Source organism: Ambystoma mexicanum, chromosome 4p, assembly GCF_040938575.1.
Source record: "Ambystoma mexicanum isolate Mex_15411 chromosome 4p, UKY_AmexF1_1, whole genome shotgun sequence".
In the NCBI taxonomy this organism is placed as follows: Eukaryota; Metazoa; Chordata; class Amphibia; order Caudata; family Ambystomatidae; genus Ambystoma; species Ambystoma mexicanum.
The window spans coordinates 575,399,392-576,500,992 of NC_090927.1; the positions used below are offsets into that span (position 1 = coordinate 575,399,392).

Here is a 1,101,601-nt window from a genome sequence, read left to right on the forward strand (position 1 = left end):
GATTTCTCCTTTTCCAAACCCAAAGCTCTGTGTGGGTGTCTGCCCTAATAAATCAGTTTGGGCCATAAACTATACTCCCCATTTGCATGTGCAAGCTTCCCTTGATCTCATCTCGAATGTGTCCCATTTCTCCCATCTCCAGCTCCCTTTGCCAAGTCTGGTCACTCAAACTGCCTCAAGCCTCTGCCAAGCTCATCGATCTCTCCCAAGCTGGTCTGCCAAGGCTGAATCAATCCCACACCAAACGCCTCTCTCTCAATGGCACCTTCCTTTCATTCGCCTCTCGATCTCATGCCAACCAGACATCTCTCTATACTTCAATTTCAGGCTTCCAGTTATAGTGTCAATTCATGTCACACTTTCTCCATGGATACATGTCTCTCTCTAAGCTAAAATGCCTCTCTGTAAATGTCAGTAATTCTATATTTGAGCAGTGCCTTAATGTCTGTGTTGCATGTACTTTACTTTTTCAATCACTGCGTGTTCTTTGTCAATGTGACATTTCGGCCTATCTATATCCTATCTCCTTCTGTCTGCGCTACCATCCTACCATCTCTCATATTTCTCCATTCACTCCATTGAAATCCCTCTCTCCTCAGAGAACAGACCATCTCTCCTCTCCATGCAAAAGCACTCCCTGCTGCCTGGCCACCACCTTCTCTTTCTCTGCTGTCTGCAAACACAAGGCCTCCAAGATGCTGATAAGCCAGGCCGTCTCATTCGTTTCTCGGGCAAAGTTACGACCTTCCTGCCAAGAAACTGTTTACATTCCTTTCTTCACAACTAACTCATAACAATCTCTCCGCACTCGCGGAACGAACAGCTTCTGTGTGTCTCCATTCAGAATGGCTTTATAATGCCATAGACCTCATTCTTTCTATTCACGAAGGTAGTGCCTAACACATTCATTCATACCAAGCACTATACTCAAAGCTCAATGCATATTCTAAGCGCACACTCAATGCGTGTCTCCCTACAATGCATACATAATACATAACATATCTCTACATGAATAACATGTTTCTACATGGCTCTACATGGCACTTCAAATATAACAGGCCTCATTCTATTTTAAATTGCAAATGCATATAACGAAACAGGATGTAATGATGGATAACTGGATCCCTAAATGGGTAATAATGGGTAATGATTCCATAACAATGAGTAATCATTCCATAATGATAACAAACGAGGCTTCTCCATACTATCAGGTTTCACAATGGGGCAACCCTGTTTTGTCCCTCTTTGAAGAGGCGTAGGAAGGGATAATTGTCCATTAATGAATAGACGTGCCACCGGAGATTTATAGTTTACTTTAATTTGCGCTGTAAACTGAGGGCCAAATCCCATCTTTACCATTGTCTGGAAGAGGAACGACCACTCGACACAGCCAAAAGCTTTTTTTGGCATCTAATGACAACAGTATCACATGGATCGTTTTTTTCCACGATTTCGAGTATATGACATGTGCCGAATGTTATTATAAAACATTCAGATTGATCCGGGTGTATAACATGGGGAGCAATTCCTCTTACCTAACCTTTTTGCAAGTATTTTAGAATAAATCTTTGTGTCATGGTTAATAAGGGCCATAGGACGATAGGATCTGCATTTACCTGGATCCTTACCTGGCTTTGGGAAAAGTATTACCTTTGCTTCCTCCATAGTGGAGGAGATACAGCCTGACCTAGTGAAATAGTTGTATAGCTGTGCCAGCCTTGGAGCTAGCCCCTGCCGGAATAATTTATAAAAGGGAGCAGAAAATCTGTCGGGTCCGGGGGGAGCAAATGTATAACTTTCATGACTTCCTCAAGGGTGATATCTTTTTCAAGGGTATCCTGATCTATTACCCAGATCCGGGGAGAAGAAGAACTGTTAATAAATATTGTTCCTGAGATTGTTCATCTGGGTCTTCGGTACTATATAAGTTCGAGTAGAATGTATGGAATAACAATATAATTTGAGGGGTTTCGGTGACGTCATCTTCATCTAGTGATTTTATTGAATGAATTCTTTGTGAAGCAATTGTTCGGCGTAGTTGCCTCGCCAATATTTCTCTGCCCTGTTAGCCTTTGCATAATAGACCTGGCGCAAATACAATAAAGATTTCTCTTCCTTTTTCGTTTGAAACCGCTTCAATTTCCCTTTTGCTATTCTGTATGCTTTTAAAATTGCTGAATCAGTTTGCGTTTACATTTTTCTCATTATCTGTTGTAATTCGGCTTTGAGTATGGTTTCCAAAGCTAATCTTTGTTTTGCCGTTTGTATGCCACTTCTGCTATTAGAGTCCCACAGATTGAAGCTTTAAAAGCGTGCCAGGTCATGTTTACAGAAATATTGTTTGTTGAATTAGTGTCAAAGAATTCCTTTATTTTACCCTAGATTTTCCCTCTTAGCACTGCATCCTGGAATATCTCAGACGGAAATCGCCGGGTCCACAACCTTTGCATCATCCCTGCAATATCAAACAAAATGGTCACAGGTGCGTGATCCAAAAGCATAATCGGGTGACATATTTTTGAGGTGACCCTGACTAATAGAGATTTGGAAACCCAGGAATAATTGACGCGGGAAAAAGAACGATGCACATGCGAACAATATGTGTATCCCTTCGTTTCCCCCATTAATGCTGGGCAAACGTCCACCAATATCAATTTAAAACATTTTTTTAGCACTTTAGAAGTTGTGAATTGCATCGAGGTGGTAACTGCACTCTGTTCTCGTAGGGAGTCCCATGCTAATTTTAGGTCTCCTAGCAATATTATTTCACCTTCACTAAACACTTCTATTTGAGTAATACCTGATTTTAAGAAGGCTTCTTGGCCCGAATTGGGAGAACATAAGGAAGCCACTGTTAATCTATTAGGGCCCATTCCCAAAATAGCAAAGACATATCGACCCTCTTTATGAATATGTGTTCTCAACACCTTACAGTGGAGGCCATTCTTCAGTGCAACTAAGACCCCTGGCACTTTAGCCAATGCATTGGCATGCACAACCACTGGATATGATATGATAGGTTATTTATAACGCACTTAATACCGAGAGGTTTCTAAGTGCGGGCCCGAGGATCGAACCTTTGTTGCTCCGTGTTGTCTTGCTTCCAAGGCGAGCACGTTGCCCCTGAGCTATCCTCCCGAGACTGATTAAAAAGCAGTTTATATTTATCTGATAAACATATATGCATCTCTTGGAGCACCACCAAATCCGGTTGGTGATTCCCCAAAAGAGCACCTAGCTTCCTGTATTTCGCCGGTGTGTTCAGGCCTCTTACATTTAGAGTTCAACATTTAAGATGTCCCATTCTGCTAATGTAGTTGTCTTCACCTTATAATCTGCATGTCCCGACACATTTGCACATCTTATCCAAATATACCATGCACTCCATCCCCACCCATTCCGCCCATCCAGCCGCACTGAACCCATAACACCCCCCTTAATCCCACCATAAACCCCCAACAGAATCGGCCGGTGTGGGCCAAAGTACTGAACATAATCCGGGCAACAGGCCCCAGCCGGGAACCCACTATAGCCCCAGGACAACGTGCAGGGTATCCTAGTACCCCCATCTGTTACCTGAACAGATAGATTCTAAAACGTTATGCAACAACTCCTCTTCCTTGATTAGTGATGATATTGCATGCTTTCAATGCCTTCCATCTTTGCAAGTTGTCTGCTTTATTCTGAGGATTTAGGAGTTGGTCCTCTAAGACAGGCCTTCCAGTCCTCCTTCTGCTGCATTTTCTGTTTCCGCCCCGGACGCGATACAATCGACCACTTGTATGGTTTAGGTTGTTGGGACGCTCAACCAGAGTCTGCTACCGTTGCACCTTCCCCATTTCCTTCTTTAATTTGTAACAATGCAAGGCCTGCTTCTCGGGAAGTAACCCTGCGCTGAGAACCTTCAAAAAGGAAGAGAATACCAAAGGGAAAGGTCCATTTATACTTGATCCCCCAATTGCGTAGTGCTCGCCTTTTCTTTAGTGTTATCTGAGATAGGTCCTGGAAAAGCTGAATTTCTGTCCCATTATAAGCGATCAAGCTTTGTTCCCAGGCTGTCCTCAAGATTTGTTCTTTTTGTCAATATGAGGAGCATGCTGCCAGGACGTCTCATGGGCAAGCTCCGGGGTCGCTCCTTTTCGGGCCAGTTCGATGCAGGCGGTCCAAAGATATTTCAGGAGTCTCTTCCCCCGGAAGTAAGTCGACAAATATATGGGTTACTGCTTCTTTTAGCTGAGAGTCCAGAAAGGTTTCCAGTAGGTTTCTCACCCGGATATTTGACTGTTGGGATCTGTTCTCTAAACCTTCACATTGCAATTCAAGGTTTCTTGTCACCCTGGTAAGTTCTTCTAATGCAATGTCAGTTTGTTTACTTTCCTGTGAAAGTTTGTGGATTACCTTTTCATTGACCTCTATTCGTTCGTCAAGAGTAGCAATGTCTTTGCTAAAATCTGAGAGTGACTGTTTTATTTCCGTCGTGAAGGAAGTAAACTGCAATTGGAAAGAGGTGGAGAATTTATCCTGGAATTGTTGAAAACATGTCGCAAAACCTTCTTTGGCAGCCGTCTTCCCCGTTTCTGGGACGTTTATATCCTCAGGTAGAAAAGGTTGCCCTGCTACAGATGCGGGAGCTGTGTCCGAAGCCGCTGCCCCCAATGTTTCTGAAGCAGAGTCCACACTGGCACAAAGCTTAAGGAATGCTAAGGTATCTGCTGCTGTGCACAGGGGAAATCCGCTTAAACTGTGTATCCACTGCTAAGTGTAGCTGGAAATGTGATCTGCCCTTGTGGGAAAGCGTAACAATACAATCCATTCCTGTTCGTCCCAGCACAACATTTGTCATTAGGGCAATATGTCTGTGCCAGAGGCTAGAAAAGCCATGTGTAGTTTTCCGCTGGCGCCGATATACAAGTCTCACATATACATCAATGCAGCTGTAGATTGGCTAATCTGCAGTAGGTTTGTAGGCCCTTAACTTCTATGTTGTTTGTTGCCTTCTTAGCAGATGAGATCAGAGTTCTTACCGGATACTTTTGCATATGGAAGCGTTAGAGGATTGTCCCGTCTGTTCCACTTGCAGTCCTTATTGCAGGCAGAATCGTGTGAATCCTGTCGGCATTGAAGCCAGGGAGAGGGGTGGGGCCCAAAGCAACAGCTGATACCAAATAAAAAGTCAACGGGCACCCCTGCCGTGATGCTGCGGTCAGACTGTCCCTGATGCGTGCAATTCCCAATTTTAAGCGAAATATTTAGCTTTGTCAACAGTATCAGTCACCATGCCCTTCTTAACAATGAACTTGCCTGGAGTGTTCGTGCGCAACGCAGTAGTGCAGCACCCTGTCCGTGCTGTGTGTTTATCCCACTCCTCTCACGCAGGTCGAGCTGTGGCGCCTCTCATCGCAACCCTTGCAGAGGGTTCCAAAAGCTGGTGCCCGCGTTGTGAAGCGGGGCCCTGGGAACATCCGAGCCCCAATCGTGTTTTGTTCTGGCGGGCCCAGTTACGCAAGAACACACAGACACCAGGGTACGTCTTAACTCTTTATTTTCTACAGTCTAACTGACTTTTTCCCGTGCCTTTCCTCCCCTCCCGTCTTCCCACTCCTCCCTCCTCTCTCCCCCCAGTCATTGCTTTCACTTTCCCTTAAAGGGGCCAGTGCTACCTGGCCTGTAACACCCCCCCTTACTTATCACAGAAGTCCATGGCCTACATTTGTTCAATGAGGCGGGGGGGCTTACGTGTGGCCCGCCGGGGTCAGCCATGCGCACCGTCCGCTTTCTCATCTGGTGCCTATGGCGGAGGGTACTCGGGGGGGGGGGGGGTTCCGCGGGTGCTTCTCGGGCTTCTGTTGCTTCTTCCACGATGTGCGTATCCTCTTCGTGTTCTTCTTGGAACATCTTGAGGAAGAACGAGGCATTCCTTGTTACCTCTCCATGGTCTCCCATGGCTGTGATCATTCGTCTTTTCACTTCCGTTACCACCAAGGGCTCGGGTCTATATCGGGAATCGGTTTTCCGTTGCTGCGTCTGCCTGACCAGTACGACCTCACTCACCGGGATCTGGGGCTCTCTGGCTTTTCGGTTTCTGGTCAGTCCATTCTTTGGCTTTTCTCCTTTTGTCGGCCTCTCGTTTCTTGATTTTGGCGTCTTCGGCTGGGGTGTAGTCTTCCAGCTGGGGTAGTCTAGTCTGTGGCTTGTATCTGATCATGAGTTCTGCTGGGGTCCGGCCAGTAGTCTGATAGGGAGTGTTGCGGTAACTCCTCAGCATTTGGGAGATGGCTTGAGACATGGAGGCCTGGTCTGCCGCGGCTTTCTGGCGTGTCCACTTTATGGTGGCCATGAAGCATTCTACCATGCCGTTGGCCTGGGGCCACAGCTGGGTAATCCTTTGATTGTGGAAGCCTAGGTGTGCTGCAAACTTCCCGAATTCTTGTCCTTGAAAGGCTGGGCTGTTGTCCATTTTTACCACATTAGAGACGCCCCATCCACTGAACAGCTCATCCACCACAGCCACGACCTGGTGGAATTCTGTGGACGTCACGTGTTTCACTAGTGGAAATCTGGAGTATTCGTCAATTGCCACTAGGAGATGTCCCCCTTCTTCCAGCGGTCCGTAGAAGTCTAGCACCACTCGTTGCCACGGTCCCTCGGGTAAAGGACCTGTTTGGAGCGGGCATGGGAGTGGGCACATCCCAGTCACCTGGCATGGCACGCAATGCCTCAATGTGTCCTTGACTATGGTGTCCATGTGCACGAACCAGACCTGATTTCGTAGGATCTTCTTTGTGTTGGCTATGCCTCATTGTCCCTCATGTGCGATTATGACTAGGGCTTTCCTGAGGCGTTTCCAGCCACTAGCTGGATTTCTCTCAGGAATGTTCCTTGCTCCGCCGTAGCCAGTTCTCCCTGTATCCTTGCCATCCTTTGCAGGTCTCTCCTGTCCGCCTCCCACCAACCCCCATCTTGAAGTGTTCCATGGTCACATGTCGCCACCTGTTGGTGTTCTTGAGTTGGACGGCAGCTCGTATGGGGGGTCAGATCTGCTCCGTTCCTCAAACTGCTCCTTCATGATTGCTGGGGGAAGTGCATTCAGGGATAGGTAGGCGATGTATGCTTCTGCCTCACCCTGCATGTCAGCGTCAGGGGGGTTATCCGGGTGCCTCGACAAGTAGTCTGCAGGATTGGCCTCACCTCCAGGCTTGTGGATGATGGTGTAGTCGTATTCCCGGAGGCGGATGCTGCAACGTTTGATGCATGGTGCATCTTGATTTTAGGGTTCCCGAATAGGGACAGAAGCATCTGGTTGTCAGTTACGAGCATGAAGGTCCTCCCAATGATGATATGGTGAAATTTCTTGCACGGCCAGACTGATGCTAGGCTCTCACGTTCTGCCTGGGAGTAGGCCTGCTCGATGGGGGTGAGCGCTCTACTGGCATATGCACTACGCGCGTCTCGGGTTGGTCTGGGCTAGGATGACGCCTAGCCCAACAGGGCTGGCATCCACAGTGATTTCCGTGTCCCACTGTGGGTTGAAGTACGCCAGCTGTCGATTGTTCGTCAGTTCCTGTTTGATCGTGGAGAAGGCGTCCTGGCACTGTTTGTCCCATGCGAAGGGTAGGTCATTCTTGAGGAGCTGTCTTAGTGGGCTAGTGAGCGTCGCGTAGTGGGGAAGGTATCGCGTGCAGTAACCAGACATGCTGAGGAACAATCGCAGCTCAGACACGTCCTTCGGGCTCGCCGGGTTGACAATGGTGCTAATTTTGTCAGGGACTGCTCTGATGCACTGGTCAGAGAAGATGTGTCGGAAGAAGCACAGACTGTGCTTGTTGATGTTGCACTTTAGGCCGTTGAGGGTGAGGCTGGCTTCTTGGAGGATGTGGCACACCTGCCATAGTGCCTCGTAGTGCTGGTCTTGGGTAACTCCAAAGACTAAGATGTCGTCACTGTAATTGAAGGCGTTTGTTACCGGGCTTATCAGCCTCCGTATTGTCTCTTGAAAGATTTCAGCCGCTGAGGAGATTCCGAAATTCAGCCATTTATAACAGAAGAGGCCTTCATGCGTCGTAAAGGTTGTTATGTGTCGTGATTCGTGGTTGATGACTAGCTGGTGATAGCCTTGGTTCAAGTACAGTTTCGAGAACTGGGTGGCCTGGTTGGGCCTTACCAGCATGTCCTCGATGTTTGGCCCTGGAAGTCTCTCCCTTTGGATCGCAGTGTTGGGGATCCTCATGCCGACGGAGAGGCGAAGGCGTCTGTCATAATCTGTGTGGATTGATTATGGCTATGAGTGTTGTGGTGAAGGGCAGTGATGTTACTAACATTCTAGATGGAATGTTGATGTGGTGATGTCACTGGGATTCTAGATGGAATGTTGGTGTAGGTTTGGTATGCAAGGTTCTACTAATGGCAGTTGGACATAAGATTCTGGACCAGATGGATGTCCCAGTGCTTTCTCTACTTATGAACTTAAAGATTAAACATACATGTAAAATAATTACCTTCTGGAGTTACATGATTGAGAAGGAGGCATAGATTATATCACTGGCGACGAGGATGGTCCTGCTGGGAAGGGGCAGTCGGTGAGGAGCGCTGCCTTCCAGGGTGACATCCATCTAACAACAAGGAGCTGCAGGCCGGGCGGTGCAGTGGGGTCCAATACAGTGGTCCAGGTCGGGGACCCGGAGGGTCCAGAGTCCAGGCGGTGCCAGGGGAGGTGGCCCAGCGCCTGGAAGGTCCGGATTCCAGCCGGCGCCCGGGCTGAGGTGGCCCAGAGTCCAGGCGGTGCCAGGAGAGGTCACTGGCGACGAGGATGGAACTGCTGGGAAGGGGCAGTAAGTGAGAGGCACTGCCTTCCAGGGTGACATCCATCCAGCATCAAGGAGCTGCAGGCTGGGCGACGAGGTTCGGGGCTGCAGCGGAGGGGGCAGCACAGCTGGAGAAGACACTGCCTCCAGTTCAAGGTCCCACCCGGCGGTGCTCTGACCAGAGAGGAGGACTGTTGCTGGTCCGGACGCTTCTTGGACTGTTCGGGTCTTGGTCCCTCTCTTTGTTTGCTGAAGTATCAGCGTTGGTTTTGGTGCTGGTTGGTAGAATCCTGTCATCCGCAGCGGGGGACGTTGTCCAGTGCCCCGGGTCCGGTGTGGGTGGTCTGGTCCTGCTGGTGAGCCCGGTGATTCGCAGCAGGGGCGCTGTGTGCCCCCGGGTCCGGAGCCGGAAGGGTGAGAGGCGAGTGCAGCCGGAGTGCAGTGCACTGGTGGATGTGGAACTTGGTGAGCTGAGGCGGGCCGAAATACTCTGGCCCCGCGCAATCTTCCGTGGCAGGATTTTGGGGCGGGTTCCCCCCCCCCGACCAGAGGAGGTGAGCTGCTGAATTTTGGAGGCCGAGGGTTACAGCTCCTGTAAACAGAGTGTTTCCGATCGCGTTTTGAGGACTTTCTTGGCGCCAGAGTGTTAACTGCCCCTGCAGCCTGTAGGTGGCGCTGTGGTGCGCGCTCGTCAGCGAATGTCATGGCCGTACAACAATGTCAGGAAGGGATGTTTCTTCCTATGCAGCACGGCCTCAGAGAAGTGTCGGAACTACAACCTCTTTCTGTGATGCACGGCCTCAGAGAGATGTCGGAACTACAACCAAAACAATCGGAATTTCCTGCGGTCACACTTGATGGGGAGTGCGCATACCCGAGGGTGTTTGGCAATAGTTCCAGGAAGAATTCCTCAGTGACAAACAGTCCGGGCAGGAATGAAATAAGCGACTTTTTGGCACAATTGGTGGGAATGGATGGCATTGAGGTGAGAACTCATTTATCACTGGAAATGGAGGGAAGCTTAATGATCGTGTCTGGATGTAGGGACGCCTACAGTGAGTGCAATGGAAGGCGGTGGTTGCCACTTGCAGGTGATTTCACAAGAAGGCTGGCAAGGTGGCGGCCGCTGGATCCGGACCAGTGGGGAATAAGTAACGTGATGAGGGATTTGACAAGGCACAAAATAGAGGTATGTGTTTGGTGAGGCCGGTTTTATTTGGTTAATGCTGTTGTATTTATGTTGTGGCCTCTGGGTTTAGTACAATTATGGTTTGGGGATCTGGGTTGATGTTAGCAGTTTATGGCCCATTTATGTACTGATGTTGTGTTTATGTAAGTGGCCTGCTATTAGGACATGTTTTTGGGTCTTCACTATGGACTCGTGGGGGTGGGGTCCAATGGACATTGTAATGCTGTGTATGCAATGTTTTCTTGCAGGTTGGCTGAAATGGACATGTGGGTGGGGGTATGGCGCTGGGACTTTAGCGCCATGTCACTTTCATACATTTTTGCATTTACAATTACTGGCCATGCATTTTGTGTTTTGCATTTCAGGGACATGTTGGGGTTTGGCGCAGGGTTTTAGCGCCATGGACTTGATCGGGTTATCGCTTACTGTGGGTTTTACATGTTGTCCTGCAGTGTTATGTTTGTCGTGTTCGTAGGGGCATTACCCCAGGTTATGTGGGGATGATACCAGTAATTTTGCGGGCAGTGAGGTGCTTTCACTGTATGCACATGCTGGGATGGTGGCGCTGGTGCAAGAACTTTGGCGCCATTACGGGGCAAGAACTTGGTGTCATGACGTCTGTTGGTTGTTGTTTGTAGGGGCATGTCCCCTGGTTATGTGTGCATGCTGCCAGTGTTTTTAGGAACAGTAAGGTGCAGTATAGTGGGCAGTTAGGTGCCACATAGCGGGTAGTTAGGTGCTACCTTGGTCATCTTTGGGGGCAGTGAGGTGCTGTCTGGGTCATTTTGGGGGCAGTGAGGTAATGTCTAGCGGGCAGTTAGGTGCTGTCTGGGTCAACATTGGGGGCAGTGAGGTGCTGTCCAGCTGGCAGTGAGGTGCTGTTTGGGTCATTTTTGGGGGCAGTTAGGTGTTGTCTAGTGGGCAGTGAGGTGCTGTCTGGTTGTTGTCACAATCTGGTAGGTGGGGTAGCGAGGTGTTGTGTTGGCTTTAGGTTATTGAGGTGCAGTTGGGTGTTTTAAGGGACTGTGAGGTGCAGTTTGGTGTGTTGGGGACAGTGAGGTGCTGTCTGGGTCATCTTTGGGGGCAGTAAGGTGCTGTTAGTGGGCAGTGAGGTGCTGTCTGGTTGTTGTCAGGGGTAGTGAGGTGCTGTCTAGTTGTTTTTTGGGGCAGTGAGGTGTTGTCTGGTCGTTTTCGGGAGCAGTGAGGAGCTGCTGGTGTTGTGTGGACAGTGAGGTGCTGTCTGGTTGTTTGTAGGGACAGTGAGGTGCTGTCTGGTGTTTTTTAGGGATAGTGAGGTGCTGACTGGTGTTTTAGGAACAGTGAGGTGATGTCTGGGTCATTTTTGGGGGCAGTGAGGTGCTGTCCATCAGGCAGTTATGTGCTGTCTGGGGTTTTTAGGGACAGTGTGGTGCTGTCTGGTTAGTTTCGGGTGTATTTTAGGACAGTTTAGTGAGGTGCTGTTGGTTGGTTTCTGGTGTGTTTTGGGGGTTTTAGGGCACTGAGGTGGTGTTTGTTGGGACTGTGAGGTGCGGTCTGGTTGTGTTTTGGTGTTTTAGGGACAGTCAGGTGCTGTTTGGTTGTTTTAGGGGCAGTGAGGTGCTGTCTGGTCGTTTGTAGGGGCAGTTGGGAGCTGTCTGGTGTTGTTAGGGACTGTGAGATGCAGTCTGGTTGTCTAAGGGGCAGTGAGGTGCTGTTTGGTGTTTGTATGGATAGGGAGGTGTTGTCTGGATGATGGCCACATGCTGGTAGGTGGGGTAGCGAGGTGTTGTGTTGGCTTTAGGTTACTGAGGTGCAGTAGGGTGTTTTAAGGGACTGTCAGGTGCAGTTTGGTGTGTTGGGGACAGTGAGGTGCTGTTTGGGTCATTTTTGGGGACAGTGAGGTGCTGTCTGGTTGTTGGTAGGGACTGTGAGGTGCAGTTAAGTGCTGTCTGTTGTTTTTGGGGCAGTGAGGTGCTGTCTGGTGTTTGTAGGGATAGTGAGGTGTTGTTTGGGTTGTTTTATGGTGTATTTAGGGACAGTGCGGTGCTGTTTGGTTGTTTTAGGGTCATATGCGAGTGTGCCCTGGTTGTTTTTAGAGTTTAGTGAGGTGCTGTCTGGTTGTGTTCGGTGTGTTTTGGGTGTTTTAGGGTAGTGAGGGGGTGTTTGTAGGGACTGTGAGATGAAGTCTGGTGTTTTTAGGGACAGTGAGGTGCAGCCTGGTGTATTTAGGGACAGGAGGTGCTGTCTGGGTCATTTCTGGGGGCAGTGAGGAGCTGTCCATCTGGGAGTTAGGTGCTATCTGGTGTTTTAGGGACAGTCAGGTGCTTTTTGGTTGTTTTAGGGGCAGTGAGGTGCTGTCTGGTCGTTTGTAGGGGCAGTTGGGAGCTGTTTGGTGTTGTTAGGGACTGTGAGGTGCAGTCTGGTTGTTTTTGGGGCAGTGAGGTGCTGTCTGGGTCATTTTGGGGGGCAGTGAGGTGCTGTTTGGTTGTTTTAGGGGCAGTAAGGTGCTGCCTAGTGTGTAGGGATAGTGAGGTGTTGTGGGTTGTTTTCGGGGCAGTTAGATGCTGCCTAGGTGTAGAGGGGGCAGTGAGATGCTGGCCACACGCTGTTAGGTGGGGTAGCAAGGTATATGCATTTTAGGACAGTCAGGTGTTGTTGGTTGTGGGTTGGGCAGCGAGGTGCTGTTGTTAATTTAAGGTTTATTTAGGTTCTGTCTAGGGCCTAGTTAGGGATTGTTAGTGTTGCTATGGCGGTACTAAGGGGTTTTTAGATGATATATATGTTTTGGGTAAGGGCAGCTAGGTGCGGTCGGGTCATTCAAGGGGTAGCCAGATCCTGTGTCTAGGTTAAAGGGAAGCCAGATGATGTTTGGTCATAAGCTTTATTTTGGGGTTATGTTCTCCTTTGTTGTTATTCAGCTGGTTCATAGCGGGTGCCTTCAGGCTTTGGGGAGGGCCTGTGGTTGAGTTCCAGCTGTGTGTGTGTGTGTGCTGTCAATTTTACAGAGTATGGGTTAGAATTATGGTGTAGTACAAGGGCTCAGTTGGGAGCTGTTCGGAGATGGTATGAGCCATTTAGTTCGGAACATTTATTGGCGGTGTTCATCCATCCTCATGGTGGGTGATGTCATGGGGGTTGTGATGTGTCAATGCAAGGGAGGGAGACATATGTAATGACATGTTATGGGCCCGATTATGGCTATCAGTATTGGGTTGGTTAAGAGAGGGACATATATGTCATAATCTGTGTGGGATTTATTATTGCTAGGTGTGTTGTATTGGATGAAGAGAAGGACATATGTCATAATCTGTGTGGATTGATTATGGCTATGAGTGTTGTGGTGAAGGGCAGTGATGTTACTAACATTCTAGATGGAATGTTGATGTGGTGATGTCACTGGGATTCTAGATGGAATGTTGGTGTAGGTTTGGTATGCAAGGTTCTACTAATGGCAGTTGGACATAAGATTCTGGACCAGATGGATGTCCCAGTGCTTTCTCTACTTATGAACTTAAAGATTAAACATACATGTAAAATAATTACCTTCTGGAGTTACATGATTGAGAAGGAGGCATAGATTATATCAGCGTCCATCAGATTTCAGGACGACCACCAATGGGGACACCCAGGGAGTGGGCCCTTCCACTCTCTCGATCATGTCATTGTCGAGTAATAACTGTAAGTCATGCGTCACTTTGGCCTGTAGGTGGAATCCGATCCTCCTGGGGTGCTGCGGTACATGTCATACAGAGGGGTCGATATGAAGCTTGATGACAGTGTCCTTCAACATGCCGACACCCTTGAACAGGTTGGGAAACATGGCTCTTACGGCCTCGAAGTCTAATGCCTTCTGGGACAGGGTGCGTATGGAATGGGCGTGTGGTGGAAACCCCTGGTTCGTCTCCAACTGATCGTACTGGATATTAATTAGTTGGAGAGCAGTGGCTGTTTTGTAGTTCAGGAGGCACCTCCCGGTCACTGGGCTGTGAATGACATGGATTGTAACTGGGACTCGTTGCCCTCTGTGCACCAGGTCGCACAGGAATTGGCCTTTGGATGTTAGGGGTAGAGTCACGCCCCATTGGAAAATATGCGCCTGAGCTGGTCGTAGGGGATCTGTCTCAGTCAATGCTTCTTATGTTTTCTCATTCATTACGTTGACCGTGGCTCCTGTATCGATGAGGAACAGTGTGTTGAGCCCTCAGAGGTGTGCCGTCACTCTGGATGCTGTGCTGTCGTCAGATGGGTCGTATATGAGCAAGACATATTCTTCACTGTACCGGTCATATTTATGTTTATGTTTATTTTGTTTATATAGCGCTTTACGCCAAAGCGCTGTACATTATAACAACAAGAATACAATAACAGTAGAAGCAATTACAAGATATGAGTCAAACTATCAATACAGCAACTAGAACAATTTACCAGCACAGATAAATGAGGGAGAAAAAAAAACGAAAGGGTGGAGAGGGGAATGGAGTGGGGAACAGGAAGTGACATAAGGTGAAGGCGAGAGGGGGGGGAGAGGGGACAAAGAAGAGACAAGGTAGGGGTAGAGAGGTAAGATGAGGAGGATAAAAGACGGGTGGGGGAGGATAGAGTATCAGGGAGTGGAGTGGAGAAGAAGAGATTTTAAGGAGACACGAAAGGAGGAATAGGTGGGGATGGAATGGATAGAGAGGGGAAGGGAGTTCCAGAGGAAGGGAGCAAGGAGCTGAAAGGAGCGAAAACGAGAGGAGGCACATGGGGACGAGGGAACAAGGAGAAGGAAGTGATCTGCAGATCTGAGGGAACGGGAGGGAGTGTCGAATGAGATGAGAGAGGAGAGATAAGGGGGAGCAAGTTAATGGAGAGATTTAAAGACGCGACAGAGGAAGTTGAATTTGAGTTGGGAATAGAAGGAAAGCCAGCCAAGCTGTGAGAGTGAGGAGGAGATGGAGTCATGAGGTGAGAGCAGACAGAGGGTGCGAATGGCAGAGTTGTAGAGGGATTTTAGGGGGGCATATTCCTGGTATTGTCCCGTTCCTGGTGGTTCTTCTTTGATGGGAGGGTTCTCTTATGTGTCCCTGGTGGTGAATTCCCATCTCGGGTCTTTGTCGTGGATGGGTTGTGTGTGGTAGAGGTGTTCCGGACTGTTGTATGTGCCACTCAACGCCTCCATTTGCAGGTTCTCCACTGCTTGGATAAATCCAGGGTGCGCTACGTTACTGGGGAGGTTGTTACTCTCTGGGTATAGCCTTGGATTGGGTGGCCTTGGCGGTGCGTATCTCCTGGCTGGAGGCAGTTGTGTCCTTTCTCGACACATGCTCTGAAAATGATTTTTCTGGCCGCACCTCATACACATATGGCCGATCGCGGTACACTGTCCTTTGTTGGGAAATTCAAACCCTCAGCAATAGCATTGTGAAAAAACAATGCATTACTTGTCAGCATTCCGACCTAAACAGTCGGAATGGTGAAAAGTAATGCATTGTTTTTTTTCACTTCCACCCATTGTTTTTTCACTTCATTGCATAGTTTACTTGTCAGATTATTTTAAACATAATTTGGAATTGGGGACTGTATTAGAATCTCATAAGGGACACTATTGTGTGCTTATATCCCCGCTGTGTTTTGTCCCCTCACGATTCCCCCCCCCTTTTTTTGCATATTGTTATTTTGAACTTGCTGTCATTTCTATTGACACTGGAGAGTGCTTTGGTGCACTATATTTCTAAATTGCATCTGCACTATGCACTTTACGTCTACCCTGTATTGCAGGAGACTCATTAGATAACTATGCACCTTAATTGTAGATATTTGACCTTGATTGTTTTTATGCTGTTTTTCCATGGATTCAGCACTATGTTTAATGCAATTTGATATGAGAACAATAACGATTGATTGATTTTATATTATCCTTGATCTGGCCTATCCCCTCATTGAGCTCCTATACTGAGAGCAATTTGTCCAGCTTGATTTGTTTAGCAGTGTGGTTCACGTGACCCCTCCTTTTCCTTGTGTTGCTTATCTTGTTACTCCCCTGGGTCCACGTAGGTGGGGACGCCTATCCTTGATAATATATTCCCTTCAACTCTAAGCAAGCACCAAACCAGGAGCTTCATCTACCTGCACTCTCAACGCAGCCTGATGGTTTCTAGGCTATGTGACCCGTATGTCATGTGCGACATACTGTTGTACTGTCTACTTAGCCTTGGAATGCATTGACTGGCATTACCTTGGGTGGCCTAACTGTCCCCTTCCAGTGTCTTCGTTTATCTCTTTATGAGATGTGTAATGCACAGACCAATGGAGAGCCGAATAACATAGTCGCAAGGAGAGTTAGCTCCAACTTACAATATCCATACTTTTACATAAAATCTACAATTTAAAAAAAAACACAAAAATACAAAACCATTGTTTATTAAAAATACATTAATCTATACAAAGTATTAATATATATCTGTTTCATTAACTACAAACAATGTATACTAATTTTAAAAAAGCATAAGTGCGCAAATGTTAAAAAAAATAATTTTATAGACTTGAGAGAATGTTGGACCAAGATGCAAGCACACAGGGGCACAACGGGTGTTTGATCTGGGGACTGCAGGAGAGATAAGTATTTTTGGGAATTATTGTATGTTATTGATTTGAGGACTGCAGGAAGGATATGTATTTTTTTTAATTATTATATGTTATTGAAAGAGTGTGTTAAAGGATGTTAAAAGACCCCCTTTGATTATTTTTTTTTTTTATCTCTTTCTCTCCTTGCCTATACCCCCCTTTCTTTCTTCACTTTTTAGTTTGGTTACACTTAATATTTAGTCGTGTTATTTGGAAGAGTAGAAGGTGGGATGAGGGGTGGGTTTGGGGATATTGTTGTGTTTTGTTTATATGTTGCGAGGTGATTCATTTGTGGGACCCATTGTTTTGGATACATTGGGCCTCATTACGACCCGGGCGCTAAGTACCGGTCATTAACGGCATGGAGCAACTACCGTGTCCGTGCTGGCAATAGACAGCTAAAAGCGGCCTATTACGAGTACGCGGGCACAGGCTTTGCGCCATGCTGGTAATGACCCCACCGCCTTGCCGGAAAAGGGTGAAAAATCTCCCTTTCCGGCATCGTACGAAGTGCAAATAGCTCCACCGGCATCCAAGCCATAGGCATTAGCGGTGACCTAATAAGCGGAACTGGAAGTAGCATCATCGCACAGGAACGGGAAAGAGCACTGCGGCCATCTTTAAAAACACAACCCATTGCCATCCACCACAACCAGGAGCCATCTGACCCCCAGAACTCTAACACACCTCCACCACTACCTGCTGCATCTCACCATGCCGAAAGCTGTTAAAAAAAGCACTGATCGCCTGCGTAAGGAGCGCTTCTCCCGAGGAGTTGACCATGCTGGCGGAGATGCTGCAGGAACATGCAGATGTTGTCTTCTCCTCCGACATGTCCCGCCCTGCAGTGCAGCGCAAGAAACATATATGGGCGGAGGTTGCCCAGAAAGTAAGTGCCGTTGGCACCATACCCCGCACTCCCAAAGATGTCTGTAAGCGCTGGGACGATCTGCGTTTACACATGCGGATCATCCTCTCTGCCAACTGCAACCTGGGGATGGCGACAGGTGGAGGTGCGGACTCCCCCATCAAGTTGCAATCATGGGAGGAGATCTGCCCCAGCATCATAGGGACAGAGGCAATTGAGGGAGTGGGGGACATGGAGCGAGGAGCCCCGTCATCGGCCGATGCAGGTAGGTGTTCCAAATGAAACAATGCTAATACCAACACAATGATGTCCACCTGAACTGACAGTGCAATGATGTAGAGCAGGGTCCACGAGACACATATGTACAAGACTGCCTACAGGCAGTGCACAGCATCATCTTGTCCACATGCATAATGCACCCCATATGTGTTTCAACCCAGACGCTTCATGCATCACCCACCCAAAAGCCAAGCAACCCGTATGTCACTCCCACAATGTGAATCAACTGCCATTCCATATGAATGCAGCCACCCCAAAGCATGCCTGATATCTGTAGACCCATCACTAACCCTCTCCCTCTATTGGTCCCCCACAGGCACGCATTTAGACAGCGGTGACAAGGACACTAGGGAGGATGATGCCACACCACAAAAGAAGGCCAGCGGGGATGAGGGAGAACACCGCCCCTCGACTTCAAGGGGTAGAGGCCAATCTGCACCACTGCGGAAGGCCAAGAAAACCCCAGAGGCCACAGCACCAATGTGCACTACGGCCCCCACAACAGCACCCACACCAGGAACCAGCAACCAGGAGCCAGTGGCAGAAGGCACTGCATCGGCTGCCAGCAGCACAGTGGGTGAGACAGCTGCCACAGCAGCCGTGTCGGACGATTCGGCAGATGTTCAGCTGTATGGCGCAACTACCGACACAGGCCCCCTGCATTCACCCCAACTCTCCGCATGCAGCTTTCACAACAGCAGCATGCACGTGCTGTCTCCTGGAGATTTATGGCCCGCAAGTTCCAGCCCCACACCAACTGTGCATGAGGGACAAAGCATGTTGGCAACCCCTCACACATCCACCACAGTTCCAACCAGCCAAGGGGGGATCATGGCTATTCAGAAGCGCCAGGAGGAGCTGACAGGGCTGTTGACACAGCATATAATGGAATGTGCCCGGGCAAAGGATGACATTAGGGAATGTGCTGCATCCCTGAAAACAGCAATCAAGACCACCTCGAAGGACATTTGCGGCAAATTGGCTGCAGTGTGGCAGGTCCTCTCCGAGATGGTGGCAGCAATACAGGCCATGCGCCCACCACAGTTGCCCGAACAACCTGGGACATCTTCCAATGCAAGCTCAACCAGGACCAGCCCCGTGCGTAGGTCTGGCGGAATCTGCGCAGATCGGACAGGGGTGCACCTGGTGCTGGAAGAGGGGGAGGGCTGTAGGTACAGCCAGGCATACTGGTGCCATGTGGACTAATGTTGCACGCTACTGCACACCATGTGTGGGGAAGTCAAGGGGGGAGGCGGAGGGGGGAGAGGGTGTGTGGGGGAGTTGAGGGGGGAGGGGGGAGAGGGTGTGTGGGGGAATTGAGGGGGGAGGGGAAGAGGGTGTGTGGGGAGTTGAGGGGGTAGGGGGGAGAGGGTGTGTGGGGGAGTTGAGGGGGGGGAGAGAGGGTCATTGGGGTGGAGAGCTTGTGCACTTTGTTATATTTCTTTAATAACCTGTTGGGAAATCATAATTCACATGTGCGGACATTGCTTATTGTGTACGTGTGCTTTATTGGTGAACAGTCTACAGTGTCCATGTCCCTGACACACCTAGTGCCCTGAGTGCCACCTCCATGTCACACTCCCCGTCCATGTGTGCTAGAAACATTGGTTGATCAGAGTCTGACGCATGGCACGTCCCTCCTGTCCATCGCTGCCTCCCTGAAGTGCAGCCCCATCTCCACCCTCCTCATCCTCATCGTCAGGTGGTTGCAGTTCAGCGTCAGGGGGCAGTGGCACATTTCATCTGATGCACATATTGTGTAGCATGACACATGCCATGACGATCTTGGCCACCTTCTCATGGCCGTACAGGAGTGCCCCACCAGACCTGCTGAGGCAGCAAAAGCGTGCCTTCAAGAGGCCAAATGTCTGCTCAATCACCACAGCGGTACGTGTATGCGCACGATTGTAGTCCTCCTCGTGCCTGTTCTGTGGGTTCCGGACTGGGATAAGGAGCCACCTCTTCAAGGGATAGCCTGCATCACCTGCATGTGGGCAACAATGTATATGTGTAAGTCATCACATCATATGGGACCTGTATCAATGACACCATAGCATGCATTTATTTCCTGATTGCAACCACATTTCCATGCATGAATGGAGACACACGATGTGACTGCTATGTGTGTATTCCTCTTATGGACAGGTGTGCATGCCATCGTCTGGTGGGCTCAGGGGGTCCTGTTCCTTGTGAGTGCTCATGCACTGTGTTAGTCCACACCGGTTGTTTCCATGATCTGGCTGATGTGCAGTCATTTGTATGCTTTCATCCTGTCACTGTTGATGTCAGTCTCATGATGATCTCACTATGCACAACAAATGGTGACATGCAGTTTTGTTGGACCTCTGTGTCAGTGTAGTGGTGTATTGATGTATTTGGCCCTCATGTGACTCCTTTGTACGCAGTAATGGAGGACTGTCCTTTCTGTTGATGTTATTTGGTGCTGTGTATTGGCCATACTAATTGCTTGTAGCTACATTGTGTTGCCGGGGATACGGTCTGATTGAGTACAGTGCACATGTAGATGGCTATGGAATGGTTGTGACACTGCATCAGTTACATGGTAGGGCAGCTTACATCTTGCATTATGTGGTCAGGTGTCTGGTCCGGTCTGGCCTGCTTTGGGGTATGAGCATGGTCCATTCTCTCAGGCACTAGCAGCCAGGTGAAGTATGCTTTTCTCCCCCCCATCCCATCCAGGTGCAGTATGCATCTCTCCCCCGCCCCATCTCAGCCAGGTGAAGTATGCATCCCCCCCCATCTCAGCCAGGTGAAGTATGCATCTCTCCCCCCCTATCTCAGCCAGGTGAAGTATGCATCACCACCCCATCTCAGTCAGGTGAAGTATGCATCTCTCCCCCCCATCTCAGCCAGGTGAAGTATGCATCTCCCCCCCCCCCATCTCAGCCAGGTGAAGTATGCATCTCTCCCCCAATCACCTACCCACATCGCATTTCAATAAGCCTAACATGCAACTCACCGAGAAGCCAGGATCTCTGCCCTGCATGTCGCTCCATGTAGCGTGGTATCGTGGAGTTCCGCAGGACCATTGAATCATGGGTTGATCCAGGGAATCGGGCACAACAATGTGTGATGATCTTCTTTGAGTCACATACCATTTGCACGTTGATGGAGTGGTATAATTTACGGTTGCGGTACGCTACCTCCATGGCATGTGGGACCACCAATTCCACATGGGTGCAGTCGATGGCGCCAATGCAACCAGGGATGCCGGCCAGTGAATGGAAACCAACTTTGGTGTTTGAGATCTCCTGGGCAGTCCGTGGTAAATAAATGTGGTCGCCTGTGTGCTTCAGGACGGCATCAAGCACTTGGTTCAGCGTACGTGAGAATAATGTTTGTGATATGCCATGCATGTGCCCCACTGTGTGCTGGTAGGTGCCTGTGGCCAGGAAGTGGAGCACAGACACTACCTTCAGTAGGGGTGGGATGGCGGTGCGTGTTTCAATCAGGCTCACAATGTCGTCGTGTATCATGTCCACAATGGCGGTGATGGTGTCCCGGTCCAGTCGGTACAGGGTGTGTATCTGCTCAGGGGTTAGGTTGTATGGACTGGCTCTGATGCGAGGGACTGGGGGCTGCCTGCGTGGTACCACTGGCTGCACTGGTGGGGCATGCTGGGCCTGCCTAACCCTCATTCTCCTCCTGCGTCTCCTCTGTGCTGCCTGTTGTTGTTGTTGTTGTTGTTGTTGTAGCTGGAGTTCGACTGCAATCATGTCCTCCAGCCCCTGCATTGCTAGTAGTATGGGAATCATTTTGGTGTGGGAAGGGGTGGGGTGTGCTCCTTTTGTGTTGGCCCAGTCTATATTTCCTCCACCTGTGCTGATTGTGTGCACCTGTGGCAGTTGGGAACACTGCACATGGCCGTTTACGTGTGGTCCGCGATGCCGGTATTTGCTCCATGCCGGTAAGGTACTTTTCTGCCTTCAGTAGGCCGTTATTTGCATGGCCGCCTGACTTGTGATGTCCTCCTGTTTACGCCATGCCGGTATTGCCGACATGAAGGGTCGCGCCCCCGCACCCATGCCGCTATTAGAGGCACCGTTAATTACGGTGCCGCTAATAACGGATTGGTGGGTCATGATCGTCCGGAGCGGTAAGCGATGCCGGTAATCCTTTACCGGCATCGTTGTTCCCTTACCGCCCGGTTCGTAATGAGGCCCATTGTATTATGTTTTGAGAAAATAATAAATTTGTTCCAAAAATATGGGTAAAGCCTTGTTTACACTTTTTCTCCATAATCTCTCAGTTCAACTAATAGGGTCTCAGGCGTCCATGAAAATCTGTAGCTTTTCTTCCAAATAAATTGGTTTTCTACGTATTAAGGCCCTGTCGATGAGGCATCCCACTTTTTACAACAACACATGCTTCAAATCTGAGGAGATGTGGAGCTACCAGCTCGGAGCTCTAAAGCAAAGCAAACTGGGCCCCACAGTCCTTCCCCTCTACCCACAAGAAGCTAACACCAATACTCAGTTCCTACTAGAAGGAACCGTATTTACTCAGGCAACCACACAACACCAATGTGGAGAGCTGGAAGGATGGAAAAACAGGGGCACAACCCATATGCGGGTAACACCCACCTAAACCCAGAGGTGAATAAAAAGGAACACACTTTGCTCCCGCTCTCATACCAAAAGGCGGTAGGAGATGGAGTCGCAGATGCAGACCCAGAGACTCCACAGTTAAGTTAAAAGGGTCAGATTCTGTGAAACGCATAGGAATACAGCTGCACGGTGAGTACAGCTGCGCGTTGTGAGAAACCTGAAAGTATCACACCCGCTAGTCCCCAGGGATCTGTCATCGAGGTGGCCAGGACACAGCCATCACTATTGGATCCAGTTGGTATTTTGTAAGGTGTTGACCCTATTTCGCAAAACTTGCAGCATAGGACATTCATGCTAGGTTACCGCTTTCAGTACAAGGAGGCCTCTCCTCATTAATATGGTGGCTTTAAGGAATAACAATCCCAATTCAACTCTCACATATTGGATTGAGCAAGTAGAATGGAGTTGTAGTATAGTGCGGCAGAAGATCCCCAAGGATCATGTGTCTCACTGACTGTCTATAATATATTCACAAAGCCTCTCTTTGACCTCCTGGATTCCCTTGGCATAGCCTATACTAATTACGCTGATGACATGCAAATTCTCCTTCCCCTCTCCGGCACCTACTCTGATGACGCCACTAAGTTGAACTCCACCTACAACACTATCCAAGCATGTATGGAGACCCATGGCCTCTGCCTCAACAATGAGAACTTCTCATCATTGGGCCCTCTGCTGTGCTAGGAAAACTGGACCCAGAATATACTCAGCCTGCACATCTCTTCCACTCTCTCTGGCTGTAAAAAACCCCAGAGTATACCTTGACGCCACATTCTCCCTTACCCGTCAAGTAAATGCCATATCCTCCTCTGCAGCCTATTCAACTAAACTCCTTAATGCCGCCAGACCCTTACTCTCCAGTCACAGTTGCATACTGATCGCCCGTGCATTGGTGGGCACCAGGCTGGACTACTGTAATGTCCTTTTCGATGGTACAACGGCCCATAACATACAAAAACTTCAGACCATTCAAAATAACGCCCTACGAGCCGTCCTGAACATTCCTAGATCTGAACACATATGAGCAGCCCGCAGAGCAGTACACTGGCTTCCCATCCGAGAAAGAATCTCTTTTAAGACACTCACAATCACCCACAAATGCCTCTCCTTCTCTGCCCAGCCTTACTTTGTTCAAAGAATTGTCAAGTCTCACTCGGCCAGGCTCACTAGAATCCCTTACACACATAGACTGTCTCAACCCAAGTACAAACAAGCCAAAGCAGGCGGAACTAGCGTCCCGGTCATCGCTGCCAGCAATGGAACTCCCACCCACATGCGCTAAGGGCAGAGGAATCCTACTGGGCCTTCCGCAGACCCCTTAAAACATGGCTGTTTGACTAAACAACTGAAACCCTTGAACCTCTCCAGTACTAATCTCCCTGTCAATTATGTACATAATGTGATGTCTAGTACATGCTATGTAACCTCTATGTACTTTATGCTTGTTCCCTGCTTCCAGCTACATGTAACTGGTTCTCCCCAGCTCCCTGATGCCTTAGGGTTTTTGTTGCGCTATACAAATGAAATAAATAAGTAGAGATCCTGGTTTAATGCTTGCGGCCTGGTTTGCAACGAGGCCCTGGGCTGCACCTCGCTTTCCCCTACTTCACTACAGCTGCCAATATGTGTTTAGCGGGTCGCGTGCAGCTAAACTCCTGGGTGTGCCACCTCTATACCAAGAAATACAGGCACCTTCTGGGAAAGGATATCAGTGGGAGGGGGATCGCCCCCACCTGCGCTGGTGGCTCCCGTGCTGCTGCCTGTATACCTCACTGGTTTGCAGAGCTCCTCTGACCACTGCAACGCGGCTCCCTGCCCCTTCAAGCCAAAGCACCTCTACCAGCTCCTCACCCGGCACGGGCTCCGCAGCAGCGGCAATCCTGTGTTAGGACACAGCAGGCCCCAAAGTACACAGGAAGAGTTTGCAGCCCCATGTAGCCAGAGCAGTGGCGACATCAGGAATCAAATTTAGGGGGGGCAAAGACATAAGTAGGGGGCCAGAGACAAAAGTCGGGGGGCCACCTATGAAAGGGAATGTGTGACGTCACAAGCACTCCTGCAGAGAAGCTTTTGTGCACATCAACTACCAAACCCCACTGCACCTCCCCTCCCATCAGAATGTAGGCACAAAACCATTAAGTGACTAATGACCAATCATTCACAGTTTCGTGTGCTACATTCTGATTGGAGGGGCTGGTCTTGACAGCAGAGGGAACTTAACAGCTCTTCATTGTTGATTGGCCCTGTGTGTGTGTGCCGTGCGAGATAGCACATCACTGCAGACAGCGCAGAGCGAGTGAGTCGCCCAGCCCAAGGGGGGGCCCTAGCAACGCCACTGAGCCAGAGGCAGGTCCGATCCCCCGGTCTGTGTACCACCCCAGCTTAACCTCTCCCTCCAATTGGGGCATTTGAAGCTGCACTTGGCATATTATTGCAGAACCTGCAAGGATATACATTACATATGGTGACTGAACAGGCATATGTTGCCATTATTGGTGGATTTGGGGCTGCACTTACATCAGAACGTGGTATACAGGGACAGGCTTTGGCAAGGCTGACATGGCACTGTTGGAACTGGCATTATGCTGACTGTGATTAAGTAGAGTTATTTGAAACTGGCAAAGGGGGGCCACTGTGGAGCCAGAACAATCTGACTGCCCCTCTATGAAGCTCCTGACTCCGACATCGCAAAAGATTTAATACATATGTTAAATGAGGGGCTTTTATATGCTGCTGTAATCACCAGAGAGAGTGCTTTGTAAGGAACGACTGGATCAGGCCGCACACCGTGGGGAGAAGTCGAAGCTGAGAACTGGAGAGGAGCAACAGGTGAGCCCTGCAGGGGCTACAGGCCCATGGCGGACCGCGGATCGCAGGGTGAGGGTAGAGTGGGAGCCCGGAGCCAGAGAACTGGAGGAGCACTGAAAGCCAACCACTGAGGCGAGTGTGTTCTTGGCTGGGTCCTGCTGGCTTGTTTTCACTGATGAGCGGAGTGGGGAGGTGTTTGGGCTCCCTGGTGCTGGCAATGCGGCGGCTCACTGACAAGAGATGATGGGTGCTTTGAGGTTTGTACATTCTGTGGGTCCTTTTGTCACCCAAGAAGTTGTTACTGCTGTCCCTTTGGCACACATATGGAGCATACCATTTTTAAGGAGGGCACTGTGATTACATGGAGCTCTAATCAGGGAGGCCCAGGGGGAAGCGGATACCTATGATGCAGGCAGATTCAGTTAATCACTAGGTGGCCAAACCCTACGAAGTACAACTGTTAAGAGTGTGATGAGGCACCAACAGCTACTAGCTTGAACATGTAAGCTATATTCTTGGATTGTTGGAGCGGAAGCACATTTGGACAGAAGTCCTGCCCACAAGACAATACAAAACAAGAAGTGCAAGTCTGAACCTTGATTCACTACGACCGACATGGCGACAGGGAAAGGCAAGAAGAAAGATAAACCCACTGACTCCACGTGGCTCCATAAGCAAACAACCCTACCTGGAGAGGTCTAGGCCATCCTCCCCATCGAGGGACCCGTGATGGCTGTGCTGGGGAGCATTGAAAAATCAGTGACATGTCGGGAGAACAAATTTAACAAAAGGGCATAGAAGGTGACACCTGCGTTTTGGAGCAAAAAACAACAGAGTTGGAACAGCAATGAGCCCATTTATCCCCAGTAGTGAAACAGATGGAAAAAGAGCCAAGGGGCAAAGTTGTATGTGTTCCAATGGATTGGCCCTGAAGACAGGTAAGACAGAACTTATGCTTGTGGGTACTGACCCTAAAATTCGCAAACTGGAAGACCAGTACTTCTAATTTGTAATTGACGACTGTGCTATAAACACCAAGACAAAGGTCAATACACTTGGAATATAACTTGACTGCAATCTTAATATGAAGGCGCAGGTCAGCAGCCTCGTGGCCTCGTCTACCTATTATATTAAATTGCCATCTCATGCCCATCCCTTTCTCTCACAATTAGTTGGGAAACCCTAGTGAGAGCACTGATTAGTTCAAGGATAGACTACTGAAGTAGTCTCCTGATCGGCCTTCCCACCTGCGAACTGAATGGACTGCAAGTAGTGCAGAACAACGCTATTAGGGTTGTTCAGGACAAGAAGAGATCAGATCACATTTCTAAGGCCAGAAAGGAGCTTCATTGGCTGCGTATTAAGGAGCAAATTCTGTTTCGGCTCCTGTCCATTTAATTCAACTGTATGAAAAACTCTGATCCGATCTACTTTAACCACGAATTAAGGCCTAAGACGAGTAAATACAGTCTTAGATCAAATAGTCACTCCCAGCTAATTGTCCCAGCCTCTAGGCGGTTGCAGGCTAAAATGGGAGCTTTCCATTCTGCGGCACCTACGGCCTGGAATAATCTTCCCATTAAGCTGAGAGTTGAAAAATCTAACAGTTTTAAATAAATAAATAAACAAATAAATAAATAAATAAATAAAGTCCACTGGGAAACAGACTTGAACACCTTGAGAATGTTATTAGATCGAAGCAAATCGGGGTTATTGGCCTCCCAGCGGGTGCAGAATGGGACAACCCAATTGCCTTTGCAACCACCTGGATTCTGGAGATGCTTGGGTGGAAATCGAGGAGGATCCTATATATCTAGAGAAGTGCTATCGGATCAAGTCACACCCCTCTGATAGGACACGAGACTCTCCAGTAGGAGCAAGACTAATTGTGAAGCTCTCTGATGCCCGAATAGAGAGAGAGTGTTAAAAGCAGCAAAGGATGAGGACACTCTGTAATATAAGCAACATAGGATCCTACTCTTTCACAGACTTGGCTCCAGGGACCGAGAGGAGAAGGATGAAACTGAATACGCTCAAGAAAACATTTGTCAAACGAAAGGTGAGGGCACGGTTACTCGGCCTGCTAAATTGAGGATCACCCATGAAAGGGGAATATATCTTTTGGTATGCTGAAAGGGCAGAATTACTTTTACGCTCTATCCCGGAGAAGAAGGTTGACACAGACAATGGTTGAATGGTGGGGGTCTCAGACGATGGATGGGACATACGTGGGCTGACACGGAATGTTTAATCACTTTGTATTTGGTTTAGTTTTGTCTAGTGGAATCCTACCTCATGGTACTGTGGTGGAATTGTGTAGCTTTATGGGCGAGCAAGTAGGGATTTGGGGGTGTTTAGCCACACAAGGGATTAGAGTTGGTAGGGGTTACTCTGGCAAGTAGATTACCTGGGCAGGATTGTTGTTCATGACGTTCATTACCTTCATGGGTGTACAAACGTATTAAGGGCTTTCTTAATGAGGTTAATATTATCTGTATGCTCCCCCCGCATGATTGCATGCACTCTCAGAGTTGTCTTAAGATTTTCTGAATATAGTAATATCTATTTGCATAACTGAATGCGACTTCTCACATTTTGTATTTGTATTGTTTTACATTTCAAACTGAAATAAAAAGAAATGTAATGGAAACTGGCAAGGCTACGCTTAACTGGCAGCTGGCGCATTGAGTGGAACATTGCCATGTTTAAAGAACCATTATGTATTTAAGCAATTGTGTATTTAAACATCACCCCTGGCAGTTTGGCACTTTAATTAGCAACTCCCTGTAATTGAGCAACACGGGTCCCGCTGAATTGATAGCACCCTGCAGCATCTGGGCAACACTACGGTGTACTTTGAAGTAACCTGGCATTTTGCAGTAACACCATGCAACTAATTCTCTTATTTGCTGCCACTTTTTACATAATATCCTGGGAAAATATTAAAACTAGTGTCATTCATACTGACCTTCATACTGACCTATGATGCATAGTTGAGACTGTACTTACAGTTGATGCCCTGCATCAGAAGAATTAGAATATTAATTTTTTCCTACAAAATTGCGTTTAAATACTTTTCTCTTTATCCAAATTTACTCAGTCATCGTGCTGTAGAATGACAACATTTTTACCTCTCCTAGGTCACTTTGAGCTACTTCGCCGCATCAATTTGGGAAAAGCATATACATCGCTCCATTTATAGGTGGCTGACATACTTTTACTGGTGGGCCCTTATGTGCCCCCCCACATTCAATTCCTGGAGACGCCACTGGTCATGTGTTAAAAGTCTGGGAGTGCACTGAGCACTGGTTTGGTTTTGCAAAACATGTGTTTGTGATCTGAAACTGCTGGTACTTAGTGCAGCATAGTGCAGAGGTATAATGTAGCAGCATAAAATTACTCTGAGGTTGGGGTGAGGGGCTGGAGTCATTGAAGGCAAGTAGTAGGTTTTTAAAAAGTGTAAAAAAAAACAACTAGATGTTTTGTCGAGATGACTTGAAACGTGCATACATTACATATTTAGGAGTATAGGGAAGAGTAGTGAATAAACTGCCTACTAAGCCCTCACACTTCTCCAAACCAATAGTGATCTGTGACTAATCACAGAATTCATCCCTTCTCCCCAAGGGGCAGCCACCCCCTTTGAGACTAAGGAGGTGAGCCTGCTACGCAAGACCCAACCTAGGGGACAGGGCACGCGGGATCATATACGGGGTGACCCCACCTGAGAACAAGGAAGCATTTCATTCCTCCTTCGTTCACTGCAAAGTCCCACCAGTTTGTTGGTTGTATGGGAACTGAACAAAGCAATCATGTACAGGGCCCCTTTAAGGCAGATGGTTTGGTTTCTGACTTGTATTTGTTGCCGTCTCTTTGTGCAAACCAGAACCAATGGAATCTCCCCTTCCAGGGGGGAAGGGGCCTAAATACACCTGGAAGACAGCAAAGCGAGAGCGAATCAACCAGAGCGTGAGAAATAACGCCTTCCCCAACAGTGCAGAGGAAGCAGTCTCTTGCTCGCAGGAGGAGCAAAACCGGAGAGCCACAGAGTCAGTGTGGTGGGTAAAGACCCAAGGCTTCCCGTGGAATGCTACCACTTCGATGAAGGTGGAGATCCCAATGCACCGGTAAAGAAGAACCGTTCGTGAGAAAGCTGACCGCACAGACCAGAGCTAGGTCGAGAACACAGGTCCGCGCTGGCCAGAGAGACTGCCAGTGAAATGACTTTTAGTTGAAAATATTGTTGGAGCATGACATCTAAAGGAAAGGGGACCCTCCAAATGAGGGGGACAAAATGGTGTGCCACGAAAGCTGGGGGGACAAACACCCTTCTCTCCCCCTAAAATTACACCCATGGAGACAGCCTCCACTACCGAGGCCTGCCCCTGTTGAAAAGGTATGCAGCAGCAAACGATAAGGGAGTACAGGGCGGAGAGGCCACGGCAAAGCCCACGCAGGGATAATAATCTGAATACTCCACGAAGGAGCGACAGAACTGACAAGCAAAACCGGGTTAGGGAATCCCATAGCCCACACAGGGCTGAAAATCTCAAATGACAAGTAAACCAAGGTTAGAAAAACCTATAGCCCATGCAGGGCTGAAAAAGCTGAATACAGCACAAGGGGGTGCCAGAACTGACAGGCAAAACAGGGTTAGAGAAACCCGTATCCCACACAGGGCTGAAAATCTGAAAACCCCACAAAGGGGTGCCAGAATTGACCAGAAAAACAGGATTAGAGTAACCCTCAGCCCAGGCCCGGCTGATAATCCAAAATCTGCATAAGGGGATGAGAGAAGCAAGAACCAAAACAGGGCTGAGGAGGCCCTTAGCTCACTCCAGACTGATAATCTGAAGACCCCACAAGGGGGTGAGAGAAACGAGGACCAAAACAGGGCTGAGCAGGCCCATAGCTCATGTCGGGCTGAGAATCCGAAGACCCCACGAGGGGGTGAGAGAAACAAAAAACAAAGTGGGCAAAGCAGGCCCATAGCCTACACAAGGCTGAAAATAGAAATATCCAACAAGGGATAAAGAGAGTGTTTTGTGTTTGTACATATCGACCTATCCAGATCAGAAGAGCCAGTTATTCTTTTACTTTTTTTTTCTCCGGCACGGCCGATGAATGCACATTCGCACCAGGGAAAGGCAGATTGTGATGAGTTAATCTGTCTTTCCCAGTGCTAATGAAATTTCTTCTCATTGTTCACACATCTATCCACAGTAAGGCACCACTGTATCTATCTTTCAAATGGATTGTGTCCTCCAACGTATTCCTCATCTTTGATAATCATGACCAGCTTCGGCTGCTTCGGAAAACCTTTTCTTTGGCAGAGGTCACCCTGCTTCGATGGCGTAGAGTCAATGTCCCTCAGAGGCCTCTGTTGAGGGTGACGTCATCTGGTGGTAGAAGTAGCACGCACAGCGCCCGTTGGCCTCAGTTCTGTTTTTTCGCAAACGTGTTTGCTTCAGAGACTCGGCGTGCCTCGCTAGTTATTTTGACAACGCAGTTTTGAGAAAATGCTCATTAAGATGTCTTCGTCCTCCACTCCGACGACTCCTCGCACCGGTTTTAAGAAGTGTAAGGAGTGTGACTTGAAAATGATCGTTCCTCGACCGCCGAGTCGAGAGATCGTTCCCCTCGATGCAAGAGAGATAAATAAACAATCAATGTCCCGAAGTGGCTCACGCCATTCTTCGTCCTCAGCGAATCGATCGAGAAGGAGGCACCATCGGTCGCCCTCCTCCTCATCCTCGTCAGGTGGAACCTCTGAGAGAGTAAAGTGCCCCACCAAACAGTCGACACCCACGGAGTGGGAAGCATTCCGTTTAGAAATGCTGAAAATATTTGAAAAGCAGGGTAAGCCTCCGTCCGTGCCTTCTATTGAAGCCGGCACATAGCGGTCTCGACTCAACACACGCGCGCCCTCGAGCATGGGTGTCCGAAAGTATACTCATCGAGAGCCCTCGAGTACTCCAAAGAGTAAAAATCACTGAAGACGTGACGAGTATTCTAGATCGTCGACGCCGTCGAATCCTGCAGAACCCACGAAGCCAAAATCTTCTAAGGGGTCCGTCGATTCGTCAACATTATCCAAGTCATCGCCACCATGTACATTGACGCCATCAATGTCACTGTCGATGCCAAAACCATTGACGCCAAATGTACCGGTCGTTTAAGCTCAGCCTCCAGGTCATGAGGAAACTCATAAAAAGGCTAAATCAAAACCTTCTACAAAGCCTACAACACCTGTGAGTGCTCCTGAGAAATCTTTCACTCCTTTGCCAAGGAAGTAGTATTTCAAATCCCTTTCTTCCATCTTTGAAGAGGAAGAAAGATCAAATGGGGAGGATGCCCCTTTTGGGCTTCAATTTGGAACCCAAAAACGTGTGAGAGTACCTCATATTGGAAGAGAGCAAAATGGAGGATCTTTGTGATACTCTACATAATGCAAGTGGCATTGATACCTCTCTTGAATTGGAGTTTGGTAGGCCAGAACCTGGAGAGCACGCCGACTCTTCATACCGTCACCTAATGTCTAAGGTGATGGAATACCTAGGTTGGGCTAGGCCTCCTATACAATTTGTTCAAGATGACCTAACGGATATTCTGGACCAAGGACCACCTAAAGACCCGAATCTACCTTTACATTTGGCTCTACAAAATGGGGTGGCCAGAAATTGTGAGACCCCGGACACCAATCCTGCGGTGGACAAATCTCTCACAAGAAAAGACCACCCTTCCAGTAGCGACCCCAGATACCTGTCCAAGCACCCCATTCCAGAGAGTCTGGTGGTCCAGGCAGCCATGGTTACATCGAACAAGGCAGCGTACCCTGCCATCCCTCCTGATAAGGACGACAAGCGCGTGGATGGATGGGCACAGAAGGTATTTTCAACTGGAAGTATGGCCCTGAAGTCAGCCAACTCCACATGGGCCTTAGCAAAATTTACGTACACTCTATGGGAGTGCATATCCATTACGGTGGAGCACATTCCAGAAGGGGAGGAAAGTGCGGTTTCCTGGCTATCGTTAAAGATGGCAAGGAAGCCATGAGTGGCCCCTTCCGCCTGGATTGGATACTGCGGACAGCATCAGCAGGTCAATGGCTACAAGCACCGCAATGCGCAGATTTGCTTGGTTGCGGAAGACAGGTTTTGCACCGGATGTGCAAGCTCATCTTCTCAATATGCCATTTAACGGGTCTCACCTTTTTGGCAGCAAGGCCTTGAGAGGTTGCAGACCTCAAAGGCGGCTGCCAAATCTTTAGGGGCTGCTGTTAGACAACCTGAGCCTTTTTGTCCGACGGGACAGCCATGGAGGGTGTGATCCTATCGCTAATACTCCTCATTTGGAAAGGCGAGAGGAATGGCTGGTCAAAGAGGCCAACGAAAATTCCCTCTTGGTGGATGAGATAAAGGTGCAAAGCCAGCTCTAGCTACCTTGTTATCAGCAGCTGCAGCAACCTCGCCAGAACCACTTTGAGAGCTTGCGCCACGAGTCACAGCTGGGGGGCAGACTGTCTCAGCATCTCGAAGAATGGCGAGCCATTACTTCAGATCCTTGGGCTCTGGAGACAATCGCCCAAGGTTACTGCCTCCCATTCATAATGCAGCCTCACATCAATCCACCAGGGAAACCCTCTTTGAGGATTCCAGATCCGCTCCTTGTGCAGGAAATATTAACCCTGCTAGAGAAAGGTGCTATAGAACCAGTACCTGTAGCGGAGAGGAACAAGGGTTGGTATTTCTCTTACTTTTTGATCCCCAAGAAAGACGGAGGAATGAGACCCATCTTGAATTTGAGATACTTGAAAAAAGTTCCTCAGGAGGGACAAATTGAAGATGGTCACACTTTCTCAGATCCTTCAGGCTCTCCAGTTACAGGATTGGTTGGTGTCATTGGACCTTCAGGATGCTTATTTTCATGTGCCAATCCATCTCAAGTACAGATAATACCTGAGGTTTGCCTTTGGTGGCTCGCACTATCATTTTCGAGTACTGCTATTCGGGTTGACCTCCACCCCAAGGGTCTTCACCAAATTGATGGCGGTAGTGGCAGCGAATCTCAGGAGAGGGGGATTCATGTCTACCCCTATCTGGATGATTGGCTGATCAGGGACGCATTATTCCGAACAAGCCCTGGATCATCTCAATGTCACCTGCCACTCCCTTCACAGACTGGCCTTCTCCCTCAATTTCAAGAAGTCACAGATGACACCTTCCCAGCAGCTCCAGTACATCAGAGCTGTACTAGACACATCATTGGGAAAGAGCTTGCCACCTGTCATATATATCTGTATATATCTGTTATATCCTCTTCCACTTGTGAAGAGTCCGATTCCCTGCCCTCCCCTTCCTCCTCACCTCTGATTTTCCGGTGTAATGCAAGCTTCGGGTTATCCTGAGTTCGAGTCTTCACCTTTTTTTTAGTAGATAAGGACGACCGTGAAAGGACGCCACAGTGACACCCAATGGGTGAACTGTGGCTGCCCTCCTCAGCCGTTGAACAGTGGGGAAAAAGCCAGTAGCATAAAAAACCCTAGTAAGGTATTCCTCTGCTGAAGAGATGAGTTGATCAGGAAACTCCAGGGGTAGTAAACAATGACGTATGAACTGCAGTTGAGTGCCAGAGAAACACAGGTAGAAAGTTCCGGTAGCAACGAATCAATTGAGGAAGATGCAAGCAATCTGTTGGACAGGCAGAGGTCGGTACACAAAAAGAACAGGACATTGCCAATCAGGAAGAGGCAAAGCAGTCTGTAGTACAGGCGGATGTCGATACACAGAATGGCAAAGACTGAAGGAAGGAGGAGGCGGAGTAGAAAGGAGTGAAAGAAGGCAAGCCTGAGGGAAAACAACACAAGATGGGAGGAAGGGACAGGCAGAAGACGGGAGCGTAAAAGTAGAAGGAGGAAGGTCGAGGATACAGAGGCGAGAGGATAAGCTGGAAATAAGAAAGGGAGGAAAATAGAACGGGGAGACTAGAAACGGTAAGGAGACAAAACTCTAAGGAGCAAAGTACAAGGAGTACGGCAGCGCAGGCGATCAGAGAAACTGTTCGTTGCAACGCATCCGACACCGGAAGTGGGAGGCTAAAGAACCGGCGTCGGAATGCATAGAGCAAAAGACTAGACCCGTACTCTGCGCTTCGCCGTGCGTGAAGGAACCGGCAATGGAGGACGCAGCTTCCATTTAGACCAAAGCCGCCAGGTTCCCTGAGGTGTGACAGTGTGCCCCCTCCTAAGGTCCACCCCTCCTGGCTTGCCCGGATGACTACGGTGGAATTTATGTAACAGCAGGGGGGTATTCAAATGAGATCTAGGTTCCCAGGTGTTTTCCGAAGTAGGGTATCCCTTCCAGTGGATTAGATACTCCAAGCGTCCTCTATGATACCGGGAGCCACATATCTGGGCCACCTCATAGACATCTTTAGAAGGATCCTTAGGTACTGAAGTGTTGCTCGTTTTACGGGTCCATCTATCTTCTACAAAGGTCTTTAGTTGTGAAACACCGGATGAAGTCGACGTAAGCTTGTAGGTAGCTGTAGGCGAAAGGCTTCAGGGTTTATGATTCGAGTAATCTTGTATGGTCCAAATATCTAGGGGACAGTTTAGAGGGACGTACCCAACGTGGTAGGAATTTGGTCGACAAGAGTACCTTAGAACCAACACCCCATTCAGGAACTGGTCTACAGTGTTTATCTGCTTGGGATTTGTTTCTTTATCGGGCCTCCTTCAATCCCAGCCTAGCCTTGTTATGTGCCTCTCGGATTATTGTCAATGAGGCTTCCGCAGAAGGTACTGAGCTCTCTATGTGAGCTAATGAAAGTAGGGTGCGGGGATGGTAACCATAAGTACAGTAAAAAGGGCTAATCCCGAGGGCAGAGTGTCTAGCGTGATTGTAAGAAAATTCTGCCGTCGGGAGTAACTGGACCCAATTGTCTTGTTTTTGGTTAACAAAACACTGGAGATACTGCTCTAACGTACCGTTGAGGCGCTCCGTTTGTCCGTTAGATTGTGGATGGAATCCCGAGGTAAGAGCTCTCTCTATGCCCAACCCTTTACAGAGAGCGGACCAGAAATGGGATGTGTACTGGCTGCCTCGGTCCAAAATTATCTTAGTAGGTAGACCGTGTAACTTGAATATGTCTCTCAAGAAGATCTCTGCCATACAGGAGGCAGAAGGAACTCTGGGTAATGGTTAGAAATGTGCCAACTTGGTGAAGGAATCAAGCACCACCATTATACAGGTACAACCTTGCGACTCTGGCAAATTCACGATGAAATCGGTGGACACAGTGGTCCAAGGTCCAGTAGGAATGGCACAGGGTTCCAATAATCCCAGAGGTCGTTGCGTGGAGGATTTGTTCTGAAGGCAGGTGGTACAAGACTGGACATATTATTTGGTATCTTCCCTCATGTTGGGCCAAAAGAAATGTCGTACCAGATAATCTTGAGTGCAACGAATGCCACGATGTACAGCAAACTTGGAGTCATGACACCAGGATAGTGCGATCTTTCTTAAAGCTGGAGTGGGTAGGTACAATTTGTCGTTTACCAGATAAAGTCTGTCTTCAAAGACGTACTTAGGCAGGTTGCCATGCATTTCATCTTCGAATCTTCCTCCTGAATCGTCCTTGACTTGTTGCAAAAAAGTAGATATAACTCCAATTCTTTGAGACCTTGAAAACATCAACTCAGTCGTGGATTCCGGTTCAGACAGATAGTCACTGCGTCGGGACAGGGCATCAGCTACCAGGTTTGTTCGCCCGGGATATAGGTAATATCGAAGTCAAACTGGGCGAAGAAATGCGCCCACCTTGCCTGCCTGGTATTATAGCATTCAAATTGGCGTAATACCTGCAGATTTTTGTGATCCGTTCGAAGGGTAAAAGGATGTTCCCCACCTTGGAGAAGGTGGCGCCATTCACCACAGGCTAATTTCATGGCAAGTAATTCTCGTTCTATAACAGAGTAGTTACGTTGGCTGTTGTTTAGGGTTTTGGAGAAATAGGACACCGGGTGTTCCTTACCATGGTGTTCTTGTAGTAAGACCACTCCTACTGCGGCGGAAGAGGTGTCAGTTTCCACAATGAACGGAAAGTGCTGGTCGGGTTGTCTTAAAACAGGAGCCGAACAAAAGGTCTGTTTGAGTTGTTGAAAACTCTTCTCCGCCTGGGGAGACCATTGGAACGGAGAGGAGGACTTCTTGAGAAGAGTGGTCATTGGGAGTACCTGTTGAGAGAAATTTGGGATGAATTTTCGGTAGAAATTAGGAAGGCCAAGGAATCTCTGCATGTCCTTAACGGTCTTGGGAGACGGCCAGTCTAGGATGGAATTGACCTTTTGTGGGTCCATGGCTATGCCCTCAGAGGAAAGGATGTAACCGAAGTAGGAAATGGACTTAGCCGAAAAGACACACTTTTCAAGTTTGACAGAGAGATGATTGTCTTTTAATCTGTGAAACACCTCCTGGATATGGATATTATGTTCTTCTTGGGTGAGAGAGAAGATAAGGATATCATCTAGGTAGATGATGATTGAGTGTCCCAAGAGAACAGAAAAGAGTCTGTCCATGAAGCGTTGGAAAATGGATGGAGCATTGACAAGGCCAAAAGGCATTACTTGATACTCATAGAGTCCGAAGGGGGTCCTGAACGCAGTTTTCCACTCATCCCCAGGTTGGATACGAAGCAGATGATAAGCGTTACGTAGATCCAGTTTAGTAAATATTGTGGCCGACTAAACGGCGTGAATGATTTCAGATATAAGTGGCATGGGATATCTGTCCTTTGTGGTTACCTTGTTTAGCCCCCTGTAATCGATACACAGGCGTAGTTCCTGTGTGTCTTTCTTGGGGATGAAGAATAAAGAGGCCCCTGCAGGAGATCTAGAAGGCCTAATCAAGTCATTGGCCAGATTCTTGTCTAGGTATTCTCGCAGATACTTTCTTGAAGTGTCAAAGGAAACATCCGGCAAAAGGGGACCAAGGCCCCAGGATGTAGATCGATCCTGCAATCTTCGGGTCTGTGAGGAGGAAGCTCTAGAGGAATTTTCTCCGTCACTACATCGGTGTATTCTTTGAGAAAGGAGGGTAAACAATGTATAGTCTTGGATTCCACTCCACAGGATGTTCGCACCGCTGCGAAGGTTGGCTTAGGCAGACAGTTCGTTTTACAGAAGGATGAGTGAAAGCTTAGAAGGTTTCTGGTCCAGTCTATGGAGGGGTTGTGTCGACGAGGCCAACCTATGCCCAGAATCAGAGGGAAGTGAGCTGCTCTGATGATGTCAAAGGATAGACGTTCTGAATGTTGCACACGGTGAGGACCTCTGTAGAATGAGTGATCAGGCCTGAGCTTAATGGTTCGCCGTCGACACCCTCTACCTTCTGATCCTCGGTCTTGGCTACTCGAATAAGTCCGTGGCTTTCCGCCCACTGAGTGTCAATGAAATTGCCTGTGGCCCCACAATCCAGGAGGGCCTGGGTCTGAATCGAGGTCTTGCCGATCAGTAGGGTAACTGCCATCACCATGAGACGGTCATCGTTACTACCTTCCAAGGTAGTGATTGAAAGGATAACAAAGGGACTGGGATTAGTCCCTCGGTAGTGAGTCCCCAAACTTACCGAGGGTGCTCGTTTACCGAGCGTCTCGGGGGTACATCTGGGCAGTCTCGAAGTAAATGAGTCGAAGATCCACAGTACATACAGAGGCTTCCTTCTCGCCTTCTCCTGCGTTCTTCAACCGTGAGAGGGGTGCGGGTAGTACCAATCTGCATAGGCTCTTCTCGAGTGGAGCGTGTCGAGGAAGGTGATGTCAGAGGGAGGGAAACTGGAGGTATAGGGATCCCAATCTTTGTTTTTCGACGCTCTGCTCGCCGTTCGGTTAACCGAAAATCAATCCGCAATGTGGCTGTGATAAGATCCGTGAAGGTGAGAGGTCTTTCTATACGTGCTAGTTCGTCCTTCAATTCTTCTCGCAGACCTCTCCGGAATATGGCATATTGTGCCTGTTCTTGCCAACGCGCCCCAGCAGCAATTTGTTTGAACAACGTGATGTAGGACATTAAGTCTGAGTTCCCTTGTCTGATGTCCAACAGGTCCTCGGAGGCCAAATACGTGCTCTCGGTACGTAGGATGGTCTGTTTCATCAATGTCTTGAATGTTTCATAATCTTGTAACACGGGATCTGCTCTGTTGACCAGCGGGGTAGCCCAGGCCAGGGCATTGCCTGACATGTGAGTAATCATACACCCGACCTTAGCATGCCCCGAAGAGAATGTTTGGGAACGAAAGGAAAAATGCAGGTTACAGGCATCCAAGAACTCCTTTAGACTCTTGGGCGTCCCATCAAACTTCCCTGAGACTAGGGGTAATGGAGGTAGATCCGTAGTAGGTGGGTCCCGCGCTGCTATTCTCTGCTGTAAAGTGGCATTTGCGCCTTTGAGATTTTGAACTTCTAAATTCAAGTTCTGGACTGCTGCCACTAACTCCTGCACCTGTTGCGGAGTGGCCATAATGATTTGTGGGCGTTGCAAACTGTCAGATATATCTGTTATATCCTCTTCCACTTGTGAAGAGTCCGATTCCCTGTCCTCCCCTTCCTCCTCACCTCTGATTTTCCGGTGTAATGCAAGCTTCGGGTTATCCTGAGTTCGAGTCTTCACTCTTCACCTTTTTTTTTAGTAGATAAGGACGACCGTGAAAGGATGCCACAGTGACACCCAATGGGTGAACTGTGGCTGCCCTCCTCAGCCGTTGAACAGTGGGGAAAAAGCCAGTGGCATAAAAAACTCCAGTAAGGTATTCCTCTGCTGAAGAGATGAGTTGATCAGGAAACTCCAGGGGTAGTAAACAATGACGTATGAACTGCAGTTGAGTGCCAGAGAAACACAGGTAGAAAGTTCCGGTAGCAATCAATTGAGGAAGAGGCAAGCAATCCGTTGGACAGGCAGAGGTCGGTACACAAAAAGAACAGGATATTGCCAATCAGGAAGAGGCAAGGCAGTCCGTAGTACAGGCGGAGGTCGATACACAGAATGGCAAAGACTGAAGGAAGGTGGGGGCGGGGTAGAAAGGAGTGAAAGAAGGCAAGCCTGAGGGAAAACAACACAAGACGGGAGGAAGGGACTGGCAAAAGACGGGAGCGGAAAAGTAGAAGGAGGAAGGGCGAGGATACGGAGGCGAGAGGATAAACTGGAAATAAGAAAGGGAGGAAAATAGAACGGGGAGACTAGAAACAGTAAGGAGACAAAACTCTGAGGAGCGAAGTACAAGGAGTACGGCAGCGCAGGCGATCAGAGAAACTGTTTGTTGCAACGCATCCGACACCGGAAGTGGGAGGCTAAAGAACCGGCGTCGGAATGCGTAGAGAAAAAGACTAGACCCGTACTCTGCGCTTCGCCGTGCATGAAGGAACCAGCAATGGAGAACGCAGCTTCTATTTAGACCAAAGCCGCCAGGTTCCCTGAGGTGTGACACCACCCAAGGCGAGTGCTCAAGACATTCTTCAGATGGTTACCAAATTTCAAACTGCTCAGAATCTTCTGGCCTTTGATTTCTTGCCTGAGGTCGGGTAGCACCAGAGAAAATCAGCAGTGCTATCAGGGACCTAGGGTATGCCTGGGTGTACAGGTATAGTAAGTAGCTGTAATCTGGTTCTTCTCATTCCGGAGGAGCACAGAGCAGTTTCGGCAAATGTACGTTGAATATCTCAGGCCGCGAAACCAAGGAGACGAGGGGCCCACCAATCAAGCCAATCCGGGCCGGCCCGAGAGGTTGGTGATTGCATCGGTGTCGTGGAAGACGCTGAAGGCAAAGGTTGTCTTTAGTGCCCGGAGGGGCTGATACTCGATCCACCAAGCGCAAGCCGGGAGGAGTAGAGGGGTTGTGTGTCCCAATGAGGGGATTCCAGGCGCAGAGCCCGTCGGTCCCAGTTCAGCAGACCAGGGACATCTCCAGCGAGACTCTTCCCCTCACCAGAGTGGTGTACAGAACACGGTAGTTCAGGATGGCGGCTACAATCCCAACAAGCACATCGCCAATATTATTTTTGGGTGCACACCACGTGTGGGGTAGGGAATGTAGGTAGTAGTAGTAGAAACACCAGCCAGGAGGCTGACAGACTTTCACCTCAGCAGAGAACAGTAAATCCTATATATTCTCCTTCAATCTTGACCCAGCCACATCGAGGGGTGCAGCAGAGGTGTGCATTTGAGGGGCGGCACCGTGGCAGTGATAATTAGTCTTCTACCCACTGTTATGCCCGGGCTGTAGATCTGCTGGTCCCAATTTGCCTTGTGGTCATGCACCCCCAGCGGTTCAGCTTACCTCAGGCGGGTCAGGGACCGTGTGTGGCAGCCGTGCCGTGTCACGGGATGGTGGAGTGTGTTATAATAAGTGGCCGCCACCCTCCACGGTCCAGAGGGTAGGGAGGATCAGCCGGTGCAGTTGGTGTGGCGAAGTCGGCCCCCACAGAGATTTGCCTTCCCTGCGGCAGTCCTCCCATTAGCACCTCCCCCCATCAGTGCTGCCCACAACTGAGGGAGCAATGAGAGGGTGCACGGGGTCCGCTGAGTTGGCGGTGTAGGCAGCAGAAAGGGTCTGTATCAGAAATGTTATGTAATGCTTTGAGCTAAAGATCCCACCCAACCTCTGAAGCCGCCGGCAGGGGTTCCTTCCTCCCTCCACGCCCGTGGGCCCAAGGGCTGTGTCGACAGTGTATGCTGCGGACCGCCCCCCTGTGATCGGTGTTCGGGTGTCTCCACAGCACACGGGGTCGCAGCGGACCATCACAGGGCACAGTCCAACACCGTGCAGCCCCAATGGAAGCGGGCATAGAGGTCTCTGCAACTCGTCAGGTCCGGACAGCCCCGTTAGTTAAGGCAGCCGGGCTGAGGCGGCCATCTTGTAGGCACCTCGCTGCATCATATGCGGGGAGACTGTCTCTGTCTGTAACTCCAGAGGATCAGGATTCCAGAGCTGAAATTCGGTATGGAGCTGCCACAGGGGATTACTGTGCTGTTGTTGCAGTTTCAGACTTTTTCGTCCCGAGGAACAGGATAGTAATGCAGGATGTTGTCGGCGGCTGGAGGAGCTCTCGGGACTCACGTCCTCCGAGCTCGCATGCAGGCCACACCCCCTAGCCTTTGATTTCTTGAGGTTGCTCGGCCTCATGGCATCCTGCATTTTTCTGGTGCCAAAGGCCCGCCAGAGAATGAGATCCCTTCAATGGGCTCTAAGAACACAATGATCTCAATTCTCAGGAAAGATGTCGAACCGACTTTAGGTTCCAACCAGAGTCTCACAGGATCTTCTGTGGTGGGCCTGCGAGGACAATGTTCTGAAGGGAGAACACTTTTGGCAACCATGGTCAGAGATTACAGTAGTGACGGACGCCTCACTCACGGGGTGGGGAGCCCATGCCAACGGTCTGACAGTCAGAGGTCGTTGGTCTCCATTGGAATCCAAACTACACATCAACCTTTTGGAGCCTTCCTGCCCTCTTTATGGGGAAAGAATGTCCTGATAATGATGACAACACAGTGGCCATGTATTACCTCAACAAAAGAGGAGGCCTAGGGTCACTACCACTGTGCAGAGAGGCAATGTAGCTCTGGTACTGAGCAATTCGAGAAGGAATATCAGCAGTTCACCTAGCTCGGGAGGAGAACATGACGGCGGACACTCTGAGCAGGCAGAGCACAGTCTCCCACGAGTCAAACTAGCACAGAAAGTCCTTCAAGAGATCTACACCCTTTGGAGAACCCCTCAAGTAGACCTGTTTGCGACCGGAATCAACCGGAAGTGCGAAAGGTACTGCTCAAGGGAATTTCCTCTGAGAGGAGCTCTAGGAGATGCGTTCGCGGTGGATTGGGAGGTCCCACTGCTATACACATTTCCACCGATCCCACTCATTCCTCAAGTAATCAGGCGGTTGAGACGGTTCGGAATCCGCATGATCTTAATTGCCCCAGATTGGGCCAGGAGAACATGGTACCCGGACCTTTTGGATATGTCCATCTGTCCTCCGATACGTCTTCCACAAAGAGAGAGGATCTTCTCTCGCAAAGGGAGGAACAGCTTTTCCATCCAGAGGTCAACACTCTCAATCTTCACGCATGGTTTCTGAAAGCTTGAGATACAAGAATTGGGACCTTGTATTCGCGCCTTGAAACACTTGTGAATAGGCGCGTTATAAATGCCATATCATATCATACCTCCTGGATGACATGATGGAGGTGTTGCTTTTGGCAAGAAGGCCAGCCTCAAAATCTCTGTACCGTTGCCGCTGGAATACATTTTGCGACTGGTTCAGGGAAAAGAATGTTGATCCTTTTCTATGTTCAACCACGGATGTGTTATCCTTTCTCCTGTCATTAGCACACAAAGGTCTTAAGATTAAGACCATTAAAGGTTACCTGGCAGCGCTTTCTAAAAGGGCTCACGAACGTGTTCCAGCCTTCTACTTTTCTGGTTCTCAAATTTCTAATGTGTGCCCCATTTGTACCTTTGCACACATGTCCATTGAGGTTATTAACCTTTTAAACTATGTTATTGGTTGCACTAACATCTGCACGTAGAGTGAGCGATTTGCAGGCACTCTCTTCCAGGCCACCCTATACTGTATTCCACAAGGACAGGGTTGTATTGAGGGTAAAACCCTCCTTCCTGCCTAAAGTTGTATCGGATTTCCATTTAAATCAAACAAAAAATTCTGCCAGCGTTTTATCTCCCGCCGCATCCCAGTAAAGAGGAGGAGAGGCTCTATAGATTGGACCCTAGAAGAGCGCTAAACTTTTATATTTCTAGGTTCTCCAAATTGAGAGTAGACGACCAACTCTTTATTGGATACACTGGACGAAAATGAGGGCAAGCTGTTTCTAAACAGACTCTGTCAAGGTGGATCTTCCTTGATATTTCAGAATGTTACAGATTGGTGGGCAAGGACCCACCAGAGGGTTTGCGGGCTCATTCTACCAGGGGCATAGCAGCCCTGCAAAGGGGAGTACCTATTAGATCCATTTGTGATGCTGAAACATGGTCATCGGTGCATACGTTCATGAAGCATTATTGCTTGGATGCTTCCCACACTCAGGACGTCGCTTTTGGTAAAGCAGTGCTTTATTCTGCCTTATAAAAGAAATTGTCAATTCTAAATTCTCCACCCTCCTCCAATCCTACGTACTGCTTTGGGAGTCTATCAAAGATGAGGAATACGTTGGAGGACACAATCTATTCGAAGAACAAGTTACTCACCAACTGGTAACGTTCTTTCGACTGGATGTTCCTCCAACGTATTCCTCATCGCCCTCCCATCCTACCCCTCTGTAGAATTTCCTATGCTGTTACAACTTTCGTTCTCGCATGGCTGACTACTGCCTGCCAGTGATAACAGCCAACACGAAGAGGAGGGAGGGGAAAAGAACTGAGGCCAATGGGCACCATGCGTGCTAGTTGTACCACCCAATGACGTCACCCTCGACGGATTCCTCCGAGGGACATCGACTCGACGCCATCGACGCAGGGCACCCTCGGCCGAAAAAAAAGTTTGCCGAAGCAGCTGCAGCAGGACATGATTATCAAAGATGAGGAATACGTTGGAGGAACATCCAGTCGAAAGAACGTTACCAGTTGGTAAGTAACTTGTTCTTCCCTATCCAACTCTACTAACCTTCCCATATTCTCCGGCTTGCCTCATCGACTACCCTTGTGGCTCCCCGCCCTCCCTGTGCTTCCTCTCGCTTCCGCTCTTTCTCTCTTCTTGCTCCACTTTCATGGAGTTATCTTCCCCAGACATCTGAGAAACAGTCTACACAAATTTGTTCAAAACCAAACTAAAAGCCTACCTCCTCGCCTCTGCTGAGTTACCCTCCTAACCTACCTCTCATCTGCCTGCTAGCTAACATTTTTCCCTCACCTCTAACCTGCCTCTGTCCCTTTCTTCCTCTGCCTCCAGTCTAGCACTTCACACATCATGGCCAAATTCCGAGCACAGCTGACCATACCACTAACCTGCACTTAACAAATGGCCAATGTTGGTTGTCCTTAATCTATGTATTCCCACTTATGTATTATCGCTGGTGACTGTTCCATTTACTGCTGGTTAGAATGTCCCTCAAACTAACCCCATTGTAAGACGCTCACTGCTTCTTGTCAAATCGGATTTCTTGCACGTTAATTTGTGATCAAAAGAGCAGTATTCCTCATGTATATAAATACATAAATAAATAAAAATAGGTTTTGAAAGAGGCTAGAGTTTATTTGTAAGACGTCCTGTCGAGCACTGGGTTGTTGCGGTTTATAGCATGTAACCCATTGTAGAGGTAAGATTTATAGGAGGTTTTCTTTATTTTCTTAAATAAAAGATCTTTTTCAAGCATGTCCTCTTATATGTCTCCTGTGTCTGACTTACCACAGACCCCACTCATTAAGGTAAAACAGACACAGTCAAGAGATATACCTCCTTTGCCTTTTGTGGTAACATGAGCCGATGGAAGGCAATACCCTTAAGAGGGGGGTGAATGTGATTCAGTAGTGACCCAAACAGCAAAGTAACACAGCTCAAAATAAATTAAGGTTCCATACAAACAAATATACTTTAATTCTGTAAGAAAACTAAACTGAAAAGCTACAAAAACCCACCTTTGTAGACAGAACATAGAAGAAGCAGAAAAGAGAGAATGCAGCAACCTTGGGAAGAATGCTGGGGTGAAAAGGCAATTTAAATGATCACAATGCTCTTTATAAAAGGATATATTTTGGGAAAACGTGCACAGGTGACTTAATCAGTCTCTAGGGCACAAAATAGACAATGGTCAATGGTTATGAGCCAATAACACCTTGCTGTCAGTTCGGCTCTGGCGAACCAGGCTGTTTACTGCTGTTTGTGCGGTTCAAGACTGCAAGTGCAGCAGGTGAGGTATCCTAGCAAGGAGCGGTGACGAGGAGGTGCCAACCGGAGTTCATTGTGGTTCGAATGCGATGCTTGAGGGCGAGCAGATTGTGGAGGCCACCAGAGTCAGCTTGATGGTCAGTTCCAGAAGGCTAGTGACTGGCTACGCTGGTCGGCGGGATCAGTTCGATGAAGCGCTCGAGGAGCTGCGCATCGTGAGGACCACCAGGGTTGGTTCGACAGTCAAGTAGACAGTGAAGAGGTGAAGATACTGGTGACTGGATGCACAGGTTCGGTTCGAGCGGTTCGATGTGGCGCCGATGTTCGAAGGTCGATGATCCACCGGGGTCAATTCAACTGGCGAGCAGAGTTTCAAAGGCGGCAGTTACAACAAAGTTTGTAGTTCGAGCCGAGGCAATGACATGATCTGTAAACGCAGTGTGGCGGTGAACAAGTTTGAAGATGCAGTTCAAGGTCGAAGAGCTTGGTGAGTGTAAAAGCCAGTTCTAGAGGATCATGCTGGTTTGGGATTGTTTTGATGACAGCTCGACCAGTTCAGTGTGAGGAAAAACAGGGCTCTTGGCTGGCTCAGTGACACATTCAGCCCTTGTTTTGGGGCTCTAAGCAAGGAATGCTGGTGAACACTGTAGCGAGTCAGAAGAAGGAAGCAGACACTGAGGACACTGAGGACATGTTGCAGCTGGCTTTATTACAGGAAGACTATAAGGCCTAACTCTCCCTATCACTATGGGTATGTCCCTACATATGTTACTAACTAAGGTACTTGTCAGTCATTTGTGCACGTCCAAAGGAATAATTCTGATGTCCAAACTAACCTAACTGACACTCCCACTATGATAACTAACTTAGGTCAGCAGAATGGCTCCCTCCGCTTGAAGGTACTTCTGGTGTCAATTTTATGATTTCTTACTAATATATAATCTTCAAATAGTCTCTTGTTATTTCTTGTATCAGTCTCTGTAACTTTTCAAGTGGGCCATTCACGTTTCTCTCCTCCTTGTATATAGGCTTAGTGGATCTTAAGATCTGCACTCCTAGTTACTAGATTCAAAGAATTATTGAAAAATATTATTTCTCTGGTATGCCTTCTCTCCTGAACAGTTATGGTTCACCTTGTTCTGGTCCATTTGATTTTTCATAATGTTCAACGGGACAGTTCCTCTAAGTTCTGGCTCATAACATTCTCTTTCTCTTATGCTATTCTCTTCTTGTATAGAATACCGGGGTACTTTCCCCTTTTCCCAGGGTATTGTATGCACTGTTCTTTTTATTTCCCTCTCAATATTTTCAATACTTCTTTCTCTTATATCACATCACTTCAAGTTCAGCAGTTTCACGTTCAACGTTTCCTTGTGAATTGTACTGGGATGGGATTCTTGCACAGTACAATGATTCCCTTTGGGCCTCCCGTTATTCCTGCTCTCCCCGTTACCTTCAACTGTGAAGGAGAACATCTCGGGGATTCTTGCTTCTCTGGGCGGTTCTCTCTTGCTCTATATTGCCATCAGCTTGCTTTCACCAGCGTTTCCTTCCTCTGGTTTTCGCTTCTGCTCACTGCGTTCTGGCATTCTGCTGAGTGACTGGACAATTTGTTGCTTTTTGCTTGTGGTGGTATAGGCAGTAGTTTGTGGGCCAACTAACCACCACAGTGCCTTCATGGTCATGCTTCTCTCAGTGGGGATTTGCCATAATTCTGGCGTCTCCCTGTACAGTATAGTCCAAGCTTGAATCTTGCAGGCTTCAAGCCTACTCCGCCTTCTCCACTTTCTCCATGTGCTGTGCAGCTCGGGTTGTCCCTTGCCTGCGTATATGTGTTCCTCTCTCCCTCTGTTGCTCATCGGGTACTCGCTATTTAATGTACTCGTCCTAGTGGATTGGATACTTCCATTTAAAGGGACATGCACTCTTTCTGGGTGATAATGACATCTATTAGGTTTTTCTTGTCTTATTGTTTAAAAGTCTCTGGTATTTTAGAGCATTCCATGGAGGCCACGGTGCGGACAGCATTAGGGATTTCCTCACAGGAACGGTAGTCCTTATCTCCTAAGGGGGAGTCTTTTCTGGTGAGGTCCCACTTACCTCGACCCCTAGGGAGGGTGTTGTGGAGCAGGCTCACCTTCCTAGCCTCATGGGGGGTGGGCTCCCCCTTGAAGAAAAGTGATGAATGTCCTTGATTCGTCACACCTTCAGTGCTCCTTCGCCACAAGGAGGTCCTGGCAGCAGTGTGAAAGGCAGAAATACAAGCCTTGTTCCAGCAGCAGGTTCACTCCCGATGTGCCCTGGACATGGGTAGGGAACAGAGATTGCCTCTGCCTTGGATTCTCAGTCTTTACCTGACTGGTGGAGGGCTCTGGAAGTCAAATGTCCCAATAGAGATCCAGTGAAATTCTTCTTAGGTATTTGTTCCAAAGTGAATCTGAGAAGTTGTGGCAGACCCCCTTCTTTTAAAAGCAAAACCCCCTAGGTGATTGGGCTAAAACTAGCCTGCTTTTGTGGTCCAATCCCTGCTCTGGGAACCAGTAGACCTTGCCTGCTGATATCATATCCAAAGCCCTTTGTGCTACTGGAAGTGGGGCGGAAGGTGACAGGAAGGAAAGATAGAGGCAGAGAGAAACAAGATGGTGTAACATTGCTCCAAATGTACAGAGCTCCTGCTGGCTACACTAACCCTTCCCTTCCCTTCTCAATAGAATCAAAGACACTTAAGGCAGTTAGTACTCCTCCTACAGATACTTTACCTTCGGTCAAGCCTGCACCACCCATCTTTGATTTTAGGGAGTTAAGGCCTCATAGGTAGAGAGTGTGGTTGAGTCCCTAGAAAGCTCCAGATTGTTCGGGAGATCCATGCCCAGCCAGGATTATTAAAGAATAAATGGCTGTACTTACTCCTCTTATCACAGACTTTGTGAATGCAACTGTTTTTGTCAGCTGGTGTACCCACGTGTATTAAACAAGCATGGATTATGCCTCTTCTTAAAAAACATCATTGGATCCCAATATCCTTACAAATTACGGACCAATCACAAGGTTTCATTTTTTGTTGAAAATACTCGATCGTCTAGCCTACTTACAGTTAGAAACGCATCTGGAAGAATATGACCTTCTTGAATAACGACAATCGGGTTTCAAAGACTAGCATGGCACATAGTCTGCCCTTTTAGATCCAGAGGCAACTATGAATCAAATCATGGATAATGGCATAACGGCTCTCCTCATCCTGCTAGATCTGTCAGCAGCATTTCATCTGGTTGATTTCAACATTGTATTTAATCAGAGTCCAATCAACTGTCTATCTCGCTGGGCAAGCTTCTTTCACAAATCATGTATGGCCTCCCCTGTCAACCTCCTTTGGGGAGTCCCAGAGGGCTCTTGTCTCTCTCCCACTCTTTCGAACTTTTATGAAGCCATTATTTGACATTTTAGATGAGCAAGACATTTTATATATGTAATAATACAATGACCACTTGCACCCCGACCCACTCAAATACAAGATATTAACTTCAAAGCTATATTGATCCAATGAAAGCACCAGTCAGTTTTTGGAGGGATCAATACATGTTATCCTTTACTGGACAGCTAACACGTGTTTCGACCTTATTCACCAACGTCTTCCTCAGGGCAATTGTTAAATGTAATTGGGTCAATACGGTTTTGAAGTTAATATCTTGAATTTGAGTGGGGTGTGGTACAAGTGGTCATTGTATTATTGCATGTTAATGTAGGAGACTTTGGGCTTCTGGTCACTTCACTTTGACTTATACTAGCCAACCCGCAAGGTTAGAATAAGGCAGGTTGAAAATTAAACTATATTTATCTATTATCATGGTTGATGGCTCGACAGGGTTTTAGCACATTTTTTGATGACATTTTATTTACAAACTACGCTGATGACACATACATTTTGATCCAGTTTATCAGGGATTATTCCTCTGATTCCATGAGGGTTAATTATGTTTTTCATATCATCCAATGTTGGATGGCTCATAACTCTCTGGCTCCGAATAATGCAAAAACCGAGTTGCTGCTAGTTGGCACCCAGTAAAGAGTTTCTAAACTCTCAGAGTTTTGCTAACATTTTCGTATTACTGATTGTACGATTCCAGTTTCTGCCAGGGTCAAAACGCTTGGCGTCTTTCTTTATTCCACAGTATCAATGCAGGACCAAGCCCATTCAATTTTTGGCACAGGCTATCATATGTGCTAAAACCGATTACTGTGGCCGCCTCCTTGTTGGCATTGCTCAGAAATATGTGAATAAACTGCACGTTTGCAAAATAGTGCACTTAGAATTGTCTCTGACATTAGTATTACAGCACATATTACTTCAGCCCAAAGAGCTCTTCACTGGCTATGGGTTAGAGAACATTTGAATTTTAGATTGCTTACTATTGCACAGAAATGCATATATGGCAGAAGTCCTGCATACCCGAAAAGAAGGATTAAAAAAAGACAATACTCCCGGTCATTGAGATTGTGTCATGGCAATTTATTACATGTGCCTATTGCTAAGTTGGAAAGAGCAGGGAGATGCTGAGATCTGGAGCAAGCTGCCTAGCTTATTGAGGCTGGATGCCTCACTTCCGTCTTTTTCGAAAACATTGAAGACATTCTTTTTTACTTGATTTTACTAATTTATTGACTGGTCCTCTCCTGCGGACCCGCTTTCTGTCACCATCGTTTGGTTTTTATTGGTTTTAATTTTATGTTTTTATTATGTTTTTATGGTATTTTTTTTTATCCTGTAGTGGCCTTTACTTAACTTAGTATTTTTCATCTCTCTGTCTCCTGTTTGTTATTGTGTTTGTATTATTTGTGCACCCATTTGCCCGTGGGCATAAGGCACTATACAAATGATTAAACATAAACAAAGGCCTTTAGATATGCAGCACCTTGGTTTGAGGTTACTCCTGTGTGAATCAGTGTGCTCTTTTGATTACTGTTCCCAGGCCAGCTTCCTGTGGAGGGGCTGGCTCTTGGGAAAGGCGTTACATGCCTTCACAAAAAGAGCAAAGAGAGGTAATCCCCAAGACTATGGTCTTGCTAGCAGTAGCAGTTGCAGAGACAGGCTTGTCTGGGGAGAAAGTAGTCAACAAATTGGTGTCTCATGGGGACAAAATACATCACACATTTTAACAAAATTCAAAAACACATCTCTCAAATGACATGCATGCTCTAGCACCTTGAAGCGTCTCATGTGCTAAATGGAATTACCAATAATGATCTCGGACCAAAAATAACCGGACAGACTTAAAGAATATGGCAAAGTAGTACTTTATTATTAGCATACAAATAAAGTAGGGCAATCTGGCGAATAACAGGCAGTATTTAATGCACTCACACCCAGGTGTGATTATACAAAGGTTTTATACCTCGCTGTGCATCATCTATGACATCATCCTATGTGGAAAACTAAAACCTATTGAAGGGAGGGATTGGTTAAGGGAACATATGTACCTATAGTATGTATAATTGTTAATAACTTCATTGGCTGCCCCTTATCTGGTGGGCGTGCCTTGACCCACCTCTAAATATGTTTAATATTGATAATACTGGAAAAATGGCAGCGGCTTGGTCTTAGACCATCTGATTGGTTGTCATGCTTTCCCAACTAAGGGCTTCCGTCTCGTTAGCAGCACGTAAGCAAAACAAAACTCAGGTGCCACAAGCAATGTCAGACTACTCCACACTTTCCTAATTAGTCCATTGTCTCTCATTGGTCAGGCCCCAAGCCAAGGCTTCTCCTTTGTAGTTGACCTCAAAATCTGTTCTCTGTTCTTAGACAGTCATGGGAGCGTAGGCACACCAGTATCTTCATTGGGGCTTAATGAATAGCCCTTGTTTTTGACTTCTGAATCACGTGTGAGGAGACCACACATTTGTCCATCTCAACCTTCTATTTACTGCTATTGATTCAATTGAGCGGGGTGTAATTACCCTTCTTGGCCTCTGGAGACTTGCTCACTCCATCTTACATCGGTTTCCTGCATCTTTAATTGTCTAATACTTGGCTCTTGCAGATGTTTTCTCCTTTGCCTAATCTAAGAGAAAGACATATGTTTTATGTAGATGGCTTATGCTTTTGACTCCCGCTGTACTTTGCAATTATTCCTTGAAATAGCATCTTTGATCTCAGGCCAATAGACTCCTCTTTATTCATCAAGCAAAGCTGTTCTTTTCAGTGTCTCCTGACTCTGCAGCCCTGATCTGTCTCCAAGGTAGCTGGACTGGTTTTAATATGAGTCTGATGTCCATCTTTCCATCATGGCCGCTCTAGCCATTTTATGTTTTCCTCTGCAGCAAACTTCTATATGTCTCAGCTACCTTGCATTTCTGCGTATATAAACCTATTAATCAGCAGGTTACTTTATCTTCTTTGCATATACAATTTCTTCATATTTGATTAGATGTTTCTCTTGTTACTTCATTTACATTTTTATTCTTTGAGTATTTGCATATCGTTTCCATTATCACAGTATCTTTCCTCTATGACGTCACTCTGCTCTTGTCAGATTTCACTTATAGTTCTGTGATGTCCAATGGTGTGTGCAGACATCCTTCCACTCTCTCAGTGTGAGTGAGGGTACCTTTGATACTGTTGTCTGAGTGCACATCGTCTCTCATACACTCAATGCGGTACTGGGATGATACCTGGTGTCCCACATAGGGCTCTTCTCCTACTGTTCCAGTATGATGGAGGCGAGAGGATGGGAGCTAGGGATGCCTTGTCCACCTGCTCCTCTACATTGCCCCCTCTGATCGAGTCCTTGACCACCTCCTCTTCTTCATCCTCTCTTCACATCTAGGTTTCTTTGGAATCCATATTGTTATCACCCCCTTGAGATCACCTGCATTCGTTTTTTTTTTTTAAAGAATTTTATTAGTTTTTTCAGTACAACCAACAATACAAACCAAACACGCAGTGCAATCCACAATCGTTACATTAACATCAATTAGTCTTTATTCACTGCCCCCCTGTTCCCTCCCCCTTCACGAGCCTGTTTGTCCTTCACACTCAGTATCTGCTACGCACGGCAGGGCGTCATTTTCATCAGATTCCTCTGGATCTATCAATGTTCCAAATAGTCCCGATATCAATGCTTTCCATGCTGTCAGGGTACCCACGTCTTCTTCCCAAGACATGCTACTTGCCTCCTGCCATACCACCGTTTCAGCCTCCAACCATTTCTGTAATTCTTTCCACCACACCTCCACCCGTGGCTTATGACACTTTTTCCAACCCATAGTTATCCTTCGCTTTGCAAGCACATACGCCAAGTTTTTCAGTTTCCCAACATTCTTCAGTTTTCGCGGCCTAGGGAACCCTCCCAACAGGCAGGCCCAGGCCGTGTCTACAACAAGCGTGACCCCTTTCTCTGCTAGCTTTTGTGCGACTTCTCTCCAGAAACACTCGATCACTGGGCATGACTAAAACATGTGTGTCATGTCAGCGTTCTCCTCATCGCACTTAGGGCACGCCTGTCTCTCAGCATTCCTGAATTTAGATATCCTCAGCGGGGTCATATACGCTGTATGTGTTATGTACAGCTGTATTTGCTGCAATCTGGCATTCCTAGATACTTTCTTATGGTATCCCAGGGCCCGCTCCCACATCCCGTCTTCCATTTGGGCTTCCACCTCTGTTTCCCAATCCAATCTCAAATGTGTCAATTCCTTTCCAACCTTAGCCATTACCATCTCATACAATCTAGAGATCTCATGCCCCCCTTCAGCTGTGTCATATATCATCTCCATAATGGCGTCCGGTTCCTCCGCCAACACTGTCTCAGGCCACGTTATCCGAATCTTCCGCACCAACCTGTGATACGTAACATACTGGCCCCTATGTAGTCCCGCCTCCTCTCCAAGTCCTCCAAATTCCCTGATGGCCCCCTCCTGCCATATATCTCCCAACGTTACTAGCCCAACCGACTCCCAATAGGTTCTGATGATCACCCTCAGTTGCTCATCTCCTCCCACCAAAGTGACCAGCGGTATCTGCGGGGAGCACGGGAGCAGGTCCCCCATCATTATACATGCTCGTCGCCACATTTTCCACCCAAGCCTCATAATCCCCGGGCACTCCTTTATTTCTGACTCAGGCAACCAGATAATTTCTTTCAGATAAAACGGGGCACAGTCCTGCCCAAACAATCTAAATTCAGGGGTCGCTTCATCAGCGAGCCATTTGGCCACAAACTGTAATTGACTCGCTATATAATAGGCCTCAAAATTAGGTAGCTTGACACCCCCTTTTTCGTGAAAGTTCTGCAACTTCCAGAGCGCTACTCTATTCCGGGTACCATGCCACAGAAAGTCTCTACACATACCATTTAGTTGGACAAAAAACCTCTTGGGAATCATATGTGGGATATTGCTAAAATAATGTAGGAGCCTAGGTAGAACCACCATTTTAAGCATCGCTCCTCGCTCCATCATCGCTAAGGGCAATTTCTCCCAAAACCTCATACATTTGCGGATTTTCCCAACGGCCATCTCGGTATTATGCCTGTATTCCTCCTCCGCCGTATGGTACACATCTATTCCAAGATAGCAGAAGGAGTCCACAGTCCACGGCACCTGCAACACTGGCAACCTTGCTACAGGGATTCCCTTGTAACTGCCCAGCGGGAAAATGCTAGATTTTTGGGGATTCACCGTTATACCGGACAACCTCGCATACCTTTCCATCACCTCCAGAATATACTGAAGGTTTTCTTCCGGGTATCTCAAGTATAATAACAGATCATCCGCATATAGGGATATCAGGTGTCGTTCCCCCCCGACCTCAATACCTATCTCATTGTATTGCTGCGGCAGATATAGTGCCAGGGGCTCCAGAGCCAGAATGTACAACATCGGGGACCAGGGGCACCCTTGTCTAGTGCCTCTGCTAAGTTGCCATCTCTCAGATATCACTGTGCCTGTTCGCACCCTGGCTAGTGGCGCACTATACAGCATCTCCGCCCACCTGATGTACCCCGGCCCCATTCCATACTCTCCCAAAGCCACCAGCAGCCACGACCATCGAACCGAGTCGAACGCTTTTACTGCGTCCAACGACACGATTGCCATTTCTCCTTCATTGTCACAGCCCCATTCGATCACCCGATGGAGTCGCCTGTGGTTGTGAGTAATATTCCTGTCCGGGACATAGCCCGTTTGGTCAGGGTGCACCAGATTGCTAATTACTTTCCGCAGCCTATTCGCCAGGACAGCCGTTAATATCTTGCTGTCCTGGTTCAGCATCGACAACGGCCTATACGATCCGCAGCTATGCCCTGGTTTATTAGGTTTAAGGAGCGGTATTATGATCGCTTCTCTGAGTGACTCCGGCAGCCGTCCCACTTCAAACGCCTCATTGAGCATTTCCAACATTGAGGGGAGCACTTCCGCCCCATATGCTTTGTAAAATTCACTAGGCAAGCCGTCTGCTCCTGGGGTCTTACTAGTAGGTAGCTGCCTAACAACCTCCTCCAAAGTTATTGGTGCATCTAATTCTTCTCTTTCTTCTGCGCTTATCTTTGGCAATCCCATATCTTGCAGAGTTTCCAGCATCTCACCCCGGCTGCCTCCTCCTCTGTCCTCATATAGTTCTCTATAATAATCCGCAAATTCCCTGTTGACTCCCTCTTGGGTGTCTGCCACCTCCCCATCTGCTCTGGTTATTGTCCTAATCGGGGGCCTGGGGGTTTCACTCTTGTATAGCCCCGCCAAGAGACGGCCCGTTTTATCTCCACCCGCATGTTGCCTCTCAACATACTTTTTGTAATTAAGGTTGCAGAGCCTTTCCCAGTATTCCGTGCACTGCTGCTGTAGTTTAAGCACTAGCTCGGTGTCTATGCTTCCACTTTTTAATTCTCTTTCTAATTCCTCTTCCACCCTCTGTAAATCAGCCAGAACCCCATCCTGCAGGCCTTTCGATTTAGCAATGGCCACACCCCGCATCACCACCTTGAAGGCCTCCCACAGTGTCCCTGCCGAGTCAACACTGCCTGTTTTCACCTCAAAATAGTTAATGATCTCATCTCTCATATCCTCCCGAAAGATCGGGTCTTTAAGCGCCTCTGCATGGAGGCGCCACGTCAGAATCCGTGCCCTAGGGCGGCAGTATTGCCACCCCAGAACCAGGGGCGAGTGATCCGACAGGACCCTCGCTTTATATTCTATGTGGACAACCTCTGTCAGTACATCTGGTGTGGCACAAACATAGTCAAGTCTTGTGTGCAGCTGTTGTGGGGCTGAGTAATGTGAATATTGCCTCTCATCAGGATGCTTTATTCTCCACACATCTACCAATCCGAAGCCGTCTAGCAACGACTGTAATGCTCTAGCTGCTGGGGCAGGCCTGACCACCTTGTCATCCGACCTGTCTACTTCAGGGTTTAACACACAATTGAAATCCCCTCCCCAGACACCGCACCACCCACGCACAAGCTCAGGTTGGTGCACATAGTCCGGAAGTACTCCGCCGTGTTTTGATTAGGGGCGTACGTGTTTACAATGCACACCTCTTTATTCTCTACCAACCCTCTCACAATGACCAAACGCCCCTCAGTTTCCACCGTTTCCTGTATTAGTTGGAACGGGACGTGCGGCGCCACCCAGACCAGCACACCCCTGGCATAGGCCGAGTACGGAGACCCCACCACAGTACCTTTCCATTTTTTCCCCACCAGCTCCAATTTTTCCCAGGTCAAATGTGTCTCTTGTAACAATGCAATATCTATCTTTTGTCTCTTCAAATACAGCATGACCTTATTCCTTTTTAGATAACTATTGAGTCCCCTGACATTCCACGTCACTATTCCAAGATCCCCCATGGCTCGTCAGTACCCACCTCCCTTCCTCTCAGCCAACCCCATCCGCCTGCGCCATACAGATACAATTCCAAGGCTATTCCCTGTGGGCTCATGTTTAAACTCAAACTCCCCAAAACAATATACACAACAAGCTCCCCACCTCCCTCCCCTCCCCCACCCATCCCTTCCCCAACAACCCCCTCCCCAACTGTTGCCCAGCTCCATCCCTGGATCTCAGGCACCCCCACATCTATCCCTGTCTGGTACGCTCAGAGCTCAGTAGGGTGAAGTCGCCCTAATGGCCACTTAACTATTAATTCTAAATGGGGGGAGTGAGGACTGACCCTGCAAGGCTCCCTAATAAGGCAACAGTCACAGTGCACACAATACAGTATCTATTCTACTCTGGTCCCATCTACGAACAGGCCACATCAATGACTATAATCAAGTCCCGTAGTCTGAAGCCGCACCATCTCCCTGTGCTCACATTACTCTTTACTTATCTCGTCCGCCTCCCTCTTCCATCTGGATGTCAGGCTCCTGGGGGCAACCCTGCGTATCCAGCCAACCCATGGCATCCTCCGGAGTGTCGAAAAATAAAGTTCTATTGTTATGAAAAACCTTCAATTTCGCCGGGTAGAGTAGCATGTATTTCCGGCCCGCCTCCCTCAGTCTCCTCTTAACAGCCCCGAAGTTCATTCGGCTCCGCTGCACCATCAAGGTATAGTCTGGGTAGGCCGTTATATTTGCTTCCCCACGCTTGATTGTTCCGCCTTTGCGAAAGTGTTCCATAATTCTTTCCCGATCCCGATAGTTAAGCCCTTGGCGATAACTGGCCTAGGCGGATTGCCTGGTGGCGGCCTCCTCGTCAGAGCCCTGTGTGCTCTTTCCACAGCAAATCCTTGAGACAGAGCACCTCCAGTTATCTCCTGTAGCAACATGTTTTCGACAAACTCCGTGGGGTTGTGGCCCTCTGTTCCCTCTGGTATACCCACAATGCGGATGTTGTTCCTTCGAGCGCGTCCTTCCGCTTCCTCCGCTCTACTCTCTAGGTTGCCCACTCTCTGCACCAGGGCATGCAGTTCTGACTTGTGTGAGGCGCAGTCCGCTGTGTTCGAACTCCCCTCTTTCTCCAAGCTCCCTGTGCGCTCCGACAGGGACCTTACATCCTGTCGGAGTAGATTCACCTCCTCCTGCACTTCACCGACCTTAAGGTCCAACACGGTTTTCAATTCAGCCACAACAGTTTCGAGCTTAGCCTCCCAGGCCGCTTTCAAGTCTGCCTTCAAGTCCGCAATTGCAGCCAGAACCTCTTGATTTGTACCCGCGGCGGCCATGCCTCCTGCAGGAGGTTTGTCTTTACTCCTGGCACTGTCCGGGCCCGGCGGTGTTCTGGCAAATTCGTCTAGCGTAGGTTGCTTCACTTTTTGTCTTGGAGGCTTGTTCGCCATGTCGCAGCAGCCGTATGTAGTGGGTCCGCCCACCTCTTATGCTCCACAAGCAGGGGGAGAGGGGGTGCACTCCCCGTTCCAGCGTCCAAGGCCTTACCCAAGCATGGGGGCCTCAGAACCTCAAAATCTCTGCCAGCCTCCTCCGTGGCATGCCCAGCATCAGCGGCAATCAGCAAGTCCATTCACCCCCTCCTGCCCTGTTGTCCGTATGTGTCTGTGGGTGGGGCTGCAGTATCAGGCTCTATCGCTAGTATGCGACCCCAAAAGGTGTGTAGGCCGTTTAGTCGTTGTTTATTGTTCTTAGTGCCTGGTCCAATGGTGTTGTCCACCCATCTGGGCTGGGCTGTCTTCTGCATACGCCGGGTGTCCGGGTTACGTGATGTTTCTTGGGGCTCCCCGCCGCCCTGTGCCACCAGAGCCACCCGTTCTGCGCTAGGGTCAAAAGCGCAGCAGCCTGCTGCCTGTGCAGTCCTCTCATGGGCCAGCAGCAGTCCTTGCCCTGCACATTTTGTCACGCCCAGACCATGGGGTGTTTGGTTCACTGCTATTTCTGCCTTTGCTGCGTGGCGCAATCCCTTTCAGCAGCCGCCCTTTGTTGTACTCTGTGGGGGGCCCCAGCCGCCCCGTGCCACCGGAGCTGCCCGCTCCTCTTTATGGATAAAATATGGCCACATGCTGCCCACACAGTCCACCTATGGGTTTGTGGCACTTCATTGTTGCTTAATTGTCACACAAGGACCGTGTTTTTGATTTTCCCCCTACACGTTCTTAATGGGTTTGCCGCCTACGCTGTTTGTGTCCATCGCGGCAGTCCACTGTCGCACTCCCTGCAGCTTCCAATTGTCCCGTGTTGTTGAAGCTGCCCGTTTCGTGTATTGAGACAGTTCCTGCAATCAGCGCTGCATATAATAACTACTAGGCGGACCCAGCTGTTCCAATTCACCGGAGCTTCCCGCTCCGCACTATGGGTCAAGTCGCGAGCTCCTGTATGGCGGCAGCCCTTTGTTGTTTTAAGTGAGAGCTCCCGGCCACCCTTCGCCACAGGTGCTGCTCCCTCCACGCTGTTAGTGCATCTGCAACTTCCACTGCATGCGTCCGTTCGCTTCAGCTGCAGTCCTCTGTCATGCTCCCCGTGTCTCTTGGTTGTTTCGTAGTACTGGGGCTGCCCACTCCGTGGTCTGGGAAAGTTTTTTTGCCCGTGCTGAGTTTGGCAGTTGGATCTGCGGCGGTCCTACGTTACGCTTCTCTGGGGCTCCCAGCCGTCTCAGGTCACCGGAGCTTCCCACCTCAGCTGTAAGTTACAGCGTGGCTTTGTGCCGCCCTTACGGCTCACTCCTAGGCTGACGGCTGCCCTTCGCTACTGTTGCCAGCCCCTGGCACACCGGCCCCATCTTCTCTGGGGCGCGCCCCTCAGATGTTCTTTGTTGCGGACCGCTGCCAGCTTGGTGTCGATTTTGCGGCCAAGTCCAGGATACAAAGTAGCCTAACTGTTGTTCACTTGCTCCAGGCGTTCCACCGGCTTGATCATTCACTGCCCAGTATATTCATACACTCTTAGTGTAGTTTTGGAGCTGAAATCATCTGTTTTGCTGCGCACACTTCGACGGATCTGTATGCCGGATCACGGAGCTTCCAGGGATCACAGCCTACTCCATGGCTGTCTAGCCACACCCCAAGATCACCTGCATTCGTTATGTGCTCATCCACACTCCAGGTCATGTGACAGCATTCTCCAGTTGGTCAACAGAATATCCAACGTCCTACATATTTCTTGTGATCCTTAGGGTAGTAGAACTTTGTTCCTGGGGGTGCCAGGGGACTTTGCTTTATGTTCTCACGGGTGGTATCTTCAGTCTGTAGTGTATGGTCTCCATTCACATAAATATTTATCTTCATCCCAATAGCTTTCTTGGCGGTTTTCTGGCATTGTCCCAAAATTATCCTTATGAGATGGAATCCCAGCAATACCAACACTAGTATTGCTCCCAAGTAATTTGAAGGCATTTGCCAGCCAGGTTGGAATCCACTAAAACAGAGAGGAAAACCAGTCATCTCCTTCTGTCTCATACACTTCATCCTCCATCTTCGTATGCAGGGTCGTCAGCATCGTTATTGCTTCTGTCAGGGCTCAATTTTCTCCATCATGGAAAGGTATGAATGTACAGCAAGAAGGCACAACCTTGGCATACATGCCTCCTTCCACTGGTGTAATTAAGCCCAGGACATACCTGTTGCGGATGGTCATAAGCCTAATGGCCCTCAGTCCTTCTCTGATTGCATTAAATCCTTTTATTGTTGCATTGATAATTTGCAGCAGCTCCCATCTGGTGATCTGCAGCCATTTGGCATTCACTGCAGTCTGGAGTCCCTGCATAACTATAGATGCCATTATCATGCCATCTTTCTGAATAATGTATGCTCACCTGGTATGTCATTATAGGCTTCTGTTAACTTTGATGAGAAAAGGTTCTCCCTCTTCAGTCGGCAGAGGTTGAGCGACCTCTTCCTTCTCTGGTGTTCATCCATTTTTGGAAATTCGTCATTATGGAGGTCACTTTGAGATGCAGGAACTTGTATAACCACAAAGGAGCATACTCTTCCCCAATTTTTAGGCAGCTGCATATAAGCTCTGGATTCACAGGCCCAATATCGATCAATCAGCACAACAGTTCCTCCATTCGTTCCTGGCACTTCGAGCACCTGCTTACATACTTTATTTTCTCCAGCCAGGACCAGGCCTTGATTCTTAAAACACGTTGTTGCATTTTTTAGTGGTGTTATAGATACTGGTCCTGCTTCATTGTCAACCCATGTTAGTAGCTATGAGTACTTGGCCCATGAAACTAAACACATGTCATTCACTGTTTGTACTATGCTTACGGGTTCCTTCTTTAATAAGTGTGCAGGGCAAGATAACATTCCTCTTCCCACCCTGTGTTGGTAGCAACTCGTCCATACACCAATAGCTGAGGTATCTCCCAGCATCCTGGTACTCCAGATCTTTCCACTATGTCTGAACATTCCATCCTCCTCATTTCGACAACCTTTATTTGTTCTCAAATTTATTTGTCCACTTATTTATCAAGTTTATTTGATACATAAGAGGTTTGCTTATCCAAGCCGTTCCTTTCTCCATCCTTTGGGTTTTCACATAAGTATCTTCATATGGAAGGTTTCCCCTCAATTGCCATTGTAGGGTTGCCCATTTTCCTTCGAATTGTCCTCTGGTTATTCATGCTGCCAAATGACTGAGGCGCTTAGCATACATCTCTTTTGCAAAACATGTTCTAGCTGCCTTCATGGTGTAGGGGATGAGAGAACGCACATAGCAGCTCCCATCTGATGTTCTCTCTCCCACAGCCTTCATGTGCTGATACCATAGGTTATTATTAAGTGAGCTGAATTATAAAGATATGTATGTATGTCTTCATGATCTTCTCCAACATCTCTTTCAAGTTGAACAATGTGTTTGGTAAAATTAGGGAAGATGGTGCTTGTGCTTTTGTTAGGGATTATAAAGGATGTTTAATTATCTCCCACAGTAGCTGCATTTTTAATCATTATGTGTCTAAATGCCATAATAACAAGGAACAAAAGACAAATCATAAGACAAAATGAAATCACAATCACCATTCCAGAAAAACGTATCAGCTTTCTTGGTGGTAGTGAGTCGATCATATTTTGGAACCTTCTCATTTTGTTTAATTCAATATGTAATTGTGCTATCTTCTGTAACTCACACTTTTATATCAAGAACTGCAAAAGAATTGCCACAATGATTCTATAAATAATGTGATTGTTTTTAGTATTGCCAAAAAATGTTATAATGTCAATATGTCATCTTATCAGAGCTGGGTAAAACAGCAATATGTAGGCGAAAACAGCATACAAGAATGTGTGTAATGTTATTATGATGGGTAGCACAGAAGACAATGCAGTGTTGTTCCTTGTACTTATCTAATAAAAGTTCCAGGATAGCTACAAATCAATTAATTCCTTATTAGATTTAAGAAATGTTGATATTTATTTCAAGGCTATTTTTATTATTCCATAAACTCTTGGTTGCAGATCTTATCTGCATAAGCAGAACTTCTCTTGCTTCGCTATAAGTAGATGCAGGAGGGTTCAAGGTTTCTCCCTTGTATGGTTTGATGTTATGCAGATGCATCCAGGCTCTCCTTCCTTGCAGCTTAGCAGCTGTGGGAGTACCTGCTTTCACCTCATGTGTTCCCTCGAAACTGGGTTTATTCCAAGTGCAGACACATTTTCTTATTGCAAGTGATTTCAATCCGGCACACACCCAAGTCAACGCCTTGCATGTAGTGCACAACTGAAATCCTTATTTATTTTTGTCAAAAAGTTCTTTATTCTGAATGATATACCACTCATATCACACCCTTCTCCTGGAACCCCCCCGCTCACATTGAACCAGGAATCAGGCTGGTTTGCAAAGTTAAATATTTATTTATGTATTTAAAATTGAATCACAATCTGTTTTAATAGGTACACAACAATCACCAATGGGGTGAGGTAAACACTGAATAATCTCTTTAATACACGAGGAGTAAGTAGTGAGCAAAATAATCCAGCACAGAAAATAATACTTTTGGTTTGGTTCAGATCAGATAACACTTGGGGTTTGAGGTTCCCTCTGCACACCCCTCAACCCCCAATAGGTAATGTAAAGAGATAGGAGGAAGGAGCAGGTATTCAGGAATGGCAGAATTCAAACAGAATATCAATCCCACTTTCCCCCAGCAAACACAAGAGAAAAACAGAATTGACCGTCAAGCTGTCAGAATGGCGTTTAAAGTTATCTTTAGAATGGACTGGGCAAAAGCACCAAATATGACCAAAATTGCAGAAATTGTTATAAATTCATATGGGAGCTGCTTTGGATAGTTGCACGCAAACACAAGCAATGATTTAATGCAAACAAAATTTGAAATCTTAAAATTCAAGTCGGAAGCATTTAAAATTTGTTTTACACGTGTGCATATTTCCCTAAAACAAAAATTTGCAGCAAACTTTTCATTACACGATGTTCGCTATAACAGGAGAATCGCATGGATTTGGAATGTGATTGATAGATATGGATGTTAGCTACAAGCAGGAGATGAAATGTCGTTTCTATCATAAAAACTGAGGAAGTTACAGACGTTTTAGTGGAGGTCGTTTTTTCGAGATAGGCGTGAGAAGAGAAAACGGGTATGCGCTTTTAAAATGACAAAAGGGGTGCTTACACTAGAGGATGACTATGAACAAAACGAATACCACACAGGAACACAGTCACTTGCTCAGGGTGACTGCCTGCTAAGGAAACTCACCTTCTCAGATGAGAAAAGATCAGCGCAAAGATAATTTTAACAATATTGGTTATGGAGGAAAGATAGGATGGGTTCGAGAGAGGATTCAGACAATGCAGAGATACTCCTAACAATACAGGTTCTGAATACAAGATAAGATGGGTCTATGATATGGATAATACTATGCAAAGTACATATGCTAGTGACACAATCCTTCCTATTTATACTCACTGCATACGTTTTTAAATGGGACTGTCAGTTTTGGTCAAGGGATTGGATCTGGTTTAGGACAGACGGCTGGGCACATCGGACTGGGCAGCGACAGCAAGGCGCTCTGGTCACAGCATGGCACAGGACTGGAATGGATCTGCAATGCACTCTGGTCACCGCATGGCACAGGACTGGACTGGATCTGCCCTTCTTGATTCTGAGGATATTTATTTTCAGCAGGCCAGCAGTAACACCACAGCCCGGCTGTATTATGATGCTTCCCCTTCTGCTGGTGGGGTTCTGTTCTGGAATTGGAGGCCTAGCTGAGAATGGTTCAGCTATGCAATAGGCCTTTTGCTTTGCCAAGTTTATGGAGTCAGGAGCAATGAAGATGTAGAGTTCAGCAGCAGGATGCTTCGCCAGCATCAGGACAGTGAGTGAATCTGTCTCTCTTTGTATGTGGTGAGCAATCTCTATTTATGCTATGAACTGACATCATAAAGGGGGGGTGTGGGCCGGTTTATCCTAAGCTTGCCCCTTTGAAAGGTGATTGGGTCAGAGTCTGCTCTCTGCTTTGATAGGAGAAGAGAAAAAGAGTCATCTTTATTGTGTGATTTTATGAGGCTGAGAATCCACCCCTAGCCCCTGGAACACAAAATCTACTTTTGGCAAAATACATATTTCCAAATGTGCAACCTCTCTAAGAATCACATATACAGATTACGTATTTTACATAGCAGCTATTCCTCAAAACCCTGTAGCTGTGGGATCTTGTCTCTGCTTTTCACAGAATTTTGCTCTTTTCACTAGGAACCCAATGTCCAATTTTTAAGCAAATTTCTACAATTGTGCATGCTTAACATGTTAAAATAAAGTTTCGCACTTCTAGCAGAAATACATTTTGCGTAAAATCACATTTCTTGCCATTTTTGTCCAGAACATGTCACGCAGTTCTGGTGCCTCTTCACCCGTGCAGCCGGAAATTACATTAACAATTCTGTTATTTTTATATTTTTCACAATTTTAAATGGTAAGTTATCAGTCTTTTTAAAATGTGCTCTTTGTCCTTCTTAAGCAACACATGGTTGTTTGGCTCCACCCCTTGGTCTCTCCCTGTAAGCCCGGGAGCCATCCCACATGTTTGTTCCTTGCAGAGGCCATTTACAACTGTCTTCACACTTCGAATTTCCTGCTCTACAGCTGGTCATTGTTCCTTTTGCCTCTGTAGACCATGTTCTTTCCTACCCTGTAATTAACGCCTCTGCGTGATTTCCTGCTGGGGGGAAAGACCTTCCTTCTGTGAGAAACCTGCTATTCCAGTTTGGCAGCTTCAGCCAGGTTTAATTTAATTGTTAACTCTGTTGACTTTTCCTTAGCACAAAACCAACTTATTGTATCAAATCACAGCTAGAATTCTCATTCAAGATTTTAAACCATGGAATCAAAACAATTACAAGTGGTCAGGGAGGTAGGGACCACCCACTGGTCATGGCCAGCTATGGATCTCCTCACCAACAAACCGTCTTGGATTCGGAACATTTTTGGACATTTCATCAACACTCTGAGGTCCTCTTTCCCAATGTAATCGGTATCCATCAGGGGAAAGTTCTCAGGGTCCTCAATGTGTTGATAAAATTTACCAATTATTGGATCCCCTTTTTAAGCCGTAATCAAATCAGCATCTGGGGTCTCCTTACTCCATTGTGCAGTTGAGAGTTCATTGTGAGCATTTGTCTGGGACCTAGTGATAGCAGTGACCTGGATTTCCCCCAACAGGGACTCGATCTTAAGCAGATCCCCTTGGATGGCTCTGGTTTTGGCCAGCTGATCAGCTAGGTCATTTCCAGTTTTGTCTGGTCCCTCTACTTTAGAATGACCCTTGATCTTTTTCCAGTAGATGGTCATTCCATTCGAGGTGACCAGACCATCAATATTTTGTATTCATTTCCCATGTTTTAAAGGTTTATTATTAGCAAATATCATGCCTCTGGTTTTCCAGTTAACCAGGTGCTCCACAAATCCGTTCCGTACATAATCTGAGTCTGTGATTATGACCAGTTTGTGGAGTTGGACAGCAGTGAGGATGGCTTGAGGCACAGCCATCAGCTCTGCCACTTGACTACTTCGGGGACTTATTTTGTACCCAGCGGAGGGTTCTGGGGCATCATTTACCCATGCATTCCCTACACCGGCCACAAGTTCCTTTTCCCTGTTGTTGTCAACATGGTAGGAACACCCATCCACATAGACAGTGGGCATTCCCTCACACTTGTCTTCTTCATAGACTTTGTGTGGGGAATTAAGGTAGGCCTCCATGTTGTCCTTGATTTTAAGACTTTCGTCCTTGAGACAGTTTTCTCTGGCACAATCATGCAAGTCAGCCAGACCTTGCACGAGGGCTCTTCTTGTTTTGGCCATATCTGACCTCCGCAGGAAGCCTTGCATTGACAGAATCCAGGAAGTAATTAGGGAATTATTCACATTTCCGGCCCAGATTCTGTCACTTTGAAGATATTGCAAAGGTTGGTGTGGAGTCTCCACTATGATGTGTTCCCCCTGGATAAACAGGCGGTAATTCTTCAATGGCCAAACGGTTGCCAGGAGTGCCTTCTCACAATTGTTGACTTTTTCCTCCACAGAGGATAAAGTCTTACTCTCATAGGAGATTACTTTATTGACCTTGTCATGCTTTTGATATAATACTGCAGTCAAGCATGTATTTGAAAACCCTGTCTCCAAGAAGAACTCCTTGTTTTTGTCACACCCTCGGCCAAAACCCCCTCTGGCAAACCCATTGGCCAGGTGGAGTCAGGACTCGCGCCTCTAGAGCCAGGCATCCTCTTCAAAATCCCTCCTGGGGCCAGTCCTGGCGCCTATGGCGCCAGGCTCATATACCATGAAAAACAATGTGCTTGGGAACTACTTTATTGTGTTGTCAGCCAACATGGAGGCATCCACATAGCTTGATTCCTAGGAACCAAGCTATGCGGTCTAGTGTTTTGGGTGTGGTAGCCTAGGGACTACTTTACCCGGACTATTTTGTTGGGCTATTTAAACCACACCCGAGCAAGACAACACGCTTTGCGTTACTTTGCAGCTTGCAACGTGACCCTCACCGTGTCCACCTATACCCTCGAACCTCGGAGAAGCAAGGAGACAAAAGGAGCATCATTAGCAGCAGCATCTTACCTGCAGTCTTCATCTTTAGCTACTCGCAGCTCCTGAGAACAGCTTCCCTGAATCTGCACGCCTCCCGGACAGAACGACCTGAAAGAGGAAGATAGAGGCAACATTAAAGAAAGCAGTAGAGACATTGCAAATTACGAACTGCTCAAAAGGCTTACCTGACTGGTGTCATGGTGCATGCTCCCAAACCCTTGAATCTGGTGACGGCACCCTTGACACTGGCATCATTAAGGGCTTATCAAGCCCCTAAGAAGTACCCTAGAATCTCCCAGACTCAGTCCTGGCGCCGCTGGCGCCAGGCTCATAGTAGGTGTTGAACTCATGGAACTATATTCTCAGTTTAGTGAGGCTGAGCCTTCCGGCACAGGGTGTGGCTGTGGGACTACTTTACCTGAAGTGGCAGGATACGGTTAAGGGACTATTTGCCTGGAACTACTTGCAAGGCTATTTAAACTGCACCCTGCAAACAGAACACACTTCGAGTTATTCTGCACTCCTGCAGCGTAACGCTCACTGTGTCTGCTCAGCTCTTCTCCAGCCACGCCCGTCCAGAGTTTTCTATCCATCGGCACCTGTGAATGGAAAAGAGAAGAACAGGAGTTATGAAGCGGTGAAGGCCTTACCTGCAATCGAACATTCCGGCCCATTCCGGCCCTGCCTTCCACTTATTCCCGGACCGCCGCATCTGCAGAGAAGAAGTAGAAAAGAAGGTACCACATGAGCATCCATCCTCACCTGGGCCGGCATCTTCCAGGAACTTCATCAAGCGGTCCTTCCATCATCTTCCTGGAATCGCACTGCACCTGCTGAATAGAAAAGACACAGTGTAACGCTCACCTGGTATCCACGGGGACGTCACTCAGCCTGTTCTGACCTCAAACCCTTCCCTGGAGTCTACTCGACTGGAGACTGGGCCTTGTTTTCTTGGAAAGTGTGCTCTCTGTCCTGCTTTCAGCGCAGGGGCGCGTTGATTGATGCGGGCTCGTTGCTGCCTAGTTACTTCACTGGCAAGAGTCCGACAGGTAAGTATAATGAGTCTTTTGAACAGTTCTCTAACTTCGTTCCTTTCCTTCCTTAGATAATGGCCGGCGTCCAGGGATGGCGACGTGCTGCTGAGATGAGTAGCGCTTAAGGTGAGTGAGAGTGTGATGCGCGATGCGACCCTTTCATATTTGTATTGAACTGAGTTATTTTTCTGTGTATTTTAGGTGCCGCAACATTTTCAGCGTGGATGCCGGTTATGAAGAAGAAATGCCTTTAGTATGCGCGGTATGCAGCGCCTCTAGATGTTTCCACGCTAACCTGGAGTGTCTTTTCCCTCTTGCAGATGGTGAGAAGTTCTGGAGACAGAGTTCCCTCAGAGCGGCTGGGATTCAGGTAAGCGTTTGAAGCTTGTACAGTCTTTAAAAATAAGCGAAGATTTGCTGAATGCTCACTAATGCCTTTTTTCTGTTCTTTTCCCTTTTTTCTTAGGAAGCGGCGTGCCGGGATAGGAATGACACCTCCGAAGATGCCCACAGAACAGAAGAAGCGATGAATGATGGGCAGAAGCGCCGCAGGGTAAGGCTGTTCCTAACGGTGTTCTTGTTCTTGCAAGAGCTGAGCACAGAAGAAAGATGCAGGCCTACTGGAGACCGATCCGAACACAGTGAGTGTCACGCTGCAGGTGTAGAAAACACAAAGCATGTTTCTCAGCCTGGGTGAGGCTTAAATAGTCTCTGGGTATCCCAGGGGTCTCTGGGCTGAACCACACCCAAAGGACTAGACTGCACATGCAGTTCTGGGAACCGAAATATGTGGGGGCATCCATCTTGTCCCCATCAATGCACTACAAGTCCAATCCCCAATGTTATCCTATGGGAGTGAGCGAGTCTGGTGCCACAAGCGCCAAGACTGACTCCAAGTGGGTCTTTGGAGGGATGGAGAGGCCCTTGAGGGTCATGTAGGTGATCGTGGCCTGGCTCCAGCCTGACATCTTGGAGGGCTGGGGACATGAGGGGCAGGAATAATGACACACAGCGGGTTAGTCATGCACAGCAAGAAAGGCTATTTGAACATTCAGCGCGCCTCACATAGCGCTATACTCACCTGCAAGAAACCTGCTTAACATTGAAAGGAGAGTCAATCCGTCATCCGGAAACCGCTCGACAATACGCCTAAAAGAAAAAAACAAACGCTAGTTAAAAAACTTTGGCGACAGAGACTTTAAGCATCTATTCCAAGAAGGCATTGGTATAGAGACTTACCTGCTTACTCAGGTTCTTCCAAATCAGCAGCAACACCCATCGGATCAGTGAAGTAACTTGTTCTTGGGGAAAGACTGTACATACCGCACCCCTGTCAGAGAGTGCAGGACGGAGAGCCCACCTTTTAAAAACCCAATGTGAGCCAGAAGAAGAGAGGGAAATCAGAAAGTGGTGAAGCCAATCCAGCTCCATTCAGTTGGCTAATATCTTGTTTCGACGTTGCAGGCAAACGCCTCCCGAGGTGAGATCGAAGGGAAGGTGCGGGCAAGCACCATCTTAAAAGCAGTGCAACACCAGTGCAGACAGCAGCCTTCAGCCACGAGCTACGCCCCCGTGGAGACCAGATGGCATGACAGATGGTCGCCTCTCGGCTGGCACCACTTCGGACATTCCACATGCGCTGAAGAACACGCGACCTACAAGGAAAGAAGGAAAACGCAGGTTAGCAAAGCCAAGACATTGCAGCGCATCATAGCGCTCTTAATGCGCCATCATTTACCAGAGGGGCTCAACCAAGCCAGTTTGCCGTGCTGAAGCTCCGCATACCTAAGGGAGAAAAAGGGACATTATTAACCAAAGAAAGGCATGCAGGATAGCAACAATACTAAAGAACAGCAATATTACATACCTGAACAATATCAAACGGGCCAGCGTCAGTGAAGTAACTGGACCGCACACGCCCACGAAAGGCAACGCACACCTGCAAAGAAGGCAGGACGGAGAGCACTCCTAACTCTACCATAAAGTGAGGAGAGGGCCCCAGAGGGGCTGAAATCATACGGGGGTGGAGGGAGGATACTTACCCCGGTCTGTCAGCCTTGAACACAGTCCTCTGGTATTTTCAGGCAGAACCTTCCCCGCAGACCACATCTGGGCAAAACTGAGAAGTATACCAGCGAGTAACCCGGCTGGGTGGCTTCCCTGTGGATACCAGGTGAGCGTAACCGTTTTGACAGGATAAGCTAGTCAAGGCGTTTGCGAGAGGCTTCTTTTGAGTTGTCTTACTGCCTCGGCTTGTTCTGGACCCCAGTCCCACTTGACCCCCCCTTCAAAAGATGGACCAGAGGTCTTGTGATCTCTGCGTAATCCTCAATGAACTTTCTGCTGTAATTAGTTAGTCCAAGGAGGCTCCATAGTTCCCGCAGAGTTGTGGGGTCTTTTATTTTCTGGAGGGCTTCTACTTCTTTTCCTGGGGATAGAGACCCTGAGGAGTTATCTCATACCCCAAGAAATTGACACAGGTTCTGCACCACCATGCCTTTTGGAAAGAGAGCTTTGCTCCGGCAGCCCTCAACTGTGTCAGAACACAACGGATCTCCGCTATGTGTTCCTCCACAGTTGAGCTTTTGACTAGAACATTGTCTACATAGGCAAGGTTACCACTTTCACCCAGGTCGGTCATGGTCTTATGTAGGAAGATGTCAAATTAATTGCCAGAGTTGATGTATCTAAAGGGAGTCCGGGTCCACGTGTACTGCTGCCCCCTGAAGGTAAAGGCCAGCTTGTATTGGTCCTCCCTACTGACAGGTACAGTCCAGCACCCATTGCTCATGTCAATGGCAGTGAATACCTTTCACCCCTGGATATGGGGCAGCCCTTGGTCAATGTAGGGAAGAGGCCATCGGGAAGTATGGACCCGTTTGTTGAGCTCCCTCAGGTCAGCACAGAGTCTCCACTGGCCGTTTGGTTTCAAAATCCCCAGCACCGGATTATTGAAGGTGTTGTGGACTGGACAAATTATCCCACGGGACTCAAGGTTCTTAATTATTTCAGTAAGGGACTCCATTGATGCGAGAGGCAAGCAATATTTCTTCACAAACACTGGAGTCATGCCAGGGTCTGTGGGAATTATTGTGTGGATGTCGGTGCAACCATAGTCATATGAGTCCACCGCAAAGAGATCTTAAAAATCTAAGAAAACGTGTTCAATGTTTGTTTTTGCTCCAGAGTCTCACAGGCATCAGCTAGGTTGAGTGTCTTTTCAACCATCTGCCTGAAGCCTGGAAAGACTTCCGGTTTGGCTATCTCAGCGGCCTCCTCCAGCTGGGTGGAGAAGTCCCTGGTCAGGGTATTGACTTGGACTAATGGCTTCAGGTGTGGAAGGCAGACCTTGTGGACTTGAAAGATCACCTCATCCCTCCTGAAGTCACAGGTTACATCTTCCTTACCATAAGGGCAGTTTGTTACCTAAATCTATGGAAAAATGTCGGTCATCAACTGCCATTCCAATAATGGTGCCTGCGCCCAGAGTGATACTCTTTAGGTCGCTGTTATCCACCTCTATGGGAATGGTGTTGTGTTCTATGTTGACTAGTGGTGATGGTTTTACCCCCAACCCTTGCTGTTGGAAATGAGCATTGAGATGGACATAGGCGTCAGGAGTTTTCAGTTTCTGTCGTCTTTTAATTTTTACTTCCAGTGAGAATTGTCGGGTCCATTCTGGGATGGTGACTTCCTCTCCAATCTGAATTTCAACTGCATATGGCAGCAGTTGAACTGACCAAAATGCTTTCTTTGGGTCATTAAAGTCCATGGAATTACCCGCTAATCGGTACCAAGTTTTGAAGTTTATTAGGTCCAAACTAATGGCAAAGCGATTGAGAATATCACTGCCTAAATAAAATGCAGCAGGGACATCTCGCACGACCCAACAATTATGGACTATGCTCTTGTTGCCTATGGAAATTTTGAGCATACACCTGCTAGGTGTTATGCTCACCTGGTATCCACAGGGACGCCACCCAGCCAGGTTACTCGCTGGTATACTTCTCAGCTTTGCCCAGATGTGGTCTGCATGGAAAGTTCTGCCTGAAAATACAGGAGGACTGTGTTCAAGACTGACCGACCGGGGTAAGTATCCTCCCTCCACCCCGTATGATTTCAGCCCCTCTGGGGCCCTCTCCTCACCTTGTGGTAGAGTTAGGCGTGCTCTCCGTCCTGTCTTCTTGCAGGGGCGCATTGGCTTTCGTGGGCGTGTGCGGTCCACTTACTTTACTGACGCCGGCCCGTTTGATATTGTTCAGGTAGGTCTTATTGCTGTTCTTTAGTATTGTTGCTATCCTGCATGCCTTAATTTGTTTAAAATGTCTCTTTTTCTCCTTTAGGTATGCAGAGCTTCAGCGTGGCGAACTGGCTTGGTTGAGCCCCGCTGGTAAATGATGCCGCATTAAGAGCGCTATGATGCGGTAAGTAGCGCTATGCGCAGCGCTGCAAAGTCCTGCCTTTGCTAACCTGTGTTTTCCTTCCTTGTAGTTCGCGGTGTTCTTCAGCACGAGTGGAATGTCCGGCGTGGTGACAGCCGAGAGGCGACCAGCCAGGTAAGCCTTTTGAGCAGTTCGTAATTTGCAAATGTCTCTACTGCTTTCTTTAATGTTGCCTCTATCTTCCTCTTTCAGGTCGTTCTGTCCGGGAGGCGTGCAGATTCGAGGAAGCTGTTCTCAGGAGCTGCGAGTGGCTAAAGATGAAGACTGCAAGTAAGATGCTGCTGCTAATGATGTTCCTTTTGTCTCCTTGCAGGTTCTGCTTCTCCGAGGTTCGGGGGAATAGCTGGACACGGTGAGCGTCACGTTGCAAGCTGCAAAGTAACGCGAAGCGTGTTATCTTGCTCGGGTGTGGTTTAAATAGCCCCAACAAAATAGTCCAGGTAAAGTAGTCCCTAGGCTACCACACACAAAACACTAGACCGCATAGCTTGGTTCCTAGGAACCAAGCTATGTGGATGCCTCCATGTTGGCTGACAATACAATAAAGCAGTTCCCAAGCACATTGTTTTTCATGGTGTATGAGCTGGCGCCATAGGTGCCAGGACTGGCCCATGAGGGCTTTTGAAGAGGATGCCAGGCTCTAGAGGCCCGTTCCTGACTCCACTTGGCCAATGGGTTTGCCAGAGGGGGTTTTGGGCGAGGGTCATGACACTAGGCAGGAGATGTTTGGAATTGAGTGTTTCCAGGTCCATTTCCCATTTGTCTAACAGTTTAAATGTGGGAATGGCTGGATCTTTTGGGAGTTTGCGGAACGTGGCCTCGCTGATGAAGCTCTTACCATTGTTCACACACACTCGGGCGAGAACAGAGTCCTTCCCCTCATTTAACTGAATAGGGATGAACAACTGTTCTCCAATGTTCTGAATATCAGCCAAACTTTGAGCTGATTTCTCATCATTTTGGAGTATAGGAATGGGATTTTCTGATTGTGAATTTGTATAGAATTGCAGAGTATTTCCTTCCAGTGTGGAATTCCACCTTAGACTGTAAGGAAGGTTGATTTTCAGAAATACAGAGGACTCCCCATCACCAGTTTGTTGTCCTACTGCAATAACTGTCATGTCTGGGGTTTGGTTATTCTGGAAGTGGAATTCAATTTGGTCAGGTTTTTGTTCAACCATGTGGCATGTGCCATTTAAACTAACAGGGTTGACACTCTGTTTTAATTTTATCGGTCGGTTAGTCTGGGTCCAGAGGACCTTGTTTACACAATCTATGAGCGGAGACAATCTACGCAGGATGTCATTCCCTAGTAAGCATGGTGTGCCCTCTGGAGTGTCCACTATGACCGGGTGCTTCACCTTGTGTCGCCCAATTTTAATGTCTAAATCTGCAGTCCCCTCGACAGGAATTTCCTTCCCATCGAAGTTCTGAAGTTGTCCAGGAAGAGGGGTGAGAGGAATTTGGTAATTCTCCCCCCTTCCCGAATCCAGCTGATCAAAGGCCCTTTTTGACAGAAGGGTGGCTTGGGATCCAGTGCCCACCAGTACCAAAATTGTACATTGCCCCTATATTTGGACCGGAGCATAAAATCTTCCCTCCTTTTCCTCAAGGGGGCAATGATAATGCACATTTTTGGCCAATTGGTGGGTTAATTTCTTTGCTTTGGATATTGACAGAGAGGTGATTTGGGCAGGATTTTGTTTGGGATCTTGGGAACCTGTAAGAAAAAGGTGACAGCTAGATATGGGGGAAGTTTTGGACTCCCCTGGTTCTGATTCCGGGCTGCCCCCCCCCACCTTTTGGAGGCAGTCACCAGAATGGGTTTGAACGAGGGGGTTTTCGTGCTGGTCATTCTGGGGTTTGATGATGGACGATTTTAACTTGGTCCCCACATCTACCCAGTCTGGATTGGGATCCTTTGGGACCCAATTTTCTTTGGGAGGAGTCCCCCATTCCTGAAGGAGAAGATCCTTTTCCCAGAATCCTCTGAGGACCCCTCACCTTCAAACTGAAAGGTTTGCACCTCCTCTGCAAAATGGGCCTTTTTAGGCTCTTTATTTCTCCTACCCGCCCTCTGTTCCTTGGGTTGCAGACTTTCGGGGGCAGGAGATTTTGGTTCCGGTTCCTGGGTTTCCAGGGGCTTTCCACAAGTGCGGAAGGAAGCTTCCTCTAAGGCTTTACACCTCCCTTCCCCTTGTGCCTCCTCCCTGGGAACCGGTGGATTGTCGGGGTTCTTCCCCCGTCATTGTTCTGGAGCACCAGACCCTGGATTTGAGGAGTTCTGAGCCGCCATGCTCATCTGAGGGTTCTATAGAGCCCTCAGCATGCGGCCCAGATCCTGTGCCATGTTCTGGACCTGGCGCTCCAGTTGGGACACCCGCTGTGGCTGGTACGGGGTCCTCTGGTCTACCCTGAGTTGATCCCAGGAAGGGTAACTATCCCTTCTCACATAATACCCCTGGTTAGGATAGTTTGGGTACACCGCCACCCTTGGCCTCCGCTCTCCCAGATTGGACTGTCTGGGCTCAGGAAAGTGGGGAAAGAAGGATGGGTTGTTTTGGGGGTTGAAGTTTGGTGGGTACGTGGGAAAGAAATTTGGTCCGGCGTTTGGGGATTACTGCCCTCCTGGGGAAAGTGAGGAGGGAAGTTTCCTGGGTTTCCAGCTGTCTGGTTGGATCCCCCCCTTGGGCTGGGGGAGTCCACACATAGCCCAGGATTGGTCAGTTGCCCTTGTAGCATGGGCTGATGTAGTCAGGGGAGTTAGGGGTCCCATTTGCGGGGTTACCTCCCTGACTCCCTGTTTGGGATTGGCTGGAGGGCCTTTTGGGCCTGGGGTCGGTCGGATTCTGCGTGTGGAGGTTTTTAGGCCCCCCATCTCCAGATCTAAAATGGGGGCAAACTTCACCTCTTCCACCTTAGCAGCAGCAGGAGTGTTGGTTGGTTTGGGGCTTTTGCTAATATTTTTACTTTCTAGTGGCTTCTGCACTTCGTAGATGCGCGTGGCTTGTTCAATGACCCAGTCTAGTGATCTTTTCTCATGAAAGTCCCTCAATAGGTGGGTCATAATGTATTTAGGGAGAGCATGAAAGGTGTTCACAAATTCCTTACTGTCAGTGCGCACCCTTCTAGTGGTCTGCGCAAAGGCGCGTTTCAATTCCTGGACGAATTCTTGTGGGGCCTGGTCTTCCCCACATTGTAGATTGTAGGCTGCCTTGCGGGCCTCTTGAGGGTTCCTATGAATAGAAAAATGTTTCCGGATGGCCGCCCTATAGGTGGACCATCTGGAATGGTTCTGATCCTCCAGCCCCGCAAAGAAGCTGGAGTACTCAGGTGAAAATGTTCACTTTACATATTGAATACAGCTTTGGCTGTCCTTCAGGTGGAAAGTCTCCATCATCTGCTCAAATAATTCAAGATGCTCTCAAACTGAATATTTGGCATTCTTGTGGTAGGGCGTAATGACGCTCCTAATAGCTTTTATTTGCTTCAGGGATCCTTGAGTAAAGCTCTCTTAACTTTGTTAGCCTTTTTAGTTCTGGTCATACTGGTCCACTCATCCTCTGACTCAGAGGCACTGCTACCAGAGGTGACTGCCTGATCTTCTAGACTCTCCTGGATTCTGCGAGCTTGGGAATGGCTGGCAGAATGTGGGGGCCTAGTTTCTTGGCACCTGTGGCACTCAGAAGAGTCTTCTGACTCTTCCTTGCTCCCAGGCTTGGTTGAGTACCCCCCACCCCCACTGTCCTAGCTGGGAAGAGGTTTTCAGTATGCTCTTAGTGGGCCTAGTCTCATGGAATTCCCCACCAAATTTTACTGCCTGATCTCTTGGTATGTGATATTTCTGAGGATCCAGTTCTCTGATTCTCCCCTCACTGGAGTCTCCCTGATCAGAGAAGATTGCCCTAGCACTTGGGAACCTGAACATAGATGTCCGCCCATCCATTTCTGGGTGGCGCTGACCTATTAGCCCCATATTTCCCATTGTGTTGAAGTCTACCATCCCGGTGGCCCTTGGTTCATATGAGCCAGTGGACATGGGGGTGGCAGAGTCCATGGAATTGAAAGGATTCAAGTCCTTGATACCAGGGTTCCTGAGGTTATGCTCAGGGGTTTCCCTCTCCCATCTGACCTCATCTCTTTCAGCCCCTACTCCCTGATGACATGCAAGAATCTGACCCTTTTGTTTCTCTATTAAGGCCTTACTGGTCTCTATGAGTTGTTCCTGCATGGCTATCTGTCTATGAAGCCTGTCATTTTTTTCACAGAGAGCCTCATTGTCTCTCTGTGCTTCCTGCCTGCATTGGGAGTATTGGGCCAATTTTTGCTGCAGGAGAATCACCTCCTGAGTTTGGTCCTTACTGGCCTGATTATTCTTTGCCAGAGCATCTTCCACCCTCCTGGTATGCTCTAACAGCTTTTCGTAGTCCATTTTGAGTTCACCCAGTCCCTGAAGGGCCAGGTGATTTTCTTCTAACTTGGTTTTTAAATGGCTGATTTCCTGGCCTAAGGCATCCCTTTCCAGAGTTTGAGTGCCCCTCTGTGCAGCCAGTTAATCCCTTTGTTTTCTAATGGCAGATCATTTCTGGCGCTCCTCATCAAAATCTGTTTGAGTGTGGAGATCCTTCACTATTAATTTATTATTTTCCTCCTTTAGTTCATCAATCTGCCTTTGTAGGACAATTATCTGCCCTGCGCAGGCTCTATTATAATTTAATTGCTGTTCCAGCTTTTGTTGGCTCTGTTGTAGAGAATCCAACCTTTCTTAACACTCTTTTTGCAGTGTCAGTAATTTGGTCTCTTGCTCTGCCTTCTCTTGTTACAGGAGATCCAGATCTTCCTTTACTTTTGTCAGGTACTGTCTGGTTTCGCTCTGTGATTCTTGGCTCTCTTGTAGCCTTTGCTCTGCAGAGTCCAGATCAGTTTGGGTTTTCTATAGGGGTTGCACTTGCCTCTTTGCCAGATCTAGGCTTTCGGCATATTTTTCCTGTATTACTCCAAAGTGGAGGTACAGGTAAGCCGCTATTTTGGCATTTTTACATTGCTCTTCTTTTACTTTTGGGGCCATATACATTTCACCAAGTGCCTGGTGTAATGGAACCTGGTCCTGCCATGTATGTAATTCTGTGGCAGTGACTTGTTGTTTGATTTCCTGCAGCCAGACTTTCTCATCCTGCTCTACCCATTCACCCCTGACAAACAATTTGTGCAGTAGTTGTTCTTTTGTAATATTGATTTCCACTAGGGTCGCCATTCCGGAAATATTAATTTCTTTCTGATTTATCTCAGGGTTACTTTACTTTTGCAAAACAGACCCAACTCCTTTGAGTATTTCTTTTGAAGGGTGTTTTTACAGTGTAGCACAGTATGGTAGCCCAACAAGGTGTATATACCCCGTCAGTTAGCATGCTGTGTTAGACTGTCACAAGCGGTATGTCTAATTCAGGATCTCGTGACATGCCCCCAAGCTGTAAGTGATTTCAATCCGGCACACACCCAAGTCAACGCCTAGCATGTAGTGCACAACGGAAATCCTTATTTATTTTTGTCTAAATGTTATTTATTCTGAATGATATACCACTCATAGCATGCCCTTCTCCTGGAACCCCACTGGCCACACTCAACCAGGAATCAGGCTGGTTTGCAAAGGTAAATATTTATTTATGTATTTAAAATTGAATCACAATCTGTTTTATTAGGTACACAACAATCACCAATGGGGTGAGGTAACACTGAATAATCTCTTTAATACATGAGGAGTAAGTAGTGAGCAAAACAATTCAGCACAGAAAATAATACTTTTGGGTTGGTTCAGATCAGATAGCACTTGGGGTTAGAGTTTCCCCTTGCACACCCCTTAACACCCAGTAGGTAATGTAAAGAGATAGGAGGAGAGAGCAGGTATTCAGGAATGGCAGAATTCAAACAGAATATCAATCCCACTTTCCCCCAGCAAACACAAGAAAAAAACGGAATTGGCTGTCAAGCAGTTATCTTTAGAATGGACTGGGCAAAAACACCAAATATGACCAAAATTGCAGAAATTGTTATAAATTGTTATGGGAGCCGATTTGAATAGTTGCACGCAAACACACGCAATGATTTAATGCAAAGAAAACATTTGAAATCTTAAAATTCAAGTCAGAAGCAATTAAAAGCTGTTTTACACGTGTACAAATTTCCCCAAAACGAAAATTTGCAGCAAACTTTTCACTACGCGATATTCGCTATAACGGGATGATCGCATGGATTTGGAATGCGGTTTTAGGTGCGATTGATAGATACGGATGTTAGCTACAAGCGGAGTTGAACATTTGTTCCTATTACAAAAACTGAGGAAGTTACAGATGTTTTACTGGAGGTCGTTGTTTCGAGATAGGCGTGAGAAGGGAAAACGGGAATGCGCTTTTAAAATGACAAAAGGGTTGCTTACACTAAAGGATGACTATGAACAAAACAAATACCGCACAGGAACACAGTCACTTCATCAGGGTGACTGCCTGCTAAGGAAACTCGCCTTCTTCAGATGAGAAAAGATCAGCGCAAAGATAATTTTAACAATACTGGTTATGGGGGAAGATAGGATGGGCTGGAGAGAGGATTCAGACAATGCAAAGATACTCCTAACAATACAGGTTCTGAATACAAGATTAGATGGGTCTATGATAGGGACAAATACTATGCAAAGTACATATGCTAGTGACACAATCCTTCCTATTTATACTCACTGGATAAGTTTTTAAATGTGACCGTCAGTTCTGGTCAGGGGATTGGATCTGGTTTAGGACAGACGGCTGGACACATCGGACTGGGCAGCATTAGCAAGGTGCTCTGGTCACAGCACGGCACAGGACTGGATCTGCAATGCACTCTGGTCACCGCACGGCACAGGACTGGACTGGATCTGCCCTTCTTGATTCTGAGGATATTTATTTTCAGCAGGCCAGCAGTAACAGCACAGCATGGCTGTATTATGATGATGCTTCCCCTTCTGCTGGTGGGGTTCTGTTCTGGAATTTGAGGCCTAGCTGAGAATGGTTCAGCTATGCAATAGGCCTTTTGCTTTGCCAAGTTTCTGGAGTCTGGAGCAAGGAAGATGTAGAGTTCAACAACAGGGTGCTCTGCCAGCATCAGGATAGTGAGTGAATCTGTCTCTCTTGATGTGTGGTGAGCTATCTCTATTTATGCTATGAACTGACATCATAAAGGGGGTGTGTGGCCCAAGCTTGCCCCTTTGAAAGGTGATCCACCCCTAATCCCTGGAACACAAAATCTACTTTTGACAAAATACATATTTCCACATGTGCAACCTCTCTAAGAATCACATATACAGATTACATATTTTACATAGCTGTGGGATCTTGTCTCCGCTTTTCACAGAATTTTGCCCTTTTCACTAGGAACCCAATGTCCAATTTTTAAGCAAATGTGTACAATTGTGCGTGTTTAACATGGGAATAAGTGTATATAAGTTTCACACTTCTAGCGGAAATACATTTTGCGTAAAATCACATTTCTTGGCATTTCTGTCCAGAACATGTCACACAGTTCTGGTGCCTCTTCACCCGTGCAGCCGGAAATTCTGTTATTTTTATATTTTTATATTTTTCACAATTTTACATAGTAAGTTATCAGTCTTTTTAAAATGTGTTCTTTGTCCTTCTTAAGCAACAAATGGTTGTTTGGCTCCACCCCTTGGTCTCTCCCTGGAAGCCCAGGAGCCACCCCCCTTGTTTATTCCTTGCAGAGGCCATTTACGACTGTTTTCACACTTTGAATTTCCTGCTCTGCAGCTGGTCATTGTTCCTTTTGCCTCTGTAGACCAGGTTCTTTCCTACCCTGTAATTAACGCTTCTGTGTGATTTCCTGCTGGGGGAAAGACCTTCCTTCTGTGAGAAACCTGCTATTCCAGTTTGGCAGCTTCAGCCAGGTTTAATTTAATTATTAACTCTGTTGACGTTTCCTTAACACAAAACCAATTTACTGTATCAAATCACAGCTAGAATTCTCATTCAAGATTTTAAACCATGGAATCAAAACAATTACAATATGGGTTACTATCAGTACCAGGCCTCTTAGATTGCAAACATTTGATTTCAGTTTATACATGTTAAAGTTTAATCAGGCAGACCCCTGACAACGGTCACCACAGCAGCCCTCTGCTGCACAGAGATTTTTGACAGATCTACAGACAGGCCGCTTTTTACTGTGGAAATCTCTTTAGGCTCTCAGCTTTTCAGGACCTTGTAAGTTCACAATGATTTCGAAAGTAAGTGAATTGTAGCACCCAGCAAAAATTTTGAACATTTAAAAGGTGTTCTGTACTGGCATTCTGAAGTTTCAGCAGCACAGAAAAGTGATTTATAGCCATATTTGGAGTTTCATGTAGCAGAGCACTGCTTTTTCCTTCTGTACTCCATTTTCAATTGTTGTGGAGTCCAGTGACACATTTCAGGAGTGAGAGCTCTGTTCCACCACTGACAACATGCGTGGCAGATTGGGCAGCCATCTTTTTGTGTGTTTGCAAAGCGCGATTTTTGGGGGTTTTGGCGCGCCCAACGGTTTTGTGGCCATTTTACTGTTTCTGATCCCATCATAACACAGTGATGCAGCATAGCAGAGCAGAAGTGGGTCAATACATCCCACAGTATCAGCATCTGGTTCCCTGGATATAAGCTGGGTGGTTTTAAGAAGCTGTCTGGATTAGTTTGCTGGGTTTCTTCTTCAATCCTCTTTGACCCCTCCCTCCGGTTCTTGATCTGTTGAGAAATAAAAGAGACACAAGCGGTCATTGTTACCTATAACTGTTGCATGCTTGTAACATATCCACATAATCTATATGTAGATGCTGAAATTGGCCATTAGGTCTAGGGATTTCTCCTCTCACATTTTGCAAAGTGTGCCCGCCAGTACATTTCTGGCACACAATGCATTTCACAATAAATGGTCCCACATGTACCAACACATTTGGAGAAAATCAATCTTCTGCAAGACTCTCTCAAGTCGTATGCGCGGGGTAGTGAAGCTGCTCCAGCGCTACCGTCAATAATGCTATAGTCATAACTGTTTTTCAGTGCTATACTGCCTCCAGATTGCTTCAGTGGGGGAAAAAGAACACCCCTGTTTTCTCCATAAATCTTGCTCCTCCTGTGCGGCTCAACCTTGTATTTCAATTAACTGAAAAATAGACAGCATGTTAAAGCCCTCCTTTACCATCATGCATCGTCCTCTCATTTGCTTAACACTTCTTACTTCAAAATCAGAAATGTTTGGGAAATATGCTGCTTTTTGCCTACTAAGTCTGTGGCTTCATTTTCCACAAGAAATTACCTCGATATATTATGCGCTGGGCATTTTACGACTGCATTAGTCAATGGGAGTCTTAATGTCTCAATAAGCTTATCTGATAGGGCTGCATGTTGCACTGGAGTGCCGTTTGCATGCAGGAAGACCCTTCTTTTCCAGCGTGACAAACCTGCGTGCACAGTTGAAATCACATAGGCAGAGTCAGAGTACACCGTCACTTCCTCATCCTCATATCTTTGAAGTGCAGCAATGAGCGCCTACTAATTCTGTAGCCTGTGCTAAGCAATGCAAAGGCAATCTTGCGCTTGTAACTATTTCAAATTCACCCTCTCGCTTCAGCTTCACTACTGCTGACCCAGTATTCCTTTCGCCAGTAGTTTGATCAATTTCTGAAGAACCATCAATAAAGAGAACTCCCCCCCTCCAAGAGCATGATGACATCCCCCTCAAACCAAGGGAATGTCATCATAAAATTCAGTATACGTTGTGCAGTCATGTACATAATCATCCTCCCCTACTGGTTCAGCTAGGAAAGTTGCTGGATGCACTATTCTGCATCTAACTATTTGGATTGCAGCGTTCAAGATAATTACCTCTTACCGTGATGCTCTTTGTGTGGTCAATTTACTTTTGGGTTTCTCTAGAATGGCAAATAATGCATGTTCAACAAATAATGTTACTGAACACCCCGTTGTGATACTTGAAGCCGTTTCAATTGCAAATGCAGCAGCAGCTAAAGCTTGTTCACAAGTGTAATGCCCTTTCATAACTGGATCTAAAATCCCACTGTAGTTAGCCAATGGTTTGTGTCATTGTCCTTATGTCATTTTCTGTGTGAGAACTGCTGTCATGACTTCTCCATTTGAATGAGAGAATAAGTAAAATTCTCCATGATAGTCTGGAATTGCTTTTTTAAATTCCTCAAATCCATCAGTCATTTCATCTGTCAATGTTATCTTAGCTTTTTCTACATGTGCTTCTTTAAGTCCTTTTAAAAGTGGTCGAATATATGTGCTGAAGTCGAAATCCCAGGCCCTACAGTAGTTACATAGGCCTAAAATCTGTTGCAGTTCCCTAACATTTTTAGGTTCTAAAGTCTTCATAATTGCTTCTGCTCTTTCAGGTCTCGCTGTTCTCCCCTCTTGAGAGATTAATTGTCCTATGTACAGGACCTCTTCCTGGCAATATTGTTACTTTTATTTGCCTATCTTGTATCCTTTCTCTGCTAATATGGTCGTGAGTCACACTGTCTTCCCTCCACCTTTCCTCTGTCTCACTGCACATCAATATGTCATCCTCATACTGAATTATTGCACTCTCGAGCTGTACATTACCCAGGACCATCTGAAGGACCCTGTTAAAGATAGATGGGGACTCACAGTACCCTTGGGGCAAACAAGTATGTTTCAGGGGGATATTTCTATATGAAAAGGAAGGGAGTCCTTATGAAGGAGCATAGAGAAGAACGCATTTTTTAGATCTATAGCTGTAAAATATTTAGCCTTAGTTGGAATATTACATAATATCGTGGCAGGATTTGGAACTAAAGGAAACTCTGCTTCAGCAATATTGTTTATGGGAAAATATCCTGAATAAATCTCTACCACCCCCCAGTTGATTTCTTCACTGGGTACACCTCTGTCTTACATGGGGACTCAGATGCCACCAATGTTCCTTGCTTCATTAAAGCGGAAATGGTCCCAAATATACCTTCTTACGCTTTGTGAGACATGGGATATTGTTTTGCTTGTGGCACAATTGCTCATGTTTTACGCTTGATCTTATCTGCTCCTACTGCTTTCAATAGGCCCACGTCATATGGACTGGTGGTCCATACTATATTTGGCACTTTCTCCAAATCTTCCCAGAAAAATTAGTTTTTTTTTTACCGTCGCCATTCTCTGCAGTATTTCTCTATTCTCCACTTTAATCCAATAAGTGAGACCTATGAAAAATAGTAATTCATCAACAAAATAATCATCCCTAAAAAGCTCTCCATCTGTCAGATCTGTCAACCTATATCCTTCACTGAGGTCTATCAATGCTCTCCACCCCCTCCTCTCATCACCTGTTCCATGGACAACCACTGTTTCCTCTCTGAACTCTGCTGCTTTGAACTTTAACGGGATAACCTGTCCTTCTTCATCAGCCATGGGTATTTATGGTCTAAACAAAAACTCTTCAGGTATTCTCAATATTTTACCTACCAACTTAGTTAAGCACGATAATAAAACAGTCACTCCATACTAAAATACTTCTGGATCTAAAGGGACTCCACGTAATGCTTCCTGGCCTGTGAAGGCTAATATGAATTTGTTCACATTCATATAATGTATCCATGTAGTGGACCACACTATTCGCTCGTCAGTAAAACATACCGGGCCTCATTACAAGTCCGGTGCTAACTATCAATGCTGGATGGTTGGCTTGCGGTGCTACTGTCTTCAAGGTTGGAATAGAATAGTTCCCCCGACCCTTCCTCCACCTCCACCTCCTCACCTGGTGACGTGGGTAGCTCCAACTTCCTTCTCTGGGGCCTTTGGGAGGGAGGCTTTTTCTTCTCGTGCAGATATGGCCTGCCTCGGAAAGAAGCCACCGTGACCCCGAGTCTGGGGCTCACTGTGACCCCCCTCCGTGACAGCCAACAGGGGAAAAAGCCGTAGCAGAAAAAACCCCTGGCAGATGTGCTGAAAGTTGCTGAAGAGCTGCCCCTGAAGTGTCCAAGGAGGAGATGCAGACTGGTACAAGGTCTGGATGAAAAGCACTGAAGGAATCCAGCAGCCCAAGGGCGAAGAAACAGGTAGATAGAATACGAAGGGAAAAATATAAACAAGGAGGAGGAGCTCCGGAAGAGGAGAGGAAAAAAAGGAGGGCAAAGTAGAGCCCTAAGTAAAAAAGTAAATACTAGTAACAAAAAATAAGGAGGATAAATAGAGGAAGAATAAGCAGGGAAGCCAAGAGGGGAAAAACGGAGGAGGGAAGAAAACCAAATGAAAGGTGGAAGAGCCAGGAAAGTACGGGAGCGCACGCAACGGAGAAAAATCCTAACGTTGCAATGCGGCGAGCCGCACCGCCGCTGAAAGTAAATAGGAAGCGGCGGGTGGCCATCTTGAAAGGAAACTAGAACGCTAACCACACGTAAAGAAAAACGTGGCGGAGCGGTCTAATGGCGGCCTGACTTCCATCCCTTCCACAACCGCCAACGGCCTACGGCCGTGACAGTATGCCCCCTCCGAAAGGCATGCCCCCCGGGTTTGCCTGGGTGCAATCGATGAAACCTATGCAGTAGGCGGGGAGCATGAACATGAGAAAAGGGTTCCAGGTATCCTCAGATGAAGGGTATCCCTTCCAATGGACCAGGTATTCAAGACGACCCCTGTAAAACTGGGAGTCGCGAATCTGGGAGACCGTACTCATCAGAGGCTGGGTCAGGTAAGGTCCATAGACTTGGATCTCCCTGTTTCCTGACATCTGGAAAATAAGGGCGAAGCAGAGAAGAATGAAATACTGGTTGGATCCTACCCAGTGCCTTGGGGAGCTTGAGTCTGTATGCCACGGGATTTATCCTAGACTGTATCTCAAAGGGACCTATGAAATGAGGGGAGAGTTTAGAAGGGCGTACCCAAGGGGGCAAAAACCTGGTGGATAACATGACTTTAGAACCCTTATACCACTCCGGGGCTGGCCTTCGGTGTTTATCCGCTTGCTCTTTATAGTGTCGACTAGCTTCGAGGAGGCTGTCTCTGGCGGATCTTTGAGCTTCTTTGAGCTGCTCCAGTGTGGATTCGAGAGCTGGGATCTTGGTGTCGTCCCAGCAGGTAGGTACAAAAGCTTGTGGATGGTACCCATAGGTGCAAAAAAAAGGACTGATACCTATAGCCGTATGAACTGAATTATTATAGGCAAACTCTGCAGTCGGGAGTAAGTCTATCCAATTGTCCTGTTGCCTGTTGATGAAACACCTTAGGTACTGTTCCAATGTCCCAAATAATCTTTTGGTTTGACCATTAGACTGGGGATGGAAACCTGAGGACAGTGCTCTCTCAATACCCAGCAAGCTACACATAGCAGCTCAAAATTTTGAAGTGTATTGACTCCCTCGATCCGACACAATCTTCTGTGGGAGGACGTGTAGCCTAAAGATATCCCTAAGAAATATTTCAGCCATCTCTGAAGCGGAAGGTAGCTTGGCTAAAGGGGAAAAGTGAGCAAGTTTCGAGAAAGAATCTACGGTGACCATTATGCAGGTACAACCCCGAGAGACTGGCAGATCTACAATAAAGTCTGTAGATATTTGTTTCCAAGGACCAGAAGGGGCTTGATCTTGCTGCAACAACCCCAGAGGTCTTTGAGTAGGACATTTACTCTGGAGACACTTTATGCAGGTCTGCACATACTTCTGAGTATCAGCTCTCATGGTGGGCCATATAAATGATCTCTGTAGCAATTCTAGAGTTCCCCGAACACCTCGATGGCCTGCTATTTTGGAATCATGACACCACTGAAAGACCCGCTCCCTAAGTGGTTTAGTGGGGATGAAAAGTCTTCCGTCTATAAAGTACAACCCATCCTTTTCCTCAAAGGGCTGGTCTTTAAGATCTTGGATAGGAAAAGCTGTGGTGGCTTCACGAACCTCTTGCAGAAAGGATGTCGCCATTGCTAGGATCTGAGTTTGGGGGAACATAAGCTCCCTCTTGAAGGAGGTGTCAACCTCATCTCGACGAGATAGGGCATCTGCGATCAGGTTTTGCGAACCGGGAATAAACTTGATAGAAAAATCGGACTGGGCAAATAAATGGGCCCATCTAGCCTGCCGAGTGTTATAGCATTCCTGCTGCTTAAGAATTTGAAGATTCTTATGATCGGTCCGTATTAAAAAAGGATGAGTGCTTCCTTGCAGTAAATGCCTCCACTCTAAGCAGGCTAGCTTCATCACAAGGAGTTCTTTCTCTATGACCGAGTAATTACGTCGGCTGGGACTCAGTGTTTTTGAAAAATAGGCAATCGGATACTCCTGGTCTGGGTTGCCTTGAAGGAGAACAGCACCCACTTCAGCTGACGAGGCGTCCATCTCCCAAATGAAGGGCTGCAATTGATCGGGTTGACGTAAGATCGGGGCTGAGCAAAATCTGTGCTTTAAATCGAGGAAACTGTCATTGGCTTCTTTGGACCAAACAAAGGGTCCTGAGGACTTCTTTAGAAGTGTGGTTATGGGAAGAACGAGTTTGGAAAATTCAGGGATGAACCTTCGATAAAAATGTGCTAACCCCAAAAAACGCTGGATGTCTTTCACAGAAGTGGGGGCCGGCCAAGAGATAATGGCATCTACCTTCTTAGGGTCCATAATGATACCCTCCTTGGACAGAATGAATCCCAGGTAGGACAGAGAAGATTGGGAGAAGGCGCATTTTTCGGGCTTGATCAACAGGTGGTTCTGTTGTAAACGGCATAAGACTTCCTTTATATGAAAATGGTGTTCCTCCTTGCAGCGTGAAAAAACCAAAATGTCGTCTAGATAGACCAAAGCCGTTTGACCCAACAAATCAGAAAATAGCCTGTCCATAAACCGTTGAAAAATCGAGGGTGCATTTACCAGGCCAAATGGCATAACCTGGTACTCGAACAGGCCGAAAGGTGTGCGAAAAGCGGTCTTCCACTCATCCCCAGTTCTTATGCGGAGCAGGTGATAGGCATTTCGTAGGTCCAATTTCGTGAAGACTACCGAGCCCTGTACAGCTTCCAGGATCTCGGTTATGATAGGCATTGGGTACCGGTCCTTTATAGTCACTCTGTTAAGACCCCTGTAGTCGATGCAAGGCCTTAGTTCTTTGTCTCTCTTTTGGGAATAAAAAATAGGGAGGCTCCGGCTGGTGACTTTGACGGACGTATAAGACCGTTGGCCAAGTTGTCGTCCAGGTATTTTCGTAGAACAGCCTTCGCGGAAACAGACAAAGGAAACATTCTCCCAAAGGGAACCAAGGCTTGGGGAACTAGGTCTATGGCACAGTCTTCTGGTCTATGCGGGGGAAGCTGATGGGGAACCTGTTCCTGGAAAACCTCAGTAAATTCCGAATAACAACCTGGAATGCAATGGATAGCACTTCCTTCTGTAATAGCCACTGTTCTAACCTTTTCAAATGAGGGTTCTGGAAGGCATACTCTTTTACAATAACTTGAGTGAAAACTCAGCAAATTGTTAGTCCAATCCACGGTGGGGTTATGTTTACGGAGTCATCCTATCCCCAGAATAACCGGAAAATGGGTAGCACGGATAATGTCAAAGGAGACCCTTTCGGTATGTTGCTGGATAGTTACGACGACTTCTTCAGTAGTGTGAGTAATGAGGCCAGAACTTAGGGGGGTACCATCAACGCCTTCCACCTTTTGATCTTCTTTTTTAGCTATCCGGAGAAGGCCCACCTTATCTGCCCATACGGTATCTAGAAAATTTACGGCTGCTCCACAATCAAGTAGTGCTTGAGTGTCCACTTCTTTTTTGCGGAAGTGAATCTTAATGGCTATAACCATAAGACGAACATCATCCGTCACATGAGAAGAGGTTACTGAGAGGTTGGCATAGGAACAAGCATAAGCTCCTCGATAGTCCATCCTACCAACTATCGAGGGCGTTTGTTTCCCGACCTCCTAGGGGACACGTCTGGACAATCTCGCAGGAGGTGGGTTGCAGATCCACAGTACAAACATAGGTTCCCATCTCGTCTCCTCTTCTTTTCTTCAGCAGTTAAAGGTGCTCTAGTGGTTCCAATCTGCATGGGTTCTTCCCCGGCGGCTCTCGTAGCGGATGAGGAGGTGGAGGGACGTGATTCGGGGTATGGTGTCATACTTCTGGTCTTCTTCTTTTCATTTTTCCGTTCAAGGAGTCTAAAATCAATTCTCTGGACAGCAATAAGGAGATCCGAAAAAGTATCGGGCCGTGTGGTTCTGGCGAGTTCATCTTTTAATTCCTCCCGAAGTCCCCTTCGGCATATGGTGTATTGTACCATTTCGGGCCTGCCGGCCTCGGCTGCCAACTTCTTGAAAGTAGATATGTATGTGAGTAAATCCGAATTACCCTGTTGTACATCCAGTAGGTCTTCACTGGCCACATGTGCGCTCTCAGTTCGGAAACAAGTCTGCCGTACCAGCTCCTTGAAAGCGGCGTAATCTTGTAGGACAGGATCGTCTCGGGACACCAATGGGGTTGCCCAAGACAGGGCATTCCCCGTCATGTGGGTGATCATAAACCCCACCTTAGTCTGGTCGGTTGAAAATGTATTCAGTCTGAACTTAAAGTGGATGTTGCAGGCGTCCAGGAATTCCTTCACCTTGCATCCCGCGCCATCGAACTTGCGTGATACCAGGGGCAAAGGGGGAAAATCCTGAGCCTGTTGTTCCCTGACAGCTACTCTTTGCTGGAGTGCAGCATTGTCAGTCTTTAGAGCTTGGACCTCAGCATTGAGGTTTTGAACCGCGGCTATCAGCTCTTGGAGCTGTTGTGGGGTGGCCATGACTACTTCTTGGCGTTGCAAACTATCAATGCTGGATGGTTGGCTTGCAGTGCTACTGTCTTCAAGGTTGGAATAGAATAGTTCCCCCAACCCTTCCTCCACCTCCACCTCCTCACCTGGTGACGTGGGTAGCTCCAACTTCCTTCTCTGGGGCCTTTGGGAGGGAGGCTTTTTCTTCTCGTGCAGATATGGCCTGCCTCGGAAAGAAGCTACCGTGACCCTGAGTCTGGGGCTCACCGTGACCCCACTCCGTGACAGCCAACAGGGGAAAAAGCCATAGCAGAAAAAAACCCTGGCAGATGTGTTGAAAGTTGCTGAAGAGCTGCCCCTGAAGTGTCCAAGGAAGAGATGCAGGTCCGGATGAAAAGCACTGAAGGAATCCAGCAGCCCAAGGGCGAAGAAACAGGTAGATAGAATACAGAGGGAAAAATATAAACAAAGAGGAGGAGCTCCGGATGAGGAGAGGAAAAAAAGGAGGGCGAAGTAGAGCCCTAAGTAAAAAAGTAAATACTAGTAACAAAAAATAAGGAGGATAAATAGAGGAAGAATAAGCAGGGAAGCCAAGAGGGGAAAAACTGAGGAGGGAAGAAAACCAAGCGAAAGGTGGAAGAGCCAGGAAAGTACGGGAGCGCACGCAACAGAGAAAAATCCTAACGTTGCAACGCGCCAAGCCGCACCGCCGCTGAAAGTAAATAGGAAGCGGCGGGCGGCCATCTTGAAAGGAAACTAGACCGCTAACCGCACGTAAAGAAAAAACGTGGCGGAGCGGTCTAATGGCGGCCCGACTTCCATCCCTTCCACAACCCCCAACGGCCTACGGCCGTGACACTAACCCTGCCGGTGTTTCCAGCAGGTTGCTGCAGGACTTGTGACATTTTACCAGCACCTAGCTTGCCGGTGCCACTGGGACATTACAAGTCCCATCATACCTGCAAGCTAGGTTCCAGTAAAGACTCCACAAGAATGGGTTCACGGAGGCACCGGCTCCATTGCTAATGGTGCTGGTGCTTCCATGAAGAGTCTGCCTACCGTAGCTGCTGTGCCCGGCAGGGTCACACCTGTCGGGCACAGCAGCCCTGGCAGACACATTTTTTTTTTATTTGCCGGTTTGGAAACAAGGGGGCCATTGAGCTTACCGGCACCCTTGTTTCCGGACCGGCAAAGTCGGAATGAGGCCCATTGTCATGTTAAGTTTTGTCATCAAGTCACATCCTAATATGTTAACTGGTGTCTGCCGAGAATATCATAAGGGCATTGACATGTTTGGTTCTCCTATAGAGATTGGTCATTTGTCTGTAAAAGGAACTAAACAACTTTCCCCAGGGAATTATTCCATTGTTTCAAAATTCTGTAACCCCAGTTGTAGGGTCACTTCAATTGAACCTGCTTCTGTGCAAGCTAATAGCTTTAATTCTCTTTTTATTGACAAAATTGAACAATTTAAGAGTGACATTATTGTCAAAACTCAAACTGTGTACATCTCATCTGGACTGCCAATTGTACAATCCTCAAGGGAATTGACTAACCAGCAGGAACAGAGCACATTGCCTGCCTTTGATTTTTGTCAAGTATCAGAAAAAGAGGTACATCGGTTATTGGAGGCTCTTAGACCCACAAATGACTCTCGTTTTCCTCTTCCTGCATATGTAGCAAAGCGTCTATCCCTGGATTTGACTCCTTTCATGTCCAAGTTTATTAATACATCTTTGATGCAAGGGATATTTCCCTATACCTTGAAACAGTCTATAGTTACTTTTCTATTGGAGAAAACTACCTTACACTCAGATTCTCCAAAACTATAGACCAATAGCAGGCCTCTCTTGGCTGGCAGAAATCCTTGAAAAAGCGGTTACCAGCCAATTGCAGGAATTTGTGGATACATTCCAGTCTGGTTTTAGACCAAGACATGGAACAGAGACCACCCTCCTATCTGTACAGAATTATTTGTTGGTGGCTGCGGACTGGGGCAAGCTTTCCCTCTTGGTGATGCTGGACCTGTCTGCGACCTTCCATACAGTGAACAACGTAATTCTTTTAGATCGATTGTAGGCTGTAGGAAGGGTCTCCAAACATGCCATTGGTTGGTTTCAATCATTTCTGCTGGATCATCACCAGCAGGTGAGATTGGGTGAATTTCTTTCAGACTTGATTATGTTGAATTGTGGGGTCCCACAGGGATCATCACTTTCACCCTTATTGTTTAACCTATATATGCATCCTCTTTTAGAGATCTTGAGATGCCATGGGATGAGTTTTCACACCTATGCTAATCAGTTTTGTTAACCTTGATGAAGAATTTGGTAAGTCACGGCAGTGCTTGGATGAAGTTGATCACTCGATGTCCAGTAATCAGCTGCAAATAAATGCAGCTAAAACTGAACTGATTCTATTCGGTACAAGACATCTTCTCATTGCTGTGAAAAAACTATTTGTCCCAACTCTTTTAGGTACGAACTTAAAGTTTGTTTCCAAGGTTAAGAATTTGGGCTTTGTGTGGCAGGACAACCTTACCAGTGAGTGCAAGGTTGGAGCAAAGGTCCAGGCAGTGCACAATATTCTGAGACTTCTAAGACCGGTACTCCCCTAAATCCCTGAGAAGGATCATGCTTCAGTGGTAGGTGCGCTGACTAATGCTCATCTGGTCTATTGTAACAGTCAGTTGATGGGCATCCTGTCCAAGCAAATTCTGAGACTCCAGAGGGCCTAAAATGCAGCAGTTAGGTTGATCTTTAAGTTGGGCAAAACTGCCCATGTGTCTCTATCTCGCCATACTCTACACTGGCTGGCGGGGGAGGATTGCATCAGATTTAAGGTGGATTGTCTTGTTTTGAAATGCTTGAATGGGCTTGCTCCAGCCTATTTGAGTGAATTGCTTCAACCGTATCAACCAACAAGAGATTTGCGATCCAGAGGCTGTAACCTCCTGTTGATTCCTCATTCAGTATTTGCAACAAGAAGAGACATACGATTAGCTGTTTTTGGACCAAAATTGTGGAACTCGCTTCCATTTGAGATAAGGACCCCAACGTCATTATATCAATTTCGTACGGTCCTTAAAACATTTTCGTTCAGGTGATTTATTCAAATTCTTTCTTCTATCTTCTCTCCCTTGGGGCTTGGTTCTGTTTTGCTTGAATGTGGTATATCATCTGCACCGCTATACGGTTTGGTCTGTCATGTGCGCGATACAAATGCAAAAATCAGATCAAATCTAAACTCATTGCGTCAGAAAATCCCTGTGCATTCATGGGTATTTGGGTATTTTCCCTCCCAGACACAGGAACAAGTTGCTTCAATGTCTACAAGGAACAAAAAAGTCTTGCCTCCTATCATTACCATAACCCTTGGTTCCTCTTGGGGGTCCGGTATCCCTTATTGTACTGACCACATCAGGTGGCTCTGTGGGCTGTCCTATTGTGGATATAAATTCATCCCTGTACCTGTGAAAGGATTTCCTCCTACCATGGTCACACTCCCTAGTTTAGGTGAAGGTGTTTGCGGTGTTCCTACATTTATGTTTCATTGTGGTACCATGGCCTGTTGTGTCTGTGCTTGCTGGGTCTGTATCTGGTGTGCTTGCAGAGGCACTTGCTGTGGTTGCCTTTGTGGTGATTGCATTTGTAATAGAGCTTGCAGTGTTTGCTGTGGTTGTGGCGCACGTGCCTGCTTCTGCATGTGATATTGTGCATAATATTCCTGTGGTTCTGTATTATATTGTGGAATATAACCATCCCCCTTCTTGGAGCTTGCCAATTTTGCTGCATGCCCCCTCTCCTTCTACATGTTCTGGCTATATGTCTCATCCTCCCACAATTCCAACATTGTTGCGGCTGCCTACCATTAAATCCTCCTCCTCGACCTCATACGCTTCCCCTGGGTCCATTCCCTCTTCCTCTTGGCCAAAAAACTGTACCCACCCTGATCCATAGGGTATACTACATTACTTTGCTGCACTGGTTGCATCTCTTGTGTCACCACACCTTCATTACACGTCAATACTGCTCCCTCTATGACTAATTGTATCTGAATTAACTTTGCTTCCTCCTTCTTTCTTCCTATTATTCTCTTCTGACAATCAGCAATGATGCACGATAGTCAACTGTATTTCTGGCCATGGCTTCGCTTCCATCCCTAACTGTTTCTTCATCTGCCTTTGCACTGGCTTGGATAGTCCCTGACATAAACAGTGGTAAAATAATGCCACCTTTTTATCCCACAGTTCTCTCATCTGAAGACATCATCTCTGTAATGTATGTAATGTAATACAATTTGTAAAGCTAAAAAAACCACGGCCCAGAGGCATCTGGCCTCTAGCAGAACCAGTAAGGAAGAGGAAAAAACCCTAACAAAAAACAGACCCTACTGAGTTCTGAACAAAAGAGTCTTAAGTGCTCTGCGGAATTGAAGATGGTCAGGAATCTCCCTTAAAGGGCCTGGCATGGAGTTCCACAGAGCAGGGGCGAGCACTGAAAGGAGCATCTTCCAGCTCAGACTTTTACAGAATGGAGGGACTTCCAGCAGATCAGAAAAGGAGACTTGCAGGAGACGCCCCGGGCAGTAGGGAGTCAATTTAGCTTGAAAGAAGTCCTACATGGTAAAAAGCATGGTGAACAATACAAAGTGTCTTGAACTTAACCTGGCTCCTCACCAGAAGCCAATGAAGCTTGACCAGCAAGTGCTAGGCCGGGTACCAAAAAGGTGCATTTTGGCACACGGCAGCATTTTGAAGGACTTGAAGACGATGGATCAAAAAATCTGGTTGACCCAGATAAATGCCAAATGCAGTAGTCTAAAGTGCCCATAATGGAGGCAGTGACTACCGGTGTCGGGGAAGGGTTCAGCGAATGATTAGTTCAGATGGGGGCTTTTTCTATACTGATGCTACCACCTTGGTTAGGTGTGGGCTCCCACGTATACACAGTAGCTTGGTGTTTGGTTGGTGGAGGATTTCGTTTTCTTCCGCACGTTTTTGCATATTACCTTTCCAGTTGCTGCATCTTTTGGGCTGCTGGGTTTTTAATACGCTTTTATGTGTTAGTAATATAATTATTTATCACATCCACAGAACTCCATTTCCCTTGGGGTCCTGACAAAGGCAGCATAATTGATGTCCTGCCGAAACGTCCTTTGCATCTCTCTGTGCCATCGAGTTATGCTACATGGCTTAGCAACGCCACTATGGACGTAGACCTGGGATGTGTGTTTTTCGGTCAGGCGTAATTTATTTCGCCATGTTTAATCAATTTTAGAACTTGAATTAGGTGACACTGCTTTATGGAGTGTTTCTGTGACTTGTTAGCCAGATAGGGCCAGAAAGACAGCATGTGTGCCCGTTCTCCACCATATTAGAGAATCTTGGCTGTGTCACCGTTAGCTTTTATGAATTAACCACAAAAATGCTATCAGATGTATATATACATCTTCCACATTGATATATGTTTGTATGTGGCTTGTTTTATTTTGTGAAACGTAGGACCTATGGCCTATGTAATAAAATTACAACCTTTTTATACTAAAGGTACTGTTCAAGGGTCTTGTTGGTCCTCTCCGTCTGACCATCGGTCTGGGGAATGTGACTGGTTGATAACCTCACGTCGATTTGCGCCAGTTGACAACATTTCTTCCAAAAATGTGAAATGAATTGACTACCTCGGTCAGAGACCAATATGGAAGGAAATCCGTGTATTCGAACAATGTTTTCGAGGAACTCCTTGGCCAGAATTGAAGCAGAAGGTAATCCCTTCAGAGGAATAAAGTGGGCCATCTTGGAGAAAAGATCCACAATAACTAGAATGGTGTTAAATCCATTACATGGAGGTAGATCTGTAATAAAGTCTAATGATAAGGTGTGCCATGGTGTAGGTGGAATATCCAAAGGTTGTAAGAGGCCAGCTGGGTTTTTCTTCTGACTTTTGTTTTGGGCCCAAATGCCACAAGATATTACAAATGTCTTTACGTCTTTTCGCCAGGTGGGCCACCAGAATTGTCTCTTAATTTTAGCTTCAGTTTTTGCGATACCTGGTGTCTTTCCATCAGGGTGTCATGATAATTGGGGATGAATAGTTCTTGTAGTTCCTTGTGTGGTAGAAATAGTCACCCTTGATAATAAGGTAGGTAATTGATGACTGAGTAGTCCAAGCCTTTCTTCACCCAGTCCTGCAGGGCTGTTGGATCGAAGAGTTGTTGGATCTTTACTTGAATATCCTCTAGTGTCTGTAGAGTGGTTATGCCAAGAATTCTTTGTTCTGAAATTATAGGCACCGGTTCCGGGTTCGCATATGCTTTTCCCATCCCTATTCGGGATAAGGCATCTGCCTTGCCATTTTTACAACCTGGTCGATAAGTGATCACAAAATCGAACTCAGCAAAGAACAATGCCCATCGAAGTTGACGCGACGATTGGGCCTTGGCTGTTTTTAAATACTGCAAGTTCCGGTGATCAGTGATTACCGTAATGGTATGGCTGGCACAGAGAAGATAATGCTGCCAAGCCTTGAAGGCGGATTTGATGGCTAATAATTCTTTATCGGTAACCGCATAGTTTAACTCGGGTGCCGAGAACTTTCTGGACCAAAATGCTACTGGGTAAAGTTGACCGGTTTCAGGATCCTTCTGGGACAGGACAGCTCCTATGGCTAAACTGGATGCATCAGTTTCAACTATGTATGGAAGTTCGGGGCGTGGATGCTTTAAAACAGGTCCAGACGTGAATTTCGCTTTCAGCTGTTGGAAGGCCTTTTCAGCTTCTTCGGTCCACAAGAAGCGTTTGTTTTTTCGCAAAAGTGCTGTGATAGGGTGTACAACATGTGAGAAATCCGGAATGAATCTGCGGTAGAAATTAGCAAATCCAAGCATGCTTTGTACCCCTTTAACTGAACTGGGGGATGGCCACTTGAGGATTGCATCCACCTTTTGAGAGTCCATTCAGACTCCTTTTGGAGTCAGGATAAATCCAAGGAATTCAACTTCCTTAGCATGAAAAACGCATTTTTCCAATTTTGCATATAGCTTGTACTGGCGTAGTTTCTCAAGGACTGCACGAACGCGCTTCACATGGTCTGTTTCTGAAGAGGTGTACACTAGAATATTGTCTATGTATACAACAACACAGACGTCAGTGAGTTCACGAAGGACATTGTTCATAAAATACTGGAAGGCTGCTGGTGCATTGCACAACCCGAAGGGCATCACCTGGTATTCGAATAACCCGTACTTAGTGCGAAAAGCAGTCTTCCATTCGTCGCCTTTCTTTACACATACCAGATGATATGCCCCTCGGAGATCTAATTTAGTGTAGATGCAAGCGTCCTTTACTTGGTCTAGTAATTCGGGGATCAGAGGCAATGTGTATCGGTTTTTAGCCTTGATCTGATTTGATGCGCGGTAGTCTATGCACGTTCTGAGGTCACCTTCCTTTTTAGGCACGAGGAACAAAGCTGAAGATGCAGGGGACTTGGATGGACGAATGAAGCCATTAGCAAGGTATTGGTCCAAGTATTGTCGTAGGTGAAGGTTTTCGGGTTCCGTAAGGGCGTAGATCCTACTACATGGAGGTTGTGCACCGGGTATGAGATTGATTTGACAATCGTATGATCTGTGAGGTGGTAGGGTGTTTGCCTGTTCCTTTTGGAAAACATCCTGGAATTCTTGATATTCCTGAGGTAACTGCACGACTGGAGTAGCGACTGTGGCCAGGCCTTGGTTCATAGGTTTTTTCGGGTAACAAGTATTTGCACAATCCGGGAAGGTTATTCTCTCGCCAATCAATACAAGGATTATGTGTTTCCAACCAAGGTATCCTCAGTATTATTTGGAACTGCAGGGCTTTGATTAAATCAAACACAATAGTCTCTCGATGCCCATCCTGACCCAATAGTGTCATCTCTGCGGTGGAATGAGTTACAGGCCCAGAGGCAATTTCAGTTCCATCGACTGTGGTGATGACATCCGAAGTGGTCTTTTTGCAGAGAGATAGATTCATCCTAGAAGCCAACTCGTGGTCCACATAGTTTCCTATGGCCCCGCTATCAATGTATGCCCTCACTGCGTGCATACGTGATGGCTGCCTTGGATCTATAAGGACCATTGGTATGATGAAGTGCGAGGTCTGAGTATCCTTCTTCAAGCTCGGCAAGCGGACCTCTACGCTTGTCGGGCGTGGTCGTTTCCAGAATCAGGCTCGGTTTGATTTTTATCAGCAACTCTGACTACTCTTTTAGATGTTTTTATAGGGCAATCCCGTAGAAAATGTCCTGAGGCCCCACAGTACAGACACAATTGCATCTGCCATCTTCTTTCTCTTTCCTTTTGAGTTAAGGGTCCCTTGACCCCCCCCATCTTCATCGGTTCTGATACATCTGTTCCTTTGAGGGTAACATTGGGTTTAACCAATACCCGATTCTCGAACTTAGCTCAATCAGCCTTTCTATTCTGATGTCGGTGGTCTAACTGGACCACTAAGTCTATATATTCTGCACAATCCTGAGGTGGGTTCACAACTTGGGCCAAAACGTCTTTGAGTTCACCCCGAAGTCCACGATGAAATAATGTAATTCGTTCTACCTCTGGCCATCCGGTTTCCACCACTAACCTATTGAAAGTGGCGATATAGGTTAGTAGATCCTGGTTACCTTGTCATAATGATAAAAGTTTGTTATCCAGGGCCTGTCCCTGTGAATGCCTGGCAAATAGTCTTTCCATGCTGTGATGCTGGAAATGCATCGGAGGGACAGGGCATCCATATCCTTGTCCTTCACTGCTTTTTATCATGTGTCCTGTCATGTTTTCCGCGCAGGAGTTCACGTGGGACTCCTGGCGGTGCAGCTCTCTCTCTCTTTTGGTTTGGTGAACGGACTCGTGGGATACTCCTATGGCACCCATGGGTGGGGATACAACCCTGTGCCCCTAGTGTATGTTTTTGGGCACCTGTGGGTGGCCCACAGAGCAGGGTGTGGGCTGGTGGCAGCTCCATGCTGAAGTTGACAGGTGCGCGGAGTATCCTCCATTTTGGGATACCACGGCCCTGCCATTGGGATCAGTTGATTCCTGATGGAAAACATGATGGCCCCTGTGGCCTCTTGCTTTCTATTACCCATTACCTTGTTTTCCCAAAGTCCTAGGAAGCCCTAACTCTGTCCCTTCCCCCTGACTGACTGTTGGGTGGAAATGCCATATATGGTGTTGTTGTGAAGGCCCGGCCAGACTAGCTGGAGCCTTCCCGGTGATGTATGTTGTGGGTCCCTCCTGTGGGTGGGACCTGGGTGAATAGAGTGTGTGACGAATATGCATTCTGTGTTGTGGGTGTCCAGTATCTGGTGGTTGACACAATGACTGAGACAACCCTGCCCGAAACCGGTATGAATGCAGCTTGGAGTGTTGAATGGCTCGGTACTTGTCCCAATACACATAACTTGTGAGTGTCTGGAGAGAAGTGAATGGCCTGAATACCTTGTGCGCCTGATTGGCTGCCTGCCTGCATGAATGAATGTCCTTAGTCGTGATTGGATGCTTGATTGTGACCCAGCAGAATGAATGGGAGATCAACAGTATATCTGGGGACCTCTCACTGCTAGGAATCGTGTTCAGAAGCTTAAGTCCTCTACGACGAGTAACTGGAGTAACTGACGCTTGACCTTGAAGCCCTGCTGGACGAGAAGAATTGCTGTTGCTCTCCTTCACAATCTGAAAGCTGCTGTGTCTCCAAGGACTGACCCAGAGAGGACCTGCTAAGGCGCCCTCTTCCCGAGCTACGAGGGACCATCGTGCACAGCTGATCTTTGCCAACGCTCCCTGGTAGACAGACCTTTGACAGGTTGCCGACCCGATACGGGGACTGCTGTGGAACTCCAAGGAGAAGCCACTGTCGACGACCGCCGTCACCGACCGGAGCCGCCGTGCTCCCGTTTGCCTAAGAACTTCCATTGATCATCGGACGCTCTCGTCTGCATCGTCACCCGCTTGTCTCCCGCTGGAGAAGGCCCGACCGTCGACGCGCCGAGGAGCATCCACCGGTGGGTTTCCTGCCACCTAAAGAACACAGAGACGCCGACGACTCGACGCCCTTGCTGGGCCACAGTTCTTCATCATCTCCTTGCGGTCCAGAACTAACGTCACCGAGGTGCCCCGCACGCCTCTTCCTTGCAGGACGCCAACGCTCTGTCGTCGACGAGGACCGCTAGGAACGAAGCTGCCACTTCACGGCCGTAGTTCAACCTGTTCACCGTCGGACGTTCGACGACCCGTGACTCCCGCCTTAAAGGGAGGGCACTCAAGAAGGGCCGTTGATCCCCCGACACTGAACACCGAGGTCCTCGACACCTCTCGACCATCCGTGGCTCCTGCCTGGAAGGGAGTCACTCAAGAAGGATCGGTCGACGCATCGTCGGAGACCTCTACTCCACCAGGTACATTGGGGGGTAAAACCTTAATAGGAGGGAGTAAGACTATCGGACAATATATGTACTGGGCTTGTGCTATATATCTTTATTTACAGGTTGCCCAGGTGGGGGGGATCTCCACACAGAACTGTGCCTAGTGGTAAGGGCCAGCATTCTGCCTATTGTTTCAACCATCTTACGTTCCTGCCTATCTCTATTGCTGGTTTCCTCATTAATAATCTGTGTGACATTTTAACCGTACCGTTGATGCACTTTAATGAGATTGGATAACATTAGTGGTACCACTTTAGAACTGTATATATTTATCATTATTGACTTCCGAGTACAAAGTGCGTTATTGTGATCGTGTACATACCATTGAATATTAATTATAGGAAGACTGTGTTTTCAGTCGGACGTTCGACGACCCGTGACTCCCGCCTTAAAGGGAGGGCACTCAAGAAGGGCCGTTGATTCCCTGACACCGAACGCCGAGGTCCTCGACGCCTCTTAACGATCAGTGGCTCCTGCCTGAAAGGGAGTCACTCAAGAAGGATCGGTCGACGCATCTTCGAAGAACTCTACTCCACCAGGTACATTGGAAGGAAGTAAGACTATTGAACATTTGGACTGGGCTTGTGCTATATATCTTTATTTACAGGTTGCCCAGGTGGGGGGATCTCCACTCAGAACTGTGCCTCGTGGTAGGGGTCAGTATTCTGCCTACGGTTTCAACCATCTTGCGTTCCTTCCTATCTCTATTGCTGGTTTCCTCATTGTTAATCTGTGTGACATTTTAACCGTACAGTTGATGCACTTTAATGAGATTTGATACATTGATGGTACCATTTTAGAATTGTATATATTTATCATTATTGACTTCCGAGTACAAAGTGCGTTATTGTGATCGTGTACATACCCTTGAATATTATATAAAGACTGTGTTTTCAGTAATACAGTGTGTGGACATTCCTTTGTGGGGGTTCGGGGACTACACTGTACTTAAGAACCAGCCTACATCACCTCCTGAGAAGCTAGGCCTTGATTGCTCGACCACGTACCAATAATGGAGAATCTTGGCTGGGGTTCTCTGTGCCTCTCCTCTACCATATAGAGAGCGGAAGTACAGACACCCCCTACCAGTCTTTACACATGCTCAATTGAAAACCTTGAAAATCCCGAAGTAGAGGGTCATCCTGGTTAACTAATGGAATTGACCAATCCGCTGCACTGCCACTAAGATATGATAGTACAAAGGCTACTTTGGTTTGGTCGTTCGGAAAAGCTCCAGGTCTGCATAAAAAGTGCAACTGGCATTGGTTCATAAACACGGCAAACTTTTTTGGGTCCCCAGCAAAACGTTCGGGTGGAGCTAAAGGAATGCTCCCTGGTAGAACCACTTGCACAGGATTGCTCGATGAAACAGGAGTTGGATTCCCCCCGAATCCAGGTAATGGTGTTTGCCCAGCTTGGTTTTGCAGTAATTGTCTAGCAAGATCAGTGCGCTCCTTTGACACAATCAGTTCTCTCCTGAGGGCATTAGTCTCTTGGCGCGCGGAGTGCACTTCTGCCCTAAGTTCCCCAAACAATAGGGTTAGTTGGTCGGTGTCTGAGGTTTCCATGACGCCCGGGTGGGGATTTGTAGATAGGCTTCGCGTTCTGTTATGCTCACCTGGCTCCCACAGGGGCGTCGGTCGGACCCGGACAGCTGCGGTCTCCACCCACGTGATGCGTAGTGCAGCGATGACTGACTGGATCTGCCCTCCGAATCTTGTCTGCTTAACCCGTAGAAATATTCTCCTGCAAGTGGAGAGATGGATTTAGCCACTTGTGGATTCAAGTGATGGCACCCCCACAGTCCTCCCCAACTAATCACCTCCGAAATGCCCTCACAGCATTCTCACCTTATATTCTTGAAAGATGAGCTCTCCATCCTGCGTGGATTTGCAGGGGCGCATCGATTCCAGTTACTTCACTGGTTTGAAGGCTCGGGAGAGTTCTGGAGAGTATTGACTCTGAGGTTCCTGGTGAGGACCAGTAAGTATTAAGCTCATAGAGTTCAATATGTCTGATATTCACTCTTGTTCCCCCCTTCCTTTCTGGTCTTGCAGCTGGCTCGTGAAACGATGCTCTTGTGGCAGCTGGTGGCGCTCAGGTAAGAGTCTGTATTACCCAGCTCTGTCCAGTAAATGTTGCACGTGGAAAACATGTTGTTTTGTCTCTCTTTACAGATGCAGCACGTGAAAATATGGAGAATCACAAAAGGATGCTTCCGGTGGTAAATCAGGTAAGTCTATGGTGGTAAGAATTATATTTGTTGGTTCCCTCGGCTCACCTTGTGGTTTTCTTTTGAAATGATGAAGGCAGCGCCGACCCGAAGGATGCTGTGAAGACTGGCGAGTATGGCACGGCGCTGCAGCTGGAGGTGCGGCGCGTGCAGAAATGATGTTCTTTACAGGTCCGGAGACGAGATGGATCCAGAATCACGTGTGGAATAGAAATAAGTTTGTTTTCTAACCTGGTCCCTTTCTTTCCTCTTTGTTGTAGGAGCTCCGGATTCGAGGCGGGCGTGGCAGAAGACTGGATGCAGGCTGCAGGCACGGTGAGCGTTACGCTGCTGGATGCAGAATAACGCGAAGCGTGTGTTGCTGGTCGAGCGTGGTTTAAATAGCCTCAAAAGTAGTCCCAGGTAAGAAGTCCCTAGAACCACACCCGAGTAAAAAATTGTCCCTGTAGAAAAATAGTCCCTTTCAAGCTTCATGTTGGATTGGCGTCATTTGCAGCATGGTCTGCCTGAGGTAAGTAATGACTATAAGCCTGGCGCCTTAGGCGCCAGGACTGATTTCTACTATGAGCCTGGCGCCTAAGGCGCCAGGATTGAACCCAGATAGCCCCTAGCCGGGGCTGCTGAGGTTTTACTAAATGTCTAGATGCCTGCTCCCGGGGCTGATGGGCTTGGTCCGGATGCCTGGGGGTAGGCATCATGACACTATGCTCATTTGTTAATGCGTAACCTGGTCTTCCTCTTGTTTCCCTCGATAAAGATCCTTCAACATCCTCTTGGGTTTTATTCCCATTTGTATCTCTCATTTGCCTATATAAATCCCCAATCATCTTCCCCATGTTTTCTGCTTCATGCTCGTCAGCCCATGTCTGTATTTTTAGTATCCCTTGCGGTTCCCTGCGGGGCTGTAGTGACCCTCTCTCTTCCTCAAATAGTTCTTGTGCTTCAATCAGCAGTATGCTTCTATAAAATATATAATCTCTCTCGTCATCCTTTAGTCCCCACTTCCATTCATCTCATCTTCCCTTCTTCTCATCCCTCTTTTCTCTCCTTCATCTTGTCTTTTTTGCAACCTGCATACTTGCCTCCTCTGTATTTCTATCTCCTCTCGCTTCTTCTCTTCTAGTCTCTCTTTTTCTTTCCTTGCCTCGTACCTTCTTTGTTCTTCCTTTCGCTTCCCCTCTTTCCTCTGCTTCTTTGTATGCCCTGTCGTGTTCTTTCTTTCTTCTCCCGCTCTTCTCTTTCTTTCTTCTCCCGCTCTTCTCTTTCTTCCTTTACTACAAAGTAGTAGGTGTATGCATGAAAGACAAAAAGGCGTGGTTAAGCACCACTAAGTAGATACATACATTATTGACCCTGCGTGACTTACAGACCACAGTCACGCCCGCACTCCAGCTGAGGGCGCTACCACCCAGACAACACAAAGACCTTAACCAACCATTAACCCTACGTGACTCACACACCGCAGTCACATCACAATCTCAACTGGGGGCGCTACCGCCCAGACAACACAGCTTTCTATATCAATCATTACCTTGTGTGACTCACCTGCCACAGTCACACTAAGACACACAAAACTTCCCTAACCAGATAACCTCTATACGCCTTACACGCACATTAACCAAACTGTTTATCTGGCATGACACATACATACCATACATGCTGACCTGGTATCTCACATACCATCAGACCTACCAAACTCATCTATCAGGCACTTTACTTTAAAACATTTATACAACGCGGCGATGGACCCTAAGTCGTGAGGGTGCTACAAGACAACAGAAGGACAGATCAAGCATAAAAGCAAGAAACATAAAATCATGAGCGAGGATCACTAAAGACTACAATTATAGAGAGAGCATTAAAATGATTTAGTTAAAAAGATGAGTCTTCAGCCTCTTCTTAAAGGGCTTCAGTGATTCAATACTTATCATGTCCAGGGGAAGGGCGTTCCAGACAGTAGGCCCGATGGAGAAGAAAGCTGAGTTGGTTACCTTAACAGTACGGCATTTAGGAATAACCAATAGGTGTTGGTAATTTGATCTTAGGGCTCTACTATTAGATTTCATAGAGAGGAGCTGTTGTAGATATTCGGGCATCCTATCTTGTTTACATTTATGAATTATAGTTAGAGTTCTGAACAAGATCCTAGACTCCACTGGAAGCCAGTGCAGTGAGCGTCTCTCAGAAGTGACGTGATCTCTACGTTTGAGTTTCATGACTACTCTGACCATTCCGTTTTGACACACTCGGGGCCTCATTACGACCCAGGCGCTAATGGGTTAATGGCGCCGTAAAAGGCTGTGGCGCCGTTAACCTATTAGCGCCTAATTACGAGGTACCATTGCGGGACCCAACCTTAACGGCTGGTGTAGACCAGCCGTTAAAGTAGGGACCCGCAAAGGGACCTTGGTGCTAATTACGGTGCCGCAATTTGCGGCACCGTACTTAACGCCTTCCCCATTCCCATTGAGCCCTATGGGGCAAAAATAGGAATGGGGACGGGCCATGGAGGAAGGGGGAATTACCACCCCGCCAACCTTGTAATGGGGTGGTAATTCCCCCTTTCTCCATGGCGGAGTCGCTAACTTACTGGCATGGACCATGGTGCTAATAGCACCATGGTCTTCCGCCAGGGTCGTAATGAGGCCATTGCAGTTTATTACGGTCAGTCTTGTCTATGGCCATTAGAAGGCTAGAGCAATAGTACATTTTTGACCCTAGTATTGGTCTTGCGATGGTCTCTGCATTTTCCTGAGATATAAGGGGTCTTAAATGAGCTAGTAATTTTATGTAATAGGCACATGAGGATACTAAGCTGCTAACATGATGCTTCATGGACAATATTTGGTCAAAGGTAACCCCAAGTGTTTTCACTTTTTTTAAAGTGGTGATAGTATCTTCACCCAGCTGAAAACTCTCAGAACTTGATCCAAGTTTATTTAGAGTATGAGAGGATCCAATCACAAGAAGCTTGGTCTTAGATTTGATAAGTGCTAGCTTGTTATAGACCATCCAGGTTTCGATTATGGAGAAGACTTTTTTAGTAGCCGATTCATCCGTGGTATGTGAGCCAGATAGCGGGATGACATATTGAGTGTCGTCTACGTAGTTCATAAATATCATATTCTCATGGTCTAGCATTGCAAATAAGGGGGCCGTAAAGATATTGTAGAAACACTGGGAGGTACAAGCTCCCTGCAGCACCCCACATGGAATCGTAACAGGTTTGGATTCTGCCGTGCCACAGAACACCCTGCTGTCCCGATTATTAAGGAAGGAAGCAACCCACTTGACTGCAAGGGGTGAGAAGTTTGCAACTTCATGCAACCTGGTGGACATAATATCATGGTCCACCAGGTCGAATGCTGCAGAGAGATCGAGCAACATAAGTAGTGAAGCCTCATTACGGTCCATCCAGGACAGTAACTTAGATTGAAGTTCCAAAAGGGCAGTCTCCATACCGAAGCCAACCCGGAACCCTGATTAGTGGTTATTAAGAATGGGATACGTCTTTAGATGGTCTAAGATTGGAATGTAAGCCACACGATCAAGAATCTTAAGTAGGAATGCTGTGTTAGTAATAGGTCAATAATTTTTTGGTAGATCAACTGAGAGGCTGGGTTTCTTTAGGATAGGCATCATCCAAGCCTTCTTAAGATCCTGGGGTACAATGCCCGAGGAGATGGATGCATTAATACATTTGCAAATTGAGGTGATTCGAGTGGGGGAGCATGTCTTAATCAACATGGTGGTGTATATGTCATTCTTACATTTAGTGGGCTTAAGTTGTTTAATGATAGTTTCCAGGTCCCCTTCCGTAATAGGAGAGAAACAAAAAATGGGAACAAGTGGGGATCATTGGAAAGACCATTCTGATGGCTTTTGCTCAATGCACTTTAAGTTATTACTTTTTATCATAATATTATCTTTGATGGTATTCAATGTTTTATGCATGGTTTGCTGCATCATATTGCACCATGTGATATTATCAGTAATAGATCTCTCTGGTGTTGAGTTATTAATACTTTCTTGTTATTTTAGGATACAGAAGAGTTCTTTAGTGTCTTGTTGGGCACTTTGAATTCTTTTGTAAAAGAAATTCTGCTTAGCTTCAATAATAGCCTTTTTATATGTAGCGGCTGTAGCTTTGTATTTGCTAAGGTGCACAGGTGTACCCATTATTTTCCATACATGATAGGTTTTGAGGGTTAGTGATTTTAGTAATTGTAGTTCTGGTGTGAATCACAGATTATGCTTACGTTCTGGCTTTATTGATTTCTTCTTAATGGGGGCCAAGATGTTGGCCGTTATTTCTAGGTTAGAGGAAATCATTTTAACTAAGTCCTCTGTAGTATCTGTTTTGGGGCGGTTGGGTAAAGTGCTAAGCATGTATTCCACTTTATTAAGGGTGATATTTTTCAAATTACGGTATGATGTTTCCGTATTATTTAGACATTTAGGTTTAATGGGGGGATCCACTGTGATAGAGAAGTTCACAAAGAAGTGTTCCGACCATGGAAATGTTGATACTGAGATTTCATTAATTTTAATAGCATGGCCAGCTACCCAGTCCAAGATATGGCCCATGGGGTGTGTTGGTTGTTGGATAAATTATGTGCACGACACACACACGCCTCACGTTCTGACCTGGTACAGCTCCCATACCATCAGACCAACCAAACTGATTATTTGGCATGACACACACATACCACAACACACTGATCTGGTATTATTCACATACCATCAGACTTACCACACTGTTTAGCTGGCGTCTCACACAACCAGTACAACACTGACCATGGCATGACACACACACCATTAAGACTAACCATAATGTTTATCTTGGCATGACTCACACCATCCATTCTGACCTGGCATGACCGACACCATCAGACTAACCATACTTTCACTCAGTACGCGGTGTAAAACATACACCACATAAATTCTGACCTGGCACAACCCACGCACCATCAGACCAACAATACCTAAATTTGCAAGGGCCTTGCGCACCTTCCCACAAATCTATTTCATCACCATACATAAATTGTTCTTCCATTTGCTAAACCTAAAAGTCCTTGTTGCATCCGAGAAATGCTAAGCTGTAAAACCTCAAAATGTTATATATAACAACCCTAGACTCTCAGGATTCCCTGTTCACCACTGTCGCCACAACCACAATGACTCTCCTTCTTAAAGTCCATATGTGCGTACACCCTCAACCTGTAAATCCTGAAAAATTGTTAAACTGGATAGCACACTTTATTCTATACACTTACCATACCTCACCCACGCACCATACCTATCGTGCACAGCATTGACACAAATCAGACCAATCTTACTTATATAAGTTAAAACTCACAATACTACATAACTCATAACGATAACCTCCATAAGCATAGTGTCATAGTTTCCATGCTTTAACACACTTTACGTAAAGGATATAACTTACATGTTGCTGAGTTTATAGCATCGAACTCCATCGTGAGTAATATATAGCAATGTTGACTGTCCATACCACTTCCTTTCTGGGGACTCTCCACGTGACAGCATCACATTGCTTTCTGCATACAGGTCCTTTACTCGACCGGTGCAACGCCTCCCTTCCTACTCCATTCCTGCCAAACGGTTACCGAACTTCAATGGGTGACTTTCACCGCCTGAAAGTTACATCATCAAACTCGCTCAGTGGAACGTTATCAGAACTTCATTCCTTTCCTTCGACAACACGCCCGTCGCCAACAGAGGTGTAGCTAATGTGCTGGGAAAAAACCTATCCCAAATATGATTATATGAAGGAAGGATATTACACTGATAATTAAGACCCTAAAAGCTTCTAGAGCACTCGGACCCGATGGGCTTTGTAATACTGTAATCAAAGCCAATCAGAAATCTGGGCTCACTTATTGGCCATCATATTTCAAAAAGTGGTTGATACAGGTATCATGCCCATATCGTGGAAGATGTCTAATATCATCCCTGTGTATAAAAATGGGCCCCGTAATTCTCCTGAATGTTACCGTTTGCTGCCTCTAACAGATGTTCTTAGTAAGATCTTTTGCACCCTAGTTCTCAGTGAAATTAACAGATGGATTAATGATAAACATATTCTGGATGTAGCCCAAACGGGATTTCGTAAAGGCTGTTCAACCATCGATACTATTTTCATTGTGAACGTGCTGATGGAGCAAGACAATAGCACTGATCAACCACCTCTGTATATGCTGTTCGTAGATTTCTCCTCCACGTTCGACACAGTGGAGCGGGGGAAGCTTTGGAATATACTTGAAGCATTTGGTATGCCCATGCATTTAGTTTGTCTTTGTATGATGATATGAAGAAAGTAAGGGTAAGGTCAGGCTTGACAATGAGGGTGCTATGTCTGACCCGATATCCATAGATAGGAGTGTCAGACAGGGAAGTACCCTAGCACCCAATTTATATAACTTGTTCATGGCCGATTTTGGAGCCATCTTGAAAGAAAAAATTAATGCCTTCTCTTAGATAGGTACCCAGAAGATAGGATGGATAAGTTATGCAGATGGCATCATTTTTGATCATAGATACATAGGTATCTGCAACAGCGCCAGAGCTGTATGTGAATATGCATCTGATAATGGCCTAAAGGTAAACCTGTCCAAAACCCAATTCATGACCGTGGGGTGTAACTGTTGCAAAATTCAGGAATCTCCTGTTCTCTGGGTGTGATAAGGAAAGTCACATCTTACAAATACCTAGGACATGAGGTTTGGGGAGTAAATAAGAAAACCAACCTCATGGTTCAACAAAGTAAAAGAGCCATAATATAACAATTTTTATTGATTTTGTTAACAGGTACAACCAAAACAAATCAAACAAACAGTCATTGGTAAAATAACAGCTTAATATTTTCAGGTACTCCTCTCCCCTGCACCCACTCCCTGGAAGTTTTTCAAAAGTGGCAACCTGCTCCCTGTGGCTACTCTCAACTCTCGTTCTGCAGTCAAACACTCCACTGACATTTGCCACCTCCTTGAACTCCTGGAACCAGATGTTCTCGCTCTTAATGAAACATGGTTCAAGGCTAGCCCTTTCATGAGTTTTGACACACTCCTCCCTGAGGGCTACAAGATACTCTCTGAGTCAAGGCCCAAAAGGCCCAGAGGCGGAATGGCCCTGATCTTTCCCGACTGGATCCCTGCTTCCATCATCCCCACTCAGACCTATTCCTCTTTTGAATGCCTGGTCTCTATTTTTCCTGGCCTCTCTCTGACCTTGACCACCATCGACAGGCCACCTGGCCAGGTCACCCTCTTCTTCTCTGAATGGGCTGACCTGGGCTGACCTCACTTCCTATCTTCTTTCCTCTACCTCTCAGTTTCTCCTCTTTGGGGATCTCAATATCCACCTGGACTCTCCAGACTCCTCTGAAATTTCCACAATATATGTGACTCTCTTTCCTTCTTTACTCAGTCTGCCGGACACACCTTGGATGTTCTCCTTTCTTCATCAGACATCCCCCTCTCTAATGTTCTCACTACACATCTCTCCTGAACTGACCACTTCCTTCTTTCTTCTCACTTGAAACTTCCTGTCCCCTTGGGAAAGGCCCATCCATCACTGCTACCTTCCTTTGCGGTCATTCGACCTATGAAGCAAATGTCAGTGGCTGCCTTTGCCTCCACTTGGTCTCCCCACCTACTCCTGCGACTGACACCGATCTTGACACAGCCCTTTCCAACCTTTCCATCTCTAACACTCTGGATATCCTTACCCCTGTCATAAGGATCCACCTGAAGCCTGCCACCAAGTGCAACTCTTGGTATGACTCTGATCTGGCCGCTCTGAAACAGAAGTGCAGAGTAGCTGAACAGAAGTGGGATGCTTCGGGTGCACCCTCTGACAAACTGGCCTGCTGCCTGCTCCACAGGCAATACAGACACTTCAGCTTCAAGCCCGCATCACTGCAGCCTCTAACACAGCCAAAAGTTTCTAAATCTGCAAGGAGTTTATGTGAACCCAGAAGGTGCCTCACCCACTAGTCCCTGCGGATCTCTCTCTCAGGTGGCCAAGGCACAGCCATCGCCTTTGGATACAGACCCTGGGGGTGGACCAATTCGGGAGGATCTACAAGGAGTGGGACACCGGATGGAGAGATGTGGTATCCCTCCCCCTGCAACATCTTTACTTCAGCCTACCAGGTAGGATATGTACGAGCCTTAACCCCCTCCCCCTTCCTTTTCCCAGCACTTTCGCACAGACCGCCCATTCTGGGAGAAAACAGACACACACCCGAGCAGTGTATTTGACATGTCCCGCTACGGGGGTCAGGCGAGGTCAGTCAATTACTGACAATCACTCACACCTGACCTCCATTAGACTTCTCCACATGGATAAAAGGCGGAGCACGAAAGCACACGCTGATCGAGGGAAAGCACACAAAGGTACAGCAGTTTCAAGTCGTCAGCTGAACGAGGGGAGAAAGATGGCAAACCAAGAAGGGCTCGTAAGAAGGGAATTACCCTGGACCTTTTTGCCAAGACGCTGTTACTTTCAAGAATCCTTCAAGGCAGAAAGCGTAAGGCCAGGAAACCAGACTAAAGAATCCTACGTTGTGTGTCGGAGATACCAAAGGCCCTCATGCGTAACTGAGCAAGGCAGGGAGGATCAGCAGCAGCCACTGTGGTATCGTCCTTGGCTCCACGAACAAAGCGCCAGAATGATCAACCCAGCCAGTGAGTTGGGGAGACCGATGCAAGACCGATCTGTGTTGAAGTCAAGGTTGCAAGCAGCAACATTGCATAACGAGCGCTGGAACGACCATTGTTAAGCACATGTGATGAAAGACACAAGTAAAGATAAACCACTGATGAATCTTTGTCAACGGTATTGTATCTTTCCTTCTCAAGTTCAGAGTGGTCCACCATGTGGATGTGCTCAATCGAAGGTCTCTGTAAGGAACCCCGTCAAGAGAAATGAAAGCAGAAGATTGATGAAAATAGTTGTGTGAAGTTAATCGAAGTGGTCCTGCTACGGTTTAAGCAAAACCCATTGCACAGTCGAAAGTCTTCGATTTTCATATCAAGAGGATTCGAGCTCGAACGAGAGGATCCAAGCTCGAACGAGGGAGATCTATATCAAGAGGATCCGAGCCCGAAAGAGGGAGATCCATGGTCCGAGGGAGACCAAGTGTGAACATTGTGATAAAAAGGGTGTCTCAGCCTGAAGAGGGAGACACATGATGAACATTGAAAATAAGAACTTGTGCATGTGAAAATCCTGATAGTAATGGAACTTCAAGACTTTGTTTATTACGACAGACCCTCTGCAGTTAGAGACTGTTATTGGAAAAGAGGCTTTGGCAGAAGGCCCTGATGTCTGTGCTTTGAACTGTATTCCTGTGGCTAAAAAGCCAGAGTGTGTGCAAAGCTCGAATGTTCCGCCTTGCCCCGTGCTGAAAACATGGGGAAGGGAAGCCAACTGCTCAACCGTCCTGACATATTATTTATTGAACACCTTTCTTTTTGCATAGACCATTGTCCCACAACCTCTTGTATTTAGAAGTAAGGATTGGCAATAGGTTTATTAGTATAGGCCCTTTTATTTGACAGAGACTTGACTAGGACTGCGCTATTTGATGGTCGTAGCTTGCTCCCATCCTTTTTTTTGTGTAAATTTGTTTTATTATTTAACAATAACAACAAACCAATTTAACATCATTGGTACATTTGTTCAACAATCTCCCATGTTCCCCAACTGCCCCCCCCATAATCTGTCGAATGAGTCTGCCGACTCAGGGCTCTGATTGCAAGCTGCCTGCTTCTTCCGTGGCAGTGTCTTCATTCCTTGAGTTGAATAAAGGCACAGTGAGCGCCACCTATTGTTGCAGATCTTCACTGTTGTCTAACTTCTGTTCTCATAGTGCGTTTTCCCAGGCCCCAGATTCTGCCGTCACCCATTTTTGGAGGACCCCCCACCACAGTTCCTCACTTGGGCCTCTGGTGTTTTTCCACCCCATGGCGATGCGTCTTTTTGCTAGTATGTACATCAAACCTTTTAGCTTGTTCAGCGGTTTGTTCTTTCAACTTCTCTCATATTTGCCCAAAATGCATGCTACCGGGGATCGTATGTCCAGTTCTATGCCTACCTTAGCCACACCTGTAGCTATCTGTGTCCAAGCTTGCTCCCATCCTTAGTTTTAGGTTTAGATAGGCGTTCAACTAACCCACTTGAAGTTCAATAAACACCCTTGAACTGTGATCACTTGTGTCTGTCTTCACTGTTTGATACCATGTCTTCCTTACAAGCTGGCCACATACTGCAGTATCTACCTCTTCTACACCTACCGAGGCCCTCTGCATGGCTCTGGCTTCTCGTTTCACCACTAAAACCCAGGACATCCTGTCCGCATTCTCCTCCTCTTCTCTTCTCTTCTCTTCTCTTCTCCTCGCAGATCCTCTTTGGCTACCCCCTCCTCTCCTTCTCACCTCCCTCTCTCTTGTAAAATCTGATGATGTTTCCAGACAAACCAAACTAAGTTGACACAATGCACACCTTTTGCTGTATCAGTAGAATGTTCAAACCTGATTTTAAATTGACTTAATGTAGTTTTTCACCAGAAAGGTAGTGTATTTATAGGTGCGGGGGAGAACAACAGGGCCTCTGCCCGATATGTGATAGATGGTATCACTTTGGCACGATAGAATTTTATTATAGGAAGCAAAGAGAAACGTCCATACTTTTTGTCGAAGATTTTGGCTGGGGCAGTAAGGTTCCATCTTTTTTGTGGAGGTGAATTTGCATTGAGTTTTCTTTTTTGTACTATCTACTATAACCCCTAGATATTTGAATTCCGAAATTTGTTCAAGTCTGTCCCCTTCCAGATACCATTTTTCTTTTCCTTCTTTTTTCTTTTGAGTCTTTTCCAAGACCAAGATCTTTGTTTTGACTTTATTTACTTCAAGATCGTTGGCCGCCATATACTTCGGCAGAGAGTCCAACTGACGTTGCAGGCCAATGGCTCTCTGGTCCAGTTGGATCAAATCGTCTGCATATAATAGACGAGGCACCTTGTCATGGCCAATTATTGGAGGAAACGATCTAGTCTGGACGTTTGCTTCTTTATAATCTCCGAAATAAGCCAGGAAGAGGGTCGGAGCCAAAGGGCAGCTCTGCTTTGCTCCTCGTGTTATGGGTATCGCCGAAAAAAGTAAACCGCATTTACTCAACCGTACACGAATGCTGGTATCAGTGTGAAGGTGTCACGCTCACCTTAGCTCTGCGGGAGTATCAGGAACCTCGGCTTGCTGCTCTCTCTTGCTAGCTTGCCAGAATGACTGCATCTGAAGGAAGACAAGAAAAGACGAGAGGAGGTGTGTGAAATAGGCCTAATGGAAGTTGTAACCCCCACCCCTTGTCCCTTGTCCCTTAGCCTCTGTGACCAGCACCCTTCTATATATGCGCATGCTCACCATATATGTTTAGAAGATTAGCTCTCCATCCTGCTTTCCTTCTTAGCAGGGGCGCTATAGTTTGCTTTCACCAGTTGCTTCAGTGATGAGTCCTGCCCAGACCCGGTGTGGCTTGGATAATGCTGCGCCGCGGAGTTAGTCTTTGTTGTACTCTTTAACTTGCTTGCTGGCTTGTCAGATGAAGTCTCTGTTGGTCAGCCTCTTTTGTTGGATTATGTCCTTTTAACAATCTGTGTGCACGTAAGATTCCTTTGTGTTGAATGTGCATCCGGGGTGCGTTTGTCTGGCCTTTGGGTTTGCACATTTCCAAGAGATCCTTAGTGTTTAATGTCTGTTAGATCTTTATTAACTTACTGTTCTTTTTCCTTTGTTTTTGCAGGGTTCCGGTTAGCAGCACCTCGGGACGTGGCTGTAAGCGACCGTAACAGCTGCCGGCTTGTGGAGGGTCGCAGAGTAGATAACTGGGCCGCCGATGCATCGCGGAGCACAGCTGATGAGGATCCAGAGGCGCGACGTGTTGTATAAGAGCCGGCGGCCGAGGATGGAAGTGCTGAATGAAGCAGCCGCGTCAACGAGGACAAGCGGGGAAAACAGTTACGTTTGACGGGGCCTCAGAAGTGCTGGGAAGAAACCAATCCTCAGGAATATGACAGAACTCTTTGCAGGTTGATAACTGGGAGCTGTAGAGCCAAAGTTGCAGGACCACAGTGAGCGTGCCACTGCCTGTTGGCAGATTAACGCGAAGCGTGGAATCAAGCCTGGGTGTGGCTTATATAGCAGCCACACACAGGAAACTAGACTGCAGCCTTCACAGAGTTTGGGCTGCTTTGTATCTGGTGCCAATTCCCCCATGCTTGGGTCCAGTTGGGCTCATCCCCTGTTTTCTTATTTGTGCAATGAAGGGTCCTTAATAAACGATGAACCCAAATGGGGTGCTGTGGGGCAAACCTGCGTGCATGGGCTATGGAATTGGTGGTGGCAAGTGTTGCAGGGCTGATGGTCGTGACAGAAGGGCTTTTAATGGTCCTACGATCTTTTTTGATACTCTACCAGGCACAACAGGTGAACTAAATTTGCCAGACTACCTGGAGATGAAAACAAGAAGTACTTTTCACCCGCAGGTTAATCATCCTTTGAGCAACATGTTTAAACTCAAAACCACAAAGGACTTAAAAAGCCTCAAATATGACGTGACACGTAAAACCAACATCAGGAAACATCAATTGAAACTAATTAAAGAATTAGCTGATGATACCACCATAACCTTAAAACAAGCTGATAAAGGTGGGGCTCTAGTCTTGATGGACACCGCTCTTTAGAATGATATGATATCATATGATTGGTTATTTATAACGCGCTTAATACCCAGAGCGTTCTAAGCGTGGACCCAGGGATCGAACCTGTATTGCTTTGTGTTGTCTTGCCTCCAAAGCGAGCATGTTGCCCTTGAGCCATCCTCCCGAGACAATGAGAGTTGCCTCACGCTCCTGTCTGATCCCAGGACATATCTGATCTTAGATAATGATCCTGTAGGAGAGATTAAAGACATCATTCAGGAAACTGTGGACAAAGCATATCATATGGATTGGATTTTCGGAACAAACCAGCAAATTCCTCATCAAACACTGGTATTCTATGCTTTTCCAAAAATCCATAAAAACATCTCAAATCCACCTTTTAGACCCATCGTAGCCGGGACAGAAAGCATTTTTCACCCGTTGGCGATTTACTTAGACACAGCACTACTTACCTGAAGGACACCTCACATTTTTTGTAATTACTAGAGGAATTGGATACCAATGATCCTAATTTGCCACTATTCACATTGGATGCAAATAGCCTTTATACATCTATACCCCACGGTGAGGGGCTTGAGGCCATGGAGTTGTTTCTCTTAAAACATGAGGGGACTATGGTACAAAAAGTCTTTGCAATAGAATTAATACATATAATTCTGTACAACAACTATTTCAGATTCAACGGGAAATACTATCTGCAAATAGCGGGCACCTCGATGGGGTCATCTGTGGCACCATCCTATGCCAACATTTTAATTTACTTTTTTGAACATACACACATCTTGGACAAAGAACCATGGAACAACTAAATCAGAGGTTGGAAACAATATATTGATGATGTCTCTGGAGTTTGGCAAGGCACGGAGGGAGAACTAATGGAATTATTCAATTACAGTTGCATTGAAAGGATAACTTTTACGATGGAGATAGGAAGACCAACAATTCATTTTTTGGATGTAAATTTGACCTTGACTAGTACTGGTATTGAAACTAACATCTATAGGAAACCAACAGATGTTAATAGTACTTTACACTTTCAAAGTTTTAATCTGAAACATCTCAAAGAAAACCTGCCGTACAACCAGTTATTAAGACTCAAGAGGATTACTTCAGATTCTGTGAACCTACAAAGGGAGTCTGAGTCTATGAAGTGGAGGTTCACTGAGAGAGGGTTTCCAGAGGACATTCTCAATAAAGCCATCACCAGAACAGAACCACTAAGACGTGATACACTCCTACATGGAAATAAAAGAAAGGAAAATTGCAAACTCATACACTCCCTTAAATACTCAAGTCAAAGCTACCAAATTAAACAGATAATTCATAAAAATTGGAACCTTATCAAGGAAGACCCCAATCTGAATCAGCTATTTCCTGAACCTCCGATGCGTGCCTACAAAAGGGGCAAAAACTTTCGAGACACTTTGATCAGAACAGAAATACCTAAGAAAACTGGACAAATTACCTTAAGTAAGCGTAAATGTGGCACTTTAGCCTGCCTGGACTGTCAGCATTGTACCATATTATAAAAGGTGATTACATCAGACACCTGAATACAGGCAAGAAAATCCCCCTCAAAGACTATGCTACCTGTGACAGCAAAAATATTGTTTATGCATTGCAGTGTCCATGCGGGAAGTATTATGTTGGCAAAACAACCAGAAGGGCCAAAGAGAGATGGACGGAGCACAAGTCCAGCATTAGAACGACCAATAACAAATCCCCTGTATTTAGGCACTTCAAAGAGAATCAACACTATCGCACAGTTAAGATGTATAATGATAGAGGTTTTACACCCTCTTCCAAGATGAGGTGACTTGTCTAAAAGACCCTCACGTGAGCTTTACCGGATCCACAAGCTGGATGCCATGACACCATTATGGATCAATGAGGAGTACTATCTTCAACCACAGTTATTGAAGAAACAACTTGATACATACATATCCCAGTGAGATAAGTCTTAGCGTATGAACTCTCATTGAGACAGCCTCACTCACCTTTACGTCATTTAGTCTGGAATCTTATCAATACACTGTAATATATCAGTTTGACTCAGCAGACATTATACCATAAGAATGGGAACTCAGTAGAGACAGGCAACTACATTACAGTATTTGACTAATAGGATTCAACAATCCTAATATTCTTATAATAGAGGGTTAATTCATAGAATGGCATTAAGATGCACCATTACGATATTATATGAAATTGTAATAATTCATGAGTAGGTTTGATGATCAATATGTTAACTCTATTATGATATATCGTTACACAATAGTGTCTACTTCACCTGTACGTCATCTAATCTGGAGTCTCATTAAAGCATACATCAGGCTGATAAAGCAGCCATTGCACCATAAGAATGGGAACTCAGTAGAGACATGCAACTGAGTGTTACGTCATAAAGTGGCATCAAGATGCAGCATTACGATATTATGTGAAATTGTAATAATTCATGAGTATGTTTTGTAATCATTATGTGAACTCTATGATGATAGATTGTTACACAATAGTGTCCACTTTAGGATCACTTATCCAGGTTGAATGTATTGACCATGTGACAACTTTATTTCACTTTGGCGCTTCACCATATCGTTTTACAGCAAGAGATGATCTAACAATGTACTGTTTATTTTTTATTTTTTTTATTTTATATGGTTTACAAAAGAAAACCTTTAAAACAGAAAACAAAATACACTTCTTCCTACTTCACCCCACTGAACATACGTTATTAGAGGCTTTAACAATCATTCCCTCTTAATGTCCGAATCGGCTCTTTTAGATGGGTTTTCAATTCCTTCAAAAATTGAACTAAACCAAACATGATTTTTCGGTCAGCACCTTCAAGTATAACTTTCCACCACTCTTCAGCCGTATAGGTGCTACGTGCCTCAAAAAGCAGTCTGAACAACTTTGTTCGCAACGAGCGAAACTCTGGACAAAACAGCGTCAAGTGTTTTAGTGTCTCTATCGAATGTTTACAAAAACGACAGCTTAAATCAGCAGGTTCTTTAAGTGACCAAGTACGTGTACGGTCTTTTGTCATGAAAAGATTAAGTCGAAAATGCAAGTATAGTAATCTTGAGTTCTGATCGGGAGATTGTAGCAGATACGGTTGTAGTTTGTCTAGCTCTCTTGCTTCTGGTGGTACATCTCTTAGGAGACGAGAACTAGATCTATCAGTGCAGGTTTGATGCCAGTCTGCACTCCATAGTTTATGTTTAGCCTTATTAGGATTTTCAAGTAAAGTAGTAATGTCGATATCGTTTGCGTCCAGAATTTCAGAACATTGCCGATTCCATTTGGCAAGCATTGTATATTCGGGATCTGAATCCGGCTTGTGTAGTATTTCAAATGGAGGGGCTGCATTAGAGAGCTGCGATTTCCTGTATAAAGTTAAGGCATTCCAACAAACTCTCGCTTGTATGGATGTCAGTCCCATTTCAAATCTTATGTTACTAGTCGGACATCCTTTAGAGATGTGGAACGCTCTGGTCCAAAAATTGTTTTCAAGTGTGCTCCATAACTCGTGTGAGCAACCAAACATATTTTCAGCGCCATAAATCAAGGTCGGTATTACTTTTTGTCTGTAAAAGTTTATCACAGGTTTAATAGAGAATTTTCCGAATTTTTTATTTATGATCGCGGCCTGGCAAGCCAGTTGCTGACATTTTCTTTTGGTGGCCTCGACCCAAGGGTTGTCATTTATGTGTGCACTTATTATGGATCCCAAATATTTTATGTGAGTAGAGATCCGAAGTGGTATTTTTTCCAAGTACCACACATATTGGGTTGATCTCTTTTTATAGGCTGACAGGTTACGCTATATCGAAACTTCACATTTTCTCTTGTTTAGACAGAGCTTGTTTTTCATTACTTATCTTTCTAAGGCATCTAATTTTCGTTGTAGGCCGACCGGTGTGACATCCAAGAGTAATAAGTCATCAACATACAACAAGTAACCCAACTGAGAGCCGTGAATTTTAGGTGGAAATGCTGTTACCTCATTTAATGCATCGCCTATGTCAGAAATGAAGAGGTTGAAAACAATTGCAGCCAAGGGGCATCCTTGTTTCACTCCTTTAGAAGTTGGAATCAAGGGTGATAAGGAGCCTCCTTGGTCGAGTCTGACTTGCACGGTGGTATTAGAGTGGCGCTCTTTTATTGCATCTATAAGATCCACTGGGCACTTCCAAGCTTTGAGTTTCTCCCACAAAATGTGGCGATCAACACTATCAAAAGCATGTGAAAGATCAATAAATGCAACATAGATGGCAATGTTAGTTCGTATTTACTCCATTTTTAAGAGATTCAGCAGAAGGGTATTAAGACCACAACCTACGCCTTTGACAAAAACCCGCTTGTCGTGGGTCATTACGGTAACTTTTAAGTGCCCAAGATTTTAGCATTTGTTATAGTTGAGTTGAATAGATTTTTCCTATTACATCTAACAGGGCAATAGGTCGATAGTCTCTCGGGTCCAGTCTGTTCCCCTTTTTGAAAATCGGAACAATTATAGCATTTTTCCAAGATCTAGGGGTAGCTCGCTTCGTTTTTATTCTTTCGAAGAGGAGTAAACAGAGCTTCGCCCATTCTTTCGGGTTTTGTTTCATTGAGTAGTATGTGAGGCCATCCGGCCCAGGGGCTCTTGATGCATTGGAGTTCTTAATTGAGTTTGTAATATCGTTTATATCGAACTCCAGTGCCCACGGGGTTCTGGCCTCGCTTGTACTTTTATCTTCCACTTCAACCATGTTAAACAAGTTCGTGTAATGTTTTACCCAAGGTTCTTGAAGAATTGGAGATGCTTGCAATGCTACTTGTGGGGCGGCAAGATTGTTAATTACACGCCAAAATTCAGCTGAGTTGTTGTTCTTAAGAATACGCATCATCTCTTCAGAGTCATTCTGCAAGATTATAGTGTAATGATTTTTTCTCCAGTTTCTATATTTTTGTGTTATACGTTTTTCAGCTGCATAGTATAACTCTTTGTTACCTCTTGGTATCATGCTTAATTCTTTGCGTAGAGTTTTTGTTGCAACACCTGTAGATCAAACTTGTGTTTATGCTGTATTTTATGTTGTTTAAGGCCTTGTTTGCGCTCCACAAATTGACTCAACAAGTGTTGATAATCAGTCTCACCTTCGGTGTCCTCCAAAGCAGATGTTACCGAGTTTATATCTTTTGTTTTGAAGTTGAGACGAATTCTTCCAGATCGGTACGTAGTGTCGTGAAGCCATAACTGTTGGGATGGCTGACTGTAGGCGTTGAACGACATTTTTAGCATGTCGTGATCACTATGTTTCATTTTAGTGATCTCAAGCCGATGCACTTTCGCTGCAAGATCTTCAGACATGAAAAGATAGTCTATAATTGTGGATTGGTTTTCCCGTCTCCATGTGGGATGTGCCGTAATATCACCCGGTGTATTCCCATTCAAAAGTGTAAGGTTTCTCAAGTTCATTTCGTTCATCCAGAGATATCCCATTTTTTCATTGGTCTTATAAGTCAAGGAATTTGTTTTTGACACGGTGTTCAGGTTCAAGAAGTCTATATTAAGATCACCACAAAGAAGAATCGATGGTCTGCTTGAGTTTTCCATTATATTGTCCAGTATAGAGGTCACCTGATCTATAAACTTAACAACGCCAGTTGTAGTGTGATTCCAATAAAGATTGATTATGTGCATGGACTCTGATTTGTCGAGGGTGGCAAAACTCACTTTGGCGATTTGTATGTAAGGTGAAACATTTTCTGTCTCAGTAATTCTGAGTCCGCAATCTTTTTTGACCGCTATCAAAAGGGCAGACATCGGCCTACCTTTGGGTGGTTTGACCGCTGGATTTACCACTATCTCAAAAGCAGGCGACAGCGGGCAGGTTGTCAGCCAAGTTTCTTGTAAACAAATCATGTCTAGATTATTAATCCAAGGGGAATTGAATAAATGAACAAAACCCTGTGTGTTCCATGATCCAAAATTAAGGAGCTGAGGCGAACTCCGATTTAAACATTAATCATGGTTTTTGTTGTTTAGGTTTGCAGCCAACCATGCCCAATTTCCATTTTCTGCATCATTCTTTTGAGTAGACCCGATATTTTTATTCAGACCTTCAACAGTTATTAGAATTTGGTCATTTATGTGGAACTGAGTTACTTCTGTGTCCTTGAGTTTAGTCTCAGTTATAGTTGCTGTCGTAGGTTCCATGTCTTTATATTCTTTGAATTTGGTACTCGAAGTTATTATTTTTACATAATTTTCTTTACATTTTTCTGGCTTTTATCATACATATTGTTTGAAGAAGACTCAGGAATTATGTCGACTAGGCTCTGTGGATATAAATCAAAACCTAGGGACAGAAGTGCCGGTACCGCGTATAACAGTATCTCTCGAATAATTTTGGATGCGAGGTGCAGAGTCACCATGTCGTTTCTTTCTTCACATTGAAACTCCACTATTTTCACGTCATCAGAATTAAGTGTTCGCAAACTCGGTATCAAATAAAATAATTTAGACAGATACTGCCGATTTAAAATCTAGTTGTCGCAGGAATCAAGTCTTCCCAGAATTAATTTTTTCGAATGAAGATTGCTTTTTTGTTATTTTTAATTTTGGCATTATGTTTTTAGGACTTGATTTAATTTCATCTTTAAGCTTTCTATGCACAGATTGACATTGATAGGACGAACGTCCTGAGCTTGTCGAACCACTTTTTCCAGTTATTGTGGGCATATCGAGACCTTCGCTTGACTGGTATCACAGTCAGAATCCTTCAAACTCTTCGACACCAGCTTAAGTCGCCTTTCGGCCAGTGTTACAAAAGGTGAGTCTGGTTTACCGTTTGCTTCGAAAATCGTGTCAGCAACCTTTTTTGTGGGCGTATGAGAGTCCTTAGGTTGGCATGTTTCAGGTTCAAGGTCCTTTTTGCTCATAGCCACCAGTTTAAGTCGTCTTTCAGCCATTGTTACAAATGGTGAATCCGGTTCATTGTTCAGTTCAGGAGTCATATCATCAACACTGACAATAGTACATGTTCGTCGTATCTTTGATGATTTTTGAGCCCCTGGTGGGACGTCAGGCCGAGACTTCTCAATATTGCGGCCCGAACTAGTGGCTTCTACTCCTGCGTGTTGTGAGGCTAGGCTCTTGTTTACAAGGTCTAAAGGCTCATCTACAGAGTTTTCTTCATCATCCTCATATATAGATAGATTTACCAAATCCAGGTCATCATCTAGAGTTAGTTCGGGAGAGCTGGTTTTGACATTAATGTTTCCAATTTCTTGCAGAGCATTTGAGTTGGCAAAGTTGGAGGATTTGCATCTCGTACTAGAGACTGTTAAATTTACTGTTTTCAGGTTCCGCAGAAATTTCCTGGAGCCATTTCCGCGTCTCATTTTATTGAGCGGTAGATTTTTAGTCTTTTTCTCACAATTAGCAGGCTTCCCAACAGTGGGTGTAGAAACTGGCATTGACAGCCGTTTGGGTTTTTTGAAAATGTCGTATATCTCCACACTAGCCGAGGCCGGCACAGTGCTCAATCTTGTCGATGTTTTACCATCGTTTAAGCCTTTTGGCCGGGGGACAGGTTTACTTCCTGAGGATGATGCCAATTGAGGGTCAGCAATTGCAGGGTTGCATGATTGACTACTAATTTCAACCATCTCATCGAATGTAGCTATCATTTGTAAAGAAGAGTCTTTGTCACATACTTTAGACACTGGGACAACGCTCTCCTTCTGTAAGTGTGGACCACCAACCCAGTCTGAGTTCTTAACAAAATGTGTCGTTGTAGAAAGGTCTGTACTTATGTTTTGTTTTTTGGTGGCAGGAATGGAACTCGCCCAATTTCGGTTTCCTTGCGGTATTGTGGAGTTTGTGGCTGCTACGTTAAGCGCACAGTCTGTATCGCTCGGCGTCTTAGCTGAGGCAGTTGCTTCCAAATTTGTGTTACACACAGACTTCACAGGGTGCTCTTTAAAAAGTTTTAAAGCTTCACAAGCTACTTCTGCCAACAGTTTTTTGTCCTCATTATTGTTTGCAGTAAAACTGCATACAGAGTTTAGAATACGGTCAATTCTATCATTTGTAGAGTTTAAGTTAGTTTGATGTTTCGTTTCTTTCCTTTCTAATTCGATTATTTTTGTGTTAAGAAGCGCAGTTAAGGTTGAAAGGTCCTTTATGTTTTCGTTCATCTGCTCATAGAGTTTCAGAAAAGGCGCAATAGAAATTCCCATAGTTGCTATAATTACAGCATGTAGATCTTTGGAAATGGATGAATTTCGAGGGTGCTCTTGCTTACTGGTCTTACGTACTTGTTTTGAAGAATTGGAGCGTCTGCAAGATCTAATTTTGGGGTAAGGGCGCTCCATGATCGAAGAATCAGACGAAGAGGTTTCTGAGACGGAAGTGTTTTGGAAGTGTTGATGTATAGCGGCTTTGGAACATTCAACATGTTCTGATGAAGAGGACTCGTGGCTTGTTTGGCCCTTGCAAAATGCTGATTTGGAGGTAACTTTTAGCTTTTTTACCTGAGAGCAACGCAGCAGTGATAAGCTGTCTGTGTTAGTCCAACAGCGTTTTGCTCCCACGGTAACTCTACATATAGCGTTTTGCGAGTCGCTTTGAGCCACTTCTTGCATCACATGTCCTGGCCGTTCGTTTGTGGATGCCTTACGGCCATGGGTCACTATTTCGACATGCCGGTTTTGTTGGATTTTAGTCATTAATGCTAGATCAGTGATTAGCTTGTTAGCAATATCTAATGAATGTCTACGGATCCCCGATCCCTGTGTGGTAAATACCTCAGTGCGAAATTCAGAGTTAGGTAATGCAGAGAGAGTTGGTACCTCTGTGGTCAGACCATCTCTTTGAAGAACTTCAACACATGAGGTGTTTGATGTTTTTGTCATTAATTTGACCGGCACATCGCTGCCAAGAGAGCCGTCGTGATTAAATAAGGCTACAGCATCTGTAGACGTACAGCAAGAAGGTAGTGGGCTCGTAGTGACACAATCCATTCCGTCACTACCGACCATGGTCTCAGGGTTAATGTATGTTTCACAAGATTTGCTGTTACAGTTGTCTAGTTCCATGAGGTTAATTACACCTAACTCAACGGTGTTAATGTCCGCAGAACACAGTATGTTCAAACGACTTCCATCATTTCCGCTGTGTTTTTCAATGTGAACATCAACCGGTGTTGAAACAAGTGCCTCTTCCATAAGATCAAACATTAAGTTTGTCATTGGACCATGGTTAACGTGATGGGCAGTTTCCGCAGAACTGAACTGACCCTACAATAGGGTTACTACTGTTAGTTAGGTTGAGTGGTGGACACTGCTCAAAAGCCTTATACGCCGACGAGTCATATGCAGATTCAACATTTATTGCAACATTGTTAGCATCGACCTCAACAGTGGGGCTGATGGCATCACCTGTCTCAGAGATAACTTGCGTGCTTAATGTACTTACAAGTGCTGAGTTGCGCTCCCCGCAGAGAGCTGCATCCATCTTCTCGGAGACGGGGTGTACGTCCATAGAAATCCATTTCTTGGTTTGTGCGCCAGTCTTAACAAGGTGCATGAATGTCGGCGTTCCTGGAGCAGTTTGTACCAAAGACTCGGCGTTCATCAGGGCAGCAGCAGCCGTAATGTTCAACTCGATCAGAAGACGGCACCTTCAACCGCCTTCGCCGCAGACCACACAGATCAGCAAAACAGCACAGTGCTCGCCCTTTCGCCGAGGGCTTACGCCGCAAGGGCGTGGAGGCGGCTCTTTTATAGTCAGCTGATCCTGTTGCTGACTTAAAGGCACACGCACCTCCAAAAGTATTTTCGCAGTTCAAACACACCCTTTTTCAGACGTCCTCGGCAGCTAGAACAAAGGCACGGGGAAGGAATTCCACAATAAGTTCCAAAGCACAGGAATCACCAGCAAAACAGCACAGCGCTCGCCCTTTCGCCGAGGGCTTACGCCGCAATGGCGTGGAGGCGGCTCTTTCATAGTCAGCTGATCCTGTTGCTGACTTAAAGGCACACGCACCTCCAAAAGTATTTTTGCAGTTCAAACACACCCTTTTTCAGACGTCCTCGGCAGCTAGAACAAAGGCACGGGGAAGGAATTCCACAATAAGTTCCAAGGCACAGGAATCACCAGCAAAACAGCACAGTGCTCGCCCTTTCGCCGAGGGCTTACGCCGCAAGCGCGTGGAGGCGGCTCTTTTATAGTCAGCTGATCCTGTTGCTGACTTAAAGGCACACGCACCTCCAAAAGTATTTTCGCAGTTCAAACACACCCTTTTTCAGACGTCCTCGGCAGCTAGAACAAAGTTCCACAGCACAGGAATCACCAGCAAAACAGCACAGTGCTCGCCCTTTCGCCGAAAGGTTTCAATCCGGAGGCTTCTACTTCTAAACTAATTCCACTTGGCAATACAAGGAAAACCATCATTTGGATTTCAGGTAAATCCGAACCCGAATACATCAGTTAAAAATTGAGTCAAATCACACTGGTGACCTACATAAACTCAGTGTCACCTTATTCCCCCATTTCTCATTTTACGAGAGGGCCTCTGAAATCTCACTGTCAGGATCAGGTTTTGTCAGGGACCCCCCTGACTTACCCTATAGTACAGACATTGCCACCCATGGTATTGAATTCTATGATATGGGCACAACACAGGTCCAATTTCACATACATCCATCATCATCATAACTACATCAGACGACAATCACTGGTCCCATTGGCGTGGTTTTAGATTTACCAGCACACTGCCCCCTGTTGTTTAGGAAACCCATTTGCAATTATTTTTCCTATTAGAGCAGAGCTCATTTACTCACTTTCATAATACTTGCCATTACAATAGTCCCCATGGAATAACTGACCAGGGTTATGGTCCTTACAGAACCTAAACATATAGGTAAACATACCTATACATGAGTTAGGTTAGCACTACTCATTCTAATAAAGATCAGAGAAAAAAACAACCATGTTTACACATGACGTCACACGTGTCCTTGTATGATGACATCACGATGAGCCACTGCTATTATGTGTCACCATTTTGAATAATTTAACAAGATACAGCTCGTATTCACCCTGCAGCTCCCTGCATTATTTTCCATCACAGACAGCATCATAAGTAAGTAGCAACGCCAACAGATTCGTGATTGAGCTTTTTTTCGCTACTGGGACATTTCAATGCCTCCAGGCAACGCTTCCACTAATTGCCGGTCGTCCTCATTCTCTCGTTGCAGATGCGTTGAGTGCACTTGCAGCAGAAAGGGAAGCCAGACTTTCTTTCTCCCGCTTTCAGCGTGACTACACATCTTGAACTACTAATTCCTGTAAGTAGTTACTTTACTTCTAATAAGCTAGTACCCATGTCCATTCCACGTGTGCTTACACTTATAATACCCGTACTGGGACCATGCCTCCAAAGAACCTTTTCACTAACTGTCAGCCACCCTCATTCTCTCGTTATAGTTGCGCATTGCACACTTGTAGGATAACGTGAAGCAATGACCTTCTTACTACCTCTAGCGTCACTTCTTGAACTACTAAATCCTGTAAGTCGTTATTTTACTTCGGTTACACGTTAGTACCCGTGTTCACTCCATGAGTGCTTACACTTAGAATACCCTACCTTGACAGAGAACATCTTGTCCTGGTGCAAGAATGTTGCTGGCTGCTCTATGAGCCATACTCGCACGAAGAGTTTTCGCACAACCAATTACCAAGATTCTGCACCACACTCAAGGAGTTTGATGGTAAGACTCTCTGGACTAATCAGGTAGTCCATTAGGTCAAGAACCTGCATATATATATATACACGCAGTGGCGTCCATGTAGTTATGGTTAAGTTGGTGTTTCCATAGGAAGAGCATTTTTTGGGTGGCTTATAACTTCGCTCCCTCTGGACGAATCCTCACCAAACTTTGCAAAAAGTATATGGCCCACTCTGATTTGTTTTGCAAAATTTGGAGAGGTTTGGTCCAGGGGGGGCAAAGTTATAGGGGGGGTCCCAAAACTTTTGTTTTTTCCCATAGACATAATGGGAAAAAACTTTGCGCACACCTACGGCCCAAAATTTGGTGTAAATCCGTCCAGTAGTTTTCTTTTAAAATGACCAAAATGTAAGGCAAAAAAATTAGTGATATCTCCGTTCGCTCCGTGGACGGACTTCCCGGTTCGCTCCGCGGACAGTGCCCTGATTGGCCGAGCGGCTTGCATGATGTCCGCAGACATGCAACGTGTTCGCTGATTGGACGGCGTGGTGCATGAAGCGCGTCAGATTTTCTGTGGCACCCACCATCTTGCATTCGCAGACGACCGCGGACAGCGCGGTGAAACTTGGATTAAAAATTGTATTTAGTGGAGTGTGTTGGTGTGTAAGAGTGTTTGGGGAGGGTGGGGGGAGTATGAGATAGGTTCATTGTTCTGTTTTTTTAATGTGCTAGACACTTTTGTTGTGTTAGATTTTTCTGCGGACAACACAGCTGTTCTGAAATGTTCGTAAATAAACAGAATGGATTCGGTGTCAAGTTGAACGTGTTCTAAGAAGACTCGTGGGGTCCTGGAATGTTCGCAGGGGGTGTCCTGAAGACGTTGTCTGTATTGTTCGTTGTCAAGCTGAAAGTGTTCTAAGAACACTCGCGGTGTCCTGAAATGTTCGTACATAAAGAAAATAGGGGTGTTCTGAGGACATTGTCCGTATTGTTCGCTGGCAAGTTGAATGTGTTCTAAGAACACTCGCGGTGTCCTGAAATGTTCGAAAATAAACAAAATGGGGGTGTTCTGAGGACGTTCTCCATATTGTGTGCCTGGTTAGCTTTATCCAGTGAGGGAATGGCACAGAGAATGAAGTGGAAATGGTAGATGGGCTGTCTAAGAGTTATGCGGTCTGCGGACAGGGCGTGCTACATCCAGGGTTTTCCAGCAAATCCAGCATGGAAAGAAGACTGTAGGGATCAGCCAATCAGATGTTGAGGTTGTGGATTTGTGTTCAAAGAGACTGTGTAGCAGAAGTGGAGAAAGTCAGGGTGTTGGTGCTTGGAGATATGTTTGTGCATGGTTTACAACAGTATGCTCAATGCAGGCATGTTGCAAATAAGTTTGATGTTAAAGGAGTGGAGGTGGTGTGGAGCACTGTGCCCGATTGCAATGTACAGGGAATTGTACAAGTTTGTGAAGATATGGGCAGGATCAACAGTCCCCATGTGGTAGTTTTGCATTATGGTGCTTTCCATTTGGGCTAGGTCAGTGCCCCTACTTTGTTGGCAGATTTGGAACACTTGGTTCAAGCAGTAATGAACATCCTTCCAAATTCCAAAGTAATTTTTTCTGGATTAGTACCTAGGACAATATGGGACAATAGTTCCGTTTTTTTTCCACAGCAAAACAATGCTAGGTGTGTAATCAACCGAGGCACGTGTGCCTTCATGCTTAGAGCTGGTATGTTCTTCGGTAATAATGAGAATATTGATTCCAGTAATGCTGTTTATTTTAAAGAAGATGGCTTTTTCTTATCCTTTATGGGAAATACCATTCTGTTTTGGAATGTAAGGGTTGCTTTGGAGAAGGTTATGTGAAGATTTTAGGAGTAAAGTAAGAAAAAAAAATACAAAATAACAGGTGTCGGTCAAGCATCTGTAAAAAACCCCCCCAAAAAAGTCTCTTTTCAGAGCCAACCTCAAAGGGAAAATGGGGCACACTATTTAAATTTACATTCACCACGCTCAGATTTTCGATATGTCCGCGGACATGGCGGTAGTCCGCGGACATCAAAATCACTAGCTAGGGGTTCAGTATGTTCTATGTTACATGTATATAAAGTCAGGGATATTATGGTTAAGTTGTGCTACTAAAACCATATGAAATTCAGTAAAAGAACTTTGTTAAAGGGACATTATGGTTAAGTTGCGCTAGTAAAAACCTATGAAATTCAGTGAAAAAACTTTGTTGAAAGGGACGTTTGTTAAGTTGCGCTACTAAAAACCTATCAAATTCAGTAAAACAACTTTGTTAAAGGTACGTTATGGTTCAAAGTAAAACCAAAAAACCCCTGAAATTCGGCAGTTATGGTAAGATAAGCAACCATAACTCGCGCCACCATGCACTGCTAACACTAACACCCAGGACATCAAAATGGAAAGTGAGCCAAAGGAAATGGAGCCACCGCTCATTCAATCCCTAACCATCTGGGAGGATCTGGCCGATCACCCCAGGAAAGCATTACTGCCACTTGCGCTGCCCTATAATATCGCGGGATCGAGGGAAGGCCCAGGCCACCCATCATCCTACCCCTTGTTAGAAGTTTGCTGGAGACCCGTGATTTTTTTTCCTCCAGATGAACCGATATATCTCTTTTTGGATATTTATAAATTCAGATTCCGGGATGGGGATTGGCAAGGAATGGAATACATACAATAATCTCACAAGAACGAGAAGTGTCATCTTAATTGCATTAATACAACCTAACCATGAAATCTCCTGGGAATCCCACCGTTGCAACCACTCCTTTGCCTCCTTGAACAGAAGGGGAATATTCGCCGCATAGACGTCTGCATATACTGGGGTCAGTTTTATTCCTAAATATGGAATCTCCGTTGAGGACCAGGGGATATGCGATATCGATTGTATTTCCTCTAATCTACCAGGGTCCAGTCAGGAACATCCCTACTGATTTAGCAGGATTCACCCTGAAGCCATAAATCAAGGCAAATCTCGCCAGGAGATCTAAAAGGTGAGGAAGTGAACGAGGGACATCATTTAAAAAAACACAACAGGTTGTCCGCATAGAGCGCTACCTTATGATATTGTCCCAATAATTCAAAGCCTAGAATATCTGGGTGTAGTCTGATATGTTGGGTCAAAGGCTCCATCGCCTGAGCGAAGACTAAGGGTGACAGAGGGCAGCCTTGCCTGGTGCCCTTGGCCAGCCTAATTAGTGGGGTCCAATTTTTGTTTAGCTTAATTTTGGTCGAAGGAATTTGAAAGTTTGAGAGTACCAATTTAGAAAACCCCGGACCGAATCCAAACCCTTCTAATACCGTTTCTAAGTATCCCCAAGACATATTGTCAAACGCTCTATGGGCATCTAGGGACAACAAAGATAATCTCCCTGGAATCTTCGGGGCAAGCTCGATTAAACTGATAACCGGCAAACATTGTCATAGGTGGATCGATTGTATATGAACCCTGTTTGATCATTAGCTATCAGGGACGGAAGAATCGTTCCTAAGCGACCTGCTATTATCTTCCCCAACAGTTTAGCGTCCGTGTTTAACAGCGCAATTGGCCTATCCGGAAGGTTTTATAAAATTTATTGGTAAAGCCATCCGGCCCTGGAGCCTTGCCCACCGGAAGGGAACAAATTGCTGCCTCAGTCTCCTCCGCCGTTATCGGGCCCTCCAAGCACTCACGAAGTTCATCCGACACCTGCGCGAGAGCTGCTGTTTTAATAAAATTCTCTGGCCAGTTGCGGATATGACAAGTAAGGGGCTGAATAACTTCTAAAAAAAACTCTTCCACAATCCAGAGTTTTCCAGATTCAGAAAAGACTTGTCTCCCATCCGCCTGTTTCAGAGAATCTATATGGTTACGTTTTGCTTGTTGTTTAAGCTTGGCTGCAAGCAGCCGATTCGCCTTATTCCCTTTGGAGTAGTAGTACTGCTCGGCTCATGTGATGGGCCTCGAGTGCTTTTTGTGCTACCCGGACCCCTCTAAATGTGCGCCGAGAAGCTTTTTCTCCATGTGCTCCTTCTGCCTCCTGAAGTCTCAATTCCAGTTGGGCTTGGACTTGCCTCTGAGCCTTCCTCCTCTCTATTGTCTGGGTAATGACTTGACCCCTAATAACAACCTTCGCTGCATCCCAAACCACCCCATATTCTAAATCCCCAGTGTCATTATCTAAGAAGTATTGAGTTATGCAATCTGAAATGCCGGAGCGAGCCTGAGGATCACCCAGAATGAACTCATTCAGACGCCAGGCCTGGGGGGGTCCTGGGGCTGTATCTGATAGAGACACAGTCATCAATACTGGGGTATGATCAGACAAGGCTTTCGGGAGAATCTCTATATCCATGGTGTGAGGAATGAGAGTATCTGAGAGAAAGAGCATATCTAACCTACAGAACCCCCTATGTGCAGCAGAGTAAAAAGTGTAATCATGTTCCCCTTGGTGGAAGAAGCACCAGGCCTCTTATCAATGAGTGTTCCCGGAGGTGGGAAGTGAGCGCTATATAGTTTTTCCTATCAGCCGGGGTCGGAGGGAGAGACTTATTCTCCAGCGGGTTAATCACTGCATTAAAATCTCCACCGATTATAAGATCTCCCTCCACCTGCTCATGTAATATTTTGGATATGGAGGCAAAAAACAAATCCTGATGGACATTTGGAGCATATAACGAAAGCAGGGTTACCATTTTACCATACAGCGTGGCCACTATTAGGATGTATCTCCTCTCTGCGTCCTAGAGGACCTTATGAACCTTTATTGATGTCCCTTTCTGGACTAGGATGGCCACACCGCACCTTTTAACCCCAGCGGAAGCACAAAATTTGATAGGATAGAGTTCATCATTCAAATGAAATTCATCAGTAGACAATAAATGAGTTTCCTGTAAAAACAATATTGTGGGGTTATATGTCGCCAACCTGTGAAATAGAGCTTTCCGCTTCAGAGGGGAATTGAGGCCCTGTACATTAAGAGTAAGAAAAATGACATTCTGGCTAGTCATTCCGTTGTCTATATAAGCTCCTCTGCACAAACTTGGCCCATTCAACCGTTCCCATAGAGAACCACGTTCCGCCTAAAAGGCACCACAGTATCTCCACATACATTAAGAGTTTGTAACTTAACCACAGTGAAGCACTTGACTGAGACCAGGGTGGCCAAACCATTAAGTAAATTGGTACTGTTTCAACCGCAATAAGAACCTCATGTGAGCTAACTACCTGATGCCAACCTTCTTCTAAATGAGACCCAACATCAGAATCTCTTACAGAAAAAAAGGTAGTAAAAACAATACAATACAAATAAGCAAAAATCAACAGCATAAAGTAATGTGTTACGAAAGCTTGCAAATTAGTAAGAATAAAACCATCAGATGCTTTCATTCGTCCCAATATCAATTTCAATAGCAACAAACTTTCAGTAACCATGGGCCCAATCTGACTTGGGCGCCCTCATTTGAAACCTTATTTAACTTCTGTAAACCATGTAAGTCTCTTACAAATGACCTGCTTCATGTCAAGATAGTGTCATGTGGCAGCTCAGCAGGCACTCTTAAATTCGTGTAGTCAGTAATGTAGGGCCCCCTCAAGGGGAGCGACTCGCCCTCATTGAAACCGGGCCCCAAACACCACCCACTCCTGAACATAATCAGGATGTCCAGTAGACCAGTAGAACCCTTTTTAGTTTTACTCATGCACTCTTCCGCGTCGTAACCGCTGGCGTGTGATTGGCGTATTCTTGGGGACTGAGCTCCCTCATGTGCCAAAATGTAGTCCCTTTATCAATTAGGTTTGACACTGTTCAGCAGGGTATCAACTGGTTCCCTATGGTCGTTTGGGTCGTTCAACAGGGGGTGGGGGGAACTGGCCCGTCATCCGTAGCCTTCACCTCTTGATGGGCAGGACCGCTCATCCGTCGCCAACCCCTGGGCTTCAGTCTCTTATCTTTTGGAGTCGGTGGAGACCGTGATCCGCCTCTAACTGGGAGTCACGGTCTGGCGTGAATTCATCGGCTCCTCTGTTCATGAGATCCTGCACCTCCGACTCCGAGGAGACCACATAGTGTTGATTACGAAAGTCAAAAATTAGTTTACAGGGGAACCCCCAACGGTAGCGAACCTTCTGGGTCTGCAGCCAATGCGGTCACTCTCCGCAGACGACGTCGACAAGCCAGAGTGTATGGGGAGAGGTCCTGAAACAATTGTATGGTCGCTCCTCGGAAGTGTACCGTGTCTGATTTCTTGACAGCTGACATAATTTCCTCCTTCTGGTGAAAAAAGTGAACTCAGGAGAGGACATCTGGAAGGAGATTCCTCTTTTGCTGGATTGATGAATACACACGGTGTGTCCTGTCCAGGATTACGGACTCGGAGGGGGCAAGGCTCAATATACTTCGAAATAGATCGCCCAAATACCCAGCGAGATCCTGGTCTGAGACTTGCCCGGGTATTCCACGGAGGCGCACGGTGTTGATCCTAGACCTATTTTCAAGGTCTGCCTGCTCAGCCCAAATATCTTCCAGATGGTCCTCGATCGTCCGTACCCGTTCCAAGAGGACTTCGGTATCATGGGCTTGCTCACATGTTACATTTTCCAGATCATTCACTCTAGCTTCGACCCCCCCCAGGTGTGTAGATAATTCAGACAATGATCTGGCCAATGAGTCCTTCGAGGTCTTTATTTCGTCTTTGATCTCGTGGGTAATTTCTTGTTTGAACGCCTTTAGCAGGACCTCAAAGTCAGACTTAGAGAATGCCATGTCGGAGATAGGCTCTATGGCAGGAGCCGGGTGAATATCAGCTGTCACAATATGGTTCTGGGGAGCGGGAGGCGCCTGGGGCGTCAGGAAAGCCTTTATATCTGGTGTCTTTTTCCTAGCGCCTACCTTGGGCATCGCCGGTGGAGCGAGGTACTGGGCTGTGTTAAACCCACGAATAACACAGGGGTTACAAGTTGTGTGGAGCAGGAAGCCACAGGGGTCATTAAGTAGTTTTATGTAGGAATCTAAAAAGTTCCATGCGCAGGGTAGTTCCGACCCTGGCCCAGTACCATTCCCCACAGATACGAATCGTGATGCACAATATGCCCAGGGCTCATAGGGAGGTCACTGAACGTTGGCCAGACCATAAGGCAGCTTGGGCTCAGGCATAACAGGGAGGATCGAGGGCTCGTCGCTCCAGCCTGTTCCCCCACACAGTCTGCAGCTCCCACCGGAGCACAGTTAGACCGGAGGCAGGCCCGCGGTAATTCCAAATCTGTATGATGGGAAGCTACAATTAGTCCCGTGCAGTTCTCCCTCAGCCTCAGGCTCCAGCGGGTCGACCCCGACCGCGGACCGGCAACCATGCAGGAGCCCCAGGCAGCTACAGCCTGAGACAGCTCGCCCCTCCTCCAGCGCAGGCAAGCGGCGTACCTTCGGGACAGCGAGAGCCGCAGCTGTTTCACCCCGGCAATGCTAGCTTCCCCCAGTCGGCCTTTCTCCTCTCTGCAAGTCGGGTGTCCTCCACCCTCAGGATCGCTTCTTCCCGCACTCTCAGGCACAGTTCAGGCTTGCAAGGGTCTCGGGAAATCCTCAATTGAAATGCCGCGCGCCGCCATTGTAAAGACTGGTAGGGGGTGTCTGTACTTCCTCTCTCTATATGGTAGAGGAGAGGCACAGAGGACCCCAGCCAAGATTCTCTATTATTGGTACGTGGTCGAGCAATCAAGGCCTAGCTTCTCAGGAGGTGATGCAGGCTGGTTTTTAAGTACAGTGTAGTCCCCGAACCCCCACAAAGGAATGTCCACACACTGTATTACTGAAAACACAGTCTTTATAAAATATTCAAGGGTATGTACAAGATCACAATAACGCACTTTGTACTCAGAAGTCAATAATGATAAATATATACAATTCTAAAGTGGTACCACCAATGTTATCAAATCTCATTAAAGTGCATCAACTGTACGGTTAAAATGTCACACAGATTAATAATGAGGAAACCAGCAATAGAGATAGGAAGGAACGCAAGATGGTTGAAACCGTAGGCAGAATACTGACCCCTACCACGAGGCACAGTTCTGAGTGGAGATCCCCCCCACCTGGGCAACCTGTAAATAAAGATATATAGCACAAACCCAGTCCAAATGTTCAATAGTCTTACTTCCTTCCAATGTACCTAGTGGAGTAGAGTTCTTCGACGATGCGTCGACCAATCCTTCTTGAGTGACTCCCTTTCAGGCAGGAGCCACGGATCGTTGAGAGGCGTCGAGGACCTTGGCGTTTGGTGTCAGGGAATCAACGGCCCTTCTTGAGTGCTCTCCCTTTAAGGCGGGAGTCACGGGTCGTCGAACGTCCGACGGTGAACAGGTTGAACTACGGCAGGGGAGCGGCAGCTTCGTTCCTAGCAGTGCTCGTCGACAGCGTTGGCGTCCTGCAAGGAAGAGGCGTGCGGGGCACCTCGGTGACGATAGTTCTGGACCGCAAAGAGATGATGAAGAACTGTGGCCCAGCAAGGGTGTCGAGTCGTCGGCGTCTCTGTGGTCCTTAGGTGGCGGGAAACCCACCGGTGGATACTCCTCGTCGCCTCAATGGTCAGGCCTTCTCCAGCGGGAGACAAGCGGGCGACGATGCAGACGAGAACGTCCGATGATCAATTGAAGTTCTTAGGCAAACGGGAGCACGGCGGCTCCGGTCGGCGACGGTGGTCGTCGACAGTGGCGGACAACAGCCCTAGTGCGTCTCGAGATTCCGCGGCAGTCCCCGTCGCGAGTCAGCAGCCTGTCGGAGGTCTGTCTACCAGGGAGCTTTGGCAAAGATCAGCTGTGCACGATGGTCCCTCGTAGCTCGGGAAGAGGACACCTTACTAGGTCCTATCTGGGTCAATCCTTGGAGGCACAGCAGCTTTCAGATTGTGAAGGAGAGCAACAGCAATTCTTCTCGTCCGGCAGGGCTTCAAGGTCAAGCATCAGTTACTCCAGTTACTCGTCGTAGTGGACTTCAGCTTCTGAACACGATTCCTAGCAGTGAGAGGTCCCCAGATATACTGTTGATCTCCCATTCATTCTGCTGGGTCACACTCAAGCATCCAATCACGACTACGGGCATTCATGCAGGCAGGCAGCCAATCAGGCACACGAAGTATTCAGGCCATTCACTTCTCTCCAGACACTTACAACAAGTTATGTGTATTGGGACAAGTACCGAGCCATTCAACACTCCAAGCTGCATTCATAGCGGTTTCGGGGAGGGTTGTCTCAGTCATTGTGTCAACCACCAGATACTAGACACCCACAACACAGAATGCATATTCGTCACACACTCTATTCACCCAGGTCCCACCCACAGGAGGTACCCACAACATACATCACCGGGAAGGCTCCAGCTAGTCTGGCCGGGCCTTCACAACAACACCATATATGGCATTTCCACCCAACAGTCAGTCAGGGGGAAGGGACAGAGTCAGGGCTTCCCAGGACTTTGGGAAAACAAGGTAATGGGTAATAGAAAGCAAGAGGCCACAGGGGCCATCTCGTTTTCCATCCGGAATCAACTGATCCCAATGGCAGGGCCGGGGTATCCCAAAATGGAGGATACTCCGCGCGCCTGTCAACTTCAGCATGGAGCTGCCACCAGCACATACCCCGCTCTGCGGGCCACCCACAGGTGCCCAAAAACATACACAAGGGGCACAGGGTTGTACACCCACCCATGGGTGCCATAAGGGTATCCCACGGGTCCGTTCACCAAACCAAAAGAAAGAGAGCTGCACCGCCAGGAGTCCCCCATGAACTCCTGGCGGTAAAACACGACAGAACACACGATAAAAAGCAGTAAAGGACAAGGATACGGTGGCCCTGTCCCTCCGATGCATTTCCAGCATCACAGCCATGTTGCAAGTAACGGTCCCGAGGAGACCGAAGATATTTCGGCGATTTCTTGCTCAAAAACGCGCCAAACCCTGCAGGAACTGCTATCCATGTGACCGGCCCGGGTTCATCCAGCTCTCCTCTCCGGTTGCATTCAAGACATGGTCGCAGAAAGGCAAAATAACGCTATTCAGGGCGCTGTTGGTTAGAGTTTACAGCAGGCACATCTTCGCCGTGCGCTGCCTAGCCACGCCCTCAATAAAACCTTTTTTTATATCTGGTACCAGCCGGCACCTGTGGATTCTCGCTTTCCCAGCGCTGTGTCCTTGGCTGAGGCCTGCACACCAGGCTCAGCAATGAATAACATTGAAAACATGTTTTTTAGCAAAGCAAGTGCAATTTTCACTGAGGCATGGAATAAATATCCATTATGGTGCCATGTTTTAGCTCAAGCATCACACATGTAGAAACACATTGGTGAATTGGACATGTATTGAGGACTCAAAACTCTCAGTATTAAAAAAAGGACTACTGATAAGTATATAAACAAGTCAGTGAATCATTGTAACAACGTTTGAAAAAAAAAAATGATTGTAGCAACATTAATTTTTTAAATATGAAGTGATTGTAAGAACCCATGAAACACAGTAATTGCTTCTCTGTACTTGCTTGTCCATGTTACAAACGTATTAATGTGACTTGTTATCTCTGTTTGAATTCTTTTGTATAGACCTTGTGATTGGAAGCCCCTGATGAAGAGTTTACTCCAAACGTGTTGGGCCATATGCACATTAAATGCATGAATTTGGCGAGTAAGTGCCTGTTTTCGCCTGTTTCCCTGCATAACTCCCCATCTGTCTTCATTGCCATCTGAGGATTGCAGCAGCAAGAAGATCTAACAAAGCTACATTGCTACATTGGAACTCTGTTGCCACGCCTGGTTAGGTGTGTATTAGGAGCCTTAATGATCTATTAGCAAGAATTTCACTCAACATGCAAGGAGAACGTCATTGTTCATTATACTGTGTTCGCCTCATTTATAGATTAATTCATGTCTAAATCACGCAAAAACTAAATGTGTTCACATGCACACTAGCTAATGATTTTGGGCTGATACGTGCAATATTGCTTTAATTTTGGGTTGATATGTGCAATAGTGCTTCGAATTTAGGGTTGGTACGTGTTACAAGGTGTGCTCAGTTGGTGAACATATGTTTTATTTTCGAGTGGGTTTTAAAGAAGAAGACAGTAAACTGCCCCTAATGGTTTGGTGTTGTGGACTAGAATACCCATATTAACTTCTACCCTTTGTCTCCAGACGCCGCTGTTGCTAGGCGCTCACCGAGCCCCGCCTTCAACACATGACCCGGCGTCCATTTTCCAAATAAAAGGCACTGGGACAGCGCCCCCGGCACGCGCCCCGGAAGTGCCAAGTAAGTGCCTGTTTTCGCCTGTTTTGCAAGAAACAGACTGATAAACAGACCCCAGCCTGGGATTGTGGTTTATCTTTGCTAATCTGGTTGCACAAAACGCAATTACATGCTCCTGCCTGGGCACCTGTAGACCTGGCTGATCTTGTACCCTGATTGAATTGTCACGCTCCACAAGGGTGGTCTCATATCCAGGGTATAGTGGAAAAGTTATTTTGAATTTAATGCCCTAGTCAGCGATGCCAATTTCTGTGTTAGTTCTCTGCTATGGAGCTCATTTGATACCAAAACAGAACCCCCCGTAGCTTTGTCCTTAGACTCGAGCGGGACAAAGTCCAAAAACGACCATGCACTCTCCATGGTCCCAAATAGCTGTGGAAAGAGTCCCAAGGACTCAAAATCGGCCTTAAAGTCCAAAACAGTACCAGCTGTTGACTTGAAATAGATCATGAGCTGCGCGCTAAGAAGTGGTAATCGGGCGGCTAATCCATCTAAAGCATCTGTGAAGAGCTCTGCTGTCAAATTGCTCAACAGAACCCTACCATTGCTACCACCTAGCAAAACAAATTGTTCCTCTCTATGTCAGTAACCACTCTCTCTGGCCATTGCCATTGGACCCCGAGGGGGCTTCCATTCCTTCCTTACCGACATGTTTGGCTTTTGAAGAGGGGGTTCGCCCTTGGTGGCTCCTGTGGACCTGAATAAACCCTCCTTCTCCGTAAAAGAAGCTAATGATAATGAAGGGCAGATAGCTTGCGAGTTCCCCACTTACATGATTGTAATTGTACATTGAAAGATGTCCAGGAGGGCTTTGCTCATATTTCTAATACATCCATGCTTACGCCCACCATTATGAGCGAGCTAGGGAAACGTGCATGTCTCTCTCTCTGCCCCTCATCTCCAGCATCGAGATCCCATGTGTTCCATGAACAAGTACATTTCCATCTCCCAGATGAATTTACCTATAAAGATCTAGGTGCGCCTAGAAGGGAAGCCCAAGATTTAGGCCAACAGGGAATCCACCATGTTAGCTATCCAGAAGCTATGGGTCCCTTTTTGCCATCTTCGTTAGGAACACAGGAGCCAATGAAAGATGGTGTTGGTTATGCTGCTTCGAAAGGAGTTAAAATGCCATCATCCATCCCAGAGGTCTCCCCCGCTGACATTTTTTCGCATGACTCATTCAACTCCCCGGTGATTTCAAGAATACTTAATCTTCTTGACAAAGGTCATGAACTAACTCATTGTTCACTAAGAGAAATGCAGGGCTCCCTTGCATTAATGAAGGAAAAAAATCAGCAAATTAGAAGAATATATCCTGGCTGATGCTCAATCGAAATCACTTTACTTTACACAGTTAGAAAAAATGATGGCATCTTACCTCCCAATTTGTATCCCTGCTGTAACTAGACGCGAAGTACAGTCACAGGGAACGCAAACGGACAACATGTTATACGACGCCTACCGACCACAAAGATCATACTCAAGCGTTGCAAGGTGCAAATGTTATTACAGCAGAGCCTGATAGCAACGTGCCCATTCATCTCTTGGAGGTGGCTAAACTCCATCATGGACGCTTGCTTCAGGTAGAACAAATGTTGTTTAATGACTTGACAAAATCTCAGGCCTCTGTGATATCTGAGTCTCTATGTGGAGCAACAGAGACTGCCAAGGAGTTATTTTCTTCTCAGGACAGTCCCTCTGCCCTAACCGATTTAATAGATTTACAGCCTACCACTGACCTTCAGGTCGTGGCGGAAACAGGTGTGAAAAATGTGGGCCAGGGTGAGATGCAGTTCATCTCTCGAAAGGCGAAGAAATCGTTTTTGAGAGCGCAAAAACGGTTCAAATCCGCCAAAGCCAAGCAGAAGCAATCATCACTTACAAAAAGCAAGGTGGGGACAAATGCCACTGCCATTAAGAAAATCGTTCCTGTCTCGAATAGTAATCCTTGTGTGATTGCAGATGACCTAGCATTAAATTTGTTGAAATTGGATGTGGAAAGTAAGAAACATCTTCAAATTAAGGCCTTGAGAAGTGGCAATGTACAGGTGGAGGTTTCAAAACCTACGGGGAAAACTACAGACAAGTCTCAATCCCTATTACATCGTTTTATCCAGAGTGTTGAAAGCAAAAAGGCAGCCGTTCCGCTTTATGAAGAGGTCTGCCGCTCGCAATTAACAAAAAAAGAAAACGGTCCGCCACTACCGTTGATAAACAGCAAAGGATTTAGAAATGGTCTTGTGCGACAGGAGGATGTTTTTCCTGCTGTAGCAAAACACGAGGGGAGTGTAGAGACTGGAATGGATTTGTGTGTACCATCCAATTTGGTCAGTAAAAACACATCTGGTGTTGAGGGCATAACCTCCATCGAGGCAAATTTAGTCCGGCCTCACACGGGGATGTTGTTGTTTTCTGAGACTCCCAAAGGGATGAATCAAATACTTGGATGGATAAGCGATCCTGACAAATGGTACGGCGCGGATCAACAGGTCATTTTTGATTAATGCCTTTTTCCAGATTCCCTCACTAAGAAACCTAGCCACTAAGGACATTGAATGGGTTAAACTAGCAAATCATAATAATTACAGAATGCTGTGTAAAGTCCAGTCCCAAATTATAACAAAACTAATTTTGGACTTTAAGGACAATTTTGAGTCTTTGGGACTCTTTCCACAGCTGTTTGGGAACATGGAGAGTGCATGGTCATTTTAGGATTTTGTTCCGCTCGAGTCTAAGGACAAAGCTACGGGGGGTTATGTTTTGGTATCAAACGAGCTCCATAGCAGAGAACTAACACAGCAATTGGCATCGCTGATTCAGGCATTAAGCGGCTTAGCTTGGCTGGAGCCCCTTATCAAAGTGGCAGCCTCAATGAAGGTAGAAACTCCAAACTCATAACCATCAAGTAACGTTCTTGCAACCTGGAACTGTTGTGGCGTAAGAAATTTTGCGGCATGGCACAAATTGGTCGGGTCTCAAAACGTCCCAGAGATTTTATTTCTGAAAGAAACGATGTCTTTGTATGATATCCTGTTAGATGGTTATGCATCTTTCAGTGTACCTGCTTGCCGCCACCAGCTAGGCCGTCCTAGTGGCGGCTTAGCTATTCTTATTAAAAACAGCTTGAAAGCCAAGATAAAGCTAGTGGACAAGTCTGATGCCTTTCTATTGGTGGAAATGTGCATTACAGGCAGTGTTTCATATTCACTCCTTTTGTTATCAATTTATTGGAACCCATATGCTGAACCTTTGAAAACTATAATAATGGAAATCAATCGAGTATTGTCTAATGCCTCGCTGACTTTTCCAATGCATGACATTTTGATTGGTGGAGATCTTAATTCAAGCTTGGAATTAGACGGAAAAAAATCAGTTGACCGCTAATACAACTATATATGCCAGGAATTCTCAAATGAGAGGGAAGCTTTGGGCTGAGTTTTTTGAAGCCTGGGGTATTTTTCCAATCTCCCTCGATTCTCATAGTCCAACCGCTTCCTGGCAGCGTGGCAACTCTCACTCATTAATTGATTATGTCCTTGCTTCTGCGGCAATGTCCGGTTTGCTCGACCCGATTTCAATTTTGAATGTGGGTTTGGGCGACCATAGCTTGTTGAGTATGAGGTAACACTTTACGGCCAAATCTTATGAGTCTGTGCCGTTTATGGCATTGGTGGAAAGTGATAGGCACACATTGTCTGTAAGATGGCACCCGGCTATTTGTCAGACTAGTGTTTCTAGTCAATAGGGATTTGTTGGCATGTACCGATGACCTGACACCCATGGCTTCTATGGAGAAGGTCAACAAACTAAATCTGTTGATGATTCATGAGCACTTGGTGACCCTATCTAAGGCCTCATTGTGTAAAGGTACTCCCAAAGCCTTGCTTATATTCTCGTCAGCAATTGCTGCCTTGAAAAATTGAAAAAATCTTGATCTTCGTATTGCGAAATGCTCCGGTGCGATGTTGCACACTATAAGTTATCCAGAAATTCAATTGTGGCGATGTACAAGAAGAAAGTGAAGGAATTCCGCTATGCCCGTCACAATCTTGAGAACCAATACATGATAGAACATCTATGCAAAAGCAATGTAAGGGAAATATGGTCCACCTTAAGAAATCCCGCCGGTAAGGCTGTCAATCATTTGGTAGCCACAATATCTGGCTCCTCTTGGCAGTCATTCTTTGAAAAGCAATATGAACTGCTGACTCGACACATTAGGCAGTAGTCTGATAAACCGTTGCTGACGTTTCCAAGCAATTGCTATTGGGAATTAAAAGATGTGATTTGGGCAATTTCACAATTGACGTTATCCAAACCCGCAGGACCCAATGGGTTGCCGCCCTGTGTTTTTCAGGACGACCCGCACTTTTGGGCAAAATATCTGCTCTTTTGCTACCAACTGGTATTTAAAACGGGTCGTATACCGCCATCCTGGTTGACGGCGATAATAATACCGATTCATAAAAAGGGCCCCCTGGATAACCCTGCAAACTTCAGGCCTATTGCCTTAATTGACACAGCAGCGAAAATGTTTGCTTGTCTTGTCTTGAGTGAATTGGAAGCATTTATTACTGCAGCTGCCTTACTATCTAAAGCCCAGGTGGGTTTTCGCAGGGCAATGGGCACCCAGCTAAATGCCTCCATTCTTGCACACTTGCTAGTGTCCTCACGCACGCGGTCTAATGGTCCAATCTATATGGCATCCTTGGACCTCTCATCTGCATTTGACAGCATGCTACGGACCCGCCTTTGGCGGAAAATGTTGTCTTACGGAATCCCTTCTAGCGATAATTGCGTCACTGCACCACAATACATTTTATAGGGTTCATATCAACTCTGAGGGCTTTCTCTCTGACAGCATTCCAACAGGAATTGGAGTGAAGCAGGGATGCAACTTGGCCACAGTACTATTCAATCTGTATCTGGGCAATATCGAGAAAATTTGGGAAGGAAACAACATCTTTCCGGTTCTCTTGGGCAAGTTGCGCTTGAATTGGTTGGCGTTTGCCGATGATGTTATACTGTTTGATAGAGTACCCTTTGGGTTACAGAACAAACTGAACCTCTTTCAACAGTATTGTCAATTGAATAACTTGACGATTAATTCGGCTAAATCGAATATTATAGTCTTTACGGCTAAGAGGAAAGCCCAAGTTTAAGTACAATGTCAACACCATACCCCATTAGCATCATGGGTGAGATTACTTATTTGGGTTATCAGATATCCAATAATATCTCTGTTAGTAAATGGCGCGCAATCTTAGATGTCAAGCTAATGCATCTTTCTGCACAGATGAGGATTATTTTTTTTTCGCCATTGCAAGTATTCCATCATGCCCTTTAATACACTTTTATCTAATTAAAGTTGAGCGTATCTTATTGTACAGTCTGGATGTCTGTCTGTTGAACATGGGTCCAACATTGAATAAACTCCAGGGAAAAATCTGGAAAAAGGTATTGTGCCTTCCTGGATACTTGCCAAATCCCATTTTGATACACGAATTAGGCCTACATGCATTAGCTGATAGGTATGAATGGCCTATGCTTAACACCTATGCGAAAATGTTGTTGCCACCCTCTAACTCTCTGTATGAGGATTTTAGGTCAATGTTAGCCGATGACCATCCGGCATATATTTCTGCTTACCAAAAGCACATGATTCAAGTCCTAAATTCTCTGAACATGACAAAGCTAAATCTAATTGATTACCCTGGGGTCACTAAGAAACTGTTCTATAGGAACGCATGGGCACACAACTCTGACTTCATTGCAGGATACACATCATTTACATCTTATGCTGAATTGAGACATGCCTACACTCCACGTCTGCATTACCTATTGTGTTTCCCCGATAAGAATGGCAGAAAGATCTATATGAGATTCCGCCTTCACCTAATTCATACGGGTTCCCGTATTAGGAATTGGTGTAGCAATCAAGATCTAGGGGTCGGTGATTCTTGTAGGTTTTGTGCCAATGTGAAAGAGCCTGAATCTCTGGTACATCTATTTATGTACTGTGCGCATTTTGAAACACAAAGACTTGTCTGCCTAGGAAGTTATCTGGGAGCCAACACAGGTTGTGATCGTAACATGGTTTGGTTGCGATGTATGTGGGGACGCAGCAACGCTATTATTCTGGTGACAGTGAGACTTGTGAGTATAATCGAGACAAGTTTGAAAGAGCTAAATGATGGATTGCTAATTGATAGTGAAGAAGTGTAATCTCTATCATGAAATGCCCTTACATTTGTGACCTCAGGACTTGAACTGGTGTTGGAATCGGTGATGGCTAAGTTTGTTTTTCCTTTTCGGTTCTCTTAAAACCTAGAATGCTGAAAAACAATCCCTTTTATTATGTGAAAAATGCAAGTTGTTGGTCTATGAATTGTTCGATCACTTGCTTTGTCACTTGTTCTGGATTTTATGTTTTTGTTTTTAAAATATGGAGCACTGTGTTTGTTTAAATGTAAAATTGCGTTCTTATTCTCTGTGAAACATTTTTTGTAAAGGTGTAAATTAATTTTTGCTACCAAAAAACAAAAAAAACAAGCATGAATTTATTCATAATTGAACGGTTATTTGAATTTTGTTTTAGCATTGGAACCTGAACTTCTTAAAATGTGCATATTAATTTAATTAACTTTATCAAACTGATAAGTAGCAAGTCTTGTTCCTCATTATGAACCACTTGCAACTTACTATAAACTATTTGGCTTTATCAGGCCTCAAGACAGTGTGCAGGGGACGGGAGTTCCCTAAAAGGGAGCATTCTTTTCTTTGATGTTTCCAGAAAAGTCTGGTCTATGAAAGTCTTATCCAAACAGGTAACCCCCTGCTGGTAACCCCCTGCTCATCCAGAACCATCAAGGACAACATTGATTCTCTTGCTCCAGCCTTGGCCGATTTCTATAATCACTCGGCCACAGGATCTTTCTCTTCTCAAGCACTCACTTGTGCACCCCCTACTTCTTCCGACCCGCCCATTACAGCAAACTATCACTCAATCGGTCACTCCTTTCCTGGGCAAACCGTCTACACTTAATCTGTTGATTGTCTCCATGACCATCAGTCTGGCTTCAGTGTAGCCAGAGGTACGGAAACTGCACTTCTGAACACTCATGCAGATCTGCTCTCTAATCTTGACTCTAGCTGCCCCCCTCTGTCCTCATTCTCTTTGACCTTTCCTCTGCATTTGACACGGTCAACCACAACATCCTGGTTCCTCATCTCCACGAGAGCCTGCGCATCACGAATCTGGCGTGGCTGATCGCCTTCCTCCTGGACCGACCTTCCCAGGTTGAGGTTGTGTCTTTTCTCACCACCACCTCTCTCTCCACATGTGGTGTTCCACATGGCTCTATCCTCTTCCCTGGCTCTTCAATGTCTATCTGGCCCCTTTATCCCTCCTGATCTCTACCTTTTCCTTTAACCTTCAGTGCTATGTGGATGACATGCAGCTCTCTTTCAGGCTACCCTCAGCCTCCTCCTCGCCCATCGTGGACTGTCCATCCGCTATTCATGCATGGTGCGCCTCTAACAATCTCTGCCTTAATGCCAGTAAGACTGAGATACTTCTCATTCGGACTCCTGCTCCCGCTTTTCCTCTCCCACTCTGGCCGCCCTCCTTGGGCCCTCTGCCCTCACCCTCTTGTGGGCCAAACAACCTTTGGGTCATTTTCGACTCCACTCTCTCCTTCTCTCCACACATGACAGACCTTGCCAAGAAGGCCCATTTCCAGCTGTACCTCCTCAGAGGTATTCTCCCTTTTCTCTCCTTCCTCATATGCTGTCTCCAGAACCCTGGTTCTCTCTAGGCTGTACTACTGCAACAGTCTCTTTTGCAAAATATGTCTAACTCTACTCTTCACCCTCTTCAACTCATCCAGAACTGGACAGAAAGACCCTTGGCCCCAAGCCCAGGGACCACATCTCTCTGGCCCTGAAACCCCTCCACTGGCTCCCGGTGGCCGCAAGGATCAAGTTGAAGACCCTCTGCATCATCCACAAGGCTTTTTGGAGTCGTGGCCCTCACTACCTTCAACTCTCCCTTCCCAAGTACCTTCCTCCTAGAGCCCTCTGCTCATCTACTTCTAATTCTCTGCGGGTGAGTTGCTTCTCCAAGCAGAGAATGGGGGTAGATCACTCTCATATGCAGGTACCTCCCTCTGGAATGGCCTCCCTGCCTCTCTCTGCCTTGAGCCGGAGCTCCTTAAGCTCCGGATGCGCCTCAAGACCTTCCTTTTCTACTCTTCTTTCTTGCTACCTCTCCCCTGCTAACCTTCCCTTGCTCTGCTGACTGGCTGCTCGGTGTCCTCTCAGTCTTGCAGGACACAGGCCCCCTCTGACCAGTCCCCCTGCACTTGCCGCCTGGCCTACCTTGCACTACCGGGCTGGGATTGCCCCCTGTAATCCCAGCCTTCCTTGCACTAACTCTGGGCCATGCTGCTCTGGGTGCACTTCACCCTATACCCTCTCCCCTGCCCTTGGGTCTTGAAACACTTGTGTATAGATGCATAATAGATAACAAATAAATCCTTGCTACTCTGTTTCAGAGGGTCTGGGACCGGTCCCATATGCTCCCTATATCTCCCTTTCTTTCTCTCTTTCTCTCTGCCTTTCCTCAGTCTTCTCCTCTCTTTCCTTCTCTCCGTCTTCATCCCATTGCTCATTGTCCCAAATCTCCCCACTGCCTGGCCCTGCTGCTCCATTGTCATCGGTTTCCTCAGGGTCCTCTTCAGACCCCGCAGGGCTCTCCTCTTCCGGAGATTCTTTATCTAATTTATACATAATTTTCCCAAACGTCCAGCCACCTGATGTTCCCTCCCCCTTTGCTCCTCCTTTTCTGGACCACCTTCTCTATCATACTTTCGGCGGCTTTGAAAATAGTTTCTAACTGCCGCTGTGCACTTTTTTCTATGTCTGCCAAGTACTTTTTATTACTGGCGGCTGTTCCCCTCAGTAGTAGAGACTCTTGCCTATGGCTTTCCCTTACCTATTTCTGCTTTGTCGCTACTTGGGGACACTCCTCGTTGGATTGTGTACGCTGCTGCAGGCTTCAGCGTAGGTTACAGCCCATAGGGAGGGGGCGGCGCGGTGGGAGGTTCCTCCTATTTCTCTTCTTAGAGCTTCCATACGCCTAAAATATTTTCCCTGCTTTTTAACTTGCCGTCTTTATAGGTCGCCAACAAATATGGTGTCACCGTCGAACGTTCCTTCTTCTCAAAAACACTGTCCAGCGGTGTCCTGCACCCTCTGGAAGTAGTATTTTAAAATGTTATCATGATACTAGGCCAATTTATTAAAGAAATGATCCAGGGGCATATCAATCATTCCATTAAACAACATCCTCTACCCAATGGTCCACTCCGACTCACCTACCACAGTCAAAAGAGTTTACCCTTATCCTCTTACAATTTAGTTTTGCTCCCAAATATATATATATATATATGAGATACATTACTCACCGTAATCGTATTTCTGATGCTTGTATCTGCTTAGATTCACATGCTGTGCGTAGGCCGACATCTAGTGGAAGCTGCAGAGTATTACAGTTTGTTTTTCAAAACTCGAAAATGGCCGTCGACACAGGGCGTGCCAGTAATACTATCCCTAGTGTGACGTCCAGGGCGTGCCAGTAATACTATCCCTAGTGTGACGTCCACTGTACCCATGATCCCTCACGCGTCTACGACCCTCAGATTGTATTTTTTCTGACATGAGGTAGCATGAGAAGTATTGTGAGTACAGATAATCCAAGCAGATAGATAAGACTACAAGCATCCACACGCCTTCTCTCAGAGGGGAGGAAGGGCGGGTCGCATGTGAATCTAAGCAGATACAAGCATCAGAAATACGATTACGGTGAGTATTGTATCTCTTCTGAGGCTTGTGGAATCTGCTTAGATCACATGCTGTGCATAGATTAGCAAGCAGTGCTAGAAGAAGGCGGTGGGATGTGAGAAGGGTCATGAGCAAATAAATGTCTTGGAACCGCTTGTCCCACTTGAGTATCTGTCTTGGAATGGGTGTCAATGCAGTAGTGCTGAGTAAAGGTGTGAATAGAGCTCCAAGTAGCTGCTTTGCAAATGGTGTCAAGGGGTACATTTGCAATGAAAGGCAGAGTGGCCCAATGCCTCTTGTAGAGTGGGCTCTTGGTGTGAAAGGCAAAGTGTTTTAAAAAGGGAGTAACACAGCTGGATACAGTTAACAATCCACTTAGAGATGGCACCTTTAGAGACGCGATCCCCCTCTTTGCCTGTAGCTACGGAGACAAACAGTTGGTCTGTTTTCCTTTGTGATCTGGTTTTGTTTACATAGTATAAGACCGCCCTACGCACATCTAGAGTGTGTAGTTTCACTTCAGCCGAGCTTTGTGGGTCTTGGAAGAAAGCCGGAACCTCGATGGACTGGTTCACGTGGAATTTAGAAATAAACTTAGGTGAGAACCTAGGATGTGTATGTAAAACCAGTTTATCTTTATGAACTGTAAAGAAAGGATCCTGCACTGACAGAGCCTGAATTTCACTGACCCTTCTTATCGATGTAATAGCTGCTAAGACGGCTGTCTTATAAGTCAGGTGTTTGAGACTGCTTTTATGCATGGGCTCGAATGGGGGGGCCCATGAGTTTAGCTAGCACCAGGTTAAGGTCCCATCCTGGTGGTGGGTTTGAAATTGGAGGGTGAAGTCTCTTTACTCCTTCCATGAAAGCTTTAACCACTGGTACTTTCCACCACAACACCTTGGAATGGGAGGTGGTGTATGCTGACAGAGCTGCCAGGTGTACCTTTAGTGAGTTAAAAACCAACCCTGCGTCCATCAGGTGGAGCATGTATGTGACAATTGTGGAAGGAGTGCAATGCTTATTCTGGCACCAGATAACGAATCTTCTCCATTTGTCAAGTATGCCTCGTGTTTGGCTTAGTAGACTCTTTTAGGATGTCCATACATCTCTGCGGCAAATTGAGATGTCCAAACTCTATGACCTCAGGAGCCATGCTGCCAGGTTCATTGAGTTGGGTTGAGGATGCACTTTGTGACCCTGGTTCTGGGACAGTAGGTTGTACCAGCCCGGGAGTTTGATGGGTTCACACACCGCTAGTCTGCGTAAGTGTCGGAACCACGGTTGTCCTGCCCACATGGGAGCAACCAGGACGAGCATCATCGATTTTCTGTTCATCTTGCTGACCAACTTCCTGATGAGAGGTGTTGGTGGAAAAGCGTACACAAACATCCCTGACCAGTTCATCCACAGGACGTTCCCCTGTGAGTCTGGTTGGGGGAACCTGGATGCGAATCCTGGGCATTGTCCGTTTTCACTTGTGGCGAATAGGTCTATAGTGGGGAAACCCCACTGAGAGAATATATCTTCTACGATTTCTCTGTGTAGACACCATTCGTGTTCCTCTGGGAGGGGATCTCTGCTCAAAGCGTCCACCAGAGAATTGAGATCCCCTGGAACATGTTGAGATGACAGGAAGATGTTCCGTCTGAGTGCCCATATCCAAGTTTTTTGGGCAAGCTTGGACAGATTTGGCGAACAAGTCCCTCCTTGCTTGTTCAGGTAAAACATGGCTGTAGTGCTGTCCGTCCGGATCTGCACTGACAGGTTCAACAGGTAGCGCTCGAACGCTTGAAGTGCTCTGAATACTGCCAGAAGCTCTAGCAGGTTGATATGATTCTTGGCCACTGAGTGAGACCAGAGACTCTGAGCTGTGTGGTGGAGATGGGGAGCTCCCCACCCCGACAGGCATGCGTCCGTTGTGATTACCGCCTGTATTTCGGAATCGTAAAAGTGTTTCCCCTTGGACAGATTTCTCTTGTCCACCAGTGAAGGCTTTGTACCAGTGTTGGCAAAATGACCACTAGATCGTCCCACTGACCACTTGCCTGAGACCACTGTTTCGCCAACCATTCTTGCATGGGATGCATGCACAGGCGCGCGTGGGGGACCAGGTAAATACATGACGCCATCATGCCCAGCAAACGCATTGCTTTGCATACCGTTATCTGGTGACCGGCCTGATATTGCAGAATTTGCAGCAGTATATTCCGAATTCTTTCCTCTGATGGAAATGCCAACCCCTCTTGTGTGTTTAGGACAGCTCCTAGGAACTGTTTGGAGGTGCTTGGCACAAGACTTGACTTTTTCTCGTTTGTAGAGAAACCTAATTCGAAGAGGAGGTCGAACGTTCTTTGATTGTTCTGCAAATTACTGGGGTCTCCCCTGTGATGAGCCAGTCATCCAGATAAGGGTACACTGGGATTGCCTCCCTGCGTAGGTGTGCCGCCGCCACCGCCAGTACCTTGGTGAATACCCTTGGAGCCAAGGCTATCCCGAAGGGCAGTACCTTGAACTGGTAGTGCTGACTGTCCACCTTGAAGCGCAAGTATCTTTTGTGTGCTGGGAACATGGAAATATGAAAATAAGCATCTTTTATGTCCAATGTTGCCATGTAAGGCACCTTTTTTAGGAGGGGGATTACCTCTTGGAGAGTAGTCATGCGAAATTCTTGGGACTTGACATACTTGTTTGCAGGCCTTAAATCGTGGCGGATAGTTTCGGGGACGCTCTAACAGTTCTATGCAGTATCCTCCGGACACTGTGTCTGATGTGATCCCTTCCCAAGCTTGGGTGAAGTTGGTAATGCGTCCCCCTACTGGGCATACATGAGAAGGAACCCTGAACGGAACGTCACTGTTTTGGTGGAGGCGTGCCGCTGCCTCTACTGGGGCTGCGTCTACCCTTACCACGTCCTCTCTTATTACCCCTGCCATAACTCTGGGTAGACTGCTGGTTGTTGTTGTTCCATGGTGTACCCTGCCCCTGGGAATAGTTTGTTCCTCTCTGGGAATTCTGTCCGCGTGGGCGACAAAAATTGCCATTCCCTCTTTGATTTGGGGGTTTGTTGGTTAATTGGCCTAGGGATTTGAGAGTCTCGTACTCATCCTTGGCATTTTTCAGGGCGTCCTCTACCGCCTTCCCAAACAGTAGATCGGTCTCCACCAGTTTGTCTATTAATGATGCTTGCGTTTCGGGTTTGAACCCAGATTGGCGTAACCAAGCATCTATTTTGAGAACAGTGCTTTCTGCTATCAATCTGCCGGTGTTATCCGCGGCATCAAAGGTTGCTTTTAGGATGCAACCGGACACGGCTCTTCCCTCCAACGCAACCCGTGCCAATTGGCCTTTTAAGGGTTCTGGGGTGGAGTCTATGAGTGCCGCGACTTCCTCCCACTGGTGGCAGTTGTAACTCGCCAGTAGGGTAGTGGAGTTGGCGATCCTAGCCTGGTAGGTGGAAGTGGAGGCTACTTTCCTTCCCTAGCCATAAATCCTCTTGCTCTCCTTGTCGGGAGGAGCTTTGGACGATGACATGGGTGTTCCAGCCCTCTTTCGTGTGTTTGTAACTACCAGGGAGTCCGATTTCAGTTGCCCCCTTATGTACAGCGGGTCTGATTGGGCTGCCCTGAAAAGTTTCTCTATCCTGGGGTTTACCGCCCTGGTGAGGTTGGGATTTACAAGGGAAGGGTCTATCCTCCTTTGTATCGATTTAAGGATAGGGATGGCCTGGGCAATAAGTCTCCTTTCTCCCACTAATTCTTTGGCAAAGTCCCTCTCTTCCTGTGCTCACGGTGTCAATGTGGAAGTGTTCTGCCACTCTGGACAGAACTTCATTCAGGAGAGGCTGGTTGTCGACCGGGGAGTCGGTAACCGGGGGATCTTTGTCTACTGGGGAATCTACCCTGTAGGTTTCTGGGTCGTCCTCTTCCTCCTCTTGGTCCTCATCATCCCCATAGTAGCTGTCCCAGATTGGTCTCCCAACATGCCCAAATCAGGATCCTCAATAAAGGGTGGATCCTCATTATAATGAGAGTAGGGCTGTATACAGAAAGGGTCCGAAGACCGTGTTGGTGCTTCAACCCGGGACTTCTTACTTGGGAGTATCGGGTCTCTAGAACCAGAGGGTGAAGCCCCGTCAGGGGTATATGAGAGGAAGTGTACAGGATTCTTGGCATAGAAGTCTGCCAAAGACGACATCCTAGACATAACTCTGTCTATGTCGTCACTACACCATTCCTTTGAGCTGGGAATGACTTTCCTGGGAGAGTTTCCCTGTCTTGTCGTGACTGGACCTATGCGTTTGTGCAGGGGTCTTTGAAATGACAGAGGACTGAGACCTGTCCGTCTGTTTTAGCCTGTCTGACTGCTTCTGAGGTGTGGAAGAAGGTACAGAATACTTCTTTAGTCGTTTTCTCCCCTCCCCATGGGTGGAAGAGTGTTTACCCTGTTTATTCGCCCCTTCGAATCCTTTCGACGTCTGGCATCGAGGTTCAGGGGTAGTGTCCCTATCTGTCATGATGCCTACCCCCGGGCATCCGGATCGAGTCCATCAGCCCCGGGAGCAGGCATCCAGATACTCATTAAAACCCCAAAAGCCCCGGCTGGGGGCTGTTTGGATTCAGTCCTGGCGCCTTAGGTTCATCATAGAAATCAGTCCTGGCGCCATAGGCGCCAGGCTCATAGACTTTACTTACCTTATGCAGACCATGCTGCAAATGAGCCCAAGCCAACATGAGGCCTGGATGGGACTATTTTATTACAGAGACTATTTTTCACTCGGGTGTGGTTCTGGGGAACTTCTTACCTGGGACTATTTTGCAGGCTATTTAAACCACGCCCGAACAGCAGCCCATGCTTTGCGTTATTCTGCATCCAGCAGCGTGACGCTCACCGTGTCTGCAAGTCAGCATCAAGTCTTCTGCCACGCCCGCCTCGAATCCGGAGCTCCTAGACAAAAGGCAAAGAAAGGAGAAAAGGTCAGATCACAGACATTATTTGATTCCTTACCCGATTCCTGACCCAGCACATCTCCGAGCCCGGAAAGGACATTATTTCAGCACGCGTCGCTTCGCCAGCAGCAGCGCCGCGTTATACTCACCAGTCCACCGCATCTTTCGACTCGGCGTTGCCTCCATCATTTTCTTCGTCGAAACCCAGCACCTGGGGGGAAAACAAAAGGAACAACAAGTTGAGCCGAGAAAACCAACAAGGACAATCTCTTTGCCACCATAGGCTTACCTGCTTTACCACCGGAGGTATTATTCTTTAATTCGCCGCATCTTCCTATGGCGCACCTATAAAGGGAGAGAAAACAGCAAGTTAAACTCATGCAACTTTTACCAGACAGTGTTTGGTAATACAGACTCTTACCTGAACGCCATCAGCTGCTTCCAGGCAATATTCTTTTGGACCCAGCTGCAACCTAACGAGGGAATGGAACAAGAGTGAACATCGGACATATTGAACTCTTTGAACTTTATAGACACTGGAGTCAATATTCCTCCGGAACTCCTCCAGTACCTTCAACCCAGTGAAGTAACGTATCTACGCGCCCCTGCATGCCATGCAGGATGGAGAGCTTATCATTTAAAAACATAAGGTGAGGTTACCAGAAGGGAATATCGGAGGTGATTAGTGGGGAGAACGAGAACTGTTGGGGGGCCATCACTAAAGTCCACGGGTGGCTAAATCCCTTTCTCCAATTGCAGGAGAATACTTCTACGAGTCCAGCAGACAAGATTAGGCATCTCTTCACTACACATCACGTTGGTGACCGCAGCTGTCCGGGTCCGATCGACGCCCCTGTTGGAACCAGGTGAGCGTAACACTATCTCTAGAGTGTGGAGGTAGGGACTCGGGGACAGCCGTTAAATGGTCTGCTGACGCCGACTCCTGGAGTGCGGCCTGGGGATAGAGGTCGGTTTCGTCTTCTGACGATCGAACCTCCGTTACCTTAGGGAGCGAGGCACTCTTGGCAACAGTGGATGGCTGCCTGGAGCCATGCAGCGATCTAGATCGAGAACGCCCAGAGGACACTGATTTGGTGGACCGTTCTCTATGTGTCTCTTTCCGAGAACTCGACGTGCGTGACGAGTCTCGGTGGGACTTCTGTTTGGTGGAAGTGGTGTGGGTAGCGCTTGTGTCGCTGGGTGTTTTCCCCATAGCCGCCCTGCCGGATGACCTTCCGAGGTCGGGGACTTGCGCTTGGTTGTCTCTCGATGCCACGTTGCCCTCACCGTCCGAAAGAACGGCATTGCTGCCATCGCTGAAGGCGCCCTCCGCTGCCATGGCCTCTTGCCGCCTGGCGTGGTGGGCCCAACACTTGATTGAACGGTCCTTTAGTGTTTTCGGTTTAAACCTACTACACGCTCTGCAGTTCGCCTCGGGGTGGTCCCTCGGCAAGCAGAGGTTGCACGTGGCGTGTCTGTCAACCCAAGGGTACTTGCGGTTGCACTTGGGGCGAAATTGGAAAGGGGTACCTTCCATACGCACCTTGTGGCAAGGGGCTAATGACTGTAGGAATATATAAAGAAGATGTGGCTATATATTAAAGAGTGTAGAGTATGTACCAGCCCCCATTCTCCCTACTTGCAGGGACGAGGCCAGAGGCCTTCCGAGGCCCAAGTGTTATGCTCACCTGGCTCCCACAGGGGCGTCGATCTGAACTGGACAGCTGCGGTCTCCACCAATGTGAGGCGTAGTGCCGAGATGACGGACTGGATTGGCCCACCTAGCTTCGTTTGCTTGGCCCGTAGGAATATTCTTCTGCAAATGGAGAAAGGGAATTAACCACCCGTGGAGTTGAGCGTTAACCCCCCCACTCCCGCTGATCTCCCCACTGATCACCTTTGATGTCCCCTCTAGAGTCTCACCTGATGGTTTGGAAAGATGAGCTCTCCATCCTGCATTGAGCGCAGGGGCGCGTAGATAACCAGTAGCTTCATTTGTTCAAAGGAATTGGTTCGTTCCAGAACAATATTGACTCTGAGAGTCCCGGCAAGACGCCATAAGTATGTAGTTCGTAAGAGTTCAAATGTCTGACTTTCAGTCTGTCCGATTCCTTGCAGGTTGCAGCTTGACCCTAGTGAAGAGTTCCTCGTGGCAACCGGTAATATTCAGGTAAGCATTTGTATTATCCAACACAGTTCGATAAAATAATGTCCATCTGTAACCTGTTGCTTTCTCCCTTATTCAGGTGCTGAGAGAAAGTATGAAGTCCTGGGGAATGATGCCTCTGGCGGTAAAATCAGTTAAGTCTATTGTGGTGAGGAGGTTTCACCTTGCTGTCCTTTTGTTTCCCCTTAGGGGCCGGGGTTCGGCGAGGATGCAGTGGAAGCTGCGCCGACCCGTGAAGAGGAATAGTTCCCCCAGTGGTAAAATCAGGTAAGTCTATGGGGGGTAACTAATATTGCCTCTGTGTATTCCCTTGGCTCACCTTGCTGTTCTCGTCTTCCCCTAAGGTGCCGGAGTGCGGCGGGAACATGCAGAAGGATGCCGTGGAATATGAAGATGCTGCGAAGGCTGGTGAGTTCAGCGCGGCGCTGCAGCAGGCGAGGCGACGCGCATAAAATAACTTCTTTCTTCCAGCTCGAAGCCGCGATGGATCGGGAATTCAGGTAAGGATCAAAAGGTATTGCTCTTGTTCTAACCTTTTCTCCTTCTTTCTCCCTTTTTCTAGGAGCTCCAGACTCGAGGCGGGCGTGGCAGAAGACTGGATGCAGACTTGCAGGCACAGTGAGCGTTACGCTGCTGGATGCAGAATAATGCAAAGCGTGTGCTGCTCTTCTGGCATGGTTTGAATAGCCTCCAAAGTAGTCCCAGGTAAGTATTCCTCGCCAGCCCCACCTGAGTAAAAAAATAGTCCCTAGGTAAAGTAGTCCCTTCCAAGCCTCTTTTGGCTTGGAGCTCTTGCAGCATGGTCTGCATCAGGTGAGTTTGCAGCATGGTCTGCATCAGGTAAGTTTTAATCTATGAGCCTGGCGCCAATGGCGCCAGGACTGACACTCCATAAGAGCATGGTGCCATAGGCGCCAGGACTGCACCCAAATAGCCCCTAGCAGGGGTTGTTGGGCTTGCTTAAAATAACTTGAGGCCTGCTTTCGGGGTTGCTGGACTTGGTCTGGGTCCCCGGGGGTAGGCATCATGACACCAAGACCATCGTGCAGCTGTCGAAGGTTGATTCCCTCTCCGGGCCGACGTCGAGTGTCGAACTTCGGTGGCTCGACGTTGGGGTGGAGAATGGGGAAATATTAAGAGATTTTAGCAAAATTGTGGCTAAGGCCAGGAACTCCGCGGGATGCTTCCGACCAGTATGGCGGAAAAAAACAATCTGAGGGTCCTAGACGCGTGAGGGATCATGGGTACAGTGGACGTCACACTAGGGATAATATTACTGGCACACCCTGTGACGACGGCCATTTTCGAGTTTTGAAAAACAAACTAACACTCCGCAGCTTCCGCTAGATGTTGGCCTATGCACAGCATGTGATCTAAGCAGATTCCACAAGCCTCAGAAATATATATATATATATATATATATATATATATATATATATATATATATATATATATATATATATATATATATTAAAAAACACGCCTATACCCCCACTAAACACTCCTTTCCCCTCATACACTCATACTGTCCATTGATATCAATCACTCCAAAACACATTCAATGCCCTTCTCCACAGGTCCGCCCACTTGTTATTTATCACACTCAACAGCCTTCTCCACAGGCCCACACAAATGTAACTACCTACTACTTAATTGTTAAAATACAATTGTCTCGCCCCTCCTCCTCCTTCTGCCACTAAGTTGCTTCCGCAATCCGCTAAGCACTACTATTCACAGCAACAATCTTGCGCCAACCCTTCCACCGCGGCCAACACAATATACCAAAATATGTCTACTGTACCTCGCGTGCTCCACACCAATAAATCAGCGCTTACCTTCTCTCAATCCCCAAAAAGAATGACAACTATACAATTGCGTGCACTACACACCACTCCCATCTAATGGGTGTCTGCCACGGTTTACACACTCCTCTGTTCTTCTACAGGTGTGCCCGCCACACACCCTCTCCTTATCGGAAGGGTGGAACTAATATCTATGACTACAGCGGCCGATTGTCATCCCCCCTGTGGGATGCGTCCTATACACCATAAAAATCCCTGGCGCGTGCGCGCACGGACAGTGCTGTGCGTTCATGCATGGGTACACTCACATGCCCTAGAGATCCTCAAGTCCTCTTGGCACCAAGTCTTCCCCTCACAGCCTGCACCTTCACCTGAGCATGGGCAGCACTCGGGACCAGGCAACATTGTGAACTCTTCATGTGCTGGGTCTCCTCCTTAGTGCACTTGGAACTGGTCGCAGCCCGCCTGGCCCACACTCCCAGGAATGCAGCAAGAATACCCTCAGCTCGCAGACGGACCCGATAATCTCGCTGGGGCCTCCACAATGTACCAGGGGGCCTCCGGCAAAAGTAATCCAAGGGAAAAAAAAAGAAATCCAAAAAAGAGCATACACTAAGCAAGAAGTAACGCACATTTATCGGAACCAAACAGCTGATAAGCTTGGTTCAGACAGCCCTGTGGAACTGAACTGAATGAAGAGAGCTGTCGACAGGCACACTGCGGCTGTACTTTTTATACAAAACTTGTAAAATTATCATACCACATTTTGGTTGGATCATCAAGGCAGGTCACAGGCACTGATTGTTGGGACTACGTCAGCCCCCTATATCCAAATGTATATATTAAATGATCCTAATTGGTTGCTACAAAGTTTGGCCACAAATACATTAACACCCTTTATGATGTCACAACTCTTGCCACACAGCCCCTCAATTATGTGGTTGGGCTGATCAGTTGAAAAATAATAATTTGCCATTTATTTTGTACCGTCAAATATTCAGAATAGCTTGAGATGTCAAAGGGCGAGACATTCACACCAGGTCGGACCAATTGTGTGTGCCGCGAGGACACTGTACAATGTTGCGCCCCAGGGACAATAAAACCTCTCTCTGCTGATTGGCTCCCTGTCCTGCGCCCCATAACCCCAACCCCAATGCTCTGCCCCCCCAGCTCCCTTCTAATGCCTTGCTGCCAAATGTGATCTGAAAAAACTATTCCACACTGTGGCTGGGGTTTAACAGCATTTGATTTCTATTTCTCTGACAATTCTCACTGTGCACCCAGGTGCCTAGTTCATGGGCCTCAAAAGTATCTCTTAGACTGACTTCACTGTGGCTGCGTTGTCCTGGGTATGTTCAGCCGTGCAACATTCTAAACACTGTTTATACTGAATGGTCAAGAAATACATGCTGGTCACAGATGGGCCGGCAGCTCTGTTCTTATGAGCGGTCTGCGAGAAATGTTTTCTAAATGTGGGCCTACAAACAAAACGGCTTCTCTAGTGTTCACATATTGCTAAGAAGCCCCCCTACGATATACCCCCCAGGGCATCTTGCACCACTACCCTATGCCTGCTGTACACAACTATCCCCAATATGCCCCGAAACACCCACCTCCCTTGAGTTCGGCAATGGGGCTTCTCGCGCTGCATCTATGTTTTATGCAAGCAGGGCTGCGTTCAATGACGTCCCCACCCCCGCTACCACCCACTACATTACTTGTGAGGTCACTTCTTTAGTTGCGCAATTGGTACTTGTGCCCCCCCCCCCTTGGCAGCATTGGATCTGGCCCTTTACAACACTAGACTGGGTGATAATATACCAGATCATCCCCAAGAATCACCATATAATTCCTGTGTATTGGTCAGACAATGCCCTAGTCCTTTTTCAATTATTCAACCTTACAGTAATCCCCCCTGCAATTGGAACAAAGTGCCCATCTCCAGAAACATACAAAATGTAAGCGTAAAAAGAATTGTCGTGTTGGCCTGAACAGGTAAGATTCTAAAATCTTAGCAGACGCCTCCCCAGAAGACATAGCCAACATTTACTTCAAAGACATCTCCTGCCTCATGGACCGAGTGGTCCCCCTTTCGAACTAAGGAAGTAAAACTCAAGTCCATAAGCAAGTGGTATAATACTGACCTGCAAATGCTTTAAAAGAATGTGGTAGATTAAAATACCTCAGTACATTTAACTGCTTACATTCAACTGCTGCCAGCTTGAACTTGTGAGACAAAACTTTAAACTCTCTATCATAGAAGCAAAAAGCCTTTTTCGCACAACAAATCAAAGGAGCCACCAATTCAGCAAAGTGCTCTTTAAACTTATTAGCAGCCTCAAAACCACCAGCAGTCTAGCACGCACTCAGTTGCTACGTGCAGCATGTTTCAATCCTCATTTTCCGACAAAATAATAAAGAACAGAAATGAGATTGCTAAAAAAAAAAAAAAAGCAGCACTACCCCACTAACTTTTCTCACAAGGTGCCACCCAAACTCCCCATGCCCCCCGCCCAAATTGCACATGCTAGGGAACCGGGACTGGAGTTAAATTTCACTTCAATTCGCCCTAATGACATTAAATCCGTCATCCTCCACCTCAATCCCACCACGTGTCGCAGAGACCCAGGTCCTTCTGTGGCCTTAAAAATGTGCGTAGACCACATTTTGCAGCTAATCGCCAAATTTGTTAACACACCCTTTTGCGATAATTCTGTCCCACAATATATTAAAGCTACCTGGATCTCACCATTCCTGAAGGGGGGGGATCACAGATACAGTTTTCGTCCCTCTCAGAGTACTGAAGCAGCTTTCAAAGACGCACTCCTCTGCATTGTAGATGAAGGATCTTCCGGTTGGTTGATGATCCTGGATCTCTCAGCGGCTGTCGATACCGTAGACCACACTATAATTCTACAACGCATCAGACAAAACAGCATGGGTTTTGTAAGGGTGCAGAAGTACGAGACTGACACACAGGTGGCATGATGGGTTCTATGGACTTGTTATCAAACGGAAAGTAACTCCTACCTGTTGCTATGCCTAATAGGGATTTTCCAGCCTCAACTAAACACCAAGGGCCTGATTCATGGAACATTTCACTATGGGATTGCGCCATTATAAAACACTTCCATTAATCAGGTCCTAAGGGTTCTATCATGATGTCCGACTAAATTAAATAGTCCACCGTCTTGTGCCAGATGCCCATTTCCGTCCCTTACACTCTTGACTAAACTAAGGACAGGGTTGATCTTCTTGGTTCAGAAGAATGACCCCCCCCCCCCTTCTTCTGGACTGGCATTCAGAATTTAGTTATAGGATTTTGGTTTGGCCTCGTTTGTATCAATGTTCCCTTTTGTCCAAACTGTTAATGTTCATAACATAATGTTTGTAATGATCCTCTTCAGTGATTCTTAGAGGTAGAACAAAACACGGGTTTCTTCGGCATTTCCTGAAGCACAAATGGTAATTCACAGCTCCTGGGGAATGCCTCCCATACCCTGGCCTCTCTCAGGCTCAATGTCACCTTTCCACACACTGGGGGTGTGGGGGGAGAAGGTTTCACCTCCCCTGGCCTTTCTCAAGATTTATATCACAATGCAGCACACCAGGGAGAAGGTCTCCCTTCCTGTGCCCTTTCTCAGGCTTTATATGACAGTTCAACACACCAGGGGAATGTCTCCTTTCTCAAATGCCTCGTTTGTTGGGAGCCTCTCCAGTGGCTCGGGTTGGCAGTCCTGGTACACTTCCCTGCCAGGTACTGCCATGAGAAAGATGCACTTGAGGAACTCCTCCTCATTCACCTGCAGGTCCCCGACCCAGTCTCTTTCACACTTTTTGACTTCCACTATACCTGGTTAACTATCCTGCCAGGTATAGCCCAAACTTTCTTATATTTTAGTTCAAGGTCCCAAAACCTCTTAAAATGGTTTGTGTTTGCCCTACAGACACAGGCAACCCCTGTACGTACAATAGAAGCTCCCAGTCCTGAGGCTTCCGATGTCCCTTTTCCTTCTTCGGCCTTCATACTGCCTCCTGCAGCACCGCAGAACTTCGCTGGAACTGGGCTGTGCGTCTCTGCCCCACTGTGTAGTTTGCCGGGCTCTCTCACCCAGGTTTTCATCTTCTGTTCTTGGTCTCTAGTAAGGCAGACCAGAGAGGGACACCGTCGTTCCTGAGTCTGGGGTATGGGTGCTTCACTCTTGGTGCCTCCAGTGAGGGTCTGACAACTGTGTCAGTCCTTCCTCTATCTTTAAACCAGTCAGTGTACAAAGGTTACAACATGCAATCCAATTCTGCTGATTTTGACGATTCATATTGACTCCATGCCTCCTCCTCTCTCAAGTACTTTGCAATGGGTAGTCAGTCCTACTCTTCCTCATCACAGTAATGGGGTCTTCATTGATCTCACAAACATACATAGGAGATAATACTTGATTAGGATAAGGTAAGGAAGGAAGGAAAGGATTTGTGTGGATGTTGGGAATCCTGCATCTGCCCATGATGTCCTCCCTGTATCCCAGCGGGGGTATCCCTCCCCATGAGATCACCCGACTGAGTACCACCCCCAGGTGGACTATCTGTTAGTGGCCTCACCTCCCTGGCCACATGGAAAGGTTCTCCCCATGGGGAGAAGGGACAACATCACAGGATTCATCACAGTAGACTCATTCCTCAAAAACAGAACATCTCGGGTTAAACTAGGATCCCAAGCATCAGACCCAGTTAAGGGTGAGTTAGGTTAGCCCCAGGGTGCGTGTATATTCACTTTGCTATTCAGCCTCTATCTTAAAATGCTTCATGATCTCTTAATAGACCTTCGGGAGTAAAATTCCAGAATGACACAGACACACATATCATCTTCAAACATGAAGGTGACCACCTTACTACCCAAAAGAAAATTCAAACAGCATATCAAAACATTTAGCTATGGATGGTCAACTGGCTAGGCCTGAACACAGTGAAAATAGAAATCATAAAATGGTCAGTGCCCCCCAGCAACAGATTAAAAACTAGAAGTTATACCCTGTATTCTCCTTATCAGGAAAATCCATTATTCCAACTAATGCTGTACACACCCTTTGACTCTGGTTCAACGTAACTATCTCCATGTCTCCCCAACTAAATTTGTGTCACGAATTTCCAGTTGATGTTACTTAGATAAATCAGACCGCTACTTTCAGAATCACACTCCGCTACTATAGTTAGGGAAATCATGGGAGCCAGGCTCGGCTACTGCAATTCCATCTGTGCAGGCACCACTGGACTCATTACTCACACCCTTCAACTATTACAAAATACTGCAGCTATCATCGTCCAGAATCTCCCTAAACATGCCAGATATCCCCAACTTTGAAGTCATTCCACTGGCTGCCTATCAAATGCAGAATTTCTTTTAAACTCCTCACCATGGCTCGCAAAGCCTCCCTTCTACTTAAAACACTTGAAATGGCACTGCCCACGGAGTATACACACCATGTCCATTGCTCATTTCCAAAGATTCAGAAGCTATGGCAGATCTGGCACACTCATCACAGCCAAACTCTGGAACAACATCCCCCTTGATACACTATACAATTGAATACCTCCTTCTCCATCGTAAATGCCTTAAAACCCATGTGTTCTAAATCTGATCTCCCAAGCTTTTGGCAACGTTAGTAGCATGCTAAGATACCCTGGGGGTGTTGCACTTTACCTCCTGTCTATTTGCTTTGAGATGACCAATAAGATGAGATACAACCCAGTCTAACTTTTACTTTACACTCAGGGTCGTGGCTAGAGAGCCATGTAGCAAGATGTGCATCACAGGAGCTCCTGCAGATCCGACATTCATCTGATTAAAAAGCATGCACTAAGAGATCCTGGGCGAATAAAAATGGAAGGCATGAGCAACTGAAGTATGGAGGCACAGCTGGATGCACTTGGGGTCGGATCGGAATGATGGCTGGTGTGCTCTGAACTGGCTAAAGAACACGTCTGAGAATAAGCAGTGAGCCCAAAATGGCGGCTGAGAGAGAACAAAAGCAGATGTGAGGACGGAATATAGCAAGCAGAATACAGTAAGCTCCAATGTAACAATAGACTAAGAGAGGGCATCCCTCTGTGAACCAGCTAATACAACTGCATGCGAAATGCTGTCCAACGGAACGAGAAAACTGAGACGCGAAAGGTTAACAGCGCAAGTTGGGTAACGTTGTAGCCACAAGGAATCAAACTGGTGAGCGTGGATATAGCGTACGCAAGTCACTGCCTAAGCGCTTACTGAGAGCAGCGCCAAATATGAGATAGCATGTAGCGAGTCAGCCAAAGCTGCAACGTGAGGGACCAGAAAGTGCAAACAACAAGGAACAGCTCCGTTTGCGACACGGAACGAATCGAAAGTACAGAGAAGGGACGTCGGTTTACTGAGACCAGCTAGGAAGAGAGCACTTGGTCCCCACGGTGCAGAAGAACACGGTTCGGTGCCACCTCAAGGATACCGTTAGGGGTGCAACAGAGAGCGAAGGCTAGCAGCGCACAGAGCGGCAAAGTGTGAGCAAAAGAGAAAGCAGCATAAACAGAGACAAAACAGTATACGGGACAATCAATAAGAAGCCGGTAATATAGCCTATATCTGGGATTGGATTGGGCACGTTTGATGTCAAACAAAACTATATGTGCAAGGAAAGTATGTGTCCAGAGCAAGATGTTCATAAAGGGCAGGACTGATCGGAACAAGGATTCTAACTTGATGATGGTTGCACAAATAAGTGAAGGAAACAAGAAGTGGCGAGTGAAGTGAACAAGGGTTGCACATTAAATACTGTGCAGGTCAGGTGCTCCGAGCCCTAGTAGACGCTGGAGACGGTACAGGCACACAAAATAGTCTGCTGCTGGTGGTAAAGAGAAGTAGTGCAAGTGGGACACAAAGGGCTGAACATAACAAAAGAAGTTGAGGAGAGATAACCCATACATAAAAGCGTGGGAGAAAAACAAATCAGCTAAGTGAAGACTGCTATTGCACGCTTAGGAAGTAGTAACTATAACAGGATTGAGGAGCCCTCTCCATTGATGCCCTGGAAGGTACCCACTAAGAGGTTGACGCAGCAGACCACCTCAAGAGGTTGGATAATAGAGCAGACCACAAATGATAACAGGTGTTGAGGCTGGAGTAAAGAAGCGACCATCCAATACATGAAGTGTGTGGAATACATCGCCTGTGGTGGGTGGGAACCCCAAATAGCAGAAGGCTTGGACACAAATGGAAGAAGGCCTACACTAGTAGACTTGGAATCCGTTTACTCAGCAGGAGCACATGACGAGCGGCTGGCTACAGCAGTAGATTACTATAATCCTCAGGGACACTCAGGGAAATACTGCTAAAGCGCTAAACGATGGCCTGGACCCCAGTGCATGCAAGCAACTGGAGAGTGCCCTGGACTATAGTTAAAGGAAGAAGTGAGCCTGGCAACGCATACACTTTCGTGACTCGGGAATGAGGCACCAAGGCCAGACAGTACTGTAATAGGAGCCCAGCGTGATAGTAGGAACAAAGTGGTGCACGAGGACCACACAGGCAGATCGTGGCCAACAGACGAAATAGTGCAACCAAACATTTACCAGGCCGCGAGGAGGCAAGCCTTGAATTCGGAGAGGGAAACCGTGATAAAGCTAAAGCAAAACACATGGCGTCCAAAACGAGTAAACTCAAGGGGAAACAGCCACTGATGGACATATTTACGAAATCGCCCCATGTAGGAGAGATGGCAAAACAAACAGAGCACAATAAGCCGGAGGAAATCACCCCTACGAGAGAGGACCATCAGATCCTGGACGCAATTACGGATTTGAAAGTGGCATGGGAAACCAAGCTGGGATCTGCCATAGCAGACTTAAAGTATTCCCTAGAAGGCAAAACAGACGCAGTCAGCATAGATGTGAACCTTTTGAGACAGGACGCGAGAGGCTTGGCCGAACGCACAGGTAAACTGGAAGCTGAAGTGCAGACGAACACCAGTAGCTGCATTACCAGTGCTAAGGAGATCGCAAAGCTCCAACAACAAGTGCACAAACTGGAAAACAGGGTGGATGAATCAGAAGGGCGGGCGCAGAGAAACAATGTCCGTATCGTCGGCCTACCGGAGGGAACAGAGTACCCAGACCCGACAAATTACATTGAGAACCTACTATTGCAAGAGGTCGGAGTGGGCGCGCTCACAAAGGGGTTCACAGTGGAGAGAGCACACAGAGTCCAGATGAGGAAACCACCACCTGCAGCTCCCCCTAGACCGATCATTGCTAAGACCCTCAACTATAAAGATAGAGAGAAAACCCTTGAATATTTCCGCAAAGGAGGCACTATTAGTCGAGCGTCAGCAACTATAACAGCATATCCGGACTACACTTTCCAAGTACAGAGGCAACGACTAAGCTACGTGGCGATCAAGAGATGGTAACATGAATCTGGCCTGAAATACATGCTGATGTACCCAGCAAGACTGAAAGTGCTGCACAAGGATAAACCGTTTTTCTTTGAGTCTCCAGAGGACGCAACAAACTGGATGGACGCGTAGAACTGCCCAGCGACAGCGGATGATCAGAAGGGAGGTGGCAACGATAAGCGACCTTACGCTTCGTCTACAGTAACTATGTTGGGGACAGTGCTCAATTTTTATATGAGTGAATGAGAGGGGGCAGTTGAAGTAAACCAGACGAGCTCCTGTAATATGGGCTTGCACTAAGCAAAGTGGGAGCTAAGATCCGAACCCTCGGTCTATAGAATATATAGAAATGTGTTTTGCCTGAGATGTGACAGTTGTGCAGTGCTTAGAACATATAAGCGGATGACATACTGTAGCTTAAATGCACGTCCTCACCCCAGTAGTTAGATTATTGAGGATATTAGTAGTATAGTATCCCCGGCTGAGTTTGAAGTATCGGCTATGCCGCAGAAAGGGACTAGACACAGGGTAGCCTGAGATCCAGGGATGGAGCTGGGCAACTGTTTAGGGTGTTGGGAGGGAGGAGGTGGGGTAGTTGTGGTTATAAACATGAAGGAGGGGAGGTGTGTTGGGAGTAATGGGAAGGGAGTCCAGTTTGAGGGACGGTGGGGGGGATGAGGGGAGGGCGCTTGGGTAGTTACAACGGGACAAGGATAAGAGCCTGCAAACACAACCCAGATTAAATAGGAGGAGAGCAGGGGCGGAAGCAGGAGGAGTGGGATATGGCTGATATGGGGGACCTAAAGATAGTGTCCTGGAATGTACGGGGGCTGAATAGTTACATTAAACGAAATAAGATTATGATGTACCTGAGAAGACGGAAAATAGACATGGCATTGTTACAAGAAACCCTCTTGACAAAAGACAAACTAGAAGTGATAAAGAGGAAATGGAAGGGGACCACGATAGGGGCAACGTATTCCATGTATGCTAGTGGAGTTATAACGTGGGTGGCACCTCATGTCCCGTTTGAACTGATACGACACGAGGCAGAGATAGATGGCAAAATATTGTTACTGAAGGGGCTTGTGGGGAGCAAAGAGGTAAATATTATAAACGCTTACGCCCCGAACAATGACACTGTGGCATACTTCAGGAACCTGTATTCCAAGATCAGTCCATATATAGATGGCACAGTCATAATGGGAGGAGATCTTAACTGTATATTGTACCCCAAGCTTGACAGATCTGATAAGAAGGTAACCAAGCCGAACCCGGCAGCTAAAGTCTTGGACACACTCGTAAGGGACTTTCGCATGATTGAGGTATGGAGGAGAATCCACCCACAACACAGAGATTACTCACACTACTCAGCCCCACATAATCTACACACCAGGCTAGATTACATATTTGCAGCTGACACATTCAGAGCAGACATGAAGAGTGCAGAGTACAAGGCAGCTGTGTTAGTTGTGGTGTGGCCGGTCTCTCCTCCCAGACCGAGGATACCGATGTGGAAGCTCAGAGCCGAAGCGCTAAAAGATGCGATATTCAGAGAAGACCGGAGAAAGAGCATAAAGCAATATTTTGAGCTCAATACAGGGAGTGTAAGGTCAGCCGGCACGCTGTGGGAAGCATTCAAGGTGGTGGTGAGAAGGGAGCCATCTCTAAGTTGAAAGGATTACAAGGTGGTATAGTGCAGGAACTGCAGGACACAGAAAGGGAGATAGAAGACAAAATGCATGTGGGGGTGGATTCCCCGGAAGGAGCTGAAGCCATACATCAATTACAAGAAAAATGTGGAGCCCACTGGGAAAGGTTAAGCAACTTAAATTATAGGAAATGCATGGAGAGACAGCATGCGGAGGGCGATAAACCGGGTAGGCTACTGGCTTGGTTGTGTAAGAGTGAAGCTCCCAAACAGGTGATGCGAGAAATACGAGGGGGGATGGGTTGATGGAAGACACTCAAGAAGGGGTAAACAAATGCTTCTATAGATATTATCAGGAGCTATACACAGACAAGACTGAGGAAGAGGAAATGGATATATTACATGCACTGGAAGAGATCAACCTGCCCAAGCTCGGAGTAACTGATAGAGAGGCGCCATTTACATTAGAAGAGCTAGAGCCAGTGATCCAGACCCTACCCACCTGTAAAGCTCTGGGGGCAGATGGTCTCCCAGGCGAGTTCTACAAAACATATAAGACAGACCTACTCCCACCGCTGTTGGCCATGCTGAATGAGGCGTTTGACAAGGGTAGGCTGCCAGAGACCCTCAGGGAAGCAATTATCATCCCGCTCCTCAAGCCAGACAAACCAATCACAGATTGCGGTTCCTACAGACTACTATCAATGCTTAACCAGGATAGCAAGATACTCACTGCAGTGATGGGGAATAGACTTAAGCTAATGATAAATAACCTTATACACCACGAACAGATGGGATACGTCCCTCGTTGATGCATTTCCGATAATCCCAGGAGGCTACACCACCGTATACATCAGACGAAAGGTAGCTCCCAAGAAGAAGTGATAGTTTCACTGAATGAAGTAAAAGTGTTCGACTCGGTCAAATGGCCGTGGTTACTGGCAGTTTTGAAAGAAAATGGGATGGGACCAGTATACCTGAAGTGGGCTAAATTATTGTATGGCACACCAGTGGCTCGAGTCCGGACGGGACCGATCATTTCAGAACGATGGACTCTGGGCAGAGGCACCAGACAAGGATGCCCTTGTTCCCTGATGCTCTTTCTCTTAGCACTGGAACCCCTAGCGCTATACCTGAGGCAACACTTTGGCGAGGTAGGCATTAGTACGAAAGGAGGACAGCACTTGATATCATTATATGCTGATGACATGCTGCTATATCGGAAATATCCTGAAGAAAACCTGCAGTATATTCTGGAGGTGCTAGAACGATATGCGATACTGTCAGGCATAACGATCAACCCACGAAAGTCCACCATATTCCCCCTAGGCAGACATGTGGGAGTGCCACAAATGAGTTACCAGTATTACAAATTGGGTGGGCAACTGATACTTTCAGGTACCTGGGAGTGAACATATATCACAAAGTTGAGGATGAACATAATACGAAAAAGGCGGTGGAGAAGATTGAACGTAATATAGTGTTCTGGGCCCGGTTGCCCCTGACCATGATGGGCAGAGCGGCACTACTGAAGATGGTAGTGCTGCCTAGGCTACTGCACAATTTTGCAAATGTCCCGTACATGATATACCTAAATGATTTTTCGCCAAAGTACAAGGCATATGCAGGGGGTTTATTTGGCACAACTCTAGGAACAGAATTGCATTGTGTAAACTGCAGAACCCGTACGATCAGGCAGGGATCAGACTGCCCAATTTTGAGGTATACTACCTAGCAAGCCAGCTTCAATATGTAGCAAGGTGGCTATCCGATGATACCACACCAGAGTCTAGATTACTGAAGGCAGAGTACACCTTATTTCCTGAATGAGTGGATATGGCTGGCAGACCCTCCGAATGGAAAGGGGTCGGTATTACTGGACCTGGGGAGGAAGATCTGGCATAGAGCCTGCCAAATGATGGGGAGCCTGTTACCGTGCTCCCCGCAGGTGCCTTTAGTGAGACTGAAGGGTATAAACAAACAATTAAGGAGGACCATCAGAGAACACTGGGAACCAGTAGGGGTAACGACCATAGGAGTTGTGTTGCAGGAGGGAGAGAGGATGGAATTTGATACACAGAGAGGACACAGGCTTACAAAGTGGACAATATATTACATACGCCAGGCTGATGACAATAGTGAAGAAAACGTGGTCAGAAATGGAACTGACCCAACAGCCAGATGTGGCTATAGAAACTTTTCAGGTGGTATTTGAAGGGGGCCATGAGATCTCCAGAATCTACGAATAAATGATGTCTAAGGTCGGGAAAGAAGTGGTTCAGATAAGGCGGGACTGGAAAGAAGGAGGAGAGGCTTAAGGCGATGGGCTATGGGCTAGGATGCAAAGATACCACAAGAAAGTGTCAAGGAACGTAAGCAGGGACGTCATTTGGGGAGTCGCCAGAAGTCGCAACTCCGACCTCTGAGGTCTCCCTTGCAACCACTGTGGTCTCCCTTGCGACCTCTAAAAAAAAAATGCAAGCCCCTGGGCTGTGGCTCTTTACTTCTGGAGTGGCTAGCTTTCTTGTTCAGGCCCCTTAAAAAAAGAAGAAAAATAAGAACAGGAGTGCCACAAGTCTAACACTTTCAGCACTGACCCTAAATAAGAAAGAACATGAACACCAAATAATGTGTCTTTCTGGAATTCTATACAATAGTTGCTGGGCTCATTAAATGCTATTCCAACCACACTTCAGGGGGTGAGTCACTGATTTAGTCTGTTCTTAAACGCCTCACTCAGCCTTTCATCCTACTGAGGTCGATAAATGGGTACCAACACAGGTTGGGTGATATTGGGTGTATATTTTTTCTATATAAAGCGCTTAAGCGTAAGTGTTATATAATAACACATCATTATCATTTGGTCATGCTTGCATACACAGCATACACAGTAATTTGGTAATATGGGCCTATACACACTGATCTTAATGATACATATGGCAATCCATTCTTGTATGAATGTACATCACATAGTGATATCGTAACTATATTTTTCGTAGTGTACAATGCTATGTGATGCCACTTCCTGTTTTGTCAACGGGTGAAATGTCGTGTTCCATCGCTACCCACGATATCACTTTGGGGCAGGGTCAAATGACATCACTTCCTGTGATGGGTCGTGTGATGTTACTTCCGCTACCCCTGGCATTTTGGTGAAATGACGTCCCTGAATGTAAGGCTACAACAAGATTTCAGCTATACATTACCCACAGAGCATACATGACCCCAAGAAAATTGATAAGTGTGCAAATGCTACTATACAGAAATGCCTGAAATGCGGGGAGGTGGATGCAGGGATGATACACATGTTTTGGGCATGTCCGGAAATAGCGAAATATTGGAAAGAAGGGGATACAATTGGATGTGGATTTTCTGTGGGGGTGCATGGTGGGGGTATTCCCAAGACCGCGCAAACTTAAGCATGTAAGCAAACTCAAAGCCCTGCCCTATATCCTAGCCAAGCGCAAGATAGCAATGGGTTGGAATGCAAGTAAAAGGCCAAATGCAGAAGCCTGATGGCGGGACCTCCTGAAATGGGTAGATGCAGAAACAGCGGCATGGAGGGAAGCAGTGGGTAGAAGTGGGGTGAAGAGGAAATGGAGACGCTGACAGCTTGGCTACATTTGGTCGCATCACTGTCGGGCTCCGGACTAGAGGGACATGAAGCGGCTAGCTCCTCAGACAGTAGAGATAGTGTGACGATTACGAGTTAAATATAGAATGTTGTAGATTTGCGAGGCTCCGTGAAGGGGGGGCTCTGGGGAGAGGGGGAAGTTCAGAATTGTTTTTGTTTTGTGCACCGTGTTCTGGTGCAATGTATGTTGACTAATATGAAAACCAATAAAGTATTTAACAAATAAAATACTTTTACTTCACACTCCCTTCTTTCCATCTCCATGCTCTCCCCCTGCCCCTCTCAGACCTGATGCTTACGCTCTCCCAGGATTTCCAACCATATCTATCCCGGTTGCCCACGGTACACCTTCTCTCAAACACCTATCACTCTTATACTGCAACAAGTCTTCCTACGTCACTGACCACTTTGGCTATTATTACACTCAACATTTACATCCTGCAATCACAGAAACTTGGTACCCCCCTCGTGACTCTGCTCCACTAGCTGCTCTCTGCACTGACTCTGCTACCTTCCGCTACTCTCCCTAACCTGCTGGGAAGAGTGGGGTTCCTTATCAATAAAGCCCTCACTACAGCTTCCCATTGCCTCTCATACATCACAACTTCCTCTTTTGAACATGCCACTATTCAAATACTCCCTCCTTCTCCTCTCACTGCTCCATCAATCCACTGGTCTTCTAACCTACTTCCGTGAGCTGAACCTTCTCCTTGAGTCATTCCCCACTGACATCCCCATTGGTATTCTGGGGAACCTTATCAAGCCTTCTGCATCCGACTGCCATGAACTGAACACCCGCCAATCTGACCACTCCCACCTACTCTCTCCATGACCAGCCTACCCGCTCAGGTGGGAACTCTCTTGACTATGTCCTTCGCTCTACTTTTGTCTCCTATTCTGACCTGTCAATTGCTCCCTCTCCCACTGATCATTCCATTGTTCACTTTAACATCTGTGACAAATCGAGGGAATTTGTCCCTTCTCCCCAACGGGGAGCCCCTTCCTGGGAAGCTACGGAGGTGAGCCCACTCCATAACACCCTCCCTATGGGTAGAGCAAGTGGGACCTCACCAGGAAAGACTCCCCCTTAAGGGACAAGGACTCATTCTAGTGAGGAACTCCCTAAAGCTGGATGCATTATGGCCTATCTGGGATGCTCCCAACTATCAGAAACATTTTCCCCATCAAGACTGGGATGAAGAAACTCTGCAGGGATGCTATCATCATAGTGAAAAAGAACATGTACCTTTCAGTGAGAATAACCTCGCCGGCCACCACAGAGCTATCAGAATGATGCTGAGGTGACATGATTCTCTTATCTTGCATATTACCCTGTGAACCAGGGGAGTGGGAGGAAATGCATATGCTGTCATGCTGGTCTACTGTATCTGGAAGGCGTCGCCCAGGGAGCCAGGGCCCTGCCCCTGCCAAGACATGACGTGAGGGCACTTCTTGTTGTACCAGGCGGCAAAAAAGATTCACATGAGGATGTCCCCATCTGCTGAAGATCCCCAGCAAGACCTGATCGTTCAATTGCCATTCATAATTGTCTGCTCCCAGTCTGCTGAGCCTGTCCGCCTACAGGTTGGACTCCCCCAGGAGGTGGATGGCACTTGAGTAGATGTTCTCCATTGCCCACTCCCACATGCTGACCACTAGGCTGCACAGAGGTGGGGAACCTGGTGCCACCCTGCTTGTTGATGTAATACATGCTGGTGGAATTGTCAGTTGGAATGAGGATCATCTTGCAGCCGATAAGTGGCAGAAAGGCTTTGAGAGCGAGCCAGATAGCTTTCAGCTCCAGCCAATTGATATGGGCCTCCTGCTCCTGGAGGGACCAGACTCCATGGACGCTGTGGTTGTCCAGCCTAGTGCCCCATCCTTCCAGGGAGGAATCCGTGGTGATGGGGACTTGCTGTGCTGCTTGCCGGAAGAGCTTGCCTGTCCGCAGGTTGCAGACCGTGGAGCACCAGACAAGGTCCTGGTGGAGAAAGGGAGGAAGGCTGACAAGCTCCGCTTGGGAGTGCCTGCTCCTGATTCCATGAGGCTGCGAAGCACAGCTGCAATCTCCTCATCTATGAGCTTTGTATGAGGTACTGCCAGTAGGAAAGCCACCATGATACCCAGTAGATGTTGGTACCACCAGGCTGAGGTCATCTCTCTGCTGAGAAAATGACCTGTGGCCCTCTTGATGGCCCTGATCTTGTCCATCGAGGGGAACACTCTTGGAGCTTGTGTCCCAGATGAGGCCCAGAAAAGTTAGGCTCTGCGTAGGCTGCAGCTGAGACTTCGAGATTGATGGAAAATCCCAGTTTGTGGAATGTGTTCATAAGGGCGGAGGAAGTGTGGAGAACTGCCTCCGGGGATCTCACCCTGGCGAGCCAGTCTTCCAGGTATGGGTAGACATGGTGATCTTGGGCCCTGAGAAGGGCTGCCACTGCATTCATATGTCTGGTAAAGACCCTGGGGGCCGAGTTGAGGCCGAAAGGTTAGAACCATTTATTGGAAGTGGACGCCCATGATCCTGAACCGTAGAAAGGACCGATGAGGCTGCTGAATTGGGACATGTAGCTATGTGTCCTTTAGATCCAGGGAGCACATCCAGTCTCCCCTGAAGAGTTGTCTCCGCAATCAGCGCTGGCATAACCATCTTGAATTTTTGAAGAGGGAGGGAGAAGTTCAGGGTGGAACGGTCCAACACAACTCTCAGGCCAGCCTGGTTCTTCTTTTGGATGGTGAAAATCCTGGAGGAGAAGCCCAAGCCCAAGCCTCACTGGGAGGCTGGGACTTCCACTGCCTGGCTCTCAACCAACAAATGAATTTCCGCCAACAGAGTTGTTGTCCCAATCTGCGGGAGGGGGTAGGAGAGGGAAGAATCAGTAGACGGTAACACGTGGACACTATGGATCCAGGGGTCCACGAACCTTTGACACCAAGACTGTGCATGAAGTCTGCCCCCCACCGGAGACACATGCATCTGAAGGGGCACGTCATGCCTTCTTTCCCTCGGAGGAGGTGCCTTCTTTCCCTAGGAGGAGGGGGACTGAAAGAAGCCCTTGATCACCCCCCTTCTTGTGTTTGCGCTCGGAGAATGGTCAGGCTGTCTCGACTTCCGTTCCTGGAACCCTCTAAAGGCCTGCCCCATGTTGGAGCGTTGATGCGACTGGGTGTAGCCCTTGGGCGTGGCTTCCTGAGGATAAAGACTTTGCAGTTTGGGAGCTGTTCTTATCTAGCCCCTCATCAGTGGTCGAATGAAAGGTCGCCACCCTCAAATGGAAGGTCCAATATGCGTTCCTGGACGTCCGGGTTAAACTTGGTAGCCCCTAGCCAGGCAGTTCTTCTCATGTCCGTGGCGATGCAGATGGCACGGCCTGAGGTGTCAATGTGCGCCACAGTGGACTCCATGATATCCTGGGGCACCATTTTAGCTTCTGCCAGCCCCACCTTCAAACGTGCCCTGCTCTGCACCGGAAGTTCTGGAAGGAAGTCAGCTATTTCCTGCCAAAGCCTCTGGTTAACAGCTGCCTGGCGTCTGCATTGGATTGACACAGGTGCAGTGAGGCATTGAAATAAACTTTCTTACAATAAGCCTCCAAGATCTTCTCCTCCTTGCCTAGAAGCGCTGAAGACGAGGTGGCTGAGGACGACTGAGGCTTGGAGTAGAGTGACGCTGCATCGATCACCGAAGAGTGCGGTTGAGGGTGCGCCGACAGCAAGAGGGGATCCCCTTCCAGTTGCCTGTACTTACCGGCGAGGCGCATATTGACAGGCTAGGCCGAAAGGGGCTTAAGCCATCCCTTTTGGCCAAGGCGACAACGTCCTCCTGCATCGGATCCCTGTTCTAACCACGGGGTGTAGAGTGAGCACCTCAGCCAGGTCACCCACCTCCGGTTGTTCCACCTCGGGCTGTGGAAGCCCCAAGTACTCGGCCAAACCTGAGAGCCATTCATGAAAGGCCTTGGCTGAGGATGGCGTGTCGGGGTCCTCCTCGTCATCGGTGTCCACCAGGGTGTGTGGCTGGTCCAGTGCGGGTGGAGGAGTGGTGGGCGCCGAAAGCTGCGGTGTGGGAACCGGTGTCTGATGTGGGGGCTGGTGTGGAACCGCCTGACCTGTGGGAGTGACGGAAGCTGGAATCGAAGGAACCGGTGTGAGCAGCAGGGGCTGCGCGGGGCCTGAGGTGTTGGAGCCATAGGAGGAATGACTATAGGCAGCGGTGGTGGGACCGGTGAGAGCATGTCCCTGATAACATCCCGAAGGATGGACCCCATCTGGGGAGACCTCATGAGCGTGAGGAACTTTTAAAAAAACCTGTTCTCACAGGCTGGTGGGGTAGTAGGTGGTAATGACGGAGTAGCGGGCGGCAGCTGGGGCCTGTGCATACTCTGCCTTGCTGGTTGCAGGGTAAATCTGCCCTGCAACCCTGAAGGATAAGCTGTAGGCCGTGTACCTGGTAGAGACCAGTCCCACCTTGAAACTTGTTCTCCCACCTGCTCTGCATCAGGATATGGTATCGGACGAGCAGCCATCTTGTCTGGCGCAGCAGCCATTTTGTCAGGCTGCATGCCACATGCCAACATCGTGGTGCTTGTCATGCTGGGCCCGGCCTCCTCCAGGACTCTTGGCTATGGAGCTAGAGCCCTACCCAGCACCACAGGACGGTGCTTGGTAGGCGTATTGCCATTGGTTGCGATGGAGAAAAGCAGCCCTACCTTGGGCCTTGACTTGTGTCTAACAGTCATTTAAGTCCTCTGGAGGCGACTTCTCGAAGAGCTCCCTCCACCGAGCTAACCCGTTCTTCAGAGAGCACGGTGTAAGCGCGTCACATGCGGTACAACCCTCTCAGCCATGATCGGGGCCAAGGCAGCCGAGGCAAAGAGCGTGGGGGTCAGACGTAGGGATGGGCCCTTCGCAGGCAGGACACCTGCTGGGTCCCGCTGACGTCGACATGCACCGGGGAGAAGCATGGCGCCAGAGAACCGTTACCTGATTAAGACCAAAAAACAGAAGACAAAAAACAGTATCCGGGGAAGAGCATGTGGAATTACAAGGCCGAAGCCAAACCCAGGAGCGCTGGTGAAAGCAGTCTGTTCCTGTTGACGCGGAAAAGGGGACTGGGGAGTAGCACCAGTGGGCGGAGTCAGGTGAGCCCCCAAATTTAAAGGGGAAGAAGGTTTTTTTCTGGTGAAAAAGGTTCTGTCTCCTGTCCCAGGCGAGGGATGCCCATACAGTATGGAGGAAAGGGGACGGGACGTAGGAGTAAGTTAGGCCTTATAATTCTTGCTTTTATAAACCATCCTGAAACATGTCATACGAGTCTGTGTCCTTCTGACCCGCCACAAATGGGGTCAGTGGTGGGATCTATAACAGTTGATAGAAGTTGGGGGACCTATAAAATGTAGGAAATTAAGTGCCCAGGACAAAAACCCCAGTCACCACAGCTGATTCCATACGGTTTGACCTACAAAGTACCAAACAGAGGCATCTGATCCCTACAGGCTTGACATTAGCTCATCCGAAAAGAATCTATAGTAGGCTAGCCTCCAAATCAAGCCTGGCCTGGAAACATGGACTAGATGTCATGGCAGAGGTTATCAAATCCTGATTTCTGAGGGGATGTTAAAATTCTCTTACATAATCACGTCCCCAATTCCCCAAGAAGTAGTCCATCAAGAAGAGACAGAACGAATTACAAAGGGTTCAGGGAAGCAGACATATCCATTGAGGAAAATAAACCCAAAGATCTTGAAGAGGTTGCTCCCTCACCCGACCTGGCCGTTGCTCAGAGGAAGACCCCATCCTCACAGAAGCCTTTTTTTAAAAAACAGTTTTTATTGAGTTTTTAAAGCATAAACAAAACAAATCAACACATACTTCACAATAGACGGCAATATCACCACGTCGCCCTCGCAATGCACACTGGACAAATTACAACCAAGGAGAATAGAAACAAGTTGGTCCCAAGCTTAAAAAGACAGATTATTGGTCAGACCCCATGTCACTGCTGATTTACAGTAAGTATGCAACATACAGACCCCAAATGTCTTTCGGCTTCGAGGCCGGGTGTACCGTAGTTCCATAGTCCGTCTCCATCTCATAACCATGTAAGATATCAGACCTCCCTGGTCATATGCAGGAGCAGCCCATTCCCCACACCATAGCCACTTTCCTCTTGGCCAAAACCAGTAACTTTCACACATGCTTAGGCAGTTCAAACATGTAACCCAGCAATGCTACAATAGGAGATGGCACCAACCTTACCCCCACCAAGTTACTCGACCATTTCAAACACTTCCAAATATCGTCCGATAGGGGGACACCCAGAGTGCCCTCCCACTTAACCCGAGAATCCTCAGCGCACCCCGCAGCCCTGTCAATTATAACACCATACAGCTTGGAGACTAGTCTAACCCTAGACCCCATGCTTATCATCCCATGCAGGACAGGTGCAACAGGGAGTTCCTGGGGGAAGTCTGCAAACTTGTCTTTCAATACGACACGCAGCCTAAAATATACAAAGATGTCTAGCGTCGACACCACCTCTTTGGCCTTGAATTGTTCCGATGTAAAGAACTGTCAGTTCCGGAAGAGATTCCGCCAACTTGTCAGGCCCAGCCTGTCCATACATTGCACACATATCCCTGGTACATGCTTAATTGGGAGAAGCAGGGAATAAAGCAGCTCATCGCACGTTGTACTCTCTATCCGTTTCCATGCATTACAGGTAAGCTCCACCATAGTACGCGGCCTTGATATATGCTCCAGCGAGGTAAGAATACCTGCCCTCGAGAGCGAAGGAGTGAACGTTTCCCTCTCTATTTGCACGTGTGCCCCATCTGGAACCAGGTTATACCAATGTGGCAGAAAGGATTCTTGTGCTGCCGTCAAATATGCCTCAAAATCGGGAAGCGCAAGCCCTCCCCACTTTAAGGGGTCTACCAGCTTATCCCATCGCACCCGGGCCTGTTTCTTTGCCAGATAAAATTTGTTAAGACTGACTTAATCGATTTAAAAATTTGGCGGGGGTCGCAATGGGTACATTGAGGAAGGTATACAGAAATCTTGGCAATATTATCATTCCTTGGACCTCTGCTATTCACCCACTATACCTCATGCTCCTCTCATCCTTTGGCTTTCAGTACCACCTCTATCCTGATGGCTCTCAAATCTTTTGTTCCTCCCCCCCCCGGCCATCTCAAAAAGATTGCAAACTGTATCACTGCAATGCGTCAATGAATGGTTCTCCACTGCCTCATGATAAACTCTTTAAAAAGGGAAGTCATCTTTCCTCCAGCTTCCAACATCATCTCTCCCCACCCCTGTCTTATCTCTTTCCCATCTAAACGTCTTGCTCCTCGCCTCAAAGCTCTCAGTCTGGGGATCCTCTCAGATAGCAGCCTCTGACTGCAACAATTCATCACTACCACCGGCCATTGCCGCTCGTACTGACCTCAGCATTTGGAGAATTCACCCATTTCTTACTCACCACTCTACACCAACTCTTATCTCCACCCTCATGCTCATTAAACTAGACTACTGCACAAACCTACTCCTTGGACTTCCCCTTTACTCCTTCCTCTAGATCAAATCCTCAGCTTTGCTACCTGCACTCTGTAGCCTACTCAGATTCTCACCTACTTCTTTCTACCTAAACCCTGCTGGTTGGCTCTCCATTCACAACAGCTTCAAGTTCCTTCTAGTATACATGGTTTGTTCCTCAGTACCTGCCCGACTGTACCTCTATCTACTAGCTTGTCCCCTCTGCACTCAAACTCACAGTCCCATGCCTCCTCTCGCCTCTGCTTCCTCTCCCTCCTCACCCAACTCCATTGGAACGCGCTGCTCATCACAATTAAAGGCAGCTCGACTGTGGATCTCTTCACAGCTTGGCTTAAACTTTCACTTACTTGCAAAAGAAAGAGCCCCCTCGGCTCTGTTCTCTATTGTCCCTACCCAACCCCACCACTCCCTGTTGTGCCATGTAATAATGAAATCATGTACATTTGTACAGTACCCCTCTTTAGTTGGATGCACTTGCACCCACCCCCAGGTTGATATTCTCTTTGTAAGAGATGAAATGCTTATATTGTGCGGTTAGGTTTGTCCTTGGCCTATGTTCCACTTACACATGCAAACTTGTTTACCACTTGTTCTTACATGTATGTTATTGTGCAGGCACCTGTCCAGGGAAAGCCTTTCCTGATCAAAATGGGCATCCCAGTTCTTCAAATACAAAAGATGGAATTTCGGCCTAGAAGTTATGGAGGCAAGGACAGACGAGTTTTGTCCCACAATGAAAACATGGGTGGTAGACAACAGGCAAGTGCTGTGCAATGGGAAAGTAAAGAAGTGTAAAAGTGTGTTAAAGATTGGCCTTCATATAAAAAAGTGGCTAGTCAACCCAATTTTTGAAAAAATGAATTTCAAATTCATTTACACCCTCGTATTATTAATCATGGCAATGGAAAGCCATTGCATTGAAAGTGGATTTAGACCACATGCTGACCTATGCCAAAAACACATTGCACTCAAAAGAATGCCTTCCAAAGTATGCCATTCTTGCCCAACGTAGTAGCCAATTTGAAAGAACATCTCAGGTGCTCACCTTTAAATTGTGAATTTTTCAGTGTCGCAACTAAAGAACTTTCACTGGCCACTACCTTCTGTGTACACTAAAAAATAAGGCTTGTGCTTTCACTGAAACAAACTTGAGCATTCATTGTGCATATCAATGGGTGGATATATTGATGATGCACTACAACAACGCAATGCATATGCATGCAATGGAAGTGCAAAGGTGTTTGAGCAGATAGATCTGTGAGGGAAGCTCTTTCTGAGGTAATCTGTGTTCATGTGCAAGCCTACGACTGTTTCCTGCTTTTCTTAACATAGTGGCCTAGCAACAGAGTTGCAACAATTGGGTAAAACAGTTATGTCTGTGTGTGGGCAAAAGGGACACATGCCCAGAGCACACACCTTGGAAGCGGCTTCCACATGACTTCCCATTTCAAAGAAGCAAGATCCCCACATTTTTTCACCAAGAAAATTACACATCATGATATTGTACAGGGCAATGCGGCTTTCAGTTGGGAGCCTATCTGGCTGCATTTTAGAAGTACATTTAGAGCCGATTCGTTTAGCCTGTATTGTGTTATGTGTTCAAGCTAGTAGATACTGTATGTCCTCTCACAATAGCACACGTGGTGTAATGTCTCCACCTCTATGTGGTGAAAATAATGATCATGTGCAGTAACCAAATTTGAAATGCATATGAACGCTGTTGTACAGATTGCCGACTGTGAAATGCACTTGTTGCATTAATCAGTGTTCATACGCAGGACCACAGTAGCAAATTCAAGATAAGCCAGGTGGGCCTTTCCCCTCTCTAAGGGGAGTTGTTTATATTAATCCTTTTGTGATAGTAATACCAATGGTGCTACAAACACCTGCAACAGATAGTGCTACTTTTAAAAACATACATATTAGCATAATACAGGTCTAGAGCTCCATTCCTCTAAATGAGGGTTGTAAAAAAACCATTAGCCAGTGCCAATAAAGAGCATCAAGTGTTAGTCTGTACAGGTGATTAGGCAGCTAAATTTGAGACTATGCAACGAAGGTGTTGAGGCCCGTAACCCAGCTTTGCCACATGATACAGTACTGTGCCGTTTTCTGTAAAGAAGAGGCTTTCCTGCTCACTTTGACTGCATTTTTAAGTACAGTGCCTGCTGCTTCATTTCACATAGGCCATCTGAGAAGGAGGAGTTTTGGATAGCAGAGAACCAATCAAATGTCACAGGCTTTGACTGGCTTAATTTCTTTTCTGCATATTTAAACCAAACAGTTGGCTTTTTGTACATTTTCAAATGTTCTTATTCAAATGTGACATCATGCATTATAGGCACATGTGTGCTGAGTATTTAAAACCGACATACAGTAGTAAAACTCAGATGATATAGGTTATGCTCAAATGAATTATTCAGGTACTTTTGTACTGCATTTATTTGATGGGAGAGACAATACAGGCACAATCATTCTCCTACGGCCCAAAACATACAAATATATTGTCAAGATCGTTTATTAGAGGATTTCTGTAGTTTCCAAGTCATGTGTACAAACCCACGAATTATTTTAGTTTATGAAGTAGCTTTCACAAATTTCACTATACAGTAATGAGAAGTGGGAGACAATACAGTCGCATGTGGAACTGGCAGACTGATCTCGAATCCCATCTTCACCCTAGAACCAAAGTGTGAGATCCTAGTGAACTCATTAATTCGTATGTTCCCCAATCTGTACAAATTGCCAGTCTATAAAATATTCATAATAGTCGTTCCCGAAGAGTGATTCGGTTATCTGGGTAAGCTCTTCCGAAAAGCATGAACCTATAATGTTGCTTCATATATGATAGTGACTGTTGATATATTGAACACCGCAAAGTGATTGGTTTCTTGGCACACCAATGACAACGTCACTTGAAAACATGTCTGCCTTCTAACCTTAGACTTCTCTGTCTTCGCTCGAGTAGGTGTTCTGTTTTTATGTCACTATTGATCTGTGGCCTGTCTCTACGAATTAAATGGGTCACCAGTGCACGTTTAGGCTTTAACCAGGAAGGTGCAGTTGCAAATATTTGTGATGTAGCAGCTAATTGAAGAACACAGGTATTGAAACGCACATAATTACTTGTCAAAATAATGGTTAGCGGGGCTGAAGCGGTATGGCAAACCAACAATAAATTGGGTAACGGTTTGATGCTGCTGGGATCCTCATTAGTTGGACAACTGAACATTAATTGGGCAGACGCTACAATTAACTCTGTTGCACCTATCAAAGGCCATTTTTGCAACCTTTGAAGGATCAATTAATTTAAATGAACCACTATTAGTTTCTTTTTTAATAGGAGAGAAATAAAAGCGTTCCATAGCTTGTTGGCCAATAGCAGGTGTTGAAATGTACAGCTTTAATAAAGAAGTTACTTTAGATTTCATGCACCTAGCAAACAAATAATCCAAGCTGCAAGGGAGGGTGCAAAGTTGAGACATTAAAAAGGTAACATGTTTTTAGCCACAAGAGTCTGAGAGCAAGAAAAATAGATCTGCTTCAAAGTGAAAGGCATTAGAACTGGCGATAGAAACAGAAAACGGAATCGACAGCTGTGCTGCAAGTATGTAAGCTTTTTCAATGCATGGAAATCATGGTGTGGTCACAGGGATTTATAACATTTTTGAGAAATATGTGATAGAAAGCAGTTTATCACGCACTAGTGTCATGTAACACTAGAACCAGCAGCTAATTCTCACCTGCGATAATAACACAAAAACGATAACTGCAAACATACATGACCACGTCAAAAAAATATATAATAACCACGGGTAAACTGACTACCGTATGATGAAACCTAACCCTTTCTCTCACTAGCCAGGAAACTCAAATCTAGGTGTGCTATTTCACGTCTAACATTTTGTGAAACCTAGGCATTTCTCCAGATAACTCAAATCTAGGTATGGTGGTATGCTATCTCACGTCTGCCATCTTGTGAAACGTAGGCCTTCTCCCTCTATAGATGGAAACTCAAATCTAGGTGTCTTATCTTGCGTATGCCATTTTGTGAAACCTAGGTCTTTCTCCCTCTATCCAGGAAACCAACATCTAGGTGTTTTTATATTGCATCTGCCATTTTCTGGAACCTAGACCTTTCCTACTATCCAGGAACACCCAGTTACCCAATGAAAGCAACTAACTACAGTTAGGCCACTGCCCCAAACTAACTAGGAATCCAGGCCAGGTCATTTCCCTTTCCCCCAACCAACTGCATTACCCTCTCTGCAACGCTTAGCATCCTGACAGTGCCCCGCTCAGACCCTCCACCCACAGGAAAGAGGAGCATCAAAACTCCAGCCACTACTTGGGCAGCCTTCCCTGAAAACCTGAGCGTAATATTTGCACCCCTAGAACCACATCAAGTCCGGAAATCCCTCCAATACCTCCAACCCGTTCATATTGCACAATCAGGACACCCAGCCAATCTACAACAGCAGCTCACACCATCACCACCACCTCTGGATTATAACCAAGGTACAAAGACACAAGGCCACAGAGTGTATTCCGTTACACCCGCAATCACAATGCAAGAGGATTCAACACCATCCAAACCACATGAGGTTCTACAGGCGGGCTACAACCCCTGTGACTCAAACATCAAACCATCTTACCAACAAGGACCTCAAGATGCCTCGACACAGAATTGGACGAGGTCAAAGAAAAACCAAACAAGAAACAAACTGAACTGATCCACACCCTCTTCCAGTAGAAACTTCCACAAATACAGAACACACCCCTACGAACACTGCAGCAAACAGAACAAACATCATGAGAAGAGAAAAATCTCTACCTAATGCCGTTCCTCACAACTGCCCCCGCACCTCAACACTTCAACACCACCAACAGGCCTAGACATGCTGAGAACTTATTGGAACCACGCAGAAAAGAAGAGAAACTCTAAGATAAATGAACTAAACCAATGCCCCAGGGATGTCATTTAGGGGTCACCATGAGGTCGCAAGAGCAACCTCTGCCAATCTCGTGCGACCTCTGAGGGGGCGTGGCCAAGGCACAGTGCCACGTGTGGGTGCCTCCATTTTGTGTTTCACCTCACACAGCAGCAGCACATGTGTGCTTCACTACTGGCTCTCTCTCGTGGCTCGTGCTGATGAGCGCCTGAATTCCCCAGGCCCCGGGCCGTACGAAGTACGGCACGATGGAGGGCCTGGGGGGTTAGGCGCAGGGTGAGGGAGAAACGGCGTGAAAGCTGAGGGGAGGGGCGGCCAGATGGTGCCCTCACCCAAACGTTGCCAGGAAATGGCACAACGACGCCAAGGAACGGTGTGAGGGGAAACAACAGGGGGGCATAAGTAGTCCCCAGAAAGAAGGAAGGAGCACAAACCAGGTAAGGAGCTCAACTCATTCGGGTAAACTCCTAGTGCCTGGAAAAGGGGGGAAGAAAAACGTTTACTCTTGCGGGTTTACAGTTTTGTCTTTCACTCTTCGGTTCAAGATTTTTTCTATTATAGCATCCAGTGTTTTACTTACCAGCGCAGGAGCCGTGCAGTGAAGACCTCCGAGTGACGTGGAGGAGTGGGCTGCAGGCGGGAATCCGATTCGGGAGCCAGAGGTCTGCGTGGGAGGACCAGCCTGCGTGCACAGAGGAAGGATCCGGCAGCACTAGGCATTGAAGTTGAAGGAGCGTGACGCGCGGTCGGCACCCGCAGAAGGAGAAACCAGCTGAGCGGTAAGTCACCAGGAGAAAGAAAAAGCAGCACGGAGACCGGGAAGGTGTCCATCGATGCGAGGAGTGTCCCAGGAAGGCAGACGGCAGCCGGAGAGCAGCGCAACGGACACAGGAAGGGGGGGGGGCTGACTCACCCACAGCAGCAGGACCAGGAAGTTAAACGGCGCATCAGCGCTAACAGCAAGGGAAAGCCCGCAGACACAAGTAGTGAGTAAACAAGAAGGCGCGGCAAAGAAAAGGGGCGAGGCCTAGTTCCAGAAGGAGCGGCAAGGCTCGAAAGCCCAGGCCAAGAGGAAAAACTTTAAAGGGACACACACTGTTTACGTATTTACGAGCGGCAACGTGGTGAAAGGCCCGGATAAAGGGAAAGCAACAATTTTAAAGGAGCAGTCACATGCAGCAAAGCAGAGGGGCAGTTAAGTGCAAGAACAGCAAAGCCGGGGGGAAAGACAAGTGAATTTAGCAAAGTGCTGAAGATTCAAAGAGAAGAGAAGAATTCAAACAAGAACAATGGCAGAAGAAAGAGCAAGAAGGGCCCAGGAGTTTAGTGAATGGGCAAAGAAGGAGTATGGGGCTCAATGGGTTCTGGAAGTAATGCAAAAGGAGAAGAGGGAAAAGGCAATGTCACCGTTGTTGTTTGTGGAGCCCAGCAGCAGCGAAGTGCCCCTAGGACAGAGGAGGAGGAGGAGAGAAGAGCCAAGGAGATCGCAGGACCAGCCAGAGGCACCCAGGAAGAAGAAAAAGAAGGGAAAAAACAAAAAGGTACTGTGAAAAATAATGTTGGGAGAAAAATTGTTAAAATGTTGAAAACTTGTGTCACGGGTACGGGTAAGTCGCCCAAAACCAGTGGCAGAAGGGGCAGAGGCCATAGGGGACCCAGGGAGGAGCAGGGGTGTTGTGGAGAGGTGTCGTAAGTAAGGAGAAGCAGAGGAGGGTGGGGGGCAGGGGCAGAACCCGTAGAAACCCCGGTCCCTGTACCGCAGGGGCCACCAATAGTACCAAACACGGGAGGGGCACCACAAGGTGCCAATCCGCAGCCGGTAGCACCGTTAGGAGCACCAGAAATAGCAGTGGCAGGGAACCCTCTACAGGGGGCGTCAACACCATGGGTAGCAGCATCAGTTGCAGAAGACAAAGTAGGGGGACCAATCATGACTAAATATGGCAGACCGACGATGGGAAAGGATGCACAGGGTAGGTCCATGACGGCAATGGCGTGGTATATAAATGACAAGACAAAGGATAAAATATGGAGAGTCTATTCACTGCTAGATTGTCAAAAAAAGGGGATGAATGTGTCAATAGAAGACATAAAAGAAGGTGAGAAAGGCCTACTGAGGAGGGGACCAGTAGCCAGTAGCAAGAAATGTTGACAACTGGATGGCAGCCTTCAATATAATGTCCACAATTATATTGCAGAAATTCCCAGAGGACGGGGTAGCATTAGTCGCGTATCAGCAGAGGGTGTTAAAAGTATACAGGCATTCGGGGGCGGGGGGTGCATGGCAGGAATATGACCCCGAGTTCAGAAAGGAAATGGACTGCTTCCAGATATGGGATGGGGCAAAGAGAATTTTAACCTCTACATATTTAATGTACTAAAACAAAAATGGGAACCCAGGGAGCGGAACTCAGGAGGGCAGCAGAGGAGGCAGTATTGGCAGAATGATTACAGAACTGAGTATAGATACAATAACAGAAGATATGAAAATAGCTATGACAGTGGAACAACTCAGGTGTAGTGGCAGCAGTCACAGCAGGCAAGGAAGGGGGGCCAGCCATGACTAATTACGGCAGGTCAACAATGGGGAAAGATGCACAGGGCCGGTTTATGAAAGCAATGGCATGGTATAAGAACGACAAGGTGAAAGAAAAATCTGGAGGAAGGAGTTCATAGACATTTTTGCCCTTTTTAGAATGTCAAAAGAGAGGAATGAATGTGTCAATAGAAGACAAAGGAGGATGCGAAAGGCTTACTAAGGAGGGTGACAGTAGTGAAGAGCTTTGATAACTGGGTAGCAGCCTTTCGAATAATGTTCACCATTATATTGCAGAAATACACAGATGATGGGGAAGCATTAGTAACATATCAACAGAGGGTGTTGAAAGTGTACAAAGGATTCGGGGGGATGCATGGAAAGAATAAGACCACAGATATGGGGTGGGGATGAGGAAAACTTTAACCTATATATATTTAACACATTGAAGGAAAAATGGGACTCCAGGGAACAGAATTCAGGTGGGCAACAGAGAAGGCACTATTGGCAGAACGAATATAGGGGCAAGGACAGGTATAATAACAGAAGATACGGAAGTAGCTATGATAGATCCAGGGAGCAGAATTTTCGGGATAGGCAATAGGGGTTACAGAGAAGGTGGCAGCTGGTGCTGGAAGTGCAAGTTCAGCCACAAGTGCGAGAAATGTAGAGGAGACCATGGCAGCACCATGTGCACCAGGGCAAAAAGCACCCAGCGACAGAAGCAATGAGAACCGGCTAGGGGCTGGGGCAATAAGGGGGCCACACCGGTCAACATTCCAAGAAACTGTGGGGTTAGGCAGGCAAAGGGGTATGGATGGCGAAGGAAGATATATAATCAGCCATCCGACTGTTACCGAGTTTCCCGCTGGCAGGGGAAAAGAAGAGGGGCCCGACGCAGAGAATCCAATTTTTGGGGATAGAAATTGACTCAAGGCAGGGGGTATGCCGGATTCCAGAGGTTAAAGTGGCAGATCTGCTGGAAATAATAAATAACCTAACAGGGTTGAAACAAGGCAATAGTAAGAGAATTGCAGGCATTAGCAGGGAAGCTAAACTTTGCTGAAAGGGTCATGCCACAAGGAAAAGTATTTCAAAGAAGCATGGAGCTAAGGACAAGAGGGTCCAAGATGGGGCACCACAGAGTCAGAGACATGCAAGTTTGGGGAGAATTCCTAAGGTCATTTAATGGGTCGCTCATCGGCGCTCGCCCACCAACGAAGAGGGAAAAAGAGTGTTCACGCATGCAGCAGGAGGTTTTGGGGCAATACTAGGGAGAGCGTGGTGCCCAGAGAAATGGCCAAGGTCATGGCAGGAGGCAGCATGGAATAGGAATATCACGTTGAGAACTGTTTCCAATCTGGGTAGCATTGTGTGCAGGGGGAAAGGAGATAAATAGCAAAGAAATGGCGGGTTGGTCGGATAACATGGCAGTGGTGCACGTGTTGAATAAAGGGAGTGCATCGTGCCCAGTGGTATTGGAATTAATGAGAGCCATCACGCTGGAATGCCAAAAAAATAATGCATGCATAAGGGCGAGGCACATCTCTGGAGAAACAAATGTGGTGGCCGACGCCTTGTCTCGGTTTCAGTGGGAAAAGGTTCAGGGAGCTGAGGCCGGACACCAAAAGGGAGAAAACGCCCACGCCAAAGAAAGCATGGGTCCCATTGAAAGCACTGGAAAGGAAAGAACGGTTGACTACAAGGTTAACAAAGAAAAACCACAGGAAACCGAACGGGTCATAGTAAAGTTGGCCAGGAACGCCCTAACGTACAAAACGGGTAAGCAGTACGGAAAGCATGTGAATAATGTATTGGTGGAAACAGGAGTGCAAGATGTGGGTAAAGTTGCAACGGAGAAAATGTGTGAATCTTTGGAAGGGGCTTGTGCCAAAGGGAAAAAAGAAAAGCTGGTCGGTAGCACACTTAGCCGCAGTTGCATACACCGCAAAGGTAGCCGTTGTACCAGATCCAACAAACAGCCCATGGATAAAGTATGCAATGAAGGGTTGGGCAAAGTTAGAAGGGAAGAAACCGGACAGCAAGAGGCCCCTGAATTTTGGGAAACTGGTGGTTCTGTTGAAAATATTACAAAACACATGTAGCAGCATATATGAAACAGCCCTGTTCAGGGCAGCATTCGCCTTGGTATGCTAGGGGGCCTTCAGGGTAGGTGAACTAGTAAGCCGTAATACGATAACAGGGGATGGCCTGGCAAAAAGTGACGTTAGCATAGGGAGCAAGGGCAGGTCCATAATGTTGAGAAAAGCCAAAACTGACCAGGCAGGAAAGGGGAGAGCTATAGACCTCAACTGCATCAGAGAGAAGGACCACTGTCCCAGATGCATCACCCAGGCATTACTAGAGATCTGACGGGAGGTCGGCGGGCAATTGCTAATACATAGGGACGGCAGCGCACTCACCAGGTATCAGTTCAGGGTGCTGGAGGAGCGGGGATGAGATAGAGGTGCTTTTGGGGGGACCTGAGCGGCCAAGGCAACACCCTCTCAGGTGTGGCGGCACGTGTCCAGGAACGGATGCCTAAGGGTAACAAAGACTTGGTGAGGAGAAGTTTTGGGCATCCACAAAGCTGGACACGAAGTGCCCAAAAGCACATTATTGTTATACATGTTTTTTGTGTATTTTCTGTAAGAAAATAAAAAGCCTACGGCCTATAATTTTTCCACAAAAGAATTGGTCTGCAATTTTATTCCATAGGTAGGGGTCAGGTAACACGAGCAAAGGGAGCCCACACTACTCAACCTATGCCCCAGGCGCCGGGCCGTACGAAGTACGGCACGATGGAGGGGCTGGGGGGTTAGGCGCAGGGTGGGGGAGAAACGGCACGAAAGCCGAGGGGAGGGGCGGCTAGTCCACTTCGCACTGAAAGCAGAACCAAGCCAGGTTACTATGGGCCAAACGCAAGAAGATTCATATTCTAACAACACGAGGAAAGAAGGCTGAATCGAAACTCGGCAGAGGCAGCTTGTGCCAGGGAAGACAAGGTCATATCAATAGAAGCTATGAACAGTAGCTACTTTTAATTGAAGCTAAGAACAGAATATCCTGCCTCTGAAGGATCGAGATAAGGAGGCGAAGGCAGGTAGCAGGTGAAACGAAAATCAAATACACAAATTGAGAGAAACGAGGCAAATTCATGGTGTGGTAGCACGTGACCATCCGAGCGAGAAGAGGCATGGGTTCACACCTACGCTTGGCATCCGCCCAGACAGAGATATCAGAACTTTGAGACAAGAAGATGCAGTTTTGAAGCCAACCACAGTGAGCTAATTGACACATAGCCCATAAAGTGATGATTGATTGAAGAAAGGCTGGGTGAATTGGGGGACACCCTGTACCTGGCTGACCATTCTGCATGCTGCTAAGTAAAGTGGAAATGTATGCATGAGGTTGATGCCAATGCAAGCACAATGGACCAAATAATCTAGGGTCCTAAAATTAATAGAACCAATAGGACATCATACTTTTAGTGACGGCATCTACAGTAGTCATTTTTGAAGGAAGGGCTTAGACGCCCACCTGATCATGTTTACCCAATCACCTCACTGTTACCATATACAGATATATCACCTATATCAAAGTTACCTTTTCCTAACCAATAGAATTGCATGTTAACTTTTGAGTGCTACACGTCAGGTTATGACGTGTTTTGAGCATAAAAGTTATGTTTTGTATGAAGTTCGTTGGAGTTGAAGCAAGGAGGACTATCGCATCACTGCTGATTGTCATGACTCCCTGTTTTTTTGTAATTGTTATTAAACGGACTCCCTTTGCCAAACCATTGAGCAGTCCTTATGGATTGGTGTTGGATTAATAAATCTGCACCCCCATCCATCTCAAGGTGAAGCTACCCCGTTTTAAAGTACTTTGGTGCAAACCCAGACTCTATGGGCCGGCCGGGGGTCTCCCCAGTAAAACAGGGTCTGAGTTCATGGATGCGGAGTGCGATGCTGCAGCATCGGGATCAAGATCACTGGATGACAGGAGAGGAGTCTGCAGATGAAGTGATGAAGCACCGGTTTCCTGGAGGCAAGTATGCAGGAGAACGCCTGGTTTCAAAAGGTAAGTAAACTGGTCCAATCGGCATTGAGCATCATGTTGCAATCGAGGGCACAGTAACGCGAAGCACCAGCCTTAAAGATGGAGCAGCTTATATAGCCGAGCTTCTGAAGCCACGCCTACCAGGTTCACCCTGCCATACCCAATGAATCAGCACATGAAGACCAGGTCTAGGGAGCCACACCCAATGAGTGAGCACATGAGGATGTTCTCTGGAATAAAGGCTTTCAGCTCCTGGAAAGTTTGTGTAAAATAAAAGCACTCCTGCACTGAAATAAAGTAAAAGCACTCCTGCAATGAAATAAAGTGTTCCTGCTCACATTTCTATATGAGCCTGGCACCAAAGGTGCCAGGACTGAGTCCAGCCAGGGCCCCAGTGTTCATTGGTCCCAAATTGAAATAAGTGAGTCAAGTGACCCATTGCCCCCATCACTAGATTGTGTGGTTTTTGTGTTCTGGGGCCTGTAGCCATGACATTAGTGAGGACTCCACGGGATTCATTACAGAGTATTAATGTCCATATAATGAATTTCCGTCTCCTACCCTGGTCTCCCGCTTTCCCAGTTACCTGCTTGTGTCAGCGATAACATCACCAGGTTTCTCCTTCATCGTACGTAGCCCTTTTCTCTTGCATTCTCTCCTGCTCTTCCTTCAACGGGTGCTCGGTATCTCCTTGCCTGCTGTGCTTCATGGTTTCATCGGCGTAGCGGTATCAGCGTGCTTGACAGGACCTCTGGTCCACCACTATCTCGCTTTGCCCATGCCGCCGCATTGCGCGCTCTGTACTTCTGAAGATGCTCTGTGTCTGCTTCCTCAACTCTGGCTTGGCAGCCTGTTCAAAACTCCCAAGCTCTCCGGAGAAGAGGTGACGTCACTGTGCTTCTTGAAGCCCTTCGTTAGTAATCATTTTCGTCTCAGGAGAATAAAGTCCTTGCCTCGAAGGAATTTTTACAGTTTCACATCAACACATATTGGTTCAGTCTTTGTACGAGTGCTTGTGAGACATGGTTGAAGAGGTACATTTAGGAGAGTCTTTTGGGAGTTCCTCACAGGAACCAGAGTCCTTTTCCCCACAGGGGGATTCTCTCCCAGTAAGGTCCCACTTGCCTCTGCCCATAGGGAGGGTATTGCAAAGCAGGCTCACCTCCCTAGCCTCAAAGTGGGGCCTGGGGGGGGGGGTCAGAGAGGATCACCCTTGGGGAGAAGGAACACATTCTTGCGATTCAAAATAAAGCCTAGAAATAGTTTAGAGAAGAGGTGGGAAGGACAGACTCAAGAAAGAGGACTAGGTGTGTGGGGATCACATCTTCTCAGTATTTAAAATCCATAAATGTTCTGTAGTATGCCAGTCCTCTTAAGTGACAGAACCTTTCTTCATCTCCGTCATACAAATGCTCCAGCATTTGCGCCAGCATGGATTTTTATGTGGGCGCAAATGCTGCATATCCTTATGGCGTATGCCTGCTTTATGCATCAGCAGACCCTATAGGGATCCATTGTAAACCTTGCCCGAGATGCTTGTATGTTGGGCAGGGTTTAATTGTAATTGCGAGTGCTCCTAGCCATGCCTGGCATGCAAGCAGCTTTTACTCACTTTGCACAGCAGAGTGGAGAAGTTCAGGGCAAAAAGCAACATACACACTTGCATGCCACCTTTTTCCCCCAGCACTTTTCAGTCCGCCGTACAAATGACATATTTGGCAGTGGGAAGCCACCTCCATGTATGTCAACACACAACTGCTCCCTCTGCCAATTTGACAAAAATTAGCTCCCTTGTGTAAAGGCTTGCCAGACCCATGTAAAGTGTAAAAAAATGTGGGGGTAAAACTAGATGCATCTCCATATCAGCAGATTCGTCATGTGGTCCAGACTGAGCTCCTTCACTGCAGATTATTGCATACAATTCTTACTTCTCACATAATGCTCAGATCACATTTGTATATACTCCAATTCCATTTAGGCTTCATTATTGCAATGCCCCATATCTTGCTTTATTTTTAATAATTGGAATGCTAGTTCACATGAATCTTGTGTTTATTTGATTAAGTTTCAATGATGGAAAATCCATCAAAATTAGATTTTGTCTAAAAACTTGAAAGCGAGTGCTTTAGAAAAAAACAGAATGCATTTTGAATGGTTAATTGGGAGATCCCCATTTAGGAGTGCACTAGGACTACCTGTTGACAACACAGGGTTCCATTGGTTAGACTGGCTTGGCCTTACCCAATACAGTGCTTGACAAGCTTCAAATAGTTAATTAGCAGTCCAACTATGGTGTAAATTAGGACCATCAGACTGTTCCAAGATGATTAAGCGTAAAGCCTAATATGGTCTCCTTGGTGTCTGTAAATCTTTGGAATGCCAAGGTTGCAGAGAAGCCCGCCCTTTTCTATGTCAGCAAGATCTTTAGTAAGCTTCTGCTCTTCCAATGGCACCTTGTCTCCAAGATGTGGAAAGCCTAATGCTTTGCCAGCAGAGCCACCTGAATCCCTGTTTCAATTCCTTCAGTCAGCAAGTCTCAGTTCCGGTGATACAGTTGATCCATTGATCACAGGTGATCTCTTGGGGGCATTGAGGAGTTAATTATAAAGTTACTCACTATAGTGACTAATGTACTCTTAGTCCTTAGTCCCCTTTCCTCTATACTGCATGGGCGTCCCTCTCTAGGGACGGGAGACAGAACCTTTTTCAACAGAAAAAACATTCTATGACAAGACTGGAGGCGAGCATTATGCTTCATCTTCATTTATTTCTACTCTTCAGCAGTTCAACAAAACACATAAAAACCATGAAAAAGTGTAAACGTCCCTTTTCTTTTTTTTTTTTTTAAGAACTACAACATCCCTGAGTCTCGGTAGTCCATGCCCTTTCCACCAGTCACAACCCACTTCCTGTGCTCGGGCTCCTCCTCTTCTTTTACTGCTCTTCAAGCAGATAAGTACAATTTCTTCCCTCTCCGCATGTCAGTGAATGTATTGACCGGGTTTGAGTGGGAGACTATTAGTAAAGATAGTTAAGACACGGTATGTGTGGGAAAGAGAGGAGGCGCCGATATAGCGCATAAAAAAAAAAAAAATTCTTTATATACGGAGTAACTGTAATAGTCCATAATGTATGCGCGTAATTTATAGAACGGGCGACGCGTAAACGTAGAAGCTTGGGGCGCTTATGACGGCGCGAGGATTACGCGGGAGTATTGCCGAAGGGTTTATCAGGCAGGAGTCTGTTCGTCAGGCGGACTGCCCCGTGTCGTAATTTCGGCACGCCAGGGGTTTAGTCAGCCTCGCGAACCACACAGCACAGGCCAAGCCGGCATCCGAGAGCAGGCCCCCACCTTCGCATAGGCGGAGCCAGCTCCCGCGAAGCACGTAGCGTGGCCAGAATGCTCCACAGGCAGCCCCCACCCGTGGGTGGGCGGAGCTACCGCAGAGAGCACAACGATTTTGAGCGTTAGCCCCCACCCGCGGGTGAGAGGAGTTAGACGCGTAGGACACGAGTTTCAAAACGTCGCATTGAAGCGCCGTTATCTGCAGACCACAACCGGCATCAGTACGCTCGTGCGAGCAGGTCTTTATTAGTGACCGCAATTGGGAGACCTTTTTCAGAATCAGCGGTCATAACGATCGCAAGCGCCGTGTTTCCTAAGGAGCACGTAGTGAGACAGCAGGCCTCGGGATAAGGAGCGGCAGAGGTCAGGAGGCTGCTGGGCTCTTACACTGCTAATTAGCAGAAGATTGGCGCGACTGAGCAAAGGGCTTCACAGGAGCCACAAAGCGATTACGTCTAGGTGCAGCCACTGGAAAAAAAAAGAACAAAAAAAAAAAGGGAGTGCAAAGAGTAAAACGACTTTACTGACTCCGAATCATCAAGAGGGACAGTGGGCATGCTAAGACACCTGGCTCAGGTATTTTAGGCACAAGCACAAGAATGTCAGAATTTGAGTGGAGTGAGGAGGAGCAGTCCCAGGACCTCGCGGCCAGCTTTAAGAAAGTGCTAGGAAGCTCCCTTGTTGATGCAGTGGCAGAGGGCGTCATACCCCTACAGGAGAGGCTGGAGACGCTGGAGGCTATGCTTTCACAGCCTAGTAGCAGCACCGGAAACTGGAAGCGCACGCCCGCGGAGCCCGTGAAAGAGGGACACAAGGGGAGTATACTAGCCCTCAAGAGGAAATCCTCTGACGACCCCCGGGGCTCTTTGGAAGGGGCAGAAGATAAGGCCCCAGAGGTGCCTGACGCGTTCGCGAAGCTGAAAGAAGCGTATCTGCAACGGCAGGCAGTGCCACACCTCATGACCCCCACTCCAGGGGATGAAAATATAGGAGATGACCCTGACTCGGAAGATGAGAAGAATGACTACCAGGCCTTGCAAGAAGACGAGGAGGTAGAGGATGAAGACTGGGCGAAACCCAGTGGGGGTAAGAGAGCTCGAAAGGAGAAGCACCTCCTGGAGCCGCAGGAGGACATGTTTGACCCAGATAGTATACGGAATCCGAGGTCCTCCGAGTGGCATCCGTCCCCCCGAGTAGCACAATACATGGCAGCAAGACTACGCAAGCCTCTAGACAAGGAGGTGAGACAACGACTGCGAGCAGAGTGCCCGCGTCCGGATCTTCCGGGAAAAGTAGCGGAAGCTCCCGAGCTCGATCCGAAGATGCTGACATTCGTGTCGAAAACAAGTAAAGACCCACGCAAGGGTATCGACAGGTCCTGGAAAAGCTGCCAGGAAAAAGTACTCGACTTAGCAGGCCCTCTCGCAAAAATCATGGACCTAGCGGAGAGAGCAAGGGATACGGGGGAGGACGTTGACCCCGAGGCTCTCGCAGGATGGGCGCAGAGAGCAGTCTGCCTTCTGGGGAATGCGAATTGCGCCATTGCTTGGGAGAGAAGGAAGGGTCTCTTACTCAAAATTGATTCTAAGCTCAGCGATCTTTCATCATATGAAGCGGGAGAAGGAGCCCAGGGCCTCCTGTTCGGGGAGACTTTCGGGAAGGAGATGGGCCGATTCGTAGGGACATATGCTTCTCTCGAGAAGGCCCAAGCATCGATCCGCCAAATATTCCCGAGTAGAGTTCTTGGAGGGACCGGCCGCTCCAGAGGCCGTGCAGCCGGTTGTACTCAAGGAAGAAGGCCTCAGAACCCCAGAGCCCAATACTGGGAGAACAGGAGCCAGGATACATTCTTCCCGTCCAGAGGGAGAGGCCGAGAGGCCGCAGGTCCAGAGGATCAGGACGAGGTCCAGGGTTTACACCAGGTGAGAGCGGTTCAGTATCCCCCTGTAGGGGGGAGGACGCGCATGTTTTTAGAGAATTGGCGCAAGCTTTCAAGCGATTCCTGGATATTGCAGACCGTCAGCGGTCTGAGACTAGATTTCATAGAGACCCCAGTGCAGCGGAGCAGGCCACAGAGTCAGAGGCTAGCGCAAGCGGAACAAGCACTCCTAGACAGCGAGATAGCGCAATTAGTTCGCAAGCAGGCGATAGAGAGATGCGAGACCACACCCAAGTTCGTGAGCAATATGTTCCTGGTGCACAGGAAAGAGAAGGTACGCCCGGTCATAAACCTCAAAGAGCTGAACGGCTGGATCTTATATCGCCACTTCAAGATGGAGGGCATACATCAGCTCAGAGACTCACTAAGAGAAGCAGACTGGCTGACGCGCCTAGATCTAAAGGACGCGTATCTCACAGTACCCGTACTCAAGGAGTACAGACCATATCTAGCTTTCCGCTGGCACGGACAGTTCTGGCAATTCAGGACAATGCCATTCGGACTTGCCTCAGCTCCCTGGGCTTTCACGAATCTGATGAAACCAGTAGCAGCAGCGATCAGAGAGAAGGGCGTCAGGCTGATCATTTATCTGGACGACCTTTTACTCCTAGCAGAGGATCGAGAAGTGCTGGTATACCAAACGAGATGGGTACAAGACCTTCTAGTCTCTCTAGGATTTCTAGTGAATACAGAGAAATCGGACACCATACCGGCTCAGAGGTTAGACTTCCTGGGGTTTGTACTAGACACAAAGAAAGCAACCCTGGAGCTGCCAGCTCGAAAAATGAAAGACATAAAGAGGGAGATCAGATTATGCCTAGAGAAACAACGGATATCTCTCAGGTCATTGGCAAGGATAGTGGGGCTATTAGCAGCATCTATTCAGGCCATATTCCCAGGGCCCCTGCACTACCGGGCGCTACAGAGGTTGAAGATAAAACATCTACAGCAGGGTCTGAAGTATCACCAACAGGTACCTCTAGATCAAGACTCCATTACAGAACTAGAATGGTGGTTGAAGAATATGGACGCCTGGAATGGGCGAGCCATTTTCGGAGACAAGCCAGATCTGATAATAGAATCAGACGCCAGCCGGAAGGGCTGGGGGGCCAGATGTGGGACCCTACAGACTGGGGGCAAATGGAGCGAAGAGGAGCTCCGGCTACACATAAACTGCCTGGAGCTACTGGCAGGATCGTTCGCGATCAAGGCCTTCACAAAAGGAAGAGTGAAATCTTGTGTGCTGCTGAAGATAGACAACATTTCTGCAGTAAGGTACATAAACCACCTAGGCGGTACGAGGTCCAAGTTGCTAGCGGAGCTAGCGAAGGACTTCTGGCATTTCTGTCTACAGTCAGAGACGTCAGTGACAGCAGAGTACCTGCCAGGCTCACTGAATGTAGTAGCAGACTGGAACTCTCGTTACCTGATAGACTCCAGCGACTGGAGACTGGACCCAGCAGTGTTTCAGAGGCTGGACAGGAGATGGGGACCAGTACGTATGGATCTTTTCGCCTCTCTGCTCAACGCACAGACGAGCCTCTATTACAGCTGGAGGCTGGATCCGGAAGCTCAAGGAACAGATGCGTTCCTGCAGGAGTGGACAGCAGGTCCACATTACGCTTTCCCCCCCTTAGCGATGTTGAACAGAGTTCTAGCGAAGTGTCGGAGGGAGAGAGCGGAACTGGTGTTGGTTGCACCATTGTGGAAGTCACAAGTGTGGTTTCCAACGCTGATGGAGCTAGTAGCGGACGTACCCAGAGTACTCCCCGAAGGAGAGCGATTGATCACGGACCCAGCTGGGTTGTGTCATCCTCTGAGAGCGAGAGGGACACTCCCGCTAGTCGCGTGCAGGATATCAGGAGACGCTGGGCCCTGCCAGGAATTTCGGCACAGGCAGCTCAGCTTATCGCAGAGTCCTGGGCTCCTTCCACTAGGAGGAGCTATGACGCAGCTTGGGCAAAATGGACAAGCTGGTGCAAGAACAGAGGTGTTCATCCCGTTTCAGCACCTGTAGTGGAAATTCTAAATTTCTTAGCGAACTTACTGCAGAACGGAAGAGCTTTCCGTACGATAGGAGTATACAGATCAGCCATATCGGCGGGACATATGCCAATAGAAGGAGTGCCAGCAGGAGAGCACCCCGCAGTAGTTAGACTCGTTAGAGGGGCGAAATTCAGAGTGCCACCTGTGTCCAGATATAACACAACATGGGACGTGGCGACAGTATTACGATTATTATCAGAGTGGCCAACAGATAAATACCTTACCCTTAAACAACTATCTGGTAAACTAGCTATGCTATTATGTCTAATCTCATGCAAACGAGTGTCAGACGTTAGAGCTCTAGAGGTTAACAGGCGAGCTTTCGGACCGGAAGGAGTCACATTCTCCATAGCCAGGAGAACTAAGACAGGCACCTCCACAGTGCATTATCCGTATTTTCCGAAAAATTCGAAATGGTGCGTCGCACGATGTATTAAAGAACACGAGAGTAGAACAGCAGAGAATAGAGCAGCGAATATTACCCAGTTGTTAATAGCGCGCAGGAAACCCTATCACGCAGTAGCATCAGCTACCATAGCCAGATGGGTAAAGGAGATCATGCATGCAGCTGGTGTGAATGTGGACACGTATGGAGCTCATTCAGTGAGAGGTGCAATGGCATCGTCAGCCGCGAGAGCAGGAGTGCCCTTGAGTGTAATAATGCTAGCAGCAGACTGGTCAAACGATCGTACATTTAAAGAGTTTTACTTTAAGCCAGCAGAGAGTCTGGCTAGTACAGTGTTGGGGAAGCTTTGAACAAGCATAATGCTCGCCTCCAGTCTTGTCATAGAATGTAGATTACCCCTGCTATCTGCGCAGGGAGTATTAATTCTATTAAAGACTAAGGAGGCGAGCATTAAATTCCCTCCCGAGTAATGTACTATACAAAATGTCCATGCATTATATGAGTGAGTACACTACAGGAGCACCACCCTAAGATTTTCTATTTATGTTTTCATAGGAGAAGATCAGAAGAATAGCTGAAGGCAGTGCCGTAGCTGAGAGTATTAGGAGACCGGGAGTGCACCGGCAGTGGAGTTTAAGAGTTCAGAAGAGCCTCCACACCGTTGGCGAGGATTAGTAAATGGACTTGAGCGATTATCAGAGCGAGTAAAAGCAGAGGAGGAGCCCGAGCACAGGAAGTGGGTTGTGACTGGTGGAAAGGGCATGCACTACCGAGACTCAGGGATGTTGTAGTTCTTAATAAAAAAGAAAAAAAAAAAAAAAAGAGAAAAGGGACGTTTACACTTTTTCATGGTTTTTATGTGTTTTGTTGAACTGCTGAAGAGTAGAAATAAATGAAGATGAAGCATAATGCTCGCCTCCTTAGTCTTTAATAGAATTAATACTCCCTGCGCAGATAGCAGGGGTAATCTACATTCTTCCCCTATAAATTTAGAGACACGTGTGGGGGTGCAGCCCTGGGAGCAAGCGCTGCCATGACTCCACCCTCCGGCGCCACACCTCAGTCCCTATAGACGCGTCAACGATAGATTAACATTGCCTAATGACACCAGTTTTATTAGGGGGGATGGTGGTATGTATGGAGGAAAGGGCACTAAGAGTACGTTAGTCACTACAGTGAGTAATTTATAATTACTCTTAGGTCCCTCCCCCTTTCCTCCATACTGCATGGGCAATTACAACTGAATGTAGCCCCAGGGTGGAGAGGAGACCCTCCTTAAGCAAACAGGTTTCTAAGAACCACCTGTCCGAAAGTCGCGTCTGATCTAGAGCCGGCGTCCAAACAGTAATGCTTGCAGAAAGGCGAAGGGGTGGCCCATGTGGCCGCCCTGCTTATGACTTGCCACGGAACCTGCCATTGGAATGTGGTGGCTTTGGCTCTGACAGCATGGGCGTGCATGTTAGCCGGAAGTGGCTTATGCTGTCTCTCATATGCTTACTTGATGGCCGAGACCATCCATCGTGCTATAGAGGCCTTGGATGCCAGATACAATGGTCTTGACCCGCCGAATGTGACAAACCATGCGTCCGACTTGCAAAGCCCTTGGTCCTGTCCAAGTAGAATTTTAGAGCACACCTGACATCGAGGCAGTGCAGAACCCTCTGAGTGTCGTCCTTTGATCCAGCAAAGAACGTAGGTAGCACTATTTCCTCGTTTGGATGGTACGTGGAAGGTAACAACGCTGGGTGTGTCTGCAGGATTACCTTATCCTTGTGAAAAAGTGGTATAGAGTTCTGAGGCGACTAGTGCCTGGATTTCGCTGACTCTGCAAGCTGAAGTGAGGCCCACTAGCAAGGCTGTCTTAATGGTGACCAGCCTGATGTCCGCAGACGCCATTGGCTCGAATGGTTTGTGCGCCAGGGCGCCCAACACTAAGTTAACGTCCCACAACGGGTGTAGCCTCTTGATGGGCGGGTAGAGTCTAGTGAGACACATCAAATGCTTCTTGACTATCGGGTTGGAGGAGGAAAAGACCTCTTGATCCGAATTTCTGTAGGCTCCTATGGCCGCCAAATAAGTGCAGCAAGTGTCCACCTGCAAGCCTGAGTGGGCGAGGTGGGCAGAGAAGGCGAGCACGTTGTCCAACATACATGCAAGGGGGGCTGTGGGGGGGCGATCTCCTTAGAGACTGCACAGTGACAGAACCTCGTCCACTTACTCTTATACTGGGTCCTGGTAGGCTTGCTCCTTGCACCCTGTATGATTTCAAGGCTACCCTGTGATATGCTGAGGTGCCCTGGCGTGACCTGCTCTGGAACCACGATGCAAGGGCTAGTTTCTGTGGCGCGGGGTGGATGACCCTGCCCCCCTGTTGCGCCAGAAGATGTGCTGAGCCTGTCGGATGGTGAATAGGGGGCCTGTCCGAGAAGCTGAGCAGCTCCGAGAACCATGGCCTGGCTGGCCACCATGGAGCTATCAGAATGACTGAGGTGGCAAGACTCCTTTATCTTGCAGATCATCCTGTGGCTCAGCGGTGTGGGCGGGAAGGAGTATGCTGTCATGCCGTTACACCGAATATGAAATGCGTCGCTGAGGGAACCAATGCCCTGTGCCTGCCAGGACACAAACTGTTGGCACTTCTTGTTGTCCCAGGAGGCAAAGAGGTCCACCTGGGGGTGCCCCCATCTGCTGAAGATCTCCTGGCCAGTCAATTGCCACTCGTAATTGTGCGCTCCCAGTCTGCTGAGTCTGTCCGCCTCCAAGTTGGATTCCCCGGGAAGGTGGACGGCCCTGAGGTAGATGTTTTCCAGGGCCCATTCCCATGTGCTGACGGCTAGTCTGCACAGCGCAGGGGACCTGGTACCTCCCCGCCTGTTGACGTAGAACATGCTGGTGGAGTTTTTTTGTCTGGATGAGGATGACCTTGCCCCCAATAACTGGGAGAAAGGCTGAGCATTTGCCAGATGGCCTTTAGTTCCAGCCAATTTATGTGGTGCTCCTGCTGGGTCCAGAGTCCATGGATGCTGTGGTTGTCCAGAGTGGCCCCTCAGCCCTCAAGAGCGGAGTCTGTAGTGATGGTGATGCCGTGGTTGGCTGCCGGAAGGGCTTGCCCATCTGCAGGTTGCAGTCCCTGGACCACCATATGAGGTCCGGTTGAAGAGAGGAACGATGATTAACTCTTCCTGAGAGCCACGCTACTGGTTCCATGAGGCAGCAAAGTGTAGCTGTATACTCTTCATCCCGAGTCTTGTGTGGGGGGCGGCCAATAGGACCGCTGCCATGAGGCCCAGTAGGTGTTGGTAACACCAGGCTGATGTTGCTTCTCTGCTGAGGAAGGGAGCAGAGGCCCTCCGGATGGCCGTGATCTTGTTCTCCGAGGGGAAAACTCTCTCGGAACCCGTGTCCCAGATGAGCCCCAGGAAAATCAGTCTCTGCGTAGGCTGCAGCTGTGAGTTCTTGAGATTGAGTGAAAAGCCCAGATCGTGGAGTGTGCTCATAAGAGCGTGAGTAGATGTGGTGGCCCTGAGGAGGACCGCCACTGTAATGAGTCTGGTAAAGACCCTGGGGGCTCAGTTGAGGCGGAAGGGAAGCAACTAAATGGAAGCCCATGATTCTGAATCGTAGAAAAGAACGATGAGGCTGTCGAATTGGGACATTTAGGTAGGCGTCCTTCAGAACCAGGAAGCACATCCAGTCTCTTTTGCACAATGTCTACGCTAGGAGCGCTGGCGTAACCATCTTGAATTTTTGTAGAGCTAGGGAGAGGTTTAGGGTGGATAGGTCCAGCACAACTCTCAGGCCTGCTGGTTCTTTTTCTGAATGGCGAAAATCCTGGAGTAGAAGCCCAAGCCTCGCTGGGACTTCCTCCACTGCCTGGCTCTCAAAGAGCGACCGGATCTCCGCCAAAAGAGTTGCTGTCCCAACCTGTGGGAGTAGAGGGAACGAGGGAGGAGAGGCAGGGATAGGTAGGCGGTACCCTGTGGAGACTATGGAGAGGATCCAGGGGTCCACGAAATTCCGACACCAGAAGTGTGCGTGGAGAGCAAGCCTGCTCCACACTGGAGACACGTGGACCCGAGGGGGTGTGTCATGCCTTCTTTTCCTCTGAGGCTGTTGCGGAGGAGGGGGGCTGGGAAAAGCCCTTGCCCCCCCCCCCCTTTTGTTGCTTGCTGGGGTGTTGGGTCGGCGAACGGTCCTTCTGCCTGGACCTCCTCTTGGAAGCCACTGTTTGTACGCCCCTTGTCCGAGCGTTGCTGTGAATAGGTGTTTTTTTTTTTGGGCATTGCCTTGGTGAGCTGGATAAAGACTTCACCGTCTGTGAGCTGTTTTTTTTTATCCAGCTCCTCGTCCGTGGAGGAGTGAAAGGTCATCCCCTTCGAACGGCAGGTCCAAAATGCGTTCCTGGACATCCGGGTGTCATTCAGAATCCTGTGCCGTGCCCTTAGGGACCACTACACACAATTAAGACTACAGGTGGTGATACAAGTTTTACCTTTCGTACAAGCATGTACTACTATGTCATAGTGGTAGCAGTGGCGGAGCAGCCAGGCTTATCTCAAGAGTATATGAGTAGTAGCAGAGATTACACAAAGGGACCAGAAAAATATAAGTACATTTATTTTTAAACCATTCGTTATAAACACAACACTTCTATTAAACTTCAATAAAAACCACACGTTAAATATACTACTACTAACCAAATCACTTTGTACAATAAGTCTCAAGGTAAGTACCATGCGTTGGAATGAACCGGTGTTGGGCACAAAAACACGTTACCGCGGATACGATTCCGATCACTTTTTGACAGTTCGGTCTACTAAACAAACGCGTATCCGTGACATGAAATCCTCCGGGGAAAAAACACACTTAGCACCTGAGATACCCAGAGGGAGTTGTAGGAAAGAAATCATAGGCAATATTTTGGTTAGGCAGGCATAATCAAGAAACACTCAGACAGGAGTTCACAAGTCAAAGGGCCGGAGCCACAGTCGAAAGACACCGGGGCCAGTTGCCGAAGATCACACGGTCTAACAGTTCACGATTCAACGGAGCCAAAAGTACTTTGATATTGTCAATGTTCAGAAGCAAAATTTTTAAGAAGGAGGGAAGACAAGGTCAAGCCTTGGGAATGAATAAAAAGGGATTCACCCAGTTTCCTCAACAGAACACAGTACCTTGTTCCAATGGTGCAGCTGGTGCCCTGGCAGTTGTTCCTGTTGGTTTCCTGCAGACCCTCGATTCCTGGAGTTTCATCGAGAAGGAGGACGTCTGAAGGGGGTCTGCACCACACAGGGATGAGGCCGGCAGCAGCGACACGGAATAAAAGGTGCGCTCCTTAAAAACAGGAGAGGCTCTTCAGGTGGCTTTCTGGACCACTACAGCAGTGTAACACGGAAGCCGACAACTCCTTGTGTCGCTTCTGTTTCAACAGACGCTCCGTGAGTTTGCTTCTAGGAATTCCAATATTTCTGCCTCTATCTGACTTCTCCGACTAACTCTGTAACCTTTTGTCTCTCAGCTCTCGTCTCCGGACTCCCCCTTCCATTCCGGTCTTCCCTTCTCTCGGGATTTCTAGCCGAGCCCTGAAACCCATCGGAGTCACAAGATACCCGATAGCCGTAAGTGCCCTTCTACCAGAATTCCTTTCCTTCTCGATTCTGACTTTATTATTATTTCTTTTAGAGCTCTCGTCTCCCATTCACTTCTCCCTCGAGGCCCTAGATCAATCATCCTACTCTTCACTCCTGCCTCTGCTGGTGAGATATCTTTACTGTGTCGTTTAATTACCACTCCCATTCCCTCCTTTACGAACTTACTCTGACCATTTTCCTTTGTGCATCCAGACGAAGCCTTCCTGCCTTCCACTGCCACTAATAGAAGACATTCATCAGCTATCCGGATCCACGACACTTCCAGATTCTACCAGGGTTTTCTTCCCTATCGAGGGTTTCCCTGGCGACCCTGTTCTTTCCCCTGGTTACTCCCACTCCGGGTCGAAGAGGACAGGGCCGTCCTAGGGGAGCTTTCACTGCTGCATTTGGTTGTTCTCTGGCGGTCTACTCGATCTGTCAAGGTGAGATTATTCACACTTTCTTAATTATTGCGGGAAGCGGTAATCGAAATAACAGTCAATTTAATAAGGATGGGGTAGTTGCAGCAGCCGTCGTTATCTCCGCTTCTCTTCGGTTCCTTGTAGTTCCAGTGGCGACTCTGACTTCTAGCCCAAGAGACCTGCCTTTTATGCGAAAACCCCCCATTCACGCAGCCTGGCTGTCAATCCCCCAGCAGGGGGGTTGTCCAGCCCGGACAACTACCCTGGCCAATCATGACAAAGTGCGACTTGGGTTTCCTAGGATACCCTGTGCAGGGGGTGACTACAACCCTCCCTCACATTCCACCCACCTAGACACCCAGGTGCCTTGAGGAGGGCTTCTGGGCAGAAGCCCGCCAAAAAATAGTGAACAAAGAAGGCAAACCTAGTTTGCCGCGCAAAGTAAAACACAAGAAGGACTTTAACAAAAAGAAATGGCGAATAAACCCAACCGGAGCCAAAAGAAAGACGATTTGGTGAAGCGGGTTTATGTTCGAGGCTAATATAATAGCCAAGAACAGAACCACGTTTTTCTAATATAATCGCGGTAGAAAAGTTAGGGTAGATACCACTGCCACCAGCCAAGTCTAAATGTTAAAAGAGCAAAACAATGCTCTAGGAGGTACAGATGAAAAAGGGATAAGAGTGAACCCTTTCCAGTACTCCATGGAAGATGGGGTGTACTAGATCTGTGGTAGATTGACTAAGTAAAGTTAATGGTAACTTTACCCTTTTCTGGGGGACAGTAGTCGCCTCAGAAATGGAGTCGAGGGAAGTCTCAAAGACAACCCTGTGCCACAGCACTGAAGGTGCTGTGTGACACACATTAAAGAAGGGGGCTACTGAAGTGGTGTACTTCAGAGTGCACAATCACAAAAACAGATGGAAACACATAGCAAAACACAGGTAAGAGTGGGGGTAAAGCTCTCACTCTTCCCAGGTGGAAAAAATAAACTCCAGAAGTCCAGCAAAGCTGCTGGAGACTCACTAGGTGAGGGGAAATTAGCCATAAATGAGAATTCTCCCCAACACTGGGTTGAACTTAGTAGCACGGAGCCAGGTCATTCTTCTCATGTCCATGGCAATGCAAATAGCCAGCGGTGTCAATGTGGGCCACAGTGGACTCCATGTCATCTTGTGCCACCATTTTGGCCTCTGCCAGTCTCGCCTTGAATCGTGAGTCACTCTGCGCCGGAAGCTCTTGGGGAAGTCTGCAATTTCCCGCCAAAGCCTCTGGTTAACGGCTGCCAGCATGGTATCCGCATTGGCTTGATGAAGATGCAGTGAAGCGTTGAAATAAAGCTTCTTCCCGTACACCGCCAAGACCTTCTCCTTGCCTAGCAGTGCCGCGGACAACTGAGGCTTGGAGTGATGCCGCAGCCATCACCGAAGAGTGTGGCTGAGGATGGCCCGACAGCAAGAGTGTCTCACCCTCCATTTGCCTGTACTTGGCGTCCAGGCATCGACTGACCGGCTGGACAGAGTGGGCCATGAACCACCCCTTTTTTGCCAAGGCGACAACGTCCTTCTGCTTCGGGATCCCCATACTAGCACCGTGCGTAGTTTGAGGACCTCAGCGAGCACCCCCTATGCTGGTTGCTCAACTTCGGGTTGAGGAAGGCCCAAGTACTTTGCCAGCCCTGCAAGACTTTTGTGGAAGGCCTTGGCTGACGGTGTGTCGGGATCGTCGTCCTCATCCATGTCCACCCGGGGAACCGGTTGTTCCGGCACTGGTGGAGGGTTGCTGGTAGTTGACGGCTGGGGTGTGCAGACCGGAGCCGGGGGCGGCGGCGGAGGCTGGTACAGAACCGCCTGCGCTATCGGCTGGGGGGCAGGAGCAGGCAGCAGGGGCTGCAGCGCTGGAGCCATTGGCAGGAGCACATCCCTAATGGCATACCGGAGGATGACCCCCATCCGAGGAGATCTCATGAGCCTGAGGAACCTTTCAAAGAACCCGTCCTCACAGGCCGGAGCAGTGGTAGGCGATATTGACGTGGTAGCGGGCGGCTGCTGGGGCCGTTGCATGCCCCAACTATATGGACACAGCAGAAACCTGCCCTGCACAAATGAAGGATAGGCTGTAGGCCACATACCTGGTTGACACCAGTCCCACCTTGACACTCCCTTCTCTACCGTCTCCCTTCCATGGTGCGGTATTGGACAGGTGCCCAATTGTCTGGCGCAGCCATCTCGTCAACCAGCCATCTGCATGCCGATGGCGTGTTCCTTGGCTGACTGGGACCAGCCTCGTTCAGGACTCTTGAGTGTGGATCATGAGGCCTACCCTGCACCTCAGGTCGGGACCTGGTAGGCGTTTCGCCCTCGGTGGAGTTGCCAGTAGTGCCACCATAGGCAACCCCTCAGACATGTTGCCAGTACAAGGGCGTGGCCCCTCGGGTGAAGACCCAGTAAAAGAACCTTTCCGGTCCCTCAGCACTCACCGGGGGTATCTACTGACCCCTCGGCCGGTAGCTGGATTAGCCTCGGTACTCGTGCTGGTATAAGAACCCGAGAGGTTTCTCCCGCTATGGAGCGTCCTTGGGAAGGAGTCTCCCTTGCCGGGTGTGCTGGAAAAGAGTGTCCCTACCTTGGGCCCGGAGTGATGTTTGACAAAGTCTTTCAGGTCCTCTGGAAGAGTTCCCTCCACCTGGCTAGTCTGTTCCTCAAAGACCTCGAAGAAAGGGTGTTGCACGCGGTACAAGCTTGCCAGCCGTGGTCGGGCCAAGGCACCAGAGGCAGAGGGCGTAGGGGTCTGAAGTAGGAAAGAGCCCTTCGCAGGCTGGACACCTGCTGAACCCTGTTTAAGTAGACATGTGCCGGGGAGGAGCGTGACGTCTGAGGACCAAGTACTCAATGAAAACACACAAAGACATGTATCCGCGCGTGGAATCACATGGCCGAAGTTAAACCCAAGAGCACTGGTGAATTCGGCCAGTTCCAGCCGATGCGGAAAAGGGGAATGAGGTGTGGTGCCAGAGGGCGGAGTAAAGGTAGCGCATACTCAAAGGGCCGCACCCCTGTGCGCCTCTAAATTTAAAGGGGAAAAAGGGTTTTTTCTGGTGAAAAAGGTTCTGACTCCCTTCCCTAGGAAGGGACGCCCATGCAGTATGGAGAAAAGGGGACGGGATGTAAGAGTACTACAAGGGGAGGATTTTTCAATGTGTTTGTCTCTTCATCCCCTATATATTCAAGAGCTTAGTCGCTACCCTTGGTATTGGTTAAAGGCTGCCAGTAGAACATTCTTATTAAGTCCCTGGGGCTTAATCATTAAATAATGAAGAATTCAGAGTGCTCCTTGATCTTCAGAGAAATAAGGATGCTTTCTGAGACGACCTTAACTATTTGCTTACTGTTCTGTTTCAGTACTACAAGTATTACCAGAACTATGACCCAGAGCTGCCGCTAACACCACATTTTGTAAGGAGTCTAAGCAGAGGCAGTATTCAGTGCCTTGGACGTCTCATGGCAAGGTAAACAGGTTTTGGTCTGTCTTAATGCTCCTGAAATCATAAGTACTGAGTAGGTAAATACAGAAGCAGGTACGTTTTTAATGTGGAATGTAAGCAAATAGACGGGAGCAGTCTTTGGGTCAGCATGGGTTAAACAGTGTGAACAGAAAACTCCATTAATGGTAGAACATCTGAGTTCAATTGCATCAGCATTCCATTAAATCCAGGGAGGTTTTGGATCAAGGGTGCTCAACTTGCTTTAATGTACAAATAAATATTTACATTACATTCGTTATTAAAATGCAGTTTTTGTTGGATGAGCTGCACTGCACTCAAAATGTTCACAAGTAGCAGCAGCCTTTGCTAATGGTTTCTTTCGAAAATGTCACTCATGAACAAGGTTCCCCTGCAGTTCGTCTGTGCCTTGGATACAAATTCAAATGTGGCAAAATCGATGTTCTGATGAATGCCCAACCCTACGATTGTCCACGTGGTCTGACACTCAGGACGCAGCCCCATATTCCCTTCAGAACCTTGCAGTTCAGATGGATTGGCTTCTGATTTTATGGCTGGTGTAGAGTTTACGAAGTCTCTGGCTGCAGGAAAGCAGAGCAACAGACTACAATAATGAAACCGGAGCTGTGCGATTTGCAGGTGTTGCTGGCTGTAGTAGTAGCTCCAGCCTCTTATGTGCTTGCCGTGGTGCTATATGGTACTCATGCTATACTTGTATAGAGAATACGCAGAAGAGGAGGTCTGCCTCGCCATCTGCCACAAGAGGGGTTTTGGGCATGGCTAGGGTGCTGCGTGCAGAGGAAGGTGACATGGTGGGTCTGAGGCCTAACTGTATGGGAGAGCCTAATGTAGCATAGCATTGCGTAATATAGCATAGAACAACTTTATAATCCTGCCACATCATTGCCTTCTCAGGGCAGGATCCACTCAAGAGTAAGCGCCAGGAATCCCAGGACAGCATTCAGGGTTTGTGACTTAAATTGTCCCTTTGGGGCAGAGGGATGAGGCATTGAGCGGGTACTTCTCTGCTTGCAGATGAAGGCTGGTGTATGACAAAATAGTGTCCTTAGAAAGAGTCATAGTTTTTTTGCAATTTGCCCCGGCTTGCACTTTGGGACTCATCCACGGGTTTGATGCTGCATGGGTATATACATAGCAACCAGAAAGAAGTCTGGAAATTGGGCAGGAATTTGCGATGGTGAGACAGTGAAGATTTTTTTGATAAGTGAGCAGTCAATTTAATTGCATAGCTTTGTGGTTTTTCCATTGCAGATGCATGCAAATATAACATTTTTGGCTAATCATTCATCTTGAATGGGGGACGTGCAGAAGGGAGGAATGGTCGTGGGTGCTTTCTTTTAAGGATCAATACCAGGAGCATTTTCTGTGATGTTGCAGAAGACGTATGCGTGCATGTCGTGAGAGGACGACATAAAATCATCACTTATGTGGTGAGTGGACAACAGTGCCTTTGACTTTATCACACAATACACCCAGAGACCGTGCATCAAAAGGTACCTTGGAGAGTTTGGAACCTCATCAATATAGGACTAACCGTACAACTCCTTTCTTCTCAAGCTTCCATCTATGGCCTCTTGTGGATTTCAGAGGCAGCCAGAGGTCGTCGGAATTGCATACATTTCCACCATTCATTCACAGCACTATTAATTTCCATTTCATAATGCAGAATACGGTAGTGAACCATTTCTTCGTTAAAGCTTTGCAAGGCTGGGCATGTCCACTTTTGGTGTCCCCCTATAATGGCAAAGGGCACAATATTGTTACCCGTCCACAAGAACAGATCAACATGAAGAGATTATGGATTGGCGAGAAGCGGTCTAAGCGGTGACCCTTCAGCACACTCCTACTGGAATTGGTCCTTAATGATCCACAAAATGTTAAAAATGTTGCTGCATCAAGAACCATGGGAAAGACGTGCCAGCTTAGAGGGTAATAGCCAACTATGTTCCTGTATAAGAGTATTTCATCTGCAGCCTGTAGTGGTTGTGTGGCGTAATCCAACCGCAAACTCCTTAAACCCCTAAAAAGTGCTACATCCATAGAGTTCTCAGATCGCATAGGCAGAACATGCTTTTTTTGTGCCCCAGGAGTTTTCACTTCAGTCCATCATCAGAAAGGTGCACCTTCCATTTAAAGTCCCAGGAAGCTTCTTTGGCATCCTTACAAAGAGCCACATGCCAGTATTCCCCTTTAGCACCCACGAATAGCCTTAATGTAGGAAAGCATGCCACTAAATGTGTAACTTCTAAAGAACTACATGCAAATAACTCCAAATGCCATGTTTTGGCCTATGCTGGGATTACCTTAGCAAGTTTTTTTTTTTTACAGATCATATGTTCCAAAGAGTCTAACTACCTATAACCTACCACCACCCAGTAACCCAGGGTCTTGCTTCTCATCAAGCTAGGGAATCCCTTTTCCTCTTCAGACTGCTTTCTATCAGGCGACATTTGCACACAAACTCTTTGCGAACTTCCTGTACGCCTGGTGCTGCATCACCTTTCAAAACGAAGGGGACCAGCTACCAAATCTGGTTAGGGCAGGCTGCTCTACAGCATGCCTCACCTTGCCATAATACTATGAGTATTGTTGCAATACGTTACCATTGCTACTGGTAATTTAGCCTTCTCGGGTGCATCAACAAGTGTTGATGTATGTAATGGTTAACTAGAGCCCACCTTTTCAAGGAACCTACTGTAAACAATATAGGTGGAGAAACCCGGAGGACTATCGGCTCTTCAAACATGCACACCTAAGGTAACTGGTACGTCAGGTCATCTTTCTCACATAGACCATGGGCCTCATTACGACCCTTGCGGAAATGGAAAAATGATGGCGGAAATGCAATACCGCCATCGAACACCGCTCGTTGCGATCATGACCCGTCACCGTAAAGTACGATGCCATTAGCGACACCGCAGTGAACGGCAACGCTAACTGCACCAAGTACGCGCACGCGCGCCTTGCAAAACCGGAATCACCGCCATGGCGCAACGGTACGCGAATTCTGACCCTAGCGGACATGTACTGAACGCCATCAAGCACGTCGTAAAGTACCATTCCGCCATGGCGAGAAATACGGCAACGCGAACCAACCGTAAATGGCCCACTGAGTGCCTGTACTCCACTCCCTGGCCTCATTGCACAACTCCTGGCAGGCGCAATGTACTCACACTATGCAACCAGTGAAATCCACAATTCACCCATGCATGCCAACGTAGAAAAGCATGCAGGGGCTCAAAGCGCCCCGTGAGTGGGCATCCATGTACGGCATGTCACCATAGCCGTACTGACGCAGCACAGGCATGTGAAGGTACAATACATCAAAATGAAAATCAAGAACACATGACACAAAACAACAGTAGTCCCCCATCGCTTGCCACCAGCGCAAGGCAACATCCAAAACAGCATCCTGAGGGGGATTGCACCAGCCCTGTACTCATGCCAGTAAACAAACCAACCATCAGCAGAAGCATGTACCACACAAGTCGGCAGAGTGACTGAGCAGCCAGGCTCATCCCAAGAGGGGCCGATGGGAGCTGCAGGGCACAGATGGCATCAATACAGAAGCTATTCCAATGGACATGACCCCAGTCCCCCTCCAACAAACGCACGCAAACACAGTCACCTGTGACCAGCCACATTCTGAACAACCCATCATTCCACCAATCGACCTGGCTGACAGGCACCAGTCGGCCAAAAGCCAATCCCCCGCCCCTGAACAGCACATCATGTAAACAGTCACAATGGCAGCCCCTATCCGTGACCATACTGTGCTACGTAGGCAAACGCGGCCAGTACTGTACCACACAACTCAACTCAGAAGGCGGAACACAATGCAGATCATCACGCAATACATACCGCCACAAAGCGAAAATCGCCACATCACCTGCAAAGAACAACGCAACACGACAAATATCGGAATACAATTTAAATGCACATCCAAATGACAAAGGCCCCACAGCAATTTGCAAAATACCACCAAAACAACCATCATCACCGAGGGCTGCATCTGCAATAATTGACCGGCTTCCACTTGTGTGACGCCCTGTACCATCATGGCACACAGGGCCTAAATCAACGTTCCAAAAGGCAACATGGAAGCGGCAAGAACCGCAGGTCCGTCCCATGAGGCAGGCACTAGTCGAGCTGAAAGGCCGAAATGTTGCACCTAGCCACCAGTACAGCGTAAGGGCATGTGGCCCATTGGCGATCGTCCCATATGATCGAAATGGTGCTCCACTGATTCACCCGAAGCTGCAGGAGTCGAGAGTAAAAACCATCTGGAGGAGTGGCGTAGAGATGGCATCTGCAATAGGGCAGGAGATACCTGTCACCCAAAAGAAACACAAATCAACCGATTGCATTACGGGACTCATGATGCATTACAATCTTCATTCAACACACCAAATCCACACCCATATGCATGCTAGCCCACTCCAAAGGAATATACACACCCCTAAATCAGTATCGAATCATAACGAAACCAATCGAGCTAAATACACCATTGTCAACGTCGGTTACTGTGCATGCGTCCGTCAAGATAGAACCCATGACATGGGATTAGTAACGTGCCTAGACACAAGTGTATGAAGGCGCGTCGAGACAGGGAGGATCCGACAAGGGCAGATAGACGTATGTCCCACTATGGCAGCCTTGCATCACATAACGCAGGGGAAGGGGAGTGAATCAAAAAACCCATGTACATGGCAGACCCTAAACGGAATCATCAGTCCATGCATCCACACATCATTCCCTCATCCCGCAATGAAAACGCATGAATATTCACTCACATAATATGTGAAACTTCCATCGCGTCTGTGCGTAATGCAGTCCGCAAAAACCACTGTGCCCCTGGCCGGATCTGTAGTGTTGTGAAGCAAGATGGATTTGGGAACGTCCTGCCTTATCGTCCACTACGCTATTGCGCATCCCATTCAATTCATATCATTCATTGCCTGCTCGTTATGGGCCATGTCCCAAGGACATTCTACAATAGAACGTTACATTTCCAGCCAGACCTGTGGGCGTATCCTCGCCGCTACTTCAAAACCCAAAATGCTGGCCTTCGAATTCCTCACTTGCAACATTACGTCGAAAAGGCTTCTGTGAACGCTTGCATTCACAATTACATCAATGTAGTGCGGCTGTGTGTCATGATGCTAACTGGCTGCAATCACAAATGGCACGCCACGCCCGTCGGTGAAGTACGTTACTGTGCTGCATGAGGGTCGGCCATCGATCGAGCCCTACATACCACTGACTCTTCACAGGTATGTAAGCGGCTGCAATCATAGCATGTGTAACAATGGGAGCATAGCATGAAGATCAGTCAAAGTACATCACACTGCCATCGGGATTAGATACATGATTCAAATCCCAAGATGCCATGCGGCCAAATGCAGCCTTACGTGCGGGACGTGCTCGACCAGAAGGGATTGCATCTGCCACAGATTCATTCAATCAGCACAGGTGGAGGCCATACAGGCCGACAGCACATATATTGCAGACCCAAACCCCTCCCACAACCACTCCCACTCCAAAATGCTACCGGCAGGACTAGCGATGTTGGGCCTGGGGTACCAGATAGCACTGCAAGTGCTACAACTACAAGAAGACGACGAACAACAACAGGTACAACAACCGGGCGCACAGGGGAGACGGAGGAGAAGGAGGAGGAGGAGGGCAAGGCAGGGTCAGCAAGGCCCACAAGCACTGCCACTACCACCACGCAGGAGGCCCGCAATCCCACGCCTCCGAGCCGATCCGTTCAACCTCACTGCTGAGCAGATCCACACCCTCTACCGTTTGGACCGGGACACCATAATCGCCATTGTGGACATGACACATGCTGACCTCGTGAGCATGATAGATAGCCCAACCGCCATCCCACCCCTACTGAAGGTGGTGTCTGCACTCCACTTCCTGGCCACAGGCACCTACCTGTGAGGGTCCTACCAGCACACAGTGGGACAGTTGCATGGCATTTCACAGCCACTGTTCTCACGGACACTCTTCCAAGTGCACGATGCCCTCCTGAAGCACGCCGACGACCACATCACACTACCACGCACGTACCAGGAGATTACCAACGCTAAAGTGGGATTCCATGCACTTGGCGGCATCCCGGGTTGCATTGGTGCCATCGACTGCACCCATGTTGAATTGGTTGTCCCACATGCCATGGAGGTCCAGTACCGCAACCGGAAACAATTTCATTCAATCAATGTGCAAATGGTGTGTGACTCCAACAAGATATTTACGCATTGTTGTGCCAGATTTCCAGGATCTACCCATGATTCTATGGTCCTGAGGAACACAAGAATACCACGCTACATGGAGCGACACGCAGGGCACAGATCCTGGCTACTCGGTGAGTCTCATTCCATGCATGACATCGTGGCCCATTTGATGCGTCAATGACCTTGCAGGGGGGGGGGGGGGGGCTACTTAGCACTATCATTCCACTGACACCCTTTATTCGTCTCATACAGGTGATGCCGGGTATCCACTGAAGAGATGGCTCCTTACACCAATCCGGAACCCACAGAACGAGCATGAGGAGGACTACAACCATGCCCACTCACGTACCCGTGTGGTCATTGAACAGGCATTCGGCCTACTGAAGGCTCGTTTCCGCAGCCTCAGCAGGTCTGGCGGGGCACTCATGTACAGCCATGAGAAGGTTTCTAAGATGGTCATGGCATGTGTCATGCTGCACAACATGTGCATACGTAGGAATGTGCCCATGCCCCCTGACGCTGTACTGCATGCACCTGAAGATGATGATGATGATGAGGGTGGGGATGTGGAGGCACCTCAAGGAGTCCATGAGGCACAGGATGTACGTGCAATCCGACAGAGCATCATAGATGCATGCTTCTAGCAACCACGCATGGTGCCTATTACACGGAAAGGGGACCTGTGGCACTGTGTGTGTGTAGTACAGGCACATTGTGGACTGTACGCCTATGAAGGCCTCGTACGCAAATATCAATGTCCACACATGTCATTGGATGATAATGAGGTGCTGTATTGTTAATGTGATTTGATTTATACACCCTATGGACCCGCCACCCAGTGAAGCCCAACACACCCCCTCCACCCTACTACCTCCCCCCCCAACACCAGTGTCCAAATATGCATGCTGTCCGTGGGTAGACGCTATTGCAAGCCCCCTCTACGGGTATCAGGGGCACCCCTGCCCGTGGAGCGCAGGTTCCTGCCAGATCTGCGTTGGGGGCTGCCCTGGACGGAACTTGCCACGGATGATGTCTCTGCCTGCTCGCGTCCATGCATGTCTCTGAGGGTTTGTGAGAGCTCCGAGAGCACACGGCGCACAGCAGCAAGTTCAGCACAAACGTCTTTGGACGTCGCATGCAGTTCCCCCCTCAGGCTCTCGGTGCTTTTCTCCATTTGTGCTCTCAGGCTCTCGGTGCTTCTCTCCATTTCTCCACTGAGGCTCTCACTACTTTTCTCTATTTGTGCCCTGAGTGTCTCGGTGGATGTTTCCATGGCTGCCCTGGAACCCCCGCATTCATTTGCATGGTCCTTGAGTAGCGTGGACGCTTCCTGCTGTTGCTCGATCAGCAGGTCGAGGGACTGTTGCCTCTGCTGGGCCATGGACATTTGCGGTGGTGTGACAGGGGGGCTGCTCAACACATGTTGCCTTGGCACAGGACTTGTGGGGGTTGGCCAGTCGTCGTCTTCAGGGTGCCCCTGCGTGGTTTCGTCATGGTGTAGGGGATGGAACATGCAGGGGGATTGGGAAAGGTCATGGATGGTACCTACGTCGCCAGCACTGTTTTCCGTGTCGGAGCATGCTGGCATGACAGCTGTGTCACCTATGGTGCTGCTACCACCAGAGGCAGTGCCATCAGATACGTTCTTTGGGGGGACCTGTGGTGCTGGGGTTGTGGACTTGCTGGCTGCTGGGGTGCCTGTTGCAGTCCCCTCCAGTGTGCTGCCACTTGATTCCTGCTGCTGCCGTGTCTTGATCCTTGCACCTGAGGTGGAGGCTCTTGGGACGTTGGTCCTGGCCCTCTTTGCAGGCGTGCTGGTAGGGGTGTCCTGCAGCTCGTCGTTGGTATCGGACCCTGTGGTGGAGTAAAGAGGGGCGAGCGTTAGTTATGGGTCTGTCGGATTTGGAATGGCAACGTATCAAATGCATTGGGGTGGTACATGAGGCTGATTTGGGACTGGGCCTTGGAGGTGGTCTCATTTTCGTGTGGATTGAGGATGCATTCATTTGGCTGCCTGCAGTTAGGGGGTGCATGCTGCACATGTAGGGGTTGTTTATGGCTTCTTGATTGATTTGTTTGTTCATTCTGACTTTTAGAGGGCGCTGTCAGGGCAAAGTATGTATTGCACTATGGGGTCACATGGTACTGCACATGTTCGTGGTTTGTGGATTTCGCATTGTTTCTCTTGGCCAACCTACCTGATTCTCCGGATGTCGGCACTCCTTTCTCCATCCCTCCGACTCCCTCTATGCTCTCCATTCCTATGGTGGAGGCGCAGATTTCCTCCCAGGGGGTCAACTTGATGGGCGACTCTGAACCCCCCCCGGTAGCTGTGGCGATGTTCCTGTTCGCAGAAAGTATGCTGCGTACGCGGATCCGCAGGTCGTCCCACCGCTTGCGACATTGCTGTGGCGTGCGGGGTGTTGTCCCCACCGCACTTACGCGCTGTGCCACCAGGGCCCATATGGCCTTCTTGTTGGCAAGGGCCGTCCTGGTCATTTGACTGGAGAAGACGACGGCGGAATTTTCCTGGAGGGTCTCGGTGAGCACGGTCAGTTCCTCTCGGGAGAAGTGTACCTGCCGCTTGCGGTCACACGCTTTCTTGGCTACCTTTCCCATATTTATTTTTTTAACTGGGGTTGCTAACGGGTTGGGATGTGTGTCAGGGTCGGATTTTTTATGGTTGTGTTGGGATTCGGATTTTATAGTTGTGCGGCGTGCTGTTTCCCGTTCCGGCCACATGCTTTTACTTCCGTTTCCGTATATTTACGGTGGCCGTAATTTGCGGTGCACGCTCGTTACGGTGACCGCTCATTACGGTGACCGCTAAGATGGGTGGCGGTATTGCACCTGGTGCAGCATACGGCGGCGGTAAGGGCCGTTTTGGGGTCATTTCCGCCATCGCAGCCTTTCGGATTCCGCCATGGCGTAATGCTCGTGCCCGATGGGTCGTGATTGGCCGCACTTTGCTCCTTCGTGCAATGGCGGAAACGCTATTTACGCTGTTGCGGTCCGGTCAGTCACTTTCCGCCAGGGTCGTAATGAGGCCCCATGTGTTTTTTGCAAGGATTTTATTTGTTTTTTTTTTCAAAGTTGTAGCAGGAAAGAGATGTGAGAAACTGGGAAGTGAGTTCAGAACCAAATGCAGTGAGAAAGGGGGTGGGACTTCTGAACATCATATGATCTTGATCCAAGTGTAGATGAATCACAATTGACTGATGATATTTGAGGTGGTTATGATTAATCAACATAATCAGTGTATTTTGGCTGGTATGAAGCCAGCAAGTTGTGGGAAACCAATTTTAGGCACGTGGCCATCTGATAGCAGCATGCACAGAATTTTTAAATCAATGCTGTTTTATGTGCAACAAATGTGGACGTTTCAAAGCCCCTGTAACGTAATCAGCTCTTTCGAATGAAAAAATGCTGTGAAAAGCATAGTTCTGACATTTTGCAAATTCTGTGCCATTTTGTTTGGAGTGTGGCATATTGTGATGTGTGCTCCCACCCGAGAAACCCGATCTCGCCTCACCGGGGACCACAAAGGAAAGCTGGGTACTGGGTGGTCCTCAAGTCAAGTGTAGCAGGGGCTAGATGGCATGGCTTTAGGTGGGCTCAGAGCAGGAATGGGATCCACAGAGGGCTGCAAAGTATCCACTTGTCCCTTTTGGGAGGCTAAATCACAATGCAGGCTTTACCTTAGCAGACCGACAGTGGGAAGTCCTGGTAATCTTCCCTGTGCTGAAGCCGATGTTGCTGGAAGATGCCACAGAGAGATGGCAGGTCTACCAATTTACAGCATATATAAAAGGGATGCACCCACAACTGCACCCCAAGGGAAAGAGTTGTAACCCCCTGAGCAGACCAGCACGCACCCATACCTACAGCCCAATTGGTGGGGTGGGAACAAGAGGGGGAGAGGCGTTAAAAAGAGACACCATGTAAGGGAAAAGCTTAAAGGAGGGTGGAATATCTAATGGGGGAGGGCTTTTTTTCTTGCCTCACACTCCATCAATGCTCTGCTGAACAAACACTCACCTCTGGAAAAAGAGGCTATCACAGGCCTTTAGTGTTAGCATTTTGGGGGTCTGAGGAGGAAGAAAACCAGGCTACCCAAACCTGGAGCAGACATTTGCCTTTTGTATCCAGTGTGATAATGCATACATTTACATCCTCAATAAACAGAGAAGAGAAATAAAGCCTTCATCCGCATTGCCCGGGGTTGACCGCTTTGTGAGAGACTAGGTGCCACATTTGGTGTCAGAAGTGAGATTCTGACACTTCCACAATGGAAAATCTCTTGAAGACCCTCACTGCATGCAGCAAAATAAAGCCCGTTCTAGAACTATATGCTTTTCCCCGACAAGGTTCGATCTCCTTTTCAGTTGGTGCGTTTGGGGATCTGAAGTGTACAACAAAAATGCAGACTTGAAATTTAACTTGTTGCTAACCATCATAAGTCTTTTCATAGAAAGCTTTATGTGTGCACTTTTCTGTGCACTTTTGGTCGAAATTTACCAATTTCATACAAGTCCATACAAATCCATTCATGGTGCTGCATATGAACTACTGTAGGGGAATGAAATTAGTCCGTGCAGAATCTCTGCATTGGGACAAGTAGCAACGGTTCTACGTGCATGGATGGGGCCCCGTCACCGATGGGCTTCAATACCTCCTCATGTTTGTCCGTTATGGGCTTTCAGTGGTATTTACTTGGCATATTGCCTCTCACCTACGACTCAAAGGTAAATATTCTGCGGAAAAAAATCATATGTTACTCACCACAGTGTAGTCGACTTTCCTCCATACTGCATGGGCCTCCCTCCCAAGGGACAGGAGACGGAACCTTCCCCACCATAAAAAAACCTCTTCCCCGTCAAATCTAGAGGCGCGCAGGGGCGCGGCCCCAGGCGCATGGACTGCCCCGACACCGCCCTCCAGTGCCACACCTCAGTCCCCATAGACACGTCGAGAATAGATTTAACAATTCCTAATGACACCAGATTTTTTAGCGGGAGGTGGTTGGGACGTATGGAGGAAAGGGGACTATGTTAGTCACTACGGTGAGTAAGGAACAAGTTACTTACCTGTAACTGTTCTCCAGCATGGGTCTGGCATGGATTCACATGCTCATGAATATTCCCCGTCGTCAGGCTGGGAATCCTCGGTAAAGAAAAAATCAGTTTCGTTTCTGAACTGTCTTTCTTAGTAGTAACCAATCACTGGTCTCTGGGTCATACTGCCCCCAGCCAATGACTGCCCTCTCCCTAAGCCCCTCCCCTGGCAGCCATCCTCAGATTTGGTAGCATGTAAAGTGGCAGTAGGACCAAGTAAAGAGCCACAGAGGGCTATGAGGGAGGTAAGTAACTTGTTCCTTCTCCAACATGGGGTCTGGCATGGATTCACATGCTCATGAATACAAGAATACATAGCAGTACACACATGCACAACCACGGGAGTTGGCAAGGCTCAACATTAAGCATATCATCAGCTCAACCTTAAGCATCTCTTACCTCCTCACCAGGCCCACCTTCAGGCGAACAGGTTGCGCAGCACTGCTTGGCCGACCCTGGACTCCTCCCTGGCATCCCGGTCGACGTAGTACCGTGAAGGTGTGCGTCGACCTCCATGTAGCAGCCCTGCAGATGTCCAGCAGGGGCACACCAGATAGGAACGCAGTGGTAGCAGCGACCGCTCTGGTCGAATGGGCTCTCGGACGGCCGGGCAACGCTCGGTTTGCCAACCGGTGACAGTGCATGATGCAGCCGGAGAGAGCAATCTGGAAATGGAAGCCTTCGAGAGGGCCTTCCCTTGGTTCACGGGTCCAAAGTTCACAAACAGCTGTGATGTCTTCCGAAAACTTTGTGCGGTCCACGTAGAACTTCAGCACTCTAGCTACATCTAGTGAGCGCAAAGTCCTGTCGGCCGGCGACGGGAAGAAAACAGGTAACACCAAGGGCTCGTTGAGATGGAAGTCCGACGGCACCTTGGGCATGAAGGAGGGGTGCGTCCTCAGCACCACCCTCGTCTTGTGGAAAGTCAGGTACGGAGGCTTGCAGGAGAGGGCCTGGATCTCTCCCACTCGTCGTGCGGAGGTGATGGCCACAAGAAACGCTGTTTTCCACGACAGGAACTTCAACGGTGCAGAATGCAGAGGCTCGAATGGCAGCCCCATGAACCTGGTCAGCACCACGTTGAGCTCCTACGCCGGGGCCGGAGCCTTAACCGGCGGGAACGATCGGAACAGTCCCTTCATGAATTCCTTCACCAGGTGATGGGATCACAGCGATTAGCGCCCCGGAGTTCTGGTGTAGCGGGATATAGCTGCCATATGGAACTTGGAGGCGTGGGCCAGCCCCGCCTTGTATGGCAGCACTTGAGGGGCCGTAATACGCAGAGGGTTAATTTTCTGTGCCCGGCACCAGACAGAAAACCTCTTCCATTTGTGTCCATAGCATTTTAGAGCTGAGGACGCCCTGGCCTTTGCAAGCACCTCCTTGCAGTCTGCCGGGATCTCGTACTCTCCAAACTCTAGTGCTGCAGGAGCCAGGCTTGCAAGTTCAGCGACCCCGGGTCATGGTGGAGGATGGCACCTCCTTCTCCGGCGAGGAGGTCCGCGTCCGTCGGCAGCTTGACTGGGGCGTGGGGGATAATGCTGACATATCCAGAAGGTCCGGGAACCAGATCTGTCTCAGCCACGCCGGTGCGACGAGGATCATCCTGCACGGGACCGTCTGAGTTGGTTGATGAGTCGCAGCAGCAACGGCGGGAACGCATACAGGAACAGGCCGTCCCAGGGGAATGAGAAGGCATCGCCCATGCTCCCCAGCTGGGGAAACCTGCTGGCGAACCTCTGGCACTTGGTGTTCGCTGCCGTCGCGAATAGATCAATCTGCTGATTGCCCCATCATTGGAAGAGTAGATCCACTTGATCCTGATGCAGTTCCCACTTGTGGCACGAGCGCAGCTCCCTGCTGAGTGAGTCTGCGATGGTGTTCTTTATTCCTGCCAGATGGAAGGGTACCAGAAACATCCCTTGGGCGACGGCCCACTGCCACAGATCCTGTGCTTCATTGGATAGGGCTGGGGATCTGGTGCCTCCCTGCTTCCGGATGTAGAACATCGTGGTGGTGTTGTCGGTGAAAAGCCTCACCACCTTGCCCTTGAGGGACGGGAGAAACTACCTGAGGGTCCAGAACACGGCTCGGAGCTCCATGACATTGATGTGTAGTGACCTCTCCTCCGGGAGCCAAAGGCCTCTTGCGTGGAGATCTCCGGTGTGTGCTCTCCACCCCTCCATGGAGGCATCAGTCGTCACAGTCTCCAGATGCACCGGGGTCTGGAAGTCCATACCCACCACCAGATGCGCGCAGTTGCCCCACCACCAGATCGCTAGGCAGAAGGTCTCGTTGAGCGAGATCTTGTCTTCGAAGTTGCCCGCTGCCTGCATCGAGGAATTCTTGCAGTGGACGCATCCGCAGCCTGCACATACGCACAAGGTAGATGCACGAGGACATCATGCCGAGCAGGGACTTGATGGACCTCACCCTGGCCATGGTCGACAGCCATTGCACCTTGCCCAGGATGGCCTTCGTCCTTTCCTCTGACAGAGGCCAATCGCGCCACTGTGTCGAGCCTGGCTCCCAGGAACAGGGTGACCTGCAACGGCACCAAGTGGGATTTTGCAAAGTTAATCGAGAATCACAGCTCTGTAAGTAGTTGGACGGTCTTTCCTGTTTGTACGACGGCGAGTTCTCGTGTCTTTGCTCGGATGAGCCAGTCATCCAGGTAGGGGTAGACATGGATCCCCTGCAGGCGTAGCCACGCCGCCACTGGTACTAGGCCTGTTCTGCTTGGCGGTGGCCTTCCCGCCTTGGCCTCCTTGGCGACAACGAGATCCTCCTGACTTGCCGCGTCCTCTGTAGGCATACTGCGACAAGGAGCGGGCCACCTGGCGGTACGTCGAGGAACCGCCGCCAAATCCTTTGGAGGCACCTTGCTTGCCTCCAGAGTTCCGAAAGGGCAGCCATCGTTGCTGTAAAACTCCCAAGGCCCGAGCCGTCTCTGTGTCGGCCTTGATGGCCTGCAGTGACTCATCCACTTTCTTGCCAAAGAGGTTGTTCCCGTCGAAGGGCATGTCCAAAACTCTGGTTTGCACATCCTGGTGGAAATAGTCGCCCTGAGCCACCCCCGCCGTCGAAGATAAATGCCGTTGCCCAACTGGCAGAAACCGGTGTCAGCAATGTCCGTGGCCACTGTTATGGCGTGGTCCGACGCCACCTCACCTTCCTGTAGGATCTCCAGGGCCTCCTCCCTCTTGTCATCCGAAGGATGTCCAGCAGAGGAGTGATCTTAAACCAAAGCTCCCTGTCGTATCGGGCCACAATCGCTCGGGCGTTGGCTGCTTTAATTGTCGTTGCCGCCGACGAGATGACCCGTCGTCCCATGGCGTCCAGTTTCTTCCCCTCGCCGTTCGGTGGGGAGGTTGAAGTTGAAGCCGTCGCCCGCGCTGCCTTCTTCTTGGCTGCCGCCGCGACGACCGAATCTGGGGTCGGCTGTGCCCTAAGGCACAAAGGGGCGGAATCCGGGACCGGGTACTTCTCATACCGGTCCCTCTTGGCAGGAGTCGTGGACGGATTCTTCAGGAGCGACAGTCCCTCGTCCCAGATGTTGTCAAGTAACGGGACCGAAAGGACCGTCTTTCTCTTGGCCTCACGCCGTTGATAGAGGAAGCCTTCCTTCTTATGTTCTTCGGGGCAGAGCTGGAAGAGCTCGGATGCCCTGCCGATCATTGACTTATGACTTCCCTGGGGACATGCCGCTGGAAAGCGATGGCTGTTGCCTTGGCTGTAACCGCGTGGGGGTGCATGTTGGCCGGCAGTGGCTTGTGTTGTCCCTCGTAGGCTTCTTTGATGGCCGAGACCATCCAACGGGCTATGGCGGCCTGATACTCTGGTTTTGATCCTCCGAAGTTGATAGAGCGACCGATTGTAGAAGCCCTTGGTTCTGTCCAGGTAGAATTTCAGGGCACACATGACATCAAGGCAGTGAAAAACTATGCCTCGTCTTTGGGCTCAGCAGAAAACATGGGCAACACGATTTTTTCATTCAGATGGAATGCGGATGGCACCTTGGGTAGGAATGCTGGGTGCCTCCGTAGGACTACCTTGTCCTTGTGAAATGTAGTGTTTGGCTCTGAGGTGACCAGTGCCTGGATTTTGCTGATTCTGCGAGCCGAGGTGAGGGCGACTAACAAGGCCGTCTTAATGGTGACCAGCCTGATGTCTGCGGATGCCATAGGTTCAAATGGTTTGTGCGCCAGGGCACCCAAGACTATGATGCGGCCTCTTGATGGGCGGGTAGAGCCTGGCGAGACTCGTCAAATGTCTCTTGACAATTGGGTTGGAAGAGCAAAAAAACTCTCCTCCTCCGAGTTTCTGTATGCCCCAATGGCTGCAAGGTAAGTGCGGCAGATGTCCACCTGCACGCCTAAGTGGGCAAGGTGTGCCGAGAAGGAGAGCATGTCATCCAGAGTACATACCAGGGGGTCGATTTCCCTGGAGGCTGCCCAGTGGCAGAACCTGGTCCATTTACTCTTATACTGGGCCCGGGTAGCCTTGCTCCTTGCGCCCTGTATGATCTCCAGATAAGCCCGGGAGCAGCTGAGGTGCCTTAGCGTCACCTGCTCTGGGACCACGCTGTGAGGGCTAGCTTCTGCACCAGAAGATGTGCTGTGCCCGTTTAAAAGGTGAATCCGTGGCATCTCCAAGAGGTTGAGCATGGAGCTATTACAATGATTTTGAGCTGGCGAGACTCCTTGATCTTGCAAATCGCTGTGTGAATCAGCGGAGTGGCGGGAAGGCGTAAGCGGTCATGCCGTTTCACTGCATCCAAAATGCGTCGCCCAGGGAGCCGGGTCCCTGTCCCTGCCATGAGGCGACCTGAGGGCACTTCTTGTTGTGCCAGGTGGCAAAGATCCACCTGGGGACGACCCCATCTGCTGAAGATCTGAGTAATGAGGTCATTTAACCACTCGTAGTTGTCCACTCCCATCCTGCTGAGCCAGTCTGCCTCCAGGTTGGATTCCCCTGGAAGGTGGGTTGCCGTGAGGTAGATTTCGTTTTCCAGGGCCCACTCCGACATGCTGAGTGCCAGTCTGCACAGTGGAGGGGATCTGGTGCCTCCCTGCTTGTTGACATAGCACATGCTGGTTGAGTTGTCTGTCTGTATGAGGACAACTTTGCCCCTGATAAGTGGGAGGAATGTTCTGATCGCTAGCCAGGTGGCGTTCAGCTCCAACCAATTGATGTGGTACTCCTGCTTGTGTCACGTCCAGGTGCCATTGACCGAGAGACCGTCCGGAGTGGCTCCCCATCCCTCGAGAGTGGAGTCCGTGGTCATGGTGACCTGCGGGGTGGGAGGCCGGAAGGGCTTGCCCATGCGTAGGTTGCAGTCCATGGACCATGTGAGGACTTGGTGGAGAGATGGAGGAACGTTGATCATCTCGGATTGAGAGCCCCGCTCCTGGTTCCATGATGCAGCGAAGTGCAGCTGTATCCTCATCCTGAGACTAGCGTGGGGGACGGCTAATAGGACCGCTGCCAAGAGACCCAGGCGGTGCTGGTACCACCAGGCCGAGGTCACCTCTCTGCTGAGGAAGTGAGTAATGGCCCTCTTGATGGCTGTGATCTTGTCCTCTGACAGAAATACACTCTCGGAGCACGTGTCCCAGATGAGGCCCAAGAAGTCTGCGTGGGTTGCAGCTGCGACTTCTTGAGATTGACCAAAAATCCCAGATCATGCAGTGTGTTCATAAGAGCCTGGGAAGTGTGGTGAACTGCTTCCGGTGATGTAGCCCTGACGAGCCAGTCATCAAGGTATGGGAAGATGTGGAGGCCCTGAGGAGATCAGCCACAGTATTCATGAGTCTGGTAAAGACCCTGGGGCCGAGTTGAGGCCAAAAGGAAGGACCTTTCATTGGAAATGGTAGCCCATGATCCTGAACCGTAGGAAAGAACGATGGGCTTCCATGTCAGGACGTGTAGATAAAAGTCCTTCAGATCTAGGGAGCACATCCAGTCTCCCTTGCACAATGTCTCCACTATAAAAGCTGGCGTAACCATTTTGAATTTGTGTAGAGTTAAGGAGAGTTTGAGGGTGGAAAGGTCCAGCACAACTCAGGCCTGTCTGGTTCTTTTTCTGAATGGCGAAAACCCTGGAGTGGAAGCCCAAGCCTCGCTGGGACTTCCTCCACACCTGGCTCTCTACGAGCAATCGGATCTCCACCAGAAGATTTGCTGTCCCAACTTCAGGGAGTGGAGGGGAGGACGGATGAGAGGCTGGGATGGGTAGGCGGTACCCAGTGGATACTACGGAGAGGATGCAGGGGTCAGCAAAATTGTGGTGCCAGAAATGCACATGGAGAGCTAGCCTGCCCCCCACTGGAGACACGTGAACCCGGAGGGGCGGGTCATGCCTTCTTTCCCGCAGAGGCTGTTGCGGAGGAGGGGGGGGACTGGAAAAAGCCTTTACTCGCCCCCCCCACTTTTTGTTGCTTGCCCCAATGTGTAGAGCGGTCCAGACCTGGACCTCAGTTCTTGGAAGCTGCGGAACCCTCCGTATGTACGCCCCTTGTCGGAGCGCTGCTGTAACGGTGTACGATTTGGGCGTGGTCTTTGTCAGGATGGATAAAGACTTGGCTGTTTGTGAGCTGTTTTTTTGTCCAGCTCCTCGTCTGTGTTGGAGTGGAAGAGGTCACTCCCCTCGAACGGCAGGTCTAATATGCGTAACTGGACATCCAGGTTAAATTTAGTTGCACAGAGCCAGGCTGTTCTTCTCATGTCCGCGGCGATGCAGATGGCCCGGCCAGAGGTGTCAATGTGGGCCACGGCGGACTCCATGATGTCCGGCGCCCCCAGCTTGGCCTCAGCCAGTCCCGCCTTGAAACGTGACTGGCTCCACGTAGGAAGCTCTGGGAGGAAATCAGCAATTTCCCGCCACAACCTCTGATTTGCAGCCACCAGCATTGCATTGACGTTGGCCTGACGAAGATGCAAGGACACGTTGGAATGGTGTTTCTTCCCGTACGCCTCCAAGATCTTCTCCTTGCCTAGCAGCGCTGCAGAGGAGGCGGCTGAGGGCGACTGAGGCTTGGAGTACAGTGATGCTGCAGCGATCACTGAGGAGTGTGGTTGAGGATGGGCCAATGGCAAGAGTGTATCCCCCTCCATCTGCCTGTACTTGGCGTCCAGGCGTCGATTGACCGGCTGGACAGAGTGGGGCTTAAGCCAACCCTTCTTGGCCAGGGAGACTACATTGGTCTCCCGTTTTAGCAGAGGGGCGTCACGTGAGGACTTCTGCGAGGACCCCCTCTGCTGGTTGCTCGACCTCGGGTTGAGGAAGGCCCAGGTACTCAGCCAGCCCCGCAAGACATTCATGGAAGGCCTTGGCTGACAATGGCATGTCGGGGGTCGTCCTCATAGTCTGTGTCCGCCTGGGGGGTCCAGAGGATCCCGCACTGGTGGAGGAGTGGCGTGAGCCAGAGGTTGGGGTACTGGGATTGGAGCCAGAGGCTGTGGAAGAGGCTGGTATGGAACCGCCTGAGGAACCGGTTGGGGGCCGGAGCTGGTGGCAAAGGCTGCGCCTGAGGTGCTGGAAGCATTGAGGGAAGCAGCTCCATGATGGCATCCCTGAGGATCACCCCCATCCAAGAGGACTTCATGAGTCTGAGGAACCTCTCAAAGAACCAGTCCTCACAGGCTGGAGGGGCAGTAAGGGATATAGACGGATTAGCGGGCAGCTGCTGGAGGCGCTGCTTACCATGCCCATATGGACGTAGCGGGAACCTGCCCTGCGCAAATGAAGGATAGGCTGTAGACCATATCTGGTTGACACCAGTCCCACCTTGACACTCGTTCTTCGCCGAATTCCCGTTCCTGGAGCGGCATCGGACAGGTGCTGATGTCTGGCACAGCGGCCATCTTGTCGAGCTGCCTTTCACATGCCTGCGTCGTGTTGCTCAGCTTGCTGGGCCCAGCCTCCAGTGTGGATCATGAGGCCTACCCTGCTCCTCAGGGCGATGCTAGGTAGGCGTAACACCCTTGGGCCAGGGCCCGGTAGCACTGCGTTTAGGCACCCTCTCTGCCATATTGCCGGTACAAGGGCGTAGCCACTCTGGTGAAGACCCGGTACAAGAACCTTCCAGTCCCTTAACACTGTCACTGGGAGGATCTAAGGTCCCTCGACTAGCAGGCCGGAAGCCGGGGAGGCCTCGGTGCACATGCTAGTAGAACCTGGGCGGTCCCTCCCACGCAGGCGAGTCCTTGGGCAGAAGTCTCCCTTGCGGGGTGCGATGGAGAACAGAGCTTCTACCTTGGGCCTGGAACGATGTTTGACAAAGTCCTTCAGGTCCTCTGGAGGCAATTTCTGTAAGAGCTCCCTCCACCTGGCTAGCCTGTTCTACAGATGCCTCGATGACAGGGCGTTGCACGCTGTACAAGCTTGCCAACCGTGGTCTGGGCCAAGGCACCATAGGCAGAGGGCGTGGGGATCTGAAGTTGGGAAGAGACCTATCGCAGGATGGACACCTGCTGAACCCTGTGGAAGTCGACATGCGCTGGGAGGAGCGTGACGCCTGAGAACTGAGTATCTGTATGATAAAAAGACAAAAAAAGAGAAGTATCTGTGTGTGGAATTACATGGCTGAAGCCAAACCCAGTAGCGCTGGTGAATTCGGCCTGTTCCAGTCAACACAGAAAAGGGGACTGAGGTGTGGCGCCGGAGGCCGGAATCGGGGCAGCGCTTGCTCCTGGGACCACGTCCCGACGCGCCTCTAGATTTGAGGGGGGGGGGGGAGAGGGATTTTTCTAGTGGGGGAAGGTTCCGTCTCCCATCCCTTGGGAGGGACGCCCATGCAGTATGGAGGAAAGGGGAACGGGACGTAATAGTATGGAGTATTCCAAGTGTCAACTGACTAGGTTAATCCAGTAACCTGAATGAGTTGCTCAGTGAACCATTTTGTGAGCTAAATGATTGTGTTGAATGCCGTCCTGCAAGTAAATGTGCACATACCTCAGGCAAAACAGTCTGTAAAAACACAGAATTGCAATGTTTCAAATGTTGCTGGACTTAAATTGATCTTTTCTAAAAATGTTTCCAAAGCACACTCAATAAATGTGAGCCAAACGTTTCAACATATAAAATAAAGCATTCAAGAGGTAATTATTGTTCAGTCCATTGCTTAAGTGGTAGTTCATAGAGGTTTTATTTTTCTTTGCTTTCAGTGAAGTCACTATAAGAGTACCATGAAGTTGTATACATAACATAAAAATGGTCAATCCCATTACTGCGTAATGCAGATAATTAGAATTGGAGGACTTCCTTCACACATTTTACATATGCGGCATCAGGGGGAGGTTTCCTCTGGCTTCCAGGTTGTAGAAATTTTTCAATCGTTGGTATTTTACTAACTCTTTCCTTGAAAGCCTGTAAATTCAAAACAAACAAAATGAAGATCACGGACAAGGAAACAGCAATTGTTTAAACAAAAATACTAAACATTTCCAAACTTGAAAGCAACCCTGACACTTGTACATGTTAGTGATGTTTACACATAATTCTTTGAACATTTGTCCGTGCATATTTGTTTGGTTTGTTTTATTTGCTTGTATAGCGCACTGAGCCGAAGGTATCTGGGCACTTTTCTTAAAGTACACGTTACAGAGTTATATACAGTACGATACAAAGTGCAGTGAAATATAGTGAGTTATACATTGGTAGGTGAGCAATTTGCAGATATGTACACAGGTATTTGAAATGTTTACAATATGTACAAGGGGAACAGGTTCATAAATAGAGCTTGCCTGCGACTGCAGCTGGCCATGGAAGACCGAGGCGTGAGACCAAACAAAACTCTAGGCATAGTCGAGTGAGTAGCTGGGGTCTAGTAGTCACGATAGAACAGGGTAGCTGTTTAATTGGATTGCGAGAGTAGCCAACTTTGTTTTGTTCCGAAATGAAAGGAACACACGGTCAGTTTTTAGTGCGAGTGGCAACTTGTTCCAGGTCTTAGCTGCTTTACAGAGGGAAGCTAGATCCACCAGCTTTGTTTAGTTTGAACGTTGGAATGTTTAGGGAGTGGGCGTTCATGGATCTAGTAGGCCGGCTATGATACGATATGGCATTTGTAACGCGCCTATACACAAGTGTTTCAAGGCGCGACGAGGCAGGGGAGGGGGAACAAGGGGAGACAGACAACGATCCTACTAGGCCAGGTGGCATTCAGATCGCGCAAGGGTAGAGGGGAAGGGAAAAGAGCAAGGGGAAAGGGAGAGGGGAAAGTGCAGGGTTAGTAGAATACAAGATAAATAAGGGCTGTCGGGATACAAAGAGTCCCGCAGTGCAGGGGTTGCCAGGGAGGCAGTGGAGGTAAAAGTGGCTGGGCCAAGGACCGAGACCGGTGAGTGGCCCAGTTGCAGATTCAGTGCAGGTTCAGTGATTTTAGCAGGGGAGAGGGGGAGAGAAAGCGTAGGTAAACAGGAAGGTTTTGAGGTACTTCCGGAACCGGAGATGGTTCTCCTCAAGTTTCAGGGAGGCAGGAAGGCTGTTCCAGAGGGAGGCCCCTGCTGTGGAGAGAGATCTACCCCCAACTCGTTGCTTGGAGAAGTGGCTGACCCTGAGGGAGTTGGAGGTGGATGAGCGAAGAGGTAGAGAAGGAAGATATATAGGAAGAGAGAGTTGAAGGCATTTTGGCCCAAGGCCCCAGAAGGCCTTGTGGACAATGCAGATGGTTTTGAACTTAATCCTCGCAGCCACCTGGAGCCAGTGTAGTGATTTCAGTCCTAGAGAGATACGGTCCCTGGGCTTGAGGCCAAGGACAAGTCTCGCAGTCCTGTTCTGGATGAGTTGCAAAGGGCGGCGAGTAGAGGCAGGCAGATTTAGATAGAGGCTGTTACAGTAGTCCAGCTTCGAGAGAACCAGGGCTCTTTCCTAGGGAACTCTTTCCTAGGGAACTTGTTCATCAGGTACTTGGGAGCTGAGTTGTTGAGGCACTTGTGGGTGATCATAAGCGTTCTGAAGGTGATCCCATCTTGGATCGGGAGCCAGTTAGCGCTTTGCTGGTTTGTGTAATGTGGTTGGACCGAGGGATGTTGAGTGCGGTCCTGAGAGCATTGTTTGCAATACTTGTAGCTTCCTTTGACTGGTACCCAGTTAAAGAGTATTACAGTAGTCCACTTTGGACATTATAAGGGCACTAGCAAGGGTGAGACAGCTGTTAGTGTTCAGGAATAGTCGACAGGCATTAATCCGTTTTGATGTGTATGCCGTAGACAACAGTGACGTTGATTTGTCTTTGGAGGTTTAAGGCAGAGTCTATGTAGAAACCTAGTGTTTGAGCTACCTTATCTACTGTGATGACGTTATTATCAATAGTGAATGAAGAGTATTTGGGGCCTAGTTTGCTAAGTCTTAGTTTAGAGCCAATAAGGAGGATCTCAGTTTTGTTGTTGAGACAAAGGCCATGATTGGCCATCCATCCCTGAATTTTGCTGTAGATTTCATTGAGAAGAGTGGTGTTGGATTGTTAATTGCCTGATAGAATGATGAGAACTTGTGTGTCATCTGCGTAGTTCGTGTATGACACCCCTAAGTCATCTATATGATCAAATAGTAGCTTTGTGTATATATTATATAAGGTGGGCGATACACAGGATCCTTGGGGAACTCCACAAGTGATGGGGGATGGGTTGGCTGAGTGTCACGACCCTCAGCCCTGATCCCCACTGGCAAGCCCATTGGCCAGGTGGAATCCGACATCGGATCGCAAATAAGGCCTAGCGTCCGCTTCACAGACCCTCTTGGGGCCAGTCTTGGCGCCTTTGGCACCAGGCTCATAAACAGGGAAAGACATCAGCTAAAGGAACTACTTTATTCAGGCTTTCCGCCAACATGGAGGCATCAACATAGCTTGATTCCTAGAACCAAGCTATGCAGTATAGTGTTTTGGGTGTGGTGGCCTAGGGACTACTTTACCTGGACTACTTTGCAGAGACTATTTAAATCACACCCGAACAAGACAACACGCTTCACGTTACTTTGCTACTAGCAATGTGGCGCTCACCGCATCCAGCGTCCAGCGTCTCACAAACCTGGCAAGATCCGGACCTGCAGAAAACAACAAGGAACATAGTTAGCAGCAGAATCTTACCTGCAATCTCCATCCTTCACTGTTCACAGCTCCTGGACAGCTCCGTGTGGATGGTTCGCCACCCGGATCGAAGGTCCTGGAAAGGAAGAAAGACATCATTAAAGAAGGTAGTAGAGACATTTCAACCACACATTGCTTAGAGACTTACCTGGCTGGTGGTGGTGGTTTCGACCGGTATAGCTCTGGAACTCCATCCACGCTGGGAGCACACCGCGACCTACAAAAAGAGAAAACACAGGTCAGTGAAGACAAGACATCGCCGCGCAAAGCGCCTACTTACCGCATCGTAGTGCTATTGTGCGCCATCATTTACCGGCGAGAACCAGCCTACCCAGTTCGCAAGTGGACCTTCCACGCACCTAAAGGAGATAAAAAAACACATTATCGAACAGAAAAAAGGCATGCAAGAATAACAACTCCATAAACCGCAATAAGACCTACCTGAAAGACATTACTTGGGCCGCTGTCAGTGAAGTAACTGGACCGCACGCGCCCACGAAAGACAACGCGCCCCTGCCCAGAAAGCAGGACGGAGAGCCCACCAACTTCGATAATAAGGTGAGGAGAGAACCCAGAGGGGCTGAAATCACAAGGGAGGTGGGAAGGCTTATCTTGGCTGTCCAGTCCTAAACATAGTCTTAATTTCCAGGCAGAATTCCTCCGGGAACCGCACCAGGGAATCATTGCAAAGGGCACCAACGACCAACTGGTTGGGTGGCGTCCCCGTGGATACCAGGTGAGCATACCACTGAGGCGAAGACCCTCATGGATCTGTCCCCCAGGAATGAATTGACCCAGGCTGCAGCTTGACTGGAGAACGAAGCGGCTGTAGTGAGGCGATTAGTTAGGATGTTATGGTTGTCCAAATCAAACGCTGCTGATAAGTCCAGTAAGAGGAGTAAAACAGACTTGCCGTTATCCCTTACCTCATCCATTTGGATTTTCAGATCCAAGAGGGCTGTTTCAGTCCCATGTCTTGGTCTGAAACCCGATTGTCTGAGGCCAAGGAGGTTGTTAGACTCTAGGTGGTTTTGTATCTGGATATATGCAGCCTTATCTCACATTTTTAGGAGGAAAGGCACAGTGGTAATTGGCCTAAGGTTAGTTGGGATATTGGGGTCAAGGTTAGGTTTTTTGATGAGCGGCATGACCCAAGCGTCTTTAAGGTTTTTCGGGACGGTGCAGGAGGCGAAAGATGCATTTATGAAGGAGGTTATGAAAGGAGCTAATTATTTAGCACCTTCTTTTATGATGGTGGCTGGGCATATATCCCCTTGACACCTGGATGGTTTAAGGCTTCTGATGATAGATTCAACTTCTATAGAAGTGACAGGTGTGAATTTAAAGGGTCTGATCGGCATAGTGGGGGAAGCCGAATGTTGGCGCCGGTTAGATTGCATCGAGTTTGGGATGTTTATTTTGGTAGAAGTCAACAGACTGGCTTTTTTCACTTCAATTTTGGTTTGGAGTAATGTCATTTTATTGAGTAAAGCCTTTTGGATGTTGGTACACCAAAGGACATCTTTCTTGCATTATTCAGGTGGTGTGATAGCAGCTTCCATTTCTTTAAGGATAGTGAAGAGCTCCTTAGTATTAGAATTGGCGTTAGAGATTCTGTTGTAGCTTTCTTTTTTGGTTTCTAGGATAGCAGTTTTGTAGGAAGTGGAGGTGCTTACAAATTTAGCCTTCTTTTGGAGGGGAGGGATTTTTTTCCAGGACGCTTCTGTGTCTTTTAGCTTTGCGTAGTGATTTCAGTTCAGACGTGAACCATTTGTTGAGGTGTGCTGCAGGTTTGGCTTTCCTTAGTTTCAGAGGGGCTACTTGGTCCAAGACATCCAAGAGGATCTGGTTATATTGTTCTACCATAGTGGCGGGATCTAGATCTGGTGGCAATTGCTGTTGTGTAATGGGCTGAATTAGAGGGAGAATGCCTTCTAGGGATATTAGACAGTTGTTCCTGGTTAGAGTGGGCGGAGCTTGGGTATCTTTCGGTCATGGAAGTTTAGTGTCTGGGATTTCGAAGGAGATGACATTATGATCGGACCAGGAACATGGTGTATTGGTTAATATTTTGGTGTTGCAATTAAGGTCTGCTACCCAATCTAGTTCTGCCTTTGCAGTGTGTTGGGTCTGAAATCCTCAATGAGAAGCCTAAGAGGGTATTCTCAATGGCTAGTGCGTTGAAGTCCAAGTTGTCATGTAAGCCTAGGTTCAAATCTCCTAATAGTAGTATTTGTGAGTTAGGTTTAGTATTTTGGGCGAGAAGGCCAGCTATGTCATCCTCAAAGGAAGATAGTTGGCCAGGTGGTCTATAGATAATGTGGATGAGGAGGGTCTGTTCTGCTGAGAGTGGGAGTTTCACAGAGAGGAGTTCTCCAGATGAGAACTGGGTGCTGGCACATTCTCTAATGGTAAGGTTGTTTTTGGCAATGAAGGCTGTGCCTCCTTTTTTGGTAGATCTATCAGCCCTGAAAACGGTATACTCATCTGGGACTGCTAACATCAGAGCTGAGCCGGCAGCTGGGTTTAGCCAAGTTTCTGTGATAGCCAAGAAATCTAGTTCATTGGCAGTGATCAAATCTGCAATGTCTAATGCATGGGCGATTAATGATCTTGCATTAATAAGGGCTCCCTTGATGGAGGCTCTTTCTCGTTGAGGTAGGAGAGCCGTAGAGTTATCTGTCTGGATTTGGGAGGGTGGTAGAGTGACTGTGGTGTTATTCTGGCTAGGCCTAGGTGATTTGTGTTGATCGTAGTGTGGTGCGAGAGCTGAGTCTCGCGTTTCTAAGGGAGGTGGGGTATGGTGCGTACAGAATGTTGTAGTTATCAGGCATGGTGAGTCTGAGTCAGAGAGGTGACTGGGTGGTTTGGAGGGCAGGTTACCCGAATTTTGTTGTGCTAGTGATATGGTGAGTATACAAAGGATAAGTAAGGATGAGACAAGTAATGAAGACAAGTAATGCACTGCTGAAGGCCTGAGAGGCACACTCCCGTAGGTGTAGCAGGAGATCTCCTGAATCGCCATGGGTATAGGAGGTGCTAGTTGTTGAGCTTGGTAAGTGCTGGTCACGATAAGGGAAGTAAAGCACTATTGTTAGGCAGAGTAGGTGCAAAACAGTGATCCATGGGTAGGTATATCGTGTAGGAATCTGAATAAGGCTTTGACAATATCTCTCGGCCGGGAAGCACTTGGAGCCTAACTGCCTTTTAGTACAAGTTAGGAGTAATTGGATTCATGCGATTATGCAATTGGCCAGATGCTTATGTGAGGTGACCGTCTCAGAGGAGTGGATATGTTCCTTAAGGCGATCCTGTGCCAGTAGGGCACTGATTAAATGCTGGGTAGGCAATACTGATTATAATGCGCAGTTGGTTACAGCAATTATGGGCGGCAATCACAAAAGAGGTGGGTACAAATAATTGTGTGGAAGGCAGGGTCGGATAGGCCCATGGCCGGGCCGAAATCATCCCTGTGGCGTGAGGGCCGATTTCTGGCCACTCCTGGGCAGGTTTTGAACACCTGCAACGTGTAATATGGCTCTATACACACAGATATTAATGATATTTATGGTGATCCATTCTTGTATGAAATGTATATCACATTAGTGAAAATGTAACCATATTTTTCATAGTGTACTTAGGAATAATGCTATTTGACGCCACTTCCTGTTTTGTCAAGGGGTGAAAGGTTGTGTTTCATCGCTTCCCAGGATGTCACTTTGGGGTGGGGTGAAATGACATCACTTCTGGTGATGTCAGAGGTCAAGGGTCATGAGGCGAGGGTTGGGCCACTTTGAGGTGAGGGGTAGGCCACTTTTTCTGGGTGTTCTGGCCTATTTCTCGTCCCAGTCCGACTCTGGTGGAAGGAGCAGAACACAGTTCAAGGGCACGTGTTAAAGGCAATGTAAGCAGTGTGGGCAAATACAATTTCTAACGTTCAGTCTAATGCAGTGTTGTGGGTGGCAATCAAAGGAGGCGGGTTTATATAGATGCATGGGAAGGGCGCAGCGCACAGTCCAAGGTACGCGTATTCAATACAGAGTAGGCCCGTACAATTTATAACATTCAGTCTAATGAATCATTAACGGAGGCAAGTGCGTATTAATGCGTGGGAAAAGGCGCGGTGCACAGTCAAAAGTATGTTTTAGATGCAAAGTAGGCAAATACAATTTGTAGCGTTCAGTCTAATGCAGCATTATGGGCGGCAATCACAAGGCAAGCAAATACAAATTGTAACATTCAGTCTAATGCAGAGTGGGACGGCAGGGAGGCAAGGAGGCAAATGCATGAAGATGCAAGGGAAGGCGGGGAACACAGTCCAATGGGCACAGGTTAAATGCTGTGTAGGCGGATACGAGACATGGCATACACACTGAAGCAGCAATGTGGGAAGTAAACATACAATAGGCAGATGGTGCGAAAGTGTGCGGAGACTACATTCGGTTAATTCTGTATACGTAATGATGAGTAAGTACTTATCGAGATTTTGTGAGGAAGGTTGCCTCGGGTCACATGCGAAGGTTCGGTGGCACGTTGCCTCGAGGGAAAGGTGACGGGGATAAGGCAGCTGGGACAGACTTATCTAGACCGAGTGTCAAGGATAAGTTGAGGTTGGAGGCTGGTTACGCTCGCCTCTCAGAGGCCAACAGGGCCTTTATCTGGCCTTCGTCGTGTCCGGCTCTTCAGCCTGCCGGCGGATGTTGATGGTAATTATGCTGATGGTTGCTAGGCAACGTGTAACAGCAGAGCCTCACTATAGTACCGCATCGGGCCCGACATCTTGGAATCAGGCGGAGCTTGATTCAAGGCAGGAGCAGCTTGCGGTGAGCAGCGAGAATATCAAAAAGCAAGTAAAAGGGGTCTGGATGGGCACACCATGAGGTTTGTAAACACAAGGCCTCACCAGGATATGGATGATACAGCTGATTAGACATCCAACGCAGGGGGGCTGCAGATAACTACATGCTATGTAGTGCATGGAGATCGGCTCCACGTGGCAGAAGGGGTCTCCAGAGGCTGGCTGGGGCTCCTGCCCTCTCGATGCAGAAATCAATGGAGAAATTTGAGGCCAGCTGGCACTCCTGAGATCTTTAGTTTAAAGTATCAGTTCTTCCATCCAAGACATTTTCTCCAAAGGCAATATGTCCACAGTGTAGCAGGTCCTTACACATTTATTCAAATTAGAATCGATTTTTCCAAACTGCACAATAAATATTGTATTGTGAGAGGATCAAAACATATAGGAACAGAACTGGCAAGAAGGAAAAGGCAGCTGGAGGAAACCAGGACAATTATATTATCGGAAATGTCAAACAGATTGGTCAAGTACAACGTGGTTTTATTTGTATGAGAATTTAAATTCTTTAAGGCGGTCTAGTATGATTCTGGTCCTTACCATAGTATGGCGTAACATGCTGTCCCAAAGATGTATTGTACACATACCCATTAGGAAGACATGAAATATTTCTTAAGAAAGGTCAGCCCTCAGCAACAGTTACCCTTGATTAATAAATGGATGAATGTCCACCTTCCTAAAGTCGAAAAACGTACTGGACTTCCCAGAAGGCATTGGGGTTGGAGAGCTTGTGCAGGTAGACAACTTACTCATTGCCCAAATTATAGAGGAGAACACACCTACCAAACAAAGTTATTAGAACAAAACAATATGGAAATAAATAGTACAAAGGTGAAAAAAACAGTTAGAAAGTTGGAACATAAATGGAGGATATATCCAACTCAGCTAAATTCTATGAGCCTGAAAAGCTTTGGGGCTAAATAGAAGGCAACGATGACAAAAAGCCCTTTCTGGCAGAGCAGATTGAGCAAGATTATCATTTTCATAAGAACAGAAGCACCTTGAACAAGAAAAAAGTTATCAGTACCGACAATTGGTGCAAATTGATTTAATGGGCCTTCAGTGAAAAAAAAAATATGTAATGTTCTGACTTGCATCTCTTCCTACATACCTAAAGTGGGCCATTCACTAGTATTCCCAAAGCTCACCCTCATTCTCCTCATGCTAAAAATAGGAACAATGGGCAGACTGGTCACATAAGGTCAGTAATTATGTACCAAAATGTTATTTCCATGGAATAAAATAACCAAAATGTTATTTCCAAGGAATAAACTAAGAACATTGTGGTTGCTGCCGTATAGGGCGAGAGGGGAATTGCCAAAACAGTATGCTTGCTTTGTGGATTGCACATTTTGCTCGCACATGATGAAATGGGTGCCCCAGTAAATGCAAAATACAACTAAAGGCGTGCATGCACCTGATAACGATCAGCTTCAAGCAAGTGTAAATCCTCCAATTTAAATGTAAAGTCTTGTTTTTCAGTGCTGAGAATAAGGCTAAGAAATTAACAAGAATTGTGCATGTGCAAAATTAGTGCATTTATTTTCCAAGGAATACACTAGGCCACAAAATGCAAGTAAATCAGCAGTTTGTTATTTTCAGGCCCAAGCCTCTTGAATAGGTTAACATAAGAACCCAGCCTGGGTCCAAAAACAAATTCACGCAACCCGGAAGTTTGTAAAGAGCTGGATTTCTTAACATGTTCTAATAGTTCAGTTACCCTGTGTAAAACATTTATTTGCAGCTTAAAATTGGATTCTTATTCAAGGACCAGCTTTACTGTGTGTTTTGGAACACAGAATGACGTAAATTGTAAAGCCTACTGCAGCCATTTGCGATATCCTGAGCTCCAAATACTGAGCACAGAAAATATAACTTACCCTTGTGTAGCCTAAAAAAAAGTATATAATTTCAATGACTTTACATAGGTTTCATTTTACAAAAAATCATGCGAGATGCATATTCATACAGGAACTAACATAACAGTTCCATTTAGTTTTACTATACATATTTAGATCCAAAGTGACCTGCATGAGTCTTGTGATTGAAGGGCAGAGTTTGAACCAGCCCAAATGGGGAACTTGAAATGTTTTGCGGATTCAACTTCCCAGGCACACAAAGGACTACGTTGTCTTTTCAAGTCTGTTGCAAAGATTGTACAAATACATCCCCTGCCAGATGTCATGCATGGATATGGGCTCTCAGCTTCAAAGAGCTATTCATAGTTTATCAAAGTGCAGGCCTCCCACAAAAACTCCATCAGCCCAGGTCAATGGAAAGGTTGTTGAATTATATACTTTGCAAAAAGACATTGCCTTAAACATTGAAAGCCTGAAAAGAAGTTTGTGGCAGTTGCACCACCAGTGCCACCTGCAGTGATAAGTCAATAACTCCCCACTAGCAAAATGAATACAATAACCAGAGATAAATCTTTAAACACATGTTTAATCATTAAAATAATAGTTGCTGCATTGCTACCGCGATTATCTTCTATAAACGTGGTAATGCTTTAGGCCATTATATTAGCCTTGAACATAAACTCGCTTGACCAAATACATTTTATTTTGGTTCCGGCTGGGTTTATTCGCCATTTATTTTTGTTAAAGTCTCTCATGTTCTACTCTGCGCGCCAAACCGGGGATGATTCCTTTGTTCGCTGTCTTTTTGCAGGCTTCTGCACAGAAGCCCTCCTTAAAGCGCCCGATAGTCTAGGTAGGCATGATGTGAGGGAGGCATCTTCGGACCCCTGCCATGGGTTCCCTTGGTAACCCAAGTTGCACTCTTGTCTGATTGGCTAAGGGGACTGGCCTTGACTGCCACCCTGCTGTGTGATTGACAGCCAGGCTGTATGAATGGGGGGAAAAACTGCATAAAAAGCAGGTCTCTGGGACTGGAAGAGCAGAGTCGCCACTGGAACGAAATAACCAACGAGAAACTGGAAGAAGAGGACCCCTACCACGACTGAACTGTCCGGTGAAGCCCTGCTGCAGGTCCGAATCTCCAAATCCGACGACAGAAGATCCTCCAGGAAACCTCTTCCCTTGAGCTGGTGGGACCAACCAGTTCGCCCAAACTACAAGCCAGGACCCCTCCTCTGGTCGAATTCGCTGTACAGAGTTACAGTGGGCCGGATAGCCAATAAGGTCAGACTCTGCTTGGGTTTTAAGGAGCGCACCTTTTATTTGTTGTTTGGCGCTGCTGGTTTCTTCCCTGGGTAGTGCAGGACCCTTCCTACTTCTGATCAGTCCGACAGTCACTACAGGAACCGTGAGCCTGCAGGAACTACCAGGAATGTCTGCCTCAGCTACAGCCCCCTCTCTGTTTTAAGGTACTGTGCAATCCGGTTGTGCATTTCGCTCAGCTGCAGTGAAAGGGTTTGAAATCTTTCTCCAATCCGACGGCTTGTCCTTCTCTTCCTTCTCTTCGAACTAACTTTTCTACCAGCCAACCTCATCCGGAATCTGTGCCACGAACTTTACCGCAAACTACTCTGAACTGTGTGATCTTGAGCAAAAGACTTTTGACCCATTGACTTTGGCCCCAAGCCTTTTTTTTTTTTACTTTACTTGCAAAGAAGCGTAGCAGGTGCATTACATATTTCATCAATAACCTGTGTCACATAATCATGAACATGGACAAACAAGCAGATCATTAGCAATAGAACAGGTACTTTCACAAGAACGCATCAAGTCAAGTAAGGGTGCTCATGGACCAGGTCGGATCAGCTGCTGGATCCGGAGAAGGGGGATCGGACAAGAGCTCCAGGTCCGCCCGGCCGTTCAAGTAGCTACAAAACTCTGTCCACACATTCTTGGGGCGAGCATTTACAGGCAGTCTGTTACTATAGTCCTCCTCACACACCTGTGCCCAGGTAAGAGCCCTCAACCACATTTCTAGTGAAGGAGGGGAGCGTTGCTTCCAGCACTGAAGGATACATCTCTTAGCCACAACAGTCGCCACATTCAAGAATTTAGCAGCCCTCCTTGCCCCAGACCCCTCCCACAACCCAAACAGCACAGCCAGTGGGTCAGGATCAACACGGAACCCCACCATCTCTGAGAGGGCCTCAAGCACGGCCTCCCAGAATGGAGCCAGCGCTCCACAAGACCAGAACATATGGGCATGATCCACCTTGTTGGATTTGCGCCTCCGGCAGACATGAGGCTGGTCACGTGCAAATTTCCCAACCACCAGAGGGGTATAATACGGTATCTTATATTGCACACATCGAAATCTGGAGTTAAGAGAAACCTTACGCATGTGTGTGCACATTTTCGCTCACATATTGTCAGTGATCTCCAACCCCAGTTCATGGCTCCAAGTGTCCCGAATTCTACAGGATGATACTGTGACTTGTGCTGTCCGCATTTTATATTGGGCGGATACCATGCCCCTGGTCCCCACAGAATTAGCAATAAAGCAGATCTCAGGAGATTCAGGGGGTTCATCCGGGTACGAATACCACATATCCCGCACTGCCGCCCTGAGTCTATAGTAGTGCAATAACTCAAGGGGGGACCCAGAGTGACCCGGCCTCCATGTCTGCAAGGTGATGAATTTCCCCTCGGGGAACAGGTCGGAGAGTGTGCAATACCCCAAATCCAGCCAGTGTCGCGTGAGGAGTTTATCCTGTGTAATGGCAAGGCCTGGGAAAGACCATATAGGCAGACATTTATAGTACGGACGGGGTTCGGAGCGAGATTGCAGAATCAGTTTCCATGCCCTGATTGTGGTAGATACCGGGTCAGCCGGGGCGTCAGAGTGATACGAGTGGAAGAGGATCAGAGACATAACATTCACCTCCTCGGTTGCCAGGATCTCGAGTTTAACATGGGGGGGTGGGATCTTGATGTTTATACCAGTGTGTTGCATGTTGGGCTTGTGCGGCAATCCAGTATTGTTAGATCCGGAGCGTTAAAACACCCCTTCTCGTAGGGGGAAGTCATATGCTGCCATTTCCTACGGACAGCCCCAGAGTGCCTTAGGAACCGGGCGAACCCCGCATGCAGATCTGTGAAGTAGTTTCTCCTGGGCCAGAGTGGGACTTTAGCAAATATATATAAAAGTTTCGGAACTATAATCATTTTGATTAGCGACAGTCTCCCAGACAAAGACAGTGGGAGATTACACCCCCTCTTTATTCTGGCTTCTGCATATTGCGCGGCTGCCATGTAGTTGTCGTCTAATAAGGAGGATCTCGACAGGGATACCTGGACCCCGAGATACTTGATGCCGTCAGGGGCCCGCTTAAGTGGTAATTCACATGTCGGTTGGGGAGTTGCAGGTGTGAGAGGGAAGATATCTGACTTGGTGTAATTTATGGTGAAGCCCAAGAATGTGCCTATTTTGATTATCTCGCGAATGATTGGGTCCAGGTGGGCCGAGGGGTCCCTAATGTACAGAAGCATGTCATCCGCGTATAGAGATATGATTTCGGGCGTGTCCCGGAGGCGAATCCCCTTGCGGGTGTGCTGGTTTCTTACACTATCCGCCATAGGCTCGATGGCCATCGCAAATAGTAAGGGGGGAGAATGGGCACCCCTGACGCGTCCCTCTGTGGAAGGCGAATGAAGTTGACAGGTGGGAATTAACCAGGACCCTGGCTTCTGGATTGGTATAAAGCAGTTTAATGTAGGAGAGCATGTGTGGGCCGATTCCCATCTTCTTCAGCACCGCCCACAAGTATTGCCATGACACCATATCAAAAGCCTTTTGGGCATCTAGTGTCACAGCAACCGCATTCGCCTTAGGGTCAATTCTAGAGATAACATGGAACAGTCGCCGGATATTTAAGGCAGTGGAGCGGGCAGGGACAAAGCCGCTTTGGTCAGGGTGAATCAGGTATGTCATTATGGGGAGAAACCTGTTCGCAATAATCGTAGCAAATATTTTGGTGTCTGTGTTCATGAGGGAGAGGTCTGTAGGAACCACACTCCTCCGGGGGTTTGCCCGGCTTAGGGAGCACAGTAATGATGGTCTCACGAAGGGATTGGGGGTGTGTGGCAATGCAGAGCGACTCAGTCCACACCTCATGTAGGCGCGGGGCCAGTAAAGCAACATGCTCATGATAAAATTCGGCAGCGAGGCCATCCGGGCCAGGAGCCTTGCCCTTGGGGAGGGCCGAGATGGCTGTGGTTATCTCATCAAGGGTAATGGGGGCGTCCAATTGCTCTTCAATGGCATTAGATATATAGGACATGGGTATACTGTCAAGTAGGAGATCCAGGTCTTGTGGGGTATGCTCGCGCTGCGGGGCATAAAGGGCCGTGTAGAATTCTGCGAAGGCCTCAAGAATGGGCCGGTCAGACCACTGCCGCACCCCATTCTTGTCTCTAATACTGTCGAGCCGGGTCCCACCCCCCTTGACACGGGCCACCCGGGCCAGGGTACGACCAGGCCTCTCCCCCTCGCCAGACCACCGAGCCGCGATAGTTCGGGCATAGTATCTCATCTCCCTGAGGGCATAGGACTCAAAGGCTTCCAATTCAGTTCGTATCTGTGCCAACTTGGGTGGGGAGGGGGCAGAGGCGTAGTCGCACTCCAGTTCCTTAAGTTTGGTCTCGGAACGTTGCAACGACCTAATATCTTTCAGGACCCCCGCTTCCCTAGAGATGCACATCCCTCTTATGAACACCTTAAACGCCTCCCATCGAACCCCATCAGTGTAACGCTCACCTGATTCCCGTAGAGGCGCCGGTCTTGACTGGGCGTATACCGTATCTTCAAAGGTGATGTGTAACACACGGCTGGCGCTTTGGGCTGGACCTCTGTGCACTGTATGTCTGGCTCGAAGGGTAAGATGTCTGCAGATAGAAAATGTGGGATTAATGAACTGGGTTATTGAATGTCTCTCTCTTCTTCCCTTTCTCTTCTCCTGTGGAACCCCAAAGGTTAACGCTCTCACCTTAGGTAAGTGAACGCCGTGCTCTCCATCTGCCTCGAGGCAGGGTGCTGTAACCAGTTTCTTCACTGGATAAGGGGAGCAGGCCTCTTGACTTCAGAGGACTGCTGTCCGTCGTTTACTGCACGAACGGTAAGTTTCGAGTAATTCTTATGTCTTTAAAGTCTTTAGTAATGATGCCTCTTGTTTTGCAGGGTTCCGGCGATGGCGGATGGCGGGCTGAAGTGAGTTGAAGATGGAGCCCTTGTGATGAATAGAAGCGCCTGGAAGCACGTAAGTAAGCGCTTGTTGCCTGCTTCACGATGCGCTCTGTCTTTTTATTTTGCAGGTACAAGTTCGGGGCGGCTGCAGGGTGCCGGAATACCCACTGGGTTAGATGTGGAAAGGAGTAATGGCACGTGAGTATTAAAGTTCCCCAATGTCTTTGAACGCACCTTGTTTTGTCTTTCAGATGCGGGATGCAGCGCCGAAGGCCTCCGGAGCGTGCGAAGAGTTGGTAAGCTTTTGTCTTTCAGATGCCGGAATGCAGTGTGAAGACCTCCGGAGCGCACGAAGAGTAGGTAAGCCTTTGTCTTTCAGATGCCGGAATGCAGCGCGAGGCGTTGGTGACAGCCGATGGACCAGGTAAGTGAAGAGCTGTCACTGAAGACCGTAATGCTAACCTGTTCTTTCTTGTCTTTATAGGTGTTGCTGAAGACTGGATTCAGAATGGTAAGCCTTTTTCCTTAGGCCCAGGATCAGATGCAGAAGACACGATGAGCGTTCTGCTGCTGAGAATGCAGAATAACGCAAAGCAAGATTCATCCATCGGGTGTGGTATAAATAGCCTCCTGTAGTGCTTAGGTGTCTCCTTCCACAGCCACGCCTAGGTAAGAAAAGAGTTCCTGCTTTCCAGAAGAGTTCCAGTGTTCTGAATCTAGGGAGTGGCTCCTGCCCCACCCAACAGGAAAAGTAGTTCCAAACAGAAGAGGATCAGAGACTCAACTGGCAGGCAAGTAAGCAGCATGGTCTGCTGCAGGTAAGTCCACCCAAGCATTATGAGCCCGGCGCTTCCAGCGCTGGGACTGGGCATATTTATGAGCCTGGTGCCACTGGCGCCAGGACTGGGTCCAAAAGGTCCCAATTGGGACTGGTTGGCACTCGGAACCTGGGTTATGGATCTGCTTCCAAGGGAGTTGGGAAAACCCTGACCTTTTGGAAGCAGAGATCATGACAATCAGATGTGTCATGGCGTTTATTATTACCAAAAAAATGAGGTGATGTCTGCAAGGATTTCGGCCTTGAACACTACGTCCTGTAATGCCTCTGGTTTGAAGCGCCAGCTGGAGTGTTGAGGGAGGGCAGGTTGCAGAGTGATGTCCAGCGTCACAGGGGAATGGTCAGAGCGTGCCCGGTAAGATCTGCATTTTAAGAATTTTCCCCACGAGTCCAGTCGACAGGAGGAAGAGGTCAATTCTAGAATGGCTTTCGTGTACAGAGGAGTAAAAAGTGTACTCCCTAGCCAGTGGATTAAGGGCTCTCTAGGCGTCAACTAGGCCAGCGGGACATGTATGCTTGCAGCTGTTGAGCAGCTCTGGATATCGCCCTATGTGCTGTGCCTGATCTATCCAGTTCCAGGTCTAATATGAGATTCATGCCCTCCTCCCCCTCCAAATGATCGGGACCCTGACATATCTCAGGAGCAGGATGTTGATGTCATAAAAAAAATTCAGGAGCAGCTATGTTCGGCGCGTATGTGTTAACTAAAAGGCACTCCTTATTTGCTAGCAGACAATGGAGGATCACATACCTACCCTCTGGGTCAATGTGACTAGTACGCAGAGAAAATTCCACAGATTTATGAATCAAGGTGAGGATATGACGTGTAATATTTATTGGCACCCCACGCCGGCGCCAGAGAGGATGAAAGGTGTGTGAGGGCATGAGTCTCTTGTAGGAGGAGTATTTTGTCCCCGTGTCTCTGGGCGTACGCCGTTATCCTGCGCGCCTTCGTATAAGGAACAAGTTACTTACCTGTAACTGTTGTTCTCCAGCATGGGTCTGGCATGGATTCACATGCTCATGAATATTCCCCGTCGTCAGGCCGGGAATCCTCGGTATAGAAAAAAATCAGTATCAGTTTCATTTCTGATCTGTCTTTCTCAGTAGTAACCAATCACTGGTCTCTGGGTCATACTGCCCCCAGCCAATGACTGCCCTCTCCCTAAGCCCCGCCCCTGGCAGCCATCCTCAGATTTGGTAGCACATGAAGTGGCAGTATGACCAAGTGAAGAGCCGCAGAGGGGTAGGCCGGAGGGTTCGCATGTGAATCCATGCCAGACCCATGCTGGAGAACAACAGTTACAGGTAAGTAACTTGTTCCTTCTCCAGCATGGGGTCTGGCATGGATTCACATGCTCATGAATATAAAAATACATAGCAGTATACACATGCACAACCATGGGAGGTGGCAAAAGGCTCAATATCAAGCAATACAACAACTCAACATTAAGCAACTCTTACCTCCTCATCAGGCTCACCTTAGGCGAACAGGTTGCGCAGCACTGCCTGGCCAACTCTGGACTCCTCCCTGGAATCCCGGTCGACGCAGTAGAATCTCGTGAAGGTGTGCATCGACCTCCACGTAACAGCCCTGCAGATGTCGAGCAGGGGCACACCAGACAGGAACGCCGTAGTAGCAGCGATCGCTCTGGTCGAATGGGCCCTCGGACGGCCTGGCAACGGTCGGTTTGCCAACCGGTGACAGTGCATGATGCAGCCGGAGAGCCATCTGGAAATGGAAGTCTTCGAGAGAGCCTTCCCTTGATTCACAGGTTCAAAGTTCACGAACAGCTGTGATGTCTTCCGAAAACTCTTTGTGCGGTCCACGTAGAACTTCAGCGCTCTAGCTACATCCAGCGAGTGCCGAGTCCTCTCAGCCGGCGACGGGAAGAAAACTGGCAACACCAAGGGCTCGTTGAGGTGGAAGTCCGACGGCACCTTGGGCATGAAGGAGGGGTGCGTCCTCAGCAACACCCTCGTGTCGTGAAAAGTCAAGTATGGAGGCTTGCAAGACAGGGCCTGAATCTCTCCCACTCGTCGTGCAGAGGTGATGGCCACGAGGAATGTTGTCTTCCACGACAGAAACTTCAACGGCACTGAATGCATAGGCTCGAATGGGGCCCCCATGAGCCTAGTCAGCACCACGTTGAGCTCCCACGCCGGGGCAGGGGCCTTCACCGGCGGGAATGATCGGAACAGTCCTTTCATAAATTCCTTCACCAGTCGATGAGACCACAAGGACGCCCGTCCTGTAGTTCTGGTGTAACGTGAGACGGCAGCCAGATGTACCTTGATGGAAGCGTGAGATAGGCCAGCCTTGGCCAAGGACAATAGGTATGGCAATGCTTGAGGGGCCGTAATCCGCAGAGGGTTAATCTTCTGTGCACGGCACCAGACAGAGAACCTCTTCCATTTGTGTCCGTAGCACTTGAGAGTTGAGGATGCCCTGGCCTTCGCGAGAACCTCTCTTCAGTCGGCCGGGATGTCGTATCCTCCAAACTCTAGTGCTGCAGGAGCCAGGCCTGCAAGTTCAGCGACTCTGGTTCGTGATGAAGAATGGCGCCGCCTTCTCTGGAGAGAAGATCCGCGTCCATCGGCAGCTTGACTGGTGTGGACGCTGACAAGTCCAGAAGGTCCGGGAACCAGATCTGCCGCGGCCACGCCGGTGCAACGAGGATCATCCTGCACCGGGACCTCCTGAGCTGGTTGACGAGCCGGAGTAGCAATGGCAACAGCGGGAATGCATAAAGGAACAGGCCGTCCCAGGGGAACGAGAAAGCATCGCCCATGCTCCTCGGTTGGGGAAACCTGCTGGCGAACCTCCGGCACTTGGAGTTCGCCGCCGTCGCGAAGAGATCGATCTGGGGTTTGCCCCATCGTCGGAAGAGTCGGTCCACTTGATCCTGGTGCAGTTCCCACTCGTGGCACGAGCGCAGCTCTCTGCTGAGTGAGTCGGCGATGGTGTTTTTTATCCCTGCCAGATGAAAGGGTACCAGAAACATCCCTTGGGCGACGGCCCAATGCCACAGATCCTGGGCTTCCTTGGATAGGGCAGGGGATCTGGTTCCGCCCTGCTTCCGAATGTAAAACATCGTGGTGGTGTTGGCGGTGAAGATCCTCACCACCTTGCCCTTGAGGGACGGAAGGAAGGACACGAGGGCCCAGAACACTGCACGGAGCTCCAAGATGTTGATGTGGAGAGTCTTCTCCTCCTGGAGCCAAAGGCCTTTCGCGTGGAGACCCCCGGTGTGCGCTCCCCAACCTTCCAGAGAGGCATCCGTCGTCACAGTCACCTGGTGGGCCGGGGCTAGGAAACCTGTTCCCGCCGTCAGATGAGAGCGGACACCCCACCATTGTATCACCTGATGGAACACTTCGTCGAGCGGGATCCTGTCCTCGAAGCAGCCCGTCGTCTGGATCCAGTGGGCGTCGAGGAATTCTTGCAAGGGCCGCATCCGAAGTCTGCAGTGGCGCACCAGGTAAATGCAGGAGGACATCATTCCGAGGAGGGACTTGATAGACCTCACTCTGGCCACGTCGTGGCCAGCAGACGTTGCAACTTTCCTAGGATGGTCCTTATCCTTTCCTCCGACGGTGAGGTCCGCCGTGCCACTGTGTCGAGCTGTGCTCCCAGGAACAGGGCGACTTGCGACGGGACCAGGTGGGAATTTGGAAAATTGATGGAGAACCCTAGGTCCGTGAGCAGCTGGACGGTCTTTGCAGTGTGTTCCACGGCGAGCTCCCTTGTCCTTGCCCGTATGAGCAGTCGCCCAGGTAGGGGTAGACGTGGATCCCCTGTAGGCGCAGCCGCGCCGCCACCGGTGCTAGGCACTTGGTGAACACCCTGGGCGCCGATTTTAATCCGAACGGGAGGGCCTTGAACTGGTAGTGCTGCCCTTTGACCACGAACCTGAGGAACTTTCGGTGTCTCTTTAGAATAGGGATGTGGAAGTATGCATCCTCCAAGTCCAACGACGACAGGAAATCGCCCTCCTCCAGCTGTCCCAGCACGTGCTGGAGGGTGACCATCCGGAACTTCTGTGCCTTGATGCATTTGTTCAGTCGTCGCAGGTCCAGGATGGGACGCCATCCTCCTGTCTTCTTTACGAGGAAGTATCTTGAGTAAACTCCGGAGCCCCGAAGCCTCTTTGGGACGAGCTCGATGGCACCTTTCCTGAGCATCGCCCTTACTTCCAACAGCAGTTGAGGGACGTGATTTTCCTTCCTGGCCACGGGAAGAATGCTGGGGCACCTCTTCTGGAACTCGAGGGCATGCCCCAGGGCCAGGGCGTCCAGCACCCAACGGTCAGTGGAGATGGACTCCCACACGCCAACGAACTTCATCAGCCGGCCTCCCACCGAGGTGCTTCGGCGGGGGCCCGACCCGACGGTCAGTTCAATCTTGCTTGGAGGCCGCTTTGCCCCTTGATCACCTTGGCGATGACGGCGGGATCCACCTGACTTGCCGCGTCCCCTGTAGGCCTCCTGCGACGAAGATCTTGACGCTTGACGGTACGTAGAGGAGCTGCTGCCGGCTCCCTTGGAGGCACCCTGTCTGCCTCCGGAGCTCCGAAAGGACGGCCGTTGCTGTTGGAGCACACCCAGTGCACGGGCCGTCTGTGTCCGTCTTGATCGCCTGAAGGGACTCATCAACCGCCTTGCCAAAAAGGTTGTTCCCATCGAAGGGCATGTCCAAAACATTGGTCTGTACGTCCTGGCGGAAATCCATCGCCTTGAGCCATCCTCGTCGTCTCAGGCAAACGCTGTTGCCCAACTGACGGAAACCGGTGTCGGCGATGTCCGTAGCCACCGTAATGGCGTGATCCGAGGCAATCTCACCTTCCTGTAAGATTTCCAGGGCCTCAGCCCTCTTGGCGTCTGGAAGGAAGTCCAACAGAGGGGCGATCTTGAACCACAACTCCCTGTCGTAGCGGGCTACGATGGCCAGGGCGTTGGCCGCCTTGATGGTCGTCGCAAATGAGATGACCCGTCGTCCCATCGCATCCAGCTTCCTACCCCCACTGTTCGGTGGGGAGGTTGAAGTCGAGGCCGATGCCCCCCTCCGCTTTCTTTTTGGCCACCGCCGAAACGACCGAATCCGGGGTAGGTTGCGCCCTAAGGCACAAGGGGGCAGCGTCGGGGACCCGGTACCTCTTCTCGTACCGGTCCCTCTTCGCAGGAGCCGTGGCAGGGTTCTTGAGGAGGGCGAGCCCCTCATCCCAGATGTCATCAAGAAGCGGTACGGCGAGGACCGTCTTCCTTTTAGCCTTGCGTCGTTGATAAAGGAACCCTTCCTTCTTTTCTTTGGGGCAGAGCTGGAAGAGCTCGGATGCCCTGGAAATCATAGCATGGAAGGATCCAATCTCGTCGGGCGGGGACCCCCGGGCAGGGGGCGACACGTTCCATCATCGCCTCCGTTGTCATCCGTACCCGTCGTAGTTGTGTCCATGCCTGTATCATCCCCGTGGGTAGTGGACCGGGGGGAAGGCAGAGAAGGCCGTAGAGGCGGGAGAGGAGGCCTAGGATGCGTCGTCCTCCTCTTAAGTGGTGGGCTCTCCGAAGGTCCTGGCTCCGGTTCCCTCGTTGGGTCTGGCTCAGGTACCTCCGTCGGGGGAAGGAGCAACCTAGTCCTCATCTCTGAGCATAAGGACTGAATCGCTGACAAAATGGCCGCCGAGGTGTCCTGCGGCGCCGGAAACGACGGGAGCGAGGGCTCTTGAGGAGCCTCGTCTGCGACACAGTCGCCCTCGTCGTCGCCCTCGTCGGGGTCCCTCCCGATGGGCTGGGCCTCCTCCACGACTTGGATGAGCTCCTCTTCAGAGGTCGTGTCCGTATCCACGAGGGCCACCAGCCCCTCCCCCATCCTTTCCAACGAGGACTTCGTGGGGGTCTTCTCGATGGGCGTGAAAGACGACTCCCTCCGCGGTGGCAGGGAGACTGGTACCTGAGGGCGCCTCCACTGGTGTAGCCTCCACAGGCTGAGCCAGGGCCGTAGCGACATCCTCAATCGAGGTCTTAGCAGGATGAATTAAGGCCAATGTCACCTTCTGTACGCCTGGGGCCTTCACCTTGGGGGGAGGGTCCGAGCCTCGCTCCTCCTCTGCCGGAATCTTCGAGATCGACCAGGGCCTCTCCAGAAGCTTTGCCGGGTTCTCGGACTTCCTCTTACCCGAGCCAGAGCGTTGGCTCGTGGTTGATGGCGCCGGGGAGGATGCGCCCTGCCTGGCAGCCAATGAGCCCGACCGTTCGTCGCTCCCGGTGCCCGCGGTGCTTAGCCTTTTGTTGGGCCCCCGTCGCCGGGGCACCCATCATAGGACTTAGAAGACCGCTCTGATTTCTTTTTCTTCTTCTCGCCTGGCGGACTCTTCCCTTCCAGCCAGTTGGCGAGACAGAGGTGGCGATCCTTCATGGTCCGCTCCGACATGTTTCCACAAAACGCGCAGTCCTTTTCCTTGTGCGTCTGGTCCTTATGGAGACAGTAGAGGCATAACGGATGCTCGTCCTCCTTGAAAACGTTCTGAAGCTGGCATCCAGGGCAGGTCCTGAACAGCTTCCCGGGCGTCGAGCTCTCTTTCTCCTGGGCCATGTCCGGGTAGGCCTTGGAACCTCTGGAATCCTCCAAAAGCGTAACTCGATGAAATCGTCACCCTTGAGGGGCGTAGAAACTCTGAAACGGATCCCCGTTGATGGGATGTAGAAACGGTGGAGCTTGAGGCTCTATTTAACCGAAAAAATTAGAAAATCTCCTGAAAAAAAGCGCAGAAACGCAGCAAAAGCTCGAGAGCTACAGCACGAGGACTCCCAACACTTGAACGTGCCGTAAAAATCTGAGGATGGCTTCCAGAGGCGGCGCTTAGGGAGAGGGCAGTCATTGGCTGGGGGCAGTATGACCCAGAGACCAGTGATTGGTTACTACTGAGAAAGACAGATCAGAAACGAAACTGATACTGATTTTTTCTATACCGAGGATTCCCGGCCTGACGACGGGGAATATTCATGAGCATGTGAATCCATGCCAGACCCCATCCTGGAGAATTGCTGAGCCCTCGAATGTACCATGACATTAGCCTAATAGTCATGACAGTCCTATGAGCATCCCAGCACCACGCAGCCCAGTCCGTTGGCCATGTCATGGTCAATAATGCAATGACACACCGTTTCGCCTTACTATCCACTACCTCCTTGCCATTTTTAATATAACAACCCACAACTTTACCCCCCCCAACCCTCACTGCCCACCCAAACCCAGCAGTGCACAAGGGCCCACCCGACAACCTGATGCAGGCGTGCCAGACCCAACACGGCAACACCCGCCTATATGCCCAACTGGGGCACAACCGGTAGTCATAACATACCAAACGCAGCATTGCAGCTGCAGTGGGGGTCGCTGCTTCCGTAACCCAGCTTAGGTGAAGAAGTGGTGCACCGAGAGGCTTACAGCGGTAACGGATATTACACATTTTGGGAACCATTACAACAGGTTAATTATAACAGCAGATATGCAATAAACAAGATCCATAAAATCAACAAGGCATATGCAGATAACAAGTGTGTTGATGGCTCACAGGGAGGCCCAACTAATAGGGGCAGGGCAAACAACATCAAACATCGTCTAATGGCTCGTCCCCCCAGGTCAGGAAGCGGAATGTGGGCTTCGATGAATTTCACTGCTTCCTCCGGCACAGTGAGAAAATAGAACTTATTTTGGTGGGTGAGTTTTAGCCGTGCTGGGAAAAGCATGGCATACTCAATCTTCCTCTCTCTGAGCATCTTTTTCACACCGTTGAACTGTCAGCGCTCCATTTGGACACTAAAGGAGAAGTCGGGAAAGATACGGGTGGTGAGAGACTACAGCTTCAGGTCCCCCTTCTCCCGAGCCAGACGTAGTATGTTATCCCCATCTCTAAAGCTTAGAACCTTAGCTTTGATCGGCCTGGGGAAGTAGCCCGGCTTGGGGCGGGGTGCCAGCACTCGGTGAGCGCGCTCAATCGTGAAGAACGGAGAGAGTTGGGGATTGCCCAAGAGGTCTCTGAGAAGATTTTTAACACCCAGTTCCATCCTGCCCTTAAGGGCGGACTCCAGGACCCCCACAATGCGGATATTATTCCTGCGGGATCTGGACTCTAAGTCGTCGCACTTCGCCTTGACTTGTTTCATGTCCCGCACCAGATCAGAGACGGTGTTTTGGAGAGTGTGTACTTCGTCCTCATTGGACCCAATTCTGGTCTCGGCCTCGGCCAGCCTGGCTCCATGTTGATCCAGTTTGGCTCGCATAGAGGCTACACTAGCATTGATGTCATCCAGCTTCTCGTGAAATGATGCAAAGTTTTTTGCCATGGCTTCCATAAGAGTCGTGAGGTCAGGCTGGGCAGAGCAGGCGGGCACATCCACATCATCCTGGGCCGAGGCAGACCCACCCCCCTGCTCCTGTCTAGGAAGGGATTTAGCGAATTTGTTCATTGCCCACGCCTTGTTGGCCCCGCACAATTTCCTCGACATGACCAGGGAGCACACCAGAGCAACACAGGCAGTGTTGCAGGGTGCCGGCCGGCGGGCACGGCCTCCTCAGTGTAGCAGTATCAGAAAGGGGAGGATGGCTTCTACATTACTTTCAACTCCAAATCAAACACAATGTAGAAATACGAGGGAGACATGTGCCAGATGACAGCGTTCCAATGCACCGGTGGTGCCGTGCCAAGATGGTTGGTGCGTCCGGCAGACCGATGCAGCAAGGTGACCTATGCAGGGAACCAGTCGGGCGAGGCACTCCACAGGCCCAGGAGGGCCCGCGCCCCCAGTGTCAGAGGGAGCAGGCAACACGATCAGAGGCCGCACATGTGGCAGGCAGGGCATGAACAGGGCAGGCCTCAACCACCACCACCCACCCCCCCAAGGAGGCCGCAGAGGCGCCTCAGGCAGTAAGACCACAGGAGAAGGCCAGCCCCCGGTGCAGCGCCTAGGATCCTGCTGGGAGGGGAGCGGCGCTGCTCCTACCCCAGGTCAAGGGGGCCACACAGTCAATTTAAATTCCAGGGCCCGTGGGCCTGCAGCAGATTTTTGTGTATAGTGTCAGTAGAGCCTGCAGGAGCCATGCTGCAGGCGGGCAGAGTGGGTAACTCACACTTCGCAGCCGCCAACAAGGGATGAGGAGCCGAGGCCCCAGCGGCACACCAGGAGCCAGGCCCGCAGTGACACCACGCGGGCCGGCAGCCCTCAGTTGTCAGGTGGAGGGCCCAGGAGGAGAGAGGCCCCTGTACCTCTTAACTGTTCCGTTTTTCACCCCAACGCGGGCCAGCACGTTGCTCCACTGCTCTCACACACGCTGCGCTCGTTTCCAACGCCAGATGATACGAAGAACCGCTGATGCAGGCGGGTGTCAAGCCGGTGGGTCACGGAGCTAAGAAGCTAGTCAGCCATCTTGCAGGCTGCTCAACAGCGCCCCTCGGCCCCAAGCCTTTTCTATCTGATCTCCTCACTGTAGTCTCTCTTGTTCAATTGCCCGGAGTACTTACCTGTTGGTTTTGCCCAATTTCTAATAACTTTGTCTTTCCCTCCCTTTTAAATTGCTGGAGTGCCATTTTGCTCCCACTTCATTTTGTGAGCTTAACTTGTCTGGAAGTGGTGTGGTGTATTTATGATTGTGATTTTGAACTTGCTTAGAAAGGTGAACTCTTATACAACTGATAAGTAAATAAATATATATTTTTACTTAAAAACCTTGAGTCAGTGTTTGCCTGAATCATAGTAATCGCTGTCCTTTGTGTAACTATCTTGTACTGCTCACTTACTCTTGAGATAAGTCTGGCTGCTCCGCTACGGCTACCATTATAACTGTGTAGTACAGGCTTGTACCAAAGATGAAATCGTACTGTCACTTGTAGTCCTAATTGTGTGTAGTGTTCCCAAAGGGTACTGCATAGAATTCTGCCTAACAGCAACAACACTCAACTGTTCAATTTTATCGCAATGCGATAATTTGAGTGTCTAATTGTGTAACTGACATTTACATAAGTGATTGTTTAGCTAGCATATTGTAACCACAACATTGGGTTCAAAAACGAAATTGGCATTTCTTCAATAGTGGTGGTTTTTACCCCTCACTTTTAGGACTGGGAAAACTTCCTCTGTCACAACGCATGGGAGGGCTCACAAAGATATAGAATTGCATGTATGTAGGACAGATGATGGAATATGGGGAGAACAACATTATGGAGCAGACTGGAGACAAAACAAGAGAGCGGATAGTATTTGAAGGGCTGACCCCAGGCACATTGGAGACCAGTCCATTGAGAGAAGGACGACCAGTCTGTTTGGAATTTGGTTTCCAGATAGCCGCCTGAAGTGAGGGTCCCCAGCTGCCGATCCAAATCGTAAATCCCCTTTCACAATATAAATGAACCCCAATCAACCCCAAACTGTCAATATACATACAGAGTAAATCTGGGAAGATAAAGCACAGGGGATGAAATTGAAGGACAGGAATACAGGTGCTGATATTTTAAATGCCCAGTGTCCTCCCAAAATACATGTTCTTTAGAGCCAATGTAATTATTGAAAAACACATTTTAAAACTGAACTCATTTTGGCGCCACCTTAATGTGCAATTGTCTTTGCAAAATTAAATACTATTTAAAATAGAATTCATGGTATAAACTGGCCTAGAGACATTTTGGAACATAGCGTCATTGAAAAATACTATTGCCTAGAGTGATCAAGCATTAATGTAGCCAGTGTAGGCCATAGTCCTAATTCAATAAGTGAAATCCCTGCAGTCCCTTATCTTTAAATTCACAAATAGACTAAAGTGTAACGTGAAAGGGCGGGGAGGTTTTGACAGTGTACATGTTACTAGAGAAGGTTACAACTCCAGCTCAAACAAACACATGCAAGTTGAAAACTACAGGCAGCCATACTAAAAGCTGTGCATTCATCCATAGATTGACAGTTGCATATGCATTGAAAACAGCGCACCCATGAATTTAAAGCAGCATACTTACCTGCATTCAAAGTCACAAACATACCCATATAGACTGCAAGTAACTTATACTTAATGAAAGTCACATGCATGTTAGAAAAAGATGTATCTATGTATTTTGAGAACAGTGTATGCAGGTTAGTTCAGAATAGGACAACCAGATCTCTGATGTATTACTTTGAATTAAAACCTGCAAGAGTCAAATTAAGATGACCATTATCTCCATTGAATGACATACACATAGCCAATACAGTCACTACCTCCCACCTACATTAGGTGGGGTTGGTTGACTGTACATTTTCTTTAAATGTGAATTGTTCAAGCAACTTTCTCCATTACCATACTTAACACACTTGCCTTATGTGAAATGCTATCATTGAAATATTTGGCATTTAAGTTGGATGCAAAAGCAACAGAAATGTTTGAATTGTCTAGTATCTTTTAGAATGCAATATATAATTGATTACTATAAATGTTTGTATGTAATAAGACTAGTAAGATTCATATAGTTTTGTTGACTATTTGGTAGATCTCACTGTAGTGATTAACAGTGCAAAGCTAGAGGCCATTTTAGTTGAAGTTACTTTATTGGGTGAAATAAATTAGAGTTTTGAAAACCACATGCTATCCCTTTCCCTGAATGTGGGCTGGGATTGTATAAATGGGGGTGTGAGAACGGCATGTTACGCTTACATGAGCCAAAAATGCACAAAAACAAAATATTCCTAAAATAGCTAACATGTTTAAGAATATGAATTACAATAGGAATATGCTCTTCAGGATATTTCAGTAGAAGAGATGAAAAGGAACAAGTACTCCAGCATGGGTCTGGCATGGATTCACATGCTCATGAATATTCCCCGTCGTCACGCTGGGAATCCTCGGTAAAGAAAAAAATCAGTTTCGTTTCTGAACTGTCTTTCTCCTAATAACCAATCACTGGTCTCTGGGTCATACTGCCGCCAGCCAATGACTGCCCTCTACCTAAGCCCCTCCTCTGGCAGCCATCTTCGGATCTGGTAGCACGTAAAGTGGCAGTATGACCAAGTGAAGAGCCGCAGAGGGGTAGGAGGGAGGGTTTGCGTGTGAATCCATGCCAGACCCCTGTTGGAGAACAGTAACAGGTAAGTAACTTATTCCTTCTCCAGCATGGGTCTTGCATGGATTCACATGCTCATGAGTACAAGAATACATAGCAGTACACACATGCACAACCACAGGAGGTGACAAGGCACAACATTAAGCATTTCATCAACTCAACATTAAGCATCTCTTACCTCCTCACCAGGCACACCTTCAGGCGAACAGGTTGCGTAGTATTGCCTGGCCGACTCTGGACTCCTCCCTGGAGCCCTGGAATCCCGGTCGACGCAGTAGAATCTCGTGAAGGTGTGCGTCGACCTCCACGTAGCTGCCCTGCAGATGTCCAGCAGGGTCACACCAGATAGGAATGCCGTGGTAGCAGCAATCGCTCTGGTCGAATGGGCTCTCGGACGGCCGGGCAACCGTCGGTTTGCCAACCGGTGACAGTGCATGATGGAGACGGAGAGCCATCTGGAAATGGAAGCCTTCGAGAGGGCCTTAACTTGGTTCACAAATCCAAAGTTCATCAACAGCTGTGATGTCTTCCGAAAACTCTTTGTGCGGTCCACGTAGAACTTCAGTGCTCTAGCTACATCCAGCGAGTGCAAAGTCCTCTCGGCCAGCGACAAAAGCGACAGGAAGAAAACAGGTAACACCAAGGGCTCGTTGAGATGGAAGTCCGACGGCACCTTGGGCATGAAGGAGGGGTGCGTCCTCAGCACCATCCTCGTCTCGTGGATAGTCAGGTATGTGGGCTTGCAGGAGAGGGCCTGGATCTCTCCCACTCGTTGCGCAGAGGTGATGGCCACAAGAAACGCTGTTTTCCACGACAGGAACTTCAACGGTGCCGAATGCAGAGGCTCAAATGGTGGGCCCATGAGCCTGGTCAGCACCACGTTGAGCTCCCGAGCCTTCACCGGCGGGAACGATTGGAACAGTCCCTTCATGAAGTCCTTCACCAGGCGATGGGACCACAGGGATGAGTGTCCCAGAGTTCTGGTGTAGGGGGAGATAGCCGCCAGATGGATCTTGATGGAGGCATGGGCCAGCCCCACCTTGGCCAGCGATAGCAAGTACGGCAGCACTTGAGGGGCGGTGATCCGCAGAGGGTTAATCTTCTGTGCCTGGCACCAGACAGAAAACCTTTTCCATTTATGTCCATAGCACTTGAGAGTTGAGGACGCCCTGGCCTTTGCAAGCACCTCCTTGCAGTCTGCCGGGATATCGTACCCTCCAAACACTAGTGCTGCAGGAGCCAGGCCTGCAAGTTCAGCGACCCCGGGTCGTGGTGGAGGATGGCGCCTCCTTCTCTGGAAAGGAGATCCACATCCGTCGGCAGTTTGACTGGGGGTGAGGGGTGGGGTCACCGATCTGGTTTCCGGACCGTCTGGACATGTCAGTCTCGGCCATGCCAGTGCAACAAGGATCCTCCTGCACCGGGACCGTCTGAGTTGGTTGATGAGTCGCAGCAGCAACGGCGGGAACGCATACAGGAACAGGCCATCCCAGGGGAATGAGAAGGCATCGCCCATGCTCCCTGGCTGGGGAAACCTGCTGGCGAACCACCGGCACTTGGTGTTCATCCCGTTCGCGAATAAGTCGATCTGGGGATTGCCCCATCATTGGAATAGCAGATCCACTTGATCCCATCGCAGTTCCCACTCGTGGCACAAGTGCAGCTCCCTGCTGAGTGCGCCGGCGATGGTGTTCTTTATTCCTGCCAGATGGAAGGGTACCAGAAACATCCCTTCGGCGACGGCCCAGTGCCACAGATCCTGGGCTTCCTTGGATAGGGCTGGGGATCTGGTGCCTCCCTGCTTCTGGATGTAGAACATCGTGGTGGTGTGGTTGGTGAAAATCCTCACCACCTTGCCCTTGAGGGATGGGAGGAACGACCCGAGGGCCCAGAACACGGCCCAGAGCTCTACGACATTGATATGTAGTGACCTCTCATCCGGGAGCCAAAGGCCTCTTGCGTGGAGATCTCCGGTGTGCGCTCCTATCCCTCCAGGGAGGCATCCGTCATCACCGTTTCCTGATGTGCCGGGGTCTGGAAATCCATACCCGCCGCGAAGTGCGCACGGGTGCCCCACCACCGGATCGCTTGGCGGAAGTTCTCGTCGAGCGAGATCCTGTCTTCGAAGCTGCCCACTGCTTGCATCCAACAGGCTTAGAGGAACTCTTGCAGTGGACGCATCCGCAGCCTGCACAGGCGCATGAGGTAGATGCACGAGGACATCATGCCGAGAAGGGACTTGATAGACCTCACCCTGGCCAAGTCCATGGTCAAGCTGTTGCACCTTGTCCAGGATGGCCTTCGTCCTTTCCTCCGACGGAGAGGCCAATCGTGCCACTGTGTCGAGCCTGGCTCCCAGGAACAGTGCGACTAGCGACGGACCCAGGTGGGATTTCGCACAGTTGATGGAAAATCCCAGATCTGTGAGCAGCTGGACGGTCTTCGATGTGTGCTCCACGGCGAGTTCTCTGGTCTTTGCTTGGATGAGCCAGTCGTCCAGGTAGGGGTAGACGTGGATCCCCTGCTGGTGCAGCCGCGCCACCACTGGTGCTAGCCACTTGGTGAATACCCTGGGTGCCGACTTCAATCCGAAGGGGAGGGTCATGAACTAGTAGTGCCGTCCTTGGACTACCAATCTGAGAAACTTTCGATGTCCTCTTAGAATGGGGATGTGGAAGTAGGCATCCTCCAAGTCCAGTGACGATACGAAGTTGCCCTCCTGCAGCTGCCCCAGCACGTGCTGGAGAGTGACCATCCGGAATTTCTGGGACTTTATGTACTTGTTTAAATGACGAAGGTCCAGGATGGGTCGCCAGCCACTGGTTTTCTTACTTCCGAGGAAGTATCGTGAGTACACTCCGGAGCCCTGGAGCCTCTTTGGGATGAGCTCAATGGCTCCTATCTTCAGCATCGCCCTTACTTCCAGCAGCAGTTGAGGGACGTGGTTTTCCTTCCTGGCCACAGGCATGCGGGGGCACTTTAGAAACTCAAGAGTGTGCCCGCGGGTCAGGGCATCCAACGGTCAGTGGAGATGGACTCCCACATGCTCACGAACTTCGCCAGCCGGTCTCCCACTGAGGTGCTCAGGTGGGGGCCCGACGCTACGGCCGGTTCAGTCCTGCTTGACGGCGGCCTTGCCGCCTTGGCGTCCTTGACGACGAGATCCTCCTGAATTGCCGCGTCCTCTGTAGGCCTCCTGCGACGAGGAGCGGGCTGCCTGGCGGCAAATCGAGGAACCGCTGCCGAATCCTTTGGAGGCACCTTGCTTGCTTCCAGAGCTCCGAAAGGGCGGCCGTCATTGCTGTAAAACTCCCAAGGCCCGAGCCGTCTCCGTCTCGGCCTCGATGGCCTGCAGTGACTCATCCACTGTCTTGCCAAAGAGGTTGTTCCCTACGAAGGGCATGTCCAAAACTCTGGTTTGCACGTCCTGGTGGAAATCGGTGGTCCTGAGCCACCCCCGCCATTGAAGACAAACGCTGTTGCCCAACTGGCGGGAACCGGTGTCAGCAATGATCGTGGCCACTGTTATGGCATGGTCCAACGCACCTCACCTTCCTGCAGGATCTCCAGGGCCTCCGCCCTCTTGTCGTCCAGAAGGAAGTCCAGCAAAGGAGCGATCTTAAACCAGAGCTCCCTGTCGTATCGGGCCACAATCGCTGGGGCGTTGACCGCTTTAATTGTCGTCGCCGCTGACGAGATGACCCGTCGTCTCATGACGTCCAGTTTCTTCCCCTCGCCGTCCGGCGGGGAGGTTGAAGCCGTCGCCCCCGCCGCTTTCTTTTTGGCTGCCGCCGAGACGATCGAATCCGGGGTCGGCTGTGCCCTAAGGCACAAAGGGGTGGAATCCGGGACCCGGTATTTCTTCTCGTACAGGTCTCTTGGCAGGAGTCGTGGACGGGTTCTTCCGGAGCGACAGTCCCTCGTCCCAGATGTCGTCAAGTAACGGGACCAAAAGGACCGTCTTCCTATTGACCTCACGCCGTTGATAGAGGAAGCCTTCCTTCTTATGTTCTTCGGGGCAGAGCTGGAAGAGCTTGGATGCCCTGGCGATCATGGCGTGGACGGAGCCAATTTTTGTCGGGCGGGGAGGCCCGATGAGGTGGTGATGGAAGGCCCATCCAGTCGTCACCACCTTAGTCATCCGTCCCTGTCGTGGCCGTCTTGGTTCCTCTGTCATCTCTCGGTTCAGGGGATGGGGATGAAGGCCGTGAAGGCTGGAAAGGCGCGGGGGGTGGGGTGGAATGAGTTTGTTTGGAGGACTTCCCGATGGTCCAGGCTCCGCTGGATCCGTTGGAGGTAAGGGCAACCTCGTCCTTATATCCATGCACAAGGCCTGGATCGCCATCAAGATTGCTCCCGAGTTGTCCTGTAGCCCAGGTGTCGGTTGCGACGGGCAGGACGGCTGGGGAGTGGAGTCCTCCTCCTCCTCCACTAGCCCCTCGTTGGCACCACTGTCGCTTTCTTCGTCCACCTCGTCGGGGTCCCTCCCGTGGGATCGGACCTCCTCAAACTTTCTGTCCAGGATCTTAGCGACTCCAGCCAGCTCCTCTTCAGAGGCTGTATCAGTGTCCGTGATGGCCACCTCCCCCCCCTCTTTTTCCACCGGGGTTTTCACAGGGATCTTATCGATGGGCTGAAGAGGATTCCCTCTGCGGTGGCAGGGAAACTCTAGGCCCCGAGGTCGCCTCCACTGGGGTAGCCCCCACAGGCTTCGCCAGGGCCGCCACGACTCCCTCAATAGAGGCCTTAGCCGGGTGAATCAGGGCCTTCACGACTTTAGGCGTGCCTGAGGCCTTCACCTTGGGGGCAGGGGCAGGAGCACCGCCTCACTCCCCCTCAGCTGTCTGTCGGGATCGACTGGGACTTCTCCAGAAGCTTACCCAGGTTCTCCGATGTTCTCTTCCCCGAGCCAGAGAGTTGGCTCGTGGTTGATGGTGTCAGTGAAAGTGCGCCCTGCCTGGCAGCCGAGGAGCCCGACCAATCGGCGCCCACAGACACCCGGTGCTTTGCCTTTTGTTGGGCCCCCCGTCGCCGGATCGCCCTCAAAGGACTTAGAAGACCGCTCGGACTCTTTCCTTCCAGCCAGTTGGTGAGGGATACGCCGTTCCTTCATAGTCCGTTCCGAAATGTTCTTGCAAAACGCACAGTCCTTCTCCACGTGCGTTTTGTCTTCGTGAATGTAGTAGAGGCATCGGGAATGCTCGTCCTCCTTGAAGGCATTCTGTAGTCCGCATCCAGGGCAGTTCCTGAACAGCTTGGATCCGGGGGTCGTGTTTCCTTTGTCTTGGGACATGTCCACGCGGGGTAGGCCTCAAAGATCTTCTGGAATCCTCCAAGAAGTGAAAACTCGACGATAATTCCACCCTTGAGGGGCGTCGAAAATTCCGAAACGGGTCCCCATTGATCAGAAGTAGAACACTTGAACGTGCAGTAAAAATCTGAGGATGGCTGCCAGGGGAGGGGCTTAGGGAGAGGGCAGTTATTGGCTGGGGGCAGTATGACCCAGAGACCAGTCATGGTTACTACTAAGAAAGAGTTCAGAAATGAAACAAACTGATTCTCTTTACCGAGGATTCCCAGCCTGACTGGGAATATTCATGAGCATGTGAATCCATGCCAGACTATGCTGGAGAATAGGATCTTCAATATATGAACGTGTATGGACGTGAAGATAAAATATTGGATGCGTGCCCCACTGTCTTGTCTAACCTCTTCCTTTCTCCAAACCCTACATGTGTGATCCAATCACAAAAAGACTTAAAAACCTTTTCCTGTCCTAGTACATGAGCAGTTATAGGCTTGGTTTGGTTTGCCTCGGTCTGTGTCTTTGTCAGTGTCTCTCTACCCTCGACTCTGGACATCTAGATCACTCTGTGCTCTAGGTAGTGTACCGGAGACATGAACATGAGGGACTGCCACAACACGAAGCAGGGTTATTAGCGTATAACATTTGGCCAACACTAAAGCGTTTGAAATGTGTTTAACTGAGGGTGGGGGGTGGGGTGTGCAACTCCACTCGAACCTTTGGATAGTAATGCTACAAAGTGGGCACCAGCCTCCAAGCTAGGTACAAATTGGCACTGACAGAGCGACATGGACCTGGCTCCTCAATAAGCCATACCTTGTCTTTATGCCGTGAGAATGGGTTCTAGTCAGCCTAAACAAGTGCAGCTTCCTCCTAAAGGACTTACAGCCCACTTCATTTACACACTATTCTCCCAAAACATGCAAGTAACTGACAAATGGCACGAATGTACCCAAAACAAACTAAATTGTTCAGTGAGGCACATTTGATTCCGACCAAATCCTTCCTTTACGAGGCACCCTCGAAGCAAACCGTGCAAAAGGGAGCCCCCCCCCCCTCTCACAGCAGTGGGGCAGTTTTATAGATTGACTGTCTCTTGGTTGCTTCGGAATGCCAGTCACCTTGAGCACTCACAGATGCTCAGGAGAAGCTACAGGAGCAAGTTAAAACCCCAAAGAAAAAGAACACCAACCTGTAGGTGCCCGAGGACAAATCTGGTTATAGCTGCCTGTATTCAGTTATCCAAGTGGTACTCCCAGCAAAGGAATCACCTGAGGATCTTCTTGGCTCATTACCCTGCGATCTGAATTCTGGACCCATATCCCCTACAGGGACAGCTGCCAGTCTCTGCCTCCACTCCTGCCCTGCACTAAAGTGAGCGTAGTCTGGTCTCAAGTGCAGATTTAACCCTGAACGAATGACTCGTATGCCATAAGGCTCCTCCAGTATGACTCACTATCCCATTCCGATCACTGTCTGGGACACCATCCAGGGTTGGGTGTCTAATCTTTTTGTGTCTCTATCAAAGGATGCCACTAGCATCTTTGAAGGGTTTCCAAACTCCACCACCATATCCCCTCCAATCTAATAATGCTGCAGCATTCCTCTTAAGGCAGCTCCCAGGGAAAGGAAACAGTGGTTACAGTACATGCCCTGTGGAGTGCAACAGTCTTTCATTGTTCAGAAATTCCAAAATCCGAGAGGACCCCATCCAGTTTCAGGAACAACTGCTGGTCATTGAATGTTAGCCACACATGTGCCGACAACCAATTATTGAGAGGTGCACTCCCTGCAGATACATTGCTGCCTAAGCAAGGCAAACGTAACTGGACAGTTGAACAACCCCCCACCCAGTGAAGGTTTAAAGGCTTTTGCAGACAGATTGGCATGGGCCAAAATCTAAATCTGCCCCAGAAAAGTGGATTGATTTTTGACAAATGCCTGTTATGGCCCAGTTGGTTTGACCATAAATCATCCCTAGGATGACATGAAACACTGCCTTGTGATGGAACGGTCTCAGCACAGATGATTATAGTGAGAAATGGTAGGGGGTTCAATGGGTAAAACATACGGTCTTACAACAGTGCTGCAGTTTTTAGAAGGCTGCTGTGCATATACGAGTTTGGCACACGCCTGTTTTTGTTAAGCATTCAAGGGGCTACCAATAAAAAGGTGAAGCTTAGGTTGGGGGATATCCCGATTGTGTGTAGCTCCCACTGAGGCTTGCCTGACTTATAGGCTCATACCAATGCAAGAAATGTGGTGAACAAGCCAATGGTAAAAATCCTGTGGGCCATCTTGAGCGGCTGAAACAATGCTTTGATCAATATTCAGGAATTAGAGATGCTTTATTTATACCGAATTGGCAGACATACCGCATCACGTGAATTAGCTGATGTAATATGGTCTCTTCTTTGAAGCCCTGCCACAATACGCACAGCAGACTTGAGCAATAATAGATCTTCGCACCAATAATGGTGCATGCTACTGTGGCACAATTTTGAGGACAGGAATGGCCGTAACTGTGCCAACAGTTTAAGATGGTAACATGTACTTGATGCAAGGAAATTCACCTGACACTTCATATTCAATTCCTGATCCAGGAGCACCCCAAGTGTCTTAACCTTGTTCTGGATATGAATCAAACAGTCTGTAATTTTAAATGATGTATAGGCAGAAGAAAGTTTATTTAGGTGCGTTGCCGTACCCAGAATCGGAAGCTCGGTCTTTGAACTATTCAGTGCAAGATTATTTTTTTTGCATCCACCCCTGAAGGATTTGATGTATAGCAGTAAGAGAGGCAGCATCACGTGCATAATCGCCAGTAAGGGGTACGAGACACAGAGTGTCTGCATATTTTGCGTACACCCCACAATCTGTCTAGTTGTTTAAACTGTGGAATCATAAAAATATTGAAAAGGGTGGGTGCCATGCATGAACCCTACATAACAGAAAACTTCTCAGCCTGTATACTCTCGGAAAAGACCCTAGCTCTGCGATCCACAAGAAAGGATTTAACCAATTCCATCGCATACTCAGAAGTGCGCAGATAACCGTAGTCTCTCTGGCAACATAGAATGATCAACAAGATCAAAACGTGGCAGAGAGATCTAGCAGCATAAGCATTGTGATGTCACCCTCTGCCATAGATTGCATTATTATATTAGTTTGAGGCTCGAGTAGGGTAGATTCAGTGCTGTGGGCTTTTCTGAAGTTTGATTATTTAACCCCCAAGATCTCATAAACTGCCAAAAAGGGGTCAATCTGTTACCAAAGACCTCAGCCAGATATTTCTCAGAGATCGGCTTAAACGTAAACTCTGGAAAAGGTATAGGGGCTGTCTGTTCTGCAATTGTTATTGGTTGTTCCCCAAACTGAAGCATTACCGTCAATTATGGGTCTGCAGCTGAAAGTGGCTGAAGGGGTCAAATCTATCTTGATTGGTTGGGAAGGAAAGAATTTGACTGAGGGTCTGTAGCTGCACAGCACTTTTACGAGAAAGAGGAGAAACGGAAAGCACTGAAGCAAAGCTCATGGCATTTGATTTAGCAGTTTCAACCCTCTCATGGGGGAGGGTGTTTGACACCTGCTTCTGGGGGCTGGGCAGGTCATGATAGCAATGTTGAAAGTGTGATGAATCGTAGGTATTCACCCCTTTTCCCCAAGGGGGGAGCCCCCTCCCCGTGAGGTGAAGGAGGTGACCCTGCTCCACAAGACCCTGCCTAGGATTCAAGGCAAGCGGGACCTCATCAGGAGAGACTCCCCTCTCCCCTTTTGGGACAAGGACTCCCGCTCCTGTGAGGAACGCCCTAGACCAACAAATGTATTTGCATACATGGGACTACCTGATAACCCTCCGAATGTGGCAGCCTCATCTTTGGCTGAAGGCAACGCAAGACAAACCTAATGTCACCAGAAAAGAAGAGACAGACAAAGTTGCAGGAGAATCGTCACATGCAGAGACGAGAAGAGCCTCACATCTACCAAGAGACAAGCAAGAAATCAATCCGGTGGTGGCATGACCACAAGCTGGGACGTGGTGGGCAGGACACCCCAGGAACAATGCTGATACCGCCCATACAGGACGCGAAGGTTGCTTGGCTTGGCACCAGCAGTAATAGTACGAAGCAGGAGTTTGACATGGACCCAAGAACGAGAAGCTAGGCAGCAGAAAAAGTAGTCCCGAGCGGGAGCAGAACCCAACCACCAGCCCCTACCAAGTAAGAGGTACCTGGGGGACCAGGAGAAGCAAGACGCCAGTGGGATATTGTTACCAGAAGAAACTCGTCACAGTCACAAGAATGAGAAAGAATGGCTAAAGTTATGTGATGAGAGTTGGAGACAAATAACGAGGGACCAAGAACAGTAACAGAGTTATATGAGTTATATGAAGCTGTCCCCTCGTCCCAGTACTCGGAACAAGCTATCAAATACAGAATAATCTTATCTAAGAAGCGAAAAGCCTAGAAGAGAGGGGCTGAATGCACATAGTTGTATGACAAATGAGTGGAGCGATACGCAAACCTGAGGTTAAAAGTCTAAAAGCGGCACTGCATTAATACAACTGGGGGATAACCAGTAAAGAAAGTCACTCAAAGTCTGAGAACAGATGATCAGTGTTAGGGAGAATTCTCCTTCTAGGGCTAAATTCCCTCACCTAGTGAGTCCCCCAGCAGCTTTGCTGGATTTCTGGAGTTTATTTTTTCCACCTGGTAAGAGTACATCCTTTTTCCACTCTTACCTGTGTTTGGGCCAATGTGTTTTTACTCATTGTGTGATCTTGGGCACTGGAGCACACCATTCCAGGTGCCCCTGTTCTTGTATGGGTTACATCGCACCCTCAGTGTAGTAACCCAGGGTTGTCTTTAAGACTTCCCTCTGACTCCATTTTGCTGGGGCTGACTACTGTCCCCCAGAGAAAGGTAAAGTTGCCATTTACTTTACATAGTCATTTTTACCACAGACCCAGTACACCCCATCTTACATGGAGTACTGGAAAGGGCTAATCTGTACCCCTTTACTGTCTGTACCTCCCTGAGCATTGTTTTGCTCTTTTAACATTTAGACTTGGCTGGTGGCAGTGAGATCTACCCTAACTTTTCTACCGCGATTATATTAGATAAACGTGGTACTGTTCTTGGCTATTATATTAGCCTCGAACATAAACCCACTTGACCAAATCGTCTTTCTTTTGGCTCCGGTTGGGTTTACTCGCCATTTCTTTTTGTTAAAGTCCTTCTTGTGATTTACTTTGCATGAAAAACTAGGTTCGCCTTCTTTGTTCACCGTCTTTTGGCGGGCTTCTGCAGAGAAGCCCTCCTCAATGCCCCTGGACGTCTAGGTGAGCTGAATGTGAGGGAGGGGTGTAGTCACCCCCTGCACAGGGTATCCTAGGAAACCCAAGTCTCACTTTGCCATGATTGGCTGAGGTGGTTGTCCCAGCTGGACAACCCCCCGCCCCTTCTGCGTGATTGACAGCCAGGCTGTGTGAATGGGGGTTTTGCGCATAAAAGGCAGGTCTCTTGGGCTAGAAGTCAGAGTCGCCTCTGGAACTACAAGGAACCGAAGAGAAGCGGAGAGAATGACGGCTACTGCAACTACTTCGTCCCGGTGAAGCCCTGCTGCAGTCCTGAGCTATCTACCCTTCGACGACTAAGAGGAGATCCAGTCCGGAGTCTTCTTCCCTTGAGCCTGGTGGGGATAACCAGCTCATCTTCAGCCAGAGATCTCAGCCGTCTTCGAAATCGCTGCACACTGCTGTAGTGGTCCGGATAGCCACCTGCCGAGTCTCTCCTGTTTTTAAGGAGCACACCTTTTATTTGTTGTCGCTGCTGCCGGCTTCATCCCTGGGTGGTGCAGACCCCCTTCAGACGTCCTCCTTTCCAATGAAGCTCCAGGAATCGTGGATCTGCGGGAAACCAACAGGAACAACTGCCAGGGCACCAGCTGCATCATTGAATTAAGGTACTGTGCTCTACTCGAGGAAACTGGGTGAATCCCTTTTCTTCATCCTCAAGGCTTGTCCTTGTCTTCCCTCCTTCTAACTTTTGCTTCTGAACATTGACAATATCAAAGTACTTTTGGACTACGTTGAATCGTGAACTGTCTAACGGTGTGATCTTTGGCAACAGGTCTCCGGTGTCACTTAATCCTAGCTCCGACACTTTGACTTTTGAACTCCTGTTTCTGAGTGTTTCTCGATCCTGTCTGCCTAACCTAAATATTACCTGTGATTTTTGCCTCCAACTCCCTCTGGGTATCTCAGGTGCCAAGTGTGTTTTTGCCCCGGTAGCATTTCATGTCACGGATAGGGGTTTATTGAGTAGACCGAACTGTTAAAAAGTGATCGCAACCGTATCCGCGGTATCGTGTTTTGTTCATAACATCGGTTCATTCAAACACAGGGTACTTACCTTGAAACATACTGTACAAAGTGAATTGGTTAGTTGTAGTATATTTAACATGTGGTTTTGTTTAAAGTTTAATAGAAGTGTTGTGTTTATAACAGTTTAAAAATAAATGTACTTATAATTTTCTACCTGAAACCTTGAGTCAGTGTTTGCTTGAGTCACAGTAATTGTAGTCCCTTTGTGTAATCTCTGCTACTGCTCATATACTCTTGAGATAAGCCTGGTGTCATGATGCCTACCCCCGGGGACCCACCCCAAGTCCAGCAACCCCAGAAGCAGGCATCAAGTTATCCCAAGCAAGTCCAACAACCCTTGCTAGGGGCTATTTGGGTCCAGTCCAAGCTCATATGGAGAGTCAGTCCTGGCGCCATAGGCGCCAGGCTCATAGATTAAAACTTACCTGATGCAGACCATGCTGCAAACTTACCTGAGGCAGACCATGCTGCAAGAGCTCCAAGCCAAAAGAGGCTTGGAAGGGACTACTTTACTTAGGGACTATTTTTTTACTCGGGCGGGGCTGGGGAGGAATACTTACCTGGGACTACTTTGGAGGCTATTTAAACCACGCCCGAAGAGCAGCACACGCTTTGCGTTATTCTGCATCCAGCAGCGTAACGCTCACCGTGCCTGCAAGTCTGCATCCAGCCTTCTGCCACGCCCGCCAGCCTTCTGCCACGCCCGCTTCGAGTTTGGAGCTCCTAGAAAAAGGGAGAAAGAAGGAGAAAAGGTTAGAACAAGAGCAATACCTTTGATCCTTACCTGAATTGATCCATCGAGCCTTCGAGCTGGAAGAAAGAAGTTATTTATGCGCGTCGCCTCGCCTGCTGCAGCGCCGCGCTGAACTCACCGCCCTTCGCAGCATCTTCACTTTGCACCGCATCCTCCTGCCGCACTCCGGCACCTAAGGAGAAGACAAGAACAGCAAGGTGAGCCAAGGGTGTTATTGCAAACATAGTCGCGCGGAGAACAGAGTCATCTCCTATCGATTCCCGTCTAGTTGAGAGCGTTGGGGCTGACATCGAGCGAACCCAGGACAGCTGTTCAGTAGCATTTCCTGTGTTCGCAAATTTCCAAAAGTGCTGCCAATGTCGTTCGTTATTCTGTAAAAGGCATCAACACACAGCGCACTCAATGCCTGCAAGAAATGGAAATAAAGGAAAAGAAAGCCACTATCCCAAAGCATCTTTGCTGCAAGAGACTTTAACGTAGCTTCAGCTACCGTAAGCCGGAGTTTTAGGAACTCACCAATTCCTTCGAGCCAGTGAAGCAACTGGTTATCAACGCGCCCCTGCGCTCAATGCAGGATGGAGAGCTCATCTTTTCAAACCATCAGGTGAGACTATAAGAGGGGATATCAAAGGTGATCTGTGGGGAGAACAGCGGAGGTGGTGGGGATTTGCGCTCAACTCCACGGGTGGTTAATTTCCTTTCTCCATTTGCAGAAGAATATTCCTACGGGCCAAGCAAACGAACTTAGGTGGGCCAGTCCAGTCTGTCATCTCGGCCTACGCGTCACACTGGTGGAGACCGCAGCTGTCCAGTTCAGATCGACGCCTCTGTGGGAGCCAGGTGAGCGTAACACCTGGCTGCTCTGCTACTGCTACCACTATAACTTAGTAGTACAGGCTTGTACCAAAGGTAAAACTTGTATTGCCACATGTGGTCTTAATTGTGTGTAGTGGTCCCTAAGGGCACTGCACAGGTTTCTGCCTAACAATCATAGAAGCGTAGAAAGGGGCAGAAGAAAACTCCAATCAAGTGCTTACTAAAAGAAGGCTTGGAATGAGGTTACACATAACTGAGTAGCAAGAAAAGTTATTATAAAAGACATTTGGAACAGGGGACCATAAAAAGCAGCAGAAAGAAAAGTGCTCTGGAGGAGTTGATCGTAGAGACTATCTGTTCCACCAAGAGGTGGCAAAATTCAAGACTATTAAACGGCCTGGCGGGGAGACCAGGCTAAGACAAATCATTCCCTTGGTTTATTTAAGTTAGTTAACATTAATGGCAGGACCAGATACGGCAGTTTGGATGGAGGACATTTTCTTTTGACTTTATGATGGACGAGAAACTTTAGTTTTTTAGATAGGTAGGGTATTCCCTTTAGTGACAGGGAAAGTTAGGCCTTCTACTTCTAAGTTCATTAATAAACCTGAATCATGTCTTCTGGGGGTCTGACTCCCCCTTCTGGCGGGCCACATTTACTGAATGTATAAAGCGCAATGTAATGATTGTAAAGAGTTTGGTCACTGGAAATTGAAAATGTCCATTAATACCACCCAACGGCGAAGGAGGTAGTCTGCTGTGAAGAATCCAGAGACTTCATCCCTTGTGTACGGGGAACCACCCCCTTTGGGGCTAGGGAGGTGAGCCTGCTTAGGGGTTTGGGAAAGCACATCATTGGGAGTGACTCCCCTTTAGAGAGCAAGGACTCCCATTCCCAAAGGGCACTCCCAATACAGAATGTACTTTCCTCCTACATGTGAGTTAAAGGTAATGCTGTTAAGACCATGCCTCTTCTGAGGAGTGGAAGACGAATAAAAGGGCCAAACACCCTTGAATGGAGAAGGAGAATCTCGGAATCAAGACGACTCCTGACATGAGAGCATGTACTAGGGGAGGAGCCGTGCAGACCTGCAGAAAAGAGTATGCCAAAGGGGGATGCAATACGTCCCTGGAAGAGAGGCACAAGGCCAAAGAAGCAAGGCTGCGTGCAGCTGAAGAGACCATGAGACAAGACCACACATTGGACGCAGTGGGTCTGCACCCTTTTAAGAGACGATGAGCCCAGAGTCGACCGGAGCATGAGACCCTACACTCTCTCAAGCAGAGAGCCAGAGGGACAGGAGCGATGTGAGGCCCAAAGGCGGCGAAGACAGCCCATTTCCAATAGCAAGGAGCAGCGAACAAAGCAGGACGCCACCACCGCTACCGTGACCTACCCTCCCTGGGGTCAAGCACCGACACCGCAGGTACGTGGGTTGCCCAGGTTAAATGGGGAGTGGGAGAAGAGAAGTAGCAAGCGACCCTAACCTCAACAGGTCAGAGAACCAGAGAGCGAGAGAGAGCCCAAGCAAACAAGGGGGGGGGGGGTGGGAGCCTGAGAAGCCTGAACAGCTCACCACCCAGAAGAGTCGCAGTGACCCAAGAGAAACAGAGCGTCAGAAGCCCAGAAGGGTCACAAGAACACTGTTGTACTCAATAAAATAGTGTGTCAGGAGACCCCAATCGACTTGCAGGGGAAGCACCCACAGAGTGAGGTGGAAATCACACAGGGACACACGGAAACAGGTCGAAGTGTGGAAAGAAGGTGAGATTGTGAACTTTTGGTTAAATATATTATTGCATCAAGATGCAGGATGGAGTCCTGGAAAGACTGAGAAGCCTCTATGGAGAACATACAGTGCAAGACATTCCATCTTTCTCTTATGTTTTGATAAGTGGTAGGGCCAGTTTAGTTGATAGGTTTGGACTGAGGACTATTTTTGTTTTGGAGTGTAGACTAGCACCTTAATTTAGTTTGGCTAGGAAGGGAAACCCTTTTGAGCAATTAGCAATAGTACGGCATTTTTCCTTTAATTAAAAAACTATTTGCACCGATGTCCTCTGGTCAGAGTCGTTCTGGCTTGCCACGTAGCCCACCTTCTCCACCATCATTCACATAGAATCACTATTAGGACAGGCAGGCGGGGGGTCCATGAAATTGTTGCACAGCTCATATTGCTTACCCTGCTGCTCTGCACAGAATGTGCTGTTGGAGGACAAAAGGTTTCATGCTTGGTTGATATTGGGGTTTCACGCTCCCCAATTAAAGCTTCTGAATTCCGTCATGTGTGTTAATGAAATTGTTAATGCTGTTGGGGGTATGCAGATAGTCCATCCTGTTTCTCACACTGACTGTTACTCTGGGCCCCCATTTATAAAACCATACTTTTCCTGCCTAGTCCCTGTACCCGGTCACTTGTTGGAGCAACTCATTTTGCATAGCAGATCCAAACCCATCTACTGTTCCCCAGATGGAATTTTCCTTGACATTCCCGTTCATTGAGAGCTAGAGGTCATGGCTGCGTTACATGAGGCTGCTAATTCGACTCAGGGAATCCAGACCACTTTTCCCTTGTTGTGTAAGTGATTTAAATCCGGCACACACCCAAGTCAATGCCTAGCGTGTAATGCTCAACTGAAATCCTTATTTATTTTTGTCTAAAAGTTCTTTTAATCTGAACGATGTACCACTCATATCACGCCCCCCTCCTGGAACTCCCCCGGTCACACTAAACCAGGAATCAGGCTGGTTTGCAAAGTTAAAATATTTATGTATTTACAATTTAATCGCACTATGTTTTAACGGGTATACAATAATCACCAATTGGGTGATGTAGCACAGAAAAATCTCTTTAATACACAAGGAGTAATAGTGAGCAAAACAATTCAGCACAGAAATACGTGTGTGTGTTCAGAACAGCTAGCACAGTGGTTAAAGGTTCCCCCTGCACACCCCTCAACCCCCCCCTCAATGGGCAATGTAAAGAGACAGGAGGAGAGAACAGGTTGGCAGGCGAAGAACGGTGGTCTGGAGGGTTGCCCAGAGCATTGCCAGTGGTTAAGATTCATTCTAAACCTTCCAGCCATCACCTCTTTGTTTTTGCGGTTTTCAGGAATGTCAGAATTCAAACAATCCCACTTCCCCCCCAGCAAACACGAGAAAACAGAAATTACTGTCAAGCTGTCTGAATGGCTTTTAACGTTATCTTGAAAATGGATTGGCCAAAAAAACACCAATATGGTCAAAATTACTGAAATTGCTATAAATTCTTATGGGAGCCGCTTTGGATGGTTGCACAGAAACACTAGCAATGGTTTAATACCAAGAAACAATTTGAAATCTTAAAATTAAGGTTGGGAGCAATCATAAGCTGTTTTACACATGTAAGAATTTCCCTAAAACGAAATTCGCGGCAAACTTTTCACTACACGATAATCGCGATAACGGGAAAATTGTAAGGATTCGGGATGTGGTTTAAAGCTGTGGATGTTCGCTACAAGCAGAAGTTGAAATTTTGTTTCTAGCACAAAAACTGAGGAAGTTATGGACGTTTTAGTGGAGGTCGCTTTTTCGAGATAGGCGCAAGAAGGAAAAACAGGAATGCGCTTTTAAAATGAAAAATGAGATTTCTAACACTAGAGGATGACTTTGAATAAACAAATACCACACAGGACACAGCCACTTGATCAGGGCTCTGCTTGCCGAGGAGTTCGCCTTCTTCAGATGAAAAATATCAGCGCAAAGATAGTTTTAACAATACTAGTACAGGAGGGATAGCATAGAGAGTTGAGATGATTCAAAAATACTCCTAACAATGCAGGTTCTGAAGACAAGATAGGATGGATTTAAGATAGGGATGGACGATGGACAGTACATATGCTAGTGACACAGTTCTATCTACAGATACTCACTAGATATGTTTTTAAACTGACCAGTCAGGATTCTGGTCAAGGATTCTGATCAGGACAGACTGCTGGGCACATCGGATTTCGGTAGCGTGAAGGCGCTCTGGTCACAGCACGGCACAGGACTGGATCTGCCATTTTTGGTTCTGATAATGATTTCAGCAGAAAAGCAGTACAGCGCAGCCCGGCTGTATTTTAATTCACCCTAGGTTTGTGGGGTTGGTTCTGGAAAGTGAGGCCTAGCTGAAAGTGGTTCATCTATGCAATGGGTTCTGCTTTGCCAAGTTTCTGGAGTCTGGAACAAGGAAGATGCAACAGGGTGCTCCGCCAGCATTCGGATAGTGGGTGAATCGGTCTGTTTTTCTGCCCTCTGGTGTCTCTATATATGCTTATGATAAAGGGTGTGTGTGTGCTGGTTTAGCCTAAGCTCGCCCCTTTGACAGGGATTGGTCAGAATCTCCTCTATGCCTTGATAGGAGAAAAACAGGGCGTCACCTTTATGGTGTGGGTTCATGAGGCTTAGAGTCCACCCCTAGCATCTTGAACAAAAAATCTACTTTTGACAATACATATTTACACATATGCAATCTCTAACAACCACATATATAGGTCACATACTTTATATAGCAGCTATCCCTCCAAGCCCGTAGCTGTGGGATCTTGCATCTGCTTGTCCCAGAATTTCGCCCTTTTCCTCAGGAACACAATGTCCCATTTATCAGCAAATTTCTACAAGTGTGCGCGTATAACATGGGCATAAATGTATTAAGTTTCATACTTCTAGCAGAAATACATTTGGAATAAAATCACATTTTCTGCCGTTTCCTTCCACAATATGTCACACGATCTTGTCGCCTCTCGAAACATGCAGGCAAAAAGTAGATTTACAATTCCATTACTTTTGTGTTTTTGACAATTGTAAGTGGCAAGTTATATGTATTTAAACATGTTCTTTGTGACTGTTTAGCCCCAGATGGTTGTTTGTCTCCCTTCAGTACAGGAGCATCTCCTCCCTGTTGGCTCTTGGCAGAGTCCATTTACGACGGTCCTCGCACTTAGCATTTCCTGCTTGGCAGTTCATGGTTTCCTTCCCCACAGCATACCAGTCCTTCCCACACCCTAGAATTATCATTTAGGTGTGATTTCCTGGTGGAGGGAGCTGGAGGGAGAGGCCGTGCCTCCATGAGGAAAGCGGTTATTCCGGTTTGGTAGCTTTAGCCAGCTAATTTTAACTGTTAATTCTGTTGAATTTTCCCTTAGCATACAGCAAACTTGTGGGATCAAGTCACAGCTAAACACTTCAAACCATGGAATCAAAACAATTACAATATGGGTTACGCTCAACAGGCCTCTTAGCTTGCTAACATTTGATTTTAGTTTATACATGTTTAAAGTTGTAATCCTGCAGACCCCTGACAGCTGTCATTCAGGTGGCCAAGGGTACTACGCCCAGATTTTGACAGATCCACAGAGCCACTTTTGCTGTGAAAATCCCTTGATGCGTTCTGCTTTTCAGGACATTTGTAAATTCACAATGGTTTCTTGCACTAAGTGAATTGAAGCACCCAGCAAGAATTTTGGATGTTTGAGGGGGTTTTGTACCGACATTCTGCATTTTCAGCAACAAAGAAAAAGGATTTAAAGCAAGATTTTGGGGTTCCAGCTAGCAAGGCATTGCCTTTTCCTTTGCATGATTTTCAGAGGTTTTGGCGCGCACAAGGGTTTTGCGGCCATTTTGAGGTTTCCGGCACCATCAGAACACAGTGATGCCGCATGGCAGAACAAAAAGTGGGTTGAATCATCCCACAGTTGCAACAGTGACTGTTGGACCGAGTCCCTTCCAAATTATGGTCCACGCATGCCAACTATATTGGATGCATACTGAATGTAGAGCCAGTAAAGATTACCCTTAACCCAGCCAAGCCCCTGCTGTGCGTACCTCAGCATCCTATCTCCAAACAAGCTGAGGGTGGTAACCGCTCTGTTACTTCAGCAAGGAATTTGTGCCCACTCGCAGTCGCTCCAAAGAAGCCAGGTAAAGCAGTCTATTGTTTCATCCAGGACCTGCGTTTGGTCAATTATGCACTGTGGCCCACTTTCCCCAGTGGTTCTGAACCCCGCCATCATTTGTTCTTGTATTCCTGCCTCCATCACTCATTTTACTGCTGATGCACGCTCTGCTTTATTCTTGATATCAATACACCCCGATAGCCAGTACATATTTCCATTTACCTAAAAAGCATTGCAGTACACCTTCACAGGGCTCACAATGGGCTTCTTCGAGAGCCCCACTCTGTTTTCCCAGACCCTGAAAAGAGAGGATGACTCGCTTGAGTTAAAAAGTGTCTATCCTGGTGCAATAGATGATATCCTAATGGCATCATCCTTTTTTAAAGCGTGTGAAGAGGATACTCTTAAGCTAGTGAACACTCTTTCTCAAAGGTCACAAAGCTTTTAATGATAGGTTACAAGTGTGTTTGCCCAGTGTGCGTTGCTTAGGCCATGATATTTCTGCAGGCCAAAAGGAACTCGTCCTAGGATTGCATTAAAGCAATCAAGCAGGTTCTGAAGCCCCAGACTGAAAGCAAATGAGGAGAATCCTCAGGATGGTGAGTTAATGCAGACTGTAGATATCAGGTTATGCTATCATAGTTAAGCTCCTCCAAGCCCTCATACATGATGCCTCGGTCACCATCAAGCAAGAGCTCTCAAAAGCACTGGCCTTACGATTGCCTGATTTGCCCATGTTGTGTTGCGTGAGGGGTCAGTAATGTGAGGCGGACAACTTTGTAAGTTCCTCAACAAATGCCAATTTTATTGATTTATAAGGTTGGATAAACGCCTCACTATCCCTACTCTAATGAGGATGTCCCTGCATAAAATAACTAAAGGATACACTAATAAAGGATATCTGTCCCTCAGCCATACAACAAAAAAATAAGGAAATGAATGGCAGTTCAAAGCAATAGTAATTGAGATCGTATTGCAACAGTCTCGTTTTTGAAACTGGGTGAACGCCATTTTAAACCTGGGAAATGGGACTTCTGCTTCACAGTTCAAGAAAAGAAAATAAGGAAATCTCGGTCTGCAACAAAGTTCTAACAGTTCTTTGCAAGTTTGATTGATCAACAGAAATGTTCCAATACTGCAATGATTCAAATGAATAGAAGACTCTTCCTTATAAAATGTATCCTCCTTCGATAAAGGACAACTTCACAGTTCATCAAGAGTAACAATAATTGTCTTAGTCAGGATGATTTTTCCTGAACTGATAAGTTTTAAACAACATTCTTGGCAGCTTTACACAGCTCTTTTCTTCCAAACCCAAGCACATAAATTGTCTCTGTCAGGACCACTTTGTAACACTTCAACTTCCACATGGTTTACTCCCATGCCAGGCCTACTACCTCCAAAAGGTTTGCCATCCGGGTATACTCCCCAGCCCAAACAGCAGTTCAGACAAGGTGCTCTTATGGTTAAGGTTTACTGACCAGAGGTTCACAACAACTTCACAGTATTCAACAATTTGCAGCTTCAACACATTTAGCAACTCTAGAAAAACAGGATTCACATCGACTCTGTAATGCTCTTCTGTAAATAATGCTCCTCTCCATCGGAATCTCTTTCCCCAAAAGGGCAGCCTTTTTGTCACTTTTTTCCCCACTATACAGGTAACCAAACACTGACAAGTATAGGGTCTCAGTCTGCCACTCTTAGCTTTGGCAATGTGAGTTTACACCAGTGTTTACCCTATGTTGCACAAAGCATGGGCAACAAGTTTCACAACGTAGGGACCTTTCATTAGCCCCCTCTGTTGGCAATATAGATTGCCTTGTGTTGTGTTTGGCTTAATTATAGTTGCTTTTGGCTTGGGAAATAGTTGTGGGTGTAATTCTCAAAAATATTGCCCCATCGGGTTGCTGGATTATCCAGGGACTTGCACATTTCAAAGTTAGTCATCTGCTTTTGGTATACAAGACGTTCGCTGCTGCTTAACACTTCGGTATTTAGATTTGCTTTTAGAACCACTTTCACGCAAGTGCTGCGTTTGCTGCTTTTCAAATGGTTTGTTATTAAAAATTACTTTTAGAGTTACTTTCACTCATATGCAAGTGCTGCTATCCTGCTGAATGCCTGCCTTGATCCCTCAAGCGGGTACGGAGTGCTCTGCGGTCCCTACCAGCATGTGAACTCACCAGATGAGATGTGCGATTCCTGTCCCCTCGCCGCACACAGGGCTTCTTCTATGGATCCTCGCGACCTGGCAAACTGCTTCTTGTAGTCTGCCTTTGCCCACAACACCTGCAACTGGAGCCCCTAGAGGCAGCCTTGAGGCCTCAGGTGCACGCCACCCACCTGAGACGGCCTGCTGGGAACTAAAGCTTTCCATTGTGCAGCCTCTGCACTTCAGGATTTGAGAGACACAGACCCTCTCAGGACCGGCAGCAGATTTCTGCTGCACAGAGGTCCTGGCATTCTCGCTCTCTTCCAGCTTCTGTCACACGGCCTGCAAAAACCATGCTGCTTCTGCTTGTAACAACTTCCTCTGCTTCTACGGCTTCTCCTACTTCTGCTGCACTATGGCCTATAACTGAGTGGGCCTTTTAAGCCTTTCCGTCAGGTGTGGGTCATTTGAATGAATCGGAGCACTCCTGCAACCTTGTACCCTTTTAGCCATCTTCCTCGTCCCGGTACCTAAGGAATTATGGAACTTGAAGTCCCTAATGGCAAAGTCAGTTTTAAGTCCAAGTCCATTTTTTATAATATTCTTAAAAGGAAATGAAACACTTGTATATCAGTGTGTTATAAATGCCATATAACATCATATCATTAGTTACCAGGCCTGATTGAAAAGAGGAAGGCAGTTTCTTTTAGGTCATTGTTATTCACAGATTTACTTTCACTATACTTTTGGGTGTTAGGGAGGTTATTTGTTTTACAAGTCTCTAGGTTTTTGGATGGTTTTCCATTTCTCCCATGGCCTAGGAGTTGATTGTTTTCACCCCTATTTATATGTGTATCTTGTGGAATGAAAAGATGATTATTACAACAAGCCATTACATACTTTAGCATTGGGGAGGCATCCTCCCTATAGGAATACAAATACCACTTCTCATCCCACGTATTCCTCTTTCTCCTGTGGGACTTTTCTCCTCTTACGTGATCCTCCCTCAGCACACCACCCCCAAGGTCAGAGTCAAGAAGCGTCTGCCTTTCCTTTGGCCACCTGAGTGGAGACTTAAGGCAGGGGTTCGGTGAGGAATCTGTAGAATTCATCACAGTTGACTCAATTGCACTGTCACAAGCAGTGGCTTGTGTCCTACCACAGTATGCCCGTGGATCTTGTGGCTACTGGTTTGCCAGTATGTATGAGAGCAGTTGCTGCCACAATCTGGTGGTAGAAAAAGCAGATTTTTGGTACAAGGGCACCCCGTCACGGTTGCAGTTTCCCATGCAGTCCTTGCCTCCTGTTGAAGTGAAGACACAGCACATCTCCAATTCCTGATCCTTATTTCTGCTGCAAATCTTACCCTAAGTCGATGTTCTGTTTTAAACCCCACCTCTTTACTTCCAACCCCCCAGGATGGTGAACCTCATGATTGTTTGCCAGCTGTAGAAACCAAGCTGTCCCCTGTGCGGATTGAAAGATGTCCCATTGCTTAACAAACTTGATTGCCTTTGTTGATGGGTCTTGTCTCGGTTAAAGAGAGGGGAGATGGATGCCTGGTTGTTCTGTATGTACCCCTCATGCTGGGCTAGAGGCCCATCAACCACCAAATGTCAAATCCACCCAGGTGGCTGAACGAACTGCCCGCACTCAATCATGCATTTGGTCTAAAAATAGTAGCTGACTTATCTTTAGACCGAGGCTACCACCTCCAACAGCCAACATCCAACTCGAAGCAGGGAAAATATTTCCTTTGACTCAAGAGGGGTCCTACCCACGGGCAATAATCCCCAAGACGTTTGTGTGTAGCACCACTGGAACCGAGACCTGGCGGGAGAAGCACTTTCCAGATGTGGTAGTACACTGGCAAAGTGTGGAAACCGTGCCCATGGACATATACTGCTCTGTTATTTGGTTCCTTTTGCTATAACCTGGCTGTCATTCTCTTTGTTGTGATGATCACAGTCTTTGTGGTTTTGGTTCTATGGTTACTTGGTCTATGATGCCACCTGGTGAGAAAACTGGGCAGGGTTTGCCCTGCATCCAAATCCAGAGCTACTGGTTGCCCCATGTTGATTCTTGCTAAAGTGACTCTCGCCAACTTGTGCCCTGACACTTTGAACTAAACTTTTGAACCTTACCACCCAGTCAAGGAACCTGCGTTAGTGCAACTTTTACAATCACTTGTTTCTACCCTTGCAAAGTTAACTATGGACTCCTCCCTTAAACTCTGTGCTATGAACCAACACTCCAGCCTGAGAACTTGCAGCCATCTTCATCGTTCAGCTCACTGTGATTGTTGCATTTAGAACATGTCACGAGTACGACAGCCCTGCTGCGCTTCCCTGAATTCACAGTGACAATACTTTCCTACACCTAATGTTGTAGTGTGCCTGTGTGTTAAACACAACTGGTTGTTGCATTTATGTCAATTAGGCCTCTGGGTTTCCTAGAGCGCCTGTTCCCTTTAACTGGGGAGAGGTCTGTCTGAAATTCCAGCTGGTCATCCGGTACCGAGGTCCCAGACCATGTGGTGGTCACCATTCCCAGGTGGGGTTTACTAGTACTTCACTCCCCAGACCAGTTCTGGAAACCTCCCAATCTTCACCTTTCCACTCAGGCTACTTGCCTTATGCGTTATACAAACCATGGTACAACATTCATGGGAAACAGTAAGTGTCAATTTTCAACTTTCAAACAATGCCAGTGCGTGTATCAATAGTCACATTTTCTTTAATCGTAGGGTTCTAATCCTCAAAATGTGCCACTTATTGAGGAGCTTAGATTATTTGTGGGAATAATCATTATCCCTGGCATTATCAATGGTTGCCCTAGTATTGGGGTAGAAGCGATTTCATGGGCTAGGTCCTGACAGCAATTCGTCACTCACTAACAACCCTGTCCCATTCCCAAACCATCTCGTTCCATATACAAAGCATAAAATCTGTTAGTTTGTTTCTTATACAATTCCACACTGTTCCACCGATCTGCACAACATTTTGCATAGTTACCTTTTAAGACCCTCTGGACATTACTGGCTACATGACATTTGGACAGTTCACCCCTTTCGCCGGATTCCAGCCCCTTCACACATGGGATGGTTGCCTGAAATCGGCTAAACATCAATGTGGTTGTCCAAGGAGCCGCCAGAGCTCATTTTAAGTCTCGACACAAGGACCATAAATGAAAGACTCGAAAACCAAATTTCAAGGCCTTAGGACGCACCGTTTAGGAGATATTTGTGCCGAAATGCACCACAACGTACTGCACTGTGCCAGGGTGAGGCGACAGGTTGGGAAATTGCACAGAAGGTCCTAGTATGCTGCAGCATGCCAACTCTCAACTCCCCTCCACGTCTGCTCCAGGATACGTCTGCCAGCCACACACCCATTCTCAGTGTAGTTTACTTCAGAGTGCAAAGCCCAACCATCAATACGATGAGTGACTCGGAACAGCGACCTACAGGATCATTGATTTTCAATAGGTTACGAGTCATCATTTCGGTCTAAAGAACCCTTGCGGAGTACTGGTACTTTTTGCTAGTATTATACAAAAGCCATGTTTAGACACAAAGTACCGTTTTCATCCTTTTATTCTGGGTTGCTGGAGGTTGTCCCTCAACACCGAAGAGCAGGCACGTCAACTTTACTTGATAGCTATAGTCTTAAGAATTTTAGGTGGTACACCTTTGCGGATACTGCAACTTCTGCTCCTGTTATGAAGAGTGCAGCACCATATTGGGTCCCTGGTTATCTTCTGGGGACCAAAAGGGGTTACATTGAATATTTTTTTTAGTGTATGCTACATTTCTGAAACTTAAAGCAAATGGGCAACTAGATTGTTTTTCCTGCCCTATCTGTAAATCAATAGAGTGAAATGGGAGGCTGTGGGTCTTATTAAAAAGGATCCAGTCTCATTTATAGTCTGCATTAACCCTTTCAGTGCCATGGTGCTTTTTCCTCAGTGAAAGCCATTTTCTTCATACATCTTCAGATGTTTTACGAATAAAGTTACAGTAGCAAATTTGTCGTAACCTGCAAAGAGCCATACATGACTCACTTTTATTCAATTAGGAATACATCTGATTGATCTGTTCATGAAATTTAGAAGAATGCTAACCATGAACGAGACAAAGAATCAAAGTTTGTATATTACAGTCACACCCAGACCAATATACACATCACTAAACAGCGGTTAGGGCACTGGATAGACCAGATGCCATAATCTAGTGTTGAATGCAGTTATTTCAACCTTCAGTGGTTTTGGCTATTAGTCTTTATAGAGGGGTGGATTGCAACAACAAATGCAGTGCGCCACGATTGGCATTTGCCATGGTGCATACTGCTGCAAGGCATGGCAAACAGTGTAATACAATCTAGCAGAAACTCATGGTGACAACAGTAAAGACAGACACGTGATCACAGTTCAAGGGTTTTTATTAAACTGTAAGTGCAGGGTACAAAATGCCTAACCTAAATCCAAGATGGGAGACATGTCGGCCATCAAATGAACAATAAGGGAGTCCTTGTGGCATCTTGTCAAAGTAAAAAGCCCATACTAAAAATCTATTGCCAATTCTTTACAGCTAATTACAGAAAGAGTGTGGGATAGGATTTCAATAAAGGAAAAAGTGTTCAGAAATAAGTCAGGATGTGATTGCCAGGGGTCTCCCTTCCCCACGTTTTCAGCACGGGACAGGATTGGTTTCCTGAGCACAGCACACTCGAGCCTTCCCAGCACGAGTCAACAGTTCTGTTCCAGCTATCGGGTTCTTCGATGGTTAAGTCGCTTTTCAATAAAAAGTCTCTTGCCTTCGAGGGCCTGATGTTCTCAACATACAAACACAACGTTCTGTTCCACAAATACTTTAGGTGATGGTTTCACCCCTGGATCCCCCCACTTCTGGGCGCCGACCCCTCACAAATCGTGTTCAACGAATCAAATAAACAGTTCCGTTCTAAATGAACTTTGGGTGATGACTTTCCACCCATGGATCTCCCCCTTTCGGGTTCGGACCCCTCTCAAACGTCAGCCTCCCTCCTTCGGGTTTACTACGGCTTTTCTTCCATTCCCAAATCACAATGTCTTTAAACAATTGTTCAGGCTTTCTCAAAGTTAGCTTTGGGGTGATGACTTTCCTCCCCTCGATCTCCCTCTTTCGGGCTTGGACCCCTTTCACACGTTAACGTCCCTCCTTCAGGTCCACTATGGCTTTTCTTACTTTCACGGGTCTTAATGTCTTTTCAAACAATTCACTGTGGACATCCCTCCGCCGGGTTCACTCATGTCAACACAATGCTCATGGGACTTCAGACTTCATCCCTTCTTGTTAGCATCCCTCCACCGGGTTCACTCTTGACAACTTTCGCAAAAACAGTTCCATTTGCTAACTTCACCATGCAGGATTCATCTCCCTTTCCTTCACAATCATCAGTCGGTCAAAGACTTTCGACTGTACAGATGATTTTACAAGACCCCCGTATGACCACTTTGACCCCTCTTCTTGCCTTTCTCCCAAGCGCTTCTGGTAACTGGGTAATCGCCTAGCATTTCTCGAGTGAACACCCACATGGTGTTTGGTTCTGCGATGCTAGCTTTCCCAATTCTTTTATCAACAGTTCTTTGTTTATTTAAAGTTCAATTGGCTGCTTGTTACTTTCGTTCTGCTTTGCTTTCTTGTCTGTAGAGTCAAGGCCAGTACCATGCAGCCACGTGCCTTTCCCTGGCTTGGCTGTCCGCGGAGGAGGCGCCGGGGCACCGTTGACATCTGCTGTAACACACGCTGGCTATTGTTCGCAGTCTTACAATTGCTTCCCTAAGGGCAAGGTCACTTTTCCCGTTGGCATCCTCTCAACCTGTACCGTCTTTCTCCTCCTCTTCTTGAACTGCTGTGCTGAGTTAGCTCTCACGTTGTGCGTTCTGTCTTGCTTGTAGGGTGCTGTCATGCTCCACCTTTTATACCTGTGGGGAAGGGAAGGGGCCATCAGGGGTGTGAGATTCAGGTCAATTGCCTGAACCTTGTATTGGGACATGTCAGGTAAACGGCTCTGGTGTTAGTCCGTTGTCTTTCATGTTGTGCGAACACATCAGAAAGGGGTGGGGCAGTGTTTTGGAATATCCTACGGGTGTTTAAAGAGGGGGGATACTGTGTCTCACCCATCCCATCGGTGTCCCACTCCCACAGGACCCCCAAACCAGGTCATACTCCCTCACTGGTCCCCTCCCCAGGAACTGGATCTAATAGCGATGGCTGTGTCTTGGCCACCTGGAGGACAGATCCCCGGGGACTAGCTAGGGAGACACGTCCGTTTTTTTACTGCTGGAAACTACAACATCCAGCTGCCCTAGAGCGCTGTGCTCAGCATCCAGTTGTACATCCATACATACGTTCTGTCACGGGATGCAGCATCACCAGGAAGCAGCTGATTGTCGCACCCTCGATATACAGCCAGCAGCAGCAATCATCCAGTGCTGTTGCCTTGGCGTTCAGGAGTATCTTCTTTCTTTTCCGATTCACTGTGTACTCTACCTTGGACTTCCTTGACCTGCTTCTGGATTCCTGTTTTACGGATTGGTTTGCCTGATACTTTTGGACTGCCCGACCTCGCTCTTAGATCTTGATTTGGACTTGTTTACCTAGATTACCTTTGTTTTTGCCCCCTTTTTCTGTTCTCTTGGTTTTTTTGACAACCGGACTGCCTTGCTGTTCTTGGAACCTGGACTCTGCCCGATTAGATTGCTTGAGCTTCCCCTCCTTTTGGATCCAAGCTCCAAGACCTCCTTGCTAGCTCCCCCCCCACCAACCCTCTGGGGACCTTGCCTGTCCCCCACTGCTGGAGTTGGGCTCCAGACCCTCAAGACCCCATCAGGTATAGCAGGATAGATTGAGTAGTGTGGTCATATACTTACCTTGTACTAATCGTACCTTTCTCTATCTTTCCAGCTCCTGTAAGAAGGTGCCTTGCATCTTCTTTGGCCTTTTGCTCAATCATCTTTAGGGCCGATATTCAAGGCCTTGACGGGGCTATTGAGTTAAAGGCACTTTATCAACCTCCCCGAGATTCCGCCCATGGTCGGTAAGTCTAACATGATGGAATAGCCACTAATCTATAAAAAGTTTAAGTCACCGCTCTTTCACTGCATGAATAATATCACCACGGGTACATGGACCAACCCTCCAAATATTCATTTATCCTGGAATATGCTCCATATCATAACAATGACCCCTATATTATGTTTTCAAGCACAAGTTTCCTCTTTTTGGGGATGTGAAGCAGTAGCTGTTCAGTGTCAAAGATTGTTGTGTGTGGCGGGGGAGCATATGTGGAAAATAAAGCCACATACATAAAACAAATAGTTGAGACTGCTGCCTGGCTACTGTCTGGACACTTCCCATGCAATCTAGCAGAAACGTTCTAAGATTTCGTACAGAGCTTCTTATTGCAGTCAGAGAAAAACATCTTAGTCCACTGTACCCTACTGATCCTTCTGTTCATTGTAAAGGTTTCCCCCAAGCACAGTTTTGCTGCTTTAACCTGCACAAAACAGAACCTTCCCTGTAAAAACAAAAAGATATACATTTTCTTAATACTTAGCATTTTTTGGAATTCTTCAATCCTCATCTGGGTTTCCCAGTGCAAATCTATGAACAGGACTACTCAACCATAACTGTACCTGATCCCATCTTATCCCCAGGTCCCTTTGGAGTTGCTCTGATCTTCAACCTCTTTCAGCATAGCCTGTAGTGGAGCCTCTAAAGCACCAATAGATTGTACCATTGTCAGCACGTCTATCTTGGTGTGGATCTGGGAAAAAGGATCCTCAGGTTGGTAGGACTGGACCCATTACTCCGGTGTTATCTGTCGTCATCAATCTGAGAAATGGAGGGCACCGTGCATTTCTGTAATTGCATCAAACAGGTTTGGTTTTTTCCCCCGTCAGTGTCCAGTTTTAGCTTATGGTTCCATCCTACGGTCTTCCTTTGTATTGGCTGTTATTTTTCCTTGCATAGTGTCCAAAAATACTCTTGCTGTGATGTTGAATGTAATGCTTTGTAACAAAATTAGAGTTCCTTGAAGGCCTACATTAGGAAAGACTAACCAAAACGACCTGCTGGCACAGTCCATCCTCTTCATTTTTTCACTAATGTTAGAGGATGTGACATGAAAAAAAAAACTACCAGCATTGATCTTTTCTTAGCAGCAGCCCTTCAGGCTTGTGTACGCCCTCTACTTATGCAAATAGGGCTGTAGCAAAGTATCTCTATTCTGCTCATTAGTTGTGGCTGTTACTCAGGTTCCAACAGCAACTCTCATATGGTTTAGATTTCACCCATTCAAGCATTTCCATCAGTGCCTTTATGCAGCACTCGGTCCTGGAAGTCCACGCCTTTAACTCTTTCTCATATCCACTAGTTCCCTGCATTTCACCTCGCTTGCTTCGATGCAAAAACACCATCTGTGTAGGCAGGAGTAAGCCTCATGACCCCTGTACACTGGTGCTCCAACTAACAACGCCACAGCCCCCTATAACGATCTGGCCCACCACCGGGAACTGGTTGAGCTGTTGAGCATAGTCAGGTATACTTCTCCAAGAGTACATGCCACACCATACTGGATTCAATCTGCAGCCAATGGGGGGGGGGGTGGTGCATAGACCTCAGATTTCAATTAAACTCACCAGTCTCTCTTCAGTGCAGATACATTGTTAGGAGCGATTTTCTGAAGCTTGTGTTCATGCTCTAAATTCACCACCAAGAGGTAGTAAAGCGTTGGATTCCCTCAGATGTGCTGAAACTCACATAGAAAAATTGGTTGAGCAGTCAAAGCAACACTACCAGGTGAGGGAGAGGGTAGAGGTGAGTGGGGCAGCCAAAATACAGCTTAATATAATGTGTATAGATTGTGCTCACAAATGTATTAGTTACAAGTCAATTACTGTCATGATGCATACCCCCGGACATCCAGACCACGTTCATCAGCCACGGGAGCAGGCATCATGTCGCCTTGAGAAAACCCAGCAACCCCTGCTAGGGGCTGTCTGGGTTCAGTCCTGGCGCCTATGGTGCCATGCTCATATGGGACATCAGTCCTGGCGCCATAGGCGCCAGGCTCATAAGTGCACACTTACCTGATGCAGACCATGCTGCAAGAAGATCCAAGCCCATGTGAGGTCTGGAAGGGACTACTTTACCTTAGGGACTATTTTGTTACTCGGGTGGGGCAGGGGAGGAATACCTACCTGGGAATACTTTAGAGGCTATTTAAACCACGGCCGAAGAGCAGCACACGCTTCGCGTAATTCTGCATCCAGCAGCGTAACGCTCACCGTGCCAGCAGCAGCATCTAGCCTTCTGCCACGCCCGCCTCGAACCTGGAGCACCTAGTAAGAAGGAAAGAAGCAAAGGTTAAAACAAGAGTATTACATGATTTCTTACCCGATTCCGGATTCATCACATCTTCAAACCAGAGGAAAGACTTTGTTTTAAACGCGTTGCATCGCCAGCAGCAGCGCTGCGCCATACTCACCGTTCCACGCAGCATCTCTTCGATCCGGCGCTGTCTCCATCTTTACATCGCCGAATCCCGGCACCTAAGGGGGACAAGAAACAACAAGGTGAGCAGAGAGAACAGACAGAGACAATCTCATTGGCCGCCATATGCTTACCTGATTTTACCGCCGGAGGTATAATTCATCAGCACACCACATCTTCTTATGCCGCACCTGTAAGATAAGGAGAAAGCAGCAAGTTTAACCCTTGGCATTGTTGGGTAACAGACTTTAACCGGAGTGCTTTCAGCTGTCAATCTTATTGGGTCAAAGCTGCAAGATAAAAAAGGAATTGGACAGGAGTGAATTCCAGACATTTTTGAACTCTTACGAACTATATACTTACGGCTCTTCGCCAGGACCTTTTGGAGTAAGGATTGGTCTACAACTCTTCCAGTATCTTCAGCCCAGTGAAGTAACTGGCCATCAACGCGCCCCTGCGTGCTTCGCAGGATGGAGGGCTCATCCTTCAAGAATATAAGGAGAGATTGCTGAGAGGGCGCTTCAGAGGTGATTAGTGGGGAGGACAGTGGGGGTGCCATCACTTGAATCCACAAGTGGCTAAATCCATCTCTCCACTTGTAGGAGAATATTTCTACGGGCCAAGCAGACAAGATTAGGAGGGCAGATCCAGTCAGTCATCGCTGCACTACGCATCACGTGGGTGGAGGCCGCAGCAGTCCGGGTCCAACCGACGCCCCTGTGGGAGCCAGGTGAGCCTAACAATTACCTGGTTATGCAAGTTACAAACTAACTGTACGGGCACATTGCAGGTAGTAAATAACTTTAAAGAATTTAGGACCGCATTAAGAGTACGGCGGAGCGGTCAAAAATTGGAGGTAACAGAAGTACTGACACTTTTACTGCATCACCATATTCAGAGTTTGACCTTGGAGTGGAGGATTTACTTCCAGCATCATGCTGGAGGTAAAGCCTCCAGATTTCCGACGGAAAATCGGCAGAATTACCACCAGGGGTAATTCTGCTGAAATCCCCATGCAGTCCAATGGACCCAAAAAATGTGGACTAACTCCGCCTACTACCACTAGTAAACCGGCTGTAATTCTGGTGAATTTATCGGCAGAATATAGCCAAACGCGTAATGAGGGCATTCATTGTCTCAGGAATTCCTAGCATCCAGGCACCTTTGGCTCAACTGTTGATAAGTGGCAGGACTTGGCAAGGATTGCTCACACGCTTTTCAAGAAAGAAACCCGGTAACCGCACTGTGCAATAATGTACAGACAACACAGACCAACCCTGGACTCAACCTACAACAATTCAAACTAGAAGCCTGTATCACTTTGGTCCTTTGCAGTACTTTGGGTGCCACAAGATTTCAAATACAGTTTCTTCTTTAAGAAATTGAAAATGTATAAATATTCAAACACTTTAAAAACATGCAAATTTAATAAATTCTGTCTATTCTCCACCTAATGAGCAACTCCTTGAATAGCCATGTTGTACTGAACCACTGAATCAATCTTCCACACCTGTGAAAAATTCATGAACAAAACACTCACTCAAACGTGAGTTTCCCACAGCCCGAGAAAACGATTTACATTCCAAGATTTCCATTAATCATGTTATTTTACAAGTTGATTAAATTCTCAGAGCACATTTCAATTAGGTCATTTCCATCATGTCTGGAGGCAAATCTAAACCTTAAAGCCTGTTCAAATACATGCAATGCTGCCTATTTATTAGGCTTAAATCATAAGCGCATGTTTAAATATGTGTAATTCAGCCCAACATGCCATGTTTCTGTTCCCAAGGCCATTAATGCGGAACATTCATCAGGGGCCAATCAGACCACAACAAAAATACTGTTCTGAGACGCACCCCAAGGATCCATCTATTGATAATCGCAGAGGCCCGATGGTCCTGTGTATGCTTTTGTCCAATGTATGGAATAGTAGCAGTTCACTGCCGAGGGCAAAGGCAGGAATAGCCGGCGATTAGAATCCCCAAGTGTTACTGGAAAACTACTTTGGAAGTAGGACTTTCGTCTACAAGAACGCGTGATATATGCCTTTGGAAGAACCTATTAGATTAATCCATCAATATTAGGTTGTCTATTCCTCATGAAAATTTCAGAGTGTTGCAATTGGAAGACTAAAATGTCTCCAGAACAGTCTTTCTGCGCTCTGATTGGCCCCTGATGGCATGTTGGGCAGAAATGTACATATTTAAACATGCTCTTATGATTTGCCTTCAGACTCGATGGAAATGCACTAATTGAAATGTGCTCAGAGAATTTGATCAACTTGTAAAATAACATGATCAATGGAAATCTTTGTAAAATTAATCTTTAATATTAGTTGAATGTAAATCGTTTTCTTCGGCTGTGGGAAACTCCCATGTGAGTGTTCATGAATTTTTGACGGGTGTTCGCGATTGATTCAGTAGTTCAGTACAACACGGCTATTCAATGAGAGTTGCTCATAAGGTGGAAAATAGACAGAATTGAGGCAGGTTTTTCAAGTGTTTGAAAATGTTTGAACACATTCTTTTTTTTAACGAAATTACTTTTTGAAACTTTGCTGCATCCCATGTACTGCAAAGGACCAAAGCAATACAGCTCCATATTTTGAATTGTTAATGATTGTTCACATCCAATGTTTGATGGTCCCTTAGAAAAGCATGGGGCCTATGTTGACCTAATTAAAAGGTTTGGTTGATCTTCAAGACGATCCAATGTTATCCTATGGAGTGACGGTGCCTTGGCGCAACCTTTGTCAAACAGTGCAGCTACCTTTGGAGTTTCATTGGTTTCCAGCCCCCTGGAAACAGATGAAAGGGTTGTACTACAGTCTAGCTGACAGAAGAGAGAACGCCTGACCTTTGGCCCTGGCTACTTTAACTTAAAGTCAATGGTGATATTGGTGCTTAAAGTGGTAAAAGGTATCTAGATCCCTGATCTCCCTTTCACCATCAGTCAGGACAGGGGATCAGTGGGGACAAGGCCTACTGTAGGCTTTGAGTCTTCCAGCAATGGTTAGGTGAGGCTCTGTCAGACAGGACAGGGTAAAGATGATTCTATTTCAGTTGCAGCAACACAGGACCCCTTAGGAACAGTAGATGGGGGTGACATTGGTGTGACCCAGGCCAGAGTCAGCAGGCACCCAGGAGTAGCACTGCCCGACACAGGCTTCCAACAGTTCTCATCTCGCGTGGAGATGGTAGTAGCAGGATGGAAAGGTCCCATGCCTGAGAAGTTTTTAGCAGTGAGGCAGGAAGGAGCCTATGCAAAGCTGCAGTCCTGTAACAGTCAGATGCAGGGCGAATGAAGACCGGTCAACATTTCCAACCTTGAAACAGTGATAAATGCAGAGCAGGGCTTCAGCCTAATTAGTCGAACCAATACATAGGAGGCAGAGGTATGAAATGGTGATTGGTTTGGCCAATGCTAGTCGCAGCAACAATCCTCTGGTGGCTCTTCAGCTTCAGACATTTGACTATTGAGGTTGACGATCTCAAATGACTTCAGGTCCTCTTATCCAGGTTTTGGGGTGGGTCTGCCCAAGTCTACTTACAGAAGAAACCAACATTCAAACAGGTGGAGGCTTGTCAAATTATGGACAGCCTGCCATTTCACTGTTTGCCGAGCAACAAGGCATACCCAGGCAGAAGTGCAGATTAGGACCAGACAGCCCCAAATACCAGTTTCAGCTAGTTCACCCACACAAAGCACGGACACCAAGTACAGGGTTGGACTGGCACAATAGTGCATGCCCTTATTTGGAATGTTCTGGCCTGAGAAAGAATAAAGATGGGCAAAAAAGATGATGGCACAAACAGGCCGTGTACCACAATGAGTAGCCATGTTCAGTATATGGTACTTAAAAAGAGAATTATCAAGATAAAACATGTAAAGATGCATGGCTGTGCACCAGGAAAAAGATGAACGGTCCACTACCACCAACCTGTTCAGTACACATTACAAAATAAATGGGAAGTCTGTTAAAGAAGGACAGTGTTCCTGCAATGGTAGCCAAAGGGACCCAACTAGTGCACCCCAAACAAAATGGAAAAGCCGGAGTGAGGCATACATTATAATAATAATTATTATTATATTTACTGAGCTCAGACCTAGCTTCGAAAAGCAACGGATCACCTTACAGAGGTAAAGGCAGCTCACTCCTAAAAAAATAAAATTAAATTTATATAAATCAGTCATACTCTAGACACGTCAGATATGCTTGGGGACTCCACTGAAGTCAATGGAGAAAGTTGCTAAAAGAAACTTTCTAACAATAGGCGAGGCTTAAACCAGGAAAGAAGATTTTGTAACAGCATCATAAATCCATGATGAGCATCACATAACACATCTGAGGCATGGATTTTCAATCATTGGCTTAAACCTTAATACATTGCTTAGAGTCAATATCCAATGCTGGTGAGGTGGAGCCTCAATGCTAAACTTATTTGAAAGGATGAAATCCCTGGAAGGACATCAGCACTGTTGTTTACGGGTGATTAAATCATGGGCCCAGAGAAGCCACACAGTTCACTCTTGGAGGATGTTGTATAGGTCCAACAAGAATGGACCACCAGATTTGCAGCAGACCTCATTTATGCACTTTGTACTGTGGAAGTGTTAGAGTTAGAGACCCCTGTTGCTCCTGCAAAAGGCAACAAAGAAAACCCAGCTGCCTTCGCCAGAGCCTCGTGGGGAAGCTACGATCTTCATGCATTCCATTAGTTGATTCGACATCTCACTGCAATCACAGGATTTCTAAATTACAAGGCAATCACAAGAGCTATTTCCTTGGGGAAGGAAGACGGACAAACCCCACACTCCTAATGTTGGATGGCACAGCTCTAGCAGCAATGATCAGCGATTGTGAACAACTCCTGAGCAGACAAGATCAAGACCTATACGTACGATTTTGGGATTCATGGTTTGAGACTTTCTGGGCCGTGTACTAACTATATGGTTAATACGACAGAACTGGAAAACTTCTAGCATGGCTAACGTATTAAAACTGAATCAAAAAAGAATGTTTTGGGTAACTAGAAATGTTAAAGGTATACTAATTTAGCAGAGTTGCACTACATGAGTCCCAATTACATTACAAAGAACCCCTATGCAATGGGGTAAGGAAAAACTTAAAGATAAGTTAAAGAACACTAAAATAGGAAAACCAATCAATCAGAAAAAGCCAAATGAAAAAAGTGGGCTTTGCAGTACCTGGGAATGCAGAGGCACTGCATTAGACAGACACACAAGACAGCACAACCTCCCCCCCCCCAGGCCCCCAAAGTGTAGGGTAACACTCCTGAAACCCTGAAACAATGAGGCATACTTCGAGGAACTCCGTATTGTTGCTCTCTGGCACATGAATCCCACCAGCGGACAGTGGCCCAGAATGCTATCAAGCTATTAAGGAGTACACTATGCACGGAAGGCTAATGGAAAATCAATAGAGATTGGATCGGGGTCCAGTCTATAACAGCAATGAAGAACCAAACCTGCATAAGGACACATGCACCTTGTGACTGCCTGTAGAATTGCTGCCATGAAAGGCATCAATCAGCCCCAATGGGAAGTGCACCCAGTCATCGGTACTTACCCACATGGCAAAGCCCCAAAGCACAGGAACACCAGTCCCCTGGCACCTGTAGGGATTTATGGGAAGCTTACAGGGGTCAAAATATGTTACATCCTGTGGTGACCCAAGTAAAACTCTGATACAGCTAGTCTTCATGCACCCTACTTTATTCATCAATTTAACAATACCGCCCCCCCCCCCCCCCGCCCCAGAACCTCAGCCTAGCCCAACATCACTTCCTTCTCTCTGGCCCAAATGTGACCCCTCCCCTAGCCAAACGACTATGCCAGGCTGTGCACCTAGTGTGCACAACATCACACATCCATGGCTCCGACAATATGTGGTGTACGCAGGTAACTACTAAAACTGCCTTGGATTTGGACGTCTTTCCGATTGGCCACCATTTCCCATCCTTTCTAATCTCCTGTTGCCCTAGAGTCTTGCCTCCCACTCCAAACAGCCCCTTTTGTCCTCTTTTCAACTACTTGAGACCTTGTTCGTTTAACTTGTGGGCATGTCAGAGATTGGAGGGGGTGGCCACATGCTTGCCGTCTCTCTGGAGAGTTGCATACAAGGCTGTGACAGTCACAGAATATAAGAGAAAAATGCTCAAACACTTCACTCATTCGATCAGTCACGTTATACGGGTGCAGTTTCACAGTTAAGCCTTCAAGCAGCTGTGCGAACAGGATATTACCTCAATCCAAAAGCATGGAGGATATGGAGGGAAACAACCCCCTGACAGTCCCCAGAAGAAAAATACCAAAGTCTAACCACTGCAGCAACCTCTGCTTTATAACTTTGGTCAAACCAGACCCTGATGTTACCCACTTGATCAATAGGGGTAGAGTGACGCCATTAACACATGGAAACTGCCTGCAGTTTCAGTGGCCTTTCCAAACCTACAACCTCCATGTTGTCAGGAATAAGTCTAAGCTAGTTTTGCTTCAACGCAGATGGCGACCTCTGCAAGGCGAAAGACAGTGTCGTAGATTGCAGAGACATCCCATGACTGGCTTGAAAAGAAACACAACTGCATGCTATAAGCACACTGATAACATTACAGACTGTGCCTCCAGATATCACAGTGCTCTGACATACACATTGAACAGGTGGGAAAGGACCGACCATTGCATAACTAAATTAAGGATTGGGCTAAAACGAAGGCCCAAAATGACCCATGTAAAGTGACTGGTCCCCCTTCCAGGAATGAGAAACAGTCAAGAGCAATGCCCTCCGGCACCCGGGTGTCACACGGGCCAAAAACTGGCTTTGATCAGTGTTGCCTATCAAATGCATCAAAAAAGTAGACATGCAACCGTTTGCATCAGAACTAGAGTTTGATCAACCCGCCTGTCAGGGATGTGGTTGAACAACCATCGCTCCTGTAATTGGAGTGCAATATCAAGCAACAGGACATCCTCGGGTGTGTCTTCAGCCACGGACACAAACATACGTGAATACTGGAAACAAAGGTAGGCCTTTTCCTGCTGTTTGTCAAGGATGATTGGAAATCCTGGGCAGTTTTACTACACTTCCTCCCAGGAAGCCATTCAGCAGAGCATCTGAGCTTATTAGAGTTAGGCTTGTGGCGTCAGTCAGCCCACCAACCAACATACTAAGGAAGGGGCATTGGCATCTACTGCGTTCCTCACATTTCAAGCAGCTCTTTCTCTGAACCAAAAGTTACAGCCTCCCATATACCTCAGCATGTAGGTTTTGGTAAAGTGTGGAGCTCCCAGATTGCCCACTTTCCCTCAACTGCCAGTTTGTAGATAATGTATTTCTTTCTCCATGGGGTACAATCTGAGTGGGAGACAGAGGGAGAAATGGAAAATGAAACCGACCAATAAGGACAGTGGCTATATGCGATTGTAAAATGGGGACCCGTCTGCAAGCAGCCAGTGGTGGGAGTGCAGGGTTGCAGTTGGCTTTGCCGTATCAGGCCTACTCCCTTCATCCCCCAACTAACAGTCTACCCTGTAAGAGCTACCACCTTTACACTACACACAAATCCCTAGCTGTTTCAAATTGTATTATATTTTATTCATATAGCGCACTGAGCCCTGAGGCAACTGGGCACATTTCTTGGGTACATATGAAGATACATTTTTTACAGTTACAGGCATATTCAATTAGTAGATTATACAATTACGCACATAGATTATACAGTTTACAGACATGGTGTTTGTACGGTTTCTATGTGATACAGGAAATTTACATAGTAGGATTAGATGTAGGAGAGAGTAATCAGTGGAGAATGGGCAAAGCCCAAGGAGCAGATAAACCTAGTTTTCATTCACGGAGAGCAAGGTTATAGCATCGTTCCTACATTTATGGAATGAAGGTGATGTTGGGTGGTAGGGCATTCCAGGTTTTAGCTGCGAGGACTGGGAAGCTTTTCCTCCTGCTTTTTGCAATTTGAACCTAAGAATGATAAGGTAGTTGGATAGCGAGGATCTAGTTTGTCTAGCTGAGCTGTAGAGGTTGAATTTAATCGCAGAGGTATTTAGGTGCTTAGTTGTGTATACATTTTTATGTGAGGGAAAGAGTCTTGAGCTTGATTTTTTGGTTGATTGAGAGCCAGCGAACACTGCGCTTCATTTCTGAGATGTGCAGTTTCCTGGTGAAGTTAGTTGCTGCTCTGAGTGCATTGTTTTGATAAGTATGAAGTTTGCGTAGATTATGCTGACTGGTGCCTAGGTATAATGCATTGCAGTAATCTAGTTTGGTTAGTACAAGTACCCTGGCCAGTATGATACAGTTGGCAGGTGTTAGGAAGGGTCTACAAGCGTTAATGAGCTTGCATGTGTAGGCCGTAGTGGATGCTGTGGCATGGATTTGTCTTCCCAGTGTAAGAGTGGAGTCGATGTACATACCTAGCGTTTCAACGTCTTTAGAGACTTTGATGTTATTGCCGTCAATGCTGAAGGTGTTAAATTTGTCGTCAAGTTTGTTGATTCTAGCTTGGGTGCCTACTAGGAGAAGCTCAGTCTTGTCATCGTTAAGGCAGAGACCATGGTGTTGGGTCTGGCATGGATTCACATGCTCATGAATATTCCCCGTCAGGCTGGGACTCCTCGGTAAAGAAAAAAATCAGTTTCACTTCTGAACTGTCTTTCTCCTCACCAATCACTGGTCTCTGGATCATACTGCCCCCAGCCAATGATTGCCCTCTACCTAAGCCCCTCCTCTGGCAGCCATCTTCAGATTTGGTAGCACGTAAAGTGGCAGTAGGACCAAGAGAAGAGCCGCAGAAGGGTAGGCGGGAGGGTTCGCATGTGAATCCATGCCAGATCCATGCTGGAGAACAACAGTTACAGATAAGTAACTTGTTCCTTCTCCAGCATGGGGTCTGGAATGGATTCACATGCGAATAAGGAATACATAGCCCGGGAAGTGGCAAGGCTCAACATTAAGCATCCCAACATTAAGCATCTCTTACCTCCTCACGAGCCTCACCTTCAAGCAAACAGGTTACACAGCACTGCTTGGCCGACCCTGGACTCCTCCCTGGAATCCCTTTCGATGAAGTAGAAGTTTGTGATGGTGTGCGTCGACTTCCACGTAGCAGCCCTGCAGATGTCAAACAGGAACTCACCAGACAGGACGCCGTAGTTGCAGCGATCGCTCTGGTTGAATGGGCACCGAAGGCCAGGCAACGGTCGGTTTGCCAACCGGTGACAATGGTTGATGCAGCCAGAGAGCCACCTGGAAATGGAAGCCTTGGAGAGGGCCTTCCCATGATTCACAAGGCCAAAGTTCTCAAAAAGTTGCAACGTTTTCCGGAACCTCTTTGTGCGGTCCACATAGAACTTCAGCACTCTAGACACATCTAGCAAGTGAAAAAGTCCTCTCAGCCGGCGACAAAGGCGTTGGAAAGAATACAGGCAACGCCAAGGGCTTGTTTAGAGGAAAGTCCGACGGCACCTTGGGCATGAAGGAGGGGTGCGCCTGTAGCACCACCCTTGTCTCGTGGAATGTCAAATAAGGTGGTTTACAAGAGAGGGCCTGGATCTCTCCCACTCGCCTTGCGGAGGTGATGGCCACAAGAAGAACAAGTTACTTTCTTACCTGGTAACGTTCTTTCGATGGGATGGTCCGACGACGTATTCCATATCTATGACAGGTAATCACCACAGCTGTGCTGCTTCAGAAACTTTTTTCGGCGTCTGCGTCCTGCGTCGATGACGTCGATGCGCTGTTGTCGAGGACCTCCTCCGACGTCCGACGTCATCCGATGTGATAAGTAGGACGCACGACGCCCATAGCCTCAGTTGTAGTTTTTTCCCCCAGAACATGTGACATTAGTCAACTGCCAGTCAGGCACAAAGCCTTGCGGAATGTAAGCTGCAATCGCAAAAGAAATTCTGCAGCGGGGAAGGCAGGGAGGGAGCGATATGGAATACGTCGTCGGACCATCCCATCGAAAGAAAGTTACCAGGTAAGAAAGTAACTTGTTCTTCGAGGGGATTGGGTCCTCCGACGTATTCCATATCTATGACAGACTCCCAAAGCAGTACCAGAGCAAGGAGGAGGGAAAGAATTTAGAATCAAAATTTAGAATTGCCAATCAAATAGCAGAGCAAAGGACCGCCTTGCCAAAGGCCAGATCCTGTCCTCGGATGGAATCGAGGGAATAGTGACGTACAAATGTATGTACAGAAGCCCAGGCGGCTGCATCACAGATGTTGCGAATAGGAACACCCCTCTGCAGGGCAGTAGATGCAGCCATACCCCTGGTAGAATGGGCCCGCAAGCCAGCCGGCGGGTCCTTACCCGCGAAGCGGTAACACTCCGAGATGGCCAAAATAATCCAGCGAGACAAAGGCCCTCATTACAACCCAGGCGGTAAGTAATCGAAATTACCGCCATGGCGTAATGAGCGTTAACGCCATGGTCCGATGGCGATAAGAGCGCCATATTACGACCCATCGCGCACGAGCATTATGCCATGGCGGTAATGGAAACTGCGCCATGGCGTTAATGCCCCCAAAACGGCACCTACCGGCATCGTATGCCGCGCAAGGTGCACCACCGCCACCCCGACCACCGTTCATAGCGGTGACCGTAGTTAGCGGTCACCGCAATTAGCGGTGACCGTAGATAAGCGGAACCGGAAGTAGCGTCACCGCGGCGGAACGGGAAAGAGCACGGCGGCCATCTTTAAAAACACAATCCATTGCCATCCTCCGCAACCACTGGACATCCGAGCCTGGGACCCGGCAAATACCATCATCAACCTTCTTCCTGCAAGAAAATGCCTAAAGTGGTTAAGAAAGTCTGTGACCGCCAGCGGCAAGACCGCTTCACCAGAGAGGAGCTCACCATGCTTGCAGAGACCCTCCAGGAGAACGCTGCAGTGGTATTCTCCAACCAAATGACCAGACCGCCATAGCCAAGAAGAAGGCCATATGGGCACTGGTAGCTCAGCGGGTTAGTGCCGTGGGAACAACACCCCGCAATGTGAGACAGTGCCGCAAGCGGTGGGACGATCTCCGGCTCAGAGTCAGGAGCATACTATCGACAAACAGAAACCTGGCCACGGCAACCGGGGGAGGATCGGAGTCCCCTATCAAATTGCAGCCATGGGAGGAAATCTGTGCCTCCACCATCGGAATGGAGAGCATAGAAGGAGTAGGAGGAATGGAGAGAGGAGCCCCGACATCAGGCGATGCAGGTAGGTGGCTCAAATCAAGCCATGCAAAATTCACCAAAGTCCATTCATGTGAAGTACAATGTTGCCCCATAGTGTAAATGCAACACATCAGCAGGAGACTGCCCACAGATACATCCGATCTCCACCCTGTACACATGCATTATGCACACCCTAACTGCAGGCACCCACATACCTCCATGCTACTTCCACACAAAAGGGAGACAACCTGTTTTCCCCTGCCTCAAATGTGCCGCATGTACTAACTGATAAGATGTCAGTCGTCACAATGCCCGCCCAATGTCCACAGACCCATCATTAACACTTTCCCTCCTTTGCTCCACCACAGGCTCAAATTCCGACCTTGAGGATGAGGACACCACTGCCTCCACACCCACCAAGAGGGCCAGGACAACTGTGCCAACACCACAACCCTCCACCTCTGCCGTCCCGAGGAAAACCCCACAGCAGCCAAAATCCATGCCAGGAAAACAGGACATGGCACTGACAGCCACCCCAGCAGGCAGCACAGAAGCAGCAGCAGCAGCAGCAGACATTACCCAAATCATGCCCACAGAAGGGACAGGCTCTGCTGCAAGCAGCACTATTGGGGAAACTGCTGCCATCGCAGCCTCCTCCGATAGCGAAGCAGGGATCATTGAGGAGTTTGATGTCGGAAGCCCCACTGCCCACCCTCATTCCCCCTACCTGTCCCTAAGCAGCCCGCATGCGGGTGCTACACAGGGGCAGTCAGAGGATGACGATTGGCCAGGCTCTCCATCCCCGCTGCAGGAGGTGAGCAGCCCAATGGGAATACCACTGCCATTAGGTATGGGCGAGAAAGAACAACTAAGCCTGGAGGAGATCGTCACCCGGCAGCAGCAACTATCCTCGCTCCTCAATGAGCATGTTGCAGAATGTGGGGGGTCAACGGCAGCAATGGATAAATGTGCGGAGACAGTGAAGGCTGCTATAGAGTCCTCCACAAAGGACATCTGCGCAGAACTCGCCGCTGTGCGGCACGTCATCACTGAACTTGTGCAGACAATTCGGGACATGCGTTCAAATGAGCAGGCAGGAACCTCCTCGGCTGCCAGCTCGACACCAAGCAGCCCCATCCGCTGATCGGGGAGGAACCTGCGCAGCACAGGCAGGGGTGCCCCGGGGGCCAGGGGAGGGGGCTGCCAATAGTGGCCGGACAGTGGAGAAATCCTGCATCAGACACTGCTGCACAGACTTACTCACACCTTTGTAGGGATTCCAGGGGGGAGGGTGGAGGGGGGAGTGGGTGTGTTGGGGAGTTCAGGGGGGAGGGGGGAGTGGGTGTGTTGGGGAGTTCAGGGGGGAGGGGGGAGTGGGTGTGTTGGGGAGTTCAGGGGGGAGGGGGAGTGGGTGTGTTCAACAAAATCACTTTCACAATACACTTTTCATATTTGCACAAATCAGATGTGTGGACATTGCTCATTGCGTATGTGTGATTTATTGGTAAACAGTCCCCAGTGTCCATATAACAGACGCACACAGTGCCACAATCGTCATCTCCAGGTGACACCCCCCATTCGCGTGTGCTAGAATAATTGGTTGATCAGAGTACTACGCATTTCACGCCCCTCCTGTGCATCGCCGCCTCCATGAGGTGCTGCCGAATCCCCACCTTCATCATCCTCATCGACAGGTGGTTGCAGTTCAGCATCAGGGGGCAGGGGCACATTGCGTCTGACGCACATATTGTGTAGCATGACACATGCCATGACGATCTTTGCCATCTTCTCATGGTGGTACAGGAGTGCCCCACCAGACCTGCTGAGGCAACGAAACCGTGCCTTCAATAGGCCAAAAGCCTGCTCAATCACCACACGGGTACGTGTATGTGCACGGTTGGAGTCCTCCTCGTGCTGGTTCTGTGGGTTCCGGACTGGTGTAAGGAGCCACCTCTTCAGGGGATAGCCTGCATCACCTGTATGTGGGCGAGAATGTATGTGTCAGTCATGACGTCTATTTCAAAACATGACGTGCCACCATGGCTTGCATCCAACTGTTACTTCGGACCTCTTTTGAATGCACTAATTGATTCACACTATGCGACCAGTATATGCTCATGGCTCCTATGGAATGTGGTGCATGCCATCAACCAATGTATGCAGGGGGGTCAAGTGCCTTGTGAGTGTCCATCCACTGTGTTCGTTCATGCCGTTTGTTTTGGTGGCCTGGCACGTGTCCTGTGAGGTCAACGCTCACATCATTGCAACATTGCTGTCAGCATCATCATGACCCCAGTGAGCAATACTGATGTTGATAGGGACATTTTGTGGGCCTTGCTGTCTGTGTGATGGTGTGTTGATGTTTCTGTCCGTCATGTGCCTCATTCGTGCGCAGTTATGGGGACAGGCCTTTCAGTGGATGGTGTCTGGTGACGTGCATGTAGGTGCATTTCGTTGAGGTCAATGTGGTGTGAATTGGTACAATGCACTTGCAGATGGTTGTGTCAATGTTGGGGCACACCTTCATTCACGTGGTGGGGCTGCATACATCGGGCATTAGGTTTAATGGTGTCAGCTGAGGTTTGTGCTGCTTTAGGGTATGATCTGGCTCCGTTGTCTCTGCTACTCACAGCCAGGTGGGGTATTCAGTAGGGGTGGGATGGCGGTTGGTGTTTCTATCATGCTGTTTGTGTATCATGTATACGATGGTGTTGATGGTGTCCCGGTCCAAACGGTACAGGGTGTAGATCTGCTCAGCGGTGAGGTTGAATGGACTGGCTCTGATGCGTGGGATTGTGGGCTGCCTGCGTGGTGCCACTGGCTGTGCTGGTGGGGCTTGCTGGCCCTGCCTTGCCCTCCTTCTCCTCCTGCGTCTCCTCTGCGCAGCCTATTGTTGTTGTTGTTGTAGTTGAAGTTGTAGCACTTGCATTGCTATCAGGTCCTCCAGCCCCAACATTGCTAGTCCTATTGGAATCATTGTGGAGTGTGACTGGGTCTGGGAAGGGGTTGGGTGTGCTCTTTTTGTACTTCCTGACTCTGTATTGCCTCCACCTGTGCTGATTCTGTGCGCCTGTGGCAGCTGGATTCACTGAACAAGGCCCTTTACGGTTGGTTCGCGATGGCGTAATTAGCACCATGGCGGTAAGGTACTTTACGGGCTGGGTGATGGCGTTAGGTGCATGTCCGCTTGGGTCGGCATTCGCGTACCTTTACGCCATGGCGCTAAGTACGGTGTGGGAGGTCGCGTGTGCGCGCCATTGGCGCAGTTAGCGGCAGCGTTAACTACGATGCCGCTAATGGCATCGTAGTTAACGGTCACGGGTCATGATCGGACCTAGCGGAAAACGATGGCGGTAACCATTTACCGCCATCGTTTTTCACTTAGCGCCACGGTCGTAATGAGGGCCAAAGTCTGTTTCGTCACAGCCTGTCCCAAACGCTTTCCAGCGTAACCAATTAAGAGTTGATCATCCACTCTGACCCGGGACATGCGTGAAACATAAAAGCTTAAAGCTCTCCTAGGACCAAGCCTATGGAGCCTCTCCTCTTCCTTACCAGGATGCAGTGGAGGATAGAATGCCGGAAGAACAACCTTCTGGGCCAAATGAAATTCCGAAACCACCTTCGGAAGAAAAGAAGGACGAACTCTAAGGACAACCCTGTCCTTATGAAATACAGTGAAGGGTGGCTTAACTGAAAGTGCCTGTAACTCACTTACTCTGCGAGCGGAAGTAACTGCAACCAAAAACACAGTTTTCAGAGTTAACAGCCTCAAAGGGCAAGAATGCAAAGGCTCAAACGGAGCACCCATAAGAATCTTAAGAACAAGGTTTAAATCCCAACCGGGCACCAGGAAAGGTGACAGAGGGAACACATTAGTGAGCCCTTTCAGAAACTGTGAAATTAAAGGGATTTTAAAGTATGAACACTCTTCAGACGAGCGCTTAAAGATGGACAGCGCCGCCAGGTAACCTTTAATGGTACCCACTTGCAAGCCCCTGTGGGCCAAAGATAGTAAAAAGGACAGAACCATGGGGATGTCACATGCAAAAGGATCCACATTCTGAACTCTGCACCAGTCGCAGAACTTACGCCAACGGCAACGGTACAGAGACTTTGTTGCTGGCCTTCGGGCCGAGAGCAACACCTCCATCACGTCTTCAGGGAGGTCCCAATCCTTATACCTCAACCTTTCAGAAGCCAAGCGTGAAGTTTGAGGGATCTGACCTCTGGATGGAGAACCTGACCCCCCTCCCGTGAGAGCAGATCGTCTCGGTAGGGAAGACGACGTGGAGGGCAGATGGACAAGTCGAGAAGGTCCGGGTACCACGTCCTCCGAGCCCACGCCGGAGCAATGAGGATCATCCGGGAACCGAACTTCCGTAACCTCCGCAGCACTTGCGGGATGACGGGGACTGGAGGAAACTCCTACAGCAGCGGGAATGGCCACTCCACCACCAACGCGTCTCCTAAGGCTTCCTTTGGAGGAAATTCCCGCGAGCAGAACCTCTCGCACTTCCGGTTGACACGGGAGGCGAAGAGATCCACTTGAGGAGTCCCCCAAAGGGCGAAGATCTCCAGGAGAATCTCCTGAGCCAACTCCCACTCGTGAGAGATCGTGCTCTGCCTGCTAAGAGCGTCTGCGTCATGTTTTCGTCTCCGGCCAGATGAACTGCCGAGATGCAAACTTCCTGCTGGATGGCCCAGAACTCGAGCTGCATCGCCTCCCTGCACAGAGGAAGTGACCCTGTCCCCCCCCTTTTTGTTGAGGTAGTGCATGGCCATTGGGTTGTCCGTCAGGATGAGGACATTCTTTCCTCGCACTGTCGGCAAAAAAAGTCTTCAGGGCTAGCCTGACGGTCCTCAGCTCCAACAGATTGATATGGAGTCTGGACTCCGACGGAGACCAATGACCGCTGACTGTCAGCCCGTTGGCATGAGCTCCCCATCCCGTGAGGGATGCATCCGTCACGATCGTCACCTCAGGCCAGGGAAGCCAAAATGGAGCCCCCTTCATCAAGTTGCCTTCGACGGCCCACCACAGAAGGTCCCGGGCGACCGAGGGTGGCACCTGAACCGGGTCCGACATCCTGCCGGAGGACTGCGACCATTGCATCTTGAGTGCCCACTGCAAAGATCTCATCCGCAGGCGAGCCTCTGGCACCAGAAGAATGCAGGATGCCATGAGGCCGAGCAACCTCAAGAACTCGAACGCTGGGAGCGTCTGGGCATGCTGAAACTTGTGCACCATCTGCTGAATGTGAAGAGCCCTCAACTGGGGAGGAAAACACTGCCCCAGGGAAGTGTCGAGCACTGCTCCGATGTACTGGAGCCGCTGTGTTGGCGTCAAATGGGACTTCTTTAAATTGAGGGAGAAGCCCAGCCTGTGAAGGGAGTGGCAGGTGACGGACAGATGATCCAGGACTTGCTCGGGAGAGCTCCCCCTGATCAACCACGTAAATCCCCCCTTGCCTGAGATGCGCTGCCACCACCACCATGAGCTTGGTGAAAACCCTCGGGGCGGAGGTCAATCCGAACGGCAGGACCCGAAACTGAAAGTGCGAGTCGCCAACCGCGAACCTCAGGTACTTCTTGTGCTTGGGATGGATCGGCATATGGAAGTAAGCATCCTTGAGGTCGAGAGACACCAACCAGTCCTGAAGCTGAAGAGCCTGGAGGACTTGAGAGAGAGTAACCATCTTGAACTTGTCCTTCCTGAGGAGTTTGTTCAAACCGCGCAAGTCCATGATGGGTCTCAATCCCCCGTCTTTCTTCGAATTAAAAAAATAAGGGGAATACCATCCCTTGTTCTTCTCCGCTACAGGCACCAGTTCTATGGCGCCTTTCTCCAGCAGGGCTTGAATTTCCTGCGCAAGGAGCGGATCCGGACTCTGCAAAGAGAGGTTCCCCGGTGGATTGTCGCAAGGCCTGTGCCGAAAGGGAAGACAGTAGCCGTGGTTTATGATCTCCAGAACCCACACATCTGAAGTAATGGCACGCCACTCTACAAGATGCTGCGCCAGCCTTCCCCCAACCGGCGAACCATGGGACATGGCCTCATGACTGAGTGGTAGCGGCGTTACCTGAAGGCAAAGAGGCAACTGCCCGAGCGGCCTTGGCACCACGGGTACCCTGTCGTCCACCTCTGGTACCCCTGCGTTGGCCTCTTTGACTGCCAGCCCCTCTCGCTTTACTGAAGGACGAGTAATAGCGAAAGGAACCACCCCTCCATTGCTGTCCCCTAGGACGAAAAGGCGGAGGTTGGCGAACTGCAGCGCCCAACGAATTTGCTGCAGCTTTTGAGGTCTGCAACCTCAAGGCTCTCGTCAGCCTTGCTGCCAAAAAGGTGTTCACCGTCAAAGGGCATATTGAGGAGCCGGGACTGCACATCAGGAGCAAACCCCGACTTCCGCAACCACGCAAACCTGCGTATCACAGTGCTCGCCGCCATGGACCTGCTGACGCATTCAGCCATGTCCAACCCGACTGAACGGACTCGCACATGGCATCCTTACCATCCTGGACCATAGCCAGGAAACCATCCCATTCGTCCCCTTCGGGAATATGTTCAGCCGCTAAGCAACACAGTTCCACAGAGTGTGTGTGAAACGAGACAAGGCACAAATGGAGTTAGCCGCCTGAAGCGCCATACCACCAGAAGAAAACACTTTCTTCGCCCAGCCATCAAAACGTTTGTCGTCCCTATCAGGAGGGATGGTAGGGTATGACGCCTACTTTGCTGGGGCCGTGGCCACCTGCACCACCAAACTCTCCGGAGTGGGGTGCCTGGTCAAGTAGCAGGGGTCGCTACTGGCTGGATGGTATTTTCGCAACAAGGACCTGCCCACCACCGGGAGACTCTCCGGAGCAGTCCAAGCCGCCGCCACCCTTCTCTGTAGAGCCATATGGAACGGCAGTACCGGGTCAGTTGGGGGACCAACATCAAGGATGTCCGTGAGATCATCCTGCACAAACTCCCCTGGGGGAGCAGACCGTCCCAAGTACTCGGAAACCCTAGCCATAAGGTGCCGGTACGAGGAATCGCCATGAGAGCAAGGCTCAGGCCTACAAAACTCCACCTCCGGAGAGGTGTCCAGTCCACTGGCATCATGCAGTGACTGCCTCAGATCGTCAAACTGACTATGGCCCGAGACAATTTCATCTGGAACCTGACTAGGAACCAGGCCATCAGAATCCTCATCCACCGCCGAAATATATTCCCGGTGGCGAAAAGAAGGCACCCGAGAGTGCTTGCTCTTAACCAGAGCCTTCCTAGGGGGTTCCCCGTGCCACGGGGTACCTCCGACACCCCGGCCTCGAAAGGCGTCGAGTGAATCGGCGCCGGCGTCAAGAGAACAGGCATCGGCGCCGAGAGGATTGGCCTCGAGTAAATCGGCGTCGACGTCAGATGCAGCGCCACCAGCATCGACGGCGTCGACACAGTCCTCGAAGCTGGAGCTCCGAGCGTGTCCTTTGACGACCTGAGCGTCGATGGCTTCGACGACTTCCTCGGAGCCAGAGCCTCGAGAAAGCCTGTCGACACCCTCGACGCCTCAGACGTCGATGTCTTCCTCGAAGACATCACAGGTGTACACGGTCTCGAACGCGTCGAGGACCGGGACCTGAACGTGTACGTTAAGAACGAGTCCCCTTGTCCGAACGGGACCTCTCCCGTGACTCGTGCCGACCACTCTTGCGAGCAGTGTCTCTCGACCTCTCACGACCGACCCCACTCGGGGGCGCGGACGGCTTAGTACCCTGTGATTCGAGAATCGCCAGCATTTTCTTTCCGAAGGAAGCCCATTCCTCCGGCGTCGCACGGCTGCTGGGGTAAGCGACGTGCCGGGCAGAGTCCTCAGAAGAGGACCTGGAAGACGACCGCTGTCAGCGTTTTCGAGAATGCCTCGAAGAAGCCGAGGAGTGGCGAGACCGACTCCTAGAAGGAGACCCACGAGACTTCCGACGATGACGCGGAGAGTCTCCTCTCGAATCATCCGTCGAAAGCCCCGCAGACTTCGACTTCCGGGGCTTGGACACCCGACCTACCGACAACTTCTTCTTACGTTCACGTAAGGCTTTGGACGTGAGCGACTGGCAGTCGATACAGTCATCCGTGTCGTGGGCCTCCCCGAGGCACCAGAGGCAGGCGTTGTGCGAGTCCGTCACCGACATCTTGGACCCACACTCCCTACACTTCTTGAAGCCCGGACGCGGGGTTGAAGACGAAGTAGAAGACCTCTTCACACGACGGAGATTGTCACAAAAACGAACGGGTTCGAAGAACCGAGAAGAACAGAACTCCAAAGAGTCGAGGCGTTAACCGAGATTCACGAAGCAACACGTTTGCGGAAAAAACGGAACTGAGGCTACGGGCGTCGTGCGTCCTACTTATCACATTGGATGACGTCAGAGGAGGTCCTCGACGACGGCGCATCAACGTCATCGACGCAGAAAAAAGTTTCCGAAGCAGCACAGCTGTGGTGACTACCTGTCATAGATATGGAATACGCCGGAGGACCCAATCCCCTCGAAACGCTGTTTTCCGCGACAAACATTTAAATGGCGTTGAATGCATAGGCTCGAACGGGGGACCCATGACCTAGTAAGCACCACATTGAGCTCCCAGGGCCAGAGCCTTCACTGGCAGGAACGAGCAAAATAGTCCTTTAACAAACTCCTTGACCAAACAATGCAACCATAAGGATGATCGTCCAGGAGATCTGGTGTAGCAGGAAATAGCCGCCAGATGAACTTTGATGGAAGCATGGGCCAGTCCTGCCTTGGCCAATGACAACAAATATGGGAGCACCTGCGGAGCAGTGACTCGTAGAAGGTCTATCTTCTGAGCACGGCAACAAACGGCGAACGTAGCATTTGAGAGTAGATGAAGCTCTGGCCTTGGCGAGCACATGCTTACAATCCGCCAGGAGATTGTAGCCCCCAAACTAGTGCTGCAGGTGCCAGGCCTTCAGATTCAGCAATCCTGTGTCGCGGTGCACAATGTCGCTTCCTTTCCTGGCGAGATGATCTGCGTCCGTCGGAAGCTTGACTGGAGGGGACGCTGACCTCCAGAAGGTCTGGGTACCATATCTGTCTCGGCCACACCAGTGCGACATCCTGCACCGGAACCATCCGAGTTGATTGACTAGTCGAAGAAGCAACGGCAAAGCATACAGAAACAGGCCGTCCCAGGGGAAAGAATGTGTCCCCGATGCTCCCCAGCTGGGGAAACCTGCTGGCGAACCTCCAGCACTTGGTGTTTGTTGCCGTCGCAAACAGATGGAGATGTGGATTGCCCCATCTGCGGAACAGGTGATCCATTCGCTCCTACCGAAGTTCCCCCTCGTGGCAAGAGCGTAGCTCCCTGCTGTCGGTGACTGTTTTTCACTCCTGCCAGATGAAACAGGATGAGGAACATCCCCTGGGCTATGGCCCAGTGCCAAAGGTCCTGCTCCGCTTTGGAGAGCGCCGGGGATCTGTTTACCCCCCCCGCTTCCGTATGTAGAACATCATGGTGGTGTTGTTCGTGAAGGCCCATACCACCTTGCCCTTGAGGGACAGAAGGAAAGACTTGAGGGCCCAAAATACAGCCCGCATCTCCAACACGCTGATGTGCAACGTCTTCTCCTCCGGTAGCCACAGGCCTCTTGCATGAAGACTACCAGTGTGCGCTCCCCAACCTTCCAGGGAGGCGCCCGTCATGACCGTCTCCTAATGAGGTGTGGGTCTGGAAGTCCGTGCCTGCGGACAGATGTGCGCGCACACCCCGCCACCATATCGCTCAACGGAAACCCTTGTCGAGTGGGATTTTGTCCTCGAAGCTACCAGACACTTGTATCCACTGGGCATAGAGAAGCTCCTGTAGTGGACGCATCTGTAGTCTGCACAGTCAAATGAGGTATATGCATGACATCACGCAGAGTAGGGACTTGGACTTCACCCTTGCGATCTTCAGGGCCAACGGCAGTTGTGCCTTGCCCAGGATGGCTGCTATCCTCTCCACCGACAGAGGACAGGCACAACAATGTTGAGTTGGGCTCCCAGAAACAGAGCGTCCTGCGATGGAGTCAAGCGGGACTTTGCATAGTTGATCGAGAACATTAGATCCGTCAGGAGTTGGACGGTCCTTGCCGACAATGTCCTATGAGCTCGCCCGGATGAGCTAGTCGTCCAGGTAAGGCTACATGTGGATCCCTCGTAGCCGCAGCTGTGCCGCCACCGGTCCCAGGCACTTGAACACTCGTGGCGCCGACTTTAATCCGAAGGGAAGGGCCTTGAACTGGTGATGTTGCCCTTGAACCACATAGCGTAGGTACTTGCGGTGTCCCTTGTGTATTGGGGTGTGAGAATAGGCATCTTCCAAGTCCAGCAACAATATAAAATCCCCCTCTTCCAGCTGTTCTAGCACTTGCTGAAGAGTCACCATCCAGAACTTTTGAGACTTAAAACATCCGCCCTATACAAAAAGGAGATAATTTGCACCAAAAAAGACGCTTACAACGTCAGGATAGATCAGGCAGGCTCTTCCACTAAAGAACTCTTCAAAATTCTAAAGGAACTAGAGAACCCAAATCCACCCGCAGACACCTGCATAAAAGACAAGCCTTGGTGCACCAGCATCCAGAACGCCCTTAACTCCATAATCATAGGACTCCAAACTAAAATTGAGGACAAACGCCAACAACTCTTTAGCAGTAAGTCTACCAGCCCAAGCTCATCCTCACCCACCGATCTTAATGCAGGATTCACCTTTAAAAAAGTCACTACTACAGAAGTCCAAAAAATCACCTCCTCCTTAAAACCATCTAATTGCAAAGGGGACAGCTGTCCCGCCCAGATAATAAAAGATGCAGCCAGAGACCTCTCCCCTTTCATCACTAAACTTATCAACCTCTCCTTCGCTAATAACTCAGTCCCTAGCAACCTAAAACAATCCTGGGTTCTCCCCCTGCTAAAAAAACAATCACTCGACCCAGCCATACCCACAAACTATAGACCCATCACAACTGTCCCATTCCTGCTAAAAATATTGGACAAAGTCGCTTACCTCCAAATCCAGGAGCATCTAGAATCCAACCAACTCCTAGGTATACGTCAATCTGGCTTCAGACCTGTACATGGTACAGAAACTGCCCTTGTGGATCTCAAAAGCCAGATTGATGAAATTAAAGACAAAGACAAGGCCGCTATCCTACTCCTACTCGACCTCTCGGCAGCCTTCGATTCAGTCGATCATGAAATCCTTTGCAGCCACCTATCTAGCGCAGCACATTTCTCCCCCTCCGCCACCTCCTGGATACAATCCTTCCTAGCGAACAGAATCACGAGAGTCTTCTCCACCACATCAGCAGCAGACCCCATCCCCATCATATCCGGAGTCCCACAAGGCTCTTGTGTCTCCGACTTTGTACAACATATTTACAAAGCCACTATTCGACAAACTGGACCGTCTGGGTGTCACCTACACTAACTATGCAGACGACACCCAGATACTCCTCACTCTCTCAGGCAACTACAACACAGACACCACCCGAATCAATGAAATCTTCTCCATCATTCAGGCATGGATGGCCACTCACGGCTTCTGTCTAAATCATGAGAAGACGGCTCTCCCAGCAACCTGTCCAAACTCAGTCGTCACTACAAAAACATTATCGACGGTAACACCATCCCCATTGTTAATAGTGTGAAAAACCTAGGCTTTTACTTTGATGCCAACACCAACCTCACCAAACAAACTAATATGACTGCATCAGCCACCGCCTACACTGGCAAACTGATAAGAGCCTGCAGACCTTTCCTCTCGCCCCATAGCTGCCTCACACTTGCCAGAGCACTCATACAGTCCAAACTGGACTATTTTAACAGCCTATAGCTAGGTTCCAACCAATCAATTAAACTGCAAGTTCTCCAGAATAACGCATTGCCAAGACGAGAGCAAATTTCCACAACTAGGAAAGTATGCAAATGGCTCTCAATACAACAAAAAATTGACCTCAAAACCATCTGCCTCACCTACAAAGCCTTAAACAACCTAGCCCCACCATATCTCACCAACAAATTCACTATGAAATCCGCTCCCAGAATCACCAGGTCATCCAACTCCTTATGCTTGGTAGTGCCTAGATTCACATTAAATAGAGCAGGCGGCTCCAGTTTCACAGTGCTCGCCTCACTTCTCTGGAACTCCCTACCCCTCAATATCAAAACCATTGAGTCCTCCCCAATCTTTAGGAAACAGGTTATTCGCTGGCTACTGAACAAAGAGCAGCGATCACCTCTGAATCTCCTATGAACCTGCTGAAGTTTTGTAAATAATGTAAATTGCTGTAATTTGTAATTGTTGCACCATGTATAATGCATACCTCATTCCTGTAACTAAACTCTTTATGCGCACATCTACCCACAAATCTGGAGCGCTATACAAATAAAATAAACGAACAAACAAAACTTGTTCAGACGGCAGAGGTCCAGAATGGGCCTCCAACCGCCGGTCTTCTTTCGGACGAGGAAGTAACAAGAGTACACTCGGGAGCCCCGGAGCCTCTTTGGGACGAGCTCGATCAACCCCCTTTTTTTTAGCATGGCACATACCTCCAGCAGCAGCTGGGGGACGCGATTTCTTTGACGGACCACTGGTGGTATCCAGGGACACTTCCATTGGAACTCTAGGGTGTGTCCGTGGACAAGAGCATCCATCACCCAACGGTCGGTGGAGATGGTCTTCCACATGCTAACGAAGTTCACCAGCCAGCCTCCCACCGGTGTGTACGGGGGGGGTTGCCCAACACCACAGCCGGTTAAATCTTGTTTTGACATCGAAGCTCCGCCTTGGGGGCCCTGGCGACGACAACCTCCAGACTTGGCTCGGCCCCTGTAGGTCCTTCTGAGCTGACGAGCAGGAGGGCTGACGGTAGGATGAAGTACCTCCTTTGACTCCTTTATAAGAAGTTTAGGATTTTCCTCTAGAAGTGTCACGACCCACATCCAGAAACCCCCCCTGGCAAGCCCATGGGCCAGGAGGGGTCTTGGCTCGGGTCTCCAACAAACTTAGGCATCCTTTGCCTAGGCCCTCTTGGGGCCGGTCCTGGCGCCTTTGGCGCCAGGCTCATACTTAATAAAGAATTGTGTTTAGGGAACAACTTTATTTCAAGTGTCAGCCAACATGGAGGCATCCACATAGCTTGGCTCCTTGGAACCAAGCTATGCGGTATAGTGTTTTGGTGTGGTAGCCTAGGAACTACTTTACATGGACTACTTTCTTGAAGCTATTTACACCACACCCAACTTGGATAACACCGTTTGCGTTACTTTGCAATCCTGCAACTTGACGCTCATCGTGTTCAGCTGTACCCGCGAACCTCGGAAGAACAGCATCTCTAAGGAGAAAAAAGGACATCATTAGCAGCAGCAGCTTACCTGTAAATTTCATCGTTAGCTGCCCACAGCTCCTGTGAACAGCATCCTAGGATCAGCACGTCTCCCAGACTGACGGATCAGCAAAAAAGGAAAATACAAGATATTAGAAACTTTTACAACATAACCAATTGGGCTGAAAAGCTTACCTCGCAAGTCGCCCCTCAATCAGCATCGCCTCAGGATTTCACACACCGGGTGAGCAGCGCGATCTATGGGAAAGAAAAGACAACAGGTTAGCAAAGGCAAGGCATCATAGCGCTGCGCATAGCGCCTACTTACCGCATCATAGCGCTCTTTATATGCCATCATTTACCGGCGAGACCCAATTCAGCCAATGCATCACACTGGACTCCCGTGCACCTAAGGAAGAGAAGGAACAAGTTACTTACCTGTAACTGTTGTTCTCCAGCATGGGTCTGGCATGGATTCACATACTCATGAATATTCCCCATCGTCAGGCCGGGAATCCTCGGTATAGAAAAAAAATCAGTATCAGTTTCGTTTCTGATCTGTCTTTCTTAGTAGTAACCAATCACTGGTCTCTGGGTCATACTGCCCCCAGCCAATGACTGCCCTCTCCCTAAGCCCCGCCTCTGGCAGCCATCCTCAGATTTGGTAGCACGTAAAGTGGCAGTATGACCAAGTGAAGAGCCGCAGAAGGGTAGGCGGGAGGGTTCGCATGTGAATCCATGCCAGACCCATGCTGGAGAACAACAGTTACAGGTAAGTAACTTGTTCCTTCTCCAGCATGGGGTCTGGCATGGATTCACATGCTCATGAATAAGAGAATACATAGCAGTACACACATGCACAACCACGGGAGGTGGCAACAGGCTCAACATTAAGCAATACAACAACTCAACATTAAGCATCTCTTACCTCCTTATCAGGCTCACCTTAGGCGAACAGGTTGCACAGCACTGCTTGGCCGACACTGGACTCCTCCCTGGAGTCGCGATCAATGCAGTAGAATCTTGTGAAGGTGTGCGTCGACCTCCACGTCGCAGCCCTGCAGATGTCCAGCAGGGGCACACCAGACAGGAACGCCGTGGTAGCAGCGATCGCTCTGGTCGAAGGAGCTCTCGGACGGCCGGGCAGCGGTCGGTTTGCCAACCGGTGACAGTGCATGATGCAGCCAGAGAGCCATCTCGAAATGGAAGTCTTCGAGAGAGCCTTCCCTTGATTCACAGTCCCAAAGTTCACAAACAGCTGTGACATCTTCCGAAAACTCTTTGTGCGGTCCACGTAGAACTTCAGCGCTCTAGCTACATCCAGCGAGTGCCGAATCCTTTCAGCCGGCAACGAAGGCGACGGGAAGAAAATTGGCAACACCAAGGGCTCGTTGAGGTGGAAGTCCGACGGCACCTTGGGCATAAAGGAGGGGTGCGTCCTCAGCACCACCCTTGTGTCATGAAAAGTCAAGTATGGAGGCTTGCAAGATAGGGCCTGGATCTCTCCCACTCATCGTGCGGAGGTGATGGCCACGAGGACGAGGAAAGCTGTCTTCCATGACAGGAACTTGAAAGGCGCCGAACGCATAGGCTCGAATGGGGCCCCCATGAGTCTGGTCAGCACCACATTAAGCTCCCACGCCGGGGCAGGAGCCTTCACCGGTGGGAATGATCGGAATAGTCCCTTCATGAATTCTTTCACCAGGCGATGAGACCACAAGGACGCCCGTCCCGTAGTCCTGGTATATCGGGAGATTGCAGCCAGATGTATTTTGATGGAGGCGTGAGCCAGTCCAGCTTTGGCCAGCGACAGTAGGTACGGCAGTACTTGAGGGGCCGTAATCCGCAGAGGGTTAATCTTCTGTGCACGGCACCAGACAGAGAACCTCTTCCATTTATGTCCGTAGCACTTGAGAGTTGAGGACGCCCTGGCCTTTGCAAGAACCTCTCTGCAGTCGGCCGGGATGTCGTACCCTCCAAACTCTAGTGCTGCAGGAGCCACGCCTGCAAATTCAGCGACTCCAGGTTGTGGTGAAGAATGGCGCCTCCTTCTCTGGAGAGAAGGTCTGCGTCTGTCGGCAGGTTGACTGGTGTGGACGTTGACAAGTCCAGAAGGTCCGGGAACCAGATCTGTCTCGGCCACACCGGTGCTGAGCTGGTTGATGAGCCGGAGCAGCAACGGCAGCGGAGGGAATGCATAAAGAAATAGGCCGTCCCAGGGGAACGAGAAAGCATCGCCCATGCTCCTCGGCTGGGGGAACCTGCTGGCGAACCTCCGGCACTTGGAATTCATCGCCGTTGCGAAGAGATCGATTTGGGGTTCGCCCCATCATCGGAAGAGTCGATCCACTTGATCCTGGCATAGTTCCCACTCGTGGCACGAGCGCAGCTCCCTGCTGAGTGAGTCGGCGATCGTTTTTATTCCTGCCAGATGAAGAGGCACTAGAAACATCCCTTGGGCGACTGCCCAACGCCACAGATCCTGGGCTTCCTTGGATGGGGCCGGGGATCTGGTTCCGCCCTGCTTCTGGATGTAGAACATCATGGTGGTGTTGTCTGCGAAGATCCTCACCACCTTGCCCTTGAGGGACGGAAGAAAAGACCTGAGGGCCCAGGACACTGCGCGGAACTCCAAGATGTTGATGTGGAGTGACTTCTCCTACGGGAGCCAAAGGCCTCTCGCGTGAAGATCTCCGGAGTGCGCTCCCTAACCTTCCAGGGAGGCGTCCGCCGTCACAGTCACCTGGTGAGCTGGGGTCTGAAAGTCCGTGCCCGCCGACAGATGAGACCGGGTACCCCACCACCGGATCGCCTGACGGAACGTCTCGTTGAGAGGGATCCTGTCCTCGAAGCTGCCCGTCGACTGGACCCAGCGGGCGTCGAGGAACTCTTGTAAGGGGCGCATCCGAAGCCTGCAAAGGCGCACCAGATAAATGCAGGAGGACATCATCCTGAGGAGGGACTTGATAGATCTTACCCTGGCCATGTCAGTGGCCAGCAGATGCTGCACCTTGCCCAGAATGGTCCTGGTCCTTTCCTCCGACAGCGAGGCCCGCCGCGCCACTGGGTCGAGCTTGGCTCCCAGAAACAGGGTGACTTGCGACGGAACCAGGTGGGATTTTGGAAAATTGACGGAGAATCCCAGGTCCGTGAGCAGCTGGACGGTCTTCGCAGTGTGCTCCACGGAAAGCTCCCTTGTCCTTGCCCGGATGAGCCAGTCGTCCAGGTAGGGGTAGACATGGATCCCCTGTAGGCGCAGCCACGCCGCCACTGGTGCGAGGCACTTGGTGAACACCCTGGGTGCCGACTTCAATCCGAGCGGGAGGGCCTTGAGCTGGTAGTGCGAACCTGAGGAACTTTCGGTGTCTTTTTAGAATGGGGATGTGGAAGTACGCATCCTCTAAGTCCAACGACGACAGGAAATCGCCCTCCTCCAAATGTCCCAGCACGTGCTGGAGGGTGACCATCCGGAACTTCTGTGCCTTGATGTACTTGTTCAGTCGTCGCAGGTCCATGATGGGGCGCCATCCTCCTGTCTTCTTTTTTACGAGGAAGTACCTTGAGTAAACTGCGGAGCCCCGAAGCCTCTTTGGAACAAGCTCGATGGCACCCTTCTTGAGCATCGCCCTTACTTCCAACAGTAGTTGAGGGACGTGATTTTCCTTCCTGGCCACGGGTGGAACGCGAGGGCACTTCTTCTGAAACTCGAGGGCGTGCCCTTGGGCCAGGGCGTCCAGCACCCAACGGTCGGTGGAGATGGACTCCCACACGCTGACGAACCTCGCCAGCCGGCGTCCCACCGGGGTGCTCCGTCGGGGTCCCGACCCCACGGTCGGTTTAATCTTGTTTGGAGGCCGCCTTGCCTCCTTGACCTCCCTGTCGACGACGACAGGCACCACCTGACTTGCAGCGTCCCCTGTAGGCTTCCTGGGACGAAGATCTTGCCGCTTGCCGGTACGTGTAGGAGCCACTGCCGGATCCCTTGGAGGCACCTTGTCTGCCTCCGGAGCTCCGAAAGGACGGCCGTCGTTGTTGGAGCCCTCCCAGTGCCCGGGCAGTCTGTGTCTGTCTTGATGGCCTGAAGGGACTCATCAACCGCCTTCCCAAACAGGTTGTTCCCGTCGAAAGGCATGTCTAAAACCATGGTTTGTACGTCCTGGCGGAAATCTGTGGCCTTGAGCCATCCTCGTCGTCTCAAGCCAACGCCGTTGCCCAACTGACGGAAACCGGTGTCGGCGATGTCCGTTGCCACCGTGATGGCGTGGTCTGAAGCAATCTCACCTTCCTGTAGGATTTCAAGGGCCTCAGCCCTTTTGGCGTCCGGGAGGAAGTCCAACAGAGGGGCAATTTTGAAGCACAACTCCCTGTCGTAGCGGGCTACGATAGCCAGGGCGTTGGCCGCCTTGATAGTCGTCGCTGCGGATGAGATGATCCGTCGTCCCATCGTGTCCAGCTTCCTGCCCTCGCCGTTCGGCGGGGAAGTTGATGCCAAGGCCGATGCCCCCCCAGCTTTCTTCTTTGCTGCTGCCGAGACGACCGAATCCGGGGTAGGTTGCGCCCGAAGGCAGAAGGGGGCAGCATCGGGGACCCAGTGTTTCTTCTCGTACCGGTCCCTCTTTGCCGGCGCCGTGGCAGGGTTCTTGAGGAGGGCGAGCCCCTCATCCCAGATGTCATCAAGAAGCAGTACGGCGAGGACCGTCTTCCTTTTAGCCTTGCGCTGTTGGTAAAGGAACCCTTTCTTCTTCTCTTCTGGGCAGAGCTGGAAGAGCTTGGATGCCCTGGAAATCATGGCATGAAAGGATCCAATCTCGTCGGGCGGGGACGCCCGAGCAGGGGGTGACGGGTGACACGTCCCAGCGTCGCCTCCGTCGTCATCTGTACCTGTCGTAGCCGTGTCCGTGCCTGTATCATCCCCATGGGTAGTAGACCGTGGGGAAGGCAGAGCAGGCCGCAGAGGTGAGAGAGGTGGCGTAGGATGCGTCCTCCTCCTCTTATGCAGTGGACTTTCCGAAGGTCCTGGCTCCGGTTCCCCCGTTGGGTCTGGCTCAGGTACCTCCGTCGGGGGGAGGGACAACCTTGTCCTTATCTCCGAGCAGAAGGACTGAATCGCTGACAAAATGGCCGCCGAAGTGTCCTGCGGCGCCGGAAACGACGGGTGCGAGGGCTCTTGAGGAGCCTCGTCGGCGACACCGTCACTCTCATCGTCGCCCTCGTCGGGATCCCTCCCGATGGGCTGGGCCTCTTCCACGACTTCGATGAGCTCTTCTTCAGAGGTCGTGTCCGTATCCACGATGGCCACCTGCCCCTCCCCCACCTTTTCCAACGAGGACTTCGTGGGGGTCTTCTCAATGGGCCTGAAAGACGACTCCCTCCGTAGTGGCAGGGAGACTCTGGGTCCTGAGGTCGCCTCCACAGGCTGAGCCAGGGCCGCGGCGACATCCTCAATCGAGGTCTTAGCATGGTGAATTAAGGCCATCGTCACCTTCTGTACGCCTGGGGCCTTCACCTTGGGGGCAGGGTCCGAGCCTTGCTCCCCCTCTGCCGGAATCTCCGAGATCGACCGGGGCCTCTCCAGAAGCTTCGCCGGGTTCTCAGACTTCCTCTTACAAGAGCCAGAGCGTTGGCTCGTGGTTGATGGCGCCGGGGAGGATGCGCCCTGCATGGCAGCCAAGGAGCCCGACCGTTCGGCGCTCCCGGTGCCCGCGGACTCGCAGTGCTTGGCCTTTTGTTGGGCCCCCGTCGCCGGGGCGCCCTCACAGGACTTAGAAGACCGCTCAGACTTCTTTTTCTTCTTCTCGCCTGACGGGCTCTTCCCTTCAAGCCAGTTGGCGAGAACGAGGTGGCGATCCTTCATGGTCCATTCCGACATGTTCCAACAAAACGCACAGTCCTTCTCCGTGTGCATCTTGTCCTCATGGGGACAGAGGCATAACGAATGCTCGTCCTCCTTGAAAACATTCTGAAGCTGGCATCCAGGGCAGGTCCTGAACAGCTTCCCAGGTGTCGAGCTTCCTTTCTCCTGGGCCATGTCCGGGGTAGGCCTCGTAACTTCTGGAATCCTCCAAAAGCGTAACTCGACGAAATCTTCACCCTTGAGGGGCGTAGAAAACTCCTAAACGGATCCCCGTTGATCGGATGTAGAAACAGTGGAGCTTGTAGCTCTATTTAACTGAAAAATGAGAATAATCTCCTGAAAAAAGCGCGAAAATGCAGCAAAAGCTCGAGAGCTACAGCACGAGGACTCCCAACACTTGAACGTGCGGTAAAAATCTGAGGATGGCTGCCAGAGGCGGGGCTTAGGGAGAGGGCAGTCATTGGCTGGGGGCAGTATGACCCAGAGACCAGTGATTGGTTACTACTAAGAGACAGATCAGAAACAAAACTGATACTGATTTTTTCTATACCGAGGATTCCCAGCCTGACGACGGGGAATATTCATGAGCATGTGAATCCATGCCAGACCCCATGCTGGAGAAAGAGACATTTATTAAACCAAGAAAGGCATGCAAGAATAACAATATACAACAGCAATAAGACCTACCTGAAAGACTCAAAGCGGGCCGGCATCAGTGAAGTAACTAGATGCTTTCGCCCAGAAAGGACAACGTGCCCCTGCCAAGAAGGCAGGACGGAGAGCACACCTGAATTAACAACAAGGTGAGGAGAGGCCCAGAGGGGCTGTGGGCATACGGGGTGGTGGGGGGCTGCTTACCCCAGTTGCCCAGTCTTGAACATTGCCCACCTGTATTCCAGGCAGAACTTCCCTGCTGGTCACTCCGGGGAACCACAGAGAAGGATACCAGAGGCCCTACGGCTGGGTGGCGTCCCCGTGGATACCAGGTGAGCGTGACAAGAAGTCCGAAAGGACGGCCGTTGTTGAAGCGTGCCCAAGGCACGAGCCATGTCAGTGTCCGCTTTGATGGCCTGGAGAGACTCATCCACAGTCTTTCCAAACAAATTGTCCCTGTTGCAGGGCATGTCCAACACCCTCAACTGATCATCCTGGTGGAAATTGGTTGCCCTCAGCCAGCCTCACCGACGGAGGCAAACGCTGTTGCCCATCTGGCGGAATCCTGTGATGGCAATGTAGGTGGCTACTGTAATGGCATGGTCCAAAGCCACCTCACCTTCCCGTAGAATCTCCAACGCCTCAGCCCTCTTGTTGTCGGGAAGGAAGTCCAGGAAGGGGGCCATCTTGAACCAAAGTTCCCTGTCGTAACGCGCCACGATGGCGAGGGCATTAGCAGCCTTGATGGTCATCGCTGAAAACGTGGTCACTCTTCGCCCCATGGCATCCAGCTTCTTCCCCTCACCGTCCGTGGGGGGTGGGGAGGGAGGCCGCCGATGAGGAGGCGATGAAGACTTCCTTCTTGGTCGCCGCCGAAAGCACAAAGTCTGGAGACTGCTGGGACCGTAAGCACTTGGGCGTAGAGTCCGGCACTCTGCATTTCTTCTCGTAGTAAGCCGATGAAGGGTTCTTCATGACGGACAACCCCTGGTCCCAAATGTCATTCAATAGCGGGATCGAAAGTACGGTCTTCCTCTTTGCCTCCCAGCACTGGTAAAGGAAACCCGGTTTCTTCTTCTCCTCCGGGATGAGCTGGAACTGCTCCGAGGCCCTGGCGATCATGGCGTGGAAGGAGCCTATCTCATCGGGCGGTGAAGATCTGCCAGGCGGTGACCCGAGATCCCCCAGGCTGCTGTTGTCGACCATGCCAATGCCCGTCGTTGCCGTGTCTGGTTCCATGTCATCCCTCAGGGGTCGGGGGGGAGGGAAGAGGGAGGCGAGGGGTGGAAGGGTCGAGTTGGGTGAATTCTCCTCTTAGATGGTGGTTCCTCCAATGGTTCTGGCGCCGCGGGTGGGGCTGCCTAAAACAGAGGCATCCTTGTCCGAATTTCCGAGCACAGGATATGCAGAGCCGTAAGAATGTCCATCAAGATATCCTCAGGTGGCTGCTGGGGTGGTGGCGAAGGGGACAAGGACGTCGTCGCCGTTGTCGGGATCCCTCCCGTAGGGCCTGCTCTCAACGCATCTTCCCTCCTGGAGGACCGGAAGGTTAGTGAGCTCCTCCTCTGAGGAGATGTGCGTGCCCTGGAGGGCTACTGTGCCCCCCCCCTTCTCTGCGACCAAGGGAGACTTTCGGTGAAATGATGGGCATCATCTTCTTCGGAGTCTTTTCGATAGGCTGGAAAGAGGATTCCCTCCTGGCAAGCAGGGATATTCTTGCTTTCGGGGCTGTGCCCTGCGGATCCGCCATGGCGGCCTTCGCAAGGGATGCCGCCACTACTTCAAGGGAAGTATACCTTCACGGTCTGCACCTGGGCCTTCACGGTCTTGGCCGAGTCTGTAGCCTTCACATTATAGGGGGTGGGGGGTATCGGGGCCCACTCCCCCTTGGCCTTCTCTGCAGGGCCCGTCTAGGTCTTCTCCAAGGGCTTGCCCGGATGGTCCGACTTCCTCTTTGAAGAACCTGAGCGTTGGATCGTGGTCGAAGGTACTGGAGATGCTGAACTCGCCCTGGCCGGCCAAGGAGCCTGTCGCAACGGCGCTCCCAGAGGCAGTGGACTCGCAGTGCTTGGCCTGATGTTGGGCCCCCCCGTGAGGGGCACCCTCAAAGGTCTTAGAAGACCACCCAGCTTTCTTCTTCTGGGACAGAAGAGGCATGCTGCCTGGACTCATGCAGAGAGATTTGGTACCTCGAACACCACGGGGGACAAACAAGGGCACAGCATACACAACTTAATAGTTGTAAGGTTATTAATTACATCAGAATACAAACATAAGATATCTGTTCCTTCTAATAATTTAATAAACAATAAAGAAACATCACTTTCCTCATTTCCATAAGAGGTGTTACACAATCCATTACATATTTATAAAAATTTCAAAAATTACATTGAGTTCTCAAAAATGAAAATTTCTAGATATCTTGATAGGAGAGGTCTGTTTACGTGTTTCGGGCATGAAGCCCTTCTTCAGGTATAAGTATCTGGAACAGTAGTTCTGAAATAATAAGAGTGAATGCTATTACGTTTAAAGAACTAATTCTAATGTTGATTCACAAAAATTTTAAACCAAATTTGTAGAGTTGGGTGTCACTGCACTAACCTGTGGAAGGACTCTTACACAAGTAAAATCCTTCATTCATTCTGCTTCAAAAAGAATACGACCTCTAGATAAAAAGGCAAATGTCTGAGATTACTAAATGTCTCAAAACATGAAATTAAAATGTTGGTCTCCAGCGGGACAAAAGCGCTGTGTCCCACTGAGAGACCAACCTATTATGATATAGAGTCTTAGCTACCTGATTAACTTGAAATAAACTCACGCGCTATACAGATGATGTATCGTGTCCTGGAAAAGGATTGGATAATTTCATAGCGTCTTCAGTTCTTCTACATCTGTTAAGGGGCATAAGATAGTGCTGAAATGGCATATTGACTGAAATATCAATTAAACCGCTAGTTAACTTCACAAGGAACGAATACATTAAAAGACGTACCTCTATTGTTAATATGGCTTGGACCTTGCTCTTTGGGATACGGATGTCAAATATGGGATTCACTTCAACTATATCATATCATCGGTTCTTCTTGTGGTACCATAGCGTTTTTTAGTTCAAATGCTAACATCATACGCTGATAAATCTACGATACATGTAAGGGATGTGTCATGGCAAAATAGTTTAATTAAATGTAAGCGGCTTGGATCTAGTCCGTCTCAAAGGTAAGTTAAAAATGACTTACCCGGAGTTTACTTTGTTTACCAAAAGGCTACTCCTTTCACGAATATTGGCAGATAAGTTGTCCTCTATTCCCATATGTTCTTGTTCCAGACTTTTTCATATAAACCGTAACCGTTTGAAAACGGCGTGCTAGAAAGGACGAAAAACACTGGTCTCAATTTAAAAGATTCTACCTCAGTTTGAGGTTTCAAAGCCGTGATAATGTAATCGCGCCAAGTATAAATTACAAGAAACTTACAGAAAGACCTGCTCAGACGCTACTCCTGCCAAGGGGGCTCGTCTGACCAGACGCGAGTTGTGTTAGCTGTTGTACGTCAAAAGCTAGCAACTCGCATGGCGTTTGCAGACCGCCATCTTGGAAGTAAATACTGACCGGGACTCACCCAGAGCAGGGGTCTTGGCCTTCAGCCACTCGTTGAGGCGCTTGCATTGATGCGTGCGCAACACCATCTCCCGACAAGCCACAGAGTCGTCCTCCACATGCGTCGGGTCCGAATGGGGGCAGTAGAGGCACAGGGAATGTCCATCGTCCGAAAAGACATTCTGTAGGTTGCAACCGGGGCAAGCCTTGAAGGGAGGCGCTGAGTCCTTCTCCACCATGTCCACGCAGTGTAGGCCTTGAAGAATCTTATGGAATCCTCCAACAAGAAATTCGATGAAAATGTGCCCTTGAGGGGCGCTGAAGAATCTGAAAAAACGAGTCCCCGTTATTCGGACGGTTGATCGATGGAGCTTGAGGCTCGATTGACCGAAAAAATATAGCAAAACTCCTGAAATAAATAAATAACATTTAAAAAAAAATACGCAAAACACAGTAAAAGCTCGAGAACTATAGCACGAGGACTCCCAACACTTGAACGTGCAGTAAAAAATCTGAAGATTGCTGCCAGAGGAGGAGCTTAGGTAGAGTGCAGTCATTGACTGGGGGCACTATGACCCAGAGACCAGTGATTGGTTGTTAGGAGAAAGAGTTCAGAAGTGAAACTGATTTTTTCTTTACCAAGGATTTCCAGCGTGATGACGGAGAATAGTCACAAGCATGTGAATCCATGGCAGACCCCATGCTGGAGAAATGCATCATCCTCGTGATCGTTTTCTTTCACCTTTGTAAGTGACAAGTCTTACATTTGTATTATGTATTCACAGAAAATAGTAAACCACTTAGTTCTATAGTACAGCAGACAAAAGCACTCAACTGATGAATGTGCCTGTCAAACACTGCAGCAAAAAACATCTCATAGGTTCGGTGCACAGTACAGGCCCTACATTCATCCTGACTTGGACTGTGTAGTAGTGCTGCAAGCTGGGGATAGTCATATTGCTGCCTCCAGCAGTGGGAGCTCCGCTGTCACAGGCAAATTTAAGGCACTGACCGTTACATGCCTGCATATGTTAAGACTCAGGGAGTCAGTAGCCAGGCACACACCTGCATACAAACCACCCATGCAGGCTGGTTACCAGTAGAGAAAGGGATGATGCCCAGCTTAACACATGTGCACACTTATGCCCCACCCCCAGTATGCACTGACTTCGGCATATGCATGTGTGCCCACCGAACTAGGTTGCTATTCCTTGGTAGAATGGCTGCATGGATTCTACCCGCACGCACACCTGAGTTACAGACCCTGCTGGAGTAACCAAGCAGGGTCAATGCTTTGCAGATTAACTGGAGAAATGTGCAGGCATGGCTTGCATGAACACCCAGCGCAGTCACCTTACAGTTTGTTGTTATTCATTTTATTCATGAAAACATAACTAGCACACCAGTGCTGGCATGACTCAAGGTTCATAAATAACAATGAGCAGGCCTGGTACACAGAGCCAAGTGGGCCACACACGTGTTTCTTGTTGAGCTATGATTGAAAGCTCAAATAAGTTGTCAAAACACCACATCATCCAACGGAGCCAGAAACAATAAGCGCTGTGATTTATTTCTGAGATACAGTGCCTAGCCCTTGCAAACACCATCAGAAAAAAAGAGCTACATCTGATCTAAGGGAGGCGGCCTTTGACAGGAGAATTTACAACAGGGTGCAGACTTCAACTCAATCTTTGCTGGGTTATTTCTGATGACTAGTGTGATGGGTATGCAGTGATAAAATCACAGCAAAAATGTCGCCTGTACAAAAAGAAATCGCTGCAAAAATGCTGTGGTTTTACTTGTTAAAGGTGTACCCCATTACACCATTTAATGAGAGCGGGGGATGCAGGGGTGTCCCCCGCATCCTTTACATGGATTGTGGTGGCAAAACCAATATGGCAATATTTTGCGTCCGCAGCCATTTTTGCCGCAATTTTAACCATGTGATGAATTCAGTAGAGTCATCACTGATTTCCCTGCGGTGACCTCCTCCTCCCATGTGGCTAGGAGATGGCAGCTGCTACCTGGACCTAACCCTGGGGGCGGCTATATGAGCGAGGATCACATAGGAGGAGGTGGGGGCACCAATGGATGAGATGAGGTATTCCCTCCATTCCCCAGAGGAAGACCCTATAATCCCCATGTCCTTAATGGCTTGTTGTCACCTAACAGTTCCACCCTATAGTTAAACTCGGAAAAAACGTTCCTCTAAACTCTAGTCAAGCCCCCATCTATGACTCACAACTCATACATAACATCTTTTTTGATGTGTCTTCATGTGGGACTTTTGAACAACCCCATCCAAGAAATCCAGTAACATCTATGGACTTCAACTCTCATAAACCCTCAGGTACTGAGACGAGGAAGAGGAGGATGGAGTTTATGCAACCCAAGAGAAGCCTGAAGCCTAACGTGCACGCTAGTTTTACTAGACCTAAAGTGAGTGGGACATTTAAAAATAGCTGAGGGAGTGCAGGAGTGGGCTGTTAGGGCGAGGACGAGGAACCCTGCTGCAGGGGCTTCTGACCGCGAGGTGTCCGGATCGGTGTGGCGAGACAGAAAGGGAGGCGCGGATGAAGAAAAGACGTGGAGAGGCTGGAGACCACACAAACTCCAGGGAATCCGACCGCCCAGGCAAACAGCGCTCTCCGGTTCAGGAAAGCCAGCGGATGATTGCAGAGCCTCGTAGGACGCTGATAGAGCATCTGCACATTCTCATGGTGAAGGGTCAACACTGTGGAAGCGCAAGCAAGTTCGGAGATACAAATGTAAGGTGTTTCTGCCCTTATCTCCTCATGGCGGAGTGCACAGCAACCTGCAGGGAACCTGAGTCGGGGCACTTACACCTTATCGCACATGTGCGATTGACCCTGTCCCATGGTCAGTCAGCCCTGATGACTGACTGTTGCCTCTAAGAACCTGGATAAATCAACAGACATAGCCTTAATCATTTGGAAATGCTTGAACAGTCTTTTTATATGAAGGAATGTGTATAATGAACTCTTTCATGCAGGAGTAATTGTCAACAAATCCGTGCCCCTGAGGGTTGGTGTTTGCATTTCATACATAGAATAAATAATTAAATGGCATCTACTCCTTACATCTGATAAGAGTTAAATAGCATCAATTCAGCAACCTTGGTGGAGGGGTGGTAGGATGCGTATATTTCATACATGAAGTAAATAAGTGCTTTGTATACATTAGATTGATGACTGACCTTAAGGGTGTCATGGGTAACATTAGCTGTCACAATATCATGCATAATATCAATCTGGCAGCTTTAGGAGTACTGGCCTCCCTTCACCTTGAAATAACCAGAGTCAGCACCAAATTCCCTCAACTCAGGGTAGCTGCAGACTACCACAGACACAACACCTTGGACACACACCAACCAAGCACATACGATAAAAAAGGTTAAGTTAACCGACGACTACTCCTTGACCGGCGAGATACACATGTCCAAAAGAGAACATACAATGCCCTAACAGGACCCCCCACCCCCATTTCCTTAAGTCAGAAATGGGTAGATTAATAAAATCCGGCCTGACGTAGCCGGATATAAAAAAACAGGGTTCTGTTTAATACTAAAACCAGTACTGCATCTGGCAAACCGTCCTTCTCCCACATCAGTTGGCCCTCTCCTACCACTTCACTATACACACACACAGGATTGGCACTGCATCACAGAGCTAAAGCGGTGTTGCACAAATGAGCCCAGCTGGCCGCCTATATGCGCTGCTCTCCTATCCCTCTGGGCTCGCCCACCGCCATACCTCCCTTTGACAGGGGAAAAAGGGAAAAGAGGCAACCAAACAACAAAAACAAAAATAATAAAACCCAGAGCCAACCTGGGTCTATGGCAAAAGGCGGGTAACTCCAAACAGGGTCAATGACAACCCTCGCCCTCTTTCTTCTCTGAAACCTCAGGACCTTCTAACACTAGTCTCCCTGAAGGGCACCCTAAGCTTGACCGAGGTGAAATCACCCAAGCAATACATCCAAGAGGCTCCAAGGAAGGTTATGCTGCGCTGTGTTCCCTCTGACATGACTTGACCATAACCAGCCAAGCCCATCTGTAACACAATGGGTTTTGAAAATGTACAGCAGATGCAATAAAGTGTCCTTTCCCCACACTTTCCCAATCCTACCTCTCCGCTGACATCCGACCAGGGAAGGAAGTGGCCATATACTGCCACTCACAGAGCTGTGCCGTCACTTGCACGCAAGCACCAGCCAACTTGCTTTTACTTCGGCTCCTGGCATGGCTTGCTTCCTCAACCCTGGAAAGGAGTGTGGTGCCGGCCAGAAACAAAAAACTGCTACTGGGGACGTCCCTACACGGACGAAGGCGTGACTGCCCTGTGTGTTCCTCAGAGCTCCCCTCTCCTTTCCGGCGAGGATTCTTTTGTTTTATCCCCTCAAGGCTTTCCACCTGCTTTCCTCTGCAGGGGAGCTCCCGTCATTCATGAGGTGAAATCGCCACAGACACCCCCTGCCCCTGCGGGTGGGTCATACCAACATCCACCATTGTGCTGGAAACACGATAGAGAGGGAAGAATGCCCGCCTAAACAAACATGTATAACAAATACAGAGAGAGCACCCAGACGCAGGACGGAAGAATAAAAAATTAAAAAAAAAACACAAAAAGGACACTCACAAAAGTGAATGATGAACAATCCCAGCTGATCTGGCCCATATCATAACCCAGCAATGAGATATATTTCAAAAAACCATTCCTTGACAAACCTTGAATTAATTACGGGTTTACACAAAGACCCAGTGGGTCAGCCTAGAGCAGCGGGAGACCCCTGGGGCATTCCAACACGCACACCAGCGAATGTTTGAACAGTATGAAGTTGCAAATGACAGGAAGGCACAAAGCTTGTTTGAATGCAGTCAAGGCAAAGTACAGGTTCAAACCCCAATAAGAACATTTGAAAGCATACAAGACAAAGTGCTGCAACAAACCCCAAGCAAGTACAGATGCATAAAATGCCAATGTGGGGGAAGGCTGAAGCTAGTGTTACCATAGGCAAATATACAGAGCACCTCAGGGTATATGCTGCTGTGGCAGAGTGAAAAGAACAGTGAAACAAATAAGAAGTCCTGGCTGGGAAGTACACAGAGTAGCTGAAATTGGGGGGGGCGGTGTGGGGGGGAGGTACTTGGCAGGGGAGTATACCAAGGGATCTGAAACCCCCATAGGATTCCTGGCAGGGGAGTACACCAGGTAATCCACAAAGGTTACAAGTATAAAGATTGACATGTTTGGAAAGATACCTGGCAGGAGTATACCAGGGGATATGAAAAAAACCCATAGATGGATTCCTGGCAGGGGAGTATACCAGGAAATCTGCAAAAGTTGCAAGAAGAGCTAAAGAAAGGCTCTTGGGGAATGTATTGCTTGAAGCTAAAGAAAGACCTACATAATTTATTGTTTGAACAAGAACTTTGAGAGTCCAGTAGAAAGGCTAAAAGGAACTGCTGGATAAAGGAGGAACTGTTGGATATTTGTTTTAACACAAAAGAACTGTTCAATAAAGAGACTGTTCCCATCCTACCAAAAAATCCAGAGGAAGGAAATTTTGGTTGTGAACACTTTTTGCTAATATCAAGTCTACGACATTTCCTTGCACCCGTTTTCCTTGGACCCTCTTGTGTGAGGGTCAGTTTAGAATGTTTTGGACACAAGGAAGTTACTGACTACTTGACAGACAGATCTTTTAGTTTTAGTTTTCTAGGTTGGGAAATTCCTCTTTAAGAATAGAGCTAGAGAGGTTTTCCAAACCATTTCTTTTAAATAAAATGTCTGAATCAGAACAACATCACTTTGTATCTGCCTCATTTCTGATCCCTCACAGTAGGCGGTGAAGACATTGCGCAGATATGTTGATAAATGGATATTACTGGGTGTGAATGTGGACATACGGATAAAAACAAAATGCTAGGACTCCAGGAGTAGGTTTAGTATTGAAGAGTGGGATAATTATTTAAACCAAGTATTCTTCAGAGAGCAACCGCGCAGATGACTGGCACTGGAAAGCGGCAAGATATGGAAGTCCTATGTAATTGAACAATGTCCAAGCTTTGACTGGGCCACTCTATGTCAATCAATTCTACAGCTGGTGTAACACTAGAGGGGTAGGAAGGCATGCTTCAGTGTTTCACAGTGGGTTTGCTGCACATCTTGTCTTCATTTTCACACTGATTTGGGCACTGTGCCTCTAATCTGGTCTGCCAGAACTAAACTATTTGTTTGCAAGCAACCGTCCTTCCTTTCCTCCTGGAAACTGCAGTTGGGGTCTGTGGTGACTGCTCCAACCGTTCTCCAGTATCCATTTTCTCTTGCTCTAGGCAAATTAATATTTTGGCCCTGGCACTGTACTACAATACCACGCTTCCATTGAAAGGAGAACTCTTATTTTGAGTTGCAGCATGCCCAAGACACTTTGGCCTTCACTGGGTATTTGGCTTCCTCCGACAAGCACGGGTCCTCTTCATGAGAGTCTTCTTAAACCACTGAATAAGCCTCTTCTGCGAGTATTGCTCTTACTACTGCCAGTATCGAACTTTTCCAAGTATATTTACTTAGCGGTTTTTATTGTTAAGACGGCCTGGAAAACCCAAATTACACAGAGGTTCTGTAGCCAGTTCAAACAGGACTCGATAACGGAAATAGACAAAGTGCAAGGCAAAACCCAGCTTTATCATCATCATCAAAATAACACAGGCACAGCATACACGCATAGAATTCTTGGCGCTCTTAACAGTTACATAAAAACAATGGTTTATATATTTAATATTTGTCATAACTAACGACATACCCTAATGTTGGTTACCAAAACTTACGGGGACACGGGATTGGCCAAAGAGATTGACTCCAAATACATTTTTTAGGGGTTACCTTTCTAATTTGGTAACACTTGTCTGATGGCTCCTACCGAGACCACCTCTAAATTGATAAAGGTAAAAAGGCATCTCTACAAAGAGCTGTTGGTTGGCAGGATACGTAATGGGTGGCCTAATATCAGTGGTTTTGATTGGTTGGCTTTCTGCTGATCAACCTTGAACAAGTGACAAATCGTCAAGACATGAGCCAGACACAGGTCCATGGTTGCTTTACTTTCAACTAAAGGAGATACCACCCCTCATTTCTAGGCCATGAGCCAGGGTGATCTCTTTGTATGTGGCATTATGTGGCATCTCATGTCTGGGTGTACGTGTAGGGAGTAAGGCAGGTGTCCTATCTGTGTTTGTTGCTTATGAATAGACAGTGTTTAATTATGGGTCCCATGTGATGGGACCATGTTTGGAATTATTTCACCCTGCATTTTTTTGGATTTTTACTAATATTAATGTGAGTGCTTTGATTTCTTTTACCACTGGGAACACCCTTGAGGTATTCCTTATGGAGTTTTCTGGCTTATAGTTGTCCTGTACCTGGTAAACAAAGACTGGTGGTATTCCTAATCTGAGAATATATGGCTTGAGTGTTGTGAATAGTTCTCGTGTTCTCTCTGCCATAACTATCCTCCCTTATTCATGGTAACCTTGGCTTGGGTTCATTGCTACTGTCTGAGCTCTGCACAAATCTGTATTTCTGTGGTTTCAGAATTTTGTGTTCTCTCGAAGACTTGAGGCTTTTGTCTATCTGGAAGCGTGTTGCAGCTTCCATTTTGGAAAAGATGGCTGCTCATTTGTGCGTCATTCATGTTGCATTCATCTTATGCAATGCCTATGTTCATATTCTACATGTATAAATGCATATATTCCTAGTGGGTGTGTCTTCATGTTGAGTGCACATTTGAATCGTGTCTAAAGCATGCACACGTATTGTTGCAACGTTAGTTTTATTTCTCTTGCTATTTCAAGCTGAGATTGTCTATATCTGGTTGTACCTGCCTGAGGTATGGGTGGGACAGTTACCTTAGGGAGTAACGTTTCTCACCTGTGCGGTATTGGGCTGGGGAGGGGCAGTAGCTATGAATGACAGTCATCGGTCTCCAAACATTATGCTCTATTCTGTAGGCAATAGTTTTGATCATAAGACATTCAATTAGGTCTACTTGGGCAACTAAAGACCAAGGATCCACTTTTGGAAAAACATTGCTAGAGTTGACAGAGGTATGAAATGGGACAGCATAGTGGGATCGATCAAGTATGACCAAATGAGAAGTCACTGTCTAGATATTCCAGGGATATACCTTAAGGGCAATGAGTTAACAGGCAGATGATTGGACAGTACTGCATAAAATGAGAAACCTGTGTATCTCCCTGTTGGTTTGCCCATAAATCACCACCAGGACCAAATGAAACGCTGTTTTGTGATGGAACAGTCCAGCACAGATGACTATAGTTAGAAATGTCATGGGGCTCACTGGGTAAAAGATACAATCTTAGAGCAGTGCTGCAGTTTTGAGAAGGCTGCTGTGCATATATCCGAGGTTGGCACAGGTCTGTTTTTCTCAAGCATTCAAGGGGCTCTGGTGATGGCAGGTTGCCAATAAAAGGAAGTTCAGGATGGGGGATATCCAGAATGTGTAAAGCTCCCACTGAGGCTTGCCTGACATATAGGTTTATCCCAATGCAATAAATGTGGTTAACACAGGCAGGCATGTATCCAAACCATTTACCAGAGGGCATCAATGGAGCCATCACAGTGCTGGGAGAAATGTGGCAGAGCTCACGCAAAAAGTTGATGGGTGCCAAACAACCCAGTCGCTTGCTACTTGGAATGAGCCCCAAAAGTCAAGGTTTGGAAATGGTGCAGGGCGCTTGAACCCAGTACCTTATTTCAGTGTCCAGAACATTCCAGAAACGGATACTGTGTGCATTTGTCCAACTAGTTGTTGACTCTATTATTGGTTACAAGGATGGCAGAATGCTGGGTGTTGCAATTATCAGAATATAAGCTTTTAAAACAGCTTCAGACGAACAAGCTCTATTATACTTGATTACTAATGGTCATGTTGCAAGTGTGGCATTTGACTGCTTCTAATGAAATGTTGGTCCAAAACAGGTGTAACAGAATGACTGCCACTCTATTTTAAGCCAATTTATTGTTGCTTAGAGACCAATATCAGTTTACATTTGTTTATCGAACATAATTACCTGCAGCATAGGGAATTCACCAAGAGAATTAGGATGTATTTCTTCTACCATCAAAATTGCTTCTAACAGGTGTAAGTCAGCCCAGCTGAATTGGTTTCCAACAAGAAAATCTTGGCCGTGGTCTTTTAAAACCTATTCAAAATATCAGAAGGAAAGACTCTTAAGAACATTTAAAACAGCTTGCAAGGCACAACTAAAGAGAACAGGTCATTGCATTTTCATCGATACGATAAATAGGCAAGCAGGTAGAACAAGATTCCCAGTGTAGTCAAGGTGATCAGATTACGCACTCATATCTTGCAAGCTGGTAATTGCACCCAGGGGATGAAGCATGCACAACGACAAACCCCAAGTGAATTTTGTTTAGATTTAATTTTTACCACAAATACAAGTGCCTTCGCGGGAATTCCAGTTTACATGTCAGAAATTGCTTCCAAGGCTTCACTCACTGGAATATGTTTTCCGGTCACTTTACATTTTGAATGGGGGAAATGACATTGGCCCTCATTACGACCCTGGCGGATTTTTTCCGCCATCGACGGACTTTCCGGCCATGGCGCAAAGTCCCTTTACGCCATGGCGGATGGCGGACTTACCGCCCCATTCCGAGGTCGGCGGGGCGGTAAGTCCCCATTGACCCATTTACCCTTCCCCATTCCCATTTCGGCCCCATAGGGCTCAATGGGAGTGGGGAAGGAGTTAATTACGCCACCGTAAAATACGGTGGCGTAATTAACACCAAGGTCCCAGAGCGCCATGGATTTTTCCGCCCGCAAAAAGCGGGCGGAAAAATGACCATGGCGCTCCAGGAACTCGTAGTTGGCGGTAAGGGGTCCGCGCAGCAAACGCTGGCGCAGACCCCTTAGCGCCAGGGTCGTAATGAGGCCCATTGTGTTTATTCTTTGCCTCAGGCATTTATATATTTTTACCAGGCGAGTTTCCCTTATTCCCACTGGAAACGTATGTAATGTCTAAAACGTATGCTGGAAATGAATCAACAGTAAGGGCGATTGTGTACAGGTCAACTAGAATTTCCATCACTGTCCCTCTTTTTGGGTAATGTTCAGTAATTTCTTTAGTTGCTGGTAACTGGCTTCAAATGTACTGTTCAACAGATCAGGTGGATAGCAGAAATGTCTATATTAAAGCTGTTTTTGTACAACCCTCTGCTTGGGATGCCCACTAATCAGTCTAAGGAACAGGCTAACACACCTGACAAGAAAGGGACTCCAATTAGCTCTTAAGGTAGTTAACGTGGACAGAGCGACAAAGCTTACCTGTCGGATAGGGGTAGAAGGCTGACACAGAAGTAAAATTAGTCCACACCCAACTCTAGGAAATACACCACACGGATATGCTGAAAAAGATCTACTTTAAAGTCACATGTAAAACTATAAAATCAAAAAATGACTCAATTATACGCACTATTAAAAGGATACCACATATGATTAAAAAAAATAATGTCTGTATCAGGACTCTCCTAACCTCAATGTCTATATGTGGGCCCTCTACTAGAGGCAAGAACCCAACATAACATTACAGTGGGTAGGGAGAGCCAGGGAACCATAAAATCTAGCAAGCGGGCAAGTACCCTCTGGACCTGCACATGAATGTGCAGTGCCCTAGAGACACCCCCAACCCTGGTATATGTCGAAGGCCCTAGACCGCATGGTCTGCACCTAACATATGGAAAAAGGGAAACTCTTTTACCAGCAGGAAACATTTAAAAAATCCCTAAGGCCTATGACAGTAATCCACATTCATAAGTACTTCTTAGGTTATTTTATTAAAATTAATGCACAAGTACATATATTAATACTTTATAGTGAGAGTCTGAAGTAATTTTAAACCATAGCCAATGGCCATCAAGAATTAAGACATTTTAGACACAATTAACTTCCCATTAGATTTGAAGGAAAAACTTACATAATTACCAGAATTGGTGCTGAAAGTACATTTGGCATAACAGGAATGCAGGGTATGACTTTGTACATGAAAATAATCAAAGTGATGTGCCATGAAAAAATAAATAGGACATGGCCCAGAGATCACTGGATCCCTTGTGGACCAGTGAAAAAAGTCCAGGTGCAGGTAAGAACCCCAGAGTCAATTTCAGGAGTGTTAGTTAAGTTACATAGGAATTATTGGGAGAAGCTAAAGGGCCATCCGCTTTAATGGAGAGAAGTCGGATCTACCCCACAGTTGTGGCTTCTGCGATGGGCAATTCCAGGGGAGGACAGAGGAGACCAGGGAAGTGGTGCAGAAGTCGGAAGATGGACACAGATCCTGTTCTGAAACTTCTTTCTCTCAGGCTATCTCCTAATAGAGCTCTATGGAATGGTAGTAACAGGAATCGCTACTTCGGACCAGAGGGACACCTGAGGTTGAGTATCTCAAATAATGGCCCACTCAGGACCCATACGCAGGTATTTGCAGTCAAAGTGTCAGTGAAAACAGCTTAATCAGCACTTTTCCACAAGTGCAGTTTTCAGGATTCGGCTGCTAAGGACTTGACTCCTGGACCAACGACGATACTATCAACACGATTAAGGAACAAGGGCTCTTCCCAGGACACTCATACCTACATCAGATGTTGGAGAGGAAGACTTAGGAACCTGCAGAAATGGGTCTAGATGCTCTAACAAAAGAAGGCAGCAGCACCCTCGGCCGTTCCAACCTAATGATGAAGTTTCAAGACCGACATCAGCAGAAACCCACAGCCAAGCAAATGATACTGGCTGTAAACATTGGGAATTGGCAGCAAACTGCCCAGAAAAGGATTACAGAGTGAAGGGCAAAACAACAACTGGGATATGTCCAAGCCACTGCACTTAGAAAGTATTGCCAAGGGAGGGCTTAAAGAAATGGCAAAAATATGGATACATTGGCAAACTTCTTGAGCAGGTCAACAGACCCAGCACTTGCAAGTTACAGAACAAAGCACGAGAAGCAGTGCAGGACAAACCCAAATGTCATTGCAAAAATAGTCTGGCCAAATGCCAGCCAATCATTGAAAGGGATGGGGGCAAAGGGTCAGAAGACTATACTGGATGGTAAGTAGGACTGGCACTTAGCCAAAGCCACCCGCAAAGGAAGAGGTGTAGTCCAGGAACCTACACTGGCCTAAATCGGTTTAAACCAATATGAAAGCTACCATTGTGGGCTCACTAGAGCATACCTCATGGTCACAGGAAAAAGCCCTAAAAACAAAATGATTTAAAAAAAACCATTGGTAGCCCAATATCTATCAAAAAGCAAGATGGATTGGGCTACCAGTGTGGTAAAATGGCTTGCACCCCTGGTGAAGCCAAAAACCAGAGTATAGCTGCCACCAACATACTCCATAAAAGCTGTCTAGGGTGATGAAATCACCAGAGAGGTAAATAGGGAGACTGGGTGACACCTCCAGGAATGAGCACCGCAGGGGGCAACCCATTATCATATACCCCAAGTAAGGTAATAACATGGGGACTTCAGGAGAAGTTCATCTAGCCAACACAAAGAAGCCAATTAGACACAAGAAAGACAGGGTGGGGCGAAGGCCAAGGGCCCCAGAATCTCCAAAATAGGAATTCTAACGTATACATGCATCCATAGAAATGTGGTGAATCTAAAATGCAAACACTGACATTGATGCGTGCATTTGCAGATGATACATGCGCAGGGCAACCACACCATCACCATGGTGTTGCTAGGAATATACTACTCTCTTAAGACGGCAACAGTGTAGAAGACACAAATACACATTATCCCAAGCTACCGAGAGTGTGCACTGGCCATGGCATGTGGCCACTGGGAATTTTACCATGCCCTGGGCACCCAAAAGCCAAATGAAGTGCCCATGGCCTGAAGGATTGCCCAATGGCCACTTCAACTGGGCATGAGCTTTGGCCATTTTCCAGGCCCTCCTAAGCAGCCCACAGTGCACACCGGGCATTGCCTGAATGCATGTCCAATTGCCACTTTGAGGGGGGCAGGCAGCATGAGCCAGCCGCCAGATGTGCTGCATACAGCTATGCTAAACAGTCACTTTGACCAGACACGGAAGAAGTACCACCATCCCTGCAGCCACACCATGTGTCCAGCGACCAATCTGCTTGGGACGTAGTCTTCGTTCATGCCTTGGTCTCTGCCAAGCCACAGAAATGAGTCACTGCTCCTAGCCTGCAACCTTGTTCAGTAGCCACTTTGAACCCATTACAGGTCTGAAGCCCATCAGATGGGTCCCTGGGCTACAACCTTTGAAGCCCTAAAGCAAAGTATGAGACCTGGCTGTAGCCTCCATTCCAGCATAGTGGACCCTTTCTTGGAGCTACCCAATGGATGCATATCACACGCATTAGGGTTCCCGTACCAGCCTCCCTGTAGTGGGGACAACTCAAGTAGGCTGTAAAATGCCCCTCTGTTCTTTGCAAAGTATGGTCTGGAGAAACTCCACTTCAAGTCTGAGGGCGACGATGGTGGCTGGTCAAATAGGTTTACCCTAGCAACCAACCAGATTGGATGCCATTTACTTGCTAATTGGGTTGCTTTTTACTGTCTCTGTGGGCCCTAACATGGTCCATGTCACAGTCCCTTCAGACACCTAGAAAGCGATAGATGGGGCTGTATATAATCTCAAGTATACCCAGATATCACTTTTTTTGAAAGAAACTGATGGATTGATTTGCACCAGACTTGTGACCAGGAACCTGCTCCTTCCAAACACTTGCCGCAAATCCATCCAGTGTTTCCGGCTGTAGGAAAGAGCAAACTTTTGCCTGTGGGAAATAAATGAGAAAACATACATTTTGAGACCCTCCCTCTACCTTTATACCTCCTTGACTGAGCCCCGAAAAGAAATTCAGATCAAGGTTTATTTTTTTAGGGTAAGCTCAGTGAAGATTTGTCGAACGGCGCAAAAGTAATGAACATCATAAAAAGTGCTCTCCTTATGGAAAATCCAACTTAACCAGAACTACAGGGTTGCAATTATCTACCCTCCAATATCTCATTTAATCATAACTGAGCCAAAGCCATCTTAAAAACAACCATAGCTTTGTCATCACCATGCACTGCCTATGCCTTTTTGTTGTGTATGGTAGTGACCCTCACATAGGTGTACCCAGTCTGGTTTTAACTCATGTAATTCATACTGGCATATGTGTGGTCATGAGCATTGCATGGTGATAGCAGGTACAATTGTTTTACGATGGCAGTCGTGTATCCATGATTGATTTGGAAAATTTGGGGGATTTGGTTTTCTTGAGCTGCAAGCAAAAGGTCCTGTTAAAGGTTTCCCTGCTTGGCGTTTTTAATCTACATCTTGCCACTTTTGATCTTGCTATCCCTTTCCTTTCCATTCTTATTTGTCTCCTATCTGTTCATTTCCTTCCCATACCTCAGGGTCCCCTTCAGACTACATTAATCTACAGTACTATGGTCTGTCGGTTATGCCTCTACAATGTATTTCTTAGACCACTTTGTAATGTGCTCACACATGGACCTCCTCACACTCTGCCGTTGGACTCACACTCATTCATGCCAAGAGAGGGCCGACGCAGAGCTGTGTCGCCTAAAGCTGGGGCCCTCGACACTCGTCTGAAGTGAGATGAGTTTCTCGTTATGGACTTGCGATCTCCCTCTGCAGTGATAAGTGACCCCTTCTTGTGGATGATGAGGAGAGGATCCTCGTTGAATGGTGCTATGTTTTTCCCATGCTGGGGCTGACGGACTACCACCATGTCTCCTGGTGCCAAATCACTTGTTTTGGCTTGTCGTGTGGTATCAGCAGCTCTTTTCATGTTCTCCTTCATGCGTTTGTCCTTTTTCCTCATTTCTGTCCTTTTTCCTCATTTCTGCATCCCTTTCGTATTGATCTTCCTCAATGGCCACGTGAGGTATTCGTGTTCATATCGTTCACCCGAACATTATTTCGGAAGGTGTTTTCCCAGTGGTGCTGTGTGGCGTATTCCTGTAGTCTCGCATGAGTTGGTATAACAGCTTCTCGACAGGTTCTCCCGTAATGCGAGCAATTTGTGTAGTGCGTTTGATGTTGCTCATGAACCGCTCGACTGTTCCATTGGCCTGTGGCCATAGGGGTGTCACTTTTCTGTGCCTGAAACCCATGTATTCGGCGAATCTTTGGAAGACCTGCCCGGTGAACGGAGGTCCATTGTTGGACTTTACTACCTTAGGTACTCCGTATGTTGCGAACATGCGATCCAGGGCTGGTATGGTAGGATGTGCTGATGTTGACAGGACTATCTGTAGATCGGGGTACCTTGAGTATTCATCAACGGCCACCAGAATGTATTCTCCTCCTTCCATGGGCCCAAAATGATCCACAGCTATTTCTTCCCAGGTCCCCTCGGGCAGCACGGTCATGTTTAGGGGTTCTGGGGAGGTGTGTGGCTTTACAAGTGCACAGGTGGGGCAGTCTTGTAATAGTTCCTCTACTGCAGTGTCTAGTTGTGGGAACCATAGTTTCTGCCTTAGCATCCTTTTGGTGGATAAGATCCCTCGGTGTCCTTCATGGGCGAGTTCTAGTACTTTCTGGTGCAGGCTGCGCGGTATCACAAGCCTTGTGCCTTTTAGCAGCATTCCTTTGTCTGATTTTGCAAGTTCTTCTTTCACCGCTAGAAAGCACTTGATGTCCTGCTTGGTGTCTTCGTTCATCGTCTCTCAAATTTGTTTGGCTTGCTTCCATCGCCCTGTTTCTAGCGGAGGATAGTTTGTATTCCTTGGTCCATGTTTGACTCACGAGTTATGTGATCCATGTCTAGTCCTTGCGGTGTGTTGCTGTGAATGACATCTTATATACTGGTCAGCTATGGATGGTTCTGGTCCACACGCGTCCTTTGGATGTCTCGAGAGGAAATCTGCAGGGTTCTGCTCCTTTCCGGGTCTGTGCGTGATGGAGAATTGATAGTCTTGTAGTTGGAGTGCCCATTGAGCTATTTGAGGATTGCCATAGATGAAGATGAGAGCTTGATGGTCCGTTACGACTACAAAAGGTTTCCCATATAGGAACAAATGAAAGTGTTTGCAGGCCCAGACTACAGCCAGGCCTTCCTTCTCCGCCTGGGAGTAGGCTTGTTCGGTCTTGGAAAGGCTTCGACTGGCATAGGCTACAATGTGTTTTCTGCCTTCTTCTCTGTCATCTAGTTGTGTTAAGATGGCGCCTAGGCCGACTGGACTAGCGTCGACAATAAGTTCTGTCTTTCTTTTGGGGTCGAAATATGCCATGTTTCGGGCGTCAGAGATGCGGTCCTTGATTGCTTGAAATGCTTCTTGGCAATGTGGTGTCCATGTGAAGCCTGTGTTGAGCTTGGTGAGCGCTCAGAGGGGTTTGCTAATGGAGGCGAAGTCTCTTATGCATCTGGTGCAGTAACTTGCAAGGCCCAGGAATGACCCGAGGTCTGATGTGGTGGCGGGCGGCTTGGCTTCTCGGAGTGCGCTGACTTTCTCTGGGTCGGGTGTCATTCCCTTCTCGGAGAAGGAACAAGTTACTTACCTGTAACTGTTGTTCTCCAGCATGGGTCTGGCATGGATTCACATGCTCATGAATATTCCCCGTCGTCAGGCTGGGAATCCTCGGTAAAGAAAAAACCAGTATCAGTTTCGTTTCTGATCTGTCTTTCGTAGTAATAACCAATCACTGATCTCTGCGTCATACTGACCACAGCCAATGACTGCCCTCTACCTAAGCCCCGCCTCTGGCAGCCATCTTCAGATTTGGAAGCACGTGAAGTGGCAGTATGACCAAGTGAAGAGCCGCAGAGGGGTAGGCGGGAGGGTTCGCGGGAGAGAACAACAGTTACAGGTAAGTAACTTGTTCCTTCTCCAGCATGGGGTCTGGCATGGATTCACATGCTCATGAATAAAGAATACATAGCAGTACACACATGCACAACCACGGGAGGTGGCAAAGGCTCAACATTAAGCATTACATCAAACTCAACATTAAGCATCTTACCTCCTCACCAGGCTCACCTCAGGCGAACAGGTTGCGCAGCACTGCTTGGCCGACCCTGGACTCCTCCCTGGAATCCCGGTCGACGCAGTAGAAATTCGTGAAGGTGTGCGTCGACCTCCACGTAGCAGCCCTGCATATGTCCAGCAGGGGCACACCAGATAGGAACGCCGTGGTAGCTGCGATCGCTCTGGTGGAATGGGCTCTCGGACGGCCAGACAGCGGTCGGTTTGCCAACCGGTGACAGTACATGATACAGCCGGAGAGCCATCTGGAAATGGAAGCCTTCGAGAGATCCTTCCCCTGATTGACAGGTCCAAAGTTCACAAAGAGTTGTGACGTCTTCCGAAAACACTTTGTGTGGTGCACGTAGAACTTCAGCGCTCTAGCCACATCCAGCGAGTGCAAAGTCCTCTCAGCCGGCGACGAAGGCGACGGGAAGAACACAGGCAACACCAAGGGTTCGTTGAGATGGAAGTCCGACGGTACCTTGGGCATGAAGGAGGGGTGCGTCCTGAGCACTACCCTCGTGTCGTGAAAAGTCAAGTACGGGGCCTTGCAGGAAAGGGCCTGGATCTCTCCCACTCGTCGTGCGGAGGTGATGGCCACAAGAAACGCTGTTTTCCACGACAGAAATTTCAACGGAGCCGAGTGCAGAGGCTCGAAAGGAGGTCCCATGAGCTTGGTCAGCACCACGTTGAGCTCCCACGCCAGGGCCGGAGCCTTCACCGGCGGGAACGATCTGAACAGTCCCTTCATGAACTCTTTCACCAGACGATGAGACCACAAGGACGTCCGCCCCGTGGTTCTGGTGTATTGGGAGATCGCAGCAAGATGAATCTTGATGGACGCGTGTGCCAGTCCAGCTTTGGCCAGCGTCAGCAGGTACGGCAGTACTTGGGGAGCCGTAATCCGTAGAGGGTTAATCTTCTGTGCGTGGCACCAGACAGAGAACCTCTTCCATTTGTGTCCGTAGCATTTAAGAGTCGAGGACGCCCTGGCCTTTGCATGAACCTCTCTGCAGTCGGCCGGTATGTCGTATCCTCCAAACTCTAGCGCTGCAGGAGCCAGGCCTGCAAATTCAGCGATTTCGGGTCGTGGTGGAGGATGGCGCCTCCTTCCCTGGAGAGTAGATCCGCGTCCACCGGCAGCTTGATTGGCGGGGACGCTGACAAGTCCAGAAGGTCCGGGAACCATATCTGCCTCGGCCACGCAGGTGCGACGAGGATCATCCTGCACCGTGACCTCTTGAGCTGGTTGACGAGCCGGATTAGCAGTGGCAAAGGAGGGAACGCGTAGAGGAACAGGCCCTCCCAGGGGAACGAGAAAGCATCGCCCATGCTCCTCGCCTGGGGAAACCTGCTGGCGAACCTCAGGCACTTGGAGTTCGTCGCCGTCGCGAACAGGTCGATCTGGGGTGTGCCCCACCGTCGGAAGAGGCGATCCACTAGATCCTGCCGTAGGTCCCACGTGGCACGAGCGCAGCTCCCTGCTGAGTGAGTCGGCGATGGTGTTTTTTATCCCTGCCAGATGAAACGGCACCAGAAACATCCTTTGGGCGACGGCCCAATGCCACAGGTCCTGCGCCTCCTTGGACAGTGCTGGGGACCTGGTTCCGCCCTGTTTCCTGATGTAAAACATGGTGGTGGTGTTGTCGGTGAAGATCCTCACCACCTTGCCCTTGAGGGACGGAAGGAAGGACCTGAGGGCCCAAAACACTGCACGGAGCTCCAGGACGTTGATATGTAGGGATTTCTCCGTCGGGAGCCAAAGGCCTCTTGCGTGCAGATTTTCAGTGTGCGCTCCCCAACCTTCAAGGGTGGCATCCGTGGTCACTGTCTCCTGGTGGGCTGGGGTCTGGAAGTCCATGCCCGCCGTCAGATGCGCGCGGGTGCCCCACCACCGGATCGCTCGTCGGAAACTCTCGTCGAGTGTGATCCTTTCCTCGAAGCTGCCCGTCGTTTGGATCCAGCGCGCGTCCAGGAACTCCTGCAACGGGCGCATCCGGAGCCTGCACATGGGAATGAGGTAGATGCAGGAAGACATCATTCCGAGGAGGGACTTGATGGACCTCACCTTGGCCGCGTCGGCCACCAACATCCGCTGCACCTTGCCCAGGATGGTCCTGGTCCTCTCCTCCGACGGGGAGGCCAGAAGGGACTGTGTTGAGCCTCGCTCCCAGAAACAGAGCATCTTGCGCGGGTACCAGGTGGGATTTGGCGTAGTTCACGGAGAATTCCAGGTCCGTGAGAAGTTGGACGGTCCTTGCCGTGTGAACCACGGCGAGCTCCCTCGTCTTGGCTCGGATGAGCCAGTCGTCCAGGTAGGGGTAGACGTGGATCCCCTCGCGGCGCAGCTGCGCCGCCACCGGTGCGAGGCACTTGGTGAACACCCTGGGTGCCGACCGTAGTCCGAAGGGGAGGGCTTTGAACTGGTAATGACGCCCTTGGACCACAAACCTGAGGAATTTTCGGTGCCCCTTTAGGATGGGAATATGGAAGTAGGCATCCTCCAAATCCAACGACGACAGGAAGTCTCCTTCCTCCAGCTGACCCAGGACGTGCTGGAGGGTGACCATCCGGAACTTCTGCCTCTTTGGGACGAGTTCGATGGCGCCCTTCCTGAGCATCGCCTTTACCTCCAGGAGAAGTTGAGGGACGTGAAGTTCTTTCCTGGCCACGGGTGGGACGCGCAGACACGCGCGGACACCTTCTTTGAAACTCGAGCGCGTGGCCCCGGGCCAAGGCATCCAGCACCCAACGGTCGGTGGAGATGGACTCCCACACGCTGACGAAGCTCGCCAGCCGGCCTCCCACCGGGGTGCCTCGGTGGGGGCCCGACCCCACGGCCGGTTCAATCCTGCTTCGACGAGGCTTTGCCGCCTTGACCTCCTTGGCGACGACGGCGGGGTCTGCCAGACTTGCCTCGTCCTCTGTAGGCCTCCTGGGACGACGAGCGGGCCGCTTGACGCTCTTCTTCTCGCCGGACGGGCTCTTCCCTTCTAGCCAGTTGGCGAGACGTTGATGGCGGTCCTTCATGGTCCGCTCCGACATGTTGCCGCAAAACGCACAGTCCTTCTCCACGTGCGTCTTGTACTCATGTAGGCAGTAAAGACAAAAAGAGTGTTCGTCCTCCTTGAAGACGTTCTGCAGCTGGCATCCAGGGCAGACCCTGAACAGCTTTCCGGGCGTCGAGCTTCCCTTCTCCTGGGCCATGACCGGGCCTGAGAAACTTCTGGAGTCCTCCAAAAGCGTAGCTCCACGAAATCTTCACCCTTGAGGGGCGCAGACGAATCCGACACGGGTCCCCGTTGATCGGATGGAGAGTCGGTGGAGCTTGAGGCTCTTTTGACCGAAAAAACTAAGTTTTTGAGAAAAAACTTGAAAAAAATAGCACTAACGCTCGAGAGCAATAGCACGAGGATCCCAACACATGAACGTGCGGTAAAAATCTGAAGATGGCTGCCAGAGGCGGGGCTTAGGTAGAGGGCAGTCATTGGCTGTGGTCAGTATGACGCAGAGATCAGTGATTGGTTATTACTACGAAAGACAGATCAGAAACGAAACTGATACTGGTTTTTTCTTTACCGAGGATTCCCAGCCTGACGACGGGGAATATTCATGAGCATGTGAATCCATGCCAGACCCCATGCTGGAGAATATGTGACCAAAGAAACTGAGTGTTTTCTTGCGAAATTCACACTTGTCCTTGTTTAGTGTGAGCCGTGCCTCTTCCAAGGCCATGCACACTCTCATCAGCGTGTCGTCGTGTTGCTCTTGACTTTGTCCGAACACCAGTATGTCGTCAATGTAGTTCAGGCAGTTTGGTACATGTTTGATGACGTTATGAATTTCTGCTTGAAAAATTTCAGCCGCTGACGACACCAAAACTTAGCAGTTTGTAACGGAAGAGTCCTAGGTGGGTGGCGAACGTGGTTATATATCGGGAGCTTTTGCTTAGTTCCAACTGGTGATACCCTTTGTTGAGGTCCAGCTTTGAGAACACAGTGGCCCCGTTCAACAGATGTACCATGTCGGTTATTCTTGGGGCTTGGTGCCGTTCCCTTAAAATGGCCTCGTTTGGCCTTCTCATGTCTACGCATATTCGGATGTCTTGGGAGTCTCTTTTGGGCACAGGTACAATTGGAGAGACCCATGGGGTAGGTCCTTCGCGGGCTCAATGATGTCTGCCTCCAGCAGCTTTGTCAGTTCATTCTCCACTTGTTTTTTGAATATTGATGGGTATTCCTCGGTAGTGTTGTGCTATGGGCGTGACCGTGGTGTCGATGTGGAGTTCTATCTGCCTGCCCTTCAACTTTCCGAGGCCTTTGAACAGTGATGGGAAGACTTGGTCTATGCTTGCGGTGGGGTCTAGATATTTGTGTACCATGAGACGGTACAATATGTGGATTAGTCCCATTTCTATAGCTGCTCGATAGCTCAGTATGCATCCGCTCTCAGTAGCTGCCTCCAGGACGTGCATGGGGATCTTCTTTTCATGTTCCTTATATTGACACAATGCCATGAAGAACCCTTTGCATGCCAGTGGGGTCTTTGATCCATATGGAAAAATGAGTGTTCGAGCTGGTTGCAGGCAGGGGGCATTTGGTATGCTTTTATAGACCTTTTCGCTGATTACGTTCACGGTTGCCCCCGTGTCAATTAGGAACTCTGCTGCCGTCTGATTCACCTGTATTCTGAGTATTGGGCTATGTTCCTTTGCTGTGCTGTTTCCTAGGGCATATAGGGATCCTTTCTTTCTTGGTATTTCCTGGTGTCTTTCCGGTTGGTGTGCTTTTTTTGTCGGATGATGCACTCAACACGCTGTCTGACTGACTGTTCGATGAGGCACAGTATGTACCATCGTGGTCTTCTTCTCGCCTTGGGAAGTGGGGTCTTGTTCTCCCTCCATTCTCTCCTGTCGTGCCTTCTTTCTGTTAGTTCATCGTGGTGTTTGTGGCGCCCTTGCTCATGGGGTTGGTGTGATCCCCGATGGTGGTGGGGTGTTGCTTGATTCTGTTCCGGTTCTGGCATGGACTTGTAGTTTCTTCCTGCTCCTCTCATTTTGCTGCGGAAAATTAGACACACGGCTTTGTAATGGTTTTCTCCACCACACAGGGAGCAGTTCTGACCCATTGCGGGGCACGTTCCTTCGTGGGGGTATTCATGTCCGCACCGGTAGCAGAAAGGGTCACTGTTTCTTGCTGTCCCCTCCAGTTTGTTGAGGCTTTCCTGTTTTCCGTGGGTGATCTTTATGTCGTGGAGACCTTCAACTTGTGCGGCAAGGGCCGCGTCAGATCGAGCCAGGCACAGGATTTCATCTAAGGTGCATGGCTGCTGCAACAGTCGTTTGCGGAAATCAGCACTTTCACACCCCACTATGATTTGTGATCTGAGGGCCTCCTCATTGGAGTAATTATTGAAATCACAGTGTTTCATTTTTGCTCGGAGTCTCATGACGAACGCATTTATGGTTTCGCCTTTGAGCTGTTTGGTGGTGTGGAAGATGTGCCGTTCATAATCCACATTTGTGTGAGGTGTGAAATATTCCGTGAGCGTTGTTTTTAGCTTCATGTACGTGTCTATGTTGCTCTCAGGTATTTCCTCAAGAATGTCTCGCACATTTGGTCCTACAGCGTGATTTAGGAGATTGAGCTTTTGTTCGTCTTCTAAAGTACCTGCTGCTTTCAAGCACACTTCGAAGTCCCTCAGCCACCTCTTCCACCTTGATCCAAGAGTGCCGGTGAGGTCGAAATTTGCTGGCAGCTGGGTTAACAGGCTGTCCGTCATTTTCCTAAGGCATGTGCCGATTGGAGTCACTGGAACAGTCAGTGAGTCCTCCTCTGAGTCACTCATGGGTAGGTGTTCAATATGTGTTATTGTGGCTGAGCTGGCTGGTGGTTCCTTTGCCTAGACACGGTGGAGTCTTGGCGCCAGCAGCGGTTCTATAGCAGTTTGCTGGATGGTCGTTCCCTTTTCCTGGCGCGATGGTGCCTTGGTGCCAGCAGGGGGCGCTGTAGTGGGTTGGGAGTCTGGTGGGCCTTTCCCGCTCAAATGTTCTGCAACGATGAGTGCCGGTTGGTGGAGAAGGGAAAGAGCACCGTGCCGCGTGTCAGCGGGTGTCTAGTGTGGCTCGTGAAACTTGTGTTGGAAGGGGAGAGGGGCTTGCTCTTACCCCTCTGACGTATGCCGTTGGAGCGGGAGGTTCGCGCCTCCACTGCTCGACTGCGCGTGATGCCGTTGGCGGGAGGCCAGTGCTCCTCTACCGCCCGGGATGTGCAAACGGGGAGTCTCCGCTCTACCCGCTGATGTTTCCAACGTGCGTGGGCTGTGCCTCCCAGGCGTTGCCGTCAGCGGGAGAAAACGTTCTCCACCCCCGGATTACCTGCTCCTGCGGGGAGCTGTCGCAGCTGCTCCACCCACGGATCAGCAGAGGCGCTCGCGCCGCGGGGGGGGGCGGATGGTGGGGAGCTTTTGCGCTCCACCCACCCGACAGGCCCCCAGGAAACCGAAGTCCTAGGCTCCCAGTGGTGTCAGGTAGCGGACCGGAGATTGCAGGCACGGTGGGACTTCGTGTCCGCCTCGTCACCAGTGTAATGTGCTCACACATGGACCTCCTCACACTCTGCCGTCGGACTCAAACTCATTCATGCCAAGAGAGGGCCGACGCAGAGCTGGGGTGCAACACGTCTTTATTCTGTGAACCCAGGCTCGAACTACCCTGCGGGCGGTAACCCCTCCCCTTAACACACATGGGTCGCAGCCCGCGAAACAAACACAAACATAAACAGAGGAGTTCCATCCAAGGAGAAAAGAGTGAGGACATCACACACTTTCTACTCTTACCCTCTCCAATTCCTCTGCTGTCTTTCTTTGTTGTAAACCTCAATCCTTTGTTCTTACTCTTACGTCTGCTCTCTGACTTCTACTCTTCCTCGTTTGGGATTCTTGTCTGGTCTCAAACCACAGATTCTGCTGTAAATACCCTCCCCTACTGAAAACACTATAAAAACCCACCCCTGTAAGAGAAAGAAAATGCAGAACAGGAATGTGTAACCAAATTGACTACAAACCGGGAGGAAAAGGCAAGAATTGCAATATTGTCGCTCTAATGATAGGTTCATGAAGTAAACCCAGTCACTAAGGGGCTCTCCATAGCACCAGATACCAGTTCTTAGATGTTCGACAGGGCAAGGGATAGGATGGGTAAGGGTCAGGGTGGCTCAATGATTGGGAGTAGTTTGAAGCCATGAGTACTTCTGCTTCGGGTTGATAAGTGACAGTGCTCCATTGGTTCCAGTTTAGGTTTGATGCAGAGTCCTGGTGCAGTGGTACTATAGCCAGACAGATGATGGGCTCTGCTGGTGTGCGGCAGCATTGAACTGGTTTGAGGGTTGCAAGCATATGTATTTCCGCTTGGCATTTGTAAGCGAGGATTCGCTTTACATATTATTCAAGATTTTTGAACTTTTATCATATCAGCTTGTTTGCAACTAGAAGGCTTCTTTACTGTAGTCAAAACTAAATAAGGCGGATCTGCTCGAATTATAGCATGCAGCTATGTGTCTTGGAGTTCCTCTCCGAAATGATTTGTTAAGCACGCTACTCAAAGAAAGGAATGATGAAGAAAGGTAGGAGAACCATGTGTCGACGAGAGGGTTACATTTTGAATTTGTCCATGGTATCCGGTCTATGTTCACTCTGCGGTCTTGTTTGCCAGTAAAGAGGTTTACCAACCCTACTGTTTGGATTATGTGAGGAAAAGAGATTTACCTCAATTGGTGAAAAGCTTTCCTCTGCCTTGAAACACCTCTGGCAGAGGGCTTTGGAAAGGAGTGCACTCACAACAGGGTTCAGACGAATTATTCCTGATGTCCTCGGAGGCCAAAAAGTGAATCCATGTTGTGGGAGAACCCCTCTTTTAAATGCTGCATGGGATCGGAGGAAAGCAGGCCATCTTGAAATGGGTCAAATCCCTGTCCCGGAGACAAGTGACCACCTCATGTCATACCCAAAGTGCTTTGTCCTGCAGGAGGTGGAGGGGACAAAAGGAAAGAAAAGTCCACAGAAAAGCAAGATGGGGGAACCCTTCCTCAAATACCCTTGTGCTCCAACTGCCCAAACTCGGTCCCTCTCAGCTTTAAAGGCTCTTGTGTGCCACCGCCTAGTGCAAGGCAGGCCTTTGATATCACATTAACACGTTGAAGCCAGATTCTCAGGAGGTCTCCTGGTGGCAGAGTTAAAAATCCTTCAGTGGATGCAGCCAATTTGGCGGATGGGAATCCACAAAACCACTCATAGCTAGTCTAAGCTAACAGGGTTGACACTTCTGATTCCAATTTGATGTTGCTTTAATAATCATGTGAACTATCAGCCACCATACCAAAACATACCAAAACTCAGGGTTGGCTTTAAATTTCAAGATTACCAACCAAAAGGCAATAGTTCATCATTATTATGGTACTTTCAGAGGGGATGAAGTTGCCTCTGTCCACACTAGCCTTGTGCTCCACATGTGACAGTTGATCCTGCTCTGTGCCACTGGAGAGAAGATGCTGCAGTTCTGTCAGGAGACTGGTGCAGTGGGGCATATATGTACATTATGCTTTTGGCACAGAATTTTATGAATGGTGGTCTGTTTAACAGAACATCCTTTCAGAGATGGATTACCCACATCATTTTATGGCTTCCATGCCCTAGCAAAATGGCAACCATTCACAGCTACCCTTGATCTGTTTTTACCTTCTCCACCATTTCCTCTTTGTCATAAGCCTCCTCAGCGTTTGACAACCTTTTCCCTCTGATTTCTATCACCTTCTTTGGGCTGAAGACGCAGTCTCCTCTGGACCCTAATTAAGTTCCCTCTCTTTGTGCTTCGTTATCCAGACTTCTAGTTGGCCTACTCCCTCAACCTTGTTCATTTCAAATTGCACTCCTATTCGGTGTCCTTCTCCCAATCGTTTCCCCTCCTTCTGCTTCCAACTTTGCTGATTTCTTTACTTCTAAGGTTGCCTTTTGCTACAGCTCCTAGTTTTGCCTGATCCTCCTGAATCTTCATTTCCTTCGCCTTCCTCGCCCATGACCTCTTAATTCTCTATCCAAAACTAGAGGTGGCTACTTATCTATCTTGGGATCACCCTTTTGCTGCATCTTCTTTATATCTTCACTCCAGATTCCTAAAATGTATTCTCTCATTCTTCCCAACTTAACTACCCTGCACAATCTTTCTTTGCTGCCTACTACTTTTCCTACGTAAACAGGTCTTTATTCTACTGGTTTTAAACTTGATCTAGTTTTACTGTCAGGTTTATCCTATTACACTTCATCCCAAACTTACTTGAGCACATACTCTAAGCTCTGTACTTAACCATTTAGATCTTCTCAATGTGGACTTTGCCATTCCATGGAAATTGCCTTACTTTAGGTTTGACTCTTCTCTATGCAGGTTACACTAAACGGTCCTCTTATGGACATTTTTGATTGATCCAGTGTCAAAAGCAAAGAAGCAATCTGTTCTTCTTCTATTTTGCCCTATCTTGGTTAACAGGTTTCTTGGTTTTACTCCAACCGACCGACTGCACCTGTTCTGCCAATTGAACTAAAGTAAGGTCTCAGACTATCTCCTTGCACTGTGGTGTTTCACATGGCAAGGTCCATGGTCCACTGCTTCCCTTTACACAATCCCCTCATCTTCTATTTCATCTTTTGGCTACAGTCTCCTTCTCATCTTTTACAGACATTCTTCAGTCCTCTGCCATCTTATTGCCTGTCCAGTCTTGGATATCAGCTAGTTTTCACCAACTAATCCTTGTAAAAACAAGGTTTTATTCCTTCCTCCTCCACCATTCCCACACCACTGCATCAATTTCCTTCCTTCCTTCCTTCTCTTCTTCCTCCTCCTCATCTGCTCGCAGCCTAGGTGGAATCTCCTGTTCCTGACATTTCTGCTGTGGCCAAGCCTTGCTGCTTCCATTGGTTTTATTCAGAAGACTCATCTGTTCCCTACCTTCCATGCTGCTCTGCCTTGGTTTTCTCAAACTAGTGCTCTGCTCTTCTCAGTTTTCTTGATAACCATTTTGGCTCCTCTCTGCTATTCATGTCTTTTTGGTCTCTCCTCGCAATTCTTTCCACCCTGTTCTGACCTTACAATGACCATGAATCCTGCATGCCATTTCATTTTCTGAGTATTGTTTTTAAAGGTATTCATCTTTCTGCGAGATTTCATTTTATTCCCCTGCCCATGCTCTTCATTCACAATCAAAGTTTCTTTTGACCGTCCTCTATCCAATCACGTTTTTGCTCTCCCTCTTTGCTCCTAAATAGTGGCATAAGCTCCCTCTTACCAAGCGCTCTCTTCTCTCTTTCCCATTCCTTCTTGAACTCATCTGTTATTTAACTTTTATTGACAAATCTTGGTCTTGTTTATTTGTTTATTCTGAAAAATGTACTGTTTGTTCAGTGCTTTGGTGAAAATGCTTAATAAATTACTGAATTTCCTAGGTTATAACGCCAACTCACTCAACCACCCTGGTACTGTATTTTAAGGATATATTGCATATCTACAGTACCCAATGGACACATCCCTTTGCCCAGGGCATGGCCCTAGTCCAGCTCCAGCAAGCTGCACAAAGCAGCCACTGGGGAAACATATGGTCCATGGCCACATTGCCAAGGGCATGCTCTTCAGCCATGACCCAGGGCCTTCCAAGCAACAATTAACCACTAGGTCTCCCTGCAGAGCCCATGGGCAGTGGCCACATTGACCTTGCATGACCAAGCCAACCTAAGCAGCCAATGAAACCAGCCTGGCACACATTACCCCCATTGGTGGTTCATGGACCCCTCACTGAGGCCCAAGTGGATGTGTGAGATACTACCAGCTCCCAGATCTCGTCTCTGGGTTCACGCCGAAGCCGGCTCAGATTGCAGGCATGGACAGTGGCCACTTTGCCAGGGTTATGGCCCAAGGCCTTGCCAATTAATTCTGATGTAGCCACTGGATGAGGCCATTGGAAGAATTACCCCCATTTCAGGTCAGTGGGGCACTGGCCATTGCCCAAGCCGTTGCTCAGGCTGGTACTAGCACCCAGATGTGATCTGTGGGCTTGGATCCAGGTCTGAGAACAGGGTCAGTGTCTGAACACAGGTGGACAAGTGAACCTAAATTGGCAGGTACATGGGCCCTCTATGGGCTACTAAAACTCCTGAAAAAAAGGTTTAACATTGAGGGGGCCTATTGTGCCCCTTGAGCCATCTCCACCAAACCTTGTTTTGGGCCAGTGGCGGCCCCCGGCTCTTTTCAAATAGATTTGCAGTGCGGGATCCGTAGAATCTCAAAAAAAGGCTACAAATCATAATGGCAGCTAGTTGATAAATGCTCCAAGCCCCCAAGAAATCAAATTGCCATTTTTCAACTAGCCAATCTGATTGACCCGTATTCAGTCTGCAAACTGATCTGCAAACCACCCAGAAGTGCATTTGCAGATCTAAAACCAAAATACCCATGCAAGTCCATGGATGTCCAGGCAAATTTGAATATCAAATTTATTTTTCCTATTTTTTTGGGCACATTTGAATGTTACAGCTGGATGCATTCTCACCTTATTTGGTAACACATGCCTTTGGGCCCGTGTCGGCTTTTCGCAAGGTCTGGTGCAAATTTATTTAGTCGAATGGACAGTGGGTTCGACCAGAAGTATATCTATGGAGAATTAATGGACAATGTATGTTTTGAAATACCACCCCTATAATTTTTCCCTCACTTGACATATCTACATGTAAGCAGAGAAAAATGGTTGGTACTATATTTTTTGAAATTTGTGACCATTCATTGAACGCCACCCAAGTTATAAGCCACCCATAAAGGGCTCTCTGAAGAGTCCAGCTTAACCATAACTACAGAGTTGGTATCACAGACCGTGGCTTGGATATGAGAATGCATTACTTACCGTAAAAGCATTTCTGATGGTTGTATCTGCTTAGATTCACATGCTGTGCATAGGTCCGACATCCAGTGGTCACTGCGGAGTATTGCATTTTGTTTTTCGTAGTCGAAAAAGGGGACGTCGACAAGGCGTGTCAGAAACACTATCCCTATAGTGACGTGCGTTGTACCCACAATCCCTCACGCGTCGAGGTCCCTCTGTTTGTATTTTTCTGCCCTGAGGGAGCCTTCTAGACGTGAGTGAGTACAGAAAAGAGAGAGATATATCAAGGAAGTCTATGTTCCTTCCATCCGAGCGGGGAGGAAGGGTGGGCGCATGTGAATCTAAGCAGATACAACCATCAGAAATGTTTTTACGGTAAGTAATGCATTCTCTTCTGATGTTTGTTAATCTGCTTAGAATCACATGCTGTGCATAGACTAGCAAGCAGTACCCGGAGTTGGCGGTGGGTTATGAGAAGGAACAGTAGAGAAAAGGTGTCGTAATACTGCCTGTCCCACCTGGGAGTCAGATCTAGAGTGTGTATCTAGACAGTAGTGTTTTGTAAAGGTGTGCACAGAACTCCAGGTAGCCGCTTTGCAGATGGACTCAAGGGGAACATTTGCAATGAATGCTATGGATGCCCCCGTGCCTCGAGTAGAGTGTGCTCTTGGCCTAAAGGGCAGTTCTCTCTTAGCAAGAGTATAGCAGAGAGTGATGCATTGGACAATCCATCTAGAAATAGTGGATTTTGAAACCGCATCTCCTTCTCTTCCTGCTGCCACCGAGACGAAGAACTGATTAGTCTTTCTCAGTGGTCTGGTTCTTTCCATGTAGAACATGACCGCTCTGCGTACATCTAGTGTGTGCAGAGTCCTTTCTCCCAAATTGGAAGGATTTTGAAAGAACGTTGGTAGTTCTATAGATTGGTTTACGTGGAATTTAGAAATAAATTTTGGAGCAAACCTAGGGTGAGTGCGTAGAACCACTTTATCTTTGTGAACTGTAACGAAGGGGTCTAGAATAGAAAGAGCCTGAAGTTCACTTACTCTCCTGATGGAGGTGATAGCTATTAAAAAAGCAGTCTTAAGCGTGAGGTGTTTAAGAGATGCTTTGTGCATGGGTTCGAAAGGAGAGCCCATGAGTCTGGTAAGTACCAAATTAAGGTCCCATCCGGGAGCTGGGTCAGCTATCGGGGGGTGTATTCTCTTTACTCCCTCCATGAAGGCCTTTATAACAGGGATCCTCCACCACGACACTTTGAGTTGGGAAGTGGTGTATGCAGAAAGTGCCGCTAGGTGTACTTTAATGGAGTTAAACACTAGACCTGAATCCAATAGGTGGGTCAGGTATAGGACTACATGTGTGGGAGAGCAGTCAATAGGGTTGATGCTTTTACTCCTGCACCAGATGACAAATCTTTTCCACTTGCTAGAATAGCAGTGGCGAGTGTTCGGTTTTCTGGCTTCCCTGAGGATGTCCATGCATCTTTGCGGGAGTTGTAGATGTCCGAACTCTATGATCTCAGGAGCCAAGCTGCTAAGTTCATGTTCTGGGGGCATGGATGTAGAGTCCTGCCCTTGTCCTGAGACAGCATGTTGTACGGGCAGGGGAGTTTTACTGGGGGGAATAGAGACATCTCCATCAAGTGAGCGAACCATGGTTGTCGTGCCCACATTGGGGCCACTAGTATCATGGTCACTTGTTCCTGGTGCATCTTGTGCACCACTCTGTTGAGAAGGGGAGTCGGGGGAAAAGCGTAAACAAATTTCCCTGACCATTGCATCGACAGACCGTTCCCCTTGGATTGGTTCTGGGGGTACCTGGAGGCGTAACTTAGGCATTGAGAGTTTTCCAGGGTTGCGAACAGGTCTATTTCTGGGAATCCCCATTGTGTGAAGACGTCGAAGACGATGTCTTCGTGCAGGCGCCATTCGTACTCTTTGGGCAGGGGGAAATCTCTGCTGAGACTGTCTGCCAGCAGATTGAGTTCCCCGGGTACATGTAGTGATAGTAGGAACATGTCCTGTTTGAGAGCCCACTTCCATATATTCTGGGCCAGCTTGGACAGGCCTGGAGAGTGGGTGCCCCCTTGCTTGTTGATGTAGTACATGGCTGTGGTGCTGTCTGTAAGGACCATTACTGTTTTGCCTTGTAGGTGTTTCTGGAAGGCTTTTAGCGCTTTGAACACAGCTAGTAGCTCCAGAAGATTTATGTGTTTGGATGCTACGTTCGGAGTCCACACTCCGTGAGCAGTCTGATGGGATAGGTGCGCCCCCCATCCTGTGAGGGATGCGTCTGTGGTTAGAGTGGCTTCCGCCGCGGGTGTGGCAAAGGGTTTCCCTTTTTCCATGTTTTCCTTTGTCCACCACCGTAGCGAGAGAACCAAGGCTTGCGAGACCACAACTAGATCCTCCCATAGTCCGCTGGCCTGACACCACTGGCTGTTGAGCCACTCTTGCATTGGGCGCATGCGCAGGCGCGCGTGAGGTACCAAATAAATACACGACGCCATCATTCCTAGCAGGCGCATTGCTTTGCGTACCGTCACCTCTCGACCGGTTACATATTGAGGGATTTGAAACAGCATGTTTTGGACCCTCTCTTTGGAGGGGAAGACGAGGCCGTCCTTTGTTTGAATTAGAGCCCCTAGGAATTGCTTGATTTGACTGGGGTCTAAACTGGACTTCTTTTCGTTGATGGAGAAGCCCAACTTGAACAAAAGGTCTACCGTCTTTTGGGTATTGGAGAAGCATGTTTCGTAAGAATCCCCTGTTATGAGCCAGTCGCCGAGGTAAGGGTAAACTGGGATGGACAACCTGTGCAGGTGGGCCGCTGCCACTGCCAGCACCTTCGTGAATACCCTTGGTGCTGATGCTATGCCGAAGGGTAGCACTTTGAACTGGTAGTGTTTGCCCTCTATCATGAACCTGAGGTATTTTCTGTGCGCTGGCAACATTAAAATATGAAAGTATGCATCTTTCCGTTCCGTTCCCTTCCGTTACCTGAGATAGAGGCACGACCTCTATGGCTCCTTTTTCCAGCAGTTGTTGTACTTCTTGGAGAAGGATGGCAAGATGTTCCGGTGTCATGCGACGTCCCCTCGGGGGTCTGTAGGATGGGGTACTGTTGAATTCGATACAGTATCCGTGGGTTACGGTGGAAAGTACCCAACGGTCTGACGTTATCTCCTCCCATGCAGGAAGAAAGGATGTTATCCGGCCCCCAACCGGTGTTGCATGGGAGGGGACGCGAATCTTCGCGTCACTTGGAGATGTTGGGGGCTTGGGAGCCTCTGGGGGTGGATCCCCGACCTCTCCCCTTACCCCGGCGTTGGCCTCTTTGGCTGTACTGCCCACTATTGGTCTGGTAATTGGTGGCAGGGTATTGTTGATGCTGACTTTGTTGTTGTTGTTGGCGTTGGCCACGAAAAAAGCGTTTGTTGCCAAAGCCGCGTCTGGTAGTGGGCTTAGAGATTTGGTCAAGAGTTGATAGTATCAAACTCTTTTTTCGCCATCTCTAGAGCTTCATCCACCGCTTTTCCGAATAGGTTAGAGTCTTCCACAGGTTTATTTATTAAAGACGCCTGTGTCTCCGGTTTAAACCCTGAGTTGCGCAGCCATACATGGCGTTTTAGGAGTATTCCCTGCATCAGGGAACGTCCCGCTGTTTCTGCCGCGTCCAGAGAGTTTTTTACAATGCTCTGGTTCACCTGGGTTCCTTCGCCAATAGTTGAAAGTAGGCGTGTACGTAAAGGCTCCGGTGCTTCCTCGGCGTCCTTGCGCAGTTTGGCCCACTGCGCGTCTGCATAGCTAGCAAGCAAAGAATTGTTGTTCGCAATTCTTGCTGAGAAGGCAGCCGAGGAAGTTACTCTTTTTGCAAGGGCATAAAGCCTTTTGCCCTCCTTGTCAGGGGGTGCCTCACTGGTGGAAAGTGGTACCCCTGCCCTCTTTCTAGTATTAGATACTACTAGGGAATCCGGAATGGAATGTCCCCTAATGTAGAGCGGGTCTGAGGGAGAAGGAGTGAAAAGTTTTTCAATTCTTGGATTGACCCCTCTGATCAATGCGGGAGTGGCCAGCGAAGGGATGATTCTTCTCTTCACTGAAGCTAGGAGGGGAATGGTCTGGCTGACCGGGGGTTTCTCTTTAATTACTTGTTCCACAAAGTCTAATTCTGGAGAGAGCTCCCCAGTGTCCAGTTCGAAATGTGCTGCTGCTCTGCGCAACAGTGCATTGAAAGTGGGCTGATCGTCAATCGGAGACGTGTTCCTAACCGGTGAATTGTCAGGAGGATTTAGGTTTAGGACATCAGTGTCGGAATACACTGATGGGGATTGCCAGGGGTGCGAAGGTCCTTCTTCAGTGTCTTCTTGGAAGCCTTCTTCTATAATGTCTGGCGTGTCTTCCAGACATTCCTCCCGGTTCTGTCCTACTTGATCGTCTATAAAATCATCCTCCTCCTCCAAGTATTCTTCCTCCCCAGTGAGGTCGTATACGTTATGGAAGTCCGAGGCTGTGTCCACCTGGGGATCGACTAGCCTCGGATTTTTGGCCCTGGGGTCCTCCTGAGGCCCTTCTCTAGTCCTCTTGGGAGTTTGAGAGGTCTGGGTATTCATGAACCTTTCCATCCTCTCCATACAGAGGTGGAGTCTTTCCATGGTTTCATGGGGTACCCCAGAGCGGTCTGGCGGGGGAAAAATAGGGTCCTCTAACTGGAAACGGCTCGACCTCTCCCAAAGCGTCGAGAAAAGTGTCCCGTCGCCCTCCGAAAAACCTTCAGGTGTGCTGGGTGACCCCCCGACAGAAGGGGGTAGTCCCTGCCTTTCTTCGGCCTTTTTCGGCGTGTCTTTCGACTTATGCGTAGCGCTCGACGTGTTCTTCGGCGTACGCTTCTGGGCGTCGGCTACAGCGATCCTCGCCAAGCTTTCGGCGACTCGTTTGTCGGCGACTCGTTTGTCGGCGGAAGCTTGCGTTTTCGACGCTATGGGTGTCGAACGCTCTACGGCGGTATGCGCCTTCTGTTGATGCGCGCCGGCCGATGGTTTGGGGGCGGCGCCCTTATTTGCCGAAAGCCCAGTCGCTGGTCGCGGCTGCGGTTGCGAGAGGGGCTTCGAACCCGAACGGTCCGAGGAGGCCGCCGGTGGAACCTGCGTCTCCTTGGGCGCCGAAGCTCTTTTCGTCTTAGACGAAGAAGAGCCGTGGGTTGTGTGCTTATGTGAGTCTTTGTGTGCGTCAATGTCGCCGGGGTGTTCATCCCCATAAGCAGGGCGTGAGCCGAGCCCGTCGGGGCCGGGGACAGACGACGAAGCGCGCGAGCGCTCCTTAGAGGGGGTTTCGACTTCCGTAGCGGAGGTCGTGTTATCGCGTTCCTCGTCACTGTCGGTGGTAGCAGCGGCGGGTGAACCTTCGGCCTTCGACATCGCGTAGGCCGCCCACCTTTTAACCCTACGGTCTTTTAGAGTTTTAGGCTTAAGAAGCCGACAAGCCGCGCAACCTTCCTCCTTGTGATCGAGGGGCAAGCAGCGGTTACACCGTGAATGCTTGTCCTTCCAAGTAAATTTGCCTTTGCAAAGCGGGCAAAACCTAAAGGGTGTCCTCTCCATAGCCGAGGCAATAAATCGCGATAAGCACCCCAAGGGAAAGGAAGGGGAAAGGGAAAGGCATTCTCAGAAAAGACCCAGAGATGTCCCACGACCCCACTCTCCCTACTGTATATGGCCTGCGAGGCCAGGCCACGTGTTCGGCTGCGCCGAAGGATTTCCTCCGCTCGACCCTCCGTCGAAGATCTTGCTCGGCGGAGAACAGCTTACACTGCGTTGAGGGAGGTATTTATTAATATTATGAGAAAAAAACGACCAAAGGTCGAGGAGTTGCAATGTCTCTCGAGGAGCTCCGCGTGAAGGCGACCAGAAGCTGGGCGGAAAAAAACAATCTGAGGGACCTCGACGCGTGAGGGATTGTGGGTACAACGCACGTCACTATAGGGATAGTGTTTCTGACACGCCTTGTCGACGTCCCCTTTTTCGACTACGAAAAACAAAATGCAATACTCCGCAGTGACCACTGGATGTCGGACCTATGCACAGCATGTGATTCTAAGCAGATTAACAAACATCAGAAATATATATATATATATATATACATACATTATGCTGCCGCTATTATGACAGAACAGTTAAGGTAACATCAAAATTGAGAAAACGTCCCGGTCTAACCTTTGTCCTCATCCATGAAAGTTCACCAGATTAAGCAAGCAACCAACCTGACCACATCTGCAATGTCAAGGAAAATGTGGGGAATGGTTAGGAGTTTTTATGTAGCCAGAAGACAGCCAAATTAGGTTTTCCACACCCCTCAACACAGGTTTTTGGGATGCTTCTCTTGAAACAGTTTTGGCACAAACTTAACCCTTACCTAGAACTGTTGCATTGTGCAAACATTTAGAAAATTGCAGTAACCACACATTCACCAAAATTGTGGAACACCCTCTACTGGAACAAACATGGGCAACTATCAAGTTATCTTTGATGGTTCAGACTCAGGATCTATAACTATGTTTCTGCTTGCTGTATCTTTCCCAGAGGAAAAATCAATTTGCATATCAGTATGGTCCCACCCATGAGGATAGTCCAGCACCAAAATGCTAAACAACTCTCCTCGGATCAAGTGTACCAACAGGGCCAACCATTTATATATTTGTACACATTTACTGAATAGATAATACATGCCAGTCACGTTTTGCATTGTAACATACGCCCATAATCACCATTCTTCATCCACTGCTACCATATCAATGGGAACGAGAAAGAAAAAACATTGCTGAAGGAGTATAATCACAATCATCTACAGATCATCCATCTCATTGACTGCTACCACATTCAAGGAAAGGAGAGAAGCAAGCATACCATTAGGAGTCAAGTCACAATCAACCACACATGCAGCTCATCCACTGCTACCAAATTAAAGGAAAGGAGAGAGACGGGAGCATAGCATTAGGACTGGAATTGCAATCACCCGGATTGACGGATGGGGAGGGGTATTGAACGATATATGGATGGACGGGCGGGGAGATGTGCAGAGTAATGGATGGACAGAGGAACTCGGGGGATGTAAAGAGGGATGTATGAGCAGATGGACTGGATGGGATTTTCAGCTGGATGCATGAATAGGGCGATGGATGGATGTGTCAATGGTTAGGGGGATGGCTGGGCAGATGAATGGATGGACGAATGGGCAGATGAAAGGAGAGAGGACCGAATAACAGATAGACAAGTGGATGGATGGCCAGAAAGAGAGGCAGTAGAAAGGAGGGGGAGCAGTTGGAAGATGGGTTGGCAGACTGATGAATAGCTAAATGGATGTTTGGGCTGGCTCTTAGCTGACGGAGAGACTGATGGGTGGGAAGGAAGATGAGCAAGCAGATGAATTGGAAAGTGGGTAGAAAGATGGATGAACGATGGGTGGATAGATAGAAGGATGATGCGCAAGTAGATGGATAGATGGAAAGATGTCTGGAGGAATAGGCAGATCGGCAGATGGAAATGCAGGAAGATGAATGGATCTACAGGCAGATAAATAGCCGGGCTGAAGACTGACAGGCACATTAGTGGATGCATGAGCAGATAGGGAAGAACGGATGGATGGACTAGCAGACAGATAGCTGGATGATGTATGGCAGATGGTTTAGCAGGTGCATGGGTGGACGCATAGATAGTTGGGCAGATGGATGTATGGCTGGATGAGCAAGACGGATATCAGGCGAACAGAAGCATGGGAAGGCAGAGGATGGGTAGGTGATGAATGAGCAGGCGGATACATGTTATGGTGAATGAAAGAAAGGATGGAGAGGCAGATGTGTTAATGGATGAATAGGCATGCTAAATAAAGGATGGATGAGCGCATACAGTGGATGAATGGGTGGGCAGATTAGCAGACGGATTTAAGCATGGGCAGGCAGATGTACAGAGAAGGGCAGGAAGAAGTATGGATAAATAGATGGATGATGTGCTGTCAGATGGGTGGCTGGTGATGGATAGGGAGGCAGAAAGCTGGGCAGGTAGTTGTATGGCAGCTAGACTGGTGGATGATGAGGATAGGCACGCAGATGTGCATATGGATGGATGATTGATAGACAGATGGATGGGTGGCTAGATAGATGCTTGGACCGAGGGTTCTTTTCTGTAATGTTCCTGTACGGTGGCAGTGTTCTGAAGCATTTGAGTGTTCTCGCTGGATTGTGCTGTTCTGTTGCTGCTGCTTTTGGTGTTATGTCCGGCATTGAACTGGTGACCTGGAGTGCTTTTCTTCCTGGCTTTCCTCCCGATTTACATGGGCCACCCCCGACCCTATGCAGCGAGTCCATTTACTCTAACGTGCTCCACCTGCGCTCTTTGCATCCAATTGCCGGCTTTTAATTGGCACAGGGGCTTGGAGACAGGGGCTTGGGAGAAGCCTGGGGGTAGCCAATGGTATACTCCTTCCCGATTAACATTGGGCTCTATATCCACAACAGTAGGTACAGCAGTGCTGGCACTCGGCACAGTTGGTCTCGCGTTTGTCGGAAGCGACTGCCTAGAGGTTCTTTCCACTGGTGGTTTCTCTGCTCAGACAGAGGTGAGAGTTGCCATTGTGGAGAGGCTACTGTTATGCGAGGGGCAGCTTTCAGTAGCAGCCGGGCCATGCTGAGGCGAATTCTGTCCCACCGCCTGATCCAACAGCGCCCCTTGCTTCCTCGTAAATCTAGCTGTCCCTGGAGTCCAGCTGGGATGCCCACTTTCTTACTATCCTGATACCGGTGAGCACGTGACTGCAGAGTATAGTTCAGCAGTGAGAACAGTGGAGCTGCAGGAAGGCAGCAGCCAGATCAGAAGAGTGGTCACCGTATACGGTAAAGGATTGGTGGCCTAATGTTTGTTGATGGATATACTCTGGTCTTTGTTGCTGTGCAATTGACTGCAACTGACTACTTTTGTCCATTGGCCTTCTCGGGTTAATAATCGTTTTCAATTAGTGTTCAGTCTATTGGGGATCTAGAGTACCGGTACACCAGAGTAGCACAGTTGTAACTGGTCCCTGGAGCCTTCAGTGATCTGGGCAATCTGTTTCTCCGATTCCTCTGTTTTGAGGCGGCAGCAGCCTATCCATGGCGATCAAAATGGTGAAAAGGAAAGTAGAAGGAGCTGCTCCCCCTGGAGCCAGCCAGTGTAAGACCTCAAGGCTGTTTAGGCCCATTAAATAAGTTAATTCACTAATATCTGAGATAAAGGGTCTGTTGTCAGATATTCGGGAGCCAACATGAAGCATCAGAGAGAGCCCAAAGGGAGCAACCAGCAACTCCGTGCGAACTGTCGATAGCCGCCAAATCAAACTGCATAGTTTTGAACGATGTTGAGAATCTGATATCTTTCAGTGATATTGGGCCTCATTCCAAGTACGGCGGTCTGGAAATAAGGGTGCCGTTAGCAACGTACCAGCACCCTTTCCGGACTGCCGTATCACGAGAATGCTGGTAGGGGCACGGATCCCCGGCAGGCGGCCGGACCTGCTGGGAAAACAGGCCCCTACCGGCATGTCCTATAGGACTCCATGGAAATGGGGACTAACCATTACAGCCGCTGCTCGTGGTACCCGGTGGCAGCAGGATATCAGGCGGTGGTAGGGTGTTCGGGGTTGGCGGGTTACCGCCAACCTCGTAATGAGGCCCATTGAATCCGTAGCAACTAAACCATGCAAAGACATTGGAATACATATTTCGAAGGAGGATAATTTGGCTCTGTTTGAAACTGCTCAAAAACCTGGACAAATAGGAGGTACAAGCTTTTCCTTTGCAGCTTCCAGCAATAGATTGGAAAGGGGGTCTTTTGGTACTAATATTATGGAATTTCATTCACATTATAAGGGTCAGAATCTTGTTGTCCCTGTGGCAGAAGAGTCAACCATTAATGGCTTCCCCTATGCAGCTTGTTTTGCTTAGTCCTCCCCTTGTTGGATCCCGTGAGGGAAAGGCAGGCTAATGTTGGTATTCCCAGCAAGCCCCTCCATTGCCACTTATCAAAAGATTTGAGCCCCTCTCTGTAGAGACAAAGTCATTGGGTTGTTTGTTAGAATCCCTGGCCAACTCTGGTTCGAAATCTGTTTCGAAGAAAAAAAGGTAAAAGGGCTGGGGCACAGCCATCGGTGAGGAGTAAACGGGGGAAGGCAAAGTCTGGAGGTGCAAAGATGCTGGTTACCAGACCAGTTTCAATGACAATGGTACAAATGCTAATACTGATTGTAGCATGTCCAACTTGAAAGTCCAGGAAATTCTTAGTGATCTGAAAGAATCAATTGTTCACAGTATTGAAAAATGGTCAAGGGAGGGGGTGGGTGACATCAAGAGGATCAAGGAAAAGGTGGACACAATCAGTGTTTAGCCTTCACAGTCCTGTGCTCCACGCCCTGGTACTGTGGAGTGTTGCTCGGGGATTGACCCCCAACACCTCAAGGTGACCCGTCAGATTGTCTAAGAGCCTAGTGCTTCCTGTGGGAGGGAGCCGTTCAAAACCGAACAATGACAAGTCTTTTGTCCCTGTCGCCCCCTGGGGAGGTCTCATATCCAGAGTGCTTGCACCACTGGTGACCAAATCATCCCCTTGGCGGGTGCGAATGCATTACCCTTGGGTGGTTCTACTCTCCCCACTGTGCCCAGAGTCACACCGAATATCAGAGAGAGTGGATATGGAACCTCAGTAGTCAGGATAGATGTGTCCAAGTTAACCTCCCATTCTTTTGATGATCCCGAACAGCTTAAAAACAAATGTATCCATTGGATCCGACATTCTAAGGAGTTTCTCTCTATTATCAGAAATATCACGCACTATTTTATTTATTTATTACATTTGTTACTCGCCCAAACCCGAGTGTATCACAGCGAAATTGCAGGTGAATTCTCACATTTTTATACAGTGTTACAGTTACAGTCAAATAAATCCACAATTATACTAAGTTACACAAAGTCATATTATCAAGTTTCATATACTAAGTTACAATGGGTCGAGGTAGCAGGTCACAGTTCGTTTAAAACACTAGTTGTGGGTCTAAAAGTGTCCCCTGGAGATATATGTGGGCCATGGGTGCTGGATTTAGTGTTTCAGTTCAAAGAAGGGAGGTAAACCTGAAGCGTTCTAGTACTGAGGTAGAGTAGGACTAGTTAAGGTTAATATTTGTTGAATAGCCACGTTTTCAGCGCTTTTTTTAATCTTAGTAGGGAGTCCTCGTTTTTGATGCTGAGGGGTAGTGCGTTCCAGTGCGATGGGGCTAGGACTTTGAAGCTACATCCTCCTGCTCTACTGTATTTGTATTGAGGAACTTCCAAGAGGGCCAGTTTACTAGATTTAAGTGTCCTAGATTTTTTTCTTGATGGTGTTGTTGCGGTAGCTAGGCGCTTTGTTGGTGATGCATTTATGGATGATGCTAAGTGTTTTGAAAATGATTCTTGCTTCAATTGGCAGCCAGTGGTTTTCTCTTCTGATGCTAGATATGTGTTCGGATTTCTTAATACCTAGTGCCGCTCCAAGGGCTTTGTTCTGTAGTAATTGAATTTTGTTTAAGTTAGTTTTAGAGGTTCCTAGAAAGAGGATGTTGCAGTAATCCAATTTCGTTAGGATCAGGGCTCTAGCCAAAGTAATGCAATTTGTAGGGGTAAGAAATTGGCGACTGAGTGCAATGAGTTTTGCTGTGTAGGCTGTGGACGAGGAGAGGGCTGCTATTTGTTTGTACATAGTGAGGTTAGCATCTATATATACACCAAGAGTTTTGACTTGTTTGGGTACAGGGATCATTGTGCCGTCAATGTTGATATGAGAGTAGTCAGAATGGAGGGTGCTTATTCGTTTTTGGGAGCCCACGATGAGGACCTCAGTTTTCTCATCGTTGAGGCAGAGGCTGTTTAGAGCCATCCAATTTTGAATGATAGAGTATACTTCATTGATGGTGTAGGCGTCTTGGGTGTAGTCGCCTGAAATGGGGATGAAGATCTGGGTGTCATCTGCAAAGTTGGTGTAGATGACACCCATATCGTCAAGCGCCGAAAATAGGAGTTTAGTGTATGCATTATAGAGGGTGGGGGAGAGGCAGGATCCCTGGGGGACTCCTATGGGTACTACTACAGGGTCTGCTGCATAATTTCCGATGGCAACTCTGGATGTGCGGTCCGTTAAAAAGGATTTGATCCACTGGGTGGCGTTGTTGGAAAAATTAAAATCTTTTTTTTTTTTAGAGTGTCACAATTTATCGTGGTCTACCAAGTCGAATGCTGCTGATAGGTCCAGTAGCAGTAGGGTGGCTAATTTGCCCGAGTCTCTGATAGAGTCCAGTTGGAGTTTCAAATCTAAAAGGGCTGTCTCCGTACTGTGGTTAGACCTAAAGCCAGATTGTCTAGCTCCTAATAGGTTAGTATGTTCGAGGTGGGTTTGTATTTCGTTGTAGGCTATTTTATCAATGATTTTAAGTAAAAAGGGGACCGTCGTTATAGGCCGGTAGTTCATAGGCACTAATGGATCTAAGGTGGGCTTTTTCGGTGGGGGGGTGACCCATGCCACTTTGATGCTGACTGGGACCCGATTGGTGTGGAAAGAGGCATTCACAAAATTGGTAATTATAGGTGTGAGGGTAGGGGCACATCATTTAATTAAGTGTGTTGGAAAGTTGTCTCCTTTGCAGTTTGAAGCTTTGAGTTTGGATATAGTACTAAGTACTACATCATGGGAGACTGGTGTGAAGTTGAAGAGAGGGGTGCCGTTCCGAATACTGATTTTGATTTTTTCCAGGTGTTTTTTGCATCATGACCTTTGGTTGAAGGTCTTCTCAATATTGATACCAGAACCTATTCCCATGGGAATGTTAAGATCACCATAAGGTCTCTGCATACATTTTCTAGGTTTTTAGCTTCACATGAGCTTGTTAGTCGTAGGAAGGAATTCTCACACTTCCCAGAGTCGCAGGGTGGGGTTGCCAAGGGAAGTCCTATTGGCAATAGTGGGGGCAACAACTCTAGCGACCTGGAAGAAGTGGACTGACTGGGCAAAGGATGGTAGAACTGTGGGAGGTACCCAGGACTATACATTATTATCCTGGAACATAGCAGGAGTTAATAGATTACTCAATATCTCCGATTGGTGTGATTATGTCCACACTTTTCAGATCATAGCATTACAAGTGACATGAGGGTATCAGACCTTTTCTATTCCAGCAATTAAAGGTCCCTAAGGTTGTCCTAGTGGTGGTCTCTTGGTATGGATTGATATCACTCGGCTGGAGGATTGAGTTAAGTCATAATAATATACCCGGACCTTCAAGCATTATCAATTTGGACTGGAGAAACTGAAGTGATGCGCTTCTATAACAGGCCAACAGCTATACGGGGAACAACACTACTTGCTTCTCTCCAGGAGCATATACATACCAAGAAGTGTCAATTTCCTCAGAAAAATCAGTTTTTTAGATTGGGGACTTCCATCTTCAGATTGAACCTCTGAAACAGTTGGTGGAACTTTGGGATGATCACAATCAGGCATGGGAAATCCCTTCCTTGGTAGCCACTTGTCCCTTAAGAACACACTATTTGGCCCTAGAATCAGCCTGCATAATTTTTTATTTAAATCGGAGGGCCTGGAATGGGCGATTCATTCAAGACCAACCTGCAATGATGACTTTTAAGGGCCACAATGGGAGCTCTCTCATTGATTATTTTTTTATTTCAGGGCCAGACTGGCCAAGGGTTGACTATTTTGAAGAGGGCGAAAGAACGGAAAGAGAGCATCTTCCACTTACCCTTAGTATGGTGGGATGTAAAATGCGTCCAGCAATTTACGGGTAAACTTTAATGTTCAGTCTGTGGAGATCCATGGTCATGCATGTAAATCAGTAAAATTGATTAATTTAACAAAGCCCGACACTAAATCTAATATTTATGCCTCTTTCGTAGGTAATCTCAAAAACATTTGTAATGAGAACTCTAGTGATTCTGCAATTTTAAATGAGATCTTAAAAAATAAAATTAAATCTTCATATCTCGGTTCCCGGAAGGATAATCAAAAAGAAAGTTCTGGATAAATCAGGCTGGTACGACTACGCATGTCACTCTGCCAAACAGGAAATCATTAAATGCACAAATTCCTCCCTGAAGGTGTACAGGCCAAAACTGTATGCTGCAAGCAAAGTACAAAAGCATGACACATTCGAAAAAGAGACAGTTTATCCAGGGGAAATGGTGTGCCCTTCAGAATGCCCATCAATCTGGGGATTGTCCCCTTTTCTGGAAGTTGCTATCAGACAAAGATCTGAATGGAGGATCAGTCCCTGCAATGTTACATTCACGAGGAAAACTCGTGGGCGTATTTCTGATTTATATTGGGACTCTGCCCCCTGCTCTCCGACTTGGATCCCTGTTTTCTGCTCTGCTCATGGTATTCTGTCGGTGACTGTATATGAGATGTTTGTATAAAAAAAGGTGGAAGAGATTTTCCGGGCAACTATCACCCCATCTCGCTGCTAGATGGCGCTGGAAAGTTATTTGGGAAAATTACCTTAAAGCATCTTCAGGAATGGGCAGATAGGGAATGTGCGATTAGTGAATTAGAAGCTGGTTTCAGGGAAAATAGGGGTATGATAGACCAGTGTTTTAGGTTTCTCGTTGATTCAAAAACACAGTCTTAAAAAATGTATTTAAAGTTTACCTTATTATCCAAGCATGGATGACCACACGTGGCCTGTGCTTGAACGATGATAAGACTGAAATTATAATCCTGGGTTCGCGGGCTAATATTAAAAAACTAGGAGGCCACCAGGGGGCGCAGGCAGGATGGTCGCCTGAGCTTCGAGCTCCGTACCCAGCCCCGGGTGAACGACGGTGCTAGCACGGAACGAGGGTCCCATGAGCTGCGAGACCCCCACCATACACTGCGGGAACCTGTGCCCCCCCCGCTGCATCCAACTCCGGTGCCGATCCGACACCCCTAGGCCGAGTTCTACGGGCCTGGAAGTTCCCGCGGCCCCACCCCCGCGGCTCGGCGCGGCGCACTGAAGGAGGCCGCAGCTCCCGCGCACACGCGGCCACTGTGGGAGTAAGGAAGCCGATGGTGAGAAGGAGGCGGCGCTGCACGGAGGAAGACCCTGAGGCCGTACACCCGCAGCGCATCGGGGCTTCCCGCCCCGGCCCTCGATACTGGGCACGGATCGGGCAGAGTGCGAATGACGCGGCCCAACGCAGAAGAGGCCTGAATGAGAGAGGGCCAACAACCCACAGAACGGCAAAGGCGCCGGGGGGCCGACGGGGGAGTGCACCCCCGACTCCCCTTTTCCCCCATCGTGACGGGCCGCGACCCGGAGTGATCCCAGAACCCCGGAGCCAGGTGAAAAGAGACGCGGGTGAGGCCGGAATCAGAGAGAGCCACCGGCCCACAGAGCAGCAACATCGCCGGGGGGCCGACGCAGGAGCGCGCCCCCCGACCTCCCCTCCTCCGATCCCACCGGGCTGTTACCGGGGGTGATCCCGGGACCACATTGAGCGGACCTACAGGCCACCAGGAGGCCATCACCGCACAGCGAGTCCCTCGACCCGGGGGGCCTGGGTGCCCGGGGGCCGATGCGGGAGCACACCCCCCCAATATGCACCCCTCCCCCACAGTCACTAGAGCGGGGCATCCAGGGGCGCCTGTGATCCAGAGCCCCCGAACCGCAAAATCCGTGAATCACCACCACAGGGGTAACTAACAGATCTAGACAAGCCGGACACGTACAGGGACGACCACGGAAAACGCGCTACCCCGCCACCCCGCCGTTAGCAGGTGGCCAAAACAAACCTCCCATGAGCTGGAAAGAAAACCTGTCGAAATACCAATTTGTGGCCAGTGAGAACATCATGGCGACCGGGGGCCCCTCCACCCCGCCCCCAGACCTGGGCGCTATCCAGAACAATATCCAAACGATTCTGGAGGAGATCCACGGGATAAGGACGGACATGGGTGCCAAATTGGCAGACCTCACGACTAAAGTCACCACCTTGGAAGATCGAATGGAGGGAGTTGAAAACAACCAGCTCTCCACAACCCTCCTTGAGACCCAAATGGAGATCAGATTCCGGGACATGGAAAGACGCGAAGAAGAACTCAGACTCAAGGTGGACGATATGGAAAACAGGGAGAGAAGAAATAACTTAATTAATAATTTTTGGTTTAGTGGAGGCCGAGGGAGAAACCATACAAGGCCTTGAGGACAAAGTACATGACATTGTAAGGATTGTCTTGGGAGCAGACGCCGAAGGTGCGATTAAGTTTGACAGGGTCCATCGGGCAGGAGGAGGTGGCAGAGGCCTGCGCTCGGTCCTGGCCCGGCTGCACTATTACAAGGACAAAGCTAAAATTCTGGAGAAAGCGAGGAACCATGGCAATATTCAATACAGTGACTCCAGGGTGTCCATCTTTCAAGACCTATCAGCTCTCAGCCTGTCTATGAGAAGGAAATGTGGAAATCTCACAAGATGGCTTCAGGGAAAGGGGGTCCGATACCGCCCCTTCTATTTGGAATTTCAGTGGCTGGGGGAGAAACATTGCTTGGTGTCCGAGGAAGACATTCAAAGGGCCACGGACGACCTGGTTGGCGACCAGGCGGGCCACTCAAATGGCCAAGAAGGAAGAGCCCGGGACCCCCCCCCCCCCGAGGGGCCCCGACAGACTCGGACAGCTTAGCGGCAAATCTAAAGTCAAGGGGGCTCGGAGATTTCGGAAAACCAGGCACCCGTCAATGACCTCCTTGGACCACCCGAAGCCATAACAGCATCGCCCTTCCGGAGGTCGAGGAAATCCTACAATGAGCATCAGTTCCAGGATCTGGCAGTAAGGGGTCCTGGGACCCGGAGGGGCCACGCCTGGGCGCCGCGTCAGCGCGGCATGCGGCCTGCTGCTCTGGAGGGTGGGCAGAACTTTGTTAAATGTTAGTTGTTTTGTTGTGGTGACCCACGCAGAAAGTTTGGTGTTTACAAGCTGAAGCGGGGGTTCACGGTTCCAGAATTCCACCTCGGTCATTTGCACCGAGGATTTGGGGGGGTTGACCTACATTGATTTTAAGATTTGAGATTCCCTAATACAAAAATCCCGGGGCTGGGGTTAGAGTCCTTGGTGGTTTGTTGACCAACCCTGACACTTGTTTCGGGACGTGGACGAACGCCTTACATTACAAGGGAAGGGGGTGTGGGGGGAGGGGGCAAAGGTGGAGGCCTGGGCTTGGGGGGGCGGGGGTGGAATGACTAGCGAAAGAGATAGAGAGGAAGGGGGGGGACCAGTTCAAATCACAGATACTTGCTTGGCTGCGGGCTCTGAAACGCAGATGCTACGAGGGGTTCAAGGTGCACAACCTAAAAGACGATAATGATTGAACGAAGGATAGGCACACTGAACGTCAAGGGTCTTAACTCCCAAAATAAGAGGTCCCTTACAAGCAATATGTTCCGAAAACAACATCTAACAGTCCTCTTCCTACAAGAAACGCATTACAAACGGGGAAAGGAATCCAGAATTAAGGGGAAGGATATTGGTTCCAACTACTGGGCCTCACATGCGAACTCCAAGAAAGAGGGGGTAGGTATTCTCCTGGGAAGAGCGTTCCACCTCACAGGGGTAGAAACCAAGAGAGGTTTTGGGGGCCGATTCTTAGGCGTCAAGGGGTTCTGCGAGGGACAACGCATCACCCTGTCCACCTTATACGCGCCCAATTCGGGTCAAGTGCAGTTCCTCACTCGGATCTTTAGTGTCATGGATGAATGGGCAGAAGGGGCCATGATATTAGGCGGGGATTTCAACCTGATAGCTGACCCCCGTCTGGACTGGTGGTCTGCCAAGGGAGGGGTGCCCAAGGGGATCTCCAAGGATAATCTGGTCCTGCAGGCCCTCCTGAGGGACCATTACTGGGTGGACGTCTGGCGCAAGGCATACCCGGGTCAGGGAGGTTACACCTTTTTCTCTCCCCCACATTGTACCTACACTAGAATTGATCTCCCGCTAATCTCCGAAGAGGGGGACGGGGTGGTTCAACGGCCGAGGGTGGAGGCCATAACGTGGTCGGACCACAAATTGCTTGTGGCTGACTTGTCACTGCCTGTCGCCCCAAGATCCACCCGTTGGTGGTGCATTCTTAGGGATCCCGCGTTTCGGGACTTTATGAAACAAGAAATGTCGACTTACTTTGAGACAAATGACAATGGCGAGACCGACATGTCCACAGTATGGGAAGCCGGAAAAGCCACTTTTAGGGGTCTCCTCATAGCAGAGGGCTCGAGGGGAAAGGGGCCTGATTGAGGGCAAGCTCTGGGCGGAGTTGGGGGTCTTGCGGGCCAGACTGGGCGCTCCCAGGATAGACAGAGACGCACTTCTGGAGGAGATGCAGGGCAACAGACAAGAGCTACACACGGTTCTTATAGGGGAGGTTATTAAGAAAATGCGGTACACCAAGCAAAGGTACTATGAACGGGGAGACAGGGTGGGAACTCTTTTGGCACAAAGGTCCCGGGGCTGCAGGGTGGAAAGGGGGGTTGCCCAGCTTAGCGATGGGGAAGGTAGGACTCACAGGGGCCGGGAGGGAATAGTGGACTGCTTTGCTGACTATTACAGCAAACTTTATTCCAGGCAAGCAGACAAATCACTGGAGGATATCTCAGCCTACATGGCGGAGCACCCCCTCCCCAAGCTATCCGACGAAGACCTAGGGGCCCTTGAGGGGGAGATTTCAGAGGAAGAGGTGGAGAGCGCCATTAAGAGACTGAAGGCAGGAAAGGCACCGGGGGGGGCGGCTACACGGCTGATTTCTATAAACAGACCCAATCGATCTTGGTGAAGCCCTTGGCCAAACTGTTCAATCAGATTAGGAGCCGAAACTCAATTCCACCGATGTTTCTGCAAGCCCTCATCACCGTCATACCCAAGTCCGGTAAAGACCAGACAGAATGTGGGTCCTATAGACCCATCTCACTGCTTAACTTAGATGCCAAGATTTTTACCACAATCTTGGCCTCCAGACTTGAGAACTGCCTTCCACGCCTGATACACCCTGACCAAGCGGGATTCGTCCTCAACAGGCAGGGCTCTGACAACATACGGAAGACACTCGATATACTTGCCACAGTGGGGGTCCGGGACGATGGGGCTCTTTTACTGGCTCTCGATGCGGAGAAAGCCTTCGACAGGGTCAGCTGGGCTTTCATGGGGGAGGTTTTTGCATCTCTGGGGATGGGTCCTAGGTGGCTGGGGTGGATGGTCGCGCTTTACTCTTCCCCCTCGGCTAGAGTGGTGGCAAACGGGACAGAATCGAGAGAGTTCCCCCTCCAACGTGGTACAAGGCAGGGATGTCCCCTGTCCCCGCTAATTTATGCACTAGTAATGGAACCATGGGCAATCTCAGTCCGCAATGACGAGGCTATTAGGGGAGTACAGATGGGAGACATGCAATGCAAAATCTGCCTCTTCACGGACGACGCCCTACTCTACGTCACCAGACCATCCCAAACAGTCCCCCGGTTATTACAGGGCCTCTCGTGCTATGGGGAACTATCGGGTTATAAAGTCAATCTGGATAAGTCAGTGGCATTTATGGGTGGGAAACTGTCAGATCCGGAGATGGCCTTTGTGAAAGGGCTCCCCTTTAGACGGACTGAAGAGGGATTCCGGTACTTGGGAGTGCAGATTACCCATGACCTTGAGGAACTGTACACAGCTAACTCCCCCCCACCACGCGCCTTAACCTCATAAAAATGGTTCTCCTCCCAAAGTTTTTATTTCTCTTCCAAATGCTCCCGGTGATAATCCCCAAGACTTTCTTTATAGAAACGAAGCGAGTCCTGCTCAACTTCCTCTGGTCAGGCAAAAAGCATAGGATTTCCTACGAAGTGTTGACTAGGGCTAAGGAAGATGGGGGAGTGGGGTATCCTGACCTGGAAACGTATCACAGAGCTTCTCAGCTGAGGGTTTTGGTTGATCATTTCTCCCCAGATACGAAAAAACAATGGATAACAGGCCCCTTGCCCCGGTCACAATAGAGGAATGGCTTTGGGTCCCAAGGAAAAGGATCCCTAGAAGCGTCCTGAATCATCCAATCTTGAAGGTGCTGTGGTCCCTGTGGGGAGAAGGAGGCAACTATCGGTGGATCACGACGTGGCCATCCCCGTTGAGCTGCATCATGGGCCCCTCCCTTCCTGGCCAAAATAGCAGAACCAGCGGCGTATCAGTCGTGGTTTGAGGCAGGCCTTAGTAGGACCGGCCATCTGTGGGTGAAGGGTTCTTTCCTGCCCTTAAGTGATCTCGAGGAGGCTCTGGGAATTGGCACCCTGTCCCCCTTTCGCTACCTCCAGCTTAAGGGTGTCCTCACCGAGCCATCCTGGGGCGACACCCTCAGGAGGGATCTCACGGAGTTCGAAAAGCTTCTCCTGTCTGCGAGGGGTTCCAAGGGGATAATATCTCGCCTTTACAAACTCTTCCTGTTCTCTGTCCCCAGGGATCCTCCACCGGCACGCACACGGTGGGGTAGGGACCTAGGAGAGGAGATTGATGATGAAAGATGGGCGGAGATGTGCAGGCGGGCCAACCGATCCACGGCCTCCCTCCAATATCGCCATTAAGCCCTCAAGATACTACACCGATGGCACTACCCCCACAGAGGATTGCTAGGATAAAACCAGGATATGACCCACACTGCTGGAAATGTAGGACTGAGAGGGGGGACTATATCCACATGTGGTGGGGATGCCCAGTGGTCCAAAACTATTGGGAAAAGGTACTCGCCTGGATCAAAGGGGTGGACGGGGTTGAGCGGTCCCCCTGCCCTTGGCTCCTCCTCTTTGGAATCGACATTGGGGAGGGTCAGGATGGCACTCAAGACCATATGCTCCAAATCATGTTGGTGACAGCCAGATGCTGCCTTGCACAAAAATGGAAACACCCGGAAATGCCAGGGGAAAAAACATGGGTGACCAAGGTGTGGGCCATATATGACATGGAGTTTCTCACACACCTACTCGATGAGTCCAAGTCCAACATTGAGGAAATCTGGCTCCCCTTTTTTGACAAATATGGCCGACCAACTTAACGCCCCGCGCCTGGGCCCGGGGTCTTCCCCCAGGGACGCTGGACCATTGCACACTGACCTGATTGTGAACTTCTCCCAGTTGGACCCATGATCTCGGCGCGCCAAGTGCACTGTGTAACGATACTACTGTCTCAGGAAAGTCCGTCAAACGAGCAACAAGCAACTAACGAGAACTTGAACTGTAGTGGGGTGAGGGGAGGGACAGGTGGGGTGTTACGATTGGTTGTTTGTTAACTCATGCTTACACATGCTATGTAATGTCGTACTACATATACAAAACTTAATAAAAATTGATTTTAAAAAAAAAAAAACTAGGCCAAGAATTCACCTTATTTAATATTGACGGGAACACCATCAAAGTCTCCAAGGAAGTAAAAACCCTTGGATTCTACTTGGACACCACACTGTCCTTTGATAAACAGGTCAAATCCCTCACCTCTGCTACGGCTTACAAGCTACTCAGAGCTGGTAAACCGTTCCTCTGACAATAGTTGCCTGATCCTGGCGAGAGCTCTAATGCTCTCCAGAATCGACTACTGCAATGCCCTATACAGCGGTGCCAATAAATCTACCATTCATAAGCTCCAAACACTTCAGAAGAATGCCCTAAGAGCGGCCCCAAGCATAAATAAGAAAACTCACATCTCCTCCTTGAGACGTCAACATAAATGGTTATCCACATCTAACAAAATACAACTAAAAACACTCTCCTTGACCTACAAAGCCCTTAATAATGTAGCCCCCTGCTACCTTATAGATAAATTCCAGAGAAGAACCTCTGTCAGTCCTACCAGAACTGGGAATGTTAACTGACCATACCTAAATACTAGCTCACCACTATCGGGGGCAATAGTTCTACTGTTAAGGCAGCTAAATTCTGGAACTCACTGCCTCAGGATCTCAGAGTAGACCAACCTTACCTTCATTTCAGGAAAAAAGTAATAAAACATATCATCACTACTGACCCTTAGTCTCCCATTACCCATGGGGGACCAGCCCACATCCAAAGAGACCTGTTCATCTATAATGTTCTACTGCGTCAATTCAGAAGACATTGTGTAATGTATCTACCCGGGAGCCTAAGTGTTACACAAGGGGCTTACTCTTGGCATAGATTTCTTTTGCACAGCGTCTGCTTATTTCTGTAACTACATTGACTATTCCCCGTCTTCGCCTCTATTCTGTACACTGTGTATATTGTGTAATTATGTAAATATTGTATATCATATGTATATTCGTAACCCCTGTAAGCTTTGAATTTCCTTATTGTTGCGCCCTTTTACTCACAAGTCTGGTGTGCCTAACAAATGAATAAACAAGCAAACAAATAATATGTGGGGTTTTTAGATTTTAGGACCGCGTTTGATTCGGTTTCTAGAGAAATCCTTTGGAAGATACTTTTATCTCGCAAGGCCCCAATCAATCTAGTTGCCATCATACATCAACTATACTCATTAAATAAAGCCAGTATACGTTACGGGCTAGGAGGAGAGCCAAAACCATTTTTTTAAAGTTAATAATTTTTTTGACATACAAGGCTGCGTCAATATTTATTTAAAAGAAATTAGACGTTTTATTGAGTGCCAAGACTGTATTAAGATGGCATTTGAGATATATCCCATCTTATTGTACGCAGACGACGCAGTCCTGATACCTACAACACCACAAGGTCCTACAAAGTCCTGCTCTCCTTTTTTGAATAAATGCAATGAGCTGCAACTCAACCTGAACATCGAAAATCCTAAATGGTGTTTTTTAAACCTCACTTTTTTAAACAAACTTCTGAGGCTAGAAGTGGAGGGTCTGTCGATTGAGCAGGTTGATCATTTTGACTACCTGAGGTTGAGATTTCGGGAGTCTGGTGGCTGGGGAGTGCAGTTAAATAAATCTTCCATTACCCCATTACCCTGGAAAAAATAAGTGGAAAGATGTGGTGCTATTTCCCTAGCCTCGGACCCATACCAGAAGCAAGCCTTGCCTACGGCATTCTATGGTTCAGAATTGTGGGGTAGCAGTGATGCTACCAAGTTGAGTACTTACGAACATACATTTTTGAAGAAATTGCTGTTGCCCACCCCCCCCAGTGCTCCAAGACTCTGGTCTGTTTGGAGCTTGATAGTACCCCGGCTGCTTCTGAGATTATCACTAAACCAGCCCTTTTTGGGGCCACATTATGGAAACAACGTGGCCTCAAGCGCCATCTTCTGGCTTTGGAGGGTGGTACGCGTTTAAAATGGGCGTTGCATGTAAAGAAAACCCTCCAAAACCTTGATGCGACTTATTTATGGGAAAACCCCATCGACTTCATTTCTGATTAAGAATTTGAAAAATAGCGTAAAAATGAGAGCCAGTGAAATACTTATAGTTGATGACACTAATTTGAAGTTGGGCCCTGAATATCTTGAATTTAGGTTGCAACCAGGATTGAAAACCTATCTGGACGTAGTTTTTCCTCCACTTTAAAAATATATTCGCGTTTCAGACTAGGTATAATACGCGACTTCCTTTACCCAAAACTGGAGGGGATCGAACACATGTTTGTATCCATTGTGTGGGGCTGGTAATAAGACCATACTGCATTTTTTTTGATCTGTAACAAGATCCACCTGAGAAGAATATACCTCAGACCTGTTTTGAGGATGGCGGAGATGTGCCATTCTGTTATGACTGAGATTTTTGAGCCAGTGTCTAAACCCGTGTGTAGTCTTTGCACCTGCCATTATTATATTTATAGGGCATGGTTGCTAAGAGTTAAGACCCTGAAACAGACATGTCCCAATTTTGAAGATCATTGAGGCCAACGGCGAGGTTGCAAGATTTTCTCTCCTTGCCATGCATTTTTTTAAAAAAGTTTATATCTTCATGGGGCCGTTGAGGATTTTGACAGATATTTTGTACAGAAGGGCCGGAGAACTTCTGTAAGGCAGCGCTTCTGAGCACTTGCACTTTAGAACAATGACTGTTTCCTTGTTTATTTTTCTTCTTAGGACATTCGATTCAGCAATATTTCGATAAATGTCTGAATAGCGAGATCAATTAGATCTTTGTTACAGCTTTCTTTTAATACATTCATATCCTCGTTTGCATGGACGTTTGTTTCCTATGTTTGGTGTATTTTATCCTTTCCCATTGAATTTGTTCTCCCTATAAGGTTTTGATATGATTGTCTGAAATGTTTAATATTAATGGGATTTAATAGAACTGTACTATAGTATTTTAGCAATGTTAGTATTCTTCTTATGAATTAGGCCTATCTATTTTATATGTGCTATTATGGCAGATCAGCCGAAATAATGCTGAAATGAATAAATAGATGCATGAGTGGTTGGATGGATGGATGGGCATACTAATGAATTGCTAGACAGATACATCAATGGACACATGCACAGCAAAACTGTTAAGTAAGGTTTGCTTTGTCCGGCTCATGCAAGCTATGCATAGATCAAGCGGTAGATGTTGGCGTTAAGTGTGCAGGTGGCACGGCAGAAAAATTGCATTTTAGTATCTGCTCTGGAGTATCTATACAATAGAGCTTTGTAAATGTATGCATCGAGTCCTTCATTGCAGCTTTGCAAATGTTGGCCATGAATATCAGAGTACCCCAATTCAGAGAAGAACAAGTTTTGCCTTCATCTCCCACCCGAGAGGCTTGTGTCCAAAGTTGTAGCATTCTTGAATGCAGTGCTGAATCCATCTAGAGAAGCAAGGATTTCCTGCAGCAAATGAAACAAAAAGAACTGGCTTTTCCTTCTTGAATTCATGGTCCAGTCCACATGGAACCGTCTGCCCTGTGAACATCAAATGTATACAAGGACCTTTGTGCCCTTGTTTTAGGCCTCAGGAAAAAAGCTGGTTAACTTGAAATTTGGAAATGTATTGGAAAGAAGCATGGGTGTATGGGGAAACCACCTCGTCTTTGTGGATGGTGACAAAACCGACAATTACTGAAGCTCTCATTGTGGAAGCATCAGCTTGTGTCAATCTGTATTCAAGTCCAAACTATGACACAATCTGGATTCTGGTGAGTGAATTTGTTTCACTCCTTCTTTGAAGGCATGAACTATTGGGATATTCCACCCTGACACCTTATGATGTGAAGTGATATATACCACCAAGTTGGACAAGGGTACTTTGTATGTTTGGGATGTATAAAGTGCGAACCGAGCTAGGAAGCAGCAGAACTATATATAGGGGGACACAGTGAATTAGAAGCCAATAGTTATAGCAGGTACTTGACCGTCTACTGCTGTACACTATTGGATTGATTGAGAGTTGTACACAGAATCAGAACCACTTTATTACAGTAGCACTTTCATGAATTTGGTTTGTACTCCTCCTTAAGGAAGTCATGCATTTAGGTGGCACCTGCAAATTACCAAACTGACCCCAGAAACCATGTCCTAGCTTGGGTGTGTTCTCTGCTGGCATTTTTGTGTGAACAGATTGTGTGCTGGGTGAAAACAGTAGGCTCCACTGCCATGCATAAATAGGGGTACCACACCTTGCGAGCCCTTGCGGCAAGTAATGAATACAGTCATGTGTTCCTGCAACCATTTCTACATGTGTTCCTGTAACAATGTCTACATCATGTATACCAAAGGTGTTGGTGGAACAGCATTACCAAACATCCTTGACCATGAATGACATCAACAAGGCACTGCAGTGCCCCATCATAAAACCACTCTACTTGCACTTTTACTCAGTGCCCGCTTGTGTTTGGTTGAGCATATCTGCCATGGGCATCTACGAGGCAGTTTTCCTCCTCATGAACATGTTGGTTCAAAAGCCAAATGCCCCTCGTTATGCACCAGTGGGAAATCTGTTGTGCCGTCTGTGACAGTGTGATGAAGTGTGTGCCGCCTAAGAAAACATGCAGTGGCGTTGCTCGTCTTTATAACAGCATTTGAAACCAGAGAAGTGTTCTAAAACACGGATGTGCATTTCGCCTCCTGAGTACTCCACTTGCCTTGGGCTTTGAGCACTTGTAGGCGTTTAATACCCCAGCATGAAGGCGTCAGTTGTGATGATCCTCTGCACTGGGGAGCTTGAGAACGTTCACCCTGTTAAAAGCTCTGGAAATGTGGAACCCAACAAACGGTTTAAAACCCATTTTGAAACAACCACCAATTTTTCCCAGCACTATTGCTTGGGACCATGGTACACCGAGACATTCTTGTAGAGGTCCCATGTGTAGTCTTGCATGTTCCATTAGGTAAATGTACAATGCCATCATGCCCAGCAGCTGCATAACATTTCTTACTGCTTTTGTTAGGACGACTGATAAAGGGCAACAATTGCCTGGAAAGTCTGCATCCTATGTCTACCCCAGAAATCTTCACTTGAGAAAGGATCAAACTTGATTTTGGGACATTATCGAGAAGCCCAATTGGTAAAGCAGTCTCAGCCTTTTAATGCTTGCAGCACTGCTTGCCTAGGATCCCGGTTCTGAGACAGGCGTCCTAGTAGGGGTGGACATGTATGCATGGTCTGTGCACATGCACGGCCACCACACCAATTACCTCTGAACACGTAGTGCAGATGCTCTCCCAAAAGGCACAACTGAATTAGTAGTGAGTGTTCCCCACCATGAACCTCAGATAGTTGCAACTGTTCAGGAACACAGAAATATGAAGGTAAACATTTCTCGTATAAAAATTGGTATGTGATTGCCCTTGATGAGCAGGAGAATTCTCTTGTAATGTAGTCACCCTGAACTTCTGGAGCTTGACAAACATCTTGATAGAAGAACTAGAACTGTAAAGTAGATTTCTGCTTTTGAGGATCAACTATTTAAGGCGTCCTCTTGTAGAAGAGTAACCACTTCTGCCTCTGGGAGCAGATGGCTTTCCTCCTATGTATGTCTTAGTGGTAAGGTGTACTGCAGTATGTGGAAAGTAACCTCTTTTCATGGGGTCAGGTACTCACTGATCTGTGGTGCCTTACTCCGACACATGGGCAAAGCTCCTCTTTCTTCACCCTACCCGACCTGATTTGCAGGGAAACTATTTGCAGGGAAACTCATATGGAAAGTCACTGCTTTGAGGCTACTTCAGCTCTTATGGTACCCCTTGTGTTCAAGGGATAGATAGGGCAAAGAGAGGGACCCCTACTTAGTCAGGAGAGGAGCTGGGCCCAGCGGTAGGTGAATGAGAGGCCTGTCCGATAGGCTGAGCAGCCCAGAGAACCACGGTCTCGCTGAAGGAGCCATCAGAATGATGCTGAGATAAGATTCCTTTATCCTGCAGATCACCCTGTTTACCAGGGGTGTGGGCGGGAAGGTGTCATGTAGTTCCATTGCATCTGTAATGCATCACCAAGGGAGTCCCGGCCCTGTCCCTGCCAGGAGGTAAACTGCTGGCATTTCCTGTTGTCCAGGGAGGCAAACAGATGAGAAAGACATCCTTCAGCACCAGGTCGTTCAATTGCCACTCGTAATTGTCCACCCCGTGTCTGCTGAGCCTGTCCGCCTCCAGTTTGGACTCCCACGTGAGGTGGACAGCGGTGAGGTAGATGTTGCTTCTTCAGAGCCCATTCCCACCTGCTGACAGATAGGTTGAACAGCAGAGGGGATCCGATACCCCCGTGCTTGTTGACATAGTACATGCTGGTGGAATTGTCCATCTGGATAAGTACTGTCTTGCCCTCTATCAGAGGGAGGAAGGCCTTGAGGGCCAGCCATATGGCCTTCGATTCTAGCCAGTTGATGTGGGACTCCTGTTCCTGCTGAGTCCAGACTCCATGGATGCTGCGATTGTCCAGCATGGCTCCCCAGCCTTCTAGGGAGGAGTCCGTAGTGACCGACCTGCGGGAGAGGCTGCCGGAATGGCTTGCCCTGCCGCAGTTTGCAATCCGCAAACCACCACGTGAGGTCCAAGTGGAGAGATGTAGGAATGTGGACAGGCTCCGCTTGGGAGCCCCTCTCCTGATTCCATGAGGCTGCAAAGTGCAGCTGTAATCTCATCTTGAGTCTTGTGTGGGGTACAGCCAAAAGAACCGCTGCCATAATACCCAGCAGGTGTTGGTACCACCAGGCCGCGGTCACTGTCCGAGAGGAAGTGAGTAGTGGCTCCCTTGATAGCCGTTATCATGTCCTCCAAGGGAAAGACTCTCGGAGGTGGCGTCCCAGATGAGGCCCAGGAAGGTCAGACTCTGTGTGGGTTGCAGCTGAGACTTCTTGAGATTGATAGTAAACCCCAGGTCACGGAATGCGCTCATAAGTGCAGAGGAGGTGTGGAGAACGCCCTCCTGAGTTAAAGCCCGGATGAGCCAGTTGTCCAGGTATGGGTACACATGGTGGCCCTGGGCCCTTAGGATGGCCACCACCGCATTCATTAACCTGGTAAATACCCTGGGGGTTGTGTTGAGGCCAAAGGGTAGCCCCTTTTATTGGAAATGGCAGCCCATGACCCTGAACGGCAGAAAGGACCGATGTGGCTGCCAAATAGGGACGTGTAGATAGGCGTCCTTCATTTCCAGGGAGCATATCCATTCTCCCCTGTTCAGTGTCTCGACAATGAGTGCTGGCGTAACCATCTTGAATTTTTGTAGAGAAAGGGAGAGGTTAAGGGTGGAAAGGTCCAACAACTCTCAGGCCAGCCTGGTTCTTCTTCTGTATGGAAAAGAATCCCAAACCTTGCTGGGAGGCTGGGACTTTTTCCACTGCCTGGCTCTCGACGAGCGACTGGATCTCTGCCAGCAGAGTTGCTGTCCCAATCTGTGGGAGAGGAGTGTAGGAGGGAGGAGAGGGAGGTACTGGTAGGCAGTACCCCGTAGAGATTACAGAGAGGATCCAGGGGTCTGCAAAATTCTGGCGCCAAAATTGCATGTGAAAGGCAAGTCTGACCCCTACCAGAGACATGTGGACCCGAAGGGGCATGTCAATTCTTTTTTCCCCTCTGAGGCTGTTGAGGAAGAGGGGGATTGGAAGAAACCCTTACCCCCCCCCTTTTGTTTTTTCCTCCGGTGCCGACTTGGAGAACACTCAGGTTGCCTGGACCTTCGTTCTTGGAAGCACCGGAACCCGCCAAACGCCTGCCCCTTGTCGGAGCATTGCTGCGACTGGGTATATGCTTTGGGCGTGGCCTTCGTAAGAATAGATAGAGACTTAGCAGTCTGCAAGCTGTTCTTAACCACCTCCTCATCCGTGGTGGGGTAGAAGAGGTCACTACCCTCGAATGGAAGGTCCAATATGCGTTCCTGGACTTCGGGATTAAACTTAGTAGCCCAGAGCCAGGCCGTTCTCTTTTTTTTTGTTCTTCTTATGTCCATGGCAATGCAGATGGCCTGGCAAGAGGAATCGATGTGGGCCAATGTGGACTCCATGATATCCTGCGCTACCAGCTTGGCTTCTCCTAGGCCCGCCTTGAAGCACGCTTGGACTGTGCCGGAAGTTCTGGAGTACAGCTTTTTCCCGTATGCCTCCAAGACATTCTCCTCATTGCCTAGCAGTGTTGAGTATGAGGTGGCCGAGGACGACCGAGGTTTGAATAGAGTGACGTTGCAACGATCACGGAAAAGTGCGGGTGAGGATGCGCAGACAGCAAGAGTGTATCCCCCTCCAACTGCCTATACTGCCGAGGTGTGGGGGGGGCATAAATGGCAGAATGGTCTGTCTCAACTGGGGTTGGCCAGGTGTCCCATCTCAATGCATATTATCGGCAACTCGTATTGTCATCAGGATTGCTTATTCAAGGGGATTTATCATCCAAGGGGTGAAACATTGTACACTCTAATGCTTTCCATGCTTCAAATGACTCACTTGCCCCATCGTTCGATCTGAAGAAAGCTTCTCCCCAGATTCTAGTCTCCGCTTCCACCAAGCGCTCCAATTCCCTGTACCAGGCAGCATATTGTGGACCCTTTACCCGTTTCCATGACATCGCTATGGTTCTCTTGGTTAGTTTGCACGCTATATCCATGAACTTCACAATATGTTTCACCTTAGCTATCCTGGGTAAGTGCCCAAGAGACATTCTTTAAGAGTCCAATTATACAGTGTTATGCCAATCCTCCTACAGGTCTGTTCCACTTTAGCCCAGAGACTCCGCACTTTGGAACACTCCCAAAACACATGTATCAATCCTGACTCCTCCGCACCGCACCACACAAACCGGGATCCAATTTGTTTGTTAAATCGAGCCACCCTACTCTGGGTCATGTACATGCAATACAATACAATTGTATTAATTGAAATCTAGCATTTCTAGACCCTTCCCTAGGGAATACTAATGCTCTCGCCCATTCTTTATCCGTGATATCTGACCCCAAATCCTCCTCCCACCTCGTTTTAAGCATAGCGCTCTGGGGGTTAGGTCTATCGATCAGCTGACTGTTATTCTGGACACAGGTGTCCAGCCGTCACCCAGGTTACAAAGTAACTTCATCAAGGGATTCAATGACGCCTCTTCCCATTTCCCTCTTGCCACCCGCCTTATTTTTTGGTACCACAGGAACTGTCCTCTGGCATCCCCTCTTTAGATTGGAGCGAGTCAAACTCTCTAAAACACCCTCTTTGTATAGGTGCCCCCAGGTGTTACATGCCCATCCTCTCCCAAAGTCTAACATGATAGGTCAGTACGGACTGTGCTCACATCTGCAATCATTGGGATCTCTGGTGAGTAGGAGCGATCTAGGTGTAGGAGCGTTCTAGTTCTGTGCCATATTTGTCTCCCTAGGGTCACTATCATTGGGAAGGTGTCTAGCCAGTTCAGGGGGGCCCATATGAGTTCTTTAAGGTGCAACGGGGTCACTAGGTGCCCCAGCAATTCGGTTTCTGATGTAGTGTCATCTGACAGCCAACGTGCCACAAAGCAGAGTTGTGCCGCAAGCTAGTATTTTTCTAGGTCCGGGAGTTGTGTACCTCCTTCCCTGTGGGGTATGGTTAATGCCAACTTATGTCTTCCTGTTCCCCATAGGAATTCCCGGATTATTGTTTCTAGTAGGTAAAAGAAGGAGGCCCGGATGTAGCAAAATATATTTTGGAAGTGCTATAGGAATCTCGGAACGATGATCATATTAACAATGGAAGCCCTTCCCATCACCGATAAAGGCAATTTTGACCAGAAATGTATAGATGTGCATAGCCCTTTAAGTGCAACTCCAGTGTTGTGTTTGTGCATTCATTCCAGTGTATGTTTTAACTCTCAAAATACCTAAACGAGTGCAGCTGCAATTGGATCCCCACATCCGGTAGGTCCTCAATGTTCCTATCCCTCAAGCTTGCCAGTGGAAACAAGCAGGACTTCTGTCTGCTGAACTGTATGCCCGTGACCCTTCCATAGTTTTCCAGCACCTCTAGCATGTCTGGCACGTTTAGGTGTGGGTCCTTCACATATAGGAGAACGTCATCCGCATACAGCGAGATTATATGGTCTGCTTTGCACACTCGTATCCCTGCAGCGAAGAATTGTTTTCTAAAGTAGCTAGCAACCGGTTCGAGGCCCAGTATATATAGCATGGGGGATATTGGGCAACCTTGCCTAGTGCCCCTACTGATGTCCCAGGCCGGGGACACCACCCTCCCCGACTTAACTCTCGCAGTTGGTTTGGTGCATAGAATCATCACCCATCTGATAAATCTATCCCCGAATCCAAACTCCTTTAGGACCGCATGGAATCAAATGCTTTGATTGCATCCAAGGATAGCAACGAAAAGGGTCCCTCCTCTAGTTCTGTTTGGGCCAAAATGTGTTGAAGTCTGCAGGGGTTTACCTTTGTGTTGCCACCTGGGACAAAGCCATTCTGATTACTGTGCACTAACCCCCCCTATCAATCTTGGGCCACCGGAGTATTGTGTGTGTATAGGTGGGTGTAAAATCACTTGAAAGTGTTGTTTATCGTTCGTTGGGTCTGATGGTGTACCACCAGCATCTGGGTGCAGTCGTTAGATGCTTGGGGTGTTGCCTCCCGCAGAGCCACGCCAATAGTCGGCTGGGTTTATCCCATTCCTTGTGAGCTCTAATGGATTGTGTTGTGTAATCAAACTTGGCAAGTTGCTCCCATGCTGCTTTGCATTTGCTTGTAGTTTTGCTCAGTTTTTCTTCCTCCTCCTTCGACCCCTGGGCAGCGGTCTCTATCGATTTAATCTCTTCCTCCCATTGTTCTAGTTCCATCTCCAAAGTTTTCCAAACTCCACCCGCTTTGGCTATAATCTCCCCTCGTACCACTACATTAGGGCTTCCCAAATCGTGCTCCAGTGTTCCACACTACCCATGTTCTCTTCTATATATTTCCCTAGGCAGTTTCGAAGATCTTCCCTAAAGGCTTGATCGGTTAGTGCTTTGGTCGGTATTCGCCATAGTGGGATGGGAGGTCTGGGACCAGCTATTTTCCTGCCCATTACTAGTGGTGAGTGGTCTGAGATTGAGCTGCCCAGGTATTGTGCGGTATCCATTTGAGGGACCTGATCTCTACCAATGAATATATAATGAATCCTAGTGTGTAGGGTGTGTGGAGAGAAGTAGTAAGAGTATCCCCCTCTCCTCCGGATGCAGCTCTCGCCAAACATCCACTAGATCCACCCAGTCCAGTGCGGAGTTCAATGCTGTCGAGGCCATTGCTTTATGGTTTAAGGGTGGGGTGGATCTGTCTAAGTCTCACACAAATGAAATTCCCCACCCAGATCAAAAAGCTAACTATGTTGGGCTATATTGGTGTATAGTGTGTCTAGGTGTGCTGGTATACTGCAATTGGGAAAGTAAGAGTTAACTATGCATGTTTCGTTTTGTTCAATATAGCCCCATAGTATCAAGTATCTGCCTCCCTTATCCGCCTCCACATTTGCCAATTTGAAAGGTAGCTGGGGGTTTATCCACGTGAACACACCCCTTGCGTATTTAGAGTACATAGCTCCATACCCTTGCCGGCCCCTGCACTCTTTCAACCTGGACAAGGATTCTGCCATCAAGTGGGTTTCTTGCAATAGGGCTATGGAGAGCCTTTTCCTATTTAAGTAGGATTTGAACCGGGTTCTGCAGAGATAGTTTCCCATTCCCCTCGCAGTCCACGTCAACACTAATTTGTGCAGCCATGATCTTTTGGTAGCGATTCACAGGGTTCCCCTCTCATGCATTTGACCTTCCACGCTGGTGGCCCTGCCCCCAAGGCTACCCCCTCCTCGGACACCCCGCCGTGCTCGACTTGCCATCATTGCCACGACCAGCTTCATCGCACCCCCACCTCATCTGGAGACATCTCAACTAACTTTACAACAACCGTGATAAACAAATTAACCAATATTAAACTAATACCTGCAACCAGCTGCTGCTGCAGTCCCGCAGCTCTTGGGTTCCCCCACGCCTTCTAGGCCCTTCCAGGTCATCTGGTGCGGGTAGTGTGCCAGCAACAGGCCTGCACTAGACATTCCATGGGGCGGGTTCTAGTGCGCAGTTCGTGCAGCCCGGCAGCTTCTCCGTCCAAATTAGGATACATAGCAACGCTACATTAGACACATAAATCAGCCCAATAATTGTACAACAGTCTTCAATGTAGTCCCTCTTTTAAAGAGCTCTCCCACTGCCCCCCGTTCTGTACTGCTCACGTAATCGGTTCCTCTCCTGCAGCCAGGTTGTTGTGCTCCAGCCACATGTTGGCCGCCGTAGGGGTTTCTAAGAATACTGCTCTCCCCTTGTAGAGCACTTTCAGGCGGGACAGATACAGTAGCATATATTTTAGATTCAGTTGCCAGTGTCTCACTTTTAAATCAGCACAAACAAGTTCCTTGCTTGCTGTACTGCAGGTGTATAATCCGGGTACATGACAATCTTGGAGTCGTCCCTCTTAATTTCCCCGCCTTCTCTTGAATATTTGAGTATTATTTCCCCGTCCTGAAAGTTCAAGATTTTTGCGATCATTAGCCGGGGGTGGCCTCTTCTGTAAGGATCTGTGGGCTCTCTCCACCGCGAAGCCCTGGGATAGTCAGCCAGCGCCAATTTCTTGTTGTACTCAAGTCTCCACATACCCCGTTGGGTTCGAGCCCTCCATACCTTCCGGTATTCCTAAAAGGCGGATGTTGTTGGGGCGGGCACGTCCTTCCGTGTCCTCCGATCTCACCTCCAGTATCGCTACCTTTTTCTCGAGTTTTTACTCTTGCCATCAGGTCAGCCGTGGTCTCTACTGATTCTTGGAGGCCGACCTCTGCCATGGTTACCCTTTCTGTCAGATTGCGTGCATCCTGTCGCATGAGCTGCATGTCCGATTTGACCCTGTGAATCTTCGTGTCAAATGTTCTGAGTGCAGCTATAGCCTGTAGCACCTGCCCATCCTTGGAATTGTCTTATGGGGCCAGTTTTCGGCTTGGGCGTCGCAAAAGAGTCCATTGTTGGCTTTGTTCTTCCCTTAGTAGGGGACATGGTTGTATAGTGATGGCTGGAGTTGGCCACCAGTGCCTTGTATGTTTTCTGGAGCTTAGTGTGAAGAGTCGCCCTGCCTTGGGCTTATGTATCAGCTTCAATCGTCCAATGGATAGTGGTGTGACCTGCAATTGGTGATAGCGTGGCAGGGGGGGACCAGTATCTTGTCAGTTTGACCGGTGGGTATTTTGTCGGGTACAAGCAGGTTCGCCAGTCTTAATGGTCAGTCTAGAGCTTAAGGATCAGGTTCAGTAGCCTCGCTGGATTCCCTGCTGTCCGCGCTGCTCCCTCCTCCAACTCACTCCCCAGTCCCTGCTCTCGCAGTACCCAGATATTACTCCATTGCTTGGTTCGTGGACCACGGCAGTCTTCAGTGGCCCGATGGCGATGTCTTGGTGACTTGTTCACACAGGCATGGACAGGTGCAAGGGCACCCCTCTGCTATGCAGTGGCGCACAGCCAGCGGGCTAAATGTGGATCAATCCTGTGGGCCGTTATCGACCCAGTTTTGAGGTCTAATTGATGCTCAGGCGCTCTCCGGCGTGCCGTTCAAGGGGGGGGTGCAGGCCGCTTGTCCGAGCAAGGTGGCTGTGCAGTCGTGGATAATTAGACCGCTATGCTGTGATTTAATGGTTGCCTCTTCCGGGTTGAGTCTTCTCGGCTTCCAGTGTCAGTTCCTCAGATGCTAGGGTGTGGTGTGGGTGGTGGGTCAGGGTGTCCCAACCCAGGGTATGCCGCTTTATAGTAGTGCACCCAAGATGGACTCGCAGTATTTGTTCCTTGGGGGTTCAGTATGCTGCAGCAGCGTTCCGTTCATCAGCCAGCGAAGTTCCCAGGAATTGCAGCATGTCCGACAATGTGCAGTGGTGTAGTGGGGTCTCACTGGGTGAGTGGTACTCGCGTTCCCGTGCGGGTGGTTAAACTACTCCAACCTGGCCTATTTCCAGGCCAGTGATGCAATGGAATGCACGCAGCCCACAGCTTCTGTTCTCCGCGTGTCTCACCTTATGATACTGCTTGCAGACTTCACGTTTGGGGTGCAATCTTCCAAGCTTCCGGGTAGGGAACAATACAGTCAGGCTATAATAGGTCTCAGCGCACCTGGTGGCATTCTGCTGTGGGTTCTGTGTTCCCTCCTATGCCATCAGACCACCATCCATTGCTGGTCCTGTGGTGCATCCCCTATGAGGCCAGGTCTTAATGGGGAGTCGCGTCGGTTGTGTAAAGGAGCTCTGTCTCCACCAAGGTCCCAACGGCGTGTTCCCGCAGTCCACAGTCGGCACTCCTCGTCCCCTCGCTGGGACACTCAAGAGTCTCTTGCACCCTGCCCCCACCTATTAGGGTGCAACGCTGCGCGGTCTGCCGGAGCTTGGAGCAGAGGTCACTGTGCTGATGACACCAACTGCAAACACTCTCAGGAAGCTCGCCATTACTGAGGACAGGGGGGGGGGTCCAGCAGGTTTGTTCCACAGCTTCAGTGGCTTGCGCCACTCCACTGGGTTGTCCTTCCCTCCGGCACTAGGTGTGGGCCGCCGGTGCCATTTTGAGGACTGTGGGGGCGCTCCTTCAACTGTTTATTTTTGTGGCATGCTGAGTCCGATTCATGTCGGATTTCAGACCGCTTTAAGGGAAAAGGTTTCTGTCATCAGCTGTAGTTTATCAAAAAAATCGCAGCGCGTAACTGCTGTAATAGGATCCATTGCAGGATCTGCGACGGGAGCACCGCAGTGCTGCTCCCTCACACCATACATGCTGGCCATGCCCCCACCAAGGCCGTCTTAATGGTGACCAGCCTGATGTCAGCCTATGCCATTGGTTCAAACAGTTTGTGTGCCAGGGCACCCAGAACTATGTTGAGGTCCCACATGGGTATGGCCCCTTAATGGGCGGGTAGAGTCTGGCGAGTCCAGTCAAATGTTTCCTGACAATCAGTTTGGAATAGAAACAAATGGCTGCCAAGTAAGTGCGACAAGTGTCCTCCTGCACGCCTGAGAGGGTGATTTGTGCCGAGAAGGAGAGCACGTCATCCAACGTACATGCAAGGGGGTTGATACCCTTAGAGTCTGCCCAGTGGCAGAACCTGGTCCACTTGCTCTTATACTGGGCCCTGGTAGACTTGCTCCTGGCGCCCTGTAGGATCTCTAGGTTAGCCTGGGAAAGGCCGAGGTGACCTATCGTGACCTGTTCAGGAACCATGCTGTGAGGGCTAGTTTCTGTGGCGCGGGGTGGATGACCCTGCCCCCCTGCTGCGCCAGAAAATGTGCTGTGCCTGTCGGGAGGCAAATGGGCGGCCTCTCTGAGAGGCTGAACAGCTCCGAGAAACATGGCCTGGCCGGCCACCACGGTACTATTAGAATGATGCTGAGGTGACGAGATTCCTTGATCTTGCATATCACCCTGTGTATCAGTTGTGTGGGCGGGAAGGCATATGCTGTCATTCTGTCCCACTGAATCTGGATGCATCGCCCAGGGAGCCAGGGCCTTGACCATGCCAGGAAACAAACAGGTTGCACTTCCTGTTGTCCCAGGAGGCAAAGAGGTCCACTTTGTAGAAGATTTCCTGCATTACTAGGTCGTTCAACTGCCACTCGTAGTTGTCCGCACCCAATCTGCTGAGCCTGTCTGCCTTCAGGTTGAATTCCCCCGGCAGGTGGACAGCCGTGAGAAGACGTTCTCCAGGTCCCATTCCCCACATGCCGGCTGCGAGCCTGCACAGTGGTGGGAGGGGGTGGGGTCTAGTACTTCCCTGCTTCTTGACAAAGAACAAGCTGGTCGAGTTATCTGTCTGAATGAGGATGACCTTGCACTCGATAATCTGAAGGAAGTCTGAGCGCCAGCCAGATCACCTTCAGTTCCAGCCAATTGATTAGGTACTCCTGCCGGGTCCAAGTACCATGGACGCAGTGGTTGTCGAGAGGAGTCCGTGGTGATGGTGACCTGCGGGGTAGGTTGCCGGAAAGGATTGCCCAGCCAAAGATTGCAGTCCCTGGACCACCATGTGAGGTCTGGGTGAAGTGGAGGAGGAACATTGATCATCTCTGTCTGAGCCTAGCTCCAGGTTCCAAGAGGCTGCAAAATGCAGCTGTATCCTGCTCATCCTGAGTGTCATGTGGGGGACAGCCAAAAGGACTGATGCCATGAGACCCAGTAGATGTTGGTACCAGCAGGCTAAAGTCACTTCTCTGCTGAGGAAGTGTGCGGTGGCCTTCTTGAGGGCCGTGATCTTTTCCTCCGAGTGAAAGATTCTCGGAGCACGTGTCCCAAATGAGACCCTAGAAGGTCAGTCTCTGTGTGGGCTGCAGATGCGACTTTTTGAGGTTGAGTGAAAATTCCAGCTTGTGCAGGGTGTTCATAAGAGCGTGGGAAGTATGGTGCACTGTTTCTGGAGATGCCGCCCTGATGAGCCAGTCGTCGAGGTACAGGTAGATGTGGTGGCCCTGCAACCCGAGGAGGGTCGCCACTGTGTTTATCAGCCTGGTAAAGACCCTGGGGGCTGAAAGGAATCACCTTGTATTGGAAATGGTAGCCCATGATCCTGAATCATAGAAAAGAATGATGAGGCTGCCAGATCGGGACGTGTAGGTACGCATCCTTCAGATCCAGGGAGCACATCCAGTCTCCCTTGCAAAATATCTCCGCTATCAAAGCTGGCGTAACCATCTTGAATTTTTGTAGAGGTAGGGAGAGGTTGAGGGTGGAAGATCCAGCACAACTCTCAAGCCCGCCTGGTGGTTCTTCTGAATGACAAAAATCCTGGGGTAAAAGCCCAAGCCTCGCTGGGAGGCTGGGACTTCCTCCACTGCCTGGCTCTCGACGAGCGACCAGATCTCTGCCAAAAGAGTTGCTGTCCCAACCTGTGGGAGGGGAGGAGAGCCTGGGATAGGGAGACAGTACCCCGTGGAGACTAGAGAGAATCCAGGGGTCCACGGAATTCTGGTGCTAGAAATGTGCATGGACAGCAAGCCTGCCCCCCACTGGAGACACGTGGACCCGGAGGGGCGTGTCATACCTTCTTTCCCTATGAGGCTGTTGCAGAGGAGGGGAACTGGAAAAAGCCCCCCTTTTTTGTTTGCGTCGATGTTGAGTCAGCGAACAGTCAGGCTGCCTGGACCTCTACTCTTGGAAGCCGCAGAACCCTCCGTATGTGCGCCCTTTGTCTGAGCGCTGCTGTGACTGGGTGTACATTTTGGGCATGTCTTTGTCAGAATGGTTAAAGACTTGGCCGTTTGTGAGCCGTTTTTCTTTTTGTCCAGCTCCTCGTCCATTGTGGCATGGAAGAGGTCACCCCATTCGAATAGAAGATCTAAGTTGCGCTCCTGGACATCCGGGTTGAATTTCGTAGCACAGAGCCAGGTCGTTCTTTTCATGTCCGTGCCAATGCAGATGGCACGGCCAGAGGTGTCAATGTTGGCCACGGTGGACTCCATGATGTCCTGCGCCAACATCTTGGCCTCTGCCAATCCCGCCTTGAGTCGTGACTGGCTCTGTGCCGGAAGCTCTGGGAGGAAATCTGCAATTTCCCACCAGAGCCTCTGGTTAACGACTGCCAGCATGGCATCCGCATTGGCTGGACGACGGTGCAAGGACATGTTGGAATACAGCTTCTTTCCGTACTCCTCCAAGATCTTCTCCTCCTTGCCTAGCAGCGCTGCAGAGGAGGCTGAAGATGGGCCGATAGCAAGAGTGTATCCCCCTCCATCTGCCTGTACTTGGCATCAAGGCATTTATTCACCGGCTGGACTGAGTGTGGCTTAAGCCAACCCTTCTTGGCCATGGCAACTGATCCCTGTTCTGGTCACGGGACGTAGCGTGAGGACTTCTGCGAGGAACCCCTCTGCTGGTTGCTCGACCTTGGGTTGACGAAGGCCCAAGTACTCTGCCAGCCCTGGAAGACGTTTGTGGAAGGCCTTGGCTGAAGATAGCATGTCGGGGTCCTCATCTGTGTCCCTCTGAGGGTCCGGAAGAGGGTGCTAGGAGCCAAGGGCTGCGGCGCCGGAGCCATTGGCGGGAGCACGTCCCTGAAGGTGTCCCTGAGGATGACCCCCATCCGAGGGAATTTCATGAACTGAACCTGTCCTCACAGGCCGGAGTGGTGGTAGGAGACATGGTATCCAGTTAAAGGGTCGAAAGCAAAAGGGTTGAATGCAAAAGAGTCGAGCGCATTCGACTGAAAACCAAAGGATCTAATTTTTTTTTAAATATATACTTTAGCTTTAAAAAGGGTGTTTAACCCCTCCCCCCCAAAAAACAAAAAAATGTAAAAAATATTCGATAATTTTTTTCGGTCGAATTGACTCGACCCTTTTGTCATTCGACCCTTTTTTTAATCCTTTGACCTACAACCAGGAGATATTGATGGGATAGCGAGCAGCTTCTGGAGCCGTTGCGTGCCGTGCCCATATGGACGCAGCAGGAACCTGCCTTGCGCGAAGGAAGGGTAAGCTGTAGGCCACATACCTGGTTGACACTAGTCCCACCTTGACACACATTCCTCCACCTGCTGCCTTCTTGGGAGCGGTGTCGGCCGGATGTCTGGATTTTCTGGCATGGTGGTCATTTGGTCGAGCTGCCTTCCACGTGCCTGCGTCGTGTTGCTCGGCTCACTGGGCCCCGCGCCACAAGGCCCGGAAGGCATTTTGCGCTCAGCGTATCTGCCGGTGGAGCGGAGTATAGGCGCCCGCTTGGACATGTGGCCAGTACTAGGGCGTAGCCCCTCGTGGAAGACCCGGTAAAAGAACCTTCGGGTCCCCCAGCACTGTCACCGGGAGGATCCACTGACCCCTCGGCCTGTCGGCCGGTAGCTAATTCAACCTCAGTACTGCAGGATGCACTGGAAAAGAGTAGCTCTACCTTGGGCCTGGATCGATGATAGAAAAAGTCCTTTAGGTCCTTTTGAGGTGATCTCTGGAAGAGCTCCCTCTACCTGGCTAGTCTGTTCTTCAAAGACCGTGAGGAAAGCGCGTTTCACACGGTACAAGCTTGCCAGCCGTGGTCTGGGCCCAGGCACCGTAGGCAGGAGGCGTGGGGGTCTTTAGTCAGAAAGAGCCCGTCGCAGGATGGACACCTGCTGAACCCTGTAGAAGTCGACATGTGCCGGGGAGGAGCGCGACGCCTGAGGACCGAGTACCTGAATGATAAAGACAGAAGAGAAGAAGTATCTGCACATGGAATTACATGGCTGAAGCCAAACCCAGGAGTGCTGGTGAATTCGGCCTTCTCCTGTCAACTCGGAAAAGGGGACTAAGGTGTGGCGCCAGAGGGCGGAGTCAGGGCAGCACATGTTCCCAGGGCCACACCCCCACGCATCTCTAAATTTAAAAGGAAGAAGGTTTTTACTGGTGAAAAAGGTTCCGTTTCTCATACCTTGGAAGGGACGCCCATGCAGTATGGAGGAAAGGGGACGGGACGCAAGAGTATGCAATAGAGTCCCTTCAACGGCCCTGCTCACTGTCGCTGCAGACCAGTAGGTCATCTACATATTAAATTATCGTGCTGGGTACTTGGATGTTTCCTTGGTCTTCATGCAGTATTCCGTTGAAGATGCTGGGGCTCTCGCAGCACCCCTGGGACAAACAAGTGTGTTCATAGCGCTTTGGCTGTGAGGTATTTGGAGTGTGGCTGGAGGGGAACTGAGACAAAGGCATTCTTCAAATCCACTACAGAGAAATTAGTTGGCTCTTTAGAGATGCTGCACAAAATGGACGCAGGGTTTGGGCAGTGGGAACTCTTTCTGTAGCACGTCATTAAGGGGTCGCAAATCCTGGATCATCACCAACTGCAGACCGTTACCTTTATAATGGGATATATAATGGTATTGCATGTTTATGTGGATGGTACTATGAACCCTTGGTGCAACAGGGCCTGTAGTGTTACTTGAATCCCTTCCTTTGCTTCCCTTGACAGTGGGTACTGCTTTACCCGTGGAAGTACTGCTCCTGGTTTAAGTGTGATTTTTACAGGGGTCACTTCTTTCAGTATCCCTACATCGTGGTTGTTTGTGGTCCATGCATGTGTGGGGACATATTGCAAGTCAGTCTAGATACATGGGGGTGGTGCCACTACAGCCATCAGGGGGCTCTGAACTTTCCTATATTGCACCAGGATCTCACAGGATATACATATCTCGAGGATGATCTCCCCATTATTACCATCCTCGAAGAGCTCTTCATCGGACAATTGCGGTAGGGGCACATTGGGGTCAATGCATAGTACAGTTCACCACTGGCACCCATGAGTATAAGTTCCCAACACTACAATTTGTGTTGCGGATACCACTAGGCCTTCCAGAATTAATAAGATCGTGCCTGCAACCAATTTAGGGAGTACTACAGGTCGAAAAATGAAGTCATTGGGTACTCTCCACTCTTTTCTGGTAATTTGGGGCACTGCTCGGGCGCGTACCTTGATGCCATAAACAAACATGTCGGGGTTGACAGGGATACCTCTCAATGCCACTTCACTTTCCACAGGATGTATTACAACCATTGCTCTTAAAGAGCACATGCCGAGGTTGACGCAGACAATCCCTCGGTCTGTAAATTAAATTGTCATGTTCAACTTGCTAAGCAGATCAATACCGAGCAAGTTCACAGGAGAACTCGGAGTAGAGGAAGGGGTCTCGTACAACCTTCCCCCCCCACTAAGACATCTAGATCTTTTGTGTAAGGAACTGTCAAAACAGCCCCAGAGAATCCCTGTGCCTCGAGAGTCTTTCCTTATAGCTGGAAGTTACCTTCACTGATGTACGACTTCTCCGCTCCCGAGTCCACCATAAAGATTAATTGTTTATTCCCCATCTCTGCCCCACCAGTGGTTCCTCTTCTGCTTTTAGGGTCATTGACAGTAATTGTGCAAGTGCTCCATGTGGGCTGCCCTAGTCAGGGTACGGGTCCGTCCCAGGGAACGAGAAATGACCCCCCCCCCCTATTACTGTAGCTCGTTGGTATGGACCGCTGGGTGCAGTGCCTAAAGTGTCTGTTCTCTGTGGGCTGCTGGTTAGGGCAGGGATGGCTGGTGTGGTTGCATTGCTTGTTGTTGGTGTGGTGGGTGATAGGGTCCGGGGATCTGAGGGGGTAACTGTGGGCTTGGTGAATCTCATAGGGTAAAAGTCATTCGGGGGGGGTGGGCCCTTGGGGGCTACCTGGGTGAGGGTACGCATACGGTTGCTGATTGTAATTATAACTCCCTCCCTGCCTGCTACAGCATTCTTTTCGAAAATTGGCCCCACCCCCCACATGTCCAGCACTGTCCAGGCCCACCACCCCTTACTCCTGGACCTCCAAATCCCCCTCCCCTAGGCCCTCGGAACCCACCTCGCCCTAGTTGCTGTCCTCCTTGCAACTGGGGGTCCTGAAAAATGCTGGTTTCCTCCCCACCGTCATTGCCCTCCTTCAGCCCAACTGCTGCTATCCTGGCCTGGGTGGCAATGGAGGCGCACCCCTCCTCTCCAGTCTGCTCTAAGGGCAGCCCTGTTGATACTGCAGCTAATTTTACTAGTTTATTTTTTTACTAGTTTTGCTTCTTCTGCCTGCCGTCTCTGAACAGTTTCCTTCTCTCGCTCTTTGATCCTCCTACAATGGTGAACGAGAATACTATGAATCTCGGTCCATCCCTTTGCCTCCATCCCAGCTATCTTATCAAGCGCCTTCTGCACTTCTTTGGGGAATCCTCTTTTTACAATGAAATAAAAATAATGATGTTGATTGATCCCAGGCGCTGCCCATTTCTGCTCTCCACATTTCTTGTATCTAAGAAGGTATTGTGCAGCATCTTCCTCACCCCCCATTGTGCACTGCATTATTGATAGTAAATCTGGTGTGTCTGGGCAGGTGCGTCGCAGCGCATCCCATACTCACACTTTAATCTTGTTAAACGATTCTCCATTAAGGGAATTGTTACTTAGCGCATTACTCATGGATACCCAGCTTTAACGCACACCATCTCTGCTTGATCACCCACTGCTGCGACCAACACACTCTTAATGTCCCCTATAGCTAAGGGTAACCCTTCTGTGTTTTTCTCGAATGCATAAATCCATTTCCCTGCCCCCGCTGTGAGTGGCGGGAGTGCCTTAAGGAGGTTATTTTTATCCATTTGTGCCCAGGGCACATAATGGGGCTGAACCGCACACTTGTATATCAGGGGCATTTGCAGCTTTGCCTTTCCTTTCCCGTGCTTAGGCTTCCTTCCCCTTTTCCGTGCTAATGCTATTCTTCCAAACCTTTCCTGTAATCTTCCGTCCCATAGACTCTAATCTTGATATGGTGTGGGGGGGCCTGCTCGGCCCCTGCCCCTGTCCTCTTCAGTATCAAAGACACTCCAGTATTCCTTTTACCCTCTTCGGGACCCTACATTTTTGTATCCCAAAATGTCTGTTTCCCCGTTCCGCTCTACGTGGACTGTTCTTATGGGTGCACTGTCTATTCTGAAGAGGAAGTCGGCTGACTACCATTCCTCCCTATTGGCGGTTGTGGTGCCTCCGTAGGCATCATGGGAATCTCTGCTGCCCTTGTTGCCTCGCATACTGCCCCTAATCTTGATAGTTCAATGCGCGTTGAGGCTAGTGCTACCTCTAGGTCTCTCGCACTCACCCCAGTGTGGGCCGATACCTCTGGGGTTGAGATGCATGGTGGGGCTGTACCAGGTGTGGCCACCATAGTGCCTGCCGACACGTCAGGGTTGTATACCCTTTTGCTGGGCTCATTGCTAATGGGTATATTCCTTTTTCTTGTCCCACTTTTCCCACTCCATACTCGTCTTCTTATTACTGTCAGGTGTCGCCCTGTCCCCTTTTGGGTCCTCTGTTTCTTTGAACATTCTCCAGAAGTCCAATACTTCCCTTCTATTCTGCAATGGTCTCCACTTCTTCTTTGGGGTCAAATACGTGGATATATGTTCCAGAGCGCACCTGTAAAAAGACTCATGTTTGGGCCAGGAGTGGGGCATTCACTCTACTTTATTCTGTCACCCACTGGCTGTGGTATTTTTCTTGCCATACAGGGGCAATATCTTACATATATGGTCTAGGGGTGTGTCTGTCCCCATGGTCATGTTTGACAGGTGTCTGGGTTGGGGCTGAGCCTATACTACTGCACACAGTCAGAACAGAATTAGCTTAAACCAGTTAAAACATACACAACTTCGTCTTATCCTTATTACATGTCAATGCTGTAAATCAATTCACAGAAAAATCAGTTAACTTTCCCTCTCCCATGTTCCACACTAGAGCTTCTTCGTACACTCCCTACACGCTCTCCTGATTCACTCACACATGCCCCTCCTGGCCCTCCTCCCTACATGTTAAAATACACCAACAAAACAAACTAAAATAACATGCTAAAATAACTAGTATTTCTACTGAGCCCTCTAATTATACAGAGCCCTCCAATTATACAGAGCTTGTATATTTCTCCTTACATTTCCCCCTCCGCACTGGTCGAGACAGTGCATATGGCGCCACCCTCCCCCTTTACTAGGGAATGCTGGGGGGGGGGCAGCTCCTGTATTCCTTTTTCCTTATCCTTCAAATAAAAAAATGGACAGAAACAATCAACACAACCCTCAAACCAAGCACACTCACTTTCCTTCACTGCGTGTTCACCCTATTCACACTGCTCCATGCACCCTACCCTACTTTGTTATCCATTGCAGGCTATACTACCGTGTTCACGTTCTCCGGAAAGCCTCAGTTCACGGAGATCCACAACAGGTCTGCGCCTCTCCTTGGGTCCGCCCCCGCTCCCACGAGCAGGTGGGAATTCTGTAAGAGTCACCTGTCATGACCCGTGTCCCTGGCCCTCACTGGCAAGTCAGCCTTCCAGTTAGGTCCAGGTCAAAGGCCTTAAAACCTCATCCAGGACTCTCTAGGAGTCAGTCCTGGCGCCTTTGGTGCCAGGCTCATAACCATCATGAAGACCAACATTAGAATGGGACTATTTACTTGGGACTATTTAACTAGGGGGGGGGGTTCAACCAACATGGAGGCACACACATAGCTCAGTTACAAGTAACTGAGCTATTCGGTCTAGTCTTTTGGGTGTGGCAGGCCTGGGATTATTTTACCTGGACTACTTTGGGTGTGGCAGGCCTGGGACTATTTTACCTGGACTACTTTACCTGAGACTATTTAAACCACACCCAAACAGCAGAACATGCTTTGCGTTATTCTGCTGTGGGCAGGATAACGCTCACCGTGTCCAGTGCTTTGATGCCAGCTTACCTGAGACCAAGGACCTGCAGAGAGAGAAAGAACACTACAAAACTTACCTGGAACAGTATCCTGTCTTCAATCCATCGCTGACTGGTACGAACTCCATCATCCAGCACTGCATGCATCCTGGAATACCATAACCTGGAAAGAGGAGAAAGAAAGACAGCATTACTAAGCGTTTACTCGCATTTCCTCCCGAATGAAGAAAGCCACACAATTCTTACCTGGGTAGTCCTCTCCTGGTCAGTATCATTGCTGGAACATTACGGCGCTCGGCGAGGAACATCGCAACCTGCAAGGAGAGAAAAGACACAGGTTAGCAATATAAAAAGGCGAAACAGTGCCGGGCTTCGCGCATTACTCACCGGACAGCATCGCGCACACTGCGCTTTCGCCTACCGGCCCATGCTAATCTTCAAACTGCATGACAACACCAAAATACCTTTCCATACCTAAAAGGAAAGCAGCAAGACATTATTCGAACTAAGGGGAACATAAGAACTGCATATAAAGACTGTAAAGCAGCAAACCTACGGAGTCGCTTCAGGCCTGGATTCCCACAGGGGGGCTTTCACCAGTGAAGTAACTTGGTCGCTGCTCGCCCCCCACATCTACGCGCCCCTGCCACGAGGAGCAGGACAGCGAATCCACCTTTTACAATATTAAGGTGAGAAGGTCCAAGGGGGAGGAAGGAGTTGAGGCCAAGGGAGGTGGGAAAACAAAGACAATCTGGTATTGAATGCAGCTCTCCTATATTGAAGACCCATCTTTAACCAGAGGCCTTACCAAGGGACCGAGAGAGGATTCGAGAGTGCAAATCATCCAACCAGGCCTGGGTGGCATACCCGTGGATACCAGTTGAGCGTAACATCACCGTAGGAGGGCACGGCCCTACCAGAGAGGCCGCCTGGATACCGCCACAGGTATGGGGGCGATGGAATCACATTGGGGTCACCAAATGAAGTAGAGTCCCCTTTTAATGCACACAGCAGAGTGAATACAACCCTCTAGGGAAATAGGCCAAGAGATAACTTGCAAGAATAACGAGGCTTTAATTGCACAGAATACAAAATATCAGCAAAGGACTGTGCTGCTTGAGAGCGCTTTGGTTCTCCTAATACAAGCAGAAGCTTATAAAGGAACAAGTTACTTACCTGTAATTATTGTTCTCAAGCATGAGTCTGGCATGGATTCACATGCTCACAATGGGGAATATCCACATGCTCATGAATATTCCCAGTCAGGCCGGGAATCCTCAGTAAAAGAAAAAACTGTTTCACTTTCACTTACAAACTGTCTTTCTCGTTTAAACCAATCACTGAGCTCTGGGTCATACTGCCCCAGCCAAGGACTGCCCTCTCCCTAAGCCCCTGCTCTGGCAGCCATCTTCAGATATCGTAAGCACGTAAAATGGCAGTATGACCAAGAAAAGCCACAGTGGGGCAGGAGGGAGGGAATTGCATGTGAATCCATGCCAGACCCATGCTGAAGAATAGTAACAGGTAAGTAACTTGTTCCTTCGTCATGGGGTCTGGCATAGATTCACATGCTCACGATTAAAGAATACATAGCAGTACAACATTACACAAGCACAGGAGGTGGCAAGGCTCAACAGAAGCAATTACTTTTACCTCCGAACATGCTCACCTTCAAGCGCACAGGTTGCATAGCACTGCTTTGCCGACCCTGGACTCCACCCTGGAATCCCTGTCAACAGTAGAATCTTGAGGTGTGCGTGGACCTCCACGTAGCAGCCCTGCAGATGTCCAGCAGGGGCACACCACACAGGAACACCGTTGTTGCCGCGATCGCTCCGGTGGAATGGGCTCTCGGACGGCCGGGCAGAGGTCGGTCTGCAAATTGTTGACAGTGTGTGATACAGCCGGAGAACGACCGGGAGATGGAAACCTTGGACTCCGGACCAAAGTTCACGAACAGTTGACGTCTTCCTGAAACTCTTCGTGTGTGCCACAGAACTTCAGAGCACAAGCCACATTCAGCGAGTGCAAAGTCCTTTCAGCCGGCAACAAAGGTTTAGGAAAGAACACAGGCAACACCAAAGGCCCATTGAGGTGGATTCCGACGGAACCTTTGGCATGAAGGAGGGGTGCGTCCGCAGCACCACCCTCGGGTCGTGAAAAGTCAGATCAGGCTGTTTGCAGGATAGAATCTGGATGTCACCTACCCTCCTGGCAGAGGTGATGGCCACGAGGAAAGCGGTCTTCCATGAGAGGAACGATAAGGGCCTGATGCATAGGCTCGAAGGGGGCCGCCACAAGCTTAGACAGCACCACGTTGAGTTCCCACGCCAACAGTCCTTTGAGGAACTCCTAGACGAGATGGTGGGACCAAAGAGAAGACCGCCCTGAAGACCTGGTTTAGCAGGAGATAGCCACCAGATGCACTTTGATAGAGGCATGGGCAAGCCCCGCCTGGGCCAAGGGCAAGAAGTATGGAAGAATCTGCGGGGGCGTGAACCTCAGAAGGTTGGCCTTCTGCGTCCAGCACCATGCTGCAAAATTTTTCCCCATGTGCCCGTAGCATAAGAGTCAACGACGCTCTGGCCCTGGCAAGGACCTCCATGCAGTCTGGCGGCAGCTCCTTCCCTCTGAACTCCAAGGATGCATGAGCCAAGCCTTCAGGTTCAGCAATTCTGGGTTGTGATGCAGGATTGCGCCTCCTTCTCTGGTGAGCAGATCTGCTACCACTGGCAGCTTGACCAGAGGGGACGTTGACAGACTGAAAAGGTCCGGGTACCAAATCCGCCTCGGCCATGCTGGGGCGACGAGGATCAATTTGAGTTGATGGATGACTCGCAGCAGGAGAGGAAACAGAAGGAATGCATACAGGCAGAAGCCTTCTCACAGGAAGGAAAATGTGTCTCCCATGCTCCTCGGCTAGTGGAACCTGCTGGAAAATTTCTGGCATTTGGAATTTGTCACAAACAGATCGATCTGGGGTCGGGCCCATTTGAGGAAAAGGCTGTCCACTTCATCCTGTCAAAGCTCCCACTTGTGGCAAGAGCACAGTTCCCTGCTGAGGGAGCCGGCGATTGTGTTCTTGGGTCCTGCCAGGGAATCAAGAACATTTCCTGTGCAACGGCCTAGTGCCACAAGTCCTGCGCCTCTCTGGATAGCCGTGGGGATCTGGTTACCCCCTGCTTCCTGATATAGAACATTGTGGTGGTATTGTCCGTGAAGACCCTCACCACCACGCCCTTGAGGGATGGAAGGAATGACTTGAGGGCCCAGAACACTGCCCTCATCCTAAGGACATTGATGTGAAGATCCCTCACCTCTGGCCACAACAGGCATTTGGCGTGTAGACATCTGGTGTGGGCTCCCCAACCCTCCAGAAGTGTCTGTGGTGACCGTCTCCTGGTACGGGGGCCTCTGGAAGTCTGTGCCCCCGGCGATGTTGGAGTGCATGCCCCAACACCCTATCACTCGACGAAACTCCTCGTCAAGAACAATCTTGTCTGCAAAGCTTCCAGACACCTGGATCCAATGAGCATCCAGGAATTCCTGAAGGGGTCACATCCGCAACCTGCAGAGTTTTATCAGGTAAATGCACAATGACATCATGCTGAGTGTTATGCTCAACTGGTATCTGCGGAGGCATTGGGGCACGGCTGCAGCCCTCCCGGGGGGGGAGGTCGATCGGGTCCAACTTCGCCCTCTGCGCTTATGTGGTAACTGGTGGTAATAGGTTATGCTGCTCGGGAATGCTCCTGTTGATTAGTTTTGGCGAGCACTCCGTCCTGCTGCTTCTGGCAGGGGCGCTTGTATGATCTGGACTGAGTTCCTTCACTGGTCCCTTGGACGTGGTAGCCCAGTCCTGCTGCGACTAAGCCACTATACTTCAGGTAAGGGTTCCTGTTTGCCTTCGTCTTTCCTCGTTTGTTTTTGTTGTATTGTAAAGTTTGCTGTCTTGTATTGTTGTCCGTTTCACTTTTGATGTTTGCTCTTTTGCTTTCTTCCCTTGCAGGTGATGTTGCTGGCCCGGCAGAAGCTGCAGAGCTCGAGGCGACAGCCAGAGGAAATGAAGAACGAAGCTGCAGCGGTACACTAGCTGGTAAGTTGTTAACTAGGGGGCGCACAGGGTTTCCATTTTGGCATATAGCCAGTGTTGCTGCAGTTTCTCCAAAACTGCCCGACATGGTTGATGTGGTCCTCCTTGGTGGTTGAATAGATAAGAATGTCATCAATATAGACAAGAGCGCAGACGTCCAAATGTTCGAGGAGCATGTCCTTCATGAAAAATTGGAACACTGCCGGGGCATTACATAGCCTTTCGCACAAAATATGGCCTTTATGAATATCAGGTTATGCCCTTTGGACTGTCTTCCACTCGTCTCCTTTTTTGACTCATACTACATGGTAGGCCCCTCATAAGTCTAGTTTTGTATATGTCAGAGTGTTTTTGACTTGATCCAAGAGCTCGGGGATAAGCGGTAACGGGTAACAGTTTTTTACTGTGATCTGGTTAAGTGCTCTGTAGTCAATGCAAGTTCAGGTCTCCCTCCTTTTTAGGCACAAAAAAAGAGGGGCGAGGATGCAGGGGACTTGGACGGACGAATTAAGCCATTTGCCAGATACTGATTGAGGTAGGTTTTTAGATGCTGGTTTTCCTGTTCTATTAGGGCATAAATCCAGCTGCAGGGAACTTGAGATCCAGGTACCAGATCAATTTGGCAGTCATACGTTCTGTGTGGAGAATAGGGTGTTAGCTTGCTCTTTTTGAAAGACATCTTGGTAATCCAGGTATTCAGGTGGTAGTGAACTGGTGAGGCCCAGTGTGGTTTCTTTCTTCGACGAACCTGGGTTGGTAAAACCTTTTAATGAGAATCCCTTGCTAGAACAGGTGTCGGCACAGTCTTGGGAAAAGGTCAGAACTTGTTTACGCCAGTCAATCCTGGGATTGTGCGTCTCCAGCCAGGGAATTCCCAATATCATCTGGAACTGAGGAGCACCGATGAGATCGAAGGTGCATGACCTTCTCGGTGTAATGCGTCACTGGGCCGGATGATGGCCGAGACCCATCAACTGCTGTGATGTTTTCCGAAACCTGCTGCTGTCGGAGAGGAAGGCCTATCCGGGTAGCCAGATCTTGGTCCATGTAATTTCCCAGAACCCCACTGTCAATGTATGCCTCCAAGGCATGTATTTTCAACGGTTGCTTGTGGTTTAGCAGGAGCCCAGGGATGACTAGATGCAAGGTATGTATAGGTTCTTTACACTGCTCGACAAGTAGACCCCTACGCTTGCCGGGCGTTGGAGTTTCCAGAGTCCTGTTGTTCTTCACCCTCGTCAGTTGCTCCAACTGCTTTCCTGGATGGTTTCACCGGCATTCTCGGAGATAGTGACCTGCTTTACCAAAGTACAAACAAAGCTGCTGCGGTCTCCCTTTCTGCCTTCGTGAGTGGGCTCCGCAAGCCTCCGATTTGCATTGGCTCAGACTGATCTTGTGATTTGGTTTGATTCTCACAGGGTCGCACGTAGATCGACCGCCCCTCGGCCCGATACTGCAATCTGTGATCGAGCTGCACTGTCAGGTCAATGTATTCAGCACATCTTTGCGGGGGATTTACTACTTGGGCTAATATGTCCGTAAGTTCCCCTTGCAAGCCTCGGTAAAACAGCGTAGTTCTTTTCTCCTCTGACCAGTTAGTTTGTGCTATCAGATGATTGAAGGAAGCGATATATGTTAGTAGGTATTGATTACTCTGCCATAGTGATAACAGTTCATTGTCCAGAGCCCGCCCTCGAATATGCCGTGCAAATAGCTTCTCCATTTCATGCTGGAAACCTCTGAAGTTTCGAAGCAAAGGATCATCCTGGTTTACCAAGGGTATTGACCAGTCCGCTGCACTACCTCCCAAATATGAGAGTACAAATGCCACTCTCGCTTGATAGTTGGGGAATGCCCCAGGTCTGATCAAGAAATGGAGGCTACATCGATTGAAAAAAAATGGCGTACTTATTCGGATCGCCTGTGAAGCGTTCTGGTGGGGTTGGGGGAACCCCCCCTGGAAGAACCACCTGTACTGGCGTGGGCTGTGGGGGCGCGGCAGGAGGGGCATACCCTGGCAGTGGGACCTGGCCTGTCTCTGCCTGGAGCATTTTCCTTGCTAGTTCATCTGTCTGCTCCCGGTTCACAATTAGATCCCTCCTTAGGGCATTGTTTCTGGTCTTGCGGCATGACCTTCAGCCCATATCTCTCCCAGTAATCGGGCCAACTGGTACGTTTCAGAAGTTTCCATAATGCACAGGCAGAGATTCGAAGAGGCTCTGCGTTCTGTTACGCTCACCTGGTCTCTGCGGAGGCGTTGCGGCACGGTTGCAGCCCTCCTGGGTGTGAGGTCACTCGGGTCTGACTTTGCACTCTGTGCTTATGTGGTGACTGGGGGTAATAGGTGATGCTGCTTGGGACTGCTCCGGTTGATTAGTTTTGGCGAGCACTCCGTCCTGCTGCTTCTGGCAGGGGCGCTTGTATGATCTGGACAGAGTTCCTTCACTGGTCCCTTGCACGTGGTAGTACAGGCCTGCTGCTACTAAGCCACTATACTTCAGGTAATTGTTCCTGTTTGCCTTCGTCTTTCCTAGTCTGTTTTTGTTGTATTGTAAACTTTGTAGTCTTGTATTGCTGACCATTCCACTTTTGATGTTTGATCTTTTGCTTTCTTCCCTTGCAGGTGATGTTGCCAGCCCGGCAGAAGATGCAGAGCTCGAGGCGACAGCCGAAGGGGAATGAGGAACGAAGCTGCAGTGCTACAGTAGCTAGTAAGTTATTAACTAGGGGGCGCACAGGGTTCAAATGCGGCACGGCCCCAGGACGGATGTTCTAACCTTGTCTTTCTTCCTCTTCACAGGTTCAGAGTTCGTGGATGCGGAGTGCGGTGCTGTGGCATCGGGATCAAGATCACTGGAAGTCAGGAGATGAGTCTGCAGATGAAGCGACGAAGCACTGGTTTCCTGGAGGGGAGTATGCAGGAGAATGACTGGTTTCAAAAGGTAAGTAAACTGGTCCAAGCAGCGGTGAGCGTCACATTGCACGTGAGTGCACAGTAACGCGAAGCACCAGACTTAAGGATGGAGCAGATTATATAGCTGAGCTTCTGAATCCATGCCCATCAGGTTTAACCTGCCTGTCACACCCGATGAATCAGCACACAAGGATGTTCTCTAGAATAAAGGCTTTCAGCTCCTGGAAAGTTCTTGTAAAATAAAAACACTCCTGCACTGAAATAAAGTGTTCCTGCTCACATCTCTATATGAGCCTGGCACCAAAGGCGCCAGGACTGAGTCCAGCTAGGGCCCCTGTGTTTATAGGTCCCAAAGGGACATAAGTGAGTCAAGTGACCCATTGCACACATCACTAGATGGTGTGGTTTTTGTGTTCTCGGGCCTGTGGCCATGACATCAAGCAGCAACTTGATGGTCCGCACCGTAGCGGTCTTCAGTGTCAACAGCCACTGCACCTTACCCAGAACGGCTATCATTTCCTCCGAGTGGGACGCTAGGCAGGAGACCATGTTGAGCCTTGACTCCAGAAACAGTGTCTTCTGCCATGGAATCAAGCAGGACTTTGGATAGTTCACAGAGAATCCCAGATCCGTCAGCAGCCGAACGGTCCTCCCAGTTTGGTCAACGGCTGCGTCCCTTCACTTGGCCCAGATGAGCCAGTCGTCCAGGTACGGGTACACATGTATCCCTTGTAGGCACGGATGGGCCGCCACTAGTGCCAGGCACTTCGTGAACACCCTGAGCGCCGACTTCAGTCCGAAGGGAAGGGCCTTGACTTGGTAAGAGTATAATTTCAGGGCACGCTTCACATCCAGGCAGTGCAGAACTCTCAGTGCCTCATCCTTGGGATCAGCAAAAAATGTAGGCAGCATTATTTCCTTGTTCAGATGGAATGCGGAAGGCACCTTAGGTAGGAATGCTGGGTGTATCCACAGGACTACATTATCCCTGTGAAACCTAGTATAGGGCTCTGAGGCGACCAGCGCCTGGTTTTCGCATATCCTGAGAGCCGAGGTGAGGCAGACTAGCAAGGCCGTCTTAATGGTGACCATCCTGATGTCCGCGGACGCCATTGGCTCAAATGGTTTGTGCGCCAGGGCACCCAACACTGTATTGAGGTCCCACACTGGGATGGTTGGGTGGAGTCTGGCGAGACCAGTTATACGCTTCTTGACAATTGGGTTGGAAAAGGAGAAGACCTCATCCTCTTGAGTTTCTGTAGGCCCCGATGGCTGCCAAATAAGTACGGCAAGTGTCTACCTGCCCGCCAGAGTGGGCGAGGTGCGCGGAGAAGGAGAGGATGTCGTCCAATGTACATGCACAAGGGTTGATGTCCTTAGAGTCTGCCCAGTGGCAGAACCTGGTCCACTTGCTCTTATATTGGACCCTGGTAGCTTTGCTCCCTGTATGATCTCTATTAGCCTGAGGTGTCCTAGCGTGACCTGCTCAGGAACCATGCTGTGAGGGCTAGAGTCTGTGGCGCAGGGTTAATTACCCTGCCCCCCTGTTGCACCAGAAGATGTGCTGGGCCTGTCAGAAGGCCTGTCAGAAGGCAACCATGGAGCTATTAGGATGATATTGCAGATCACCCTGTGTATCAGCGGAGTGGGCGTGAAGGCATATGCGGTCATGCTTTTCCACTGAAACGCATCGCCAGGGAGCTGGGGCCCTGCCAGGAGGCAAATTGTTGGCACTTCCTGTTGTCCCAGGAGGCAAAGAAGTCCACCCTGGGGGGGCGGTGCCCATCTGTTGAAGATCTCCTGCAGTACAAGGTCGTTTAGCTGCCACTCGTAATTGTCTGCTCCCAGTCTGCTGAGCCTGTCCGCCTCCAGGTTGGATTCCCCCGGAAGGTGGACGGCCCGAGGTAGATGTTTTCCAGGGCCCACTCCCACATGCTGACTACCAGTCTGCACAGTGGGGGGTGGTGGCGCGGGGCCTGGTACCTCCCTGCACGTTGACATAGAACATGCTGGTTGAGTTGTCGGTCTGAATGAGGACGACCTTTGATAAATCAGAAGGAAGGCTCTGAGCGCTAGCCAGATGGCCTTCAGTTCCAGCCAATTGATGTGGAACTCCTGTTCCTGCCCGGTCCAGGTGCCATGGACACAGTGGTTGTCCAGGGTGGCACCCCAGCCCTCGAGAGAGGAGTCTTTGGTGATGGTGACCTGTGGGATCAGTTGCCGGAAAGGCTTGCCCGTCCGCAGGTTGCTTTCCCTGGACCATCATGTGAGGTCCGGGTGAAGCGACAGAGGCACATTGATCATCTCTGACTGGGAGCCTCGCTCCTGGTTCCAAGATGCCACAGTGCAGCTGTATCTTCCTCATCCCGAGTCTCGTGTGGGGGATGGCCAAAAGGACTGCTGCCATGAGACCCAGTAGGTGTTGGTACCACCAGGCCAAGGTCACTTTTCTGCTGAGGAAGTGCGCTTTGGTCCTCTTGATGGCCATGATCCTGTCCTCTGAAGGAAAAACTCGGAGCACGTCTCATATGAGCCCCAAGAAGGTCAGTCTCAGCGTAGGCTGCAGCTGCGACTTCTTGAGATTGAATGAAAAATCCAGCTTGTGCAGTGGGTTCATAAGAGCGTGGGAAGCGTGGTGCCCGCTTCCCGAGATGTCGCCCTGACAATCCAGTCGTCGAGGTACGGGTCGATGTGGTGGCCCTGCAACCTGAGGAGGGTTGCCACGGTATTCAGCCTGGTAAAGACCATGGGGGGCAAGTTGAGGCCAAAAGAAAGTACCTTGTATTGGAAATGGTAGCCCATGATCCTGAATCGTAGAAAAGAACGATGAGGCTGCCAGATCGGGACGTGTATGACTTTTTGTAGTGGTAGGAAGAGATGGAGGGTGTAAAGGTCCAGCACAACTCTCAGGCCCGCCTGGTTCTTTTTCTGAATGGTGAACATCCTGGAGTAAAAGCCCAACCTCGCTGGGAGGCGAGGACTTCCTCCACTGCCTGGCTCGACGAGCGACCGGATCTTCACCAAAAGAGTTGCTGTCCCAACCTCTGGGAGTGGAGGGGAACAGGGAGGAGACAGTACCCCGTGGATACTACAGAAAGGATCCAGGGGTCCGTGAAATTCTGGCGCCAAAATGTGCATGGAGAGCAAGCCTGCCCCCCACTGGAGACACGTGGACCTGAAGGGGTGTGTCATGCCTTCTTTCCCTCTGAGGCTGCTCCAGAGCAGGGGGTCTGGAAAAAGCCCTTACTCCGCCCGCCCCTTTTTGTTGCTTGTGCCGATGTTGTCGGTGAACGGTCAGGCTGCCTAGACCTCCGCTCTTGGAAGTCGCAGAAACCTCCATATGTACGTCCCTTGTCCGAGCGCTGCGGTGACTGGGTGTACGTTTTGGTCGTGGTCTTTGTAAGGATGGATAAGACATGGCCGTTTGTGAGCGGTTTCTTTTTGTCCAGCTCCTTGTCCGTGGTGGAGTGAAAGAGGTCACTCCCCTCGAACGGAAGGTCTAATATGCGTTCCTGGACAGTAGGGTTGAATTTAGTAGCATGGAGCCAGGCTGTTCTTCTCAGGTCTGTGGCAATGCAGATGGCCCGGCCAGAGGTGTCGATGTGGGCCACGGTGGACTCCATGATGTCTTAAGCCACCATCTTGGCCTCTGCCAGTCCCGACTTTAAACGTGATTGGCTCTGCGCCGGAAGCTCTGGGAGGAAATCAGCAATTTCCCACCAAAGCCTCTGGTTAACTGCTGCCAGAATGGCATCCGTGTTGGATTGACGAAGATGCAGGGACGCGTTGGAATACAGTTTCCTCCCGTACGCTTCCAAGATCTTCTCCTCCTTGCCTAACAGTGCAGTGGAGGAAGAGGACGACTGCGGCTTGCAGTATAGTGATGCTGCAGCGATCACAGAAGAGTGCGGCTGAGGGTGGGCTGATAGCAAGAGTGTAGCCCCCTCCATCTGCCTGTACTTGGCATCCAGGCGTCGATTGACCCGTTGGGCCGAGAGGGTCTTGAGCCAGCCCTTTTTGGTGAAGGCTACCACGTCCTCCTGCATCGAGATGCCCGTTCTTGCTGTGGGACGCAGCATGAGGACTTCTGCGAAGACCCCCTCTGCTGGTTGCTCAACCTCGGGTTGAGGAATACCCAAGTACTCTGCCAGCCTCGCCAGACGTTTGTGCAAGGCCTTGGCCAACAACGGAGTGTCTGGGACCTCCTCATCCATGCCCACCTGAGGGTCCGGTTGGTCCGGCACCAGTGGAGGGGTGCTGGGAGCCTAAGGCTGGGGAGTGGAAACCAGAGCCGGAGGCTGGTACAGAACCAGCCTGCACAATCAGTTGGGGGGCTGCCTGAGGCTGCACAGGGGCCAGAAGTGCCTGTACTAGGGCCAGCGGCGCCAGCCCCATTGGCAGGAGCACATCCCTGATGGCATCCCTGGGAATGTCTCCCATCCGAGGAGATTTCATGAGCCTGAGGAACCTTTCAAAAATATCTGTCCTCGCAGGCCGGAGTAGTAGGCGATATTGACGGGGTAAGGGGTGGCTGCTGGAGCCGTTGCATGTCCCGCCCATATGGACCCTGCCCTGCGCAAATGAAGGATAGGCTGTAGGCCACATACTCAGTTGACACCAGTCCCACTTACACACATTCCTCCACCTGCTCCCTGCCTTAGTGCAGTATTGGGCATATGTCAGGAATGTCTGGAAGGGCAGCCATTTTGTCAAGCTGCCTTCCACGTGCCTGTGTCGTGTTGCTCAGCTCATTGGGCCCCGCCCTGCCCAGGACTCCGAGTGTGGATCATGGGGCCTACCCTGTTCCTCAGGCCGAGGCCTGGTAGGTGCTTCGCCCTTGGCAGTTGCTGGTAGAACTGCGTATGGGCGCCCCCTCGGACATGTTGCCGGTACTAGGGCGTGGCCCCTCGGGTGACGACCCGGTAAAAACCTTTTGGTCCCTCAGCACTGTCACCGGGAGGATCTACTGACCCCCCTCGGCCTGTCGGCCGATCGTTACTCGAGCTGATATGAGGACCTGGGCGGTCCATCCCACGCGGGTTAGTCCTTGGGAAGGAGTCTCCCTTGCGGGGTGTGCTGGAAAAGAGCAGCCCTACCTTGTGCTTGGATTGATGATAGACAAAGTCCTTTAGGTCCTTTGTAGGTGATCTCTGGAAAAGCTCTCTTCAACTGCCGAGCCTGTTCTTCAGAGACCTCGAGGAGAGCGCGTTGCACACGGTACAAACTTGCCATCTGTGGTCTGGCCCAAGGCAACGTAGGCAGGGGGGTCTTTAGTGGGAGCCTGTGGCAGGATGAACACCTGCTGAACCCTGCAGAAGCCGACATGCGCTGGAGAGGAGCATGACGTGACGCCTGGGGACCGAGTACCTGAAAGACAAAGGAAAAAAAAAAACAAAAAAAAAAACACACAGAAGAGAAGTATCCATGTGTGAAATTACATGGTCGAAGCCAAACCCAGGAGCACTGGTGAATTTCGGCCCGTTCCTGTCGACGCGGAAAAGGGGACTGAGATGTTGCGCTGGAGGGCGGAGTCAGGGCAGTAAATGCTCCGTGGGCCGCAACCCCGCACACCTCAAAATTTAAAGGGCAACAAGGTTTTTTCTGGTGAAAAAGGTTGTCTCCTGTCCCTTGGAAGGGATGCCCGTGCAGTATCGAGGAAAGGGGACGGGACGTAAGAGTATGTCGAGGATGACTGCCTGGACCACCTGGGCCTTCAGAGGCAGGTCAGGCACTTTTCCCTGCGCCTTGGTCTTCTACTGCAGCTTCCCTGGGTTAGCCGGGTTTCCTCTTCGAGGAGGAGGTGGAGCGATGACTGGAGATGGAGGCAGACTAAAGATGAGCGCGCTCTGCCTGTTGCGGTGCTTGGTCTCGTCTTGGGCCCCCATGGATATAGCGCCTTCAAAGGACTAAAAAGCCTGCTTCTCAGACCGGCCGGTCTTCAGTGAGGCATGCCCCTGCTTGCCACACGGAGTAGAGGCCTTGGCGTTAAGCCACAGTGCCAACCTACTGTGACGATCCTGGACAGTGCGCATTGAGAAACCAAGGCAGATTTCACAATACGCTTCCCTGTGGTCCGGATGGAGACAGTCACTGGGAGGGTTTGTCCTCCACAAACACGTTCCTCAATCTGCAACTGGAGCAGAGCTTGAAGAGGGATCCTCTGGAATCTTCAATGAAACTCTCGACAATTCTTGCCCATGAGGAGCATTGAAAGACGTCGACAAGTTGATCCCGGCTTGCCGGGCACTGGAAGAAAGATCTCACGGGCTCTATTTGATAAAATTAGGAACTTTTTATCAAGAAATCGCGAAAATGTAGCAAAGCTCTGAGCAAAGCACAAGGACTCCCAACACTTGAACGTGCAGTAACAATCTGAAGATGGCTGCCAGAGGGGTTTAGGGAGAGGGCAGTAATTGGCTAGGGGCAGTATAACCCAGAGCTCAGTGATTGGTTTAAAGGAGAAAGGCAATAAGTGAAAATGTTTATTCTTTTACCAAGGATTCCCAGCCTGACGACACAGGAATATTCAGGAGCATGTGAATATTCCCCGTTGTGAGCATGTGAATCCATGCTGGAGAAGCCATATAGCGTCATCACATACAGTACAACCTGGTGCCACTGAATGGTGGGACCCTACACATGGGCCTGCTCCATAGGGCATGCCAAGCTACAATTGGTTGTTTCTTCCCCGTCAATCAGGATCCACGAGTGTCAACTGGGCACATCTTTGCGGTGAAGGTCAATGTTGCTTTCTAAACTAAACATAATAATCCTACTTACTATATCACTGTGGCATGCACCTGGGCAGCTTGGGGAGTTTCTGTTATGGGGAAGGGAGGGTAAAATACAATCATGCTGATGCACAAATTCAGGGCTTTGTCGATGCTGCACCTCCCACACTCGGTATCCAGCCAGTGTTTTATCTTTAATTTATCCCTCCCTGTACCTAGTGTTACAAAGGGGGAGCAAAACAGTTGCGCATGCTTAGATCATTTATGGACATTTGATTTGTGTTGGGCCAGGAGGGTCACTTGCTTATTGAATGCAGAAGTGTGGGGGGTGGGGTCGGGTCACGTGGTGTGGAGCAGACTCTGGACTGGCGGGTGAGGGTAGGAGGCCTGTTGACAGCTTAGTGGTGATGAATGGATGCTGTGCGGAGCCTGGTGTTGTCTCACGCTTTTGTAGGGCCATTCCTCTGAACGCTGCTAAATGATTACAACAGTGAAGGGACACAGAGGAAGTGGACTTCCTTGGGAACTGGCGGCGTGCATTCGCTCTACTGTGAGGGTGTTGGGCCTAGTGAAATCTTTCCATGGAGCTCAGCTGGTACAGCGCAGTCACACAAGCCTATGTTTTCGCCAGAACTACAAAATGGCATTTCTTTTTATGGGCCTCCTAATGCTATGCTGCTGCTGTTAGTGCAAAAGCAATATTGCGTGGAGTTTCATAGTGTAGTGTACAAAGGAGGTGGGGGTGGGAGGGGGGGGGAGCCACACTATCTCGTAGGGGATTGGCCTCACCTGAAAGCGCTTAGGTGGGTGGGATATACTCCTTTCCATCCCAACACACACCCGACTGACCTTTCCTTTCCCCGCAGGGATTAAAAGGTGGAGTAAGAAAGCACAATACGAGCAAGGAGAGCACAGCAGTCATCACAATGAGACGGCCATTTAAGCGCAGCAGTTCAAGAGAGGTCAACAGTACACGGGTCAGGCTTATGCCAATAAGCAGGAGCGAGGCAAGCACCCGCGTCCGTGGTACCAGCCATAACTCCAGAGAAGCCTAAAGTCAAGCGGTTCATCACAGCCAGTGAGCCGAGGGGAGAACCGATAAGAACCAGGCTGTGTTGAGTGAGAATTGCAAAGTGGCCGGTTTTTTAACCAGATTTGATGAACTGTGAAACTAAAAGTGTTAAGGGAAGACCAGCTACAAAGGCAAACCAGCACCACTTGGGTGCTAAACTCAAGAGACTCTGGTCGATCCCCAGCTGAACGATATAATTACAAGAAGGCTGTCGGAGGGCCAGCAAAATAGGTCAAAGGGGTCATACAGAGAGTCAAGCAAAATCCCTATACAATCGAAAAACTGATCTACAAGTGGTGTGACATAAAGGTGAATGCCACAAACATGGAGATGTGTAAAAAGGAGAACATTGAAAGTAAAGAGGGGTCAGCACCAAGAAGAGGGGGATCTAGGGGTTGAGCCACCATCACCCTGACCAAGAGCCATAGTAAACCCGGTGAAGGGAGGGTAAGAATCGAGAGGGGTTGGAGCCTGGCAGAGAGAAATCCAAGGGTGAAAAGGCATCACCCCAAGATTGAGAAAAGTGAAAGCAAAAATTAAGAGACACCAAGATGAAGCTATCACCCAAATACTAACAGTCAAGAGGGCTCTGAGCCCGACCAAGCGAGATCCAGGGGTGAAGCTATCATCCAAACCTCAAGTAAGAAAAGAACGGACAAATAAATTAAGGAATAAGATACGTGAAGTGTCAGCGCCCAGAAGAGGAGGACCCAAGGGTGAACCATTATCACCCGAGAGGAACTTTAATTTGGTTAAAAGAACTTTCATTTGGTTAAAGCAATTTTTTTTTGTTTTGTTATTTGAACACCTCAGGCCCGAAGGCAAGAGGAACGAGACTTGTCTATCGACAGTCCTGATAACTGCCATTCTCGTGCTGGAGAAGGCCAAGACTGTACTGAGCTCCAAGCTACCATCTTACCCCATACTCAACACGTGGGGAAGGAAGGCCCAGGCTACCGCATCCTGACACATTATTTAAGAACACTTTCTTTTGAGAACTATCCCACATCCCTTTTTGTATTAGTTGTGAGGTTTGGCAACAGGCTTCTTAGTATAGGCCCTTTTATTTTCACACGACGCAACTTGGACTGCCTTATTTTTCAATTTGATGGTTGACGCTTGCTCCCATCTTAGATTTTGTTTTAGATTAGGCGTTTTCCCAACCTGCATACAGCATTCATTGTTCAATAAACACCCTTGAACTGTGATCACTTGTGTCTGTCTTACTTGTTGCCGCCAAGAGTTCCTCACAGTTGACAGCTGCCACAGGTCCGAGAATCAGGGCTGTGCCGGCCAGCATGGTGCTATGAGGATTATCTTCCATTCCTGATCTTGGACGCCACCTTGTGAACCAGCGGTCTGGGTGGGAATGCATATGCCCACATCCCGTCCCAGGGTATCTGGAGTGCGTCCCCAAGAGAGTTGCATCCCTTTCCTCCCCAGGATGCAAGTTGCTGACACGTCCGGTTGTTCACTATCGTAAATGGGTCTGTGGTGGGGTGGCCCCATCTGATGAACATTTTCTGGAGTACTCTTCCATTCTGCTGACACTCGTAATTTGTTGGCAGCAAGGGGACTGAATCCGTCTGTTCCAGCTTGGATTTTCCCAGATAGGTAAACTGCTGAGATCAGCACCTTGTGACTGATAGCCCATACCCAGATTTCCAGGATCAACAAGCGCAGCTGCGGGATCCGGTGCCTCCCCGTTTATGGATATAGTACATGCAGGTCGTGTTGTATGTCTGAATGCAGACAGACCTGCCCGTGATGGTCAGGAGAAAAGACTTGAGGGCCAACCAGATAGCCATTAGTTCCAGCCAGTTGATGTGATTCTGCCGGTCGATCTGGGTCCAGAGCTCATGCACTGAGTGCCTTCCCAGAGTGTCTCCCCACCCATGGAGGGAGGAGTCTGTGGTAATGGTGTATTCTACGGGAGGGGGGGGCGGAGCAGCCTGCCCACCAGGATGTTCTCCTGCTGCCACCATATAAAGTTGTGGGCCATAAGTTGCAGGATGGAGACTTGGGCCCCCCCACCCCTCGATGGCCCGACTCCTCGTCCCAGGAATCCGCGAAATGCAACTGAAACCTCCTCATGCAGAGTCTGGTGTATAGGACTGTCAGGAGGCATGCTGCAACATGCCCAGAAAGTGTTGATACCACCAGGCCGTGGCCAATTGTCCTGCTGCGGAAATGGGAGACGGCAGTCCAAATCGCTGCAACCCTGTCCCTGGTGGGCAATACCCTCTGCTGCTGTGTGTCCCACCACAGACCCAGAAATACTAGCGTCAGTGTAGGGGTGAGTGGTAGTTGATTGAAAATCCCAGGTCGAATAGGGTGGAGATGAGTCTGTTGGCTGAGGCTCGAACCTGCTCTGGATTGGGGGCCCAGACTGACCAGTCGTCCATGTAGAGATAGACATGCAGCCCCTCTGACCTGAGCCTTGTGAAGACTCTCAGGCTGAATTTAACCAAAAGGGCAGAACCTTGTACTCAAAATGCAGGTCCATGATGCGGAGCCTGAGGAAGGCCCGGTGAGGCTGCATGATGGGAACATGACGATACGCATCCTTCAGGTCCAGCGAGCATGTCCAGTCTCCCCATTCCCAGTGTCTCGGCTATGAGTGCTGGGGTCACCATCTTGAACTTCTGCAGGGGTAGGCAAAGATTCAAGGAAGACAAGTCCAACACCACTGAAGACCACCTTGTTATTCTTTTGAATAGCAAATATGCGAGAGTAAAAGCCCTTCCCCTGCTGTGGGGGTGGGGGGAGTCTTCCTTTACCACCTCGCTCTCTAAAAAGGAACAAATCTCTGCTAGGAGTGATGGTGTACCGATCTGTGTAAGAGGGGGAGAGCTCAGGGGAGGAGAAGGAAAAGGTAACCGGAAGCCCCAGGACACAATTGAGATGATCCATGTGTCTGCAAACTTCGCCCGCCAAGCCTGACTGTGCAGGGCCAGCCTGCCCCCAACTGAAGCGCCGTGGACCTGAAAAGAATGGTTCTGGTCAGAGGCTGATGAGTTGGAGGAGGGCTGGAAGAACCCCTTATTTGAGGCTCTGTGGTGTTTTCGCCTGTGCTGACTGGGAGACCTGTCAGTCTGCCTTGCTTTGCAGTCCTGGAACTCGCAGAAACCTCTGAAAGAATGCCTAGTGTCTGAGCGAGACTGTGCCTGTGAAAAAGGCTTTGCTGCTGGCTTGTTAAGAATGGCCAGTGACTTGGCCATCCGAGAGCTGCTCTTCTTGTCCAGCTCTTCATCAGTTTTGGAGTGGAAAAGATCACCGCCTTCGAAGAGAAGGTCCAGGATTCTATCCTGGACATCTGGGTGGAACCTGGTAGCCTTTAGCCAGGCCGTGCGCCTCATGTCCATAGCGAGACAGATCGCTCTGTTAGCCGCGTCGATGTGGCCTACCGTGGCTTCCATAATGTCCTGTGTCACGATTTACGCCTCAACTAGGGCCACATGAGGGCGGCTTGTCCTTAGTGATGTCACGCAGGAAGTCTGCGATTTCCCTCCACAGGCGTTGATTAGGCACATCCAAGATGGCATCTGCGTTTGCCTGCTTGAGGTGTAGACCGGGATTGGAGTAGACCTTCTTGGTGTATGATTCAAGAGCATTTTCTTCCTTGTTCAAGAGGGAAGGCATCTTCAAGTACTGCTGTGGCAGTACTTGAAGATGCCTGGGGCTTAGCATACAGGGATGCTGCAGCAATAACTGAGGAGGTTGTGGGTGTGTCGAGAGCAGCATGCTGTCCCCCTCGGCCTATCTGAACTTAGCATCCAGATTGTTAATTGGTTGCGTGGAGTGTGGCTTGAGCCACCCCTTCATGGCCAAGGCCTGCACATCCTTCTGTAGGGGTATGCCTGATCTAGCCTCTGCCCTGATGCTGAGGACATCCACCAGAACTGCCTCAGGAAGCTCCTTCTGGGGCTGGTGAATGCCCAGGTATTCCGACAGGACAGCAATCCTGTCATGGAAGGCTTTTGCTGAAGGTATGTCCTGCTCCTCCTCAACTGTGTCCTGCTGGTCCTCTGCCCCTGGAGGTGCCTCTGGTTTGGGGGTATGCACCTGCACCAGGGCTACTGGAACTGGCTGCTGTGGAGGCAGAGATGGAGGCAGGAGCATATTAGACTGTGTTGCGGTGGGCTGCGCAGGCGAAGCCGGGGGCAACATGTCCTTGATAATGCTCCTAAAAATGGAGCCCATTTGAGGAGATAGCATGAGAGAAATTAATCTGTCAAAAAACCTGTCACAGGCTAGCTAAGCGCAATCCTGCACCAGAGGCGAATACGCCTGCTGCCTCCACTGTCCTTGGCCGTATACATGGGGTCACCGTACCTGGAATCAGAGATGTTGGTTATGACGTGGACCAGGTGACGGACATCATTGGTACCCAGTCTTCTCTTGTGTTGATCACCTGGCTGGCGGATCTCCGCACCTGTGTGGGTTCCCGCCTTTGAGAATCGGCACTGGTGGCCCTCTTGTCTCGTGCCACCGCCATTTGTCCGTGCCTTGAGCAAGTGGACCTGTAGATGGTGTGTTCTCGGGCTCGGCCTGGATGCCTGTATGCACAGGCTCTGCCCCGCTCTGCACCTCGGGTGTACACCCGGTAGGCTGTGGGCCCTCAGCCTCCTGACCACTGGTGCTGGCCCCGCTTTATAGGCGCACCCTCAAGTATGGACCCGCTATAAGGGCAAGACCCTCAGGAAGAGTCCCGGTAGTGGTAGAGCTCACAGGCCCTTCAGCTGTGGAACCGGTAGGGCCCTTAGACCCCTCGGCTGTGAAGCCTGTAGCTGCATGAGCCTCAGTGCTCCCTGAACCGGGGCAAGGGCCAGATAGACCCCTCCCACCAGAGGGTTTCCACGGGAAGGAGTCACCTCTGGGGTACTTTGGAAAATAAGGCACCTACATTCTTTGTCTTCCTCCGGATGTAGTCCTTGATGTTCTGTGGGAGACTCTTGTTGAACAGCTCTCTCCAACGTGCGATTTGGTATTTAAGCGACGTGGGCGTGAGAGCTTCCCACACAGAGCACCCGTCCCATTCGTGGTCTTCACCAAGGCACCAGATACAAAGTGCGTGCAGGTCTGCTGTAGGGTAGTAACTGTTGCACGACGGGTACATGCTAAGGCCTGTCGAGACCGATATGCGCCAGGGACAAACTAGGGCACCAGTGGACGGTGTTCCCAAATCTGCAAAAGAAGATTTCGGGGAAAGCGCGTAGAATTAAAAGGCTTGATGCCTCACGCAGGAGCACTGGTGGTAGCAGTTTGTTCACGTCGATGCAAAAAAGGTGACGTGTCTGGCACCTGTGGGAATGGTTAAGGGAGCCCGCAGGCCCGTATATCTAAAGAGGAAATGTCTTTCTGGTGGAAAAGAGGTTCCGTTCCCGCCCTCACGAGGGATGCCCGTTTAGGATGGAGGAAAGGGGACGGGCCGTAGCAGTAATGTGGTTATACATGCACGGTTGGCTGAGTGAAGTGCAAATTTTAATGGTCGCAAGGCTTCTTTGGAGACGCTGAAAAGAGGGCATTCCCACCACTTATTTATGCCGTGCAAGAGCTTGTACTCGAAGTTCAAGGGGTAAACTATTTGATTTATTGTAGGTGTTGCAGGAACTGAGCTAGCAGAGCTTTCTTGGACAAGAGAATTGAGTCTAGTAGGAAGCCAAGCTACTGAGTGGTCCTGTACGAAAAGGAGCAATGTTGCTTTGGCCAAGACAACTAAGTGAGCATTCACCAGGCCTGAAGAATAGATAGGTGGTGTTGACAGCGGTCAACATACTGATGTATGGCGACCACTTCAGAAAGCTATCAGCACTTTCAGCAGCTCCATGTACACACTGAATAATACTAGGGGGTGCGGGGGGAGGGGCCATGGAATCCTGAGGCACGTTGCAGGAAAAAGTGGCACGGATAGAAATCTGCCAGATAAGAACCCCCCTCCTCCCTCCCCTGCCCATGCATGAGGACAGAAAGGAAAGAAGTTCCCCATAGTGCAACAAATGAAATGCTGCCTAGTTCAAAAAGCAACAGTAGTCATGCACTCCAGCCAACATGTATGTAGAAATGTATGAGATAAATTTAAAGTACATTCTTAAATACAGGACGATCATTGCCACAACTGCCTCCTCGAAGAGGAAGTTTATAAAGATCCAAGAAAAATCAAATGCGGTACCTTTTCGTAAACCGGGAAGTATCGGTTAGTGGCCTTATCTAGCAATGTCTCGACACCTTTTTTCTTTTCTTCGAGTGGAAGAAAGCCGAGGGAAGCGATGAGATACATAAGATCCATTGTTCCTTCTGTGTACATATCGATGCTGCAATGAAAGTAAAGCATTAAAAATTGTTAATAGAATCAGCACCATGTTCAACTTCCAGCCCCCTTGTGAAATTGACAGGAATATGCAGGACGAATTAGCATGAGTATGTGCCATGACGATACTACAAGGTGTCCCAATAATCTGTTACTTTTCTGTATTTGCACTCATTAGCGACATGACTTGTAAGCTTTTGTCACCAAAAATAATAATTGCTAAAATAGATATTTATGCAGCTTTCCCATATACAACAATGTGACTGCTCACATGCCCGTTAATGTGACTCGTGCTCCTGCCCGATTTGGCATTCCTGACCTATTTTTAGCGAGTGGGGTCTTTGTCAAACTCATTCACTAACTTAATTCATTTTGTATTAGGGGGCATTTGTGAGTCATTATACTATGTCCCCCCCACTTTTTTTTTAGAGATGTCCTGGCTACCAGTGTTGACTACCCATGGTTGCACAGCCACTAAGGGTTTGAATGTTGCAGATCCGGTGACCAGCAGAATGGAGACACCCCGGCTCGGATTTTCGGACATCGTAGTGGGGGATCTAGAGTCATTCAAGGGCTCAACTACCTGAACTTGGAAACCAAAGCAAGAGAGGCCAAGGGAACACCTGAGCCAAGGGAACACCTGGAAGCTTCTGCTGCAATACATGCTGCCAAAGCCAACTCCTGCCTGGCAAGGCTCTCCTCGCTACTGACTATGGCATCTCCCTTTTGGAGCCAGGGTGATCAAATGGTTGACAGTCAGGGCGATTTAGGAAATCCCCTCCCAAGGTTGTGGATGCATTGGGTCTCTATAATCCAGAGTTTGGACTAAGTGGGTGAAATAGCCGTAATCTGCTCTGTCAATCTCAAATTTCACCTGTGGAACAAAACTGGCCATTTGGGATTTTCTCCACGTAACATTTTTCACAATATATATTTTTTCCAGGGTGAGGGGGCACCAAACATTTTGGGCTTTAAAAAAATTGTGAAAAAAGGGAGGTTTTCCTGCCTGCAATTCCGTTTTTTTTTTTAAACCTAATTTCATTTTGTGCGTGACAAAAGAAACTGAAATTTTGGGAGTAACCACCCCCGCCCCCACCTCCTCACCCCACCACCCCCCAACGAAATCCAGGCAAACTTATTCCATTTATTTTTTTTAATGTGCAAAGCTGATAAAAAATAAATAAATAAATAAACGGGCCAGTCGGGGAAACTGAATTGGAAGCAATTAGCCAATATACTTTATCCGGTGGCAATTTCATCCATCCATAGCTGGGATGTCTGAGCCTCCAATGGATTTTGAATAAGTTGCAATGTGTTTTAATGCAGACATTCCCTGAAGAAACATCTGTAATGAAACACTTAACACTGCAGAAGTAGCAGCAATAGAAATTGCTTTTCTGATCAAAGCGTTGGTGTTTCCGTCAAACCTATTAGGTGGCTGGTGCACTATGCAAGGTTCAGTTATTGATACACTATTTATACACGTGGACAATGCACTTAACATGATATTTTTTGCATGCATTCTTATCGTAATAAATCAGCCATTTCATTGAACGTTTTTGATCATCTCTATGCACTGGTTCACGTATGAGAACACGGCCATTCTATGATAGCTTATGTTCATACAAAACCCGAGGTCCAGCCTAGTGGCATTCAGAACTACCAGCCTTCCATCCCCTACATGTTTGTAGCACTGAGTCACATTCAGCTTGCAGAAGAGAAAGTTAAATAGGAATGCAAGTGGAGTGGAATCAGGACATTGTTGAAGAATGGCAATTGGCAAAAGCTGTGCTCCTTCCAAATGTGGCAGTAGGTGTGACGAAGCATGGTTGTTACTTTTAGAGTAACTTTGTTAGAGCCCAAATTGATGTGATGGAGGCTAGGAGGGTTGGGCATGTCATGGGTGTTTGCAATGTTGCAGATCAACTGTTTGCAAGATGGATGGTGGAGTTGGATTATGGCAGATACTGCTGAAAATCATGCTGTGTCCACCACTGCAGGCATGGCCACCCTCTAAGGAGGAGGAAGTCAATCCTTAAAGGGTGCCGGTCTGATAGCAGAGGGAGTAGAGCACTCACTTTGACATCCGTGCAGAGCCTGCTGACGCAGGTTCAAATTCGGGCAGGGCCAAACTCAGCTTTTCATCCTTCCGAGGTCGATAAATGAGCACCACACCGTGGGTAGTAATAAGCAGCACTCAGATACCTGAGGGTTCGTAGTGCTATATAAATGCTAAATTATTATTATTAATAAACACCAGCATCTTCCCAAATAACAAAATACTACTCTCTGAAAGACTGAGGAAGGAGAATTGTTTGAGCCCCTTCAGCGTTCAGTGGCTGCATCACCGATTTAGTGGGCAAAACTATGAGAGACCCTCTTCCACTAAACCTTCTAAGGGCAAAGGCGTATTAGACACAAGGGAATGACCAACTGGTGGTAAATTCTCTTGCCTGTAATTAGACTATATGCAAAGTAGTGAAGAGCACATTCTGTGTTTGGTTTTATAGGAGGTTATCAATTGGAAGAATTTAAAAATAAAAACAGCCCAACGTAGTGTCTTCAGTAACGCATGTAGGGCCGTAGTTCGAGACAGTGGATAAATAAGTAGACACTGATCGGCCGTTCACCATGATTAATCTCTAATGAATAGTACTGATCAAGCCTGTGCAGTACAATTCTTGTTTTATGACTATTTGCAATTTGTTTGCGGCAGGTTAGGATCGATCACACCTGCAGAACTGCTGGCATTTAATTGGGCATGATTTTCTATTGGACACAACATTTGATGACTTTCAGTCAATGACATTGTCTGATGTTTCTTTGCGCCTCCCTTTTGGAATCCCTGGCTCATGTTTCCAGGAAACTAATACAGTTCAAAGAAAGGTTTTAGATTGACTTTCCAGTGGGAGACGTTCTTCAGTCAGCATTTTGAAGGGCTGAGTAAAAAATGATTTGGGGGACTGGAAGATTATATTTACCCTTTAAGAGCAACAGCAAATAATCCCTGCCAATCTACTCATGCAGTGGCTTCTCAGTATGGGAGGAAAAAGATTCAAGGTAGAGGATGTGGTGGGGTTCCTTTCCTTCCAGATCAAGGCCAAATGAATTTTATCTCCTACTCCAAAATGCATAGCTGATGACACAAACACTACCACAGTATCCAGTCGAGAGACATGGGGATTCCACCAAAAGGTTTGCTAATTTTTCATTGGGTGCTGAAGTAGTTGTGGACCTCAAGTGCTTTCTTCGAATGTTGGTGTACAATCATTTTCTTGCCAAGAGGCCCTCTCGAGCACTGCGATTTGGTCAACCGCATACAGGCATTGCTGCTAATGGGGGCAATGGCTCAGGTATGAGGACTATTTTGCTGAATATTGTTTTTTGTCAGGATGCCACCTGGAGATTTCCAGCCAATTGAACTCCAGGCTTTTAATGAACGGGTAAAACTGGGTGTTTTGGGGAATACTGGACCTACAAGAGGGCTATTGGCATTTATCAAAAACATCCATGTAATCACCAATTCCTCAGATTAATAGTAGCTGAGGCAAATATTCAGTTTCTGCCCCTGGCTATGCCATCTTTACCTTTCCAGCAGAATTTAGGAGTGGAAGTATAGATCCCCAAGTGGGTATGCTTCTCGCCAGGCCATACAGGTCTGTCTGATTGGCTAGCAAAAACTAATTTCCTTCACCATGGCCAATGTAACATTCAATTTGTGCCGACAACATCTGCTTAACACTTGTTAATGATCATTCTACAAAAGGCTCAAATGGTTCCATTTTAATAGCAATTAAATTGGGTGGCTTTCTGTTCATCAATTGGTCAGGTGTTTCTAATCTCCCCCTGCCTACAACGCCCTCATGGTGTGATTCAGTCAAACGTTCATCAGATCAATCTCCCACAGAAATATTGGAGGGAGCGGGGCAATTACAAACAGGCACAGAGGGACTGCAATTGTGTGGAAGGAGGCTATTCAGCTTCAAAGAGTATCTCATGTACTTTACCTCAAAGTGCGTTTGCAGTGACTGGATCATTATCCTTGCAGCAAAACTATTGCTTTGCACTATTAGAGGGTAGTGTAAACTGTGTAATGGAGCATGTGCCTCCAGCAAAAGGCAAAACCAAACATTCCCACAGCAGTCCTATGCTTGGAAAGGCAGCATCAACCAGATTATTGTGAATTTTTAGAATATACTAAGAGGGTAATTCATAGAATTCAGCGCACAAGTGGCGCACGCGGCTGGCGCACAGTGTGCGCGTGCGAATCCCTGCGCCAGCCGCGTGCGCTAAAATCCATTTCCACGCACAGCGTATTCATGGATTCCAGCCACCAAAACCAGCCGTGGAGCACAGTGGCGCAGCGACCCTGCAGCAGCGCCAGTTACGCCCCCAAGAACGCCTCTCGCGCAGGGAAAAGCCATCAATATACCCAATCCAGCGCAAAGGGCTGCGCTAACCCTGTACCAGCACGGCAAGCGGGCTACGTGTATCACTGGGGTGTGCGGGAAGTACCTCACGCGATTGGCCCAGTGCGAGCAGGGTACGCGTATTTCAGGGGTGCGTGGGAAGTTCCACACGCGATTTCCGCAGGGTACGCGTATCTTAGGGGTGCGCGGGAAGTGCCACACGCGATTTCAGCAGGGTACGTGTATTTCAGGGGTGCGCGGGAATTCCCACACGCGATTGGGCCCGTGCGAGCAGGGTACGCGTATTTCAGGGGTGCGCGGGAAGTGCCACACGCGATTTCAGCAGGGTACATGTATTTCAGGGGTGCGCGGGAATTACCACACGCGATTGGGGGTACGCGTATCTCAGGGGTGCGGGGGAAGTTTCACACGCGACATCAGCAGGGCACGTGTATTTCAGGGGTGCGCGGGAAGTTCCACACGCGATCTCATCAGGGTACGTGTATTCTGTGGTGCGGGGGAAGTTTCACACGCGACATCAGCAGGGTACGTGTATTCCAGGGGTGCGCGGGAAGTTCCACACGCGATTGGGCCCGTGCGAGCAGGGTACGTGCATTTCAGGGGTGCGCGGGAAGTTCCACACGCGATTCCATCAGGGTACGTGTATTACAGGGGTGCGCGGGGAGCACCACATGTGTATTGCACGTGTGGGCCCTCCCAGGTGTTCCCTCTACACCCTCCATGGCCCCTGCAGGTGGCTCACACCACAGGGGCCTACCCTGCACATGTCCTGCAGGCACACCATCCACCATGGCCATGACCCCCAGCCAACCCACATGTCAACTTGCACTACTGCCCAACAACGCATGTCCCCCTGCACCCCCAGTCACCAGGGGCACCCTCCACCAGGCCCCCACCCATGTCTCCCAGCACCCCCACCCCCCAGCAGTGCAGGGGCACCCACCACCAAGCCCCCACCCATGTCTCCCAGCACCCCCACCCCCCAGCAGTGCAGGGGCAGCCTCCACCAGGCCCCCACCCATGTCCAACTCATGTCTCCCACCACCTTCACCCCCCAGCACTGTGGGGCACCTGCCAGCAGGCCCCCACCCATGTCCAACTCATGTTCCCCACCATCCCCACCCCCCAGCACTGTGGGATACCTGCCAGCAGGCCCCCACCCATGTCCAACTCATGTTCCCCACCACCCGCACCCCCCAGCACTGCAGGGCACCCTCCACAGGCCCCCACCCATGTCTCCCACCACCCCCACACCCCAGCCACCAGGGGCAGCCTCCACCAGGCCCCCACCCATGTCTCCCACCACCCCCACCCCCCCAGTCACCAGGGGCAGCCTCCACCAGGCCCCCACCCATGTCTTCCAGCACCCCCACCCCCCAGGGGCAGCCTCCATCAGGCCCCCACCATTGTCTCCCACCACCCCCACCCCCCCAGCACTGTGGGGCACCCACCACCAGGCCCCCACCCATGTCTCCCACCACCCCCACCCCCCAGCACTGTGGGGCACCTGCCAGCAGGCCCCCACCCATGTCCAACTCATGTTCCCCACCACCCCCACCCCCCAGCACGGTGGGGCACCTGCCAACAGGCCCCCACCCATGTCCAACTCATGTCTCCCACCACCCCCACCCCCCAGCACTGTGGGGCACCTGCCAGCAGGCCCCCACCCATGTCTCCCAGCACCCCCGCCCCCCAGCCACCAGGGGCACCCTCCACCAGGCCCCCACCCATCTCTCCCAACACCACCCCCACCCCCCCAGCAGTGCATGGGCAGCCTCCACCAGGCCCCCACCCATGTCTCCCAGCACCCCCACCCCCAGCCACCAGGGGCACCCACCACCAGGCCCCCACCCATGTCTCCCACCACCCCCACCCCCCCAGTCACCAGGGGCAGCCTCCACCAGGCCCCCACCCATGTCTCCCAGCACCCCCACCCCCCAGCCACCAGGGGCAGCCTCCACCAGGCCCCCACCCATGTCTCCCAGCACCCACACCCCCCAGCCACCAGGGGCAGCCTCCACCAGGCCCCCACCCATGTCACCCAGCACCCCCACACCCCAGCACTGTGGGGCACCCTCCACCAGGCCCCCACCCATGTCTCCCACCACCCCCAAGCAGTGCAGGGGCACCCACCACCAGGCCCCCACCCATGTCTCCCACCACCCCCACCCCCCAGCAGTGCAGGGGCAGCCTCTACCAGGCCCCCACCCATGTCTCCCACCACCCCCACCCCCCAGCCACCAGGGGCAGCCTCCACCAGGCCCCCACCCATGTCTCCCACCACCCCCACCCCCCTAGTCACCAGGGGCAGCCTACACCAGGTCCCCACCCATGTCTCCCCCCACCCCCCAGCCACCAGGGGCAGCCTCCACAGGCCCCCACCCATGTCTCCGACCACCCCCACCCCCCAGTCACCAGGGGCAGCCTCCACCAGGCCCCCACCCATGTCTCCCAGCACCCCCAACCCCCAGCCACCAGGGGCAGCCTCCACCAGGCCCCCACCCATGTCTCCCACCGCCCCCACCCCTCCAGTCACCAGGGGCAGCCTCCACCAGGCCCCCACCCATGTCTCCCACCGCCCCCACCCCCCAGCAGTGCAGGGGCACCCACCACCAGGCCCCCACCCATGTCTCCCACCACCCCCACCCCCCCAGCAGTGCAGGGGCAGCCTCCACCAGGCCCCCACCCATGTCTCCCACCACCCCCACCCCCCAGCCACCAGGGGCAGCCTCCACCAGGCCCCCACCCATGTCTCCTACCACCCCCACCCCCCAGCACTGTGGGGCACCTGCCAGCAGGCCCCCACCCATGTCCAACTCATGTCTCCCACCACCCCCACCCCCCAACACTGTGGGGCACCTGCCAGCAGGCCCCCACCCATGTCCAACTCATGTTCCCCACCCCCCCCACCCCCCAGCACTGTGGGGCACCTGCCAGCAGACCCCCACCCATGTCCAACTCATGTTCCCCACCACCCCCCAGCACTGTGGGGCACCTGCCAGCAGGCCCCCACCCATGTCCAACTCATGTTCCCCACCACCCCCACCCCCCAGCACTGTGGGGCACCCTCCACCAGGCCCCCACCCATGTCTCCCACCACCCCCAGCAGTGCAGGGGCACCCACCACCAGGCCCCCACCCATGTCTCCCACCACCCCCACCCCCCAGCAGTGCAGGGGCAGCCTCCACCAGGCCCCCACCCATGTCTCCCACCACCCCCACCCCCCAGCAGTGCAGGGGCACCCACCACCAGGCCCCCACCCATGTCTCCCAGCACCCCCACCCCCCAGCAGTGCAGGGGCACCCACCACCACGCCCCCACCCATGTCTCCCACCACCCCCAGCACTGTGGGGCACCCACCACTAGGCCCCCACCCATGTCTCCCAGCACCCCCACCCCCCAGCAGTGCAGGGGCAGCCTCCACCAGGCCCCCAGCCATGTCCAACTCATGTCTCCCACCACCCCCACCCCCCAGCACTGTGGGGCACCTGCCAGCAGGCCCCCACCCATGTCCAACTCATGTTCCCCACCACCCCCACCCCCCAGCACTGTGGGGCACCTGCCAGCAGGCCCCCACCCATGTCCAACTCATGTTCCGCACCACCCCCACCCCCCAGCACTGTGGGGCACCTGCCAGCAGGCCCCCACCCATGTCCAACTCATGTTCCCCACCACCCCCACCCCCCAGCAGTGCAGGGGCACCCACCACCAGGCCCCCACCCATGTCTCCCAGAACCCCCACCCCCCAGGGGCACCCACCACCAGGCCCGCACCCATGTCTCCCACCACCCCCACAGCAGTGCAGGGGCAGCCTCCACCGGGCCCACACCCATGTCTCCCAGCACCCCCACCCCCCAGCCACCAGGGGCACCCACCACCAGGCCCCCACCCATGTCTCCCACCACCCCCCCAGTCACCAGGGGCAGCCTCCACCAGGCCCCCACCCATGTCTCCCAGCACCCCCACCCCCCAGCCACCAGGGGCAGCCTCCACCAGGCCCACACCCATGACTCCCAGCACCCACACCCCCCCAGCCACCAGGGGCAGCCTCCACCAGGCCCCCACCCATGTCTCCCAGCACCCCCACCCCCAGCACTGTGGGGCACCCTCCACCAGGCCCCCACCCATGTCTCCCACCACCCCCAAGCAGTGCAGGGGCACCCACCACCCCCCAGCAGTGCAGGAGCAGCCTCTACCAGGCCCCCACCCATGTCTTCCACCACCCCCACCCCCCAGCCACCAGGGGCAGCCTCCACCAGGCCCCCACCCATGTCTCCCACCACCCCCACCCCCCTAGTCACCAGGGGCAGCCTCCACCAGGCCCCCACCCATGTCCCCACCCACCCCCCAGCCACCAGGAGCAGCCTCCACCAGGCCCCCACCCATGTCTCCGACCACCCCCACCCCCCCAGTCACCAGGGGCAGCCTCCACCAGGCCCCCACCCATGTCTCCCAGCACCCCCTCCCCCCTACCACCAAGGTCAGCCTCCACCAGGCCCCCACCCATGTCTCCCACCACCCCCCCCAGTCACCAGGGGCAGCCTCCACCAGGCCCCCACGCATGTCTCCCATCACCCCCACTCCCCCAGCACTGTGGGACACCCTCCACCAGGCCCCCACCCATGTCTCCCACCACCCCCACCCCCCAGCAGTGCAGGGGCAGCCTCAACCAGGTCCCCATCCATGTCTCCCACCAACCCCACCCCCCAGCCACCAGGGGCAGCCTCCACCAGGCCCCCACCCATGTTCCCCACCACCCCACCCCCCAGCACTGTGGGGCACCTGCCAGCAGGCCCCCACCCATGTCCAACTCATGTTCCCCACCACCCCCACCCCCCAGCACTGTGGGGCACCTGCCAGCAGGCCCCCACCCATGTCCAACTCATGTTCCCCACCACCCCCACCCCGCAGCACTGTGGGGCACCTGCCGGCAGGCCCCCACCCATGTCCAACTCATGTCTCCCACCACCCCCACCCCCCAGCACTGTGGGGCACCTGCCAGCAGGCCCCCACCCATGTCCAACTCATGTTCCCCAACACCCCCACCCCCCAGCACTGTGGGGCACCTGCCAGCAGGCCCCCACCCATGTCCAACTCATGTTCCCCACCACCCCCACCCCCAGCACTGTGGGGCACCCTCCACCAGGCCCCCACCCATGTCTCCCACCACCCCCACCCCCAGCAGTGCAGGGGCACCCACCAACAGGCCCCCACCCATGTCTCCCACCACCCCCACCCCCCAGCAGTGCAGGGGCAGCCTCCACCAGGCCCCCACCCATGTCTCCCACCACCCCCCCAGCACTGTGGGGCACCCACCACCAGGCCCCCACCCATGTCTCCCAGCACCCCCACCCCCCAGCAGTGCAGGGGCACCCACCACCAGGCCCCCACCCATGTCTCCCACCACCCCCAGCACTGTGGGGCACCCACCACCAGGCCCCCACCCATGTCTCCCACCACCCCCACCCCCCAGCAGTGCAGGGGCAGCCTCCACCAGGCCCCCAGCCATGTCCAACTCATGTCTCCCACCACCCCCACCCCCCAGCACTGTGGGGCTCCTGCCAGCAGGCCCCCACCCATGTCTCCCAACACCCCCACCCCCCAGCAGTGCAGGGGCAGCCTCCACCAGGCCCCCAGCCATGTCCAACTCATGTTCCCAACCACACCCACCCCCCAGCAGTGCAGGGGCACCCACCACCAGGCCCCCACCCATGTCTCCCAACACCCCCACCCCCCAGGGGCACCCACCACCAGGCCCCCACCCATGTCTCCCACCACCCCCACAGTAGTGTAGGGGCAGCCTCCACCAGGCCCCCACCCATGTCTCCCAGCACCCCCACCCCCCAGCCACCAGGGGCACCCACCACCAGGCCCCCACCCATGTCACCCACCACCCCCACCCCCCCAGTCACCAGGGGCAGCCTCCACCAGGCCCCCACCCATGTCTCCCAGCACCCGCACCCCCCAGCCACCAGGGCAGCCTCCACCAGTCCCCCATCCATGTCTCCCAGCACCCACACCCCCCAGCCACCAGGGGCAGCCTCTACCAGGCCCCCACCCATGTCTCCCACCACCCCCACCCCCCAGCACTGTGGCGCACCTGCCAGCAGGCCCCCACCCATGTCCAACTCATGTTCCGCACCACCCCCACCCCCCAGCACTGTGGGGCACCTGCCAGCAGGCCCCCACCCATGTCCAACTCATGTTCCCCACCACCCCCACCCCCAGCAGTGCAGGGGCACCCACCACCAGGCCCCCACCCATGTCTCCCACCACCCCCACAGCAGTGCAGGGGCAGCCTCCACCAGGCCCCCACCCATGTTTCCCAGCACCCCCACCCCCCAGCCACCAGGGGCACCCACCACCAGGCCCCCATCCATGTCTCCCAGCACCCACACCCCCCAGCCACCAGGGGCAGCCTCCACCAGGCCCCCACCCATGTTTCCCAGCACCCCCACCCCCCAGCCACCAGGGGCACCCACCACCAGGCCCCCATCCATGTCTCCCACCACCCCCACCCCCACCCCCCCCAGTCACCAGGGGCAGCCTCCAACAGGCCCCCACCCATGTCTCCCAGCACCCCCACCCCCCAGCCACCAGGGGCAGCCTCCACCAGGCCCCCATCCATGTCTCCCAGCACCCACACCCCCCAGCCACCAGGGGCAGCCTCCACCAGGCCCCCACCCATGTCTCCCAGCACCCCCACACCCCAGCACTATGGGGCACCCTCCAGCAGGCCCCCACCCATGTCTCCCACCACCCCACCCACCAGCAGTGCAGGGGCACCCACCACCAGGCCCCACCCATGTCTCCCACCACCCCACCCCCAGCAGTGCAGGGGCAGCCTCCACCCATGTCTCCCACCACCCCCACCCCCCAGCCACCAGGGGCAGCCTCCAACAGGCCCCCACCCATGTTTCCCACCACCCCACTCCCCCAGTCACCAGGGGCAGCCTCCACCAGGCCCCCACCCATGTCTCCCACCACCCCCCAGCCACCAGGGGCAGCCTCCACCAGGCCCCCACCCATGTCTCCCACCACCCCCACCCCCCAAGTCACCAGGGGCAGCTTCCACCAGGCCCACACCCATGTCTCCCAGCACCCCCACCCCCCAGCAGTGCAGGGGCACCCACCACCGGGCCCCCACTCATGTCTCCCACCACCCCCACCCCCCAGCAGTGCAAGGGCAACCTCCACCAGGCCCCCACCCATGTCTCCCACCACCCCCACCCCCCCAGTCACCAGGGGCAGCCTCCACCAGGCCCCCACCCATGTCTCCCACCACCCCCACCCCCCCAGTCACCAGGGGCAGCCTTCACCCAGGCCCCCACCCATGTCTCCCAGCACCCCACCCCCCAGCACTGTGGGGCACCCTCCACCAGGCCCCCACGCATGTCTCCCACCACCCCCACCCCCCAGCAGTGCAGGGGCACCCACCACCAGGCCCCCACCCATGTCTCCCACCACCCCCAGCCCCCAGCCACCAGGGGCAGCCTCCACCAGGCCCCACCCATGTCTCCCACCACCCCCACCCCCCCAGTCACCAGGGGCAGCCTCCACCAGGCCCCCACCCATGTCTCCCACCACCCCCACCCCCCAGCACTGTGGGGCACCTGCCAGCAGGCCCCCACCCATGTCCAACTCATGTTCCCCACCACCCCCACCCCCCAGCACTGCGGGGCACCTGCCAGCAGGCCCCCACCCATGTCCAACTCATGTTCCCCAACACCCCCACCCCGCAGCACTGTCAGGCACCTGCCAGCAGGCCCCCACCCATGTCTCCCACCAACCCCACCCCCCAACACTGTGGGGCACCCTCCACCAGGCCCCCACCCATGTCTCCCAGCACCCCCACCCCCCAGCAGTGCAGGGGCACCCACCACCAGGCCCCCACCCATGTCTCCCACCACCCCCACCCCCCCAGCACGGTGGGGCACCGACCACCAGGCCCCCACCCATGTCTCCCAGCACCCCCATCCCACAGCAGTGCAGGGGCAGCCTCCACCAGGCCCCCACCCATGTCCAACTCATTTCTCCCACCACCCCCACCCCCCAGCACTGTGGGGCACCTGCCAGCAGGCCCCCACCCATGTCCAACTCATGTTCCCCACCACCCCCCAGCACTGTGGGGCACCTGCCAGCAGGCCCCCACCCATGTCCCACTCATGTTCCCCACCACCCCCACCCCCCAGCACTGTCGGGCACCTGCCAGCAGGCCCCCACCCATGTCCAACTCATGTTCCCCACCACCCCCACCCCCCAGCAGTGCAGGGGCACCCACCACCAGGCCCCCACCCATGTCTCCCAGCACCCCCACCCCCCAGGGGCACCCTCCACCAGGCCCCCACCCATGTCTCCCACCACCCCCACCCCCCCAGTCACCAGAGGCAGCCTCCACCAGGCCCCCACCCATGTCTCCCACCACCCCCACCCCCCAGCAGTGCAGGGGCTGCCTCCACCAGGCCCCCACCCATGTCTCCCAGCACCCCCAACCCCCAGCACTGTGGGGCACCCTCCACCAGGCCCCCACCCATGTCTCCCACCGCCCCCACCCCCCAGCAGTGCAGGGGCACCCACCACCAGGCCCCCACCCATGTCTCCCACCACCCCCAGCCCCAGCCACCAGGGGCAGCCTCCACCAAGCCCCCACCCATGTCTCCCACCACCCCCACCCCCCCAGCAGTGCAGGGGAAGCCTCCACCAGGCCCCCACCCATGTCTCCCAGCACCCCCACCCCCCAGCCATCAGGGGCACCCACCACCAGGCCCCCACCCATGTCTCCCACCACCCCCACCCCCCAGTCACCAGGGGCAGCCTCCACCAGGCCCCCACCCATGTCTCCCAGCACCCCCACCCCCCAGCCACCAGGGGCAGCCTCCACCAGGCCCCGACCCATGTCTCCCACCACCCACACAGCACTGTGGGGCACCCACCACCAGGCCCCCACCCATGTCTCCCAGCACCCCCACCCCCCAGCAGTGCAGGGGCAGCCTCCACCAGGCCCCCACCCATGTCTCCCACCACCCCCCCCAGCACTGTGGGGCACCCACCACCAGGCCCCCACCCATGTCTCCCAGCACCCCCACCCCCCAGCAGTGCAGGGGCACCCACCACCAGGCCCCCCCATGTCTCCCAGCACCCCCACCCCCCAGCAGTGCAGGGGCACCCACCACCAGGCCCCCACCCATGTCTCCCACCACACCCAGCACTGTGGGGCACCCACCACCAGGCCCCCACCCATGTCTCCCAGCACCCCCACCCCCCAGCAGTGCAGGGGCAGCCTCCACCAGGCCCCCAGCCATGTCCAACTCATGTCTCCCACCACCCCCACCCCCCAGCACTGTGGGGCTCCTGCCAGCAGGCCCCCACCCATGTCCAACTCATGTTCCCCACCACCCCCACCCCCCAGCACTGTGGGGCACCTGCCAGCAGGCCCCCACCCATGTCCAACTCATGTTCCGCACCACCCCCACCCCCCAGCACTGTGGAGCACCTGCCAGCAGGCCCCCACCCATGTCCAACCCATGTTCCCCACCACCCCCACCCCCCAGCAGTGCAGGGGCACCCACCACCAGGCCCCCACCCATGTCTCCCAGCACCCCCAGCCACCAGGGGCACCCACCACCAGGCCTCCACCCATGTCTCCCACCACCCCCACCCCCCCAGTCACCAGGGGCAGCCTCCACCAGGCCCCCACCCATGTCTCCCCGCACCCCCACCCCCCAGCCACCAGGGGCAGCCTCCACCAGGCCCCCACCCATGTCTCCCACCACCCCCACCCCCCAGCACTGTGGGGCACCTGCCAGCAGGCCCCCACCCATGTCCAACTCATGTTCCGCACCACCCCCACCCCCCAGCACTGTGGGTCACCTGACAGCAGGCCCCCACCCATGTCCAACTCATGTTCCCCACCACCCCCACCCCCCAGCAGTGCAGGGGCACCCACCACCAGGCCCCCACCCATGTCTCCCAGCACCCCCACCCCCCAGGGGCACCCACCACCAGGCCCCCACCCATGTCTCCCACCACCCCCACAGCAGTGCAGGGGCAGCCTCCACCAGGCCCCCACCCATGTTTCCCAGCACCCCCACCCCCCAGCCACCAGGGGCTCCCACCACGAGGCCCCCACCCATGTCTCCCACCACCCCCACCCCCCCAGTCACCAGGGGCAGCCTCCACCAGGCCCCCACCCATGTCTCCCAGCACCCCCACCCCCAGGCCACCAGGGGCAGCCTCCACCAGGCCCCCATCTATGTCTCCCAGCACCCACACCCCCCAGCCACCAGGGGCAGCCTCCACCAGGCCCCCACCCATGTCTCCCAGCACCCCCACCCCCCAGCACTGTGGGGCACCCTCCACCAGGCCCCCACCCATGTCTCCCACCACCCCCACCCCCCAGAAGTGCAGGGGCACCCACCACCAGGCCTCACCCATGTCTCCCACCACCCCACCCCCCAGCCACCAGGGGCAGCCTCCAACAGGCCCCCACCGATGTTTCCCACCACCCCCACCCCACCCAGCCACCAGGGGCAGCCTCCACCAGGCCCCAACCCATGTCTCCCACCACCCCAACCCCCCCCCCAGTCACCAGGGGCAGCCTCCACCAGGCCCCCACCCATGTCTCCCAGCACCCCCACCCCCCAGCCACCAGGGGCAGCCTCCACCAGGCCCCCACCCATGTCTCCCACCACCCCCACCCCCCCAGTCACCAGGGGCAGCCTCCACCAGGCCCCCACCCATGTCTCCCAACACCCCCACCCCCCAGCACTGTGGGGCACCCTCCACCAGGCCCCCACCCATGTCTCCCACCACCCCCACCCCCCAGCAGTGCAGGGGCACCCACCACCAGGCCCCCACCCATGTCTCCCACCACCCCCACCCCCCAGCAGTGCAGGGGCAACCTCCACCAGGCCCCCACCCATGTCTCCCACCACCCCGAGCCCCCAGCCACCAGGGGCAGCCTCCACCAGGCCCCCACCCATGTCTCCCACCACCCCCACCCCCCCAGTCACCAGGGGCAGCCTCCACCAGGCCCCCACCCATGTCTCCCACCACCCCCACCCCCCAGCACTGTGGGGCACCTGCCAGCAGGCCCCCACCCAGGTCCAACTAATGTTCCCCACCACCCCCACCCCCCAGCACTGCGGGGCACCTGCCAGCAGGCCCCCACCCATGTCCAACTCATGTTCCCCACCACCCCCACCCCTCAGCACTGTGGGGCACCTGCCAGCAGGCCCCCACCCATGTCCAACTCATGTTCCCCACCACCCCCACCCCCCAGCACTGTCGGGCACCTGCCAGAAGGCCCCCACCCATGTCCAACTCATGTTCCCCACCACCCCCACCCCACAGCACTGTGGGGCATCCTCCACCAGGCCCCCACCCATGTCTCCCACCCCCCAGCAGTGCAGGGGCACCCACCACCAGGCCCCCACCCATGTCTCCCACCACCCCCACCCCCCAGCAGTGCAGGGGCACCCACCACCAGGCCCTCACCCATGTCTCCCAGCACCCCCACCCCCCAGCAGTGCAGGGGCACCCACCACCCCCACCCCCCAGCACTGTGGGGCACCGACCACCAGGCCCCCACCCATGTCTCCAAGCACCCCCATCCCCCAGCAGTGCAGGGGCAGCCTCCACCAGGCCCCCACCCATGTCCAACTCATTTCTCCCACCACCCCCACCCCCCAGCACTGTGGGGCACCTGCCAGCAGGCCCCCACCCATGTCCAACTCCTGTTCCCCACCACCCCCACCCCCCAGCACTGTGGGGCACCTGCCAGCAGGCCCCCACCCATGTCCAACTCATGTTCCCCACCACCCCACCCCCCAGCAGTGCAGGGGCACCCACCACCAGGCCCCCACCCATGTCTCCCAGCACCCCCACCCCCCAGCCACCAGGGGCACCCACCACCAGGCCCCCACCCATGTCTCCCACCACCCCCACCCTCCCAGTCACCAGGGGCAGCCTCCACAGGCCCCCACCCATGTCTCCCAGCACCCCCACCCACCAGGGGCAGCCTCCACCAGGCCCCCACCCATGTCTCCCAGCACCCACACCCCCCAGCCACCAGGGGCAGCCTCCACCAGGCCCCCACCCATGTCTCCCAGCACCCCCACCCCCCAGCACTGTGGGGCACCCTCCACCAGGCCCCCACCCATGTCTCCCACCACCCCCACCCCCCAGCAGTGCAGGGGCACCCACCACCAGGCCCCCACCCATGTCTCCCACCACCCCCACCCCCCAGCAGTGCAGGGGCAGCCTCCACCAGGCCCCCACCCATGTCTCCCACCACCCCCACCCCCCAGTCACCAGTGGCAGCCTCCACTAGGCCCCCACCCATGTCTCCCACCACCCCCACCCCCCAGCCACCAGGGGAAGCCTCCACCAGGCCCCCACCCATGTCTCCCACCACCCCCACCCCCAGTCACCAGGGGCAGCCTCCACCAGGCCCCCACCCATGTCTCCCAGCACACCCACCGCCCAGCCACCAGGGGCAGCCTCCACCAGGCCCCCACCCATGTCCAACTCATGTCTCCCACCACCCCCACCCCCCCAGCACTGTGGGGCACCTGCCAGCAGGCCCCCACCCATGTGCAACTCATGTTCCCCAGCCAACATGTCATCACAATCTAGATCCCTGGTCCCTATGGTCAGCCTCCAAATGCAAAACACCCACCCGAGTATTGCATCCACCCACTCATAATTTGCAATTACATCACAGAACACCAATTGCAAGTTCTGAAACAAACACATCTCCCTCACATACACCCAATGGGTGTCAGTGAATCTCAAAACACATATCATGAAATGCATGAAACCAATGAGATACCACACATTGAAGTTCACCAAAAAAAAAATTATTAAAGGAAACATAAATAGAATAAAAAATGAATAAACAGAAATGTGAATGTACAAAAATTAAAAGAAGCATGTCCGTGAAAAAAAGCAAAACCAAAAATAAAATTCCAAAGTAATGTTCTCCAAAGTCAATGTCCACAAAACAAAATCCAATGGGAAATAAAAAATAAAGCCATTGCTCCATGGTTAAAAAGTGAAAAAAAAATACAATCCAACAGTGAACTATGTACATGGGAACAAGCCAGGGTCCATTATCCCAACAAAAGAAAGGAAACCTATCTAACTACACTAACTAATAAAATAAACTATATACAAAAATGTGGCCAATGTCCGAAAGGTCCAAATAAAATCAAAACAAAAATGAAACCTAACACTACCTACATAACTATGTACAAGGGCAGCGGGCTAGTTTCACGGCTCACTTGTGGATGTCCCGGGCCAGGGCATCATCGAACTCCTCCTCCATGTCCCCGAGGGTCCGCAGGGCCGTCAACGTCTCCACCTCCAAACCCCTGCGGATTGCCTCGAGGCACTCGGCCCGCCTCAGGGCCCTCCGCATGGAGTTCTCCGCCCTGACCATTGTGAGCCGTGCCTCTTCCGCCCGCTGCCGCTTCGCATCTATGGCGTGGCCCAACCGCTGCCACACGGAAGACACTCTCGGTCCTGGGTCCTCCTGCCCTCTGGCCGATGCCTGCCCCTCCGATGTTGAAGGCCCCGAGCCTTCATGGCTCCCACCACGTTGCTGCTGCTGCTGCTGTGCCTCTGCCCGTGCACTGCCTCCTGCTGCCTTCACATCCTCCGCCAGCTGTGGTGCAGTCGTAGATGTGGCCACCCCTGCTGGACGTCCGACTCCCGACTGTGGCAGGGATGCCTCCTTCACCAGCCTGGCCGCACCGTCAGAGGCAGCTCCACAGGGCACCCAGGTGACTGATGGGTGGGAAGATGGCACGGCGGACGACTGGCGCGTAGGGGGTCCAGTTGAGGAGGGGGGTCGTAGCAAGCCCCATCAGACGGAGGAATCCGGCCTGGGTGACCTGTCCCAGCAGGCTGACGTGGTCAACGAGCCATTCGAGATGACGTGCAGTCTCTTCATGAAAAGACTGCAGGTCACCTCGCATGGCCCGTTGACCCAACGCCACACCAGCCAGGACAGGCTCAACCCGGATCTGGATAGCCACGTCCACAGGCAGAGGAAGGCCAGTTGACGTGAGCTCATCCCCTGCCTGAAAACGGGTCTGGACGTAGGCATCCCTGCTGGTGCAAGATGATGCAGGGACAGGATCAGGGACAGGATTGCACACAGGCACCTCCGCGGCGGCCTGTGCTGCCTCCTGTCCCTGGTCCTGCACTGCACCACTAGCACCAGTGGGATCCCCACCTCCCCACCCCGTCTCTGGTGCTTGCACGGCCTCCTCCTCCACCAAACCCCCCCACCAACCTGGATGACTCCGTGCCATCTTCCCCTGTTGGGCCCTGTGGGGTCCCAGCTGCCCCTTCTGCTGCCGAGGAGTCCAACTCCAACGTCCGCCTCTTGGAACCTCCCCCCCGGCAGCTGCGGCCTGGGACGCGGCACCGGACTCCTCACTCCCCGACGAGATCACAACATGGGAGGGGAGCCGGGCCTTGCGTCTCCGGCTGGCGGTGGGATCCCCGCCGCTGTGCTCCACAGCACCTTCTCCGCCCTCTTCATCAGTTGATGCTGCAGACAGGGAGAAACAAAACACAGGCATCAGGGCACTGTACAATGGACACATACACACATGACAGTTGTACATGAGTGGCATTGGCAAACCTCGGACATGTCATCACAATCCCCAACACACATGTCATTACAACTCGCACACATGAGCCATACCACAGCCATATCGCAACTGCCACCACCATCCATACACATACAACAGCATGAGCAGCCAAAGGTGAGCCAGACATCACATGCAACACAGGAAGTGCACCACACATGTACACACACCACCACACTTGCATGCATGTGTACACCTCTGCCAAGTGTAGCAGTGTTCAGACGGGCATCCATGTCACATCTGCCAATCAGGCTTCCACATACCGCTGTCACATGCATCCATGTTGCATCACTGTTGCACCCTTGTCAAATACACACACATGTACACAGTGCTGATACATGCAGCCAAAAACAACATACATGTGTGACATCACGGACATGTCTACTTACATACACATTCATCCAAACATGTGTGCCCACACAACTGCATTTGGCATGCAAGCCTACACACACACACAAGCACCATCCATGTCTCACACATTCCAGCCCTCGCATGTGTCAGCCCCACGGCCCTGTACACCCACACCCATACTCGACCCCATACAAACAGATGTGCAACCTGCACACTACTGAATAATCACCACACGCACTGCTCACAATCAGGATGCATGTACACTCACCGCTCGACTCCAGACGGGTCTGCCTCTCAAGGACCTGGACGTGGAGCGCTGGGGATATGCGTTCCAGGACCCTCATCTGTTCTTCCGACAAGTGGCCCCGGCACCCCTTGGCATCCGCTGCCTTCAAGAGGCGCCGGGCCTTGTTCAGGGTCCTGGACCTGAAGTCCTCCCAGCGCTTCTTGACATGTTGTAAGTCGCGGACTGCCACCCCCTCCGCGTTGATGGCAGTCACGATGTCAGTCCAGATCCGAGTCCGTCCTTCCTTCCTTGTCGGCGCAGGAACTTCCGAAGAGGGCATCATACTGCCCCAGGACTTGCTCCACCAGGACACCAACTTCGGTGGCACTGAAGCTGGTGCCCCTCTGCCTCTCTGGCCGGGGGTTGTCAGTGGTCTCAGATGGTGTTTGCCCCGACATGACAACCCCAGAGGCAGGAGTGGGTGGGCAACTGGGTCCTGGGGCTGGGCTGTGGAGCGATGGAATCCCAGTCGGGAGTCTTTGGTTCCAGCAGGGGTGGTCACAGCAACAGCACCCCTGGCTGATGTGCAGGCAGCAAATGGCAGGGCACGTGGGCAGCAGGCAGTCAGGCAGCAGCAGATGGCAGGTGGGAGCGTGCTCGGGGCTCTGGGGGGGCAGTAGTTTGGCCTTCTGGGCAGGAGCGTGGCCTTCCGTGTGCTTACGCGTGGCCAGCTTGATACGGAGTGATTTGGCACGTGAAAAATCTGCACGTCAGCGTGTAATTCGAGGAAAGGCCCTTAGCGCGTAAGCGCGTCTGCACGCATAGGCATTTTCATTGGACAGAAGGCCCCTCAAGCGCCCCTGTGACGTGACGCGTACAGACGTGCATGGGCATTTCACCGTGCGTGGAAAACTGCACGTCCGCGTGCAATGCGAGGAAAGGGCCCATGCGCATAAGCGCGCGTGAAAAACTGCACGTCCGCGTGCAATATGAGGAAAGGGCCCATGCGCGTAAGCGCGCGTGAAAAACTGCACGTCCGCGTGCAATACGAGGAAAGGGCCCATGCGCGTAAGCGTGCGTGAAAAACTGCACGTCCACGTGCAATACGAGGAAAGGGCCCATGCGCGTAAGTGACGTGACGGTGAGTCGCACACTTTTTCCCACTGCGGGTGCCCCTGTGTATCGCACCCATTTTCAATGTCATAGTAGCCTGCGTGTCCCACGCGTACGCGTTATTCGTGTTACTGGGTGCCACCACGTACTGCGGGAGGTTGAATCCACGCACGTAGGCTGCAGGGTTGCGTGCACGGTTTTACTGCAGTTTTGGGGTGCCTGAGCGTTGCGTGACCCGTCACCACATCACCGGGGTCACATACAGCCTTGCAGGTGCAGGGGGGCTGTTAACATCTTGCTTCCCACCCCCTTCACCCCAATTGCCCAGGTCAATTGTGGTGTACACCTCCCATTGGCACCACTCCATCTGTGCCAGCACTACTACATCTGTGCCATGGTTGGGAGGCCACCAAAGGTGAGGGGCGCCTCAGCTGGGCGTACTCCTCGTGGCGGGCGTGGTCGGGGACGTGGCCGTGGTGACCAGGGAGTAGGGGGACTCCAGGGTGTCCAGGGCAGCCACAGAGGGGGAAGAGGCAGGGGTGCGCCACTTGAGCACAATGTTGTGCCATGTGTCGGTGCAGCCATGCCACCACCCCCTGTGGTTCCGGGGGATGCAGCTCCTGCATCTGGCACTGGCACCCGTATGATCCGGCAGTCCGTTCCATCGACTGCCACGGGCCCAAGGGTAGTGGTAGCTGCAGGTGCAGCTGTGGACACCGCCACCCAGGCTCAGGGTCTGCCAGCGCAGGCTGCGTTGGCACTTGAAGAGCCCTTGGTAGATCTCCAACAGGCCAGGGGGGAAACCATAGGGGCACGCCCGGCTGCTCAGACCAAGACACGTGTCCCTGGGGCAGACACGTCATCTGCTGCCCCGAACAGCCGGGTGTTGGCAAGTTCAGGGGCAGATGCACCCAACAGCACCCCGGTTGTGAATCTGCCAACCAGGACCGTTGCGGTCAATGACCCTGCCACAGCTGATGTTGCTGCGCAGGGTCCATTAGTGGGCACCCAGCTGCCACTGACACAAGTCAGGCCTTTGGTCATCCCTCCACCTGCCACTCCCTTGGCTCAATCCACCGAACCCACTGGCCATACTGGTCAGGGCGGCATTAGCCAGCCAGGGTCTGCGCCACAGTCCAAGAGGAGGAAAGTTGCACCTGCAGCACAGGCTGGGACCCCACACACAGCCACGACCTCCGGCACGTCGAGGAAGAAGCCTTTCTGTAAGCAGGAACTGGACTTCCTACGTGCGGGGCCACAGCCGTGACATGCTAGTGGGTGCCAATAGTCAGACTACGGCTGCCCAACGTGACACCCACTGGAAGCATGTTGCGGAACATGTCAGTTCATTCGGACATGTGGTGCGCAGGAGTGCAAAGATTGTTGGAATGACATCAAGCGCAGCACTAAGGCCAAGCGTGCCTCAAATTACAACTTGACTCTGGTGACTGGCGGTAGGCCTGCACCAGAGGAGGAAGAACTCACTCCGCATGAGGCTCTCGTTGCGGAGTTCATACCACCTGAATTGGTCGAAGGAGTGGGAGAGATGCTGGACTTTGATGCCCAGTCCAGTGAGTGTTGATGCGTGTTTGTTGAGGACATGTGTGTTTCACTTGTGGGATGTGTTGTGCATGATTGCTGCTACATGTGACGTGTACATGGTTCTGATGTGTAAGTAATGCAATGCTACCGTCATGCATGTCTCCTCTGCCTGCATGCGGGACTCCATGTGGGCATGCTCCCTTGCCCCTCCTCCGCCACTCTGCACTCCAGTTCCACCTTTGCACTGGTCTGCTTCAATCTGGCCAATGAGTAGTTTCTTGATCATGTGTCCTGTGTAGATGCTAACTTCCAGCGTAGAAACTGCCAGACATATGCCGTGTGGTACAGCCTTAGTACCTGATGCAGGGCATCTCACTTGTACTGTGCATGGGTCAGATGTCCCGCAGGGACATGAGTGCTCATTCATGCTCCATGTGCATTGCACGCATGCCCCTATGTGTCCTTGACTGGATGATCACTGTAATAAGAGTCCTTGGTCACATACATTGCCTGCCATCTCATCGGCCTCCCCATGTCAACTGTGGCTCAGTCCTGCGTTGCACACATGTTTAGGCCCTGACAATCTGTGTGGCTCACAGGCCTCAGCCTGTTCATTGGCCAATGACTCTGTCCAACTCTTGTGTCTTCTTCACACGTGGGCGTCCTCCGGAGTTTATCATGTGTCCTGCCCACTGTCCCAGCATCATTTGCAGTGTTGTAATTTGTATCACATTAAGCTGTTGATGCCAGTCAACACTGCCTGTCAATACACAGGTGTATGGTCAGCCTTTTGATAGCATGCTAGGCATCCCTGCTTTGGTACTGGGGTGGAGGGGTGCTTGGCTTCTAGACATGGTACACATTGAATGCACAATGCACGTGATGTCTGAATTTGACATTGCACTGCCTTCACATTTCCTGGCACACACCATGGAGTGCTTGTACATGTAGGTAGTGAGTGGCGTACACATTTTCTGCACTGCATAGACCCACTTCCATGGAAACTGCCACCTTTCACCAGGTCTGATCACAGAAGCTATTCAAAGTAGACCCAGCATGCATGCTAGGTCATATGTTGTGTGTCACATGTCTGCCGGATACCTTTGCTGTCGGTGTGTGTGTGTGTCGTGTGCTTCTGACATGTGTAGTGACCTTTTTCTATTTTTCAGGTGATGACGCAATGGAGGCGGAGGATGGTGTTGTCATGCCAGACACAGGGTTGGTAACACCACATCAACCCGGCACTAGTGGGGGGTCGTGGGGTGGTAGGCCACGAAAAACCCCCAAGTGCTGCAGTCCATCTTGTCTCTGGCTGCCTATGAGTCCAGCCTTGATGACGACTCTGACGTCCATGTTGAGTTGGATGAGCATCAAGTCCATGTGTCAGGGGTGAGTGATTCTGATGTGGACACTCCTCTGTCTGCGACACCTGCACTGAGGGATCAGACAGTCTTGGTTCCTCCGCCCGTGGTGGATCGGGACGCAGGGTCACCCTCCACACCAGTCACTGATGTGCCTGGGACATCAAGTCGACGAGGGCATGTAGTCGTGCAGCCGCAGGCGGTGCCAACACAGCGAGGACCCCCGGTCCTTGGGTCCCGCAGGGGTCAAGCCCGGCAACGCGGTCGCCGCGCGCAACCGCTGTATACTGAGTGGGAGCAAGACATGACTGCCAATTGCGAACGGCAGGGGGCAGCAATGGAGAACATCGCTGAGAGCATGGAGCGTGTGGCCCGATCTGTGCTCCCCCCGGCTAGGCAGGTGCTTCTCCAGCAGCAGGCGGCACGGTCCACGGCCCGCTCGCTCAGGCTGGGCATGGCGGCCTCAGACAGGGCACGCCAGGCTGAAATGTCGTCTCTGCGTCAAGCAATTGCTGCTCACGCAGAGGCGCACATGGATGCCCTGAGGGAGGAGTATGCTTCCCTTAGATCCACTCTGGGTGTTATGATGTCCCAGAGGCAGCAGGCAGAGGAGAGGTTTGCACAGCTTGAGCGTACCATCTCGGCTGAGCTACAGGCTTGCCGGGAGGTGCAGCGGTTGTCCAGCCAGGCCTTGCAGGAGGAACTCCGTGTTACACGTGCTACCTTGCAAGAGGAAGCACGTGTATCACGTGAGGTTCTGCATGCAGACCTATGTAACATCGCCACACAGAACCAGGCTCACCCGTCCGGCAGACTTGCTGCCGACGAGGGGCAAGCTGCGGTTAGGCGTGGCCAGGCTACTGTGCCACGTCCTTTACAGGATGAGCCAGACTCGGACGACCATCTATCTCCCACATAGGTCGTGCTGTGCAGGCGTTGAGCCCATGGAGGATTTTTTTTTTTGGCTCAGCATCATCGCATGTGGATGTTGAGCAGCACCCTGTACCTCCCCCCTCCTGGGTGCCTCTCCTCCCCCCGGGTTGTATGTGGCCATTTTTGATTTTTCTTTTAGTTTAGTTAGTTAAGTTTCTGTTTGATAGTTAGTTTAAATAGGTAATGTAGGTTTTCCATAGTTAGTGTAATTAGTTAATAGTTGAGTTAGTTTAAAATTGCTAGTTTATTGTGCTTTCATGTGACGGTGCGGTGCTTTGTGGCTTTTGAAGGCATCCACTGTCTGTACCAGCTGGGCCCTTCATGGTTGTCTTGTTTATGTGTTTGCTGCTTGGGGTCCTTGACTCACATATGCCACTCCTGCCTCCCTTATCCATGGGCTCGCAAGGATGGTTCGGTGTTACAGAATATTACACAAGGGCTTTGGACTGTCATATCTGTGGCATGTCTGGTGCTGTGTGACTTGTGTTGACACCCCTAGTGGGGATGATTTAGGTGTCATTGTCCACTGTTCAGCTTTTGCTAGATGGGGTGTGTCATGATTAATGTGGACATTGATTGCTATGCATTGTGTAGTATGTTTCATATCTTTCCTGTACACGTGCTTGTTGCAGTTCATGCTGTAGATAGTGTTCCACACTTTGGAGGTGAAAGACGGACTGATGGTGTGATTTGTGATGTGACTCTCTGACATGGTCAAGTAATGAGATGCCCGATGAGACGCACACAGATGACTTTGAAGCATTAATCATGTGTTTCATGCCCTTTCTACAGGGGGATGAGCCTCCAGAGCACCTTTGCCAGCAGACATGGCCCATTGGACGACGGAATTCTGGACCCTTTTGTTGTTGCCCACATGCACATGTGTGCACAAGCAGAGGCACAGTGATTGCAGAACCACATCCTAGAACTGCTGACATGTTCCAAGGAACTCCAGGCAAGGTGAGCATCACAGGGGGGCCACGACACAGCAAAGCTTGCACCAGGCGAGTTGCACATGCAGGCTTAGTCACAGCACTGAGGGTGAGCCTAGACGAATATTGGTGTTGAAGCACACAATGCAGCTCAGATGTGTTTGTGGACTGATGGCTGTTGATAGTAGGGTTGTCTGGGACACATGCAGGGGCAGTGGCACATACCCTCCGGTACACCAAGGTCCATTGAGGCACTTGTATCAACCATGTAGCCTTCCGAGACTTGGAAAGGGGCAGCTCACAGGGACATACAGCAAGGGACATACTCGGGTGCAGTGCATGTCTTTTCCACGTACTTCATGATAAATGCACTGCCAACTTTGTTTCGGTCATGGTGGTAAGCAACTTGCTCTGTAGTCATGGCTTGCTATATGGGTCTGTCTGCTTACCCAGGGAACATTGCTGGTTGTGTGAATTGTGTCACATTGGTGATCCATTTGCCATGCACCCACCAGCGGCTGACTTACTGCATTGACTGTGTATGACCCGTCACAGGGGTGATGTTATATATGGGTACGAAGCATCGAGCACAGATTGTCTGTTTGTAGAGTAGTTTGTTGCTATGGGGCATGTTTGGTGTTGTTTTTTTGTGTAATTGGCACGTACAGGTTGTTGACTGTGGCTCTCTTTGCAGCATTGCAGTGCTCCTGTAACCGGACCTGAGAGTGCGCAGGCAGGAGGCCAGCACTCAAAACCAGAGCTAAGTGTCTTATTGTTTTTCTTTCGAACTGCTCTGCATAGGCTTGCTGGGGAGTGTACTGATGCATGGATGTATGTGTGGTTCAATTTGGTATGTTTTTTCTCCCTAATCACCCGTGATCCTATGCAATTTTGAAACCTGTACCCTCTACCCGGTGTTCCTGCTTCCCGTGCCTATCCAAGCAACGTTCCCTGACCCTCTTTCCCCACTGGGGTTGTGGATGCCTGTGTAAGCCCCGAACTTGCAGGCGCCAAAACCCTAGAGGGGGTGGTTGGTTCGTACCACTCCTGAGCCTGGACTACAGAAGGCCATGACAATGATGTCCAAGTTTGTTTGGATTGTGTAGGTGTTCATGCAGGTTGTACATTTTCGTGCATTCCCTAGTTTCATGTGTCATTCCTCCTCCCCTCTCCTGCCACTCATTCCAGTCATCCAGTGTGTCAACACCTGTCCCGACTGCATATCCCTGAACCTCATTCCCCACCCGGGTCTCGGGGGCCTGTGTGAGTTTGACCTTGCAGGCACCCGGGACATGGTGGGGGTGGTTGTTTCGTGACACTCCCGCGCCTGTACAGGGGACCTGTGACAGTACACATCCATTCATGGTGCATCATCCTATGTCATGTACCACACATGTCTCACATCCTGTCGTGACATTGTTTTGCTGTGCTACCTTGGTTGTTGCATCATTGTGGTAGTACTTGGCCTTTGTGAGGTACTGCTACGTCAAGTCATCTACTGGAGGGTGTTCGGGTTCGTTTTTATGCCTTGGATTTTGTGATTTTGGAAATGAGTGTGGATTCTGAGGGTTCAGGCATCTTTTTACACACAAGGTGGGAGATGGTGACGAAGGGTAAAGGTCATCCTGTGGCCAGGTGGAATTGAGTTTTGGAGGTTCCATGACCCAGGTGCAGTTGTTCAGTGGGTCATGGTCATTTGTGAGGGAGGCGGGGTTGTTGTTGATAGTTGCCTTGCCCTGCAGTGTGATGGGAACTCTGACATAGTAATGGTGGTATCCTATGTACATGTTGTGTTCTGCTGATCAATGCCTGTTCATGTGTTGTGTTTTCCTTTCAGGTGCGAGGGGATAGTTGTGGTTTGACATGCTGGGGTGTACACATGGTGGATGTTCACATGTGATGTGTAGGGAACACTGATGGTCACTTGAGTGCACATGCATATGTGGAGTGCATGTCCTTGCAGAACCACACACTTGCACTCGGAGGCACTACATGTACTCCCACCCTTGCATATCCACGTGTACACTGTTTGCCTTCTGGTGCCCACTGTGTCCCGGCAGCACATGTTCTGTGACCGATTATGGATCCAGTACATGCCTAATTTGATGTTTGATGTGGTCTGTCACTTAGATGTGATGCTCAGGGTGTGCATCAAACACAATGGCTGTTCACTGTGCTGTGCGCTGAGCAGTGTGATGCAGGAGTAGGACACTGCACACATGAGCTGCAGTGTTGATTTTGCAATGCATTATGTGCATGTAGACAGGCATTCATTGTGATGTCACGTCTACGACTGTTGTAATGCATTTGGAAATGACTTATTTTGGGTGGGAGATTTTGTTGGTCTGTCATTTCATCTGATTCCGGGTCAGGCATCATTGTCCGATGCCACTGTACATTTAGGACATGGCAATGTGTACCTTATCGTTACTGTGTTGGTGTATGGGTATTGCTTGCCATGTCATGTTGATGTTTGGGAGGGTTTGAGTGACATGACAGTGATGGCCATGGCCTGTTTTGCAGGTGTGTGTGATGCACACCTTGCATGTCCGGGTCATCCACTTCTCAGAGCAACTAGCTGGGGGTAGATTTCTCTCCACAGCAGGGCCCTCCCCCTGGAACAGACTTCCGGCCTGACTTGAACTTGAGGGGAACCATCTCCAGTTCTGGAAGCACCTCAAGACCTTCCTCTTTGCTTCTGCTTACTCTCTGCCTCTCCCTTGCAGAATTCTTCACTGGAACTGCACAGGAGCTGCAACTGGGCCACTCTCACCGACCTCGGTCCCTGGCCCAGCCACTCTCCATTTGCATTGCCTCCCTGGCAACCCCTGCACTGCAGTACTGTCTCTCTATCCCTACAGCCCTCCCTTCCCAGCACTTGTCTGCACTTACCTTTGTAGTTGCCACCAGGCGACCTAAGTATTATTTTTTTGGGCTACTTCCCCTGTACTAGACTCCCCCCCCACCCTTCCCCTTGCACTTTTCCCATTCCCCCTACCCCTGCACTCTCAATGACACCTGGCCTAGTAGTACCGTTCTCTGTGTTCCCTTGTTCCTGCCTCATTGCGCCTTGGAATACTTGTGTATGGCCCATATCATGTCATATGACATATGTGTGCCTTTTGGTCACACAGGATAGCTTGTGTTTAAGTAGCTAGGGATGCAGACGATGTGGCACTTCCATGGCAACTATCTCAGGGTGGTAGGGTTGTGACAGTTGACTGTCTCTTTGTCATCATCGATTGTCACCTGGTATGTGCCAGGCCTGTGTGCACTCCGCAGGGGTGGGAGTTTAGGTGAAAAATGTGGCCACAAGCTGGGTCCGGGCTTCCTCGCCACGTGCCCTGTCCCCTCCCATGGGCAGCGCCTGTGCTTGGGGATGTGGGGGCACCACCATGTCCACCGGGACACCCTGCCGTGTTGCAACATTGTGCAGGACACATGCTGCCACAATGATCCTGCACACTACTGGTGGTGCATAGAGTAGTTGCCCACCAGAGCGGTCAAGGGAGCGGAAACGTGACTTGAGCACTCCGAATGTGCGCTCCACTATGCCCCTGGTTGCAATATGGGCGGCGTTGTAGCTTACCTGGGGTGGTGTGGTGGGGTTCCGGATTGGCGTCATCATGTGGTTGCTCAGAGGGTAGGCACTGTCCCCTGGGGAGGTGATAATAGTTGAGATTATTAGGGTTTGGATATTTGTCTGTGTGTGACTTGCATGCATGTGCAAGGGCATTTGTACTGACCTAGGAGCCATGTGTCGCCATGCTGCCCAGCTTCCAGGGCCCGGCTCAGGGCGGACATTCTGTATATGAAACTGTCATGGGTGGAGCAAGGGTAGTTTGCAAAGACAGACGTGATGATTCCCTTTGCATCACATACCACCTGTACATTGATGGAATGCCAGTGCTTGCGGTTTCGGTAGATGTGCTCAATGGCCCTAGATGGACGTAGGGCCACATGGGTGCAATCTATGGCACCGAGCACTTTGGGGAAGTGTGCCACCCTGAAAAAATCCAGGACAACGGCCTGCCTTTCTGCAGGTGTTCTGGGCATGTATATGTGCCTGCGGACTGAGGGGCGCGCTGTCATGATTGCCAGTACCTGGTGTAGACAGCGTGACTGCGTGGCCTGTGAGACCCCCCCCACTATGGCAGTGGTCCGCTGAAATGACCCAGTGGCCAAAAAATGCAGGACATTGAGCAGCTTCTCCAAGGGGCTCAATGCTTGGGAGCAAAGGGTGGGGGATGTGAGGTCATCTTCCCACTCCCTGACCAGGTCTAGGATGATATGGGGTGGAAACCTATACCTGCCGTAGACCTGGTCGTCAGGCATCCCAAAAAAGGCTTGTCTGTGGTGCGAAAATGCGTGCCCTGGCTATTCTCCTCCTCCTGCAGTGCAGCGACAAATGGGGCATTCATCGTAGCTGTATATACGCGTTTGTTTGCGCGCACTTTTATGCTGTGCGCGGGGACGCCTCCGCCTGCCTTCGTGTGGGCGGACGCGTTGACGCCTGTGCACGTCTTGCCGTGCACGGGTTTCCCGTATTCGGATACGTGGTAAGACTGTAGGTCTGAGTGTCATCGCGTGTGATCTGAGGGGAGTGAGCGTACACGCGATTGGCCTGGGTACGTGTGTTCCGGGGTGCCGGGAACATTCACACGCGATTGGTGAAAATCCACGTGTGTTCTGTCATCACGTGCAATGAGGGAAACACCTGCGCGCTCACAGACGCGCTCACGCGCTAAGGGCCTTTGGTCCAATGAAATCGCATATGCGTGCTGCCGTGCATACGCGCTAAGGGCCTTTCCTCGTATTACATGCGGACGTGCAGTTTTCCACGCGCGCTTACGCGCATGGGCCCTTTCCTCGTATTACACACGGACGTGCAGTTTTCCACGCGCGGTGAAATGCCCATGCACGTCTGTACGCGTCACGTCACAGGGGAGCTTGAGGGGCCTTCTGTCCAATGAAAATGCGTATGCGTGCAGACGCGCTTACGCGCTAAGGGCCTTTCCTCGAATTACACGTATGCAGATTTTTCACGTGCCAAATCACTCCGTATCAAGCTGGCCACGCGTAAGCACACGGAAGACCACGCTCCTGCCCAGAAGGCCGAACTACTGCCCCCCAGAGCCCCGAGCACGCTCCCACCTGCCATCTGCTGCTGCCTGACTGCCTGCTGCCCACGTGCCCTGCCATTTGATGCCTGCACATCAGCCAGGGGTGCTGTTGCTGTGACCACCCCTGCTGGAACCAAAGACTCCTGACTGGGATTCCATCGCTCCACAGCCCAGCCCCAGGACCCAGGACCCAGTTGCCCACCCACTCCTGCCTCTGGGGTTGTCATGTCGGGGCAAACACCATCTGAGACCACTGACAACCCCCGGCCAGAGAGGCAGAGGGGCACCAGCTTCAGTGCCACCGAAGTTGGTGTCCTGGTGGAGCAAGTCCTGGGGCAGTATGATGCCCTCTTCGGAAGTTCCCGCGCCGACAAGGAAGGACGGACTCGGATCTGGACTGACATCGTGACTGCCATCAACGCGGAGGGGGTGGCAGTCCGCGACTTACAACATGTCAAGAAGCGCTGGGAGGACTTCAGGTCCAGGACCCTGAACAAGGCCCGGCGCCTCTTGAAGGCAGTGGATGCCAAGGGGCGCCGGGGCCACTTGTCGGAAGAACAGATGAGGGTCCTGGAACGCATATCCCCAGCGCTCCACGTCCAGGTCCTTGAGAGGCAGACCCGTCTGGAGTCGAGCGGTGAGTTTACATGCATCCTGATTATGAGCAGTGCGTGTGGTGATTATTCAGTAGTGTGCAGGTTGCACATCTGTTTGTATGGGGTCGAGTATGGGTGGGGGTGTACAGGGCCCTGGGGCTGACACATGCGAGGGCTGGAATGTGTGAGACATGGATGGTGCTTGTGTGTGTAGGCTTGCATGCCAAATGCAGTTGTGTGGGCACACATGTTTGGATGAATGTGTATGTAAGTAGACATGTCCGTGATGTCACGCATGTATGTTGTTTTCGGCTGCATGTATCAGCACTGTGTGCATGTGCATGTCTGTGTATTTGACAAGGGTGCAACAGTGATGCAACATGGATGCATGTGACAGCGGTATGTGGAAGCCTGATTGGCAGATGTGACATGGATGCCCGTCTGAACACTGCGACACTTGGCAGAGGTGTACACATGCATGCAAGTGTGGTGGTGTGTGTACATGTGTGGTGCACTTCCTGTGTTGCATGTGATGTCTGGCTCACCTTTGGCTGCTCATGCTGTTGTATGTGTATGGATGGTGGTGGCAGTTGCGATATGGCTGTGGTATGGCTCATGTGTGCGAGTTGTAATGACATGTGTGTTGGGGATTGTGATGACATGTCTGAGGTTTGCCAATGCCACTCACGTACAACTGTCATGTGTATATGTGTCCATTGTACAGTGCCCTGATGCCTGTGTTTTGTTTCTCCCTGTCTGCAGCGTCAACTGAAGAAGAGGGCAGAGAAGGTGCTGTGGAGCACAGCGGCGGGGATCCCACCGCCAGCCGGAGACGCAAGGCCCGGCTCCCCTCCCATGTTGTGATCTCGTCGGGGAGTGAGGAGTCCGGTGCCGCGTCCCAGGCCGCAGCTGCCGGGGGGAGGTCCAAGAGGCGGAGGTTGGAGTTGGACTCCTCGGCAGCAGAAGGGGCAGCTGGGACCCCACAGGGCCCAACAGGGGAAGATGGCACGGAGTCATCCAAGTTGGTGGGGGGTTTGGTGGAGGAGGAGGCCGTGCAAGCACCAGAGACGGGGTCTGGAGGTGGGGATCCCACTGGTGCTAGTGGTGCAGTGCAGGACCAGGGACAGGAGGCAGCACAGGCCACCGCGGAGGTGCCCGTGTGCAATCCTGTCCCTGATCCTGTCCCTGCATCATCTTGCACCAGCAGGGATGCCTACGTCCAGACCCGTTTTCAGGCAGGGGATGAGCTCACGTCAACTGGCCTTCCTCTGCCTGCGGACGTGGCTCTTCTGGTCCGGGTTGAGCCTGTCCTGGTTGGTGTGGCGTTGCGTCAACGGGCCATGCGAGGTGACCTGCCGTCTTTTCATGAAGAGACTGCACGTCATCTCGAATGGCTCGTTGACCACGTCAGCCTGCTGGGACAGGTCACCCAGGCCGGATTCCTCCGTCTGATGGGGCTTGCTACGACCCCCTCCTCAACTGGACCCCCTACGCGCCAGTCGTCCTCCGTGCCATCTTCCCACCCATCAGTCACCTGGGTGCCCTGTGGAGCTGCCTCTGACGGTGCGGCCAGCTGGTGAAGGAGGCATCCCTGCCACAGTCGGGAGTCAGACGTCCAGCAGGGGTGGCCACATCTACGACTGCACCCCAGCCGGCGGAGGATGTGCAGGCTGCAGGAGGCAGTGCACGGGCAGAGGCACAGCAGCAGCAGCAACGTGGTGGGAGCCATGAAGGCTCGGGGCCTTCAACATCGGAGGGGCAGGCATTGGCCGGAGGGCAGGAGGACCCAGGACAGAGAGTGTCTTCCGTGTGGCAGCGGTTGGGCCACGCCATAGATGCGGAGCAGCAGCGGGCGGAAGAGGCACGGCTCACAATGGTCAGGGCGGAGAACTCCATGCGGAGGGCCCTGAGGCGGGCCGAGTGCCTCGAGGCAATCCGCAGGGGTTTGGAGGTGGAGACGTCGACGTGGGGTGGGCCCTCGGGGACATGGAGGAGGACTGCCTCCGGGACATTGAGGAGGAGTTCGATGATGCCCTGGCCCGGGACATCCACAAGTGAGCCGTGAAACTAGCCCGCTGCCCTTGTACATAGTTATGTAGGTAGTGTTAGGTTTCATTTTTGTTTTGATTTTATTTGGACCTTTCGGACATTGGCCGCATTTTTGTATATAGTTTATTTTATTAGTTAGTGTAGTTAGATAGGTTTCCTTTCTTTAGTTGGGATAATGGACCCTGGCTTGTTCCCATGTACATAGTTCACTGTTGGATTGTATTTTTTTTTCACTTTTTAACCATGGAGCAATGGCTTTATTTTTTATTTCCCATTGGATTTTGTTTTGTGGACATTGACTTTGGAGAACATTACTTTGGAATTTTATTTTTGGTTTTGCTTTTTTTTCACGGACATGCTTCTTTTAATTTTTGTACATTCACATTTCTGTTTATTCATTTTTTATTCTATTTATGTTTCCTTTAATACATATTTTTTTTGGTGAACTTCAATGTGTGGTATCTCATTGGTTTCATGCATTTCATGATATGTGTTTTGAGATTCACTGACACCCATTGGGTGTATGTGAGGGAGATGTGTTTGTTTCGGAACTTGCAATTGGTGTTCTGTGATGTAATTGCAAATTATGAGTGGGTGGATGCAATACTCGGGTGGGTGTTTTGCATTTGGAGGCTGACCATAGGGACCAGGGATCTAGATTGTGATGACATGTTGGCTGGGGAACATGAGATGCACATGGGTGGGGGCCTGCTGGCAGGTGCCCCACAGTGCTGGGGGGTGGGGGTGGTGGGGAACATGAGTTGGACATGGGTGGGGGCCTGCTGGCAGGTGCCCCACAGTGCTGGGGGTGGGGGTGGTGGTAGACATGGGTGGGGGCCTGGTGGAGGCTGCCCCTGCACTGCTGGGGGGCTGGGGGTGGTGGGAGACATGGGTGGGGGCCTGGTGGAGGCTGCCCCTGGTGGCTGGGGGGTGGTGGGAGACATGGGTGGGGGCCTGGTGGTGGGTGCCCCTGCACTGCTGGGGGGTGGGGGTGGTGGGAGACATGGGTGGGGGCCTGGTGGAGGGGGCCCCACAGTGCTGGGGGGTGGGGGTGCTGGGAGACATGGGTGGAGGCCTGGTGGAGGCTGCCCCTGCACTGCTGGGGGGGTGGGGGTGGTGGGAGACATGGGTGGGGGCCTGGTGGAGGCTGCCCCTGGTGGCTGGGGGGTGGGGGTTGTGGGGTTACATGAGTTGGACATGGGTGGGGGCCTGCTGGCAGGTGCCCCCACAGTGCTGGGGGGTGGGGGTGGTGGGGAACATGAGTTGGACATGGGTGGGGGCCTGCTGGCAGGTGCCCCACAGTGCTGGGGGTGGGAGACATGGGTGGGGGCCTGGTGGAGGCTGCCCCTGCACTTCTGGGGGGGTGGGGGTGGTGGGAGACATGGGTGGGGGCCTGGTGGAGGCTGCCCCTGGTGGCTGGGGGGTGGGGGTGGTGGGAGACATGGGTGGGGCCTGGTCGAGGCTGCCCCTGGTGACTGGGGGGGGGTGGTGGGAGACATGGGTGGGGGCCTGGTGGAGGCTGCCCCTGCACTGCTGGGGGGTGGGGGTGCTGGGAGACATGGGTGGGGGCCTGGTGGAGGATGCCCCTGGTGGCTGGGGGGTGGGGGCGCTGGGAGACATGGGTGGGGGCCTGGTGAAGGCTGCCCCTGCACTGCTGGGGGGTGGGGGTGGTGGGAGACATGGGTGGGGGCCTGGTGGTGGGTGCCCCTGCACTGCTGGGGGGTGGGGGTGGTGGGAGACATGGGTGGGGGCCTGGTGGAGGGTGCCCCACAGTGCTGGGGGGTGGGGGGGGTGGGGAACATGAGTTGGACATGGGTGGGGGCCTGCTGGCAGGTGCCCCACAGTGCTGGGGGTGAGGGTGGTGGGGAACATGAGTTGGACATGGGTGGGGGCCTGCTGGCAGGTGCCCCACAGTGCTGGGGGGTGGGGGGGGGTGGGAGACATGGGTGGGGGCCTGGTGGAGGCTGCCCCTGCACTCTTGGGAGGGTGGGGGTGGTGGGAGACATGGGTGGGGGCCTGCTGACAGGTGCCCCACAGTGTTGGGGGGTGGGGGTGGTGGGAGACATGGGTGGGGGCCTGGTGGAGGCTGCCCCTGGTGGCTGGGGAGTGGGGGTGGTGGGAGACATGGGTGGGGGCCTGGTGGAGGCTGCCCCTGGTGCTGGGGTGCAGGGGGACACGCGTTGGTGGGCAGTAGTGCAAGTTGACATTTGGGTTGGTTGGTGGGCATGGCCATGGTGGATGGGGTGCCTGCAGGACATGTGCTGGGTAGGCCCCTGTGGTGTGAGCCACCTGCCGGGGCCGTGGAGGGTGTAGAGAGAACACCTGGGAGGACCCACACGTGCAATTCACGTGTGCTGCTCCCCGCGCACCCCTGTAATACATGTACCCTGATGAGATCGCGTGTGGAACTTCCCGCGCACCCCTGGAATACACGTACCCTGCTGATGTTGCGTGGGATACTTCCCCCGCACCCTGAAATACACATACCCTGATGAGATCGCGTGTGTGACTTCCCGCGCACCCCCGAAATACACGTACCCCGCTCAATCGCGTGTGTAACTTCCCACGCACCCCCGAAATACACGTACCTTGCTCAATCGCGTGTGTAACTTCCCGCGTACCCCCGAAATACACGTACCCCGCTCAAACGCGTATCTAACTTCCCGCGCACCCCCGAAATACACGTACCCCGCTCAATCGCGTGTGTAACTTCCCGCGTGCCCCCGAAATACATGTACCCCGCTCGATCGCGTGTGTTGCTTCCCGCACACCCCCGCAATACACGTGCCCCGCTCGCACAGGCCCAATTGCTGTATGTTGCCACTTTTGTGATGCGCTGGGGCTCTACCGCCTGCCTTCGTGTGGCGGACGTGTTTCAGCTTGTGCGTGTCTTTGGCTGTGCGTGGCTTTGCCCTATTCGATTCCATGAATACGTGTGGATCAAGTGCGTGTGGGTGTTCCGTCTGCTTCCCTGCAGTATATCCCCAGTTACGCCCTTATTTTCGCGCGTTGTTCCCCATTCCGCGCGTTACGCCCCGTGTCCCGCCCACTTTCTGGTGTATGCGCCGAGGTTGTGCGCTTTCACTGTGCGCGTTGCGCACGCCTTTCGGGATGTTGCAGTGACTTGTGCGCCATGCACGGGTTTGGCGCACATCCCGAGGTGAACACGTGCAGGGACTTCCATGAATCGCACGCGTGCGCGTGTTTTTTCCGCTTGCTCGAAGATTTTCGGCGCACGTTTGTTCCATGAATCGGCCCCTTAATGATCATTATCGCACACGTGCAATTCTTTCTAAGAGATCATAGCAAATGTAGTCTCACGTTTCCCATGAAAATGTAGTAGCCAGAGATATTTTCAACATTCCTTTACATTCGGCACAACAAACGACATAGTAGCGAAATGTTACCCGAAATAATGATTACATTTGACATTTACAGCGGCAGAATCCTTGTACGGAACTACATATAAATGTGCTGCAATGCCAGCACCTGTCAAGCAAAGGGCTGCAGATCACAGTCACGTAAACATTCTGCAGCTATCACAATTACTAAAACAATTCACACTGTAGAGCCGAGACCATTGCAAAGCCTGAAAAGGAAGCGACTAGCAAACCCGGTGATGCGAGAGGCAACAGACAGCAGCCAGGCCATAGAGAGCTCACAGAAGAGTCAGGATAGTAAGAAGGACCTCCATTGCCAACACAACGAGCGTGTCATATGTGATTCACTGGCATCTAACCCAATGCTGCAAGTTAAACTCTGGTACTGAAGACAAAAGATGCATTGGCTATCACACGCGCAGATGGACGATGGCTGGCTTGTTCTTAAGCATTGTGAATGGTGGCTGGGGTGCCTCCGCCTCCAGTATACAACCCAGTCAGCTATATAAGGTGCTGTTGGGTGTAGGCGACTATGCACTGGTCGAAGTGAGCGGGAACTGCTGGGAGAGGTGTTCCACTTCTTATTTTTTACGGTTAACAGTTACAGTACTTTTGTCACACTTCTCCACTTTTAACACCCACTAGCATTTCTAGATAAAATTAGATCTGTTTCAACTCAATTGGCTGTCAACCAGCATGACTGCAACCTTTGAAAAATGTGTTGCACGATGCTCCCTTCCTGTGTACTCTGTCCCCTGCCGGGGTTCACAGCTCCACTTTTTTTGTATACACTTCTACGACTGACTGTAGGGCTGTGTGAGATTTGATCCCCTCACCTGGGGAGCGTCATGATTTTGATGGTCCTTTCAAAGCTTTCCGGTCTGCCCAGCAGCCATCAATAAATTACAAATGACTGCATTCAGTGAGCCTTTCCATCATGAAACCATCTGTATTTTAAAGCCAGGTTCCTACCATAGCCTGCAAGTAATTGATTTAGCAAAAAGTAACGTAATAATTGTAAAACAAAGTTATTTGTGTGTTTGCTAGTTTTTTCCGAATTGCACATTTTATTCACAGCGCATCACAGGCTGAATGCACTTTTCAAACCATGATAAAAACTGGTGCCGTTTTCTTGAGATTACAAGACGCGACTGTACAGATAACCCCCTGAATAGCACATCCAACCCAGCTTCCATTCCTCGTATGGAGCCACCGAGTCCGGCAGTTCTCATGGAAATGAGGAACAGTATTGGGTGAAGTAAACAGTATGGGCTGCGCCACTCCATTTGCATGGTTACTGCAATTGTTCCACAATAATATATATATATATTTTTTTTTTGTTTTTTGTGTTTAATCACTTCGGATTTTTTACAAAACAAAAAATGACTGAAGATCCATTTGGATATTTTCAAATTCAGTGTCTGGTTCAAGTAAGTGCAGGTTCTCGAAGAGGAAAGCGACTGCTGTTGGAGCGTGTGGCGGCCCGGCAAGCTGCTCTGAGCCGGCAAAAGAACCGGGTATAAAGAGGCCTAATTTATATCAGCCCTTTGTTTGGAAAGATCGACAGGAGAACAGCGGTCGGCTATGCCTCTGAGGGACGCTTTAAGTTCATGATGTGTTGCATAATGTTTACCGTGGCTAGGGCCCAGCCAGGCTTGTCACCTGCGATCAACTTATTCCAACAGTTTTCCTCGTCTAACGCTGAGAAGTCGGAGATGTGGTTCTTTAAGTAGATACGACGGATTTCTCGAGTCTTGGGGCAGTTCAGCAGAAGATGACGAATCGTTTCTTTTTCAGTAGGGGATTTGCAGTAACGGCATTGACTTGTGTTCGATAGACCTCTAATTGCCAGGATTTCGTTTGTCTCTAGGAGATTTAGGCGAATTCTCAAGAAGTAGAGACGGGCTGCTCTACTTGGGAAAAGTTTGAGGTATGTTTGCAATGTATCCTGTTTCTTAAAGAAAGGCGGAAGGTGGCCGATGAGTTTGTATTTGTTTGCTGTTTCTGTGGTTTGAATCCAATCCCACTCTTTAATTTTTTTGGAAGTTTTTACTGGGTTGATTATCAGCTCTTCCTTGCAGCTTTCGGCTGAGTGTAGGAGGGCAAGCATGTTTGATTCCCATTTCAAGAGTGAGTTGCATGATTTCATTTTGAGTTCCTGGTTTATCAGGCGGTAGGCGTATGGGGTCCCTGGCATAATGCATTTCCTGTAAAGTAGGACACTGTTCAGCGCGACCAAGGTTCCCAGAGATAAGAGACCGAGTTCTCTCCTAAGCGGTGCTATCGGTGTCGATTTCGGGAGACCAAGGATTTTCCTCCAGAATAGCGCTTCCAATTTAGTCCATAGCTCTGCCGGAAGGTTGGGCATGGCGTCTGCTCCGTAGGTTACCGTGGGGATCACCTTCTTTGTAAAAGTCCCTTACTGGGATTAAAGAGTAACGGCCAAATTTAAGGTCAATTGCCTTTCCCTGGATCGATAGGTTCTTAACTTTGTCGATGAGGGTTTCTTGCATTGATTTGTCTTTCGCAGAGCTGTCTAACGTAACTCCCAAGTACTTAAAACTGTTGACCGTTTCAATTTGAGTGGCGCCGAGACGAAGATTGATCTTTCCCGCTTTCTTTGAAGCCTCATCATTTTGGTTTTGGACTCGTTGATTTCTAAGTTGTTTTCGTCCATGTACCTTTGGAGGTTGTTTAGTTGTCGTTGGAGTCCTATGGGAGTCTGGTCCAATAGGATCAAGTCATCGGCGTACAATAAGCGGCTGATCTGGGCTCCTCCCAGTTTTGGTGGGAAGGAGCGGATTAATTTTTCGGAGTCTTGAAAGTCTCCAAGATAAGTCCAGAACAGCGCGGGGGCGAGTGGACAGCCTTGCTTGACACCTCTGGATGTTTTTATCTCTCCCGAAAGGGCCCCTTGTTGATTTAACCTTACTCTCATTGACGTGCCTGAGTATAAGGCTTTGATCGGGTTCAAGATCTCGGCTGGACATTTCCAGTTTGTTAGTTTCTGCCATAATCTAGTACGGTTCACTTTATCGAAGGCCCGTGTGAGGTCAATGAACGTGATGTATAGGTTAGGTTTGCCTTCGAGGATCTTGTTTTTCAGTGTGTTCAATATCAGGATGTTAGCGTTCGTACCCAGGTTCTTCTTGAATCCTGTTTGGAAGTTATCTTGGCAGGGGGCGTTAGATGCCCACCTAAGGAAATGTTGCAGGAGGAGGGATCCAAATAGTTTACCTATTGAGTCCAAAAGGGCTATAGGGCGGAAGTTTGTTGGGTCGGCTCTTTTACCCTTTTTGAAAATTGGAACTATGTTCGCACGGGTCCATGATGGCGGTATTGATCTGGAAGCTGCGCAGCGAGCAAAGATAATACTCAAAAGATGGGACCACGCTTCAGGGTGGGTTTTGAGATCGACGTTTGTTATCCCATCCGGGCCTGGTGCGCGAGACGGTTTTAGTTTTCTTATCTGTGTTAGGATGTCATCCTGGTCGGTGATGTTAATCCATGCGGAGGTGGTTTCGAGCGTATTACTCTCCGTAAACTTTGGTTCTTTGAATAGGTTTTCGAAGTGGGCCTCCCATACTGCGGCCGCGATTCCATTTAGTTGGTCAGGAAGAGCTCCTGGAGTAGCCGAATGAATGAGAGTCCAGAAGTCTGTGGCCTGGTTGCCGTTTATTGCCCTGAGGATGTTTTCGGCGTCTTGCTGGAGAAGGTTATGACGATGGCCTCTCAGCCAGTTTTTATAGGTTTTTACGGCTGTTGAGACGGCAGATGCTGCTGAAGGTTGGTTCAGTGTCAGAGCGAGTCTTTTAGTTCTCCTTAACTCTCTTTTTCTCTTGGATTAGTTTATCGAATGTGTGCCTCCGCTGTGGACGGTTTTCCCTGTTCCTTCCACGTGGGATTCTGAAGGCTGTCAACAGAGGAGTGTAATCAGCCGGTGACGGCTGGTTTCGTGAGGTGAGGTCTTTGTAAGCTGTTGTTAATGAGTTTACAGCTTTTTCCGTCATTTTCAATCTTGTGCCTTGCGATGTTAGATCGATGTTATTTGGCATCGTGATCTTGTTTGGCACCACCGAGATCCATGTGGTTTCTAGGAGGTTATGGTCACTCTCCTCTGCAACGTGAGGTGAAAATACTTCGGACAGCTTAAAGGTGCCTAGTGTCCCAGGAGACCAGCCTTTCCAGTCCAGATCTCTTCCAATTTTGGTACCTATAGGGCTGCATTTATAGTGGCAGAAGCATCAATTAAGAGTACGAGAATAGGAGAAATGCAAGGCAGGATAGGATGCACCATTCACACCTTCATGGTTTTAGGGAATATGACTTTGCTTTGGAACCACCATACAAAGTAGGGGCAAGCAAGAAGCTGACACGTGCCCAGTCTGATTTTCAACCAATAGCAATTGGCGATTTGGGAGCCTAAACTGTTGAAAAGCAAAACATTCTAGAATGCAAATTGCTACCGACTAAAAAATACCAGGGTTGGATTAAAATGTCAAGGGACCATTTAGCCATACTAAAGGCCTTCTTGGAATTTTGTCCCCTCAGTAGATCTGTAAACATCCATGCTCATTCTGCAAAGCCACTAGTTGGAGTCCTGCCTTTATATTGGGAAACCTTTTTGGGGGTCCCATAAACGTTTGCATTGTCCTTTATTTTGGATCTCTGACCTATGTTTGAGGTCAGATGGACTGTTACTGAAGTTCCCCCTGGCACTTCTACCCTTTTTCTAGATTATGGTCTGGAATTGCCCACAAGGCTCCGGGCCCAAGGGTGCTTTTTTAGCACCCCATTTCTGCACATACATTGTTTTAGGGAGTAGGCTGGTGGAGCTGTATGTTAAGGCAAGGTGGTCCGCTATCCGGTGGATGCTATGGGGAACTGTATTCCAGATTGAGGGGACTTTGAGAAGGATCCCCCCTGCCCCCTTATTCTTGTCGTTTTGACAGGAGGGATCACAAGGAGGATGCAGTGCCTGATTGCAGGTTTCTAGTAGGTTGTGTGGTAGGTCAGAAGAAGGAGACAGACCAGTATTTGGCATGTTTATCAAGTCATTTCCTTGAATTATAAGATTTACACCTTCTATCCCTATTCTATGGGTTTCCCTAACAAATGAGGGTGCTCGTCGTCAGTAGTGAAGTCCAACAAGTAAATAGTCTTTCCTCTGTCTCAAAGCTAATCGACACTTGCTCTACCACTAAGAGAAAACAAAGTCTAGGGGAATGGCCCCCTTCCCCAGGATAGGCCTTTGCAGCCCTAGTAGATTTTTAAATAGTTCCAAGAAATAGCCAGGATTAACTTGTTCAGTTCCTCTTGGGGACTTTTCCACCTTTCTGGTGCTCCTTTTCCTTTTGTAGGAAAAGGAAATCTTCATGCTTTGCTTGGGTTTTATTCCCTTTGTACTTTGATTTCTTGAAGTGTATCTTTAAAGTTCCCTTTCTCCAATACTTAAGGTGAACTGAAATTCATCTTTACTTGATCTTGGTTCTCTGCATTCCTCTCGTTCCTTACTTCCTCTTGAAAAACATGTTTCATATCAAAATTCCCTTGGTCTGATAAACAGACTCTTTGGGATGATTATAGCAGCCCAACATCTGTTTTTCCTTTGTTCAGTTCCTGTCTTCTTGTAACGAATGAGATAGTTTCCACTGGTATTTGATCTTATGGGCATTTGACCCTTCACTGGGATGAGTGAACTGAGTCCCCAGGGTTATTTCCACGCTGATGGATACTTGTCCATTCACTAGGACGACTAGGCTGAGTGCGCTCTTAATCCCCTTCATGCCCCTCCCACCTCTCCAGTTACCTTCTTTCTCACGGGGTAGCATAACTGGGTCTTTCTCTAGGCCCGGGTAACACCGAGAACAGCTTCTGCGTTTACTGATTCTTCATGGTTCTTCCTCGCAGCTCTGCAGAGCCAACGCTGCAGTGGTCTCAGTGTTTCTGGACGGGACAGTCCACCTCCCATGGGTCATATCACTGCTCACTCTGTACTGTCGGGGTTTCTTCCCCTGCACGGCTCGGCAGGCTGTTCTCTCCATGCCTCCTAGTTATACCCACTTGCCGGATTCTCCTGACAGATCTCCCGGTTCCACCTCCTTGCTAATTCAAACTTCCCGGGCCTCGACTCTTCCGTAGTCCTTCCATTTTTATATTAGGCTTCTGGGTCCTCCCCATTGGAGTATTAAAGTCCTTTCTCTCTTTTTGTTGACCATTCGCCCTTCCTCGTTCGTTCTTCATCAGTTTGGTTGGCTTCCAACCACTGAGCGATCAGCATCACTCGCTCACCTCTCTCTCCAAAGTATTTTTATCATTGGGTTCTTCAAGTTGAATGTTGGTCCAATATTTGACGATAACAGTGGCTTGTTGTGATGGATTTGGTGGAATGGGAGTCCGTGTCCCCAAAAGGGGAGTCTCTACCTCCGAGGTCCTGCATACTGCCACTCCTAGGAGGAATGTTGTATAGCAGGTTCAACTCCCTAACCTTACAAGGAAAGGCCCCCTCTGCGGAGAAGTGACGAAACCCAGCGATTTGTCACAGTTGGTAACGGATGAGTTTCTATTGAAGGTATTCTGGGCTTGCCTGGTAGAGGGCACTGTGGGTGAAAAACATGGCTTTGAAACTGGGCAGTCACCTGCCCGGCTGCAGAGTTTTGGACTTGTTGGGAGATTGCTAGTGCATATGCGGGGGCGCCCAGGTAGAGGGAATTAGCATAGTCGAGGCAGGGGGAAGAAGATTGCCATGACGAAGGGGAGGGGAGGTAAGGGAACATGCGTCTGAGTATGCAGAGGTGTAGATAGCAAGATTTAGACACGGTTGATGTGGAGTGAAAGTGTCAGATCAGAGTCCATAGCGCATTCCATGTTCTTTACTGAATTGGATTTGTTAGGAAGTGGGTTGGAGAGGGGGAGTGCAGTCTTCCGACAGATCATGATTTCGGTTTTACTGGGGTTGAGGAGGTGGTTGCCATCCAGTGGTCAATTCCTGTGAGGCATGAGTCGAGGTCAGATGAAAAAGGTCTTCGGGTCTTGAAGATGATCTGGCTATAATCTGCGTAGTTGTATCAGGTTAGGTCATGTGAGTGAATAAGTAGGGAGGGGGCTCAAGCAGAGGTTGAAGAGGAGGGGAGATAGGAAGGAGCCCTTTGGAACCCAGTTGTTGACTGGGCTGGCGGCAGAGGTGACGAGAGCAAGGAGGGCGATTTGTGATTGGTCAACGAGGAATGAGGAAATCCACCTTAGTGCTGCGTCTCTTGCCGAATGAGTGGAGTGTCCAAGAGGATGCTGCAGTCGATGTCAAAGGCAGCAGAGAGTTTGAGGAGGATAAGTGTGGCACAGCCTTCTGAGCTTGCCGTGCTTTTGAGATCTTCCCAGATGGACACTAGCGACAATTCAGTTTCTTGCAGGAGTCTGAAGCAGGCCCGGTTGGGGTCGAGGTCGGATTCGGTGTACAGGCAAAGCGAAGAGTAGGCCATTCAGTAAATGAGTTTAGCGTAGAAGGGGTTGTTAGAAATAGGTCTATAGTTGGCTGGATTAAGGGGGGTTCAGGGATGTTGATGGATCTCATGATGCAGCCTGCACAGGTTGAAGAAACGATATCTTTTAGGAGGGCGGGAGGCATGGATCTCCCAGCCATCCAGATGGGTGGCTGTTAGCAAGTAGCTTCAGGAATTTGGGTTGAGAGATGGGAGAGTTTGTCAGATCAGACAGGTGATTGTGGTGGGAGCGCCGATAGTTTGGCACCAATTGTGTGGTTTCTTTGTACAGAGATGTTGTGGAAGTGGTCAGAGAGGGCTTGGGATGAGAGTGAGGGGACTTGAATTCTGAGATTATCTTGAGGCGTTCCTTGCTGCTGTTTTCGGCATTAGAGATTCTGTTCCATTAGGAGGAGTTTAGACTTCTGGATTTCTGCCATGTAGGCTTTGATCTGACAGCCTTAGGCAGCTCTATTTTGGGGACACATGTTAGCCTGCCATTGTTACGCTCACCTGGTATACACGGGGACGCCACCCAGCCCTGGTTGGATGATTTGCACTCTCAAACCTTCTCCCGGTCCCTTGGTAAGGCCTCTGGTTAAAGATGGGCCTGCAATATAGGTGAGCTGGATTCAATACCAGAGTGTCTATGTTTTCCCATCTCCCTTGGCCTCAACTCCTTCCTCCCCCTTGGGCCCTCTCCTCACCTAAAGATTGTAAGAGGTGGATTCTCAGTCCTGCTCCTCGTGGCAGGGGCGCGTAGATGTGGGGGGTGAGCAGCGACCAAGTTACTTCACTGGTGCAAGCCCCCCTGGGGGAATCCAGGCCTGCTGCGACTCCGTAGGTTTGCTGCTTTACAGTCTTTATATGCAGTTCTTATGTTCCTCTTAGTTCGAATAATGTCTTGCTTCTTTACTTTTAGGTATGGAAAGGTATTTTGGTGTCGTCATGCAGTTTGAAAAGGAGCATGGGCCGGTAGGCGAAAGCGCAGTGTGCGCAATGCTGTCCAGTGTGTAATGCGCGATGCGCGTCGCTGTTTCGCCTTTTATATTGCTAACCTGTGTCTTTTCTCTCCTTCCAGGTTTCGATGTTCCTCGCCGAGCGCCGTAATGTTCCAGTAATGATACTGACAAGGAGAGGACTACCCAGGTAAGAATTGTGTGGCTTTCTTCATACGGGAGGAAACGTGAGTAAACGCTTACTAATGCCGTCTTTCTTTCTCCTCTTTCCAGGTTATGGTATTCCAGGATGCATGCGGTGCCGGATGATGGATTTCGTACCTTCAGGTGAGTGACACTGAAGTCGGCGATGGATTGAAGACAGGATACTGTTCCAGGTAGGTTTCGTAGTGTTCTCTCTCTCTCTCTGCAGGTCCTTGGTTTCAGGTAAACTGGCATCAAAGAACTGGACACGGTGAGCGTTACGCTGCCCACAGCAGAATAATGCAAAGCATGTTCTGCTGTTTGGGTGCGGTTTAAATAGTCTCAGGTAAAGTAGTCCAGGTAAAATAGTCCCAGGCCTGACACACTCAAAAGACTAGACCGCATAGCTCAGTTTCTTGTAACTGAGCTATGTGTGTGCCTCCATGTTGGCTGAACCCCCCCACCCCCCACCAAGTTAAATAGTCCCAAGTAAATAGTCCCATTCTAATGTTGGTCTTCATGATGGTTATGAGCCTGGCGCCAAAAGCGCCAGGACTGACTCCAAGAGTGTCTTGGATGAGGTTTTAAGGCCTTTGACCTGGCCCTGACTGGAAGGCTGACTTGTCAGTGAGGGCCAGGGGCAAGGGTCATGACAGCACTCCCCCCCCCCCAAGGCCCCTCTCACGGTGGCACTTCTGCCTGGTCCTGGTTTGGCTGGGTAATTCTGATGGATCTCTTTAAGCGAGGTGCATGGATGTATTCACTAGGTTCCCATGATCTGTCTTGAGGGCCGTATCCCTTCCAATCAACTAAGTATTATAGTTTGGATCTGGCGTATTTTGAGTCTAGGATATCCTTTACTTCAAACTCTGGTTCTCCGTCAACTAATACTGGTTTTGGTGGTGTTGTAACCAGAGTACCGGGTTGTACCGGTTTCAGGAGCGATATGTGAAACACGGGATGAATCTGCATAGTGGGTGGTAGGGCTAATTTAACTGCCACTGGATTTATAATGGATTAAATAGAATAAGGTCCCAGATATTGGGGACGAAAGGTCCGAGTCCCTTTTATGGGCACATATTTTGATGCTGACCAGACCTTGTCTCCCATTTGATAGTCGGAGGCTTTACCACGATGTTGGTCAGCGAATTTCTTTTGTCTGTTCTTGGCTTGGAGTTAATGCTCTGCTGCTTCTTTGAAGGCCTGGGAAATAGTTGTATGTAGGGTTTTAACCGCTGGCATTTCCAAAGGGGTTGGGAGATCCAATTCTGAAGTACGTGGATGTCTACCATATATAGTGTAGAAAGGGGTTTATCCATTGCTGGTGTGTAATGAATTATCATTATAGGCATATTCAGCTATCCATAACAAGTCCTTCCAATCTCTTCTCACTTGATGGAACATGCAACGTAAGTATTGCTCGAGGATTTGGTTTGTTCCGTCTGTTTGGCCATCTGTTTGAGGATGGTGACTTGTGGATAGTCGACTGTCAATTTGGGCCATTGAACAGCATTTCCTCCAGAAGTTGGATACAAACTGACTACCTCGATCTGAGATCAAGACCGATGGAAAGCCATGTAGCTGTACGATTTCCTCCAGGAATACTTTTGCTAAATTGGATGCATTTGGAAGACCCTTAAATAAATGGAATAAAGTGTGCCATTTTAGAGAACAAGTCTACAACTACTAAGATGGTGTTGAATCCTTGACTGGGAGGTAGATCTGTAATGAAATCATGGGACAGTGTGTGCCATGGTGCGGGAGGAATTTCCAATGGTTGGAGGAGACCAGCTGGTTTCTGCTTTTTGGACTTTGTGCACACACACACACCGCAAGATTGGATAAATTGTATGATGCCTTTACGCCACGTGTGGCCACCAATAGTTTCATTTTACTTTAGCTAGAGTTTTGGCAATTCCAGGATGACCTTCAATCAGGGAGTCGCGATAACCCGAAATAACCTGCTCTTGTAAATCTTTACTTGGCAAGTATAGACGGTTCCTAAAATATGGTAACTGGTCTTTAATGGTGTAATGTTCTCATTCAGTACACCACTCATGTGAGAAAGTGGGATCCATTATGAGTTGGATCTTGTTTTGGATTTCACCCTGTGTCAATGTTGTCTTAAGACCCAGGAGTTTGTCTTCTGGAATGATGGCTACTGGAGCTGGAGTTATGTATACCTTTTCATCAACACCCAATGCGGGACAAGGAGTCAGCCTTTCCGTTTCAGATCCCTGGCCGGTAGGTGATCACAGTCATATTCAGCGAAGAAAAGAGCCCACCGCAGTTGACAGGATGATTGAGCCTTTGCAGTTTTAGGTATTGCAGGTTTCAATGATCAGTTATGACCGTGACAATATGTCTAGCACCAAGGAGATAGTGTTGCCATGCCTTGAAAGCTGATTTTATAGCCAAGAGTTCTTTGTCTGATAGCATAGTGGAGTTCGGGAGGTGAGAATTTGTGACCATAAGGCCACAGGGTGTAACTGGCCAGTTCCTGGGTCCCTTTGTGAGAGAACAGCTCCCATAACCATGCTAGAGGCATCTGTTTCAACTATATAAGGGATGCCTGGGCGAGGATGCCATAGAACTGGAGCAGAAGTGATTTTTTTCTTAAGTTCTTGAAAGGCCTTCTCTGCTTCTTGGGTCCAATGGAACTTTTTGTTTTTTCTCAATATATTTGTGAAAAATCTGGGATGAATCAGCGGTAAAAGTTTGCAAAGCCGAACATACTCTGGATTCCTTTAAATGAAGTTGGTGACAACCAGTTAAGAATGGCATCTACCTTGTAGCCATCCATTCTGATACCTTTTGGCATGAGGATAAAACCGAGGAACTCCACTTCAGTGACATGAAAAGAGCATTTTTCAAGTTTAGCATACAGTTTATGTAGGCGGAGTTTAGTAAGGACGGAGCGGACATGCCTCACATGATCTTTTGTAGCATAATACACCAAGATGTCATCAAACCAGGACGCAAACGTCAATTAACTCCCGCAAAACATCATCCATAAAGTACTGGAATGCAGCAGGAGAGTTGCAACGTCCAAAAGGCATTACCTGGTATTCATACACGCCGTATTTGGTACGAAAGGCGGTTTTCCATTCGTCTCCTTTCTTCACTCGAACAAGATGTTACACCCCCTAAGGTCCAGTTTGGTATAGATATGGGCATCTTTGACTTGATCCAATAATTCAGGAATAAGGGCCAGCGGATAACTTTTTTTTTTACTGTGATCTGGTTTAATGCGCGATAGTCGATGCAAGTCCTCAAATCTCCTTCCTTCTTTGGTACGAAGAATAAGGGACTGGCTGCCGGTGATTAGATGGGCGGATGAATCCATTTGCCAGGTATAGATCAAGATAAGATTTCAAATGGAGGTTTTCAGGTTCAGTAAGTGCATAGATTCAACCACAAGGAATTTGCGCACCAGGTATGAGGTCGATCTGACAATCGCAGGGCCTGTGCGGTGGTAGATTATTGGCTTGTTCTTTCTGGAACACGTCTTGAAAATCTTGGTGTTCATTTGGTAGAGTACTAGTCACACCTAGTACAATCACCGCCGTACTGGGAGTAGCAGATGTACATAAGTTTGTTTTCCCCTTTTCTTGGTAATAACAGGTGTGAGCACAATCATCGGAAAAGGCCAACTTCTTGGCATACCAATATATTAGGGGGTTGTGAGCTACCAACTATGGCATCCCTAAGATTAGTCAAAACTGAGGAGCTTTGATGAGATCGAATGCAATAGATTCTCAGTGTCCATCCTGGCACAGTAGGGTTAGTGCTGCTGTGCATTAGGTCACTGGTCCAGAAGCTATTTCTGTCCCATCAACAGTAGTAACTTTCACTAGTCGACTTCGAGCATAGGGAAGCCCTCACTGCTGCCAGATCATGGCCTACATAATTCCGACAGCATGCATCCGAGTTTTGTGGAACTATCGATTTGGTTGTGATAGAATTGAATGGATCCACATGTTTCTTGGTTAACATCGATGCATTAGTCATCTTGTAAGCATGCATCAGGTACAATTATTAGCCTTGAGCCCGACCAGTGGTTGAAACACATGTAGGCTGAGCGCAGTGAATAAATAATGGTTAAACCCAATTTCAGAATGTTGAAATGAACTGTGTTTCATATTGAAAATCTAAGATAAGCGCAACACTCTAGGAAGCTATTATTTTTACAATCATAGTATGTAGAGAGAACAATAAAACAATCGAAATAAAGGAACATCTTTGTATTGTCGGAATCACAACAAATAATTTGATCTAAGGCCATTATGAGGGCACTACAATTGAACTAAACCAATCGGAAAGGAACAGTGTGGCGAGTTGAAAAATCCCAGATTACATGGATACCCCTTACAAGGGCAATCCTTAGGACCAACATAGTATTAACGTTATGGTTTAAGTACACACTCAAATCAGTAGCACCTTTATACCAACTAGCTGAATGTATGAAAGATCGTGCAGACCATTGACAAGCACCTTGGTGCAACTTAAGACCTTTGTATATAGACTTTTTATATAGACTTGGCGGCCTCTGTTGATTTTATATTAAGTCTATACAGCTAAAATAGTCCCCATCTTCACGTATGGGGCTGAAATCTGGGCATCTATTCCAAATTCAATACTTGTAGGTTGAATGCCACCCTAATCATTCGGCACCTTAACTATTACTACAAATGTATGAATGCTCCTGGCTTCACTTTATTTATTATCTTGGGTTTGTCAATGGATTCTTGGCACAAAATACACATGAGGAAGCGGAGCAGATATTTAGCACTGCTAACATCTGGAAACCCTGTTTGCCTTCAATCCTTCCATCGCAAAATGCACAAAGAGCTACATCCAAGAAAAACACTGAGCAAGTTAGAGTTCACTTGGGCACTAAAGTAAATAGTGTGGCCTATATACACACACAATCTACTGAAATGCACACTTACTCCTTTGTACAGGCTTTTCTTTCCCAATAAAACATTTCTACTGATGAATATCAAAATTAATTCAATCAAGCCAACTCACTGGAAATGAGCGGTGCAAGACTCAGCATACATAGACTAGCTTGCACCTGCAGATTGTGGAACTGACACCTTAGAAAGCGTTAATCACCCAATAACGTAGTGTGAACGTTTTATCCACTTACGCAGAAGGGCTTTGCTGGCACATGGTCTTTAGCTGCAATAAAATTGGGACTATGTCCTGAACTTAATTTATCATGTCATGAACCTCTGGGTCTTCACTGAAGATCTAATTGATTAAGTGTAAATGCCTACTTGTCTATTGTGTACCCTTTTGTCATTTGTATGACATGGGTGGTAGGATATATGTTTCTTTACTCTCTTACCACCGTTTGAAATGCAGAGCTTATGATCAATGTCATTGACAAGACAGTGAAATACATGCTTATATATTCTTGTATGCTTATATATTCTAGTTCTTATCCTATTGTATAATAAGTATTTGACTACAATGTATGAATACCTTTTCAAAAAAGGCGGCTACAGATAGTGTCTTTTTTTTTAATGAATGATTGTAGCCAATTGTCGGCCATGGATAAACGCTCTGGTGGGTTGTGACACCTTTCAATTTGCCTCAAATATCAGTCACAAAATGTTTAGGCTCCCGTTTCTATCTTTTCCTGACAATTGTGCTGTCTTAGTCTAAACGACATTGAAGGCTGGATGTGGCAGCAACATCTCACTGCGCTTATTATCTTTATTGTATCACAGGAGAAATATTGACGTTTAATACTATGTACTTCAATGGTTGTTGAAGAGCCTGGGTCGCTACCCGTGCACCGGCCTCCCCATGCAATGTTGCAATGGTTATTGGGTTGAATATTATAGGGATGCATCTTCCTGATTGTGGGGCAGGTGGGGCGGAGGGGTTATGTTGGAGGTTCAAAATTCACTTGGCTTTGCTGCAGAAGTTCTATTGATTCACAGACAACGGTTGAGGAGAAACCTGGAGGTGTTATTCGATGGTGCTTTTCCGATAGATGAAAATGTATGCTCGGCATGGCGAAGAAGGGTGAGCTCACGTGCTTGAGCTGAAATGTGCAGGGTCTGGGGAATCCTGTTAAAATGCGAAATCTCATGCTCCACGTTAAACGCCACATGGCCTGGCTCTTGTTCTTGACCTGGCTGCCTTCAGGAAAACGGGACTTGTGCTGCCTTTCTGCCGTGGCTGGACGCACACGGTGGTTCGCCTGATTCCACAGGCTTTGTGATCTGGCGGCTCCTTTGACAATGGGACTCGTGCTGCTTTCCAGATGCACACAGTGACTTGCCTGATTTTACATCGGCAAGCTGATCTCTGGGACTTTGTGTTCACTTGCCTTTTTCTTTAAGAACACAAGCTGAATGAACACATAGGAAGTCCCATGTAGATGAATGAGTTTCACCTTATTGCAAGAGTGAAGTTCTTGAGCACAGTGGTTCCCTCTTCCATCGCTGAAATAAGGAGGAGCTGGTTTCTTCTAATTATGAAGTGATGAACTGGACAAAGATGGAATAGAAGGATCACTAAACATATACAGAAGGAGATTTATGACATGAAAAGACACAGAAGAAAATTAAGATGTCCATCCATTTATTTAGTATAATTCTGTTGTTGATTGAATATTTTATAACCGTTTCTCTCTCAGTCCTGAGAAAGACGACTGTCATTCGCCCCTCTCCCCCTGAGAGTGTCGACAGACAATTTTTGGGGTCGTCAAAACTACTTATTATCTCAGTGATATCAGTGTAATACATAAAAATAATGGAGATTACACTAGATACCGGTGGTTGGCTATCAAGTTTGAAATGGTAAAGAGCGTTGCATGCAATAACTTCATTATCATTGCATTGCAAGCTTGACAGACAGTTAACTTACTTTCACTTGAATTGAGTTACTCCCTTCCTGGTCCGGTTAACTGATGTCTAACAATTTTGCTTGAATTGATTTAGCAAGGTGTACCGTGTGACCCACTCGTTCCTTCAAGTTTTTTGCTTTGCTGCTCCCCGCTGTAGGGGGTGCCTATCCTTGGTTATATATTTGCAGGAGACTCACGCCATAGCTGCAGGATGTGAGAGATTGCTAAAAACTGGGGTAAAGATTGGTTCTTCACAACGTATTACACAAAGTCTAGGGGAGTGATGACCCTGCTTTACAGCTCTCTACCATTCACTCATAGACTATCACCCCAGAGGGTATGTGTAGACTTTCCTAAGGGGTGCTGGCTGGGAGGGAGATGATCCTGTTGAATATGCACAGTCCTACTGTGGATGACCCTGAGTTCTACGCTGAAAACACAGACCTATTAGCTCCCCTACCCCTTTATATCCATGCTGTGGGATGATGATTTCAATACTATTTTGGATGTAGACTTGGACAGGTCTGGTCAGAGCCACAGGACACTTACGAAGGCCGCTCAAATTGTATGAGATAGAATATTGGAGCTTTACATGGTAGATGTGTGGAGGGCCCTTAACCCAGGTGACCAAGCATACTCCTACTCCCCGTGCACAATTCTTTTTCCCTTAAAAGCTTGTAGCTGGTCTCAGATGTCCAGCTTAATGGCGTCACATGGGTGAACATATTGCCAAGAACCTACTCTGACCATTTCCTTGTTTTAGTCACTCTTCAGCATGATGGGAGCCCCTAAAACTCGGACAAATTGGCGTTTTAAATCGCAAGCGTTGTTGGACGTTGCTTTCTAAACTAATCTCAGGGACCATGTAAAATTATACATTGAGACGAATGAGGGGGTCAGTGTCCTAGTGTGGCATGCTGTGGGAGGTCTTCAAGGACTATATCCGAGGCATCATGATGTCCACTGAGTTTGGGATTTTTAAAATAATAATAATAGTGAGGACAACCTCTGCCGTTTGGAACAGCGGCAGTTGGCTCACCCCCCCACTCCCTCGCAACGCTCCTGGAGGTTAAGGAAGCGTTAAACAAATTCAGGGGGGGAACGTGGCGAGAAAGCCAAGGTTCTTCCCGTTGGTGGCAAGGCGCTATGGAGAGGGTGGGTGGCCGGGTAGATTGCTGGCTCGTGTGGTCCATCAGGAGAGTGGTAGTGGCTGTATCCCGCTCATTCGAGACGAATCTGGCACCCTGGTGCACACACTGCCGGGATCATTAGAGTATTTGAAGACAGATTTATATTCAAATGAAGATACTTGCTCACACAATGACAGGTTCTTGGAGGATCTCCCAATTGCAGTGTTATCTGCTGAGGCTAGAGCTCAGCTAGATCTTCCCATCTCTTGAAGACATTGCTGAAGCTATTGATGCCTTACCTACTGGGAAAGCTCCTGGCACCGACGGCATTACAGCTGCATTTCAAGTCTTCCCCAGTTCCCCATCTACATATGGTGTAGTTGAGACCATAGAGGTGCAAATACTACCTACCACTAGGAGTTAAGCGATCATCACATTACTGCAAAAGCCCAAGAAAACTAAACACTGTGCATTTTACCACCCCTTCATTGATAAACGTTTACGTCAAGAAATTTGCTAAGATTCTGGCCACTCGCTTGACACCGTTTATGCCTCACAATTCACCCTGACCAATCAGGCTTTTTCCTCTGGCGGTCCACAGCGCTCAATTTACGGTGCCTTTTTAACTTTCTTGCTCAGATAGATCAGCAGCCCAAGTCGTGGCGGGCACGCTTGACATACAAAAGACCTTTGATTCGGTCTTGTGGAAATTCATGTATGCTGTTTTGCACAAATGTTACTTTGGACCCAGTTTTGTGTCATGGGTGCGACTACTTTAAGCTTCGCCAACTGCTAGTGTAAGTTCAAATAGAATGCTCTCAACCCCATTTCACATAGCTAGGGGCACACTTCAAGGCTGCCCCTTATCGCCCCAACTATTCGCGATAACTATAGAGCCACTGGCAGAATTTATTACACATAGACACAGACAACGAAGAATTTGACTGGCGAACCCAAAATCATTCTTTATGCAGATGATACAATACTTGAGGGATGCTCAGATCCACTTGGCCCAGATTATGCGGGACGTTCACCTTTGGGGAACTCTGGTCTCCGTGTCAACTGTACCAAGTCAGAAATCTTCCCTCTGACGGACTCGGTGTCAGAGCAGCACGACTTGCTTGGCTTCTCCTGGTCCCCACTGTGGGTGGAATACTTGGGGAATCGCAGTAACCAGACATCACACTACCTTGTAATATCAGAGCTATGCTGCACACATGTTGCACCTTATGCTTAAACTTGGGCCCGATTGCCACTGACCATTACTGTCAAGATAGCCTTGCTCTGGTTGTCCTCCCGTAACGTCTATATTTTTCCAAAATATACTGCTATGGCCTGGAACAAAGTTTTTCAAAGTGCTGGAAGTTCATATCAATACTTTCATGTGGCACTCTGGAGCTGTACGACTCAAATGGGACACATTGTCTATGCCCTATGCGCAAGGCGGGGTTCACTGCCTCCGATTTCAAGATATAATGGCTGACAGCACAAGCGCAGAACGTGGCTTTCTGGTTCGTGCACGATCCACCTAATCTGCATGTTAAGTTAGAAAGATACTCTGCAGGTGAATGTGATATAAGGTCTCTGGTACTGCCCCCACTGTTTTCAGACTCCTGCCCCTCCAACCCTGCGAGCTTGACTGCCTTGACCTGGTCTAAAATGTGGAAACTCTCGGGTGAAGTCCACTCCTTCCACTGCAGCTTCCCCTTATGGATCTGTATTCCATCCCTTCCCAGAGTATACGCCGCTACAGAGCGGCAGTGGGCACAAAATGGTTTCAGCTTTTTTGGGCAAATATATAAGTGATAACTTTATTTCTGCTGAAGATGTACATGTGCTCACACACCATAAATATTTGCAATGGCTTCGCTACATTGGTTTGCGCACGGCCTTCAAGGGGTTGTGGGCAGAGTTTCCAGTTGTACCTGCTAACGGCTATGCTCAAGTTTATTATGAGCGTGCATGGTACCCGGGGTAATGTCTTTAATCTATATGGCCTGGTTCAAGGCAGAGCTCAGGCATCCCTCACCAAATCCTGTCCCAAAGGGGCGCGAGACATGAATTTATCACTGATAAGCTCTGGGGCGATATGTGCGTTCATAACCATGAGGTCTCTTGCAATTCTCGGTTCCGCCTAATACAGCTCAAAGTGCTTCACAGGTATCGCTACATCCCAGCTCGGTTGAAGCTCTTCTCTCAAACGAGTGCGGGTTCCTGCCCCAGGTGTAGGGAACATGATGCTGGTTACTTTCACTTGGCGTGGAGTTGTTCGAAGATTGATGGGCACTGCAGCGGTGCATGTGCTACTGTTGCTGATGTTTGCAGGCTGGATGCCACTCCCATGCAATGCCTTTTCCATGTATTTGAAGACCTAGCAGGCGTATGATAGGTCATAAGTAATTTATAACTCACCTGTACACGTGTTCTGGGCGCGACAAGACAATCCTACTAGGCCTTGCGCCATTCAGATGGTGCAAGTGCGCGAACGCAAAGTTCAGGGGACAGGGGAAAGGGAGAGTGCAATCAGGGCAGCAATGCGCCGAGTAAGTGCAGCCAGGATAGCGTGGCTCTGGGTAAGTGCAAAGAGGCAGGGGACTGTAGAGGTTACAAACTATAGTGAGCGACAGGACCAGAGGCATTGCGGGGGGAGACTGGTCAATAGGCGCCAGGAACACAGTGAGACTAAGGGTAACCAAGCAACCAGTCGGTGCTGCAGACAGGTGGGTCAGCAGGTGAGGGAGGAAGAGAACGCAGAGGAGAAAAGGAAGGTTTTGAGCTGCTTCCGGAACTTCAAGTGGTCCGGCTCAAGTCTGAGAGGGGCAAGGAGGCCATTCCAGAGGGTGGCACTTGTAGAGGAAAGTGATCTGCCCCCTACTCGCTGCCAGGAGAAGCATTTGACCCTCAAAAGTTGAAGGCAGCAGAGCGTAGGGTTCCGGAAGGAAGGTATTTAGGAAGAGAGTGTTGTAGTGCTGGCCCTGTCTCCAGAAAGCCTTGTGGGCGATGCAGAGGGTCTTGAACTTGATCCTTGCAGCCACCAGGAGAGATTTCAGGGCTGGAGAGATATGGTCCCTGGGACTGAGGCCAAGGATAAGTGTTGCAGTCCTGTTCTCTATTAGTTGCAGAGGGCGGAGAGTATCAGAAGGCCGATTGAAAAAGAGGCTGTTACAATAGTCCAACCTAGAGAGAACCAGGGCTCGAGACAATGAGCTTTTGGGGGAAGTGAGAAAAGGAAGAGTACCTCTGAGTAGGTGCAGCTGGTAGAGTGACTTCTTGGAAAGGCCTGTGATGTGAGGAGACAAGGGGAGAGTGGAGTCGAAGATGACACCAAGGTTTTTTGCCTCACAAAAAGGCGAAGGAAGAGGGCCCATGGAGGGCGGACAGAGAGGGAAAGCAGGAGCAGGGGATCTGATGAGAAGGATCTCTGCCTTAATGCCAGTAAGGCAGAGATCACTGAAGGCATGCAGGAGGGTGCCCGCCTTGATTAGTATGAGGCTATATTTTCTCCCACATTGTATTGTCCTTATTCCTTGTCTGGCTTTGCCTGATCATACCACCATTTCTTTTGCATTCTGTTGTCTCCTTAAGTTCTGTGTCTGTTGCCAATTGTCCTCCTGATTTGTTTGACGGCTTCTCTGACATTTGTATTTTGTTTGTATACAATGTGATACCAAGTACTTTAAAAAAGAATGTTAAAAAAAAGAAGCTCACAAAAGTTGCTTTCATAAACCAATATTTGTAAAGCCATAATCGAAAAAAAATTCAAAAAATCCCCAAATCATTGCAAAATTGTATGACCTCATCCCAAATATTATGTACAGAGGATCCTTTTTCCACGTTATACAGTGACTGACGTGGCTTGCCCCAATTCCTGACTCGGATACCTATAATGTTATTCAAGAAAATGCACCCATCCCAATGAAATCTCAAAATTATCTCCATTGAAGGACTTCTAAACTAAAAAAACGAGGATAAGATGTATAATAGATGACACAAGGAGACTAGTGGATCTGAAAGGTGTTGGTAAGCGGATACTCCTGGAGAGCTCATCAGCATTCAACACGGCTGCAAACAAAATTCTCCTTAGCCACATTTTGTTTTTACAAATTAGACTCTGAAATTGCTAAAATCTCTTCTTTACAATAGAAGAGATTATGTGCTCACCTTTTGAAGCTAAAAGAACAAACGGAGGTGCAGGGTCCCTAAAAGATCTGATCTTTCGCCATCTTTATGTTCACCCACTTTCCAAATTTCTGCACTTGCTTGGAGCTTCATTTTATACCTATGATGCTACACAGATGAATGGCGCGAGAATAAGTAAAAGCAGAATTTACCTTCAGGTGCTGACAATGTTGCTAAAGTAGACCGTATCCCAAATTCACAACAAGCATGGCATTTTATTTGTAGGTTACATAGGGCAACAGCCCCAGTATGCTGGCCAGCTGACTGGAACACCAACTGATGCCAGCCCCTACTAGAGCTCAGTGGTGACAACTCAGGGTTTTGCATTCAAGCTCCTGATCGTCAGGCATTACCCAGTAGGCACGAGATACCTCTGGGGAACCAGGAGCGTGTACATGGCTTGCTGTAAATCTAACTTGCACACAAGATGAAAACGAACTTTATATCCATTATGTATAAACCATTATGCTTTTAATATCTTCTAGATGCGTTATGCTTCTTTACACATTCCCAAACACACAAAGTTCATGTCACATGGCTATGTTTGTATGGCACCAGTTGGCCTAGGGAGCCAAAAGTAGCTCCTGGTAGCAAGCTAACCATGCTCTCCTGGGCTAGAAGCAGGGGCTAAAACGCTCCCAGCAATTTTGAACTCTGCAATGGGGAAACAGAAAAACTGGACACAGGTGGGAGAGGGGTTTTGTAGTAGAATAAAAGTGAAAGGGGCAGTAGGGGAGGACGGGGAAGGAATGGGTGGTAGGGAGAGGAGCTGAACCAAACACTTCCCCAATCCTTTACAACTTAAGCTACATAATAACTAGGAAGGCCATTTCCTTAAGGGGTAAGTACTTACTCAACACCATTTCCCTCACCTTGTTCCAGTCATCTACCACGCACACCACACTAGTCTTCTTCCCCCATCCTTCCAGAATACTTTGATTCTCCCTTTAGGGCATGCCATGGAAAGAATGTGCATGGCACACCCCGGTTCCATTACTCTTTCTCTCATACAGTTCTAGGTATCATAACTACTCGTGGATTTAGTACCCTCTCCCAAATTAGTCTCCCAATTTCATCCACCTCCTTCAGAGAACGTTCCCTCATTCATCCAAGACAGTTTGGGGATGGGCTCACACCTACTGGGCACTTAGGGGCTGTAACCGTTACCTCTACATTGCCCTGCCTCTTTGCACTTACCGAGAGACACGCTGCCTTGGATGTACTTACTCAGAGCAATGCTGCCCTCATTGCACTCTTCCCCCCACCCCCCATTCCCTCTTCCTGGCACTTCCGACACTGTGCGCTGACGCTCTTGAAAGATCTGAACGAAACAAGGCCTAGTAAGATAGTTTGTCGTGTCCTCCCTCCGTTTCCCTCCCTGGTCTTGTCACGCCTTAAAACACTTGTGTATAGGCACGTTATAAATTACATGCCACACCATCCAAGAGACGTCTAGTTCCTTGCATGGTTGCATGCAGTGCAATCCTAAGCTGCAATGCATGCTATCACTGCCCTGACCTAATCAATCCAAGGCCGACTGCTGCGTGTTTCACACTCAAAGGCATGGTGATGAAACCTTTCCATGTATCCATTCCCTTTGGGGTGATAGAGGTGTGACAATGTGAAGTAGGCTACTTTCCACCAAGAAGGTGTGTCATCTCAGACTTAAATTGAGTTCCATTGTCAGTAAGCAACTTCCCGGGTAAGCCCTCACTTAAGAACTTAATACTTAACGCTAGTCTCACATAATATGCACACTTCAGGCCACTTTGAACACATGTCCACCAACACCATCAAATAAGCATTGTGTTCCCCTCTAATACTGAGTGGGCCCAGAAGTTCCATGGTCACCATATCCCAGGATGTGGTGGCAGCATTACCATCCATACACTGCCCGCACTCTACAATGGCCTTTCCGCATCATTCTATCCATACCTAGCCACAATACATTGTTCCAGATGAGGGCTATGGATACTGCAAGATGTCCCAATGCCACTATACTTCATGAATGCCTTCCGGGACAACCAGCCAATGTCCCTTAGGCAAACTATCCTCTTCACTGACTAGCTCGTCTTTTACTCTCCCTATGCAGTTTGATCTTAATATCAAACTCAATCACCAGGCCACCCATTCTCCCCACAACAGCTCACCATTATGTTACTTATCTTGTTTACAACATTTATCCCAGATGTCTTTCTGAACACATTTGGATATCTGAAAAATCTCAATCTCTTCTGTAATGTTATCACAATCCACATTGTTGCACCATCTTCTCTTCCTCCCCAGGGACTAAACAGGAAAGCGCATCTGCTACCACACTTTCCCTGCCCATGAATGCGTTCCATGTAAATGTTCAAGCCCTTTAAACTCTTACACACATCACAATTCTGAAAGATGCCATTAATTCTCTGCATAATAAACTGATTTACGGCCAATAGAAATGCCAAGGCCTTTCAATAGCATCCTTCTCCTTTCAGTTTTTAGAGGCCAAAAGCAATGGATCACCAAATGCATGAGAATTGCCCAAACCCTGTTTCACTTGCTTCTGTTTGTCTGCCTTCCTCAAAACATGTGAGAACCGATTCATTTGACGTTGCCGCTTTGATTTTGAGAACCTCTTTGCAACTTTCCGACCAATCATGCTGCACATTTTTCCTAGTTAGACATCTTATCAACTTTGTTGTCTGCAAAGTTGCTTACAAAGTCAAAACAACTAATCCATGAATTTAAGCAAGCTCCACTGTCTGGTACAGCTTTGATAGCGCCAACTGTTATGCTGCGATTTGACTCATAATGACAGTTGATGTCCAAATGAATCTTTTCTTTGTGAAATTTATATTTTTCTTGTGTTATCAGGAGACCCAGCTTCCAATCAATTTCCAGCTCCATATTTATCCCAGTCATGTTCTGGTAGGTCATTCCCTCACACCTGTACATGAACTTGGTAACACCTTATCCCTGGCAAATACCCCAAATATCCTTGCTTTAATTGTTTACCAGACGCTAGATGCAGAGATCAATAGGAACAGTATTGTTTTATAGTGGACAAGACCAATGAGTATTATAATAGTGGACTCTTACCTCATCTGGTGATAGGCAGATTGAAATCAGTCGAGGAGCACGGCCTTGCCCCATCAGTCAACTCTTTATTTGAGGGAGTTGAAATCTTTCAGTTAATACATTCCTTAGTGCCCAGAGGTCTGTGCAGATTGTATTTAACCATTGCTTTTGCATACCACAAAAATGGTGCTCCCCCATTCAGATGCATCCGTGGCTTTAATAAGGTCTTCTTTAAAACTACCTCTCCAGTACCATTTTCACCTCGTTATTCAGTGGCAGCTAATGTCTAGAATGTACCACTGCCACTCAAAGGTAGCGGTCGATTCCACTGAAATGAGTTTGATCAGGTTCAGGAAATCCTTCAGACGACATCCAGTTTCATTCCTGAACAGCTCGGGAACCAAGTGCCAATGCCCTCGGACATCCTTGTGAGAACTGATCCTTGTCCCACCTTCACGGTTAGTATTTTTGTATTTTTATTCGTGATGATTGGGATCCAATCTAATCCAAAGTTTTGGTTGATTGTTTCAGGTTCCTGCCTACCTGCAAACAAACACCTTCAGCTCTGCACCCCTTAAATTCCAACAGGACTTGGAACTCTCCAAGTATACCAATGGGTACTTCTCAATATGCATTCGCTCGTATATCAGTATCTCAGTAAGCAGCTTTGAAACTGGTTTCTCCGCACTCGACGGTTTATGAATGTGTAGTTACCTACTAAGAGCACGGATTAGATTTCGTTAATGAAATGGGCAAACCGTTTCCTGTTTTAACGGTTACTGCCCACAGCACTGATTGATAGTAGTTCATCACCTTTTCCATTCGCTCAGTCAGTGTTTTAGGTGCCCCATTTACAGATTGCGCTGACTTGCAAGATTTGGCAAACATGCCGCACTTTGCAATATGCCCCGTCCACAAGGAAGGAATAGGCTATTGAGAGCACAGCAGTTTCTGGTTCGCTAGGTACCCCATGCACCCACGCCTGAAACGTCTCTAAAAAGCATAGCCACCTGAGTCCTCTTGGTGCACACATTTTGGCCAATTCCTACTTGCACCAACTTGAAATCTTTATGGCATTTGCCTCGTTTTTTCACTACATTGAGCTTGGCTTATTTGCTTGAATCAGACTCGTGCACAGCCTCCTTGGCGTCTCAATTGACTCCTTGAACGTGGGGTTGTCAATGAGTAAGCAACATTTTACTGGCACTGTTCCTAGTGCTGTAAACTCTTTTCTGGTTTGCAACCGGCTAATATGTTGCTTTCTTTCACAGGTTAAGGTGTTTCCAACTGCAGTGGACTTTTCCAAATACTATCTGTCCTTCATGGCCCACACAATGATATAAAGCAGCTTTTTGGTGAATTGAATACATGCGGCCATACACTGCACAGGTATTAAAACAAAATTTAAAAATCCTTGTTCCTCCTTAGCTTTGATCACTTTCTCTCACACTCATTGCTCTCTCCCAATGGGATAGAAAGTGCAACAGGCCTGTGGTGTTTGACGTGGCCTCATTATCAAGGCCGGGCTGTGCACGTTCAAAAAGGACACCTGAATGAATGGGGCCCCTTTTTTTGATAGTTCCAGGCTGGGACACTTGACATTTGGTTTGTGAGTGGCCTAATGGAGCAGACGTGGCTGCCTTCAGGTATCACAGGCTGGACTGGTGATGGTGGACCTTGGCTTGCCCCTTGTATTGCCATCTACACGCCAGCGCACAATAGCTTGGAATTTGTATCTACATTGGCCTCTTGAATGGCCTTTTTGGCATTGTGGGGCCCTATCATGCCTTTCCTGTTCTTGCTCACTGCACCTCAACGATCGCTCCACGACTTGTTTATTGGCGTGACAGAAGGGCTGCCGCCACCTTGGTTTTTGTACCCCTTCTCGTCTCAGCATGCTCTGGCAGGTTTCTACCACCTACAAAGGTATTATACCCGGTCCCTCTGCTACCCTCCCACTGGGGGCTTTCCTCACTGCCCTGCGTCCTGTTGAAAGCGGATTTCTGGAATTGTGTGGGACTGTCTACTCATACCTTTGCACCTCCTAGGGACTAAGTGGCTGAAGGTCATCAGTGGCTTCTGTCTCAGATTTGTCCCAGCGCGTTTTTTTTCCACTCTTTACATCTTGGTTGTTACATTACTTCAGAGCAATTTCACCCTTTGAGGTCGTCGCTATAAATATATGTATTGATAATTATTGCAGGTTTAGTGCAAGGAAGCTTCATTTTGCGGGAATTCTTTGGGCAGTGTGCGCTATACAAAATAGGCGGAATGTTATAGTAATGGCCCTGTACTTCTGAAGAAAACACACTGCTAGGTCACTGTAGCCATGAGGGGCACTGCAAGAAAATGCGCATACTAACTGAGCTCTGCAATCACTGACGGGTGTCGTCCAGGCTCCTGCAGCATGGACCATGTTTTTCTTGATTACATCCACACTGTTAGAGTCCTGTAGCAGAGTCAGGGCAACGATTGACACGTTCAGACTGGTGGGGCTCTATAGCCAGTCTACATAACATTACTACTGGATGAACAGAAACGAGCTAGGGCCCTGCATCCATGAGCAGGCCTGCTGGAGAAGCCGCCACAGCACCGCCATGGCGCAGTTGTAGCTCTGTCACACCGACAGTACATTCCTTGCGGAAAGTTCATGGAGAGAGCTGAAGCTGCTCCTGGAGCCTTATAGTTTACTATAGCACAGAGGGGTGAAAAGCGCATGCTGTTCAAGCCCACGGAATTTACTGGGCAAAGCGGAAGCTACTGTGCATGGATGAAAAAAATTAGCCATAAAAATAATGCAAAAAACACTATCAAAATACACGCTCTTTGTCATTTGTCTTGAGCTATTATGGCCAATCACCAAATGCTCGATACCATAAACCTCAATTCGCAAAAAGTGATATTTTGTGTGTCAAATACACTAATATGTAGAAGAAAAAGGGGTTTCCCTTATGCATAATTTTAACATTATGTGTCTTTGAAAAGGGCACAGATTGGGAAGCAAAACTCGAGGCTGTGAGGGATTTTGGCTTTGAGCTGCAGAATGGCAAACATTAACACAATTCCAACCGTTGGTGCGGATCCTTCAAGGTGTACTTCGAGAAGCCATGGCAAACCACACAATCTTCCTCCTTATGTGTCGGGTGCAGGCAATACAGACACTGGGAATGCTTGTCGTCCATGTATACATTCCGCAAACTGCAGTCAGGACAAAGCTTGAAGAGAGAAGCACCGTCCTTCTCGTCCGACATGCAGGTCTGAAGAATCTTCTGGAAGCCTCCAAGAAGAACACTCAACCAAAACAGCCCTTGAGGGGCACTGAAAAATCTGAAAAACGGGTCCCCGTTAATTCGAAGGATTATCGATGGAGCACACAGGCCCGTTTGATCGAAAAGTGAAACACGCAGCAAAAAGCTCAAAGAGCGAAGCATGAGGACTACCAACACTTGAACATGCAGTAAAAAGCTGAAGATGGCTTCCAGAGGAGGGGCTTAGGTAGAGGACAGTCATTGGCTGTGGGCAGTATGACCCAGAACTCAGTGATTGGTTTATAGGAGAAAGACAGTTTAGAAACGAAACTTGAAACTTCTTTTACCAAGGATTCCCAGCCTGACAACGGGGAATTTTCATGAGCATGTGAATCAATGCCAAACCCCATGTTGGAGAAGAACTTTAAGGCTACTCAGACTGCGCTTTTACACAGCCATAGACAGTCCCTACCTTACATGCCCCTATGGCATACTCTGCACTTTTACACAACTACAGACACTCTCCTACAAAGCGCAATACCAATACAATCACACACAAAAAAACCAACAGATTCTCGCAAGTCACCCCTGAAAGACAAGAACCAAAGGGTCACTTAGACTAAGATGGAACATCAGACACCCTTGCATTGCACTCTTCCAAATAGGATTTGAAAGCAGGAACAGAGTATCACAAAAACACAAGCAAATCATATGTCTTTAAGCATCCTCTACACATTAAATTCACTTCATAAAATTCCTTTTTTCCTTTTCCTGCCTTTCACAGGATCACTAAAAGTTACTATACGGTTTAACATTTCCTGCCCGACACAGGATAACTACAATTAACGATGCTATAAGTATACATGTAACAACATGCATACTAAATGTTCTGCCGTACACAGGAGAATTATGCTATACTGTAACTATGCTTCCAACAACCACTTGTTCTGCATATATCTCTAGCCTCAAAATATTATGCAACTACTGCAGCAGAACTAATAACTAACAAGTACAGCATTACATTGTTTTTTTATTTTTTTTATTTTATTAGTTCATTACAAACTTTTAAAATACAGATTTTGAATTACAGGAATTCCACAGTAAAAAAAATTCCACAGTAAAAAATTCCTCAGTAAAAAAGACAAAGAAAGAGGAATAAAAAACAAAAGAAAGTAAAAGAAGACAAGCGAACTTAGAGAAAGAATGAATACGGGTGGTTGTTCCGCTTAATCTAAAATAGAAAGATGAAAAGTCGTACTATTTCAAATGGTCCAAGAAGCTAATTTTAGGATGAACAAAGACGGTAGATGAAATGGCACCCTTCGTCCAGATTCACATGTTATTTCCCTTCGTTGTTTAGGCACTTTTCCAAATTCTCTAAAAAGAATGTTAGTGCAAAAGTTACTTGTTTGATGTCTCCTTGATGGAGCAGACTCCACACTATTTCTGCGCTTCGGCATGTTGCCAAGACATTTACCTTTTTAAGAATGGCTTGCCGTAGTCCGTCAAACTTTGGACATATCAGGACGAGATGTTTCAGGGTTTCTTTGTCTTTTTTACAAAACAACATTCATCATCGGTTATTACTGATTTGTTCCAGATGTTTGTTTTTTCCTTAGTGTGGTACAAATTTAGGCGAAACAGCATAAAAGTTCTTCTATGATTAGAAGGGAAGAGTTCCAAATAGTTAGGAAGTTTCAAGGGTTGTCAAGCTTCTATGGGCGTGTTCTTCATGCAACTATGTGCTCATCTCAGTTCCGACGTTTCAGTCCAATCTTGATCCCATAGTTTTTTTTTTATATTGTTTGGGTTGTTAATGAGTGCATGTAGATCTGTTGCCAGATCACTTAGAATTTTTGCGCATGATTCTTTCCACATCGTCAGTATAGACGTTGGTTGGGCCGCCCCATCAGAATTTAAAATTTGGAACTGCGGGTAGCAGTCGCCTCCCATAATTTTCCGATATAAGGTTAAAGTGCTCCATTGTATTTGGGCATTTATCGAGATCAACCCAAGTTCGTAGCGGAGATATGCAATCGGAGCTCCTTTTGGTAACCGTAAGATCTTGGACCAAAAATTGTTTTCACACCAAGGCCAGATGGTGTGTGAGCATCCAAGCATCGTTTCCACTCCAAATATTAGCGATGGAATGACTTTCACTCGATAAAAGTCCATGACCGGTTTCAGACTGAACTTCCCATATTTGTTGTTGATCACAGCTCCTTGAGCTGTTAGCATTCTGCATTTTCGTCTGATCCTTTGCATCATTGGCTCATCGTTTATGTTTGAGCTGATTGTTACTCCCAAGTACTGCACTTGGGTCGCTTGAGCTATTAGCTTGTTTCCGATGTACCATTTCGGTTCCTTTTTCCTCTTCTTTGTCCTTTAGATTCTGAAAAGTTAGGATCTCCGTTTTAGATGGATTAATTGTTAGCCCTAGAGCTGTATATGGAAAAAATGGGCTATCAGCTTTCTCTGCAGACCAATTGGAGTCTGATCTAAAATGACCATGTCATCTGCATAGGCCATGTGGTGCAGCGCTCTCTCATTTATCTTCGGAGGGAAGGAGCGGACTTCCGACAGGTCTTTATCCACATCTGAGATTAGGAAATTAAACAGAGTTGCCCCCAATGGGCAGCCCTGCTTGACCCCTCTTGATGTTAATATTGGAGAGGAGAGCAAACCCGCCTGGTTCAGCCTTATGCGAATTGATGCATCTGAATGTAGATCGTGTATTGGTGTTAACAAATTTCCTGGGCAGCCGTAGTGCTCAAGTTTTCTCCGTAGGATTTGACGGTCTACACTGTCAAAAGCACAGGCCAAATCAACAAATGCCACATAAACCTTCTTGTTGTTTTTAATCGCCTCCATTTTCAGGATATTAAGCATCAACAGATTCAGGGCACAGCCAACTCCTTTCACGAATCCCGTTTGCCGGGTGTCGAAGTTGTTGGAATCGTGTATCCATTTGGTCAGATGGTATAATATTTGACTTGCAAAGATTTTCCCGAGGACATCCAGGAGAGCGATTGGCCTAAAGTTTCCCGGCTGGCTTCTATCTCCTTTTTTGAATATTGGTACTATAATGCCTGTCTTCCATGACATTGGGACTCTGTTTTTTTGATATGTTTCGAAAGAGGTTGATGCAAAACTTTGACCAGGCCTCAGGATGTTATTTTAAGAGCTGATTTGTGAGCCCATCGGGCCCTGGGGCTCTTGAAGTACTCAATTTATATATATTCTTGAGTATATCTTGTTCGGAGATTTGGAGCACCCAATCTTTCTTATCATTTGTTAGTTCATATCCAATAGCCGTTTGTTTTGCAAACAGGTCTGAGAAATGTTTAATCCAACGAGCCTCTGGGACTAGACTTGAAAGGAGCGCTTTCTGTGGTGCTTCTGTTTTGTTTATGACTTCCCAGTATTTTGCTAGATTTCTGTTGTTCATAAGTTTTAGCATTGCCTCGGCATCTTCTTGTAGCATGTTCTGTTTGTGAAGTTTTAGCCATCTTTTATAAGTTTTTTTGATGTTGTCAAATTCCAGCCACCATTCTTGGGTTCCTTTTTTTTGCAATTGTCTTCGTGTTTTCCTCAATTCTCGCTTCTTTGCCACTATCTTTGGATCATACATATGCTTATGGGTCAGTTTGTTCTTTAACGGGCCACGCACCGTCTGAGTATTGCTCGAACATTGTCAGATATTCTTCGTTTGTGTCCAAGTCTTCTTTGTATATATTTTCCAGGATAGAGGACATTTTGTTAATTTTTCTTTCGTTCCATCGGATCCTGTTTTGCCCTGGTTCGACCGTAATCGGGGTTTGCCAATGATCCCTCGTTATTCTTTTGATTGCATCTATAGTCGCTATCACCAGATTGTGGTCACTTTGTGGCATTTCTACTATGTTTAGACTATAGACTTGTACAAGGATTGAATTTGCAACATAAAAATAGTCCAAGATTGAGTGGTACTTTCCATTGCTCCATGTAAATTGTGGAGGTATATCCCCGTTTGTGTTTCCGTTCAATAGGGCCATTCTTCTTACGTCCATTTCTTCGACCCATGCCGTTTGTATCTTAAAGGCATCTTTGGACACAACTGGGTTAGAGGCAATTTGATTAGAACCCACTAGATGAAGAGAGGGCATGTTCAAGTCACCACATAAGATTATATGAGGTTTCCCTTCATCACTCTGCAACAAGTTGATTAGATCGCTTATCTGGTCAAGAAAGTCTGATTCGTCATTGACATCATGCTGCCAATAGATATTGATGATGGCAAATTGTTCTTTTTTGCCATTTTTGGCAGATCCAACCTCAATCCAAGTTACTTGAACATATGGCGAAATAATTTTAGAGGTTCTCATAGTTATCGAAGTTCCGCTTTTGGTTAGTGTAATTAAGCCTGCTTTTGGCCGTCCTTTCTTTAATTTCACTGCTGGATTAAAGGCAATTTCGTAATTTGTCACAACAGGGCATTCTACAACCCATGTTTCCGGAAGACAGATTACGTCCAACTGCCTGAGTTCCTTTGGGAATGTATTAAAAAGATACGCAAATCCTCGGGTGTTCCATGACCCTATCCTTAGGGTCTGGTCCGGCGGCTCCTTCCGGCATTATTTGTCTGAGTTGGCATTTAGAACACTCGGTAACCACGCCCAGGAGTCTTTCTCCCTTGTGACACCCACTTGCTTTGCATTTGTAGGTTCCACATCAGGGATCGCTTCAGCTGCGAACGTGATTTGAATTATGTCACGGTCTTCTGATCTCTGGCTTTTTCCCTGACATATTTGTCTTTCGTTTGCAACGAACGATTACACGATCAGAGGTTTCCAATTTTTTCTGTTGATGGTGATTATCGAGATGTCGGGAGGTCCGAGCTTGTTCAATGGATTTTTTTGTCCAATTATTTCTGGAATTCGCATTCGGACTGTAGGATGGCTCTCCTTCTCTCTCTTGAAATTCAGACAGATCGAAGCCTAAACAGTTCAAGTCCGAGCTGTTCAACAGCAACAAATCTCTCACAATTCATGAGTGTATGTGGAGTTTTACTACATCCATTAGATTTTCGTTGACAAATTCCACTGTCCCAATATCTTCAGAGGCAATTGATCTCAATTGTGGTATATGATTAAACAGTTGGAAAACAGTTCTACGATTTAAGATTAGCTCATCTTTCCCTTTTAGGATCTGCTCTAAAATCAAACAGTAATTTGCTGCCCTTATCGTTTTTATTACTGGTTGTTTTATTTTTTGTGTTTTTGAGATCCATCTTTGCTTTGGGTGAGAGTTTATCTATTTCGCGTTCAATTTTGCTCAGCTTAATACCACTTATTTGCTGGTCTTCATTTACACGACCTAAATCATTAGTGTTTAGCACATATAGAGCTGCTTTTTTTTTGCCTTCTATTATATTTAGACGCTCACTTAGGGTCAGATAAATAGGTTCTGAAGGCAGTTTGTTACTGTGATTTGGTATTGAAGTATTGGATTCTGGGAGCTGCTTAATAATTTGACACCTTCTTCCTGTTTTCCCACAATCCCTTCCAGTTGGACAAGCACTTTCCTGAGGTTCCGCCGCCAGTTTAAGAAGTTTAACGCCCGTAGATTCGGGCTGGTTCGAGGCTGGCTGTTCTTCACTAGCTTCTCCTTGATCCTCTTTGTATGTGGAAAGGTTTATTAGATTCGCGATATCGACAACTTCTGCGAGATCTTCTTCTGGGATCGCTGAAGGATCGGTGTCGTGGGCAGCTGCTTCCCCAGACGTGCTCGGTTGGGTGGCTGATTTCAAATCAGCATTTAAATTGATTGGAAGTACAGCCTCAGATTCTAATCTCGTCTGTAACAAGGCATTTAAAGTCTTCACGTTCCTTAGGAATTTACTTGAGCCCCGTGCTTGGAGATTTTTTCGTTTGATTATGTTTTTGGATTTCCGTTGTTTTTGACAGACTTTTTTTGTATTTCCTGTCTCCATCCCTTCGTTTTCAACTTGGACAGGTTTTTGGAAAATTGGAAAAGCAGGTTGACTTTTCTCCATCACTTTATCGAGACAAGGTTTCAGGGGGATCTCAGTAGCAGTTGTTTTTGGGGGGGACGCGAATGGTTGAGCAGCGATAGAGGGCAAGCTTTCGCAAGACGAATCCGTCGACTCTCCATAGTCCAATTGCAGATTTATCCGGCTGGTATCATTAGGCACGATTGTATTATTAAGAGATTTGTCCACAGTTGATACCGGCATATCCATTTGGACTTCTCGGGTAATCGCATTGCAGCTTCTCTGCAGGATGTCTTCAACGTCGGTGCTGTTAGAAAATATCACATCGCCTGTTGCCTCTTGTCTTAGATTTTTGTCAGATTTCGACTCAAAGCGTGCTTGTGAGCCAACTTTTTGACTTTGCTCGTCACTATTATGCCAAAAAGGCAAATTTTGTGTTTGGTAACTTATCATTGATACTGTTTCTCTAGCTACCTCTGCGAAAAGGCGTTTATCTTCCGCGTTTGTTTTTAGCTGCTCTCGGATTATCTCCATAAATGTGCCACAGGTCTTTGTATCATTTTTCGAATTGGTTTTTAACCCTTTAATTTCGTCTTCACAGCTTTTCATCTTCGCGTTTAGTAAAGCTAGCAACGCATTTTGATCTCGACATGCCTCATTCAACTGTTCATAAAGTTTAATTAAAAGGTACAACTGTTATTGTCAGGGCCGATGTTAAATTAGGTCGAAGTTCATTTATTACTTGTTCAATGAAACTAAAACATTGTTGCCTATTTTTGTCGCCTTTATCTTTGGTACTAAGTTTGTCATTATCAAGTTGGGACATCCGTCCGTTTATTTTTTGATTCGTATGATTTGACGAATCGGAATCTGACAAACTTGTCTCCGAGCTAGATGGAGAACTTGGAAGGGGACCTCTCTTTGTAGTTGTTTGCAGGCATTTACCCGCTTCCTGTTCCCGGTCTGAGCATAGCCGTTTCTGGGATAACGGAATTGATCCGTGAAAACTATGCTCCATCCTTCTCCGCTTCAGTTGCTGAAATGAGTTTTATCATGGGTCTCTGACCAAGACTCGGTATAACAGGTTGTGCAGCCACTAGATTTTCAGACAAGGTTTCACGTGATAGTGGCTCTAAGTTTTCCAACACAGATGAAATGTTTTGTTTTTGTCTGGTTTGAGCGGCTGCCATTGATTGGTTCATTACTCTTAGGTCTTCAATCAGTTTGTCAGCAACACTCAGAGAATCACGACGGTTTTTTGTAGAGTCGGCCAGATTCTGAGCTTGTGCATCAGACGGATGTGGGCTAGTAATTAAGAGCTTCGTAGGCAACGAAGGACCTTCAGAGCGTTGCTGTGTTTGTACGTGTGCCACAAAAACCTCCTCCTGAGCGAAGATCAGCGCCCCCTCAGACAGATGATTGCTTAGTTTTTCCAATATTTCCGGGTCTCTAGAATTATGATAGATTACTTTGTGATCCATGTCGCGACCTAAGCTCTCAGTTTTGTTTCTTGTCTCGTTTATAAGTGTTTTTTGCGCTAAATTGGACAATGAGCTTATTTTGCCAACAGGACTATCATTGGCACTACTAACATAGATTTCTTTAAAATCCGTGTTATTTTTTGCCACAGATTGTTAGCCGAGTCTCCAGGTTCACATGCACTAAGACACACGTCAGCATTTAATAATTTAGGAATAGATGCAAAAGTCATAGGAAGTTCATTTTCGGTTGCAATACAACCCTTACTACTTTGCTCCGCCAGCATATCTTGACCGGCTGAGTTTAAATGTTTTTCCAAAATACACTGACATTGTTTACATTTAGTGGGCGTTGCCGTTCCCACACTCCCAAATTGACTTACGTGTGTTGGGCACAAGGTCTCATGAGGATGCTCAGCAGCGGCACACATGTTGGAAGAGGAAGAAGTCTGCCACATTTCAGATAGAGTGCTGCTTTACACTTCCCCAGCGAACACAGCAAACACACTCAGCTCACTCCGCCTCGGCTCTGCCGAGGGGTGGGTGTTTTATAGCTCCGCCTGGCAAGTTCAAAGAAAATGAAGACAGACTCCGGTCTGGGTCTTCAAAGGCACGGCAGCAATTCCACTGGAGAATGGAGGTTACAGAGCAGCAAACACATTCAGCTCAATCCTCAAGAGCACGTTTAAACTGGATTGTTTTAATTAAGTCAACCAATTCGGGATCCAATTCTTGAACCTCTAGCAAATAGCTAGTCTTTCCCTAAAGCACCTCCCCACAGATCAAACAAAAACCCTGGGTAGCTGCCGCCTTCCATAACTGTTTGGAAGAAGAAGGAATGTTGAAGCAGCTGTCACATAGCTCCTCTGTGCACCCACCAACACCCCTGAAGGGCTGCTCAATCAGGACACTCATCAGCCATCTCCTTCAGATTACTCCATATGCCTGCCTGTCACTGACACCGTCACTGTCACGGACAGCACTCCATGCTGGTCAGCAAACTTCAACTTTTTTATTGGTGTGTATGGTTAAAAAAATAAAATTAAAAAAAAGTCAGCCTTTTACAATAATCAAAAGCACATGGTTGAAATCTCCATCATCAATATACCTTTTCAAAAGCTTAAAAAAAAAAAACAATTCCGCCTGTCTATCCAAACGATAGCAAGGAAAAAACAGAAACACCACATGTAAAACATCCGAGATCGGCATATGAAACCGCTTATCTATCAAAATCCTATTCATATATTTGATTAATTAAGCCAGTTGTCTCCAGCAAGTAAAATCCTTCAAACTATTCCTAAAACCCCACAACGCTATAGCCATAGAATTAGAATTTACTCCCAGCTACCGCTCCCACAGTTTATCATGGTCAATAGAATTCACTACAAAAGTGTGTCTAAAATATAAAATACGATTATAAATGAGTGCAGGGCAGAAGAGCATATGTTTCCAAGTTGCCAACTCCTTGTCATCACAATACTATGCACTTGTGTTGGAAATAAGGCCACGTCCATCGTAGTCTAAAATGTCCAATAAGGCTAAAATGTCCATCGTAGGAAGGAGATTAAATCGGAACCTCAAAGTGCTGCATGCAAATTTATCCGGAAAAGATTCCACATACAGTACCAACACACCCACTTTCTTATGCTGCATTTTTAGATGGTCTAATAATGTATTATTAAGTAAGGTCTCAATGGATCCAATCGGAACGATACAGGCAATTTAATTATTCCTAATCTTGTAAAAAAAAAAAAAAAAGCTTTCTCAAGCCCTAAATCCTGCAGAATACGATAATCTGCAAATAGTTTCTCACACGTTTTGCTCATAAAACCACCAAATCTCCAGGGGCCGGGGGTCCATCATTTTTTGAAGGAGCACTAGGCATTTCCATCTAGCACTTGCGAGCAGAGGTTTCAGGACAAGTTCATAGCTTATTGCCACCACATAGGTGCAACAGAACCCTCAATACCCATCTCTAAATTAAGACCTCCAGATCATTGAATTCATCAAGCACCCAAGGCTGGGTAAGGTCTACTCCATAGAACTTCAGTACCACTTTTCCCTCAAAATATAATTAAAGGGCAAAAGTGAGAATTTCCCATATTTACAGTTTGTTTTAATCATCTGCCCGGCAAGGGCAATTGCTTTAATCTTCAAGAATTCCTTAATATGATGCTTACACAGTTTACTAATTATCGGGAAGCCCACATAAATTAAGTTATCCACTGTATCCAACCATAAATGATTTACTTTCCATTTGAAGTTAACCACTCGCCTAGAAGCTGTAAATTGCATAATTGTCTTATCGACATTGATTTTCAAACCATTGACATTTGCACAAGTAGCAAATGCTCCAATCAGTCTTAGAAGACCGATCCAACTTCTTCATTTACCAAGCAAAGTCGCGTTACATCAGCAGCGTACTCTGCCATTGGCTCTCACCCAGTCAACATCATCATAAGTGTCCTGAGGGCAGGAAGAACAGAAGCTCCCCCTTGAAAGCAACGACTAGAACAACTGCCATTGCAGCCTACTGCATCAGACGATGTCAGGTGCCCGAACACAATTGAAGGCTTATATCCTTGCCACAAGCATAGTGCCTTCCTATGTACTTCACTCTGAAGGGGAGTCACCATGGCCCAAGATCTGCACCATTCACCGTGATTTCCACGGCCAATACCGTGCCCTGGTTGGTGGGTCCGTAATTGGGGCGCTGATCAGGGTTCTCAGCTGCTCCCCCACAGTATGCACAACAGGTTCTCCAACCGCTCGTCGCAAATGTTGCAGGTGACTATGGTGTTATGAAACCTCACAGGTAGTAAGCGCAGTAGTAAGTAGTAAGGGACTCTAATAGGATAGTTACTTCTTACTTTATTGGTTACAGGCTAAGTGTAGGCTTGGTCCCTGCCCCGATATCCTCCACCCATGTTGGTGCCTCCAACTGTCACTAGTGGAACCTTAACTCAGCAGTGTTCCACTAGTGACCTAAACTGTGAAATCACACCCATGTTGCCTAGACACAACACATTCCTATATGTAGGTCCGAAAATCTAATTTCATTTACCTATTTAAAGATATTTTATAAATCCTATTTGAAATATGTGCTGCAAATTTGATTGTAAACCCCTACAACATATTCCCTTTTGAAAAGTATCAAGTGTGTGTGTGTGTTAAAATTTTGGCCATGTGTCACTCTTGCAAATGTCACAATGAAGATACGACAATTTCTTTTTAAAACAAACACAAAGTAAGAAATCCAGTTTTTCTTCGAAAATATACCTACAAGTAAGAACTATTAAGTGTACTTACAACATTCTCTCCTTAATGTCCTTCCCATAAAGATTGTATTTAGCTGCAATGTATCTGAGAATAGCCCTCGTTTGCACGATTTTCAGTCCATCAATCTCCACCAACGGGAGTTGCTCAAACAGCAAATCTCCACCTTGTAAAAAAAAAATAAAAAAAACTGCGTGTAAGAAACCATTATAACTGAAATGTACAACACAAGAGAAACTGGGATTGGAAAACCAAAGTATTTTGGTTTTCCTACTGAGCGGAGGTGGTTTGCTCTCACATTTAGAGTGATCAAGTGTTTCCAGGTCTTCTTTACGTTCTGAGACTTGCAGGTTTGCTTTTTACATTTTAAATCCCAGAATGCACATACAAAACAGGAATAGATTACTTGCTCATCCCTGGGGTGGGAGGAAGTGAGGGTAGCAGAACATCTCCCACAAGTAGCTTGCTGTGACCCGTACAGTATAAAACAAAATCTTACTATTTGAGGTTGCATTATAACAGCAAAAGTCTATTACACAAGTACTACACAACAAATCAATCCATCTTAAAGTCAGCACTGATGTAGCTTCCTTGTCACAATACTTATGAAGTTACCTACCTTCTGACAGCAGCACATTTCTGTAGGGGCGGGTCCCTCATCACCTTAACCCAACGCGGGCCCACCTCCTGAAGAACCAGTGCATGCTTTGTACGTAAAGCAAGTTTATTGTACAATCGTCCAGGGAGCAGCTAGGTGACTATTGAGCCAAACTAACCCAAGTCTAACTGAACCACATAAGTTGACACATTATATACAATTTTGCAACAGTTAAAACATTACCATATATTATTACAATCCACCCCCACATGGACAAAACCTCTTCGAAGAAATCCCATCTTTCTCCAATTCCTACATTCTCATTGGTAGCAGTTATCTTAACTACCATATTCAGATTGTATTCATAGCACACACCTTTCTCAGGATTCGTCCGTGGTAAACCATGACATCAAACAGTTAAACATTTGTGTGCAAACATAATTCATTACTAGTAACAACTGGTCTTAGCCCTTTAACCTTAATTGTGATTGCACATTGTTTGCATAGATACTTTAGGCAATATGAGGAAAGCTGAATAAACAAGTTCTCTTTCAACCAACCCTAGCCATCTCACCTGCCCCGGCTCACTGGCTCCATTGGAACATTCTAATCTAAGAAACTGCCATTTCATCACACACGGCACATCTTGAGAATACAAATGAAACTCCTGGGTTTCGATTACTTTTCCCTTGAGCATTGCTTCACCCCACATTTGTTGCTAATCTAAAACAAATAGCAGAAACCCTCTGTCAAGTTCCCATCCATTGATGAGATTACACATGCTTTCTGCGATACTATCAGGCCATAAAAACCATGGCTGGCTCCTGCTAAGGTTGTAGTTACTTATTTACCCATCCTCATGCCTCTGCAGAACCAGTTCCTCAAGTCAAACCCTGACTGCCGTGTTTTAATCTGTTAATAAAAAAGCCCACTTCATGTAGATTCATAAATCCCCTTTATATGTTTTCTCAGGTGCATGCATATTTAATAAATACTATTTCCTTTACAGTGGGTTCTTCAGGACACGTCCCCTTTCTCGCATGCACATTATGAAAACTCCTCATTGCCTGCTTCTGGGCACACCATAGCACACTATGTTTGAATCATATTTATATTTCATTTCGTGATTTCAGCATATTATCTTTCTACGCGCGTGCAATCTAATATGTATCAACTTTAACCTAAAGTAACATAGCCCATTCATAATGAACTACACTGGATACATATGAAATTGCAACATCATGCTCAGTTCGACACACCCCCGGTCACAAATATGCTGAAAGCAACATAAACCCCTCTTGATTGTGGGGACCTTTCCGGACCACCCCAACCTTTCCAAATAGTCCATATATTTATTTTTCTCCTCTCTTATGACTGCTGCTTTATGTAGGCCCCTGCAGCATATTTAGCAGGCCCCACAGTCCAGTAAATCATAAGTGGCACTGAGCCCACCTTAATTAAGCCTGCCCACATACTATAATTTAACGTAAGGATGTATAAAGCATCATTGCATGTCCCAATGACATTGGCTTTTGCAACGTATGGGCCAGATGAGACCAGACTCCACAAAATATCACATTTGTTTGACCCAACCTTATTTTTGTCATTCCGTTTTGTGTATAACCCATGCTGCACCAATAGGTTTTAGTCCTGAAACCTCTGGGGAAGCCCCTTTCACCTGGGATACCAAGTTTCTTATTGAACATTTGGCAGAGTGTGGCTTCACACTGGTGGACCATCAGCTCCAGGTCTTCTGCAACATTCATCCTTTCCTTGCTTCACGTTTTGGTACTGTCAGAAACCTGGGGGTATCCTCAAACCTACTCCCCTTCTCCAGTGGCCAGGGAAAGGCCATTGCTTTGGATCCTGAACCTGGGGGTGGAGAAGCGAGGGAGGATCACCTGGGCAGAGGGGGATTGGGGAGAAGATATCCACAAGCGAGACTAGTACCAACCCTCCCCCGGCATTTATAGGCTATAGTAAAGCATTCCCCTCCCCCATGTATAACCCACTTTAGTACTGGGAAGAGACAACTAGGAGCAGTACACACCAACATCTCATTTCACCGCTCTAGTACTGAGACGTGGAAGAGGTCTGTGAAACATCAGTATACAAGTCAAGCAAGTCCCACTAATTTAGGTCAGGCAAAGGATTTGCACCTAGAGCCAATTGCCAGGCCAGAGGTGTATATAAGGAGAAAGAAATCAGAAGGACAGAATCCAGATGGGAAAGAATCCACCAAGGCACTCCAGGGGCTTAGGTTCGGGCATGCGAGGATGCCGACTGGAGAAAGGCAAATGTTTGTTGGGTCAAGAGACCAAAGGAGACTTATGAAACCCGAACAAGCTGCTAAATATTATTACCGTCAACTTTTGAATACGCAACTGAAGTAAAGTTTTGTGAAACACATGAACTTAATCGTATCTGCAATTCTGAATACCGAAATGAAGTAAAGTATGTGAAATCAATAGTGTGATTGAAAGGAATTGAAATACATTTGTGACAATAATGTAAGTTGAATCAAGAAGTCAATGAACATTTTGAGAATAAGAATTAAAGGAGAGCCAGTAACCAGGGCTTTTTGAAACCAAGTGAGAAGTACCAGGAAAACACCACTATTTCAATGTGTGAAAGTATGTTGCGGAGGCAAAGAAAGTCTCCTCAAGGTGAACATTGTTAAAGTCACATGGAGGCAGACCCTAGCAGGCTGCCAAAGAGGAAAGTGCTGCAAACAGCTAAATGGTGCAGGTATCAACAGCGACTGAACTTTAAAGATAACCAGTGACTATAATGAAGTGCCAAGGGTTTTCGGTTTTGTGACCTGTGACAGGTGCACCGTGTGGTCCGACAACTGCGCCTAGACTGGAAAGACCTATATTGAACTGTAAAGTTGGTGCGGAAGTGCTTTGGAAAGTGCTGTTTGGCCGTCTCTAGCTGCCGTGCTGTCCACTGGGGTGAAAGTGGCACTTCTAAAGCAGCGTTTGCTATTATTGTGAGAGAAACCAACTTGGCCCTTCCCCCTGAACCCGCAAGTGCCAGTATCTAAGGAGGTCGAGCACATTAGCACGTGCGCATTTGCTGAAGAGCTTTGGAAATTGCTGTTTGGCTGTCTCTAGCTGCCGTGCTGTCCACTGGGGTGAAAGTGGCACTCCTAAAGCAGTGTTTGCTATTATTGTGAGAGAAACTAACTTGGCCCTGCCCCCTGAACTCTGAAGTGCCTATATCTAAGGAGGTTGAGCACATTAGCACGTGCGCATTTGCTGAAGAGCTTTGGAAAGTGCCGTTTGGCTGTCCCTGGCTACTGTGCTGTCCACTGGAGTGAAAGCGGTACGAGAAGGACTATAAGAACCCTTTACTCTATGAACTCTATGGACCTTACTAGTCAATCTCCATACATTGTAGTCTACCTGTATGCTATTTCTATTACTCTTTAGGCACTCCTAAACCAGCGTTTGCTATTACTGTGTGAGAAACCAACTTGGCCCCGGCCCCTGAACACAGAAGTGCCTATATCCGAGGAGGGCACGCGTGCATTTGCGGAAGTGCTTTGGGGAGTGCTGTTGGGCTGGGGAGCTTTGAAACGGCATAGTCATATTAGCAATTGCTGACTCTCCTACTACCTAACCCGGACAGCCATTAGCGCCCTTTCACTGTAAACACACCCCCCCCTACTTATTCCTATATCCCTCTATTTGAATATGGCCGATGTCAATGAGTTGCCCGAAAAAGAAATGCCAATAACGGCTGAATTAGAAGCAAACTAAACTAGCGTTCTCCTTACATCAGCTCAGATGACGAGTGAAAAGTCTGCTCTCAAGCGCCATTCGAGCTGAGCATTCCCCCCAAAAACCATTTCCAGATCCAGTGCATTCACGAACCAGCTAGGAAAAGTACGATCCTAAAAAAAGAAAAAGAAAAAAAAAACCTGAATGCCCCATGGTCCTTAATGCAACAGAAGAACAACAAGCCACTCATGAACTTACGTACACTTGACCAAACTGACTCCTTACCCTGCATGTGCTCCAAACTAATTGAAAATGTATTATCCTTGCAGAGTAAGAGTTTGTAAGCAGTTGAGCTAATTGAACAGCACGCTGCCCCTGACCCTGATCCCAAATTGATAAGATTGGCAACTGAAAATATGACGACACCTGCCATGATTACTGTGTGGCCGGAGAACACTTTAGCTTATGAGACTACTTTGGTAAATGAGGGGGGATAGGCAAGCCACACACGCTTCATACGCGTCTAACGTACTCTGACTCAAATACGGATATAACCAACAAAATTGATGCAAAGGATTAACAAGCAAGTGCAGAGGTAATCTCTTGTAGTGTGAATGAGATTAACGAACAAGACATCAACTCCCCTGTCCCTGTACCTGATGAATACATGGGTGCAAATGTGGCATCTTTAGCTAAACCCCAGATCAACAGACATGCTGCTTTAGTTGAAAATAATCCCATTTTATTACTGCAAATATAACCCCAAATACCAAATGTTTTGTCCCACAGACAGCCAAACACCAAAAGAGCTTCTTGTTTTTGAAAACTCTTTACTCTGTGAATTACAAAAACAGGAAGCATAAAATCAGGCACAATTTGTCAAATTTAGAACGCAAAGCTCTCAAAGCATTCAATTCTAACAGGGAGCTATTTAACAAACCAGCTGATAAGGGGTGGGGGGGGCAGTATTGTTGTCTTTGATCAGGCACAGTACTGTGACATGGACTGCACTGATGGAATTTCAGACCTTTTCCATGGAGGAAACCACTAAAAGGTCCATCATCTTAATGGTGGGGCAAGCAACTTGCATACAAACTTTTCTCATTGTTTTTGATGTGGTCTAAATTATAATACTAATTTCCATTTTCTATTGAACAATGGTATGAATATATACACATCGATTAATGGACCTTGATGCTACATCGATCACTATTTCGGAGTCAACAGCAAACTCGCTCACCTTTCAAGTATTTTTTTTAATATTCATTCAGATTCGACTACACAAAATATGTATTTGTTCTCAAGTTCAATTTAAAACATTTATTATTTTTATGTATAATATTAGAGTTTGATACAAACTGGCTTGTAGGCTTCTTTGTCAATATCGACTATCTTTTACATGTAATTTTTTGTTTGATGTTATATCTTTATTATTACAATTACTCTTATATAGGCAGAGACTTCAGTTTAAACAAGGTACTATTCTTCTGCAACCGATCTGGAGTATGAGGTATGAGAAGTGTTAATTTATTGATTTATACTAATAGTGATTGATAAAAAATATCTTTGACATCTACGATAGCTTATTTTTGTGATAATTTGCAATACTGTTTAGGAAAGCTCCCCGAATGCTCACACCAGAAAAAAAATACAACCCACTAGGGAAAAAGGCCCAATACACCTCTTGCAAAGATAAGTTTTATTTCCATATAAAAGTAAAAAGCATCAAAGAACTCTGATGCGCGGAACGGTCTGGCGAAAGTGTCAGTGACATAAATTACATAATTTGCAAACCCGCTGTTGGTTGGCGAGACCCTATACATAGGTCACCTGCTCCATTGTGGATGTCAGGCCATTGTTCTCAGCCCCGTCTGTCCATCTTCCTCCATGTGGGCGAAGTTGCATTCATCAGTCAGCGGACAGCCAGATTAGAATTATATCGCCAACTAAGAAAAAAACACATTTCTATGTAAGAGTGCGCCTAGTACGACAAACAGGGGACCAGGGGGAAAGCCGAGGTCACACCAACAGTTCACTCGCTCCAAGACAGGCTGCCATTCCACCAAGGTCTCCAACCCTCGTTCTGGGCTGTAATTGTATCCCTCCCTGCACCTCGCAGCACAAATCATGTGACCTAGGAGTGAAGGCAGGAATGCCCTGCCTTCTGATCGCTCGGGGGGCCAACAGGTTTATGGTCAGTGGTTATCTGGTTCATTGGAATTTAGGGGTCCTGAAGCCAGGGCATTGGGGTGCTATAACGTAGGATATGAGCTGGTGTGGCGGTTGGAGGCCTGTGCCCGCCTTCTCATGGGATCACACTGTTCACAGGCACTGAGCCCTCCTCCCATGGCCTGCACGGCACATTCTTCCCAGAGCGCGAAGGTTGGCAACATTCAGTGCTTAAAGTGGGCCGGGGCCGGGCCCCGGCAGTCTCCAAAAAGTGGGGCTGAGCCGGGGCCCTGCAGGGGCCCCGTCCCACCGCCCGCAACATTGGCAGGATGCATTATCCCGTCGCGGCCGCAGCCCTACTGAAGCGGTCGAAATAGACACACGGACAAGACTTATAGATATTCTAAAATATCAATTATCATCCCTTTTAAGGGTGATGTAATATTTAATATGTTCTTACGGTTTCCATAGTGACAATTTGTTATATATATATATATATATATATATGATTCTTTAAGTGGAAGAGCACATTTCAAGGTTTATACAATTTCAAAATATTGTTTTTTTAGCTTGGTCCAATGGTCAGCAAATCCAATTTGACTGTTTCAAGGAAAAATTCAGAAAAAAAGGTTACTAACAGAATTTATTTTTAAAATGTACTCAAAAAGTAAGTAATCAGTTATTTAATTGATTACATTTTCATGTTGTAATTTATATATTCTGTATGTGTTATGAGAAACCAAAAGGTGTCTCACCCGCTAGTCCTCAGACACTAGTGCCATGACACGGCCATCGCTGTTGGATCCAGTTCCTGGGGGTGGACCAGTGGGGGAGGATCACCTGGGTGAGGGGTATTCGGGGAGTGAGGGGTGAGGCAACCGATGGCGGGACGTGGTATTCCTTTTCCCATACCCTTTACCAATCCTATTTCATAGGATCCTCCAACTCCCCCCCACCCCCTTTCTACACAAATACTGGTCCGAGGAAGAGGACAACTGAGAGTCAAGAGACTACCCCTTACATATCTCATTGGACATGTTCCGCTAATAGGGTCAGGCAAAGTCAGGCACATGACTTCAATTACATACATCTGATACCAGTTAGCTCTCCCCACATGGATAAATGCAGGACAGACACAGGAGCAGAACCTCTGGGGCGAAGGTGAACCTACTGGAGCAGAGCGACCAATAGAGGGACAAGAGTAGGAGGACGTTGCCTCTGAAGAGCCGTGAAAGATACGTGGAGAAAGCCAAATCCCAGAAAAGAAGACTATATTGTGTTTCAAGGGTGCCAGCGACCCTCCCGGGTGGACGACAATCTGGGGAGGCGAGGCCAAGCCTGTGGTTTTAACCTTGACTCGTGAATTAAACCACAAAGACAAGAAAGGAATGAACACAGCCAGTGAGTTGGCGAGCGACATGAAAGGCCTGTGTGCGTTAAGGAAAGAATGAAGTTGCAACATTATTTCACAATTGAAGGCTGCACGCGCGGGGATGAGGCGCAAAGGAAGGCAGACCTATGGTGAAGTTTAAAGTACCAATAACTGAAGCTAGTGATACTGAGTAGCAGAGTGGTCTGGTGAATGGAAGTAGCCCTTCCGAAAGGCGAATGTTCTTATAACACAGCTAAAGTGACTGAACTCTAAAATGCGTAATGGTCAAGATTAACCCGGTGAAAGGGGGTTGTATAAGAGATAGGGCAGGCATTAGGTTTTGTTAGTTTAGTATAGGCTTTGATTTGACAGATACTGACCAAGACTGACTAAAACGGTTTTCTTTATGATCTGATGGTAGAGACTACTCCCATCGTAGCTATAAAGCAAAGCAGGATTTTTTCCAAACCACTAAAAATGTAATAAAGGCTTTACAAACTGTGTCCATTGTGTCAGTGTCATACTTGTGATACCATGATTCGACCACTACACAAACCAATGATGTCGCTTTCCAAACCGTTTTCAGTTGGGAGCAGCTACATTTGGAGGCTCAGCATGGTCCTTGCAAGATTTTGACAAGATGCAGATGTCCAGTGGTCGGAAATTGAATGTCAGCAGTGACAAATGGAAAGTAACCCTGGATCATTGTTACTGCACACAACGTCACCACGAAGAATCAGACAACACAGAAGATGTTTCAGAATGGTTTGCAAAACCGCTCACACAATCCACACCCTCTAAACAAATATCTGAGAAACAGACACTGTTCCCCGTTTTCCCACCATTCCCCGTTTTCCAAATCCATGTGGACAAATCGGAAATATCACACAGAAATAACCGAAGCATCTTTACTATTGACTGACAACTGTACTTGTATTGTGGACATAACGCATCTAGGTGTTGAGGACTTATCTACCACCATGGAATCGCAAACCAGTATACTTCAGGACGATTGGCTATTAAAGGAACCAAAATACATTGTATTCGACTGCTGCCTGTTCGAGATTATGAAAATGATTAAATATGATCATATATTGCGTAGAAGGATTTGTGGTGAGCCATTGGTGAAGTTTACTCGTCTAGTCAAAGGCACCAACCTGAAGATCAAGGGTAGCTGTGTACACCACCAGAATTCAATTGTAATGGTCTGCTCAACCTACCCTTGGAAAAGTGCCTGCTGGAGATTTACTTTGTTCATCTGCTTTGTGGTTTAGCGGATCAACGTACAGTACAATGTCTTTTCTTATCTTTGTGGGACTCAAGTTCCTTTCAAAATCCCAGTACTACAAGTATCAGAAGGATTTACAACAGATTTCAATGGACAATGCCCTTGCTGGCAAAAAGCTCTGGCTTGCCAATGGACAGTGTGACAGTCCAGGTTGTTCTGCTAAATACTGCACTTAACACTTCCAAGACATGGAAACCAAAACAAATATGAAATTGAGTCGGGGAGCAAGTATCTGAATGCACATCTTTTGCCATGGAAAAATATGGTTTCATTAAATCCATTCAACCTCTGCAATCCAGAGGGATGCAAATAGACCCGATAGCCACTGGCAGGCAAGTTTCAATAGCCAAAGCCATGCAAGAGCAGTTCACAGACAAAGCATCAGTATCATGTATGGCACATCACAAAATCAAATTTCGAAAGAAATTACAGCTGCTGGGAGAAGGAAAAAAAAAAAAAGGCTACAGAAAATATTTTACATTTGTCAGTGTCTATCAGCAACTATCTTTGGTGGAGTTCAAAAACATGTGATGGATCTGTAGATATTCTGCTTGAAATATAGCGTTAATTGACGCACCATTGTTCTAACATACACTCTGGAAAGAAAACTAACATTTGCATGAATTTGCACATATACCATTGAGCAAGGAGAAGGAGAGCAAGAAAAGGTGGTTGGTTCCAGGCTCCCCTCTTCACACAGCACTTAAGATTGTGTACGACAAAATGCTGTCAAGAGACAGGAGGGGACTCTCGGATTGCTGCCACACTGGAGATTTGGAGGTGTTCCATAATATGTGCCTGAAGTACAGCCCTAAAAGATTGCATTTCGGTATAGACTGTATGGAAGCCAGAACAAGACTGGCTGTGCTTGCACACAATGAGAATGTCGGAAGGGAATAAGCAAAAACTGCAGGGCATTTTCGGGATGCCTCGTTACAACAAGGAGTTTACCAAAAAAAAGCAAATAGTGTCAGCAGATGGATTTTTAAGTTGTGAAGGATCGGACATTGAATGTGCTGGCCATGCAAACGCATGGAATTGATCCAGATTGTTTCCAGGTCACAGTCTATGCCACAGAACATTGTAAAAGAGGTTTTCCCTCCCAAACTTGAACTTGTTTAAAGGTTGACTTCAAGATTGAAATGTGTAGCTCTCTTCACAATGTTTAAGAAAACCAGTTTCAAGATTTTGCATTGTTTGGAAACGGTTTTCATTGTACAATAAATGGAATAGTAGGTCACTTGAGATGCCATTTTTAATTAATTACTGTTTGTGAAGTAATGTCACTAGATTGGCCTTAAAATGTGTATTTCTTTGATTTGGTAATGTATTACCATCAATATAACCGATTTATTTTAGAACAATAAATGTCAATCTGGTTATTTCAAGTATGTGACTCAAAGTCAAATGTAGAAGAGACTGGGGAGCTTAAAACCAACAGTTACCAGAAGCTAGTTTTGGCTTCCCCAGGCAAACTAATGTAACACTATAAACTAGCTCCTTGTTCCACAGTGGCTGCTCCTGCTGAATGGTTACTGCTTGTAATTCATGCTTATCCAATACTAATTTCAAACCATGTTTGTAATGAACTCAATAGGTGGAGAATCTAAGCAGAAGGTTGGAGCAGCAGGCATACAGAAACTCAATGTCTCCAGAGCTCTGGTCCTGTCCAGGCTGGACTACTACAACAGCCTCTTCCTCAATCTGCCTAAATCCTCTTTTTGCCCACATCAACTAATCCAGAATAGGACTACAAGACTTCTCCTTGGCCTCAAGCCCAGGGACCGCATCTCTCAAGCCCAACAATATCTCCACTGGCTCCTGGTGGCTGCGAGGATCAAGTTCAAGACCCTCCACATCGTCCACAAGGCGTTCTGGGGCCACATCTGACTCTTTTCCCTAAATACCTCCATTTTAGATATCTTCAGTCATCTAGCTGCAATTCTGTGGATCAGATGCTATTCCAAGCAGAGAATGTGAGGTAGATCTATTTTTTCCTCGGCAGGAGCATTCCTCTAGAATGGCCTCCCCGTCATGATGCCTACCCCCGGGGACCCAGACCAAGTCCAGCAACCCCGAAAGCAGGCATCAAGTTACCCCAAGCAAGCCCAACAACCCCCACTAGGGGCTATCTGGGTGCAATCCTGGCGCCTATGGCGCCAGGCTCATATGGAGAGTCAGTCCTGGCGCCATAGGCGCCAGGCTCATAGATTAAAACTTACCTGATGCAGACCATGCTGCAAACTTACCTGATGCAGACCATGCTGCAAGAGCTCCAAGCCAAACGAGGCTTGGAAGGGACTATTTTACCTAGGGACTATTTTTTTACTCGGGTGGGGCTGGGGAGGAATACTTACCTGGGACTACTTTGGAGGCTATTTAAACCACACCCGAAGAGCAGCGCACGCTTCGCGTTATTCTGCATCCAGCAGCGTAGCGCTCACTGTGCCTGCAAGTCTGCATCCAGTCTTCTGCCACGCCCGCCTCGAGTTTGGAGCTCCTAGAAAAAGGGAGAACGAAGGAGAAAAGGTTAGAACAAGAGCAATACCTTTGATCCTTACCTGAATTCCCGATCCATCGCACCTTCGAGCTGGAAGAAAGAAGTTATTTTATGCGCGTCGACTTGCCTACTGCAGCGCCGCGCTGAACTCACGGCCTTCGCAGCTTCTTCACATTTCACCGCATCCTCCTGCATGTTACTGCTGCACTCCGGCACCTAAGGAGAAGACAACAGCAAGGTGAGCCAAGGGAATACACAGAGGAATACCCCCCCATAGACTTACCTGATTTTACCACCGGGGGTATTATTCTTCACGGGTCGGCGCAGCTTCCACTGCATCCTAGCCGAACCCCGGCCCCTAAGGGGAAACAAAAGGACAGCAAGGTGAAACAAGGGACTAACAAGGGGAACCCTCCTCACCACAAAAGACTTACCTGATTTTACCGCCGGAGGCATTATTCCCCGAGACTTCATACTTTCTCTCAGCGCCTGAATAAGGGAGAAAGCAACAGGTTACATATCGACATTATTTTATCGAACTGTGTTGGATAATACAAATCCTTACCAGCACATTACCGGTTTCCACGAGGAACTCTTCAATAGGGTCAAGCTGCAACCTGCAAGGAATCGGACAAGAGTGAAAGTCAGGCATTTGAACGTTTTGCCGGGAATATCAGAGTTAATATTGTCCTGGAACTCACCAATTCCTTCGAGCCAGTGAAGCAACTGGTCATCTACGCGCCCCTGCGCTCAATGCAGGATGGAGAGCTCATCTTTTCAAATCATCAGGTGAGACTATAAGAGGGAACATCCAAGGTGATCAGTGGGGAGAACAGGGGGGGTGGGGGGGGGGGATTTACGCTCAACTCCACGGGTGGTTAATTCCCTTTCTCCACTTGCAGAAGAATATTCCTACGGGCCAAGCAAACTAAGCTAGGTGGGCCAGTCCAGTCCGTCATCTCAGCCCTACGCGTCACATTGGGGGAGACTGCAGCAGTCCAGATCGACGCTTCTGTGGGAGCCAGGTGAGCACAACACTCCCTGCCACTCTCAGGTTTCTGCCTGATCTCCTTAAGTTCCGGAAGATTCTGAAGACCTGACTTTTCTTCATTCCCTTCCTCCCCCTGCTAATGCCCCACTCTGCCGCATTGACTGGCTGCCTGGTCCCGTCTGAGCTCCACAGAGCACCAGGCCCTCCTCGCCTAGTATACCCCAGCAACCAGTCTTCCTGAGCAGTCCCCCCACAACCTGCACTTGCCTTCCGGACCCCTTTACCCAGACAAGGCTGGCGTGATGTGCATCACTACCAACCCTGGTTCACCCCATCTTCATGCTTCGCATGTGGTCCTCACTCCGTGCTGCTCCTGGCACTTGCCCACCTGGTCTCCCCTTCGCTCTTGCCTAGCCCCACTGGCTATCTTCTTCCCCTTCTCCGCCTCCTCCTCCTCCTCCTCCTCCCTCCCCCCTGCACTTGTATACCACCTCTTGCCCCGCACCTTCCTCCCACCCTAGTATTTCCTCCTTCTGCTCGCCCTACACCCCCAATCCGCACTCCCTCTCCCTTGCACTTGTCACTGCTCTTGCATTATCAGAATGACACAAGGCCGAATAGGACCGTTATTGTTTTTTTCTTCCCTGCCCCCCACCCACTCTTGTCTTGCAGCACTTTGAAACACCATTTTTTGTATAGGTGCTTTACAAATAACCAATAAATAAAATAAATGAAGTCTAACTTCGCTGGAAAGTAGGAATCATGTTAAGTGGTTGCAGATAACACTGTGGCACAAACATTTGGTCTATTGCTAACCAACATTGAAATAACGAGAAAAGGAATATGTCCTACCAATGTGCACTATGAACATGTGTCTGCAGCCTTTGCACATTTACATTTCACTGTGGAGGCCCACATGTGGAGGACAACCAGGCGCGCATGCATCAATGCAGAAATCAATGCGATTGCTGGAATAGAGACACACAGAAGCCAGTAAGCCTTTCAAAACTGCACTCATTGGAGGCAAGCTTGAATGTTAGTGATGTAAACATGTTTTTCTTTTTATTGTTGCTCGTTGCACGTGTTGCCCTGGCTGCAACAGTCCCCCACCCCCCTGGTCCGTTTGTGCCATTTCTTTACATTAACCCACTGCTTTTCTATTCAAATTCTGTTTATTTCAGAAAAGAAGTGGGCCACTTTGGCCCAAAAAAACTGTCCCACACGATTATTTTTTCAGGCCTTGCCATAATGAAGTATAGGGAAATCCTAACTGCACCTCGCCTAGGGTCCTCTTTGAAAGAATACATACATGTTTTGGGACCAGGTGCATTTATGCCATTTAAATGGAAGTAAATTTCATAAGTGGGATACTTGAAATATTTTGTTGCTTTTCACTGCACAGCTTGCCATTAATATTGTTCAATTTTGTGGCATGTGTTCACAAAACGAAACTCCCTCTGACACGCTGGATGAAGGGTCGCATTGATATTTGTCCTTGAATCCACCACACTAACAATTTGAAGACCAACATTTTTTCGAATATCCGCAAAGTAGTGACAAGATTCACTATATTGAAAGCTTACGTAGGAATGCTAATTTTCTATTACTGAGATCTGTCCTTCGAAGCGGCTGGTCATCCGTCACATATGGAGAATGTAAACAAGACAATGTAAGCAAAATTAAAAATAATAATTATGCAAGTGAGGGTGGCAAGCGTGCTGTATGCTACACGTTTAACGGATTAATGTTCAATTTGATGCAAATAATAGACATTGTAGGTGCTAATTGTATCTTAAAATGATAGTCAACATAAATATGTACATGCAATTATTAATTGGGTACTGAAATATATTTTTGCATTCTTGATTTTCCATAGTTAGATTATACCAATGTGTGCCTGTCATGGGTACAGTTTCCCAGTCGATGGCTTCTTTAACCTCAATTTGACAATCATCAACAACGCATCTGAGATAACCATTATCTGGGATGATCGCCAGACACCAATCTGTCCTTTTGCAGTTGCAGTAATAAGGAGCAACATGGCAGCCTATAGGTTCTAAAAACGTGCGGATGTGAACGTATTGCAATTGAAATTTAAACCACTCATTTGTTCTCTACAATGCCATGCCATGACCCTCAATCACAAATCAGTGATGGAAGATAATAACTTTGTGAATAATGGAAAGACTTGGATTAATCTATCGATTAACGGAATTAACATTATAAGATCACTATTCACAGTTAAACAAAAAATGAGATCCAATGCGATGTTCGCTAGCTATAACCACCATTGGAAAATGTTACCCATGTTTTTGTGGAATTCAATTTCTTCAAAGTAAAATTGTTTAATCGTTTTGCATCTGCTGTGGATGTGTGGGTTTATGGTCCTGGTTCTGCGTTAGATTACGTTAGGACGTTGGTGATTACAGGATATGTTTGGCTACGCTGCCCACTAACGTCAAACTAAGTGGAGCTCATCGTGAGCATCTAGTGATATCAGCGTTGGGGGACGGGTGATCTGAATTAGTGTCGCAAGGGCACTTGAATTTAGGGTGATGGATCAACGCATAAGATTAGCACAAGATGGCAGTACTCGACCCGTCGTTTTCTCATATGAAGTGAGTTGCGTTGGAAATATATTTTAAGAATGAATGATGCTCTAAAATACGTGCCCGATCGATTGGGCTAACATTTCTGACCAAACTACCCCTTTAAGGTAGATTCTATTTTGCAAAGAGACGAGGTTTCACAATGAGAGCGCGTTGAAGTTATCCTGCATTTCTTTGAATTTATGACACATTCTGGCAACATAGTTTGACGATTTTTGATTGCATCTTTTTGAAATTAAGTAGTCTGCCTAAATTAGGAGCCAGTCGAGTCTGTAAACATTTCAGACGAACAATGAATTCACAAGGAATGTCATGTAATTGTAGCATTGGAGTAAAAATATCTCAAGTAACATTGGTAATTTGTTGCTTTAAGTCACATTGGTAAGTGGGGGTTTCTATCCTTTTGTTTTTTTCATTTTCACTTATCACCAATACATTTAGTTTCAAAGAAAATGATTGCAACTCGTTTTTGCATCGCAATTGCTTGTTAAATGCTTATATGACAGAATAAAATAACACTTTGAAAAAGTCCATACATATGGAGTTTGTGATTGCTTGATCGAAGAAACATATTGCTATATTGTTTTGAGTTGATGCAAGAAGGAGCTTAGAATCTAACTGCGGCTGCTGGCACCTTTTGTATATTATGATGAATGTTCCCGACTTTTCCAATTCCTCAAAGGTAATAGTGATCAGCCACAACCTCTTAATGGTTGAAATGTCGATTACATAACCACGAAAATAGTGGTGATCAGGCACTGCTTGCAAGAACTATCACATCTCGAAAACCCCTCCTAAACAATGCACATGTTAAATGTGAAGCTGGTCTAAATTGTAGCTTTTCCCACATACTCCCAGTCAGGTACATGTCAGTGTCACACACAAACTAATTAACTCTATACTTGTGACTGTATTGCATATGACTTATGTATTGTAATTACATTGCTACTCTTCACAGTAAGCAAGCCAAAAAAAAAAATTACTTTAAAATTCAAACGTCTACAGTATTCTAATATCCATACACACTATATATCAGCATGTATATACTTTAATGACAGCTTTGCAACTCTAATGACAACCAGGCAGCATTTAGCAATGTATCCCCCATCTCATTATACTTTTGCAGTATTTATAAACCGTAGCACGCATATGTAACAATTCTATCTCTCTCCAACTCCCTCAATTAATGCCAGCCTGACCTGACAAGGAGAATCATGAAACTGGAGAGACTAAGTGGAGTACCAATCTCCTCCCATGCCGGAATGAAATAGTTGGCAAACAAGCTGTGGAAACAGCAGTGAACATTTAAGCAATACGCCCCGAGCAGAGGGGCAGAGGGGGCATTACCACTTCAGGTAATGCCCCGGGGCCCATAGTTACTTAATGGCCTGAAGTGGTAATGTCCCCCGTGCAAGGGGATTATTGCTATTAGTACCCTGGCCAGTAAGACAGGCATTTTGTAAAAGAGTAAAAACATTTTGTAAAAAAAAAAACAATTGCTGCATGCATTTTCCCCTTTCCATGATGGCCATTGTAACAAAAAATGTCTGCCATGGAAACGGGAGAAGGGTCTACGTTTAGTCCCTTCTCCCGTTTACATGGCGGCCTGTCACAGATCGGGAGCAGACACGCTGGGGACAGAAGTGGTGACAGCACGTCCTCTCCCGAAATGGACTGAAAAGAAGGTAAGTGGGGGTGGGGAGGGAATTCTGTGGATCGTGGAGGAGGGGGATGGGGGGGAACCACACTTCCCTCTTTCTTGAGCCGGGGAAGAAGTCGGCCTCCAGCCGTGAGGCAGCTCAGAGCGGGGGGTGGGATTACCGCTGGCAATGCCCCTGTTCCGAGCCTCCTCATAGGCTGAGAGGCTGCCACACACGTCCGCTGTGTACCAATAATCCATCAACATCCACCAAGGGGTCATCCGATGAACGGCAACCTTCAGCGACAGCAAATACAGTACCTCACAATGGGTGCAAAGCCCTGTGTTGTGTGGATCCATTTCAATGTATCCACACATTAGCCGAAAAAAGCGAAAGGATCAGATGATTCAACACACCAATATTGAAAACTGTCTCCTAGGACTCAATGTTCACATACGTGTGCAAACACACTCTTCAGTACGCCCTTTCCTCTAACTTCATCTGGCTCCTACACCATGTCATCAAAATACCTCATGAAGTCTCCATTAAAGATGGCGCTGTGCGTGTCAGCAACGGCCACCAAGGAACATGGTAGAAATGAAATGCTGGGTCCAAATGAGCATTTGCAAGTCAATTCTTCCATTTACCCCCATATTTCCAAGTCGCTGCATTACCCCCTGCAGAAGGGAAGCTGCTTGGGGTTCACACAATATCCGTACTCGTGCATGTCCCTAGGGAGAGGAACTATGTCTCCCAATGTGCTCTGCGTCTGCAGGCAAAACGAAATTCCAGCTGTGCAAAGGGCCGTGTGCCCTTGGGACTCTGTCTTGCACTTTTCGTGCACACAGCGCAGCATAACCTGCAATCACACTGCCCCAAAACAGCAGGGACATCAATTAGGGAGAAATTTAATTTCTCGTGCCAATTCACTTGAACCTGAGAGACCCCCAGCACTTTTGAAGGACTTCGTTTTTTTGTTGCTTTATTCCCCTGAGTGAGTGGGACTTTTTACCACATATTCATTAATTTTGCTCAGAGATCGGAACCTCATTTTTCTGCTACTATGATTCTTTCAACTTTTAATGGAGTGATGTTTTCCTTCATGTATTTCACAACAGGCATCTGTAACGGATTGTTGCAGCACACAGCACCCCATGTGCAGTGTTGCTGGGGAGCCCGTTGGGCTTCCGTCTTTACTATTTTCGCCATGAGAACTACTGTTCTCAAGGCTAGTAGGATACTCTTTTTTATCTTACCTTTCTTTTATCTAGGACCAGCACACACCACCTTATATGGAGTGCTGGGATCTACACCAACTCCTTTACCACTACTTCTGTAACTTTTATAGTTAGAGACAAACCTAAATGACTGGTGGCAGTGGATATTTTTCTAACATGTTTGCGCTAGTTACACACAGGCTGTTTTCCATAGCTGTAGTGCAGCACCCATGGGTGACCACTTTCCTAAAATGGCACTGCGTCTTTTATCGCCATTTTTCATTTGTGTCCCTTCTTTGCCCTTCTTCTACCATTCCAGGTTGGTGTCGGTCCTCCGAGTTTTCCCTTTGGCGGAATCCCTCTGTGAAGCCTGCCAAGGCTCCAGTGTGTCTGCTGAGGCAGGAAGTGAGGGAGGAACTCGAACCTTCTGTGGCCTTTGTCTTGGGGTATGCCTGGCTAGAACCAGTTTGAACTGGGCGGCTGGCTCTCCTGAAAGGACAGCCACTCCCAGGTGATTGAATATTAGACTGAATGAATGACTTGGTTCCTGCATACAAGGCAAGGCTTTTGGGGCAGAAGGCTAAGTCGTCCACTGTAACTGAAGCTCCGAAGGAGGACGACCAGAGACGCCTGCAGCGCCTCCAGTAACCGCAGAAGCACAGCTGAAGTACCGCTGCTTTCCTGACCCAGTTTTGAATCGACTGGGAAGCTCTGCCAAGAGCGACTTCCTCTGGGCATAAGCAGCCTTAAGACATTCTTCAATTTGAGCCGTCCTGTGACCTTCCTGAGCTGCAGAACCCCAACACCTGGGTACCTCGACCACCTTGTAGTGCATTGACTTGCCATTGAACATCACTGGAACTTCAGTGGCATCTATGTGGACCTTCAGAAGCACAAATCCTCTCCTCAGAGTCTCCTCACCAGAGTGCAGGACCAGGAAATGCAGAAGATTTTAACCGGCAGTGATCGACTCCAAGGGCTGAGAAAAAGGCGACAAAAACCACAAACTGACGCATGAGAATGAATAATTCTTTGCTGGGGAGTCTCGACTACTACTGCAGGAGCCCATCCAGGGTCTCCCCTTTCGTCAACCCGAACAAGGACTAGGTGACCAGGTTTGCAGCTGTGCAACCAGAAGGTGTTCAGCTGCATAATCTTCAGTCTCAAGGTACTGCACGGCTATTGGTAACCTTATCTGGAGACGTTTGCATCACTCCTTTGCTTTGCAACACTGCTTCTACTGTTTGGGTGTTCATCCTCGCTGAGTGCTACAGAACGTGGGAGTAGAGAGAAGGACTTGGCTGGAGGGGCGAGACGGCAAGCGAAGGCTGATGGAACAGTGAATTCAACCCGGCGGTGAGAGCAGCCAAGCTCCCAAGATGGCGACTAAGTAAATTGAAAGGGGGAGAGCCTAGAATGGAACGTAGGCAGCGTTGGCCCTGCGGCCAAGCGAGGACAACGAGAGGTTCCAGAGTCAGAGCCGCAGCATATCCCGGAGGCTGCCCGCGACCAGGCAAACTTAATCTGACGAGACACTGGGCGGGGGTTGCGGGCCAGCGCAAACCTAAGGACTTTGCCCCACTCCACCCCCGGTCCCTTCCACAAGCTGAGTGGTGTTCAAAGGAAACAGCGGCAGCCCGGAGCAGTGCTGCAGCGTGGAGTGGCTCCATTGCTGCAGGCATCGGCAGCACAGACAAAGGCCGAGACCGACGGGTGTCTCCTGCCTGCGGCGAGTGGCGCCTGGAGACTTTTTGCGACATGACCCTGGTGTGGGGGACAACTGCTGGAGCAGGCGGGGAACACCCTGCAGAGAGACTGCTGTGCGCCTGCAGGGAACTCCTATGAGAGAGGAGCCATCGCAGAGATGGGTCTGGGGAGCGGAGCCCTGAAATCGCTGCCTGGGAGACGGCGGCTCAGGGGAGAATACATAAGAGGGCTGTGGGGTGTGCTTGAACCTGCACCCCCTGACCTAGTGATCTGCCCAAGGATTGGTTTGTGTGAGGAGAGCGAGCGGTCCTGGTGAGGGAGAAGATTGAGTAGCGGTATCTGGCACATCCATGTCTAAGGAAGCAGGATAGGCAGGGCCTGGCAGGGAACAGAAGAAACCCACGCTGGGGCAGAAGCAGGGCTGCACTTGCTGGCTGGCTGCAGTTGGCCCCTGGAATACATTGGCACGGTGGCATGTGGTGCGGACTCATCCGCTGCGCCATTGGCAGCGGCAGTGAACTGGTGCACAGAGAGGATAGACAGCTGAGAGACGGGTGGCGCAACTACGGGGGTCATGCTGGAATAGCCCAGAGGACCCTGCAGTCTGGGTGCAGCCCACCTGCCCATTGGTACCAGCGTGGAAGAGTGCACCAGACTGGTAGTATTTGTATTTTATTTATTTCTAGAACGCGCCAAGCCCCGAGGCATCTGAGCACTTTTCTTGCAGGAATATACAAGATGTTACAGTATATGGTTACAATAAATTACATATGTACATGAGGGTGTAATACAAGACGTGGTTATACACAGTTCAGAAGACATAACAGTGAATTTACATCAATCATTAAAGGGGCGCCTAACTAATTCTCTTGAGTGGAAAGCCATGCTTAGGCCTTTTTTCTGAAGATGGGGAAGGATGGTTCATTTCATAGTTCCATTTCTTGGCTGCTAGAATGGGGAAGCTGCTGCCTCCGGCCTTCTGGAGTTTGAACCTTGGTATCTTAAGGCAGTGTGATTGAGCAAATCTGGTGAGGCAATCTAATGAGTTACGGGTGAAGTTATTATTCTGGTAGCTAGGGGCTTGGTTCGAAAAGGCACTTGTGGGTGAGGGATATGGTTTTGAAATAAATTCTTTGATTGACCGATAGCCAGTTCAGGTTGCGCCTATGTTGGGATATGTGTTATGTTCTGGGTATGTTTAATGGTGATTTAATGCCGTTGTTTTGTATTACTTGCATTCTTTTTAAGTTATGTTGGTTGGTTCCTAAGTATAGAGCATTTCAATAATCGAGTTTAGATAACACTAGAGCTCTGGCCAAGGTTATACAGTTGGGTGTTGTGAGCAACGGCCTACAAGCTGCGATTAATTTGCAGGTGTAGGCTGGGGATGAGGCTAATGCATTGGTTTGTCTAGCTAGGTTCAATTATGAGTCATATAAACACCTAAAGATTTTACTTCTTTTGAGGCCTTGATGTTGTTACCATCAATCTTAAGAGTTAAATTGTTCATCAAGATTATTAAGTTTGGATTGGGAGCCTACAATGAGTAGTACCGTCTTATTGTCATTCAAGCAAAGGCTGTGCTTAGCCATCCAGCCAGGATAATAGTGTATATGTCATTCAACGCATTAGTGTCAGTAATGTAGTCTGTTAGTGGGATGACTATTTGGGTGTCAGCAGCATAATTAGTATAGGTGACACCCAAATAGTCAAGGTTGTCGAACAATGGTTTTGTGAACACATTGTATAAGGTAGAGGAGAAGCAGGATCCTTGCAGGACGCCACATGAGATTGGCGCTGGTTCAGCACTGGCAGAAGGTGCAAATACTCATTGATCTGTTAAGGAAGGATTGGATCCATTTGTTAGCCCTGTCTGAGAAGTAAGCTGCTGAAGTGAGATGGTTGTACAAGACTATGATTTACTAAGTCAAATGCAGCTGACAAGTCTAAAAGCAGGAGGAGGGCAAGTTTGCCTTTGTCCTTTAGATTTTCCAATTGTTTCTTGAGGTCAATCAGGGCAGGCTCAGTACCATGTTTGGGTCTGAACCCAGATTGTCTGGGTCCCAAGAGGCTGTTTGCTTCTAAGGGTCTTTGGATCTGCAGGTAGGCTGCTCTAGCCAAGATTTTCAAAAGAAAGGTTACTGTAGTAATGGGTCTTTAGTTCGTAGGGATATTTGGGTCAAGGGTCGGTTTTTTTTTACGAGTGGGAGGACCCAGGCTTCTTTTAAGTTGTTCAGGACTGAACTAGTTTCAAAAGATGCGTTAAAAGGACGTGATGAATGGGGCCAATTCTATGGCTGCTTCTTTAATAAATCGGCGCAGGGAAGCTGTTGCCCTGGCATCTTGAAGGTTTTACTTTAAGGATTATATCCTCGACCTCTAACGGAAAGAGTAGAAGTTGAAATGTTTGATGTTTATGCACGACACTGGTGGGGTCGGATGGGAGTTATCCGGGAATGGCTGAGTTTTTCAGCTACTATTTTCTCTTGGAGCATTGGGATTTTCCCTAGTAAGGTATTCCGGATACTAGCATACCAGGTAGCATCTTTAGTACATGAGCCGGGTAGTGGGGCAGGGGATTTTAACTCTGAGTATATTAAAGAGTTCTTTTGTGCTAGATTGGGCATTTGCAATACAGATGCTGTAGGTTTCTTTTTTTTGCCTGCAAGAGACTTTGTAGTTGAGTGATTCTAGAAGTTGGTTGTCTTTGTTGCTGGCTGACGGAAGACTCTTCCAGAGAGCTTGTGCATTTCTTTAAAATCTTGCATAGTGATCTGAGGTGTGGAGTGAACCACAAGTTCAGATTTACTGTCAGTTTGGTTTCACGCAATTTGAGTGGAGCTATGCTGTTGATTGCTTTGAGTAGGGTGTGATTGTGGATATATACTAAGACTGTGGGGCCAGAGTAAGTGGTGTGGGTGTTGGGGATGGGCTGTAACAGAGGGAGCAGTTTCTCCACTGTTATATTACCATTATTTCTTGTGTGTAGGGCTGGGGCTGGGTTCTGAGGGATGGGTTGGTTACTTTCATTTATGGTAATGTGATGAGGTGGTAGTCCGACCATGCACAGGGTGTGTAGTCGAGAATATTTATGTCGCAGTTCAACTAGCCAGTCTAATTTTCTGCCTTTGATGTGTGTTGGTTCGATTATGCAGTGATTGAAGCCCAATTCTGTGATTGAGTTAGCAAGATGTAATGCATTGCGATCTTTAAGATCTTGGAAGCCCAGATTTAGGTCCCGCAGCAGGATCATTTGAGATCCCGGCTTTGTGTTAGAAGTAAGGAGCAGCGCGACATCCTCTTCGAATGTAGGGATGGGTCCTGGGGTCTATATACACACAAGGTGAAGAGTAATCATGCGAGATACTGAAATAGGTAGTTTGATGGACAATAGTTCTGCTGACTTGATATTTTCCTAATGCCTAGAGTGGTTTTGGCGATAAATGCAATGCATCCACCTTTGGTTTGATTGTGGTCTCTGTCCATACGGATGATGGAGTAACCATCTGGGATTGCAAGGGCGAGAGAAGGTCCAGATGCTGCATAGAGCCAGGTCTCAGTAATTGCCAAGAAATCAAGGTCTTTTGTGGTTATACAGTCGCCAACATCTAGGGCATGGGCTGGCAGGGATCTTGCATTGATTAGTGTGCCCTTAATACTGGAGGTAGTGTTGGGACTACATTTTCTGTGAGTGGAATGTACTCTGGGTAAAGGAGTTATTTGCAGAATGCATGATGGGCTCAGCCGCTTGTGTGGTGTTTTTGGTGGAAGGCTGAGAAGGCCTAAATCTAGATCCTAGTCTTAGATTCCTTTGTATAAGTAGGCAAGGTTGATTAGGTTTGGGCCTGTAAGCAAATTGTTGAATCCATTGGGCAGGTGTGAGGTCACAGGGATTACTGAACCGTAGAACAAAATTGAGGTGTGCCGGTGTGGTGAGGCGCTGGGTTAGAACTAAATTTGAAAAGACAAACTAAAGTCAATGCGACCCTTACAAACCAAATAAGATTGGGTTGCTGCACGAAAGAGGGATCAGCAGTCACCTCAAAAACTGCTAATAGATACAAACACTTGAAAAATGTCACCTCTAAATGATTGCGCAGCCCTAAGCGAATGGTAAATATCCTATTGAAATTGAATGTGTAACTGGACAACAAATACAGTGAAACAGAGTCCAAGGCAATAGATTCTTCATATATCTGCCCCTAAGGAGGGCTTGGGTTTTCCAACTCAGTTTGAATAACATACGGTAAAAGATTTATTTATTTTAACATTTATATGACACACGGGTGACAATGTAATAATACATTTTACCAGCATGAGGCACATGAGGGATGAGTATTTTGATCCTTGGCACAATAGTCTGTTACCTTTGCACTATGCGTGTACATGGGATTAATAAATTGTTAAAATATATCAGTTGTTTATTCATTTAGGATTCAGGCTTATGGTGTTCTCTCTTTTTTACATATTATTTTGTTTTCATTATATGGACATTCACATATGGACACATCGACCGCGATTTTTGGCTCGACAACATATGGTAACAAATGAAATGTTTTTTATTTTCTCCTTATTTACTTGGAATATGTTTCACATTGAAATGGTTGCTTTGCTCTTTGACAAGATGTAATGTCCATATGGGCTTTTTTCTTTCTTGGTTGCATTTCTCTTCTTTAACTCTGGCCCCCTCTTCTTCCTCTGCTGGTTAATTTTGTTGATATTTCTAATGTTCTTATCCTTATGGCATGATTATATAATATTTTGCTGTATTGAAATGTATATGAATCATTCCAACACCACAGTCTTGCCTTGAAAAGGACTCGTTTTGGGTCGAAACACGTGTTGGCAGTCTTGTTTTTGCATCAACTCATAAAATCTGTTTCAACCGCGTTTTTTTGACTGAAGAATCTATTGCCTTGGACTCTGTGTTTCACTGTATTTGTTGTCCAGTTACACATTCAATTTGAATAGGATATTTACCATTCGCTTAGGGCTGCGCAATCATTTAGAGGTGACATTTTTCAAGTGTTTACTGAACGTAGGTGTAAGTGTTGATGGGAGGCAGGGCGGTAGGAATTCGGTTAGCGCGATGCAGTTAGGTGAAGGTTGTCTCTTGGACATGGCTAGGCAGATACTGGGAGTTCTATGTAGGGTATTGGTAGGTTTGAGGTTATTCTTGGCCGTGATGAACATGATAGGCAGGCATGTGCAGGGGAGCACTATTGAGAGGAGCAGTAAGATTAGGCTCAAGGACAGGTCTTAGTACTGTGGGTAGCAAGCATGTGATAGTTGCATGACTAGTTACCGCTAGATACATATTAGGCAATCACAAGTTACAAGTTTTTTTGAGGCAGGGTAGTAGGCAAATTAGCGTGACTAGCTGAGTTACTGATTAGCAGAGGTTGGTGCTTACTAGTATTAGTGGGTAAGCAGAGTACAGTAGACATGTAATACCGTGAATCAAATAAAAAGTACTCCACAATGCTAGTTATAAGTGGCAATATCACTGGCACAACAAATTGCAGGATATAGAGGTTCTGAACGTCGTTTGGGTGAAGTGCAACAGTCTGCGCGGTTCGCAGGGATCACATGCAGTACCATAAATCAGGTAAATTAGTCCACATTATATGTTATAAATATCAATAGAAGTGGTGCAAAGACAAATTGCAGGATATGGCGGTCTGCAGAAAAGCAGGTTACAGATTATGCGTTTCGGAGTAAACAATGGCACAATGGGGGCGGTAGTATGTTGTGGGGGTCAGAAGTATTGTGATCAGTTTGGATCACATGTGGTGATCCACAGGGCAGTGAGGCGTTACATACCAGGTGGGGTAGGTAAGGGCAGTAGAAAGGTGCTGAAGGCTATAGGTGACGAGTTTAGGCCATGTAAAGGTGTTTTGTCAGCAATGCGAGTATTCAAGATGCAATTAGTCGTTATATAGAAAGTCAATATGCTGGTACAGCGGGTAGGTGCGGTGAGCTGCATGTGATCGAGGGGCAAGCAGGTACCGGACTTCACTTGTCAGGTAAAGGAGCAGTTCTGGGTCTTGTACGTTCCGAGGAGAGACTGTATAGCTGTGAGAAGGAAAGGTTGTAGTGTTGGCGAAGTGCATCGCAATAGCGATCGGGGCAGTTGTGTGTGAACACTGATAGAGTTGCCAGGTTTGGCTACAAGTAGGGTGGCTAGGCCACAAGGGAATTTCAATGACTTAATTTTACGGTCGAGCGGAAGCAGGCCATGATTCCCACGTCCATCATGGACAGGCACAGACAGGATCTGGCCTTACGTGGAGGGCTGGCTTGCACCTTCCAGTGGTCCAGGTCAGGAGAAATGGCGGTCGGGAGCCAATCAGGGTGAGCGGCGGCTCAGCTGGTTCGGTTGCTTAGCAAACCATAAACAAAAATAAGGCGACAGGCATTTTAGGATGCAGGCCTCATGTAGATGCACTTCGCTTAGGGGAATTCAGCCGTCGAGAGCTCAGAATAGCAGAGATTTCTCCTCACAGGCTGCGAGTGGGGATGACTGTAGAAAAGTGTACACGGACATGGCTGATTAAGGTACAATGGCATTGGGCGCATCAGATGGACACGCTTCTCCAGAAATTGGCGTTGGGCTGTGAGGGATGGCCTCCTGCCCTGCCGATGTTGCTGCTGATGGTAGAATACAAAGGCACAGACAGGCTCTGTGCATTAGTGCTGACAGACACCGGTGGGGGTGGTGGTGGTGTTAAGACAGTTGGCCACCTGGCGGAAAGACTGCGGACCATTCTTGGCCTGGGGTAAGACAATGTCTATTGCTAGGGGTCCCGCCCCGTGGCCAACCAGAGTCCAGCGAGCACTGCCATGACAGTGCACTGTTGGAACATCAGCTGAGGTAGAGTAGGCCAGCACAAATGCTGGATAAACATCAGCATGGCAAGGCAAAGTAAACTAACATTGTTAAGAGTGATGCGGAGAAGGGTGCAGGGTTGGCCTGCGACTGCGATGAAGATGCAACGTCCTCCCGGAGCAAAGCACAAGGAGAGAGCCACAACTTAGCATAGTCCAAGTGGCGTCGAAACTCCCCATTTACTCGGACTACAGGATGTTAGCGCAAAAGAGGGATGTGCAGCCCCACAAAGGAACGGCTGCGAAGAGAAAAAGGTACGATACATGCTGATCCCGGCAAAACTTTAAAGCAATCCACGATGGTAAGTCACACTTTGAGAATACGGAAGCCACGCACTCCTGGATTGGCTCTCAGGGAATAGCGCAGCTGCCGGAGAGAAGGAACAGGGATCCATGAGGTTGGGAGCCGACGCTATGATCGCTTAAGAAACAATTATGATGCTAAAATCGAGCGTAGCCATGTGGTAAGAAGCAGAAGATATGACAGTTTACTTGAACATTACATTGTTTCGTGGAATGTTAGAGGGTTGAATAGCTTTGTCTAAAGACAAAGTACATACTTACCTTAAAAGGAAGAAAGTGCAGGTAGCCTTGCTGCAAGAGACGCACTTAACCTCAGACAGTCAGACAATACTTAGTAGGAAACAGGGTTGGGGGGGACATTGCATGGTTCCAGAGGTATGCTAGGGGTGTGCCAATATGGACTCCACCGGGGGTCCCCTTCAGACTGGTTAAACCTAAGCAGGACGATGAGGGTAGAATGGTTCTGGCACATGGATTAATAGAAAACAGGGAAACATGCATCATCAATACCCAATAGTGACGCCACAACTTTCTTTAGGTCTCGATTGTGTACCATGTGGGTGTGGAGAGTGGATTTCAACCTGCACACTTAACCATTTACTGGACAAGTTGGATGACAAATCTAGCAGACCTCTCCCCCCCTCACCCCTCCCCCCCAACCCTGCGAGAGCACTGGCTGGGAGCCATACTAAAAGACCTGGGACTGGTAGATATAGGGAGGGACATCCATGAACAGGACAGAGGTTATTTGCACTATGCTGCACCCTCTGGGGTCTACACCCGACTGGATTATCTGTTCACCCGGCAAGATACTGCTGGGGAATTTGAAAGGACGGATAACATGGCTAGAGTCCTCTCGGACCACGCTCCACTGCTGGTCTCCTGGTGGCGACACTTGCCCAGGCCCCCAGTCATACAGGGAGGGGCTATCCAGAAGGCGGGGGACTAGGAAGAGGATCCTAGGGTCACTGGAGAGAGCGGAGGCGGATATAGAAATGCTTGAAGCAAAGGGGAATGGGGAAGAGAACGCTGAGGGACGCCTGTTGGGGATGAGGCAGGATTGTATTAAAGAGTGGGATAGACTTGGTAGGTTTGTGTCAGGATTCCCCGAAGGTCTTTATGGCTAAAATGGAAGAGACACCATCCCAGATGCCTGCAACAAAAACCAAGATGGCAGCTTTTTGGTTCAGTCTTTGCTAAGCGGAAGCACCGGTCTAGTGTTTTCCAAAATGGCGACCAACACCTACCTGGTATTAGGATCTTTCAACAACCGGTAGGTGCGTCGCTACTCGGCTCACTCGTGTGCTATTCGTTTCGCTCAGCATTGCTAACTATTCTTTCATCATTGTTACGCTGACCTGATCTCTGCGGAGGCGTTAGCTCCTACTGGTCCCGTGCTTCTGTGTGATGGACACCCTCCCTCTGGTTCCTGGGCTAGGATGGTCTTGAACAACCTCCCAGAATCTGCTCCTATGTGGACAGAAAGGTAAGGAGTTTTGACAGTTCTAGCGTGGTCTAAACCCCCCCCCCAATCCTTTCAGTTTGTACCCCAGTTCCTTCACTGGTTCCTAGTGAGGACCGACCCAGGCCGACCCAGGCCAGCTGTGGCATAGTCCTTAAGTGTGACTTTTCCCCCTTTGTGGCAGTCCGGAAAAGTATTGTGATCTGGTGAGCGTTTTGTGTCTTTATGTCCTTCGCATCTGTTGTAATGTTGCTCATGCTCACCTTGTCTCTTCCCTTTTTAGGTGCTGCTGCGGCTCCGGGGCGTAGCGCGATATGCTGAGGCGACTGCGATGAGTGACAATGGGTCCCCGTATGCAGCAACACGAGTAACAGGTAAGTGAAGATTGTGAAGATTTTGATGCGAGCTCCAGCGAACTTGGTGTTGCGCGTGCTTTCAAAAGGTGTTGTGCTAACCTTTCCCTTCCCTGTCCAGCATTGCGGTCGTGACGTGGGGATGGATTCGCGGGTGAGTAATTGCAGACTTGCAGGTTTCTCTGCTCGGGTTGACGATGGCAACTGTGCGGCTCAAGGTAAGCAATTGTAGGCTTCCTGGTTTCTCAGGTTGACGGGGTGATATCTGCAGACAGAATCGCGGTGAGTGTCACGTTGCAAGGCAAAGTAACGCGAAGCACGGACTGGAGCAGAGGCAGGGCTTAAATATCCTAGGCTGTAGCCACACCCACAGCGGCTTGACTGGGCATGCCCTGCCCCTCCCGACACAAGATGCTGATGGGCACACCCTGCCACACCCAGTGCACAATGCAGGTGTACAGTGTGAACGGGAGGTTGAAAAACCCAGTGCTCCATATAGGTTGGCCTTCCTCATGAGCCTGACGCCCCAGTACAAGGCCCACTTGGCTCCATAACACCTCCCATTAGGAATTTTGGATCTTCCCAAGGGGCTCCCTTCCTGGGGTTGGATGGGCATGTGTGCCCTAGACTGGGTGGCCATGACAATCATTCCTTTTCTCCTGACTCGTTCCGCTCTATTCTCATCTCTGCTATATCCTTTTCTCTCCTCTTGCGGCTATTCAACCCGACAACCTTTTCTTAGCTGCCTTTCAGTATCAGCTATTCCGCGCTATTCCAATTCTCCAGCGGAAACCTTCCTGCATTCAAACAGCTTCCGCGCTCCTTCCAAGCATGGAGCCTTTCCATGGAGGTTACAACTACATCACCATCCACCTCAAGGAACGCCATGCAAGGAGGAATACTTCATAGCACCAACTCTTGCCGGAAGTGTGGACAACGGGTTTTCTACCCCAGAGGGTTTCCCGTGGGTGTCGTCCCCGGGTTACTGAGAGCCCAATTATTTGGTCTCTTAGTGGTCTAAGGGAGGCCTATCAATTTCCTCAATTGCAGCAACTTCAGGACAAACCACCTCAAGGCAACGCGAGTACCAACTACGAAGATAGTTATCTATAACAGTTTGATTACGTCGGGTACACCCAGAGAATACACGCAGCGGGTGAGAAGGCAGGCTGTTGCCATGGTTGTGCAGAAGGGAGGAACCCAGGGTCATAAGCACCATACAGGACGAGGCTGACATCTTGTGACCACTCAGCAGAAAATTAATGAGTTTTTCTCTGGGTACTATGAGATTTTATACTCTACAGCACAGGAAGAAGACTCCGAAATCATGGAAGCCCTGGAGGAGATAGGGCTGCCCCAATTGGACAAGGCAGGTCCGGACAGTTTAGAAGCCCCACTTACAGTGAAAGAGGTCTTGAGGTCACTGCCAATGGGTAAGACTCAAGAGCCTGCCGGCCTGCTGGGACACTTTTATAAAACGTATGTGGTGGAGCTGGCAACGAAGCTCCTAGAATTATATGAGGAGGCATAGGAAAAGGGCATACTCCCTCAGAGCATGCGAGAATCTATGATTGTGCCAGTATTAAAGCCAGTTAAGCTTCACGTTGTCTATGGTTAACCAGGACTACAACAGGTTAAAGGAAGTGATTAGCTGTTTAATACACGCAGACCAGACAGGATACATGGCAAATAGGAGCACTGCTTGGAACCTATGCCGGTTACATCATGTAATGGATGGCACCAGCTGTCTGGTGATTGAATGCACTGTGGCTTTATTGGATGCAATTAAGGCATTGGACTGCCAGGTGGGACTGGATGCATGCAACGTTACAGAGGGTTGTGATGGGGGGAAGGGGCCGGATTTCGCAGGTGGGTGAAACTGATGCATACAAGGCCCTGAGCCCAAGTGCCTACTGTACGACAGATATCCCACGAATGGGGGTTGCAGAAGGGTACTGAACAGGGTTGCCCCTTATCCCCGATGCTGTTAATTTTGGCCGTAGAGCCGTTGGCGGTCTTTTGCGTAAGCAATATGAGGAATCAGGGATAATGGTGGGTGGGGTTTGACATCATATATCCATGCACTCAGACGACATGCTGGTCTATGTACACTCCCAGCAGACAATCTAGAGCACATATTAGATGTGATATACGAATTTGGTAGGATCTCTGGTGTCTGAGTGTGCAAGGAGAAGTCGTGCCCATTTCCACTTGTGGGGTTGGGTCCGAACGGCTTGCCTGAGTTGGGGCTGAAGTGGCAGACAATTTCCTTTAGATACTTGGGGGTCACCGTCAAACATGACAGAGTTGCACAGAGCATAAGCAGAACACACAGACGGCGGTTTACAGATCAATGGCCTTTTGGCAGCGCCTACCTCTGTTGGTGATGGGCAGCGGGGTCCTGTTGAAGATGGTGATGTTGGCCCGCCGGCTGTATCACTTCATTAACATTCCATATAATATCCCAAAAAGGTTCTCTGAAGACCTAGGCTAGAAAGTGTGCAGTTTTGTATGGGGTAAGGCAGATACAGAGAAACCTTGCAAGTGCTGCAGGGGGAATATGAGCAGGGTGGAATGAGGTTGCCAAATTTTGAGCTGTACTATCTTGCAGGGCAATTACAGTTCGTGTCTGGCTGGGGGATGAGAACACACTGGACATGGGGTTACTGCAACATTCAACAGGCATATATTTACTGAAAGAAATCCAGTGCGTGCCTGACTTGGATAATAATGAAACTCTGTGGCTCCTACAACTGGGTATGACAATATAACGACAAATGTGGAAACTAGTCAGGACTAGGGAACCGTACTCCTGTACATTACGCTAACCGGTTTCGCAGGGGTGGGACGGGATACTGTTCGGCAGATTAGGAAAAGATGGGATCCATAGGCTCAAGAGAAACATTGAAAGGTAAATCAAGGGCCGCTATAACAGACGACCATAGAACTATGTCCTTAAGTAGGTTAGATCTTGATATAGAAGATAACAGCCACAGTTGGGGCATGTCAGACGAAGGAGCAGAAGGAGAGGGCACAGGAAGAGGACACAAGCCGATTTTGAAGGGAAATGAGTGCACATAAAGGGGTAAAATGGTCAGATTTAGAAGACCCCATGGAAAAAACACCAGAATCAACATCATATGTTGAACGACCACAAGCACGGTTGCGTAGTACAGGGGATAGATCCCTGCCTTCTATAAGCAGAAGGGCATTGTCAGGACGAAGACAAACCAGCGAGGACAAGGTGGATAGGAAAACAAGGAGCATGGGTGGGTATGATTACGAACTAAGATTGTCACAATTCCCACTAGTAGAGAAAGGGGGTGGGGGGGAGTGGGTCGACTACAATATATACCACGGCCCCAGATGGATAAAGAGAATTTAAAGTGTACACTCCCATGTTTAACTTCGGGGACAGGATATCAGGTCCCAGCGCTTAAATCCTGCAGGAGCAGATGAATAGGCCACCAGATCCCCAAACCAGTTCTCCCAGTAGTCAATTGAACAGCTCCTGAGTTAACCAGACCGGGGCAAAAGGGGGAAGTCAAGAAAATAACAAACGAACAGGATTTGTTCAATCCTTGAAACACAGGAAATCCTGCAAATACATTACTGATTAGCATTCAGTTTAACACCTGTTACTGAGAAGTTATAATTTACAAACATACCTCCAGTACCTGACTGTCTCTGCTTTTTGCCTAGCGACAATTGAGAGTTTTTCTATAGTTGCTACCAAGCAATGGGTCCAGTGCTACTAACTCTGGCTTCTTTATCTTTCTCTTATGTAAATCATTCTTTTAAAACAGGTTTCATTGTATTTATTGAATTCCTTCACTCGTTTTTACTTGCACTGCTCATCTCTGAGTTCATCCGCTGACTGAAGCTTAATCCTCTTCTTGAAAAAACCTTTATTTTGAAACTGTTTTAATACCAATCAGTTTCTTCAGACTTTAATTTACAATTTAGACTTCAGAAAACACTTAACTTGTAACTCTGCCATATGACTGCCTCTTACTTTCCTGCCCTCTCCTTATCTGCTTCACATAACAGTTAACATGCTCTTCTGTAGCACGTTACATTAATTATGAGGACTGACTGTTCCACTTTGTCTTTAATTTCACGCGCATAACTGCTGCAACCACTCTGCTCCAAAACTCACTTTTAGATGTTATTCTGAAGCTCTGACCGCCCATCGCCACCTCAGCTGATCACACTCCTAATCTGCGCCGCAACGAAGACTTGAAAAACAACCGGTGCACCTCCTTTCATTTTCTAAGCATGTAAGGCACGCCGCTGGGTCCTTTACTCGAACACGAGGATTCATGACAGAAATTTATGAAGAAGTCTAAACATTGCAATTTTTAACACGCGGGTGCTTTTTTCAAACATTAGCTTCCTGTGCTGTGCTGGCGCACGCTCGCAAATCATTACTGAAAATTCAATTATTTGCAGTTTTTAACTTGAAGAATGAATAACATATTTTACAGATAGCTAAAAGAACTCTGAAGTTTTGTCAGCTAACAATTTGCCAACACAGTTCATGCAGCTAAACACAGTTCCTTAGGTTTAAACATTGTTTCCTTAAGTACACTTCAGTTTCTTTTCTGTTCAATCACTTGAATTTAGTCTTTGGCTCTGTCTGATGAACTTCCACAAATGTAAGTCTTTTCTCTCTGGTTCTTTAGTTTTCTAGGGAGCTCTTAAGCGCTGGGACCCTTCCTGTGTAGATCTTGAATGAAAGGCCGTTTAGAACCTCTCCTGAGGTTCCAAATTGCATCACAATAGTCCCTTTCCTGTCATTGCTGACCAGGAAGTTCACCATCTTGAACTGGGAATATGACAGCTGGCTAATAAGACAGTTAAGAAAATCTTGTGAACTTAACCTAAAAGACCACGAATGTCTCCTGTTACCCAGGGACCTGACACAGGAAAATAGATTTTGGAACTAGAGAAAAGAACGTCAGGAGCAACTTAGCTATAGGAAATATTTAAGGCCTATAATTAGCCATCCTAGGGAAGAGAGCTGACAACGTGTGGAAGAGAACAGGGTACCCTAAAGTCACTGCATAAAACACAGTGCACAATGGAGCGCCATTTAATAATTGTAGAGAAGAGGTATGGCGATCACTGACAGTACAATAGCCTGATACATCGACTATTTGCGCAATAAAGATTTGGAATTGAGGGAGACTGAAGACCCCATTGCATTTATTAAGGAGTTTCAAGACAGATGGAATTTGAAAACACATGAATCATGGGACAACACAGTAGCATTATTTTACCATATTTTGTGTCACGGGCTTCCAGAGCCAGTGCAACGTCAACTAAAGAAACAAGTATGAATGGAAGCGAAGCCATGGCCAAAGATACAATTTGCAATTGTGCACTATTGAATAATCTTAAGGGAGAAAGACAAAAAGAAAGAGGGAAGAAAACGGGAACAGGCGAAGTTGGTGCAGAAAAAAATAGATGCATAATTTTTTTTTTTTTTTTTTTAAAGAGGAGTATTGACAAATGAGGCAACGACGGCACAGAGTGCAGTTGCCACAACAGACTAATGCAGCATATGTGATGGATCAGAACGGGTATAATTTTATGCCGAGAGGCAGGGAATGGCCTCGGGGAGGAGGATGAGGTGGATATCAAAACCTGTTATGCTCACCTGGTCTCTGCGGAGGCGTTGGGAGCACAGTTGCAGCCCTCCCGGGGGTGAGGTCGCTTGGGTCCGACTTCGCCTTCAGCGCTTATGTGGTGACTGGTGGTAATAGGTGATGCTTCTCGGGACTGCTCCTGCGTGGAGAATGGGGGCGTGAGTATGCCAGCCTGTGAGCCTGATCCTCTCCCAGACCCCTTCTTCCAAACTGTGGTACCCCTGGGATGAGCTGCCCTCTGGAAAGCTCACCTGTTGATTAGCTTTGGCGAACACTGTCCTGCTGCTTCTGGTAGGGGCGCTTGTATGATCTGGATCAAGTTCCTTCACTGGTCCCTTGCATGTGGTAGTCCTGTCCAGCTGCGACTAAGCCACTATACTTCAGGTAAGTGTTCCTGTTTGCCTTTATCTTTCCTCATCTGTTTTTGTTGAATTGTAAAGTTTGTCTCTTATTGCTGTCCATTCCACTTTTGAGGTTTTCTCTTTTGCTTTCTTCCCTTGCAGGTGATGTTGCCGGTCCGGCAGAAGCTGCAGAGCTCGAGGTGGAAGCTGAAGGGAACGAGTAACGAAGCTGCAGTGGTACAGTAGCTGGTAAGTTGTTAAATAAGGGGCGCACGGGTTCAAATGAGGCATGGCCCTAGGACGGATGTTCTAACCTGGTCTTTCTTTTTCTTCACAGAGTCAGAGTTCGTGGATGCGGAGCGCAGTGCTGCAGCGTCGGGATCAAGATCACTGGAAGTCAGGAGAGGAGTCTGCAGATGAAGCGATGAAGCACCGGTTTCCTGGAGGGGAGTATGCTGGAAAATGCCTGGTTTCAAAGGTAAGTAAACTGGTCCAAGCGGCAGTGAGCATCACGTTGTCCTTAAGGATGCAGCAGCTTATATAGCTGAGCTTCTGAAGCCACGCCCACCAGGTTCAGCCTGCCTGCCACACCCGATGAGTCAGCACCTGAAGACCAGGCCTAGGGAACCACGCCCGATGAGTCAGCACATGGGGATGTTCTCTGGAATAAAGGCGTTCAGCACCTGGAAAGTTCTTGTAAAATAAAAGCACTCCTGCAATGAAATAAAGTGTTCCTGCTCACATCTCTATATGAGCCTTGCGCCAAAGGCCCCCTGTGTTTATGTGTCCCAAAGGGACATAAGTGAGTCAAGTGACCCATTGCCCCCATCACTAGATGGTGTGGTTTTTGTATTCTGGGGCCTGTGCCATGACAAAACCCTTAAGGAAGGGGAGGATTTAAATGGCAGACTGCCACTGCAATGTTGGAACTGAAGTAAATTAGGACATTTAGCTAGAGTATGCAGAAGTAGGGGAGGCATGCAATAACAGAATTAGCAATCTCCAAGAGGGGGGGGATGGGATATGCGCCCCAGTATAAAACAGATTCACAAGTATATGACGACACGCAAACTCAGACATATGCACCGAAAGTACAACAAGTTCTAATGCAGATGTAGCCACCACAGAGCAGCAACAGCAAGTGCCTATGCAGACACAACAGGCCCTGATGCAACAGTACAATATATTCCAATGTAACAGACGGGTACATCACAATGGCCCATAGATACAGGAGCCAAGCAAGTCACTACACCCAAATCGGGGAGTATGACTGGTGGGAGGAAATCCTTCCACAGAAGGACCTGATGTGTTCAGTGCTATCGGTAACAGCGGACCCGAGAGAGGAACCAAGGGTCAAGGTGACGATAGAAGGCAAGACATTTTCATTTCTTGTTGACACTGGGGCAACTCGTTCCTGCGTCCGTGAGAGAAAATATCCAATGTCAGGTGTTGTCATGAATGCACAGGGATTTTCTGGGGCAACAAATGTAGTTCCATTTACAGACGAATTACTGATTTCTATAAGCGACTTGATATTAACATGATATCTAGTATTCCACTCCAGGAATACATTATGTAAATGTGAGAGAGCTCATACTAGCATTTACAAGGAAGAAAGCTCTACAAGGAATACCTCTAGAAAAAGAAGTGTTTTTGTATGGAGCGACTATCATTATCATGGTTGCCTAAAAGATGTTGAGGATACCTGATAAGTTTTTGTTCAGGCCAGAGATTCCTATGGATGATGGAGGGCAAGTTATCCCTTTAGAAGTAGCAACAGTGAGAAGAAAGGGTGATACTTCATGGGACAGAATGACGGAAGGGGGTGGAGAACAGTGATAGCCCTCAATGAAGGATAGAGGTTGACAGATGAAGAACTATTTAGGGATGACTGTTCAAAAAAGGAGAAAGTATTCTTCATATATCTTACTTATGGGATTAAGGCAGAGAGCTTAGAAATACCGCAGAGAATGGTATTGGCAAAAAAAAAACGCAATTTTTTCAGGAAGACTGGGGAAAGGTGCCAAACAGCTTATGAACTACAGGTCCATATGACATGGGTCTATTGAAAGGAGAGGGAGCAGTGAAAATTAAGCTCAAACCAGGAGCAATTTTGCCATGTGCCAAGCAGTATCCCCTGACTGGAGAAGAAGATTAAGGTATATTCGAAGCCATATTCACTTTAATGAGGCAAGGCATTTTGGTACCATCCGGTTCTCTGTTACACTGCCACGTACCAGGGCCAACAAAAAAAAACAAAAAAAAGAGAAAAATAATAAATGGGGGGTGGGGGGTCATGGAGATTTATACAGGATTTGAGACCCCTAAACATAGTTGAAGCAGAATTTTAAGTTCTGAACCCTGCAACAATATTGTGCAATATCCCATCAAAAGCAAGGTATTTCACTGTTGTAGATTTAAAACGTGCATTTTTCTCAATTCCACTTCATGAAGACTCACAAGCTCCAACTTCCTTTACATATACAACAATTGGTCTAAAACATACTCATTTGCCTCAGGGGTACTGAGAGTCCCCCTCAATTATTAACAGAGCACTTCAGGTGGACTTGGGTAATGTTCAACTTGAAAGCACCATAGTTCAAAATGTTGACGACATTTTAGTGTGCAGTGAGACAGAAGAAAGGTGCAGAGAAGACTTTTAAGCTCACGACTATATTGGCAGAGAAAGGGCACAGTGGATATAGAGAAATTACAATATTAACAAGAAGAACTATACATAGGGCAGTTGATTTCACACAAAGGGAGAAAAGGGGCACCTGACAGGGCAGAGCCCATTTTGCGGACTGAACAGCCAAAGACAGTGAGACAAATTCAACAATTTCTAGGCCTATGCAACTATTGCAAAGTCTGGTTCTTTGATTACAATACACATGTTCAACCACTTCTAAAAAGGGCTTAAAGAAGCACGGATGGCTAAAAATAAACTAATATGGACAGCAGACATGACTGAAGGATTTCAGGAATTAAAAAAAGCGATCAGCACAGCCCCGGTATTAGGGATTCCAAATTCTAGTACAGAATTCTACTTATTCTCATATTCAAATGGAGAAGTCATGACGGCTGTACGCATGCAGAAAACAACATTAGGACATTTGTCATAAACCAGGGCCTTATTACATAGGGATCTTCAATCCAGTAATGAAAAAGGACATTATCCTTGTGAGCAATCTTTGGTAGCAGCTGCCTTTACAATTGAAAAAGCTTCAAGTGTGATCATGGGGTGTTCAGTAACACTGTTCAGAAAACATGGATTATTTGCAATTTTGGAAAAAACGAAAAGTACACTGACGACACAAATAGCATCAGGATATGAGGTAATTATCTCAAGCCATGTGATATAATTGGTTAGTTGTAGTGAATCCAGAAATGTTTATAGCTGAACCAGAGGGAGATGATGACATGCACGATTGTACAACGTATACAGGGTGTTATGATGATATTCCCAGAGTTAGAGAGAATGCTCTTTGGAGGGTGGGGGAGGGGGGTGGTTTTCATGGACAGGTCATAAAAAATTGATGAAGAGTGGGGTGCGAAATACTTGATCAGCAGTAGTAAAATTAAATAGCCAGGATAAATTTGAGGTAATGATCAGTAGGAGACTCTCCCCAAATTACTCAGCACAGGCTGCAGAATTAGCCGCGCTTATGGATGTGCTGCGAGGCTTCGAGGATGAGGAACTGACAGTGTATTTTGACTCCACCTATGTGATGTCAACTGTACACGCAGGCCTGTCACATTTGAAAAGAAGGGGTTTTCTCTGTGCAATCAGCACTCCAGTGCAACAGGCAGGATTATTAGAAAAGCTTATTAAAGCATCGATTTTCCCAGAGACCATAGGGATCGTGAAATGCACAGCCAACTCAGAGAATAGACTTAATCTCACGCGGAAATGAACCTGCAGCTTTAGAGGCCAAAAAAGCAGCCCATCATCCAACTATATCTGAGAAGGAGGTAAAAAAAAAAACAAACAAAAAAAAAAATAATAATAATATATAGCAGCTCCAACAGGGCGATGTATGCTGGTTAAGGAAAGATTCAATAGGATGTCCATTGTACAGTTAATCTAAATACAAGGACGAGCATTGCTAGAAGATAGAGTTATGGAAAAAACAGGGATGTGTTCTGTCCCCTACTGAGGCAATCTAGAGACAGGGTAGCACTGGAAAGCTAGTTATAGCTCCAACACTATTGAGGGTAGCGTTGGAGCAGCTTCATTACCCAGCGCATATGACTCGAGAGAGTTTAGCTACTATAGCAGAAGAATGGTTCGTACCGAACCTACGTGAAAATGTGGCACAGTTCATACACTGTGTTGTGTGTCAGAAATATACTGCAGGAGGCACTCACTGTGGAGAAATTTCCAGACCAAACAAACCATTCGAGCATCTGCACAAAGATTATGTAGATGAATGATCCATTTGAAAATATAGTTCTACTAGGCATTAGACACAAGTTTCCTTCTGCTTATCTGCAAGCAAACAGAGTTTGCGAGAAACTAAATAGCCTTTGAAAAAGGATAGTAAAATGAAAGGCAACTTTAAGGAAGGGATGGCTTTATTGCCTACCCCTTACGCTATATGCGCTGCGGAACCAGCTAGACTCAGATCTGATGCCCCATGAGTTGGTGACTGGACGCTGCATGAGAACTCCTCTCACTCCCCCACAAGGGTAAATACAGATGCCTACAGTGTAACAAGGGCTCTAGTCGATGAAATGCAGGATTATTGAAAACCATGACTGAAAGTATTTATGTCCCAACAGCTCCAAAATTGATGGGAGGGGTCAAGGGAAAACCAGAAAGACAATCAGCCCATCGATTTGGAAGAACCGCTCAAACTGCTCAACATATAACTTTGGGACCAGGTGCAAGTGCATACGTTTGTGTGTAAGTTTGTGCAACCCTTGTTTTGACAGCCCCCATGAAGTGGAAGTAGTGAGGCCTACTGTTGTGAAATTACAAGGCATGCGAGCGTGGATACACCTCCATGAGGGTAAAGCCTACAAAGGAAAAACATTGACCTCGCCTGCAGTTACCCCTACTGAAGCAAGTGAAGAACCTCAGTCATCGAAATCAATAAAGGCTTATGAAGATATTCCAGATGAACACAAGTTATTCAGCAAGACCGCCATGATAATGACATCCATCTTCATACCAGGACTTCAAGCTGCAGATCACTAGGTGGGAATTTCTGCAGACTATCCATGCAACAATAAAAGGATTTGATGCAATACAAAAAGAATTGAGAGCCATCAGGCTGATGACTCCAGAACGGGTATGTTCTGGATCTGAAATCAGCAATGGAAAGAGGTGTTTGTGCCAAGGTCGGGCATTCTTGCTGTACATTTATACCATCTCATGGAGAAAATGGGACCCTGACAGAGGCAATCATGATGTTAATGACCCTGCATACAAAAATGGAAGACTAAGCTTAGGAGACAGCAGGAGACAAAAGGTTCTCATCCCATATTTAATGGATTCCATCTTGGTTGGCGAATGCTTTCAAACTACTTGGAGCAATACAAGTGCCGGTATAGCTAGGATTCGGTGTCTTGATCATTTTGGGACAGTGCCAGAAAACAGTCAAGAAAGCTATTGGGAGGAAGATAATTATTGACACTAACAGTGGCACTGGAGAGAAGATGCAGACTGACAAAAGTACTCGAGAAAATATCAAAATGAGCTCCCTTACACTTCCAGGAACAAGGTTTTACTATCCCCAAGATCAGAATAGATATGTGGCACAATGGCTATTCTGTTCACCCGCAGGGTATTGTTGCTAGAGGACCTGGAGTGTGGATGAGCACAAAGAATGGGGGTCACCTAGAAGGGGGGTGGGCAGTGATGAAAATATGGGTCCCAAAGAAAAGAATAGGAGGAGATGGTGAAAGAAGATGAAACAGGAATTGTGGAAGAAGAGGAAAAGAAGAGCATGGTCGAAATTTCAACCAGAGCAGGGAATGTAGAGGAGCAGGTGGAGGCCTCTTCTCTAGTCCTGCCCCTTCACCACTATCCTCCTAGAGTAGCAGACGAAGGGCTACCATTGGGAATTCATGCACAAGTGTGTGACATGTCCATACCGCGTCGATTGAAAGCAGCATTTTAAATTGTCTTCCTTTGGTCTGTCTGTGATAATTACTGGTAATTCCATCTAGCACAGAGAAGACGCTTAAAGGTGCTAGAGCACATACCCAGCTGTCTCCACTTAATCACACAGTGCAGATATCTCTTGTTGGAGACGACTGATGGGATTCGATGTGAGTTTAGTGTAATGCATTAGATTGTTAAAGAGTAAAAATGCTTTTGCCCCATATGCTTTCATGTCCCCCCAGTACCACCCCTCCACCTTTGTGGACTGGCTTTATGACCATGCTGGGGGTGCCATTCTGCAAAGACGTTAGTACTGCCCTTTCTATGTACATTAAGTGGTCTCTGGCAACATTTTCAGCCCTACCTTCCTTTATCACTTTCCTGAGAAGTAAATTCTCAAAACAAAGGATCCCAGGAGAGATACGTGTCTGTGGTGGTTGAAATGAAGGAGGGAGCTATAATCCCGTCACATTCTCTTTGTGTTCATACAATTTGTCCTTAAAACCGTATTTTAGTTTAATGGACCTGAACAATCTTTGTAGCTCAACTTCTGTTTCAAATAGAACAAAACTGGGCCCTGTGTTAAGAACTTCCGTCTTGTCATGGGTTGGTATATGTTGAGATAAATTAAAAATCGATGTCCCCATTGCTGCTGTTGTTGGCCTTGCTTTTGGTTGCAATTCCACCGGTTCCTGTTCATCTTCCTCTTGCCCGAAAAAAACTGCTGGGGTTGAATGGATTGTGCTTAAGTGGACGGGGTTGTTGCTTGTGTATCCTCAGCTCTTTCACTCCTGCTGGAGCTTGCACTGGTTCTCTGAGGTGGTCACAAAGTGTTTCCTTCTTAGATTATTGTGTGGGGTGCCCCCCCAATTCTGCCTGGTTTGTTAAGATTATTTGTATTTGTGTTTAATTGTTTGTATAGCGCTTTACACCAAAACGCTGCACAATCGAACAACTTGATACATAAAACAATGTAATGGTAGAAGCAAATTACAGTTATGAATCAGTCAACAAAACAGTAAGAAGAGTAATTGAGATAATCAAGGGGAGAAGATAAAAGGAAGGAGGGGGGAGTAAGACGGGGGAGAGGTTTCAAGGCGGGGGGTGGAGAACGAGAGATTTAAGGGAGGTGCGGAATGAGGAGAAGGTAGGAATAGACCGGATTGAGAGAGGTAGGGAGTTCCAGTGTAGGGGAGCTAGGAGCTGGAAGGAGAGGAGCAGAAACGGGAGGGGGCTCAAGGGGACGGAGGTACAGTGAGAAGGAAGTGGTCAGCTGAACGAAGGGAGCGGGAGGGAGTGTAGAAAAAGGAGTGAGGAGAGGTAAGGAGGAGCAAGATCATGGAGAGATTTGAAGACAAGCCAGAGAAAGTGAAATTTAAGTTGAGAATGAAATGGAAGCCAGCCAAGGGAGGAGAGGGAAGTCGAGATAGGTAGATAGATTTGAGTGGGGTGAGATGAGAATTATCCATGAGATTATCTTAATACTCTGGATGAAGATATGGGTAGGTTCTCTCCCCTTTGCAGTTTGCCAGATCTTTTTTGAATTTCCAAATTTTTCTTTCAAGGTTAAACTCATCCAGCTTAGATTTTTAACCAATAAGAGATTTACCCAACACTACACTTACATTGTAAAGTTCCGCGACACATATTGAGCAGATGTTTTGAAAGTACACGTGTAGAGCAATGTTTTACCGGCACGCAGGACATCAAATGCCACAGGAGGAGAGGGAGCCGTTCAATGACATGCCCCTTCAGTAAGTGATCTTTTAACAATAAAAAGTGGCACAAGTACTATTCTGCAGACTAACGCAGCAGCAGTAATCAACAAATGATGCAATAAAGTATTCCATTGCAACTTTTCTTTCATGATTCCAGTGTGTGGAGTATGTCAAACACCCTGAAAGCCTTGTGGCTTATACAAATATTTTAAATCAAAGCTTTTTTAAATGGATTTTTTCCATTAGTGGAGCCAGTAACACATTCTGGTGATGCTCCTTTTTGTGGTGAAGGGAACACAGCAGTGACAATCTATTACTAGTTAGACTTTAGTCACAAATTAATTGACCCTATTTGTGCTCGATTGCAGGCATTTTGAAAAACAGAGCTGCTAAGAAACCTAAGAAAACAAAACAGAGAATACAGTGTTTTGTATAGTGCTGATGAAGACCCAATCGCAATGGAGGAGGCTCCCAACCATGTTGGGAGGGAGGCCCAAGAAATCCTGAAAATGTCTGAAACAGAGCAGTGTCATAGTTTTTGTTTCAAACATTGTACGAGATGACATTTTAGATCAGAAGTGTGTAGGTGTATGCAAGAGCAGTAGAGCATTTAAGAATGTTCCGATGTAAACAGTGTTACAACTGTAAAGTGTTTATGATCTACTAGCTGGGTTGCCCTGCGTTGCCCATGTCCTGATCGAGTGGGGTCTCATGTGCCTTGGAGGATGTTGCTCTTGTCCCCATGTCAGAAAGTCTTGCTTCAGTTTGCTCTGGTATCTCATTTGCCCTGGAGAAATTTGCTCTTGTCCTCTGGTTGGCAAAGCGCGCTGCTGTTTGATGCCGTGTTTCAGAAGCTCTGGATATTGATTTTCACTTTGCATCAGATGGAGCTTTTCCAAGTGATGTTTCTTTTTTGTGCGGCATGTTTCAGTCACTCAATTCAGCACATTTGAGAAAATGTCCAAGAAAGATTGATTGTACGCTCTTCTCGAGAATGAACTTAAGTAAATTGTAACCTCATATTTGGAGTGACTTGATAAAAAGAGACATTTTTAATTCTTTAAAAATGCTTTATTAAACACTAACTGTATACAGTAGTAATACATTTCAAAGGAAGAACCAACACATCGAACATTTAGCTTCAGACACTTTTCCAAATTGTGCCTTCTAGTACCTACTATAGTGAATTGGGGTGAGCCTCAGTAAATCAGGGTTTTGTCTATGGAATGAAACTGTTGCTTCCAAACAGACTACACTCTTGCCCCAGACAAATGAGGAATCCATGCAACATTTGGTAGCAGTGGGTTCATCTGTGTGGATCTGTATAGCCGGACAAACCTACATATATTCAGTTTTATATATAAAGATGGAGCAAAAAAGGCTGTAAAGCAGTATATGAAAATTGAGTAGAACGATCTGTGGAAGACTACATATGTTTACAATGTTATATAAAATTGGAGATACGCAGTTGTGTCTTTGTTAAACTGGGATTGAGGTAGTAGACTCATGTACAACCCCCACATATTAGATTGTGACATTTGTATGCATTTGTGTATTCTTGGTGTTCAACAAGAGTAAATAGTCCTGTAGACCAGAGTTTATATTGTTTTTAACATGTTTGGTTCTTATTAAAAGCTTTATTTTTCTAAAGAGCTGGGTCGGAGTGTTAGCTGTGGTGAAATTAGGCAGGGTTTTGTAAAGGCCTTGCTGTGTGAATAGGAGTGTCTAGTAGTGTCACGGTAGTCCCACAGTGGTACATAATATTTTTTCTGATAGATTGCCCAGGAGTGTTGGGCATCACTGGGTTCCCACAGATATTGTGATTCAGGTAGTCTGGGTCAAGGTCAGGACACAGCACGTTAACCTTACTATGCATAGGTCATTACTACAATGTGAGGCACCTACTCATGTGGACATGGAATGTCCGGGGCCTCAACCCGCCTGCAAGAAGAAAGTCTCATACGTAGGCTGGTGGACTGCTCCTCAGACAGTTTGCCAGCAGGAGAAGCACCCATTAGATAAAGATGAGCATTATTTCTGGCACAGGTGATTGCCAAAAGTCATACTTTGCCAGCTCAGTGGAGAAGGGGGGGTGGGGAGGGTAGCACTGTCATTCAAAAAGGAGGCTCCCCTGACATACTTCAGTGAAACATACATCCTAGTGAAGGGATACCTTTGCGAACAACCATTTACCTTTGTATCGATCTATTGCCCCAACTCCTCCCATGATCATTTCCTGCAATCGGTTGCGCCAACATAGTCTTCTTTGGCGAGTGCCAGTTCCTTATAGGTAGGGGATTTAATTGAATGCCAGATCAAATGGTGGATAAAACCTCCCCCCACTCCCAACGAGAGACTACTTCAAACTATTCCATGTGATAACGAATGAAATAACTAAAACATTAACTTACTATAATTAACAAAATATTTGTCTTTTAAATGTAGCCCCCCCCACCAAGCCCCATTTCCCTAGCATTATTACCCCCCAATCACCCATTTTAATCCCTTACCCATATTATATATATATATACACACACACACACACACACACACACACACTTAGCAAAACATTTAATATTTTTCCATAATTTTTTATTCGTTATAAAAGTCGTTGACACCACTGTATACCCTTCAAACAAGATGTTGGGTTGGCCAGGTTTCTCAGGGAAATCGGGGTAGTAGACAAAAGGCGGTTGTCTAATGTTGTGGTAAGAGGCGACACGTTCCATTTCCATATCCACATGGGGCTTTCAGGTATAGATCCGCTTCTCATGGCAAGCTCATTTTTGCCCTGTCTCGGGGAGACGAATATCCTCCCAGGAGTCATCTCAGATTATGCCCCGATAGCTGCCCACATCAGAACAATAAACTTCCCTAGACCATTGCGACGCCCATGGAAACTACAGGATGCGATTCTGCAGGATGCCTCGATCTGCTAAGAGATCTCCACAGCCATGGCAAATTACTTTGGGGAAAATTCCACAGACAACTGCTCCCAAACTACAGTATCAGATGCAATGAAGGCTGTAATACGTAGGGAACTTGCGGCATGAACTGCAGCTTTCCACAGAATCAACACACTACACCAAACCCAGCTAGAGGACAGGGTCATGGACCTATAGAGCACATAAGCTCACCCAATTGAATATAGCATGGAGGGACTTGAAGAAGCTACGTCCCTAATCGAATTTCACGCAGCGAATGAATCATAGGCCCCCGCCAAGACAAAACAATATTACATAAAGAGCAATAAAGCAAGCAGACTGCTGGCCTACAAACCAAAAAAAAGTGTACACAAGCAACATCCAGGTGTTAAGGGGCCCTGATGGATCTCCGCAGATGGGGACAAACTGAATGACATGCATTACTTAACGTAAAAGCATTTGATGGTTGTATCTGCTTACATTCACATGCTGTGCATATGGTCCAACATCTAGTGGTAACCACGGAGTATTGCATCTTGTCTTTCAAGAATTGAAAGGGGACGTCGACATGGGCATGCCTGCAACACTATCCCTACGTGACGTGTAGTGTACCCAAGATACCTCACGCATCGAGGTCCCTCCGATATCATGAGTGAGTACAGAAAAGAGAAAGTACTAAGATGTCTATGTTCCTTTCATCCGAGCGGGGTGGAAGGGTGGGCACATGTGAATCTAAGCAGATACAACCATCAGAAATGCTTTTACGCTAAGTAATGCATGTCTTCTGATGTTTGTCAATTTGCTTAGAATCACAAGCTATGCATAGACTAGCAAGCAGTACCCGGAGTTGGAGGTGGGTTGCGAGAAGGGACAGTAGTGAAAAGATGTCTTAGTACTGCATGTCCCACCTGAGAATCTGACCTAGAATGAGTGTCTAAGCAATAGTGTTTTGTAAAGGTGTGTACAGAACTCCAGCTTGCCGCTTTGCAAATGGGCTCGAGGGGAACATTTGCAATGAATGCTATGGAAGCCTCAGTGCCTCGAGTAGAATGTGCTCTAGGCTTGAAGGGCAGCTCTTAGCAAGACTGTAGCAGAGTGTGATGCATTTAACAATCCATCTAGAGATAGTGGATTTGGAGACTGTCTCATACTCTTCCTGCCACCACTGAAACGAAAAACGGATTTGTTTTTCTTAGTGGTCGAGTTCTTTCCATGTAGAACAGGACAGCTCTGCGTACATCCATGTCTACAGGGTTCTTTCTCCCATGCTTGAATGATTTTGAAAGAACGTTGGTAGTTCTATAGATTGGTTCACATGGAACTTGGAAATTAATTTAGGCGCGAACCTAGGGTGAGTGCGTAAAACCACCTTATCTTTGTGAACTGTTACAAAGGGATCTAGGACTGAGAGCACTTGTAGTTCACTTACTCTCCTGATGAAGGTAATAGCTATTAAAAAAGCAGTCTTATAGGTGAGATCTTTAAGACTTGCTTTGTGCATGGGCTCGAAAGGAGCACCATAAGCCTAGTTAACACCACGTTTAGGTCCCATCCGGGAGCCGGGTTAGAAATGGGAGGGTGAATTCTTTTCACTCCCTCCATGAAAGCTTTAATAACTGGCATCTTCCACCACAACACTTTCTGTTGTGATGTAGTGTAGACTGAAAGCGCAGCTAAGTGAACCTTTAGGGAGTTAAACACCAGGCCTTAGTCAAGTAGATGAGTTAGGTACAAAACAATGTGTGTGGGAGAGCAGTTAATCGGGTTAATGCTCTTTGAGTTGCACCAGATGACAAACCGTTTCCATTTACTGGAATAGCAATATTTAGTGTTCGTTTTTCTTGCCTCCCTGAAAATGTCCATACATCTGAGGGAGCTGCAGGTGCCCAAACTCTATGGCCTCAGGAGCCAGGCGTTAAGTTGAATGTCTGCGGGCATGGGTTAATCATCTCCCCTCTGTCTCGCGACAGGTTGTACGTGCAAGGCAGTTTGACTGGAGGAGATAGGGACATCTCCATCAGATGAGGGTTGTAGGTCAAAGGATCGAATGGTCAAAGGGTCGACACCAAAGGACCGAAAACAAAAGGATCGAAATATATATTTTTTTTGTTACTTTTTTTTTGGGGGGGGGGTTCCCCCCGTCCCCAACCCCTGTTTTTTGTGGTAAAAAACACTATTTCCGTAAACGAAAACCCCCCCCATAAAAATGTAATTTAAAAAAATTCGATCCTTTTGTTTTCGGTCCTTTGGTGTCAATCCTTTGACCAGTCGACCCTTTGTAGTCGACCCTTTGACCGGACACCTCAGATGAGCGAACCAGGGTTGGCGGGCCCACATGGGGCCCTAGTATCTTCGTGACTGGTTCCTGGTGCATCTTGTGCACTATCTTGTTGAGAAGGGGAATCAGGGAGGGAGGGGGTGGGGGGAGGTGTAAACAAATTTCCCTGACCATGTTATCCAGAGTCAGTTCCCCCTTGGAACGTTTCTGGGGTTACCTGGAGGCGTAATCTTGGCATTGAGCGTTCTCCACAGTTGTGAACAAATCGATCTCTGGGAAGCCCCATTCTGCGAAAAACGTTGGAGACGATGTCTCAGTAGTGTAATAACCATTCGTACTCCATGGGCAACAGGAAATCTCTGCCGAGTACGTCTGCTAGAAGATAGAGTTCCCCTGGAACATGTGATAACAGGAGCATGTTGCATTTTGAGAGCCCACTTCCAAATGTTCTGGGACAGTTTGGACAGCCCAGGAGAGCGAGTGCCCCCTTGTTTGTTCAGGAAGTACATGGCCGTGGTTCTGTCTGTGAGGATCAGGACCGTCTTCCCCTGCAGTTGTGTCTGGAAAGCTTTCAGTGCTTTGAACACTGCCAACAGTTCTAACAGGTGGTTGTATGCTATGTCTGATGACCAAACTGTGCGTTGGTTGTTGAAGCAGGTGGGCTCCCCACCCTGTGAGAGACGCGTGTGTAGTTAGAGTGGCTTCCACTGCAGGGGTGGTGAATTATTTCCCCTTCAAGAGGTTGTCCTTCGAACACCATTGCAGCGAAAGAACGAGGGCCGGCGAGACAACCACTAGATAGGCCAGCAGACAGTGGGACTGACACCACTGGCTATTAAGCCACTCCTGCACTGGGCACAAGCGCGCGTGAGGAACCAAGTAGATACAGGACGCCATCATTCCTAGCAGTCGCATAGCCTTGCGTACTGTTGCCTCTCGACTGGCTACATACTGAAGGATTTGAAACATGTTTTGAACCCTCTCGTTGGAGGGGAAGACAAGGTTGTCCTTGGTTTGAATTAGAGTCCCTAGGAACTGTTTGACCTGACTGGGGTCTAGGCTGGATTTTTTCTCGTTGATGGAGAATCCCAGACTGAATAAAAGATCCATCGTCTTTTGGGTATTTGACAGCCATGTTTCGTAAGAGTCCCCTGTTATGAGCCAGTCGTTGAGGTAAGGATAGACCTGGATGGATTGCCTGCGCAGATGTGCTGCTGCCACTGCTAGTACCTTTGTAAATACCCTTGATGCAGATACTATGCCAAAGGGTATTACCTTGAAATGATAATGCTTGCATCATAAATCTGAGGTCTTTTCTGTGCGCTGGCAACATTGAAATATGAAAGTATGTATCTTTCATGTCCAGTGTTGCCATGCAATCCCCTGTGATAGCAGGGGAATTACTTCCTGCAGAGTGACCATGCAGAACTTGTGGCTTTACAAATTTGTTTGCTGGGCACAGATCCAAAACAGGGCGCATGGTTAGATCCTTTTTGGGGTACGAGGAAGTACACTGAATAAATACCTTCTTTTATCTGTGACAGAGGTACGACTTCTATGGCTCCTTTTTCTTGTAGTGTCTCGACTTCCTGAAGAAGGATACAAAGATGGTCTGGTGTCAGTCGTCTTGCTCATGGAGGTCTGAATGTTGGTGACCGGTTGAACTCTATACAGTACCCGTGGGCCACAGTCTTTAGCACCCACTGGTCTGTAGTTATCCCCTCCCATGCCTGAAGGAACGATGTTCGCCGGCCCCCCGACCGGGGAGGCATGGGAGGGGACCCGAAGATTCGGGTCATTTTGTACCAGAGGCTAGGGAGCCTCTAGGGGTAGAGTTCCGGCCCCTTCCTTTCTCCATGCCGCTCACCCCTTAGGGGATACAGGGTGGTGTATCCGCTGGTTCCAGGTGGAGAATTCCAATTATTTCCCCAAGGAGTATTGTTGAGGGAAGTGTTGGCCACGAAAAAGCCATCTGGACCCAGATGCTCGTCTTGTAGAGGGTCTCTATGTAATTTGGTCTAGTGTTTTAGGGTGTCATGCTCCTTTTTTGCGGTCTCCAGGGCCTCGTCGGCCGCTTTCCCAAACAGGTTGGATTCTTCCACGGGTGTTTATAAGTGACGCTTGCATCTCTGGCTTGAATCCAGAGTTCCTGCAGCCACGCATGTCTCTTCAGGAGTGTGCCCCGAGCCAGGGATCGACCAGCCGTCTCGGCAGAATCCAAAGTGTTCTTAAGTATGCTTTGGTTCACTTGTCTGCCCTCAGTAACAGGTCAGGAGATCAGTACGTAGTGGTTCGGGAACCTCCTGTATGCCTTCTTGTAGTAAGGCCCACTGAGGATTGGCGTAGCTGGCCAACAAGGTCGTGTTGTTTGCAATACGTGTTGAACGCTGCTGTGATGGTGACCCTCTTCCCAAGGGCGTAAAGTCTTTTACCTTCCATCAGGGGGTGCCTCGCCAGTTGACAAAGTACCCCCTGCCCTCTTTCTTGTATCACCACCAGAGAGTCTGGGGTGGAGTGACCTCTGATATACAGAAGGTCTGAAGGAGAAGGACGTAAGAGGTTTTTCTATTCTTGGGTTAACACCTCTTGTGAGGGCAGGTGTTGATAAGGAGGGAGCCAGACGTTTCTTAATTGAATTGAGGAGCAGAATAGCCTGGCTGGCGGCTTCTCCTTGTGGATGCCCTCCACGAAGTCAGCTTCAGGGACAGCTTCATCTGTGGCAATCTTAAAGTGTTCAGCTGCTTTACGCAACATGACAAACGTCAATTGATCATCCACTGGAGAGGGTTGTGTAGTGGGGGTGGTCTGTGGGGAATCCAAAGACAGGGCATCAGGATCTTGTGGATCTGGAGACAGCCATGGTTGAGGGTCCCCCATATCCGGGTTCTCCTCCCATCCCTCTACGGGATCCTGCATGTCCTCAGGCTTGGTGAATTGATAGAGTGCCTGCAGGAATGTTTTCTTCAGTTAGGTCATAGTTGTATATGTCCTCTTCCAGAGAGGGGTCAAAGAGCCTTGGGAATTTTGCTACAGGGTCCGAAGGGCCCTCATCCCGTGGTCTTCTTGGTGTGGGTTGTTCTGAACGGGAACCAAAACTGTCCAGCCTTTCCATGCAGTTTTCAAACTTCTCGCTAGTCCAAACAGAAGACCTAGAATGGTCTAGAGGTGGAAAAGGGTACGTCTTGAAAACGCTCTTCTGTCGCAAAACGGCGAGATATTTGTCTCAATGTCACAGACGGAACAAGTTACTTACCTGTAACTGTTGTTCTCTGGCATGGATTCACACGCTCATGAATATTCCCCATCGTCAGGCTGGGAATCCTCGGTAAGGGAAAATAAAAAAATTTTAAAAATCAGTATCAGTTTCGTTTCTGATCTGTCTTTCTTAGTAACCAATCACTGGTCTCTGGGTCATACTGCCCCCAGCCAATGACTGCCCTCTCCCAAAGTCCCACCCCTGGCAGCCATCCTCAGATTTGGTAGCATGTACAGTGGCAGTAGACCAAGTGAAGAGCCGCAGAGGGGTAGGAGGGAAGGTTTGCATGTGTATCCATGCCAGACCCATGCTAGAGAACAACAGTTACAGGTAAGTAACTTGTTCCTTCTCCAGCATGGGGTCTGGCATGGATTCACATACTCATGAATATAAGAACACATAGCAGTACACACATGCACAACCACGGGAGGTGGCAAGGCCCAACATTAAGCATTAAATAAACTAAAGATTAAGCATCTCTTACCTCCTCACCAGGCTCACCTTAAGCAAACAGGTTGCGCAGCACTGCTTGGCCAACTCTGGACTCCTCCCTGGAATCCTGGTCGACGCAGTAGAATCTCGTAAAGGTGTGCGTCGACCTCCACGTAGCAGCCCTGCAGATGTCCAGCAGGGGCACACCAGACAAGAACGCCATGGTAGCAGCGATCGCTGTTAGGCAGAAACCTGTGCAGTTCCCTTAGGGACCACTGCAAAAGATTTAAGACTACAGGTGTTTGGCAGTAAACCCACTTGGTAGCAGTCTGTACCACACAGATTCACTTGGTAGCTGTGGCTGAGCAGTCAGACTAACCTCAAGAAGAGTTAGGCAGTATGCAGAGTATACAGAATAGGTACAGAGACACAGTAGCACAAACAAACACTGACCAGAGCTTTGGTGTAAAAGTATATAATTATTTAAAAACACACTTGTGATTTACACTAGCAAAAACGAGGTAAGTAAATTCAGCACAGTCACTATCATATATATACAACCCTATTCACTTATTAGACAAGTCTTAGTGGGAAAAACCACTTACTTTCAGACAGAGGTGAGCGCTTAACATAAGATGACACTCTAATTGTAAAGTTGTAAAGAAAGAGGGAAAAAGGCAGAGTTAAGGAAGTACACAAGTTTCAATACTTTTACAAAGAACCACAGTAAGGCAGGATAGGCAGAGTTCTACTGGAGAGCAAGGAAGTCAATTGCAAGGCCCACTCTTGGAGAGAGCAAGCAGAAGGGGTCCAGGTTCACACAGTGGGATTATGCTCAAAGAGTCTTGTAGATAGTTTGCACAAAAAGGATGAAATTAAAGTCAGGAAAAGTTAGCTAGGTTGTCCCAGGCTAGCCCAGGTTAGAAAGTCGAGGCTTTACTGTCACCCCGAACGATCTGTCGCAAGGGAAGCCAGGCAGAACACAGTACCTTAAGTGTGAAGGAAGCTCCAGCGGGGGCAGTTGCTCCTGGCAGCGGGTGCAAGTCGGCGTTTCGTCCTGAGGAAGAAGAGGTCTCGCCGTGGAGGAAAGATGAAGGTCGTTGCACTGCCAGGGAAGAAACCAGCCACGGAGTTCTCCGGTTAAAAGGTACTACCCTTCTCTTCGTGGTAGTGGTAAGCCGTGGTATTCCGGTTGCCGGAGTCTTGGCACGGGCAAGGCGGCCACGAGATGCTCCAGGAAGGTGAAAAGAAGGCAAAACTGGTTATCCCCACCAGTCAAAGGAAGAAGACTCTCCGGACTGGAGATCTCCTCTGTCGTCGGGAAAAGTGGTGAGACAGTTCAGCAGGGCTCCACCGGTGTCGTCGTCGCTGCAGGTCGGCTCAGCTTCTCCCTCCTCGGATTCTTAGGTCCTGTGGCGACCTCTGAAGTTCCAGTCCCCAAAGCCCTGCTTTTATGCAGCACACCACCATTCACTCAGCCTAGCTGTCAAACATGCTAAGTGGGCCAATCACACAAGAGTGCGACTTGAGTTACCAAGGTAACTCAGTCCAGGATGCCTAAACCCTCTACCACACCCCCTATGGTACACAGACAGAATGGCACCACTTGGAGGCTTCTGTGGAGAAGCCCGCCAAAAGTGGAACAAAGGGCTCGACTTGGGTTGGAGTCACAGAAGAGAACACAAACGCCATTTTAGAATCGAGTTCTGGCAAAAAATACCAACCGGTGAATGAATATTAAATAAATATACCGACAGTATGTTCGAGGCTATAAGAATTAAATAATTAAATTTGGTAGCCTCGAACAATGGGAAAATCCCATAGAGATATATTCGATATAAAAAGTAGTATCCACTGCCACCAGCCAAAACGCGATCAGGTGGGACGGAGACGTGCCCCCTCGAACAACAGACCCCGGGGCAATCGGATTGCCCCGACCAGTACGTCCACAATATGATGGTTTGTACTGGTTTCTGTTCATAATTTGGGACTAGTAAAGCCAATGGTGACTTTACATGCCCTGGGAGATGGTAGTCAGTCCCAGGGTATAGAGTCTATGTTTGGGGGTCGCTACGACACCGCTGGGTTACGGCACGGAGGGTGCTGTGTAACCCACATCAAAAACACATGAGACCCTATGGAGTAAAAGACCCCATAGCCCATAAAACACATGGAAACACAAAGGAACACCTCAAATCATGTCTAAGAGTGGGAGTAAAAGAATCTCACTCTTAGCAGGAGAGAAAAAAATAAACCCCAAAAAGCCAGCAAAGCTGCTGGGGGACTCACTAGGTTTGGGAAATTATCCTTACAGAGAATTCTCCCTAACAATCGCTCTGGTCGAATGGGCTCTTCGACGGCCGGTTTGCCAACCGGTGACAGTGCATGATGCAGCCGGATAGCCATCTGGAAACGGAAGCCTTCGAGAGAGCCTTCCCTTGATTGACAGGTCCAAAATTCACAAACAGCTGTGAAGTCTTCCGAAAACTCTTTGTGCGGTCCACGTAGAACTTCAGCGCTCTAGCTACATCCAGCGAGTGCAAAGTCCTCTCGGCCAGCGACGAAGGCGACGGGAAGAAAACTGGTAGCACCAAGGGCTCGTTGAGGTGAAAGGCCAACGGCACCTTGGGCATGAAGGAGGGGTACGTCCTCAGCACCACCCTCGTTTCGTGAAAAGTCAAGCATGGAGGCTTGCAGGATAGGGCCTGGATCTCTCCCACTCGTCATGCGGAGGTGATGGCCACAAGAAATGCTGTCTTCCACGACAGGAACTTCAACGGTGTCGAATGAAGAGGCTCGAATGGCGCCCCCATGAGCCTGGTTACCACCACGTTGAGCTCCCACGCCAGGGCCGAAGCCTTCACCGGCAGGAAAGATTGGAACAGTCCTTTCATAAATTCCTTCACCAGGCGATGAGACCACAGGGATGGCCGTCCTGTAGTTCTGGTGTATCGGGAAATCGCTGCCAGGTGTATCTTGATGGAAGCATGCGCTAGTCCCGCCTTGGCCAGCGACAGTAGATTCGGTAGCACTTCAGGGGCCGTAATCCGCAGAGGGTTAATCTTCTGTGCACGGCACCAGACAGAGAACCTCTTCTACTTATGTCCATAGCACTCGAGAGTTGAGGACGCCCTGGCCTTGCCAAGAACCTCTTTGCAGTCCGCCGGGATATCGTACCCTCCAAACTCTAGTGCTGCAAGAGCCAGGCCTGCAAGTTCAGCGACTCCGGGTTGTGATGAAGAATGGCGCCTCCTTCTCTGGAGAGAAGATCTGCGTCCGTCGACAGCTTGACTGGTGGGGGCGCTGACAAGGCCAGAAGGTCCGGGAACCAGATCTGTCTCGGCACGCCGGTGCGACGAGGATCATCCTGCACCGGGACCTTGAGTTGGTTGATGAGCCTGAGCAGCAACGGCAACAGAGGGAACGCATACAGGAACAGGCCATCCCAGGGATACGAGAAAGCATCACCCATGCTCCTCGGCTGGGGAAACCTGCTGGCAAACCTCTGGCACCGAGTTCGTCGCCGTTGCGAACAGGTCGATCTGTGGTTTGCCCCATTGCTGGAAGAGTCGATCCACTTAATCCTGGCGTAGTTCCCACTCGTGGCACAAGCGCAGCTATCTGCTGAGTGAGTCGGCAATGATGTTTATCCCTGCTAGATGAAAGGGCACCGGAAACATCCCTGGGCAACGGCCCAATGGCACAGATCCCTCCTGGGCTTCCTTGGATAGGGCTGGGGATCTGGTTCCTCCCTGCTTCCGGATTTAGAACATCGTGGTGTTGTCGGTGAAGATCCTCACCACCTTGCCCTTGAGGGACGGGAGGAATGACCTGAGGGCCCAGAACACTGCTTGGAGCTCCAGTATGTTGATGTGGAGCGGCCTCTCCTCCGGGAGCCAAAGGCCTCTCGCGTGAAGATCTCCGGTGTGCACTCCCCACACCTCCAGGGAGGCATCCGTCGTCACCCTCACCTGGCATGCCGGGGTCTGAAAGTCCGTGCCCGCCGCGAGATGCGCGCGGGTGCCCCACCACCGAATTGCTTGGCGGAAACTCCCATCGAGTGAGATCTTGTCCTCGAAACTGCTCGCCGCTTGCAACCAACGGGCATCGAGGAACACCTGTAGAGGACGCATCCGAAGCCTGCACAGGCACACCAGACAGATGCATGAGGACATCATCCCGAGCAGGAACTTGATGGACCTCACCTTGGCCACGTCCGTGGCCAGCAGATGCTGTACCTTGTCCAGAATGGCCTGCGTCCTTTCCTCCGACGGCGAGGCCAATCATGCAACTGTATCGAGTTTGGCTCCCAGAAACGACGCGATTTGCGACAGAACCAGATGGGATTTGGGGAAGTTGATGGAGAATCCAAGGTCCGTTAGCAGTTGGACGGTCCGCGCTATGTGTTCGCCGGCGAGTTCCCTAGTCTTTGCTTGGATGAGCCAGTCCTCCAGGTAGGGCTAGAAGTGGATCCCTGCAGGCGCAGCCGTGCCGCCACTGGTGCTAGGCACTTGGTGAACACCCTGGGCACCAACGTCAATCTGAATGGGAGGGCCTTGAACTGGTAGTGCCGTCTTTGGACTACGAACCTGGGAAACTTTCGGTGTCCTTTTAGAACAGGGATGTGAAAGTACGCATCCTCCAAATCCAACGATGATAGGAAGTCACCTTCCTCCAGCTGGCCCAGTATGTGTTGGAGGGTGACCATCCGGAACTTCTGTGCCTTGATGTATTTGTTTAGTCGACGCAGGTGCAGGATGGGACACCATCCTCCTGTCTTCTTTCTGATGAAGAAGTATCTCGGGTACATTCGGAGCCCCGGATCCTCTTTGGGACGAGCTCGATGGCCCCTTTGAGCATCGCGGGCACCTCTAACAGCAGTTGAGGAACGTGGTTTTCCTTCCTGGCCACAGGAGGAATGCGGGGGCACTTCTTTAGAAATTCGAGAGTGCCCGTGGGCCAGGGCATCCAGCACCCAACGGTCGGTGAAGATGGACTCCCACGCGTTGACGAACTTCGTCAGCCGGCCTCCCACCGGGGTGCTCCGGTGAGGGCCCGACGCAACGGCAGGTTCAATCCCGCTTGGCGGCGGCCTTGCCACCTTGGCGATGACGGCGAGATCTACTTGATTTGCCTCGTCCCCTGTAGGCTTCTTGCGACGTGGAGCGGGCCGCCTGACGGCACATCAAGGAGCCGCCGCTGAATCCCTTGGAGGCACCTTGCTTGCCTCCGGAGTTCCGAAAGGGTGGCCGTTGTTGCAGAACTCCCAAGGCCTGAGCCGTCTCCGTGTCGGTCTTGATGGCCTGAAGCGACTCATCCACTGTCTTCCCAAACAGATTTTTCCCGTCGAAGGGCATGTCCAAAACTTTGGCTTGTACGTCTTGGCGGAAATCCATCGCCTTGAGCCACCCCCGCCGTCAAAGGCAAACACCGTTGCCCGACTGGCGGAAGTCGGTGTCGGCAATGTTCGTGGCCACCGTTATGGCGTGGTGCGATGCCACCTCACCCTCCTGCAAGATCGCTAGGGCCTCTGCCCTCTTGTCGTCCGGGAGGAAGTCCAACAGGGGGGGCGATCTTGTACCATAACTCCCTGTCCTAGCGGGCCACAATCGCTAGGGCATTGGCCACCTTAATCGTCGTCGCCGCAGACAAGATGACTCATCCCAGGGCCTCCAGTTTCTTACCTTCGCCATCCGGCGGGGAAGTTGAAGTCGAAACTGATGACCCCCCCCCCCTGCTTTCTTCTTAGCCGCTGCCGAAACGACCGAATCCGGGGTCGGTTGTGCCCTAAGGCCCAACGGGGCAGCGTCAGGGACCTGGTACTACTTCTTGTACCGGTCCCTCTTGGCAGGTGTCGTGGACGGGTTCTTCAAGAGAGCAAGTCCCTCGTCCCAGATGTCATCCAGCAACGGCACCGCGAGGACCGTCTTCTCTTGGCCTCGCACCGTTGGTAGAGGAAGCCTTCCTTCTTCTCTTCGAGGCAGAGCTGGAAAAGCTCGGACACCCTGGCAATCATGGTGTGGAAGGAGCCAATTTTGTTGGGCGGGAAAGCCCGAAGAATCGGCGACGGGAGGTCAGTCCCGTCGTCATCCGTCCCCATCGTGGCCGTGTCTGTTCCTGTGTCATCCCTCGGGACCGGGAAAGGAGACAAAGGCCGAGAGGCCTGTGAGGGCTGGAAGGGCGGGGCTGGATGCATTCTCCTCTTGTTTGGAGGGCAATCTCGTCCTCATCTCCGTGCACAAGGCTTGGATTGCCATCAAAATGGCTGCGACGGTTGCTCCTCCTCCACGGGAGCCTCGTCGTCACCACCCTCGCTCTCGTCATCCCCCTCATCGGGATTCCTCCCGTGGGACTGGGCCTCTTCCAAATTCTTGAGTCCCTCTACGACTGACCAGTTCCTCCTCAGAGGTTGTGTCCGTGTCCGTAACGGTCACCGGCTGCCCCGCCCCCCTCTTTTTCCACCGGGGTCTTCACGGGGGTGGGGGGGGTGGTCTTCTCGATGGGCTTAAAAGAGGCTTCCCTCTGTGGAGGCAGGGAAACTCTGGGCCCCGATGTCAACTCCACTGGGGAAGCCTCCACAGGCTTCGCCAGGGCCGCAGCAACTCCCTCAATAGAGGCCTTAGCTGGGTAAATCAAAGCCTTCACCACTTTGGGCGCAGTTGAGGCCTTCACCTTAGTGGGAGGATCACCGCCTCGCTCTCCCCTCGGCCGGTTCCTTCGAGATCGACCGGGGCCTCTCCAGAAGCTTAGCCGGGTTCTCGGATTTTCTCTTCCTCTAGACAGAGCGTTGGCTCGCGGTTGATGGCGTCGGTGAAGATGCGCCCTGCCTGGCAGCCGAGGAGCCCAATCATTCAGCGCTCCCAGTGCCCGCGGACTCACGGTGCTTTGCCTTCTGTTGGGGCCCCGTCGCTGGGGCGCCCTCACAGGACTTAAGAAGTCCGAGCGGTCTTCTCTCACCTGCTGGGCTCTTGCCTTCCAGCCAGTTGGCGATACGGGTCAGACGATCTCTCATCGGTCAATCCGACATGTTCATGCAAAATGCACAGTCCTTCACGTGCATATTGTCCTTGTGGAGGCAGTAGAGGCATCTCAAATGTTCGTCCTCCTTGAACACATTCTGTAGATTGCATCCCGGGCAGATCCTGAACAGTTTGCCGGGAGTCAAGCTCTTCTCCTGGGTCATGCTCCTCTAGTCCGCCAGGTAGGCCTCAAACTTCTGGAATCCTCCGAGAAGTGCAACTCGACGAAAACTTCACCCTTGAGGGGCATAGGAAATTCTGAAACGGGTCCCCGTTGATCGGAATTAAAGACGGTGGAGCTAGAGGCTCGATTAAACTGAAAAAATGAGAAATCTCTTTGAAAAAACACAAAATGCAGTAAAAGCTCGAGAGCTATAGCACGAGGACTCCCAACACTTGAACTTGCGGTAAAAATCTCAGGATGGCTGCCAGGGGCGGGACTTAGGGAGAGAGCAGTCATTGGCTGGGGGCAGTATGACCCAGAGACCAGTGACTGGTTACTACTAAGAAAGACAGATCAGAAACTAAACTTATACTGATTTTTTCCTTACCGAGGATTCCCAGCCCGACGACAGGGAATATTCATGAGCATGTGAATCCATGCCAGACCCCATGCTGGAGAACTCCCTTCTTCACCCTCAGAGAACTCCTCCTTTTGGGACTGACAGAGGTGGGACGTCCCTGTACCTCTTTCGGCCTATGGGAGGGTTCCGGTACTCCCCTTAGGCTACCTTTGGATCACCGGATCCTTGGCCTTTTCCGTAGGCCGCAAAGAATCCCTTGACTGCCATTTGAGAGCCGGCGGAAACAATCCTTGCTAAGCTGTCGGCGATACCCTCCGCAGACAGGAGGCGCGTCGTTTCAGCCTGCTATTGTGAAGGTGGCCGTTTCGGCAGAGCCGGGGCCTTGTCTTTGGTGGCCGCCTTCTTCGGCGGAACCGGAACCCTGTCGTCGCCGGACGCCTTCTTATAATGCGTCTCGACGGAACCTGTTATATTAGGGGTAGCGCCATTTGTTTTTGATGGCCCAGTCGCTAGGCGCATATGCGGCTGCGGGGAGGGCTGCCGATCCTGACAGTCAGCGGGTGCCACTGGAGCTTCTGGTGTACCCATTGGCGCTGAAGTCTTCTTCGATTTGGCTGAAGATTGACTTGGGGTTCTGTGTTTAGTGCTGTGTAATTGTTTGTCTTTGTCGCCGGGGTGCGACTTCCCCATGGCAGTGCCTAGAGGGGCCGGGGACAGACAATGCGGCATAAGAGCGTTCTGTCAAAAGGTCAATGTCCTCCGGTTCGGAGGTCTGATCGTCACTCTCGCCGTCTTCACATTTGGTGGCAGCGGGGGAGAACTCGGCCTAAGACATCCCGTCGGCCCCCCTCCCCTTGACTTTGTGCTCCTTTAATGCCTTAGGACTGAGAAGCTTACAAGCCGCGCATCCTTCGTGGTCGAGGGGCAAGCAATGGTTACACTGTCTTTGCTTATCTTTCCAAGGAAATTTGCCATTACAAATGGGGCAAAACCTAAATGGAGTCCTCTCCATAGCCGAGGATGGGTAGAGTGATTAAGACCAAAAGGGAAAGCGGAAGGAAAGGGAAAGGCATTCTCAGATTGTACAGAAATGTCCACCCAACCCCAATCTCCCTACTGTGTAGGCTGGCGGAAGGCCTGGCCACATGGTCAGCAGCGCCGACTGGATCACTGTCCGAAGTTCTGAAGGTCTTCAGTGGAGATCTGGAACAGCCGTCGAAATAAGGGACTGATAGGGTGATCTGAATTATTCCATATAACTATTCGACCAAAGGTTGAGGGGGCAATAAGCAATGTCTTTGACGAGAACCGCTTAAGGCAACCAGTTTGCTGGGTGGAAAAAAAACTGAGGGACCTCGACACGTGAGAGATATTGGGTACACTACAAGTCACGTAGGGATAGTGTTACAGGCACGACCATGTCGACGTCCCCTTTCGATTTTCAAAAGACAAGATACAATACTCTGCGGTTACAACTGGATGTCGGACCATATGCACAGCATGCGATTCTAAGCAGATGAACAAACCTCAAACATTATTGTACCACAAAGACAGAACGTCGGTGTCTCTGATAGATGGCAAACGGCAGGCAGAATGCCTGCAGCAGCCGCTCCTACCTGCCCCCTCCCCCTGGGCCTACTATAATCCCTAGAGGACCCCATCACCCCAGACGAGATGGAGGCAGCTATTAAATCCCTGAAACATACAGACCTGGGCAACAGTTTCACTGACAGATTTTATAAAACCTACTCCCACACCCTGACCCCTTCCGCCCCCCACTTCACAGTACTTTGTATTTCCTTTGTATTTCCTTTCACGCCCTCTATGGAGGAATCACTCGCGGGTCCTTATAGGCCTGTAAGAAATACACACCTTGGGGATAACTCATGAACAACGATGCAAAGATCCTCGATGAGGATGACACTTAATTGACTTGGATCAGACTGGATTCATCGTAGGCCAAACCACTCACGACAACAGGTGTGTGCTGAATCTCACTGAATTCACCTCTAGGTCGAGCACAGAGCTAGGCATCATCTCACTTGACGCTCAAAGTGTTTAACCTGTTGGACTGCAACTACATTAGCAGGGTCCTAACACACTACGAATTTGGCCCGGTTATTTAAAAATGGGTCCTGGCTAATTACCAGCGCTCTTCCACATCACTCAGAATTAACGGGGCAATCTCACTGAAAAACGAGACCTCACATGGTACGAATCATGGTTATCCCCTTAATCTTTGGGCTTTCAATGGAGCCCTTGGACTCTAGAATCCGTGCCAAACCGGGGGTGAAGGGACTGCAGGTGGATGGACAAACCTACACAATCTCCCTATACAAGGACGACATTCTGCTCACCCTCACCCACGTAGAATCCTCCTTTGCATCTGTGCTGCAAGAAATAGAGTAGTTCAGTTTAGCGTCAGGCTTTAGAGTGAATTACAACAAATCTAGCACTATGGGGGTTCACATGTCAAAAGCGCGCATGTAGACGCTCACAAAGTCAAGCCCGATTCCAATGGGCGCTTCCAGTATTACTTACCTCGGCGTCCAAATTTGGAATTTGATCTCCTGGTTATAGCAGCACAACTCCCCACAACTCTTCAAAACATTGTGGGAGGATATGGACAAACAAGCGATCTCATGCTTTGGCAAGATCACCACCCTCAAAATGATGAACCTAGTTCCAAGGCTTCTTTATGATTGGCTCGCCCTGCTAGTGCAAAAATGTGACCCAGACATGGGAAGGTTGCAAATGGCATTTTTTGGGGAGAAAAGACACCCTGGGGCTATGAAAGTGATGCTTATGGGGTTTATAATCGAGATTCGGAGTCCCTGATGCCTACAGATATAATCTCACCTCTCAGTTATCGCAAACATGAGACGACCCCCGCCAGATGGAAACAAATCAAAGAGGGCTCGTCCCCAAGTCCCCCCGCCCCCCATCAAATTTGCCCCACCTGCTCCTGGCACCAGTCCACTAGCATCCGCCACCATTCACTACTGATGAAGGGCAGCACGCAAATAGGGGTAAAAGCGCCATCAAGTGCCTTCACCCCAGGGGCAACCCAGACTTTCTCCCCGGATGAGACTTAGTGGGGTTGAGATGGCATGAGGGGGAACTGTTACAGAGAATTCTCTCTAAGGCTAATTTCCCAAACCTAGTGAGTCCCCCAGCAGCTTTGCTGGATTTTTTGGGGGTTTATTTACTCCCACTCTTAGACATGATTTGAGGTGTTCTTTATCTTTCAATGTGTTTTATGGGCTCCTTTACTCCATAGGGTCTCATGTGTTTTTGATGTGGGTTACACAGCACCCTCCGTGCCGTAACCCAGGGGTGTCGTAGCGACCCCCAACATAGACTCCATACCCTGGGACTGACTACTGTCTCCCAGGGCATGTAAAGTCACCATTGGCTTTACTAGTCCCAAATTATGAACAGAAACCAGTACAAACCATCATATTGTGGACGTACTGGTCGGGGCAATCCGATTGCCCCGGGGTCTGTTGTTCGAGGGGGCATGTCTCCGTCCCACCTGATCGCGTTTTGGCTGGTGGCAGTCGATACTACTTTTTATATTGGACGCAAATATATCTCTATGGGATTTTCCCATTGTTCGAGGCTACCAAATTTAATCATTTAATTCTTATAGCCTCGAACATACTGTCGCTATATTTATTTAATATTAATTCACCGGTTGGTATTTTTTGCCAGAACTCTATTCTAAAATGGCGTTTGTGTTCTCTTCTGTGACTCCAACCCAAGTCGAGCCCTTTGTTCCACGTTTGGCGGGCTTCTCCACAGAAGCCTCCAAAAGTGGTGCCATTCTGTCTGGGTACCACAGGGGGTGTGGGAGAGGGTTTAAGCACACTGGACTGAGTTACCTTGGTAACTCAAGTCGCACTCTTGTGTGATTGGCCCACTTAGTATGTTTAATTGACAGCTAGACTGAGTGAATGGGGGTGTGCTGCATAAAAGCAGGTCTTTGGGGACTGGAACTTCAGAGGTCGCCACAGGACCTAAGAATCCGAGGAGGGAGAAGCTGAGCCGACCTGCAGCGACGACGACACCGGTGGAGCCCTGCTGAACCGTCTCACCACTTTTCCCGACGACAGAGGAGATCTCCAGTCCGGAGAGTCTTCTTCATTTGACTGGTGGGGATAACCAGTTTTGCCTTCTTTTCACCTTCCTGGAGCATCTCGTGGCCGCCTTGCCCATGCCAAGCACCCCGGCAACCGGAATACCACGGCTTACCACTACCGCGAAGAGAAGGGTAGTACCTTTTAACCGAAGAACTCCGCGGCTGGTTTCTTCCCTGGCAGTGCAACGACCTTCATCTTTCCTCCACGGCGGGACCTCTTCTTCCTCTGGACGAAATGCCGACTTGCACCTGCTGCCAGGAACAACTGCCCCCGCTGGAGCTTCCTTCACACTCACACTTAAGGTACTGTGTCCCGCCTGGCTTCCCTTGCGACAGATCGTTCGGGGTGACAGTAAAGCCTCGACTTTCTAAGCTGGGCTAGCCTGGGACAACCTAGCTAACTTTTCCTGACTTTAATTTCATCCTTTTTGTGCGAACTATCTACAAGAGTGGGCCTTGCAATAGACTTCCTTGCTCTCGAGTAGAACTCTGCCTATCCTGCCTTACTGTGGTTCTTTGTAAAAAGTATTGAAACTTGTGTGCTTCCTTAACTCTGCCTTTTTCCCTCCCTTTCTTTATAACTTATTAGAGTGTCATCTTATATTAAGCGCTCACCTCTGTCTGAAAATAAGTGGTGTTTCTCACTAAGACTTGTCTAATAAGTGAATAGGGTTATATATATATGATAATGACTGTGTGCTGAAATCACTTACCTCTTTTTGCTAGTGTAAATCACAAGTGTGTTTTTAAATAAATAATTATATACTTTTACGCCAAAGCTCTGGTCAGTGTTTGTTTGTGCTTCTGTGTCTCTGTACCTATTGTGTATACTCTGCATACTGCCTAACTCTTCTTGAGGGAAGTCTGACTGCTCAGCCACAGCTACCAAGTGAATCTGTGTGGTACAGACCGCTACAAAGTGGGTTTACTGCCAAATACCTGTAGTCTTAAATCTTTTGCAGTGGTCCCTAAGGGAACTGCACAGGTTTCTGCCCAACAGGGACTGACCTTTCTCCGGGACCCCTTTGTAAACGGGACCCCCCGTTCACCCACCAGTCTTTTGAAGACTGCAGGGCCAGATGCCAGGTCTCAGAAAGGGAGCATTTTAGGTAGGCCTAGCTTAGGCACTAGATGTCTCAACCTCCCACAAGAATGCACAGTGCCAGGGAACTGAACGCATTAGAACTGGTACTAACAGAAACAGCACCCAAAAGAAAGCTGGCAACCTTATATATAGGTTTGTTTGTTTATTTATATTGCGCACCAGACCCAGGGGTATTCGGGCGTGAAAGCAAAAAGAGGGAGGTGGCAAAAGGCTCAACATTAAGCAATACTTTCCTCACCAGGCTCACCTTAGGCGAACAGGTTGCGCAGCACTGCTTGGCCGACCCTGGACTCCTCCCTGGAATCCCGATCGACGCAGTAGAATTTCGTGAAGGTGTGTGTCGACCTCCACATAGCAGCCCTGCAGATGTCCAGCAGGGGCACACCAGTCAAGAACGCTGTGGTAGCAGCGATCGCTCTGGTCGAATGGGCTCTCGGACGGCCGGGCAGCGGTCGGTTTGCCAACTGGTGACAGTGCATGATACAGGCGGAGAGCCATCTGGAAATGGAAGCCTTTGAGAGAGCCTTCCCTTGATTCACAGGTCCAAAGTTCACAAAAAGCTGCGACGTCTTCCGAAAACTCTTTGTGCGGTCCACGTAGAACTTCAGCGCTCTAGCTACATCCAGCGAGTGCAAAGTCCTATCGGCCGGCGACTAAGGCGACGGGAAGAAAACTGGTAACACCAAGGGCTCGTTGAGGTGGAAGTCCGACGGCACCTTGGGCATGAAGGAGGGGTGCGTCCTGAGCACCACCCTTGTGTCGTGAAAAGTCAAGTATGGAGGCTTGCAGGATAGGGCCTGAATCTCTCCCACGGGCCGTGCGGAGGTGATGGCCACAAGAAAAGCGGTTTTCCACGATAGGAACTTCAACAGTGCCGTATGCATAGGCTCGAACGGAGTCCCCATGAGGCTAGTCAGCACCACCTTGAGCTCCCACGCCGGGGCCGGGGCCTTCACCGGCGGAATAGTCCCTTCATAAATTCCTTCACCAGGCGATGGGACCACAAGGACACCCGTCCTGGTGTATCTGGAGATGGCAGCCAGATGTATGATGGAGGTGTGAGCTAGTCCAGCCTTGGCCAACGACAGTAAGTACGGCAGTACTTCATGGGCAGTAATCCGCAGAGGGTTAATCTTTTGTGCCCGGCACCAGACAGAGAACCTCTTCCACTTGTGTCCGTAGCACGAGAGTTGAGGACGCCCTGACCTTTGCAAGAACCTCTCTGCAGTCGGCCGGTATATCGTATCCCCCAAACTCCAGTGCTGCAGGAGCCAGGCCTGCAAGTTCAGCGACTTCGGGTCGTGATGAAGAATGGCGCCTCCTTCTCTGGAGAGAAGATCCGCGTCCACGGACATTTTGACTGGTGGGGACGCCGATAAGTCCAGAAGGTCCGGGAACCAGATCTGTCTCCGCCACACCGGTGCGATGAGGATCATCCTGCACCAGGACCTCTTGAGCTGGTTGACGAGCAGGAGTAGCAGTGGCAATGGCGGAAAAGCATAGAGGAACAGGTTGTCCCATGGGAACGAGAAAGCATCGCCCATGCTTGTCAGGTGAGGAAGATGCTTCAGAAGAATTTCTGGTTAAGAGAATTCTGGACTCTAGAAGAGTAAGAGGAAAGCTACAGTATCTCATTGATTGGGAGGGTTTTGGTCCTGAAGAGCGCACTTGGGAGAAAGCAAGTGATGTGCATGCTCCTCGTTTGGTTGAAAGATTCCATAAAAAAATTTCCATTGAAAAGTGGCCCAGGGACTGGCCGTTAGGAGGGGGGTACCGTCAGGTACTGTCAGGTTGGAGTGACATATTCTTTTACATACAGTAACATATACTCATTGACATTGGGTCAGGGGAGACACATATTTAGTATAGAAAGGTTTTGGGAAGTTATTATGGGTTATATTTTTAAACAGCCAATTTTGCCCTTAACCTTCATTGCAGTCTATGGAAAATGCCCCAAGCCAAGATGAAGGTTCTCAGTCTAAATTCTAATTGGCTGGAGATAGTTTATAGGGAGGACAGTGAACATTCTAAACTGCCTTTCATCGTCTTTGCCCAGCTGAGAGGTTGTGTGCTATGCTGCTCCTGCTTAACTTGTTCAGGGGTGTCAGGTTTCAAGCAGTAGAGCGGCATCTTTGAAAATATAACAGGAGTCGTGTATGGAGTTTCGTGGAGACACAGGACAGGAGTGAGAAATTTCCAATTTTTCTGAGAAAATAAGTTTAAGACTCAATCACGAGACTTTCCATGTTTTGATGAACTTTGTAAAAAGGTTATATTAATTTAAAAGGATTGAAATCGCAAAACTTGTCTCTAAAAACTGTAGCGCGTACATTTATTTTCTTTCCTACGTATCATTTCAAACTAGCGCGTGATTTTTCCGTTACCTTGAGCCTGCGCGAGTGACTCTGCGCGTGAGTGAAGCGCCGCGTGAACTTTTGACTTGCGTTTTCTGTTTATACGCGAGGGTTTTGCTACGTGAGTTTGCGTGTGTATTTTATTACGCGTTTCGAATCTGCGCGTGCGCAAGAACAAATCTATGTGGAGCTTCCGCGCAAGCTCTCAGAAGTGTCATGTGATAAAATAAAAGCGCGTGTGCTTTTTTCCCGCAATTTGGTTTTTGCGCGTGTGCATATTTTTTCGTGGGTTGGACTTTAGCGCGAGTGTGTTTAACTCGCGTCTTGGACTTTAGCGCGTGTGTGTTTTACCCGCTATTTGGATTTTCAGCGTGTGTGTGTATTTACCGCGAGTTGGAGTAAAGTGCTTGTGTTTTTTCCCGCGGTTTGGATTTTCAGCACGTGTGCGTATTTCCCGCGACTTGGATTAAAGCACGTGTGTTTTATCCCGCGGTTTGGATTTTCAGCGCGTATGCGTTTTACCCGCGGTTTGGATTTTTAGCGCGTGTGCTGGATTTTTCCACGTGAAGATTTCATCGCAAGTTTTAAAACCGTTCAAGAGTAAAAGACACTCTAAAAAGAAAATATAAAAAGAAATACAAGAACTTAAAAGAACTTCCTTAAACTTATTTAAAGAACTTTAGACTTTGTTCAAGAATCTTGAGGTTGAGAAGACGAACTACAAAGTTAAAAATTACATTCATGGACCTGCTGAGAAGGCTGAATGATTTTTAAGATTCTGGTCAACAAGTAAGGAAGTCTTGTCTGCTTATCACTTCTCTAGGCATTCTGAAGAGAAGTACCAGGTATGGTTTTTTGACTATTTTGGTAAAGGATAGAGTTTTAAGGTTAGTATAGTAACCCATTGAGTAATGAGGCGTATTATATGTTTATGTTTTTAACTACAGGTGAAGAACCAGCTAGTCGATAGCTTCCAGCCTGGTGTTTGTTAATTTGTCCCTTCCCCCTTTCCCCTGGAAGTGAGGTAAACTGAGCGGTTATATTTATTATCAGCTCAGAGTGCCACATTTTGGGTGGATTGTCGGGGGTTCAGCAGCTTCCGCAGACACCAGGATCTCAGCCTGACAATGCTCCTCGGTTGGGGGAACCTGCTGGCGAACCTCTGGCACTTGGAGTTCGTCGCCCTCGCAAAGAGGTCGACATAGGGTCTGCCCCACAGCCTGAAGAGTCGATCCACTTTATCCTGGCGCAGCTCCCACTCGTGGCACGAGCGCAGCTCCCTGCTGAGTGAGTCGGCAATGGCGTTCTTTTTCCCTGCCAGATGAAGGTACCAGAAACATCCCCTGGTCAACGGCCCAGTGCCACAGATCCTGGGATTCCTTGGACAGGGCTGGGGATCTGGTTCCACCCTGCTTCCTGATGTAGAACATCGTGGTGGTGTTGTCGGTGAAGATACTCACCACCTTGCCATTGAGGGACGGAAGAAAGGACCTGAGGGCCCAAAACACTGCACGGAGCTCCAAAATGTTGATATGAAGTGGTTTTTCCTCCAGGAGCCAAAGGCCTCTCGCATTGAGATTTCCGGTATGCGCTCCTCATCCTTCCAGGGAGGTATTCGTCGTCACTGTTACCTGGTGAGCTGGGGTCTGAAAGTCTGTGCCCGCCATCAGATGAGTGCGGGTGCCCCACCACCGGATCGCTCGTCGGAAGGTCTCGTTGAGCGGTATCCTGTCCTCGAAGCTGCCCGTCGCCTGGATCCAGCATGCGTCGAAGAACTCTTGCAGTGGACGCATTCGAAGTCTGCACAGGCGTACCAGATAGATGCAGGAGGACATCATCCCGAGAAGGGATTTGATGGATCTTACCCTGGCTATGTCTGGCTAGCAGGCGTTGCACCTTGCCCAGGATGGCTTTCGTCGGACGGCGAGGCCAGCCGTACCACTGTCAAGCTTGGCTCCCAGAAACAGGGTGACCTGCGAAGGGACCAGGTGGGATTTGGGGAAGTTGATGGAGAACACCAGGTCTGTGAGTAGCTGGACGGTCTTCACTGTGTGTTCTACGGCGAGCTCCCTCGTCCTTGATCGGATGAGCAAGTCGTCCAGGTAGGGATAGACGTGGATCCCTTGCAGGCCACCGGTGCTAGGTACTTGGTGAATACCCTGGGTGGCGACTTTAATCCGAACGGGAGGGCCTTGAACTGGTAGTGCCGTCTTTGGACCACGAACCAGAGGAACTTCCGGTGTCCTTTTAGAATGGGGATGTGGAAGTAGGCATCCTCCAAGTCCAACGACGGCAGAAAATCGTCCTCCTCCAGCTGTCCCAGCACGTGCTGAGGGTGACCATCCGGAACTTCTGAGCCTTGATGTACTTGTTCAGACACCGCAGGTCCAGGATGGGACGCCAAACTCCTGTCTTCTTTACGAGAAAGTATCTTGAGTAGACCCCGGAGCCCCGAAGTCTCTTTGTGACGAGCTCGATGGCACCTTTCTTGAGCATCGCCCTTACCTCCAGCAGCAGCTGGGGTACGTGGTTTTCCTTCCTGGCCATGGGTGGCACGCAAGGGCACTTGTTTAGAAATTGGAGGGCATGCCCCTGGGCCAGGATATCCAACACCCAACGGTCGGTGGAGATGGACTCCCACACGTTGACCAACTTCGCCAGCTGACCTCCCACCAGGGTGCTTCGACGGTAGGTAGATGAGCCGCCGCAACTTGGAGGCCCCTTGCTTGCTTCCGGTGTTCCGAAAGGACGACCGTAGTTACTGGAGAACTCCCAGGGCCCGGGCTGTCTCCGTGTCCATTTTGATGGCTTGCAGGGACTCATCGACTGTCTTCCCAAACAGGTTGTTCCCGTCGAAGGGCATGTCCAACACTTTAGCTTGTACGTCCTGGCGGGAAATCCGTCGCCTTCAGCCATCCGTGCCGTCTGAGGCAAACACCGTTGCCCAACTAGCGGAAACCAGTGTCAGCGATGTCCGTCACCACCATTATGGCGTGGTCCGACGCCACCTTGCCTTCTTGCAGGATTTCCAGGCCTCTGCCCTCTTGTCGTCCGGCAGGAAGTCCAACAAGAGAGCGATTTTATACCAAAGTTCCCTGTCGTAATGGGCAACGATAGCCAGGGCGTTGGCCGCCTTAATCGTCTCCGCCGACGTGATGACTCGTCGTCCCATCACGTCGAGCTTCTTTCCATCGTCGTCCGGCGGTGAAGTTGATGTCGATGCCGATGCCCCCCCCCCGCCTTCTTCCTGGCCGCCGCCGAGACGACTGAATCCGGGGTCGGCTGTGCTCTAAAGGCATAGAGGGGCCGCATCGGGGACCCGGTACTTCTTTTCGTATCGGTCCCTTTTTGCCGGTGTCGTCGACGAGTTCTTGAGGGAGAGCCCCTCGTCCCAGATGTCATCCAGTAGAGGTACCGCGAGGACCATCTTCCTCTTGGTCTCTCGACGTTGATAGAGGAACCCCTAATTTTCTTCGGGGCAGAGCTGGAAGAGCTCGGATGCCCTGGAGATCATCGCATGGAAGGATCCAATCTCATCGGGCGGGGAAGCCCAGGGGGGGGGGGCGACGGGAGGTCCACCCCGCCGTCGCCACCCTCGTCGTCCGTGCCCGTCGTGGCTGTGTCCGTGCCCGTGCCATCCCCGTGGACGGGGAGGAGGGTTGAGCAGGCCTCGAGGGCTGGAAGGGTGCAGGAGGAGGTGTTCTTCTCCTCTTGGGTGGTGGACTTCCTGACGGACCTGCCCCTGGCTCCTCCGTCAGGGGTAACGGCAACCTAGTCATTATTTCAGAGCATAAGGATTGAATTGCCATCAAAATGGCCACCGAGTTGTCCTGCGGGACTGGCTGCGACGGTTGGTCTGAGGCCCCGTCGGCGCCGCCGTCACTTCCGTCGTCCCCCTCGTCGGGATGCTTCTCGACGGGCTGGTCCTCCATGCCCGCGTCCTGGTCCTCAGGGGCTTTGACAAGTTCCTCCTCGGAGGTTGTGTCTGAATCCACGACGGCCACTGCCCCCCCCCTCTTTCCCCACCGGAGGCTTCGTGGGGGTTCTTTCGATGGGCTTGAAAGATGCCTCCCTCCGAGGTGGCAGGGAGACTCTGGGCCCCTAGGCCGCTACCACAGGTGTAACCTCTGCAGGCTGCGCCAGGGTTGCTGCGAACTTCTCGATAGAGGCCTTGGCTGGGTGAATCAAGGCCTTTGTCACCGACTGCGTGCTTGTGGCCTTCACCTTGGGGGAGGGCTCCCCGCCTCGCTCCCCCTCAGCCGAAATGATCGACTGGGGCCTCTCCAGAAGCTTGGCCGAGTTTTCGGATTTCCTCTTACCCGAGCCAGAGCGTTGGCTCATGGTCGATGGCGCCAGGCAGGCTGCGCCCTGCCTGGCAGCCGAGGAGCCCAACCGTTCGGCACTCCCAGTGCCCGTTGACTCGCGGTGCTTAGCCTTCTGTTGGGCCCCCGTCGCCGGGGCGCCCTCACAGGACTTAGAAGACTGCTCGAATTTCTTCTTTTTCTTCTCACCAGACGGGCTCTTTCCCTCCAGCCAATTGGCGAGACGAAGATGGCGGTCCCTCATGGTCCGCTCCGTCATGTTCCCGCAAAATGCACAGTCCTCCTCCACGTGCGTTTGGTCCTCATGAAGACAGTAGAGGTATAAGGAATGCTCGTCTTCCTTGAACATGTTCTGCAGCTGGCATCCAGGGCAGGCCCTGAACAGCTTCCCACGCGTCGAGCTCCCTTTATCCTGAGCCATGTCCGGGGGAAGGCCACAGAAACTTCTGGAATCCTCAAAAGCGTCGTTCGACGAAAGTTTCGACGAAATCTTCACCCTGGAGGGGTGTAGAAACTTCCGAAACGGGTCCCCGTTGATCGGATGTAAAAACGGTGGAGCTTGAGACTCAATTTAACCGAAAAATTAGAAATTCTCTTTGAAAAAGCGCGAAAACGCAGCAAAAGCTCGAGAGCTACAGCACGAGGACTCCCAACACTTGAACGTGCAGTAAAAATCTGAGGATGGCTGCCAGAGGCGGGGCTTAGGGAGAGGGCAGTCATTGGCTGTGGGCAGTATGACCCAGAGATCACTGATTGGTTACTACTAGGAAAGACAGATCAGAAACGAAACTGATACTGATTTTTTTTTCTGTACCGAGGATTCCCAGCCCGACGACGGGGACTATTCATGAGCATGTGAATCAATGCCAGAACCCATGCTGCAGAATTTCTCACCTTCTCACTACGGCTAAGATCACAACTTCCCGCTGCTGGAGGGATCCTGAGGGGCCCTTGATTTCACATGTGGTGGGTGAAATGTTGGGACACAGTCGGGTGGAGGGGACAACAAAATAAGACATGCATTACTCACCGTGATAGCATTTCTGGTTATTTTATCTGCTTAGATTCACATGCTGTGCATATAGTCCGACATCTAGTGGAAATCGCAGAGTATTGCATCTTTCTTTTGAAGATCGAAAGGGGATGTAGACATGGGCGTGACTAACACTATCCCTAACGTGACGTGAAGTGTACACAAAAACCCTCACGCATCAAGGTCCCTCTGGTTGTGTTTTTTCTGCCAGGAGGGAGCCTTAGTCAGCGTGAGCGAGTACAAAAGAGAAGGTGAAAGAGGTCTATGTTCCTTCTACTCCACAGAGAGAGGAAGGGTGGGCACATGTGAATCTAAGCAGATGCATTACTAACCGTAATAGCATTTCTGATGATTGTATGTCTTCTGATGCTTATGAATCTGCTTAGAATCACATGTGCATAAACTAGCGAGATGGTGGTGGGGTGTGTGAAGGAACAGTAGCAGAGAGAGGTCTTAGCACCGCTTGTCCCACCTGAGAATCAGACCTAGAGTATGTATCTAGGCAGTAGTGTTGTATACAGAACTCCAGGTTGCTGCTTTGCAAATGGACCCAAGATGAACATTTGCAATGAATTCTATGGTAGCCCCTGTGCCAGAGTAGAGTGCGCTCTAGGCATGAAGGGTAGCACTCTCTTGGCAAGAGTGTAACAGTGTGATGCACTTTACGATCCACTTTGAGATAGCTCATTTAGAGACAGGCTCCCCTTCTCTACCAGCTGCCACTGAAATGAAGAACTGGTTTGTTTTCCTTAGTGGCTTTGTTTTTTCCAGATGGTAGATAACCGCTCACCTCACATCCAGTGTGTGGAGGCTCCTTTCCACCACGTTAGTGGGGTTCTGGAAAAAGGTGGGTAGTTATATGGATTGGTTTACATGGAACTTTGAGATAAATGTAGGCGCAAAGCGTGGATGTGTGCGCAAAAACCACCATATTTGTGAATCGTGGCGAATGGATCATGAACTGAAAGGGCATGGAGTTCCTTTACTCTCCTCAGAGGTGATCGCTACCAAGAAGGTGGTCTTGTAGACGAGTGCTTTAAGGCTAGCCTTATGCATTGGTTCAAAAGGAAGTCCCATTAGTCTGGTAAGAACAATATTCAGGTCCCACCCAGGAGCTGGGTGGGAAATAGGGGGGGGGATGAAGCCTCTTAATCCCTTCCATTCATTTTTTAATTACTGGAATTTCCCACCACAAAACTTTGCTCTTGCACCTGCATAAAGGAAATGGCAGACCGTTTTTTGGGATGTTTGCCCAAGAAGTGGTCACTAGATTTGGGGTGGAGGATCAGTTCTGGTGATGGCTGCCAGCAGCCAGTGGCTCTGCAGACAGCACCACACAGAGGCACAGATGGAGATGGGACATCTTCCTTGAACTTTAAAATAATCCTAAAACATGGCACATAAATCCATTTCCTTGATGGACTCTCTAGTCTGGATATGTGCCTTGCTTGTTCACTGCTGTGGTGTCACCCGCCATATTTAAAGTTCTAGAATAGAACAAAACTGAACGTCAATCTGTCATTGAAGACCCGAGTAACTATACACTGCTGTACAGGGCTGCACTTGTAGAGATAACAGCCATGCGACTTAGAACCATTATCTTGCAACCATTGCAATAAATGCAGAAACTTCTGCACTGTCATCAAGACAGAGGTGGTGCCCTAGAGTAAACACCATGGTAACATAATTGCCTACTCGCCACCCTGTAGTGCTAGGTAATTCTGACGGAACAAAGCTAACTTTCCTTGCTTTGTTACACTGATCCAATAATAGACAGGAACGGGCTGGTGCCTGACATTTGACGTATAGTTGAAAAGAGTGGCCACTACTTCTACAGTCCTGTTTGGCCCTGTTCAATCTATCAAATGCAGCTTGAGGCATTAGGTGAAATGCATTTCCTGAAACCGATATGTACAGTTTGTTTCCTGATCTGATTATATTGGTGTTTGCATGCGTTTAAGAGATGAAAGACCAAGACAATATTTGCAGATTTGTCCCTTACAGGAGGATCCATAAAGTTGGATTCAGGCCCCTACATTTAAGGGCACTGCCTCCTGACCACTTTTCTAGTATGCAAAAGCATGTGGTTTGGTTTGTTAAGGTTTCCATCACTTGTGGTCTAGTGACATGCCTCCCCGGGAACCTGTGCCTTTAAGTACAGCTATTGGCCCTCTGCCTATGCTCACAGTGTTCATCTTCTTTGCTCCCATGTGCCATGTCACATGTGTACCCTCCACGGCTTGACAATGTCCAATATTCATATACCCCCCCCACTCCTATTTATCTTCTTGCCGTACATGGGCGGAAACTATGCTGTGGTCCCTCAGCCCTACACCTCCTCCACAGTAGCAGGGAAGCAGTGGCAAGTGTGATGCACATAGCAGCATATCCCATTTCCTTCCTTACAAGGTCAAGTGCCTGGCCCTTTTCAGCTTCAACGACACAAGGGAAACCAAGTCAAGCAAAGGTTTATGCTGGATCCACGCCTATTTCACATTCAATTACCTTGTCCTGATTGCTGTGTTGCTCCAGCGAGAAACCGACTGATTTAGGGCATAACTGAAGTGATTTAACCTCTTGCACACTTGCCCTCTGTGTCATGTCCCCCTACAGTCGATGGTCCTGGTGTGCCAGGGTGGCATGCATTATGCAGCATCATTGCGCCCGACCTCTATCAAGAGGGCTTCCCGCCATCACCCATTCCTCCAGGACGTTTTACAACGTGCTAGCTCCCAGACATGCTCCGCCTCTGCTGCCTTCCGACATACCTTATTAGAGGAACACGACTGCAGCTCTGCGCGCCGTTACTCCAGAAACTGGCAAATCGTTATTCGGTAAAGGAACGCCATCAGACTCTTACAGCTGTTCCAGATTATTCAAACGTCTCCCACTTGTCTCTGGGCATTTTAGACATGCTGTCGACTCATAAGCTGTAGGCTTTTCGGTTATGTGACTCTTTCGGCTACGCTCTCATCGGAGACACAGTAAGAACCGCCTACTTCTATCATATTGATCACCCCTTTCCGTGTTCCATATTACTGACTCCATATCTCCCTTCAGCCCTTACGCACCAGTCACAGGACCATTCACTAGCTCAAGTTATTCTGATACCAGAATCCTCCAGCAGAGTTCCATTCCTGAGTTTTCTGTCTACCACATGTACAGGTGGGCACCCGATCCTCTTTCTACTTGCTACCTTCTCCTTCAACTGATTGCCTTCTCTAACAGTAATTCATTACCATATAGACCTGCAGGCATCACAGCGACATCCTGAATCTCGTCCCATCGTGCCCTCGAAAAGGTACCTCCATTTCCTACGGTCTCCCTCGTGATATCCCTTCCAACGTGTGTGTGTATATATATATATATATATATATACATATACATACACACACACACACACACAGACAGCAAAGTCTTGTTTATTTAGAAGCTGCACTCCCATCAAAGATCGAAATCCAAAAAATATATCCAGCAGTAATTGCTCGCCAAAAGGTTCAAGCGTGGGAAAACAGCAAACGACTGCACAGCAACAATTTTGCTTTAAAAATTGAAGTTTTATTTAAGAAATCTTGCAGTAAAAAAAATGGCTTCCCAGTGGCAAGGAGGCTAACGTGTTTCGCCACACTCCTGTGGCTTGTTTACAGTAACTCCACCCTGTTGTGGGAGCTCTTTTAACCCATGACACTCCAATAGACACAGAAAAGGTAATTTACAGAGATGTGATTTTTTGCATTCCGCCATCTTATAAAGGTGCAAAGGTGCATGTGTGTCATAATTCTACACGGATGACATTCATTCCCCCTTCTATTAGGTTTCACACAAGGATCTCTAATTTATTCAGTATAATTAATGTTATAATTTATAAAATAAAGAATAAAATCTTCAATGTTGCCCACATGGACTATTCCGGCAATGAACATGAAATCACCGTCTTACTGGGTCCTGGGATCCCCATTATGAAACTCGTTGAAATGTTTTGCCATGGATATGCATGGTCCTTGTTGACGATTGCTCTGATGTGTTGCAAAATTCGTATTTTTAATTTACACTTGGTGCTGCCCACATACCATTTTAGGCATGGGCACTTCAGGACATACCACAAATTCAGACTCACAGGTGATCCTACTTGCAATTTGTATTTGTGTCAATAGAATAGGGAGTGTATAACTAGTGCAGTTGGACGCATATTTGCATGCTTTACATTTGCAGCATTTAAGGAAGCCTTTTTGTCCGTCTGAAAGCCAATTTCTGCCTGTGGATACCTCTTCAGAAGCCATGTAACTTTGAACCACTAAGTCTTTTATGGCCAGGCTTTTGCGAAAAGTAATATCTGGTCGTGCATTTAGCATATTACTTAGGTCTTTATCCACCTTCAGAACCTTCCAATACTTAGTGAGGATATTTCTTATGATGGATGAATGGCTTCCGAATGTCAGTATTAGCCTGGTGGTATCTTTATTTGTACTGTCCCGGAGATTAGATTGGGATGTCGTCAATAAGGTTTGTCGATTCATGTCTCTGACCTTCAGATAAGATCTTTCAATCACCTGTTTGGGATACTTCTGTTTCAGGAAGTTCTGAGCCATGATTTTACTTGCTGAATCAAAGTCTTTTACATCACTGCAATTCCTTCTGATACGAATAAATTCTCCATACGGAATGCTCCATAAAAGACTTTTTGGGTATGCGCTGTTTGCGTGGAGTTTGATATTAGCATCAGTTGTCTTGCGATGCAGTTCACACCAGATTTTTTGATCAGTGATTTTGACCTTCACATCCAAAAAGACGACTGATTGTTTCCTGTGTTGCTCAGTGAATTGTAAATTCAATTAATTAACATTGAGGAATTTCACAAAGCCTTTCCAAGATTGAGCTGTGCCGTTCATACAATGAATAAGTCGTCTATGTAGCGTAGCCACAAAATAATTTTGTCAGTGAAAGTCTCATTTCCTTCCGCCCATACCACAGTTTTTTCCCCATTTCCCCATCAGAAGATTTGCATAAGCCGGGGCAAATGTGGTACCCATTGCAGTTCCGTGGATTTGACGAAACAGTTAATTGAAAAGAAAGACATTGTTCTCTAAGCAAAGTCTTACCATTTCTAGGATCATGTTAGAATGGTCGAGGTAATTGAGAGAGCGTGTTTTGAGAAATATTTTGCATGCCTTGATGCCATCCTCATGTTGTATGGATGTGTATAATGATACCACATCCATAGTGGCTAACAGGTATGTAGGTTCCCACGGTAAGTCAATTTTACAAAGGAAGTCAGTCGTATCTTTTATGTAGGAGGGCAGTGTGGAAACAAATGGGCATAACGTCTCATCCACAAATTTAGACATATTTTCGAGTAGCGAGCCGCATAATGTGACAATTGGTCTGCCGGGAGGTTTGGAAGAATTTTTATGAATTTTAGGGAGGAAGTATATGGTGGGAATAGTAGAGTGTTTGGTAAACAGAAATTTCACCATGTCCTCATCCAAGATTCCTGCATTTTCCCCATTTCACTAAAAATTCCCATATTGTTTTTTCCATCTGTTCAATGGGATTCTTTGAGTTTTTCATAACATCTGGAGTCGTTGAGCTGTCTATAGGCTTCTTTAATGTAGTCCACCTTATTCATCAGGACAAGGTTACTGTCATGATCTCTGCTTCCAAAAGGTCAGGGTTTTCCCAACTCCCTTGGAAGCAGATCCATAACCCAGGTTCCGAGTGCCAACCAGTCCCAATGGGGACCTTTTGGACCCAGTCCTGGCGCCAGTGGCACCAGGCTCATAAATATGCCCAGTCCCAGCGCTGGAAGCGCCGGGCTCATAATGCTTGGGTGGACTTACCTGCAGCAGACCATGCTGCTTACTTGCCTGCCAGTTGAGCCTCTGATCCTCTTCTGTTTGGAACTACTTTTCCTGTTGCGTGGGGCTGGAGCCACTCCCTAGATGCAGAACACTGGAACTCTTCTGGAAGGCAGGAACTCTTTTCTTACCAGGAACTCTTTTCTTACTTAGGCGTGGCTGTGGAAGGAGACACCTAAGCACTACAGGAGGCTATTTAAACCACACCCGGTGGATGAATCTTGCTTTGCGTTATTCTGCATCCTCTGCAGCAGAACGCTCATCGTGTCTTCTGCATCTGATCCTGGGCCTAAGGAAAAAGGCTTACCATCCTGAATCCAGTCTTCAGCAACACCTATAAAGACAAGAAAGAACAGGTTAGCATTCCGGCATCTGAAAGGCAAAGGCTTACCAACTCTTCGCACGCTCCGGAGGCCGTCGGCGCTGCATCCCGCATCTGAAAGACAAAACAAGGTGCGTTTAAAGACATTGGGGAACTTTAATACTCACGTGCCATTACTCCTTTCCACATCTAACCCAGTGGGTATCCCGGCACCCTGCAGCCGCTCCGAACTTGTACCTGCAAAATAAAAAGACAGTTAGAGCGCATTGTGAAGCTGGCAACAAGCGCTTACTTACGTGCTTCCAGGCGCTTCTATTCATCACACGGGCTCCATCTTCAAGGCACTTCAGCCCGTCATCCGCCATCGCCGGAACCCTGCAAAACAAGAGACATCATTATTAAAGACTTTAAAGACATTTGAGTTACTCGAAACTTACCGTTCATGCAGTAAACGACGGACAGCAGTCCTCTGAAGTCAAGAGGCCTGCGCTACCTATCCGGTGAAGAAACTGGTTACAGCACCCTGCCCCGAGGCAGATGGAGAGCTCGGCATTCACTTACCTAAGGTGAGAGCGTTAACCTGTGGGGGTCTACAGGAGAGGAGAAGAGGAAAGAGATAGGGACACCCCAATAACCCCAGTTCATTAACCCCGTATTTTCTATCTGCAGACATCTTACTCTGCACGTCAGGCATACAGGGCACAGAGGTCCAGCCCAAAGAGCCAACCGGGTGCTGCACATCATCTTTGAAGATACGGTAGTCGCCCAGTCAGGACCGGCGCCTCTGCGAGAATCAGGTGAGTGTTACAGTTACAGCCTTTGTCCGCGGGTTTAATTATACATCCATCCATTTTACATATATTTGACAAAGCATTGCGTTGTTTCCAGGACAAATTACTTTTAGTATATTTGTTGTTTTTTCTCCTTTCTTGTTGAAGATCGTCGATTAATACATTGGAGAAAGCTTCAATATGTACATTCTGGGCACTGACAGGGTTAAACTTGGATTTACATTTAAGGTTACTTTTGGAAGGCCAGTCGGTACAGATTCCCAGTTGTTCCATGACCGGCCTATCCAAGTTTTCAGAGTTCACCGCTGACAGCTGTTCGCTTTTATATTGGACAGTAGCCAATGCAGTAAGTGTATCCATGTCGGAGATAATGACATCTGTTTATCCTTCTAATGGCGGTTTAGATTTCTTTTTATACGTGTTCGAGGCAAAACACTTTTTTAGCCGCAGCTTACGAACAAAACTGTTCTAATCTCATTTGCACGTAATCAAAACCCGCCAAGGGGCAGAAATGGAGTCCCAATTTGAATAATTAAATTTCCTCGGTTGTCAAAACATGGTTGGATAGGTTGATGATCTGTTGATCTTTCCTTCTCTTATACATTGGACACAGCACACCAGTTACCTCTTTGCCTGGAGGGACACCACAGATTCACTGCTCCCAAAATCAGGGTTTTCTGGCCGAGAGGGTTTCCCTCGGGCTTCTGCACCCCTCAGTTCCCTGTCATACAGGCTGAAGGAGACAGAGTGCCCAGGGGGGGTTTCACTACACAGCTGCCTCGTCTGATTCAGGTTAGTGGTTGTTACCATATACAACAGTGCTTGGACCTACTGTTAACCCTTCATGACACTCTGGCCATGACTGAAACTCTTCCCAATTCCACATGCATTGAAGTGAGCGTGCTGCAAATCCTGCCTGATCTTATGTAACAGCAACTAGTAATCATTCCGAAGGGAAAATTAAATCTTTGAAGATAACAAAAGTTTTGCGTGCCATTACAATCTCAAAATGTTAACTGCACTTTACACACCATTGATAAACACCTATTACAAGTAATCAAAAAAAGCATTCCCTGAGTAAGAGTTATACATGAAGGGAGGGGAGATCAACACAGCTGTAGCAATACAGTCACAAATAAACTGATGTAGAAAGAAGTCTTTATCTTACCTTGAAGTAGTTTTTCATATTTCTCCCTGTCTTCTATATACTCTTCATCAAACTAGATTAAACAGAAAACAGTGTTAAGCACCAGTTAAAAAAAAAATTAAATGCCCGTTACTTCAATATGCGTAACCCACTGAGCAAATTGGTGCAGTGCCATCAATGTCCTGCAGACTTGTGTTATGCATGTAACATGCATATGTCCTCAAATGAATGGCCTGTTGCATCTTGTGGGAGGGCTCTTGCCAGGTTTGTATAAAGCAGGTTTCCATCTAATTCACCTGCAGTAGTCTTGCCCACATTGGCTTATGCAAATGCAAATGCAAACAGGCTGATTACCACTGCATTTCCTCAAAGCCAATCAGGACTGGGTGAAAATTCCATTTGGGTCAAATGTTGCTATGCTGTCATTTAAATCACCTAAAGATGTTGCCCTTGCAGAATTCTAAGCCAAAACTATTTATTTTTGTAACATGAATGCTAAAAAGAAGCAAAACACCATTTTAAATCCACCAAAATATAATCCCCAATTCTCTTTGTGGCCAATAAAAAGCAGAAATCTTTGCTCCGGGCAATACTTTGTATTCTGCATAATACAATGTGATGTGTGGCAAGGAGCTTCTCTTTTAAATGCCAGAAGCATTGCAGTCCCAATTGCCCGGTCCTAATTGGCCCAGTATCGAATGGAATGGCCACTGCAGGAACCATGCCTCCATTACACAGATTCTAGAGAAAAAGCTGTATGAATCCAAAGTTGGCTTACAGCTCAGCTACTTACTAAAGCAAAGACCAAGCAAAACGATGTGTCTAACTAGCAGACCAAATGTGTTTTGGCGGTTGTAGCACAACCCAACATGTACTTTCCCGTAAACTTGCTTCCACACTACAAGTAGAATGTGAGTGGGGAACTTGGAAGTGTACCAATACATCTTAAATAGAAAGAAGACAGCTATTCTTTCAGGAAACTCCCCCTCTTTCCAGAGGATTTTTGTCCTTTGTAAAATAATCTCTCCTTGAGCACACTCCAAAAGGAAAAGCTACTGTGCCAATGCAAGTACTAATGAACTATTAATAGGTTACCAGAACTGTACCAATTCTACATAAAGCCAACCCAAGTAACTGGAGTATATATATTAATTCATTCACTACCAAAAAACATTGTAAAAAAGGGATGTTATGGTTAAGTTGCGCTACTAAAAACCAATCCCCTTTACTCAAAAAACTATGCTAAAGGAAGGTTCTGGTTACAGTGCCCTACTAAAAACCTATCACATGCAAAGAAAAAAAAAACTTTGTTAAGTTTGTCAGGGATGTCATCAATGACATTTGTGAAGTCATCTTTCATGTCATGGGTGTTAGTCTTAACAGTGCACAGTGGTGGCGCGATGTTATGATTCCTTAGCTTACCATAACTGGCGAATTTCTGGGGGTTTTCGGTTTTACTTGTAACCATAGTGTGGATAGGGTGTTAGTGCAAAGTAACTGACATCCCTGTAGCAAAGGTGTTTGCACTGAGTTTGGTAGGCTGTTCTTAGGGTAACAAGCATAACGTCTGTTTACCAAAGTTCCGTCATGTGTTACAAAACCAAAATAAATAGAAATCAACTGGAAAAGGAGAAAAGTTAAGTAAAGAAAGCTCCTTTCAGAGTTCACCAATGGACGGATGCAGAACGCTGCGCACGGTATAAGCTCTGCGGAATGTGCACTAAATAAAAGGGAGCCTTGGCACTGTGGAAAACACTGTAGTGGAATCAGGTAAAAAGGGCTTGCTGTAAAAAGATGTGTTTTTACATGTTGCAGTGCGTTTTGAAGAGTTTAAGTGCGCAAGACCTAGTACAAAAATTCTTCCTGTACTGCCAAAAAGGGCAGCAAGGCATTTTGGATACTGCGTGCACAAACCGTAAGGGCAGAAATAGTAAGAGAAACGCTGTGAAACGTCATATTCCCAATTTGTGAAGTACAACATTGGCACAGGTCATAAAAAGGAAGATATAGACTTCTTCAGAATGTACCGCGCTTTCTGCATTGCAGGAGCAAATACATTTTTTTTTTAAAAAAAAGGCACATCTGTCTCTGCGTAATGCGATGAACAATTATGCAGGAGATCGGAAACAGACGCATGACCTGTGCCTCCATCGCAAACAGCACTGAAAGTCTTGTAACATGTTGTGTAATTTTCCATTCACAATGAAGAACAGTATGTGGACATCGCGCGTCACCAAAGTCTCACAAAGATAAAACAAAATCAGTCACTTCATTGTAGGTACTCCATAGGAGTACAAATCCAAATGACAATGCAAAATGAGCAACCACTGCACAGTGTTGTCCGTTCACTTTTAATCAATGTATTAAGAACTCCCCAAAAAGCGTACGCTGTGGCTCCTGAAACACAGCCATAATCGCACCCTCTGCATTTGTCGACAAATACACAGTCGAACATGGTCTGCATACAAACCACACCCAGAAACCTAATTGAGCAATCCCGTAGCCTCCACAGGCCCATTTCTATGGCTGCCATCTGCAAAAGGGGCGTATGAGACACGTGCAACCATGCAAGTCTCGGGATGTCCGCGGACTTGTGCTGTGCATGCGAGTGGTGTAATAAATTGCAACCAGGGTAGGGGACTTAGGTAGTAGAGGTGGCTCTGAAAAAGGCATTTTATTTTGTAAAGGTGCCTCCATAGAAACAACATTTATTTTGGTTTTTATTAAGTATTTTTGTGTTTTGTAGTTCAGCTCACATTCTTACAATAGGGTCTTCAGTGCAGCCTGTAGATTGGAAAACAAAGCATTATTGCCACTGGTTGACAAAGACATGCCATTTGCCTTGAAAAGGTGTATGTATCGAGAACCAATGTTGTCATTCTCACAGAAGAACATCCCAGCAGCACTCAAGAAGTCACACATGCTTCTGTTGATAAGACCTCTGGCTGGCGACAACATTCATTGGAATAGTGCCATACTATTCTTGTGGTATACATTAGAAAAGCACCTTGGCAGTGGGAAAAATGAGCTTCACTGCCTTCATCAACTTCTTCAGTTGACAGTACATACATGAACAATGCATGGAACCCAAAAAAAAGGCTCCGTGGTGCACGACTACAACATGTTCAAATTGCAGAAGTGGCCACGTGTTGACATTCTGCAAGCACACCGCTGAAACAGCACACATCAACGCTGCACCACAAAGCCTCCACTCCCTCCAAATCCAAATTGCCACAAATGCCTTTTTTTGAGGTCATACAAGAACAGATCTTCCGCAAAGGCATCACCCACAATGAAAACAGTCTTTCCATGTCTGCCAGCCGTACTACACAAAGTAATGGAAAAAATGATTGCCGCCCTTTACTGTGATGCACACCCTTAGCACCTGATTGGACAATGGCCACAGTCCCATCTCCATTGGCCAGCATGGTGAGAAGCGCAGAATGTGGCACGTGTGCTTCCCAAAGTAGCGCAAGGGCCGCGTGTCACGCTCATCTGATTCCCACGGAGGCGCAGGTCTGGCTTCGAGTGCTGATGCTTCTTCAATGGTGAAGCGCAGGACTCTGATGATGGACAGGAAGGGCCCCTCTACTCTGGCTTTTCTGGCTCGCAGGAATATTCCCCTGTGCGTGAAAAGGGAGTATTACCTACTGACGGAATAATGCTCAAGCCTCCCACTCCCTTCCAACCCTCCTCGATACCCTTCCACGATTCCCCTTGAAGTCTCACCTTAGGGTCTGGAAGGATGAGTTCTCCATCCTGCTTCTGATGCAGGGGCGCGTTGAAACCCAGTTATTTCACTGGATTGAGGTTTGATGGGAGTTCAAAATAAGCTTGACTATTCAGGTGAGGCGCTGTAAGAGTTCTGTTGCAAGTTCAAAAGTTCAAGCTTAATAATAATGTTCATTGTCTTATTGCAGCAAGCGCTAATGCTTATGTCTTTTTCCCCTTAGGGGCCGGGGTTCGGAATGCCGGAGATATGGCGCCGACCCGAAGTATAAGTTCTGGATGAGCGTTCAGGTAATGTCTTTGCATTCGCTCAATGTCTTTGTCTTTTTTCCCCATTGGGGCCGGGGTCCGGAATGCCAGGAAGCGGCAGGACCCGAAATGAAATGAGAATGACCCAACAGGTAAGTCTTAGAAGGAAACTGAGCTTTTCCTATTTCCCTTCCTTCTCTCACCTTGTTTTCTTGTCTTTTCTCTCTAGGCTCTGGGAAGTGGGTGCGGATCCGGATGATCGCTGCTGAAGATGGGGGCGCCCAGGAAAGGTGAGTGAAATGCAGCGCTGCAGCGATCGAAGCAAAATGCTTTTAAAATGATGTCTTCCCTTTCAGGATCGTCGGTGTGATGTCCCCGTGATGCAGCTTTAGCAGGTAAGGTCTTCTTTTTCTCCAATTCTCTCTTATCTCCCTTTGCAGGCAACCCAGGATGCTGACAGGCGTGGCTGAAGTCCAGATGCAGGAGCTGACACGGTGAGCATCCAGCTGCGAGGAGCAGAACAACGCGAAGCATGAGTTGCTGATCGGGCGTGGTTTAAATAGCTTTGGAAGAAGTTCCAGGCATGTATCCTTCCACTGATCAGGTACGTATCCTTCCCTGACCACACCCAGGTGGAAAGTAGTCCCACAGGTAAAGTAGTTCCATTTAGGCCTCAAGAGGGCCTGGATGTAGCAGCATGGTCTGCATCAGGTAAGTGCACATTAAAACACTTGAACACATGTCTAGCTTTATGAGCCTGGCGCCTAAGGTGCCAGGATAGGGGTCCAACATGAGCCTGGCGCCTAAGGCGCCAGGCCTCTGTCCAAAGGGCCCCAGCTTGGGCCCGCTGGCACTTCCCTGGGGGGAATGATGCCTGCCTCTGGGGTTGCTGGGTCGGACCTGGCTCCTTGGAGGTAGGCATCATGACACTGCGTCCCAGTGAAGCAGGCAGAGTCCTTCCTATTGCCGCCCCTTCGTGTGACGCACACCCTGAGCACCTGATCCCACAGTCCCATTTCCATGGCCGCCATCCTCAAAATCCCCGGATGTGGCTTGCGTGCGGGAATACCTTGCAACCAGGGTAGGGGGAGTTTGTTGTAAGGGGTGGCTCTGAAAAGAGCTTTTTTTTAGCAGTTTCTAGAGAAACACCTTTTTTTGGTTTTTATTTGATTGTGTTTTATTGTGCTGACATTGTTACAGTGAACTCTTTAACTTGTACACGAGCAAACAAAAACATTACCAATGGGCAACATCGAAATGCCATTTGCTTGGAAAAACTCTGCATTTCCACAACTAAGGAGCTCATTGTTGCAGAAGAACATCCCACCAGCGGACACTAAAGTATACATGCTTCTGTCGATGACACACCTTCCTACCTCTGGCTCGGAACAGCCAGGAGCATTGTCCCATACTCTTCCTGATGTTATGGATGAGAAAAGCACCTTGGCAGTGGGAAAAAGCCTCTTCACTACATTTAGCAACTTCTTCAGTTGACGGAACAAACGTAAGCCGTATGCATGCCACTGTAGTGGATGATAACTTTGGCAGTAGCAAAAGTGGCCAGGTCTTTGCAAAGTGCATGCATGTCAGCGAAACTGCGCTTGTAGACCGCGCTCCACAATGCGTCCACTCTTTCCAAACCAAAATTGCCATCAAAGTCACTTTCCAGGGCATACTTGTGCAGATCTATCACAAAGGCATCAACCAAAGTCAAGACAATGCGTTTCGCCATGTCAGCCAGCCTCACTACGCACAGTAACGTACAACAGTATGACCAACCCTTCCTGTGAACCACACCCACAGTACCTGATTAGATCATCCCCACAATCTCATGTCCATTGGCCATCATGGTGGTAAGCGCAGATTGTGGCTTGTGCGCTTCCCAAAGTAGCACGAGGCCCGCACCCTAGTAAAGCAGAAGTCTTTCTTCCCTTTCCACTATCTGTGGTCCACCACTTCCTCATTGGGTATGGGTCTATAGGCACACAATTCCACCAATGTCATCCAAGACGTTAGCATTGAACACTGTCAGTTCTGCACAACACTTCATAGGTACTGTTACAAAATCCGCCTGCACGTGTCCTGTCACTCAAAAGCATGTGCTGTAGGAAGTTCAGTAAAAGATTGCAGGGAAAGTCCTTCTCCCCCCTCCACTGTTCTTTTTCCAGCACTGTTCTTTTTCCAGCACTCCCTCATTGAGGATTGTGAAATATTCACGCATGCATGCACCAATCACAGCCAAGAAGTCTGCATTCAATAATATAATTTCTTTACAGCACTCCATATTTACCGGTTAACACTCCGAGTACACGTCCCGTGGGCTTCCAAAACACCTTCCGAACAAAGGTGTGGAAAAAATAAAACACGATGTCAGCATCGTGGCACCCATCACACCTTTGACCATGCACAGAAGAGTGTACTGTTTGCCGACACCCATCACAACATAATGGAGTCATGCATGAGAACATGTGGCCATAAACCACAAACTTAATTTAGGCAGCGGCACGTCTACCCAACCCCAGCACCATAACACAGCGATGCATGTAAACGTGTAGCAGTAAGCAGATTCCACAAACATACCACTGCCTCTGCCACCTCTACCCACTTCCATGCACAAAGTGTTAGGTCACTGTCAACCAAACCGCACAATCTTCACAACATTGGGCCTACTCCAAATAAGGTACACAAACCAGAATGTCCAAGCACATAGAAGATTCACTTCAACCCTACCCTCTTCCATACTGAGTGTTCCAACACAGCATACAGTGGGCACACTGCAAGACTTCACTGCACAATCTCTAGCCATACACCGAAAACCGTAGAATGTTCCAACAATGACCGCACCCATGGAACCAACAATGTATGCATGGCAGCGCACTTCTGGTGTTCTATGAAGAGTAAAACGTTCTCCACAACCATTCTGTGAAGGTGACCACCCTCAGAGATGCAGTCAAAACTGCATTGCTGCAGTGGGTGTGGTGAAGGCCTTGGCTTTTGGGTGCATGGCCTACAGCCTTTGGCCATGCACCCAATAGTCTAGGCCTTGGGATCACCTACTGCAACGTAATCCAGCCGTGCATGGCAACATGTCACCAAGTACCACAATCCACACATTGCACAGCCACCGTCACTCCGACCCAAGCTCTGCACCGTTATACGGCAAAGCATAGAAAGCATCACCTTCTAACAGAATCTACAAACTTAACACTGCCTCTGGCACCCCTACCCACGTTCATTCACATACGATGTTGTTACCGTCAACCCAACAGTATTTGCATGTCAGCTGACTTCTGGTGCTCTATCAAGTCTACAATGTGCTCCACAACCATTCTGTAAAGGTGAGGAGTCTGACAGATGCAGTGTAAACTGCATTGCTATGGTGGGTGTGGGCAAGGCCTAGACTATTGGGTGCATGTCCTACGGCCTTTGGCCATGCACCCAATAGTCTAGGCCTTGCCCACACCCATCGCAACATAATGCCGCCATGCATGGTATCATGTGCTCATGTACCACACTGCACACGTACCACAGCCGCAACTACCCAACCACCACACTAAGGAACAAGTTACTTACCTGTAACTGTTGTTCTCCAGCATGGGTCTGGCATGGATTCACATGCTCATGAATATTCCCCGTCGTCAGGCTGGGAATCCTCGGTAAAGAATAAAAAAGCAGTATCAGTTTCGTTTCTGATCTGTCTTTCGTAGTAATAACCAATCACTGGTCTCTGCGTCATACTGACCACAGCCAATGACTGCCCTCTACCTAAGCACCGCCTCTGGCAGCCATCTTCAGATTTGGAAGCACGTGAAGTGGCAGTATGACCAAGTGAAGAGCCGCAGAGGGGTAGGCGGGAGGGTTCGCATGTGAATCCATGCCAGACCCATGCTGGAGAACAACAGTTACAGGTAAGTAACTTGTTCCTTCTCCAGCATGGGGTCTGGCATGGATTCACATGCTCATGAATAAAGAATACATAGCAGTACACACATGCACAACCACGGGAGGTGGCAAAGGCTCAACATTAAGCATTACATCAAACTCAACATTAAGCATCTTACCTCGTCACCAGGCTCACCTCAGGCGAACAGGTTGCGCAGCACTGTTTGGCCGACCCTGGACTCCTCCCTGGAATCCCGATCGACGCAGTAGAATTTCGTGAAGGTGTGCGTCGTCCTCCACGTAGCAGCCCTACATATGTCCAGCAGGGGCACACCAGAAAGGAACGCCGTGGTAGCTGCGATCGCTCTGGTGGAATGGGCTCTCAGACGGCCAGGCAGCGGTCGGTTTGCCAACCGATGACAGTACATGATACAGCCGGAGAGCCATCTGGAAATGGAAGCCTTCGAGAGAGCCTTCCCCTGATTGACAGGTCCAAAGTTCACAAAGAGTTGTGACGTCTTCCGAAAACACTTCGTGCGGTCCACGTAGAACTTCAGCGCTCTAGCCACATCCAGCGAGTGCAAAGTCCTCTCAGCCGGCGACGAAGGCGACGGGAAGAACACAGGCAACACCAAGGGTTCGTTGAGATGGAAGTCCGACGGTACCTTGGGCATGAAGGAGGGGTGCGTCCTGAGCACTACCCTCGTGTCGTGAAAAGTCAAGTACGGGGCCTTGCAGGAAAGGGCCTGGATCTCTCCCACCCGTCGTGCGGAGGTGATGGCCACAAGAAACGCTGTTTTCCACGACAGAAACTTGGTCAGCACCACGTTGAGCTCCCACGCCGGGGCCGGAGCCTTCACCGGCGGGAACGATCTGAACAGTCCCTTCATGAACACTTTCACCAGACGATGAGACCACAAGGACGTCCGCCCCGTGGTTCTGGTGTATCGGGAGATCGCAGCAAGATGAATCTTGATGGACGCGTGTGCCAGACCAGCTTTGGCCAGCGTCAGCAGGTACGTCAGTACCTGGGGAGCCGTAATCCGTAGAGGGTTAATCTTCTGTGCGTGGCACCAGACAGAGAACCTCTTCCATTTGTGTCCGTAGCATTTAAGAGTCGAGGACGCCCTGGCCTTTGCAAGAACCTCTCTGCAGTCGGCCGGTATGTCGTATCCCCCAAACTCTAGCGCTGCAGGAGCCAGGCCTGCAAGTTCAGCGATTTCGGGTCGTGGTGGAGGATGGCGCCTCCTTCCCTGGAGAGTAGATCCGCTTCCACCGGCAGCTTGATTGGCGGGGACGCTGACAAGTCCAGAAGGTCCGGGAACCATATCTGCCTCAGCCACGCAGGTGCGACGAGGATCATCCTGCACCGTGACCTCTTGAGCTGGTTGACGAGCCGGATTAGCAGTGGCAAAGGAGGGAACGCGTAGAGGAACAGGCCCTCCCAGGGGAACGAGAAAGCATCGCCCATGCTCCTCGCCTGGGGAAACCTGCTGGCGAACCTCCGGCACTTGGAGTTCGTCGCGAACAGGTCGATCTGGGGTGTGCCCCACCGTCGGAAGAGGCGATCCACTAGATCCTGCCGTAGTTCCCACTCGTGGCACGAGCGCAGCTCCCTGCTGAGTGAGTCGGCGATGGTGTTTTTTATCCCTGCCAGATGAAACGGCACCAGAAACATCCTTTGGGCGACGGCCCAATGCCACAGGTCCTGCGCCTCCTTGGACAGTGCTGGGGACCTGGTTCCGCCCTGTTTCCTGATGTAAAACATGGTGGTGGTGTTGTCGGTGAAGATCCTCACCACCTTGCCCTTGAGGGACGGAAGGAAGGACCTGAGGGCCCAGAACACTGCACGGAGCTCCAGGATGTTGATATGGAGGGACTTCTCCGTCGGGAGCCAAAGGCCTCTCGCGTGCAGATTTTCGGTGTGCGCTCCCCACCCTTCCAGGGAGGCATCTGTGGTCACTGTCTCCTGGTGGTCTGGGGTCTGGAAGTCCATGCCCGCCGTCAGATGCGCGCGGGTGCCCCACCACCGGACCGCTCGGCGGAAACTCTCGTCGAGTGTGATCCTCTCCTCGAAGCCGCCCGTCGTTTGGATCCAGCGCGCGTCCAGGAACTCCTGCAACGGGCGCATCCGGAGCCTGCACATGGGAATGAGGTAGATGCAAGAAGACATCATTCCGAGGAGGGACTTGATGGACCTCACCTTGGCCGCGTCGGAAACCAACATCCGCTGTACCTTGCCCAGGATGGACCTGGTCCTTTCCTCCGACGGGGAGGCCAGAAGGGACACTGTGTCGAGCTTCGCTCCCAGAAACAGTGCGTTTTGCGCGGGTACCAGGTGGGACTTGGCGTAGTTCACGGAGAATCCCAGGTCCGTGAGAAGGTGGACGGTCATTGCCGTGTGCTCCAGGGCGAGCTCCCTCGTCTTGGCTCGGATGAGCCAGTCGTCCAGGTAGGGGTAGACGTGGATCCCCTCGCGGCGCAGCTGTGCCGCCACCGGTGCAAGGCACTTGGTGAATACCCTGGGTGCCGACCGTAGTCCGAAGGGGAGGGCTTTGAACTGGTAGTGACGCCCTTGGACCACAAACCTGAGGAATTTTCGGTGCCCCTTTAGGATGGGAATATGGAAGTAGGCATCCTCCAAATTCAACGACGACAGGAAGTCTCCCTCCTCCAGCTGACCCAGGACGTGCTGGAGGGTGACCATCCGGAACTTCTGCGCCTTGATGAACTTGTTCAGACGTCGCAGGTCTAGGATGGGGCGCCATCCTCCCGTCTTCTTCTTCACGAGGAAGTATCTCGAGTAAACTCCGGAGCCCCGAAGCCTCTTTGGGACGAGTTCGATGGCGCCCTTCCTGAGCATCGCCATTACCTCCAGGAGAAGCTGAGGGACCTGAAGCTCTTTCCTGGCCACGGCGGGGACGCGCGGGCACCTTCTTTGAAACTCGAGCGCGTGGCCCCGGGCTAAGGTGTCCAGCACCCAACGGTCGGTGGAGATGGACTCCCACACGCTGACGAAGCTCGCCAGCCGGCCTCCCACCGGGGTGCTTCGGTGGGGGCCCGACCCCACGGCCGGTTCAATCCTGTTTCGACGAGGCTTTGCCGCCTTGACCTCCTTGGCGACGACGGCGGGGTCCGCCAGACTTGCCTCGTCCTCTGTAGGCCTCCTGAGACGACGAGCGGGCCGCTTGACGGTAGGTGGAGAAACCGCCGCCGGAACCTTTGGAGGCGCCCTTGCCTCCGCTGCTCCGAAAGGGCGTCCGTCGTTGCTGCAGAACCCCAAGGGCCCGGGCCGTCTCAGTGTCCGCTTTAATGGCCTGAAGGGAATCGTCCACTGTTTTCCCAAACAGGTTGTTCCCATCGAACTGCATGTCCAGGACTCTAGTCTGTACGTCTTGACGGAAGTCCGTAGCCTTGAGCCATCCACGCCGCCTAAGGCACACGCCGTTGCCCAACTGGCGAAACCCAGTGTCGGCGATGTCCGTCGCAATAGTGATGGCGTGGTCCGACGCCACCTCACCTTCCTGTAGGATCTCCAGGGAATCCGCCCTCTTGTCGTCCGGTAGGAAGTCCAGCAGGGGAGCCAGTTTGTACCATAGCTCCCTGTCGTAGCGGGCCACGATAGCCAAGGCGTCGTCGCTGGAGACGAGATGACCCTGCGTCCCATAGCGTCCAATTTCTTTCCCTCGCCGTCCGGTAGGGAAGTCGATGTGGAGGCCGCACCCCCCCCCGCTTTCTTCCTGGCCGCCGCGGAGACGACGGAGTCCGGGGTAGGCTGCGCCCAGAGGCACAGGGGGGCCGCGTCCGGGACCCGGTACTTCTTCTCGTACCGGTCTCTTCTAGCTGGCGTCGTGGAAGGGTTCTTGAGGAGGGCGAGGCCCTCATCCCAAATGTCGTCCAGTAGAGGTACCGTGAGGACCGTCTTCCTCTTGGCCTCGCGCCGTTGATAAAGGAATCCTTCCTTTTTCTTCTCCTCAGGGCAGAGTTGGAAAAGCTCGGATGCCCTGGCGATCATGGAGTGGAACGATCCAATCTCGTCGGGCGGAGAAGCCCTGGTGGGAGGTGACGGTAGATCCTCGTCGTATACCTCGTCGTCCGTGCCCGTCGCTGCCGTGTCAGTCCCCGTATCATCCCCTCGGGTGGACGGGGAGGAGGGCTGGACGGGGCGCGACAGCTGAAAAGGAGGTGGAGGGTGAATCCTTCTTTTCTTGGGCGGGGGAACACCAGAAGGTCCCGGTTCAGGATCCCCCGACGGGAGAGGTTCCTCCGTCAGCAACGGTAGTCTCTTCCTTATCTCTGAGCATAAGGACTGTATAGCCAACAAAATGGCCGCCGAGTTGTCTTGCGGCGCTGGCAGAGGGGAATCCGACGGGCGATCAGTGGCCCCGTCGGCACCCTCGACAATGTCGTCGTCACCTGCGTCGGGATCCATCCCGACGGGCCGGTCTTCTTCCACGCCAAGGCCCTGGCTTAAGACCTCGATCAGCTCTTCCTCCGAGGTTGAAGCCGAATCTACGACGACGCCCTGCCCCCCCTTTTTCTTCCCCGCCGGGGATTTCACAGGGGTCCTATCGATGGGTAGGAAGGAGGACTCCCTCCGAGGTGGCAGGGAGACTCTGAGCCCCGAGGTCGCCACCACTGGTGTAGCCTCCACAGGCTGAGCCAGGGCCGCCGTGACAGCTTCGATAGAGGGCTTGGCCGGATGGATTAAGGCCTTCACCACCTTAGGTGCGCTCACCGCCTTATCCTTGGGGGGGGGGGAACACTGCCTCGCTCCCCCTCCGATGGGGCCTTCGAGCTCGACCGGGGCCTCTCCAGGAGCTTCGCCGGGTGCTCGCCCTTCCTCTTACCCGACCCAGAGCGTTGGCTCGTGGCTGAAGGTGCCGGGGAGGGTGCGCCCTGCCTGGCGCCCGTAGAGCCCGACCGTTCGGCGCTCCCGGTGCCAGCGGACTCGCGGTGCTTGGCCTTGTGTTGGACCCCCGTCGCCGGGGCGTCCTCTAAGGTCTTAGAAGACCGCTCGGATTTCTTCCTCTTCTCGCCTGACGGGCTCTTCCCTTCCAGCCAGTTGGCGAGACGTTGATGGCGGTCCTTCATGGTCCGCTCCGACATATTGCCGCAAAACGCACAGTCCTTCTCCATGTGCGTCTTGTCCTCATGTAAGCAGTAGAGACAAAAGGAGTGTTCGTCCTCCTTAAAGACGTTCTGCAGCTGGCATCCAGGGCAGACCCTGAACAGCTTTCCGGGCGTCGAGCTTCCCTTCTCCTGGGCCATGTCCGGGCCTGAGAAGCTTCTGGAGTCCTCCAAAAGCGTAGCTCGACGAATTCTTCACCCTTGAGGGGCGCAGACGAATCCGACACGGGTCCGTTGATCGGATGGAGAGTCGGTGAAGCTTGAGGCTCTTTTGACCGAAAAAAACGAAGTTTTTGAGAAAAAACGTGAAAAAAATAGCACTAACGCTCGAGAGCAATAGCACGAGGATCCCAACACATGAACGTGCGGTAAAAATCTGAAGATGGCTGCCAGAGGCGGTGCTTAGGTAGAGGGCAGTCATTGGCTGTGGTCAGTATGACGCAGAGACCAGTGATTGGTTATTACTACGAAAGACAGATCAGAAACGAAACCGATACTGTTTTTTTTTCTTTACCGAGGATTCCCAGCCCGACGACGGGGAATATTCATAAGCATGTGAATCCATGCCAGACCCCATGCTGGAGAATACAGCTATTCATGGAAATATACTACAGCCTCTGGCACCCATAGCCACTTTTTCACACAGTACGTCTCCTAGCTCTACGCACACACTATTGAAGCATTGCGCCCACTTCACACACTGCAATATCCATGCACAAAGAAGGTGCACTTCATCCCTACCCGCTTCGATACTATCAGTATTGCAACAGTGCACAACTGTTGACTGCTGTAACTGCAGCCATGGATTAAACACTGTAGGATGTGCCAAGAAGCACTGCACCCAAGCAATGAACCATCTATGCAATGCAGACAAACCACACACAGAAGGGAACAATGTGAAACCTATATGCAACCAGAGCACATAGTTGTCGTTGCAAGGCCTCCATCCATGCAGCACACCGGAGTACACACTATCTTAGAATATGCATGTCATATGCAATGCACTCCCCTTCTGCAACTGAGCTCCCACCAGTCACCACGGAAATAGGTCTCCGCACCAGCTATCGTGCTGTAACTAAGCCTGCCTGTATGCAGCACACATGGGAGGCGGCTGTGCAGACGCATGAATTGGCGCTGTATGCAAGGATAATGCAGGCACATCAACGTCTTCATCCACCTATTGACATGTCAGATGATTTACTTCTCACTCCCCCACCCTTTCCCTCCTTTCTTTCCACAACCACATGGCGTTATATATGTTTTGCAACACACTCCCCGTCTGCTATTCAGGTACCACCAGTCAGCATGGTAAGAGGTTGCAGCACAAGCTATCGTGCAGTAACAAAGGCTGCCTGCATTCACCACACATGGTAGTCGCCTGTACAGGGACCAGCGAATTGGCATAGTATGCACGGATACTGCAGGCACACCACCGTCTTCGTCCACCTAATAATCACATCTCTAAGGAACCACTTCACTCTCCCCCACCCTTTCCATCCCCTCTTACCACCACCACATGCCGTACATTTTGTTCGTCACTCCCTTTTAGCGCTGACTGTCCTCCGATACACAATGGTGGCGGCATTTCCCAAAAACTTTGACGCACAGCACGCTTCCCTCAGGCCAACAACCGGCCGGGTCCAATGTTCGCTGACATCACGGTGTACTGCAAGCCAATGACACTTCTGTGTGCGGAAGTAAATTTCAGTTCTTTGCTACAAAAGTACTGGTCGGATTTCCACCAAACACAAAAGCACGCTTTCTGACCCAAGCCCCCGCTCTTGCCGCAAATTTGGTGGAAATCTGGCCAGCTATTCGGCCTGTAGCCGTGCGCAAAGTTTTTCCCCATTCAGTCTATGGAAAAAAAAATGTGGGACGCCTATAACTTTGCCCCCCTGCACGAAACCTAATCAAACTTGCCAAAATAATTCAGAGCAGGCAAATACTTTTTTTGCAAAGTTTGTTTAGGATTCCTCAAGTGGGAGCGAAGTTATAAGGCACTGAAAAAGTGGTCTTCCTATGGGTTTAGCAACTTAACCATAACTACACGGCCGCTACCTCAGGCCGTGTAATATATATCAATATTTTACAGGGCCTGTAATAAAAAGGGTCTAGAACTGAAAGGGCCTGTAGTTCACCAACCCTTCTGACCAAAGTGATAGCCACTAGGAAGGCCGTTTTATAAGTAAGGTCTTTTAGACTTGCTTTATGGGAGGAGCTGATCGGTCAGTCCGATCTTACCAATTCTGTTGAAGTCTTCCATCCCCATGGCCCCTGGTTCATATAAGAGTGGACAAGAAGGTGGCAGAGTTCATTGCATTGAAGGGGTTAGAGTCAATGAGTACAGGGCTTGATTTAAAGATCATGGGTTGCTCTATCCCCCTCTCCTTTTCTCTTTCAGCCCCTAATCCCTGATGATTTGCAAAAATCTGAGCCTTTTGTTCTTCTATCAAGGCCTTGCTGGTCTCAATGATTTGCTCTTGCATTGCTATTCCTAGCATTATTTTCACAGAGAGCCTCATTGTCTCTGTGCTTCCTGCCTGTCCTGGGAGTACTGGGCCAATTTCTGCTGCATGAGACTCACCTCCTGAGTTTTAGCATCATTGGTCTGGGTGTTCTTTTGCAGAGCATCCTCCACCTGTCTGGTGTGCTCTATCTAGTAGCTTCTCATATTCTGTTTTTACTTCATTGAGCTCCTGGAGTGCCAGCTTTCTTCCCTCTAGTTGGGTTTTTAATTGGCTTACTTCCTGGCCTAAGGCATCCTCTGACTTAGGGTGCCCCTCTGTTCAGCCAGGTCATCCCTTTTTTTAATGCATTGGATTTCTGGCACTCCAAAAATTCCTCTCGAGTATGGAGGTCTTTAATAATTAATTTATTTTCCTCTTTCAAGGATTCTGTGGTTTTGTACAGTGGCTATCTGTTCTGTGCATGCTCTATTATAATTTAATTTGTTGTGCCAGCTTCTGCTGACTCTGTTGTTAAGAGTCAACCCTTTCATGACACTCCTCTTTCAGTGCCTGTAATTGGGTGTCTTGCTCTGCATTCTCTTGCTGTAGGGGAGCCAAATCTTCTTTTCATTTTGTAACATACTGTCTAGATTCGGTCTCTAATTCTTGGCTCTTCTGTAGCCTTTGTCCTGCAGAGTCTAAATCTAAATCTCCTGCAGAGTCTAAATCAGTCTGGATTCTTTCCAGTGTTTCTACTTGATTCTTTGCCAGAACTAGGTTCTCAGCATACTTTTCCTGCATTAATCCTATGTGGAGGTATAGGTAAGCCGCTATTCTGGCAATTTCACTCTGCTCCTCTTTCGCTTTTGGGGCCATGTACAATAAGAGCTTGGTGTAATAGGCCCTTGTCCTGCCATAGAGCCAGGTCTATGGCAGTGACATGTTCTTGATTTCCTGGAGCCAGACATGTTTATTCTGATATGAGATGGCATTTATAATGCACCTATACACAAGTGTTTCAAGGCGCGATGAGGCACAGGAGGGGGGGGGGGAACAGGGGAAAACAGACAACAATCCTACTAGGCCAGGTGCTGTTTAGATTGCGCAAGGGAGGGGATGGAGGAGAAATGCGGGGGGTGGAAGAGGAAAGTGCAATACATGAGATAAAGAACAAAACATTTATAACAATAAGTAAATAATGAAGTGCTGCCAGCAAGTGCAGACGTCAGTGTCAAGTGAAGGTAGTGGGACCGTAGGGATACAGAAACAGTCACCAAGTGCAGGGATTGTCAGGAAAAGACTAGCGGGGGAGTGGATCTGGGCCCGAGAATCGGAGGTGGCCAGGTAACCAGTGCAGTTCCCGTGACAGCCAGGGAATCAGCAGGGGAGAAGAGGAGAAAAAGCAGACGAGAAGAGAAACGTTTTGCGGTGCTTGTGGAACCAAAGACAATTCTCCTCAGGTTTCAGGGAGGCAGGGAGGCTGTTCCAGAGGGAGGCCCCAGCCAAAGAGATCTACCACCAGCTTGTTGCTTGGAGAAGCGACTGACCCTGAGGGGATTGGAGGCAGATGAGCGAAAAGCTCGAGAAGGAAGGTATTTAGAAAGAGATAGTTGAAGGTATTGAGGCCTCAGGCCTTGTGGACGATGCAGAGGGTTTTGAACTTAATCCTCGCAGCCACTGGGAGCCAGTGCAGAGATTTCAGTCATGGAGAGATACGATCGCTGGGCTTGAGGCCAAGGACAAGTCTCGCAGTTCTGTTTTGGATAAGTTGCAAAGGGCCGAGAATAGAAGCGGGCAGATTTAGAAAGGCTGTTACAATAGTCCAGCATGGACAGAACCAGAGCTCTGGAGACAGTGAGCTTCTGGGGGGAGAGGGCGGAGGGGAGGAGGAGAGGAAAGGAAGAATACCTCTGAGGAGGGGTAGCTTGTAGTGCGACTTCTTAGGGACATCAGAGATATGAGGAGAGAAGGAGAGTGTAGAGTCGAAGATAACCCCGAGATTTTTAGCCTTGCAGGTGGGAGCAGGGAGGGGACCAAGAGGCCGGCCAGAGAAATACAGGAAAGGAGGGAGTGGGTGTGCCGATGAGGAGAATCTCAGTCTTACTGGCAATAAGGCACATGTCATTGGCGGCACACCACTCCTAGATAGCAGAGAGACAGTCGGCGATTAGGGAAGTAGAGGAGGAGGCCGAAAGTAGCCTAAAAATGAGCTGAGTGTCATCCGCGTAGCACTGAAAGTTGGGGCAGAGAGCAGCTATGCAGTGGGCCAGGAGTGCCAGGTATTGGTTGAAAAGCCAGGGAGAGAGGTTAGACCCGTGGGGGACACCACAAGTAGAGAAAAAGATAGCAGAGAGGAAAGACCCAAGTTGTACCTGGGAGGGTCGGTCGGAGAGGAAAGAGGTCAGTCATGCCAGAGCCTGACCGGTGATACCCAAGTTATCACGGAGACGGTTGAGCAGGATGGCATGGTTGACAGTGTCAAAGGCAGAAGAGAGATCAAGCAAGATGAGGACACAGGGTGTTGGAGTCAAGGTTGGAGAGCAGGTCTTGATGGATGTTCAGAAGCGCCGTTTCTGTGCTTCTGGCAGCTCTGGAGCCAGACAAATGGTCATGAAGACAGCCAACAGATTCAGTGTGGAGATTTAGCTGGGAGATGGCCAGTTTCTCCAAGAGCTTGCCCAGGAAGGGAGTGATGGAGATGGAGATGGGGCGATAGTTAGCCAGGCAGGAGGGGTCAGCAGAGTATTTCTTAAGAAGGGGGTGCACAAGGGAGTGCTTCAGGGTGGATGGGAAGACTCCAGTGGCAAAGGAGTGATTGCAGAAATCAGCAAGGGCAGGAGCCAGGGAGTCAATGTGGTCCTTTATGGTTTTGGAGGAACAGGGGTGAACCTGTTTAGACGAGACTTTCATAGATCGGACTTGTCCAGAAACCTCATCAGCGGAGAACAGGGGAAAGGCAGAGAAGGAGGGAGGAGAGGAGGCTGCAGAAAGGTCGGAGGAAGAGCAGGGGAGAGGGGGAGGGAGGGGAAAGGAGGAGAGCAAGGACAGGATGACCTCAGTTTTAGAGATGAAGTGAGAAGCCAGTGCCGTGCAGAGGGCCTGGGAAGGGACAGGAGAGGTAGAGACTGCAGCAGGATTGGCCAGTTCCTTGCAGATTTTAAAGAGTTCAGCCAGGTTGTTTGATGCCGAAGAGACGTGGGCTTGGATAGGAGCTCTCTTCTTGGTTAGGACAGAGCCGGTATTGCCTCTGGAGCAGGCGGCAGGCCGTTTGTCAGAGGATGTACATTAAGCACGCCATTTCCTCTCTGCCACCCTGCACTTGCGTTTTATGGTGACGAGGTCAGAGTCATACCAGGAGTTGCACTTGGCTTTGGGCTTCAGGCAGATTCTCATGACAGGGGCAAGGATATCAAGAGTATCAGATATAGCAGAGTGGAGCGTGGAGAGGGCTGTATCAGGGTGAGAGTCAGCCAAAGGGGGATGTGGGGGTGAGAAGTTGGCGGCGAAAGCCTCAGCTGACATGCACTTCATGGGTCGGATGACCGAGAAGGTGGGTGGCAGTGATGGAGATGGCTTGGCCTGGGGGGGGGGGGGGCGTTGTTCTGGCCACTCACCCCTGACAAACAGTTTGTGCAGGAGGTGTTCCCTAGCCATATTGATTTCTACTGGGATCACCATTTTGGAAATATCAATTTCTTTATGAATTTTTTCAGGGTTAATTTAGCTTTAGAAACAGGCCCGGTTTTGAAGTATTTATTTTGAGAGGTGCGTGTACAGTGTAGCACAGTACACCAACCAAACAAAATGTCTGTACCCTGCAGGTTAGTCTGCCATGTTAGTCTGTCATGGGTGGTAACTCAAACTCAAAAATCACAACACAAGCCCCCAAATCTGTAAAGGATTTCAATCCGGCAATACGACTGGGTCTCAGCCTAGCATGTAATGCAAATGAAATATTTATTTATTGTGTCTATAGGTTCAATATTCTGAGTGATATACCACTCACCACACCCCTTCTCAAAAATACCCCCAGGTCACAATGGACCAGGAATCAGGCTGGTTGGTAAAAGGTAATATTTATTTATAATTCAAACATATGTTTTAATATATGGGGCAGCAATCACTAATGTGGGGACAATACAAATAAGAAAGTAGGTAAGGCAGTTGAATTAACTTTCAGCAATACAGAATATAAAACAGAGAAAAGAACAGTTTGGGATTATTTGAAAGATAGCATTTAAGTTCGGATTTCCCCCTGCAAAGTTCTCAACTCCCAAAGAAGCAATTCTGCACAGATTAAGTAATCAGCAGGTATTCAGGAATATAGAACAGTATACAGGGTTTGAATACAATATTCCCTCAAACAAGGGAGAAAAACGTTTGGGAAATTTGACACTTTTGAAAATGGCTGAGCAAAACAAGGAAAAATGTGCAAAAAGTCCTTAAATTGATATAAATCTCTAGGGGAGCAACACTGAAAAGATCCTAACAAACATACCCTATAATACGAGCAACAGTACATACTTTGAATCTTTATGGAAGTTTGGAAATACTTTGAATTGGAAAGCACATGTGTAAAACTTTTGCAGCAATGAGAATTCCCGCCAAATTTTCAATATGCAGTTTAAGAAAAACGGGTCAAATACACTGTTTTTGGATGCAGTTTTTGGGTGTGGATGTAGCTGAAGGTCTAGGCAGAGTTGGAAAGAAGTCTTTAGGTATTAAGGTATTAAATTGATGAAGTTATGCACGTTTGAATGAAAGGCTTTTTGGCGAATTAAGGCACGCAAAAGAAAACAGAAATCAATGATGACTATTATGCTCTACACTAGGGCATTCAGGCTGGTTACCAGTTCGAAATACAGTAAGCTCTAGAGTCGATCCGCAGAACCAACCCCAGCACCTCCGTGTCCGCCCTGGAGGACTCAGTCCGATTACTGAGGGAGGATTTAAGGGTTTGGGATTTCACAAGACAAAAGGATTTTAAAGAAATTATCACTAGTACGTGGAATCAAAAGCAAGGTTTCAAGACTGGGGTGACAATATTACAAGTTCTTAAGATAAGGACAGGATGGAATTGAGATTGGGATGGAACAAAGGCAAGATATGTTATGGTATGGTTTACTATGATTCTTATTGATACTGTGGGTGCGATTTCTCGCCGTCACCATAATCAGTACAAAAGGGACCCTATAAAAACTCAAACAGAAAAGAGTTGAGTAAACATTGCTTTATTAACACACAAGCATTCGCGAATGGGCCACAAGTTCAACCGTCTCGCAAAGCAAGTCGTCAAAGTGCCGCCCTTTCCCCTGCACATCGTGGTCCTTTTATACTCATCTGTTTTACATTGTCATACATTGCTGCACATAGATTATGTCCACCACAAGGCGGTTCCTCCCAGTCATGACTTTGCATCAACGGTCAACATCTGCTATTGTGGTTTCCTGTTATCTGTTATTCGCTCTCTCTCGTGCCCCTCTGTGTCCTTATCTCTGTGCACGAGGCTGTGCTTACTCATTCCTTCCCCACCCGTAATCTGCAGATAGTTTTAGTAGGCTCAGCATGCTTCGACATACAGTGACCAAACACAATTCTTCTGTTAAAAACAAGTTCTTGCCAGGTCAGCAGGTCTTAAATGCCGCTGTATAAAGAGAAGGCCTCTTCTTTTAACAAAGGGTACATTCTTTTAACACATATGGTGATTAGTACAAACTCCAAGTGTGAGCACAACATTACATATGTATGCGTACCTTCAATACTTACAGTCCACTTTAATTAAGATTTGGACCTTCAGGTTCTGGTCATCATTGATTGCGTCTACAAGTGGCAGGGCACATCTGGTGGGATAGGTCAGCTGGGTGGTTCTGGTCAACTGGACTGGTACCTCAGACTGGACTGGATTGGATTGGCCCTTCTGGTTGCTGGACACTGTAGATTAGTGGAATGGCGAGTTTCAGCAGGCAAGCCTTTATGGTAGCAAGCCAGACCGGATCAAAATTGCTTCCCTTAAGTTTTGGGATGGTTTCAGGATTTGGGCCTAGCTGAAAAGGAGTTCAGCAATGGTGAGGCCTTGGCTTTGTAAAGAAATCTGGAATCAGGAACAAAGATGGAGAATTCAGGAACAGGGCACCATGCAGGAACCAGGATGAGTCAGGAATCAGTGTGTGTCCGTGTGTTGTGCCAAATGACACTCTGTTAATGGTAGGGGCAGGCTTACAACCCACAAGGCTATGATTGGTCAAAGTCACTGGTCCCACCTTGCTCTTTGCTGGTTGGATGACAGAAAGGGTTATCAGGTTTTATGAGATGACTGGAAACCTCCCATAGTTATTGGGACCAAAATCTAACCTTCCCACAAATACCCGTTTATGTACTTATGCCCGCTAAGAATATTGGATACATAAATTACATATTTCGTGGGTCACATTTACATCAACCCCCAAGTTGGTGGGACCTGGTGTTGTCTTTCTATTGACTTTTGGCAATTTCAATCATAAAGGTTTGGCCTAACATTTCCTAATTCGGAACATATATGTGCAATTACCCCTAGCAAATGGGTACACAATCAATTTGCAGCTTTAATAGTTTATGCGCGATTAGTCTTTTTTCATTACTTTTGTTCCTTACGCAGTAAGAAATCCTACCAAGTTTTCAAATGGCTAGCATGAGTTCAAATTTATATTTATGTACTTTTCACTCGTTTACTTATTTTTGCTGCCAAGTTAAATGTCATGAAGTTAAGTGGCAAAGTAAGCATTTTAAACCCCCCAAAAAAAAAATACAAAAATAAATAAATAAATAAAACACAGTTACGTCAGTTTTTCTCTTTCTTCCCAAGTCTGAGCAAATGGCAAGTCCTTTGAAGTTCAAGGAGAAGGCTCTTCCTGGTGCGTGGCGTATCTTGCCCCTCCCCTGGAAGGAGGAGTGTCCAAGCCTTCTATTGTCTTTGACTGGGGCCCAGACGGAAGTCTGATGAGGTCCTTTGTCATGAGTAAGTGAGGCCTTCCAACAGCAATTAACCTTTCCTGCCAGCAGTGAAGTGTCAACCTTTCCAGGCTAAGGCTGTCAGAGCAGAATAGTTTTTTTTTCTTTAAATAGTTGATTAACTCAAGACTCGGTTTAACTAAGTTTCACCTAAATCTTTCATTTAAACATATACAATTAACACAGTTTATAGGTAGATTTTTTAACCTTAGCAATCCTTCGACATTCTTCAAGATTTAAGTCTTTAAAAAAACATGCTTTCACAATAGGTGATTTTGTACTTCATTCATGAAAAGCCCATTAAATAGTCCTTTAAATCAGATTTTCCTCTGCAGCACATACATTTTATTCAGTATTAGGTCTTCCCTGGAGTGCCGGGATTGTTACCAGTCTGGGTAGATGTATCCTGCCTTTGTTTAGAGTTTCTCTCAGCACAGCTGATTGTTACTTGTTGCAAAATTAGCTGCGTTTTCCTGTGGAAATGATAACAAATGTTCCTGGCCGCTTTTTCCTTCGACACATTTTATAGAGCTGTCAGTCAATTAGGCCCGGTTCCTCTGAGCCACTGGATGATCCTGGGCATTGCAGTACCCTTTTAATCTCAATGATTCAATGGAAATGAATGCATCTAGTGCCAAAACAGCACTTTCTAAGGTTGCTAACCTTTTAAAAGGCATTTTCAGTTTTCAGCACAATTCTGCTGCTTTGCTCCATGATGAATGTGGTAGAGCCCAGTGGCATGCTCCTGTGGTAAGAACTCTGTTTTCCCGCCCCCGCCCCACCAACTGTGTGGTAGGGTGTGCAACCTTTTCCTCGTTGTGACCCAAATGCAGTTTAAGATTTTGGCACGCACTGGAGTCAGCGCATCCGTTTTGGGCTGTTTCTTTCACCATTTGTAAAGTGATGCAGAGGGGCACATTGGAATGGGTCAAAATATCCCACAAGACAGAGGGCAAAGAGAGGAAAAGGAGAGACATAGCTGAAATGATATGGCCACCCTGACCCCACTCTCCCTACTGTGTAGGCCCGCCAGAGGGCCTGGCCACGTGGACGGCTCCACAGCTGGATCGCAGGCATTGAAAGTTCACTGCAGTCTTCGGTGTTGTACAGGAAGCGCAGTCTAAATGACTTTAGGGGATAGTTGATAAACTAGGTGATAATGTCTTATGAAAGAGCTCTGCAATAGGGTGATCAGTAATCTGGGCGGAAAAAACAATCTGAGGGACCCTCAGTGCGTGAGGGATTTTGGGTACACTACACGTCACAATAGGGATAGTGTAACAGACACGCCTATGCCGACGTCCCCCTTCAGTCCCCGAAATACAAGATACAATACTCTGCGGTTACCACTGGGTGTCGGACCATATGCACAGCATGTGATTCTAAGCAGATTAACAAGCATCAGAACTAGACGCAATAGCAAATAAATGTTGCTCACGTCTACAACCCAAACCGCTGGATGGATTTTCACCAAATTTGTGGTAGGAGCGGCAGCTTGGCCCCGAAAGCGTGCTTTTGTAAATTTGGTGTAAATCCATCCAAGGGTTTATAGAATGGCCCAAAAGAAATCTGGGCTCGGTCCACAGACTCATTTCCCTGTTGGGTCCGCGGACAGGCAGCCGATTGGCCTAGAGGGCAACGTGATGTCAGTGGACATCAGTCAGGCCCACTTATTGGATGGTGAAAAGCGTCAGATTTTTGGAAACGCCTGCCATGTTGGATTCACGGACAGCCGCTGTTGTCCACGAACATCGCAGTAAAAACATTAAAAAACAACATTGTACTTGTAAAACTTATCAAACAATCTCTGGGGAGGAGAGGGGTGATGAGGATGGGATGGGATATGGCCGTAAGAAGCCAAAGAAACAGGTGTTTTTCATCCCTGAAGTCTGCAAGCAGTCCGGATGTTCGGGTACAGTCCTGTGATCTTTGCGAACACTTCAGATGTTTCATTGAGGCCTATTTCTGCATTACAGGGTTGGTGAAAAGCAGTTTTTGGATGGCTTATAACTTTGGCGCCACTCTAGATATAAATGTGTCTGCAAAGTTTGGTGGGATTTTGTCAAGAGGGGACTGCCAATGTGGGCAAACATTTTCAGAAAGATTATAGACCCACCCTTGAATGTTTGTGGAAAATCTGAATGTGTTTTGTCAAGTAGGGGCTAAGTTACATTTATTCTATGTACATACATTGACACTTTTGAAAAAATAAATCATGGGCTGATTTCCAGCAAACTTGTGTAAGGAGCATTGGCAAGGGCCTTAAAGCATGGTTCTGCAAATGTGCCTGTATTTTATCTTTGGACAAGAGTCATAATGTAGTTACAAAAAAAATAGTGAGATACCTTTGGTGACTGAGGCAGTGGCCAGATTGTCTGGGTCATGGCATGAGGTTATGACGCGGACAATATGGCTACTGGCCATGACCAGGAGGGACGACCAACGGGGTTAAAGTGGCCATGTCACATGGGACCGGCTATGTGGTAAAGTTATTTGATAGTGGGATAGGTTTGAAAGGGAAAACAAAATGCGCTTGTGGTAATATCGTGAAAGGGTTCTCTCTTCGCATTCTGCAGGCTGCCAATGAAAGGGAAGAGGAGCTCTGTACAGAGCCCAGCCTTCCCTTTCCATGGGGGCCATATTGGAAAAGGATTTTCCTTCCTACAGCAGGACGCAGTGTAGGAAGAAAAATCTTTTTTTTAGCACCCGGTGTTACTGCTTTGGAAAACCTGGGTGCTAATGGCCTTCATCCCCCATTAAATGGTCTGGAATGTGGGCTAATGGTCCGGAGCCCTCGTTATCCGCCCTCACTTCGGCTGAGGGCGGATAACGAGGGCTCCTGGAACGGTGGATAAACACCACAATATTTCCATTAGCATAACACAAAATGCTAATGGAAATGTTGGAAAATGTAATTGAGTCTATGTACTTCACTGAGAAATGTAAAGTAGATGGACTAAGATATTCTTTTTCTATTTTTTTACTGTGAAAAGTGTTTCCTATAGGAACCTTTTTTGGTTTTTTTGCAGGAGAGGTTAGAACGTAAGGTCGAGAGGGAAATGAGGGAAGATACACCATGTACTAATATGGAGGGGCAAGTGGAAAGGGGAAGATGTTGCGCGTGTTTTACTTCTTAGGTGGGGGGGGTAATGTTTCTCATGCTCCTTGATTACAACTTCAAAAGCACTTTGAAATTGCTCCCACCCCTGCAGAGTGGTGTGTTTCAGTATATACAGAGGACTGTTTTCTTCGAAAGATATGGATCAACAGTCTTTTATTGCTTACAAGGTAGCTGGTAGGATTTTGTCCCCCACAGGAGTAGGCTGTGTGGTTACAGTATTGGTTGAGGAAGATAGCCTACTACTTGCTAAGAAAGGAATAAGCTTTGAGAGCATTGCAGTGGTTGGATTTGGTGTGGCGGCGCATGAATGTGGTCCCGGAGGAGTACTGTTCAGGTAGTCTGCCACTGAGTACAGTTGCACTCACTGTATTTCACTTTGGTAGCTTTAGCCTTTCGTACATTCCTAACAGTGGTAAAGAAGTGCCACACCCATGATTCTCTCTGGGTGCTAGAGGTAGGCACTTCCTCTACCTCATCTTCTTGGTCCTCTTCATTGTCTTTGGAAGTACAAAGCTTTTTTTGTTGTGTTGGTCCTCCAGCTGGTGGTGGCTCTTGGGGGAGGAAGGATGGTCGGTTAGTATTCAAAAACACCAATGTGCACTGTTAGAAACCTATGAAATTCACTGAAAAATTGTTAGGCTAGAGATGGGGCACCAAGTCAAATTTGGAGGGGGTGTAGGGGCTGAGTTTGGATCACAAAGCTTTTTGTAGGCTCGGCTATAGTCGCGAATAGCGGACATCTCAAAGCAAACTGCGTCAGAGAAACAGTGTGTGTTGTGGGGGAAGGGAAAGGGCAAAGGCGGTGAGGACATCTGACGAGTGGGGGTAAGCTTGCAGAGATTAGGGGGGCACTTGGCAAGGAACAGAAAGCATTTTTTCCAGCCGTTTTAACGTTCGCGGCTTTAAAGGAGTATGGATAGCCGAGGGTATGTGTAGTTCAGTGCCCACGGTTACAGGTTTTTAAAAAAAAAAAAAAAAAATATATATATATATATATATATATATTTTCTCACCTAAAGCGACATTGGGGTCAGAATTTAAAAAAAAAAAAAAAAAAAAAAAAAAAAAAAAAAACCACTGCCCATGGCCAGTGACACGATTGCCATCCAGGAACTAACCAGAACAGCCCCTGCTTAGCTTCAAAGCGAGGAACAGGCCAGCCCTCTCAGGCCATGTTGCCCAATAAATGAGCCAACATTTCATGATCACTTAGAGAAACGGACCAGCCCTTTCCTTGCTTTGAAGCTAAGCAGGGTCATTCCCGCTTTGAAGCTAAGCAAGGTCAGTCCCAGTTACTGCATGGATGGGCAACCGAAATGGGCATCCAAATAAACACATTTTAGACTGTGCTCCCCTGTCAGTCCGACAATTTTTTACCTTTTGCTGAATTGCATTCTGGTATTTGTAGTCTTCCAGTCAAGATGGGGGGAATAATGCTGCAATTGGCCACTTTTTGCACAATATAGTTTTATAAGGATTTATATATGTGGGTGACACTATGGTATGTGTAATGTTCAAGTTTTCTTTATAAAGCAGAGTATTGTTGAAAGCCAGACATGGGGGTGAGGAGGGGAAATGAGGAGAGAGCAAGTACGTCATGAGTATTTTGCCACGATGTGGCAAAAGTTGGCAATCCTGTACACTGGTGCAGTTACTGGCCCCTAATTGTGGCTGCTTTTCAAGGCACAAGTAAAAGACAGGTGGGCGGACAGCGTAACTTTTCTTCAGAGGGCACACGCAACCGCTTGTTCTTTGTTTAGGTTGGCAAGCTTGCTCAAGTATTTGGCTACCAGGATTTTACTCCTGTTGTCATGTTTAGTGCAGATGCTTACCCACAAGACCACAAGCACTCTTTGTATTGGAATTTGTTTTCCAGGTAATATTTCATAGCACCTTTTATACTTTGCCAGCATATTTATTCGAACATTTCCTCTACCAGGTTATTTTTCTGCTGTTCATTACTTTAATTACAATTCTAATTTGTATTGCGCACTTTCTTCTAAGGGGAATGTCAAATGAACTACATTTGTATATTTCACTTTAAGATATGTTCGCTTACTGTGCGTACATTCATGGGTGCTAGCTTTTGATTGTCCCTATGGGTGCACAAAGTACCTGGGAATATGTTATGCTTGCAGTCGATAATTTTTTCCCCGTTTCCATGCTGCTTTAATGTGGTTAGTTGGGGTCATGTACCAAGAGACCAGCCATAAAACAAGGGGCTTGGAGCACGCTGCTTAACCAAAGTGTGTGGTCCATAGCATATTTAATCTCACTGCGCATTGACTAAAAACATTGTGCTCAAATCTTGCAATCTTTTATAGATAGCAATACCACTGTCAAAACAGGACAAAATCAGTTTGTGATTGATGAACGTCTTTGAGCTATGGGTTGCAAGTGTTAAAGAATATAGAGTGGCCATACACCCCCCGGCCATGGCCAAAGACCACGCTAGTGGTCTGAAAGTATTCTAAAAATGTATTGAATAACAAAACCCTTGATATTCAAGAACACTTTAGTTGCAGGGAACCCCTGGCGATGCAGCGCACTCAGTGCTGCATACCCCCCCACCCCCATGTCGCATTCCTTGTCCTGCACAATCCCGCCTTCCGACCCTCACCCGCAGCCCTATTGGTCATCTCCCCATATCATGAACCGGCAGCCCCAAGGCTAAGGGCGGCTTCTGGCCAAATACTCATGACGTACTTGCCCTCTCCCCATTTCCCCTCCTCACCCCCCCAAACCCCCCCCATGTCTGGCTTTCAACAATACTCTGCTTTATAAAGATAACTTGAAAATTACACATATATAAATCCTTAGAAAACTATATCAGGCAAAAACTGGACAATTGCAGCATTATTCCCCCCCCCCCTTGACTGGGAGACTAAAAATACCAGAATGCAATTCAGCAAAAGGTAGAAAAAAATGTCGGATCCAGAGAGTGTCTGCAGGTGTCTGCAGGGGAAGCCAGCAAACAACAGACACCAAAAAAAAACAAGTGTGGCATGGGTGGGGAGTAGAGCAATTACTAATTACTCTACTCCAGAAAACCCCTGCCACTCTGTCCTACCTTCCCACAACATAGACTGCCATAGACTCACACCATGCATACTTAGAAAGATTTGTGACCAACAGACTGAACCTATTCATGACATTCATACATGTTGCCTTGCATTACATACTAACATACTTGCAAGGTCAACAAGCACTGCACTTAAATGATACTTGGATGCTAGCATGCCCACACTTAGACAGAATTTGAGCATTAGCCTGTGTCGCATCTAGATAGGATCGTGAATGTTAGCATGCCCACACTTAGAATTGTGAACACTAGCCTGTGCTGCATCTAGATAGGATTGTGAAGTTTAGCAAGGGCCACACTTAGACGGAATTATGAAGGACAGCAAGTGCTACACTTAGACAGAACCTTGAATGTTAGCATGTTAAATGTCAGGTAACCCACTAACCAATGTAAGCTCAAACTCTCTGCATACTTGTCCCACTCAAAAAACTCACACAACCATCTCTCGCACAGCAAGCCGCACGCACTTCACAACACATAAGCCGCACCAACAGCACACGCGGACTGACACCGATCCAATGCTTGCACCAAAGCTCACCACCCGGTGCATACCGAGTTGAAGCTGCCAACAGAACACCATTCCTCCCACTATCCTACTCCCTCTTCACCTTACTAACCCATCCCACCTGGTCATTTACAGATCTGCCTGGGGACCAACTCCATTGGTGACGGTGCGCAGTAACAATACCTTTAACATTTAAACATGTAAAGCCACTTTAAGCCCCGTGTTGCGCAGCCTCGAGCACAATGATCACATCACTGATGTCCTGGGAGGATAGCACAGTGGCAACTTGCGCGCCTTAGAAGCAAGACAACACGGAGCAACACAGGTTCAATCCCCGGGTCTTAGACACCTCTGGGTATTTAAGTGTGTTATAAATATGCAACTAAGACAACAACAAAAGAATTCTGTAACACCGGCTCGATGCCCCGGGCTGTGCGAGCGCTTTAAAAATTTTTTTTTTTTTTTTAAATCACTAATTACATGTATGAGAACACGGATGACATTACAAATCACATCACTGGTGACAACACCATTTACATTGTATATAACTGATTACATCAATAATGGAATTAGACATATCATTTATAAGTTTTCTCATTAAAATGTTGATTACCTTATTAACAATTTAGGCTGTGGAATTCGCCATGATGAAGGCTGGGGTCACTGGCCAGCACAAAAGGCCATAGCTAGTGGTCGGTTAGTATTCAAAAACACCAATGTGCATGGTTAAAAGCCATGCCTAGAAGCCCATCACAGTTTAATATACAGTGGGCAATTTAGTCAGTGGCCATGGCCACGAGTTCTTAGTGTCTTTTAGCTTGTGCGCTTTTAATTCATTTCAACGTTCCTGCTGATCTTGTTGCTCTGTTCCATATTGAATATTATATTTTAACACGGTTTCATTATAGTTGCATTTACTTTAAAACTGCACTCCCTTTCTTCTACACGGTGTAGTTCCTCCGACGTGGATTTGAAACAGAGCAGCTTGCCTCGCTCTGCACGCCGTCTGTTGCTTGAAGAATTACAAATCCCTGCAGGATTGCAGTTCTTTAGCATTCGTATTTGGTTCCCTGGCGCGAGGCGCGAACGGGAGTAGCCGGTCTGTTGCACTCCAGTGACTACGGGGCTACGTTTCTCTGCTCCTATACCCAGGTAAGGGACTAGGAGTTGCACATCGATTTTAGCAACGATTGCAAACTAAAAAGCAGACTCTTCACTAAGAACACTGCGCATGAATGAAAATTTAGCCCGGCTGGGCTTGCGTATGAGTAAAACAGGGAATATACGATTAATGACGCCCTAGCACAGGTAGGCAATAGGAAAGAACCAAAGCCACCCATGCTATGTAATCAGGAGGTTCTATCTAATGTAAATACACTTGGTTATTAATCCCTCAGTTTTTTTTGTCAAAATCTTTTTATTCAAACATTGAATTCATCAAGTATCACTGCAAGTTGCAACATTAATTAACACCTTTGCAACTCATCCATTTTACCGACTTCATCAACATGCTTAGGAAAAGGGCTAAAATTCATCGTTTATCACTGCAATTGTAACATTAGTCTCTTAAACAACGCATCAACATTTCATTTTAACATCTTTGTTATTCATCTAGTAAATATCATTTCACCAAAAACCTCCGGGAGGAGAATAGCTCAGCTTGAAATCCTATAGCGCTCTTAAATGAGGAGAGAAGGAGAGAAATAAAAAATAATAATAAATAAATAACTCGAAGCTAGCAACAGTTTGTGACATTGCCCTCCAAGGAGATATGTCACCCCCCCAACGGTCTGGATTTCAGTCCAAAGGGTACATGAACCATGTCGGAAGCGTATCACGGCTGAAGGAGGTACTTAACCAATCTAGGCTGAAAAAAACATGTGTTCTTTTTCTGCAACATGATCCAAGAATGGGCCCCAAATGCGTGAGAATTTGGATGTCTGACCGATCGCAGCCGTTAGTTTGTCCACTCCAAGAAGTTCCCAAACGTTTACCCACCAGTATGCTATATGGGGGCCCTCCATTTCTTTCCAAAATCGGGCTCGTGTAAATAATTGAGTAATCAGGCGAGCTCTAGGACCAGACCACGTGTAAAACCCGTCATCTGGTGCGTCACTTAGTAACATTCTCAACGGATCCATGTGGAGCAGGGTTCCACAAATCTTTGATCTGATTTCTAGCCAGTAGGATTGGTTGGCAGGACAATGCCACCACAAGTGACCCATGTCTCCCCTCCCCCCACAGCCATGCCAGCATGAGTCAAGGTAGTCTGGATTTATCGCGTGTAACTTCTGCGGGGAGAGATACCATTGGTAGCAGATCTTAAGTGCGCATTCCCCGTTGTGCACCTGGAAGACCTATGAGCTCTATCCCAGATTCTCTGCCATGATTCCTGAGGTACCTCAATCCCCCCACCCCCCCCAACTCACTCTCCCATGCCAGCATATAAGAGTTTCTTCATCTTCTGGGACGCTTTCCAGGAGGCGATAGCAAGTCGCTATTCTGAATACGTTGCCCTTCCAAAACTGTTATTTCTAAGCCTGTCAGAGTCCTAGTGGCAGCCTTTGACGGTCGGGTTAGTGATCCAATGCCGAAGCTGTATATATCTAAATCTCTCGGTCTCCGGAGGTTACATTTCTCCTTGCATTGGGCGAAGGTCAGTGGGACATTGTCTGCATAGAGCTCCTGCAGTCTCAGGGGTCCCTCCTTTGACCAGAGTTGATATGAGCTGGGCTGAAGCCCAGGAGTGAAGGCTGGATTCTGCGTGACCGGGGAAAGGGGACCTAAGCCCGAGGGGAATCCCCTTAGTGCACAATGCCTATCCCAACAATGAAGAGTGGACCCTGTAGCCGGAAGGAGGGGCCCTGAGAGACACGTGCCTCCCGCGGGAGGAAGGGGAGGCGAGGGAGAGGAACCCAAGAGAAAAGCTGCTCGATGTCTCGCCATTTGGGGGAGGGTAGGGGGGGAAGAGGGGTCAACTGGGTTAGTCCAGCTCAGGATAGGGGCAATTTGAGTTGCTCGATAGTATCTTGAGATGGAAGGGAGCTCAAGACCTCCCAGCTACCTACCCCGAGTGAGAAGCTTACGCTGAATTCTAGGTGTTTTCTGCTGCATGATAAAGCAGCTTATCTCCTTCTGCAGGTCTAGTAAGTCTCGCTCTGGAATGAGAACAGGAAGAGCTTGAACTGTATAAAGAAGCAAGGTCATTTTAACTGCACTTATGTGCCCCAGCCATGATATTTCCTGAAGGGTCCACTTTTGTAGAGATTCCTCGGAATCTTTTAGCAAGGGAGGATTTTGGCTTTCGCCAGGCCCGAGTAGGTAGGAGTCAGATGCACTCCGAGATACATAATCTTGGAGTTTTCCCAGTTAAGGGAGTAAGTGTTCCGCAAGGCATTTAACACGTCTGGGGATTCTCACGTCTGGGCATATTCTCAACCCAGGGAACTCTTCAAAATACTGAAAGTGTTAGAAACTTCTAAGCAAGATAGCAGTGAGACAGTTACTAGAGACGCTGATTGGTGTAATCTAGTACAAGATGCTATGGGTTCTAAATTAAAGGGCATCAAGGATACGACTGTCCAATCAAAAAAAGCAACTACTTTGACATCCCTCGATATCTCAAGACACCAAATGTAGAATATGGAAACCAGAAGTACAATTCACTTTCAAACCTGTAAGTGAACCTGAGCTGGCCCTGATTATTGAACTGCAAAGGGGATGTCTGTCCAGCCTTGGCCATTAAGGCATGCTCCTCTGTTAATCTCGACATTATGCAGATTCGTGAATACATCCTTTAGGGAAAAAAAAGAAACTTCTGTCGGGAGATCCTTTGAACTATCTCAAACTCGCCTTTTCTTAAACTCCTAGACCGAGAGGCGTATTCGCAAATCCTTCTCCATCTCAGATCGAACAACATTTTAAACCGATGGCAATCCGGATTCACAGAGTCATGGGACGGAGACAGCGTTGCTGGACCTCAAGTCCAGGCTACTCCTGGACCAGGGAGAAACAACCATGCTCATGCTCCTTGACCCGTCGGCCGCCTTCGACCTGGTCGACCATGCATTACTGGTCACCAGGTTGGCGGAGGTAGCTGGATTCTCTACACCAGCAGTCCAGTGGGTCAGATCCTTTCTTAGCCAAAGCCAGTTTAAAGTGAGAAGCACTTTGGCGGATGCTAGACCCACAGACCTTGTTCAAGGAGTGCCACAGGGAGCCTGCCTGTCTCCGATGTTTTAGAACGTCTTTGCAGTCCCTTTTCTCGATTTTCTGGAGGATAACAAAAAATAGTTTACCAACTACACCGATGACACACAAAGTGTCATCTCCCTGTCTGGCAACTTTGCAGAGGATGAACTTATCAACAGGGTCTACGGTCTAATACAAAGCTGGATGTGCAACACTGGCCTCACTTAATGCTAGCAAAACCGAGCTGATGCTAATCAACCCGTAAGATGGAGGTGGAATATGCTCAGCTCCAGATTGATGGCTGTATAATTAAAACCTAAAATAAAGTCAAGACCCTCTGGGTTTACCTCAATCACAACTTGAACATGAAAGCCCAAGTTAATAGCTTAGTCTCTTCACCCTCTTATTATATCAAGCTATTGACCCACGCGCGTCCATTTATTTCGAGGAAGGAGAGAAAAAAAAAAGGAAAGATTGTTGGCAAGAACGCCGATGGGATCAAAAATTGATTTGACTACTGCAGTAGTCTCCTTATTGGCCTGCCAAAAACAGAGGCTAACAGACTTCAAGTTGTGCAAAATGCAGTCAAAGTTATTATGGACCACAAGAAAAGGGCCAGAAGCCTACATTGGTTTCCGATCAAAGACTATGTTCTTCTGTCTCATGGCGATCACCTATAAATGCTTAAGAAGCACAGCGCCAGCCTACTTGTTTCACGATCCTCACCAAAAACCCCCTCTGGCAAACCAATTGGCCAGGTGGAGTCAGGACTCGGTCCTCTAGAGCCGGGCCTCTAGAGCCTGGCATCCTCTTCAAAAGCCCTCATGGGGCCAGTCCTTGCGCCTGTGGCGCAAGGCTCATACACCAAGAAAAACAATGTGCTTGGGAACTACTTTATTGTATTGTCAGCCAACATGGAGGCACCCACATAGCTTGGTTCCTAAGAACCAAGCTATGCGGTCTAGGGTTTTGGGTGTGGTAGCCTAGGGACTACTTTACCTGGACTATTTTGTTGGGGCTATTTAAACCACACCCGAGCAAGACAATACGCTTCGCATTACCTTGCAGCTTGCAACGTGACGCTCACCGTGTCCAGCTATTCCCTCGAACCTCGGAGAAGCAAAACCTGCAAGGAGACAAAAGAAACATCATTAGCAGCAGCAGCATCTTACCTGCAGTCTTCATCTTTAAACACTCGCAGCTACTGAGAACAGCTTCCTCGAATCTGCACGCCTCCCAGATAGAACGACCTGAAAGAGGAAGATAGAGGCAACATTAAAGAAGGCAGTAGAGACATTTACAAATTACGAACTGCTCAAAAGGCTTACCTGGCTGGTCGCCTCTCGGCTGGCACCACTCCGGACATTCCACTGGCGCTGAACACTGCGACCTCCTAGGAAGGAAAATACAGGTGAGCAAAGGCAAGACTTTGCAGCGCTGCACATAGCACTCACTTACCGCATCATAGCGCTCTTGATGCGCCATCATTTACCAGTGGGGCTCAACCAAGTCAGTTCGCCGCGCTGAAGCTCCGCATACCTAAGGGAGAAAAAAAAAAAGACATTTTAAACAAAGAAAGGCATGCAGGATAGCAACAAAACTAAAGAACAGCAATAAGACCTACCTGAACAATATCAAACGGGCCGGCGTCAGTGAAGTAACTGGACCGCACTCGCCCATGAAAGACAACGCGCCCTGCAAAGAAGGCAGGACGGACAGCATGCCTAATTCTACCACAAGGTGAGGAGAGGGCGCCAGAGGGACCCAAATCATACGGGGGTGGAGGAAGGATACTTACCCCAGTTGGTCAGTCTTGAACACAATCCTCCTGTATTTTCAGGCAGAACCTTCGCCGCAGACCACATCAGGGCAAAGCTGAGAAGCATACCAGTGAGTAACCCGGCTGGGTGGCGTCCCTGTGGACACCAGGTGAGCGTAACACTTGAAGGAGGAATTGGTTGTTAAATCTAATGCTCACAATTTGAGATCCAATAACTCCTCCCAATTGAAAATCCCTGCTTGCGGACTGGCGCAGGTCAAGAAAGGAGCTTTCTATACAGCAGCACCGGCTGCCTGGACTAGCTTTCCACCAAGTCTGAGAGAGAGGAACCCTCAATCACGATCTTTAGGAAAAGACTTAAGACATTTTTATTCAACTAACTTGACTCACCCCCCCTTTTTAGCACTGTTTCTTAGACAGGCCCTTGCCCATTCTTTTGTTTGTGTTTTTCTTAGTCTTTGTCTCCTAGTGCCCTTAAGCCTCCGGGTCAGTGGCAGTGCCATACAAATGCAATAAAGTAAAGGCCATAGCTAGTGCCCATTAATATGTTAGACTATAAGCTGGGGCCACTGGCTAGTATTGTGTTGCTGACCATGGCTAGTGTATATAATATACAGTGAGCACGGCCACAGCTAGTGGCTGGTTAGTGTATATAATATACAGTGGGCACGGCCGAAGGCCATTGCTTATTGCATTTTATCATTATAAAATATACAGTGGACATGGCCAAAAGCTGTACAAACTGCTCAAGGTCAAAGGCCATGGCTAGTGGCCCATTTATATGTTAGAATATATAGTGGGCACAGCCAAAGATTGTGGCCACCAGCCAATATTGTGCTAAAGTCCAGGGCTAGGGCCTGATCAGTGTATACAATATAAAGGTGACACGGTTGAAAGCTGTATCCACTGGCAAAAGCCAAAATCTATGGTTGGGAGCGGCTAGTGTTTTAAAATATTCAATGCACATGGGTGAAGATTGTCACTGTCCATAACTAGGTCCCATTCACGAGTTAAAATATATTTGGCCATGCACACCGACCATGGCTGAAGGCCATGCTTAAAGCTAGTTACTGTTGTAATGTAATTAGTGATGTCATCCGTGCAACTAAAGTTTTTGCCTTTAATTTCAAGGAAAAAAAACTTGCAGGAACGTTAAGGTGATAACATACAGAACAAAACCCCTGAAATTCAGCTAAAGCCACCTTAACTTCGAGCCCCCTGTTGCGCAGCCTATGACCACAATGATGACATCACAGATCACATCACTGGTGACATCATGGGCCTCATTCAGAACCTGCCGGTTCCGAAACAAGGGTGCCGGTAAGCTTACCAGCACACTGTTTCTGGACCAGCATATTACAGGTCTGCCTGCTGGAGCCGCCATGCCCGACAGGTCTGACCCTCACGGGCACAGCGGCCCCGGTAGGCAGACCCCTCACGGAAGCACCGTTAACGGTGCCAGTACTTCTGTGTCCCCATTCCCATAGAGTCCATGGGGAACAACATTTTACCGGCGTCGCCGGGGTTGAAATCCCCCAGTGGCACCAGTCAGGCACTGGTAGATAATTCCAGGTCCGGCGGCAACCCGTCAATAGCACAGACACGGTTACTGCCAGACCCGTAATGAGCCCCAATGCATTTTTAAAAATTGGATACTATTTAAAGATTACTTTCACTTTATACAGTATGTTTTCTTTCAATTTTAAAATGTTAATCCAAAAGACACACAGAAAGTAATATACCTATTTACATGTTTTCAAACAAATGTTGAATTTTAAAACTTAATTTACTTTCTATACATATATAAATTGACAGTAATAATCACAATACCCAGGTTTGGAAATCTCAAAATATATCCCAATACTTAAGTTATTCCTGGTTTTAAAGCACTTAATGTAATTTAGAAAATGACACGTGTACACATTTTTCTTACAATAAAATTAATTGAGTATTTACATATGTTTATTTAAAATGTAGTAAATAATTAGGGTTCAACATGTGTTGCTTTTTATTTATTTCTATTAACTATATTTTTGTAAATGTATAAACAGATACAGTGAACATGTCTTCGATATATTTGGCACAAACAGGAACATTCTAAGCAGTGTTGCATTTATAATTCCAATATCTTTTACCAAAGTACTACAAAGGAAATCATCACAAGTAGGGATATGATGCATCAATCTACTCATGGTTATGAACTATTCTTAAATGCTACTTTCAATTGTGTAGAATTGCAAGGGTGAGCCAAGTATGGGCAAATACATAGTGATCATATGTCTGATGCCATTACTTACATAATCATTGATGCCTTATGCAATGCTATTACAATGTCACCAGTTAGGTCATAGACATCATTAGTGATGTCACCAGTGTGAGAACCCTGAAGGCGTCTCCCTTGCTATTCCCTGGGGGATCTGTCATCCAGGTGGCCAGGACATGGCCATCGCTATTGGATCCAGTTCCTGGGGTGGACCAGTGCAGGAGGATTACCTGGATGAGGGATCTTCCGGGAGGGGCAGTGGGACACTGAAGGGTGAGACACGGTACCCCCTTCCTTATGACACCTTTTCCCCATCCTACCCAGTAGGATATCTAGAAACTCAACCTCCCCCCACCCCCCCCATTTCTTGACATGAACACTTTTGCACAGACAGATTACTGTGAAAGACAACGACCAAGACTAGAACAGTATACCTGACGTGTCCCAACACAAGGGTCAGGCAGAGTCAGGCAATTGCCGATAATTACACACCCGACTTCCCTTTGACTGCCCCATGGGGATAAAAGGCGGAGCTCGAGAGCAAGGCCAAATGCATGAGGTAGCAGCTATTCCAGGATGGCAGTTCAAACGGAGAAGAAAGGCGGCGAGACCCGAAAGGATGACAAGGAGGGAATTGCCCTTGCCCTTTTCAACACAGATCTGTACAGCCTCTGGAAAGAGAAACGTAAGACCGGGAATCACAGTTGGTGAATGGTGCAGAGGATGTCAGTGGTACATGGGACCCTACCGCACTGATAGCCTAGGCGGAGAGAAGTGGTTGCGATCATGGTACCAGTGGTTGCCATCATGGTACCATCCTTGACTCCAAAGGCAAGAGACGCCAACAGAGATTGCTACAGCCGGTGAGTGGAAATAACTGATAATAGACCGGACTGTATTGGGCTCAAGGCTACCAAGAGCAACACTGTATGAAGAAAGAAGATTAAAGTACAAACGTCTTTTGTGAGCAAAATTGGTATCAGAGTTAGAGTTGTCCGGTGGCACGTGGGTGCTCATTCGAAGGACTCTGACTGGTGCCCCGCTACTGAACAAGGAGTAGGTGTTGAACTGGGAAATCAAAGTGGTCTTGCAGCGGGGTATGTTGAATCGCGTGCATAGTTGAAAGTCTTCATTTGTTGTAGAAACTACAAATACCAAGAGAGCTTAGTGGAGGCCGGCATGAGGTGTCAAAGTGGTCATACGAGGATCAAGCCAAACCCTTTGTATAGTTGAACGTCTTTGACATGTTGTGGAGGCAAAGGGAAAGCTAAGCAAAGTGAACTGTGTTTCGGCAAATGTGAACCCGGTTGAGGGATGCCTGCGAATTAGGGTGAGCAGTAATACAACTGTGAAAATAGGGACAAGTGTGAACCCAACTGAGGGATGTCCACAGTGAGTGGTTGGTCTGAACCAGACTGAGGAAGGCCACTGTTGAGAGAAGGATCGGAGCACGGCTTAGGGTGATCCAATGGTGGAGAGTAATCGCCCGACGTGAAGATAAATAGAAAGAACTTTTGTTTTGTTGTTTATGGCACATCAGGCCCTATGAAGCAAGAAACTCTGCTTGAAAGAGACTTGGGCACAGAAGGCCCCGATATTGAGAAAGGGAACTGTAACCTCGAGTCGGAGAATCCCAGGAGTGTTCTGTGCTCAAGAATCCCGATTTGTCCCGTGCTAAAAACGTGGGTAAGGGAGACCCCCGGCCAGAACATTATTTTGTTACATAGCTGTAAGGATTGGCAATCGTTTTTTTAGTATAGGCCCTTTATTTGACAAGACTCCAGTAGGATTGTATTATTTGATGTTCGTAGCTTGCTCCCATCTTAGATTTAGGTGTTTAATGGACCCATTTTACAATTTAATAAACACCCTTGAACTGTGATCACTTGTGTCTGCCTTACTTTGCTACCATGCCTTCCTTACGCCAGTGATGTGATATCAGTGATGTCATTGTGGTCATAGGCTGCACAACAGGGTGCTCGAAGTTAGGGTGGCTTTAGCTGAATTTCAGGGAATTTGTTGTGTTAAGATCTCAATACTCAAGGAATACTAAGCGCTATGCACTCTACAGACCTCCATTCAGATCAATAAGGACATACAACCGTTGACTGATTTTAACTCACAATACTCTATGGGGAATTTCTTATTATTGTTCACATCTGTTTAGGTAAGTAATATGAAAGTAATGCATAAAGCACCAAGCACTTTCTAGATGGGTATCAATAACCTCTGCACAAGCACTATGCACTTTTACAGATGCTGTACAGCGGCCTATAGGGAAATGTGAAGGAGACGGTGCCTGCTGGAAACTTCCAGGGGCTTCAGGGAGCACTGTGGTAATGAGACAGCAGGTGGGGGGGGGGAAATCGAGGGGGTGGGGCAAGGTGTACATCAGTGAGGAAGCTGGTGGAAGGGGGCAGCATATTAAGAACCGCGGCAGGACAGTAGGAACAGATGGCGCACCAACCCACAGGCACAACCTTAAGGGAGAGCTCCTTACAGATGATGCAAGACTGTTCAGCCTGGTACAGGCTAGTCCTACCAGCACCATGTTACCAAATGGTACTACTGGAGAAACCAGCATTGGCAATGCCAACTGCTTTGGCTTTTGTGTAGGCATTTGCCAGAACTGCCAATATCCCATTACCAGGCCATGAGATGGCAAAAGCTGGAAAATTGTTGCATTACCTGAGAATATGATAGCAGCACCTGGCAAATGCCTAATACATATACACAAGCCAAGCTATTAGCTTTGTCAATACTTGTTTTCAACAGGACTTCAGTATAAGGAACATACGAATTTAGAAGCTGAAGGCACACTTGGTGAAGACGGAGGTCCAGGTATGGCCCTCATGGCCCCCACACGACTCTCAGCCCGAAGACTGAGACACGACAGATGCACCTCACTTAGGCCCTTCACCGCCATCATTGATGTATCGCAGATGTGAGAAACATTACTCTCAGCCAGCCATTCAGGCCATACACAATCAATGATCTGGAGGAGATGGGGATGCCATCAACCGAACAAGTTGACTGACTGCAAAGCAAGAAACCAATGTCACTGACATCACGACATCGCCACACTTAGACATGAAGTACATAGCCATCCATTCACAAAGTTACACGAACATGCAGTAGTGTGTTGCACATAGACATGAAAATAAATTGTTATGACCAACGTAGGTAGATGACAGACATTATATATATATATATATATATATATATATATATATATATATATATATATATATATATATTTAAAAAAAGGGTGGACTGACAACCAATCCTTGGTGCAGCAGCACTCAGGCGATTATTAAAGGATGATATACACACTCGATCCAAGGCATGGCTCTGTGCAAAAAGTCCTTTATTAAAGCAAATTTATGGACAGGAGAGCAGCATGAAACAAAAAACAGTGCGTTTCACCCTAAATGGTCTTCGTCGGGTTTTAGTGCAAGATAAAGAGGACTGGTGTTATGACAGGTTCTGGTCCTTCATTACTGTTAGCAGCGACCATAGCATGCTGTGGCTAAGTAGAATGTGGTGTCCATACATTCCGGCATCTTGAGATGCCCTGAATACAGGCAGATTGCATTGATAGGGCAAAGGTTCACAGCTTGCTCATATTAATTCTTATTTACCACAATGCACTATATTTTAAAACAATGGGCTGCGACACATTAAACCCTGGGCACACGCGCTTCCTGGGCCATTCCATCCAGGCCTCCAGGTAAGCGCTTTACTTTCTGGTGCCCCCTGCCCCTCCAAAAGCACCATCATGCGGCTGCTTCTCCCCCAACGCGACCGTGCTGCCTAGAACACCAGCAGCAGCTTCCCCTGCTTTGTCCCACCCCCAGAGTCCTCCCAGGCCTCCAGTGGTCAAATGCACTCTGTGCCTGCAAGGGCCTAAACCTTGGGCACACACGCTTCCTGAGCCATTCCATCCAGGCCTCCAGGTAAGTGCTTTACTTTCTGGTGCCCCCTGCCCCTCCAAAGCACCATCATGGGGCTGTTGTTTCCACCCCCAACGCGACCCTGCTGCCTGGGAACACCGGCGGCAGCTTCCCCTGCTTTGTCCCACCCCCAGAGTCCTCCGCCAGGCATACATTGGCCAACCCCTCCTTATCCTGGACCAGACCTGTGCAGCCCTCTGCCCGGCAGCCCCTGTGGCTAAGAGTGGCTCCTACATTGGAGGCTCCAAGATGTGTTTGCCGGTATCGCAGGGGAAGCAAAGTAAGCCAGAAGCCAACAGACACCAACAAAACTAAGTGTAGCATGGGTGGGGTGTAGAGCAATTACTCTACACCAGAAAGCCCTCGCCACTCTACCTTACCTCTCCATAACATAGACTGCCATAGAATTACAACATGCATACTTAGAGAAATTTATGACTATCAGCCTAAATCCGTTCTTGGTTGGACTGTGAATGTTGCAGTGCATGATGCACTAACATACTAGCCAATGTCAGCATATGCCACTCTTGGTTGGAATTCTTAACCTTAGCCTGCGTTGCATCTAGACAGGATTATGAATGTTAGCATGTGCCGCACTTAGATGAAACTGAATGACGACAAATGCAACACTTGAATGGAATCGTGATCATTAGCCTACCTCACATCTAGACAGAATATTGAAATTAGCAAGCGCCACACTCCGATGGAATAATGAATGATAGCAAGCATCACACCTAGACATAATTGCAAGGACAGCAATGCCAACTAACCAATCCACTAACAATTTCATCCCTCTGCATACACCTCTCAAACTCTAACCAAACACAACCACAAGCCTAAAACGCAGCAATCCGCATAAACTTCACTACAACAACAAACTGCACATAGACTTGCACAACAGCACATGACGACTACCGACCGTAAAACACCCCACGGCCAGCCAATGACCCACTGGGTTGTAGCTGCCAACAGCACATCACTGCTATCTTGCACTTTTCCAGCTTATTCCCACCAACTCACCCCCTCCCTCTTTCAGAGCCGCCAGAGCACCAGGGGACCACTCCGGTGGTGACAGTGCGTGGTACAAATATCCATTAACATTATCAGTTTCTATATTCTGGTACTATATCAGTTTACTGTTTTGTCTAATCATGTAATTGTCTACAGCTAGGACTGTGTGTGAATACAACATGCCCAGAAGAATTTCCACATGGTGGTCATTACTATATGTAACACAACTTTTTTTTAATCTTGTTGCGAGTTAAGACAAAGATTTAAAAAGACTTGAGGCACGGAATTCAATCAATTAGCTATAACAACCCTGGTGGGTGTATCGAATACCTGCTGTATTGTATAAATGTTTTGTCACAAATAGGATACCGATTAAAAATCATGTCCAAGCGCCATATAATTCAACTAGTGTTTTTATCTATAAAGTGCAAAAATAGAATATTTATCAATACACAATCGGTGCCCATTATTGCCAATGCATTAAATTGTAAAGTGCACTGAGCTGTATGCAAATGGATAATCCGCTTAATACCTTGCCCCCTATATATAATGCTCAGTAATTGAACCTATAGGGTAATGTGTTGATTTATAAAGTACTATATCTTATGGTGCATCCTGAGACGGTGCATTTTCAGAGCATTATGGAGTTGGCAATTGGCAACTGGCAGGTTCTCCCTAGTGGATTTTCAGGCCACCTAAGTATATAAAGTGTGGGTGCTATATATATATTGATTGTACTATTGTTGCATATGTTGGTATTTTATGTAGTCAAACCGCCATAGGCTTCAGACATATTGTCTTAAGCCATATATTCTATAAGAATTGGGGTAACGATCATTCACTCTAGATGTTCTAAACCATTAAATGGCTACCATGGCATTGTGCAAAATAGCAAATAAGTAAAGCGCAAGGCACTATCCAGGCTGCAGAAGCATTGTGCAAATAGCGATTGGCAAGTTCTACCTAGTGGTTTCACTTGCCGCCTAAGTATATAAAGTACAATCTTCTATGTATACTAATGATACGGTTGCTCTCGATGCCGGTTATTTAACCTGAATCCAACATAGGCGCTACACATACTGACTTGGGCTATGTGTTCAGTGAAAATGGGGTAGCTATCCTCCACTATAGATATTCTGAACCTTTGAGTAGCTAACATAGAATTGTGCAAATAGCAAATATACAAAGTGCAAAGTGCTGTCCAGGCTGCGAATAGTGGTCCAATACTACAAAAATATTGTATTGGACTTAGGCTCTGTATTATATAGTATAACCGCAATACCCTAGTCCTCCTAATTGATCTTCAACTGCCACAGTATCTATAAATCGCATGCTCTGTGTCAAAAACGTGCAAATATTACACCAGATACTGTTACATTAAAAAGACAGTGCAAATAATGTGAAAATACACAAAGTAAAAGAAAGTTAAAAACATCAGTGAAAGTCCAACCACAATTCAAATTACAAAATACCAATATTGATACATTCTTCAAAAACAGATAATCTTAAAGTTCTCAAAAGAAGTCCACTTATTGTTTATCAGAGTCCCCTTGCCGTTATATACTTTTATAGGTGACTAGAGACGAGATGTATAATTCTTTATCTCGATTATGACCTGCTGGAGATTTGGAGTTATAATCCACTATATAGCGAGATTACATTTGTCTGAGCCTCCTTAATTTAGCACTACCTGTGGGGTGTACAGCAATCATGCCAATTGCAAAATATTTAAAAGAGGAGATGTTGCCCTGATGTTTTATTCTCAAAATGTTTGGCAAGGGGATAGGCCATGTCCCGTTTGATTGTTCGCAGATGTTTTACAAGGTGCAACCTTACCTCCAATTTGGTACTGCCTATGTACCAAAGATTGCATTCACAAGTGATGATGTAAATTACAAATTGTGTGAAGCATTTGATTTCTTTCTTCTTTACAACCTCGTTCTTCGCTCGTGGATGGGTATATTTTCTTGTATTCAACCCAAAACAAAACGCTTTACAGTTGGCACAAGTAAAGAAACCCGCATTCGATTGGGAAGCCAACTGCCCATTGATTGGGCATTAATAGGTTGAAACATACTTGGTGAGAGTTTTGTTTGAATAGAAGCAGGTTTCCTATATGTAACTGATATGTTCACCGGAAGAAAATGGCTAATGTCTACATCACGTTTTAACAGATGCCAATGTTTGCCCAGAATTTTCCTTGTTCCTGTAGTCCTGAATTATTGATCACCTTTGTCTTCGAAATGTCTGAGTTGGGTCTGTTCTTTGGCAAGTAGGTCTTCCCTGGTTTTACTGCAACTTTGGTCATAGGCTTTGTGAATAGTACATTTGCGATATTCTCTTGCCAGGAATCTTGCGGCAGCTTTCTTGGCATTGCTTTCCCAGACCAACTTTTCACTACAACGCCTCTTAATTCGAAGGAACTAACTGTACGGAATGCTGTTCGAGACAAGTTGGATGTGCAGTTGTAGCATGTAAGCCAGCATTTGTGCTTGTGTCTTTCTGGTATAGTTCCGTAGTGACAACGTCATTCACAATTTTTACTTATATATCTAGATAGACCACTTCGGATCTGTCATGATGTTCGGTGAACTTCAAGTTCAGGTCCTCCTGGTTTAACATGAAATAATCCATCCATTCCACTTCTGTGCTGTTCCATATGATAAAGAGGTCATCAATGTACCTTTGCCAAAGTATGACCTTGTCGATATGAATTTTTCTCTTCATTGGAGAATAGACTTTCTTCCCAGAACCCCCACCCCCCATGTATAGATTGCAGTGCCCAGGGCAGCTCCACAGATTTGATAGTAAAAATCCTGGTTAAACATGAATGTATTATGGGTCAAAATAAAGAGTAGCCTTTCTAATAGCGTCTGCGAGTGGGCACGATAACTCGGACCTCGTCGACAAATGTCTTTTTACTGCTGCAAGGACTTGGGCGTGTGAAATTAACGTGTAGAGAAAGACTACGTCTAATGTCACTAAGAGAAAGTCGTGATGCCAGGGAATATGGGCATCTGATTGAGGAAAGCAGTAGTGTCTTTCGTGCAGGACGGTAAGGTTTCCACAAATGGGGAAACGAACAAATGCACACATTTTGATGCGTTTTCCAATAGTGAACCAATTGACGCAACTATTGGCCGTCCTGGGAGTTTAGACCTAGATTTGTGTTTTTGGGATAAAATATATCGGAGTGATAGGGTGATAGTCAGATATTTGTCTTTCATATTGATGAGGCCTTGTTCAAACCAAAGTGTGGTAACTGCAGAGGATTACAGTTTGTTTACACAACTCGAAAAGGGATGTCGACAGGACGTGCCAGTAATGCTATCCCTTATGTCACGTCTACTGTGCCCATAGTGATTCACGCGTTGAGGTAACTCAGATTGTTTTGTTTCCGACATGAGGTTGTATGAAGTGTAGAATGAGTACAGGTGTAGTAAAGCAGATTTATAACAGATGAAGCCCAGAAAACTTCTATGCACCTTCTACTCCACAGGGGAGTAAAAAGGGTGCATGTGAATCTAAGCAGATACAAGCATCAGAAATGTGATTACAGTGAGTAATGTATCCCTTCCGAGACTCATGGAATCTGCTTCGATCACACGCTATGCATAGATTAGTTAGCAGTGTTTGGAGAAGGTGGCGGGTTGTGAGAAGGTACTGTTGGGAAGAACTCCCAGGAATACCAGAGGGACACTTGAAGTCCTCAGGGTGAGCGTGACAGGCTGTGTGGGAAGGGAGGGGTGATCGTAACAAACCACAAACACCAGCCAAACGTGCACTGTGGTGTGATGAAATCATGCGTAGGAGTGGCTGCACACTGCAGCTAGAACACGCTGGGCAGAAAAACTAGATTACCTCCCAGTGAGATCCGGGGAGAGTGTAGAAGGGTCGCTAGACCCTAGCGACGCTACATCAAACAGCTGAGAAAGCAAAAAGCAGTTAAAGTAAATCAGCTGGGAAGGGCTATGGAGGGATCTATAGGCATTGCAATGGCATGCTCAACAAACATTTACCTTGTATGTGGAACTGCTGGCTCCATGGGCACCGGGCGAAGTGCTGCAGTATACAGCTCGATCGGCGTGCGGCAGATAGTGTGCCCGATCACCTACAAAAACGGAGCGCAGTCGCGCTAGCGTCAGTAGTGATGCGTCCCGGTGTCTAGGGAATGCCTGATCAGAGCAGTGTGCTCATCAAGGGAAAGTGTGCCCGATCGCCTCCAAAGAACAGAATGGAGCTCGATCGTGCTGCTGGCAATCAGACGCGTCCCAGTTGTCAAGGAGACACGTGTGCCACTGTATAAGCAGCCAGGGTGATGGCAAGAGAGGGGGAAAAGCAGGGGTGAAGCTGCTCAGCGTGCAAACATTCAGAAAAATAGATAGCAGATACGTTACCATAGATCAAAGAGCACGGTGTGGGTGAATAAAGTATGTGTGCTGTCTAGAGAGGGAGGAGTAGTAGAAAGGAGGTTTAACCATGGCACTTGCAGCTGGGGGAGCACCATCTGTAGGAAGACGGTGTGAACCCAACCCAGGAGGATGGCTGGAATGGGTTGGGGGGGGGGGTCTCTAGACATGGATCTGCTTGTGGTGGAAAAACCTATGCCAGCACCGCTAATTCATGCCATTGAATATTCTCGTTGAGGCCTTGGGAACATGTTTTTATAGTCTGAAGATCCACATTTGTTCACGCCTGAACAGAATGTTGTGGAAATTGCCCCTTCTTTTGGGCGGTGTGACCTTCTCTATGATGGTCCATTTGAATTGGTCTGCGGCATGTCCTTCAGCCACAAAATGTGCACTAAGGGAGCAGTCAGCTTGTTAGTTCGTATGCATGATCTATGCTCAATCATGCACGTACGTGCTTGCCTGGTGGTCATGCCTATGGACTTCAAATTGCGTGGACATTTGATCATATAGAACACACCCTTTGTGTTGCAATTGGTAAAGGTGTTCTGTCTCCAGGGGGTGTTCCAACCTATGTCTATCTCCGTGGTCCTGGAGGTCTGGGCACACATAGAACAATTGCCACATGGTGCATGTCCCTTGGCGGGGGAGGGGTTCCATAGGGTGCGTTGGCTGGGGTCGCCTTGGAAATGCTCTGAAGTTTTAACACTTTGTCTTGAACCAGATACATGCCACCAGTATAGAAGGTTAGGGAAAGATCACTCTTAAATAGGCGTTACACCATACGCCACCTAGGGTGAGGCACCCCCGACAGGGACAGGGCGTTCTTCCCCAGGGCGAGTTTCGGTAGCGAGCCTCATGTACCTCCTTCAAACAGCGAGCCTGCAGAAGTGGATGTGCACCTCTGTTCTCCCACCACAAAAGCTTTCGGAAAGCATATTCAGGCCCAGCCTCACATCAAGCGCCATTCCCTCTGTGGTCAGGCCTGGCAACAGAGCAGACACATCCATGGTCCGCAGAGGGGTCAGGTATTCAAACCCACTACACCAGCCAGCCAGCAAAGAGTCCCCGTGCCCCCCGACCCCAACGATCAAAGGCCTATCGTGTGGAGCACAAACAGGCCCATAAGGTGTGGAAAAGGGGTGGGCAAAAACCTGCAGATTTAACCTCTGCTGAATGTCAATCCCTTGCTGCTACTGCTGGGATCCGGAGACCCTCGGTCCAGAGGCTGTTCTTAGGGATGAATTTAATTTCTATGTTAAATCTTCCTCACCTGTGAAAACCCCTAGTTTTTTGCTGGGCTTGGTGATTATTTTTCCATGTTCCTGGTTGAGTGGGAATCTCCCCAACCCTCCTCACCCTTTATTACGGGTGACCTTTTTTATGTCTCTCCATAGTGTACGTTTGGTATAGTTCCCTATCACTTTTGGGCTTAATGCATTTTCCTATGGCAGCAGACAGCATTTTATGTGCAGTGTTGCTGGATTGCCCCTTAGGCTCCCCTTTGCATTTTCTCTTGATTTACCTTGTGTGAACTACTGTCCAAGGGTAGAGGGGGTTTCATGTACGTGGAGTCATGGAGAGATACAGGGTATCCCCTTTCTCACCTAGTAACATTTCTGTACTGTGGCAATATAACTCTTAAGGCTGGTGGCAGTGGATATACTTTGACAGCCTGCATGTAATATTAACTAAGTAGTTAAACCAGCCATGGTAATGCTTAGAAGGGTCACCATTCTGCTAGAAGAGTGGCTTCTTTATTTTGTCACCATTTGTAGCGTATTGGTCCTTTCTTGGATTTCTGCCATTTTAGTGGGGGATGGGTGGTGGTGGGGGGGCCGATTTGATTTCCTTGAGCAGGAATGCTTTGTGTTTCCCACCGAGGCTGCAGAGTGTCTGTAAAGGCAGGAGTCTGAAACTCTGCAGCCTTTGATTTTTTGGTATGCCTGAGCAAACCCAGTTCCCACTGGGGTACTGGCTGTCCTGATTGAACAGCCACCTGCCCTTTTCTGTAAGAGTTTGCAGAAGTTGTGTGTGGGTTCTTGAATAAAAGTCGTATTCTAGAAGCTGAAGACAAGTTGACCACTGGAGCTGAATCCTAAGAGGAAGATTAAGAAAAGACGGCTACAACCGATTCCAGTGACTAGAGAGGCCTGCTGTGTAACCAGAGCCTGTTCTTACCTTTCCTTCCAAGCGGCCTGGTGGTCCCGAAGACAACCCCCCCCTTTCAACAGCCTCTGGGTGTGACTCGCTAGTCTCGAGACTACCTGCAAAACGAGCCATCCCTCGATGTGCTGCAAGCTTCCAGGGCTACAAACCACCAATGCCAGGGGACCTTGAGCCCGAGTGCTGTGTATGGTCTTCTGAAGTCAGAATTTCACTGAAACTTGGTGGACTATGCCTCTGCAGAGTGCAGGAAGAGATTAGTGAAGAGTATCTGACCAGTGACAACCGTCCTTCATCTGGTACCTGTAAAAGGGTGCCAAAACCACAGAGCCGCGAGAAGCACTGACGATTCCTTTGTTGGGAGCCTTTTCTGTCGACTGCTGCTGCAAGTTCTCATCCAGTGTATGTTCTTTCATCACCACGACCCAGAATCCAGGGACCGGGTCCTGTGCTGCTGCATCGTGAAGGCATCACTCTGCAAGCTCTTCACCAAGTGGTTGATTCATGTGTTTGGGAGTTGGCCCATAATATTCGCCCAGGCCCAACACTGGAACACATATAGGGAGCCTTCTACGAAGTCCCTGAACACTTTCTACTAACTTTGAATCCTGTACTTGAAGGAGAAATCCTCTGGAACTCTGACTTTCCTGTATCCGAGCCTCATCCTGACCTGCCTAACGCTGGCACCTAGACCACTAGGGTCCCCCTTCCGCTTCCGAGATCACGCATGCCCTAGAATAGGGAAGGACTTTGGACTCGAAAAATATAACAAGTGTTGTGTTAGTGTGCAACGGATTCCTGAAACAGAATAAGTTACAGTCCTTGAGTTTTACTTACCTTTGAATTGCTGACTGCCATTCTGAAAATATAATAGGTTATTTACTTACCCTTGAATTGTTTCCCACTATTCTAGAAAGTAACTGAATTGGTATTCAGTTTCAGGAATAATAAAACAATAAGTGTAAAGGTCTACCAATAGGGTTTACTGACCTAGAATAGCTGTTGCCATTCTGAAAGTGTACCATTGGGGGTTGGGGTGGGGGGTGGGATTTTGGTTTGCTTATCCTGAACTGCTTAGTGCATTTCTAAAATAGTCACGAGTTCACTTACCATAGAGTTGCATGCTGCCCCTCTGAAAAGTAAGCAAAGTTCTTTCCTGACCTTCAAATTATGTTCTGCTATTTTTAAAATTATCATTGTTATAACCAACAATTTAGTTTAGTAATAGTGTAAGAGTTTGTGACCAATAGGGTTTTACCTACCTTGAATAGCAGCTGCCATTCTAAAAGTGTAACACTGGGTTGTGCTTACCTTGAATTCCCTAGAAAAGTATACAAGTTTGAACTCCCTTGAATTATCGTGTCTTTCAAAAAGTCTTTATATGGTTTTACTCCCCATGAAGAACATGTTGCCATTCTAAACGTCTCTTAGGTTTTACTCACCTTGCACTGCATACTGCTCTTCTAAACAAGGTTATACTTTCAGTTGCATACCATAGTATGGTATTGGTTTTTTTGAGGAGTTAGGATATAGTACTTAACTTTCCAAAGATTTGTCTTTGCCTATGACTATATTAAATAAAACATTATTTGTACAACACATAAGTTTATCAGTATTTATTTTGACCATATGTATACTATAATTTCTTTGTAAGCCCTCTGACCCTCCGAGGAGAAGTATGGCTGCTCTGGCATTGCTACCAAACTCTCAGGCTGTACAGCTTTATACTAAGTTGAGTTTCTGTATTGCCTCAGGTAGACTTTAGAAAGAAATTGCCCTAACAACTGTGCCCGAGGAAAATGGACAGAGTGCCAGGGTACAGGCTAATTGTTCGCATCAGATGGTTCATTCGAATAAACACAGCCATCTTCCTTGGATGCCAACACCCCCACCACTCCATTTGTTATATATTGTGCGCTTTTATTGCATCAGAAGAAAACCTCTGCCTTAAGTAATGACATTTTCCAAAGAGTAACATTCGGCCTTTTCCTAAAGGATGGAAAAAAACGAAAACGAAGTCTCTGTATAATCGCACATTTAAAGAACGTCCTTTGAATAAGATTGCAAAGGTATGATGAAAACTATTTTATTCAAAGAACCCTTCGAGCAAGGATGTAAACAAAATAAGAACAAAGAAAGTGTTCATACATTGATACAAGGCTCTTACTAAATGACCATTATCTAGAATTCCAGCTACAACAAACATCGCAAGGAGCATCTCAGAGACAACCAGCAGGAGCACATTATTCTCAATCCCATTGGCACGCGAGCATCTCAAAAATGCCCAGCACCTCTACAGATTTGCTCTGTGTTAGGCTTTGTAAATTAGGTATAAGGTAGCAGGTGAAAATCAGATGCACAGGAATCTCCCAACTTGCTCCAGTGCACATCTTTGTGAATCAGACCCATATTTTGGGAAGACTTACGGGCCGATTCATGGAATAAATAATTGTGTGCCGAAAAGGGGAGCGCAAGCGTGAAACTCGCAGTGCACCAAAGCCTCGCACATCGATTCATGTCAGTCAGTGCGCGTGTAAATCCTGGGATGTGCGCTAAAATCGTGGGTGGCGCACGCATCACTAAACGGCGTGCGGTATGCGCACATGGAAAGGGCACATAGCGCAGCGCACACAAGAATAGTGGGTGGAACACAGGGCGTAACACGCGGAATGGGGAACAACGTGTGAAAATGTGGGCGTTAACGGGAGGGGGTTCGGGGGGAGTACAGGAGATAAATGCTCGCAACACCCACACGAGCGCTAACAACACGTATTCATGGAATCGAACAGGGGAAAGGTGTGTGTCAAAAAAGACGCGCTAATCTGGAAACACGTACGCCAGCAGGCGTAAGCGGCCCCGCACAGCATAAAAGCGCACGCAAACAACAAACAAGCTCAGACACTACAATGAATATACCATCCCTCGCAGCAGTGGTCGTGGGCCACCGCAGGAGGAGAATAGCCATGCCCCGCATTTTTTTTTTTAACCCAGGACCAGCCTTTTTGGGATGCCCGATGACCAGGTGTATGGAGGTACAGGTTTCCACCACATATAATCCGAGACCTGGTGAGGGAGTGGGAGGATGACCTCACATCACCCACCCTGTGCTCACACGCACTGAGCCCCTTGGAAAAGGTGCTCAATGTACTGCACTTCTTGGCTACCGGTTCATTTCAGCGGACAAGTGCCATAGTGGGGGGGGGGTATCACAGGCCACGCAGTCATGCTCCCTACACCAGGTGTTGGACATCATAACTGCACGCCCCTCAGTCCGCAGGCACATATACATGCCCAGAACACCTGCAGAAAGGCAGGCCGTCGTCCAGGACTTTTTCACGGGGTGGCACACTTCCCCAAAGTGCTAGGTGCCATTGATTGCACCCATGTGGCTCTCTGTCCTCCCAGGGCCACTGAGCACATCTATCGAAACCGCAAGCACTGGCATTCAATCAACGTGCAGGTAGTATGTGATGCCAAGTGAATCATCACTTCAGTATATGTCAACTATCCAGGGTCAAGCCATGATAGTTTCATATTCAGAATGTCACCCCTAAACCGGGACTTGGAAGCTGGGCGGCATGGCGACGCATGGCTGATTGGTGAGTATAAATGCCTCTGCACATGCTTGCATGTCAGACACTGAGTAATGTGAAAACCCCACGAATGATAGCCATTATCACCTCCCCAGAGGACAGTGCCTACCCTCGGAGCACCTACATGACGACGCCAATTCAGAACCCCACCACACCACCCGAGGTAAGATACAACAGCCCATATTGCAACCCGGGGCATAGTGGAGCACACATTCGGAGCGCTCAAGTCATGCTTTCACTCCCTTGACCGCTCTGGTGGGCAGCTGCTATATGCGCCTCCAGTAGTGTGCAGGATGATAGTGGCAGCATTTGTCCTGCACAACGTTACAACCGGGCGGGGCGTGCCGGTGGACATGGTGGTGCCCCCACATCCCCAACCACATGCACAGCCGCTGCGCATGGGAGGTGAAAGGGCACGTGGTGAGGCAGCCCATACCCAGCTTGTGGCAAATTGCTTCACCTAAAATCCCACCCATGCGGAGTGCACACAGCCCTGGCACATACCAGCTGACAATCAATGACGATGACAAAAGGGAACTGTCACAAGCATACCAGCCTGAGAATGTTCACCTGGAAGTGTTACATTGTATGCATCCCTAGCTGCAAAAAGACACATTCATGCAGCATGAACAACTACCCCTCTAGCAAAATACCACATCAAAATGGTGCCATGTCACCCAACCCCTCCCCATCTCAGCTACCGAACACACCATGGCATGCAATGTGAAAGCAACCAAATGAATGCACAACACATGACACAACTGTCACAAAGTGCACTGTCCCTAATGGAAACAGGCCACAGACAATATGCTCTCAGTAATCAAGAAACAGCACACATTAACAAATACTTACCAGCAACACAAGACATCAGTACAGGATGAAACAGTGGCAATACATGACAGTTTATTAAAGTAGTGCAGGTGTCACAACCTGACTAAGGCAGCACATCGACCCCTTCGAACTGCAGAGTGTTGCTTTCAGGCAAATGTGTCATTGTACTGCATACAACATTAACTGCATCTGCAAAGGAGATGCGCTTGTTAAGACATTAAGAAGCTACATGTATAAGGATAAAGACATGGATGCACAAGCAAATATCAATACACCATGAGGTGGAGAATCAAAATCCCCACTAGGGATGCACACAGTTTTGACTACAGACTGGCCACACAACTCGTGGGAGCCCAATGTCACTGTGTAAGTTACTGTCACTTGGTCACACCCTTTGCAAGCCCATGGAAAGGGGAAGCAGGAGGGATGTGTGTCAGGAACCCAAGCATCTACCCCCAAAGACAGGACAAGCCTCCATGTGCCCATCTGGAATACACAGTGGATGCCTACAGGAGCCACAAAGCAACACAAAAAAATAAAAAATAAAATAAAAATGAAAACAAAAAAAATAAGAGCAAAAATGCCCATGTGTGGACCAGGAGTTGGGGGGTGGGGTGGAATTGGAAGGCCACCCAGGAGGGATGAGGTACATGTGTGGATGTTGAGAAAGAAAAAAAAAAAATACCCTCCATGGGCTCATGGCCTGCACGGCTACGCTACAGTGGAAAAACTGTTGTCACCGTCATCACCCTCTGCTGCTACATCAGGAGGTGGCCGTGATATGGGAGGCAGACCACGCAAAGCCCTGGTATGGTCCTCCATGGCAGCAAGCATGCGGGTCTGGAAGGTTTGGTTCTGGAGGATAATGGTACGGAGATCTCCCCCCCCCCAGTAGCACGCATTTCTGCCTGCATGGCCACGCGTGATACCCCCGGATCTCCTGACGGGTTGCCTGGAACTAAGCTGACAGTGTACGTGTCAGCTGCTGTTCTGCCCTTGTACTCCGGGACACCACAGAAATGGCTGTGCGCAGAGTCTCCAATGCAGCCCGTCGGTCCCTGTTGGACGCCAACATGTCGTCCCTGTGCGAGTGGCAAATGCAGTCTGTTGCCTGCTGCTGGAGATCCATCTGCCTTTCAGGGGGGAGGGGGGGAGAATGGAAGTGGCCACCCTATCCATTGCCTGAGCCATCATTTCACACGATGCCCCCTGTTGTGCTGCTATACTGTACATGGAGATCTCCCACACAGTATTGCCTGGTGGCGCACGGCCACCGCATTGGCAGGCACCACACCTGTTTGGGGCAAGGCGATGTGCACCTTGCTGTGCTGGCACTGTAAGACTGTATTCCTCCTTTGATCTGCTGGCCCAGGAACAGGAGCAAATATTGTGGAGTGTGACCCTGCATCTGTAACCGCCTCAGGCGGACTTTCCAACACTGAAATCCCCATAGAGGGGTCTACCCCCGGTGCAGGTGGGTTGGACAGAACAGCATCTCTGCCAGAAACTCACCTGCGACGGCACATATGTCTCAATGTCCGATTCAGCACCTGATTCAGAGGTCTCCAGAGGTGTACCCAGAGACACCCGTGGACAGCATGGTCTGTAGGAGAAATGGGTTTTCACCCACCACCCCATGTACTCCACTGGTGCCTGGTCGTCGCTGCGATTCCTCCTGGGTCTGCACAATATTCTCCTCAACAGCAGCAAGTGCCTCATCACCTGCAAAAACATGAACGATAACAAATGGAAACAGGCATGCGCACCATAGCGCGCACACACACACACACACACAAATGCCTGACAAGGCAAAGATCCAGTACATAAATGACACATGTCCCACATGACAATAACCCTGGCATGCATGCACTGTCAATGAGTTGGAAGGGGAGGCAAAAAGCAGACACTGAGGACTCTAAGATGGAAAAGCAACACATGTGCTGCTTGCTGGATAGCACTGGCATCACACATTAGCCTGTGAGTGGCATGTCCAATACACATACATGACACATGCCAGCACACAGATGGCACGTAGCATAACCATGGAACATTTGACAGGTACAGCCATATGGTAGGAAATAAGTACTGTCAACCATCCATGCGAGATGGACATCATGAGATAAAACATGCAAAATAGTGTGACAAAACACGCATGTGCCACACGCTGCAACAAATCCAGTGTTCACTGATGCAGTGATGGCAGGCACATGGATACATCAATGGTTGGTCACTTCAACATGACAGAAGACAACAGGCATGTTCAATATTCAAACAGGGGCCAAAAATGATTTTGTGCAGGTCATGTGTAGGTGCACATTACTCAATCAGCCTGAATGTTGAAATCATTCCCATGACAAGGTAATAAATGTGGGCCAATGTGGGGTGTAATCTAAGACTGAAGTATGTTAAATTTGTGGCAGTACGGAAAAAAAAAGTGTGGTAAAAATGGCAAGGATGAAAACAATCAGGCTGAATGAACATGAATACATTTTGAACAATGTTGTTGCAAGATGACAGTTCAAGGTCAACTGCAGTAATCAGGTGCAAATTGGCAACTGTGGTCAGAAGGGATACTGTCATACCCAAACCCAAGGCAGTGGAATGGTTTGGAGGGACCACGTGGGTGACCCATACCAGTCATGACTACACAGCCTCACCTGATCAGAATACATCACCCAAGCAACATACACATGATTTGCACACACATGCATGGGCACTCACCGGACAATGCTTCAAGATCTGGTAGGTCTCCCACACCTCGGATCTGATCCTCTGTGATGAAGCCTCCAGGGACAGACTCAAGTTCAGTGAGTTGGTCGTCCTCTGGTGGAGACCCACCGCCAGTCACCAGAGTAGAGGCATGATTGGAAGCCAGCTTGTTCTTTGCTCTGCGTTTCAGGTCATTCCACCGCTTATAGCAATCATCAGCTGTGCGCTTCATGAATCCAAGGGAACTAATGCGGTTCGCGGTGGTCTGCCAGTGGGCCCTACGTTGAGGAGTCGTAGTCTTGCACCCTGCAGTCACCACCATTTCGCGGCTATGTGCCAACACATAGGCCACAAGTGCATCTAGTTTGGCGTCATTGAAACTAGGCTTCCTTGACGTGCCGGAGTGTGTAGCCGTGTCTGGGGTCCCAGCCTGTACTGCAAGAGCACCCTTCTTGGAAGGTGGTGCGGTCCCTGAGTGGCTTACGCCGGTCTGTTGGGTAGGGGCAGAAGCGCAGGTGGACTGGGCACTGGAAGTTTCCAAAGGCACAATGACCAAAGGTCTCACTGCAGGCATTGGCTGCAGGGTGATGTTGGCAGGACCAACCTCGGTGTGCTGGACTTGGACCAACACTGTCCCGGCTGGGAGACTCAGAGCTGGGGTGGATTGAGCAGCAGCTGCCCCTGCAGCCTCCTCACCCTGGCAACTTGGGGCAGCAGATGACATTGCTGCCACAGATCCGCGTTGCCTGGTGACAGCAACTTTCACCGCCACACGTGGCTTAGACTTGGTGACACGAAAGTCAGCCTGGGAGTCATCCTGTGCCGGTTCAGTTTGTTAGGCAGAAACCTGTGCAGTTCCCATGGGGACCACTGCAAAAAATGTAACACTACAGGTGTTGGCAGTACACCCAATTGGTAGCAGTCTGCACCACCCAGATTTACCTGGTAGCTGTGGCTGAGCAGTCAGACTTCTCTCAAGAAGAGTTAGTCAGTATATAGAGTATACACATTAGGTACAAAAATACAGTAGCACAAGCAAACACTGACCAGAGCTTTGATATAAAGTATATAATTATTTAAAAACACACTTGTAAAAATACACTGGCACTAATATGTCAAGCAAGTTCAAACACAGTCACTAGAAATATATACACCTCCCTGATTAATTATTCAACAAGTTTTAGGAACAGAACACCACTTATTATCAACACAGGTGGGAGCTTGACCAAGATGGCACTCCAATAATTATTTGAAAAGGCAGAAATAGTAAAGCACACAATACCAACACTTTTAACAGAACCACAGCAAGTCAAGAAAGGCAGAGTCTACTGTAGAGCAAAAAGTTCATAGGCCAGGCCCACTCTTGGAGAGAGCAAGGCGGAATGTGCCCAAGATCACACAGTTGAAGTACACTTTAAAAGTCTTTGCAGATAGTTCAAAAAGGAGTTGGATCAGTTCAGAAAAGTTAGTTAACAGGTCCCAGGTCACACCAGGCTAGAGAGTCAAGGATTTACGGGACACCTTGAACAGTCTGTTGCAAGGGAGACCAGGCGGGACACAGTACCTGAAATAGTGAGAAAGCTCCAGCGGGGGCAGTTGTTCCTGGCAGCGGGTGCAAGTCGTTGCTTCATCCAGGGGAAGAGAAGATCTCGACGTGGAGGAAAGCTAGAGTTCATTGCACTGCCAGGGAAGAAACCAGCCGCAGAGTTTCCCGGTTAAAAGGTACTACCCTTTTATTCGCGGTAGTGGTGAAACGTGGCTATCCAGCCGCCAGGGTGCTTGGCACGGGCGATTCGACCACGAGACGATCCAGGAAGGCGAAAAGAGGGCGAACTGGTTAACCCCACCAGCTCAAAGGAAGAAGACTCTCCAGGAAGAAGATCTGTCATTGGGAAGTGGAGTCTCAGTTCAGCAGGGCTCCACCGGTGGTGTCGTCGTTGCAGGTCGGCTCAGCTTCTCCCTCTTCGGATTCTTTAGGTCCTGTGGCGACTTCTGAAGTTCCAGTCCCCAAAGCCCTGTTTTATGCAGAAAGGCCCCATTCATCAGTCCTAACTGTCACTCAAACATGCTAAGTGGTGAGCCGGGCGGCTCACCACTGGGCCAATCACACAAGAGTGCGACTTGAGTTGCTGAGGCCAGGGTGCCTATTCCCCCTCCCACACATCCTGTAGACCCAGACAGAGTGGCACCACCTTTGGAGGCTTTTGTGTAGAAGCCCGCCAAAAGTGGAACAAAGGGCTCGACTTGGGTTGGAGTTACATAGGCGAACACAAACGCCATTTTAAAACCGAGTCCTGGCAAAAAGGGCCAACCGGGGAATAAATATTAAATAAATAACCCGGTGGTATCTTTAACATTGCACCAAAAGAGTGGTGCGTTGGGAAAATCCCATAGGAAATATTCCGGTGGAATATTTCGCGTGGTAACCACTGCCACCAGCCAGAAACTTGACGAGGGGGGACTGGACAGTGCCCCCTTGAAAAACAGACCCAGGGGCAATCGAATTACCCCTACCAGTACTTCCACAATATGATGGCTTGTACTGGTGGTTCTGTTCACAATTTGAGACTAGTAAAGCCAATGGTGACTTTACATGCCCTGGGAGACAGTAGTCAGTCCCAGGGTATGGAGTCTATGTTTGGGGGTCACTATGACACCCCTGTGTTACTGCACTGAGGGTGCTGTGTAACACATACTAAAAACATATGAAGCCCTATGGAGTAAAAGACCCCATAGCCCATAAAACACATTACACAGTCAAAGGACATTCTCAAATCATGCCTAAGAGTGGGAGAAAAAGAGTCTCACACATAAACCCCAAAAATCCAGCAAAGCTGCTGGGGGACTCACTAGGTTTGGAAAATTAGCCTTAACAGAGAATTCTCCCTAACACAGTTGACAATAACGGCCGGGTTGACAAGGGCTGAGCTGGGATGGTGTCAGCTACATTTCCACCCCCCCCCACCCATTGGGGGGGGGGGGGGCATAGGTGTCCCCGATTGGTCCTCCTCACATTGGCCTCTTGGGCCACCCTGCACATCCTGGCCCCGTCCCCCACCGCTTTGAGCTCGGCCACCTTTGCCTCCCTTACTGCTTGGTCACCTCCCAACCATGGCACTGATGTTGTGCGCATGGGAGTTGTAGTCAACAATTGTCCTGGGCAATTGGGGTGAAAGGGGTAGGGTACTAGATGGAATTCTTACCCTAGTGCTCTTGCAAGCCTGTCTGTGACCCCTGGGGGAAGATATGGCATTTGTAACGCGCCTATACACAAGTGTTTCAAGGCGCGATAACGGGTCAAGCAACGCACAGGCACCCCAAAAACAATATTTAATGTGCACGCAACCCCTGGTAGACCACGTGCGTGGAAAAATGAACCCGCACTACGCTGTGGCACACAAACACAAAAATAAGCATACGCGCGATACACGCAGCCTACAATGACCTCTGAAGGGGTACGCGACACACGAGACAACCACAGTTGGAAATTACGTGCATGACTCACCGTCTGCCTGGAAAAAAGAACGTGAAAAAGACGCGCTTGTGCGCGTTGGCAACACCACCGCCAAAAGAATTGAACGCTGTCTGAGTAAACAGCGAGTACGAACTGGAACCGTTGTGAAGTAATCGCGTGTGAACTGACAAGTACAAGAATCACCCGCTTGCTCTCCACAAAAAGCACGTACGAGAAAATGGCGTCATACGTGTGCCTTTTGAGGCAACCCACACGTGCAACGTCACTTACGTGCGTTCACACTAAGGGCCTTTCCTCCAATTGCACGCTGACGTGTTTTTCACGTGCGGATTCACTATGCACCCGTGTTGAGGGGAACCGCCCTTGCGCGTTACGTCACAGACGCGCTTAGGGTCTTTCCTCGAATTACACGCTGACGCAGTTTTTTCACGTGCCAAATCACTCCGTATCAAGCTGGCCACGCAACACATGGAAGACCACGCTTCTGCCTAAAAGGCCATTTTCCTACCCCCCCCAGAGCCCCGAGCACACTCCCACCTGCTATCTGCTGCTTCCTTCCTGCTGCCCACATGCACTGTGTTTGGGGCCTGCACGTCAACCATCTGCAGGGGTCTAGCTGCTGTGTCCACCCCTGCTGGAACAGAAGACTCCCGAATGGGATACCATCGCTCCACAGCCCAGCCCCAGGACCCAGTTGCCTACCCATACCTGCCTCGGGGGTCGCCGGGAAAACACCATCCAAGATCACTGGCGACCCCCAGCCAGAGAGGCAGAGGGCTAACAGCTTCACCGATAAGTTGACGTGGAGCAAGTTCTGGGGCATTATGATGCCCTCTTCACACCATCGTGCGCCAACAAGGAAGGACTGGAGAGGATGTAGTGGTTGCCATCAACGCGGAGGGGGTGGCAACCCGCAACATCAAACTAGTCCGGAAGCACTTGGAGGACTTCAGGTCCAAGACCCTCAACAAGGCCCGGCGCCTCTTGAAGGCAGAGAATGCAGAGGGGTGCCGGGTCAGCCTGACCAACATCCAGATGAGGGTCCTGGAACGCATAAGCCCAATGCTCCACGCCCAGATCCTTCAGAAGCAGACCCGTCTGGAGTTGAGCGGTAAGTGGCCATACACTGCTGTGTGAAACAGGGCATGTGCAGTGTGCTGGTAGTCAGCCAATTGCCTGTATGTGTGACATAGGCCATGTATGGATGTGTGTGTGCAGGGACATCAAGGTGCTGCATGCAAGACCAGGCATGCCTGAACCACATGGATGGTGGATGTCTTCCAATGCAACATGGGTAGCAGAATGCGGAATGCACACATGAATGCATGCCTGTCTCTGTTCTTGGACATGGATGGGGTGTGAGAGATGGGTGCTGCTGTCATGGACATGTATGGTGTACATGTCCGTGTCCGAGTAACGTTTGTGTGACTTTGAAACGCCATGCATGCATGACACATGTCCGTGACAATGTGTTGATTCACTTATGCAGTCTAGTCATCACTGCGTCTGTGGTGTAAGCGCCCTGACGCATGACCCTCCGGTGATGTGTGTGCATAGGATCAGTATGACCCATGATGCATGTGAGTTTGAAGCCAACATTTATGTCAATAGAGGCACTTGTACATGGATGCTGATTGCATGGGACGTGCCTGTTTCTGCATGTGTGTTGCCTGCATTGACCCAGGTGTTGGAGGGAGAGGATGAAAGTGACGTTTGACAGTGCCACTCATGTTCTATTGCTTCCTGTCTAGGGGACTATTGTACAGTACCCTGATGTTTGTGTTGTATGTTTCCCTCTACACAGCGTCGAGTGAAGAAGAGGGCGGAAACGGCGCTGTGGCGCAAAGCAGCGGGGATGCCTCCACCGGGCTGCGACGCAAGGCCCAGCCACCCTCCCAGGAATTGCCATCATCCAGGAGCGAGGGAGGGACTGGTGCCGCGTCTGCCACTACGGCTGCAGCGGAAGGGCCAGGTGAGCCCCCACAGGGGCTTGCAATGGCGAAAGATGGTGCAGAGCCATCCAGGTTGGTGGTCTACACAGAGGAGGCCGCTACTGAGCCGCACGTGGGGCCTGGTGGGGGTAGTACCACTGGTGCAAGTGGTGCAGTCCAGGGCCAGGGACAGGAGGCAGCACAGGTCGCCGCGGAGATGCCTGTGCATGTCACTGTCCCCGGCCCTGTGACTGCAGCACCATGCACCAGCAGGAAGCCCCGTCCCAGGCCCGCGCATGTAGGGGAGTGGGGGCACGTCATCTGGCACTCCACTACCTGCAGACGAGGAGACCCCTGACCGTATGGCTTCCGTCCTGATTGGTGTCGCGTTGGGCACGTGTGTCATTCGTGATGACGTGCGTGCTTCCTGGGGGGACCACACACGCCATCACGAAGAGCTGCGCGGCAACGTGGCACAATTGGGAGGGGCCCTGGTTGGAGGGTTCCTACATGTGTCGAGCACTCTGGCGGCCCTCTCCCCCTCTGTGGAGACTATGCGCTAGTCGTTCTCCCTGCTGTCTTCTGGCCCAGATTCCACCAGGGCCCCCTGTGGACCTGGCCCAACCAACGCAGCCAGCTTGGTGGAGCTCCCATCCCTCCCACAGTCGGGAGTCAGAGGTCCAGCAGGGGTGGACACCCCACCAACTGGAGACCAGCAGATGGGAGGATGTGCCGGCATCATCGGGCAGGGCACATGAACAGCAGCAGCAGGCTCAAGGTGGGAGCGATGATGGCTCGGGGCCATCAACATCAGAGGGGCAGGCATCGGCCGGAGGGCAGGAGGACCCTGGAATGGGAGTGTCTTCCGTGTGGCAGCGGTTGGGCCAGCGGATAGATGCGGAGCGGCGGCAGGCAGAAGAGGCGCGGCTCACCATGGTCAGGGCAGAGTTCTCCATGCGCCGGGCGTTGAGGCGGGCTGAGTGCCTCGAGGCAACTTGCAGTGAGTTGGAACAGGCCATGACTGCATCCCTGCGAGACCTCGGGGCCAGGGCAGAGGCCCGCCTCCGGGACATGGAGTTCAATGATGCCATGGCCATCACAGAGTGAGCCGTAGGACTTGCCCGCCGCCATTGTATATAGTTAGTGTTAGGTATCCTTTCTTTTTTGATTTATTTTGGGACACTTGGCCAATGCCCCACATTTTTGTATATAGTTCTTCATTAGGTAGGGTTTTTTTTTATAGGCTTCATTTCAATGATTGGGCACATGGATCCTGGATTTGTACTTTGTAAATAGTTCGACAATGGGGGCGACATGGCCAGGGTGGATGGGCTGCCTGCGAGGCATGGCCACGGGTGCAGGATAAACCCCTGTGTTGTGGGCTGCCTGCAGGGCCTGGGGAGGGGGGGTGGGAAGAGGGTACACCTGGGAGGACACACACTGCCAATTCACATTAGGACACCCCCGAAATACATGTACCCCGCTCGCACAAGGCTTATCGCGTGCGATACTCCCCGCGCACCCCTCAGAATACACGTACCCCTCTCAGCCAAAGCCCATCACGTGCGATTCTCCACGCGCACCCCCGAAATACATGTACCCTGCTCCCCAAAGCCTATCGCGTGTGTGAATCTCCCCGCGCGCGCCCCCCCACCCCCCAAATGCACTGCCCAGCCCTGTGAACTGGTGCAGGGTTAGTGCTGCCCTTTGCGCTGCATTGGGGATTTCAATGCCTTATCCTTGCGCAAGGGGCATTCTTGGGGGCGTAACTTGCGCTGCGGGATGTTCTCTGCGCCAGCGCTCAAAATGGCTTGGATATTCCATGAATACGTGGTGCGCCAGAATGCTGTTTAGCGCACACGGCTGGCACACGCAAGCTCTCTGCACTGAAATCTATGAATTACCCTGTTAAGCTACAGTGCAGTCTGGGATAAGTAGTATGTGACTATCTGCAACATGAGAAGCAACCTACATTCAGTGAACTGTAGCTCTCTGGGGACACCTCCACTGAATGTAGGGTTGCACGGTTGTTCAACTCCAGGCCTGATAACAGGTCAGATTTTCAAGACAAACTTCATTAATATTTAGGAGATAAATGTGCATACAAGGATTCTAAATGTATGCACATTTGTTCTCATGAATATTAATGAAGGATATCCTGATACACCCTCAGAATTAAGGCCCTCGAGTTGGACAGACGCAAGGAATTCTAGCATATCCAGCCCACTGGTGGAATTCATACAGGGCGAGGCAAACGCGATATGGGACAGACGTGCAGGAACCTTTACTGATTGAGGTGCAATGAATGCCTCTGGTGATACCAATAAGGAATGTGACATAATGCATTCTAGGGGATGCAGCCCTGTCCCATTACCAATATTGGGTAATATAGGAGACAAGTCACAACTCTTAATGAGAAAAATGCTTTGTATTGAAACCCTGTGGTGTTGGTTTACTATAAAATGAGCAGAAACCTGGCATTGGGGGGCAGAATAGGTATATGTTGGCAACTGTGGCATGATTTGGGTTGATCACCTACTCCTTAAGGTTCCCATCTCCAGCTACACTGGCTGAGGAGACAGAATGTTCTCAGCTTTGACCCCTGTTGTATGCAATTACCTTTGCAACTACATATTTGAAGGCACTGCCTGGTTTGATCTGATATGGCATTTATAACACGCCTGTGCACACGTGTTTCTAGGTGCCACAAGACAAGGGAGTTAATACAAATGGAGGGCAATATAAATTATCTTACTAGGCCTTATGTCCTTCAGATCGTGCAAATGCAACACAAGAAGGGCAGGGGGTGGGAGAAGGCCAGAGAGGGGAATATTGTGCACAGGGGAGGCTAAGGGGTAAGTGTGATCATGGCAGCAGGCTAAGAGTAAGTGCAGCCAGTGCTGCACAGCTCTGGTTAAGTGCAGGGACGCTATAAGGGTTACAGTTACAGCCCCTAAGTGTGCAGGAGGCAGTGCAAGGAGGACTGGTCATGCAGGAGCCTGGTACTCAGCGAGACTGAGGGTACCAAGCACCAGTCAGTGCAGCAGACAGGTAAGTTAGCAAGGAAGTGTGAGAGCAAAGTTAGAGGAGAAAAGGAAGGTCTTGAGCTGCAATCAGAACTTCAGGTTGTCCGGCTCAAGTCTGAGAGGGGCGGGAAGGCCATTCCAGAGGGAGGCGCCTATAGAGAGGAGTGAGAAGCGTGTGACCCAGAGTAGGAGATAGCTGAGCGAAGGGCTCCAGAAGAAAGGTACTTTGCACAGAGAGTTGGATGTAGTGTGGACCCAGACCCCAGATGCCTTGTGGATGATGCAGAGGGTCTTGAACTTGATCCTTGTAACCACTGAACCAGTGGAGAGTTTTCAGGGCTGGAGACATACGGTCACAGGGCTTGAGGCCAAGGATAAGTCTTGCAATCCTGTTCTGGATTAGTTGCAAGGGGCAAAGAGTAGTTAGGCGGATTGAGAAAGAGGCTGTTGCGGTAGTCCAGCCTGGAGAGAGCCAGGGCTATGGAGACAGTGAGCTTCTGGGATAAAGTGAGAAAGGGTAGCATACCCCTGAAGAGGTGAAGCTGGAAGTGGGCCTTCTTGGCAAGGTCCGTGATGTGAGGAGAGAAGGAGAGCGTGGGGTTGAAGATGACACCGAGGTGTTTTGCCTCACAGGAAGGTGAGGCTAGAGGTTGCAAGGAGGACGACTAAAGTGAGAGCGGGAAAGCAGGACACCTAATCAGAAGGATCTCAGTCTTACTGGCATGAAGGCAGAGATTGTTGGAGGTGCACCAATCCTGAATTGCGGATATACAGTCAGGAATGAGCGAGGGAGGAGAGGAGGCTGAGGGAAGCCTGAAAGAGCAGAGTGTCATCCGCATAACGCTGAAAGTTAGAAGAGAAGGTGGAGATCAGGTGGGCTAAAGGGGCCAGATAGACATTGAAGAGCCAGGGTGAGATGATAGAGCCCTGTGGAACACCACATGTGGAGAGATGTGGTAGAGAGAAATGACCCAAGTTGGACCTGAGAGAGTTGGTCCAGGAGGAAGGAGGTAAGCCACACCAGGGCCTGATCTGTGATGCCGAGGTTCTCGCAGAGAAGAATGATCAGGGTGTCATGATTGACCATGTCAAAAGCAGAGGAAAGGTCGAGGAGGATGAGGACAGAAGAAGAGCTCGAGTCAAGATTAGGGAGCAGATCTTCACGGGTGTTCAGGAGAGCAGTTTCCATGCCTCTGGCTGCTCTGAAGACAGACTGATGATCATGGAGACAACCAACAGCTTCAGTGTGGAGAGTAAGCTGGGAGATTTCCAACTTTTCCAGGAGTTTGCCCAGGAAAGGAGCGATAGAAATCGGGTGATAGCCAAATAGGTGGGATTGACAGAAGGATTTTTTAGGAGGGGAGTGCACAAGGGAGTGTTTGAGGAGAGAGGGGAACCATCCAGTGGCAAAAGACTGATTGCCGAAATCGGCCAAGGCTGGAGCGAGGGTGGCAATGCTGTCCTGGATGGTTCTGGAAGAGCAGGGGAGCACCTGTTTGGATGAAACTATCATAGATCGGCCTTGTCTAGAAACATTGTCAGGTGTTAGAGAGAAGGAGAGGGAGAGGTGGCCTTAGAGAGGTAGAAGAGGAAAGCGAGGCCAAGATGTCCTGAGCTTTAGTGGTGAAATGAGAGGCCAGAGCCATACAGAGCGCCTGGGAGGGAACAGGAGAGGTGGAGACTGCAGTAGGATTGGCCACTCCTTGCAGATTTTAAAGAGTTTGGCTGTTTTGTTAGAGGCCGCAGAAATGCGGGCTTGAATATGGACCCTCTTCTTTGAGAGGACTGTCTGTATTACCTTTGGAGTAGGAGGCAGGCCAGTTTGTCAGAGGATGTGCCCGAAGCCCTCCACTTCCTCTCAGCGACCCTGCACTTGTGTTTCAGGGTGGCGAGGTAAGAGTCATACCAAGAGTTTCACTTTGAGGTAGGCTTCTCATGACAGGGCCAAGGATGTCCAAAGTGTTGGAGACAGAAAGATGCATGTCAGAGAGGGCTATGTCAGAATGGGAGTCAGCTGCCGGAGTAGGAGGAGCAGAGAAAGGAGAGGCAAAGGCATCCACCAACACTCGCTTCATGGGCCGAATGACCGAGAAGGAAGGTGGGCCGGACTGGCCCACCGGGACACCGGGACTTTCCCCGCTAGGCCTCGGGGCATAGGGCCTCTTTTGGGTCGTGGCGGAAGGATACATAAATCCTGAAGGAACACCCAGACCAGTCTGGATGGTTCGCATCACGCTGGCTGCTGCAATTCTTTTCCTCAGGGCCGAGGGGCTAAATGGCACCTGTGCATTTATTTAGGGGCACCGCCCACCCCGGGGAACCGCACGTGCCCTGCAGCCAGACTGTCTCCTGACTGGTGTGCTCCCATCACATGCACACATTGCGCAGGTGCTGGCTGCGCAGCAGGTGACGGTCGACCTCGGTGCTGCTGTGCTGACTGAAGACGACTGACGAGGTGAGCAGCTTGGGACGTATACTCACTGCACCGGCATTTATTCACAGATTTATGATTTCTTTTCAGGTGCAAAACTGCAGATCAATTAAACCCCGCACCTGGCATGTGCATGAGTTGAATTACACAATACACTTAAACCAGCATAACGCATAATCTTCCTCCCATCCTGAGCATCACTGGGAGGTGCACACTGGGAATAAGGCGGACATCACTTCACTGGGAGGTGTGCAGTGAGAATACGGTGGGAAGGGGTCTAACGAAGGCTGTCAGTGGCGCACCAGCACTGGGGTTGGTTAATAGAGGTTACTACTGAGGACCAGTTAAGAGTAAGCCAGGGGTGCATGGAGGTGGCTAATGGGGGCATGAGTCAGGCATGGTATGTTACGCTTGAAGGGTTCAAATGAGGAACCTGTGCTAGGGCAGATGTTTGGGCATGTAGGCTAATTGGGTCTGGTAAAACTGAGCTGCAATAGGATGCATAGATGTTGGTCAGTGACTTGTGCTTGGGAGTGCAATGAGGCTTTTAATGGAGAATTAATACCAGGGCATTATAAGAGTTAGACTGCTTTGATTAACTAGGTCAGGGAGTGTGGCACTGAAAGAAGCTGGAAATGAGTGGTGGGGGTTAAGAAGAATGGTGCCGGCGAAGCGCATGTCTATGAATTTCCAATCCTAATAGCACTTAATTGTATGTAATTATGTAGCGCTTCATGCCAGGTTCTGACAGCTTCTAAGCGGTATAGTAAATAAAGTCTGATGGCAAGGCACAAAGGCTGTTAATGGTGCAGTTGCTGGGGGAGATGAGGGTGTGCAGATGCTCGTCATCTGTTTGTGGCCGTCTCCCTGAATTCAACATGCTCTCCAGGGAGTGGGTGAGTTTGCACGTTCGCTTCCTTTGCTATCCCCATTAAATGGATAGAAGATTCCACACATTCTGACTGCATACGATTACAAACAGTCTCACGGATGTCTCCCTAATTTGAATTTTCAACTGGAAATGTCCTGAAATGAATAGATTCACACAGGGACTCAGTCTAAAAAATGATTTCAGAAAATAGTCTTCCTGAACTCAGTCTCCACAACGGAGAAATCAGCCCATTTGTGATCTATAGAGCCAAAACCCCATAGTAACAATCTGCTTGAAAGCGTGCAATGTAATTAGATTACTACCACCATTCTGCCACATTCAAACCACATAAAGCATAATACTGCACCCACCCTGGCAGGAGATGTATCACACAGAAATGTCACTGTCATGCCAAATTATCAGTGCCTACAGCAAAATAGTGTGCCCAGCCTGAGCATGAGTTGTATTGATTAATATTTCCGCTTCATGACACATTATTACCACAGAAAGCATAATACTGCTAGCCTAAGCATGAGTTGTATTTCATAGTATTTCTCAACTGTGCCACATAATACTACACACAGCCTGAGTTTAAATTAAAGCAAAATCATGCTCCCACCCTGAGCACGAGTTGCATTACACATTATGTCACCTTCACGCGAGGTTATCACAGCATTAAGAATAATAATCGTTAGGCCCCTTTAATTCCCTGAAGAAACACGGGAGCCTCGTGTCTACTCTTGGGCCAAGGGTGTTAATTCCCCTTTCCTCTCCCTCCCCAGAAGAGTTTTATTATATAATATTGCACGTTTCGTTTGTGCCACATGTCCACTGCAGAAAGCTTACCACTGCGCAAAGCTTAAGCATGATTTTGATTAGATAGTTTTGGGCAGAGGGCACGAGAGCTTTTTGAAATGTGTACCTAAGTGGGGAAATGTGTGTTAGACGCTCCTTGTGTGGACGTTTAACTTGGCAGTAGTGTTGCCTGCCTAGGCTTACTTCTGCTGTTTGCACGTTTCTTTGCCCATAAGCCATAGCCCCTGATCATCACAAGTGTAACCAGTGACCACCATTTAATGTAACCCAGAGACTCAGCTGCGGTTGACCTCCAAAAACCACCCTGATTTCCTAAGTGGATGTTCTCTTTCACAAATAACGCAATTAAATGCATGATGCATTCATACGCATGTTATGCATCACGTCCTTTAAAATCATAAGCTATTGGGGGGAGTGGCATCCAACGGTGCAAGGCCTACTTGTTAATTTTTTAACTTTTTCTCGTGCATTTACAGGCACTGCGTTTCGATACTGTATGACAAATCAAAACACTGTGTCGTGCTAATGAGATGTGCAACACAGCAGCTGGTGTGTAGAAAAACACATTGGGCCTCATTACGAGTTTGGAGGTAGCCATGGTGCTTTTAGCAGCATGGTTGCCTCCAAACCGAGCTCCATTACCGGGTCATTCCGACATAGGAGGACCCGGTAATTCCTCCTTGCAGGAACCATTCCCCATTCCCATTTGAGCCCCCATACATATTTCAGATGAAAATGTTCAGTTAAAGTAAGTGAGCACCTACCTCAACACCAGCTGCTGCCAACAGCCACCGCACTGACTCCATCCGGCCTCGTCCATTGAAATAGTAAAGCTTGGGTTTGCAAGCCATGATTTCCAAGTTTCTGGCAACCTGTCACATTAAAGAAGAATGCACATGTTAAAAGCACGAAAAAAGCTAAGGTCGTCAGTGCCGATTTCTGCTGCATTGCCAAGGGCGAGAGTCTTCTCAGACCTCTAGAAAATAAGGATGGTCTGCTGATGTTAAAGTGAGGGCGTGGGCAGAGCCTACAACAATTCCCTATGCGAATGCAGGACGAACATACTCACCCATAATACTTAAATGGTTAACCCTTCCCACCCATTCCTAAATGTTATGTATGATGCTATGCATAACAAGAATTTGCCAAAAGAAGACACAGATCTAACGTTTTAAAAGATCAAATAGTACGACTGCTGTTCCTATTAACCATGCCCATTATCTCTAGATCCCCAGATCTCGTCCAAGCCAATAAAGTGTCTCCATTTCCAAACAGAAAGCCTTGCTGCAATTACAAATACTTAAAATCAGTCCCTGCCAACACAGGAAATAAGAATGGCAGTTTATTATTTTTTTTTACAAACTTTATTTTGTTTTCAACTCAAGAGCGCAGTTACATCCACATTTATGACAACAAACATAGCAGTTTGAACCATTTCTTTACAATTTTCAATACATTCAGATGTAGGCTCTTGGGTGTAACTGTTAACCTGTCAAACTCCCCCACACCTCCCTCACCCCCTCCCCCCCGCCCCATCTTCTCTGTTGATCTTGCCATTTTTTCGGTTCGGAAAGTGCACTTGTACAGTTAGGTGCAATGAAAGGGTCAAGTTGTCTATACCGATCTTGCTTGGTCACAGGATAGAGACTTTGCAAAGAAGTCTGGGTTTAAAGTAAATTTGTTCCCTATCGTCAGTAAACTCATGTAGGGGCATCCATGTGTTCAAGTATTTGGGATACGAGCCATATGCCAACGCTGTCACCTTCTCCATGGCCATAACTCCCCACAGCTTTACCCACCACATGGCCATCACCAGCCCCTGTTTATTCTTCCACGTGTGCTAGGTTGACTCTGGCTGCACTCAGCATGTCGGTTATAAGCGTGGCTCTGTTCCCAGTACTTGCGTAACTGCCTTCCACAGTTTCCCCCAGTAGTACCAGTATTAGATCCATGGGGCGCTGCAACCCCCACCACTTCTTTGATGTGACTCAGGATTTCTTTCCAGTACGTCTGTGCTAGCGGGCAGGCCCACCACATATGGATCAAGTTTCCAGTGCCTCCACAGCCCAACCAACAGAGTGAGGAGTAGCTTAATGGAGTGTATGCGCTGTGGGGTCATATACCATCTTAGATATAGTTTATAGGCTGCTTCTTTGATTTGTTCCCAGGTCTCTAGTGATACTGGTTTTCCCACATCTTCCTCCCATTTCTTCATGTATGGTAGGGTTTCTTGTGGGTCCACCACACTAAGTAATCAATATATTCTGGATACCCCCTTCTCAAGTGTCCCTTCCTTTGAGAGTTCTAACCCTACCAGGTCCCGGGATGCTCCCTATTTCACTTTGGTGTTCGTGATCCAATACCTGATTTGGGTAGAATGATATTGTTCAGTCTCCGGAATCTGAAATTTCCCTTTGCACCCTTCAAAAGTCATGGGGTGTCCCATCTGAGTAGAAGTCTCCCAGGGTCAGTGTTCGCCCTCCCAACGGGACCAAAAGTGGGGCTGCATGCCTGGTATAAAGTCTGGGTTGTGGGCCATTGGCATTAGTGGACCTCCTCCAATCTGTATCTTCTTACCTCACAATACCTTGTCCCAGTACCACAAAGTGGCTTTAGTCGTTTCCAAGAGTGTTCCCTCTATATCTCGCTGCCAAGAACCCCAGACATTCTAGGGGGTTCCCTGTGGCTCCCTTTTCTAGAGTTAGCCATCGATTCTGATTCTCCTGAGAAACCCATTGTAGCATTGGTGTCACTTGTGCTGCTCACAAGTATTTGCAGAATTCTGGTACCCCAAGACCCCCAATAGCCTGTGGCCGAAAAAGAACCTTCCTTGGGACCCTGGGTTTCTTCCCTTTCCAAATGAAGGTCAGAATTTCTTTTTGTAGATTCTGGATCGCTGTGTTTGGGATCCGCAGCAGGAGTGCTCCCATTACATATAAGAATCTGGGGAGAAGGGACATCTTGATGGCTGTTATATATGCTGACCAAGACAGTTCTTGCATGTTCCATCTTTTGAGGTCTTCTATCAAGGCTTTCAACAAACACGGGAGGTTTGCCCCATATAACGTCTCATGAGTGGGTGTTAAATGTATTCCTAGATAAGCAATGGACTTCCGTTCCCATTTTAGCAGATATCGACTCTCCCATGGCTCTTCAGTGATATTGAGTGCCATAGATTTAGGGTAATTGATATGAAACCCTGAAACACCTGTGAATTTGTCTTGTAATTTAATGGCTTGGGGAAGTGAATGGGCTGCGTCCTTTAGAAACATTAGGATGTCATCCGCATAAAGGGCCATTTTCTGGGATCCGCACAACCCCACTTCCACCCCTTGTATACATTGTGCTGTCCGGGCCATTTGTGCCAAGGGCTCCATGGCAAGAATCAACAGGGAGAGCGGGCAGCCTTGTCTAGTCCCTTTGAGAATTGGCATGCTGTCTCAGCTGTCCGTTAATCATTAGTCTTGTGGTTGGATTCCTATAATTGGCCAAGACCATGCGGGTAAAGACAGGCCCACAGCCAAATTCCGAGGGTTAATTGTAAAAAGCCACAATCTAGGCTATCAAAAGCTCTGGAGGTGTCTAGTGCCAACCCTGACATGCGTTGCCCAGTCCTCCTTCCCCGTTCAATGGTGTTTATAGCCCTGCGGATGTGGTCATAGGTGTGACGCCCTTTTACAAAGCCTGCCTGGTCCGGGTGGATGATTTCCGGGAGGACGCTAGCCAGTCTGTGCTAGAATGGGGGAGTAAATCTTTGCATCCCCATTTAACAATGCAATAGGGCCATAGCTTGCGCATTCAGTTGGCTCCCTACCCGGTTTCAGCAGAGGCACTGTGGTAGAAGGACCCATGTCCCCGGTGACACTCCCAGTACCCCTTATGTAATTAAAGAGGTTTGTTAATGGGCCCACCAAGATACTCTGGAACGTTTTATAGTATGCATTGCAGAGGCCATCTGGCCCCAGGGATGTTTGTTTGTTTGTTTGTTTGTTTATTTATTTATATAGCGCTCTTGACCCGGGGGTATATATGCGCTTTGAACATCAGGTTACAGGTAAAAGACAATAGTACAGTATTGATAGGGCATAGATAATAGTATTCAAACAATATACATAAAATTGGACATTCGGAGTGCATACATATGTGGTAGGACAGTTATTTGTTGGTTAACCAGGAAATGACCTTGGTTCTGAAAGGTTGGAAAGTAGGTGTGGATTTAATATCCAGTGGGATGGAATTCCAGAGTTGTGATGCCAAGGTTGGGAAGCTGGATCCTCCAGCTCTTTTGAGGGAGTATTTGGGAACTGTTAGTTGTAATGAGTTGGACGATCTGGTGGTTCTAGTGTTCTGTCTTAGTGTAAATTTGTTCGAGAGGTAGGGTGGGGCAAGATGATTGAGGGCTTTGTAAGTAAGGCATATGGTTTTCAAATCAATTTTCTGTTGGATGGACAACCATTTGCAGGCAGTTCTGGTGGCGGAGATGTGTTCCCTTCTAGGAATATTGAGGGCGGCACGGAGTGCGTTATTTTGTAAAACTTGCAATTTATTGATTACTGTTTTGTTGGCACCTACATAGAGGCTATTACAGTAATCCAGTTTAGATTGAATGAGTGCTCTGGCTAGGATGAGACAGTTGCTAGGGGAGATCAGTGGTCTGCAGGCCCTGATAAGTTTACCGGTGTAGGCAGTGGCTGAGGCAGTCATGTTGATTTGTTTAGCTAGGTTGATGTTCGTGTCTAGGTAGAAACCGAGGGTTTTTACGCTCTTGGCAATGGGTATGGTGTTACCGTCAATAGTGAAGCTAGTGTAGCCGGGACAGAGTTTACTGATAGTGTTCGGTGAGCCGACAAGAAGCAATTCAGTCTTGTCATCATTCAGGCATAGGCCATGTGTGGCCATCCATGCCTGAATGATGGAAAAGACTTCATTGATCCATTTGGCGTCCTTGTTGTAGTTGCCTGATAAGGTGAGGAGTATCTGGGTGTCATCTGCGTAGTTAGTATAGGTGACACCCAGATTGTCCAGCTTGTCGAATAAGGGCTTGGTGAAAATATTGTAAAGGGTAGGTGAGACACAGGATCCTTGTGGGACACCGCAGGTTTTGATAACACCCCGTACCACCTCCATCGATATTGGGGATTCCAACATTTGACTATCCTCCTCTGATTTGCAGAACCTCCACTTGTCCCAGTAATTTTGCTTGTGCCTCCCTTTGTAGATTATCCTCTTGCAGGTTATTGGAGTAGTATGTGTGCAAGATCTCAGATATCCCTCTCCCCCCCCCCCTTTCCATACCGCCCCCCGGGTGTTTGAGTGGAGTGATACAGTTGCTGGTTTTCTGTTTCTGTAGTTTCGCCACTAAGAGGCGATTAGCCTTAGCGCCTTTTATATAATACATCTGTTTTGTCCGAAGGAGGAGCATAGCCGATTCATCTGCATAGTGGGCCTCTAGTGCAGCCCTAGTGTGCCCGGGTTCTCGCCATGCTTTGTGACCTTTTGTCCCTATAATGGGCCTCTGCATTGTTCACTTTTATTTCTAGTTCCCGCCTCTCCCTCCCTTTCCACTTCAGGAAGTTTGCAGTGTGCGCAATAAATTTGCCTCACACCACTGCCTTGCTTGCATCCCACATTGTACCCCAGTTAACCCCAGCCATGGTATTTTCTTTGAAGTAATTCCTTAACACCCCCCCCAATGTCTGATCTAAGGGCCTGGTATTTAGGAGTAGTTTGTTTAAGCACCATGGTTTGAGGGTTTTCAAGCGCGGGGTCTGCATCTCCATTGTCAAAGAAACCGGAGCGTGGTCCAATATGCATCGTACCCCTATGTCCAACCCTGTGACTTATGGGATAGCTGTATCAGAAACCAGGGTCATCTCGATCCTGGAGAAACCTTTATGCACAGCTGAGAAATGGGTATAAGCTATTTCCTGGGGAGCGAAAAAACCGCCAAGTCTCTATTAAATGCAAGTCCCCAAGGAACTGCGCCAGAGCTAGTTTATGCGCATTGTCCTTGGTGGTTGTGGGGGGAGTTTTGTCCATTGGTGCGTCCATTACACAGTTAAAATCCCTCCACCCCTATTAGGATCTGCCCCCGGCCCCATTCTGCAATTTTCTGTATCAGCCCTAGCAGGAACCCCTCCTGTTTATCATTAGGGGCATAGATGGCCACCATGGTGACTTGCTGACCCATCAGTATACCCCCCCCCAGGATTATCTACCCTCCGGGTCCCTTTTGACAAATCAAAACCTACCCCTTTAGCTATAAGAATGCCTACTCCCTTCTTGGTTCCACTTGAAGCTAGGAATTGTGTTGGGAAGGCTCTATGTTTCAGTCTACATTCATCCCCGCCGGAGTAGGCGAGTCTCTTGCACCCAGACCACTGAGGCTTGCAGTTCAGAGAGCCTTCTCATGATGGATCTCCTTTTTATCGGAGAGTTCAGCCCTTGCACATTTAACCTAACAAATGTTAAATCAGCCATGCTTCGAATTGTGCTGCATACCCTCAAACCAGCTTCCATACCTGCCAAGACCTTTGAGGTTAGTCCCTACTCTATGAGTCAAAAACCGTAGTCCCACTCCTTCAGACCCCCCCCCACCCACCCAACTTGTAACATTCCCTTTAACTTCAACCTTAACTCCCACCATGATCCGTCACAGTGGCTCACCGAGTTTAGTCTCCCTGGGAAAATTGGGATCCACCACCGCCCCCCAGCTTCCCTTTGCTTAAGTATGTTACCTATATGCTTTCACTCCTAGGTGTATGTCCCTGGAGGATTTAACCTCGGTTGTCATCCAACCCCCTTTCCATATATCCACCTGCCTACCAACGAGACCTCAGCAGTTTCAATTATTGAGGGATATAGACCTCAATTTCCTCCGTCAGGAATATCCCTTATGTAAGGCCAGTCGCTTTAGTCTCTGTTGCAGCCTTTCGGGCGATACCGTGCTGATTTCCAACATTCTCCCATCGTGTCGTCCCCATCCCCTTGGTGCCTAGAGGGATTTCTATCCACATCGTCGCCTTCACTCCCTTGCTTTCATAAGATCATCCATGTCTTCTTCCTTTGTGATCATATAACGCTGCCCTTTCCATTCGAACCCGAGTCCAGTTGGGAACAACCAGCGATACCCAACCTTTCTGGTTCTCAGCCAGTCCGTGACCACTCATGGGCGCTTCCTTTTGTGTAAAGTAGCTTGTGCTATATCTTGGTAAAGCTGGATAGATGCCGACTGGAAGCAGATAGGTTCCATTCTGCGGGCCGCCCGCATGATGTCTTCCTTTAATTGAAATAGGTGTACTCAAGTGAGCACGTCTGGAGTCAGGTTTTTGTTGATACACACCATGTGTCCGGTCCAGGAGAATGTCTCCTGCCGGAATAGCTCTACCACAGTTTGTTGCAGATCGGAGTCCAGGGTTGATTTAGGGACCCCCCCCGGATCCATATGTTTTGCTTGGGCCCGTTTTCGGCATCCTCCTGTTTGTTCTGGACCCATTCCATTTGTTGCAATAGCGTCTGGACTCTTGGTCAGTTCATCCTGTTCTTGTCCTGCCACTGTAGATTCCACCTCATCTATTCTTCTCTCCACCGCCATAACCCCTTTGTTGAGGTCTGCTATTGACCTGGCCAAATCTGAGGCGCTAGCCTTGATGTCCTTTAGTTCCTGTAACATTGCCAGCAGGTCTGAAGGTCCAATTTGCGTAATGGTGGGTCTCCCTGCGTTGACGTATCTTCGGGGTTGGGGGGTCTGAGTGGATCTGGGCAGCAGTTTGTTGCTGGCTACATTTATTGGTTTCTGTGGCCTGTATGAGTGTTTCAATATCCCCAGAGGTCGACCTCTTCTGTGGTGTGCCTCGTTTGGTCATATTTCTATTCTCTGACTGGTAGGAGAGACCACGGCTTCTGGTCAGGTGCTGGCTCGCCACTCCTGGTTCGTGCTATCAGACCACCTCGGCTCTCTGCCTCCAGTTAATGCGGGTCTTACACATATCCTTAGGTAGTGAGCATTTGTTCCTGGCCCAGGCCACTGTATCTCCGGGAGCTTTAGTATTCGTGAGGGAACATGTACATTGACCAATTGGCCCCTTCTTGGATTAGCTGCCCTTTAGTTACTCTCTAATGTAAGGGATGGGGTTCGTTGGTTGCCTATCGCTGGGTATGAAGATGGCCGTTGCCATTCATTGTCCCACTCCAGGGGTTCTAGCTGCCGGCTGCATGAGCCCCATATTCGTTCACTAGTGATTAGGCAGGGTTTTCTGCTGCATACAAACAATCATTGCTTAAGATGCTAGTTCCTCCGCTGCTTCTGTGATAGTCTTAGTGACTTGGGGCCCTTCGCTATGTCCCACGAATCATGGACTTGCTTCTTACAGAGAGCCCCAGGCCTCCCTTTATGCCGTGTTCGCACTTCCACCCATTCAGCCACCCCTAGGCTCCTTTCTTCAGGTAATGGCTCGCTGACTCCCGATCCGTGGATGCTGTCCTGGACCTCTCTGCGTTTCTCCTTGTGTTGGGGGGAGGGGGGTTTGGTGTCTCCTGCAATGGCAGTTTCACCCAGTCAGGGAGGGATAGCCCATGGGTCCAGCCTCCAGTGCCGGCACGTCGCTGTCAGAGTGATGTCCGGGCCACCCCCCCACCCCCCTTCTCTCCGTATCGGAGGCGCCTCCGCAACGGCAGTCACCAACCGCAATGAGGGAGGTGAGCCCACGAGCCCAGCCCCCCGGTGTCAGCGCTGACCCCCGTTAGCTTATATTCCACCTGAGCTTCTCCACGACTCAGTAATTGCCTCTCGATACGATCTGCCTCCGCCCAGCGCCCTCGTTTCAGCTTCTCCCCGCCGTCTCACTCACCATGTCAGCTGGGGGATGGGCCCTCCAATACAACAAGTCGGGTCTCTCGAGATTGTAAATGCAGTTCTGCAGGATGGTCTCTTCCGCGGCTGGGGCAGCAATCACAAGCCACAAGAGTGTCTTTGTGCTTAAGGGGCGTACTGAGTGCGCATTTGTCATTTGTGCAAAATACAGGTCCTCTGGGTCATGTCGAATAGAACGGTGAGGCCGAAGGCGAAACAGCCCACCTTAGACGACTTCGCTAAGACGTCCCCGGGTCAAGACAATACCAAGAGCAGGGACAAGCCGCCTGCAAGCGGCATGATGACATCGGGCGCTAACCAAGAAGTCCTAGCTGCGATTGCGGACCTAAGGGCGGCCTGGGAATCTAAACTCGAACTAGTCGTCACTGAACTGAAAACGGCACTGGACCTCAAGGTCGGAGAGGTGCAGGAGGACGTTAATCTACTCCGACAAGATGTCAGGGCCTTGGCGGAGCACACAGAGTCCCTAGAGAAGGAAGTTAGCCCGAATACTGCGGATTACGCCTCCCATAAGGCCGAATTGCATGCCCTGATACAAAGAGTGGGCAACTTGGAGAGCAGAGCGGAGGAGGCGGAAGGACGAGCCCGACGAAACAACATCTGCATCGTGGGCCTGCCGGAGGGATTGGAGGGCCACGATCCCACGGAATTCATTGAGTCCATGCTTCTGCAAGAGATACCCGGAGGAGCCCTATCTCAAGGATTTGCGGTGGAAAGGGCACATAGAGCTCTAACAAGGAGGCCGCCGCCGGGGAACCCGCCTAGGCCGGTGATAGCCAAAATTCTTAATTACCGAGATCGGGAGAGGATATTGGAACACTTTCGTAAGGGAGGAACGATTACACGAGGAGCAGCAAACATCACAGCCTACCCGGACTATACCCTGTCTGTGCAGCGTAGCCGCATGAACTTTGGGACGGTAAAGCGGAGATTGAGAGAGGCGGGCCACAAATATATGTTACTGTATCCGGCAAAATTGAAAGTCATTCATAAACACAAAACTTTGTTTTTTGAGACCCCGGAGGATGCCATGGGATGGCTCGATGCGCAGGGATGTCCCCAGGAGTCAGAAGTTCGGACGGAGAAAGAGCACGGAAGAGATAAGTAATGCACGAGGAAGGTGCCACAAGATGGCACGGCACGTGGGACTTGAATATAGTCGTTTGCGCAGCCTTCAGTAGAGAATGTCAGACTATTGCACTAAATGTTATATGCACTGTAGTTATTATTGAATTAACGGGAGCCTTACAGAGCGGATCTCTTTACCCCACAACAATTTTAGTTAAGTGGCCATTAGGGCGACTTCACCCTACTGAGCTCTGTGCATTGTTTGGTGCTTGCAGGGCTAGATGTAGGGGTGCCCGAGAACCGAGAATGGAGCTGGGCAGCAGTTGGGGTGTGTGATGTTGGGGAAGGGACGGGTGGGGGGGGGGGGGGAGTTGGGAATTTGCTGTGTACATAGTTATGGGGAGTTTGAGCTGGTACGAGAAGCTACAAGCAAAGATGGAGAGCTGTATCTGTATCACGTGGGCAAAGGGGAGTCACTACACGGAAGGCAAGAGGACACTCATGAGCCATGGGGGACCTTAAGATCGTAACATGGAATGTCAGGGGACTTAACAGTTACCTAAAGAGAAACAAAGTCATGATGTACTTAAAAAGACAGAAGATTGATATTGCGTTGTTGCAGGAAACACATTTGACCCAGCAAAAATTGGAACTGGTGGGGAAGAAGTGGAGAGGTACTGTAGTATGCTCTCCGTATTCTGTCTACACTAGGGGAGTGCTGGTCTGGGTGGCACCGCACGTTCCGCTCCAACTTACACAAGAGGTGGTGGACACGGAGGGGAGGTTGGTCATATGCTTTGGTAGAGAATAGAGAGGTGTGCATTATAAATACGTATGCCCCCAACCAAAACACTGCGACGTATTTTAGAACCCTGTGTACTCATCTGGGTGCGTGTATGGGAGGAGCGGTTATCTGGGTAGGGGACTTCAACTGTGTGCTCAACCCAAAGGCAGACAGATCTGATGGGAAGATTGATAGGCCCACCCCAACGGCCAGGGTATTGCAGACATTACTAGACGACTTTGGGCTGGCAGATGTTTGGAGGCTGAAACACCCTAATGAAACACAGTACTCGCATTACTCAGCTCCGCAGCAACTGCATACGAGGCTGGATTACTTTTTTGCCACGGCAGATGTGGTGATAGAGACCACCCAAATAGACTATAGAGCGAGGGTCCTGTCGGACCACTCGCCTCTGATGCTGAGTTGGCAGTGCTGTCGCCCCAGGGCGCGGATACCGACATGGCGCCTCCGGGCGGAGGCGCTCCGGGACCCGGTCTTCAGGGAAGATATCAGGGATGCGATCACACAGTACTATGAGGTAAACAGAGGCAGCGTAGACTCAGCGTGCACGCTCTGGGAAGCCTGTAAGGTGGTATTGCGGGGTGCTTCTATTGCTAAGTCAAAAGGCCTACAGGGTGGGGTCCTACCGGAACTAGAGGAAGCAGAAGAGAAACTGGAGCGTGAAAGCAACAGGGCGGGAGGGGATGCGGAACTTGTAATCGAGTTACAGCAGAAGTGCACAGAGCTTTGGGAAAGGCTCTGCAACCTTAACTATAAGAAGTATATCGAGAGGCAACATGCAGGAGGGGATAAAAGTGGCCGCTTGTTGGCGTGGTTATATAAGAGCAAAACCCCCAGGCCCCCGATTAGAACAATAACTAAAGAATGCGAGGAGGTGGTTGATACACAGGAGGGAGTCAACGAGGCATTCTAGGACTATTATAGGAAATTATGAGGACAGAGGAGGGGACAATCGAGAGGAGATTAGAGAAACTCTAAAAGACATGGAATTACCTAAGATTAGTGCTGAAGAAAGGGAGGAGCTGGACGCACCGAATACCTTAGAGGAATTGGAGGAGGTGGTGAAGCAGCTGCTCACCTGCAAGACCCTGGGCGCGGACGGGTTCCCTGGCGAGTTTTATAAAACAGAGTGGAAGTACTCCCCCCTATGCTAGAGATGCTCAATAAGTCTTTTGAGATGGGTCGGCTGCCATCATGAATCGCTTAGAGAAGCGTTAATTGTGCCGCTCCCTAAGCCCAACAAGCCAGGGCATAGCTGCGGCTCCTATAGGCCGTTGTCAATGTTGAACCAGGATAGCAAGATATTGACGGCGGTCCTGGCCAATAGGCTGCGTAGAGTTATTTATTTATTTATTTATTTATTTGCATTTATAGAGCGCACAGAACTGCCCTGGGGCATCGTGGCGCTGTTACAGCAGACTTAGTCATGAACACAAGCATAGGAATGTGTTTACAGATGTAAACCGAGTTACAGAGTACATTTCACATTGGTAATAAACATTGAGCTTAAAGGTTATGCTATGCTGTGGTTACAATGCAAGCATGAGAGTGCATGTGGTAGACTTTAGCGGAATAGGAGGGTTTTGAGGTTTTTACGGAAGGTATGGTATGATTTTTCGTTCCTTAGTGAGGTAGGTAAGGAGTTCCAGTTTTTAGGTGCGAGGTGTTGGAAGCTGGTTCCTCCCGCCCTGGATCTTTGAAACGTGGGGACATCAATCATGTTGGTGCGGTGAGCTCTGGTGGGTCTGATGGAGGCTTTCGGTGTGATTCTTTCTGCGAGATAGGGTGGGGCATCCAGGGATAGGCATCTATGTGTGATGGTCATGGCTTTGAAAAGTATGCGTTCCTTCACGGGTAGCCAGTGAGCATCTTTCCTTGCTTGCGAGATGTGTTCTCTTTTTGGAATGGACAGTGCTGCCCGGAGCGCATTGTTTTGCGTGATTTGGAGTTTTTTTAGGTTGTGGGCGGAGGTGCCTAGGAACAGGGCATTACAGTAGTCTAGTTTTGTACCTATAGTGGCTCTGGCGATGGACAGGCAGTTTTTAGCGGAGAGAAAAGGCTTGACAGCATTTATCATCTTGGTGGTAAGTGCCGAGGAAGAGGCTATGGCGTTGACCTGGCGAGACATAGATAGTGAGGCATCTAGGTGAACGCCTAAGGTTTTAACAGTCTTGGAGACTGTGATGGTGGAGTTGTCGATGTTGAAGGATTTGTATTGGGGGGGGAGTTTGTTGAGAATTTCATTGGTCCCTACTATGAGGATTTCGGTTTTGTCCCCGTTTAGGCAGAGGCCGTTGGCCGCCATCCAGGTTTGGATGGCTGTGTAGATTTTGGTTAATGCTGTCGCATCTTCTTCGTAGGTCCCAGTTAGAGGGAGTAGTACCTGCGTATCGTCTGCGTAGTTGGTGTACGCTATGTTACGACAGTCGAGGTCATTGAAGAGAGGAAGGGTGAATATATTGTAGAGAGTGGGGGCGGTGCAGGAGCCTTGTGGGACGCCGCAGTGGATGATGGTAGGGGTTGCCGAGGCAGTGTCTGAGAAGACTTTCATGCGTCTGCCATTTAGGAAAGAGGCCACCCATGCAATGGCTTCCGGGGAGAAGTGTGCTTCATTTTTTAGGTGCATGCCTAGGATATCGTGGTTGACAAGGTCAAAGGCGGCAGATAGATCCAGTAGGAGAAGGAGTGCCGGTTTGCCTTTGTCCATAGTGTCTGCAAGCTGTATTTTCAGATCAAGTAGGGCTGACTCTGTTCCGTGACCTGGTCGGAAGCCTGACTGTCTTTTTCCTAGGATATGGTTGGTTTCGAGATAATCCTGGATTTGTGTGTAGGCCATTTTATCCAGAATCTTGAGCAGGAAAGGCACAGTGGTGATGGGCCTGTAGTTGGTAGCTACTTCAGGGTCGAGGGTGGTTTTTTTTAGAAGTGGGCGCACCCAAGCTTCTTTTAGACTGTCAGGGACAGTATTGGCTTTGAAAGAGGCATTAATGAATGATTTAAGGAAAGGGGCGAGTGTTTCAGTGCAGTCTTTGATCAGGCTGGCGGGGCAGGGATCTCCTTTACAATTGGATGGTTTGATCTTTTTCATTATCTCAATAACTTCGTGTTCTGTGACTTCCCTGAATTTGAACGGGGTAGTGGGGGCTTTGGTGGATGTGGTTCCCGAGCTAGGGGTGGGCATGTGGCTCGTGGTGGTGGGAGATTTGAGGTGCAGTGATAGGTTTTTGTGGTGCTCGTTAATTTTTGTTTGTAGGAGTTCAATTTTATTTAACAAGGCAGATTGTATGGAGTTGCACCAGATTTGGTCTTTAACAATGTCTTGTGATTTGGAGGCCGGTGTGGTGAGTTCGTTGAAAATGGCGAAGAGTTCTTTGGATTCGGAGCTTGCATTAGCAATTCTGTCATTATAAGAGACTGATTTAGCTGTGATTATGGCTTTTTTGTATTGGGCAGTGATTTTTTTGTAGGAGGATAGGGTGGCTGGGGAAGGCGATTTCTGCCAGGAGTTTAGTGCTTTTCTTTTCTGTGAGCGGAGTTCTTTGAGTTCAGTGGAGAACCAGGTATTTGAGTGTTTGATAGTTTTGGCTTTTTTGGTCTGCAAGGGGGCAATGGCGTCAATGGCGGTGCTTATGGTGCTCTTGTAGATATCTGCTAATTCTGACGGGTCAGATGACTTGAGGTCTGTGGAGAGGATGTGAAGGTGGGGTGTAATTTTATCTTTCGTGAGATTTTTTACACATCTTGCCAGTGCTGGGGGGATGGGGTTAGGTTTGTTTGTGTTAGATACGGCGGGAATAAAGAAGTGAATGAGGTGGTGATCTGACCAAGGAGTCGGGGTGATGGAGCTAATGTCAACGTGACAATTGTGGTCAGCTATCCAGTCCAGGATACGGCCTTTGTTGTGTGTGGGTGAGGTTATTTTTTGGTCGAAGCCTAGTTCTTTTAAGGCTAGTGCAAGAGATTTAGCTGGCTTGTCCTTTTTGTCGTTATATCCCAGGTTAAGGTCACCTAGAAGGATGCTTTTGGAGGTGAGTTTTAGGTTTTCTGTTAGGCGGTGTACAAGGTTCTCATGGAACTCTGTTAGTGGGCCGGGCGGGCGGTAGACTAGGTTGAAGGTGATGGTGGAGTTAGGGGAGAGGGCAATTTTTATAGCTAGAGAGTCTATGGTGTCACCTAGATTGGAGGTGATTTGTCTGGCCTCGAGGTGATCTTTCAGGATGAATGCTACCCCACCACCTACTGAGGAGAGGCGGTCTTGCCGGATAATGGCGTACCCCTGTGGGATAGTAAGGTTGAGGGCTGGTCCTGCAGCGCTGTGCAGCCAAGTCTCGGTGATGGCTAAGATGTCGAGGTCCAAGCTAATTAGGAGTTCGTGAATTTCAATGGCATGGGCAGGGATGGATCTGGCGTTTATGAGGGCACACTGTAGGTTGTGTGTGTGTTGGGCCGAGGTAGGGGTGGTGTTGAGTGGTGTCGCCGGGATGGGGTGCGGCATGGTGGGTTTAGGTAGGGGTGTTTTGACTGTAAGGGAATGCGTGTTAGGCGTGTTGAGAGTGGTGGGAGGTGCTTGGTGGGTGAGTCTAGGGTATCTAGAACGGAGACCTAGAAGTTGGTTCCTGGTGTGGATGGGTCTGGTGTAGGAAGTTATGCTGGGTGGAGGGTGACGTGCTGTGGGGATACTTTCAGTGAAGAATGATGGTAGGAAGTAGGTAGGAGGAATGTTGGAGGGGAATGCCAGTGGGGCAGCTGGTGAGCTAGTGGATTGTTGAGGCATGGCGAGGGTATCGTTCAACATGGCACAACTAGAATCAGAATGCTATGTGGGCAGCAAAATCAGGGCACAGTATGCGACCATAAGGCACAACACAGTAGTGTGGTCACTATGCGACCGTAAGGCACAACACAGTAGTGTGGTCTAAATACGACCATAAGGCACAACACAATAGTGTGGTCTAAATACGACCATAGGGCACAACACAGTAGTGAGGTCACTATGCGACCATAGGGCACAACACAGTAGTGTGGTCTAAATACGACCATAAGGCACAACACAATAGTGTGGTCTAAGTACGACCATAAGGCACAACACAGTAGTGTGGTCTAAGTACGACCATAAGGCACAACACAGTAGTGTGGTCTAAATACGACCATAAGGCACAACACAGTAGTGTGGTCTAGATACGACCATAAGGCACAACACAATAGTGTGGTCTAAATACGACCATAGGGCACAACACAGTAGTGTGGTCTAAGTACGACCATAAGGCACAACACAGTAGTGTGGTCTAAGTACGACCATAAGGCACAACACAGTATATGACCAGAGGGTGTGTGACTGGTAGTAGTGACCTTAGACCATATGGGTAGAGGTGGCTAAAAGTACATGCGTGCAGTAATGTCCCGGTACTTGCAGGTACTTACAGTACGTTCTCCTTATGCGAGAGGGTTCTGGTGGAGGGTGGGGTGTAGGTTGAGCCGAGTTGAAGGCCACTCCGCGCTGCCATGCGCGTAACAGGCGCAGAACAGGCCTTTGTATGGCCTTAGGATTGGCCGCCGGCGATTCCGCCTGCCGGCGGTTCTTTCAGATCAAATCGAGGTTCAGCCTCGATATCGTGCCGCGATGCGCCCGGCATGGGCGAGTCAGGCACTTCTTCCGGACAGGGTCAGGCAGGCCCTGCACAGTGGCACGCTCCGTGCCTGGGTCCTGCTGTGGATCCTCTGCTGGGCTGTAGGGCTGGGGGGGCTCCTGCCCTCACCCCTCTGGGTGTATGGGAGAAATGTTATTAGCAAACTGATACACCCGGACCAGACAGGTTATGTCCCCAACAGAAATATAACCCACAACCATAGGCGACTCCACCGGGTGATTGAAGAGGGAAACAGGAGCGAGGGGGAAATGGCGGTGGTGTCCCTAGATGCAGTCAAAGCTTTTGATTCAGTGAGGTGGCCATGGTTGCTGGAGGCCCTGGAAGAATATGGGATGGGGCCGGGTTATGTTAGGTGGCCAAAATTACTATACAGTGAACCACTGGCCAGGGTACGCACAGGATCGGTGATATCTGAGAGGTGGCAACTCAGTAGAGGCACCAGACAAGGGTGCCCCTGGTCCCCGATGTTATACATTCTAGCCCTGGAGCCCCTGGGAGTGTACCTCAGACAACAATATGACATGGTCGGTATTGAGGTAGGGGGAGAGAAACACCTAATATCCTTGTATGCTGACGATTTACTACTATATTTGAAATATCCGGAAGAAAATCTTCAGTATATTCTAGAGGTTATGGAAAAGTATGCAGAACTGTCCGGCATAGCGGTGAACCCCCAAAAATCGAGCATGTTCCCATTGGGGAGCTACATAGGAGCCCCTCTGGAGCGGTTGCCAGTGTTGTCCGTACCTTGGGCGGCTGATTCCTTCCGCTACCTCGGAATAGATGTGTATCATACGGTGGAGGGGGAACACTTGCATAATACCGAGGTGGCTGTGAAAAAAATCCGAACAAATATGAAGTTTTGGGAGAAGCTGCCGCTGGCGATGATGGGACGGGGGGCGATGCTCAAAATGGTAGTCCTGCCCAGGCGGTTACATTTCTTCAGTAATATACCATACTTGATACCCAAAACGTTTTTTGTCAAACTAAACAGCATGTGCAGGGACTTTCTATGGCATGGCACTCGCAATAGAGTGGCGCTATGGAAGCTGCAGAACTTCCATGATAGAGGGGGCATTAAGCTGCCGAATTTTGAGGCCTATTATGTAGCTAGTCAGTTGCAATATGTAACCAAATGGCTCTCTGATGTGGTAACTCCTAAATTTAGGCTGTTTAGGTAAAACGGGGTCCAGTCCTGCCCAAAGGAGATTATCTGGGTGCCTAGACTTGAAATTAAAGAATGCCCGGGTATGATGTTGCTTGGGTGGAAGATGTGGCGCAGAGTATGCCAACTGATGGAGAACCCGTACCCGTGTTCCCCACAGGTGCCGCTAGTCGCCTTGGCTGTGGGAGACAACCAACTCAGAATGATAATTAGGACCTATTGGGAATCGGTCGGGCTGGTCATATTGGGAGATGTAGGGCAAGAAGGGATTATTAAAGATTTCGAAGAACTGGGAGAAGAGGCAGGTTTGCACAGAGGCCAATATGTCACGTATCTCAGGCTAATGCAGACTATCCGTAAAACCTGGCCAGAGACTGTACTGGCGGAGGAGCCAGACGGCCTAATGGGAACAATATATGACATATCAGAAGGAGGGCACGAGATCTCTAGACTGTACGAGATGGTGATGACCCGGGCGGGGAAGGATCTGACTCATTTGAGGCTGGACTGGGAAGCGGAGGTGGGGGCACAGATGACCGATGGGATGTGGGAACGTGCTATGGGATACCACAAAAAGGTGTCCAGAAACGCCAGATTGCAGCAGATACAGTTATACATAACGCATAGAGCCTATATGACCCCGAAAAGAATATCTAAGTTTGTAAACACAGGAAGACAAGCATGCCCAAAATGCGATGAAGATGCTGATATGACACACATGTTCTGGTCTTGCCCAGTGATTGAAGCTTTTTGGGGGGGTGGGGGTTCTAGATACAGCCTGGGCCTGCCTGTTGGGAGGGTTTCCCAGACCACGGAATACTAAACATGTTGGGAAACTGTGGGACCTGGCATATGTGCTTGCTAAAAGAAGGATTGCCATGGGCTGGAAGCAGTGCCACAAGCCACGGGTTGAGGTATGGTGGCGGGACTTGCAAAAATGGGCGGAAGCTGAAACGGTAGTGTGGCAGGAGGCATGTAGCAAGTGCGGGGAAGAAGAAGTGGGTAACCTGATGGCTTGGAGAATGTTAACAACAGGACTGTTTGGCACATTGGTGGATTCTGCAGCTTCGGAAGGAAGCGATACCCGGCCACACGCAGCAGATACAGAACGAGAAACGCAAATAAGCTCTTGAGGGGGGTGGGGGATTTGGGGAGCAGTAATGTGCGTTAATTGATGTTCACGAGTCTGTTGTAAATAATGCTGCAAGTTTGGTTTGTATTGTTTATTTGTTTTCAAAATAATAAAACTTTATTTAAAAAAAATAAAACTTTATTTAAAAAAAAGAAATAAAAAAGTGTGTCTTTGTGCTTTCCCCTCATTCTCCGTTACTCCACCTCATGGGCTCACTCCATCTGATCCTCAGACACCATTTTAGGGGGGGGTCCGAGCCGCGCAGTGAAACCGACCCGATTTCCGCCACGAAAGCCTATTGCTGGTCCAAATTCACTGGGCCGATACTCTCAACTCTCCTGTGGATGTGGGTTTAATTTCTAGGAGAATTAGGCTATTTGCAAGGGAATTTAGGCCTCGAGGCAGGGAAGAGGTACAGAGCTCACCGAGAATGAATCCGTCCATGTCCCCGGCTGGCCACACCCACCAGAATGCCAGTTTTTTTTAGAATTGTTCTGGTTGCGTTGTCCACCGAATATTGCAACCTACAGGCACTCTCTCAGGCTAGGTGGTCATGGCAACACATGCTCTCATTACCTTGAAAAGGTACACTAAGCGCTGTGAACAGAACAGGGTCCCAGGCCTTGGGGACCCTCTGCAGCCAATCCAGGCACTCAGATCATGGGGGGGTTAGAATGTTGCACAGGCCAATTTGTCGACCCCGGAACAAAGTAATAGATCGTTTTTGGGGGGGGGGGGGGAGTCTCAGGCGAAGCCACTTGACATTGTGAACTAACGGCATAACGAACATAGAAATCCCCTATTGGTATTACCTCACATGCCACCAATGGAGATGTAATTTAGTTTGAGGAATTAATTGGTGTTTATAACGTCACCAAGGAATAAAAACGGGTCAGACGCTGAGATTGACAGATTTTGTTGTTCCCTGTCTTTTGAAGAATAAAGACAGTTTATTTGCCCCATGTGCGAGTTCTGTTATTGCTGAGGGGAGGGAGGGGGGAGGGTGCGGATGGGCTCCAGATACTCTGCTAACTTGTGGTATTGTTGAAGCGCACACCCCCCCCCGTCCTCTGGTATACTATTACAAAGTGGTAGCAGGGGACGGTTAGCTACGTTCGATCGGCACAAAGCCATCACTTCTGTAGAGGAGGTCCCAAATACAGCCCACACTCCAACCGTCCATTTTGAAGTACCAGGAACGTTCACGCCGAAATATGTGACGTATGATGAGCAAATAAACCAGCAGAGAGCCGGAGTGGGGCTCTGCCCAGTACCCATCAGAAGAACAATGCCTATTAAGGTACCAATACCAAGGAAACCATGGACAGTAAGGTATCCATTGAGAAAACCATATCAATAAATGAAACGAAGATCGTCTAAGTACAGTCCCTGAAGAAACCAAAAAAGGTCTTAATGGAAGACAAATGGTGACGACACGAGAACCCGGACTGACTCACATATAGAAGAAATGACGACCAGAGAATGACAGACAATAAACGGCAATGGCCATGGATATCGTGAACCCAAAGTGAAAGGACGTTTAAGAAGCTTGAGCCATGTGCGCGATGAAGATATTCAGTTAGTTTAAACGTGTACATATGCTTGGAACTGCAAGAAAGCTAAGGAAAAAAAAATCAAAAAAATAAATAAATAAAAAACAAAATTAAAAAAATCAGGCGGCTTGCTATGCTTAGTAGGAAGCTAGTGCGGCAAGCGCCACCTATACATATCTACCTCAAAGGAAGCACGTTATAGAACTATATTTCTACAAGAAGCTGAATTAACCAAAGGTTACTAAAGGCCACAGGAGGAAAGCTTCAGATTTAGCCAAATCAAGAATAAGAGGCAGAAACGAAACTCAGCAGAGGCAACTCCTGCCAGAAAAAGCCAAGGTCGTATCAGTAGAAGAGACTAACAGTAGCTACAATTAATTGAAGCTAAGAACAGAATAGCCTGCTTCTGAAAGGTCAAGATAAGAAAACAAAAGGCAGGTGGTGGGTGAAACTCAAACACACAAAATACATGAAGAGGCAAATTCACATGTCTGAATCAAGTGACCAGCCGAGCAAGCAGAAGTGAGACTTTCACACCTAGGCATGGCAACAATATCAGAAGGCGAAGATATCCTATCCAAACTTTTCCAGACAGGAGATGCAGTCTCGAGGCCAACCACAGTGAAATAATTGACACATGGCCACTAAAGTGATGATTAATGGGAGAGTTCAATGTCGTGGATTAAGGGAACTGAGCAACTGCTGCTGGCATCCAAGCCGTGAGGGAAAGGTCTGACTTGAAACAAAAGGCTCCCCTGGGTTCCTGTAGACATCAAGAGTGGACATTCGACCCCACCCGGCCGTTTTTCTATCAACTTGTTTTTGCTGCATCACATTTCCAGCAACATTTAATAAGGTCTTCTCGTTTTTTTGTGGCGGGCTTTGTACGGTATGAAATAGGAGCCCGGTTATGTGTGCGCCCTGCTTCTAAGGCGGCAATAAGTACACGGAATTTTAAACTGATCTCGTGGGAGAGTTTTCCGGAGCCTGCCCTAAGACAAAGAAGAAACAAAGTCCATTCAAGCTGACGCCCTTCGAGCAGACACGGTGAAGGCGAGGTCAGAAAAAATAAAAAATAAAAAGGACTGCATTTAGAAGCCATTTTCCTCTCACCCTGAAGATTAAAGTGTGTCAAAGTCGGGAGGAAGCCGTGTCTGCAGTCTTGATGTGTCACTGTTGCAGTTAGCCAGTTTGCAAGAACACATTGCGAGGACACACCTAGCAACTAAGTATGTATGTCAACAATAAAAGCATTGCTCTCGTGGGAGTTCTGTGCACTCCGGATATTGTAGTAGTGCAGCAGCGACGTCTTAGGCGTGGCAGCCCGCATGGGAGAGAGGAGAATGGGTGAAAAGTCTGGGTTGAAACGTGCATGCGTTAACAGAAGAGCATTCGTGATACACCCCAGGTGCAGCCAGAGAGGCTCCTAACCTAAGTGGCACTTTCAGGGGTGCCTTGGGGCCGGGTATGGACGCCATTTCCCTAGTGGCCGTGCTTAGCCTTAGAAAGAGTGCCTTTCTCGTCACAATGCTGCTGAATGCATAGGCGCGAAGTTTCCCAGTTCCAGGAGATTATTTGCGCCAGTCCTGTGGTTTTGTGCACTGTGTGCCAGGACAGTGGGTGGGCCCACAAGTCCCATCATGCAATTGGAAGCAAAAAAGCAAGAAGAATGGCTCGATGTGTCATGCATGGAACTGGGAAATTTAGCAGGGAGGTGACCATCTGAATTCTGATAAACTGGAAACAAGCACCAGGTCAAACCCGATTACAGGAGCATGCAGTGGTAATAAGTCAAAATGACTACCTACCAGTGCTCCAAGTGTACAAGTTGTTCCCTGCCCTCTCCGAAAACCCCATCACCACGCCCCTCCCATGTGCAATCCAACCTCCCCCTCCCCAACAAACACACCTGCTGTTTAAGGGAACGTTCACTGCACTGAAGTGCAAGTTTCAACATCTTCCTACACTTTATTTTAAAACTAAACCATTCCGGAATGGTTTCCTTGTCAAATAAAGTATAAGAGTTACACTTTTTTTAAAGTAGAGGTGCACCCCTCCCGCCCACTTCGACCACTGCCACCCACATATATGCATTTTCCTAGGTGGGTCCAAGAAGGGCGCAGAGATGTACACCCGAGCTGTCAGATTGATGAAATTTACATATCCACAGTGTTTCTGCAAGTCCCTCCCCTCTTGCTCCCAGGGCCCCCACAATACCTCTCAAGTCACTAGACTCATGACCACAAGAGTGGTGGGAAACATTATAAAGGGGACCCCACAAGGGCTGGGTGGGGGCAGAGTTGGGAAGAGGGGGTGGAGTTGCGAGGAGACGGAGCTGGCAATTTAACGCCGCTCAAAGGAAATGTTTAAAATAAAATTTAAGAATGGTGTCATTTCTTTCATGTTGCCTCTTTCCAATACTGTACAGCAATGTCACTTTAAATCATTTCCATGGCAGTGGTGCACTCAAAACATTGTTGCTAATGCAGGGATTGTTATTACATTAAGGGATCCAGAGACACGCTCTACGGTAGAAGACTACTACAGTAGCTCAGCAGGTTGAGTGACCGTAGCTGAGATGTTATACATTTAAACTGGTTGTAATTGTATGAATTTTAGCAATTTTTCATAACCAAAACAATTGCTATAAAATGTGTTAGGCTAGGGGATGGGGTGGGCTGGTCACTTGCTTATATTCTGGGTAGGGGTGGAGGGATTTCTGCCCCTGTAGTGAAAATCAAAAGTTGGTACCCATGAACCCACGGTTTAATTTCCTAATAACTGCTGTCAGCACATCCGAAGCATTTATTTATGATTAAGCAGTAAGCATGTAACAGCTTTATAAAATTAACCTGTGATAAAACACAAAGGAAGAGGCACACAAATTACAGGTTATTTGTGTGGTAATCTGAGAAAATAAAAACGGTAGAAAACGAGGGAAGGCAAGTTTAAGCAGCATTTTTGAGTATGGAAAGGTCTTTTCTATCAAAGTGTAAGATGCACATTTGGAAAATAGTGTGCGCAGCATGTAGAAAGCCTGCTTTAAACAGTGACAGCTCCCACCCCAGTAATAGTCAGGGCCCATTGATTCCTGTGGTATCCCTTTTAGGCCAGAAGAACGAACGCAGGCTGAGTAAGAGCCTGCAAATGCGCAAGTGATGGCTGGGGAAAGGAGGACCCAGCAGATTGCCAAGCCCCCAGCTTCCCTCTGCGAAGCTGGGAGCTCGCTAGAGCCTTGTCAGGGATGAGGCAGAGAGCCATATGATGTCAGTTCTCGGACCTGGCAAGATCCGGCCCATTGACCAGTGCTACCACGAGGAGAAAAGCCCCAAGCACTGGGATGGAGCGATTATGTGATCCTCGGCAGACTCCGTGCTTCCTGAGCTCGTAGGTGCCACGTGACTGCATGACTTATAAAACCAGTTTGTCAGGTACTAGGGGAACAGACTTTGCTGCACAAAGTCGTAAAATTAGCCAAGCTTTGAACAACTGTTTGCTTTCATCCTGTTCCCATGCTCCCCTCGCCATTATAGCGTTAGTTTAAAAACTAACCATTCAATCGTGTCCCTGCCAACCCTTCTGCAGCCATCTGGCATCTCTTGTCTGCAGGTCATAGCCAGTTTGTTTGAAAGTGTACGCATAGGGGTAGTCTAAAAAATGACCACATTGGAGTTCCATTTCAGAAATGTACAGGTCCCCTTATTCTCAAAGGGTCATCAGTGCATTGGGGGGGGGGGGGTCGTGCCTGGTCAGCAGTGAAAAGATTGGCTATCCAGCACCCTTGCATACATTAGTAACCGTCTGCTGGCATGTTGCTGGGAGCACAATTTAGGAAATGTGAGGGAAAGAAAAATGCATTTCTATCCCTCTTTTATGGATAGAAATGCCAACGGGACATAGGTAACAATGCATGTCAGGGTTACGAAAGGCCTTGTCATACAATGCGCACAACTCTGGGTCCGTTCCAAACGAGCACAGATGCATCTCGTATTTTACTGCACATCCCATTTGTGGTTTCAGAACACAAATAAACGACCACTTAATTGTGCTAAGGGGTTGAAAAAGTGCATCTGAATGTGTGCATCCAAATGTCCTGTGTGGATTGGGCTGCTTTTTTGATGCAAGTGGTGAAGTTTTGAGAATCTTGCCCATAGTCTTCTACGGATCGATTTTCCCCATCAAGTCTTGGCAAACTGCTCATCACACAAGACCTCTGGGCTCTCTCCAAACACATGTACTGCTGAGCATTCATTAAAAGAGCAGGTCGGGATGGGAAGGGGACGTTTAGTGTACTAAAAATAGCATCCCCTTTGCCCATCTAGTGTGTTGATTGGACCAGGTCCATCCAGGAAACCTCCGTGTTTCATACGTAACCCCCTTTAACACCGGTAGCCCTCATACTTCACTGAATCCAACATCTATTAATCCTCGCGCTGCTCTCATTGCGCCATAATCCGTCGCACCATCAGAATGACTTACCCAGAAATAAGACCATCAGTGAGTGGGCCCTGACATGGGGATGAATGAGTATTAAATCAAGTGTCAGCGGCCAATGAATCATGGATGGCCAGAACGACAGAATGAAGGATTAACACAACAAAAGGGCTGGCGTGGTCGGCGGTCAGTAAGAAGATACCACTTTTAGTAACATACATCCTCTCAGTATATTGTAAAGAAACAACGTTTGGGAAATGTGAGCCTAGAGTAGAAAAGCACTATCTCTTTACTTAATGTAAAGAAAGCTGCTGGCTAATTTCAGGGATATTTACTTTACGTGTTATATTACCGAAGACCAGTCGAAATCTGCTCGGAGGGTCTTGCTTCCAAGACCAACATGTTGCTCCGAAGCTATATTGCCGGCCAAATTTATTGCGGGAAGATTCTGGCACAATGAGGCAGTGTTTGTGCAAGTCCGTTATTTAGAGGCACGAGTTTCCTGTTCGATATCCTCTGACGGCAATACAGTGAGGTTCTATCCTCATACCCTCCCCCATCATAGCATTCACCTCGGTCTCTCCCCCCCTTTTGCAGGAACAAGCATAGTTGGGTAGTTCACTACAGAGCTATGTGCCAGCAGATGTTCCAAGTGACATCTGATCGACCAACTCAAGCTTTCCTCTCATTGTCAATGATGTCACTCAGCACCCCAAGGGGAACAACTAGTTACAAGTCACGCAACTGCCATTTTATGTTGTGATTGAGCCCCTCTTTTCCACTGTGCACTCTCCCCACTAACCAGCAATGCAGTGGGTACAGGGGAGAGGCATGAGGGCAACCCCAAAAAAGGAGAATAAAACACCAGGCAGAGCAAATGCCGTATCCCACTTCTGTGATGTCAGAGTAGTCGATTACAAGTTCCATTATCCACTGCCATGACCTCCCAGAAGGAGGACATGCCAACTATTTCTGGATGCCAAGTCATGTACATCTTGCTAGCCCTTGCACCCTTACCCTATTTCGGGGATATCAATTCTGTCAGAGAAATTCCACCATTAAGACCTTTACCAGTTCAATCCAGATCTTAGGAGACATTACTGCAAATGCATACAATAAAAAAGTGACCTTTATTGTCAAAGCAAGTTCTACAGTGGTATGATAGGTTAATGGCTAAAAAAAAGTCAAATTAGCGAACTAATACTTTTCTGCTTTCTGATAAGTAACATGTTTTTGTACAGACATGTTTGACATTACTTTCCTTGTCCGATATGAAGCACACAGTGTAATTACATTTTTCTGAGGAGATATTTTGCCTGGTAAGAGCTGGGGCAGACCCTTCTGCTCTACATCAGTGAAATTATTTTCCATAGTGGGGAAGCAGACTAACTGGGCTGGTCTCCAAGAGTCACCAGCATGCTGCGAGTCATTTCACTGTACTGTAACATAGGAACGGCGTCATGACCTTTCTATTGAAATGGGCTTACCGCTTCTATGAGTCACTGATTAACGTAAATAAAGCAAACATAATTACCTTCTTCCCGAACTCTAAGAAGCCTTATACATTTTCTTGGAAATGAAATGGTTCCTTTCATTTAACCTATTACCCAAAGTAAATATCTAGGATTTCTTTTGGAGACTTCGCCAAACAAAAGAAACTTCCAGCACAGCAAAGGCCCCCGACAAAAGCAGCATCTATGAATTTGTAAAATGTATTGTAGATTTTCGATGACACCTTTGTTAAAGTTGTATAGAGCAAAAATGATTCATCCCTCTTGTATGGATTAGAAATAGGAGTCTAAGTTATGTGTCACGTGCCAAGGACTGCAGAAAGGGACCACAGACCCAGGGAACAGCTCATTCAGGAGGTGTCTGGGGTTCAGGAGCACCGATGAAAAATAGACTTTCAGGATAAAGCACCTGACAGGCTAGGGGCTCGAGTGAAAATGCAGTAGCAGCTGAGGTAGGGAAAAAGAAGATGCAACGGATTCTGTAAGTACCAGCAGTAAACAATAGGCCAGCACCCAGCCGCACTGCCCCCCAGCAACCCCACTCTTACCTGTGCTTTCGTGTTAGTGAGCTGGAAACCTAGTTGGTGTTAGCAGGAATGTTCACCATGGTGGCGAGAGTCCAACACCAGGAAGAACCAAGTCCCAAGAAGGTCTGATTTAAGGGAACCCTGACCCGAATGGCACAAGGTCGCAAGCTAGGGAAACACTGAGGGTCTTTAAGGATGAGCACAACCAGAAGTCCAAAGTAGCAGCCTGTGAGGTTACAGCAGAGCGCCCAGCAGGCCACCAGGGGAGATGATCTGCAGAGTGTCCGTAAAGAAACAGTGTCCCAATCAGTTATGCGCGGTGATGGTAGGCTCCATAGCTACATCCAGCAGAGCGTCCATATAGAAAGCCAAAAGTGCGTGGAAAGGAAGGCAGCAACGCATCCAACAGACAGGGGACAGACATAGCTGCCAAAGCGGTGCCCTGAGTGGGGGTAAGGAACCCCTGGAGCAGTGTGAAGAGAGATGAGGAAGCAAAGGTGGTAGCGTCAGAATAATGGGACCGTACAGGAGAGTAGCTGAGATACAATGTCAAGGGTCGGGGAACCAGGGAGGCGGTCCAAGGGAACCAAAACGACAGGAGCCAATGAGGACAAACCAAGGAGCGAAATCCGTAAGGAGATCCCGAGTCGGTAGCCGGAATCAACCAAGTAAAACCAGAGGAAAAATGAAACGCAATTTAGGAGCGCTGAGCTGCGGTTAGTGAGCCTTGTAAATAGCAACGACCCTCGAAGATGCAGCGGCATGCCAAGGACTGACCACGTGACTGGGTGGGCCCAAAACTGCTGGGAGTTGTAGTCAGTTTAAGCCCGCGGGCAAGCCAACGCTGTGAAACCATGAAGACCTTCAATATCCAGGCATATTCTACCTCAGAGGTGCCTCTCACCAGCTGTCTACCCAACTTTTACATGAGGGTCGGAACAGACCCAGGTCTGATCCGGTGTCTGGTTCCTCCCTGCGTAATTTAATGGGGACCAGGCATTGTGTAACCATGACCAATCTTGTAGATCAACAATGGAATAGACAGACCCCTCATACTCTTCACCCTCCGATTTAAATTGTTGGCAGATGCCCCACCCTCAACCATCACCTTGAAGGGGGCATATTGTAGAGGATGTCGGGATCCTTCCCGTTTCAATTTAGATGAAAGCTCAGGCATAGTCTTCTGACCTGCATCTGGCCAAAAGAGGTATTGGTTGGTAGCCGAAGTAGCATTCACCAGACCCTTCTCCATAGTATCAATGTGGTCGGTTAGCTCAAAGCCTAGGGGCAACAGGACAAGCCCAACCTCTATTGGGGTCGATTAAATTAACGCGGAGTTCAAATGCAGAATGGCCCATTCTGTTCTTGTTTGTTAACTAATTGAACCACCCTGATGTCGTCTGAATTAATGTATCTCAGTTTTGGGTTGTGGTGTGGCAGTTTCAAAACGTTTCTTTGGTTTAAGATTAAAAAAAAATTGTCATTTGCTGGTAATATACGCTCCAACATAAGCATATTTCCCTTTTTCACAAGTTCACTGTGTCTAGTCAAGTTGATAACAGTATTTCTCGTTTTACGAGGGGTGAAAGAGGCCCTCATTATTTACAGTATTCAGCCTTGAGTTTATGTCGTTGTTCCAATGTTTGAAAGGTAACAGTTGGTCTCTCCGTATTGCCAGTTCATCTCGACTGAGTCGGTGAGAAGGCTACATGACACTCCTCGACACTGGATGCGATGTTTCCATGCAGTGAGGGCCTGACGTTCTCCCTCTCCAGATCTTCCCATGGTCCATCTTCTTCATAGGTGCTGACAGCCTCTAATAGCTCTGTTATCCCTGTGTCATTCAATGTTGAGGTCGCTCCTTCGGCTAGTAGTTCAGGAGCAGGAGGCAAGATTCAAACTGCAGATCTTATGACAAGGGGAGACTGGATTTGATAAAGCTCAGTGTTCCTTGCAGAACTCTGCAGGCTTTTAGGAGTAGTCTACATTTCTAAAGAAGGTTCAATCTGTTGGATTTAGGTCTTGCCACACTTTTTTTGTAAAGATGGTGCAGGCTTGTGGTGTCTTACCTGGGAGCAATTGTTCTGGCTTCTTAAATATGGAGAAGGACTCTGTGGAAATTGTTATCGGAGTATTTGATGCTTCTAAGCGGGTCAACGTTGAAGAAGTGCCTGCCACACTGACTTGTGTGGATAGCAGCAACCCTCCATTTCTGGCCGACTGGTTGTCCTCTGGAGATTTGGTACTTTCTGAAGAAGGCCCCGTCATATTTGATTCCGGAGTCGGTCCAATTGCGTCCCCTTTTCTTCTCCCTGTTGGTCTAGATGTGTCTTGAGCGGCGGGAATCTGCTGGTTAAAGGGAGGTTTGCACAAAGTGACATCTGACTCTGGCATCCAGTTACAAGAGGTTGTACATTTGTGGTAGGACACTGCATCCAGTTGCAATTTTCCAGCAATGCCGCCATTAGGGTGTTCTTGTCCCCTTCCTCACGCCTGGCCAAGTCACAATCTGTTTTGCCATGCCAGTGATTCAGCCTCTTTATCCAGTCTGTGGACATTTGCTAGATTTTCCAAATAAATTGAATGTATCATGGCCAGCAGGGTGGCTTGGTCCTTCATGGTGTCATTCAATGACTCATAGCTTGGGAAAGGGTGCCAGGGTAATCGTTAGGGCAGCCATAACATTATTCTGCATTTGTAAGATTGAAAAAACAGAAAGAGATGCCACACATTTGTGAGTAATTGATTTCACCCGGGAATCCAGCCCACTACCTGCATTGTCTGGCATAAAGACTGACAGAGCCCTGCTGAGACATTGAGGAGTTTGCTTCGATTATCGGGAAGCCTTCTAGTTGAAACAGGTTTGACAGTCTTCTTCCCGGAACCTTCGGGGTACCCGATAATGACTGGAGTATAGAAGAGATTGTAGGGGTGGGAGGCAGGGATTAAACTGCCTGCTAGTGCAGTCTTATCGTGGCTCACAATTTGTGTATAATGGTGCTCAATGTCTAGGGATGAGCATGCTGTTGAAGGTAATTTTTCTGGTGTTCATTACTTTTTTAAAAAGTCCAATGCTATTTTGTCTTGCCCACTCTCCTCTAAGGGGAAGGTCAAATGAACTACATTTGTATATTTCACTTTGAAATATATGGTCACTTACTGTGCGTATATTCATGGGTGCCAGATTTTGATTTTTCGCTATGGGGGCAAAAGTACCTGGGCATATGTTATTCTTGCAGCTGATCATTTTTTACCCTTTTCTGTGCTGCTTAAATGCGATTAGCTGGGGTTGTGCAATGTCTCACAACAGTCACCAAGAGACCAGCCATAAAACAAGGGGCTTGTAGCATGCTGCTTAACCGAAGTGTGTGATCCTCTGCAAATTTAATCTCACTGCGCATTGACTAAAAACAATGCAAGTCTCAAAGCCTGCAATCTTTTATACATAATAAGAAATATAGATATGTTTCAGCTACAGTGGGTTTCCCATCCATGCAGTTACCGGAACCAAGCCTGCTTAGCTTCAAAGCTGGGAAGGGGCTAGCCTCCTCAGGCCATGTTGCTTAATAAACGTGCCCGCCTTACAAAACCTGAGAGCAACATGGCCTGAGGGGGCTGGATCCTTCCTCACTTTGAAGCCAAGTAGGGTTAGTCCTGGTTACTGCATGGATGGAAGACAGTTCACAGCCCCGAAATGCTGTGTGTTTTCCTAGTTTTAAAGTATCTCATAACACACGGCATCCGCATTATTACAATTTTTTTAATCGTGCTGCTGTCTGTCCTTGCAAGTTTCGTACTCAAACTGTTTTTTTTCCTTGTGCTGAATTGCATTCTGGAATTTGTAGTCTCCCAGTCAAGATGGGGGGGGAATAATACTACAATTGTACACCTTTTTCCCCAACATAGCTCTATAAGGATTTATATATTGGAGTGACACTATGGTATGTGTAATTTTCAAGTTATCTTTATAAAGCAGAGTATTGTTGGAAGCCAGACATGGGGGTGAGGAGGGGAAACTGATGAGAGGAAAAGTCATGAGTATTTGCCCACGATGTGGCCAGAGAGTTTGCAATCCTGGATACTGGTGCAGTTATTCTCCCCTGATTCTAGCTGCTTTTCAGGGAACAAGTAAAGGACACATGTGGGTGAAGATTGGAACTTTTTTTTTCCAGAGGGCGGACGCAACACAAGGGTTTTTTTTTTTAGGTTGGCAAGCTTGCTCAGTATCTGGCTAGCAGGATTTTACTCCGGTGGTCATGTTCCCAGTTCAGACACTTACCCACAAGCACTTATTTTGTATTGGGATTTTGTTTACCAGGGAATATTTCATGACAGATTGCTGGTTTAAAAAGGTGAGCACCTTTTATACTTTGCCAGCATATTTATTGGAACATTTCATCTCAGGTAGTTTTTTTGGTGTTCATTATTTTTTTTTAAAACGTCCAATGCCATGTCTTGCGCACTTTCTTCCAAGGGGAAGGTCAAATGAACTACATTTGATATATGTTAACTTACTGGGTGTATATTCATGGGTGCCAGCTTTTGATTTTCGCTATGGGTGCAGAAAGTACCTGGGCATACGTTATTCTTGCAGCCGGTCACATTTTTCCTGTTTCCGTGCTGCTTAAATTTGGTCAGTTGTGGTAGTGCAATATATCACAACAGTCACCAAGAGACCTGCCACAAAACAAGGGGCTTGGAGCATACTGCTTAACCAAAGTGTGTGGTCCATAGCAAATAATTTAATCTTACTGCACATTGCCTAAATAAATACATTGCAAGTTCTGAAAGCCTGCACTCTTTTATACATAACACCACTGTTAAAACAGGCCAAAATCAGTTTGTGATTGATGAATGTCTTTGAGCGATGGGTTGCAAGTGTTTTAAAATATAGGGTGGCCATGGCTAGTGGTTTGGTAGTGTACGACCTTGCCCACCGGCCATGGTCAGTGGTTTGGTAGTGTACGGCCTTGCCCACCAGCCATGGCTAGTGGTTTGGTAGCGTTTTAATATGGACAGTGGGCCCGGCCAAAGGCTGCACCATTCAAGCATGGATGGCAACCCATGGCCTCTGTACGATGATAAATACTCATTGCAGCATCCACAGCAGTTCTAAAAACAAAATTCACCCAAAATATGCTGCCTTTAACATTGATGGATTCATTATTCAGGTCTCTCCAGCAGTAAAAACTGAGTGTCTCAATGCAACTCTCTCACTCAGACAAGTAAACGCCATATCCTCTTCAGCAGCCCACAACTCCTACACGGAACTAGACCTTTCCTCTCCAGAGATAGTTGCCTGACAATTGCACGTGCAGTGGTGGGCGCTAGGCTGGAATATTGTAATGCGCTATTCGTAGGCATCTCTGTCCGTAACTTTAAAAAACTCCAAACCATCCAAAATAATGCCCTCCGTGCTGCCCTGAATATCCCCAAGCGAGAACACATTTCTGCTGCCTGCAAAGCTGCCCACTGGCTCCCTGTCAAAGAAAGGATTGCCTTTAAGACCCTCACTATCACACACAGATTCATTTCCAAATCTGCCCTCCTCCCCTTGTCTGGTCCAGAGAATCAACAAAAACCCACTTGTCCAGACCCACCAGAACCCCTTACACCCACAAACTGGTCTCTGCTAAGTATAAACGGGCCAAAGCAGGCGCCACCAGCTTCCAAGTCATTGCAGCAAAGCAATGGAACGAACTGCCACTCGTACTACGAGTGGAGAAATGCTATTGGACCTTCTGCAGAGTCCTCAAAACGATCCTGTTCAACTAACATAGCTAACACTAACCGCCTAAACTGACCACAATGTGATACATTAACAAATGGTATGCTACTTGATGCTGCAAACCTACGCTTCCATCCTAGCCTTCGGGCTACGCATAACTTGCTTTTCTAGCGCCCAGATGCCTCAAGGTTTGTGCGCGCAATACAAATTCAATAAATAAATGTGCATGCTTAAAAGCCATGCCTAGTAGCCCATTACGGTTTTAAAATATACAATGGGCAACGTTGAAAGCTGCAGTCACTGGCTAGTATTGTGTAGAAGACTGTGGCTAGTGAGTGTATACAATATACATTGGGCACAGCTGGAGGCCATAGCTAGTGTCTGGTTAGTGTTGTATAATAATACAGTGGGCAAAGCCGAAGACCATGGCTTATTGCATTTAATTATTTTCAAATATACAGTGGACATGGCCAAAAGATGTACAAACTGCTCAAGGTCAAAGGCCATGGCTAGTGGGTCATTTATATGTTAGAATATATAGTGGGCACAGCCAAAGATTGTGGGCACCGGCCAGTATTTTGCTAAAGTCTATGGCTGGTGCCTGATCAGTGTATATAACATACAGAGGGCACGGCTGAAAGCTGTATCCACTGGTAAAGGCCAAAATCTATGGTTGGTAACCTGTTCGCGTTTTAAAATATTCAGTGCAGGTGGGGGAAGGTTGTGACCGCTGTCCATAACTGAAGGCCATGACTAGTTACCATTCATGTGTTAAAATATACTTGGCCATGCACACTGAGCATAGCTGAAGGCCATGCTTAAGGTCAGTTACTGTTGTAATTAGTGATATCATCAGTGATGTGATCTCATCATTGTGGTCATAGGCAATGCTACAGGGGGCACGAAGTTTAGCTGAATTCCAGTGGTTTTGTTGAGTCAAGTTCTCACTTTAATGTTCCTGCAACTGAAGTTTTATCCTTGAAAATATATATTTGTTTTGTTCTGGGGCTTACAATGTGCACTTCCTTTACAAGCTGCGTTTGCTGCAGGCCTCCTGGCTGTCACTTGCCTCAGGGCATAAAGTGTTATCGCCTTGATGCCTTTTAAAACACGGCTCCTCTACATCAGCCACTTGCTGACAAAGAAGGATTTATAGCTTGTCAGTGGGCATTTAGGGTTTAAGCTCCTTGCTGGCTGGCTGTCTTGTGTTATTTGGTGGCTATTAACCACCAGCTATATTGGTCTCTTTTATAATGATTGCACCCAATGGGCGCCTCAGACTGTTTTCCGCTTTAAGCAAGGATGCGGAAGGGGGATACATACTTCCACAAATCTGGCTAGATTTGCACAAATATAGGTTTTATGCAGGGGAGGAATTGGGCCAGAACAAAACAGAGCTGCACTCTGGCAAAAACTGTTTTTCCGGAGCACTGTTTCGTATACACACGAGGTCCAAACCCCTCCCAAGTTGAGGAAACTCTGCCCCCAACTGCCATGAGTCTCAGGAAACTGCTGCTGCAGCAGAGAGCTTCCTGAACTTGGGGGTAGGGGCTTACAGTCCCAATTGCTCAGCTGCATGCAGAGGCCATGCCAGTGTCTACATGTGTGCAGCAATAGGCAACGACTTCACAGACTGCATCTAAAAGTCATCCTTTCCTCAACAGCCCGAACCCAAACCGTGAAATCGCTCACATCTGTATGTATGTTGCATGCTTTACTCACAGTAACTACTCTGGCAGAGGAAAGGAGCACCATGCCAAGTGTTCACACAGCCCGTTCAGAAGAATGAATATTTGAAATACTAGCGCAAAGGTAAGAGAGGGGTGTTCCCCCCCAGTACATTTAGGCCATCCCCAGCACTGGATTTAAGGATCATTCTAGCGCCTCGCATTGGCTCCGGGCTTCCATCCTTCCGCCAGTGAGACTGGCCAGAAGGGCATGTTTGTACCGGAAGTGCCGGTCGGCAGATACTGGCGCCTGCACAGAGCGAGACGCGCTTCAGTCAGAGGAAAGGGCGCACTCACCTGTGGCGGCGGTTCTGTGCAGGACGTGTGCGGGCTTGGCTTGCGGTTGTAGATGGCTCTGAGTCAGGAAGCAGTGCAGTGTGCGCGGGCATTTATTCCAGCGCAGGCGGGGGTAGGGGCAGAGTTTAAGGAAATTCAAAGAAAAACGAGATCCGAAACTTTGTTACTGCGGCTCCTGCTGTGGAAAACGGGGCCTCTGTCGCCACATGCTGTAACATTACTGCTCACAGCAGAAATGAAGGAGGAACACGGCATGTTAATTTATGAGGGTTTGAGCCTCCTTCAGCCACAACTCCTCACATTTTTCGTTTTATCATGCGATCTAGCTGGCTGCAACGATTTTATTTTCGACGTTTGTTTTTAATTTAACTGAAGGTTTAGTATTGATTTGATTGCAAAAACACAGAAAAATACAATGTATGTTCATTCAAACACCTCTTGCACATAAAGGGAATTACTTACAAAGTGGTGCCCTGATCTGGAACAGTGCAATCACAACATGTTTCCACTCCTCTTCGCCACGCGCCTCTTCCGGCACAGTAGTGGATGGTCCTAATTAGTAACAGTCGCTCCCCAGGGCAGCCAATCAGTTACTTTTAAATAACCCATTCGACGCCAGTACCTCCTACACACAAGAACACCGAGGCCTTGTTGACAAATGGGTTTCGCTGTTTATACCTAAATCTCAACAATATAGTCATTCCTAACACCATTATTGTTCACATTTATGAAATACAAATTTAACCAACTCATAAAGCAGCTTTTTGTCCCATTCATACTCACATACACCCATTGATTCTCTAAACGAACTCTAAGCCTCATACAATCAACAATCAATATTTTAAACACTTGTTTTGTATGTATTTTTCAATTGTTTGTAAACTTGAATATGTTAGTACTTTGTATAAGGCTTGCTTTGCTTAAACCAATTCACCCCACACATATATAATCAACAAATAACACTTCAAAGCCACTACCTAAACAAATGTTATTTTCTTTACAAAAATAATATTCCACGAAAAGAAAAAATATGTTTCAAATTATAATGGCTGCAGCTGTTGAAGGATGTGGCTTGTTGATTTACAAGTCCCCGGGGAATCAATAACCTCTCCAGTTTCCTCCTGCCCCTCAGATGATTGTGTAATTTCTTAGGTGAGCAGAAACAGACACTAGAAGCCACCGCAAGGAACCATTTGCTCCCTTAGGATTTCTTGTATTTGGGAACAATTAAGGACAGACTTCTGTTGAGAGTAGAGTTGCCTGGTGGGCACCTGGCTGCCCAGTCTGCTACGTAGTGTTGGTTTAATGCTAGGAGTGGCTCTGATGTCAACACAATAGCTAATCCCCCACACTAACGTGAGATGGGGGTTTAGATTCTATTAAAGACAAGGAGGCGATTATTATGCATTACAATCTTTACTCTGAAACCACAGCAGCAAAGAAAATACTTTTACAAACAAAAAAGTTTCCACAACAGAACTAGATAGAGTTCAATGTCAATGTATGGGGAACTCCCCAAACCATCATGGAGGACAGGTCATGCCCTGCAGGGGACCAATGAGCAGGGACCCTCTTCTATATATGTCCATTACTCTAACCCCAACCCCTCTTTCTGCAGCTGTCTTGCACCAGAAGTCCAATGAAACGGTTGAACTGCGTAGCGCGGAGAAAGAATCCATCGAAACTGGAGATCTCCACCTTCCCGCAGCCTGAATCTATGCCAAAGTTCTTCTGGATAGGACTTCTCATCCAAAATCACGCACTCCACAACTTGTAACTGCGAGCCACACTCCTGATGAGAACCTCAACTCGTGGCTGTAAGACCAACAAACAAGAAGGGTGGGTGGTTGGGAAAAACAACAAACCAAAGAATGTTCTCTCTTGAACCACCTGTGTACATGCGTGTCACAATTGTCATATCATATCCAGGGTGGGTGGGTGAGATAATAATCGCCTCCTTGTCTTTAATAGAATCTAAACCCCCATCTCACGTTAGTGTGGGGGATTAGCTATTCTATGACAAGACAGGAGGCTCATATTATGCACGTTCAAAGCCCTTGCATCTTATTAGTACAACATGATCCATACAATAGAGCCAATATAATAAAATAATAGGAAAGGAAAAAACATGTTTATGCTTTCATTAAATCAATCAGCTGACCGCAAGAGAATTGACCAAGACTAGTTTGCCCGAAAACTGTCTTATAAGGCATCGTCAAATGCAAGAAAACAGGAAATTGTGCCAATTCCAGTGTTCCTTACAGGCCGCCAAAACCAACTGGTTAAAGAGGGGAAAAACCCTTGAACAAAGTTTTCCTATACTAATAGGTTAGGACAAAAACTCCTCTGTAAAAAACGCCTCTGTTGTCCAATCAAACATTTAAAACATGTAAATTAATATCATCTTTGGGATCCTAGAAAGCAAACCAAAGAAAATAAGCACAGAGCTCTCCTGGAGATAAAGAAAAAGTACCCCAAAGGGGGAAAGTCTTTTAGGTTCCATCCCATGCATTAAAGGAAGATATTGCATTAGGATCAGGGCATGTCACATAACTACACTGGGGAACCAAGAGGGAAAGACAAATCTTCAAAAAGGTAAAATGGGAGTAAAAATCATTTTATAAATTTGTAACAGGACGACCCATCCTGAGCAGAGCTGAAAAGCCATAGACTTAACCCACAATTGTCTTCAGACATATGTGTATACTAAGGAGGGATGTCCTCTGGAGGCCGAAGCAGAATGGAATAGAGGGGCCCCACCTGAGAAGCTAAACCTGTCAAACCGCCAACCGGAGACCATCAGACCTTCCGAACACTTGAAGAAGAACTCTGCTACCATGACAAGAAGCAGATATTTACAAACCTGATCCTTAAGAGGCCAAACCTGGCAAGGAGAAAAAATGTATCTTACATCCAATCGCTACCATCATAGTGACATCTAAAACCCCCTTGTAGATATGCCCGGTGCTTGAACCTTGTTCCCTCCTCTCTGGTGATAAATCCCCTAGAGGATCAGAAAAAACTAACCGAAGGAGGACACCTAATTCCAAGTCTTAGCAAGACTCTAAACTGCAAAGAAGTGATCACTAAATAGTTAAATTGAAGCTGCACACCAGAAGAGGTCTAACCTCTATTTCAGTCAATTTGGAGAGATTAGAAGCTCACAGCACCCTGAGCTGGCACCTTATTGTAAAAACAAACTCTTGTGAAAACCCAAAGGTCCACCTGCCATGCAGGTGACTAGGAGAATCAAGTCATTAACTGAATATAAATATCCCAGCCCTCTGGGAATCGTACTGGCAGACACCTTCTGATAGTTAATGTAGAGACGCTGGAACACATTGTGATAGAGGGTCATAATAACTTGGAAGGGAGATTAGTATCACTCCCAGACCCCTCTATCTCACCAAGGGATATTGAGCCTTCACAAATGAGGAGAACCCTCCCCCACTTAACCAAGGGAAAAAAAACCTTGCAACCCAGAAGAAGGCTACCCTGAGGACCACATTACAACCCCGCTTTTAACACCCTTAAGAGAAATAAATACACTCTAACCAACCCCCTGACCGTGGACAGGACTCCCCTTAACCTGTTGAAATACCAGGAACTAGCGCAAAGGAAAGTAACTGACGGGAGGGAAATGCTTAGTGCGAGTCTGCACTGGCCCTGAGTTAGAACTCCTGTAAAAAGAAAACCAGAAAAACCATCGGGCGATACTCCACGTGGTGTATATCATGATACAATATCCCCCAAGGATGACGAGCATGGGAATGAGGGGGAAAGATCTCAGGGAAAAATGATCAATGCCTCGTAAATACAGGTTGTGAAAGAAATCTGGGACCACTGTCCCCTCAAACCCGAGATCTGAGTCTCTGCATTCGTGTGAGGCTGACTGGCCACTAAGGGAATCAGGGAAAAAGAAAAAATGAAGCACATTGTCCATAGCAAACAGTACTTATACAGTACTACGAACCCTCAGGTATATGAGTGGTGCATATCACTATTACGAACGGTGTGTGACGTGAAGTGTTCACTTATCGATCTCAGCAGGATAAAATACTTATTTAGACCTCTCCAAAATTAGGAACCTGTATCAGTAGGGTCAGCACGGATGAGAAAAAACCAGCACCCTAATCGGTGCACTGTAGAAAATGTATATGTCTATATATATATATACACAACAAAAGAGATTAAGCAACGCTCTTGAGGGTACAGAAGCCTGCCTGAACTCCTCGAGCAGAAGAGACAGTGCAACACACTGTTAGACGGTTAGTTGAACCACAGGCCAAGATTTGGGAGGAAAAACCATGGGGCAAGCGCCCTAAAGTTATTGTTTGGCAACTCGTATATCTGATATCATCAAGTGTTTCCCAAACACTTTCTCCAAGTAGAACACGGTTGCTCAATTTGCCATGCAACAAAACTGAACAGTTACCCTCGAGCTGACCCTGTCTCCACCAACAGTTCAATAGTAAAAAGAATGTCCAATGGGACGAATAGTAAGGGAAACCCCGTCCCCACTATAGAGAGCCTCCAGCCCTGCAGACCTCAACAGAGGCATAACGCATCATCTGTTTCTTCCTCATGATGGGAGAAAATACAGCAGCTTAATCAGCACAGGTGTTGGGTGGAGCAATTGATATCGGGGAAAGCAAGACCTAAGGAAGGACTGAGTTGTCCTGAAACTAACTACGGTAAAGGGCGACAGAAGTTTAACTAAAAGACGAAGGTTAACACCAGTGTCTATAGAGGAAGGTACAACCCCCCACATGGGTCTGTTTTACCACAACCTCCACACACTCTTTTCTTTAAAGTACTTAATAAATTATATAAAATAGACATATAAAATATCCAAAGAAGAGGGGTTACGCCCTCACAGGGGTCCAAACCCCCGGCCCTTCCATAAACTGCTACTTACCGAGCTATCCGGGCCACTGACAATTCTGAACACGCCAATGTGTTCCATTCATCACTTAAACATAATGTTTAGCAAAAGAGAGCACTGGGCAAGTGCACCTTAACTGCTCACCCTAGCAGGGTGTGGCAACCAGCAGTACACGAGGGGGTCCCTCGCCGCAGAATCCAGGCAAAGCTTGAAACCAAGCAGGCTACGGTGTGCTTACAGAAATAATGACATCTGCCATATGCAGCATCTAAACAGACTGCTAACCTTAAGGGAGGAATACCCTGAGCAATTGTGCCTTCAACTGTTTGCCCGAGCAGGGCGTGATAACCAGCAGTACACGAGGGGTAACCTTGCATTAGAACTGAGGTAGAAACCTGAAACCAAACAGGTTATGGCACACAAACGGTTAAGGTAATCACCAACGCCATATGCAGCACACCGACAAAGTTGCCAACTTTAAGTGAGGAATACACTGATGAAGTGTACCTCCACTGCTCACCCTAGCAGGGTGTGGAACCATCAGTATACAAGGGATCACCTCGCAGAAACACAAGCCAATCCTGCCACCGAGCAGGTGACGGTACCTTTCCAGAGCACCTCCAGAGTACCTGAAACTGGTCACCCCCGCAGGGTGTGGAAACCAGCAGTATACGAGGGGCTAACCTCCCCATAGAATTCAGGCAGAACCTGAAGATAAACAGGTTATAGCACTTACCAAGGAGGCAAAGCACCCTTCAGTAGGCGAACTGGTGTTAATATATACTGAAAATATCAATTTAAACACAAAATAAAATATCAATTTTAAATATACATATATATATATATATATATATTATATGAATAAATATAAACATTAATGTGAATACATATATATAAATACACATTCGCATCCACATGTGTATACCGCCAAAGGCGGGCAGCGAACCGAGGCCCCTCGGCCTGGTAAACCTGCAAACCTCTCCTTGAGCTATGCCTCTTGTGGGCTGAAACATCCCTCACCACCATAGATCTATATAAATTAAATGTAGAAATACAAGCGTTTCACTCTAAAAAGAGGACACAGCTGCCCTTTTCAGGAATGCTCATGGAAGTTACTCCCATCAAAGGAGGGCCTAGCAAACTGCCCCCCCCCCGCAGGTTCCTACTGCCGCTTACATAATGAACTTGTAGAAAAACAAAAACAAAACTTCCTCTCAAGTGAAAAGAATTTCAAGCGTTCCCAAACCACCTGTGGGAAACGTGCGCTGGCTCTGGGGCTGGGGCAGCTGCTAAAAATAACACTGCCTGGAGGGAAAGAATTTCACACTTAGCGCAGCCTGATTAGAACGCCTCTCAGGGCTGAAGAAATATAAACAAACACTGCAGAAGCAGAAGGCTCCCAGCGGAGCATTACAAAGCATGAATGTGACCTGCAGGTCAGCGTTCGCACACGAACACGGCACTCAGCCAGTTACCAACGGAACATGAAAAATACATGACCATTTCCACAGTACAGTGTAATAAAACCCCAAACTCATCAATATAACATTAATAACATAAATAAATAGCACTCTAAACTCCATAATTCCACACTAAGAAAAGAACTAGGAGGAGTTGACTTAGCTGTGGATTTCAGCAGCAAAGAAAGAGGGGTTGGGGTTAGAGTAATGGACATATATAGAAGAGGGTCCCTGCTCATTGGTCCCCTGCAGGGCATGACCTGTCCTCCATGATGGTTTGGGGAGTTCCCCATACATTGACATTGAACTCTATCTAGTTCTGTTGTGGAAACTTTTTTGTTTGTAAAAGTATTTTCTTTGCTGCTGTGGTTTCAGAGTAAAGATTGTAATGCATAATATGAGCCTCCTGTCTTGTCATAGAATTTGACTCAGATTCGAGAGCCAGTGCAGTAGAGTTAGTACAGGTGGGATCTGATCAAACCTGTGAATGTTCTACAAAAGTCTGGCCACCGCATTCTGGACCCCTCTGAAAAAGAGGTATCAGCTTCACGGAGAGTGCAAGGTAGAAACTATTCACAAACCCAATACACGATCAGATGAAACATTCTCTGCAATTATCCTTTGTGGGAAAGAGAGCAAGAGTCGCTGGACTCTACACAAGTGAATTAAGTTAACTTTGAAGATCATTTATACCGCGCACTATCACCACGGGAGTGGTCCCCTGGCGCTCAGGCAGATCTGAAAGCAAAAAGTGTGGGGTGGGTTAGGAGGGCATAGTGGGAAGTGCTACATCGAGAGTAGTGATGTTCTGTCGACAGCTTCAGTTCAGTTTGCACCATTCGCTGAGCTTGGGTGTGATTTACGGCTCACTAGACTCCCATGTGCTGTTGTGCGGGACAGCGTGTGGTTTGTTTTGTTGGTGCAGTGTGGTGAAGTGCATGCGGATTGTTGCACAGAGAGAAGGTTGTATTTGTTTAGTGTTTAAGAGGTGTATGCAGAGCTTGTGGTTTTAGGGTTGGGTTAGTGGGCAAAATATGACTTTACAACACCTAAGAAGCCCTGAGTTTCACTGCATCCATAACGATGCCTAGGCTACACACTGTTGGCATGCAAAGACATAGCCCGAAAGCATCTGGCCTGTATGTAGAGCTCCACAGTTAAATTACTGGGTGAATCTGCACTCTTGACATCCTTGCTCCAGTCATGATCTGCCTGAAACCTGCCTCTAAGTGTAACACCTGCTACAACTCTGAACCTGCAGACCTGAAACGTAAGTGCAGGGCAGGGCTGAAGAACGGAAGTGGCAAACCTCAGGTCCACCCTCTGACAAACTGGCCTGCCTCCTGCTCCAACGGCACTACAGACTCTCTATCCATGCCAAAAAAGGGCCCACGTTCAGGCACGAGTATCTGGCGTGTCCAACAACATAGCTGAACTCTTCAGAATTTGCAGGATACTTGCCAACCCGTCCGCAGTATCCTCTACCCCTACTCCTTTCCAAGCCCTTTGCAATGCACTCTCCACTCACGTCACCTCTAAAACCCAAGACATACTGAACAAGCTTGTCAGGCACTCTTCCAACCCATACCTCACCCTTGCCTCCCCCTACCACTCACCCTCCTCCTTCCTCTTTTTCCTCCTTCGCCTCGGTCCCACCAGAGCTGTCAACTCCATGAAGGTATCTTCCAAACAGGTTGCCCCTTGCTCATCCAGAACCATCAAGGACATTTCCTCTCTTGCCCCTGCCCTCGCTGATCTTTGTAACCACTCCTTTGTTACTGGTTCTTTTCCATCCTTCCTCAAGCACTCCTTTGTGCACCCCCCTCCTTAAAAAAACCATCAGCTCCCTAACGCTTTGCGTCGGAGTTGGCCGGATGTGCTGATGGCCACGAAAAACTCGTTAAAGGCATGGGAGTGGGCCCGCAGATACAGAGGGATCCCAAGCGACCTCAGCGCACTCTCCCCGATCTTCCACAACCCTGCCTTCTCCCCGGGAGCTCGTCCAGCGAACTTCAGAAACTGGGTTGCAGGAGGCCTTGAAACGCTGGGACAGCTCTTCGCAGGAGACTCCCCCCTTGACTTCGAACAATGTAAATCCTCCTTTCAGCTAGCAGAGTCAGACAGATTCACCTATGCCCAACTAAGACACTGGTGCTCCAACCCCCAGACCCGGATGGCAGCAACTCGGCCTCTTACTCCCCTGGAACTCACAGCGGCTGACCTGCCTGCCCGAGGGAAGATTTCCGCCCTCTACAAGCTACTGCTGGATGACCCCCTCCTCTCTAAACCCTCCTACATGTCCCTGTGGGAGACGGACCTGGGTCACGCTATAGAGGACCAATCCTGGGTGGATATCTGGACCAGGACGCGCACGGCATCCCGCTGCTTCACCAACCGGGAATGCGCCCACAAACTGCTTTTGCGATGGTACTACCCCCCCTTACGTCTTCACCACTTCCAACAAGCCCTGGACCCCCACTGCTGGCGTTTATGCGGCCACTTGGGATCCTACTTCCATATGTGGTGGACCTGCCCTAAGGTAAAGGAGTTTTGGACCCAATGCCTCGCCACTATAAAAAACATTACCCAAGTAACCATTTTGCTAACTCCCGAACAGGTCCTCCTTGGGATCCCGCACCCGGACGCTTACCCGAGAACGGGGAGGAGGGCCACGCAGACCACTCAACTCTTGCTGGCTTCCAAAATCATGGTAGCCCGCACCTGGAAAACTGCGGAAGGCCCCCTCATGCCCCTATGGTGGATCAAACTCTGGGACATCCTAATAGCTGAAAAGGTCACGGCAGCTAAGGCGGGCAGACTCTATCGTTTCTTGTACGTCTGGGGCCCGGTCCTAGACTATGACCAGAAATATCCGGCGCTTACTTTTAAGCCGCGCCTGATCGCGAACGCTCTCCATTCTATGGGGGACAGCTCGCCACCTGGCGGAACGGAATGAGGCCCGGGAACAATGCCTTCTGCAGGCGTAGGGGTTAGGGGGAGGGGGGCATTTCAAATGTCATATGTTGTCTGTAACAAATGTAAGTTTATCATGCTTGCTCCTTTGCGCTGTCAATAAATAAACAAGTAAAAAAAAAAAAACCATCAGCGGACCCTTCCTGCCCATACAAAACTATCGCCCTATCTCCATCACCCCTTTCCTGGGGAAACTGCTTGAGAAGTTGACCCTGCCCCAACTTAACTCTCACACTGAACTTGTAGGCGGTCTTCATGACCATCAATCTGGATTCCGAGCATCCAGAGGCATTGAAACTGCTCTTCTGAACACCAGTGAAGAACTGCTTGCATCCCTTGATTCCAACTCCCGTGCTATCCTCATCCTCCTTGATCTCTCTTCTGCATTTGACACAGTGAACCACTCCATCCTCATCAAAAGGCTCCTTGACACCCTTGGTATCTCGGAGCAGGCACTGGACAGGCTGACCTCCTTCCTAACTGACCGCTCTTCCAAAGTCATACTGGGCACCTTCTCCTCCCCTACTTCCTTCTCCATCTGTGGCGTCCCCCAGGGCTCAATTCTTTCGCCTTGGCTCTTTAACATCTACCTTACTCTAATGGCATGCCTCATTTCCTCCTTCTCTCACAACTTCCAGTGCTATGCTGACGACTCACACCTCTTCTTTAAACTTCCTGCAGATTCCCTTGCACCCTCAATCAACCTGACTGCCTCTCAGCCCTCAAGGCCTGGTGAACTTCTAATGATCTCTGCCTCAATGCCAGCAAAACAGAGATCCTTCCTATTGGGACCCCAGCACCCGACTTCTTCCCTTCACTCTGGCCTTTTTCCATGGGCTCTCCCCCTGCTCCCTACTCAGAAGTCAGAAACCTTTGACTCCTCACTCTCCTTCCTCCCTCATACTCAGGACATTGCCAAGAAGTCCCACTTTCAGCTTTTCCTTCTGAAAGGAATTCTACCTTTCCTCACCTTCCCCCAGAGACTCAATGTTACCCAGGCTCTGGTTCTCTCTAGGCTTGACTATTGCAATAGCCTCCTCCTTAATCTACCTTAGTCCACTCTGTGACCCCTCCAGCTAATTCAGAATAGGGCAGCAAGACTTATCCTTGGCCTCAAACCCAGGGACCGCATCTTTCCTGCCCTACAAAGTCTTCACTGGCTCCCGGCCACAGCACGGATTAAATTCAAATCCCTCTGCATCATCCGCAAGGCTGTCTGGTGCCGGGGACCACTCTATCTGCAACTCTTTCTGACTAAATATTCGCCCTCTAGACACCTGCGTTCCTCTGGCACCAACTCCCTTTGTATAAAGCAGTTTGTCACACAGAGGGCAAGTGGTCGATCGCTTTCTTCAGCGAGCTCCCTACTTTGGAACAGCCTCCCCCTCCCTTTTTGTCTTTAGCAGGACCTCCTTAAGTTGTGGAAAAGTCTCAAGACCTTCCTCTTTACCTCTTCCTTTCCTCCCTCTCCCCCCTGCTAATCGCACAGTAGCTTGATTGTTGTGCAGGGCCCTATGCATCCTCTGTGCCCTGACCTCCCACATTTTATCATCCCAGCTGCTGTCCCTCCTCTGCACTTGCCTCGGCTCACCCTCCACCACTGGAGGTTGCACTTACTTTCTTCATAGCACTTCACCTACTGCTCTCCATGAGCACCACAGCACCTGTCCCAGACCCCTCTCCCCTCTGCACTTGCACGTTCTGATCACTCACAAGGCATAGTAGGTTTATATTCCCCTCCCCATTGTCTTTTCTTATATTGTTGTATTAATTATTTAACATTGTTGTAATTACATTGTCTATCATCCCCTGTCCCTTCCCTGTTGCCCTGTGGGTACTTTGAAACAGTATTTGCTTCCTGTATAAGTGCCTAACAAGTGAACAATATATAAAACATAAAATAAAAATACCTCTGTTTTGCACAGATTGAGCTTCAAGATGTTCACAGATATCCATTTTTATTGATGAGCGTCAACCTGTCAATTTCTAGAGGCGAGGTCCCAATTCACAGATAGCTTCACAGGATAATGGACAGTGGGGGGAGTGGTTTCACTCCCCCTTGCATCCCAAAATGAGGTCAAAGGATCGCGCCACATTCTCTAGTGTCGTACCTAGTGACCCTGGTCGGCGAGGGATTGCAGGGGACGATTAATTTAGGCTGGCAAAGTTAGGATCTCACTCTTTGTTTCCTCTCAATGGTACAAGCAGTTGTATTCCACTCGACATTGCGGCAACATGAAGCCTGAACCCTTCGGTAGAATTGGCAGGGGAAGGGAGGCTAGGTTTCTCTGGTGGCGCAACGAAAGCCGATGGTGGAATGTGTCAGCATACTTTCAGGTTGATCACCTTTTTTATCACTGAGAAGGTAGTACCCATAGTCATATTCTATGGGCTTCTAATAGTCAGTTTTCGTTCTGGGGTGGTGATATCCTGCGACAGCGGCTACAAACTAGAGACTACCTGGATGGCACTGAGCAGCTGGAGGAGTTGACTTCAACGACATCGCTGGATGCATATCCTTTCTCAAATTACAATAGGATTTCATCAGTGTCCATTGGGGAACAACCACCATCTGATTTAATTATTTTATTAGTATTTGTTTTTTGTTTGTTTTGGGATACAGTTCATTAAAACATTTCACATTTAAATGAACACATTTATACAATAGTAAATAATGTATACAGCGTCATAGTTCAAGTACATAAATCAGACATTATAAATATTGTCAAAATAAAAAACATTCACATTTTATCATGATATTAATATCTAAAATTAGCATTCACTGCAGTTTTCACCTAACAGTTCATGAATCATCTCCAAGAAGTGAATTAGTGCTATTGTGAAAGAGGGGAGTACCCCCTCCTTTAACTGAGACCACAGCAACTCTGTGCTGACCACATTGGTATCACGTACACATTTCCCAAGTAAAAGAATTCTACAATCTAAAGTTACCTTGCACTCAAGTATCAAATGCTTAAGAGTCTCTAACTTCCAATGAGCTTCACATAAACAACAATAGCATTCCTCTTTAGCAATACATCTAATTGGGCCCCATGTGGGTAGTGACCCCAACAGGTTGAAGTGAAAGTGCATATAGATAGCATGTATTTTTCTATCTGGGAAGCTGAGAATATATTTATGGAAAATCCCAGGGTTTTACTAAGGTTACAATATTGCTTTAAACGTTTATGTTTAGAGATTTCGGTATGTTGAAAAGACCAAACATATTGTTTCAATTTATTTTTAATTAAAACAGGATTCTCCAATAATGTCAGTGTCAAACTCACAAAGGGAGGATAGGGGACTCGACCCCCTCTCCCGAACCACAGAAGCTGAATAGATCGACCCTCCCACAATGGTTGGCACGGGCGCCTGATAATGAATAACACAGGAAGCCACGTGGCAGCCAATGGGGGGAAGACGGAGTTAGGGAAAGGGGGTGGAATGACAAAGGATTAGGGGAAAACATAACAAGCAAGTACATGACAATAGCTACTGTGTAAGTCAATACTCCTATACCGAAATTCTTAATCCTGAACACCTCACCTGGCCTCATAAAACCTGAAAGCAACCTCCTGCATACAAGATAATAATAGTTGAGTACCTAGCAGAGCATATCCTTATTACTGGTCATATAGACAACACACTCCAGACAAAGAACATGGGGTTAATACTTAGACATGACACAATACTGAAGCAAATGGTGGAATATTCCACTTAGCACATGGAAGTTTGCAAATAAGCGTGATGGCACAAACAAACAGGGATGTACCTTGCATGAAAACACAAGACTCATGGCCCACGGGGCACAGTGAAGCGACAAACAATGAATAACAACAAATTACATGACACACGTGCCCTCTTGCTGTGGGACACTATGTTAATGTTCCCAGAATCAAAATAAACTAGAGATGAATCTCTCATTGTAACTTGCATAGCACGTCAGGCGTAATGTTTGTCAGTTCTTAGATTAGTGGCATGTTTCTTCAACGCTCTCAGCAAGTTTTGTGAAATAAAATAAGCAACCAAATGAGCACATACTTCATAAACAATGCCAAATTAAGTAATACACTTAACTGGTGGTCCGGATGCCTCACGAGGACACCCGGACCCTGAAGTCTGTTGCCCAACACAAAATGTACAGCTGATTCACCGCTGCAGCCCCGGCTCCTTCTCCTTCCCGCATATCATGCCATAAATCACCGTCGCAGCCCAGGGAGAAGCTTCAAAGTCCTTCGGCGATACAACGCGATCTCATCTGTTGGTGTCCTCAGCTGCTGCCGCCCGTGCTGATAACTGTAATAACCTGCACTGAGGCATGGGCGGCGGCGAACTTTAAGCAACTCCTCATTAAGCCCAGCTGGAGTGCTGCGCGAAAACCTCTGAACGACACACTCCCAAAGGATGCTGGGAAATGTAGTTTTTTCCTATTTATTGCCTTTTTGGGTACAGGAAACACTGTCCCTTACCCCAAACCTTAACCCTGACAGTACCTCCTCTCTCAGGGACCTTTCCAGGGTTTGCTTTCTCCGGGTGGCGCAAATGAAACTGGTGCACCAACCGAGGTGCATGAACCGCACTAGCCGGTTCCCATGAACAAATCTCTGGTCCATACCCCACCCATTGAATGAGATACCACAATTGTTTCTGTCTTCGTCTTGAGTCCAGTATTTTCTTCCCCTCATATTCCGTCTGCCCATCGTTAGTAATTGCGGGAGGTCTTTGCACTCGCGTCCCTGGAGCTGCGGGTTTAAGCAAAGACACGTGGAACACGGGATGTATCTTCAATGTTTGCGGCAACCTTAATTTAACTGCCACCCTAGATATACATTTCATCACCTCATAAGGTCCAATAAACTTAGGGGCAAATTTACGAGGTCCTTTCAATGGCAAATTGTGAGTAGACAGCCATACCTTATCTCCCACCTTGTACTGAGGAGCCTCTCTCCTTGTCTGCATATTTTTTATACTGTTCCTTAGCCTGTTCTAAATTGGCTTGTGCCTTCTGTCTAATGTTGAGAAGTAACTGTTTTCATTCCTGAAGCATAGAAATATTCTCCATATCAGGTAAATGCTCTGGTAGCATATTCTGTGCTTGACCAAACAAACATTCATTTGGCGCCATACCCACTGATGCGTGTTCCGTGTTGTTATACGTGAACTCAGCCAACCATAAGGATTGCACCCAAGATTCTCGAACATCATTTAAATAACAATGTAAATATTGTTCAAGCGTTTGATTGACTCTCTCTGTTTGTCCATCCATTTGTGAGTGATAACTGGTGGACAAAGCACAATCAATTTTTAACATCTGACAGAAAGCATGCCAAAATTTGGAAGTGAACTGGGGACCTCTATCAGATACAACACTATGAGGTAGACCATGGGGGCGTGGCCAGCGCGCATGGAGTGAGGACGTGCTCTCCTCGCGCTCCTGCCTGAGATCCTACAACAGACCGAATCGTTCGGCCTGCTTAAGCTGAACAAGCACACTTGAAGTAGCTACGGGAAGAAGAACCGTTTCCCTACCCTCGACGAAGTTTCCGCATGAAAATCGGACCGGGATAACGGTTATTCGAAGCGAACAGAGAGGAGGCCCCCGCCCAACAAAATGGCGGCACCCGCCGGTCCTATCTGAGACGCACCGTTGGAGGGCGGATAACCTCCGGAAGCGAGAGAGAAGGGCCCGCAGCGTCCAACCCAGCGATTTGGCGCCACCCCGGGGGGGACTGACCCCCGCTGCCAGCTGTGGCCAGGGTCTCTGCCTCCGAGACCGCGAGCTGAGAGGAGGAGACGAAGGGGAGGACCTTCTGTGCGAGACCGCTGGGTGCGCCGTCTTCCGGGACCGCACGCAGGAGAGGTGCCGGCTGGTGGGATGCCGCGAGAGACACGGAGAGACACGAAGAAGGGAGAAGGCGACGGGCGGTTCCCTCCAGAACATCCGCGAGCTGACGACTGCCCATCTGCGGCGACCGCCCTTGCAATCGACCCTACATACACGTTCCCACTGAACGTGAAAAGGCCGCGGAGCACACCCAAAGACAGGCGATGTCGCCCCCCAAAAGCAAACTAAAAACCGCGACCATGGACTCCTTCACCACGGTCAGGGCGAAACAACAAAAGGGAACAGAGGCAGCAGACAACCCGACAGCTAAGGAGGACGATCCAACAAATATGCAAGTGCTACAAGCTATAGCAGCGCTACGAACGTCCATCGAAACCAGGATCGATGAAATCAAGTCGGACATGCAGCTGATGAGACAGGACGCCCGTAACCTTACAGAAAGGGTGACCACAATGGAGACAACGCTCCAAGACAATGTTAATGACACCATAGAACTTAAATCTAAGGTCCAAGACCTTGAATTGCAAGTAGCGCGGCTAGAGGCGCGATCAGAAAACGCTGAAGGACGTGCCCGCCGCAGCAACATCCGAATCCTGGGGATACCGGAAGACACGGAGGGCCCAGACCCGACCAAATTTGTAGAAACTATGCTATTGCAAGAAATTGGGGCCGGCAAACTGACCCAGGGCTTCTCGATAGAACGGGCCTACAGGTCACTTCAGAAAAGGCCCCCCCCGGGCTCCCGACCGCGCCCAATTATTGCAAAAGTCTTGAACTTTCGCGACAGAGAGACTATACTGAGATTCTCAAGAGAAGGAGGGGAAATCGAGAAACATGGCGCCAAAATAGTCATTTACCCAGACTATACCCCCATGGTGCAGCGAGCACGGAACTCATTTGTACCGGTGAAAGCTAGGTTACGCATGCTAAACCTCAAGTACATGCTAATGTACCCGTCCCGCCTTAATGTACTATACAAGGGGAAAGCTATCTTTCTTGAGACTCCGGCAGCGGCAAATATGTGGCTTGAGGACAACAATCTTGCAGATGAAAAGGAAAGCACAGCACATGAAGTCACAGGCCATTGAAAGCACCAAGCAACAGGAAAAATAAAGGTTCGTACAACTACCGAATGAATACCGGACCACTTGAGATTTACAACTCCACGAACGCTACTACGGGCAGGAGCGCACCGACCCATGCGAATAACAGCGAAGCCGACGCACCCCCCTGAAACACGTGGAGGCCGACTGCCGACACACCACCCGCACCAGGAGGCCCAGAAAGGCCTGGAAGGATTGGGTGCCCCCGAGCGCTGCAAGTTTGAGGCAACTGCTGGGGGCAGTTTTGAGTTGAAAGGTTTGTTGCCCTCATTCACTAGAATGAGGATTGTTAATGTTAATAAGTCTCCAATTGACACTGAGAGGGGAGGAGGAAGGAAAGGAGGAAACGAGGTGGCTCGCGTCCCAACCCCAACACAGACCGACCCCTGGATAACAGGTCCAAGCCCGGGGGCGGCAGAGACGGGGAAAGGGGGGGACAACGGATCCGTTACTGAACCCCTATGGCTGCGACCACCATAAAAATAATGACATGGAATGTAAGGGGCATGGAGACTTATCTGGAAAGGAACTGGATTAAAACCTACCTAAAGAGAAAAGGGGTAATGATAGCATTACTACAGGAGACCCATTGCACGACTGACTCGGTGGCCAAGCACAAACACATTGGGGTGGACAGGGATTTGGTACCACTTATTCTAAATACGCAAGAGGGGTCTACACCTGGATTCACCCACAGCTCCCATTCCAGGTGGACAAAACAGAGATAGACCCAGAAGGTAGGTTTGTCGTAATTTGGGGATTCATTGAACAAGAAGCAGTATGCATCATGAACTCCTATCTCCCTAACAATAACATACCGTCCTACCTGAACACACTGTACCCCAAAGTTGCACAGTACAGGAACGATCTCTTTATTTGGGGGGGGAGATTTTAATTGTGTACATGACCCACGGCTGGACAGGTCCACACCACAGCTGGGAGGCCCATCGACCGCTACGGCAGCACTATCCGCCATGTTGGGGAGGCTGGACATGACGGATGTGTGGCGGGAAAAGCATCCTGAAGCACGCGAATACTCGTTCTACTCATCTCCACATAAGTTACACACAAGACTAGATTATATACTCATAGACAGGGAACACTTACCACGGGTGGAGGGAGCACAATACCTGGGGAGGACTATCTCTGATCACTCCCTGATCCTGATGACATGGAATCACAAAGGGCCCAGACCCCCCATTCCCATGTGGAAAATGCCCACAGACGCCCTGAAGGACCCAGCCTTCCTAGAGGAATTACGCGATTCCATTGATGCCTACCTAGAGTTTAACACCGGTAGCGTAGCTTACAATAGCACAGTGTGAGAGGCTCTAAAGGTGGTAACCAGGGGAGAAATAATTGCAAAGGCGGGAGGTATCAAGAAGCTGCTCAGGAAAGAACTAGACCTAGTGGAACGGCAGATTGAGCGACTTGAAGCTACCCCCGTGGATACCCAACAGAGAGAAGAGGAGCTTGTGAAACTTAGAGAGAGGAACATAACTGCGTGGAACAGGCTGGAAAAGTTCAACTATACTGCCAGAACAAATAGAGCACATGTTGAGGCAGACAGACCGGGCAGATTACTCGCCTGGCTCTGCCGAAAAGAACACCCCAAACACCCCACCACCTCACTGCAAGATGAAGATGGAAACACACACTGTACACAGCAGGGTATAAATGACACTTTCACTCGCTTTTACACCCACCTGTACTCACATGAGGAGCTGGTCCCCCATGAACGGTTGATAGAAACATTGGAGGAGATAGGGCTCCCCAGGCTGTCCCCTGAGCAAGCCGACTCCCTTGAAACAGAAATCACGCCCGAAGACATTACCGATGCAATTAGATCCCTGGCCACAGGCAAATCACCGGGAACAGACGGGTTGCCCACAGAGTTTTGTAAAACGTATGAGTCCTCCCTGACCCCCCTATTACACGCAGTATACCAGGAGGCATACGAAGAAGGAATACTACCCGAAAGCATGAGGGAGACGCTTGTGATTCCGATCCTAAAGCCCAATAAGCCGGCAGACCAATGTGACTCATATCGCCCGATTGTAATGTTAAATTACGATGTTAAAATCCTGACTACGATCTTAGCACAGCGGCTGTCTAGAATAATAGGAGACATAGTTCACCCAGACCAGTGCGGCTTCGTGCCGGGCCGTAATACGTCCATGAACCTACGCAGGCTGCAGCATATTATAGCGCAAACCGATAAAGACAAGGACTCATATGCACTTCTGTCTCTAGACGCAGTCAAAGCGTTTCACTCCATCTATTGGGAGTGGCTTGTAGCAGTGCTCAGGGAGTTTGGCTTTGGTCCCGAGTTTATCAGGTGGATTAACATCTTGTATGCTAAACCTAAGGCAAGGGTGAAATCTGGGAAGTATGTGTCGGAGGCCTGGGATATATGCAGAGGGACTAGACAGGGCTGTCCACTATCCCCAATGCTTTATATACTGGGACTAGAACCCATAGCTGTCTACTTTAGGTGCAGGCATAAGACTGGGAGACGTGGATCACATCATCTCACTCTACGCGGATGACGTTCTCATATACGTCAGGGACCCACACCTCAACGTACCAACCATGCTAGAAGTGCTAGACAAGGTCTCTGGGATAAGCTTTAGCAGGTCGAAGTCTTGTATGTTCCCCCTAGCGGCCCTGAAAGCAGAGAATTTAGAAGCACTCCCTGAGATGGGGATCCAGTGGCTGAATACGTCATTCCGCTACCTTGGAGTGCACATTATGCATACCCCCGAGCTAATGCACGAACGAAACACAAAGGCAGCACTCCCAGCTCTACGCAAATCAATGGCGTTCTGGGCGAAACCTCCCCTTTCGATGATGGGCAGGGCTTCGATAACTAAAATGATCGTTCTCCCACGTTTAATTTATGGGTTTCAAAATGTACACTACTATATACACAAGCCCTTCTTCTGACTGATTGAGACCATACAGCGTGAGTTCCTATGGGAGAAAGGCAGGCATAGAATAGCGTTGCAGTTGCTAACCCTACCATATAGCCAAGGAGGTATTCAACTTCCAAACCTAGAAAGATATTACATAGCAGCACAGCTTAGTTTTGTGACCAAATGGCTAGATGATGAACCCACATCTGAAACACCATTGCTACAGGCAATGCTGCCCCAATTCCATCTGAAAGAACTGGTCTAGGCGCTGTCCAAACTGCTTACCCTTTTTGGCTGATCTAGGGAGGAAAATTTGGCACAGGGCGAAAATGCTCACTAACTCACGGAAATCCTATGCCCCGGAAGTTCCCCTGATCGCAGACTTATGCACAACACTTTCGGATTTGAAACACATCAGGCTCTGGGAGAGGGAAGGGGTCTACACCGGGGGAGATCTGTATGATGAAGGCACTTTCAGGGAGTTCACCCCGCTACAGGAGATGGAAGGCATACATACCGGCCAATTTCTATGGTACCAAAGAACCCGTGCTGCGGCCTGACGCAAAGAGGACTTGTGGCCGGAAGAACCAGCTACAGACCCACTCCTCAGTCTGATGTACAACTTGGGAGAGGGTGGTAAACCCATTTCGTTTTCCCAATATACAGAAGTTGGCATGGGCATTGGATCGCATATACTACCTATTGTGAATTGCAGTTTGTGAATGATCTAAATTGCCAGATTCTTTCTTTCAATTTTACACTTTTCATATTTTTCGTGAGTGAACAAACCAATATATTGGGAAAACAAAAAGACACATTAAAATACGCATAGGGGAACATCGGACTAACATCAGGAACCAAACACCTAATAAACCCCTTGTTGCCCACTATCTCCTCCTAAAACATAAACCATGTGAAATATTTTGGTTTATTATTCAAACAGTTCAAATTTCAAACAGAGGTGGAGACCGTGATTTGGCTCTGCGCAAATGTGAACAGAAGTGGATTTTTGACTTGGATACAGTGAAAAATGGTCTTAATTCATCAGTTGAGTGGGGCATTTTTTTCTGAGGAGAACGTCTTGAGTCTGTATGGCCCCTTTTTTCAGATATTTTTTCAACTACAACAAACACACGGGCTGTACCTTATGAAAACACTTTCAATATGTGTGTTCATGTATCAATTCTTTTCACTCCAACAAATAAAACATAATCACATATCATCAAGACCTCTAAAATAAGGAGCATCCACCATCTTGCTCACACCCTCCAAGATGGCCGCATGCGCCACCAAGAAAGAAATAGGCGTTTTTTGAACACGTACGTGGCAGTCACATGACATGCCAACACGGAAGTAATATAATACCCTCTCTCGCGGCACCAAATTCAAACGAGTTGGCTTTCCCGCGCCGAAACTGAGAGGAGCTGCACTGCGATGAGAAAAGGTCGTCCCACTGAATCATTCAGAAGGTAAACAAAACTAAAACGTCGAAGATTTGAAACTTAAAAACTACAACGGAATTGCGCTAACAAATGAGCGGAGTACAGCATATTACAGCTAATGTGGAGATTATTTCTCCTAACGTAGGTTCTACTCCATCTGTCCCTACAGGTCTTTGGAATAGAAAAAGACGGTACCCCTAGGAAATTACATACAGGGGAAACATGTAATTGTGAAAACAACCAGTGTCAAACTGAATTACATGACTTCGATAAAACTATCAGGTCAGTAAATAATGAAGATGACTTTTGTGCTTGGAAACATCAATATGTACAAACTCCAACAATGATTCGTCAAACTTTCAATACATGAATTGTGTCCGTAGGTTTGAAGTGTGAATTATTTCGACGAAAGGACCAACCACTAAGCCCAAACAAGATAAAAGCAATCCACTGTACGACGACATACAGGGAATGGAAGTGAATCCACCTGTCGCTACAAATAAAACTAAATATCTTGAGTCCGACTATAAAAGCATATAAAGGTCAGTGGCTAGTGGGAATGTGGAGAAGTTTGTATCCATGTCGCACAAACTTTTACCAGAAGAGCTTTTAATGTGAGTAGAGTTCTAGACGCAACACTAACACAAATTCCATATTTCCATTCCCTACAGCACTGGAAAATAGCGTGAATACCTGGGGTTTTCTGAACTTTTGTCATTTTGAAAAACAACACCTCGTCCTGAAGAGGGCCACAATTAAAACAGCAGAACACCAGGGATGGTGTTGATGCAAACTGTGTGCCGAAACATATGTAGACATCCTGACACTAAAATAATTGTGTTTTTTTGCAGCGTTAAAATTTCTATGCTGTACATTTAATGTCTTGGTTTCCCCAAACTGAACAAGGAATTTAACAATTAAATTGACAAAGTGTCTTATCAGAATTGTCACTTTACTAACCCTAGACACCACGAGCAGAATATGTGTGTGTTTTTGCTGGACCTTTTAATTTTATGTATTTCTTTCTAATTCTGGAGGTGTCTTGTGGAAAGCACCGATTACTTATAAAAGTGTATAACTTAAACTATTAAAATGTGTTTTTTTACTTTGACTGCTCTCTGAATAATGAAATGCTCCTATGCGACTTCTAGATAGATAAGAAACATATCTATCAAAAAATCCCTCTGTCCCTGTTCCCTTGCAAGGCGGACGAAAAGAGGGGTAATTGAGTTTTTTGCTACTTTGTTTCCCTGAAGGGGAGTGGAACAGAGCTCTTACATTCCCCAAAACGGTGTCCAGAAACCATATATTCAGGCAGATTCAGTTGAACATTCTTCACAGAACTTACCTGACTCTGTGCCGCATAGCCACCTTCAATCCCAAGGCACAACCGACCTGCAACTGGTGCAAGGGGGAAAAAGCGGATCTGATCCACATGTTATGGGAATGCCCCAGGACAAGGGCTCTGTGGGAGAGGGTCCAACAAACCTGCGAAAAAGCAGGCCTGAGTAAATATAACTGGACACCCGATGAGTGCCTCCTAGGAACCTACCCCAGACCAACCAAACTTAAGCATGCGACAAGGCTCATGGACATATCATGCATACTGGCCAAAAGAACTATCGCAATGGCCTGGAAGAAACCCATGGGCCCTCAGTTCAAACTATGGCACAAAGAGACTGAACGGTGGGTGCTAGCCGAGACCGTGGCATGGGAGGACTGTGTGGCCAGATCCACGGATGACTCTAGTATGTCACTCGAGGCATGGAAGGAACTCACCAGACACATGTTCCACCCCTCGAATGATAAACCCCCCTGAATTGGAACTCAATCTAGGCCCATGTGGGACCTATCATAAAGCCAGCAGCAGCGGAAGTGCTGCAGAGGATAGAGACCTTGTGGAAGCCCTCCCCCTTTTGAAGTTGCCAGATGGTTCCCCTTCGCTCCCACCCTCCCCCCATAACAGTTAACGATATATGAAACGGACAGAATATGGAGACAGTTATGGTTGTTTTGTTTTGTATTTGTAATTTTTTGACGTTAAGTTAAACATATGTTTATTGCTATTTGAGAATGGCTCTATTGCACACAACTTGTTTGATATTATTGAAAATGGCAATAAACAAATTTGAAAATAAATGAGGTAGACCATGTAACCTGACCACATGTTGCAAAAACAACTTTGCCAATTCCCCTGCTCCCGGAATACCTTTACAAGGCACAAAATGGGCTTGTTTCAAGAGATAATCCACCACCACCCAAATTGTATCATACTGGTCATCAGGAGGCAAATCAGTAATGAAATCCATGGATATATGTGTCCAAACCTTCTCCGGAGTTGGTAGAGGCTGGAGCAACCCTGCTTTTTTGGTATGATCTGTTTTACTTTGTACACATGTTTCACACTCTTGAATGTATTTAATAGCATCCTGTCTTAATGCTGGCCACCAGAAATACTTCTCCAGCATACCGTGTGTCTTTTTACTTCCAGAGTGTCCTTCCAAAGGAGAATCATGACACCAATGCATCGCTTTTCTTTGCAAAGCAAGCGTCGGTAAATACAACTTTCCTGCATAATAGGGAAGACCATTGCGAAAAGTTTCTAAAGGATTCTCCATTCCCCATTTCACCTTTTCTGTTATTTTCATTTCTTGCTTCACCTGTCTCAGCAATTGAGTCATTACAGCTTCCACTACCTTTTCCACAGGAATGATAGTTTTAACATCTGGCATACTGCTTTCAAGATTTTGCTGCCTAGACAAAGCGTCAGCTTTTCCATTCTCTTTTCCTGGTCTAAAAGTGACCACAAAATTACATTTGTTAAAGTACTGTGACCACCGTAATTGCTTGGGACTCAACGTATGAGCTGTCTTAAAATACTGCAAGTTCTTATGATCAGTGACCACCATAACCTGATGTTTGGCCCCCAACAAATAATGTCGCCATTCCAAAAATGCTGCTCTAATGGCCAATAGCTCTTTGTCACTAATAGAATAATTTTGTTCGCAGCTAGTAAGCTTACGAGAGTAGAAAGCTACAGGATGCCACACGCCTTCCTCATCCTTTTGAGACAACACTGCCCCAACCGCCAAATTGGAAGCATCAGTTTCCACCTGGAAAGGTTTTTCCGGATTAGGGTGTTTCAGTACCAAAGCTGATGTGAATGCTTTCTTTAACTCTTGAAAAGCTTCTTCTGCCTCTGAGTTCCAACAAAAACTAGTGGTCTTCCTTAACAATTTTGTAATGGGTTCAACAATTTGTGAAAAATTAGAAATAAATTGCCTATAAAAATTAGCAAAACCCAAAAAAGACTGAATATCCTTGATGCATTGAGGCACTGGCCATTCAGTAACTGCTTGAACCTTTTTCTTGTCCATCACAATACCAGAGGGAGTCAAAATAAAACCAAGGAATTCCACTTGAGTGGTATGAAAGGCACATTTTTTTAATTTTACATACAACTGATAATCTTGTAATTTCTTCAACACAGCCCTAACATGACCTATATGTTGCTCTTCAGAAGATGAATACATCAAAATGTCATCAATATACACTATAACAAACACATCTAGGAACTCACTCAACACCTCCTGCATAAAGTACTGAAAGGCTGCAGGAGCGTTGCATAATCCAAAAGGCATGACAAGGTATTTGAATAAACCAAACTTAGCCCTGAAGGCCGTCTTCCACTTATCCCCCTCTTTTATACGAATCAGATGATAGGCCCCTCTCAAATCTAGTTTGGTATAAACTACTGCTGTCTTAACTTAGTCCAATAGTATCGAAACCAAAGGCAAGGGATACCTGTTTTTTACAGTCACCTTATTCAAAGCCCGATAATCAATACATGTCCTAAGAGTATCCTCTTTCTTTGGGACAAAGAATACTGGTGACGAAACGGGTGAAGTTGAATGTCTAATAAAACCCTTACTCAACATATCATCCAAGTATTCTAGTAAATGCTGGTTTTCTGTTTCAGTCAAAGCGTAGATTCTACTGCAAGGTAACTTAGTCCCTGGTTCCAAATCAATTACGCAATCATAGGATCTATGAGGTGGTAACCTGTCAGCTCCCCCTTTGTCAAAGACCTTAGAAAAATCTTGATACTGGTTTGGAATCCTCACAGTCATTGCTCCTACCATCTGAGGTTCTGCCCTTTGCTCTGCCAGAAATAATGCAGGACTCATCTCCTCCTCCACGTGACCCTCACATTCCAATCCTGCAAAGACCACCTCCCGCATAACCCAATCAATTCTGGGATTGTGTTGAATTAACCAAGGCATGCCCAAAAGGAGTCCAAACTGAGGTGCCGCTATCAAATCAAATACAATTTCATCTATATGTCCGGACCCACACCTCATTTGAATGGGCTGAGTCTGTTGACAAATGGGCCCTGAAACCAAGGGTGATCCATCCACCGATTGCACCCCTTCCACCTGTGCTTTCTCCCTTAACGGTAAACATAATCTTTTGGCCAATCCAATGTCAATGAAATTACCGGTGGCTCTAGAGTCCACCATGGCAGACACCATCTGTTTCGTACAAGCAAAAATTAAAGTCACCAAAATGTACAAATGTGAATTTCTCTTTCTTGTCGTATTGGCTATCCACGTGGGGAACCTAGTCTTTTCTGGGCCTGTCACCTGAGTTCCCCCTAAGGTCGGGCCAATCCTTTTCCCGCCTCCAGCTTGTTTCTATCCCAACCTGCTCCTTTCTTTGGAGTATTCGGACAGGTCCTAATATAATGCACTGGTTGCCCACAGTATAGACAGAAATTGTTCGCCTTACGTTGCTCCTTTTCTGCTGTGGACAATGGCCCCCTCACTCCACCAATCTGCATAGGTTCTCTTTCTGTATTCCTATTTCCCTTACCTTGATCCAATCTAACAAAAGGCAACATTTCTGGTCTTTTCTTATCTCCCTTGCGCGCACTTATCCGATGATCCAATCGTAATGCTAAATCAATCATAGCCGTACATGTATCAGGTTGAGGTTCCACCTGAGCGATGGCATCCTTCAATTCTTCCTTTAGCCCTTGGTAAAATAACACATTCTGTTTATTCTCAGGCCAATCTGTTTCGATCACTAACTTTGAGTAACATATGAAACCAAATCGCGAGTTCCTTGTCTTAAAGCTAACAATTCCTTGTCTTGAGCCAGGGAAACCTCCCGGCGATCAAATAGTCTTCCAAATTCCCCCAAGAACCCATCCCAATTATACAGTAAAGGATCATTCTTCTGCACCAAAGGCATTGCCCAAGTGGCCGCATCTCCAGTTAAATATGAAATAACGAATGCTGTTCTAGCCTCTATGGTCTCGAAGGCCATAGGTTTGCACAAAAAATGCAGACGGCACTGTGTCGAAAAGGTCATATATTTCCTGGGATTTCCTGCAAACCTTTCTGGTGCCGCTAAAGGCACACTACTAAGGGGCTGCACAATCACCGTAGAAGTAACTATACCAGTTTACCCCCGGTAGATGTTCCAGCCCCATCCAGAGGGGTGCTTTGTGCTACCAAACCCTGTACCTGGGCTTTCAACGTACTTGATTCTTGTCTAGCCTGTACTTATTTCAACTGAATATCTTGCAGTGCTTTTAGCACCTCTGCTAAAGTACGAGGATTTGTATCCATTTGGCCTGGGTGGTTCAATTACTCCGAAATCGGGGGCAGGTAATTCTGTCAAACTCACAAAGGGAGGATAGGGGATTCCACCCCCTCTCCCGAACCACAGAAGCCGAATAGATCGACCCTCCCACCGTGGTTGACACGGGCGCCTGATAATGAATAACACATGAAGCCACGTGGCAGCCAATGGGGGGAAGACAGAGTTAGGGAAAGGGGATGGAATGACAAAGGAAAGAAGGGGAAAACATAACAAACAAGTACATGCCAATAGCTACTGTGTAAGTCAATACTCCTATACCGATATTCTTAATCCTGAACACCTAACCTGGCCTCCTAAAACCTGAAAGCAACCTCCTGCATACAAGATAATAACAGTTGAGTACCTAGCAGAGCATATCCTTATTACTGGTCATATAGACAACACTCTCCAGACAAAGAACATGGGGTTAATACTTAGACATGACACAATACTGAAGCAAATGGTGGAATATTCCACTTAGCACATGGAAGTTTGCAAATAAGCGTGATGGCACAAACAAACAGGGATGTCCCTTGCATGAAAACACAAGACTCATGACCCACGGTGCACAGTGAAGTGACAAACAATGAATCACAACAAATTACACAGCACACGTGCCCTCTTGCTGTGGGACACTATGTTAATGTTCCCAGAATCAAAATAAACTAGAGATGAATCTTTCATTGTAACTTGCATAGCGCGTCAGGTGTAATGTTTGTCAGTTCTTATATTAGTGGCATGTTTCTCCAACGCTCTCAGCAAGTTTTGTGAAATAAAATAAGAAACCAAATGAGCACATACTTCATAAACAATGCCAAATGAAGTAATACACTTAACTGGTGGTCCGGATGCCTCACGAGGACACCCGGACCCTGAAGTCTGTTGCCCAACAGAAAATGTACAGCTGATTCACCGCTGCGGCCTCGGCTCCTTCTCCTTCCCGCATATCATGCCATAAATCACTGTCGCGGCCCGGGGAGAAGCTTCAAAGTCCTTCGGAGTTCCAACGCGATCTCATCTGCTGGCGTCCTCAGCTGCCGCCGCCCGTGCTGATAACTGTAATTATCTGCACTGAGGCACGGGCGGCGGCGAACTTTAAGCAACTCCTCATTAAGCCCAGCTGGAGTGCCGCGCGAAAACCTCTGAACTACACACTCCCAACGCATGCTGGGAAATATAGTTTTTTCCTATCTATTGCCTTTTTGGGTACAGGAAACGCCGTCCCTTACCCCAAACCTTAACCCTGACAGTCAGCCTCCCAGAATCTAGTTTAGTCAAAATTGTCTTGCATTTCAGTACGAATTTAAATAGAACAGGGAAGCGTTTTTTAATAACATTTGATTCAAATAGACATAGAGTGCGTTTGGAGGATTCAATATGTTGTGGAAGATAGCAACTTGTTCCAGTTAACTAAAGATTGCCAGGATTGTAACCCCAATTCCAAGCGAATAAGAGCCATCTCATATAGTAAAGCTGTAATTACTTTCCCCTTATAATATTTAATTAATAGAAACAAAGTAAAACCAGAGAGTTTTTTATTTTTTCATTTGACTAATAAATGGAAAAATGTTCCCCCTCAATCTATCTAGAGTTAATTATAGAGAAGGATTAGCAAATATTGGAAATCCCAAATAGATCACTTTTGGTACTATGGAGAGTGGTTCCCCATTTATCAGTCACTTAAACCTCCTAGGGCCTGATTCATGGAACATTTTCCTACGGGATTGCACCATTATAAAACACTTCCATGAATCAGGACGTTTAATTAATATAACCAATTTCAGTAGATTGTAACCATCAAGGCTATTAAGAGCACATTGCAACTCAATCTGGGTTTTATCATTGAGAATAATGTCATCTGCAAACAGCAGACATGGGATATTTAGTTGACCCTATTATGGCGGAAATGGCATATATATGCTGAGCTCTTCATCAAAATCTGCTAGATATAGTTTAAATAGACTGGGTGCCAACACACATACTTGGTGTAGGCCGAGGTTTGTTTTGATCTCGGTGCTCAAATACCTTTTGGTTCTCCATCTTACTTGTACTGTGGTGTCTTGGTGCAAGGCAATAATCATTTTTAGTAGACCCTCTGGGATACCCCAAACCCATAGTTTATTCCAGAATCTACCTTGATTGACATAGTCGAATGCTGACAACAAATCCACACAAGCAAGGTATAATGGGCAGCCCTTTGTCTTATTTGCATGTCTCTGTAGCATATTCAAAACAAAGCCATTTAGGGTCATCCCAACAAGGCATTTGAATCCATTTTGGAAAATAGAAAGACTGTTTATCACATTAGGCCAGCTATTTAAATAATCCAATAATATGAAAACATTTTTTGATACAGAATCCAGCAGAGCAATAGGGCAGTAATTCATAGGATCAGACTTGTCCCCTTTTGAAAAAATGGGGACAGTATGATTCTTATGCCATGTCTCTGGAACAGACCCATGTATTTGGATGTTAGAAAATAATGCAAATAGTATGTTTGCCCATTGATCAGGATCAGCTTTATAAACCCAGTTGGATTGTGCTGTCTGAACCAGCTGCTCTAGAGCTTTTACTTGTTTTGAATATTGCCCTTGATCGTTGCCTTCGCAAAGGTCCCGTCAAACCTTGATACTCAAGTTTAGACATCAATGGGGTTTCCCGTGTGGAGTAAAAAAAATTCCCAAAATGCTCACAGCAGCATGACTCCTGCATTAGGTTGTCAGTGGGACTAGAGACATGTTACCAAGCCCACTAACTATTTTCCAAAATGAATATGAAGACTTAGGTTTCATGGTACGTAACATATTCTCCCAATTACGTCTATGCGTTATTGCCTTATTTGCTTTGACCCAATTCCTATAGCTCTGCTTTATTTTTGTTCCAGCCAACCCAATTTGTTCTGTAGAGTGGTTCAGATTCCTATACAGTCTTCTAAGCACTTTCTTATATTCCCTTTTTATGTTAACTAACACATAATTATAAGCATGTGTATGAATCACATTTGGAACTAAAACCTTACATCAAGAAAAAACTCGGAGGCACCGCCTTCTACCACTTAGCCGCGAAAACCTGGAACAAAATCCCATAAAATAATAAGGAACACCAAAGATCACCTTAAATTCAGAAAATTACTAAAAACCTGGCTCTTCAACACCAGAGACTAAAACCGAAACAACAGTAAGACAAATGACTCAACAGGAAAGGACATTTACAAGCCCCTAGAACCGACAGAAGTACTCTGAGCACCAGTAGGGCTGACGCTGGACACAGGGGTCCAACTGCGAGACCCAGGGAGATGGGGGCAACAACCCCAGTCAAGCCTTACCATCCCCCACCGCCCGTACAGCTACAACTAGGTACCACAGGGTTGTGGAACGGACGAGATACCACCAATCACCACACAATCTGAAGTATGGACACTAGCAGGTGCGCTGGTCATGTGGGTGGGGGTGAGGAGCATGCGTAGTTATTGAGGGAGCGGACGGAGGGGACAGCTAAATGCTCAAGTGGTCTTGAATGCAAAACAGGCACGTACCTTCTGAGGCACAGGGTGCGCAAGCACCCCGTCGTGTATGATTACACAAGCCCAACTGGTCAATCCAGGGTAGAGATACCAACTAACCAATACCACTAACAATTTCCTTCTCTGCATACACCTCTCAAACTCCAAACCAAACACAACCACAAACCTCCAGCACAACAAACCGCACGAACTTCACTACACTGCAACAACAAAACAAAAACACACATAGACTCGCACATCAGCACACGATGACTACCGGCCGCATACACCCCAGGCCCAGCCGACGGAACCACCGGGCTGAGGCTGCCAACAGCACATCACTGCAATCTTGCACTTTTCCAGCCTTCACCCACTAACCCACCTCTCCCTCCCTCTTTCAGAGCCACCAGAGCGCCAGGGGACCACTCCGGTGGTGATAGTGCGCGGTACAAATGTCCTTTAACATTAACATTAACATTAACATTAACATAGAAAGCTTCTTAAAAGCAGGTGGTAGCTTATTAAAACACATTTCGGTCAGACTCAAATTTCTGAACTGTAGCTGGATCGCAAACGGCCCCAGGTTAAACATCTACCAAAACGGACCCAAGAATTTTGTTAAAGCCATAATGGTTAGAGGAGACCAGGTAATTTAGATTTCCTGTAGTATTAGCCTCAACAAAATAGCCTTGCTCAGGCAGGGAATTTGGAAGTTGGCCAAAATTGTAAGGCATGAGTAGTTACTCAGTTTGGATTTTCGTACCCTGAGTGAACATAGCCACGGCCATAAGGATGAGGATGTTTACTTTCAAAAAAATACTTTAATAAAATTCCATCAAGACAAAATCAACCCAGCGATTACCAATGGAATGAGAAGACCTGTAAGTTTGCCAATTATCAACAGCGTTTGAATTTTCATTCGGACAAAAGCCATTTAGATAGATCACCTGAATTTAAGATAAGATCAGATTCCGTGCAGTTACACCAAGCATCACATAGAGTTCCTAGTGAATGCAACAAATCTTCTGTATCCGTGATAACTGGATTCCAGTATACCGTGACAAGACACTTATTTAGCGAAAGGTACGTTCCTCTCCCCAAGTTATGCCCACTGCTAAAATACTTTTACTAGCATTTTGTTTGTAGTAATTTGGTTGAGCAGTCTGGCATTTCTACCAGAAGTGCCATACATAGAGCAAAACACAGACATTGGAGGCCCTTTTGCAGGGAGCATTACAGTAGTTTCAATAATTGTGTTGGTGGAGGGGAGCTGGGTTGTGCAGGGTAATGAGTGGGACCATAGTATAGGGACACTGGGTAATAGAGAGACACACATAGATTGTGCAGATTTAGGCAATGGGACAGTAATTGCATGAGTGCATATTTACACATATTTACATATTTACACACATACCATAAACAGCATCTCGGAAGGACGGCATAGTGATCTGGGATGGGTCATTTGGTGGTAGAAGATGTTCCTTCACTTAGTAGTCACATTTGAGCCTGGTCTTAACGAATTCCACTGATAGAATTGCTTTGATTCCAGGAGGATGCAGGGCCGGTGGGGTTAGCAATCCGGTATTGGACAGCCAGTAGACAAAAGTAGGAGAAGTGGTGTTGGGGGGTGGTCCAGATGGTCTTGAGAGATTGGAGAGACAAAGTAGAGGGAGATCAAATCAGCTAAGTAGTGGGTGCTGGGCCAATGACAGATGTAAAGACAAGGAGTATAAACTTAAAAATATCCTGGATTCAGAGCCATTTGGTGTAGTGAAGGTACACCGAGGTGGGAGAAGATCAAGGGGGTTGTAGAACATGAATGTGGCAAAGCAGAGGACTAAGTTGAGGGAGTGAAATAGTAGAGGGGGAGGCAGAGGTGTGGATAAGTAGTAAAGTCTACTGAGAACTAGGTTGGATATTAGTGTTTTGGCAGATTGCTGGGTTGGGTGTTGGTAGATCCTCCTGTTATTTAAGTTGATCTTGATCACCATGGTTCTGGCAGTGAGGAAGTAATTTAATTTAAGTTCAATGATGTGGTGAGCCTAGGGTGATGGAGTTAAAAAGTCACAAGAAAAAGTGATAGGCGATGGGAGAGTAGGGTTAACATTGGAGGTCAGGGGAGAGATGAGTTACGTCCTAGAGGAATTTAGCATCAGACAGCGTAGTGGTATCCAATGTTGGATGGCAGAGAGCCAGCATTTGATGCACTGTGAAATATCAGGGTTGTAGGAGGGAAAGGAGAAGATCTGGGTGTCATCAGAAAAGAGGTGTTTAACAAAGCCAAAGGATGAGATGAGGCTACACAGGGACGAAATATATAGAGTGAAGAGAAGTGGGCTGGCGATTGATCCTTTGGCCATGTCCAATGTATGGGGTGTAGGTAGAGAGGTGTTAAGAGTTCCAGGATATGAAGAAGGAGCTGGCAGACAAATAAGAGGTCATGTATTAGAATATGGAGTTCTTGAAGCTTAGGGTAGAGAGAGTTTGGAGGATGTAGAGATGGAGAAGAATGAGCATGGGTGGATGGCTGTTCTTGGTCAGCAGTGGTAAGAAAGTTAGAGGGATTGGGAAGTGCAGTTTCTGCAAAATTAAGATTGGAGGGGATCGCATAACCCATTTAGCTAAAGACCAATCTCAAGCATTTTAACGTGGTGGATAGAAGAGAGAGAGGTTGGTAGAAATAGGGATTGCTAGGGTCAGCAGTTGGTCTATAAGAAAGGTATGACCATGTGAAGAGAGGGTCCCTGGAATGCCCCTCCTCACCCCCAAGAACATGATGGCCCGAAGAGTCAAAAACGCACAATCACTCACTATTCGGACAGCCCCCAGGAGGACCGGTGACTGACACGTATGTAGGAAGATATTCTTTCACTTAATAAGTGAAACCTTATCCAGTGAATGCCTTTATGGATACAGGTGCTTTTACATTAGTTATGGACCCAAATGCCTTGATGGATGACGTTGGCTAATGCAGAGAAACCAAATGTGCTGACGTCACTAGTGACACCACAACATAGCCTTGTTAGTCACGAAGTACACTCGCAACCATACACAGAGTTACACAAACACACACGTGAATACTCAAAGTACATGCTTACACAGTTCTGTAGATACATATACATACTGTCAGAAGCTTTTATTATTTTTCTCATTAGCCAAATGCAGAAATGCTGAATGCAAGGCAACAAAGAGATGCAGAGCAAGCTTGCAGATGCTTAGGGCAACTAACCCTATGGAACTACAGGACCAGAAGAACTAGATTTCATGGTCCTCAACCACGTGATGCAACCGAGCTAGACAATGGTTATTCACCCGCGTTGGGAAGACAAACAGTTCTCAGAGACACAAAAATGAAGTGAAACATCAAGTCATAAACAACGTTGGGTTACAGGTCTTTATACCGAAATATTTTATAGAGAATGTACTTTCCCACAAACCCCCGTTTCCCACCCCTAAAAACCCACCACAACTGTTTCCCAAAAATATTTAACCCTTTACCCCACCCTTAAATGCATTCTCTATAAACATTTTCATTATAAAATATTCGAGATATGTTAATTCTCTATAAATATGTCGGTATAAAGACTGCATACCCAATGTTGCAACGTTGAGGGCACTTCACAGGCAAAAGTGGTACTGCTAACAGATACATTGGGAACACATAAGTCATTCTCATTACCTTGAAGAGGTGCACAGAGCGCTGAGAACAGTGCTGGGTCTCAGGCCTGGGGAGACCAGTTCCAGCCAATCAGGGGACAGAAATACAGGGGTGGATGGCAGAGGGCAAGGGCCAATGGTAATCCTGCGACCCTGCAACAATGTAATAGATAGTTTCTTGAGGAAGGGGTGTTACGCTCACCGGGTATCCATGGAGCCGCCACCCAGCCCTGGGTGGATGATTTGCACTCTCAAACCCTCTCCCGGTCCCTTGGTAAGGCCTCTGGTTAAAGATGGGTCTGCAATATAGGAGAGCTGGATTCAATACCAGATTGTCTTTATGTTTTCCCACCTCCCTTGGCCTCAACTCCTTCCTCCCCCTTGGGCCTTCTCCTCACCTTAATATTGTAAAAGGTGGATTCTCCGTCCTGCTCCTCGTGGCAGGGGCGCGTAGATGTGGCGGCAGAGCAGCGACCAAGTTACTTCACTGGTGCAAGCCCCCCTGTGGGAATCCAGGCCGGCTGCGACTCCGTAGGTTTGCTGCTTTACAGTCTTTATATGCAGTTCTTATGTTCCTCTTAGTTCGAATAATAATGTCTTGCTTCTTTCCTTTTAGGTATGGAAAGGTATTTTGGTGTTGTCATGGAGTTTGAAGATGAGCATGGGCCTGTAGGCGAAAGCGCGGTGTGCGCGATGCTGTCCGGTGAGTAATGCGCGATGCGCAGCGCTGTTTCGCCTTTTATATTGCTAACCTGTGTCTTTTCTCTCCTTGCAGGGTGCAATGTTCCTCGCCGAGCGCCGTAATGTTCCAGCAATGATATTGACCAGGAGATGACTACCCAGGTAATAATTGTGTGGCTTTCTTCATTCGGGAGGAAACGTGAGTAAACGCTTACTAATGCTGTCTTTCTTTCTCTTCTTTCCAGGTTATGGTATTCCAGGATGCATGCGGTGCCGGATGATGGAGTTCGTACCTTCAGGTGAGTGTAACTGAAGTCGGCGATGGATTGAAGACAGGATACTGTTCCAGGTAAGTTTTGTAGTGTTCTTTCTCTCTCTGCAGCTCCTTCATTTCAGGTAAGCTGGCATCAAAGAACTGGACACGGTGAGCGTTACGCTGCCCACAGCAGAATAACACAAAGCATGTTCTGCTGTTTGGGTGCAGTTTAAATAGTCTCAGGTAAAGTAGACCAGGTAAAATAGTCCCAGGCCTGCCACACCCAAAGTAGTCCAGGTAAAGTAGTCCCAGGCCTGCCACACCCAAAAGACTAGACCGCACAGCTCAGTTCCTTGTAACTGAGCTATGTGTGTGCCTCCATGTTGGCTGAACCATCCCAAGTTAAATAGTCCCATTCTAATGTTGGTCTTCATGATGGTTATGAGCCTGGCGCCAAAGGCACCAGGACTGACTCCAAGAGAGTCTAGGATGAGGTTTTAAGGCCTTTGACCTGGCCCTAACTGGAAGGCTGACTTGCCAGTGAGGGCCAGGGGCAAGGGTCATGACAGGGGCAGGCCAGCCATCTGACATGTGAGGGCCAATTAACTAAGGTCTATAGGGGTTCTCCATATGGTATACCACTCCAATCACCCAACCAGAAAGTAGGATTGTTTTTTCGGGGAAGGGCTCATGCTGTGATATTACTTTGCAACAAAAAGGCCTGACACAGGTTTGGGAGCGGTGAATCTGGAGATTTTTGAATGGCCTGTATGGTCCCTGTCGGTTTTTGTAATAAACAACACTTCTAACTTGCCCTTGGCTGAGTCCTCCATTTGTTATTGGGGGAGGGTTGTTGGGCCCTGGGGCTGAACGGGTAAGCTTGTAATAAGACCAAGGGCTCTGGCAAAACTAAACCAACAGGTTGGTAGCAGAGGGATGGTTTACTACGCCTTTCAGCATAAGCCGCAACTTCCGCCGCAGTACCTGGATGGCTCGGGGCGCCTCACGGAAATCGAGCCCGGCAGAGGGTGCACCCCCGCACTAAGGCCATCAGGAGCCAGCTTGGAAATATCCTGCCTGCGGTCTATGAGGAGTCCAGTAGACCAAAAGGGTGACGTGGCAGCTTTGGAGGAGTCAGTAGCCGAACAGTGCTAGTGAGCCACGGAGTGTAAGTATTGGATCTATGTGATTACTACGACCCCCCAGATGTCAGACGGCTGAAAATGCGGTGTAAGGGGGGTCGGAAAAAAAAAATCAGAATTTTGCGAGTCGGAATTCTGGAGGTGACATTTTGGTGTATTTCCTAAGTATTGACTCAGCCACACAGCAACTAAGGGGAGTGGGAAAGTAACGGTGGGTGTGGGGTGGTAACGAGTATTGTTGAGTATCTTTGGAGTATTGTTGAGTATTGTTTGGTAGTGTCGAGTATTGTGAAGCATAGTAGGGAAAGGAGCAGAGGTAGATGTCATTTCTGTGGTTAGGGAACATTCGGTCTTGAGGGAAAAAGGTTCTGGTGAATAACCTAGACTATTCACTGAAGGGCACGGATGACAGTATATGTGAATATTGGATTCCCTGTGATTGAGTGTTTTAGCTCGGGTCATGGATGATGGTATCCCCATGTAAAGGCTTAGCAAAGGGAGCTGGCCCAGATTGCACAAGGTGTATGTCTGGTTAAGTTTCGAGGAGGTGTTTTATCTACAAGGCGACGCTGACAATACAGATTGAGTACCAGAAATATTGATATCCCCTGTTCGGAGGCAGGAAGACAGCTGTGGATTCATGTTGGAGTTGTGTAAATGTTTGTGTAATGGGACATTAGCATTGTAAGCGTTGTAAGTGACCTGTAGCACTCCCTTGTTTAGTGAAGTGGTGACATCACCTATCAGGTCTGTGCATAGGAATCAGAGAGCACAAGGAGTTACAGAAGTTGGTGGTGAGAAACTTAAAATTGAGGAGGCTGTGTGGTGGCAGTGCGTGGAAGACACATGCATGAGATTGGTGGGTGTGCCTGAGGAGGCGGAGAGCTGCAGAAGGGCGGAGTGCGGAGCATGCCTGACAGGTTGTCCCGAGAGGAGAGAGAAGAATTGTTGAGAACTGGTACTTGTGATATTCATAAATCTGTGTTGAAAGTATTCATTGTGCTTGTTTAATAATGGAGTATTGAAAGCCTTGACTTGAGGTCAAGTAAGTATACTTAAGTAAGTATACAAGCAATGTATCAAGGGAAGTGTAGGGGACACCCCCCTACAGCACCTATGCAAGGCCCTTCTGCAATGTAAGGACAAGATTTGTAAATATAGCGCATAATGGGCGGAAAGCACAGAGGGTAAATTGACTAAGCCATGGCCACAATGCAGAGGTTTCTCTAAAAATGTGCAGCAACAATTCCAGACACACATACAAGACAACTATAAAGGAAAGAAGTTAGCCAACCGTATGATGATATTTGAGCTATGGAAAATGTTCCAGGAGGACAAGAGGGAAGTAGCGAGGTGTCAATGGATTCTGAGCCAGCAGGAGACACTGGGCGCAGCGCCCTCGGCCCCCGCTCTCCCACCTCCTCCTGAGCACTAGGGGGCTGCAGCAGAAGCACAGGGGTTATACCCTATAAGAGAGCTAAACGCAGTAGAGGGGTACACAAATCCAATATTTCAGCCTCCACCATATACCACGGAGGAGGGGCAGAAAGGGGACGGACAGACAGATGGTGGTAGAGGAGCACATGACGCGACACAGGTGGGCTAGGAGGCATAGCATCGAACGAATGGGTAGGAGGGTAGATGATGCTCCTAAAACTGGATGCAAAGACAACAAGAGAATCAGCGGGGGCAAATAATTAAATAGACGGTCATAAGGGGAGCAGCGAGGCGCAAAACTGAGCAGAGATAATGGAGGAAGTGGAAAGAAAAGAGAAGGAAGACGAGGAGGGACGCGAGAGAGCGCGAAGAGACAAGCAAAGGGAAGAAGAGAAAGAGCTGGAGCAGCCAGACATGAGGAGGAGGGAGCTCGAAGAGTTGAAGAGAACAGAAATCACAATTCTTTATTTTCTACAAATTTCACTTCAAGAAATAATTAGCGCTGGTCAGTGAACACAATTTACAAATATAGTGCTGTGCAATTTTGATTTTCCGGGATGCTTAAAAGGCTAGCAGTTTGGTTTTTCAGATTGGGAGAAATGCATATGGCAATTATGATTTCACCCACACGTTTGGTTTAAAATAAACAAAGGGTGATTTTGCAGTTTGTTTTTAGACCCCCCTACTTTGGTCTGGGTTGGGAAGTCGACAGAAAAATGAGGGTGATTGAAGAAATTTGGATTTCAGACCACCCTCCACTGAAAGGCCTGTGTTGGGAAAAGTTGGAAAAAAACATTGAACTGATTTAAGAAGAAACACACCCCTCTTGCTTAAAGAAGTCGGGGTCAAAAGGACAAAAAGTATTACCCAATTAAACTATAGGCTATAGTTTTACAGCACACACTGGGAAGTGAGCTTTGTTAATTTTCGAATTTTAACAAAAATCACCCCGTAGAGTTCTGCCAAAGAGAATTAATATTTTTCCATTAAATAGGCTAAGGACCTACACAGTCTTGTTCCCCCGCCTGCTATAAAGGGAAAAGATTTGGTCTCACAGGTTCAGTTCTGCTTACATAGAAAGCCTCTGTTTAAAGTGCAGGAAAGCCAGCTGCATGTCAGGATCCTCTGAAAGATAGGGCAGGGGTCAGCTCATTCCACTCTCAAGGATGGCCCCCAACCATAGGACCAAGTCAGCTTTTAGGCCTTCCCAGAAACTCATTTTTGTGATTTGTTTATGTTGAGAGAAGTTTATTGAGTTGTGCCATGGATACAGTGGTGTTCAACATTTCAGTGCGCGTTTCGCAACATCTAATTCAAATAAATATAAAAATATTTCCTGTACACCAGCCTGGTTCTTGGCTCATTGGTAGCTCAGGGGGAGGGATCCACCAGGGTATTAGATGAATTGGAGTTAGGGCTGAATAAAAGAATCCATTAAACAGTTTGTTGCGTGACACTTTGAGTGGGGAGAGAAGGAACTCCCTGTGTTGAGGGTGGCCTCTCAATAAACCGTTACAGTGGTCATCAAATGTTGGGATGGGGGTGTTGCTCTCTCGGGCCTGACATAATCAGGAGGCACATTTTGATAAGGATGCGCTCCTCGTCCATTTCATTTCCTATCTTCACAATCCATTCTAAGAAAACCCTCGATTTTGGCCTGACCACTTTCTCAATCACGCCTAAGTTCTCAAGATCTTGTTCCACCTTAGCATGCAAGTGGAATACCACACACTGATGCCAGATTGTCACAGTCTGGATTGTCTTATCAATGTGAAGTTTGGCAATGTTCCCCCTTACACATCTGATACCTTGGAAATACGCTTTACATTAATCCAGTAGATATTCAAGGGCTACTGTGAGGACTCCGAGTATTGACCCGACAGGCCTAGCTGCTCACCTGACTTGCAGCTCAGAAGCATGCTTCTACTTTTCTCGGCTACAAACACTGTGGTAAGTGGAATTGGTGTGTAAACCCTGACTGTGACAATCAGAAATGTAATCTTAAAGATAACATCTTGATGTTAGAATTGAAGAGGTGAGGTTTTGGTGACAGTGTACTGAGTGTGTGCTATGACAGTACATCCAGAGATGTCAGAGATGTCCCAGTGTCAGTTATGGCTGACAGCCATATTCAGTCAATGATGGCCCAACATTTGGCATGCAAGTAGAAGATTTTATTTCGATTGGACAAGTCAGGCTGGGGCAAGGTGGTTGGTTCTTCTGTACTGCAATGACTAGCCTGTGAAATCTGGTAGTGTTCTTTCTGTCTGGATCTTGCCCTGCACATTATGGCAGAGGGATTGTCCTTGCCACAGATTTTACACTTGCGTCCTCTTGCAGGGCGCGCAGTGAGCTGATGTGGCACATCCTATTTCCGCTTCAGTGGAAGGATTAGTAAAGTTATATAGGAAAACTTTGTATATTTTATTTTTTACCAAATTAAACTAAAATGATGTATCCCAGGCTTTTACCTGTAATGGATGGAGCAATTGTAAAATCATATTCTAAATTATGAGTGTCTTTTCAGAAATTGTCTGTTTAAAGGTCTTATTAACTGTGCCCATTATGCTAATTTATAAATGTTATTTATTTATTTGTATTTTTTTTAACTGAAGCTAAGTAAGATATACACTTTTAATCAAAGACTTGCACCTTCTCACCTATGGTCTGGGAACAATTCTTGGCATATGGTATTTAAAATGCGGGTTACTTCTGATACATTAAATTGAGTTGATTTGGTTGCCCTTTTCCATATTCATCTCTTTCTATAATTTAATCTTCCTTTTTGGTTTTGGTGCTTTTTGGTGGCAAAAGCCACCAAATATCACCAAAACATTGGTACAGTAAAAGAGATAAGAGGAAGGTGAATTTGGGAGCAGTATATGGCGTTGGCATTGCAACTTGTTGAGAAATGGTCAAAGCACCAGCTGGGCCTTGTTTTCTCACGTGCTTCCGCCATTCACCGTGCTTAAATGAGTTCCTCAATCGCATTTTGTCATCATTGTATAACGCCCCCTGCATTATCATGTGAATTGCCATGTCAATCCACTAGCTGTCCTTCTTCCTTTCCATGACAAACATCCTCTCTCTCACCCCGGGGAGCTACCCACCTACTCACCGCCAATCTGCTTTCCCTTTCAATCTCAGACTATGCACATCCAATTCTATAACAAGACAGGAGGCTCATATTAAGCATAACAATCTTTACTCTGAAACCACAGCAGCAAAGAACAAAACATTTTTAAACAAAAAAGTTGTAAAGAACAGAACTAAATAGAGTTCAATGTCAATGTAAGGGAGCTCCCCAATCCATCATGGAGGACAGGTCATGCCCTGCAGGAGACCAATGAGCAGGGACCCTTCCTTATATAAATCCATTACTCTAAACCCAACTCCTCTTTCTTTGCTGCTGACACCACAGCTAAGTCACTCCTTTCAGTTGTGTCTTGCATGTTAGTCAGTAGTAGGAGTTTAAATACTGTATATACTGTATATATAGTAAATATATGTTAAGTTACCTTTATTATAAAGGAAGTTTTTTGCTTGATACATTGTATCTAGGAAGCCACGTGCTGCCGTTGCTGTTTTTAATGTGTCTTTTGTTAGAATGTTAGCAGTGATATTTATTAGGTCTGTAACTCATGTTTCAATGGGTGTAAATGGTGTGTGATGTAGTGGCGTAGTGCTTAATGGAGCTAAGCCCGAAAGCACGAGGTCTTCAGTTTGAATCTTCCATGGAGCCTTTCAGTTTTAAACGCTCGCGCGGAAGCCTTCTCTCCCGTCGCACGCAAGCATAATTTGGGCCTCTTTCATTACGCCTGGGAATTTCAGGTGGATTTATGGGCGTGTCGCCATTTAGGCTCCCGTTGCGCGCCGGTCAGAAAGAAGCTGCTGCTTCAGACCCGGCGCGCACGGGTCTCTTGATTGAATTAGTGCCCCTTATGGTTTTACAGTCGCCTGGGGATTCCAGGTGCTGCAGGCTTTTGGGCTTGGCCTGCCCTCTATGGCCCTATGTTTCATAACCATGCTTGTTGCTTTTGAAGTGTAACAAAGCCTCTGCTTCAGTTCAGAGGCAGGATAGCTCAATGATAGAGCTGCATGTCTTCCATGCAGGAAGACCCGGGTTCGATTCCTGCCAAATACAGTGCATATTTATTTATTTTTATATATTTTCTAGAATATATATTTTTTAAGACTTGCTATTTAAATAATTATATTTTACAATGTATGTATTTGATTGAGTGTCACCATTTGGCTCGAAGTTTAGAGCATGGAGTTCCTAATGGGGATATTGTGGGTTCAAAACCTCTTCTAGAACAACTATAGCACAGGGGTAACCTGCTGGTCTTGAATCCAAGCCCACGCAGTACAAAGGTTCGAACCCCGGATACTCCTTAGGCGAGAACATTTTAATATTAAAATGTAGTTCTGTCTAAATGTTTGGTACTTTTGTAACCCTGGTGACACATTAACATTTTCTTTCCTTTAGTGCTAGAAAAAATGTATTCTAATAGACTGTGTGTTTGTTAGGTCAAAATTGTGACCCACCAGCGCAAGAGCCCGATGCGCTGCCAGTCTGCAGCTTTGTTGAAGTGCTGCATATGGCATAGGTCATTCCCTTCCCTGTACATGTGCCATACCCTGCTCGGTGGCAGGCTCTGCCTGTGTTCTGGTGCGAGGTTGCCCACCTTGTGTTCTGCTGGTTCCACACCCGCTCGGGTGAGCAGTTTGAGGTGCACTTGCTCAGTGTATTCCTCGCTTAAAGTTGGCAGCTTTGTTTAGTTGCTGCATATGGCATAGGCCATTACCTTCCCTGTAAGTGTGCCATAACCTGCTCGGTGGCAGGCTCTGCCTGTTTTCTGGTGCGAGGTTGCCCCCCTCATGTTCTGCTGGTTCCACACCCTGCTCGGGTGAGCAGTTTGAGGTACACTTGCTCAGTGTATTCCTCGCTTAAAGTTGGCAGCTTTGTTTAGTTGCTGCATATGGCATAGGTCATTACCTTCCCTGTAAGTATGCCATAACCTGCTCAGGGCAGGCTCTGCCTGTGTTATAGTGTGAGGTTGCCCCCCTCACGTTCTGCTGGTTCCACACCCTGCTCGGGTGAGCGGTTTGAGATGCACTTGCTCAGTGTATTCCTCTCCTAAACAACGTTTTAAGCTACGTGTAAGGCACATTAATGTTTTTGATCTTGGCAGTAACCCGGATGGCTCAGTAAGCATCAGCTTCTATAAAGGGCCAGGGGTTTGGCCCCTTTGGGGGCGTAATCCCTCTTCCTTGGGCATTTTATATTGTTTTTTTTTATTATTTTATTTATTGTTTTATTTATTTATTCATTAAGTACTTTAAAGAAAAGAGTGTGTGGAGGTGGTTGTAAACAGACCCATGTGGGGGGTTGTACCTTCCTCTCTAGCCATCACTCATGTGTTAACCTTTGTCTTTTAGTTAAATTTGTCGCCCTTTACATTATTTAGTTTTCAAGACATCTCAGTCCTTTCCTTAGGCATTTCTTTCCCCAATAACAATTGCTCCACTCAGTACCAGTGTTAAGTTGCAGAATTTTCTCTCGACATGAGGAGAAAAAATGACACTTTATGTCCCTATTGAGAGCTGCAGTGCTTGATTCTCTCTTTAGAGGGTAGCATGTTTCCCTTACTATTTGTCCCATTATGACAATCATTATCTGTTACGCTCACCTGACTCCCACGGAGGCGCTGGCCTGGTTCGCGCTGCTGTGACCTCTTCTAAGGTGATGCGCAGGGTTCGGAAGACGGACTGGACCGGGCCCCCAAATCTGGCTTGTCTGGCTCGCAGAAGTATCCTTCTGTAGGCGAAAATAGGGGATTAACTGTCTGCGGGGTAATGCAATCGGCCTCCCACTTTCCCCTCTCACCCTCCTTGAAACCCTTCTGTGATTTCTCGTAGCGTCTCACCTTAGGGTCTGGAAGGACGAGCTCTCCATCCTGCTTCTGATGCAGGGGCGCGTTGGTATCCAGTTACTTCACTGGATTTTCGGATTGGTGAGAACCAAACTTGCTTGGCTTCCAGGTAAGTTTTTTGATAAGAGGTTCCCCTTGTGTCCATGCATTAATGTACTAATGCTAGTGTCTTTTTCCCCATAGGGGCCGGGGTACAGAATGCCGGGGAACAGGCACCGACCCGAGATGAGAGGTGAAATCCTTGTAGAAATCAGGTAAGTCTTTAATGAGCGTTATTTGGTAATGTCTTTTCATTCGCTCATTAACGCTGATGTCTCTTTTTCCCCTTAGGGGCCGGGGTCTGGAAATGCCAGGATGCGGCGCGGACCCGAAATGAAGAGGGAATGAATCAACAGGTAAGTCTTAACATGGAGATTTAGCTTTCCTTATTCCCTTCTCTCTCTCACGTTTTGTTCTGGTGTTTTTCTCCGTAGGCGCTGGGGCGTGACTACGAATCCGGATGATAGCTGCTGAACATGGAGGCGCCCTGTAAAGGTGAGTGGAATGCGGCGCTGCAGCGATCGACGCGATGAGCTTTTAAATTAAAGTCTTCCTTTTCAGGATTGTTGGCGAGATGTCTCCGGGATGTGGATTTAGCAGGTAAGGACTTTTCCTTCTTCTGTTCTCTTCTTCTCTTCCTTTGCAGGTGATCCAGGATGCTGGCAGGCGTGGTAGAAGTCAGGATGCAGGAGCAGACACGGTGAGCGTCCAGCTGCTAGATGCAGAACAACGCGAAGCACGTGTGGCTGTTCGGGTGGGGTTTAAATAGCCTTGGAAGAAGTTCCAGGTATGTATCCTTCCTCCTATCAGGTATGTATCCTTCCCCGACCACGCCCTGATGGTAAATTAGTCCCACAGGTAAAGTAGTTCCTTTCAGGCCTCAAGGAGGCCGGGATCCTGCAGCATGGTCTGCATCAGGTAAGTGCACTCAAGCATTCCCATAATGAGCCTGTCCAAAGGGCCCCTATATGGGGTTGCTGGGTCCTTCCTTGGGGACTGGATGTCCGCTTTCGGGGACGCCGGGCTTGAACCGGCTCCCCGGGAGCGGGCATCATGACAGCACTCCCCCCCAAGGCCCCTCCCAAGGTTGTTCCCTCCGGGGGTTTTGGTTTGTCTGGGAAGAGTCGGTGGAATTTCCTGACTAATCGAGGTGCATGCACATGGTCGCTGGGTTCCCACGACCTCTCCTGAAGTCCGTACCCCTTCCAATGAATTAGGTAGAACAGTTTTGACCTAAACATTTTTGAGTCTAAAATGTTCTTCACTTCGAATTCGGGCTCCCCATCTATTAGAATAGGTTCTGGAGGTTTGAGTAGTCGGGTTCCGGGTACCACTGGTTTCAGAAGTGACACATGAAAAACAGGTGAATTCGCATACCAGCTGGTAAATCAAGTTTAACAGCCACTGGGTTAATTATTGCCGTAATAGAATAAGGTCCCAGATATTTTTGGTTAAAAGTTCGAGGCCCTTTGAGTGGTAAATGTCTGGTAGCTAACCACACTTGATCCCCAATCTGATACGGAGGTGCTTCACTCCGATGTAGATCAGCATTCTCCTTGTATTTTCTCTTGGCTTGTTGTAAATGCGTAGTTGCCTCTTTGAAGGCTTGGGTAATTGTAGAATGCAGATGTTCTACTGCAGGCATTCCGAGGTTCTGAGGTGAGTCAAGGTTTGAGGTTCGAGGGTGATGCCCAAACAAAGTATAAAAAGGACTGTGGCCAGTTCCAGGGTGTACCGAATTATTATATGCGTATTCGGCTATCCAAAGAATGTCTTTCCAGTTGCTTTCAGATTGCTGTAACATACACCGTAAGTACTGTTCAAGGGTCTGATTTGTCCTCTCGGTCTGACCATCGGTCTTAGGGTGGTGACTGGTCGATAATCTTACGTCGATCTGCGCCATTTGAGAACATTTGCGCCAGAAGTGGGAAATTAATTGGCTTCCCCGGTCAGAGATTAGTATAGATGGGAATCCATGTAGCCGAACAATATTTTCGAGGAATTCTTTGGCTAGGACAGAAGCTGAAGGTAAACCTTTCAAAGGAATAAAGTGGGCCATTTTGGAAAACAAATCCACAATTACCAGAATAGTATTGTACCCCGAACAAGGAGGCAGGTCCGTAATAAAATCCATTGATAGGGTGTGCCAGGGTACTGGTGGTATGTCTAGAGGTTGAAGGAGACCGGCTGGTCTTTTCTTTTGACTTTTATTTTGGGCGCAAACACCACAGGACATCACAAAAGATTTAACATCTTTTCGCCAAGAGGGCCACCAAAATTGTCGTTTCACCTTTTCTCTGTCTTGGCAATACCGGGGTGTCCCTCTATTAATGTATCATGATAACCGGAAATAACTAGTTCGTGTAATTCCTTATGTGGCAGGAATAAGCGTCCTTGGAAATAAGGTAAACCATTATCTATGGTAAAGTCTGATCCCTTTTGTATCCATTCCTGTAAGGTTGTTGGGTCCAGGAGTTGTTTCACTCTGGCTTGAATGTCTTCAAGCGTCTGTAACGAAGTCATGCCTAGAATCCTCTGTTCGGGAATTATTGGTACTGGTTCTGAGTTTGTATCAGATTCTCCCATTCCAATTCGGGATAAGGCGTCTGCTTTGCCATTCTTGCAGCCAGGACGATAGGTAATCACGAAATCAAATTCAGCGAAAAACAAAGCCCATCGGAGCTGCCGTGATGACTGAGCCTTGGCGGTTTTCAAATACTGTAAATTCCGGTGATCAGTGATTACTGTGATGGTATGTCGAGCGCCAAGCAGATAATGCCGCCAGGCTTTAAAAGCGGACTTAATGGCTAACAGTTCTTTGTCCGTGATTGCATAATTAACCTTGGGTGCCGAGAATTTTCTGGACCAAAATGCTACGGGATGCAGTTGGTTGGTTTCGGGATCTCTTTGGGACAGGACAGCTCCCATGGCTAGGCTGGATGCGTCAGTTTCGACGACATAAGGGAGATCTGGACACGGGTGTTTCAATATAGGTGCGGAGATAAACTCAGCTTTTAAATCCTGAAAGGCCTGCTCGGCTTCTTCAGACCATTCAAAACGTTTATTTTTCCTCAAGAGTGCAGTAATGGGTTGTACCACGCGTGAAAATTCCGGGATAAACCTGCGATAGAAATTGGCAAAGCCGAGCATGCTTTGAACCCCTTTTACAGAGCTAGGTGATGGCCATTTGAGGATGGCATCCACTTTTCTTGAGTCCATTCGGACTCCTTTGGGTGTCAGGATGAAACCTAGAAACTCGACTTCTGTGGTATGGAAAACACATTTCTCCAATTTAGCAAATAGTTTGCGTTGGCGCAGTTTTTCAAGTACTGCCCTGACGTGTTTTCTGTGATCAGATTCCGAAGAGGAGTACACCAGAATGTCATCGATATATACGACAACACAAATATCGATGAGTTCCCGAAGGACATCATTCATGAAGTATTGGAAGGCAGCCGGCGCGTTACACAATCCGAAAGGCATCACCTGGTACTCGAATAATCCGTATTTAGTACGGAAGGCAGTTTTCCATTCGTCGCCTTCTTTAACTCATACCAGATGATAAGCCCCCCGGAGATCTAACTTGGTGTATATGCAAGCGTCCTTCACCTGGTCAAGGAGTTCAGGGATCAGAGGCAGAGGATAACGGTTTTTAACCGTTATCTGGTTCAATGCGCGGTAATCGATACAAGTTCTAAGGTCGCCTTCTTTTTTGGGCACGAAGAACAAAGCCGAGGATGCCGGGGACTTTGACGGGCGAATAAAACCATTAGCTAGGTATTGATCCAAATATTGTCTCAAATGCAGATTCTCAGGTTCGGTAAGGGCATAAATCCTGCTACAAGGGGGTTGTGCACCGGGCACCAGATCGATTTGGCAATCGTATGATCTGTGAGGAGGTAACGTGTTGGCCTGTTCCTTTTGGAAGACGTCCTGAAAGTCTTGGTATTCCGGAGGTAATTGCATGGAGGCAGAGGTTACAGATGCTAGATTAATCTTCAGGTTTTCTGGGTAGCAGGTTTGTGTACAATCCGGGAAGGTTATTCTCTTAGCTCGCCAATCAATTTGAGGATTATGTGTCTCTAACCAAGGGATTCAAAGAATAACCTGAAACTGTGGAGCCTTGATTACATCAAACACAACACCCTCCCGATGGCCGTCGGGACCAATAAGAGTCACCTCAGTAGTGGAATGTGTTACCGGTCCAGAGGCAATTTCAGTTCCATCGACTGTGGTGATGACATCTTTGCTGGTTTTAGGACGGAGAGGGAGGTTAATCCTAGAGACCAATTCACGATCCACATAGTTTCCAATAGCCCCACTATCGATGTATGCCTTTATTGCATGCAACCGCTTAGGCTGTTCTGGATCTACGAGAACCATTGACACAATGAAATGCGAGGTCTGAGAGTTAGTTTTCAAGCTCGGCAAGCGGACCCCTACACTTGTCGGGCGGAGTCGTTTCCCGAAACAGAGTCTTCATGGTTTTTATCAGCGGCTCCTACCGCCTTTCGGGGCGGTTTTGCCGGGCAATCTCGTAGAAAGTGTCCAGAATTCCCACAATAAAGACATAATTTTAACTGCCGCCTCCTTTCAAGTTCCTTTTGAGTTAAGGGTCCTTTAACCCCTCTAATTTGCATAGGCTCAGAGACATCAACTCCCTTGGGATTAGCATGGGTCTTGACCAACACCCGGGTCTCAAACCTGGACCGATCTGCTTTTCTGTTTTGAAGTCTGTGATCCAATTGGACCACTAAGTCTATATACTCTGTGCATTCTTGGGGCGGATTTACAACTTGGGCCAAGACATCTTTAAGTTCTCCGCGAAGGCCTCGATAAAACAACGTGACTCTTTTATCCTCTGGCCATCCCGTTTCCACAATTAGTCTATTAAAGGTTGCAATATAGGATAGGAGGTCCTGATTGCCCTGTCGCAGGGATAGAAGTTCGTCATCCAGAGCCTGCCCCTGAGAGTGTCGAGCAAATAACCTTTCCATGCTTGCTTGAAACCTTTGAAAATCACAGAGAATCGGGTCATCTTGAGTAACCAGTGGAACTGACCAATCGGCAGCGCAGCCGCTGAGATATGACAATACAAAGGCTACCTTGGTCTGATCATTAGGGAAGGCCCCAGGTCTGCACAGGAAGTGCAAACGACACTGATTCATGAATATGGCGAATCGTTTGTGGTCCCCAGCAAAGCGTTCGGGTGGGGCCAGTGGCATGTTTCCAGGTAGATTAATCTGCACAGGGTTACTGGAAACCACAGGAGCGGGGTTCCCTCCGGAACCGGGTAGAGGAGTTTGCCCAGCTTGACCTTGCAAAAGCTGTCTGGCCAGGTCATCAGTTCTTTCCTTTGATATTATTAATTCCCTCCTGAGGGCATTAGTCTCTTGACGAGCGGCATGTACTTCGGCCCGTAATTCCCCCAGTAATTGGGCCAACTGATCAGTCTCAGAACTTTCCATAGCGCCTGGGTGGGAATTTGTAGGAAGGCTTTGCGTTCTGTTACGCTCACCTGACTCCCACGGAGGTGCTGGCCTGGTTCGCGCTGCTGTGACCTCTTCTAAGGTGATGCGCAGGGTTCGGAAGACGGACTGGACCGGGCCCCCAAATCTGGCTTGTCTGGCTCGCAGAAGTATCCTTCTGTAGGCGAAAATAGGGGATTAACTGTCTGCTGGGTAATGCAATCGGCCTCCCACTTTCCCCTCTCACCCTCCTTGAAACCCTTCTGTGATTTCTCGTAGCGTCTCACCTTAGGGTCTGGAAGGACGAGCTCTCCATCCTGCTTCTGATGCAGGGGCGCATTGGTATCCAGTTACTTCACTGGATTTTCGGATTGGTGAGAACCAAACTTGTTTGGCTTCCAGGTAAGTTTTTTGATAAGAGGTTCCCCTTGTGTCCATGCATTAATGTATTAATGCTAGTGTCTTTTTCCCCATAGGGGCCGGGGTACGGAATGCCGGGGAACAGGCACCGACCCGAGATGACAGGTGAAATCCTTGTAGAAATCAGGTAAGTCTTTAATGAGCGTTTTTTGGTAATGTCTTTTCATTCGCTCATTAACGCTGATGTCTCTTTTTCCCCTTAGGGGCCGGGGTCCGGAAATGCCAGGATGCGGCGCGGACCCGAAATGAAGAGGGAATGAATCAACAGGTAAGTCTTAACATGGAGATTTAGCTTTCCTTATTCCCTTCTCTCTCACACCTTTTGTTCTGGTGTTTTTCTCCCTAGGCGCTGGGGCGTGACTGCGAATCCGGATGATCGCTGCTGAACATGGAGGCGCCCTGTAAAGGTGAGTGGAATGCGGCGCTGCAGCGATCGACGCGATGAGCTTTTAAATTAAAGTCTTCCTTTTCAGGATTGTCGGCGAGATGTCTCCGGGATGTGGATTTAGCAGGTAAGGACTTTTCCTTCTTCTGTTCTCTTCTTCTCTTCCTTTGCAGGTGATCCAGGATGCTGGCAGGCGTGGCAGAAATCAGGATGCAGGAGAAGACACGGTGAGCGTCCAGCTGCTAGATGCAGAACAACGCGAAGCACGTGTGGCTGTTCGGGTGGGGTTTAAATAGTGTTGGAAGAAGTTCCAGGTATGTATCCTTCCTCCAATCAGGTACGTATCCTTCCCCGACCACGCCCGGATGGTAAATTAGTCCCACAGGTAAAGTAGTTCCTTTCAGGCCTCAAGGAGGCCGGGATCCTGCAGCATGGTCTGCATCAGGTAAGTGCACCCAAGCATTCCCATAATGAGCCTGGCGCTTATGGCGCCAGGACTGATGTCTTTTATGAGCCTGGCGCCATAGGCGCCAGGACACTGTCCAAAGGGCCCCTATATGGGGTTGCTGGGTCCTTCCTTGGGGACTGGATGTCCGCTTTCGGGGACGCTGGGCTTGAACCGGCTCCCCGGGAGAGGGCATCATGACATTATACAATTTGGCATATTGATAGGGACAAGGGCAGCTCGAGGGTAACTGAGCAGTTTTGTTGCAAGGCAAGTTGAGCAACCATGTTCTGATTTGAATAGAGTGTTTGGAAACACTTGCTGGTATCAGAGGGACGGGTTACCAAATAATATCTTTTCTGGCGCCAGCCCCATGGTTTTTCCTCCCAAGGCTTGGCCTGTTTTCCGCTAATCGCCTAGTGGTGTGTTACAATTTCTTCTCTGCTCGGGGAGTACAAGCAGGGTTCTGTACCCTCAAGAGACTTGTTTAGTTTCTTTCATTATATATTTTGCCTACAGTGCAGCAAATAGAGCGCTTGCTTTCAGATCTGTACAGAGCCTACTGATGCAGGGTCCTAATTTTGTAAGGGTCTAAGTCAGTCTTTCATCCTGTTGAGATCGATAAGTGAACACCTCACACCACACACAGTTGGTTGTAATCATGAGCAACACTCGTATACCTGAGGGTTCGTAGCACTATATAAGTGCCATTTTGCTATGGGCAATGTGCTTAATTTTTCCTTCCCCGGATCCCCAGAGAGGCCAGTCAGCCTTCCATGCATTTAGAGACTCAGGCCTCAGTGTTTGAAGGGACTGTGGTCCCAGTATTCTTTCACAACTTTCGATTACGGGGCACGATAATTATCCCAAAGTGCTTTCCCCCCCTCATTCCCCTTCCCTCCACCCTTGCAAGGGGGATTGCATCATAATGTTGCACCTCTTGGAGTATCACCGGATGGTTTCCGTTTTTCCAAGCTTGCTCTGGGCAGTTCCCTCCCATCAGTTTACTTCCCTTTGCACCAATTTCCTGGTATTTCTCTAAGTTAAAGCAGAGCCCCCCCCTTCCACGGTCATGGGGGTTGGTTAGAAGTGCAAGAGTGTATTTATTTTAAGGGGGTAAAGCGAGGCTTTAGTGTGGTCCTCAAGGTAGCCTTCTGGGTTGCAAGGTTCTCCTTAGATAAGTGGAGGAGGTGATATCTCCTCCTTTGAGAAGGCACAATATCCCTCGGTAGGATATCCCTCGGTAGGATAGAGAGGTCTGGGAGTGATATTAATCCTCCTTCCATGGTATTACGGCCCTCTATATCAGGGCGTTCCAACATCTCTACGTTAACTATCTCAGAAGGTGTCTGTCAGTGCGATTGCCAGAAGGCTGGGATATATATATATATATTTAGTTAATGACTTGGTTCTTCTAGTTACCTGCATGGCAGGTAGACCTTTTGGGTTTTCATGGGAGATTGTTCTGCAATAAGGTGCCAGCACAGGGTGCTGGGGGTTTCACGATTCTTCAGATTGGCTAAAATAGAGGTTAGTCCTCTGCTGGTGAGCAACTTAGAGTCTTTACCAAGACTATGGAATTTAGTGGGTCCTCCTTCGATTAGTTTATGATCCTCTAGGGGATTTATCAACCATGGGGGAGGGGATAAGGTCCAAGCACCGGGCTCATCTACAGAGGGGTTCAGGCATCACTATAATGGTAAGCAATTGGATTTAAGATACGTTTTTCTCCTTGCCAAGTTCGGTATCATAAGGCCAGGTTTTGTAAATATCTTCCTTTTGTCATGGTAGCAGCGTCCTTCTTCAAGAGCTCAGGAGGTCTGAGGGTCTCCATCTGGGCGGTGTGGCAGGTTTAACCTTCCAGGTGGGGCCCTCTCTTCCATTCTGCTTCTGCCTCCAGAAGACATACCTTTCTTAGTATACACATATGTCTGGGGGACAAATGTGTGTTAAGTCTATTGCATTTCAGCTCCGCTCAGGATAGGTCATCCTATTACAGATTAATAAAATTACCTTTTACTCCCATTTTACCTTTTATGAAGATTTGTCTTTCCCACTTGGGTCCCCAGTGTAGTTATGTGACATGTCCTGTTTCTAATATGATATCTTCCTTTAACGCATGGGATGGAACCTACAAAGCTTTCACCCCCTAAGGGGTATTTTTCTTTATCTCCAGGAGCGCTAAGTGTTTATCTTCTTTTGTTTGCTATCTAGGTTCCCAAAGATGGTATGAATTTAAGTGTTTTAAATGTTTGATTGGACAAGAGAGGAGTTTATTACTCCGATGGGTTTTTCCTAACTATTAGTATAGGAAAACTTGGTTCAGTGTTCCCCCCCCTCTTTTTAACCAGTTGGTTTTGGGTGCCTGTAAGGAACGCTGGAATTGGCACATCTTCCAGTTGTTTTCTGGCAGCGGATTTGGCTATGTTTTATAAAACAGTTATTTGGGCAGCCTAGCCTTGGGCAATACTCTTGCGGTCAGCTGATTGATCAAATGAAAACATTTTTAAACATTTTCTTCTCCTGTTATTTTTATTATATTGTCACTATTGTATTGATCATGTTGTACTAATGGGATGCAAGGGCTTCAAACTTGCATAATATGAGCCTAATGTCTTGTTATAGAATGGCTAATCCCCCACACTAACGTGAGAAGGGGGTTTAGAATCTATTAAAGACAAGGAGGCGAGTATTATCCCACCCATCCACACTTGATATGATATGATGTGGCAGTTATGACACGCATATACACAGGTGTTTCAAAAGAGAGCATTCTTTGGTTTGTTGTTCTTCCCGTCCACCCACCCTTCTTGCTTGTTGTTCTTACAGCTAGGAGTTGAGGTTCTGATCAGGAGTGTGGCTCACAGTTACAAGATGTGGAGTGCGTGATACGAGAGCTTCGCTGGATTTGTCCTCATCGTTTATCATCTGATCTGTGCAGTGGACGTCTGGTTCAAGACAGCTACAGAAAGAGGAGTTGGGTTTAGAGTAATGGACTTATATAAGGAAGGGTCCCTGCTCATTGGTCTCCTGCAGGGTCTCCATGTTGGATTGGGGAGCTCCCTTACATTGACATTGAACTCTATTTAGTTCTGTTCTTTACAACTTTTTTTGTTTGAAAAATGTTTGTTCTTTGCTGCTGTGGTTTCAGAGTAAAGATTGTTATGCTTAATACTCACCTCCTTGTCTTTAATAGAATCGAAACCCCCTTCTCACGTTAGTGTGGGGGATTAGCCATTATGGTGCACTTTACTGGGTAGCCTGCCCTGCCGGCCGCACCGAGCTGTGAGTGAGCATTGGACGGAGCCTGCACTGGACCAGTGTGAGGAAGGCAGGGAGTGACGCAGCACTCAGACTTCCCTTTCTGTTTCTCTATCTAGCTCTATATCTCTGTCCGCATTGTTCTAACAACACGTATGTCCCTACCAGCATGATATAGCCATACACTGGATCAAACAGATGGACAAGCAGCCAGATGCATGCATTCATTGCACAGTAGGTGGGTGGCATCTGCTTGAAGACTCATCAGTGAATATTCCCCCATAAAACCTAGGATTGCATTTAAGAACAGTCCGGATGTTCCACCAAATGCATCAACAGGCTACGTTTATGTTTCCAGTCGATGTAATTACCACTCAAAGCACAAGAAACCCACAACCCCATTAACATTAATTACATTTAAGGCTGTTATATCCGCCCTACGTCCCGCAGCGCGGTGACGTAGGGCATGTTAATAAAAGCCCCGCCCCCTGAGTGGGAGGCAGTTCCGGGCGAAGCTGAGCCAGCGTGTGTGTGTGTTTTCTTTGCGCTCCCCTGCCGAGGCCGCGCCCAGGCCATGCGGCCTTCTTGGACCGGAGCCAGCCCCTCGTGCTGGGCCTCCGGCACAACGCAGGACATAACAATGGCGACGAGGAAGTGAGCGAGCATCCACGCGCTCCGGAGACCACACGGTCGCTCCGTATAAATTTTTGGACACCCGGTGGGGGCCTCACGACCACGTGACCCCCACCCCCAAAAAAATAAAAAAAAAAAAAATAAAAAATGTTTTTTTTTTTTTTCTCTTTTCATCCCCTTTTTCCACACCTCATCCTCGCAGGGTGAAGAAAAAAAAAAGAGAGTTTTTTTTTCACGTGTCGTCCCAGGCACCACCAGCACGTCGTCTCCTGCACCAATCCATCGGAGCACATGTGCCGGTAGGACGCTGCATCACCACAGGGCACGCACGAACCTGAAAGGTAGACACTCGGCGACTGAGCGCACGCATCACCATGGCGACTGGGCTATCTACCCCTGGACCTTCCACACCGTCCATAATGGCGGCAAACCTGTCCATGGCGTCACCACCGCCTCGCACGCAGGGAAGTTCGTCGACGTTGATCCAACCATTCGACCCATTCACGGACCCATCGTCCAGTGGGCCCAGATGGCAGCTATGGCTACAGAAGTTCGAGATGGCCATGGAATGTAAGGACGTCACGTCATCCAGAAAAATGAAGGCTCATCTACTCCTTAGTGTGGGCGACGAGGTGCTGCGCATCTTTAACTCCCTGGAGGTGGACGACGGCCAAGATGCATACCAGAGCGCGAAGGACGCTCTGACAGCACATTTTCTCCCGCAATTGAATCCAGACTATGAAACCTTCATCTTCTGCACGACCATCCAGGCCACCGACGAGACCCTCGACGCCTACCACACGAGGCTGAGGAAGCTGGCCATGTCGTGTGAGTTTACGAACACTGAAAGGGAGATTAGGAGGCAAATCATAAATGGAATTCACTCGGAGAAGCTGAGGCGTCTCGTGCTCAGTGAGAAGGGTATCCCTCTACAGCGCATCCTGGAACTGGGCCGACAAAGGGAGCTTGCCCACTCCAGGGCCGCAAACATGGAAGTGACCCTACAAAAACTCCAGCCGTCACTGTCCACAGCATTGGTGGCTCAAATCTCGGACAGACAATCAACGAGGAGCGAATATGGCAGCGGTTACACCCAGAACAGGTGGCAGCCTCGAGCACCAGGACCAACTGAATGTGGATGGTGTGGTGGCCAAAGGCACGGAAGGCGAAATTGCCCGGCGCAAGGCACCACGTGTGGAGCATGTGGCCGGAAGGATCACTACGCGAAAGTGTGCAGATCCGTGAGTACGCCGTTGCAGCCCCCACAAGGATCCCAGGAGAAAGGGTCATCGAAGAAAAAGAAACAAGCCAGCGCGAGGAGGGTAGCGGTAGTCAACTCCTCGACGGAAGAAGAAGGAGATGATCTCTCAGCCCTACGACAAACAGCAGGCACGGAGAACGAAGGAAAGGGCCGAAAGGTATACTTAGTATCGACACTAAACCAAGGACCAGCCCAGTCGAAAAGAACCGCCAGGCGACGAAAATGCATGGTCAACATACAAGGCCAGGACATACAAATGACCATCGACACGGGGGCGTCGGTAAACGTCATGCCAACCACCGTTTTCCGAACCCTCGTTCCACGACCCGAGCTAAAATCCACAGACACTCGACTATTTGCCTACGGCAGTCGAAAACCTCTACCAGTCATCGGGAGGTTCCGCACCACGCTTGAGCATGGTGAACAGAAGTTGTGGTTGAAGATCTACGTCGTCAAGGCGGGAATTGAAAGCCTGTTGAGCGGAGATGCGGCTGAAGACCTGGGCGTGGTAAAATTCATATGCCAATTTGACGACACATCCGAGGTCGAGAACTTTCTCAGGCAGCACCCCATGCTACAGAGGGGGATAGGCTGTCTCAAAGGAAAGACCATCAAACTACATATTGATCAGTCAGTGCAACCACGCGCAGTAAGACACCGACGGACACCTTTCCACATGAGGGAACAAGTCGAGAAGGAGTTAAGGTCACTCGAAGCCGCTGGTATTATCGAAGAAGTCACGGGACCAACACCGTGGGTTTCCCCGATGGTGGTCACCCGGAAGCCCAAACAGCCAGGGAAAGTTCGGATCTGCATTGACATGCGCCTGCCCAATGCAGCCATAAAGAGAGAGCGACACATAACGCCGACAATCGATGAAATCATCACTGACCTCACGGGATCGTGTGTGTTCTCGAAGGTAGACCTAAAGGCGGGGTACCACCAGCTGAAGCTACACAGAGAATCGCGCTACATCACCACGTTCTCAACCCATTTGGGCCTGAGGAGGTACAAGCGCCTGAGTTTCGGCATATCGTCGGCCGCGGAGGTTTTTCAACAAACCATCCAGGAGGTCATCAGAGGCATACCAGGGGTACTGAACGTGAGCGATGACATCCTGATACATGCACCGGACATCAAGGAACACATCGTGAGACTGAAAGCACTACTGGGCAGGTTGGAAAGCGCCGGACTCACAATCCATCGAGAAAAGTGCAAATTCCTAAAACCAGAAATTACGTTTTTTGGTTACCGGTTCGACCGCACCGGCATATCGCCTGATCCCCAGAAAGTGGCGGACATACAAGCTGCCAGCCCCCCCATGACTCCCACCGAGGTGCGCAGTTTCCTGGGTATGGCCACCTACTGTGGCAGATTCATTCGGAACTTAGCAACACTATCCGAACCACTGAGGGAGCTAACAAAGGCCAGCACCAAGTGGGACTGGGGACCCGAATGCCAGGAGGCATTTGAGAACATAAAAGACTCCCTGTCAACGGACACCAGGATGGCCTACTACGACACGGACCTCCCGACAGAACTATTTGTGGATGCCAGCCCAGTCGGACTCGGAGCAATCTTGATGCAGGTCACGAAAGAGGGTACAAAAAGGTCGATTGCTTATGCATCCAGGGCACTCACTGCAACGGAACAAAGGTACTCCCACATAGAGAAGGAGGCAATTGCCGTTCTATGGGGATGTCGACATTTCCACATGTACCTATATGGGCGCAAGTTCACGGCGATCACCGACCACAAGCCCCTGCTACCAATCTTCATTGGGTCATCGGCACACCCACCAGCCAGAATCACCAAGTGGCTGCTACACCTCCAGCAATATGATTTCGAACTTGTCTACCAACCGGGCAGCGGCAACCCCGCGGACTTCCTGTCGAGACACCCACGACCAGCCACCCAGCAGGAAGTGTTAGTCGCCGAAGAAACGGAGGAGCACATCTGTCAAGTGGTCCACACCATGAGGCCCAGAGCGATAAACATCGAGGACATTACGACAGAAACCCAGAATGACCCATGTTGCGATCTGGTAAAGGATGCCATCTTGTCAGGCAACTGGAAAGACTTCATGTCGCACACCCGCAATAGAACCGAGGGGGCCAAGGCGTTCCTAGCAGGCATGTTCACGGTTCGACAAGACCTCTCGATCACTGAGGGAGGGCTCCTGCTAAGGGGAGACCGCATCATCATACCCCCAAGGCTGCAAGACAGGACAGTTGCCCTAGCGCATGAAGGACACCAAGGGCTTGCAAGGACAAAGGCACGGATCCGACACAGGGTTTGGTTCCCTCACATTGACGATCGAGTGGAGGACTTAGTGAACACATGTCTACCCTGCCAAATAACGAGTGGACCCCCTGACCCAGAACCGATCCTATCGGCCGAGCGTGGCCGGGCACGATGGGAAGCGATCAGCATTGACTTTTGCAAAATCAGAGAGGGGCTACATCTACTGGTGGCAATCGATGACCACTCACGATATCCAGAGGTCGAGATACTGGAGTCCACCGCCGCGGAAGTGGTCATCCCGGTGATAGAAAAGATGTTTGCCACCCATGGTCTGCCCACGACCATTAAGAGTGACAATGGACCCCCATTCACAGGGGAGGAATTCAGGTCATACCTACAGGAACTGGGCATCAAATACCACCATATCATGCCAAGGTGGCCGCAAGCTAATGGGGACGTCGAGCGTTTCATGAGAACTATCAACAAGGTACTCCGAGTATCTAAGGCAAACGGCAGCCCATGGAGGATCGACCTGTTCCGTTTCCTAAGGAACTATCGTGTCACCCCCCACAGCACCACGGGCATACCACCCGCTGACCTTATGTTCGGAACTGTCATCAACTCGTCGATTCCCCATCATCCAAGCAGAACCCCTGATGACATCGACCATGCACGTGTGGAAACGAGGAGAACACGTGCCAATGCTCACATGAGCGCCAAGAGAAGAGCAAGGCCCTCGAACCACAGAGTGGGCGACCAAGTCATCATGTTGCGAAACCCCACAAAATCCAAGATGGACACCAGGTATGACGAACTGCCATGGACTATCAGCAACCGGCGTGGGACCATGATAACGGTCACACGGGGAGGTCGGGAAGTAACAAGGAACGCCTCCTGGTTCAAGCCCGTGCCCCAGCACCTCTGGACGGATGGCGAAGGGCACCACGACGACAACGAGCAACAAAGCAGCGACGTGCCGGCGCAAGACCCCCAGGAAGGATCTGCGGGGGATTGCAGCTGGCAATCACCGAGACTACCCAGCAGTGAGGACACATGTACTGAAGGTGAGCAGACTGACGAGCCGAGCGGGGACAGCCCCCAAGCGAAGCGGTACAGCCTGAGAAAGGCCACGCGGCCGCCTGCGAGGCTGAATGACTATGTATGCTAATTTCCCCAGCAGTGGCAGAAGTGTTATAGTTGAGCATGCGGTTTACGTTGATGTTGTTTACGTCATGTTGAAATAAAGGAGGAATGTTATATCCGCCCTACGTCCCGCAGCGCGGTGACGTAGGGCATGTTAATAAAAGCCCCGCCCCCTGAGTGGGAGGCAGTTCCGGGCGAAGCTGAGCCAGCGTGTGTGTGTGTTTTCTTTGCGCTCCCCTGCCGAGGCCGCGCCCAGGCCATGCGGCCTTCTTGGACCGGAGCCAGCCCCTCGTGCTGGGCCTCCGGCACAACGCAGGACATAACAAAGGCCAGCAAGCTTTTTCCCGAGCACTAAAAATGAAATTGGACACGTAAACAACATTACAATGTTATTCAAATGACTGGGCATTTCCAGGAGAGTGGGTGTAGCTGTGGCATTGATCTGTAAAATGAAAAACAATTGTTTTCACTTCAGTAGCGTAGAAGCAACCTGCGACCAAATATTAACATTTGTTCGGAATGTAGGTTCGAGGTTTGAGTGGAACGTGCCAGAACCTCAAGGACCGCTGTGGAGAGTGAATTACCAAGACATCGCCCGGAAATACAAGGGATTGTAGTGTGTCACCCCCCCCCCCCCTGGGAGCATGGTAATTCCCAAGGGCTGTGCTCATGTCTTGTGGCAGTAACCACGTGACTTGATTCAATAAAAAGAATGAGCTGCCTCCGGCTCATTAGTCTTAGAACTAGCTGACTTTAGTGTGCTGTGTCGTTCTTACCAGCACCATGCTGGGGCTGCGTAGCTAGCTGAGGGCCTCCACCAGTACAGTGCCCCTGCTGGGCAACGCTGTCCCCACTGGCTGCCATCTGTGTTGGTAGAACCCCTACCGGGCAACTCTACTTGTGTGTCCTGCAGAGTCCCTGTTGGGCAACTCTGCCTGTAGACGCTGGTACCCCTGCTGAGAAATGCCAGCGCTATCCTGCATGTCAGCCTGGGTGTCCCCAGGCCATTGTCCAGGTCCGTGTGATCACGGCCCATCAGGGTGATCCCTGCGACTAAGTACGATGGGTGCCCCCACCGTCCCACAACAACAATGTCGAGGTGTGTGCTGGGTGCCCACAGCTATGAATTGACTGGCCTGCATGACCACAGGTCCAGTCATTACATTGACGACAAGGAGGGAGGACCCCCGTATCCCGCTCGGTATGGTGGCGTACTCGCCATGAGGAAGGGTGGAAGAGCCTGACTGCCGTGGCAGTCCGGCACCGGGATGCTGGGCCCTGCCTGGGGTCTGTGTGATGCTTTTACCCCCGCCAGCGAGGGGGTAAGGAGGGACGGTGTGCGATGTCGGCTGTACAATAACGGAGGCAGCTTAAGCCCCCATACACATGTGGTGTGCGCTGCTGGGTGGCTGCTCCAGTGCGGAGACGCAGCACCGCCGCGTGGAAGATGGGCCTCCTCCATGCCCCATACTGTGTGCAGACGGCGTTGGCTGCCGGTGTAATGTCACTTTTTGCTATCTGTCAGAAAATCCTATGGGTAGGAAAATCTGACAGGAATTGTAATGTCATTTTTTGCTACCCGTCAGAAAATCCTACTGACAGCAGGCATTGGGCAAGCCACCCAGGGGTAGGAAAAAGTGATGGGGTAAGAAAATCTGACAGCCTAACCTGTCATTCTTTCCTACCCGTCACAAAATCCTACCGAGAGCAGGCATTGGGCATCCCAACCAGGGGTAGGAAAATCCTACAAAGAGCAGGCATTGGGCAACCCACCCAGGAGTAGGAAAAAGTGACGGGGTAGGAAATTCTGACAGCCTGACCTGTCATTTTTTCCTACCCGTCAGAAAATCCTACAGAGAGCAGGCATTGGACAACCCACCCAGGGGTAGGAAAAAGTGACAGGGTAGGCAAGTCTGACAGCCTGACCTGTCATTTTTTCCTACCCATCAGAAAATCCTACCGAGAGCAGGCATTGGGCAACCCACCCAGGGGTAGGAAAAAGTGACGGGGTAGGAAAATCTGACAGTCTAATCTGTCATTTTGTTCCTACCCGTCAGAAAATCCTACCGAGGGCAGGCATTGGGCAACCCACCCAGGGGTAGGAAAAAGTGACGGGCTAGGAAAATATGACAGCCTGGCCTGTCATTTTTTCCTACCCATCAGAAAATCCTACCAAGGGCAGGCATTGGGCAAGCCACCCAGGGGTAGGAAAAAGTGACGGGGTAGGAAAATCTGACAGCCTGACCTGTCATTTTTTCCTACCCATCAGAAAATCCTACTGAGAGCAGGCATTGGGCAACCCAACCAGGGGTAGGAAAAAGTGACGGGATAGGAAAATCTGACAGCCTAACCTGTCATTTTTTCCTACCCGTCAGAAAATCCTACCGAAAGCAGGCATTGGGCAACCCACCCAGGGGTAGGAAAAAGTGACGGGGTAGGAAAATCTGACAGCCTGACCTGTCATTTTTTCCTACCAGTCAGAAAATCCTACAGAGAGCAGGCATTGGGCAACCCACCCAGGGGTAGGAAAAAGTGACGGGGTAGGAGAATCTGACAGCCTGACCTGTCATTTTTTCCTACCCGTCTGACCTGTCATTTTTTCCTACCCGTCAGAAAATCCTACAGAGAGCAGGCACTGGACAACCCACCCAGGGGTAGGAAAAAGTGACGGGGTAGGAAAATCTGACAGCCTGACCTGTCATTTTTTCCTACCCATCAGAAAATCCTACCGAGGGCAGGCATTGGGCAACCCACCCAGGGGTAGGAAAAAGTGACGGGCTAGGAAAATCTGACAGCCTGACCTGTCATTTTTTCCTACCCGTCAGAAAATCCTACCAAGGGCAGGCATTGGGCAAGCCACCCAGGGGTAGGAAAAAGTGACGGGGTAGGAAAATCTAACAGCCTGACCTGTCATTTTTTCCTACCCGGCCGAAAATCCTACAGAGAGCAGGCATTGGACAACCCACCCAGAGGTAGGAAAAAGTGACGGGGTAGGAAAATATGACAGCCTGACCTGTCATTTTTTCCTACCATCAGAAAATCCTACCGAGAGCAGGCATTGGGCGACCCACCCTTGGGTAGGAAAAAGTGACGGGGTAGGCAAATCTGACAGTCTAATCTGTCATTTTTTCCTACCCGTCAGAAAATCCTACCGAGGGCAGGCATTGGGCAAGCCACCCAGGGGTAGGAAAAAGTGACGGGGTAGGAAATTCTGACAGCCTGACCCGTCATTTTTTCCTACCCGTCAGAAAATCCTACAGAGAGCAGGCATTGGACAACCCACCCAGGGGTAGGAAAAAGTGACGGGGTAGGAAAATCTGACAGCCTGACCCGTCATTTTTTCGTACCCATCAGAAAATCCTACCGAGAGCAGGCATTGGGCAACCCACCCAGGGGTAGGAAAAAGTGACGGGGTAGGAAAATCTGACAGTCTAATCTGTCATTTTTTCCTACCCGTCAGAAAATCCTACCGAGGGCAGGCATTGGGCAAGCCACCCAGGGGTAGGAAAAAGTGACGGGGTAGGAAAATCTGACAGCCTGACCTGTCATTTTTTCCTACCCATCAGAAAATCCTACCGAGAGCAGGCATTGGGCAACCCACCCAGGGGTAGGAAAAAGTGACGGGGTAGGAAAATCTGACAGTCTAATCTGTCATTTTGTTCCTACCCGTCAGAAAATCCTACCGAGGGCAGGCATTGGGCAACCCACCCAGGAGTAGGAAAAAGTGACGGGCTAGGAAAATCTGACAGCCTGGCCTGTCATTTTTTCCTACCCGTCAGAAAATCCTACCAAGGGCAGGCATTGGGCAAGCCACCCAGGGGTAGGAAAAAGTGACGGGGTAGGAAAATCTGACACCCTGACCTGTCATTTTTTCCTACCCATCAGAAAATCCTACCGAGAGCAGGCATTGGGCAACCCAACCAGGGGTCGGAAAAAGTGACGGGATAGGAAAATCTGACAGCCTAACCTGTCATTTTTTCCTACCCGTCAGAAAATCCTACAGAGAGCAGGCATTGGGCAACCCACCCAGGGGTAGGAAAAAGTGACGGGGTAGGAGAATCTGACAGCCTGACCTGTCATTTTTTCCTACCCGTCAGAAAATCCTACAGAGAGCAGGCATTGGGCAACCCACCCAGGAGTAGGAAAAAGGGACTGGGTAGGAAATTCTGACAGCCTGACCTGTCATTTTTTCCTACCCATCAGAAAATCCTACAGAGAGCAGGCACTGGAAAACCCACCCAGGGGTAGGAAAAAGTGACGGGGTAGGAAAATCTGACAGCCTGACCTGTCATTTTTTCCTACCCGTCAGAAAATCCTATCGAGAGCAGGCATTGGGCGACCCACCCAGGGGTAGGAAAAAGTGACGGGGTAGGAAAATCTGACAGTCTAATCTGTCATTTTTTCCTACCCGTCAGAAAATCCTACCGAGGGCAGGCATTGGGCAAGCCACCCAGGGGTAGGAAAAAGTGACGGGGTAGGAAAATCTGACAGCCTGACCTGTCATGTTTTCCTACCAGTCAGAAAATCCTACCGAGAGCAGGCATTGGGCATCCCAACCAGGAGTAGGAAAAAGAGACGGGTAGGAAAATCTGAGAGCCTGACCTGTCATTTTTTCCTACCCGTCAGAAAATCCTACTGAGAGCAGGCATTGGGCAACCCAACCAGGGGTAGGAAAAAGTGATGGGATAGGAAAATCTGACAGCCTAACCTGTCATTTTTTCCTACCCATCAGAAAATCCTACCGGAAGCAGGCATTGGGCAACCCACCCAGGGGTAGGAAAAAGTGATGGGATAGGAAAATCTGACAGCCTAACCTGTCATTTTTTCCTACCCGTCAGAAAATCCTACCGAAAGCAGGCATTAGGCAACCCACCCAGGGGTTAGAAAAAGTGACGGGGTAGGAAAATCTGAAAGCCTGACCTGTCATTTTTTCCTACCCGTCAGAAAATCCTACAGAGAGCAGGCACTGGACAACCCACCCAGGGGTAGGAAAAAGTGACGGGGTAGGAAAATCTGACAGCCTGACCTGTCATTTTTTCCTACCCATCAGAAAATCCTACCGAGAGCAGGCATTGGGCAACCCAACCAGGGGTCGGAAAAAGTGACGGGATAGGAAAATCTGACAGCCTAACCTGTCATTTTTTCCTACCCATCAGAAAATCCTACCGAAAGCAGGCATTGAGCAACCCACCCAGGGGTAGGAAAAAGTGACGGGGTAGGAAAATCTGACAGCCTGACCTGTCATTTTTTCCTACCCGTCAGAAAATCCTACAGAGAGCAGGCATTGGGCAACCCACCCAGGGGTAGGAAAAAGTGACGGGGTAGGAGAATCTGACAGCCTGACCTGTCATTTTTTCCTACCCGTCAGAAAATCCTACAGAGAGCAGGCATTGGGCAACCCACCCAGGAGTAGGAAAAAGGGACGGGGTAGGAAATTCTGACAGCCTGACCTGTCATTTTTTCCTACCCGTCAGAAAATCCTACAGAGAGCAGGCACTGGACAACCCACCCAGGGGTAGGCAAAAGTGACGGGGTAGGAAAATCTGACAGCCTGACCTGTCATTTTTTCCTACCCATCAGAAAATCCTACCGAGAGCAGGCATTGGGCGACCCACCCAGGGGTAGGAAAAAGTGACGGGGTAGGAAAATCTGACAGTCTAATCTGTCATTTTTTCCTACCCGTCAGAAAATCCTACCGAGGGCAGGCATTGGGCAAGCCACCCAGGGGTAGGAAAAAGTGACGGGGTAGGAAAATCTGACAGCCTGACCTGTCATGTTTTCCTACCCGTCAGAAAATCCTACCGAGAGCAGGCATTGGGCATCCCAACCAGGAGTAGGAAAAAGAGACAGGGAGGAAAATCTGACAGCCTGACCTGTCATTTTTTCCTACCCGTCAGAAAATCCTACTGAGAGCAGGCATTGGGCAACCCAACCAGGGGTAGGAAAAAGTGATGGGATAGGAAAATCTGACAGCCTAACCTGTCATTTTTTCCTACCCATCAGAAAATCCTACCGGAAGCAGGCATTGGGCAACCCACCCAGGGGTAGGAAAAAGTGATGGGATAGGAAAATCTGACAGCCTGACCTGTCATTTTTTCCTACCCGTCAGAAAATCCTACAGAGAGCAGGCACTGGACAACCCACCCAGGGGTAGGAAAAAGTGACGGGGTAGGAAAATCTGACAGCCTGACCTGTCATTTTTTCCTACCCATCAGAAAATCCTATCGAGAGCAGGCATTGGGCGACCCACCCAGGGGTAGGAAAAAGTGACGGGGTAGGAAAATCTGACAGTCTAATCTGTCATTTTTTCCTACCCGTCAGAAAATCCTACCGAGGGCAGGCATTGGGCAAGCCACCCAGGGGTAGGAAAAAGTGACGGGGTAGGAAAATCTGACAGCCTGACCTGTCATGTTTTCCTACCCGTCAGAAAATCCTACCGAGAGCAGGCATTGGGCATCCCAACCAGGGGTAGGAAAAAGAGACGGGTAGGAAAATCTGACAGCCTGACCTGTCATTTTTTCCTACCCGTCAGAAAATCCTACCGAGAGCAGGCATTGGGCAACCCAACCAGGGGTAGGAAAAAGTGATGGGATAGGAAAATCTGACAGCCTAACCTGTCATTTTTTCCTACCCATCAGAAAATCCTACCGGAAGCAGGCATTGGGCAACCCACCCAGGGGTAGGAAAAAGTGATGGGATAGGAAAATCTGACAGCCTAACCTGTCATTTTTTCCTACCCATCAGAAAATCCTACCGAAAGCAGGCATTGGGCAACCCACCCAGGGGTTGGAAAAAGTGACGGGGTAGGAAAATCTGACAGCCTGACCTGTCATTTTTTCCTACCCATCAGAAAATCCCAAAGAGAGCAGGCATTGGGCAACTCACCCAGGAGTAGGAAAAAGTGGCGGGGTAGGAAAATCTGCCAGTCTAATCTGTCATTTTTTCCTACCCGTCAGAAAATCCTACCGAGGGCAGGCATTGGGCAACCCACCCAGGGATAGGAAAAAGTGACTGGGTAGGAAAATCTGGCAGCCTGACCTGTCATTTTTTACTACCCATCAGAAAATCCTACCGAGAGCCGGCATTGGGCAAGCCACCCAGGGGTAGGAAAAAGTGACGGGGTAGGAAAATCTGAAAGCCTGACCTGTCATTTTTTCCTACCCATCAGAAAATCCTACCGAAAGCAGGCATTGGGCAACCCACCCAGGGGTAGGAAAAAGTGACGGGGTAGGAAAATCTGACAGTCTAATCTGTCATTTTTTCCTACCCGTCAGAAAATCCTACCGAGGGCAGGCATTGCGCAACCCACCCAGGGATAGGAAAAAGTGACTGGGTAGGAAAATCTGGCAGCCTGACCTGTCATTTTTTCCTACCCATCAGAAAATCCTACCGAGAGCAGGCATTGGGCCACCCACCCAGGGGTAGGAAAAAGTGACGGAGTAGGAAAATCTAACATCCTGACCTGTCATTTTTTCCTACCCGTCAGAAAATCCTACAGAGAGCAGGCATTGGGCCACCCACCCAGGGGTAGGAAAAAGTGATAGGGTAGGAAAATCTGACACCCTGTCATGTCATTTTTTGCTACCCGTCAGTAAATCCTACCAAGAGCACTTTTTGACCGTGTACAAGGAAAGTGGGGGTACATTTCAACAGCTAGGTACTAGGCACTGCATAATACATTGGTGGTTTATTTACACTTAGGGCCTCATCACGAGTTGGGCTGTAGCCCTTAAATGCGGTGGTAACGGTATTACCGCTGCATTTAAGGGCTGGCCCTATCAAGAGTTCGGCGCTAAATCAGCTGTTTTACCTCCAGCTTGTTTCTGGAGGTGAAAATCCCTGTTTTCGGCGGTATTACAGCCGGCTGTATTAGCCCGCCGTATTAGCACTGAAAATTCCCCATTGGATCCAATGGACCCAATCAGGACTGGGGATTTACCGTTAAGGACCAACCTGTGATCCGGTGGTAATACCACCGGACCAGTCAGTGCTAGGGCTATTACAGTCAGCGGTATTACAGCCGGGGATACAGCCCAACTCGTGATGAGGCAAAGTCTAAAATGGCACATGAATATATGTTTCATTGGGTACAAGCCGAATGGCTCAGTCCAGAGGCCTGCTTCGTAGTGGGCGAGGTCCTCTTACATCACGACTGATAAGGTACTAGCCATGACCAGTCCCTTGGAACCCATCATTGGGAAAGTGAAAAAGGTGGGGCGCATACCTGGTCAAGATACACAATGTTATATTCTATGGTATGGTGGTATTTCTCTTACAGGTAAAACCCTGCCCCCTAAGATCCGAGGTGAGTAGCCTGTGATTACCTGCCCCATCTGGACCTTAGACACTTGGCCCGGAATACCTCTGTGCCCGGATGCTGCTCCACCCACCAAAGATGCCATAGTCATTGCTGCTGCAGTGGCTGAGGCTGTTAAAGTAACTATGGTGTGCCAATCCCCGTCCCATTTGGTTACAGAACATGGAACTTACACTAGATTACAACTTTTTTTCAGGCAAGCAACCTGTACCTAAAGGAGAGCAGGGCTATGAACTATGGGCAGATCTCACTCCGCTTATGCTACTCGACTGTAAAGTGTCTGACCAAGAGAAGAGACGATGAGTAATAGAGGCCTTGAGAGGGCCTGCACTACAGATGGTACAGTCCCTTCGAGCATTGAGTGCTGATCCAACTTCCCAGCAAGTGATGGGCGCCCTGGAGGGAGCTTTTGGCACTACTGAGTCAGGAGAGGACTTAATGATGAGGTTTTATGCCACCTCTCTGAAACTGGGAAAGAAGTTGTCTGATCATCTGGTGAGGATTGAGCACATTCTAATCCTTGGCCACCATAGAGGAGGAGTAGAGACTTCCCGATTGAACCGATGTCGATTGAAGCAACTCCTTGGAGGGGGCAAGGAAGCCGCTATACCCATACTGCAACTGAGGCTGTGGGAGAAACTGGATACGCCTCCATCCTATGAGGAACTACTAAAGTCAATTAGGGCCCTGGAAGAAAAAACAGGTGATATCAATGTACAGAGCCAGCCAGTACAAGGCAGGATCCCAACGCCCAACAATACCATTTCTGAGCAGAAGCAGATTGGAGAGCTGCAACAGCTAGTCAGGAAACTACAGACTCAGTTCACGACCTGGGAAAGCCCGATTGCAAACCAAAATCGAGACAGAGATGGTTTCCCATCATCCCGAGAACGGGTGTATCGATGAGCACAAGAGCCTCGAATATTTTCCCCAATCCTCTGCACGGTTACCACCATGTAGATTTTGCCATTCATGTGGGGATGAGCGCCACTCAACTCGACTGTGTGACCGAGACCCAGATTATGCCAGAGTAGCTGCTCGCTTTAATGCTCTTAAATCCACTCCGGCCCGGGCATTGTCAGTCAACGCACAGGAGGTTGTAGCGGAGGAGCAGCTAGAACCTAGACTACAGGAGTGAGCTCAGCAGAAACTAACTCCAGCAAATCAACAAGGACATCACATCCAAGGCTACAGACTATCCCGTATCCAAGTAAGGCTCAGGAGGGTCCCACAGCTGACCATCTCTGTCTAGTTAATGAGGTCACTAACACCACAGATGTGCTGTCAGCAAGCTGCAACAGACTACGGACTCAAGCTCTGCTCCATCGAGGCAATCCAGCAGGTCTCATCGGGCCCACCATGACCATCCCATTTGATCTTGAGGGGCAGAGGAGCACAGCATAACTGGACAGTGGCTCCCAGGTCACCATCGTGTATGAGCCCTACTATCACTAACATATGTCGCATCTGCCATTAGAACCATTGGAGGGGCTAACTCTGATGGGCATGGGAGATGCCGCCTGTCAATACCTGGGATATACATGTGTGAAAATCCATTTAAATCGAGAAGTGGGTGGGGTGAAAACTACCTTGGCATTAGTGTGCACCACAAGGAACCCAAATCCGGAGGTACCCCTAGTCATGGGCACATCCTCAGCTCTGTTCATCACGCTAGTCAAGATGTGTATGGAAATGGTAGGGCCACAGTTTGCAAAATCTTTGAAGATACACCCGGCTTGTTAACAGGCCTACCTCAAGAAAGGCATGGAGAAGCAGGATCAACATGACGGCCAATGTCAGAAAGATCATCTATAAGACCAGCTGTCCATGTGGGCAGATGTTTTTTCAACCAGTGATTGGGACTTAGGTGAAGCCAAGGGGATGAAGCATCACATCCGTTTAAGTGATGTCACCCCGTTCCAAGAGAGGTCACAGAGTCTAGCACCGGCTGATGTGTATCATCCAGCAATCCAAAAGCCCTTATGCTTCCCCTATAGTGGTGGCATGAAAGAAAAAGAATGATGTGTGACTGTGAATTGATTACCGGCACCTAAACAGCAGAACAGTTCCCGATCAATACACCACACATCAAGTGGACAAAGCTCTTCACTGTCTGGTTGGGAGCAAATGGTTCTCAGTCCTAGATCTACAGAGTAGGTATTATCAAATTCCTATGCTGCCCGAAGACAAAGAAAAGACTGCATTCATCTGCACCTTGGGGTTCTACCAGTTTACTCGAATGACACAGGGGATATCGGGAGTGCCTGCCATGTTTCAATGCCTGATAGAAAGAACTGTGAGTGACATGAATCTACTCAAGGTTCTGGTCTACCTGGATGATGTTTTTGGACGGACCTTAGAAGAACATCACCAAAGGCCACTGAAGGTTTTGGATTGAATCCAGCAGCAATTGCTGAAGGTGTCCTTGGATAAGTGCCAGTTTTGTCAAACCAGTGTAATGTATATTTGCCATGTGGTGTCAGCCGAAGGATACAGCCAAGTTGGAAGCTTTCGAAACCTGGCCCGCCCACAGAATCTGCAGGAGATGAGAAGCTTCCTGGAGTCCTGCAATTATTATCGAAGGCTTGTGTAAGGGTTCGCCAACATAGCAGTGCTTTATCATGCACTTCCCCCAAGATGTGGTGGGTCCCTGACCCTGATTGGCAGCCCTAGTATCATCCCACCAGGTACTGCGACAAAGAAGAACAGCCTGGATGCACTCCCAGGCTGTGGTAGGTCCCCGACCCTGACTGGCAGATCTGGTTTCCTCCACTACTATATGCCATCACACAAACAAAGACTTGGTTCACTCGCATGCCAAGTACTATGCGTATAGGTTTTGCTCTCCCAGTTCTCTTTATAGCCTCATGCTTTGAGGGGCTGACTTAGTTTGTTTTCTGACCAAGTACTTGCACAAGTAAGATCAGGTACACTTCCTTCTTGTAACCACAAAAGTGATGGGTGGAAGGTTTTGGATGAATCTGTACCACTGGCATTGCTCTGGACAACCTTCCACACCATCGTTTTTTGCCTGTAGCGCCATTGCAAAAGGGGTCCAGCCATATGCAAATCATTCAGGTACTGCCACCACTGGTAGCAGCCCAGCCCGTACTGCTAGGCTGTGTCCCCTCTGCACAGAAACACAAGCAATGCCAGACATGTTTTGGCCTTGTTGGGCCTCCTCAGTGAGGTGCAGACTGGTTTCCTATGGTGCAGCGAGTAAGGAACCCACGTCTGGCCATACCATCTCTCACATAGTGAGACAAACTATAACCACAAAACTGATGGGTAGAAGGTTTTGAATGAATCTGTACCACTGGCATTGCTCTGGGCAACCTTCCTCTCCACCGTTTCTTTAGCCCGTCTGCACCATTGCAAAATAGGTCCAGCCATTTGCAAATCAGTCAGGTACTGCCACCAATGGTAGCACCCCAGCCACAACTGCAAGGCCAGGTCCCCTCTGCACAGAAACTCTTCCTTCTTGATCTACGTTAGAACTGTAGGGATCCCAGACTCTGTTCTGTGTGTGATTGGCCTTCGTTATGTTCACAGGGCTCCCAGCACCTCCCACTCTTCCACGTACCTTGGTTGCTGGTGCGTGATGCTCTTGATGCTTCCTGCATGCCTGCCATCAGTGGTGGGGCTTCCCCTGCTTCCTCTCTCCTCTCTGGCATTTGTTGGCTTCATCGTACCAGGTTTGCTCTCGTCGGCGCGGGACTGTCCGTCCCCAGTTGCTGACCTTCAGGGTTGCCAGGAGCGCTTCCCATGCTGCACACCACGTGGCCTCTGCACAACAGCAGGCTCCACGGCTCCCTGGTCTGCCTTCCTTCTTCCCAGAGTGTTCGCCGACTCATGCTTCCTCCAGGGCGGGCTCCACACTTTGTCAAGTCCCTCTTCCTTTTTAACTTTTCTTGACTTGACTGGTTGTCAAGAACTTCTAGAGTGCATGTTCTGGTATCAATAGGCACTCTATATTGCTCCGTGCCTCCTCGTCGTCCCAGTACTGAGTGGGCCATGATGTTGTGACTCACTAGGGATCTGCTTCGCTTGTGTACTCTCTACTATGGTTGGTCTACCAAAACACATAGTGTAAGAAGATAAAGGTGTAGAAAGAGAAGTTAAAGAAGAGGTGGGGTCATGGTAGGCAAGAGTTATAGGGTCAGGTGACTGGCGGGGATACTGCATTCTCCCAGGGCCATCACTGGTCTCATAGTTGGTCTCCCTCCCCATGCAATCCTCTCGCTCAGTACCAACCCTTTGGGGACTATCGGGCAGTGGACTCACCCACCTGGGCACATGAGAAGGTGCTCCCCCTGTGGAAGCAGTGATGACACCCTGAGATTTGTCACAATACATAGAAGTGTGTGATGGCTCTGTGGATCACCTGTGAAAGGAACATAGCAGACTCACTGACATATGATTGTTCTTTGCATTAACTGTGATAGGCACATAGCCGACAGACTGTCATATAATGGCTTTGTGTACCACCTTTGATAAACACATTGCAGACACACTCGGTGATGTGTGGAGACTCTATGCATCACTTGTGATAGGTACATAGCAAAGAGACTTGCTAACTTGTGATATTTGTGTGCATATACTGTGATAGAAAAGACACAGACTTGCTGACCTGTCAGGGCCCCCGTGTTTAACCAGTGATAGATAAAGTGCAGATGCTTTCACTAATGTGGGAGTGTATCACCTATAATTGGTAGAGAGTAGGCAGGCTTGCTGACAAGACAACTCTTTGCATTCTCTTTGACAGGCACATAGCAGACAGAGTTGCTGACATTAGAAACCTCTGTGCATAACATGTAATAGTTATAAAAAAGGGAGCCTCACTGACTTGCGATGACTCCATGGTCAACCTGTGATAAAGTTCAGACAGATCCACTAATGTGGGAAGGATCTGTACCTGTGATGGGCAAAGAGCACACAGACTCGGCTAACACATGATATCCTTGTGCATAACATGTTAGATACTACTTAAGGGCGTGGCCTTCTTCTCCCTTACCGTGCTCTTCCCCTGGGCTCAGTGTCAGATTGCCAGTCCAGTCGCCTCCAGCCCACCAGCCAATCACAAGCCACATGCCCTTCCATACATCCAGCCTTGCCTGGGTGTCCTCATCGCTGGCATCCTTCGCTAAGGACAAAGACAAAAAAATACCTGTTTGTAATGGCTAACGAATGGACAGGAGAAACCCCTGCTTTTCCAACAGGCAGACATTACAATGTGTCTTCAACAGCCACAGTCCATTCCCAAGCTCATGAGGACACAAACTCACAAACTCTTGCCGCGTCATTGAGCCGCAAATCATCTCAATCTCAGCAACGTTCTCTTTCCCTCGTTAGGATATCATCTGCACTATCCTGGATCTCTCACCACATAATGCTGATTAATTCAAACCAGTCCATCCACCATGCTGTTGACATCACCAACCTCATCACTGCAAACAAAGTCAATGCAATATTTATCTCTGAAACTTTGCACTCCCTCTACCAATGTCTTTGATGTTCTCCTCTAACCTGGGTACAGCATTCAAAATGTTGGCCGCACAGAGAAGGTAAGGAGAGGTGTGCCAGTTATCCACAAATCAGACACAACCTATACCATGCTCAGTTAAACAGCCATGAAACCCCCATTGCTTCTCTCTTGCCAACTTCTAGCACCGCATATAGATATAATTACATTTCACACACCTCCTCTAAAACACTTCTGATGCCATCACCTCAGCATCAATCGCAAACATCTTCCTTGTTGACTTCACTAACATCACTAGGGACGCTAAGCTCCACCTCATGGATCCCCTGGATATAAAACAATGAATGCTAAACCCCACAGACATCATAGGATATATACCCCACCTTGTCATCCCAGCATCCTTCCTATACACTGGGCCTCATTACACGGTAGGCGGTGAGCCATGGCGCTATTAGCGCCATGGCTCATGCCGGTAAAATACCGGCACCGCCTTGGCGGAAAGGGGATTTACCGCCCCATTCCAAGGTTGGAGGGGCGGTAAATCCCCTTTCCGCAATTGCCCTTCCCCATTCCCATTTCTGCCCCATAGGGCTCTATGGAAATGGGGAAGGCGCTAATTACGGCACCGCAATTTTGCGGTGCCGTAATTAGCTCCGAGGTCCCTTAGCGGGTTGGATATTAACGCCTGCAAGAAGCAGGCGTTAAATCCTCCAACCCGCAAAGGGACCTCGTAGTACGGCGGTAAGGGTTAACGGTCACCGTTGCCATTAACGGTGACCGTTAACCCTTACCGCCGTCCGTGTAATGAGGCCCACTGTCTTAACCCTATCCCACATGACTGGACAGACCATGCTGCCACCCTCATCTGCCTTACTTCTAATGTCCCGTCCAACAAGGGTTGTTGACAAATGACCATGTCCTTGAGTTTCTCCATTGAGGACTTCCCCTTGGAAGCACTAGACACAAACTAGCAACTCTAACTCCACCACCCTCCAATGCTGAAAGTCCCTTATTAACTCTAAAACAACTATAATGGAATTGGTTGATGCCCATGACCCCTTTAAACTGCTTCACATCAGGGATAAACTCACCATCCCCTGGTACACAGAAGAAATAACCAACAATAACCGTACTATCCAGTCATTCAAAAAAACTGCTGTAAAGCATAGAGGAATAAAGCCTGCCTCAACTTCAAGGCTTTATGCAGTACTTGCCTGTCTCTCGTCAAAGCCCAAACTGATTATTACTCATCAACTATTATGTCCACCACCAACAAGTGTAAAGCTCTCTTCACAGCAGTCAGAAACTCCTCAACCCGGTTTCAGGACCACCGTGATGATTGTCTCTTTCATCGAATCACACAACCTCCCCTCTCTCAAGAAACGGTTATACAATGCACACAAACGCGGTGCCAACGCCTCACCAAACGATTGATAAAATTCTACTGTCAACCCATCCATCCCTGGAGACTTACCTATATTCATGTCCCCAATTACCGACAAAACCTCAGAGACAGTAATCGGCGCATCCAGAAAACATCTACCTTCTTCGGAAAGCACTGGGAGTTCAATCTTCCCAAATAATCTGTCAAAATCACTTATTTGTGGTGTAATATCCTCCTCATACAATTTAGCATAAAAGGATCGAAAACATTCCCCAATTTTTCCTTTCCTAATTTCAAAATTTCCAGACTCATCAACAATTTTTTGAACATACACCCTGTCTGAATAACTCCTCAATCTACTTGCCAACAACTTCCCTGCTTTATCCCCCTACTCCCAGTACTTTTGCTTCACAAAATACAATCCCTTCTCAACTTGCAAGTCCACCTCATTCTTTAGTAACGTCTTAACATCCAAAATTTTAAGTTTAACATTCTCCTCTCTCGACAAAGCATAACTCCGTTGTGAATCTCCAAGTTCCCGTTCAAGCTCCACCAATCTGGCTTCACCCCCCTTCCGCATCCTCGCAGTCCAGTTCATCAGTTCCCCTCTAATAGAAGCCTTAAAAGCATCCCACACCACCATGCTGTCCGCCGTACCCTCATTCATCTTAAAGAAACTAGGTATAAAATTCATTAATGCGGCAGCAGCATCTTGATTGCTCAACACAACAGGTTTCAGCCTCCATCAACTAGGTCCCTGCCTCTCAGCGAGTAACATCAATTTGGCCACTACCATTGAGTGATCCGAAATGTGTCGTTCCCCCATAGACACCTCCCTTACATTCTCTTTCAGCCTATCCGACATTAATATATAGTCAAGCCTAGAATAAGAATTATATACAGAATTATATACCGATGAATAAAAAGAGAACTCCCTACCCCTCCAATGAAAATGTCTCCAGGTATCCACCAAATCATATATATCTAAGAAGTCTCGAAACTCCTTACTCGATTTCTGTCCAGTAAATTTGCACATTGAAGACCTATCTATCTTGGGGTCAAACACACATTTAAAATCTCCACACAAAACAATCACTTCACCTCCCATATCCCCAAGCATTCCCTTCAGTGAGTCAAAAAAGGCCCCCCTCCCTCACATGGCCCATATACAGATCCCACTGTGATCAGCATGCCCTCAAATTTAAGATCTATAAGTATGATACGCCCCTCGCCATCCATACTCACTTTCTCCACACATGCAGCCAAGCCTTTCTTTAACAATATCCCAACACCCCGGGAGTTAGAGGAGTAGCAATTCAAAAAAACCTTTGTATACCTCGAATTGGTCAGGGAAACACCAGTCCCATCAATTAAATGTGTTTCCTGTAAAACCGCCACATCAATTTTCTCCCTCCAAAGTTTAGCCAGCATCTTCTTCCTCTTCCGCACACAATTCAACCCTTTCACATTCCAAGTACACAAGGAAACAGACCCCGCCATAACTCACTAAAACACTCCATATCGTCACGTAAACTCATAAACCATCAACCCAAACTATGTGGGTCTCTGCAGCCAGAGCACTATCCATAAGAGGGCCGATCATCAATCACCCACAAACCTTCCATTAAACCCTATGACAATCATCACGCCCATCCCACAGAATGGAGCAATACAAGTATCAATCCCCCACCCCACCCCACACAAACAACAAAAGACAACATGCATACATTCAAGACAGCATTGATTGGAAAAAACCCAAAAGAATTTAGGTTTCAACAAAGTATTATTATGTAGACAATCATAACCTATTCCAACCATCTCCCCAGAACCCTGTGCCCAACATTATCATTAATATAATTTCCTCATCAAACATCCCCAGTAACAAGTCCCAGAACCCACCCCAAAACAATCATTTCACCACCTATAACCCCAAGCATTCTCTCCGATCAGTCAAAAACGGCCCCCCCACCCACACATGACCCATATACAGACCCCACCGTGATCAGCATGCCCTCACATCAAGATCCATAAACATGACATGCCCCTCGCCACCCATACCCACTTCTCCACACATGTAGCTAAGCCAGCTGAATAGTGCAGTATATAACTACAACACAAACATGCAAACAGTAGATGTATTCAAAGTATTTAGTTCGCTGAAAAACCAACCCCCCACTAGCTCCCACACATAAGTTAAGGGCACCACAAAGCACATCTTGAACAGACAGAATGCAAGCAGAAGCCCTGCACGCATTTGTCTGCACCCCATCACAAATCAGGGCAATCCACTGCACAGCAGGGAAGGAAAAGAACCACGTAACTACCCACAAATTCCCAGCTGAGCACAGTAGGGCCGCACTAAAATTACATAAAGTAACCGTGAGGTGACAAAGGTAACCTGAAGTTCCATAGCGAAATCAGAGCCCAGCCACATAGCACCAGTTGCCAAGCAAACCAGACGCCGCGACTAGATTAAAACCAACAAGAAGCGCTTCCCCCATCCACCCGGGAATATCACAAATACAGAGTCACCTGCAAAAAAATAAAAAAATAAATATAATGCAAACTCAGGAAGTCTCTGTGGTTGGCATCGTCACCACCACCATGTTGCCACTTTAAACGTGTCATGCCGGAGCATCAAGGCATCAGTCCCCTCATTACTGCAGTCAACCGCACTTAATAACTCCTTTCCTATTTTCTCACATTACCAAGTCTACCACAATGGCAGTCTAAACTCACACTAGACTACAAGTATATCCGAGTTCCCCCCACCAAATTGCAGAACATGCTTCACATTTACATATTATCACTTCATATACATCACAGAGGAGGGAACAGAAACAAATCAGGAAACATCCCATAGAACAACAGTGTGCGAGAAGCCCCAAATGGAAATAAACGTAAATGTAGTTCATTGGCATGAAGACCGACTCGCGTAACAGTAGAGCCCAATGGTCCACGGTCTTCGGAACACAAATACCCAGCATGAAACACAACAGTTCATTTTTGCTGAAAAGATAAGCCCAACTCGCCCATCAGTGATAGGAGCAGGCGCACAGTGGAACTCAGACGTGTCCCGAAGCCCGAGTTTTGAATTGTCAGATCAGCGCAGCGTCCGTACACACGCACCCACATATTCCAAGTCCCGCAGCCTACCATGAGGGAGTCCTGCAGCCGCCAGCATTCCCCCACAGCCTTCCATGTAGGGGAAAGGCAGGAACCCTCGGTCACTGCTCCGGATGACCGTGCGTCCACCACATCTTACCGCCATTATCCACCAGCAAACAATTCAGGAAGCAGCGTTCAACGCATTGACGGAACGAACAGCCGCTTCCTACCCGGAAATAACTATCGACCAATCTCCTTACTTAATGTGGATCTAAAGAGTTTTACGAAAATACTGACGGTGAGACTAAAAAAATATATGGGTGATTTAGTGGAGCGTTCTCAGGCAGGTTTCATGGAGAGAAGGTATGGTTATGATAATATTCGGACACTGTTGGATATCTTGAGTTTGCCGGACTCAGAGGTAAAGGATATTTTGATGATTTTTTTAGACGCCGAGAAGGCCTTTAATAGGGTGAATTGGGGCTTTTTGAATTATACACTGTCAAAGTTGGGTTTTGCTCCTTTCTTTATTAAGGCTGTTCAAGCTCTTCAGAATGACATATCGGCAAAGGTGTGGGTGAATGGGGGGTTTTCTGCGTCGTTTTCAGTGTTTAGAGGCACTCGCCAAGGTTGCCCCATGTCGCCGCTGTTATTTAATTTGATGTTAGAGCCCTTGTTGGCGTATATACGTCAGATGAGCTGTGTCAGGGGGTTTGAGGTGGGAGATGGGGAAGTAAAGGCTCTGGTTTATGCGGATGATGTGGTGATCATTTTGAAGGACCCTGTTGTTACGGGGGTCTTTGAGGAGGTAAGTAGGTTATCCAGGTATCGGGTCAATTGGGATAAGTCAGTGGTATTTCCGGTGAGTGCTTAGCTTGATTGTGAACAGCTGTTGGGATGGGACTGTAGATGGGAATATTCTAGTGTGAAATATTTGGGGGTTTATACTACTCGGGATTTGGGAAAGTTGGTGAGTTTTAATGTTGATAAAATCATTGAGGTTCTTAGGCGGGATATTACGAGATGGGGTTGTGTTACTCTGACTCTTTGAGGCAAAGTTAATGCTATTAAAATGATTTTACCGCCAAAGGTACTGTATGTTGTTCAATCTCTGCCTTTACGTTTTACAAAGGGGATATTGGCATGTATTGATAGGTTATTTCAGGATTTTTTGTGGGGATTTGGAAAGAGAGCCAGAATTCCCCAGTAGATTATGGTCAGAAGTATTAAAGATGGAGGATTTTGGGGGGGCGTGGCTAACCGCCATGTAGGAAGGACGTGTTCGGCGCAGCTCCGCTCGATACGATTATGGATCCGCCACCAACTACCGCTTAAACTTGACTGCAGCCACTTGAAAACAGAATATAGGTCGTGTGAAGGAGTGTTCCGCCTGTTGACGAAGTTTGGGAGCCTCACGACCCTCTGAGGGCCCGCACCATCAAAAAGAAACGGAACGTCGTACGAGGACAGAAAATGGCGGCCATGACGATGCCCAGCCTGACGCTGTAGCGGAGCCCTGTGACCGACCGGGAGGAACCCGCAAGGGGCCAGCCTTTATGGAACTCGATCTGAAGTGGCAGAGATTGCCTAAGCTGAGACCTGTGCTCCTGTGTCCCGAAGAAGAGCAGCGAGGGGACGGAGGGGGGAGCGCCTGATGCGGCCTTAACTACACCCCCACCGGGCCCTGCTGAGCGGCCCACTGGTGCAGCCCGGCGGGCGGCCGACGCATAACCCCCCCCACGAAGCATCCCCAGCACGGCGCCATCGGACACAGACTGTGTAGTGCCTGCCGAGGCCTGACGGACCACGAAGATAGGACATGACCACTAAGGGCGCCCGAAGCAGACACCGCCAAACTACCATGGAGTCCTTCGCGGCCGCTGGAGCGATCGGACCCGCGGAGGCTTCTGCCCCTGTGGAGGTGCCGGGCGCCGCGAGACCCGAGCCAGCTAACTCCCAACTGCTAGAGGCCATCAAGACACTCCAGAAAACTATGGAGGACAAGATTGATGCGGTTGCGATCGACCTGAATTTACTGAGGCAGGATGTGCGCTCTATCACCGGCAGAACGGACGCTCTCGAGATCCAAGTCCGAGACAATACCGATGCCAAAACTCAACTTTTAAAGGATGTAGACATTTTGGCGCAGAAAGTGAAGAACCTAGAGGACAGGGCTGAGGAGGCCGAAGGAAGGGCCCGCAGAAACAATATCAGAATTATCGGCCTGCCCGAGGGCATCGAGGGCAACGACCCTACCAACTACGTCGAGAACCTGCTCATACAGGAAATTGGGGCCGGGAAACTGTCGCAGGGCTTCACTATTGAAAGAGCCCATCGCTCCTTAGCCAGGAGGCCCCCACCGGGGACCCCACCAAGACCCATAATAGCCAAAGTCCTCAACTATAGGGACAGGGAATCCATTTTGGCCTTCACCAGGATGGGCGGATCCATACAGAGGGACGCCGCAAAGATAGCAATCTACCCTGACTACACCCTGCAGGTTCAAAGGAGCAGGGCCCAGTTCCACCACACCAAGGCGAGACTCAAGGAAGCAGGCCTGCGCTATCTACTCCTCTACCCGGCTAGACTCAAGGTCCTGCGCAACAACAAGGCCCACTTGTTTGATAACCCAGCAGAGGCCTGCGAATGGATGGACAGAGAACAGATCCCGGACATCGAACGGAAGCAGCGCGGGCCCTAGCCGCCCGCAACATAGGAACTTCTCCACTCATTGACTGCAGTCGCCGATTGTACATTCATATGACAATAGTCGTGGCGACACTGATGGAACCGGAGCCGCGCCGGTCGTGGCGCACCTCCTGACAACACCTTCGGAGGCAGCCCCCTTCCTAACCCCAGGATACTTTGGGTGAGTTCACCCGCCCGTAGGGCACCGGAAGACCCTGGTCTGATGGGGCAGAAACGGGGATGTCAGAGCAAGGGCAACCTCGCTAGACGTGTTATGTTTGAAGTTGTGTTTTTTGTTAAGTTAGACGTTGTTGTTTGTGGGGGTTCGAACCCCAAGTTGGGATTGCAGTTTGAATTGGACACAAACCGGACCGGGACCAAGCGCAGCAGAATTGCAACCAGGACGACCAGGTTCGTCAAACCCCTCAACCTCACGCTTCCCACAGCCGCACGACCACACACAGACCATGGCTGAGAGGATCAGAGTCATGTCCTGGAACGTCAGGGGGCTAAACAGCTATATCAAACAGCGACGCATCCACGCCTACATGAAACGCCACAAGGTCGGAATCGCCCTCCTTCAGGAGACCCACTTATGTGGCCCTAAGCTTGCAGCGTTGGCCAAGGTCTGGCGGGGCACCCTAGTGGGCTCCCCCTACTCCACCTACGCCAGAGGCGTCTTGATATGGATCGCCCCCTCTGTCCCAGTCAAGCTGACCCACACCAAAACGGACAATGAAGGTAGGATGGCCCTGGTTCAGGGCACCATAGAGGGGAGGGACGTCCGCCTGATTTGCACCTATGCCCCGAATCATGATGCCACTGTTTTCTTTCGCTCGCTGTACGCTCGGCTGACCCCGAGTGATGAATGCATAACGATATGGGGAGGTGACAATAACTGTACCCTGAACCCTTGCATAGACAGGTCGGATGGTAAACACGGGGACCCCTCCCCACCCGCCAAGATATTGAACGCCCTCACGCAGCAATATGCCCTGAAAGACCTGTGGAGAGTGCAAAACCCCGAAACCAGAGGCTACTCCTTTTACTCCCCCCCACATAAGGTCCATACCAGGATAGACTGCCTGTTCATTAGCGAAGAGCATGTGGCGGGATTTGAGGACACGCAGTACCTAGCCAGGGTACTTTCAGACCATTCCCCTTTGATGACCTCGTGGGTGACCACGACGCCCAGGCCCCCCATCCCCACGTGGAAATTGAGAAGCGAAGCGCTGTTGGACAAAGCCTTCAGCGAACAAATCAGGGAGGGTTCCACACATTACTGGCAGACCAACATTGATAGCGTCAGATACTTAGGCACAGCCTGGGAAGCCTACAAGGTGGTAACTAGGGGGGAAATGATAGCCGCGGCTGGAGGGGCCCTAAAATCCGTCACGTCCCTGCTAGCGCACGCTGAGACTGAACTCCAAGATCTCGAAGCCACCCCGTCCCCTGATCCCGCCCACTTGCAAAAGATGATTGATCTTAAACAAACATGCCTAACACACTGGGAGACGCTGGGGAAGTTGAGCTATACTAAATTCACGGAGAGGAATCATGCCCTGGGCGATAAACCCGGGAAGCTTCTTGCATGGCTTTATAAACGAGAAACCCCCAGATACCCCATTTGCTCCATTTGTAATACAGACGGCCTGACCCTCCACACGCAAGTGGGTATCAATGCAGCGTTCAAACAATATTACCAAACCCTTTACTCCGATCCAGCCCCGCCCCCTGACCACGCGATCGAGGACGCCCTAGACGCCATCTGGCTCCCATGCCTGGAGGACCACTTGGCAGATCCCCTCGGAGCCCCCGTCACCCCCGACGAGGTCACAGCCACCATTAGGTCATTGCCCTCGGGTAAAACGCCGGGACCGGACGGTCTCCCGAGCGAATTTTATAAGGCCTATGAGGATATACTGGCCCCCCTGTTGTCCAAAGTATATAACGAGGCGTATGACATAGGCCACCTCCCCGACACCATGATTGAAGCCACCATCATCCCCCTACTTAAGCCCGACAAGGACAGCTCTGACTGCGGCTCATACCGCCCACTATCCATGTTGAATGTAGACAACAAAATCCTCACCGCATTACTGGCCAGAAGGCTTCGTGCAGCCGTCCCATACCTCATACACCAGGATCAGACGGGCTACATGCAGGGTCGCTCTATGTCCGAGAACCTGCGAAGGCTGCACCACGTGATACACAGCACAAACGGCATGCCCGGTAAATATGCAGTTGTGTCCCTCGACGCCTCTAAAGCCTTTGATTCGGTCCGATGGACATGGCTTTATGCCACCTTAGCAAAGATGGGGATCGGAACGGCTTTTTTGAACTGGGTAAAACTCATTTACACCAACCCCACCGCCAGAGTGCGTACCAACAACACTTTTTCTGAAAAATGGAGCCTGGCCAGGGGCACTCGACAAGGGTGCCCCCTATCCCCTCTACTTTACATCTTAGCGATTGAACCAGTGGCAGCATACCTTAGGCAGGAATACGGTGACGGGGGAATAACGATAAATGGTGTGAACCACCTTGTCTCCATGTATGCGGATGACATGCTCCTCTACCTGAGGGATCCCGAACACCTTCTCCCCTACATCCTGGAAACCCTAGACGGGTTCCACAGATGTACAGGGGTCCAGATTAACCACAGCAAGTCCTGCTTATTCCCCCTGGCTGCACTTAGTGGAACCAAGGAAGAACACCTCCCCCCTTTGGCCCTTAAATGGGAACCCACTACGTTCAAATATCTGGGCGTCGTGATCCACCGGGACCCTGAGACCGAACATGTTCTGAACACGGGCAGGGCTAAGGAGGGACTGGCTAAATCAATCGACCTATGGTGCAAACTGCCCCTTTCGATGGCTGGTAGGGCGGGACTCCTTAAAATGGTAGCACTCCCCCGTCTCCTACACTTCTTCACCAACGTCCCCTACAACATCCCCCAGCGTTTTTTCAAAGACCTGGCCATGCTATGTAGGAAACTCTTATGGCGGGAGGGGAGGCACAGAGTTGCCCTAGACATTACTCAAAGACCGTACGAGAGGGGAGGCCTGAACACACCTAACTTTGAGCTCTACTACATAGCGGCCCAGCTTAAGCACGTGATCCAGTGGATGGCTGATGATGCCATGACGGACACACGCCTATTGCAGCCCCCAGACGCACCATGGCTGCTCAGGGACCTCCTCTGGATCGGACCAATGCCCAAAACGCTGGACGCGCACCTCATCCGCCTAGGCACCCAAATTTGGAGTCGGGCCTGCAAGTTGGTCAAGCTGTCCGACCCTTACTCCCCACAGATCCCTATAGCCGCCATCATGTTCACTAGGCCGGAAGACCGGAGGGCGATCCGGAATATATGGGAGCCCTCTGGCGTCGCCACTCTGGGCGATCTGGTGGATGACCAGGGCATCCACACATTTCCCGAGCTGCACGAATTGACTGGGGTCCCACTGGGTCAGTTCCTTCTATACGGGGCGGTGCTGGACAGACTTAGGAGGCGATGGCCGGATGCAGAATCCCAATGCGCCGGACACGAGGCCATAGAGAACCTGATAGGTGTGGCAGAAGGGGGACACGAAACCTCTAGGCTTTATGAGATCCTAATTGACAACACCACACATAGCGAACTCACATGCAAGAGCAAATGGGAGGCCGAGCTGAACACACTATTTGGCGACACGGAGTGGGAAACAATAACACACTATCACAAAAAGGTCTCTAGGAATGCCCGATTTCAACTTATCCAATTTTACATCATCCATAGGGCCTACCTTACCCCAGCTGTCATCTCGAGATTCAATGGCGCTGGTGTGGTGCGGTGCCCCAAGTGCCAAGAACCTGCGGCCTCCCTGACCCACATGTTTTGGGCCTGCCCGAACATACGAACCTTCTGGTCGCAAATTCAGACCAAGGTAGCAGAGGAGGACATAACGCTAGACGTGCAATCCCCCAAGGCATGTCTATTGGGCTCGTACCCACGAGGGAAAAAAAACAAATCTCTCAACAGGCTCAAAGATTTGATGTACATCCTCGCTAAAAGGCGCATCGCAATGGCCTGGAAGTGTCCCAGAGCCCCTAAACTTGTAACATGGTGGGAGGACCTTCGCAGATGGACTGTGGCTGAAACCGGGGCCTGGGAGCTGGCGCAAAGACAGCAAAAAATAAATGACTCGGAGGACCTCCTGCAGTGGATTGCCCTCACGACGGCCCTGTTCTGTCCTAAGGAAGCCAGCACCTCAGGTGAGGACCCGGACAGCCCGGGCTCACCCTAATGCCAGCAGCAGACTGCGTAACCCCGGTCCGGGTTCACTTGGGGAGGGAGGGAATGGGAATTATTGCGGATATTTAATTGATTGTCGTGTTGATGATACTGGTTGTATGTTTCTTGAAAAAAACAATAAAAATATATTTAAAAAAAAAAAAAAAAGATGGAGGATTTGGGTATCCGCTTTTGAGAAATTATTGTAATGGCTTCTGGTTGAAGAAAGGGTCTAGTTACAATGGTGTGGATCTGAACCGGGTGCCGTGGTGGGTGCTAATTGAGAAGCAGCGGTTTTTGCCTTGTGATATTAGATGTTTATTTTCTTTTGGAAAGTTGCCTAGGAGGGTACAGTATTTGAGATCGGTGTTGGCCACTAAAGAGGCGTTGTCGTCGTGGATTGTTGGTACTGGTCAGGGACTATATCTTTATGAAGAAGCTTCACTTTGGCATAATCCTGGTCTGATGTTTGATAATAAGGTACTGTCTTGGAGGAGTTGGATTCAGAGAGGAGTTTTGACTATTGGTGATGTGTGGAATGAAGCTGGGGTAGTGCCTTTTGAGAGTTTAACCTAGAAATTTGGTTTGAGGAATAGGGAATTGGGGAGGTATCAGGTTTTGGTGGCTTTGCTCTTAGAGCGGAGAGGGATGTTGGAGGCTCCTTTTTTGAAGAAACCGGAGAATTTTGATATTTTGGAGATGGGTTTTCTAAGAGTGTCTACATGAGGAGTTGGGCAGGGAACTCACATTGAGAGAATGGGATAGGATTTGGAGAATGCCGACGACAGCCAAAGTGGATTTGCAATTACGCTACATACATCAAAGAATAGTGGGCAGAATTTATTGGACTCCAGCGCGTATGTGCAAATTGGGTTTAGCCGATGATGCTTTGTGCTGGGGTTGTGGGAAGGAGCAGGGTACAATTTTACATATGTTATGGTATTGTGAAAGGGTGGTGAACTTTTGAAAGGAGGTTCTTGACAGGGTTGACCAGATCTGGAACATTGTCTACCCACGCAATCCCTTGGCGGCTATATTTCTGTCATATGGTGGTGGGCGTAGTGTGAGTTGGGTGACATTGTGTGGAGTCCGTAAAGTTTTGTTAGTGGCAGCTAAACAGGTGTTGAAGGACTGGAAGACACGGAAAAAGCTGACAGTGGAGGAGTGGATTTTGGATGTTAGAGCTTTATCACGGTTTGAAAAAACAATGTTTCGTAAACTGGACAAGGCGGACCTTTATGATGAAATGTGGGAGGGATTTAACGACCTTTATGGTTTGGGCTAAATTGAGTTATGGGGTGGAATGCAATGGTTTGATTTCAGATACTATATGTAGGGGGTGGGGGGATTTGTGTTGTTTACGTGGTTGTTTTATGTAGTCCTGTTTGTCTGTTGTTGTTTGTTTGGTGCATTTGGTTTGGTTTTTTGATTCATTTTGTGGTTTTGTCATGGTGGGATATAGGGTTATGAGATGAAACTTTGCGGTATTGCTTCCCACTATTGTGTGTTTTGCAATTCAATGACTTTTGATGATGTTACTGTTGTTTGTTGACTAATGTTGTAAATGAGAAATAAAGAGTTTTAAAAAAAAGAAACTCCTCAACCCACTTCCCGACCCTTTAATCCCTGACTCTAAAGAAAAGTGTAACGCCATGAACAACCTTTTCATCAAGATAACATATGGCAATTGATCCATAACCCAAACTCGTAGTTCCCCACGGCTCTTAACCCCACTGCTTATAACACAATTCAGGACCACCTTCACTCCCGTTGCCCTCATGCCACTTAAACTAACCACATAGCATACAAAGATGGTCCCCACTGTCATTTCTGGTGGCAAGGAATGATGTGACAGACCAAGTGGTGCCATAGTGATTGCTATAGACTTTTATTAACCAAAGATAAAGCCTATCTATCCCTATTCTATAGGCAGTTTCCCTATGTTAAGAAACTAATCTGAGGTCTGTCAGGGTGTCCGTAGTGTCCAAATGGTAAAGTTCTGTCTTGGTCAAAACCTCTATCTTTCCCTGTCGCTACACCAAATAATAACTAAAGTTCAAGCAATTTCTGAGCCCAGGAGAATGGTTCCCTTCTCCTGGATGTGAAGTCTTTCCAAACAAAAGTTCTTGAAAGTTCAGCAAAAAGAGTTCCAGCAACCAAACGAGCTCCACAAAAAGTTCTCAGAAAGGCTACGAGAAGGACTCCCTTCTCCTAGCTAGTTCCTCAATCTTCTGCTTTTTTTTTAATCAACTCTTGTAATTCGCTTTGGGAAATTACAAGGTCATGCCCATTACAGGTCATGCCACCACTGTTGCTTCTCTCCACTTTCAGTATGCTGGCCTCACACCGACCTGCAACAAACATTTCAGGCATCCCGCTGCTCACCTCTGCTGCCTCTTTATAGTCCCCCAGGGCCCACATTCAGCTTCACAGGCTCCCCGGGGGACCTCTTGCTCGCCAGGTTCTCCTCCTCTTTGCAAACCGCGGTCGCTCGGGTCCAGCCGGATGGGCCACACTGCAACAAAGATCACTTGCTTCCACTCTCATCATCGGGTGGCGAGAATAATGTCCTTCTTTGCTGTTTAGCTTAAGGAGCGGGGACAGCCCCAGCGTAACATTGGTCCAATTGCTTACAGCTGGTGGAGTGTTCTTCCCACTTGACTGTTGCATTTTCCGACTTTTGTTCATCTATGTATTTATCTTAATAGATTTTTCAGGAATGTTACAATAACATATTGTTTCAGACTTCACCATACATCCAGTGAACTGGGGTATTGGTATCAGCCCAGGGGGTTTGGAGATAAAGGGGGCGTACCTCAGACTCGCGTCCTTATCCCCATCAAGGGAGTCCCTCCCCATGAGATCCTCCCGTATGTTACCACACTCAGGGTGACTACTGGTTAGAGGTCACACCTCCCTGGCCTCATCCCTCTGGGGAGAAGTGACGCCATCTGAAGGATCATCACACATCGTAAAAGATCAAGGGGAATGCCATTATCCTCCCTCCTTAAAACAGTAAACACCTCACTCACACAAGGCATCTTTTAAAGGACCCTAAAACAGGACTCATCGTCCCTCCCACAAAAAAGTACCTTGAACCCTGACAATCTTGTAAGCTACTGTCCGATTTTTAGCCTCCTATTAATTGGAGAAATCCTTCAGTAGCCAGTTGCCAACCAACTCCATGATTTGATTAACTAACACAGCCTCTTGTGATTAATAATCGAGTTTCAGCACTGAAACTGCCATCATTCAGGTCATACATGATGCTCCTAAAATCAGTCACTTCTCTTTGCTGGAACAGACCAGACATTTCTTGCTAAATTGCAATTCAACCATAAGTGATGTGATCACATTTATTTTGGGGTGCTCTTAGGCCATTTATTTTCCCTCGTTTTCCACTGCATTATTGCCCTGGCTGCACCATCTCTTTCATCTACACAGGCAGCTTGTTATCCAAGACCCTTTTAGTGGCTCTACATTCTGAGATCCCCTTTTGGAAGTTTGTCATGCAAGAGCCCAAGGTACAAGTGGCTTTATTCAAACATCGTCTGAAGCTCCAGAAGAGGCGTAGCTCACTGACACAATCTGGAGACGTTCGTAAGTTTGCACAAACTGAACGATACCCTTGTGAGTTGCACAGTGGGGCCTTGAGGGTCCCCGAGACCCTGTTGCATTTCCCCTCCACACCTATTCCTGTGGGGGCAGGTATTGGGTACCCATGTTGATCAACTCCTCTAATAATGGTACCACGATATGGGAATATTCTTCTGAGGTGGGTGCTTATGTGCACAAACACATAGAGCTCCTGCTCTACCCTCAATACCAGGCTGTAAGACTAAATCTGATCGAATGAGAACAATCTCAGTACCCATGCTCATTTGCCCCATATCCAGCCTGACGTCTACAATAAAAACCTTTAACACCTGACTTATTTGGCAGGTGTTCTGTTGGTCCACCACCTTGTCTGTATCCCACTTACTACAGATGACTGGCCCATGGCCCCATTATCTACTATTAACTCTTATCGTGGCACCCATGGCAGAGTATGACTGAGGTATCAAAGGTGTTGTATGTGTAAGGGGGTGAGGTCTGCATACATTATTCCATTGCTTTCTTTTGCTTTGCATGACATGATCCAATCACTGTAATGAGAGTAAAGCTTTGCTAGGAACCTATAATATCTTGAACCACAACAATAAGTATGGGTGGGGGTAATTCATGGAAGTGCTACATGATTCAGAAACATATCTTGAGATTCCAATCAATATAAAACAGGCTACCCTGTTGTCTGTCTGTGGGTCAACCCCTAAGAGGCAGGACATGCGGATTATCATGGTTGTGTATGGGGCTTCGTCGTGAAGAAAGAATTCATAGGTGCTGTGGTACAAGACCTCTGCTACAAGGTGGTGATGGGCTCAGCAATGGCCATATTGAAAGGCATGGCTTTTTCTGTAGGGGCTCCCTCATCCAAAATGTCAGTCAGATCATATCCTGACCGAGTTCTGGCTGGGGCACTGCTACCTAGTGCATCCACTCCCCTGTCCACTGTGGAACGATACTTTGCACTTGCTTGACCATAAGGGTGGGCTTGCTGAGTCTCCACATCAGAGGAAGTGTCCAAGCCACTTGCATCTCAAAGCCCCTCTGCCACGGCTATCAAATCAACCACATCTGAGAAAGATATGTGCCTCCATTGCATGAATTTGCAAGATCAATGTCAAACGGCTCGTGTACATCATTGTCACCGAAAATCAAAGCCATAGTGCCGAACAAAATCAGATCGCCACTGAGGCATGTACGATCAGTCAGACATTGACGCCGACTGATCCACACCAGATGCACCAGATGGAGTGTGCTGCTTCGAGGAGTCACCCGTACCTGCAGCTGCATTCTTAAACATGACGAGCATTTGCTCTTTAAAAACCTCCCACTCGGTCCTAGATGTAAGCCCTGAAGCCGACTTAACGCGTATGCCAGAGGAACCAGAAACGTACATTTGTCGATGACGCCATTTCTTTTTATAGGAAGAGGAGAACAAGGAATGAATGCGCAAATGTGATCACTTTTTGGTCTCTTTATGGTGCCTAATATCCTTTGCCGGAGTGGGCCCCTCCGTATTGAGCTTCGACGACCAGGCGGTCCAGCAGGCCGGAGACTTTGACAGGGGTGAACATAATGCGAGTTTCATGCAAGAACCGCAGTCCTCATTGACGTGACCAATGCCGAGGCACCACACGTAGACACTGTGTGGGTCTGTAATGGACACCTTAGAATGACAGTACTTGCACCGCTTGAAGCCTGAAACCTTGGGAGTGACATAATGTTGAAACCGCATTAAATAAGATGAAAATTCGTAGGTTGAAAATAATATTTCTCTGAGAGAAAGTGAGTTGTACCGATGAGCAGCATGCTGAGCGTGTGGAAAAAAGAAACTGAGGAACTGAGGGACAGGGTCCTTTTGACGCGGTATATCTAGGGCGACTAACATTTCATCTGGAGTCAAGAGGGATTGACGGCGAGTCGAGGTGCAGTAACGTCCCATGTCAAAAAAATGTGCGAGCAGCTGACACTGGAATGGATATCTATCTGATGAGGAATCTGCGGGAGAAAAGCAATCCGTTGAAATGTGTTTTGCATAAAAATAGAACTGGGTAGCCATACTCGCTCCCTCTCACTCTTTCACTCTGTTCCATGATCTTACTCTCTACTTTTGTCTTCGACCTCTCTCAATTCTTACCCCCCTACCCTCCTACCTTCTCTTACTACCCACACTTTCCATTCTCTCCTCCGACTCTCTCCCTTTTCCCTATCTCCTTCCACCTCTTTCCTCCTCTGTCCATTCCGTGTTCTCACACTCCTCGCTCTTTGATCTCTCACACTCCCCTTCTTCAGCTATGACAGTCTCCACCACTTCATATGCCCCTCTACAACTCCTGCATATCATTTTCCCTCTGTACCACTCACTACTCCCTCACTCTACCACTCACCTCTCATTTCCACTTCAACCCCCTCTACTCCTTCCACATCTACACTCTTCAACTACCCCTCTTATACATCCTGCACACCACAACACTGCCACTCATCTCACATACACTCACAATCACAGCTCCCTCTGGAGTCACTGGTTACCACTCCCACACAGAGTGCACGCAAGTCATCCACAGATTATTCAGCACTTGGTTCAACCTTCTGTGCACCTCACTGATCAAAAGGTTTTGGGGCATCTGGGAAGGGGCTAGAGGATGCATATACATTGTTTAAGGGGAACCAGAGTAAATCTAAAATAGGATAACCACTTGTTACTGTGAATTACCCCATGAAAAACAGGGTATGTGAATTACCATAGGTGTGCTCAGGCCATGAAATCATGTACCCCCACAATGAAAAGGTATGTGGGTGTCCAGGGAGGAGATAGATGGTGCTGATACATTGGTTGGGACCGGAGTAAATATAAAAACAGGATGACCCCTTGTGTTAGTGTGAATTACTGCAAGAGAATTAGGGGATGCAAATTACCATAGGTGCAATCAGGCCATGATATCTTGCACCCCCACATCAAAAGGTATGGGGTGTCCAGGGAAGGGTTAGATGGTGACTCTACATTGGTTGGGACCAGATTAAACATAAAATAGGATGACCACTTGTGTTAGTGTGAGTTAACCCCAGGGAGGCAGGGAATGCGAATTACCATAGTTGCGTTCAGGCCATGATATCTTGCACCCCCCACAATCAAAAGGTATGGGGTGTCCAGGGAGGGGTTAGATGGTGCCTCTACATTGGTTGGGACCAGATTAAACATAAAACAGGATGGCCACTTGAGTCATTGTGAGTTAAACCCAGGGAGACAGGGGATGCGAATTACCGTAGGTGTGTTCAGAACATGATATTATGCACCCCCACAATGAAAAGGCATGGGGGTGACCAGGGAGGAGATAAACGGTGCTGATACATTAGTTGGGATCAGAGTAAATATGAAACAGGATGGCCACTTGTGTTAGTGTGAGTTAATCCCAGTGAGGCAGGGGATGCAAATTGCCATAGGTGTAATCAGGCCATGATATCTTGCACCCCCCACAATCAAACGGTATGGGGGTGTCCCACGAGGGGCTAGATGGAGCCTCCACATTGGTTGGAACCAGATTAAGCATAAAACAGGATGACCACTTGTGTCATTGTGAGTTAACCCCCTGGAGACAGGGGATGCGAATTATCATAGGTGCGTTCAGGCCATGATATCTTGCACCTCCACTATCAAAATTGTTTGTACTGTTTTTCTAAGTGTAATCCAGAATGCTGCACCTCTGGTACATGTGCATAGTATTCAATGCTGTGACGTGCGGTATGGGCCATGCTTTGCAAGGGAAAAATTGTTTCGATGTAGTGGGGCACATAGGTCTGATAAAATGTCCTCTCGACACCTAATGGAATATTCTCGGCAGGCCTGGGTGAAGATGTGTGGGGGACTATTTCAACATGATGGTTGGGGTCTCCCCTTGCTTAGAGCAGATAGGAGTCTGAGCCTCCTGTGGGGGTAGAGGGCATACATACATACAAGGTTAATAGCCGCCAATTATCACGAGCCAGCAGGGAGCTGAAACAACACTGAATGACCGCTGAATAGTTGTGAATGATCCTTCTTCATAAGAAAGGACGTGAAGTGGAGGAAACAGTGTTGAAAGTAGGTGATAATATTTCTGTTTTCCTCAATGAGGCTCCATTCACGGTGCCGGTGCTTCCGTCATCCCCATTCCCATTGAGTCCTATGGGACTCAAATGGGAATGGGGATTTACCGTTTACCGGCGCCTGACTTCCCGGAACACTGGGGTTGTAATCCCCTGGTGTTTCCGGCAAGCCAGGTGCCACTAAATATTGCAAGTCCAGTGATTTTGGGTTAGAAGATGTATGGAGGGCGCGCCATTCTCATGAGAGGCAATACTCGCATTATTCTGCCCCGCAGCAGCTACACACAAGGCTGGACTACGTCTTCGTCACTCCAGAGATACTGACCGAGATCACGCAAGTTGAATATAAAGCAAGGGTCCTCTCGGACCACTCGTCTCTGATCCTTAGATGGCAATGTTGTCCCCCGAGAGCAAGAATTCCGACGTGGCGCCTCAGGCAGAGGCGCTCAGAGACCCCCATTTTAGGGAGGACAGGAGGGAAGAGATAGCTACTTTGAGATGAATACGGGTAGTGTGGATTCAGCGGGCACATTGTGGGAGGCCTTCAAAGTTGTGATGAGAGGAGTGGCGATAGCAAAATCAAAGGATTACAGGGAGGGATCCTGGCGGACCTGCAGGAAACCGAGGAAGAACTGGAAAGGGCACTTAGAGGAGAAAACAGTACCAACCAAGACACGGATTTGATACTAAGGTTGCAGCAAAAGTGCGCAGGCCACTGGGAAAGATTGTGTAACCTTAACTAAAAAAAGTATATAGAGAGGCAGCATGCGGGAGGGGATAAGCCAGGAAGGATTTTGGCTTGGCTATATAAGAGTGAAACCCCTAGGGGCGGGGCCTGGAGCTCATGGCGAGTACAGGCTGACTTGCCGAGCTCTGGCCGAGGCGCCGTTTCTAGATCCTTATTGCCAGCTAAAATCACACCCTCGTCGGTGTAAAACAGCTGCGAGGGCAGCTGAAGCGGACCCCAACACAATCCGATCGATACGCCGAAAAATCGGATCTCCAGGACTGGCGGGACCGCACTCGAGCTGATCCCCCATTCCCGCATTGACACGCATCCAAGATGGCGGCCTGCCAGTGACTGCGAGGTCCCCCCGGGGAAGCGACGCCGTACAGCGCAACTGCAGAGAGCCGCGATCACACTGGACCCTGATCTCCCATGCGGGTACGCCCAAATACTGGTACTGCCCACCTGAGGCGACCCCGCCGAGCTACGGGCTGCTGGGGGAGCTCGATGCCGCGCACGAACTGAGGCTGGGGGGTGCAGCTCAAAGAGGCTGGAAACATCCACCCGAGACCCCGTCCCAACACTGCCGGGATACACCCGGAGGGAGAAGTTATCACACGAACCCGGATTGAGGAGTGACACGAGGAAACGCACATCAATAAATGAAGCACGGAGCCGGCCATTCCTCCCTGCCTCCGAACTACCCAGCCGCGGTGAAGCAAAGACGAGCAACCAAAGGTGAGGAGGACGGCGGGGCCAACGCATTAGCTGTTGCACCTCCCATAGATTCGGGGGCAGTGTCAAAGACCACCAACACAGCGAGTGGCTCCCCCAGAAACTGACCAGTGGGTACCCAGCACCAGCCCCCTCTGGCCACTTAATACAGAGACTTACCAATCCGGGGACCACAAACAGCGTAACAGGGTGCAGGGCGAGGGCCCTCTGACACCCAAACAAATGTGGCAACAAACGAAGGACACTATAATATTGGTCGGGCCCACCTGCTCGACCCCAAATCCACCCAGATCCTCACTGGAGACCTATACATCCTGCCCCCAAAGTAAGCTGAGCAACACACCATTAAAGCTTCAGCATGGCCGCCAGGAATAAAGGGAAACCAGTCACCATGGACATGTAAATGAAAAAAAGCGAAAACCCCTGTGCAAACCCGCCTTTCCACCCCGGAACCTGAACGGGCAAGAGAGGGTGAACACACTGATAACTAATCCCAGGTACTGGAAGCCATTGCATCGCTGTGGGCACATATGGACTCCAAGATTGATGAATTCAGATCAGACATCTAACTCATGCGCCAGGATGCCCGAAACCTAACTGAAAGGGTGACAACCGCTGAGACAACCATAAATGAAACATCAGAGGACACAGTAGCCCTGAAGGCCAAGGTCGTGGACCTCGAGAGGAAAGTGGCTGCGCTGGAGGCAAGGTCCAATGAGGCCGAAGGTCGTGCTAGACGGGGCAACGTCAGTATACTGGGAGTACCAGAGGGGAGCGAAGGCCCAAACTCAACGGCTTACATAGAGTCCCTGTTACAACAAGAGATAGGGGCTGGGAAGCTAACGCAAGGATTCACAGTCGAAACGGCACACAGGTCCCTCCAGAAGAGGCCCCCACCCGGCTCACACCCTCGCCCCATAATCGCCAAAATACTCAACTTCCAAGACAGAGAAGTCATCTTGAGGCACTCCAGGGAAACGGAACCCATAGAACGCGGCAACTCCAAAATAACTATCTACCCCGATTACACCCAGAAAGTTCAAAGGGAAAGAAACTCATTTGTGCCAGTGAAAGCAAGACTCAGACATTTAAATCAGAAATACATGTTACTCTACCCATCGAGATTGAAGGTCATTTACAAAGGGCGAGCAATATTCCTGGAGAACCCAGCAGCCGCCAACATGTGGCTGGAAGACAACAACCTTACAGAAGGTAAAGACGCTCCCGAGAAGGTAGACTAAGACAAACCCTAAATCAGAATGTGAGAATCGAAACCACTTACGAACCTACGCTGCTAACGCAGACATAAGGCAACCAGAAACCTAGCAGGTAATCCAATCAACAGTTGGCCACACAGAAGCGGCCCTCGCTCGGCCTCCCGCCGACCACCAGGCTCGACCCCCACGAACAGCCCAGCAGAACAGGCCAGTTGCCTGACCGACCCACCTCGTGCCCGATACCCCGATAGGTCCAGATGGCGCGAGAGCGTCTGAGCACCAGATGAAAAATGTAGTCGCTAGGCACACCAGTTCTAGTTATGTCAAGTGTTTTATTAGTTACACAGTCTTCAAACCACTAACACTCACGAGACTCGTCAGAATCAAGAATTGAGAATGAGAGGACCCTGGAAGCCAACTCCAGGACCCCGCAGCCCGGGACCGAGACCACACCACGACCCCGGTGAGGGCCGAATAAATGGACCCAAAGCACTAACCTAATGGAGTCGCAACTCAAGGTAATGACGTGGAACGTGAGGGGGATGGGCTCGTACCTAAGAAGAAATCGGATCCAATCCTATCACCGCAGAAAAAGGGTCTCGATTGCGATGTTACAAGAGACCCACCTCACGGAAGAAACCATGTCCAAACTGACAGAAAAATGGGGTGGAATCGGAAGGGGAGCACCTTACTCCAAATACTCAAGGGGAGTGTTCAAGTGGGTGAATCCGAATGTGCTCTTTCAACTACAGGGCCTTGAGACTGATAAGGAAGGCAGGTACATAATAATGTGGGGTACTATCGAACAAGTGGCAGTCTGTCTGGTGAATTCCTACCTCCCACAACACGGAATACCCTCATACCTCAAAACTGTGCACCAAAATGGTGCACCACAGAGAAGGAACCTTTATCTGGGTAGGCGACTTCAACTGCGTCATAGATGGCTCCATGGATAGGTCAGAACCACCCCACCAACCAAGCAACGCCGCAACCCACGCGCTGAACACCACACTCGTGCACCTCGATCTAGTGGATATCTGGAGGGAGCATCACCCCACTGAGAGAAACTATTCCTACTACTCAGCCCCACACAAGATCCACACGAGGATAGACTACTTGTTCATAGACAGATAACAAGTCCCAATGGCTGAAACTACGGCATACCTAGGCAGGTCGATTTACGACCACTCACCACTGATTATGCAATGGAAACTCAGGGGGCCTAGACCACCGATCCCTACATGGAGAATGCCTACCACAGCTCTTACTGTCCCCGAATTCAGAGAGGACCTTGGCGAAAAACTAGAGGAATACATAGACATCAATAAAGGCTCCATTGCAAGCTGGAGGGACGCTTTGGGAAGCCATGAAAGTAGTGACACGAGGTGAAGTGTTATTAAAAGCCGGCGGTATTCGAAGGCAACTGAAGGCTGAACTAGAGGAACGGGAGGAGAAGATAACACGCCTAGAAACCAACTCCAACGCCACACCGGAAGCGGAGGCGAAGCTGAGGGAAATCCGAGAGAAGTGCCAATCAGCCTGGGACAGGCTAGCCAAATTCGACTTCTCCACATTCACGGCCAGGACACACAAGGAGGCCGATAAGCCAGGCAGACTCCTGCCGAACAGAGAGAGTCATTAGAGGCGGAGATCACCACCGAAGATGGTACAGAAGCGATTCGATCACTAGCCACCTGCAAGGCTCCTGGAAGTGACGGCCTCCCGCCTGAATTTTACAAAACATACGAAACCACTCTCACCCCTATCCTCCACGAGGTCTACCAGGAGGCCTACGAGAATGGGATCCTACCCAACACCATGAAGGAGACGATAATAATTCCCATGCTCAAGCAGAACAAACCACACAATAACTGCGACTCCTATCGCCCCCTAGCTATGCTAAACTATGATAGTAAAATCCTTACTACCATCCTGGCCAGGAGACTCGCACGGGTGGTGGGGTCCCTAATTCATGAGGATAAAAATGGCTTCGTCCCTGGGCGCAACACCACAGCCAAATTAAGAAGGCTCCAACACATTATGGCCGAGACCTACACGAGAGATGAAGACCTGGCAGTGCTCTCACTTGACGCTATCAAGGCCTTTGATTCCATATTCTGGGAGTGGCTCATAGAGGTGCTGAGGGAGTTTGGCTTTGGTGAAGGCTTTGTGAGATGGGTCACGGTACTATATAACTCTCCTGTGGCTATAGTGAAGACCGGTGGAAGGGTGTCCGAACCCTGGGAGATTTAGCGGGGCACCAGGCAGGGGTGTCCACTATCGCCTATATTATACATCTTAGGCCTAGAGCCAATAGTTATTTACTTCAGTAAACAGTTGTTTGATGCGGGCATAAAAAAAGGGAATGAACACTCCGTAATATCGCTATATGCAGATGACGTTCTCCTATATCTGAAAGACCGCCAGGTTACCGCACATGTCGCATTGGATGTCCTTGACAACTACGCGCACTACTCTGGGATTAGATTCAGCAGACTAAAATCCTGTGCATTCCCCCTGGCCAGACTGAGGGGCTTGAAGGAGACCGATCTACCGGATGTTGGGATAAAATGGCAACCCAACGCGTTTCGGTACCTTGGAGTTCACATGAGGCACACCCCGATGCTCACACATGAGCACAACACAGAAGCAGTAATAAGTGGCATCCGCAAATCCATGAATTTCTGGTCAAAGCTACCACTAGCAATGATGGGCAGAGCAGCAATTGTCAAGATGATAGTTCTCCCTCGATTCTTGTACTACTTCATAAACATCTGCCACTACATCAGACCACCCTTTTTCAAGAAGTTGGAAGCACTAATCAGGGACTTCCTATGGGGACCATCTAGGCACAAACTGTCCTTGTCCGTTCTGATGCTACCATGCAGGGAAGGCGGAATACAGCTCCCTGACCTCCAAATGTACTATCTGGCGGCACAACTCAGCCACGTGACGAGGTGGCTCTCGGATGATCCGACCGCTGAATTGGGGCTACTACAACAATCGCCTTCCGAGTTATTCCCTAAAGAGACACTCTGGAACCCACTAAAGCAGACGCGAGATGCTCCCATGATCACGGAACTTGGCAGGCAGATATGGTCCAGAACCTGCTTCGTCAAGCAACTGAAACACCCCTACTCCCCCAACACCCTTCTCCTGGCAGACGCATGCAAAACCCAGGCGGATCTCATCACAGCGAGAAGATGGGAAAGCGTTGGAATCTACACATGGGGTGACATGTTCGAAGATGGCGTGTTCAGGGAGTTTGAATCACTCCAGAATAACGAGGGGCTCTCATGTGGCCAGTTCCTGTGGTACCACCGGATCAAACAAATTGCCAACAAGAATTGGTGCAGTTGGCCGGAGGAGCCTACCCTGGACCCCCTATTGCAAGAGATGCACGACCTCACAGATGGCTGGAAACCAGTTTCTCGACTCTACAGTCAGCTGATGGACAAGCCCAACCCTAAAATTGCGACACTGAAGAAGAAGTGGGAAACAGACCTGGAAACCACACTGTCGGATAAGGAATGGGAAAGAGTGCTACTCTACCCCAAGGAGGTCTCGAGAAACGCCAGATTCAGACAGATTCAACTGAATGTCCTATATAGGACTTACATGACCCCACACAGGGTGGCCAGTTTCAATAGACACACATCGCCAAAATGTCCATGGTGTGGAAACGACAAAGCAGACCTGATCCACATGTTCTGGACTTGCACCAAGACGATGACATTATGGTCCAAGATAAAACAGACTTGACAGATGCTGGAATAACCAGTTATGAATGGACCCCAAAAGCATGCTTACTAGGCACTCACCCCAGAGCGAGCAAATACAAGCACGTGGTCAAGTTGATGGGCATTGCATGCATACTTGCTAAAAGAACCATAGCCATGGCATGGAAGACACCAGGGGGCCCGAGGTATGAACGCTGGATCAAGGAACTGGAAAGATGGACTGAAGCTGAAACCAGAGCCTGGCAAAACGGAGTCAACACAGGTGGAGATCACAAGCACCCCTGAGGAAATCACCCAAACTAATACAGCTGAACTCAAGAGCCACCCAAAGAATGGGAGTGCTCCGGCACGAGTCCCCTCCAATAACCAAGCTGTTGCCCCACTGCATCCTAAGTTCTAATTGAGTCCTGAGAACATTATCGCGCGACACGAAGACTGTTGTTGTTACACCGTTTATCACGTTTCTTTGTTTTGTTAACCTTTTATTCCTGTATGCAAGTAACTAAATGTCAATAAAATCTGTTACAAAAAAAAATAAGAGTGAAACCCCTAGACCCCCGATTAGATCGATAACAAGGGAAGACGGGACAGTGGTGGATACTCAAGAGGGAGTTAATCAGGAGTTCGCAAACTATTATGGGCGGCTATATGGGGATGATAGTGAAGATAATCGCGCGATGATAGTGGAAACACTGGAAGACATAGGAATGCCGCAGATCAGTGCTGAGGAAAGAGAGGAGATGGATGCACCGATTACTCAAGAGGAGTTAGAAGAGGTGGTGAGACAGTTGCCAACTAGTAAGACCCCGGGGGCTGATAGACTACTGAGCGAATTTTATAAAATATTTAAGGATGAGGTGCTTCCCCCGTTGTTAGATATGTTGAATGAGGCGTATGAGCTAGGCAGACTGCCAGAGTCACTCAGAGAAGCGATTATAATACCACTTCCCAAACCCAATAAGCCAGGGCATAGCTGCAGTTCTTATAGACCCTTGTCGATCTTGAATCAAGACAGTAAAATTCTGACTGCTGTTTTGGCAAACAGATCAAGGAAAGTCATAGGCAAATTGATACACCCTGACCAGACTGGCTATGTCCCAAATAGGAACCTATCCAATAATCTTAGAAGGCTCCATAGAGTCATTGAATATGGAAACGAAAGCGAGGATGAATTGGCAATTATATCGTTGGATGCAATAAAGGCCTTCGACTCGGTCAAATGGCCATGGTTGTTGGCGTCCCTGGCTGGCTATGGGATGGGTCCAGGATATCTACAGTGGGCAAAAATGTTATATAGTGAACGGTTGGCCAGAGTTAAAACAGGGTCAGTGGTATCGGAAATGTGGAAGCTCTGTAGGGGAACCAGGAAGGTCTGCCCATGGTCCCCTATGCTCTATATATTGGCCCTGGAACCCTTTGCTATCTATTTAAGGCAACAATATGGCATGATAGGCATCCCTGTGGGAGGTGAACGACACCTGATATCATTATATGCAGATGACATACTACTGTATTTGCGATATCCAGAGGAAAACCTCCAATACGTCTTGGAGGTGATGGGAAGATATGCGGGAATGTCCGGTATAGCAGTGAACCCTCAGAAGTCTAGTATGTTCCCATTGGGTGGATACAAAGGGATCCCCCTGAAACAATTACAGGTGTTGCAAGTACCATGGGCAGCTAGCACATTTTGCTATCTAGGAATAGATATATATCAAGCAGTGGAAGAAGAGCATAAGCACAATACAGAAGTGGCCATCTCGAAAATTGAAAATTGCATGCAGTTCTGGGTAAAGCTTCCCTTGGCAATGATGGGACGGAGTGCAATGTTAAAGATGGTGGTCTTGCCTAGGCTCCTGCACTACTTCGGGAATATCCCGTATTTGATACCAAGGAAGTTCTTTGGTAGACTGGCCAGCATGTGCAGGGACTTCCTGTGGCAGAGTACACTAAACAGAGTGGCTCTCTGGAAGCTACAGAATTTTTATGAGAAGGGGGTATAAAGTTGCCTAATTATGAAGTTTATTATGCTGCAAGTCAGCTGCAATATGTGGCCAAATGGCTTTCAGAAGAGGTGACCTCTGAAAGCAGGCTGTTCAGGCAGGATTTTGCCCCATTTTATCTGAAGGAGATCATGTGGTTGCCCCAAGCAGTAATGGATGGGTGCCCAAAGATGATGGTGCTGGGATGGAAGATGTGGCGAAGGGCGTGCCAACTGATGGGGAACCCATGGCCGTGCTCCCCTCAGGTACCACTGGTTGCATTGGCGGGTGGGGAAGAGCAACTGAGGATGATAATTAGAAACCACTGGGAGCCGGCTGGTATAGCGACAATGGGGGATATTTGGGGACCAGGAGGGGATCATTACGGATGTTGAGGAGTTGGGGGCGGAAACTGGGTTACACGCTGGCCAGTATATCACGTACCATAGACTGGTGCGGAAGATTAAGAGAATGTGGTCCGAACTGGTGCTTGAGGAAGAACCAGATGCTACCATAGACATAATATACGGCATAGCAGAGGGGGGACACGAGATATCCAGAATATACGAGATGATGATGTCCAAAGTGGGAAAGGAGGTGGTGCAACTGAGACTAGAATGGGAGGAGGATGTTGGAACCCCGATGGAGGATGGGATGTGGGAACGTGTCCAAGGGTATCACAAGAAGGTGTCAAGGAACGCAAGACTTAAACAGATGCAATTATATATTACACATAGGGCGAATCTGACACTCCAGAGGATAGCCAAGTTCAAGAATGCAGGACGACAGGCATGCCCTACGTGTGATGAGGAGAATGCGGGCATGGTGCATATGTTTTGGTCATGCCCGGTTATCGAGCGCTTCTGGGGCGAGGTTGCATATAAATTAGCAGAAAAAGGTATCAAGATTATGGTGGATACTGTGTGAGCCTGCCTGTTAGGGGGTTTCCCTAGGCCACGGAAACTTAGGCATGTAAGAAAACTGAAAGATCTGGCATATGTGCTTGCGAAGAGGAGAATTGCTATGGGGTGGAAGACGTGCCACAAGCCACGATTGGAAGTATGATGGAAAGACCTGAAGAAATGGGCGGAGGCAGAAACCATGGTATGGCTTGAAGCTAGCAGTGCTGGGGGGGAGGAGGAAACTGAGACCCTGATGGCCTGGAAACTACTGATAGCAGAACTATTCGGGTCAATGCACGACCCATTGGATCCCACGGAAAGAAATACCCCATCACAAAATGCAGAAACAGAACATTAGTGAAAGTAGGCTTGTAACGGGGGGTGGGTAAAGGGAGGCAGTGAACAAGATTGGAAATGTTTAATCGAAATGTACTGGTATATACTTCAAGTTTGGTGTGTATTGTTTGTTTATATATTCAATAAAAACGTTTAAAAAAAAAATATTGCAAGTCCGGCTGGAAACCGCCGGTAGCACCGGCAGGGTTACTGCCGGACTTGTAATGAGGCCCATTGTGAGATTACATTATTTGCTCAGGATCACACACTTACGCTAAAAAGCGAAGCAGGGATTTTAACCCACTCTGCAATTTGGGCACGGCCATCTTCTTCCACGCTTTACTTGGAACAAATATTTAAGTTTTGGGTGTGAAGACCTACAATAATACTGTCCTATAGAGTTTACTTACAAACTCCACAAATTGCTTAGTAAAGCATCATAACAACATCTAAATACTTATAGCAGCAGCAAGTTGGGCCACAATAATATCGGTGTACCTTTATTTTCCACATCCTGAATGGAAAACTATAAGATGCAAAAGGCAAAATATCTATGTACTCACTTTATTTTCAGCGCTTTAAGACACACAATAAAAGAGGTTAAAAAACTCACTTTGGTTTGGAGATGTGTCACAAAACTCCAGCATGGTGTTATGCATGGTTTTAAGAATATTCAACTGAGGACATGAAAGCACACTTTACGTTTTAGGATATCAAGCTATTAGACGTTGTGGGTGTGAACACATTTTAAAAGTGTGCTTTATTGTGTTGCACACTTTGGGGCAGATTCATGGATTTGTGCGCCATTCTGCCTGCAAATCCCCATTTGTTAAACAGAGATTTGCGGGCAGGGTGGCGCACAAATCCCTGTTTTTCAGCGCAAATAATTCCATGAATCAGCCTCTTTAACTGTAACAGATTTTCAAGGTGACTGGTGGTCTTTCAGTTGGAAAGTCACCATTATGAATAAGTAAGCCTCGGCTGCCAAAGGCAAAAGAAAAATAAACGTGTTGTTGGGTTTATTACGCAGACTGTGTGTCTCAGAGGGGCTGGGACACTGTGAAGAAACAAAATGCGCCCCATGTTTCTGATCCTTTGAACTGTTAGCAGCTAACATTTCGTTGCGTGCCTGCCTTTTTTTATGATATTCTGCATCCCCACAAATGACAGGAATGGGCAGGGGCGGAGCTACAAAGACATCACTGGCCAATCCCAGGAAAGGAGCTGTTGGAGGGTGGGCTATCAGGCTGCATTTTTGGTTGTATGGCTATAGCCATCTGTGGGTGGGCGGGGCATCCAAGTGAGCGTGGCTCTGAAGATTGCTGAACACTTGCCTCCCACAAGCTACCATGGGATGCAGGATAGAATACAACACTGGTGTAATATCATTTTTTTTCAGCCGGACTTTTCACGAATATGTACGTGTATGTGAACTAAGTGCATTATTATCACATTAATAATGCACTTAGTTCACATACACATAAATATATATTTGGAATGGATTATTTCATATGTTTTGCACATTTAGTGCTTATTAGAATCCTGGGAGCTTATAAATACAGTGTCTGCTGCCTTTAGCCCGCTGGGTTCGTGCTTTTTGCATCTGTTTTTGAGTCGCTCGTAATGCGGCTTCACCTTGTTCTGTTACTTCAGTGAGCCTGGCTCACATCAAGTTACAGAAATGACACCCCGGGGACCCCAGAAAGGCAGGCACACCACATTCCTGCTGTCAAAAAATCCTATCACTCAATTACTCTCAGTCAGCAAGATAGGCCCCTGTTTTGATGTGGCGGACTGGCGGGGGGAGGTGGGGGGGGTGGTGGTGGTGGTGGTGGGGGTTTGGGGGGGGTTAGAGGAAGCAGCAGAGGTGAGGGGGAGTGTGCATCCTGAAGCTTGCAGCTCACAGCTGAGACCCCTGGTGTCCCCGGCAATAACACACTCCATGTCGGAGCAAAAGAAAACAAAAATGAGTCCTCCGGCGTCAGAGCTTAAGAATGAGAAGCCCTGACGCCCGTGCAGATCCTGGACCAGCAGGAGCAGTGGGTACTTTACAGCGTACCCAGGCCAATGGCAGCGGTTTTTGAAAGGCATTGAAAAAAAGTACTCACTTGGAAATCACTTGGACATCAAAGCGCTACACGTCAGAGCAAAAGATAAGACCCCGGCCATCTATGGTGAGTGTGAACATGATAATAAAGTGGTGAAAAGGGGAAGCTATGCCACTGCCGCCTCGGCAGTGTTTAGGGAAGCAATCTGTGTGACAAATAGCGTTATGGCCTCTTGCCGTTCCCGGGCCCAGTGGTGGTGACTTGCATTGTAAAAAAAAGAGGTAAAAGGAAAGGAGAGGGTTGCAGCTCTCATGAGTGCTTGTGCGCCCTCCAAGGCCTGTGGCCCAGACACCCTGCCACCAGTGTCACCCTGCCAGCCGCCCCAGGTGGGAAGTGTAAGGAGTGGCCTGGCGTCCTGTCACCAGTACCCTGCCACTGGTGGCGCCACAATGTATATGGACTAGGCCGATGTGGCACCTGGGCCTCCCCAGGTGCAGCTTTGCCGGCCCCTTGACTGTGGTGTGACGGTCCTGAACTGATACTGGCGAAGGTATGAACTGGTTTCCCACAGCTCCACGAGTGCGTAAGATGGACACCGTAGAGATCCCCATGAAGGCTGGGAGCCTGCAAACCTGGACTTGCTTAAAATGGCATAGTCAATGGACAATGTGAAGTTGTGAACATCCATATGTGTGGACGTGCTTTATGTGGTGCCAGGAGCTCTCATTGGTGCCTTTCAGAGGCTTTAGATCTCACTCACCCAGGTTAATAAAGGGTCCTTTGATAATGTAGTGAAACCTCCAACGTGCCACCAACCCTTGAATATGGGTATATGCTAAATGTGTAACTGTCACAATATAGATTTATGTGATTCGTGTTTGCACCTGCTATCATAAGTGTTGAGATTTGCGATGCAAGTAGTTTAGATGTCTAGTGAAGTCTGTCATTTGTTTGTTCCCTATGGAAAAGGAGGAGTGTAGTGTTTCACCCCTCCTGGGAGCATGGTATCTCCCAAGGGCTTGTGCTCATGTCTCGTGGCAGAAACCACGTGACTTCATTCAATAAAAAGAATGAACGGCCTCCCGCTCATTAGTCTTAGAACTAGCTGACTCTGGTGTGCTGTGTCGTTCTTACCAGCACCATGCTGGTGCTGTGAAGCTGGCTGAGGGCCTGCCCTGCAGGGCCCTCCACCAGGACAGTGCCCCTGCTGGGCAACGCTGTCCACACTGGCTGCCATCCATGTTGGTAGAGCCCCTGCCGGGCAACTCTACTTGTGTGTCCTGCAGAGTCCCTGCTGGGCAACTCTGCCTGTAGACGCCGGTGCCCCTGCTTCCACAACCCTCACATACCTTCTCAAGCCTTGCTGATATGGGTGCATCTGGTAAGTCTGGTCCTGTTGTATGTCTTGTACTGTGGTGAAGGTGACATGCGCGCTGTGGGGAAGGGTCTGCCTTCCCGACAGACAGACTGGACGTGGCCTTCTCTGCCACAGTTTCTGCACCTCTGGGTGAGTGCGGGGCATGCCCCTGAGTGGGGAAAAGCCATCCCACACCAGTAGCACTGTTGCTGCATCCTTGGAGTCATTGGGTATCCGGGTCCCAGGCTCCTGTCTCCTGATCTTGCGTTGCTTGGTTGGATCGCCGCAATCAGCTCGTCATGCTTGGGCGTGGTGGTGCCCGACATCTGGGTGGCCTGTATATCAACTCTCTCAAAAATCCTGGCCATTTCACCGACTTCATCAATGGTGAGCGGTTTCTTGAGCAGTTGTTTCTTGAGCATCTGTGAAATGCAGCCATCAATCACCTGTAGGCGAATGGCTTTGTCCAACGAAAAGGCGTGGAACGGGCAGTGAGCTCCTTTGACTCGCAGACGAGTGATGAATTCATCTACGGTCTCATCAGCTCTCTGGGTACACTGATTGAACATGTACCTTTCATAGTCTCTGTTGGGCTCGATTACCAGTCTCTTACTGAGGGCCATGAGCAGTGTTGCAAAATCAGGATGTTCGGCTGCCGGGATAGTCTTAATCAGTGTCTTTACTTCGTTACCAGCTATATTCAGGAACATGTTGCGTAGTTTTGGGGAGTTTTCCTCACCCGCTGATGCGTTGAAGTTGTTAAAGTCTTCCAACCATTCTACCCACCGCAGGCCTTTGTCAACCTGTGGGGTCATAGAGAATGGTGGGGGCATACGCCACACACTGGCAAATGACCTCACCTGAGGGACCTGCACCGTCTGAGGCTGTACTGGTTGACCAGGGGGCAAACTCATGATAGCTATGGGCGACAGATGTTGTTTGCGCTGCAATGTAGGTAGTCATGGCCTTTCCACATGTGAGGCGCTGCTGTAAGGTCACCGGTGGACATCCCACTCACTGGTTGCAGGCGAGTGATAGTTCAATTTGGGCCTATACGCGGTGCAGCAGGGCCCACACGAGGATGCAGGGAAAGTAGGGCCCAGTAGGGGAGGCCCTGGGGTGGGGGCTGGTTTGGACCAGCTCAGGCAGTGAGTTAGCCCACGTGCGAAGCTAGCGGCTGTGGCTGGGGGACATTGGGGGAGGGGTAGCCACCCACCTGCAGGAAGACGTGAACTTCAGGAGCTGCAGCCGGACCGCTGGCGGATTGCCGCATGGTGGTGGGACTGTGCGCGCACTTGTCTGCGCTTTCCGGAAGGCCCACACTTAGCAGCAGCTGGCAGAGGAGGAAGGTGGGGCCCGGGAGCAGGTCCTTCAATGAAAGCGGGCAAGCTTGCCCACACGTAGCACTAGCAGGAGGAAGAGGAAGGCGGGCCTGGGATCGGGTAATCTGATGAAGCAGGTGGGCTTGCAGTGGCAGGAGGAGGAGGAAAGCGGGGCACGAGATCGGGTCCTTTGGAGACAGCAGACCACCTTCGTAGACACGGCCGTGGACGTGAACTGGATGCGGCTGAAATAGTAGACACGGCGTGGCGGGATCGCATGTGTGTCAAATGGAGGAGGAACTTGGCGTGCGAGCAACGGCCTCATCGCCAGTTGTTGGAAAATGAAGGACACACACCAAGGAATGAAACTAACGTCTTTTTTATTCGGTATCGAACAGCATACTGATTAACTCCCCTCAGACCTCCTCCCACATCATGGCCCATGTGACCCAACCCACGTGGCCTGTCTCTCTCTTAAAGAGACATAAACCAGCTATCAGAACTTTGCTTGAGAAAAGCAGCACCGCCTTGCCTCCAGCAGGTGGGTGGCTCTGCTGCTGGAGCCTTCTGAAAATGATGCATGCTCGCAGGATGCTTTGCCCTGCCCAGGGCGCCCGCCTAATGCGGGAATGAGTTAACGCTGCTTGTTGGGGCTCCTGATTATTCTCTGTTTGTGTTGGTAGTGTCATCCCAGCCCATGTTTGCCTGTCAGCCTAACCTGGGGGTCAGTATGTGACTGTCACCCTAAAATATGTGTGCGCCTGTCAAGCCAGGACGTGCGCGCGCCTATCAGGCCTGTGTTTTTTCCACCTGCCCTACCTACTTGTGCTGTATCCCTTAGTTCTGCCTGTCATAATTGGATCAACTGGTATGTGCCCCTGTCAATCTTGTCTGTCAAATTTGCCTGTGCTTGCCTGTCAATGCCTATGTATGGTCATAACAGTATATGTCCTTCGCTACCCCCTGCAAATGTGCAATGGCTGGAAAGAAAATGTTCAGATTGAGTATAATTATGCATCCGCCCCCTCCTAACCCCTTTAGTTTGCAAGCTCTCTTTACAAGGCTGATTAGAATGACACTCCAGGTAACCCGTCCGCAAACTGAAAGACATGCCTCTCCGGGTATTGGCATTTCGGCCCTGCCTTGTGCTTGTTTACAGAGAGGCATGTGCAGGCCGCCTGCAGTGTCTTGTGTACATCTTCCTCTGCCCACATGGCATATTAGTGTGCTAATTCCCGCAGCCAAGCATTTTTTGCGTGCAAAACAACCAATACAGATACAATGAATACAAATGCTCATCGTCTCTATCTGCTATGATTCTTAAATGAAAATGATGAATACTGTGAGCCATCTCATGCATACATGTCGGGAAGGCCTGGGGTGGCGAGCAATTGGTGCGTGTTTGTTCACTACTCCATTATGTCAAACCAGAAAGAAGGAGGTGTTTGATTCACACCTCCCCTTTATTCCTGTTTTCTGCCTGCTGTTAGGCAAGATTGTATGCAGTACCCTGTGGGAGACTGCACCAGCCTTGTCCTCTTGGCAATAGTGAACCCAACCTTTGGTATAAGCATGTACTACACAAGTTGGTAGAGTGACTGAGCAGCCAGGCTTATCTCAAGAGGGGTCAATGTGACCTGTAGTGTTGTAACAAGAGTTTCACAGTGACAAGTATCCAAATAAACTCTTACACTCAAGGTTCCTTGATTAAACAATTATTTATGTATTTAACAGTCAGTTTGAATGAGCCTTCTTAAGAAGGGAGCAATATATATAACACCAAAATATACTTAAAAAAACACACACTCTCAGTTTCAATGAATCAGTAGATGGCACACAGACACTTCCTACTGTTACGTTCACCTGGTTCCCACGGGGGCGTCGACCGGAACTGGGCCGCTGTTGTTTCCACCTGCGTGACGTGTAGCGCCGAGATGACTGACTGGACTGGCCCGCTCAGCCTAGTTTGTCTGGCTCGCAAGAATATTCTTCTGCAAAGGAGAAGAGGAATTAACCACCCGTGGAATTGAGTGTCAACCCACCTTCCCCACTCCCATTGTCTTCCCACAGATCACTCTTGATGTCCCCTCCTTAGTCTCACCTGATGGTTTGGAAGGATGAGCTCTCCATCCTGCGTCGACCGCAGGGGCGCGTTGATGACCAGTTACTTCACTGGCGTAGAGGAATTGGTGAGTTCCAGTATTGACTCTAAAGTCCAATTGTTCATAAGAGTTCTAATGTCTGATCTTCACTCTGTCCGATTCCTTGCAGGTTGCCGATTAATCCACTCGAAGATTTCCAAATGGCAATTGGTAAGATTCAGGTAAGTCTATTGTGGTTTTCCCCTTAGGGGCTGGGGTACGGCGATGAAGCAGAGTTGACTGTGCCGACCCTAGATGAGGTGAGACCCCCGTGGTAAATCAGGTAAGTTTTGTGGGGGGTAACTGGTATTGTCTTTGCTTTCTCCCCTTAGGGGCCGGGGTACGGCGATGAAGCAGAGTTGACTGCGCCGACCCGAGATGAGGTGAGTACCTCCCGTGGTAAATCAGGTAAGTCCTTGGGGGTAGCTTGTATAGCCTTAGAGAGTCCCCTTGCTCACCTTGCTGTCTTTGTCTCCTTAGGTGTCAGAGGGCGGCCGCGAGATGGAGAGAGCGTGATGGAATACTGAAGTACCGCCAAGCAGGTGAGTTCAGCGCGGCGCCGTAGGAATGCGAAGCGATGCTTCAAAGACTTCTGTCTTTCAGCTCCGTGGCGAAATGGATCAGGATTCAGGTAAGGATTAAAGTTAAAACTCCTGTTCTAACCTTTATCCTTCTTTTCTTCTTGTTTCAGGAGTCCCAGGACTGAAGCGGGTGTGGCTGAAGACTGGAGCTGCTGAAAACACGGTGAGCGTTACGCTGCAGGAAGCAGAATAACGCGAAGCACGTGTGGCTGTCCGGGCGTGGTTTAAATAGCCTTGGAAGAAGATCCAGGTAAGTATTCTTCCACAGCCCCACCCAAGTAACAAAATAGTCCCTTCAGTAAAATAGTCCCTCCTAAGCCTCATTTGGCTTGAGTCTTCATGCAGCATGGTCTGCCTCAGGTGAGTTATCAATAATGAGCCTGGCGCCCATGGCGCCAGGACTGACTTTATCTTTATGAGCCTGGCGCCATAGGCGCCAGGACTGCACCCAAACAGCCCCTAACTGGGGCTTTTGGGCATGCTCCAAGTGGCATGATGCCTGCTTCCGGGACTGCTGGGCCTGGTCTGGTCTTCCGGGGGCAGGCATCATGACACCTACACCCTGAGGTGACTTAAATAACTAGACACTGTGGATATTGATATATCACTGGCACATTTGGAGCAATACTGAGTTTGGTGTCAAAAGGAAATAATTAGGGAATAAAACAATGGTTAACAAATATTCTTAAGCAGGTAAGTATTTTTGAACCCCCCCAATGCAAAGTAAATTAACCCTTTCCCAGCTACACAAGTTATGGAATGTGTGACCTTTGTTGAGGAATAGTTAAAGCACAAGGTCAGAAGGTTAGAAGAGTCTTTTAGGGAGCCAGGAAAGCCAATGCCAATTGATCACAGCCTAGGGGAAGTGAATCACCCCTTGAAGGTGAGTAAAAAGTATTGCACCATGTTTTAGAAATCTTTGTAGAAAATGAAATCCCTGTTGGGCCACAAGCTTGGAGGCTTGTGAGGGACAGAGCTGCAAGCAACTCTGCAAAAGCGATGCTGAAGCTATATGGAGAAACGCACCTACCACTCCTAACAAGGCAGTGTTCGCTTCTGCCTCCTATAAATCGGCTATCCTCAACACCAAAAAAGAAACATACAGTAACAGAATCCTAAATGCAAAATCTGGTACCAATGAGCTCTTCAGCATTCTGAGGGACTGGAGACTCCAGCTCCACCAACAGAATCATGCGTCAAGGATGCAGAATGGTGTGCTAAAATTCAGAAGGCTTTACCTGATAAAATTACTATGTTACAAACTAAAGTAGACGCAAAAAAACAGTCTGGCCAATAGCTCTAACTCTAGCATCCCACTGGACCCTCGCCCCCCCCTACCCTCCCTTCTTCTTCTCCTCAGTAACACTGAACGAAGGCGAAAATATAATCCTAGGCCTAAAACCGTCAAGGTGCCAGGGAGAGATTTGTCCTGCCTCAGTCATTAAGGAAGGCGCCAAAGACTGACCCCTTTCATTGCCGCTGTGATTAACTCTTCGTTCAACGCCAGTTCGGTCTGCAACAACCTCAAGGAGGCTTGGGTTATGCCCCTCCTAAAAAAAACGAACTTAGACCCCAACATTCCTACCAATTAAAGGCCCTTTACTACTGTCCCATTCCTATTAAAAATAATGGATAGAGTGGCCTATCTTCAAATCCAAAAACATCTGGAAGATAAAAACCTACTAGATCTCCACCAATCTGCCTTCAGACCGAGACACAGTACTGAAACGGCCCTCTTGGACTTAAAAATACAAATAGATGGATTCCAAGATGGCCACCAAAGGGAGAGCACCTTGAAAGATGCTCTCACGATTCCCGTGTGAACAATTAAGAAGTTAGCGCGCTTCCCTCCCTGGCCACGCCGCTTAGACCGAGGGAAAACAGTCATCAGGAAGTCCAGTTCTCGAATCTAGAGGAAATCAAGTGGCGTGCCCTCTACCCCGGCCCCACAGAGCGGGAAGGGCGAGCGCCGAAGATAGGACCAGGAGGTGGCTGCCAAACACAAGGGGACCCGAGAAGAAGAGGGCAGCATTGAGCCCGGGGCCACCAGGGCCTTGAAGACGGCCGGGGGCGGGAACTAGACCCCTGCAGGAGAAAGTAAACTCATGGGAGCCGAGGAGGAGCCCTTCCAGGCGTACACACCCAGGCGGTCCCCAGAAAGAAAGCTCTGACAGTCAGGCAGAACCAGAGAGTGAAGAGCTTCCTCAATTCCAGCCCGCCAGAGTGGGGAGGCGAGCAAGGTGGTGGCCGCCAAGCATCCGGAAGCCAGAGAGGAGGAGGAAAGCAGAGGTCCCTGGCCCTCAGAACGGTAAGAAAGTGGCAAGTGGGTGTGAGGATCTCCGCAGGAGTAGGGTCCTTTGCAGGAGTGGAGGAGAAGACCCCAGGAGAGGGTGCAGAGATGGACCCCCTCCCACACAAATACTGCTCTCCCCCTTCCATTATGGGTTGGGGAGCCTTGGGACTCAACAGAACTGAATACGAGCCACAGGGGGAGACAGTCCAGAAGCAGGAGGGTGGGCCTGAAAGCCCAGGAGCATTTACCAATTCCCCTCAACCGGGCGCAGAGAAACACACTGCCAAAAGGTTCAACAGCCCCTCTCCGACACCCCGTGGACCATTCTAGTGTGCAGGCACCTCAACAGCTCGAAGAGATCTGCCCTCAGTACCGGCCTCAGGGGGGAATAAAGCACTCTGAAGCCCTACTGGATGGGGGAGGCGCACATCAAAACCCTGCTCCCGGAAGGCCACAACCCAGGGTGGAGAGGGGGATAGTCCCCCAACCATGGGAGCCAAGTGCCACAAGCAGCTAATCATTTCGGGGGAAGTCCAGGGGTAGACAAACAGGAAGGACAAACAGCGTCCGAGACTCCCCAGCAATGTTCCCTCTAATTTCTTTGGGCTGTGTGCGCAAAAGAAAAGTTGTGTGCGGGCTGTTTTTCAGTCATGTGCGCAACTGAGTGATGCGCTGCCAGACCGGGGGTGGTCGGCGCCGGCGCGGCTCCCCACCAGTGAGCAATGCTTAGTGATCAGATTCCACAGTGTGCAAGCGAGGAATGTGAATTTGCGGCACAACAAGCTCTACTTCAAGGGACATTTGGGTGCTCTATTCTCCTCCCAAGACTTTAGCTCATCTCAAATTGTGTCCTTTTACATCTCTAAACATTAGCAAGATCTTTCATTTTATGATGGGTTGGTACAAGTCAAGAACAGAGGGGTTCTTGTAGTGGAACACAGATTCTGCCTCACAAATTAATATTAGCACAGCATTAGCTTCTCCATTCACTAAATGTATGGAATATAAAGGAAATGCTTTCTATTGGTTTAATGAAATAAACAGTACATGAACATGATTAATGACAAAGACGACTTAATAGAAGGTGGGGTATGACACACAAAGCAACACAAAAATAGTTGTACAGAGGAACTGCACACAACCACAAGCAGAAGCAAAGCCGCAGAGCAGGGAACTGGCTACTAAGTGTGGATACAGACCAACAAAGGTTCACAGGTGTAAACCCTTCCGCTGCATCTTGACACTCTGACCTTACAGTATGAAAGGGGGTTACAGGCATCCAATGAGCGATAACCCTGGGAGATGAGCAGGGAGTCTTGGACGAGATCCTTGAAAACACTCAGCATTACCTGAGCAGCGCGTGCACTATTGGCCAGTGACAACTGGTATACACTGTGTCCTTGCCACTGTACACAGGATGCCGTGCTGCTCAGATGACAGTATGCACATGACACACAGTGTCCTCCCCAGGCCCAAACACATTATGCATACACGAAGAGCCCCCGCTTACAGTGTACACAGATGAAGCCCCTGGACGGTACAGAGCATGTGCCAACAATGTGCACAGCCGGTCTGACCTCTGTGCTTCTACAGTCCTTCAGTACACACGTGTGCCATGCTTCGATCGTGACGAGTATGTTGTATGTTAATGTTATAAACCCTCTGCTTCAGATGTGAATGTGCATGCCATCTTCTCTATATCTGTGCATGACCACGTTATTGTGTGCAACACCCGCCTGCCAACCTTCATGGAGTCAACGAGGCAAATTCGGACATGGATGCTATGTGTGACATGAGCATTTGAATTTGAAACACAATCTTTCACCCTCCCGCAGCCTTTCATATCCCCATGAGAGCACCGTCATACTCTACCCCATGAATAATTCATGGGAGATCAAATGCATAAATTCATACTCAATACACCTAAATGAGATCACAGTGTTGTGCATTGCATTTCGCTGCAATACAAAATTGAACACAATTCATCATGACGAATACCCATTCTTGTCATGGTCTCCCCCTCCCATGCATGACGCGAGAGTTGATTTTAGCTACAGCCGGCAATTATTCGCACCAGTACCACGAGATAATCTGCGATCCTTTTCTCATTAACCTGCATAGCGCATAATATTTGTGTTTAGCAGATTTGTGAAAGTGATTATGTGTCAGCATTTCGGGTGCTGCACAGTTCGGTGGTCGCACGCAATCTAATGTCAACTCCTCAGACAGGTATTGCAACGCATGTCTGCCCCCTGACCCCCTGTTAATCCAATGTTTGCATATACATTGTGAAGGGGAATGCATTCATATTACGCAGATGGTGTAAAAAGAATTGGGTGAGACTGAGATTGTTACAGGTAGTGCATTCTGGGAGATGTATTCTTGATTTAACATGCCGAACACATTCATAAATGAAAGCGTAGGGCGTTGTAGAATGTTCACATCCGATAGAAACATCTGCAACCTAGCCCAAGGCATTAACAACATAAATATAGTTCAAGCATGAAATAGTCCAGATAACGTTGTAGACCTATATATTTAAAGGATAATCAGGCCCCTTTGTTTGCTACAGCACTGTATTTTCCGAGTTTAACGGCTGATTTTTATAATTCTGTAATTTTACAAAGTATTGAGGCGTGCTAGAGCAGTCTTGGACCACAGTGGCAGTTCTACACAAAACATATGCGTCTCTCCCTATCAAAACTTAACAGGCAGGTCGGCAATTCTGATGTATATAATTCCAGTTCGGGTACAGGTATCTACAAACTAGGGCCCACGGCCACGTTTATTTTCTGGGCCATCTTCGAAAAGAGGAAGTATTTACGGAGGTCAGGTGAGGGCAAGAGTCTCAGCAAAGCACTGCACAATTCCCACAGCTCTAATGTGATGATAGGAGGAGAGACAACATCCCATTCCCAAGAGCTGTCAGCAAGTCCCAGACCACGCACGCACTGAATATGTCACACATACCATTCTCCGTGAACACACACTTAGCCCGGGGCCTCTGTCACTAGGATGGCAACGTGAGTCTCCTTTAGATCTGAGACTCTCCTTTGGCGGCGTAAGCAAACGTGGATTACAGGGAAATCAGACGATTATTCGGCGCTCCTGTCGCCGACCCGCCGAGACTGACTCTGGCCGAGACTGACAAGCTTTTCAGAGGCACACCACACACTTTCACTGTCACATGCCTATATTGAATGGGGGATGGGGGGTAGGTACAATCATTGCATGTATCCAATGTTGCAGAATGCTTGCACTGTGTCGTCGTAATACGACCACGGTTTCCGAGCAAAAACCGAATATCCCTGGAGCCACAAAATGCACCCTCTTGCCAAAAGAAACACGCGGGGACTACCTCCACAACCAACCAACTTGTGCACCATTTATTTCAGAATACAACCACTCCATGGCATACATGGGGATAGTGGTTCCACTGTACTAGTACCCACTCACAGGTTATAGCAACATTGGGCACTGGAACTTCAGAGGGAGCAGGTGCCAAAGCACTCACTAAGCACTGGTGCACAATACATATGGTTTCTCGTTCTGTCGGTAAGCAAGGTCTCTTCTATGCATCCATCATACCATAGTACTACCTACCTAGGCTAGGTGCACACTGCGCTGCATGGCATGGGGCCCGAGCCGGGCGGCAGCTCTTAAATTCTTCACAGGGGGCCGGGGGGCCGGGTCAGGAAGGTGGTAGCAGCTCGAGCTCGGAGCTTGTCCTCGCAGTCAGCAGCACGTGCCAGCCCCACTGTGCAGGAACGGGGCGTCTCTCACACCACTACTGCACAAGTGCGCATGCGGGATGAACTCAGGGCACGTGCATTTGGGCCCGGGGCTGGGCGGTGGCTCGGCTCCCTATGCGCAAATGCTGCAGACTTCACTGCGCAGCCACGGACATGAGCCATCAGCACAGCAGCAGCACGAGTAGATGCAGGCCTGCCAGCCCCAGGAGGCAGCAATGTTCGTGTCTTTGACTTGGATTGTCAATCTAATCAGTCACGAACGTGCTGCCTCCTGCTGGGCCTGCATCTACCCGTGCCGTCACTCGTCAGCGTAATCATTTCCTTTCCATTGGAAAGGAAATTATTCCAGGCAAATAATGTTCGGGGCTAGCCTTTGTTTGTAGCCCCGCGATCTTCATCCGGGGCTACAAGCAAAGGATCCGGGGCTATAGCCCCTCTAGCCCCCCCCCTAGCAACGACCCTGATTCAATCTGACCTTACACAAAGCCAGTCTCTAAAGTTAATACAGGGAAGCAGGAAGGACAAGGGGGGAAACCGTGCTACGGGCGCACAGTACGTTCTTTTGAGAGCACTTGGACCATTTCTAGCCAGTGGGCTATTGAGTAGGAGGTGGCCACACACTCATCTTGGCAGGGATTGCGGGAAAATGGCTCAGAGGCCGCGCATGCAGCAGGTCTTTAGGCCTATGTTGCTGGTGGAATCTCTGCTCCAATCAGGAGCGGGGGATGTCAGAGAGGCGGGGTCAGGCACACAAGGAAGCCGGAAGGACAAGGGGGGAAACCGTGCTACGGGCGCACAGTACGTTCTTTTGAGGGCACTCAGACCATTTCTAGCCGGTGGGCTATTGAGTAGGAGGTGGCCACACACTCATCTTGGCAGGGATTGTGCGAAAATGGCTCAGAGGCCGCGCATGCAGCAGGTCTTTAGGCCTATGTTGCTGGTGGAATCTCTGCTCCAATCAGGAGCGGGGGATGTCAGAGAGGCGGGGTCAGGCACACAAGGAAGCGGGAAGGACAAGGGGGGAAACCGCACTACGGGCGCACAGTACGTTCTTTTGAGGGCACTCAGACCATTTCTAGCCGGTGGGCTATGGAGTAGGAGGTGGCCACACACTCATCTTGCTAGGGATGGCCTAAAAATTATGAAGAATAATGAATAATGAAGGGAGGGAGGGCTGGGAAGCACACTGCGCGGTAAAGAAAAGGATATGCGCGGCTCCAGAATCAAAGGTGCGCGGCCGCACAGCCGCGCACCTTACAGGGAACATTGCTCCCCAGGGTCCGAGAGGAAATCGCCTTCACAAAGGAAAAAGCCGGTAAAAGGGGCGAGCAGTCAACCCCAGCGAGCTAAGGATCAAAAACCAGGGGCACCAGGAAAATGGCGAAAAACAAGGGCAAGGAACCGAAGGCCGCCCCAAAAGGGTCAAAAAGAGCACACAACGGTCCCATCCAGAGAATCTGGAGAAAGGATGAGGAAGCCCAGCTCGAGGATGAAGAGACTCCGGAGAGCCATGAATGCGCCCTAGTAAAGGAAGGGGAGAGTCCGGCCCAACCAATAACGGAAGACACCCTTAGAAAACTCTTCCAAGATTTTGGTGAAAAATTTGCAGGCAAGGTGGAGTGCCAGCTGGACAGGACAAAGAGGACTGGGCTTCCTCCCTCCACGAGGTAAAGGGCGACATTAGTAAACTCAAGAAAAGAGCAGATACTAATGAGATAGCGCTGAAGGAACTAGCCGAGGATGCAAGGAAAATGGAGGACCTACTGGAGAAGCAGGCCACGGCCACCTACAACCTGGAAATTCAAGCTGAAGACTTGGAGAACAGGTCCAGGAGATCGAATATAAGGATAAAAGGCCTAACAGAGGACGTACAAGATAAAGACCTCAAGGTGGTGGTCCGGCAAATCCTCCTGGGTCTGGTGGAGTTGGCGGGAGACTCTTGGCTTAAACTGGACAGGGTTCAAAGGGTGGGCCCCAAGAGGAGAGGGTTTGGAGCTAGACCAAGAGACACGTTGGCGGCCCTCCACGAATATGGTCGGAAAGAGGAGATCCTCTGTGCAGCGAGAAGAGCGAAACAGGTGATCTACAACGGATCGGAGATCCAGCTCTCTCAGGATAACTCTGATTAAAAGGAGGAAGATGGGCCCCATGGTCCGCTTCCTGACCAGAAAGGACACCAGATACCGTTGAACCTTCCCATTCGGCCTCATGTTTGAATGGGGTGGGAACAACACTGCATCGCAACTTGCGAGAAGGGAGCGAGCATACTGACCAGCTCAGGCAGTGAGTTAGCCCACGTGCGAAGCTAGCGGCTGTGGCGTTGGGGGACATTGGGGGAGGGGTAGCCACCCACCTGCAGGAAGACGTGAACTTCAGGAGCTGCAGCCCGGACCGCTGGCAGATTGCCGCATGGTGGTGGGACTGTGCGCGCACTTGTCTGCGCTTTCCGGAAGGCCCACACTTAGCAGCAGCTGGCAGAGGAGGAAGGTGGGGCCCGGGAGCAGGTCCTTCAATGAAAGCGGGCAAGCTTGCCCACACGTAGCAGTAGCAGGAGGAAGAGGAAGGCGGGGCCCTGGATCGGGTAATCTGATGAAGCGGGTGGGCTTGCAGTGGCAGGAGGAGGAGGAAAGCGGGGCACGAGATCGGGTCCTTTGGAGACAGCAGCCCGCCTTCGTAGACACGGCCGTGGACGTGGACTGGATGCAGCTGAAATAGTAGACACGGCGTGGCGGGATCGCATGTGTGTCAAATGGAGGAGGAACTTGGCGTGCGAGCAACGGCCTCATCGCCAGTTGTTGGAAAATGAAGGACACACACCAAGGAATGAAACTAACGTCTTCTTTATTCGGTATCGAACAGCATACTGATTAACTCCCCTCAGACCTCCTCCCACATCATGGCCCATGTGACCCAACCCACGTGGCCTGTCTCCCTCTTAAAGAGACATAAACCAGCTAACAGAACTTTGCTTGAGAAAAGCAGCACTGCCTTGCCTCCAGCAGGTGGGTGGCTCTGCTGCTGGAGCCTTCTGAAAACGATGCATGCTCGCAGGATGCTTTGCCCTGGCCAGGGTGCCCGCCTAATGCAGGAATGAGTTACCGCTGCTTGTTGGGGCTCCTGATTATTCTCTGTTTGTGTTGGTAGTGTCATCCCAGCCCATGTTTGCCTGTCAGCCTAACCTGTGGGTCAGTATGTGACTGTCACCCTAAAATATGTGTGCGCCTGTCAAGCCAGGACGTGCGCGCGCCCATCAGGCCTGTGTTTTTTCCACCTGCCCTACCTACTTGTGCTGTATCCCTTACTTCTGCCTGTCATAATTGGATCAACTGGTATGTGCCCCTGTCAATCTTGTCTGTCAAATTTGCCTGTGCTTGCCTGTCAATGCCTATGTATGGTCAAAACAGTATATGTCCTTCGCTACCCCCTGCAAATGTGCAATGGCTGGAAAGAAAATGTTCAGATTGAGTATAATTATGCATCCGCCCCCTCCTAACCCCTTTAGTTTGCAAGCTCTCTTTACAAGGCTGATTAGAATGACACTCCAGGTAACCCGTCCGCAAACTGAAAGACATGCCTCTCCGGGTATTGGCATTTCGGCCCTGCCTTGTGCTTGTTTACAGAGAGGCATGTGCAGGCCACCTGCAGTGTCTTGTGTACATCTTCCTCTGCCCACATGGCATATTAGTGTGCTAATTCCCGCAGCCAAGCATTTTTTGCGTGCAAAACAACCAATACAGATACAATGAATACAAATGCTCATCGTCTCTATCTGCTATGATTCTTAAATGAAAATGATGCATACTGTGAGTCATCTAATGCATACATGTCGGGAAGGCCTGGGGCGGCGAGCAATTGGTGCGTGTTTGTTCACTACTGCATTATGTCAAACCAGAAAGAAGGAGGTGTTTGATTCACACCTCCCCTTTATTCCTGTTTTCTGCCTGCTGTTAGGCAAGATTGTATGCGGTACCCTGTGGGAGACTGCACCAGCCTTGTCCTCTTGGCAATAGTGAACCCAACCTTTGGTATACGCATGTACTACACAAGTTGGTAGAGTGACTGAGCAGCCAGGCTTATCTCAAGAGGGGTCAATGTGAGCTGTAGTGTTGTAACAAGAGTTTCACAGTGACAAGTATCCAAATAAACTCTTACACTCAAGGTTCCTTGATTAAACAATTATTTATGTATTTAACAGTCAGTTTGAATGAGCCTTCTTAAGAAGGGAGCAATATATATAACACCAAAATATACTTAAAAAAACACACACTCTCAGTTTCAATGAATCAGTAGATGGCACACAGACACTTCCTACTGTTACGCTCACCTGGTTCCCACGGGGGCGTCGACCGGAACTGGGCCGCTGTTGTTTCCACCTGCGTGACGTGTAGCGCCGAGATGACTGACTGGACTGGCCCGCTCAGCCTAGTTTGTCTGGCTCGCAAGAATATTCTTCTGCAAAGGAGAAGAGGAATTAACCACCCGTGGAATTGAGTGTCAACCCACCTTGCCCACTCCCATTGTCTTCCCACAGATCACTCTTGATGTCCCCTCCTTAGTCTCACCTGATGGTTTGGAAGGATGAGCTCTCCATCCTGCGTCGACCGCAGGGGCGCGTTGATTACCAGTTACTTCACTGGCGTAGAGGAATTGGTGAGTTCCAGTATTGACTCTAAAGTCCAATTGTTCATAAGAGTTCTAATGTCTGATCTTCACTCTGTCCGATTCCTTGCAGGTTGCCGATTAATCCACTCGAAGATTTCCAAATGGCAATTGGTAAGATTCAGGTAAGTCTATTGTGGTTTTCCCCTTAGGGGCTGCGGTACAGCGATGAAGCAGAGTTGACTGTGCCGACCCGAGATGAGGTGAGACCCCCGTGGTAAATCAGGTAAGTTTTGTGGGCGGTAACTGGTATTGTCTTTGCTTTCTCCCCTTAGGGGCCGGGGTACGGCGATGAAGCAGAGTTGACTGCGCCGACCCGAGATGAGGTGAGTACCTCCCGTGGTAAATCAGGTAAGTCCTTGGGGGTAGCTTGTATAGCCTTAGAGAGTCCCCTTGCTCACCTTGCTGTCTTTGTCTCCTTAGGTGTCGGAGGGCGGCCGCGAGATGGAGAGAGCGTGATGGAATACTGAAGTACCGCCAAGCAGGTGAGTTCAGCGCGGCGCCGTAGGAATGCGAAGCAATGCTTCAAAGACTTCTGTCTTTCAGCTCCGTGGCGAAATGGATCAGGATTCAGGTAAGGATTAAAGTTAAAACTCCTGTTCTAACCTTTATCCTTCTTTTCTTCTTGTTTCAGGAGTCCCAGGACTGAAGCGGGCGTGGCTGAAGACTGGAGCTGCTGAAAACACGGTGAGCGTTACGCTGCAGCAAGCAGAATAACGCGAAGCACGTGTGGCTGTCCGGGCGTGGTTTAAATAGCCTTGGAAGAAGATCCAGGTAAGTATTCTTCCACAGCCCCACCCAAGTAACAAAATAGTCCCTTCAGTAAAATAGTCCCTTCTAAGCCTCATTTGGCTTGAATCTTCATGCAGCATGGTCTGCCTCAGGTGAGTTATCAATAATGAGCCTGGCGCCCATGGCGCCAGGACTGACTTTATCTTTATGAGCCTGGCGCCATAGGCGCCAGGACGGCACCCAAACAGCCCCTAACTGGGGCTTTTGGGCATGCTCCAAGTGGCATGATGCCTGCTTCCGGGGCTGCTGGGCCTGGTCTGGTCTTCCGGGGGCAGGCATCATGACACCTACACCCTGAGGTGACTTAAATAACTAGACACTGTGGATATTGATATATCACTGGCACATTTGGAGCAATACTGAGTTTGGTGTCAAAAGGAAATAATTAGGGAATAAAACAATGGTTAACAAATATTCTTAAGCAGGTAAGTATTTTTGAACCCCCCCAATGCAAAGTAAATTAACCCTTTCCCAGCTACACAAGTTATGGAATGTGTGACCTTTGTTGAGGAATAGTTAAAGCACAAGGTCAGAAGGTTAGAAGAGTCTTTTAGGGAGCCAGGAAAGCCAATGCCAATTGATCAAAGCCTAGGGTAAGTGAATCACCCCTTGAAGGTGAGTAAAAAGTATTGCACCATGTTTTACAAATCTTTGTAGAAAATAAAATCCCTGTTGGGCCACAAGCTTGGAGGCTTGTGAGGGACAAAGCTGCAAGCAACTCTGCAAAAGCGATGCTGAAGCTATATGGAGAAACGCACCTACCACTCCTAACAAGGCAGTGTTCGCTTCTGCCTCCTATAAATCGGCTATCCTCAACACCAAAAAAGAAACATACAGTAACAGAATCCTAAATGCAAAATCTGGTACCAATGAGCTCTTCAGCATTCTGAGGGACTGGAGACTCCAGCTCCACCAACAGAATCATGCGTCAAGGATGCAGAATGGTGTGCTAAAATTCAGAAGGCTTTACCTGATAAAATTACTATGTTACAAACTAAAATAGACACAAAAAAACAGTCTGGCCAATAGCTCTAACTCTAGCATCCCACTGGACCCTTGCCCCCCCCTACCCTCCCTTCTTCTTCTCCTCAGTAACACTGAACGAAGGCGAAAATATGATCCTAGGCCTAAAACCGTCAAGGTGCCAGGGAGAGATTTGTCCTGCCTCAGTCATTAAGGAAGGCGCCAAAGACTGACCCCTTTCATTGCCGCTGTGATTAACTCTTCGTTCAACGCCAGTTCGGTCTGCAACAACCTCAAGGAGGCTTGGGTTATGCCCCTCCTAAAAAAAACGAACTTAGACCCCAACATTCCTACCAATTAAAGGCCCTTTACTACTGTCCCATTCCTATTAAAAATACTGGATAGAGGGGCCTATCTTCATATCCAAAAACATCTGGAAGATAAAAACCTACTAGATCTCCACCAATCTGCCTTCAGACCGAGACACAGTACTGAAACGGCCCTCTTGGACTTAAAAATACAAATGGATGGATTCCAAGATGGCCACCAAAGGGAGAGCACCTTGAAAGATGCTCTCACGATTCCCGTGTGAACAATTAAGAAGTTAGCGTGCTTCCCTCCCCGGCCACGCCGCTTAGACCGAGGGAAAACAGTCATCAGGAAGTCCAGTTCTCGAATCTAGAGGAAATCAAGTGGAGTGCCCTCTACCCCAGCCCCACAGAGCGGGAAGGGCGAGCGCCGAAGATAGGACTAGGAGGTGGCTGCCAAACACAAGGGGACCCGAGAAGAAGAGGGCAGCATTGAGCCCGGGGTCACCAGGGCCTTGAAGACGGCCGGGGGGGGGAACTAGACCCCTGCAGGAGAAAGTAAACTCATGGGAGCCGAGGAGGAGCCCTTCCAGGCGTACACACCCAGGCGGTCCCCAGAAAGAAAGCTCTGACAGTCAGGCAGAACCAGAGAGTGAAGAGCTTCCTCAATTCCAGCCTGCCAGAGTGGGGAGGCGAGCAAGGTGGTGGCCGCCAAGCATCCGGAAGCCAGAGAGGAGGAGGAAAGCAGAGGTCCCTGGCCCTCAGAACGGTAAGAAGGTGGCAAGTGGGTGTGAGGATCTCCGCAGGAGTAGGGTCCTTTGCAGGAGTGGAGGAGAAGACCCCAGGAGAGGGTGCAGAGATGGACCCCCTCCCACACAAATACTGCTCTCCCCCTTCCATTATGGGTTGGGGAGCCTTGCGACTCAACAGAACTGAATACGAGCCACAGGGGGAGACAGTCCAGAAGCAGGAGGGTGGGCCTGAAGGCCCAGGAGCATTTACCAATTCCCCTCAACCGGGCGCAGAGAAACACACTGCCAAAAGGTTCAACAGCCCCTCTCCGACACCCCGTGGACCATTCTAGTGTGCAGGCACCTCAACACCTCGAAGAGATCTGCCCTCAGTACCGGCCTCAGGGGGGAATAAAGCACTCTGAAGCCCTACTGGATGGGGGAGGCGCACATCAAAACCCTGCTCCCGGAAGGCCACAACCCAGGGTGGAGAGGGGGATAGTCCCCCAACCATGGGAGCCAAGTGCCACAAGCAGCTAATCATTTCGGGGGAAGTCCAGGGGTAGACAAACAGGAAGGACAAACAGGGTCCGAGACTCCCAAGGGTCCGAGAGGAAATCGCCTTCACAAAGGAAAAAGCCGGTAAAAGGGGCGAGCAGTCAACCCCAGCGAGCCAAGGATCAAAAACCAGGGGCACCAGGAAAATGGCGAAAAACAAGGGCAAGGAACCGAAGGCCGCCCCAAAAGGGTCAAAAAGAGCACACAACGGTCCCATCCAGAGAATCTGGAGAAAGGATGAGGAAGCCCAGCTCGAGGATGAAGAGACTCCGGAGAGCCATGAATGCGCCCTAGTAAAGGAAGGGGAGAGTCCGGCCCAACCAATAACGGAAGACACCCTTAGAAAACTCTTCCAAGATTTTGGTGAAAAATTTGCAGGCAAGGTGGAGTGCCAGCTGGACAGGACAAAGAGGACTGGGCTTCCTCCCTCCACGAGGTAAAGGGCGACATTAGTAAACTCAAGAAAAGAGCAGATACTAATGAGATAGCGCTGAAGGAACTAGCCGAGGATGCAAGGTAAATGGAGGACCTACTGGAGAAGCAGGCCACGGCCACCTACAACCTGGAAATTCAAGCTGAAGACTTGGAGAACAGGTCCAGGAGATTGAATGTAAGGATAAAAGGCCTAACAGAGGACGTACAAGATAAAGACCTCAAGGTGGTGGTCCGGCAAATCTTCCTGGGTCTGGTGGAGTTGGCGGGAGACTCTTGGCTTAAACTGGACAGGGTTCAAAGGGTGGGCCCCAAGAGGAGAGGGTTTGGAGCTAGACCAAGAGACACGTTGGCGGCCCTCCACGAATATGGTCGGAAAGAGGAGATCCTCCATGCAGCGAGAAGAGCGAAACAGGTGATCTACAACGGATCGGAGATCCAGCTCTATCAGGATAACTCTGATTAAAAGGAGGAAGATGGGCCCCATGGTCCGCTTCCTGACCAGAAAGGACACCAGATACCGTTGAACCTTCCCATTCGGCCTCATGTTTGAATGGGGTGGGAACAACACTGCATCGCAACTTGCGAGAAGGGAGCGAGCATTCTGACCAGCTCAGGCAGTGAGTTAGCCCACGTGCAAAGCTAGCGGCTGTGGCGTTGGGGGACATTGGGGGAGGGGTAGCCACCCACCTGCAGGAAGACGTGAACTTCAGGAGCTGCAGCCCGGACCGCTGGCAGATTGCCGCATGGTGGTGGGACTGTGCGTGCACTTGTCTGCGCTTTCCGGAAGGCCCACACTTAGCAGCAGCTGGCAGAGGAGGAAGGTGGGGCCCGGGAGCAGGTCCTTCAATGAAAGCGGGCAAGCTTGCCCACACATAGCAGTAGCAGGAGGAAGAGGAAGGCGGGGCCCTGGATCGGGTAATCTGATGAAGCGGGTGGGCTTGCAGTGGCAGGAGGAGGAGGAAAGCGGGGCACGAGATCGGGTCCTTTGGAGACAGCAGCCCGCCTTCGTAGACACGGCCGTGGACGTGGACTGGATGCGGCTGAAATAGTAGACACGGCGTGGCGGGATCGCATGTGTGTCAAATGGAGGAGGAACTTGGCGTGCGAGCAATGGCCTCATCGCCAGTTGTTGGAAAATGAAGGACACACACCAAGGAATGAAACTAACGTCTTCTTTATTCGGTATCGAACAGCATACTGATTAACTCCCCACAGACCTCCTCCCACATCATGGCCCATGTGACCCAACCCACGTGGCCTGTCTCCCTCTTAAGGAGACATAAACCAGCTAACAGAACTTTGCTTGAGAAAAGCAGCACCGCCTTGCCTCCAGCAGGTGGGTGGCTCTGCTGCTGGAGCCTTCTGAAAACGATGCATGCTCGCAGGATGCTTTGCCCTGGCCAGGGTGCCCGCCTAATGCGGGAATGAGTTAACGCTGCTTGTTGGGGCTCCTGATTATTCTCTGTTTGTGTTGGTAGTGTCATCCCAGCCCATGTTTGCCTGCCAGCCTAACCTGTGGGTCAGTATGTGACTGTCACCCTAAAATATGTGTGCGCCTGTCAAGCCAGGACGTGCGCGCGCCTATCAGGCCTGTGTTTTTTCCACCTGCCCTACCTACTTGTGCTGTATCCCTTAGTTCTGCCTGTCATAATTGGATCAACTGGTATGTGCCCCTGTCAATCTTGTCTGTAAAATTTGCCTGTGCTTGCCTGTCAATGCCTATGTATGGTCATAACAGTATATGTCCTTCGCTACCCCCTGCAAATGTGCAATGGCTGGAAAGAAAATGTTCAGATTGAGTATAATTATGCATCCGCCCCCTCCTAATCCCTTTAGTTTGCAAGCTCTCTTTACAAGGCTGATTAGTATGACACTCCAGGTAACCCATCCGCAAACTGAAAGACATGCCTCTCCGGGTATTGGCATTTTGGCCCCGCCTTGTGCTTGTTTACAGAGAGGCATGTGCAGGCCATCTGCAGTGTCTTGTGTACATCTTCCTCTGCCCACATGGCATATTAGTGTGCTAATTCCCGCAGCCAAGCATTTTTTGCGTGCAAAACAACCAGTACAGATACAATGAATACAAATGCTCATCGTCTCTATCTGCTATGATTCTTAAATGAAAATGATGCATACTGTGAGCCATCTCATGCATACATGTCGGGAAGGCCTGGGGCGGCGAGCAATTGGTGCGTGTTTGTTCACTACTGCATTATGTCAAACCAGAAAGAAGGAGGTGTTTGATTCACACCTCCCCTTTCTTCCTGTTTTCTGCCTGCTGTTAGGCAAGATTGTATGCAGTACCCTGTGGGAGACTGCACCAGCCTTGTCTTCTTGGCAATAGTGAACCCAACCTTTGGTATAAGCATGTACTACACAAGTTGCTAGAGTGACTGAGCAGCCCGGCTTATCTCAAGAGGGGTCAATGTGAGCTGTAGTGTTGTAACAAGAGTTTCACATTGACAAGTATCCAAATAAACTCTTACACTCAAGGTTCCTTGATTAAACAATTATTTATGTATGTAACAGTCAGTTTGAATGAGATTTCTTAAGAAGGGAGCAATATATATAACACCAAAATATACTTAAAAAAACAAACACTCTCAGTTTCAATGAATCAGTAGATGGCACACAGACACTTCCTACACCCTGAGGTGACTTAAATAACTAGACACTGTGGATATTGATATATCAGTGGTACATTTGGAGCAATACTGAGTTTGGTGTCAAAAGGAAATAATTAGGGAATAAAACAATGGTTAACAAATATTCTTAAGCAGGTAAGTATTTTTGAACCCCCCCAATGCAAAGTAAATTAACCCTTTCCCAGCTACACAAGTTATGGAATGTGTGACCTTAGTTGAGGGATAGTTAAAGCACAAGGTCAGAAGGTTAGAAGAGTCTTTTAGGGAGCCAGGAAAGCCAATGTCAATTGATCAAAGCCTAGGGGAAGTGAATCACCCCTTGAAGGTGAGTAAAAAGTATTGCACCATGTTTTAGAAATCTTTGTAGAAAATGAAATCCCTGTTGGGCCACAAGCTTGGAGGCTTGTGAGGGACAAAGCTGTAAGCAACTCTGCAAAAGCGATGCTGAAGCTATATGGAGAAACGCACCTACCACTCCTAACAAGGCAGTGTTCGCTTCTGCCTCCTATAAATCGGCTATCCTCAACACCAAAAAAGAAACATACAGTAACAGAATCCTAAATGCAAAATCTGGTACCAATGAGCTCTTCAGCATTCTGAGGGACTGGAGACTCCAGCTCCACCAACAGAACCATGCGTCAAGGATGCAGAATGGTGTGCTAAAATTCAGAAGGCTTTACCTGATAAAATTACTATGTTACAAACTAAAATAGACACAAAAAAACAGTCTGGCCAATAGCTCTAACTCTAGCATCCCACTGGACCCTCGCCCCCCCCCCCTACCCTCCCTTCTCTTCTCCTCAGTAACACTGAACGAAGGGGAAAATATGATCCTAGGCCTAAAACCGTCAAGGTGCCAGGGAGAGATTTGTCCTGCCTCAGTCATTAAGGAAGGCGCCAAAGACTTGGCCCCTTTCATTGCCGCTGTGATTAACTCTTCGTTCAACGCCAGTTCGGTCTGCAACAACCTCAAGGAGGCTTGGGTTATGCCCCTCCTAAAAAAAACGAACTTAGACCCCAACATTCCTACCAATTAAAGGCCCTTTACTACTGTCCCATTCCTATTAAAAATACTGGATAGAGTGGCCTATCTTCAAATCCAAAAACATCTGGAAGATAAAAACCTACTAGATCTCCACCAATCTGCCTTCAGACCGAGACACGGTACTGAAACGGCCCTCTTGGACTTAAAAATACAAATGGATGGATTCCAAGATGGCCACCAAAGGGAGAGCACCTTGAAAGACGCTCTCCCGATTCCCGCGTGAACAATTAAGCAGTTAGCGCGCTTCCCTCCCCGGCCACGCCGCTTAGACCGAGGGAAAACAGTCATCAGGAAGTCCAGTTCTCGAATCTAGAGAAAATCAAGTGGAGTGCCCCCTACCCCGGCCCCACAGAGTGGGAAGGGCGAGCGCCGAAGATAGGACCAGGAGGTGGCTGCCAAACACAAGGGGACCCGAGAAGAAGAGGACAGCATTGAGCCCGGGGCCACCAGGGGCTTGAAGACCACCGGGGGCGGGAACTAGACCCCTGCAGGAGAAAGTAAACTCATGGGAGCCGAGGAGGAGCCCTTCCAGGCGTACACACCCAGGCGGTCCCCAGAAAGAAAGCTCTGACAGTCAGGCAGAACCAGAGAGTGAAGAGCTTCCTCAATTCCAGCCCGCCAGAGTGGGGAGGCGAGCAAGGTGGTGGCCGCCAAGCATCCAGAAGCCAGAGAGGAGGAGGAAAGCAGAGCTCCCTGGCCCTCAGAACGGTAAGAAGGTGGCAAGTGGGTGTGAGGATCTCCACAGGAGTAGGGTCCTTTGCAGGAGTGTAGGAGAAGACCCCAAGAGAGGGTGCAGAGATGGACCCCCTCCCACACAAATACTGCTCTCCCCCTTCCATTACGGGTTGGGGAGCCTTGGGACTTAACAGAACTGAAAACGAGCCACAGGGGGAGACAGTCCAGAAGCAGGAGGGTGGGCCTGAAGGCCCAGGAGCATTTACCAATTCCCCTCAACCGGGCGCAGAGAAACACACTACCAAAAGGTTCAACAGCCCCTCTCCGACACCCCGCGGACCATTCTAGTGTGCAGGCACCTCAACACCTCGAAGAGATCTGCCCTCAGTACCGGCCTCAGGGGGGAATAAAGCACTCTGAAGCCCTACTGGATGGGGGAGGCGCACATCAAAACCCTGCTCCTGGAAGGCCACAACCCAGGGTGGAGAGGGGGATAGTCCCCCAACCATGGGAGCCAAGTGCCACAAGCAGCTAATCATTTCGGGGGAAGTCCAGGGGTAGACAAACAAGAAGGACAAACAGGGTCCGAGACTCCCCAGGTTCCGAGAGGAAATCGCCTTCAGAAAGGAAAAAGCCGGTAAAAGGGGCGAGCAGTCAACCCCAGCGAGCCAAGGATCAAAAACCAGGGGCACCAGGAAAATGGCGAAAAACAAGGGCAAGGAACCGAAGGCCGCCCCAAAAGGGTCAAAAAGAGCACACAACGGTCCCATCCAGAGAATCTGGAGAAAGGATGAGGAAGCCCAGCTCGAGGATGAAGGGACTCCGGAGAGCCATGAATGCGCCCCAGTAAAGAAAGGGGAGAGTCCGGCCCAACCAATAACGGAAGACACCCTTAGAAAACTCTTCCAAGATTTTGGTGAAAAATTCGCAGGCAAGGTGGAGTGCCAGCTGGACAGGACAAAGAGGACTGGGCTTCCTCCCTCCACGAGGTAAAGGGCGACATTAGTAAACTCAAGAAAAGAGCAGATACTAATGAGATAGCGCTGAAGGAACTAGCCGAGGATGCAAGGTAAATGGAGGACCTACTGGAGAAGCAGGCCACGGCCACCTACAACCTGGAAATTCAAGCTGAAGACTTGGAGAACAGGTCCAGGAGATTGAATGTAAGGATAAAAGGCCTAACAGAGGACGTACAAGATAAAGACCTCAAGGTGGTGGTCCGGCAAATCTTCCTGGGTCTGGTGGAGTTGGCGGGAGACTCTTGGCTTAAACTGGACAGGGTTCAAAGGGTGGGCCCCAAGAGGAGAGGGTTTGGAGCTAGACCAAGAGACACGTTGGCGGCCCTCCACGAATATGGTCGGAAAGAGGAGATCCTCCATGCAGCGAGAAGAGCGAAACAGGTGATCTACAACGGATCGGAGATCCAGCTCTATCAGGATAACTCTGATTAAAAGGAGGAAGATGGGCCCCATGGTCCGCTTCCTGACCAGAAAGGACACCAGATACCGTTGAACCTTCCCATTCGGCCTCATGTTTGAATGGGGTGGGAACAACACTGCATCGCAACTTGCGAGAAGGGAGCGAGCATTCTGACCAGCTCAGGCAGTGAGTTAGCCCACGTGCAAAGCTAGCGGCTGTGGCGTTGGGGGACATTGGGGGAGGGGTAGCCACCCACCTGCAGGAAGACGTGAACTTCAGGAGCTGCAGCCCGGACCGCTGGCAGATTGCCGCATGGTGGTGGGACTGTGCGTGCACTTGTCTGCGCTTTCCGGAAGGCCCACACTTAGCAGCAGCTGGCAGAGGAGGAAGGTGGGGCCCGGGAGCAGGTCCTTCAATGAAAGCGGGCAAGCTTGCCCACACATAGCAGTAGCAGGAGGAAGAGGAAGGCGGGGCCCTGGATCGGGTAATCTGATGAAGCGGGTGGGCTTGCAGTGGCAGGAGGAGGAGGAAAGCGGGGCACGAGATCGGGTCCTTTGGAGACAGCAGCCCGCCTTCGTAGACACGGCCGTGGACGTGGACTGGATGCGGCTGAAATAGTAGACACGGCGTGGCGGGATCGCATGTGTGTCAAATGGAGGAGGAACTTGGCGTGCGAGCAATGGCCTCATCGCCAGTTGTTGGAAAATGAAGGACACACACCAAGGAATGAAACTAACGTCTTCTTTATTCGGTATCGAACAGCATACTGATTAACTCCCCACAGACCTCCTCCCACATCATGGCCCATGTGACCCAACCCACGTGGCCTGTCTCCCTCTTAAGGAGACATAAACCAGCTAACAGAACTTTGCTTGAGAAAAGCAGCACCGCCTTGCCTCCAGCAGGTGGGTGGCTCTGCTGCTGGAGCCTTCTGAAAACGATGCATGCTCGCAGGATGCTTTGCCCTGGCCAGGGTGCCCGCCTAATGCGGGAATGAGTTAACGCTGCTTGTTGGGGCTCCTGATTATTCTCTGTTTGTGTTGGTAGTGTCATCCCAGCCCATGTTTGCCTGCCAGCCTAACCTGTGGGTCAGTATGTGACTGTCACCCTAAAATATGTGTGCGCCTGTCAAGCCAGGACGTGCGCGCGCCTATCAGGCCTGTGTTTTTTCCACCTGCCCTACCTACTTGTGCTGTATCCCTTAGTTCTGCCTGTCATAATTGGATCAACTGGTATGTGCCCCTGTCAATCTTGTCTGTAAAATTTGCCTGTGCTTGCCTGTCAATGCCTATGTATGGTCATAACAGTATATGTCCTTCGCTACCCCCTGCAAATGTGCAATGGCTGGAAAGAAAATGTTCAGATTGAGTATAATTATGCATCCGCCCCCTCCTAATCCCTTTAGTTTGCAAGCTCTCTTTACAAGGCTGATTAGTATGACACTCCAGGTAACCCATCCGCAAACTGAAAGACATGCCTCTCCGGGTATTGGCATTTTGGCCCCGCCTTGTGCTTGTTTACAGAGAGGCATGTGCAGGCCATCTGCAGTGTCTTGTGTACATCTTCCTCTGCCCACATGGCATATTAGTGTGCTAATTCCCGCAGCCAAGCATTTTTTGCGTGCAAAACAACCAGTACAGATACAATGAATACAAATGCTCATCGTCTCTATCTGCTATGATTCTTAAATGAAAATGATGCATACTGTGAGCCATCTCATGCATACATGTCGGGAAGGCCTGGGGCGGCGAGCAATTGGTGCGTGTTTGTTCACTACTGCATTATGTCAAACCAGAAAGAAGGAGGTGTTTGATTCACACCTCCCCTTTCTTCCTGTTTTCTGCCTGCTGTTAGGCAAGATTGTATGCAGTACCCTGTGGGAGACTGCACCAGCCTTGTCTTCTTGGCAATAGTGAACCCAACCTTTGGTATAAGCATGTACTACACAAGTTGCTAGAGTGACTGAGCAGCCCGGCTTATCTCAAGAGGGGTCAATGTGAGCTGTAGTGTTGTAATAAGAGTTTCACATTGACAAGTATCCAAATAAACTCTTACACTCAAGGTTCCTTGATTAAACAATTATTTATGTATGTAACAGTCAGTTTGAATGAGATTTCTTAAGAAGGGAGCAATATATATAACACCAAAATATACTTAAAAAAACAAACACTCTCAGTTTCAATGAATCAGTAGATGGCACACAGACACTTCCTACACCCTGAGGTGACTTAAATAACTAGACACTGTGGATATTGATATATCAGTGGTACATTTGGAGCAATACTGAGTTTGGTGTCAAAAGGAAATAATTAGGGAATAAAACAATGGTTAACAAATATTCTTAAGCAGGTAAGTATTTTTGAACCCCCCCAATGCAAAGTAAATTAACCCTTTCCCAGCTACACAAGTTATGGAATGTGTGACCTTAGTTGAGGGATAGTTAAAGCACAAGGTCAGAAGGTTAGAAGAGTCTTTTAGGGAGCCAGGAAAGCCAATGTCAATTGATCAAAGCCTAGGGGAAGTGAATCACCCCTTGAAGGTGAGTAAAAAGTATTGCACCATGTTTTAGAAATCTTTGTAGAAAATGAAATCCCTGTTGGGCCACAAGCTTGGAGGCTTGTGAGGGACAAAGCTGTAAGCAACTCTGCAAAAGCGATGCTGAAGCTATATGGAGAAACGCACCTACCACTCCTAACAAGGCAGTGTTCGCTTCTGCCTCCTATAAATCGGCTATCCTCAACACCAAAAAAGAAACATACAGTAACAGAATCCTAAATGCAAAATCTGGTACCAATGAGCTCTTCAGCATTCTGAGGGACTGGAGACTCCAGCTCCACCAACAGAACCATGCGTCAAGGATGCAGAATGGTGTGCTAAAATTCAGAAGGCTTTACCTGATAAAATTACTATGTTACAAACTAAAATAGACACAAAAAAACAGTCTGGCCAATAGCTCTAACTCTAGCATCCCACTGGACCCTCGCCCCCCCCCCCTACCCTCCCTTCTCTTCTCCTCAGTAACACTGAACGAAGGGGAAAATATGATCCTAGGCCTAAAACCGTCAAGGTGCCAGGGAGAGATTTGTCCTGCCTCAGTCATTAAGGAAGGCGCCAAAGACTTGGCCCCTTTCATTGCCGCTGTGATTAACTCTTCGTTCAACGCCAGTTCGGTCTGCAACAACCTCAAGGAGGCTTGGGTTATGCCCCTCCTAAAAAAAACGAACTTAGACCCCAACATTCCTACCAATTAAAGGCCCTTTACTACTGTCCCATTCCTATTAAAAATACTGGATAGAGTGGCCTATCTTCAAATCCAAAAACATCTGGAAGATAAAAACCTACTAGATCTCCACCAATCTGCCTTCAGACCGAGACACGGTACTGAAACGGCCCTCTTGGACTTAAAAATACAAATGGATGGATTCCAAGATGGCCACCAAAGGGAGAGCACCTTGAAAGACGCTCTCCCGATTCCCGCGTGAACAATTAAGCAGTTAGCGCGCTTCCCTCCCCGGCCACGCCGCTTAGACCGAGGGAAAACAGTCATCAGGAAGTCCAGTTCTCGAATCTAGAGAAAATCAAGTGGAGTGCCCCCTACCCCGGCCCCACAGAGTGGGAAGGGCGAGCGCCGAAGATAGGACCAGGAGGTGGCTGCCAAACACAAGGGGACCCGAGAAGAAGAGGACAGCATTGAGCCCGGGGCCACCAGGGGCTTGAAGACCACCGGGGGCGGGAACTAGACCCCTGCAGGAGAAAGTAAACTCATGGGAGCCGAGGAGGAGCCCTTCCAGGCGTACACACCCAGGCGGTCCCCAGAAAGAAAGCTCTGACAGTCAGGCAGAACCAGAGAGTGAAGAGCTTCCTCAATTCCAGCCCGCCAGAGTGGGGAGGCGAGCAAGGTGGTGGCCGCCAAGCATCCAGAAGCCAGAGAGGAGGAGGAAAGCAGAGCTCCCTGGCCCTCAGAACGGTAAGAAGGTGGCAAGTGGGTGTGAGGATCTCCACAGGAGTAGGGTCCTTTGCAGGAGTGTAGGAGAAGACCCCAAGAGAGGGTGCAGAGATGGACCCCCTCCCACACAAATACTGCTCTCCCCCTTCCATTACGGGTTGGGGAGCCTTGGGACTTAACAGAACTGAAAACGAGCCACAGGGGGAGACAGTCCAGAAGCAGGAGGGTGGGCCTGAAGGCCCAGGAGCATTTACCAATTCCCCTCAACCGGGCGCAGAGAAACACACTACCAAAAGGTTCAACAGCCCCTCTCCGACACCCCGCGGACCATTCTAGTGTGCAGGCACCTCAACACCTCGAAGAGATCTGCCCTCAGTACCGGCCTCAGGGGGGAATAAAGCACTCTGAAGCCCTACTGGATGGGGGAGGCGCACATCAAAACCCTGCTCCTGGAAGGCCACAACCCAGGGTGGAGAGGGGGATAGTCCCCCAACCATGGGAGCCAAGTGCCACAAGCAGCTAATCATTTCGGGGGAAGTCCAGGGGTAGACAAACAAGAAGGACAAACAGGGTCCGAGACTCCCCAGGTTCCGAGAGGAAATCGCCTTCAGAAAGGAAAAAGCCGGTAAAAGGGGCGAGCAGTCAACCCCAGCGAGCCAAGGATCAAAAACCAGGGGCACCAGGAAAATGGCGAAAAACAAGGGCAAGGAACCGAAGGCCGCCCCAAAAGGGTCAAAAAGAGCACACAACGGTCCCATCCAGAGAATCTGGAGAAAGGATGAGGAAGCCCAGCTCGAGGATGAAGGGACTCCGGAGAGCCATGAATGCGCCCCAGTAAAGAAAGGGGAGAGTCCGGCCCAACCAATAACGGAAGACACCCTTAGAAAACTCTTCCAAGATTTTGGTGAAAAATTCGCAGGCAAGGTGGAGTGCCAGCTGGACAGGACAAAGAGGACTGGGCTTCCTCCCTCCACGAGGTAAAGGGCGACATTAGTAAACTCAAGAAAAGAGCAGATACTAATGAGATAGCGCTGAAGGAACTAGCCGAGGATGCAAGGTAAATGGAGGACCTACTGGAGAAGCAGGCCACGGCCACCTACAACCTGGAAATTCAAGCTGAAGACTTGGAGAACAGGTCCAGGAGATTGAATGTAAGGATAAAAGGCCTAACAGAGGACGTACAAGATAAAGACCTCAAGGTGGTGGTCCGGCAAATCTTCCTGGGTCTGGTGGAGTTGGCGGGAGACTCTTGGCTTAAGCTGGACAGGGTTCAAAGGGTGGGCCCCAAGAGGAGAGGGTTTGGAGCTAGACCAAGAGACACGTTGGCGGCCCTCCACGAATATGGTCAGAAAGAGGAGATCCTCCGTGCAGCAAGAAGAGCGAAACAGGTGATCTACAACGGATCGGAGATCCAGCTCTATCAGGATAACTCTGATTAAAAGGGGGAAGATGGGCCCCATGGTCCGCTTCCTGACCAGAAAGGACACCAGATACCGTTGGACCTTCCCATTCGGCCTCATGTTTGAATGGGGTGGGAACAACACTGCATCGCAACTTGCGAGGAGGGAGCGAGCATTCTGGCATTTGAGGAGGAAGCAGCGGAGACCCATGGCCCAGGATCAAGAACCCCGGGAACAAAGAAAGATTGGGAATGGACAAAAGTAAAGCTCAAGAACAACAAGAGGAGCCCGAAAGGTCCAGACCCAACATAAAAATCCAGGGCGAAGTCGGGAAACACTGACGTGAAATCCAGGGGAGGATAAGCACTAAGCTATGAAACTGAGGGGTTTTGGGAAGGTGGGATCTGGGATCTAAGTCTGGTCAGGGACATGCCCGCAGGGGACAAGCCTGGGGGAATGAATGGGCTCAATACCGGAGGGGCCGCATCACGGGGGGCTAGAGACCAATTGAGCCCACCCCGAGGGCGGGAAGGGGTGAAGCAAGGGGGGTGTTGGGAAGGGTACTCATTAGACCAACTAGGAGACAAATGGTCAATTCCAAGGTCCAATAATGAGGACGGCTAAGACCAGTAAAATAAATATAATGTCGCTGAACGTTAGGGGACTCAACTCCCAGATGAAAAGAAAGAAACTCGAGAGGTTCCTTCAGAGGGAGAAACCTGACATCTGACACTACAAGAGACTCACATACAAATGGGGGATGCACATACATTTAAAATCCAGGGGTATAACAAAATTATACAAGCAAACAAGGTCAGGAAGAAAGAGGGAGGCACTGGCGATCAGGTCCTCCCTAGAGCGGAGACCAAACGAATGGGAAAAGGACGCTAGTGGAAGGTATCTAGCTGCTGCGCTGGAAACTGGTGGGTGGGGAGATATATACAATAGCAACCATTTAAGCCCCCAACACTGGGGAGGAAACATTTATACAGCATAGGTTAGGTAAGCTGGAAAGGTTCGCTAAGGGCACAATCATCCTAACGGGGGACCTTAACTTGGCATGGGACCCAAGGATGGATTGAAGCGCAGGGTGGAGGGGTCCCAGAGCAAACCCTCAAAAGAACTGAAAGACAAACTGGACGGCCTAGCTCTGGTAGATGCATGGAGGGAAAAGATGGGCATTGCACAGGGGTTTACAATCTTCTCCCATGTTCACAGGTCCTCATCAAGGATCGACTACGTTTGGATATTGCGGGGCTTGCTGGGCAAAGTAACTGAGATGGACGTAGGGCAATAAGCATCTCAGACCACGCGCCCATTACAATGGCAGTAAGAAGGAGGGCCCAAGCTCAGGGGATCTGGAGGTGGAGATATCCGTCCCACATAGTCAAAGAGGGCCCAATTAGGGATGAGATAAGAAAAGATATAGAGGAATATTTTCTCCATATCAAACCACGGGATACCAGCCAAAACTCAAGGTGGGATGCCTTTAAGGCAACAATCAGGGGCAGGCTCATTGCAGCCAAGGCCAGGAGGGACAGGGAAAAGAGGCAACTGGAAGATGAGCTAGAAAGGAAGTTGAAACAGGTAATGTCTAGAGTGGGGGCTTGGGCCAGCGGGGAGACAAGTAGGGAATATAGGGCCAAAAGGGGCCAACTAGAAGTGCTGCAGACAAGGAACGCAGAACGGGCACCACTTCACCTTAGCACAAATACTACATAAAAGCTAACAAAGCCGACAGGATGCTAGCTATGCTCCTAAGAAAAGAGGAAAGGGATAGAACCATTACCAAAATCAAACTGAGTAAAAGGGGGAACTCTACCGAACAGTCGGAGATACAAACAGAATTTACAGATTTCTACTCAGATCTATATAAATCTGAAGATCCCCAAGAACAGTCCCAAGCAAAATATCTGGATAACATCCACCTCCCTACCCTACCCTAACAAGAGAGGAAGCACAGGATCTTGACCAACCTATAACGCCTGAGGAAGTGCGTAGAGCAATCAGCTTGATGCCCAGAAACAAAGCACCAGGCCTGGATGGCTTCACGTCTGATTTTCATAAGGCCTTTAGGGAAGTGTTCACCACCCTCACGCTTGATGGAGGAGGCCAAGGTAGCCCTCCTACCAAAACTAGGCAAAGACCTGGAACTCTTCAAGTCCTATGGGCAGATTGTCATGATGCCTACCTCCAAGGAGCCAGGTCCGACCCAGCGACCCCAGAGGCAGGCATCATTTTCCCCAGGGGAGTGCCAGCGGGCCCAAGCTGGGGCCCTTTGGACGCAGTCCTGGCGCCTTAGGCGCCAGGTTCATGTTGGACCTCTGTCCTGGCGCCTTAGGCGCCAGGCTCATAAAGCTAGACATGTGTTCAAGTGTTTTAATGTGCACTTACCTGATGCAGACCATGCTGCCACATCCAGGCCCTCTTGAGGCCTGAATGTAACTACTTTACCTGTGGGACTACTTTCCACCCGGGTGTGGTCGGGGAAGGATACATACCTGATTGGAGGAAGGATACACACTTGGGACTTCTTCCAAAGCTATTTAAACCACACCCGATCAGCAACTCACGCTTCGCGTTGTTCTGCTCCTCGCAGCTGGACGCTCACCGTGTCAGCTCCTGCATCTGGACTTCAGCCACGCCTGTCAGCATCCTGGGTCACCTGCAAAGGGAGACAAGAGGCCTTACCAGCTAAATCTGCACCACGGAGACATCACCGACGATCCTGAAAGGGAAGACATTATTTTTAAAAGCATTTCGTTACGATCGCTGCAGCGCTGCATTTCACTCACCTTTCCTGGGTTCCTCCATCTTCAGCAGCGATCATCCAGATACACAGTCACTTCCCAGCGCCTAGAGAAAAAGACAAGAATAAGAGGTGAGAGAAGGAAGGGAATAAGACTTACCTGTTGGGTCATTCCCATTTCATTTGCGCCTCCGTGGGAATCAGGTGAACGTTACAGAACGCGAAGCCTACCCACAATTTCCCACCCGGGCGCTATGGAGACTTCCGAGACTGACCAGCTGGCCCAGCTTTTGGGGGAATTACGGGCAGAGGTGCACTCAGCCCGCCAGGAGACTAACGCTCTCAAAAGAGAACTGATCTTATCCAAGGAAAGAACAGATGACCTAGCCAAAAGGTTATTACAGGCCCAGGCAGGGCACACTCCTTTACCTAATTCCGGAGACATTTCCACATCAATGGGTTTGAGTAACCCGGTACAAATTAATCTACCTGGACACATGCCTTTGGCCCCGCCTGAACGTTTTGCGGGGGATCCCAAGAAATATGCCGTCTTTATGAACCAATGTCGTTTACACTTTCTATGCAGACCCGGAGCCTTCCCTAACGACCAGACCAAGGTAGCCTTTATACTATCTTACCTCAGTGGCAGTGCTGCCGATTGGTCTATTCCATTGGTAAATCAGGATGATCCCATTCTCCAGAAATTTCAGGGCTTCCAGGCCAGCATGGAAAGATTGTTCGCTCGACACTCTCAAGGACAGGCCCTTGATAACGAACTGCTATCCTTACGACAAGGTAATCAGGATCTTCTGTCCTACATAGCCACCTTTAACAGACTAGTTGTGGAAACTGGATGGCCAGAAAGCAAAAGGATCACATTGTTTCATCGAGGCCTGCGCGGAGAGCTTAAGGATGTTCTAGCTCAGATAGTAAACCCACCCCAGGTCTGCGCAGACTACATTGACTTGGTGGTTCAACTTGATCACAGACTTCAAAATAGAAAAGCAGATTGGTTCAAGTATGAAAACCGAGCACCGATCAAAACCCACGCTAACTCCAAGAGTACCGACGTATCTGAACCTATGCAAATCGGTGGTTTTAAAGGACCATTAACGCAGAAAGAACGAGAGAGAAGGCGGCAAATGCAACTTTGTCTGTATTGCGGGACTTCCGGTCACTTTCTTCGAAATTGTCCAGTTAAACCACTTAAGAAGGTGGTTGGAGCTACTGATAACGAATTAGTGACACCTGATTCGGGAAACGACCTAGCCCGGCAAGCGTAGGGGTCCGCTTGCCGAGCTTGAAAACTAACTCTTTGACCTCGCATTTTGTCATGCCAATGGTGCTCGTGGACCCAAAACAGCCTCAGCAGTTGCATGGTATAAAAGCATACATCGACAGTGGAGCTATTGGAAATTACATAGACCGTGAATTGGCTTCCAGGATTAAGCTTCCTCTCCGCCCGAAAGTAACCCAAGATGTCATTACTACAGTAGATGGAACCGAAATAGCCTCAGGGCCTGTAACGCATTCCACTGTTGAAGTGACACTGATGGGTCAGGATGGACATCGGGAAGCAATCGTGTTTGATGTGATCAAGGCCCCACAATTTCAAGTAATTCTTGGAATTCCTTGGTTAGAAACACATAATCCCAGAATTGACTGGCGAGCAAAGATGATAAGTTTTCCTGATTGTGAACCAACTTATTATCCAAGAATTCCAGCTATGGGTCTAGCCTCAGCAACTTCCACCCCTGTACAGCTACCGTCAGAATACCAAGAATTCCAAGACGTTTTTCAGAAAGAACAGGCTAACACGTTACCTCCCCATCGGTCTTATGATTGCCAAATCGATCTGGTACCCAATGCTCAACTACCTTGTAGTAGGATTTATGCTCTTACGGAACCTGAGAATCTGCATTTGCGTCAGTATTTAGATCAGTACCTAGCCAATGGTTTTATTCGCCCGTCCAAGTCTCCTGTCTCTTCAGCTCTGTTCTTCGTGCCGAAAAAAGAAGGCGACCTTAGAACGTGTATAGACTATCGCGCCCTAAATCAAATAACGATTAAGAATCGTTATCCTCTGCCCTTGATCCCTGAGCTTATCGACCAGGTGAAAGACGCTTGTGTGTACACCAAGTTAGATCTCCGAGGAGCTTATCACCTGGTGCGCATAAAAGAAGGCGACGAATGGAAGACTGCATTCCGCACCAAGTTTGGGCTCTTCGAATATCAGGTGATGCCCTTCGGTTTGTGCAATGCACCTGCCGCCTTTCAGTACTTTATGAACGATGTTCTTCGGGAACTTATCGATGTCTGTGTCATTGTTTACATTGACGACATCCTGGTGTACTCTTCTTCAGAATCTGATCACAGAAAACATGTTAGGGCAGTTCTTGAGAAACTGCGCCAGCACAGATTATTTGCAAAGCTCGAAAAATGCGTTTTTCATACCACAGAAGTTGAGTTTCTCGGATTCATCCTGACACCTCAAGGAGTCCGAATGGACTCGCGAAAGGTGGACGCCATCCTCAAATGGCCATCTCCAAGCTCGGTGAAGGGAGTTCAGAGCATGCTCGGCTTTGCCAATTTCTATCGAAGATTCATCCCGGAATTTTCCCGAACAGTCCAACCCATCACCGCTCTCCTAAAGAAAAACAAACACTTCGAATGGACTCTTGAGGCCGAACAAGCCTTCCAGGACCTGAAAACCAAATTCACCTCTGCACCTGTACTGAAGCACCCGCACCCAGATCTCCCGTACATAGTGGAAACCGATGCATCCAGTTCGGCCATGGGAGGTGTCCTGTCGCAAAGAGACCCAAAAACTAACCAACTACACCCAGTGGCCTTTTGGTCCAGAAAATGTTCTCCTCCTGAAATCAACTACGCAATTACCGATAAAGAGTTACTGGCCATCAAATCTGCTTTCAAGGCTTGGCGTCACTACCTTCTCGGGGCAAGACACACCATCACCATAATTACGGACCACAGAAACTTACAGTATTTAAAAACGGCCAAAGCTCAATCTTCATGACAACTCCGATGGGCTCTATTCTTTGCGGAATTTGATTTTGTAATTACCTATCGCCCTGGCTGCAAGAATGGAAAAGCGGACGCCTTATCCCGGATTGGCATGGAAGAACCTAATTCGAGCTTAGAACCTGTGCCCATCATACCTGAGCAAAGAATCTTAGGCTTAACTTCATTGCAAACTATTGAGGATATCCAAAAGCATGTAAAACAACTTCTAGACTCTTCAACCTTACTGGAATGGAGTCAAAAGGGTCCTCATTACACCGTTAAGGATGACTTACCCTACTTCCAGGAGCGGTTGTTTCTGCCAAGTAAAGAATTGCAAGAACTTGTTATTGCCCATCATCATGAATCTTTAATGGAAGGACACCCTGGTATCGCTAAAACGGAGGAAAAAATCAAACGCCACTTCTGGTGGCCTTCTTGAAGAAAAGACATAAAGTCTTTTGTACTGTCTTGTGGAATTTGCGCCCAAAACAAGGCTCAAAAGAAAAGGCCAGCCGGCCTACTTCAACCCTTGGATATTCCACCGGCGCCATGGCACACCCTGTCAATGGACTTTATAACAGATCTGCCTCCTTGTGCTGGTTACAACACAATCCTTGTAATTGTGGACCTATTCTCCAAAATGGCCCACTTTATCCCTTTAAAGGGTTTGCCTTCAGCTTCCACCTTGGCCAAGGAATTCCTGGAGAATATAGTTTGCATACATGGTTTCCCTTCCATATTAGTCTCGGATCGTGGAAGTCAATTTATCTCACATTTTTGGAAGAAGTGTTGCCAACTAGCACAAATAGATGTGCGGTTATCCACCAGCCACCACCCCCAGACCGATGGACAAACCGAGAGAACCAATCAGACTCCCGAGCAATATCTTCGGTGCATGTTACACCAATCCGAGTTAAATTGGAAAGACATCCTTTGGATCGCAGAATATGCATACAACAATTCAGTGCATTCTGGAACCGGACAAACCCCCTTTTATACTTTGTATGGTCACCATCCTCGGACCTCTGACCTAGATCCACCTCTGACCCTGGAAATGCCCGCAGCAAATCATCTGCATTCCACAATAACCCGAGCCTTCAAAGAAGCTGCAACTCATTTACAGCAAGCCAAGAAAAAGTATAAAGAAAACGCTGATTTGCACCGAAGTAAAACTCCTCCTTACCAAGTAGGAGACCAGGTATGGCTAGCAACTAAACATTTACCCCTCAAGGGCCCGCGAACCTTCAATCCCAGATTCATAGGACCTTATCCCATCAAAGCTATAATCAACCCAGTGGCCTTTAAACTGGATCTACCGTCCAACATGCGTATTCATCCAGTTTTTCATGCATCACTTTTGAAGCCAGTACAACCAGGAACCCGATTGTCCAAGCCTCCAGATCCAGTTCAAATTGAAGGGGAATTAGAATTCGAAGTTAAAGACATTTTAGACTCCAAGGTGGTAAAGTCGAAACTCTTCTATCTTGTTGACTGGAAGGGATATGGACCTCAGGAGAGATCGTGGGAGCCTAGTAACCAGGTCCACGCACCTCGATTAGTATAAAGGTTTCACCGGAGATTTCCGAACAAGCCCAAACCCCCGGAGGGAAGAACCTTGGGAGGGGCCTTGAGGGGGGGTACTGTCATGATGCCTACCTCCAAGGAGCCAGGTCCGACCCAGCGACCCCAGAGGCAGGCATCATTTTCCCCAGGGGAGTGCCAGCGGGCCCAAGCTGGGGCCCTTTGGACGCAGTCCTGGCGCCTTAGGCGCCAGGTTCATGTTGGACCTCTGTCCTGGCGCCTTAGGCACCAGGCTCATAAAGCTAGACATGTGTTCAAGTGTTTTAATGTGCACTTACCTGATGCAGACCATGCTGCCACATCCAGGCCCTCTTGAGGCCTGAATGGAACTACTTTACCTGTGGGACTACTTTCCACCCGGATGTGGTCGGGGAAGGATACATACCTGATCGGAGGAAGGATACACACTTGGGACTTCTTCCAAAGCTATTTAAACCACACCCGATCAGCAACTCACGCTTCGCGTTGTTCTGCTCCTCGCAGCTGGACGCTCACCGTGTCAGCTCCTGCATCTGGACTTCAGCCACGCCTGTCAGCATCCTGGGTCACCTGCAAAGGGAGACAAGAGGCCTTACCAGCTAAATCTGCACCACGGAGACATCACCGATGATCCTGAAAGGGAAGACATTATTTTTAAAAGCATTTCGTTACGATCGCTGCAGCGCTGCATTTCACTCACCTTTCCTGGGTTCCTCCATCTTCAGCAGCGATCATCCGGATACACAGCCACTTCCCAGAGCCTAGAGAAAAAGACAAGAATAAGAGGTGGGAGAAGGAAGGGAATAAGACTTACCTGTTGGTTCATTCCCATTTCATTTCGGGTCTTGCCGCTTCCAGGCATTTTCCGGCCCCCGGCCCCTATGGGGAAAAAAGACAAAGACATTGAATGAGCGTATGCAAAGAGAGTTCCCGAGCGCTCATCCAGAACTAACCTGCCGTTTACTGGAACTGGAACTGCATGTTTCACTTCGGGTCGGTGCCATATCTCCGGCATTCCGAACCCCGGCCCCTAAGAGGAAAAAAGACATAAGCATTAGTGCTTGCTGCAAAAAGACAATGAACATTATTATTAAGCTTGGACTTTTGAACATGCAACAGAACTTTTACAGAGCCTTATCTGAATAGTCAAGCTTACCTGAACTCCCATCAATCCTCAATCCAGTGAAGTAACTGGGTTTCAACGGGCCCCTGCATCAGAAGCAGGATGGAGAGCTCATCCTTCCTGACCCTAAGGTGAGACTTCACGGGGAATCGTGGAAGGGTATCGTGGAGGGTTGGAAGAGAGTGGGAGGCTTGAGCATAAATCAGTCAGTAGGTAATACTCCCTTTTCACGCACAGGGGAATATTCCTGCGAGCCGGGGAAGCCAGAGTAGAGGGCCCTTCCTGTCCATCTTCAGAGTCCTGCGCTTCACCATTGAATAAGCATCAGCACTCGAAGCCAGACCTGCGCCTCCGTGGGAATCAGGTGAGCGTTACACAGATAGCACTGATCAACATTGACACGAAGTTATTTACCAAAATACTTGCAACTAGGATAGAGCACTATCTTCCGAAATTGATTGGAACAGATCAATCAGTCTTTTTACCCAGCCGACAGACCGGAAAGAACATTGGAAGGGTCCTACACTTAGTAGAAAAGACAAACACAAAAAGACTCTGGCGCTTCTCGTTGCGTTAGATGCCCAGAAAGTGTTCGGCAGGGTGGAGTGGCAGTTTATATTTTCCACCATGAAAAAAATGGGCTTTGGGAGAAATTGCTGGCAATGATAAAGGCAACATCAAACCATCCCTCCAGCTATTGATCAACGGCAATTATCAGGGACCATCAAGGTGTCTAGAGGCATGAAGCAGGGCTGTCCTCTCCCCCCGCTGCTCTACGCGATCCACCTGGAACCACTGCTGGCCACACTCCGGGCCTCAGACAACATTGCGGGCATCCCCTTTGGAGAGCAACCCCATAAAGTGGTGGCCTTCGCAGATGACCTCTTGATGACCATAGCTAACCCGGAGGGGTCCCTTGGTGCTTTGGGGAGGGAGCTGGGAAAGTTCAGAGAAGTAGCCGGCCTAGAAGTTAACAGCACCAAATTGGAAGCCCTCAACTTAACGCTACAGGTGGGAGGAGCGCAAGATCTTAAGAACACTCCAATATAGCTGGGCACCCGCTGCGATAAGATAATTAGGGATAAATATCACCAAAGACATGGAGTCAAGTTATTCCTTCAACTACCCGCCCTTACTAGCAAAAGTTAAGCAGCTTCTACAGGGGTGGAGCCCACTTAAGACCTCATGGCTGGGGAGGATTAATGCTGTCAAGATGGTCATCCTCCCAAAAATCATATACTATTTTACGGCATTACCAATAAAAGTCCACAAACCATTCTTCAGAGCTTTACAGAAGCTCATAGGGAACTTCATATGGAACAACAAGACTCCTAGAGTAGCGATGAGAGGTTACTACCTGGCCACCAAAGTAAGAATAATCAAGGACTGGCTGAAAAATGATAGAAACAAGGTAGCTGGAGGGCACCTTGACACTGTCCTGTGGAAACCTAGGGGAGACCGACCCAAAAATCTATACAAAAGCTTGATAGGAGCACTAGTGTGCGACACCTGGGATGAGCTGATAATCAGAACGGGCCTCACCTCCTTCCCGTCGCCCTTTACTCCACTATGGTTTAACCCACAATTCACGCCTAGGGAAAAGGGGAGGGGATTTACCAGATGGGAACGGGGGGGGGGTTGCCTCAAGATAAGAGATATGTTTGAGGGAGAGGGAATTAAATCTTTCAAGCAATGTAAAGTAGACTTCTTCCTAGGGGAGGAAGATAGATACTGATACACACAGGTGTGCCATTGGTTACTCCACCCAGATGTAAAGAGGGCAGCACTGAGGCCTCTCACGCCCTTTGATAAACTCCTAATGGGAAATGCAGGGGACAAGAATATAGTGGGCACTCTTTATGGTTTCATAAAATAAACGAAGCGGCAGCCCCCATTTGATACAAAGGTATATGGGACGAGGCGGCGGGCCACCGGATAGAAGAACCTGAGTGGCCCCAGGTCTGGGGTAACATACCAAAACTGGCAAGATCTATACAAACACAGAAATTCTGGACCAAACTACTATGCCAATGGCATCTCACCCCGTGCGTCTTGAACAAGCTTTTCCTGCCACCAAAAAAGGAATGCTGGAGGGAGTGCAGCGAACCTGGGAGATGGCGGGATATATGGTGGGACTGCCCCCGATTTAGGGCCTATTGGGACACAATGTCGGAAGCAATTGAGGAAATGATGGGGGAGAGATGTAAAGGCGGTTGGGGGCAAACACTCCTAGGCCTGGGTGGAACTCTTGAATCCCTCCCCTCGAATGCCCAGAAGAAAATGTATGTGATATAGATACTATCGGGGGCCATGGTAATCGCCCAGAAGGGGAAGTCGAAAGACCCTCCCACGGAACATAAATGGGTGAGCAAAATCTGGCAGTTCGCTTAAATGGAATGGGTAACCTACAGCCTACAAGGGAAACACCACGGTTTCCTGGCAGACTGGGACTTGGTGCTGAAATTCCTTCAAAAAGATTCCAGAGGAGCATGGTGCCCGAGGAAAATGAAACTGATGGGTTTGGTGTGATTGGGAGAGGGTGGGGGAGGGTTCCCCACAGCAATGGAGAGAAGGAGAGCAAGGGGGCCCAAGAGGGGAAAAGTGACATTTAATGGAAAAGAAGCATCGACTATGACCATTCAGGGGACTTGGAATTTATATTTAGGGATCTGATTGGGATTGGGGGGAGGGGGGACAGTTGTTTAATGTTGTTAATGTTGTTATAAATTTCAAATAAAAAATATATGTGAAAGAAAAATCCAAATGGATGAAGCCAAAGATAAAGGCAATCTGGCCATCACTCTAATGTTGGACCTCTCTGCAGCATTTGATCTGGTCGATCGCCAGATCCTTACAGAACACCTAACCACAGCCGCTGCCTTCTGCACAAACGCCTCGAATTGGATCCAATAATTTCTTTCTAATCGAACTAACAGGGTCTTCGCACCATCAGCTTCAGCTGACACATTCTCCATCTACTGCGGAGTACCACAGGGTTCATGCGTCTCTCCAATGCTTTACAACATCTTCACAAAGCTCCTCTTTGATTGTCTTGATAACATGGGTGTCACCTAGACGAATTACGCAGATGACACCCAGATTCTCATTATGCTGACTGGTTGCTATGAAAATGACTCCAAATTCATAAACAAAATCTACCTTGAAATTCAGGCATGGATGGCGGCCCACAGCCTGTGTCTCAATGATGAAAAGACGGAGCTCCTGATCACTGGATCCCAAGCTCTTCTAAACAAACCTGACCCTCGGTATACCTCCTTCAACACTGATGGGAACACCATCAAAGTTGCAAAGGAGGTCAATATGTTAGGAGTATATCTTGACTCTACTCTCTCACTTAAGAAACAGGTGAGCGCCACTGCCGCAACAACTGCTTATACCAATAAACTGTTTAATGCTGGCAAATCATACCTGTCCCCCAACAGTTGCATCATGTTAGCCAGGGCACTAGTCTTATCAAAGTTGGACTATTGTAATACTCTTTTTTTAGGCTCCTTAGAATGGAATCTTAATAGACTACAGGTCCTACAGAATAACACCCTGAGATTAGTGTTAAGCATCCCTAGGTCTAACCATATATCAAGCATTAGACGGGATGCCCACTGGGTCCCAGTGCGCGATAGAATCTCCCTCCACACGCTAGTTATCGCTCATAAATGTTTGTCTAACTCCGCTCCTAAATATCTCTCTGACAAATTCTATAGAAACCAACCAGCCAGACCTACTAGATCTTTCTATTCGCATTACCTCACTATCCCGAGGTACAAACTAAAAACGGCAGGAGGAGCCAGCTTCCTAGACCCGGCCGCCAAATGCTGGAACTCTCTCCCCCTCATGATTAGAGCTGAACCTTCCTTCTGGTCTTTCAGAGCCAAAGTGAAGATCTGGGTCTCTGATCAGAAACTCTAACAGGCCCTTGGCTCATCCACGACCCTCTTCTGCTGAAACCATGCTCCCTAACACATTTCACATTGTATTAACGTATTTATTGCACTGTTCACCAAACTGTAACCCCCAGTGACAATTCTATGCTCTTACATGTATTAATTTACAAACCGACTAACCTGTAACCTATGGTCGACAAGCACTGCTGTCCAAAGTACTCTTTATGTATGCATCTGTAACTATGTCACAAGCGCCCATTTACCACAGGGTTTGGTGCGTGATACAAATAATAAACTAAACTAAACTAAAAGCAACCAAGACAAGTCTCAACTGAGAGATAGCAAGGCTACACAACAAGAGGTAAGTACGCCTTAGTTTACAGTACCTTAGGTCTGAAGAGATTGGTTCCAGATGTCTTCTGTTCCAGTTGTAGTATGGCAGATCCTGTTGTTCTTGGGCCTCAGTCGTGGGATAAGAGGGAGGACATCTGGGGACTCCTGTACTACGAACTGAAGGTCAGCGGCAGCAATGGAATACTTCAGATCAGCTGCACTTTGCGGTTTCAGCTTCTCGCGAATAGCACCATTGCGGTTCTCAGATACCTTATGGACTTTCCTCGCATCTGGGGTCCAGCACTCTGTTGAGGTGGCTCTGGCTTGGTCAGTCCTGCTTCATGGGAGTCTGGAGAATCTTCCTGGAGCTCGGGTCCGACTTAAATACGAAACACTCGATTCTGGTGTTCCTCTCCCTGGCAATCGGTTCCTGCAGCAGCAATGGAAGTACAGCCAGCTCCGAGAGGACTTGTAGATGGCTCTATTACCCCAAGATCAAGCAATTCTTGACCTCTTCCTTTATGTGGGTTCTTACCTGGTCTGACATCCTGTCTCCCCTGCTTTTGACAGGGAGACAGTCACCAGTGAGTATATCATGCTGGCCCCAAGGGGTCAAGCCTGGAGTCAGTGAAAACAGGGAGGCAAACTTATTTAACAGAACCTTGCACCCCTCCTGTTGTTGCAGAGTCAGATCAGAAGAGACATTAACTCCTTCTATTTATTTCTCCATCTAGTGGCTGTCCCCTGAGAAGGTCAGTTAGAAGTTCACTCTCCTCCTCCTCTTGACCAGAGGCTAAGAGCAAAGCTCCAAATTCTGGTCTGGATATATATGCCTTTAGGTGGTTAATGTGAAAGACCCTAGAGGCCTCCTTGGAATTGCCCAAGTCCACTAAGTAATTGACCTCTCCAAGTTTGCCCACAACCTGGAATGGTCCAATCCACTTGTCTTGCAAGGCCCTCTGCCTTGTAGGCACCATAACTAGAACTAGCTGGTCTGGAGTAAACTCCACCATGTTGGCCTTCTGGTCATGCCAATGTTTAACCAGAGCCTGACCTGCTTTCAAGTTATCATAAGCTTTTGTCATCATTTGTGTCATTCTCATTCGGAGACCTAACATATAGTCAGTGACTCTCACTGGCTTGAGGGAAGGAGCACTCTCCAACCCTTCCTTGATTAGGCCCAATGGACCTCTAACCGGATGACCATAGAGGAGCTCAAAGGGGCTGAAACCAACCCCTGCCTGCGGGACCTCTCTATAAGCAAAGAGAAGGTATGGCAGTAGAAGGTCCCACTTTCTTCTAAGGGGTTCCTCTAAATCACCAATCATGCTCTTCATAGTTCTTTTAAACCTCTGCACCAACCCACTGGTTTGGGGATGGTAGGCTGTTGAGAACGTTTAGGTCACTCCACAGTTTTTCCACAGGGCTTGCATATAGTGGGACATAAAATTGGTCGCTCTGTCTGAGATAACCTCCTTAGGAAAACCAACACTGGTAAAAAATACCAAGGAGGGCCTTAGCCACTGCCTGGGCAGAAACAGTCCTCATAGGTATGGCTTCAGGATACCCGGTAGCATGGTCTACCACAACCCATATAAATTGGTTGCCTGAAGATGTGGTAGGGTCTAGGGGACCAACAATGTCAATGCCTACCCTCTCAAAAGGAACTCCCACCACTTGGAGGGGCACCAAGGGTGCCACATTCTTGGCTCCACTCTTGCCAGAAGTCTGACAAGTGTGACAGCATCTACAGACTGTATCTACATCAGATCCCATCTTGGGACAGTAGAAATATAGGGAAATCCTTTCCTGTTCTTCTTAAAACTTAAGTGACCAGCTAAATGAATCTCATGGGCTAACTATAGAAACTGGGGTCTCACCACCTGAGGCACTACACGTCTTCTGTAGTCCCCTGGGGTAGACTCAATAGGCTCACTGTAAAGGAGGCCATCCTCCCAGTACAGCCTGTGCTTCTGTGGCTCTTGCCCTTCCAGCTGGGAAGCTGCCTGTTGGTGAAGTCCTTCAAGAGTAGGACACTCTCTTTGACCTCTGCTGAAGTGTGCCCTAGGGGGTCCACCTTCTGCAAGCAAAGTCTGCAGCTCAGGGTGGTCTTTAGGATCCAGATCTCCAATATAGGAAAGCGCTTCTTCCATCTCTGTTTCACCAGTAGCTCATTCATCATTCTCTGGTTGTTCCTCACACTCAGCCTCAGCTGGTGGAGGGGTCACAGTTGTGATTTTGGAATGTCCTCTCGTGATGTCCTTGTCCTTAAAACAGGTGTGACACCTTTCTTCTTTCCTGCGTCCTTGGGTTTCCCCTTTGTCTCCTTCGTTGTCCTAGAAGTAGAAGGGTGTCCCTCCTGTGGACTGGATGTTATAGGTTTCTCTGTATCTTCCCATTCAGAGCGGTTTAAAGTTGCCTCTCTGGTCAATCTAGTCTGCTCCTGCTTCCTTTTACTGGGAGGCCTGGTGGTGCTTGATACAACTCCAAGAGTGTTTAAGTCATTCTCCAACGGGACTCTCCCAGGCACCTCACTTTGTACACTGGCAGGTATTCCTACAGTCATATTGTGCACTGGATCAGAGCTGGTAGTGTAGGAATCATCTGCAGTGAGCCTCCAGCAAGTTTAGTTGGAGCCTTAGGTGCCTTAGCAACATCCTCTGGCTTGAAAAAAGATTCATTCACTACTGTAATGCTGGCCCCCGTGTCTCTAATGGCAGGGTTCTCCTGCCCATTCACAAGTACACCATCCTTGTAATATTCTTTGGTATTATCTGAAATAGAGTTATACACATATACATTTAGCTGTTCCCTCAGACCCAGGGATACTAAAGAAACACTGCCTGAGACTCCAGTGGGGTCTTCAGCCAAGTCTTGAAAGTTACCACTTGCCATATGAACTTTATCCTCAGGGATGAAGGCTAATGAGGCAGTGTGGACCCAGGAAGGTTTACCCTTGCATCTAGGATCCCCTTTCACATGGTCAGTTGACCCACAAGCATAACATTTACCAAATGTTTTGTGGAATGGGTGCTTCTTCTGACCCCCCTCTGGTTTAGCACCAGATGTTTCACTAGACTCACCTGGTTTACCGTGGTTTTCACCCTTTTTCTGTTTGTGGCCCTCCTTTAGGTGGTTAGAATTTGAATTCTCTTTTCCATCTTTCTTGTGCTGCTTCCCCTCAACCTTTTTGTGAGTGGCCCCAGAATCCCTGTGAGTGGCATTGTTGGCAACCCACAAGTCAGCAGCCTTTGCTAACTTCTTGGGATCGATCTCTTTTGAGTCAGCCAAGTGCTGTCTCAGCTCAGGAGAGCAGGCATCAAAAATAGTCTCTTACAAAAATAATTTCTCATTCCTTCAAAGGAGTTCACTCTGTAACCCTTAACGTAGCCATCTATGTTTTTCAAACATTCACACACCCAGGTAGCCCAAGGGGTACCAACAGTCTTTCTGAGGGTCCTGAACCTCTTAAGGTACTGGGAAGGAGTTTTCCCAAATCTGGTGATCAAAGCCAGCTTCACATTCTCATACTCCTGTCTTTCAAGTTCACCCACCTCCATTACAGCATCAATTGCAACCTGGGGAAGCCTAGACAAAAGCCAAGGAATTAACTGATTCCCTGTGAGACCCTGAATCCCATAATTGTACTCAAGGGCACCCAAACCATCCAAAATATCAAGTTTCACACCATACATACTCACTGCTTCCTTAGACAGGCAAGTCCTCTTGGGACTAAAAAGACCTAGAGGACTCTGGGAGGGAAACATTTTCAAGAGGCAATGTCTTCATTTCAAGAGCATGTTGCATTTATAATTCCCTGATCCTGATGTCCTGGTGTTTGGCTTCAGCTTGAGCTTGCAACCTTTCACATTCCAGTACAAGTCTACTTTTTTCAAGAGACACATATTCTGGACTCAGTGGTGGACCATGTGGGGTCCCAGTGGCCATGGGTTGAGGCAGAAGGGCCTACTGAGGCAAAGAGGGGCTCCTACCCTGGGACTGCTCTACCTCCTCTGACTCTTCTAAGATATTAGAGTTACACTTTGAACTATGGCCCCCATTATCAATGTCCACATTTCCTTGGTTAGTAGGTGTGACAGACCTACTACCCAAACTTTGGTGATTCAACAACCTTGTAATTAATTAATTTTTCTTTCCTTTTACGGGTAGATTCCTGACCGTACACATTTCTTTCAGTTGATCTACTGTCAAAATGATCAGGGCTTCCTGACTGAAGTTACCCATAGGCATGTTACAATTGCTGTTCTGATGGAGCTTAGCCTTGTGAAGTTTTAGTTGAACAAAAGCAAAGCAAATACTCAATAACATCTCTACAATAGATCCTCACCGCTTGACACCAGTGCTAGGCAAGATTGTATGCAGTACCCTGTGGGAGACTGCGCAAGCCTTGTCCTCTTGGCAATAGTTAACCCAACCTTTGGTATAAGCATGTACTACACAAGGTGGTAGAGTGACTGAGCAGCCAGGCTTATCTCAAGAGGGGTCAATGTGAGCCGAATGGTTGTAACACCGAGTTTCGCAGTGACAAGTATACAAATAAACTCTTACACTCAAGGTTTCTTGATTAAACCATTATTTATTTAACAGTCAGTTTGAATAAACCTTCTTTAGAAGGAAGCAATATATATACCACCAAAATATACATTAAAAAACACACACTCTCAGTTTCAATAAATCAGTAGATACCCATTTGAGATGGCACTCGGACACTTCCTACACCCTGAGGTGACTTAAATAACTAGACACTGTGGACATTGACATATCACTGGCACGTTTGGAGCAATACTGAGTTTGGTGTCAAAATGAAATAATTATGGAATAAAACAATGGTTAACAAATATTCTTAAGCAGGTAAGTATTTTTGAACCCCCCAATGCAAAGTAAATTAACCCTTTCCCAGCTACACAAGTTACAGAATGTGTGACTTTTGTTGAGGGATAGTTAAAGCACAATGTCAGAGGTTAGAAGAGTCTTTCAGGGAGCCAGGACAGCCAATGGCAATTGGACAAAGTCTAGGGGAACTGAATCACCCCTTGAAGGTAAGTAAAAAGTATTGCACCATGTTTTAGAAATCTTTTTAGTAAATGAAATCACTGTTGAGCCACAAGCTGCGAGGCTTGTGAGGGGCAAAGCTGCAAGCAACTCTGCAAAAGTGCTGCTGAAGCTATATGGAGAAACACACCTACCACTCCTAACAAGGCAGTGTTCACTTCTGCTGCTGCCTCCTATAAATCGGCTATCCTCAACAACAAAAAAGAAACATACAGTAACAGAATCCTAAATGCAAAATCTGGTACCAAGGAGCTCTTCAGCATTCTGAGGGAACTGGAGACTCCAGCTCCACCAACAGAAGCATGCGTCAAGGATGCGGACTGGTGTGCTAAAATTCAGAAGGCTTTATCTTATAAATTTACTGTGTTACAAACTAAAATAGAGACAAAAAAAACAGTCTGGCCAATAGCTCTAACTGTAACATCCCGCTGGACCTTCGCCCCCCCCTCCTGCCCTTCCTTCTTCTTCTCCTCAGTAACACTTAAAGAAGTGGAAAATATTAACCTAGGCCTAACACCGTCAAGGTGCCAAGGAGATATTTGTCCTGCCTCAGTCATTAAGGAAGGCGGCAAAGACTTGGCCCATTGCATTGCTGCTGTGATTAACTCTTCGTTCAACGCCAGTTTGGCCCCCAACAACCTCAAGGAGGCTTGGGTTATGCCCATCGTAAAAAAGACAAACTTAGACCCCAACATTCCTACCAATTAAAGGCCCTTTACTACTGTCCCATTCCTATTAAAAATACTGGATAGAGTGGCCTATCTTCAAATCCAAAAACATCTGAAAGATAAAAACCCACTAGGTCTCCACCAATCTGCCTTCAGACCGAGACACAGTACTGAAACGGCCCTCTTGGACTTAAAAATCCAAATGGATGGAATCCAAGATGGCCACCAAAGGGAGAGCACCTTGAAAGACGCTCTCCCGATTCCCCTGTGAACAATTAAGCAGTAGCGCGATTCCCTCCCCGGCCACGGCGCTTAGACTGAGGGAAAACAGCCATCAAGAAGTCTGGTCCTCGAATCTAGAGGAAATCAGGTGGAAAAGAGTCCATAAAGAAGGAAACCGGAGAGAACGCCCAGAGAGAGTGGGCTCAGACGCGAGGGCCCGTGTTAAGGCTCAGCGGCATACAGAGGCGGACCACGGCCACCCGAGGACAGCATGCCAGAAGACTCAGGTGGAGAGTACTGAGGAGAGGGGATGCAGAGACCCCCCCACCTGTGCCAGCGACCTCCCGTAAGTCTGGGGCGGCTGGAGGGGAGACCCCCACACTTCAGGTCAAGTGAAGGCGGCACGGGCCGCTGGGACCTGCAACGCATAGGAGGCGGCGGATTAGAAGGGGGCCTGGAGGAGAGTGTTGGCACACCCAACAGTAAAGCACTGCAGGGAGGAGAGGAGGGCAGGGTGGACAGCCCACGGCCAAGGTCCACCAAGTCAGGAGGAAGGGCCGGGAAGGTGGACCCGACAGGACCGCAGTACTGTTGTGGAGAGCCCCCTACCCTGAACCAACAGAGCGGGAAGGGCGAGCGCCGAAGATAGGACCAGAAGGTGGCTGCCAAACACAAGAGGACCCGAGAAGAGGACCACATTGAGCCAGGGGCCACCGGGGCTTTGAAGACAGCCGGGGGTGGGAACTAGACCCCTGCAGGAGAAGGTAACCCCATGGGAGCGGAGGAGGAGCCCTTCCAGGCGGAGACACCCAGGCGGTCCCCAGAAAGAAGGCTTTGACAGTCAGGCAGAACCAGAGAATGAAGAGCTTCCTCAACTCCGGGCCGCCAGGGTGGGGAGAATGAGAAACAGCAGACGAGCAAGGTGGAGGCTGCCAAGCGCCCGGAAGCCAGAGAGGAGGAGGAAAGCAGAGGCCCCCGGCCCTCAGAATGGTAAGAAGTGGGCGTTAGAATCTCCACAGGAATAGGGTCCTTCGCAGGGGTGGAGGAGAAGACCCCAGGAGAGGGTGCAGAGGTGGACCCCCCCACACAAATACTGTTCTCCCCCCTTCCATTATGGGTTGGGGAGTCTTGGGACCCAACAGAACTGAATACGAGCCACAGGGGGAGACTGTCCAGAAGCAGGAGTGTGGGCCTGAAGGCCCAGGAGCATTTACGAATTCCCATCAACCGGGCGCATAGAAACACCCTGCCAAAAGGGACAACAACCCCTCTCCGACACCCCGTGGACCATTCTAATGTGCAGGCACTTCAAAACCTTGAAGAGACCTGTCCTCAGTACCGGCCTCAGGGGGGAATAAAACGCTCTAAAGCCCCACTTGACGGGCGAGGTGCACATCTAAAACCCTGCTCCCGGAAGGCCACAACCCAGGGTGGAGAGGGGGATAGTCCCTCAACCTGGGAGCCGAGTGCAGCAAGAAGCTAAGCATTTTGGGGGAAGGCTAGGGGGAGACAAAAGCAGGAAGGACAAACAGGGTCCGAGACTCCCCAGGGTCCAAGAGGAAAATGCTCTCAGAAAGGAAAAAGCCAGTAAAAGGGGCGAGCAGTCATCCCCAGCGAGCCAAAGATCATAAACCAGGGCCGCCCTAAAAAGGTCAAAAAGAGCACACGACGGTCCCATCCAGAGAATCTGGAGAAAGGATGAGGAAGCCCAGCTCGAGGATGAAGGGACCCGGGAGAGCCATGAATACGCCCCAATAAAGGAAGGGGAGATTTCGGCCCAACCAATAACGGAAGACACCCTTAGAAAACTCTTCCAAGATTTTGGTGAAAAAATCACAGGCAAGGTGGAGTGCCAGCTGGACAGGTCCGAGAGGACTGGGCTTCCTCCCTCCACGAGGTGAAGGGCGACATTAGTAAACTCAAGGAAAGAGCAGATACTAATGTTACAGCCCTGCAGGAACTAGCCGAGGATGCAAGGAAAATGGAGGACCTACTGGAGAAGCTGGCCCGGCCACCTACAACTTGTAAATTCAAGCTGAAGACTTTGAGAACAGGTCGAGGAGATCTAATGTAAAGATAAAAGGCCTGACAGAGGACGTACAAGATAAAGACCTCAAGGTGGTGGTCCGGCAAATCTTCCTGGGTCTGGTGGAGCTGGAGGGAGACTCTGGGCTTAAGCTGGACAGGGTTCAAACGGTGGGCCTAGAGAGGAGAGAGCCCGGAGCTAGACCAAAAGACATGTTGGCGGCCCTCCACGAATATGGTCAGAAAGAGGAGATCCTCTGTGCAGCGAGAAGAGCGAAACAGGTGACCTACAACGGATCGGAGAGCCAGCTTTATCAAGACCCATCCTAGATAACTCTGATTGAAAGGAGGAAGATGGGCCCTGTGGTCTGCTTCCTGACCTAAAAGGACCTTCCCATTCAGCCTCATGTTTGAATGGGGGGGGAACAACACCACATCGCAACTTGCGAGGAGGGAGCGAGTATTCTGGGATTAGAGGAGCAAGCAGTGCAGACCCATCAAGAACCCCGGGAACAAAGAAAGATTGGGAATGGACAAAAGTAAAGCTCAAGAACAACAAAAGGAGCCCGAAAGGGCCAGACCCAACATAAGAATCCAGGGGGAAGTCGGGAAACACTGATGCGAAAGCCCGGGGAGGGTAAGCACTAAGTTATGAATCTGAGGGGGTTCGGGAAGGTGGGATCTGGGATCTAAGTCTGGGCAGGGACATGCCAGCAGGGACAAGCCTGGGGGAACGAATGGGCTCAATACCAGAGGGGTCGCATTGGGGGGGCTAGGGGCCGATTGAGCCCACCCAGAGGGGAAGAAGGGGAGTAGCAGGGGCGTGTTGTGAAGGGGACCCATCCGATCAACTAGGAGACAAATGGTCAATTCCAAGGTCCAATAATAGGGACGGCTAAGACCAGTAAAATAAATATAATGTCGCCGAACGTTACGGGAGTCAACTCCCTGTTGAAAAGAAAGAAACTCGAGAGGTTCCGTCAGAGGGCGAAACCCGACATCCTGACACTCCAAGAGACTCACATACAAATGAGGGAGGCACATGCATTTAAAATCCAGGGGTATAACAAAATTCCACAAGCAAACGAGGCCAGGAAGAAAGGGGGGGTGGCGCTGGCGATCAGGCCATCCCTAGAGCTGAGACTAACTGAATGTGAAAAGGACGCTAGTGGAAGGTATCTAGCTGCTAGACTGGAAAACTGGTGGGGAGATATATACAGTAGCAAACATTTATGCCCCCAACACTGGGGAGGACACATTTATACAGCATAGGTTAGGTAAGCTGGAAAGGTTCGCTAAGGGCCCAATCATCCTAACGGGGGATCTTAACTTGGCATGGGTCCTGGGATGGATAGAAGCACAGGGTGGGGGGGATCCCAGAGCAAACCCTCAAAAGAACTGAAAGACAAACTGGACGGCCTAGCTTTGGTAGATGCATGGAGGGAAAAGAAGGGCGATGCACAGGGGTTTACATTCTTCTCCCATGTTCACAGGTCCTCATCAAGGATCGACTACGTTTGGATATCGTGGGGCTTGCTGGGAAAAGTAACTGAGATGGACGTAGGGGCAATAACCATCTCAAACCATGCGCCCATTGCAATGACAATAAAAAGGATGGCCTAAGCTCAGGGGATCTGGAGGTGGAGATATCCATCCCACATAGTCAAAGAGGGCCCAATTAGGTATGAGATAAGAAAAGATATAGAGGAATATTTTCTCCATAACAAACTATAGGATACCAGCCAAAACTCAAGGTGGGATGCCTTCAAGGCAACGATAAGGGGCAGTCTCATTGCAGCCAAGGCCAGGAGGGACAGGGAAAAGAGGCAACTGGAAGATGAGCTAGAAAGGAAGTTGAAACAGGCAATGTCTAGAGTGGGGGCTTGGACCAGCGGGGAGACAAGGAGGGAATATAGGGCCATAAGGGGCCAACTAGAAGTGCTGCAGACGAGGAATGCAGAACGAACATTACTTCACCTTAGACACAAATACTACATAAAAGCTAACAAAGCCGACAGGATGCTAGCTATGCTGCTATGAAAAGAGGAAAGGGATAGAACCATTACCAAAATCAAACTGCGTAAAAGCGGGGAATCTACCAAACAGTCAGAGATACAAACAGAATTTACTGATTTCTACACAGATCTATAGAAATCTGAAGATCCCCAAGAAGAGTCCCAAGCAAAATATCTGGATAACATCCACCTCCCTCCCCTAACAATAGAGGAAGCACAGGATCTTGACCAACCTATAATGCCTGAGGAAGTGCGTAGAGCAATCAGCTTGATGCCCAGAAACAAAGCACCAGGCCTGGATGGCTTCACGTCCGATTTTCATAAGGCCTTTAGGGAAGTGTTCACCACCCTCACCCCCGGTCCAACTATTTAATGATTTTGCGATAAAAGGGAGGATAACTCCATTGATGGAGGAGGCCAAGGTAGCCCTCCTACCAAAACTAGGCAAAGACCTGGAAATCTTCAAGTCCTATGGGCAGATAGCACTGATCAACATTGACGCAAAGTTATTTACCAAAATACTTGCAACTAGGATAGAGCACTATCTTCCGAAATTGATTGGAACAGAACAATCAGTCTTTTTACCCGGCCGACAGACCGGAAAGAACATTGGAAGGGTCCTACACTTAGTAGAAATGACAAACACAAAAAGACTCTGGCGCTTCTCGTTGCGTTAGATGCCCAGAAAGTGTTCGGCAGGGTGGTTTGGCAGTTTATATTTGCCACCATGAAGAAAATGGGCTTCAGGGAGAAATTGCTGGCAATGATAAAGGCAAACTACATCAACTCATCCCTCCGGCTATTGATCAACGGCAATTATCAGGGACCATCAAGGTGTCTAGAGGCACGAAGCAGGGCTGTCCTCTCTCCCCGCTGCTCTACGCGATCCACCTGGAACCACTGCTGGCCACACTACGGGCCTCAGACAACATTGCGGGCATCCTCTTTGGAGGGCAACCCCATAAAGTAGCGGCCTTCGCAGATGACCTCTTGATGACCATAACTAACCCAGAGGGGTCCCTTGGGGCTTTGGGGAGGGAGCTGGGAAAGTTCAGAGAAGTGGCCGGGCTAGAAATTAACACCCCCAAATCCGAAGCCCTCAACGTAATGCTACAGGGGCAGGAGCGTGAGACCTTAAGAGCACTCCAATATAGCTGGGCACCTGCTGCGATAAGATACTTAGAGGTAAATATCACCAAAGACATGGAGCCAATGTATTCCTTCAACTACCCGCCCTTACTAGCACAAGTTAAACAGTTTCTACAGGGGTGGAGCCCACTTAAATCCTCATGGCTGGGGAGGATTAATGCTGTAAAGATGGTCATCCTCCCAAAAATCGTATACTAGCCAAGAAATAGGGGGGTCTGGGGGTCCCGGACATGAGAGCTTCCTACCTGGCCGCCCAAGTAAGAATAATCAGGGACTGGCTGAAAAATGATAGAAACAAGGAGTGGAGACATATGGAAGAGGCGCTATCTGGAGGGCACCTTGACACCGTCCTGTGGAAACCTAGGGGAGACCAATCAAAAAATCTATACAAAAGCTCGATAGGAGCACTAGTGTGCAACACCTGGGATGAGCTGATAATCAGAGCGGGCCTCACCTCTTTCCCATCGCCCTTTACTCCACTATGGTTTAACCCACAATTCACGCCTGGGGAAAAGGGGAGGGAATTTACCAGATGGGAACGGAGGGGTTGCCTCAAGATAAGAGATATGCTTGAGGGAGAGGAAATTAAATCTTTCCACCTGATAAAGTAGACTTTTCCCTAGGGGAGGAAGAGAGATACCGATACACACAGGTGCGCCATTGGATACTCCAACCAGATGTAAAGAGGGCAGCACTGAGGCCTCTCACGCCCTTTGAAAAACTTCTAATGGGAAATGCGGGGGAAAAGAATATAGTGGGCACTCTTTATAGGATCATAAGACAAAATGAAACAGCAGCCCCCATTCGATACAAAGGTCTATGGGATGAGGCGGTGGGCAGCCGGATAGAATAACCTGAGTGGTCACAGGTCTGGGGTAACATACCAAAACTGGCAAGATCTATACAAATACAGGAATTCTGGACCAAACTACTATGCCAATGGCATCTCACCCCATGCACCTTGAACAAGCGTTTCCTGCCACTGAAAAAGGAATGCTGGAGGGAGTGCGGCGAACCTGGGACATGGCGGCATATATGGTGGGTCTGCCCCCAACATAGGGCCTATTGGGACACAATCTCGGAAGCAATTGAGGAAACGACGGGGAGAGATGTAAAGGGGTTTGTGGGGAAACACTCCTAGGCCTGGGGGGAACTCTTGACTCCCTCCTCTCGAATGCCCAGAAGAAAATGTATGTGATATTGATACTATCGGGGGTCCTGGTAATCGCCCAGAAGTGGAAGTCGAAAGACTCTCCCATGGAACATGAATGGGTGAGCAAAATCTGGCAGTTCGCTTCAATGGAATGGGTAACCGACATCCTACAGGGGAAACACCAGGGTTTCCTGGTGGACTGGGACTTGGTGCTGAAATTCATTCAAAGAGATTCCAGAGGAGCATGGTGCCCGAGGAAAATGAAACTGATGGATTTGGTGTGATTGGGAGAGGGTTGGGAGGGTTCCGCACAGCGATTGAGAGAAGGAGTGCAAGGGGGCCCAAGAGGGGAAAAGTGATATTTACTGTAAAAGAAGCATCGACTATGACCATTCAGGGGACTTGGGATTTATATTTAGGGATCTGATGGGGATTGGGGGTAGGGGGACAGTTGTTTAATGTTGTTAAACATTTGTAATAAAAAATATATGTGAAAAAGAAATCCAAATGGATGAAGCCAAAGATAAAGGCAATCTGACCATCCTTCTGCTGTTGGACCTCTCTGCAGCATTTGATCGGGTCGATCACCAGATCCTTACAGAACACCTAACCACAGCCGCTACCTTCTCCACAAACACCTCGAATTGGATCCAATCATTTCTTTCTAACCGAATTACCAGGGTCTTCACACCATCAGCCTCCGCTGCCCCAGTCACCATTTACTGCGGAGTACCACAGGGTCCATGCGTCTCTCCAACGCTCTACAACATCTTCACAAAGCTCCTCTTTGATCGTAGCATGGGTGTCACCTACACAAATTACGCGGATGACACCCAGATTCTCATTACGCTGACTGGTTGCTATGAAAATTACTCCAAATTGATAAACAAAATCTATCTTGAAATTCAGGCATGGATGGCGGCCCACAGCCTGTGTCTCAATGATGAAAAGACGGAGCTCCTGATCACTAGATCCCAAGCTCGTCTAAACAAACTTGACCCTCGCTATACCTCCTTCAACATTGACGGGAACACCATCAAAGTTGCAAAGGAGGTCAATATATTAGGAGTATATCTTGACTCTACTCTCTCACTTAAGAAACTGGTGAGTGTCACTGCTGCAACAACTGCTTATACCAATAGACTGATTAATGCTTGCAAATCATACCTGTCCCCCAACAGTTGCATCACGTTAGTCAGCGCACTAGTCTTATCAAAGTTGGACTATTGTAATACTCTTTTTTTAGGCTCCTTAGAATGGAATCTTAATAGACTACAGGTCCTACCGAAAAACGCCCTTAGATCAGCGTTAAACATCCCTAGGTCTAACCATATATCAAGCATTAGACGGGATGCCCACTGACTCCCGGTGCTCGATAGAATCTCCCTCTGGACGCTAGTTATCACTCATAAATGTTTGTGTAAGTCCACCCCTAAATATCTCTCGGACAAATTCTCTAGAAACCAACCAGCCAGACCTACTAGATCTTTCTACTTGCCTTGCCTCACTATCCCGAGGTACAAACAAAAAACGGCAGGAGGAGCCAGCTTCCCACTCCTGGCTGCCAAATGCTGGAACTCTCTCCCCCCACGGGGATTACAGCTGAACCTTCTTTCTAGCCTTTCAGAGCCAAAGTGAAGATCTGGCTCTCTGATCAGAAACTCTAACAGGCCCTAGGCTCATCCACAACCCTCTTCTGCTGAAACCATGCTCCCCAACACATTGCACACTGTATTAATGTATTTATTGCACTGTCGACCAAACTGTAACCCCCAGTGACAATCCTATGCTCTCACATGTATTAATTTGCAAACCGACTAACCTGTAACCTATGGACGACAAGCACTGCTATCCAAAGTACTCTATATGTATGCATCTGTAACTATGTCATAAGCTCAAGCACCCAGTTACCTCAGGGTTAAGTGCGCAATACAAATAATAAACTAAACTAAAACTAAACCAAAAGCAACCAAGAAAAGTCTCAACTGAGAGCTAGCAAGGATACACAACAAGAGGTAAGTACCCCTTAGTTTACAGTACCTTAGGTCTGAAGAAATTGGTTCCAGCTGGTTTCTGTTCCAGTTGTAGTATGGCAGATCCTGTTGATCATGGGCCTCAGTCATGGGGATAAGAGGGAGGACATCTGGGGACTCCTGTACTACGAATTGAAGGTCAGCGGCAGCAATGGGCAAACTTCAGATCAGATGCACTTTGCGGTTTCAGCTTCTTGCGAATAGCACCACTGCGGTTCTCGGATACCTTATGGACTTTCCTCGCATCTGGGGTCCAGCACTCGGTTGAGGTGGCTCAGGCTTGGTCAGTCCTGCTTCATGGGAGTCCGGAGGATCTTCCTGGAGCTCGGGTCTGACTTAAAGATAACACACTCTATTCTGGTGTTCCTCTCCCTAGCAATCAGTTCCTGCAGCAGCAATGGAAGTACAGCCAGCTCCGAGAGGATTTCCAGATGAGTTCATCTTGAGGTCGATTGGTCCCACCAACCCAAGCGGAGAAGTCCTCCTTTGCAGAGCTTCTCTAGTCGAGGCGAATTTGCAGCTTCAGCTCTGCAGCAGGGCTTCACCGGGCAAACCAACAGTCCAGGACTTGCAGCATGTGTCTCTTCCAAGTTCTTCTTTGGATTCCTTCGTCCAGTGGTTGACTCTGCCTTCCAAGCAACAGACCTCGCCTTTTATGCAGGTTTCTCCCATTCATTTGCAGCCTAGCTGTCAATCACACAGCAGGGTTGCGTCCTCCAAGAACAGCCAGCCAATCACCTTTGGGTGCATTCCTGTAACCAAGGAGATTAAGCACAGGGAGTTTCGGGCACCTCCCTCACTTCCTGCCCCTGCCAGACACGCTGGAGCCAGAGGCAGGCTTCACTGGTGAATCCCACCAAAGACAAAACAAAGAAAGGGACCAAACCTGGTTTGGCGCGCAGAGTAAATCTCAAGAAGGACCTTTTCCAACAAGAAATGGCGAATAAAGAAGATCAGGGCCATTTTGACAAAATTGGCACCCATGGGTGTTTTACTGCAGCTGCAATTGCAGCCCTCAGTAGAAACACACAATGTTAGGAAAAAGTAAACCACTGCCACCAGCCATTAATTGTAGAAAGGGTAACATAAAAATGTTACATGAGAAACTAGAGAAAGGGGATACTAAGTAACCCCTCCAGCACCCTATGGAAAGATTGTGGGTGCTGGGTCTAGAAAGTAAAAAAATGTAAGTGAAGTCAATTTCACTTCACTGCTCTTGGAAACAGTAGTTTAACCATGAGAAGGGACCTCATTACACGGTAGGCAGTAAGGGTTAACGGTCACGGTTAAGGGTACCGGTGACCGTTAACCCTTACCGCCTTATTTCGAGGTCCTTTTGCGGGTTGGTACTTTAACGCCTTCTTTTAGCAGGCATTAAAAAATGAACCTGCAAAGGGTCCTTGGTGCTAATTACGGTACCGCAATTTGCGGTACCGTAATTAGCGCCTTCCCCATTCCCATTATGCCCTATGGGGGCAAAAATGGGAATGGGGAAGGGCCTTGGTGAATGGGGAATTACCGCCCCCGCTCACCTTGGAGTAGGGCGGTAATTCCGCCATCCACCAAGGCGGACACGGTAAAATACCGGCGGCAACCATGGCGCTAATAGCCTACCATGGTAGGCATGGTTACTGCCTACCATGTAATGAGGCCCAAGGTATTTAAACCTTTGGGAAATCTGAAAGACTTCCCTGTGCCACTGCACTGAAGGTGCTGTGTGTCACAATGTAAAAAAATGATGCCTATGGAGTTTGTCAGACTCCAAAACCAAAAGAAACACAGTGTTCAAATTTATAAAAATGCATGAGAGAGTGGGAAAAAGGTCTCACTCTCTCCAGGATTAAAATGAAAAGTCTTAAAGTCTAGCAAATAGATCTGGGGGTCTCTAAGGCAGAAGGGAATTAGCACATTTCTGAGAATTCACCCTAACACCTGCAAAGTGCGTGGACGCTGGAGAACTGTCTGAAACGGTGTGTGTGCCGGTAGCAGGAGCCCCACTCTATCGAAGAGCTTAAGTGTCGTGCAGGTAAAAACAAGTTGTTTATCTATATACATGTGTGTCTGTGTGTCATGTGAATGTATTTTAATGTGTGTGCGGGATAGTGGAGGAGGAAAGCTGCTTAGTGCAGGGGGCACTGGGAGAGGGGAGTTCACAAAGCTCCAGCACCACAACTAAAACCTGAATATTTTAACTGGAATTATGGACAGAGACAAGTTGATGAGTGTTCTTACACGGGGATACTGGCCTACATGTTGCTGGTAGCAAAGGCTTCAATTGCTGCTGCATCATCTATTTTTTCAACAATTGTGCTCTCTCTGCATTTGTTGCTTCCTCTCTCTTCCTGCTGCTCTCCCCCATGCATGCTGTTGCTCTCTCCCTCCTCATGCACACTGTCGCTTTCTCGCTTTCTCTGTCTCCCCCTGTAGATGCTGTCACTCTCTCTCTCCCTGTGCACTCTCTCTGTCGCTCTATCTGGCACTGTTGAAGATATCCCCACGTTCTGTCTTCTCCAAATCTCACCTTTGCTCTCAGCCCTTACTTTTTCTCTCATCCTTCCTCTCACACTCACTTTTTCTCTTACTCTCTCACCATTTCTCGCTCATATTTCCTCTTGCCCATCATCCCAACCCTCTGAATGGCTTCCTCCGTTGCTCTATTCCCGTTCTCATTCCATTGCGCACCTGCGCCCTCTATTACATCATCCTTTAAAACTTGGCACTCTCTTCCTTGCACCCAGGAGCCTATAAATGCGAACTGCAAAGAACAACAGTAAACACCAAAACTATTGGCACTGCCAATGCTTCTTTTACAGGTCGGTGATCTCTTGAAATGTTTTAAACATGGGTTTTGTGCATTTTTTAGAATTGTACTGTTATGGGGTTCAATAAATGTAAACATACTTATATTGTATCTATTTAAAACGCAATGTGGATTATTAATTACATCTGCAGCATAAAGCTTACTAAAGTAAGATTATTGCCCCCCCGTCGCCTCCCCCCGTGTTAACACTAGAGGTCACCACCCACTATTGGAAAGGCCAGCCTCTCCTTCAGCAGAAAGGCAAGTCACTGTAATGGCATGTGCCTGTTGCGTATTGACTACGCTTGTGTACGCATGCGCGAGCAGCATCGAGGCTCGCGCATGCGCTATGGCGATTAAAGGCAGTCACCCGGCAGTTCGCGCCGGGGACCGGAGCAGACACACGTCTCCGGCGTACTCTCTGTGTGTGCCTGATTGCGTGCCTGCATGGATGCGAGCGTGTGGCCCCCGCTAGCCCCCACGCCCATAACACTGGCGACGAGGGCGGACGCGGAGCTGTTCTCTGCTCTGACGGCGTCGGAGAGACAGAACGCCGCTCCGTGTGCACACGGACCCGCACGCACGGCCGGTGGCCATTTTCTTTTCCATTTTTCATACGCAGATTGCAGTGGTTGCGGCCTGTGAGGGTGCTCGTGCGCCATCTGCAAGGCTTTGCAACAATTTTTGGAATCTCCACAGCCCAGCTGCTGCAGGGCTGTGGCACAGAAAAGGAGAACCAAGGAAGAAGGACTGTGAGGAGTCCTTTCAAGGGGACACATCCACCCTGCTCACCTCAACATCTTGCTGCACACAGCTCACTGTGAGTACCGCTCATTGCCATGGGTGAAGAAGAGGGGGAGGGTGCTGTTGCCCCAATACCACGCAGAATGCACAGTACTCTAGCCCCCATGCCCGAATTTGATACCACAGGCCCCCCATCCCAGCTGGGACCGAAGTGGCTCATGTGGGTCAAAAAACTGGAAATGTTTTTCAGGGCCTCGGGGGAAACGGATGAGGATGCGAAGATAGCCATCATGGTTTATTCTGCAGGGACAGAGGTCCAGCGTATATATGACTCTCTCAACATCCCAGCAGTCACATATGACCCAGTCAAACAAGCTCTCCGTGACCAATTCCTTCCTATGGCAAATATTGACTTTGACAGGCTTGTCATGTGCGCCGAAAAACAATTAGATGAGGAATCATTGGACCAGTTTTGCGCTCCGCTGAGACACCTAGCGAGCTCCTGTAGGTGGGTAAACGAGGAAGAAATGGTTTGCAACCAGCTGCTGCAGGGTTGCAGCTTGGGGAAACTGAGGAGACAACTCCTGAGGGAACCGGGACTGACTCTGCAGCAGATCTTGGGCACGGGGAGAGCTTACGAACTGGCAGAGGCAAGAGGGGCAAAGATGGACGCAGCCACACACTCCAGGAAGGAGGAAGAAGCATATGCAGTAGGACGCTCTGCCGCAGGGAGGACGATATGGGCACCAAGAAGAGGAGACGGCCCCACAACGTCAAGTGCTGCTCTGTCGTGCCCCTACTGTGGGTATGATTTGCCGCATGCGGGGGAATGCCCGGCAAAATCGAGAGTCTGTGGTCGGTGTGGCACATCGGGACACTATGCCAGGATGTGCAAGGCGGTGGCACCAGTAGCGGCTTCAAGAGGACCAGAGAGAAGCGGCAGGAGTGACACTAGGAGAGTGAGGGGCGTGTCTTCTGTCGAACAAGGTATGCAAGATCTCAACATCGCAGAAGAGGAAGAGGAAGATGAAGAGATTTTCTTCATTTCGAGCATCACCAAGGGCCCTGGGAAAAGTCGACAAACCACATGCACTGTCAATATTGGTGAGGTCCCCACTCCGGTCCTCATAGACACTGGGGCGTCTGTCTGCGTATTAGCAACTGAACATTACAATGCGCTCCCAGATCCGCCGGGACTGACAGAATCCACAGCGCGAATTTACGCATTTGGAGGGGATACACCTCTTCCCATCCAAGGAGTGTTTGTAGCCCCAGTTTCTCACGGTCAGAGCAGAATAAAAGCAAGATTTTTTGTCACCAACGTAAGCCCGAAATCCCTCCTGAGCTGTGCTGCATCGGAAGCGCTAGACATTGTGCACTTCACTTTTGCGGTATATCGCACTGATCTGGATCATCTGTTACAACGCTTTGAGATGATCTTCACAGGCATTGGAAAACTAAAGGCCGACCCCATATGGTTACACATCGATGGGTCAGTGAGACCAACAGCGCTTAAACATCGCTGCATCCCTTTCCATCTAAGGGCACAGGTAGAAAAAGAGCTACAGTCACTGGTGGACCGAGACATTATTGAAAGGGTGGAGGGGCCCACCCCCTGGGTCTCTCCAATTGTGGTGGCCCCAAAGCCCAAACAGCCAGGGGCAGTACGCATCTGCGTAGATATGAGGCTGCACAATGTAGCAATCAAGAGAGAACGTCACCTCACGCCCACCCTTGATGACATTGTTGGGGAACTCCAGGGGGCGAAGGTTTTCTCAAAGCTAGACTTGAGATCAGGTTACCACCAGTTGGAACTTCAACCCGAGTCTAGATACATTACGACCTTTACGACTCACGAGGGGTTATACCAATACAAAAGACTCAGTTTCGGGATCTCGTCCGCAGCGGAGGTCTTCCAGAATGCCATCAGGGGGGCCCTGTCAGGACTCAAGGGGGTCATCAACATGTCGGATGACATTCTGGTTTTCGCCAGGTCGGAAGCTGAACATCTGAAGTGCCTAGAGAACACCCTCGAGAGACTGCGCAGCATTGGTTTGACCCTACACAAAGAGAAGTGTGAGTTCTTGAAGGACAGGCTGGAGTTTTTTGGATTCATTTTCCACGCTGGGGGCAACTCCCCAGATCCGGAGAAAGTGAAAGATATCAGGGAAGCATCCCAACCAGCGTCCCCAGCGGAAATAAGAAGCTTCCTGGGGATGGTCAACTATTGTGGCCGTTTTATCCGAGACTTAGCCTCTCTATCAGAACCCCTGAGAGCGCTCACCAGGAATGACGTAGCGTGGACATGGACTGAGAAAGAGCAAAGGGCGTTCACCGCCATCAAGAATGCCCTGTCAGAGCAAGAAACCATGGCCTATTTCCAACCAGGCCGCGAGTCCGAGATCGTGGTCGACGCCAGCCCGGTGGGTCTGGGAGCGGTCCTCATGCAGGCAGACCATCAGGGGACGATGCAACCCATCGCCTACGCCAGCAAAGCCCTGACCGATACGGAGAGGCGCTACTCCCAGATTGAGCGAGAGGCCTTGGCCATTTTATGGGGGTGCAAACATTTCAGAATATACATCTTAGGGAAGCCAGTTGTTGTTGTGACTGATCACAAGCCTCTCATCCCGATTTTGTCAGGAGCCTCGTCCAAATCACCCCCTCGCTTAGAAAGATGGATGCTGGCACTCATGGAATATGGGGTCAAGTTGCTGTATCGACCAGGAACACACAACCCGGCAGACTACTTATCCCGCCATCTGGGCACTGGGCGGCCCAGGGACTCGCTGGAGGTGGCGGACTGTGTGGAAGCCATTCACCTGGTAATCGAGGCGGCACTGCCTGTCGCCCTTGCACGTCAGGAGATCGCGGACGAATCCAACATTGATGAAGCGTTCCTGAGGATAAAGAGTGCGGTAGACACCGGAGAATGGCGGGAGGTCCTCCTGAACAACTCCCGCAGGAATGTCGAGGCACAAAGAGATCTCCAAGCGCTCTGGAAGGCGCGCCATGAGCTATCAGTGGCGGATGACAGCATCCTGCTGCGAGGACACCAGATCGTAATCCCAAGGTCACTGGTTGAGAAGGTTCTACAGCTGGCCCACAAAGGGCATCAGGGGATGGCCAAGATGAAGGCTTGTCTCAGATTGAAGGTCTGGTTTCCCGATTTGGAAGGCAGAGTTGAGAAATTCGTTAGAGCCTGCATCCCCTGCCAGGCCGCAAGCCCTGTAGAAAAGGGGCCGCCCATTCAGGCCATGGAACGGAGCGACCGTCCATGGGGGCCGGTACATGCGATTTTGGGTCCACGGGCCGTGGCCAATACTTTCTGGCGGTGACCGACCAGTGGTCGCGATACCCGGAGGTGGAGCTGGTCGAATCCACATCCAGCGACCACACTACCCTGGCAATGGACAAAATATTCGCCACCCATGGTTTTCCCTTGGAGATATGCTCAGACAATTGGTCACCTTTCCAAGGTCAGCGGTTTGCTCAATATTGTGAAGAAAGGGGAATAAAACATCGAAAAGTCACCCCACTGGGGCCGAGAGCGAATGGCGAAGTCGAGCGCTTCATGCGAACGCTCAACAAAGTGTTCCGCATATCGGTGAATGGGGGAGAGGACCTCCAGCGCAACCTGGTCGACTTCCTCAGAGAGTATCGTACGACCCCACATCAGTCAACTGGGGTTGCCCCTGCAGAAGCCCTTTTCAAGCGGATACCAAGAGGACTGATACCGGAAGCTGAAGGGAGACAGCCGGGAGAGATTGACAACAGCCACGTGCGAACAGAGAGGGCCATTCAGAATGAGAGAGAGAGACGGTACGGAGTGGACTACTACAGAAAGAGATCGCCATAGGTGACACTGTGCTGGTGCGAAACAGGAGGCCAGAAGGGAAGTTGCCACTGCCATACGAGACACAACCATTAGGGGTGACACACGTCAAAGGATCGATGGTCACTGCCGCCAATGCACGAGGGACAGTCACCAGAAATGTCTCGTTCTTTAAGCGCATAGGAACTGCGAACCATGAGGATGCCGTCAGAGAAAGCCCTGATCAGAACGCCGGTGTGCCGCTGTAAAGCGATCGACCGCAAGAGACTCCTGGGACACCGGAGGCCCCCGACGTTAGGGCACGCAGGTACCCGAGCCGGGCGGGGAGCAAGCCGCCGCAGAGGTTCCAAGACTTTATTATGGACCCTGCCTCGTAACTAGTAGCACACTGAGAGTGAGAATTTGAGCAGGACCCTGTTGGTTCCAATGTTTGTTAATGTTTATGCGTTTTGGGGAAAAGGGAGGGATGTTGCGTATTGACTAAGCTTGTGTATGCATGCGCGAACAGCATCGAGGCTCGCGCATGCGCTATGACGATTAAAGGCGGTCACCCGACAGTTCGCGCCGGGGACCGGAGCAGATACACGTCTCCGGTGTACTCTCTGTGTGTGCCTGATTGTGTGCCTGCACGGATGCGAGCGTGTGGCCCCCGCTAACCCCCACGCCCATAACAGTGCCCAGGGGTGTGAGCCATATGCACAGATGGCTGCTAGAGCAGTCACCTTCATGTATTTCTTCCCCCTTGCACTTCAAGGTTTCACACAGCGAATATCATTGTGGCTTTACACAAGTGGAGAAAGGGTATTTGTCCTGAAAATATAGTCACTAATCTCATTTGAGGTGGAATATTACCTTTAATGGATTGGTGGCACTGTTGGCACAGAGCCTCCTGCAACGTACTGGCCCCAAGGAAAATGGATGTGGAGTTAATTCTGGGCAGAGAAGCTGATTTTGGCGGTTGTGCCGGGGGTGGGATGGAGAGCGGATGTGTGGGGGTTGGGGGAATGGGGATTGTGCGATAAATCCTAATGGTCATCCATGTCCAGGCTAAGCAGGCTTACAATGTGGTATTAGGAGCTAGAGAGGCATTTTGATGCAGCCAGTCTAGTAATTTCATAGCTTGACTTGACTTTTTTCTTAACTGGGCATCTCAGATAAAGCAGTCCTGCTAAGTGTAATTTCCTGGCTAGACTGGTATTTGCGTGCTGCCAGTCTAGCTGTTTCTTACTGCAGCATTGTATATTTTTCTAGGCATCTGTGATATAATAATAATGATAAGTGTTGTTGCTTCGACTGGCATTTTTGTGCAACCAGTCTTGGTATGTCTAAATGTGGCCTGGCATGCTTTAGTGTAATATGTTATTACATGTCTAGACTGGTCTACATTGTGCAGCCAGTTGGACATGTTTTCATTGTGGCATGGCATTTTTAATAGCAAAACATTATATTAATTAAAACATTAATGTTCCTGTGCATTGTTGGTGACTTACATGTATTGGATTTTTAGATTGGTGTTACCCTACAAAACAATTGCAAACGCTTTGGCCCTTTAGCCCATTTGTCTCAGAAAGTGTGTTGCATGATGCATTAATTACATAAACCGAAAGAAGGTCTCAGGTATTCTCATAGTTAGCACTCTAAATCAAGACTGGAGGCAAGCATTATGCTTCAACTTCTTTTATTACTCTTCAGCAGTTTAAACAACACAATAAAGAAAACTGAAAAGGTGTCTCCTCCCTTTTCTTTTTTTTCCAAAACTACAAATCCCACTGTCTTTATAGTCCATCTAATGTCAGTCCAGCCTATGATGCACTTCCTGTTCCTGGACTCCTCCTCTTCTTTTCCTGCTCTTCAAGCAGATAAGTACACTTTCACATCTATCCCAGAAATTAGCACGTATAGATCATTTTGCATGCATAAAGATTACATTGTAGTAAAAGAATTTAATGACAGTGATACACTGGTGATAATTGTCTGACTCTGTGAGAAAGAAATGCCTTTCAGTTAAGCGCGTAGCGAATGACAAGCACATTTATCAATACCGAGCAGCGCAACCATAACGCAGCGTGATACAAATCATAAGAACGGTAAGAAGGGTAGGAATTGCTTGTTTGAGGGAGGGAACGCGGGCGTGAGGGAGGCGAGCCCCGTGTGGCATTCTCGGCACACCCCGGGGGCTCGTCCCCCCTCACAGCCGACGAGAGCTCCACAGCCCCCACCTTCGTGGGCGGGCCCAGAGCGAGAGCGACGCAGCGTCCCCCTCCAACAGAGAGGCGGAGCCGAGAAGCCGCATTGTGCTCACAGATTCCTTGTGCAACATTCTATAGCACCGCAGTGGTCAGAAAGCCAGGCCCCGGGGTGACAACGTGTGTTCTAAATTACGACATAGCGTGACAATTTAAAACCGGAGATTACTGGCAGAGCCGCAAATCACTCCGACACATTAGGAGTATTGGCACGTGTAGGAGAAGTGCAGATACACACGCAGGAGGCTCATGACTAGAGCTGACAGCTCTGATTATACCACAGCCCGCGGAGGCTGAAGACAGTGCTACCAAGTCAATTAAAGAAGAAATACAGGTGCTGGCCACAGACAAAATCAAAAAATATATGTATATAATATATATAACAGAGCTCAGTACATCAAAGTACTAGCCATAGGAGATCAGTCTCCGTTGCCCTAAGGCATTAGTACCAACGCAGCAAGGGCGTGCACAAGACACCGTAAAGGTACCAAGTACACAGCACTCAAGCGCCGTGTCCGAATTCGAAAGGAGTAAGGAGGAACAGTCCCTAGACCTCGCTTCCAGCTTCAGAGAAGTGCTGGGAAGCTCATTGGTAGACGCTGTGGTGTAAGGGATGAAACCCTTACAATAGAGGCTGGAAACCCTCGAGTATATGATAAACCAGCCCGAGAGAGCACCATAGAAAAAGACAGCATGCCCACAGAGTCCGCAGCAAGAGGCTCGAAAGGGAGTAACCAGACCCGCAATAGGAAATCCTTTAATGACCCCCCGTGTCAACCATACAGGGTACCTGATAAGGCCCCAGAGACGGCCAACGCATTTGCAAAGCTAAGAGAGGCATTCATGCAGCGATCAGCCATGCCAAGCCTCACAACCCCCTCCCTAGGAGAAGTAAATATGGGCAAAGAAGACCTGGGCCCGGAAGAAGAGCCAGTAGATGAGGAGCAATCCTCGCAAGAGGGTGAAGAGACGGAGGAGGAGGAGGAATGGGAAAAACCCAGCAGAGGCAAGAAAGCCTGCAAAGAAAAACATCTGGACGAAGAGCCAGAAGAAATTTCAGGCATGTTTGATCCAGACACCACTGGAAACCCAAGATCCTCCGATTGGAAGCCCTAACCCAGAGTGACGAAATACATGGTGCTCAGACAGAGGAAAGCACTGGACAAGGAAGGTAGGCAACACCTCAGGGTAGAATGTCCCTGACCGGACCTGCCAGGCAAAGTGGCAGAGACACGGGAGTTGGACCCGAAAATGCTGGCGTTCATCTCAAAGACCAGCTAACACCTGCGTAAGGGGATAGATAGCTCCTGGCGGAGCTGCCAAGAGAAAGTCCTGGATATTTCAGGACCCCTGGCCAAGATAATGGACCTGGCCGAGAGGGCCAGATATACCAGAGAGGAGATTGATCCCGAAGCCCTCGCAAATTGGACGCAGAGAGCAGTATGCCTGCTAAGCAATGCGAACTGCGCCATTTCCTACGAGAGGAGGAGAGGCCTCCTACTCAAGATAGATGCCAAGTTGAGCGACCTAGCGTCCTACAAAGCCAGAGAAGCAGTTAAAGGCCCTCTCTTTGGAGAAACCTTCTGCAAGGAGATGGGCAGATTCGTGGGCACCTATACATCTCTAGAAAAAGCCCAAGCATCAATACGCAAGATACAGAGGCAGAAGGATCCAGAATTCCCAGGCCCAGTACTGGGAATCCAAGCAGCAGGACACATTCTTCCTGTCAAGAGGGAGATTCCCGAAAGGGACACAGAGGCAGAGGAGCAGGCCGAGGCCAGAGTTTCATCCCAGGTGCGAGAATCAGACTATCCTCCAGTGGGGGGGGGAACACTGCTCTTTTGGGAAAATTGGGCCAAGCTCTCCAGTGATACATGGGTCTTGCAAACAGCCAAAGGGCTGCAGATAGAGTTTGTACAGGTGCCAGTCCAAGAGTGCTGACCCCGGGAGATAAAGCTAGCTAGAGAGTTTACACTGAGAGCTTCGACAATTGGAGTTGAAAGGAGCCATAGAAAGGTGCAGTTCGACCCGAGGTTCGTGAGCTCTATGTTCCTGGTGCACAGAAAAGAGAAAGTATGACCAGTAATAAACCTGAAGGAACTGAACAGCTGGCTCAGATACCAATTGAGGGACACATTGAGAAAAAGAGACTGGCTAACAAGAATAGACCTGAAGGACGCTTACCTTACAGTGCCAGCGCAAGCGGAGTTCAGGATCTTTTTAGCAGCCCACTGGAGCGGCCAGCTATGGCGTTTCAGTACAATGCCCTTTGGGCTAGCCTCAGCCCCCTGGGCTTTCACCAAACTGGGGAAACCAGTAGCATCAGCGATCCGGGAGAAAGGGATACAAATGATCATTTACCTGGATGACCTAATGTTCCTAGCAGAGAACCGTCAAAAGCTAGTGTACCCGACCGCATGAGTACAGAATCTACTGTCCTTGCTGCGATTCCTAGTAAACAGGGAAAAGTCAGAGACCACACCAGCACAGAGGAGTGACTTCCTGGGCTTCGTGTTAGACACCAGGAAAGCGACCTTAGAGTTGCCAGCCCGAAAAATCAAGAATATCAAGAAAGAGATCAGGGGCTGCCTGAGCAAGCAGGAGATTTCGATCAGGGGACTAGCGAGGATAGTGGGGATGCTAGCAGCATCAATCCAAGCTATATTCCCAGGGGCCCTGCATTATGAAGCCCTTCAGAGATAAAAATCAGACACCCACACCAGGGTTTGAGGTATCATCAGACAATACCTCTGGATCCAGATTCTATCTGGGAACTAGAGTGCTGGTTAAAGAATATGGACGCCTGGAATGGTTGTGCCATATTCAGGGACTGACCAGACCTAGTAATAGATTCAGATGCAAGCCGTGTGGGCTGGGGAGCGAGATGCAGGTCCTTGGAGACCGAAGGGAAGTGGCGCGATGAGGAGCTCTGTTTTATAAACTGCCTAGAACTGCTGGCAGTCTCATTCGCCATCAAGACGTTTACAAAAGGGAAAGTGTTCTTCTCAAAATGGACAACATATCGGCAGTCAGGTATATAAATCACCTAGGCGGAACAAAATCTAAATTGCTGGCAGAACTGGCGAAAGACTTCTGGCATTTCTGCCTTCAGTCAGGAACGTCAGTCACGGCGGAGTACCTGCCAGGAGAGCTCAATCTAGTAGCTGACTGGAACTCTCGATATCTGGCAGACTCCAGCGACTGGAAGCTAGACTCAGAGAATTTTCGACAGTTGAATGAGTGGTAGGGACCAGTGCACACTGACTTATTTGCATCTCGCCTCAACGCACAGACGACCAGCTTCTTCAGCTGGAGACTGGACCCGTCCGCCCAGGGCACAGACGCTTTCCTCCACTCGTGAGCAGGGGAGATTCATTATGCGTTTCCCCCCTTCGTGATGTTGAGCAGGGTGCTAGCAAAGTGCCGGAGAGAGAAGGCAGAGCGGATTCTGATAGCTCCGATATGGAAATCTCAGGTATGTTTTCCGATGCTGATAGAGATGACAGCGGATGTCCCGCCAGTACTCCCGGAAGGGGAGCACTTGCTCACGGACCCAGCTGGGTCATTTCACCCTCTGAGAGTGAGGGGACTCTCCCGCTGATGGCGTGCAGGATATCAGGAGACGTTAAGTGCTGCCAGGCATTTCGGTGCAAGCTGCTGAGCTCATCGCGGAATCATGGGCTCCATCCACTAGGAGGAGCTACGACACGGCTTGTGCTAAGTGGTCGAGCTGATGCAGAGGGCAAAATGTTTATCCCGTTTCAGCGCCTATAGTGGTGATCCTAAACCTTCTAGCACATCTATTACAAAATGGGAAAGCTTACAGGACGATTGGAGTTTACAGGTCGGCCATATCAGCTGGACACCGGCCAGTAGATGATGCGCTGGCCGGAGATCTTCCGGCTGTGACCAGGCTCATAAAAGGAGCCCGATACAAAGCACCCCCAGAGCCAAGATACAGACAATTGTGGGACGTTATAGTAGTGTTACGGCTACTAGATGGTTGGCCGTCAGACAAGTACCTGTCACTGATGCAGTTATCAGGCAAGCCATTCTTCTATGTCTGGTGTCCTGAAAACGAGTAGCAGATGTTAAAGCCCTAGAGAAACACAGAAAGACCTTTGGTCCCGAAGGGGTGACCTTCTCAATAGTAAGGAGGACGAAATCAGGGTCTACCTCAGTACATTACGCCTATTTCCCTAATAACTCTAAATGGTGCGTAGCAAGATGCATTAAAGAGTACGAGAGCAGAACTGCAGAGCGCAGAGCGCCAGGTACTACACAATTAATGATAGCGCACAGAAAGCCATTCCAAGCGGTAGCGACTGCCACCATAGCCAGGAGATTAGAAGGCATCAATCTAAGGGAATACGGAGCACATTCTGCGAGAGGAGCTATGGCGTCCAAAGCATTTACAGCAGGTGTAACTCTGTATGATATTATGAAAGCAGCTGACTGGGCTAGCGATTATACGTTAAAAGAGTTTTAATTTAAGCCAATTCAGTGGGTTGCAACAGCTGTTTTAGGGAAGCTTTGAACAAGCATAATGCTTGCCTCCAGTCTTGACATAGAATGAAGATTACCCCTGCTAATTGCGCAAGGAGTCTTGATTCTATAGACTAGGAAGCAAGCATTAATTTCCCACCCGTATGGTACTGTGCAAACCTATCAATGTTATAATGACTGAGAGACAGTACACAAATGCCACCCTGATATTGTCTGTTTATATAATCCCTAGGGGAAGACCAGAAGAATAATTGAGCGCAAAAGTTCATAGGCAGTGAGCCCTGGAAGGAACGGAGTGCTGCACCCGCTAAGCAAAGGAGCGCATCAGGCACCAGTTGTTATATTTCACCCCGTTGGATGGACATAGTTGTGCAAGTTAATGGATGTAGTTCAGAGCATCAAAGAAGTGGAGGAGTCCAGGAACACAAAGTGCATCATAGGCTGGACTGACATTAGATGGACTACAAGGACAGTGTGATTTGTAGTTTTGGAAAGAAAAGAAAAGGGAGGAGAGAGACACCTTTTCAGTTTTCTTTATTGTGTTGTTGAAACTGCTGAAGAGTAATAAAAGAAGTTGAAGCATAATGCTCGCCTCCCAGTCTTTAAAAGAATCAAGAATCCCTGCTTAATTAGCAGGGGTAATCTTCATTATGATGTTTACAATACTTGGAATTCTGAATATCTCAAAACTCTACTTTATCAGGTATAAAAGAGACTATAGGAGCCAGAACGTTCCCGCTGATAGTCCAATTAAAACAAGTCTGTGGGGACTAGTGTACAATCCCGTTGAGGAAATAATATTGCGAAAAAGTAGTTCTGTCACTACTGTATGGCATTGAGACTTGTCTGTTTGATTTAGGGCCATTTTTGAACTCCATTGGTGGAGCTAGTGGAAAGGAGTCTTAGGTCTGCCCCTTTGTGTACCCAATGCTATTATAATACACAAACTGGGTCTCACCTCACTCAATTCATTAGCACTGTGGAGGAAGTTATGTCTCCTGGCAAACGGTTTGGACTCTAAACCGATGACTCTCTTTGTCGACATTAATAGTAATTTGAATTAAGGGAACAAGGTGCAATCGCTTAATGAGCATACGGCCCAATTGAAAGTTCTGTCAGAAAATATTGACAGCGATATTACGGAACTGCTCTCTAACACCAATAAATCAAAGCTCAAGTTATATAGAAATGATTGGTGCACAACTGTGGAGGTACTACATTCGTATTCCCTGTATACAGAATATGCAAAAATCACTAGGAGCAGAGGGGTTTTTATCGAAATATTTGATTCTGTTTCCATGTAGAAATTGAGATACTTATATTTCAAATTTAAATGTAATCATTTACCAACTTTAGAATGTGAGGGTCCAAGGTTGGGCTCCCCGATCTCACTTAGAACTTGTAGATGGTATGGTGATACTGCAAAAAAGGAAACTCTAAAACCTAATAATGTACTGCCCTTAATTTAATTATGGACAGATTAGGCATTTTAGTGATTGTACATATATGAATTTTGAAGATGCTGGTGAAACTTTATGATTTAGACTTTTAAGTGGAGAAATGTCTCACTGATTTTAAAACTTTGTAGGTTTTTCTATGCATTTTGAATATGACTTTCCCTTAATGATTTGTATTCTGATGTGTTGCTATGCTATATTTTATATAACGCAAATATGTAGTTTTTATGTTTGATTTATCAAATTAATTGTAAAAGGTTTTCTTGTATAAACAAAATACAATAAAAACAATATATATATTTTCAACTGAAAAATGACTTGTATCCCAGTGAGAAGAAGGCCAGAGCAGCAGAGCAGGGCTTGTCGACCATGGGTGTTTTGACGGCTCAGAAGAATAAATGAAAATGTGGTGGTGATCATGTGATTAACAATTTTGATGATTATCCTGATTCTTGAAATAGCAAGCATGTGACATTTCGTGTTTCAATTATCAGAATGTACGATATATCAAGATTTCTCCAGGATTTGGCACAGAGTTAAGTGAATATCTTACATCAATAATGTATAGTGGCACTCCATCAGGAAAGTGTGTGCAAATGCACACTTATCCGTTACGCTCTCAAAGGTGAGAGTTTATTTATTTATTCATTGTTTGCTTGTTAGGTGCTTATACAGAAAGAATATACTGTTTCAAAGCACCCACAGGGCAGGGAGGGAGGGTGGGAAGTATAATTACAACAGTACAACATAATACTTAGGAGCAGAGTGGGAAGAGGAAGTGGAGGAAGAACCTACTATGCTTTGTGAGAATTCAGAACGTGCAAGTGCAGAAAGGAAGAGGCAAGAGGGGTAAGGGCTGGGGAGTCCGAGCCTGTGGGTGAGCCATGGACAAAGTGATAGAATGTTGAGTGCTACACAGCCTGGGCCGCAAAGGGTGAAGTGTGAGGCTCCCGAGGGGAGAGTATGCAGATGCAAAGTGCTGTGGAAAGACAGGAGCTGGGAAGAATTTGTGTGGGAGGTCAAGGCCCCGAAGATACATAAGGGCTAAGGACACCGATTCAGCAACTGTGAGATTAGCAGAGGAGAGAAGGGTTGTATACATGCACAGTTTTTAGCTCCACTCTCAAAGAAGAGAGGGTAGTACATTTGCAATTTTAAACCGCACACTCACAACGGACAAATGTACACAATGTTTAGCTGTACTACTATACATGGTTAGCAAATATACCTCTGTATTCTTCTCAGAGGAAAGAGTGTGGTTCACTGAATAGACCCGTCCATTTGGGCTATTTGAAGTCATGCTATCGGGTCTCTTGAGTAAGAGATCCAAAAGTATGGGTCTACGAGTCCCTACCACTAATCCTAATATGTCAGGGGTTTTGACCCATGTTCGAGTTATTATGCTACAACATTTGGGGCTGTGGGTTCAGAAAATCCAAGATGGCCGAAAAAGCCCACATTGCGCCAGAATCCAGGAAAACCGTGCAGTTTTTGCGCACACCAAAATGGTCGCCTAACCTGCCACCCACCAGTGCGAGCGTGGTGGGCCAGAAGCGCCATGAGTGAAACGTGGTGCCAAAGGAAAAAACAGCAGTGCCTGTTAGCTCAGAAAGCGCTTTGAAATCACCTTTGTTTCTCTGAAATGCAAGCTAAAAATGCCTATTTTAAACATTGCAAGATATTCAAAAATCTCACTGAACACCAGCAGACATTTGGCAGAATGTAGTCTTGTGTGCATACAAAATCTGGGAAAAGAAAGAGCCTAAAATAATTTTCATAATGAAACTGGCTGAGCTGTGGATGTCAGCAGCTTAAGTTAAATTGGACTGAAAGCCACTAAAATCTAAATGTGTAAAATAAATGAGTGACCTACTGTTGAGTGTCACATAGTTTGCAACTGTTAAATGTCCTAGTTTTGAACTTAGAATCAGCATTCTAGCTGCATGTGTAAAAATTGTAAGTTTATTTGGATGAAGAAAAACTGGGAACAAAAGTGACATTTAGCTGAAGCCTGGCTTAAAGAGATTGAATTCTGCCTGGCAGCTACCCCCGACAGGAGTTGAAACTTGCTCAGCCACTCTTCGCAGGCCTGGCTGCATTCTGCTGCCCCGCCAAAAGGAGATGACACCTCCCTGATTGAATCAGGGGAGGAGCACCTAGGACTGGCGGGAAACAGAACAATGAGCCTTCCTTGGCTCAGGCAAATTTTAAATTAGGGGGGGTTGTAAATGGCTTCCTCTTGAGATAAACGGGGAGGGGCAGTGCCTCTGTGAGCAACTTGAGTTGGAGGAAGTGGACAAACCAGAAATTCCACCATGTGCTTTGGGAAACCACACCCCTCTGGGCCAGAGCATAATTTTAAAAAGATGGATAATTCATAGTACGGACTTGTCAAAATTATATAATTAATATCATTATTCTTGTGATTTTTCTGTGCACATTATAAGAGATAAGATTCACAGCTTTCCAACAAGCTCTAATCTGACTTGCTACTCCTTATAGCGCCTCCGTAATTGCGCTCAACGCACTCAAAAAAAAGTGCCACGATTTGACATTTTGCTTCATTTCAACCACGTGTAGAAAGATCTGTCCTTTGCTTCCGTTATTGAATTCCGTTTTCAACCTGATAACCATCCCTGAATCATTGATAGTGCTGACCTGAACTAATATTAAGTAGCTATCACCTACCCTGAATCTCCTACAGGGAATTAAAATCATTTTTAGCATAATTTCACTTCCTTGCAAACCACATTTAAAGTATTTTTCCTGTGTTTTAAAATCATCCCTGTGATCTAAGCTTGCTAGGGGGGAACTGAACTACATTTGATTGTATTCCTGAGAACTGTGTGCTCTTCTTTCCATCTTCTATTGCATAGGGGGGAGTGAATTGCCACCAGGGGAAAAGTGAACATATTATCTCTTGTGAAACCCTACCAGTTATTTCTGTACTGCATTCTTTCCATCATTGTTTTTCCTTGAAACCATAAAAGCATTCTCAGTTACCTTTTCCTCCCTATACTAACTCTTAAGTAACTAAATCAGTGTGCTAGTGTAACATCACCCAGTGTTGATCACTGTCATATTCTTAAGTGTGATATCAAATATTAATTCATTATAAAAGTGTAATATATATGTATATATATATTATTTAATTTTTCCAATAAATCTTTTAAATTGCAAAACAAACCTACTTCTTGGCTCAGTGAGGTCAGGGGGATTCAAAGTGAGGGGCGTTATATAAGGGTTTATCATCCAGAGTATAACTTGTCATAAAAATATATAAATAAGGGCTTCCCTTGGGCGTCCCAGACGAGGCACTGACTTAGTGGGATTGCTGACTTGAAGTCACTTGACAGAGTGGGGGCTCGTAGCCGGGGATTCTGGATTAGATCTACTGCTTGTGCAGCTTAATACAGTGTACTAACTGATAGGATACATAAATCCTGTTGGATCACCACGCTGTGCTACGCTGTGAAAACACCCCTCAAAAAGGAACGCTCTCAAGAAACGGTCTGTTTTGCAAAATAAAATACTAACTTCGGTAAATCAGGAAGGAAATCAATTTCCAGAATGACGACACTGGTAGACATCAAAATAGCGAGAGAGCACCTCTTGCATAAACTGTTTGTGAGAGGTGAATGGTCTGAACAGGACCAAAATGTATGGTTGCAGGCGATCACACAACAGGTCACTACAACTAGGTCAGATATCTGGAGAGATCAGGGTCCCTTACATGTGGCCCTGAGTGAACTATATATGGCTCCTAGAGCTAACGATGAACACGACAAGATTGTCAGGATAGCGGCATATTTGTATCTATATATGGGAGCCATGCAGGACAAATGTGCTGAAGGCCAAGATCTGGCAAGTAGACAACTGTTGGCATTAGAGAAGGCCCAATCTGATCTGGACTCTTCTGAGCAGAGGCTGCACAGGAGCCATGAGTCAGAAAATGATAGTAGACAGTACATCATTAAAATAAAGGATGATATGGATATCCTGCAACAGGAAAAGGCTGACCAGGATACCAGAATTCTGGCTTTGCAGAAGGAGCACCAAGACAGTTTGGACTCCTTACTGCAGTGCCAGAAAAAGCTGGAGCAACAGATCAATTTCAACAGGGCATGCACAGAGCAGGTAGCCACCCTGCAAATCCAACTAGACAGAGAGAAAGAGGAAAGCAATAAATTGATTTTGAAAGACCTGGATACCCAGGCAGAGTTTGATGAAGAGCGCCAGAAAGCTGTTGGCTTCAACGGCAGAAGGACGACCTGGCGGCACAGATGCAGGCTCTTGCTCAGGAAAGGGACACCTTAGGCCAGGAAGTCTGCCACTTAAAAAGAAAAATTCAAGAAAATCACTTGGCCCTCCAGGGACTGGGTGACCTCCAAAAAGAGCATCAGAACTTGTTAGAGCACACCAGGAGGGTGGAAGATGCTCTGACAAGAAAGGAGCAGGCCAGTAGGGACGGTGCCCAGGAGGTAACCACCCTGCAGCAAAGACTGACCCAGTGCTCCAGGACCAATAAGGAAGCACAGAGGGAAAATGAGGCTCGCTGTCAACACAATGATAGGCTCCAGCAACAGGTAGCCATGCAGGAGAGACTGATAGAGTCTAGTAAGGCCTTGGTTGAGGAACTGAAAGCCCAGGCTCTTGCATTGCAACTGGGAGCAGGGACTGATAGAGATGAAGATCGCTGGGAAAGGGAAACACCTGAGCATAACCACAGGAGCCCTAGTACCAGAGGCCTTCATCTCTCCCAGTCCCTGGACTCTGCCACCCCCATGTCCCCTGGCGCACATGAGCACAGGGCCACTGGGATGGCAGATTACTATCCAGCCAAAAGTATGGGGCTCATAGGCCAGTACCACCCAGGAATGGAGGGGCGGGCATCCGGGTATGGGCACCCAAGCACAGCGCAATTTAGTTGGGAACCCCAGGAGAGTAGGCCCACTAAGGGCATCCTGAAAACCTCTGCCCAGTTAGGTCAGTGGGGGGGGTACCCATGAAATCCTGATAGCAAGGAGGGATCTGAAGACTCCTCTGAGCGTCACAGGACACAGGAGACCAGGTCCCCACATTCTGCCAGCCATTCCCAGGCTCGCAGAATCCAGGAAAACCTGGAAGATCAGACGGGCACCTCTGGGAGCAGTGCCACTGAGTCAGAGGATGAGTGGACCAGGGTTACCCGAACCAAAAAGGCCAATAAGGCAAAAAAGGGCCTTGCTTAAGGACCCCTTAAAGCAGATCAAGGCAATAAGGAGTGTCATCACCCCTTATCACAAGAACGCCAAGTATTCTGTTTGGGAACACTTGGAGCTTTATGAGCAAATGATGGAGACTTTCCATTTGAAAGACAGCAGTAGCTGCATTTAGTATGTAAAATGGACATTCTCCCCAGAATACTCCAGTTTCTTTGCGGGGCTGGAGGACCAAAACCATTCAAGATGGTCCACATATAGGGCGGCCATCTTGAAACATTTTTCTGTTCACAGAAATCCCCAAGAGTTAAAGCGTGTTTTTGCGCAGACTACAAAAAGGGTACGCACGGACAGTAAAGAATTTGTTAATACGTTTTTCCATGCCTTACCCAAATACATAATGACCCAGCTCGTGAGAGACTTTCACGAGAAAAGATCTTTAGACTGGGTCATTGAGCAAGCCACCCGCATCTATGAGGTGCAGAAACCGGTGGAAAATAAGAATCAGCCCAAAAACCCCAAAACCAACAGCACCCCTGCTGCTGCCAAGGTGGCAGAGGTAAAGGTTGCCCCTGTTTTAGATTTGGAGATGGGGGGACCTAAAAACCTGCCGGCACCAAATAATTCTAAGCCCAGAAGGCCCTCGGGCCAGTCACAGATAGGGAGTCGAGGAGGTAGTCCCACAAATGGGGTCCCTCGCTCCCCTGACTATGTTAGTCCCAGCTATAAAGGAAACAGTCCAATCCTGGGTTATGTGTGGACTCCTCCGGCCCAAGGGGGGGATCCAACCAAGCGCCCAACCCAGGGAACTTCCCTCCGTACTTCCCCCAGGAGGGCAGAAATTCACCAAATCCTGGGCAGAACTTGTTCCCCAGGTATCCACCCAACTTCCAGCCCCAAAATCATCCATCATTCTTTCCCCAATTCCCTGAGCCCAGACAACCGAATCTGGGAGAGGGGAGGCCAAGGGTGGAGGGGTACCCAAATCTTCCCAACCCAGGGTACTACCAGAGAAGGGATAGCTACCCTTCCCGGGATCAGCCCAGGGGAGAAAACAGAACCCCGTATCAGCCTGAGCGGGTTTCCCAACTTGAGCGCCAGGTCCAAAATATGGCACAGGATCTGGGTCACATACTGAGGGCTCAACAGAACCCTCAGATGAGCATGCCACCGCAGAATGCCCCAAACTCTGGGCCTGGTGCTCCAGAACAATGACGGGGGCAGCACCCCGATAACCCACCCGTTCCCAGGGAGGAGGCACAAGTGGAAGGGGGCTGTAAAGCCTTGGAGGAAGCTTGCTTCCCCACTTGTAAACAGCCCCAGGAAACCCAGGAACCAGAAACAAAAATGTCCTACCCCTGAAAGTCTGCCACCTAAGGAGCAGAGAGGAGGTAGGAGAAACAAAGGACCCAAACAGACCCATTTCGTGGAGGAGGTACAGGTCTTCCAATTTGAGGGAGAGGGATCCTCAGAGGATCCTGGGAAAAGGATCTTCTCCTTCAGAGATGGGGGAACTCCTCCCAAGGAAAAATGGGTCCCAAGGGATTCCAACCCAGACTGGGTAGATGTGGGGATTGAGCTGTCGCCGCCCATCATTCTATCCCAGAACCAACAAGACCGAAAACCCCTGGTTCAAACCCATCCTGGTGACTGCCTCCAAAAAGGGGGGGGCGGCCCAGAACCGGAACCAGGGGAACCTAAAACCGAATCAATAGACTGGGTAGATGTGGGGATTTAGCTGTCGCCGCCCATCATTCTATCCCAGAACCAACAATACCGAAAACCCCTGGTTCAAACCCATCCTGGTGACTGCCTCCAAAAAGCGGGGGTGGCCCAGAACCGGAAACAGGGGAACCTAAAACCGAATCAATAGACTGGGTAGATGTGGGGATTGAGTGTCGCCGCTCATCATCCTATCCGAGAACCAACAGCATCAAAATCCCCGGTTCAAACCCATTCTGGTGACTGCCTCCAAAAAGGGGGGGGCAGCCCAGGACCGGAACCAGGGGAACTCGAATATCCTCTTTCAAGTTGCCAACTTTTTCTTTCAGATTCCCGAGACTCTCCACAGAATTTTGCCCAAATCTCTTCTCTCTCAATGTCCACAACCAGAAAATTAGCCCACCAGTTGTCCAAAAATGTGCATTGTCTGTGCCCCCTTACAGAAAAGGAGGGAAGATACTATGCCCCGGTTCAAGTACAGGGGCAGGGAACAATTTTGGCACTGGTGGACACTGGATCCCAAGTGACCCTTCTGTCCAAAAGGGCATTTGATGAACTAAATGCAGGAAGGGGGAGAATTACCGTATTCCTCTCACCTCTCTTCCTGTACAACTCCAGAACTTTGAGGGGAAGGAAATTGCCGTCGAAGGGGACTGCAGATTTGGACATCAAAATTGGGCGACACGAGGTGAAAAACCTGGTCATAGTAGTGACTCCAGAGGGCACCCCTTGTTTACTAGGGAATGACCTCCTGAGAAGGTTGTCACCCCTAATAGATTGTGTAAACAAGGTCCTCTGGACCCAGACTAGCCGACCAATAAAATTAAAGCAGAGTGTCAACTATGTTAGCTTAAACGGCACCTGCCACATGGTTGAACAAAAATCTGACCAAGTAGAATTTCACTTCCAGAATAACCAAATTCCAGACGTCACAGTAATAGCAGTAGGACAACAGACTGGCGATGGGGGGTCCTCTCTATTTCTGAAAATCAACCTTCCTTCCAGTTTAAGGTGGTATTCCACACTGGAAGGAAACACTCTGAAATTCTTTACTAATCCACAATCAGACATTCCCACTCCGATAGTCCAGAAAGATGTGAAATCAGCTCAGAGCCTGACTGATATTCAGCAAATTGGAGAGCAGTTGTTCATCCCTGTTCAGTTAAATGATGGGAAGTACTCTGTTCTCGCCCGAGTGTGTGTGAACAACGGTAAGAGCTTCATCAGCGAAGCCATGTTCCGCCAACTCCCAAAAGATCCAGCCATTCCCACATCCAAACTGATAGACAAATGGGAAATGGACCTGGAAGCAACCAAATCCAAACATCTCCTGCCAAGCAGGTGTATGCTTAAATCTCCATTGGCAACAAGAGCATAGTCCATAATTGTTGGGTCGTGCGAGACGTCACTGCCGCCTTTTACTTAGGCAGTGACATTCTCAATCGCTTTGCCATTAGTTTGGACCTAATAAACTTCAAAGCTTGGTCCCGATTAGCGGATAATCCCATGGGCTTTGATGATCCAGAAAAAGCATTTAGGTCAGCTCAATTGCTACCTTATGCAGTTGAAATTCAGATTAAAGAGGAAGTCACCATCCCATAAAGGACCCGACAATTCTCCCTGGAAGTGAAAGTTAAAATAGGACAAAAATTGAAAAACCCTGATGCTTATATTCATCTAAATGCTTCTCTCCAACAGCAAGGGTTGGGGATAAACCCAACACCATTAGTCAATATAGAACATGACACCATTCCAATAGAGGTGGATAACAGTGACTTAAAGAGTATTACTCTAGCCGCAGGCACCATTATTGGAATGGCGGTTGATGACTGACATTTTTCCATTGATTTAGGAAATTAACTGCTAGGACCGATCCCCAAGGACTGTTTTGACAGGGACAGTGATGACAATACTACACCAGACAGGATCTTCACCCGGCAGGAGGGGAACTTCCTGGTGTACACTTCCTGCCCTTATGATAAGGAAGATGTGACTTGTGACTTCAGGGGGGATGAGGTGATTTTCCAGGTCCATGAGGGCTGCCTTTCCCACCTCAAGCCACCAGTCCAAATCAGCACTCTGACCAGGGACTTCTCCACCCAGCTGGAGGAGGCCGCGGAGATAGCCAAACCAGAAGTCTTTACAGGCTTCAGGCAGATGGTGGAAGAGAGAGTCAACCTAGCTGATGCCTGTGTGACTCTGGAACAGAAGCAAAAGTTGAAACAAGTTTTCTTGGATTTCCAAGATCTCTTTGCGGTAGACTCAAATGACTGTGTCGCACCGACATCCACACAACAACAATTCCCACGGACCCTGGCATGACTCCAGTGTTTGTGAAGCAATATCGCTTGCCTCTCTCATACATGGAGTCCCTTGCTGAAATAATTAAGAACCTTGAGTCAGTCCCGGGGGATAATCCGTCCAGTACACAGCACCTTCAATAATCCGGTGCTGGGAATATTGAAGCCAAACGGCCAGTGGAGACTCTGCGCCGACCTTAGGGAGCTCAACAAACGGGTCCATACTTCCCGATGGCCTCTTCCCTACATTGACCAAGGGCTGGCCCAGATCCAGGGTTCCCAGGTATTCACTGCAATAGACCTGACCAATGGATACTGGACCGTGCCTGTCAGTAGGTAGGACCAATACAAACTGGCTTTTACCTTTGGGGGCCGGCAGTACACATGGACCCGGACTCCCTTCGGATACCTCAACTCCGGCAATGAGTTCAACATTTTCCTACATAAGGCCATGCCCGACCTGGGTGTGAGGGGTAACCTGGCTTATGTCGATGATGTCCTCATCAAAAGTTCATCTGTGGAAGAACACATAGCGGAGATCCGTTATGTTCTGACCCAGTTGAGGGCCGCCAGAGCAAAACTTTCCTTTTAGAAAGCACAGTGGTGTGGAGGCACTCCAGAAACTGAAAGACCCCACAAATCTGCAGGAACTAAGGAGCCTCCTTGGACTGACTAATTACAGCAGAAAGTTCATTGAGGGCTACGCAGAGATCACCAAACCCCTGATTCCTCTCTTGAAGGGGGGGGGTCAAGTGGGAATGGGGTCCAGAACAATCCGAGGCAGTAAGACAACTCAAAAGAAGCCTCTCACAAGCGTCTTGCCTAGCTTACCCTGTCAGAAACAAGGAGTTCTTCCTGGAGACAGGGTTCTCTAATACGTGCTTGACGGCAGTATTATACCAAAAGCATGACAAGGTCAATAAAGTAATATCCTATGCGAGCAAAACTTTATCCTCTGTGGAGGAAGAATTCAACGATTGTAAGAAGGCACTCCTGGCAACGGTGTGGGCATTGAAGAATTACCGCCTGTTTATCCAGGGGGAACACATCATAGTGGAGACTCCACACCAGCCTCTGCAATACCTCCAAAGTGACAGAATCCGGGCCGGAAATGTGAGTAATTCCCGAATTACTTCCTGGATTCTGTCAATGCAAGGCTTTCCTGTGGAGGTCAGATATGGCCAAAACAAGAAGAGTCCCCTCGCGCAAGGTCTGGCTGACTTGCATGATTGTGCCAGAGAAAACTGTCTCGAGGACGAAAGTCTGAAAATCAAGGACAACATGGAGGCATACCTTAATTCCCCACACAAAGTATTTGAAGAAGACAAGTGTGAGGGAATGCCCACTGTCTATGTGGATGGATGCTCTTACCATGTTGAAATCAACGGGGAAAAATAACTGGTGGCCGGCGTAGGGAATGCATGGGTGAAGGAGTCCCCAGAACCCTCCGCTGGGTACAAAATTGGTCCCCGAAGTAGTCAGGTGGCAGAATTGATGGCTGTGTATCAAGCCATCCTCACTGCTGTCCAACATCAACTCCACAAACTGGTCATAATCACAGATTCAGATTATGTACGGAACGGGTTCGTGGAGCACCTGGTTAATTGGAAAACCAGAGGAATGTTATGTGCTAATAACAAACCCTTGAAACATGGGAAGTTAATCCAAAATATTGATGATCTGGTCACCTCGAATGGGATGACCATCTACTGGAAAAAGATCAAGGGTCATTCCAAAGTAGAGGGACCCGACAAAACTGGAAATGACTTAGCTGATCAGCTGGCCAGAACCGGGGCCATCCAAGGGGATCTAATAGAAATAGAGTCCCTGTTGGGGGAAATCCAGGTCACTGCTATCACTAGGTCCCTGACAAATGCTCACAACGATCTTTCAACTGCACAATGGAGTAAGGAGACCCCTGATGCTGATTTAATTACGGCTCAGAAGGGGGATCCAATAATTGGTAAGTTTTACCAACACATTGAGGACCCTGAGAACATTCCCCTGACGGATACCGATTACATTGGGAAGGAGGACCTTAGAGTGTTGATGAAATGTCCAAAAATGTTCCGAATCCAAGACGGGTTGTTGGTGAGGAAATCCCAAGCTGGCCATGATCAGTGGGTGGTTCATACCTCATTCCGAAGCCTGATGTTAAGTCACGCCTATGATGCAGCCACAGCCGGTCATAGGGGGTTTCACACAACACTGGAAATCTTAAGGGAGGTTAAATACTGGCCACACATGGGGCAGGACCTCGACCAATACTTGAAGGGGTGTTGTGTGTGTGCACAATTTCAGCCGACATCCCTCACACACCGTGCGCCTCTTCAAAAGAGGGGGATGACACTGCCATGGTCAGATTTGCAAATCGACTACATAGTGTAACGCTCACCTGATTCCCACGGAGGCGCGGGTCTTGGCAGGAGGGTGTCTGTGACTCAAAAAGTGATGTGCAGGACTCGATTGGCTTCTGGGGTCGAACCTCTTCGCACTGTGTGTCGAACTCGAAGAGTGAGGTTTCTGCAGGTGAAAGAATATGGGGGTTAATGGCCTGAGTTGTTGAATGTCCCTCTCTCTCTCTCTCTCTCTTCCCAGCTTTTCTGTAGAGCCCCCCCAGGTCAACGTGCTCACCTTAGATAGGTGAATGCTGGGCTCTCCATCTGCGTCTGGTGCAGGGTGCCGTTGCCAGTTCCTTCACTGGTGAAACATTGGCCTCTTGAATTCAGAGGATGGTTACCGTCGTTATCTGCACGAGCGGTGAGTTTCTGGACACCTTTTGTCTTTATAGTCTTTAAATGCGTGGCACGTTAATATTGAAGACTCTGTATAATGCTTTTACCTTATGTATTGCAGGACTCTTGGGATGGAAGATGGAGTGAAGCGCCTGGAAATTCGTAAGTATGGCAAGCGCTCTAACTGTCTCTTTCCTTGCAGCTTAGTTCGTGTTAAAGAGACGCCGGAGTATTCGCAGGCGTTTTATTGCGATGAGCGCGATGGGCGTGAGTAAATACCTGCTTAATGTCTTTTTCTTTTGTCTTTCAGATGTTGGTTTGCAGCGCCGGAGTCAGCGGAATGCTAACTAAACTTTGTCTTCACAGGCGGCGATGCAGAATGAAGAAATCCGGAATTCACGGCGTGCCGGTAAGTATAACAATGCTTTTGTCTTTGCAGGCGAAGGTGCAGCGTGAAGACACGGCCGCTGCTGATGGATCAGGTGAGAAAGCACTGTGTGTAAAGTTTGTCTTGCTAACCTGTTGTTTCTTGTCTTTTGCAGGTGCTGATGTTGACTGGATACAGGAATGGTAAGTATAATTCTTGCAGGTTCAGGATCGACAGAGGAAAGGCTGGAACAGACTCGGTGAGCATTCTGCTGCAGATGCAGAATAACGCGAAGCACGTTTCATCTATCGGGTGTGGTTTAAATAGCCTTGGAGTGATGAGGCGTCTTCTTCCACGGCCCCGCCTAGGTAAGAAAAGAGTTCCAGTTTCCAGAAGAGTTCCAGTGCTGTATCCAGGGAGTGGAGCTGCCCCACCCAGGTAAGAAAGTAGTTCCTGTTCACAGAGGGCTTCTAAGTGGCTGGTAAGTAAGCAGCATGGTCTGCCGCAGGTAAGTCCACCCAAGCACTTTCACACCAATTATGAGCCCGGCGCTTCCAGTGCCGGGACCGATGGTTTTGATGAGCCTGGTGCCACCGGCGCCAGGTCGGGTCCAAAAGGTCCCAGTAGGGACCGGCTGGTGCCTAGGATTAGGGTTAGGGGTCTGCTTCCAAGGACGTTGGGCTGGTCCTGGCTCCTTGGAAACAGTGATCATGACACATAGGCCCCGTGATTCGCTCCTCTAGGGGAAACAAGTACATGTTGACGGTCACATGCTTGTTTACCAAGTGGGTGGAATGTCTCCCGGCCCCAAACTGCAAGGCAGAAAAAGCAGCTGCCCTGATGATCAACCACATCTTTTCACGTTTTGGTCTACCCCAAAGGATTGAGTCAGACAGAGGTAGCCATTTTACCAGCGAAGTAATGACTAAGATGTGGGAGATACTGGGGGTCAAAAGGAAGCTACATATTGCTTACCGGCCAGCCTCTTCTGGTGCAGTGGAGAGATACAACAGAACCATTGTGAGCATATTAAAAAGGTTTGTGGCAGATTCTGGGCCAAGTTGGGATATCCGATTACCTCTGGTCCTAATGGCCATCAGATCTACCCCTTCATCTGCAACTAAAATGTCACCATTTGAGCTGATGACTGGACGCAAGATGGTGCTTCTCCAGCAGTTGCTCTACAGGACCCAAGAGCAGACATTGATAAATGCCTCCACAACTCATGAGTATGTGGAGAATTTGAGGAAACACCTCCAACATGCTTTTGCCTATGCTCAGCAGAATCTAGAAAGATCAGCCGAGAGTATGAAAACACACTATGATTTGAAAACCACCAGGAAGGAATATAATGTGGGAGACCGGGTCTATCTATACAATTTCCAAAGAAACCAGGCCAAACAGCGAAAATGTTTGCCTACATGGAAGGGACCTTTTGAAATTATAGACAAGATCTCCCCAGTTGCCTACAAGATCTGCATCCCCAAAGGTAGTGTGGCAGAAGGGGAAGACAAGTGGGTCCATATAAATCAGTTAAAGTGTTGCCATCCCAGGCACACTCTGCAGCAACTGGAGGAGTCCTCTGCAATACCAGAGGGGGCCGCTCCAGAGTAATACAGTTCCAACCCTAAAATATCCCACATATAGTCTCTAAAATATTATGATTCTTGAACGAAAATGTCTCATAATTATATCTTGTTTTTTTTTTTTTAATAAATGTCTATTGATTTATAAAATGTATATGCCGCCCCGCTATATCAATAGTGGGGGAGAAATGTCTACGAATAGGTATTGCCGCTTTGCTTTGTCATCCTAGGAGAAAGAAAACCCAGAGACTGACCATGGAAGACGACCTGGAGACCGGGAGCAAAGATCCGAGGGGCCCGGGGTACCGCCCAATACTCCCATCAGGACCGGCGAGGAGAACCGATCGATCCACCCTGATGGAGGAAAAGATGCTGAACTTTGTCATCTGCGGAATCGGAAGAAGATGATGCAGACATCCCAGCGCGTGGATCAAAACATCCTTTGCACCCGACTCCCCCTTGACTCGAAATCAAAGTGCAGTCGGGCGGGGGGCTTGTCAGGGGTTTTGACCCATGTTTAAGTTATTATGCTGCAACATTTGGGGCTGTGGGCTCAGAAAATCCAAGATGGCCGAAAAAGCCCACATTGCGTCAGAATCCAGGAAAACCGTGCAGTTTTTGCGCACACCAAAATGGTCGCCTAACCTGCCACCCACCAGTGCGAGCGTGGTGGGCCAGAAGCGCCATGAGTAAAACGTGGTGCCAAAGGAAAAAACAGCAGTGCCTGTTAGCTCAGAAAGCGCTTTGAAATCACCTTTGTTCCTCTGAAATGCAAGCTAAAAATGCCTATTTTAAACATTGCAAGATATTCAAAAATCTCACTGAACACCAGCAGACATTTGGCAGAATGTAGTCTTGTGTGCATACAAAATCTGGGAAAAGAAAGAGCCTAAAATAATGTTCATAATGAAACTGGCTGAGCTGTGGATGTCAGCAGCTTAAGTTAAATTGGACTGAAAGCCACTAAAATCTAAATGTGTAAAATAAATGAGTGACCTACTGTTGAGTGTCACATAGTTTGCAACTGTTAAATGTCCTAGTTTTGAACTTAGAATCAGCATTCTAGCTGCATGTGTAAAAATTGTAAGTTTATTTGGATGAAGAAAAACTGGGAACAAAAGTGACATTTAGCATGAAGCCTTGCTTAAAGAGATTGAATTCTGCCTGGCAACTACCCCCGACAGGAGTTGAAACTTGCTCAGCCACTCTTCCCAGGCCTGGCTGCATTCTGCTGCACCCACCAAAAGGAGATGACACCTCCCTGATTGAATCATGGGAGGAGCACCTAGGACTGGAGGGAAACAGAACAATGAGCCTTCCTTGGCTCAGGCAAATGTTAAATTAGGGGGGGTCGTAAATGGCTTCCTCTTGAGATAAACGGGGAGGGGCAGTGCCTCTGTGAGCAACTTGAGTTGGAGGAAGTGGACAAACCAGAAATTCCACCATGTGCTTTGGGAAACCACACCCCTATGGGCCAGAGCATCATTTTAAAAAGATGGATAATTCATAGTACGTACTTGTCAAAATTATATAATTAATATCATTATTCTTGTGATTTTTCTGTGCACATTTTAAGAGGTGTTAGGACTCTGTACAATGTTCTAAGGCAAAACCCCATGAATTATGGAGATTGCAGACCCGGGGTTCACGCTAGAAAAATGAAAATTTACTGGAATATGTGTAGAAAGGCGGTGTACATCGGTGTAATTTTTGGTAAAAATCCAATATTGGTAAACCAACTAAAAACGAAAATAAGTTGCCATTTTTGAACCATGGCTCTTAGAAACATCAGAGTTGGAACAGAGACCTACCAGAAGTAATATATGATATGTACATGTAATGTCAACCACTTGTGTATTTGGGAAATATGTTTAGTTATGAAAATGATTTTCTAAGGTAAAAGCAAAGGGGAGTGTTCTTTTTTTCTAGCCATAAACATGACACCTGATGACATAGGATGACTCACTGCTCCCTTCTCAAATCAGGTCAAAGAGAAATCCTTGACCTATCAAATCATGAGTGGGTTGGGCATAGAAAGTTAGCATCCACACCCATTTTCAAAAGACATAAAAAGAGCCTCTGGAAGCCGGACAGGGACATTCATTTTCCAACCTTCAACTGAATTCCTGCGCAGCACGCTGACGGAGAACTCCAGAATCCAGAACTCCAGAGACCCAGACTAACTCCAGAACAAAAACTCCAAAGAGCTGAACTCTTCAGCAGGCCTCAAAATCTTTTGCAAACTATGCAACCGCGGGGCTGTGCGATTTGCTGCTTGCTAAGAGTCCTGTGTATCCAGAACAGAACCAGTACCCAGAAAGCAGTGCGGTATCCAGAATCCACTTGATCCAGACCAGCAGAACCAGAGACCCAGACCAGACCGCTGTGAACAGAACCAGTGCCTGATTGAACCGCCGAGCAGAGAGAACCGCAGCTAAACTTGTTGACCAGATCCGTGACAAGGCCATTCCTTTCAAATTGATAGTGTGAGTACCCAGCTAGAACTGTGCAGAACCCATCTCTTAGCTTAAAATAATCTGATTCAAAACATTTGAACCTATCTAGAACTACATCATAGAATCGTGTGTCCGTCCTGTTGATTCAAACCTTCCAAAGCGCATCTGTCATTCGGAAACTGTAATTTCATTTCTGAAAATCTACCTCCACTAAATCGTCCGTATCTCTTGAACCGTTTGTGATAGAAGCGAGATTTTTATTGTAAAGCTAAGATTACCATCTTTCCAACAAGCTCTAATCCGACTTGCTACTCCTTATAGCGCTTCCGTAATTGCGCTTGACGCACTCGAAAAAAAGTGCCGCGATTTGACATTTTGCTTCATTTCAACCACGTGTAGAAAGATCTGTCCTTTGCTTCCGTTATTGAATTCCGTTTTCAACCTGATAACCATCTCTGAATCATTGATAGTGCTGACCTGAAATAATATTAAGTAGAAAAAGAAGGTCAGGCGCGCACTCTGGTTCCAAGTCATTTAATCCTGATGCAAGTAATAACAGGGTTGAATCCCAACACAGTTCAAAAAATAATAACAGGGCTGAATCCCAGATGCAAATAGTCCCAACAATGTTCAAAAATTACCAGGGTTAAATCCAAACTGCTACAGTTCCAAAGCACACTAGTTAGTTCTACTCCTCCAAGTACTTTCAAGTCTCAAACTCTCATCAGGGAGGCTGTGATAGCTGTGTTCCTTTTCAGGTGTTGCTAATTACTTTTTTCAATTTCATTCAATTTCAGTCTCAAAGGATTCTGGTTATTGTAGTGATGGCACAAGTGTTTCATTCAGGAGACCAGGAACCAACTCCCCTCCAAACACAAATCTTACCCACAATTGGGGGAGGGGGGAAAACCATGAATATGGCTCTCCAAAGTGGGGGCATAATAGCCCCGGTGCTGCTGCCTCTGGAGCCCGGGTCTCCTGTAACATTAAGTAGAAAAAGAAGGTCAGGCGCGCACTCTGGTTCCAAGTCATTTAATCCTGATGCAAGTAATAACAGGGTTGAATCCCAACACAGTTAAAAAAATCTGGGATTCAGCCCTGTTATTATTTTTTGAACTGTGTTGGGATTCAACCCTGTTATTACTTACATCAGAATTAAATGACTTGGAACCAGAGTGCGCGCCTGACCTTCTTTTTCTACTTAATGTTACAGGAGACCCGGGCTCCAGAGGCAGCAGCACCGGGGCTATTATGCCCCCACTTTGGACAGCCATATTCATGGTTTTCCCCCCTCCCCCAATTGTGGGTAAGATTTGTGTTTGGAGGGGAGTTGGTTCCTGGTCTCCTGTTAATGAAACACTTGTGCCATCACTACAATAACCAGAATCCTTTGAGACTGAAATTGAATGAAATTTTAAAAAGTAATTAGCAACACCTGAAAAGGAACACAGCTAACACAGCCTCCCTGATGAGAGTTTGAGACTTGAAAGTACTTGGAGGAGTAGAACTAACTATTGTGCTTTGGAACTGTAGCAGTTGGGATTTAACCCTGGTAATTTTTGAACATTGTTGGGACTATTTGCATCTGGGATTCAGCCCTGTTATTATTTTTTGAACTGTGTTGGGATTCAACCCTGTTAATACTTACATCAGGATTAAATGACTTGGAACCAGAGTGCGCGCCTGACCTTCTTTTTCTACTTAATGTTACAGGAGACCCGGGCTCCAGAGGCAGCAGCACCGGGGCTATTATGCCCCCACTTTGGAGAGCCATATTCATGGTTTTCCCCCCTCCCCCAATTGTGGGTAAGATTTGTGTTTGGAGGGGAGTTGGTTCCTGGTCTCCTGTTAATGAAACACTTGTGCCATCACTACAATAACCAGAATCCTTTGAGACTGAAATTGAATAAAATTGAAAAAAGTAATTAGCAACACCTGAAAAGGAACACAGCTAACACAGCCTCCCTGATGAGAGTTTGAGACTTGAAAGTACTTGGAGGAGTAGAACTAACTATTGTGCTTTGGAACTGTAGCAGTTGGGATTTAACCCTGGTAATTTTTGAACATTGTTGGGACTATTTGCATCTGGGATTCAGCCCTGTTATTATTTTTTGAACTGTGTTGGGATTCAACCCTGTTATTACTTACATCAGGATTAAATGACTTGGAACCAGAGTGCGCACCTGACCTTCTTTTTCTACTTAATGTTACAGGAGTCCCGGGCTCCAGAGGCAGCAGCACCGGGGCTATTATGCCCCCACTTTGGAGAGCCATATTCATGGTTTTCCCCTCTCCCCCAATTGTGGGTAAGATTTGTGTTTGGAGGGGAGTTGGTTCCTGGTCTCCTGTTAATGAAACACTTGTGCCATCACTACAATAACCAGAATCCTTTCAGACTGAAATTGAATGAAATTGAAAAAAGTAATTAGCAACACCTGAAAAGGAACACAGCTAACACAGCCTCCCTGATGAGAGTTTGAGACTTGAAAGTACTTGGAGGAGTAGAACTAACTATTGTGCTTTGGAACTGTAGCAGTTGGGATTTAACCCTGGTAATTTTTGAACATTGTTGGGACTATTTGCATCTGGGATTCAGCCCTGTTATTATTTTTTGAACTGTGTTGGGATTCAACCCTGTTATTACTTACATCAGGATTAAATGACTTGGAACCAGAGTGCGCGCCTGACCTTCTTTTTCTACTTAATGTTACAGGAGACCCGGGCTCCAGAGGCAGCAGCACCGGGGCTATTATGCCCCCACTTTGGAGAGCCATATTCATGGTTTTCCCCTCTCCCCCAATTGTGGGTAAGATTTGTGTTTGGAGGGGAGTTGGTTCCGGGTCTCCTGTTAATGAAACACTTGTGCCATCACTACAATAACCAGAATCCTTTGAGACTGAAATTGAATGAAATTGAAAAAAGTAATTAGCAACACCTGAAAAGGAACACAGCTAACACAGCCTCCCTGATGAGAGTTTGAGACTTGAAAGTACTTGGAGGAGTAGAACTAACTATTGTGCTTTGGAACTGTAGAAGTTGGGATTTAACCCTGGTAATTTTTGAACATTGTTGGGACTATTTGCATCTGGGATTCAGCCCTGTTATTATTTTTTGAACTGTGTTGGGATTCAACCCTGTTATTACTTACATCAGGATTAAATGACTTGGAACTAGAGTGCGCGCCTGACCTTCTTTTTCTACTGAAATAATATTAAGTAGCTATCACCTACCCTGAATCTCCTACAGGGAATTAAAATCATTTTTAGCATAATTTCACTTCCTTGCAAACCACATTTAAAGTATTTTGCCTGTGTTTTAAAATCATCCCTGTGATCTAAGCTTGCTAGGGGGGAACTGAACTACATTTGATTGTATTCCTGAGAACTGTGTGCTCTTCTTTCCATCTTCTATTGCATAGGGGGGAGTGAATTGCCACCAGGGGAAAAGTGAACATAATGGCCCGCATTACGACCCTGGCGTTGGACCATGGTGCTAAGAGCACCATGGTCCATGCCGGTAACTTACCGACTCCGCCATGGCAGAATGGGGAATTACCGCCCCATTCCGAGGTTGGCGGGCGGTAATTCCCCATGCCGCCATGGCCCTTCCCATTCCCATTTTTGCCCCATAGTGCTCAATGGAAATGGGGAAGGCGCTAAGTACGGTGCCGCAAATTGCGGCACTGTACTTAGCACCAAGGTCCCTTTGCGGGTTGGTTTTTAACGCCTGCAAAAAGCAGGCGTTAAAGTCTCCAATCCGCAAAGGGACCTCGTAATTAGGCGTTAAGGGTTTAACGGCGCCGCCACCTTTTACGGCGCCGTTAACCCCTTAACGCCTGGGTTGTAATGAGGGCCATTATCTCTTGTGAAACCCTAACAGTTATTTCTGTACTGCATTCTTTCCATCATTGTTTTTCCTTGAAACCATAAAAGCATTCTCAGTTACCTTTTCCTCCCTATACTAACTCTTAAGTAATTAAATCAGTGTGCTAGTGTAACATCACCCAGTGTTGATCACTGTCATATTCTTAAGTGTGATATCAAATATTAATTTATTATAAAAGTGTAATATATATATTATTTAATTTTTCCAATAAATCTTTTAAATTGCAAAACAAACCTACTTCTTGGCTCAGTGAGGTCAGGGGATTCAAAGAGAGGGGCGTTATATAAGGGTTTATCATCCAGAGTATAACTTGTCATAAAAATATATATATAAATAAGGGCTTCCCTTGGGCGTCCCAGACGAGGCACTGACTTAGTGGGATTGCTGACTTGAAGTCACTTGACAAATAAGACGGGGTTTCTGAAAATAAAGAATTCACAGAATAGAAAAAAGAATACAAATACCAATTTAATAATAGTCATTACAATATCATAAAATCAACAATCCTGAGTTTTTAGCAAATGGTTATAACACTTAATCCAAAATAAGAATAATAATCAAGGACCCAGATAGACCTGGAACCTTTTTACCTAGGTGTACACTGGTGGATCAAAGAATACACATTTGATTGGTGTATGACAGAACATAAAGTGCTCAAGAAGCTTGTGTAAAAAAAGAAAAAAGATGAAAAGTTCAAATTCGTTATACATGTAGCAAATCATTTGTACATGTCTCAGAATACATGAGTCTAAATAGAGAAATGAATTGCTTGATGCTACCTTATTAGAAGACCTACAGGAGACAGCGGACAAACAAAGCTAGTGCTTATAGCAGAGACCACAATCAAATAGGTCTGATCCTTTCCTCCCCAACTGGCCATCTTCGCACCAGGCATCGCACCGATTGGTTCATTGTGATCACGTGACGGCAGACGTGATTCTAATTAATCCCATTGCCCAGCGCTGATGATACATACTGCTGCCTAGAAACAAGAACTAAGGCAGACAGCGGACAAACAAAGCTTCTGCTAAAAACAAAGACCACATTCCTCTGGGCCTGATCCTGTCTTCCCCATGCATAACCTTAACAGAAGGCACCTCAATGATTGGTCGATAGTGGTCAGTTGACTGTGGAGAAGATTCCAACTACTCCACTCGGCCAGCAAACATGTACCACTCTGTTGCCTGACTGGACAACCTGCACCAGACGGTGGCCAAACAAAGATCTTGTTCAGATGAGAGAAACCATTTTCCCCTTGCCCTCCCCAGTCGACCATCTCAGTGGCATACAACACAGTGATTGGCCAATATGTGTTATGTGACTGTGGAGGTTATTCCATGTCACACCTTCACTTGTGGGGATAAGAGAACACTAAGACACAAAAGTTTATATTAACAACAAGAACTTTATTAACTCCTATGTTTTTATTTGGTAAAGGATACATGTCACTGAAACCACTTCAGGATCAAGCAGGAATTTCTTCTTTGCTCTGGTAAGTACTGTAAGTCTCTTGAACTACTGAGTTTTTTTCTCTCTTTCTCTTTTCCCTTATTCAGTCTTTATGAAAATATGCATATTAATTTTCAGATCAGTTTGTCTCTTACTTAAGTTTTAACCTTCCCTCTGCCTTCCTTTAAATCATGGCTTTCATTTCTCTGATACAGGATGTCACGTTTTCTTAGAGTTTAGTATTGTCACCTCTTTATTATTATAAACTACAATTGCATGTTCTGTAGACTTCGTGGTAATTTCTTAAACGTTAACAATGTTTCCTTTGTCTCTTTTCTAGTTGGATTCAGTTCGTTATCAACTATATTCTGATTCACTTTGACAGAAGTATAATCAAGGCTCAGTAGAGAAAATGTTCATATTTTTATATTGCGGGTTGTAGCGGATTGCGGTACTGACTGCCTCTTAATCCGCTGGTTTATTGACTCCCAGCTCCGTACCTTCAAAGGCGCTGCGTCTACGTAGGTAACTCCTCCTCCTCAAGGCGTCGATTATGCCGTTATTCGCTTTGTCTCTACTCGTTCCCTCCCGGCTGATTCATCTTACACAGCTGAGAGAGATTCCCTTCCGTCCACACAGTGAAGCCGCGCCTCTTTAGACTTCACACTGAAATGACGCTCTGTCTGTGTCAATTACACCGCTGCTTACTGTGTATAGGAACAAAGGTGTAAACATGCTTTTGAGCACAACGGCGCAACATTCTCCTCTGCCATCACATCATTAATCCAGCATAAAACTCTCCATCTGGATCCAAATACCCATTTCATTTCTAGAAATACGATGGATCTCCTCTAATATGCCCATTCATAACGGACATTTTCTTCTTCACTCTCTTCTGTCTCCTGGCAACCAAGAACAAAAGCACATTAAAGAAAAGAACCCTATCTCTTCTCAGATCTATGCTTCATTGATACATAAAGCTGTCCATCACTTCACAGTTAATGTTATCCTTTCAGCTTCTCCCTGACGTGCAGCCTGTTATTGTCAGAGACCTCTTTAAGAAAGAAACCTTCACATACCCCCCTTCTGGGCCCTTACGTTCGGGAAGGGTATGAGCGAGTGACAAGAAGTCCGCTTGGGCCATCAATCGACCCGGGTGATGAACAGTTTTAAATGAGAAAGGCTGGAGAGAAAGAAACCATCGTAAAACTCTTGGGTTTGTGTCTTTATACCGTGCAAGCCAGACCAAGGGTGCATGATCCGTCACTAGGGTTAATTGTCTTCCTAATAAGTAATACCTAAGTGCCTCGATGGCTCACTTGACAACCAGACATTCTTTTTCAATAGTCGCATAGTGCATCTAATGAGGAAGATGTTTTCTGCTAATGAACAAGATGGGCCTTTCTGCTTCACCTTGGTTTTGATTCAAAACTGCTCCAAGGCCAGTTTCCGAGGCATCAGTATGCAAAAAAAAATGGAGCTGTATAATCCAGGCAGCGAAGAACGGTTTTATCCATAAGAGCATTTTTAAGAGAATTAAAAGCTGCTTCCGTCTTCTCATTCCACCACTCCTTTTTGGGTGAAGCTGATGTCTTCAAAAGATCGGTCAAAGGGGCTGCGATGGTTGAGAAATGAGGAATGAATCTTAGATAAGTCTGGTATTCAAAGGGAATTGCAGCCGTTGAATTGCTACCAACTTTTCTTCCTGTGGTCTGATAACGCCTTGACCTACAAAATACCCTAGATATTGTGTATGGAAATTGACTATGTAAGTCTTCTTTGGATTCACGTGAAGTCCCGCTTGTTGTAAAGCTTTGAGAATGGCTTCCAGATTAGATAGGTGTTCGTTCCAATACTGGATGATCACAATGATGTCATCCAAATAAGCACCTACATACCGCTCATGACCCCTAATGAGTCAATTCATCAACCTCTGAAAAGTTGCAGGTGCTCCATGTAATCCAAAGGGAAGAACAGTGAATTGATAAAGCCCTGCAGGAGTAGCAAAAGCTGTTTTCTCTCTACCAGGTGGATGTCATGGTATTTGCTAATACCCCTTTGTGAGATCGATAGTGGTTAAGAACTTTACTTTACCAAGCTTATCTAATAGATCTTCTATCCTAGGCATGGGATATGCATCAAATTTTGAAACTTCATTCAATTTTCGAAAAAGTCCATACAAAAGCGTGAACTCCCGTCAGGCTTAGGCAACAGAACTATTGGAGAAGACCAGTCACTGTGGGAAGGTTCAATCACCCCCAGCTCTAACATCTCCTGTACTTCTTGATTCATTGTCTGAATCTTTGCTTCCGGTATTCTATAAGGACGTAACCTAACTGTAGTGCCTGGCAGTGTGTTTATGTGATGACAAGCTAGGGTAGTCCTTCCTGGAAGAGAGGAAAATGTTTCTGCATATTTATCTATTAGTGTCGACAGTTCAAGTCTTTGAGCAGGAGATAAATCTTGATTTATATTCAAAGTTTCTTTTCCCATTTTCTTTACCAACTGTGGAAAGTGTTCGGCTTGCAGCTCATTGGTATTAATCATAGCTAAGGTTGGAGTAGGTTCTACCCATTTCTTTAGTAAGTTCACATGATAAGTTTGTAAAGGTACTCTCTTATCTGGTTGTCGAACCTTGTAAGTCACCGGTCCAAGTACTTCTCCTAATACATAAGGGCCTCTCCATGCTGCTAACATTTTGTTTTCCGAGGTTGGTAGAAGAACTAACACCTGGTCCCCTTTCTGGAAACTTCGTAACTGAGAGTTTCGGTTGTAGTATTGTTCTTGCCTTCCCTGTACTTGTAGCAGATTATCTCGAGCTATGGACTGCAATTTTTCTACTCTTTCTCTCAGTTAATATGCATATTCTGTCAGAGAGATCTCCTGTGAAGGCTGTTCTTCTCAACTTTCCTTTAATACGTCCAACAAAGTTCGCACTGGTCTACCGAAGAGTAGTTCAAATGGTGAAAACCCATTTGACAACTGTGGAGTATTTCAACGCGTCAGTAATATCCAAGGTAACAATCTATCCCAATTCCTCTCTCCTGGTGTAGTAGTTTTTCTAAAAAATTGTTTGATGGTTTGATTATATCTCTCAACAAGCCCATCTGTTTGGGGGTGATAAACTGCTGTTTTCAGATGTTCAATCTGAAGCATCTCCCAAACTTCTTTGAGAATGGTAGACATAAAATTGGTTCCTCGATCAGTTACAATTTCCTTGGGTATACCTTTTCTATGTATAAATGGAATTAATACGTCACAGATTTGCTGTGTATTGGTTGACTTCAGCGGAAAAGCCTCAGGATACCTTGTGGCATAGTCAACGATTACGAGGATGTACTTGTGTCCTCGAGTTGAGGGATCCAAAGGCCCCACAATGTCTATGCCAATATGGTTAAATGGTTCGAGTACTATTGGCATGGGTTGTAAAGGGGCTTTGGTGATATTCTCTCTATTTTTCTTCTGACACTCTTCACATGCCTGACAGAACCTGGCAACCTGAGCATATACTCCTGGCCAAAAAAAACCTCAGCAAAATCATCTGGGTCGTTTTGTCGGTTCCCAAATGTCCTTCTCCAATTTGTAGATGTGCTACCTACAACACAGCTTTATAATATTTACTGGGGACTAACAATTGTCGAATTGTTTTCTCTCCTGCATCCTTAGTGACTCGATAATATAAACCCTTCTCCTGAATGAAATAGGGTCCCTTCTCTGTTGGATTTTCTCTGGCTGACGTTCGAGCATGTTTCAAGAGTGGATCCAATTCTTGGGCCATCCGAAAACTATCACCCACTTCATCCAGCTTCCAGTCGACAGCGAAGGGTAAAACATTTCTTTCTCCCCATTCTTTCCTCAACTTTCTTCTGTCAGCCCGACTTTTCTTCTCCGTATAGAGAGGACTGGCTATTTCTTGTTCATAAAAGGGGGCACTTTCTAACAATTTCTTCTCTATGTTTCTTATTAACTGAGGAAAATTGGGTACATCAGACCCGATTAAAAGAGGCTCGGGCAATACAGGCATCACAGCTGCTCTAACTCCTAATTGTTCCCCAGCCACCTTTTTTTAATCTCTTTAATAGGATAACTTTTTACATCCCCATGTACACATCTAATTGGTATCTTTCTAGTTGAATCAGACATTTCACCTACCAGTTCTGAGCTGACTGCCGTCTGCAGACTCCCTGAATCGATCATGGCTCTGGTTGACTTCCCATCGGCCTCGGCATCACGTGTGTATACATATGGAGACTTGGCTGATGGAAAATATTCTTGGTTATCCCCTTCTTTTGGAACCTCAAATGATCCCACGTCCATCGGTTCCTTTTAGGGCACAATCTAGTTAGGTGCCCCCATTCGCTACACGCAAAACACTGGGGTCCTTTAGAAGTAGGACCGAATTGGCGAATAGTGGGAGGACTTTCACTAGTAGGTCGTGTTCTGATATTCTCCCAATCAGGTCTTCTGATCATCCAGTTTGGCCACCTTTGATTATTTGATGGTCTGACTGTTGAAGGAGAAGAACCAGTGACGGGTTTAGATGTTCCTGGATAAGTTACCAATCAACCTTTTCCTGCCTTCTGGTAGGCGGAAGCGATATTGACCGCTTCCACAGAACTGGGCCAGTGATGCTGTCTAACCCATTGTTGTATGGGAAAGGGAAGTGCTTCAATGAACTGTTCTAGTACAATTTTTTCAGCCATTTCTTGCGTAGTTGTTGTGACTGTCTGCAACCACTTGTCTCCGAGTTCCTTCACCCGATAGAACAATTGACGTGGAGTCCCTTCAGCTTGTAATTTGATTTCCCTAAACTTTATTCTTTAAGCCTCCTCATCATGTCCGAGCCTTTCAAGTACTACCCGTTTCATGTCCACATAATTTGTATCTCTGGTGGGGTTCGCTGCCTGGTATGCACTCTGCATTTCCCCTGTCATTAGTAGAGTGATTAGGGCTTGTTGGAAAGCCTGGCGAGCTGCCTGTGCTTGTTGGCTCTGTAACTGTAACGCTTGTTGTAAAAGGTGTTGTCCTTCACTCAAAGTTTTAATTAAGGCCTCCATGGTGTTCACTCTTATCCCACCGCTGCCACCAAATGTCACACCTTCACTTGAGGGGATCACCTCCCCAGTCGCCATCTCAGTGGCATACAACACAGTGATTGGCCAATGTGGGTTATGTGACTGTGGAGGCGATTCCACCACTTCCCTTCACTAGTGTTGATTCCCCACTCTGCTGCTTGGTGAGAAGACCTGCAACTAACAACAAACAAATCAAGTTTCTGCTTGGAGCATAAGTCCTTTGGGCCTGTCCCTATCTTTCCCAGTTTTCATTTTAGTGACAGGTGTCACGCTGACTAGTCAAGGGAAGTCACGTGCTAGCCTTCGTAATTCACCACATCACTGTGCTTCCTTTGGTGAGGGCATCTAGGTCTAAGGGCATATCCTCCCACTAAGATCCTGTCCTAGCTAATGCAGTTAGCACCACCTACCTGTGCACTCCTTGAGTAACTAAAAATGTGGTGGTGGTGGTCTGATGATTAGTAAAGAAACACCATGCACTCCTCTCCCCTCCTTGTGGTCACTCCATACTTGTTTTAAAATGTGCTTTTACTGAATTCAACACAGCATCGGATACCCAATGTGACATTCACTATGAAGCCCGTACTCCACCCCTTCCTACCTCGTACCTCAACCATGGATCTGCTCAGCCACTCAGCAACTGAGGACAAGTATTTGTCTCCACTTACCCCACTGTCATAAAGCTTGCTCCACCAACACTTGCGTTTGAAGTCTTTCTCTTTGTCATCAACAGTGCTCTCTACTCTAACTCATCCTACTACCACTATATTGATCTTATATCATCTGTTAGCTAACAATTTCCGCAGGCTGTCCTAGACTGTGCTTGCCCTGCAACCTTGCTCCATATCCACCTCCATCTCTACTGATGACTTTGCGTTACACTTGTCCTCAGTACGTGTACATTCTCATGTCAAATTATTCATGCACTCTTCATGCACTCATTTATATTTTATCTTTTCAAAATCTATAAAATGTATATTACACATGAAAGGGAGCAGCTTTTCCAACAGGCACAATCTGCAGGACAATGAAAGAATCCAGCCATAACAAGGAGGCAGAATAATATACAAATATTGTATTTGGAAAAGAAAATAAGAGCACAAATAATTTGACATGAGGATTTACATGTATTACGGCTCAATAAAGAAAAATCAGTTTGAAAAAATATTGAATAAGTGAGTAAACCAAGGAGTTTCTGAATCCTTGCAATATGCACACAAGTAAGAAGAACACTTGGTGTAGTCACTTAAAATTTACTAACCAGCACCAATTTGAATATTCGCTGTGAAGAAGCGTTTTATAACTTGAAACACGTGTTGGCATTTTGTTGATTATGGATATGTTTGATGTTTTGTTGCCTTCAGATATTCTGTTACAATTGAACTTTGTCTCAAATCAAATTCAATTTTAATGCAGATTTTAGTTCAGAGTTATTTTCAATCAATTGAAATAAAAACTAAAGAGGGAAAGAGCGATGTCACGAGTAACAAAACAATATCTTCATAAAGTCTCTCTCCAATCCCACAAACCCAAAATCCTTGCTAGCGTTCTCTTTAAGCAGTTACCAGTAACCAGTTTGTCCGTTACCTTAAGGAACACACACTATCAGACCCTTCTCAATTCGAATTACACAGTAAACACTCTCCCGAAAATGTTCTCTTTCATTTCCCCAGCTTACTCACCACTGTTCACCACTCACATTTCCCCTCTGCTTATTCCCTGTGCCATCGTTGACACTGTGGGTCATCCCTCCCTCGTTCAAACGCTTTCTTCCATGGGCTTCTAGGAGATTGTACTTGACTTGGTGGACTAGTTTCTCTCTGGCCACTCCTTCTCCATCTCCTGAAACTCAAATACCTAAATGTTCACTCCTCCGCCCGTGGGCATCCCTCAAGTTTCAGTCCTGGGAAACTTCTCTTCACCCTTAACACCTCCCTGGGTAAACTTATTTCTTTGTTTGGCTTCCAATGCCACCTCTTTGCAGATGACTTCCCGATCTTCTTCTCCTTTCCCATCTTTACCCCTGCCATCTCTGAATGCATCCCCTGCTTCCTGCTTGACATCTGCCAGTGAACAGCACTACACTACCTGTTGCTGAATTCTTTCACTCTCGAATCCCTAATCTTGTTTCATCATGAACTCCAGCCTTCATCACCTTAGCCTCTCAACATTGAGGTCCTTTTTAACAGCAAACGTAAACTGAATGAATAAAAAAAGAGAATGTAATAGTCAAATAATTGCCTGGGCCCACTTTTACAAGCTTCTTCAGGTCTCAGCACTTACGTATTATGTGCTGTTACACATTCTCAGTCTTATCCATTATCATTATTTACATTGATTATACATGTACCCAATTAATATGTGTAAAAATAAATTAAGTTGAACACAACACACAAGAAAAGAAAAGAGAAGAACAGTATTTGGATTAGTATTTATAGTGGTTATATCATTGTAGTATGGAATCCACATTGCATCGTGGAACCCAGCAAGGCAAGTGTAATGCTTGTGCGAAATACGAGCTAAAACATTATTGCGCCAATGTGCAGCCATATTGGACATTCATCTCCCATCACAGCAATGAAAGCCTACATTTTTGGTGGGCTCAGCAGAGTAAACGTGCATGCGGGCAGTGAAGGCGGAGCAAGGTCACATAAATATTGTTGCTAAGTGGACTTACTGTGGAGAATAATAATTGTATTGTTTGCTGAAGGACGAGCCAGGGAGGGAGTAAGAGTGTCCTGCAGGTGCAGTGATAAGGGGTCCTTGGAGGATGCGAGGAGAGGGAAGCTGGGGGTTTCCACTTCTGGCTGTTTTTTTCCGCTCTTTACCCCCTTCCACCTGTGATCTGCTCTTCGGCCGAGGGCAGTCATAACCGAGAAGAGCGGGGTCATGCTCCATTAAGAGAAGAGGGATCTCCTCAGAAAAGACAGTTAGAATCTGGACCCCCGGGTGATGCAGTTCCACTGAGAGGGATGACGCTCTGCTCCAGACCCCATTATTGCACGTGATTTCTTTGCCTACCTGCTCTGGGACTAAGCAGTGTTGTACGGCCCAAGATGAAGGTGTCTTCTGCTACGTTGCTAATGATAATGAACTCTTTTTTCTATGTTCCTATATAACTGACAATATGTGTATTTTGTGTTTGACGTATTCATATATATAAGGTGTGAATAAAGGTCCTATAATCAGCCATTTAGATGTTGTACTATGCCTAATGGTCTAAGTGTTATTTTTTGCCTGAGCCCAACCACTTATTCTGCCAGGGGCCGGGGAGGGGTAAGTCTAAGGTCCTCCCCACGTGGCCGAGCAAACGCAAAACAGCGATGTGGAATGTGGCGCCCAGAGAGGACACACGAGAGGAAGCACAGGCGTTCAGAGGACCGTTGGAGGTGTGCCAGAGAGCGAGGCTAGCATCTCCCTACCCATCCCTGTAGATATCTATATTTATATGTTTATATAATAATAAGTAATAGCAATAACGAGTGCTCAGCCTTTACTTATACACTACAAGTGGTGACGAGTGGCTTACCCGAGCAATCAGCGAGCTCTGCCTCAGCGGAAGAGGTGACACACAGAGATCCCGAGGGGTCAGCTGCTGGCTCTGAAAGGTGAGGAGAGAAAATGGTGAAGAGGCCAAGTACGGGGTGGCCATACTGAGGGTAATTTGGTGCCTGCAGACCAAGCCAGGGAGAACGGCAACATTAGAGGAAGGCCCCCATCTACTTGAGGCCTGATCACAGACTGCAGCCATTTCAGGAAGTCAGGCATCCCAACTATGACAGAATATAGCAACATTATACAGAAGGTCTCCTCCTCATCCCAGTACTTTAAAAAAGGGAAATAATTTTTTTTGTTTTTATTCATTTTTTTGTAAATATTTTTTATTGTTATTTTACAACATTCAATAACAAAACAAAATAAACAACAACCAAACCCAACAGTGCTTGTCATACTGTTATAAATCAAGTGCAGCATCAATCAATCCACTTCTTCACCCGTTCTCCTCCCCAACTCAAGCCTACTCTGCATCGCCTTCCGCATTGGTATTTTCTAGGGGTACGTCCCCTTCTGTATTTCCGGTGGACTCCTGGTCACTTGAGCAGGCTTGGTTAGATCCAGTCTGTGTGGCTATTAGGTACCTCCAGGCCACCAAGGTTTCAGCTTCCTCCTCCCCGCCCCTATTGGCTGCTTCGCTTTATACCTCCGTTTCCGCCTCTGCCCATTTCTGGAGATCCATCCACCAAAACTCTACCTTTGGTCTATTACCTGCTTTCCAGCCCATGGCAACTCTGCACTTGGCAAGTATATGTGCCAAGTCCTTAAGTTTGTTTACGTGTTTCAGTTTCCTCGGTCTAGGAAACCCCCCCACCATGCATGCCCACGCTGATTCCACGTCTAGTCTGATCCCTTTCTCAGTCAGTCGGTGGGCTATTTCCTTCCAAAATTGTGCTATTTCCAGGCATGCCCAAAACATATGTACCATTCCCGCGTTCACTTCCCCGCATTTGGGACATGTTTGTATTCCTGCGCTCTTGAATCGAGCAATCTTCTGGGGGATCATGTACGCTTTGTGGGTCACGTATAGCTGGATTTGTTGCAGCCTTGCATTCCTGGAGACTTTTTTATTGTACCTCTGGACCCTCTCCGACAACCATTCATCCATGGGTAATCTTGCTTCCTCTTCCCAGTCTCGTCTCAGCCGGTTCACTTCCTTGCCCACCCTGGACCTCAGTAGTTCATAGATTCGGGAAACCTCATGTCCCCCTTCTGCAATGTCATAAATAGTTTCTATGGCCGTATCGGGTTGGTCTTCTAGCACTATTTCAGACCATGTGTCTCTCACCCGCTGTACCAGTCTAGTGTAGGTGATATACTGTCCTAGGTGCAGGCCTGTATCTGCTACCAGTGCAGTAAACGCCGTTATCTTCCCCTCTTGCCATATATCTCCCATTGTTGCAATACCAACCGGTTTCGAATGCTTACGGATCATCTTCCTCAATTGGTCGTCCCCTCCAGTCAATGCCACTAGTGGCACTTGTGGAGAACACGGGGTCGGGTTCTCCATGGCCTGACAGGCCTTACGCCACATCTTACATCCTGGTTTCAACATCCCCAGGCTCCTTTCTAGCTCTGATTTGGGCAGCCATATCCATTCTCTCAAGAAGAACAGGGAACATTCATACCTCAGCAATCTGGACTCCGATGTAGAGTCCTCAGTTAGCCACTTAGCCACAAATTGAAGTTGACTAGCCAAATAATAGATCTCAAAGTTGGGCAGTTTTATGCCCCCTTGTCATACATGTTTTGCAGGTTCTACAGGGCTATTCTGTTCCTGGTGTTATGCCAGATGAAGCCTCTGCAAATACTCTGAAGTTTATCAAATAATCTCCTGGAAATCATGTATGGAATATTCCCAAAAAAGTGCAACAGCCGGTAGTGCGACCATCTTCAACAACGCCACCCTTCCTACCATGGCTAGGGTGAGCTTTGCCCACAATCCTATGCTGTTCTCAATATTTACCACTGCCTTCTCTGTATTATGTTTATATTCAGCCTCTACTGTGTGATAGATATCAATCCCCAGGTATCTAAAGGTTCTGGTCTCCCAGGGTATTTGTAATATTGGTAGGTGTTCCTGTGGAATCCCTTTATATCTCCCTAGGGGGAATATGCACGACTTCTTGGGGTTCACTGCAATGCCAGAGAGCAACGCAAATCGCTCCATTACTTCGAAGATGTATTGCAGGTTTTCCTCAGGGTAACTTAGATATAATAACATATCATCGGCATATAATAATATTAAGTGTGACCAACCTTTCGTGAAGATTCCCACCTCCTCGTATTGTTGTCTCAGGTATATGGCTAAGGGTTCCAGTGCAATAATGTACAGCATCGGGGACCAGGGGCAACCGTGTCTAGTGCCCCTGCTAAGTTGCCATCTCTCTGAAATGATTGCCCCCGCCTTGACCTGGCTAGTGGCCTGCTATACAATAGTTTTACCCACTTCAGGTATCCGGGCCCTATTCCATACTCTTTCAGGGCTGCCAACAGCCACGGCCATTTGACTGAATCGAAGGCTTTCACCACATCTAGAGAAATAATTGCCACTTCGTGCGACTCTCCTTCTGTTTGTTCTATGACACGGTGTAGCCTTCTGAGGTTGTCGGATATACTTCTATGCGGGACATATCCAGTATGATCAGGGTGTATAAGTCTACATATAACCTGTTTTAGTCTGTTTGCCAACACCGCCGTGAGTATTTTGCTGTCTTGGTTCGGCATGGATAGTGGATAGTGGTCTGTACGACCTGCAATCCGTGCTCGGTTTATTGGGCTTGAAAAGCGGGATGATGATCGCCTTTCTCAAGGATTCTGGCAATGTCCCAGTTTCAAATGCTTCATTTACCATTGCCAGCATCGAGGGGAGCACTTCCGCCTTGTATGTTTTGTAAAACTCACTGGGGAGTCCATCTGCTCCCAGGGCCTTACTAGTGGGCAATGTCTCCCTCTCCTCGGCACTCAATTTAGGTAGGCAAATATCTGCCAGTATTTCAACCATCTCACTCTGCACTCTCCCTTCTGCGTCTCCATATAGTTGTTTATAAAACTCTAGGAACCCTTCATTCACACCCTCTTGGGTATCAAATATTTGTCCACTCTCCCCCTGTAGTGCTCTGATCGTTGGTCTGGGTGTCTCATTTTTATACAACCATGCTAGCAACCTCCCTGGCTTGTCTCCTCCCACGTGCTGCCTCTCTATGTATTTCCTGTAATTCAAGTCACATAACATCTCCCAGTGCCCTCCACGTTCTTGTTGTAATTTACTTATGGTTTCAGCATCTGCTAGGGAGTCATCTCCCCTGCGCATGACTGCCCTCTAGTTCCACCTCCGCTCTCTGTAGCTCTTGCAGTATACCCCCTTGTAGCCCTTTACATTTTGCTATAGCCGCTCCCCTCACCACCACTTTAAATGCCTCCCATAGGGTGCCCGCCGATTCTACACTTCCGGTGTTGTTTTCAAAATATTCTATTATCTCCCTCCTCAGGTCTCCTCTGAACACTGCATCTTTCAACGCTTCGGCTCTGAGCGGCCATGTGGGGATCCTAGCTCTAGGGGGCAGGTATTGCCATTCCAAGATCATTGGCGAATTGTCCGAGAGGACGCTTGCTTTGTATTCAGATCTCACTATCTCGGCCGTCATCTCAGGAAAAGCAAACATGTAGTCTTACCGTGTGTATAAGTTATGTGGGGCCGAATAATGCGAGTACTGTCTATCTTGTGGGTGGTGCACTCTCCATATATCTTCCAGCCTAAAATCCCTGAGTAGGGTCCTCAATGTTTTGGCTGCGGGGGTAGGTTTGTCCAATTTCCTGTCTGATCTATCCATTCATGCGGTCTAGTGTGCAGCTAAAGTCCCCTCCCCATATAACCGCCCCCCCCCAGGTACGGTGTAAAGACTGGAGGGGGGTGTCTGTACGTCTGCTCTCTATATGGTAGAAGAGAGGCACAGAAGACCCCAGCCAAGATTCTCTATTACGGTCGCAATGGACGAGCAATCAAGGCCTAGCTTCTCGGGAGGTGATGCAGGCTCGTTCTTAAGTACAGTGTAGTCCCCAAGCCCCCACAAAGGAATGTCCACACACTGTATTACTGAAAACACAGTCTTTATATAATCAATATTCAAAGGTTATGCACATTATCACAATAACTCACTTTGTGCTCAGGAAAATCAACAATGGTAAATATCTACAATTCTAAGGTGGTACCACCAATATTAGATCTCATTAAAGTGCATCAACTATCATGTAAAAATGTCACACAGATCAATAAAGAGGAAACCATCCAATAGAGAGAGGAGGGAAAGCAAGATGGTTGACACAATTGGCAGAATACTGGCCCCGTTACCTAGACACAGTTCTGTGTGGAGATCCCCCCACCTGGGCAACCTGTAAAATAAGATATATAGCACAAGCCCAGTCCATATATTGTTCAATAGTCTTATTCCCTTCTACAATGTTTTTACCCCCCCAATGTACCTGGTGGAGTAGAGTTCTTCGAAGAGGCATCGACAGATCCTTCTTGAGTGACCCCCTTTAAAGCGGGAGTCACAGATCCTCGAGAGGCGTCGAGGAAGGTGAACTTGGCGTTCGGCGTCAGGGAATCGATGACCGTTCTTGAGTGCCCTCCCTTTAAAGCAGGAGTCACGGGTCGTCGAACGTCCAACGGTGAACAGGGTAGAACGGCTTCGATGAGGCGGCAGCTTCGATCCGAGTGGTGCTCGTCGACGAAGGAGTGTTGGCGTCCTGCAAGGAAGAGGCGTGCGGGGCACCTCAGTGACGATAGTTCTGGACCGCAAAGAGTGTAAAGAACTGTGGCCCAGCAAGGGCGTCGAGTTGAGTCGTCGAAGTCTTTGTGGTCGTGAGGTGGCGGGAAACCCACCGGCGGATTCTCCTCGGCGCGTTGGTCGTCCTCGACTTTCTCCGGCGGGATAAAGTGGTCGACGGCGCGGACAAGGGAGTCCTTCGATTTCGAATGTTCTTAGGCAAAGGAGCGGGCGGCTTCAGTCGTCGGCAGCACGGCGTCAAGCGGTCCCCGCATCTGGGCAACACAACTTCGACGGGCCTCCAGCGGTTACACAAACCTGCGAACCCTGGTCGACAGCAATGGACTTCGACGTCGGTGAAATCCGGGTGCTTCACTTCGATCTCCTCAGCGGTCCCCGTCTCCGGTCGGCAGCCTTTTGAGGGTCTGACGTCCAGGGAGCTTCGGCAAAGGTTTAGTGGTGCTCGATGGTTCCTCGGAGCACGGGAAGAGGGCGCCTTGCCAGGTCCTCTCTCGGATCAGTCTTCGACGGATTCGGCAGCTTTCAGATCGGTCGAAGCAAATGCAACAGCAAGTCTTCTTCTTCCAGCTGGGCGTCGAGGATCAGCAGTTCCAGTTACTCTTCAAGTGTAGACACAGCTTCTGAACGCTTCTGAACAATTTCCAGTGGTGAGAGGTCCCCAGATATACTATTCTGTCTCTCATCCACACTGCTGGGTCACACTCAGCAGCCAATCACACAGAAGGGCATTCATGCAGTCAGTCAGCCAATCAGACACACAGTGCATTCAGGCCATCCTCCTCCCTCTCAGACACTCACAACAAGGAATGTGGATTGGGACAAGTACCCAGCCATTCAACACTACACACTGCATTCAGGCCAGTTTCGGGCAGGGCTGTCTCAGTCTTTGTCTCTCATACCAGAAACCAGACAACCACAACAAGAAGTGCATATTGGTCACACACTCCATTCACCCAGGTCCCACCCACAGGAGGTACCCACAACATACAATCACTGGGAAGGCTCCAGTCAGTCTGGACTGGACTTCACAACAACACCATATATGGCACTTCCACCCAACAGCCAGTCAGGGGGAAGGGACAGAGTCAGGGCTTCCCAGGACTTTGGGAAAACAAGGTAATAGGTAATAGAAAGCAAGAGGCTAACAGGGGCCATCTTGTTTTCCATCAGGAATCAACTGATTCCAATGGCAGGGCCTGGGGATCCCAAAATGGAGGATGCTCAGCGCACCTGTCAAAGTCAGCATGGAGCTGCCAGCAGCCCATACCCTGCTCTGCAGGCCACCCACAGGTGTCCAAAAACATACACTAGGGGCACAGGGTTGTACCCCCACCCATGGGTGCCGTAAGGGTATCCCACGGGTCTGTTCACCAAACCAAAAGAGAGCTGCACCGCCAGGAGTCCCACATGAACTCCTGCGCTGAAAATACGACAGAACACACGATAAAAAGGAAGTAAAGGACAATAATACGGAGGCCCTGTCCCTCTGATGCATTTCCAGCATCACACACGGGCTGATTTTGTTATACAGAGTTTTAAAATAGGCCACTGTATCTTGGTTTGGGGTGTATATGTGTTGATGACACACACTTCTCTATTTTCCAACAACCCCTGTACCACTACCATCCTCCCGTCAGCCTCCTCTAAGGAGTGCAATAGCTAGAAGGGGTCATGTGGAGCTACCCAGGTAATTACCCCTCTAGCGTAAGCCAAATATGTCGCCCCTGCGGTAGTCCCCCTCCATTTCTTCTTTATCACCTCCTGCCTCTCTTTCGTGAGATGGGTTTCCTGTAATCGGGCAATGTCTATTTTCTGTCTCCCTAGGTACATCATGATCTTATTCCTTTTCATGAAGGTCTCCCATCTTTTATCCGTACCCGGTCCCACCTCCGTCCACCCATATTTTCTGCATCATGCGCAGCAGCGTGTGGATGTAAGCTCGCCCACCCTCTTCCCAACCCAACCTCAACTTTTGTCCCTCCCCGACCCTCCCTCTAACTTCCCAAACTTGTTGCCCCGCTCCATTCCTGGCTCTCAAGCACTCCTGCATCTAGCCCTTTTCTCGGTCTAGCCTATACTCCGTACTCTGCGGAGGGACACCGCACTATCAGTATCCCACCTAAACTACCTGGGGGTTGGTAGTAAGTCTCCTAGCATAGTACCTCCTACATGCATCCAATAACTATAATCCAGTCCCAATGTCAACGTTTGTTCCGTACCTATCTCTCGAGGGCCCACTATGCAACAGCTTGGCACGTACGTATGTCTGGTTCATGCCGCGGATCTACTCTCTTTCTGAGCATCTTCCTCCGTCGGACAGTTCCGTGAGTCTCGCCATGCTGACACATCCTCCGGTGATTAAAAAAACAAAGCTTTGTTCTTCAGGAGCACTTTCATCCTTGCAACCTGCTTCCCGCATACTTCTTTTCACCGCGCCATAGTTGATGGTTGCTTATGCTCTGCTTATTGTTCCTCCCTTGCGGAAGTGCTCTAGGACCTTCTCCCTATCTCAGTGCTCCATCTGTGATCTCCTGTAGCAACATATTTTCAACATAGTTCATCGGGTCGGCACCCTCCTCCCCCTCTGGGAGCCCTATTATGCGCACGTTGTTTCTCCGGGCTGTCCTTCTGCCTCCTCTGCTCTGTTCTCCAGATTGCGCACCTGTTGTTGCAGCACTTGTATGTCCTTCACGTTGGTTGTGCACGTGTCGGTGTTGCCCTTCATTTCCTTTTCCAAGTGTTCCTGTGTGCTCTGCAAGTGACCTTACGTCTTGTCGCAGCATTTGACGAAGGAGTGCTCGAATTGCAGCAGTAGTAGTCTGGCGGGTAACTGGATTTGATGTTGATGAGCTGCGGCGTCTCACGCTCATCAACAGCGTTCTAGTGTTAGGACAAGGGAAATTCAACTCCTTACATCTCGGATTGTTTACTTCTGAAACAATGGATTCAAAAGCATCGCTTTTTCTGCACAAGAACAGCTGAACTTTTTCGAGGGGTCGGATGAATTGAATCATGCATAATACACAGTCAAGTGAAAGAGAGAGCAAGGGAGCAACAAGACATCCCCACTACGGAAGCTGCAAGATTGAAGAGTCCTTATTTATGGACCGAAGTACCACTGGTAGAATGGATTGAATCCAGTTACACGCCAGACTACTACTACTGCAATAAGAGCACTCCTTCGCCAAATGTACATATTCAGATGTTGTGGGATAAGACGTTCCCAGGTGTATTTTTAAAGTTCGAGTGACCTACTGAAAAACCCTTGTGAAGAAAGTTCAACATTATTGTGATAGAACTGAAACATGTTGAGGCATTATGCCAGTATCCTGCTGATACTAGGTTCTGTATAGAGATCATCTAGATCGTAGCTCACCTCTAAATCCAACAAGAAAAGATAAGATTGAACTAAAACTGATATATAGATTACATCAGAGATGTTTTAGAGTTATTAAATATCTATTTTGTGTCACTAGCGTTTTTTATGATTGATAAATAAAATGTATATGTTTTGTAAGTACCTTTCGACTGATGGTAGTGCTGTTGTTTAGAAATCTCTACCTTCTTCCTTTGTATATGGTCCCTTAACTCCCTAATTGACAAGGTAGATAAACCACTCTTGACAGAGTGTGTTTACTTTGGGGTTTCCCTCTCCTTTATATTTGTGTTAGGAAAAGAGCAAGCCAGCTCAAAGTGAATGCGAGTCTAGAGACCCGCATTTTTAAGAGTGTGAAATCTAGGGGAAGGGAACCAAACCAAACCAAACCCCCTTAGTGGAAAAATTGCAAAAGAACTGTGAGGAATGTGAATTGTAAAATAACTGTAAACTGTACAGTAAGTCCAGGGGTGAGGGTGAACCCTTGAGTGTGTGATACTAGGGGAAGGTAAACATACACCCTTCATTGGAAAGTTGCCTTTTGCCAAAGAAAATAACTGTAGTAGAGAGCTGAGGAGATGCTGAAAACGCAAGGGAAGAAAAGACCTTCCCCATCGTTCTGAGAGTTGTGAACCCTTGGGGAACTTTAATCATTTGTTTGCTTTTCACAACATCTGGTTTAGGATTGAGGAAATATTGGGCATTAAGATCTGATCATTGTGACTATATTAATCCTTAGACTCTGCCCATGCCTGGGGACGTTGCGGGCTATTTGGACGTGAGAATTATAATGCTATGATGCTCTGCGCAATGTTCTAATTTATGTTTACTTTTTGTTCCTCTGTAGCTAAGGTGGCATATTTTGGATTTTTGATACGTTAGGTTTGATTGTTTATCTTTTAATTGTTATTTTGCTAAAAGTGAAAGTGATTATTTTTTGCTATTTTCTATTTGGCTTTTTTTTTCTATGTTATGCTATATTATCTGATCTTAGTACTATTTTATGTATAATTGTTATACGTTATGTGTAAAGTTTATTAACTAAACTGTATCACATTAAATAAATTATTATTAATCATTTGTTTATTTGTGCACCTTTTGGAACTTTATGGAAAAGTACAGAACACTACAGATGGCCAGTAGAAAGACTTTTTCCCTTTGAACGTTTTCTTAGGTCTAGTTTATAAGGGTCTGCATAGGACTTTGGACACAGGACAGAGAACTCTTTATATTTTTGTGCAGTCTGACAATGGCATCCTTTAGTTTCGTTGAGGCAGGGAAACCCTTCATAGTGTTATGGCGAGATAGGTCTTTCTCCATCCCTACTTTTAATTAAAAAACGTTTATAACAACCACCACAATGTCTCTGTGTGTGAGTCTTACTCCTGATTCATTACACATGGTGTCAGGAATGGGATCCAGATCAGTTGACATAAACTGGAGAATCATGAAATTTGAAAGACTCAGTGAGCGAGCATTTAATCCTTCTGTAGCCACTAAGGAGCCTATTGGTTTTGAGTTGTCCAGCAGCCGTGAAGAAATATTGCAACCCGGAGACCGGTTGTTAATTTCTACTGATCTAGTGCTAGTGCCCCCACCAGGTACCTATACAAGGTTGGCCTCTAAATGTGGATTAGCCTGGCGGTTTGGCCTAGATGTCATGGCTGGAGTAAGATATTCTGGGACTCATTCTAAGTGTGGTGATCCGAAAATAAGGGGGCCAGTCTCATCGTACTGGCACTCTTTCCGGACCGTCACACTTCAACTATGCCTCCCGGGGCCGTTGCGCCCAGCAGGTCTGAATTTTCATGGAACCACTGGCACCGTTAACTATGTGTCTCGACGCTAAGGTATTTGTGCCTTTGCTCAGGACTTCTAGTTTTTCTTGCATTCTTCCTTTTTCTGTTCCATGTTTTCCTCCTGGCGCTTCGATACCTGATGCTTATATTCCTGACTTTTTTCTCTGCTTCCTTGCCTTCCATTGTTACTTTCTGAAGTTGTTTTGTTTTCAACCTGTTAAATTGTGGGGATCTAAATAGCAATCTGCTACCAAAAAAGACCTGAACAGGTTTTTTTCCCTTGCTTGTAGGTTATTTTTTCCTTTATGTTGGCTCACTTGGGGTGTCCCCCTGCCTCGGGATTCCCGAGTCAGGCAGTGTGGCGTGTGGAGAGAGTTGCCCCTACCTGCATGACCCACAGTCCCGATGAAAGGATCCTCGATGCAGGACCCTGGTTGTCGCATCAGACTCCAAACCACAGGTGAGATCCCCAGCCCGCAGTGGATCTCCTACTCATTCTACTGACACGCAGGACAGTGGGGGCACAGACCCTGATAGTTTGAGATGCCAATGTTCCTCAGTCCCCATGGATTAAATGCAGGACCTTGTTCGCTCTATGCAAGAACTCTCGACTGAGCTGCAGGCAGCTAAGTCAGAAAATGCTGCTTTGAGACAAATGGTTCTAACCCGGGAAGTCCTATCTCAGGAGAACCCTTAATTGGGTAATATTCTGGACAAGTATGATGATCCACCGAAATGCCTACTGCAATTCCTTGACTCCTGCATGCTCCACTTCACCTTTAAGCCTTTGTTCTATACCTCAGACCGTTCTAAAGTTGGCTTTGTGATTTTGCACCTGTCAGGAAATGCCATTTCCTGGGCTACGCCTCTTGTTACCGGGGCTGATCCTTTATTAGATGACTATGCACCCTTCCTTACGGCTTTCAGAGCAATGTTTGACCGGCCTTAGTTGGTATATTCAGCCCAGTAATCTCTACTGGATTGCCGCCAAGGTTCCCAGGATATTTTGACTTACACCTCTAGATTTAAACAGCTAGCCAAAGAGGCTGCTTGGCCAGATCAGGCTTATTTTCCCTCTACAAAAACAGAAAGGTGATGGCTGGAAGGTTTTTGAATTAATCATAACCATGGGCAAAGCTCTGGGCAACCCTCCAGACCATCGATTTCAGCCTGCCAAGCCATTACAGAAGGGGAAAAACCATATGCAAATCAGGCTTGGTCCTACCCCAAAAGGGGCAGTCCAGCCCGAACTGCTAGGTCACATCCCTTCTGCACGAGACCACAAGCATCCCCAGACATGATTCAGCCTTGTTGGGCGTCATCAGTGAGGAGTATCTTGGGTCTCTAGGCCCAGCAGACTCGGGACCCACGTCTGGGCATACCCGTCCCACTCGGGGTGACTTTAGCAAAACAGAAAGGTGATGGCTGGAAGGTTTTGAATTAATCATAACCACTAGCAAGCTCTGGGCAACCCTCCAGACCATAGTTTTTCAGCCTGCCAAGCCATTACAGAAGGGGAAAAACCATATGCAAATCAGGCTTGGTCCTACCCCAAAAGGGGCAGTTCCGGGCCGTCACACTTCAACTATGCCTCCCGGGGCCGTTGCGCCCAGCAGGTCTGACTTTTCATGGAAACACTGGCACTGTTAACTATGTGTCTCAACGCTAAGGTATTTGTGCCTTTGCTCAGCGCTTCTAGTTTTTCTTGCATTCTTCCTTTTTCTGTTCCATGTTTTCCTCCTGGCGATTCGATACCTGATGCTTATATTCCTGACTTTTTTTCTCTGCTTCCTTGCCTTCCCTTGCTCCTTCCTGAAGTTGTTTTGTTTTCAACCTGCTAAATTGTGGGAATCTAAATAGCACTCTGCTACCAAAAAAGACATGAACAGGTTTTTTTCCCTTGCTTGTAGGTTATTTTTTCCTGTATGGTGGCTCACTTGGGGTGTCCCCCAGCCTCGGGATTCCCGAGTCAGGCAGTGTGGCGTCTGGAGAGAGTTGCCCCTACCTGCATGACCCACAGTCCCGATGAAAGGATCCTCGATGCAGGACCCTGGTTGTCGCATCAGACTCCAAACCACAGGTGAGTTCCCCAGCCCGCAGTGGATCTCCTACTCATTCTACTGACACGCAGGACAGTGGGGGCACAGACCCTGATAGTTTGAGATGTCAATGTTCCTCAGTCCCCATGGATTAAATGCAGGACCTTGTTCGCTCTATGCAAGAACTCTCGACTGAGCTGCAGGCAGCTAAGTCAGAAAATGCTGCTTTGAGACAAATGGTTCTAACCCGGGAAGTCCTATCTCAGGAGAACCCTTCATTGGGTAATATTCTGGACAAGTATGATGGATCACCAAAATGACTATTGCAATTCCTTGACTCCTGCATCATCCAATTCACCTTTAAGCCTTTGTTCTATACCTCAGACCGTTTTAAAGTTGGCTTTGTGATTTTACACCTGTCAGGAAATGCCATTTCCTGGGCTACGCATCTTGTTACCGGGGCTGATCCTTTATTGGATGACTATGCACCCTTCCTTACGGCTTTCAGAGCAATGTATGACCACCCTGAGATGGTATATTCAGCCCAGGAATCTACTGGATTGCCGCCAAGGTTCCCAGGATATTTTGACTTACACCTCTAGATTTAAACAGCTAGCCAAAGAGGCTGCTTGGCCAGATCAGGCTTATTTTCCCTCTACGATGAGGAAATTAAAGACGAGTGGGCTTGGATTGCTCAACCTGAAGGTTTTCAAGCCTTGATTTTACTGTGTTTACAGATAGACTTCCGCGTTCAAGAATGAATGGCGGAAAGAAGAAGAAACAGAACACCTTTCTTGAAACCTTCTCCAATGGTGACAGGAACCGTTCCAGATGTTCAACCTGACCCCGAGCTGATGCAACTTGGAGCCGCTCGTGGTCCTTTAACCCCCGAGGAGAGGGTCAGGCGTGTGGCCCAGGGACTTTGCATGTATTGTGCTTCACAAAATCATCTTGTCAAGGATTGTCCCATTGCGCCTATTGCTGCAGGGCTTTTTGTGGACATCGATTGGGCACAATCCCACAACATCCCTCGCCTACCTAAGGATGTCATGCAAGCCGTGGAAGGGAGAGATGGTCGTCCCCTATCATCCGGACCCACAAAAGAACAGAATGAGGAAGAGGATGTTTACATCTCCGAAGATCTGAACCTATTGTTTCAGCACATTAATGCTATCAGCACCAAGTGCACTGATGTGGTTACACAAACAACCTCTGAACAAATTTCTGTGATAGTAAAGGTATCGGTATCGGTTGGCACTATGACTTTACAAAAACATGACATTTTGATGGGTATGATGTTACCTAATGGGCATAATGCTTTGCAATTGCAGTGTGTGTCTGCATTGAGACGGCACCGTGCTATAAATCGTACCATTCTAATGCAAATTATAGATTCTAATGCACATTTTACAGAGTATTATACCTCTGCGGGTTGTTACCTGCAATGATCTATTGATAGTTGACCAAGTTGAAGGCTAGTTGTGTCCCACTTGCAATGTGGTGTTTCAAACAAATGTCTTATCAGATTTTGTGTTGATGCATGAAGTTGATTTGTTCAAGAGGGGATATAAATGTCTCATAAGTCTCCCCAACCTTGGCTCACTCCTGACGTTGTCTCGCTCCACTGCCAGTTAAAGAAAGCCGAATGGTGCTGGAAAAAGACTTGTTCTTCTTCTGATCTCGGCATACTTTCCTCTTTACACTCTTCATATGATCTTGTCTTACTTGCTGCAAAATAGTCCTACTTTTTGGAGCTCACTATTTCCCTTTTCCTTCACCCTTGCCATCTTGTTCAACGTATTCACACACTTTTGTCTTCCAAACCCCCTGGTCCATCTCTTCTCTCATCTCGCTCATCTTCTGACTTTGCTAACTACTTTACATCTGAAATAGCTACTGTCTGGCCTTCTTTTTCTATTCCCGCTACTGCATCTTGTCTCCTTCCTGTAATTTCTTCTTCTTCTTCTTCTTCTTCTTCTTCTTCTTCTTTCTCTCCTCTTTCTAATTCTGATACTTCTGTTCTTCTTGCTCGTGCTCATCCTATGGCTTCTCCTTCAGATCCCCTCCCTTCTACTCTCATTCCCCAAACCTATCCCTATCATCTTTCTTATCTCACTCCCCTCATTAACTCTTTCTTTTCTAACTCTTGTTTTCCTTTTCTCTTTAAGCTTGCACTTATTCTTCCGATATTTAAAAAAGCCATCTCTGGATCCTTCTACTCTTGCACATTTTTTTACCAATCTCTCTTCTCCCTTTCTTATCTAAACTTCTTGAGCGTGCTGCCTATGCTCAAGTATCTACCTATCTTAATCTTCATTCTTGTCTATCCCCTCTTCAGTTTGGATTCCGCCCTCCCACTCCACAGAGACTGCTCTCCTGCGCGTCTCCAATGCTATCCACTCAGCTCATCATTCTAAATCTTTGTCTATTCTGCCTGACCTTTCCGCTGTGTTTGCTACTGTCGATCACTCTCTTCTTATTTCTTCTCTTTCTACCTTTGGTTTATCTGGTGCTGTTCTTCAAGGGGTGTCCAGTCAATTGGTCGAAAAAAAACTGGTCGACTGCAATTTGGTCGACGCAATTTGGTCGAAAACCAAATGGTCGAATTTTTTTTTTTATTTATATATTTATTTTTCGGGTTTTCGTTTTGTAAAAAAAGGGGTTTTTAGAGAAAAAAAGGGGGTTGGGGGGGGACCCCCCCCAAAAAATTTAAAAAAAGGGTTAAAATAAAAAAAATAAAAAATTCGACCATTTGGTTTTCGACCAAATTCGTTCGACCATTTGTCTGGTCGACCAATTTTTTTCGACCAAATGTCTGGTAACCCTTCAAGGGATTTGCGCTTACCTTTCTCAACTGTCTTATTCTGTGATATGGGCTGGACACACTTCCCCTTCACTCCCCCTCTTCTATGGCGTTCCACAAGGGTGTGTTCTTGGTCCCCTTCTTTTTTCACTCTATACTGCTCCACTTTCTGCTCTAATCTCTTCCTTTAATCTCTCTTTTCATCTTTATGCGGACAACATTCAAATCTTTTTTTCTTTCTCTTCCTTTGATGTTGTTTTACATTCTATTGTTTCTAACTGCTTCTCTGCTGTGCAAAATTGGATGTCCTCTCATTTTCTTCACCTCAATCCTTCCAAGACTGAGGTTATTTTCTTTTCTGCTACCACTATCCCTCCTACTTTTCCCCGTCCCGCACTCTTTTCCCCCTTCTACTGTACTCTACCGTTCTCATCCTCTACTCGCAACTTGGGTGTAATCTTTGATCCTTCTCTTTCCTTTTCTCTTCATATTTCTGTCATGATGCCTACGCCCAGGCATCCGGACCAAGCCCATCAGCCCGGGAGCAGGCATCTAGACATTTAGTAAAACCTCAGCAGCCCCGGCTAAGGGCTATCCGGGTTCAGTCCTGGCGCCTTAGGCGCCAGGCTCATCGTAGGAATCAGTCCTGGCGCCTAAGGCGCCAGGCTCATAGTCATTACTTACCTCAGGCAGACCATGCTGCAAATGACTCCAATCCAACATGAAGCCTGAAAGGGACTATTTTTCTACAGGGACTATTTTTTACTCGGGTGTGGTTCTAGGGACTTCTTACCTGGGATTACTTTTGAGGCTATTTAAACCACACCCGACCAGCAACACATGCTTCGCGTTATTCAGCAGCAGCGTAACACTCACCCTGCCTGCAGCCTGCATCCAGTCTTTTGCTACGCCCGCCTGGAATACGGAGCTCCTGAAACAAAGAGGAAAGAAAGGGACAAGGTTAGAAAACAAACTTATTTCTATTCCACGCCTGATTCTGGATCCATCTTGTCTCCGGACCTGTAAAGAACATCATTTCTGCACGCGCCGCACCTCCAGCTGCAGCACTGCGCCATACTCACCAGTCTTCACAGCATCCTTCGGGTCAGCGCTGCCTCCATCATTTCTTCGCCGAACTTCGGCACCTAGGAGACAAAAGAAAACCACAAGGTGAGCCGAGGGAACCAACAAATATAATTCTTACCACCATAGACTTATCTGATTTACCACCGGAGGCATCCTTTTGTGACTCTCCATATTTTCACATGCCGCATCTGTAAAGAGAGACAAAACAACACATTTTCCTTGTGCAACATTTACCGGACAGCGCCGGGTAATACAGACTCTTACCTGAGCGCCACCAGCTGCCACAAGAGCATCTTTTCACGAGCCAGCTGCAAGACAAGAAAGGAAGGGGGGAACAAGAGTGAACATCGGACATATTGAACTTTATGAACTTAATACTTACTTGTCCTCACCAGGAACCTCAGAGTCAATACTCTCCGGAACTCTCCCGAGCCTTCAAACCAGTGAAGTAACTGGAATCGACGCGCCCCTGCAAATCCACGCAGGATGGAGATCTCATCTTTCAAGAATATAAGGTGAGATTGCTGTGAGGGCATTTCGGAGGTGATTAGTTGGGGAGGACTGTGGGGGTGCCATCACTTGAGTCCACAAGTGGCTAAATCCATCTCTCCACTTGCAGGAGAATATTTCTACGGGTTAAGCAGACAAGATTAGGAGGGCAGATCCAGTCAGTCATCGCTGCACTACGCATCATGTGGGTGGAGACCGCAGCTGTCCGGGTCTGACCGACGCCCCTGTGGGAGCCAGGTGAGCGTAACAATTTCTTCCACTGCCTGTTCTTGTCATTATGCTCTGTTCAATATCCATCATGCTTGTCCCTACCTCTCTTTCCATGCAACCCAGCTTCTTCTCTTCGGTATAGTCTTTTCTCAAATTGACTATTGCTCATCTATTCTTCTTGGTCTTCCTGCCTCGCATCCTCTTCCCCTTTGCTCTATCTATAATTCTTCACTTTGTCTCCTTTTTTCTCTGTCCCAACATTCCTCAAACACACCTGCTTTACTTTCTATATTGCTTCTCCCTTCAGAGTCATCTTTATCACTTTCTATTGATTGTCTTTAAATGTATTCATGGTCTTGCTCCTTCTTATCTCTCTTTGTTGGTCTTATTCTATTCCACTACTCGTTCAGTTTGTTCCCAGAATCAGTTTCCTCTTATTGTTCCTAAGCCTCCATATTGATCTTAGAGCCCTTTGGGTAACACACATGCAGTAGATAGAATGCAGAATAACTCTGACACCAAATAATCGAACCAACTCAGGAAGATGGCAAAGTTTACTGTTTTAATATCAATTGTCTAAAACAGGGAGTTACAACGGACATCAATGGACGTTCGCTCAGTTCCCTTGGCGCATCTCTCATAAAAATACATTTATATACTAAAAATGTGTCATAAGTGTTGTCATACTACATGACAAATGAGAAAACCCTACGAGGAGTTGTGATAGGTTAATGGGGAACATCTAAGTATGCCTTCTATAAGGGGTGAGGTTGTGATTGGATATCTACTGTCAGGTGGACGACTTATGCCTACATCTAAAATGTCCACACAAAAAGTTGCACTTGTCCATGGACGAATGCAAACCCTCCAGCCATTTACAATACAATTTGTGAATTAGAGCACCGCTCAATTCCTTCCAAAACAAAACCTACTTCAAAGGTGTAAATTCTAGACAAAGTGCAGTTCATCTGTTGAATTTCATGTTTATTTTGTTCGTGAACTAATTATCATCATCATGAAAATACATCTACAATATATACAATAAGACACATTGAATCACCAACTATAAAAACACAACACACAACCGGTGATCACACATCATTCATTACATCTACATTCATCCACATTCATACCAAACACCATTCGCACTTGTGCAATAACCGCAATATCTATTGGTCTGTTCTGTAACCAGAACATCTGTCTATATCATAGATTTTTCACTCCTGGATATTGTTCATTCGCTACTAAAGTGCATCGAGATCAATTTTTAGAAAATGTATATGTCATCAAATTTGCTTTAAACATATATTAGTTGCCACATTTTTCTATGTAAACCCAAGTCAGGATCGACTCCTGGTGGAGTGGGATCTAGGGTTATGTCTACTCGAGTTTTGGGCAACTAAACAGTTGTACAATTTCCATCTAGGGCTCCTCATCAGGACATGTACATTTGAAAAAACAATTTTTTAACAATAATTCAAGTTGGTGTGTATTGAATCTTGTCCAATGTTTAACATGTGGATTCTTCCAGTTCGCAAATTCCAAAGCTTCTATAAGTCAGATGTATTACTAAAGAAGCCAGACGAAAAGAGAAGAAGGGAGAGAGAACAAAAACAATATTTCAGTCATTCTCTACACAGTCCTCTATATTTTGGGCATATATCATTGCTTTAAAACATAACACTGTTCTTTGTCTTATCTGTGCCCCTAGACATCTTTGAGCAACATCTAAATTAAATCAATTTATCATAAAAGAAAGACTATGTCCCTTCTCAGTGATTAGTCGAAGGATAGTAAGGCTAACCATTATTGACATCAAAACCCCCAGGCACCCCCACCCGAAAATTGCGCCTCCTGAAAAGGAGACCGACTCTCTACCTCGCAATTATTATCTTGAGTACACAGAATCCAAACATCACCATAAGCAATAGTGCTCCAAGAAACTTGAAGATGTTTGCCATCCATTGCGGAATCCATGAGAATATGGACACAAACCAACTGTCATCTGTAATGTCCTCTGTCTCGTCTTCCATCTTATTATGCAAGGTTGTCAACAGTGTTATGGCCTCTGTCCAGGTCGCATTGTCGTCATCATGAGAAGGTATGAACGTGCAACATGATGGCCCGATTTTGGTGCAAACTCCTCCTTCCATCACTGGGATCATATCAAGGACATATCTGTTCTGCAGTGTCATTAGTCGTATGGCCCTAAGCTCTTCCATTGAATCCCTTTATGGTGGTGTTGATAGTCTGCAGAAGCTCCCATCTGGTAATTTGCAACCATTTGCCATTAGCCATCGTCTGTATCCCAGGCATGAAGATAGTTGTAAAGATTGAAGCAGTCTGGCTGAATAACCTATGTTCGTACGGAATGACATCAAATGCTTCTATTGACTTGGCCGAAAAGTAATTCTCCCTTCTGGTTCGATTGAGAAATTCAAGCACTCTTCTTTTTCTCAAATGGGCATCTACCTTCGGAAACTCGCCAATGTTCAGGTCACTCTGAGGAACCACCAATGCTGGAACACTGATGACCACCAAGGAACAGGTTCCTCCCGAATCCTTGGGCAGATTCATGTAGGCCCTAGGCCCACAAGCCCAATATCGATCCATCCGAACAGCTGTTCCTGCTCCCATTCTGATTTTGATTTGATTTTATTTTATTTATAAAGCGCAAAAAAACAGGCCCAGGGGCAACCGGGCGCATACTCTTAAACATGTTACAAAAAGCAGTAGTTACAGAAGTTACAAAAATATACAGCATATATACATGTACATACTCTTAAACATGTTACAAAAAGCAGTAGTTACAGTGAGTTACAAAAATATACAGCATATATACATGTACCAAAGGGTACCATTAACAGTGTATAATACAGGGACAGAGCAGAGAGAAAATGTATATTCAGTTCTGTACCCCACATGGAGTCTGGACTGTGTCAAGGTCTCATGAGACTTGGGAGAGCAACCATGTTTTAGCATTGTTCTTGAAGGAGTCGAATGATGGTTCAATTCTGATAGGTGTGGGCAAGGTGTTCCAGAGTTTGGAGGCTAGGACGGGGAAGCTCACCCCACCAGCTTTTTGGAGTTTGCATCTAGGCACGATGAGGCTGTGAGTTTGGGCTGCTCTGGTAGGTCGAGTGGAGGTGTGGCGTGAGAAGCGAGTGGACAGGTAAGGTGGGGCGTTGTTGTTCAGACATTTGTGAGTCAAAGCTAGGGTTTTCAGGGCAATTCTCTGTTTTACCGGGAGCCAGCGTAAGTCCAATCTGACGGAGGAGATATGAGAGCGTCTCGGGATGTTTAAGAAACATCAACTGTAGTTTTGCAGTCTATGTTATCTCCCACACGCTTCTTTCCTTCTCTTCGGAAGCACAGTGTTGCATTCGCCAATGGAATCACAACCATTGGACCTGATTCATCTTCTACCCATGTTAGTAGTTTGGCATGCTTAGCCCATGACTTCAAACACCCATCATTCACTCTCTGCACCTCTTGCACATATTTCGGACTTCAGTAAATGAGCTGCACAGGACATCAGTCTTCCTTCCCACCATCCTTTCTTGGATTTCACTTGTCCATAAACTAAGACTTGAGTTTGTTCCCAACATCCGGGCGATCCAGCTATCTCTGTTATTTCAGGGCATTCCATTCTCTTCATGTCTTTTTATAACTACTTCTTCCTGTCCGTCTACAGGATGCACAAGCATCTTGCTCTCCCATCCAGATTGCTTTTCCATCTGTGAAGTCTTGATATAATCATCCTGAAACGGAAATGACCATTTCGATCTCCATCGTAAAGTGGCCCAACTTCCCTGGAATTGTCCTCTGGTCATGCATGCTGCAAGATGAACAAGGCACCTGGCATCATGTTCTGGAATTTCTCTGAAAATGAAAGTTCGCACTGCACTCATTTGACTGCCGTGCTGTTACACATGCTACGTGCTTTGTGCTACGAATTTTAATAGTTTACACAATCAAATTTATTTTAAAGGCTTTTTGACTTGATGCTAGTTCATTTGCATTTTTTAAAAATATACTGAAATTGATTTTACGGTAATGGCCCAAAATGTCGCCCTGACAATTACGACTGCCGTAAATGCAGACTTTTTTTAAGACCCCCTTTACACCATATATACATGTGGGAGGGTATGTAATATAATGGTAATATGGGTGGGTTTTAGGGGGGTCTCCCCCTGCATATGTATGTGTTGTAAAGGGGGTTTAAATAAAAAAATCAAATTTTAAAAAAGTCACCATTTTCAGCCGTCGTAATTATGGGGGTCGCAATAATCACATAGATCCGATTTTACCATTTAGTACATTCAGTACCATTGTTATTGCAATTGAGATTCTTAGTGAAACTATTGTTTGAATTGCTTCGTAGAGTAAACAAACCTATTGCGGTATATTCTAGAACACCGTACTGCTAGGTGACTGAACGCATTCTTTCGCACTACAGTTCCCAAGCATTATGTAGTTTTGTGGGTATTTAATTCCCAGCGGGGGCAACAGCGCCAGTGCGACATAGTTTAGCCGGTCTCTGGTGGTCTGTGGCTGTACATGGATACACTCGAAACGCTGGTTCTTGATGGTCTGGTAAGTAGTTACGATCATCAGTACTACTTGCTGGGATTTCTGTTGTGGTGTTTTTCTCTGGTCTCGTGCAGTATGATTCATACTTATTCATGAGAGCTTTTGCTCTCATTTAGAAACACGGACCAGGGCTTGTTATCACTCCGTGCTCTGGACAAGATAAGAAAGGATAATTTCCTTTCAAAATCGGTAGATATGGCTACCACTCCATCGCTGGTGGTAGCAAAGGTGTCAACATATAGAGTAGCAATGATCAATGCGAGATCAGCTATAAAAAATGCAGCTTCAATTAATGATTATATTACTGCTTGCAATATTGATATCTTGATGCTTACAGAGACATGGTTCACTGACTCGTGCCAATCTCATTTTCATAGCTCGGTACCTGACAATGACCAAATAATATGGTCTAATAGAGAGAATAGATGGGGAGGTGGCATTGCTATGATTCATAGGGTAGGTACTGTGTTCCAAAACACAATGGGCCTCCTTACGCGGTGGGAGGTAAGAGATTACCGGCACTGGTAAGGGCACCAGTGCCAGTAATCCCTTACCTCCCTACTACGAGTTCCCTTTGCGGGTCCTTCCTTAACGCCTGGTTTTTGCAGGCGTTAAGGACGGGACCCGCAAAGGCACTCTAGAGCTAATAACGGTACCACAATTGGCGGTACCGTTATTAGCACCTTCCCCATTCCCATTGAGCCCTATGTGGGCTCAAATGGGAATGGGGAATGGCCCTGGTGAATGGGGAATTACCGGTCCCTCCGACCTCGGAATTGACCGGTAATTGCTCCATTCACCAGGGCGGAGTCGGAAGGGTTTTGGAGGCAGCCATGGAGCTAACAGCTCCATGGCTGCCTCCAACCTCGTAATGAGGCCCAATGACCCTGGATTGGGACAATGTGTCACAAATGCAGATTTATACATATCAATTCTTGTCGAATGAATTCTTTAGGATTATTCTGTGTTACAGACCCCGTTCGGGCAGCCTCAGCCTTTTAAAATATGCTGGATACATATCTATGGGATGAGGCCAGTGATTACACAAATACTTTAATTCTGGGAGACCTGAATATATGGTGCAAGAAGCCGGAAAATACGGACTGTGCACACTTGATGGATATTATAGATTCATATGATCTCCGGTTGCTTTCTGATCCTCCAACTCATACCAATGGACATTGTTTGGACCCAATAGTGTTCAGAGGGTTTAAACATAAGGAGGCAGACATTCAACAGGTTAGTTGGACTGACCATTATATGGTCTGGTTCAAGTGGAGTTTGACAGCCAATACAATCACTAGTAAAGGATTGGGTTATATAGAATACCAATGTAGAAAAAAAGATCTGGATCTAATATCCGATGAGGATTTGATGCTTAATATGCCTAGGGTTAAGGATATGACAGATGTAGAAGATAATTATATTAGTTTAATGCAACCATTACAGATTAACTCTGACCTCATGGTACCTATGAAGAAGAATGTAGGTATGATAAGGAGAGGGAATCAGTGATTCACTAAAGAATTGAAACAATGCAAAGTCATTATCGCAAAAAACTGAAAAGAAATGGAGCTTAACTCAAACGGCTGAAGATAGCTTGAAGGCAAAGATAGCCCTAAAACACTATAAAGCTGAGCTAATGCAGGCTAAAGCACACATTGTACAGAATGATATAAATGTGGCAGCAAACAGACCTAGAGAACTTTTTTAATGCATCCGAAATTTCACAAAACCGGATTGTATAAATACATGTTTGTATCCTAGCCAACTATTGGCAAATTAATTTAATGCGTTCTTTGCTAATAAGACAGACCAGGTTAGAGCAAATATTGATGCCCAGTCCACTATGATGCTTGGCTCAATTGATGCTGACTTGGTGCCTGAGGAAAAGGCTCAGGACTCTGAGTTTAATTTTACTCCAGTGGTTAGGGACACTATTGAGAAACTTCTTGGGGCTCTTAAACCAACACATTTTATATATGATCCCATTCCAGCTAATTTAGTCAAACAACATGAGGAGGTCTTCAGCGAACCTATTCAAAGGTTTGTAAATGCTTCCCTGAACTATAACCATGTGCCAGAAGGAAACAAGTCCTACCTTACACCACTGTTAAAAAGAAAACATCTTGGACCATACGATTTTGGCAAATTATCGTCCTATTGCTGGGTTACTATAGCCAACTAAGATACTTGAGAAGGTTGTTACTATGCTGCTTCAAAACTATCTAGAAGCTAATATTATCTTAGATACACATCAACCTGGCTTCAGGCCCGGTCATGGGACCAAGACTGAACTGACTACAGTCTGGGATGATATTCTTGAAAATGCCAACAATGGGGACATCAGCATGCTAGATCATGTAGATCATGCTCGACACAGTGGATTTTACCATTCTTAAGGCTAGATTAAGATCACTGGCACGGGTGTCATGTCATGATCACTGCTTCCAAGGAGTCAGGAACAGCCCAACGTCCTTGGAAGCAGGCCCCTAACCGTTATCTTAGGCACCAGCTGGTCCCCACTGGGACCTTTTGGACCTTGTCCTGGCGCCGGTGGCACCAGGCTCATCAAAGCCATCGGTCCCGACACTGGAAGCGCCGGGCTCATAATATGTATGAAGATGCTTGGGTGGACTTACCTGCAGCAGACCATGCTGCTTACTTACCAGCCACATAGGAATCCTCTGTGAACAGGAACTACTTTCTTACCTGGGTGGGGCAAGCTCCACTCCCTGGATACAACACGGGAACTCTTCTGGAACTGGAACTCTTTTCTTACCTAGGCGGGGCCGTGGAGGAAGACGCCTCATCACTCCAAGGCTATTTAAACCACACCCGATTGAACAAACGTGCTCCGCGTTATTCTGCATCTGCAGCAGAACGCTCACCGAGTCTGTTCCAGCCTTTCTTCCTTCCGATCCTGAACCTGCAAGAACAATACTTACCACTCCTGTATCCAGTATTCAGCAGCACCTGCAAAGACAAGAAACAACAGGTTAGCACTGCAACCTTTACACGCAGCGCTTTCCTCACCTGATCCATCGGCAGCGAACATTTCTTCACGCTGCACCTCCGCCTGTGAAGACAAAAGCATTGTTATTACTTACCGGCACTCCGCGAATTCCGGATTTCTTCAACGTTGCAACCCAGCATCTGAAAGACAAACGAAGAGACATTAGACAGGTATTTACTCACGTCCATCGCGCTCGCCACAGTAGAACGCCTACAAATACTCCGGCGTTTTCCAGCATCTCTTCAGCACGAACTCACAGCTGCAAGGGAAAAGAGACAGTTAGAGCGCTTGCATTTACTTACGCATTTCCAAGCGCTTCATTCCAAGGCTCTGGCTCCAACTTCGGCTCTCTTCACACCATCTCCTATCTCAAGAGCCCTGCAAGACAAATATGAAAAAGCATTATACAGAGTCCTGTTCTATATTAACGTGCCCGCGCACCTAAAGACCAAAAGGACTAAAAGGTGTCCAGAAACTCACCGCTCGTGCAGTTAACAACGGTAGCGATCCTCTGATGTCAAGAGGCCTATGTTTCACCAGTGAAGGAACTGGCAACAGCACCCTGCACCAGACGCAGATGGAGAGTCCAGCATTCACCTATCTAAGCTGAGCACGTTGACCTGGGGGCTCTACGGAGAAGCTAAGAAGAGAGAGAGAGAGAGAGAGAGGGACATTCAACAACCCAGATCATTAACCCCCATATTCTTTCACCTGCAGAAATCTCACTCTTCAAATTCGACACACAGTGCAAAGAGGTTCGGCCCCAGAAGCAAATCGAGTCCTGCACATCACTTTTCGGGTCACAGACACCTTCCTGCCAAGACCAGCGCCTCCGTGGGAATCAGGTGAGCGTTACAGAACGCGAAGCCCACCGCAAAACTCCTACCCAGGCGCAATGGAAACCTCAGACACTGATCAATTAGCCCAGTTGCTTGGGGAACTAAGAGCAGAAGTACATGCAGCTCGTCAGGAAACAAACTCTCTAAGAAGAGAGCTGATAATTTCCAAGGAGCGAACAGAGGACCTCGCTAGGCAATTGCTACAAACGCAGGCAGGACAGACACCTTTGCCCGCTCCAGGAGGAAGTTATCCTTCTGCATCATCCTTAAATCCTGTGCAAATCAATCTACACGGCAATGTGCCCTTGGCTCCGCCCGAACGCTTTTCTGGTGACCCAAAGAAATTTGCAGTGTTCATTAACCAGTGCCGCCTACATTTCTTATGTCGACCAGCTGCCTTCCCAACAGATCAGACCAAGGTGGCTTTCGTGCTTTCTTATCTCAGTGGTAGCGCCGCAGATTGGTCGATCCCTTTAGTCACTCAGGATGATCCGGTTCTGCATGATTTCCAGGCTTTCCAGTCCAGCATGGAGAAACTGTTCGCAAGACATGCACAAGGGCAGGCCTTGGACAATGAACTTCTTTCGTTACGACAGGGTAATCAAGACCTCTTGACTTATATAGCCTCATTCAACAGACTTATAGTGGAAACTCAATGGCCTGAGGATAAGAGAATAACGCTCTTCTACAGAGGCCTGCGTGGAGAGCTCAAGGATGTGTTAGCTCAAGTCGTGAATCCTCCACAAGAATGCTCAGACTATATTGACTTAGTTGTCCAATTGGACCACAGATTACAGAACAGGAAGGCTGATCGTTCCAAATTTGATACCTGAATGTTTTCTAAACCACAGACCTCTACTAGGGGAGCTGACACTGTGGAACCCATGCAAATAGGGGGCATGAAAGGACCTTTAACCCAAAAGGAGCGGGAAAGAAGAAGACAGCTGCAATTATGCCTCTATTGCGGAAACTCTGGGCACTTTCTTCGAAACTGTCCAGTGAAACCAGCGAAGAAGGCTGTAGGAGCCGCAGATACCTGTACCACAAATTCTGAGCAGGGAAACGACCTAGTCCGACAAGTGTAGAGGTCCTCTTGCCGAGCGTTAAAATCTGTCCCGTGACCTCGCATTTCGTGGTGCCTATGGTCCTCATTAGTCCTGAACGTCCGGATCGTTTGCATGCAATTGAAGCTTACATCGACAGCGGAGCAATCGTTAATTATGTGGACCGTGAACTGATATCAAGGATGAATCTACCCCTTGTCCCTAAGGCAGTAAAAGACGTCATTACTACAGTGGATGGCACGGAGATAGCCTCCGGACCAGTAACGCACGCCACCCAAGAAGTGACGTTAGTGAGTCAAGATGGACAGTGGGAGAAAATAGTGTTCGATGTGATCAAGGCCCCTCAGTTCCAGATCATTCTGGGAATCCCTTGGTTAGAGAAGCACAATCCTCAGATCGATTGGCGAGCAAAGACGGTTCAGTTTCCAGAATGTTTTGCCACTTGTTATCCTCGGCCTGATGTTTCACTGGCGGCAATCTCTTCTGAGGTTCCCAAATTACCTCCCGAATACCAGGAATTCCAAGACGTCTTTCGGAAGGACCAAGCTAACACCCTGCCTCCTCATAGGTCTTACGACTGTCAAATAGATCTGATACCCGGAACAACTCCTCCTTGCAGTAGGATTTATGCCCTCACCGAGCCAGAGAATCTTCACCTCAGACAATATCTGGACCAGTACCTAGCTAACAGGTTTATCCGTCCTTCAAAATCTCCAGCTTCCTCGGCTTTGTTCTTCGTTCCGAAAAAGGAAGGAGACCGTAGGACTTGTATAGATTACCGCGCCCTGAATCAAATCACTGTTAAAAACAGATACCTGTTACCTTTGATCCCTGAACTCCTGGACCAAGTCAAAGACGCATGTATATATACAAAGTTGGATCTCAGAGGAGCCTACCACTTGGTACGAATAAAAGAGGGCGATGAATGGAAGACGGCCTTCCGCACCAAGTATGGGCTGTTTGAATATCAAGTTATGCCCTTTGGACTTTGCAACGCTCCTGCCGCCTTCCAGTATTTTATGAATGATGTCCTTAGAGAACTCATTGATGTGTGTGTTGTTGTCTACATTGATGACATCCTCGTCTATTCATCATCTGAAGAAGAACATCAGAAACACGTTAGAGAGGTCCTCGAGAGATTACGTCAACATAACCTTTTTGCTAAGCTCGAAAAATGCGTTTTCAACGTAACTGAAGTTGAGTTCCTGGGATTCATATTGTCACCTAACGGAGTCCATATGGATTCAAAGAAAGTCGATGCAATCATCAAGTGGCCTTCACCAACCTCTGTAAAAGGAGTCCAAAGAATGTTAGGCTTCGCTAACTTTTACCGCAGATTCATCCCTGAATTTTCTCGAATAGTCCAGCCCATCACCGCTCTGTTAAAGAAAAACAAACGTTTTGAGTGGTCTACCGAGGCAGAACAAGCTTTTCAGGATTTAAAGACTAAATTCATTTCTGCACCTGTTCTAAAACATCCTCGCCCAGAACTCCCCTACATCGTAGAAACAGATGCTTCTAGTCTTGCTATGGGGGCAGTTTTATCACAAAGGGATCCGGTCACACACCAATTACATCCTGTAGCCTTTTGGTCCCGCAAATTCTCGGCTCCCGAGATCAACTATTCAATTACAGACAAGGAACTTTTAGCTATCAGATCGGCCTTTAAAGCCTGGCGGCATTATCTTTTGGGAGCCAGACACACAGTCACCGTAATGACTGATCACCGCAACTTACAGTATCTGAAGACAGCCAAAGCTCAGTCTTCCAGGCAGCTTCGCTGGGCTCTGTTTTTGGCTGAGTTTGACTTTATAATTACTTATCGACCAGGCAGTAAAAATGGAAAAGCAGATGCCCTCTCCCGGATGGGAATAGATGAACATTTGACCAATCCAGAACCAACACCCATAATCCCAGAACAAAGGATTTTGGGCTTGGTCAGCGCTCAATCCTTTGAAGACATTAAGACTACAGTCAAATCACTTTTAACTCCGGTCGACTTACGGGACTGGCAATTAAAAGGAAAAGAATTCTCAGTGGATCGAGACCTACCATATTTCCGAGGACGATTGTACTTGCCCAGTGAGAAAATACAAAAACAGGTAATCTCCTGTTATCACGATTCACTAATGGAGGGTCACCCTGGCATAACCAAAACCATGGAAAAGGTCAAAAGACATTTCTGGTGGCCATCATGGAAGAAGGACATTAGAGACTTTGTAATCTCCTGCGGTGTGTGTGCCCAGAATAAGAGTCAGAAGGAGAAACCAGCCGGTCTCTTACACCCACTAGACATCCCTCCCTGTCCATGGCATACCCTGTCCATGGATTTCATCACGGACTTACCTCCATGCTCAGGGTATAATACCATTTTAGTAGTCGTGGATCTATTCTCCAAGATGGCTCACTTCATTCCCCTGAAGGGCCTACCTTCAGCTTCAGTATTAGCCAGAGAATTCTTAGAAAACATCGTTCGGTTACACGGTTTCCCCTCGGTTTTGGTCTCCGATAGGGGAAGTCAATTCATCTCCCACTTTTGGCAAAGTTGCTGTCGTTTAGCCCAAATTGATGTGAGACTTTCTACCAGTCACCATCCCCAAACTGACGGACAAACCGAGAGGACAAATCAAACTCTAGAGCAATATCTAAGTTGCATGCTCCAACAAACTGAAAACCCTTGGAAGGACATTCTTTGGATCGCTGAATACGCCTATAACAATTCGACTCATTCTGGAACCGGGAAGACTCCCTTCTTCCTATTATACGGACACCATCCTAGAACCTCTAACCTGGATCCTCCCCAAGAATTCGAAACACCTGCTGTGGATCACTTGCACTCGGAGATCACTCGTGCTTTTAAGGAAGCCACTGCCCATCTGCAAAGAGCTAAAGCTCAATTTAAGAAAGGAGCAGATCAGCACCGTAAAGAGGCCTCTCAATACGCAGTGGGAGATCAGGTCTGGTTATCCACTAAGCACCTACCTCTAAAAGGACCCCGCACTTTCATCCCGAGATACCTTGGACCCTATCTTATCTCTACCATAATTAATCCGGTGGCTGTTAAATTGGAATTGCCTTTGCATATGAAAATACATCCAGTATTCCATGTCTCCTTACTAAAACCAGTGCAACCAGGAACCCGATTGACCGAACTCCCGGAACCTGTTTTAGTAGATGGAGAACTTGAGTTCGAAGTAAAGAACATCCTAGTCTCCAAAATCTCCAAATCTAAATTATATTACCTGGTCGATTGGAAAGGATACGGCCCCCAGGAAAGGTCTTGGGAACCCTCAGAGCATGTCCACGCACCTCGTCTGGTCAAGAAATTCCATTTGAATCACCCCGACAAGCCAAAACCCCCGGAGAAGACACGCTTGGGAGGGGCCTTGAGGGGGGGTGCTGTCATGATCACTGCTTCCAAGGAGTCAGGAACAGCCCAACGTCCTTGGAAGCAGGCCCCTAACCGTTATCTTAGGCACCAGCCGGTCCCCACTGGGACCTTTTGGACCTTGTCCTGGCGCCGGTGGCACCAGGCTCATCAAAGCCATCGGTCCCGGCACTGGAAGCGCCGGGCTCATAATATGTATGAAGATGCTTGGGTGGACTTACCTGCAGCAGACCATGCTGCTTACTTACCAGCCACATAGGAATCCTCTGTGAACAGGAACTACTTTCTTACCTGGGTGGGGCAAGCTCCACTCCCTGGATACAACACGGGAACTCTTCTGGAACTGGAACTCTTTTCTTACCTAGGCGGGGCCGTGGAGGAAGACGCCTCATCACTCCAAGGCTATTTAAACCACACCCGATTGAACAAACGTGCTTCGCGTTATTCTGCATCTGCAGCAGAACGCTCACCGAGTCTGTTCCAGCCTTTCTTCCTTCCGATCCTGAACCTGCAAGAACAATACTTACCACTCCTGTATCCAGTATTCAGCAGCACCTGCAAAGACAAGAAACAACAGGTAGGCACTGCAACCTTTACACGCAGCTTTTTCCTCACCTGATCCATCGGCAGCGAACATTTCTTCACGCTGCACCTCCGCCTGTGAAGACAAAAGCATTGTTATTACTTACCGGCACTCCGCGAATTCCGGATTTCTTCAACGTTGCAACCCAGCATCTGAAAGACAAACGAAGAGACATTAGACAGGTATTTACTCACGTCCATCGCGCTCGCCACAGTAGAACGCCTGCAAATCTCCGGCGTTTTCCAGCATCTCTTCAGCACGAACTCACAGCTGCAAGGGAAAAGAGACAGTTAGAGCGCTTGCATTTACTTACGCATTTCCAAGCGCTTCATTCCAAGGCTCTGGCTCCAACTTCGGCTCTCTTCACACCATCTCCTATCTCAAGAGCCCTGCAAGACAAATAGGAAAAAGCATTTTACAGAGTCCTGTTCTATATTAACGTGCCCGCGCACCTAAAGACTAAAAGGACTAAAAAGGTGTCCAGAAACTCACCGCTCGTGCAGTTAACGACGGTAGCGATCCTCTGATGTCAAGAGGCCTATGTTTCACCAGTGAAGGAACTGGCAACAGCACCCTGCACCAGACGCAGATGGAGAGTCCAGCATTCACCTATCTAAGGTGAGCACGTTGACCTGGGGGCTCTACGGAGAAGCTAAGAAGAGAGAGAGAGAGAGGGACATTCAACAACCCAGATCATTAACCCCCATATTCTTTCACCTGCAGAAATCTCACTCTTCGAGTTCGACACACAGTGCGAAGAGGTTCGGCCCCAGAAGCAAATCGAGTCCTGCACATCACTTTTCGGGTCACAGACACCTTCCTGCCAAGACCAGCGCCTCCGTGGGAATCAGGTGAGCGTTACATGTCAGAAAAGGCATCAAAATGGTTTGATTGCTTTCGGACTGATAGAAAGTAACAGGTGAAACTGGGCTCTTTTCTGTCAGAAATGCTGAAAATATTATGTGGAGTTCCACAGGGTTCATCGCTGTCCCCTATCTTATTTAATCTGTATATTCAACCCCTGTTAGAGATCTTCTCCCGATTTAATCTGCAATTCCACTCATATGCGGACGATACACAGATTTATGTCAGCTTGAGAGAACCAGTAGAGGCAGTTGAACGCATTATGAAGTGCACAGAGGAGATCAGAATTTGGATGCTTGAAAATAAGTTACAACTAAACCCTAATAAGACTGATGTTATTGTGTTTGTTTCAAAACAAAAATGTAACACTTTTTCCCAATTACCCTGTGTCCCTCTCAGGGTAATTGGGAAATTACCCTGTGTCCCTCTCTCTTTGGAATTTCATCTAAGTATTCAGACTATGTTAAAAACTTGGGTTGCATCTGGCAATCGAACATGGGTTTAAATCTCCTTGTAAACTAGATAATAAAATCAGTGTATTTTCAACCAAAAACATTAAAACCTCTTCTCCCCCTTATTTCAGAGGGGGATCGATCAACGGTGATTGGTACTCTGGTTAATGCCAGGCGGGATTATTGCAATGGGCTTCTGGTGGGTTGCCCAAAATACCAGATGCAACGCCTCGCAGAGGCTCAAAACTCTGCAGTTCGATTGATCTTCTCACTACCCTGGAAAGGATCAATTTCAGAACATCGTAGGAAGCGTCACTGGTTGCCAATCCACCAACGCATCAGGTTTAAACTACTATGCCTGGTCTTCAAGTGCGTACGGGGTTTGGCACCAGTATATCTGGCTGAAAAGATCAAAAGCTACAATCTACCAAGACCATTAAGGTCATTAAGCCAAGACCTTTTGGTAGTTCCACCTCCAAAATCCACCAGGGGTGACAGAAGGCTTTCAACGGCTGGGCCCGGGCCTGGAACGAGCTACTGCTCTACCTAAGGAAAATAGAATCACTGGCTCTGTTAAAACACACCCATTTGAATAATTTGTAACATGAACTGTAACATAAACTGTTTTCTTGTATAACACTGCGATATACATTATACAAGTTTTAATTAATTCATTCATTCATTCATGGCACAGGGTATAAGAGCGCAGACATAGCAACTCTCCTTAGATGTTCTCTCTCCCACCTTTATCATGTGCTGATACCACATGTTATTACCCAAGTGTGCTGCATTGTCTAGATAGTTATTTATCCCCTCATTATCCTCCTCTGCATTTCTCGTATGGCTCACAAATGCAAAGGTTGTGTAATACTCATGAAGCAAATCAAAAGCAGTTCTCCTAATGGGGTAACCAGTGGGGCTTTTACCTTGGTGGACGTAAGCAAATCAAAAGCCGTTCCCATGGTGGGGGGAACCATAGTGGCTTCTGCCTCAATGGAAGTTCTAATATGATAGAGACTGTGAAAAGTGAAGAACAGAAAGACAAAGAGTGTAATCGTGCAGGCATATAATGAGCACCAAAACATCAGCATCCATTTTTTTCGCCATTCTGGTATTCGTGGTACTTGTTAATTCTCTAGAACTGTGCCAATTTCCACATTTCATATTTTTAATACAATCCTCAAATTATTTTATATTTGTAACTGCAGAATGTCATCAATTATTGCAATCACTTCTTATCACAGGCCATTCTTAGGATAGTGTAAACAAGTGTGAATATCAATGTCTCTTTTGGCAAGAGAAGGATAAGCTTGAAGTATAAATATAAAAACAGCAAGCACAAGCAGATGCACATCTGTCAGTTAGGACCATATGTTTAACTGTTTAGAACAGATATGCACTACAAAATGAATCTGGATATTGATCTTGCTTCCAATTTCTGATCAAGAACTGACATTTAGGCATATTTTTGATGCTTTAATGTGTTTCTAAAGTTCATTTTCCAAAATGCCTAAGATTCTCATCAAGGGTTTGCACTCCTGCTAAAATATCTATAAGGAGTGTCCGTTAGAATCTTAGTACGAATGCAAAATCTGCATTAACAGCTAGTCATTTTATCGTCCTTCTTTTTTGTCATCGATCGAGTCTACACACGCTGAAATTCTTCTTCTTGTCTTGCTTCTGGATCGGCAATGGTGGAAGGGTGGGTCTAACCTTTATAAACGTTCACATCGCCTAAGTGAAGCCAAGTTCGTCTCCCTTGGACCTTAACATCTGAAGGAGTTATATTTTCAACACAAAAGGGGCCATGAAAACGTGGCTCATGCTACTTTCGGGTAAAGTTCTTAATTAAAATTGAATCACCAACATACAACTGGGGTGCCGATAGAAATTCATCTGTGCTGGTTGTTGAATTGTTTTTATGTGTGTTCTGAGACTGACCCCCTGATGTTTGAGTTGATCTGAAATGAGAGAGATGCTAGAGGACATGCATGTCAAATAATCATGCAGTTCATCACCTAAAGTCTTAGCTACACTCTGGGCATCACTTCTACTCCTAGACGGAGGTGTAAGAGGCATTTTCATTCACCGTCCTGTCACTGGTTCGTGAGGGGTGAGGTGATGGTCTGAGCCTGGCTGATTCAGAAGGGCATATAAAGCTAAGGGTAGGCAATATAGCCACCCCTTCTTCAAAGTCAATTTAATCTTGGCAATCATTTCTTTAAGGAAGCTGTTGAGTTTCCCAGATATCCCGTTCGCTTGCGGGTGATAAGAAAACTTGTGTTTTATATTGAATAAAAGTGCTATCTGTTCAAAATCCTCATTACCAAAATATGGCCCATTGTCGGATGTCAGCACTTCACACACACCCCATCTTGGAAAGACTTCACGTACTAAAAACGGTGCTGTGCAAGTGGCATCAGGGTGTGTACCTTTAATAATGCTACTGGCATCACCAGCTTTCCAGTGCTGACTTGTCGTCATAATGCTTCAGTAGGGGATAAAGAACACCCCCTTTGTTTCCATAATTCCGGCTTATCCTGCGGTGCACTTCCTTGAATGTCCATTAGTTGGGTTATCGACAATTAATTAAACCCTTCTTGCACTATCATGGCTATAACTACTTTCTCTTTAATATTCTTAGTATCAAAACTCGAAATATCAGGAGAATATGCAACTCTTTTGGCTTCTGCATCTGTGGCTTCGTTCCTGCAAGAGATCAAATCTGGCTGCTTGGTGTGCGCTGCGCACTCAACAACTGATATGGCTACTGAGAGTTGTAGTGCCTTAATAAGTCTGTTCAATAAGGATGCATGCTGCACTGGAGTGCTGTCCGCATGGAGGTAGCCCCTCCTTTTCCAACACGCTAGCCCTGCGTGTACGGTTGATGTCACGCAGGCACAGTCACTGTACATTGTCACTTCCTGCCCTTTGTGTTTCTCCAGTGCGACAATAAGTGCTACCAATTCTGCTGCTTGCGCTGAAAAGTGAGATGGTAGTTTTGCACTTGCTGCAACTTCAAATTCTCCATTTAATATGTGTCTTATCACCGCTGCGCCTGAATGCCTCTCCCCACTAGTCTGATCAATTTTAAAAGAACCATCAATAAAGAGAATTTCCCCCTCTGCTAAAGTATTTTTCTTCACACGTGGTATATCATCATAAAATTCAACATAACTAGCACAGTCATGCACATGATCACCGTCTGCTACTGGCTCAGCTATAAACGTTTCAAAGAAATGGGAATGCCTGATTCTAACAACTGGTCCTTCAGGCTATAAGCAGAGAGACAATATGCAATGGACCAGTGGAACAGAGGGGTGATCTCTCGTTATGCTGTATGGTCTTTTTATAAATATTAGCCAACAGTTCATATTATTTGATCAATTAATTCAATTTAATTGTGTCACACACATTTTTTTCAAATTACATAAAAAATACAAAATACAAAATACTCTACATTGTTTGCCAAAAACCTGTATTGATTCCAGGGTTGGTTATAAGACACCAAGACTGACATTTCGGATATACTACGACTCATTCACTCTCATTCTCCATTCCATTCATACTCTTTATCTCATCTACTCTCTAACCCTCCTTGGTTAGACACCACTGTTTCACTGTAATTATTCTTTCGTGGGTTCAGATCTATTGCTTAATCAACCCATCTGTGTATGTTTTAATCCCACAGAATTAGAATGTCTACACGTGTTTCGGTTGTCCTTTGACCACTATTCAGGTCTCTTCATACAGCAACCTTCTTCAGGACAAACAAACAGCAGCCCATCTATGTGCTGTCTCTTACGGTAGGGTGAGCCATGGTCCCTGCACTTTTCAATTGGCGCAGGGGGTTCAGATGTGGGAGTTAATCTGTATTTCTACATGGGTCCTTGTTTCCCAAAATGGTACGACATCAATGTCTATACTGATTCGTACTCAGTGTACAACCGCTGTTATATTGGTAGGGTGATACTCTTGTAGGGAGTTTGTTTATTCTTCCCAGGTATGTTACTTCTACCAATCTCAACTGGATCGCATATGGGGCCCATGAATCGCCTCATATCTGTTGTTCGCGCTGGTTCCTAATCCTGTTGGAGTCACTTAGGTTTTTGGCAAAAAATGTAAAATGTATTTTCTATTTTGTATTTTTTATGTAATTTAAAAAAAATGTGTATAACACAATTAAATTGAATACATTTATCAAATAATATGAACTGTTGGTTGATATTTATAAAAAAAGACCATACAGCAGAACGAGAGATCACCCCTCTCTTCCACTGGTCCATTGCATATTGTCCCTCAGCTATAAACGTGGCAGGATTCAGTATTTTACATCTGACAATTAAATTGAATTCATTTTTCAAATAATATGAACTGTTGGTTGATATTTATAAAAAAGACCATACAGAAGAACAAGAGATCACCCCTCTCTTCCACTGGTCCATTGCATATTGTCCCTCAGCTATAAACGTGGCAGGATTCAGTATTTTACATCTGACAATTTTAATTGTTGGGTTTGAAATCATTACCTCTTTGAGATGTCAATGTGCCTTTGGGTTTTTCTAAAAATGGCAAACAGAGCATGCTCCACGAAAAAGGTCACAGAGCAGCCCATGACAATACTAGTAGACTTCTCAATTGCGATCGCGGTGGCTGCCAATGACTGTTTGCAAGGAAAGTGTTCTCTCATAATTGGGTCTAAAATCCCACTTTAATATGCTAAAGGTTTGTACCCCAGTGTAGTCCCCTGTGGAAGTACTGCTGCCATGACTGTCCCATTTGTGTGTGAAAACAGATACAATTCTTTGGCATAATTGGGGATTCCCAAAACAGGAGCGGTACAAATTTTTTCAACTCTTCAAACCCTTCCTCCATTTCCTCAGTCCATTCTATTTTTACCTTATCCACTTGTGCTTTCTTTAAAGCGTGCAAAAGGGGTTTTGTGTACGAACTATAATCAAACACCAATGCTCTAACATAGTTCCATAATTCCAAAAACTGCTGTATCTGTTTCACTCTGTTTGGATTTGAGGTTTTCATAATTGCCTCAGCTCTTTCAGGTGTCACCTTCTTTCCTTCATGTGAGAACAACTGCCCTATGTACAACACCTCTTCTTGGCAATATTGTAACTTCTCCTTGTCTACCTAATACCCCTTGTCTGCTAAAATAGACATCAACTGAATATAATCTTGTCTGCACTCATCTTCTGTGGTACTACAAATTAAAATGTCATCTACGTATTGTATCAACACATTCTTAAGATCAATATTGTCTAAATCCATTTGTAGGACTCTGTTAAAGATCGATGGGGACTCACAATAGCCCTGGGGCAAACAAGTATGTTTCAGTCGAGTTTGGCAGAATGTAAAGGAAGTCAAATCTTGAGAGTCTTTGTGCCACGTGATCGAGAAAAACACATTTTTCAAATTGATCACTGTGAAATATCAAGCTTCCACTGGGATACCGCACAGTATCGTCGCCGGATTATTAAGTAAAGGAAACTCTGCCTCTACAATCTGGTTAATCGGTCTCATATCTTGTACAAATCTCCAACGACCATCCTTTAGATGTTTTGATCCGATACACTGCGGTATTACATGGCGATTCTGATGGCACCAGAATTCCTTGTTTCATCAGTGCTGAAATAGTCTGAAATATACCCTCATCTGCCTCTCGAGACATGGGGTACTGTCTTGCTTGAGGTAAAATCGCTCCTGGCTTCAGCTTTCTTTTATGTTAGGCGACCCCCAGCACATCAGGCCTCCCCACATCAGAACACTGCTCACATTCCCCCAACATCTCCACCCCAGCTTCGAGGCTCAAGGGATTCGGTGAACCCACAGAACCGAAAACACCGTACCTTCTGTGGTGTACGGACTCGATTACAACCTTTTCTACATTGGCAACTGCCTTGGAGGATATATCGCAGAAGGGGCGGCGTCACGTCATCACGTCGATCACGTGATACAGTGCGACGTTCCTCACGTGACCTTGGTGGACGTCACATGACCCAGAGACGTCACATGACCCAGGGATACACAGTATAAAGACCTGGGAGGCAGAACGATCATTGCTTCTCAGCTGGCTTCGGACCCTGTTTGGCGTTACCACTTGCTCCTTGCTACCTCGATCACGGAACTCTACCTCGGACTCTCTTGGACACCCCTTTGTACCTCTGCTTGGAACTGTTTACCTGTTGCCGGATTTTTGGACTGCACATCGACTTGTCTTTGGATCTTCCCTGTGTATCCTGCTGTACTTCTACGCCCGAGTCAAGCCCTATCTTACAGGTGGCCTACCCGTATCCACGCTCACCTGCGGTTCTACCACTCCAGGGACCGCTGTATCTTTCTGAGCCTCGAACCTCCCTACTCCGTTACCTGGGTCTCCAATACACCAGATAGGTAAGACACTTTAGATTCTTTTGTTTACCTGCCAGTATTGTGATTGCCTGGTGCTTAACCGCATTCCTTCTTGACAGCAGCATCGGTGTTCCAGAGGCTCCGTGGATCTGGGAAGACATCTCTCACCTGTGGCCTCAAGGGTCGCACAGCGGGTTTCTATTTGTTCCTCTGTGCGTCACTTGGGGACGGAGGTCTCATCGGTCTACACGACACTCAAGTCAGAACAGACTGAGAAGCCGTATAGTCGTGTTAGACGATGCAGGGATCCACGGACGAACCCATAACTGCTTTAGTTCAGGCAATTACAATATTAAGGGCAGATATGGCCGCCGCGAACACGGTGATCCATCAAAGGTTGGATACCATACAGAGCGTCCAGCATTCCCTTCCTGCAGACCCTGAGTTCGGAGATGGCAGCTCCTCCACTACACCCCCTCCTGTGGCTACAGTCCCGACTCCAATAATCCTCCCGACTCCTACCCCTCTGGCTGCTCCTGAACGCTACCAAGGCGATCCCAAGAAATTCAGAACCTTTGTTAACCAGTGCAAGTTACATTTCTTATGCAGGCCTTTGGCTTTTTCCACGTCCACTGCTAAGGCCGCCTTCGCCCTTTCCCACTTAGCTGGAACAGCTGCTGCTTGGGCTAATCCCCTGTTAGAGAACAACAGCCCAGTTCTTTATGACTTTGATTTGTTGGTCCTGGAAATGTCCCGAGTATTCGATACCCGACACAAGGCACAGTCTAGGGATTTGGAATTGCTGGAATTAACTCAGGGCAAAAGGACTCTGATAGATTACATCACCCGGTTTAACTAGCTAGTTGCGGAAACATCATGGCCAGAAAACAAGCGGGCGGTGGTCTTTTATAGGGGGTTGAGTAACACCATGAAAGACGCCTTAGCAGTGATCCCTTCTATGCCTACTCAGTATCAGGAATTGGTTGATATTGTCCTGCAGGTAGACGCACGACGATCGGAGCGTAGAGCTGAATTGGGGGCCTCTTCCTCTCCTACTCTTGTTAGTACTCCCGTTTCCAGTACCGAAGAACCTATGCAAGTGGGAGGGTTACGCAGTCCTATTACAACATCTGAGAGGGAACGTAGAAGGGTAGATAATGCATGCTTTTATTGTGGCACCATTGGACATTTCGTGAAAGAGTGTCCTCGACGTCCCAAGAAGAATCAGGTTTTTCGGATGGCTCGACCTTAGAACCGGAGAACAGGTCGAGTGTCCCATCATCTTCTCCGGGTACCCCTCTTGCCTTTGCTCGTGTTCAGCCCATCTCCGTAAAGGCTACTCTATGTCCCTCTACGGGCCTTCTTCATGCAGTCAACATCATTATTGATTCCGGTGCCACTGGTAATTACATAGATATTGATTTGGCCCATTCCCTCAATCTACCCTTAGTGGTAAAAACACGACCAGAACATGTCCAAGCCGTAGACGGCTCCGCATTGGTTTCTGGTCCTGTTAGACATCAAACTGCACCCCTCTTGTTGAACATACAAGACATACACACAGAAACCTTAAGTTTTGATTTGATCACCGCACCTCAATTCGGTATCATACTAGGGATTCCCTGGTTACGTGAACATAATCCGCTGATCAATTGGCAAACAGGCACTGTACTCTTTGAGTCCGATATTTGTCAGGATTATTGTCTCCCGGTCCGTCAAGCCCCTGACACACCCTCTCGGGTCTTGGGAGCCTTAGCACAACTCACACTGACCGTTGACGATCCAGAAGTCATACAGTCCCATACTGTTGGGGGGTTGGTGTCTGGGATTCCACCAGAATATCGGGCTTTTGAATCAGTTTTCGATCGAGGCTCATCTGAGGTACTTCCTCCACATAGAACTTATGACTGCCCAATCGAATTGCTTCCTGATTCCACTGTTCCTTCGGGCAGGATCTACTCTTTGTCTCCTTCGGAGGAACAGGTGCTAAAAGAATATGTACAGAATGCCCTGCGTCTAGGACACATCCGCCCCTCCACTTCGCCGGCGGCAAGTCCTATCTTCTTTGTACCCAAGAAGGAGGGGGATTTACGTCCTTGTGTGGATTATAGGCGTCTTAACGCGATTACCAAGAAGGATAGATATCCCATCCCGTTAATTACTCCACTCTTAGATCATTTAACACATGCTTCCATTTTTACCAAACTCGATCTACGCGGCGCATACAATTTAGTACGCGTTCGCGAGGGAGACGAGTGGAAAACGGCTTTCTGTACTCGTTACGGCTTGTACGAGTATCTTGTCATGCCCTTTGGCTTATGTAACGCCCCGGCCACGTTCCAACGATTCATGAATGACATTTTCAGGGATATTCTGGATGTGTACATGGTTGTGTATTTGGATGACATCCTAGTCTTCTCTCGTGATCTTGATGACCATGTAAAACACGTCCGAGAAGTATTAACCCGTTTAAGAAAACATTCCTTATTTGCCAAACCTGAGAAATGCCAGTTCCATAAGACCTCTGTTGAGTTTTTGGGTTTCCATATCACCCCTGGGGCATTATCCATGAACGATTCTAAGGTCAAAGCAGTCTCAGATTGGCCAGTACCTCAAACACTCAAGTCCTTCCAGGCCTTTTTAGGATTCGCCAACTTTTATAGGCGTTTCATTTCTTCCTTTTCTACGATTGTAGCCCCACTCACGGCCCTGACTAGTCCCCGGGTACCATATCAGTGGCAGAGAGAACAACAGGAGGCTTTTGAGTCATTGAAAACCGCCTTTGTTACCGCACCGGTACTCCAACATCCCAATCCTGATCTTCCGTTCATAGTCGAGGCAGATGCCTCTTCCTTTGCCCTCGGGGCTGTACTGTCACAAACATGTCCTAATACAGGTAAATTACATCCAGTGGCATACCACTCCCGTAAGTTTTCCAGTACTGAGTCTCATTATACCGTCACGGAGAAAGAACTCTTGGCTGTCATGGACGCTTTCCGTGTTTGGCGCCATCATCTTCTAGGGGCTAAACATCCCGTCACAGTATACTCCGATCATCGGAATCTACAAGATTTGGCCTCTCTGAAATGCATTAATAGCAGACATGTCCGGTGGCATCTTTTCTTTTCCTCTTTTGACTTCCGTATTATGCACCGTCCTGGTACGGCGCATGGGAAGGCGGATGCCTTGTCACGTTCTCCGGGTGGGGTCCAATTGCCTACGTTCCCCGACACTGTACTCGGAAAGAGTCATGTGATTTGTCTCTGTACTCCCTCATTATCACTGATAGACTCGGTTCGATCCTGGACTAGCAACCATTCCGATCAGTTGCGAGAATGGGACCCAGTGTATTCTGATGGACTACCCTTCGTACATGAGCGCCTGTTCCTTCCCACACCTGACACACGCAATCTGGCCCTTGAGTGGTCTCATGACGCTCCCTTTAATGCTCACCCCGGACAAGACCGCACTTTGGATCTTCTCAAACGTTGGTGTTGGTGGCCTTCTATGAAGCGCGATGTTGAATGTTATGTTAGATCATGCGCAGTTTGTGCTCAGGCTAAACATCAAAGGGGTCGACCGATTGGGTTGTTGCTTCCGCTTCCAGTACCTCCTAGGCCCTGGCATACCTTGACGATGGATTTCGTTACTGATCTCCCCAAGTCGAAGGGCTTTGACTCCATCTGGGTGGTGGTGGACACGTTCACTAAAATGGCCCGTTTTGTTCCTTGCAAAGGTATCCCTTCGGCTCCCGTGTTAGCGGATTTGTTTTTTGAACATGTGTTCATGCTATTCGGCCTTCCTTCGGTCATTATATCTGATAGAGGGTCACAGTTCACCTCTCGGTTTTGGAGATCCCTGACTAGGCTATTGGGCATTGATACCAGGTATTCTTCGGCCTATCATCCTGAGACCGATGGACAGACCGAAAGGACGAATCAATCTATGGAACAATACCTTCGTTGCCTTATATTGCAACACCAAACCTCTTGGTTGGCCGCTTTACGGCTTGCGGAGTTCGCATATAATAATGCGGCTCATTCGGCCACTGGTTATTCTCCTTTTTACGCCCTCTATGGCCAGCATCCCAAGGTCTTGCCGGTCCCTGATGCTTCTGGTTCTGCGAACCCTGCGGCCACGACATGTCTTAGGGATCTTTCTGCCTTACACGCTAGTACAGTGGTTCATCTCACTGAAGCAAAAGCTGCTATGAAGGCCCGTGTGGATGGCAAACGTCGGGCTGCTCCCCCTCTGGTGGTGGGTTCCAAGGTCTGGTTGTCTTCACGTCATCTTCGCCTAGAGGGTTGTCGGAAGTTGCTACCTCGCTTTGTCGGTCCTTATGTGATATCAAAGGTTGTGAATCCGGTGGCCTTCCGTCTAGTGCTTCCCAGCTTTTGGCGCATCCACCCTGTGTTTCATGTCTCCCTCCTCAAACCTTGTCCCGACTCTGTCCGTCTTCGTGCCCCTGTTGCCCCAGTGTCCTTGACCTCTCCTGACGTTTTCGAGGTGTCGGCCATTTTGGGCTCCAGATGGTTTAGGGGTAGGATCCAGTATCTGGTGGATTGGAAGGGTTATGGCCCGGAGGAATGTTCATGGGTTTCCGCCTCTGACCTGAACGCCCCTCGCCTGGTAGCCCGTTTCCATTTAGACCATCCGTCCTGCCCACGGGGTCGTGGGCCGTTGGGGAGGGGCTATGTTAGGCGACCCCCAGCACATCAGGCCTCCCCACATCAGAACACTGCTCACATTCCCCCAACATCTCCACCCCAGCTTCGAGGCTCAAGGGATTCGGTGAACCCACAGAACCGAAAACACCGTACCTTCTGTGGTGTACGGACTCGATTACAACCTTTTCTACATTGGCAACTGCCTTGGAGGATATATCGCAGAAGGGGCGGCGTCACGTCATCACGTCGATCACGTGTTACAGTGCGACGTTCCTCACGTGACCTTGGTGGACGTCACATGACCCAGAGACTTCACATGACCCAGGGATACACAGTATAAAGACCTGGGAGGCAGAACGATCATTGCTTCTCAGCTGGCTTCGGACCCTGTTTGGCGTTACCACTTGCTCCTTGCTACCTCGATCACGGAACTCTACCTCGGACTCTCTTGGACACCCCTTTGTACCTCTGCTTGGAACTGTTTACCTGTTGCCGGATTTTTGGACTGCACATCGACTTGTCTTTGGATCTTCCCTGTGTATCCTGCTGTACTTCTACGCCCGAGTCAAGCCCTATCTTACAGGTGGCCTACCCGTATCCACGCTCACCTGCGGTTCTACCACTCCAGGGACCGCTGTATCTTTCTGAGCCTCGAACCTCCCTACTCCGTTACCTGGGTCTCCAATACACCAGATAGGTAAGACACTTTAGATTCTTTTGTTTACCTGCCAGTATTGTGATTGCCTGGTGCTTAACCGCATTCCTTCTTGACAGCAGCATCGGTGTTCCAGAGGCTCCGTGGATCTGGGAAGACATCTCTCACCTGTGGCCTCAAGGGTCGCACAGCGGGTTTCTATTTGTTCCTCTGTGCGTCACTTGGGGACGGAGGTCTCATCGGTCTACACGACACTCAAGTCAGAACATTTTAACCCCCTTATTACATTCAATAAACCTACGTCATAAGGGCCTGTTGTACAAAGGAGTTTAGCACCTTTTTCAAGACTTCCTGAAATTATGCTGGACTCTGCCGTATTATCGCCATTCGCTGTGGGACCTCCCTCTTTTCTATGCTTATCCAGTATGTGATACTCATAAAGAACAGTACTTCATCGTCTGTTCGGTCTTCCCTAAACATATCATCACCAGTGATGTCAGTCAGTCTATACCCTTCCTCGAGAGCTATTACTGTTCTCCATGATCTACCCTCATCATCTACTCCTTCGAGCATCGCCATTTCCCTTCGTACTATGGCTGCTTCCAATTCTATAGGGATTGTCTGTCCCCCCCTCTTCCTCCATTGGTATTTGGGGTCTGAACAAAAACTCATCAGGTATCCTCCATATTTTTCCCACTAAACCAGGTAGCCATGTCAGTAGGATGCTCACTCCATAGAGAAAAACCTCTGGCTCTACTGGAATGCCTTGCAGAGCCCTGTGAACGCCAGTATACATTTGCCCACGTTTAAATAGTGTATTGCTGGAGTGGAGCACACTATTCCTTGATCAGTGAATAAAACCGTCATGTTAAGTTTTGTCATCAAATCTCTTCCCAAAATGTTAACTGGTGTCTGTCGTGAATATAACAAAGGAACAGACATGTCACACTCTCCTATAGAGACTGGTAATTCATCAGTAAAAGGAACTCGACTTGTAGCTCCAGAGAACCCTTGAGCATTCATGGCAGTTCCCGGCATTGGACATTTTCCCTCTCGTGTACATGAACAAGTAGCTCCAGTGTCTACTAAAAAAATAAACATTTGCTTCCTATTGTCACATCGACCGTTGGTTCCTCTTGCGGGTCTGGTGTCACAGATAGTACTGAACACATCAAGTCACCCTGTGAGCTGTCCTATTGTGGGTACAGGCTCACCCCTGTCCCTGTGAAAGGATTTCCTCCTACCACAGTGACATCTCCTATTCTAGGTGTCAACACTTGTCCTGTGTTTGCATACTGCTGTGTCTGCATAGGGGCTTGTTGCGACCTCCCTTGTGGTAGATTCATTTGCACCCACTCTGGCTGCTGTGCCTGCTGCACTTGCAGCGCTTGTGTCTGATACACTGTGTGATCTTGGGTGAACCCTTCCCTATTGTGTGTGCTATATGGTGGAGGATAAGCTGTCCCCCCTCTTGAGAATTGCCCATTCTGTACACTCCCTTGGCTCCCACATACGCGTGCAATGTGCCCTGTCATCCTACAAGCCCAACATACTGGCAGTGCTCGTCTAACAAATCCCCCTTGGTTAATTCCTCCCTCTGTATTCTTATTCTCGCTCGGTACATTCTGAAACCCACCTTGATTATTTTGGAATCCTCCTCTTCCACTATAGCCCATACCTCTGCCTCGTGGCATGAACCCATATCCACCTTGGTCCATCGGGCGCTGATTATTCGTCTGCGATGTACCCATTGCTTCCTGCATTCCCAATCCTTCTATACTTGTTAATACTGCCCCTTCTATGGCATATTTTGACAATTTCTTCGGAACTAACATGGCTTCCTCGATTTTCCTGGCCTCATCTTTCTTCCTATTTTTCTCTTGCAATAGCCGACAGTGATGCACTATCGTCAGCTATATCTCAGCCCACGGTTTTGCTTCCATTCCCACTTGTGTCTTCATTTGTCACTGTACTGGCTCAGGCAACCCCCGACATAAAACGTGGTAAAATAATGCCACTGTTTTTTTGCACGGCTCTCGAGTTTCAAGCTGGCATTTCTCTTGAATGTGCTAAATGTAAGCAATAGGGTTTTCATCTTCCTTCCTCTTAATCGTCATAATTGTACCCATATCTGATATATGAGGATACTGCACCCTGAGAGCTCTCCAAACATCTGATCTACAATTATTAAACGGTGCTCCGTCGTGTGCTGTGTTTTGTGCTGTCATAATTGAATACCCTGCTCTCCTACATACGTCATCACCTCTTTCCTCAACAATAGCTGTCTGGAGAACTTTTATGACCCCTATGGCCAACGTATTTCCTCCTGTCATTTTTCTGATTCATATTTCCATTTCCCAACGCCCGAAGTCAAACTTGGGTGCTTGCACCTTAAATTATCCTTTTCCATCTGCGGCCATGGAATATACTGTGGTCTTGCTCCCCCCTTTTCCAATAAGGCATACTGCATAAACCCCAACCCACAATCGGCTCCCATCGTTAGCCTATCCATGGCAGGGACGGTCATCCCTAACCGTCTCCTTGATGGTATCGACCATAGCCTGATAAGCTAGGTGTTTTTGTAACTAGCACACGTGTCGCAGCATTTTATGGGAGATCATTTTTTTTTAAATTTGAACTTACCATCGCGCATGCCGAGGATTAACTTTGGAGGAGCAGTGCTTCTCATCTTTACTGCATTTAGTGCCTTCAGTGCACATTCTGTAACCTTGCCTCATTGTGTTACTGCCTTCCAACATGGCTGCTCGTTTTTTCACCACCTGAACTGCAGCCTTGTGGGTTGGCCCTGCTCCCCCTCCCATTGGCTGCACTTGGCTTTGATAAGCCAAGGAGAGCAACCGGGAGGCGGGAGCCGGCCATCCACCTAAGGCCCACAAATGAGGCCCTGTCCACCACGGTACGCCGCAACTGCCTCTGTGTGCCTGAGAGTGCTGCCCTTGCACCCTCCTCCCCCTGTGTGTGTGTAAGTGCCCCCCTTGCCCCTCGAGTGCCTGAGAGTGCCCCCCTTGCTCCCCCTGCCCCTCGTGTGCCTGAAAGGGCCCCCCTTGCGCCCCCTGCCCCTGTGTGACTGAGAGGGCACCCTTGCACCCCCCTGCCCACTGTGTGTATGTAATTGCCCTCCTTGCACCCCCTGCCCCCATGTGTGTGTACGTGCCCCCTTGCACCCCCCTGGCCCTTGTGTACCTGAGAGTGCCCCTGTTGCACCCCCTGCCCCCGTGTGTGTGTAAGTGCCCCCCATTGTACCCCCCGCCCCTTGTGTGCCTGAAAGTGCCCCCTTGTATCCCCTGCCCCTTGTGTGCATGAATGGGCGCCCCTTGCACCCCTTGCCCCTGTGTGCCTGAGAGTGCCCCCTTGCTCCCCCTGCCCCTTGTGTGCCTGAAAGTGCCCTCCTTGTACCCCCTGCCCGTGTGCCCGAGAGTGCCCCCATTGCACCCCCCTGCCCCTTGTGTGCTTGAATGTGCCCCCTTTGCACCCCCGAGAGAGCCCCCCTTGAACCTCCCTGCCCCTCGTGCACCTGAAAGTGCCCCCTTTCACCCCCCTGCCCCTGTGTGCCTGAGAGTGCCCCCCTTGTGCCCCCTGTCCCTGTGTGGGGGACCTGCCCACCGTCTCGGTTCTTCTTGCAAGATTATTTCTATTTGGCCGCTCTCCACAGGATACCCTGCGATCTTCCGGCTAATGGCGGAAGATACTCGATCGTCTGAAAATCTGGAGCTAAACTAGCTTGGGTCTTGAACCATCTGCAGTGCTACCACGTGAGCTTAGATCCCTTTGGGTAACACGCATGCAGTGGATGGGATGCAGAATAACCCCGACACTAAATAATCGAACCAACTCAGGAAGATGGCAAAGTTTACTGTTTTAATATCAATTGTCTAAAACAGGGAGTTACAACAGACATCAACGGACGTTCACTTAGTTCTCTCGGCGCATCTCTCATAAAAACACATTTATATACAAAGAATGTGTCATAAGTGATGTCATACTAAGTGGCAAATGAGAAAAACCTATGAGGGGTTGTGATAGGTTCATGGGGAACATCTAAGTATACCTTCTATAAGGGGTGAGTTTGTGATTGGATATCTACTGTCAGGTGGACAACTTATGCCTACCTCTAAATGTGTCATCTTCTACACTAGTAAGTACACAGTATACAATTGGCTCTCAAACTATAAGGCCCTTCGTTATACGGTCCTCTACAATTGGTTGGCATGCTCGTGCCGTGTCTGGAACATTCGGTTCACTTAGCAGCATGTGAGCTCTGACCCAAGTGCCAGGAGGTGGACTTGACTTTACCTCCCCACCCAATTAGCCCAAGGTCTCTCATCACCCATGCCTTCTGCCATGAAGATTGTCTTTGCTCTTGGCCTTGCAGAGTATTCTTGTCTCTGGGAATGTAAGGGAGTGTGAGCAAGCACTACTGTAGTTCTGGAACTCAATGCTCAACTCCATTTTCATTCTTGGCTCACGTGACAGGAGACCCCGATTTGGACCAATTTGCAGCATTTAAATGTCTTAAATGAATACAACTTGCCACGCGTTGTGTTCTTTCTTTGCACCTTAACAAGGGATGATTCAGCTTCTCACGTTCTCTGCCTTCAAGAATAGATAACCAGCCTTGGCTGCCTTTAGCTTTGGTACCAGGCCAGACAGCCTTGCCATTCATGTCCACGATCTCAGCAAATGCTTGCTGCGGCACAGCTTTCGGCCTTTCCTCTCCATGGGTCTGGGCTTACTAAATTCATGACACTGATGTCCAGCTTCTGTACAATGGCGGCTCTGCCTGCAGTCTATTCAATACATTTAACAAGCTTCTAAAATCACTTAGTCTACTTGCGTTGCTGCATTTGTACAGTTATTGAACGGCTTGCATTTTCTGCAGTGCGTCACACACATGCAATCTTGATTTCGTATATGAAAGTTTTACTCGATTCTTAACTTCGTCATCAGTTTCTATAAGGTCCATACATTTTCATCAGTCAGTCTTCTTAGCGCGTCACGCTTGTCTCTTGTGACGTCACCAGCTCCTCTTTCGCTCTTTCTCATATTGGTTGTTTGTTTGTTTGTTTTATTCACTTATAATGCGCACCAGACCCGAAGGTAGCCGGGCGCAGCAGTACAGAAAATGCGAAGCTTAGGTTGCAGGGTGGGGTCATGGGATACATACACTGTACAAATACAATATACAAATATAGAATGCAAAATATCACAGTAAGGCAGCAGTTGCGGTTTACATGCAGAATAAATACAAAATATGATCAAGACAGTCTATGTACAGGTACTGTGTGGGCGAAAGCTCATCGGTCAGGTGGGCAAAGTGGGTGGGACCATAAGATCATGATGAAATGTATGTTCTAGGGTGGGGTGAAGGATAAGTGGGCGCCAATAGGCTATTCATTGGCAGTCCTTAGCAGATTGATGTAGTTATTTCTGAATTTAGGGAAGGGCTGTGCCTCGCGTAGAGGATTAGGCAATGAGTTCCATAATTGAGCTGCTTGCACCGGGAAGCTACTACCCCCCGCCTTAGATAATCTGAATCTCGGAATGATGAGGCTGTTGGCATTTGCAGTTCTGGCAGGGCGCGAGTGATGTCTTTTTGTGAGTTTATTGCGGAGATAGCTTGGTGCTGCATTGTTCAGGGCTTTATGAACCAGGGATGCTACTTTAAGGTGGATTTTGTTTTGGGAGGACAGCCAGTTGTTTTGACGCCTGATGTTTGAAATATGTGATCTTTTAGGTACACCAAGGGCGGCCCGTAGGGCATTGTTTTGAAGAATTTGAAGTCGGTGGGTAATGGATTTATTTGCTCCGATGTAGAGGGCATTACAATAATCAAGCCTCGAAAGGATTAATGCTCTCGCTAGGATAAGGCAGTTGTTATCGGAGAGAAAATGCTTGCCTGCTCTAATGAGCTTGCATGTGTAGGCGGTGGCAGATGCCAATGACTTCACCTGCTTGTCAAAAGAGAGGGTGGCATCCAGATAGAAGCCAAGTGTCTTCACATCTTTGGAAACCTTGATGATGTTCCCGTCAATTTCAAATGAGGTATAGTCCTGACTGAGTTTCTGTATGTTAGAATGTGTCCCTAGGATGAGCAACTCTGTTTTGTCATCGTTCAGGAATAGACCATGGGTTGCCATCCATGCCTGGACGATGATATACACCCTATTCACCAAGGCCAAATCCTTGTTGTAGTCCCCGGAAAGTGGGAGGAGAATCTGGGTATCATCTGCATAGTTGGTGTAGGTGATACCAAGATGGTCCAGATCATCAAAAAGGGGCTTAGTGAATATGTTGTAGAGAGTCGGGGAGACGCATGAGCCCTGAGGGACTCCACATCGGATGGGGATTGGGTCCGCCGCTGCCGAAGGGGAGAACACCCTCATGGTCCTATCACTGAGGAAGGATTCAATCCAAGATATGGCCTCCTTGGAAAAATGTGCGGCTGAGTCTAAATGGCTACAAAGTACTCCATGGTCTACAAGGTCGAATGCCGCCGAGAGGTCCAGCAGCAAGAGGAGAGCCATTTTACCTTTATCTCTTATTTCATCTATTTGTGCCTTTAGGTCGATAAGGGCAGTCTCTGTACCATGTTGTGGACGGAATCCTGATTGGCGCTCTCCTAAAAGTTTATGTTGTTCCAGGAAACTTTGGATTTGATTGTAGGCGATTTTATCCAGGATTTTGTGCAGGAAGGGGACTGTTGTAATGGGGCGGTAGTTTGTGGGTATAAGAGGGTCTAGCGTTTGCTTTTTGAGCAATGGTAGTACCCAGGATTGTTTTAAATTGGTGGGTACCGTGCCGGACGTGAATGAGGAGTTGACGAGTTTGGCAATAAACGGGGAGAGATCTCTAGCTGCGTCTTTTATAAGCTGGGCAGGGCATGAATCGCCCTGTCAGTTAGACGGCTTAAGAGAGAGGATGACTTTCTCCACCTCGAGAATCGAAGTTTTGGAAAACATGAACCGTGTGGCTGTGTCCTGGGTCTTTGGGGTAGAGTCTGTGTAGAGGTTGTTAGTCTTGGGATGATGAGTAAGGGAGGCTTTCTTTTTGGTTATTTTCGTTTGGAGTAGGGAGATTTTATTGGATAGGGCTAGCTGAATGTTGGAACACCAAGTTTTGTCTTTGGTGCAAGTATCCGGAATGGGGATGGGTGACTCTAGTTCTTTGAGGATGGTGAATAGTTCCCTCATGCTTGAATTGGCGTTGGAGATCCGCTTATTAAAGGAGTTCTGTTTGGCCAGATGGATTTCTTTTTTATATTGGGAGGAGATTTCTGTTAGTTTCATTTTATGGTCTACTGAAGGGGTGAGCCTCCAAGCTGTTTCGCAGCTCCTCTTAAGTAGTCGCAAATCCTTTAGTTCGGGGGTAAACCATTTATTTAGGTGAGATTTGGGTTTACTTTTTCTGAGTTTCAAGGGTGCGATGTTGTCGAGGGTAGTTAGCATAATTTTGTTATACTCGTTGACTAGTGTTTCTGGGTCTAGATGATCTGCTAATCCGTTAAGTGTAGGTAGAATGGCCGGGATCACTTTGTCTCTGGTGATGCTCTTTTTGTTTCTTGTTGGGCAAGGCGGGGCCAAGATGGAGGCTGGTGAAGGTGGTCTGGAGGTAGATAGTTCAAATGACAGGAAGAAGTGGTCTGTCCAAGGTTGAGGGATAATAGCTTTGATATTGGCAGTGCAATTGTAGTCTACTAGCCAATCAAGGATTCTTCCCTTATTATGTGTAGGTTCAAGAGTTTTTTGCGTCATGCCCAGATTAGAGAGGGAATTGGCAATGATGGTGGCATTTTTATCTGAAGGGTCATTGAAGCCCAGATTGAAGTCCCCTAGGACAAGTAGTTGTGAAGAGGTTTTAAGGTTGTTGGAGAGTAAATTATGTAAATCCTCCTCGAAGGTCCCTAAGGGACCAGGTGGTCTGTAGATGAGGTGGATCGTCAAAGTTTGGGAGCTAACTAGTGGAAGTTTGATAGTAAGTGATTCACATGAGTCAGCTGCTATTGTAGGTGAGATTCTCATATCTAAGCTGGTCTTTGCGATGATGGCAATGCCACCGCCGCGCGTGTTGGTTCTATCTTGCCTGAATATAGTAAAGTCTTCTGGGATGGCTAGGGAGAGTAGGGGTCCTGCTGCGTTGTGCAGCCAGGACTCGGTGATGGCGATGAAGTCCAGATTGTCGAGCACTATCAGATCACAGATATCTGTGGCATGTGCTATCAGGGATCTTGCATTTATTAGTCCTCCTTTGAGTAGGTGGTATGACAGATGAGGTGGTACAGTTTTGGTCTGGGTAGTGGGAGGAAGTCTCCTGTTTTTTGGGGGGACGTTGGTGTTGGGCTTCTGGGTATTGGATCTTTTGTTGTTAGGAGGTAGGGTTCTGGTCAGAGGCTCATAAAGTTTCGAGAGTCTAGCTCTGAGCCTAGAGTTTCGACAGAGTAGACTACATGGGTTGCTGGGAAACTCGGATAGGGGATTCAGATCCGGGTGTTCCATACTGGTGTCAGTAGAGAGGGTGGTGATGGTGGAATTTAGGGGTCTTGTGAGCATAGTAGGGAGGCTACTGTCCTCTCTATGGTGGAAGATAATTGCAGATAGGTACAATAGCAGGCTGCAAGGTGTGATACTCATGATGTGGAGCTGGATACACCGGGCACGGTGGGCATAGATTAGCATAGGCAATGACTAAGTTGCACAAGGCACAGTGGGCATAGATAAGCATAGGCAGTGACTAAGTTGCACAAGGCACAGTGGGCATAGATAAGCATAGGCAGTGACTAAGTTGCACAAGGCACAGTGGGCATAGATAAGCATAGGCAATGACTAAGTTGCACAAGGCACAGTGGGCATAGATACGCATAGGCAATGACTAAGTTGCACAAGGCACAGTGGGCATAGATAAGCATAGGCAGTGACTAAGTTGCACAAGGCACAGTGGGCATAGATAAGCATAGGCAGTGACTAAGTTGCACAAGGCACAGTGGGCATAGATAAGCATAGGCAGTGACTAAGTTGCACAAGGCACAGTGGGCAAAGATTAGCATAAGCTTGCAGGTAACCAATGTCAAAATGTCAAATTGATGGTTCCCCTGTTATGATATGTAAGGAGAATGTACGGGGAGTTCCTACCTCAGATTATCGTCTCTTTGGGAATACATTTGATAGGGCTTTCTCAGAGGGTATCTTCTTTCGAATATTCTCTGTGGTATGATCACAACTGCTGGTGTCTAGCATGGCAAAATCTCAGGTCTCCAACATACAGGAGGTAGGGGGGTGGGACTTCCTGCAGAGGCATTCAGCTGCTCCTCTACAATGTGCATCTTCGTGCTTCCGGTCTTTTGCTCTTCTTGCGCCTGAGCACTGGCATTCTCTCCCTCTCTCTGTCAGCTCCTTTGTATTTTTCAGTCTAACCTCAAAGCTCACCTCTTATCTGTTCTTTTCACTGACTGAATCCTGTTCTCCCTCTTTTCTGTTTTAACTGGCTTACATCGTTCATTTGATTGTACCGTTGTTTAATATTTTATTTGTACCAACGCATCTGGGGAAGAGCGCTATATAAATTCAATTAAATGAAATGAACATTAAATGAATGTAGTCTGGTTATGATAGGTTGCTAATGATTCCACTTTGCGACATTGTACCACCTCAGACAAACAACATAATGTAGGTTCGGGAAAAACACTGATGACCACAGCATTTTCAATCCACATAGAAATATAGTCAGATTGCGCTGCCCATTATGACTAATTGTGTCACCATTTATATTTGATGATGTGCGGATAACCTCATATGCACAATCAATAGCTGTCACACCAGTAAACAAAGCTAATAGGAACCACAGTGTACCGTGCACGCCCAATACAAATGTGCATTAAGGCTTCTCGCGACACAGAGCTCTGTTACTCATGAGATGAAACACAGGCAAATATCAAAAATAACGAACGTAGCTCACACGATGTAGGCGGTACACGGCGCAGCCACCGTTCTTGGACCTCCCCACATTTGAAGGTGCCACTTACGAAATATTCTGGGAGAATACATCCATTAACATTGTGCCTAATACAGAACGTATCGGTAAATATGAATGGCAAAGCTGGCAGTGGCAGTCTCGCTATCACGTGCACCAGGCTGCACATCGATAGGAATGACTAAGTAAGACTAAACTACCACGGGCATAGATGATATAACCACACAGACAACATCAAAGTCTGTCTGAACTATCATACTTTTACAATCCTTAGGAAAGAACATATCTTTCACCAGCCATCGAAATCCTGATTAACTGACCAAACTTGGCAGAGATCATAACTGGACTGCAGGAAAAGCAGGATTTTTAAACCCAACAGGACCCGTCCCCCTTGATTGAAATGTACTTACCTGAATGGATGGTAAGCAATGCTCTACCCAAGCACATTGTACAATCAGGAGAGTAAGCTAGTTGGTGATGTGTTATCACACACCAACCCATATTAAATTAATACTAATTCTCCTTTCCCATCTAACTCCTCAGAACCACAGAAATTCGTTCAATCAGGAACTTCATTACAAAAGAACGGAGAACACTTTGACTGTTACTATATGATTGCAATGTTTAAATTCTGCAAAATTGCACTGTTTTTATGAACAAAATATTACGTATTAAACTGCTGTATTAGTGCCTTGAAAAAGCCCAAGGAAGGGGGAAACACATGCACGTGCCTCCTACCAGAGTTATGTTGGCACCACTCTAGGCACAACCTATGACCTACGCACAAAATCGTTGTAAAACCTGTGAATAAATACACTGAAACAAATGAATTAAACCAACAAGTACTATTCACTAATAAGTATCCATTGAAAAATATTGGAGAAAGAAATGTGTGAACACTGTATACATTAAAGCGCACAGGCTAACTTAGAATTCAACCTCCTATTTATAAAACCCACAGACTGGTTGGTGAACACTGGTCTCTATTTAGGCATGCAGCCACTGACTTCCACATAGCTTGTAACATTCAGAAACCAGAATAATCAATAAAAACAAGGAAGGGGATAGAGCGCACAGACTAATATAATTCACCAACCTCAAATAAAAACTCCCATGATGTAGGTTCATCCCCTATTAAGACAAATGTATATAACAAAAAAAGACTATAATGGGCCGGGTTACTCTACCAGTGTGATGTTAGAATGCTTAACGGATTCTGTCCTAGAGATGGACATAGTGGTTTTACTGGAATGTGAGGCAGAAGTGCCTCCATCATTGATTACTTATTTGTTACTCCGCTGGCCTTACCATTGCTTGTTGAAATGGCGATAACTGTGAGGGAAGAAAGTGATCATCTCCCTTTGTGTGCCTTACTCAAACTGGACAACATTCATCTAGAGTCTGACAACGGTGGTGAGGTTTCAGTCAGTGCGGGTCTCAATAGGGTGAAATGGAATCCCCCTAAATTGATAAAGGCTAACCATATGGCTAGCATGGAGTTAGTGAAGTACATAGAGTTTGGTGAGGTTGGTATGGATATGCAGGCTGAAGATCCAATTAAGTCTTTTGAGAGTGTTTTGGTTACCATAGAGAAATACGTGCATATCTGCAAAAATATAAAGAAATAGGGAGGGTGACTACTATCACATGAAGTTGAAAGGTAAGCACCTATATGAGCAGAGAATACAGCAGGAAAAGAAATTATTAAGGAGTGATATAAAACATTGACATATACCCATGAGAATAGGGCCGAATTCTCTCATGACCTTTCTCTCACGGTGATAGCAAAACAAATGAGGTGATGGCTGGAAGGTGTAGAATGAATCTTAACCAGGGCTTTAAGTGGGCCAGGGCCTGCCGGGGCTGAGCCCCGGCAGTCTCTGAAATTTCGTTTTGAGGCGGGGCCCTGCCGGGGCCCAGTAATCTCCCCTGACAGCCCCGGCCACTACACGAAAAGGCATTTTTTTCTACAGCCTGAAGCTCTCGCTCGTGTGCGAGAGCTTCAGGCTACAGAAAAAAATGCCTTTCAGCCATAATGGTGGCGCCGCACCTGCGAATCAAGAGATTCCCGTCGGCCGGCGCCACCATTATGAAGAAACTTGAGGCCACTGGAAGCAGAGGCCTTGCTTTCTAAATACTGGAGCTCCCGCGGATTCCCGGGAGTTTCAGTATTTAGGAAAAAGGCCTCTGCTTCCAATGGCTTCACCCTTTCAGCCTTAATGGTGGTGCTGCCCCTCCCCAGCTGGCGAGCGGCAGCACCACCATTAAGGCTGAATAGGCAGGCGCCGTCCCCTGCCAGGCAAGCCTATACAAAATGAATGCAGAGATCAGCACCCTCTCCCCCATAGGGGAGAGGGTGCTAATCTCTACAAAAGGCTGCCTGGCAGGGGTGCCAGTAGCCCATTGAGCCGGGGCTCGTCAAGGGGGCGTGGCCTAACGGGCCATCAAGACCCCCGCTGTTAGGCCACGCCCCCTCGATGAGCCCCGGCTCGATTTGTAGTGCCACTTAAGGCACTGATCTTAACCTCTGACATCGCTCTGGGCAACCCTCCAGACCATCGTTCTTCACCTGCCAAGCCATTACAAAAGGGGAAAGACCATATGCAAATCAGGGTTGGTCCCATCCCCAAAGGGGTAGTCCAGCCCGAACTGCTAGGTCACATCCCTTCTGCACGAGACCACAAGCATCCCCAGACATGTTTCAGCCTTGTTGGGTGTCATCAGTGAGGAGTAGCTTGGGTCTCTAGGCCCAGCAGGCACGGGACCCACGTCTGGGCATACCCGTCCCACTCGGGGTGACAATAGCAAAACAAAAGAGGTGATGGCTGGAAGGTTTAGAATGAATCTTAACCTCTGGCATCGCTCTGGGCAACCCTCCAGACCATCGTTCTTCGCCTGCCAAGCCATTACAAAAGGGGAAAGACCATATGCAAATTAGGCTTGGTCCCATCCCCAAAGGGGTAGTCCAGCCCGAACTGCTAGGTCACATCCCTTCTGCACGAGACAACAAGCATCCCCAGACATGTTTCAGCCTTGTTGGGCGTCATCAGTGAGGAGTAGCTTGGGTCTCTAGGCCCAGCAGACACAGGACCCATGTCTGGGCATACCCGTCCCACTCGGGGTGACAATAGCAAAACAAAAGAGGTGATGGCTGGAAGGTTTAGAATGAATCTTAACCTCTGGCATCGCTCTGGGCAACCCTCCAGACCATCGTTCTTCGCCTGCCAAGCCATTACAAAAGGGGAAAGACCATATGCAAATCGGGCTTGGTCCCATCCCCAAAGGGGTAGTCCAGCCCGAACTGCTAGGTCACATCCCTTCTGCACGAGACCACAAGCATCCCCAGACATGTTTCAGCCTTGTTGGGCGTCATCAGTGAAGAGTAGCTTGGGTCTCTAGGCCCAGCAGGCACAGGACCCACATCTGGGCATACCCGTCCCACTCGGGGTGACAATAGCAAAACAAAAGAGGTGATGGCTGGAAGGTTTAGAATGAATCTTCACCTCTGGCATCGCTCTGGGCAACCCTCCAGACCATCGTTCTTCGCCAGCCAAGCCATTACAAAATGGGAAAGACCATATGCAAATCAGGCTTGGTCCCATCCCCAAAGGGGTAGTCCAGCCCGAACTGCTAGGTCACATCCCTTCTGCACGAGACCACAAGCATCCCCAGACATGTTTCAGCCTTGTTGGGCGTCATCAGTGAGGAGTAGCTTGGGTCTCTAGGCCGAGCAGGCACGGGACCCACGTCTGGGCATACCCGTCCCACTCGGGGAGACAATAGCAAAACAAAAGAGGTGATGGCTGGAAGGTTTATAATGAATCTTAACCTCTGGCATCGCTCTGGGCAACCCTCCATACCATCGTTCTTCGCCTGCCAAGCCATTATAAAAGGGGAAAGACCATATGCAAATCAGGCTTGGTCCCATCCCCAAAGGGGTAGTCCAGCCCGAACTGCTAGGTCACATCCCTTCTGCACGAGACCACAAGCATCCCCAGACATGTTTCAGCCTTGTTGGGCGTCATCAGTGAGGAGTAGCTTGGGTCTCTAGGCCCAGTAGGCACGGGACCCACGTCTGGGCATACCCTTCCCACTCGGGGTGACAATAGCAAAACAAAAGAGGTGATGGCTGGAAGGTTTAGAATGAATCTCAACCTCTGGCATCGCTCTGGGCAACCCTCCAGACCATCGTTCTTCGCCTGCCAAGCCATTACAAAAGGGGAAAGACCATATGCAAATCAGGCTTGGTCCCATCGCCAAAGGGGTAGTCCAGCCCGAACTGCTAGGTCACATCCCTTCTGCACGAGACCACAAGCATCCCCAGACATGTTTCAGCCTTGTTGGGCGTCATCAGTGAGGAGTAGCTTGGGTCTCTAGGCCCAGCAGGCACGGGACCCACGTCTGGGCATACCCGTCCCACTCGGGGTGACAATAGCAAAACAAAAGAGGTGATGGCAGGAAGGTTTAGAATTAATCTTAACCTCTGGCATCGCTCTGGGCAACCCTCCAGACCATCATTCTTCGCCTGCCAAGCCATTACAAAAGGGGAAAGACCATATGCAAAGCAGGCTTGGTCCCATCCGCAAAGGGGTAGTCCAGCCCGAACTGCTAGGTCACATCCCTTCTGCACGAGACCACAAGCATCCCCAGACATGTTTCAGCCTTGTTGGGCGTCATCAGTGAGGAGTAGCTTGGGTCTCTAGGCCCAGCAGGCACGGGACCCATGTCTGGGCATACCCGTCCCACTCGGGGTGACAATAGCAAAACAAAAGAGGTGATGGCTGGAAGGTTTAGAATGAATCTTAACCTCTGGCATCGCTCTGGGCAACCCTCCAGACCATCGTTCTTCGCCTGCCAAGCCATTACAAAAGGGGAAAGACCATATGCAAATCAGGCTTGGTCCCATCCCCAAAGGGGTAGTCCAGCCCGAACTGCTAGGTCACATCCCTTCTGCACGAGACCACAAGCATCCCCAGACATGTTTCAGCCTTGTTGGGCGTCATCAGTGAGGAGTAGCTTGGGTCTCTAGGCCCATCAGGCACGGGACCCACGTCTGGGCATACCCGTCCCACTCGGGGTGACAATAGCAAAACAAAAGAGGTGATGGCTGGAAGGTTTAGAATGAATCTTAACCTCTGGCATCGCTCTGGGCAACCCTCCAGACCATCGTTCTTCGCCTGCCAAGCCATTGCAAAAGGGGAAAGACCATATGCAAATCAGGCTTGGTCCCATCCCCAAAGGGGTAGTCCAGCCCGAACTGCTAGGTCACAGCCATCACCTCTTTGTTTTTGCTTTGTCACCCCGAGTGGGACGGGTATGCCCAGACGTGGGTCCCGTGCCTGCTGGGCCTAGAGACCCAAGCTACTCCTCACTGATGAGCCCCAACAAGGGTGAAACATGTTTGGGGATGCTTGTGGTCTCGTGCAGAAGGGATGTGACCTAGAAGTTTGGGCTGGACTTCTGTAACGCTCACCTGATTCCCGTAGAGGCGCCGGTCTTGACTGGGCGTATACCGTATCTTCAAAGGTGATGTGTAACACACGGCTGGCTCTTTGGGCTGGACCTCTGTGCACTGTATGTCTGACTCGAAGGGTAAGATGTCTTAGGTAAGTGACCGCTGTGCTCTCCATCTGCCTCGGGGCAGGGTGCTGTAACCAGTTTCTTCACTGGATAAGGGGAGCAGGCCTCTTGACTTCAGAGGACTGCTGTCCGTCGTTTACTGCACGAACGGTAAGTTTCGAGTAATTCTAATGTCTTTAAAGTCTTTAGTAATGATGTCTCTTGTTTTGCAGGGTTCCGGCGATGGCGGATGACGGGCTGAAGTGAGTTGAAGATGGAGCCCGTGTGATGAATAGAAGCGCCTGGAAGCACATAAGTAAGCGCTTGTTGCCTGCTTCACGATGCACTCTAACTGTCTTTTTATTTTGCAGGTACAAGTTCGGAGCGGCTGCAGGGTGCCGGAATACCCACTGGGTTAGATGTGGAAAGGAGTAATGGCACGTGAGTATTAAAGTTCCCCAATGTCTTTAAACGCACCTTGTTTTGTCTTTCAGATGCGGGATGCAGCGCCGAAGGCCTCCGGAGCGTGCGAAGAGTTGGTAAGCTTTTGTCTTTCAGATGCCGGAATGCAGTGTGAAGACCTCCGGAGCGCACAAAGAGTAGGTAAGCCTTTGTCTTTCAGATGCCGGAATGCAGCGCGAGGCGTTGGTGACAGCCGATGGACCAGGTAAGTGAAGAGCTGTCACTGAAGACCGTAATGCTAACCTGTTCCTTCTTGTCTTTATAGGTGTTGCTGAAGACTGGATTCAGGATGGTAAGCCTTTTTCCTTAGGCCCAGGATCAGATGCAGAAGACATGATGAGCGTTCTGCTGCAGAGGATGCAGAATAACGCAAAGCAAGATTCATCCATCGGGTGTGGTTTAAATAGCCTCCTGTAGTGCTTAGGTGTCTCCTTCCACAGCCACGCCTAGGTAAGAAAAGAGTTCCTGCTTTCCAGAAGAGTTCCAGTGTTCTGAATCTAGGGAGTGGCTCCTGCCCCACCCAACAGGAAAAGTAGTTCCAAACAGAAGAGGATCAGAGGCTCAACTGGCAGGCAAGTAAGCAGCATGGTCTGCTGCAGGTAAGTCCACCCAAGCATTATGAGCCCGGCGCTTCCAGCGCTGGGACTGGGCATATTTATGAGCCTGGTGCCACTGGCGCCAGGACTGGGTCCAAAAGGTCCCAATTGGGACTGGTTGGCACTCGGAACCTGGGTTATGGATCTGCTTCCAAGGGAGTTGGGAAAACCCTGACCTTTTGGAAGCAGAGATCATGACAGTACCCCCCCTCAAGGCCCCTCCCAAACCGGGCTTCTCCGGGGGTTTTGGCTTGTCAGGAAATGTTCGGTGAAATCTTTTGATTAGGCGAGGAGCGTGGACATATTCAGCAGGTTCCCAGGATCTCTCTTGGGGGCCGTAGCCTTTCCAGTCAATTAGGTAAAATAGTTTAGATTTGGAAATCTTGGAGTCCAGAATGCTTTTGACTTCAAACTCGAGTTCTCCATCAACTAGGATAGGTTTTGGAGATTAAGTTAGTCGGGTTTGAGGTTGCACGGGTTTTAATAGAGAGACGTGGAAGACCGGATGTATCTTCATGTGCGGGGGCAAGTCCAACTTGACCGCTACTGGGTTTACTATGGTAGTGATGGAATAGGGACCAAGGTATCTTGGGTTGAATGTGCGTGGCCCTTTTAGAGGTAGATATTTGGTGGATAACCAGACTTGATCCCCTACTTGATATTGAGGGGCTTCCTTCCGATGTTGATCTGCTCCTTTCTTGTATTGTTCTTTAGCCCTTTGAAGGTGAGAAACAGCTTCCTTAAAGGCTTGGGTGATTGTAGAATGCAGGTAGTCTACTGCTGGTGTTTCAAGATCTTGGAGGGGATCCAACCCCGAGGTTCGAGGGTGACTGCTGTACAAAAGAAAAAACGGGGTTTTCCCAGTTCCCGAATGGACAGAGTTATTGTAGGCATATTCGGCTATCCAAAGGATGTCTTTCCAAGTTTTTTCAGTTTGTTGCAGCATGCAGCGTAAATACTGTTCCAGAGTTTGATTGGTCCTCTCGGTTTGTCCGTCGGTCTGAGGGTGGTGACTGGTCGATAGTCTCACATCAATTTGAGCCGACCGACAGCAACTTCGCCAAAAATGAGAAATAAATTGACTACCTCGATCCGAAATTAGAACCGAAGGAAAACCGTGCAGTCGGACGATGTTTTCGAGAAATTCTCGGGCCAGAGTTGCTGCTGTTGGCCAGCCTTTGAACGGAATGAAATGCGCCATCTTGGAGAATAAGTCCACGATTACTAGAATCGTATTGTATCCGGAGCATGGAGGTAGATCGGTGATGAAGTCCATAGAAAGCGTATGCCAAGGGCGAGGTGGGATGTCAATAGGGCGTAAGAGGCCTGCTGGTCTTTCCTTTTGACTCTTGTTTTGGGCGCATACTCCACAGGACATTATAAAGTCTCTGATATCTTTTTTCCAAGACGGCCACCAGAAGTAGCGCTTGATCTTTTCTGAGGTCTTGGCCATACCGGGATGTCCTTCCATTAAAGAATCGTGATAACAAGAGATTACTTTTTTCTGTAAATCTGTGCTGGGTAGGTATAATCGTTCTTGGAAATACAATAAGTTGTCCTTTACTGCAAAGTCCTTTCCCTGCAGATTCCAATTCTGTATGTCTGCTGGAGTTACAAGTTGCCTGGCTTTATCCTTCCAGCTATTCCTCACTGATGAGCCCCAACAAGGGTGAAACATGTTTGTGGATGCTTGTTGTCTCGTGCAGAAGGGATGTGACCTAACAGTTCGGGTTTGGACTTCCCCTTTTGGGGTGGGGCCAAGCCTGATTTGCATATGGTCTTTCCCCTTCTGTAATGGCTTGGCAGGCGAAGAAGGATGGTCTGGAGGGTTTCTTCGAGCAATGACAGTGGTTAAGATTCAGTCTAAACCTTCCAGCCATCACCTCTTTGTTTTTGCTTTGTCACCCCGAGTGGGACGGGTATGCCCAGACGTGGGTCCCGTGCCTGCTGGGCCTGGAGACCCAAGCTACTCCTCACTGATGAGCCCCAACAAGGGTGAAACATGTTTGGGGATGCTTGTGGTCTCGTGCAGAAGGGATGTGACCTAGCAGTTCGGGCTGGACTTCCCCTTTTGGGGTGGGGCCAAGCCTGATTTGCATATGGTCTTTCCCCTTCTGTAATGGCTTGGCAGGCGAAGAACGATGGTCTGGAGGGTTGCCCCGAGCAATGCCAGTGGTTAAGATTCAGTCTAAACCTTCCAGCCATCACCTCTTTGTTTTTGCTTTGTCACCCCGAGTGGGACGGGTATGCCCAGACGTGGGTCCCGTGCCTGCTGGGCCTAGAGACCCAAGCTACTCCTCACTGATGAGCCCCAACAAGGGTGAAACATGTTTGGGGATGCTTGTGGTCTCGTGCAGAAGGGATGTGACCTAGCAGTTCGGGCTGGACTTCCCCTTTTGGGGTGGGGCCAAACCTGATTTGCATATGGTCTTTCCCCTTCTGTAATGGCTTGGCAGGCGAAGAACGATGGTCTGGAGGGTTGCCCCGAGCAATGCCAGTGGTTACGATTCAGTCTAAACCTTCCAGCCATCACCTCTTTGTTTTTGCTTTGTCACCCCGAGTGGGACGGGTATGCCCAGACGTGGGTCCCGTGCCTGCTGGGCCTAGAGACCCAAGCTACTCCTCACTGATGAGCCCCAACAAGGGTGAAACATGTTTGGGGATGCTTGTGGTCTCGTGCAGAAGGGATGTGACCTAGCAGTTCGGGCTGGACTTCCCTTTTTGGGGTGGGGCCAAGCCTGATTTGCATATGGTCTTTCCCCTTCTGTAATGGCTTGGCAGGCGAAGACCGATGGTCTGGAGGGTTGCCCCGAGCAATGCCAGTGGTTAAGATTCAGTCTAAACCTTCCAGCCATCACCTCTTTGTTTTTGCTTTGTCACCCCGAGTGGGACGGGTATGCCCAGACGTGGGTCCCGTGCCTGCTGGGCCTAGAGACCCAAGCTACTCCTCACTGATGAGCCCCAACAAGGGTGAAACATGTTTGGGGATGCTTGTGGTCTCGTGCAGAAGGGATGTGACCTAGCAGTTCGGGCTGGACTTCCCCTTTTGGGGTGGGGCCAAGCCTGATTTGCATATGGTCTTTCACCTTCTGTAATGGCTTGGCAGGCGAAGAACGATGGTCTGGAGGGTTGCCCCGAGCAATGCCAGTGGTTAAGATTCAGTCTAAACCTTCCAGCCATCACCTCTTTGTTTTTGCTTTGTCACCCCGAGTGGGACGGGTATGCCCAGACGTGGGTCCCGTGCCTGCTGGGCCTAGAGACCCAAGCTACTCCTCACTGATGAGCCCCAACAAGGGTGAAACATGTTTGGGGATGCTTGTGGTCTCGTGCAGAAGGGATGTGACCTAGCAGTTCGGGCTGGACTTCCCCTTTTGGGGTGGGGCCAAGCCTGATTTGCATATGGTCTTTCCCCTTCTGTAATGGCTTGGCAGGCGAAGACCGATGGTCTGGAGGGTTGCCCCGAGCAATGCCAGTGGTTAAGATTCAGTCTAAACCTTCCAGCCATCACCTCTTTGTTTTTGCTTTGTCACCCCGAGTGGGACGGGTATGCCCAGACGTGGGTCCCGTGCCTGCTGGGCCTAGAGACCCAAGCTACTCCTCACTGATGAGCCCCAACAAGGGCGAAACAAGTTTGGGGATGCTTGTGGTCTCGTGCAGAAGGGATGTGGCCTCGCAGTTCGGGATGGACTGCCCCTTTTGGGGTGGGGCCAAGCCTGATTTGCATATGGTCTTTCCCCTTCTGTAATGGCTTGGCAGGCGAAGAACGGTGGTCTGGAGGGTTGCCCAGAGCATTGCCAGTGGTTAAGATTCATTCTAAACCTTCCCGCCATCACCTCTTTGTTTTTGCTTTGTCACCCCGAGTGGGACGGGTATGCCCAGACGTGGGTCCCGTGCCTGCTGGGCCTAGAGACCCAAGCTACTCCTCACTGATGAGCCCCAACAAGGGCGAAACAAGTTTGGGGATGCTTGTGGTCTCGTGCAGAAGGGATGTGGCCTCGCAGTTCGGGATGGACTGCCCCTTTTGGGGTGGGGCCAAGCCTGATTTGCATATGGTCTTTCCCCTTCTGTAATGGCTTGGCAGGCGAAGAACGGTGGTCTGGAGGGTTGCCCAGAGCATTGCCAGTGGTTAAGATTCATTCTAAACCTTTCCCGCCATCACCTCTTTGTTTTTGCTTTGTCACCCCGAGTGGGACGGGTATGCCCAGACGTGGGTCCCGTGCCTGCTGGGCCTAGAGACCCAAGCTACTCCTCACTGATGAGCCCCAACAAGGGCGAAACAAGTTTGGGGATGCTTGTGGTCTCGTGCAGAAGGGATGTGGCCTCGCAGTTCGGGATGGACTGCCCCTTTTGGGGTGGGGCGAAGCCTGATTTGCATATGGTCTTTCCCCTTCTGTAATGGCTTGGCAAGCGAAGAACGGTGGTCTGGAGGGTTGCCCAGAGCATTGCCAGTGGTTAAGATTCATTCTAAACCTTCCCGCCATCACCTCTTTGTTTTTGCTTTGTCACCCCGAGTGGGACGGGTATGCCCAGACGTGGGTCCCGTGCCTGCTGGGCCTAGAGACCCAAGCTACTCCTCACTGATGAGCCCCAACAAGGGCGAAACAAGTTTGGGGATGCTTGTGGTCTCGTGCAGAAGGGATGTGGCCTCGCAGTTCGGGATGGACTGCCCCTTTTGGGGTGGGGCCAAGCCTGATTTGCATATGGTATTTCCCCTTCTGTAATGGCTTGGCAGGCGAAGAACGGTGGTCTGGAGGGTTGCCCAGAGCATTGCCAGTGGTTAAGATTCATTCTAAACCTTCCCGCCATCACCTCTTTGTTTTTGAGCTGTAAAAATTGTACTGAAACGTTTGGAAAACAGTCTGACTTGACCAAACCTTTTGGGCAAAGCTAGTGGCCACTTAAATGTTGTCACTTGATACGTTATTTTTGCCCTATCATATGCTAAAACATGCACTTACCAACCAATTCACGCCAAAAACTGAAAGTATGAGGAATTGGACTGATTTTATATTAATTTCAAAATAAATTAGCTTTTCGGAGCGCTTGCAATATGGGTGATTGTATGTTTATGCTCTAACTATTATAGGACCAGGCTCTATGCTATACACCCTGCAAATGCTGCTCTGATCTTAAGCAGGATAAGTTTCTCTCTTGTGTGGCGCAGTTAGGGTTCTGACAACCGCAAAATTGTTTACCGTAATTTGGCACAGTCCTGGAAAGAGACAGGGGGACCCATATTAGCTCAATGATGGGTAAAGATATGAGAGCTAGTAGTCATGGAAAGAATCAAGGTACTAATGCATAATGGTTTCACACGATTCTACCACATGTGGGCCGTGTTCATAGACTATGTAAGAGATAAAGAAAGCCTTTATCATAGACCACTGCTTCTCAACAGTTTGCACTAGTATAGATGAGGTCTCCTGACAGGGGAATGGATGGGCCCGAGGTGACTGATGGAGGGGGTTTTCCCCCATGGGAGGGTTTTTTCTTCTTCTGCTTTCATCAGCTCATTGATGGGCTGGGGTCTCCTCTGCTCAAAGGGAGATCGTTTTCATATTTTGGAATTTTGACAAAGAAAATGGGGAATGGAAGTTTACGAAAGTAGATGTTCTCGAGGTGACTCTTTAAAAGTTTTGTTTTAAGTGTAATGCCATCTGTACGGTGTTAGATTGTTGATCTCTGTTGCCAAAGAAAATAAAGTTTAAAAAAATATATATTTATATAGTTATATATATATATATATATATATATATATATATATATATATATATCCCTGTTCTCCGCACCGTGTACACAGTGCAGTCCTGAGCCGCCCTCCTGGAGTTGTGTGCCAAAATTCAAGTAAGTGTTCGTGTTCTCACAAAACTGGCTGCAACATCTTGCGATTAAAATTCCTTCTTTATTAATTACAAAAATTAAAATTCCATGTGGAAACCTCCAGCCCTCGCCCAGCAACAAAAGGAAAAACCCCGGCGATGACACGTTTCGCTACGGCTTGTAGCTTGATCACATGAATTCTACTCGATTAGACACAGCTTTTGAATCTTTTCCCACTAAGAAGCAGTTAAAACCAACAAAGGACTACGACCATATGTGCAATATACAATGCCTGTACAGCCCGCCCGCTATCTTGGAATTATTTTGTTATAAAAACGTTGTATTCGACTGTGCAATGACAAAATTTCATTTTACCCTGTTTGAGTGAGTATGCATACCATTAATATTAAGGTTTAAAAGATGCTGTTTGTCCCAGTATTATCAGTTATCTTTCTGGGATAATATAGACTGACTTAATTCCAATATTTCAGCACATGTGGAATGTAAATATTAGGTCCGCAATATGAAGTGCATAGTGCATTTAATGTACAATACCCCATATCATTGCATTTGATTGCATAAGAGATAATTGTAAGTTTTAAATTCGCATAGTGCAAACGTTTAGCATACATGGATATTGCATTATTTTTTCTACAATAAGATGACCTAATTCCAATATTTCAACACATATCAATAGTATATGTCTTCAGTCCACGATGTAAAGTGCATAGTGCATTTAAGTCCACAGTATAAAATGCATGATTGTTACCCATATCACTACCATCAAGTACGTTGCAGCTATGGTAGTTGTAAATTGCCATGACGTGATTAGGGCTGATTGATCCCATGAAATGTAAAAGGTCTCTCAATTCACATGACCCACAGTATTTCCTAAAATGTCTTGCCGCAGCTAGTGTTTGTAGACCACCTAAGGTAAGGAGCCCCGGGTTAAAGTGTCTTATCTCACTGATAACCCAATACTGGGACCTGTATGTTTATTTCATGGACCTTTCTTTCTCTTAATGTACAGTGCATTACAGCTTAAGGTACTACGCACAATTTTGTAAAGTCAAGATCAGAGTGGTACTATGCGCAGATTTCTATCACTCCATTAATTTCAGACGGGTTAGCCCTAAAAAGATTTTGTTGGGGACAAAAAGATTTTTTATTATGGGTTAAATAGCGTGTGTCTGAGAATTACATTAAAAACAATCTCCCAACCGGAATCCCTGGATGGGAGAACACCTCTTAGAGTAGAGAGTTCTAAGGAAAAAAGTAAACAAATTTTCAGTGAATGATCAATATTCTACTTTGGACAATGAGTTTTAGAGGCTATGAGATAACCCAATATATTAAACACCTAGGAAAGTATAAAGTTCCTCATCAATATTGTGCCCCAATGGAAACTTGCTCTCGAAGTCAATGATATATCTCGTTTCTCTTTGTCTTAACAGCTTTTCTCTGTCTCCTCCCCTGGGTCCGATCTTTACTTGTTGTAACCCTATGAACGTGAGGTCGCCAACTTTCCCTTCATGTTTCTCCCAAAAATGTTTCGCTATAGGATATGTATAGTCCTGATTTTTGATGGCTCTGATAAGTTGCTTTATGCGTGTCTTTAGTTTGCACTTGGTACTCGCTATATACCATTTGTTGCAAGTGCATTTGAGTGCATAAACAATGTACTCTGAGTCACAGTTTATTCTGTCCATGATGGAGACAGTTCTCTTGAGTACCGGATGTAAAAACGTGCTGCATTCCTCCGCATATTGGCATATCTTGCATTTTCTGCATTTGTAGAAGCCATCTTTTCTACTACTTAACCAGGTTTGCTGACGCGAGATGGCGTCTGGCAGCATAAAGCTACTCACTAGTTTATCTTTTATAGATTGACATTTGCGGAAGGAGAAGTTTGGATGTTCTCCCAGTGACTGTTTCAGATCTGTGTCCACTACCAGGGTGTTCCAGTGTTTACGTATTACGCCTTTGATGTATTTGGCAGATTGTCCATACGTCAGAACCAGATGATTAACAGCTTTTTGGTCTGTGGTCAGATTCCTATTCGTGTGATCCAGTAATAGAGGAGATCTCACACATTGACGTGCCTTAAGATAGGCTCTCTGAATAATTTGTTTCGGGTAGCATTGTTGCTTAAAATCCCATGCCGTGATTTTACTTTCTTCGTCATAGGAACTGAGTTCCGAACAATTTCTTCGAAGTCGAATAAACTCGCCATAAGGAATACTCCAGATCAAATTTTGGCAGGGGGAACTTTTGGCATGCAGTGGAACATTAGCTCCTGTGGGTTTGCGAAATAATTTCGTTTGGATTCTCCCATCTTCTATTTGAACCCTGACATCCAAGAACACTACTTCCTTATGACTATGGGTTTCTGTAAATTTCAAATTGAATTCATTGATGTTGAGATGTTCCACAAAATGTGTCCAGTCTTTAGGCGTGCCCTTCCATATGATGAACAAATCATCAATGTAGCGTTGCCACATGATCACCTTGTTGGTGAACCTCTCATTACTTTCCTTCCATGCCTCATACTTCTCCCAGTACCCCATTGTGAGGTTTGCGTATGAAGGAGCGAAGGTCATACCCATCGCAGTACCTTGTTTTTGTTTATAGTACCTCTGGTTGAATAAGAAAACATTATTGGTCAGACAAAGATGAATCATGGCCATGATCATTTCCGAATGTTTGGAATAATTCAAAGATCTGGTGTTCAGATAGTAGGTGCAGGTCTTCATTCCTTGTTCATGTGTGATGGACGTGTATAGGGAGACCACGTCCATCATGGCCAGCAAAAAATCTGATTCACAGGGTAATTCATTGATCTTAGACAAAAAATCCTTCGTGTCCCTCAAATAAGAGGGTAATGTTAAAACAAAAGGAAACAGCGACTCATCAATGTACATTGACATGTTTTCTAGAAGTCACCCTGTAAGTGTAACAATGGGTCTCCCTGGGGGCTTAGAGATGCTTTTATGTATTTTGGGAAGGAAGTATATCGTTGGTATTGTGGAGTGGGGTTTATAGAGAAATTTAATATCTTCGTGTTCCAGCATTCCTTCCTCAGACCACTTGCTAAGGAAGTTCTGTACCTTGATTTCCAAATCCTTCATGGGACTTTCACTTAGTTGTTCATAGCAAGTTTTTTCGTTAAGTTGCCTGTTGGCCTCATGCACATATTGGTCTCTGGTCATGATTTCGATATTACGACCCTTGTCTGACGCCTTAATAATGCAATTGGGTAAGAGGTTCAATTCTTTCAGGGCTTTGCTGTATTCGTACCCTATATTCGGTTTATGATTTTTGGCGTCCTTATGTCTCATTTTTTTCAGGTCTTCAATCACCAGATTTTGGAATGTCTCTATGGTGCCTCCCGTTGTAACTGGTGGTACAAACTTTGATTTGGTATTCAATTTACTGGTTTTGTACCAATCCGTATTGCTGTTCAGATCACTCAGATCTAATTCGATGGATTCAGAAGCTGGATCACCACCTTCCTGGAGAAACATGAGAGTCGATAGAGTATCCAAATCGAATTTGGATAATTCAGTCCGCCCGTCTTGGGCAATTTTTTTCTTCTCTATGATGGGATTATTCACAAAGAATTTCCGTAGTCTGATTTTTCGTATATATTGGTCAAAGTCAATCCTAGTTTGGGGATAATCATATTCAGATGCAAGGCAGAAATTGAGACCCAAACTTAAAACTGAGCGTTGTGGTTCTGTTAGAACATGTTTGGACAGGTTGACGATTGACATCTGCAGACTTGTCTCTAAGGCTGTGTCTTTTAATTCCCAGAGCGCAGTAATCTCCCTGAGATACTCTTTGGTGGTTTGTTTGCCCCTCTGCCCCTCCTCGTTTTTGTCTTCCTCCTCGTGCTGATCCCCGTGTTTTGCCTCCTCCAGTCTGCTTGTTCGTCCTTCCATCCTGACAGAGCAAGCGCATCTCTTCTAAAAAATTTAATCTAACTGGAGGTTCTTCATTTTCACTTTCGATGACGTCGGATTCCGAGGCTGTGGAATCTTCATTGGAGGTTCCGGCTCTATTATTGGCTGTGGGCGTCTTCTGTGCCTTAGTCTGTGCCCTCATTTGGTCAAATCGTCTGGCAAATGTGTATACATGGCCATTCTCATAATCCTCTTTATCTCTTAGGAATTTTAGTTGTTTTCTCTGTTGGATTTCTTCCTCAAAGGAAATGAGATTTTTTTTCAATGGTCACTTTCAATTTCACACTGTCTTCGCCCAGTTTAATTTTATCTAATTTCTTCTCTATTTCTGAAATTTTTGTTAGAATTTTCTTCCTGTCATTCCCTGCATATTTCACCAATATTCCCAATAGGTTTCTTGAACACGAATTGGTGGCAGTACCCCACTCTTCCAACATTTCAGGGTCCTGCTCCTCAAAGGATGGTGTAGTCAGTATCCTCAGACCTCTCAGTATTCTCTTCACATCTAAATAGTTCTGGAGTGAATACTCCTCCCACCATTTACTGATTTCCTTCTTCGACAGTTTCTCGTGTTCTCTGAGGAGAGTGATTTCATCCGATTCAACTGGGATTGAAGTCTTACTCTTGATTCTGCTTATGGTGGTTTTCAATGTTTCACTGAATAAGTTAGAAGCTGGTTCCCTTCTAGAGGCTTCCTTTGTTGCTATGGCGTGTGCCATGTTGGGGGGAGGTTAATGTGCCAAGTAATTCGTGAGAACGTTATCTTAAGTTGTAACTCGCACTGGCTCCACCCAGTACTTAAAACAAAATGTTTTCACTTTTAAATATGAAAGTTCAAAAGTAGGGAACTGCGTGACAAATATATGGATAGTCTCCCCGTGTTGTCAGGCAGAAATGATCTCTCTCTGAGCAGTCTAAGGGACATGTGCACTCACCCAGTCAGCATCCGCCGCACCGTATCCTCCTCCGACGACACGGTAACCGCGTACCTGCCGGTTACATGCTTCTGTCTCCGACCGTTACGGGCATCCTGACATCCGTGTAAGGGGCTCCATTACGAGCAGCAGCGGGACGTAAAAGTCTGGATATGTCGATCCGCGCGCTTCGAATGTCACTGAAGATTGTCGTGCAGTGGGTGCTTGCTCTGTGTTGAGACACTTCAACGTGTTGAAATCCCCGTTCTCCGCACCGTGAACACGGTGCAGTCCTGAGCCGCACTCCTGGAGTTGTGTGCCAAAATTCAAGTAAGTGTTCGTGTTCTCACAAAACTGGCTGCAACATCTTGCGATTAAAATGTCTTCTTTATTAGTTATAAAAATTAAAATTCCATGTGGAAACCTCCAGCCCTCGCCCAGCAACAAAAGGAAAAACCCCGGCGATGACGCGTTTCGCTACGGCTTGTAGCTTGATCACATGAATTCTACTCGATTAGACACAGCTTTTATATATATATATATATATATCAGCTCTAAGGAGCCCTGCGTCTGCTGATGATTCTGAAAAGACACGAGAGAGGGGAGAAGACGGGAGCACTCACCTAATCCCACCTGATTCATCGGCAAAGCCTGGTTCATAATGGCTAACCTTGCATCCCCAGAAAAAGGACGGCCCAGGCAAGGAACAAGAAGAGATCTCAGGCAGTACCTGCTAAACGCTGTTTGGGAGGAGTGATGGTTTAACTTGATGGGGTCGGAGATAAGGCTGGAGGACCCATCAATGAGAACATACAGGCAAGACTAAACAGTGTGCTGAGAGTCCACAGTCAGAAGATCCATCTGAGTCCATAAAGGTACCATCACCTACAGAGAAAGACACATTCAGGAGGTACAGAGGTGGAAGTAGTTGGGCCACATATACTTTCTAGATACATTTTTCTGTGAACAGGAGGCTCGTGATGGGTCTATAGTTGACTAGATCCTTTGAGTCAAGCAAGTTTTCTTTTAGAAGGGTTCGAATGAGACCTATTTTCAATGTCATTGGGAATGCAACTTCTCTAAGGGAGGCATTCAAAATACCAACGAGTGCGTTGAGCGCTGGGCCAGTGTGTTCTTTAATGAGGGTGGCCGGGAGGAAGTTGTCAATGCAGTGGTAGGTTTAAGGGAAGCAAGTGTGTCTGAGAGATCCTTGGGAGAAAGGAGGGTTAATTCAGTCCATGAAGGCAGTTCCCTATGGGGGTGGATGGATAGCGGGGCTCTGTCTGGTTTAGAGACATCTTAACCATTTTGTTAAGGCAGAAGGGGTTGATTCTTTGGTATTTATCCTGGGACAGGTGTGAGCTTAGCGCAGTGCTTGACTACTTCAAATAAGGCTTTGGGTGTCCACTTGTTCTTTGGCAAAGTGGTTAAAAGTATCCAGAAGAGCTGAGGCATTCTTTGTGGTGGGAAACGTTGCCAGCGTTTGCTCTATTGATTCTAGTGGGAATTTCTTGAGTTGAAAGAGCAGCACTTAATCAAATTGTAATTTAGCCTTGCCCCTGTGTGGCAGCTTTGTGGGCGAAATGAGAAGAGGAATTGTGGCATGGCCGGGTCAGTCGAAGCAGTAGGGGGGTTAAACATGAGAAGAGCGGGTAGGATGTGAAGACAAGGTTAAGCGTGTGGCCTTTGACACATGTGGGGACAGTACCATCTGTTTAAGGTCCATGTTATGTTGTCGATCAGAGAGGACAGGAAGTCACATAGGTGTTTTGTTGATTGGGACTCAGAAACATTGATGCCTCGGAAGAGGATGTTATTAAAATAGGAGAACGTTGCAGAGGAGAGAATGTTAAAAAGATCATTGAGTTAACTCTCCCTTGGGGTGGCCTGCAAATAAGGTGGAATATAATTGAGTTGTTGCTTGAGATGGGGAACTGGCGTGAGGGGAATTTGAAGGAGATGTGTGTGGGAGTCGGGATTACTGTGCAGGGCCAATCAATTTTATGGATGACTGCCACCCCACCTCCAGTTCTACCTGTGCAGTCAGTATGTTGGCTTCTGTAGCCATGGGGTAAGAGGACATAGAAGATGTAGGTGGAGGAATGTGTTAACCACACTTCGGTAATGAAAAGGGCAAGTTACTGTATCGTCCACTAATCCCCAATTGCAAATGGTTTATCGATCATCCAGAGGGCATCCCTTCCTCCTTGGGTCCCACCAGCTGTTCTTTTGTTTCTAAAATGGCCAGTCACCACGTTGCCTCTCTGTAGCGTTTGAACCTTTCAGTTTAATGTTAGGACAGGAACACTCAATGGCATGGAGTAATTCTCATGAGGTTGTGGTTTCCCTTCAAATGGTCAGAACACAGTCACCAGTTAAGGCTCATGACAGGCACTGGGTCTCCTTTTCCAGGTGGTCCTTTTCCACTTTCTTGCGATCCTCTAAAGAGCCTCAATGTCTGAAGGATGGTTTTTCCTTGTGTTTAGCAGTTTAGCAGTGTTTTAGCAAATCTCCTCATTGGAGCCTTATGGCTCGAGATGGCTCATGATGAAGTCCTTTTTCTGACCTATCCTCAGGCACAGCCAGTGCTGCCTCGTTGGGATATTCCCAAGGTCCTGGACATCTTGCACAAAGAGCCGTTCGAGCTCCTGGTCAATGGTCCTTTTAAGCTGTAAAAGGGTTTTTTCTTTTGGCCATTACTTTGGCTCATCACTTGTCACATTTGAAACCTTATACTGATTTTTCTGATGCAGGTTTGTTATGTTATGTTAGCGGTACTTGTATAGCGCATCGTCACCAACGGAATTGGTGCCCAGGCGCTCTGGCGGATCTGTAAACAGGAAGGGTGGGTAGGGTTAGTCGGGAAGAGGGGAGAAGGAGAGTGGGAGATGTGGTGTGCTGTTGGCAGCTTCAGCTCGGTATACACCGAGTGCTGGGCTTTGGTGCTAGTATCGGATCGGGCGAAGGCCTCGAGTGCTGTTGGTGAAGTTTATGTGTTGTTGGTGCCGTGTGGTAAAGTGCGTGCGGATTGCTGGGCGAGAGATGGTTGTGTGGTTTTTTGTGGGTTTAAGTATGCAGAAGATTGAGGATTGGGTTAGTGGGATCAGTACCCTGATTTAGGTACTTATGGTTCCGTTAGAGTTGTATACCTGTTGGTTGGGATGTTGCTGGTTCCTCGTGGGCCGACTCGCTTTGGTGGAGTTGCGCTGATCCAACTGTATCCTATTGATTGTGGTTTGGATTGGTGGGTGCGTCTGAACCTTATCTTCAGGTGTGGGACCGGGTGGGTGATATCTATTCTCAGGTGATCTAGTGTGACCTTGGTCGGTTGAGGCTTTGAATGGTTCAGGTCGGGGTTGTGTTGATATGTTGTCCTAGTGGATCCGTCTTGGTGAGCTTGTGTATTCAGATATTCATATCCTTCTGTCCTGACTGGTTCTTTGGTTTTCGTGGGGTGAACATACTCGGGACTGTTGTTTAGTTGTAGTTTGTGTGGTGGGGCATTGTTTCCTGCTTTGTATTGGTGGACCGTGTGTATTCTCTATCCTCTGCGAAATGGAATCACCCATACCTCAGACCGACAATACCCCCAAAGACAAATCATGGTGTACCAATATATAACACGCCCTTGCAGGTAAAATTAGCTCCCTCCAAACTAAAATTGGCAATAAAAAAGCTTCTCTACCCTCACCACCAGACCCACCCCTGGTGACCGGGGCTTCACAATCGCCTCTCAACCCATCTAAAAGTACCCCCAAGCCTTTCACCTTCAAACAAATAACTATACCAGAGACTGAAAAAATCATACTCTCGCTAAAACCCTCCAACTGTAAAGGAGACAACTGTCCACCCCAAATTATCAAGGATGCAGCCAGAGATCTTGCCCCCTTTATCACCAAGCTCATCAATGCCTCCTTCAGGTCAAACCTAGTACCCAACAACCTCAAACAATCCTGGGTACTCCCCTTGCTCAAAAAACAAACACTTGACCCTGCCATACCAACCAACTACAGACCTATAACCACCGTCCCCTTCCTATTAAAAATCATAGACAGAGTAGCCTACTTGCAAATACAGGACTACCTGGAAACCAACCATCTATTAGGCTCACACCAATCGGGCTTCCGCCCCCTTCATGGCACCGAAACAGCCCTGATAGACCTGAAGACCAAAATTGACGAGCTGAAGGACAATGGAAAATCAGCTATGCTACTCCTCCTTGACCTATCGGCGGCCTTTGACTTGGTAGATCATGCTGTTTTATGCAATCACCTCAGCTCAGCTGCCCATTTCTCAAGTGACGCCATATCCTGGGTGCAATACTTCCTTGCCAACCGTACAATGAGAGTCTTCTCCCCCCTAGCAGCCGCCGATCCCATACAAGTCTCCGGCGGCGTCCCCCAAGGATCCTGTGTATCTCCTACGATGTACAACATCTTTCCCAAGCCCTTATTCGACAAGTTGGACCGACTGGTGTTATCTACATAAATTATGCTGATTACACTCAGACCCTCATCCCCTTTTCGGGCAAATATGCCGAAGATTCGGCCTTGGTAAACAAGATATATCTCCTCATTCAGGCATGGATGGCATCCCATGGCCTCTGCCTGAATGACGACAAAACGGAGCTGCTAATCCTTGGCACAGAGACAGCAATTAAAAAACCTGACCCCAACTATACCTCTTTTTTGTTTGTTGAAAATTTGTTTTTTATTGAGCTTTTATAGTTATGACATGACAACAAAATGATACAAACATTGGCATATATGAAAATGAGGTCACAACTTTCCCCCCACCCCTCCCGCTCCCTCCTCCCCCTCCCCAACCATGGTCTATCGGATGATGACGACAACAAGGTCCAACATGTTAACTGAAGGCGTATTGTGAGCACTAGGCAGTCTCTAGACAGAGGGGGCGCTCAAATCACAAGGTCCAACATGTAAAAATCACACTTCTCATCATAGCAACTCTCTCCCCGCTCCGGAGGGGAGGACCAGGCAGCGATGCTCGAGTCAGGGGAGCCGTCAAAGATGGTTGCTTACATCTTAAGATGCTTTCCCATATTTGTCAAAAAATGGCAGCCATATGCCCTCGATGTTAGACTTGGATTCGTCAATCAGGTGAGTTAAGTACTCCATGTCATAGATTGCCCGTGTTTTTGATACCCATTCCTTCTCCCCCGGGGGTCGGGCCGATTTCCATTTTTGGGCCCAACAGCATCTGGCCGCAACTAACATGACCTGTAACATATGGTCGTGTTGCACCTTCGGACCCCCGTCAACCTCAATACCAAACAATACTAGCCAGGGGGACAGGGTTCTCTCCATTCCATCTACCCCTTTTATCCACGATAGAACCTCACTCCAGTAAGTTTGTACCACCTGACATTTCCACCACATATGAACATAGTCCCCTATTTCAATATGGCATTTCCAGCAGTGGGGGTCGTAGCCTTTTCTCATTCTGGATATCCTCTGTGGAGGGTAGTGCCACCTGTGTATCAACTTCAGGGCCTGATGGCGGTATTGAGGCGCGGTTGTGGAGCGATTGGCCTGCCTGCAGATCTTAGTCCATCTTTTTTCTGTGATGGGAGTGCCTAGATCTTTTTCCCATTGTACGTGGGAGGATGGGGGTCCCGTGGGGTGGGGAGTAACAAAAATCTATAGAGCCGCGATATCACCCCTTTGGTCCCCTTGTGTGTTATGAGGAATTTCTCGAAGTCTGTTAAGTCCCTCCTCAGCGTGTCTCCCCACCTACTCTCAGTAAGGGCGCCCTTGAGTTGCAGATATCGAAAAGGGGAGTTGTTGGGGAGGCCCAGGGCCTCCTTCAGGTCCCCCATGGATATGAACCCCTCCTCCACCCAGAGCTGTCCGGCTCTACAAAGACCTGCTTCATACCATTGTTGGAAGGCCAGTGGTTCGTTGATCCCTTCCCAAAGTGGAGGAGCCCAGATACAGCTTAGGGGCGAGGGCCATGTTGTGAGCAACCTGAGGTATCCCCCCTCTTTCCATATGGACCACAACACCCCCAACACCGGGTGTTTCAGAATCCTTCCCGGGATAGATGCCTTAGGGACTCATAGCCACTTGTCTAGTGTGACTGGCGCGAAGAGTGTGTTATCCAGAATTACCCATTGTTTCTTTGGGCCCGTCAACAAGTGGTCAACGAGGATTCTCAGTTGTGATGCCTTATAATAAGTCTCTAGGTCTGGGAAGTTAACTCCACCCTCGTCCTTGGGTCTTGTTAGAGTGTCGTAGGCAATCCTGTGGGACTTTCCGGCCCACAGGTAGCAGAGAAGAGTCCGCTTGACATCTAAGAGGTATGGCTTCGGTATCTGGGTCGGCAACATTTGAAACAGGTATAAGAATTAAGGGAGGATTACCATTTTAATGGAGTTAAGGTGAGCCATCCATGAAAGGCCTGATTTCGACCAGCGCTGCAAGTCATGTTTGATTGCCCTCCAAAGGGGCGGATAATTTGCCTTAAATAGATCAGCCAGGTCTGATGGTATCTGGATCCCCAGGTGACAGAGACCCTCTGTTTGTTTACAGAACGGGAGGTTGTCGACATATTGTCTCTCCCTATCATTGAGCTGGCCCATTGGAAAGGCAACTGATTTGTCTACATTCACCTTGTAACCCGCAAGGGACCCATATCGTTCTAAGCTATGCAATACCTCGGGGACTGATTGGGATGGGCTAGAGAGGTACAGGAGGACATCATCTGCGAACAGGGATATCTTGTAGTCAGTTTCCCATATTTTAATACCCTGAATCTGGTTGTTTCCCCTGATCGCTATAGCCCAAGGCTCCATCACTAGTGCGTATATGAGGGGAGACAATGGGCACCCCTGTCTCGTGCCTCACTCCAAAGGGAAGGGTTCCGACTCTCCCCCGTTCACCACCACCCTAGCGGAAGGGCGCGAGTAAAGGGCCATCATCCATCCCCGCCACTTGGATCCCATCCCCAGAGACGACAGAACCCCCTCCATGAAAGCCCAGCTCACCCTATCGAAAGCCTTCTCCGCATCCAGGGACAGAAGGAGAGCTCCCTCAGATTTCATCCCTTTTGTGCTCAGTATGTGTAGGGTTTTGCGCATGCTGTCTGCTCCCTGCCTGTTCATTACAAAGCCTACCTGGTCAGGGTGGATCAGTCGGGGGAGACACTTTTCCAAGCGTGGTGCAATGATCCTAGTAAAGATCTTAGCGCCTGTATTAAGGAGCGAGATGGGCCTATACGAGCTACACTCCACAGGATCCTTGCCGGGCTTAGGAATTACTGTGATCATGGCCTGCAGGAATGACGGTGGAATGGTGTCCAGGGTTTTAATTTGGTTAAACAATTTGGTTAATGGTTGTATCAACTCCGATTGGAATTGTTTGTAAAAATCAGCCGTATATCCATATCCCCCCGGGGTCTTGCCTACTTTAAGCCTTTTAATGGCCCCCTCCACCTCTTCCTCTGTTATTTCCTTATCAAGTGATTCTCTCTCCAGGTCCGTGAGCCTAGGTAGGGGGTGGTCCTTGAGATAGCTTTGAATCTCCCCCAGTGATTCATCCTTTTGTTTAGCATAAAGGGCCTTATAAAAGGCCGCAAATGATTTGGCTATGTGCTCTGTTTTTATCTGGGTGTTACCCGCCCCATCCCTAATCCTGCCTATCCACCTGCAGGCCCTGTTTCCCCTCAGCCTGTGTGCCAAGATAGTCCCGACCTTATCCCCTTTCTCATAATACCTCTGTTTTGTATATCTCATTTTTTTGACCACCTCCCCAATCAAAATTGTGTGTAGGGCTTGTCTCTTCTCTCTCATTTCGCTCAGGAGGTTCTCACAGTCCACATTTCCCTTGGTGAACTGTGCCCTCATGGCCCGCAGGTCTTCCCGGAGTTTAGAATCTATCAGCGCTCTCTCTCGCTTCTTGCTCGAGCCCTCCGCAATGAGGAGGCCTCTAAAGGTAGCCTTTGCCGCCTCCCAGACTGTGGCCATAGGGGTTTCCCCTGTGTCGTTGGATACAAAGAAGGCCTCTATTTCCTTCCTTAAGAATTCCCTAAACACCTGGTCCCTCACGAGGGTGTTGTTACAGCGCCACCTGTATGATTTCGGGGAGGCTTGCAATCGCCATTCCATAATGAGAAGCTTGTGGTCCGACCAGGTCACAGATTCAACCGCAGGGTTCCCGACCTCCCCCCCTCCCTCCTCTGATACCAATAGCAGATCGATTCTAGTATATGTTTGGTGGGGAGGGGAGAAGAACGTATAACCCCTAGGGGCCAGCGAGCGTCTACGCCACACATCCACCCAATAATATTCGTGTAGGAGGTCCCTAAAAGCAAGGTTATCCTTCGTAGGGGCTTTCGGTCCTATCCCCTTGGCCGACCACCAGTCCAGATGAGGGTCTGTAATAAGGTTGAAATCCCCGCCCAGGATCGTGGCCCCCTCCGCCCAATCGTCCATGACCTTGAGGACTTTATGAATAAACTTGATTTGGCCAGTGTTGGGTGCATACAGTGTGGCTAGTGTGATTCATATGCCCTGGGATAACCCCTTTATCCCCAGAAATCTACCTCCAAGGCCCCTCTTTGTCTCAACATCGGTGAGATGCAGTGATTTACCCAGAAGGATGCCAACTCCCTCCTTCTTCGAGGATTTGTGCGAGGCCCAGAAATGTCTACCTATCTCCTTTCCCTTGATTGTCGACTCCGCCCCCCTTCTATAGTGTGTTTCTTGTAGGAAGAGGGCTAACAGTTTCTGTTTGCGGAATAAGTTGCTTGTGAGAAATCGCTTATTTTGTGAGTTGAGGCCTTTGACATTGAGCGTGCCAATTCGTCCTTCAACCATGATCGTAGCTACCCTTGCTCAATAAAACTTTGGTTGCTACCCTCATTGTCGTCCATAAAGTTGAATCCCAGAATCATGGTATGGTGTCCCCTTTTGTTTTACGCCCCCTCACCCCTCCCGTCCCTAGTTCCCTGTTTCCCTTTCCCATTTTGCTAGGCGTTTGTCTCCATCGCCCGACAAATATCGGGGTTGGTCAACGAACCACTAGGGCCACTACCCTAGGCCCCAGGAGAAAAATAAAAATAAATACAATTAGAAAATAAAGAGGTGCAGACTCTACCCTCCGCGTTTGTCCCTTCAGGAACTGTTCCCGTGGTTAGTCTGGATTTAATCTCCCCACCAGACCTCGTTCCACTTTCTCCTCTCTTTGCCCCCACAGCTTGTGTTGTGTCCCGCCGGTCACTGGACCCGTCACGGGTCAACTTCCAGTGCAAGTCGAGAGGGGTCTCTTTGCTCTTGGAGGTTACACTCGGCTACACTCTGAAAACTAAAGTACCTGTCCATATCTCTGACAGTTAGGCTCCAATGCCTTCAAATATCGATTTCAACATAAACCCCGCCAACCGCGGCAACACCCAAATGCTACATATAACTCCCCCCAACTTGGTTGAACCCACAGGGATCGTGTGGGTGGTTGCATTCCAAAGAGATAACATCACATTTCTTTTCATCCTCTCCCTCCCAAATAATCACATAGGTCCACCTTGCCAACCGTGGCAACATCAAAACTGCGACATACAACACCCCCCAGCCTGGTGGGGCCCACAAGGATGACATGGGGGATCATATTGTAAAAAGGAAAAATGTAATATCTCATTTCTTTTCATTTCTTTCATTCTCCATCTTCCCCATGGTCACGTAGAGCCCCTGTGACCCCCAGGGGGATGTCTGATCTTTTGGAATTTCCGGGTGCCCTTCACTTTGTGCTTCCCCTGGCTTAAGACAGGGCCCGGTGGGGCGCGGCTCGGGTCTCTATCGGTACCGCTCTGTTCCCCCGAGGCTCCTGGGGAGTCCCCAACCAGTTTGTCGATGGCTCTTCGAATGTCCTCTTCAGTCACAAGCTGATGGTTTTCACCCTGCCATTCGAAAGCTAGATAGAATGGGTGCCCCCACCGGTACCTGACCCCTTTCTCCTGTAGCCATCTAGTAAGTGGCCCGCATTTTTTCCTCATTTGTAGCGTGCGGGCAGACAGGTCCTGATAGATTGCCACTCTGGAGTTTTCGTATTGTATGTCTCTTAGGGTCCTAGCCCTTTCAAGTATTCTTGCTTTGTCTCTGTAATAGTGGAATCTTGCAAGCACAGAGCGTGGACCCCTACCACCTCCACCGGCTCGATGGACCCTATCAATCAGGATGGTTTCTCCGGAATCCCAATCCTAATGATCTCCTGCACTTTGCCCTCCAGACCAGTCTGGGTCTCCCCCTCCACCTTCGTCAGGCCGAAAAATCGCAAGTTACTTCTCCGTTCTGGATTTTCCATGTCGTCAACTTTGAGACGGAGCTCCCCCTCCCGTCGCTGCATTTCCTTAAACATTGCCTCCATATGTGTTTCCAGGAGGTCGGTGGACGCCTGGTTATTCTCCACCCCTTCCACTCTGTCCTCCAGCGTGGCGACTTTAGCGGTTAGGTCAGCCAGCTTAGCTCCCATATCCGTTCTCATCCCCCTGATTTCATTGAGGATTGTCTGAATGTTATTCTGCATGGTATTCATGTCAGGGGCCGGCGCGGGTGAGGTGTTGGTCTCCATCTCAGGGTCTCCGGGTGTGAATTGTTATTTCGCCAAGGTTTCTTTCCAACTCATGAGGTGTTTTCGCCCCCGGGTCTTTGTGGTTTCTCAATGTTCCCAGTGATATCCCTAGGGATTCGGGGCTTATTTCCCCCGTCCCCGGCTCAGTTCCTATAGGGTGTCGCAGGGTGGGCGAGACTTGGTGGTTAGGTTCGCTCCGTGGGGGGTCCGCACGTATCACAGGGGTCAGCTTAGGGGTCACCGTATACCTTACTCCTTACTCCTTGTTCCTTGTTGGGGATTGCGTCTATGGCTGTGGGGTGATCAGGCGCCTCGAGTATTTGCCTATGTAAGGCCACAGGGGACCCTCTATTTGTGTCTCTACATACAGTGTCAGGGGTTTCTTCCTGTGTTGGCACTCCCTTGTCAATGGATCTCCAGCGTGGTGGTAGGAGGGGGAGTGGTTGATGTAGGTGGCCTGGGTTCCAACTCCCCCCGCTTGCTAGTACTCACAGTTACACCAGCGTGGGCCTGGAGGATCCGTTTTGAGGTTGCTGGAGTGGTAGCCCCTTGAGCATTTCCCTGGGTCTGGTGGGCTCCGCTGCGGATGGAATTTGAGCCCCTAGATGGGGGGCTGGGGCCAGCAGGGTAGAGGGTGGGCTTGTGGGGGTATGGTATGTTCACCCCTGCTGGGGGGGCCCTGTTCCAAGTTGCCTTGACTGATCAGTTGCCTTGCCAGCCGCGTTTCAGAGGGGCCCAGGCGCGCTCCCGCGTCAGCCCGGGACTATATGGTGTGCGCCGCAGTGGTCTGTGCCCCACAGGCAGCTGGAGGGGTTCGCTGAGGCACTTGATGGTGTGGTGCCCCCCGTGGTGGGGGGGAAGAGGAGAGGGGGCTCGGGCACGTTCTCGCGACGGCCCGAGCCGATGTGCAGGGCTGTCTTTGGGGGCTTGAGGGACACAGCTGTGTCTGCAGGGCACCCGGCAATGAGAGCCCGGGCCGACCCGCCTGTTGAATCCGCTCCTCCAGCCGTGCCGTGGCGGGAGCGGGAAGCAGGCAAGTCGCGGGTGACGGGGGCAGGGGCCCAGATCCCCGCGGGGTCCCAGCAATCTCCTAGTGCTGCAGACAGGGCCGTGGAGTGCCAGCTCCGCGGGTTGGTCGTGGCGCTGTGCTCGGCTGCAGCGAGGAGGGGCCCGGCTGCGCGGCTCCGTTTCTCACGCGGTGTGGGCCTGGAAGGGGGAGGGGGAGCGCGAGCGCTCCAAGTCGAATATCTCGGGGACCCGGGCACCTCCAAGGCTCGGGAAGGTGTCGCCGGGGTCCCCAGAAGTTCCCACAGCTAGTTTTCATCTTTGTGGGAAGGTAGCGTTCCTTTTCCTCTCTTCACTCCGCAGTTCTCACAGGGCCTTCGGGGAGCAGAACAATCAGGCAGCCATCAAGCCTGCGCCCCCTGGTGGCCTCTCTCAACTATACCTCTTTTAACATCGACAACAATGTCATTAAAGTGATGCCTGCAGTCAAAACCCTAGGGGTGTATCTTGACTCAGCACTCACTTTCAAGAAGCAAATCAATACCCTAGCATCCTCCACAGCGTATACCTGTAAATTAATCCGAGTGTGCAGACCTTTCCTATCCGAGACCAGCTGCATCACACTGGCTACTGCACTAATCATATCCAGATTGGACTATTGCAACGCTCTGTATGCAGGATCAAACAAATACATCCTCGATAAACTACACACTCTCCAAAATAACGCTTTAAGAGCAGCCTTAAACATCCCATCCAGAAATCATATATCCGCCGCCAGAAGAAACATCCACTGGTTAAAAATTAAGGACAGGATTACCCTAAAAACCTTCTCCCTCACATCCAAATGCCTCAACAACATAGCTCCTCCTTACCTGACAGAAAGAATGACCAAGAGATCGTCTAACCGGCCCACTAGAAGGCCCAGCGTAGACACCTTAATGGTGCCCAGATACAAAAAAAGTACTGCCGCCGGCTCCAGCTTTCCGGTCATAGCAGCCCAAACCTGGAACTGACTCCCTGCCAATCTCAGAACTGACCAACTCCACCCAAGCTTCAGACGCCAGGCCCTCACCTGGCTACGTACTAACGACACTTAACCTGACTGAACAACCTGCCCTCCTGACTATGCCATCTATGCTCACCCGTTTTTTTCGTGCTTATCTCATCTTGCCTTAATGTTTTCACCTTACCTACATTTGTAAATATATGTCTCAACTGTTTTTACTTATGCATCACCTTGTAACCAAGTTCTCAAGTGTTCTTGTAATATCTGCGCCCTTCTACCTTCGGGTTTGGTTTTGCGCTATATCAAATAAACAAATAAATAGTGATGAAACATTCTGTTTCTCACCCATTGCATTGGGGCCAATGGTGCAGTGCTTCCTTTCCCTCTCTATGTTTTGTCCTTAGGGCTGTTTGGGAAGGTAATAGTTAAGGCCATGGTCCTCTTGATGATTCGTTCTAGTCTTTGTCTTAGTTTGCTGTGATTGCTCTCTTTGGTCGTATTGCGACTGTCTCCCGTTTGGTCCTTTGGTATGTCGTGGTATATTTACCTCGGCTTTTCCCATTGATTGATCAGTGTGTATCGCGGTCGCTCTACCCTCATTGATGTTTTTAGTTATCTCGGTGCCCCTGTGGCCAGTCTTTCTAGTAATGACATGAAGAGCTATGTTTTGAGTAATTTCCTGAATAATAGGTGGTTTCTTGTGTTACGCATGTACTTTGGAAGGTCATTCCAGGTTTTCGGGGCTAGGTGAGAGAAGGAGGATCCTCCTCGTTTTCTTTTGTTGTAGGGCTTCGGTTTCAGGCGGATGTCCATGCTTGATCTGAGCGTTCTTGTCAGTTGATGTAGGTGCAATTTGTCTCTTAGGAACTCAGCGCCTTCATTGTGTACTGCTCTGTGTGTAATGCACATTGTTTTGAATTTTATTAGTTCTTTTATTGGTAGCCAGTGTAGTGTTTTCAGCGCTGGTGTGGTGTGTTCTCTTCGGGGTAGTTTCAGAAGTAGTCTGGCTGCTGCGTTTTGAATGCGTTCAGGCATGCCTAGGTATAGGCTATTGGCATAGTCTACTTTGGACATGACAAGGGCGATGATGGTGGTTGTTTTGTTGGTGAACGATATAAACGGTAAGATTCTCTTTGCCGCTCGCAGGAGGAAGAAGCATTTCTTGAGGAGAGCGTTTACTTGTGGCTCTAGCGTGAGATTACTGTCCATCAGAACCCCCAGGTTTTTTACAATATGTGAGGGTGCTAGGGTTGTCCCGAGTTCCCTTGGCCAAGGGATGAATTGGTTTTCTCCTCCATTTTTTGTGACGATCATTATTTCAGTTTTGCCTGGGTTGATTTTGAGGGAGTTAGAGTTCATCCAGAAGAATACATTGCAGAGGCAGTTTTCTAGCGTTGAGTTTCTTTCCGGGTTGTCTTGTATTTTGAAGATTATTTGTGTATCGTCAGCGTAGTTGTAGCAGGTGAGGCCGTGGCTTTTGATGATTCTGATCAGTAGATACAGGTATATGTTGAATAGTAGCAAGGATAAGGATGATCCTTGTGGTACTCCACAGGTGGAATCTCTCGGGCTGGATTTGAAGGGTTTCATCCATACGATTTCCGTTCTGTTTGTTAGGAAAGATTTGATCCATAGTAGGTTGGTGTCTGTTATTCTAAGTCCTTCTAATCTTGTTATGAGAGTGTCATGGTCGACTGTGTCAAATGCTGCCGATAGGTCTAGGAGTATCAAGGCAGTGCTGTTGTCTGAGTCTGCGTTGATTTTTAGATCGTCCCATATTGAGGGTCGAGCTGATTCCGTTCCTCTCAATGGTCTGAAGCCAACTTGTGCCTGGTCTAGTAGGCCGTGCTCTTCTATAAACTATTGGGTTGTTTTGTATATGTACGTTTCGAGCAGCTTGGCTGTATACAGGATATTGGAGATGGGTCTGTAGTTAGAGAGATCCTCTACGTTTCCAGCTGTATCTTTGAGTAGTGGCCTGATGTATGCAGTTTTGAAGGCTTGTGGCACTTTCCCAGTTGCGATGGAATGGTTGAGGACGTTCCTGTGATATTCCATGGGCGTTCCTTGTTTGAGGATCAATTTGTATATGTCTGGTAGGCAGGGGTCACCTTGGGACCCTCAGTTATTGCTTTCATTCACCAGTTTGACGAATGTCTCCACTGATATTTCTGGAAAGCTTTGTAGTTTGTTTGGGTGCTCCTACCGGATGTAGCTTGGGGATCAGACGGTCTGCTTTGTATGGTTTGTTGGATGTTGGTGATTTTGTTTTTGAAGTGGTCTGCAAGGTCGTTGCAGAGTTTCGTGGACAGAGTTGGTGTGTTGTTGCATCCCGGAGGGTTTTTGATTTCGTTTATGATTTTGAAGAGCTCTTTTTGGGTGTTTGGTGCTTCGAAGATTCGGTTGTCATAGTGTTTCCTCTTTGCTTTTTGTATTTCCTTTTTGTAAGCCCGGTAGTGTTGTAGGAATTTCAGTTTTTTTGCTGCGTCGTTTTGTTTTCTCCAATCAAGTTCTAGTCTTCGTTTTTTTCTTTTCATGGTGCTAAGTAGTGGGGTGAACCATTTTGCCATTGACCGTTTATAAGAAGAAGCAAAGGGTTTTTCTTTGGCGATGTTGTCTATAGTAGTTAAAATCCAGGAATGCAGCAGGGTTACCTTTTTGTCCAGGTCATCTTCTTCCATGAGTGTTGGGTGTGGTTTGTTTAGCTCCAGGAGTTTATTCAGGTTGGAGTTTTTGATGGTTCTCCAATTTCTTTTTATGGTTTTCGTTGTTTTGTCTGGTTGATTGTTTGTTAGCGTGGTAATTTTGATTACGAAGGGGATGATGAGGTGGCCGCTCCAGGGTATTTGAATTGGGGGTGCCGTGGTGAAGACTAGTTTGTTAGCGAAGATTACGTCAAGTGTATGCCCTGACGAGTAGGTTGCTCCTTTGACTAGTTGTTGTAGGTTCATTGCTGCTAGTTGGCTGGTTAACGATTTTTGTATGGTCGTGCTCTCTCCTTCAAACCAGATGTTGAAGTCTCCTAGGACTATCAGGTGATTGTGTTTGATGGCTAGGACAGCGATTGCTTCTGTGAAGGTGTCTACGAAGGTTGCATCGTACGTTGGTGGTCTATATATTAGTATGAATTTCAAGTTTGTTTTGGGTGTTACTGCTAGATGTATGATTAGGGATTCGCATTTATCGATGATTAGGGGGTCTTCAAGTTTGATATCCAGGTGTTCCTTGTGAATGATTGCCAGCCCTCCCCCTCTCTTGGTTTTTCTGTTTGATTGGACGCATTTGAAGTATTCAGGCAAGCAGTTGTTGAGGGTGATCTTGTAGTTGTCGTCTAGCCAAGTTTCTGTTACAAATAGGATGTCAATCCCTCCGTCGCAGAGCAGATCGTATATCGCGGAGGCATGTTTGGACATTGATATTGCATTGATGAGGTTGCAGTGGATATTTTTGGTGTGGTTTTGCTTGTTGGTTGTTCCTTGCTTTGGTTTGTGGTTGTTTGGTTGCGGTGCATCGTTGTTAGCGTTGATTGGGGGTGGATGAGGATCAGCAAAGGCTGTATCTTCATTGTATGAGGGCGTATGAGGATCAGCGGAAGCTGCATCTTCATTGAAGCGGTCTGCTAGATTGAAAGATTGGCTGTTCAGTGGTGTTGCTTCTCCGTTTGTGCTGGTTAGGTGAAGGTCTGTGAAGGCTTCTTCTTTGTTGAATTGGTCAGTTGGGTTCATGTTTGGGTTGTTGGTTATAAGATCTTTGTCGTCGTTATGTCCGGAGTGGCGCGGGTGTTGAGGGTGTCCTTCTGTTCTTGTGATGTATGTCCGGAGTGGCGCGGGTGTTGAGGGTGTCCTTCTGTTCTTGTGATGTATGGGGTGATGGGGTCGGACTCTAGCCACCTTCTTCTTGGGTGTTCCCGTCTTTTTCCTGGTTGTCTCGGGGTGTTCTTTGTGTGTCTTGATGTCTCTGTGTCATTGGGGTATCCAGTTCTTGGGTTGTTGTGAGGTACGGTGTGAGATATAAGGAAATCTCCCTTTGGAATTTTGTTCTGGTTGTTTTGGTTTTTGGTGTTGTGGTTTCTCCATTTGAGGTTGTTGCTTCGGTGGTAGTTTGGATTTGTGTGCCTGTGTCCAGTGCGGCCTTGTCTTATGCCCTTTCTCGGCGTCCCTTTCTGGTTCGGGGCATTTCGGTGCTCAGTGCGGAGGTGCCGGTTGAGTGGTTGGCTGCTGTGTCTTGTGATGGGAGTGCTGGTATTTCTTCTTGTGTTGATAGCCTTGGGTGCTTTTGTGCCATGTGTTCTTCCGGTGGGTCGGTTTGTGTATCCTCCGAGCAGTGTCTGATGGTGTTTTGGTGCTGGGGTACTGTCGTCAGGGGTGTAGGTCAAAGTTCAGTGCTGTCTATGTAGGTCTCTCGGAAGGGGTGAGGGCGGTCGAACTATTCTATCACGGTCTGGTCCTCACTAGGAGTATGTTAAGGTGGTTAGGCTAAGTTTGTGCTTGATACTAATTCTGACAATGTTCTAGAGTCTCGTGTGGTGGGGGGACCCTGAGGAGTATTGTAATCCTTATGATTCAAACATTTCGGAGCAGAGTCCCTGTTAAGTTTGGGAGACCTGTATAGTGGGAGAGAGGGCTACTTATCAGAAAATACCCTCACAGTGGGGATTTTATGAGAATATATATCTATCACCACGATCAAGCAAGTCCGTTTAACATATTTTAATCATTATTTCTCAACACTTAACAGTAAAAAAAGGATAAAAAACCAATAACAGCGTTCATCATTTGAAAACAACAATGGACAGAGAGAAAAAATACCATTTTGTATTTTAGCTGTTGTTAATCATTGATTAAGTCACACTATTACTAACATCACATAAACCAATGAATGTTTATAAATTGGAAATACATCGGTGTTAACAACAGCTAAAATACGAAATGGTATTTTTTCTCTCTGTCCATTGTAGTTTTCAAATGATGAACGCTGTTATTGGTTTTTTATTCTTTTTTTACTGTTAAGTGTTGAGAAATAATGATTAAAATATGTTATACTGACTACCTTGATCGTGGTGATAGATATATATTCTCATAAAATCCCCACTGTGAGGGTATTTTCTGATAAGTAGCCCCCTTTGGGTGTGTTAGAGGTGGGTAGCTAGTGGTTATTAGACTCATATTTCTGATGCATCATTCCTCACATACCACAGCCCCCTTGACAAAAAACTGAGGAAACTTCTTTGCTCACATCTCTTCTTTATCTAGTGGGAGAGAGGCGTATCAACGTAATCTGAATGGCGCAAGATGCAATTTGGGGCTAGAACCCCTGCTAAATTTGGGAGACCTGTATAGTGGGAGAGAGGCCTATCAATGCAATCTAAATATCATAAATACAGCTTGGGAACAGTGCCCCTGATAAAAATTTGGGAGACCTGCACGCTGGGAGAGAGGGCCCCCAATGCAAACCGAATGCCACACAATACAGTCTGGGAGCAGAACCCCTGCCAAATTTGGGAGACCTGTATAGTGGGAGAGAGGCCTATCAATGCAATCTGAATGTCATACAATGCAATTTTGGAATAGAACCCCTGATAATTTTGGGAGACCTGTATAGTGGGAGAGAGGCCCACCAGTGTCATCTGAATATCATACAACTATCAAAGCGATCTGAATGTCATACAATGCAATTTTGGGATAGAACCCCTAGTAATTTTGGGAGACCTGCACAGTGGGAGTGAGGCCCATCAATGCAATCTGAACACCACGCAGTACAACCTGGGGACAGAACCCATGATGAACTTGGGGGGACCTGTGTAGTGGAAGAGAGGTCCGACAATGCAGTCCGAACGTCACACAATGCAATTTTGGGTTCAGAACACCCGCCAGGTTTGGGAGACCTGTATAGTGGGAGAGAGGCCTATCAATGCAGTCTGAATCTGATACAGTACAGTTTGGGAAATAGAACCCCTGTTAAATTTGGCAGTCCTGTCTACTGGGTGAGAGGCCTATCACTGCGATCTGAATATCATACAATACAATTTGGGAGTGGAACCCCTGATACATTTTGGAGACTTGTATAGTGGGAGAGAGGCCTATTAATGCAATCTGAATATCATACAATACAACTTGGGGACAGAACCCCTGATAAGTTCCGGAGACCTGTATAGTGGGAGAGAGGCCTTTCAATGCAATCTAATTGTCACGCAATACAATTTTGGAACAGAGCCCCTAATAATTTTGGGAGAACTGTATAGTGGGAGAGAGGCCCATCAATGCAATCCGAACATCATGCAATACAACTTGGGGACAGAACCCCTGATGAACCTGGGGGACCTCTATAGTAACCCCTAATCATTTGGGAGACCTGTTTAGTGGGGGGAGGCCTATCCATGCAATCTGAATATCATGTAATACGATTTGGGAGTCAAATCCCTGCTAGATTTGGGAGACCTGTATAGTGGGAGAGAGGCCTATCAATGCAATCTGAATGTCATACTATGCAGTTTGGGGACAGAACCCCTGATCAATTTGAGGGACCTGTATACTATGCAGTTTGGGGACTGAACCCCTGGTCAATTTGGGGGACCTGTATAGTGGGGGAGAGACCTATAAGTGCAATCTGAATATCATACCATACAATTTGGGAGCACAGACCCTGCTAAATTTGGGAGACCTGTGTATTGGGAGAGAGGCCTATCAATGCAATCTGAATATCATACAATACAGTTTGTGGACACAGCCTCTGATAGATTTGGGAGACCTGTATAGTGGGAGAGAGGCCTATCAATGCAATCGGAATGTCATACAATTCAATATACGATTTAATTTCGGAAAGGAAACCCTCCTAAATTTGGGAGACATGTTTATTGGGGGGAGGCCTATCAACGCAATCTGAATATCATACAATACAATTTGGGAACAGAAATCCTACCAGATTTGGGAGACCTGTGTATTGGGAGAGAGGCCTATCTATGCGATCTGAATATCATACAATACAATTTGGGAAAAGAAACTCTAATGAATTTTGGAACTGTTTTATATCGGTTTAAGTGGCTAGGATTATAGGGTAGAGTGGTTGATCTACTCCTAACCAAGGCCACTCCTACCTTACTGGTCCTTGTAGTTGATGGTTGATGGCTGGCACATGCCTTCCCCTGTGGACTCCCGCTGACACTCCCTGGATCCTCCTCTGTTGGGGCCGCACTTGGCGTTGGGGCCTTTAGCCGCAGGGGCTCCCGAGCAGAGGGCTGCACTGGGAAGACCAGTGAAGAAGGCTTCCCAGTGAGGGAAGCAGGGGGCGGGGGAGAGGGTCAGCGGGCAGCAATGGCGCTGGGGCGCTGGAATGGGCACAGAAAGTAGATGCTATGGGCCCAGGAGGCTCTCTGGAAGCGGCCGCACTTACATGCCTCTGGGATGGGTCGCGGGGCGAGACGGAAGGGAAAACAGGAAGGGGGTGCGGCTGGGGAAGGACTACTGCTGATTAGGAAGGGGCCTCAGGCCCAACACAGATGTTGCTGAGGCACGGTTGTATGAGGGCACGGCACTCACCATGCTTCTGGACCAAATCTAGGTGTCACATGGAGCAAAGCTCCAGTCAGGGCTCGGGGGCGGGATGGGAGGCAGGGGGGCTGGGGTCCAGGAAGGGGGGGCTGAGAGGGAAGTGGCGAGCAGGGGAGGGAAGCGGGCCTCTGGGCAAAATCACAAAGCGAGGGGCTAGATGGGAGGCCTCACCTTTGCGCAGCCGGGAGCAAAAGTGGCGCGCAGAGGCAGCTCACAGCGGGACTAGGTCCCAGCTGGACTGTGGATGTCGGGTAGCCAATCAGGGGCTATGGGTGGGACGCAGGGGCGGAGAAACAAGGAAGGGACACGGGCACGAAGGAAGCGCTGGAGCGCTTTATTACAAAATTATATGAGAAGAACACACCAAAAAGCGAGGGGCTAGATGGGGGGCCTCACTTGTGCACAGCCGGGAGCATACAATGTAATCTGGACACAAAACCCTACTAGATTTGAGAGACCTGTTTAGTGGGAGAGAGACCTATCAATGCATTCTAGATATCATACAATGCAAATTGGACACAGAACCCCTGCTAAATTTGAGAGACCTGTATAGTGGGAGAGAGGCCTATCTATTGAATCTGAATATCATACAGTGCAATTTGGAAGACAGAACACCTGCTAAATTTGAGAGACCTGTATAGTGAGAGAGAGGCCTATCAATGCAATCCAAACATCATACAATGCAATCTGGACACAAAACTCAACTAGATTTGAGAGACCTGTATAGTGGGAGAGAGGCCTATCGATGCATTCTAGATATTACTTAATGCAATCTGGACATGGAAGCCCTGCTAGATTTGAGAGACAGACCTATCAATGCAATTTGAGTATCACACAATGCGATTTGGAGACAGAACCCCTGCTACGCTTGAGAGACCTGTATAGTGGGAGAGAGGCCTATCAATGCAATCTAAATATCATACAATGCAAACTGGACACAAAACCCAACTAGATTTGAGAGACCTGTATAGGTCTATACAGAGGAAGGGGGGTCTGTGCCTAGCCAGTCAGATTGGTACAGTATTAAATAATGATTAAATTTGAGGGTGAGGGAAGGACTCCTCCCTCATTCAGACCAAAGGTTGAGTCTGAGTTTCATGCAACTCATGAGTGCTTCTTTCCCATTTCATTGGCTTCTGACAGGGTATGCCTACACCCTCTCGATGGGAGGTAGACTGGCACTATCGGATAGGTCCTCTGGTTTTCGCTTTGATGATTCTTTGATGGTTTCCTTTGGTCCCTGTCACAAGGGTACCAAGCTTTTCACCTCCACCATTACTGTGTGGGTGAAGGAGGGCATTGCCATGGCCTACAAGATACAGAATGCTTCTTTACCTTCGGTCATCCAGGTGAGGTCTGCTTAAGGAATGGCTGCTTCTTGCCCTCGACTTTTGTATGGTGTTATCACACAGTGATCTAGTGTTTTGCATCAGACTGCTAATTTGGTACATCTTAGTTCAAGTTCTGCTTCTTACATCCTCACTGGTATAGACTGGGACGAGGAAGATGGAATGAGGAGGTAATGCCCTGATCACATAACAGTAATCTTCATTATTCTGAGTACATATCTTCCATGTCCCAGTCACGTTCCCTACCTGCCACGTTGGAATGGTGGCTTGACCTAAGGTTGACTTACGATGCACACAGTAAAGGGGAGGGGTCAAAGCTACGTTGGGCAGTGACATGTATGTAGGAAAGGAGAAATAAAAGGCTTTCTAAAGAAGGGTCTGCTTGGGGCTGGCACGCGGCACTGGTATAGACTGCGGCTATGAAGATGTGGACTCAGAGAAATGAAGATTATCGTTAAGTAAACAGAGCATTCCTGCCTCACAGACAAACCCTTGTGCAACTAACATAAGGTCTCAGGAGTTTCCCTACTCCCTTTACCTGCCTGAGACATAAAGACTTGCCCCTCCCTTCAATTTTTTTTGTCTCAGGAGAGACAGTTTGCGTGTGCCGACACTGTGGCTGGTTCTGGTGCACGTGGGGGTCCAAACCTTTAAGGCGCCAAACAAGTGAGCCTGATTTTGGAGTCAGTGTACTACTGTTGCTGGCCCAATCAATCTTAGAACATTCGAAATCTGCTTCCTTGATTCAATGTTTCAGTCAGTGCTGGAGGAGGGTGTTCTGTGCGCTTTGATCGTACCGTTGCAGGCCTTGGTGTAAAGAGTCTGAGATGAGCCCCTACAATTTCCACTTGGCCTGGCTGCAGCAGGTTAGTTCAGGCCAGCTTCTTTGTTGGATGTGCAGTCAGACCTGGGGGGTTTAGTTGGATCGGGCGTCTTTAGCCCACTCAGCATGAGGTTGTGTTTCTGCAGGTGCACGATGATGACAGTACTTGTGGTGCTGCCCCTTTAAGGGAATAGCACGCGACGGCGTGACGTTGCAGGCCGCCGCATGCCCTATTAATAAAGGGGGTGTTCCCGGCCGCGGTATTCGCAACAGGGGAGCCCGAGCCTGTTACTTCGCCTCCGTGTGACTTCCTGGAGTGGAGGGAGGCCCGGGGCTCATGGAGCACTACGGTGGGGCTAGGGATTCCCCCATCAATATACAACAGTGGCGACGAGGCCAGTACTATGCCCAGACCCGGCGGTGATGATCTAATTTAATTTTTTCACCGAACGAGGGACGGATCTCTCATTCTACGCGTGGGGGAGGCGCAGCCCACGTGGTGGCAGCCATTTTGTCCCCTCAACTCGAAAACTTCACAGAGCTCCGGCGGGGCCATCCAGGGACAACGTTTGAAGGAATGGATAGCGTGCCGCTATCCCCACATGGACATGCCTGAAATTTGCAATACTTAGTAATTTTTTAGGTGTATTTTACTGAGTGAAGTGGAGGCCCTGAGGGGAGACTTGCTATTCTGAAACTCCTACCCTAGGCCTCACTTGCTCAATTTCTGGACACTCCTCATATGCTGGACAATCTACCAACTGGCCACTGGACCAATACTACGGCTGGAAGCTGGTGAGTGCCCATGTGCACTGGTGAAGGACCGGTGGGGAGTTTTGAAGATCAAGGAGGCCTGTGATCCTGGTGGAAGGTGGAAGACCAAGCTGGCTGGGTGAAGGACACATATACTGGGTGAGTTGCGGCCCCTGTACAAGGAGAAGGGGTGCCTGTGCGCTCTAACCCATGAGTGGCCCAGGGAATCAGGACGGGGCACAGGCTGGCCCACAAGTGCAGGCGCCACCACCACCCCAGCCTCCAGCAATTGCCCAGATGAGGGCCTTGGCGGCGCTGCCACCCATACCCGAATTTGACGTGTCCGGCCCCCCATCAAGCCTGGGGCTGAGGTGGAGGCGATGGGTTGATTGCCTGGACATGAATTTTCGGGCAACAATGGAAACCAGCGATGACATCAAGCTGGCCACATTACTGTATGCCGCCGACCCGGCTGTACACGAGATCTTTGACTCTCTCACGACCACGGACAACTCATATGCAGCAGCAAAGACAGCCCTGCACAATTATTTCCTTCCACTGGATAATGCGGACTACGAGAGGTTTGTGATGCTCTCCACCAAACAGAAAGAGGACGAGACCCTCAACACCTTCCATGGTTGTCTCAGGAGACTCTCGGTGTCCTGCGCATGGGAAAACGCCAATGACATGATCAGAAATCAACTCATCCAGGGGTGCTCCTCGGGCAAGTTAAGGAGACAAGTACTGAGAGAACCAGGAATCACCCTTTCTCGCATCCTGGAGCTGGGCCGCTGCCAGGAGATTTCTGAGGTACGTGCTTCAAGGATGGAGGCGGGGTCCCGTGCAGCCAAGTCGGAAGAGGTTTGTGCTGTGGGTCGTGGGGGCAGAGGTGCCTGGAGGCCGCCTGCCAATTTTCGTGACAGGGGCGGGAAGCCAGGCGAGGCATGCCAGAAGTGCGGGTAGGACCTGCCCCACCCCAGGGAATGCCCAGCCGCAGGAAGGCCATGTGGACGGTGTGGCATGATGGACCATTTCGCAAGGGTGTTCAGAGCATCCCTGCCAGTGATGGTACTGAGCGGCCCAGTGCGATCTTGATTCTTCAGACAGTCTCGCCCTCCAAATGTTGCCCAAGTAGATCAAGGGGAGGAAAGCGCCCAACCTGATGAGGAGGAGGAAGTGGAGAATATCTTCTTTGTATCAAGCATTGATGCCCTCCAGTCCAAGGGCCGAAGACAGCCAAGATGCATTGTTGCAGTAAATTACTCTCCGGTATCGGTGCTGGTGGACACGGGGGCCTCAGTCAACGTTATGGCCCGGCAGCATTATGATGCCATGCCCTGCCCACCCAGACTGTCAACCCTGAAGGCTTGCATTTTCACATTTGTGGGATCATATCCTATTCCCCTGGATGGTGCATTTGTGGCCCGGGTCGGGCATGGAAGCTCTAAGACTAAAGCACGGTTTTATGTCACCCCAGTCAGTACAAACACCCTACCGAGCTGTGCGGCGGCTGAAGTCCTCGGACTGTATGGACATACCCGACGAGGGCGGGGGTGCGGAGCCCCTCCCTCGATCCTCTGTGAGGATGCCAGCTGACAGCGTGACCCCCAACCCGAGGCGAGCAGGAGGTACCCCCTGAGGACAGGGCGAGGGAAACCTGCTTGTTTCAGTGACTTTGTGTTGGACTGATGATGGAGCCCGACAAGGAAGTACCTGCTAAGTGGGGATGGGGGGTGGCTGTGAATAAAGGGGCTCACTGGGGAGTTTAGCTGTTTGGGTTACGGGTGTTAGAGTGTTGTAGATGTTTATTGTAGGTATGCAGTGTGTTATGTTATTGTTTATTGTCCTCATAAAAAAGGAGGAGTGTGGTGCTGCCCCTTTAAGGGAAAAGCACATAGTGGCATGACGCTGCACGCCTCCACGTGCCCTATTAATAAAGGGGGCGTTCTCGGCTGTGGTATTCGCGACTGGGGAGGCCGAGCCTGTTACTTCGCCTCCGTGTGAGTTCGTGGAGTGGAGGGAGGCCCGTAGCTCACTGAACACTACGGTGGGGGCCAGGGATTCCCCCATCAATATACAACAGTACTCATAAAGCCCTCCATTTACGGCACATGTTCAGTGGCCTTATAATTATAGTTGTCCTTTTATAACATGCTTTATACCAGGGACCAGTTTCTAAGCGCAAGCCCAGGATTCGAACCTGTATTGCTATGCGTTGTCTTGCTTCCAAGATAAAAATGCGTTTCCGCTGAGCTATCCTCCCTTGTTGTTCCATGTAGGAGATGGCATAATAGGAGAACGAGTTGGTTTATTCACTTTGACAATGATGATGAAGCTGAACTACTAATCTCTTGGCAAGAAAATTCAGTGGGCGTAGAGACTTTAGCCAAGATCTGCAGGTCACAGGTTGGGAACCGGACAGATTAGAGCAAATAAAATAGGCATCACTCAATTGAGGAAAAGCGGTACCACTGTTCATAGAATATCTCATGTCTGGTGCTCCCTTCTGACATGCGGATCTGCTTGCTGGTCAGAGTTTTTTTGGGTGAAGTGCGTGCCATTTTATTGGATGATAGCCACAGCTGCAAACGAAGTCCTTACAGGACACGAAACACTTTATGAAACCATGGGGTGGACAGAGGCCCTTTTTTCCAACAGATATAACTGGTTCCATCAAATTAGCTTGTTATATTATGTTAAATGTTCTCATACATCACTAAGAACCCATGGGCATTAGAGAGTTGGTGGCAAACTATGGAGCAATGCTAGGCTTCAAACATTGTCCTATTCAGTTCCAAGTACTGATGCAATAAACTGGTTTTAAATCAGTCTACTCTAAGAAAATTGATTTGGAAGAGTGAAAAAGTTGAATCGGTTTGGACATTTTTAACCCAGTGGCCAGGTGACGAGGGGCAGTCTGCATAAATGCATGTATGTGCAAGTCGCCATATATCCTGGATTAAATGGGCAGAGAGTGTAAATAGCAAAGGATGGGAGTAGCATGTGATCTGATGGAGCATTAGTAACAATCCTTCAAACGTCGTTTTGCAGGACCTTCAGTTTCTAAATAAGAATCTTCGAGAGCCCCTTGTAACTGACGCTGAAATTGCGCGTTTGGCTCCGAATATTGCCTGGCTAGAATGCCCAGGTGCGATCTGCATAAGTAGGCCGGATTTGCCAGACTAAACAGTGGTAGTAGCTAGTACTACCAACAACCAAATTAACCTACGATGTCCAAATGACCACTAACCAAATGACCGCTAACGTTTTCTAGTTAACCAATGTAAGTGGAATGCGTGAATCAACCCAAAAGGTGAGCGGTTGGGGGACGGGGGAAGGGGCCTATTCTTCTTTGAACGGCTGTGCAAACAAACTGCTGCAAGCTCTGTTTTGCTGTTCTTCGACCTAAGCCAATTTCTTTGCACCCACTCTTTGAAAGGGGAAAATATGTAAGACTGTGATTGCAAGAAGGGTTGTCAGAAAGCTTAAAAATGGTTTGGTATCCCATGCAGCTTCAAGAGTAAATCGTGGAATGGCGTAGTGTATATGGTGAACAGGGGAGAAGACAGAGCAGACCCATGTGGGACCCCATTCACCATGTGTGTAGATTCGTTTATAACACTGTCTAGGCATCTTCTTCCTTCCCTCTCCCGTGCTAATGCCCCCCTCTGCCACATTTGACTGGCACATTTCACTGGCTGCCTGGTTCTTTCTGAGTCTTATAAGGAGCCAGGCCCTCGTCTCCCAGTCTACCACAGCACTTCATTTGCCCCTGACCCCCCCAAACCTGCACTTGCCCTACCAGACCACCTCCCCCTCCCCTGCACTACCCTGGTGTGGCCTCAACCCCTACTGAGCCTGATCCAGCCCTGTCCTCGCACTTAGCATGATGATCCTCATTCCCTGCACTCCCTGCTTTCCCCTGGCACTCGTCCACCTGGCCTCCCCTTTGCACTCGCCCTGCACAAGGGCTCACTTCCCCCGCACCAACCCCCCACCAACGCCCAGCATTGCATGCTCTCCACTCTTCCCGTCCCATCTTAGCATTGACGCATTCCGCTCTGACCCACTCCCCTGTACTTCTTGTTACTGAACTTGCAGGATCCGAATGACACAAGGGCCCTCATTACGACCCTGGCGGAGTGGGTTTCCGCCAGCGTTATTCGCGGCGGACCCGTCCGCCCTACTACGAGTTCCCGTAGCGCCATGGAGCCTTTCTCCGCCTGGTTTTACCGGGCGGAGAAATCCATGGCGCTACGGGACCTCGTTGTTAATTACGCCACCGTACTTTACGGTGGCGTAATTAACGTCTTCCCCACTCCCATTATACCCTATGGGGCAAGAATGGGAATGGGGAAGGGCAAAATGGGGATTGGGGATTTACCGCTCCGCCAAGGTCGGCATGGGGTGGTAAATCCGCCAACCCCCATGGCGCTATCGGCGGCTTTCCGCCGTGCTCCGCGGTGCATTTAGCACCGCGAATTCCGCCAGGGTCGTAATGAGGGCCAAGGTCTAGAAGGCCCGTTTTTTGTTGTTTCAACCCTCCTCCCCTCAACCCCCCAACCCCTTTTGTCTTGTTGCGCCTTGAAACACAATTTTCTGTATAGGTGCATTATAAATACCCAATAAATAAATAAGTTGAGACAGTAGGATCAATTGCTGAGGAGTGACTCAAGCCAGTGTAAGGCACTGTTAGGGGGGTCTCACCTTTAATAGGAAATGATTATACATATGTCACTGTCTCAATGGGCAGGTGTCCAGCAGGCTAACATTTTTTTAATTATCTTCAAACACTGACACTGGATATAGCACAATGCTTCCCTTTTCAATGTACTCCGAACTGACTTTGTAATTCATTGGACACCCAAAACAAGTGCGGTAGATTCAAACACTAAGTCATGCTGTGAAATCTGCAGCATGGAGTTGAGCTGCAAGCTGGGCAGACCAGTTCCAATGTCCACTAGTGCTTAGGGGTTTGCACTATTCACAAAATGTGCGTTACCAATGGTCAAATGGAGTCCCATACACTCAGTAGGTAGAGGGCTAGCAACCCAACCTCAGACTTTTGGGATCAGGTTCCACAGCAGTCAAAAGAGCCACAGAGGGAACCCAACAGGGGGTCGAAAGATGAGCACATTGAAGTACTTACTAATTTATACAATTCACAAAATCTCTTTAAATTGCCAGTGTTGTCTCTATAATCAGTGAGCTCCCATTCAGGTTATGGGAAGGAAAGTATCCCTCCACAAGTGAATTGGTGAAGACATTCCTCCATATGTGCTGGCCACTTGAGCCAGTTGGATGAGGTGGTCATATGGTATGGCGTTTCATACCTGGAGCGTGTCTATACTGAGATGGTTCCTCCAGGATGAATACCTCACCCTAACATGTCTTCTAAAGGCCACATGAACGGTGGCATACTTGCCTGTCATAGACGGCGGCCTCCAATATACCATGCCATGTTCGTAGAAACATTCTAAATCATTTTGAAATAGTTGGTTCATACTTATTTCTTTAAAATCCTTACACATTTCATTAAAGCATTGGTTTCCATTAGGTTTGTTCTCTTTCAAAGGCGTGAATGATTTCCACATGAACCACTGTACCCACCGCTCTGTGTGCCACTGTAGCCACCGCTCTGTGTGGGGACCTGGTTTCTTTGACAAATTTGAATTGCTAAGGTTGGTGAAGATAATGTATTCTTTCTTTCCAGTTCTGCACAGAGGAGCCCTGTGTTAAAAGTCAAATATGTTGACGTACAAGACAGATGCATAATTGTTATGGTAGCAAAGATGAAACTGAGAACGTGCTTCAAGTCACATACTAGGCATCCGTCTGGTGGCTGCAGTCTGCGTGCATTGATGTTTTGTGTGTCACGTCTTCTACTGGGTCGCCAATGGCCGGGGTCTGAGAATTTGGTTGTCCAATCAAGTCCCAAAAGGATCTCATTAATTCAAGTGCCAGTTCTGTGAATCTCAGAATGCAGGGCTTGAGCCATTTCAACTTCTGCCATGTTCCACTCCTTCTGTTCTACTAGTTTTAAGGTCTACCGTCAATCCGGAAAATGTTTCCTTTTCCAAATGGGGTGATGGATTTTTCTGCTAAACCATAAGAAGTAACTAAGTAACTCTGCTCCAGGAGGTTTCCTAACGTTAGGAATATGAAAGGGAGGGGGAGTAATCGTTGATTACACATGGTGAGCTTGTTATTCATGGTCCTACAGACTCACCACATTACTTATGTCCTACTCTACCCAACTCTGATCCTGGACTATCTGCCTGCTCCCCTGTAAGTACAGGACGAGAGATGGGTCCTTATGCCCAAGGTTCATCAAGGAAGCATGGGAAAAAAGATCTTTAAATCAGCTGCATAAGGGTCTGAAAGATCAGGAGAAGACAATTAAAATACATAATCCACCATGCTATTTGGTTTGGGAATAGTGTCATCTACTATTTAGAAGTTGCAAGAACAACATTAAAATAAAGTTACTGTGAGGTCATCAGACTTTGTTTTCCACCTGGGTGTGGTTGCATTGATTTCAAAATGTAGCTGCAAGTCAGAGGAAATATTGTGATACAGAACTGTAGATAGATAATAGCGTTGTTGGTGTCATTATTGTGCTCTGCTGATTAAAAACCAGATCAAATTGTGTTCTTCAGGATGTTTCCTCACAAGTGTGGCAAGGAACTGCTAACAATGGGGAGGACATTAACGGGCAGTATACGCCAAGTCGGAAGGGCTATAATGCTATTAGAACATTCCACCCATTGAGAGTGGATTGTCCTGTTTTTAAAACAGAGGTAGACATGGGGAATTGGCCCCTATCCTATTAGAGGTGTGGGAGGAGGCGATGGAGCGAGGTATACTCCCGGACTCAATGCAGGAAGCTATCATGACGGTTTTACTGAAACCACATAGTCCCCCACACGACATGGTCTCCTATTGGGCTTTATTCTTGATTAACAAAGACTTGCAAATATTCACCAAAATCCAAGAGACGAGGCGTCTCCTCCACATGCCCGAAATAATGCACCCGGACCAATCCAGGTTAATCCCTAAGAGATCCACTGCCCTCAACCTCTGACGTTTATCTGGGGTAATGGCACAAGTGAGTCCGGATGCAAAGGCAGTAGTGGCGGCCCTAGATGCCGAAAAGGCATTCAACTCCTTGTCCTGCGAATACCTCTTCTTAGTGCTAAACAGTTTTGGGATAGGTCCATACTTTCGACAATGTGTTTGGCTCCTATATACCAGCCTGGGAGCAAGAGCCCTCACAAATCACACGCTATCCACTTTATTTCTCCTTGGCAGGGGAACCAGGCAGGGCTGCCCCTTCTCCCCAATAATTTTTGTATTGTCATTTGAACAAATGGCTGCCTTTATATGTAAGGTACATAGACACAGAGGGATTAGGATGACAGGCCCCCGATAAATTATATCTCTGTACGCGGACGACACACTCCTCCGGGACCCAGATCAGAACCTCAAGGCCATTATGAAATATAGCCATGATTTCTCACGATATACTGGTTACAAAATAAACCACACAACATCAGATCTATTCCCGCTCACACCAGCTACCAAATGCCCATCCAGTGTCAGTGGGTTCCAATGAGTACCGGTTTGTATCCCGATATTTGGGCATCAGTATCTCGAGGGAACGGCACACATTGTATGCTGACAACCTGGAAACATACCTGCACCTGCTGTCTGTCAAACTACAACTGTGGGCTAAACTCCCAGTCTCCCTTTACAGATGAATATCACTTTTGAAAATGGTGGTCCTTTCCAAACTCTTATATTTCTTCTGTAACGTTCCCCTATGTCCAGGCAGAGTATTCATTTCCAAACTTCAATCCCTGGTTATTACCTTTGTGTGCGGATCTGGTGCCGCGAGAATGGAATGGCATAAATTGTCGGAGCCATACACGAGTGGAAGCCTTGCCGCACCGGATTTTGAACTCTACTACTTAGCAGCCCAGGCCCAATTAGCTAATTACTGGTATCACACAGAAGACATTTCCACGCACATACCATTCGAAAGATATGCAGCTTCCCCCACTGAATTGTGCTCCGTTATATTCAGCGTGCGCCACAAAGACCCCTGTAAATTTGACCCTGTGAGTGTCATTGTCCATGCATGGGCGAAAATCTACGGGAGACTAAACATAGATACACCATATGACCCCAAAGCCACATTATGGCGTTTCCCCGGAATCGCCCCCACGTTTGAGACAATACAAAAAACTTGGGACCCAGCTAAGCAGTTGAAGATGCGGGACATGTACCCGGAAGGCAACTACGTTAGCCAACAGGACTTTGTTAACACTATTGGGTGTGAACAGCTGAAACTTCTACAGTACCATCGCATAAGGGCTGCATTTAACGGCCAATGGCCGACATTCCAGCGCGAACCAGATTCCCATGAGTGTATACGGGCTGTGATGTCCTGCATGGGTACTAAAGTAGGCATATTCACACTGTATGGTCTGATACAATCACATGCCCAATCCCAAAACACCATTAAAGCTACATGGGAAGCGAACATGGGTAAATGCTGCCAATTAACGAAAACTGTGTCCTTAAATGCTGCGGTATGCTTAGTACAGTTCATTTTCCTGAATCAGCTGCATTACACCCCTGTAAAGATGGCTAAGTTTGTTGCAAATTGTACTGGGGAGTGTTTGAAGTGTGGTAGCCCACAGGCAGACCCATTTCATATGTATTGGTCTTGCCCGTTGATAGCAGTGTTCTGGCGTAATGTTGCAGATATAATCAAAGACATCATGCAAATCCCTGCCTCCCTCGCTCCCCTTAAATATTTGCTTGGAGACATTGGTAAATCAGCTGAAACCACGAGAAGGCTTTTCAATGTGGCATGTGCCGTGGCTAAGCGATGTACACTGAAATGTTGGAAGACCAAAATGCACCCAAGATAGATGACTGTCTTCGAGATTTAACATATGTGAACGAGCGTGAAGAACAATGTATAATGTCTGTGTCTGTAACAAGTTGCCCTAAAGATATCTGGGCACCCTTCAGAAGCTATTTATGTAATCTGATATCTGACAATTACACCTCCCCAACCTCTGCGCCCTGATGCCGTTTTTCTACATGATATGATATGATATGGCATTTGTAACGTGCCTATACACAAGTGTTTCAAGGCGCGACGAGGCAGGGGGGAGGGACAGAGGGAGACAGACAACGATCCTACTAGGCCAGGTGTCATTCAGATTGCGCAAGTGCAAGGGTAGAGGGGAAAGGGAAGGGAAATGTGGAAGGGGAGAGGGGAAAGTGCAGTACATGGTTAGTAGAATACAAGATAAATAATAGGGCCAGCTGGTGGCAAGTGCAAGGTAAGTGCCGGGAGGAGGGGCTGTAGGATACAGAGACAGTCCCGTAGTGCAGGTAGGCAGTGCAGGGAAGAGTGGCTGGGCCAAGGACCGAGATCGGTGAGTGGCCCAGTTGCAGATTCAGGGCAGGTTTGCTGATTTTAGCAGGGGAGAGAGGGAGAGAAAGCGGAGGCAAAAAGGAAGGTTTTGAGGTGCTTCCGGAACCAGAGATGGTTCTCCTCAAGTTTCAGGGAGGCAGGAAGGCTGTTCCAGAGGGAGGCCCCTGCTGCGGAGAGAGATCTACCCCCAACTCGTTGCTTGGAGAAGCGGCTGACCCTGAGGAAGTTGGGGGTGGATGAGCGAAGAGCTCGAGAAGGAAGATATTTAGGAAGAGAGAGTTGAAGGTATTTTGGACCAAGGCCCCAGAAGGCCTTGTGGACAATGCAGAGGGTTTTGAACTTAATCCTCGCAGCCACTGGGAGCCAGTGTAGTGATTCCAGTCCTGGAGAGATACAGTCCCTGGGCTTGAGGCTAAGGACAAGTCTCGAGTCCTGTTCTGGATGAGTTGCAAATGGCAGAGAGTAGAGGCAGGAAGATTTAGATAGAGGCTGTTACAGTAGTTCAGCTTCGAGAGAACCAGGGCTCTAGAGACATTGAGTTTCTGGGGGAAGGAGAGGAAAGGAAGGATACCTCTGAGGAGGTGTAGCTGGTAGTGTGACTTCTTAGAGACGTCAGATATGTGAGGAGAGAAAGAGAGTGTGGAGTCGAAGATGACCCCGAGGTTTTTGCAAGGGAGGCCGGCCAGAGAGCTGCAGGGAAGGAGGGAGTGGGTGTGCCGATGAGTAGAATCGCAGTCTTACTGGCATTAAGGCAGAGGTCGTTGGCGGCACACCATTCATGGATAGCAGAAAGAAAGTCAGAGATGAGGGAAGGGGAAGAGGAGGCCGAGGGTACCCTGAAAATGGGCTGGGTATCATCCGCGTAGCACTGAAAGTTGGGACAGAGAGCGGCGATGCGGTGAGCAAGAAGTGCCAGATACTGGTTGAACAGCCAGGGGGAGAGGTTAGATCCCTGGGGGACACCACAGGTAGAGAAAAAGATGTCAGAGAGGAAGGACCCCAGTTGGACCTGGGAGGGTCGATCGGAGAGGAAGGAGGTCAGCCACGCCAGAGCCTGACCAGTGATACCCAGGTTATCACGGAGACGGTTGAGCAGGATGGTGTGGTTGACAGTGTCAAAGGCAGAAGAGAGATCGAGCAAAATGAGAACACAAGGGGTGTTAGAGTCAAGGTTTGAGAGCAGGTCCTCACGGATGTTCAGGAGAGCAGTTTCCGTGCATCTGGCAGCTCTGAAGCCGGATTGATGGTCATGAAGACTACCAACAGATTCAGCATGGAGATTAAGCTGGGAGATGGCCAGTTTCTCCAGGAGCTTGCCCAGGAAGGGAGTGATAGAGATTGGGCGATAGTTAGCTGGGCAGGAGGGGTCGGAAGAGGGTTTCTTAAGAAGAGGGTGCACAAGGGAGTGCTTGAGGGGGGATGGGAAGACTCAAGAGGCGAAGGAGTGATTGCAGAAGTCAGCCAGGGCAGGAGCCACGGAGTCGATGTGGTCCTTGATAGTTTTGGAGGAACAGGGGTGGACCTGTTTTGATGAGACTTTCATAGATCGGACTTGTCTCGAAACCTCGTAAGCAGAATAAAGGGGAAAGGCAGAGAAGGAGGGAGGAGGGGTGGCTGCAGAAGGGCCAGAGGAAGAGCAGGGAATAGAGGGGGGGAGGTGATAGGAGGAGAGTGAAGACAGGATGTCCTGAGTTTTTAAATGAAGTGAGAGGCCAGTGCCGTGCAGAGGGCCTGGGAGGGGACAGGAGAGGTAGAGACTGCAGCAGGGTTGGCCAGCTCCTTGCAGATTTTAAAGAGTTCGGCCGAATTGTTAGATGCTGCAGAGATACGGGCTTGGATAAGGGCTCTCTTCTTGGTGAGAACGGAGAGCCGGTATTGCCTTTGGAGCAGGCGGCAGGCCAGTTTGTCAGAGGATTAACATGAAGCACGCATTTTCCTCTCTGCCACCCTGCACTTGCGTTTAAGCGTGACGAGATCCGAGTCATACCAGGAGTTACATTTGGCTTTAGGCTTCAGGCGGATTCTCATGACAGGGGCAAGGATATCAAGAGTATCAGATATAGCAGAGTGGAGAGGGCTGTGTCAGGGTGGGAGTCAACCGAAGCGGGAGGGGGGGCGAGAAGGTTGTAGCGAAAGCCTCAACTGACACGCGCTTCATGGGTCGGATGACCGCAAAGGTGGGTGGCAGTGATGAGGGTGGCTTTGCCTGTGGGGTAGGGAAGGTGAGGTGGGAGGATAGGAGAAATGACTGTTTTTTTTAATAGTAATACTGTATACTGTACATGTTCTTCACTTCTATGTAATGTGATTATTAACATGACCAGTTAATAAAAAAAGTTTGAAAAAAAACAGAGATAGACAAAGAACAAACATTGGAATTTTGGGTGAGAAGACTAGTCCAGACAAATGAGGCTTAAAAATGTCAAACCCAGACATTAGAAATAACAAAGCAGCACTCATGAGGGCATTTTAAGGGTGCACCTCTGAATATCTAAAAGAAAATCCCTAAAAATCAGAGTGCCAGTTTTCCACCATTTCGAAAAAGAAATTGCCATTTTGTTTTTTGGCACGCTTTTATGAAAGTTATCATTGCACCCAAACTATTGGGCTTAAAAAGGCATGTTTAAAAAAAAATGATTCCTCTTGAAAAGGCATTTCATAGAAATACAATATATTAGCATGTTACTCATAAATAATTTGTTGCTGAGCCCTTGAACAAAAAATCCTTTATTTGTATTGGGGTGGGGGGAGACAAATTGTTAAAGCTTTGCTTTCAATATTATGAAATTATGATTTTGCTTTTTTATGTAAATCATTAATATGAATACTTTAGGGTGACACCAGATTTTACTGTCAATCTGTTATAATGAGTTAGCAGTGATAATGGAGCAATGGCATCTTCATCCAGGAGGTGAAACTTCGCGGCTCACGCCAAAAAGCCTGAACCGGACCATAGAATTTAGCTTCATGGACCAATCATGTGCAAGGACATTTTTTTAGCTCTTTCAGCTGTGCTCCCGCTGACATTTATTATGACTGATCCAGGTAATCACTTCCGATTCTCACCTCACTACTTCAAGCAGCAGAAGGTATTAAATGTGTTCGGTCAAATGTGACAGTCTCATATGGCCCCCTTTTGGTGAAAGATGTTGAAATGGTTATAAAAGCTGCTCCAGAAAGCCCACTTAAATATATGGCTTTGCACCTTGGTGTATTCCACCTCCTGCTTTCTTACTTAGGTTCAGTCTGGCAAATAGTGAGGGAACTTGGCTTGGAAAGCGTAGGCAGACAGTATGTATCAAGATTCATGTCCATATGCTAAATGGACAGGCATATTCAAGAGCTGTTTGTGCACATGAATTCACCAGACAGTCTACTCCTTGAGGACACCACTAATGATAACAGTTTGAGAGCTACAATTCACAGTGATTTACCAGTACGTCGGATCTTTAGGACACTTAACTCCCAGCCTCATTGGGATCTTACAACCCTCCTAAAGGAGACAGTAAAGCATGCTGAAACCAGTGATGGGTGCACTGCGAAATTGTGTATCCGGTACATGAGTATGGTGAACATTATTGGGCTCATGCTCAATGAGCTGTAACATAAATACAATGTGTAAAAGCCTTCTGGAAGACTTTTACGAACTAGATTTAAGTCACAATTCCTTGTCAATCATTTGTGTGGCATAGAGGAAGCACATATTGTAATTTGAATCCACCTCACCCTTCCTCTCTGCCATACAAATACTTCAGCATTTACACCACCTTGTTATTATTATGGTTTTTATTGAGCGTGGACCTAGCTTCGAGAGGTATACAACAGTACAGATGCATAACAGAGTGCTTTTCAGAGGTATCAACAGAACAGATGTACAGCAGCGGTAGGATGCAGAGCAAGGGTACAGCTATACAGGGTGGCGGGAAGGAGGGGCAGATGACATCTAACCAATCAGGTGGCACGGGTGCAACACAATAGCCTAGGTCTTGAAGAGGAGAAACTCCTTGAAGAGATGAGTCTTGAGTTCTTTTCTGAATTGTAGGAGCATGGGGGCGAGTCTGATGCTGACGGGAGGAGATTCCATAGTCTTGGGGTGTAGGGAGAGAAGGCTTAATTTCTGGTTCTTTCCTTTTTACAACGGCAGATTTCAAGTCTGCATGTGTCCTGGCTTCTGGTGGTGCGCTGTCCGCCAAAGATGTCGAATTTCTCCATGCGATAACTGGATGACTTGAGAGTGACTGCCTTATAAATGATGCAGCAAGACTTGAACATAATTTGTGCATGCAATGGGAGCCAGTGAAGTTTGATGAGGGCCAGGGTGATGTGGTTGTATCTGCGTAGGTCCTTGATGTGGCGTGCAGCCACGTGTAGGACACTTCTTAGGGGGACACGGGAGGACAACGGGAGGGCTTTGAAGAGGACACTACCCCCATCAAGGTGGGATAGGACCAGTGCTTAAACGGTGTATCTAAAGCTGCCCCGAGGGAGGAAGGGCTTGACCTTCCGCAGGTGGGAGAGCCGATACCAAGCCGTCTGAGTTTTATTATCTATGTGTGTTGTGGGGTACATTTATCAGCCCAGCAGAACTCCCCTACATCACCAAACTGCATTTTCAGCAGTTACCAGCAGAATGGCTGCGCTAGCTCTGTTGAGCACCATTGCCATGCACCAAAACTGCAGTTTGCAGTCACCAAAATAATGGCTGCACTGTTTTTACCAAGCACGTATGGGGCAAGATGGAACCTGGAACACCCTGAGAATGGCTGCCAGTGTTTTCCTTATGTGCACCAAAGAAAAGAATTCAAAGGCAGTGCTGCTATGCTGCCAGCTCAAGACTTCCCACTGAAAAAGAAAATGTTTGCATTTAAAATGACTGCACACTTATGCTCTTTTCATCTTTTCAGCATTACCCAGTTTGGTTCCAGTAAGACATTTTCATGTTCACCCATATTCAGGGTGTACACCAGCAAATGAGAATATTCCTCACAGAATGCCATGTTGTGTCAGGCAAAATCTGTGAAAACCTCACTCCAGGCCGTACGGCAAATGTTTTACTTTTTGAAACAAAATAACACAGACAAACCCTTCATAAAAAGCCCTCTCTCTCTTTGCTTGTGTCAGTTTCAATGGACCCTTACCTTGGACAGATTCCTGTGTAGTAGAAATTGACTAGGGCTATAAATAATGGTCAGAATCTAGAGAGAGAAAACCGCATTTGTGAAAGTGACGTCCAAGAAGAATTAAGCCATGTGTAAAATGGTGCTTTTGACAAACAAGAAAATGCCCTTTAAAAAGTGAAATGTTAAACTAAGGCCCTGTTTTAAACATATACATGATATTCATTTCTAAAAGACTTGCTTTTTGGATAAGGGAAAGAAAAATAAAGAAATACATACAATTACTGTGAAGCCAGCAGAACAGGTTTGACAAGCCCTGGCTTCAAAGGGCCCTGCCTTTCCTGGGAACAGGATCTTCTTCCCCCAAGTGGACCAGCCACCTGGAAACTATGAATGGGCCAAGGGGGAGAATCCTGCACCCTCGTCAGATGAAGCGGCATTGCTCCAGCATGAGACAAAGGACTGCCAGGACACATAGGTGTGAATTCCTGGTGACACCTCCCCTCAACTCCAGCTGAAGGGCTTCAAAGGTGAATCCATGACAACACTGGGCTAAACTGACCAGAGCCTGACATTTGGCTGTGGATTGGAAAGGAATGCTTGTTAGGGAGAATTCTCTTATAAGGCTAATTTCCCAAACCTAGTGAGTCCCCCAGCAGCTTTGCTGGATTTTTGGGGTTTGTTTTTTTCTCCTGCTCAGAATGAGACTCTTTTTCTCCCACTCTTAGGCATGATTTGAGGTATGTCTTTGACTTGTTATGTGCTTATGGGCTATGAGGTTTTCTTTTTACTCCATAGGGTATCATCTATTTTTTGTGTATGTGTTACACAGCACCCTCAGTGCAGTAACACAGGGGTTTCATAGTGACCCCCAAACATAGACTCCATAACCTGGGGCTGACTACTGTCTCCCAGGGCATGTAAAGTCACCATTGACTTTACTAGTCCTAAATTGTGAACAGAACCAGTACAAACCATCATATTGTGGAAGTACTGGAAGGGGTTAATTATAGTGCCCCTGGGTCTGTTTTAAAGGGGGCACTCTCCAGTCCCCCCTTGTCGAGTTTCTGGCTGGGGACAGTGGTTACCACGCAAAATATTCCACCGGAATATTTCCCATGGGATTTTCCCATTGATTTTAAACGCACCACTTTTTGATGCAATGTTAAAGATACCGCCGGTTTATTTATTTAATATTAAATCCACGTTGGGTCTTTTTGCCAGAACTCTTTTCTAAAATGGCATTTGTGTCCGTCTCTGCAACTCTGACAACGGTCGAGCCCTTTGTTCCACTTCTCCACAGAAGCCCTCCAAATGGTGCCACTCTGTCTGGGTTCCACAGGTTGTGTGGGGAGGGGAATTGGCAGCCTGGACTGCATTGCCTTAGCAACTCAAGTCACACTCTATTCTGATTGGCCCAGTGGTGAGCGCCCGGCTCACCACTTAGCATGTTTGAGTGACAGCTAGGCTGTTGAATGGGGGGTTTTCTGCATAAAAGCAGGGCTTTTGGTACTGGAACTTCAGAAGTTGCCACAGGACCTAAGAAATCCAAAGAGGGAAGAAGCTGAGCCATCTGCAACGAAGACACCACCGGTGGAGCCCTGCTGCAACAACCTCACCACTTTCCCAACGACAAGAGGAGATCTTCTGCTGGAAGAGTCTTCTCCCTCTGAGCTGGTGGGATCAACCAGTTCACCACTTCGCCTTCCAAAGACGTCTCTTGGTCGACTCGCCCGTGCCAAGCACCCCGGCGACCGGATAGCCAAGCTTCACCACTTTGACTGCGAATAAAAGGAATGCACCTTTTACCGACGAACTCCGCGGCTGGTCTCTTCCCTGGGCAGTGCAACGACTACAAGGTTTCTCCTTCATGAGATCTTCTCTTCCCCTGGTAGAATCCACGACTTGCATCCACTGCCAGGAACAACTGCCGCCGCTGGAGCTTCCTCTCTCTTTAAGGTACTGTGTTCCACCTTGCCTCCCTTTCTTCGGATTGCTATAGGTGACCCTTAAATCCTTGGCTTTGCAACTGGGTTGGCTCCAGACCTTCTAACTTTACTTCCTGAATCACCCCATCCTTTTGAACACTCTGCAAAGACTTTCAGTGTATTTTAAACTGTGTGATCCTGGGCACATTTCGCTTTGCTCCATTTAAAGTGGGCCTGGCCTATGAACTTTGGCTCTACACTGTATACTGCCTTTACTGACTTGCTTTGGACTTAGAAAAATGTTGGGAATTGTTTTATTTTTATGACCTGCCTTTTTCTCTCCCTTTAACCTAATTATTGGAGTGCCATCTAAGTTACACGCTCACCTCTGTTTTGACAAAAAGTGGTGTTTTAACTTAGACTTGTCTAGTAATTGCTAAGGGAGGTGTAAATACTTTTCTGATTGTGTTTTGAACTTGCTTTGACTTATAGTGCTAGTGTATTTCCTAAAGTGTGTGTTAAATAAATAATTATATACTTTTGATACAAAGCTCTGGTCAGTGTTTGCTTGTTCCACTGTGTTTTTGGCTCTATTGTGTATACTCTATATACTGCCTTACTCTTCTTGAGAGAAGTCTGACTGCTCAGCCACATCTACCAGGTAAATCTGGGTGGTACAGACTGCTACCAATTGGGTTTACTGCTTACTCCTGTAGTCTTAATCTTGCTGCAGTGTTCCCCTAGGGAACTGCACAGGATTCTGCCTAACAATGCTCATATTTGGAACACAAAGCCGGCCCAGTTGATTTCAGAAACTATGCATCTTATGTAATTTATTTCAGTAACCAAAAGACATATTAATGTGAAATTATGACCATTTAAATGGCATGTTTGTGCCATTAAAATAAGACGTTGTAGGTTTTTCTAGCATGTTGCAGACGCAAACCCCAGAAAAATGGGAATTCTGGGGAAAACATACATGGTACCACTTTGAAAATTAATGAGAACATGACCAGTGATAATATGTATACATATATAGAATTGTAGAATTTTAGGTGAACTATTTTCCATGGAAATGGCGAAAGATTGACAGAATGACTAAACAGCATTTTACCGCCTTGGGATTTGGATCAGCATGTGTCTTGTAAGATGTGTAGTCTGCACATATAAGTTTCCTGATGATGACATTTGTAAATATGAGTGTTTTGTTCCATAAACTGATTTTGGCAAAAGTAACTTTGATAGAACAAAGCACATTGAAAAAAACACCCACCATAAAACTGAGTCACCTTCTTCAGTCCAATCTGCTTCCAGGGAGGAGGCGACATACATAGGCTGACCTATCCGATTCTAAGAGGTTTGCCTAGCTTGAGTCAGGCCCATAGTAAAATCCTCGGATGTCATGCTCCTTATATAAAGGGGAGGCATAGGGAGCTTTGGACTCTCTTCTGACTTTTACAGCTCCAGCGCATCCAGAGACCCCGTCATTCCAGATTCACCCTGCAAGACTCCAGATTCTACTGCCAGGCCAGAGCTAGCTGACCCTATTCAGGTAGAACCACTGATCTAGAAAAACCCCACAAAAATCCCAATAATTCTGGGAGAAAGGGGGAAAGCTGTGGTACACTTTTGGGAGTATCGTGTGACCAGACCGGCTTTTTCCCCGCTGCCTGCTTGCCCAGCTGATCCACCTCGCTGTCCAGTGACCAGACTAGGTCCAGCCATCCCCTTCTAGGAGAGCCTGCTTCTGTGTGCAGTGACCAGACCTTGCCTCGCTCAGAATCCTGGTCCGCTGTCCAAGCTACCCCATTCAAGTGCTTGTTGTGAGTATTTCCTTTTCCCAGCAACCACAAACTGCATCCCTTGCTTTGTTACCGTGTATTAGGTCCAATCCAATAGAGATACTGTAACTGCCCTAGCAAACAAAATCCTTAAACTGTGAGAATCCTCTGTGTACCTTGTTTTTTGGGAAATCTGTAGTGATCTCCAAGTGTCAGCGCCATTCTTTCCAACACATTTCAGTCCTTGTGTAAGTCATTCGTACTATTTTGAATACATTAATTAATTCCCCCATAAAGAGGCAAATGGCGTGAGGGCGTTGAAACTGCAGCTTAACCCTTTTTCATGGGCGGCGTCCCTCTTTTCTAGTCACTTAAATCCAGTCTCAGTAAAACTTGTAATTTCCTTTCCAAACCGATTTTCCCTGTGCAACTGCTTTCATTTTAAAACCGAGTTTCCGTTCCGTTAAGAATGAATCTCATCCTGTCATCCATTCAGAGTTACCCTTTCACTTTCATATTATACCTCTGATGTGCATTTGTCCCTTAGCATCAAAACCGCATTCCGATTTTGCCTGTTTAACCAATTTTTCAAGCTGTTTAATATTTTAAACCCGTGAAAATAACCAAATGCAATTTCTCCACGTGGGATTTGGCTGCACTGTGTTTTTCCTTCCCAGGTCGATTTTCCAAACTGTATTCCCATTGTTAGTACATTGCCTTGTAGTTTGCTAGTGTTTTTACATCTCTGATACTGCTATACCTATTTCGACCTCATTCATTGAACCGCACATGTAAAATAAGTATTTAGCAATTCTGAGTACTATTTTGCTCAATTTTCTAAGGTTGTCAATCCGATTTTGCCTCCCATTCAGAGGCGGAAGGTCGGATTTGCATTCTGTTTGTTGCCTAGTATCCCCGACACCTTGCTAATGCTTTCTACCTGCACCAAATTTGGGTAACAGGGGTTTGAGGGAGTGTTGCAGGGGGAAATACTAACTGTGGTGCTATCAGAAAACACCTCCCAAAAATAATCTTGCCTGTATTCACTTGTGCATTATATAGCTGATATTAAAAGGTCGAACTAAGTGTGTTCTATCATTTTACAGTGTAATTATCATCCCACTGTTGATTGCTGCCCCATATTAAATGTATGTGATTTTCATTGAAATTTAAAAAATAAATAAATATTGTATTATTACACACCAGCCTGGTTCATGGTCCATTGTGACCTGGGGTGTTTGTAAAGGTGAGTTTGAGACGGGTTGGGTGCCTTCTCAAATTAAATTCTAAATAAATAAAATAAAAGTATTTTGATTGTGCGCTGCATCCTGGCCTAGTATCAAGGGTCCTCGTCTGGAGTGTACTGTGCCTTTGAAATCCTTAACAGTGTCTTGAAGGAGAGGTGTTTGTCGATGTGGAACCTGAGGGACGTTGTGCAGGAGGTGAGCCTGGGTGTGAAGCCCTCAGGGTTCATGTTTGATAGCCAGGTCTATGTATCTGGGTCTTTGGTGTTGTTGGTGAGGAATATGAATTCAGTCTTGGAGGGCTTGAGCTTCAAGTATGCACTGGACATCCAGGACTGGATCAGAGAGAGACAGGTTTTGAGCCAGTGGATGTCCTTGATGGAGTCGATCTTGAGGCATAGCTGTGTGTTGTCTGTGTATTTGTTTTCCTCCTTTGGTTCTGCTCTTTGCTCTACTGTTTCAAACTGTCTTTCAGAATTGGATGTCCTCTCATTTCCTACATCTTAATCCCTCAAAAACAGAGGTTCTGTTATTTCCTGGCTCTACTATTTCTGCCACCCCACCTCCTCTCTCCTTTTCCCCACCACACCCCACTCTCTCCTTTCCCCGACCCCACCCCCTCTCTTCTTTCCTCTATCTTTTCTTCACATTTCACCATCTGCGCACAACCTGGGTATTACCTTTGATCCTTCTCTCTCCTTTTCTCTTCATGTTTCTTCCATTGCCCACTCTTGTCGCTATGCTCTTTTTAACATTTGCCATGCTCACCCCTAACTTACTTTTCATGCTATGAAACTTCTTCTTTTCTCTATTATCTTTTCCCACATTGACTATCGTTCATCTTTATTGCTTGGTCTCCCTGCTTACCACCTTCTTCCTCTTCATTCCATTTAGAATTCCTCTATCCCTCTCCTTTTCTCTTTACCCACTCGGTCGTCCATCACACCTCCCTATTCTAAATTTCATTACTTCCTTTTGAATCTCGTCTTCTTTACCACTTTCTATAGATTGTTTTCAAATGCACTCATGGTCTATCTCCCTTCTATCTTGCCGCCTTACTTTCGTTCTATGTGCCCTTGCGCCCTTTACAATCACCGAATATATTTCTTCTAACTGTTCCTAAGCCTCCCTGTGGTTCGTCCCGTTTCCGTTCTTTTACTCTTCTGGCTCCCAAACACTGGTGCGCTCTTCCCCTTTCACTTCATTCTGCCTCACCTCTTTGTATCTTTCAAACAAACCTCTTTTATCTTCTCTTGTTTCTTAAATTCTATGACTTCTCTCCCATCCAATGTAACTTGTACCTATGCTAATATTTTATCATGAATTGTACTGTTTTTTGATCTTTTTTATTGTTCAGCGCCTTTGGCGAAAGGTGCTCTATAAATTCAATGACATGAAATGAAAATGTAATATGAATGTTGTGTGTGGCTAGGAGGGCTCCCAGCAGTTCCATGTATAGATTGAAGATCACAGGGGAGAGGATGGATCCCTTCAGGACTCCACAGATGACTGGTGTCAATACAGCTGCTGTGGATTCCTATGAAATGGGCCTGCTTTCTACACCAACAAAAAGGAGGAGGATTCCATAAGAATCTGTTGTAAATACCACAAGCCATGCAGAAATAGCAGGCAGTGTTTACTCATTTCCACAGAAAAGTGCAAAAGAGTAATGTATTATAGCTTTATAGAGACCTGCAGCGATGGCCGTACCAGGCATTATGGGCCCTGAAGACCAAGTTAACAAGGTATGAGGGACCATAACGTTCGGTACGACCCTCGCTGCAGGTCTGTAAATCTATTAAAACACCCTCAATTTATTAGCACTAGGTCTAACTTTACCCTAATGCAAACATACATCAAAAAGTTACCTTTTTTGCACCAGACACATTTTTGCCTTGGTGGTTATACTATGCCAAACTGCACTTGTGAATGGTGCAATGGTTTTATAATATGTTTCGGGCAAACTTTCCCCTAGTGTTAATACCGTGCAACTTTACACTTGCACCGGTGCAAAGTTTCTGTAATCTAAGGAGGCTCACACGTTGGCACACAATGGTCAGAGGAAGGGAAAGTCCTCAATAAGCCGGGCCTGCCACAAAGGCCGTTGTCATAACAGTTCGCGAGGTGCCTGCATTCAAAAACATAAAAACACGTCTGACACGTTCAAAGCAACTGGAAGAAAAATTTACGTGAAGCTGTGTTGGAAGAAGAAGAAACGTGGACATGCTTGCGTGAGATTCGATCCTCGAGGATGCTGGTGTGCGTGAGAGCTAATCATAGGCCAAACTATCTGCGAAGGTAAGCGCATTCAATTACTTTCCAGGCTTTATTCAATCTGCGGGCTATATCAGTTCGCATAGCCCACAGATTGACCAATCACGTCACTGAAAACATCACTAGGGTGTTCTAATACCGTGTATGCCACTTTTTTACATTCCACATTTGCACTCTGCCATGCAAAAGTGGAAAATTACACCTGGGGACCGGTTTACTCAAAAATGTAAACTTAACACGTCCCCTCTTACCTCGAAAACGTAAAAATAACCAGTCCTTTCCACGTAACATACAAGGAACTCAAAAATGCAGTCTAATGTGTTCATCTGAGCATTGTGGTCAGAGGAAGCAACATCTCGAGAGCCTACAACAACAAATGCTGACATACTTTCGTTCATCTGGATAATTTTGATCTAAAACCAGCACACGTGTGTCTTTAGGAAATGCTTAAACTGGAAGACACGATGATCCAGGTGAATTCCAGACCTTTGCTACACAAGGCTTCTTCTTTCTCAGGTCAAGCAAATTCTGATCTGGTATTTGGTCAGACCTCGTTGAAGAGAACTGGTTGACTTACCCATGGTCACAGCATGTCCTCAACCACCCTTGCAAAATGACTTCACACCCGAGGCAGGGGGAACAACATATGGTCCTCCACTTAGTCAGCAGAGCAACTCCACACAGCGGATCCCCACTGTAATGCTCCCAGAACACTTACTGCAGCCTCTGGGAGCACTACTGCATCAATTCAAGGTGCCACGGGAGGAAAATATGGGCATGGCAGCAGTGTGGTAGAGCTGCTGAAAGGACCAGCTACTAAATCGCAATCTTGGATCCTCCCTCAGTTTACCCTCATTGTAATCCTTTGTGCACCGGAAAACTAAGGGTCAAAAGAATGGGGGGGAAAACATTAAAAAATGTCTGACAAGCAAATGAAGTTTAGCAACTTGTGTACACCAGTCCATGTAAGCGGCCAAATGTGGTGAACCTCAACAGTGGTCGAATAAAAAAGGAGTAATGTCAGCTTCAAGATAGTGGCATAGTAAGTGAGGGGATGCAGGAAAGGGAAACTGAGGGAGGGAGGCAGCAGCGGCTGGGCTATTCAGAAGGCAGTCAATAACACAGGCATTCCAACTGGCACAGCTATAAGAGGCTCAGGGTGCAAATATGATAACATTGCAGGGACATGCATCCAGCACATTGAAGACTTATTGTATTTCAATCTCAATACTTCAGGTAATTTTATCAATGATATGGAATGGGTCACATTAACATCAATGTTTATGTCTCTTTTTAGGATTTTAAGGCAAGAGTCAGCAGCATCCCTACAACTGCAAATTTCCTGAAGCTGGGAAGTCAGAGGAAGCCCCCTCCCGATGACAAATATGTGGCAACTGTCAAGACAATTCTCCAGATGTAGGAATATTGCTTTTAAACATGAAATTATATGAATGACCGGTTATTGCATGTGCACTAGCTTTGTTGTGCAAATTCAGCCTCAACACATTCCCAAGACCCTTATCTTGGGCTCCTACAAATTAAACAGTGTACAGCCTCAGAGCTTGAAAATGATGAAGTACATGATGAATTAATATCACTTTGGAACTTGTGCCTTTCTCTTAGATTTTTCCTTAAGAGATAGCGATACTCCTGTATAAATCTACCAACATTTTCCATGACGGCTTAAATGAAATCTGTACTGGTGCAGCAATGATAACAACAACAGATGCCGAAAGCTGAGAGATAAACCCACCACTCAAAACCAAGATATATAACTCAAGAGTTTTCATTGTACAAACGAAATTAAGTTTTTAGGTTCGACTGAGCCACATTTTGGGACTTCACCAGGACACAAACAAATCCTGTTTATCTGCAGAACTTTGGTCCTCAGTCCTTCACTCTAGTTCTAAAGCACTGCCTCTAGGCAAGGCCAAAAACACAAAAATTCACTCACTCTTTGGGGTTTTAAGTGTTTCACATTTCTTTCGTGGCTGTAGACATTTCTTGCATGATTTACATAGATATTTTATTTCTCCTCTGGTAAAACCAGCATCAATAGCCCTCATGCCATGGGTCATCTAAACCCCAAGATCCTTAGCAATTGAATTGACCTACTACAGGGTCTGTTGGTATACACCATAGTTGAGTGATGGTATTCAATCGAGGTGGTCGAGCAGGCAATGTCGAGTGTACAAAATGGTCTCGAATATTTGTGCCTCTTTTGTGAGAAAACAATGGTGGTTGCGATGTGCAACCAGTGCTTTTAACCAAGTTCCAGTGTTTGTTTACCAATTTGTGTATAGACGTGGCGTTACAGAAAGTGATCACACATCAATATCTTCTGAAAATGTTAGGGGTAAGTAGAGACTCGCGGTCCGAATGGAATGCCCGTTTGGCTCGTCCCATTAACAGCTTACAAGGATATTCTCTGCCTGTAAGACAAGAGATCAAGTTGTTAGCTTCTGTCTCAAAATAGTCTTTAAAAGAGCAGTTTCTGCAAAGTCGAAGGAATTGGCTAAATGAGAAGTTGTCCCGGAGGTGGTATATCATTGTAGTTATTACCTATGAGAGTACTGTTTTCTTGTTTAGTTTGTGCTTGATCCCACTGTTAGGTTCTATTTGAATGCATTTTGGTGGGTTACCCTTCGTTGTTTTTGTTGTATAATTAGCTTTCAGTACACATCTGTATGGGGTTTCACTAGAGCAGATACAGTACCCAAAATATTTGGAGGAAGCTCTGCCAGCTAATCCACTTAACCATACTGGGTAAGCTAACAGCAGTGTTATTCGTTGATCCATCAGTTTGTGTGTGGTGTGCATGGGCTGACACAAAAACAAGTGTTGTTAAAATGATAGAAATGTGATAGGGTTTCAATTAAATTGCAAAGGGTGGTATCAGATAACCAAAGAACCAGGTGTGGAAGGCACATGATTTCTAAATCAACAAGCATTTGCAAGCTAACAGTTTTGGATTTAGTAGAGGACACTCCCTTTTGGTGTGCAGGCTGGCTCCCATGTCCCACCCACAGGGAGTGTAGAGGTGGCTGGCAGCACAAAAGGGTCAGTGATGGTGTCAAATCCTGGTATCACATCAGTACAAAGCTCTGGAAGCTTTCCTACATTCATACAGTGGTTTTCAAACTTTTTGGCAAACTTCCCTTTATTAGCAAAAATGAAGGTGGAACCCGCCCACCGACTGTTCCCCTAACTACTGCCATTAATATGCCCCTGCCTCTTTAACCGGTATATTTTATATTTGGGGGGTTTTCTGGAAGGCGCATCATTTGTGTCCCGGGAAATTGCAACAGAGCGCTGTGCCTGGTTAAGTTATGCAGACGACGTTCTGTTGTTGCACAAGACACCCATTGGTCTACAGCGCCTATTGAGGCGATTTTAAGAATACACTATATTAAATAGACAGAAGGTCAAATCTGCCAAAATGAATATCCTATATGAAGCGAAAACTGTTTGTGATGGATTGTTGTGGTACTTGTGATGCGATTAAGAAGTATAAGCTTTGTTCGAATTTGTGCATAGAGAACAAAAAAGGGGCAATATACTGAATTATTTATATCAGTGCCCTGATCCTCGAGTTTTACACACATACCAAAGAGCTCTTATATACTAGTTTTGCAGTCAATGATATGGCTCTTCTGCAATGGAAAACCAGAAACATTGAAGCACTTGATGGTAAAATGCCCACTCCTCCAAGTAAAAAGGGAGGAACTATTTGGTATGTTTGTACACGATACTGATACTTTGAACTTGATTTCGTTTGGAGTTTTATGCTGAGAGGTCAGCCTGTGTCTTCACTAATTAGAGTGGTTGCCTTTTTAAAGCTGATTAAATAGAGCAACGTATTTTCAATGTTTGATGTCAAAGATAGCTTTAATAATGATTTTATTAATGTATTTTAAATATTGATTCTCTTGGCTTTAGTAGATATTTTGATGTATTTGATATTTGTTTTTTTTGTATAAGGTTTTTAATAAGCCTACAAACAACCCCCCCCCAAAAGTAGAATATTGCAATCAAACTTTAGTGAGATGAAACCTGATACAGGTGTTTGGTGTGACACCCGTAAAACATTTATTTTTAAATCATGATGCTCAGTGCAGCAGAAGCAGCAGTGCAAGCTTTCATCCACACATCTTCTACCACATAGATGGGGACAGATGAAGTTTCACTCACAAAAGGAACAAAACACACATCAGAAGTGCAAACTGTCCTCGCACAATAACAGCAGGCACATCACAGATATAGCAGTGCTATCTTTTCTTCCACACAATGGGTATAGAAGCTGTAGTGCAAGTTTCCACTGGGGCATATCCAAAAGGGAGTGCACTGGCACTAGCAGGGCAAGACACACACACACACTCACATTTTGGAGTCATGTGAAAGTTCTGTCCCCTCCATTCGTCGCCACGTTCCCTCCCTAAAGGGCTGCTGCAGCTCCAGTAGTCTCAAAGATTTCAGTGCAACAGCTCGCAATAATGTCCCAGACTCTGACCGGTAGGTGGGCACATGCTTGGAAGCACTGCTCCCGGATATACATATATATATTACACAGCCGTGTAGTTATGGTTAAGTTGCTAAACCCACAGGAAGAGCACTTTTTGGGCGGCTTATAACTTTGCTCCCACTGGACGAATCCTCACCCGCTCTGAAATTTTTTGCAAAGTTTGGTGAGATTTTGTCAAGGGGGGGGGGAGTATTAGTGGGGTCCCAAATATTTCTTTTTGTCCATAGACTGAATGGAGAAAAACTTTGCTCACACCTACAGCCCAAACCGCTGGATGAATTTTCACCAAATTTGCACAGGAGTGGGGGCTTGGTCCTGAAAGTGTGCTTTTGTAAATTTGATGAAAATCTGTCCAGGAGGTTTTTTTTAAAACAACCAAAAGGTAGGTCCAAAAAAATTAGGGAAACTGTGTCCGGTCCGCGGACACACTTCCCTGTTTGCTCCACAGACAGGCCTACAATTGGCTAGTGGGTCCCTGTCATGTCTGCGGACAGTTAACGTCTTTGCTGATTGGTTGGAGTGAAGCATGAGGCGCGTCTCATTTTCTTGATGCACGCGCCCAGTTGGATCCGCAGATATCCGCGGATAGCGCGGCGTGGAACAGAGCAGCACTCTAATTTTGGCGTGTGTTGGTGTGGAAGAGTGGCTGGAGAGGGTGGGGAAGTGAGAGATGGGTCAATTGCTGTATTTGATTAGGTGGAAGAAGGCTGTGATGTGATTGGGGTGTCCGCGAACATACTAAAGACTGGCCACACTAATGGGTATTTTACTATGCTTGATGTATTGGTTTTGGGTAGTTAGTAGAGTATTGGGTGAAGAGGGTATGTATTGAAGAGATCGTGCATTGGCTGTAATTATTGTTTTAGGATGTTAATTGAAGTGGGTCGGTCTTGAGGTGGTTGTGTTATGTTTCTGGTTTGTGGTCAGTGGGCAGGTGTTTGCTTGCATGGGTGGGTTATGCTGCGGTGGTTGAGGCCAGAGCCTAGAGTCTTGGGTGCATGGCCTCTGTGGCCATGCACCACCGGTAATCTCTGTTTTAGAGTAATGGTAATTTCTTTGGAGGTATTGTTTTGATCCTGAATAATTTGAGTCTGAACTAGTTTTATTTTACAAACGTTTACTTTTTAAGGAACAGGGTAGGTTTTGAGATGTGGTGCATAGAATGCACATAGTCTATTGTATTCTACAATGCAAGGAATATCAACGTTTACTTTACTTGCATCAAAGTTGACTAGAAATAGTCCTTCAAGTGTACATAGGCCTGACAGTGCTACATACCTCATGCCTTTTTTAAACACTGTGCTGCCAATATCTATCAATGCTTGATCTAGGGTAATACATTTTTGGTTGTGGTTAGTTTTCTGGTTGTGGTCAGTGGTCAGTTGTTTGCTTGTATGGGTGTGTTATGTTGTGGTGGTTTTGACTGCAATTGTTGTATACTAACTGTTCGCTTTGTTGAGGTTGTATGCAGTTCTTTGCATGGTATGGGAAAATGGAGCAGACATTGTTTTTTCATTCTCTGTGATAAAAGAAAAGATCACATGTTAGTGTAGGAAGTTTGTAATGAGTAATTGCATTGCATAGCATTTCTGTACTGTGTCGACCCTCATAGTTAGTACTTTACAAGTACTATGCTTCAAACCAGGTGTACTATGCAATTAGCTCAGTTCCTGTGTTTGTTCGCATAATCATTGGGTCTGTGGGAAAATAAAATCCATGCAGGATTAAACAAAACCTTTCTACTTTATGGTACAATCTTTTTCGGTGGTTGATTTCAGTAGAAGGAATTGAATAGGTGTATGGTTTTTGGTTTGGAAGTATTGCTACTATTGTTGCAGTTAGATACTAGTTGGCGTATTCTAGTTGTTTATTTCTTGTTGCATTTTAGCAGTATTCATTTATCTGTTTGGTTGTTGCAGAATTTTGGGGCAGTTAGATACCTGTTGGCGTATTCTAACTGTTGATAGTTTTGAAGTTGTTGAGGGTATTTTTATACGTAATAAGTGTTGCAGGGTTTCCTTAGAAAAATGTATATTGCAGTTTTCTGGTTGTAGTTAGATACCAGTTGGCGTATTCTAACTGTTTATAGTTGTTCACTGTTAGATAGCTGTTGCCTTATTCTATTAGTTTATGGATTTAAAGGTTATTGAGGACATTTTGTAGACGTTCATAATCAGATTCGTGAATACATTTTGGTTTTAAGCATATTAAGTAAGCGTTTACAAGATTTGCTGGTAATCTCTGTCTTAAGAGTAATGGAAGTATCATTACATTCAAACCATACAAATTTCTTTTTTATGTATGCAATGTAGTGACCTGCATTGGTTGTGGCTCCTACGTGGTAGATTATGCCTACTGTTGGGAAGGTTTTCTTGCCAAGTGTTACTTGTCCATGTATGAATCCAGTCATCTTGCAGTTGTTTTTGGTACCATCTACATTGTAACGCAAAAGTGTTACTATTACTTATTCACTATGTGACTGTATTTGTAAGGTGGAACGATTATCAGAATTGCAAGTAGTACATAATATGCCATGGTTTGCATTTTGTACAAGCTGCTGAAATGGAATGGATTCCCAGTTAGGTATGGATACATACACAAAACGTTCATTAGGGACTTGCTCCTGTGCCATATGGCTGCAGAGAGTGCATGTATGTTTCCACATGTATGAAATCTAGAAGATTTGATGTATAGGTATGTTTTTGTTTTCCATTACTTGTAGTAAGTACATTAGACATTCTTGTGCATCTTCTTGTGTGTTTATAGTGAATCTGACCATTCCAGCACAGTAGTCCAATTCCTGCCTTATTCCAGAAACACTGTAAGTGTTGTCAGGATTGTTGGTTGCATTTCTGTGAAGGACTAACATTTGCAAACATAATTGGTCTGTCTCATTTAAGTAAATGTTTTCAACAATTGGTGGCAATTGGAATTGAATATTGATTGCTACATTTGCACAGTAATTTACACCAGTTGTATTGGAAAATTTGAATGGACCAGCCAGTTCTGTGTCTAAGTCATTTGATGGAAGTGCACATTGTTTCTTTGAAGAGGTGGTTGCTTTTGTTTGTGCAGTAGATCCTTCTTTGGTTGTGGTCATTGATGAAGTATTATCTTCTTTTAATTTATTTGGAGGTATTGTTGTGAGATCCTCTATAATTTGAGTCTGAACTAGTTTTCTTTTACAAACCTTTGCTTTTTGAGGAACAGGGTAGGTTTTGAGAGGTGGTGCGTAGAGTGCACGTAGTCTATTGTATTCTACAATGCAAGGAATATCAGCATTTACTTTACTTGCATCAAAGTTGACTAGAAATAGTCCTTCAAGTGTACATAGGTGTGACAGTGCTACATAGCTCATGCCTTCTTTAAACACTGTGCTGCCAATGTCTATCAATGCTTGATCTAGGGTAAGACCTTGTGATTTATGAATGGTGACTGCGTATGCTAGAGATAGAGAAAATTGTTCTCTGCGTACATACAAGTCTTTCAAAAGAAGGAATCAGGCTGTTGAGTGTCCTATCCTTTTAACTTCTGACAGTTTGTCAAAGTGAATATTGACAAACTAAATGTTGTTGTCTCGTGGGTATGTTTGAAAGCCAACAACTGTCCCAAGTGCTCCATTAACTAGTCCTTGCTCCACGTCAAGGTTACGATTGAGTCTTACTCTACAGTTTAAAGACAATTTTAATATTTTCTCTAAAGCAGCTGTGTTAGAGAAAGAGTTTTCTAAGGTATTTAGTCATGCTATGGCTTGTTCACACATGGGTAGTGTCATACCGTGCACGTCCAGTTTGTCTGTGGAGTAAATTTGAACTATTGGTTGCATTTCTTTGAATTGTGCACAGCTTGCAAGAGTTGGCATCAAGGATATACAGTTTACATTTTTGTGTGCTAATTGTTCCATCAGTAGCATATGAGTTATGCCATAGAGTGCATGGATGTGTCTGGTTTTTTTTAAATAGATTGTACTTCTTTAGATAGTACACCAACTCTAATACTTTCAAAATGTTGGATGATATGCTCACCTGGTCTATGCGGGGGCACCAAACGATACTGGGCGTGGCAGTCTGCGGGCACTACTTCTGAGGTCACCCTGGTCAATGGTCAACCTTGGAGGAGACTGCTCCTATGACAGATGAGGGAAACAATTAAGAAGTGTTCTTAATTGGTGTGACCCCCACCTCCCTTTGGCCACTAACCCCGTCCCTCAGGGTTCTCTCTCACCTTGGGTTTGTAAGTGATGAACTCTCTGTCCTGCTTCTCTATGCAGGGGCACCGTTGTGTATGCAGACGTCCTATTGGACCTAGTTGCTTCACTGGTCCACGGGCCTGTGTGTCGAGCCCAGACTGGCTGTGGCTCAGACTCCTGCTTTGCTGCTTCAAGGTGAGTGGAACTATCCTTTTCTCTGTACGTTATGAGAGTCCCCTTTCTATTCTTTCTCCATTGTTCTTCCGGCTTCTCTTCTGTCTCTGTCCTCTCTTTCCGTGTTTGCTCTTCTTTTCTATGTTTTTTCCACCTGTTCAATATATGTCCGACTAATGTATTGTCTCTTTTTGTTTTCTGATGCTGTTATTTGTGTGGGTCTTTCATTGTACCTTCCTCCTTTTCCAGTAGGAAAGAGTACAGGAAAGGCTTGTGCTACTACACTTTTTTCCCATATGCTGATTGGAGATCCTTTGGCTTGACGCATTTGGTAAGCTTCCAGTGCATCATCTATGGTGTCTTTAGAGTGCAATGGGTGAATTGTATAATGGTCGAAAATATTGGATTCTGTAGTAGAATCTAGAAGTTGAAATTGGCAAGTTCCTGATGAATCTTGAATTATTTTGGTGGTTTCCCTCAGGTTTTCTTCAATGTTTATTTCTTTGTAGTATTCATTGTTGTCTTTTGGATATTGCAGGGCTTCTCTAACATTATGTAAGTCCATTAGTTGTGCCAATTTGTTTTGTCTTTTGCAGGTACGCCAATTGCTAGGATAATCAAAGATTGATCTATTGGACATTGCACTGCCAGAGTGTGTACATTTTCTTTCAGATCTAATAAACAACTTTGCCACAAATGCCTTTCAGTATCCAGATCGGTAGGGGCATAGTCTGGGATCTCTTCAAGGGTGAGATTTCATTGAAAAACATCTTGGATTGCTCAAAAAAGTGCCTTTTCGGTGTCCGTGGGCCCGGACCCTGTCCGCGGTCATGGCGTACACTCAGCATGGGTGCGGTCACATGATGACGTTGCGGACACGTTTGCGAATGGGACAGCTGTCTGTAGGACACCTATTGCACGGGATCGGTTGTACGCATGCGTATGGGTGTTGTATGGACAGGGTATGGGTCCCCAAACTAATTAAAAGTGCGACACACGTGTAGCAGACAATTACCTACAGGCGCAATGTTCATAGGACCCCGAGGGTGGGATGCGCATGCGCACAAGTGTCCGCCAGACAGGGTTAGGGTCCCCGAACTAATTGAAGGTGCGTCACAACTTTGCAGACATGCAGACAGGTTATGTGTTCTACGGACACCTCCATTTTGGTTAATTGCAGATATTGCAGATATTCCGGACAAATGTGCTGTCCGCGGACTCCCAAATGACACATACAGGACCAGTATACATATCACTTCATTAAGATACAAAAATAAAGAAATTATGAAAGAGAGTGGGAAGCAGAAATGGAGACATATGCAGGGGAATTAGGGTTTTCTACATGTAGAGTGGTAGGGGAGGAAGGGATTGAGGTCTCATCATAAAGTCTTTGGTGATGGGGAATTTTGGGGATGGTTGACTGGGACATGGAGAAGGGGTACAGGTGTACGTGGGACAGTGATATTTAATATTTTTCTATGATATAGTTTTCTATAAAATCTTTCAGAACAAGGAACTTGGTCAATAATTGATCAATTCTTTCTTCCAAGTGCACTAGATGATTTTCCACAGGCTCCGTTTGTTGTTCCATTACTCCATGATGTACTGTTTTTGGAGTATTATTCTTATTTTCTGTATGTACTGTTAAAGAAAAAAATGTGTTAGGTACATTTGAAATAATGTGTATTACTTGGCTTACTTTGAAAACTGCCGTGTCTACCAGTAGTATCACTGTCTTCACTCATTTCATCCCAGGGATCATTTTCTTCAAGCCACTCCAGGGTGCTAGACATTTCTGTGTAAAAAAGATAAATCATTTTTTAGTGTATCCTACTAAAGCACGTTTATAACCATAGGAATTAATCTAGTGAATTTACCAGTTTGATTTTAGGTTTTGCTGTTACTGCTTTATAGGTGTGCTGTTGATAGTTGGTTTGCAGTTTCTGTATAACACATCAGTGAGGTAATTCTGCTGGAGGCCTATGTTATTTTTGTTTTAGGTGTGTTCCATTATATTTCATATGCTGTGTGATTGCACTGTTGGTGTGTTACATATACAGATTGAAGGTCTTATTTATTTTTTAATGTAATTCTTTTATATGCTGCTCTTTGAACATGTTCAGTGTGTTTGTTGTATGATACAACAATGTAAGATACCCCCTGAGCTTTTGGACAGTGTTGATGTTGCCCGAGTCCGCGGACAGTCGCATAGTCCGCGGACACTGTAGCAATTAGCATGGGCCAGGAGGTTTAGTATGTTGTATGGTATATCTATGTAAGCTAAGGGTATCCTGGTAAAAACCTATGAAATTCATATCTGTATCTATATTCAGTGAAAGAAATGGTTCAAGGGACGTTATGATTAAGTTGCGTTACTAAAAACCTATCAAATTCAGTGAAATTCTTTTGTTAAAGGGACGTTTTGGTTAAGCTGCGTTACTAAAAACCTATCAAATTCAGTGAAAAAATGTTGTTAAAGGGACGTTATGGTTAAGTCACGCTACTAAAAACCTATCAAATTCAGTGAAAAAACATTGTAAAAGGGATGTTATGGATACAAGTAAAACCGAAAAACCCATGAAAGTCGCCAGTTAGGGTATGATAAGCAACTATAACTCGCACCACCACCATGCACTACTAATACTAATAGTAGTTTTTAGTAGTGCTACTTAACCATAACGTCCTTTTAACAAAGTTTTTTCACTGAATATATATATTCATTCATTCTCTCTCTCTCTCGCTCTCTCTCTCTCTCTCTCTCTCTCTCTCTCTCTCTCTCTCTCGGATCACAACAGGCAGTCACTGGTCTCAAACATAATGGGACTCACGGGGGGAAGAAGCCTTACTTGGGCTGGTGAAGGTTATCTGTTGGCTAATGGGGTGTATGAAGAGAAATCTGTTGATAACAATCTGTTGAGAAATCTGTTTATAACAACCATATCTGCCTCCAGGTAGCTAACAGCACTCCTGCGAGGGCCCTGGTAGGCCTGCTTTCCTGGTTCTCCTCAGCTCTTGAGAACTGGTCTGGACACAAACTGTTAACCCATTATATCCAAGTAATGTCCCAAGGGGTAGTTGCCATAACTATTTAGGGATTTGGAGAGATGAAATAACTTTAAAATCTGTAGGCTGGTTGTTTAACACATTCCAGGCACTCTCAATCACATTTTTTACACGGTGAATGTGCAGCATTTTGAAAACAAACATCCATTTTATATGACACAGTTGAATGCTGACTCAACTGGCTAGTCAACTTATTTGGGGCTTGTGACTCCCAGACCTCACAAGATCTATCACAGCACAACTTAAGTTCTGATTGTGAAGATAGCCCCTCCAACAAAAATGGTGACTGGTGGAACAGCATTTCTCCTCTATTCCACCAGAGTTCATTTGAACGCTTAATTCCAGGGATGTTCTATAAAAGGGGTTGAAAGCACCACAATCACTGTTGTGATACAGGGGAAGTGTTAGGCACAAAATGAAAAGGGAAGACCAACCTGATCTCCCTTTTGCTCCATTATGTAATAATCCAGACCATGCCCTGTGGCTGGTAAAAGAGGGATTGAAGAACTGGAAAGAACGGGGTGCATAACCTATGGCACAGCTTACTTCAAAGGTATCCCAAAAACATTCACTGAGTGAACGTCTGTATTCTCATTCACAGAGAGAAAAAGATTTAGGTGCTGTGACAGTGCAACCAGTCTGATTCTGGGGGCTTCTACTGGAATAACCAAGGAGACTGGGCAACTAAGCTTCCATGTGATAATGTTCCTTCAAAAAGGCGGCATGGCAAAAAAGTTGCAGCAAAAAGACAGTGGTTTGCGGCAATATCATCACTGTGAACCTTCGGGGGACACCACCGCAACCCCCATTTTAAATGCCCCCCCCCCAACACAAATTGTCCCCATACATAATGTTGCCACTGCCTTTTCCCGTGACTATATGTATGGTGACCATTTGTTTGGGGGTAATATTACCAGATACCGCAGGTCCCAGGTGGAGTGAGCAGGATCCTCCTGGTCACTCACCTAGCCAGACTCATAGGACAGAAGACAGTCACAGAGACGTCGACAGTTCTGGCTCTTGTAAGAAACATAAAAGAGGCATCTTGAGTCAAGAAAGGGCAGCCACCTGCCTGTTTTCAATAGCCCTGGGACCCTAGTGCCAGCATTCCCTTATTTTCACAAAGCACCATGCTAGTAACATTGTTGCTTTAAGAGACTGGGATCATGACCGGTCAAACAAATGGTGTACACTGTGCAAGAAGTTGCAGCCCCATGCCAGAGTATGCTTGAACATCAGAGGCCCTTTGTAAATTCTTCCTCTGTAACCGCACTCGTAGGCCCAAGGGACTTTAAGAAGTGCTCTTAAATCTCTCACATGACTTGTAGGGCAAGTTCACATAGGGTGGCACGCCACTCAAACATTGACATCAGCACTCACTCAGTAAACTGAATACAAGCAAAGTATGTGCTTATTAGCATTTTAAAACACTGGGCTCAGTAAAACATCATACTGTTCAATACGTCACATGGCTACTGCAGATGACAGCAAAAACCTCAAATCCCTTATAGTGGACCAGCCAATAAAAGGCTTGATCTGTGCCTCCAGTCTGTTAGTGAGCCCAACTGAACCTATCCAATACACCAATTTTCCAGCACAGGTGCAAACCATAAACTGTGAATAAAGCCCAGGGGGAAAGGATTCAAGGCTAGATAAGACAAGGCTCACAGGCAGTCAGTGTGGGAATTATGATTGATTTGAGGATTTCTGTCACGCAGTCATGACAAACGTAACCATATACAGGCGCAGGTGATATAACAGTAAATATCAAGACTTTCTTCCATCCAGATGGGCAAGACAGCAGCTGTGTGTGTGCAGCAGGGCCTTTCCAGGGCTTCTGAGTGCCCCCATGCACTCCTCGATGACCAACGGTGCAAAGGTAAGCCCCCCTTGGGCTTTAACATCACTGCGCATGTTCACACATTTCTGCACAAGTTCCTCCTGTTTGTGCCACATGAATGCTTCAACTTCTACTCACCTAAGAAACAAAGAATGTGCGGGTCGTGCAGCCGTTTTCACCTGCAAACAACTTTATATTTAATTTTTCCTCATGAGGGCCGGCCATTCCAAGATGGCAGCCCATATGCCGAGTTCAGGAGTGCCAAAGGTAAGTCTGATCCAAGGCGACGGTGAGCGTTACGCTGCTTGCAAGTGCAGAATAACGCGAAGCGGCTGTCTTGAGGATGGGTGCAGCTTATATAGCTGAGATCGTGGGCACGCCCATTAGGGCCGGCTTACCAGCCACACCCTGCCACTCCTAGAGAGTGAGCATGTGTGAAGGCAATCCATTAGCAGCCACACCCAAGAATACACTTGGGGCTGCTTACGGGATGGAATGTTCAAGGTTAATGCATCCTGCTTAATGGATGGAATGTTCAAGGTTAATGCATCTGAAGTGCTATGTCCATAATAAAAGCTTTTTGTTGTTAAATGGATGTTCTTGTTTACTTTTGTTCATGAGCCTGTGTCCACCAGGTCTCCTGTGCATGCAACCCCTGCATGCCTGTGCCCCTGACTTCATGACCATGACAACCTGTTGTATGCATGTAATGTCTGTATGCCTGCCTGTTTTTCGCTCCCCCATTGTATGCATGCGATGTCTGTATGCCTGACTGTTTTTCGCTCCCCCGTTGTATGCATGTAATGTCTGTATGCCTGCCTGTTATTTTTCGCTCCCCCCTGTTGTATGAATGTAATGTCTGTATGCCTGCCTGTTGTTTTTCGCTCCGCCCCATAGTTGTATGCATGTAATGTCTGTATGCCTGCCTGTTGTTTTTCGCTAATCCCCCTGTTGTATGCATGTAATGTCTGTATGCATGCCTGTTGTTTTTCGCCCCCACCCGTTTTATGCATCTAATGTCTGTATGCCTGCCTGTTGTTTTTCACTCCTCCCTCTGTTGTATGCATGTAATGTCTGTATGCATGCCCGTTGTTTTTCGCTTCCCCCGTATAATGCATGTAATGTCTGTATGCCTGCCTGTTTTTCGCTCCCCCCTGTTGTATGCATCTAATGTCTGTATGCCCGCCTGTTGTTTTTCACCCCCACCTGTTGTATGCATGTAATGTTTGTATGCCTGCCTGTTGTTTTTCGCCCGCCCCATTGTATGCATGTAATGTCTGTATACCTGCTTGTTTTTCACTCCCCCCCTGTTGTATGCATGTAATGTCTGTATGCCTGCCTGTTATTTTTCACCCCTCCTGTTGTATGCACGTAATGTCTGCCTGCCTGAACCTGTTGTTTTTCGCTCCCACCCCGTGTTGTATGCATGTGATGTCTTTATGCCTGTCTGTTGTTTTTCGCTCCCCCCGTTGTATGCATGTAATGTCTGTATGCCTGTCTGTGGTCCCTCCCGTTGTATGCATGTAATATCTGCATGCCTGAACCTGTTGTTTTTCGCTCCCACCCCCTGTTGTATGCATGTGATGTCTTTATGCCTGTCTGTTGTCCCCCCCCGTTCTATGCATGTAATGTCTGTCTCCCTGAACCGGTTGTTTTTTGCTCCCCCGTTGTATGCATGTGATGTCTGTATGCTTGAATCTTTCTATACTATCCCCCCTACATCTTTCAAGCCCCCCGCCTATTGCAGTAGTTTGTACTGACACATTATGGTGATCCCATCACCACCTTGCTTTGAGTTGACCTTTTTGGGCTCATGTTGGTCCACCCATCTCGAAGCTCGTCGTTCTCATGCTTGATTTCCTTTTTGTATCACGTAATCATGGTGGCCTTGTATCATGCTGTGCCCATCTACGACTTGAATCCTTGCTTGCACTTGCTGTTCTTGCAACATTGTGTTCAGTACTTACCTCTCCAACTTGTTGTGCTCTCCCCACTTGCTTTCCGCTCGATAACACTGCATTTACACTCGGCCTTCTCTTCCTCTATTATTTTCCCTCTCTCCTCTCCCCCCTCCCCTTACTATTTTCTATGCACTTACTCTATCAGAATTGTCATCAGACCTAGTACGATAGCAACCTGTTTGTTCCTCCCCCTCCAGTACTACCTGAAATTTCGTCAGGCCTAGTACGATAGTCGCTTGTTTTGTTCCTCTCCATCCACCCTCCCCCACCTCATGTCAATCTCCGGCTCTACCAGAAATGTCATCAGGCCTAGTACGATAGTCGCTTGTCTGTTCTCATCTTCTATCCCCTTCCCTCCCTTCCTTATGATTGTTAAAGCTCTTGCACTATCTGAAATGTCGCCAGGTCTAGTACAATAGTTAATTTTCACATTCTTAATATTTCACAGCCTTGTAAGAATGTCACTGTATTTTCCCTTGCTCCCTCCCTTGCCTTGAAGCACTTTGAAAGACTTGTGTGTATATGCGCTATACAAATAAACTATCACTCAATCAAAGACCTGGTGATTAACGATTACAAAATCAGTCGCCTATACAAATCCCTAGGTCCCTTCCCTTCCTATTTAAAAAGGTATGTGTTAAGGGCTTTGTGAAACTGACAGAAAGATGCAATACTTTATTCTCCCAAGGGAGGCTTTTCCACAATCTTGGGCCTTGTACTGAGAATCTTCTGCCTCCCCTAGAGACACAGGAGTGAGGATTTAGCAGCAGCAACTGGTCCCACGAGCGGAGAGTCCTCATATGTTGGTATGTAATAATTGTATCCACCAGATATGGAGAGGCAAGACCATACAGGCACTTGTATATCAAACAAATGACCTTAAAAACAATTTTGTCCCCCAAAGCCAGCCAAAGAAGAGACCGGCGATAGGCAGAGAAAGGGGAGGACTTTCCCTCTTGACAGACCAATTTTACAGCTGCATTTCGTGCTCTCCACAGCCTCTGTCTTTGTTTAGCCGGAATAACAGCCAAAAAGCTATTGCAGTAATCCAATTCCGAATTCACCAATGCTCCCGCTACAACTGCATGATCGTCAGCTGGAACAAAAGGCAAAGCTTATCGCAGAGAATACAAAAAATGACAGAATGTTTGCACAGGCTTGGCCTTAGTAGCCTAGGCTGTCCTGCCAAATGCAACCAATATTTTTGATCTTGGCAGCAAAATTTAATTCAGCCCCAAAAGAACATGGCACACAGGGATGCCTCTCTCCCCTCGGCAGGTATTTTGGCCCAAACAATGCTACCTCGGTCTTACATGGATCGAGTTGAAGCCAGTTTACCAGAAAGTTTCCTCCACATTACCTTTCTTAAGGAACACCTGGGTGTCATTGGCATAAGAATGGAAATTTACCTCATGACTCCTTTGGATAACCATTAACGGACATAAATAAAGATTAAGTAACAGGTGATAATGAGGAGCCCTGCGGGATGCCACATCCCTGAGGCAATGAATTGGAAATAAACCCTCCAAGATCTCACTTGCTGCCAACTGTCTGAGAGAAAAGATTTAAACCGACTAAGTGTCTGATCCTGTCCCACTGAGTCGGTTTAGCATGATATGATGATCCACTGTGTCAAAAAGTCCAGCATTACCAGCAAGGACAGATCTCCTTCATCTGCAACCGTTAACAGTTAATCCAAGACAGCCAGCAGTGCCATCTCTGTTCTCAATTTCAGACATAATCTGGATTGAAGAGGGTCCAGTAAGGACTTCCTCTCCACATGTGCCTGAAGTTGTAGTGTGACCACCTTATCAAGAATGTTTCCAGGCCAAGTCAGACCAGCCTGCGGCCGGTAATTTTGAAGGCTTGCAGGATTTCGGTTACATTTCTTAAACAGATGTGTAACAATCCACTTCTTCAGGTCGTTAGGTAGCATGCACTGGTCAAGCAATTTACTGACGAATTCTCTCATGAATGGAGAAATCTCCAATGCCAGATGTCTTGCAGTTTATGCAAGCATAGGGAAAAGAAGGTCATTGGGAGGCTTGAGTCCTTCAAATAGGGACTTGATAAGGACCTCTGATACTGGTTCAAATATAAAGGGAACACCTTGCTGGGCATTCCCTAATTGCACCTTTGAAAGAGAATCAGTGGATTTAATAGCAGTATCTAAGGAATGCAAAGGATTTAAGAGAATGTTTTCCTGAATGCATTTTTTTTCTTCCTGAAAAAAAACACTAAACGCATTAGCTTGCTTTAAAGACGATATGGCAGGAATAAGAACAAAGCTTAGATGGCCAAATTTAGAGAGGACTGAAAACAATTATTTTGGTTGATTCTTTGCTCTATCAATTTTACCATGTAGATGCTCTGACTTGGCTTTAATGATAACTACCTTATGCTCCTTGAGAGCCAAGTTAATTTTAATGGTCCAATCTGTGGTTCTGTATTATCTCCATTTGAGTGGCAGAGGGGGCATGGTTTATAGAATGGACACTTCTGAAAAGAGATGTGGACAGAGTTTTAGAGAGGATGTTGGAAACTAGAGCGGGATATGTGGGTGGCAGTAGGAGGTAAGGAGAGTACTGGTGACAATTAAATGGAGGTGGTAGAGGAAGATAAGGAGGCTGGTGAACATCACCAGGAGGAAGCACTAGAAAGACATAAGGATGAGGTTGGGGAACACCAGGAGGAAATGGTAGAAGAGATTAGGAGGCAGTTGGTGAACATGAGGATGTAGATACAGATTAGGTCGGAGAGGAGTAAATAGACAAGACGCCACAGGTGGTTTGAGGTCAGTTGGGCCCAAGACAGGAGGTAGAACAAATAGCCCGATCTGAAGTGGTTGAATACTTGGTAGGGGAGGATCATCTTTTGGAGGGTTGAGAAGAGACAGGAACAGAACAGGAATGTAGCGGTGCCGAGAAGGGTAAAGATCAGGACCATGAGAGGGGCAGGTAACAAAGCACTTCACATTCCTTAGGACAGTGGGAAATCAACTGCCCTGTGGTTCTGCCCGAGTCTTACAGAAAAGGACAATTGTCAGGCGAACCCCAGCAGCATCTATAGGAGAAGCCCAAAGGTGATACTAACCATAGAGAAGAAGGGAGTGGGACGCCCTTGTGTCTGATACGGAGGGAGGGACTTAAGTGACAGAGACGCAAGGTGCAGGAAAACATTAAGCTCAGGACTGACTGGACATCCTAGGTTTGGTGTGAGACTGATGGAACTGTTTTGAAGAGTCTTGTTGTAAATGAAAACCCATTCTACTCATATTGTACTCATATCCTGAAATATAACGGCATTGTGTCTAATTCTTTTTATCTCAAACGCGGAACACGTTATCCTGAATATTATAGAAGATTTATGAATGAAAATACACCAACTCATGCAATTACTATACAGCCAATAATCAGTTATATAGGACCAAATAGCTGATGAGACCAAGGAACACCTTTAGGACCTCATTAATAAAAAGGAATTCGACACAATGAGCTATTTGTTTACAAGTCAAGAATAGAACCATGAAAAAGAGTGAGCAGGTCGAAACACGTGTCCACCAGAATACAGCGACTTTGCATACAAACTTAGAAGATTGTTACACACAAATGCAAAAACTTGCCTACAGAAGACTTTATGTGGGGCAAGCCTATAATAACACTTGGAGGGAGATTGCGTATGTAAAAAATGATATGATGATGTGTATATGCGCGTTATAAATGCCCTATCATACGTGTTCATAAGTGTTTTAAGGCGCAACGAGGCAAGAGAGGGAGAAACAGAGGGATGACAGAGACAACGATCTTACTAGGTGACAATGAGATTGTGCAAGTGCAGGGAATTTACTAGGGAAGTGACTGTGTACCTCTTATGGTGAGCTGCAGATAATGACGTCTGTACACATTTTCTTTTTTTTATAGAAGGAAATCTTTTTGGGGAAAACTCCAAATGAATTGAACACTGGCATTTAATTGCACAGTAATTTCATGGTGTTCCTCCCACAAAGGGAGCCACATAAAATTACTCTGGGCACCTTCAAATCTGCTGCCTGTTTATCTAATTTCAGTGAGAGTATGGCACAACTGCTGATCATACATTTCCAAAGAATCTGTGGGCCCAAGATATGTAAAGCTTGCAGCATAGGGACATCTCTCACTCGGGTAATGATTGCAAGGAAGCGATATAAAATAGCAAACCCCATTTTGTTTCTGTTGCAGAGTAGGTACTTTTCCACTTTTTTAAATTCATTTTCAACATTTGCAAAACCCAAATGCCATCCCTACCCAACCCTTCGAAACACAAGGAAATAAAAGGTGTAGAAGCAAAGTTGGGTTGGTCTGCTTATGATGTCTATCAGCTATTTAAATAGGTTCAGTATTTGCAGTCTCTGGGGTCAAGTGGGTTCCCTAAAATTGGCCAAGAGACTTTACTTTAGGTTTCCATACTCTAATGGAAGTTGCATGGTCCAAGTTAAGGGAGAAGGTCACCTGCTCCATAGCCATAATGTGCCATTGGCAGCAAATCCAGATTGGACAGTTGGGGGTGGGGGAATTCAAAATTCTACATTCTATGGAGGTTAGAGTCACTGCTTCTGTGTCTACAAGACACAGAAGCCACCATTTGGGGGAATAGTAGAACTTTGCATCTTAGAATGTCTTCCGTGGAACTCAGCACTTCTTTTCAATAGAACAAAAGATATAGCCAAGATGTAAAAAGGAAATAAAAAAGCTCAACCAGAAATGACCGATCCTATAACTAAAGATGAATCCAGTGATGCTGCGGGTCCCGAGCGGCCCATACCCCACTCCAAGGAGTATGTCATCAACCCACCCTTGGAGACGAACCTAACCATGTGGTTTGATCCTAGCCCCGTTGGCTGGGAGGGCAGTTATGGGCCAGTTGGCCGTGGGAAGGACTGCATTGTAAAATTTGGCCCCCCACTCAACTAAAAGTTTACCCTCCCGTTGGAGGAAATATAAAACCCAGCCGCAGGAAAACCACGCCAAATCTAAGCCCCTAGATGATGGCTGAGAACCTCCATCCTCCTCGCTCAGATCAGTTCCCCCCACCAGAGGACGCCCAGGAGTCTCCCCCTCCACACCAGAAACTGAAATTCTTGACAATGAGCGTCAGGGGTCTCAATGTCCCGCAGAAGAGAAAAGCGATGCTGAGGCGTTTACAGAACGACAAGTCCTCCATAGTCTTCCTCCAGGAGACACATCTGACCCCGGTCGATTTCACCCGGCTCCGTGATTGGCAATTTCCGCTACAGTTTCTGGCGTCGAATGGAACTAAGAAGGGGGTACAGCGATCCTGTTTGCCAAGGGCTTCAGACCGCAAAGCCTGGACTCCTTGCGTTGCCCAGATGGCTGCTTTGTAGCGGTAAAATGCTGAATCTTCGGCCAACTTTACATGTTGATCTCGGTGTACGCTCCTAATGAGGAGCAAGAGGAATTCTATTCAGCCCTAGAAAGTGCCCTCCCACCATTTGCTGAGGGCCAAACTGTCATCGGAGGAGATTTTAACAGAGTTCCTGACCCATTGATAGACAGGTCACATCCTCCTGCTCGTAGAGACTTCGGCTTGGCGACAGCGTTACTCAAACTATTTAGAACTCTGGACGTAGTGGATACCTGGAGAGTCCTCCATCCTGAGGTTCGGGACTACTCGTTCTACTCTTACGGACATAGAACTTATTCACGCATCAACCTCCTCCTGGCCTCCCAGCAGGTTTTAGCATTTACAGATGAAGTCCTCATCGGGCCTAGAATCCTCTCAGATCACGCTCCAATAATCTTAACCCTCAGAGCCCATGACCCTGACCCGGCCCCGCGACGCAGATGGTCCCTTTATGACCCGATCCTAGGAGATATGTCAACACGAGACGTGGTGGCTAAAGCAATAAAAAGAGTTCTTTGAAGAAAATAAGAATGAAGATACCTCCCCAGCGAACACATGGGACGCAATGAAGCCGGTGGTGAGAGGGGTGTTAATCTCCTGAGGAGCAGCCTACCACAAACAAAAACAACAGATCCGCCGCAACCTGGAGGACAAGGTGCAGGAGGCAGAGACAGTATGTAAAGCCAGAAACTGGTCCCTGAGAACCTACAGAGCCTTGCAGGCAGCCCGGAAGACGTTTGAGGCCCACTATGCAGAGGATACAGCCCAACTTCTAGCCAAAACAAAGCAAAGCTACTACGCCAGAGGTAATAAAGCAAATAAATTCCTGGTGAAAAAATTAGCGAGAGTCAAGAGGAGGAACACAATGATAGCTGCGGGACCCCCAGGGTACAGAGGCCCACCTTGCAGATACAATGTCGGCAACCCTGAGATCCAGTGAAGAACAGCATATCTACTTGCAGGAGGCCGCCTTACCTAACATCACAGCCACAAGAAAGGAAGAGCTGGAAGCCCCGATTGCCAGCGAGGAAGTCGATGCGGCCATTAAAAGCCTGAAATCAAGAGCTCCGGAACCAGATGGGTTCTCGTCTCGATTTTTCAAACTCTTTCAGCCCCAGCTACTGGCCCCCATGACGGCGCTCTTTAATTCCTTTTCCATCTCAGGATCTATTGCCCCGTCGATGCAGGAATCAATCACAGTTCTAGCTCTCAAACCAGGAAAAGAACCCAGAGATATTGCTGCATACAGACCCATCTCTGTATTAAACCTAGATGCGAACATTTATTCGAAGGTCTTGGCAAACCGACTGGCGAAAGTACTCCCGGACATTATAGATCCAGACCAGACAGGATTTATAATGAATAGAGTAACCACAGATAACACACGTAGGGTCCTCAATCTGATTGAGATAGCTAAGCGAGACTCGCGAAAGCTAGCCCTGCTGGCCTTGGATACGACCAAGGCCTTTGATAAAGTAGACTGGTCTTTCCTCCGTCGCACCCTGGAATCCTTCCATTTTGGACCCTCCTTCTTGAAGCTCGTCTTAGTGAATTACCAAGCGCCGAATACCCTCCTCCTGGTGAACGGCCTACTATCCAGCCCAATTCCCCTAACATGCGGCACCAGGCAGGGATGTCCTCTCTGCCCCCCTTCTCTTCGCCCTAGTAATGGAACCCCTAGCCCAACGAATCCGCCTCAGCGCCAGAATTAGAGGCCTCCAAGTGGGCCCTTCCCAACATAAGATCGCGGTATACGCGGACGACGTGATGCTGACCATAACAGACACCTCCCAGTCACTGAGGGCCGCCCTAGCAGAAACCCACAGGTTTGGGAGGGTCTCAGGATTTTCCATCAATTTTGTGAAACCAACAGCCTTGGGAATAGGCCTAGAACGGGGAGACAAGGAGTCCTTTAGAACCCAATGCTCGATCCCATTAAGCGTAAAGTCTATCCCCTACCTCAGGGTCCAGATCCCCGCCTGCCCCGGAGATACCTACCGGATAAACTTCCCGACTCTATTCAAGACCTTAGAAAAAGACCTGGATCGCTGGTTCTCACGTGTCATGATGCACCAGGCCAGGCCCAGCACCCCCGGAAGCAGGCATCATGCCCTCGGGTAAAAGCCCAGCGGCCCCTTATAGGGGATCTTTGGACTCAGTCCTGGCGCCTTTGGCGCCAGGCTCATGTTGGACATCAGTCCTGGCGCCATAGGTGCCAGGCTCATAATGGGAGGTGTTTTGTGCACTTACCTGATGCAGACCATGCTGCACGCTTGAGGCCTCCGTGAGACCTGAAAGGGACTATTTTTTCATAGGGACTATTTTTTCACTCGGCCGTGGCCAGGGAAGGATACATACCTAGTTGGGGAAGGATACATACCTGGGACTTCTTTGGAGGCTATTTAAGCCACACCCGGACAGCAGCTCATGCTTCGCGTTGTTCTGCTTCCTGCAGCTTAACGCTCACCGTGTCTGCTCCTGCTCCTGGACTCCAGCCACGCCCGCCTCGAACCTGGAAGACCTGCAAGGAAGGAAGAGAAGAGAAAGATGAAAACCAAGGACTATTTCAAACTTCTTACCTGCATCCGGAATCTTCTCGACAGCATCCCTGAAGAAAGTCTTCCATTTAAAAGCATAGCGTTGCTCGCTGCAGCGCCACGCTTCACTCACCTGTCCTCGAGACATCTCCCGGCTCCATCGCCGCTGTCAGCATTGGACGCCACATCTCTGCACCTAGGGGAGAGAGGAAGAAACAAAAGGTGAGCAGAAGGAACACAGAAGGAAAGCCTGATTAACAGCCATAATACTTACCGGCTTTTCTTCCACATTTCGGGTCGGCGCCGCCCCGTTGGCAGGTACCGTACCCCGGCCCCTATGGGGAAAGGACAAGAGACATTTCTGGGGAATGATAAGGACATTTAGAGGGATCGCCCTCATCACTACTCACCTCGGCAGTTTAACCCCTCGACGCATCGCCTTCATTCTGCACCTGAAATAAAGGACAGATCACAGGTTAGAAAGACAACATAAAGGGGGGCCTCACTTGAACTTTGAACTTTCATACTTACGGTGCATCGCTCAGGAAAGTCAAGTGGATTTTGCCAGCGCCATTCTGAAAACCAGTGAAGTAACTGGACGAACGCGCGCCCCTGCACCAGAAGCAGGATGGAGAGTTCATCCTTCCAAACCATAAGGTGAGCTTAAACCGGGGTTTGGAGGAAGTTAGAGAGGAACAAAGGGGGAAAGTGGGGAGCTAGCACACTATTCTGCAGACTGTTAATCCCCTTTCTCATCTGCAGAAGGATATTCCTACGGGCCAGGCAAGCACAATTTGGAGATCCTGTCCAATCGGTGTTCCGGGTCCTGCGCATCACGCTAGAAGAGGCCACAGCAATCCAGACTAGACCAGCGCCCCCGTGGGAACCAGGTGAGCGTTACAGAACGCGAAGACTTCCTACAAATTCCCACCCAGGCGCTATGGAAACTTTCGAAACTGACCAGTTGGCCCAAATACTGGGGGAATTACGGGCCGAAGTACACGCCGCTCATCAAGAGACTAGTGCCCTCAGTAGGGAAGTGATTGTAATAAAGGATAGAGCTGATGACCTGGCTAGACAGCTTTTGCAAGGTCAAGCTGGACAAACTCCTTTACCCGGTTCCGGGGGTAACCCTGCTCCTGTGGTTTCCAGTAACCCGGTGCAGATTAATCTACCTGGAAACATGCCGCTGGCCCCACCTGAACGCTTTGCTGGGGACCCCAAACGATTCGCTGTATTCATGAATCAGTGTCTTTTGCACTTCCTATGCAGACCTGGGGCCTTCCCTAATGATCAGACCAAGGTAGCCTTTGTGTTGTCATATCTCAGCGGCTGTGCTGCCGATTGGTCAGTCCCACTGGTAACTCAAGATGACCCGATTCTTCGTGATTTTCAAGGATTTCAAACAAGCATGGAAAGGTTATTTGCTCGACACTCCCAGGGACAGGCTCTGGATGACGAACTTCTATCTCTGCGACAGGGCAATCAAGACCTTCTATCCTACATTGCAACCTTCAATAGACTAATTGTGGAAACTGGTTGGCCAGAGGATAAAAGAATCACGTTATTCTATCGAGGTCTACGCGGAGAACTTAAAGATGTCCTGGCACAAGTTGTAAATCCGCCCCAAGAATGCACTGAATATATATACTTAGTGGTCTAATTGGATCACAGGCTGCAAAACAGAAAAGCAGATCGGTCCAAGTTTGAAACCCGGGTGTTGGCCAAGACCCACGCTAACCCCAAGGGTGCTGATGGCTCAGAGCCTATGCAAATCGGAGGGGTTAAAGGACCCCTAACTCAAAAAGAACGGGAAAGAAGACGACAGATGCAATTATGCCTTTATTGTGGGTCCTCTGGACACTTTCTACGAGATTGCCCGGTTAAGCCGCCCAAGAAGGTGGTAGGAGCCGCTGATAAAATCCATGGAAACTCTGTATCGGGAAACGACCACGCCCGGCAAGCGTAGGGGTCCGCTTGCCGAGCTTGAAAACTAACTCTCAGACCTCGCATTTCATTGTGCCAATGGACCTCGTAGATCCAGAACAGCCTAAACGGTTGCATGCTATAAAGGCATACATCGATAGCGGGGCTATAGGAAACTATTTGGATCGAGAATTGGTTTCTAGGATAAACCTCCCTCTGCATCCTAAAACCAACAAAGATGTCATCACCACAGTAGATGGAACCGAAATTGCCTCTGGACCGGTAACACATTCCACAGCTGAGGTGACACTTGTAGGTCCGGATGGCCATCGGGAGGCAGTTGTGTTTGATGTAATCAAGGCTCCACAGTTTCAGCTTATTCTCGGAATCCCTTGGTTAGAGACACATAATCCTCGAATTGATTGGCGAGCGAAGAGAATAACCTTCCCGGATTGTGCACAAACCTGCTACCCAGAAAATCCAAAGATTAATCTAGCATCAGTAACCTCTGTCCCCGTGCAACTACCTCCAGAGTACCAAGACTTTCAGGACGTCTTCCAAAAGGAACAGTCCAAACGTTACCTCCCCACAGATCGTACGATTGCCAAATCGATCTGGTGCCCGGTGCACAACCCCTTTGTAGCAGGATTTATGCCCTTACTGAACCAGAGAATCTGCATTAGAGACAATATTTAGATCAATACCTCGCCAATGGTTTCATTCGCCCGTCAAAGTCCCCGGCATCCTCAGCTTTGTTCTTCGTGCCTAAAAAAGAAGGCGACCTTAGAACTTGTATCGATTACCGCACATTGAACCAGATAACTGTTAAAAATCGTTACCCTCTGCCTCTGATCCCTGAACTCCTTGACCTGGTGAAGGACGCTTGCGTATATACCAAGTTAGATCTCCGGGGGGCTTATCATCTAGTACGAGTAAAAGAAGGCGACGAATGGAAAACAGCCTTCCGTACAAAATATGGACTATTCGAATACCAGGTGATGCCTTTCGGGTTGTGCAATGCGCCTGCAGCCTTCCAATTCTTCATGAACGATGTCCTTCGGGAACTCATCGATGTCTGTTGTCATGTATATTGATGACATTCTTGTGTACTTCTCTTCGGAATCTGATCACAGAAAGCATGTCAGGGCCGTCCTAGAGAAACTGCGCCAGCACAAACTGTTTGCCAAGCTGGAAAAATGTGTTTTCCATACAACCGAGGTTGAGTTTCTCGGATTCATCCTGACACCTAAAGGGGTCCGAATGGATTCACGGAAAGTTGATGCCATCCTCAAATGGCCATCACCTAGTTCGGTGAAAGGTGTCCAAAGCATGCTTGGTTTTGCCAACTTTTATCGCAGGTTTATCCTGGAGTTTTCACGTCTGATGCAACCCATCACTGCACTCTTGCGAAAAAATAAATGTTTTGAATGGACCGAGGAAGCCGAACAGGCCTTTCAGGAGTTGAAAGCTAAGTTCACGTCCGCACCTCTTTTGAAGCACCCGCGTCCCGATCTCCCATATATAGTCGAAACCGACACGTCCAGCTTAGCCATGGGAGCTGTCCTGTCTCAGAGAGACCCTGAAACCAACCAACTGCACCATGTAGCATTTTGGTCAGAAAGTTCTCGCCGCCGGAGATAAATTATGCGATCACCGATAAGGAACTATTAGCCATTAAGTCCGCCTTTAAGGCTTGGCGGCATTATCTCCTCGGCGCCCGGCATACCATCACCGTGATCACTGATCACCGAAACTTACAATATTTAAAAACTGCCAAGGCTCAATCGTCTCGACAGCTCCGATGGGATTTGTTCTTTGCTGAGTTCGATTTTGTAATCACCTACCGCCCCGGCTATAAGAATGGTAAGGCGGACGCTCTATCCCGAATTGGAATGGAAGAAATAGACACAAACTCAGAACCTGTGCCGATAATTCCCGAACAAAGAATTTTGGGGATAACCACTTTACAAACCCTTGAAGACATTCAAGCACGAGTGAAACAATTCCTGGACTCTTCAGCCTTGCAGGATTGGATCAAAAGGGGGTCTAACTTTTCAGTCAAGGATGGCTTACCTTACTTCCAAGAACGCTTATTTTTGCCAGAAAAGGAATTGCAAGAACTGGTTATTTCCCGTCACCATGATACCCTGATGGAAGGACATCCTGGCATTGTCAAAACAGAGGAAAAGGTTAAACGACAATTCTGGTGGCCTTCCTGGCGAAAGGATATTAAATCTTTCGTGATGTCCTGTGGAGTGTGTGCCCAAAACAAAGGTCAAAAGACAAGACCCACCGGTCTTCTTCAGCCCTTAGACATTCCACTAGCACCTTGGCACACCCTGTCACTAGATTTTATCACAGACCTCCCCTCTTGTAATGGTTACAATACTATTCTGGTCGTGGTGGATTTATTTTCCAAAATGGCCCACTTTATTCCGTTGAAAGGATTACCTTCAGCCTTTGTTCTTGCCAAGGAATTCCTCGAAAATATCATCCGTTTGCATGGATTCCCGTCCATACTAGTCTCCGATCGGGGAAGCCAGTTTATTTCTCATTTTTGGAAAAAGTGTTGTCAACTGGCACAAATCGACGTAAGACTCTCGACCAGCCACCACCCACAGACCGATGGTCAGACGGAGAGAACGAACCAGACCCTTGAACAATATCTACGATGTATGTTGCACCAATCGGAGGGTAATTGGAAGGACATTTTGTGGGTGGCTGAATATGCATACAATAACTCGATACACTCTGGAACTGGTCAGAGCCCCTTTTATACCCTATATGGACATCACCCTCGTACTTCAGACTTGGACTCACCTCTGAGCCTTGAAATGCCCGCAGTGGACCATTTGCATTCTACGATTACTCAAGCTTTCAAGGATGCAACTGCACATTTGCAACATGCGAAAGGGAAATACAAAAAGAATGTGGATCTGCATCGAAGAGAGGCGCCTCCATACCAAATAGGGGATCAAGTATGGTTGGCTACCAAACACCTATCACTCAAGGGGCCTCGAACTTTTAATCCAAGGTATTTAGGCCCTTACTCGATCAAAGCTATAATCAACCCAGTGGCAGTCAAGCTCGATCTACCAGCTAACATGCGGATTCACCCCGTTTTTCATGTGTCACTTTTGAAACCAGTGCACCCAGGAACTAGATTAACAAAGCCACCAGAACCGATTCAGATAGATGGGGAGCCTGAATTCGAGGTGAAGAACATTTTGGATTCTAAGATCTCAAAATCAAAACTTTTCTATCTAATTGATTGGAAAGGGTACGGGCCTCAGGAAAGGTCTTGGGAACCCAGTGATCACGTACATGCACCTCGGCTGGTAAAAAGGTTCCATCGGAATTTCCCAAACAAACCGAAACCTCCAGAAGGAACGACCTTGGGAGGGGCCTTGGGGGGGAGTGCTGTCAGGCCCAGCACCCCCGGAAGCAGGCATCATGCCCTCGGGTAAATGCCCAGCGGCCCCTTATAGGGGCTCTTTGGCGCCAGGCTCATGTTGGACATCAGTCCTGGCGCCATAGGTGCCAGGCTCATAAAGGGAGGTGTTTTGTGCACTTACCTGATGCAGACCATGCTGCACGCTTCAGGCCTCCCTGAGACCTGAAAGGGACTATTTTTTCATAGGGACTATTTTTTCAATCGGGCGTAGCCTGGGAAGGATACATACCTAGTTGGGGAAGGATACATACCTGGGACTTCTTTGGAGGCTATTTAAGCCACGCCCATACAGCAGCTCATGCATCGCGTTGTTCTGCTTCCTGCAGCTTAACGCTCACCGTGTCTGCTCCTGCTCCTGGACTCCAGCCACGCTCGCCTCGAACCTGGAAGACCTGCAAGGAAGGAAGAGAAGAGAAAGGTGAAAACCAAGGACTATTTCAAACTTCTTACCTGCATCCGGAATCTTCTCGCCAGCATCCCTGAAGAAAGACTTCCATTTAAAAGCATTGCGTTGCTCGCTGCAGCGCCACGCTTCACTCACCTGTCCTCGAGACATCTCCCGGCTCCATCGCGGCTGTCGGCATCGGACGCCACATCTCTGCACCTAGGGGAGAGAGGAAGAAACAAAAGGTGAGCAGAAGGAACACAGAAGGAAAGCCTGATTAACAGCCATAATACTTACCGGCTTTTCTTCCACATTTCGGGTCGGCGCCGCCCCGTTGGCAGGTACCGTACCCCGGCCCCTATGGGGAAAGGACAAGAGACATTTCTGGGGAATGATAAGGACATTTAGAGGGATCGCCCTCATCACTACTCACCTCAGCAGTTTAACCCCTCGACGCATCGCCTTCATTCTGCACCTGAAATAAAGGACAGATCACAGGTTAGAAAGACAACATAAAGGGGGGCCTCACTTGAACTTTGAACTTTCATACTTACGGCGCATCGCTCAGGAAAGTCAAGTGGATTTTGCCAGCGCCATTCTGAAAACCAGTGAAGTAACTGGACGAACGAGCGCCCCTGCACCAGAAGCAGGATGGAGAGTTCATCCTTCCAAACCATAAGGTGAGCTTAATCCGGGGTTTGGAGGAAGTTAGAGAGGAACGAAGGGGGAAAGTGGGGAGCTAGCATACTATTCTGCAGACTGTTAATCCCCTTTCTCATCTGCAGAAGGATATTCCTACGGGCCAGGCAAGCACGATTTGGAGGTCCTGTCCAATCAGTGTTCCGGGTCCTGCGCATCACGCTAGAAGAGGCCACAGCAATCCAGACTAGACCAGCGCCCCCGTGGGAACCAGGTGAGTGTTACATCACGGGAAATATCGCTAATAGGTCGCATTGCGGCCTGTAAAATGAACCTCTTACCACGATTCCTCTATGCCTGCTCCGCCCTCCCCACCAAAATCCCCCGCCCTTCGCTTCATTGGCTTCAGAGGAAGATTTTCAACTTCATTTGGAACGGGAAAAAGTCACGTATCCCGCAGAAAACCATGCTGTGTACCCCAAGCCAGGGAGGCCTCGGGGTCCCTGACCTCCAAAGATACCAGATGGCGGTGCAGATAGCTGTCATGAGCACTACTCCCGAGGAGCCAGGACTGGCCCAGCGCCCCCAGAAGCAGACCCTTCTTCCACATCTCCAGACCTAGCAGACCCCTACAGGGGCCCTTTGGACCGTGTCCTGGCGCCTTTGGCGCCGGGCTCATATTGATAAACTGTGTAATAATGCTTGGGTGGACTTACCTGAGGCAGACCATGCTGCATACTTACCCAGAACAATCCAGTCTGGCTGAAGTCCCCAGCAATCAGGGCTGGGAGGAACTATTTCCTCTTTTCAGGAACTCTTTTCTTACCTGGGTGGGGCCGGTGGAAGAACACACACCTGAAGCACTTCTCTGCTATTTAAACCACGCCCGATGGAATACACGTGCTTCGCGTTATTCTGCATCAGCAGCAGGACGCTCACCGAGTCGGCTCCTGCATCCTGGCTCCTGACACGCCCGCCAGCACCCCGAACACCTGCAAACAGACAAGAAAAGAGAAGGCGAGCATTAGAAATTATACTTACCGGAATCCGGCCTCAGCATTCCTACCTCCGACGATCCTGCAAAGGAAAGGTACAAGATTAGCAGCGCTCTCAAACGCTTGCAGCCGCGCCGCCTTGCCTTACCCATCCGTGGCCTCGCCGAACTCCACCGCGGCCACGACGCCGGCAGCATCTCGGCACCTGAAAGACAGAAAAAGACAGTCATTAGAGGTGCCCGCTCTAAAGCGGCCACATTTCTTCCACTTACTTACGTGCTTCATCACGCGCGACAGCGGCTGTGTCGTCGGCACCTGTAAGCAGAAAAAGACAATCATTAGAAATAAGCAGTCGCTTTTATTTCACTTACCTTCCTCCACCGCGGCCACGACGCCAGCTACATCCCAGCACCTGCATAAGAGGAATACATGGTGAGCACTAACTAAGCACAGAGAACAAATACTCACCAAGAGACTTACCTGCTTTAGGTTTCTGGGCCCCGGCTCCTGTGGAGAAAAGACACTCATACTTACGGCTACCGCAGGAGAGACGAAAGGACACAGTACCCGCAACTATTTCCCATCCAGTGACGTAACTGGATCCTACGCACCCCTGCACCTGAAGCAGGATGGAGAGCTCATCTTTACAATACCTAAGGTGAGAGCTCGCAGAAACCAAGTTGGGGGTCAAGAAGAGTGAGAAACGGGAGATTGGTGGGAACACATATCCACCCCAGCTGGTAATCAATCCCTTTTCTTCCACCTGCAGAAAACTTACTCTACAAGCCAGGCAATCCAAATTCGGAGGCCCCGACCAGAGCATCTTCCGGGCCCTGCGCCTCACGATAGAAGAAACGGTAGCAGTCCAGTTCGGGTCAGCGTCTCTGTGGGAATCAGGTGAGCGTTACAGAACGCGAAGACTACCAATAATCTCCTACCCAGGCGCTATGGAAACTTCTGATACAGATCAACTGGCCCCGCTACTGGGGGAATTAAGGGCTGAAGTTCATGCTGCTCGCCAGGAGACGAACGCCCTCAGGAGAGAGTTAATAGTGTCAAAGGAACGAACTGACGATCTTGCCAGACAGTTATTACAGAGCCAAGCGGGGCAAACCCCTCTGCCCAATCCTGGGGGAATTTTACCCCAGTTACTTCAACCAATCCCGTTCAAATCAACCTACCTGGAAATGTGCCACTGGCACCACCTGAACGTTTTGCTGGAGACCCTAAAAGATTTGCAGTGTTCATAAATCAATGCCGATTGCACTTTCTCTGCAGGCCCGCGGCCTTCCCGAATGACCAGACCAAGGTAGCATTTGTACTTTCGTATCTTAGCGGCAGTGCCGCCAATTGGTTCCACTGGTTACACAAGATGATCCAATCCTTCGGAATTTCCAAGCCTTCCAGACGAGTATGGTAAGACTTTTTGCAAGGCATTCCCAGGGGCAGGCCCTGGACAATGAACTCCTTTCCCTATGACAGGGCAACCAGGATCTCTTAGCCTACATTGCATCCTTCAATAGGTTAGTTGTGGAAACTGGATGGCCCGAGGAGAAAAGAATCACGCTATTTCACCGAGGTCTACGCGGCGAACTCAAAGACGTCCTGGCCCAGGTCGTAAATCCACCTCAGGACTGTTCGGATTATATTGATTTGGTGGTCCAATTAGATCACAGGCTTCAAAACAGGAAGGCGGATCGATCCAGGTTTGAAACCCGAATCTTCACTAAGACTACTCCAAAAGTGTCGATGGCACCGAACCTATGCAGATTGGGGTTGTAAAGGGCCCCTTAACCCAGAAAGAGCGTGACAGAAGACGGCAAATGCAACTGTGTCTCTATTGTGGGAACTCAGGACATTTCCTTCGAGACTGCCCTGTAAAACCACCTAAGAAGACCGTAGGAGCTTCCGACAAGAATTCCGAAAAGTCTGAGCCGGGAAACGACCTTGCCCGACAAGCGTAGAGGTCCGCTTGCCAAGCTTAAAAACCAGTTCTTTGACCTCGCACTTCATTATGCCACTGGTCCTCGTAAATCCGAAGCAGCCAGAAAGATTGCATGCAATTAAGGCATACGTGGACAGTGGAGCTATAGGAAATTACGTGGACCGCGAGTTGGCTTCCAGGATGAACCTACCTCTTTGCCCAAAAGCTGTTAAAGATGTCATCACCACTGTGGATGGGACTGAGATCGCCTCCGGGCTGGTAATCCATACCACTACTGAAGTGGCATTACTAGGCCAAGACGGGCATCGGGAGGTAATAGTGTTCGACGTGATCAAGGCTCCGCAATTTCAAATAATTCTGGGAATCCCTTGGTTGGAAAAACACAATCGTCAGATTGATTGGCGAGCAAAGACGATAACGTTCCCAGAGTATGCACAAACCTGCTATCTACGATCAGACATTGGCCTAGCGTCAGTAACGGCCGACAGTTTGCAATTACCGCTAGAGTATCGAGAGTTTCAAGATGTTTTCCAAAAGGAACAGGCTAACACCTTACCGCCCCACAGGTCATACGATTGCCAGATAGATCTACTACCCGGTGCAACTCCTCCTTGCAGCAGGATCTACGCCCTTACCGAGCCCGAGAACCTTCACCTGCGACAGTACCTGGACCAGTACTTGGCCAATGGTTTTATTCGTCCATCGAAGTCCCCTGCATCCTCGGCTCTGTTCTTCGTGCCAAAAAAAGAAGGTGACCTCAGAACCTGTATAGACTACCGCGCTCTGAATCAGATAACGGTAAAAAACAGATACCCTTTACCTCTGATCCCGGAACTCCTTGACCAGGTGAAGGATGCTTGCATATATATAAAACTAGACCTACGGGGGGCGTATCACTTGGTACGGATCAAGGAAGGCGATGAATGGAAGACGGCGTTTCGCACTAAATATGGGTTATTTGAGTACCAAGTGATGCCTTTCGGACTATGTAATGCACCGGCCGCCTTCCAATATTTTATGAATGATGTCCTCAGGGAGCTCATTGACGTCTGTGTTGTCGTCTACATAGATGACATTCTTGTTTACTCCTCTTCGGAAGCAGATCACCGAAATCATGTTAGAACAGTACTTGAAAAACTTTGCCAACACAAACTATTTGCCAAACTTGAAAAATGTGTTTTCCATGCCACTGAAGTCAAATTTCTGGGTTTTATCCTGACACCCAAAGGAGTCCACATGGACTCGCGAAAGGTGGACGCTATTCTCAAATGGCCATCACCTACTTCTGTAAAAGGCATTCAGAGCATGTTAGGCTTTGCCAATTTTTATCACAGATTCATTCCGGAGTTTTCACGAGTGGTACAACCCATCACGGCTCTCTTAAGAAAGAATAAACGTTTTGAGTGGTCTGAAGAAGCTGAACAAGCCTTCCAAGAGCTAAAAGCCAAGTTTACTTCTGCACCAATACTGAAGCACCCACGCCCAGATCTCCCTTATATCGTCGAAACCGACGCATCCAGCTTAGCAATGGGAGCGGTCCTCTCACAAAGAGACCCAGAGACTAACCAATTACATCCCGTGGCGTTCTGGTCTCGAAAATTCTCGGCGCCTGAGGTTAACTACGCCATCACAGACAAGGAACTGTTAGCTATTAAATCCGCCTTTAAGGCCTGGCGTCATTATCTCCTTGGGGCCAGACACACCATCACGGTGCTCACCGATCATCGGAATTTACAGTATCTGAAAACCGCCAAGGCTCAATCCTCTCGACAGCTCCGCTGGGCCCTGTTCTTTGCCGAATTTGACTTTGTGATCACTTACCGCCCCGGCAGCAAAAATGGCAAAGCAGATGCTCTTTCCCAGATTGGAATGGGAGACACCATTGTCAACCCAGAGCCTGTACCAATAATTCCTGAACAAAGGATCTTGGGCCTGATTTCTTCACAATCCATCGAGGCAAAAGTTAAACAATTTCTGAACCCAACAGACTTGCAGAACTGGCTACAAAAAGGAATGGATTTCACTTTAAACAATGACTTGCCTTATTTCCAAGGACGATTATTCCTACCACACGCCGATTTGCAAAGGCAAGTAATCTCCTGCTATCACGATTCAATGATAGAGGGCCACCCTGGCATTGCCAAACCAGAAGAGAAAGTGAGAAGACAATTCTGGTGGCCTTCGTGGAGAAAAGACATAAAAGAATTTGTGATGTCCTGTGGTGTGTGCGCTCAAAACAAGGGTCAAAAGAAAAGACCGGCTGGTCTTCTCCAACCATTAGACATTCCACCGTCTCCCTGGCACACCCTTTCTATGGATTTTATCACAGACTTACCCTCCTGCTCCGGGTACAACACTATTCTCGTTATTGTGGATTTGTTTTCCAAGATGGCCCACTTCATTCCGTTAAAAGGCTTACCCTCAGCTTCGGTACTAGCCAGAGAATGCCTTGAAAACATTGTCCGGTTACACGGATTCCCATCGGTACTAATCTCAGATAGAGGAAGCCAGTTTATTTCCCATTTTTGGCGTAGTTGCTGTCAATTGGCTCAAATCAATGTAAGACTCTCAACCAGCCATCACCCCCAGACCGATGGTCAAACTGAAAGAACTAACCAGACTCTCGAACAATATTTACGATGCATGCTACAACAGTCAGAGAGCAACTGGAAGGACATCATTTGGATAGCTGAGTATGCATACAATAATTCTGTTCACTCTGGAACCGGGCAAAGCCCCTTCTACACTTTGTATGGAATTCATCCTCGAACTTCCAACCTCGATCCACCTCAAGATCTTGGAACACCCGACGTGGATCAGTTACACACTGCTATTACCAAAGCCTTCAAAGAAGCTGCTGCACATTTACAACATGCTAAAGAAAGGTACAAGAGAGAGCAGATCAGCACCGAAGCGAGGCCCCTCAATACCAGATTGGGGACCAGGTCTGGTTGTCCACCAAACACTTATCACTCAAAGGACCTCGCACTTTTAATCCCAAATATCTGGGGCCATATCCAGTTACGGCCATAATAAACCCAGTGACCGTTAAACTAGGATTGCCAGCTCATATGCGAATACATCCTGTTTTTCACGTATCGCTTTTGAAACCCATGCAATCTGGAACCAGACTAACCAAACCTCCAGAACCAATTCAAGTGAATGGAGAACCTGAATTCGAGATTAAAAACATTTTGGACTCTAAGATCATCAGATCAAAGCTGTTCTACCTGATTGACTGGAAGGGTTACAGGCCTCAAGAGAGGTCATGGGAACCCTATGACCACGTCCATGCTCCTCGTCTAATCAAGAAATTTCACCAAACCTTTTCGGATAAACCAAAACCCCCAGGGAAGACAATTTTGGGAGGGGTCTTGAGGGGGGGTGCTGTCATGAGCACTACTCCCGAGGAGCCAGGACTGGCCCACCGCCCCCGGAAACAGACCCTTCTTCCACATCTCCGGACCCAGCAGACCCCTATAGGGGCCCTTTGGACCGTGTCCTGGCGCCTTTGGCGCCAGGCTCATAAAGGACTTCAGTCCCGGCGCCATAGGCGCCGGGCTCTTATTGATAAACTGTGTAATAATGCTTGGGTGGACTTACCTGAGGCAGACCATGCTGCATACTTACCCAGAACAATCCAGTCTGGCTGAAGTCCCCAGCCATCAGGGCTGGGAGGAACTATTTCCTCTATTCAGGAACTCTTTTCTTACCTGGGTGGGGCCGGTGGAAGAACACACACCTGAAGCACTTCTCTGCTATTTAAACCACACCCGATGGAATACATGTGCTTCGCGTTATTCTGCATCAGCAGCAGGACGATCACCGAGTTGGCTCCTGCATCCTGGCTCCTGACACGCCCGCCAGCACCCGGAACACCTGCAAACAGACAAGAAAAGAGAAGGCGAGCATTAGAAATTATACTTACCGGAATCCGGCCTCAGCAATCCTACCTCTGACGATCCTGCAAAGGAAAGGTACAAGATTAGCAGCGCTCTCAAACGCTCGCAGCCGCGCCGCCTTGCCTTACCCATCCGTGGCCTCGCCGAACTCCACCGCGGCCACGACGCCGGCAGCATCTCGGCACCTGAAAGACAGAAAAAGACAGTCATTAGAGGTGCCCGCTCTAAAGCGGCCACATTTCTTCCACTTACTTACGTGCTTCATCACGCGTGACAGCGGCTGTGTCGCCGGCAGCATCTCGGCACCTGCAAGCAGAAAAAGACAATCATTAGAAATGAGCAGTCGCTTTTCTTTCACTTACCTTCCTCCACCGCGGCCACGACGCCAGCTACATCCCAGCACCTGCATAAGAGGAATACATGGTGAGCACTAACTAAGCACGGAGAACAAATACTCACCAAGAGACTTACCTGCTTTAGGTTTCTGGGCCCCGGCTCCTGTGGAGAAAAGACACTCATACTTACGGCTACCGCAGGAGAGACGAAAGGACACAGTGTCCGCAACTATTTCCCATCCAGTGACGTAACTGGATCCTACGCACCCCTGCACCTGAAGCAGGATGGAGAGCTCATCTTTACAATACCTAAGGTGAGAGCTCGGAGAAACCAAGTTGGGGGTCAAGAAGAGTGAGAAACGGGAGATTGGTGGGAACACATATCCACCCCAGCTGGTAATCAATCCCTTTTCTTCCACTCTACAAGCCAGGCAATCCAAATTCGGAGGCCCCGTCCAGAGCATCTTCCGGGCCCTGCGCCTCACGAAAGAAGAAACGGTAGCAGTCCAGTTCGGGTAAGCGTCTCTGTGGGAATCAGGTGAGCGTTACAATAGCTCACACTCGAGCCTGGACCATCGCATCAGGGTGCCCCAAGTGGATGGACATAGAACAATCCCGATTGCCTCTCCCCCTCCGCTTTCTCTTAAACCTGCCTGCCACACTGAGGCAGACATGGCCATCCATCTTAGCGTCAACCAAACAGACACTAAAGGCATGGGACTGGGCATGCAAATCCAGAGGCATCCCGAGGGACCTAAGCCCATCCGCCCCAGTGTTCCACAACCCAGCCTTCTCACCCGGGATCCATCCCTCGAACTTTAAAAACTGGATCGCGGGGGGCCTCAACTCCCTAAATCAGCTATTCGAAGGGACTCAGCCATTGACGTTCGCCCAATGTAAAACCGCCTTAGGCCTTTCGGAGAGCGAAAGGTTCTCTTATATCCAAATCAGACATTGGTGCTCGCATCCCCAGACCCGCATGGCAGCCACACGAGAACTAGATTCCCTCGAGTTAACAGCCGCAGATCCACCAAGCCGAGGGTGAATTTCATCGCTATACAAACTACTGCAGACAAATTTACTTACGGCTAAAGCATCGTATATGTCACAGTGGGAAACAGAACTAGTACACCCGATTCAAGACCAAGCTTGGACTGACATCTGGTCACGTACTCATTCGTCCTCTTTCTGCGTTACTAACTGGGAATGTGCGCATAAACTCCTGTTAAGATGGTATTAGCCACCGCTTCGACTACACCACTTCAATCAGTCCCTGGACCCACTATGCTGGCGCCGATGTGGCATGACGGGCTCCTACCTGCACATGTGCTGGATATGCCCGATAGTGGTGAACTTCTGGTCCCAGTGTATCGCCACCATAGCAGACATCACCCAGTCCACTTTACCATTGGATCCAGAACCAATCCTACTGGGGATCCCGGCCCCAGGCATGTATCCGAGATCTGGCAAGCAGGCGGCCCTCATAACGCAACTGCTTCTGGCCGTGAAAATCACAGTAGCTCGAACTTGGAAATCCCCGGAAGGCCCCCTAATGATTCTGTGGTGGTTGAAGCTTTGGGACATCTTCATAGTGGAAAAGACCATGGCGGCAAACAGAGGCCACCTTCACCGCTTCACAAATATTTGGTCGCCCGTGATAGACTATGACCAGCGCTTCCCAGCTTTAACATTCAAGCCACGCTTGGTGGTGAATGCTCAACAGGCAGAGGACAGGGACCTGGCTCAATCAGCAGAGGACCAAGATCCAGAAGGCAGCCAGAATTAGAGGGTGGGGGCGGAAACTTAGGGGATTTTAAAAATGGCTTAAAATGTAACATATGCCGAATTGTTGTAATGCAATGTTTTCCTGTGCGCTGACCAAAAATAAACAAGTTTAAAAAAAAAAAAAATATTCATAAAAAGCTCGACCAGCACCAGTGCTAGAATTGAACAGAAAGATAGATAAAAGATACTTCTGAGGCACTTGGTGTGATGCTGGAAATGCATCTGAGGGACAGGGCCTCTGAATCCTTGTCCTTTTTCTGTTTTTACCGTGTGTTCTGTCATGTTTTCTGCCCAGGAGTCCATGAGGGACTCCTGGCAGTGCAGCTCTCTCTTTTGGTTTGGTGAACAGACCCATGGGATACCCTTATGGCACCCATGGGTAGGGGTACAACCCTGTGCCCCTAGTGTATGTTTTTGGGCACCTGTGGGTGGCCCACAGAGCAGGCTATGGGCTGGTGGCAGCTCCATGCTGAACTTGACAGGTGCTCTGGGTCCATTTTGGGATACCCAGGCCCTGCCATTGGGATCAGTTGATTCCTGATAGAAACAAGATGGCCCCTGTGGCCTCTTGCTTTCTATTGCCTGTTGTCTTGTTTTTCCCAAAGTCCTGGGAAGCCCTGACTCTGTCCCTTCCCCCTGACTGGCTGTTGGGTGGAAGTTCCATCTATGGTGTTGTTGTGAAGGCCCAGCTAGACTGACTGGAGCCTTCCCAGTGACTGTATGTTATGGGTACCTCCTGTGGGTGGGACCTGGGTGAATGGAGTGTGTGACCAATATACACTCCTTGTTGTGGTTGTCTGGTTTCTGGCATATGAGACAAAGACTGAGACAGCCCTGCCCGAAACTGGCCTGAATGCAGTGTGTAGTGTTGAATGGCTGAGTACTTGTCCCAATCCACATTCCTTGTTGTGAGTGTCTGAAAGGGAGGAGTGTGGCCTGAATGCACTGTGTGCCTGATTGGCTGACTGACTGCATGAATGCCCTTCTGTGTGATTGGCTGCTGTGTGTGTGCCAGCAGTGTGGATGAGAGACAGAATAGTATATCTGGGGACCTCTCACCACTGGAAATTGTTCAGAAGCGTTCAGAAGCTGAGTCTCCACTCAAGAGTAACTGGATTTGCTGACCCTCGACGCCCAGCTGGAAGAAGAAGACTTGCTGTTGCTTTTGCTTCGACCGATCCGAAGGCTGCCGTGTTCGTCGAGGACTGACCCGAGAGAGGACCTGGCTAGGCGCCCTCTTCCCGTGCTCCGAGGGACCATCGAGCACCGCTGAATCTTCGCCGAAGCGCCCTGGAAGTCAGACCGTCGAAAGGCTGCCGACCCGAGACGGGACCGCCGAGGAGATCGAAGTGAAGCACCCGGACCTCGACGCTGTCGAAGTCCATTGCCGTCGACCAGGGTTCGCAGGTCTGTGTAACCGCTGGAGGCCCGTCGAAGTTGTGTTGCCCAGCCGTGGGAACCACTTGACGCTGTGCCGCCGACGACCGGAGCCGTCCGCTCCTTGCCTAAGAACATTTGAATTGAAGGACTTCCTCGACCGCACCGTCGACCGCTTTATCCTGCCGGAGAAAGTCGAGGACGACCAACGCGCCGAGGAGAATCCGCCGGTGGGTTTCCCGCCACCTCACGACCCCAAAGACTCGAGCGACTCGACGCCCTTGTTGGGCTACCGTCATTCACAATCTTTGCGGTCCAGAACTAGTGTCGCCGAGGTGCCCCGCACGCCTCTTCCTCGCAGGACGCCGACGTCTCGACGCCGACGAGCACCGCTCGGATCGAAGCCTGCCGCCTCATCGACGCCGTTCTACCCTGTTTGTTGTCGGACGTTCGACGCCCCGTGTCTCCCGCTTGAAAGGGAAGGCATTCAAGAAGGGCCGTCGATTCCCCGACACCGAACACCGAGTTCCTCGACGCTTCTCGACGCCTCTCGACGATCCGTGACTCCTGCTTTAAAGGGGGTCATTCAAGAAGGATCTGTCGACGCCTCTTCGAAGAACTCGACTCCACCAGGTACATTGGGGGGGTAAAAACATTGTAGGAGAGAATAAGACTATTGAACAATATATGGACTGGGCTTGTGTTATATCTCTTTATTTTACAGGTTGCCCAGGTGGGGGGATCTCCACACAGAACTGTGTCCAGTGGTAGGGGCCAGTATTCTGTCTATTGTTTCAACCCTCTGTTATCTCTCCTCTCTCTATTGCTGGTTTCCTTCCTATTGACCTGTGTGACATTTTGACAGTATTGTGGGTGCACTTTAATGAGGTCTAATATTAGTGGTACCACTTTAGAATTGTAGATATTTACCATTATTGATTTTCCTGAGCACAAAGTGCGTTATTGTGATAAGTGTACATAACCTTTGAATATTAATTATATAAAGACTGTGTTTTCAGTAATACAGTGTGTGGACATTCCTTTGTGGGGGCTTGGGGGATACACTGTACTTAAGAACCAGCCTGCATCACCTCCTGAGAAGCTAGGCCTTGATTGCTCGTCCATTGCTACCGTAATAGAGAATCTTGGCTGGGGTCTTCTGTGCCTCTCTTCTACCATATAGGGAGCAGAGGTACAGACACCCCCTACCGGTCTTTACAAGCTGGTGGCAGCGGTGGGATGCTTATGGTTTTAAGACTCAGTGTATAACCGTGCCACTTACAAAATATCCGCACTTTATTAGATTAAGGTTTGGGTGTGTACCAAATAACTGCATTACAGGCAATGGAGCCCATTGCAAATGGTAAATTGACTCGGATGAGCTTAGAGGCTCTCCAGAGTGCTTGTGAAGCCAGGGATTTAGACTTTGTGGATAAGTCTAGGGCTGAGCTGATAGCTGCCCTGGTGGACTACCAGACTGATGGTGAAACCCTTGATGAAGGGGGGGATGCAACCAGTGAGGACTCTGCCCCTGGGGTTGTCGCTGAATCTTTTTCTGGGAATGCCACCATTCCTGCTGCCTCTGTTCCAAACCCCAGCAATTCCATGGAACTTGAGTTATTAAGGATGAAATTGGCCTTTGAATATCGCAAGTTGGAAATAGAAGCTGAGCTTAAGAAAGAGGAGCTGGCACAGCAAGTGGAACTCAAGAATAGGGATCTTGCGCTCAAAGACAAGGACACTGAATGTCAGAGAATCCAGCTAGAGAGAGCTAGAGTGAAGACTTCAGCTAGACCAATTGAGAGTGGCAGGTCCCCAGCCACCAAGTTTATGAAAGATTTGGTTGGTGTGTTTGTGGAGGGTTCAGATATCCTCCAATGGCTTGAAGCGTTTGAAATGGCTTGTGCAATTCATGATGTAGATAAAAGAGATTGGGCTAAGTGTTTGTTAAGCAGAGTGCCTCAAACTGGATATGACTGTATTCTGAAGCTGAGTGTGGAAGAAAGGGGCCAGTATGAGTGTATGAAGTCTGCTTTGATTGCCAAGTTTGGCAAGACACCTACCCAATACCTTAAAAGGTTCAGGGATTTTAAGAAAAGAGAGAATGTGTCTTGGGTTGACTGGGTGAGTATTGCGCACATGAACATGATGGGGTGGATTGATGGTTACAAGGTGAAAACTTTTGTTGAGTTGTCCCACCTCTTGTTTTTTGAGCATTTTTCTGAAGCCTCTTCACCAGAGCTGCGTCAGTATGTGGCTGACCAGAACATTTTGGACCCCTTTAAGCTGGCTAGGTTGGCTGACAAGTGGGTCTCCCACCGGGTGTCCCCTAAGGACTCCAGTGGGAAGGACAAGGACAAAGAAAAGGGGACCTCTCAGAAAGCTGAGGAGTCCCAAAAGCAATCACAGTCGGGTAAACCAAAACCTTCCTCTCCTAAGACCCAAAAATCTAGTGGGGATAAGTCCTCTGTGGGTGGGAATAAGAGTAGTGGTCCACCTGCTGCAAAGCAGGTTCCCAGTGGTTCCAGTACCGTACCCCGCACTCCTGGCACTTGTTGGGATTGTGGGGCTCTGGATCACAAAAGGGGTGACCCCAAGTGTAAAGGTAAGGCACTTGGAGTACAGGCTGTCAGCCTGACCTACCCTTACCCCGTGTCTGAGGTGGAGGCCACTGTCCTCCCCTCCTCTACAGGAATCACATTTGGTGCTCCGGTAGAGATTTCCTTAGTGTCCCTTGGGGCCTGGGACCAGTACGCAGAAGTACTGGCAACTATCCCGCAGAACACCCGTAGGTTTTTGAGAAGTGTCCTCTTGAATGGCCAGCCTTCTACTGGTTTTAGAGACACTGGGGCAAGCATGACAGTGGTGGACAGGACCCTGCTCAAGCCAGAGGACTATGTAGGTGCTCCTCTGAGAACCACCAGGTTAGCTGGTGGGCCTCCCAAATTATCGCCTGTAGCCCTAGTCACACTCATGATTGGAGACAAGACAGCAAAGCTTCCTGTCCTGGTTCAGGACAATGTCCCTGCTAACATTCTGTTAGGAAATGATCTAGTAGAGTTGGGGTTGATCTCGGATGGTCTTCCCATGACTGCTGCTGCAGTCACTAGGTCACAGGTGACACCGGGTCTGGCTGTGAGTCCGGTACCCGAGCCAAAGGCGAGGCCTAAGGCAAGAAGAAGGAAGACCAAGAAGGCCACCTCTGTGGAGGGAACACCTTCTCTTCCTGCTGTTCCGACAGCACCCATTGGGATCCATGCTCCGGACGGGCTGGGACCAGTGGAAAACCCAAACTCAACTCCTGTGGGAGAAGAGACAGAAGACTCTCCTGTGGGAGAGGTTCTCAACCCGGAGGATCATCCCGACCTTCAATGCTTGTTAGCTGAAGGGGGACCCTCCCGGGCAGACTTCTGTAAGGGACAGAGAGAGTGCCACTCTCTCGAGGGACTGAGGAAACAGGCCCTGTCCCAGGCACAAGGAGAAGTGCCTAAGACATTCCGGATTTATTGGGAGGGTGAGCTCCTTGTTAGTGAGCCCACTAAGCCTGAACCTGGTGCCCGCAAGAGGTTGGTGGTACCCCAGGTTTACAGGCCCTTCCTACTGCAGTTGGCGCATGAGGTGCCCTTGGCTGGTCATCTTGGGACTAAGAAGACTAAGCAGAGGCTCTCTGCCCATTTCTACTGGCCACGGATGAGAGTAGAGGTGGAGTCCCACTGCAGGACCTGCCCCACTTGTCAGTTGTCTGGCAAGACTGGAGGCAGGGTCATTGCCCCACTGCAGCCATTACCAGTGGTTGGCACACCATTTGAGAGGGTGGGCATCGACATCGTCGGTCCCCTTGACCCTCCCACTTCAGGTGGACATCGGTTCATCCTGGTCTTGGTAGATCATGCCACCAGGTACCCTGAGGCAATACCCCTTCGGACTGTTACTGCCAAGGTGGTTGCCAGGGCTCTCCTGGGCATTTTCACCCGTGTTGGATTCCCCAAGGAGGTTGTCTCTGACAGAGGATCCAACTTCATGTCTAGTTACACGAAAACCATGTGGAAAGAGTGCGGGGTAACCTACAAGTTCTCCACCTCTTACCACCCCCAGACCAATGGTCTGGTTGAGAGATTTAATAAAACTCTCAAGGGCATGCTAGGGGCTTTGGAAGAACCCCTAAGGAGGAAATGGGATCTCCTCCTGCCATGCCTGCTGTTTGCTTACAGAGAGGTACCTCAAGAGGGTGTTGGTTTCAGCCCCTTTGAGTTACTCTTTGGACATCCCGTGAGGGGGCCCCTCGCCTTGATCCGAGAAGGCTTGGAAGCCACCCCTCCAGGTCCCGCCAAGCAAGTGGGGGACTATGTGTTAGGCCTCAGGCGGAGGATGACACAAATGATGGGTCAGGCAACAGCAAATCTCAAGGCCAGCCAGGAATTGAATAAGTACTGGCATGACCTGAAAGCTTCGCAAGTGGATTGGACTCCGGGACAGGAAATCCTTGTGATGGAGCCTACCAAGCCTAGAGCTTTGGCAGACAAGTGGACTGGACCCTTCAGGATCATCTCCAAGATGGGCGAAGTCAATTATCTGGTTGACATGGGAGCCTCTGGGGTAGCCCCCCAGGTATTCCATGTCAACAGGCTCAAGCCTTTCCACAGGCGAGCAGAGGTCTCATGTCTCTTGCTAGCTTCAGGGCAAGAGGAGGATGAGAGTGAGCCCCTTCCTGATTTGCTGCATAGCAACCCTCAGGATGGCTCAGTGGAGGGAGTACACCTCTCTCCAGATTTGACAACAGAGCAGCAGAGGGCCTGCAGGGCTTTGCTCCAGCAGTATGCCTCTCTGTTTTCACTGACACCGGGCCTTACACCGTGGTGTAAGCACGAAATTGACACTGGTGACAGTGTGCCTGTCAAAAGCAGGAGCTATCGTATGTCAGATACCGTCAAAAACCACATCCAGGCTGAGGTCGCCAAGATGTTGGATCTGGGTGTTATTGAACCCTCAACCAGTCCCTGGTCCAGTCCAGTGGTCCTTGTCCCCAAGGCAAGTTCCCAGGCGGGTACCAAGGATTGGAGGTTCTGTGTGGACTACCGAGGAGTCAATGCCGTCACCAAAACTGACGCGCACCCATTGCCCAGGGCTGATGAGCTCGTGGACACTATAGGTGCTGCCAAATTTGTGAGCACCTTTGACCTTACCTCAGGCTATTGGCAAATAGTTCTGACGGACCATGCCAAGGAAAAGACGGCATTCTCCACACCTGAGGGACTCTACCAGTTTAGGGTCATGCCCTTTGGGTTGAAGAATGCCCCTGCCACCTTCCAGAGATTGGTCAACCATGCGCTCAGTGGGCTGGAAGCCTTTTGTGTGGCTTACTTAGACGACATTGCCGTCTACAGTTCCACCTGGGAAGAGCATTTGACACATCTGAATAAGGTGTTGCAGGCCTTGAAAAGGGCTAACCTCACTATCAAGGCCACCAAGTGCCAGATAGCTCAGGGGAAAGTTACCTATCTTGGTCATGAGGTAGGAGGGGGTCAAATCCAACCTCTCTCCAGTAAAGTACGGGATGTACAGAACTGGGAGACTCCCACTACTCAAACCCAGGTGAGAGCCTTTTTGGGCCTCACTGGGTACTATCGCAATTTCATGGCAGACTATGGAACCATAGCTGCACCCCTGGCAGCTCTAACTTCACCCAAACAGCCTAGGAAGGTTAATTGGACTGAAGACTGTCAGAGGGCCTTTGATGGCTTGAAAGAAAGTCTGTGTAGGGCACCTGTGTTGAGTGCGCCTGACTACAGCCGACCCTTTATCGTCCAGACGGATGCCTGCGACACCGGAATTGGAGCTGTCTTGTCCCAGTTAGATGACAAAGGGAGAGAACATCCTATCATATTCATCAGTAGACAACTCAAGGGTAGAGAACTTAGGTGGGCTACTGATGAAAAGGAGTGTTTTAGCATAGTTTGGAGCCTTAGGCGTTTTAGGCCCTACCTTACGGGGTCTGCCTTCAAGGTCCAAACAGATCATAAGCCCCTGAAGTGGCTTATGCAAATGAAGGGTGAAAATCCGAAATTGCTCAGGTGGTCCATTAGCCTGCAAGGGCTAGACTTCACCATAGAGCACAGACCAGGGAAGAGTCACGATAATGCAGATGGCCTTTCCAGAAGGTATGTTGACCGTCTGGATGAGGGTGTCTATCCCGTGGGAGATTAGGCACCCTCCACCTCAGTCTGGGGGGGGCGACTGTGATGCTGGAAATGCATCTGAGGGACAGGGCCTCTGAATCCTTGTCCTTTTTCTGTTTTTACTGTGTGTTCTGTCATATTTTCTGCCCAGGAGTCCATGAGGGACTCCTGGCAGTGCAGCTCTCTCTTTTGGTTTGGTGAACAGACCCATGGGATACCCTTATGGCACCCATGGGTAGGGGTACAACCCTGTGCCCCTAGTGTATGTTTTTGGGCACCTGTGGGTGGCCCACAGAGCAGGCTATGGGCTGGTGGCAGCTCCATGCTGAACTTGACAGGTGCTCTGGGTGTCCTCCATTTTGGGATACCCAGGCCCTGCCATTGGGATCAGTTGATTCCTGATAGAAACAAGATGGCCCCTGTGGCCTCTTGCTTTCTATTGCCTGTTGTCTTGTTTTTCCCAAAGTCCTGGGAAGCCCTGACTCTGTCCCTTCCCCCTGACTGGCTGTTGGGTGGAAGTTCCATCTATGGTGTTGTTGTGAAGGCCCAGCTAGACTGACTGGAGCCTTCCCAGTGACTGTATGTTATGGGTACCTCCTGTGGGTGGGACCTGGGTGAATGGAGTGTGTGACCAATATACACTCCTTGTTGTGGTTGTCTGGTTTCTGGCATATGAGACAAAGACTGAGACAGCCCTGCCCGAAACTGGCCTGAATGCAGTGTGTAGTGTTGAATGGCTGAGTACTTGTCCCAATCCACATTCCTTGTTGTGAGTGTCTGAAAGGGAGGAGTGTGGCCTGAATGCACTGTGTGCCTGATTGGCTGACTGACTGCATGAATGCCCTTCTGTGTGATTGGCTGCTGTGTGTGTGCCAGCAGTGTGGATGAGAGACAGAATAGTATATCTGGGGACCTCTCACCACTGGAAATTGTTCAGAAGCGTTCAGAAGCTGAGTCTCCACTCAAGAGTAACTGGATTTGCTGACCCTCGACGCCCAGCTGGAAGAAGAAGACTTGCTGTTGCTTTTGCTTCGACCGATCCGAAGGCTGCCGTGTTCGTCGAGGACTGACCCGAGAGAGGACCTGGCTAGGCGCCCTCTTCCCGTGCTCCGAGGGACCATCGAGCACCGCTGAATCTTCGCCGAAGCGCCCTGGAAGTCAGACCCTCGAAAGGCTGCCGACCCGAGACGGGACCGCCGAGGAGATCGAAGTGAAGCACCCGGACCTCGACGCTGTCGAAGTCCATTGCCGTCGACCAGGGTTCGCAGGTCTGTGTAACCGCTGGAGGCCCGTCGAAGTTGTGTTGCCCAGCCGTGGGAACCACTTGACGCTGTGCCGCCGACGACCGGAGCCGTCCGCTCCTTGCCTAAGAACATTTGAATTGAAGGACTTCCTCGACCGCACCGTCGACCGCTTTATCCTGCCGGAGAAAGTCGAGGACGACCAACGCGCCGAGGAGAATCCGCCGGTGGGTTTCCCGCCACCTCATGACCCCAAAGACTCGAGCGACTCGACGCCCTTGTTGGGCTACCGTCATTCACAATCTTTGCGGTCCAGAACTAGTGTCGCCGAGGTGCCCCGCACGCCTCTTCCTCGCAGGACGCCGACGTCTCGACGCCGACGAGCACCGCTCGGATCGAAGCCTGCCGCCTCATCGACGCCGTTCTACCCTGTTTGTTGTCGGACGTTCGATGCCCCGTGTCTCCCGCTTGAAAGGGAAGGCATTCAAGAAGGGCCGTCGATTCCCCGACACCGAACACCGAGTTCCTCGACGCTTCTCGACGCCTCTCGACGATCCGTGACTCCTGCTTTAAAGGGGGTCATTCAAGAAGGATCTATCGACGCCTCTTCGAAGAACTCGACTCCACCAGGTACATTGGGGGGGGTAAAAACATTGTAGGAGAGAATAAGACTATTGAACAATATATGGACTGGGCTTGTGTTATATCTCTTTATTTTACAGGTTGCCCAGGTGGGGGGATCTCCACACAGAACTGTGTCCAGTGGTAGGGGCCAGTATTCTGCCTATTGTTTCAACCCTCTGTTATCTCTCCTCTCTCTATTGCTGGTTTCCTTCCTATTGACCTGTGTGACATTTTGACAGTATTGTGGGTGCACTTTAATGAGGTCTAATATTAGTGGTACCACTTTAGAATTGTAGATATTTACCATTATTGATTTTCCTGAGCACAAAGTGCGTTATTGTGATAAGTGTACATAACCTTTGAATATTAATTATATAAAGACTGTGTTTTCAGTAATACAGTGTGTGGACATTCCTTTGTGGGGGCTTGGGGGATACACTGTACTTAAGAACCAGCCTGCATCACCTCCTGAGAAGCTAGGCCTTAATTGCTCGTCCATTGCTACCGTAATAGAGAATCTTGGCTGGGGTCTTCTGTGCCTCTCTTCTACCATATAGGGAGCAGAGGTACAGACACCCCCTACCGGTCTTTACACTTGGGACGTGGGATTTTGTGGGGCTTCAGATTTAATGGTGCATTTCCTTCCTCTATTGTAATGTATCTTTCAAGTTCACGGAATTGTGCCTGTGTAAGGCCTTGCAGGTCTGCCTGAGCAAGGTATTCAGTCTGCTTCTTTTGAGATAGGAATCAACAGCATACATGGTTTCATAATCAACACTAAGCGTCTCAAATTTATCTTGCTCAGTTTTGCAGGTTTGAACGTTCACCATTTCAATTTGCCTATATACGACTGGTCCATTTTCGTCCAAGCCTTATGGCCAGCATTTAGCTTGTTTTGTTTTAATGCTCATAGAATTTTTGCTCGAGTTTCAGGAGGTTATTTTCTGCGTCACTGGAATAAATGAGGTTCAGTTGTGCTCTTGGATTCTGCAGGCCCTTGCGTGTCAGGTTGATTTTGTGTGCATTTTCTAAAGATCTCACCTTTCCCAGAAGACTCTCCTTGGTTTTGAGGACTCTCTTTCCCCAGTAAAGCAATTACATCCACTCTGATCACGGCTTTGACCATGTCCCAGTTGTGAGACACTGAGGTGTCCTGTTCTCTTGGAGAAACCACTGAATACATTTGGCTATCTCCTCTGAGTATCTTATCACTTCGGAGTTGAAAGTTCAATTATGAGGGCAGAAAAACTGTTTAAATTCTCAAAGGGTAATCGTCACTCTCTCTCAGAATGCTCAACCTCCCTTGGGAAGGTAACACGGACACCATCTCTGCCAAACTATCCATTTCCCCCAACTGCACAAATTCGATGTACCTGGTCTACCGGCCTCCAGGCCCAGCCTCAGACCTTCAGGGGCACCTACTCCATCTACTAGGGGATAACCTCAAGACCTTTACCAAAACTATTCTACTTGGCGACTTTAACCTGGGCCTTAATGACCCAAAAGACAAAGCAGCTACAGTACTGGCAAAAGAACTTAAGGACATGGGCTTCGTGTAAAGAGTCACAAACCCCACTCACTGAAAATGTTGCACCCTTGACTGGGTGGCCGATCAGAACTGTTCCGCCACCGTCCGCTCCAACTCCTCATAACCTTGGACTGATCACCACCTCATTCAATTCTCCAGTCCCAGAGCTACTACTACTAAAACACTTACCTATGCACCTCCAGCATTGGTTAGAAGTGCGTGAAAATGAACGAAGGACAACCTCCTACCAATGTTCCCCCTAAGTATTTTCCCCCAAGTTCGGAAATGGCTAGCTTTTGTGCACACATTATTTTAAATGTGCACAACAACAGAATAACGAGGTAAGCCACTTTGTGAGCATGCACACTTTGTGAGCTACCCAAGAGTTGAAAGGGAGTTCCCCTTTCCAACTACTGCAATTCAAATCTTTCACATGTGGTTATAAGGAGAGTTCATCAGCCAGTCCAGACTTCAGGATAAGCCATAGTACCTACCAAAATCACTCCTGTGCAGCAGAAAAACATGTATGCACAAAAAAAGCTTTGTATTCTCAGGATAAACAATAGGTTTAGTTGTGACTCTTCATTTTTCAACACTCACCAGAGACAATGCAGAAAGTGTTTAATACAATTGGGGAAAAAACTCTCTTCTTTATTACAAAAAACAAATATTACTTATCACTAATGTGGCTGTCAAAAAATTCAGATACGATACAATTTTAGCAAATGGAATAATGCCAACTAACATGAATGTGTCAAAAAACATATCAGTAGGACTTCATGTGTCACTTTAATGAAGAATTTCAAGGCCCAGGAGAACATGTCTCATAATTTGTGTAAGGGCGATAATTGCATCAGAATAACTACACCACAGAATATGATCCGAATTCCTGGGCCTTTGCTTAGTATCCACATTACATTGTCCTGTGAGTCATGACAACAGTTACTCAAAACAGGCCTTACAGCTAAGAAGCATAAACCCCCTTCATTTTTACTCTTTAAAAACAGGTAAAGGGGCCCACAAAACAGGAATGCATGAACAAATAGGAGCTTACTCCCCTGCTTCTACCCATAAAGTTTCACTGATATTTTTACGAATCCGTGACCAGTAGAGCAGTGCATAGGTAGGAACTTTGATATTACTGCCCGATCTCAAGAGGAATTCTAAGGGGCAAGAACATATTTTAATAAGCATGAAATATCCCTATTGGCAAAGCTAATTACTTTAATACCCCAGGAAAAGTCATTTGATTCAAAGTAGGGAGTACAATCTTATCAGAGCCTTGCTTGTGACCCCGACATAAGTGAACTGACAGGGCACATAATATAGCGTATAGTTTTGCCACCCTTGCTCACCACAGCCTAGATAAATTCAACAAGAGCCTTACTGAGTTTTTTTCTGGAGCTCCGTTAAAGAAAATCACATAGATTTACTGTTTAAGTCAATAGCAACAATGCTCACAGATACAACAGACTGAGTGCCTCCTTTTTAAACTAGGGACCCCTCTTCTTAAATTCACTGTCAACAGTTGAACAAGATGCATGGGAATGCTAGAGGCAATAAATGCAAACACATGAATATATTGAAAATCCCTCAGCAGCTGAGCATAGAATGAAACAGAAGGTGCAGTTTCTTAAACTGTTACTAGAATTTCATATACTTTAGAAAACAAACATAGGTCCTTTACTGTACTGTACTGTCAAAATGTCCAATTTGGTTTTTGCAAGTGGCCGATTTGTTTTTTACCCCCAAGGAGTGTTCTCATGTGCCGTTTGTGATGATTGACAGGATCGCGTCACTTCTCCACAGGGGGGAGCCCTTCCCTGTGAGGCTAGGGAGAGGAGGCCACAACCCAGTAGTCCCCCTAGGGGTGATGGAAAACAGGACCTCAGAGGGAGGGACTCTGTAACCCCTTTTTCCTTGGGACAAAGTCCCTGTTAGAAATCCCTGATAACATGACCGTCTGTTATGGTAATGTCTCTTCAGTCTTTGATCTGCAAAGTAAAATAACCCAGACGAAAAAGAGCCAAAGAAACAGAGTTGGCCCCAAAGGGGCATAAAGATTGGTACAACAACAGTAAAGAAGGACTTTGACTTTAATCCAGGGAGAACCCAGCTACCGGAAATAAAGAGCAAGGAAGGGCTGCGTGACAGAGAGAGAGCAGTCAGCGTGAAGCCAGCCCAGCCTGGGAAATTCGATTCTGCGAACACGAAACTGCACAAATGCTGATGCCCGGTGGCAGGGATATTGAAGGACAGTCGGCGGAGCTCTGCGGTGGAATTCAAGCCCTCTGACCATTGGAAGGAGAGAGAAGCTATTGGTGGTGTGACTTTGCGGAAGTGGATCCTGTGGTCCTGCAACTGTGCCAGAGCTGTGTGGCCTAAGTCACTGCGGAGCCGCAAGGATGAATCAGGGAGAGTAACGGAAGCACTGGAGCAACGTGAGTAAGCCCATCTCCCCAGGAAGAACTGGTGACGAAGTCCCAACATGTTACATGTAACGGGAACCGCGGGAGACCCAGTAGGGGTTTAGGGCAGCTCAAAAGTCAAGAAAGCCTCAAAGTAATCTCCCTCGTCACATTAGTCACACCCAGAGAGACCAAACTCAAGAAAGCCTTGGGAGTAATCTTCCCTCATCACAATAGTGATACCCAGAGAACCAAGATTCAAGAAAGCCTTTGGAGTTATCTCCCTCCTCACAGTAGTGATACCCAGAGAACCAAGAAGAGTGCATCGGGAGGAATCTCCCTCATCACAGTGATAATCCAAGCAGGAAGAGGGTATTAGACAACCAGAGCAGTCTTCATAACGTCATCAGACAGGGAAGAATTGTTGGAATTGTAAAGCAAGCCTTCAGAAGCCCTTGTAAAGAAATGAAGAGGCGTTTGAGGACTATTGCCAAAGAATATCCCAAGGCAGCCTTCAAAGCTGGGCTAGGTGGGTCAGGAGAAGGGAGTCATTCTCCTGACCAGACTTTTGTTGTTGAATCAGTGTTAGAGTAAGATAGAGGACAAACACTTTTCATTTATACAAACATCCTGATGACGAGCACCCAAGTTAATATTGGTTTAGGTAGGGATAACTCTTTAGAAATAGGGAGAGATAGGTTTTTTTCTTTATTTCTAAAATAATGTGTTGTTGAAACATGCCACCACTTTGTCCGATTCCTTACTCCACCACGCCACACCTTCCTCCTGTAGTAGCCTCCAATCCTAGCTGGGGTCTGTAAAAAGTGAGGGAATTTAGCAATAAGACACTAACTGGGTTATTTGCATGCCAACAATACTTTGCAAGCAAAACACATTTAAAGCCTCACCATATTATGGGCAGTGTAAGGGAATGTAATGAATCTGCATGTGCACAATTACTATGAAGTGCATACAAAATTGTTTGCAAGGTACCCCACCTTTAAATTGTTGGGTATGATTATACAAGTGCCTGTTTTTGTAACATATCATCTGTTAAGGTCTATGCCCCACGGAACTATGCAAACCTGGAAAGGATGCAGATTGTGTAAAAAATCATCCCAGCTATCTGAATATTCTGAATAGCCATTGCCCTAATTCTGTAGATGATCAATACCAGGCATAGTCCATACCCGTTATCCCTTGCAGGCCAAGTAAATGATATTGCATTGTTGATCTCTACTTATAGGGTAATGTTTCCAATGCTAAAGTAGGAGGTGCTTAACATGACATTTGCCTACTTAAAATGCCTAGTGGGCAAATTAATATTTGAGTTTCATAACGTGTAAACTTGAAGGGGCTGCAACAAAGTGCTTGTTTGACATATGTACAAAGAATTGGAAGCATGGGATGAGCTGACACATCCAAGAGCCTACTTACGTACAGTCAGTATCTGATGTTTGAGCTGACAGTTGGGTTACATAGTCTGGGTGATGCTTTTGCTAAGGCACAACGAGTAACAGAAATTCTTGTGCTTGAACACCATCCATATTATAACACTAAACCAAGTGGATATGGGTACACGTCTGGTAGCCTTTTGCAGAGCCAAGATGGGCAGAGTCAAGGTTGTCTGGTAATATTTGAATGTCGCCTGGGATGGATGTTCGAGTCATAAGATATAAGTGTGGTAGAGTAAAGTATAGGAGTCCGGGGTGGGAAGAGATGATTTGGTTAATATGTGCAGGCATATCTTTGTTTTATCTTCTGTTCATGGAGCCACTTTTTCATATTAGTTTTTAACCTCTTGTGGGTGTATTCTATTTTTAGAGTTTATAACTTTTTAAGGTCAAGCTTGCATAGTAGGGCAATGTATATAGGCTTGACACCTGAATATCAAGACTAGTTGGTATAGTTTAGCTTCATTTTGAGAGAAAGCAAATATTGGGTACCTACTGTGGATTGTTCCTTATTAAATTTTTTTGAATAGGTGCAAATTGTCTGTTTGCGCTGCTGAAATTCTTTTGAGCAGCAACCAGAAGAAAGCTGGGCAAGCACACATGTGCACAGCTTAGAGGGAACATTGCCTTCTACCCTTCCTGGAAGTTCCTCCTCTTAAGCCCCCCTTCTCGAATGACCCAGGCCTGTTAGCAGATCTCTACAATGACACCCTTACAAAAGCAATTGACGCTATCGCCCCACTAGAACTTAAAGAAAAAAAAAGTCTATGCACGTTAATTCCTGGTTCACAGCTGAACTTCAGGCCCTACGCATCTGTAAACGTAATGCATTGACCAAATGGCAAACCAATCCTAGTGACTCCTCCAAGGAAGATTTAAAAAAGTTATCTGGTCAGTACAGACAAGCCATTATCAAAGCTAAGTCCAATTCCTTTAACACACGGATAACCAATGCCAAGTACCCAGTCCAAGGGCATGTTCGCTATATTTAGAGACTTAGTTACTCCTACCACAAGCTCGGATGATATCCCTAAAGATGAAGCCTGGTGTTCTTGTATACAAGCAGCCACGCTCAACAAAATAGAACTTCTCCCAAAAAAAATCCAAGCTCAACATGAAGCTCTGCCCAACTCTGACCCTCCACCTCCTCCTCCTCCTTCGCCTAGCCATATCACCACTCACCATGACAAAAGCCTCTTCCACTTCCGAGACGTCACTGAATCAGAAGTCCTAGACCACCTCTAACACTTAAAGCCGTCCATCTGCAAAGCGGACATCTGTCCAGCCAACATCATTAAAGAATGTGCTGACTCCCTTCATTAATGCTTCATTCGCTTCTGTTACTGTCCCACCTAGCCTCAAAGAAGGATGGGTGCGCCCGCTTTATAAAAAAAAGAAAACTCCCTAGACCCTACCTCCCCTAATAATTACTGACCTATCACTACAGTCCTGTTTCTCCTAAAAATCCTTGACAAGGTGTCTCGCAACCAAATACAACACTTCCTCGAGTCCAATTGCATCCTCGGCAAGAGGCAATCAGGTTTCCGCCAAGGTCACAGCCCTGAATCTGCCCTTTCGAATGAATTGTGTCCTCCAACGTATTCCTCATCTTTGATCATCATGTCCAGCTTCGGCTGCTTCGGAAACCTTTTTTGGCAGAGGCCGGCCTACATTGATGGTGTTGAGTCGATGTCTCTCGAAGGCCTCCATCGAGGGTGACGTCATTGGATGATATAATTAGCACGCACGGCACCCGTTGGCCTCAGTTCAATTTTTCCACAAACGTGTTTGCTTCGGAGACTCGGCACGCCTGTAGTGTTTTCCGTTGTACAATAAAGACGTATAACATTGTATATTATGTAATGTAGATTTATTCGGGGGAGCCCCCGAGCGGCCAATTTCACCAAAGCAACATCTTCGTGTATGATGCCATCAACATTCTCGAATCATACACGAAGATGTCACCATAGTAACAGTAACATAACATTCTCACATCTCCCTACCTAAACACACAAATAAAAATTATATAATATTATATTTTAAATTTAACTAGAGACACCTTATAATGTATAAAAAAAACATAACATTTTATCTTAACATTTCTATACCAATAAAGGATACAAGATCTTCCAGATTTTAGATATACAGCCAGTCTTGGATCAGGTCACCAAATGTTAACTTCTCAATAATATACATAGTCTTGTTTGTAATTCCATATTATTTTCCTACATCTTGATCCTGACTGAACACTGTCATTTCTTCCTTCACTTGAATTCTCCTGTACATCCTTCCCTTGTGACCTTCCTATGACCAATACGCTGGGTTCATCAAAACCATCCTTGAAATTCTCAACTTCAACTGAATCATCTCTTCCATATCTCATCACTTCCTTCTCCTTTGCCAAAACAACATCATCACATGACCATTTCTTGCCATCCTCTAGTATCACAGACTTTCTTGAGCAATCCATCACTCTTTGAGGAGCACGAAACCTTGACTCCCCTTTCATCAAACGTTTTGGTTCTCTCACTCTCACCAAATCACCTTCTTTTATTTTACTCTCTTGGACATTCCTATGCTTGTCATAATAACTTTTATACTTCTCTTGTTTTCTTTTCACTTTGTCAACAATGTCATCCATGTTTATTTTTCTACTTTCATTGCTCATCATCCAAGCAGGCCTCAACCTATTTGTGGAAAGTCTTCCTCTCATCAAAGTGAATGGTACTTCCTCAGTTATTGAATGCGGCGTGACTTTATATGTAGTGAGAACTTCCTTAAGTGTCTCCTTCCATGGTAAACCATTTACACTAGCTAACTGTATAATTCCTTTAATGAAACGGTTCATTCTTTCTACAAGACCGTTACCCATTGGGTGGTACAACGCTGTAGTACTGTGTTTAATAGATCTGTCCTTTAGAAATCCTTGAATTTCCGACGACATGAACTGGGCTCCATTATCTGACACAATTTCTTGCGGGTCTCCTTCTCTACTAAAAATTTCATCCAAGAACTTCACAACTTTAACAGCTGACACCGACTCCTCTACGATGCCACACTCCACCCATTTGGATGTATAGCCAACCAACACTATAAGATAGATCTTTTGAGACTCCAAAGATTCATATGGACCAGCTATATCAATAGCCAATTTTGTCCAAACAGTAACAGGAATGTTCACAGGTTGTAATGGAGTCGACCGTATGGATTTGCTCTTATCGCTTACAGCACAAGCGGTACAATTCCTAACCAGGGTTTCCATATCACCCCACATGTTGGGCCACCAGTAAGCCTCTCTTACTCTTCTTTTAGTCAACATTCTACCCACGTGGCCCTCGTGGGCAATGTCCATGGTCCTCTTCCTTAAAGCTGACGGGGGTATTATACGATCTCCTCTATAAACACATATTTCATCACTGGACAACTCATCCTTAAGTCTTTCCCAGGACCTTAACTTGTCATCAGTATCTCTCCAACCAGCTTCAATAGCTTTCCTCAGCATTTCTTGTTCAATGTCACTGTCCCTTGCTTCTATCCATTCGTTTTTTGAGAAGCTAGGATGTACTTGAGCTATAATACAATCCATGTTCTGTTCCTCCATTAACACTTGCCCATCCTCACAGTCATCTACAACACCTTCACATGGTAATCTGGAAAAACAATCCGCTACCACATTGTTCCTTCCCGGATTGTACTTTATGGTCACATTGAATTGCATAATAATCAAAGTCCATCTTCTTATGCGCGGAGACATCATGTGAGAATTTTTCGAGTTCAAAACATGAACAAGAGGCTTATGGTCTGTTCTAACATCCACAGGAATGCCCCAAATGAGACTTTTAAAATGTTCTAATATCCACTTGACTCCAAGAGCCTCCTTCTCTATTGTCGAATAACTTCTCTCAGCACCTCTTAATGTCCTTGATGCAAACGCAATGGGAACAACTTCACCATCTTGAACTTGTTCTAAAACACCACCTAAGCCTACATTGCTCGCATCAACTGCTATCCTTGTTCTGGCACCCGAGTCAAACATTTTCAAAGCCGGTGCTTTATTAATCATAGTCTTTATCTGTTCAAATTCTTTTTTGCATTCTTCAGACCATTTAAACTTCATTCCTTTACACATTAAATTCCTCATTCTTTCAGTGTTATCAGAGTAGTGATCAATAAATTTGGAATAGTATTCTGTGAGTCCCAAAAAACTCCTCAGCTGGTCTTTATTATTTAGTTCTGGAATTTTGAGAATAGTGTCTACCAATGATTCTTTAGGCATGATGCCATTGGCATTTATGCGATGTCCCAAGTATGTCACCTCGTTTTTCTTTACTTTGCACTTTTCAATTTTGAGTGTCAGTCCTTTCTGCTGTAACACTTGCAGAACAGCTAACAATTTTGCATCATGCTCCTCTTGAGACATCCCTGACACCAAGATATCGTCCTGGAAGTAATATACTCCTTGTAAACCTTCAAACAGATGATGCATTAACCTCTGGAATACTGCAGCAGCCGAAGCTAACCCAAAAGGCATTCTCTTGTACCTAAAGGCTCCCAACGGCGTTACAAAAGAAGTCAAATGTCTAGATCCTTCCTCAAGTACCACCTGATGGTAGGCCGACGACAAATCCAGAGTTGTAAAATACTTTGCAGCACTCATGGTGGACAACATCTCTCCAATATTCGGTAAAGGATGTCGATCTACCCATATGTTGGCATTTAAGTCTCTTAAATCGACACACATCCTGATAGATCCATCTGTTTTTTTAACTAATACAATAGGCGATAACCACTCCGAACTCTCAATTGGCTCAATGACATCTTGCATGCACAGTCTTTCTAGTTCAATCTTTAATGCATCTCTGGTGCCGATGGGTATACTTCTCACTTTATGTACAACAGGTGTCACACCTCTTTTGAGAATAATGCGATGTTCAAAGCCTTTGAGCAAACCAATTTTGTCATTGAAGACTTTTGGAAAAGTTCTTGCCAAACTCTCTGCAGTGTCACAAACATTCTCAGAAATACAAAGAATGGGTACACTCTCTCCTGGATGAATCTTGATATTCAATGACGCTTGCTCCCACCATCCTACTATTGAAAAACCATTCTCCGCCACATACAGTCTGCAGTAGGTTTTGCGCCCTTCAAATTTCAATTTCACCCAAACACAACCTACAATATTGATAGGTGTCTTTCCATAACCTGTTGCTCTGGTGTTTGTCATCTGTAGGTCTTCCATCTTCTTCTTTAAAACATTGACATATGTCTGTACATCGACCATAGTATATGGAGAACCTGTGTCCACCATCACTTGTAAAGTTATACCATCAATATGCATAGGAACCCAAGATCCTACACCATTATCTCTTGGTGTGACAGTAAGTATCTGAACTCTATCTTCAGCCCGATCCGTTATTGCTATCAAGTTACTTGGACCAGCAATTTCCTCCACAGCTCTCACACCCATCGTAGTTGCACCTCTGCTTCTATAAAATCGACCAGTATTTCTACCAAATCTGCCATTATATCTGCCTCTCCCTCTGTTGCTGCGACACATCTTTCCAAAATGTCCTGTATGTCCACACCTAAAACACTCTGCCGAGACTGCCGGACAATCCTTTTCCGTATTTTCATGTTTGTACCATCCACAATATGTACATCTATTACTTTGCTTAAATGCACCTCCTCCGTCTTGTCTGTATCCACTAGTTGCATCTGACCTGACCATCCTCTTAACCATGGCAATCAATTTTTCTTCTTGGGTGTTATGCTGTTCATCATCTATCTCTTGGACTGACTTAATTCCAGTATATTCCAGTTTACTTTGAACTTCTCTCATACATTTTTCACCCATTTCAATTGACCTGGCTATCTCAACAGTTTTTTCTAATGTAGGATTCTTCGCCTGCCATAGGCGTTGCTGAATGCGCGGATCGGCCACATGCAACACTATCTGATCTCTCAAATATTCATCAGTAACCCCGGTGAATTCACATGTGGCCATTAATCCTCTCAACGCAGCCAAATATGAATCAATACTCTCCTCTTTGCCCTGTTTTCATGTGAAAAACCTGTATCTTTCCAATACAATGTTGGACTTATTTCCAAAATGTTTATTCAATTTAGCAACTGCTATATCATACTTTCTAGATCCACTTGATGCTTCACCCCATGTTTCCTCATCATGCTCTAGATCGGGCAATGACCTGAATATTCTCAATGCTTCTGTACCAATGCAGTGCAACAGGGTTGCCTCCTTCTGATCATCATTAAATTTTGCACCTCCTATTGCTCTCAAATACACTTGAAAATTGTCTTGCCACTGCTCCCAAGGGCATATTGGATTCCCAGGGGCCGGTAAGAATTTTATTGGAGCAGCTGTGTTTTGCATGACTAGAGCTTGATGTCGATTCGTATGCAATGTCCTCCTCATATGTAGTATGCTCCAATAGTTCGTTTGTTCCTTCCTTTATTATTATTATTTTATTTCCTTTTCATCAACAGTTTTTCATTGTATTTCACAATTCCACTTTTAAACACCTCGAGCATCCATCAACATCAAAACTACAGAGAGAACCGACTTCAGTGCCTCCGTGCAAACGCTTACGAGCGTTTGTTTACATTTCACATACTTTGTTCACATAGGCCCAAACAGCTGCTCGTCGCATTCATAAAACGTAGGGCATCGGCCTTGTTCCTCCTAAAATGGCGGCACGCATCACACGCTTGAAGGTCCTTTACTCTAATGTCCAAGGACGGTTGATCCACACTCGCGCGCAGCCCAATGCAGCTCTTGCCAGGTGATTTTATCGTTTATAATTCTCCACGATATATTATGCCGCTCACCTGCTCCTCGTCACATGTGTATCTCAAGCAAACGCTCGTAGCCGCAGCGGCCAATTTCACCAAAGCAACATCTTCGTGTATGATGCCATCAACATTCTCGAATCATACACGAAGATGCCACCATAGTAACAGTAACATAACATTCTCACAACGCCTCGTTAGTTATTTGATTACGCAATACCCGATTAAGATGTCTTCGTCCTGCACCCCAATAACGCCGTGCACAGGTTTTAAGAAGTGCATGGAGTGTGACTCGGAAATGTCTCAAAAATATCGATCACGGATCCACATCGTTCTTGCCCATGGTGCTTGGGGGAAGGTCATGACACTGATTCCTGTTCAAAATGTCAGTTGATGACAGGAAAAGCCCTGCAAGAATGAAAGGGGAAGTTACAGGTAGGAAAGCTGTCCAAATCTCATCAGATCAAACCCGATTGTGCCTCAACCACTGAGTCGAGAGATTGTTCTCCTCGACGGAAGAGAGATGAAAAAACGATCGAGGTCCCGTAGTGGCTCACGCCATTCTTTATCCTCGACGAAATGATCGACAAGGAGGCTCCATCGATCACCCTCCTCTTCATCCACGTCAGGCGAAACCCGAGAGAGAGTAAAGTGCCCCACCAAACAGTCATCATCTTCAGAGTGGGAGGCATTCCGCATAGAAATAATGAAAATATTTGAAAGGGAGGGTAAGGCTCCGTCCGCACCTTCCATTGAAGCATGCACAGAGCGGTCTCGACTCGACACTTGCGTGCCCTCGAACCTCGGTGGTCAAAGTAATACTCATCGAGAACCCTCAAGGACTCCAGTGAGAAAAAGTCACTTGAGACGCGACGAGCGTTCAAGATCGTCAAAGCCTGCAGAACCCATGAAGCCAAAATCTTCAAAGGGGACCGTCGATTCCTCAACACCATCCAGGCTATCAGCGCCATTGACACCGACACCATTGACGCCTCTATCAACGTCAAAACCATCAGCTCCAAAAGTACCAGTCGTATCAGTTTAGCCTCCAGATCATGAGGAAACACATAAAAAGGCTAAATCAAAGTCTTCTTAGAAGCCTACAACAACTGTGAGTGTTCCTGACAAATCTTTCACCTCTTTTCCAAGGAAGGAGTATTTCAAATCCCCTTCTTCCATCTTTGAAGAAGAAGACGGGTCTGATGATGAGGATGCCCCTTTTGGGCTTAAATTTGGAACTCTAAATGTGCTGGAGGGCCTCATTTCAGAAGAGAGCAAGATGGAGGATCTGTGTGATACTCTACATAATGCCAGTGGCATTGATACCTCTCCTGAATTGGAGTTTGATAGGCCAGAACCTGGAGAGCACGCCGATTCTTCATACCGCCACCTAATCTCCAAGGTTGTGGAATACCTGGGTTCGGCTAGACCGCTGGTACAGTTTGTTCAAGATGACCCAACAGATATTCTGGACCAGGGTCCACCTACAGATCCAATTCTACCTTTCTATGTGGCTCTACAAAATAGGGTGGCCAAGAATTGGGAGACCCCGGACACCAATCCTACGGTGGACAAATATCTCACAAGGAAATATTGCCCTTCCAGTAGCGACCCCGGCTACTTGGCCAAGCACCCCACTCCGGAAAGTCTGGTGGTCCAGGTAGCCACGGCTACATCGAACAAGCCAGCATACCCTACCATCCCTCCGGATAGGGATGACAAGCGTGTGGATGGATGGGTACGAAAGGTATTTTCAGCTGGGAGTATGGCCCTGAAGTCGGCCAAGTCCACATGTGCCTTAGCAACATTTTCGTACGCTCTCTGGGAGTGCATATACATGGCGGCAGAGCACATTCCAGAAGGGGAAGAAAGGGACAGTTTCCTAGCTACCGTGAAGGATGGAAAGGAAGCCGTGCTCAGTCTGGATTGGACACTGCGGACAGCATCAGCAGGTCAAGCACAGTAATGCACAGATTTGCATGGTTGCCGAAGTCAGGTTTTGCACCGGATTTGCAAGCTTGTCTTCTCAACATGCCATTTGACGGGTCTCACCTTTTCGGCAGCAAGGCTGATGAGAGCCTTAAGAGGTGCAAACCTCAACGGCGGCTGCCAAATCTTACGGGGGGCACTGTTAGGCAACCTCAGCCTTTTTGTCCGACAGGACAGCCATGGAGGGGGCGATACTATCGCTACTACTCCTCATTTGGAAAGGCAAGAGGAATGGCCAGTGAAAGAGGCCATCAGAAAATCCCTCATGGCAGAAGAGGAAAAGGTGCAAAGACAGCTCCAGCTGAAGCTACCTTGCCATCAGCAGATACAGCAACCGCTCCAAAACCACTTTGAGAGCTTGCATTACGAATCACCGGTGGGGGGCAGACTGTCTCAGCATCTCGAAGGAGGGCGAGCCATTACTTCAGATGCTTGGGCTCTGGAGACAATAGCCCAAAGTTACTGCCTCCCATTCATAACACAGCCTCACACCAATCCACCAGGAAAACACTCTTTGAGGATTCCAGATCCGCCCCTTGTGCAGGAAATATATTAACCCTGCTAGAGAAAGGTGATATAGAACCAGTACCTCTAGCGGAGAGGAGCAATGGTTGGTATTGCCCTTACTTTTTGATCCCCAAGAAAGACTGGGGAATGAGACCCATCTTGGATATGAGATACTTGAACAAGTTCCTCAGGAAGGACAAATTCAAGATGGTTACACTTTCTCAGATCCTTCAGGCCATCCAATTACAGGATTGGTTGGTGTCATTGGACCTTCAGGATGCTTATTTTCATGTGCTAATCCATCTCAAGCACAGAAAATACCTGAGGTTTGCCATTGGCGGCTCGCACTATCAGTTTCGAGTCCCGCCACTCGGGTTCACCTCTGCCCTGAAGGGTCTTCACCAAACTGATGTTGGTGGTTGCAGCGCATCTCAGGAGAGGGGGGAATTCATGTCTACCCTTACCTGGACGATTGGCTGATCAGGGCGCGTTCTCCCGAACAAGCTCTGGATCTTCTCAAAGTCACCTGCCACTCCCTTCACAGACTGGGCTTCTCCCTCAATTTCAAGAAGTCAAAGATGACACCTTCCCAGCAACTCCAGTACATCAGAGTTGTACTAAACACATCCTTGGGAAAGAGCTCGCCACCCAAGGCGAGGGCTGAAGACATTCTTCAGATGGTTACCAAATTTCAAACTGCCCAGAATCTTCCGGCCTTCGATTTCTTGAGGTTGCTCGGCCTCATGGCATCCTGCATTTAGAATGAGATCCCTTCAATGGGCTCTAAGACCACAATGGTCCCAATTCTCAGGAAAGATGTCGGACCGACTTCAGATTCCAACCAGGGTCTCACAGGATCTTCAGTGGTGGGCCTTCGAGAAAAATATTCTGAAGGGAGAACATTTGTGGCAGCCATGGCCAGAGATTACAGTAGTGACGGGCACCTCACTCAGGGGGGTGGGGAGCCCACACCAATGGTCTGACAGTCAGCAGTCGTTGGTCTGCATCAGAGTCTAAACTGCACATCAACCTTTTGGAGCTGAGGGCAATCAGACTAGCGCTGAAGGCCTTCCTGCCCTCTGTCAGGGGAAAGAATGTCCTGGTAATGATGGACAACACAGTGGCCATGCATTACCTCAACAGGAGAGGCAGTGTAGGGTCACTACCACTGTGCAGACAGGCAATGCAGCTCTGGTACTGGGCAATTCAAGAAGGAATCTCCCTATTGGCAGTTCACCTAGCTGGGGAGGAGAACACGGTGGCAGACGCTCTGAGCAGGCAGAGCACAGTCTCCCACAAGTGGGAACTAGCTCAGGAAGTCCTTCAAGAGATCTTTGCCCTTTGGGGAACCCCTCAAGTAGACCTGTTTGCAACCGGGATCAGCCAGAAGTGCAGAAGGTACTGCTCAAGGGAATTTCCTCTGAGAAGAGCTTTAGGAGATGCAGTGGTGGTGGATTGTGAGTTCCCACTGCTATACGCGATTCCACCGATCCCCGTCATTCCTCAAGTAATCAGGAGGTTGAGACGGTTCGGAAGCCGCATAATCTTAATTGCCCCAGATTGGGCCAGGAGACCGTGGTACCCAGACCTTCTGCATATGTCCATCTGTCCTCCGATACGTCTTCCACAAAGAAAGGATCTTCTCTAGCAAAGGGAAGGACAGGTTCGCCATCCAGAGGTCAACACTCTCAACCTTCACGCATGGTTTCTAAAAGGTTGAGATACAAGGATTGGGACCTCCCAGATGACGTGATGGAGGTGTTGCTTTCGGCAAGAAGGCCAGCAACAAAATCTCTGTATCATTGCCGCTGAAATACATTTTGCAGCTGGAGCAGGGAGAACAAGATAGATCCTTTCTATGTTCAACTCCGGATGTGTTATCTTTTCTCCTATCATTAGCACACAAATGTCTTAATATTTGGATCATTAAAGGTCACCTGGCAGCACTTTCCATATTTAAGCGCTCTTCGGAAGAATGCTCCTACCTCAAAATTCCCTTGATAATTCAATTTCTAAAAGGGCTCACAAACATGTTCCCACCTTCTTCCTTTCAGGTTCCATTTTGGGACCTTAACCTGGTTCCTAAATTTCTAATGCGTGCCCCATTTGAACCTTTGCACACATGTCCATTGAGGTTATTAACCTTTAAAACCATATTGTTGGTGGCACTAACATCTGCACGTAGAGGGAGCGAGTTGTAGGCACTTTCTTCCAGGCCACCCTATACCGTATATTCCACAAGGACAGGGTTGTGTTGAGGGTAAAACCCTCTTTCTTGCCTAAAGTTGTATTGGATTTCCATTTTAATAAAAAGATTGTTCTGCCAGCGTTTTATCCCCTGCTGCATCCCAGTAAAGAGGAGGAGAGGCTCCATCGATTGAACCCTAGAAGAGTTCTAAGCTTTTATATTTCTAGGTTCTCCAAATTGAGAGTGGACAACCAACTCTTTATTGGATACACTGGACCAAAATGAAGACAATGCGTTACTAAACAGACTTTGTCAAGGTGCTGTTACTAATGGTGGATGGTGGATCATCCTTGGTATTTGAGTGTTACAGATTGGCGGGCAAGGACCCACCAGAGGGTTTGCAGGCTCATTCTACCAGGGGCATAGCCTCTTGCACAGCCCTGCAAAGGGGAGTACCCATTAGATCGATTTGATGCTGCAAAATGGTCATTGTTGCATACATTCGCCAAACATTACTTCTTGGATGCTTCCCACGCCCAGGATGTCGCTTTTGGAAAAGCAGTGCTTTATTCTGCCTTATAAAAGATTGTTGGGCTGGCCACCAGGGGGCGCACGGATGAGTATCCCTCCCATGTGAGCTCCATCCCTGCGGTCCCGATAAGCGGTATGAGCCCCCGCTGATGGAGCCCCCCCCACAAAAGTTCGAGATTCTGTGACCTGAACGGACCCCCCCGCAGCTGAGAAAAAACCTGACAAAGATCGGGCCCGTTTTGACCGAGAACTCGATAGTTCCAGAAGTGCCTATCCGCTGTGCCACGGAAAGCACGAACCCTGGCGTTGCGTGGCCCGTGTGACAGGCGTTACCCGCGGTGAACATCTGTGCCCCAGGCCTGTGGTGGTGATCCCTCGCTCGTGGGAGGCGGCGAGCCCAAAGACTCCCAACGATACCGGGCGGCTGCACGGGGTGAGTGAGGGACTTCTATGTGCCTCGCGGTGCCGCGTAATACGCGTGACCCCCATCCCTGCCGCGGAGCTCATCGTGAACTGTACCCCGGGGGCTGTGTGCTACCCGAACCGGGCGGCGAATTGGCCTCACGAGGTGTTGCATCCCGTTCCGGGGGTCCGCGACTTAACCCGCTGCAGGACTTGCTGCCTCCCGCTGCACCGGAGGGGAAGAGGCATCCTCCTACGCCGACCCGCGTTGGGCCGGCGTAAGACCCCGCAGCGTCCTAGGGACCCCCGTTCTGGCGCTGGCTGCCCCCCCCACAGCGGCACTGCACACGACCCCCCTGAATGCTGTGAGGGGAGGACGACATTCGACACCACGTGGATTGGAGGACACATCGCATAATGCGGTTTTGAGGAGATGCTGATCTCCACACTGTCACCCTGGCTTTCCGTCTCCTGCCTGCCTGGGCCATACGCTTCCTGCACAACACACTACGTCGGAGGAACAAAGGTGGTCTGCTGGCCTCACACCAATTACAGTGCAGCCCCTCTGCCCACGCACACTACTGAACCACACATAGCCTGCGTTGGGGACACCCATGATCCCCCTGCGGAGCTGAATCAAGGAGTTGACCCATATCACACGAAGTGCTGAAGATCGAGGACAATACTGACACTGCAACCCGCGTATCCTCATAGAGGGTAGGGCCCCCTACTCAGGGGCGTGTGCCTCCTCTAATCCGGATTTCGTCGCATGGACCTACGCCACAAACTAGCCAGATTTGCCTACGAACCGTCCCTCCCGCCTTGCGGATCTACAGGTGCAATGGCCACGGACCCATCAGAAGCAGGTGCCGCTGCCACCAAAGGAGACATTGCCACACTATTCAATGAAATAAAAAACATGGGAGCCAACCTCAGCAGTAAAATTGACAAAATCACTCAGAGGATGGACAGATTCGAAGAACGATTGGAAAGTGTGGAGAATAACCAGGCTTCGATTGATACCCTTGAAGCCCAGATGGACGTACGGATCCGAAACATCGAAAAAAGGGAGGTTGAGGCGAGGCTCAAGATGGATGACTTAGAAAACAGGGAGAGGAGGAATAACCTCCGCTTTTTTGGTATTCCGGAACGTGAAGGTGAAACTGAAAAAGACCTCAAAGACACCATCCACGACATCATTAGAATACTGACCGCCGATGAAGACATCGATGAGCCTGAGACGGAACGCATACATAGAGCTGGTGGGCCGCCCGGCGGCCCACGGTCTGTCCTGGCCAAATTTCATCGATATCAAGACAAAACCAGAATTCTTGAGAAGGCCAGGTCTGGAGGCCCGCTCACAATGGGAGGCGCTCAAATCACCATCTTTCAAGACTTATCCTCGCTAACATTAGCCCTGAGACGCCTTTGCAGCCCCCTGACGAAATGGCTTAAGGACCAGGGCATAAGGTACAGATGGGGATACCCTTTCTCGCTCACCTTCGAGCATGGCAGCAGGAAAATAGTCCTACGCTCTGAAGATGAAATCAAAGATTGCATCGTCGACCTCCTCGGTACGGACCCGCGGGGCAAAGAAGGTTGCAACGACGGATGACCAGGATCGCAGTGGGAGCTCCAGTGCCCCAGGTGCAAGAGGTTAAAGGGATCGAGAAATTTTAGACGCCCCAAAAACACCCCCAACCATGATTAAGCAAGAGAAGCTGCGTCAGATTCGTGCCGGCTACAGTCATACCTAAAACACGAGGCGTTGTCTCCCGCGGAGGGTGCGACATGGCGAAATCCCCCACTTTGGTGCCACTGCACTCCTGCGGGATGACCTGAGAACCACACGTAACGTTGAAACTTTCACATGTTTGTTGTTAATATTGTTGAAACTGCATAATGTTTGGGGGAGGGGAGAAAGAGATGGGGGCTCACCCTTAAGTTGCGATGGTACATCTGATGGTCCGCCGACGGACTGCATACTCCCATCCAGTCTGTCCCAGACGCCGTCAACAGCTGCCTATGCAGCACCCCCTGTTTGTAAGCTCAAGCGAGCACCATCAACTATGGTGGAACATGGGAAAAGGGGAGAGAGGTAACGGACACTTGGGAAATGTACAGATAACACTACGTTTGCTCCAAAGTATCACAGTCAAGATGGCACAGGGTATCCACTTGTCTCTCTGGCCGCTGGTGGTGAAGGATCCTAGACTGCAAACCGTTGATGGCATCACATGAGAAGCCTAAGGGCAAGGGTCTCCTCAGAATTGGGACTATCAATGTGAAGGGATTGAATTCCCCTACTAAGAGGTCGCTGGTGCACAGAGAATTCCGAAGATCTGACATTGACATTCTCCTCCTTCAAGAGACGAAATTTGCGAGAGGGGAGGAGCGGACGGTTCTGGGGAATCGCGGAGGTATGGAATTCTGGGGCTCTGGCCCGCTCAGGAAAGGAGGGGTCGGAATTCTCATCAAGAAGGGAGTTGGCTTTGAACTAGAGAAGACCTAGTCGGATGTGAGTGGACGAGCCCTCCTGATAGTGGGGAAAATCGCAAGAGTTCAGGTCACAATTGCTACAATATACTCACCTAATAGAGGACAAGCTGCATTCCTTCAGAAAACGATTCCCAAAAAAGTACTGGAAACTGCAGGCCACCTCTTCATAGGAGGCGACTTTAACCAGTGGGTGGACCCATCCGTAGACTGGAGGCCAGGCAACCCCGACACGCGGACCCAGCATAGAGGGGACCGTACTGAATTCGCTGTCATGATGGAGCTATACGATCTACGGGATGTGTGGAGAACACAACATCCTGACGAAGGGGGCTTCACCTTTTACTCAAACCCCCATCGCACATTCTCACGCATAGACTATATATTCCTCGCGCCTGACCTTGCAAGGTCCACAAGTCACACGAGTATTGTCCCGATAACATGGTCAGACCATGACATGGTGCTAGCAGACTTCCACTGGGCCGACCTTCCTGTCGCTGGGGGATCCTGGCGCTGCAATGAGTCCCTCTGGACCGACGCGGTGTTCAGAAATGAAATGGAGACCGAGATCGAAGAATACTTCAAGACGAATGACAACGGGGAGGTCTCCAAACAAGTGATTTGGGAAGCGGGGAATGCCACTTGGAGAGGCATATTAATACGCGAGGGCTCCTCTAAAAAGAGAGGAGAGCGTAAGTTTGTAGAAAACAAGCTCCGTAATGAAATACACCAGCTGGAGGCGGAACTAAGAGACAAAACAACGGTGGACTTCACCAAACTAGACATGGCCCATCGTAAAAGAGAGGAACTACGGCTGTTAGAACACGGCCAGGTGGTGCGGAAATTGCAATTCCTGAAACAGATATATTATGAGAAGGGGGACAAGGCTGATGCACTCTTAGCCGCCAGGCTCAGGGAAAGGAGGGAGGAACGCAAGGTGAATGAGATAATAGAGCCCACCAATCCTGCGATGCACCCACCCCACTCAATACCCAAGTGTTTTGCCAACTTTTACGATAACCTATATACCTCCGAGCTGCTCTCGGCTCATTCTGACATATCCTCCTACCTGTCCCCAATTACTAAGCCTACAATAACACACACAGAGACCGAACTCCTTGATAGTCCAATAACCGAACACGAGACACGAGAGGCGATCAAACGGCTTACACTGGGGAAGTCTCCGGGTGAAGACGGTTACACGGCCGGCTTCTATAAGACCTTCACCGATCAACTGTCACCCTTTCTCACGGAACTCTTTAATGAGATAATGAGCGCTGGGATCGCACCAGATTCCTTTAAGAAAGCCCTCTTAACTGTCATCCCTAAAGAGGGTAGAGACCCCAAACTATGTGGGTCATATCGCTTCATTTCCCTCCTCAATCTCGATGCGAAGATTTACGCTCGAATATTGGCGGCCAGACTGGAAACTTTAATGCCCAAGTTGGTCCACCCTGACCAGGTGGGATTTATCCTTGGAAGGCAGGGTGCCGACACCATGCGAAAAACTCTACATCTTGTCCACGTAGGGCACAGTCTACCAGATGATCCGGCCCTCCTATCGATTGATGCAGAAAAAGCCTTTGATAGGGTGGAATGGGATTTCCTGGCGGCAGTCCTCCAGAAAGTAGGGATAGGCCCCAAATTCCGTGATGGGATACGAGCAATATACGCCTCTCCCAAAGCATCAATATTTGTGAATGGGGAATATTCCAGGTGGTTTGAACTGCAACGGGGGACCAGACAGGGATGTCCACTCTCCGCGATCCTGTTTGCACTTTCCCTCGAGCCCTTAGCTCAAAAAATAAGGATCCCTGAATAGAAGGAATATGGCTGGGAGGGACAGAATATAAGGCGGGGTTGTATGCTGATGATATCCTTCTACATCTAACTAAACCTATGACCTCCATCCCCCATGCCCTAACTCTAATAGAAGAATATGGCCGGTTCTCTGGGTTTAAAGTAAACATGTCAAAATCCATACTCTTTCCACTCCAAGGTACCCCGGATGATAAGGACACCAAGTTCCTCCCCTTAGGGCTCAAAGTAGAACACACAACATTACGATACCTGGGCATACAGATCACCAGAGCCCTAGACGACCTCTACGAGGCTAACTTCCCCCTGCTCCTTCGTTGCTTCGAGAGAGACCTCGAGAAATGGAGCAAACTGACGATCTCTTGGCTGGGGCGTATCAACGCCGTCAAGATGGTGTGCCTCCCCCGTTTTCTCTACCCCTTTCAGATGTTACCCATCGAGATGCCCAAAAAATTCTTTGTGGATGCCCGAAAGATCATGTTGCGGTTCATCTGGCAGGGGAAGAGACCGAGGATTTCTTACGACACACTTACTCTCCCCAAAGACAGGGTAGGAGTAGGTCTTCCTGATCTGGGAAAATACTATAAAGCCGCCCAGTTACGTGTTCTAATTCCGCACTTCAGGGACCACAAACACCTGCAATGGGTTCAGATGGACAACCACTACATATCCCCCGCCACAGTGGCAGAGTGGCTGTGGTCACCATACCAACGGGTCCAGAGGAGAATTAATCACCATCCCATACTGACTACCATATGGGCCATATGGCGCACTGGGAAAGAGATGCGAGAAGTTACCACCTGGCCATCCCCGCTCAGTCACTTGTGGTCTCCTGGCATAAATGACTAAATTCCGAATCTAGAGCGGTTCCAGTCATGGTATGAGGCGGGCCTGGAAAGGGTGGGACAACTCCAGAGAAAGGACTCGTTCATCACATTACCTGATCTGACAACAGCACTGGGGATAGGTACTTTATCGACATTTCACTTCATCCAGCTAAAAGGGGTGTTAAGGAGACCTGAATGGAGAGAAAAACTGAGAAGAGACCTTACCGCGTTTGAGAAACTCCTAGACTCCAGAACAGAAATGAAAGGCCTTATATCTGTAATGTATCAAACGCTATTAGCAGCAGGAGGTGGAACTACAGAACCCCTTAGGGCCAGATGGGAAAAAGACCTTGGCGAAGAGATACTCCCCGATCAATGGGACTTAATGTGCAGAACTGCACCTAAATCCTCTATATCCAACCAATATAAGCTTCCTGCAATAAAGCTTCTACACAGATGGCATTACGATACGCTTCGACTCTCCAAAATGTCCCAGTCCGTGAGCCCGAAGTGCTGGAGAAATTGTGGAGAAAATGCCAACTATTGGCACATGTGGTGGAGCTGCCCGCACATCAAAGTGTTTTGGACTGAGGTTCTGGGATGGATTAAAGAGGTAGACGACATCCACAGAGAACTTGACCCATACATTGTTTTGTTTGGCCTTGAAAGAGACGAGGAGGATTTGTTTCGGGTGAAAGGCCTGGCCCCCCAGCTATTACTGGCAGCGAGGGCCCTGATAGCGACCAAATGGAAATCTCCTCTGGTCCCAGGTAAGACCGAGTGGATCAAACTGGCCACGAGTATTTATGTGATGGAAACGATCACTGCCTCCCTGCATAATAAATTGGCGAAATGTGAAACTCTATGGATGGACTTCAAGAATACATATATTGCACCTACTTACGACTCCCAACCAGAGGAACCCCCAAAAGCCTGACCGAATGATGCTATGCTCAAAGAACACTACAAAGGATGAGAATCTCATCTCCAGCGAACATGGTACTGCCAGATGTGACACTGTGTCAACCATACGATACTAATACTTTCGTCAATCAATTGCACTTGTGATGTACACCAATCCAAGTGAGGGGGGGTGGGAGTGGGTTATGGCGAACAGTCAATGAGACATACCCAGATAATCGGGACTGTCGCACTACTAAGAGATTCCAGCATATTGTTTTAGTCTGCACCGTTTGTTCGACATGTACCTCTGGAAGATGTATGATTTTGTTTGAATATTGTTTGCCTCTTTTTGTTTCTTGCAAAACCAATAAAGTTACATTTATTAAAAAAAATAAAAGATTGTTCAATTTTAAATTCTCCACCCTCCTCCAATCTTACATACTGCTTTGGGAGTCTATCAAAGATGAGGAATACGTTGGAGGACACATTCCATTAGAAGAACAAGTTACTAAATCAGATTTTGGTTACCAAAAAGTGAAATCGATTTTGTTTAAGGGTACTTTACCCTGTAACAACTGTAACTGCTGCCACAACATCATTAGAGGCAATTACATACACCATCCTCATAATGGTAATAAGATTTCTCTTCGACTTACCTCAATATGTGATACAAAGAGTGTCATATATGGCATAAGATGTCCGTGCGGACTGTATTATGTAGGCCTCACGGGTAGAAAAGCCAAACAGAGATGCGTTGAACATAAATCCAATGTAAGGACAGGTTTGGTTAAATCCCCAGTTGCACAACATTTTAAAGGTCTCAAACACTCTGTGGCCCAATTACAATTTGTTATTCTTGAACATATGGTATTACCTAGACGAGGAGGTAACCTCCAGGGACTCTTGCAACAAAGAGAGACATATTGGATCAAACATTTGGACTCTATGTATCCTAGGGGGGTGACCCTTGAATGGGACTTGTATTGCTTCTTGTGATCTATGACATTGCATTTTATGATCTTTTATATATTGTTTGTGGTCTGACATGTTGTAAAATTTAAAACCTATAAGCTTGGGAAGTTTGTGAAGCTTTAAAGACTATTCATCTGTGTATAATACTTCCCTATATGTGGTTGTAATGCATTACTATTTCAGTACAGGGATGAAGGATTGGCACGTGGTTTTGAATGACAACCACGTTGTCGTTGAACAGCTGTGATTTAAGAAACATGTTTGAAATTGATTCTGTTTTTGAAGAACACCTGTATATAATGCGGAAGCACAAATGTTATCCTTAAGAACTTAGGTAACTTTTAATCATTGGCAAATACCTTGGTCAGACTGGGTGATGTTACTGATACATGGACCATTGAGTTATAAGATACTGCTCGAATCTTTGAGCAACCTTCAGCAAGTTCAGCATAGGACAAACATATTCTGGAAATTAATATTCCACCTGTCACCAAACCCGATGACAGATGGTATTCTCATATAAAAAGTCATGAAGACCAACATTTGTATACTATAGATTTATGAAAACAGGCACCGCCATTTTCTATTCTACGATGGCCGCCAGTAATGTAGTCTGGTAATTCAATACCCTTACCGACAGACCAGCCGCCATTTCTCTTACAAAGATGGCGTCTTGTAAGAAACCTTGAGAAAGGTCTAGTTATTGAAAAACCACTCAGAGCGAGCGGATTGGCTTTGCCTCTGTGCAGTGGAACAGGAAGGAGTGCAGTTTACTGGTGTCCCGGGACAGAAGAGTTGCTGTTGATTTACGAGTATGTATTTAGAAAAAAGATAAATACGGAACGCTAGGATAAATATAATGATTACCCTAAACGCACTGTGTAATTCTTGATCCGCAGTACGTGACAACGGTTAATTTCGGATCGGACAGACAAACTAGTCCGTCGCTTTTGAAGGTAAGCTTCGACTCCGAACTGTTCCCTTTGGGATATTAGATAGCGTGTAATGATTTCAAGCAGATTTGCAATGTTTATCCTTGTTTACCAAACAGGGACCAGAAACGCTGAACGCGTAACATTAGAAGGTTCGAACTCGTAACCACCCATGCTTTTTTCTACAAAAAATCCACCAAACAGGAGGGAACCAACATAGTTACCTGCAGGCATGCCTTTCCATTGTTTCAAAATTATTGTTAAACAACTACATTACCCAGAGAGGTGATGGCTAGATGTATATTTCTTTCACAGTGGAAGTACTTCAACATATAGAGCGCTCTGTCAACAGAGCACATCCCTTTGAGGATTGTCCGATTTAAACAGAACAGACACCCAGAGGTGAGCCCTTGTTAATTAGTGATGATTAATCAACAATCACATGTATTTCTCGTACTTTTGAAGATCTGTTTATCGTGCGGGACACCGCGCTTAACAGAAAAATGTTCCGCCTCAGATCTTCTGTTTAGTACTGTTAGTATATTTGAGTGAAGTATGGTATTCCGAGGTCAAATCTCTGAAGCTTATTTCCCTCACTTTGATTTTATTTTAGGAGTGTTATTCATGCACCCGACAGCTAACATCGTATATTTCTGATTGATCATTGTAGAAGACACAGGTTAGTGTATGGAACTATATAAAGATTCCTATTTTTGATTTGTTTTGATAAAATACTTTATATATAGTATCACCAATAAATACTTACACTGTTATTTATTTTTATTAACCCAATAGGAAGACTTACAACAATATCAATACCTGAAGAAGGGCAAGTTGCCCGAAACGCGTAGTAATAGACTAGTGGAGCATATTAAGACAAGCATCTATAACAGACTCCTGGACCACCTATCGTGACATATATATGAAGTCAAATTAAGAATTGAAGTTGATTATTAATTATATTTTCAAAGTACACTGAGTCATTTAGTTATGAACCACTGTGATTGTGAACAGTTTTTCTTATGTGAATTCTTATTTTGTGATATTGCCTACACTGGCTATTATGAATTGATTTGATCTGCAAAATCATAAAATCATATATTTATTTTTTAAGAATCTGTCATTTATTCTTATATGATTCATTATTAATTAACTGAGATTACTGAGACACCTTGTTTGTTTTCCAAAGAACAAGTAACTTACCAACTGGTAACGTTCTTTCAAATGGATGTTCCTCCAACATATTCCTCATCGCCCTCCCATCCTACCCCTCTGTAGAATTTCCTATGCTGTTACAGCTTTCATTCTTGCAAGGCTGATTACTGCCTGTCTATGCTAACAGCAACACAAAGAGGAGTGGGGAAAAACAGAACTGAGGCCAACGGGCGCTACTTCTATCACCCGATGATGTCACACTCGACGGAGGCCTTCGAGGGACATCGACTCGACGCCATCGACGCAGGGCACCCTTTGCCAAAAAAGTTTTCTGAAGCAGTCAAAACTGGACATGATTATCAAAGATGAGGAATACGTTGGAGGAACATCCAGTCAAAAAACGTTACCATTTGGTAAGTTTCCTCATCTTCTTCTCGATCTTAAAAACCAAATTACAGAAATCATGGACAAAGGCAAACAAGCTCTTCTACTTCTGGACCTGTCGGCTGTGTTTGATCTTGTGGACCATAAGACTCTCACTAGACATCTTACCAATGCAGCCAAATTCTCCATAGAAGCAACCACTTGGATCACTTCCTTCTTTGAAGGGAGAGCCATGAAGGTCTTCTCCAACCAGGCGAGTGCAGCTCCAACTACAATCCATTGTGGAGTCCCCCAGGGCTCTTGCACGGCACCTACTCTTTACAATCCTTTTACCAAACCTCTGTTTGACAAACTGGACACCCTAGGCATAGCATACACAAACTATGCCGATGACACTCAGGTCCTACCACACCACTCTCTGGCTCCTATGACCAAGACGCCACAGCTCTCCATAAGATATACGCCACCATTCAAGCCTGGATGGCAGCAAATGGGCTCTGTCTCAATGGAGATAAAACCGAGATCCTCTTAGTCGGCCCTAAAGAAGCTCTAAGCAAACTTGGTAAACAATATAGCGATTTCACTATCGATAATACCAGTATCTCTGTCTCTCCTTCAGTAAAGACACGAGGGGCCTATTTAGACTCCACACTCTCTATGTCACGACAGGTAAGCTCCATTGCCCCCGCCTCCACACTCACAACCAAACTAATACATGCATTTAAACACTATTTGCCTAAACAGAATTGCCTCTCAATAGCTAGAGCCACCATTGGGGCCAAACTAGACTATTGTAATGTCCTTCTAGCAGGCACCTCGGCCATAAATATGAATAGACTTCAAGTCATTCAAAACAATGCTCTCAGAGCAGCATTAAACATCCCCAAAAGAACACATCTTGCATGCCAGGCACGCAAGTCCATTGGCTCCCTGTCAAAGAACGGATGAACTTCAAGACGCTTACCCTGACTCACAAGTGCCTTTCGCTCACAGTCCCTGCCTACCAGTCAGAGAAAATTGTCAGAGCCACCTCCTCGCGTCCCAAGAGAGCTTGTCACACCAACCAGCTGCTTATCCCCTCAAGAGGGTCAAAGCGGTTGGCATTGACCCCAAACTATGCAATGCCTTACCGAACCCACTCAGAGCCGAGTCCTCTCTTTTGTCATTTCCGAAAATGCTAAAAACTATGCTATTCAACTAAACCCTCTCCCTTCCTACAGACCCTCCCCACCTTGGTTCCTTGTAACGGTGGCACTCATAATCTGCATTGGCATGAACACTTGTTACCTTACTGTCAGCAGGTTCACCATGACCACTGACCAATCAGGCTGCTTCTATGTCTCTCCCCTGTTTCCTCACATTGTTTCTTGTCTTCTTCATGTAAATAAGTATGCATTCTTGTAACAGCGCCACAATGCCCTCAGCTATTTGTGCGCATAATAAATGTTAATAAATAAATAAAATGGTCGAAAGTGGTTATCAGAACCAGTCTTATACTAAGGGTTCACTAGCAAATATAATAATGTCAAGCCTCTAGTAGGAGTGGACAATGTTGGAGTATAAAGCGTAGTAGAGCAAGTCTTTGTTATATTCTCCATATGTCTGAGATTTTCTGTGCAGCCTTACCAACCATACCAAGTTGAAGTCTCCCAGGAGGTGCATCCCTCCCTCTGTAAAGCCCTTGAGACCAGTCAGGCACTTGTGTAGGAATTTTTCCCGGACTGTGTTGCGGGCATATATTGTGGATATTGTTTGTGCTCTTCCTTGAAATTTACCCTTTACATTACAAATCTCCCTCCTATGTCTTTTTGCGACCCTGGAATTTATGTGATAAGTCTGCCATCTTTGCGGTAGTGGATGTGTGAAATGAGTGGGTATAGTTTGAGTGCAGTCTGAATTGATCTTGCCCCTGTACACTAGTTCCATGAAAAAACGAATATATCTGGGTGCATAGACAGAACATGACCCCAAATGTTGCCCTTTTTAGTGGGGGCATTGTATTCCATGAAATTACTTTCACCTTGTATTTCTAACAGTGGGAAATCTATCGCACCTACTAGACTCGCATGATTGAGTCTGTGGGTAATGGATGTTTTTAATGGTCCTAATCCTCCCCACATTGTCACAGATCGGTATCACAGAGTGCAACCCCAGTAATGTCAGAATACGGACCCTTTTAGGTAGGTTGTAATTTCGCATCCCTAAATTATTGCTCCTCCCTGTCAGCAAGATGTCCCCTTGTCCACCCTGTTACAAAAAACTCATAACTCAAAAACCAACATTTACCATTGTGCTTTGATGCTAAAAGATGTTGTTAAGGCATACCGTCAGATTGCACAGTGATACAGAACATAAGTAACGAGTAATGAACACAAAGTGTAGTCATTTGGGAAGTCTACATAGTCCCCAGTTTCTCCACCATCTCGAATGGGCACCTGTGTCCATGTGATTGACTGAGTGCAAAGCCTTGCAGTGGGCAACGGCCTTCAGTGGCCCATCCTGACCAGGTGGAAGTTTAGAATGGCATAGTTCGGCTTTAAAGGAGTCAACCTTAGGATAGTTCCTATTTTAGTGGCTTTTGTTAGTCGCTGGATGTTCATTATTTCTTTGTCATATTTTTCTTAACCGTTGTCCATTTGCGCAAGCAGACTTGCCCTGTATGTTGTCCTTGCCCCTTTCTTTAGCTTTAGCTTGTATTATCTCCTTTTTGGAGAGCTAGATTACCTTCTTGTGTGATGTGTATTGTGCATAGTTTCCCATCGATTGTGAATTGAATACCCATGGGGAACAACCAATTTTTACGTGCTCCTCAACTCCAAAGAGTTGTCTTTGAACGCCTTCATTTTAATTAGTGCTGATTGAGCAGGGTATTAAAGGACCAGTAGGTTGGATCACCCATAGTGAATTGGTGCATGCCTGAGAACTCCATGTAGTATCTGTTCCTTGATTGAAAAAGAGTGAACTTTACATCTCTTGGTCTGGCTCCCAGTTCCTGTAATAGCTCCCGACTCTGTGGGTGCAATCTATACCTATATCCTAGTGAAAGGATTGGTCTAGTATTTGACAGAATGCATCTTGCAGGCAACGGGAACATTCATATCCTCCATTTCTTCTTTCACGTATCTTGTACGTAGGTTGCATCTTCTGGAGCAGTTTTCTAGGTCTTCAAACACGAGCTTGAGGTTGTTCACTAGAGTTAGCAGTGATACGATTCTTCCTTATTGCTTGGTTCCTGAATGGAGTTTTCGTTTTGAGAGTCTCACCCATGGAGTTTAAATCAATTTGTAAGCCTGCTAGCTTCTCTGCTTGACCGTCTGAGCTGTTTAAACTAGAGCTTTAAGGATTCTGCTATTATATCCTGAAACAACCAAAAGGCATTGTTGTAGGTCCTCTGTCGTGAACATGGCAGAGGTTTGTTGGCGTTTGCTCACCATGTTGAGACCGTGGTCATTGGTTCTGTCTCCCAGGATTGCACAGTAGTTTTGCCCAATAGCTTCACAAGTTTCCCGGTTTTCTGTTATTTAGCATGTAGCAAGGCAGCTCTGTATGTAGTGTGCAATTGGTTTTTGGTGCAACAAGATATTTAGGGTTCAGCTTAGTTACTGCATGTTCCCATGGGAGAACAGCTGTATATTGTAGGTTTGGTGAATAATGACCACCAAGGTGTCACTCCTGAATGTGTTTTCCCCTACCATCTCCTCTCACAATTATGTATGGATATCTTCCACCTCAGAGTTAATTTAGGGGGCAGGATTGGGCATTTTCCATGGCTAGTGAAGGGGTGTGTTGTGTGAGCTATGCACAGACCACTAGCACTTTCTATTGCAGTCACTGAGTGGCACGAATACCCCATTTTCTACTCCCAAGTGGTCCCAGCCCCCAGCACATAATCTATGTCCATGCAGGCTCCCAAACTCCTCCTTTCCTGTAAGACCTCTATGCATGGCTTTGCATGCTGCTGGTGCAACCTCACCACCTGGGTCATCTTCCAACCACACAGCAGACAGTTGGTTGCTTTCTAGCACATGCCGCAACTCCCTCCAACGAGTGCGCACAGATTAATTTACCTTGTTGGCATCCAATTAGGAACAAGTTACTTACCTGTAACTGTTGTTCTCCAGCATGGGTCTGGCATGGATTCACATGCTCATGAATATTCCCAGTCGTCAGGCTGGAAATCCTCGGTAAAGAAAAAAATCAGTATCAGTTTCTGATCTGTCTTTCTTAGTAGTAACCAATCACTGGTCTCTGGGTCATACTGCCCCCAGCCAATGACTGCCCTCTCCCTAAGCCCCGCCCCTGACAGCCATCCTCAGATTTGGTAGCACGTAAAGTGGCAGTATGACCAAATGAAGAGCCGCAGAGGGGTAGGAGGGAGGGTTCGCATGCGAATCCATGCCAGACCCATGCTGGAGAACAACAGTTACAGGTAAGTAACTTGTTCCTTCTCCAGCATGGGGTCCGGCATTGATTCACATGTTCATGAATATAAGAATACATTGCAGTACACACATGCACAACCAGGGGAGGTGGCAAGGCTCAACATTAAGCATTACATAAAACTCAACATTAAGCATCTCTTACCTCCTCACCAGGCTCACCTTAAGCGAACAGGTTGCACAGCACTGCCTGGCCGACTCTGGACTCCTCCCTGGAATCCCAGTCAACACAGTAGAATCTCGTGAAGGTGTGCGTCGACCTCCACGTAGCAGCCCTGCAGATGTCCAGCAGGGGCACACCAGACAAGAATGCCGTGGGAGCAGCAATCGCTCTGGTCGAATGGGCTCTCGGACGGCCGGGCAACAGTCAGTTTGCCAACCGATGACAGTGCATGATGCAGCCGGAGAGCCATCTGGAAATGGAAGCCTTCGAGAGAGCCTTCCCTTGGTTCACAGGTGCAAAGTTCACAAACAGCTGTGACGTCTTCCGAAAACTCTTTGTTCGGTCCACGTAGAACTTCAGTGCTCTAGCTACATCCAGCGAGTGCAAAGTCCTCTCGGCCGGCGACGAAGGCGACGGGAAAGACTGGTAACACCAAGGGCTCATTGAGATGGAAGTCCGACGGCACCGTGGGCATGACGGAGGGGTGCGTCCTCTGCACCACCCTCATCTTGTGGAAAGTCAAGTATGGAGGCTTGCAGGAATGGGCCTGAATCTGTCCCACGCGTCGTGCAGAGGTGATGGCCACAAGGAACGCCGTCTTCCACGACAGGAACTTCAACAGAGCTGAATGCAAAGGCTCGAATGGCGGGCCCATGAGCCTGGTCAGCACCACGTTGAACTCCCATGCCGGGGCTGGAGCCTTCACCGGCGGCAACGAACGGAACAGTCCTTTCATAAACTCCTTCACCAGGCGATGAGACCACAGGGACAACCGTCCTGCAGTTCTGGTGTATCGGGAAATCGCTGCCAGATGTATCTTGATGGAAGCGTGAGCTAGTCCAGCTTTGGCCAGCGACAGTAAGTACGGTAGCACTCGAGGGGCTGTAATCTGTAGAGGGTTGATCTTCTGTGCACGGCACCAGACAGAGAACCTCTTTCACTTGTGTCCGTAGCACTTGAGAGTTGAGGATGCCCTGGTCTTTGCAAGAACCTCTCTGCAGTCAGCCGGGATATTGTACCCTCCAAACTCTAGTGCTGCAGGAGCCAGGCCTGCAAGTTCAACGACTCCGGGTCGTGATGAAGAATGGTGCCTCCTTTTCTGGAGAGAAGATCTGCGTCCGTCGACAGTTTGACTGGTGGGGACGCTGACAAGTCCAGAAGGTCCGGGAACCATATCTGTCTTGGCTACCTCGGTGCGACGAGGATCATCCTGCACCGGGACCTCTTGAGTTGGTTGATGAGCCTGAGCAGCAATGGCGGGAACGCATACAGGAACAGGCCGTCCCAGGGGAACGAGAAAGCATTGCCCATGCTCCGCGACTGGGGGAACCTGCTAGCGAACCTCTGGCACTTGGAGTTCCTCGCCATCGCAAACAGGTCGATTTGGGGTTTGCCCCATTGCCGGAAGATATGATCCACTTGATCCTTGCGTAGTTCCCACTCGTGGCACGAGCGCAGCTCCCTGCTGAGTGAGTCGGCGATGGTGTTTTTTATCCCTGCTAGATGAAAAGGCACCAGAAACATCCCCTGGGCAATGGCCCAGAGCCACAGCTCCTGGGCTCCTTAGACAGGGCTGGGGATCTGGTTCCTCCCTGCTTCCGGATGTAGAACCTCATGATGTTGTTGTCGGTTAAGATCCTCACCACCTTGCCCTTGAGGGACGGGAGGAATGACTTGAGGGCCCAGAACATTGCTCGGAGCTCCAGTATGTTAATGTGGAGAGGCCTCTCCTCCGGGAGCCACAGGCCTCTCTCGTGAAGATCTCCGGTGCGCGCTCCCCACCCCTCCAGGGAAGCATCCGTCGTCACCGTCACCTGGTATGCTGGAGTCCGAAAGTCCGTGCCCGCGGCGTGACGCGCGGGGGTGCCCCACGATCGAATTGCATGGCGGAATGCTTCGTTGAGCGAGATCTTGTACTCGAAGCTGTCCGTCGCTTGCATCCAACGGGCGTCGAGGAACTCCTGCATTCGAAGCCTGCACAGGCGCACCAGATAGTTGCAAGAGGACATCATCCCGAGAAGGGACTTGATGGACCTCACTCTGGCCACATCCGTGGCCAGCAGATGCCGTACCTTGGCCAGGATGGCCTGCGTTCTTTCCTCCGACGGCGAGACCAACTGCGCTACTGTATCGAGCTTGGCTCCCAGAAACAGTGCGACCTGTGACGGAACCAGGTGGGATTTGGGGGAAGTTGATGGAGTATCCCAGGTCCGTGAGCAGCCGAACGGTCTTTGCTGTGTGTTCTACGCCGAGTTCCCTTGTCCCTCCTCAGATGAGCCAGTCATCCAGGTAGGGGTAGACGTGGATCCCCTGCAGGCGCAGCCGTGCCACCACTGGCGCTAGGCACTTGGTGAACACACTGGGCGCCGTCTTCAATCCAAATGGGAGGGCATTAAACTGGTAGTGTCGCCCTTGGACTACGAACCTGATAAACTTTTGGTGTCCTTTTAGGATGGGGATGTGAAAGTACGCATCCTCCAAATCCTACAATGATAGAAAGTCGCCCTCCTCCAGCTGGCCCAGCACGTGATGGAGGGTGACCATCCGGAACTTCTGTGCCTTGATGTATTTGTTTAGCCGACGCAAGTCCAGGATGGGACGCCAACCTCCTGTCTTCTTTCTAACGAGGAAGTATCTTGAGTATACATACTCCAGAGCCTCTTTGGGACGAGCTCGATGGCTCCCTTCTTGAGCATCGCCCTTACCTCTAACAGTAGTTGAGGGACGTGGCTTTCCTTCCTGGCCACGGGAGGAATTCGGGGGCATTTCTGTAGAAATTCCAGAGTGTGCCCGTGGACCAGGGCATCCAGCACCCAACGGTCGGTGGAGATGGACTTCCCCACGCTGACGAACCTTGTCAGCCGGCCTCCCACCGGGGTGCTTCGGTGGGGGTCCGACGCGACGGCCAGTTCAGTCTTGCTTGGAAGCAGCCTTGCTGCCCTGGCCTCCCTGGCGCCGACGGCGAGATCCACCTGACTTGCCTCGTCCCCTGTAGGCTTCTTGCGATGAGGAGCGGGCCGCCTGACGGTAGGTCGAGGAGCCGCCGCCGAATCCTTTGGAGGCACCTTGCTTGCCTCCTCGTGTCGGTCTTGATGGCCTACAGTGACTCATCCACAGTCTTTCCAAACAGATTGTTCCCGTCGAAGGGCATGTCCAAAACCTTGGCTTGCACGTCCTGGTGGAAATCCGTCGACTTGAGCCACCCCCGCCGTCTAAGGCAAATGCCGTTGCCCAACTGGCGGAAACCGGTGTTGGCAATGTCCGTGGCCACAGTTATGGCGTGATCCGACGCCACCTCACCCTCCTGTAGGATCGCCAGCTCCTCTGCCCTCTTGTCGTCCGGGAGGAAGTCCAACATGGGGGCGATCTTGTACCACAATTCCCTGTCATAGTGGGCCATAATCGCTAAGGCGTTGGCCGCCTTAATCGTCGTCACCGCTGATGAGATGACTCGTCGTCCCACGGCGTCCAGCTTCTTTCCGTCGCCGTCCAGTGGGGAAGTTGAGGATGAAGCCGATGTCCCCCGCTTTCTTCTCGAGATGACCAAATCCGGGGTCGGCTGCACCCTAAGGCACAAGAGGGCGGCATCGGGGACCCAGTACTTCTTCTCGTACCGGTCCCTCCGGTGTCGTGGACGGGTTCTTGAGGAGGGCAAGTCCCTCGTCCGAGATGTCATCCAGCAACGGCACCGCAAGGACCGTCTTCCTTTTGGCCTTGCGCCGTTGGTAGAGGAAGACTTCCTTCTCCTCAGGGCTGAGTTGAAAAAGCTCGGATGCCCTGGCAGTCATGGCGTGGAAGGAGCCAATCTCGTCGGGCTTCAAAGGCCGTGAGGGCTGAAGGGGCACTGGATGAATTCTCCTCCTCTTGTTCGGAGGGCTTCCCGACGGACCCGGTGCAGCTGGGTCGTCCGTCGGGGGCAGGGGCAGTCTCGTCCTTATCAGCGTGCATAAGGCTTGGACTGCTGTCAAAATGGCCACTGAGTTGTCCTGAGGCTCGGGTTGCGACGGGCGTGCCGGGAGCGATGGTTGTTCCTCCATGGGAACCTCGTTGTCGTTGCCATCCTCACTCTCGTCGTCCCCCTCCTCGGGATTCCTCCCGTGGGGCTGGTCCTCTTCCAAATTCTCAGTCAGTTCCTCCTCGGAGGTTGTGTCCGTGACGGCCACTGCCCCCCCCCCTCTTTTTCCACCGGGGTCTTCACGGGGGTCTTTTCGATGGGCCTAAAAGAGGATTCCCTCCGCAGAGGCAGGGAAACTCTGGGCCCCGAGGTCCCCTCCACTGGGATAGCCTCCACAGGCTTCGCCAGGGCCGCAGCGACTCCCTCGATAGAGGCCTTAGCCAGGTGAATCAAGGTCTTCACCACCTTGGGCGCGCTTGAGGCCTTCAATTTAGGGGGAGGATCATCGCCTCGCTCCCCCTCGGCCGGTTCCTCCGAGATCGACCGGGGCCTCTCCATAAGCTTAGCCGGGTTCTCGGATTTTCTCTTCCCCGAGCCAGAGCGTTGTCTCGCGGTTGATGGCGTCGGTGAAGGTTCGCACTGCCTGGCAGCCAAGGACTCACGGTGCTTTGTCTTCTGTTGGGCCCCGGTCGCCGGGGCGCCCTCACAGGACTTAGAAGACCGCTCGGACTTCTTCTTCTCACCTGCTGGGCTCTTGCCTTCCAGCCAGTTGGAGAGACGGGTCCGGGGATCCCTCATCGTAGGATCCAACATATTAAAGGAAAACACACAGTCCTTCTCCACGTGCGTTTTGTGCTTGTGGAGGCAGTAAAGGCATTTCGCATGCTCGTCCTCCTTGGACACATTTTGTAGGTTGCATCCAGGGCAGATCCTGAACAGTTTGCCGGGAGTCGAGCTTCCCTTCTCCTGGGCCATGTTCTTCTCGTCCACGAGGTAGGCCTCAGAAACTTCTGGAATCCTCCAAGAAGCGTAACTCGATGAAAACTTCACCCTTGAGGGGCATAGATAAATCCGAAACGGGTCCCCGTTGATCGGAAGTAGAAACGGTGGAGCTTGAGGCTCGATTAAACCAAAAAATGAGATAAATCTCTTTGAAAAAGCACAAAACGCAGTAAAAGCTCGAGAGCTATAGCGCGAGGACTCCCAACACTTGAGCGTGCGGTAAAAATCTGAGGATGGCTGCCAGGGGCAGGGCTTAGGGAGAGGGCAGACATTGGCTGGGGGCAGTATGACCCAGAGACCAGTGATTGGTTACTACTAAGAAAGACAGATCAGAAACTAAACTGATACTGATTTTTTCTTTACCGAGGATTCCCAGCCGGACGACGGGGAATGTTCATGAGCATGTGAATCCATGCCAGACCCCATGCTGGAGAAGTTGGACTTCTCCCTGAGCACCTTGGCCAGCATATTTTCATTGGGCATCCAGCAAGGGCTTTGTCAAAACAACATGTTTTCAGTTGTCCTCCTTGCTTTTCTTTGTATGAGTTTGTTTCTGGATGTAACCGAGGCGGTCTTGGCCACAGGTCACATACGGTCGGTGCAGACTTTGTTCTGCGGAAGCTCAGCATACCACCATCTTGCTGGGACAGTTGCCAGCCACGCCCACCCATTTTTCACCAAGGCCAAGGGTTTAGCAACACCAATACTTCAGGGTGCAGACAGACTGAGTACTGAACCTCTATACTTCATTTAGATTCCTATTAACGTGGATTTTGGCAATATTTACCAACTTCACCTAGAGATCAATCCGTGGGCATAGTCAAATTAATAGCGACCTTCTGAAATAAAAAAAAAAGCCTTTCCATGTGAAACACTGTCAGAGGTTTTCTTTCTTTGCCTCAAAGCTGACATGCAGGGGATCTCGTTATCATTGATGGGGGCCGTTGTTCTGGACAAGCGAGTACCTTGTAGAATAGGTCTACCTCTGTTCATATGAGAGCCACATTTCGGCACATGCAACATAACTGATTCATAAAGTGCATGTTCACCCCCAGTATCTTGGCGCTATTGACAGATAAAATTTGTATTGTTTCCCCCAATTCAATGGTACTCATTTTATCGACCCCCAGAAGGATGAAGGGCTGAGTGGACATCTCAGATTTCCAACCTGTGACCGTGAGGTCAAACACAAGCCCCTGTAGTGGATGCATTAGTCTGCTGAGACACAGACCTAGCTAGTTATAGACTAGGATCCTGCTTGCAGATGTCATTGACTGCTTAAGCTCTGAACGGACAATAAGCTAATTGATGTTCTGTAGGCAGGCTGAGCTTGCTGTGGTTTTAGAAGAAACTTAGTTTGGCCCAAAGCTTTTCACCCTTCTCCTCAGAATTTTCTTCCAATGCATGACTCTCTTCCTTTGAATTAATACATCTTGTATAACACAATTAATACCGGAGACCAGTCTCTAAGCGCAGGACCAGGATGTGAACCAGTGTTGCTCTGCATTGGCTTACTTCCAAGACAAACTTATTGCCCCTGAGCTATCCTCCCAGCCCCCCTTTCTTAAATCCTTTCACATGTGTCCCTCTTCGGTCAGATACTGAGTTCAAAGCATTGAGGGTGCCCGTCTCAGAGGATGGAGAAGTATCATTATTTGGGCAACAAATAAGAGGCACGTCTAAATCCAGTTTTAATAATTTAAACTGTCAGATCTCATAAATTGCAACGATCTTTCTAAAATTATAGGTGTTGCTTTTTATAAATGAAGATTTTGTAGAGTTGTACAGCTACATCCAGGACTATTCATGACTACCCCCATGGCTCCAATAAGAAAGGGATGAAAATAGGAAGGAGGGATTATACTAAGCTCCACAGGGGAAAAGACAGTGGAAAGGAACAAAGGTATGAATATCAATAACTCCCGTCCCCAAATATTAACACTTATCTTAAGGTTGTTTATTCCAGTTTTGTAGATGCGTTTTATTGTTCAGAAACCTGGAATTGAAAGCACAACTCACATTATGTGCAGTGAAGAAATTGCAGATTGCCTGTCCAAAATAATCGAGTGCCTGTCCAGGTGAAGTCCAAAAGGCCAAAGATGAGGCAGATAGGCTACTATAGCAAGCACCGTTTAGATCCCTACTATAGCAAGCACAGTTTTGTTTTAAAGGATATTTAAATTGTACAGAGAATGTGTAATTGCTCAATGGGCAATAATCAAGGTATGTGAATCCATGAAACATACAATACTAGAAAACAGTGACAATCACTAAATGCTTTCGATGGAGGCCACAGTACCCAACATAACCCACGACAGGTAGGCTGCTGTCAACCAGCATCAACGGATAAGGTAGGAACATTCTATTCTATCTACAACATATAGTGACACCATCATACAAACCTTGTGTACCATACTGCATTGTGAAACCTATGCCTCTCTCCCACTATACAGGACCCTCTAAGAGCGCCCCCTGTATTTGAAAGTGCATTCAAACTGCTTTAAACTGCATTTGAAAGTACATTTGAAATTGCATTTGAAATTACATTGAAACTACATTTGAAATTGCAATTGAAAGTTAGGCCTCTCTCACACTATACAGGACCCTCTAAGTGTGCCCCCTGTATTTGAAAGTGCACTAAAACTGATTTAAACTGAATTTGAAACTACATTTGAAATTGCATTTGAAATTACATTGAAACTACATTTGAAATTGAAATTGACATTTAGGCCTCCCTCGCACTATACAAGACCCTCTAAGTGTGCCCCCTGTATTTGAAACTGCTTTAAACTGCATTTGAAACTACATTTGAAACTACATTTGAAATTGCATTTGAAATTACATTGAAACTACATTTGAAACCACATATAAAACTTAGGCCTCTCTCCCACTATACAGGACTGGAATCTCAGCGTGATCTCCTGTAATATACTGCACTTTGAAACCTAGGCATTTCCACCTCAGTACAAGACCCTCGGGTCCAAAGTTTCTCTCCTGTATCAACGTGCACTTGAGAAAGACATCTCTAGGTGTTCTCACCTCCATTTCTTAACTTAAACCGGCCACACTGTGAGGCCGGAGCATCTCCCGATATCCAAGTTCTCCAGCATAGGTGTTCAATTGCTGCCTAGGTTTCCCAGTCTAGGTGTTAATTGCTGCCAGGCACTTAGAGACTTGAACCTTCCTCCCAATATCTAGGCGTCAATTGGGCATTAATTACCACCTACCTCCCTCAAACCTAAAACCCCCGTCACACAGGCGTCCCCAACCTGATACTTGATCACCCCCTACCATCGGGGAAGCCAAACCCCCTCCCAATAGATTGATGTCCCAATCTTGACCACTGCCTGCCTTGCGGAACCAAACCTACCCGGGGCTGTCCGAGGATCAGAAATCAAGCTGTTCAATCATCTTTGGCTCCCGCTGAAACCTACATTGCTTCAGACTTCTGATAACCCACACCCAAGAATACAATCTCATTGTAAACCACCTGTAAAATTCTAAACTCTCAGGGGGCGTGGCCAGCCGAGGACCCGAACGGATGGCTTCTAGGTAGGCTCTGGGAACCCCTTCCCCTATGAAGCTCAAATTCCCCCTAAAAGTGGCCACATTTTCACAGAAAACGATGCAGGTGTAGATGAATGATTAACGCACCGTTAGGGGAGAGAAGAGACGGTGAGATGCCACCGTGGATGAGTTCGGAACGTTTGTGCGGCATGATCTGAACCTCCCGCCAAGATGGCGGCTCGGCCCTGAGGAGCGGGAGCCCAGCGCAGTACGCCGACTAGTATTGAGGTGTTGGGGGAGGAATGCCCCTGCCGAGCAAAACGCATCAGCGCTCAACTAATGCCATGGTGAAAAACTGATGCCCATCGGCCGCAGAGAGATCAGTGGAGCCTGGAGCTTGCCTGGTTCACAGAAGATAAAAAGCACTGTGGGATCCAACTGAAGCAATGACGGCGGGGGAGTGAGGCGAAGAGTGGAAGCCGCCATGAAACACCATCTGCAGAGGAGCTGCAGGGATAGGACAAGGGCTGCTCGAAACACAAGGAGCAGAGAAGCAATGAGTGTGTTCACCCCCGGGAGGTGTGGGGGAAGTTGCGCAGCGGTCGGCGAGGGCCATCCCGAGACCGCTGACCGGTGGGACAACCAGCAGGACCACCAGGACCCGGAGCTGGCGTGTGGCATAAGGAGCGAAAGGCAACGTGTGCGCCCACTCGGGGCAGAGGCAGCGGAGTCACGCTGCGGCCGGTGGGAGTCATCCCCAAGACTGCCACCCGGAGGGGACCTGCGGTGCTGGAGGCTGGCTGGAGGTGCGGGACAGGAGGGAGCAACGCGTGCGCCCGCCCGCAGTGGTAGCGGAGGAGGAGCGGGGCAGTGAGGGAAGCCGCTCCGGAACATCGAGCGCCGGGTCGGGCGCACCTTCCACCTTCCCCCCCCGCCCTCTCGTGGCCGGGGAAGGGACTCCATCCCAGCACACCCCTGCCTGGTGTAAGATCGGCAGGAGGCAGCGAAGGCGATAAGATCTTGCCCCGTGGCCCCATACAGTGGTCTGCCTGAGATTCCAGGGAGAGTGGCGCACCCCAGCATGGATGTCGTGGACACCGCAGGTGAGATGGGTGGCGGGCGGGAGCTCCCCATGAGTCCATAGTAGCCCATCAACAGAAGGAGCCCAAGCTCAGGACTGACTGGAATAACAGGAGGAGCTGCCGTGCGTCTCCCCATATCCACTATTATAGCATTTAGCTTCCATTTGGAGCAACTCGGAATTGCATTGCCCTGCCTATTAAATCAATGAGGGCGAGAACACATGCACCCCACGGATTGCCCTGAGGCACCAGGGTCATCGTTCCTGCACCCCAACAAAGCGAGAGACTGAGAAAATCCAGAGCCACCTGAAACCGCGTAGAAGCAAGAGGGGAGGACTCAAGAGACCTCTAAATCCATAGAAAGAGTCCCAAGACTCGGTTGAAGACACCTGACAGAGGTGGCAGCCCCTGGGGGGGTTCCGCAGAACGGGGGACTAAAGGGGGACCACCTGCACCAGCACAACGTGAACTACGAGTACACCAGGGGCGGAGTCCAGCCCTGGAATAACCGCAGAGAGCGCCCCCTCCCCTACTCAAAATATGTCTAAGCAGTCCACTAAATCGGAAGGTGGAGCATCAGGAGATATCAAAGCGATGATGCGGGCGGCAGAGACCCAAAAGCGTGGCCAGATTCAAGCTACCACCCGGGTACATCCTTCCCCAGCGGAAGACCCAGCTGAACCAGTGGACACCCCCAATCCGGAAGTCGGACCTCCTAGCAATGCTTCAGGAGCTGAAAAAGGACATTAAAGATAGCAACTCGGACTTAGCCAAGTCCATAGCGGATCTCAACAAAGGAGTCCTGGCGGTTGAAAGAAGGGTGGACGAAGTGGAGACCACAATAGCCGAACAGGGGCAGGAGCATGAAGATCTAACAAAAAGGAGTACATGAGCTTGAACAGCAGATGGAGCAAGTTCAGAATAGGCAGGAGGATCCCAAAAACAGGTCTAGGAGAACATACGGATCCCGGGAATTCCAAAATCCGTGGTGGATCCCTAACTACAACAATACGTGATAGATCTGTTTCAACATATCCTAGATACTGGGAACAACAGAGACATGGTGCTGTACTGCACACACAGGGTCTATCAGGGACATCATGCAGGCCGCTAGAAAGAAAGAACCCATACACTTACGGTCCCCAACCATTCAACTATATCAAGATCTGGCGAAGGCAACCCTCGTCAAGAGGAAATGGTTAAGGGTTGCAACAAATTGGCTGCGGGCTAAAGGAGTGCGTTTATCGATGGGCATACCCGACTGGACTTCGGTTTGAATGGGAGGGCCAGCGGTACACGATTACAAAAGAGGAAGAAATCGAGAGCCTTATGAGAGGCAAAGAAGGCAAAGAAAACTCTGGCGTGGATGGCACCCCATCTGGAGGTAAGAGGAGGGAGGAGACATCTGAAAGGGAACAATGGAAACCTGCGTGCCCCCGTCCAAGGGGCCGCAACAAGGACGCCAACATCACAGAGCTTACATGATCGACTGATTTCAAGATATCGATGGGCACACCTGAAGAGTGGCACCGAGTATCAAACGCTTGGTCTCGAACTACGACAAGCACCAACAGGAAGGAGGGTAAATATGGAGTCTGGGGACAGGGGTGGGTATGGGGAGATGGGTGCGGGACCCATCACTAACTCTGATGAAAGAAGAATAGTCAGGGAGATGGACCGAACCGGACATTAGTCCATCATAGAATGGGCTATTTGTGAGGTTAACAATCTGGTCCTCGTAGATCCCTGACGGGACCAAAAACTAAATAGAATGACGACATGCGCAAGGGACAGTTCGCAGTAATAAGGGCGCATACTTGCAAATCTCTATGGGCATTAGAATTAACAGAGGGGGTGGGTGTGGGGCTGAGGGGGGTAACCAGACCCTAGTTTCCTGGGTAAATTCTCTACCCGGTGATTTGTTGTGGTAAATCCACCATGAGTGTTCAAGGGGGAAGTTTACGTTTTGGGGTTAGTGGGTTAAGGGGAGAAAGTTTGATCTCAAGGGGGACGGTGACATATGGCATACAGAGGGTACCTGAAGGCACAGAAGAGTTTAAGGGACTTGAGAGAAGCATAAGAGCAAAACACAAGAATGGCTGAATTAACATTTGTTACACTAAACATCCAGGGGCTTAATTCCCCAATCAAACGCAAATCTATGTTGTCCAGACTGGGGGATATGCAGGCCTCGGTGGTCTGGATGCAAGAAACGCATCTGCTTCAGGAAGATGAACACAGGTTAAGACACAGTGCTTTTCCCACGCAATATTTTGCCTCTAGTAGAACGAAAAAACGAGGTGTGGGCATCCTTCTGGCCAAGGGTATTAATTTTGAAAAACAATTCGGAAAGAAAGACCCTGAGGGCCGCTATCTGTTGGTGGGAGGGAAATTGATGGGGCAGAAGGTAACGTTAATATCGATTTATGCCCCCAATGAAGGGCAGGACCGATTCCTGATGGAGGTACTTCCGATCATTGCACAGTGGGGAGGGGGCAGGTCCTGATAGGGGGCGATTTTAATGGGGTAATGGACGCTGGGATGGACAAAACTCTTCCTGCTTCCTCTAATGATCACACGTTCAGACAGGCCCTCGCAAAATTCCTCAGAGACCTACACCTAATTGAAATGTGGTGTTTTTTTCACCCACAAGATAAAGCATACACCCATTACTCAGCCGTCCATAGAGGTAATTCCTGGATTGATATTGTGCTGATCTCAGACTCACTGATCCCACAAGTCACGGGACTAGAGATTGGAGTGAGGTGCCTGTCCAACCATGCCCCAGTCCTCTTTTTTTTTTGTTTAACAATTTTTATTAACACTCCAAACATTACAAAGGTTGAGGACATTCTCATTTAAGCTTCACATCATTATATTCACGTGTTAAGCGTCACAGTCCTCCCCCCTCCTGCCCCCTTAACTCGAGCCCCTGCTTCAATGTCTCCTTCTTGCGTATCTCCCGGCAGGTCTACCTCATTGATCTCCCCCATATCATCTTCACTATAGTCAGCCTGGGAGAGTCCCACCATCGTGGCCACCAGTTGTCTCCATGCTAACAGGGGTCCCGCTTCCTCCTCCCCTCCCCTACTGAATGCTTCATACCAAGCTGCCGTTTCTGTATCTGCCCACTTCAAGAGGTCAGCCCACCACAACTCTATTCTGGGTCGTTGGGCTGCTTTCCAGCCCATTGCGATTCTCCGTTTGGCCAGGATGTAGGCCAGGTCTTTCATCTTACTGATGTGCTTCAGGTTGCGTGGTCTGGCAAAGCCCCGTAGCATGCATGCCCAAGCTGACTCCACCTCCAGTGTGATCCCTTTTCCGGCTAGACGTAGCTTAACCTCTGTCCAGAATCTACCCACCTCTGGGCACGCCCAAAACATGTGTAGCATCCCAGCTTCTAACTCCCCGCACCTTGGGCATTTCTGTGTCACCGGGCTTCCAAACCTGGCAATTTTACTAGGGGTCATGTATGCCCTATGAGTGACGTATAGCTGGATCTGCTGTAGCCTCGCGTTTCGCGACACCTTCTTGTGGTACCATTGGGCCCTATCCCATTGTCCATCCAGCATGGGTTCTCCCACCTCCTCCTCCCAGTCCCGCCTCTGTTGGAGCACCTCCTTACCCACCTTGGTCATCAATAGTTCGTATATGCAGGATATTTCATGCCCACCCTCCGAGAGATCGTACATCGTCTCAATAACCGCTTCAGGTTGCTCCGCTAGCACTGCCTCAGGCCACCTTTCTCGTACCCGTCTGATAATTCTTGCATAAGTAATATGTTGGCCTTTGTGCATCCCGGTGTCCTCCATTAATCTCTGGAAATCTAGTACCTCCCCCTTCTGCCATACATCTTCTAGGGTCACGAACCCATCGGTTCCCAGTATTTGAGGATCCCTTTTATCATTTGCAAATCCTCCCCACATAGCGCCACTAGCGGCACCTGCAGGGAGCATGGGTTTCCCACTATTTGCCATGCCTTGCTCCATATTTCCCAGCCCAATGACAACAGTCTGGCTCTTCCTTGCAATCCTGATTTAGGCAACCACACCACCTCTCTAAGAAAGAAGGGGGCGGTGTCCTTATACAGTAGCCTGGCTTCGGCCGTCTCTTCTTCGAACAGCAATCTGGCTACGTACTGGAGCTGTCCCGCCAGATAGTATACCTCGAAGTTCGATAGGTTTATGCCCCACGTCACACGAGTTTTGTAACTTCCAAAGGGCCACCCTATTCCTGGAGTTATGCCATATAAAACCCCTGCATAAGCTGTGGAGTTCGCAAAAAAACGTTTGGGGAGCATATACGGGATGTTCGTAAAAAAATGTAACAATCTGGCCAGGACCACCATCTTGATCAAAGCTGCCCTACCCAGCATGGCCAGGGGTAGCCTGGACCAAATTCCCATGCTATTCGTAATACCCTCCACTGCCCTTTTCGTGTTGTGTTTGTGTTCCTCCTCGGCCGTGTGGTATATGTCGATTCCCAAATATCGGAATGTCCTGGTCTGCCAGGGTATCGGCAAGACCGGTAGGTTCCTATGCGGGGCCCACCGGTATCTCCCCAGAGGGAACATGCTTGATTTCTTGGGGTTTACCGCTATTCACAAGAGGGTGGCGTAACGTTCCATCACCTCCAGGACATATTGTAGGATTTCTTCTGGGAAGCGCAGGTATAGTAGTATATCATCGGCATACAATGATATGAGGTGCGATCCTCCCCTCGTGTGGATCCCCATCTCCCCGTACTGTTGTCTGAGGCAAATTGCCAGTGGTTCCAGGGCAAGAATGTACAGCATGGGCGACCAGGGACATCCCTGTCTGGTGCCCTTGCTAAGCTGCCATTTGTCTGAGATAGCGCCAGTTTTGACCCTGACGATTAGGGAACTATATACCATTTTGGCCCACCTCAGGTACCCCGGCCCCAATCCCATATTCTTTCAGAGCCGCTAGTAACCACGGCCACCTAACAGAGTCAAAGGCCTTAATGGCATCCAACGAGACTATTACCATTTTGCCGGAGTCCTTCTCTGTTTGTTCGATAATGTGGTGGAGTTTCCTATGGTTGTTGGTTATATTCCTGCCCGGAACGTAGCCTGTCTGGTCGGGGGTGTATCGGTTTACCAAACTCGCTTGAGCCTGTTTGCCAGCACTGTTGTGAGGATCTTGCCATCTTGGTTGATCATCGATAGGGGTCTATATGACCCACAGTCCGTGCTTGGCTTGCCTGGTTTTAGGAGCGGGATGACCACTGCCTCCCTCAGAGACTCTGGCAGCCTCCCTCGTTCGAAAGCCTCATTCAGCATAGCCAGCAGCAGGGGGAGCACCACCCGCTTATATGTCTTATAAAATTCACTAGGGTGCCCGTCTGACCCCGGGGCCTTACACTGTATTAATGTCGAAGTACTCAATAATCGCCTCCCTTAACTCCTTGCGGAATCCCGAGTCCTGCAAGGCCTCGCTCTGAGCTTCCACGTCGGGATTCTCACTCTAGGGGGCTAGTGCCTCCACTCCAAAACCAAGGGGGAGTGGTCCGAAAGTACTCTGGCCTTATATTCCGAGCCCATCATTTCTCCTACCAACTCCGAGGCAGCAAACATGTAATCTAGTCTCGCGTGCAGGTTATGTGGGGCCGCGTAATGGGAGTACTGCCTATCTTCCGGGTGTAGCTGTCTCCAAATGTCTTCTAGTCCAAAGTCTCTCAGCAGGGCCTGTAATGCTCTTGCAGCCAGGGTTGATCTGTCTAGTTTCCCTGCAGACCTATCCATTTTGGGATTTAATGTGCAGTTAAAATCCCCTCCCCATATAATCGCTCTGCCCAGTAGGGGGCTAATTTTGCCAGACAGGGCCCTAAAGTAGGCTGCTGTGTCTTGGTTAGGGGCGTATGAGTTTATAATGCTCACTTCCCTGTTTTCCAGCATCCCCCGCACCACTATCATTCTTCCATCTGGGTCTACTGAGGACAGAAGCAACTGCAATGGTACATGAGGTGCCACCCACGTGACCACCCCCCTTGAATAAGAGGAGTATGTGGCTCCTGTGGTGGTCCCTCTCCACTTTCTCTTAACCACCTCTAGTTTCTCCTTAGTAAGGTGGGTTTCCTGTAGTAGTGCTATGTTAATTTTCAGCCTCCTCATGTACATCATTACTTTATTCCTCTTTAGATAGCTGTTGAGGCCTCTCACGTTCCAGGTTACCATTCTAAGGCTGCCCGTTGCCATGCGTGGATTGTCCCTCCTCCTCCCCTCCCAGGTTTCCTCTCCAGTCTAGTTTGACATGAAATTGGGCTCATACCCCTCCCTTTTCCAACATTAACTGCCCAACTAACCCCTCCTCCCCCTTGCTCATCTCTAATACACTGCACACAACCCCTTCCCTCCCCCACCCTGCCCGAACCCAACTGGTGCCCAGCTCTATCCCTGGATCTCAGGCTCCCCCGCGTTTGGTCCTGCCTCGGGATGTCGAGATCAGAAACCCGGCAGGTTGTCACCGGTCTATCGGTGACCTAACTAATCTATTCATAGGGGTGTGAGGGCTGGTTCTGTTAGGCTCCTACAGCTTTCACTAAGTTCCCGTGCTCAAGGATCATACATATATAGCCCTAGTCACTCTACTCCAACAGGCTGTATACTGTCCTATATTCTAGTCCCAATGTTTGAGACTGCGACACCCTGGGTGCCACAGTCACCATGCTACTTATCTGCGCCATCTTCCTTCTGCATACCCGATTCCTGGGGGCAGCTCTGCGTGTCCAGCCATTCTGTTGCATCCTCCGGGGTTTCGAAAAAAACAGTTTTCTATTTTTGTGGAACACTTTCAGTTTTGCAGGGTAGATCAGCATATACTTGTAGCCTGCTTCCCGCAATCTTCTCTTCACTGCCCCAAAGTTCATGCGTCGGCGTTGCACCTGCAGGGTGTAATCCGGAAATGCCGTTATGTATGCCGACGCCCTTTGTATCGTTCCTCCCTTCCGGAAATGCTCTAGGATTTTTTCCCGGTCTCGATAGTTCAGGATCTTGGCAATCACTGGCCTGGGGGGGAGTGGGGGATTCCCAGTGGTGGCTTCCTCATCAGGGCCATGTGCGCCCGTTCCACCGCGAACCCCTGGGGAAGCACTCCTCCAGTTATCTCTTGCAGCAGCATTGATTTGATATAGGGCATGGAGCTCGGATTTGTGGGATGCACATGCAGCTGTGCGTTCTGCAAACGCTCTGATCTTGCCGGAGGAGATTCACCTCCCCCTGTACTGCCCCGACTTTGAGCTCCAGTGCCGCTGTCAATTCATCCATGGCCAATCCCAATTTGGTTTCCCAAGCCACTTTCAGGTCTGCAATTGCTGCAAGGATCTCCTGGTCTTTGCTCGTGGAGTCTGTGCCCCCAATGGGGGTTCTATCCTTGCTCCTGGCCCCCACCGCCCCTGGCGATGTTCTGGCGTATTCATCGAGCGTGGGTTGCTTGCCCTTTGTTTTGGGCAGTTTGTTGGCCATCTTAATGTTCTGGGCTTACATGTGCGAGCTCCACAGTGTGTGGTCTCTGGCTTCCGTAGAAATGGTCCCCCGTTGGCAGCGGGGCCTGGGCGGGCTGTGTTAGGGGTTTCCATGTGCTGCTGAGTCTGTGCCTGGAGTGAATTGTGTCCTCCCACGTGGTTGTGCATAGACGATTCTTTTTCACTGGTCTGTATGCCCCAGCTCCTACTGATCCAGGTCCGCTGCTATGCCCCCAAGTGCCTGTGGGCCTTCCAGGGTGTCATTACAGGCCCAGCGGGTCACGGGTGCAACCCACTCATGTGGGCGGAATTCTGCAGTGCTCTCTGTCTCGCCACCACCGTCGTTCATATGCTTGGGGGCTCAAGGTCAGCGTTTGGGCCAAATTGTGCGTGCGCCTCTCTGGCCTTGTGTGCTACGCCAGTACCCAATGTGCGGTGCTGCAAAGGGTCACAGGGCCTTGCCCGTGGCTACCGTGGATGTGTGTGCGCGGCTGACCCAGTTACCTCCTCTTTGTCCCGGGTGCCACTCTCAACCGAGTGTACAGCGCGGCAGTGTGTACTGTTGGTGGCCCCCGGGGTGTGCACAGTGCCCTACCCCCATCGGGTGCCACAGGCGCATGTTGCCAGTCTGTTTGCTGCGCCCAGGTGGGGCATGTGCCCGTCTGGGCTGTGCGGATCCCATGCTCTATTCAGCGCCCCTGCCCCCCAGCCAGGTTATTTTGCCGTGGGCTTACCCGCCCGTTGTGCCCACAGCGGCTCCTGCTTGTAGAGGAGTGCTCGGGCCGTCCTTGTTTCCTTGCTCCCTTGGGCGATCCGATGTTCTCACGCGCGGGGCTCCCAGGTGCCCCAAGCATGTCTGAGTTCTCTTTGGGCCGCTTCTACGGCCTATGGGACCGTTACTGAAATGTGGTCCGACGATGGGTCTCCCCCACCCAGCGCGGCCGGACCTGCACCCATCTCAGCGTCAGGGGCAACAGTGCCAGGCTGCAGCCAGCCTCGGGGGGCGTTCCAAATTGGGGATCCACGCGGTTGCATCCGCTTTCTAGCCTCCAGGCGCCGCGCGTCATTGCCCCAGTGAGTGGTGCAGGGGTTCCAGTGCACAGTTTCCAGCATCCGCCTTTCTCCACCACAGTGCCGACACAGTCTTCACTCTGCCAGCAGGCTCCTTTGTTAGCTCCTCCCGTCCGCTATTTTGGGTCTCTGCTCCGGAGTAGGTGGGCTCAGTGATGCCCGCAGAGCCGTCCCCTTCCTTAGCCCAGGCTCCAGATTTACAGACAACCTGTGCGCCACATTAATAGACGGGCACACGAATTTTAAGGACATGAATGCATGCATATGTGCACTTCTGGTCAGGATCAGGTGCCGGATTGCAGGAGCTTTACCGCAGCTTGACTCCTCAAATGGCTCTCGTACCCACGCCCCACCCCAGTCCTCTTAACGTTGGAACCCCTAAGCCCACAGTACCGGCCCCGCAAACCATGGCGTCTAAATGAGGTAATCTTGAAAGATGTGGCCCTCAGAGCAGACATAGAACAAACCTTGAAGAATTACTTCCAAGAAAATGTTACTCCTGGAATACACTGGGGCACCATTTGAGATGCAAGTAAAGCAGTGGTAAGAAGGGAGTTTATAGCACACACAACACATTACATTAAAAGAAAAGAAAGGGTGAGACGAGACATGGAAACCCAAGTGGCAGAGGCCAAAGCGGAGTATAAAAACAGAGACTCGCAAAAAGCATGGCGGGCACTGAAAAAAGTCAGGGCGGTCCTGGAAACTCACCTGGTGCATGAAGCGGTGCTTCTTCTCGTGCAAACTAAATAATTCTATTATATTAAGGTGGATAAGGCGAATCGATTCCTCGCGGCCAAACTCAGGCAGCGGAGAAACCGGAATCGCAATCCAACTTCAAAATCGAGAAGGCAACTTAGTGCGGGAGGAAAAGGCAATAGAGGAAGTGATACACTCATATTATACTAAAAACCTGAAAGGGGAGGACCTGGTGAGAGAGGAGCAGATGGCATTCCTTAATCAAATATCACTGCCACAAATTAGCGATTTAAATAGGCAAATGCTAGAGGCTCCCATAACGGAGGAAGAGGTGGGAGAGGTAATAAAAGCACTAAAATGGAATAAATCCCCAGGCCCAGATGGGCTTAGTAATGCATATTACAAAACGTTAACAACCACCCTAGTAGGCCCCCTAACAAAATTGTTTAACTCCACCCAGGACTCCGGGAGGATCTCTGGGGACATGAGCCTAGCAACCACAGTATTGCTATTAAAACTGGACAGGGACCCCATAGACTGTGCGAGTTACCGCCCCATATCGTTATTAAACAGGGATGCAAAAATCTATTCAACAGTACTGGCTCGTAGACTAGCAGAGGTCCTACCAGGGATAATCCATCCTGATCAAGCGGGCTTTGTACATGGGCGATACACATATGACAACATCCGCAGAGCCATAGATACAATTGATTGGGGCCGTAGAACAGGACAGCGGTTTTCGGTACTGGCTTTAAATGACTCCCAAGCCTTTGACAGTCTACACTGGGGTTTCCTACAGCTAACTCTGGAAAAGTTCGGGTGTGGCCCAATCTTCACCTGAATGGTAATGGCCAATTTCGCATATCCATCTACACAACTAGTGGTTAATGGACGGCGCACAGATAATATCCCCATCCAGAAGAGCACGAGACAGGGGTGTCCATTGTCGCCTCTGATCTTCGCCATGGCCATGGAGCCGTTGGCACAAAACGCCCGCGATGACCCAGAGATCCAGGGGGTAGAAGGAGGCGCTGGGGGGGGGCGCAAAAAATAGCTCTCTACGCCGATGACATTCTCATGTTTCTCAAAGATACAACACATTCCCTCCCAAAGACAATAGACTGACTAGACAAATTTGCGAAGGTTTCCGGATTCCATATTAATTATTCTAAATCTAAGGCACTTAATATTACCGAGAGAGCAGAGCAAGTGACAGAATGGGAGGACAGGTACCCGCTGAAATGGGAACAGAACGCGTTTAAATACCTAGGAATACAGCTAACCTTCAGATACGGGAAACTATATGGGGCCAACATCCCGGAATTACTGAAGGAACTGGCAGGGGACCTGAAACGCTGGGAGGGGCAAGAATTGTCATGGCTGGCACGGATAACGGCTGTGAAATTTACCCTGCTCCCCAGGTTCCTATACGTGGTGGGGGCCCTACCAATACGCATCCCGAACCCAGCAATCCAAAAATTATAGAGGGAGGTGATGGCCTTCATTTGGAAGGGGAAAAAGCGAGGGTTCCCAAAAAGGTCCTGTTTAGACCACAAGTGTTGGGGGGGCTGGGAGTCCCGGAAATCAGCAGATATTTATGGGCAGCGCAGATAGCCCCCATGTTACAATGGTCACCCAGAAATAATCAAATTGGTTGGGCTACTCTCGAAGGGGAAGCAACTAAAGCCGCCCTGGGAAGCCTTGACTTTCTTGCTGAACGACACAGAAGTACAGAGGGTACATTACTTGAATCAACCAAGGCCACCTTATGGTACTGGGACAAAGCGTGAGGAGCAGAAAGGTACAAACCAGGGGGGGGGGGCTTTAACACCAGTGGCTCACAACCTGGACGTCACTCCCGGAAAGCGGACTGACTTCTGGGCACAATGGGGGAGAGGGGGAGGTGAGAAGACACTTACAATGGGAGACCTTTACGATGAGGGCACACCCCTAACATTTGAGAGATGCAAGGCTAAATTTAATATACCCGAAAGTGAGAGATTCCATTATGTTCAATTTAGGCATTGGATTTCTAATAGGAGGGTCCGGGAAGGGGAAACCCGGGATCCAGTGGGGCTAGAACTCACCATAAAAGAAGGCCAACCCGGAAAAGGGGTGTCGAAACTATATAGCTTAATGGGAGCGGTAGACCCTGAGGAATCCCTCCTGTATATGCAAAAGTGGGAAGCTGATTTAGGGAGGCCAATCTCTGGCAAGACTTGCGAGTCAAATATGGCAAAGAGCTGCTAAAAGCTCCAAATGCACCTCAATCAAAGAAGCAACATACAAAATGTGTTTGAGGTGGTATATGACACCAGCACGCATGCACTCCATTAACCCAGTCTACCCCATATCCTGCTGGAGAGGCTGTGGGCACCCTGGTGACCTAATTCATATGTGGTGGTCCTGCCCGGTGGCAGAAATATATTGGAGAGAGATCCTGAGCCACATCAAGGAGATAACAGGGGTACAACTGCCATTTGACCAGATGGTGGTCCTACTGGGAGAGGCAGTCGACGGGTGCTATGCGAATTCAGGGTCCAAAGCTAGCCTCATTACCCATATGCTAAGTGCTGCTAGAATAACCCTGGCACAAACATGGAAGAAAAAACAAGGACCGATAGTGGCCATGTGGTGGGTAAGACCTTGGGGGGTGATGGCCATGGAAAAGGTAACCACTGTCCTATGGCTCCTACACAAAATACTTTAACACCTGGATGCCACTGCATGAATTTACAGATGATAAAGAACAAATGTACTTTAAGCCTAAACTACTCCGCAACATACCTGTTATTTAAAAGCACATATTCTGGGCCGGAAGGTGATTCAGCCCGAAAGACTTGGGATGCTGAAACCTGCTACACCGCACCCGAATGTTGAGATTTTGTTTGGGGGGAGGGTGAGGGGAATATTTTCAAATGTTTGTAACCAATGCTCTTGAAAAACCAAAATAAATAAAGTTGATAAAAACATTCTAAACTCTCTGCCTCTTGTCCCTCAGTTGTCTAGGTATTATCAGTAGCTCCTATAACTGAATCCTAGGAACCGGACACCGATGCAGAACTGGACGCAAAGAGAAAAGGAACACAGTACAAATAACACGGATACACAAGCTCAACCGCCCCCAGCAGAAGACACCTTCATTACAGAACACACCCCGCAAAATAATACTATCGACAGAAGAATCACAAGAGAAAAATCCTTATACCTTACACCGTACCTCCCACCAACCAAAGAACCTAGATACTCCAACGACACCAACATTTCCACACAGATAAAAAAACACCCGAGCAACAGAACAAATGAAGAGGGTACCCGAGAAGAGAACGGGATGATGCCAACCCCCTTACTCCCTACATCACAAGAACAGATGGGCACTATCGATAACCACATCAAATGACAAGAGATGAAGAAACAATAGAAGTCAGCAACCCAATTATCAATCTCACAGACCGACTCAACGATGAAGACGCCTTCACAGAACCTCTACCGCTTGGAGGCAACATAAAAGCACCCCAACTGAACACCCACAAACCAAAACCCGGAACAAAAAATAAAAATGACATCAAAAAGATCCACTGCAATCTAATCAATGCACGATCAATGTCCAAACAACCTACCGGAATCTAAGACCTAAGTGATGGAGGCATCGACATCCTTTTCGTAACCAAAACATGGCTAGATGACGACTACAAGATCACCCTCAATAACTGCCTGCCCTATACCTTCAAGTGCATCCAAGTAAACAGGAAAACCAAAAGAGGTGGTGGGCTGGCAATCATCCACAAGGAACACCTGGAAATTAAAGCAGAAGACCCATTAAACATCAACAAATGTGAATCCCTAATCATACATGTATCAACAAATCCCAGAACAAACCTGAAATTCATACCGATATACAGACCACGAACGTACGATGCAGCCTTCATACACAGCTTCATAGAAGCAATCACCAACCTAGCTATCGAGCGTAACCGACTGAATATCCTCAGAGATTTCAACATCTGGTTCGATGAAGAAACCACAACCTCACAAAAATCTCTTACCAGCCAACTAACAACAATGGAACTACATCAGCTGGTCAAAGGAGCAACCCACACGGCAGGACATACACTAAACGCAATCTTTGTCAACAGAAAACTAATTACCACAGCACCACCGATTCAGATCCTCGGAGGTGCCCACCTCATCATCCGCTTCGTAATCACACTGCCCTTCCCAATAACCAAGAAAGAAGAATAACTACCAATCATCACAAAAAAACTGGAGAACCATAAAAACTCCAACTTAACGGAACGACTGGAGATCACCACACCACAAACCAAAATGGGCGAAGCTGACCTAGACACTAAAATAGATATACCTCACAACTGGATCCCCACAACAATCGACGAGATTGGAAAAGAAAAACCTTTCAATCCATGCCGCAAACGAGCAATGGCAAAATTGTTCACCCCACTACTAGGTGCCATGAAAAGGAAAAACAAAAACTAGAATGGAGGATCAATAAAGACTGCCGAAAAAAATTCAAACTTAAACAACATACCCGTTCATCCAAAAAGGAAATACAAAAAGCAAAAAGGCAATACTATGAAAACAGAATCCTCAAAGCACCAAACACCCAAAAAGACAAACGAAATAAAAAACCCACTAGGCTGCAACAACACTTCAATACCATCGAATAAATTATGCAGTGACCTCGCAGACCACTTCAAAAATAAAATCATGATCATCCAACAGACCATACAAAACAGACTGTGCAACCACCACTCTGAAGACACTGACAGATGCAAAGAAAACCAGAACAAACTCAAACTTCCTGCACATATCAATGGAGACTTTCATCAAACTCGTAAATCAAAGCTACAAATCGGGCTCCCCTGTGGATCCCTGCCCCCCTGACATCTACAAATCAATCCTCGCACAAGGAACACCAATGGAATACTACAGGAACGTCCTCAACCAATCAATCGCAACAGGAAGAGTGCCTCAAACCTTCAAATCAGCATACATCAAATGACTCCTCAAGGATACAACAGGAAATGTAGAGGACCTCTCTAACTATATACCCATCTTCAACATCCCCTACCCAGCTAAACTCCTGGAAACACACATATATAGAACCCAGGAATTCATAGAACACCACCACCTATTAAACCAGGCACAAGTAGGCTTCAGACTGATATGAGGAACAGAAACCACACTTATTTCAATCTGGGATGATCTAAAGGCGAACGCAGACTCAAACAACAGCACCGCTCTGATACTTTTAGAGCTCTCTGTGGCATTCTCACTGCGGCATTCGACACAGAAATCCCCATCATGAGACTGGACGAATTTGGAATCACCAACAACGCCTTACTTTGGATCAGATCCTAGCAAACAGAACAGAAACAATATGGATGAAACCTTAAAAATCAAGCCCACGAGAATCATCATGCTGAGTCCCACAAGGATCATCCTTCTCGCCACTACTATTCAACATCTACCTGTCACAGCTAATTAAAATCATCCAAAGACATGACGTCACCTGTTACAACTATGCTGTCGACACACAAATAGTCTGCAAAATACAAGACTCAAAAGATGACAATTCAACACTAGAGAACTGCCTTTGTGAAATATACAACTGGATGAACTTAAACTACCTTAAACTAAACCCAGGCAAGACAGAAATAATGATCTACACAAAAAACGGAGAAGACAACCTCTAACATCCCATGGCCAACTGAACCTGGTGAAACTCCAGCCCCACCATCAACTGTAAAAAAACCTGATGGACAACAAACCCACCCTAGAGCCACAAGTAAACGCCCTAATCAAGAAATGCTTCTTTCTTCTGCGATCGGTTAAAAGGATCCTACCATTCGCCAACAAAACTACCGCCATCGCCCTCATCACATCCAGATTAGACTACGCCAACAGCCTATATCTAGGCATGTCTGAACGACTCCTAAATAAACTCAACGCATACAAGATGCAGCAGCCAGACTGCTCCTTAAACTACCTCGAAGAGAACACATCACACCAGCGTTGAAAACGCTAAATTGGATACCCATCAAACAGCGGATAAAGTTCAAATCAATGTGCATAACCCACAGAGCAATCCACGACCAAGGTACACAGTTCCTTGCAAGAAAACTAAACGTACATCACACTACAAGGCCACTCCGATCCAGTAGCGACATCCGTTTGGAACCTAAATCATGCAATAAGAGAAAACTCGGAGGATCCTCTTTCTCACCTGGCCCCAAAAACCTGAAACAAACTACCAAAGAACATACGGAACACAAGAGATCACCTACAATTCAGGAAACTCCTCAAATCATGGCTCTTCACCCCATAACCAGAAGAATGCCCATAAGGACATACACAGAGGAACTAGCCCGTGAGAAGAACCTACCCAAATTCCCCAAGTCATCAACCCTTATAAACTAAGGATATACGGATATGTAACATATCCACTTATCAATTAATAGACAAACCACATCGAATCATACCAAAGAACACCCACAGATCTATCGGAAGGGAGAGCAAGGTTTGACCCAGCAATAGCACCTGGCCCACCTCGTAAACATGGGCAGCAATGGACCACTGACAGTAAATAGATAGGAAGGAGCGGGGAATGATAATATAAGACCACTACCAAAGCAGGGATTATACTTGCCCCCTGGGTGCACTAAGCTCAATAACTTAGCTGAAGGTCAGCCTCATCACTGCCCCTGAAACGAGAAAGTCAGGAAAGGGAAGAGAAGAATATACCACCAATGGACTACCGACAGTAAATAGATAGAAAGGAGCTGGTGAATGATAATATACCACCAGTATCGAACGGTTCCATGTGTTAATATCCCTGCAAAAATATTGCCACACAAAAATATCACCATATTTTTGCGGCGATATTAAGCCATGGGACTTGCGGGGGACACCCCTGCATCCCCCGGTCCCAATAACCCCATAAATTATCCCCACTAATAATATTGCCTATGGCCTTCCACCATGACCATATATATGGCAATATTATTGGTGGGGATAATATTACCTGATACCTATCGAACTAGGGATACTGCTCGCCAACCTGGGGTACTAAGCCCAATTTATCTGCTGGAATCCAGCCACAATATCACCCCAGAAGCTAGAAAATAAGTAAACAAAGAGAAAGAATATACCTACCTAGAATGACAACCTGATACATAAACCAAACTACAAGGATTATGAGACATACAGGCCACTAACCAAAACCTCAAATTTCTGCATACTTAATTCACACAAAAACCCACACAACCACCTCTCTCACAGCAAACTGCACGGGCTTAACCACACCACCACAACAACAATCAACCAACCAACCGATAGATCGCAACAACAGCACACAAGGACTCGCTTCGATCCTATATACACACCCAAGCTCAACGCACGGTGAAAACCGAACTGTGGCTGCCAACAATACACCACGTCTCACTTTCCTACGCCCTCTTCACCCACTAAACCA

The 1,101,601-nt window shown here is 48.2% G+C and overlaps 1 protein-coding gene across 6 annotated transcripts; it reads right to left on the minus strand.

Moving 5' to 3' along the window:
• Positions 1 to 226,075: 226,075 nt before the first annotated feature.
• Positions 226,076 to 775,897, minus strand: LOC138453358 (glutathione S-transferase A4-like). 6 transcript variants are annotated; one of them, XM_069606115.1, is made up of 8 exons: positions 775,831 to 775,897; positions 744,474 to 744,602; positions 639,261 to 639,368; positions 569,930 to 569,981; positions 489,798 to 489,930; positions 415,083 to 415,224; positions 328,578 to 328,709; positions 226,076 to 226,320 (listed from the first exon to the last, which is right to left on the minus strand). In XM_069606115.1, the coding sequence occupies exons 3-8, from the start codon at positions 639,345 to 639,347 to the stop codon at positions 226,198 to 226,200; spliced, it is 669 nt and encodes a 222-aa protein (XP_069462216.1). In that variant the 5' UTR covers positions 639,348 to 639,368; positions 744,474 to 744,602; positions 775,831 to 775,897; the 3' UTR covers positions 226,076 to 226,197. The 6 variants fall into 6 exon arrangements, with proteins under 6 accessions (XP_069462216.1, XP_069462215.1, XP_069462214.1 ...); XM_069606114.1 differs by lacking the exons at positions 744,474 to 744,602; positions 775,831 to 775,897 and adding an exon at positions 673,426 to 673,514; XM_069606113.1 differs by lacking the exons at positions 744,474 to 744,602; positions 775,831 to 775,897 and adding an exon at positions 672,964 to 673,155.
• Positions 775,898 to 1,101,601: the final 325,704 nt, after the last annotated feature.

What these genes read in the sequence shown, in the direction of transcription:
- LOC138453358 (XM_069606112.1), bottom strand. Translation starts at nt 672,694, where the DNA reads ATGGTGCTCCTTTCCTCTGCCAGAGTAGTTACT. An exon ending in GACATTAAGGAGAGAATGTT is followed by an intron (nt 415,225 to 489,797) that starts GTAAGTACACTT and finishes CTTTCATTGCAG; the next exon opens with CATCGATATGTACACAGAAG. An exon ending in ACTTCCCGGTTTACGAAAAG is followed by an intron (nt 328,710 to 415,082) that starts GTACCGCATTTG and finishes TATTTTGAATAG; the next exon opens with GTTTTAAAAGACCACGGCCA.